General features: G+C 43.2%; 2 protein-coding genes and 1 non-coding gene across 17 annotated transcripts; 2 read left to right on the top strand and 1 right to left on the bottom strand.

The window, feature by feature from the left end:
• Positions 1–12,328: 12,328 nt before the first annotated feature.
• On the bottom strand, positions 12,329–12,445 carry LOC122547383 (U8 small nucleolar RNA). Its single transcript, XR_006310988.1, has one exon. It is a non-coding gene; the product is annotated as a U8 small nucleolar RNA (small nucleolar RNA).
• A 42,696-nt stretch (positions 12,446–55,141) lies between these two features.
• On the top strand, positions 55,142–366,188 carry sema3e (sema domain, immunoglobulin domain (Ig), short basic domain, secreted, (semaphorin) 3E). The gene is made up of 17 exons (XM_043714219.2): positions 55,142–55,580; positions 183,765–183,925; positions 195,302–195,364; positions 199,520–199,639; positions 242,563–242,656; positions 269,538–269,654; positions 279,609–279,751; positions 286,658–286,772; positions 304,143–304,212; positions 307,706–307,850; positions 316,364–316,595; positions 317,519–317,610; positions 317,730–317,771; positions 323,088–323,254; positions 348,018–348,085; positions 355,702–355,838; positions 365,302–366,188. The coding sequence occupies exons 1-17, from the start codon at positions 55,466–55,468 to the stop codon at positions 365,758–365,760; spliced, it is 2,340 nt and encodes a 779-aa protein (XP_043570154.2). The 5' UTR covers positions 55,142–55,465; the 3' UTR covers positions 365,761–366,188.
• Positions 366,189–501,072: 134,884 nt separating this feature from the next.
• LOC122561485 (protein piccolo) lies at positions 501,073–1,152,027 on the top strand. Of its 15 annotated transcripts, none has more exons than XM_087999305.1 (27): positions 501,073–501,345; positions 504,273–504,813; positions 531,934–533,337; positions 781,198–781,839; positions 798,464–803,519; positions 803,916–805,954; positions 822,601–824,746; positions 826,339–826,401; positions 827,508–827,644; positions 828,075–828,156; positions 857,730–857,855; positions 865,522–865,630; positions 868,319–868,386; positions 880,759–880,967; positions 896,589–896,636; positions 913,974–914,104; positions 925,719–925,745; positions 951,564–951,657; positions 963,736–963,807; positions 980,494–980,674; positions 983,615–983,809; positions 993,707–993,883; positions 1,051,329–1,051,458; positions 1,100,733–1,100,833; positions 1,118,881–1,119,015; positions 1,140,415–1,140,560; positions 1,148,465–1,152,027. In XM_087999305.1, exons 1-27 carry the CDS (start codon positions 501,188–501,190, stop codon positions 1,148,636–1,148,638), a joined length of 14,391 nt encoding a protein of 4,796 aa, XP_087855431.1. In that variant the 5' UTR covers positions 501,073–501,187; the 3' UTR covers positions 1,148,639–1,152,027. The 15 variants fall into 15 exon arrangements, 14 of the variants coding, with proteins under 14 accessions (XP_087855431.1, XP_087855430.1, XP_087855434.1 ...); XM_087999304.1 differs by having other exon boundaries at positions 803,892–805,954; positions 880,759–880,962; positions 896,587–896,636; XM_087999308.1 differs by having other exon boundaries at positions 803,892–805,954; positions 993,809–993,883.
• Positions 1,152,028–1,153,433: the final 1,406 nt, after the last annotated feature.

Below are 1,153,433 nucleotides of genomic sequence, written 5' to 3'. Positions count from 1 at the left end.
TCTGCCGATTCTCCATAAGCCTCAATTCCCTAAATGATCAAAAATCAGTCTCAGATCTGTGCATGAGACATCAATTCATTGTTGTTTATCAGGGATAGCCAGAGCAGCAATGCTCAGTATTTGGGGAGGCAACAGCCTAATGACATTGTCACTGGACTATTCATCCAGAGGTCCAGGTAATATTCTGGAAACCTGGGTTCGAATCTCACCATGGCAGATTGTGGGGTTGGAATTTAATAAAATTTTGGAACTTTGAGTTTAATGATGACCATGAATCCATTGTTAATTGTCAGGGAAAGAAAACCCACCTGGTTCTCACGTCCTTTAGGGAAGGAAAATGCAATCCTTACCTGGTCTGGCCTACACGGAACTCCAGACCCACAGCTATGGGGTTGACTCTTAACTGCCCTCTGGGCAATTAGAGATGGGCAATAAATGCTGCCCTAGCCAGCGATGCCCTCATACCATGTATGAATAAAATAAATTGTCCAGATTGATTTCACATGTACAGCTATTTCTAGTGGTAGCCTACAGTTAGACACTTCCAAAACTAACCTTATATTTGGTCCCCATTTTTAAGCAGGAAACACTATTACCTAGATGCACTCACCAAATGAGGGCAATATTATCTGTAATGAGACCATCAGTGCATAAGCAGAGATAATTAAAAACCTACAAGTGTTCTATTGTCCAGACTGGGGTGAAGTTATATAACAATCTCAGTGATATAATCACATTCTGATTTTAAAGTGTGACATAGTGGCCTTTGGAGTTGATACATGTTGGGAAATCAATGGGAATGACCGCACCTATTTCAAACACCATCTTACTCAGTGTCTGTGAGGAAGACGGGATTGTAATCACAGAATCGCCTTGCTGCTATTGATCAGGGATGTAAATTAACATTGGGGGCGCGACCAGAGTGAGAAACAAGGATGAAATGAGCAGGGAAATAAAGAGTTCAGTAGTGGCTGGTTGTCTCATTCCTGTTAATTAGGAATGAGTATTTTTCACCAAAAAAGTTTCTGCCTCTATTGGAATATCTGAGTCAAAACTGTGGCAATCAGACTTTTTGCACAAACACTTTCTCTTGTTCACCATTTCCAAACGATACTGCACCAGAAAGAAATACAGAACTGTGCTCACACCCTTGGGCCATTTCAAAACATTTTGCCGTCAATATTTCTCTGCAACAACAATCGAAAGTTTTATCATGGCTTTAACATGTCAAAATATTGCAAGGTACTTTACAGGAGAGTTATGAATTAAGAGAAGATACCAAGTCAAAGAAGACTAAATTTGGTCAAATGACCAAAACTTTGGTTTAAGATGTAGATTTTTAAGGAGAGTCTCAAAGCAAGGTAAGGTGGAAGAGAGGTTCAGGGAAGGAATTCCAAAACAAAGACAAGATCATCTCTGTTTACAACAATCTGGATGGTCTGTAATTGTGTTCATTCTTAAGACAATCCGTGGGAAAAATATCAGATTTCTTCTGATCTTAAGTCACACTTGGGCTTGTGTCTTGTTTCCTAGCCGAAGATAAGGCGGGGATTAATCCAAAGGCTGAATAAGACCTGAGAACTACATTCCAGTCCTGCAGGTGGACATTTCATTTTGATTTGGGAGATTTATGTCATTGAATGAGACAAAGTTGAAATGATACATTCTTCAGGTCTGTGTCAAGCCTCTTGTTTGCCAGAATCAATGAGCAGTGTAAATTAATTTCAACAATTGTCTTGGGCCAGTTGTGAATACTTTACAACATTAGCGTAAGGCTGCTGAATTCTGAAGCGAATTACATGGATCAGGACCAGCCACCTGTTACAGTCTCAGTCAGAACAGCCTTAAAGCAGCTGCAGCTTTGCTGCTCTTATGAAAATGAGAAATGACTGAAGCATTGCCAAAACTGAATTAGATATCAAAAGGAAAATGTGCTGCAGAAAGACTTTAATTGGCAAAGCTAGCCTCTCATTATAGTTTTTGAGGTCTGTCATCTGACAAACATGAGGCAGAGACACAGTGGTAATATCACTGGACTAGTAATCCAGAATGGAGGAGAATATGTGGGCTGCAGATGCTGGAGATCAGAGTCGAGAGTGTGGTGCTGGAAAAGCACAGCAGGTCAGGCAGTATCCAAGGAGCAGGAGAGTCAACGTTTCAGGCAAAAGTCCTTCATCAGTAATTCCTGATGAAGGGCTGTTGCCTGGAACTTCAATCCTCCTGCTCCTCAGACGCTGCCTGACCTGCTGTGCTTTTCCAGCACCACACTCTCGACTAGTAATCCAGAACCTCAGGCTAATGTTCAGAGTATATGGTCTCAAATACCACCATGACAGATGGTGAAATATAAATCTGAAATTAAAAACATTGGCTAATATCAACCATGTAACTACTGCTGATTAGTAAGTTTGCAGACTTGCAAAATTGGTGGTATAGTCGACAGCGAGGAAGGTTAACTAAGATTAATTAGGGATCTTGATCAATTGGGTCATGGACTGAAGAGTGATAGATTTTAATTTGGATAAATGTCAGGTATTGCAATTTAGTAAAACAAACAAGGACACAACTTATACAGTTAATAGCCAGTCCCTGAGTGGTGTTGTCGTACAGAGAGACTTAGAGGTTCGGGTACATAGTCCTTTGAAAGTTCCATCACATATTGACAGGTGGTTAAGAGGGTGTTTAGCACACTTGCCTTCATTGCTCAGACCTTTGAGGACAAGAACATAAGAACTGGGAGCAGGAGTAGGCCATTTGGCCCATTGAGTGTGCAGCACCACTCAATAAGATCATGGCTGATCATGGACTCAGCTCCACTTACTGCTCACCTACCATAACCCTTAATTTCTTTCATTTAAAATCAATCTATTGTTGCCTTAAAAACATTCAACAAGGTAGCCTCAACTGCCTCACTGGGCCAGGAATTCCACAGATTCACAAGCTTTTCTGTGAAGAAGTATAGTAGTTTGGAAGTCATGTTGAGGTTGTACAGGATAGCAGTGAGGCCTCTTCTGGAGTATTGTGTGCAGTTCTGGTCGCCCAGTTATAGGAAGGGGTTAAATTGGAGGGGTTTCAGAAAAAAAAATTACTCTCCAGGACTGGAGAGTTTGAGTTATAAGGATAGGTTGGATAGACTGGGACTTTTTTCACTGGAATGTAGGTGGTTGAAGGTAGAGGTTATTATAAAATCATGAGGGGCATAGATAAGGTGACTAGCAAAGGACGTTTTTTCCCAAGGATGGGGGAGTTCAGAACTAGGGGCCTACTTTTAAGATGAGAGGAGAAAGATGTAAAAGGGACGTGAGTAGCAACTTTTTCTTGCAGAGGTGGTTCATATGTGGAATAACCTGCCAAAGGAAGTGACAGATGCAGGTACAATTACAAAGCTAAAAATCACACAACACCAGGTTATAGTCCAACAGGTTTAATTGGAAGCACTAGCTTTCGGAGCGCTGCTCCTTCATCAGGTGGTTGTGGAGTACACAATTGTAAGACACAAAATTTATAACAAAAGTTTACAGTGTGATGTAACTGAACTTATACATTGAAAAATGCCTTGATTGTTCAGTCTCTCATCTGTTAGAATGACCATGTTAGTTTCACTTCTTTCAAATGTAAATCACAAAACTTTTTTTAAAAGTTACATTCTCAGGTTAACTGTAACAATTGGTGTCAGCCCAGCTAATGTGTTGAAGGGGTTAGCCCCCTGTCTGCTGTTGCCTGTGCCATAATGTTTAGACTGATTCTAATCTAAAAAATGAGTTAACAGAGTATTACATGGATTCATGCAGTTTTTGAGCAAAGTACAATGTAACTCTGAAAGTACAAATTCATCCCACAAACATGTATGTGCAAGTGTGTTTTTGTGTATGTGTGTGCGTGTTGAGGGGGGGGGGGGGGTGAGGAGTTGTGAGTGTCTGTGACAGAGAGTGTATATATGTGTGGGTGAGTGTAAAGGGCTCTAAGTCTGTGAGAGGGTGCATGTGACAGGGTACAACAGCACACGGGGGCTAACACTTTCAACATATTATCTGGGCTAACACCAGTTGTTAAAGTTGACCTGAGAATGTAACTTTTAAAAATGGTTTTGTGATTTACATATGAAAGAAGTGAAACTAACATGATCATTCTAACAGATGAGAGACTTAACAAACAATCAAGGTATTTTTCAATGTATAATTTCAGTTACATCACACTGTAAACTTTTGCTATAAATTCTGTGTCTTACAATAGTGTACTCCACAACCACCTGATGAAGGAGCAGCGCTCCGAAAGCTAGTGCTTCCAATTAAACCTGTTGGACTACACCCTGGTGTTGTGTGATTTTTTACTTTGTACAGCCCAGTCCAACACTAGCATCTCCAATTACAACATTGAAAAGACATTTAGACAGGTACATGAATAGGATAGTCCCAGGCAAGTGGGACTGGTTTAGTTTGGGAAGCCTAGTCAACATGGTCAAGTTGGACGAAAGGGTCTGTTTCCGTGTGGTTTGACTATGACTCTGTCATAAGAGTCCATTTGGTTCATTCACCCTTTTTCTGCTGTACTTACCTGGTCTGGTCTGCATATAACTCTAGACCCACAGCAATGTGGTTGACTCTTAACTTTCCATTGGACAATTAGGGATAGACATTAAATGCAGGTTGAACCAGTGATATCCACATCCAAAGAATGAATAAAAAGGGAGGTGCTCAAACACATAGAACTTGCAAATAATCAACTGACATGGTGGAAGGAATAGATTCCATGATTAGATCAAACAACAAATACCATCGTATCAAAATAGATTGCTAATTCAACACACTGCGCACGGATGAAACAACGAACTAGAGATGTCGGAGACTTGAAACAAACAAAAGCCGAAATGTCTGGAGTAACTCAGCCAGATGGGCTGAGGACCTCTCCTGTCCTATTTGGTTCAATGATCCTATAACTCAAGCTTGTGCATGTGGCTAAATGTTACAAACATAGGAACTGGGAGCAGAAGAAGACCATTGGCCTGAAACATTTCAATCCCAATGGCAGTCTGTTTCTGACATTCTTCAGGATTCTCATTCAGGACATTTTCGGAAGCCCTGACTGCTTGCATTGTCGTTAAGGAGCTCTTCTCTCTCAATCAACTTGGTTCTTATTGCAAGGAAGATCATTCTTAGGGCTAAAGGGATAAAATGGTAGGAGGAGAAAGTGGGATCAGGGTTCTGAGTTGGATGATCAGCCAAGATCATATTGAATGATGGAGCAGGCTAGAGGGGCTGAATGGTATACTCCTGCTACCATTTTCTATCATTGCATGTTTCTGTGAACTTACTTATTGGCCCCCTTCTCTCCCTCTCTCTCTCGTCATCTCACTCTTCTTCTCACACTCTCCTTCTCACTGTTTCCCACACTCTCTCTCTCTCTCTCTCTCTCTCTCTCTCTCTCTCTCTCTCTCTCTCTCTCTCTCTCTCTCTCTCTCTCTCTCTCTCTCTCTCTCTCTCTCTCTCTCTCTCTCTCTCTCTCTCTCTCTCACACACACACACACACACACACACACACACACACACACACACACACACACACACTTTGGATTGTAAACCTAAGTCACCAAACACTTAAGCAAAAATCTTCCTTGGTAGTGTGATGTTTATTTATCTAAAGTCAGTGATTTCTTGCACTTTTCTTTTAATTCACTGTCCAAAAGAACTTTCTGACCTCTTTTTATTAAAAAATGGCATACCTTCCCACAAACCAGAAAAATTAAATTTGTTTTTCCTCCACTTTAAACCCAAGTTCACAAATAACAATAATACCTTCTGAACCATAATCACCACAAGTGTAAGTGAAATGGGAAAACCACTCAAATAACAGGGTTTCAAAGTAATCTTTCAAGTAAATGTGGGAGCATACACTGTTCCTTTGCAAAAGCTATGGTCTAAAAGTTGCGGAAGGGAATACAGTGCAAGTCTTAGCTTTCATCTTTCACCCTTCTTTAAAACTGATTCTAACATCTCATTGTATAGAAAACAAGGACCCGATAGTGTCAGTGATTCCTGCACAGGGTATGCTATTGCAAGCACATTTCCAGGGTATAATCAATAGGATATCAATGAACTGAATCTGTGAAGTTCCATTCATATGTTATTAGGCTCATTGTAAATATACTCATAAAATTACAATTTATTGAATGAGGTGAGACTGAAGTTTTAACAGAGACCTATCTTCTCTTTACTCAGAGAGTGGTCAGGGTGTGGAATGCCCTACCTGCCAGTGTAGTTAACTCAGCCACATTAGGGGTATCTAAACAATCCTTGGATAAGCACATGGATGATAATGGGATAATACAGGGGGATGGGCTGAGAATAGTTCACAGGTCGGTGCAACATTGAGGGCCTGTTCTGCGCTGTATTGTTCTATGTTTTATCTTCATAATTAACTGTTTGGTAATACAAATGTTTGTCAGTTTCTCTGTCACAATTGTTATCTCCTTCTAATCAGTGTATTTGTCATATTTTGCATCTTGAAATATTTCTTTTGAAATGCTTCATTTTGAAGTTCTTTCAAGTACTGAAGTAAATCTCCTCACCTGTGATTCAGAGTTGCTGAAATATATTTATTTTTGATGTGGAGGTGCCGGTGTTAGGCTGTCATGGACAAGGTCAGAAGTCACAGAATAGCAGGTTATAGTCCATTAGGTTTGTTTGAAATCATAAGCTTTCAGAGTGCTGCCCCTTCAGCAGATGTAGTGAAGAAAAGCACATAGGCACAGAATCTAACTTCATGTTTGTGTCAATGTGTGCAACCTCCTTGGATATCCTCTCTACTTTGAGCAGTGTTCCGAAAGCTTGTGATTTCAAAGAAGCTCTACCCTGGTGTCGTGGGACTTCTGACCCTGCATTTGTTTTTAGCAAGAAGCACAAAAGCATCACTGAGCCTGATCATTTCCTGGCAGTTTCAAAGGAGAAAGATTCAGCTCTTTCCAGCCAAATGATTTGCTCTATCCGGGTGCCAGAAGGCACTTCTAAACACTCTGATATACACCACATGTTATAAAACCAGATGATGACTTAAACTTAGATGATGAGATGGCTCAGTGGTTAGCTTTGCTACCTCACAGCACCAGGGACCCGGATTCGATTCCAGCCTCAGGCAACTGTCTGTGTGGTGTTTGTACATTCTCCCCATATCTGTGTGTGTTTCCTCTGGGTACTCCGGTTTCCTCTCACAGTCCAAAGATGTGCAGGTCAGATGGTTTGGCCATGCTAAATTGCCCATAGTGTTCAGGGATGTGTAGCTTAGGTGCATTAGTCAGGGGTAACTTTAGGGTAGGAGGAATGGGTCTGGGTTGGTTACTCTTCTGAGGGTCAGTGTGGATTTGTTGGGCCAAAGGGCCTGTTTCTACACTGTAGGGGTTCTATTCTGTAGGGATTCTATTCATTATTTATATTTTACATGCAGCATAAGCTGTTACCATAAAATGGTTAGACTGCAATGTCATCAGCTGTCTTCACTCTGTAAGTGAATTGTTTCCACTCAAGGGAATACCTTGACATTCGTGTGAAATGAGGTAACACATTGGATATTATATTGGAGTGATGGTGGTGTAACTAATATCACTGAACCCATCTTCCAGATCCTCAGGTTAACTTTCTGGAGGCATAGGATTGAATCCCAACTTGGCAACTTAGGAATTTAAATGAAGTAAATCTAAAATTCAAAAAGTCTGTATTGTTATTGATGACACATAAAGTACTGAATTGTCTAAGAAACACCAACCGCTTCATCAATGCCTTTTAGGGAAGAATATTGACTGTCCTTTCCCAGTCTGGTCGAAATGTGACTCCAGACCTATGTTGGCGTTTAATGTGTCTGGCGTGGTCAGAGTTAGTGCTGAGGAATACATTAAGCACTACCCAATGCAATGATGTTCTCCAGACTAGGGTGAGGAAAGAGTTCTAGACTTGAGAAAGGCTTAAATCCAGGTGTCCCACCTTGTCTTTACAACAATGTTTATCAAGCCAATGTAACATGTGTCTGAATCCTATCCTATCAGAGGTGGGGTGGGTGATGGCCTAATTATATTATTACTAGAATATTCATTTAGAGACTCAGCTAATGTGCTGGGGACCTGGGTTCAAATCCCACCATGGCAGATCTGGTTCATTGATGCCCTTTAGGAGAGGAATATGTCATCCTTACCTGGTCTGGCCTACATGTCACCCAAGACCCACAGCAACATGGTTGACTCTTAACTGCCCTCTGGGAAATAAATGCTAATGTATTTATTAATGGTCATCCAATGAATAAAACAATAGCTACCCTTTGTTTAAGATAAAAGTCTCTTTTCAGTTTACTTAGTTGTTTTCATCTTAAGTACAAGAACAAAGCAACTTACAAATCTCAACCTAAAAGGTAAGTGGTAGCAGCAAATGTACCATTTGCTGACTGGACATCCAGTGGACTCATACAACATGGTGAGCAGCGGTGAGGATCCCATCACACAACACAAAGCAATGTTATTAACTCTAATTTTTTTCTGAAGTGACCTAACAAGACACTCTGCTGTATCAAGAACCACAATGGAAATCTTCAATATGACACTGTTGTATTACCCTCATTATAAGAACTGCTGTATTTCCGAAAGGCGGCTCACCACCACCTTTGTTTGAATAATTAGGGTTGAGCAATAATTGCAGGCCTTGCTAATTATGCCTCATTCCCAATTACAAACAGAAAAGGTAATTATTGCATTCCCTGCTTCCTGCCTTGCTTCAATGCCTCCTTTTAATTGAAGTTTCTCGTTCCTGGAACCATTCATGTAAATTGCTTCAGCATTTTCTCCAGTGGATCCACAATTTCCATACAATGTAACGGCCACAACTGTACACAATATTCCAGCTGAGGTTTAACAAGTGTCTTTACAAGTTTGACATCATCTCTCTGCTCTTCTACTCCATAACCCTATAAATAAAGCTGAGGACATTGTGTGCAGTACTGTATGTATATTAAATATAAATTAATATCATATTTTCATTAAAACTTCCACAAACAGTAAAAGTGTTAGTCTTCCTTCTTCCACTGCTCTGATGTGGTATAATCTCTTCAACTTCAGCAGAGGAAGACTCTACACTAATTAAGGTTGCTCTTTAACTGTTCTTGCTGCTGCATCTCTATTTCTGATGGCCAACTATCGAACACCACCTCATGCTGTATAAACTAGTGTCTCCTTCCTCAAGTTTGTTTCTTGTCTCCAAATCTTGATGGGCACAATCCAAAAAGCTTCACCTTCATGTCTCCTTTTAACAATGTTTGATTTTGGAGATGTTCATGGACACTAACATCTGGGGGCAGGAACCACTGAAAACCCCAGCAAAGATTGTTTCAACTGCAGCTGTACAAGAGAAGAAACCTTTCTCAAAGAAGGAGACAAGATGTTGGTTATTGGCTAAGGATGGACAGGGTAAGGTTGGTAATGCTTTTACAAAGTCAAATGATCCAGTTACACTTATTGTTAACCTAGAACTTCAGTTCAGAGAGTTAGTCAGCATTGATACATATAGACTCCAACCTGAAAGGAAAAGTTCTCCTCTCAAAAGGTTTTCCATTTCATATAAGGATCTTGTGGTAAGTAGCAGAAATAGCAGAAATAACTTATCTAAGTTACCCAATATCAGTAGAACGAATCCTGTCTTCAGAGCTCTATGATATCATTACCATCTGTGATCCCTTGAGGAATGAGTATGAAACTGCAGCATTACCAACCTTACCCTGTCCATCCTTAGCCAATAACCAACATCTTGTCTCCTTCTTTGAGAAAGGTTTCTTCTCTTGTACAGCTGCAGTACAAACAATCTTTGCTGGGGTTTTCAGTGGTTCCTGCCCCCAGATGTTAGTGTCCATGAACATCTCCAAAATTCATGTGCATGAATAGTTATGACATGAATTCTTTCTTGACTACCTTACAGTAATAAATAATTTATCATAGAGTACATGGTAATTAAACATGTTTATTACAGGAAAATTCTAAACACAATCTTCAAATCACTTTAAGAAAGTAATGAATATTCAAATAAATATATCAAGAAAATTCTACTCACCATCCAGAATAGGAGAGTGGGATATGGGATACATGTCTTTGTTCTTAACTTTCTTTTGGAGGAGATCTGTTTGTAGATTTTACCTCAACACATTAGCACAGGCACCTGTCTTAATGCTATTTTTATTTCATTGTAGTTTCAAGAACACTTCTTTGTCTCCATAGCCCAATTATACAGGCTATCTTTAGTTATTAATTCTTATGAAATAGTCCAGTTTGCAGTAAACAACCCAAAAGCTATAAGGTTATTGCACATCCACACTTTCTTCTCTCTGCAGTGATATCTAAGAGCTTGCTCCTGACCAAATATCAAGCTCTCATACTGGATAAGTTCTGCTTTAAATGTAACACCTGAATTGCTGGACTAATTTGATAACTTTCTCTGCAGAGGGTCCAGCAATAATTGAGAACTAAAAACACTATGGCTGGAGTCCCCACCTCCATGCTCCACTTTGCCATTAATCTGTTCCTCGTCCAGCTACCTTTCCCTTTTAGTTCTCTATGGGACTGCAGCTTGGAGACCCAACCAAATCTAGAAAGCCGAGGCTGAGGCATCCATCATTTTGTTTACATGAGCAGAAATTCTCTCAGTCGTATTTTACACAACCATTGTCAGAGTCTCAAAGTGTGGTGTTGGAAAAGCACAGCTGGTCAGACAGCATCCTAGGAACTGGAGAGTCCATGTTTCAAGTATAAGGTAGGTCAGACAGGATCTGTGGAGAGAACAGATTGATTAAGGTTTAAATGTGAGACAGTATATTTATACAGAGTGACTATATCCATTCTGCTCAATAACCCAATATACCAACCACTACAGCGGACAGCTGAAACTGACAACCGGAAGCGGCAGGGACAGACCACTATAAACACCGGAGGAAACATCAAAGAAGCGCTTCGCAGGAGGCTCCCAAGCACTGATGATGTCGCCTAGCCAGGGGACGAAACGTTTGCAACAAAAACTTCCAGCTCGGCGAACAGAACCACAGCAGTATTTAACTAAATTAGCACAGAAATAATGAATCCATCGAAGAAGGAGATAGGTTTGAGGGCAAGCTAATTTCCAAAGAGTTGGATTTCTCATTGGAGATTTGTTAAGTGTTCATGGCTTGGCTGGAATAACCTCCTTCGCTCTGATTAACATTTACCTGCCCAGCTTGAAGTCACTGAAAACCTGGAGCAATGTCATCACCTGTGACTTAGCTGAAGTGCCTTTCCTGCAATATCCAGTTAAGGTTTCAAATTTACAGTGATTGCCTTTTAATTATGGAAGATATAAATAGATTAGAATCTAGTAATGTCATAAAGTGGATTAATATCCTTGAACTTTCAAACATTAACCATAAGGAAACAATAAAATCTCAGCAGGGAAATATGTTTTTTACATTTTACAGATTTTCACTGACCTGTTTAAAAAAAATCCCCGGAAAAATATTGTAAATTTTAAAAACCACAAAATAAAAATTCAGTGTTACTGCTACCAATTTTATTCTGACTGACATATTACAGCTTGGACTCCTCTGACCAAACAAACATGGATCTTTCTAAATAAGTCCAAGATTAAATAGTAAGTATAATATTCTAATAATGGAGTTCAAAATCTGTGAATGAATAAACAATTTACTTTGCTGCAGCAGAGGAAATTCTCCAGTTTTGGCTAGGTCCTGTCCAGTTCCAGATTTTTTGCTGTATTTCCAAATTAGCTTTCTATAAGTCTCTTTGCAAGTATCAAATTTTCATCAATGATTTCACCATTTTTCTGATACAAAATTATTGTGAGTATTTTCACAATGGAATCCTTTGACACAAAATCCTTAAAGTCAATATGAAGAAGAATTTCCAATCACTTGAAGCCAGGAATGCATGTCAGCCTTTCTCCTGGGCTTAGGATTCTGCAATGTCTTTTTTTACCTAATGAATTACTGTTGTACTGTCACAAAAACTGTCAGCCAACTTGTACTCACATAGCAATGAGAAAAATGACCAGACAATCTGTTTTAATGTTGCATATTCAGGAATCGTTATTGGCCAGGGTATGAGCAAAATGACCCTGCTTTGCCTCAAATAGAGTCATGGGATTTTTACATTGACTTGAGAGCAGATTAATTCTAAGTTTAGTGTTTCGTATGAAAGATGCCACCTGCCATTTGAACTCACTATTACCAACCTTTGGCTGATTGTAACTGTGAGGAGTGCTGTTACCAATTCCCCCTTCTAACTGTGTTCATGCTATGATATTAATTATCATCAATAAAAATCAGAATGGCCCTTGAGGCCCCCTCATGAGTAGAGTGAGTATTAATCACCAGCTCATATGCTCCATTCATCATTTTCTGAAATTCCACAAAGAATAGCAGGTAAAGATGCTGAATCTATTCTGTATTGAGTCAAGTTATCAATGGCAGAGGTTAGATGATTGGTGGCTTAAAAGCAGAAGAGGCACTTGTTTAACACAACTACAGGCAGTTTATTGCATGAGATCAAGAAGTATCAGTTATATTGACTGGTTTGGCATAATTACTTGAAGGCTAAAGGGAGACAAAGCCAATACCTGTGACTCCATTGGGATGGCATGCAAGATGATCCCTTCTTTACCCAGAGGCTTTCTGACACCATGTGATAGGGTGGAGTTTAACTCAACTTTGACATCACCTTAAAAAGTATCTTCCCCCAAGTTTCTTTTCCCCATAGTTAGCATTGAGTATTCTATGTGTATGTTTTTACATTCCTTTGCATATATACATATCTAGACATATCTTCATGTAAAGACATTTATATTTACCATGACCATCTGTCCACCAGCCCCACGGAAAGAACAAAAAACAATACAACACAGGAACACATCCTATGGGACCTCCAAGCTTGCACAGACACATTCTGCCCTTCCATACAAAACTGTCTTCCCTTACAGGATCCGTATCCCTCTATTCCCTTCCTATTCATGTATTTGTTTAGGTGCTTCCTGAATGCTGCTATTGTATCTGCTTCCACCACCTCCTCTGGCAGTGCATTCCAGATACTCCCCACTCTTTGTGTGAAAAACCTGTCTTGCACATGTCTCTTAAACTCCACCCCTCCCACACTTTGAATCCTTAGTGATTGACCCCTTCTCGTTGGGAAAAAGCTTCATACTTTTCATGCCCTTCACAATCTTATAAACTTCTATCAGATCACCCCTCAACCACCAGTGTTCTAGTGAAAATAAAGTCTATCCATACTTTCTTCATGGCTAAAATCCCCCTTTACAGTCCTGGTAAACCTTTTCTGCACCCTATCCAAAGCATGCACATTATTCTTGTCATGGTGATCAGAATACTCCAAGTGTGACCTAACTAAAGTTCTATAAAGTTGCAGTATAACTTGTCCATCCTTATACTCAATGCCATTTCCAATGAAGGCAATCATGCTATAAGTCTTTTTTTACTATCTTACCTACTGCCAGCTTCAGTGATCTGTGGACCTGCACACCCAGACCCCTCTGCATATCAACACTTCTAAGGGTTCTGCCATTCACTGTATAATTTCCACCTGTACTTGGCCTCCCAAATGCACCATTTGTCCAGATTAAGCTCCATCTTCTATTTTTCTGCTCATGTCTCCAACTGATCTATATCCTGCTATATCCTCTAACAATCTTCCTCACTATCCACAACTCCACCAATGTTTGTATCATCTGGTGGTATTCTTTGGAAAGGGTACAGCAAAGGTATAGCAGGATGTTGCCTGGTATGAGGGAATTTAGCTATGAAGAAAGTATGGATAGACTGGGTTTGTTTTCGCTGGAACACAGGCAGTTGAGGGGTGACCTGATAGAAGTTTATAAGATTGTGAAGGGTGTGAAAAGGCTGAAGCTTTTTCTCGAGGAGAAGGGGTCAATCACTAGGGGTTCAAGGTGTTGGGGGAGTGGGGTTTAAGAGATAAACTTACTAAATGGACCAGCTATGTTTTCCTCTAAATCATTTACGTAGACCATGAACAGCAGAGGTCCCAGTACTGATCCCTGTGGAACACCTCTAGTCACAGACCTCCATTCTGAAAAGTATCCTTCCACTGCTACTCTCTGTCTCCTATAACTAAGCCAGTTCTATTTCCATCTCGCCAGCTCAAGCTGATACCATGTAACTTCATCTTTTGTCCTAGACTGCCCTGAGGGACCTTGTCAAAGGCTTTACTGAAGTCTGTATAGACAATATCGACTGCTTATCCCTCACCAATCACCTTCGTCACCTCCTTAAAAAACATTATCAAGTTAGTGAGGCATGACCTTGCCTGCGCAACACCGTGCTGTCTATCACTAATTAATCCATTTGCTTCTAAATGTGTAAAGGTCTTGTCCCTGAGAATCTTTTCCAATAATTTCCCTACTTCCGATGTGAGGCTCACAGGCCTGTCATTTCCTGGATTATCCCTGTGGCCCTTCTTAAACAATGGGACAACATTAGCTATTCTCCAGTCCTCTGGGACTTCACCTCTGGCTCCTCCTATTTATCTCTCAGTCCCCTTCCCAGCCGCCACATTCCTGATGAAGGGCTTATGCCCGAAAAACATCGACTCTCCTCTTCCTCAGATACTGCCTAGCCTGCTGTGCTTTTCCAGCATCACATTTTTTGTCTACAAAGATGTCTGTCAATGCTCCAGCAAATTGTTCTCTTGTCTTCCTCAATGTTCGAGGATAGAACCCTCCAGGACCCGAGGGTTTAACTATCTCAATACTTTTTAAGATGTGCACAACACCTCTTCCATTTTAATAGCAATTTGACTTAGAAACTCGATCCTCACTTCCCAGAGATCATCTTCCTCCTTCTCTTTGGTGAACACCGAAAGTATTCGTTTAGGACCTCACCAACCCATTCTGGCTCCACACAGGTTCCTTTCTTTGTCTTGAATGGGCCAACCCTTTCCCTGGCTCCCCTCTTCCTTTTTATATATGTATGAAAAGCCTTGGGATTCTCCTTAATCCTGTTTGCTAATGACTTTTCATGACCCCTTTTAGCCCTTCCAATTCCTTCCTTGAAGTTCTTTCCTACTTTCCTTATATACTCCAAGGGATTCAATGTGAGAAACATAATAGTTGATGAACTTAAAACTTTGGTTATGTCTTCGAACTATAATATTGTTGTGATTATGGAGACTTGGCTGAAAGAAGGACAGGATTACCAACTGAATATTCTAGGATTTTGTTGTTTCAGGTGTGATGGAAAGGAATGTGGGGGACTGCATTAACGGTAATGGAGTATCTCACAACTCTGCTGAGGGAGGATACATCAGAGGACTCGTGAAGCGAGGCAATATGGGTAGAACTCAGGAATAGGAAAGGTGAAATCACAGTGCTGGGGGGTATATGTCAGGCCTTCCAAAAACCAAAGGGAGGTAGAGGAGAGGATATGTAGACAGATTTTTGAAAGATGCAAAAACAACAGATTTGTTGTGGTGGGTAAAATTTTAACTTCCTGAATATTAGCATGGACTCACTTCATTTTAGGGGCTTGGCTGAGGCAGAATTTGTAAGGACCATTCAGGAGGGTTTCTTAGCACCGTATTTAATCAGTCTAACCAGAGAAGGGGTTACACTGCGTCTGGTTTTGGGAAATAAGCCCAGCCAGCTGAGTGAAGTTTCAGTGGGTGAGCATTTCGGGAGTAGTGACCACATGGGATGGATCTATCCAAGGATTCTCTGGGAAACTAGGGAGGAGATTGCAGAGCCTTTGGCTTTGATCTTTATGTTGTCATTGTCTACAGGAATAGTGTCAGAAGACTGGGGGAAAAGCAAATGTTGTTCCTGTGTTCAAGAAGGGAGTAGAGACAACCCTGGCAATTAAAGACCAGTGAGCTTACTTCGGTTGTGGGTAAAGTGTTGGAAAAGGTTATGAGAGACAGGAATTATTATCATTTAGAGAGGAATAAGTTGATTAGAGATAATCAACATAGTTTTGTGAAGGTTAGGTCATGACTCACAAACCTTATTGAGTTCTTTGAGAAGGTGACCAAACAGGTGGATGGGGGTAAAGGGGTTGATGTGGTGCATATGGATTTCAGCAAGGCGTTCGATAAGGTTGCTCACGGTAGACTATTGCACAAAATGCAGAGGCATTGGATTGAGGGAGATATAGCAGTTTGGATCAGAAATTGGCTAGCTGAAAGAAGACAAAGGGTGGTGGTTGATGGGAAATGTTCATCCTGGAGTTCAGTTACTAGTGGTGTACTGCAAGGATCTGTCTTTGGTCCATTGCTGTTCGTCATTTTTATGAATGACCTGGATGAGGGTGTAGAAGGATGGGTTAGTAAATTTACGGATGACACCAAGGTCGGTACAGTTGTGGATGGTGCCGAAGGATGTTGCAGGTTACAGAGAGACATAGATAAGCTGCAGAGCTGGGCTGAGAGGTGGCAAATGGAGTTTAATGCAGAAAAGTGTGAGGTGATTCTCTTTGGAAGTATTAACAGGAATGCAGAGTACTGGGCTAATGGTAAGATTCTTGGTAATGTAGATGAGCAGAGAGATCTCAGTGTCCGTGTACAGAGAGCCTTGAAAGTTGCCATCCAGGTTGATAGAATTGTTAAGAAGGCATATGATGTGTTAGCTTTTATTGGTAGAGGGATTGAGTTTCAGAGCCACAAGGTCACGCTGCAGCTGTACAAAACTCTGGTGCGTCTGCACTTGGACTATTGTGTACAGTTCTGGTCACCGCATTATAGGAAGGATGTGGAAGCTTTGGAAAGGGTTCTGAGATGATTTAAAAGGATATTGCCTGGTATGGAGGGAAGGTCTTACGAGGGAAGGCTGAGGGACTTGGAGCTGTTTTCGTTAAAGAGAAGAAGGTTGAGAGGTGACTTAATTGAGACGTATAAGCTAATCAGAGGGTTAGATAGGGTGGACATTGAGAACCCTTCACTGCTACTTTAAGGTCGCTGCCTCACAATTACATCTGGGTGCCAATTCACCTCGTGAATGTCCATCAGGTTGAAACTTTTTTCCTTGAAAAATCCTGGGTTTCTTGGCAGGCTTTTAATTTGAAAAAGATGTTTTCCCTTTTTTTCAGTGTCTTGGATATTCCAACCATACAGTTTCCTTTTTTTGACCACGTCTGGAATCTGTGGACACCTTTCCATCTCCATGGAATTACATGCAGCTCATCTCTATCTTGGTGAAGAAAATCTTTGTGCTCAGTCAGCTGATACATCAGAATTGAAGTAAATGAGCTCATTACTTTTACTTGGTGAATAATTGGATGTCTTCATTCACTCTCTCATTTTCTGGTCAACTAGACATTCTCAAATCATCAATTGTGGGGTTCAAGGATTTTTGCTCCCTCAGCATTATCTCTGTCATTGGGTCTGAGAATTCTGCTTTGGAATACAAAAGACTGAAATGTGCTCCTTTAACCTGTGTCTTTTCTCTTCTTTATTTATTCATGGCATGAGGGCATTGCTGGCTAGGCCAGCATTTAGTACTCACCCCTAATTGCTCAGGGGGCAATTAAGAGTCAACCACTTGGCTATGGGTCTGGAGTCACATGTAGGCCAGACCAGGTTAGGATGTCTGTTTCTATGCCTGAAAGACATTAGTGAACCAGATGGGTTTTTGCAATGACCAACAATGGATTTATGGTCACCATTAGATTCTTAATTCCAGATTTTTATTTTATTAAATTCAAATTGTACCATCTGTCATGGCAGGATTTGAATCCATGTCCTCAGAATGTTATCTGGGTGTCGGGATTAACAGTCCAATGCCATCACCTCCTCCATCATCTGATTTTAAAATCACACCAGTGTATTCACTGTGTTGCTTTACTGTCTGAACAATCTCAGTTTGAGATTCCTCATGAGCTCAAGTGGATTATAGATTTTCCTCCCTGTGTTTTTGTTCTCTGTATTTACCTCTTCAGCCACTGTTTGCTGTTTGGTTTCAGATTGATCTCCAATGATAATCATAGCCTGACAGTTATGAATAATTACAGATTTCACAGTGAGATATGAGATCTTTATCTATCTGAGATGTGTGCCGACCCACACTACTGACTGTGGTCTGACTATATATCTGGAAATGCTGAGATGTCCCTGGTATCTTCATTCCAATACACCTGCCTTGAGGGACTCGAGAATAAACACTCCTTGGTCCTAGACCAGAAAGCTTTTTATGATTCTGAAATGCTGTCATGGTGAAATATATATTCTTAGCTAATCCCCTGGGGTTACAGTCTGGTTGTCCTTCAACACAATACCAGTGAATGGGAGCACATCCATAGCCAGTGTTTTGCTTTTGTTGATTCTGCTTGACCGTCCTTTGACTTTAAGAGTCACTCCTCCTCGCAGCCGCATGAAACATTTTGTTTCTGCCTCCGTAGGTAATGGCAATTGGTTCTTTCTTCTTTCTGGGTTCTCCATGTTTGTATGATGCTCAAGGAATTTGCTCATTGGTTGTCCTCGATCATTTGGTTAACAACAGTTTGTTTCATCTGCTGTCACATGATGTTGCTATGAAGACATGCCTGTAAGTTCGAACCTGAGGGATGGGGCTGATCATGAACCATGTGCCCATTCTCAATATTAGTTCACTCTTTGTGTTGCTGTGTCACTGGCAGTATAGCACTTTAATCTTGGAATTGTTCCATTGGGATTTGTAGCTTCATCTTTATCAGCCGAAGCTTCTCTTTCTTCCATGAAACACCACCCTTCCCCCCAAGCTTCACCACCCCTCTTGAAACACACACCCAATCCTCCATCCCTTTTCCTGAGATACTCCCCCAATTTTCTTCCCCCCACCATGAAACACTCCCCATATCTTCATTTCCCCACGTTGAAACATTCCTCCAATCTTCAACCCCCACCCTGAAACACTCCCCAATCCTTACCCACCCACCCTGAAACATTCCCCAATCTTCTCCCCCCACCCTGAAACACTCCCCCAATCTTCACCCACCCACCCTGAAACACTCCACCAATCTTCTCCCCCCACCCTGAAACACTCCCCCAATCTTCTCCCCCAATCTGCTACCCCACCTTGAAACACTCCCCAAATCTTCACACCCCCATCTTGAGACATTCCCCCAATCTTCAACCCACCCACCCCTCTGAAACACTCCCCCAGTGTTCACCCTCACCCCTCCCCCAACTATCAAGGTTGGGAAGGAGACAATCTTCACTTCTCAATAACTGACCATTTAAGGACCATAATTGGGTTGAGGGTGACTGGGTTGTCCTTTCCCTCATGCACACCCCTGGTGACACACAGCCCCAAATTCCATTTAAAATTGGACAGATTAGGAGGGTCAACAGTAGCGTGATGGGAAGACTACTCCCAGGGAGCTTTATGGCCCCAATATTTACAATCCCACCACTGGTCACTGTCCAATCCCACCATATGTGTTATGATGATGCAATGTGTGACCTTAGAAATATTTCTGTGCTTATTTCACAAAGTTCATTGATAGTTCAATTTGGCTTCCAAACTTTAGACGTTTATATTTCAACACCGTACAACAACAATTGATTAAAAGCCATTCAAAGTGAAAACAAATCCCTTCCAGTAAAGGCAGAGAGCATTATGAGATGTGAAACTATTGTTATGTAATAGTGATTTACTGAGGTTCTCCATGGTCAAAGGACTATTCATGTCTTTCAAGGGAGTGAAGAATGAAGAGCCAGAGTCAGGATAAAGTGTCACGCTCAGCACGGTGGAGAAAGTTCTTCAATCAGAGGGTGGGGAATCTTTGGAACATTCCACACCAGAGTGAAGTGATTACTCAGTTATTGAGATCAAGAGATTGTTAGACATTCCCTGAACCAAGGAGCATGTGATCCAGGAGCAGAGAGTTGAGGTTGTGGCGAGCCTGATCTCAAAGAATGATAATGGAAACATGGAAACTCAAGGTGGAAGACATGGTCAATTCCTGTTTCTATCTCTTCTTCTGCTCTGACAAACATTTTCTATTGAAAGATTGCTGAGGTAACAAACGAAAAGGAAACACAAATATTTGTATAAAATATCGATTCCACCTGCCAGTTGGGAACATTTTATTATTAATCACAGAGCAGCAGACAAATTAATAGATTCATTACAGTGTGGACTCAGGCCATACAGCCCATTGAGTCCACACCAGCCCTCTGAAGAGCATCCCACCAGACCCAAACCCCTACCCTATCCTCTTAACCCTGCAATTCCCATGGCTAACCCACCTAGCTTGCATATCATAGAGTCATAGAGATGTGCAGCATGGAAACAGACCCTTCGGTCCAACCCATCCATGCCGACCAGATATCCCAACCCAATCTAGTCCCACCTGCCAGCACCCGGCTCAAATCCCTCCAAACCCTTCCTATTCATACACCCATCCAAATGCCTCTTAAATGTTGCAATTGTACCAGCTTCCACCACATCATCTGGCAGCTCATTCCAAACATGTACCACCCTCTACGTGAAAAAGTTGCTCCTTAGGTCTCTTTTATATCTTTTCCCTCTCATCCTAAACCTATGCCCTCTAGTTCTGGACTCCCCGATCCCAGGGAAAAGACTTTGTCTATTTATCCTATCCATGCTCCTCATCATTTTGTAAACCTCTATAAGGTCACCCCTCAGCCTCCGACGCTCCAGGGAAAACAGCCCCAGCATGTTCAGCCTCTCCCTGTAGTAATAGGGTGGTTGTTATGGGGGACTTTAACTTTCCTGATATTGATTGGGAAAGCTATAGCTCAAGTTCGTTAGATGGGTCAGTGTTTGTTCAATGTGTGCAGGAGAGTTTCCTGACACAATATGTAGACAGGCCAACAAGAGGTGAGGCCATACTGGATTTGGTTCTGGGTAACGAACCAGGCCAGGTGTTAGAATTAGAGGTAGGTGAGCACTTTGGGGATAGTGACCATAATTCGGTGATTTTTACTCTCGTGATGGAGAGGGATAAGTGTGTACTACAGGGCAAGAGTTATAGCTGGGGTCAGGGAAATTATGATGCGGTGAGGCATGACTTAGGATGTGTGGCTTGGAAAAGTAGACTCCAAGGCAAGAGTGTAAATGATATGTGGAGCTTGTTCAAGGAGCAACTATTGAGTGTCCTTGATAATTATGTACCTGTCAGGCAGGGAGGAAAGGGTCGTGCGAGGGAGCCGTGGTTTAATAAGGAATTGGAATCCCTTGTTAAATAGAAGAGGGCGGCCTATCTCAAGATGAGACGTGAAGGTTCAATTGGGGCGATTGAGAGTTATAGGGTAGCCAGGAAGGACCTGAAGAGAGAGCTAAGAGCAGCAAGGAGGGGACATGAAAGGTCCTTAGTCGGTAGGATTAGGGAAAACCCTAAGGCTTTCTATAGGTATGTTAGGAATAAAAGAATGACTAGGGTAGGAATAGGTCCAGTCAAGGATAGTAGTGGGAAGTTGCGTGTGGAGGCGGAAGAGATTGGGGAGAAACTGAATGAATACTTTTCTTCAGTATTTACTCAGGAACAGGGCATTGTCGTCGATGTGAATACTGAGTCACAAATAAGTAGAATGGATGGCTTTGAGGTATGTAGAGAAGAGGTGTTGGAAATCCTGGAAAAGGTGAAAATAGATAAGTCCCCTGGGCCTGATGGCATTTATCCTAGGATTCTCTGGGAAGCAAGGGAGGAGATTGCAGAGCCATTGGCCTTGATTTTTATGTCCTCTTTGTCTACAGGAGTAGTGCCAGAAGACTGGAGGATAGCAAATGTGGTTCCCTTGTTCAAAAAGGGGAGTAGGGATAACCCTAGTAACTATAGGCCGGTGAGTCTCACTTCTGTTGTGGGCAAAGTCTTAGAGAGAATTGTAAGGGATAGGATTTATGCACATCTGGATAGGAATAATGTGATCAAGGATAGTCAGCATGGTTTTGTGAAGGGCAGGTCGTGCCTCACAAACCTTATTGAATTCTTTGAAAAGGTGACGAAGGAGGTTGATGAGGGGAAAGCGGTAGATGTGGTATATATGGATTTTAGTAAGGCATTTGATAAGGTTCCCCATGGTAGGCTACTGCAGAAAATACGGAGATATGGCATTGAGGGTGAGTTGGAGGTTTGGATTAGGAATTGGCTGGATGGAAGAAGACAGAGGGTAGTAGTTGATGGCAAAGTTTCTTCATGGAGTGCCGTCACTAGCGGTGTTCCGCAAGGATCTGTTTTGGGACCATTGCTGTTTGTCATTTTTATAAATGACCTGGAAGAGGGGTTAGAAGGTTGGGTGAGCAAGTTTGCGGATGATACGAAAGTCGGAGGAGTTGTTGACAGTGAGGAAGGATGTGGCAGGTTACAGCAGGATATAGAGAAGCTGCAAAGCTGGGCAGAAAGGTGGCAAATGGAATTCAATGTAGCTAAGTGTGAGGTGATTCACTTTGGGAAGAATAACAAAAAGATGGGGTACTGGGCTAATGGTCGGATACTTGGTAGTGTGGATGAGCAGAGGGATCTTGGTGTCCATGTACACAGATCTCTGAAAGTTGCCACCCAGGTAAATAGTGCGGTGAGGAAGGCATATGGCGTACTGGCTTTTATTGGTAGAGGAATTGAGTTCCGGAGTCCTGAGGTCATGATGCAGTTGTATAAGACTCTGGTGCGGCCGCATCTGGAATATTGTGTGCAGTTTTGGTCGCCATACTATAGGAAGGATGTGGAGGCACTGGAACGGGTGCAGAGGAGGTTTACCAGGATGTTGCCTGGTATGGAAGGAAGATCGTATGAGGAAAGACTGAGACACTTGGGGCTGTTTTCATTAGAGAAAAGAAGGTTTAGGGGTGACTTGATTGAGGTGTACAAGATGATTAGGGGGTTAGATAGGGTTGACAGTGTGAACCTTTTCCCGTGTATGGAGTCGGGTATTACAAGGGGGCATAGCTTTAAATTAAGGGGGGGTAGATATAGGACTGAAGTTAGGGGTAAGTTCTTCACTCAGCGAGTCGTAAGTTCATGGAATGCCCTGCCAGTAGCAGTGGTGGACTCTCCCTCTTTATGGGCATTTAAGCGGGCATTGGATAGGTATATGGAGGATAGTGGGTTAGTATAGGTTAGGTGGGCTTGGATCGGCGCAACATCGAGGGCCAAAGGGCCTGTACTGCGCTGTATTCTTCTATGTTCTATGTAGCTCAGATCCTCCAACCCTGGCAACATCCTTGTAAATCTTTTCTGAACCCTTTCAAGTTTCACAACATCTTTCCGATAGGAAGGAGACCAGAATTTCATGCAATATTCCAACAGTGGCCTAACCAATGTCCTGTACAGCCGCAACATGACCTCGCAATTCCTGTACTCAATTCTCTGACCAATAAAGGAAAGCATACCAAACACCTTCTTCATTATCCTATCTACCGGTGATTCCACTTTCAAGGAGCTATGAACCTGCACTCCAAGGTCCCTTTGTTCAGCAATACTCCCGAGGACTTTACCATTAAGTGTATAAGTCCTGCTAAGATTTGCTTTCCCAAAATGCAGCACCTCGCATTTATCTGAATTAAACTCCATCTGCCACTTCTCAGCCCAATGGCCCATCTGGCCCAGATCCTGTTGTAATCTGAGGTAACCCTCTTCGCTGTTCACTACACCTCTTATTCTGGTGTCATCTGCAAACTTACTAACTGTACCTCTTATGCTCGCATCCAAATCATTTATGTAAATGACAAAAAGTAGAGGGCCCAGCACCGATCCTTGTGGCACTCCACTGATCACAAGCCTCCAGTCTGAAAAACAACCCTCCACCACCACTCTCTGTCTTCTACCTTTGAGCCAGTTCTGTATCCAAATGGCAAATTCTACCTGTATTCCATGAGATCTAACCTTGCTAATCAGTCTCCCATGGGGAACCTTGTCAAACGCCTTACCGAAGTCCATATAGATCACATCTACTGCTCTGCCCTCATCAATCCTCTTTGTTACTTCTTCAAAAAATTCAATCAAGTTTGTGAGACATGATATCCCACGCACAAAGCCATGTTGACTATCCTAAATCAGTCCTTGCCTTTCCAAATACATGTATATCCTGTCCCTCAGGATTCCCTTCAACAATTTGCCCACCACCGAAGTCAGGCTCACCAGTCTATAGTTCCCTGGCTTGTCTTTACCGTCCTTCTTAAACAGTGGCACCACGTTTGCCAACCTCCAGTCTTCCGGCACCTCACATGTGACTATCGATGATACAAATATCTCAGCAAGAGTCTTAGCAATCAATTCTCTAGCTTCCCACGGAGTTCTCGGGTACACCTGATCAGGTCCTGGGGATTTATCCACTTTTAACCATTTCAAGACATCCAGCACTTCCTCCTCTGTAATCTGGATATTTTGCAAGATGTCACCATCTATTTCCCTACAGTCTATATCTTCCATATCCTTTTCCACAGTAAATACCTGATGCAAAATATTCATTTATTATCTCCCCCATTTTCTGTGGCTCCACACAAAGGCCGCCTTGCTGATCTTTGAGGGGCTCTATTCTCTCCCTCCTTGGACACTATGGGTAATTTAGTATGGTCAATCCAACTAACCTGCATATTTTTGGACCATGGGAGGAAACCGGAGCACCCAAAGGAAACCTTCGCAGATAGGGCGAGAATGTGCAAACTCCACACAGTCACTCAAAGGTTGGACCGACCCTGGGTTCCTGGTGTGGTGAGTCAGCAGTGCTAACCAATGAGCTACCATTGAAATGCTTGAGGATACCATTCAGTCATTAACGTATTTGTTCTGTTTTTGAACATGAACTATGCAGAGTCACAAAAAGGTTGATCCAATTAACTCCTTACAATGCCTGTTCTTCCAATCCAAACGCCTGCATAAAGCAAACATTCAAACACTCTTCTAGTCATTCTTTGGACATGACAATAAGGAAGTGACAATAAAGTTTGTGACTGGAAATGTGGAATAGAAGAGGGACAGGAATGGTTGTTGGAGGTTCCTAGTTATAGATGTTTCAGTAAGATTGGGGGGGTGGTAAAAAAGGAGGGGGGGTGGCGTTGCTAATTAGAAATGGTATAACGGCTGCAGAAAGGCAGTTCGAGGGGGATCTGCCTTTGGAGGTAGTATGGGCTGAAGTCAGAAATAGGAAAGGAGCAGTCACCTTGTTGGGTATTTACTATAGGCCCCCCAGTAGCAGCAGAGATGTGGAGAAACAGATTGGGAAACAGATTTTGGAAAGGTGCAGAAGCCACAGGGTAGTAGTCATGGACGATTTCCACTTCCCAAATATTGATTGGAAGCTCTTTAGATCAAGTAGATTGGACGGGACGGTGTTTGTGCAGTGTGTCCAGGAAGCGTTTCTAACTCAGTATGTAGATTGTCCGACCAGAGGGGAGGCCATATTGGATTTGGTACTTGGTAACGAACCGGGACAAGTGATGGGCTTGTTAGTGGGTGAGCATTTTGGTGAAGGTGACCACAATTCTGTGACTTTCATCTTGGTTATGGAGAGACATAGGTTCATGCAACAGGGCAGGTTTTACAATTGGGGGAAGGGTAAATACGATGCTGCAAGACAGGATCTGAGGAGCATAAATTGGGAGCATAGGCTGTCAGGGAAGGATGTTGTTGAAATGTGGAACTTTTTCAAGGAACAGATACGATGTGTCCTTGATATGTATGTACCTGTCAGGCAGGAAAGAGATGGTCGTGTGAGGGAACCTTGGTTGACAAGGGAGGTTGAATGTCTTGGAAGGATGAAGAAGGAGGCTTACATAAGGTTGAGGAAACAAGGTTCAGACAGAGCGTTGGAGGGATACAGGATAGCCAGGAGGGAGCTGAAGAAAGGGATTAGGAGAGCTAAGAAAGGGCATGAAAAATCTTTGGTGGGTAGGATCAAGGATAACCCCAAGGCCTTTTATGCGTATGTGAGAAACATGAGAATGACGAGAACGAGGGTAGGTCCGATCAAGAACAGTAGTGGGAGACTGTGTATTGAGTCGGAAGAGATAGGAGAGGTCTTGAATGAGTACTTTTCTTCAGTATTTACATATGAGAGGGACAGTATTGTTGAAGAGGAGAGTGTGAAACGGACTGGTAAGCTAGAGGAGATACTTGTTAGGAAGGAAGATGTGTTGGGCATTTTGAAAAACTTGAGGATAGACAAGTCCCCCGGGCCTAACAGGATATATCCTAGAATTATGTGGGAAGCAAGAAAGGAAATCGCAGAGCCGTTGGCAATGATCTTTTCGTCTTCACTGTCAATGGGGTGGTGCCAGGGGACTGGAGAGTGGCGAATGTTGTGCCCCTGTTCAAAAAAGGGAATAGGGATAACCCCGGGAATTACAGGCCAGTTAGTCTTACTTCGGTGGTAGGCAAAGTAATGGAAAGGGTACTGAGGGATAGGATTTATGAGTATCTGGAAATACTCTGCTTGATTAGGGACAGCCAGCACGGATTTGTGAGGGGTAGGTCTTGCCTTACGAGTTTATTGAATTCTTTGAGGAGGTGACCAAGCATGTGGATGAGGGTAGAGCAGTGGATGTAGTGTACATGGATTTTAGTAAAGCATTTGATAAAGTTCCCCATTGTAGACTTATGCGGAAAGTCAGGAGGCATGGGATAGTGGGAAGTTTGGCCAGTTGGATAGAGAACTGGCTAACCAGTCGAAGTCAGAGAGTGGTGGTAGATGGTAAATATTCAGCCTGGACCCCAGTTACAAGTGGAGTTCCGCAGGGATCAGTTCTGGGTCCTCTGCTGTTTGTAATTTTTATTACTGACTTGGAAGAGGGAGTCGAAGGGTGGATCAGTAAATTTGCAGACAATACGAAGATTGGTGGAGTTGTGGATAGTGAGGAGGGCTGTTGTCGGCTGCAAGGGGACTTAGATTTGATGCAGAGCTGGGCTGAGGAGTGGCAGATGGAGTTCAACCCTGTCAAGCATGAGGTTGTCCATTTTGGAAGGACAAATAAGAATGCGGAATACAGGGTTAACGGTAGGGTTCTTAGTAAGGTGGAGGAGCAGAGGAATCTTGGGGTCTATGCTCATAGATCTTTGAAAGTTGCCACTCAGGTGGATAGAGCTTATAAGAAGGCCTATGGTGTATTAGCGTTCATTAGAAGAGGGATTGAATTCATTAATCGTGAAGTGATGTTGCAGCTGTATAGGACCTTGGTAAGGCCACATTTGGAATACTGTGTGCAGTTCTGGTCACCTCATTTTAGGAAAGATGTGGAAGCTTTGGAGAGGGTGCAGAGGAGATTTACCAGGATGTTGTCTGGAATGGAGAATAGGTTGTACGAGGATAGGTTGAGAGTGCTTTTCTCATTGGAACGGAGAAGGATGAGGGGTGACTTGATAGAGGTTTATAAGATGATCAGGGAAATAGATAGAGTAGACAGTCAGAGACTTTTTTCCCGGGTACAACAGAGTGTTACAAGGGGACATAAATTTAAGGTGAAGGGTGGAAGGTATAGGGGGGATGTTAGGGGTAGGTTCTTTACCCAGAGAGTGGTGGGGGCATGGAATGCGCTGCCTGTGGGAGTGGCAGAGTCAGAATCATTGGTGACCTTTAAGCGGCAATTGGATAGGTACAGGGATAGGTGCTTAAGCTCGGACAAATATTCGGCACAACATCGTGGGCCGAAGGGCCTGTTCTGTGCTGTATTGTTCTATGTTCTATGTTCTATGGTTGTTCATCCTTCTAATTCCATTCTGGAATCTTCACAAATGGTAGTTACAATTTACTCATTTAACCCTCATCATTTTGGACAAAACATGTTTGGAAATTCTGCACAAAGTTATTTGGTTCTCTCCCTCCAGCAGCATTTAGCATCATTTTTTACCAATAAACTTACTTTTAATTAAACCAAAAATGTTGTATTCCAACTGCAAATGGTTTGTAATCCCATTTGCAGAAAGACCAGTATGTGAGAAGATTTGTAGCTCGGGTGCTCGTTGCTGTGGTTCTGTTCGCCGAGCTGGAAGTTTTTGTTGCAAACGTTTCGTCCCCTGTCAAGCACTGAGGATGTCACCTAGACAGGGGACGAAACGTTTGCAACAAAAACTTCCAGCTCGGCGAACAGAACCACAGCAAAGACCAGTAAGAGTGCAAAATAAATTGTAGGAAGCTTGTCGCCAGGCACTTTTCCAATTCGGTAGTTACTCTACATTTTAATTCTACAGTTTGATAAAAAGATAAAGCTGGAAATGTAATTAACACAACATTTATTAATCTGTAGATAACTGTTACAATCACATCTTGGTAATGCGTTTCTTTTGAGTGCCTACAATGTCACTTCAATCATAAAATTTGAGTCATAGAATAAAACATAACAATAAATATTTCCTACATGGTAGAGACCACTTGGTGACATGCCTATGTCTACACAGGAAAGATCAATTCAACCTAATCCATTATCCATGTCTTTGTCAACAGCCCTGTAGATTATAGCTTTTCAAATGAGTATCCAGGGTTTCTGCCTCAGCCATCCTTTCAGGCAGTGAGATCCAGAATCCTCCAACTGTCTCACTGAAAATCGCTTCTTCTCAAACTCCCTGTAACTCTTCTTTGAATTGCTTTCAATTTGTGACCCTGGTAATTTACCTCTCTGTTCCTGGAACTAGTCACAAACCTTACTCTGAACTGAGCCTTGTTTCCATGCAATAAGAAAGTATGTTTTTGTGACCACGTCATCAACCTGCATTATCACATGTTTATGGAATGTGGTATCAGTTAGAATATCAAATCTTTGATAATCCCCGAATGATAGATTACAAAAGACTAGGACAAAAATTATTTAAAACCATGAATGGAATCTGACCCTTTATTCAAATGGGCTAGAATAGAGAGGAGTGGAAATTATACTCACATCGGTTATATCTCAGCTTGGGTATCCGGTCCCACGCCTCAGGAAGTCAATATCAGTTTTGGCAGAAGGCACAGCACAAATACATCTGAATTAGACAGGAACTAAAAGGGATATATGTTGATGCAAGGCTGTACAGAAAAGAGTTGTATTCCCTAGAGTGGAGAATATCAAAGGGGATTGAATGGAAGTATATAAAATGATTGAAAGAATTGTTAGGCTAGACAGCAATAAACACAGGAGTATTTGAATTAGGAACATGAATAGGACACTTAGCTTCTTGAGCAACTCCCCACCATTCTATAAAGTTGTGGCTAATCCAATTACTGCACGTCTCTGTCTACTCTCAATAATCTCTCACACACCCGCTTAGCACTAGTCAACCTGCCTTTCTCTCAAAAAACATTGGAAGACTCTGCTCCTAGCACCTTTTTGCAGAAGAAAGTTCCAAAGACTCATGAATATCTGAAGAAAAATAATCACCTCATCTCAGCCTTAAATGAAGAACCCACTTGTTTTAACCAGTTATCCCCAGTTCTAGATTCTCCCATAAGGATGAAACATCCTTTCAACATGCTCCATGTCATAATGTCTCAAGCTGCTCCTGGACTTGCTCCCATTGAAAGTGCAGAATCTCGTGGTAAGGAGTCTTTACTGGATGGTCACCTGGTTTTACAATCTTCGAGCTCAGCACATCACAATACCCATTGTCTTCATCATCATCTTCATTGATAACTGCACACTCTGGAAGTTTCACATAAGCACATAGATATGTACACACAAAGATAGATTATTCCTTAACTAATATAACTAATGGAATCAGAGCACGGTATGTCTCTGATTACATGTTCAGCAGTGTCTCATATGAATTTGTAATAAATAGTAGTACTTTAAGTTCTAAGCCTGAGCCAATGCTTGAATTTTCCTTTTCCTTGACCAGTCTGACTTGAACCATAACTTGTAGAATGGCAACAAAGCACATGCCCGAAACGTCGATTCTCCTGCTCCTTTGATGCTGCCTGACCTGCTGCGCTTTTCCAGCAACACATTTTTAAGACATGGTAAAAGAGCCAGGAAACTTAAGCAGCCAAGCTTCACTGCTGGGGTCTCAGTAGAACCCTCTCATGCATTAGAGAGACCGACAGACAGAGAGGGACAGACAGACAGACAGTTAGAGAGGGACAGACAGACAGAGAGAGAGGGACAGACAGGCAAAGAGAGAGATGGATAGACAGAGTAGGACAGCTAGAGAGAGACAGAGAGAGAGAGAGACAGACAGACAGACAGACAGACAGAGAGAGACGGATAGAGCCAGAGAGAGAGAGAGACAAACAATGATCCACATTACTAAGGAATGACCCTTCCACAGAATGTAACACAGACTAATCACCTTAAACTCAGAAAATGAGAAGGTGACAGTTTAGCTCCAGTTGCATTGACTGACAAAATAAATCATGGCTATTGTTCATACTATCGTCTTTCCCAGCCCCCTCATCATCACCGACTTTGTAACTTATTTTAATTCTAAACCCTTTTATCTCTCATCTTGTACTGAAACCATTCTAATTACTGAATCTTTCCAGTCTACAGACAGCTGTTTTATCCATCCACTTTATCTCTGACCAACATGAAAAGAAGTGTTGGAGTTGTAAAATTACATGACCTGCTGATTATGAATAATCAGCTCCACCATGGGCCCCATTTCAATTCTTCCTCATCCCCAGTTTCTGCTCCTGATCTTTCCAAGCTCTTACTTTCTTGCTGACAATTTCTCATAAGAATTTTCCTCTCTATACAATATATCTCCAGATGCAGACAACTTTATTAAAATCATTTAATCTCTGCTCAACATCATTCACTGTTGTACAGGACATTGATGAGGCCTTTTCTGCAGTACTGTGTCCAGTTCTGGTCACCCTGTTACAAGAAAGATATTATTAAACTGGAGTGTTCAGAAAAGATTGACCAGGATGTTGCTGGGAATGGAGGGTTTGAGTTATAACAATAGGCTGGGAGATTTTTCACTGGAGGTTAAAAGGTGACCTTATAGAAGTTTATAAAATGTCAGGTGTAGATAAGGTGACGAGCAGGAGTCTTTTCCCTACATGGGGGATTTCAAGACTGGGGGCACATTTTTAAGGTGAGAGGCAAAAGTTTTAAAAAAGACATGGTGGCAACTTTTTTTACACAGAGAGTGGTTCGTATGTGGAATCAACTTCCAGAGGAAGTAGAGATTGCAGGTACAGATACTACATTTCCAAAACATTTGGATAAGTACATATATAAGGATTGTTTAGAGGCATAAGGGCCATGGACTAGTTGGAGTAAAGGGTCTATTTCTGTGCTGTATGACCCTATGAATCTGTGACACTAAAGGAAAATTACCCATTTTATATCAGTGATGTTTGACCAGGAATTTCCATTTTTCTTTCGTGGCTAAAGTCTCGCACTGCCTCCTGCCATTTGGCTCCTGAATCAGCACAAAAACCTCTGGATCCTCTAATTTCTCTCCTCCATCTTCCTGTCGATTGATGTGAGCTCAGATCAGTAATTTGACTGCAGTCAGTTCTTCTTTGTTGCCTGTTTAAACCTATTCTGCACCAAAGAAGCCTTTACATATTCTACGTTTCTGGGGCACTGCCTCATCTGGCAACGCAGAGATAATTAATAGGTGAGCTAAACCCCACTGTATACTTGATTTACATTGAAGCATTCCTCCTCTTAAAGCAGCTGCACATCTTTCAGATGTATGTCAACTTATACTCGCATAATGTGGAAATGTATAAAGGTAGCATATGCTTAAATTAAGGTTCTCAGTTCTTTGTATGGTCATATATGGTGTACTTCTATCTCCTGTTGGAGTTGTGTTTCGGACAGAATATCAGCAGTCTGTGTAATTGTGGAAGTGTTTGTTGCTTTTTTTTAATCGATATGGTTAAGACTGAGCTTGGTGACACCGAATATTAACAATCTCTCTCTTAAATAGAGTGACACATAATGACAACTCTGGGGGAGGTAATGGTCTCGTTGGACTGTTAATCCAGAGATCCAGGTAATGTCCTGGAGACCTGGGTTCAAATCCTACCCCAACAGATGGCAGAATTTATGTTCAATAGTAAGAATCTAATGATAGCATGAATCCATTGTCAATTGTTGGGGAAAAACTCATCTCACTCACTAACACCCTTCAGGGAAGGAAGTCTGTCATCCTCACTTGTTCTGGCCTACATGTAACTCCAGACTCACAACAATGCGGCTGACACTTAATTCCCCTCTGGGTAATAAATGCTGCCCTAGTCAGTGATGCCCACATCCCATGAATGAACAAATATAATAAACCTACCAATGAATGATTCATTTTAATAGAATAGCATTTTGGAGTAAGATAAATAAAATTGAGTTTTTATGATCAGCTTAATATGCATCGCTGCATAATTTATCAACCTCCTCCAGGGTCTCATGGCACACCAAAGGAGCATGTGGGACCAGTATCTGGGCCTCCTTGCTCGGACGCAGGGATGCTACCACTGCACTCCTATTATTTTTAATACTTAAGTGTTCTGAAAACATGTGAATGAGGTGAAGGTGTGGGCAATTTAGCTCCTCGAGCCAACTTCACATTCGGTAAGATCACACCTAATCAGATTTTAATTTCAAACCCATATTCCCACCTACTCCCAATAGTATATGGCTCCTCTATTAATAAAAGTCCATCTACCTTTGTCATATAAGTATTCAGTTCCTCAGCTCTGTCACTCCCTGGGGAATAGAATTCCAAAGGCTCATGACCTTCTGGAAGAGGGATTTCTCCTCATCACCACCTTAAATGGGTGATATCTATTCTAATGTTCATTCGGGTGGATTCTGGATGAAGGGCTCTTGCCCGAAATATCGATTTTCCTGCTCCTTGGATGCTGCCTGACCTGCTGTGCTTTTCCAGCACCACTCTAATCTTAACTCTAATCTCCAACATCTGCAGTACCCACTTCTGTCTGCCAGATTCCATGTAGATTCTTAGTAAACAAGGGGGTGAAATGTAATCAGGAGTAGGTGGGAAAACAGATTTTAAAGTTATAGTCCGATCAGCCACGAGCAAATTAAATGTCAGAGACCTTTTTGAGAGGCTGAACGGCCTAGTCCCACTCCTAGTTTAATTATACATCTTTCTAAAATCAAAACATCATCTCTCCTCCAATCTGAAATGTATGTTTGTGACAAAATATAAATAATAGCAAGCTGGCCAATAGTAAAGTGATAGTGTTCATTTTCATTGCATGTTCCTGTTAGTGTGCCACCTGTTCCCTTTGACTTCTTCGGGACTGTAAATAAAGTAATCTGCAATAAAATGAAGATAAGAAGTCTCTTTGGAGAAACTAACCTAAGTTCTGAACCAGTCCCTATGCTTGATATCAGTTCACCCAAGAAATGATTAGACACAGCCTTAGGTATAGAGCTGGAGGGTGAGATTTGGAAAAAAATCAAGTCACCCTGACCATAAATAAATGGGTAATATTTGACATGTACTGAAACTAATACCAATTACTAAGGCACAGAGCAAAACAAAACAGTGGATACTAAACTTCAGACATAGCAACAATTAAACAGTCCCTCAGGCCACAACACTGATGTCATGTAGAACCACAGAAAGAACAAAGACCAGTACAACACAGGAACAGACCCTTCAGCCCACCAAGACTGTGCTGACACATGATGTCTTTCCAAACTAAAACCTTCTATCTCTACACAGTCCATATTCCTCTATTCCCTGCCTGTTTGTGGGGCCATCAAGATGCCTCTTAAACATTGCTATTATACCCACCTCCTCTGGCAGTGCATTTCCGGCACTTTGCACCATTTGTGTAAAATACCTTTCTTTCCCATCTCCTTTAAACTTCCCCCTTTCACCTTAAATCTTTGAACCTGAGCAATTGACATTCCTACCCTTGGAAAAACACTCTGACTATCCACTTTATCTGTACCTTGCATGATTTTGTAAACTTCCAACAGATTGCCCCTCATCCTTCAATGCTCAAGTGAAACCAAGCTAACTTTATCCAAACTCTTCTCAAAGCTAATATTCTCCAAACCAGGCAACATCCTGGTAAACCACTTCTGTAGGATCAAAAAGAAAATCCTGCAATTATATAGTGTCTGCACAAACACCAGGCATCCTCAAGCATTTCACAATCAACAAAATACTTTTTGGTGTGTAGTCACTGTTGTAGTGCAGAGAATGCAGCAACCAGTTTGTACACAGCAAGACCCCATATGCCACAATGCACCAATGATCAGATAAATTGTTCTTTGTGATGTTTACTGAGGGATAAATATTGAGCAGGATATGACGATTATACCCCAGCTTTTCTTTGCAATGATGACATCAGATCATTCACACTTATCCAGACAGGCAGACAGAATTTCATCTGAAAGATACAAATGTACTGAAGAAACCTCATGGTTGAGGTTTAAACAATTGATGAATATCATGAAAACATTGATAACAAGAACAAAGTGAAAAGCTAGGAAATAAATGTAATGATTTATTACTCATGGCAGAGGGATCACACAGTTGGATTGTATACCAAGAACTCTGTCTTTGCTGAAAATGAAAATTAATGGACAGAAAATTACACAGCTCACCAACCGGGCAAACTGACCTTCCTGCCTCAGGCCCCTCTTACTGCCATCTGCCAACAATGTGCAGTCATCATTCTCTTCACAAACTCTTTCTCGCTGTCCAACATGTATCTGCAGATATCCAGAAAAGGTTTATACCAAGCCTCCATTTATTACACTTCAAACTGTTTAAAAAACAAATCAGAATAATGGTTTGATTGAAAAATCGATGGCATTATTCCAGAAACACTGTCAGCTTTTGTTCCATTAACTGCTTTTACCAATTTAATCATTTTCCAGTGTCAACTTCACCTTGCTGAACAAAAGTCTCTGATATTTACAAATCTCACATTTTGTACATTTCACTGTGTTTGATTGGATAATTCTCACAATCTGCACTTGCAGATATAACTTTAAAGATTGTGTTTAAATTGTAATTTCATTCTGAAAATTCCAAACTAAACTTTACAAGTGTCTCCCATTCAATGAATAGGAAAGTAGAAATGAGATGTTTTCTGAGGGGGTGTTGTTTAACTGGTATTGTCACTGGATGAGTCATTCACAACCCCAGGCTAACATCTTGGAGACATGGTTTTAGATGCTACTGTGGCATAGAACATAGAACATTACAGCGCAGTACAGGCAATTCAGTCTTCGATGTTGCGCCAACCTGTAAAACCAATCTGAAACCCATCTAAACTACACAATTCGGGGCTGCACTTTAGCTCAGTGGTTAGCACTGTTGTCACACAGTGCCCGGGACCTGGGTACAATTCCAGCCTTAGGCGACTGTCCGTGTGGAGTTTGCACATTCTCCCTTTATCTGTGTGGAATTCCTCCGAGTGCTCTGGTTTCCTCCCACAGTCCAAAGATGTGAGGGTTAGGTGAATTGGCCATACTTATTGACCAAAGTCTTCAGTGATGTGTAGGTTGGGTGCATTTGTCAGGGGTAAGTGTGGAGTAGTGTAATGGGGTGCTCTTTGGAGAGTAAGTGTGGACTTGTTAGGCCGAAGGGCCTGTTTCCACACTGTAGGGATTCTATGATTCTATGATAGGATTCCAAGATTCCATTTTCATCCATGTGTTTATCTAATAACCATTTAAATGACCTTACAGTTGGCAAGTCTACTACTGTGGCAGGTAGGGCATTCCATGCTCCTACTATTCTCTGAGTTAAGAAACTACCTCTGACATCTGTCCTTTCTCTATTACCCCTCAGTTTAAAGCTATGTCCTCTTGTGCCAGCCATCACCATCCGAGGAAAAAGGCTCTCACTGTCCACTCTATATAACCCTCTGATTATCTTATATGTCTTGATTAAGTCACCTCTCAACCTTCCTCTCTCTAATGAAAACAGCCTCAAGTCCCTCAGCCTTTTCTCGTAAAACCTTCCCTCCATACCAGGCAACATCCTAGTAAATCTCCTTTGACCTCTTTCCAATGCTTACATATCCTTTCTGTAATGCCATGACCTTCACAGAACTGTGGTGACATTTGAATTTAATGAAATTGGGAGTAAAACCCATTTGGTTCACTATTGCCTGTGGACCTCATGCATTTGTGAACATTCTACTAAAGCTGGCCAACAAATTTGGAGTCGCATTGGTCCTGGCTCCCACAGACTCAGAGAGGCAATCTTGAGCCTGAGTTGAGCCTCTGAGCTTTGAGACAAGAGGAGAAACCAGAAGTGGCACAATGATTCCATTTAGCAGACCAGCAATTAAACAGAATGTTGTAGCTCCAATTGTGTGTCACTGTCATGACTCACAACTACCTCAAGATGAAACAAAACAGAAATTGTTGGAAAAGCTCAGCAGGTCTGGCACCTTCTATGGAGAGAAATCTGGGTTAATGTTTTGGGTCCAGTGACCATTCCTCGGACCTACCTCAAGGTGAAACTGAATCAGCCAAACAGAAAAGGTCATGAGAGAAAAACTCATACATTCCAGGAGCAGAGAGTCCAGAAAATTACTGATAAAGATTCTTAAAGTAGATAAGTTGGGTGATTTAAGGATATGCACAGTTCCAGTATAATACCAATTTAGTTCTGAGATTCAAAGAGAATGCAGCAGGAATCTTAGCAAGGTATTAATGAGAAAATCTGGATTAGCGCAGGCTTGGAGGGCTGAAGGACCTGTTCCTGTGCTGTAATTTTTTTTGTTGTTTATTCTTTGTTCTTTGATGAGGTGAACCTTTATTACAGATGTGAAACTTTCAAAAACACTTCAGGATAACAAGACGAACTGCCATCATTGCAGAATAAAAATCTTAAAGGAAATAAAACATCTGACCACATTAGGAAACAATGACAACAGAAATGCCACTTTAACAGCCCACCCTGTTCCCTGGCCATTATCTCTCTCTCAGGTTTGCTGCAGTACTCCAGTGAAGCTCAGTGTGAGCTGGAAGAGAAACACCACATTTTCCCCTTGGGAACCTCAGCCTTCTCGACTCAATATCGTGTTCAATAATTTTAGGGCCTGAACTCATCCATGTCCTAGCCCCCACACCCATGCACCAAGCCTTATTATCACAAGGGGACATAAATTTAAGGTGAAGGGTGGAAGGTATAGGGGAGATGTCAGGGGTGGGTTCTTTACCCAGAGAGTGGTGGGGGCATGGAATGCGCTGCCCGTGGGAGTGGTAGAGTCGGAATCATTGGCGACCTTTAAGCGGCATTTGGATAGGTACATGGATGGGTACTTAATCTAGGTTAGAAGTTCGGCACAACATCGTGGGCCGAAGGGCCTGTTCTGTGCTGTATTGTTCTATGTTCTATGTTCTATGTTCTACATAGTCTGCTATTGCACACAACCCATTGTTAGCCACCAACTGTCTCCATTAACAGCTATTCACCCTCCCAGTCAGATTGTTATCCCATGTCTGTCCAGCTATTCTTCTCTCTCTTTGGGCTCTATCCCCACCTATCATTTATTCCTTATCCCCTCCTCCCCACACCCTACTTTCTGCATATAAACCAACATTTTCTGAGATACCATCAATTCTGAGGGAGGGCCACTAGATCTGAAATGCTAACTCTGATTTTTCTCCACAGATGCTGACAGAACTGCTGAGCTTTTCCAGCAATTTCTATTTTTGTTTCTGATGACAGAAACAGGAAGTATTGCCAGGAGGATTACATTTCATTGATGGGCCAAATAGAACTCAAAGTTTAATATCCTGGAGAAGACAGTTGTGATAGTAAAGAACAGCATTTAAACTGAACAATAAGATAGAAGCTTGGAGAAGTTTTTTTATCCACTCGTGTGATGTGGGCATTGCTGGCTGCCCAGCATTTAGTGCCCATTCCCTAGTCATCACTGCCACCCTCTGTATCCTATTATCAAACCAATTTTGTATCCAACTGGCAAGCTCTCTCTGAATCCCATGTGATCTAACTTCAGTAGTCAGTCTACCATGTGGACCTTGTCAAAGATTTTACAATTAACAATTAATTACTACAAGCAACTCTCTAAATGAGAAGGTTCTAAATACTTTAAAACCCAATTGGTTTTGACAATCAAGAATTGCCTTTGCTGAGTAGAAAGACATGTATTGAAGGGCAACAATATTCATCTTGTTTACACAATAAGACGTTTCTAGCTCGACCAGAAAGGTGGATATTCTAATACATATGAGATTACGTTAAAGTTTCAAGGAACTCACACACAACATTTAGCAGCAGGGAAAACACAGCCATCTTGATTTTATTCTTACAAAACTGATAAGGTTCATATAATTTTAATCTACAGCATTGTGTAATGAGGATGCCGATTTGGGAACTATTCAGAGCAAAATTTAAAATGGCTTCTGTCCATCTGGCCAATCATGATCTGAATGATTGCTGATGTTTTCAAACACTGATACAGCTGTTCAGCTGCGGACAATCACAGACTTTTGTGATGACTTCTACTCCACCAACAATTATAACTGAGCATCAGTGTGGTATCTAAAAGACAGTGTTGATCAGTATTGTATTAATATTAGAAATGAAAGTGAACAAGTGACAGGAGCTTTGTCCTAGTTGCCCTGTTCTGTCTTGCAGGGATGCCCTCTGACAGAGTGCTGGTTATGTACAATCATCTCTCTGCCATTTTGCATGTTTGAAAGTGTTTGTTTTCTTTAGCAATATCACTTACCACCCCCAGTAATTTTTCACAATCCAGTAAATCATCCTTCACTCTCTTTGACAGGGGTTTTCTGGTGTATATGATTTTCCCGAAAAGGTATGTCTTCCAGCTGGTTGCAATGTTTTACATTTCTAATTCCTGTGTGTATATAGCCTACCTGAATTTCTTCAGTTTTACTAATACTACTGAAATTATAGCCAATGCACTTAATTGCCATGAGGTTAAATATGCACAAACATGTAATCTATTATGAGAATGAATTGAACAGATATATTACCATCACAATATTAGCCACATGTACAAACAGGAGCGAAAATAAATGAGGGAGGAGGCAAGGGCATTCAAGAGGAGGTAAAGGCTGGTTTTGTTGTGGGGGTAACTTAGTGACAACATGTTGTTAATTAGTGAAATATGATAGAATAAAGGGGGTAAGTTCTGGCACCGATAGTTAGTGACAGCTCAACGTTCTAAACTGAAACATATCACATTGAATGAAGGTTAGGCACCAGTACATGAAACCCAGGGAAGAAAATGAGAGAGAGAAAATAAGATTGAAAGATAAATAAACAGTGGAATTATTCATATTTCTGCATGCCTTTCTTTCAATTTATTCTCTGGTTTCTCCCTCATGCATATTGCAGAACTTTGCAGTTACCTTTTCTGTTTTATCCTTTCAGTTTTCTCCTCTTTCTTCATTTCACTTTTGAACACTTCCTTCTCTTCAAATCATTATTGCTCATTTCCCTATATTTAAGTATAATCAGCACTCATATTGTGTCACTAAGTTGCTGACTCCTATAATAATGTCACAGCTGTGCCTACACTGGGATCAGTGTATAGAGTACTGTAAAGGGCTAACACTCCCATTTTGAAAGACCCGGTGCTGTTAGTAAATGGCAGATGTCAATTGATTACATCACTCACAGCAAAACATCCCAATCCAAGTAAACTGTTAATCCAATTAGTTCACATGAAAAGAAAAATCTGGACTTAAAAATGTATCAACTGAGATTATTAGAGGAATAAAGTGGGCGGCACGGTGGCACAGTGGTTAGCACTGTTGCCTCACAGCGCCAGAGACCCGGGTTCAATTCCCGCCTCAGGCGACTGACTGTGTGGAGTTTGCACGTTCTCCCCGTGTCTGCGTGGGTTTCCTCCGGGTGCTCCAGTTTCCTCCCACAATCCAAAAAATGTGCAGGTTAGGCAAATTGGCCATGCTAAATTTCCCGTAGTGTTAGATGAAGGGATAAATATAGGGGAATGGGTCTGGGTGGGTTACGCTTCAGCGGGTCGGTGTGGACTTGTTGGGCCGAAGGGCCTGTTTCCACACTGTAAGTAATCTAATCTAATCTAATCACAATCCATTTTTATTTCGTTGAGGTAGATTGTTAAAGCAGTAATGCTGCATCAACAATAATGTACATTGTTAAAGTTAATGGTAAAGATACATTGGTCATGACAGGTTGTGTTTGTTTGTTTGTGAGTCACTATTGAGTCATTACCTCCTCAGTTAGTGAGTGGACATCATTCCTGGGTTTATAATTAATTGAAACTAAAAGCTTTGAAGTGGGCATTTGAGATTCATGGTGCATTTTCCAAGCTCAGTTTTTTGTGAGACATCACATTAATGACAATGACATCAATTCTTAGAGGTAATGGAAACAAACAAAATTGAACAGGAGCCCATTTCACATTGGAACCAGCATTATCAACATCTGAAATGTTAACTGAATAATCAGATGGAAAAATATTTAGAGCTTTAACCGTCAACTGGAAGTGACAGTATATAATTCTTTGAGAAAAGTTGCTGTTTTGAGATGCTTCCAATACAAAAATAATGAGAATTTCACAAAGCCTGACATTTTTAGATCAATAATGCATTGTTACTGAAGTGATTGCAAAGACGGAAGCTATCTGCAAAGCTTCTATGCCACATACCCCTTATCCACTGACTCCTCCTCCAATCCTCCTGTATCACACCACACCCTCCAAAATCTCGGTAACTCAACACGTTCCCTTCAAAACCCTGCAGCTCAACACACTCCCTCCAATTCTTCTGTATCACATCAGTATTCCTCCAAAACCACTGTAATTCTTCACTCTCCATCTAATATTTCTGTAATCCTCTCTCTCTCTCAATCCAGTAAAGGGTAATTCTGTCAGAGAGTAGGGAAGCAGTACCTCTTCTCTGTCTACCCTGAAACCACAGAGATTGTTTCATTGCCTACCTGCTACTTGTGTAATCTCAAAATGATCTGTCATTATGACTGCAGAGAACCAGGAAATAAGGTGGCGCGGTGGTTCAGTGATTAGCACTGCTGTCTAACAGTGCCAGGGACCCATGTTCGATCCCACCCTCAGGCGACTGTGTGGAGTTTGCATGTTCTCCCCTTGTCTCTGTGGGTTTCCTTTGGGTGCTCCTGTTTCCTCCCACAATCCAAAGATGTGCAGGTTAGGTGAATTGAACAAGCTAAATTGCCCAGAGTGTACAGGGGTAAATGTAGAGTAAGAGGAGAGGGGAATAGGTCAGTGTGGACTTGTTGGGCTGAAGGGCCTATTTTCACACTGTAGGGACTCTATTCTTTGAGACCAGTTTCATATGTTGTGCTCCACTACTCACTCTGTTCCAGTGGTTATATGTGTAAAGCTTCTGAATGTCTTATGTTTCAATGTTTTTTCTTGTTACCTCAAGGTAATTCATTTAGTCAGAAGTTAAAATAACTCATCTGAATCAGTGAGAAGGTCGAAAGGAATGAAAAAGATGGCTTAGTCAAATCAGCTTTCGCTACCTCCCAATTCCCATTCTCCCTTTGATCTGACAGTCACCGATAGTTAAGTCAATGCTAACTATGAACCTGTGAAATAAATTGCTTTTTCATATGCTTTTATCACAAAACACCACAAGGAAAGAAAGGCAAGCTGTTTTAGTTTTTATTATATTTAGTTTTTATCTATTAATTCTTTTTTAGTAAAAGACTATAGCAGAGAGGTATCAGAAAGTATTTTAACTGAGATTTATACAAAGTAATAAAGTAATTAACTAAGCAGAGATGGCTGGGCAGGTGGTGTGCTGTAGCTGTATGATGTGGGAGCTGGCTGATCCCATTGTGAACGGCAGTGACCACATCTGCAGCAAGTATCAGTTGCTGGAAGAACTCCGGCTCAGAGTTGATGATCTGGAATCTGAGCTTCAAACACTGCGGCACATCCGGGAGGGGGAGAGTTACCTGGACACTTTGTTTCAGGAGGCAGTCACACCTGGGAGGTTAAGTAATTCACATCTAGTTAGCGATCAGGGACATCAAAGTGTGACTGTAAGTGAGGCAGGTAGGGGGAACCGGAGTTCAGGAGTGAAGGAGCCTCAGCCCTTGACCTTGTCCAACAGGTATGAGATTCTTGCTCCCTGTACAGATGAGGAAAAGGGCTCTGGACAGGATGAGCCAACTGACCACGGCACCATGGTGCAGAAGGCCATTCAAGAGGGGGGAGAAAAAAGACAAGTAGTGGTTATAGGGGATTCTATAATTAGGGGGACAGATAGTATCCTTTGCAAGCCGGATCGGGAGTCTCGCATGGTGTGTTGCCTGCCCGGTGCCAGGGTGTGGGACATCTCCGACCGGCTTGAAAGGATATTGGAGCGGGAGGGGGAGGATCCAGTTGTTGTGGTCCACATTGGGACTAACAACATAGGCAAGACTAGGGTGGAGGACCTGTTTGGGGACTATCGAGCACTAGGAAGGAAATTGAAGCACAGGTCCCCAAGGGTCATAATCTCCAGATTACTGCCCGAGCCACGTGCCAATTGGCATAGGGATAAGAAAATTAGGGAAGTAAACACGTGGCTAAGGCATTGGTGTGGGAAAGAGGGATTCCACTTCATGGGGCATTGGCATCAGTTTTGGAACCGGGGAGATCTGTACCGTTGGGACGGTCTCCACCTGAACCGATCAGATACCAATGTTCTAGCGAAGAGGATAAATAGAGTGGTCAGTAGGACTTTAAACTTCTGAGTTGGGGGGAAGGGAAAGTGAAAGCGACAGGGAGTATGGAGTTAAATGGAAAGATAAGCAGGACAATAACATGTTTGCAGGTGGATTTAACCTTGAGGCAGACTAGGAATGCAGCAAAAAGGAAGGATAACTTAGGACATCTTATGACTTCCAATATCTCTAATGATAAGAATGTTAGCATTAAGGCACTTTACCTGAATGCTCGTAGCATTCGTAACAAAACAGATGAACTAATGGCACAGATCATCGTGAATGATTATGATGTGGTAGGCATCACAGAGACGTGGTTACAGGGGGGTCAGGACTGGCAGTTAAACATCCAAGGGTTTTCAACTTATCGAAAAGACAGGGAGGTGGGCAGAGGGGGTGGGGTTGCCTTGTTAGTTAAAAACAAAATTAAATCTATGGCACTGAATGACATAGCGTCGGATGATGTGGAGTCTGTGTGGGTGGAATTGAGGAACCACAAAGGCAAAAAAACCATAATGGGAGTTATGTACAGACCTCCTAACAGTGGTCAGGACCAGGGGCGCAACATGTACTGGGAAATAGAGAAGGCATTTCAGAAAGGCAAGGTCACGGTGATCATGGGAGACTTCAATATGCAGGTGGACTGGGTAAATAATGTTGCCAGTGGATCCAAAGAAAGGGAATTCATGGAATGCTTACAGAATGGCGTTTTGGAACAGCTTGTCATGGAGCCCACAAGGGAGCAGGCTACTCTGGACCTAGTACTATGTAATGAATCAGATTTTATAAAAGATCTTAAAGTAAGGGAACACTTAGGAAGCAGTGATCATAATATGGTAGAGTTCAGTCTGCAGTTTGAAAGAGAGAAGGCAAAATCGGATGTAATGGTGTTACAGTTAAATAAAGGTAATTATGAGGTCATGAGAGAGGGACTGACGAAAATCGACTGGAAGCAGAGCCTAGCGGGGAAGACAATAGAGCAAAAATGGCAGGAGTTTGTGGGTATAACTGAGGACGTTGTACTGAGGTTCACCCCCAAGAAAAGAAAGATTATCCGGGGAGGGATTAGACAGCCATGACTGACAAAGGAAGTCAGGAAATGTATCAAAGAAAAAGAGAGATCCTATAAAGTGGCCAAGAGCACTGGGAAATCAGAAGATTGGGAAGGCTACAAAAACAAACAGCGGATAACAAAGACAGAAATAAGGAAGGAGAGGATCAAATATGAAGGTAGGCTAGCCAGTAATATTAGAAATGATAGTAAAAGTTTCTTTCAATACATAAGAAACAAACAACAGGCAAAAGTAGACATTGGGCCATTTCAAACTGATGCTGGAAGGCTAGTGATGGGAGATAAGGAAATGGCTGGAGAACTTAGTAAGTACTTTGCGTCAGTCTTCACAGTGGAAGACATGAGTAATATCGCAACAATTAAAGGGAGTTAGGGGGCTGAGTTGAGTATGGTTGCCATTACAAAAGAGATAGTGCTAGAAAAGCTAAAAGGTCTTAAAATTGACAAACCTCCTGGCCCCGCTGGTCAACATCCTAGAGTTCTGAGGGAGGTGGCTGAGGAAATAGCAGAGGCGTTTGTTGAGATCTTTCAAAAGTCGCTGGAGTCAGGAAAAGTCCTGGATGATTGGAAGATCGCTGTTGTAATCCCCCTGTTCAAGAAAGGATCAAGACAAAAGATGGAAAATTATAGGCCAATTAGCCTAACCTCGGTTGTTGGTAAAATTCTAGAATCCATCGTTAAGGATGAAGTTTCTAAATTCTTGGAAGAGCAGGGTCGGATTAAAATAAGTCAACATGGATTTAGTAATGGGAGGTCGTGCCTGACAAATCTGTTAGAATTCTTTGAAGAGATGACAAGTAGGTTAGACCGGGGAAACCCAGTGGATGTTGTCTATCTAGACTTCCAAAAGGCCTTCGATAAGGTGCCACACAGGAGGCTGCTGAGTAAGGTGAGGGCCCATGGTGTTCGAGGTGAGCTACTGGCATGGATTGAGGATTGGCTGTCTGACAGAAGGCAGAGAGTTGGGATAAAAGGTTCTTTTTCGGAATGGCAGCCGGTGATAAGCGGTGTCCCGCAGGGTTCAGTGTTGGGGCCGCAGCTGTTCACATTATATATTAATGACCTGGATGAAGGGACTGGGGGCATTCTAGCGAAGTTTGCTGATGATATGAAGATAGGTGGACAGGCAGGTAATACTGAGGAAGTGGGGAGGCTGCAGAAGGATCTAGACAGTTTGGGAGAGTGGTCCAGGAAGTGGCTGATGGAGTTCAATGTGAGCAAATGCGAGGTCTTGCACTTTGGAAAAAAGAATACAAGCATGGACTACTTTCTAAACGGTGAGAAAATTCATAAAGCAAAAGTAAGGGATTTGGGAGTGCTAGTCGAGAATTCTCTAAAGGTAAACATGCAGGTTGAATCCGTGATTAAGAAAGCGAATACAATGTTGTCATTTATCTCAAGAGGGTTGGAAAATAAAAGCAGCGATGTGCTACTGAGACTTTATAAAGCTCTAGTTAGGCCCCATTTAGAATACTGTGTCCAGTTTTGGGTACCACACCTCAGGAGGGACATACTGGCACTGGAGCGTGTCCAGCGGAGATTCACACGGATTATCCCTGGAATGGCAGGTCTAACATACGAGGAACGGCTGAAGATCCTGGGATTGTACTCATTGGAGTTTAGAAGGTTAAGGGGAGATCTAATAGAAACTTAAAAGATAATACATGGCTTGGAGAGGGTGGACGCTAAGAAATTGTTTCCGTTAGGCGAGGAGACTAGGACCCGTGGACACAGCCTTAGAATTAGAGAGGGTAAATTCAGAACAGAAATGCGGAGACATTTCTTCAGCCAGAGAGTGGTGGGCCTGTGGAATTCATTGCCACGGAGTGTCGTGGAGGCCGGGACGCTAAATGTCTTCAAGGCCGAGATTGATAAATTCTTGATGTCACAAGGAATTAAGGGCTACGGGGAGAATGATGGTAAGTGGAGTTGAAATGCTCATCAGCCATGATTGAATGGCGGAGTGGGCTCGATGGGCTGAATGGCCTTACTTCCACTCCTATGTCTTATGATCTTATGGTCTTATATTCCTTGAATAAACACAACAATTCAAACCATATTGGAATATTCAGTCTGGGGAGAAAGGTGGTCACGGTTTTCAATGTGCTAATTAATTGATAACATCCAATTCTGGAGAACATAGAAGGCAATAATTGTTCTCTGAATTTTCTACATTCCAGTAATCTCAGAGAGATGAGGCTGCTTAGTTACACAACACTACAAACAACACTGGGATTATCATCAGTGTAAAAGCAACCCTCAAATTTGCTTCTCCAAACCTGTATTTCCACCTCCTGATTCCTAAACAAGGTCTTTGCTTTGTAATCTCCAAACATGAGGACTGCTCTGCACCATTTGAACAATAACAATTTTATTCAAATCAATATTCACAGTAACAGCCGAACAATGACCAGCAGCAGATTGGTGAGAGAGCTGGGGGAGGGCAAATTCAAGGCACAAAATCAATCCAGGAATGGGAAACATATCCAACCTTTGACCCCAGGGTGGAGTCTGAGTCCAGTCCCTAAAATTAGGTGTTTCAAAAGAAACAGAGTAGGTAAAAGACATGAGGGAGTGACATTGCTTATCAGGGATAGTCTGATAGCTGCATCAACGAGGGTTTGTCCACAGAGTCAGTACGGGTGGAAGTCAGAAACAGGAAAGGAGCAGTCGCTTTACTGGGAGTTTTCTACAGACCCCCCAATAGCAATAGAGACACGGAGGAGCTGACAGGGAGGCAGGTTTTGGAAAGGTGCAGAAGTAACAGGATTGTTGTCATTGGTGACTTTAAATTCCGTAATATTGATTGGAAACTCCTTAGTGCAAATAATTTGGATGGAGCCGTTTTTGTCAGGTGTGTCCAGGTAGGATTCCTGACTCAATATGTAGATCGGCCAACTAGAGGGAAGGCCATATGGGATTTGGTGCTTGGCAACGATCCAGGCCAGGTATCAGATCTCTCGGTGGGAGAGCATTTTGGTGATAGTGATCAAAACTCCCTGACCTTTACTAATAATCATGGAGAGGGATAGGAGCAGATGGTCTGGGAAAGTATTTAATTGGGGGAGGGGGAGTTACAATGCTATTAGGCAGGAACTGGGGCACCTAAATTGGGAACAGATGTTCTCAGGAAAATGCATGGCAGAAATGTGGAGGTTGTTTAGGGAGCATTTGCTGATAGCGCTGGATAGGTTTGAGAAGTAGAAAGTGAGGACTGCAGATGCTAGAGATCAGAGCTGAAAATGTGTTGCTGGAAAAGCACAGCAGGTCAGGCAGCATCCAAGGAGCAGGAGAATCGACGTTTCAGGCATAAGCCCTTCTTCAGGATAGTTTTGAGACAAGGAAGGGGTGATAAGGTGAAGGAACCTCGGGTGACAAGGGATGTGGAATATCTAATCAAGAGGAAGAAGGAAGCTTACTTAAGGTTGAGGAGGCAAGGACCAGACAGAGCTCTAGAGGGTTACAAAGTAGCCAGGAGGAAACTGAAGAATGGACTTAGGAGAGCTAGAAGGGGACATGATAAAGCTTTAGTGGATAGAATTAAGGAGAACCCTGAGGTATTCTACAAAGAACAATGAAAATTTACAGCCCAGGAACGACAAACTTTTATCTCTAATCTCAAAATTCATCATATCCCTCTCCTCAGTGAACACTGATACAAAGTAATGATTGAGAATCTCGCCCATTTTCTCAGGTTTTACACAGAACCTTCCTTCCTAATCCTTTAGTGGACCAACCCTTTCTCTAGTTACCATCTTGCCTCTTATATATGAATAAAACGCCTTGGGATTCCCCTTATTTCTGCTCACTAAAGTAATTTCGTGATCCCTTTTAACCCGCTTGATTCCTCATTTCCGATCGGTCCTACTCTCCCGATATTCCTCTAAGGCTCGTTCTGTTCTTAGCTGCCTGAACCTTATGTGCGTTTCCCTTTTCCTCTTGGCTAGTCGCACAATTTCTCCAAGGCAGAAGTGGGTACAGCAGATGCCGGAGTTTAAAGTCTAGATTAGTGTGGTGCTGGAAAAGCACAGCAGGTCAGGCAGCATCCGAGGAGCAGGAAAATTGCGTTTCCCACGCTAATCTTGGCACAACTTCTCAAATCGTGCCTGTCCTATCCCTTGTTTTCAAAGGAACATGCCTATCCTGCACTATCTTCAACCTATCTTTGAAAGCTTCCCACATATCAAATGTGGACTTCCCTCAAATAGCTGTGTCCAATCCACATTTCCCAGCTCCTGCCGAATTTTGATAAAATTGGCCTTGGCCTAGTTTAGCACTCTTCCCTCAAGACCACCCTCGTCTTTGTCTATGAATATTCTAAAACTTACAGAATTGTATCAAAGTGTTCCCAAAGAAATCCCCCACTTATGTGAGAAACAAGAGGATGGCCAGAGTGAGGGTAGGGCTGATCAGGGAGAGTGGAGGGAACTTGCACCTGGAGTCGGAAGAGGTAGGGAAGGTCCTTAATGAATACTTTGCTCAGTATTCACTACTGAGAGGGACCTTGTCATTAGCGAGGACAATGTGAAACAGACTGATATGCTGGAACAGGCTGAAAATTTTGAAAACCATAAGCATAGATTAGTCTCCTGGGCCAGATGGGATATACCCAAAGTTGTATACAGGAAGCGAGGAAAGAGATTGCTGCGCCTTTGGCGATGATCTTTACATCCTCACCGTCCATTGGAGTAGAGCTAGATGATTGGAGGGTGGCAAATGTTATTCCCTTGTTCAAGAAAGGGAATAGTGATAATCCTGGGAATTCTGGATTAGTGGTGCTGGAAGAGCACAGCAGTTCAGGCAGCATCCGAGGAGCAGTAAAATCGATGTTTCGGGCAAAAGCCCTTCATCAGGAATAAAAGCTTTTATTCCTGATGAAGGGCTTTTGCCCGAAACATCGATTTTACTGCTCCTCGGATGCTGCCTGAACTGCTGTGCTCTTCCAGCACCACTAATCCAGAATCTGGTTTCCAGCATCTGCAGTCATTGTTTTTACCTAAGCCTGGGAATTACGGACCGGTCGCTCTTATGTCCATGGTGGGCAGAGTATTGGAGAGGATTCTGAGAAACAGGATTTATGATGACTTGGCATACCATAGTTTGATTAAAGATAGTCAGCATGGCTTTGTGAGGGACAGATAATGCCTCACAAACTTTATTGAATTATTCTTGGATGACCTGGATGAGGAAGTGGAAGGTTGGCTTAGTAAGTTTGCTGATGACACCAAGGTTGGTGGATTTGTGGATAGTGTGGAGGGCTGTTGTAGGTTGCAATGGGACATGGACAGGATGCAGAACTGGGCTGAGAAGTGGCAGATGGAGTTCAGCCTGGAAATGTGTGAAGTAATTCATTTGTTTTAAACAAGTATTAGAATCGCGACAGTGTGGAAACAGGCCCAACAAGTCAACACCAACTCTCCAAAGAGTAACCCACCAAGGCTCATTCCCCTACCCTATATTTACCCCTGAATAATGCACCTAACCTCCATATCCTTCAACACTGTGGACAATTTAGCGTGGCCAATTCACTAACTTGCACATCTTTGGATTGTGGGAGGAAACCAGAGCAACTCCACACGGACACGGGGAGAACGTGCAAACTCCACACAGTTGCCCGAGGCTGGAATTGAACCTGGGTCCCTGGCACTGTGAGGTAGCAATGCTAACCACTGAGCCACCATACTGTCCTTTTGGAAGGTTGAATTTGAATACAGAATACAGGGTTAAAAGAAGGATTCCTAGCAGTGTGGAGGATCAGAAGGATCTTGGGGTCCATGTCTATAGACGCCTCAAAGTTGCGAGCCAAGTTGTTAATTATGTTAATTTTAGGTTTTTCAATGTGTTGAATGGGGCATGGAAGAGAAAATAAAAAACAAGTCAGTGGGACCGGGAGATTAAAATTAGACTTCAAGAAAAATTGTCTTTATGTCTCAGAATTCTGACTGAATGTACTCCTTGTGTGCAAGATTATAAAAATCACAAATATTACACAAAGATTTCTTAGTGTTGTATACCATGCAAGGTGGAGAAGATATAAAAGTTTGAATAAATGATCACTGTTAGCAGGCTTTTGAACAGACCACTCAAATGTTAATGTTGATCTCTCTCTCAGCACCTTCTCTATGGCTGTAACACCGTATTCTGCACTCTGTTCTGTTACAGTGAAGCACCTTGTGTGGTATGATCTGCCCGTATAGTATGCAAAACAGTACTTTTCATTGTATCTCAGTGCGTGTGACAACAATAAATCAAACTCAAACTCAGTAATTCTTTGTGCGGAAAATAAATTCAGCTCAAAGTCTTGAGGCTTCTCTTTCCACAGATGCACCAAACCTGTTGAGGTTCTTCAGCACTTTCATGCTTTTATTTCAGATTTCCAGGATGCACAGTATTTTTTGTTCCTGTTCCTTTATGGGTGCAGGCATTACTGGCTGAGCCAACATTAATTGTCCATCCCAAACTGGCTTTGAGAAGGTGGTGGTGAGCTGCTTGTATTTAAAAAACTAGGCCCAAGAGTATCAGGACAAATATTTGATCCTCTGAACAAACAGTTAGAATTTATCTGAATGACAGTCACTGAAAGAGATTTCTGGGAAGCCAAAGGCAGTTCCAAGTAAAATGTATTACTTTACTGGAAGGTACCCCAAAGTTGAGCAAAAAAAAGTGCAAAAAAAAGAGAGAAAAGAATGAGCAACTTCTAACAAGAATTAGCAGGAAAGGAGTCCCAGCTTTTATGTGTAATAGAGAAAGAAATAAGAGCTTACACATCCAAATTCAAGACCCCAGCAACTGCAGAAAGCTAAAACCAAAATCCTTGTTTTGTGGTAGGTTGACCCCACCTATTCAGGCTGCTTCTATTATTCCAACTTTAAAAAATAACAAGGCTTCCACAAGCTGTTTACTTTATTGGCTTTCAACTGACTGCTCTGTCTCAACTTTTCTTAATAAAAAGAACCAGAGAAAATGCATCTCTTCAAGTCATAGTGGTGTCATTGTTTTGATCTTTTTAACATATCAGACAACATACTAACACTAGCCCTGAAGTCTAGTTTAAACTTAGCAAAATTTCTCACTTTATCAGGATTTACTGACCTGCATTTACTGTCTGGGTTATTGGAAAACTAAATGTGACTAAAATTCTCTGATTTCTTGGATTTGACTGTGCTTTCAATCTTGTTGCCATTTAATCTCATTACTTGCAGGTTTAGAACGATAGTATTTCTTAAAATTATCAAGCTTTAATTTATTTGTTTGTGGAACATGTGCATCACTAGTTAAAACAGCATTTATTGCCCAGAGGGCATTTGGGAGTTAACCACATTGCTGTGGGTCTGGAGTCACGTGGAGGCCAAATCAGGGAAGGATGGCAAATTTCTTCCTTTTTTTTATTAGCAAACTAGGTGGGTTTTCATGACAAACAGCAGTGATCATATGTTCACAGTGAAGACATGCATTTTAGTTCCAGATTTTTGGTGAATTTGCCATGGTGGGATTGAAACCCACGTCCCCAGAGAATTGACCTGGAGTTCTGGATTACCAGTTCAGTGACATTAGTACTCAGCTACTAGCTCTGTCTGCCACTTACCAATACTGTGGCATTCTATTGGGCAATTATCTCAGTTCTGTCTGAAGTATTTGAAAATGGCAGTTTATGTTTATTTAGTACTTTTACCAGAATTATTTTTCTTGAGACAAGAAAAAAACTGCAGATGCTGGATTTCAAGGTAAACAGGCAGGAGGCTGGAAGAACACAGCAAGCCAAACAGCTTCAGGAGGTCGAGACGTCAACTTTTCGGGTGTAACCCTTTCTCAGGGCTGGGGTTGAGTATGGGGGGAGCTGCAGATAAAGTTGGTGGCAGGGGCAGGGTACTGAGGTGGGCAGAGGTAACACAGGTAGAGGATATGATCTGGTTGGTCGATGGACAAATTATTTTTCTTGGAGAAAGTGAGGACTGCAGATGCTGGTGATCAGAGTTGAGAATCTGGCGCTGGAAATGCACAGCAGGTCAGGCAGCATCCGAGGGGCAGGAGAATTGACATTTCGGGCATAAGTCCCTCATCAGGAATGATGCTTGTGTGTCGGGACTGAGAGATAAATGGGAGAGGGATGGGTTGGGGGGAGGTAGCTGGGAAAGCGATAAGTGGATGAAGGTGAGGGAGAAGAGGATAGGCCGGGGAGAGGGGTAGTGGACAGGTCCGGAGGGCGAGACCGAGTTGGAGGCTTGGGACTGGGATAATGTGGGGGGAGGCAAAATGAGGAAGCTGTTGAAATCCACATTTATCCTGTGTGGTTGTAGGGTCCCAAGGCGGAATATGTGGTGTTCTTCCTACAGGCATCGGATGGTAATGGTTTGGCGGTGGAGGAGGCCCAGGACGTGCATGTCCTTGACGGAGTGGGTGGGGGGAGTTGAAGTGTTCAGCAATGGGGTGGTGGGGTTGGTTGGTGCAGGTGTCCCAGAGATGTTCTCTAAAATAATCCGCAAGAAGGCATCCTGACTCTCCAATGTAGAGGAGACCACACCGGGTGCAAAGGATGCAATAGATGACATTGGTGGATGTACAGGTAAATTTCTGACAGATGTGGAAGGGTCCTTTGGGGCCTTGGATGGAGGTGAGAGGGGGAGGTGTGGGCACAGGTTTTGCACTTCCTGCAGTGGCAGGGGAAGGTGCTAGGATTGGGTTTTGGGCTGGTGGGGGCTGTGGACCCGACGATGGAGTTGCAGAGGGAATGGTCTTTTTGGAATGTTGATAGGAGTGGGGAGGGAAAAATATCTTTAGTGGTGGGATCCATTTGGAGGTGGCAGAAGTGGCAGGTTTAGAACGATAGTATTTCTTAAAATTATCAAGCTTTAATTTATTTGTTTGTGGAACATGTGCATCACTAGTTAAAACAGCATTTATTGCCCAGAGGGCATTTGGGAGTTAACCACATTGCTGTGGGTCTGGAGTCACGTGGAGGCCAAATCAGGGAAGGATGATGCGATGTATGTGGAGACTGGTTCAGGTTGGAGGTGAGGACCGGGTGGGGGTTCGGTTCTTCTTGTGTTGGGAGGGATGGGATTTGAGGGCGGTGGTGCGTGAAGTGGAGAAGATGCACTGGAGGGCGTCAACCACATGGGATTATTATTTTTCTTGCAATTTCTGATTTTTGGCCGACACACTTAAACACACTGTTTGGCATCATCCATACCTCAAGGAGCTAAATGGTCTACCCATGCTTCTTAATCATATGTAACTACACCTTCACTTGAGCTGTGTTGTTCACTTCCCAATCTCAGACTGGCTCTGAAATGTCTGGCCTTTAAGCGTTAAGTCCTCTTCAGTCTGTAAAAGGATCTAATAGTGACTCAACTGATGACTAGATAGTCAAGTACTAATTCATCCATTAACTTGCCCAAGCACATAGTCACCAGCAAATCATGAGAGTCATTGATGAAGAGATCATTGTGGACTCTTGGTGTCCACGTCAGTCTGTTGAATCCAGGACCAGTTGATGAAATATGTCTCGAATACTTTGAGAATGTTCTCGAAAGAAGGTGATGTTTCATTTACCTTTTGGCTGACCAACATCACATCTGTGATGTTTCAATTGCAAAGATCAGAATCCTGACACAGTCCCTGCTTGATTCCTGGAAAAATGTCTCCTCCAGTCATCCCACATCAACTGCAGGCCTCCTGCCTTTAAACATGGCTCTGGAAATGGTGAGGTGCTCCCATTCTGTCTCAGTGCTTGCTCAAAGCTCTATGGTTGACTCAGGAATCGGACTTTGCTCCCGGATTGCAGTAGCTGCTCATTGGTAAATCACTGGGTTTGGGTTCGGGTCAGGGTCAGGATTAGTGTTAGAGTTAAGATTAGGGTTAGGGTCAGGATTAGGGTTACGGTCAGTGTCAGGATTAGGGTTAGGGCTGGGATTTGGATTAGGGTGAAGGTTGAGTCAGTGTCAGGTTTAGGATCAGTATCAGGAATAGGGTTAGGGGTAGGGTCAGGGTCATGGTTAGGGTTAGGATCAATGTCAGGGTTAGGTTAGGGCTGGGGTCAGGATTAGGGTGAGCGTCGGGGTCAGGATTAGGGTGAGCGTCAGGGTCAGGGTTTCTCCTCTTTTTCCACTGCCATTGATTTTCAAGCCTTTCATTTCACTCTGGCTGCTCCTGGATTCCTTTCCCTAACCAGGGTCGTCCCTGGTTTATTCCATCTTGTGGCAGGAGCTTTTATCTCTTAAGTGACTGTGGTATTTTCTGTACATTTTAACAACAGCCTTTTAGTTACAGATGAACACCCCACTCCATAGTGGATATTCACTAATTTGGAGAGTCTCCTCCAGATATTTTATTTTAATTAACCTGCTCTGATCTGACACACCTTGGAACAGGTGGGGCCCAAACACTGGCCTCCTTTCCCAGAGCTAGGGACACTACTATTATCCCATGTGTGCCTCCCTCAGAGACTCTGAGGTCTCACTCCACTCAGAGACCAATGCACAGTTTCTGAGAATTGGATACCATCTGGGTGTTTTTTGAATATCACGTTCCCCAATAACCAGCAGGAGGGCAGAAAGAGGAATGGATTTCTCTTTAATAAATAAACACTGTGAATGCTGGAGAAACTCAGCAGGTCTGACAGTAAGTGTGGAGAAAGAAACAGAGTGAATGATTCCAAGTCAGTGAGTCTTCTTCAGAATCCTTTACTGCAGAAGTGTACAATTTGCTGATGGCCAAACTTTCTGAGGACAGCCTCCTGGGTGGACATGGGTCCCTGACTGTCACCTCAGCTCGATGTGGCTACATTGCCCTCCTTCTTTTTGACCTTAATAATTCTGCACATCTTCAGCATTCCAGCAGCCCTAGATGTCAAAAGTTCATGATGTCAGCAATAAATTCCTGTGACTAGCACGAGGACAAAGAAGATTTCAAACAACAGATGGAAGAGATGTATCCTCCACTAACACTGATGCTGAAAATGATACGAGTCAACCATTAGTGCAGAATATATTAAAATGCTTGTCTTTCTGTGCACTGAAGAATACCAGCAAGCTGCCTGCGATAATTAAAGGGGAACCAAATTCTATTTGTCATTGTTTTGTTAAACAAAGTCTCCATGGATTTGGAGTTAAATGCAAATGATCCAAAGGTATTTCAGCTTTACGCAGACCTGATGGTTACAGTTTACTATATAATTAACTGAATTTTCTTCCAAGTATTGGCTACAAAATATTGTCAAAAAATTATGGTTTTAAAAATGTATAAGTGGATTCCACCCTCCTGAGTAAGAAATCATTGAAAACAGATTGGATATTGAAAGTAAATTCTCTTTAAAGATGCTTTGAAGATCTCAAACTAATCTCTCTTTTATTCAATGACCCATAAATATATCTTGGCGTTCTTCCACGTAACACCAGGGGGCTTGGATCTGGAAGAGAATGGGGAGGATCAGTGTACGGCACGTGTAGTGATTTCTGTGGAGCATAACTTCATCCTTTACTGAGCTCCAGTCTTCAGCACAGCCGACTGCAAACACTGAGCCCTGATGCCTGCAACCACAGAAAAAGACCTCTTGCTTCTAATTAAAGAAGGTGAAAGGTGAATTCAACCTCACTGCTTGGCAAGGCTAAGTCCTGGAAAGTGGAAAGATTTGGGAAAGCATCAGGGAGGAGCTGCTAAATTTGCAGAGGAGCCAGAAAACAGAGGATTAAAATTAAAGGGACTGGTCATTACTGGCAGAACGGCAGTGTTATTCAAGCTGCTTAAGGGAAAAGGGAGTGTGAGTGTGAGAGAGAGAGAGAGAATAAAACTGGACTTCAGTTTTCCAAGGAAGAACTGAGAGTCAGAATCTCCAGCAGCATGTCCCTGGCTGGCATCATAGTTGCCAGTCTGTTGCTTCTATATGTCCTTACCTTACAGCATTTCCGCTGCTCAGAGAATCCAAGGCATCCAAGACTGCGTCTCTCACATAAAGGTAAGAACATGTGTACTGTCAGAATCAGCAACTGGCTGAATTTGTTTGTGGACAAAATCAACTAATACTGTGACATTCTGATACTGACAAGTAAATTTTATTTTGCCTTTACAAACAGTTGTTGCTATCAGATCATTACACAACACATCTGTTAAAAAGTCAACTTTGGAATTTGTCAAGATTGTTCAAGTAAAAGTTAAGGAATTAACATTCACCACTGAAAGATATGATTTCATTTTATGAGTAGAAGGGAGTTTGAATGTTTGCTTTAAGCAGGCATTTGGATTGGAAGAACAGGCATTGTAAGAAGTTAAGAGGATCAACTTTTTTGTGAATCTGCACAATTCATGTTCAAAAACAAAATGAATACATTAGTGCATTGAATTTGTCCCAGCTGTTTAATGTAGTATTCTCTTTGAATTGGTATCTTCAAGCATTTTAAGGTTGGCACGATGGCTCAGTGGTTAGCGCTACAGCCTCACCATGCCAGGGACCCGGGTTTGATTCCAGCCTCGGGTGACTGTCTGTGTGGAGTTTGCACATGTTCCCTGTGTCTGTATGGGTTTCCTCCAGGTACTCCGGTTTCCTCCCACAGTACAAAGATGTGCAGGTTAGGTGGATTAGCCATGGGAATTGCAGGGTTACAGGGTGGAGTGGATCTGGGTGGGATGCTCTTTGGAGGGTTGGTGTTCACTTGATGGCCTGAATGGCTGACTTCCACATTGTAGGAATTCTATGATTTACTGATGAATGGACTCACTCCAGGGGAATGCTTTTCAATTGTTTGGAGAATTCCTTCTGTTAGTATATATTTATATTACTCAGTGTCTTTACAAAATAATCCTCCAGATTTATACAAACAAAACATGATTGAATGCTGAAATATAGAGTGGAGCTTCACTTGATAAGTATTAAAATGTAGATCTAGAGAAATAATAATATAATTGTAACTTTGCGATTTTAAGATACTTTGGTAATTAGAACATTGTCAGAGTTCCCAGGAAGTGGGTTTCTGATTTAATTTTTTTGATTTTGTTACTAAATAAGCAGCTTTATTTTAATAAGCAGCTGGTTCTGGGTCTATTCTGTGCTCATCCCAGAGGGTAGCATTAGGTTCATTGGCCAGGGCATACTGATACATGAAGAAGCCTACTCCTGGGTAATATTCTGTCTCCTTCTCAGGAAGAGTGTGTGCAATGATAAAGATTTCCTCACTGTCTGGTGGCAGGAGGTGACTGGGGACTTAGGACTGAAGCTGTAATTTTAAGTATGATTGCAGCTTTCAGTAATTTGAGGATTTATCAGTCCTGACACACTCAATCTCTCACCATTATCTGCAGACGGTCACATTATCATTTGGATGAAAATCTGGAGAAACAACCTGCGCCAGGAGGCAGGAGAAGCTATCATGAGGGTGGGCCTCCCTCTCTATACCATTGGAATACTCCCCAGCCCAAGCAGACTTCCTGAGACAACTCCATGAATTTATACCAGAATAATATCAGGCTGCCAGTTTAACAGTAAAGTAGGACAATGATTAGATGAGGGGCTTCCAGAGGAACGACAGCCCAGATGATATTAGTAAGTATTCCTGTTCCTTCAGGACATACTGCTGATTTTTTTTAACTTCCATTTACTTCCTCCCTCCTCACTATCCAAAAACCCCAGACACACCTTCCAGGTACAGCAGCGACTTATCTGCACTTCATTCAATCTCATCTACTGTATTTGCTGCTCACAATGTGGTCTCTTCAACAATGGTGAACAAAACACAAACTGGATGACAGCTTTGTAGGTCACCTATGCTCTGCCTGCAAAAATGACCTTGCTACTTTAGTACCCCACCCTGTTCCCTAGCCACCATCTCTGTCTCAGGCTTGTTGCAGTGCTCCAGCTAAACTCAATGCAAGCTGGAAGAGCAACAGCTCACTTTCCATTTGGAAAACCTACAGCCTTCAAGACTCATAATTTTAGGATCTGAGAACCTCTCCCATGTCCTTATCCTCTACCTCACACACCAGGCCTTATCATTACATTGGCTGCTACCACAACCAACCCACTGTCATTTACTAATGGCCCCCATTAGCAGCAATTCATTCCCCAAGGTTGACCTTTACCTATTTTTTTGTCTATCCAACTGTTATTTTCTCTCTCTCTTTGGGCTCCATCTCCACTTATTGTTTCCTCCTTCCATCACCCCACCATTAGCATATGGACCAACCTTTTCCTAGTTACCAGGGTGACACGGTGGCTCAGTGGTTAGCACTACTGCCTCACAGCACCAGGGACCCGGTTCGACACCAGCCTCGGGTGACTGTGTGGAGTTTGCACATTCCCCCCATGTCTGCATGGGTTTCCCCCAGGTGCTCCAGTTTCCTCCCACAGTCCAAAAATGTGTGGTTGGCCATGGAGAATGCAGGGTTATAGGGTAGGGGGATGATTCTAGATGTGATCCTCTTTAGAGGGTCGGTGTGGACTTGTTGGGCTGAATGGCCTCTTCCCACACTGTGGGGATTCTATGATCTACTATCAGTTCTGAGGAAGGGTCACTGGACCTGAAAGATTAAGTCTCCTTTCTCTCTACAGATGCTATCAGACTTACTGAGTTTCTCCAGCTATTTCCGTTTGTGTGTTTCTGATTTCCAGTATCTGCAATTCTTGCTTCTATCTTTAAGGGCCTCTTGTTGCTTATTCAGTCTGTATCAAGGAGGATTGTTTGCAGTGGGCATTTTGCCCAGTTCACTGTAGAAATGCCTTCGGGTTCCTATCCATACAACAGGACCTGAAATTAAACATATTCACATAATAAGCAGACCCCACCTGCTGCTAATATACCAGTAGTTTAGAGATTGCTACTGCACAGAAAACCAAGGAGTTAACTTCTAGCCTAACACAGATGGTTGAGATTTCGACTCATGTTTAAATATGTGGAGGTTCATTGTATTAACTATTTTTAATTGGCTCTATCTTTAACAGAAGTCAATTAAGTTTCAAAGACACAAAATTAACTTGTTCCTTGCAAGTAAATATTCAGGCTGTTACTTATTGACCAGAGTTCCTGCAGCACAATCTCAGGATCCAGAATTATCCAAAAATCAATTCACCTGTCATGAAAACAGAGAATGTTGGTAATATACCACAGGGCTTGGGCATTCAACCATTCCCTCTGGCTGAAAATGCTGAACTCTATACCATGCTGTATATTTCAGATACAGGCTAGGCTCCCATGCCCACACAGTGCTTTCTGTCTGGTTTTGTATTTCCATTTTTCTCTCCTTTAGAAATCTCCTATTGATCATTTAATTAGCGTTTAGTATCATGGTTTCTGCCTTATGAGTTTTGTTTAAGTAAATCTGAAAACTATTGCAATCTTTAATTAATTCTTTCTCAATTGCATATTGCAGGAATAAGGATGAGTATTTTTCAATGAAAAAATTGTAATGTATGAAATAATACAAAATAAACAAAATGCAAGTTATAGTTTTTTTATTACAATGGTATTCAAAGAGTCAAACTTCCAATACAATGTCACCATCATTTCTTTGCTCCTGTCAGGTTTATTTAGGAAGTGCACGTGCTGCATTGTTTGACTTTGCAGGAGGGATGTAAATCAATGAATTTTTAAAATCTCTTTTTCATAACATAAAGTTTCTCAAAACCTCAATCTATTATCTAATATACTAAACTTCAAACTCCACAGGCAGATCATCAACAAAACTGTTACTTCCACCTGTCTCATCCCCAACACTGGAAATACTTCCAGTCATTGATATTTTACATGCAGCCATCCCTGATAGAATGACCACAACACTAGACTTGGAGTTGGACACAGGAACTCAAGGGCTTGTGTGATGCAGTGATAATGTCCTTACCTCTGAGCCAGAATGCCTGGTTTCACCCTGCTCCAGAGATGGGCAGATATCTACACAGGATCTCACCTCAACACAACAAAAGCTCAGGGACAGAGAGTTAGGATTAGGAATATTTATTTAAAGTTAAAGGCTCTCTGTGGCTCTATCCATAATACCTAACCCTATCTCACTCATTAATCACCAATGGTACTATTCATGACTAATGATCAATAAAACTCATATCCTTTATCTCCATCACTTCCTCCAGCTGAGTATCACACCCAACACACACATCCCCTTATCTCTGCTGGTTCAAACCCTAAACCCCATATAAAACACACATAGGTGAAGGCAGATACAGAAACTCCATAGGTGTTATGGGTGGAATGATGACTGGGTTACCGTGTCCACAGGGCTCACTGAGATGATCCTTTCGCCATGTCATGACCTGCTGTTTGCTGATCTCTGTCTTCTCTCGGTGCTGCCACTTTCTTGTAGGAAGCGCAGACCGTCTGGTTCACATCTGACAAAATCTCTGACTTAATTGTTTAAAACACCTTACCTTACTGCAACAAGGGAGGAAAGTAAACTGGGGTTCTTCAGGTTTGAGGCATCTTACTGCTGAGGGAAGAGTGGTTCTTCCTTTCCAGAGGCAGGGAGCTCCACGGGTTTCTGGTCAAGCATTCACACCCACAAGCTGTTCTGTTCCCCGACAGCTAATCACAACACTGTCGGCAGACAGATGACCTTTGCCATTAACAACTGGTCAGTGGGATGTTGACCAATCAGTTACTTGTTGCCAGCTAAATCTCTTTCAGGACACACCCTCTGATTGTAGCTCATATGCAACAAATGTCCCCCTACTCCATCTCTCCCCAACACACACCCACCCCAACACTAGCACTACCGTAACAAACAACTGTGTAAACAACTCTTACTAAGAGTGTCAGTAACCTGCCTTTAAAAAGCACAGGAAATCTTTCCATAGTCTTTGGTTTTGCAATTTCATTCCACAATCAAAAATACTGACAAACGTACAATTGAGAATAACGAGAATGTCAATAGATTCAATCGGTTCATGATAAGGAGCTGTGGTGAGGAAGGATCAAGAGGCTGGAGGGAAGCAGTTTGTTATTTTGTCTTTGCTATCTCTTATTTCAGACCAGACTGGCACTGGGGAAGGTCAGTTTCACAGTGAGGTGTTTACATATGCTTTCTCATTGCAATTTAGAGATTTCACCGAAGCAGTGCTCTTTACTGACACACCCGGACTTGGAATTAATTAGAAAATTGATGTTAATATTATTTCAAGGCTTACTATATCACCTTTGGTCAGAACACCTTTTGACTCAAGTAATTCATCTCACCACCACTGCTGAGTATTTGTACAAAAAAACTGTACAGGTGGTTCTGGGATAATGCGTGCTTTGACAGCACAATTTGGCTACAACATCGTCAAAGAATTAGGGAACAAATTCTTGGAGAATGTTTACTTCTGTTTGCAATAGCGGAATTCCAGCGGGGATCGGTTTGTGTACTTTGATTTGCACATTTGCTGATGTCCGTGACAAAACCTCCATACTGTCCCACGCATGCACCAATGTCAGCTGCCAACAGAGCAGTTTTCTCCAAGAGGTGCTGTACAGAGAGCAGCTTTCTTACATTTTTTAAAATGTACTGCATTCAATTGACTTTTGTTTTGTTAATAAATATGATTTCAACCTTCACACAGACTGTGCTATACTTTGCATTAGGCCTTTGGGTGAGTTTTGAGTGATTTTGTTTGCTACTCTGTCCTTAACCCCACTTTTCCCATAAGCCCCATTATTTATATTAAGTAATTTTCTATTAAGTGCGGTTTTGCAGCAATGTAACTATGGTGTTATGGGAGAACTACCTGTAATTTATAAAACCCACAAACCAGCAGAATTCTGACTCCAGCTCGGAATGAATTGCTGATGGGGGAGTCCATTACAAGGGGTCATAGTTTAAGAATATGCGGTAAACCTTTTAGGATGGAGAGGAGGAGAAGTTTCTTCATACAGAGAGTGGGGAGCCTGCGGAATAAATATTCCTAATCCTAACTCTGTCTGTCCCTGAGCTTTTGTTGTGTTGAGGTGAGATCCTGTGTGGATATCTGCCCATCTCTGGAGCAGGGTGAAACCAGGCATTCTGGCTCAGAGGTAAGGACATTATCACTGCATCACACAAGCCCTTGAGCTCCTGTGTCCAACTCCAAGTCCAGTGTTGTGGTCATTCTATCAGGGATGGCTGCATGTAAAATATCAATGACTGGAAGTATTTCCAGTGTTGGGGATGAGACAGGTGGAAGTAATAGTTTTGTTGATGATCTGTCTGTGGAGTTTGAAGCTGCCTCGCACATCGCCTTTAAACTGCTGCAATAAGATTAAAAAAAATTGATGGAATTGCTAGGAATTAAATCATTTTCAGAAAATTAGATATTTTTAAAAAACACCAAACACAGAGGGGACAGAAATTTCATTCTAATTTCCCTCCAGATGTGAGGTTCCCAGTTCTTGATCCAGCCACCAGATGGAGTTCTGTACAGCAACAGATTAGACATTGACAACAATTTCCCACAGACTCTGGAATCACATCCAGTTCCTCCAAGAGACCCTCACACTTTGGAGGCTCTAGAGAGGGTGCAAAAGTGGTTTAGCAAGACATTGCCAGGATTGAGTGTATTATCTATAAGGAGAAGTTGGATAAACTTGGATTGTTTTCACTAGAATGTTGGAGCTTGAAGGGCAACATGATCGAAGTATATAAAATTATGAGGCATGGATAGAGTGAATAGCCAGAGTCTTTTTTTCAGGATGGCAATGTTAAATATTAGGGGCCGTAAGTTTGAGGTGAGAGGAGGGAAGTTTAAAGGCGTTGTGCGAGACAGGTGTTTTAACGCAGAAGGGGATAGGTGTCTGGAATGTAGAGCCAGGGGAGGTAGCAGAAGCAGATATGATAGCAAAGTTTAAGACATATTCAGACAGACACATAAACAGGCAGAGAATTGAAGGATATGGACCATATATAGGAAGATGGGATTAGTTTAGAGTGGCATCATTGTCAGTATAGATATGGTGGGCCGAAGGGTCTGTTGCTGTGCTCTACCTCCTTCTTGAAAACATGTAATATTTGGGTCTCAACTACTTTCTGTGGTAGTGAATTCCGCAGGCTCCCCACTCTCTGGATGAAGAGACTTCTCCTCCTCTCCATCCGAAAAGGTTTACCCCATATTCTTAAACTATGACCCCTTGTAACGGACTCCCCCATCAGCAGAAACATCCTTCCTGTGTCTAACCTGTCTATTCCTGTGAGACGTTTATCGGGTTCGATGCAATCCTTCGTCATTCTTATAAACTCTCGTAAACACAATCCTAACCAATTAAATCTTTCCCCAGTCAGTCCTGCCATCCCAAGAATCAGTTTGATATATTTTTGCTGCACTTCCCTACAGCAAAAGGTAGAAGACAGAGGGTGGTGGTGGAGGATTGTTTTTCAGACTGGAGGCCTGTGACCAGTGGAGTGCCACAAGGATCTGTTTTCCCTGGAACGTTGGCGGCTGGGGGGTGACCTGATAGAGGTTTATAAAATCATGAGGGGCATGGATAGGATAAATAGACAAAGTCTCTTCCCTGGGGTAGGGGAGTCCAGAATTAGACGACATAGGTTTAGGGTGAGAGGGGAAAGATATAAATTCATTCTTAAGGAGCAACCTTTTCACACAGAGGATGGTGTGGGTATGGAATGAGTTGCCAGAGGAAGTGGTGGAGGCTGGTACGATTGCAACGTTTAAAAGTCATCTGGATGGGTATATGAATTTGGAGGGATATGGGCCAGGTGCTGGCAGGTGGGACTAGATTGGGTTGGGATATCTGATGGGCATGGACGAGTTGGACCAAAGGGTCTGTTTCTGTTCTGTACATCTCTATGATTCTAAGAGGGATGATCTGCCATGCATTTGTCCACTCAGCCTGTCCAAATCACACTACATCATCTCTGCATCCTCCTTACAGCTCATCCTCCCACCCAGCTTTGTGTCACCTGCAAATTTTGAGAGATTATGTTAAGTTCCCTCAACTAAATTATTAGCATACATCGTGAATAGCTGTGGTCCTAGTACTGATCCCTGTGGTACCCAATGAGGTTAGGTGAAGGCAATGGCCTGGTGGTATTATCACTAGACTACTAATCCAAAGACCCAGGTAATGTTCTGGGGTCCCAGGTTCAAATCCTGTTATGGCAGATGATGGAGTTTGAATTCAGTAAAAAATCCTGGATTAAGAATCTAATGATGACCATGAATCCATCGCCAATTGCCAGGGAAAACCCATCTGATTTACTAATATCCTTTCAGAAAGAAAACTGCCATCCTCACCCGGTCTGGCCTACATGTGAGGCCAGACACACAGCAATGTGGTTGACTCTTAACTACGCTCTGGGCAATAAATGCTGGTCCAGCCAGCGATACCCTGATCCTGTGAATATATAAAATAACATCACTGTGTGCCATTCAGAAAAAGGACCATTTATTCCTGCTAACTAATTTTCTGCCAAACTCAATGCACAACCCTCCACTCACATGTATTTTATTTTTACACATCAACCTCTTATGTGGGACTTTGACCTTTTGAAAGTGCAAATAAACCATATCCACTGGCTTCCCTCATCAACTCTATTAGTTACATTCTTAAAGAATTCTGGTAGATTTGTCATGCATGATTTCTATTTTGGAATCTGCCACTGATTTCTATGTGCTCTGCAATAAAATCCTTGATAATGGAACAGGTTTATTTGGAAGCACTAGCTTTTGGAGCGCTGCTCCTCGTCAAGTTGTTGTGGAGTATAAGATCGTAAGACATAGAATTTATAGCAAAAGGTTACAGTGTGATTCCACTGAAATTATATATTGAAAAAAACCTGGATTGTTTGTTAAGTCTTTCATCTTTTAGAATGACCATGTTGGTTCCAGTTCTTTCATATGTAATTCTCAGAACATTTTTTTAAAGTTACACTCTCAAGTGAACACACTCCCTGTGTGAGGCTGTTTGTGCCTCAATGTTCAGACTGATTTGATTTCCATAAAAGACATTTACAGCTTCTTACATGGATTCGTACAGTTTTTGAGCAAAATAAAATGTAATTCTACGCATACAAATTCACCCCACAAATTATATGTGCATGTGGGGGTGTGTGTGGGGGGGGGGGGGGTGGGTTTAAGTGTCTGTGAGAGAGTGCATGTATGAGTGAGAGTGTAAAGGGATATAAGTCTGTGTGTGTGTGTGCGGTGCAGTGAGGTCACCTGTAGTGTGACATGAACCCAAGGTCCGAGTTGAGGCCATCCCCGTGGGTACCGAACTTGGCTATCACTTTGCGCTGTTGCCTGTCCCGAAGTCCACCTTGGAGGACGGTCACCCGAAGGTCCGAGGTCGAATGTCCCGAACCGCTGCAGTGTTCTCTGATTGGGAGCGAACACTCCTGTCTGTTGATTGTTGTGCGGTGAAAAAGTCATCCATTGCTGTAGTCTCTGCTTGGTCTCGCCAATGTACCATGACTCAGGGAATCCTTGCCTGCAGCGTATGAGATAGACAACATTGGCTGAGTCACATGGGTACCTGCTGTGTAGTTGGTGGGTGGTGTCCCCACGTGTAATGGTGGTATCCGTGTCGACAGTCTGACATGCAGTGTCTGTCGTGACAAGGTTGTATGATGTTGTTCCGAAAGCCAGGCAGTTTGCTACAATGATCTGTTCGAGGTTTGATGGTTATTTAAAGGTAAAAAGTGGAGGTGGGGAGAAGGTCTTGGTGAGGTGCTTATCCTCGTTGATAATGTGTTGCAGGCTGCGAAGAACATGGTATAGATTTTCCTCAATCATCTCATGCACCAACTCTACAGCAAGCGCCATAACCTTGAAATTAGATGGAGTCCACACTCTCAGCCTGCGCTCAGGATACAGCAGTACAGTTATGGGACATTGCCAAACAGGCAAGGTGACAAAACTACACCATGTACATGCACACCAAGAACCAGAAACTGGAGAAAATTGGCATAACCACCAGCAGTAGCGAAGCCCTCCCTGCACCAAAGTGGATAATGTTATCACCGCGGGGAAGTCGATCGTCAACTTATCGGACCACATCCTTCAACAGGAAGAGATTGAAGTTCTTAGCAGTGGTCTCAATTTCTACCCCACCACCAAAATGGACCCCATGGGTCTTGCAGCAGATATGGAGGAATTAATCAGACGAATGAGACTCCAGGAATTCTTTCAAGATGCCAGCTGTGATCCCAATGACCCCACTAACGAACCTGAACAGTCATCACAGGGATCCGTACAGGAGCGACCAAAGGAGGAGTCAACTTGGACCTCACTGGAGGGCCGCTGCTCTGGGCTTCACATAAATGCTCAAACCGTTAGGAGATATATAAATGCCAGATTCATCAGCCGTACCCATAAGGTAGAGCAGAACATCACCTGTTCACAGCGCAATGCCATCCATGCTCTTAAAACCAATCACAACATTGTCATCAAACCAGCAGATAAAGTAGGAGCCATCGTCATACAGAATCGAACAAACTACTGCAAGGAAGTGTACCGACAACTGAACAACCAGGAACACTACAGGCAACTACCGGCTGATCTGACCAAAGAGCACACCCGTGAACTAAACAAAGATCAGGACTTTGGATCCAGTCCTTCAGAGTTCCTTACGCACAATCATCCCACATACTTCTCGCGTAGGTTACTTCTTCTGCCTTCCAAAGAAACACAAAGCATCACACCGGGACGTCCCATCATATCAGGCAATGGGAGCCTGTGTGAGAACCTCCCTGGCTATGTGGAAGGCATCTTGAAACCCATTGTACAGAGGATCCCCAGCTTCAGTCGCAACACTACAGATTTCTTACAGAAACTCAGCACCCATGGACCAGTCAAACTGGGAACATTCCTCGTCACAATGGATGTTTCAGCACTCTTCACCAGCATCCCCCACAAGGACGGCATCGCGGCAACAGCCTCTGCACGCAACACCAACAATTGCCAATCTCTGAGCACCGACCAACAACTCATCTGCTTTATCCTCGACCACAACATTTTCATCTTTGACAACCAGTTCTTCATCCAGACACATAGAACAGCCCTGGGGACCAAATTTGCACCCCAATATGCCAACATTTTTATGCACAGGTTTGAACAAGACCTCTTCTCAATGCAGGATCTCCAACCAACACTATACATCAGGTACATTGATGACATTTTCTTCCTCTGGACCCATGGCGAGGAGTCACTGATAAAACTACACAGTGACATCAACAAGTTTCATCCCACCATCAAACTCACCATGGACTTCAGTCCTGATGAAAGGCTTTTGCCCGAAACGTCGATTTTCCTACTCCTCAGATGCTGCTTGACCTGCTGTGCTTTTCCAGCACCACTCTAATCTATTCTCTTGTATCCGTCTTATTCTTGGACACATGCATCTCCATCAAGGATGGGTACCTCAGCATCACACTCTACATGAAACCCACAGATAACCTCACGATGCTGTACTTCTCCAGCTTCCACCCGAAACATATTAAAACAGTCTTCCCCTATGGACAAGCTCTACGCAGACACAGGATCTGTTCAGATGAGGAGGAACATGATGGGCACTTGGAAATACTCAAGGATGTCCTTATAATAATGAGGTATGATGCTCAACTCATCGACCGCCAGTTCTAACGTGCAAGAAACTGTAATGACCTCCTCAGGAGACCAACATGAGCTGCAACCGAAGGGTACCCTTTGTTGTCCAGTACTTCCCAGGAGCAGATAAACAACGCCATGTTCTTCACCAAGACCTTCCCCACACCCCCACTTCACACCTTTAAACAACCATCAAACCTCAAACACTTCATTGTAGCAAACTGCCCACTTTCAGGACAATACCATACAACCTTGTCACGATAGATGCTACAAGACACGGATACCACCATTACACATGAGAACACCACCCACCATGTACACAGCAGGTACTTATGTGACTCGGCCAACGTTGTCTACTCATACACTGCAGGCAAGGATGCCCTGAGTCATGGTACATTGGCAAGACCAAGCAGAGACTACAGCAATAGATGAATTTTTCACTGCACAACAATCAACAGACAGGAGTGTTCACTCCTAATCAGAGAACACTTCAGCGGGCCGGGACATTCGACCTCGGACCTTCGGGTGATCGTCCTCCAAGGTGGACTTCGGGACAGGCAACAGCGAAATGTGGCCGAGCAGAGGCTGATAGCCAAGTTCAGTACCCATGGGAATGGCCTCAACTGGGACCTTGGGTTCATGTCACACTACAGGTGACCCCACTATATTACACATATACACGCACACGCACACGCACACTCCTACTGACCCTTACACTTGTTAGACCCTCTGTCATACGCTCACACATACACACCCACACTTACACCCACCCTTCTCACAGACTTATATCCCTTTACAGTCACACACACACCCTTCTCATAGATTTATATCCCTTTTTACACACACACTTTCTCTCTCTCTCACAGACACTCATAAACTCCCTCACATGTATACACACACACACATTTGTGATGTGAATTTGTACGTGCAGAGTTTTGCTCAATAACTGCATGAATCCATGTAAGATTCGGTAAATCCCTTTTTTAGATTAGAATCAGTCTGAACATTGTACCACAGACAGCCTCACGTAGGGCACCTCACACTTTCAATGCATTATTTGAGACGACATGGCACCTATTGTTAAAGTTCACTTGGGAATGTAACCTTTAAAAAAAAGTTCTGGAATTCACATATGAAAGAACTAAACCAACATGGTCATTCTAAAAGATGACAGACTTAGCAAACAATCCAGGTCTTTTTCAATATATAATTTCAGTTGCATCACACTGTAAACTTTCACTGTAAATTCTGTGCCTTACAATCTTATTCTCTACAACCACCTGATGAAGGAGCGTCGCTCCAAAAGCTAGTGCTTCCAATTAAACCTGTTGGACTATAACCTGATGGTGTGTGATTTTTAATCTTGTACACCCCAGTCCAACACCGGCATCTCCAAATCTTGATAACGGACTTTTGCATCTTTCCCACTACTGACTTCAGACTCACTGGTCTTTAATTCCCTGTTTTCTCTCTCACCCCCTTTTTAAATAGTGGGGTTGCATTAGCTACTCTCAATTTGTAGGAACTGTTCCAGACTCTAAATATCATTAAAGGCAGACTGCAACATTTTTTTAAAAAGCAATTATATTCTGGGATGCCTGCATTTTGCGGTCAAACGTGATTTTGCATTATCAAACGTGACATTTCTTGCAAGATCGATTCAGAGTGTGTTTTATGAATTATTAGATTAATCTCTTTTTAACATGTTTGGGCAGGCAAAATTTCAATATCTTCAAAAGTTTTATCAAAATGCTGGAATACTGTGGAGGTCAGTTACAAATCTGCAATATTTTTAAAGAATTGCTAAACGTTATCAATAATCCTGTAGCTGGTGCAGTGCCAATGCTTTGTACTGAATATAAATTGTGCAATGGAACCAGTCTCTTTCTGGCTTAAACACATCCAGAATGGAGTTTGCACTGCTACAGAATAGTACTGAGTGATAACTAACCTGCCTTATCTTCTATGCTCCCTCAACCATCAACTGTTAAAAAGATGTCATGTTATTGTTGATGGTTTGAGAATTCCTGATTTAATGAAAGATAAATCATTGTCATCCAGATGGCTCATTCTTGAGAAAAACATTTGTACACAGCCATTGTCACCAACCAATTTTCATCGATAATCTGCCATTCGTACTGGGCAACTTTTTCATTAGTCTCATTTAGGATAGATCTTCCATTATCATAGGTCTCCAACATTGTTTCCTGATCTCCTTCACTATTGAGAAGGAATAACACATTTTTCTATGTTTTCCAGCATTTGTGGAACACGCTGGAAAATTCCTAGTATTTGTAGTATCACAAACACTGAGTGAAACTGCACAAAAAGAGCGAAGGATGAAGGGCCAAGCATGGAGTGGGCAACTGATCATCAGGCTCTCTCTAGCAAAGCGTGTGAGATCTGATTTAACTCAGTAATGTAAAGATTCCTCCAGTTCAAAATCACAACAGATTTACCTTCAGAACTTTAAACACCTCTTAACATATAGGGTTTTTACACATGTACCATGTGGTTTCAATGATACCTTTCCAATATTGGTGTGTACCCATTATTTCCCGTATCTGTGTATAAATTGAAGGTCTTGTTCTGATACATTTTCAGTTGCACCAAGCCTACAATGTCTCTTCAGTCCAAAAGCTGAAAAACTGGAAAATTGAGGGATCAAATGAAGCAAGATTATTTGGTGTATTTTCTTCCTAATAAAATAGGCAAATGAAGTTTATTTGACATTATTTTGTGGTGGTAGTTGATTGTGGGACGAAGTTTGGGTATAGGATTGTTGCTAAAGATGATAGGGACCTTTTTAAATCAGTTGGTGAAATCAAATCATGTTAACCTGAGACTGAAACAGGGTAACAGTGACTCATTCACGTTGACATGGCTGGTGCCAGAGGCAAGGCCAGTGGAACATGACAAGGCAAATATATAAAATTTTGTGAGAACCAGGAGCATATAGGGATAACTCTAAAGAAACCTCTAGGCTTCATCTGGACTGAGATTTCATGTGTGTTCCCCAAACCCAAACCCCAGCTGCCAGCTGATGGGAACTGATATAGAACATAGAACATAGAACATAGAAGGATACAGCGCAGTACAGGCCCTTCGGCCCTTGATGTTGCACCGATCCAAGCCCACCTAACCTAAACTAGCCCACTATCCTCCATATGCCTATCCAATGCCCGCTTAAATGCCCATATTGAGGGAGAGTCCACCACTGCTACTGGCAGGGCATTCCACGAACTCACGACTCGCTGAGTAAAGAACCTACCCCTAACGTCTGTCCTATACCTACCCCCCTTAATTTAAAGCTATGCCCCCTTGTAATAGCTGACTCCATACGTGGAAAAAGATTCTCACTGTCGACCCTATCTAAACCCCTAATCATCTTGTACACCTCTATCAAGTCACCCCTAAACCTTCTTTTCTCCAATGAAAACAACCACAAGTGCCTCAGCCTTTCCTCCCTCCCAGCTGCTCCCTCCCAGAGTGCTGCCACATCCTGAGCTGTGAGCATTAATCTGGGCCCCATCTCACCTGGTGCTGATCCGGACAAACACGTCATGGACTTTGATATCTTCCTGCCCATGAGTTAAAATTCAGGTCAACTTGTCACTTTGTTTGATGCTCCATGATATTGGAAGCAGAAATCAGATTGAGGATTAATTTGCATCTTTCTGTATTTTAATTTGGCAGGAAGAGTGAAACAATGGAGTGTTGATATGTAAATAACCAATAGTTCAAACACTTGGAGCTTGTGACTTAATGATCCTGTTCAAACAGGACAGGGAGGGAAGTAAAAAGAGGGGGGTTGGAGTTGCATTGCTGGTCAGGGATGATATCACGGCTGTGCTAAAGGAGGACACTATGGCGGTCTTGGGTAGTGAGGCATTATGGGTGGAGCTGAGAAATAAGAAGGGTACAGTTACATTGTTGGGGCTGTATTACAGGCCTCCCAACAGTGAGCGTGAGGTAGAAGAACAAATAGGTAACAGATTATGAATAGATATAGAGGCAATAGGGTAGTGGTGATGGGAGATTTTAAGTTTTCCAACATTAACTGGGATACACTTAGTGTCAGAGGTCTGGATGGTGTAGAATTTGTAAGAAGCGTCCAGGAGAGTTTTCCAGAGCAGTATATCAATAGTCCGACGAGGGAAAGGGCCATATTGGACCTGGTACTGGGGAACGAGCCAGGCCAGGTGGTAGAAGTTGCGGTGGGGGATTTCTTTGGGAACAGTGACCACAATTCTGTAAATTGTAGAATACTCATAGACAAAGAAGAGAGTGGTCCTAAGGGAAGAGTACTAAACTGGGGCAAGGCTAATTATATCAAAAGTAGGCAGGAGCTGGGAAATTTGGACCAGACACAGCTATTTGAAGGGAAGTCCACATTTGAGATGTGGGAGGCTTTCAAAGATAGGTTAAAGATAATGCAGGATAGGCATGTCTCATTTAAGGCAAAAGACAGGTAGGGCAAGATTCGTGAACCGTGGATGACAGGAGAAATTGTACGACTAGCCGAGAGGAAAAGGGAAGCGTACATAAGGTCTAGGCAGCTGAGAACAGAATGGGCCCTGGAGGAATATCGGAAGAGTAGGACAAGTCTTAAATGAGGAATCAAGCCGGCTAAAAGGGGTCATGAAATAGCTTTAGTGAGCAGAATTAAGGAGAATCCCAAAGCATTTTATTCTTATATAAGAAGCAAGCGGGTAACTAGAGAAAGGATTGGTCCACTAAAGGATAATGAAGGAAGGCTGTGTGCCGAACCTGAGAGAATGGGTGAGATTCTAAATGATTACTTTGCATCAGTGTTCACTGAGGAGAGGAATATGATGAATCTTGAGATTAGAGATACAAGTTTGATTAGTCTGGATCACATTGACATAAGTAGGGAAGATGGGTTGGGTAGGCTAGAGGTTATTAAGGTGGACAAATCCCCAGGACTGGATGGGATCTATCCCAGATGGCAGAGGGCGGTGAGAGAGGAAATAGCTGGGGCCCTGACAGATATCTTTGTGGCATCCTAAAATACAGGTGAGGTGCCGGAGGACTGGAGGGTTGCTCATGTTGTCTCCCTGTACAAGGGGGTAGAGATATTCCGGGTAACTACAGACCAGTGAGCCTGACGTCGGTGATGGGGAAGTTGCGGGAGAAGGTACTGAGGGATAGGATCTATTTATATTTAGAAAAGAATGGGCTTATCAGTGATAGGCAACATGGTTATGTGTGGGGAAGATCGTGCCTTACCAACTTAATAGAGTTCTTCGAGGAAGTGACCAAGTTGTTAGATGAAGGAAGGGTTGTTGGTGTCATATACATGATCTTTAGTAAAGCATTTGATGAGGTGCCCCATGGTAGACTAATGGAGAAAGTGAAGTCACATGATGTGCAGGGTGTTCTAGCTCGGTGGATAAAGAACTGGTCGAGCAACAGGAGACAGAGAGTAGTAGTTGAAGGAAGTTTCTTGAAATGGAGAAAGGCGACCAGTGGTGTTCTGCAGGGGTCAGCGTTGGGGTCACTGTTGTTTAGATATACATAAATGATCTGGAAGAGGGCACTGTTGGTATGATCAGCAAGTTTGCAGATGACACGAGGATTGGTGGAGTAGCATAAAACATAAGGGACTGTCAGAGAATACAAGAGAATATGGATAGATTGGGCAGCACAGTGGCACAGTGGTTAGCACTGCTGCCTCACAGCACCAGAGGACTGGATTCAATTCCCGCCTCGGGCAACTGTCTGTGTGGAGTTTGCACATTCTCCCCGTGTCTGCGTGGGTTTCCTCCGGGTGCTCCGATTTCCTCCCACAGACATAAAAATGTACAGGTTAGGTGAATTGGCCATGCTAAATTGCCTGTAGTGTTAGGTGAAGGGGTAAATGTAGGGGAATGGGTCTGGGTGGGTTGCTCCTCAGAGGGTCAGTGTGGACTTGTTGGGCTGTAGGGCCTGTTTCCACACTGTAAGTAAGCTAATCTAATCTAAACTGGAGAGTTGGGCGGAAAAGTGGCAAATGGAGTTCAATCCAGAAAAATGTGAGGTTCTGCATTTAGGCAAGTCTAATTCTAGTGCGAATTATACAATGAATGGAAGAGCCTTGGGAAAAGTTGATGGGCAGAGAGATCTGGGAGTGCAGGTCCATTGTACCCTGAAGGTTGTTGCACAGGTGGATAGAGTGGTCAAGAAGGAATATAGTATGCTTGCCTTCATTGCATGGGGTATTGAGTATAAGACCTGGCAAGTCATGTTAAAATTGTACAAGACATTGGTTCGGCTGCATTTAGAATACTGTGTACAGTTCTGGTCGCCACATTTACCAAAAGGATGTGGACGCTTTGGAGAGGGTGCAGAGAAGGTTACGAGGATGTTGCCTGGTATGGAAGGTGCGAGCTATGAAGAGAGGTGAGTAGGTTAGGTTTATTTTCATTAGAAATAAGGAGATTGAGGGGGCACCTGATTGAGGTTTACAAAATCATGAAGGGTATAGACAGGGTGGATAGAGACAAGCTTTTTCCCAGGGTGAAGGATTCAATAATGAGAGGTCACGCTTTCAAGGTGAGAGGTGGAAAGTTTAAGGGGGATACATGCGGTAAGTACTTCACACAGAGGGTGGTGGGTGTTTGGAACGCGTTGCCAGCAGAGGTGGTAGAGGCAGGCACGGTAGATTCATTTAAGATGCGTCTGGACAAATGCATGAGTAGGTGGGGAGCAGAGGGTTACAGATGCTTAGGAATTGGGCGACAGGTTTAGACATTACATTTGGATCGGCTCAGGCTTGGAGGGCTGAAGGGCCTGTTCCTGGGCTGTAAATTTTCTTTGTTCTTTCGCACGTATAAAATACACTTTGTACCAGTTGCACCATGATAAGGAGTTATTCTGCACTGGGTGTAGTTCAACTCAAGAATCAATTGTCAAGCTGCTTTGGTCCTCCCAAAACTGAAAAATTAGGAATAAATGTAATATTTGAAACGCAATAAATATTGATGTTACTGCATCCAAACACTCCTTCTAAGGTGAGTTATGTAGAGTTTGATATATTTCTGCATGATATATGGTGGAGAGATCATTGGTAACAGTGTATCCAAACCTTCACATCCAGGACATTACAGTCCAGGTAGAAAGTTCTGACTGTGCACTTACGAAGGTTCTGAGATTTAGCAGCATCATTCTCATGCTGAGCTCACAGGGCAATGTGAAGGCCAGCTTTCTACTTGATCCAGAATGACTCCTTTTCAGAACTTAATTTCTGCAGAAGAATCATAGCAGACTTGAAACAATAACTCTGTTTCTCTCTCTATGTATACTTCCAGACCTGCTGAGTTTCTTCAACATTCTCTGTTTGTTCCAGCATGTGTAGTATTTTGGCCTCCTTCTGCACCGTAACCATTCTGTGATTCTGTGAAATTATGTTGAGATCATCCTAAAGAAGCAAAAGATTATTAATTGGTTATTAAACCCTGATTTTAACTTGGGGTAAGTACATCATCGAGGTGATGCTAATATAATGGAAATTTCCTCAGACTGAGAGAGATTTTATTTTTCAGGTTTTGGTGCCATTGTCCAGGCCAGTGTGAAACACTGTCAGTGGCTGCGCTATCAGTGAGGGGAAATCCAAAGGAGTGATCCCTGTCAGGAAAGTGGTGAAGGACAGGCCCAGAGCAGACAGTGGGAGATCCACCAAGGACAAAGGAGTTATGAGGCAGCCAGGATTAGAATCAACCCTTACCCTTCAGTTGTTGAAAATGCTGAAAGTAAACAGATCTGACAAGATGAAAATACTTTCTTTGACGCAGCCTTGACCTGCCTTCATGTATGGTTTTATAATGTCCCTGACAAGGAGCTGCCTGGGTTACTTTATCACATTAAAAGCCCCTTTGTAAAGATATTTGGTTTTATTTGAGAGGGAGGGAGGGTGGTTCTTTATATTAATATTACACCATTTCCAGCTGGATGAAATCACCGTTTTGATTTTCATAGAATAACCATATTCATCTGAATGATTGTGTTCTGAGAGATGTTGAAATATTTGTCATTTTTTCTTTGCTTTTGATTTTAAATTGCCAATGAGAAGCCTAGTCAAGAGCAGATTATTTTAGAAACGCTGGTTCATTTCTCACTGTCAGCGGATCCATGAATATAAATTTATTCTGTGGAATATTATATGTTTGTTTGGCAAGCTATGGAGAACAATCTAAACAGTGTTCCTGGACAGAGTCCAATGTACATCAGAAGAGACTGTTCGCTGCCCTTATATTTGGGACATCAGAGAGATGTGAGCAGAATATCAGGTCTTCCCAGAAAGAGCAGTCTTGCTAATGTTTAAAGCAGAATCTTTCTTCCTAATGCTTTCTGTGATGTTGCTATGGCTGCATTTGTTGCCTGTCACTAATTATTTTGAGAATAACCTCTGCAATGCCAGCAATGATGGCATTCCCGTGAAGGTGTTGGAGGTGCCATTCCAATGCTGACTCAGTAAGAGTGATGTTTGACAGTATATGCCAGGTCAAGAAGATGGGCATACAATGGTAGATGATTCACTCCTTAATACTGCAATATTTCTGTTTTTTCTGTGCTTCTGGAAGTTTCAACTGGTTGTTATTCCCAACAGGATCTCGCTTTCCTGTGCCTCATAATGTTTTGCTACAATTAATCATTCCCATACATTCCCAACAGAGTGGCCAATATATAAAGGAAACAAAGTCTGCCTCCACATTGTTGCTCAACACAAAATTAACCCACTTTTAAATACACTGTCTGAGGCAACTGGAATAAATTGTAGGCCAGATTGAATTTTGTTCAATGAACTTTGTTGGATTGTGACAATTTGCATAATTTTCCTTTTATTAAAATAATGACTTTCCATCCAAGATATTCAAAATCCCAGTGTAAATCATCAACTTAAACACATGAGTTTGGCCATCTTCACATCAGTGGAATTGCTGGATAGTAATCAAGGCGAGGTAATTTGACCAGTGAAACTCACATCCTAATCCACAGAGTAGGGCCTCGGGACCAACAGTCACATCATTTCTCTTGTCCTGCAAGAAATCATTTAACAGAACATGACTCAAACCCCAAACCTCACTGATGTGACTGAGAAACTGAGTCGATCTCAGAACAATCAAAGGATGGAGTTTAGTTTTAAAAAGGAGTATGAGGACATGTGGGAAATCAAGGAGGAAACTGGAAGGAGTTGGTGAAGGGACTGGTCTGTAGCTGGGAAGTTGAAACAAAAACCTTGTAACTCCTCATTAACTTCAGCGGATGGGTAGCTTGACTACTTTATAGGATAGGCGAAAGTGAGGATTGCAGATGCTAGAGATTAGAGTCAAGGTTAGAATGGTGCTGGAAAAGCACAGCAGGTCAGGCAGCATCCGAGGAGCAGGAAATTCGACGTTTTGGGCAGGAGCACTTCATCTAGAGTATAGTATAGTTTGGTGAGAATCAAGGAGATATACAACACAATACAGCAGAGGAATAAGCCCTTTAGCATACCAAGCCTGCACCAATTGCTAATCTTTACTTAAACCCACTACTTATTGCCCATGGGTGGTTGCTATCCCTCTGTTCACCTCATGTTCATGGTGTCTATTCAGACATGTCTTCAGCATTGCTAATGTGCCCGCTTCCACCATCTCTACTGATAGTGCATTCCAGGCTCCCACCACCATCTGTATGAAAATGTTTCCCCACACCTCTTCCCTAAACATTCTCCCACTCACCTTGAACCTGTACCCTCCTGGAGTTGATATTTCCACCCTGGGAAAAAGCCTTTGACATTCCACCTTATCTATGCCTCTCATCATTTTGTAGACATCTAACAGGTCACCCCTTAGTCCCTGTCTGTCCAGTGAGAACAATCCACGTTTATGCAACCTCTCCTCATAACTAAAACTCTTCAGAGCAGGAGATATCCAAGTAAACCTTCTCAACGTCATCTCCAAAGCATCCACATCCTTCTGGTAGTGTGGTGAGCAGAACTGCACGCAATATTCCAAAAGTGGGCTGACTGAAGTTTTATACAGCTATAATATAACTTGCTAACTTTTATAACCAATGCCCCAGTTGATGAAGGCAAGCATGCTGTATACCTTCTTGACCAGCTTATCCACCTGTGATATAGCTGATGGGTCATTACAATCTAAATTAGAAGGGATTTACAAAGAGTGTGAATTCAATAAATCCTTTTCTCTTTTCACTCCTGAATCATCAAAAGACTATGATGGTTAATAAACTGTTAATTAAAGAATAGTTTGAGTGTTTCAAAATGGATGAAGAAAAGTGGCAATTTTAGGATGCAGATTATATCAATAGGAAATAATTCCAGCTCCACACAATCTCAATGAAATCCTTATAGGAAGAGCATAACTACAGTCTATCAATACAAGACAAAGCCCAAGAAACCCATAGGGAATTCGAAGAAACTTCTTTCCCAATGGGGTAATTGGAATGTGCTGTTCCTGTGTCAGATATCCAATGTGATTTCATGTGAAATTATGGTACATGCATCAGGAAAGTCTCAGTCAGAAAACACAGAGAATACTAGAGAAACTCAGCTGGTCTGGCATCATCGTTGGAGAGAGAAACAGAGTTAACATTTCAAGCCCAGTATTACTCTTCTTCAAAAACTAAAAGAAAGATCTCAGTTTTGATTCTTGATCTCAGCTATAGACACAAACTGTCCAGAAGAATGGGTCACAATGGCTCCCCTATCCCTTTTCCTATCAGACCTTAGAGATCTTTACAATGCTGAAAATGTTTTCTCAACAAACTAGACAACACAAATACACAATCTAATTTATTATTTATCTCATATATAATAATTCATTAAAATATTCCAAATTCCAGAAAAAAACTACCATATCCAGAGAGTGGTGAGAATGGGAAACTCACTGCCAAAGTGAGGCATAGGGATAGGCAATAAGTGACTCTCACTTGCCACAAAACATATTTTTTACACATGAATGGCCTTTCCATGTGCTGTAACCTCTATGTAATCCTACTATTAAAGGAGTGTGCATCAATATATCTGTGTGTATGCATGTGCATGACTATGTATGTGTTAATGTCTGCATGTGTGTCTATATGTGTTTGCATCTTTCTGTATGTTTGTACATGTATCTGTACGTGTATATGTCTGCGTGTAAGAAAGAGGGAGAGGTGTGTAGGATGAGTGGGTGATGAATGAAAAATGAAATAACTCTCATTGTTAATGAAAACAGAGCATTTTCAACTCAAATGAAGTGCATTTATTCAAGAACTAAACAAAGTACTTTGAAACTGTGAGATGAAGCTGCGCTCATCCTGTTGTGATGAGAATTTCAGGAAGAAGACAGTCAATCAATTTGCTCGCCTGATATTTTTGTGGTTATTCAAGACAGACTTTTCAAAGTAGAGAATTGAGAAAGGCCAAATTATAAAGTGATTTTCTGTACTCAAGAGCTATGACCATTATAACCTCCTGAAGTAGTTGGTGCATGAGATTTTCAATGTATGGAATCAATCATTATTCCTTAACAACTTGATGTGGGTTCTCCGGCTTACACTGAACATATTGCTTTTTTAATCAGAGCTACTAATTAGACTGAAGACATAATTAAAGGCTGCTGTGAACAGGTAGCATTGTGGTATTTAATGAATGGTGTTGGAGTATTCATTTACTCTGATAATTCAAAATACAAATTAGTGGAGGTCACCAAAAAAAGAGTTGTTTGAAGAAAATGGGTCAGAATAAAGAGAAACTAGCATTTACTGTGAATGACTTTTAATTTCAGTAATTGGGCTTGCTGATAACTTTAAATTGAGCTAATTGGATCTGGTCTTATGACTAAAAGTTGGGAACTGAAGGCTGGAACATCTGTTCCCTTTCCCAAGACATGTCCTGCCAACTGAAGCTCTCTCTTTCAGAAAATAATTATTGCTCCTGGGCAGGGGCAGGGGGAGGGGGTGCAAGGTGGGATGGAGTATTTTTACTAATCCTCATCAGTAACCATTATAGCTCCAGGAAATCCTCCGTGCTCTGATAGAAAATTGCAGCATGAGGAAAAATTAGAGTTTGAAATGCAGCCTGCTCACAGATAGACAGTCTTTTTGATTTATATGTAATGCAAATGATGTAAACTGAACATCATCCAAGACTATGGCTCTCCCCAAAATGAACCAACTTTTTAAAATTCCATATTTAATTATCTCTGTCAAGTACTTGTTTAAGGCAGCAAACCAATCAGTAACACTCTGACTGGATAATATTATTACTTTAATAACAGAAAAATGTTAATTTATTTCCTTCAATATTAAAATGACCCTCCAGTGGTGACTGACTTTGCTGCTGTGATTCTGACTCTAAACCTGAGAGATCTTCTTCCCTTTGCTAATGGGTAAAGGAATCCAGCTCTCTGACTCTCACCCAAACACATGGGCAACTTTTCCAGTCTAATATTCCCCTTACAGGTTCTTGATTGGCATCGCATCCGTAAGCATCAGCTCACTCCGTCACTGAAACTCAGTAACAGCTGTGTACTATCTACAAGATGTAGTGCAGCAATTCACCAAAGATCCTTAGACAGCAGCTTCCAACCCGCAACAACTTCCATCTAGAAGGACAAGAACAGCAGATATATGGGAACACCATTTCCTGCAAGTTCTCCTCCAAGCCACTCACCATCCTGACTTGGAAATATACTGTCTTTCCTTTAGTGTCGCTGGGTCAAAATCCTGGAATTCCCTCCCTAAGGACATTGTGGGTCAACCCACAACAGGGGAGCTGCTGTGAGTCAAGAAGGCAACTTGGGATGGGCAATAAATATGCTGAACCCAGCCAGCAATGCCCACATCCCACAAAATGAATATTTAAAAAATAAATTACAACACATGCAAGAGGAAACTTTGGGGACTGGAACTCTGAAATATAAATACAAATTATTGCTAAGGAACAGCAAGCTCATTAACCTCAGCAATCGGAAGTAAAGATCAACAACTTATTTATCCAAGCCCCTCAAGAATTGGGAAGTGAAAGTCTTTTGAATAGAGCTGAACAAATCAGATGACAACAAGAGAGAGAAAGAGGATGGAAAGATGTAGGGACCCAGAGATAAAGACCAAGAGGCAGCATGGAAGTGAGTGCAGGGAGAATTGAGATGAGAGGTAAAGGGATAACGTTTGATGAGATGAGAGGTAAAGGGATAATGTTTGATGAGATGAGAGGTAAAGGGATAACGTTTGATGAGATGAGAGGTAAAGGGATAACGTTTGATGAGATGAGAGATAAAGGGATAACGTTTGATGAGATGAGAGATAAAGGGATAACATTTGATGAGATGATTAATTAATCTGCACTTGTTATTCACAATGTGGAGAATACCACAACTCAAACAGACAACAGAGAGTTTCTAGATCAGGGAAAATAAACATCAGTTAGTATCCCACTTCAGAGAAATATTTTGGTCAAATTACTGCAGCATTAGGTACAATGATATCCCAGCCTGTCCAAAAACAAAGATTCAGCCTTATTGACAGAAAAGTTATTTGAGAAAGAATAAGAGTTTCACTGTAGATGAGAATTTATGTTACAGAATTATCATGATAAAAACACACACAAACACACAGTCACTCTCACACACACTCAGACTTACATACTCACTCAATCTCACAAACATATGCTTTCACACTCTCTCACACACATCCAATCCAACAAACTGAGCTAGAATTCTTCTGGTAACTATGAGTACATGTTTATAATTTCAATTGTGTGGAGTACTGAACAGAGAATATTGACAAAAACTTACAATAACAACTGAAGGAATGCTAATCCTTCAACATTAAGACTTTAAAACAGGGAAATTTGAAAAGTAAAGTTAGTTTTGCTTTGGAGAATTTCCCGAGTGCCGTCACTCACCCATTCTCCCTCTGTCCCACAGAGTTATCTGTTGAAACTATTAAGCTCATCTTTGAAATGTATTCCTCTTCTGTGGTGTTACAAATATTGAAACAAAACATTTGTCTTTCACATCTTTGATGTCTTCAATTTGTTTACTCTGTATTTTCTCATTCTGCTTCACTACTCTTCATTCTTTGCTACTTTCTCATTATGTTTTTCTGACTTGCTGTTTTGTTGTGCATAATGAGGTGTGGGGCTAAGTAATGAGCTCATAGGTTGGGTTTGGTATTGGGATTCATTGTGGAAAAAACCTTATCTTTAAATAACTCCACAGAGACCAGTCACCAAATCCCCCTTTATTTACACATGGGGTGTCCTTCACACTGACCCAACACCCTCAGAGCCAGCTCCCAGAATGAACAGGATGTCAGACATACCTGATCTTATCTGTCAGCTGAGCTCTCTGATTAGACCAGATTAACAGCCCCAATCAGAGAACTCATGCTTTATGATGTTCAGCTGTTGATCTCATTACAATCACTACAAAGGGATCACTCTTGCTTGCTCTCATCTCCCCATATCGAGTTATGCCTCTACCCCAGTGTCCTCCTTTATTCCATCTAACACGACCCTGTTGATCAATTTGTTCAATCCCTGGATTCTTTCCTCCACAATAACTTCACCCATTGTTCTCCATCCACTTCTCACACTCACTCACACCGGGAGCATGTGGCCATTGGAAGAGGCCTCCTCAGAGTCAACCCCTCACCCTTCCTCCCTTAATTGTCATAGAGCAAAAGGATGCCATTTGGCCCATCAAATCCCACTTTTCCTTCCCATAAGTTTCTGTGAAAAAGACTGAAATAGTTTTTGTAATTGAACTTTGAAAAGATAAATCAATTTAGGAAGAAGGATAATGATCTCCAACTGTGCTTTCAATCTCTCTCCTATTGTTTCCTTTGTGGCTGGAAATTAGAATCTGTCACATAACTGAAGGTCATTATCTGACTCCAACATGTTTTTAATTGCAAACTCACATTTCAGAATGAGACTCCCACAGGGATTCACCTGACAACCTGCTGTAATGTATAGAAAATGAGCATCACTGGCTGAGCCAGCATTTATGCCAATTTCTAAATTAGAGTGGTGCCGGAAAAGCACTGCAGGTCAGGCAGCATCCGAGGATCAGGAAAATCGACGTTTTTGGCAAAAGCCCTTCATCAGGAATAGAGGCAGAGTGCCTGCAGTGTGGAGAGATAAATGAGAGGAGGGTGGGGGTGGGGAGAATGTAGCATAGAGTACAATAGGTGAATGGGGGTGGGAATGGAGGTGATAGGTCAGAGAGGAGAGTGGAGTGGAAAGGAAGATAGGCAGGTAGGACAAGTCATGGGGACAGTGCTGAGCTGGAAGTTTGAAACTGGGGTGAGGTGGGGGAAGGGGAAATGAGGAAACTGGTGAAGTCCACATTGATGGCCTGGGGTTGAAGTGTTCTGAGGTGAAAGATGAGGCGTTCTTCCTCCAGGCGTCAGGTGGTGAGGGAGTGGTGGTGAAGGAGGCCCAGGACCTCCATGTCCTCGGCAGAGTGGGAAGGGGAGTTGAAATGTTGGGCCACAGGGTGATGTGGTTGATTAGTGCAGGTGTCCCAGAGGTATTCCCTAAAGAGGTCTGCTAGGAGGCGTCCAGTCTCCCCAATGTAGAGGAGACCGCATCAGGAGCAACAGATACAATAAATGACATTGGTGTATGTGCAGGTAAAACTTTAATGGATGTGGAAGGCTCCTTTAGAGCCTTGGATGGAGGTGAGGGAGGAGATGTGGGCGCAGGTTTTGCAATTCCTGCGGTGGCAGAGGAAGGTGCCAGGACGGGAGGGTGGGTTGTTGGGGGGCGTGGACCTGACCAGGTAGTCACGGAGGGAATGGTCTTTGCAGAAGGTGGAAAGGGGTGGGGAGGGAAATATATCCCTCGTGGTGGGGTCTGTTTGGAGGTGGCGGAAATGTCGGCGGATGATTTGGTTTATGCGAAGGTTGGTAGGGTGGAAGGTGAGACCAGGGGCGTTCTGTCCTTGTTACGGTTGGAGGGGTGGGGTCTGAGGGCGGAGGTGCGGGGTGTGGACGAGATGCGTTGGAGGGCATCTTTAACCACATGGGAAGGGAAATTGCAGTCTCTAAAGAAGGAGGCCATCTGGTGTGTTCTGTGGTGGAACTGGTCCTCCTGGGAGCAGATACGGCGGAGGTGGAGGAATTGGGAATATGGGATAGCATTTTTGCAGGAGGTAGGGTGGGAAGAGGTGTAATCCAGGTAGCTGTGGGAGTTGGTGGGTTTGTAAAAAATGTTGGTATGAAGTCGGTCGTCATTAATGGAGATGAAGAGGTCCAGGAAGGGGAGGGAGGTGTCAGAGATGGTCCAGGTAAATTTAAGGTCAGGATGGAATGTGTTGGTGAAGTTGATGAATTGCTCAACCTCCTCACGGGAGCACGAGGTGGCGCCAATGCAGTCATCAATGTAGCGGAGGAAGAGGTGGGGAGTGGTGTCAGTGTAATTACGGAAGATGGACTGTTCTACATAGCCGACAAAGAGACAGGCATAGCTGGGGCCCATACGTGTGCCCATGGCTACCCCTTTGGTCTGGAGGAAGTGGGAGGATTCGAAGGAGAAATTGTTAAGGGTGAGGACCAGTTCGGCCAAACGAATGAGAGTGTCAATGGAAGAGGCATTTGGGGATGTCAGGAGAGGAAAATATGGAGGGCTTGGAGGCCCTGGTCGTGGCGGATGGAGGTATAGACGGACTGGATATCCATGGTGAAGATGAGGCGTTGGGAGCCGGGGAAACGAAGTCTTGGAGGAGGTGGAGGGCAGGGGTGGTGTCTCGAATGTATGTGGGGCGTTCCTGGACTAGGGGGGTAGGACAGTATCGAGGTTGGTAGAGATGAGTTCAGTGGGGCAAGAGCAGGCTGAGACAATGGGTCGGCCAGGGTGGTCAGGCTTGTGGATCTTGGGAAGGAGGTAGAACTGGGCAGTGCGAGGTACCTGGACTATGAGGTTGGAAGCTGTGGGTGGGAGATCTCCTGAGGTGATGAGGTTCTGTATGGTCTGGGAGATGATGGTTTGGTGATGGGGGTGGGGTCATGGTCGAGGGGGCGGTAAGAAGAGGTGTCCTCGAGTTGGCGTCTGGCTTCAGTGGTGTAGAGGTCAGTGCGCCAGACTACCACTGCACCCCCTTTATCTGCTGGCTTGATGGTGAAGTCGGGATTGGAGGGCAGCGCGTTGTGAGGGTGAGAGGTTGGAGTGGGGGGGGGTTAGACAGGTTGAGGCGGTTAATGTCTTGGCGGAAGTTGGAAATGAAGAAGTTGACGGCCTGTAATAGGCCAGCACGGGGTGTCCAGGTGGATGGAGTGTGTTGGAGGTGGGCGAAGGGGTCCTCGGAAGGTGGACGTTGTCCTGATTGTGAAAGTAAGCTCGGAGGCGGCGGAAGAAGTGTTCGATGTCACGGCATGTATTAAGTTCATTGATGTGTGGATGGAGGGGGATGAAGGTGAGGCCTTTGCTGAGGACTGATCGTTCGTCCTCAGTGAGGGGGAGGTCTGGGGGGATGGTTAATACTCGGCAGGGCTGGGAGCTGGGACCCGGTGTGGGTGTGGAGCCGGGAGTGAGGGTGGAGCCTATAACTGGAGTGGGTGTGGTGTTAGGGGGAATGGGGGTGGAGTCATGAGCAGGCGTGGTGTTTCCCTCAGGGTTCTGGGGGGTGGAGATGGTGACAGTGGGATCTGTGGGGGGGGGGGGTGTGTGTCAGCAGAATGCAGGTGAGTGTGGTGTTGTTGGGGGCAGAAATGGTGGCAAACACGGCAGTGGGGGGGAGGTGGAAGTCACTGAGCATGTGGCATCAGCGATGATGTGAGGGGCGGAAGTGATGTCAGGTGTTGTGCATGAGGAATTCTGAGGGGCGGAAGTGGCTGTGGAAGCGGCCATGATGAGGGCGGAAGTGACATCATCCATCACCGTGGGGATGACAGCTGCACCAGCCGCATGGCTAGTGGCGTCCGAGCAGTTCCAGAGGCCGGGAGAATCTTCTGGAATGTTTGAGGAGCGCTGGTTATGGAGGTGGGTAGATAAAAGTTTGTTGTACTTACAGTTTTTGATGTTTAAGACAGAGTTGAAATACTGTTTGTTGAGAGTATGAATTCTCCTGAGAATATAGTACAGAATGGGTTCTTTGCAGTTCTGAGAGATTGTGGCCCTCAGCTGAGGCAGGGCTGACTGTAGAGAGGTTAGGTGCCGGCGCATTGCTGCGAGCCTGGAGCGGTGGATCTTGAAGGAGAACCGTTGCTGGTGTTTTTGAATCTGTAGTCTGTACTGTTTGTCCTGTTCAGGTCCGAACTCTGCTGGTTTAAAGGTGGTCTGGAGTCCGTGTGGGATGAGTTGGTTACGGAGGCAGGCACTGAGGAAGCAAATGTGGCTGTAGTAGCGGGTTTGTTTTAGGACATGGTTGAAGAGCTTCAGGGCAGAGGAAATGACCTGGAAGTTGCAGTGGGAGAGGGCCTTCCTGAGATTCTTGTAGAGAGAGGAGGAAAACTTCTTCAAGACAGGCATTCTTGTGAGAGAATTCGCAGTAGGGTTAAAATCAACTCGGTAAAAACAAGGGCTGCAGATGCTGGAAACCAGATTCTAAATTAGAGTGGTGCTGGAAAAGCACAGCAGATCAGGCAGCGTCCGAGGAGCAGGAAAATCGACGTTTCGGGCAAAAGCCCTTCATCAGGAATAGAGGCAGAGTGGAGAGATAAATGAGAGGGGGAGGTGGGGCGCGAGAAAGTTGCATAGAGTACAATAGGTGAGTGGGGGTGGGGATGGAGGGTGGGGGAAGGTAGCCAAAATCCACGTACTGTAGGTAGACCTGTTACGCCATAAGGGAAGGAATTCCAGGATTTTGACCCAGTGACATGGAGGAATGGCAATATATTTCCAAGCACTCACTATACTGACATAGAAATATATCACTTTATTGTCACTGAATCAAAATTGCAGAATCAGAGATGGGCACCTTTCACAAGCTCAGCTCCCAACCAGCAGTGTGCTTTGAAATCACTGGCATAATGTTTGATATTGTACACCACAATAATCCTACTTTTCCTGGTGAAATATTTTAACACTAAAGGAAAACTTTAACTTTGAAGTTCAAGTAAATGCCAACAGGAAGAGGCCATTCAATCTTAAGGCACGTTTTGCTCTCAATTATGTCATGATTGACCTGTCTTTCAACTCCACGTTCCATTCCATGTCCCTTAATATCTGGGGTTTACTTGCAGAAAAGTGAGAGGACAATATAAATAGAACATTCAGACACAAGTTATGTCCCTCAACACGAATGGTTTGAACAGTAAGCACTCTCCAAATTACTGATGGTTTCTAAAAAAAAATAGGAAAGTGAATCTGTTAAACCCAGCAATAACAGGCTGAGGATAATTTTAGAATACATTAAGGCAATAACAGAACTATAAATAAGATCATTTCGAATTGTGCTTTAATCTGATAACTTCAAAGTAAATTCCTTTGCTGTGTTAGTAACAAAAATGAAGAATGTTGTTAAAGATTCTTTCAGTTTGGGGCATTATTCTAGAACAATGGATCATTTGTGTGCTGCCTAATCTTCAAAGCAAGTCTCTGACCACACATTATACATTTAGGAATGAGAATTAATACTGTAACAGTCTCTATTCAAATGCAACAAGATCTGTACAATATCCAGGCTTGGGCTGACAAGTAGCTTAAAACATTCACGCCACACAAATGTCAAGCTGTGACCATCTCCAAAAAGAGACAATCTAACCACAGCCCCTTGACACTCACCATCACTGAATCCCCACTATCAACATCCTGCGGGTTACCATTGACCAGAAACTCAACAAGATTCACCACATACACACAGTGGCTAGAAGAACAGGTCTGGAATACTGCAGCGAGTAACTCACTTCCTGACTCCCAGAGCCTGCCCACCATCTACAAGGCACCAGTCAGAACTGTGATGGAATCGTCCCCACTTACCTGGATGACTGCAGCTCCAAAACCACTCAGGAAGCTTAACACCTTCCATGACAAAGCAACCTGCTTGATTGACACCGTATCCACAAGCATCCACTCCCTCCACCACTGATGCTCAGTAACAGCAGTGTATACCATCTACAAGATGCACTGCAGAAATTTGCCAAGGTGCCTTTGATAGTACCTTCCAAGGCCTAGGCCACTTGCAAATACAAGAACAGGAGCATCAGACATATGGGAACACTACTCCTGCAAGTTCCACTCCAAGCCACTTACTATTCTGACTTGGAAATATATCACCGTTCCTTCACGGTCTCAGAGTCAAAATCCTGGAATTCTCTCCCTAATGGTATTGTGAGTTAACCCACAGCACACAGACTGCAGCAGTTCAAGAAGGCAGCTCATCACCAACTTCTCAAGAGCAACATGACTTGCATGGTAGCACAGTGATTAGCACTGCTGCCTCACAATGCCATGGACACAGGTTTGATTCCAGCCTTGGATGGATTCAACAAGTGAATTCACACCTTTGCCATAAAGAAGGATAAAGCACCTTAGATGAGCAATTGTAATGAGAGAATTCATTATACAGGAATGACAGGAATTGTGTTTTCCATGATTAATGAGGCATTCATAAAACTGCATTCTCAGAATTCACAGATTCCAAAGCTCCATAATGCTGTACACATTGTGAGAGAAGTTTCTTATGAGATAAAAATAATCTGCTCCTTATAACCAAAGGAGAGTTGTCATTGATTTGTGCATTCACTAAGTTCACATTTTCAGAGAAACCGACATGAGAAAGATCATGTGGAAACCTGGGGCTAATTTTATTTGAATAAAAATAATCAATGAGAGAGAGAGTGAGCAGCAGCTTTCTCCAGCTGTCAGTGCTCATTGATCAATTCCTCTCTCTGACTGCTCTGAGTAATCAGTTTACTTTAAATAGCATTTACACAGCACAGTGAGGAATTTATACAAAATTGAAGCAGCGAATAAATAGTTGAAAGGAGGAAATTAAATTCAAAAATATAAATCATGAAATAAAAACATCCAGCTAGTGAGTAATATTTTATCTGTTAAAGCTGTTTAATATTATTTACGATAATGGTTGGAAAGTGTCCATTAGACTCAAAGAACCAATGTAGGCCATTCAACCCATTGCGACTATACTGACTCAGGTGCACTTCGCACACTGCCCTTCCCCTGCTCATTCCACACATCCCAATACACCCCACTTTTACAGATAATTCAAATATTGCTCACAAAACAAAGCTTTTCACTGTGCCTCGGTACACGTGACAATAAATTCAATTCAATTCAAAACTTTAAGACAATCTCTGCACCTCAGGAATGGTCAGCTGCTTGGATACAAAGGCAGAAATTGGTAGGATTTGCAATCAAAGGAAAGTAAGATCAAGTAGGGTTGGATGACTGGTGTTCCTCCTGATTCCATGATCATGGGATTACATGAACCTATTCTGTTTGAATAATCAACTCTCACTGGAATGTCTTTAATGTACTCCATTTTTTTGAAAATGAGTAATTTCCTCAGCACAAATGAATCAAATCTCCCCGACAATCTAAAGGTAAAACCTCATTACAATGAGACCTACAGAACTGAAGAATCCAAATCAAGCTCAGTGGGAGGAAGGGTTGGATATTAGTGAATATATATGTATCTCCAGATATCTGAAAAACACACAGAATCTCTACTCAAGGCTCCAAGAGATAAATGTGTTCCATGCTCTGATATTCTTGAGATTTCTGGTCTGGATTTTGTAACAATGATGGCCAGAGAAAGATGAGGGGAGTGGTGGAGGCAGTGGCTGTGGGGAGAAGTTGAGGGTTGGGCTGAGGGGAGGGAGTGAGGGGACAGGCAGAGGGAAGAGGACAAGGTGAGTGCAGTGGGAGAGGGCAAAAGGAGGGTGTAGTATGAGGGATGTGAACCTCACTGCCCCATACCTCCACCTCCTCCTCCTCCTGTCCCTCACTTCACTCCCACAACAAAGTAAGCAGATTCAGCCACTGAATCAAACTCCCCTCCCCTTCACTTCCTGCGCTCTCGCCCAATTATATCCCCTCCCATCCCATTCCATATTACTCACCTGTGGCCTGGGCCTCTCCATGACCCCAGGAGCCCAGGTGTTATTCCTGCAGCAGCCACTATCCTCTCCATGGCGCTGCTGAGTCCAAGAGCTGCTGGATCCTGATTGGCTATCAGTTCTCATTGGATAAGAAAACCCTGGGATCTTGATGCTGGGGGAAGGGCCACTGTCTGATTGGCTTCAGGCTGGTGGTCCAGCCCTCAAAGCGGCAGCTTTCATCTCTCATTGGCCCTTGAGCCAGCAGACAAGACCCTGACACCCAATAAGGTTCAGTTGCAGTATGACCCTATTAAGGGCACATCTGACCTTTTTGTATATCTTTGTGTAGCCAATGACCTTCTTTGGAGAGATAGGTTACATCTGAAGAAATAGTTTCAGATCAACTCTGGAGAGAGGCCAGCAGCCTTTACAAATTGTTAAAGGTTGACAGAAAGTACATGAATTTGAAAATTGCCAAAGGTCACTGTAATTGTCAAAAAACCTTGTCAAAATCAATTATCAGGTTATAGGTTACAATAGAAGTTATGAGGAATTGTGGGGGTTGGAGACAGTGCATGACATGGTAGAGGTTGGCAAAGATGAGACATAGAGAGTGTGTGGAAAAAGTGTGAGGCATGAGGGATGGAGAAGAGGGTTTATTCCTTTTAAAAATAAATTGGGACACAGTATTGGAGCCCCAAGACAAACCTTTCATCCAGGTTTCTGCACCTCGAGTGCTGCTTACAAATTCTGAGATCTCCTACCCCAACCTCTAAGACAACTTAATCCCTCGTGTTCACATCCAGGAGTCAAAAACCAGAAGTCATGGTGGCACATTTTTAAAAGTCAGGTTCATGAAGCCATAAATTCTCTGGAGTTTTGAACATCAATCCAGGCCCTTTTTAAAATTTCATAATTAATATTTCTGACAAGTTGCATCTAAATTTGGAATAAAAGGCTCTGTTGTGGGTGGTACGGTGGCACAGTGGTTAGCACTGCTGCCTCACAGCGCCAGAGACCCGGGTTCAATTCCCGCCTCAGGCGACTGACTGTGTGGAGTTTGCACGTTCTCCCCGTGTCTGCGTGGGTTTCCTCCGGGTGCTCCGGTTTCCTCCCACAGTCCAAAGATGTGCGGGTCAGGTGAATTGGCCATGCTAAATTGCCTGTAGTGTTAGGTAAGGGGTAAATGTAGGGGTATGGGTGGGTGGCGGGTCGGTGTGGACTTGTTGGGCCGAAGGGCCTGTTTCCACACTGTAAGTAATCTAATCTAATCTAATCTATATTTTGCTGAATATTCCTTCGTACATTGTTAATCAAATAGATCAAGTCAAATGCGTGAGGTTAGCAGCATAGGGATCGGTGGATTGGTGACCAGAGACCAATTCTATTTCTCATTAAAATTCCCAGCACACCCATGTTTTCAGCAGGATGTTAAATCAATTTCTCATAGTGAGATTGTAGAGCAGGGAAGTAAATTTAACTTTCAGACCATCTCATCATGATGGTGAAGGAACTTAAGTTCAATCTATTCAAATAAATTTGGAATAAAAGGCTCTGTTGACCATGAAACTACTGGATTGTTGTGGAAATTTATCAAGATCACAAACAGCCTTTTTAGGTAGAAATCTGTTGCCTTATTAGTGTTGATCGAATTGTGATTCCAGACATAACAATCCAATTGACTTTCAACTTGTATCAAGTTATGACAAAGAAGTATAAAAAGAATAAAATTAGATTGACTACAGAGCTTGGACGGACATGTGGCATAATACCTAGCTCAGATCACCTGCAAACCCTGGATTAAGCAAAAAAAAAATCCATCAACAAATTACAAAATTTACAACAAGTGCATTATCAAATGAGAATGGACATTGGGACAGATGTTACATTATTTATTTTTCAAACACCGATGAATGATTGAATAATGGATAGTAGTACGTCAAGGATTGTCTACAGTTTCCCTAAGCATAACATCACATTTAATTCGGTATGATTTAAATCTATTGGAGATCCAAAAGCACAACCACAGCCTCCAAATATTTGCAACAATGAGGGAAGTACAGATTCCTGAAAATAATAGGACTTCCAAAAATCAGAAACACAGTGTAAAGGAAGAAAATTGCCCAACATCTCTGAGGATATGACCAACCATCCACTTAGAGAGTGTTTGATAACTTCAAAAATCCCACAGAGCCTGGCCAAACTGTATACTCTGAACAAACTGAACCTCTGCAAATGTTGGCCCAGACATTTCCCTTTGGGTTTAAAATCATAATTACATTAAATTAAAACATAAGATAATCTTAAAGATAAACAAATGATTCTCAATCATGTAGAACTTTTCACAACTTCAGAACAGAGTCTCTCAAAATGCTTTGCAGCCATAGCAGAACTTTTCCACCAGCCATCCTTAAAAGATAAAGATGTATATTCTTAATGCGAATTATAAATGACACCGCTTCAAAGCATTTAGTAAAACCTGTGCTGCCTTCTTTTTTGTAATTATATCATTGATCAATTGTGAAGGAAAGTTACAACCGGGCGGAATTTTCCACTCATAATGTGCCCTATCTGACCTCACCACGTTCCTGGAAATGTAGATGAATTCCAGTGGCAGTGCAGAGGTCTTTCCCAGCAGTAATCACTGCCAGATGTATAATATCATGGCTCCTGTTCAAATCTCGAAAATCTGCAGCCATCAGCCTCATTCTGGCAGTCCCTGTGAACACTAAACTTCACCCCATGGACCCGTCACATAATTTCCTGTTCCAACTGTGCATCTACTCTCTTTCAAAGGTACAAGGCAAGTTGGTTCTAAAATCCTTCCCTCAATTTCTCTAAAGTCTATCCTTGATACTTTCTAATCTACCAATGCAGGGATGTTATTACATCTAGAGCAGAAGGAACTTGAACTCAGGCCTTCTGGCTCAGAGTTAAGGCCACTACTACTGTACCGTAAGAGCCCCTCTAAAGCCTATTCTGTACTGAGAGCAGATGAGCTTCCAACTTCTGAGAGGGTAGCAGCCACCTTTTCCTGTATCACACATCAATCAAGCGTCTCAGCTCTACAATTTCTCTTTAACATCTGCAAGTAATTCTGCAACACTCCAAGCTATCAAACCAAACTTGTCATCCATAGATATTCACTCATGTGAATCACACTCTATTGAGACATCTTCATGGTCACAAGAGCAGTATATTTACTTATATATGACACACAGTGTATATATAAAACACAGTATAACACAGGATTGATTTACTTCAATAAAAAGTGCACGGTCCAGGTCAACAGCACAGCTTCAATTCACAGTGTGATGTAGACTGGAGACCTTCAGTCTGCTTGATGTAGACTGCGGACCTTTAGCCTGTCTGATGTAGACTGGGGACCATCAGTCTGTTTGATGTAGTCTGGGGACCATCAGTCTGCCTGATGTAGACTGGGGACCTTCAGTCTGCTTGATGTAGACTGGGGACCTTTAGCCTGCCTGATGTAGACTGGGGACTATCAGTCTGTTTGATGTAGTCTGGGGACCATCAGTCTGCCTGATGTAGACTGGGGACCTTAAGCCTGCCTGATGTAGACTGGGGATCTTTAGCCTGCCTGATGTAAACTGGGGACCATCAGTCTGCCTGATATTGACTGGAGACCATCAGTCTGTCTGATGTAAACTGGGGACCATCAGTCTGTTTGATGTAGACTGGGGGACCATCAGTCTGTCTGATGTAGACTTGGGACCATCAGTCTGCCTGATGTAGACTGGGGACGATCAGTCTGCCTGATGTAGACTGGGGACCATCAGTCTGTCTGATGTAGACTGGTGACCTTTAGCCTGCCTAATGTAGACTGGGGACCATCAGTCTCTCTGATGTAGAGTGGAGACCTTTAGCCTGCCTGATGTAGAGTGGAGACCTTTAGTCTGCCTGATGTAGACTGGGGACCATCAGTCTGTCTGATGTAGACTGGTGACCTTTAGCCTGCCTAATGTAGACTGGGGACCATCAGTCTGTCTGATGTAAACTGGGGACCATCAGTCTGTCTGATGTAAACTGGTGACCTTTAGCCTGCCTAATGTAGACTGGGGACCATCAGTCTGCCTGATGTAAACTGGGGACCATCAGTCTGCTTGATGTAGACTGGGGACCATCAGTCTGCCTGATGTAAACTGGGAACTATCAGTCTGACTGATGCAGACTGGAGACCTTCAGTCCACTTGATATAGACTGGAAAGCTTCCTTGTCCCAAGGAATAAAAAGCAATGACCAAATCTCTCCTGACAAAAAACACTATCAAAAGTAAGATTCAACATGAAGCAGCTTTCAGGCAGGCCACAAATAACGTATTAATAACATATTTCAGGGTTTAGTTTGATGAAGAGTGGCTTGTTCAAACATTAGTCATTTTGACCTGTAATTTGTTTGAGAAAATCAAAGATTATTTAAACACGTGGTTTGTCTTGCACATTGTTAATTGTGTCCTCAAATTCTCTGACTCTGCTATGACTGATTATGTTGAATAATTTACTGCTAATTTCATCATTCTACCATCTTCCTGTTTTAATGATACGTATAGAGTAAATGGCACATAAGAAGTGATGTCAATGATTATGTCATGATCACATCTGACTCTGAGGAAGAGCCAATAGCTCAGAGCTCATGTTCAGCTCAATTGCACATCAGTAATTCCATGGAAATAGAGAATTTCTTTAAATTGTCTGAATCCTCCAGTACCATCTCTTTTGTAGACTAGTAGACTCTAAACATCTGCCAAAATTCTACACAATTATAATAGAATATGGGACTTAGACCATTTATGTGATTAGTCAGCCAGAAGATATACTGTATAGTGGAGCAAATACTAATCGGGCAAAGTTAGGTTATTCAGAGTTTTCAGCAAGATGATGAGGACTTCTTAATTTTCATTCCAAGGGAGATAATCTGTGCAAGAGTCAGCAGCATTCATAGTCTGGTCTAGAAGCAGCATCATGGGACTTTGAGGTCAGAAATGTAGAGGAACAGTCTATCAGTTATTTTCTTTTATTTTTGTTCTTATGGTTTGATATCCGCCAGGCCCACTCAGCTCCTGACCTCATTACAGCCTTGGTTCATTTATCGACAAAAAACGCTGGATTCCAGAGGGGATGGGAGAGTGACAGCCCTCAACATTAAGGAGCTCAATGGGATTCAATGGGAATCATGGTGAGAACTCTCCACTGGTTAGAGTCATACCTGGCACATAGGAAGGTGGTTGTGATTGTTGGAGATCAATCATCTCAGCTCCAGGAGATCTCTGCAGGAGATCCTCATGATAGTGTTGCAGGTCCAACCATTTTCAGCTGCTTCATCAGTGACCTTCCATCCATCATACATTCACTGATGGTTGATTGTGTACAATGTTCAGCACCATTCACAACTCCTCAGATACTGAAACAAGACTTGGAAAATATCCAGGTTTGGGCTGGCAGTGGCAAGTAACATTTGTACCAGGCAATGGCCATCTCCAATAAAGGAGAATCTAACCACCACTCCTTAACATTCAATGACATTACCATCACTGAATTTTCTACTACCAACATCCTGGAGGTTACCATTGACCATTGGTTATATGAGCAAGTCAGAGGCTAAAAATATAGCAGCAAGCCACTCACTTTGTCACTCCCCAAAGCCTGTCCACCATCTTTAAGGCAAAGGTCAGGAATGTGATGGAATACTCCCCATTTGCCTGGATGAGTGCAACTCCAATAACACTCAAGAAGCTTCACACCATCCAGGACAATGTAGCCCACTTGATTGATGCCACATCCACTCCCTCCAGCACCGATGCTCAGTAGCAGCAGTGTGCACTTATCTACAGTAAATTGATCACTTGTGTGAGGAAAATGCACATACAATCATCAAATTTGAAAAGGTTAAAAGTGGTGAAGATGAGGCTGCAGAGAGAATATAGGCATGTTGAGCAAATGGGAAGAGGAATATCATGTGGGAAGATGTGAGATTATACACTTTGGTAGGAAGAATAGGGGATTGATATGGAGTTATATATATTTATATGGAGAAAGACTGCAGAAAGCTACAGAAAAGAGAGATTTCGGAGTCCTCATTCATGAATCACAAAAAGCTAGCGTCCAAATTCAGGAGATAATAGTGAAGGCAAATGGAATATTGATGTTTATTTCAAAGGGAATGGAATATAAAAATTGAAAGTTATTTTCCAAATGTATACAAGGCATGAGTCAGTCCACAGCTGGAATACTGTGAACAATTTCGGATCCCTTGTCTAAAGAAAGATATATTGGCATTAGAGGCAGATCGCAGGCTTCACTCAGCTGATACTGGTGTAAGAGACTATGAAGAGGATTTGAGTAATTTGGGTCTGTGGTCATTGGAGTTTAGAAGAAGGGGAAGCAACCTTATTAAAACATATAAGATTCTTAGAGGGTTTGAAAAGATAGAAGTGGAGGGGAGATATGGAGAGGCTGTTAGCCCGGTGAAGGAATCTATTTATTCCAAGTTGATGAATCAAAGTTTATTCAGATCACCAAAATTCTCCTCAAAATCTTTCATAGGTTTATGTCTTTGGGACAAGTGACTTATCTTTTGCATTCCCAATTTTTACACTTTTCAAATCCCTTCTCAGTTTAACCAGTTTTCGACAGAAATTAATGGTATTATGTGACAAAATTATTGGACTGCCCCATTAAGGGTTCAAGATTAGAAATGTTTATGACATTTCAATTTGAGATTTCATTTGAAAATGCCTTAATTTTTGCAACTCTACAATTAATGGGCAGTGCTTTTTATCAACATCTGGAAGTCTTACGTGAGCCCTAATAATTTCACATTATCACAACCTTCTGAACAACATATCGCAGCCTGAAATTATACTGAACCTCTTTGAGCAGTTTGTTCTCATTGTCATTCTTGTAATAAACCACTTGTCTCACCACAAGCAATTTGAAGATGGAAAGAGAACTGTTCAGTTCTATGCAAGAGCACTTCAGGAAACAAAAGCCCAACTTGACATTAATTCAAGCACTAAATTTACTGGGACAAAGTGATTGAAGCCATAGTAAACTTCACCTGTGCCTTTACATTCAGTGCTGGGTATAAGCCATTTTCTTTACAGAATACTCTGGCCTTGGATAATGAAGAGATAATAATCAATATTGGGTATGTGAGTAAAAATATCATTTGAGCTGAAAGTGAAATGGGTGGATTTCTCAGCACACCACTGTTTCTTTTTATCTGAAACATCTTATTGTACTGTCTAAAAATGCTTTGACACTGCTAAATAATGTTGGATTTCCTGTGCCACAATGTTCTTTAGGGTAGAATCACTCAGCCTTGGACTCTTTTGTTCCTTTTTAATGTATTCCATTAACAAAGAATTCTTTAAGTTAGGTTCATTATTAACCATTTCTATGATGACCATGAGTAAACATTTGTAATAGCTGCTTTATTTATGACTATTTCTCTGAAACAGAAAGGTCAGTCATTCCATTATCAACATGCGATTATTAAAATGATTAAGGGAGTTAGCCTCTTGTTTATCTGATGTTCTGAAATGAAGCATTTCTTCCCAGGTTCCAATCACATTAAGCTGCAGATGATTAAACATGCTCAGCATCAATATTAGGGAACCTTTTCAAGGCATGTCCAGTGCAGATCATGCCTCAATCACATTTCAGCTTCATTTTGAATTTTTTCTGATTGTTTCCAGTTCCAGATTCCAACTTCCTTTTAAGAACAAAACAAGAAATGAATGATCACCCATAAATCAAAAGAGGGGTTTTGCATATGTTGCGATTGCTGGATTTTAGCTATTGTTGGATAAGACAGTAAGAATAGGAAAATTGAAAATTATTTTTAGTACCTGGATTGGTGAGATCTCAGGATTCACTAACGTCCTTTAGGGAAGGAAATCTGCCATCTTTACCTGGTCTGGCCTACATGTGACTCTAGACCCACTGTCAATCAGTCATAGAATCCCTACAAAGTGGAAACAGGTCATTTGACCCAACAAGTCCACACTGACCTGCCGAAGAGTAACCCATCCAGATCCATTCTCCTACTCTATTACTCTACATTTACCCCTGACTAATGTACCTAACCTAAACATCCCTGAACACTATTGTCAGTTTAGCATGGTTAGTTGATCAAACCTGCACATTTTTGGACTATAGGAGGAAACCAGAGCACCAGGAGGAAACCCACACAGAAACAGAGTGAATGTGCAAACTCCGCACAGACAGTTGCCTAAGGCTGGAATCAAACCTAGGTCCCTGGCACTGTGAGGGAGCAGTGCTAACCACTGAGCTACAGTATCACCCAAATGGGAGTTGACTTCTGTCTGCCTCAAAACTAGCCCAACAAGTTCAGGGGCAATTTGGAATGGCAACGGAGTGCTCGTCTAATTGTAAACAAGACAAACAGACTGTGAAAGAATTGAAAAAAGCTTTGAACAGATGTAAGTCCCATATCCAGCAAATGCTCCCCCAGTTTAATACAATCCTTGGCTGAATGGGGTGATTTTTTTTTGTTTGAAAGTAAGCTGAGTTAGTTGTATATTCCAGCATGCTAACTTCACTATCACTGGCAGTTTGTGGGTTTGTGGTTATAGCCAACAATGTACTCACAGTGGGAGGTCAGGATTATTGGAAATAACCTGAGCTGTTTCTGACTGTAACAGAATTGCATACTGCCTTGAGTGTCTAGCAATTCCAGACAGTATATTTAAGGCAAATCCAGTGTAATTTGGTTATAAATAGCCAGTGGCATAATTGCAATGAGATATTACTAGCAGTTAGAAGTTACTCTACTGAAGAAAACAACAGCACCATATGGCAGCTCAACCTATATGTGATGACTAGCTTTGAGATTAAAGGTTTACGTCTGACTGCTTTAGAATAGATGTGGGTGATTTTCATCAGCTTTGCTTGACTCTAACTGGATACAGTCAGAGGGAAAATGGCAAAACCGTTCTGAGTGGCCTGATTGCACTTCAATGTCATGTTCAATGGTGGAAAGACTTTTCAGTCTCAGAGTCTGTCCTTGCCAGACAGCAACAGTCAGATCTTCTCATAAAACCCTACTGCAGGTTTTACAGAAAAACTCATGTTAGTCAATGGAGGATTTATTCAGGAAAGTGGGCAGGAAAGGAACAAACGGAGAGACATTTGAAGGCGAATCCATTGGAGGTTTATCTTAGATCATTCCATTGCTTAGTGGAGTATCCTTGCAGCTGATGTCATTGACCTGCTCAAAACTGTTTTCTCAGGTTCTATCTCAGAAGAGGAGCACTTGTTGAGAAAACTATCACCGAGCCTGTGAAAGAGCTGTTTCATGTTCTTTTGCTCATTTTCTCGTGGAGTTTAAATATTGCTATAAATATTGATTGCCAAGTTAAACCTGTTAACACTTAACCACATCATTCAGAGAATTGTATATTTGAATATTTCATAATATTATGGTTTGCCAAAAATTTGACTTTACTAGAATTTAGTACTTTGTTGAATAAATACAGTGCAATCAGACAAATTTTATTATGGACGAGAGTGTATAAAACATATTCCTTGTAGCGAAGGGATATCATTCTCAAAACGTTCATTAAATGTCAATGAGACAAGAGGAATTTATTATGGCAGCACAAATCTGTGTAACATGATAAACATGTGACTCTAAGGTGACCTTTCTATAATGGAATTTTTGAAGAAGATCGATGGTCCTCTGATTTTATTTGACGATCATACCATTTATATTCTTTCAAAAGCTAACCATGGACAGCCACTCACTTTGAAACTGGACCTGACAGTTGCAATAAATAACAATGAAATTAAAGAATACTGATCATGTTAAAATCATAAACACATTTAATGGTTTCACCATCACTGTCTGGTATTCCCATTCATTTGACCTATTGCTTTCTAAAATATCTATTCTTCGAATCCCAAATGTTATGTCCCCAGATTATTTTCATCATAATAGTAAAAATGGATCATCAATTTTCGACTTCCATCAATAGCTTATAATACTTGAGCTATTTCATAGACTAAATAGGAATTAAAAAGTGAAAAAAAAAGAAACATAAACTTAAGAAAGCTGCTTTAATCACCTAATCGAAATGTCAATCTAAGTTCATGAAACCATCAATACATAAGACCTGGTCTGAGCTGAAATTAACACATCATGAAGATGACTAAAACCACTCACTCAGATCTGTATCACATGTTTGATATATATCTTTCTGAGGCTTCACATAGTGGAATGAGAGATTTGTCTGGAGATGATCCAGAGAAACAATTTAGCCAGACACAGGAATACAAATGTGAACGTGTATTTCAAACAAAAACATTTTGGGGGAAGAGAGAGAAAACCATCAGATTAATTGCTACACAGTAGCTTCTTCTATCATCTCAGAAGATAATGTACAATGAAAAACAATCAGAGAAACATCCAGTCCCTGAGAGTTCAAATTTCATAACCTATGAGGATACAAAACACAAATTAAATAAAACTGACACTTCAGGCCTTGTAAGGATTTTTAAATTTCATATTCTTGATTCCATTTCATACGAGATATTCTCTCTTTTTTTATACTTCATGCATATGTGTGTGTGTGCACAAATGTGCGTGTGTATATGATGTTATGTTTAATTATTCTCTTGGGATTAATTATCAACAATGTTTGTCTTTTTTTTTTAACTGACGGAAACACTCCAATTGACTCCTTCATTTGTGAACTAGTGAACTGCAATTTAATAGCAGAATAACAAATAAGCATTTGTACCTGACTTGGGCTGAGAAACGGTAAGTAACAATCCCATCAAACCAGTGTCAGCAAGGACTAATTCCAACAAAAAGCAATCTAACCGTCACCTTGGGCATTCAATAACATCACCATAATGGGATTCTGCTAATGCCAATGTTCTGGAAAGAGATACATAGGAACGCCACCACTTGAAAATTCCCCTCCAAGTCACTCCCCATCCTGGCTTGGAAATATATCATTGTTCCTTCAGTGTTATGAGATCAAATTCCTGGCATTCTCTCCTTAATAGCATTGTGTGTCTACCTACCTAACATATAGACTGCAGCAACTCAAGAAGGCAGCTCCTCACCACCTTCTCAAGGGAAATTATGGGGGGTTAGACAATGGCCCAGCTAACAACGGCCACTTGTTGCCAAGAGGAAGCGATCAGAGGAATACTTGTTTTTGCTTTCACTTGAACATTGGAGGCTGAAGGGCAACCTGACAGAAGTTTACAAAATTATGAAAGGCATAGATAGAATGGCTAATCAGAATCTTTTTTCCAAGTGTTGAAATGTCAATTAGTTAGCGACATAGGTTTAAGGTAAAAGGGGGTAAATTTAAAGGAGGTGTGAGAGGCAGGTATTTTACACAGAATGTGGTAAGTGCCTGGAATGCAGTGCCAGAGGAGGTAGTGGAAGAAGATACAATAGCAAGGCTTAAGAGACATTGAGTCTTACAGTTTCTGACACTTCAGGTTGAATAGACAGGGAATAGAGGGATATGAGCTGAAAAATGTGTTGCTGGAAAAGCGCAGCAGGTCAGGCAGCATCCAAGGAGCAGGAGAGACGATGTTTCGGGCATAAGCCCTTCTTCAGGAATATGGACCACATAGAGGCCAAAGGTTCTTAGTTTAGAAAGTTATTGCATGTTTACGCAGACTTGGTGGGCTGAATAGCCTGTTTGATCTTTTAATATCAGGTTAGAGGTTTTGCTACATGACTGTCAGAGGCAGACAGCAGAGAGCAGAGATTGAGTGACTTTGTGAGCTACCACTCAGCTGTGGAATGGGTGGTTTCTAATCAAACAGGTGCATCCATCAATAATCTATAGATATTGGGAATTTAGTCCTGGCATGGTCAGAGGTGGAAAATCATTGGGACAGCCTTTAATGGAGTGGATTTAGGAACCTCTCCAAAAACTAGGGGCAGTGCATGGAAATGATTGCTCAGAATTACTACTACTCAGGGAAACAGGGGTGTTAACCCATCAGGAGGGGAAATGTCCTCGATAGATGCTGTCATTTTGTGAATAGTGAAATAGATGATAAGGATAAAATATGAACATTCCTTTCTGCAAAGTATAACTTTACTTCAGAAAGAGAATAAGGTTTAGTCAATTGTGTACTTTTTGTGATTTGTCACAGTCATTCTTTCAGCTGGAAACTTAAAGTTTGTTTTTTTTAAATGTATTATTATTTTCTTTGCAAATATTGAGAACAGTTACTTTTTGAATATACACTGTTAGAGTCTGCAACTTCAAAACAGGTTTGTTAACATGATAACAGGTTAGTTATGTTAGTTAACATGGTGTCAAGTTAGTTTGCATGGTTACAGGATGAAAATGTGTTGCTGGAAAAGCGCAGCAGGTCAGGCAGCATCCAAGGAACAGGAGAATCGACGTTTCGGGCATAAGCCCTTCTTCAGGAATGGTTATAGGATGGTTAACTTGGTCCTGGAGTTGCCTTGTCTTTCTGTACAGGAATGATGGGACTTTTCTGTTTAAAAAGCACTCAATCAATTTACCCTCTGTCATTCTAAGTTCAAGAACTGGTCTGTAATCCATCCATAGTTACACTTTGATGTACTTTTATCTTTTGCTTTTCTCATCTCTCTTTGTGCTCTAAGGGAGAAGCAATGGGCAGAAATGCAGAAAAAAAATGAGTGGTTTTTTTGGGATGAAAACTACATTTGGACTGACTCCACCAATTCACAAATTGATCCAATAGCACTCATGACTTTTTTGTTAAAAGGCCTTCTGTACAAGATTAAGTCCTCAGGTTACCATGGATTTATGTACGGCTCATCACGGTGTAGTTTTCATTTCTCCTTGAAGAGGTACATTTGTTAACTTCATCATCTCCATTTTCCATCTTTTCATGTTTGATGTCATCTAATCAGTTCAGTCAAACTTATGGGTGATATTTTTCACTGATTGATTTGACTACAACTAAGGTTCAGCATTTACTTTATTCAATCTAATTTTTCCCAGCAGATGGTATACAGACTGGAATTAATCATAATCTTCTGTTCTATGGAACAGCAAATTGCTCAGTTAGTCAATGAAATGGTTTATGAAGATTTTTTTGTTTTGGTCGGAGATTTCAGTCCAGTTTGAAAAAGGAAAGAAGCCCCAGCTTGGAAATAATGTCATCTTTAAATAGCCTTGTGATAAATGAATGCTTTGGCATTTTCACTGATCTAAGCCTCATGTTTTTTTTTACCACCTCAGCAACCTGCAGCACAGAAACATACAACTAGATGTCTTGTAGTTGCTTTTTGTTTCTTAAAAAAAAACACTCATAACTGCAAAATTCGGTTTGATAGCATTGGTTGTTCAATGGTATAAGTGACAGTTTGAAACTAAAATGCACTCACACTCGCATTTACTTTTGTGACATGGTCTTTACCAGATACCTCTTAGGAGAGGTCAATAATGTGGGCATCTGAGTCAGCAAATCATTCAAAATAGACAAAATCAGAAATTGCTGGAAAAGCACAGCAGGTCTGACAATATAATGCTCCAAGTCCAATGACTTTCTTCAGTGAATCAATCTGTCAGTCAGTGGGTAATGTTGATTTGATATGTACATTGCCTCCACAGCTAAGATTCTCTGTTAAACACAGAGCTAAAGATACATCCACGAGCTGGAAGGATTATCCTTTCAGCTCTTTTCAAAGAGACCACCAGCATCTTGTGGATTGGTTGCTAATTCATTTTTACCGGATGTGTTTGAGTTTGTGCTAGTGATTGCTAATTTGCAGAGTTGGTTAAAGTTATTGAGTGTGCTGCTGCACATGGAGAAGATATTGGTTTGGACTTTTGAGGATTTGGGTCAGAACCATTTCCTCCAATAGATGGATGTTGTTCATGTTGATGGGAGACTCTGGTCGGTGAGTAATTGGAGTCTGATAGAGCGAGGCCAGTGGCTCATCTGTAAAGATGTGACGTTTGAAGATGCAGTTCCTACCCTTGACCATTCATATGAGGTCTTTAGTTTCATTCCAGTCTGTACCAATGTCCTTGGGGTTTACTTTGACCACAATGGCCATCTGTTCCCACTGTTGATGCTGAAAATCTGAAATACATGCTGGACATTGTGAACAAGTGCACTAGCATCTGGCAAGAGAGAATTAGAGTTAATGGGTGGAATTTAGCCAATCCAGTTCATTTCAGTGTTTTGGATTCCACTTGTTTGACCTTCCTCCTATCTTTCTCTATCTAAATATCATCAATTTAAAACTTTATTTTCCTGCCCCTCAGTTGTTTATCCAGCTTCACCTCAAACTTCTCTATACCAATTACTCAATTATTTCCTGAAAATCTCTCTCATTGTCTTGCATACTGTATCTTAACCTTCCCTCAGGAGAACACCTTTACTAAGCCAATATGATGCCACTGTCTTTCAGATCAACATTTTGTACTGAGTGATACTGATTAGGGCCTGAATTATACACAGGACTTTTCTGTTATCATTGAGCAGTGTCAGGCAGGGATTGCTGAGACCAAATGGATAGAGGAACAGACGATATGTTGATTCAAGGATAATTGTGTGAGCACTTGACTGGGTGGATAGCTGAGGAACCTGTCATCAATGTGGTTGACATATTGAGAGTTGAAATAAAACTCTGACTAGAAAGGCAATGCTTAGATTCTGTCTGACCAATGTTTAATGTCTGGTTTAACATCTTCTTCTGATCTGGACAAAGACTCAGTAGTTATTACATTTAATTCTAGTACATTTATCATAAATGGTTGTTCTGTCTTAATGGTATTAAACTCTAAAGTTATGTTTGTGATGAAGGAATACTTCCTGAATATAATGTATTTTCATTTGTTGAAAGAGGTGACCGTCGTCATAATTACTACTGGAAGTTTTAGTTTTTATTTCAGAATTCAAATATTATTTTTATAAATGAACTGCCTCTTAGTCCCAACAATATATTGACAGAATTGATAGCCTCTGAAGAGTGAGAATTAATAATTGAGAATTAACCATTCATGTCTCTGACCTTTCATTAAATGCTTAATAGTGGATTCTGAATGATGGTTATAACTTCAAAGTGAGGAAAAGCTGTCAGTGTCAGGCAAATGTATTCCTTCAAAGGTTTGAAAGATGATCTGTAGATGTACAGAGTTCCTGGGACTTGGCTGTTATTCCTGCACTGTGTGAGATCACCAAGTCAAGGATTTTGAACTTGATTTGTTGGGAGCTGTAAAGACAATGAGAGTCAGCGAGTAAAGGGTTAACAAGGACATTAGTAGGGTTCTGGTACGTACCTGCTGATGTACCTACTGAGCAGTTCATCTTCATACACATCGTTAAAAATGCCACAACACCAGGTTATAGTCCAACAGGTTTATTTGGAAGCACTAAATTTTGAAGCACTGCTTCTTCATCAGGTGGTTGTGAATTATCTATAAATTCTGTGTCTTATGGCCCTACTTCATTGTTTAATATATTTCAACTGCATGACACTATAACCTTTTGCTATAAATTCTGTGTCTTATGGTCCTGCTCCACAACCACCTGATGAAGAAGCAGCGCTTTGAAAGCTGGTGTTACCAAATAAACCTGTTGGACTATAACTGGTGTTGTGTGATTTTTAACTTTGTGCACCCCAGTCCAACACTGGCTCCTCCAAACCTACATGACCTATGCTTTTGTGACAGTGCTGCCAAAGTTAACATATTAAATCAGAATAGAAATCTGTATCAAAGTTTGGCATTGTCCAAGGGTGACCACCTGACTGTAGGGAAAGTGAGAGGTTGCCACCATTGATGTGTATTGTCACTGGCTGTCTGATCAAATCCTGCCTACAACATTCCTGTTTATACGAAAGCTCCTCTACGTCACCAATAGCCAGCTCAGTCATTATGGCTCTTTAATCTTTTGAATGTAGATTTTATAACTTAATTTTGGTGCTGGACAATGGAAAAAAATTGGTTGCAACAAAATTTCTGCTTCAGGAAAAGGTGTGAAACAACATTGAGGACAAACTTTCAAGGAAGAAATGATGTCAGTTTTAGTTTAAACCAATTTGAGTTAATTTGGATGAAATCATAAAAATCACATTGACTTCATATTCAACTTGCATGAAGGTATTCTTCAATACTCGAACTGAAATAACTCGGTAGAAAGAAAAGATTTTTTGATTCAAAGTAGGGCAACCAATCTTGTTTAAGCACTCATCTGTGGAATAAGATATTTAAATAATATAAATTCTTCTGCTCTCCAAAATGTTTCATGAATAATAGATCAGAATTTATTAATATTGCAAACAATGACATTAATATTTGAAAATATTGGGCAAAGTTTTTACATCTAAATGTATTTGACATTCTCACTTATATCAAAAGTAATTTGTACATTTAATTAAATAATCTCATTGGCTGCTGTTTCAGCAATATGGGGGTAATACCTGATACTAGAAACAGTCAAGCTGTTAAGCTATCTCAAAACATACCAGAAGACCAACAAAGCTGCATCAAGCATCATTATGACCTGATTAAAGTTAGCTAAAATTTATATTCAAAAATTTTACAAAAGTCTTCTGAAACTTTATTCAGTCATCCACTTCCCTCCATTCCTTTCTGATTCTATTATCACTTTCCTTATCAAGTCTGGGAAGTTTTACTTTTGATTTGTGTCATTCTGACAGATATCATTCTTCAGTAGTTCATCGGTTGGAAAACATTTTGAGAACTCCAGTGGTCATGGAAAATGCTATATAAATGAATTTTGTCTTATTTTAAAGGTTTATCCTCACATAAAATAAAATGTGCAGCTGCCAACCAAAGGCATAAATGAACCACAGAATGACCCGCTAGGCATTTTTAAATATCCAAGGAAAACTATGAGTGTTCAGTTTCTTTCTGAACCCAGTTTGAAGACTGAGCTGGTTGATTTTTAATGTTGCAAATTGAATATTTTAATCCATCTCTGTGATCCCAAGACAGTTATTTAAATCACATACATTTGAAATGGTAAGGAGAAAGCATTTAATACTTTAAAGCATTTATTCCTGATACGTGTAACCCCTTGCGATCTGTGGTTTTCGTCGAATGAAATGTTCCTTTGTTTTTCTTCATCGCTACAGACCACATGGATTATATAACACCGAATTCAACCAAGCAAAACATTCCAGATTTACAACCCAAAAAGCTAATGTTCAATAATATATCTCAGCACATGGGCAGCAAGTAATGCCTTGCTATTGTACAAAATTCTTCAACACATTTTATTCGATAGATTTGTGAGGTGGAAATTAACGTTGGAATTTTCCCTCTGATTTATAATTCTGATTTTAACTACAATTAGTTCCTTCAACACTGCACACGACAAAATCAATATCACACTCAACTAAAGTCCTCTGTCCCTGCAGTGCAGTTCATTAAAATATCTGCCTATGGAATGGAGTTTTGCATTTGATATTTGTCATTTTATTAAGATGTCACTACCCCTTCCAACTTTATGTTTGCCTTCTCTATTCTATCATTCCCTTTCCATATAATAACCAACACTCCATCTGTGACCTGATGATGAAAATATAAAAGAAATACCTTTGAAGGCACCCTTTCCAGTAAAAAAAATGAAAATGTTGTAGATGTGGGAGACCTAAAATAAAACCAGGAAGTGCTGGAGAAACTCAGCAGATCTAGTAACATCATGAGACAGAAACAGAGTTAACATTTTGAGTTCAATGACACAGACTGGAGTTCAGGAAAAGAATCAGGCTGGACCATGAACTCTGTTTCTCCCTGCCCAGATGCTGCCTAATCTGCTGAGTCTCCAAAGCATTTTCTGTTTCTATTGAGTTACAAGCTTGTTTCTGCAGCACTGCCTCTAGCAGTCACCTCTCCTGACTTCTTGGGATTGCGCTGCACAGCAGTTGCTATGTTATGACAGTAGAATGCTGTACTCAAGCGGATCTCTTGCACGGACCTGAATGGACATAATTTCTGGTGTTTCACAGCTCAGGTAGTTGATGTCTTCTCAGGAACCCAGGTTGTGTGGCATCCTTGTGACACTGATGACTTATTCACGTGCCCAGGCTTTGACAGTTGCTTACTTGCCAACATGCTTCCTCGTCTCTGAGGCTGGTCTTGGAGGACTCACTGGCCCATCCAACGGCTTGGAAACGTGACTTCGTTACCACTGCCCACCAAACCACAAATACCTCCAGCATGAAATCTGCCACTGTTGGTTACTCCCTCATCTTCATTGTCATATTGTCCTTTGCAACAGTATTGTAGAGCACAACACTACTTTCAGAGACAGTAAAAGGAGCTGGTTAGCTACACCATGTGTGCTTCTGTAAACAATTCTGCAGTCTCCTCCAGCTCTGCTACCTTGCGGGGAAGCTAAAAGCAGGTTGGCAAAACAGGCAGCAGTGCATGTGTAGCAGGGAGAAACAGGCAGCAGTGTCAGTGAAACAGGGAGAAACAGGCAGCAGTGTCGGTGTAACAGGGAGAAACAGGCAGCAGTGTCAGTGAAACAGGGAGAAACAGGCAGCAGTGTCAGTGAAACAGGGAGAAACAGGCAGCAGTGTCGGTGAAACAGGGAGAAACAGGCAGCAGTGTCGGTGTAACAGGGAGAAACAGGCAGTAGTGTAGGCATAGCAGGGAGAAACAGGCAGCAGTGTAGGTGTAACAGGGAGAAACAGGCAGTAGTGTAGGCATAGCAGGGAGAAACAGGCAGCAGTGTCAGTGAAACAGGGAGAAACAGGCAGTAGTGTAGGTGTAACAGGGAGAAACAGGCAGCAGTGTCAGTGAAACAGGGAGAAACAGGCAGTAGTGTCAGTGAAACAGGGAGAAACAGGCAGCAGTGTCGGTGTAACAGGGAGAAACAGGCAGCAGTGTCGGTGAAACAGGGAGAAACAGGCAGCAGTGTCAGTGAAACAGGGAGAAACAGGCAGCAGTGTCGGTGTAACAGGGAGAAACAGGCAGCAGTGTAGGTGTAACAGGGAGAAACAGGCAGTAGTGTAGGCATAGCAGGGAGAAACAGGCAGCAGTGTCGGTGAAACAGGGAGAAACAGGCAGTAGTGTCGGTGTAACAGGGAGAAACAGGCAGCAGTGTCAGTGAAACAGGGAGAAACAGGCAGTAGTGTCAGTGAAACAGGGAGAAACAGGCAGTAGTGTAGGCATAGCAGGGAGAAACAGGCAGCAGTGTAGGTGTAACAGGGAGAAACAGGCAGTAGTGTCGGTGTAACAGGGAGAAACAGGCAGCAGTGTCAGTGAAACAGGGAGAAACAGGCAGTAGTGTCAGTGAAACAGGGAGAAACAGGCAGTAGTGTAGGCATAGCAGGGAGAAACAGGCAGCAGTGTCGGTGTAACAGGGAGAAACAGGCAGCAGTGTTGGTGAAACAGGGAGAAACAGGCAGCAGTGTCGGTGAAACAGGGAGAAATAAACATCAGTGTAGGTGAAACAGGGAGAAACAGGCAGCAGTGTCGGTGAAACAGGGAGAAACAGGCAGCAGTGTCAGTGAAACAGGGAGAAACAGGCAGCAGTGTCGGTGTAACAGGGAGAAACAGGCAGCAGTGTCGGTGAAACAGGGAGAAACAGGCAGCAGTGTCGGTGAAACAGGGAGAAACAGGCAGCAGTGTCGGTGTAACAGGGAGAAACAGGCAGCAGTGTCGGTGAAACAGGGAGAAACAGGCAGCAGTGTCGGTGAAACAGGGAGAAACAGGCAGCAGTGTCGGTGAAACAGGGAGAAATAAACATCAGTGTAGGTGAAACAGGGAGAAGCAGGAGGCAGTGTAGGTGTTATTTGGGAAACCGTGACAATCATTCAGATAAAGTGATTAAGCCAGTTTCATGCCTTGTCTACCTTGATCTGAACAGTTCATAAATCCTCGCTGCCAACCTCAAAAAAAGGGCTAACAAAGCACTTTCTACCTTTTACATATTAAATTTTCTCAACAATAATATAACTGTGGGCTAGAAAGAACAATTACTTATTTCTAAACCAGGCAAAACATGTTTTAAACACTATCTCTGCATGACAAAATGAAAGTGACTGTGTTCACACAAGAATTCAATTTTCATAAAGAATTGAGCTTTGGAATATCTTCACCCTGGTCACACCGTGACACTGTCTGATTGTTACTCATGTTAGTGAGATTGTGAAGCTTATTTTTTAGAGTAATGTTATCAGGAATGAATGTCAGTTCAGCAATTCTGGGCTACAAAATGAAATATTCATTTGTGAAGCCAAATGTGGAAAACCACAGGACTCTGTCACAACTACAGGGCACTCTAACATTCCTTGTAAAGCTATTTATTTTTTGAGATGTCATTGGAAGATAATAATATCCTTTTATATGTCAATAAGACAAACCTGCACATGAAATCAGCAACATTTTCAATTTTGGAATTCTAACACCTGTGCAAAAGCCAAAGAAAAGACCTTTGATTAAAGTACAATATTAAATGCTGTTGTGACAAATGCCCATCGTGATTTTCTAACAAAGAGTTTCAATCAGGCAGAAGGTTCCTTAGAGCATTTTGCTGACCCTCTGTTTGTCAGATTTGTACACTAATTGAATTCCGTGTAATCGCTGTACAAGCTTGCTGCATCAGCTAAAGCCCTGCTTTCTTTCATCAACTCACTGTGCCTTTGTACAAGATTTCACTACACACTGATGTTTCCAAATTTATTTATTTTTTAATTCTGATCCAAAAGGCCAGCAATCGTTTTCGAAGCTCAGACCGGGCTTTTTCCCTGAGGACTAAATGTGTGATTTCTCAAAGATTCCAGGATTTACAAGAATTCAAGATTGAACATTCTTTACAGAAATTAAAATGGCTTGAGTTCAGGGGGCACCAGACGCACTGAACGTATTTCATTTTAAACAATCAGACCAGAGCAATGTCTTGCATTTTTTCCCATTTTCTATACTTTGCTCTGAGGGTGCTGTAGGTGTAGACAATGCTGTATTTAAACTATATTTGTCATGTAACAGTGACTTGTATATCTATACATTTGATATCTCAAACTGGAGCTCTGGTGTGACCAACAGCTTCATTTCCAACTCTTCCTGCGTTTTGTACTGGGTATTCCATCTGGATTATAAGCAGAACAAACTCATATCCATTCCACTGTGGATAGCTTCATAGTCAAACCCAGTCTCGTCCTCATCCCATGTCCATCCCATGTCCATCCTATATCCATCACATGTCCACCTTTCTGAAACAATGAGAAAGATGTTGTCCCTACCAGTTCCATTCTCAATTAAACTCAGTTCAACTTTCTCCAAAAGGTTGAAATGGAACAAGGAATCATCTATTGGAATCAGTCCATACCAGGTCAAGTGGAACATCGAGAAAACAATCCTCCAGGATAACTTTATCATGCTTTTAATATCTTCCAAAAGTACCCCACTTTGAAACATTTTGTATTGACATATTTCTGTTTTCCTCTCAATTTCATGCATTTATTCACATTTGAAAATTATCCAGTTTTTTTTTAAAGGATTGAAAAAATTTCACAAGTAATATTTATAAAAACTTCAGTAAAATGCAGAGATTGCCACCAAACAAAGTATCAGAATATTTTTAACAAGACAGCAGCTGATCTCAGTTGGGAGCCTTCACTCTCTGGAAATTAATTGAATTCCAACCTGATAGGGGAGATTATTATCCTTCTAACACATGAGGGGGAAGAGATGCTGAGGAGATTGATGTCACCAATTTCCTTCAGACTTCAGCACGAGTTAATGAGCTCAAATAAATCTTCATGTTTTTTCCAAATGGCAATAAATTCCAGATTCTATCAGAGAGAGACCATAACAACAGTGAATGTGGTGACTGGAAATACAATGTTCCCCTTTGTCAGGACAATTTACAATGTGGTATCAAATTATGTCATATCACTGGAATACACAGCAATATCAGGGAATTGTAAAATGTCAGGGATGGGCAACACCTCAAGGTTGGAGTCATTGCTGCAAGAAGATTTCTTCAGGGGAATCTTTCTGCAGCTGAGTTTATTTGGAGAATACATTTCTCCATCAGTTGGTGATTTGCAATGTGGTCATCCCTGTTGGGAAACCCCAGCAACCTGCTGAAATATCTCCAGCAATCCTTATTATGCTTGCAAGGTACAGCAATAAAAGTTATGTTTGCACAACATTGTTAACTCAGTGAAACACCCCAGGCCTCTGACAGTAACATCACCAAACAAAATATGTGCAGGGCTACAAAAGGGGATCCTGAGTCTGATGAACAAAACCTTGTTTAATGATGTGAGTCCCTACAGCATCTGAAACAAGGAGGGAGGTGTAAGAGAAGAGAATGATCAAACATAAAAGCCCTGGTATAAAAGGAACAAGTCCTCTAGAAACTTAGCATGTCTGTGAAGCCTTAACTCTGTTTCTTTCCCACCAAAGCTGCCAGGCCTGTTGAGTTTCTGCAGCACTTGGCTTTGCTTCGTATTTGAGTTCTTCAGCATCTGCAATGTTTTACTCTGAGTACAGCCCTTACAGCTAACAGCACCATTGCCATGGATGGAATAATTCAAATAGGAGAGGTTTTGATTTGGAAGTGCCGGTGTTAGACTGGGGTGTACAAAGATAAAAATCACACAATACCAAATTAGAGTCCAAGAGATTTATTTGGAAGCACTAGCTTTCAGAGCTCTGCTCCTTCATCAGGTAGTTGTGGAGATTAAGATTTAAAGACACAGATTTTGTAGCAAAACATTTACAGTGTGATGTAACTGAAATTATATATTGGATTGTTTGTTCAGTCTCTCATCTTTTAGAATGACCATGTTGGTTTCAGTTCTTTCATATGTAAATCGCAAAGCTTTTTCTAAAAGTTACATTCTCAAGTGAATAGGAGGACTTTAAGTGAATTAACCAGAATTGCAAAGGGCAGGAAACTCATTGCTATTGGCTTACTGTTGCTGGGAGAAAGGGAAATATATTCTAATGTAGCTACTTGAGAGATGGTGTAGCTGGAAGAGCCCCAGAATTTGGAATGGGTCCTTGGAGTTGCTGCTGGCAGAGATGAGATGCGAAGGCTGGGGAGACCAACTGATTGTTGAATAACCACAATCCGCACAAGGAAAGCTCCATTTAATATTCTTGGCTGTTCCGCACTTTCCTCTACCCTTCCCTTTTGCACTGTGATACCTAACTGCAGGCACAGAAAAGTCATGACTAATCTAGACTGTCCAACCTAGATGCTTCCCTACCTTTCACTGCCTCCTCATCATAACATCAAACTGAAGGCATTCCCCATGAGGAATTCATGTTGATCTCTGATTTATATAAAATTGGCCAATGTTACATCTGCTTTTTATTAATGCTTGTTGAATAAAGAATGTTGGCTGGGATACAGTGAGATTTTGACCTTTTCTCAATAATGCCCTTGGTTTTTCACAAACCATAAAATCAGGGCCCCTCGGTTTTGCCCACTAAAACATCTGGAAAATGGCCCCTATGGAAAATCTGCCGTTGTTAAAGTGTCGGCCTAAATTCTGGTTCTGGAAGACACAACTTCTGTCAACCCAACTACACTGGTGCCTTAAGCAGAGGTTGTAATGTCGAACCTATATCTGTAATTACTGTATTACGTTCACTTCAAGTTTGTCAAAACCTGAGGTAGTTTTTAAAGAGAGTAATTTTAGTCTGTGGTTTGTTTTCCTGATCTTCTGCAATTCTACAAAATATTAGAAATTGTGTTTCCATCCAGTTTTGAAAATCAGAATGAAGTTACAGAGCTGTGTCAACAATTACTTTTTTTAAACTGAATTTTACCAATAAGCAGACACACCAAAGGGATTCAGAAAAGATTCAGAAGGGATTCAGAAGGGATTCTGAAAGGAGACCTTTGGGCTTGTGGAAAGACAAGGAAAATATCACAACAATCATGCCTTATCTTTATCCAATCAGAGAGCCAGGAATCAAGGTTGCTGGGCAGTAATCCCTGATTGAAGATAACGCATTTCCATTGTGTACAATTCTAATCATGTTATCATCTTTCAACTGACAAATTTTAAAGGTTTTTGTGGTGCAGTGGGAATGGCCCTACCTCTGAGCCAGGAGGCTAAGCTTGCAGTCCTACCTGCTCCAGAGGGGTGTCATAGTATATCCAATCAGGTCAATCAAAAATATCTCATCCTCTTGTGGTGCACAGTATAGGGACTCTTGTGATTCAGTGGTAGCGTCTGTACCTCAGCGCCAGGAGGCTCAGGTTCAAGTCCCACCTATTCCCAAGGTGTGTCACAGAGTATCTTTAACAGATTGATTAGAAACTACTTAGATTCAAAGAGATGTACAGCACAGAAACAGACCCTTCTAGAGTGTAGGTTTGCTCGCTGAGCTGTAGGTTTGATATCCAGACGTTTCATTACCTGGCTAGGTAACATCATCAGTGGCGACCTCCAAGTGAAGCGAGGCTGTTGTCTCCTGCTTTCTATTTATATGTTTGTCCTGGATGGGGTTCCTGGGGTTTGTGGTGATGTCATTTCCTGTTCATTTTCTGAGGGGTTGATAGATGGCATCTAGATCTATGTGTTTGTTTATGGCGTTGTGGTTGGAGTGCCAGACCTCTAGGAATTCTCTGGCATGTCTTTGCTTAGCCTGTCCCAGGATAGATGTGTTGTCCCAGTTGAAATGTTGGTTTTTCTCATCCGTGTATAGGGCTACGAGGGAGAGAGGGTCGTGTCTTTTTGTGGCTAGCTGGTGTTCATGTATCCTGGTGGCTAACTTTCTTCCTGTTTGTCTTACGTAGGGTTTGTGGCAGTCCTTGCATGGAATTTTGTAGATGACATTGGTTTTGTCCATGGGTTGTACTGGGTCTTTTAAGTTTGTTAGTTTTTGTTTGAGAGTGTTGGTGGGTTTGTGTGCTACAAGGATTTCGAGGGGTCTTAGTAGTCTGGCTGTCATTTCTGAGACTTCTGAGACCCTTCTGTCCAACCCGTCCATGCCGACCAGATATCCCAACCTAATCCGGTCTTACCTATCAGCATCCGACCCATATCCCTCCAACCCTTCCTATTCATATACCCATCCAGATGCCTTTTAAATGCTGCAATTGTACCAACCTCAACCACATCCTCTGGCAACTCATTCCATACATACACCACTCTCTGCATGAAAAAATTGCCCCTTAGGTCTCTTTTAAATCTTTCCCCTCTCACCCTAAACCTATGCCCTCTAGTTCTGGACTCCCCCACCCTAGGGAAAAGACTTTGTTTATTTATCTGATCCATGCCCCTCATGATTTTATAAACATCTATAAGGTCACCCCTCAGCCTCCGACACTCCAGGGAAAACAGCCCCAGCCTGTTCAGCTTCTCCCTAGAGCTCAGATCCTCCAACCCTGGCAACATCCTTGTAAATCTTTTCTCTACCCTTTCAAATTTCACAACATCTTTCCGATAGGAAGGAGACCAGAATTGCACGCAATATTCCAAAAGTGGCCTAACCAAAGTCCTGTACAGCCGCAACATGACGTCCCAACTCCTGTACTCAATACTCTGACCAATAAAGGAAAGCATACCAAACGCCTTCTTCACTATCCTATCGACCTGCGACTCCACTTTCAAGGAGCTATGTGACAGCCGCCAACAAAAGGTTCCTTTGATTTCTCTGTCGATTTCCATGATACATTTCTAGCTAATGAGACACTTTCTATCCAGGATCAGTGAGCTCTGTGAGAGAACAAGGCATAATGAGGCTCTTCAAACAATCTGATTGAGAAACTGCACCAGAAAATACCAAACTGTAGTTTCATGGCCTTCCTCTGCCCCTGTTATTGGTGGGTGATTCCATCGAGCAGGAGAGTTACAGTGATTCTCCCATTTAACAGATGCATGCACAGGCAGGAAATAAAGGGATTCAGATTCTGCAGAGGAAAAATGTTTTTAGTTTCGGAAAGCTTCATGTTGGCATAGGGTTGGTGGGCCAAAGGGCCTTTTCCTGTGCTACAGAAACAGGCCCTTCGGTCCAACCAGCCCATGCCGACCATAATCCCAAACTAAACGAGTTCCACCTGCCTGCTCCTGGCCCATATCCCAACCTTTCCTGTTCAGGTATTTATCCAAATGTCTTTTAAACTTTGTAATTATACCCAAATCCACCAATTCTTCAAAATGCTCATTCCAAAGGCAAACCAACCTTGGTCTAAAACCTTTGCTGCTCATGTCCTTTTTAAATCTCTCTCCTTTCATCTTAAAAATGTGCCCCCCAAGTCTTGAAATCCTCCATCCTTGGAAAAAGACACCCATTTTAACTCTATCTATATCCCTCAGTATTTTATAAACTTCAATAAGGTCACCTCTCACCCTCCTACATTGCAGTGAAAAAACCTGCAACCCACCTCACCTTTCTTTATTAACTCAAACCTTCCATACCCAGCAACATCCTGGTAAATCTCTTCTGCACCCTCTCCAGTTTAATAATATCCTTCCTATAATTGGTCAGCCAGACCTGGACACAGTATTCCAAAAGAGGCCTCACCAATGTCTTGTACTACCTCATCATGACGTCTCAACTCCAATACTCAAAGCGTTGAACAGCCGAGGCAAACGTGCCAAATGTTTCTTTAACCACTGTGCGACACAAACTTTAAAGAATTGTGTACCTGAATGCCTGGCTCCCTCTGTACTGCAACACTAAGCAGGACCCTACCATTAATTGCATATGTCCTACCCCTGTTTGATGGATCAAAATGCAATACCTCGCATTTATCGCTGAACTCCATCTGCCATTTTTCAGCCCATTGACCCTTTGCCCTTAAGTCAGAACAGCAAAGGCTTAAGGATATGTTCCCATCTGTACAATATTATGGAGGCCTTTCAGAGAGACCCACAAAAAAAAGGGAGGTTATAGGGAGAGGTTGGTCAGGATAGGACTGTATTCTTTGGAATGTAGGAGAATGAGGAGTAACCTTATTGAGGTGTATAAAATCATGAGGGGCATTGACAGGATGAATGCAGATAGTTATTTTCCTAGGAACGGAGTATTGAAAACTAGAGGGCATCAGTTTAAGGTGAGAGGGGAAAGTTTTAGGAGGACCTGAGGGGCAACGTCTTCACACAGAGACGAGTGCACATATGGAACGGGCTGCCAGAGAAAGTGGTTGAGGCAGGTACAATAGCAACGTTTAGAAAACATTTGGATAGGTACATGGATGGGAAGAGTTCAGAAGGATATGGACCAAATGCAGGAAATTGGAATGAGCTGAGTGGGCACCATGGTCAGTATCGATCAGTTTGGGCCAACACCCTGTGTCCATACTCTATTACTCTATGACTCTGTGATTAAAATGGGAGAAGTTTGCCATTTGCTGTCTCAGGCCTGAATTCTGTTTGACACATTCTGCTCTATCCCCACAATCCCTTGATTCCCACTCACGCTAAGAAGCTATCTACCTCTGTCCAAAAAATATTATGTAATCTACCCCCCTCAACCACCACCACTATCCGGTAAGATGGCAGCAGAGTGGGACCCTTCACACGGAGTTCCTCTGCTACGCCTGCTCTTTCTCTGTGTTTTCTTTTCTCATTTTAACATATCCTGGAGAAGCCTTCAGGGAAACCGATCCAGAGCAGCATGAGGGAAAACAAACACCAGAGCAGAGTGAGGGGGAGATGTGTCCCGGAGCAGAGTGAGGGGGAGATGGGTCCCGGAGCAGAGTGAGGGGGAGATGTGTCCCAGAGCAGAGTGAGGGGGAGATGGGTCCCGGAGCAGAGTGAGGGGGAGATGTGTCCCGGAGCAGAGTGAGGGGGAGATGGGTCCCGGAGCAGAGTGAGGGGGAGATGGGTCCCGGAGCAGAGTGAGGGGGAGATGTGTCCCGGAGCAGAGTGAGGGGGAGATGTGTCCCGGAGCAGAGTGAGTGGGAGACGGGTCCCGGAGCAGAGTGAGGGGGAGACGGGTCCCGGAGCAGAGTGAGGGGGAGACGGGTCCCGGAGCAGAGTGAGGGGGAGACGGGTCCCGGAGCAGAGTGAGGGGGAGACGGGTCCCGGAGCAGAGTGAGGGGGAGACGTGTCCCGGAGCAGAGTGAGGGGGAGATGTGTCCCGGAGCAGAGTGAGGGGGAAATGGGTCCCGGAGCAGAGTGGGGGGGAAATGGATCCCAGAGCATAGTGAGGGGGAAATGGGTCCCACAACAGAGTGAGGGGGAAATGGGTCCCACAACAGAGTGAGGGGGAAATGGGTCCCGGAACAGAGTGTGGGGGAAATGTGTCCCGGAGCAGAGTGAGGGGAAAATGAGTCCCGGAGCAGAGTGAGGGGGAAATAAGTCTTGGAACAGAGTGAGGGGGAAATGAATCCCAGAACAGAGTGAGGGGGAAATGAGTCCCGGTGCAGAGTGAGGGGGAAATGAATCCCGGAGCAAAGTGCTGGGGAAATGAGTCCCAGAACAGAGTGAGGGAGAATTGAGTCCCAGAACAGAGTGAGGGGGAAATGAGCCCTGGAGCAGAGTGAAGGGGAAATAAGTCCCAGTGCAGAATGAGTGGGAAATGAGTCCCGGTGACAGGTGAGGGGGAAATGAATCCCAGAGGAGAGTAAGGGGGAAATGGGTCCCACAACAGATTGAGGGGGAAATGGGTCCCACAACCGAGTGAGGGGGAAATGGGTCCCACAACCGAGTGAGGGGGAAATGGGTCCTACAACAGAGTGAGGGGGAAATGAGTCCCGGTGCAGAGTGAGGGGGAAATGAGTCCCGGAACAAAGTGAGGGGGAAATGGGTCCCACAACAGAGTGAGGGGGAAATGGGTCCCACAACAGAGTGAGGGGGAAATGAATCCCGGTGCAGAGTGAAGGGGAAATGAGTCCCGGAGCAGAGTGGGGGGGAAATGAGTCCCGGAACAGAGGGAGGGGTAAATGAGTCCCGGTGCAGAGTGAGGGGGAAATGGGTCCCAAAATAGAGTGGGGGGGAAATGAGTCCCTGTGCAGAGTGAGAGGGAGATTGCTCCCACAACAGAGGGAGGGGAAAATGAGTCCCGGTGCAGAGTGTGGGGGAAATGAGTCTTGGAACAGAGTGAGGGGGAAATGAATCCCAGAACAGAGTGAGGGGGAAATGGGTCCCGGTGCAGAGTGGGGGGAAAATGAGTCCCGGTGCAGAGTGAGGGGAAAATAAGTCCTGGAGCAGAGTGAGGGGGAAATGAGTCCCGGAGCAGAGTGAGTGGGAAATGAGTCCCTGTGCAGAGTGAACGGGAAATGGGTCCCACAACAGAGTGAGGGGGAAATGAGTTCCAGAGCAGCGTGAGCAGGAAATGGGTCCCACAACAGAGTGAGGTGGAAATGAGGAGAAAATGAGGTCTGCAGATGCTGGAGATCAGAGCTGGAAATGTGTTGCTGGAAAAGCGCAGCAGGTCAGGCAGCATCCAGGGAACAGGAGAATCGACGTTTCGGGCATAAGCCCTTCTTCAGGAAATGAGGTGGAAATGAGTCCCACAACAGAGTGAGGGGGAAATAAGTCCCGGAGCAGAGTGAGGGACAAATGAGTCCTGGAGCAGAGTGAGGGGGAAATAAGTCCCGGAGCAAAGTGAGGGGGAAATAAGTCCTGGAGCAAAGTGAGGGGGAAATGAGTCCCACAACAGAGTGAGGGGGAAATGGGTCCCACAACAGAGTGAGGGGGAAATGGGTCCCGCAACAAAGTGAGGGGGAATTGGGTCCCACAAGAGAGTGAGGGGAAAATGTGTCCCACAACAGAGTGAGAGGGAAATGAGTCCCGGAGCAGAGTGAGGGGGAAATGGGTCCCACAACAGAGTGAGGGGGAAATGGGTCCCGGAGCAGAGTGAGGGGGAAATGGGTCCCACAACAGAGTGGGGGGGAAATTAGTCCTGGAGCAGAGTGAGGGGGAAATGGCTCCTACAACAGAGGGAGGGGGAAATGGCTCCCACAACAGAGGGAGGGGAAAATGAGTCCCGGTGCAGAGTGTGGGGGAAATGAGTGCCGGTGCAGAGTGAGGGGGAAATAAGTCCCGGTGCAGAGTGAGTGGGAAATGAGTCCCGGTGATGGGTGAGGGGGGAATGAATCCCGGAGTAGAGTAAGGGGAAAATGTGTCCTGGAGCAGAGTGAGGTGAAAATGAATCCCGGAGCATACTGAGGGAGAAATGAGTCCCAGAACAGAGTGAGGGGGAAATGGGTCCCACAACAGATTGAGGGGGAAATGGGTCCCACAACCGAGTGAGGGGGAAATGGGTCCCACAACAGAGTGAGGGGGAAATGGGTCCCACAACCGAGTGAGGGGGAAATGGGTCCCGGAGCAGAGTGTGCGGGAAATGGGACCCACAACAGAGTGAGGGGGAAATGGCTCCCACAACAGAGTGAGGGGGAAATGAGTCCCAGAACAGAGTGAGGGGGAAATGAATCCCGGTGCAGAGTGAGGGGGTAATGAGTCCCGGAGCAGTGTTCAGGGGGAAATGAGTCCCGGAGCAGAGTGAGGGGGAAATGAGTCCCGGAGCAGAGTGAGGGGGAAATGAATCCTGGAGCAGAGTGAGTGGGAAATGGGTCCTGGAGCAGAGTGGGTGGGAAATGGATCCCGGAGCAGAGTGGGGGGCAAATGAGTCCCGGAGCAGAGTGAGGGGCAAATGAGTCCCGGAGCAGAGTGAGGGGGAAATGGGTCCCGGAGCAGAGTGGGGGCGGGAATGAGTCTCGGAGCAGAGTGGGGGGGAAATGGGTCTCGGAGCAGAGTGAGTAGAAAATAAGTCCCGGAGCAAAGTGAGGGGGAAATGAGTCCCACAACAGAGTGAGGGGAAAATGAGTCCCGGAGCAGAGTGAGGGGGAAATGAGTCCCGGAGCAGAGTGAGGGGGAAATGAGTCCCAGGACAGAGGGAGTGGGAAATGAATCCTGGAGCAGATTGATGGAGAAATGAGTCCCCGGTGCAGATTCAGGGGAAATGAATTCTGGTGCAGAGTGGGAGGAAAGTGTGTCCCAGAACAGAGTGAGGGGGAAATGAATCCCAGAACAGAGTGAGGGGGAAATGAGTCCCGGAACAGATTGAGGGTGAAATGAGTCCCAGAACAGAGTGAGGGGAAAATGAATCCCGGTGCAGAGTGAGGGGGAAATGAATCCGGGTGCAAAGTGAGGGGGAAATGAGTCCCGGAGCAGTGTGGGATGGGGGTGAGCGTGGGTATGAGTCCTGGAGCAGAGTGTGGGGAAAATGATTCTGGAGATTCACAAGAGGTAAAACAAGTCCTGGAGCAGTGCAATGTTTCTTGGTGCATCTGAGTCCTGGTGCAGTGTGGACTGGAGGCTTGGAGCAGAACGGGACAGTTGTTAGACTGGGTCGCAGTGCGGCTGGTCAGACCATGTGCTCGCTGAGCTGCTGCAATGTTATATTGTACACTGAGTGATGCTGCTACTTTTCTTTTTATTCCTCTTTTGTATCAATGGTTTTTGCCTTGAAACCTGTACCTAAGATGGCACCACTCGAGGCAGCCATTGTAAAAACTGTTATTGTACTCCCGTATGTCTGTACTGGAGTACAAGTGACAATAATGGATATTCTGTTCCTTTCTATTCAGAGGCACAGGTTTAAGGGTCTCATCTCAGCACCTTCAACATTCAGCAGTGAGTGGAAGGGGAGGAAGTTGCCACATGGGAAATTATTGTGTTCACTTGCAGATTCTTTAGATCCCTCATTGAGCTTCACTTAATGGGCAGGACAGGGCACTTTAGTAGAACCACCCACTATTCTTACTTCTAACATTATTCACTCACAGACAATGACCCCCTTTCTGTGATCCCCATCCCACCTCACTCAACTGTCGCCTCAGTCTCTTGTCAAATATAAGCTTCTGTCCCAGCAATTCTGGAGTGTAGCCCGCTCCCTGGACTGGAGTGATACAGACCCCTTGATCCTAGCTGCTCCAAGCTGCAGATTGACCATGTACCAGCCCCTGGATTGATATCAGACATTGCCACTGACTGACTGTGCCAGAACCTCCTGACAGAAGGCTGTCTTCCCTTGGCCTGACTGAGGTTTACTCCATTAGTGTTGGCTCGACATGAGTGCCTGCTCACTGCAGAAACAGGGAGTAAAACCACTGGTACATGGAGCAGACGTGAGATTGATGTAAAGATTTGTCACCATAGTCTTACCAGACCATAGGGCTGTTCTGTCATTGGAGAGGGATGACTGATGGTGGTTTAATCTGAGCATCACCGTGCCTCAGGTGAGGGGAGAGGTTGAGAAAAAGATCTTCATGGTAACCTCAACTGGTTCAGGATTGGAGCCCAGCTGTCCAGCTAACTGAGCTAATCATGCTGCCACACAGTGAGATGTCCACCCCTTGACTGATGACTGCTGACCAACATAGCAAGCTGCCTGGCTTTGTGCCTCCACTGTAAACCTTTTGGCTCTGGCTGAGAGGGCAAGGCATAAAAAGACAGTGCAGGTCTGGGCAGAAAAATTGTGAGCATGCAACAACCTTGACGTGAGTGCACAGAGAAAAATGAGGAGTCCTGAGTTGTACCCTGATCTAATCACTGCCAGTCCTGGCACACACAAAGTGTCCCACCAGCAGCATTCCAATGATGGATGCCGGACTGCTCCAAAGAGGCAGCACTGAGCTGCAGAACCATATTGGAAATGGATCAGAGAAAGGCCACAAAGGCAAGGTGAGGCTGGTACACATCTGATACCAACATCCATGTGGAGTCTTGGTTAAGGGGGAGGTCACTGCCCATGAGTGGCTCTGAGATGTTAGTGCATGAGGTTCATGATATCAGTCCAGGGGAGCAAGCAGTGAGCTGAATTCATCAGGTACCCTCTCTGGAAAGTAAGTAGTAAATGGCAGGACCCTTAGGAGCATTAATACAGAGAGGGATCTTGGGGTGCAAGTCCATAGCTCCCTAACAGTGGCAACAAAAGTGGATAATGTGGGAAAGAAAGCTTAAGGCACACTCGCCTTCATTGGTCAGAGCATTGAGTATAAAAGTTGGCAAGACATGTTGTAGCTATATCAGATTTTAGTTAAGTTTCATTTAGAATATTGTGTTCAGTTCTGGTCATCACACTGTCAGAAGGATGTGGAGGATTTGGAGAGGGTGCAAAAAAGGTTTACCAGGATGTTGCCTGGATTAGAGTGTATTGGCTTTAAGGAAAGGTTCAACAAACTGTGTTTAGTTTTGCTGGAGTCAGAGGCTGAGAGGTGACCCAATAGAATTACATAAACTTATGAGAGGCAGGGAGAGGATGGCTGGTCAAAGTCTTGTTCCCAGGGTGGAAATGTCAAATACTAGAGGGCATAGGTTTAGGGTGAGAGGCGGTAAGTTTAAAGGAGATGTGCAAGACAAAGTTTTTAACAGAGAGGAGAATAGGTGGCTAGAACACACTGGAAGAGATGATAGCAACGTTTAAGAATCATTTAGACAGACACGTGAACAGTCATGACATAGAGGGATGTGGACCAAATGCAGGCAGATGGGATTAGTTTAGAATGATATCATAGTCAGTACAGGTATAGTGGACTGAATGCCCTGTTTCTGTTCGACGTTCTAAATTTCTCTTTGAGAATTGAGAATTGTCATTGGTAATTTCTATTGGGTGAGTGGGAGAGTGGGAAACTGCATGTAAGCATGCCTCTTGCCATTCACTTGTGGGGGTCGCACCCCACCATTCAATAATTGGTTAGAAATGAGGAGTTGTGAAGTAATCTTACTTCTGTACTGTGGGTACCCCCCCCAATTGCTGCTACACTTTGTTTCCTGCTGCTCCCTTTGGCTTTCAAGCTTGTGATGCTGATATCTTCTTTATTCTGCTTTCTTCAAGAAGAAAATAATAATTCCACTTGCATAATAATATTCATGTCTTATCTAAATGTAAGGCAAATAGATTTTGTTTACTTGAAAAGAAAACTGAAAGAACTCCAAATGCTGTAAGTCAGAAACAAAACAGAAGTTGCTGGAAAAGCTCAGTAGGTCTGGCAGCACCTGTGGAGAGAAATCAAAGTTAACATTTCAGGTCAAGTGACCTTTCATGAAGAAGGGTCACCAGACCCGAAACATTAACTCTGAAAACTCCCCCAAAAATTATACTGTTCCGTTTTTTTATTGAGAGACTCAAAAATGAGGGAACAAAATGCTTCAGCGATCTGTAGATGCTTTGAACTGAATAATGGTAAGAGTTTATTGGAATCTTTCAAAAGTAATCCAATTTTAAAAGTAGGATAGGAAAAATCTTCCGAAATGAGCCGGATGTGATTATCAAATTAAAACATCTTGCAGTGAGGATGATTATAAATCATTTAGCTTGTTTTGCTCTTTTTTGTGGAGCACCAATTTTGTCTGGACCTCAGCCTAGGACTGCCCTCCCCCCCCCATTTACATCCCAAAACCGGGCAGTTCCAGCCAGTATCATCTGAAATACACAGCAACAGCGTGGGTGGTTAAAAAGCTTCCTTCTTTTAAGATGTTGCAAATTATGAAGATTGAAGGATTTTCCACATTAAAACATGAAGTTTGATTTTCTTTTAAAAACTGCATAGTTCTTGTTAACTCTCTGAATCCTTGCAGATATCTGAGAAAGTTTAAATGTCCTGACAGACTTAACCCTATGGAGAAAAAGACGTGGACCACAGAAACAGTCCATTGAATGACCAGAGTGCAATGATTGGTTGGAAGATTGCTGCAGAAACAATGGTTGAATATTTTTCAAATCCAGGTGATACACGGATGCAGAAAATGTGTCAAACATTACACCTTTAAATGGTTTAACATATTGTTGGTGAACTGAGCTAGAATCTCTTAACTGGGTTAAGGTGATTGACACATAAAACTGCAAATATTTACAAAAATAATAAGGGCCTTCCAAGCCAAGTGTAATTACTTCTATCAATAAGCAATCCATGATGTTGTTTAATGCCATTAGAAATTTGATATTCCTCGATAAGTTCAGAAGATTATGAAGGTTGGTGGATTCCTTATTAAGTCATAAACCTTTTGATGTGGAAAGGTTTCACCGCTGTTGGGTTGAACAATGTTAAAATGGGATTCAAAATGAAGAATACATGAGCAATGGTGTGAACATTTACCTCAACTGACAGGAATGGTATTATTCTTTGAAAGGTAAAAAGAGCAAAGTCATAATATATTTGGGATCAAATTCTGAAGGTTGGCTTAAGAGCTGAATGGTAAAAACTATTAAAGAATAATAAACAATATCCGCTGTTTAATGCCAGAACTGTGTTACAGAGGGGTCAGCTGGGTACTTGTAGCTGGAGGACACATATTAAAATCCCAGCCTGACTGGTATTTGAATTCCTGCCTTGCTAGTTCTTGACTGGAGCCTTTGATAATGTACTTGAGATAGAAGGTGGGGCAGACACTGCCAGCACTATCTACTATCCAAGAAATACCCAGAAGGATTCAGCTCTGGAAGTTTCTTTTTGAGTAATGTTGTAGAGGGTTGGGTTTGAATAGAAATTAGTTTAGACAAATAGAACTTGACAAATACCCCATTAGATTGATATTGCAGTTCTCCTAGACACATTTGTGAGCAAGAGTCTCCACAGAGTGTTTTCATTTCATGAAGTATCTTAATATCAGATATGTTGAAGCCTGCAGTAATAAAATGTGGATTAATAGCTGATGAAACAATCAATCAAGATGTCTAGTGATTGTCTAGATAGACATGTTTCCCTGTAATACTGGCATCATCGGTTAGAAATGCTTCAAACTGAAACAAGAGATAGTTTATCCTGTTCATCAAGACCATTTTATTAAATATATCAGTGACCCACTGAACAGGACTCTTTTCATTGTCAACTTGTGCTTGCAAAATAAGTTTACACCTTTAAAATGCTTCAGAAAGATAAATTTAGTCAATGAATACCAAACTAGAAAAGTTTGATCCTGTCCTGATGTGCAGTATTATTCAACAATTATTAGTTTTAACAGTTCGGTTAAATAAAGAACACGCAGAGTACTTGGGTGAGCCTTGACTCGGGATCCCCTTACACTGAGCTGTGAAAACATCCTCCGTTAAGCCAACAATAACAGTATTACAGTGGATCTAGTTGTCTGTTGGCACAATTATATTAATGGAAGAATTAAATGTAATGGGTAAAATTAATCAATCCTGTCAGAACTTTCTGATTTAAGCACTCCCAGAAGCACACAACAGAGATTCAATGTGCAGGAACTCAGGATATGTACACAAGGAACTGGCAGTTTAATGCAGGAAGAGAGGGAAGTGTTATCCAGAGTTTCTAGAGGGCAAGGCGAGGGACAGAACTAATCCCTAGTTTCCTGATTTCTGTTGGAAAGGAGGGAGTAGATGGATGAAAGTAAGAAAGGCATTAAAAAAAGTTACTTATTTTATCATTTAATCTTTCTCTACGAGATTGAAATGTGTCTGATGTTGATGTTTCATGTTTGCTCCCCAGTCACTGCTGCTCCCCAAAGTCAATAATCCATCAGGGCAAGGAATTCAGGGCAGTATCATGGAGTAATGTGCTCCATGCATGTTGCTGTTCCATGAGGAAACAGGATGCGGTGGCTGAATCTTATATCTTTGTGGCTGAGCGCAAGTTGTTTCTGGTGTTTTGGGGGGGAGGAGGGGGTGGGGGGGACACGTGGTGGGAGGTGGGTTCTGTCAGTCTGGGGCTGCTCTGCATGGTTCCTGATATTTGCCTCAGGCATCACAGACAGTGGGAAATTAGTGCCCCATTTTGTAGAAAGAGACCTGGAGGTGCTGCTGGATGGGGTGGTGCAGCCACAGGATGTCCTCCTCTCCCAGGACCAGCCATGACACCAGACCCTGCCCAGCCCAGTATGGGACACTGTCTTCCCTCTGACATCTCAATCTCACTCTATCTCTGCTACCGCATCCACGCACCTCCCCCCTCCCCCGCATGCTCCATCACTGTCACTATTTCCAGCACCATCTTCCCCAGTCACCTTCACCCACCCTGACCCCCGACACCACTATCCCTACCAGCCCTCTGTGCTGCTCACTCAATCACTTGAAGCACCTACACCCCTGCACCAACAGTAACAACTGGGCCACTCACTTCCATCTCCCTGGGTATCTGTCCCTCTCTTATCCCACCTGGGCTGACAGAGTCAGGACAGGAGGTGGGCTGGCAGACATTAGGCTCCTTACCCCTTTATGAGGACAACATCCTGACTCTGACCATCCTGAGTGACAGGTTGACCAAGCCATAAGACCGGTAAGTGGATGAAAGTGAGAGAGAAGGTGATAGGTCAAAAGGGGGAATAATGGGCAGGTCCAGAGGATGGTGCAGAGTTGGAGACTTGGGACTAGGATAATGTGAGGGGAGGGGAAATGAGGAAGCTGTTGAAATCCACATTGATGCCATGAAGTTGCAGAGTCCCAAGATGGAATATGAGGTGTTCTTCCTCCAGATATCAGGTGCAGACGGTTTGGCAGTGGAGGAGGCCCAGGACCTGCATGTCCTTGACGGAGTGAGAGGGGGAGTTGAACTATTCAGCTGCGGGGCAGTGGGGTTGATTGGTGTGGGTGTCCCAGAGATGTTCTCTGAAATAATCTTCAAGAAGGCATCCTGTCTCCTCGATATAGAGGAGACCACACCGAGTGCAACGGATGCATTAGGTGACATTAGTAGATGACATTGACCGTCCTGTTCCCCCCTTAGGCCAGGAGCTCCCCACCTACATTCGTGACACCACCCACACCCTTCACCTCCTCCAAGATTTTTGTTTCCCCGGCCCCCAATGCCTCATCTTCACGATGGACATCCCGTCCCTGTACACATCGATCCGCCATGACAAAGGTCTCCAAGCCCTCTGTTTCTTCCTCTCACATCGTCCCAACCAGTACTCTTCCACTGACTCCCACATTCGCCTGGCTGAACTGGTCCTCACCCTCAACAACTTCTCCTTCCAATCCTCCCACTTCCTCCAAACCAAAGGGGTAACCATGGGCACCCGCATGGGCCCCAGCTATGCCTGCCTGTTTGTCAGGAATGTGGAACTGTCCATCTACCACAGTTATACCAGTACAACCCCCCTACCTGTTCCTCTGCTACATCGATAACTGTATTGGTGCCACCTCATGCTCCCATGAGGAGGTTGAACAGTTCATCAACTTTACCAACACCTTCCACCTCAACCTCAAATTCACCTGGACCATCTTAGACACTTCCCTGCCCTTCCTGGACCTCTACATCACCGTCTCTAGCGACTGACTAATCACAGACATCTACTACAAGCCCACCGACTCCCACAACTACCTATACTACACCTCCTCCCACCCAACCTCCTGTAAAAACACCATCCCTTATTCCCAATTCCTCCGCCTCCGCCACATCTGTTCCCAGGATGACCCATTCCACCTCAGAAAGTCCCAGATGGCCTCCTTCTTCCACGATCACAACTTCCCTTCCCATGTGGTTGATGATGCCCTCCAGCGTATCTCCTCCACTTCACACATCACTGCCCTCCCAATGCAACAAGGACAGAACCGCCTGGTCCTCACCTTCCACCCCACTAACCTCCTCATTCAACGCATCATCCTCTGCCACTTCTGCCACCTCCAAACGGACCACACCACCAGAGATATATTTCCCTCCCCACCCCTATCAGCGTTCTGGAGAGGCCATTCCCTCCGTGACTCTTTTGTCAGGTTCACTCCCCCACCCGCCCACACCCCACTCCTGGTACCTTTCCCTGCCACCACAGGAAACCTGCATCCAGACCACTCCCCTCATCTCCGTCCAAGGCCCGAAGAGATCCTTCCACATCCATCAGAAATTTCCCTGTACCTCTACCATTGCCACCTACTGTATCTGTTGCACCTGATATGGTCTCCTCTACATCGGGGAGACAGGACGCCTTCTTGCAGATCGTTTCAGAGAACATCTCTGGGACACCCACACCAACCCCACCATCCTGTGTCTAAACACTTCAACTCTCCCTCCCATTCCATCAAGGACATGCAGGTCCTGAGCCTCCTCCAATGGCAAACCATTACCACCGAACACCTGGAGGATGAACGCCTCATATTCCGCCTTGGAACCCTGCAATCACACAGGATAAATGTGGATTTCAATAGCTTCCTCATTTCCCCTCCCCACATTATCCCAGTCCCAAGCCTCCAACTCGGCACTGCCCTCCAGTCCTGTCCATCACTCCCCCCTTTGACCTTTAACATTCCCCCTCACCTTCATCCACCTATCGCTTTCTCAGTTACCTTCCCACTCAATCCCACCCTCCTCCCATTTATCTCTCAGCTCCCAGGCCCACAAGCCTAATTCCTGATGAAGGGCTTTTCCCCAAAATGTCAATACTCCTGTTCCTCGGATGCTGCCTGACTTCCTGTGCTTTTCCAGCAACACAGTTCGACTCTGACCTCCAGCATCTACAGTCCTCACTTTCTCCAAGCCATAAGATCAATTGACCAAAGATATAGAAGCAGAATTAGGCCATTCAACCCATTGAGTCTGATCCACCTTTTGATCATGGCTGATATTTTCGTCAACATATTAGCCATGTTTCAATGGTGGAGAAATCTCAAAGGACCAAATAGCCCAATTCTGCTCCTATATCTTTTAATGTTATGGTCTAACTCCTTTCTACTGATTTCTCCCCATAACCTTTGATCCCCATACTAATTATGAATCTATCAATCTCTTTCTTAAATGTACTCAATGACTTGGCTTCTACAGCCATCTGTGGCAATGAGTTCATCCTCTTGCTGAAATAATTCCTCATCTCTAAAGGGTCATCTGTTCACTCTGAGACTGTGCATGGACCAGCATTACAGGCTGTCCTCGATGTACTGTGCCAGGAACCCCTCAATGAAGCTATCTTTCTTGACTTGACTGAGACCTGTAGACAACCATGACAAACTTCTTGGCTATTGTGTCTTTGCTCAACAGCATTTCAAGACAGGATGTGTGACATCAGAGTAAGCTCAGAGTGAGTGAGGAGCCCAGGTATGTAGCCTGGGGTAGTCCTTGAGCTGGGGGGGGGGGGGGGGGGGGAGGGGGGAATGCCTCTGTGCACACAGTATCCTTACTGCAGAGTTATAATGAGTTTTACCAGGGCAGCATTGAAGGCAGAGTGTCCTGTATGTGGATTGGAGATGTGCCAAATGGGCATGTTCATAGAGGCTGGCACATGTTGGTGCAATGTCTGTTTACATGGGGTCAGTTTATGACCAGTGCCCATGGAGTAGTATCCCAAGATATTGGTACCCAGTGTCCAACATGGAGGTTGTTTGGAGTGAGTGGTAAGCTGAAAACACTAGGTACCTGCTTTGGTTTCTATGTAAAGTTTTCCTGATGTAGACCATGTTTGTCATGTTTGGTAAGAGAGGAATTTGAATATTAATGATGTGAGTTGGGCCATCAATGATGTGTTTAATAAGCAGTAAGTCTCCTTAATTGGGAACTCACCGCTACTGAATGAGAAACTTGCTCCTTGACATGGTAAAAGCATAGAAGACGCAGGTAAATGCTCCCAGCATTGAGATGGGCCTTGTCTGATTCTGTATCTGCATTGCCTCCATCCTGCCTGATGTCTGATTATCCAGAGACACATATGATCAATATGTGGAGAACTGAAGGAGCAACTCATAAAATAAAAAGCATCACTCATCTCATTGTTGTTCGTTAATACTGACATATTCAAAGTGGCTACCATTTTTCTCTCACCATTGACAGCTGTTTCCTAGCCGTTTGCAATCAATGGGACAGGATATATTTAATCTGAAGTATGAGCTAGGCCAGATGAACATCAGTGATTTAATTTTAAACAAAAATAGCTTTGAGAATAATCCTAATGCGAATACTATCCCTTGTGACTAGTTCTTGCCCTGTTTTCAAGGGTGGAACCAGGGTTCATTTAATGATTGAATTGATGTTCTAAGAATGGCAGTGAATCAAGGAGGCTGCAGATATGGAACAGCAGAGTCCAGGGGTCGGTTTTTGTTGGGTTAGATCCAAGAGCTGAGGCTGTTATGAACAACAGGATGGAGGACTCCAGGCAACATGCTGCGCAGTCATCAGTATCTCTATTCTGTGCCAAACAGGATTGTAACTTTTGGAATAAAAACAGAAAAGTGCTGTTAATACCCAGCAGATCTGGCAGAATCTGTGGTGAGAGAAACCGAGATAATGTTTAAGGTCAATGAGCTTTGTCAGAAAGGGAAAATGACTGGAGTTGTGAGAGAATAGAGGCACACTCTAGCCTCCCACCATGCCTTCTGTTTGGATTCTGTTCCTTTCTGCAAGCTCTCTCTCTCTATCACTTCTGTTCTGATAAAACCAATACCAAAGATGATTCAATATCCTTTTTTTCATCTCGAAATGAGATTTTCCCAACACCATGAAAGACAATGTCCCCAACTGTGTATATTCCATCTCTCAAACTTCTATCCTGACCTTCCCTCTCCTTCCCACAACCATGCTGGAGTTTCTCTTGTCCTCAGCTTCCCCCCATCTGCAATTTCCCATCCTAGTCACTCACCATCCTGACTTGGAAATATACCACTGGATCAAGGTCCTGGAATTCCCTCCCTAACACCATTATGGGTCTACGTACAGCACATGGACTGCAGTGGTTCAAGAAGGCAGATCACCCGCACCTTCTCAAGGGCAACTAGTGATGGGCAGTAAATGCTGGCCCATCCAGTGACACCCACATTCCATGAGCATAAAAAAATCAACCTCCTGCAATCATTTCTGTCACCCACTCCCATTCCTCTCCTATTCCCTTCCAATGTTCAAATGGGACTGTTCGGCACCCTGACCACTTCTCACTTAGCCATCAAACCTTTCCATACACATGTAACACCTGCCCTTTCACATGTAATGCCTGCCCTGTCACATGTAACGCATGCCCTTTCACATTAACGCCTGCCCTGTCACATGTAACACCTGCCCATTTAAATGTAACACCCGCCCTGTTACATATAACGCATGCCCTGTCACATGTAATGCCTGCCCTGTCACATGTAAACCTGCCCATTTACATGTAACACCTGCCCTGCCACATGTAACGCCTGCCCTGTCACACGTAACACCTGCCCTGTCACATGTAACACCTGCCCTTTTACATGTAACACCCATCCTTTAACATGTAATGCCTGCCCTGTCACATGTAACACCAGCTCATTTACATGTAACACCTGCCCTGTCACGTAACACCCGCCCTGTCACATGTAACACCTGCCCTTGTACATGTAACGCCTGCCCTTTAACATGTAATGCCTGCCCTGTCACATGTAACATCAGCCCTGTCACATGTAACATCTGCCCTGTCACATGTAACACCTTCCCTTTCACATGTAACACCAGCTCTTTCACATGTAACATCAGCCCTTTCACATGTAACACCTGCTCTTTCCCATGTAACATCAGCCCTTTCACATGTAACACCTGCCCTGTCGCAAGTAACACCTTCCCTTTCACATGTAACACCAATTCTTTCACATGTAACACCTGCCCTGTTGCATGTAACACCTGCCCTTTCACATGTAACACCTGCCCTGTCATATGTAACACCAGCCTTTTCACATGTAACACCTGCCCTTTTAAATGTAACGCCTGCCCTTCCACATGTAACACCTGCCCTTTCACATGTAATGCCGGCCCTGCCACATGTAATGCCTGCCCTGTCACATGTGACACCTGCCCTTTTACATGTGACACCTGCCCTTTCACATGTAACACCTGCCTTTTCACATGTAATGCCTGCCCTGTCACATGTAACACCAGCCCTTTAACATGTAATGCCTGCCCTTTAACATGTAACACAAGCTCTTTCACATGTAACACCTGCCCTTTCACATGTAACACCTGCCCTGTCACATGTAGCCCCTGCCCTTTCACATGTAACGCCTGCCCTTTCACATGTAACACCAGCTCTTGCGTATGTAACACCAGCCCTTTCACATGTAACACCAGCTCTTTCACATGTAACGCCTGCCCTTTCACATGTAACACCAGCTCTTGCGTATGTAACACCAGCCCTTTTACATGTAATACCTGCCCTTTTACATGTAACACCCGCTCTTTCACATGTAACGCCTGCTCTTTCACATGTAACACCCGCCCTTTAACATGTAACGCCTGCCCTTTAGCATATAACGTCTGCCCTTTCACATGTAACACCAGCTCTTTAACATGTAACACTTGCTCTTTCACATATAACACCTGCCCTTTTACATGTAATGCCTGCCCTTTCACATGTAACACCAGCTCTTTCACATGTAACACCTGCCCTTTCACATGTAACACCAGCTCTTTCGCATGTAACACCTGCCCTTTCACATGTAACACCAGCTCTTTCGCATGTAACACTTGCCCTTTCACATGTAACACCAGCTCTTTCGCATGTAACACCTGCCCTTTCACATGTAACACCAGCTCTTTCGCATGTAACACTTGCCCTTTCACATGTAACACCTGCCCTGTCACATGTAACACCTGTCCTTCAATATGTAACACCCGCCCTTTAACATGTAATGGCTGCCCTGTCACATGTAACATCAGCCCTTTAACATGTAACACCTGCACTTTCATATGTCAAACCGTCTCTTTCATATGCAATGCCTGCCGTGTCACATGCAACACCTGCACTTTCACATGTAACACCTGCCCTGTCACATGCAACACCCGCCCTTTCATATGTAACGCCTGCCCTTTCACATGTAACACCCGCCCTTTAACATGTAATGCCTGCTCTTTAGCATGTAACGCCTGCCCTGTCACATGTAACACCAGTCCTGTCACATGTAAGACCAGCCCTTTAACATGTAATGCCTGCTCTTTAGCATGTAACACCTGCCCTTTCACATGTAACACCTGCCCTTTCACATGTAACACCTGCCCTTTCACATGTAACACCAGCCCTTTCACATGTAATGCCTGCCCTTTCACATGTAACACTAGCTCTTTCACATGTAACACCTGCCCTGTCACATGTAACGCCTGCCCTTTCACATGTAACGCCTGCCCTGTCACATGTAATACCTGTCCTGTCACATGTAACACCTGCCCTATAACATGTAACACGAGCTCGTTTACATGTAAAGCCTGCCCTTTCACATGTAACACCAGCCCTTTCACATGTAACACCAACTCTTTCACATGTAACACCTGCCCTTTAACATGTAACGCCTGCCCTTTAACTTGTAACACCTGCCCTTTAACATGTAACACCTGCCTTTTCACATGTAACACTAGCTCTTTCACATGTAACACCTGCCCTGTCACATGCAACACCCGCCCTTTAACATGTAACGACTGCCCTGTGACATGTAGCACCTGTCCTGTCACATGTAACACCTGCCCTTTAACATGTAACACAAGCTCGTTCACATGTAAAGCCTGCCCTTTCACATGTAACACCAGCCCTTTAACATGTAACACCAGCCCTTTCACATGTAACACCTGCCCTTTCACATGTAATGCCTGCCCTTTCATATGTAACACCAGCTCATTCACATGTAGGACCTGTAACACCCGCCATTTAGCTTGTAACGCCTGCTCTGTCACATGTAACACCTGCTCTGTTATATATAACACCAGCCCTTTCACATGTAACGCCTGCCCTGTCACATGTAGCACCTGCCCTTTAACATGTAATGCCTGCCCTGTCACATGTAATGCCTTCCCTGTCACATGTAATGCCTGCACTTTCACATGTAACACCAGCCCTTTAACATGTAACACCAGCTTTTCCACATGTAACACCTGCCCTTTCACATGTAATGCCTGCCCTTTCACATGTAACACCAGCTCTTTCACACGTAACTCCTGCCCTTTCACATGTAACGCCTGCCCTGTCACATGTAGCACCTGCCCTTTAACATGTAACGCCTGCCCATCACATGTAACACCTGCCCTTTCACATGTAATGCCTGCCCTTTCGCATGTAACACCAGCCCTTTCACATGTAACACCAGCTGTTTCGCATGTAACACCTGCCCTTTTGCATGTAATGCCTGCCCTGTCACATGTAACACCTGTCCTTCTATATGTAACACCCGCCCTTTAACATGTAATGGCTGCCCTGTCACATGTAACATCAGCCCTTTAACATGTAACACCTGCCCTTTCACATGTAACACCTGCCCTGTCACATGTAACATCAGCCCTTTAACATGTAACACCTGCCCTTTCACATGTAACATGGTGTTACATGTGAAAGTGTAGGTGTTACATGTGAAAGCGCTGGTGTTACATGCGAAAGGGCAGGCATTACATGTGAAAGGGCAGGTGTTACATGTGATGAGCAGGCGTCACATGTAACACCCGCCTTTTAACATGTAACACTTGCCCTGTCACATGTAACACTTGCCCTTTCACATGTAGCACCTGCCCTTTCACATGTAACACCAGCTCTTTCACATGTAAAGCCTGCCCTTTCACATGTAACACCAGCCCTTTCACATGTAACACCAGCTCTTTCACATGTAACACCTGCCCTTTCACATGTAACGCCTGCCCTGTCACATGTAGTACCTGCCCTTTAACATGTAATGCCTGCCCTGTCACATGTAACACCTGCCCTTTCATATGTAATGCCTGCCATTTCACATGTAACACCAGCACTTTCACATGTAACGCCTGCCCTTTCACATGTAACACCAGCCCTTTTGCATGTTACACCAGCTCTTTCACATGTAACACCAGCTCTTTCACATGTAACACCTGCCCTTTCACATGTAACTCCTGCCCTGTCACATGTCACACCTGCCCTTTTACATGTAACACCCGCCCTTTAGCATGTAATGCCTGCCCTGTCACATGTAACTCCTGCCATTTTACATTTAACACCTGCCCTTTTACATGTAATGCCTGCCCTTTAGCATGTAATGCCTGCCCTTTAGCATGTAACGCCTGCACTTTCACACGAAACACCAGCTCTTTCACATGTAACACCAGCCCTTTAACATGTAACACCTGCCCTGTCACATGTAACACCTGCCCTGTCACATGTAATGCCTGCCCTGTCACATGTAACTCCTGCCCTTTTACATGTAACACCTGCCCTTTTACATGCAATGCCTGCCCTTTAAAATGTAATGCCTGCCCTTTAGCATGTAACGCCTGCACTTTCACATGAAACACCAACTCTTTCACATGTAACACCAGCTCTTTAACATGTAACACCTGCCCTTTCACATGTAACACCTGCCCTGTCACATGTAACAACTGTCCTTTTACATGTAATGCCTGCCCTGTCACATGTAACACCTGCCCTGTTATATATAACACCAGCCCTTTAACATGTAATGCCTGCCCTTTAACATGTAATGCCTGCCCTTTCGCATGTAATGCCTGCACTTTCACATGTAAAGCCTGCCCTTTCACATGTAACACCAGCCCTTTAACATGTAACACCAGCTCTTTCACATGTAACGCCTGCTCTTTCACATGTAACACCTGCCCTTTTACATGTAACACCCGCCCTTTAGCATGTAACACCTGCCCTGTCACATGTAACACCTGCCCTGTCATATGTAACACCAGCCCTTTAACATATAATGCCTGCCCTGTCACATGTAATGCCTTTCCTTTAGCATGTAATGCCTGCACTTTCACATGTAACACCAGCTCTTTCACATGTAACACCAGCTTTTCCACATGTAACACCTGCCCTTTCACATGTAACGCCTGCCCTTTCACATGTAACACCAGCTCTTTCACACGTAACTCCTGCCCATCACATGTAACACCTGCCCTTTCACATGTAACACCTGTCCTTCTATATGTAACACCTGCCCTTTAACATGTAATGGCTGCCCGTCACATGTAACATCAGCCCTTTAACATGTAACATCAGCCCTTTCACATGTAACACCTGTCCTTCTATATGTAACACCTGCCCTTTAACATGTAATGGCTGCCCGTCACATGTAACACCCGCCTTTTAACATGTAACACTTGCCCTGTCTCATGTAACACTTGTCCTTTCACATGTAGCACCTGCCCTTTCACATGCTGCCTTGTCTTCCTTCAGGGCCCAAATACTCCATTCCAAGTTAAACATTGTGTGTATTCATGTCAATTTGGTATTAACTGCTCACAAAGCAGTCCGTTCTGCATTGAGGAGAGTGAATGACCTCTCTGGTGCATTCCTAGTTTGAATCGGTGCAGTAATCAGGTTTTGAGTGAATTAAAATCTCCCCCATTGTACAGGAGCTAAATTTAGGTATTTAAATCTCACAATTTGGTGACATTTCATTATCGGTTACTAAAGGTATGTGAAAAATTTCAAACCAGATTATGGGTTTGGTATTTTGTGCTTTTAACTGATTTTTCTTTGCATGGACATCTTACATTTTGATCAGGAACTCTGCAGAATATAAAATTGTAATGGCATTGTGATCAGATTGGAATGGAATTGAAATCGAGCTCGAAATTAGAATTATTCAAAATCAAAGTGAGCAATTCTCCAAGTCGTTTAACACAATGCAGCAAATTATCCAGGAAGATCTGAAATCTGACTCCAGGAACAACAGCAGTCAACATTAATTTTTACAAGTGAATGGCTCAGTACTGTCTTTTTGTGGTGAGTTGGCCATTTATTTGAAAGCAGTCCCCTATTTTTTGTGAGTATTGCAACAATTCCAGACATTGTTGTCTGCACCCAGGGTATTGAGAGCTGCAGTGAAATGCTATGACATTTCAAAGGCTTAAACGTTCAGTGATTTAAACTGTTTTGTAATTTACCAAATACTGTAAAAGACAGGATTTATTAACGTAAAAATAAGTCACCATTTGGACTGGCAATCACATCGACCTTAAATGTTAATGTCTTGGGTGTTACTGTGTTCCACTGATCACTCAGTATCCCTTTGCCAATGAAACCAGTTTATATTAAACTCTGTTTTTGAAAAGCTGTTCCTGAGAAGGAAAGAAAATGCACAAGTACTGACTCATTTCACACAAATTCAGTAACACATTACCATCCCAGACACCAGCCCTGGTATTTTTGACTCAGCGTATTCGGTTCATTGGGCCAGTTACACAATGAGATGAGAATCTGTTTTGTTACCGACTCTGCAGTTCCTCTGCCTTTACCCTGTTACTATTGGGTGTGCTGTATATTTCCTCATAATTGTTCTCCAGAGGGGCTGCCAGGGTGAGGCAGTGTGGAGCAGATTCCCCTCTGTATTACCAGCCACAAAGTTACTGCATCTTACAAGAAAATACACCAATGCCTAAAGGAGCAGATTACTGCAGATGCTGGAATCTGAAATGAAAACAACAAATATTGGGGATCACGGCAGGTCAGGCAACATCCATGGAAAGAGAACAAGCTAACGTTTTGAGTTTTGATGACTTCATCAGAGCTTATGCGAAGTGTTGAGGGGACAGTATTTATGCAACAGTTAGTGGAGGGGGGTGCAGTGGAGTGTTGGGGAAGAAAGGGTGTCGAATAAATGATTAGAATGTGAGAATGGCAGAACCACAATGTGTCTAACTGCCAAACTGGAAAGGACAGATAGTCCTACTGGGATGACGGGGAGGAGAGAGAGGTCATGGTGACCAAGAGTCTAACCAGTCAAGCTAAAACATGGCTATGAAAGCAAGGTTTGGCAAACAGAGTTGTTACCTGAATGGTGGTAGACTGGGAAAGAGGGAGGTGCAATGACACCTGGGTGTCCTTGTATACAGTCGCTGAGAGTAAGCATTGCAAGTGCAGCAGGTGGTGAAGAAGGCCAATGGGATGTTGGCCTTCATACTGAGAGGATTCGAGTACAAGAGCAAGGGTGGCCTGCTGGGGGCAATTGTACAAGACACCTGGAGTATTGTGTGCAGGTTCGTCTCCTTATCTGAGGAAGAATGTTCTAGTTATGGAAGGAGTACAGCAAATGCTTACCAGACTGATTCCTGGGATGACAGAACTGACATATAAGCAGAGGTTGAATCGGTTAGGACTATATCCATTGAGCTCAGAGGAATGAGGGGGGAATCTCCTAGAAACCTGTAGAATTCTAACAGGACTCAACAGGGTAAAAGCAAGGAGGATGTTTTCAATCTCTTCAGTGTGGAAAGAGGCCATTCAGCCCATTAAGCCGACACTGACCCTCTGAAGACCATCTCACCCAGATCCTTACCCTATCCTCTTTACCCATCATTTACCATGCCTAATCCATCTGGCCATACACATCCTCCTGAAATACACATCTTTGGACTGTGGGAGGAAACTGGAACGGGTGCAGAGGAGGTTTACCAGGATGTTGCCTGGTATGGTAGGAAGATCGTATGAGGAAAGGCTGAGGCACTTGGGGTTGTTTTCATTGGAGAAAAGAAAGTTTAGGGGTGACTTGATAGAGGTGTACAAGATGATTAGGGGTTTAGATAGGGTCGACAGTGAGAATCTTTTTCCACGTATGGAGTCAGCTATTACAAGGGGGCATAGCTTTAAATTAAGGGGGGTAGGTATAGGACAGATGTTAGGGGTAGGTTCTTTACTCAGCGAGTCGTGAGTTCATGGAATGCCCTGCCAGTAGCAGTGGTGGACTCTCCCTCACTATGGGCATTTAAGCGGGCATTGGATAGGCATATGGAGGATAGTGGGCTAGTGTAGGTTAGGTGGGCTTGGATCGGCGCAACATCGAGGGCCAAAGGGCCTGTACTGCGCTGTATTCTTCTATGTTCTATGTTCTATGAAACCGGAGCACCCGGAGGAAATCCATGCAGACACGGGAGAATGTGCAAACTCCACACAGACAGTGTGGAAGGATGGAACTGAGCCTGGGTCTTCATTTGTTGAAATCAGGATATCAGTGTTTGAGTGAACAGTATATTCCAAATGTACCTGTTACTCACTCAGAGGGTGTGATTTTTCATGTTATTAACAGGCAAGAATAATTGTACATGTAATGACTTCATGGGACCAGAGTCCAAAAGTCAGGTTCTTGTTGTCAACCCCACCTTTCACAATGAAGTTCTCGCTGACTTACCTGTCATGGTGACAAGAAGCTAATTTGCGTCTTATTAATGACCATACTCACTAGGATCAACTTCTCCTTCAAAATAAACCTCCATCGAACTGAGATTCTCAGTGCTACAGAAATCTGGCTGCATGAACCAACCATATGCGACCTTGAATCTAGGTGAAAGCATAGTTCAACCAGTCATCCTTATCCCTCTGGATGTGAGGAGGAGTCAGGCAGAGAGAGCAATAGGACCTTCAGCTCTCTGTGGTTACCTCTGGGTCAGGGTGTGATCGAGTACAGCCACATTGGAATCAAGGCACCCTGACATGAACTCTCAAAGAGTTTCAATCATTTGTGACCATGGCAGGCAGGTCTTTCCTGGATACCCAGGAAGCTGCCATCACACGGACATCCTGGACCACTCCCAGGTACCAACTTCACTGTCAGCCTGCTGAAGAGACCTGGATTGTGCAGTCAGGCAGAAACCCCCACCAGTGTACCCCACGTCATAGTGCAGCTCCACATCTCCCACAAAAGGGATTGGGGTGGGGAAATCGTGGACTGAGGAGGAAATGCAGGAGTGAGAGGAGGATAAGGATGAGGATTGACGATCCTGAAATGGGCCAGGAAACACAGGCAGGTCAGTAGTTCACTGAACCCAAGAAACAATGAGCTATCCTTACAACCACCCACTTCTTGGACAACAGAGCTGGCTCCAGTTAGTCTCTCTTTCCAACATTATTTCATTTGCAGAGTTGGCTTACAACCCTCTGCTTGCTGTGTGCCACATTCCACAAAGACTGAGTCATTTTTCCATTTGCTTTATCAATGCAATAAAATGCTGATATCTACTTTCAAACTGGGTTCTAATATCCTGACCTTTGTAAAAATTAAATGTTTCTAAATGTGTGTTCAAGCTTTGGCTGGGACCAATCTCAAGGCTAAAGCAGCTGGGAGATAGTGACTAATTCCATGAGCTCAGCCTGCCCCGGATGGTAGACTGTGGGATTTCTGGACAGTGGGCAAGTGAGACTGAATATTGCTCCTGAGAGTTTGAGGTCACACGCAGGGAATTTTGCCACTTACTTACAGGTGATCATTCACTTTCTGCTGACACTGTTGCCATCCCGTTTTTATGGACCAGTGGCGCTAGCCCACACTCTGATCTGCTCCCAGACTGGATAGCTCCATTAGAATGGCTCTGGTGCTACACCCAGGAGAACACGATAGACCTCCCATCAATAGCTCTACCCTCAGCATCTGTCACACCACCCTACCATTAAAGTAAGCTCCAATCTATAAGCAGTTACACTCTAAAAGAAATCTCAACACCCTAACACTAAAGCAGCTCCAAAATCACAGATACATCAGGAAATCAGGAATATTCCCTGAGAGAAAGCTTGCAGTTCATTTCTGAAGCTGGAATGATAAATGGTTAGATTTAATTAACAACCCATCCAAAAGTGACAATCAGCAGCAGATGGTTTTAACTTCAAACTCTGAGAGATTTCACTGGTAGAAGCACAAATATCCAGAGAATTTTGAATAAACCCAATTTATCCTGTCACTGAGTCTGATATAGTTGCTGGCCTTTCTGGAGTGGTATCATGATTCATTCACAAAGGGTAAGGGTGCTGAAATACCAAGCACTGAATGTTGATTAACTCCATAAGTGTATTTGGACAGACCCTTTCCAACTGTGACAATTTTTCCATTTCCAGTCAGCATCCCAGTGAAAGATAATGTCTAGGAAGGCTGAGGGAACTGAGGCTGTTTTCGTTGGAGAGAAGAAGGTTGAGAGGTGACTTAATCGAGATGTATAAGATAATCAGAGGGTTAGATAAGGTGGTCAGGGAGAGTCTTTTTCCTTGGATTTTGAAGGTTACCATGAGGGAACGTAGCTTTAGATTGAGGGGGTGATAGATACAGGACAGCTATCAGTGATAGTTTCTTTACACAGAGAATAGTAGGGGCATGGAATGGCCTTCCTGCAACAGTAGTAGACTTGCTGGCGTTAAGGGCATTGGACATACATATGGATAATAAAGGAACGGTGTAAGATGGATGGGCATCAGATTAATTTCACAGGTCGGTGCAACATCGAGGGCTGAAGGGCCTGTACTGTGCTGTAACATCCTATGTTCTATGTTCTATATCTACTCAGCAATAACCTGCTCAGTGACGCCCAGTTTGGGTTCCGCCAGGGCCACTCAGCTCCTGACCTCATTACAGCCCCGGTTCAAACATGGACAAAAGAGCTGAATTCCAGAGAATGCACAATAAATGCTGGCCCAGCCAGTGATACCCACATCCCATGAATGAAACAAAACATCAGCATTGATCTGAGGAATGGTGTTGGTTTGTGAGCTGTAATGATGTTTTCCCATTAAAATCAAGATCACATTTTATCAGCAAATGCTTGTATTTTCATGGAATTGTCAAATCATTTAAGCACAGGCTATTCTATTTTCAAAATATTTCAAATTCTTTACTTCTACAAGAACAGGCTCATAAAAAGATAATGGTTACAACGATTACAGAAAAGAGCAGAATTTCAATGTTGTGCACCTCAGACAGTAATTTGAAATTGGGAATGTGATAGTTTGCTGTGTTGCGTAGGACTGACTATGTTTTTGCATTCTCCTGGCCTGCTCCTCAATCTCTCACTTTCAATGTCCCCCATTAGCCCCAACTGTCCAATTATAACATTTCTCCCATTGGACGCTCTGTTGGCCTGCCCCTATGAAGGTTACAACAATTCTGAACTATGGATTAGTCTATTTGGAAATATGTGAGTCTAGACTAATTGACTTTGCTGATAGTTACAGAAACATCTTCCATAATTTTCATCAATAATGAAGTGGGGTTTTAAATGTTTTATAATGTGTCAGAAAGGATCAAGCTGTCAGACGGGTATAATCTTGTCTAGACCAGGATTCCAATTGGCTGGAGAATAAAAGGACAATGTTCTCACAAAACCTAACTGGCAGATTTCCCTGATGATGAAATCAGGGAGAGCAAACACAGGATTGGACCAGGTTTCTGGTGTTTCCACAATGTGCACGACCACATTTCTCTGGCACTCTCTCAAACTGCAATGTTTTGCCCCTAAACATATCAGCTCCACCACCCAAGGGTCAGTTATTGTGGGGGCATAAAACTGGGTGTCACAGCAGTGAACCTCTAGTAAACAGCCATACGGCTGTAATATCAGGGAGGGATGGGGTGAGGGAGGAGGGAACAGTTTGGATGGGGAATTGTTTTATATCCCCAGCTGAATCATAACTTCAAGTATATTTCAACAGGTTCTCCATATGCTTCACCCATCACTTATTATTCCGAACAACCCAGTGATTTGATTTGTCAACTCACTATAAATAAGAAATGTTGTATGTTTCAGTAATAGGAGATGGTAGTGGCTTTGCCATTGTTGTTTCAGTCTGTTACTTCACTGTATATGACACTGATCATATTTTGTGTTGGGTTGTGGTCAAAGAAGAGCTTTTTAAATGTTTAAATGTTTCATCTTTTTTTCCAAGAATAAACACACAAATTCATGGAATCATAAAATCCCTACAGTGTGAAAGCAGGCCATTCAGCTCATTGAGTCCACACTGACCCTCTGAAGACTATCCCACCTGGACCCATTCCCCAACCCTATCCCTGTAACCCTGCATTTCCTATGGCTCATCTACCTAACCTGCACTTCCCTGGACACCATGGGCAATTTAGCATGGTCAATCTACCCTGACCTGCACACCTTTGGACTGTGGGAGGAAACCGGAGCACCCGGAGGACACCCATGCAGACACGGGGAGAATGTGCAAACTCCACACGGACAGTCACCGAAGGATGGAATTCAATGTACCCTTATGTTCAGTTCCACTTAGGAATAGTCCTTTGCTGCTGATGTTCCTTGATTCTCCATAAAGATATTGCACTGAGTTGTTTTGCTTTCCTTATGAGAAAAAGAAAATAATTTTAAAAACTTCAATTTGAAACTGCCAGTAAGCAGGCATTGTTCCTTTGACATGAATGACATTAAAGCTCCTGAGTTATGCGTTTTCCTCGACACTTGCTGCTGGCTCAGCAGTCTGTGGACAGGAGGCATATCTGCATTGACGTTATGAATATGTAATTCTTCAGATCACTGAAGTAAACAATGTGGGTGTTGGGAAAGCTCTGAGATGTCTGTAACACATTCATTTCTCTCTGTGTGACGGGTGAAGCATATGGGTAACTTATTGAAATAAACATGAGGTTATGACTCATTGGGGATATGAAAAGAACTTTTCCCTTCTCCCTCTTCCCCTCCTTCCCTGATATTACAGCCTTGGGGATGTTTATTAGTGGTTCATTGCTGTGACACCCAGTTTTTATGCATCACTGTACCTGACCCCCGAGTGGTGGAACTGAGGTGGTTAGGGCCATAAATTGCTGCTTGAGAGTGTGGCAGAGAAATGTGGCCATGCAGTTACAGTGAGATTTAGACTAAATGTGCAAAGTAACAAAGAACAGAGAACAGTCCAGCACAGGAACTGGCTCTTTGGTCCTACAAGACTATACTGACACATGATGCCATTCTAAATTAAAAACCTTTTGCCTCTACGTTACCCCATCCCTCCATACCCTGTCTTTTTATGTATCTGTCAAGATGCCTCTGAAACATTGCTATTGTATCCACCTGAACCACCTCCTCTGCCAGCACATTCCAGGCACTTCTCACTCTCTGTGCATTATACCTGCTTTTTGCATCTCCTTTAAACTTACCCATTGTGTCTTAAAATTTATGTTCTCTGCTCATTAACATTTCTCCCCTGGGAAAAAAAACTCTGACTATCCACTCTATCCAAGCCTCTCAAAATTTTGGAAACTTCTATCAGGTCACCCCTCATACTTTGATGTCAAGTGAAAACAAACCAAGTTTGTGTCACCTCCATTATAGCTAAACCCTCCAAATCGGACAACATTGTGGTAAACCATTTCTGTACTCTCTCCAAAGCAGCCACATCCTTCTGGTAATGTGATGACACACAATGTTCCAAAAGTGCCCTAATTAAAGGTCTATACAGCATGACTTACCAATTTTTATACTTTACGCCCAGACCAATGAAGGCAAGCACGCCATTTGCCTTCTTGACCACCTTATCCACTTGCGTTGCCACTTTCAGGGAAGTGTGGACCTGTCCTGAGCTGCTTTAGTGAAGCAATAATCAAATGATGACTTTATCAGCCTCATATTTGTGTAAAGCAGCAGGCCTGATCCAAAAAAGACAAAGGATTAAATCAGGTTACCAGCTCCCAAGGGAATTATAATACCAAGCCAGGAATTCTTCAACACTGTCTGAGAGGAAAGGACTCAAAATAACAACCTCTCTCACAATCCAATTTTTGAGATTCATGTAACAGGAAACATGGGGTATTATGTTTGAAATAGTTATTTTTAAAACTAGTGTTTAGCAATGATACATAACAAGAATTGAACTTTAAAAACACAAGAGGAATCTATAGAGGTATAAACCCAGATAACACAATTTTCATGTGAACTGGATTTATCAATGACCAGTTCTCAGCAAATGACCAAGTGACAAAAAGTTTCTCAAATATTAATAACAGATAATTTGCAGGTAATATCACTTGGATATTCACCAAGTAATAAATTCAAGGCAATTTAATAAAACCTGTGAGTTGTCTATCCTTACTTTCCATGCAATGGTGCCAGTAAGTTTCAGATCATTCAGGAGTCTGAGTTGTCTTGCCATAGTGGGAAAACTAATGGAGACAATAATACGGGATAAGGTAAATATACACTTAGAGAAAAATAAATTAATACTGGGCGGTCAACGTGACTTTGTCAAGAGAAGATCACGTCTGGTAAATTTAATTATGTTCTTTGAAGAAGTGACACAGTCAGTGGGATGAGGATAGTGCTGTGATGTTGTATATTTGGACTTGCAGAAAGCATTTGATATGGTGCCACATGGCAGGTTGGTTAGCAAATTAGAAATGTTTGGGATTGATGGATCCTTGGCAGCATGGGTTATAAGTTGGCTAAAAGATAAGAGATGGCGGTGGAGGGGGGTACAACTGGGCATGCCTCAGACTGGAGACAATTTTAAAGTGATGTTCCCAGGGACCCTTTTTCTGATTTAGAGAAATAATTTGGAGATGTGTGTTGAGAGAAAGATCTCTAAATTTGCAGATGCTATTAAGCTAAGGAATTGTGAGGGAGATGCTGAACGACTTCAGGAGGATATAGATGAAGTTGGCCAAATAGACAGACACCTGACAGTTATTTCAATGCAGAGGAATGTGAGAAAATGTGTTTTGGTAGAAGATACATAGAGACACAATATCGGTTCAATGGTACAACCTTGAGGGGAGGAGAGGAGCAGGGGACACCTCAGAGTTCAATTACATAATTTTCATAAGGTGACCTGGCTAGTTGGAATAGAATAGTAATTTATTGTCACATGTATTTTTACAATAATCACAGTGAACAGTGTTTTATTGATATACTCTTATTGCACTCGCCATTGTTAAGAAGGTTATAGGATCCTTAGGTTTATTAATAGAGGCATAGAGAAACACAGAAACATAGAAAATAGGTGCAGGAGTAGGTCATTCAGCCCTTCGAGCCTGCACCCCCATTCAATATGATCATGGCTGTCCATGCAATCTCAGTATCCTGTTCCCACTTTCTCCCCACATCCCTTGATTCCTTTACTGGCAAGGACCATGTCCAGCTCCCTCTTGAATGTATCCAATGAACTGACTCCAACAGCTTCCTGTGGGAGAGAATTCCACAGGTTCACAACTTTCTGGGTGAAGACATTCTTCCTCATCTCAGTCCTGAATGGCCCACCCCTCATTCGTAGACTGTAACCCTGAGTTCTGAACTTCACCAACATCAGCTACATTCTTCCCACGTCTAGTCTGTCTAGTCCCATCAAGATTTTGTTTGTTTCAGCGAGATCCTCTCTCACTCTTCCAAATTCCTGTGAACAGTATAAAAACAAGGAAGTGATGCTACACGTCTACAAATAATTTCACGGACCACATTCAGACCACATTATGTTCAATTCTCAGCACCTTATTTAAGTAAGCATATTAAAACAGCAAGGAGAGAGTGTGAAGAAGATTTACTGGCATGAGCCAGGAATTGAGGATTTTATAATATACAAGATGAGAGAGATTGGGCTTATTCTCCTTTAGGTAGACAAGATTAAGGAGTAAAAACTGATGTTGCTGGAAAAGCTCAACAGGTCTGGCAGTCTTTGTGAAGAGAAATCAGAGTTAATGTTTCGAGTCCGGTTCTCAGCCCATTGGCCCATCTGGTCCAGATCCTGTTGTAATCTGAGGTAACCTTCTTCACTGTCCACTACACCTCCAATTTTGGTGTCATCTGCAAACTTACTAACTGTACCTCTTATGCTCGCATCCAAATCATTTATGTAAATGACAAAAAGTAGAGGGCCCAACACCGATCCTTGTGGCACTCCACTGGTCACAGGCCTCCAGTCTGAAAAACAACCCTCCACCACCACCCTCTGTCTTCTACCTTTGAGTCAGTTCTGTATCCAAATGGCTAGTTCTCCCTGTATTCCATGAGATCTAACCTTATTAACCAGTCTCCCATGAAGAACTTTGTCGAATGCCCAACTGAAGTCCATATAGATCAAGTCCACCATTCTGCCTTCATCTATCCTCTTTGTTACTTCTTCAAATAACTCAATCAAGTTCATGAGACATGATTTCCCACGCACAAAGCCATGTTGACTATCCCTAATCAGTCTTTGCCTTTCCAAATACATGTATATCCTGTCCCTCAGAATTCCCTCCAACAAGTTGCCCACCACTGACGTCAGGCTCACTAGTGTATAATGCCCTGGCTTTTCCTTACCATCCTTCTTGAACAGTGGCACCACGTTAGACAACCTCCAGTCTTCCGGCACCTCACCAGTGACTATCTCAGCAAGAGGTCCAGCAATCATATCCATAGCTTCGCACAGAGTTCTAGGATATACCTGATCAGGTCCTGGGAATTTATTCACTTTTATGTTTTTCAAGACATCCAGCACTTCCTTCCCTGTAATATGGACATCTTTAAAGATGTCACCACCCATTTCATGACATTCTATACATTCCATGTCCTTTTCCACAGGAAACACTGATGCCAAATAGTCATTTAGTATCTCCCCATTTTCTGCGGTTCCACACAAAGGCTGCCTTGCTGATCTTTGAGGGGCCCTGATCTCTCCCTAGTTACCCTTTTGTCCTAAATATATTTGTAAAACCCTTTGGATTCTCCTTAATTCTATTTGCCAAAGCTATCTCATGTCCCCTTTTTGCCCTCCTGATTTCCCTCTTAAGTATACTGCTACTTACTTTATATTCTTCTGAGGATTCACTCGATCTATCCTACCTATACCTGACATATGCTTCCTTCTTTTTCTTAACCAAATCCTCAATTTCTTTAGTCATCCAGCATTCCCTATACCTACCAGCCTTTCCTTTCACCCTAACAGGAATATACTGTCTCTGGACTCTCGTTATTTCATTTATGAAGGCTTTCCATTTTCCAGCCGTACCTTTACCTGCGAACATCTGCCCCCAGTCAGCTTTTGAAGTTCTTACCTAATACCATCAAAATTAGCCTTCCTCCAATTTAGGACTTCAAGTTTTAGATCTGGTCTATCCTTTCCCATCACTATTTTAAAACTAATGGAATTATGGTCACTGGCCCCAAAGTACTCTCCCGCTGAACGTCAGTCACCTGCCCTGTCTTATTTCCCAAGTATAGGTCAAGTTTTGCACATTCCCAAGTAGGTACATCCTCAAACTGAATCAGAAAATGTTCTTGTATACACTTAACAAATTCATCTCCATCTAAACCCTTAACACTATGGTAGTCCCAGTCTATGGTTGAAAAGTTAAAATCCCCTACCATAACCACCCTATTATTGTCACATTTAACTGCGATCTCCTTACAAATTTGTTTCTCAATTTCCCTCTGACTATTAGGGGCTCTACAAGACAATCCCAACAAGGTGATCAATTTAGATAAATGCGAGGTGCTGCATTTTGGGAAAGCAAATCTTAGCAGGACTTATACATTTAATGGTAAGGTCCTCCGGAATGTTGCTGAACAAAGAGACCTTGGAGTGCAGGTTCATAGCTCCTTGAAAGTGGAGTCTCAGGTAGATAGGATAATGAAGAAGGTGCTTGATATGCTTTCCTTTATTGGTCAGAGTATTGAGTACAGGAGTTGGGAGGTCATGTTGTGGCTGTACAGGACATTGGTTAGGCCACTGTTGGAATATTGCGTGCAATTTTGATCTCCTTCCTGTCAGACTGATGTTGTAAAACTTGAAAGGGTTCAGAAAAGATTTACAAGGATGTTGCCTGGGTTGGGGGATCTGAGCTATAGAGAGAGGCTGAATAGGCTTGGACTGTTTTCGCTAGAGCATTGGAGGCTGAGGGGTGACTTTGTAGAGGTTTATATAATCACGAGGGACATGGATAGGATAAATAGACAAAGTTTATTCCCTGAGGTCGGGGAGTCCAGAACTAGAGGGCATAGGTTTAAGATGAGAGGGAACAGATATAAAAGAGACGTAAGGGGCAACCTTTTCCCCCAGAGGGTGGTACGTGTATGGAATGAGCTACCAGAGGAAGTAGTGGAGGCTGGTACAATTACAACATTTAAGAGGCATCTAGATGAGTATGTGAATATGAAAGGTTTAGAGGCCTATGGGCTGGGTGCTGGCAGGTGGGACTAGTTTGGGTTGGGTTATCTGATCAACATGGACAGGTTGGACCAAAGGGTTTGTTTCTGTGTTGTACATCTCTATGGCTCTTCTTCAGAACTGTCACCACATTGGAAACATTTAACTCTGATTTCTCATCACAGATGCTGCCAGACCTGCTGAGTTTTTCCATCTACTTCTGTCCTTGTTTTTGATTTACATCATCTGTTTCTTTCGGTTTTTAAGATTGAAAAGTAGTCTTATGAGGTCTTCAAACTTCAGAACAATTTGGAGATGCTAAAGAAGGATATTCTGCAGATTGAGGTGAAAGAATAGCATCATAAGTGATTGAAGCAACTAACAGCATGAGTCATTCATACATGGGACCCTTGCATACACATGGGGTCCTTGTACACACACGGGGTCCTTGCACACACATGGGGTCCTTGCATACACATGGGGTCCTTGCTCATGCATGGGGTCCTTGCACACACACGGGGTCCTTGCACAGACATGGGGTCCTTGTACACACACGGGGTCCTTGCACACACATGGGGTCCTTGCATACACACGGGGTCCTTGCACACACATGGGGTTCTTACACATACATGGGGTCCTTGCACACACATGGGGTCCTTGTACACACACGGGGTCCTTGCACACACACGGGGTCCTTGCACACACATGGGGTTCTTACACATACATGGGGTCCTTGCACACACATGGGGTCCTTGTACACACACGGGGTCCTTGCACACACACGGGGTCCTTGCACACACACGGGGTCCTTGCACACACATGGGGTCCTTGCACACACACGGGGTCCTTGCACACACACGGGGTCCTTGCACATACATGGGACCCTTGTACATACATGGGGTTCTTACACATACATGGGGTCCTTGTACACACACGGGGTCCTTGCACATACACGGGGTCCTTGCACATACACGGGGTCCTTGCACACACACGGGGTCCTTGCACATACACGGGGTCCTTGCACACACACGGGGTCCTTGCACATACACGGGGTCCTTGTACACACACGGGGTCCTTGCACACACATGGGGTTCTTACACATACATGGGGTCCTTGCACACACATGGGGTCCTTGCACACACATGGGGTCCTTGCACACATACGGGGTCCTTGTACACACACGGGGTCCTTGCAGATTGATGTGGCCCTTGCACATAAGATGTTTGCAAATGGAAAGGTTTGAATGTGTCAATCCAGTTTTACCTTCAGGGGTTCCTGAAGAAAGAAAGCGCTGTTAAAAATCAGATGAGTGTGAATAATTGAATAGCTGAGCTATTGGTTAAATTCCAATTATTGCTGTAATATGAATTGTGCCTTATGAGAAAAAAATTTCTTCATCCCAGATCAGATAGGATGGGATGGGTCAAGATAATTTCCCTCGTTCCACAAGTGTCAGTCAAGAAAGGATGTGTCCTCTTAGAAATAGGAAACCATTGGTTATGTTCGATGTGTAAATAAATGAAAAACAGAGGTTGTACAGAAGTTGTACAGAAGTTGTATGGAATTGTGAGCATTGTGAGGGAGGAATGTAATTGGAGTGTTTGAATATTTGCATGTACCAGAATAAACCAGTTTGGTTTGGTGTTGACTCATCATGTAATGCACACTGTTTGGTTCACTCTGAAAAGATAAGAAATGGGTTGTCCTATTCTGTTAAATGAAGACAGCTGATGAATTATTTACAAAGATACATAATATAACCTGCAGTGATTTAGAACCACAGAATCCTTACTGTGTGAAAGCAGGCCATTCAGCCCATCAAGTCCACATCAACCCTCTGAAGAGCATCCTACCCAGAACTACCCCACCTAACCCATTTCTGTAACCCTCCATTTCCCATGGCTGACCCACCTGGCCTGCACATTCTTGGTTACTATGGGCAATTTCCCATGGCTAATTCACCAAACATGATTTGGAGATGCCGGTGTTGGACTGGGGTGTACAAAGTTAAAAATCACACAACACCAGGTTATAGGAGAAAGTGAGGTCTGCAGATGCTGGAGATCAGAGCTGAAAATGTGTTGCTGGAAAAGCACAGCAGGTCAGGCAGCATCCAAGGAGCAGGAGAATCGACGTTTCGGGCATAAGCCGAACTGTGAACTATTTCCTGAAGAAGGGCTTATGCCCGAAACGTCGATTCTCCTGCTCCTTGGATGCTGCCTGACCTGCTGCGCTTTTCCAGCAACACATTTTCAACACCAGGTTATAGTCAAACAGGTTGAATTGGAAGCACACTAGCTTTCGGAGCGCCGCTCCCTCAACAGGTGATAGTGAAGGACACAATTGTAAGGCACAGAATTTATAGCAAAAATTTACGGTGTAATGTAACTGAAATGATACATTGAAAAATACCTTGATTGTCTGTTGAGTCTTTCATCTGTTTGAATACAGTGATAGTTTCACTTCTTTCATGTGTAAATCACAAAACCTTTTTTTAAAAGTTGCATTCTCAGGTTAGCTGTATAGGACAGATGTTAGGGGTAGGTTCTTTACTCAGCGAGTCGTGAGTTCGTGGAATGCCCTGCCAGTAGCAGTGGTGGACTCTCCCTCATTATGGGCATTTAAGCGGGCATTGGATAGGCATATGGAGGATAGTGGGCTAGTGTAGGTTAGGTGGGCTTGGATTGGCGCAACATCGAGGGCTGAAGGGCCTGTACTGCGCTGTATTCTTCTATGTTCTATGTTCTAATTGGTGTTAGCTAGACAATATGTTGAAGGTGTTAGCCTCCTGTGTTCTCTGTCTATGCCATGATGTTTAGATTGATTCTAATCTAAAAAGTGAGTACACCAAACATGCACCTCTTTGGACTGTGGGAGGAAACTGGAGCACCCAAAGGAAACCCACACGGACACGGGGAGAATGTGCAAACTCCATACACAAAGTTGCCCGAGACTGGAATCGAACCTGGGTCCCTGATGCCACTGAGCCACCATGCCACCCATTTAATTTCCTCTTGAGGTCAAAAAACTGACCTGTGGCTGGCTTAAGGTTCTTAATGAACATGTGTTTGAGATATTTCACTGAAGTTGCATTGAGATAGTGAAGAGGTACTGAACATCACAAAATATGACCTCATCGTACTTTTTCTAGAATGTAAGCTTCATTAAAATTTCCTGCAGATATTATAATTCACAACTAACTATCTCTCACATATTTAACTGTTTCTCATATCCTTTCACATATCAAATGATCTGTCTCGACCAGAACATAGAACATAGAACAATACAGCGCAGAACAGGCCCTTCGGCCCTCGATGTTGTGCCGACCTGTGAACTATTCTCAGCTCATCCCCCTACGCTATCCCATCATCATCCATGAGCTTATCCAAGGATTGTTTAGATCTCCCTAATGTGGCTGAGTTGACTACATTGGCAGGTAGGGCATTCCACGCCCTTACCACTCTCTGTGTAAAGAACCTGCCTCTGACATCTGTCTTAAATCTATCACCCCTCAATTTGTAGTTATGCCCTCTCATACAAGCTGACATCATCATCCTAGGAAAAAGTATTTCACTGTCTACCCTATCTAATCCTCTGATCATCTTGTATGTCTCTATCAAATCCCCTCTTAACCTTCTTCTTTTCAATGAAACCAGACCCAAGTCTCTCAGCCTTTACTCATAAGACCTTCCCTCCAGACCAAGCAACATCCTGGTAAATCTCCTCTGCACCTTTTCCAATGCTTCCACATACATCCCGAAAATATGGTGACCAGAACTGTACACAATATTCCAAGTGTGGTTGCACCAGCGTTTTGTATAGTTGCAGCATGACATCACAGCTCCGGAACTCAATCCCTCTACAACTGAAACCTAACACACCGCATTGCCATCTTAACAGCACCATCCACCTGGGTGGCAACTTTCAGGGATCTATGCACATGGACTCCAAGATCCCTCTGCACATCCACACTACCAAGAATCTTTCCATTGACCCAGTACTCTGCCTTCCTGTTGTTCTTCCCAAAGTGAATCACCTCACATTTAGCTGCATTGAACTCCAGTTGGCACCTCTCAGCCCAATTCTGCAGTTTATCCAAGTCCCCCTGCAATCTGTCACATTCTTCCAAACTGTCCACTACCCCGACTTTGGTGTCATCTGCAAATTTACTAATCCATCCACCTATGCCTGCATCAAAGTCATTTATAAAAATGACAAAGAGCAGTGGTCCTAAAACAGATCCTTGTGGCACACCACTAGTAACAGAACTCCAGGCTGAATATTTTCCATCAACCACCACTCACTGCCTTCTTTCAGAAAGCCAGTTTCTAATCCAAACTGCTAAATCACACTCAATTCCATGCCTCTGCATTTTCTCCATCAGCCTACCTTGTGGAACCTTATCAAAGGCTTTACTGAAGTCCATGTACACCACGTCAACTGCCCTCTCCTCATTTAAATGCTTGGCCACCTTCTCAAAAAACTCGATGAGGTTTGTGAGACTCGACCTGCCCTTGACAAAAGCATGTTGACTATCTGAAATCAAATTGTTGCTTGCTAGATGATTACAAATCTTATCTCTTATAATCCTTTCCAAAACCTTTCCTACAACAGCATTTCAAGCATTCTCTTTATTGAGGTATTGTCAGTTTAAGGTTAGGAATTACTGTTGGCCAAGAGAATGAACAAACATTTAGTTAATTAATTTGATATTTTACCAGAGACCAGTCTATCATAAATATTTTCCTTATACATAAATCAACTTTTATAATGAAGTGATTTGGAATATTTATTAGTCATGGTATTTAAAATTGACCCTTAGTTTTTTATCACTATACTTAATACTTTGACATTTTGAATCCCAAAGTGATCTCATTCAGATTGATAAATCTGGAGTGGGGTTAAATAAATGAAGCATATTTTAATAACAGCATACAGTTTACACTGCATGATCTTTTTCATTTTGTATTAATTTATCTGAAGCCAATAATTATGTTGGGAGTAAATTTGTTTTCTTTCAATTTACTCTATGGGATCTGGAAATGTTTTGTTATAAGTTCATATAAGACAACAGAAATCCTAGAAGAGTTTTAATTTTGTATGAGTCACACTTGTATTTCTACAGTATTTCATCACATTAAAACATAACTGATTGTTGTTCATAGGGAAGAGAGGTCCAGATCAGAATCCACAGGCTTACAAACCTTAATTTAATTCAAATGGATTTGAAGCCATGATCCCTGGCTAGATATGCCTGGAAGCATTGCTTTCACCAACTCCATTTGATCAGGGAACACATCCTAATATCGCAAAGTGCTTCACATAAGGAATGACCTGAGGAGATATTCACCATGATGCAGTCAAATGGCAAAAATCTGTTGATTTTGGTTGATAGAATTTGGATATATGTAGACTTCCTTGTAGCAAGGGGCTTTAATTCAAGGAATCCTCAATGAAAGATTTTTTAAAATCTCCTCTTACTTATTCTTTAACTGTTCCACAATTATAAACTGTTATGTATAGAATAGAGGAACAGTTTTCCCGAAATAAAAATTAACAACTGTTAAGACAGTGCGATACAAATGATCACAGAAAATGACTTCCATTTCACTCAGTTTCAGATATAAGTTGTATTATCTGGTGAAGTATTCTCTTGTTCATATTCAACAGGTTCTGTTGATGGATGTTAAATACTGAATCATTGAAGGTTATTCAATATTGATTCGTTAATTATACATCATACCTCCACCATTGAGGCCAGTTTGATGGGATCCTCCAGTTTTGTTTTAAGTTACAGTATCCCAAATGGCTCATTGTTTCTGTTTATAGTTTCATTTATTTTTGTTGGTTTTACAAGAGTTGTGAGTACGCTTGAAGCTTTTTACAACCAGTCAGCGCCCAGAGGAGCATATAAATTCTGTGTCTTATTGTCCTGCTTCACAGCCACCTGATGAAGGAGCAGCGCTCTGAAAGCTAGTGCTTCCAAATAAACCTGGTGAACCATAATCTGGTGATGTGTGATTTTTAGCTTTGTCCACCCCAGTCCAACACTGGCTCCTCCACATCAAGATTGAAAATGTCATCTCTGAGTTAAGCACCAAAACATCAGCACCAGAGTGTTCTAGTCTCAGTGTATTCAGCACAACAAGGTTCCTGTCAGGTTCCTGAGGGGCCAGTCACCCCAATGGGCTTTTTGATGCATTACATGTTGGGAAAGTGATCAGAGATTGGCTGTGAGTAGCAGCACCACCGCATGGGATGCTACTGGTAACATAGCAATGCAGGAGTCCTGCAGAGACAGGCTTTGTGGGGAGTTAGTGGTTGAAGTCAGTGGCAAGTGTGGGGCTAGCTTTCAGTGGTCTTCCCCCTGACCCCAGTTGTGCCCTTGATCAGCTCAAAGCCTCTGGCCAAAGCCAGGGACACACTGCTCTGTCTGACTGGTCAGAAAGGTTGCCATTGATCTCCCCCAACCTGGAACAGAATTTAACATAAAGAGCCCTGAGATAACTTGAGAAGCTGAAATAGTAGCAGGTTTGCAACTTCTTGGCCAGAGTTGAATTTGAGAGATGGTGGGAAGACTCTGGTTTCTCCACAGTGCCAATCCATTTGATCACCCGTCCTTCTCACAAAACTATATTCACTTCTTGGGAGGGAAAGGAACTCCCTCAGTGTTCTCAGTCATTCCAAGGGAGAATGTGAGCTGTAAAGCAACATAAGTGCATCATGGTTCAGAATGAGGTGAGACGTTGTGCTGGTAAGAAAAATGATCACTTGGAAGGTATGAGTCTGGAGGGGGAAAGGATCCCAGATTCTTGGAATAAGAGTATCAGTCTCTGAAAGATACACCGCAGTACATGTCAAAACCATTGCAAAATATAAACTGGGCTATAAGACTCAGGGATAATTCAAGACAGTTACAACTGAAAGTAGGGAAGTTCTGGAAAACCTATCAGCTGGATGGTATCTAGTCACTGTGCTCACCTCTGCTCACCAGGACGACTTCAATTCAACTGTAAAGCTCTGGTGGATGAGTTTCTGAAGTGTGAGGGATGGTTTTCCATGCACTCGGTTGATAAATTGGCCAGAGGATGTATTATTTTAGATTTAATATTACACAGTAGAAAGGCTTTCAGTTTGAAAGTAAAGAAGTTCATACTGAATTAAGGGTGTTAAATTTGAATAAGAGAAATGATGAAGACGTGAGGCATAGATTGGCCGGGCTGGACTGGGGAAATACATTAAAAAGCACCACAAAAGAGGCAAAGGACCGTTATCAAAGAACCTAGTGTATGGCTCAGTACAGCTAAACATTCCTTCAAAGGTGCAAAAATACAAAACCGGTCAGTCAACCAGGGCTAATTAAGGAAGTTCAGGATTGGATAAGATTAAAGGAAAAGATTGATAAAGTTGCCAGAAACAGTAATGAATCTGAGAATTGGGAATCAAATCAAAGTTGAGAAACTGTGAATGAAAGAGTAAATAGAATATGAATGCAATCTGGGGAAAAAACATAAAAATTATCTGTAAATGCTTTGATTGGTTTGTATAAAGGAAACATTTGGCTAAAACAAATGTGAATCCATTAAAGTAAAGCCAGGAGAATTCATAATGGAGAATATAGAAGTAGCAGAGAAGTTAAATGATTATTTTGTGTCTGTTTTCACTGAGCAAGAAATCAAGACATGAACGCCGAATGTAAGAAGTTATTCAAGTGTTTCATCAGCCACGATGGTATCAAATGGTGTGGGAGGTTGATGGACTGAATAGCATACTCCTGTTCCTACATTCATAATTAAACATTGACAATCCCAACCCCTTCATCACCCAGCATCCAGAAGGAGTGGTGATTAAAAGTAAAAGACTTTGGTTTAATTTAAGGAGAGGATCTGGTGGATTCATCTATGATCAAAATGAGTTCCAAGAGAGTCAATGAAGCATATCACTCAAAATCGATTAACCACTAACAACCCAGGACAGCACAGACAGGCATTCATCCACTTCACTGTTCAACACACAAATATCAGCGATCAGGCAAAAGTGAGGGCTGCAGATGCTGGAGATCAGAATAGAGAGTGTGGTGCTGGAAAGCCATAGCAGGTCAGGCAGTATCCGAGGAGCAGGAGAATCGATGTTTTGGGCAAAAGCCCTTCATCAGGAATGTATCAGCCCTTCCTGATGAAGGGCTTTTGCCCGAAACGTTGATGCTCCAGCTCTTCAGATGCTGTATGACCTACTGTGCTTTTCCAGCACCACACTCTTGATATGATCTACCAGTCAATAACTCTGTGAGAAGCAAAGTCTCTGATAATTCAGTGTAACTCCTAGGTTTGTCATTGGCCTTTTCCTGATTTACATAATTCGGGAAATGTCAGATCTAGCTTTTCCCAGTCAAAACTTCAATCCATGTGATATATTTTCAGTGACAAAGGCCAGTGAAGCCTCCCTGCAGTGCATGATTTAGCCAGCAGGTGGCAGAGACACAAGGTAATTCTCAGCTGCTGGAAATGCTCATCAGGTTTGGCAGCATCACTGAAGATAGAAACAAAGATAACAGCATTTCAGATGAGGGAGGCGTGTAAATGCAGAAACGATTTGTTTATCGGCATTTTTACTTGGGTGTTATTTCAGAAATGCTTTCTTTCACTAAGAGGAAGGACTCAAGGAAGTGCCTGAATTCAGCCTTTATGTCAGTCATAGAGACCCCATCTTGGGGTCAATGAGAATAGAATTAAATGCAGGTCGAGCATGTAATTATTGCAACAATAAAATAAAACCAGGGTTACAATGAGCTGGGGGCTGATCTGATGGTGGGAACGTGTCTATCACAGGATTAAATCCCACCTGCCCCCAGAGATGTGTCATAACACATTCAAATAGGTTCATTAGAAAGTAATTTACCAAGAGGGAAACAAATTTATTAAAATAAATTGATAAAAACCAAATTTAAGTCAAGAAAATGGGAGAATGCCAATCTGGAAAATTGACTTTTTAATTGAAAATTATTTTTATGGTTTTATTTTGTATATCAGGATTAAAAATGCAATAATTATAAATGAGCTCTTCAACATCTAAATACCATGGTTTCTATAATATTGCTGTTTCATTCAGTGTCATAATGAGAAGGAGCTGGAAACAAGAAACATTGAGCCATTCCAGTGAAGTTACCCTGAACTGATGTTGAAATACAGAATGGTTAATTTAATACAGACCAGCTGGTGGATTTGTGTCCCTGATCCATAAGGCATGAAGGTGATAATTGAATCATTGCTTTACATTTATAGCAATACAATTGAAAGAAAATTCCTTATAATCCTCCAGATTTCACTGTCCTCTTGTTGTGTGACCATCCATCATTCAGCACAAAAAGAGATTACATGTAAGATGTATTCAGCAAAAATGATTTAAAAATAACCAAGCATTTTTAATTTTAATATAGCTAAATCAATGTGGATCATATTCAATACCACCTAAATATTATATTACAACTTCAGATGGTGTTTCTTTTCAGTGATGGGTTTGATTATTCTCAGTCAGAGATCTCTTACATGGTTTATCCTGAGGAGGATGTGAGTGTAGTCAGTTCGTAAAGCACTATACTTCTATTTCCAAATCAAATCTGAAAGACGAGGCCAGGAATTCAGAATATCTTCATACAGAATCTCTGCTCCACAACACACTTACTGGACAACTCAATTCAGAAGTCAGTATCAATCATGTGATCGTGTACAGGAGAAAGTGAGGACTGCAGATGCTGGATATCAGAGCCAAATGTGTGGTGCTGGAAAAGCACAGCAGGTCAGGCAGCATCTGAGGAGCAGGAAAAGCGACGTTTCAGGCAGAAGCCCCTTTACAGGAATGAGTCTTGTGGGTAGGGGCTGAGTGATAAATGGGAGGGGGGTTGGAGTTGGGGGAGGTAGCTGGGAAAGCGATAGGTGGATGAAGGTGTGAGAGAAGGCGATAGGTCAGAGGGTGGAGTGATGGACAGGTCCGGAGGGCAGAGCCAAGTAGGAGGCTGGGAACTAGGATAATGTGGGTGGAGGGGGACAGTGCACAGTCACATGGCAACAAGGAGAAAAGTTATTCAGGGTTGCAGTAAAATGTCATAATCCCACCCCAACAACATATAACATCTATAAAGGATGAAATAACATCTAGATTAGTTTACATGTTTCTGCATTCTTCAAACTAGAAAATGTTGAAAAATGCATGAGTTCCCAAATGTTAGTATAAAGCCTTTGCTGACCAGGTACATAGGAATTCATCACAGTGTAACCCCTCCACCACCCCACAATCTCCAGCTCATTAAATTGAATTAACACCTCCCTCAGTAAAACACACACTCCATTACATCAGTGTTAACTTTTGGACGTCCCCAAAGTTATCCCTTTGACTTCTGTGTGAAATTGGTAATGTTTTACTAACTATTGCCAAGATGTGAGCTGTTCTGGGTTCTTGGCATTTGCTCAGCTCACAGTTAGCCAGGCATACAGACCTGGTTTCTGTTCTTGATTCCAGACAGTACCCCCCGGGAGGGAGAAAAAAGGGGGTAATCCATTGGCTCCAACTCAGACCGTTCTGTTATTTTGAGGAGATCAACTTTCAAATTGGACTGAAAGCAAAGTTTCTTAACCATTATACGAGAAGCAGGGTCACTCTCACACCCGGGAACATTAGTTGTGTAACATCTGCCCTCAATGATATAAATCACATTTTATTTTATAATATTTAATGTCAAGAATGTAGCTTTCTGCGTAACTATTACAATATGGAGCTGTATCAATATTGAAAACAACAAATGTTGGAGATCATAGCATGTCAGGCAGCATCTATGGAGAGAGAGAGAGAGAGAGCAAGCTAACAAGATGACTCCTAATCAGACTGATAAAAACACAAGATTATTGCAGATCATTAAGCATTTCATATAAACTTTTCAAAGGTCTTTTGATCATCAATGGCTCTGTTTGAACAATCCTCATCCAACTTTCTTCCTCACTTCTCTTCTTCACTCCCCCATGGCTCTCCCTCCCTCTTCACTCCCCCTCCGTCTCTCCCTCTGTCTTCACTCTCCCTCCGTCTTCACTCTCCCTCTGTCTTCACTCCCCCTCCATCTCTCCCTCCATCTTCACTCTCCCTCTGTCTTCACTCCCCCTCCGTCTCTCCCTCCATCTTCACTCTCCCTCTGACTTCACTCCCCCTCCGTCTCTCCCTCCATCTTCACTCTCCCTCTGACTTCACTCCCCCTCCGTCTCTCCTCCGTCTTCACTCTCCTTCCGTCTTCACTCCCCCTCTGGCTTTCGCTCCTTAGAATCATAGAGTCATGGAGATGCACAACATGGAAACAGACCCTTCGGTCCAACCCGTCCATGCTGACCAGATATCCCAACTCTATCTAGTCCCATCTGCCAGCACCCGGCCCATATCCCTCCAAACCATTCCTACTCATATACCCATCCAAATGCCTCTTAAATGTTGCAATTGTACCAGCCTCCACCACATCCTCTGGCAGCTCATTCCATATACATACCTCACTCTACGTGAAAAAGTTGCCCCTTACGTCTCTTTTATATCTTTCCCCTCTCACCCTAAACCTATGCCCTCTAGTTCTGGACTCCCTGACCCCAGGGAAAAGACTTTGTCTATTTATCCTATCCATGCCCCTCATAATTTTGTAAACCTCTATAAGGTCACCCCTCAGTCTCTGACACTCCAGGGAAAACAGCTCCAGCCTGTTCAGCCTCTCCCTGTAGCTCAGATCCTCCAACCCCGGCAATATCCTTGTAAATCTTTTCTGAACCTTTTCAAGTTTCACAACATCTTTCTGATAGGAAGGAGACCAGAATTGCACACAATATTCCAAAAGTGGCCTAACCAATGTCCTGTACAGCCACAACATGACGTCCCAACTCCTGTACTCAATACTCTGACCAATAAAGGAAAGCATACCAAATGCCTTCTTCACTATCCTATCTACCTGCGACTCCACTTTCAAGGAGCTATGAACCTGCACTCCAAGGTCTCTTTGTTCAGCAACACTCCCTAGAACATTACCATTAAGTGTATAAGTCCTGCTAAGATTTTCTTTCCCAAAATGCAGCACCTCGCATTTATCTGAATTAAACTCCATCTGCCACTTCTCAGCCCATTGGCCCATCTGGTCCAGATCCAGTTGTAATCTGAGGTAACACTCTTCACTGTCCACTACGCCTCCAATTTTGGTGTCATCTGCAAACTTACTAACTGTACCTCTTATGCTCGCATCCAAATCATTTATGTAAATGACAAAAAGTAGAGGGCCCAACACCGATCCTTGTGGCACTCCAATGGTCACAGGCCTCCAGTCTGAAAAACAACCCTCCACCACCACCCTCTGTATTCTACCTTTGAGCCAGTTCTGTATCCAAATGGCTTGTTCTCCCTGTATTCCATGAGATCTAACCTTGCTAATCAGTCTCCCATGGGGAACCTTGTCGAACGCCTTACTGAAGTCCATATAGGAGAAAGTGAGGTCTGCAGATGCTGGAGATCAGAGCTGAAAAAGTGTTGCTGGAAAAGCGCAGCAGATCAGGCAGCATCCAGGGAACAATAGAATCGACGTTTCAGGCATGAGCCCTTCTCATTCCTGAAGAAGGGCTTATGCCTGAAACGTCGATTCTCCTGTTCCCTGGATGCTGCCTGATCTGCTGCGCTTTTCCAGCAACACTTTTTCAGCTCTGAAGTCCATATAGAACAAGTCCACCATTCTACCTTCATCAATCCTCTTTGTTACTTCATCAAAAAACTCAATCAAGTTTGTGAGACATGACTTCCCATGCACAAAGCCATGTTGACTATCCCGAATCAGTCCTTGCCTTTCCAAATACATAGATACATAGGAGAAAGTGAGGGCTGCAGATGCTGGAGTACCAGAGTTGAAAAATGTGGTGCTGGAAAAACACAGCAGGCCAGGCAGCATCCGAGGAGCAGGAGAATCGATGTTTCGTGCATAAGCCCTTCTTCAGGAATCCTGAAGATCCTGATTCCTGAAGAAGGACTTATGCCTGAAACGTCGATTCTCCTGCTCCTTGGATGCTGCCTGACCTGCTGTGTTTTTCCAGCACCACATTGTTCAACTCTTTCCAAATACATGTACATCCTGTCACTCAGGATTCCCTCCAACAACATGCCAAACCACCGAGGTCAGGCTCATTGGTCTATAGTTCCCTGGCTTGTCTTAACCGCCCTTCTTAAATATTGGCACCACGTTTGCCAACCTCCAGCCTTCCAGCACCTCACCTGTGACTATCGATGATACAAATATCTCAGCAAGAGGCCCAGCAATCTTCACTCTTCCTCCCTCTTCACTCCCCCTCTAGCTCCCCCTCCGTCTTCACTCCCCCTCTGGCTCTCCTTCCATCTTCACTCCCCCTCCGGCTCTCCCTCTCTCTTCACTCCCCCTCTGGCTCTCCCTCCCTCTTCACTCCCCCTCCGGCTCTCCCTCCCTCTTCACTCCCCCTCCGGCTCTCCCTCCCTCTTCACACCCCTCTCTGGTGTTCCTCCCTCTTCACTCCCTCTCCGGCAAACTCCAAACTTTTCCTTCCCCCTACTTGTAGCCGTCCCTTTTTCTGTGACTCCCTCCACAGTGTTTCCTTCTTGCTGAGAATGTAGAAAGACATTTCCTCCCACCATCAGCGACAGATTGTTGTTGGGATGTGGCTGTGCTGGAGGAGCTGCTGCTCATGATGAAGAGAACCACGGGGTCTGCGTTGTCCAATGGAGGAAGAGCAAACCCACGTCTTAAATGAAATAGAAGAATCCCTTGTAGAGAATAAGATCATGTTCATTGAATATGACCAGTGAGTGATGTTGATCTGACAGACATCATTACAGGGCTTTTGAGGATGGCCCAAGGACTCACTCCTTCGAGATCTAGAAGTGTTCTGTCCAAGCCCACAAGACATCATCATAGTGGGTGGTGTTTCTGCTTCTTCTCCAATAGGAACGAGGAGCAGGAATTGGCCATTCAGAAAAATGCTGGATTATAAATATTACAAAGTCATAGTTTCACTTCAAATATTAACAAATAATCCAGCTTTCTATTAAACTGTACCAAAAGGTTTTGAAACTCAGCAACCATGGAGATATGACTAAGGGAACAAATTTAACTTCTTTGACCGAAAAATAATTTTTTAATGCAGCAAAGTCACAATTATTTTCATCTTCCAATCACTGTGAAGTTTCTTTTATATTTGAAATATAGAAAATAGGATCAGGGGTAGGCCACTCAGCCATTCGAGCCTGCTCCACCATTCAGTATGATCATGGCTCATTGACCAATTCAATTCCCTTCTTTATAACATCCTTCTTTACCTCACAACCTGTAAAACAAGAAAGATAATTTTGATCAAAACAGAACAAGGAACTGCTGATGTTGGAGAACTGAAACACACAAAAACCTGAAATTGCTAGAGGAACTCAACAAGTCTGAGAGCATCTAGATCATAGAACATAACAGCACAGTACAAGCCCTTTGGCACTCAACATTGCGCTGACCAATGAAATTAATCTGATGACCATCTAGCCTACACAATTTCATTATTATTCATATGTATGTCCAATGCCCATTTAAATGCGCTAAACGTCGGCAAGTCTATTACTGTTGCAGGCAGGCCGTTCCATGCCTCTACTATACTCTCAGAGTGAAGAAACTACCCCTAATATCTGTCCTAAATCTATCACCCCTCAATTTAAAACTGTGTCCCCTTGTGTTAGCCTTCACCATCCAAGGAAAAAGGCTCTCACTGTCCGCCCTATCTAATCCTCTGATTATCTTATGCATCTCAATTAAGTCACCTCTCAACCTTCTTCTCTCTAATGAAAACAGTCTTAGTTCCCTCAGCCTTTCCTCATTAGACCTTCCCTCCATACCAGGCAACTTCCTAGTAAATCTCCTCTGCACCCTTTCCAAAGCTTCCACATCCTTCCTGTAATGCAGTGACCAGAACTGTACGCAATACTCCAAGTGCATCCTGACCAGTGTCTTGTACAGCTGAAGCATAACCTTGTGGCTGTGAAACTCAATCCCCCTCCCAATAAACGCCAACACAACATATGCCTTCTTAACAACCCTATCAACCTGGGTGGCAACTTTCAGGGATTTATGCACCTGGACACCAAGATCTCTCTGTTCAACTGCTCTGCCAAGAATTTTACCATTAGTCTAGTACTCTGCATTCCTGTTATTTCTTCCTAAGCGACCTACCTCACACTTTTCCGCATTAAACTCCATTTGCCACTTCTCAGCCCAGCTCTGCATTTTATCTATGTCCCACAACATCCTTCAGCACTATCCACAACTCTGCCTAACTTAGTGTCATCCGCAAATTTACTAACACATCCTTCTACGCTCACATCCAGATCATTTATAAAATGACAAAAAGCAATGGCCCCAGAACAGATCCTTATGGCACACCACAGGTAACTGACCTCCAGGATGAACATTTCCTATCAACCACCATCCTCTCTTCTTTCAGCCAGCCAATTTCTGACCCAAACCGCTAAATCACTTCAATCCCGCAAATCTGTATTTTGTGTAATAGCCTATCATGTGGAACTTTATCAAACACCTTACTGAAGTCCATATATATCACATCAACTCACTTTACCTTCATCCACCTGTTTTGTTACCTTCTCAAAGAACTCAGTAAGGCTAGTGAGGCATGACCTACCCTTCACAAAACCGTGTTGACTATCCCTAATCAAATTATTCCTCTCCAGATGATTATAAATCCGATCTCTTATAACCTTTTCTAACACCTTACTCACAATGGAAGTAAGGCTCATTGCTCTATAATAACCAGGGTTATCTTGACTCCCCTTCTTAAACAAGGGAACATTTGCTATCCTCCAGTCTTCTGGCACTACTCCTGTCAACAATGACGACATAAAGATTGAAGCCAAAGGCTCTGCAATCTCCTCCCTGGCTTCCTAGAGAATCTGAGGTTAAATCCCATCTGGCTCGAGGGTCTTATCTATTTTCAGATCTTCCAAAATTGCTAAAACCTCCTCTTTGTCAACCTCAATCCCATCTAATCTTGTAGCCTGTATCTCCATATTCTCACTAACATTGCCCTTTTCCAATGTGAATACTGATGAAAAGTATTCATTAAGTTCTTCCCCATGTCCTCAGATTCCACACACAACCTCCCACTACTATCTTTGATTGGCCCTAATCTTACTCTAGTCATTCTTTTATTCCTGACATACCTATAGAAGGCCTGAGAGTTTTCCTTGATCCTATCCACCAACTTCTCATATCCCCTCCTGGCTCTTCTTAGCTCTCTCTTTAGACCTTTTCTGACTAACTTTTAACTCTCAAGCCCCTTCTTCCTCTTAACAAGAGCTTCAACTTCTTTAGTAAACCAGGGCTTTTTCTCTCGACAACTACCTCCCTGCCTGATGGATACATACTTATCAAGGACACGCAGTAGCTGTTCCTTGAATAAGCTCCACATTTCAACTGTGCCCATCCCCAGCTGTTTCCTTCCCCATCCTATGCATCCTAAATCTTGTCTAATTGTATCAAAATTGCCTTTCTCCAAGTTATACTTCTTACCCTGCGTTTTATACTTATCCCTGCCTATTGCTAACTAAATGATGGGCACTATCACCAAAGTGCTCACCTACCTCCAAATCTAACACCTGGCCGGGTTCATTCCCCAGTACCAAATCCAATATGGTATCACCCCTTGTTGGCCTGTCTACATACTGTGTCCAAAAACCCTCCTGCACACATTGAACAAAAACTGATCCATCTAAACTACTTGAACTATAGTATTCCTACTCAATGTTGGGGAAGTTGAAGTCCCCCATAACAACTACCCTGTTACTCTCACTCCTATCAAGTATCATCTTTGCTAAACTTTCCTCTATATCCCTGGAACAATTTGGAGGCCAATAGGAAACTCCCAACAGGGTGACCTCTCCTTTCCTGTTTCTAACCTCAGCCCAAACTATCTCAGTGGCTGAGTCCTCAAACGTTCTCTCAGTTGCTGTAACACTACCCTTGATTGCAAAGCTACCACTCCCTCCTCTTTTACAATCTTTTCTGATCTTGCTGAAATATCTAATTCCCAGAACCTGCAACAACCATTCCTGTTCCTCCTCTAGCCATGTCTCTGAAACGGCAACAACATCAAAATCCCAGGTACCAATCCATGCTGCAAGTTCACCCGCCTTATTCCAGATGCTCCTGGCATTGAAGTACACACATTTCAAGCAAGCATCCTGGTTGCTGGTGCCCTATCGCAAATTTGTAAACCTATCCCTGACTTCACTACCCTCAACTTCCTATACACTGGAACTACAATTCAGGTCCCTTCCCCCTGCTGCATTAGTTTGAATCCCCCCCATTGAGCATTAACAAGCTCCCCTCCACCTCCTCCTCCAGGATATTGATACCCCTTTGGTTCAGGTGAAGACCATCCTGTTTGTCGAGGTCCCACCTAACCCCAGAAAGAGCCCCAATTATCCAGGAATTCAAAACCCTCCTTCCTACACCATCCCTGCAGCCACGTGTTCAGCTCCACGCTCTCCCTGTTCCTCGCTTCACTAGCATGTGGTACGGGCAACAAACCAGAGATAACAACTCTGTTTGTTCCCGCTCTAAGATTCTACCCAAGCACACTGAATTTCTGCCTTAGATCCCAACCTTTCCTCTTACCCATGTCATTGGTGCCTATGTGGACAATGATTTGGGGCTGCTCTCCCTACCCCTCAAGGATCTCAAAAACACAATCAGAAACATCATGAACCCTGGCACCTGAGAGGCAACACATGAACCATGAGTCTCTCTCATCCCCACAAAACCTCCTATCTCTCCCCCTAACTATGGAGTCCCCAGTGACTAAAGCTCTGCTCCTCTTCCCTCTTCCCCTCTGAGCAACAGGGAAAGACTCTGCACCAGAGACCTGTGCCCCACTGCTTACCCCTAGTAAGTTCCCCCCCCACCCCAACGTTATCCAAAATGATATACATATTGTTGAGGGGAACCACCACGGGAGATCCCTACACTACCTGACGGTTCCCTTTCCCACCCCTGACGGTAACCCATCCCATCTACCTTCTTCATGTGGCTGTGGAGTAACTACCTCCCTGTAATTCCTCTCAATAAACCCCCTCTGCCCCCTGAATGAGCTGATGTTCATCCAGCCCCAGTTCCAGTTCCCTAACATAGTTCTCGAGGAGCTGGAGTTGGTTGCACTTCCCACAAATGAAGTGTTGACCCTTACCTCCCACATTCTGCAGGAGGAACATTCATCAACCCTAACCTCCATTCCCACTATTCTAAATTCCCAAATAGACTACTGAAAAAATGAAATACGAAAAAAACTCTTGTCACCTTACCAACCAACGCCCAGAACGTTTTTTGGTTAGAGGAAGAGGATGGGCGGGAGACAGTATGCGAGTAGTGTTTCGGGTAAAGAAACCGCCCAAATATTTGACCTCATGACATCTCTGACTGCGTCCAGGAACTGAAGAAAAACCAGAACTAAAAGAAATTTCAATCGTATACTCATGCATCCTGACAGGCTCTGCTGCTCCCTGGAGACGTCGTCACCTCTCTGAGTGTGTCCAGGAACTGAAGAAAAACTGAAGCTGGAGATGAATGAACTTTGGCTCATTCAGGAGGTGGAGGGGGTTATTGAGAGGAGTTACAGGGGAGACAGTTACTCCAAGAAGGTAGGTGGGTGACTGTCAGGGGTGGGAAAGGGAACCGCAGGCAGTACAGGGATCTCCTGTAGTCTTTCCCCTCAACAACAAGTATATCTGTGGAGAGAAAAACAAAGTTATTGGTTTGAGTTCAATGACCTTTCTTCAGAACAGATGGTAGCTTGTAAAATATAGCATTTTTACTGATGACAGCAGGTGAGGCAATAAGGATTGAGACGATAGATAGAAATAAAGACCAAAGAGAGGAACAATGGTTTGGCAGACAAAGGAATTGTTGATACATAATCAAAGATAGTTTTAATCCCCTGGCTTCCTCAAGAATTTGAAAAATACCATTTTCTGAGATTTGAATGAAATGAGAGGTCAGGGTCTCCGTTATGACAATACAAATTGAATGACAGAGTTTTGGGATCATAAGCAACTGGTCAGTAATCTGAAGCAGAATCTCTGACACTAACTGAGATGATGTTAAAGTGAATGAGAAACAGTTCATCCCTTTCCCAATGAGAGACCCTGCAGGAAATAGATTTACAGGGAGAGAAATAGAATATTTGATGAAAAATCAGCAATCTGAGTGTTAACTGTGGTTCTCTGTCCACGGGTGTGGCCTGATCTGCTAAGCAGTTCCAACATTAAAGATTTTTTTTCAGATTTTGACCATCTGCAGTCCTGAACTTTAGTCATGAACTGTTTTTTCTGATAATCATTGCAACAACACATTATCATTACAGCCTTTTTTATTTTATGAAAGTGAGACAAGAGAAACCTTTTTTGGAGAGCCTTGATCATTCAATTCTTTACCTTTGACCTCACGTGTATGAAGCTGAAAATGTGTTGCTGGAAAAATGTAGCAGGTCAGGCAGCATCCAAGGAGCAGGAGAATCGACGTTTCGGGCATGAGCCCTTTTTCAGGAATGAGGAAAGTGTGTCCAGCAGGCTAAGATGAAAGGTAGGGAGGATGGACTTGGGGGAGGGGCGTTGGAAATGCGATAGGTGGAAGGAGGTTAAGGTGAGGTGATTTCTCCAGTTTCCTCATTTCCCCTCCCCCCACCTTGTCTCAGTCCCAACCCTCGAACTCAGCACCGCCTTCCTAACCTGCAATCTTCTTCCTGACCTCTCTGCCCCCACCCCCACCCCCACTCCGGCCTATCACCCTCACCTTAACCCCCTTCCACCTATCGCATTTCCAACGCCCCTCCCCCAAGTCTCTCCTCTCTACCTTTTATCTTAGTCTGCTTGGCACACCTTCCTCATTCCTGAAGAAGGGCTCATGCCCGAAACGTCGATTCTCCTGCTCCTTGGATGCTGCCTGACCTGCTGCACTTTTCCAGCAACACATTTTCGGCTCTGATCTCCAGCATCTGCAATCCTCACTTTCTCCTCATGTGTATGAATAAAACCAACTTTGGGACTGAAATTTTAAAATAACTGCCTCATGAAGTGACACAAGGAATCAGAGTTTACTCAACCCTGGATTGTAGCAAGGGCAATTATTGTACAGGGATTGAGAGGTCCGGTATCTTGGTATAATTCTCCCTGGAGATCAAAACCAAACAGTCAAACATATTGAAGAAAAGATGCAGTTTAATTTGTTGATAATTTAGTTAGATTTAATCATCATGTTAGTAACTGTTAGGCTAATGCTGACTGATAATTATTGGATTATTAAAAAAAACTATGACATTATAAAGATCCTGAGGTTTCTTGTAGCTCTTGTTAATATATTGTCATCACTCCCTGGGGCAGCATGTTGGAAATCAAGTTCCACTATTCCACAATCATCACAAATGTGAAAATTTAATTAAATCACTGAATTACCCAGTTCTACCTAACTTTCAAATTCAAGTTACGAGAATATGCACACCAGGGGTTTTATTAATAAGAAAAAAGCTAATTCATACAAATAAACTGTTTATATAAATGGCAAATTGAATTGATAATCTTAATTCTATGCCTTACACTTTAATCCTTTCTTAAAGTTCCTATGTACAAACAGACACACATAGAGAGAAGACAGAAGTATTCTGGGCAGGGAAGAGAAAATGCCAGAGAAGCACAGTTCCAGCACCAGTCTGGATCAAGATGTCAATGAGTTGTTTTCTTTTGACCCCTTCTAATTGTTTGCTGATGACACGAGGCTGTAGACATAACAATCATCAGTCTTTTGATCAATAACTGAGGATTCATCCTTTCAGGACCACTGAGAATATTTTGTCTCTTTTTTTTCTCTAACAGGGCATGTGCAGAGACAGCAGCTCACTGAGAAAACTAAAGGAGAGGAATTAGCTGCTAGGGATTTTCTTTTACTTGTCAAGACAGGGAGGGAGAGAGAGGGAAGGATACCTTCTCTTTGCAGCCTGAATGTTTCTGCTCTTTGTCCAACCCAAATGTGCTGCTACCTATTCCCGGAACCAGTCAATGTTTGTAACTATCATGAAGCTTCCTGAACTTACAGCAATTAGAGCCAAGTTAACAGTCAATCAAGAGGCTGCCTCTGATAAAAACCACCCTGGACAGAAACAGGTGATGGCAGTTTGTCTGGAATTCTCTATCACTGCTTAAATAAGGCACCACTTTATATACAATTCATACAGTGCTTCAGCAAACACAACCTGATAAAGTCTCCTTGGTTTAAAAACAGGATCATCACCTAGCTTAGACCATGGTTCAGATAAAAAATTGGTCTTTATGATGTTCAGATAGAAAGGATTTACATGGGAAGTAAGGAGACAAATAATTCAAATTCTCTGTGTGATTATGTAGATCTACTAGTGAACTTGAGAAAAAGTACAGAATATGTCAATTGGGATGAGTGTGGGGATATAAGATTAGGATGGATTTAGTTTTGAATAATTGAATCATGTCTCTCAAACCAAGCAATGAAAATAATGCCTGGATGTTTCAGTTATGACCATGGTGAAGCAGTCAGCATTCATTAGTTTTATCTGTGACTCTGATAATAACTTCTGGTATCTGAACATGTGCTGTTTGCAAAAGAATCCAAATGTTGCAACCAGAAATGTCCTGCTTGGCTGTCAAGTTTGAGGTTGAATTCCTCCTGGTGGATGTTTTCAGAGATCTTTGAACTAATGAGAAGTTCTTCTTTTCTCCATAGTATCACAGAGTTTAACACCCTTCTCCTAAAAAGTTACAAAGTTAAAAATCACACAACACCAGGTTATAGTCCAACAGCTTTAATTGGAAGCACACTAGCTTTCGGAGAGACGCTCCTCCACAATCACCTGATGAAGGAGCGTTGCTCCGAAAGCTAGTGTGCTTCCAATTAAACCTGTTGGACTATAACCTGGTGTTGTGTGATTTTTAACTTTGTACACCCCAGTCCAACACCGGCATCTCCGAATCATGCCTAAAAAGTTATGCCTTTTTAGTGAGGTGTGACTGGGTTACACCAGTGGGGACTTAACAGGGTCAATGCACACAGGTTATCTCTCCTTGTGAGAGAGTCACGGAACAGGGAGAATTATCTCCAAGTAAGAGATTACGCATCTATGTAAGAGATGAGAAGCAATTCCTTCTCGAGGTGCTGAATCTGTGGAATACCTTACCAGGAGGCCTGTGGAGGTTGCATCATTAAGTATAGGCAAGGTTAAGCCTGACTAAGAGATTCTTAATCAGTTAAGATAATCAGTCGTGATAGGAAAAAAGCAGGAAAATTAAGTTGAGAATTATTCAGTCAACTGTGATGTTATTGAGTCTGCGTAGCCATTCAATGTGCTGAACGGGAGAAAGTGAGGACTGCAGATCAGAGTCGAGTGTGTGTTGCTGGGAAAGCACTGCAGGTCAGGCAGCATCCAGGGAGCAGGAGAATTTGACTTTTCTGGCATAAGCTGTTCATCAGGAATGAGGCTTGTGGGTAGGGGCTGTGAGATAAATGGGAGGGGGTGGGGTGGGTGGCTGAGAAAACGATTGGTGGATAAAGGGGAGGGCGAAGGTGACAGCTCAGGGGGAGAATGATGGACAGGTCAGGAAAGTGGTGCTGAGTTGGAGGCTTGGGACTGGGATAATATGGGAGGGGGGAGGGGAAACCATCTGCAAGTTGGCACCTTGTCTCCCCGATGTAGAGGGCACCACACCGGGTGCAACAAATGCAGTCGATGACATTGGTAGAGGTACAGGTAAATTTCTGACAGATGTGGAAGGACCTCTTCGGTCCTTGGACGGAGATGAGGTGAAGGGAGTGATGTGGGTACAGGTTTTCCATTTCCTGCGGTGGTGGGGAAGGTGCCAGGAGTGGGGTGTCGGTTGCTGGGGGGGCCTTGAACCTGACGAGAGTGTCGCGAGGGAATGGTCTCTCCGGAACACTGATAAGGGTAGGAAGGGAAATATACCTCTGGTGGTGGGGTCTGTTTGGAGGTGGCAGAGGATGGTGTGTTGTCTGTGGAGGTTGGTGGGGTGGAAGGTGAGGACCAGGGGGGGTTCTGTCCTTGTTGTGTTGGGAGGAGTGGGGTTCAAGGGCGGTGGTGCACGAAATGGAGGCGATGTGCTGGAGGGCAGCGTCGACCACGTGGGCAGGGAAGTTGCGATCTTAGAAGAAGGAGACCACGTGGGACTTTGAGGTGGCATTCGTTATTCTAGGAATAGATGTGGCAGAGGACCTTAGGCTCATCCGAGAGAACGAGATCTTTCTGGACAAGACCTTCAGCGAGGTTATTACACCAATCATGCCAGAAGAGAGCAGAAGAGAGTAGACGATGAGGAAGGCAGAGAGGAGACAGGTGCAAGAGACCCCGGGAGAAGTACCTTCAGGAACAAGTTGAAGCTTTTGGAAACAGTAGAGACTGATGACACTGCCAGTTCACAAGGCAGCCAGGTCTGTCAATCAAAAGTTGCGGAAGAGTCGGACATCGCACAGAGCCGTGGTAATAGGGGACTCCATCGTGAGAGGAACTGACCGGGGTTTTTGTGGCAGCAGGAGGAATTTAAGGATGGTGTGTTGCCTTCCTGGTGCCAGGGTGAAAGACATCGTGGACAGAGTGCAGGAAATCCTCAAGGACGAGGGTGAAGAGCCAGAGGTGGTGGTACATGTTGGCACAAATGATGTCGGGAAGAAGAGGAGGAACATACTATAGCAGGACTTCGGAGAACTAGGAAGAAGGCTGAAAAGCTGGACATCCAGGGTGGTTATCTCCGGTTTGCTTCCAGTTCCTTGGGCTGGAGAGGCCAGAAACAGGGAGATAATGGACTTGAACGTGTGGCTGGGGAACTGGTGCAGGAAGGTAAAAACAATGACTGCAGATGCTGGAAACCAGATTCTGGATTAGTGGTGCTGGAAGAGCACAGCAATTCAGGCAGCATCCGAGGACAGGCAAAATCGACGTTTCGGGCAAAAGCCCTTCTTTTATTCCTGATGAAGGGCTTTTGCCCGAAACGTCGATTTTGCCTGTCCTCGGATGCTGCCTGAATTTGCTGTGCTCTTCCAGCACCACTAATCCAGAAACTGGTGCAGGAAGCAAGGATTTAAGTTCTTGGATCACTGGGGTATATTTTGTGGTAAGCATAAATTCTACAAGAGAGATGGTTTGCACCTTAATAGGTTAGGGACCAGCATTCTGGCAGGCAGGTTTTCTACTGCAACACCGTTACATTTAAACTAAGTAGCCGGGGGGAGGGGACAAACTGGATGTTTAAAAAGGAAATTGAAGGGAAAGTTAGAACAAGAGAAGTCAAGAAAGACAACTGTATTAATGAGGCAGAAAACTCGGAAAGGCATCATGCTGTAAGGTTGACTGAAATAAGGGTTGATGGGAAGGGTGAGAGCAGTAACAAATTAAAAAAATACTATACATGAATGCACGAAGCATTAGACATAAGATGGATGAGCTTGAGGCTCTTTTGGAAATTGGCAGATACGATATTGTGGGGATAACTGATACATGGCTTCATGTGGACAGGGCCTGGGAAATGAATATTCAAGGCTACATGTGCTATCGTAAGGACAGACTGACGGGCAGAGGGGGTGGGGTGGTCTTGTTGGGAAGGGACGATATTCAGTCCCTTGCACGGGGGGACCTAGAGTCAGGGGATGTAGAGTCAGTGTGGATAGAACTTCGAAATACTAAGGGTACAAAGACCCTCTTGGGAGTCATCTACAGGCCCCCAAACAGTAGTCTGGATGTCGGATGTAAGTTGAATCAGGAGCTGAAATTGGCCTGTCGCAAAGATGTTACTACAGTTGTTATGGGGGACCTTAACATGCAGGTAGACTGGGAGAATCAGGATGGTATTGGGCCACAAGAAAGAGACTTTGTGGAGTGCCTCAGAGATGGATTCTTAGAGTAACTGGTGCTGGAGCCGACCAGGGAAAAGGCAATTCTGGATCTGGTATTGTGTAACAAACCAGAATTGGTCAGAGACCTCGAAGTGAAGGAGCCATTGGGAAGTAGTGACCATAATACAATAAGCTTCAATCTGCAATTTGAGAGGGAGAGGGTACAGTCGGAAGTGACAGTACTTCTGTTGAATAAAGGGAACTATGGAGCTATGAGGGAGGAGCTGGACAAAGTTCAATGGTGCAATACCTTAGCAGGGATGACCGTGGAGGAACAATGGCGGATATTTCTGTGTATAATGCAGAAGTTGCAGGATCAGTTCATTCCTAAAAGGAAGAAAGATCCCAGGAAGAGGCTTGGGCTGACGAGGGAAGTAAAGAAACATATAAAGTTAAAAGAGAAAAAGTATAACATAGCAAAGATAAGTGGGAAAACTGAGGACTGGGAAGCTTTTAAAGAGCAACAAAGGATTACTAAGAAGGAAATACGCAGAGGAAAAATGAGGTACGAAGGTAAACTGGCCAAGAATATAAAGGAGGATAGTAAAAGCTTTTTTAGGTATGTGAAAGGGAAAAAAATGGTTAGGACTAAAATTGGGCCCTTGAAGACAGAAACAGGAGAATATATTATAAGGAACAAAGAAATGGCAGAGGAATTAAATGGGTACTTCAGATCTGTGTTCACTGAGGAAGACACAAGCAACCTCCCTTAGGTAACAGTGGCTGAAGGACCTGAACTTAAGGGAATTTATATTTGCCAGGATTTGGTGTTGGAGAGACTGTTAGGTCTGAAGGTTGGTAAGTCTCCGGGGCCTGATGGTCTGCATCCCAGGGTACTGAAGGAGGTGGCTCGGGAAATCGTGGATGCGTTGGTGATTATTTTCCAGAGTTCAATAGATTCGGGGTCGGTTCCTGAGGATTGGAGGGTGGCTAATGTTATACCACTTTTTAAGAAAGGTGGGCGAGAGAAAGCAGGAAATTATAGACCAGTTAGTCTGACCTCAGTGGTGGGAAAGATGCTGGAGTCTATTATAAAGGATGAAATTACTGCACACCTGGATAGTAGTAACAGGATAGGACAGAGTCAGCATGGATTTATGAAGGGGAAATCATGCTTGACTAATCTTCTTGAATTTTTTGTGGATGTAACTCTGAAGTTGGACGAGAGAGATCCAGTAGATGTAGTGTACCTGGACTTTCAGAAAGCTTTTGATAAAGTCCCACACAGGAGGTTAGTGAGTAAAATTAGGGCGCATGGTATTGGGGGCAAAGTACTAGATTGGATTGAAAATTGGTTGGCTAATAGGAAACAAAGGGTAGTGATAAACGGCTCCATTTCGGAATGGCAGGCAGTGACCAGTGGGGTACCGCAGGGATCCATGCTGGGACCGCAGCTTTTTACAATATTTGTTAATGATATAGAAGATGGTATCAGCAATAATATTAGCAAATTTGTTGATGATACAAAGCTGGGTGGCAGGGTGAAATGTGATGAGGATGTTAGGAGATTACAGGGTGACCTGGACAAGTTCAGTGAGTGGGCAGATGCATGGCAGATGCAGTTTAATGTGGATAAATGTATGGTTATCCACTTTGGTGGCAAGAACAGGAAGGCAGATTACTACCTCAATGGAATCAATTTATGTAAAGGGGCAGTACAGAGAGATCTGGGTGTTCTTGTACACCAGTCAATGAAGGCAAGCATGCAGGTACAGCAGGTAGTGAAGAAGGCTAATAGCATACTGGCCTTCATAACAAGAGGAATTGAGTATAGAAGCAAAGAGGTGCTTCTGCAGCTTTACAGGGCCCTGGTGAGACCACACCTGGAGTACTAAGTGCAGTTCTGGTCTCCAACTTTGAGAAAAGACATTCTGGCTATTGAGAGAGTGCAGCGTAGATTCACAAGGTCAATTCCTGGAATGGCAGGATTACCTTACACTGAAAGACTGAAGCGACTGGGCTTGTATACCCTTGAGTTTCGAAGACTGAGAGGGGATCTGATTGAGACGTATAAGATTATGAAAGGATTGGACACTCTGGCAGCAGGAAACATGTTTCCACTGATGGATGAGTGCCGAACCAGAGGACACAGCTTAAAAATATGGGGTAGACCATTTAGGACAGAGATGAGGAGAATCTTCTTCAACCAGAGAGTGGTGGCTGTGTGGAACACTCTGCCCCAGAGGGCAGTGGAGGCCCAGTTTCTGGATTCATTTAAGAAAGAGTTAGATAGAGCTCTCAAAGATAGTGGAATCAAGGGTTATGGAGATAAGGCAGGAAGAGGATACTGATTAGGAATGATCAGCCATGATTATATTGAATGGCGGTGCAAGCTCGAAGGGCTGAATGGCCTACTCCTGCACCTATTGTCTATTGTCTATTGTCTAATAAGGGATGGCATTTGTACAGGAAGTAGGATGGGAGGAGGTGTAGTTTAGGTAGCTGTGGGAGTTGGTGTCTGAGTTTGGGCGATCGCCAGAGACGGTGATGGAGAGGTCCAGGAAGGGCAGGGAGGTGTCCGGGATGGTCCAAGTGAATTTGAGGTTGGGGTGGAAGGTGTTGGTAAAGTTGAACTGTTCAGCCGCCTCCTGGGAGCATGATGCGGCACCGATATAGTCAACAATGTGTTGGAGGAACAGGTGGGGGCAAGTGCCGCTGTAACTGCAGAACATGGACTGTTCCACATACCCAACAAACAGGCAGGCACAGCTGGGGCCCATTCAGGTGCCCATGGTTACCCTTTTGGTTTGGAGGAAGTGGGAGGATTGGAAGGAGGGTGAGGACCTGTTCAGCCAGGCGGATGAGGGTGTTGGTGGAAGGGTACTGGTTGGGACGGCGGGAGAGGAAGAAACGGAAGGTTTGGTGACCTTTGTTGTGGCAGACTGATGTGTACAGGGACGGGATGTCCATAGTGAAGATGAGGCATTGGGGGTCGGGGAAATGAAAATCTTGGAGGAGGGGAAGGATGTGGGTGGTATCCCAAACATAGGTGGGGGGTTCTTGGACTAAAGGGATCAGTTCGGTGTCGAGGTAGGAAGAGATGAGTTCAGTGGGACAGATGCAGGCTGAGACAATGGGTCGACCGGGGCAGTCAGGTTTGTGAATCTTCGGTAGGAGGTAGAATCAGGCGGTGTGGGGTTCATGGACAATGAGATTGGAGGCTGTGAGTGGGAGATCCCCAGAGGTGATGAGGTTGTGGGTGGTCTGGGAGATGATGGTTTGGTGATGGGACGTGAGGTCGTGATCAATGGAGCAGTAGGAGGAGGTGTCTGTGAGTTTGTGCCTGTCTTCAGCAGTGTAGCGGAAGGTATGCCACATTACTGCTGTGCCCCCTCCTTGTCTGCGGGTTTGATGGTGAGGTTGGGATTGGAGTAGAGGGCTGTGCATTGTAGGGCGGGACGTTGGAGTGGGGGAGGAGGGTGGACACGTTGAGGCAGTTGATGACACGGCGGCAGTTTGAAATGATGAGGTCAAGGGTGGGTAACCAGCCGGCACGGGGTATCCAGGTGGATGGGCTGTGTGGAGGTGGGAGAAGGAGTCTTTGTTGAGTGGGCTGGTGTCTTGGTTAATAAAGTGGGTGCGGAGGCAGAGGCGGCAGAAGAAACATTCAAGGTCTTGGCGTGTGTTGCACTCATTAATCTGGGACCATAGAGGGATAAAGGTGAGGACTTTACTGAGGACTGAATGTTTGTTCTCTGTGAGGGGGAAGTCTGGGGAAATAGAGACCACACTGCAGGGCTGGGAGCTAGGACCTGGAGGCGGAGACAGTTGTTGCTTGAGTAGGCACAGTTATAGAGTCAGTCATGACGTCACCAACGGAAGTGACACTCACAAGGGGACAGAAGTGATGTCACAAGGGGACAGAAGTGATGTCACAAGCAATGGGGCTGACATTTCGGTTTGGTTCTCGGAGGGTGATGTCACTGGTGGCGGAAGTGAAGTTGGCGAAAGAGTTTTCTGTGTCAAGGTGAGTGATGTCTGTAGGGGCGGAAATGACGTGCAAGGTAGGTATCGCATATGTGCTGAGGGCGGTGAAACTAGTGATGGTGGTGACAACTCCCTCATCAGGTCCACACCCCCCACCAGCCCACACCCCACTTCCTGGCATTTTCCGCTGCCACCGCAGGAAGTGCAAAACCTGTGCCCACACCACTCCCCTCACCTCCGTCCAAAACCGCAAGAGATCCTTCCACAACTGTCTGAAATTTCCCTGTACCTCTACCAATGTCATCTACTGCATCCGTTGTACCCGGTGTGGTGTCCTCGACATCGGGGAGACAGGATGCCTTCTTGTGGATCATTTCAAAGAACATCTCTGCGATACCCGCACCCACCAACCCCACCGCCCCGTGGCTGAGCACTTCAACTCCCCCTCCCATTCTGTCAGGGACATGCAGGTCCTGGGCCGCCTCTGCTGCCAAATCATTACTACCTGATCCTGGGAGGAAGAACACCTCATATTCTGCTTTTGGATCCTGCAACCACACAGGATAAATGTGGATTTCAACAGCTTCCTCATTTCCCCTCCCCCCACATTATCCCAGTCCCAAGCCTCCAACTCTGGGTACCACCCTCCAGTTCTGTCCATCATTCCCCCCTCTGACCTATCACCTTCTCCCTCACTTTCATCCACCTATCACTTTCTCAGTTACCTTCCCCTGCCCCTCTCCACCCCCCTCCCTTTTATCTCTCAGCCCCAGCCCACAAGCCTCATTACTGATGAAGGGCTTCTGCCCGAAACGTCAATTCCCTGCTCCCCTGATGCTACCTAACCTACTGTGCTTTCCCAGCACCATACTCTTGACTCAGTGTGCTGAATGGCTTACTACTTAAAGTCTTCTGGACTGCCATTGTTGCACTAATTCTTAGTTGATTGTCAGCCTCTCCAGCCCTGTAAAACTAATATTATTTTTGTGTAATGTCATTTTTTTGATTATGATATTAAAAATCCATAGTTTTTAAAATAAGTTATTTTTAAATTTATGATATGTCAACTTCAAATCCATATGTCCCAATTTTATAACAACTGAAGAGTAATTAGTACACTTTTCCTCTTGGCTTGCTGTCTTGGGAATATTTCAAAGTGATTGGTTGCTCATTTTGCTTGATGACATCATTGTTATGGGGCACCTGGAGATTGATTTGGCTCCAGAACAAACCAATCCTGAGAAAGGGGGGGTCCTTGCCACAGACACCACCAGATATTAATAGGCAGTTTTCTTGAAGATCAGTGGTGAGTGGTATCAGTTCAACACTGGCCACCAAATCTAGGCCAATACCTTAATTATTTACAGAAATGTCATCAGTTTTTTGCTGATTCTGTTTCCAAATAATTCATATGAAAGTAACCTTTAAAAGTTCCAGAAGTAGTCAAAAATCGATTGAACGTAGAACAGTACAAGCCCTTTGGCCCTCAATGTTGTGCTGGCCTTTTATCCTACTCCACAATCAGACTGACCTACATACCCTTCATTGTACTAACCTTCATGTGCCAACCAAGAGTCACTTAAATGTCCCTAATGTATCTGACTCTACTACCACTGCTGGCAGTACACTCCATGCACCCACCAATGTCTGTGTAAAGAACGTTCCTCTGATGTCTCCATTAAACCTTCCTCCAATCACCTTAACATTCTGCCCCCTCGTGTTAGACATTCCTGCCCTGGAAAAAGTCTCTGGTTATCGACTGTATCCATATCTTCAACATCTTGTACATCTCTATTGAGTCACCTCTCATCCTCCTTTGCTCCAATGAGAGAAGCCCTAGTTCCTTCAAACTTTCTTCATAAGACATGCCCTCCCGTCCAGGCAGCATCCTGACAAGCACAGCAGGTCAGGCAGCATCCAAGGAGCAGAAGAATCGACGTTTCGGGCATGAGCCCTTCTTCAGGATTCCTGAAGAGCTCATGCCCGAAACATCGATTCTCCTGCTCCTTGGATGCTGCCTGACCTGCTGCGCTTTTCCAGCAACACATTTTCAGCTCAGAGACAGAGAACCTACTTTTTATAGTCCTGTTCACAAAACATTTTCCCTTAATTCATGAGGAGGACAGTGTGGAACTGCAAAGGAACATTGAGATGGTGGAGTGGGTGAGTAGGTGATAGGTGAGGCTCAGTGTAGAGAAGTGAGGTGATGCACTTTGGTAAGACAATGTAAAATAGGAAATGTGGGGTACAACCCCACTGCTGGCATGTAGGTGTACAGGTAGTTCTGTAACGCGATGGTTGCATTCTTATGCAACACAGTTACAGAAAAATTGCACTTTAGAAACACCGCTTAAAGTGTTGGCGATGTAATCGCATTACAGTACAGCCAACACGCGATTTAAAAGTTTGCATTTTAGAAACAGTGTTCCTAATTCGTCAATCGCATCACAGCAAATTCATGTTAATTAAACACATGTTATAACGGAATGACCTGTAAATCTGAGCAGATCATTGAAGGTTACAGGCCAAGTGGAGATAGCCGTAAGTAAAGTATATTGTGTCCTCTGCTTTTTTAATAGGGGAACAGACTACAAGGGTAAGGAAGTGATGTCAAACTTATACAAAGCACTTGTCAGACCTCAGCAGGAGTATTGTGACCTCTATGCTATCAGAATAATGTGAATGCATTGGACAGAGAACCCTTGCGAGAAGGGTTCCAGGAATAAGAAACTTCAGTTATGAGGATTGACTGGAGAATTCTCTTTGGAAAGAAAAACAGAGAGGGAGATTTGATGGAGGTTTTCAAAATCATGAGCAGGCTGGATAGAGTTAAAAGGGTGGAGTTTTCCTGCTTGTAAAAGAAAGGGAGCATAAACACTTATGCAAATGAAGCAAGAGTGATGTGAGAACATGTCTTTTTCACTTAGCGTGTAGTTAAGGTGTGGAATGCACCTCATTGATGTGATAGAGGCAGGTTCAATTGGCCATTCAGAGCATTCGGTGATTAGATAAAAAGAGTGGCCAAGGATATATGGGAAAGGCAGGAGATTGACACTGGGACCACTTGTAGTCTACTCCCCTATTTAAAAACAGCTAAGGTACACTTTACTTACCGCTATCTTCACTTGGCCTGTAATCTTCAATAATCTGTTCACATTTACAGGTCATTCGGCTATAAAGTGTGTTTCATTAACATGAATTCACTGTAGCATGATTGACAAATTGGGAATGCTGATTCTAAAGAGGAAACTTTTGAATTGTGTGTTGGCTGTAACGTGATCACGTCGCCAACACTTTAAGCACAGTTTATAAAGTGCGATCTTTTTTCTCTCTCTGTAACGGTGTTGCACAAGAACGCAACCATCGCATTACAGAAGAACTACCTGTACACCTATGTGCTGGTAGGTGCTGTGGGATGGAACCAGTGCAGGCATGATGGGCTGAATGGCCTTTTTATTTTGCAGTGTAACTTCTGTCCGTCAAATCCTCCTGCACTGCATCAGCAGAACTTGTGAAAGTATTATGACCTCTTTCATATTTTGTATGTTAATTACAATCACTTTAACTTATTGTGATGTTCACTTTGTACAGTTTATCTATCACGTAAAGCCTGTGATAGATGAACTGTTAGGATTGAAGCTCAGTGTCACATGTAGCATCTACAGAGGACACTGCATTAAGATAAGTTACACATTTCAATCTGATTCCATTTCCGAGTTTTTATCTAGCTCTCCATGTCTGTCCACCTTTGTTTGCAAGTTACTTGCCATGGAATCATTCAGTACACAACAGGCCCTTCAGTCCATCAAAAACTCACTACTACATACTCACTGGTGGTCCCACTTTCCTGCACCAGGGCTATAGCCTTGAAAGTTATTTTGAAAAACATTTCAAGTGGCTCATCCAAGTAATTTTCAATAATTCTGAGCTTTCTCACCTCAACTATCCTCCCAGGCAATGTATTCCAAGTTCCCATCACCCATTGGATGCAAAAGACGTTCCTCAAATCCCCTCCAAATCTTCAACCTTTAACTTTAAAATTATTATTGACCCTTCAAGCCATGTTTGGAAAGCAAATAGCGAAGCACATTTCAGGGAAGAATGAAGACATTCAGACTGAGTCTGACACTGGGGATGAGACCTCTGGCACTGCCTCAGTCATCAGTGAGCTTGTTTCCATTGGCCGCTTGACCTGAGCCATTTGACGATTGCAAAGTCATTGAATTTAAGATGGGCTTTCTGCCCCCTTCACCCAATCACATGGCCTGCAGTTCTTGGGCCAGAAGTGCAACCATGAAAGGTGTCCGACAGAGGGACTGGAGACATTCCACTGGAGAAAAGCCATCTATCCCAGAGAGAGGAAGAGGGGCCAGGCTGTAGGAGTCTCGTGGTGTGGACAGGGCAGGTGCTCAGGAAATGCAGAAAAGGCTGAATACTTTGGAACCTCAGGTGGGTGCAAGACAAGGAAAGACCCCAGCCCACCTCCCGTCAACCTCCAAGTTTCACTCGATTCCAGCTTTCCCCAGCTATGGGTCAAGTTCCAACAACTCCAGGCAATAACCCTTAAATGCTTGTGAGTTAACTCCCAGCCATTAAGGGTAAGAACTTTCACTCCCACTGGGAAAATTAGTGTGGGTGAATGGAGAAGGGGCTGAGTAGATGACAGGTACATCCTTGTTGCCATGGCACCTGGTTTTACATCCCTCCCACTCAGCAACTTGTCTGCAAATTCTGACCCAATCACCTCGGAGTCGGATGTTGTGATAGGCTTTGTCTGGACAGGCTGTGTGAAGCTGAATGACTGTTCTCCAATTCTAGCAAAAGTGAGGACTGCAGACGCTGAAAACCAGAGTTTAGGTTGGAGTGGTGCTGGAAAAGCACAGCAGGTCTGGCAGCATCTGAGGAGCAGGAAAATCGATGTTTTGGGCAACGTCTGAAGGGCTTTTGCCTGAAACATCGATTCTCCTGCTCCTCTGATGCTGTCTGACCTGCTGTGCTTTTCCAGCACCACTCTGTTCTCCAATTCTGTTGATCCTGTTACCATGGTGCTGTTTCCCACTCAGTTTATTCAGGAATGATTTATGTAACATGTTTCACAGGCAGGGAAAGGGGTAGGAATCATTGGGTGTTAGTGCTACTCCTGATCTGGGAGCACTGTTCCCTCTCATTTCCTTCCCAGCTGTCTGGTTCTCTAAAGCCTGAGTGTGGCAGTGACCTCTGGAAGTGAACATCAATGATGCGAGTGGTGAGCCAATGGCAATCACACACATGGAACATTGGAGCACCTACTCAGCTTTGAGGAAACATTGCCTGGACTCCTGACCCTGCCCTACCCCTTCCTCCCCAGCCTGAGCATATTGCCCCCAACACCACCCAGCCCCACACTTTGAACCCCAGTTCCTGATTTTTGTCCCTGATGTACTCCCCTGTCTCTGGTCATGGACACAGCTACAGAATGCAGAATATATCCTGGATTTTCCTTTTTGTAATTAATAAATGTTCATTGATATGTCATTGTTTTCTCATTACTCAATCAAGAGGAGATTTTTTAAAAAGACTGCTTTTTCCAAGAGGAGATTTTGTACCTTAGTCTTCTCAGGTAACAGTATTTCAGTGATGGAAAATATAATGGCTGTTGTTTCACAGTGTCACAGGAAATGAGAGAAATCTTCGGGCAATCGATGGTAAAAGGCTGCAGGATATAACTTGATGAAAACACTATAACTTTGCTCTTTTTCAATCAAGTCAGTGCCGGCACAATGGGCCAGATGGCTTTCATCTGCAATTCCGTGAATCCTCCTGCGTCTGCCCTCAAGTCTTCCAGGTCGTTCCTCAATTTACTCCAGTAATGCAACTCCTTTTCAATTTCCTGCACTGAAGAGTTGTCCAAGATTGTGAGCAACATAAACCCACCCTTTTCTGAGGAAGGGTCATTCAACCTGAAACGTTAACTCTGATTTCTCTCCACAGATACTGCCAGACCTGCTGAGCTTTGCCAGCAATTCCTGTTTTTGTTTCTTTTCCAGAGAGTTCTCGCTATGTCAAAGCAACTCCCTCTTTATTTGCCCCCCCTTCTCCACACTCTTTTCATGTTTTCCTTTTCTTTCCAGAGTTGTGGGAGCTGAACAGGAGCATGGTTTTCCATGGGCCCCGGGGATTTCTGGACTTGCAAACAGTGTTTTTGGATGAGTATCAGGATCGTCTGTTTGTGGGAGGCAGAGACCTCGTTTATTCACTCAGTTTGGATCACATTGACAAGGATTACCAAGAGGTACGATCTCACCTACTCACTGGAGATGCACAGACAGACATTCCACTCTGGCCTTCACTTGCTCAAACTCTCATTGTTCTTTAAACATTTAGAGAACAGAAATCAAAGGATCAAATTCTCAAACAAATCAATCTTTTTTTTTGGATCTGCACCAACTCTCCACATATTGTAGAATACTTGGATTGGCAGATACCTTGCAACGTACTGAACAATACATTTCAACCAGAGAATTACACTATACAGTACCTTTAGCATTACAAAATGTGCCAAGAAACTTCACAGGAAAATTTTAAAATGGAATCTGACACTGTGTCATAAAGTGATATTTGGTCAGCTACAAAAAGACTGGTCAAAGAGCCATTGTTCCAAGAGGGGATTGAGGTCAAGCATTGGAGAGGTTTAGCAAGGGGTTCCTAGGAGTTGAAGGCACCACAGCCAATGATGGAACAGTTAACATCGGGAAAGACCAAGTGACCAGAATCATAGAAGAGTAAATAGAGTCAGAGTCATTCACCATGGAAACAGACCCTGTGACCCAACTCATCCACACTGACCAAGTCCCACTTGCCTGCATTTGGTCCATGTCCCTCTAAACCTTCCCTATTCATGCACCTGTCCAAAAATGTCTTTTAAATGTTGGAACTGTACATGCATCAACCAGTTCCTCTCAGTTCATTCCACATCAAACCACCCTCTGCATGAAAAATGATTAGGATTTGATACAAATCAGGAAAATTTGAATCAGTTCAAGTTATAGAATCCTGGAGGGTACAGCATGGAAACAGGCCCATCAGCCCAGCATGCCCACAATTAAGTTAGTCTCATTTCTCTGCGTTTAGTCCATATCCCTTCATCCCTTCCTCATCCATGTACCTATACAAACATTTCTTAAAACACAAAATTGTACTCCCCTCTACCACAGCCTCTGGCAACCAAATGTAGAATGTAATGAATGAGTCTGAGTGTGTTGTAATCGGTAAGTCTATAGGTAACAACCTGCGGTTCCAGTCTTCCGACATCTGTGTTACATATATTTCTTTGGTAAATGCATTACTGAAATAACATTGCACACTACCTGCCAAGGTGTAGAGTGACTTGGAGAGAAACTTCCACATTTCCAAGTGCCAATGCCAGAAATCGCGATTGAATTTATTAGTGTTGAGGCATTAACAGCCAGTGTTGAGGTTAGAGTGGTGCTAGAAAAGCACAGCAGGTCAGGCAGCATCTGAGGAGCAGGAAAATCGACGTTTCAGGCAAAGGTTCTTCGTCATTCCTGATAAAGGGCTTTTGCCTGAAACATCGATTTTCCTGCACCTCGGATGCTGCCTGACCTGCTGTGCTTTTCCAGCACCACTCTAATCTCCAACATCTGCAGTACTCACTTATGCCTCATTAACAGCCAGACCTTTACCATTAACATCAAACCATGCTGCTGTATAACTGCAGTTAGTTTTCGCAGAGAATTTTGCTTCTTCTCTCATCATTGTCCTGTGTCTCAGCAACCAGAGCTTATTGTTTTCATGCATTATGGCCCAGAGCATCCTGTCTCCACACAGAGACCAGACATTTGTCAATGCTATGTGTCAGGACTCCCCTGAAGATCTGCTGAATGACCTCTAACAGAATTGTATGAGAAGGTTCAATTTCTGATGGGCAACTCCTTGCTCACCAGGATTTATTTAGATCACACTCATTTTCTCAGTATTTTATTTTTAAAGCCTTTGAACGTGGCCACAATTGAATTAAATTACCAAAATACAGCAGCTACTGTCATAAAAAGGGTGAGTGGATAGTCTTTCCTCAATGTCCTGCTCTTTGAAGAATAACTCTGATGGAAGACTGCTCCACATTCTTGTAGAGGCTGGTTTGGAAATCCCAGCCAGAAATATTCAACCCCATCAGCAAGAAAACCTGTAAAGGAAGTGGCACTTGGATCACCTTAGATGATTCAATCTGTCAGAACAAGACTGCAATCCCAAAATACTAAATGGGGAGACTGAGAGTGATTAGTTCAGCTGCGTTGATCTGCACCTGAGGGTTAGCTGTGAAGGTTGCTCACAAACTGCAGAGATTTTTGACCACGGCCACCAGTCTGGGCCTGTGAACTTTGAAATATTAATTCTGTTTCCTGCGAATATTGACAGTATTTTCTGTTTTAATAATTCACCAAGAAAGGGAATTCATGGAATGCTTACAGGATGGCATTTTGGAACAGCTTGTGATGGAGCCCACAAGGGAGCAGACTATTCTGGACCTAGTGCTATGGAATAAGCCAGACTTTATAAAAGATCTTAAAATCAGGGAACACTTAGGGGGCAGTGATCATAATATGGTAGAGTTCAGTCTGCAGTTTGAAAGAGAGAAGGCAAAATCAGATGTAATGGTGTTACAGTGAAATAAAGGTAATACAGGGGCATGAGAGAGGAACTGACAAAAGTCGACTGGAAGGAGAGCCTAGCGGGGAAGACAGTAGAGCAACAATGGCAGGAGTTTCTGGGTGGAATAAGGAAGGAGAGGATCAAATATGAAGGTAAGCTAGCCAGTAATATTAGAAATGACAGTAAAAGTTTCTTTCAATACATAAGAGACAAATGAAAGGCAAAAGTAGAGATTGGGCCTCTCCAAATTGATGCAGGAAAGTTAGTGATGGGCGATAAGAAAATAGCTGAAGAACTTAATAAGTACTTTGTGTCAGTCTTCACAGTGGAAGACAGGAGTAATATCTCAACAATTAAGGAGAGTCCAGGGGCAGAGTTGAGTATGGTAGCCATTACAAAGGAGAAAGTACTTGAAAAGCTAAAAGTTAAAAATTGATAAATCTCCTGACCTGGATAGGCTACATCCTAGAGTTCTGAGGGAGGTGGCTGAGGAAATAGCGGAGGCATTAGTTGTGATCTTTCAAAAATCACTGAAGTCAGGGAAAGTCCCAGATAATTGGAAAATCGCCATTGTAACCCCATTGTTCAAGAAAGGATCAAGACAAAAGGTGGGAAATTATAGGCCAATTAGAACAAGTCAGCATGGATTTAGTGGCAGTTGTGCCTGACAAACCTGTTAAAATTCTTTGAAGAGGTGGCATGGTGGCTCAGTGGTTAGTGATGCTGCCTCACAGCACCAGGGTCCCAGGTTCGATTCCAGCCTCAGGCGACTGTGTGGAGTTTGTACATTCTCCCCGTGCTTGTTTGGGTTTCCTCCGGGTGCTCTGGTTTCCTCCCACAGTCCAAAGATGTGCAGGTCAGGTGAATTGGCGATGCTAAATTGCCCATAGTGTTAGGTGCATTAGTCAGAGTGAAATGGGTCTGGGTGGGTTCCTCTTCAGAAGGGCAGCATGGACTGGTTAGGCTGAAGGGCCTGTTTCCACACTATAGGGAATCTAGTCTAATCAGGTAACAAGTAGGTTAGACCAGGGAAACCCAATGGATGTTATCTACCTAGACTTCCAAATGGCCTTTGATAAGGTGCCTCACAGGAGGCTGCTGAGTAAGGTGAGGGCTAATGGTGTTCAAGGGCTACTGGCATGGATTGAGGATCAGCTGTCTGATAGAAGATAAAAGGTTCTTTTTTGGAATGGCAGCTAGTGACAAGTGGTGTCCCGCAGGGTTCAGTGTTGGGACCGCAGCTGTTCACATTATGTATTAATGATCTGGATGAAGGGACTGGGGGCATTCTGGTGAAGTTCGCTGATGATACGAAGTTAGGTGGACAGGCAGGTAGTACTGAGGAGGTGGGGAGGCTGCAGAAAGATTTACAGTTTAGGAGAATGAATTTCATCAGCCATTTCTTGGACCAATGTGAGGTTTTGCAATTTGGGGGGAAAAAGAATACTGGCATGGACTATTGTATAAACGGTGAGAAAATTCATAAAGCCAAAGTTCAAAGGGATCTGGGAGTGCTAGTATAAAATTGTCTAAAGGTTGACTTGCAGGTTGAGTCCATGATTAAGAAAGCAAATGTAATGTCGTCATTTATCTCAAGAGGGTTGGAATATAAAAGCAGTGAGGTGCTACTGAGACTTTATAAAGCTCTGGTTAGGCCTGATTTAGAATACTGTGTCCAGGATTTGGCCCTACACCTCAGGAAGGACATACTAGCACTGGACCGTGTACAGCGGAGATTCACATGGATGATCCCGGGAATGGTAGGCCCAGCATACAATGAATAGCTGAGGATCCTTGGATTGTATTCATTAGAGTTTAGAAGGTTGAGGGGAGATCTAATAGGAACCCACAAGATAATGCATGGCTTAGAAAGGGTGGATGCTGGGAAATTGTTTCCATCAGGCGGGGAAACTAGGACTCGTGGGCACAGCCTTAGAATTACAGGGGGTCAATTTATAATGGAAATGAGGAGACATTTCTTCAGCCAGAGAGTGGTGGGCCTGTGGAATTCATTGCCACAGAGCGCAGTGGAGGCCGGGAAGTTAAATGCCTTCAAGGCAGAGATGGATAAATGCTTAATCTCGCAACGAATTAAAGGGTACGGGGAGAGTGCGGGTAAGTGGCATTGAAATGCCCATCAGCCATGATTGAATGGCAGAGTGGACTCGATGGGCCAAATGGCCTTACTTCCACTCCTATTTCTTATCGTCTTAATTAAACTGTCTTTGAAGAGTTGAAAGAGAAATGTCATGGTCTCCTTGGCCAACTCTGAGTCATAAACTGTACGATGTCAGTTCCCTATGATATACAGTCTGGTCAGGGAAGAGTTCTTTCCCAGTGGTTATGGCTACAGAAGCTGATCGAGTGATTTGTGTGTGGGGCTGTCTGGAAACTAAAGCAAAGATAGTCAAATTGGTAACAGCTCAGGCCCTCCGAACTCCACACGAAGCAGTGTAAGATACTCTTCCATTTTAACATCTGTGTCTATTTGACTCATGGACAGAACACATGGTTCCAAAATGAGGGCTAAAACAGTAATAACGTTGACATGTACAATCATGTTCAGAGACCGAAGGCACAACCTGATACGGGCACGTGTGATATGAAGAATTAAATATGCCTGAGTGACAGCAGTTTGAAAAACTAAATTTCTCCAGGTATTGGAATGATAACTAACCTAGAACACTAAAGTAGTGATAGTTTAAATGTTAGCAGTGTGAGGAATTGAATTTGAGCACATCTGACTCCATGATAATCCATGCAATATTAACCTGTCATCTTTTTAATTCAAATACCTTGTGACTGGTTAAGGTGATCATACACCCTTCAATATAGAATCCACTGGAAAACTACACATTGATTTTAAATAACGAGGGGGGGAATGGCTGTGACTAATGTATGAGATGGAGTGGGGTTGGTGGGTTATTGAAGTGTATAAAATCTTAACCAGATAAAAGTGATCTTTCCTCTTGTAGGTCAGTCACTGCTGTCAAGGGAACACTGCTGTCAAATTAGACAATGTCCCTGCAGGACAGAGATGAGGAGAAAATTCTTTTTTTCTCAGCAGTTTGTGTGACTTTGGAACCTGCCTAAGACAGTGATAAAAATGGAGGCTTGAATATTTTTAAGATGGAGGTGAATAGATTCTAGTTAGGCCAGAAATTAGAGGCCACGGGGGGTTCGATGGGAATGTGATATTTAGAACATGACGAGTCCTCGATCTTACAATGGAACAGGCTAGAGGCGTCAAATGGCCTATTTCAGCCCCTTGTCCATATGTTAGTGTGTATGTCCTGCCTTCCCAAGAGCTGCAGGCCAATCAGAGGCTGGCAGCAGTGCAGTGCCACTAGGGTAGCTGTGTCAGCTGTGCAGTTGTACTGCACTCTCCTAAAGCGCAGGCTTAATGGGGCCCAAGACCTGTTATGAGTGATGGTGGATTGGGGATTGCAGTGTGAGGATGTGGGAGATAAGGCATGGAGGTGGGGGACTGGTGGGGAGGTTGATACTGGCTCCTCTAATCAGCCAGTCAGCCAGTCAATGTCTGATTCCCTCCTGAGAATCTGAGACCTCTCTAGAGACACTGGTGAATACCAACAACAGCAGCAGGATTACAACACAATGACAGCATTAATTATCCACTTCATGGCCTTAATTGATGGTGAGACAGGAGGATAAACTATGAGCCTTCCACCCAAAACTGAATCGCGGTTAACCTGGGACAGTGAAGGTTTCCTCACCCTTCTGCCTGAGTTAGTACCGCTGTTTCCAAACTAACTTCATGAGGCACAGTGAATTCTGCCCAGTATCTCTGAAAAACTTCCAGGAGCGAGAGGGTTAAATACGTATTGCTGCACTCACCATCTGTCAGATTAAATGGCATCACCAAGTATGTCATTCTCAAATTCAACTACATAAACACGCAAGAGATGAAAGGCAGCAGCTGGAAATCTGAGGGAAGAACAAAAGTGCTACGGGAGAGGTCAGTCAGGCCCAGCTGAGCCATGGGGTCGCATATCTTCCTGCATGATATTTCACTGGGGACCCCAAGCAGGAGTGAGACATGAACCTTGTTATTGTTTTCCATCAGCTGCTGTCAAGCTGATGTACATTGTTTAAATCCTTAAGCCACCATCAATTGTCTGCATTGATATGGAACCAACCTCATCCAGTATGGAGTGTCACCATTAAAATATTGCTCAGAGCATGAAGCCTCTGGAATTTAAAAACTGAAAGAAAATCAAACAAAAACTGAAGTTGCTGGAAGGTGTTAGCAGGTCGTGGCAGCATTTGTGAAGAGAAATCAGAGTTAATGTGACCCTTCCTCAGAACGAATGCGAACTGGGAAAATGTTGGTTTATGTGCAGATGTTAGGGTGGGGAGGGGGTAAGGAGTAAATGATAGAGGGTGGAGATTAAGCCCAAATAGAGGGAAGAACAGTTGGACAGACAAATGAGTGAATAACAAATGTGTTTGTTAAATCAGAGACAATAAGACACTTACTGCAATGATATATCTGTCTCATGTAAATAAGTGGAGGTTGCTTTTTACAGGTATATACATTTACTCTGTTCTTTTTTCCCCCCCATACGCAACACAAAGTTCATCTTTCAATACCCTCTGTGATCAAAAGCACTAGACAGCAGTTAATCTGTTGCTGCCACTGTCACTATAAAAGTGAAATGGAGCAGCTCTCATTTTTCTCGGATTGAGGAAAAAAGATTATCAAGAGTTCTGTTGCGGGAGGAGAAAAGAAAAACAAAACAATGAAATGTCTGAGTTGGCAGACAAGCTAGTTATTGAGTTACTTGAAATACTCAAGTTACACAAGCAAGTTATTTCCAAATGATTTTCAACAGTTTTGTCTACAATTGTCGAGCAATACTTTGAAATTGTGCTAAAGCAGCATTGTGTTTTTAGAAATTAGAGGAATGAAAATATTAACTAAAATAATTGTACAATTCAAATATTGACTTTCAGGAGAGACTGGAATGATTACTTTTAGCGTCATAGAATGATAGAGTCCTACAGGACACGGTCAGGCCCTTTGGCCCAGACTGGTCTATGCTGACCAAATGTCCAATTCCCTGCCCTTGGCCCATACCCTTCTGATCCTTTCCTTACCTTTTCTTTCCTGTTTTTTTTCATGGAGACTGAATTCTATAGCCTTGATTTACCTACTGCTGTACAGATCTACATTTCTACCTGCTCCTCTTGATTCAGTCCAGATCTGCATGTAGCTCTGTGCCTCTAATATTTATTCTACATAGATAAAGAAATTGATTTCTTTTAAACAAAACTGTATTTAAACAATTCAGTAATCTTTAAAATACTATATTATTTCCTCAGTTACATGACAAAAATGAATGTGATACAAGCTACAGGTACATAGCAAAACTTTCAGAATATGAACTTTCAACAATTTCAAAAATATGATTACTTTTTAATGAACATGTTTAAAAAATCATTATTATTTATAGAGTTTGAATGATTGAAACACTCTTCAACTACCTGAATATGGCCAGTTCCTTTTTACTTTACAAAAAACAGTTTGTTCAAAAATCACATTTTAGTATATCTCAAAATGTTTAAACTATTTATGTTTCAAACCTTCTCAGCAACATCCTGGTAAATCTTTTCTCAACCCTCTCCAGTTTAATAACATCCTTTCTGTAACAGGGCAACCAGAACTGGACGCAATATTCCAGAAGCTGCCTCACCAACTTCCTGTACAACCTTAACCCTTAAACTCAAACGTCTGAGCATCAAAGGCAAGTGTGGTAAATGCCTTTGTAACCACCCTGTCTACCATAGGGGTAGAGGTACATAATTCTTTGAAGTTGTATCACATGTAGACAGGGTGGTTACAAAGGCATTTACCACACTTGCCTTTGATGCTCAGACGTTTGAGTTTAAGGGTTAAGGTTGTACAGGAAGTTGGTGAGGCAGCTTCTGGAATATTGCGTCCAGTTCTGGTTGCCCTGTTACAGAAAGGATGTTATTAAACTGGAGAGGGTTGAGAAAAGATTTACCAGGATATTGCTGGGAGGGTTTGAAACATAAAAATAGATTGAAAAGACTCTTTTCAGTGGAATGTAGGAGATTGAGGGATGATCTTATTAAGGTTTATGAAATCATGCAGGGTATAGATAAGATAAGATTAGACTAGATTCCCCACAGTGTGGAAACAGGCCCTTCGGCCCAACAAGTCCACACCGACCCTCCAAAAAGTAACCCACCTAGACTGATTTCCCTCTGACGAATGCACCGAACACTACGGGCAATTTAGCATGGCCAATTCACCTGACCTGCATATCTTTTGGCTGTGGGAGGAAACCGGAGCATCTGGAGGAAACCCACGCAGCACAGGAACAATGTGCAAACTCTACACAGACAGTCGCCCAAGGCTGGAATCGAACCTGGGATCCTGGTGCTGTGAGGCAGCAGTGCTAACCACTGAGCCACTGTGCCGCCATAAGATGAATGTCAAAGGTCTTTTCCCGAGGATGAGGCAAAGATAAGGTGAGAGGAGAAAGATTTAAAAAGAACATGAGCAGCAACTTTTTTTTTTACACAGGTAGTGGTTCATGTGTCCTTGACAAGTATGTACCTGTCAGACAAAGAGAAAGTAGTTGAGCAAAAAAATCATGGTTTACAAAAGAAGTTGAATCTCTTGTCAAGAGGAAGAAGGAGGCTTATGTAAAGATGAGACATGAAGGCTCAGTTAGGGTGCTTGAGAGTTACAAGTTAGCCAGGAAGGACCTAAAGAGAGAGCTAAGAAGAGCCAGGAGGAGACATGAGACATCTTTGGCGGATAGGATCCGTGAAAACCCTAAAGCTTTCTATAGGCATGACAGGAATAAAAGCATGACCAGAGTAAGATTATGGCCAGTCAAGGATAGTAGAGGGAAATTGTGCGTGGAATCCAAAGAGATAGGAGAGGTGTTAAATGAATATTTTTTGTCAGTATTAACACAGGAAAAAGACAATATTGTCAAGGAGAATACTGAGATACAGGCTACTAGACTAGAGAGGATTGAGGTTCACAAGGAGGAAGTGTTAGCAATTCTGGAAAATGTGAAAATAGATAAGTCCCCTGGGCCAGATGGGATTTATCTGAGGATTCTCTGGGAAGCTAGGGACAAGATTGCAGAACATTTGGCTTTGATCTTTGTCGTCATTGTCTACAGGAATAGTGCCAGAAGACTAGAGGATAGCTAATGTCCCCTTGTTCAAGAAGGGGAGTAAAGACAACCCTGGTAATTATAGATCAATGAACCTTATTTCTATTGTGGACAAAGTTTTGGAAAGGATTATAACAGATAGGATTTATAATCACCTCAAGATGAGTAAGCTGATTATGCATAGTCAGCATGACTTTGTGACGGGTAGGTCATGCCTCCCAAGCCTTACTGACTTCTTTCAGAAGGTGACCAAACAGGTGGATGAGAGTAAAGTGGTTGATGTGGTGTATATGGATTTCAGTAAGGCATTGGATACGGTTCTCAATAGCAGGCTATTACACAAAGTACAGAGGCATGGGATTGAGGGTGATTTTGTGGTTTGAGTCAGACATTGGCAAGCTAGAAGAAGACAGAGGGTGATGGTTGATGGGGAATGTTCATCATGGAGTTCTATTACTGTGAAGATCTGTTTTGGGGCCACTGTTGTTGGTCATTTTTATAAATGACCTGGATGAGGGCGTAGAAGGATGGGTTAGTGAATTTGCAGATGACACTAAGGTCGGTGGAGTTATGGACAGTGCAGAAGGATGTGGCAAATGGAGTTTAATGTGGAAAAGCGTGGGGTGATTCACTTTTTGGAAGGAGTAACAGGAATGCAGAGTACTGGGTTAATGGTAAGATTCTTGGTAGTGTGGATGAGCAGAAAGATCTGTGTCCTTGGGCTTAGATCTCTAAAAGTTGCCACCCAGTTTTATTAGGTTGCTAAGGAGGCATATGGTGTGTTAGCTTTTATTGGTAGAAGGACTGAGTTTCAGAGCCATGAGGTCATGTTGCAGCTGTACAAACTTTGGTGCAGCCACACTTGGAGTATTGCATACAATTCTGGTCACCGCATGATAGGAAGGATTTTGAAAGGGTTCAGAGGAGATTTACAAGGATGTTGCCTGGTATGGAGGGAAGGTCTTATGAGGAAATCCTGAGGGACATGAGCATGTTTTTGTTAGAGAGAAGAAAGTTAAGAGGTGATTTAACAGAGGCATACAAGATGTTAAGAGGATTTGATAAGGTGGACAGGAGCAGTCAGGTGGGACTTGTTTAGTTTGGGAACAAAAAAAATGTGAAAAGAGACCTGGATGATCCAGCCTATGTTTATAACTCAAAAGTTATAAGGAGAGGCTTGACAGGCTGGGACATAAACACCCCCACCTCTTCCACGCCATGTTAATCTCCCCTCACAAATACACTTGCATTGGTTTAAAATCAAACATCTTTCATTTTAAAACAAAGAGAGGAGATTTTGCACAGCACCATTTGCAGCCTTTCATAAAAAAAGATTAAGAATTGTACAAAGAACAAAGAAAATTACTGCACAGGGACAGGCCCTTCGTCCCTTGAAGCCTGGGCTGATCCAGGTCCTCTATCTAAACCTGTCACCTATTTTCTAAGGGTCTGTATCCCTCTGCTCCCTGCCCATTCATGTATGTGTCTAGATACATCTTAAATGACGCTAACATTCATGCCCCTACCACCTCCACTGGGAACACGTTCCAGGTACCCACCACCCTCTGGCTAAAGAACTTCCAATATCTTCCCAAAACATTTCCCTTCTCACTTTGAACTCGTGTCCCCTAGTAATTGAGTTCCGCACTCTGGGAATTGGAAATAAATCTGAAAAGTTATTAATTTGTTTATGAGCTTGCTGTCTTCAGCCATTTGGATCATGGAACTTGGAGTAAATACAGTTGTCCCAGCTTCTTATAATGTAGAGATAGCTGTGTGTTTTTATAATTATCATTGTTCTTGGTTTTTTGTTTCAGATTTACTGGCCAGCTACAAAAAGTCAAATTGAAGAATGCAGAATAAAAGGCAAAGACTTGATGGTATGTTATGTTCCCAACTGATGTTACTACTGGAAAAATCAGATCTCAATCTAAAGTCTGTTTGTTTTTGTTTAAATTTAACAAAGTTGTCTTTCACTGAAGCATGAGTACACGTTACTGCAATTTCAGTTTTAACAATGAAACAGATGTTCATTAGACAAAAGAAATGAGGGTAGAATAGAACAAACAGTTTATACATAGCATCGTCTTTAAATATTTCAAAACACACTACAGAACAAAACTTATTTATTCCAACACCATCACTTTACAGAACTCAAATATTAGAGATTGTTTCCTTCTTGTTCACATCTACAGTTGTGAATTAACTGTGCCTTTCAATTCCTGGTTTATATAGTTTAATAATCTTTTTGTTGATTATTCACACAACTAAGTTTAGAATGACTTCAAATATGCCCTTCAAGGTTTTAAACAAAGACCTCTGGTGAGGAATTTTCAACTGAAAACCATTTGCTCAGGTAATCATTTTATTAATTGTTCTAAATTAACTCCCTTCTCAAGGAGAAACTGTTCTTACATCTGACCTCAGTAAAAGCGACTTTTTAAACATCTAGTTTTTTTTATCCCAAAGCATTAAAATCTATGTGTCTTTCTTGGCAAAAATCAAATATTGATTTGTCTAAAACAGAAGCAACTGATTCTTTTGATTTGATTGATTGTAGTCTCATGTACCTAAGTACAGTGAAAAGTTTTGTTTTGCAAGGAGTGCAGGAAGATCATAACAAACGAGGACATACAGATCTTAGGGTGTTTAGACAAAGTGAGGCACACAGGGTTACAACTGCAAACTTTTCAATGTTTGTTCTGTTTAATTATAAAAATCTTACAGTACAAATAAATTCCTGTTATTGCTCCAAAATGGCCCCTGTCACCTAGTTTCCAGCACAAACTTATTTCAAATCATGGCTCCAGAAATTCTGTCAGGATAATTATTAAGCCCATTCTTACTCACAGCCTCAAAGCCACATGCTACTAATTCAAAACTCCAACTCCAAAATAAGTGAAATTAACGTATATAAATCATATGCTCGATCACAACGTTCAAATATTATCTAGAAATCAAATGTTAAAACAAGTGGAAATTTAAGCAATTTGATAAACGAGACAGTATTATTTTCAAAAATATGTAATTGTTTGTTAGACTAATAATGTCTCAAATTATCATTATTTTAGTAAAATAAAACAAGATCTATGGATACAGGAGATCCAAAACAAAGACAGAAAGTGCTGGAGAAACTTAACAAGTCAAGCAGCATTTATGGAGAGAAAACGTTGTAATATTTTGGGTCCAGTTCACCTTTTTTCAGAACCATTCAAGTCTAATGATTCTTCTTTCGAGCCAATTCTGGAGATGTTATTATCAGACTCAAAATATTAACCCTGTTTCTCATTCCATAGATGCTGCAGACCTATTGAGTGTCTCCAGTAACTATCCTTTTATTTCAGATTTCCAGCATCCACTGTTTTTTTTTAAGCCAATGGTTGAAATGAATTATTGAAATTTACAGATAATCTGTACAGTTTTGTTTTTGTTAGACACACCTTTCTGGACTGGGTCTCTTGTTAGAGGAGATCTTACAGTGCAGTATGTCTTCAGACAGATAACTCTCTTCGATATTAAAAAAAAACCCTCTGCTAGCTTTTTGGTTTTGTTTTATTGGTTAATTTTAAATAATTCAGAAAAATCAGCAAGATGTTTTCAACCAAAATTGATTTGAATTTATTATCATGTGTACCGGGGCACAGTGAAAAGCTTTGACTTGTGAACAATACAGGCAGATCAGAGTTAAGTAGCATAGATAGTAAATAAGAGGTAAACAGTGGCAAAAACAAAAACACAGGTACAGGCAAATGTTAGGAGTTTGTGAGTCCATTCAGTATTCTAACAACAGTAGGGTAGATACTGTTTTGAAACCGGCTGGTGCATGTGTTCAGGCTTCTGTACCTTCTCCCTGATGGTAGAGGTTGTAGAAAACATTGCCAGAGTGGGATGGATCTTTGAGAATGCTGGTGGCCTTTCCTTGACAGTGGACCTGGTAGATGGTTTCTATAGATGGGAGGTTGGCCTTTGTGATTGTCCGAGCCGAGTTCACCAGTCTCTGTAACCGTCTGCAATCTGAATTTAAACAAAATGCTTATCATTAGGGAATTTTGGATTTGATTGGAAAGTCTAAGCAAGTTCCCACTGCACCCTTCACTGAACTATGAATGAAGAGTATTCCACACATTTTTGTGATTTGTAAGTTTTAATAATTTTACAGTATTTGAAAATGTTTTTTTAATTTGAGTTTAATTTGATTTAAAATTTTTGATATGTTTTACTTTGCTGAATTATCAGGTTAATCAGACAAAACTTTAGTTTCAAGTTTAAAGCAGTCCACCTAAAATTATTCAAATAGTGTAAAGTGGTGAACAAATCCTTTTATTTCTTAATCATTCTCCATTTTAATAAATACCTACTGCGTTCAATTCTAGTAAATCTTCAGTTCTGATGCTAAATGTTCTCAGTCTGTGGGTTGAATGATAATGTTGAAGACTCCCCGGGCAACTGCTTGTAGACCCATTGTGCCACCTGCTCTGCTTGAATAGTCTGTGAGACAGCTCCCCTTATTTTGGCACAAATTTCTAAGCATTGGAAAGGAGGACCATGCAGGGTCCACAGAGCTGTGTTTCCCATTGTCAATCCAGTCACTTGGTCCATGGGTGGTTTATCTGGTTCCATTCCTTTTATCAGATATTTCTGCAGTGTGTTCCACCAGGCCCACTGAGCTCCTGACCCCATTATAACATTTGTTCAAACATGGATAAAAGAGCTGAATTTCAGAGGGGACAATGACTGCCATTGACATCAAGTCCACATCAGAGGAATCAGAGGAAAACGCTCCAATGGTTAGAGTCCTACCACACACGTGTGGTTATTGAAGGTCAGTCATCTTAGCTCCAGGACATCTCTGCAGGAGTTCCTCAGGATAGTGTCCAAGGGCAAACCATCTTCAGCTGCTTCATCAATGACCTTCCGTCCATTATATGGTCAGAAGTAGGGACTTGCACCAATGATTGCACAATGTTTGGCATCATTCATAGAGACTTCTCAGAGACTAAAGCAAAGCCTATCTAAATACATCAAGGTCTGGACAATACCCAGGCTTGGGTTGGCAATGAGCAAGTAACATTCACACCAGGCAATGACCACTTTCAATAAAAGACAATCCTCCACTGCCCCTTCACATTCAATCATTCTACTATCATTGAATCTCCATTATCACTATCCTGGGGGGTTACCATTGACCAGAAACTCAACTGAACTAGCCATCTAAATATGGTAGCTAGAGCAGGTCAGAGACTAGAGGTCCTGCAGCAGCTAACTCACTTCCTGAATCCCTAAAATCTGTCCACCACCTACAAGGCACAAGTCAGTATTTTGACAAATTATTCCCCACCTGCCCTTGATGGGTGCAGCTCCAAAAACACTCGAGGCTCGATACCATCCAGGACAAAGTCCATTTCATGGGCATCACATTCACAAACATCCACTCCCTCCACTGTCGATGCTCAGTAGCAGTGGTGTGCACTGCCTACAGAATGGCACAACTCAGAAATGCATCTTCCAAATTCAAGATCTCTGCTGGCCAGAAAGACAAGGGCTGCAGATATAATAAAGGGTTTCAAGAAGGACTTAGATATAGTTCTTGGCACTAAAAGGATCAAAGGGTATGAAGAAAAAGCAGATACTGGAGACTGAATTGGATGATCAGCCATGATCGTATTAAATGGTGAAGCAAGCTTGAGGGGCTGAATGGCCTCCTCCTGTTCCTATTTTCTGCGTTTCTATGGCATATGGGAATGCCATCATCTGCAAGTTTCCCTCCAAGCCACCTACTATTCTAACATGGAAATATATTCCTGTTCTTTTAGTGTAGCTTGATCAAAGTCCTGAAACTGTCTCCCTAAGAGCATTGTGGGAGTCCCCATCCTGCTCAGAGAGCAGTAGCTATGGAAAGTAGCTCCCCACCTCCTTTTCCAGGGCAATTAAAGAAGGACAATAAATACATTCCCAGCCCATGACACCCATATCATGTAAATGAATGAGAAGTATCCTATCATTGTTTATATCACTCTCTTTTCCTTTGTTTGCAGTCAGAATGTGCAAATTTTATCCGTGTTCTTCATTCATACAATCGATCTCACCTCCTGGCCTGTGGGACAGGGGCCTTCGATCCAGGCTGCGCCTTTATCAGAGTGGGTCGTTGGGCTGAGGTAAGGGAAATGTGTCAGTGAAGCATTCCTGGTGTGTTTTTGTGTGAAACTGCTGCAGCGTGTACTGTAGGATTACAGGTTTAAACTGAAATGAGTGAAACTCCTGACCTAAAGGGTGCTATTAAACGCTGTGGTATGAGATAGTATTCTCTGGAAACAGACAAAAAAAATGGCTCATAAATGTTCTGGCTTTGTAGGTAATATTTTTGATGGGATTACATGGATAACTTTATTATTGTAATACTATCCAGTGAAACATCCAAACAAATTTAGTGAATTAATGATTGAAATAGTGAATTATTTCATGCTGATGATCAAATCCTCCGCAGCAGAGTGAACAGGTTCAGACAACCAAGTCAAACATTTCCTTAGTCTTAATGACTGCATCTTTTCTGGGCTATTTTCTGAAACTGTTGATACTGGAATTGTTTGCAAATAATTTATTACAGAAAACTGAATTGTGGATATATTAATAACCTTCTAAAAAGTAAGTGTAAATCTGGAAAATAAAATAACCTAAAACCAACATCATGGAATTGTCTTGTTTGTTCAAATCTCGTGGAATGATTAGTGTTGCATTTTGTGAAGGCCATTAGTTCCTGTCTGATCATTCATGCAATTTTATTTCTCTGAAAGCTCCCAATATGAATGTAATCCCTTTATTCCTCCCTTCCTTCCACTTTCGGAATCTTACCTTGAATTTTGTTGCTACTTCCTACTCCCAGGATCCTGGTAGTATTGATCAGGATGATGCAAATACTCACAGCTGATTTGTTTTCTAATGCAATCGAGAGGATTGCTACTTCACATGGAATAAATACGAAAGTTTGAGGAATTAAATCTCTAATAATTAACTGTCCTATATTCAAGAAGTGTTCTTATCCATATGTCTTTGGAATGTGGGCAAAATTGATCAGTTTTTCAAGCTAATCAATACTTTTAATTTAGAATTCAATTTGAAGTAATGATCAGGTTTATTTGGCAGTGAAGTAAACATATTGGGCTGAGTGATGTGAGAGATGTGCTAGCAGATCAGTGATGCCCAGCTCTACACTGGGGCAAATGTGGAATCTTTTAACTAAATGCTGGCCATCAAGTTGAGCTTATACCTGGCTGCGGTGAGTTGCTCATGAAGGGGAATTATTACCGAGTAACAACCAGATCAATGAGCAATCACACCTCATTAAGAAGCAGCTTTCTATCCCATCATTAACTGCAAATAAACGAGATGTTGAGAATTCTCGACATGGAAATCTAACTGGATACCTGGTCACTGCATGCTCTAAATAACCTCCATGTTGATTACCGGGCACCGACATCTCAGGGGAAGCTCCATAGGCACTAGTCACGCACAACCCACATCCACAGACATTGGCATCTGACATGTATCAGCCTCTATAAAACATCATGGCACATCTGTGATCGACTCACAGGACGCTCTGCCCTTCAATGCTGGCCCTCAGGTTGCTCTGGTAACTCTCATTGTAACACTGCAGCAAGGAAGCTGTGTGCTCAGGGAATCCCACCAACTGTGTCAGCAGGAACATCCAGGGCAGGGCCCAGAAAATGGGGCATCAATTTTCCCCTATCTGCCATGTCTGGGGAAAGAAGTCAGAAAAGACACAGGATAACCCCAGACTGAGGATGCTTGTCCAGATGCATGTTGGGCTTTTATAGATGGCACTGATGAGGTGTTGTTGCTAGGATGAGTGATGGCATGAGGTTATAATTGGATGTGTGGGGCATCTTGCGGTACAGAAGTCATTAGGATCAGAGTGAAGCGTGTTTTGTAAGATATGGTGAGAAGACTTGCCAGATTCGTAGACAGGAATCACTGGCAAAACTCATCAAAATTGACACTTTGAGCCAAATCTCTCATTTTTTGTTTGGCAAAGTCTAACTCTTATATGCCTGTGATCAAAGATGAGTTAACCTTTTCTGTAACTGAAATAAACTCTTTAGCTAGATGAGTACCAGATTGTTTCTGTGCTAATGCTCTAACAAACCAACAGCCCATATGTCCATAATATGTCAGAGGAGAATTAATTCATTCAGTCCATTGAGTCTACTCCACCATACAATGAGATCGTGGCTGATCTGATAATCCTCAACTCCAGTTTCCTGCCTTTCCCCCTTAACCCTTGATTCCCTTGTGCTCGTCTAATACACTGATCCAGATGATATAAAATTACTTTGCCCTGGGTCCAGCCATCTCCTCGATCATGGACTGCAACTGGTGCAGATGGTGGCATCATGAATCCAGAGTCCCTGATCAATTCTCTCACTTTATGGATTCTAATCCTAGCATGGCAACCAATGGAATTTAAATTCCATCAATAACTCTGGAGTTGAAATCTAGTCTCAGTGGTGATGACCATGAAACCATTGTCGATTTTTGTAAAAATTTATCTGGTTCACTGATTTAGGGAAGGAAATCTTCTGGCCTATGTGTGTCTCTATAAACAATGCAATGTGGTTGACTCTAAACTGCCTTCTGAAATGGCTGAGTAAGTCACTCAAAAGAAGTGCAATTTGGGACAGGCAACAATTGATGGCTTTGTTAACCAGGTCCATATCCAATCAAAGTTGAAGAAAGGGCTATTCTGAGCAAATACATCCTTGTGTTGTGGGTAATTACTCAGTGTCTTATTAGGTTGCTGCCCTGAGATTGTAAGATAATTCTTATTAAGCTTAAAGGTTTTGACAGTTGGATTGTTTCCTCATTACATTGATGCACTAAACTGGTTGACAGATGCTAGCTTATGTAGTCTAAGTTCTGTCGCACTGAGGTTAAGCACCATTGTGTAAAGCTATACCGGACCTGAATGATATTCTTCTGGTCTCAGTGTGCTGACATTTTACAGCTAGATAGGTCTTCTGTGAATTGGCCAAAGATTCCTGTTGGAATTCTTGAGATTAAAGGCATTTAATTCAACAAATGGACGCACAATCCAGTATTGGGATAGCCACTCAAGATGATCTACATATTGAGTGTAATTCTTGCCTTACAAAAGCTAGCTGTTCAATGACTGACATTTCTAAATAATGTGGTCTTATTTTACCAGTTGACTGCACCTGATTTATGATGCCAGAGACAACTGGGATATGAATTTTATTGGCTGGGTAACATGTCGGTCTCTTTCCATGGTACCATGAGGAGAGGGGAGTACACAAGACATCAGCTCCCATTCCTTAAGGAAACACAATCAAGTACAATGTAAAGACTCAACATAAAACCCTTCCATTCAGTCTCCAGCCTCAATTGCTTTCCTCAGTAACATTCCCCCGGTGTCAAAAATCCAGATGCATTGGTCTTAAGTGCCATTATACTTCTATAAACCCATATGAACACGGTTTTCCAAACGTGCCTCCAGCAGACACACTTCAGTGCCAAGAAAACAGTCAAAATACCCTTGTTATGTTACTCTTGACCATGCAATTATATTTTATATCCTAAATGTATGGAAAATTACTTCTAAAGGGTTAATCTGTCATATTCTATCAAAACAGGAGGAATTAATTTATAGTACATATTAGATTTCATCTTTTTTAAAAACTATTGCAAACATGAATATTTTGAATGTCTCTTGTCTACTCTCACACACAAATGTTTTGACCTGCTACCCATTCTCTGTCCTGATTGCTCACACACTGAGGTGAGAGGTTTCCTGAGCTACCTTTATGTTGTTGAGGTCCAGGATGACATCAGCTCTATCACATTCCTGTAAATTGAACACAAGGGTAGTTGTTACCCCCTAAAGAGCAGCACTTTCCCCAGAAACAGGGCAGGGAAGGAGGGAGGGAAACCATGGGGCCTGGCTTTAGCTGCTTCAAGACACCTGAATTTACAAATCCTAATCTTTAACCTCCTCCGCCTTTCAAAGTTAAAGACCGAGTCAAAATACTTGTTTTTCCATAAAGCCCCACCTTAAGGTTTTCTATACTTTAACTTCTGCAGCTACCTTTGCACTCCTTATTCGGTGATAAAGTCATTGTAAAAACACTGTGTATTTCTGTTGATAAATGGGTTTTTTTGGGTTGGCGGGGAAGCAAAACTAGAAGATTGCATCAATATCCTCAAAAATTACTCGCTCTCTATTGATCCTGAAACTATTACACACAAAGGAAGCATTCATTTCTTAGACCCCGCAGGAATTAAATTGGAACAAGGCAATGGACATAAGTTAGCAACAAAAGTTGTTTTTAAAATATTTGACATAATTTCATACACAAAATGCATAAATAAATCTTCTATAAACTGGTGAGGACACAGCTAAAGTGTTTCTATTGCATATGGTCAAAGATATAAGATTTTAACCCCAGGCAGTCACTTACCTTTTCACTGCACCGCAGATTTAAATGAACAATTAATGCAGTGTCCATTACTGTGACTGAGTGGTAAGCACTGCAGCCTCACCACACCAAGGACACCAGTTTGATTCCACCCTCTAGTGACTCTGTGTGGAGTTTGCACGTTCTCCCCGTGACTCCATGGTTTCCTCCCACAGTCCAAAGATGTGTAAATTAGGTAGAGTGGCCATGGTAAATTGCCCATAGTGTTCAGGGTTGTGCAGGTTAGATGGATTAGCCATGGGGCAATGCAGAGATGGGGTGGGGGGGTGATGGTTATGGTCGGATCCTCTTCGGACAGTCAGTGCAGACTTGATGGGCCAAATAGTCTGTTTCCATATGGTGAGCATTCTATGACTTTATTTGCCCTGTGTATGGTAGCTCCTGAATATACGCAATCTTAAACTAGAGTTTCCACATTGTTTTGCAAGGAATTCATTGCCTTGTGCTTTCTAGTTTAATTAGTTACTAATTAGTTGGGTATTCCTTTGTTGACAAGTTTATTCTTAAGCCTACAGAAAAGTAAAGGAGCAGGAAAAGACTATTCAGCCCATTTAAGCCTTCTTAGATACTCACTATCATCATGCCTGATCATCCAATCAGCACTGTTACTATTCAATACTGCCCATGTTTTGCAGCTTCTGTCCCCTCACACCTCCCTCTCTCCACACTCTGTAGCCTCCATCTGTCTCCTCCTCATACCCCATGTAGCCCTCCCTCCCCCTTGCAGTTGTCTTTGTCCCTGAGCAACTTGGGTTTCACCAGCCCAACCAAACCCTCCCTTCTTGTGTATATGATCCCTGACCTCTGCCACTTGGACATCTCATCAGCAAGTATGAGAGGAAACCAGCCTGTGATTGGACAAACAGTTCCTCGGAGATTCTATTGGTCAGCCGATAATGTGCCCATGCCTAAGCTTTCCTGCATGTTTGGGGGTGAATTATCCCCCTCCCCTGTGTGCTTTGGGTATTGTTGTATGTTCAATGGTCACAGGTCCTCCAGTATATGGGCCTTGGTCATTAGACCCATCTACCCCTCTCTCAGGCCTTTTTCAGAAAGGCAAAGCAAGTGGAAAGAACTGATAAGGGACCATGTGTTTTGTCATTACGTACATTTGCTTTATAAATTAATAAAAACACTGGAATCAGAAATAGCTCCACAGGATTCCTGACGAAGGGCTTTTGCCTGAAACGTCGATTTTCCTGCTCCTCGGATGCTGCCTGACCACCTGTGTCTTTCCAGTACCACTCTAATCTAGACTCTGATTTCCAGCATCTGCAGTCCTCATTTTTACCTAATAGCTCCACAGAGGTCAATTTCCCCTCACCAAGTCACTCTTTAGTTTCATGTGAAGAGTCCTTGACACTGGTCTGGCTCCTTGGAGCCAGCTTTCAGAGTGAACAGAACCTCTGACTTTCCTGTTTTTTTGTCCTTTTTTATTATTTAACCCCCCACACTACCACCTAACTGCGGTAGCGCTTATTTTTTCCCCAGCACCCATGGTGTGTGTGTGCAGGTGTGAGACACAAGATGTACGAATCTTTATTCAGTATCCACCACCAAGAAGATAGGAAAACACCCAAGTGGCCAGTGACAAGCAGTGCCCTTCACAAAGGGCAATGCTGTGTGATCAAACAGTGAAGGGGAGGGCAGGGGTTAAATCAAAATAGAGTTGGAGGGAGAAATAATGCACTCCACTCCCTGCGGCGCCCACCTCTCCCTGAACAGCTCCAGGGTGTTGGTGGACACCGCGTGCTCCTTCTCCAAGGACACCCGGGCCCTAACGTAACCGCGGAAGAGGAGCAGGCAGTCGGCCCTAACGACCCCCTCCACGGCCCACTGCCTGGACCTGTTAATGGCCAGTTTGGCCAGGCCCAGGAGCAGACCCACGAGGAGGTCTTCAGACCTGCCCTCCCTCCTCCGTACCGGGTGCCCAAAGATCAAGAGCGTGGGACTGAAGTGCAACCAAAAACAGAGGAGGAGGTTTTTCAGAAAATCAAAAAGGGAGTGCAAACGCCCACACCCAATATACATGTGGTCCACGGACTCCACAGCGCCACAGAACAAGCAGTTGGGCTGGGAGTCCGTGAACCACCGCAATCTGCGGTTGCAGGGGACTTCTGCGTGCAGCACCCTCCACCCCAGATCCCCGAGAGAAAGGGGGAGGACTCTCACGTAGAGAGTCCTCCACTGGGGATCCCTACCGCCCGGTGGCAAATGGGCACGCCAAGGCGTGTCCGTACGATGGATGAGGGAGAAGAGGTGACTCTCCTGTTTATAACAGTCAGCCAAGGCTCCCTGATTGGATCAGATTGACAGCCTCAATCAGGGACTTCATATTCTATGGCATTAACATGGCTGATCTCATTACAATCTTTACAGAACCAAGAAACATTATCTTCCATCAGTAATTGACAATGAGCAGGATATTATTGTCTTCCATATTTAAAATTCAAATTAACCAGGTCACAGCAAGTAGAAACATTTTGCTATCTGGCACATTCAGACAGCTCCTACCATTGAGCAGTTAAATATTATTGTCCAAAAAGTGAATTATTAACTTAGGAATGCTCCTGCAGACTGTAGCTGGATCCACATCTTACTGGGCATGCATTGTCCTGGTGAGAACATTAGCAATAAAGGTACACAGCGTTGTGTTCCCCAGTATCATTAATATAACTGAAAATCTAAAGGATAGCAATGAGAGTTCACTCAATTTGACAGGTGGAGAAAGGGGAAATGTATCGTTTCCTGATTTATTAAGTCATTACACATTCACTACCCCTATCCCTGACACTTTGTGAAACATTTACAAGACATGCTTTATGTAAGGAAACAGAAAGGCTACAGCACTTACCTTGCTGTAGCACCTAAATTATAGCTGAAATCAGACAGCATCATAAACCTTACTCAGAGTGAAACATTGCCTTGGGTTTTAGGAACAGATGGAAGAGGATGTATTTTTTTAGAAGGAAGTATTTGAAATCTAATTGTGTATGTAGCTCACACAAGTGTTCAAAAAAAGTTGTACTTAATTATGCTGACTTCGTTTATTCAACAACTAGTTCATTTGGCAAAAGTTTCTGTAATTGGAACCAGAAATATAAAAGTTGCCTCTTGTCCTGCAGATTTGCCTTTTTCTAATAGTGTTGTGGCTGTGGTTAGTGTCACTTTACAACATAGACACCCACAGTTTTCCCCTGGAACTGGAGAAAGTAGTACGACTGAAAATAAAACAACATAAAGCAAATCATGAGTCAGTGTAGAAACAGAAAATGCGAAAGGAATTCTGCAGTCGGGCAGCATCTGTGGTCAGAAAGCAGGGTCAATTGAGTCATAGAGTCATAGAGATGTACAGCATGGAAACAGACCCGTCCATGCCGACCAGATATTCCAACCCAATCTCATCCCACCTGCCAGCACCCGGCCCATATCCCTCCAAAACCTTCCTATTCAGAGACCCATCCAAATGCCTTTCTGGGCAGCACGGTGGCTCAGTGGTTAGCACTGCTGCCTCACAGCACCAGGGTCCCAGGTTCGAATCCAGCCTCTGGCAACTGTCTGTGTGGAGATGGCACGTTCTCCCTGTGTCTGCATGGATTTCCTTTGGGTGCTCTAGTTTCCGCCTACAGTCCAAAGATGTGCAGGTCATGTGAATTGGCCACGCTAAATTGCCCATAGTGTTAGGTACATCCGTCAGAGGGAAATTGGCCTGGGTGGGTTACTCTTCGGAGGGTCGGTGTGGACTTATTGGGCCAAAGGGCCTGTTTCCACACTGTAGGGAATCTAATCCAATCTAAAAAAGATGTTGCAATTGTACCAGCCTCCACTACTTCCCCTGGTAGCTCATTCCATACATGTACCACTCTCTGCGTGAAAAAAGTTGCCCCTTAGGTCCCTTTTATATCTTTCCCCTCTCACCCTAAACCTATGCCCTCTAGTTCTGGACTCCCCGTCCCCAGGGAAAAGACATTGTCTATTTATCCTATCCATGCTCCTCATAATTTTGTAAACCTCTATAAAGTCACCCCTCAGCCTCTGACGCTCCAGGGAAAACAGCCCCAGCCTATTCAGCCTCTCCCTGTAGCTCAAATCCTCCAACCCTGGCAACATCCTTGTAAGTTTTTAGTGAACACTTTCAAGTTTCACAGCATCTTTCCGATAGGAAGGAGACCAGAATTGCACACAATAATCCAATATGGCCGAGCCAATGTCCTGTACAGCCACAACATGACCTCCCAACTCCTGTACTCAATACTCTGACCAATAAAGGAAAGCATACCAAATGCCACCTTCACTATCCTATCTACCTGCAACTCCACTTTCAATGAGCTATGAACCTGCACTCCAAGGTCTCTTTGTTCAGCAACACTCCCTAGGATCTGACTATTAAGTGCACAAGTCCTGCTAAGATTTGCTTTCCCAAAATGCAGCACCTCGCATTTATCTGAATTAAACTCCATCTGCCACTTCTCAGCCCATTGGCCCATCTGGTCCAGATCTCATTGTACTCTGAGGTAACCTCCTCCACTGTCCACCACACCTCCAATTCTGGTGTCATCAGCAAACTTACTAACTGTACCTCTTATGCTCACATCCAAATTATTTATATAAATGACAAAAAGTAGTGGGCTCAGCACCGATCCTCGTGACCCTCCACTGGTCACCGGCCTCCAGTCTGAAAAACAACCCTATTCTCTCCCTAGTTACCCTTTTGTCCTTAATGTTTTTGTAGAAACCCTTTGGATTCTTCTTAATTCTATTTGCCAAAGCTATCTCATGTCCCCTTTTTGCCCTCCTGATTTCCCTCTTAAGTGTACTCCTCTTCCTTTATACTCTTCTACGGATTCACTCGATCTATCCTGCCTATACTTGACATATGCTTCCTTCTTTTTCTTAACCAAACTCTCAATTTCTCTAGTCATCCAGCATTCCCTATACCTACCAGCCTTTCCTTTCACCCTGACAGGAATATACTTTCTCTGGATTCTTGTTATCTCATTTCTGAAGGCTTCCCATTTTCCAGCCTTCCCTTTACCTGCGAACATCAGACTCCAATCAGCTTTTGAAAGTTTTTGCCTCATACCAACAAAATTGGCCTTTCTCTAATTTAGAACTTCAACTTTTAGATTTGGTCTATCCTTTTCCATCATTATTTTAAATCTAATAGAATTATGGTCGCTGGCCCCAAAGTGCTCCCCCACTGACACCTCAGTCACCTGCCCTACCTTATTTCCCAAGAGTAGGTCAAGTTTTGCACCTATTCTGGTAGGTACATCCACATACTGAATTAGAAAGTTTTCTTGTACACACTTAACAAATACCTTTCTATCTAGACCCTTAACACTATGGCAATCCCAGTCTATGTTTGGGAAGTGAAAATGTGTTGCTGGAAAAGCGCAGCAGGTCAGGCAGCATCCAAGGAACAGGAGAATCGACGTTTCAGGCATAAGCCTTTCTTGGGCTTATGCCCGAAACGTCGATTCTCCTGTTCCTTGGATGCTGCCTGACCTGCTGCGCTTTTCCAGCAACACATTTTCAGCTCTGATCTCCAGCATCTGCAGCCCTCACTTTCTCTCTATGTTTGGGAATTTAAAATCCCCTACCATAACCACCCTATTATTCTTACAGATAGCTGAGATCTCCTTACAAATTTGTTTCTCAATTTTGTGTCATGACATCAAAGCTGTCTGTATTCATCAACTGATGAAACTCTCGCCTCTGGATTCAGTCCTCACTTCAAGATATAAGCAAGAACAACCCAGAAATGTTGGAGTCAATGTGCAAAGGTATTCTTTTCAGGGGAGATGCTAAGCTGTGGGACTGCTTCTGGGTAAATGAAAGAACATCTCATTCTGAGAAAGAATTGGTGACCCAGCAAACATTCATCTCTCGCCAACATTGTCAAAATGGATTAACTGCTAATTCACCTTGTTTGCTATTTGTGGGATTGTACTGTGTGTAAAGTAACTTCTCTGTAATCTTGCACAGCAACAAATGACTGTACATTCAAGTAATTTATTGGCTGGGAAGAACATTATGGCTTTCTAAAATTGTGAACATGATTTAGAGATTCCGGTGTTGGTCTGGGGTGTACAAAGTTAAAAATCACACAACACCAGGTTATAGTCCAACAGGTTTAATTGGAAGCACACTAGCTTTCGGAGCGACGCTCCTTCCACCTGATGAAGGAGCGTCGCTCCGAAAGCTACTGTGCTTCCAATTAAACCTATTGGACTATAACCTGGTGTTGTGTGATTTTTAAAATTGTGAAAGTAGCTATATAAAGACAAGTTTTTTTTGTTGTGTTAATCATGGGAATATTAATGATTGTTACAGAGTGATTACCACTCCATTCTCTTCCTGTTTACCGTGTAATAGACATGGGATACAAATCTAGGCTGGATAATTTGACAATGTACACTCATACTGAGGGGGAAGGGAACTGTTAGACTGAAGTCTGTTCAGTTGAATGGTGTAATCCAAATCCTCAGAAGGGATAAAAGGATTCAGTGTGTAATAGGGAAGCCAAATGGGATGTTGAACTTAATTGAAATTTAAATGGAATATAAACAGGTGGAGGTTTTGCTAAATGAATGCAAGGCACTCATCAGAGCACTGCTGGAATCTGTGAATAGTTTAATGCCCTTACCTAAGGAAACATACTGACAGTGAAGGCTGTCCAGAGGAAGTTAACAAAGTTGATACTTGATATGGATGAAACAGCCTTCCAAAAGATGCTGTGCAGTTGGAGCTGTGCATATTGAAATTAAAAGAATGAAAGGTGACCTTTTTAAAACTTACATTCTTAGGAGCTTGATAGGATCAATGCAGAGAGGCTGTTTCCCCTTGTGGGAATGCGTAGGACTTGAGGGCACTATCTCAGAGAAAGGGATTGCCCAGTTAGGACAGAGATGAGGAAGAATTTTTATTTTCTCTGAGGGCAGTGAATCTGTGAAATTCCTGCAGAAGACTAAACAGACTGGGGTATTAAATATACCTAAAGCTGAGATAAATAAATTTTTAATCAGTAAAGGAAGCAAAGGTTGCAGTGAAAAGCCAGGAAAGTGGATCTGAGGATTATCAGATCAGCCATGATCTCATTGAATGGGGGAGCAGACCCGATGGGCTGAATGGCCTACTTCTGCTCCTATGTCTTGTGTATATGGTCTGACGTCATCTTTCTATACAATCTATTTAACTCTAAGATAGAGAGGCAGTGTTTATTTGAATAGATAGGTCATGGTAGAAATGTGCAAGGTAAGCAAGGGGTCAAGCCAAAGGTATGCTTGAGTCAGGGGTCAAGCCAAAAGTTGGGTCGCATAAAATATGCAAAATTGACTCTCATTTTTGACATCTTGATTTGAATCTGAAGGAAAATGCAGAATTGGTTATGTTGTTTTGTACAGAAATAAGATTATTAACAAGGCTGGATTCCCAGTGTTAAAAAAATGTGGTGCTGGAAAAACACAGCAGGCTAGGCAGCATCCGAGGAGCAGGAGAATCGACGTTTCGGGCATAAGCCCTTCAGATTCCTGAAGAAGGGCTTATGCCCGAAATGTTGATTCTCCTGCTCCTCGGATGCTGCCTGGCCTGCTGTGTTTTTCCAGCACCACATTTTTTAACTCTGGTCTCCAGCATCTGCAGTCCTCACTTCCTCCTGGATTCCCAGTCTATTCACAACACAACAGATTGCTGTAACTTTCGTCAATGTGATTAGTGACGGTATACAACTACTCTCAGGAGATTTATTTGATGGAAAAGAGATTTGGCAAATGACTCTTGTCTGCCTCATCTAGTGAAATTACCAAAAACATAAAAACATGTTACTAGTAACTTTTAGGACAATATTTTCCAAAACATTTAATCAGTTCAATACAATGTACCCATAACACCAACAAAAACAGTAAACTATTTCGTCATGATTAATGCCAGCTCTCACAGCAGACCGTAAACTTACCTTACAAAAGCTTTATAATTTCCATTTATCAAACAGTTCATTACAAAAACAATCAGAAGCTAAAAAACATAAAGATATCAATTGACGGAGCTTGTTATATCTGGATGTTCAGTGAAGCTGCTCGTAATAGAATAAGTTTATCTTTATTCAAAAATGATGAGGAAAGCTTGTTCTATAATAAAAATGTAGTTGAAAGTATCAATTCTTAGGTAATGATCCAAAAAGCTGATGAAAATCCTGTCAAATATAATGAATTATAACTGTTGCTGAAAAAATACATGTTTCCTCAAAGAATATTTTCTTGATTTCATTGCAATTTAAAGGGGAAAACCACCTTTATCCTGTATGAGGGGCGTGGTCTGATTGTTTGGCAAGTGGACTCTGACTGGTAGAGGCATTGCCATGGAGAAGACACCAGTTAAAAGTGATGGACAGTCAACTGCCAGGATTTATTTAGATTTTAAACCAAGCAGGTTAACTCTGATTTGTATTGGCATAGCCCATTGAAATGAATCAGCAAATGGTTGATAACTATGTTGTTCATTTGTGATTGATACAGTTCCAGCTGCTAGAATATTGGCCTTATTATTCAGAGGCCCTCAGTTATTTTTTCATTACGTTATAGACAAGATCAAACCCCTTCAGGTACATCAAGGAGATAGTCGACACCCTAACTTTGCCTTTATATAAAGGCAAATGGAAGATGATGTGTTCCAGATGTAATTCAATCTGTCATGTTACTCAGCTTTAACAAAAACACATTTTATTCTTACACTCAGCTAAAATACAAACAAAAGGAAGAAAAATTGATGTAACTTTAACGCTATTGAAAGCTTTAAATGAATAATTCATTACTTAACAACTAAGCAGCAACAGTTCTAATATAGTGACACCCCATAAATACACCTTTAGGAAAGGCAAATACAATAAAATAAGTTGTCTCACAAGCATCAGTGACCGGGTCTCTGGCACGAGGTCTGGCTCTGAGGCTCAGAAGGGAAAGGGGGAGAGGAGGAGAGCGCTAATTATAGGAGACTCTTTAGTTAGAGGGACGGACAGGCGGTTCTGTGGACATGGGCGAGACTCTCGGATGGTTTGTTGCCTCCCGGGTGTCAGGGTCCGAGACATCTCGGACCGTGTCTTCAGAATCCTTAAGGGGGAGGGTGTGCAGCCAGAAGTCGTGGTGCACGTTGGCACCAACGACATAGGTAGGAAGAGGGGTGGTGAGGTCATTCAGGAGCTCAGGGAGTTAGGCTGGAAGCTAAAAGCTAGGACGGACAGAGTCGTCATCTCTGGGTTGTTGCCGGTGCCACGTGACAGTGAGGCAAGGAATAAGGTGAGAGTGCAGTTGAACACGTGGCTGCAAGGATGGTATAGGAGGGAGGGCTTCAGGTATTTGGACAATTGGACTGCATTCTGGGGAAGGTGGGACCTGTACAAGCAGGACGGGTTGCACCTGAACCAGAAGGGCACCAATATCCTGGGGGGTAGGTTTGCTAGCACTCTTCGGGGGGGTTTAAACTAATTTGGCAGGGGGATGGGATCCGGACTTGTAGTCCAGCAAGTATGATAGCTGTTTGTCAGGATGTCCAAGAATGTAGGGAGGCTGTGGAGAAGGTAGCACTGACAGGGAATACTTGCAGACACAGAGATGGGCTCAAGTGTGTATACTTCAATGCAAGGAGTATCAGAAATAAGGTGGGTGAACATAAGGCGTGGATCGGTACCTGGGACTATGATGTTGTGGCCATCACGGAAACATGGATAGAAGAGGGACAGGAATGGTTGTTGGAGGTTCCTGGTTACAGATGTTTCAGTAAGATTAGGAAGGGTGGTAAAAAAGGAGGGAGGGTGGCATTGCTAATTAGAAATGGTATAACGGCTGCAGAAAGGCAGTTCGAGGGGGATCTGCCTTTGGAGGTAGTATGGGCTGAAGTCAGAAATAGGAAAGGTGCCAGTCACCTTGTTGGGTGTTTTCTATAGGTCCCCCAATAGCAGCAGAGATGTGGAGAAACAGATTGGGAAACAGATTTTGGAAAGGTGCAGAAGCCACAGGGTAGTAGTCATGGGTGATGTCAACTTCCCAAACATTGATTGGAAGCTCTTTAGATCAAGTAGATTGGATGGGGCGGTGGTTGTGCAGTGTGACCAGGAAGCTTTTCTAACTCAGTATGTAGATTGTCCGACCAGAGGGGAGGCCATATTGGATTTGGTACTTTGTATCGAACCGGGACAAGTGATGGGCTTGTTAGTGAGTGAGCATTTTGGTGATGGTGACCACAATTCTGTGACTTTCACCTTGGTTATGGAGAGAGATAGGTGCGTGCAACAGGGTAGGTTTTACAATTGGGGGAAGGGTAAATACGATGCTGTAAGACAGGATCTGAGGAGCATAAGTTGGGAGCACAGGCTGTCAGGGAAGGATGTCGTGGAAATGTGGAACTTTTTCAAGGAACAGATACGACGTGTCCTTGATATGTATGTACCTGTCAGGCAGGAAAGAGATGGTCATGTGAGGGAACCTTGGTTGACGAGGGAGGTTGAATGTCTAGTAAAGAGGAAGAAGGGGGCTTACATAAGGTTGAGAAAACAAGGTTCAGACAGAGCATTGGAGGGATACAGGATAGCCAGAAGGGAGCTGAAGAAAGGGATTAGGAGAGCTAAGAGAGGGCATGAAAAATCTTTGGCGGATAGGATCAAGGATAACCCCAAGGCAGTTTATGCGTATGTGAGAAACATGAGAATGACGAGAACGAGGGTAGGTCCGATCAAGGACAGTAGTGGGAGACTGTGTATTGAGTCGGAAGAGATAAGTGAGGTCTTGAATGAGTACTTTTCTTCAGTATTTACAAACGAGAGGGACCGTATTGTTGAAGAGGAGAGTGTGAAATGGACTGGTAAGCTAGAGGAGATACTTGTTAGGAAGGAAGATGTGTTGGACATTTTGAATAACTTGAGGATAGACAAGCCCCCGGGCCTGACGGGATATATCCTAGGATTATGTGGGAAGCAAGAGAGGAAATTGCAGAGCTGTTGGCAATGATCTTTTCGTCTTCACTGTCAACGGCGGTGGTACCAGGGGACTGGAGAGTGGCGAATGTTGTGCCCCTGTTCAAAAAAGGGAATAGGGATAACCCCGGGAATTATAGGCCAGTTAGTCTTACTTTGGTGGTAGGTAAAGTAATGGAAAGGGTACTGAGGGATAGGATTTATGAGTATCTGGAAAGACACTGCTTGATTAGGGACAGCCAGCACGGATTTGTGAAGGGTAGGTCTTGCCTTACAAGTCTTATTGAATTCTTTGAGGAGGTGACCAAACATGTGGATGAGGGTAGAGCAGTGGATGTAGTATACATGGATTTTAGTAAGGCATTTGATAAGGTTCCCCATGGTAGGCTTATGCGGAAAGTCAGGAGGCATGGGATAGAGGGGAATTTGGCCAGTTGGATAGAAAACTGGCTAACCGGTCGAAGTCAGAGAGTGGTGGTAGATGGTAAATATTCAGCCTGTAGCCCAGTTACAAGTGGAGTTCCGCAGGGATCAGTTCTGGGTCCTCTGCTGTTTGTAATTTTTATTAATGACTTGGAAGAGGGAGTCAAAGGGTGGGTCAGTAAATTTGCAAATGATACGAAGATTGGTGGAGTTGTGGATAGTGAGGAGGGCTGTTGTCAGCTGCAAAGGGACTTAGATATGATGCAGAGCTGGGCTGAGGAGTGGCAGATGGAGTTCAACCCTGTCAAGTGTGAGGTTGTCCATTTTGGAAGGACAAATAAGAATGCGGAATACAGGGTTAACGGTAGGGTTCTTAGTAAGGTGGAGGAGCAGAGGGATCTTGGGGTCTATGTTCATAGATCCTTGAAAGTTGCCACTCAGGTGGATAGAGCTTGTAAGAAGCCTATGGTGTATTAGCGTTCATTAGCAGAGGGATTGAATTCAAGAGTCGTGAAGTGATGTTACAGCTGTACAGGACTTTGATTAGGCCATATTTGAAGTACTGTGTGCAGTTCTGGTCGCCTCACTTTAGGAAAGATGTGGAAGCTTTGGAGAGGGTGCAGAGGAGATTTACCAGGATGTTGCCTGGAATAGAGAATAGGTTGTACGAGGATAGGTTGAGAGTGCTCGGCCTTTTCTCATTGGAACGGGGAAGGATGAGGGGTGACTTCATAGAGGTTTATAAGATGATCAGGGGAATAGATAGAGTAGACAGTCAGAAACTTTTTTCCCCGGATACAACAGAGTGTTACAAGGGGACATAAATTTAAGGTGAAGGGTGGAAGGTATAGGGGAGATGTCAGGGGTGGGTTCTTTACCCAGAGAGTGGTGGGGCATGGACTGCGCTGCCTGTGGGAGTGGCAGAGTCAGAATCATTGGCGAACTTTAAGTGGCAATTGGATAGGTACATGGATGAATGCTGAAGCTAGGACAAATGTTCGGCACAACATCGTGGGCCGAAGGGCCTGTTCTGTGCTATATTGTTCTATGTTCTATGTTCTATGTTCTATGTTCATCATTCCTGATGAAGAGCTCCGGCCTGAAAAGTTGATTCTCCTCCTTGGATGCTGTCTGACCTGCTGTGCTTTTCCAGCAACATACTCTCGACTCACATGCAGTATTCTTCCAGTCCAGGAGGAAAGAACACAGAGAAAATTCAGACAGTGAGAGAGAAAACTCCAGCTTTTTGCTGTGGCCGAGAGAAATATACTACTTTCTACACCCAACTTCAGACCCCAATAACTACTGAAAGCCAAACTAAAGCCTTTGTTCTGTGGGAGCCTGAGTTGGGGTGGCACGGTAGCTCAGTGGTTAGCACTGCTACCTCATAGTGCCAAAGGGTCTGGATTCGATTCCAGCCTTGGGCCACTGTCTGTGTGGAGTTTGCACATTTTCCCGATGTCTGCATAGGGTTTCCTCTGGACACTCTGGCTTTGTCCCACAGTGCAAAGGTGTGTAGGTGAATTGCCTGTACTAAATTGTCCAATGTATTAGGTGCATTAGTCAGAGGGAAATGGGTCTGGGTGGGTTATTCTTCGGAGGGTCGGTGCAAACTTGTTGGGCCGAAGGGCCTGTTTCCACACTGTAGGGAATCTAATCCACCCATTCATGCTGCTTCTATTGTTCCAACTTTAAAAATAAACCCCTGGACCAAGCAAGTTATTTACTTTATTAGATTTGAAATGGACAGCCTGGACCTCTGGTTCAAAACCTCTCTTGATAAAATAAAGTAGGACTAAATATATTTCTCAAAGCCATTGAATCATCACAAGTATGCAGCACTGATGCTAAAATACAATACACTAATGTCATTTTCAGGGATAACAGCTACCCCAACCAGATCATTTCTCATGATTGGTACAAAGTGTGCCACTTTTGATTCTAAAAGGTTCCCAGTTTACCCCCAAATCATCTTGGCAATGTATTTGAAACAGTTGAAGCTAACAAGTTCTATACAGTGGCAACATGAGCTGTATTTGCCATGAACAAGATGTTGGCATCAAAGCCCAATAAGATGTTTTGCCTGTTGTATAAATGAACAATGTCCTATATGAATTTCAGTGACAGTGTGATGCCTACGGCTGTAGGCCATACATCCTAAAGGTTGGTGAGTTGTATCAAAATGCATTTCTTTTTGGCTGTTTGGGAAAAGCAAAGTACCAACAGGAACAGAAAGTGCTGGAGAAACTCATCATGTCCAAAAGCCGAATAGAATTAATGTCTCAAGTCCAGTGGCCCTTCATCAGAACTGAGAGCTGCAGAAAAAAAATTAGTATTTATGAAAAGGAGAATATTGTAGAGGAGAAAAATGAGGTACGAGATATTAGTCTAGAAAGGATCGAGGTTAGTTACGAACAGGTGTTATCAATTCTAGAATGAGTAAAAGTAGACAAGTCCCTGGGCCGGATGGGATTTATCCGAGGATTCGCTGGGAAGCTAGGGAGGAGATAGCAGAGCCTTTGGCTTTGATATTTGAGTCATCATTGTCTACGGGTTTAGTACCTGAGGACTGGAGGATTGCAAATGTTGTGCCCTTGTTCAAGAAGGGCAGCAGAGGTGACCCAGACAAGTGAGCCTTACTTCTGGTATAGGAAAGGTTTTGGAAAGGATTATAAGAGATAAGATTTATAATCATCTAGCAAGCAACAATTTGATTTCAGATAATCAACATGGTTTTGTCAATGGCAGGTTGTGTCTCACAAACCTCATTGAATTTTTTGAGAAGGTGGCCAAGCATGGAGATGAGGGTAGGGCAGTTGATGTTGTGTACATGGACTTCAGTAAAGCCTTTGATGAGGTTCCACATGGTTGGCTGATGGAGAAAATGTAGAGGCATGGGATTGAGGGTGATTTAGCAGTTTGGATTAGAAACTGGCTTTCTGAAAGAAGGCAGCGAGTGGTGGTTGATGGAAAATATTCAGTCTGGAGTCCCGTTAGTAGTGGTGTGCCACAAGGATCTGTTTTGGGACAACTGCTGTTTGTCATTTTTATAAATGACTTAGACGCAGACATAGGTGGATGGATTAGTAAATTTGCAGATGATACTAAAGTCGGTGGAGTAGTGGACAGTTTGGAAGAATGTTACAGGTTGCAGGGGGACTTGGATAAACTGCAGAATTGAGCTGAGAGGTGGCAAATGGAGTTCAATGCAGCTAAATGTGAGGTGATGCACTTTGGGAAGAATTACAGGATGTCAGAGTACTTGGTCAATGGAAAGATTCTTGGTAGTGTGGATGTGCAGAGGGATCTTGGAATCCATGTACATAGATCCCTGAAAGTTGCCACCCAGGTGGATAGTGCTGTTAAGAAGGCATACAGTGTGTTAGCTTTCATTGGTAGAGGGATTGAGTTTAGGAACCGTAATACCATGCTGCAACTATACAAAACGCTGGTGCGGCCGCCCTTGGAATATTGTGTACAGTTCTGGTCACCCCATTACAGGAAGGATGTGGAAGCATTGGAAAAGGTGCAGAGGAGATTTACCAGGATGTTGCCTGGTCTGGAGGGAAGGTCTTATGAGGAAAGGCTGAGAAACTTGGGTCAGTTCTCATTGGAAAGAAGAAGGTTAAGAGGGGATTTGATAGAGACATACAAGAGGATTAGTTAGGGTAGACAGAGAAAGACTTTTTCCTAGGATGATGACATCAGCGTGTACGAGAGGGCATAACTACAAATTGAGGGGTGGTAGATTTAAGACAGATGTCAGAGGCAAGTTCTTTACACAGAGAGTGGTAAAGGCGTGGAATGCCCTACCTGCTAAGGTAGTCAACTCAGCCACATTAGGGAAATTTAAACAATTCTTAGATAAGCTCATGAATGATTTTGGGATAGTGTAGGGGTCAAGCTGAGAAAAGTCCACAGGTCGGCGCAACATCGAGGGCCAAAGGGCCTGTTCTGTGCTGTATTGTTCTATGTTCTATGATGATAGTGGATGGAATGGGGGGGGGCGGAGAGTGAATAGAAAACACAAAATGGTGCCGAGTGAGAGAGGGAGTGAGAGCTAGGATGAAGGAGAGGGAAACAAAGGTGATGATAAGGGAAAGAGAAAAGTGCTGAGTAAGATGCTAATGAGAAGCGTAACTAATTGATAGTAGAGTGGTTGTGCTGAGTGAGTGAGTGGTTCGGGGCTCAGTAGTGAACATGACAGAGGGTGATCTGATATTTCATGATCTGATATTTCATGATCTGATATTGTTAAACTCATGTTGAGTCCTGAGGACTGTAAGATACCGAGGTGGAAGAGGAGGTGTTATTCCTCCAGCCTGTGCCAAGTCTCACTGGAACACTGCAGCAGGCCCTAGACAAAAATATTGGCCAGGGAACAGGATGGTATGCTGAAATGGCAGGCAACTGGACGCTCAGGGTCATATTAACAGACAGAATGTCAGGGTATTCTGCAAAGCAGTCATCCAGTCTGTTTCATCTCCACAATGTAGAGGAGACCACATGGTGAGCAGTGAATGTAGTAGACTGGATTGAGCAAAGTGCAGCTAAAACACTGCGTGACCTGGAGGGTATGTTTGGAACCTTGGACAGTGAGGAGAGAGGAGGTAAATAGTTAGGTGTTATACCTTCTGCGGTCACAGAAAAAGGTGTAGGGTTGGGGTGGGTGTGGTGTAGGGAGTGGCCCAGGATGTCTCTGAAGGAAGGGTCTCTGTGGAAGGCTGACAAGAGAGGGGAGGGGAATATATGTCTAGAGGTGATATCCTGCTGGAGGTGGCAGAAATAGCAGCATTATGATCCGTTAGCTATGGAGGCTGGTGAGATGGAAAGTGAGGACTAAGGAATCCCTTTGTTGTTGGAGGAGGAGAGGAAAGAGGTGAGGGCAAAAAGTGTGGGAAATGGGTCAGGCATGGCTGAAAGCCCTATTGACCATTTTGATGGGGAACCCTTGGTCCAGGACAAAGGTAGACATTCCTGAGCTCCACACACCCCCTCCCCCACACCCCCCCCCCACACCCTCCCCCCACCCGGTGGAAGGTGACATCATCAAAAATGATGTAATGGAGGTGGAGAAACTGGGAGAATGAGATGGAGTCCATAACTTGGGTCTTGCTGTGCACCTCGCCTATTCCAACCCTTCAAAGAAACTACATTTTCACTCTATTTTCATCAATTCAAAACTACCATTAACAATCCAACTCTCCTTTATCCCCAAGTACTCCCTTTGTCTACTGTTCTGGGTGCCTTCACCATTTGTTCCACTTGCAACCCCTCCCCTTCTGTAATATCATTAAGAAACACCAATTTCCAACTCCTTTTGGTTCTGAAGAAGACTTTTATTGGATTTGTAACAGTAACTGAACAGATGGAGCCAGACCTGCTGAGTTTCTCCAGTGCTGTTTTATTTCTGCTTGTTTTTGCGAAAGGGGATAAGGGGGTCAGGTTTGTGAATGTTTGTCATGTACAGATGTGTTCATTTAAAGTTAGCAAGGATTCATGAGCCAAGCACTCTGTTTGGAAGCTGGATTCCTCTTCAATGAAAGGTGTTAATCTCAATTAAATATTTCTGTGTTAAAGGGCTGTATATTAAATCTATAGCTGACAGTGACTTGCAAAACTATTAGGCTGGATATCATATCAATTATTTTCCTGGAAGCACTTTGATTGTGATCAAAAAGTATGTGTCAAATTGAATAAATATTCTGGGGAAAAAAAGCTTAACACTTCTGGAATGGATGTTTGAGAGTGTCATGTTCTTAATAATCAATCCCTCAATGTTTAAGTGAGGCTGTGTAGAGCAAACAGAGCTTTCCTCTTTCTTCTTAAATTTTGTTTCCTGTACTGTTGTCAATACCTATGAATAACTGTCTATAAATAGCAATGATCACTATGATAGCATATTCCAGTTTAAGCAGAGGATAGAATTGTTTTTTGATAATTACTTTGAAAATAGCAGGGAAGTCAGAGGAGCAGCAATGGCCAGAGTTTCTGGGGATAATTCTGGAGACACAGCAGATGCCAAGGAAGAAGAAATGTACTAAGGGGAGGATTAGATAACCATAACTGACATAGGAAGCAGGAAAGCAAAAGAAAAAGCATACAATGTGGGTGAGGATTAGTGGGAAATCAGGATTGGGAAGCCTTTAAAAAACAGCAGACGGTAACTGATAAAGCAATATGTGGGTGAGGGGATGAAATATGAGGGCAATCTATTTAGTTACATAAAAAAAGCCAGCAAGAGTCTTTTTTTTCTAGATATGTAAAAGGTAAGAGAGAAACAGGAGTGAACATTGTACTGCTGAAAAATGAGGATGGAGAAATAGTAATGGGAAACAAAGAAATGGCAGAGGAACTGAATAGGTACTTTGCATCAGTCTTCATGGTGGAAGACACCAAAAGGATACCAAAACTTCAAAAGGGTCAGGGGGGCAGAGGTGGATGTAGTGACCATCACTAAGGGGAAGTTGCTTGGGAAGCTGACAGGTCTGAAAGTGGACAAATCACCTGGATCAGATGGAGAACAGCCCCAAAAGGAGCGAGGTTAGGAGATTGTGAGAGGCATTGGTGGTGACCTTTCGAGAATCACTGGAGTCAGGGAGGGACCTAGAGAGCTAAAAAATGGATAATATGACAGCTCTGTTTGAGAAGGGAGGGAGGTAGAAGATAGGTAACTTTAGGCTGGATAGCCTAACCTCCATCGTTGGTAAGGTTTTAGAGTTCATTATTAAGGATGAGATTATGAATTACTTGGAAGTGCATGTTAAAGTAGGGCTGAGTCACGATGGCTTCATAAAATGGTGGTCATGCCTGACAAATCTGTTCAAATTCTTTGTGGGGTAATGAGCAAGCTAGACAAAGGAGAGCCATTGGATGTGATCTATATGGATTTCCACAAGGCCTTTGACAAGGTGCCCTGTAGGAGACTGCTAAATAAAATGAGGATTCCTGATGAAGGGCCTTTGTTCAAAACATCCACTCCTGCTCCTCGGATGCTGCCTGACCTGCTGTACTTTTCCAGCACCATGCTCTTGACTTGAAATAAAATTAGAGCCCATTGTGTAGAGGCAAGGTATTGGCTGACTGACAGAAGGCAGAGAGTGGGGTTAAAGGCGTCTTTTTCAGGATGACAGCCAGTGACTAGTGAAATTCTGCAGGGGTCAGTGTTGGGACCACAACTATTCACGTTATACATTAATGATCTGGAAAAAGGAACAGAGGGCCTTGTTGCTGAGTTTGCAGAGGACACAATGATACATACAGAGACAGGCAATGTTCCAGAAATCGGGAGACTGCAGAAGACCTGGACAGGCTAAGAGAGTGGGCAAAGAAGTGACAGAATACAGGGAAAGTGTGAGGTTATATACTTTGGTAAGAGGAGTAGAGGTGTAGATGATTTTCTAAAAGGGGAAAGGTTTTAGAAATCAGGAGGAGAAAGGAATTTGAGAATTCTAGTTCAGAATGATCTTAACGTTAGAATTCAGGTTCATTTGGCAATTAGGAAGGCAAATGCAATGTTGCATTCATTTCTAGAGGACTAGAATACAAAAGCAGAGAAATACTGCTGAAGCTGTATAAGGCTCTGGTCAGACCACATTTGGAATATTATGAGCAATTTTGGGTCCCATATCTAAGGAAGGATGTGTTGGTGTTGGAAGAGTTCCAGGGGTGCAAGAATGATCCAAAGGAAAAAGGGTTCCTCTTATGAGGAGCAGTGGAGGACTCTGGATCTGTCCAAGTTGTAGTTTAGAAGGATGAAGGGGGATTGAATTGAAACATACAGAATATTGACAGGTGTGGACAGAGTGAAAGTGGTGATGTTTCCATTAGTCGGAGAGACTAGGACCTGAGGGCACAGCCTCCGAGTGAACGGATAACTCTTAAGGACTGAGGTGAGGAGGAATGTCTTCAGCCAGAGAGTGGTGTATCTGTGAAACTCATTGCTGCAGAGGGCTGGAGAGGCCAACTTACTGAAAGTGTTTAAGACAGAGGTAGAGGTTCATGATCAGAAAGGAGATCAAAGGTTATCGGGAGAAGACAGGAGAATGGGTTTGTGAAACAGATTCGATAGGAACTTTCAAAATAGATTTGGGTAAATCAAAGTTTGGGTGAAGATTTGTAGCTCGGGTGCTCGTTGTTGTGGTTCTGTTCGCCGAGCTGGAAATTTTTGTTGCAAACGTTTCGTCCCCTGTCTAGGTGACATCCTCAGTGCTTGGGAGCCTCCTGTGAAGTGCTTCTGTGATGTTTCCCAACACACACAAATGAAGTTGCATCAAGACACTATTCAAAAGGGCCACAACACACTGCAGCACACCAGAACTGCAAAAAGAGGAAGAGGAACACCTGTACAAGGTATTCGCCAAAAACGGATACCCGCGCAATTTCATCAACAGATGCCTAAAAGAAAGACAACGGAATGAGGACATGCCGCAACCCAAAGGACTAGCCACACTACCATACATCAGGAGTATTTCAGAACTGACAGCCAGACTACTGCGACCACTAGGACTTAAAAACAGCACACAAACCAACAGCCACCCTCAGACAACAACTCACCAAAACTAAGGACCCGATACCCAGCATGAGCAAAACTAATGTAGTGTACAAAATCCCATGCAAGGACTGCACAAAACACTATATAGGACAAACAGGAAGACAGCTAACGATCCGCATCCATGAACATCAACTAGCCACGAAACGACACGACCAGCTATCCTTAGTAGCCACAGACGCAGACGACAAGCAACATGAATTTGACTGGGACAACACTACCATTATAGGGCAAGCCAAACAAAGAACAGCCAGGGAATTCCTAGAAGCATGGCGCTCATCCACAAACTCCATCAACAAACACATCGACCTGGACCCAATATACCGGCCACTGCAGCGGACAGCTGAAACTGACAACCGGAAGCGGCAAATACAAATCACTATAAATGCCGGAGGAAACATCACAGAAGCGCTTCACAGGAGGCTCCCAAGCACTGAGGATGTCACCTAGACAGGGGACGAAACGTTTGCAACAAAAACTTCCAGCTCGGCGAACAGAACCACAACAGATTTGGGTAAATATCTAAAAGGAAAGCAATTGCAGAGCAATGACAGAAGAAGCAAGCAAGTGAGCCTAAATCATTTGTTCCATCAAAGAATGGACACACTGAAGAAGCTCCATTCTATGCTGTAAGATTTTCAAAATGAATGATGGGTTTTATTCAAAATTAATCTCCAATAGCCATGTCAACATATTGATCTGAAACATGAAACAGAGCAGACTCGATGGGCTGAACGGCCTACTTCTCCTCCTTTGTTTTATGGCCCATCAATAATCTTTGTTACATTCTTAGCTGCAACATGAATTGAGATCCCATGATGATGAACAGAAATAAGCATGCTCTCCCTAAGGAAGTGTGATACCCATTGGATTAATTCAGGACAGACTGAAATCTTCCTGAAGATGACTTTCTGCCATTTACACATAACTCCAACCTTACACTAGGGGCATTCCTGGAGACAAACCACAGAAGCTGTAAAAATTATATCAGCTCAAATTCAGCTGCTTCTGTTTGTATGATGTAAGTCAATATGCAAACTGTTTAAAACAAAAGCAGAAATTGCTGGAAAGTCTCAGCAGCTCTGACAGCATAGAGTAATGGAGTTGTGCAGCTTGGAAACAGACCTTTCAGTCCAACTCTTCCAGGCTGACCAGATATCCTAAATAAATCTAGTCCCATTTGTCAGCATTTGGCCCATATCCTTCTAACACCTTCCTATTTACTTACCCATCTAGATGCCTTTTAAATGTTTCACAACATCCTTCCTGTAGCAGGGAGATCATAATTGCACACAGTAGTCCAAAAGTGGCCAAAGCATGACCTCCCAACTCCTATACTCAATGCACTGACCAATAAAAGCAGAGATAGATAAGAGTTGATGTCTTGGGTCGAGTGACCCTTTGCGGAACTGTTTGTCATTTATCAGGGTTTATGTGAAAGCAAATTCTTTAAGGATTATTCAGCTACAGAGAAAACTAAAATTTTGGGTGAGAATTCTGGAACATTTTTGAATTAACAATTGGAAATTCAAAGACCCAATTCTGTAATCCATGTTCCCTTCAAGGGAGACACTTTCAAAGTCTGTCCAGTAGGTAATGCTGAGAAATCTTTCAAACTTGCAAAGCCACTGAACACCGAATTGGCTAAACAAAATTAAAATGGATTTTTCTGATTTATGTTTCAGTTTGTAATGAAAAGAAGCTGGTACTGAGGAGAAATCATAAATGATTTATTCCCTTTGCTTAAGTTTCCTTTTCAAACAAGTCTGAAACTTATTTTCAGGAATAGTATTCTAAATGCTAGTTTCGTTTATAAAGATAACATTTGTGCTTGCTAAAACGGTTCATTTTACTTTACATACCAATTGTTGCTATAACTATTTCATCAATATGAAGATTATGTTTCTCAGGATAATTTAAATGGAAACTTACTCTATGGTTGAGGAATTCAAATAAGCAAAAATTCTTTTAAGGTTGTAAGATTTGAAACATTTGAAACCTTCATCCGTCCTTTTCATTCTTCAGGAAACCTCAGTAACCTGAGTTACAATGAGACTGAATGATAAATCAATGTTTGGAATACATTGTGAATGATATTCAAACTGGAGCTCGGTAATCACTGGTGTTCTGCAGGGATTGGTTCTGGGACCTCTGCTCTTTGTGATTTTTATAAATAACTTGGATAAGGAAGTGGAAGGGTGGGTTAGTATGTTTGCTGATGACATGAAGGTTGGTGGAGTTGTGGATAGTGTTGAGAGCTGTTGCAGGTTACAACAGGACATTGACAAGGTACGGAGCTGGGATGATAAGTGGCAGATGGAGTTCGGCCTGGGAAAGAGTGAAATGATTCATTTTGGAAGGTTGAATCTGAATGCAGATTACAGGGTCAAAGACAGGATTCTGGGCAGTGTGAAGGAACAGAGGGATCTTGGGGTCCATGTTCATAGATCCCTCAAAGTTGTCACCAACGTTGATAGGGTTGTTAAGAAGGTGTATCCTGTATTGGTTTTCATTAAAAGGGGGATTGAGTTTAAGAGCCATGAGGTTATACTGCAGCTCTATGGAACCCTGGTTAGACCACACTTGGAATATTGTGTTCAGTTCTAGTCACCTCATTATAGGATGGACGTGGAAGCTTTAGAGAAGGTGCAGAGGAGATTTACCAGGATGCTGCCTGGACTGGCAGATATGTCTTATGAAGAAAGGTTGAGGGAGCTAGGGCTATTCTCATTGGAGTAAAGAAGGATGAGAGGTGACTTGATAGAGTTGAATAAGGTGATGAGAGGCATAGATCGAGTGGATAACCAGAGACTTTCCCCAGGGCAGAAATGTCTATCACAAGGGGGCATCATTTTAAGGTGATTGGAGGAAGGTTTGGGGGGATGTCAGAGGTCGGTTCTTTACACAGAGAATGCACCGCCAGCAGTAATAGTAGAGTCAGATACATTAGGCACATTTAAGTGACTCTTGGATAGGCACACAGATGATATTAAAATGTGGGTTAGTTTGATGTGAGAGTAGGATAAATTTTCAGTACAACATTGAGGGCTGAAGGGCTTGTATTGTGCTGTACTGTTCTATGATGTTAAATGTTAAAGTATGGAGTCGCTTGAAAGTCAATGACCCTGTTAAATTCTGTCCTTAATAGTCTAACTTGTGTTATTTTAACCCTCAATACTTTAACCATTGAAACCAGTTTCCCCTTCACAATGAGTGACAGTCAAATTCCAATGCACTCAATAAAAGTGATATCTAAGGTGGATATTGCAACCCTGGTAATCGCTGGTGTTTTTAAAAAAAACACTAAAATATGATCTATCAAGCCAGATCTGACTATCAATATTATTATTAGCTGGGATCATATCAGGTGCATTTTCCTATTCCTAATCTTGTGAGCATGTCACACTGGGACTAATCCTGGGATTACTGCCTTTGAGGAACTGTATCTGTCTGTCTGTCTATGTGTGAGTGGGAGTTACGATTGAAGAAGGTTGGGTTTTATATCATAAGATATGAATTATATTATCTTGTTTATTTGTGTTCTGCTGAAATTATATTATTACAATAATCATTCATTTTTATTTTGGTCATAAAATTGTTGTCCAATGTCTGTCACACACATGTAGGAGCAAATTACTGCAGTTGCTGGAATCTGTACTGAAAACAAAATTGCTGAAAATCACAGCTCGTCAGGCAGCATCCATGAAGAGAGAGCAAGCTAACGGTTCGAGTCTAGATGACAGCATTGAGGAAGTGTCACCTTTACTCAAAATATTAGCTTGTTCCCTCTCCATAGAACATTGGAAGAGTCACTGAACTCCCACATCACACAGGAGGAACATTCTAATACACCAAGCCCTCCTGCCATGACTTACTCTTAAATTATTATTTTTACATTTACTCCCTCCAATCGAATTATGTTATAATACAGGATAGCAAACCAAACTAAATCAACCTCAAGATTGCTGGATTTGCAACACAATGAAACTACAGCATTCAGTGACCCTCAATTGTTGAATTGGTCCTACCCAGACTTTACAAATAGCAGAGCCAAAATACTAAAGAAATTTGACACTTGAACAGCAGTCCCATCTGGTTAAGATGGCAGCAGAGTAAGAAGCTCCAGCCAGATGTCCTCTGCTCACCAGCTTCCTTTTCCCTTTCCTTTCCCTTTTTTTCCCTCATGCTGCAGTTTTTCTATTCGTACTGCCCCAAATTTAACTCCTTAAAGTATCCCACCAAGAGGGAATTGAGAAGAGTCCGAGACTGGCCTGGTGCAGGATACAAATCATAGATTGGTGGGGGAGCAGGAGTAGGGTGAGTGCAGGCTGAGTCTCAGAAGTGAATTGGAGCTGGAGCCTGGGAGCGTGAGCAGAATGAGTGCAGGCCGAGAAGGGAGACGAGTCCTGAACAGAGGCTGGTGCATGGAGGCAGTGTAGCCTTAGGTTCTGAAGCCTGGTAAGAACAGACTCAATGAAAAATGATTATAACTTGAGAACTTTTAAAGATCGTTTTTATTCTTATTCTGGGCTCTTTAAACCCGCATTCCCATGATATTGAATTTTATTTTACTATTTCAATTCTGTAACAACACTTAAAGTAAATTGTGGGCGGCACGGTGGCACAGTGGTTAGCACTGCTGCCTCACAGTGCCAGAGACCCGGGTTCAATTCCCGCCTCAGGTGACTGTCTGTGTGGAGTTTGCACATGCTCCCCGTGTCTGCGTGGGTTTCCTCCGGGTGCTCTGGTTTCCTCCCACAGTCCAAAAATGTGCAGGTTAGGTGAATTGGCCATGCTAAATTGCCGGTAGTGTTAGGTGAAGCTGGTAAATATAAGGGAATGGGTCTGGGTGGGTTGCTCTTTGAAGGATCAGTGTGGACTTGTTGGGCTGAAGGGCCTGTTTTCACACTGTAAGTAAGCTAATCAAATCACCAACGCTTCTTTGACAGCCCTTCAGTGAGGCTTGAACTTTAGCAAAGATTTTAACATGGTCCCTTGTGTCAAGCTGGTCAAGAAAGTAACAGCCCATGGAATCCAAAGCAAAAAGGCACATTGAATCCGAAATTGGCTAAGCAGCAGGAAGCAGAGGATGATAAGAGTGAATGGTTAACTGTTTCCAGTGAGGTTCCATAGGACTTGTGCTGGGACCCTGGCTGTTTTTGGTGCGCAACAATGATTTGAACTTAAATGTAAGGGATGAGCAAAAAGCTATTTAGTGACATGAAAATTAGCAGGAGGTAAAAAGTCAGGAGAAAAGCCACAAATTGCAGGAGAATATCATTAGAAGAGTCAGGTGAGCAGAACATTGACAATGGAGGTCAAGCCCCTGCTGGGTGGTTAAGAAGGCATACAGGTACCTGCCTTTATTTGGAGTACTATGTGCATGCCTGGACACCACACTTTAGGAAGGATGTGCTGGCAATGGAACAGGGTGCCAAGGAGAGTCACCAGGATATTACCTGGACAGGATATTCTGAGCTATCAGGAAAGATTAGAGAGGTTAGAGTAATGCTGTGGTTCTGTTCGCCGAGCTGGAAGTTTTAGTTGCAAACATTTCGTCCCCTGTCTAGGTGACATCCTCAGTGCTTGGGAGCCTCCTGTGAAGCGCTCTGGGGTGTTTCCTCCAGCATTTATAGTGGCCTGTCCCTGCCGCTTCAGGTTGTCAGTTTCAGCTGTCCGCTGTAGTGGCAGGTATATTGGGTCCAGGTCTATGTGTTTGTTGATGGAGTTTGTGGATGAGTGCCAAGCTTCTAGGAATTCCCTGGCTGTTCTTTGTTTCGCTTGCCCTATAATGGTAGTGTTGTCCCAGTCAAATTCATGTTGCTTGTTGTCTGCGTGTGTGGCTACTAGGGATAGCTGGTCGTGTCGTTTCGTGGCTAGTTGATGTTTGTGGATGTGGATCGTTAGCTGTCTTTCTGTTTGTCCTATATAGTGTTTTGTGCAGTCCTTGCATGGGATTTTGTACACTACGTTAGTTTTGCTCATGCTGGGTATCGGGTCCTTAGTTTTGGTGAGTTGTTGTCTGAGAGTGGCTGTTGGTTTGTGTGCTGTTATAAGTCCTAGTGGTCCTAGTAATGCAAAGGTTAGAACAAACAGTCTTACCACAAATTCAACCCAAACTCTGGGTCAGATACGTTGATGACACCTTTGTAATCATTAAAAACATGGAAATAGAGAAAACACACCGGATCATCAACTAAACACTCACAGGAATCCGATTCACGAGAGAGGAAGAAAAGGACAGCCAACTCCCATTCCTAGACGTGAGGGTACAGAGAACACCAAATGGAGAATTCACCACAAAGGTATACAGGAAAGCCACACACACAGACCAAGTCCTGAACTATGAAAGCAACCACCCCAATACACACAAACGAAGTTGCATCAAGACACTGTTCAAAAGGGCCACAACACACTGCAGCACACCAGAACTGCAAAAAGAGGAAGAGGAACACCAATACAAGGTATTCGCAAAAAACGGATATCCTCGCATTTTCATCAACAGATGCCTAAGGGAGAGACAACAGAACGAGGACATGCCGCAACCCAAAGGACTAGCCACACTACCATACGTCAAGAACATCTCTGAAATGACAGCCAGACTACTGCGACCACTAGGACTTATAACAGCACACAAACCAACAGCCACCCTCAGACAACAACTCACCAAAACTAAGGACCCGATACCCAGCATGAGCAAAACTAACGTAGTGTACAAAATCCCATGCAAGGACTGCACAAAACACTATATAGGACAAACAGGAAGACAGCTAACGATCCGCATCCACGAACATCAACTAGCCACGAAATGACACGACCAGCTATCCCTAGTAGCCACAGACGCAGACGACAAGCAACATGAATTTGACTGGGACAACACTACCATTATAGGGCAAGCCAAACAAAGAACAGCCAGGGAATTCCTAGAAGCTTGGCACTCATCCACAAACTCCATCAACAAACACATAGACCTGGACCCAATATACCGGCCACTACAGCGGACAGCTGAAACTGACAACCGGAAGCGGCAGGGACAGACCACTATAAATGCTGGAGGAAACACCACAGAAGCGCTTCACAGGAGGCTCCCAAGCACTGAGGATGTTACCTAGACAGGGGACGAAACGTTTGCAACAAAAACTTCCAGCTCGGCGAACAGAACCACAGCAACGAGCACCCGAGCTACAAATCTTCTCACAAACTTTGAATGTTAGGATAATTTTCCTGGAGCAACAAAGGTTGAGAAGGGAGCTGGTAGAGGTGTGTACTGTTATGAGACATATAGATAGGGTAGATAGGATGGCATTTTTCCCATTAGCTGGGACGTTAACAACCAAAGGTATTAATTTAAGGTAGAAGGTGAAGAGTTGAGTTAAGAAGCATTTAGTTGAGCTCTTAACTGCCAGGGCATAGTAGGCTATGGACCAAGTGGAGATAAATGGGATTTTCTTTTTCATTCATTCATGGGACATGTAGGTCACTGACTGACCCTCACTTATTATCAGTCACTATATGTTCTTGGAAAGGTGGTGGTGAGCTGCCTTCTTGAACCACTACAGTCCATGTTCTGTAGGTAGACCCACAATGCCCTGAAGGATGGAATTCTGGGATTTAACTCAGCAACAGTGAAGGAATGCTGATATATTTCCAAGTCATGATGATGAGTGGCTTGGAGAGGAACTTGCATGTTTGTGATTCTGGTGTAACTGCAACCCTTGTCCTTCTAGATGGAAGTGTCATGGGTTTGGAAGTGCTGTCTAAGGATCTTTGCTGAACAACTACATAGATTATAGAACAGTACAACTCAGGAATGGGCTCTTTGGCCTACAATACTGTGCTGAACATGACACAAAATTAAATAATCCCTTCTGCCTGCCCATGATCTCTATCCCTCTTGCTTAATCATGTGTTTCTGGATGTAGGTTTGCTCGTTGAGCTGGAAGGTTCATTTTCAGATGTTTCATCACCATACTAGGTAACATCTTCAGGGAGCCTCCAGATGAAGCACTGCTGATAATTCCTGCTTTCTATTTATATGTTTGGGTTTCTTTGGGTTGATGATGTCATTTTCTGTGGTGATGCCATTTCCTATGGTGATGTCATTTCCTGTTCTTTTTCTTAGGGAGTGGTAAATGGGGTCCAAGTCAATGTGCTTTTTGATAAGAGTTCCGGTTGGAATGCCATGCTTCTAGGAATTCTCGTGCATGTCTCTGTTTAGCTTGTCCTAGAATGGATGTGTTGTCCCAGTCGAAGTGGTGTCCTTCCTTATTTGTATGTAAGGATACTAGTGAGAGAGGGTCATGTCATTTTGTGGCTAATTGATGTTCATGTATCCTGGTAGCTAGTTTGTCCAATGTTGTTTGAGGCTCACTGAGGATGTTACCTAGTACGGTGATGAAACGTTTGAAACTGAACCTTCCAACTCTGCGAGCAAACCTACAACCAGAACCTCAGCCTGAACTACAAATCTTCTCAAAACTCACTAATCATGTGTTTTTCTGAAAGTCCCTTAAACTCCCTTATCTGCCTCCGCCATCATCCTTGGCAATGTATTCCAAATTACTACCACTCTCTGTGTAAAAAAAAACATTGTCCCTCACACTTCCTTTGTCTTTCCCCTGTCAACTTAAATGCATAGCCCCTAGTATTAGATGTCTCAACTCCTGGGGAAATGATTCTGACTGTTAACCTTGTCTGTGCTTCTCATAATTTTATAAATGTCTATCAGCTCTCCCCTCAGTTTTCACTACTCTGGATAAAACAACCTGAGTTTTTCTAGCCTCTCCTTAAAGCTCATACCCTCTAATCCAGGCAGCATCCTGGTAAACCTTTTACATCCTCTCCAAAGCCTCCACATACATCCTGTAATGTGGCAAACAGAATTGAACACAATACTTTAAGTGTAGCCTAACCAATGTCTTATAAAACTGCAATGCCATCCTGACTGTTGTGCTCAATTACCCAGCAATAAAGGCAAGCATGCCATATGCCACCTTTACCACTTTATCTACCTGCATGGCCACATTCAGGGAGCTATAGACTTGAACCCCAAAATCCCTCTGTACATTAATGATGTTAAGAGTCTTGCCATTAACTGTTTACTTTCCCTTAACTTTTGATCTCCCAAAATGCAGCACCTCACACTTACCCAGATGAACCTCCATATGCCATTTCTCCACCCATTTCTGCAACTGATTTAAATCCTGCAATATCCTTTGACAACCTTCTACACTATCCACAACTCCCCTGATCACTGCGTCATATGCAAATCCACCCATCTATATTGTCATCAAAGTACTTTACATAAGTCACAAATAGCACATGCCTCAATATGGATCCCTGTGGAACATCGCTAGTCACAGATCTCCAGATAGATGAACAACCTTCCACCAACACCCCCTGCCTTCTATTAGCAAGCCGATTCTGAATCCATGCAGCCAAGTCACTGTGGATCCCAGGCATAGTCATCTTCTGGATGAGCCTACCATGAGGGACCTTGTCGAAAGCCTTACTAAAGCCCACGTAGACAACATCCACTGCTCTACCCTCATCGACCACCCTTGTCACCTCTTGAAAATTTCACTGAGGCTAGTAAGACATGACCTGCCCCATATAAAGCCATGCTTTTCTAAATGTGCTGAAAATGTGTTGCTGGAAAAGCGCAGCAGGTCAGGCAGCATCCAAGGAACAGGAGAATCTCCTGTTCCTTGGATGCTGCCTGACCTGCTGCGCTTTTCCAGCAACACATTTTCAGCTCTGATCTCCAGCATCTGCAGCCCTCACTTTCTCCTTTTCTAAATGTGCGCAAATCCTATGCCCAAGAATTCTCTCCAATAGCTTCCCAGTCACTGATGTGATACTCACACCCTATAGTTTCTTGAATTATCCCTAGTTCCCTTCTTGAACTGAGGAGCAACTTTAGCTACTCGCCAGTCCTCTGGGACCTCTCCGAAGGCTAGCAAGGATACAAAGATCTTGGTCAAGGGCCCAGCAATCCCCTCTCTTGCCTCTCTCAATAACCTAGGGTAGATATACCGGGCCCTGGGGACGTATTCACCTTAATGCTCTTCAAGAGACCCAACATGACTACTTTCTTATCTTAAAATACCCTCACATATTAGCATGACCCATACAAATCTCACTATCCCCCATATCTTTCTCCTGAGTCAATACTGATGCAAAGTACTAATTTAAGATCTCACCCACATCCTCTACCCCTATGCACAAGTTCCCATTCTTGTCCTTCCTCCTTATCTGCAGTGCATCTTGTAGATAGTACACAGTGCTGCTGCTGAGCATCAGTGGTGGAGGGAGTGGATGTTTGTGGATATGATGCTAATCAAGCGGCTGTTTTGTCCTGGATGGTGTCAAGCTTCTTGAATATTATTGGAAATACACACATCCAGGAAAGTGAAGAATCACCTCCTGAGTTGTAGATGGTGGACAGGCTTTGGGGAGTCAAAAAATGAGTTACTTGTTGCATATGGTAACACAATTAAATGTCAAAAGGCAGTTGTTAGTTTGTTTATTATACGGTGGCACGCTGGGTCAGTGGTTCGCACTGCTGCCTCACAGCGCCAGGGACCTGGGTTCGAACCCTGACTCTGGCGACTGTCTGTGTGGAGTTTGCACATTCTCTTCGTGTCTGCGTGGGTTTTCTCCAGGTGCTCTGGTTTCCTCCCACACTCCAAAGATGTGCATGTTAGGTAAATTGGCCATGTTAAATTGCCCGTAGTGTTAGGTGCATTAGTCAGGGGTAAATAAAGGGTAGGGGAATGTGTCTGGGTGGGTTACTCTTTGGAGGGTTAGTAACTAATCTAATCTAATTATTGGAGATTATCATTGCTTGGCATTTGTGGGGTACAAATGTTACTTACCACTTGTCAGCCCTATCCAGATCTTGTTGCATTTGAACATGGCCTGCTTTAGCACTGAGGAATCATGAATGGTGCTGAACATTGTACAATCATCATTGAACATCCCCATTTCTGAATTTATATTGGAGGGAGGTCATTGATGAAACAGCTGAAGGTGGTTGGGCCTAGGACACACTGCTGAGGAACTCCTGTATAGATGTCCTGGAGCTGAAATGACAGACCTCCTATAACCATGACCATCTTCCAATGTGCTAGGTATGACTCCAATTACTGGAGAGTTTGCCCCTTGGTTCCTATTGATTCCAGTTTAGCCAGGGCTCCTTGATGTCACACTCAGTTGAATGCAACCTTGATGTCAGTGGTTGTCACTCTCCCCTCCCCTCTGGAACTAAGCTCTTTGTCTATGTTTGAATCAAGGCTGTAATGAGGTCAGGAGCTGAGTGGCCCTGGTCAAACCCAAACTGGGCATCAATGAGCAAGTCATTGCTGAGCAAATGCTGCTTGATAGCACAGTTGATGACACCTTCCTTCACTTTACCAATCGAGAGTAGACTGATTGAGTGGCAATTGACTAGATTGGATTTGTCCTACTTTTTATTTACAGGGCATATCTTCACAATTTTCCACATTTTCAGTTAGATGCCAGTGTTGTAACTGTACTGCAATATCTGGCTAGGGGACCGGCAAGTTCTGGAGCATAGGTCTTCAGTACTATTACTGGAACGTTGTCAGGGCCCATAGCTTTTGCAGTATCCAGTGCTTCCAACTGTTTCTTGATATCATGTGGAGTGAAGACTGAAGACTGGCATCTGTGATGCAGGAGACCATTGGAGAAGCCTGAGATGGATCATCCACTCAGCACTACTGACTGAAGACTGCAGTGAATTCTTCAGCCTTATCTTTTGCACTAATGTACTGGGTTCTTCCCTCATTGAGGATGACAGAGCCTCTTGCTTCATTGAGTTATTTAATTACCCACCACCATTCACGACGGGATGTGGCAGTACTGCAGAGCTTAGATCTGATCTGTTAGTTATGGGATCTCTTAGCTCAATTCACTTGTTGCTTATGCTGTTGTTAGTACAGGTTGGTGTTTGCTGGTGACATAGATATGGTGGGTTGAAGGGCCTGTTTCTATGCTGTAAATTGTGAGAGTATGAAGTTGAGGAGAAATGTTTTCACTCGGAAGATGGTGGAGTCTAGAACATACTGGCTGAAAGGATGGTAGAATCAAAAACTTCCATAACATTTAAACAGTACTTACACACTCGCTTGCATTGCGATGGACTCTAGAACTATGTGCCAACAGCTGAAAAAAATGGGAGTGGTTTGGTCAGACCTTTGTTCGCTGGCATAGACATGATGGGTCAAATGGCCTCATTCTGTGCTATACACCAACTCGCTGTTATCAATTGTGAAAGGAGCACAGACCTTCCGCAGAAAACATAAAATCACGGGGAGTGCTGTTTTGGAAATCTTTTACCTCAAGTGCAAGACTACTCACCTCTAACAACCTGTCAATTAGTAAAAAAAAAGTCAGTCTGGGACCAGTCCCACCAGGCGTGGATCCATCTGTAATGAGGAGTGAGTGTAAATGGCAATAAGTCTATTTGTATCCAACTTCAGTCAGAAGCATGAAATGAATGATCAATTGTGTCTGAAGAAAACTGAAAAATCGGCCCAAATATTAGCTTTGAAAAATCACTGGCCTTTTCAGAAAGTAAGGAATCACATGAGAAATGTTCCTTCAATGATGCTATAATACAAATTGTCCAAATAGATGATTTCCTGGCTATTTTTATGATGGTCCTAAATCCATTGTCTTCATTGGTTAAAGTAGCAGACAGGAATTTAATGAAAGTATATTACCCAAATGTATAATTACACCAGCAGCAAGATTTACCGCATCGATGTAAAATGACAAATATTGATGTTAATAGGATTCTCGAAGATTATACAGATGTTGGAGGAAAGTCTCAAATGTCAGGACCTCCTTACAGACTTAAAGAGATAATTTAACATCTTTGTGCATATTTTAACTTTATTCCAGTTTCTAACATTCAACTCTGCCCATGGCTAAAGAAACATTTATCCAGGCACTGTTTGAAAACAAACTTGTGGAAGATATACCTTTCCTTTTAAATAAGAACACTCTCTCCAAGCCAACTGGGTTTGGCAGAAATAAATTACTGCTTCTTCTTTGGAAAGTATTATCAATCATAAATGACAGATTACTCAATCATGAAAAGGCTTTGATGAATATCCTTCACTGAAAGCATTGGGTTACGCATGAATCAGTATTACAAAGAAGAACAAAGAAAATTTACAGCCCACGAACAGGCCCTCCAAGCCTGAGCCGATCTAAATGTACTGTCTAAACCTGTCGGTCAATTCCTAAGCATCTGTATCCCTCTGCTCCCCACCTACTCATGCATTTGTCCATATACATCTTAAACGAATCTACCGTGCCTGCCTCTACCATCTCTGCTGGCAACACATTCCAAATGCCCACCACTCTCTGTGTGAAGTACTTACCGCGTGTACCCCCATTAAACTTTCCACCTCTTACTTTGAAAGCATGACCTCTCGTTATTGAATCCTTCACCCTGGGAAAAAGCTTGTCTCTATCCACCCTGTCTATACCCTTCATGAGTTTGTAAACCTCAATCAGGTCCTCCCTCAATCTTCTTTTTTATAGTGAAAATAAACCTAACCGACTCAACCTCTTTTCATAGCTAGCACCTTCCATACCAGGCAACATCCTCGTAAACCTTCTCTGCATCTTCTCCAAAATATCCACATCCTTTTGGTAATGTGGTGCCCAGAACCGTGCTCAGTATTCTAAATGCAGCCGAACCAATGTCTTGTACAACTTTAACATGCCTTGCCAGCTCTTATACTCAATACCCTGTCCGATGAAGGCAAGCATCCCATATGCCTTCTTGCCCACTCTATCCACCTGTGCAGCAACCTTCAGGGTACAATGGACCTGAACTCCCAGATCTCTCTGCTCATCAACTTTTCCCAAGGCTCTTCCATTCATTGTATAATTCGCTCTAGAATTAATCTTGCCTAAAGTCATCACCTCACATTTGTTTGGAATGAACTCCATCTGCCACTTTTCTGCCCAACTCTCCAGTCTATCTATATCCTCCTGTATTCTCTGACAGTCCCTTATGCTTTCTGCTACTCCACCAATCTTTGTGTCATCAGCAAACTTGCTGATCATATCAACAGTGCCCTCTTCCAGATCATTTATGTATATTACAAACAACAGTGGCCCCAATACTGACCCCGGTGGAACACCACTGGTCACCTTTCTCCATTTCGAGAAACTCCCTTCAACTACTACTCGCTGTCTCCTGTTGCTCAACCAGTTCTTTATCCACCTAGCTAGAACACCCTGCACACCATGTGACTTCACTTTCTCCATTAGTCTACCATCAGGAACCTTATCAAATGCCTTACTAAAGTCCATGTATATGACATCAATAGCCCTTCCTTCATCTAACAACTTGGTCACTTCCTCAAAGAACTCTATCAAGTTGGTAAGTCATGATCTCCTCCACACAAAACCATGTTGACCATCACCGATAAGTTCATTCCTTTCCAAATATAAATAGATCCTATCCCTCAGTACCCTCTCCAGCAACTTCCCCACCACTGACGTCAGGCTCACTGGTCTGTAGTTACCCGGAATATCCCTACTACCCTTCTTGTACAGGGGGACAACATGAGGAACCTTCCAATCCTCCAGCACCTCACCTGTGTTTAAGGATGCCACAAGGATATCTGTCAGGGCCACAGCTATTTCCCCTCTCACCTCCCTCAGTAACCTGGGATAGATCCCATCCGGTCCTGGGGATTTGTCCACCTTAATAACCCCTAGCATACCCAACCTATCTTCCCTTCTTATGCCAACGTGATCCAGACTAATCAAACTCCTATCTCTCATCTTAAGATTCATCATGTTCCTCTCCTCAGTGAACACTGATGCATTATAATCATTTAGAATCTCACCCATTCTCTCAGGTTCGACACACAGCCTTCCTTCATTAACTTTTAGTGGACCAATCTTTTCTCTTGTTCCCGCTTGCTTCTTATATAAGAATAAAATGCTTTGGGATTTTCCTTAATTCTGCTCACTAAAGCTATTTCATGACCCCTTTTAGCCCACTTGATTCCTCGTTTAAGAGTTGTCCTACTCTTCCGATATTCTTCCAGGGCCCGTTCTGTTCTTAGCTGCCTAGACCTTATGTATGCTTCCCTTTTCCTCTCGGCTAGTCGTACAATTTCTCCTGTCATCCACGGTTCACAAATCTTGCCCTTCCTATCTTTTGCCTTCAGCGGGACATGCCCATCCTGCACTGCCGTTAACCTATCTTTGAAAGCCTCCCAAATCTCAAATGTGGACCTCCCTTCAAATAGCTGTGTCCAATCCACATTTCCCAGCTCCTGCCTAATTTTCATATAATTGGCCTTGGCCCAGTTTAGTATTCTTCCCTTAGGACCACTCTCTTCTATATCTATGAGTATTCTAAAACTTACAGAATTGTGGTCACTGTTGCCAAAGAGATCCCCCACCGTAACCTCTACCACTTGTCCTGGCTCGTTCCCCAGTACCAGGTCCAATATGGCCCCTTCCCTCGTCGAACTATTAGCATACTGCTCTAGAAAACTCTCCTGGATGCTGCTTACAAATTCTATCCCAACCAGACCTCTGACCTAAGTGTATCCCAGTCAATGTTGGGAAAATTAAAATCTCCCATCACCACTATCCTATTGCCTCTACATCTTTCCATAATCTGTTTACCTATTTGTTCTTCTATCTCACGTTCACTGTTGTGAGGCCTGTAATACAGCCCCAACAATGTAACTGCACCCTTCTTATTTCTCAGCACCACCCATAATGCCTCATTACCCAAGATCACCATAGTGTCCTCCTTTAGCACAGCAGTGATATTGTCCCTGACCAGCAATGCAACTCCACCCCCTTTTTACTTCCCTCCCTGTCCTGTCTGAAGCGTCTCTATCCTGGAACATTTAGTTGCCAATCATCATGCCCTTCCTTCAACCAAGTCTCTTTGATGGCAATAATGTCATACTCCCAGGCACCAATCCAAGCCCTGAGTTCATCTGCCTTACACACCATACTCTTTGCATTAAAGTAGATACATTTCAGGCCACCAGTTCTTTTACACTCACCTGCTCTCTGCCTACTCTTCCCTTTATTAATGCTATCTTCATAATTCTTACAGTCTGCAGTCTCCACCTCGCTGCCTACTTGTTTTCTCTTCTGGTTCCCAGTCCCCTGCCACATTAGTTTAAAACCTCCCCAACAGCGGTAGCAAAAACTCCCCCAAGGACATTGGTTCTGGTCTGGTTCAGGTGTAGACCGTCCCTTTTGTAATAGTCCCACTTTCCCCAGAACCCGTCCCAATGTCCAACAAATCTGAACCCCTCCCTCCTACACCATCTCTCAACCCACGTGTTCATCCTGCCTATTTTTTCATTTCTACGATGGCTAGCACGTGGCACTGGTAGTAATCCCGAGATCACTACCTTTGAGGTCCTCCCCTTTAACTTCTCTCCGAGCTCCCTGAATTCTTCTTTCAGGAACTCATCGTGCTTTCTACTTATATCGTTGGTGCCTATATGCACCAAGACAACTGGCTGTTCACCCTCCCCTTTTAGAATGCTCTGCAGCCGATCAGTGACATCCCTGACCCGAGCACCTGGGAGACAACATACCATCCGGGAGTCCTGTTTTCGGCCACAGAACGGCCTATCTACTCCCCTCACAATAGAATCCCCTCTGACTATGGCCCTACGAGGCTTTATATCAACTAACTAAAACCAAACAATGCACTTAAATAAATGAAAAAAAAAGATAAGAAATAAAAGACTTACCTTACAGGGTCTTTTCTTCCAGTTAGAGGAGGGGGGGGGGAGTGGAGATACTACACGTGCAGTATCTCGGGTTTAGCCACTGCCCAAATATAAATTAAGCCCTTACCTTCCCAGCAGCTTCACTCCTCCTTCTCTCCTTGCTGCTCTGGCAAAATGGAGGCCCGACTCCTGAGGTAAGTCTCTTTTTATGCGGGAAAACTCACCGTTCCCAGCAGCCCTCGCTTCACTCCTCGCTGCTCTGGCAAAATGGATTGTTGTCAACCTCTCCCTTCAGAAAGCAGAACCTGTGCACCATTAGTGTCGCTAACGTTCAGTTGCATGACCAATTCCTCCCTATGCATGGCACATGTTCAAATTAAAACAATTAAACTAATCCAGGAAATAACACCACATTCTTTTATTCAGTGGCATCTTGGTCTGTCAGTGGAAATCATTCAGTGAGGGGCATATATCTTTGTCTCTGTCAATCATTACCCACATTGACAGAATACAATGTATTATTCCCATGACTTGTTGGACAGTCTGAAACAGCAGTGACTGAGATCAGCTGTACCAAAAAATGCCTCCCAGTGAATACTATCTGTACATGGTCTACAGTCATCATTTTCAGTCATCTTTGTCTGTGATTCATACATTTACATCTAAGAGAAGAATGTAACATGAGATGCTTATACAGAGAATGTCAGAATGTTAATTTGTTTTTTTTCATGAGGCTTATAAATATAAAACAATCCAGTTCATGGAAGTATTTACAGATTGATTGCGCTGAATAAATTGATTACTCTATCATGTTTAATAGAATGAGAAGGATCTCATTGAAGGATTCAAGTTTCTGAAGGGAGCAGCAGTGTGGATACTGATAAGTTGTCCACCCACACCCCAGGTCTACCTGCTTTCGCATCTAACCTGCTATGGGATGGTATGGCAGGGCCACAGCCTCAGAATGAGGGACTGATTCTTTAAGACCAAAATGAGGCGAAATTGCTTCACTTCAAGTGTTGTGACTGTCTTAGAATTCTCTATCCCAGAATGTTGCAGATGTTCCATCACTGAATCTATTTAAGGCTGGGAAAGACAGAGTTTTAATCAGTCAGGGAATTGAAGGACATGGGGAGTGCATGGCAAAGTGGAGTTGAAGCCCATGATCAGCCAAGGCCGTATTAAATAAAGGAGCAGCTCAAGGCACATTGCAGTGTCCTCCAATTTCTTTAGTTATTATGGTTTTAAATAAAACAGGAGTCTAACCTCTGGATGTTCAAATGATCTGATTGTAATATGTCATGATGTTCTTTGCAAGTAGTAATGGACCTGAGCAAAAGTATTGTGCTGGTCGTAATAGAATTTGATCAAAGTCCTGTTATTTGAATCCGTGGCATCTTCTGTAAATATAAGAAATATTGATGCCCAGTCGATCCTTTGCAAACTTGAATTCATTACCATTCTGTCAGCCCACCCACATTGCAACAGAGCAGAGTGTCAAGTTGTTTGTTGCTCTCCACAATGAAGCTGAACTCCTTTCCCAAAACATGGACCTGGTCTCTTTGCCTTGCAGGTCAAGCTTTAATTTACTTGACAATCTAGGGGTAAACTTCTGTTTGCCTTGTAGCACATACTCTGGAATTATACCCAACCCCAAAAGGATTTCTTCCCGATTGATTTTAGTAAGTGGGAAGCCAAGTGTTGAGAAGACATTTTCCCATAGTTTCTCCTGGCATTTGGTGAGAACACAGGGGAGACATTTTCCCCAGTCTTGCCAGATTACCAATTCAGTCTCGCTAATTAATGTAATTATAATCAGCTGTTACTTGGATTATATTTTTCCTTTTCCTTATTCCATGTGCAGAACAGAATCTTCAAGATGGAATCTCAGCAAGTTGAGTTTGGGCGAAACAAATGCCCCTTCGATCCGAGCAAGTCTTGTACCTCCACTTTGGTTGGTAAGTAAATATTCAAGAACAGTAAAAGCAAGAACATGTTTAAGGTTCCAGTTCTCAAATTGATTTTAAACTAAGGAATAGAATATAAATTTGGCCTGGAGAGCAGGACAGATTTATAATGAGAGGTTGGATTGGTTAGGACTATAGTCACTGGAGTTTAGCGGAATGAATGGATATCTCATCGAAACTGATAAAATTCTGACAGGACTGGGCAGAGTGAACACAGGAAGGATATTGTTGGTTACTGGGGAATCCAGAGCAAGGGGTGACAGACTGTGAATGCTGAGTAGGCCATTCAAGACTGAAATGTGGAGAAATCTCTTCACCCACAGAGTGATGAGCCTGTGGAATTCTCTGACACAGAAAGTGGTCAAGGCCAAAGCACTGAGTGTTTCCAAGAAGGAGATAAATACATTTCTTTGGGGGTAATGGGATTAAAAGAGCCTGAGGAAAAAGGGGATATAGGATACTGAGTGGGATGATCAGCCATGGTCACATTGCATGGTGGAGTCAACCTGAAGGCTAGAATGGCCCATTCTTGATCTTGTTTTCTGTGTTAAATGGATGGGGGAGCTGTTGACATCCACTACCAAAACTGATAACACCCCCGCCTTCTCTTAATGAAGAAGATTTTAAAGACTACATACTTTTTAATTGGTTCCAAATAAACATATAAGCAATGTAAAACAACTTAAAAGAAAAATAAAGTTACTAAATCTCATAAACCTGGCAGCTAATCTGACCTGTCAGTCTGGTTTGTAACTCTGCACCCAGCCTTGCAGGAGCTCCTTTTCAACGTTTTTGGAGCTTCATTTTCGTGATGTGATCGACTGGTAAAGCATGTGCCTGGCTGCTTGTTAGTTGCTGTATGGTTCGTGTCTATCCAGAAAAGCCATGTGCCACATTTCCAGTAAATTCCATCGACTCCACAACAATTGTAGCAATTCTGAAATTTTCACTCCCACAATAAAACTCCCAAAGATGAGGCATACTCTTCATCTTTCAGGAATAAAAATGGCCAAAGAATGGAAATGGTGATGGGAATTGGGCCCCATCTGTGTTCTAATGTAGACAAATGTTTGAAAGTCCAGCCTATTTCGGATTGAAAACTGGGAACATTTCACCTCAGTTTATATTCTCCCTGTCATGAAGCCAGTTCGACAGCTTGGATTTTTTTCATAATAGTTGTTTTATTTTAAGCTTTGGAAGATTTATTGTTGAACAGTCCTGACAACACTGCATTGTGACCTTCACCAATGGACAGAGAGGGTTGAAGAAGGCTGCACACTATCACCTTCTCGAAGACAATTAGGGACAAGCAACAAACACTGACCCAGCCAGTGATGCTGACAGCCCATCAATAATTAAAAGCAGAGATTCCTATGTCTTTCTGAGATAGTGACTGGAATAGTCAGTTACTTTTGTATCATGAAAGAAGGCTTGAATATGCATCACAGTATTGAAATTATTGCTACACTGATGTCTCTTATACTTCAATATTTCCATTTATTCTGCTATTAGGACCAGTCGTTTCAAAAATAAAAATGAAATACAGGTCACCAAGGTAATCCAAGTGAGGGAAACATTCCTTTTCCTCCTTTCTCTATTCAAACCTGAAGTTCTTCCTCTTTAGTATCATTTTTTATTGATTCCAGATGTATGTGGAGTATTCTAGTGGGCAATCAAGGTGAGGGATGACATATTTAGGAAATGAAACAATTATGTTTCACTTTTACATATTTTTATATTACCTTAGAGATATCCTAAAATGTCAATAACTCTCGCATTAAATGATTTGTGGAGCCTGTAAGATGTAATATAGAAAGGGAGAGCAGAGAGATTGATGCCATAATGTAGTTGAAACAAGTATTCACTTGACTAAACTATTACTCATTATCATTATTACTCATCAGTCCAATATTCTCAGAGGAGTGTCTCTCCTACACAGTCAGCTCCAAGGATACAATATGCATTTACAAAGATCAGGTTATCTTTCACCGTGTATCCACTGGCAACTTGATTAATATTTACAGAGATGTTGTTATATGTTTAATTTTCCAGTAAATCATTATTTATCCTATTCTCAAAGACCATTCTCTCAAAGACTTCCAAAGCCATTGCATCTCATTTTTATTTGTATTTTCCTTTCAATTTATTTGCATTCTGTTCTTCTCGATAGAGAAAACAACAAACTGGAATGTTTTAAAGTTTTTGTCACCAGATTATGACAAAATTATGTCAGGTGATCGAATGTTCAAATCTTACTGCCCTAAAGTTCAGAGATCAAATGGCATGCACAGCCTAAATCTCTGTGAAATGTTCACTCCCCTTCTGCCCATCTTCAGTACAGAACAGGTTTCTAAATAACCGATGAATTATATTCTGAAAATTTTACATTATAAATATAACCTAGAATTGTTATAAAATCATTTTGATTATTTTTAATAAATGATACAAGAATCACCCTGAACTCTGGATAAGGTAAGGTGCACTCACTGGGAGATTTAAGTAAGAGATATGAGACAATATTTTAACCCAAATTCTCTGACACATGTTCTCATTCCGTGCTGGCACCTTGGGATTGCAGAACCTTCCGATGTGCCTTCATTCATACATGCCCCAGGAATAAACTTGCATTTGAAGAAAAGAATTACATCCATTTTTGTTTCTTCACATACATCAATTATTTTAACTCATGACTGAACAATAAATTTTCTATTCTCCAGTTGAGGAAGTTTGACTGAAAAGGAATCTGATAAAATACAGTCTTTCAACTGTCACAGTGACAATGAGTGATTTCTAGTCACAAGTTTGATTCTAAACAGGCTCTTACAAAGCTTTAGGGACAAGTTCTATGAAATAAGTTAATGAATATTTGCAGGGCAATATCGTTGTAACTACGGCTGAAGTAACAATAATAGTTAAATGTTATTTTAGAATCATTTGTGATTCTCTGATCTTTTTTATGGCTACCAATTTTTTTGCTGGGTGGGTGTTCGGAAATCAATCATTGTTGTCAGTTTCCTGGTAATATCAGATATTTGTGCACTTGTAAGTATAGAGATCCATATTTTTGATCTCCCAGTCTCAATAAATCCAAGTATATATTCCAGCTGCAAAATCATGTCCTATCTCAAAAGTTTGTGCATACTGTATTTAGAGCTATATCTGAAAATCTAAAAGATAAACTTACATCTGTAGTGAAGTATCACTCCGGTCTATAGCACTCAGTATGCTTAATGAATGAATTGAATGAACTGAATTTATTTTCCTGTGTACCAAGGCACAGTGAAAACGTTAGAGGCTTGTATTGAGTTTGAACTGAAATGGTCCAGTTTCAAAGATGTCCTGTGAGCTACACTGTGATATGGGTTGCTGTTTCTAAAGGGTATTTGTGCGTGATGGGGCAATATACCTGTTAGCTCCATAACATAAGAACTAGATGTGACTAATGTATGTAAGATTTCATAGATGTTTACTATTCTTGTAACTATTATGGTAACAGGCATTTCAGTGTCTGGGCCAATATTGGACAACTCAATTACAAATAAAAGCACACTTTCATCAACATGTCATGCTTCAAATGACCTCTGTTAAGATTGAGACTGAGATCTTTCTGCTGCCTACTGCTATGAGGCAGTGACAGCATCATGAGTATGCCTCTCAGGTGCACCGAGAAACTGAGTGTGAGTCATCATATGACATGACCTGGATAAGGGAGGTGAATGCATTATAGCCATGTTTGTGGATGACGCAAAAATAGTTAAGAACGTGAGTGGTGAGGATACAAACATAAGAACTAGGAGCAGGAGTATGCCATCTGGCCCTTTTGAGCCTGTTCTGCCATTCAATAAAATCTTGGCTGATCTTTTTGTGGCCTCAGCTCCACTTACCTGCCCACTCACCGTAACTCTTAATTCCTTTACTGTTCAAAACATTATTTACCTTAGCTTTAAAAACGTTTACTGAGGAAGCCTCAACCACTTCACTGGGCAGGGAATTCCACAGATTCACAACCCTCTGGATGAAGAAGTTCCTTCTCAATTGAGTCCTAAATCTAATTTTGAGGCTATGCCCTCATGTCCTAGTTTCAACTGCCAGTGGAAACATCCTCTCTACATTTATCTTATCTAGTCCCTTCATAATTTTATATGTTTCTATAAAATCCCCCCTCATTCTTCTAAATTCCAATGAATATAATCCCAGTCTATTCAGTCTCTCCTCATAAGCCAACCCCCTCAACTCCAGTATCAACCAAGTGAACCTCCTCTGCACTCCCTCCAGTGCCAGTACATCCTTTCTCAAGTAAGGAGACCAAAACTGCACACAGTACTGCACACAGTGTGGGTGGCACGGTGGCACAGTGGTTAGCACTGCTGCCTCACAGTGCCAGAGACCCGGGTTCAATTCCCGCCTCAGGCGACTGACTGTGTGGAGTTTGCACATTCTCCCTGTGTCTGCGTGGGTTTCCTTCGGGTGCTCCGGTTTCCTCCCACAGTCCAAAGATATGCAGGTCAGGTGAATTGGCCATGCTAAATTGCCCGTAGTGTTAGGTGAAGGGGTAAGTGTAGGGATATGGGTGGGTTGCGCTTCGGCAGGTCAGTGTGGACTTGTTGGGCCGAAGGGCCTGTTTCCGTACTGTAAGTAATCTAATCTACTCCAGGTGTGGCCTCACCAGCATTTACAAGGAATCTGCAGAGGGATATCGACAGGTTAAACAAATGGGCAAAATCTTGGCAGATGGAATAAAATGTGAGATTATTCACTTTGGCAGGAGTGAATACTATTTAAATGAAAAAAGACTGCAAAAAGTTTTGAATGTCCTTGTCATAAATCACAAGAAGCAAGCATCTAACTTGAGCAGGTAATTGGGAAGGCAAATGGAATGTTTACCTTTATTTCAAAGAGAACTGAGTATAACAAAATTGCTAAAACTATACAAGTACCAGTCAGACTGCAGCTGGAATACTGCGAAGTTTTTTTAAGGAAAGATATATTCGCACTGGAGGTAGTCCAAAGAAAGTTCACTTGGCTGATCCCAAGTGTGAAGGAATTGTCGCATGAGGAGCCGTTGAATAGGTTCAGCCTCCTCTTATTGGAATTCAGAAGAACGATAGGCAACCTTATTGAGAAATATAAGATTCTTAGGGGGAGGGGGGCTTAAGAGGAATGATGTGGATATGTTGTTTGTCCTTCTAAGAGAATCTAGGACCAGAGAATATAATCCCAAGATAAATGGTCACCCAGTTAGCTCAGTGATAAGGAATTTTTTTTTTTCTCACGGAGGTTGGTAAATCGTTGGTACTCTTTACTCCAGAGGTTTGTGGAGGCAGCGTCATTAAGGATAAACAAGGCTGAAATAGACAGATTTTTACTTAGTAAGGAAGTCAAGTGTTATGGCGAAAAGAAAGTTGGGCTGAGGATTATCAGATCAGCCGTGATTTCATTGAATTGCAAAGCAGACTTGATGGGCCGAATGGGAGAAAGTGAGGACTGCAGATGCTGGAGATCAGAGTCAAGTGTGCGCTGCTGGAAAAGCACAGCAGGTCAGGCAGTATCCAAGGAGCAGGAGAATCAATGTTTTGAGCCGGAGCCCTTCATCAGGAATGACCAATTCTGCTCCTATGCCTTATGGCCTTACACCACATTGCGTAATGTAAACTGTTTGATTTATGTATATGAAATTTAATATAATCTACTGTAAATGTAGATTTCTGTCTCCTGTGTTAGTAGTAACCTGTAGGTTTTCAGAATGTCTGATATTAATAATTAACTTTTAATATTTATGTAACCATGACAATTTCTTCAAACAAAATTGCACCACTAATGATACGTGTTAATTTTAGACTGTTTTGTGATTCAACAAGTTAAGGAATGAGGCCTCAATGTTTGTTAGAGATTTCTGGAACTTGTCTTTTTTTTAGAGAAGGAGATTTTTGGTTTTAATTTTAGTTGAAGTTTGGAGCAGCCCCAGGAAGTGGAAGTTTGATAACTGTACTGATCAATATCCTGAGAAGAGAAGCATATGTATTGAACGAAGTTACCTTAGAGTAAGAGTTAATGTTAGATCCAGACCAGAACATTGAAGAGATGACTTAAGGTTCCCCACATTTATGCTCAGATCCAGTTCGAGGGAGAAGCTATCTGCAGCACAGTCTATAAACTGAAGGCACATGTGACTGAAACATACTGAGGCATTAGCTACAGGAATTCTAGTGAGTATTGTACATGCAATGTTCTTGGGTACAATAAAAAAGCTGTATGGTTTCTTTTCCGATCTGACTTATTCAGTAAGAACATTAGTTGGGATTATCACCATTGCCACATAAGGTATTGTTTTATTTTGATAAAGAACAAAGTGACCCTTAATAGTGAAGTCAAATGTCAGTATCTAAAAATTAAATTAACTTGCCATTTTTAATGGCCATGCACAAAATGGCAAAATAAATTCCAGATAAGTTAGTATGTGTAAAGTATTTTGTGGCTTAATAAAACACTCTATAAATGTTATTTTTTTTAAGTGCTCACAAATAATTCAATTTTACTTTCGTCAAATGATTCATTTCAGCAGTATCTATTTTTGAAATATTTACATTAAGACTTCAACATTTCCAAGAGGCCTTTCTATGGTTTCTGCAGGCAAACTCCATGATGAAAAATGCCACTGCATCAAGAATGGGTCAATTGGCTCAGTCTATAGAATGCCACTTTTTCAGAACAAATACTGATCAGGTCTCTTAAAGAAAATGTCAATGATGTAAACAGAAAGCAATAAGAAACAGAAGCAAATCAATGAAGAAAAATAAAGTGAAAGGAAAAATAAGATAAAATATGGAAAAGTGACAAGTTATTCTCAAGTTTGCGCTGTTTTAATTCTTGTGGCATGTTTATATTCAAAGTCAGAAGTCACACGACACCAGGTTATAGTCCAAAAGGTTTATTTGAAATCACAAGGTTTCAGAGCACTGCTTCTTTATCAGTTGAAGTGGAGAGAAGAGCATAGGCATAGAATTTATGTGCAGAGAGATAATGGCATTGATAATTCCAGGTATTGAGTCTGTCAGCAGGTAAGTACAAATAGTGTGAGTAGGGTGTCGACAGTCTGTAGAACAAGTCTTTGCAGGTGATCAAAAGTGTCAAATAGAGTGAGTGAAGTGTCAGCAGCTAAATAGCAAGTGAAAGGATGACCTATGAATCGGTTAATTAAGGCAGAGACATAATTACAAAAACTTAAAAACAAGATGGTACTAAAGCCACACTGAATGGCTGGAATAACATGATAGGAATGAGTCACATGACGAGGGTCTAACCAAAGTAACAGGTAATCAAAAGCTGTACAAACTAATTAATCAGAGAGATAATAACAAGTTATCAAGGTGATGGTATTAAAACAGAACAGTAAGGAAGATTTTTTAAACACCAAACAGTAAGGTGGGGTTACATGTAGCACAACATGAACCCAAGATCACAGTTGAGGCCGTCCTTGTGAGTATAGAACTTGATTATCAGTTTCTTCTCAGCGATTCTGCATTTTCTGTCTCAAAGGCTGCCTTGGAGAATAATTCCCTAAAGATTAGAGGCTGAATGCCCTTGACCTCTGAAGTGCTCCTCAAATGGGAGGGAACATTCTTGGCTGATAGATTAAAGTGTTTAGATCAGAGTGGTGCTGGAAAAGCACAGCAGGTCAGGCAGCACCCGAGGAGCAGGAAAAAGCCCGTCGTCATACCTGACCTACTGTGCTTTTCCAGCACCACTCTAATCTAAACTCTGGTTTCCAGCATCTGCAGTCCTCACTTTTGTCTGCCTGATAGATTAAAGTGCCCAAGCATTTGGGTGTTACTAGTCTGAAATTTGATGATGCAAAGAAATACAGTCACAAAGTCACATTGTTGCAATAGTTTTACTTCAGATGCCCCTTCCTTCAAGACTGTCAGATGTAGGCAATCAGGCCCAGGGAGACTTGGCTGTGTTCAATCCCAATAGTTTTCTCAGACCTTTTTTCCCTCGCACTGGTGATTGCTCTGAGTTCCTCCCTTTCTATGATTTCTACATGATCTGTTATTATTGGGATGATATGAATGTTGCTGGAAAAGCGCAGCAGGTCAGGCAGCATCCAAGGAGCAGGAGAATCGTCGTTTCGGGCATAAGCCCTTCTTCATATGAATGATATGAATGCCGTCCACCATGAAAACTGAAACAAAATATTGATCCATCATTTTTGTGTTCCTTACTATTGGCTCCCCATTCTCATCCTCCAAGGAACTAACATTCACTTTCACTACTCTCTTCCCTTTTATATAATTATAGAAGCTTTTACTATCCGTTTGTATATTTTGCACTAGCTTTCTGCTCATGAAATAACTGCACAGAGGCCAATATCCCATCACTAAGTCACACCTTATTTATATATTCAGGGGCTCTGACCAGCCAAACCCTAGAAGAGAGTCCCTGAATCTCCTGGTTAGATGTGTCAGCCAGGACTCCCTCATTGAACCAGTTTACAATCCCAATCAAGAATGTCATAATCAATCAGATCCACCTGGTACTCGCTCCAATCACTACACTTCATTTTCTTGTTTTTGCAGAAATCCTGTGTTGATTATAAAGGTTTCCCAATCTTCCAGCCTGACACTTGCATTTGCAATATAGCATGTCTTAGTTTTTGTCCTTATATTATCTTTAACTTCCATGCTAAGCCACGAAGCAAAGTTTGATTCCCCTTTACAATCTTTCTTCCTTTCTGGAATGTATTTTAGTTAGGACCAATTAAATATCTCCTTAAAAGTCTGCCATTGTTCATCAACTATCTTTCTTTTCAGTGTTCCTACCCAGTCTGCTCAAGCTAGATCTATCATCAGGCCTATTTTGTGAAATTCCAGAACATTAGTATGGGACTCTAGTTTCTCTTCCTCCAACTGAATTTGAAATTTTAGCATGCTTTGATTATTCTTCCTTAAGAGATCATTAATTAATCCTGCCTCATTACCTGGATCAAATATAGAATTACTGACTTCCTAGTTCATTCCAAAGCATGTTGCTTGAAAAACTGCCTCTAATACATTCAACGAGCTTTCCGTCAAATGTCTTAAAATGCATATAGATCGATAACTCACCAAGACCTGATCAAGCCTTTCCCAGAACTTTGCGGGAAGCTAGGGAAGAGATTGTTGAGCACGTTGCTGAGATATTTGTATCATTGACAGGAACAAGAGAGCTGCCAGAAGGCTGGGAGTTGGCTAATGTGGTGCCATTGTTTAAGAAAGGCTGTAAGGAAAAGTTAGGGAATTATTGACTGGTGAGCCTGACATCGCTGATGGGTAAATTGTGGGAGCGGGCAAGACTTACATGTATTTGGAATGGCAAGGAATGATTTGGGATCATCAGCAAGGCTTTGTTCGTGGGAAATCATGTCTCGCGAACTTCACTGAATTTCTTGAAGAGGTGGGAAAGAAGATTGCTGCAGGCAGAGCAGTAGATATTATCTATATGGACTTCAGAAAAGCATTTGAAAAACTTTGAGATGTGTAAAAGCCATGCAGCAATAGTTCAATGGGTAACAGGGAAAGGGCAGACAGAATAGTAAAAGGAGGCTAACGTTAAGTTAAAATATGATTAACATAACAAACCATGCACCAATGCTATGTCATAGGTAACAGTCTTTGAATAAGGAGTGGCAGATCTAAAACAGAAATGGTGAGTAATTATTTCTCTCAAAGGGTCATGAATCTGTGAAGTTCACTGTTTCCCCATAATGCGGCATTGAGTAAGTTTAAGGAGAAGATAGACAGATGTTTAATGAGTAATGGATTGAAGGGTTATGGAGAGCAGCTAGGAATGAAGAGTTCAGGCTGAGATGAGATCAGCCATGATTGTATTTAAGAAGGCCTGATGAATTGCTGACATCTGCTCCAAGTTCTTATGCCTCTGCTTACTGGAAAACAAACAGGTTTCATCATTGATGGATGTTATTCAGAACCTGAACCATGTTGGGAACATTGCAATGTGTAAATGTTTTCCATCCTGAACTTTACATGGTTAATTTAGTGAAATACTCTGGGTGTGGTGCAGGGGCGACCAGTTCTGAAAAACAAGAGATCCCATAATGAATCTTTGAACTTAGTAAAACTTAGTAGAACTTTGTAAAATTGTACTTGTACAAGAAACATAATAAAGAGAGGGAAAGAAAGATGTGATTCCCACAGAGGAATAAATAAGCAAGTTTTTTTCAGATCTTCACCAATTGTGAAATTCTGATTAAATTCTAACCTCACAATTAGCAAAAAGTTTTTTTTTCAGGGCCATATTGATTGATTTGCAGTAATTACCATTATCACTCTATTAGCATTCACTTAGCCCTGAGTATCACAGCCTTTAACTATTATGGAGTGTTGAGTTGGGAAATGGAAGGCAAGTACCCGAGTGTCTCATCCTGCATCTGTCTGTGAGGTAACAACACTGTGAATTTTGTGGAGCACATCAGACAGGACTTGCATATTTTCAAATTTCACTGAGAACTTATACATATTCGAAGTTTGTGAGAAGATTTGTAGCTCAGGTGCTCATTTTAGATTAGATTAGATTACTTACAGTGTGGAAACAGGCCCTTCGGCCCAACAAGTCCACACCGACCCGCCGAAGCGTAACCCACCCAGACCCATTCCCCTACATTTACCCCTTCACCTAACACTACGGGCAATTTAGCATGGCCAATTCGCCTAACCTGCACATTTTTTGGATTGTGAGAGGAAACCGGAGCACCCGGAGGAAACCCACGCAGACACGGGGAGAATGTGCAAACTCCACACAGTCAGTCACCTGAGGCGGGAATTGAACCCGTGTCTCTGGTGCTGTGAGGCAACAGTGCTAACCACTGTGCCACCGTTGTTGTGGTTCTGTTCGCCGAGCTGGGAATTTGTGTTGCAGACATTTCGTCCCCTGTCTAGGTGACATCCTTAGTGCTTGGGAGCCTCCTGTGATGTTTCTTCCAGCATTTATAGTGGTTTGTCTCTGCCGCTTCCGGTTGTCAGTTCCAGCTGTCCGCTGCAGTGGTCGGTATATTGGGTCCAGGTCGATGTGTTTGTTGATAGAATCTGTGGATGAGTGCCATGCCTCTGGGAATTCCCTGGCTGTTCTCTGTTTGGCTTGTCCTATAATAGTAGTGTTGTCCCAGTCGAACTCATGTTGATTGTCATCTGTGTGTGTGGCTACTAAGAATAGCTGGTCATGTCATTTCATGGCTAGTTGGTGTTCATGGATATGGATTGTTAGCTGTCTTCCTGTTTGTCCTATGTAGTGTTTTGTGCAATCCTTGCATGGGATTTTGTATACTACATTGATTTTGTTCATGCTAGGTATTGGGTCCTTCCTTCTGGTGAGTTGTTGTCTGAGAGTGGCTGTTGGTTTGTGTGCTGTTATGAATTCTAGTGGTCATAGTAGTCTGGCTGTCAGTTCAGAAATGTTCTTGATGTATGGTAACATTACATAGTACCTGTTGCTCTGATGTTGTGGCCATAACAGAGACATGGGTTTCTCAGGGGCAGGAATGGTTGCTGGATGTTCCAGGGTTTAGAGCATTTAAAAAGAATAGGGAGGGGGGAAAAGGAGGAGGGGGTGTAGCACTACTGATCAGAGAGGGTATCACAGCTACAGAAGCTTCCATTGTCGAGGAAGATCTGCCTACCGAGTCAGTATGGGTGGAAATTAGGAAAAGCAAGGGAGCAGTCACCCCGTTGGGGGCTATAGTAAACCCCTCAATAGCAGCAGGGAGATGGAAGAAAGCATAGGTCGGCAGATTTTGGAAAAGTGTGGACGTAGTAGGGTTGTTGTAATAGGTGACTTTAACTTTCCCAATATTGATTGGAACCTCCTTCGAGCAGAAAATTTGAATGGAGCTGTTTTTGTAAGGTGTGTTCAGGAGGGTTTCCTAACTCAGTACGTTGACAGGCCGACGAGGAGAGAGGTCATTCTAGACCTGGTGTTCGGAAACGAGCTGGGGCAGGTATCAGATCTTGTGGTGGGAGAGCATTTTGGTGATAGTGACCACAACTGCCTCACATTCTACATAGCTATGGAGAAGGAGAGGATTCGGCAAAATGGGAGGATATTTAATTGGGGAAGAGGAAACTATGATGCGATTAGACATAAGTTAGGAAGCATGGATTGGGAGCAATTGTTCCATGGTAAAGGTACTATAGACATGTGGAAACTGTTTAAGGAACAGTTGTTGCAAGTGATGAATAAATATGTCCCTCTGAGACAGACAAGAAGGGGTAAGATAAAGGAACCTTGGATGACGAGAGCAGTGGAGCTTCTTGTCAAAAGGAAAAACATAGCTTACATAAGGTGGAGGAAGCTAGGGTCAAGCTCAGCTCTAGAGGATTAGAGGCAGGCGAGGAAGGAGCTCAAAAATGGTCTGAGGAGAGCCAGGAGGGGGCACGAGAAAGGCTTGGCAGAACGGATTAGGGAGAACACAAAGGCATTTTACACTTATGTGAGGAATAAGAGAATGGTCAAAGAAAGAGTAGGGCCGATCAGGGATAGCATAGGGAACTTGTGTGTGGAGTCTGAGGAGGTAGGGGAAGTCCTAAATGAGTTTTTTGCTTCTGTCTTTACGAAAGAAACAAACTTTGTAGTGAATGAAACCTTCGAAGAGTAGCTGTGCATGCTGGAATGGATAGAGATAGAGGAAGCTGATGAGCTGAAAATTTTGTCAAACATTAAGATTGACAAGTCGCCAGGCCCGGACCAGATTTGTCCTCGGCTGCTTTGGGAAATGAGAAATGTAATTGCTTCGCCACTTGCGAAGATCTTTTCATCCTCGCTCTCCACTGGAGTCGTACCTGAGGACTGGAGGGAGGCAAATGTAATTCTTCTCTTCAAGAAAGGAAATAGGGAAATCCCTGGCAATTACAGACCAGTAAGTCTCATGTCTGTCGTCTGCAAGGTGTTAGAAAGGATTCTGAGGGATAGGATTTATGACCATCTGGAAGAGCATGGCTTGATTAAATGCAGTCAACACGGCTTTGTGAGGGGCAGGTCATGCCTCACAAACCTTATTGAGTTCTTTGAGGATGTGACTAGAAAAGTTGATGAGGATCGAGCTGTGGATGTGGTGTATGTGGACTTCAGCAAGGCATTTGATAAGGTTCCCCATGGTAGACTAATTCGGAAGGTCAGGAGGAATGGGATACAGGGGAACTTAGCTGTCTGGATACAGAATTGGCTGGCCAACAGAAGACAGCGAGTGGTAGTAGAAGGAAAGTATTCTGCCTGGAGGTCTGTGGTGAGTGGTGTTCCACAGGGCTGTGTCCTTGGGCTTCTACTGTTTGTAATTTTTATTAATGACTTGGATAAGGGGATTGAAGGATGGGTCAGCAAGTTTGCAGATGACACAAAGGTTGGAGGTGTCGTTGACAGTATGGAGGGCTGTTGTAGGCTGCAGCGGGACATTGACAGGATGCAGAGATGGGCTGAGAGGTGGCAGCCTGGATAAATGCGAGGTGATGCATTTTGGAAGGTCAAATTTGAAAGCTGAGTACAGGATTAAGGATAGGATTCTTGGCAGTGTGGAGGAACAGCGGGATCTTGGGGTGCAGGTACATAGATCCCTTAAAATGGCCACCCAAGTGGACAGGGTTGTTAAGAAAGCATATGGTGTTTTGGCTTTCATTAACAGGGGGATTGAGTTTAAGAGTCATGAGATCTTGTTGCAGCTCTATAAAACTTTGGTTAGACCACACTTGGAATACTGCATCCAGTTCTGGTCGCCCTATTATGGGAAAGATGTGGATGCTTTGGAGAGGGTTCAGAGGAGGTTTACCAGGATGCTGCCTGGATTGGAGGGCTTATCTTATAAGGAGAGGTTGACTGAGCTCGGACTTTTTTCATTGGAGAAAAGAAGGAGGAGAGAGGACCAAATTGAGGTGTACGGGATAATGAGAGGCATAGATAGAGTCTATAGCCAGACACTATTTCCCAGGGCAGAAATTACTAACATGAGGGGTCATAGTTTTAAGCTGGTTGGAGGAAAGTATAGAGGGGATGCCAGAGGAGGGTTCTTTACACAGAGAGTTGTGAGAGCATGGAATGCGTTGCCAGCAGCAATTGTGGAGGCAGGGTCATTGGGGACATTTAAGAGACTCCTGGACATGCATATGGTCACAGAAATTTGAGAGTGCATACATGAGGATCAGTGGTCGGCACAACATTGTGGGCTGAAGGGTCTGTTCTATGCTGTACTGTTCTATGTTCTATGTTCTAACTTATACATATTCCACAAGTTCCCTTCCATTTTTTCTCCAGAATAGCAAATGTATATTAATAGCTTATTATTATTCTTCACAAAAAATGCAAGCCTTCACTGTTTGTACTTTAAGCTTCCTGCATTGACGAAATAGCTCAACACTCATGTAATAGATACTAAACGTATGATACACCACATTTGTAAATTCATTTTGGCATGATTTCTACAGCATCTATTTATCTGGCTTTGGTTCTGGTTCATGTGCTGAGAGAGTTGGGAGAAAATGATGATTTATGTGGTAGATAATGATTTATTCAAAGGTTTCTCATTTACTGTCAAAAGTGGGACGTGAATAATGGATCCCATCTGCAGTTTTCCTTGAATGAGTTTAAGAAATCATTCTGTTCAGAACCCAGAATATAAATAATCCTTTTTATAGGAGAACAACAGCCTGAGTTGTTTGCAATAGTGCTGGCTGATTGTTCCAACCTGGGGGTGCTTGGATAGATCACATTGAGACATTACATCAACATCAAACATTTGTATTTATAGAATGCTTCATGTGAGCAATTATCAAAACAAGGTTGGCCCAAGCCACAGAAGCAAATATCAGGAAAAGTGACTAACAGGTTGGTCAAACAGGAGGTTTTAAGCAACATCTTAAGGAAGGAAAGTGTGAAAGAGAAGTGAAGATTGGAGTAGGGAAGAAACTTTAGAGTCTAGGTCCCATTCTGCTGCAAGTGCATTCATAAATGATCTCAATACCTAATGTTTTCCATAATACAAACATCATTGATGGGCTTCACAATGTGGGAATACACAATGAAAGAATCACAAGTAGTTTATTTACCTCTACAGCCATACCTGATCTATAACAAATCACCAACAGAAATAAATCATGAAGTTACAAAGAGAATTATTTTGGAGTGAGAGTTTGAAAATAACCACACCAATCAAAACCATTTGCTCCCAGTGCACAAACTAACCAGGTGAAATAGATGATGTAAATGGTGCAAGGGAAACAATAATAGGGAATGAGAAAATGGCAAAGGACTTGAATAAATATACCACTCTTCACAGTAGGAAACACTAATTACAATCCAAGAATATCAAAAAATCAAGGAGCAAATGGGGTTATGGAAGGAAGTACAATAACTATCATAAAACAAAATGTACTCATGAAACAAATGTTGATAAAAGACAATAAGATGATACACTTCATTTGAGGAATTTAAAGGAAGTAGCTACAGGGGCTAAAGGGATTGAGGAGTATGGAGAGAAAGCAGGAGTGAGATACTGAAATAGCATGATCAGGAATGACCATATTGAATAGTGGCGCAGGCTTGAAGGGCTGAATGGCCTATTCCTGTACCTACTTTCTGTGTTTCTACAGCGATACTGGATGCACTAGTGGTAATCTCTGGAAAGGACCAAGAGGACTAGAAAATTGCAAATATCACACCCTCTTTCAAAAGGGAGGGAGATAAAAAAAGAGGTAATTATATGCCAGTAAGTTAACGTCTGTCGATCATGGAGGCTTGCTCAGCTGACAAGAGGGCTTCTCTTTTGGGGAAGTCTAGGGGCAAGAGTGCATAATGTCAGAGCAAGGGACAACCTTTTGAGGCAGAGGTAGACATATATTTTATCAGTAAGTGATTCAAAGTTACAGAGATGAGGGAGGGAAGTGGAGTTGAAGATTATTAGATCAGCCATGATTTCATTGAATGCTCCTGTATCTTATGGTCTTATGGGAGATCAAAAATATGGAACAAAAACATTTACTTTTGGTGTAAACAATTTTCCTCATGCATACAAAGAGATTCTGGTTCCACCTCCGTTAATAAATGTTTCTATGTTTATAGATCCATCTTTGTTCAGCTCAGTTAGTGATCTGTGTTCTGAAGTATTTTTCTGAATACATTGGAAGCTGATATGTACTGTGACCCCTCTAGTTGGTGACCATTAAAATAATTAATTGAAACAATGAATCAATGCCTTTGATTGTCAAGGAACTACATTTCAACTTCTAGGACTGAATTGATTCTTTTTGTAACGTGATTTATTTCTGTCTGTTTCGGGATCAGGCCAGTGTAAATGGAGAAGTAAAGAAATTGCCTGTTGTTTTGTCAATGTGTATTTCCACATGGTAAAGCACCTCAGTGATGTACTGGGCATGAAAAAGATGCACATGAAATGCTTCTTCTCAAAATGAACGTATGCATTATTAGCAGCAGCAATCAATCCTGACCTTTTTTAAATTTGTCAAGAGCATTGCTTTTATTTATTCTGTTCATCTTAACCTTGCCACTAATACACAATAGGACTTGTAGTGTGATGGACCCTAAGGCACAATTGTACAGAACTTAGAGGCATGTTAATTGTCAGAATCATGGAGAGAGCAACATCAGAGAGGAATATCATTTGGATTGCAAAGTCTTTAAAATGGCAGCTCACCACCACCATCACCAGGCAATTAAAAATTGGCAATGAATGATGATGACATCCACATCTCGTGGAGAATAAGTATTGCTCATGTAACTTAGAGTATGTGAGTTAGCTAAGCAGCACCTAAAAAGGGCACAGTCAAGAATGTGGTGCTGGAAAAGCACAGCAGGTCAGGCAGCATTCAAGCAGCAGGAGTATCGACATTTTGGGCATAAGTCCTTCATCAGAAATGAGGCCTGTGGGTTGGGGCTGAGAGATAAATGGGAGAGGGGATGGGTATGGGAGGAAAGTAGCTGGGAAAGTGATAGGTAGATGAAGGTGAGGGAGAAGTTAATAGGTCAGAAGAGGAGGGTGGAGCAGATAGATGGGAAATGTGATGGATAGGTCAGGAGGGTTGTGCTGAGTTGGAGGCTAATGAACTGGGATAATCGGACTGGGACTTTTTCAATCAAGGCTCCCACCCATCCACCGAGAACCTCTTCTTTCGCCTCCAAAACATCCCATCCACCTGGAGACCCTGTGCCGGCCTGTAACCCGCCCTTGACCTCTTCATTTCAAACTGCCGCCGTGACATCAACCACCCCAACCTGTCCGACCGCCTCCCCCACTCGACCCTCCCGTCCTCACAACGCACAGCCCTCCACTCCCTCTACTCCAATCCCAACCTCACCATCAAACACGCAGACAAGAAGGGCACTATGGTAGTTTAGCGCACTGACCTCTACACCGCTGAAGCCAGGTGCCGACTCACAGACACCTCCTCCTACTGCCCCCTTGACTATGACCTCACCTCCCATCACCAAACCATCATCTCCCAGACCATCCACAATCTCATCACCTCTGGGAATCTCCCACCCACAGCCTCCAACCTCATTGTCCGGAAACCCTGCCCTACTCGTTTCGACCTCAGACCAAAAATTCACAAACCTGACTGCCCCAGTCAACCCATTGTCTCAGCCAGCTCCTGTCCCACTGAACTCTTCTCTGCATGCCTTGACACCGTCCTGTCCCCCTTCGTCCAGGAATTTTGTACCTACGTTCAGGATACCACCCACACCCTTCACCTCTTCCAAGATTTTCATTTCCCCGGCCCCCAATGCTTCATCTTCACTATGGACATCCAGTCCTTGTGCGCATCGATCCGCCATGACGAAGGTCTCCAAGCCCTCTGTTTCTTCCTCTCACACTGTCCCAACCAGTATTCTTCCACTGACCCCCACATCCGCCTGGCTGAACTGGTCCTTGCCCTCAACAACTTCTCTTTCCAATCCTCCTACTTCCTCCAAACCAAAAGGGTAGCCCTGGGCATCCGCATGGGATCCAGCTATGCCTGTCTGTTTGTCGGATGCATGGAACAGTCCATCTTCCACAGTTACACCGGCCCCAAGCCCCCACCTGTTACTCCGCTACATCGATGACTGTATTGGTGCTACCTCATGCTCCCATGAGGAGGCTGAACAGTTCATTGACTTCACCAACTCCTTTTACCCACCCTCAAATTTACCTGGACCATCTTGGACACCTCCCTCCCCTTCTGGACCTCTCCATCTCCATCATCAGCAACCGAATAATTGCTGACATCTATTACAAACCCACGGACTCCCAAAGCTACCTGGAGCACACCTCTTCCCACCCTTCCACCTGTAAAAATGCCATCACTTACTCTTAGTTCCTCTGCCACATCTGTTCCCAGAATGACCAATTCCACCTTAGTAAATTCCAGATGGCGTCCTTCTTCCAAGATCACAATTTCCCTTCCCATGTGTTCGACAATGCCCTCCAGTACATTTCATCAACTTACCACACCACTGTCCTTGAACCCTACCCCTCCCAACGGAACAAGACCAGAACCCCCCTGGTCCACACATTCCACCCCATCAACCTCAACATACCTCGCGTCATTCTCCGCCACCTACAAATGGACCTCACCGCCAGAGACGTATTTCCCTGCCACCGAAGGAAGAGCAAAACCACTCCCCTCACTTCCATCCAAAGCCCCAAGGGATCCTTCCACATTCATCAGAAATTTACCTGTACTTCTATCAATGTCATCCACTGTACTGATTGCACCCAATGTGTTCTCCTCTACATGGGGGAGACAGGACGCTATCTTGTGGATCATTTCAGGGAACATCTCCAGAACACCCACACCAACCAACCAACCCCACCAACCCATGGCTGAACACTTCAACACCCCCTCCCACTCTGCCAAGAACATGAAGGTCCTGGGCCTCCTCTATTGCTGAAGCCTTACCGACACGTGGAGGAAGAATGCCTCATCTTCCACCTTGGGACCCTGTAACCACATGGGATAAATGTGGATTTCACCAGTTTCCTAATTTTCCCTTCCCCAACATTATCCCAGTCCCAAGCCTCCAAGTCAGCACTGCCATCCTGACCTATCCATCATCTTTTCCACCTGTCCATCCACCCTCCTCTCTGACCTATCATCTTCATCTACCTATCGCTTTCTCAGTTACTTTCCCCCCCAAACCCCATCCCCCTCCCATTTATCTCTCAGTCCCCCCCCCCCCACAAGCCTCATTCCTGATGATGGGCTTATGCCTGAAATGTCAATTCTCCTGCTCCTCGGTTGCTGCCTGTGCTTTTCCAGCAATACACTCTCGACTCTGATCTCTAGCATCTGCAGTCCTCACTTTCTCCTAAAATGGGCATAGCGTAGAAATAAGAAGGTGGAGGATAAAAACTGTGAAATTCAGATGTTTTCCCATGGGGATGATGTATTAGTAGTGCTACCAGTAATAGGAGATCCCTTCAAAGCCAGGTTTAGTGGTCCCCATCAAATTGAGAAAACATTGATTCAGGTGAACTATCTGGTAAAATGCCAGAGAGGAAAAGAAAACTGTATCAGGTATGTCACATGAATATGTTGAAACCTTAGTATAATAGAGAGAAGGAACTGGAGAAACATGTGTTAGTGACTGCCCCACACAGTGAGGAATCAAATCCAGATGTTGTGGAGTTTGATGTGCCTCAAAATACTTTAAGCAATGAGGAAGTCCTTGAGGAATGGGATAGGTTAGTAAACTGTCTGTCTCAGGAACAAAGAACACAGTTGAAAGGTTTGTGGCAGCAGTATGAGGATATTTGCAGGAATAAGATGGGGAAGGCTAATGCTATTCTACATGAAGTAGATCTAGGGAATTCTGTTCCAATAAAACAACATTCCTACAGGCTTAGTCCTTTCAAAGCCAGACAGGTCCAGAAGGAAGTGGAGGTGATGGTCCACGAAGACATCATCAAAACGAGTCAGAGTGAGTGTTTGTTCCCAAATCTGATGGGACTCAACGAGTTTGAGTGGACTATCAGAAGATCAATGCTGTCACAAAATCGGACTCATACCCAATACTGATATTGGAGGACTATATCGAGAAAGTTGGATAAGCCAATTGCATCACAAAGTTGGACTTACTACGTGGTTATTGGCAAGCACCTTTATCAGAAAAAGTGAAAGAAATTTCTGCGTTTGTAACCCCAAATGGACTATATCAGTTTAAAGTAATGCTCTTTGGAATGAAGAACCCACCCACCATATTCCAAAGACTCATGAACAGAATTGTGGCTGGGTTAACAAACTGTGCAGTCTATTTGGAAGATGTAGTGATCTTTAATGGGTTCTGGATCGCATGGTACAGTTGGCAGATCTCTTTGAATGATTAAGAAAAGCAAAATTGGTAATAAACTTACAGAAAACAGAATTTGCGAAAGCAGAGGTGATGTTCTTGGGACATAACATCGGTCATGGACGGTTGACTCCAAGAAATGCAAAGACGAAGGCCATTGAGGAATTCCATGACCAAGCTCTACGGAAAAGATTCTTCGATTTTTGGGACTGAGCCAATTCCACCGCAAGTTTGTTCAGCAGCGTAGTGGCACCGTTAACATATTTACTGAAGAACCCAAAATATTGGTGGATGGAACAATGTCAGGAGACATTTGTCAATTTAAAAGCAATATTAGCCACTAAACCAGTTTTAATGCACCAAACTTTTTGAAATCTTTCAAAGTTGCAATTGATGCTAGTGACATAGGAGTTGAAGCTGTACTGCTCCAGGAAGATGTTGGTGGAATTGAACTGCCAATTGATTACTTTTCAAAGAAACTCAACACTCGCCAGAAAAAAATACTCTACAATTGAAAAAGGATACCAGGATGTTGCCTGGTCTGGAGGGAAGGTCTTATGAGGAAAGGCTGAGACTTGGGTCTGTTCTCATTGGAAAGAAGGCGGCTAAGAGGGGATTTGATAGAGACATACAAGATGATCAGAGGATTAGATAGAGTGGACAGTGAAAGACATTTTCCTAGGATGATGATGTCAGCTTGTACGAGGGGCAAATCTACAAAGTGAGGGGTGATAGTTTCAAGGCATGTGTCAGAGGCAGGTTCTTTACTCAGAGTGAAATGCCATGCCTGCCAACGCAGTTAACTCAGCCACATTAGGGAAATTTAAACAGTCCTTGGATAAGCACATGGATGATGATGGGATAGTGTAGGGAGATGAGCTTACATTAGTTCACAGGTCAGCACAACATCTGTGCTATATTATTCTATGTTCTATGAATTATTGAGTTTAGTACTGGCCTTCCAATATTTTAATGTTTATGTCCTGAACAATGTATCAGGGATGGTTGGGTAAATAGATTGCAATCCTTTTACATTTTTAGAACATTTTAAAGACAAGAATATGAGACTATTTCATTAGAGTCTTAAGTTACAGATTTTTAATTTACAAATTGTACATGTTGCAGGTTGTAAGAATGTGATAACAAATGCAGTAGTTAATATGAACTTAAATTAATGTCCTATGTATTTCATGGTAATAGACTTAAGAATTAAAATAAAATGAAGCCATCTTTTCATTATGTTGGCTCGTTTCTTTTCTTAAGGTGGAGGTGTTATGAAATTGAAGGTGTATACTGTACATTTAAGAGGCACCTGAATGCAGGCACCTGTCATGTGACTGACTGCAGGCTCAAAGTGGAGTGGACCATTTGAAGATGTAACATTTGTGTTGTAACTCAGATACTGAGCTGTTTTCACGCCAATTTGAATTCAATCAATCAATTTAAATTATGCCCCCAAGATACTAAAACCCATTCGAATTTGAATTTTACTGTTTGACAACATCAAACCATTGAGTTGATCTGATGTTTTGAGTTTTTTGGACAGTTAGCCAGAGAAAGCGCACCATCTGTCATTTGAATGATTGCCCACAACCCTTCTCCCTAAAAGGTGCCTTTCTCATATGAAACATCTTTGCAGCAGAAGACCAACGATGACCCAGGTGAATCTACAAACAGAGGAAGTTCAACACCCGAAGATGACACCTGGTTTTGCAGATTGACTTGCTGTAAATGTAATAGGGGCTTTATCGGATCAGTATATTGCTATAGAGTAGGAGATAGATAACAATCTTTTAAGAGAAAGGAGGTTTATGGTTGCAGATAGTTGTTGTTTAATGTTTTCTTTTGGAGTTAAAGAATAAAATTGTTTTTTTTTTCTTTAAATAGTGCAACTTGGGTAGTTCTCTGTCACCTTTATTTTAACAGATTACGAGGCGAGGTGAGCTTTTCTGGGTGTTTGGTTTAAATAGCAGAAGGGTTTACCATGTGTTGTAACGACTCCATTGTCTCTTTGTTCAGCAACATTCCCCAGGACTTTACCATTAAGTGTATAAGTCCTGCCCTGATTTGCATCAGTTAAAGAGTGATATTGATGGTGGCTTTGGAAAGGTTTGCAACTCTGATCATTCTGCCTTCTTGGATAATAAAAGACATCTGGGAAAGGTGACAAAGTGAAATAATTTCCAGAATGCTTCCTTTCATTAACACTGATGTTTGGGACATGACGAAATGGAAATTGTTCACTTATTGAATGGGACAAATTTTGGCTGATGTAATTCCATGAATTTGAACTTCCTGGTTGTGGTGAAAGTATTCTTCTAATACAGTCAAGAGTATATAACTCATGTCGGCCGATTGTATTCAACTTAACCAAACATTCATGGACCAGCAAACTAACTAAAGGTCCCACAGTTTCTTCCCAAATGATTACATTACATTACAGTGTAGAAACAGGCCCTTCAGCCCAACAAGTCCACACCGACCCGCCGAAGCGCAACCCACCCATACCCTTACATTTACCCCTGCACCTAACACTACAGCCAATTTAGTGTGGCCAATTCACCTAACCTGCACATTTTTGGAGTGTAGGAGGAAACCGGAGCACCCGGAGGAAACCCACGCAGACACGGGAAGAATGTGCTAACTCCACACAGTCAGTCGCCTGAGGCGAGAATTGAACCCGGGTCTCTGGCGCTGTGAGGCAGCAGTGCTAACCACTGTGCCACCGTGCCACCCACAATGATGATCCTGTTCACATTCTGCTACATACATGTCTGTATGTTCATCATTTCTCATAATGTTGCTTTAGTAACCACAGGCCAAACACTATTCCCTTCAAGTAAAATCTGCACCCCAGTCTTTGTAGCTTCATGCTCATCCCCTATCCTATCATCATCTCCAACTCCACAATTTGAATGATGGTGTTATTAAAGACCAGAAACTTTCTTTATTGCTGTGCTAACAGCCTGCAAGTTGTAGCCTGAAAGTTCATTCATAAATTTAAAAGAAACACAAAAGCATTGCTACTGAGTAAATTACACTCCAGAACACATCTACAGAAAGCCATAATGGAGCTTGTGAGCAAAGTACAGAGATAATCATGGGGGATTTTAATCTACATTTAAATTAAACAAATCAAATGAGTAAAGGCAGCCAGGATGTTGAGTTCATAGAGTAGTTTCAGGACTATTTCTTAGCACTACATGTTGTCATGCCAATCTGAGGACAGGTTGTTCCAAACTTAATAATATGCAATGAGGCAGGGTTAACTAATGGTCTCATAGTAAAGACACATTTAGGTATCACTAAACTGCAACCTACCTGCTCCACAGGGTCCGAGGAAGGACCACTTAACTGGAAGCAGTCACAATCCACTCCAGCAGACTACAGACCACTCAAATGTAAGAAACCTGCAGGAAGTAGGGTAAGCATTCCAGCCTGCTAGTAAGGCTGAAACTACCTGGTTTCAAAATCCCCTTCCTAGCTTACTCCAAGCAAATGTACAATCTCTAGACAACAAAATGGACAAACTCAGATCACGGCTCATCTTCCAACGTGAACTGTGGGACTGCTGCACACTCTGTTTCACAGAAACCTGGCTCAACCCATCCATTCCCCACTGTGCACTTTAGGCTGATGGCTTTTCTATTCATCGTGTGGACCGTCCAGCATCCTCAAGAAAGACCAAGCAGGGAGGGGATTGCTTTTAAAGCAACAACTTGTGGTGCACAGACATTACAACCCTGGGCAGCCATTGCTCCCCAAACCTTGAATTCTTCACCATCAAATGCGACCCCTTCTATCTACCACGGGAATCTACCACTGCTATACTAACTGCTGTGTACATACCGCCACAATTAAAGATTGAGGAAGCTCTGAATGTGCTGTACTCCACCACCAACACCCTGGAGATTGAACACCCTGAGGCACTTGTTTATTGTAACTGGTGACTTCAATCAGGCCAATCTAAGGAAGGTGTTGCCCAAGTACCACCAGAATATTACCTGCCCCACCAGGGGCCTGAACATTTTAGACCACTGCTAAACCACTGTGCAAGGTGCCTACCACTCTATCCCCTGCCCTCATTTCAGGAACTCCAACCACAATGCCATGTTTCATCTCCCGGCTTACATACAAAAGCTCAAGCAGAAGACACCCTTGCAGATACAGGTCCAGTGCTTGTCGGAGGAGGCAGAGGATCACCTCTGGTGCTGTCTGGAATTGGACCACGTTCAAACAGTCCGCAGGTACCTTGGACGAATTTGCCACCTCCATCACAGACTTTACGAGCAAGTGTGTGGAGGACTGCATACCGACGAAGTCAATCCGGGTGTTCCCCAACAGGAAACCCTGGATGAATCAGGACATACAGAACCTGCTAAAACCCAAGCCTGAGGCCTTCAGATCAGGAGAATCACTCAAATATAAGGAATCCAAGTGTGACCTTTGCAGAGCCATTAAGACAGCCAAGGAGCAATACCGATCCAAACTAGAGACCTACACAGACACCCAGCAAATATAGCAAGGACTGAATGACATCACAGATTCTAAAAAGAGACAATGCAAGATACCAGATGATGACATATCCCTCTCAGATTGTCTCAATGCCTTCTATGCTCGTTTTGAGCAGAATTCCGGCGGAGAGGTAACACCTATTCCAAACCTATCTGAACAGTCACTGCATCAGAGGTCAGGTCAGTTTTCCTTCGTGTGATTCCAAGGAAAGCGATGGGTCCAGATGGAGTACCAGGCCATGCACTCCGAGCATGTGCAGATCAACTGTCCAAGGTCTTCTCCGACATCTTCAACCTGTCCCTGCAGCAGGCCACTGTCCCTGCAGCAGGCCACTGTCCCTGCCTGTTTCAAGAGGGCCAACATCATCCTTGTGCTGAAGAAGGCTCATGCAGCATGTCTCAATGACTACCGCCCAGTGACCCTAACTTAGGTGGTCATGAAGTGTTTTGAAAGGCTGGTCATGGCATTAAGCAACTCCACTTGACCCACTCAAATTTGTCTATCAGACCAATAGATCCACGTCAGATGCCATATCACTTGCCCTTCACTCCTCACTACAACATCTTGACACCAAGAACAGCTATGAAAGAATCCTACTCATTGACTACAGTTCAGTTTTCAACACTATTATCCCCTCGAGACTGACTGAATACTAAACTTAATGATCTCGGACTAAGCTCTAATCTCTGCAACTGGATCCTCAGTTTCCTGACACACATTCCACAATCAGTGAAGATTGAGGATAATATTTCATTCTTGGTGCTCAACATTGGAACCCCCCAGGGGTGTGTAATCAACCCCTAGTGTACTCACTGTATACCCATGACTGTGTCGCCAAATACCAGACTAATGCCATTTACAAGTTCGCAGATAACACTACCAATAGTTGGTAAAATCTCAGATGGCGACGAAACAAACTACAGACGGGCGGTAGAAGATCTGGAAAAATGGTGCACTGGGAACAACCTAGGTCTTAATGTCAGCAAAACCAAGGTGCTGATTGTTGACTTTTGGCGGGATGTTACTCATGCCCCCTCCTCCCTACACATTAAACAGCACAGAGGTGGAACAAATGGAGAGTGTCAAGCTCCTGGGAGTGGTCATCCATGACAAGCTTTCTTGGACTCTTCATGTGAACTCACTGGTTACAAAGGCCCAACAATGTCTCTTCTTCCTCAGGAAGCTGAGGAAATTTGGCATGATGGTGAATACCCTTGCCAACTTTTATAGGTGCCCAATCAAGAGCATTCTGTCTGGATGTATCACTACCTGGTATGTTAACTGTACCATTCAAGATTGGAGACGGTTACAGAGAGAGGTGAACTCGGCCCGGACAATCACAAAAGTCAACCTCCCATCTGTAGAATCCATCTACCAGGCCCACTGTCAAGGAAAGGCCACCAGTATTCTCAAAGATCCATTCCATCCTGGCAATGTGTTTCTACAACCTCTACCATCGGGGAGAAGGTACAGAAGCCTGAACACACATACCAGTTGGTTTCGAAACAGTTTCTACCCTACTGTTGTTAGAATACTGAATGGACTCTCAAACTCTTAACATGCGCCTGTACCTGTGTGTTTTTTTTTATTTTGTCGCTGTTTACCTACTATTTTACTTATCTATCCTATTTAACTCTGTGAACTGCCTGTATCGCTCGCAAGACAAAGCTTTTCACTGAGCCTCAGCGCACATGACAATAAATTCAATTCGATTCGATTCATAATACAATTGAATTTTTCATTCAGTTTGAGGAAGAGAAGAATGTGTCCATGACTAATGATTTAAACTTCAGTAAAGATATGAAGACAGAGCTGACTAAAGTGCACTAAGAAATTAGGGTAAGGAGTAGGCAACAGAGACGTAATGGTAGACATTTAAAGAGATATGACATTAAATCCGGAAAGATGCATTCCCCTGAGAAAGAAAGACTGTCGGAGCAGCACAGACCATCTGGGGCTAACCAAACGAGTTAACATAGCACAACATTGATCAGAGAAAGCATACAATTCTATGAAGACTTCTTTTCTTTTTTAGATGGGCAGCTGTATATCGGACTCTACACTGATTTTTTTGGAGAAGATCCTGCAATATTTAGAAGTTTGGGCTCTTCTTTGACAACCAGAACAGAACACGATGACCGACTACTGAAAGGTAATCATCCACAGCTTCTCTCTGATTAACCGCACACTTACCGATTGTTTGAACATTGCTCAGAAATTGTCCAGACACAGCTGGTTAAATCATTATTCAATCAGTCTTTGCCCGAGCTGGAGTCGATAGTTTGCTGCTCTGATTCTTCGCTTGTTTCAAAAGTTACAGTTTGGACTTTTACAGCTCTTAAGCAAAACATGGGTTGAAAGAAATGTTTACTTATGTGACATTACCAGCTTGTACATCAAGTGTGTAACATGACAGCTCTTTCCACAGTCAGTCAGGAAGCTGTGTTTCACATGGAGTTCAGGATAATATCCACACTGCTTCATGGGGGATGTGTTCATACTAAATCCCAACACTGTAAAAAACAGGTAATAATTGTTAGCAAAGTACTCAATCAGTTATGTTTCTGTAACAGCTGTTAAAAGGTTCAGAATTAATAAGTTTCTATGTTAGGGATGAGTGGTTACCTCGCTCCAGGGATACCACTCTGTCTCAAGCATGGAGTAAGGACACAACCTCTATAAACTAGCACACACAGTCCAGGACTGATCCCATACCATTGAGTCATTCTACATCACACCCCAGCCATCTAGCCAATTCAGCTAACCATCCAGATGAGGAGACGAACATTTTGATCTGTTGTAAATATTGAAACTCTACAGTGCAGAAACAGGCCATTTAGCCCATCAATTCTGTACTGACCCCCCCCCCCCCACCCAAAGAGCATCCAATCCTTGTAACCCCACATTTCCCATGGCTAACTCATCTAACCTGCAAATCCCTGGACACTACAGACAATTTACCAAGACCAATCCACTGAACCTACACATCTTTGGACTTGTTACTTAGATATGCCTAACGACTCACTATCTCATGCAAATCCCCAGTAAAGGTTAAAATCTGGATGTTGAAACATTTACTTGAATTTGAGGCTTTGTTCTAATTTTTCTGTCCTATATTAATTCAGTGGAACTACACGATGTTTATAGTGGTCTCCCCACATTTTTGAGGTTTCAGTGACTGAATTTGACAGAAGACGTTGTGCTCCATCAGAGAAATTACATTAATAAAACAACTCCAAAGCTGTCATTTCTGCTCTGAAACAATTTGGATTCATGCTAGTTTTGGTGAACTTTGTTTTAAAATGTGCTTTATGTGGTAAATAAATACTTGTTTTGAAATGAGCACGTTTTCCTGTCATAATTCACCAATTTAATCCTGGATAATTTTCGAAACCATCCTGAGGCAATGTTCTGTAAGTTATTACAGTTCCCATTGAAATACCCTCAAAACATTAAGCTCCTGGGTGAGGGCCGGTGAACTTTATTGCCTTTTTTTCATCCACACTCTCAACCTTTCTTGTCACATCAAGACTAATTTAGATAGGCTTCCTTTCCTTGTGGATGCCTTTGTCACAGATTCAAATAAATCTACGTTTTAAAAGGAGCCAATTTAACAGACTTTCTACAGTTAATACAGTTAACGCAACACAAATGCTAAGGGATTAGGAATGAGAAGTGAGTCCAAAATACATGAAATTAAAATAGATATACCTGGCAGTCTCTGAGGTTCATGAAGAGTAGGTGATAGGACACTGTAATTATTACATTGGGTGATATCAATTACATTGATGTCGGAAGATGGACAGGTGAGTTTGAGATGCCTGTCCTTACAAGTTTGCTGAAACACCATTGTCCTTTTTCCTTACTGTTTTCCAGCAAAGAGAGACAATGCAGGGATGATTACTACATACCTTCACTTACTAACATGCACATTTCAATTTTGAGGTTGACTGTTAACCTTTGTTCCTATGTATTCTTGAAATAGTGAACACTCGGCCTGTCTGTCGCTCTGCACTGTGATAACCTCAGGGGGTTGCAGTTCAGTTTGCAGGGCTTTCCTCTCTTTTGAATTCCTTCTCTTTGAACATTCCTTGACTCCTGGCAGTGTCCCCTTCAGGCTGAGGGCACACCACACACCTCCCTGTCAGCCACTGAATAGCATCGCTCAGAAATTATATTCTCAGTCATTTTCTTGTTGTATGTTGTCTTTTTTTTAAAAAAAAATTATAATTAAACATTTAACATGACCACAGGTGATCCAAAGTTATGTAGGTATGACAACGGTCCTAGATTATTGTGTTCAGTCAGCTGATTTTAACCAAGCTCAAATTAACTTATTAATAAATAATTGCAGCAGTTTATGATTAGGAGAGATTATTAAAGAACGTCTGTTTCTGGTTACAATGTCAGGCTTTTCTACTGAAAGTGTAAACATAGAGCCAGGATAGGATAGAACTAGCATTTACTGTGAGATGCTCCATTTCTGGATAAATCTGTCCTTTGGAGGCTCAGATATGAGTGTTAGCTCCTTGTGTGAAGACTGAAAAGATATTCACTATAACATGAGACATTGAATTTACAAAGCAACATGAATAATTACAGTACTATTGCAGGTCTGGATATTGTCCAAAATTATAACATTAATAATGACTTGAAGATAGTCATATTTAACTATTAGTGGTGAGCCTCTGTGGGAGGGATGTAGCAATCCCCAGAGAATTCAACATGAAAGAGCAGAATTATGCATGAGAAATAATTCAGCTGCAGAATAACCTTGACTGACTGTCCAGGAATCTCTGATTATACAGAACAGTCCATTCATGTCCTTGAAAATATCACTTGACCAGCTCTGAGTAAATTCATTTTCAGACACATGCAAGACATTTTTTCTTGGGAAATTTATATCCCATTAACGAGTTTCATTTCACTATCCATTCATCTAATCCTGACAGTTCAGGAACACATTTATCCAAAGATGCTCAGAAAAAAAGCCTTCCTTTTCTTTCTTTTCATTTTGTTGATTTATTTTACTGCCTATTTTCTGAATGTGCCTCTTTCAATCTCAATGTTCAAAAAATGAATCATCATCCCAAAGGGGGGGGCAAAGCCTTCATATTTTAAGAAGCAAACCCTCTCTCTGCCTCCTAAAGTTTGGCTCCTCCTTGATCACCTGTTTCTTTTCCCAAGACTAGTTCTTCTGTATCACCTTTCGGACCAAGTGCAAATTAATCACAGTTTCCAAAGTCAGTTTTCATCAATCTCAGATACAGCTTATACCAGAAGACAGACAGAGTAATTTTTTTTCTCGGCCTTTCACAGGAAAATCTGTTATTATCAAAAAATAGAGGTTTAAGTAATTGGAACATTTACTCAAATTATAGTAAATGCCTCAATTGAGGGGAGGTGACAACCAAGTGGTATTATCACTGGATAATCCCCAGACCCACGTAATGTTCTAGGGGCCCAGGTTTGAATCCCACCACAGCAGATAGTGGAATTTCAATTCAATAAACATCTGGACTTAAGAAGCTAATGATGGCCACGAATCTGTTGCTGATTATTGGAATCAGCAACCCATCTCTTTCATAAATTCTCTTTGGGGAAGGAAATCTGCCGTCATTACCTAGTCTGGCCTCTATGAGACTGGATACATACAGCATGTGGTTGACTCCGAACTATCTGCTGGGCAATTAGGGTTGGGTAATAAATACTGGGCCTCACCAGGGACGCCTTCATCCTGTCAATGAATAAAATGAATGGAAGCTTTTCTCTAAACTATTACTTTGTGAGCTCAGGCCTGCTTTTGTTCTAAGTGATACACTGTGCAGACTCTCAGAGAGCTTGATTCAAATGTTCTCAATCCCATGTAGGGGAGATATGGGGCTAGAAAGGATGAGGTGATGGAATGTCATTTCAATTTGTAACAGAATCTCATACTGATGCAACCAGTCCCTGGGCAATGTTCAAGATTCCAGGTCAGACATGGCAATATGTTCAGTTCTGGATGAGGAGGGGTATATTGGCTCCCCTTTATTATCCTGCCCCATTATTTTATCTTTAGACAGAACAAGGTTAATTTAAAAAGGGTCTCTTCCCTTATGGATAGCTTTCTTCCATACCCAGACTAAGTTACCTTTAAAAAGGGCCAAATTAACCAGGCTTTATTGAGTTAACAACCAGAATGAGTTTATCAGTTGGCGAGTTTTGAGAAGATTTGTAACTCAGGTTGAGGTTTGGGATATAAGTTTGCTTGCTGAGCTGGAAGGTTCATTTCCAGACGTTTCGTCACCATACTAGGTAACATCTTCAGTGGGCCTCCAGGTGAAGCACTGCTGATGATTTATGCTTTCTATTTATATGACAGGAAATGACATCACCAATCCAAAGAAACCCAAACATATAAATAGAAAGCAGAAATCATCAACATGCTTCACCCAGAGGCGCACTGAAGATGTTACCTAGTAGGGTGACGAAACGTCTGGAAATGAACCTTTCAGCTCAGCGAGCAACCCTACATCTAGAGTTTATTATCAAATATTAGAACAATTAGTAACACACAGCACAGCTTAGAAATTAGAGAGTTCAAAAAGAAAAAAAGAAAAAACATAGGTTAGATAAATCTATCTCCGATATGCTGCACAAAGTGGATGATGAATATTGCAGTCATTGCAAGGTTATTGATTGATGTTGGCACTTGAGTTGTCAATTTTTAAGATTAGAACATAGAACATAAAACAATACAGTAAAGGACAGTACAGGCCCTTAAGCCATCGATGTTGGACCGATCTGTGAATATAATTTGATGCCCATCTAACCTACAACATTCCATTATTATCCATATGTATGCCCAATGCCCATTTAAATGACCTTAACATCGGTGAGTCTACTACTGTTGCATTCCAAACCCCTACTACTCTCTGAAACTATCCCTAATATCTGTCCTAAATCTATGTCCCCTCGTGTTAGCCTGCGCCATCTGAGGAAAAAGGCTCTCATTGTCCACCCTATTTAACCCTCTGATTATCTTGTATGTCTTAATGAAGTCATCTCTCAACCTTCTTCTCTCCAAAGAAAACAGCCTCACTTCCCTCAGCCTTTCCTCATAAGACCTTCCATCCATACCAGGCAACATCCTAGTAAATCTCTTCTGAACCCTTTCCAAAGCTTCCACATCCTTCCAATAATGCGGTGACCAGAACTGTACACAATACTCCAGGTGTGGCCTTACCAGTGTCTTGTACAGCTGAAGCATAACTTCTTGGCTCCTCCATCCCCTTACCAATAAACGCTGACACACCATACGCCTTCTTAACAACCCTGTCAACCTGGGTGGATTTACGTACCTGGACACCAAGGTCTCTTTGTTCATCTACACTGCCAAGAATTTTACCATTAACACAGTACTCTATACTCCTATTATTTCTTCAGAAATGAACTATCTCACACTTTTCCACATTAAACTCCATTTGCCACATCTCAGCCCAGCTCTGCATCTCATCCCTCTGTAACCCACAACATCCTTCGGCACGATCCACAACTCTGCCTACTTTAGTGTCATTCACAAATTTACTAAACCATCCTTCTCCTCCAGATCATTTAGAAGATTGACAAACAGCAGTGACCCCAAAACAGATCCTTGCAACACATCGTTAGTAACTCTGCTCCAGGATGAACATTTCCCATCATCCACCACCCTCTGTCTTCTTTCAGCCAGCCAATTTTTGATACAAACTGCTAAACTACCCTCAATCCCAAAACTCTGTATTTTGTGTAATAGCCTATCATGTGGAACCTTATCAAACACCTTACTGAAGTCCATATACACCATATCAACTGCTTTACCTTCATCCACCTGTTTTGTCACCTTCTCGAAGAACTCAATAAGGTTAGTGAGGCACAACCTACCCTTCACTAAATCGCGTTGACTATCCCTAATCAAATTATCCCTTTCCAGATAACAAATCCTATCTCTTATAACCTTTTCCAACACCTTATGCACAATTGAAGTAAGGTGTACTGGCCTATAATAACCGTGGTTGTCTCAACTCCCCTTCTTAAACAAGGGAACATTTGCTATCCTCCAGTCTTCTGGCACTACTGTCAACAATGATGACATAGAGTGAAAGCCAAAGGCTCTGTGATCTCCTCCCTGGCTTCCCAGAGAATCCGAGGATAAATCCCATCTGGTCCAGGGGTCTTATCTATTTTCAAATCTTCCAAAATTGCTCAAGCTTCCTCATTGTCAACCTCAATCCCATCTAATCTTGCAGCCTGTATTTCCATATTCTCACTAACATTGCCCTTTTCCAATGTGAATACTGATGAAAAGTATTCATTAAGCACTTCTTCTATGTCCTTAGATTCCACACACAACTTCCCACTACTATCTTCAATTGGCCCTAATCTTACTCTCAGCATTCTTAGCTTTGTGGACTACTATAAGTTTCTTTGTTTGGGTTCATTTTGAAAATAGATTATTGGCATTCTGGGTGAGATGGGCTGTCTCTTTTGTTGTCCTGTTAGCTGGGTGCCATCTCATACCAAATGTGAGAAAAGGTCTTTACCTTCAGAACAGGGGGAATGGGGAGACTGTGGTTTTATTTTCATAGCAAGCTAATGCCCGAACCTAGACGAGTACATGAGAGCATTCAGTTCAGTAGCAAACTCCAATATATTGAAACTGATTTGTCAACCTCTGTCTTTGTGTTTTCTTCAAATGACAAATGCAAAAAAAAATCTGCAGCTTGGGACATTATCCACAATGGGGTACAGGGGTCATCAGTCCCTTATAATCTTTATAGTCATGACAGAGCACAGTCCCATCTGTTTAATGTAAGTTGGCATCTTTAGATGTTATTTGCCATTGGTCTCTCACACTGTTTGTCAGCCGTCACTGAATTTTCACCTGCAGCCATTTTATCATCCTCGCAGTCCTCTTAAAATAAAACTGATTTTGGAATGGAGCGTTAAAAATGTCTGAATATTTTTGGGCTCTGACCCATCATCATAATGTGATGTTTCTCAGCCAAATGCATCAGGGGAATTATTCGCATCAGTTTAGTGAGTTCCTCTGGGTAGGGGGAGGGGAGGAACCAGGCTAGCATCAGCTGGTAGTGTCATCACTGGAACCCTGTAGGAAGTTAATAAGGTATGTTTTACATGCTACAGCAAGAAATCTCAGTGGGGCAGAGGGAAAGACCCTGTGGATCTTATTGAATAGAAGAACTGGGACCAAGAGATTGCAAATGTAGCCCCTTGAGCCTGATCCTCCATTTGATACAGTTATGTCTGATCTCACCTTGGCCTCAACTCCACTTTCCTGTGTTACATGCTGTGCCTTTAAGAAGGATTTATTTTATCATGTGTATTATTTTGAAAGCCAGCTATAGGCCAAGCTCTCACAGAACCAAAGTTTTTAGTGTTAGCTTTCAGCAGTTGCTGGAGTCTTGAAGCTGGATGTGAATGCTCTTACTCCTTTCTCATTTAGAGCTAAAAGCTGGGGTTCTCCCTGTTACTAGCTTTGCTTGGAGACAACCTATTTTATTGAATTTGCCTTTGCCAAGGATGTGTTTATGTGATGTTACTATATTGGAACAGTTGATGTTTAGTAGTGAAGTAATCTATTATTTTGTTACGTTTTTCAATAGAGTTGTTATTCCACTTTTTATTTCTTACATTTGTATTTTAACTATAAGAATAAAGTGTATTTTTATTTCAAGCCTGGTAGTTTGACCAATGGAATTGCATCCAGAATATAATGCCTTACACATATTTATAAAAATAAGAAAAAGTTGGGGCCTAGGCTATCTTCTGAATACATTTTGAGGGGACCTGGTCTGGTCTATGACACCTGCCTGCTCTCCATAACCCTTCAACTCGTTACTAATTAAAAACCCTCTCCTTAAATTTATTTGGTGTCCTGATGCCCTTTGCACCTGGGCTAGTTAATTCCACAGATTCTCAACCATTTGGAGAGAATAATTTCTCCTCATCTCTCCCACAATCTGCTGCCACTTATCTTAGAACTATGACATCACATTCTAGACTGCTCCAAATGAGGAAACCTCCTTTCTATGTTGGCTTTGTCAATCCCCTTTAGATTTCCTCTCACTCGTCTAAATTCTAGTGAGGATAGGTTAAAGCTGCCATTGCTGACTATTGTGGAAAAATCCAGCTACTTCACTGATGTCCTTGAGGGAAGGATATCTGCCACCCTTACCAGGTCTGGTCTATATGTGATTTCACAGCCCTCTGGGCAATTATGGATTGACAAGAAATATTGGCTGACATCCCACATCTTGTGAATGAATGCAAGAAGGTAAGGGGACCAACATGTCCACAGGACTCCAAATCTCACCTGCCTTATACAATTGCAACAAGACTTCTCCAAATTTATCCTTCATCACTTCAATAATAAATGTCAAAATTCCATTTGCCATCCTTATTACCTTGCTGTGATTCATGCACAAGGACAGTCAGGTCCATCTGCAACACAGCAGTCTGAAGTTTCTCTCCAATTAGATAACAGCTTGTCTTTTCATTCCTCTAACCAAACTGGATAGCTTCACACTTCTGTTAAACTTCATTGGTCAGATTTTGGTCCATTCACCTGAATTATCCAAATCCATTTGTAAATTTTTTGTTTCTTCATTACAACTTGCTTGTCTATCGATTTTCATATCATCTGCATTTGGCAGTCGTACTTTCTATCCTTGCATCAAAGCCAGTAACAGATTGAAGTTGACACATCTAAAATAGGTCATGGTTTGGAGATGCTGGTGTTGGACTGGGGTGTACAAAGTTAAAAAATCACACAACACCAGGTTATAGTCCAACAGGTTTAATTGGAAGCACTAGCTTTCAGAGTGACACTTCTTCATCAGGTGGTAGTGGAGGGTTCAATCCTGACACACAGAATTTATAGCAAAAATTTACAGTGTGATGTAACTGAAAAATTGATTGTCTGTTAAGTCTTTCATCTGTTAGAATACCATGATTGTTTCACTTCTTTCATGTGTAAATCACAAAACCTTTTTTTAAAAGGTTGCATTCTCGGGTTAGCTGTTAACAATGGTGATAGCGAGACAATATTTTGAAGGTGTTAGCCCCCTGTGTTCTCTGTCTATGCCATGATGTTTAGATTGATTCTAATCTAAAAAGTGAGATAATGGAGTTTTACATTAATTCTTGCAGTTTTTAAGCTCAGAGTTCTACATGAATGCATGCAGTTTTTGAGCAAAGTACAATGTAACCCTGCAAGTATAAATTCACCCCATAAAATATATGTGTGCATGTGGGTCTTTATCTGTTTGTGTCTGTCTGTCTGTCTGGGTTGGGGGTCGTGAGTGTGAGAAAGTGTATGCATGAGTGTAAAGTGTCTTAAGTCTGTGAGGGAGTGTATGTGTGTGTGTGTGTAGTGCAATGGTGGTCAAAATTCATCCTGTTAACTATTTCTCTCTCTACAGATGCTACCAAACTTGTTAATGTTTTCCAGCAATTTCTGTTTATATTTCATCTCCTGTAGCTGAATATTTGATTGGTTTTGTATTCTGTATCATCGATATTACAAACTATGCCATGTTGTTTAGGAATAAGTGTGTCTGAATCATGATTGAAAATATACCCCAAGCAAATAGACTCATTATTTCAACTTTGTAATTTATAGATACACTCAGCATTTTAGAAATGCTTTATGAATTATTTTTATGTTAACACAGAGCTGGTCATCTATTAGGAAATTACTTTCACCATGATATTTGATTTTGAGTGATATCATTAGATTGGATCAGTGAATCGACAGTACTATAAGGGCTTGAAGGTTATCATTCAGATGAAGTGTTCAAAGGATGAATGACAATACTCTTCTGTCCATGGGTTGTCCATCCTGTTTGTTGATGTGGTGGTACCTTGAGTACATCTGAAAGAGCTGAAAATGTGTTGCTGGAAAAGCACAGCAGGTCAGGCAGCATCCAGGGAACAGGAGAATCGACGTTTCGGGCATAAGCCCTTCTTCAGGAATCATCTGAAAGACCCACTTATCAGCTATTTCTCAGGTATCCTTTTTTTGGAATATGTCACTAATATAAATAATCCCATCTTCTGACAGAGCCCAAGTTTGTGGCTGCTCACCTGATTGCAGACAATGATGACAGAGATGATGACAAAGTTTACTTTTTCTTCACTGAGAAAGCCCTGGAGACAGAGGGAGGTAGCCCTGCGCACTATTCCAGGGTGGGAAGGCTTTGTGCTGTAAGTAAAGATTGTGTGATTCCAAAATTAGAACAAGATAGCTATGTTCATCACTATTCTCCACTATCTCCCCTCACACCAAGCTGAAGACCAACCCCCCGATACGGAAATAATCCCACGCACATCATTTCACAGTTAAATTTTGTCATCTAATTTAGAGTCAAATGTATTTTTTTTAAAGAGAACAGAAAGGAAATGAAGTCATCACATCATTAATTTAGTACAGATCAATAGAGGTACATAGAACATAGAACATAGAACATAGAACAATACAGCACAGAACAGGCCCTTCGGCCCACGATGTTGTGCCGAACTTCTAACCTAGATTAAGTACCCATCCATGTACCTATCCAAATGCCGCTTAAAGGTCGCCAATGATTCCGACTCCACCACTCCCACGGGCAGCGCATTCCATGCCCCCACCACTCTCTGGGTAAAGAACCCACCCCTGACATCTCCCCTATACCTTCCACCCTTCACCTTAAATTTATGTCCCCTTGTAACACTCTGTTGTACCTGGGGAAAAAGTTTCTGACTGTCTACTCTATCTATTCCTCTGATCATCTTATAAACCTCTATCAAGTCACCCCTCATCCTTCGCCGTTCCAACGAGAAAAGACCGAGAACTCTCAACCTATCCTCGTACGACTTCCTCTCCATTCCAGGCAACATCCTGGTAAATCTTCTCTGCACCCTCTCCAAAGCTTCCACATCTTTCCTATAGTGAGGCGACCAGAACTGCACACAGTACTCCAACTGTGGCCTAACCAAAGTCCTGTACAGCTGCAACATCACTTCACGACTCTTGAATTCAATCCCTCTGCTAATGAACGATAATACTCCATAGGCCTTCTTACAAACTCTATCCACCTGAGTGGCAACCTTCAAAGATCTATGTACATAGACCCCAAGATCCCTCTGTTCCTCCACCTGACTAAGAACCCTACCATTAACCCTGTATTCCGCATTCTTATTTGTTCTTCCAAAATGGACAACCTCACACTTGGCAGGGTCGAACTCCATCTGCCACTCCTCAGCCGAGCTCTGCATCATATCTAAGTCCCTCTGCAGCCGACAACAGCCCTCCTCACTGTCCACAACTCCACCTATCTTCGTATCATCTGCAAATTTACTGACCCACCCTTCGACTCCCTCATCTAAGTCATTAATAAAAATTACAAACAGCAGAGGACCCAGAACTGATCCCTGCGGAACTCCACTTGTAACTGGGCTCCAGGCTGAGTATTTACCATCTACCACCACTCTCTGCCTTCGACCGGTTAGCCAGTTTTCTATCCAATTGGCCAAATTTCCCTCTATCCCATGCCTCCTGACTTTCTGCATAAGCCTACCATGGGGAACCTTATCAAATGCCTTACTAAAATCCATGTACACTACATCCACTGCTCTTCCCTCATCCACATGCTTGGTCACCTCCTCGAAGAATTCAATAAGACTTGTAAGGCAAGACCTACCCTTCACAAATCCGTGCTGGCTGTCCCTAATCAAGCAGTGTCTTTCCAGATACTCATAAATCCTATCCCTCAGTACCCTTTCCATTACTTTGCCTACCACAGAAGTAAGACTAACAGGCCTGTAATTCCCGGGGTTATCCCTATTCCCTTTTTTGAACAGGGGCACAACATTCGCTACTCTCCAGTCCCCTGGTACCACCCCCTTTGCCAGTGAAGACGAGAAGATCATTGCCAACGGTACTGCAATTTCCTCTCTAGCTTCCCACATAATCCTAGGATATATCCCGTCAGGCCCGGGGGACTTGTCTATCCTCAAGTTGTTCAAAATGTCCAACACATCTTCCTTTCTAACAGGTATCTCTTCTAGCTTACCAGTCCATTTCACACTCTCCTCTTCTACAATACGGTCCCTCTCGTTCGTAAATACTGAAGAGAAGTACTTGTTCAAGACCTAACTGGAAAAACATTTTAACTTGTCTACATTCTGTGCCCAAAGAACTGAAACAAAACAAAATCCAAATTCAACAAATGTTACCACCAGCTGTCGCTTCATTATCTCATTTTCAAGCTCCTGTCAGAAACTAAACAGTAAACAATCTTTTCCATGTCTGTTTTTCACTTTGTAGAAAAATAACAAAACCTAACAAAAGTATCATACTAACTGTATTTATGGGGATCAGTGCTTCCTTCAGAACTTTCATTGCTTTGTACTTCAGAGCACAAGGAAGATGACCAGAAATAAGCCAATCATCCCATCAAGCCTGATGTGCCAGTCAACTGGACCATGGCTGATGTGATCGTGAGCTTATTCTCCATTTTCCTGTCTGTCTCCCATAATGTTTGACTCCTTGTCAATGAGTAACTGTCTACCTCCACCTTGACTAGCTCCCACTGCTCTACCCTAAGAATTTCCAATCACTAACAGCCCTCTGGAGGAGAAACGTGTTCTCAATGGGAATGACAGCGGCTCTTGTCTAATGGGATTTCCCCTTCCAAAGTCCTTGATTCTGGGAAATGTCTCTGCTAAAGTTCCTTCCTGGGAGGAGGCAGCAAAGACTCTGACAAGCTCTCCACCTGATTCCCAGCATCTCCTTTATATTCCACTCCAAGAATAGCTTATATCTGAGTTTCATCAGTCATCAGGCATTCAACAACAACAACTTATATTTAGCTAGCACCTGCAACATAATGAAATAACCAAGGTGCTTCACCAGAGCAATGTTAAGTTATATGGGATACTAAGTTAATTAGGAGAAACTAGATGAAATGACCAAATGATTCATCAGGGAGGTAGGTTTTGAACGGCATATTAAAAGAGAGGTGGAGAGGTGAGGGAGGGTATTTCAGATCCTGGCCCCTAGGTAAATGAAGTCACAGTTACCAATGATGGGAAAGATATTATGATTTACAATGCATATGGCATTTGAGAGGACACAGATATTTTTGAGAGGTGTGAGGCTGGAGATGTATTTGTCAAGGAGCCAATGTAGATCAGTGAACACAGAGCGAGAGTGAAGCATGCTACTGAATAGGCATTATCCAATTGCTTTAGAATGAGCTCCTCACAGGCAATTGAAACATCATGTCTCTTCTATCCCAAAGTCAAAACCTGGTTTGAGCTGAGAGCTTATATACTGTCACAGGATGCAACTGAATTGCCACCTTTTTTCAAAGGAGGGGAGCTTAAAAAGCAAATGAGAGAAACAAAGATGAATTATGAGAAAAAACTGGTAGCGAACTTCAAGGGGTGTCCCAAAGTCATCTCTAAGCAGAAATAGTAAAAGTGGAGTAGGAGTGATTAGGGCTGAAAATGTGTTGCTGGAAAAGCGCAGCAGGTCAGGCAGCATCCAGAGAACAGGAGAATCGGCGTTTCGGGCATAAGCCCTTCTTCAGGAATGAGGAAAGTGTGTCCAGCAGGCTAAGATAAAAGGTAGGGAGGAGGGACTTGGGGGAGGGGCGTTGGAAATGCCACTCCGGCCTATCACCCTCACCTTGACCTCCTTCCACCTATCGCATTTCCAACGCCCCTCCCCCAAGTCCCTCCTCCCTACCTTTTATCTTAGCCTGCTGGACACACTTTGCTCATTCCTGAAGAAGGGCTTATGCCCGAAACGTCGATTCTCCTCTTCCTTAGATGCTGACTGACCTGCTGCGCTTTTCCAGCAACACATTTTCAGCTCTGATCTCCAGCATCTGCAGTCCTCACTTTCTCCTAGGAGTGATTAGGGACCAGAAAGGGGATTTACATCTGGAGCAGGAGGGATTGTTGAGTTATTAAATGAATAGTTTGCATCCTTCCTTAAAAAAGAGGAGAATTTAGACCAGATCATGATGACTAGGTTCAATATTGATAGTAGACAGGCAGGAGGCTGGAAGAACATAACAGGCCGGGCAGCATCTGGAGGTGGAGAAGTCGATGTTTCAGATATAACCCATTTTCAGGGCTGGGGATGGGTATGGGGGTTGCTGCAGATAAAGGAGGTGGCGGGAGCAGGGTGGTGAAGTGGGGCTAGATGAAGACAGTTAGAGCGTATGACCTGCTTGGTCAATGGGAGGAATGATTCCAGTTGGTGGCAGGGAGTGTAAGGGATGGGGAGGGGCTGAGAAGGTAGTCGGGAATGGGGAGAGAGGTTATTTGAAATTGGAGAACTCAATGTTGATCCTCCAGGCTGTAAGCTTGCCAGGCAGAAGATAAGATGGTGTTCCTCCAATCGGAGCTCTGGTTTGTTTTGGCAATGGAGGAGGCCAAGGGTGGTCATGTCAGAAAGGGTATGACTGGGGCAATTGAAATGGACGGTGACTGGGAGGTCCAGTTGGCCCCTGCGGGCCTGGCTGAGATGCTTGGTGAACCATTCCCTAAATTTAAGTTTGGTCTTCCTGATGTCAAAAAGACTGCATTAGGAGCACCTGATGCAGTAAACTAGGTTGGACGAGAGACAGGTGAACCTCTGTCTCACTTGGAAGGACTGTTGGGACCCTGGATGGAGATGAGGGGGTGGTGGTGGTGTTCAACAGGTTTAGCATTTTGTCTGGTTGCAGGGGAAGGTACCTGGGGGAACGGTAGTGAGGGTGGCATGAACTAAGGACTGTCAGAGGAAACGGTCCTTGTGGAAACCAGAGAGGGGCGGGGAGGGGCAGATGTTCCTGATGGTGGGGTCTAGTTGGAGATGGCAGAAGTGTTTGAGGATAATGTGTTGTATGCAGAGACTGGTGGGGTGGCACCAGTGAGGACAAGGGGCTTCTATCTTTATTGCAGGTTTAGAGTGATGGAATGGGAATGGGAGTGGTGCGGTGTAGGGTTGTCTGGGTGATGGAGGGAGGAAAAGCATGTTGTTCAAAGTAGGATGCTCACGAGTGGAATGTCTCCTCATCTGAGGAGATGTGGCAGAGGTGAATGAATTGGGAGAATGGGATGGAGTTTTGCAGGATACTGGGTGGGAGGATGTGTAGTCCAGGTAGTTATGGGAGTCAGTAGGTTTGTAGTAAACATCCGTCTGGAGACTCACCAGAGATGGAAATGGTGAGGTCAAGAAAGGGGAGAGAGATGTACGAGATGGACCAAGTAAATTGAGGGTGGGGTGGAAGATGTGAATGAAGTCAATGAACTGCTCCAGTTCAGCATCCACTTCAATATTGAAATGGCAGAAATGTTCGACAGACAGTTGTACGGTAAGTTGACAGGACACGAGGACCAGTTCAGCCGCCAAGGATATTGAAGGAAGAAATTGCAGAGTCACTGGCCACAATATTTCAGACTTCACCAGAGTTGAGTCAAGTGCCCCAGAAGACTGTCAGACTGGAGAGCTGCACCTAGTGGACTGTCTCAGGGGTCAGTGCTGGGCCCATTGCTGTTAATTATCTAGATCAATGATTTGGATGAGAATGTACAATGATTAGTAAGTTTGCAGATGATACTAAAATAGATGGCATAGTGGACAGTGAGGAAGGTTATCAGAAATTGCAGCAGGACCTTGATCAGCTGAGGAAGTGGGTCAAGAAATGGCAAATGGAGTTTAATATAGATAAGTGTGAGGACTTGCATTATGGAAAGTCATATCAAAGTAGGAGTTTCATGGTGAATGGTAGTGCCTTAAGGAGTGTAGTGAAACAGAGGGACCTTGGAGTTCAGGTTCACAGTTCTCTGAAAGTGGAGTCCCAGGTAGATAAGGCAGTGAAGAAGGCTTTTGACGCACTGGCCTTCATTAGTTAGGACATTGGGTATAGAAGCTGGGAAGTTATGTTGCAGTTTACAGGACATAGGTGAGGCTGCAATTGGAGTGTTGTGTTCAGTTTTGGTCACCTTGTTATAGGAAAGATGCTATTAAAGTGGAAAGAAATTTACAAGGATGTTGCCAGGAGTCAAGGGTCTGAGTTATAGGAAGAGGTTGGACAAGATAGGACTTTTTTCTTTAGAGTATAGGAGCGTAGGGGGAGACCTTATAGAGATGTAGAAATCATGAGAGGCATGGATATGGTGAATGCATTCAGTCTTTTTCCCTCAATTTGAGGAATCGAGGATTAAAAAGCAACAGTTTAAGGTTAGAGGGGAAATAAAAGGGAACCTGAGGGGCAACCTTTTACACAGAGGGTGGTACAGATATGGAATGAGCTGCCAGTGAAGGCTGGTACAATTATGACACTTGAAAGCCATTTGAATCGGTATATGAATAGGAAGAGTTTAGAGGGATATAGGCCAAATGCTGGCAAATGGGACTAGATTAGTTTAGGATATCTGGTCGGCTTGGGGGAAATGGGCCAGAGGTTCTGTTTCTGTGCTGTGTATCTCTGTGACTCTATAACTGTGTTAACTTCTGAGAGATTCTGTTATTCTATTCTGTTATTACATTAACATTCTGTGTGTGCAAAACCCTTCACTTCACACCCCAAGAGAAATCATTCCTGCAGCAATGAGCCTGAACACATTTTCTTCTGAAAATTGCAAGAAAACCTGCCCATCAGCACCTCTTCAGAAGTTGAATGCTCAGAGCAAATCATTTCATCTATTATCAGCTCATGATGAAACAAACCAAGGATTTCTGTCAAATTACAACATCAAAAATCTGTATCATGCTTACTACTCATTAATGTTATTCTTTCTAGAGGATAGGAATCACTTGAAATACATCTGGACTGTATCAATTTACAGTTGAAAGTTTATATCGATTCCGGAAGAAACCAATCACCACCATCTGAATGCTTCATTTAGAGTTAGACCATGTGCAACTACTTGTGATGAGAAATAATTTTCCTGAATTAATTAGCTTTTAATCCTGACAGTTCTCCCTCCTCTATCAGTGCAACTGTAGTATGCATTAATGTACATTACATTCACACGAATAATTAGTTTAATTGGAGAGATAAAAATAAATCATGCTGATGATCCCTTGATGAGGATTGTGATTTTCTCATTTGTTGATATGCTTCTCCTCAGAATGATATTGGAGGACGACGTGTGCTGGTGAATAAATGGAGCACTTTCATCAAAGCCAGACTGGTCTGCTCAGTGTTGGGACCGAATGGGATTGCCACACATTTTGATGAAATGGGTAAAGAATTGCCGGTGACATAAGCTAAATTCATATAATGCTGATAAAATATTTGGCAGCATGGGGTGTCTTGTCGTGCAGTGGTAATGTCTCCACCTCTGAGCCAGGAGGCACAAGATCAGGCCCCACCTACTCCAGAGGTGTGTCTCAACATCTTAGAACAGATTGATTCAGAAAATATCTGTATATTGAGTGAAACTTGTATTTTTCAAGCTCTTTTCTTTCATGATCTCAGGATATTTCAGAGTTTTTTTATGAGAAATGACATTGTTTTGTCGTGTTGTCTGTATTGCAACACAGCAGCCAATCCGTGCACAGAAACTGCCCAAAAGTGATAATGACCAGATAGCCAGCTTTAGCAATGAGGCATCAGTGTGTGCAAGATGTCGTGGGTGGCACAGCACCAGAGACCCGGGTTCAATTCCCGCCTCAGGCGACTGACTGTATGGAGTTTGCATATTCTCCCCGTGCCTGTGTGGGTTTCCTCCGGGGGCTCCGGTTTCCTCCCACTGTCCAAAGATGTGCAGGGTCAGGTGAATTGGCCATGCTAAATTGTCCGTAGTGTTAGGGACAGGGGTAAATGTAGGGGAATGGGTGAGTTGGGCAGGTCGATGTGGACTTGTTGGGCCGAAGGGCCTGATTCCACACTGTAAGTAATCTAATCTATTGGCTGGGACAACAGGAGCATGCTAATGAAGCCTCTGTCTGATAAACTGTACACAGGTTTCAAACAGCTTCCATCCACATCAAGAAAAACACAGCAGCTTCACTAAGGTTCACAGCAACTGGCAGACACAATAAAACATGAAGCAGTAATCTGAGCAAATCCAGAAAAATAATTGTAAAACTTTTGGCAGCTGCACAGAACCCATGCAACTAAACTAGATTAGATTTCCTACAGCGTGGAAGCAGGCCTTTTAGCCCAACAAGTCCCATACCGACCCTCTGAAGAGTAACCTACCCAGACTTATTTCCCTATATTTCCCCCTGACCAATGCACCTAGCACTACGGGCAATTTCCCAGGGCCAAATCACCTAACCTGCACAAGCTTTGGATTGATTTGGAGATGCCGGTGTTGGACTGGGGTGTACAAAGTTAAAAATCACACAACACCAGGCTATAGTCCAACAGGTTTAATTGGAAGACTAACTTCCAAAGAACTAACACGGTCATTCTAACAGATGAGTGACTTAACAAACAATCAAGGTATTTTTCAGAGTATAATTTCAGTTACATCACTCTGTAAACTTTTCCTATAAATTCTGTGTCTTAAACCTCCTGATGAAGGAGCGTTGCTCCGAAAGCGAGTGCTTCCAATTAAACCTGTTGGACTATAACCTGGTGTTGTGTAATCTTTTGGATTGTGGGAAGAAACCCACACAGACACAGGAAGAATGTGCAAACTCCAAACAGTCACGTGAGAATGGAATCAAACCTGGGTCCCTTGCGCTGAGGCAGCAGGGCTAACCACTGAACTACCGGAGTGCTGTGCATCAGTTTATTAATACATTAGGTAAATGGGCAAAACTGGGCAATGGAAGCAAGTGTGAGGTCATCCATTTTGGACCGAGAAAGGATAGAACAGGGTACTTTCTACATGGTATGAAGTTAAATGCAGTGGATTTCCAAACAGATCTGGGGATTCAGTATCATAGATCTTTAAAATGTCACACACAGGTGAGGAAAATAATCAAAAAAGCTAATGGAATGCTGACCTTTTTATTGAGCAGGCTGGAGCATAAAGCTGTACATACACATACTGCCTAATTAGACCCCACTTGGACTATTGTGAACAGATCTGGGCACCACACCTCAGGAAGGATATATAGTCTTGGATTTACAAGATTTACGTAGATTTACAAGAATGATACCTGGACTTCAGTGATTAAGTTAAAAGGATTGGTTATACAAATTAGACCCATTTTCTCTTGAATTTAGAAGGTTAAGGGATGATCTGACCGTAGCCTTCAAGATATTAACAGGAAAGACAGGGAGGATAACAAACTATTTGGACTGATTAGAGATTCTAGAACTAATAGGCACAGTCTGAGAATTAGGGCCAGACTGTTCAAGAGAGAATTTAAGAAGCACTTCTGTACACAAATGGTGGTAATGTTTGGACCTCTCTTCCACAAATGGTAGTGCATGCTGGATATGATTAATTTTAAATCAGAGAGATTTTTTGTTAAGCAAAGGTATTAGGGACATGGGCCAAGGGTAGGTCTTTGATGTTAGGGCACAAGTCAGTCATGATCTCACTGAATGGCAGAACAGGCTCGAGGCTGACCTTTTTTCCTATATTCCTGGGAGCTTTCATGAAAGAATACCAGTAAAGCCAGTGTAAGGTCATGAACTGTAACAGGAGTAGGCCATTCACCCCCTCGAGTCTGCATCTTGTATTCCGTAATCTGGATTACAGAGACTGACAACAATGTGTGTGTCCCCATTGCATGTGACTTAATCTAAATCAGAGATTTTTATTTCAGTCATTCTATTTTAAAGGCATTGTTTCAAGATAATTGTGGCAACAATTTTATCTAAAATATTTACAAGCTAAAGAATTGCTGGGATTTATTTAGAAATCACATTAAAACAGAGCAAATATTTTCAATGCCACTGTCTCCTATTTTCTGAATGCAACAAAATAGAGTTCTTAGGACAGAATTCCTTTAATTAAAGGTCAGAATAAATACTATTAGGAAAATCTGGTTCCATAAAATTTTCTGAGATATTTAGGGATGAGCATTAAAAGTCTGCTTCGTCAGTGCTACTCATATCTTGGGGAATAAACAGGGGAAAAAAAGCTCCCCATTGCAATAGAACATAGAACATAGAACATAGAAAAGTACAGCACAGAACAGGCCCTTTGGCCCACGATGTTGTGCCGAGATTTAATCCTAATGTAAAATATAGTAACCTAACCTACGCACCCCTCAACTCACTGCTATCCATGTGCATGTCCAGCAGTCGCTTAAATGTCCCTAATGATTCTGCTTTCACCACCACCACCACTAGCAATGCATTCCATGAATTCACAACTCTCTGCGTAAAGAATCTACCTCTGATGTCTCCTTTATACCTTCCTCCTAATATCTTCAAACTATGACTTCTCGTACCAGTCAATCCTGCCCTGGGGAAGGACACTAAATGATGGAACTGTGTAAATTGAAACACTTACCAGCAACTATATTCGATATTTCCCATCTCTGGTATCCCTGGAGACAGAAATGTCCTTTACAAACCAGAATAAAGACACACTGATAGGAGATGGCTCAGGGAGCACGGATATTTGAAGCGATGCTCTACATCCCTTGTAATCAGTCACATTCTGACATAATGAGCTCCCAGCTCATGCTGGAAGAGCAAAGCTTATTTCTGATGGTCAAATAATTGGAAAGGACTGCAGGAACCTCTCTCTCATTGCCAGCTTTGAACTGGATTTTCCAAGGAGTGACACTCTTGCCTTTCATTTTTTACAATAAGAGGGAGCTCTGCATTTCTGAGAGGAGATTGTGAACAAGTCTGCCTCTGAACTTTGTCATAGGGAAAGCAACTAGCCCAGATGGTGTCTCTGGCTATGCACTAAGATCCTGCATTGACCAGCTGGCAGGAGTACTCGCTGACATCTTTAACTTCCTCTGACTTCAATGTGAGGTTCCTAACTGCATCAAGAAGATCACAATCATCCTGGTGCCAGAGAAATATCAGGCAACATGCCTTAATGATTACTGCCTGGTGGCTCTGATATTCATTATTATGAAATGCTTAGATACGTTAGTAATGGCACGCATCAACTCCAGCCTCTCAGGTTGCCTTGATCCATGACAATTTGCCTACCATCACAATAGGTCCATGGCAGATGTCATCTCCCTGGTCATACACTCATCCCTGGAACACTCAGATTATAAGGACACCTACATCAGATTTCTGTTTATTGACTTTGGCTCCACTTTGGCAAACACATCTCCAAACTCTGAGACCTAAGACTCTGCTCCCCTCCCTGTCCTTGACTTCCTGACCCAATCAGTAAGAATAGGCAGCAACACCTCAATCACAAAAATCCTCAACACCAGTCACCTACAAAGCTACACACTCAGCCTCTTACCCTACACCTTCTACACTCACGACTATGTGACCAAATTCAGCTTTACCTCCATTTACAAACTTGCTGGTGAAACCACTATAGAGGGTCGAATTTCAAACAACAGGAAGGAAACAGACAGCTGAGTGGCATGGTGTAAAGATAACAATCTCTCCATCAGTGTCAGCAAAATGAAAGAGCGGCTCATTGACTTCAGGAAGCAGAGTGGAGGATACTCTCCTGTCTCTGTCAATAGTGCTGAGGTGGAGAAGGTTGAGAGTGTCAAGTTCATAACAGTAGACATCACTAACAATCTGTCCTGTCCAACAACATTGACTGTTACTTGACAGCCTAAACCTGGATATTGTCAGATCTTGTTGAATTTGGACATGGACTGCTTCAGTATCTGAGGAGTCACGAATTATGCTGAATATTGGGCAATCACCAGTGAACATTTCCACATCAGACCTTACAATGGAGAGAAGGTCATTAATGAAGCAGCCAAAGATGTTTGGGCCTTGGATACTTCCCTGAGGAACTCCTGCAAAGATGTTGTTGAGCTGTGGTGACTGACCTCCAACATCCATGATCATCTTTCTATAGAATCACTACAAAGTGGAAAGAGGCCATTCGGCCCATCGCATACACATTGATCCTCCCACCCAAACCTAGCGCCTGCTCCACCCTATCCCTGTAACCCCACATTTAGCATGGCCAATCCACCTAACCTGCACATCTTTGGACTGTGGGAGGAAATCAAAGCATTTGGCAGAAGTTCATGCAGACACGGGGAGAATGTGCAAACCACACACAGTCACCCAAGGGTGGAGTCAAGCCTGGGTCCTCATGCTGTGAGGCCGCAGTGCCAATCACTGAGCCACTGTGCCACCCATGAATGTGCCAGGTATGACTCCAAACAGGAGAGAGCTTTCTCCCTGATTCCCATGGATTCCAGTTTTACTAGGGCTCCTTGATGCCACACTTGGTCTAAAACAGCACTGATGTCGAGAGGTGTCACTCCCACCTCCCCTCTGGAATTCAGCTCTTTTGTCCATGTTTGAACCAAGGCTGGAATGAGGTGTCACTGAGCAGGTTATTGCTGAGAAGGTGCTGCTTGATAGCTCTGTTGGTGACACCTTCCATCACTTTACTGATGATTGACAGTCAACTTGTAGGGAGGTAATTGACTGGGTTGGATTTGTTCTGTTTTTTGTGTACAGGACATGCCTCAGCAATTTTCCACATTGTCGGGTAGATGCCAGTGTTGTAACTTACTGGAACAGCTTGGCCAGTGGAAAAGCATGTTCTAGACCTCACATCTTCAGTACAATTGCCAGAATATTGTCAGAAGTGTCAGCTACTGTAAGTAAGGTAAATGTGAGTTTAGAGTGCTGATATGGTAGTTTCCTAGTTGGGCGGAGGGAATTGGCTGCCGGCTGGATAGGGTGCCAGCTGGTGAGGATGTAGGGAACCAGAGTTAGGATGATAAGTGGGAAAGGTACAGGGTGCCAGTCTGTAAGGTGGAAACATGATTAATGAATGTTTAGGGTAGTTTGGAATGGGTGAGAGAAATCCAGTCCAGCAGAAAGTGGTGTGACGGAATGTTGGCTCTGGGAGAAAGTGAGGACTGCAGATGCTGGAGATCAGAGTTGAAGAGTGTGTTGCTGGAAAAGCACAGCAGGTCAGGCAGCATCCAAGGAGCAGGAGAATCAATGTTTCGAGCACAAGCCATTCATCAGGAAAGAGGCTTGTGGGCCGGGGCTGAGAGATAAATGGGAGGGGGTTGAGGCTGAAGGGAAGGTAGCTGGGAATATGATCGGTAAATGAAGGTGGGGTAATGGTGGTAGGTCAGAGAGGAGGGTGGAGCAGATAGGTGGGAAGGAAGATGGACAATTAGGACAGTTTGAGAAGGTAGTGACAAGTTGGAAGGTTGGGGCTGGGATAAGGTGGGAGAAGGGTAAATGGGGAACCTGGTGAAATCCACATTGATCCCATGTGGTTGGGGGGTTCCAAGGCATTCTTCCTTCAGGCGTCGGGTAGTTAGGGTTTGGCGATGGAGGAGGCCCAAGACCTGCATGTTCTTGGTAGAGTGGGAGGAAGAGTTAAAGTGTTCAGCCACGGGGCGGTGGGGTAGGTTGGTGCGGGTGTCCCAGAGAAGTTCTCTGAAATGATCTGTAAGTTGGTGTCCTGTCTCCTCAATGTAGAGGAGATCACATTGGGTGCAATGGGTGCAGTGGATGTCTTTGGTAGAGGTACAGGTAAATTTCTGTCGATGTGGAAGGATCCTTTAGGGCCTTGAATGGAGGTGAGGGGGGGGGGGGAGTGTGGGTGCATGTTTTGCACTTCTTGCAGTGCAGGGGAAGGTGCCTGGAGGGTGGATGTGTTGATGGGGGGCTTGGACCTGACAATGGAGATGTGGAGGGAATGATCTCTCCAAATCGCAGATAAGAGTGGGGAGAGAAATATATCCTGAGTGGCGGGGTCTGTTTGTAGGTGATAGAAATGGCGGAGGATGTTGGTGAGGTGGAAGATGAGGACGGGGGGAGGTTCTGTCCTTGTTGTGGTGGAGGGGTGGAGTTCGAGGGTGAAGGTGCAGGAAGTGGATGAGATGTGCTGGAGGGCATTGTTGACCAAGTGGGAGGGGAAATTCTGTTCTCTGGGAAGTTCTATGTGGAACTAGTCCTCCTGATGCAGATGAAGCAGAGGACATGGGAGTAAGGCATGACATTTACAGGAGTCAGGGTGGGAGGAGGTGTACTCCAGATAGCTGTGGGACAGAGTGGTTTTGTAGTAGATGTCCGTGTTGAATCTGTCGCCGGAGGTGGAGATAGAGAGGTCCAGGAAGGGAAGGGTGTCCGAGATGGTCCAGGTGAATTTGAGATAGGAGTGGAATGTATTGGTGAAGTCGATGAACTATTCAACACCTCGTGGGAGCATGAGCACGAGGTAGTGTCAATACAGTCATTGATGTAGTGGAGGAACAGGTCGGGGCTGGTGTCAGTGTAGGTGCGGAAAATGGACTGGTCCATATACCCGACAAAGAAACAGGCATAGCTGGGGCCCATACAGGTGCCCATGGCTACCCCTTTGGTCTGGAGGAAGTGGGAGGATTGGAAAGAGAAGTTGTTGAGAGTGATGGGAGATCCCCTGAGGTGATGAGTTTGTGTATGGTCTGGGAGATGATGGTTTGGTGATGGGAGGTAAGGTTGCATTTGAGGAGGCAGTAGGAGGAGGTGTCCGTGAGTTGGCGCTTGGCTTCAGTGATGCGCCAAACTACCAACTCTGGTGGGGAGGTGGGAGGGATAGGTAGGTAGGTGCCGAATCTGGGTGGGGAGGATAGGTAAGTATGTGTGGGTCTGGTTGGGGAAGCGGGGATGGTATGTGTCAGGTCTGGGGTGAAGAATGGTGCGTGTGGGTAATGTGTCTGCATTGGGAACGTGTGGAAGGGTAGGTGCCGGGTCTGGGGGTGGTGAGTGTGGAGGGTGGATATCGGGTCTGGGGGGAAGTGGGGAGTATGAAGGGTAGGCATCAGGTCTGTCAGATAAAGTTTGGAACTAGAAAAACCTCAGCAGGTCAAGCAGCATCGGGGAGAAGAGATGTTTCAGTCGGAACCTTTCATCAGGTCTGGGGGTGGTGATATGGATCAGATCAGGTCAGATCCAGTGGTAATGGGTGGTGTTGGGTCTGGCTCAGGGTAAGGGTTGAGTTATGTTTCAGGCAGGGCTTTGGGTAGGGTCTGTGGGTTGTAAGTGATCTGGTGGAGATGTAGTTGAGGAAATGTGATGGTACTTGTGTGGTTAGTTTAATAGTTATGCATGAGTTAGATGATATATTTAATAGTATGACTTGACCTGAGTAACAATTTACTCAATTTCACTGGAAGCATCTGAAATCTCCCATGTCCTCCGCCTCACCCATAATGCTTTAACTGGTAGCATCTGTGGGCAGAGAAATAGATAAATGGTCGTTTGTGAGGACCTTTAGGATTGGAGAGTGATCCAGAACAAAAGGAACTGTCTGGGACAGTCTGGAGGACAGGAGATATGTCTTGATGGCCAACAGGCCTGTTAATGAGCATCGTAAAGAAACAGATGAAAGGTGAATGGCTGCATAGCAGCAACTTAATGCACTATGAAGGGATAAAGAAATAAATAAGATGGACTGCAGCAACAAAATGTCATTAAAACAAAAACAGGAATTGCTGGATGAGCTCAGCAGGTCTGGCAGCATCGATAGAGAGATAAATAGGTCTAATGTTTCAGATCCAATGACCCGTCTTCAGAACAATTAAAGATCAGTTAAAATTAATTGGAGGCATATAATCTGTAATTGTAAGACGAGACACTGAGTTGAGAAGGTGCACTGCAATGAGCTGACTGATGAGATTCTTCACTGGAACAGGCCAAGGACAGAATGGAATCAGGATGGAGAATTGAACTGACAAATGACTGGAATCTCAGGAACTTGTCTGCAATCTGAGTGTGTTATTCCACAAAATGGTTACTCAGTCTGTTTTGGTCTCCACATGTATGGGTGGCTGCATTATGACTAATAAATGCAATGAAGTAATTGGAAGGAAGAACAAATAAATCACTTGGAAGCAATGTTCTAGATCTTGTTCATTGAGAAATATAAAGATAACATTATGGATGTTGCATCTGTCAAAAGATCATGGGACCATTTCACGGACAACTTATAACTGGTGATGATAGAACTGAATAATGTTGAAACCAAATTATTCAAAAACTCTTCAGAGAGAGTCTTGTATTGTCATTGTGCATTGCAGTACTGATATATTAGATCAACAAAAAATACAAAACAGATCCACAGTTGGACAAATTTCTCAATGGGAAAGGCTTCAGAAATAAAGGGAACAAAGTGTCCAAGTTCAGGATTCTCTAAAGGTTAATATTTAGGTTCAGTTAGCAGTTAGGAAGGTAAATGCAATGCTAGCATTCATTTTGAGAGGACTATGATACAAGAGCAGGAATGTACATTAGAGGCCCTGAAAGGATCTGGTCAGACCACATTTGGAATATTGTGGGCAGCTTTGGGCCCCATATCTAAGGAAGGATGTGTTGACATTGAAAGGGATTCAGAGAAGGTTTACAAAAATGATCCCGGGATGAAGGGCTTGTCACATGAGGCGCAATTGAGGACTCTTGATCTTGATGGAGTTCAGAAGGATGAGGGAGTATCTGATTGAAACCTACAGAATACTGAGAGGCCTGGATAGAGTACACACAGAGAAGGTGTTTCTCTGAGTAGGAGAGACTAGGACGTGAGGGCACAGCCTAGGAGTGAAGGGACAATCTTTTAGAACTGAGGTGAGAGGAAATTCCTTCAGCCAGAGGGTGGGGAATCTGTGGAACCCATTGTAACAGAGGAGGCCAAGTTACTGAAACAGATAGATAGGTTCTTGACTACTGAGAGGGATCAAAGGTTATGGGGAGAAGGCATGAAAATAGGGTTGAGAAACAGGTTGAAATCAGCCACAATTGAATGACAAGCAGACTCGATAGGCCAAATGGACTAATTCTGCTTCTATATCATATGCTCATTCATAAAGTCAGGAAGTATGGGATACAGGGAGAGTTGGCTATCTAGATTCAGAATTGGTTGGCTGACAGAAGGCAGAAGTGGTTGTCGATGGAAAGTATTCTGCCTGGACGTCAGTGTTGAGTGGGGTCCCGCAGGTCTCTGTAGTTGGGCCTCTACTCTTTGTAGTTTTTATAAATGACTTGGTGAGGAAGTTGAGGGGTGTATTAGTAAATTTGCAGATGACACAAAGGTTGGAGGTGTCGTTGATAGTATCGAGGGCTGTTGCAGGCTGCAGCGTGACATAGACAGGATGCAGAGCTGGGCTGAGAAATGGCAAATGGAGTTCAACCTGGATAAATGCGAAGTGATGCATTTTGGAAGGTCGAACTGGAATGCTGAATATAGGATTAAAGACAGGATTCTTGGCAGTGTGGAGAAACAGAGGGATCTGGGTGTGCAAGTACATAGATCCCTCAAAGTTGCCACCCAAGGGTTATTACAGCTACCTAGACAACCGACCGACTCCCACATCTACCTAGACAACCGACCGATTCCCACAGCTACCTAGACAACCGACCGACTCCCACAGCTACCTAGACTAACTGACCAACTCCCGCAGCTACCTAGACTACACCTCCTCCCACCCTGCCCCCTGTAAAAACGCCATCCCATATTCAAAATTCCTTCGTCTCCGCCGCATCTGCTCCCAGGAGGACCAGTTCCAAATCCGTACAACCCAGACGTCCTCCTTCTTCAAGGACCGCAATTTCCCGCCAGACGTAGTTGACAATGCCCTCCACCACATCTCTTCCACTTGCCGCTCCTCCGCCCTTGAGCCCCGCCCCTCCAACCGCCACCAGGACAGAACCCCACTGGTCCTCACCTACCACCCCACCAACCTCCATGTACAACGTATCATCCGCCGTCATTTCCGCCACCTCCAAACGGACCCCACCACCAGGGATATATTTCCCTCCCCTCCCCTATCAGTGTTCCGAAAAGATCACTCCCTCCGTGACTCCCTCGTCAGGTCCACACCCCCCACCAACCCAACCTCCACTCCCGGCACCTTCCCCTGCAACTGCAAGAAATGCAAGACTTACGCCCACACCTCCCCCCTTACTTCCCTCCAAGGCCCCAAGGGATACTTCCATATCCGCCACAAATTCACCTGCACCGCCACGCACATCATCGATTGCATCCGCTGCACCCGATGTGGCCTCCTCTATATTGGGGAGACAGGCCGGCTACTTGCGGAACATTTCAGAGAACACCTCTGGGACACCCAGACCAACCAACCCAACCACCCCGTAGCCCAACACTTTAACTCCCCCTCCCACTCCACCAAGGACATGCAGGTCCTTGGACTCCTCCATCGCCAGACCATGGCAACACAACAGTTGGAGGAAGAGCGCCTCATCTTTTGTCTGGGAACCCTCCAACTACAAGGGATGAACTCAGATTTCTCCAGTTTCCTCATTTCCCCTCCCCCCCACCTTGTCTCAGTCAAATCCCTCGAACTCAGCACCGCCTTCCTAACCTGCAATCTTCTTCCTGACCTCTCCACCCCCACTCCACTCCGGCCTATCACCCTCACCTTGACCTCCTTCCACCTATCGCATTTCCAATGCCCCTCCCCCAAGTCCCTCCTCCCTACCTTTCATCTTAGCCTGCTGGACACACTTTCCTCATTCCTGAAGAAGGGCTTATGCCCGAAATGTCAATTCTCCTGTTCCTTGGATGCTGCCTGACCTGCTGCGCTTTTCCAGCAACACATTTTCAGCTCTGATCTCCAGCATCTGCAGCCCTCACTTTCTCCTCTTACCCAAGGGTTATTAAGAAAGCATATGGTATTTTGGCTTTCGTTAACAGGATGAAGTCTAAGAGCCGCGAGGTTTTGCTACAGCTCTACAATTCCCTGGTTAGACCACACTTGGAATATTGTGCCCAGTTCTGGCCATCCTACTATAGGAAAGATACAGAGACTTTGGAGAGGGTGCAAAGAAGGTTTACCAGGATGCTGCCTGGACTGGAGGGCTTGCCTTATGGAGAAAGGTTGAATAAGCTCAGACTTTTCTTTCTGGAGAGAAGAGCAACAGAGGTGACCTGATCGAGATATAGAAGATAATGAGAGGCATGGATAAGGTCAATAGCCAGAGACTTTTTCATAGTTTTAATTTATCAGGAGAAAGGTATTGAGGAGACATCAGAGGAAGGTTCTTTACGCAGAGAGTTGTGAATGAATGGAATGCGATGCCAGCTGTGGTGGTGGAAGCAGAGTCATTGGGGACATTTAAGTGACTGCTGGACATGCACATGGATAGCAGTGAGTTGAGGGGTGCGTTATTTTACATTAGGATTAATCCTCGGCACAACATCATGGGCCAAAGGGCCTGTTCTGTGCTGTACTTTTCTATGTATCTCTGTGGTCTAACTACATCTGCCCACACAGTTAGCACACAGGCCATCTTCTCAAATCTTTCATTGACCAAATATAATTGATAAAACCTGAGACTAATGGCTGACTACTCTTATTAAATAAACATCAGGTGAGTCATGGAAATATCAAAGTAAAAGGGAGAAGTAAATATAATTATTGTATAAGAAACTGAAACAAAACAACGTGAAGACTTCAAAACCTTTCAGTTCCAAAACTGAAGTTCTGTTTCTGTGCAAGGCTGTTAAAAATCCAAATTATTACTTAATTTATATTACTCCATTTCAAAGCTGTATTCTGGATAAATTTGCAAAACATTGTGCAACACTTAAGAGTATTTCCTATAATTTTTGTATTCAGTTTTTCAGGTGGTAAACGACATAATCAATAATGACAAAAGAAGTTGATTAGTTTAATTGGTGATCATAGGGTTCAGATTAAAACCAATGGAGTTCAATCCTCATTCTCACTAAACTAGACTTGGGGGCCTATTCTTCTTACCCTGTCCCAGAGTAAAATCATGGAATAAACAATGATTTGGCAACCCTGCAACATTCAATGCTGTGAAGTATGTGAGAATTAGTTATTATAAAATGAAAAAAAAAGTCATTCAAATTTCATGGAGACAGTTCACGTTGTTTTTGATATTTGTAGTATTTGGCACAGACTGCAGAGAGAGGATATATATCTGTTTGTGTCCATGCATCTCCACGTGTTCAGTTCTCAGTTGTGCGCTTTCAAAAGATACTGAGTAAACATCAGATCATTTTTAAAGATTGGTGAGACATCACTTTGTTCATCGGTTTGAAACATCCATAGGCTGCTCCCTTTCAGAATTCAATTAACAAAGATTGAAAAATAAATTGTCTTTTTCAGCATTGCAGTGAACTGAAACAAGTGGATGACACGATGGCACAGTGGTTAGCACTTCTGCCTCACAGCGCCAGAGACCCGGTTCATTGGCCCTCGATGTTGCGCCGATCCAAGCCCACCTAACCTACACTAGCCCACTATCCTCCATATGCCTATCCAACGCCCGTTTAAATGCCCATAAAGAGGGAGAGTCCACCACTACTACTGGCAGGGCATTCCATGAACTTACGACTCGCTGAGTAAAGAATCTACCCCTAACATCTGTCCTATACCTACCCCCCCTTAATTTAAAGCTATGCCCCCTCGTAATAGCTGACTCCATATGTGGAAAAAGGTTCTCATGGTCAACCCTATCTAAACTCCTAATCATCTTGTACACCTCTATCAAGTCACCCTAAACCTTCTTTTCTCCAATGAAAACAGCCGCAAGTGCCTCAGCCTTTCCTCATACGATCTTCCTGCCATACCAGGCAACATTCTGGTAAACCTCCTCTGCACCCGTTCCAGTGCCTCCACATCCTTCCTATAGTATGGCGACCAAAACTGCACACAATACTCCAGATGCGGCCGCACTAGAGTCTTATACAACTGCAACATGTCCTCAGGACTCCGGAACTCAATTCCTCTACCAATAAAAGCCAGTACGCCATATGCCTTCTTCACCGCACTATTTACCTGGGTGGCAACTTTCAGAGATCTGTGTACATGGACACCAAGATCTCTCTGCTCATCCACACTACCAAGTATCTGACCATTAGCCCAGTACCCCATCTTTTTGTTACTCTTACCAAAGTGAATCACCTCACACTTAGCTACATTGAACTCCATTTGCCACCTTTCTGCCCAGCTCTGCAGCTTATCTATATCCCGCTGTAACCTGACACATCCTTCCTCACTGTCAACAACTCCACCGACTTTCGTATCATCTGCAAACTTGCTCACCCAACCTTCTAACCCCTCCTCCAGGTCATTTATAAAAATGACAAACAGCAATGGTCCCAAAACAGATCCTTGCGGAACACCGCTAGTAACTGCACTCCCAGATGAACCTTTACCATCAACTACTACCCTCTGTCTTCTTCCAGCCAGCCAATTCCTAATCCAAACCTCCAACTCACCCTCAATGCCATACCTCTGTATTTTTTGCAGTAGCCTACCATGGGGAACCTTATCAAATGCCTTACTAAAATCCATATACACCACATCAACACTTTACCCTCGTCTACCTCCTTAGTCACCTTCTCAAAGAATTCAATAAGATTTGTGAGGCACGACCTGCCCTTCACAAAACCATGCTGACTATCCTTGATCACATTATTCCTATCCAGATGTTCATAAATACTATCCCTTACAATTCTCTCTAAAACTTTGCCCACAACAGAAGTGAGACTCACCAGCCTATAGTTACTAGGGTTATCCTTACTCCCCTTCTTGAACAAGGGAACCACATTTGCTATCCTCCAGTCTTCTGGCACTATTCCTGTAGACAACGAGGACATAAAAATCAAGGCCAATGGCTCTGCAATCTCCTCCCTTGCTTCCCAGAGAATCCTAGGATAAATGCCATCAGGCCCAGGGGACTTATCTATTTTCACCCTTTCCAGAATTTCCAACACCTCTTCCCTACATACCTCAAAGCCGTCCATTCTAATTAATTGTGACTCAGTATTCACATCGGCAACAATGTCCTGTTCCAGAGTGAATACTGACGAAAAGTATTCATTCAGTGTCTCCCCATCTCTTCAGCCTCCAAACACAACTTCCCACTACTATCCTTGACTGGACCTACTCCTATCCTAGTCATTCTTTTATTTCTGACATACCTATAGAAAGCCTTTGGGTTTTCCCTAATCCTACCAACTAAGGACTTTTCATGTCCCCTCCTTGCTGCTCTTAGCTCTCTCTTCAGGTCCTTCCTGGCTACCTTATAACTCTCAATCACCCCAATTGAACCTTCACGCCTCATCTTTACATAGGCCTCCCTCTTCCATTTAACAAGGGATTCCAATTCCTTATTAAACCATGGCTCCCTCACACGACCCTTTCCTCCCTGCCTGACAGGTACATACTTATCAAGGACACTCAATAGTTGCTCCTTGAACAAGCTCCACATATCAATTGCGCCCTTGCCTTGAAGCCTACTTTTCCAAGCCACGCATCCTAAGTCGTGCCTCACTGCATCATAATTTCCCTGCCGCCAGCTATAACTCTTGCCCTGCAGTGCACACTTATCCCTCTCCATCACTAGAGTAAAAGTCACCGAATTGTGGTCACTGTCCCCAAAGTGCTCACCTACCTCCAATTCTAACACCTGGCCTGGTTCGTTACCCAGAACCAAATCCAGTATGGCCTCACCTCTTGTTGGCCTGTCTACATATTGTGTCAGGAAACCCTCCTGCACACATTGGACAAACACCGACCCATCTAACGAACTCGAGCTATAGTTTTCCCAGTCAATATCAGGAAAGTTAAAGGCCCCATAACAATCACCCTATTACTTTCACTCTTCTCCTGAATCATCCTCACAATCCTTTCTTCAATTCCTGCCTCAGGCGACTGTCTGTGTGGAGTTTGTACATTCTCCCCGTGTCTGTGTGGCTTTCCTCCGGGTGCTTCGGTTTCCTCCCACAGTCCAAAAATGTGCAGGTCAGGTGAATTGGCCATGCTAAATTGCCCGTAGTGTTAGGTGAAGGGATAAATGTAGGGGAATGGATCTGGGTGGGTTGCGCTTCGGCTGGTCGGTGTGAACTTGTTGGGCCGAAGGGCCTGTTTCCACATTGTAAGTAATCTAAGAGGGAGACCGTAAATTTCCTCTCAAAAAGGGAACCATACTATCAAGCACAGGCACAAAAGATGGTATTTATTGAGCTGGTCTAAAACAGGTTGGAGCTAAAAGGCCTAAAGTAATTCATTTGTCAACAGAAAATGGGCAGGAGGTGGAACTGTAGCTTGAATTTGTTGCCAGTGATTTCATGAATTGATTTAATCATTTCAACAATGAATGATCCCAAGATGCAGAAATTTGCAGATATTTTTGTTTATTAACAATTGGATTATTGGGGAGGTCCATAAGAGATTCTTCATAGATGTCGATGTTATTTATAATCTTTTTCTTCAGGTTTTCCAGTTTTTACTAAACCCAACACACCGAAAAACCTATTCCATCAGGCACACACCCATGTTCAGATTGAAATTTAGACAATTTATTCGAAGAACAGATTGTCCATTTGGATATAATTGTTAAATAAGCCTGTAGGCCATCCCTCCAGCTATAAATAATCCTCTTATATATTAAGGCCCACACCATCTCCTTAATCTGTTGAAAGATTGATATTGTTTCTACCAATTCAATTCAATGGATGGTTCTAGTGATTTAGCAAAACAAAAGAAAGCCTTGTAATCTTAAGGAAAAAATACAGACCAGATCATCTTAAAGATATCTAGATTCACCAGGTCAGAGAATTGCATTATTAATAATACATTGTGGAGAAATATACAAAACACAGGAATGTTGAGATTAATTCTCTATGCTTTGTTTTCCACATTTTCAGGTCAATGCTAATATTGCAGCTGGACAGGAATCATTTGGCTTGGGGTGCAGTAAGTTCTGAAGCACAAGTCTTCAGTATTATAGCCAGAATGTTGTCAGTACTCAAAGTCTTTACATCTTCCAGTGTGTTCAGCCATTTTTTAATATTATATCATGACTTGGAGGTGCCAGTGTTGAGCTAGGATGGACAAAGTTTAAAAAAAATCACACAACACCAGGTTATAGTCTAACACATTTATTTGGAAGCACTAGCTTTCGGAACATTGCTCCGTCATAACCTGGTGTAGTGTGATTTTTAACTTAAATTACTTGGAGTTAATGGAATTGGCTGTAAATTGTCATCTGTGATTCTGGGGATCATAGAAGGAGGCCACGATGGTTCATCTGTGGCTGAAGAACATATTTTTAGTTGATAATTTTAAAGGATGCTTTTCACATATCTTATAATAATAGCATAGAAACTTAATGTACTCATTACCTACTCTGTAGATTCTACAAACAATGATAATTTAAAGTCAGTAAAGATAGACCATTTAGAAGTCTCTAAAATTCCCACTATAATGACAGATGCTCTTTGCTAGTTTTATTGATTTTTTCCTAAGTAGTCTTGGTTGTTTGTTCAAGCTTATTTCCCATATACTTCTGTCGCATAGACTAGAATGAAAGAGCCTTAAATTATTTATTTATGAATGTGTAAGAGGCTCCAGTTTCAATCAATCATTTGTGTGTTTTCCAAGAAGGTAAGCATTTCTTGTCTACTTTTTTGAGAAAATGGCAACTTGGTTTAGTGACTGCAGTGAGCTCCCTTCTTGTTGTTTTAGCCTTTATCGAGATACACAGCATGATATTGCAATCCACCTAATCCTGTTAATTTAATTTCTTTACAGAGGATGTGTTTCTGATACAGACCAGAGACCATAAAAACCCAGATATTTATGTTTTATTCAGAACTACAAGGTAAACTTCAATCTTCAGCTGACAATTTTGTCACTGCTCTTTTCTAATTCTGATATCTATATGTAAGGCAAGGCAGGAATTCAGATTCATGCTGTTATGGAACAGACTCAAGCTAACAATATGGAACAGGCTGATGCGATAAAGATTCGTGATATAATTATTTAGAAACTTAGCTTCTAAAACAGATAGAACTATATATAATAAAAAGAATAAATTGCAGATGCTAGAGATCTGAAATAAAAACAGAAAGTGTTGGAAAAACTCAACAGGTCTACCAGCATTAATGTGGTGAGTATCAAAGTTAACCAGTTTCCTCATTTCCCCTCCCCCTACCTTACCCCAGTTCCAACCTTCCAGCTCAGCACCATCCTCATGACCTGTCCCATCTGTCAATCTCCCTTCCCACCTATCCGCTCCAACCTCCTCTCCAACCTATCACCTTTACCCCCACCTCCATCCACCTATTGCACCCCAGCCCCACCCCCTCCCATTTATCTCTCCATCCCCAAGGGCTCCAGCCCAAAACGTTGATTTTCCTGTTCCTTTGTCCAACTAGTCCATGCTGACCACGTTCCCAAACTAAACTAGTCCCATTTGTTTCTCCCTCTAAACCTTTCCTATTTATGTACTTATCCAAATGTCTTTCAAATATTGTAACTGGACCTGCAATCCCCACTTCCTCTGAAAGTTCATTCCACACATGAACCACTCTCTGTGTAAAAATGTTGCCCCACCTGTCCTTTTTAAAACATTCTCCTCTTACCTTAAAGTTATGCACGCTAGTTTTGATCTCGCCCACAAAGGGATTAATATGACTCTTGATTGGAATTCTATAGCTCTAGTTTTGACTAGTGTTTCTACATTGTGTATGTTAAGGGGAATTTTGTGGTTTTACTTTTGAGTTCTATAACAGGCCTCACAATTTAAAACTCTGAATTTTTGCAATTTATATTGTAGCTTAGAGTGATTGTGAGTTGAAACTAAAGCTAAAACCCTTTCTCTCACAAATTGTTCCAATGCAGTGTGATGTTTGCAAAGATATGTTGAGCTTAATGTTGCATTCCCACTCACATTCAGTTGAATTTTCTCAGGAGTTGCATTGATTGTAACATAATGGAGCAGAGTCGAAAACCTCAGGGACATCCTGTTACAGATGAATCCATTAGAGCTGCTGGCATTGAAAATAATGTCAGAGACCAGCTAAGGAATAAACTTAATGTCTTTGCAGAAGTGTAGTGCTTGTACTGTTTTGTGGTTGATATGTCTGGGCTTTGCAATCATTTTCCCCATGGAGACCTTACATTCAGTTGTTGTTGCTTCAGGTAAACATTTGATGCAATGTAAAATAAATAAGATTGTTATTTCCAATATAAATCACATGTGGAACTGTAACTGCTACCAGGATAGATTCACTGCTGCAAGCTGTTCTCTGCAGAGCAACTCTGCATATTCATACATCAGGACACCGTCTCTAATTTGTTGGGTTTATAATCTTAGATAAGAGTGTACAAGATCACATGCATTTTCTTTAAATGAGAAAGGTATTGGAAAATAAAGACGCACTCAATCGTCCAATCTAAATTGCAGCTTCTGAACTGTCTGGACTGCATTATTCCAACAATTGTAAACTCAAATGGCAGTGAGATAACATCCTGCAGTAAGTCTCACATTTCCTGCTCTATTAACAAAACTGTATTTCCTCCCAGAACAACTCTACACTCCACCGATTTCAATATTCATTTTGTTAAATTAATTCAAGTATTTAACAGAAGGTTTGTCATTTGAAAACTGTCTGAAGGCCACTGTAGATCGTGGCATATGTGATAACCCCATTATTTTGGCATCATGTTTTTGAAAATGCAACACCCATTGGTAAATCCTTTTCAACCATGGCATACCAGAGTGAGCTTCATCCTCAAATATACTGATGATACATAATGGAGTGTAAGAGGTCAAGCAAGTGATAGGGGCCATCTAGTGAAGAAGTACAAGAGTTTGTTTTTTATTTGTTCATTGGGAGTGGGGGTCACTGGCAAGGCCAGCTTTTACTGCCCATCCCTAATTGCCTTTGGACTGAGCAGCTTGCTGGATCATTTCAAAGAGTAGTTAAAAATCAATCACATTACTCAAGGTCTGAAGTCAAAGTTGGCCAGACTTTGCAGATTTCCCTCTCTCATGGACATTGATGAACCAGAGGCTAGCTTTTAAATCCAGGGATTTTTTAAACTGAATTCAATTTCAAAATGTCTCCATCTGCCATGGTGGGATTCAAATCCATGTTCCCAGTGCATTAGTCTGGAGCTTTTGATTATGAGTGTTGTGACATCTGGGAAGGATGCTGTCTTACAGTGGCCGGGACCTGAGTTCAATTCCAGCCTCGGGTGACTGTCTGTGTGGAGTTTGCACATTCTCCCCGTGTCTGTGTGGGTTTCCTCCCACATTCCAAAGATGTAGAAAATAGGTGAATTGGCCATGCTAAACAGTCCATAGTGTTCAGGGATGTGTGGGTTGGTTCATTAGTCAGGGTAAAATGTAGAATAATAGGGTCGTGGAACACGTTTGGGTGGGGTACTCTTCTGAGGGTCGGTGTGGACTTGATGGGCTGAAGTGTCTGTTTCCATGCTATAGGGATTCTATGAATCAATCTTTGGACATTACTCCTTACTGACATCCCCCATCTAGGGCAGATAATGCACAGTCAATGGCAACCACTCATTATCCCACCAACTCCTCATTTTTACATTTAGCATGCAAACCAACTCCTATTCTTGGAGAGACTTTTCAAGATTCAAATGATGAATTATACATTGATACCAACAGTGCTTCAAAGGAATAAAACAAACTAAAGGAAATAAATCCATACTTGACTCATTATTTATTTGAATAACAAACATCCTAATGATTTAGCTCCAATTTAATGTCAACCTGTATTGATTCTTCTATTCTGACTTCCTTCACATTAGCCAATATGTTCAGCGTCCTGGCTAAAGAAAATGGCAATGAATGCGTATGCTTCTGCCAATGCCGCCCAATTGTCAGGTATCAGAAAACAGGCAAGAGTTTGTTTGAGTTAACTCTCCTTCCTAAATGCATCCTCATGTCTTATCCACCTTGTCTCACTGATACTACTACATTGAAAACTCAGTGTGAGAGGAACACTCTGCAGAAACCTATCCAGTAGTAATAATCAGACAATGGTAAAGTGATGTAGACTCCCAGGTAACTCCAAAACTAAATATGTCAGGCAAAAGAAATCAAGAAATGTTACACTTTTAAATGCATAGTAGAAAAGACTTGAATTTGTGGGATGGACCTGTGTGCAAGTTGACTCTTTCTTATGGTTCAGAAGTACAGGATTGGCTGTGAGCTGCTTCAGGACCACACATCATGAAAGACAAAACATAATGCAAGTTATTAGATATGTACTTACATTGAAAGACTAACTATTGTATCCACTCGTACCTTTTGACAATGCTGAATCTGTATCTCACAGCAATGTATTCCAAGGGTATGCTGTCTGTGTCTATCACATGTCTACTATCCGTGAAGCATTCAATGGACCCTATGCACATAAAGAGGGACCTGAGTACCACTGGGCAGCGTACGAGGGGAAAGTGCCTTATCCAAGACCAGGCTGTGTAAGTGTATTTCATGTTTAAGTTAATATTTTACTGTGTATGAATAACAAATTATTTACCAAATAAATGCAAATGTCAATCCTCAGAGTTTAAATTTCCTAATGTAGTGTAATTACTGAACAATGCAACTATTGTTGGGATGATGGACCCAGGTTTGTGCCTTTAACTCTCTGTAAATAATTCTCGTTCTGAACTGTATGGAGGCACCAAGTAGTGGCCTTAAATATTCATATTACCAAGAGCTCAATTCATATACCATACAATGACTGAAATTTATATAGCACCTTAAATTTGATGAAACATCCAAAACACCTTCCAGGAACATTATAAGCCCAGTATGACCCAAAGGGTGGATGAAGTAAAACAGATGCTCAACAGATTTACAAAGACTTAGAAGGACATTACCAAGACTGGAATGTTTGAGTTAGAAGGAGAGCTTGGATAAGCAGGGACTTTTTTCACTGGAGTTTAGAAAGCTGAGGGATGACTTTATAGAGGTTTATTCTGGATTAGTGGTGCTGGAAAAGCACAGCAGTTCAGGCAGCATCCGAGGAGCAGTAAAATCGACGTTTCGGGCAAAAGCCCTTCATCAGGTACTCCTTCATCAGGCTTTTGCCCGAAACAGAATTTAGAAAAAATTTCTGCCTTAAATCTCCATCTCTCTTCCTATCTATGTCATTGGTGCCTATGTGGACCACAACTTGGGGCTGCTCCCCCTACCCCTCAATCATCTTGGAAAAATGATCAGAGACGTCATGCACCCTGGCACCTGGGAGGCAACACACCAACCGTGAGTCTCTCACATTCCCACAAAACCTCCAATCTGTCCCCCTAACTGTGGTGTCCCCAATGACTAATGCTCTGCTCCTCTTCCCCCTTCCCTTCTCAGCAACAGGGACAGACTCTGTGCCAGAGACTTGTGCCCCATTGCTTATCCTGAAAAGTCGTCATCCCAACAGTATCCAAAGCGGTATACTTGTTGTTGAGGGGAACAACAACAGGGAATCCCTTCACTGCCTGCTGGGTTCACTTTCCATTCCATGACCGTAACCCATCTGCCTTTTTCATGTACCTGAGGTATGTCAACCTCCCGTGACTCCTCTCAATAAACTCCTTTTCCTCCCGAATGATCCGAAGTTAATTCAGTTCCAGCTCCAGTTCCCTAATGCGGTTTTTGAGGAGCTGGAATTGGGTGCATTTCCCACAGATGTAGTCAGCAGGTATATTAGTGGTGACCTTTACCTCCCACATTCTACAGGAGGAACTTTCAAATGCCCTAACCTCCATTCCCATTATTCTAAATTTCCAACGCGACTATTGAAAACCACAAAAAAAAACTAGTCACCTTACCAATTGGCGCACAGAACCTTTTTTTGGTTAGAGGAGGATGGGTGGGAGACATTACCTGAGTAATGTTTCGGGTAAAGCAAACGCCCAAATATATAACCTTAGGCAGCAGTCCTGCTCCTGCTCAGCCTGCACTCCACCTATACACAGGGTAAGTTTTTATACTTTATGTTTACCTTCCCATAGGCCCCTGGTCCTCGCTGCCACTCCTCCCACTGCAACTGCCACCCAAAAAATGAAGACCACTGAAGTATCAACACGAAATGTCACAAATGGCAATTTGGTAACCTGTGAACAAAAACAAGTTTGCAAAAACAATGTCCTGATCATAATTCATCATATCTGGATTATCATTAAATAAAGTTGTTCCTGGCAATAATGATTATTGAGGAGAAAGTGAGGACTGCAGATGCTGGCGATCAGAGCTGAAAATGTGTTGCTGGAAAAGCGCAGCTGGTCAGGCAGCATCCAAGGAGCAGGAGAATCGACATTTCGGGCATGAGCCCTTCTTCAGTATGCTTTCAGCACTGACCTAAGGAAATCAAAGTGAGCAAGTTAAATATTCATGAGGATGCAGAGAATGTCCTTTCCCACACTGCCACTAATTTTACGGGTTGCAGAACCATCTCATTTATAATTCAAAGAAAGACTTTTGTGAAATTCTTTAACCACTAAAGGGTTCCTTCAATAAGAAACAATGCCAAGAACCGAACCTGTTCAAATGCACCGTTGAATGTTTAAATGGGTTAATTACCCAGTATTATTGGATTAACAGTAACTATGTGTAATCCTCCTAATCCTTTAAGATTCAATTCATGGAAAGAGGTCATTCCCCTTTCCTCTCCTGTTCTCTTGGCTCCTGCCCTTCAGACTTACCCAGATGATATATGCACCAAGTCCACATTTGGGAAGCTGTTGGTACATTGCATGGAATGACCAGTTTCACAGTCAGTGTGGTATCCCTGACAATCACTCCTCACGTTTATACAGCTTTGACTGGAACTCAGTTTTAGAATCATGTTGAAATAAAAAGATTATCTTTCAGGATCGGTAAGAGTCTCCACATATCCTAATGAGAGCCAGCCAAACCTAAAACTACCACATACATCATCAGAACAGATTTGTTCTCACTGGGAGCTTTATCCATTCTTCAAAAAAAGTTGCTGAAGCAGGAATTGTCTTTCTCCAGAAAGAGGACATATTCACCAGTTTGATTTTGTTTTTTACTGAGAAATTGGAAAACAATTTCTCCCTAAAATATTAATTTGTCTTTGAGTAATCGAAACTGATTCTGGTCAATGTTCCATCAAAGATTCTGCAGTCTGCGGCCACCTCTTTTCTACAGATGACCATTGAACATTCAATCACACCTTCCCTTGAAAGAAAGACACAATGACAATGAGAGTTCCCCAGCTATCTGATACTGTACTCAGATTCCAGGGGAAATAGGAAAATGTTGAAACATTATGCTAATTAAATTGAGTGAACATTAGACAATGTTGATTAAAAAAAACGATGAATAACTTTCTACCTTTTCAAAAGTCTCACTCTTGATTGAGCTTTTGAATGCATAATCAAACATATCGTTGACTGTCACATTTCAGTATGAATGATATTTCTGTTTCTTAGATGTAACTGGCCTTTCAGTAGAACAGAGATGGAGTATCAGTACAATAAGCCATACCTTTGATAGATGCTGCTTTAATTCCCCTCCTTTTCTTGGAGTTTGACCCGAACTGCCCATCGTAGTAGAGGACCAAATGGAGGAGAGGCCCCTGTCAGAGGTTGTGAGGAGAAGGAAATTGCCATGTATCTGAGTTGGTGTTATATTGGGAAATACCTACGTTTACAGCTCAGGATCACTGAATTTCACAGAAGCCAATTCTTATTTGGAATCAAATTTATTGAGATTTATTGCATTTAATAATCAGGAAGATGAAATGAAAATAAATCTTTTGACTTTGACCTGAACGGGTCCTGACTAATGCATCCTCTCAAAACATGCATAATATAACTGGAGGTTAGAATGTAACCCTCCAATAGTGACCTCCACCCGAACAAGACTTGTAAAAGGAAAACAGTACCAAACCAGCACTGGTGAATGGCTTAAAGCTGTAAAAGTGCTCTGCCTAAAGCATGTAATTACATGTCAGAAGCATTACATTTTGTTTTCAGGGTGGAGAAAATGATGGTTCAATGGTTTAATAAGATGTTATTTCACTTCTGGGATCAGATCCAAATAGATGAGGTGAAAACCTCTCGCTTATATATCTAAATGAAGTGTCTGGGCTTGTGCAGTGAATTCTGAGCAGATGTAAGAATTTGTCAAGAAGCAAACAAATATGATTCCCATTAAAGGTAATGATGATACTACAAAGCACCCAGGGAATATGGATATTGGGAATGCCCTGTTAATCTGTAGAGGCACCATTCCATATCTGGGAATTTAGAGAGACCGGGCCCTGCCTGGTATCTGATCTATTCCATGTCTAAGCTTTAATACAATCAATGGAATCAGAGAGTTGGGGGAGGTGCAGTGTAAACTGGTATGTTTGAGTGTATAATGCAATAGTGACACACTGTATACATCATGATGGGAAATGAAATCATCTTGCTGTCTCTCAGTGTCAGAGCAGGATGATACCACAGTAAGATATTTTTGACTAAATTCAGTGACGACCCTCTGTCACCAGTCTTTTTTAGCAGCACAATGAGACCAACAATATTTCCAGATTGTACCTCCATAACCAGCCCTCTCTCATCTGTAACCTTTCTGGTCCAGCACACACCAATCTGGTAATTGTCCCTTGAGTAGCTCTGCATCAGTCTTTATTCATGTTACTTATTGTTACCACTTGGTCAAGTTTCAATTCCATAAAATCCTGTTTTTGGTGCTCAATTGGAAAATCATCCAGGCTTGGGCTGATAAGTGGCAAAGAAACTTTATGCCACACAAATGCCAGGCAATAACCATTTTCAATAAAATAACCACCATCACCACATCTCTCACTATCAAAATCTTGGGGGTTACCATTCACCAGAAACTCAACTGGATTCACCAGATAAATATAGTGGCCCCAAGAATAGATCAGAGGCTAGGAATACTGTGACGAATAACTCATCTCCTGACTGGGTAAAAACTGTCCAATATCTAAAAGGCACAAGTCAGGAGTGTGATGGAATACTCCCTACTTGCTGGGATGGGTGTAGCCCCAAAAACATTCAAGAAGCTTGACATCATCTAGGACACAGCAGCCCACTGGATTGGCTCCACATTCATAAACATTCACACCCTCCAGCACAGACACTCAGTAGCAGCAGTGTGTGCTATCTGGTATCCTGTCCTTCTCCTCCACACTCAGATGTAATCTGGATGTTGACTGATAATCAGTAGGCACTGTCTCTGCTGACAGCTCACCCTTCTATTTAACCTCACTTATCCTCCACATACACCAAGCCTGCTCTTGGTCAAATCCAAATATTAAACATCATTTGACTTAGGATGTTCCAAATGGAAATCCTTCAGTGTGAATCATAGAACATAGAACATAAAACATTACAGCACAGTACAGGTCCATAAACCCTCAATGTTGCACCGACCTGTGAAATTAATCTGATGCCCCTCTAACCTACACCATTCCATTATTATCCGTATGTGTGTCTAATGCCCATTTAAATGCCCTTCTTTTCAGCGAGTCTACTACAATTGCAGGCAGTGTGTTCCACGCCCCTACTACTCTCTAAATACAGAAACTACCTCTGATATCTGTCCTACATCTATCACTCCTCAATTTAAAGCTACATTCCCTCGTGTTAGCCTTCACCATCCAATGAAAAAGGCTTTCACGATCCAGCCTATCTAACCCTCTGATTATCTTATACGTCTCGATTAAGTCACCCTCTTAACATTCTTCTCTCCAATGAAAACAGTCTCAGTTCCCTCAGCCTTTCCTTATAAGACCTTCCCTCCATACCAGGCAACATCCTAGTAAACCTCCTCTGAACCCTTTCCAAAGCTTCCACATCCTTCGTATAATGTGGTGACCAATAGACAATAGACAATAGACAATAGGTGCAGGAGTAGGCCATTCTGCCCTTCGAGCCTGCACCGCCATTCAATATGATCATGGCTGATCATTCCTAATCAGTATCCTGTTCCTGCCTTATCTCCATAACCCTTGATTCCACTATCTTTGATAGCTCTATCCAACTCTTTCTTAAATGAATCCAGAGACTGGGCCTCCACTGCCCTCTGGGGCAGAGCATTCCACACAGCCACCACTCTCTGGTTGAAGAAGATTCTCCTCATCTCTGTCCTAAATGGTCTACCCCATATTTTTAAGCTGTGTCCTCTGGTTCGGCACTCACCCATCAGTGGAAACATGTTTCCTGCTGCCAGAGTGTCCAATCCTTTCATAATCTTATACGTCTCAATCAGATCCCCTCTCAGTCTTCTAAACTCAAGGGTATACAAGCCCAGTCGCTCCAGTCTTTCAGTGTAAGGTAATCCTGCCATTCCAGGAATTGACCTCGTGAACCTACGCTGCACTCCCTCAATAGCCAGAATGTCTTTCCTCAAATTTGGAGACCAGAACTGCACGCAGTACTCCAGGTGTGCTCTCACCAGGGCCCTGTACAGCTGCAGAAGAACCTCTTTGCTTCTATACTCAATTCCTCTTGTTATGAAGGCCAGCATGCTATTAGCCTTCTTCACTACCTGCTGTACCTGCATGCTTGCCTTCATTGACTGGTGTACAAGAACACCCAGATCTCTCTGTACTGCTCCTTTACATAAATTGATTCCATTGAGGTAGTAACCTGTCTTCCTGTTCTTCCCACCAAAGTGGATAACCATACATTTATCCACATTAAACTGCATCTGCCATGCATCTGCCCACTCACCTAACTTGTCCAGGTCACCCTGTAATCTCCTAACATCCTCATCACATTTCACCCTGCCACCCAGCTTTGTATCATCAGCAAATGTTCTAATGTTATTGCTAATACCATCTTCTATATCATTAACATATATTGTAAAAAGCTGCGGTCCCAGCACGGATCCCTGCGATACCCCACTGGTCACTGCCTGCCATTCCGAAATGGAGCCGTTTATCACTACCTTTTGTTTCCTATCAGCCAACCAATTTTCAATCCAATCTAGTACTTTGCCCCCAATACCATGCACCCTAATTTTACTCACTAACCTGCTGTGTGGGACTTTATCAAAAGCTTTCTGAAAGTCCAGGTACACTACATCTACTGGATCTCCCTCGTCCATCTTCAGAATTACATCCTCAAAAAATTCAAGAAGATTAGTCAAGCATTAGTCCCCTTCATAAATCCATGCTGACTCTGACCTATCCTGTTACTACTATCCAGATGTGCCGTAATTTCATCTTTTATAATAGACTCCAGCATCTTTCCCACCATTGAGGTCAGACTAACTGGTCTATAATTTCCTGCTTTCTCTCCCACTTTTCTTAAAAAGTGGTATAACATTAGCCACTCTCCAATCCTCAGGAAGCGACCCCGAATCTATCGAACTCTGGAAAATAATCACCAATGTATCCACGATTTCCTGAGCCACCTCCTTCAGTACCCTGGGATGCAGACCATCAGGCCCCGGAGACTTATCAACCTTCAGACCTAACAGTCTCTCCAACACCAAATCCTGGAATGTGGAACCTTATCAAACACCTTACTGAAGTCCATGTACACCACACCAACTGTTTTACCTTCATCCACCTGTTTTGTTACCTTCTCGAAGAATTCAATAAGGTTTGTGAGGCATGACCTACCCTTCACAAAACTATGTTGACTATGCCTAATCAAATTATTCCTTTCCAGGTTATTATAAATCCTATCTCTTATAACCTTTTCCAACACCTTACCCACAACTGAAGTAAGGCTCACTGGCCTATAATTACCAGAGTTGTCCCGACTTCCCTTCGTAGACAAGGGAGCAACATTTGCTATCCTCCAGTGTTCTGGCGCTACTCGTGTTGACAATGATGACATCAAGATCAAAGCCAAAGGCTCTTCAATCTCCTCCCTGGCTTCCCAGAGAATCCGAGGATAAATCCCTTCTGACCCAGGGGTCTTATCTATTTTTATATCTTCCAAAATTGCTAAAAGCTCCTCGTTGTCAACTTCAATCCCATCTAATCTTGTAGCCTGTATCTCTGTATTCTCACTAACATTGCCCTTTTCCAATGTGAATACTGACAAAAAGTATTCATTAAGTGCTTCCCCAGGTCCTCAGATTCCACACAAACTTGCCACTACTATTATTGGTCCTAATCTTACCCTGGTCATTCTTTTATTCCTGATATACCAATCAATGTCTACAAACCAGGTGAGCTAACTCAAGGTCAGTTTTCTCCACGTTTTAATCTAGAAGATCTGATTGGACAATGCCAGCTACCAATCTGAGGAAATGTAGTTCTGGACTAAAAGTTAATTCTGCTCTCTCTCCACACATGCTGCTGGACCTGCTGAGTTTCTCTAAGAATTTATATTTCTGTTTGTTTCAGATCTCCAGCATCTGCAGTTCTTTGTTTTATTTATCTAATTGCTCATATGGTTTCAAAATGTTAACTCACCAGACAGTTTGAATCAGATCTGGGACCGTTTGGTGTGTCAAATTCAGCACGCTATCCAAATGGTACCTTGCACAATAATCAATGAGGCACTCCTATAAAATTTCTGAGCTCACCGCAACAGCAGAGAATGTTAGATTCTGGAAGAGTAACATTGACTAATGGCTCCATTATAACGATGACGCTCTCTAGTATGATTTTAATGTCCAGTAGCTCGAAGAGATTGTTCTGCTTTGAGACAGTTTGTTCAGCAGCTATACCTTGTGTTATTTCAAACAAATGTGAATCTTTGTTTTTAATTCTAGTTTCATGCAATTTATAATAAAATGTTTGTATAGTTTATCTTGCTGAGACCTTGTGTACAAAGCAGCTGGAATTTTGAACTAATATACCAAAAACAGAAATTGCTGGAAAAGCTCAGCAGATCTGGTAGCATCTGTGGAGAGAATTCAGAGTTAACATTTCTGGTCTAGTGGCTCTTTCTCAGAATTGATAGATTAAACCAAAGTGAATTAATGTGTTCCAATTTGACAGAACAATTGAAAATGGTTTTGTTCTCTGTTACAGTGTGCTAGTCAGATTAATGCACCTCCTGGCGGTAAATATCGTTCGACAAAAGATTACCCAGACGATGTCCTTCGCTTTGTCCGCAGTCATCCCATTATGTACCAATCAGTCCATCCTGTACATGAGACACCAGTGTTGTTGAGGACAAATGGAAAACACAATCTGAAGCAGTTAGTGGTTGACCGTGTCGATGCTGAAGATGGTGAATATGATGTCTTATTCATTGGCACAGGTAATCAAATTAAATGAAAATGCTTAGAAATTATGTTACAGTGGAAGGAAAGTTGTAGAAAATGTTCCTCTTTGCATCTTTTGGAACATAGCTAACTGCAGCCTCGATATCAATTCAGTTGAAATCCTCCTGTTCTTCGAGTTGAAAGGGGGGAAGCCACTCGTTAAAGGGACAAGAACAAGAGGCCATATATTTAAAGGAATGTGCAAATGAAGCAAGGGTGACATGAGAAAAACTTATTTTCACACAGTGAGTCGGTAGGGTTTGGAATACACTGCCTGGAAATGTGTTGGAGGCAAGTTCAATTACAGACATTGGATGGTTTCATGGATAGAAATGTTATGCAGGGCTATGATAAAAAGGCAGGAGATTGGCACAAAGTAGGCATGAGGTAATTGAACAGGTGCAGGCATGATGGGCCAAATGGGCTCTTTCTATGCTGTGACCATTCCGTGATTCTGTGAAATCTTAATGCAGATTCTATACACAGTGGCTCTAGATCCCAGAAAAATAAATACTGCTCCTAGTCCCAAAAATGTTTAAAGAATTTAGATTTTTTTAGATTAGATTAGATTAGATTACTTTGGTAGTTTAGTGAGCGGCTTCCAGAGTCTTTAACGACCCTTGATTAGGGCAGAACAAAGACAGCACATACAACATGCAATCATTGAAGACCAATTAGAATATTGCAAAGGGCCTCCCACCTAAGGTTAGTCAATAGGATCCAACTCAGGGTGAGAACAATCAGATTAAGAGCAGACACAGAGCAGAACCTGACCCAGTGCCATATTCAGCACCTCTTAGGAATCAAATTTCAAATTGGGGGAATATTTCCAGAGCACATTAAAACTGTTAATTTTCCTGCAGAACATTAGAGATGAATTGCTTGCAACTATTTACAGAAGCCTTTTTCCTTTGCACAGATGCAGGAATAGTATTAAAAATTATTACAATTTACAATGAGGAAACTGAAACGATGGAGGAAGTGGTGTTAGAGGAGCTCCATGTTTTTAAGGTGAGAATGTGCATTTTGTGATTTTTACCATTGAAGTTGTATTTGGGAATTACATGTGTATGTGTATCACTAGAATATTATTGAGTTTAGAGTAACTGGGACACTTGTTTGAATTGCAGGTGCCAACACCAATTATCACCATGGATCTTTCTGTTAAACGGGTAAGAGATTTACAAATCTATTGGAAGGAGAGAAAACGTTGCCTCAATGAGCAGTGATATATTATTCAAAGAACTAAGTCTTCACTTTATATATCAATTAACGGGAAATGTTTTTCCACAATGCACATATGGACAAATAGGACTGATAATATGTTTAGATAATCATGTCCATAATGGAGGGCCATAAGGGCAATCATTATTGAGATCACACTTTGAAACGGAGGGTATATTTCATATCACATCTTAGCAGATGCCATGATATGCACATAGCAAGCAAATAGAATGTGAAACAGTATAGCACAGGAACAGGCCTTTTGGCCCACTATGTTTGTACTGACTCTGACACCATTCTATGCTAATACCATCTGTCTCCAAATAGATGATTAGATTCCCTACAGTGTGGAAATAGGCCCTTCAGCCCAACAAGTCCACACCAACCCTCTGAAAAGCAACCCATCCAGACCTATTTGCCTACATTTACCCCTGAGTAATGCATCTAACACTACGGGCAATTTAGCATGGCCAATTCACCTAACCTGCACATCTTTGGACTGTGGGAGGAAACCAGAGCACCCGGAGGAAACCCACGCAGACACGGGAAGAATGTGCAAACTCCACACAGAGAGTCGCCTAAGGCGGAAATTGAACCCTGGGTCTCTGGCACTGTGAGGCAGTAGTGCTAACCACTGAGCCACCATGGAGACTGTATCCCTCTATTCCCTATCTGTCGAAAAGCCTGTTACACCTTACCATCATGTCTGCTTCTACCACCTCCCTCAACAGCATCATCCAGACACCTAACACCCTCTATATAAAAATACACACATCTCCTTTAAACTTTCCCACTTTCATCTTAAACCGATGCCCCTGAGAATTTGACATTTCCAGCCTGGGAACGAGAATCAACTATCCACCCTATCCATGTCTCTCATAGTTTTAGGGGAAGCCTGAAATGAGTTTTTTGCTTCGGTTTTCACTAAGGAGAGGGGCCTTGTTGTGAATGAAAACCTTGAGGAGCTGGGATACAGTCTTGACCAGATCAAGATTGATGAAGTTGATGTGCTGGAAATTTTGGATAACATTAAGATTGATAAGTCCCCAGGGCAAGACCAGATTTATCCTAGGCTGCTCCAGGAAGCGAGAAAGGAGGTGCCAAGCCATTGGTGAGGATCTTTGCTTCCTTACTCCCCATGGGAGTCGTACCAGATGATTGGAAGGAGGCGAATGTTGTTCCACTTTTCAAGAAGGGTAATAGGGAAATCCCTGGCAATTACAGACTAGTCAGTCTCATGCCTGTGGTCTGCAAAGTTGTGAAAAGAATTCTGAGGGATATGATTTATGACTATTTGGCAAAGCATAGTGTGATTACAGGCAGACAGCATGGCTTTGTGAGGGGCAGGTCATGCCTCACAAATCTTATTGAGTTCTTTGAGGAGGTGGCAAGACAGATTGATGATGGTTGAGCTGTAGATGTAGTGTATGTGGACTTCAGCAAGGCATTTGTTAAGGTTCCCCATGGTAGGCTCATTCATAAAGTCAGGACGTATGGGATACAGGGAGATTTGGCTATCTGGATTCAGAATTGGCTGACTGACAGAAGGCAGAGAGTGGTTGTATTCTGCCTGGAGGTCAGTGTTGAGTGGGGTCCCACAGGGCTCTGTTCTTGGGCCTCTGCTCTTTGTAGTTATTATAAATGACTTGGATGAGGAGGGTAGGGGGTGGGTTAGTAAATTTGCAGATGACACAAAGGTTGGAGGTGTCGCTGATGGTATCGAGGGCAATTGCAAGGTCTCTTTGTTCAGCAACACTCCCCAGGATCTGATTTGCCTTTCCAAAATGCAGCGACTCACATTTATCTAAATTAAATTCCATCTTGTTTTACAAATCTGTTTGAGTTTTTTCAGGAAATGACAAAGGTTTTTGGTGAGGATAAGGCAGTGGATGTTATCTACATGAGCTTAACTAAAGCATTTGAGAAGGCACCTCCATGGTAGTTTGGTCCAGTACATTAAGTTATATAGAATCCATGATGAGTTAACAAGTTAGATACAAAATTGGTTTGGTCGTAGAAGACAGAGGGTAGTTGTGGAGAGGTGGTTTTTTTTTGACTGGAGGTCTGAATAGGGGTGTTAAGCTGTGGATAGTGAGGAAGTCTGTCAAAGGATACAGAAGGATATAGATCAGTTGGAAAGATGGGCAGAGAAATGGCAAATGGAGCTTAATCTGGACAAGTTTGAGGTGATGCATTTTGGAAGGTCAAATGCAAGCGAAAAATCTACAGTAAATGGCAGGACCCTCGGGTGCATTGGTATACAGAGAGGTGTTGTGATGTGAGTCCATAGTTCCCTGAAAGTAGCAAGTCATGTTGCAGCTGCATAAAACTTTAGTTCTTCACATTTGGAATATTGTGTGCAATCTTGTTGCCACACTTTAGAGAGGGTGCAAAAGCGGTTTACCAGATGTTGCCTGGGTTGGAGTGTATTAACTGTAAGGAGAGATTGGATGGATTTGGATTGTTTTCCCCGGAGCATCAGAGGCTGAAGGGTGACCAGACAGAAGTTTAGAATATAGAAAAGTACAGCACAGAACAGGACCTTTGGCCCACGATGTTGTGCCGAAATTTAATCCTAATGTAAAATATAATAACAACTTATGTACCCCTCAACTCACTGCTATCCATGTGCATGTCCAGCAGTCGCTTAAATGTCCCTAATGACTCTGCGTTCACTACTACCACTGCCAACACATTCCATGCATTCACAACTCTCTGCATAAAGAAACTACCTCTGATGTCTCCTCTATACCTTTCTCCTAATATCTTAAAACTATGACCCCTCGTACCAGTCAATCCTGGGGAAAAGTCTCTGGCTATTGACTCTATCTATTCCTCTCATTATTTTGTACACCTCGATCAAGTCTCCTCTCTTCCTCCTTCTCTCCAGAGAGAAAAGTCCGAGTCTATTCAACCTTTCTACAGTTGAATAGACTCGGCAAGCCCTCCAGTCCAGGCAGCATCCTGGTAAACCTGCTTTGCACCCTCTTCAAAGCCTCTGTATCTTTCCTATAGTAGGGCGACAAGAACTGGACACAATATTCCAAGTGTGGTCTCACCAGGGACTTGTAGAGCTGCAGCAAAACCTCCGGTTCTTAAACTCAATCCCCCTGTTGATGATAGCCAAAACACCATGTGCTTTCTTAACAACCCTATCCACTTGGGTGGCAACTTTGAGGGATCTATGTACTTGCACACCCAGATCCCTCTGTTCCTCCACACTGCTAAGAATCCTGTCTTTAACCCTATATTCAGCATTTGAATTCGACCTTCCAAAATGCATCACTTCGCATTTATCCAGATTGAACTCCATCTGCCATTTCTCAGCCCAGCTCTGCATCCTGGGTCTCTTGGAGACCTTGGAGTGCAGGTCCATAGCTCCTTGAAAGTAGAGTTGCAGGTGGATAGGATAGTGAAGAAGGCATCTGGTATGCTTTCCTTTATTGGTCAGAGCATTGAGTACAAGAGCTGGGAGGTCATGTTGCGGCTGGATAGGACATTGGTTAGACCACTTTTAGAAGTTTGAGCTGTAGGGAGAGGCTGAAGAGATTTGGGGCTATTTTGAGGGGTGACCTTTTCGAGGTTTATATAATCATGAGGGGTATGGATAGGATAAATAGACAAGATCTTTTCCCTGGGGTTGGGAAGGTCCAGAACTGGGCAACATAGGTTTAGGGTGAGAGGGAAAGATTTGAAAGGGACCTCAGGGACAACGTTTTCACACAGAGGATGGTGCTTGTATGGAATGAGCTGCCAGAGGAAGTGGTGGAGGCTGGTACAATTACAACATCTAAAAGATATCGATGAGTAGGAACGGTTTACAAGAGTATGGGCCGGATGCTGGCAAATGGGACTAGATTAATTTCGGATATCTGGTCGGTATGGACAAGTTGGATCGAAGAGTCTGTTTTGTGCTGTCCATCTCTATATCTCTCTGACTCTATGACTCTCTGACTCTAAACCCTCTCCTGCACAAAACCATGCTGACGATCCCCAATAAGTCCATTTTTCTCCAAATGTCAGTAAATTCCACCTCAAAGAATCATCTCCCATAATTTACCTCCCACTAATATAAGGCTCACTGGCCTATAATTTCCTGGATTATCCCTGTTGTCGTCCTTAAACTAAGATACAACATTGTCCATTCTCCAGCCTTCTGGAACTTTACCTGTGGCAAAATAAAATGCAAATATCTCAAGGCCCCAGCAATCTCCTCTCTTGCCTCATTCAGTATCCTGCATTATATCCCATCAGGCCCTGGGAACATATCTATCTTAATGTTTCTCAAGACATCTAACACCAATTCCTTAATGTTGACATGTCCTATAATATTAATGTAAAACCCCCGAATCTTGCCATCATCCGCGTTCTTCTCCTTGGTGAATACCAATGCCAAGTACTCATTAAGGACCTCGCCCAATTTCTCTGGCTCCACACATAAATTCCCTCCTTTGCTTCTGTGTGAACCTACCTTTTTCTGTAGTTACCCTTTTGTTCCTGATATAGGTATAAAATGCCGAGGGAGTCTCCTTAATCCTACTTGCCAAGGGCATTTTATGGATCCTTGTAGCCCTCCTAATTTTTATTTAATTTTTTTCCTGCTTTCCTTGTATACCTCAAGGGCCTTGCTCAATTCCAGTTTGCTAAACCTTACATTTGTTTTCTTTACTCTCTTACTGAAATGGCAATTAACAAACCATCTCCTTGAACGAGGTTAATTTTAAGCAGGGAGTGTACTTCCTCCTCAGACTTCAAGCTGTTTTGGGAAGAAGCAAAATTCTGCCCTCATTTCGTTAAATCAGATGATGGTGGAAATTCATAGATTCTGTGAATGAAAATTACACATATGCTTCTGCCAGTGCCTCATGGAAGAATGTAAAAATGACATATTATGGGGTCGAACACAGCATTTCAAGACACTGATGCAGTTATTGCATTATTGTTTCAGTTTTTCAGCATTTGCAAGTTTTTTTTGTTTTGCTTTTGAGTCAAGTTGTCTGTGTCTACACTGGTTATATACAGCACAATCTATGATTCTATGATTTTGTGATTCTATCAGTCTGTGTCTGTCCAAACTACAAATGGTGCTGAATTGAGTGTCTGCGCTAGGCAGAGACAAAACTATCTGTGTAACTGTATAGGTCACAGATGATATTATCTCTTGCTTTCATTAACAATTTCTCACATAAATTATTTTATAACATTAATTGCTTCAAAGAAACAATGACTGTAGTTCTGAATAACTTATCTTTTATTTAATCCAGCAAACTTTATACATTGGCTCAAAGTCAGGTATTGCTCAGTTGAGGATTCATCAGTGTGATATGTATGGTTCTGCCTGCACTGACTGCTGCCTGGCTAGAGACCCTTACTGTTGCTGGGACGGTGTGTCCTGTACCAGGTATTATCGACCTGGGACACCTGCTAAAAGGTAATTGCATTCTATTACTGTTCTGGGGACTTGAATTCAGAATGATGGCAGTAATTGTTAACTTTAGAACTGGGAATATTCAAAGCAACATCTGATTTCAGGGAAAATTGTCTTACAAACTCCATCTTGATTATCTGAGCAAGTCAGGTGTGATGAACATTTTTAATATCAGTCCTTGTTTAAAATTCATTTGGGCATGTCACTTGCTGGGCCAATGATTATTGCCTCCGAGAAACTGGTGACGAGCTGTGTTCCTGAACTGCTGCAGACCATTAGCCCTTTGGGAGAGATTGCCAAGATTTTGACCCAGTGACACTGAAGGAACTATGAAATATTTCCAAGTTAGTATGGTGAGTAGCTTAGGGAGGAGCTTGCAGGTTTTGTGTTCCCATATATCTACTACCTTTTTCCTTCCAGATGGTAGTGTCCTGGGTTTGAAAGATGCTGTTAAAAGAGGTTTGGTGAATTACAGAAGTACATCTTGGTGGACAGGCTTAGGGAATGTCAAATTGATTACTTGCTGTAGTATTCCAACCTCTGATCTGCTCTTGGAGTTATAGTAGTTAAATGGTGAGTCTTGTTGAATTTCTGCTCAATGGTAAACCCCAGGTTGTTGATAGTGGGGATTTCAGTGATTGTAATGAATATAAAAGGGCAATGGTTAGTTTTTTTTGTTGAAAATGGTCATTGCTCGGCATTTGTGTGACATCCTTTCCCATTGACTCCAGCATTGCAAGGGCTCCTCAATGCCACAGTTTACTTTAAGTGAGTATAATCTCAGATATGGGTGCGGGTTGTAGGGGATTGGGGAGTGGTATTGGGGCAGACGCCAATGAGTATGAGGATGGTGCAGTGGGGAAAGCAGTGATAAAATTATTGTATGCGAAGATAGGAGCTGGTTACTGTGGGGAAATGGAAGAGGGTCAGATTACTACCTAAATGGAATCAATTTAGGTAAAGGGGCAGTACAGAGAGATCTGGGTATCCTTGTAAACCAGTCAATGAAGGTAAGCATGCAGGTACAGCAGGTAGTGAAGAAGGCTAATAGCATGCTGGCCTTCATAACAAGAGGGATTGAGTATAGAAGCAAAGAGGTGCTTCTGCAGCTATACAGGGCCCTGGTGAGACCACACCTGGAGTACTGTGTGCAGTTCTGGTCTCCAAATGTAAGGACAGACATTCTGGCTATTGAGGGAGTGCAGCGTAGGTTCACGAGGTCAATTCCTGGAATGGCAGGATTACCTTACACTGAAAGACTGGAGCAACTGGGCTTGTATACCCTTGAGTTTAGAAGACTGAGAGGGGATCTGATTGAGACGTATAAGATTATCAAAGGATTGGACACTCTGGAGGCAGGAAACATGTTTCTGCTGATGGGCGAGTGCCGAACCAGAGGACACAGCTTAAAAATACGGGGTAGACCATTTAGGACAGAGATGAGGAGAGACTTCTTCACCCAGAGAGTGGTGGCTGTGTGGAATGCTCTGCCCCAGAGGGCAGTGGAGGCCCAGTCTCTGGATTCATTTAAGAAAGAGTTGGATAGAGCTCTCAAAGATAGTGGAATCAAGGGTTATGGAGATAAGGCAGGAACAGGATACTGATTAAGGATAATCAGCCATGATCATATTGAATGGTGGTGCAGGCTCGAAGGGCAGAATGGCCTACTCCTGCACCTATTGTCTATTGACTTCATTCAGTCTTCTGTCACTACAGGGGGTCGAGATCTTGGCTGGATACCCTTTGTACAGAATATGATTTTCATATTTCTATCATATTATATGTAATCTATTGTATACAATCTTTAATCATTATGGAGTAAATGTTACTCTGCTCCTTTATGGTGATGTTTTTGTTCATTTTAATCTAAAAATGGCATCAGAAAGGAAATATTTTACAAAGTGTTGTTACAGGGAATGAATGAACCAAGTACCTCGTGTCTGAATAGTTGATATTGCAAATTTTGGGTCTAGTTATGATCAACTTTGAGTGTGTGGTCAGTTTTTGCAGTCAGCCTGAGAAGTGTACATGGTCACTCTGCGCAGTGTCTGGACACGGTCACTTTCAGTGAGTAGTTCACTCTCTGTACATGATTATTGTTTGTGTGGTCACTCTGTGAAGTCAATGTGTGTTGTCCTTTCTCGCAGTCACTTTATCTGGTCAGAAAGATTTGGTGTTCCTCTGCACATACTGCTCTCATTCTGCACTAAATGTGTTTGTATTTTCCTTGTTGATCAGCAAACTGTAATCATTTTTTGCCGATATCTCGGAAGGTCAAGATCTCTGATATGCTTTGGTATAAATCATCAGTGTTTTCCACAATGACGTTTTTACATTGGTTTTTGATACTGGATATGGGATTCCCAAATGGAAAGGTGGAATGGAAGATTTTCAGTAAGTAAACATATTTCACATGCTCCCCCCAAACTCCACCCACCCTAAACGCCTTCTCCATGACAAAATAAGCAGATTCTCTTTTTATTAATCCATGGAAAAATGGCAAAACAGATTAATAAAATAAGTGAGCTTACACGAAAATATAGTTTCCAACAATATCCCATTCAATCGGAAGGAATCTATGATTGATTAAAAGAAAGTGTACAGGCCATAAAGACTGAGAAATATTTTTTGATTTTCAAATGTATTTAAGAAGCACTTTAGAGCACAAGTAGTTAATGTATCCTGCAACATCTAATGCTCTCACATGTGGGTCAGGCTGCAGCAACAGTGACTGACCTGTAGGTGGCAGTGTCAGTCCTTTCCCACAGTCTCCTGGTCACTGTTCTCAGATCAATCCCCACCACAGCTTAACAGGGAGCAAGACCCACTGGGGGGATTTGCTGAGATCACCCTCTACCCTAAGAGGGGTCAATAGTTCTGGTTGCACACTGATTGCCTGCACAACGACTGTGCAGTCACTATGCACAGAGTGAGGGCAATGACAGAGATCATGCAGGGTGACCAGGTACACTGTGGCCATACAGAGTGACCATGCAAGCACAGACATAAGGAGTGATCATGCACAGAGTGGCCATGTATGATGTGTCCATGCAGAGTGCCCATGCACACATTGACTGTGTATACAGAGAACAAAGAACAAAGAAAATTTACAACCCAGGAACAGGCCCTTCTCTTCGACCCTCCAAGTCTGTGCCAATCCAAATCCACTGTCTAAACCTATCGCCTAATACCCAAGCATCTATATCCCTCGGCTGCCCACCTACTCATGCATTTGTCCAGACACACCTTAAATGAATCCACCGTGCCTGCCTCTACTACCTCTGCTGGCAACGAGTTCCAAGCACCTACCACCCTCTGTGAAGTACTTGCTGCGTGTATCCACCTTAAACTTTTCACCTTTTCCCTTGAAAGCGTGACCTCTCGTTATTGAAACCCTCCCCCTAGGAAAAAGCTTGTCTCTATCCACCCTGTCTATAACCTTCATGATTTTGTAGACCTCAATCAGGTCCCCCCTCAGTCTCTTTTTTTTTCTAATGAAAGCAATCCTAACCTACTCAACTTCTCTTCATAGCTAGCACCTTCCATACCAGGCAACATCCTCGTAAACCTTCTCTGCACCCTCTCCAAAGCGTCCACACCCTTTTGATAACGTGGCAACCAGAACTGTACACAGTATTCTAAATGCAGCCGAATCAAAGTTTTGTACAATTTTAACATGACTTGCCAGCTCTTCTACTCAATACCCCGCCTGATGAAGGCAAGCATACTATATTCCTTCTTGATCACTCTATCCACCTGTGCAGCAACCTTCAGGGTACAATGGACCTGAACTCCCAGATCTCTCTGCTCATCAACTTTTCCCAAGGCTCTTCCGTTTACAGTATAGATCGCTCTAGAATTAGACTTCCCTAAATGCATCACCTCACATTTGCCTGGATTGAACTCCATCTGCCACTTTTCCGCCCAACTCTCCAGTCTATCTATATCCTAGTTCCAAACTTCCAGCTCAGCACTGTCCCCATGACTTGTCCGGACTTGTCCTACCTGCCTATCTCCTTTTCCACCTATCCACTCCGCCCTCTCCTCCCTGACCTATCACCTTCATCCCCTCCCCCACTCACCCATTGTACTCTCTGCTACTTTCTCCCCACCTCACCCTCCTCTAGCTTATCTCTCCACGCTCCAGGCTCACTGCCTTTATTCCTGATGAAGGGCTTTTGCCCGAAACGTCGATTTCGAAGCTCCTTGGATGCTGCCTGAACTGCTGTGCTCTTCCAGCACCACTAATCCAGAATCTGGTTTCCAGCATCTGTAGTCAATGTTTTTACCTCCTTTCTGCTACTCCACCAATGTTCGTGTCATCTGCAAACTTACTGATCAGACCAACAGTGTCCTCTTCCAGATCATCTATGTATATTACAAACAACAGTGACCCCAACACTGATCCTTGTGGAACACCACTGGGCACCTTTCTCCATTTCGAGAAACTCCCTTCAACTACTACTCTCTGTCTCCTGTTGCTCAACCAGTTCTTTATTCACCTAGCTAGAACACACCGCACACCATGTGACCTCACTTTCTCCATTTTTTTACCACGGGGAACCTGATCAAACGCCTTACTAAAGATCATGTATATGACATCTACAGCCCTTCCTTCATCTAACAACTTGGTCACTTCCTCAAAGAACTCTATTAAGTTGGTAAGGCACAATTTCCCCTGCACAAAACCATGTTGCCTGTCATTGATAACCCCATTCTTTTCCAAATATAAATAGATTTTATCTCTCAGTACCTTCTCCAGCAAATTTCCCACCACTGACATCAGGCTCATTGGTCTGTGGTTACCTGGAATATCCCTACTACCTTTCTTGAACAGGGGGAAAACATGAGCAACCCTCAAGTCCTCTGGCACTTCACCTGTGTTTAAAAATGTTACAAAGATATCTGTCTATTTCCTGTCTCACCTCCCTCAACAACCTGCGACAGATCCCATCCGGTCCTGGAGATTTGTCAAACTTAATATCCTTTAACCTACCTGACACATCTTCCCTCCTTTTGACAGTGTGATCCAGACTAATCAAACTTCTATGTCTAATCTCAATATTCATCATGTCCCTCTCCTCAGTGAGCACTGATGCAACGTAATCATTGAGAATCTCACCCATTCTCTCAGGTTCGACACACAACCTTCCTTCCTTATCCTTTAGTGAACCAACCCTTCCTTTTGTTACCCTCTTGCTCCTTATATACGAATAAAAGGCTTTGTAATTCTCCTTAATTCTGCTTGCTAAAGCTATTTCATGACCCCTTTTACCCACTTGATTCCTTGCTTAAGACTGGTCCTACTCTCCCGATATTCCTCCAGGGTCCGTTCTGTTTTTAGCTGCCAAGACCTTATGTACACTTCCCTTTTCCTCTTGACTAGATTCACGATTTCTCATGTCATTCATGGTTCACAAATCTTGCCTTTCCTATGCCTTGTTTTCAAAGGAACATGCCCGTCCTACACTACCTTCAACCTATCTTTGAAAGTCTCCCACATATCAAATGTGGATATCCCTTCAAATAGCTGTGTCCAATCCACAATTTCCGAGCTCCTACCTAATTTTGATATAATTGGCCCTGGCCCAGTTTAGTACTCTTCCCTTAGGAACACTCTCATCTTTGTCTATGAGTATTCTAAAACTTACAGAATTGTGGTCACTGTTCCCAAAGAAATCCCCCACCGCAACTTCTACCACCTGTCCTGGCTCGTTCCCCAGTACCAGGTCCAATATGGCCCCTTCCCTCGTCAAACTATTGACATACTGCTCTGGAAAACTTTCCTGGATGCTCCTTACAAATTCTGCCCCATCCAGACCTCTGACACTAAGTGTATCCCAGTCAATGTTGGGAAAAATAAAATCTCCCATCATCACTACCCTATTGCCTCTACATCTTTCCATAATCTCTTTACCTATTTGTTCTTCTACCTCACACTCACTGTTGGGAGGCCTGTAATACAGCCCCAACAATGTAACTGTACCCTTCTTATTTCTCAGCTCCACCCATAATGCCTCACTACCCAAGACCGCCATAGTGTCCTCCTTTAGCACAGCTGTGATATCATCCCTGACCAGCAATGCAACTCCTCCCCCCTTTTACTTCCCTCCCTGTCCTGTCTGAAATGTCTATATCCTGGAACATTTAGTTGCCAATCATGCCCTTTCTTCAATCAAGTCTCTATGATCGCAATAACATCATACTCCCAGGCACCAATCCAAGCCTTAAGTTCATCTGCCTTACCCACTGTACTCCTTGCATTAAAGTAGATACATTTCAGGCAGCCAGTTCTTTTGCAGTCACCTGCTCTCTGCCTACTCTTCTCCTTGGTAATGCTAACTTCATGATCCTTACAGTCTCCAGTTTCCACCTCACTGCCTACTTGTTTTCTCTTCTGGTTCCCAGCCCCCTGGGTTTAAAACCTCCCCAATAGCAGGAGCAAAAACTCCCCCAAAGGACTTTAGTTCCAGTCTGGTTCAGGTGTAGCCCGTCCAATTTGTATTAGTCCCACCTTCCCCAGAACCAGTCCCAATGTCCGAAAATCTGATCCCCTCCCTCCTACACCATCTCTCAAGCCACATGTTCATCCTGCCTGTTTTTTCATTTCTATGCTGGCTAGCACGTAGCAGTGGTAGTAATCTCGAGATCACTACCTTTGAGGTCCTCCTTTTTAACTTCTCTCCAAGCTCCCTGAATTCTGATTTCAGGACATTCATCTCAATTTCTACTTATATCGTTGGTGCCTATATGCACCAAGACAACTGGCTGTTCACCCTCCCCTTTTGGAATGCTCTGCAGCCGATCGGTGACATCCCTGACCCGAGCACCTGGGAGGCAACATACCATCCGGGAGTCCCGTCTTTGGCCACGGAGCTGCCTATCTACTCTCCTCACAATAGAATCCCCTCTGACTATGGCCATACGAATCTTTTTCCCATCTTTCTGAACAGCAGTGCCCACCACGGTGCCATGATCCTGGCATCTGCTGCCCTCCCCTGGTGAGCCATCTCCCCGAACAGTATCCAAAACGGTATACCTGTTTTGGAGGGAGATGACCGCAGGGGACACCTGCACTGCCTTCCTACTCTTTTTTCTGCCTCTTGGTCATCCATTCACTGTCTCCCTCAGCAATCCTAACCTACATTATGACCAGCTCACTAAATGTGCTATCCACGACCTCCTCAGCATCGCGGATGCTCCACAGTGAGTCCATCCGCAGCTCCAGAGCCGTCATGTGGTCAAACAAGAGCTGCAGCTGGACACACTTCTTGCAAGTTTAAGTGTCAGGAACATCAGACACGTTCCTAAGCTCCCACATCAAGCAAGAGATAATGCCATGGGTCTAAGGTCCCCTGCCATTGTAAGCCTTAGCTTTTTCTCAACTACCTAAAAACAAGCAGTGCACTTAAATATATGAAAGAAAAGAAAAAAAATCCCTTACCTTTTCTTCTGGTTAGAGGAGTAGAGGCGGGAGGGAGATACTACACGTGTAGTATCTCGGGTTTAGCTTCCCAGCAACCTCCTGGTCTCCAACGTCACCTCTGCTCTGTCCCCCACTGTTCCAGGCATGAAAAACGTTGAAAAGTGTGGCACTGGAAAAGGCACAGCAGGTCAGGCAGCATCCAAGGAGCAGGAGAGTCGTTTTGAGCATAAGCCCTTCATCAGGAATGTGGGGGGGGAGCGGGGACTGAGATAAATATGGGGTTAGGCCTGGGGGGGAAGGTAAGTGGGATAGCAATAGGTGGATGTAGGTAGGAAGTGATTGTGATAGGTCCTCTCAACCCCCTTCCCCCCGTCCCCCCAAAATTCCTGACGAAGGGCTTATGCTCAAATCAGCGACTCTCCTGCTCCTTGGATGCTCCCTGACCTGCTGTGCCTTTTCCAGTGCCACACTTTTTGACGCTGACCCTCCAGCTTCTACAGTCCTCACTTTCTTCTGTGTACGCAGAGACCACACAGAGTGACTAGTAGCTATCTGATGAAGGTGCAGTGCTCCAAAAGCTAGTGCTTCCAAACAAATCTGTTGGACTATAATCTGATGCTCTGTGATTTTTGACTGTCAAAATCTAGTATCCAAGTTCAGCTAGTGATAGGTGAGGTAAATGGAATGTTGGCCTTTATTTCCAAGGGAATGGAGTATAAAATAGGGACCTCTTGCTAAAACTATACCAGGCACTAATCAGACCAGAGCTAGAATACTGTGGACAGTTTTGGGCCCCTTCTCTAAGGAAAGATATTCTGGCATTGGAGACGGATACAGGGTTATAGAGGGATTTTCTAATGAGAAAAGGTTAAGTAGATTGGGCCTGTATTCATTGGACTTTAGAAGAAAAATAGGTGGCCTTATTGAAACATACAAGATTCTTAGTGGGTTTGACAGAATAGATGGGGAGAGGTTGTTTTCCCTTTGGGAGAGTCCAGGACTAAAGGGCATCATCTCGGTGTGAGCTGTTATATATTAACAACAGCGATAAGATATTCTTCTCTCCGAGGTCTGTGAATCTGTGGAATTCTTTGTTTCAGAGGGCTGTCAAGGCTGGGTTTTTCAATAAAATCATGATGGAGATAGATTTTTAATCAATAGGAAAATCAAGGGAAAGGGGCAGGAAAATACAGTTGAGGATTGTCAGATCAGCCATAATCTCACTGAATGGCTACTTCTACTCCTATGGGTTAGGTAATAGATGGGAAAATTCTAGAATCTATTATTTTAAAAACTCATTAAGAATCCATTTGGAAAGGCATTGTATGATTAGAACAAGTCAACATGATTTTGCCAATGGTAAATTCAGTTTGAAAAATTTGAGAATTTTTTGAGGCTGTAACTTATAGAATAGATAAAGGAGAAGCAGTGGATGTAGTGTTACTGGATTCCAAAAAGGTAATTTGATAAGGTGCCCCACACAATGTTAATTGCAAGGTAAGGACTCATGGAATTTGGGAGTAATACATTAATTTGCACGGAGTCTTGATTAAGAGACAGGAAGGAGAGACTGGTTGAAAGTGAGTCACTGTCACATTGGTAGGTTGTGACTAGTGGGGGTGTCACAATAATCCATGCTGGGGCCCCAGGTAGTTACAAACAATTTTGATGAAGATGCAGAGTAATATGATGATACAAAGCTATGTTTCACAGGAAGCTGTGGGGAGGACAGTAAGAGGCTGTGAAGAAATATAGACGAGTGAGTGGGCAGCAAGGTGGCATATGAATATAATGTAGGAAAGTGTGATGTTAGTCATATTGATAACAAGATTGGAAAAACAGAATTTTTTAAAATGGTGTGAAATTTATAAGAGTTGATTTTCAAAGAGACTTGGATGCACTCATAATAGGAATGCAGAAAATTAGCGACTAGTGCAGCAAGTAATTAAAGCAGATGGTATATTGACCAAATATGATTGCAAGGGCATTGGAGAACAGGAATAAATTGGCTTGCTACAATTTGGTGTGACTGTCTGGAATACTGTGTAAAATCCAGATTTCCAATTTTATAGAAGAATAAATTTGTGTAGGAGGCAAAGCAGCTGAGATTCACTGAACTGGTTGATGGGCTGTCCTATGTTATACTCTATTATGAGGAGGCAGTTGCATTGTGCTAATGTCAGTGAGTTAGTAATCCAGATGCTATGGGGACAAGGATTCGAATCCCACAATGACTGATGGTGAAATTTGAATTTAGTAAAATCTAGAATAAAGAACTGGCCTTGTGGTGACCATGTGACCATTGTCAATTGTTACCAAAACCCATCCAATTCACTCAGACCCTTCTGGGAAGGAAATCTGCCGTCCTTTCCTGGCCTGCATGTGACTCCAGACCCACAGTGATATGGCTGACACTTAACTGCTGCTTGGACAATTAGGAATGGGTAATAAATGCTGTACTAGCCAATGAAATCCACATCCTATCAACAAATTAAATAAAAGGGTGCCTTTGTACACCATTCAATTAAAGTAGACCGACAGATGCAGCAAACAATTAGGAAAGCTAACGGTGCATTAGCTTTCACTGCAAGAGGGTTTCAGTTCAGAAGAAATGTCTTACTGTTGTTATACAGGGCCTTGGTGAGACCACACTTGGAGTGTTGCATTTAGTCTTGGTCTCCCTACCTAAGAGAAGATATACCTGCCATAGAAGGAGTGTAGAGATGGAAATGTGTTGCTGGAGAAGCGCAGCAGGTCAGGCAGCATCTAGGGAACAGGAGAATCGACGTTTCGGGCATTAGCCCTTCTTCAGGAATGAGGAAAGTTTGTCCAGCAGGCTAAGATAAAAGATAGGGAGGAGGGATTTGGGGGAGGGGCGTCGGAAATGTGATAGGTGGAAAAAGGTCAAGGTGAGGGTGATAGGACAGATTGGGGTGGGGGCGGAGAGGTCGGGAAGAAGATTGCAGGTTAGGGAGGCGGTGCTGAATTTGATGGATTTGACTGAGACAGGCTGGGGGGAAGGGAAATGAGGAAACTGGTGAAATCCGAGTTCATCCCTTGTGGTTGGAGGGTTCCTAGCCGGAAGATGAGGCGTTCTTCCTCCAACCGTCGTTTCGCTGTGGTCTGACGATGGAGGAGTCCAAAGACCTGCATATCCTTGGTGGAGTGGGAGGGGGAATTGAAATGTTGAGCTACAGGGTGGTTGGGTTGGTTGGTCCGGGTGTCCCAGAGGTGTTCTCTGAAACGCTCCGTAAGTAGGCGGCCTGTCTCCCCAATATAGAGGAGGCCACATCGGGTACAGAGGATGCAATAGATGATATGTGTGGAGGTACAGGTGAATCTGTGGCGGATATGGAAGTTTCCTTTGGGGCCTTGGAGGGAGGTGAGAGGGGAGGTGTGGGCGCAAGTCTTGCACCTCCTGCGGTTGCAGGGGAAGGTGCCGGGAGTGGAGGTTGGGTTGGTGGGGGGTGTGGATCTGACGAGGGAGTCACGGAGGGAGTGGTCTTTACGGAATGCTGATAGGGGAGGGGAGGGAAATATATCCTTGGCGGTGGGGTCCGTTTGGAGGTGGCGGAAATGACGGCGGATGATGCGCTGTACATGGAGGTTAGTGGGGTGGTAGGTGAGGACCAGTGGGGTTCTGTCCTGGTGGCGGTTGGAGGGGTGGGGTTCAAGGGCGGAGGATCGGGAAGTGGAAGAGATGCAGTGGAGGGCATCGTCGATCACGTCGGGGGGGAAATTGCGGTCCTTGAAGAAGGAGGCCATCTGGGATGTGCGTTTTTGGAACTGGTCCTCCTGGGAGCAGATGCGGCTGAGTCGAAGGAATTGGGAGAATGGGATGGCGTTTTTGCAGGGGGCAGGATGGGAGGAGGTGTAGTCCAGGTAGCTCGGTTTGTAGTAGATGTCCGTGTTGATTCGGTCGCCTGAGATGGAAATAGAAAGGTCGAGGAAGGGGAGGGAGGAATCTGAGACTGTCCAGGTGAATTTGAGGTCGGGGTGGAAGGTGTTGGTGAAGTGGATGAACTGTTCCACCTCCTCGTGGGAGCACGAGGCGGCGCCGATACAGTCATCGATGTAGCGGAGGAAAAGGTGGGGGGTGGGGCCAGTGTAGTTGCGGAAGATGGATTGTTCCACATATCCTACGAAGAGGCAGGCATAGCTGGGGCCCATGCGGGTGCCCATGGCTACTCCTTTCGTTTGGAGGAAGTGGGAGGATTGGAAAGAGAAGTTGTTCAGGGTGAGGACCAGTTCAGTCAGTCGAAGGAGGGTGTCAGTGGAAGGGTACTGGTCGGTATGGCGGGAAAGGAAGAATCGGAGGGCTTTGAGCCCTTCGTGATGGGGGATGGAGGTGTACAGGGACTGGATGTCCATGGTGAAAATAAGGCGTTGGGGACCGGGGAAGCGAAAATCATAGAGCAGGTGGAGGGCGTGGGTGGTGTCCCGAACGTAGGTGGGGAGTTCTTGGACTAAGGGGGACAGGACGGTGTCAAGGTAGGCGGAGATGAGTTCGGTGGGGCAGGAGCAGGCGGAGACAGTGGGTCGGCCGGGGCAGTCAGGTTTGTGGATTTTGGGCAGGAGGGAGAAGCGGGAGGTGCGGGGTTGTGGGACTATGGGGAGGTGCGCCGTACCGACCTCCGCTTCTTCCTTTCCCGCCATACCGACCTCCGCTTCTTCCTTTCCCGCCGTACCGACCAGTACCCTTCCACTGACACCCTCCTTCGACTGACTGAACTGGTCCTCACCCTGAACAACTTCTCTTTCCAATCCTCCCACTTCCTCCAAACGAAAGGAGTAGCCATGGGCACCCGCATGGGCCCCAGCTATGCCTGCCTCTTCGTAGGGTATGTGGAACAGTCCATCTTCCGCAACTACACTGGCCCCACCCCCCACCTTTTCCTCCGCTACATCGATGACTGTATCGGCGCCGCCTCGTGCTCCCACGAGGAGGTGGAACAGTTCATCCACTTCACCAACACCTTCCACCTCGACCTCAAATTCACCTGGACAGTCTCAGATTCCTCCCTCCCCTTCCTCGACCTTTCTATTTCCATCTCAGGCGACCGAATCAACACGGACATCTACTACAAACCGAGCTACCTGGACTACACCTCCTCCCATCCTGCCCCCTGCAAAAACGCCATCCCATTCTCCCAATTCCTTCGACTCCGCCGCATCTGCTCCCAGGAGGACCAGTTCCAAAAACGCACATCCCAGATGGCCTCCTTCTTCAAGGACCGCAATTTCCCCCCCGACGTGATCGACGATGCCCTCCACCGCATCTCTTCCACTTCCCGATCCTCCGCCCTTGAACCCCGCCCCTCCAACCGCCACCAGGACAGAACCCCACTGGTCCTCACCTACCACCCCACTAACCTCCATGTACAGCGCATCATCCGCCGTCATTTCCGCTACCTCCAAACGGACCCCACCGCCAAGGATATATTTCCCTCCCCTCCCCTATCAGCATTCCGTAAAGACCACTCCCTCCGTGACTCCCTCGTCAGATCCACACCCCCCACCAACCCAACCTCCACTCCCGGCACCTTCCCCTGCAACCGCAGGAGGTGCAAGACTTGCGCCCACACCTCCCCTCTCACCTCCCTCCAAGGCCCCAAAGGAAACTTCCATATCCGCCACAGATTCACCTGTACCTCCACACATAGCATCTATTGCATCCTCTGTACCCGATGTGGCCTCCTCTATATTGGGGAGACAGGCCGCCTACTTGTGGAGCGTTTCAGAGAACACCTCTGGGACACCCGGACCAACCAACCCAACCACCCTGTAGCTCAACATTTCAATTCCCCCTCCCACTCCACCAAGGATATGCAGGTCTTTGGACTCCTCCATCGTCAGACCACAGCGAAACGACGGTTGGAGGAAGAACGCCTCATCTTCCGGCTAGGAACCCTCCAACCACAAGGGATGAACTCGGATTTCACCAGTTTCCTCATTTCCCCTCCCCCCAGCCTGTCTCAGTCAAATCCATCAAATTCAGCACCGCCTCCCTAACCTGCAATCTTCTTCCCGACCTCTCCGCCCCCACCCCAATCTGTCCTATCACCCTCACCTTGACCTTTTTCCACCTATCACATTTCCGACGCCCCTCCCCCAAATCCCTCCTCCCTATCTTTTATCTTAGCCTGCTGGACAAACTTTCCTCATTCCTGAAGAAGGGCTAATGCCCGAAACGTCGATTCTCCTGTTCCCTAGATGCTGCCTGACCTGCTGCGCTTCTCCAGCAACACATTTCCATCTCTGATCTCCAGCATCTGCAGACCTCATTTTCTCTCCATAGAAGGAGTGTAGCAAGGGTTGACTAGGCTGACACCAGAGATGGTCAGATGGTCCTCTGAGGAGAGATTGGTTTGACTGGCTCTGTATTCACTAGACTTTTGAAAAATAGGAGTGGATCTGATTGAAATGTATAAAATGCATTCAGCCTCGGACCTTCGGGTGACCATCCTCCAAAGTGGACTTCGGGACAGGCAGCAGAGGAAAGTGGCCGAGCAGAGGCTGATAGCTAAGTTCGGTACCCAGAGGGAGGGCCTCAACCGGGACCTTGGGTTCATGTCACATTACAGGTGATCACCATTGCACTACACACACACACACACATAGATATTTCTACACACACACACATGGACACAGGTACACACAGACGCGCACACACACCCTTATAGACACACACACTCCCACACGCACCCCCTCACAGACTTAAGACACTGCACTCACTACACGCACTCAGCACACACACACACACTTTCTCACACTCACAACCCCCACCCCAGACAGACACAAACACACAGACAGACAAAGACCCACATGCACACATATTTTGTGTGGTGAATTTGTACTTGCAGAGTTACATTGCACTTTGCTCAAAAACTGCATACATTCATGTAGAACTCTGAGCTCAAAAACTACATGAATTTATGTAAAATTCTGTTATCTCACTTTTTAGATTAGAATCAATCTAAACATCAGGTCATAGACAGAGAACACAGGGGGCTAACACCTTTAACATATTGTCTTGCTATCACCATTGTTAACAGCTAACCCGAGAATGCAACTTTTAAAAAAAAGAGTTTTGTGATTTACACATGAAAGAAGTGAAACTATCACAGTATTCTAACAGATGAAAGGCTTAACAGACAATCAATTTTTCAATGTATAATTTCAGTTATATCACACTGCAAATTTTTGCTATAAATTCTGTGTTATGATCGAGCCCTCCACAATCACCTGATGAAGGAGCGTTGCTCCGAAAGCTAGTGTGCTTCCAATTAAACCTGTTGGACTACAACTTGGTGTTGTGTGATTTTTAACTTTGGATATGGAGTTGACCATTTACAGTGCAACCTTGTTTATCCGAATGTCGGATTATCCAAACAAGATCTCAAGGTCCCGGTGATTGTGTAAACTCTATTATCCGAATATTCAATTATACGAACAAAATACTTCCTGCCCGTGTTGTTTGGATAATTGAGGTTGCCCTGTAGACCTGAGATGAGGAAATATTTCCACATGCAGAGGGTAGTGAATCACAGAAGGCTGTGGAGGCCAAGCCACTGAATTTATTCAAGAAAATTATTTTAAAGGCATCTAGGGAAAATGTGAGACTATACCATTCAGGTAGAAGAGTAGTCATGATCATATTGAATGGTGGAGGTGGCTCAATGGCCTAGTTTTTATGAATCTATGACAAAGGAAACTCTTGTCTAGATGTGAAGACTGTTTTAAAGCTAGGAGTCAGTGCACATTTCGGACCGAGCTGACAGATAAACTTTGCCACTCAGAGAATCATATAGAGTCATAGAATCATAGAGATGTACAGCTCGGAAACAGACCCTTCAGTCCAACTCGTCTATAACAACTAGATATCCCAACCCAATCTAGTCCCATCTGCCAGCACCCGGCCCATATCCCTCCAAACCCTTCCTATTCATATACCCATCCAAATGTCTCTTAAATGTTGCAATTGTACCAGCCTCCACCACATCCTCTGGCAGCTCATTCCATACACGTACCACCCTCTGCGTGAAAAAGTTGCCCCTTACATCTCTTTTATATCTTTCCCCTCTCACCCTAAACCTATGCCCTCTACTTCTGGACTCCCCCACCCAGCGAAGAGATTTTGACCTTGGAACTGTCCAACTAGGAAGGCAGTGGAAGCAGGGTCATCATTGTTCATTAGGTTATCGGGGTTATATGGAATGTGTGGTTTGGAACTTAAACAGATCAGCTGTGATCTAATTGAACAGCAGAGCAGACTCGAGGGACTGAATGGACTATTCCTGTTTCTATTTTTTTATGTTCGTGTTTAACTTTAAGTCACATGTCTTCTTGGAACTATGATTCTTTAACCCAATGCTAAAAATAAATGCAATTTTGACCTTAAAAAGAAACGCTTTTCACAGAAATTAAAACCAAAGACTGATTTACTTCTACTTTGGATCCCCAGTTCCTGAATTATAATAAAATATTATAAGCCTTCATCACAATTATCTCATGTCATTAACCATACAGGATTGTTAAGGGTCTCAACAATGTTGAGGCTAAGAGATTGAGATTCCCTGAAGGGAGAAACAAACACGGGGGCACAGTCTGGGGGTAAGGGTCTGGTCAATTCGGATTGTGATGAGGTGAAATTGCAAAAAGTGTCATGAATATTTGAAATTCTCTCATCAAGTGGTTTGTGGATACTCCCTTGTTGAATACAGTTAAGGTTCAGATAGTGGGTAAACCCCTCTGCTAATTTAAACCCGACATACAGAGAAGCTCACCTCATGCTGTAATCTGTTAAATTTACAGAGGCAAAGAATTATCCCAGATCTCACTATTTAAAGTAAAAATTAACAATTTTATTCTTTAAATCCAAAAGAAATCATTAAAACAATTATAAATAAGTCCTTTCTCTTAAACCTATATTTTTTACTTCCCACTACACAATACTGGTCCGATTTTTAAAAAAAACTCCAATTTAAGATTCACAAAAAATAATCACGTTTCAAAAAACCAGCCAGCTGTTGATTCTCTTTTGTAGATTTTCCTCGGTATTTTCCTGGGATCTTTACTTCGGTCTTCTGCTGCACAACTTATGGACAGGTACCATTCAGAGAGCGAGCAGGCTAGCAGCCTGTACTCCCCCTAAGTGTTCAGAATGTCCAGGTTTATACCCCAAAACATTGGATCATTTCATTTGTTTGATCCCATCCCAAACAGTAAAATTCAAATTCAATATGCTTTTGGTATCCAGGACATAATTTAAACTGATTGGCCGAATTTGAATTTGTTTATATTCCATGGCAACACAAGTCCAGCAATTTGTTTCAACCAAATGTTACATTTTTAAATTCTTCACATACTTTGTGCTTTCAGTCTGTCCTTGCCAGCTTCCTCTCTCTCTCTCAAAGGTTCAGTATACACCTACATCTTCATACAATAGACAGACAGATCTTTGGTCTTTACGTGAGTTAAAGGGTATGAGAAATAGGGAGGAGATTAAAGTCAGCCATAATTTGTAATGAATGGCAGAAAAGTATTGATGGGCCAAATGGTCTTGGCTTGTTCCTATCTCTTATGTTCTTATGTGTTCCGCCTTGATTTGTTTTCGGTAAGTAACTTCTTAGAGTTCTCAACTAAAACTACGGCTAGGAAGCAGAACATATTTACAACTGTTTTTCAGCAATATCAGTGAACATTTCTCATTTCCTCCAGACCTTGTAATGATTCTAATCTTGAATGCATACCAGTTCACAAACCAGGAGGTGGGATAGGGAAGTATCAGATCTAGAGAAAGATTTGAATAAGTAGGGAGGTAAGGTTAAAGATCAAGGGGGAGATTTTCAGAGGCTATGGGGTGTGTTTTGTTGTTTCTAGAAAAGTCTTCTGGACTGTGAAGATTCAAACTGAGAAGAAGGAACTATGCAGAATCTGAGGAATATCGGCTCTGAGCAGGGAGTACTGACCGAGCAGATTTGAAAAGATCAGTTTGGTGGGAATGATCCTGTGGGACAATTTTCTGGCAATTTGCTAATAGTAGAAGAAGGGCTTATGCCCGAAACGTCGATTCTCCTGTTCCCTGGATGCTGCCTGACCTGCTGCGCTTTTCCAGCAACACATTTTCAGCTCTGATCTCCAGTATCTGCAGTCCTCACTTTCTCCTAATAGTAGAACTTGCAAATGCTGGAGTAATGGAAATGTAATCATCTGTAGATAATCACTGAATTAGAATGAGAATATTCTTGATTGTCACATGTACTCGAGTACAGAAGTACACTGAAAATGTTACAATGTCACCCCACACGGTGCAATCTAAGGTCCAAGTAGCAACAAAATACAAAGATAAAGGGAAAAAGAAAGGAAAACAAGTTATATTGCTTACTGTTGTTCATTGTATAAGTTTGAAAAATGAAAATAAAGTCAAAAAGATAAGCATTACAGTCTCCCAGTAGATCAGTACGAACAGCTTCCACTTGTGATCTGCCGGGGCTCGCACAACATTGACCGTCTGCACCAGTCCGCAGTCCAGCAGTTATCCACTCCATACAAGCCTCCAGCCCCCAGGCCATACCCACTCCACAAGGCCTGCAGGCCCCGGGCCGTCCCCACTCTGCACGGGCTCCAGCCCCCGGGCATTTCCCACTCCGCATAGGCCTCCAGCCCCCGGGCCATACCCACTCCACACAGGCTTCCAGCCCCCGGGCCATACCCACTCCACACAGGCCTCCAGCCCCCGGGCCATACCCACTCCGCACAGGCCTCCAGCCCCCGGGCCATACCCACTCCACACAGGCCTCCAGCCCCCGGGCATTTCCCACTCCGCATAGGCCTCCAGCCCCCGGGCCATACCCACTCCGCATAGGCCTCCAGCCCCCGGGCCATACCCACTCCACACAGGCCTCCAGCCCCCGGGCCATACCCACTCCACACAGGCCTCCAGCCCCCGGGCCATACCCACTCCAAACAGGCCTCCAGCCCCCGGGCCATACCCACTCCACACAGGCCTCCAGCCTCAGGTCCAATCCCGTTCCACTCAGAAGCCTCCAACCCACTCTACCTCAGGAGAGAACACCAAGAGGGGAAAAATGGCACAAAACGAGAAAACTCAGGAAATAAACAGAAGGTGCAGAGGAGTTCCTCTTAGTGCGTCCTAAGCCATGATGGTAAAACTTAGTGATTTGTTTCGTATTTTATTCTGAATATGCAAAACCTGTGAAAGGTAGAGACCATCCAGGAAAGGACTTGATAGTCCAAGCCCAGACAACAAAGTTAGTGAAAGAAAGCAGTATGACTGAAAACAGACTCTGATGAAGAGAGAGCGAAATACTGGGAACAGAACAGATTGAAGAAAGGAGTGAAGTTCCTTCACCTTCTAATTTACCCAAGGGCCAGCCAGGAGACTGGCAAAACCAGGAGCTGGAAGGATTCCTATGAACATTAAGCTGCAGGAATCTTTGCCTGATTTGTGTTCTCAACTTGCATGGTTGGAAATTAAACCATGGATGATGCACCTTCCTGCAGCTTGACATTGCCAAGTCTGACACCAGTCTCATTGATCCCGTCCTACCGTCCACTGCAGTCATACATACCTCAGGTTGTAGCTCAGGTTGAGGTTTAGGGTGTAGGTTTGCTCGCTGAGCTGTAGGTTTGATATCCAGATGTTTCATTACCTGGCTGAGTGACAACATCAGTGGCGACCTCCAAGTGAAGCGAAGCTGTTGTCTCCTGCTTTCTATTTATATCTTTCCCAGGAGTTCCTGGGAAATCATGCTTGACTAACCTTCTGGAGTTTTTTGAGGATGTAACTCTGAAGATGGACAAGGGAGATCCAGTGGATGTAGTGTACCTGGACTTTCAGAAAGCCTTTGATAAAGTCCCACATAGGAGGTTAGTGAGCAATATTAGGGTGCATGGTATTGGGGGCAAAGTACTGACTTGGATTGAAAATTGGTTGGCTGATAGGAAACAGAGAGTAGTGATAAACGGCTCCATTTCGGAATGGCAGGCAGTAACCAGTGGGGTACCGCAGGGATCAGTGCTGGCACCGCAGCTTTTTTACAATATATAATGATATAGAAGATGGTATTAATAGTAACATTAGCAAATTTGCTGATGATACATAGCTGGGTGGCAGGGTGAAATGTGAAGAGGATGTTAAGAGATTACAGGGTGACCTGGACGGGTTAGGTGAGTGGACAGATGCATGGCAGATGCAGTTTAATGTGGATAAATGTATGGTTATCCACTTTGGTGGCAAGAACAGGAAGGCAGATTACTACCTAAATGGAGTCAAGTTAGGTAAAGGGGCAGTACAGAGAGATCTGGGTGTTCTTGTACACCAGTCAATGAAGGTAAGCATGCAGGTACAGCAGGTAGTGAAGAAAGCTGACAGCATGCTGGCCTTCATAACAAGAGGGATTGAGTATAGAAGCAAAGAGGTTCTTCTGCAGCTATACAGGGCCCTGGTGAGACCGCACCTGGAATATTGTGTGCAGTTCTGGTCTCCAAATTTGAGGAAAGACATTCTGGCTATTGAGGGAGTGCAGCGTAGGTTCACGAGGTCAATTCTTGGAATGGCAGGACTACCTTATGTTGAAAGATTGGAGCGACAGGGCTTGTATACCCTTGAGTTTAGAAGACTGAGGGAGGATCTGATTGAGACGTATAAGATTATTAAAGGATTGGACACTCTGGAGGCAGGAAACATGTTTCCGCTGATGGGTGAGTCCCAAACCAGAGGACACAGCTTAAAAATAAGAGGTAGGCCATTTAGGACAGAGATGAGGAGAAACCTCTTCACCCAGAGAGTGGTGGCTGTGTGGAATGCTCTGCCCCAGAAGGCAGTGGAGGCCCAGTCTCTGGATTTATTTAAGAAAGAGTTGGATAGAGCTCTCAAGGATAGTGGAATCAAGGGTTATGGAGATAAGGCAGGAACAGGATACTGATTAAGGATGATCAGCCATGATCGTAATGAATGGTGGTGCAGGCTCGAAGTTCAGAATGGCCTACTCCTGCACCTATTGTCTATTGTCTATCTTATTTTTAATTTTTTGTAATTATCTCTGCCTCAGTTAATTGGATTATACGTCATCCCTTCACTTGCTGTTCAGCTGTTGATAGGGAGAAAGTGAGGACTGCAGATGCTGGAGATCAGAGTCAAGAGTGTGCTACTGGAAAAGCACAGCAGTTCAGGCAGCATCCGAGGAGCAGGGGAATCGTTTATTTGGGAAATGCATTTGCCCGAAACATCGATTCTCCTGCTCCTTGTATGTTGCCTGACCTGCTGTGCTTTTCCAACACCCCATTCTCAGTTCAGCTGTTAACACTTTACTCACATGGTCTGACACTTTGATCATCTGCAGAGACTCATTATTCAGCATGTCGACACTCCAATTACACCATTTGTATCATCTTTTGATTTCTCTGCTTATAAATTCTATACCTGTGTGCTTCTCTTCACTTCACCTGATAAAGGAGCATCGCTCCGAAAGTTTGGGATTTCAAATTAACCTGTTGGACTGTAACCTGGTGTCGTGTGACTTCTAACCTTGTCTACCCCAGTCCAACACCGGCACCTCCACGTCATGCCTTTACTTAAGAAGGTCGGTGAGGGGAAGTGTGGGAACTACTGATGTGTGAGTCTAATATCAGTAGTAAGTAAGTTCTTCAAGGTGATTCTGAAAGACAGGATTTACATGCATTTGGTGAAGTGAGAAATGATTAGGGATCGTCAGCATGGCTTTGTGTGAAGGAAATCACATCATTCAAATCTGAGTTTTTTGAGAGTGGAGTTGTAGATGTTGTTTACTTGAACTTTAGTAAAGCCTTTGACAAGGTTCCTATGTTGGACTAATTAATAAAGTTAGATCACATGAGATTCAGAGAGATGTTGCCAATTGGATACAAAATTGGCTAAATGGCAGGAGAAAGAGTGGTGGTGTTGGCAGGTTATTTTTTGGACTGGATGCTTGTGACCAGCAGTGTTCCACAGGGATCATTGCTGGGTCCACTTTTTTGTTTGTCATTTTATGGAAATAATTTGGATGAAAATATAGGAGGTCTGGTTAACAGGTTTATAAATGAACCAAAATTCATGGTAGAGTGGACAGTGAAGAAGATCATGTCGGATGACAAGGATATCTTGATCACTTGGGTCACTAGGCTAACGAGTGCCAGATGGAGTTTAATTTGGATAAATGTGAAGTATTGCATTTTGGTAAAACAATTATGGTAGGGCCTTGGTTAGTGTTGTAGAACAAAGAGGTTCAGGCACATAATTATTTTAAATTTGTGCCATACACAGGTTGTTAAGAAGGTGTTTAGCAAGCTTGCCTTCATTGCTCAGACCTTTGAGTATAGGAGTTGGGACATCATGTTGAGGTTGTAAACGATGCTGGTGAGGCCTCTTCTGGAATATTGTGTACAGTTCTGGTCGTCCTGCTATAGGAAGGACATTATTATACTGGAGAAGGTTCAGAAAAATATTACTAGGATGTTGCCAGGAATGTTTGAGGAGAAAGTGAGGTCTGCAGATGCTGGAGATCAGAGCTGAAAATGTGTTGCTGGAAAAGCGCAGCAGGTCAGGCAGCATCCAGGGAACAGGAGAATCGACGTTTCGGGCATAAGCCCTTCTTCCTGAAGAAGGGCTTATGCCCGAAACATCGATTCTCCTGTTCCCTGGATGCTGCCTGACCTGCTGCGCTTTTCCAGCAACACATTTTCAGCAGCTGTTGCCAGGAATGGAGCGTTTATGTTCTCAAAATAAGCTGGGAACTTTTTCACTCGACCATAGGAGATTGAGAGATGACATGATAGAGGTTTATAAATCCATGAAGGATTACATAACGTGAATAGCAAAGATCTTTTCCCTAAGGAGGAATTCAAGGTGAGAGGAGAAAGTTTTTAAAAAGGACCTGAGGGGGAACTTTTTTACACACCGTGCGTGGCTTGTGTCTGGAATTAACTTCCAGAGGAAGTGATAGGTGCAGGTACAGTCGCAACATGTAAAGAACATTTGGATATGTACATGAATAGGAAATGTTTGTAGGGATATGGGTCAAGCACAGGCCGGCGCGATTAGTTTTATTAGGGAGTATGGTCAATGTGAACTAGTTGGACCGACAATTCAGTTTCTGTGCTGTATGACTATAAAATAGAATGTTCTGAGTTAGAGTGTTCCATATGACTTTTGACATCAAGATAAAGGAAGACTAATAGAGTGATGAAAGAAAATAGAGTGTAGATTTATTAGTGGTTTCAGGAAAACATTTTGTCATTACAAGGTTAAACCTGAGAGGTCCGAGGCTTCACTGGAAGAGAAATTACTGGGTGGCAGCTTCAGGATTCCAAGGGTTGGTGATGAGGTTGAAATAACTCCATTGAGGCTGGTATCAAGTCAACTGGTCACCCATTACTTACATGTGGAGATACCTCGACACTGATCCAGTTCCCTCAGTGCCAGCTCGCAGAATGAACAGAATCTCTGACACTCCTGTTATTATCTGCCAGCCAGGGCTCCCTGATTGGACCAGATTAATCAGGGAACTCTTATTCTGAGGTCCACCTGGCTGACCTCATTACAATCATTGTACGGGTGAATAGAGACGGGTTGTTTTCAATTATATTAATAAAGGGACAGACATTTAAAATAATCACAGGGAGGACTCAACTGAAGCTTGAAAATAAATTCTTACGAAGAGGGTCAGTACAATGTGTAATTATTTGCCAGAAACTATTAATGAGGCACAGTCCAGATACTATTATCAGAAGGGGTTTCTTTTTTCTTCCTGTTTTTTTTTATTAAACAAATTACAAAACAGTTTACAAAACACATTTACAGCTGTACACAAGAGACAGCAATTTTACAAGGGAGAGGAGCGGCAAAGCCAGGCCCCAAACACTACCGTTCAACCAGTTTACAGGGACAGGAGGACAAACCTCAAATCCCAGTTTCACATATAAAAATATAAAGAGACATCAACAATGACATTTGTACATTAGACAATCCTGTTACATACAAAAGTGCAGACAATACAGACCCAGCGAGCCCCTGCCCCTCCCACCTTCCGACCACTCTAAGGCAGCCCGCCCCTACCCACCTTCCAGTTCTCGGTCACAGAAGGGGTTTCTTAATTGCTTGAAGAAAATTAAAAATCACACAACACCAGGTTATAGTCCAAATGGTTTATTTGGAAGCACTAGCTTTCGGAGCACTGCTCCTTCATCAGGTGGTTGTGGAGTATAAGATCATAAGACTCAGAATTTATAGCAGATTTAACTTTGTACACCCCAATCTAACACCGGCATCTCCAAAGCTTGAAGAAAAGTGTTTGAAACAATGAGTTGTGAACAGCAACGAGGGATGGCATTAAATATCCATAATGGATCATGTGATTAAGCTAAAAACCTCATCCAAGGGAGAGAGAGAAATGCATACAAACTCAACACTTCCCTCATTACTGAGGTTAATAATACACACAAGGTGCATTGATCCCTTCTGTGTCTCCAGTTGAAGAAGTAACTGAAATATTGATAGACAGGAATGTTAACATGAGCTGCATGTTCGGATTCCATCATCTAGGATTTAACTGAGTATTTTCAAATGCTGGTACAAATCCATGTCAAGTTAATGCCATTTATACAATTTCTTTGCCAATTTTTTTTTCATGGTGTCATGACATTATCAGATTTGAATCATTGTCTATTGAATTCAATCACCTTAGATTTGTTATTTGCCCAATTCAAACTTACAACGTATATATTCAGTTTTGGACTGCCAGTTGATAAACTTGACAGAAATGTGGAACCTTTATTCTTCACATGATCTGAAATAAAAGCAAATTGTTGAATATTAATGCTTCCCCTCCACCAGAAGAGAGAACTCATGAAAGCACAAAAAAAATTGGTAAAGAGTCAAGAATCCTCTTTGTGAGAAAGTCTATGGAAGATATGGGTGGCACGGTGGCACAGTGGTTAGCACTGCTGCCTCACAGCGCCAGAGACCCAGGTTCAATTCCCGCCTCAGGCGACTGACTGTGTGGAGTTTGCACGTTCTCCCCGTGTCTGCGTGGGTTTCCTCCGGGTGCTACGGTTTCCTCCCACAGTCCAAAGATGTGCAGGCCAGGTGAATTGGCTATGCTAAATTGTCCGTAGTGTTAGGTAAGGGGTAAATGTAGGGGTATGGGTTGGTTGTGCTTTGGCGGGTCAGTGTGGACTTGTTGGGCCGAAAGGGCCTGTTTCCACACTGTGATGTAATTTAGTATTGTTAATGCAGATATTATCAGAGAATTGTGTATTCTTGAATTTTAAACTGGTTTATCTAACCCTCTCTGGCAGGCGTTACCGTAGGCAAGATATTCGACATGGTGATGCCATCCAGCAGTGCCTAGACCAAGAGCCGAATGGTATGTGACTATCAATGAGACTGAAAGTACACGGTGGGGGAGGAATGTTGGGCAAACTCCCCCTCAACATTGGCCATGCTAAATTACCCATAGTGTCCAGGAATGTGTAGCTAAGGCAGATTAGCTGTGGGGGGTTGCAGGGATAGGATAGTGTAGCGGGGTGATTCTAGGTGGGATGCTGTTAGGAAAGTTGATATGGATTTGTAGGGCCAAATGACCTGTTTCCATACTGTGGGGATTTTATCGAAGTATTTAGAAATAATGAGCCCCTGAGCAGAATTACTGAGGGGCTACTCTTCCAATCACAGTTTAAAATGAGCTGATTCCCAGCAAACTCAGGAGAGAAACAGCCTGTGATTGGAGGACCAACATGCAGTTAGGAAAGTAAGTGTTGGCAGTTAGGGATGGGTCGGGTCACCAAATGCCGCCTTCATTATCCTATCTACCTGCAACTCCACTTTCAAGGAACTATGAACCTGCACTCCAAGGACTCTTTGGTCAGCAACACTCCCAGAACCTTACCATTAAATGAATAAGTCCTTCCCTGATTTGTCTTTCCAAAATGCAGCACCTCACACTGATCTAAATAAAACTCCATCTGCCACTCCTCGGCTCACCAGCCCAATTGATCAAGGGTCCTGTTGTACTCTAAGTTAACTTTCTTCACTGTCCACTACACCTCCAATTTTGGTGTCATCTGCAAACTTACTAACCATGTCACCCATGTTCAAATCCAAAACATCTATATAAATGATGAAAAGCAGTGGACCCAGCAATAATCCTTGTGGCACACCACTGTCTGAAAAGGCCTCCAGTCTGAAAAGCAACTCTCTACCACTATCCTCTGTCTCCTACCTTTGAGCCAGTTCTGTATCCAAATAGCTAGAGACTTTGAGCTATCAGGAGAGGCTGAATAGGCTGGGGCTATTTACCTGGGAGCATCAGAGTTTGAGGAGTGACCTTATAGAGATTTATAAAATTGTGAGGAGCATGGCTAGAGTGAATAGCCAAGGTCTTTTCCCTGAGGTAAGGTCGTCCAAAACTCGAGGGCATAGGTTTAAGTTGAGAGGGGAAACATTTAAAAAGTTCTTAAGAGGCAATGTTTTCGCACAGAGGATGGTGTGTGTATAGAATGAGCTGCCAGAGGAAGTGGTGGAGGCTGGTACAATTACAGTATTTAAAAGGCATCTGGATGGGTATACTAATGGGAAGGGTTTAGAGGGATATGGACCAGGTACTGGCAAATGCTATCAGATTAATTTAGGAAATCTGGTTGGCATGGAGGAGTTGGACTAAAAGGTCCAACTTCTCCATGGGTTTGGGTAACGAACCAGGCCAGGTGTTAGAATTGGAGGTAGGTGAGCACTTTGGGGACAGTTCGGTGACTTTTACTCTAGTGATGGAGAGGGAGAAGTGTGCATTGCAGGGCAAGAGTTATAGCTGGGGGCAGGGAAATTATGATGCGGTGAGGCACAACTTAGGATGCGAGGCTTGGAAAAGTAGGCTTCAAGGAAGGGCGCAATTGATATGTGGAGCTTGTTCAAGGAGCAACTATTGAGTGTCCTTGATAAGTATGTACCTGTCAGGCAGGGAGGAAAGGGTCGTGTGAGGGAGCCGTGGTTGAATAAGGAATTGGAATCCCTTGTTAAATGGAAGAGGGCGGCCTATGTAAAGATGAGGCGTGAAGGTTCAATTGGGGCGATTGAGAGTTATAAGGTAGCCAGGAAGGATCTGAAGAGAGAGCTAAGAACAGCAAGGAGGGGACATGAAAAGTCCTTAGTTGGTAGGATTAGGGGAAACCCAAAGGCTTTCTATAGGTATGTCAGGAATAAAAGAATGACTAGGGTAGGAATAGGTCCAGTCAAGGATAGTAGTGGGAAGTTGTGTGTGGAGGCTGAAGAGATTGGGGAGACACTGAATGAATACTTTTCATCAGTATTCACTCAGGAACAGGACATTGTTGCGGATGTGAATACTGAGTCACAATTAATCAGAATGGACGGCTTTGAGGTATGTAGGGAAGAGGTGTTGGAAATTCTGGAAAGGGTGAAAATAGATAAGTCCCCTGGACCTGATGGCATTTATCCTAGGATTCTCTGGGAAGCAAGGAAGGAGATTGCAGAACCATTGGCCTTGATTTTTATGTCCTCGTTGTCTACAGGAATAGTGCCAGAAGACTGGAGGATAGCAAATGTGGTTCCCTTGTTCAAGAAGGGGAGTAGGGATAACCCTAGTAACTATAGGCCGGTGAGTCTCACTTCTGTTGTGGGCAAAGTTTTAGAGAGAATTGTAAGGGATAGGATTTATGAACATCTGGATAGGAATAATGTGATCAAGGATAGTCAGCATGGTTTTGTGAAGGGCAGGTCGTGCCTCACAAACTTTATTGAATTCTTTGAAAAGGTGACTAAGGAGGTGGACGAGGGTAAAGCGGTAGATGTGGTGTATATGGATTTTAGTAAGGCATTTGATAAGGTTCCCCATGGTAGGCTACTGCAAAAAATACGGAGGTATGGCATTGAGGGTGAGTTGGAGGTTTGGATTAGGAATTGGCTGGCTGGAAGACGACAGAGGGTAGTAGTTGATGGTAAAGGTTCATCTTGGAGTGCAGTTACTAGCAGTGTTCCGCAAGGATCTGTTTTGGGACCATTGCTGTTTGTCATTTTTATAAATGACCTGGAGGAGGGGCTAGAAGGTTGGGTGAGCAAGTTTGCGGATGATACGAAAGTCGGTGGAGTTGTTGACAGTGAGGAAGGATGTGTCAGGTTACAGCGGGATATAGATAAGCTGCAGAGCTGGGCAGAAAGGTGGCAAATGGAGTTCAATGTAGGTAAGTGTGAGGTGATTCACTTTGGTAAGAGTAACAAAAAGATGGGGTACTGGGTTAATGGTCGGATACTTGGTAGTGTGGATGAGCAGAGGGATCTTGATGTCCATGTACACAGATCTCTGAAAGTTGCCACCCAGGTAAGTAGTGCGGTGAAGAAGGCATATGGCGTACTGGCTTTTATTGGTAGAGGAATTGAGTTCCGGAGTCCTGAGGTCATGTTGCAGTTGTATAAGACTCTGGTGCGGCCGCATCTGGAGTATTGTGTGCACTTTTGGTCGCCATACTATAGGAAGGATGTGGAGGCACTGGAACGGGTGCAGAGGAGGTTGACCAGGATGTTGCCTGGTATGGTAGGAAGATCGTATGAGGAAAGGCTGAGGCACTTGGGGCTGTTGTCATTGGAGAAAAGAAGGTTTGGGGTGACTTGATAGAGGTGTACAAGATGATTAGGGGTTTAGATAGGGTTGACCATGAGAACCTTTTTCCACGTATGGAGTCAGCTATTACGAGGGGGCATAGCTTTAAATTAAGGGGTGGTAGGTATAGGACAGATGTTAGGGGTAGATTCTTTACTCAGCGAGTCGTGAGTTCATGGAATGCCCTGCCAGTAGCAGTGGTGGACTCTCCCTCTTTATGGGCATTTAAACGGGCATTGGATAGGCATATGGAGGATAGTGGGCTAGTGTAGGTTAGGTGGGCTTGGATCGACGCAACATCGAGGGCCAAAGGGCCTGTACTGCGCTGTATTTTTCTATGTTCTATGTCTGTTTCCATGCTGTAACTCTTCCTATCTGTTTTTATATTTCTACCTAGCTTTGCCTCATATTCTATTTTTCCTTCACTTCTTTAGTCATTCTGTGCTATATTTTTATTCTGTCCGATCTTCTAACCTGTCCACACTTAATGTTTGATCTCTGAGAATTAACCATTTATTCCAATGAGTTTTGAGAGGATTTGTAGCTCAGATTGTGATTCTGGATATAAGTTTGCTCACTGAGCTGGAATGTTCATTTTCTAACGTTTCGTCACCATGCTCGGTAACATAGTCAGTGAGCCTCCGGTGAAGTGCTGGCGTTCTGTCCTGCTTTCTATTTGTGTTTAGGTTTCTTGTGTTGGTGATGGTTATGGCATTTCCTTTTCTCAGAGGGTGGGAGATGGGGTGCAAATTGATGTGTTTGTTGATAGAGTTCCAGTTGGAATGCCATGTTTCTCAGAATTCTTGTGCATGCCTCTCTTTGGCTTGTCTTAGGATGTATTTGTTGTCCCAGTCGAAGTGATGTCCTTCCTCATCCATATGTAAAGATACTAATGATCGTGAGTCATTTTTTTTGTGGCTAGTTGATGCTCATGTATCCTGGTGGCTAGTTTTCTGCCTGTTTGTCCAATGTAGTGTTTGTTACAGTTGTTGCAATGTATTTTGATAATGACATTTGTCTTATTTGTTGTTTGTACAGTATCCTTTAATTTCATTAGTTGCTGTTTTAGTGTGTTGGTGGGTTTGTGGGTTACCATGATGCCAAGAGGTCTGAGTAGTCTGGCAGTCATTTCGTAACAGCCCTGTTCACATCCATCAATATCAGCCAAGGAAACACTGACTACACTATTAGAAAACCCAAAGACACATACACCAACCACCACTGACTTCATCAGTAGGGACAACATCATCAAGCTAGTGGACCTATGCCTTATCACCCACTTCACCTTCAACAACAAAACTTACAGACAAACTTTCAGAATACCCATGGGATCTCTGATATCAGGGTTCTTAGCAGAGGCAGTAATGCAGAGACTTGAACAAACAGCTCTGCCAACCGACCCACACTTTTAGTCTGCTACGTGGATGACGTCTTTGTCATCACTAAACAAAACAAATTAGAGGAAACCTTCAAGATCATAATAGTAATGAGCCGCCACACACTGCAGCACAGAGGAACTATGCAGAGCAGAGAAAAATCACCTATACAGTATCTTCAAAAAGAACGGGTACCCAATGAACACAAACCCAAATAAGCAGACAAAATGTGCCCAGAAATCCTAGACACACTCTCCTATATCAAAAGCATCTTGGAAATGACTGCCAGACTACTCAGACCTCTTGGCATCATGGTAGCCCACAAACCCACCAACACACTAAAACAGCAGCTAATGAACTTGAAGGACCCTATACAGACAACAAGCAAAACTAATGTCATTTACGAAATACTTTGCAAGAACTGTAACAAACATTACATTGGACAAACAGGCAGAAAGCTAGCCACCAGGATACATGAACATCAATTAGCCACAAAAAGACATGACCCACTCTCACTGTACCTTTATATACAGATGAGGAAGGGCACAATTTCGACTGGGACAACATATCCATCCTAGGAAAAGCCAAACAGAGACATGCATAAGAATTCCTAGAAGCATTGCATTCCAACCAAAACTCTATCAACAAACACAACATTTTAGACCCCATCTATCACCCTCTGAGAAAAGGAACAGGAAATGCCATCACCAACACAGGAAATGACATCTCTAACCCAAGGAAACCTAAACACACAAATAGAAAGCGAGACATACCATCAGCTTTTCACTGGAAACTCTCATTGATGATCTTACCTAGTATGATGATGAAACGTCTGAAAATGAACCTTCCAGCTCAGCGAGCAAACTTACGAACATTTCTTCCTACGTTTTGAATTCTGTCGGTTACCCAATTCGCCTTCCACTCTCATATACTGCCCCCAATTTGATGCTTTCTAAATTTATTCTTTCCTTAATGTTCACTTATCACACCCTTTCTAATTGATTCTCACATTTTCTCTACCACTGACATCAAGCTATTAGAGTAGTAGGTCTTCCCTCTCCCTCCTTTTTTAATTACTGGAATTACATTTATTTTAATCACTCATGGGAGGTGGGCATCGCTGGCTGAGCCAGCATTTATTGCCCATTCTTAATTGTCCTAGAGAAGGTGTTGGTGAGCTGCCTCCCCGAACTGCTGCAGTCCATGTGCTATGGGTAGACCCACAGTGTCCCTGGAGAATTGTTAATTTCCTTTCAACAGGAACCTTCCCAAAAACTACAGGATGATGAAATGAGACTACCAATTCATTCACTATCTTTAGGTCACCTCCAAGAATCCTCCTAGGTTTGAATCTTAAATCAAAGCACATTGGATTGGGGGCTGCGTACTGACATGGATAGAGCATTGTTTGGCAGACAGGAAACAAAGAGTAGGAATAAATGTGTAATTTACTGGATGGCCAGCAGTGACTACTAGGGTACTACAGGGATCAGTGTTTGGACCCCACTGTTCACAATACCTGTATATGTTCATGATTTAGAAGAAAGAACTGAATAATGTCTCCAGGTTTGCAGACAACACAAAGCTGAGTGGAAGGGTGAACTGTGAAGAAAATGCAGAGATGCTTCAATGCAATTTGGAAAGTTGAGTGAGTGGGAAAATTGCAAGGCAGATGAAGTATAAATCGGATAAAAGTGATATTATCTACTTCGGCAGTGAAAACAGGAAGGTGATTGTTATCTGAGTGGTGATAGATTGGGGAAGAGCAGGGTGCAACTTGACCTATACACTGGTCACTGAAAGTAAGTATTACAGATTCAGCAGGCAGTGAAGAAGATAAATGGTATGTTACCCTTTTAATAGTGAGAGGCATTAAGTACAGGGACAGAAATGTCTTGCTCCAATTCTACAAGGCCTTGATGAGCCGACACTTAGTGTATTGTGTGCGGTTTTGGCCTCCTTATGTGAGGAAGGATGTTCTGTCTATGGAGGGAGTGTGATGAAGATTTACCAAACTGATTCCTGAAATGGCAGGACTGACATATGAAGAGAGACCAGATCAATTAGGACTATATTCACTGAGGTTCAGAAGGATGAGGGTGTTCTCATAGAAACCTATAAAATTCTAACTGGACTGTACAGAGTAAAAGCAAAAAGAATATTCCAAATGACTAGAGAATCCAGAACCAGGGGTCACATAGGGTAAACTTTTAAGAACTGAGCTTAAGAGAAATGTCTTCACACAGAAAGTGGGGAGCCTGTGGAATTCTCTGCCATATAAAGCAGTTGAGGCCAAAACATCAATTTTTTCAAGAAGAGGTTAAATGTATTTCTGAGGTCTAAAGGGATCACTGGATAATGAGAAGAAAGCAGTAACAGGGTGCTGAGTTGAATGATCAGCGTGATCATATTGAATGCTGGATCAGGCATGAAGGGCTGATTGGCCTACTCCTACTCCTATTTTTGATGTCCCTATGCCTTAACACTCTGGGAACGAACTTGTGGATCAGGTGTGAAGAAACTGACTCTACTCACCAGCTCAGGTTAATGTTAAAAATCCATGACAATATTTCTAAGGTGCATAGAGGAGTTTCCAGTGTTTAAACCCAAATTTAACCTAATACCTTTAACAGATTCAAAAGCAAAATACTGCAGATCTTGGAGGTTTAAAATATAATCAAAAAATTCAGGAAATCTTCAGCAGGCCTGACAGTGTCCTTGGAGAAAGAAAATTAATGTTCCAAGTTTAGACACATCTTTGGGTCAGAAGGTGTCATGTTGGCTATAATTAATACAAACTGAAGTTCTGCATTAGGATGTATCTTCGTACATGGAATATCTGAATACTCTGTACCTTCAGCTGAAACACATTTATGGAGAAATTATATACTTTTGCTGGTGTGAAACCCAAAGCTGAGTCATGATTTGATATTACAAACTGATCATTTTGTTTTTACATAAACAAAGAATCTTTTGCTTTCTTCCCTTGCTCAGGTGAAACATTCACAAAAACAGGAGAAAGGTTATTATACGGCGTTGAGAAAAACAGTACCTTGCTGGAGTGTAATCCCAGATCGCCACAAGCGAAGGTGTTGTGGTTTGTGGAAGCAAAGAACATGAAACAAGATGAGGTAAGTTATTTGTGGAATGAACCTTAGCTTTTAATATGCTAAGAATACAAAATCTTACGTGAGGAAGAGATTTTGAATCTTATTGTGGTCGATAATGGGCAAATCACTGACACATTGTAAAATCTGTAATGTTGATGAACAGGTTGACCACACAATTGTTTACAATATACATCAATCATTTGGAGTTGGGGGCCAAGTGTAGTGTGTCAAAGTTCACAGAAGACACTAAGATGAGTGGGAGAGCAAAGTATGCAGAGGATACTGAAAGACTGCAGAGAGATATAGATTGATCAAGTGAGTGTGCTCCATCTGCCAGACCTTTGCCCAATGTTGATAAATGTGAAGTCATCTATTTTGGTAGGAATAACAGCAAAATGGACTATTATTTAAATGATGAAAAATTGCAGAATCCTGCTGTGAAGAGGGACCTGGGTGTTCTTGTGCATAAATCACAAAAGGTTGGTTTGCTGGTGCAGCTGATACTTAAGAAGGCAAATGGAATATTGTCCTTCATTGCTAGAGGGATAGAGTTTAAAAACAAGGAGGTCATGCTGCTGCTGTATGGAGTACTGGTGAGGCCACTCCTACAGTACTGTGTAAAGTTTTGATCTCCTTACTTGAGAAAGGATATCTTGGTACTGGAGGGGGTGCAGAGGAGGCTCACTAAGTTGATTGTGGATTTGAGGGGTTGGCTTATGAAGACAGTTGAGTAGACTGGGGCTATATTCATTGGAATTTAGAACAATGGGGGGGGGGGGATCTTATAGAAACATAAAATTATGAAGGGAATAGATAAGATAGGAACAGGGAGGTTATCTTGACTGGCAGGTGAAACTAGAACAAGGGGGCATTGCGTCAAAAAGGGAGAGCAGATTTCGGACTGATTTGAGGAGGAACTTCTTACCCAGAGGGTTGTGAATCTGTGGAATTCCCTGCCCAGTGAAGCAGTTGAGGCTTCCTTAGTAAATGCTTTTAAAGCTAAGATAGATAATTTTTTGAACAGTAAAGGATTTTAGGTTTATGCTGAGAGCGCGGGTAAGTGGAGCTGAGGCCAAGAAAAGATCAGCCATGATCTTATTGAATGTTGGAGCAGGCTCGAAGGAACAGATGGCCTACCCTTGCTTCTGTTTCTTATGTTCTTAAAAGAGCCAGCTTCTCATTTCAATTATGTAAAGCTTGGTTACATTGAGTGATGCTAACATCATTCTCTGAGAATCTCAGTGTTCCATTGCGGAGTCAGATCAGGCACTAACTTGGAATTTAAGCTGCAGTGTTGTTGCAGTGAAGAGAAGCCAATTTGTATTGTTGCCACAATTACAAATGGAATGTTGATCAAACCTGTGCAGAGACCAAGCCAAATGGTGAGTTATTGAATAATATGTAACCAGTAATGAATCTATCAGGGTATCATGTTAGGTCAAAATATCAGAACACTCACTCAGGAATTTGATCCCTTTCAAATGTTAGCAACAAATTCCACATCATGCAATTGGTTTTGCCTCCACACATAAATCCTAGGTTGATCAACTGAGTGAGGAGAAAATATTTCTCAAATCATTTCTTTATCTGTATTCATATGAGCCTTCTGATGTCACCAACCATCCAGAGAAATTCTCATTCAAAGCACCAGCACAGATATGCTGGGCTGAACGGCCTCCTTCTATACTGTAAATATTCTGTGATTCTGAAAAAACCAGATTAATCTGGATGACAGCCCATTTTTAGTCATTGGAATATCGGAACAGGAATAGGTCATTAAACCTACTCAGCTATTTAATGTGATCATGGCTGATTGAACAGTTCAATGCCTATTACTCCCCATAACCCTGTATGTCACTAAAAATCTATCAACCTCCACCTTAAACTTACTCAGGCTGTGAACTTCTACAGCTCTCTGAGATAGAGAATTCCACAGGTTCACGGCCTTTTGATGACAAAATATTCACTTCATTTCAACCCTATAAAGCAGCTCCTATATTTTTAAATTGTGCCATTTTGTTCAAAACTCCATAACCAGGAAAAAAGAGCCTTCCTGCATTTTCCCTGTCCATCCCTTTTAAACATTTGGCAAATTTCTCATCCTTTGAAACTCCATTAGCTGCAGGTCCAGTTTAGGTAATGTCTCTTCATAGGACAGTCCTACCATCCCAGGAACTAGTCTGGTGAACTTTTGTTGTACTCATTCTATAATGATAATATCATTCCTGAGATAAGGAGACCAAAACTGCACACACTACTCCAGGTGCGGTCTGACCAAGCTCCTGTACTCAAATCCTTTTGTGATAAAGGCTAACATTCCATTAGCTTTCCTAATAGCTTGCTGTACTTGCATTTTATCCTTCAGTGACTTATCAACAAGGACTTCAAGGTATATTTGATATTCTACATTTTCCACCTCTTACCATTTAAGAAATGCTCAGTGCACCTGTTTCTCCGAACAAAATGGATTACTTAACATCTTTCCACATTATGTTCCATCTTCCATGTTCTTGCCCATTCACTGCACCTGTCCAATCCTCCTGAACCATTTCATACCTTCCTCACAACACACATTCCCACTTGGCTTTGTATCATCTCCACATTGGGAAATATTACTTTGAACCCCGCTTCCACATCATTGATGTACATTGTGAGCAGCTGACGTATACTATATTCGTTGGCTCTACTTTAACTATTTTATTGGTAACATCTTAAAAAAAAAACCAACAAGTTCATCAAACACAATTAACCGTTTTCAAATTAATGCACAATCAGATTGTCTACTTATCTAATCTTTTACATTAGATTCTAGTACTTTTTTGAGCAAAGCTAATAGGTCTGTCGTTTCTAATTTCTCTCTTGCTCACTTCTTAAGTAGTTGGGAAGCATTTGCTACCTTATAATCTCTAGAAATCATTCTACAATCTATAGAGTTTTGGAAGATTAGATTACTTACAGTATGGAAACAGGCCCTTTGGCCCAAAAGGTCCATACCGACCCGCCGAAGAGCAACCCACCCAGACCCATTCTCCTACATTTACCCCTTCACCTAACATACTGGCATTGTAGCATGGCCAATTCACCCTAACCTGCACATTTCTGGACTGTGGGAGGAAGCCAGAGTACCCGGAGGAAACCCACGCAGACCCGGGGAGAATGTGCAAACTCCACACAGTCAGTCGCCTCATGTGGGAATTGAACCTGGGTCACTGGCGTTGTGAGGCAGCAGTGCTAACCACTGTGCCACCGTGCCACCCTAAATACCATAACATCGAATTTCTCTTTAGCCAGCTTCTTTAATCAATGAGATATTAATCATGTCCTGGTTATTTATCAATTTCATAAAATTCCTACAGTGTAGAAGCAGGCCATTGGGCCCATTATTCTACACCGACCCTCTGAAGAGCATCCCACCCGACCTACCTTATCCCTACCTAACCCACCTAGCCTGCACATCCCTGGACACTATGGGGAATTTAGCATGGCCAATCCACCTAAACTACACATCTTTGAACTGTGAGAGGAAGCCCACGCAGTCACAGGGAGAATGTGCAAACTCCACACAGACAGTTGCCCAAGTTTAGAATCAAACTTGCATCCCTGGTACTCTGAGGCAGCAGTGCTAATCACTGAGCCATCGTGCCACCCCAATTTCAGCCCCATTAACTCCTCGAGTACAATCTTCATACTGATGCTAATTTCCCAAACTTCCCATTCTCCCACACCACTTAGATTCTCTAGTTCTGGGAAATTTCTGCAATCTGAAAATAAACAAAATAATCATTTAGTTCCCTTGCCATTTCTCTATTCCCCATTATAACTTCTCCTGACCTACATTTGCTTTAGCCAAATGTTTCCTTTTTCAAAGCCTTTACAGTCCATTTTTATGTTTTTTTTTTACAAATTGCATCTATATTCTATTCTTTTTCCTTTTATCAATTTCTTGTTCCTCCTGTGTAGAGAGCAAAAAAACCTTCCCAAACTTCAGAATTATTGCTTCTTCTGGCAACTTCCTTGGCCTTTTGTCCCAATCTCGCACAATCCTGAACTTGACTTGTCAGCCATGTTTGACTTTTTGAAGTTTTTGCACCTTGAAGGTATATGTGGTTGATGTTAGCCTATGCTTTTTCTCTAAAGATTATTTTACCAGCTTTTCCAGTCTGAGTTAATAACATCACTAAACACGTTGATTCATTGTTAAAGTGAATATATAGCCCAGCACCATGTATCTACTGCAAACTTTCATTCATCTTGAACACAAACAAATACACAAAATCTCAGTTAATAAATTGTCAGTCACCTTCAGATCAGACTCCATTTCTTTCTGTTTTCCGATGAAACACAGTTTATTTATTCCTCAAAGTCAATTTCTCACTCCATCCACGTTTGCTGGTACCATTGACTGCTCTGAGCTGGGCAGTTCATGCTGCTGTCAGGCCCTTATATTCACTTTGGTTTTGGTTCATACTGATATTGATGTGATTATTTCCAAGACTTTTGTTATTTATAGTTGGCTTAATTTTTGTCCTTATGTTTGGGTGCCTGGGCATTTATATCAAAAATATCTTTCAGTACAATCCAGTGTCTCTGACATCACATTTTAATAAATGAAGTCATAGATTGTTAAGCATGTTTGATTATAATACTAACCTATAAATAGATTGTATATTAACCTGTCATTTTGAAATGAAAGATCATAGACATAAAAACAAAGTCCAGCCAAGTTTTTTTTTAAAAGTCGACTCTACAATTAAATGTCTGAACTTGCATTATTTGCATTTTAGTTTTAGCTTTTCATTTGCTGGTTATTGTAAATATTCAATATTGAGGAGCTCTTTGGTGTGGTCTCATCAACGGGACAGTTGATTAGTTTCTTTAATGGAGGATCTGATATTATAATATTTTGCTATATGAATGTAGCAAGTAAGGTTCCCCATGGTAGGCTTATTCAAAAGTAAGGAGCATGGGATACAGGGAAATCTGTTTGTCTGGATATAGAAGTGGCTGGCCCATAGATGACAGAGGGTGGTGGTCGATGAAAAGTATTCAGCCTCGAGCTTGGTGACCACTGGTGTTCCACAGAGATCAGTTCTGGGACCTCTGCTCTTTGTGATTTTTATAAATGACTTTGAGGAAGTGAGAAGGGTGGGTTAGTAAGTTTACCGATGACATGAAGGTTGATGGTGTTGTGGATAGTGTGGAGGACTGTTACAAGTTGCAACAAGATGTTGACAGGATGCAGCGCTGGGCTGATAAGTGGCAGATGGAGTTCAATCTGGAAAAGTGTGAAATGATTCACTTTGGAAAGTTGAATTTAATGCAGAATAAAGGGTTAATGGCAGGATACTTGGCAGTGTGGAGGAACACTGGGATCTTGAGGTACATGCCACCCAGGTGGACAGGGTTGTTAAGAAGGTGTATGTTGTGTTGGCTTCCATTAGCAGGGGAATTGAGTTTAAGAGCTGCAAACTTAAGGTGCAGCTCTACAGAGCCTTGATTAGACCACACTTGGAATATTGTGCTCAGTTCTGGTCACCTCATTATAGGAAGGATGTGGAAACTTTTGAGAGGGTGCACAGGAGATTTACTACAATGCTGCTTGGACTGGTGGGCATGCCTTGTGTAGCATTTGATAAGATTCCCCATGGTAGGCTCATTCAGAAAGTGAGGAGGCATGGGATACAGGGAAACCTGTCTGTCTGGATTTCGAATTGACTGGCACATAGAAGACAGAGGGTGGTGATAGATGGAAAGTGTTCATCCTGGAACTTGGTGACCAGTGGTGTTCCACAGGGATCAGTTGGGGACCTCTTTAGTTTCTGAATGAGCCTACCATGGGGATCTTTATCAAATGCTGCACTAATTTCACAAAAGATTATAATATCAGATCCTTCATAGAGGCATAGATAGAGTGGATTGACAGAGGCTTTTTGGTAACTTCTGGTAACCTTTGACTCCCATTTTAGTCTGGAATCTATTCACCTCTGACTTCAAAATTTTCAGTGAAAACTCATCTACTACTCTCTGGGAGGGTTCCACAGACTCATGACCCTCTGAGAGAGAAAATATTCTTCCTATCTCTATCCTAAATGAAATACCTTTATTTTGAAGGTGTGTATCATTGTTCTAATCCATCCCACAGAGAAACACCCTTTCAGGATCTGCTGATATCCCATCACCAAGCCATCCTTTATTTACATGTGGAGAGTCCTTGACATTGATCTAACTGTCTCAGCATGAGCAAGATGTCTGACCCTCCTGTTTATATCTGTCAGCCAGGGATCCCTGATTGGACTAGATTAACAGCCCAGGTCAAGGAATTCATGTTCTCTGAGGTTCACCTGGCTGATCTCATTACAGTCATTACTGGTCCACTCTTACAAGTCCCCTCAGGATCTTGTATGTCTAAATTAGGTCACCTCTCATTGCTATCAATCCTAGTGGATACTGGAGCTCCCTGTAGAATCTTTACTCATAAGATCGCTCCCTCACCCCAGGGATCAATTGTGTGAACCTTGAATTGTTTCTAATGTTTTTATATTTTTTTCTTAAATAAGGAGACCATAACTGTACACAGTAATCCAGATGTGGTCTCAGTAATGCTCTGTGCAACTTTCATAATAATAGAGGCAGAAGTAGGCCATTTGACTTGGCAAGCTTGCTCCTCCATTAAGATCATGGCTGACCTGTCAATCACCTCAGCTCCTCATAACCCTTAATTCCCCTGCCATGCAAAAACCCATCCAACTGTGTCTTGAATATATTTAATAAAGCTGCATCTGCTGCTTCCTTGAATTCTATCGATTCACTACTGTCTGGGAAAAGCAGTTCCTCCTCATCTCTGTCCGAAATCTACTCTCCCTAATCTTGAGGCCATTTCCCCTTGTCATAGTCTCACTCACCAGCAGAAACCACTTGTCTGCCTCTGCCTTATCTATCTCTTTCATAATTTTATAAGATCCTCTCTCATTCTTTTAAATTCTACTGAGTACAGTCCCAGGCAGCTCAACCTCTCCTCATAGGGTAACCCCCGCATGTCAGGAATCAATCAATCTGGTAAACCTCCTCTGCTCTGCCTTCAAAGCCAGTATATCCTTCTTTAAGTCAGGAGACCAGAACTGTGCACAATACTCCAGGTGCGACCTCACCAACACCTTGTACAATTGCAGCAGAACCTCCCTGCTCTTAAATTCAATCCCTTTAGCAATGAAAGCCAATATTCCATTTGCCTTGATTACCTGTTGCACCTGCAAATCAGCTATTAACAATTCATGTAAGTCCCTCTTTAACCATTTAATGCTGTAATCTTTAACCATTTAAATAATACTCTGACCTAGTATATTTACTTCCAAAGTGGATAACCTCACATTTACCAACATTGTACTCCATGTGTCAGACCATTGCCCACTGATTTAACCTATGAAAATCTCTCTGCAGACTCTCCACATCCTTTGCACAATTTGTTTTCCACTTAATTTAGTGTCATCAACAAACTTGGAAACATTTCACTCAGTTGCCTCTTCCAAATCATCTATATATATCGTGAACAGTTGTGGGCCCAACACCAAACCCTGCGGCACCCCACTCACCACTGATCTCCAACCAGAGAAACACCCATTTATTCCAACTATCTTCTTTCTATTGGTTAACCAGTCCTCTGTCCGTGCTAGTACATTCCTCACAACTCCATGCATTCTTACCTTATGGATGAGTCTTTTATGCGGCACCTTCTCGAACACCTTCTGGAAATCCAAATATACTATATCCACCTGTTCCCCTCCACCCACCACAGTTGTTACATTCTCAAACAATTCCAGTAAGTTTGTCAAACACGACCATCTCTTCCTGAATCCACACTGTGCCTGCCTGATGGAACACTTTCCATCCAGATGTCTCACTATTTCTTCTTTAATGATAGCCTCCAGTATTTTCTCGACTAGAGATGTTACTAGAGAGGAACCGGCCTATAGTTACCTGCCTTCTGCCTACACCCTTTTTTTAAACAGCAGTGTGACATTCGCTGTCCTCCAGTCTAGTGAATTTTGGTAAATTATCACTAACACATCTATTATAATTTCTGCCATTTCTTTCAGCAACTGTAGCAAGTCATCCTAACTTTTATATTCCATTACCTTTATAATAAACAACTGCACTTCATTTGCCTTCTCAATCACAGCTGCACCTACAAATGAAGGTTCTGTGATTTATGTACCAGGGAACCCAGATCCCTCATACCTCAGAGTCCTGCAATCTCTCTCCCTTTTAAATAATGCATTCTTGCGCTCTCATTGTTAACTGATGGTAATATTGTATACATTTTAAGTATTGCTTATAACCATATCTATATTTTTATCACATTCATGAAAAACTAGCCTGAATTCTGGAACTGAAATGTTCTTACAAAAGGACTGTAACCTGATGTACTGTACTTCACTGAGTTTTGACTTCCTCATAAACCAATAACTGATTGTGGTTGGTCAAAGGGAGGCATGGGATGATGAAAATATGGTTGGTCAGGGGGAGGCATGGAGTCATGAAGCTGTGGTTGGTCAAAGGGAGGCATGGAAAGACGAAGATTTTTCAGAACAGGACAATAAAGTCATGCAATTCTTTCTTTAATGGAAGCTTCAATCCTGATGTAGATGAAAATACTGACTGTCTCAATATAATATTTTATGTTCCACACACCACCAGCCATGAGGACTGACTGTCTGCTTTCACTGAAAAGTCACCCTCTGCAGTGCTGCAGGAACATTACTTCTCTCCCTGTTCCCACCTTGACCTAATGCCTCCAGCTCCACACCAGTAAAACCTCACACTTTCTGCTCCTCCATAATGCCTCCCTGTTACACTTTGTCCACAGACAGGCAGAGCTCTGCAGCTTCTCTGTAACAATTGCAGTATTCCTTTAGAATGGAGAGGCTATCATTAAGAGTCCAAGCCTGACTGAACCATGTGCTCACCGTGCTAAATTCTGAGTTCTCTGTGAGTGACCGGCATCAGTACACTGATTCAGATGTTGAGTGCTCCCTGCCTCAAGGTCTAAGAATAAAGTGGTAGCACTCAAACATTTCCATTTCTGTCAAGAATCATTTGAGTTCATATACTTGCTGAGAACATTTAAACCATATAAAATGGTCTAAAAACCTTATGATAGTACTTCAGTTTAGATCTACTAATTATTAGTCAACTGAAACTGAGCATATTTACATTACATTCCTTTTCCAGTATTTTAATAAAGGAGTCGATGGTTGATATTGAACATTCCATTGTCAGGTATTGCAATCTGCATGTTATTAAACTCACTGTGTGAGTATGTAAATTAGACAGAGACAGAAAGAAAAATTTCTGGTATCTCAATATAGAATCTGTTTGTTTCCCTCAGCTTGGTAACAGAGTAGAAATGTATAGAAATAGAAACATTATCAACTGGGACCAGGCAAAACTCTAGTTCCAGGACTTTCTTGTTATCATCCTCTTATAGATCAAAACTGACGATCGGGTGATTAAAACTGAGCTGGGATTGCTCTTCCTCAAACTTCACAGAATGGATGCTGGAACATACATCTGCAAGGCAAGAGAACACGGCTTCACTCAGATAGTGACAAAAATCAAACTGGATGTTTTGGTAGAGGAGCAAATAGACAGTATGTTTCACAAGACTGAAGGAGAGGAGAGACCTCACAAAATACCATGCACAGTGCAATTTGGGAGCCATCAGGGAAGCAGGCCATGGTACAAGGAATTTCTCCAGCTAATAGGTTACAATAACTTCCAGAGGGTGGAGGAGTACTGCCAGAAAGTGTGGTGCATTGAAAAGAAGAGAAAGAAAAGCAAAGTGGCAGGCAGCAAATGGAAGTACAGCAGCGTACAGGAGAGAAAAGTGAAAACTCGAAGTCAGACAGAACATCGTCGAGCACCAAGGCATGCCTTAGATACATGAAAGGAGAAACAGAAACATCTGAGTCTCTTTTACAAAAAAATGATACAATTGTGATAAAAATGTCAAAGAAATGTTTTAACAAACGTATCTCTTGTCTACAAGATGCACAACAGGTGACCTATTTGACATAATTGGACTTGAATATTAAGCTTTCATTTACTCCATGTGCACATAGGTGTGTGTGTGTATGCACACTCATGTGTGTGTCACTGTTGTTGGTAACAGTTCTTGTAACATCACAGAATGTGTACTTTAAGGATTAACATGCTTCTTAAAATTCAAGACCATTGTTGTATATAATTCCACAGAGCATTTCAATTAACCCTGAGTAGTTTGCATAGTTATCTTTTCCATGATGCTGTTATTGTTCATTCCCCAATTGTTTAAGGTTTTTCTTTAATTAAACCTGTGGATAGATTGTTGTCTGAGCAGAATCATTAAATTATCTCTGTGACAATATGGCAAATGTTTGTTTGGTTGTTGACATAAATGTCATTGAAATCCATGAGATCACTAGCTTGTGGAAGCATCATAATGAAAATGATTCACAATACTTTGGGTTTTCTGTGGCAACAAAAGTTTTCTCAGAAATTAATTTCACAAAAAGTAGCACTTTTGTTAACTAAGATACCTAACTGAATACAGATTTTAATGCAAACTTTAGTATCATTCAACATTTTAACATGTTCAATTAGAGTGAAAAGCAAGTGAAAAGAAAGGTTTTGACCTTCCATTAACCCTGCAGCTTTATTTGATGATTAAAAACTAATTACCATAATACAGATTGCCAGTTGTCAATGCTTACATCCAAAAATAATCGTACTTTAATTTTTAATTGCATAATACCAGTTGAAACTTAGAATCATTTATAAAATCAGCTGGGGAAAGATGATAGTTTGTCACTTCATTCCTTTTCAGTAAAATCTGAACGCTTTACATGTTTCCTTTTTTAAAAAACACAACTAGGGTCATTATAAGAGAGACAGGAAAATATCTTGTTAAAGTGAGATTACAATGAAGACCATGTTCTTTAGATTTTTGAAAGTTCAGATATTTGAAATTGATTTGAGAGTTACGAGCAAATGCAGGACATGTGAAATGTTTTTTTTAACTGCAGGGTGTATCAATTCTTATTAAATAACCTCAGCCGTGATTTTGCTTATTTCGCCGGTGTCTATGTAAACAATTGCTAAAAGGCTCTCTATTTATCACATGACTAGTCCATAAATCTCAAACATTGAAATTATACTCCCTATTCCCAAGGCCAGATTACTTCTGTAAACCAAGAAGAAATAAAAATCTTAATCCTGACCCATAAGGATTTTAACTGCCTTTTTCTCCCCAGCCTGCATTTACCTCTACACTGTGACTCCTGTTCACGTACTAATTACATACCCAAATCCCACTGTCCCATTATTATCCCAACTTCTTGTTTCCCCAAAATGTTGTGATATTTTAACAAGTGGCTTTTATGTTAATACACATATTAAATACTTGTTGCAGTGCATTCACCAATTTCTGAAGGAGTAAAGTTCGAAAGCTGAGAAGTTTTTTTAAGCTTTTGCAGGACCTTAGATTGAAAGCATACTCCACATGCATGACTTTCAACATCTAGAAGAATAAAAGCAAAAGACGATGAACCCAGGACTAAAGAGATAAAACTATCAGGGCAACTTCAATGGGCTTCAGAACATAAAAGACTAAGAACAGACATAATAGAGATCTTTAAAATTATGAAAAACTTGCTTCAGTACAATTTAGGAGTTTAGAGCATACTGCAAGTATAATGACTGATCAGAGTATCATTGCTGATCCCTGCACTTGATTCAGTTTTAACGTTAGTACTGAGCTGACCAGACTCCCTAAGAATATCTTATATTTTTCTTTTGTCTGAGTACAGGTGAAGATTCAATACTCTCATCACAAGTAGGAACAGAAACAAATTGCAGCAACTTTGGAATGATGTGAGCTTAGCTTGATGTAGTAGTCAGTTGGTTCCAGAGATTTACTTGTATTAAATTAAATCCTTAAATGTATGGTAAGAACAGAGTATTCATCGGTGAATAACGATTTAATAAAAAACTCCTGAATAAACACACAAGTGGTTTGGCTGAGCCGGCAGATACATTCAAAAAATCATCCCTGGGAGCCCCTTGGAGCATTGTGCTTCATCCTCCAGATCATTTCAAACAAACATGAATAAATGACTCATGGTGCTTATTCCATTGAATTGGAAACTATAATACACCCACATTAGTACACCATATTACCATCTTACAATCAACTTGTCGAGTGGGTTACTTGTACTAATTAGCCATGCGTCTAATGAATTATCTATGAAACCTATATATTATATCAACATGTAGGCTTTATGTTCATGAATAATGTCATTGTATCAGAAATGACACATCACGACAAACTGGAGAGTGCAAAACAATAATGGTATAGGCATATTCAACCATATTACAAAACAGCCCAGAAACAGTTCAGAGTTTCCCCTTCTATAAAGAGAAGATTTTCTTTAGATTTTGAAGACATGAAGGGTCTGGGAGAAAGGGGGACAAATGGCTTTGAGGTAGAGGATCAGCTGACATCACATTGAATGGTGGAGCAGACCCAAAGGGCTAAATGGCCTCTATTTTTCTTCCATCTTCTCCTGGTGATGGTGAGTATTTGCTGGTGGTGCATTCAGTGAAAGCAACGTGTCTATGTTTAATGAGAACCTTTACAGTGTCAGGGACTTATAACCAAATTCAGTCATGTTATCCTCATTCTGAACATTTCTGTCACTTTCAGCAGAGACAGGAGCCCTTGATCAGTTTCATTACCCCAGTTAAGGGCAGAGATTATTCTCTTTTCATTGACTCAGAATTTTACATCAGTTCCTTTTAAGTCAAACATTTTGATACTAATTTGTGTTTGGATTTGGGATCCATGTTACTGCTTCGCTTGTTAATTTAAAATGGTTGTACACTGCATCAGTTTGATCATCAAAGTTCATAGTCACCACTCTTACAGGCATCAACCTTTCAGTTCAAGATTGGTTTAAGGCCACAATTTCACCTAATGTTATGAAGGAGCCTATTTATTTATGTCTTGAGGAATCAAACCAAGATGGCAATATTTGCAATAGCCCTTCTATATTTGTACAAGACACTCCACATTATCAAGGTGGTTTCTGGCTAAATGATGAGTTCAACTTTAATGATGTTTGCTCTTCAGCAAATGAAGAGATCCCTCAACCTCACTAGGACCAAGGACCTTCAGTCCAAGTTGACTGGGTGACAATTCCCACTGTCCTTTGCCAGTTTATGAAATCCAACTGTTCACTTTCTATATTAATGATCTGGATGAAGAGACTGGAGGCATTCTGGTGAAGTTTGCCGATGACCCAAAGTTAGGCGAACAGCAGGTAGTACTGAGGAGGTGGGGAGGTTACAGAAAGATTTAGACAGTTTAGGAGAATGGTCCAAGAAATGGCTGATGAAATTCAATGTGAGCAAATGTGAGGTTTTGCACTTTGGAAAAAAGAATACAGGCATGGACTATTGCATAAACAGTGAGAAAATTGATAAAGCCAAAGTACAAAGGGATCTGGGAGTGCTAGTCCAGGATTCTCTAAAGGTTGACTGGCAGGTTGAGTCCATGGTTAAGAAAGCGAATGTAATGTTGTCATATATTTCAAGGGGGTCAGAATGTAAAAGTAGTGAGATGCTACTGAGACTTTATAAAGCTCTAGTTAGGCCCCATTTAGAATACTGCGTCCACTTTTGGGGCCCACACCTCAGGAAGGACACACTGGCACAGGAGCATGTCCAGTGGAGATTCATACGGATGACCCCTGGAATGGTAGGCCTAACATTACGATGAACAGCTGAGGATCCTAGAATTGTATTCATTAGAGTTTAGAAGGTTGAGAGGAGATCTAATAGAAATTTACAAGATAATGCATGGCTTAGAAACGGTAGACGCTGGGAAGTTGTTTCTGTTAAGCAGGGAGACTAGGACGTGTGGGCACAGCCTTAGAATTAGAGGGGGTCAATTTAGAATGGAAATGAGGAGACATTTCATCAGTCAGAGAGTGGTGGACCTGTGGAATTCCCATGGAGCGCAGTGAAGGCCGGAACATTAAATGTCTTCAAGGCAGAAATTGATAAATTCTTAATTTCGCAAGGAATTAAGGGATACGGAAAGTGTGCAGGTAAGTGGAATTGAAATGCCCATCAGCCATGATTGAATGGCGGAGTGGACTCAATGGGCCAAATGGCCTTACTTCCACTCCTATGTTTTATGGTTCTTATGGAAACTGAGAAATGGCTTATGTCCTGACAGGAAATGTCTCAGCTTCTCAGAGTTTGATCAAATGTATGCTCCCTTTGCTCTAGTGCTGCCATATTAAAACAGCCCTGAAACGGTTCACAGTTCTCCCTTCCAAGAAAGAGAAGATTTTCCTTAGATTTTGAAGGCATGAAGGGTTTGGGTTATTTCTCTGGGCCCTCCAGGAAAGGATTGTACACTCTTCACCAGCCTAGTCCCAACGTTTCAGGAGGATAGTGTGGTGGTCCCTGATTCTTCAGCCATTTGTGCAATGTGCCCGGGTTTTCAGATTTTTTTTCCCAGTCTGAGCTGAGCAATGTTCTTCTCTCTCTCTGTCAGAGCCAGCAGTGTTACTTTGGCAAAATAATGTTCCTGAAGAAACATTTTGTGTGTTTAGGGAAGATGTGATGGAAGTTTCAGTCCCTTTCAGATACAATGTTATTTCATTCCAGACAGCAAACAGCTTGAACCTGGAGTAGTCTTACAGAGAGTGTGTTTTTCACATGTACTCAGGCTTACTCAAATAGTCTTTATGAACATGATAAGCCAGAAGCAGGCAGCTCCAAGAACAGCTTTTGCCAAAACCTTGAAGCAAATACACTAACAGATGACTAGTGTGGTCACAGATATCTTAGAACTTATCTCAGAGGCTTCTTGACATTTTCATCAAATTCTCTCACTATGCTCCACCCCCACCCCATTCCATGTGAACTTCTAATATGGTCTGATGGGATGCCTGAGACTTCCAGAACGAATTTGGCAGGGGGATGGGATCCAGACTTGTAGTCCAGCAAGTAGGCTAGCTGTTTGTCAGGATGTCCAAGAATATAGGGTGGCTGTGGAGAAGGTAGCACTGACAGGGAATACTTGCGGACACAGAGATGGGCTCAAGTGTGTATACTTGAATGCAAGGAGTATCAGAAATAAGGTGGGTGAACATAAGGCGTGGATCGGTACCTGGGACTATGATGTTGTGGCCATCACGGAAACGTGGATAGAAGAGGGACAGGAATGGTTGTTGGAGGTTCCTGGTTACAGATGTTTCAGTAAAATTAGGGAGGGTGGTAAAAAAGGAGGGGGGGTGGCATTGCTAATTAGAAATGGTATAACGGCTGCAGAAAGGCAGTTCGAGGGGGATCTGCCTTTGGAGGTAATATGGGCTGATGTCAGAAATAGGAAAGGAGCAGTCACCTTGTTGGGTGTTTACTATAGGCTCCCCAATAGCAGCAGAGATGTGGAGAAACAGATTGGGAAACAGATTTTGGAAAGGTGCAGAAGCCACAGGGTAGTAGTCATGGGCGATTTCAACTTCCCAAATATTGATTGGAAGCTCTTTAGATCAAGTAGATTGGATGGGGCGGTGTTTGTGCAGTGTGTCCAGGAAGCTTTTCTAACTCAGTATGTAGATTGTCTGACCAGAGGGGAGGCCATATTGGATTTGGTACTTGGTAATGAACCGGGACAAGTGATGGGCTTGTTAGTGGGTGAACATTTTGGTGATGGTGACCACAATTCTGTGACTTCCACCTTGGTTATGGAGAGAGATAGGTGTGTGCAACACGGTAGGTTTTACAATTGGGAGAAGGGTAAATACGATGCTGTAAGACAGGATCTGAGGAGCATAAGTTGGGAGCATAGGCTTTCAGGGAAGGAAGTCGTAGAAATGTGGAACTTTTTCAAGGAACAGATACGACGTGTCCTTGATATGTATGTACCTGTCAGGCAGGAAAGAGATGGTCATGTGAGGGAACCTTGGTTGATGAGGGAGGTTGAATGTCTTGTAAGGAGGAAGAAGGAGGCTTACATAAGGTTGAGGAAACAAGGTTCAGACAGAGCATTGGAGGGATACAGAATAGCCAGAAGAGAGCTGAAGAAAGGGATTAGGAGAGCTAAGAGAGGGCATGAAAAATCTTTGGCGGATAGGATCAAGGATAACCCCAAGGCATTTTATGCGTATATGAGAAACATGAGAACGACGAGAACGAGGGTAGGTCCGATCAAGGACAGTAGTGAGAGACTGTGTATTGAGTCGGAAGAGATAGGAGAGGTCTTGAAGGAGTACTTTTCTTCAGTATTTACAAATGAGAGGGACCGTATTGTTGAAGAGGAGAGTGTGAAATGAACTGGTAAGCTCGAAGAGATACTTGTTAGGAAGGAAGATGTGTTGGGCATTTTGAACAACTTGAGGATAGACAAGTCCCCCGGGCCTGACAGGATATATCCTAGGATTATGTGGGAAGCAAGAGAGGAAATTGCAGAGCCGTTGGCAATGATCTTTTCGTCTTCACTGTCAATGGGGGTGGTGCCAGGGGACTGGAGAGTGGTGAATGTTGTGCCCCTGTTCAAAAAAGGGAATAGGGATAACCCCGGGAATTACAGGCCAGTTAGTCTTACTTGGGTGGTAGGCATAATAATGGAAAGGGTACTGAGGGATAGAATTTATGAGTATCTGGAAAGCCACTGCTTGATTAGAGACAGCCAGCATGGATTTGTGAGGGGTAGGTCTTGCCTTACAAGTCTTTTTGAATTCTTTGAGGAGGTGACCAAGCATGTGGATGAGGGTAGAGCAGTAGATGTAGTGTACATGGATTTTAGTAAGGCATTTGATAAGGTTCCCCATGGTAGGCTTATGCAGAAAGTCAGGAGGCATGGGATAGAGGGAAATTTGGCCAGTTGGCTAAAACACTGGCTAACCGGTCGAAGTCAGAGAGTGGTGGTAGATGGTAAATATTCAGCCTGGAGCCCAGTTACAAGTGGAGTTCCGTAGGGATCAGTTCTGGGTCCTCTGCTGTTTGTAACTTTCATTAAGGACTTGGAAGAGGGAGTCGAAGGGTGGGTCAGTAAATTTGCAGATGATACGAAGATTGGTGGTGTTGTGGATAGTGAGGAGGGCTGTTGTCGGCTGCAAAGAGACTTAGATATGATGCAGAGCTGGGCTGAGGAGTGGCAGATGGAGTTCAACCCTGTCAAGTGTGAGGTTGTCCACTTTGGAAGGACAAATAAGAATGTGGAATACAGGGTTAACGGTAGGGTTCTTAGTAAGGTGGAGGAGCAGAGGGATCTTGGGGTCTATGTTCATAGATCTTTGAAAGTTGCCACTCAGGTGGATAGAGCTTGTAAGAAGGCCTATGGTGTATTAGCGTTCATTGGCAGAGGGATTGGATTCAAGAGTCGTAAGGTGATGTTGCATCTGTATAGGACCTTGGTAAATCCACATTTGGAGTACTGTGTGCAGTTCTGGTCGCCTCACTTTAGGAAAGATGTGGAAGCTTTGGAGAGGGTGCAGAGGAGATTTACCAGGATGTTGCCTGGAATGGAGAATAGGTCGTACGAGGATAGGTTGAGAGTGCTAGGCCTTTTCTCATTGGAACGGCGAAGGATGAGGGGTGACTTGATAGAGGTTTATAAGATGATCAGAGGAATAGATAGAGTAGACAGTCAGAAACTTTTTCCCCGGGTACAACAGAGTGTTACAAGGGGACATAAATTTAAGGTGAAGGGTGGAAGGTATAGGGGGGATGTCAGGGGTAAGTTCTTTACCCAGAGAGTGGTGGGGGCATGGAATGCGCTGCCTGTGGGAGTGGCAATGTCAGAATCATTGGCGACCTATAAGTGGCAATTTGATAGGTACATGGATGGGTGCTTAAGCTAGGACAAATGTTCGGCACAACATCGTGGGCCGAAGGGCCTGTTCTGTGCTGTATTGTTCTATGTTTTATGTTCTATAGAAATAAGGGAACCATTGATGGATATATCAATGAAGGCTTAATTAGTTGCGAACTGGTTGTATACATTTGCAGTGCTAATAGTCAGACTGAGTTTTATGGAGTGGGACTAACCTAAAGCTTTCACATGAAAGCATGGATTTGCATTCTATTCAAAAATATTTATATTCAAGTATATAAGGTAAGTATATTTCCAGTTTTGAAGATTGAAAATATTTTCTTAATATTATCGACTGAAACATTTAACCCTAACTATTTCATTTAATACAAATATTTCCAAGCCACACAATGTCTACGCAAAAACATCTTCCTATTCTCCTTGTCCAGCCCATTCAGAATGCTGTAAGAGAGTGGTGGTGTGAAGGTTGACTTGGGACCATGTTTTCAGCAACTGAAACGAAAAGTTTGGGATGACGAACAATTTCCCAAAGTTCATAGTTTACTGAAGGGCAGGTACTGGTGTATGCCAGGATGAAGACCCTTCGGTGGATGCTCATTGAGAAGGAATCACTTCCTCTTGACCAGACATCATTTTATTATATTCACATCTTCTTTGGAAGCGAGTTAGTGGACACTGAAATACTGTTAAATGCAGAAGTTCCCATAAAGGCTGGTAAATCTCAACTTCTCTGAAACTGCTCTGATGTTTTCATTTACTTGTAGCATATTCTCAATGGTTATGCTGAAGAGATGAGTGAATCATTAGGAAACTGCAGAGCACCCAATCTGAGGAAGGGTCACTGGACCCAAAACATTATATCTGCTTTCACTCTACAAAGATGCTGCCAGACCTGCTGAGTTTGTGCAGCAGTTTCTGATTTTGTTTCTGATTTCTAGCATCTGCAATTGTTTAGTTTCTTTTTTGTGTCTCTGCAGAGAATTTATTCCCTTCATTAAAGACTGAAAGAAGACAGGAACTGATGAAGGAATTGCTGCTCAGATAGTGCACTGTTTCAAATTCCTAATTTGAAAGCAAGAACTATTTCTGTAGCTGCTACAAATATTTTTCAATGAGAAAACAATATGAGATCAAGGTCGTAAATTATAGAATCACAGAATTCATACGTAAACAATAACTTTGATGAAAGAAGATGAAGTCAAAGTGAGGGGGAACTGATACCCTAACTGGTTTATGAAAGAAGAAAACATAGAACATAGAAAAATATAGCGCAGAACTGGCCCTTTGGCCTACGGTGTTGTGCCTAGATTTAATCTTAATGTAAAATATAGTAACTTAATCTACACACCCCTCAACTCACTGCTATCCATGTGCACCTGAAAACAAAGACAAAAGAAGCTTCTGCAAATCAAACTGACAAATGGCATCAATCTGGAAGTACAAGCATTTCGAGCACTAGCTACCTGATGAAAGAGCAGCGCTCCAAAAGCTGGTGCTTCCAAATAAACCTTATGGACCATAACCTGGTGTTGTGTGATTTTTAACTTTGTACACCCCAGTCCGACACTGGCATCTCCACATCATGGAAAAACTCAGACAATGCTGTTAGGATGAAAAACGGAAAATGATAAGACTCAATAAGATAGTGGAGGAAGTGTGGATTTGCTTAGCTGAATATGGATTCCAGGTAATGAACAAGCCAATCATAATGAAGAAAATCCCAATGTATGTACACTTTGGTCCCAATGTTCTTAGAAAAATATGTCATTCAAGATTGCAAAACTACTGAGAAATTAAACTGCTACCTTAAACCTTCAAGGTTTGGGTGAAAATCTTGGACCAGATTCTGAGAAAAATACTGGATATCCAAGACTGTCAGTTTGGATGAATTGCTGGATTAAGCACTATTAATAGCCTTTTTGTTTTAAGTGATGCAAAAGTTTTAGGAAGGCCAATGCAACATGAAGACTATATTAATTTATCTGGAGAATGGTTTTGACTGGGAACTAAAGAAGAAGTCTGGAGATATGGTAGGAGTTATGCAGCCCTTGAAAAGTTCTGGATTAGTGGTGCTGGAAGAGCACAGCAATTCAGGCAGCATCCGAGGACAGGCAAAATCGACGTTTCGGGCAAAAGCCCGTTTTTACCAGCCCTTGAAAAGTACCTATGGCTGTAACAACATGTACAAGAAGCACCAGACAAAAGCACAAGCTGTGTACAGGAGTCAGAAAGTTTCAAAATCAGAGTTAGATGGCACCAAGCATGGACACTGAGCCCCATCATCTTTCTTATTGTCATGATGCTCCAACTGAGTAAGTGAAGTATCCTGGATGATGGTGAGGTTGAGCTGCGTCATGTGAATGATAAGGACATGACTGCCTCGACCTGGGCAATTACAATAAAGCAGCAGGAAACAGGTATTAAGATCAATTGACCAAAGTCCCGATTTATCCAATATATAAAGCCCCAAGTGAAAGTCATTTTGAATCTAGGTAAGAGGATCAGAGTAAAGAACTGGGAAAAATGAGAACTTCAAGTTCCTGGGATCAGTAATGGCAGAAGATGGAGGTAGAGAAATGGAAATTAAGCATCATGTTAGTACTGATTGGAGCAATTGGAAGAGTGGCAGTTGGGTGTTGTGTGAAAAGAAAAATATCAGTGAAATGTGGAGGGGGAATCTACAAGAAGCAACACATTATACAGTGTAGAAACTTATACAACATCAAGGAGAGAGAAAGAAAACATGGATGCTGAACTAGATGTTGGGAATAATGAAACAGGAGAACATCAGCAAGGGGTCAGTGAAGATCATGGGAGCATCAAAGTAAGTATGTGAGAGACTGAAAGGTCCAGTCACCTGTTGTGAAGGTGTAGAGATATTTTAGTGAAGTGAGCGATGGCGATGGAGATGCTGAGGAGAAAAGGAGGAGACGAAGGAATGAGACCAGATTGAAAGATGCAGGAATGAGATACCTTCAAGCAACTGAATTAGAAAAGGAATGAGCATTTGGAGGAAACCAGAGAAGGTGATCAGCCAGAGTCATGGAGATAGCAAATGAAATGGGAAAGTTGAAAGACAAAGGAAAGACAAATCCAGTCAAGGCATCAAACATGGGGCCTTCCTCATTCAGGGACCTGTCATTACCTGTTCCTTTTTCTGTATATGCTTGTCATAGACAGTGAATAGAGGAATTCATTTCCAATCTTAGCAACACTCCCAGTATAGCAGTGAAAATATGTAACACATAAAGCAGAAGAGACCATTCAGCTCTTCAAACCTCCTTGACCATTCAATAAAATCATGGCGGATCTGTTTGTGTTAGTCATTCCATATTGCTGTCTACCCCAATAATCTGATTTCTCTGTCTAAAAGAGTTAATCTCCTTTTGTATCAGAAACACTCAAAATTATTCAATGACTGCATTTCTACCACCTTCTGAAGCAAAGAGTTCCATAGTTGGAGAACCAGTTGAGAGAAGATGTTTCTCCTCACCTCTGTCGCAAAATGCTGATCATTAATTTTAGAAGAGTGCCTTCTGGTTCTGGACTGATGGACTTTTACAAGAAAAAACATCCTTTTGGCCATCCATCTTGACAAGATGATTCAAGCACCCCGACTCTTAGAAACTGTAGTGGAAACAAGTCTGGTCTGTCCGAGCCAACCATCATAAGACGTTCCAGCTTTCAATCTGGTAAACCTTCTCTGAGCCTCCTCCAATGCATTTACATCCTTCATTAAATAAGGAAGCCAAATCTACACCACAGCATTGAGAAGTTGACTCACTAGTTCCCTGTACAGTATAATCATAAAATTCTTACTTTTACTTACAATTCCTCTCGTATGACAGGATAACATCCATTAGCCTTCATGATTGCATTCTGTATCTGCATACTAATCTTCTTGTACAATAGAACACCTGCATCCATCTGCATCTTGGAATTCTGCAGTTGTTCGTCATTTAAGTAATACTTTATCTTTTTTATTCTGCTAAAGTGAACAACTTAACATTTTATGCTTAACATTATATTCCAATTGCCATATTTTTGTTCACTCACTCAACCTATCCATAGCCATCTGCAACTTACTTATGCCTTCTTCGCAACATACATTTCCTTGGTATGAGTGTAGTTGTAACTAGCATGCCCTCGTTACCTTCATCTAAATCATTTGTCTAACTGTAAAATGTCAAGGCCCAGCCAGACCCCTGTGGGATTTAGTTCCTCACATCCTGATAATCAGACAATCAGGGAGTACCTGTCATATTTAGGAAATGCTGAGGCTCAGTGAGCTAATCATTGATCTCAAAAGATAAGTCTCCAAAAACAACATGACATTAAAATTCTCTGTATGCACATTTGCTTCTCATAAATAAAACGTTCTGCTACATATTGATCGAGACATCTTTCTCCATTTGGAATGATTAGCTAAACGAACACTCATCAAGATAGTGGAAGGTGGAATCTGTCGTTTAACTTCAAGTTATGAAAATTGACAATATGTAATTTATTTCAACACAGCATTCTACAGAAGGATATGTTTAAAATAACAAAGCAGAACATTCACATATAATTCAATTACTTAAAATGGAAAGAGTTTTATCTACAATGCTAAAAATTGCCTCATTTATTTATGCACAACATTCAGTAAATCATAATCAAGAGAATTAAAGAAAACATATTTAAACCCTAAAAGTCAAACAGCAAAAATGAACGGAAACAAATTGAAGCCTTCACTGTGAATTTAGCCCATCAAAGGAGATAATCTGGAGATTATATACTTTCTCTTCTGGCTCCCAACTGAGAACAAATAGAACTCAGCAAATTAATTGCTTTTTCATAGCTGTTTCTCAGCTGGATTCTTTACCTTGGTTTGAATGTATCTTCTGATTGCACCAAACTTTTTACTTTGATTTATTGTATCAGGTAGGAATTTTAAGAATTGAGACTGTTTCCTTCTTTTCTGGAAGATAGAAATTCAAGAATTTTGCAGATTAATTCATTATGGACATTGAATTCAAAGCTCTATATCCTATGGTTATAGGTAGAGATTAATATGGAAGTTCTGGTAAAATCTGTAATGTTTATGCAATTGTAATCTTTTTCAGAATAGGCTCTGACATTTCATATTTTCTCTGGAACATGCAGTGAAATTATGAAAAATTAATCAGGAACATCCTTTTGAATCATTGGGTGGCAGCACAATGGTTAGCATTGCTGCCTGACAGCACCAGAGACCCTGACAGGCCAAAATCCACAAACCTGACTACCCCGGTCGACCCATTGTCTCCGCCTGCTCCTGCCCAACCGAACTCATCTCCGCATACCTTGACACGGTCCTGCCCCCTTAGTCCAAGAACTCCCCACCTACGTTCGGGATACCACCCATGCCATCCACCTCCTCCATGATTTTCGCTTCCCCGGTCCCCAACGGCTTATCTTCACTATGGACATCCAGTCCCTGTACACCTCCATCCCCCATCACGAAGGACTCAAAGCCCTCCGCTTCTTTCTTTCCCGCCGTACCAACCAGTACCCTTCCACTGACACCCTCCTTTGACTGACTGAACTGGTCCACACCCTGAACAACTTCTCTTTCCAATCCTCCCACTTCCTCCAAACGAAAGGAGTAGCCATGGGCACACGCATGGGCCCCAGCTATGCCTGCCTCTTCGTAGGATATGTGGAACAGTCCATCTTTCGCAACTACACTGGCCCCACCCCCCACCTTTTCCTCCGCTACATCGATGACTGTATTGGCGCCGCCTCGTGCTCCCACGAGGAGGTTGAACAGTTCATCCACTTCACCAACACCTTCCACCCCAACCTCAAATTCACCTGGACAGTCTCAGATTCCTCCCTCCCCTCCCCGATCTTTCTATTTCTATCTCAGGCGGCCGAATCAACACAGACATCTATTACAAACCGACCGACTCCCACAGCTACCTGGACTACACCTCCTCCCACCCTGCTCCCTGTAAAAACGCCATCCCATTCTCCCAATTCCTTCATCTCCGCCGCATCTGCTCCCAGGAGGACCAGTTCCAAAAACATACAACCCAGATGGCCTCCTTCTTCAAGGACCGCAATTTCCCCCCCGACGTGGTCGACGATGCCCTCCACCGCATCTCCTCCACTTCCTGCTCCTCCGCCCTTGAGCCCCGCCCCTCCAACCGCCACCAGGACAGAACCCCACTGGTCCTCACCTACCACCCCACCAATCTCCATGTACAGCGCATCATCCGCCGTCATTTCCGCCACCTCCAAACGGACCCCACCACCAGGGATATATTTCCCTCCCCTCCTCTATCAGCATTCCGTAAAGACCACTCCCTCCGTGACTCCCTTGTCAGATCCACACCCCCCACCAACCCAACCTCCACTCCCGGCACCTTCCCCTGCAACCGCAGGAGGTGCAAGACTGGCGCCCACACCTCCCCCCTCACCTCCCTCCAAGGCCCCAAAGGAAACTTTCATATCCGCCACAGATTCACCTGCACCTCCACACACATCATCTATTGCATCCTCTGCACCCGATGTGGCCTCCTCTATATTGGGGAGACAGGCCGCCTACTTGCGGAGCGTTTCAGAGAACACCTCTGGGACACCCGGACCAACCAACCCAACCACCCTGTGGCTCAACACTTCAACTCCCCCTCCCACTCCACCAAGGATATGCAGGTCTTTGGACTCCTCCATCGCCAGACCACAACAGCACGACGGTTGGAGGAAGAGCGCCTCATCTTCCGCCTCGGAACCCTCCAACCACAAGGGATGAACTCGGATTTCACCAGTTTCCTCATTTTTCCTCAGTTTCCTGAAGAAGGGCTTATGCCCGAAACGTCGATTCTCCTGTTCCCTGGATGCTGCCTGACCTGCTGCGCTTTTCCAGCAACACATTTTCAGCTCATTTCCCCTCCCCCCACCTTGTCTCAGTCAAATCCATCGAACTCAGCACCGCCTTCCTAACCTGCAATCTTCTTCCTGACCTCTCCGCCCCCACCCCAGTCTGACCTATCACCCTCACCTTGACCTCTTTCCACCTATCGCATTTCCGACGCCCTTCCCCCAAGTCCCTCCTCCCTACCTTTTATGTTAGCCTGCTGGACAAACTTTCCTCATTCCTGAAGAAGGGCTTATGCCCGAAACATCGATTCTCCTGTTCCCTGAATGCTGCCTGACCTGCTGCGCTTTTCCAGCAAAACATTTTCAGCACCAGAGACCCAGGTTCAGTTCCAGCAATGAAAACAGAAATTGCTAGAAAAGCTCAACAGGTCTGGCAGCATCACTGGAGAGAAATCAGAGCTAACATTTCGGAGAGAGTGACTCTTCCTCAGAATTTTCAAATCCAGCCTTGGGGACTGTCTGTGTGGAGTTTGTACATTCTCCCCCTGTCTGCATGGATTTCCTTTGGGTGCTCCGGTTTCCTCCCACATTCCCAAGATGTGCGGTTTAGGTGGGTCAGCCATGGTAAAAAAAAAAATCCCTATCTGGGGTTACAGGAGTGGGGTGGGTCTCAGTGGGTGCTGTTTGGAGGGTCAGTGCAGACTTGTTGAGCTAAATGGCCTCTTTCCACACTGTATATTTTTAGAAGGTACAGTCAAATCATACTTTCATATCGCACTTTACCCAAATTTAACATATCTCCCTGTTTTGCAGGATCAATGAAGTCACATGAAAATTGATGTACTGTTGTGAATCACACAATGATTTTGAGCAGAGCAAAATGGAAGGAATAAATGAAAACATAATCTATTTTGCTGAGGAACAGAGATCAGCCAGGAAACTATCATTGGAACTCATATTCTCTGGTTTGGTCAGCATTCATGACCCATCCTTAATTACCCTTGGGAAGGTTGGGTGAGCTTTCTTGACAAATCACGAGTGAGCTTAGGTTAAGGGACATGCACAGTTTTGTTAGGAACGGTGTTCTAAGATTTTGATTGGATGATACTGAAGGAACAGCATTATAGTTACACGTTAGGATGCCCATCCAGATGCCTTTTAAATGTTGCAATTGTACCAGCCTCCACCACTTCCTCTGGCAGCTCATTACATACATGTACCATCCTCTGAGTGAAAAAAGTTGCCCCTTAGGCCCCTTTTATATATTTCCCCTCTCACCCTAAACCTATGCCCTCTAGTTCTGGACTCCCCCACCCAGGTAAAGACTGTCGATTTATCCTATCCATGCCCCTCATGACTTTATAAGCCTCTATAAGGTCACCCCTCAGCCTCCGACGCTCCAGGGAAAACAGCCCTAGCCTACTCAACGTCTCCCTATAGCTCAAATCCTCAACCCTGGCAACATGTTTGTGAGTCTTTTCTGAACATTTCCAAATCTCACAACATCTTTCCAATAGGAAGGAGACCAGAAATGCACACAATCCTCTAAAAGTGGCCTAACCATTGTCCTGTACAGCTGCAACATGACCTCCAAACTTCTGTACTCAATACTCTGACCAATAAAGGAAAGCATACCAAACACCATCTTCACTATCCTATCTATCTGCAACTCCACTTTCAAGGAGCTATGAACCTACACCTTAAGATCTCTTTGTTCAACAACACTCCCAAGTTAAGTGTATAAGTCCTGCTAAGATTTGCTTTCCCAAAATGCAGCACTTCACATTTATCTGAATTAAATTCCATCTGTCACTTCTCAGCCCATTTGCCCATCTGATCAAGATCTCATTGTAATGTGTGGTAACCTTTTTCGCTATCCACTACACCTCCAATTTTGGTGTCATCTAAAACTTACTCACTATATCTCTTATGTTCACATCCAAATCATTTTTATAAATGATGAAAAGTAGAGGACCCAGCACCGATCCTTGTGACACTCCACTGGTCACAGGCCTCCAGTCTGAAAAACAACCCTCCACCACCGTCCTCTGTCTTCTACCTTTGAGCCAGTTCTGTATCCAAATGGCTAGTTCTTCCTGTATTCCATGAGATCTAACCTTGCTAATCAGTCTCCTGTGGGGAACCTTGTCAAATGACTTTCTGAAGTCCATATAGATCACGTCCACCATTCTACCCTCATCAATCCTCTTTGTTACTTCTTCAAAAAACTCAACCAAGTTTGTGAGACCTGATTTCCCATGCACAAAGCCATGTTGACTATCCCCAATCAGTCCTTGCCTTTCCAAATGCATGTACATCCTATCCCTCAGGATTCCCTCCAACAACTTGCCCACCACCGACGTCAGGCTCACTGGTCTATAGTTCCCTGACTTGTCCTTATCACCTCTCTTAAACAGTGGCACCAGATTAGCCAACCTCCAGTCTTCTGGCACCTCACCTGTGACTATCAATGATACAAATACCTCAGTAAGAGGCCCTTGTTGGAAGTCGCCAGTTACAATAAACAGGGCCTCGGGGTGTTCATCTCCAGGGTGTTAGTGGTGGAGTACAGCACATCCAGAGTTTCCCCAACTTTGTTTGAGGTGGTATGTACACAGCAGTTAGTATAGCAGTGGGAAATTCCCTTAGTAGATAGAAGGGGTAGCATTTGATGGTGAGGAATTCAAGGTTTGGGGAGCAGTGGCTGCCCAGGATTGCAATGTCCATGCACCACAAGTTGTTGGTTAAAAAGCAAACCCCTCCACCCTTTGTCTTACCCGATGACACTGTGTGGTCCATACAATGGATAGAAAAACCATCAGCCTGCAGTGTGTAATTGGGAATGGATGGGTAAAACAGAGTGCGCAGCAGTCCCACAGTTCACGCTGGAAGCTGAGCCGTGATCTGAGTTCATCCATCTTGTTCTCCAGTGTTATCATGCAGCATCTGCTCAGCAATAATCTGCTCAGTGACTCCCAGTTTGAGTTCTACCAGGGTTACTCAGCTCCTGATCTCATTACAGCTTTGGTTCAAATATGGACAAAGCTGAACTCACGAGGAGAGGTGAGAGTGACACCCTTTGATTTCAAGGCTACATTTGACCGAGTATGGCATCAAATAACCCTCACAAAACCGGAGTCAATGGTATCAGGGACAAACTCTCCACTGGTTGTGACACATAGAAAAATGTTTGTGGTCATTGGAGGTCAGTCATCTTTGCTTCAGGAAATCTGTGCAGGAGTTCTTCAGGGTAGTGTCCTAGCCCAACCATCTTCAGCTGCTTCATCAATGATCTTCCCTCCATCGTAAGGTAAGAAGTGGGGATGTTTGCCAATGATTGCATTATGTTCAGTACCATTCACGGTTCCTCAGATACTGAAACAGCCTATGTTCAAGTCCAACAAGATCTGGACAATATCCAGGCTTGGGCTGACGAGTGGCAACTAACATTCACAGCACACAAATCCCAGGCAATGACCATCATCAATAAGATATGATTGAAGCAACGCCCCTTGATGTTCAACGGTCTTCAATAAATCCCTCACTATCAACACTCTGGGGTTTCCCACTGACCAGAAACACAATTGGACTCACCACATAAATACAATGACTACAAGAGCATGTTGGAAACTTGGAATACTACAGCAAGTAACTCACCTCCTAACACCTCAAAGTCTAACCACCATCTACAAGGCACATGTCAGGAGTGTGATGGAATACTCCCCACTTGCCTGGATTGGGGACTCAAGAAGCTTAACACCATCCAGGACAAAGCAGCCCACTTGATTAGCACCATATCACAAATATCCATTCCCTCCGTCACTAATGCTCATTATCAGCAGTGTATACTATCTAGAGAAATTCATCAAAGATCCTCGACAGCACATTCCAAACCCACCCACTTTCATTTAGAAGGAGAGCAGATATATGGGAATACTACCACCTTTAAATTCCCTCCCAAGTCCCCATCCTGACTTGGAAATATATTGCTGAAGCTTGTTGTTGGAATTCCCTCCCTCGGCATTGTGGGTCTACCTACAACATATGGACTGCAGCAGTTCATGAGGCAGATCACCACCAGCTTCTGAAGGGCAACTAGGTACAGGCAAAAATTTTGGTCAGTCAGTGAACGCCATGGCCCGCGGGTGAATAAATAAAAAGGAATGTTCAACCTTTGAGTGTCTTTGGAGCCAAACCTATCCAAGGAAATGGAAAATATTTCATCACACTCCATGTAGTTGATAGACAGGCTTTTGGGAGACAGGAGTTGAGTTATTCACCATACAATTCTCAGCCTTGCAGTATTGATGTGGCTGGATCTGTTCAGTTCCTGGTCATTGGTAACCCCCAGGAGGTTAATGATGGATGTGGCTAGATTCTGTCTTGTGATGATTGGTTATCAGCTGTCTGCTAGTTTTTGTTGATGTAAACTTTAGGGTGCATTTCTTATGAATACGCAAAATGTAGTTTTGCAATGTTTGTTTAAAATTATGTCTCATCTACTTTCAATGCTCCAGAAGACTGCATGGAGACAACTTTAAGGTAAGAGACTCTCCCACCACACAGCTCACAATTCTGAGGCAGCATCAATATAATAGCAACATCACTGGGCTAGTCATCCAGGACTCAGGGTGAATCCTACCATGCAACACAGTGAAATTTGAATTCAATAAAAATGTGGAATGAAAAGTTTACCTAATGTTGATTGTTATTAAAACCCTGGATCACTAATGGAATACTCCATACATGCCAGGATTGGGGTAATCTGCCATTCTTACCTGGTCTAATCTACATGTACTCCAGATCGACAGCAAGATGGTTGACTGCTCTCTGGGCAACTAATGTAGACTTGGCAAGCAATGCAATATCCCGGGAACAAATAACAAAACAAAATCACAGGGATTTATAGATATGCTGAAGAAGTTATTTCTCAAGGCAGCCCAGAATCTGGGTTAAGACAATAGACAATAGACAATAGGTGCAGGAGTAGGCCATTCAGCCCTTCGAGCCTGCACCGCCATTCAATATAATCATGGCTGATCATTCCTAATCAGTATCCTGTTCCTGCCTTATCTCCATAACCCTTGATTCCACTATCTTTGAGAGCTCTATCCAACTCTTTCTTAAATGAATCCAGAGAGTGGGCCTCCACTGCCTTCTGGGGCAGAGCATTCCACACAGCCACCACAATTGTCTATTGTCTATAGTCTAGAATCTGGGTTATTGAATATCCCAATAGAAGTGACAGCAGATTCAGCTTGGAAAGCACAATGTATTAATAAACAAGCTGGGAAATCCAACATCTCTCTCGCAGGCAATGAAACCATTTTGTACAATAGCCTGAATTCTGATCTCAGAATCCATGCAATGGAAATCACTGCTCACTGTGTATACAACACCCCAGAGACCATCCGTAGGTTTGTCAGAGGGGAATCTATCTTTGTCTCAGTGCATCCTCCACGGGGGAACTGTGGGCTGAAAGAGCAGACAATAGAAGTCTGTTTCAATAAAACTAGGTTGAAGATTCTTCATTGAGCCAAGTAGGCTGAAGCCAGGAAATGAACAACTGGAAACATAAATTACTTCAAAAACTATATACAAGGGACAAAATAAGAATTATAAAATAGAAATGAGATCAAGGAAAAAGTTTGGAAGTATTCTTCACTTCAATATTTTTTAAAAATCTGCTATGTTAATTTTTTTCTGACTGAATGACAGCTTACACATACAAAATTAAATTTTCAAGGCCAGAGAAGTTCTTCAGACAGAAAATCATTATTAGAAAATCAAAGCCACACTTAACTCAAAAGCACAGAAATGAGATAATGAGAGTCCAGAGATAGCATATTTCTGCTAAGGTGAAATGAAAGGCTGGTAGGTATAGGGAATGTTGGATGACCAGAGAAATTGAGGATTTGGTTAACAAAAAGAAGGAAGCATATGTCAAGTGTGGACAGGAAAGATCGAGTGAATCCTTAGAAGAGCAGAAAGGCAATAGGTGTTATACTTAAGAGGGAAATCAGGAGGTCAAAAAGGGGACATGAGATAGCTTTGACAAATAGGGTTAAGGAGAATCCAAAGGGTTCTTACAAATATATTAAGGACAAAAGCGTAACGAGGGAGTGAATAGGGCCCTCAAAGATGAGCAAGGTGGCCTTTGTGTGGAGCCACAGGAGATGGGGAGATACTAAATGAGTATTTTGCAACATTGTTTACTGTGGAGAAGGATGTAGAAGATATAGAACATGGGGAAATAGATGGTGACATCTTGAAAAATGTTCATATTACAGAGGAGGAATTGCTGGAAGCACATAAAAGTGTATAAATCCCCAGGACCTGATTAGATGTACACTAAAAATTTGTGGATTGCTAAGGAAGTGATTGCTGGGCCCCATACTGAGATATTTGTATCATTGATAGTCACAGGTGAGATGCCAGAAGACTGGAGGTTGGCTAATGTGGTGCCACTATTTAAGAAAGGTGGTAAGGACAAGCCAGGGAACTATAGACTGGTGTGCCCGATGTTGGTGGCAGGCAAGTTGTTGGAGGGAATCCTGAGGGATAGAATGTGCATGCATTTGGAAAGGCAAGGACTGATTAGGGATAGTCAACATGGCTTTGTGCATGGGAAATCATGTCTCACGAACTTGATTGAGCTTTTTGAAAAGTAACAAAGGCGATTGATGAGGGCAGAATAGTTGATGTGATCTATATGGACTTCAGTAAGGCGTTTGAAATGTTCCCCGCTGATTAGTAAGATTATATCTCATGGAATATAGGGAGAACTAGCCATTTGGATACAGATCTAGCTCAAAGGTAGAAGACAGAGGGTGGTGGTGGAGGGTTGTTTTTTCAGACTGGAGGCATGTGACCAGTGAAGTGCCACATGGATCGGTGCTGGGTCCACTACTTTTCATCATTTATATAAATGATTTGGATGTGAGCATAAGAGGTACAGTTAGTAAGTTTGCAGATGACACCAAAATTGGAGGTGTAGTGGACAGCGAAGAAGGTTACCTCAGATTACAATGATATCTTGATCAGATGGGCCAATGGGCTGAGAAGTGGCAGATGGAGTTTAATTCAGATAAATGCAAGGTGTGGCACTTTGGGAAAGCAAGTCTTAGTAGGATGTATACACTTAATGGTAAGGTCCCAGGGAGTATTGATGAACAAAGAGATCTTGGAATGCAGGTTCATATCTCCTTGAAAATAGAGTCACAGGTAGATAAGATAGTGAAGATGGCATTTGGTATGTTTTCCTTTATAGGTCAGAGCATTGAGTGTAGGAGTTGGGAGGCCATATTGTGGCTGTACAGGATGTTGATTAGGCCACTTTTAGAATATTGCGTGCAATTCTGGTCTCCTTCCTATCAGAAGCATGTTGTGAAACTTGAAAGGGTTCAGAAAAGATTTACAAAGATGTTGCCAGGGTTGGAGGATTTGAGCTATAGGGAGAGGCTGAATAAACTGGAGTTGTTTTCCCCGGAGTGTCAGTGTCTGAGGGGTGACCTTATAGAGGTTTATAAAATCATGAGGGGCATGGATAGGATAAATAGGCAAAGTCTTTTCCCTGAGTTGGGCGAGTCCCCAACTCGAGGGCAAAATTTTAGGGTGAGAGGGGAAAGATATAACAGGGTCCTAAGGGCAATCTTTTCACGCAGAGGGTGGTACATGTGTGGAATGAGCTGCCAGAAAAAATGGCACAATTGTGGAGGCTGGTACAATTACAACATTTAAAAGGCATCTGGATGGGATATGAATAGGAAGGGTTTGAACGGATATGGGCCGGGTGCTGGCAGGTGGGACTAGATTGGGTTGGGATATCTGGTCGACATGGACAAGTTGGACCGAAAAGTCTGTTTCCTTGCTGTACATCTCTTTGACTCTGTAACTGTTGAATGCATCATTAATGTTTCCTACTGTTTTTAGAGAGGACAAGAATTCCTAGGGACAATCTCATGGTGGATTTAATGTTGTGCCTAGCAGAAACGTGTATACTACTGCAATCTGTGCAGGAGCAAGTGATTCTCTCTGATAGTATATCCTAGAATTTTTGTATTTAACTGCATATTTATGGAGGCCAGAGGTTTCTCTCTGCTTAAAGATAACCTCACCGTTATTCAACAGGAAAATTCATGCTAAAACATAGCACAAAAGGAATAATCATCACCAGTTAAGCTGATAATATTCTGAAAATATGCAGTTGATTAAATGAATATATATAATTTGATTGCAGCATTGGGCTGAGTACTTACTTGTCATTGTAAATAATAACTGAGCAACAGTGCTCCTCAAGCAACAAACAAATTGATTTTTTCTGCAAAAGTGACAGAAAATGAGCAGATTTGTGTGACAGTTTGTTTTTGTAGAGGGTGCTTCTAATGAGAAATACAGTAACTTGGACACGTTTTTGCGATGTTTCCCGTCTGTTAATATGGTCCATGCACTGGCTGGATACTTTGGTGGCTTTTTCTTTGCTGTTTCTCCCATTCAGTTGGATTCAGATTTCTGACCACCTTTTGTAATGCTGCAATAAATTGCAGAATGAAACTATGTATCTTCAGTAGATGACAGAGAACCCTGATAGCTGTGGGCGTTCATAGAATCACAGAATTATTACAATGTCAAAGGAGCTAATTCAGCCCCTCGTGCCTGCACACCAGATTGTGTTGCAGTGTTTCATGAGAACATCTGAAACACTGAGTTAGGATGCTCCTGATGTGCTCTGTAATCATCAGAGACAAGGTTTTTGGTGGATGAGGCTGCATTGTGCTGAGTGATCTCTTTAATTAGCTGTAATCCCAGCTACCACAAAATTAACAAAGTCTTTCAGCATTGTTCATTATAGACTTCTCTTTGCCTCCAAAGATATGATCCTGGCACTTGTTTGGGAGAAGTTGAGGACTGCAGATGCTGGAGATCAGAGTCAAGAGTGTGTTGCTGGAAAAGCACAGCTGGTCAGGCAACATCCAAGGAGCAGGAGAGTCGACTTTGTCGGGCATATTCCTAATGAAGGCCTTATGCTCAAAACATCAATTCTCCTGCACCTTGGATGCTGCCTGACCTGCTGTCTTTTTCCAGCACCACTCTCTTGACCCTAGCATATTTTTGATTGGTATGCACTTGCAGCAACTTGCATTTATATAGCACCTTTCATGTTGCAAAATGACCAAACACAATTCACCACAGCACTGTCAAACAGTTTTTTTTTTTGGATTGCCTACAGTATGGAAACAGGCCATTTGGCCCAACAAGTCCACACCAACCCTCCAAACAGTAACCCACCCAGACCCAATCCCCTACCCTATATTTAGCCCTGACTAAGGCACCTAACACTATGGGCAATTTAGCACGGCCAATTCACCCTAACTTGCACATCTTTGAAGTGTGGGAGGAAACTGGAGCACCCGGAGGAAACCACGCAGACATGGGGAGAATGTGCAAACTCCACACAGTCAGTCACCTGAGGCGGGAATTGAACCCAGGTCCCTGGTGCTGGGAGGCAATAGTGTTAACAACTAAATTATGACATGGAGCCATATAAAACATGATTAAGACGGGACTTCAAAAACTTGGAGGGCACAATGTTTTCTCTGTCTAATGCACTAATTATTACTTATTCACGGAATGTGGGTGCTGCTGGCTGTTCCAGCGTGTACTGCCCATCCCTGGTTGTCTTTCAGAAGATGGTGGTGAGCTGCTGGATCTTCCCTTATTCTATAGAATTTTACCCATTCAAAATGCATCTTTTATCGATGGGGGGTTGCCTGTCCAGAGGTCAGCCTGATTGACAGTGCTGCTTCCTATTTGTAGCACAGTCAGAGCGGCTTTAGCATCTATTACTGTTCCTGGGACCCTCTGGGATATGTTTCCTATCACATGAGTCTTTGTGTGAGTTACTGCCTTTCTATCTCAACTGTGCTTCATTGCCCCTTCCCCAGATCACAGATTCCTTCATGTTTGAAACACAAGTAGTTACTAGTAAATAGTAACTAAGAACTAGTTATGCAAGGGTCGTGAGGTTTATTTTGGTTGTGACATTGATGATTGCAGCGAGGATCAATGTTCTATTATTTATACAATCAAATTGAGAAGTGAAACACATAACATGTAACTTTTGCAGAGTTGAATTTTGAAAGTTTTGAAATGGAATTTCAGCCTTGGCAGTGAACAGAGTCTAAGAGTGTGTTAAAATTCAGAATTGTGCCATCTTTTTAGATGCATTTCTTGCATTTGCTATATACTGTATGTTTTCCACCATTTGATAATCAAGTTTATTTGTGATGCAGGTAGTAAGGACAACACTTCCCATTGTCACAAAACCGGTCCCTTTTATCTAAACACTGTTGCTTTTCTCAAGGATACTGCGTCCTTAATTTTTTTCATATAGGTCGTAAACAGGCCGGGCTCCAAATAGACTAGTTTTGTATGGAGTTGAAAAAGATTTTGAGAGGCTTTTTGTTTATATGTAAACAGATGAAACTTTAGGCCAAAGTGGTCATGTATTAGAAGTGACCTGTATAATGAAAGGGAGGTGGTCAGCTCTCTAGCTGAGCAGTTCAGTCCAGAACTAGTTGGAAGTTCAACAGTGAGCTGTGTGGAAACTCTCTCTCTCTTTCTGCCCTTCTGATTTCAACCTGTAAATATCTGTTCCTTTCTTTAAAACTGTGTTTTAAGGGGGTTTGCTTATTGGGACTGTTGTGTATATTCAGAGCAACATAATTAAGTCTAGTTTGGACAGACTGTGTTTTGTAGGGGTTCTTTATTTTGTTCTTTGTGTAATATTGTGAATAAATTTCTGTCAGCTTTAAACCTAGTAGTTAACTGAGCTATCTTACTCTGGGTAATTCTCAATGTAAACCGACCAAAGTAAATTGCAAAGTTATGGTCTGGGTTGCCTGCTCAACAATGTTTTGAGTGATCTGGCCTAGTCCATAACAGACTGGGGGCTCTTTGCGGGATTTTAAACAGTGAGTGGTTGGTGCTTGTGTCTTTATTTCAGGTATTGGTTTGGTTGGGTAGATAAAGCTTGGGATAGTAATGGCTCTTTCAGTCGCCAAGAGTTTTCTGGATGTGGATGCGGTGACTTTGGAAGGTTTGTAAAAGGTGAATAAGACCAAGCTGCAGGAATTAGCAGAGAAGCTGGGATTGGGCCTGCCTGCTTCTGTGAGGAAAGGAGAGATAATTACAGCAGTAGCTCAGCATTTAAACTTGCTGGAGAAGCCATCAGAATCTATAGCGATGGCAAGAATTCAATTGCAAATGAAGAAGTTTGAGTTAGAGGTGAGAGATAAGGAAAGGCAGCAGAAATGAAACAGTTTGATTTACAATTAAAAGCAGGAAAGGGAAAAAGAGAGAGAAGCAGAACAGAGAGAAAAAGAGAGAGCAGTAGAAGAGAAAAAAAAAACCAAGAGAGCTTTTGAACTTCAGAAACTGACGCTTAAAAAGTAAAGTCAGCTTAAAAGGCTGGGGATAAAGGCTGAAGGTAACCTCAGCGAGGAAGTAATGTGAACTCATGTGGAAGAGCAGAGAGTTAAAACAGCAAGGTTAGCAGCTGAAGTGGCTGATGATAATGAGCTGGTCCATAAAATACGGTTTGGCTTCCAGAATCAATCTCAGTCCATGAGGAATAGAAACTGCGGCAAAGAGAAATCCTCATGTGGAAAGGGAAAGGTAGATCTCAGTGAAGATCATAAGGAGAACTTACCACAGGGTTAAAAAAAACCTTGAGGGGGACAAAGATGTTAAAAAGCTTTGATGTTTTCATTGTAATAAAGTGGGCCACATGAAATCACAGTGTTGGTGGGTGAGGAGAAAGCCGGATGTAGGAAAACTGGACAAGCCTGGGAGTTTCGTTGGACTAGTAACAAAAAGCGCAAGGAAAGTTAGACAACTGCCTCAGAGTGTACAAGATGATCAGAAGTTGATTAAGGAGGAAGTGCTAGATCTGCTTAAAAAATATACATGCAAGGGTAAAGTTTATTCACATAGGCCAGTGCTAGTCGGTAAGGAGTTTGCAATATTAAGGGACACAGCATTCTCTCAGGCTGTAATGCTGAAGAATGAGGAGATATATATTCCTGTGAGACTATTGCCAGAAAAGGTACTGGGTAACAGGATTTCATGGTGAGACAAAAAATGCTCAATTATAGAAAGTGGGGCTAGAGAGTCCAGAGAAGAATGGAAAATTTGTGGTAGGAGTACTGGACAAACTCTCAGCTCCTGGAATAGAACTTGTCCTTGCAAATGATATCGCTGATTCACCAGTAGATGTGCTGCCTACTCTAGTTGAAAAGCCAGTGGAGACACAGACAACTGAAGACATGAAGGATCTTTATTCAGGAATTTTCCCAGATTGTGTTGTCACAGAATCACAGAGCCACAAGCTGAAGTAGGAGAGATCATGAGGCACAGATAAGGAAGCTGACATAGCTCTAACTGAGCTTTTGATCAGATAAGTGGCACAGAGCAGGAGCAACAAGGTAAACATGCAAGTATCTTTAGCTCTACTATGCTTATGCTTATTGAATTGCAGCAGAAAGATGGGAACTTAAAACATTTATATCAAAAGGCATTTACAGAGAAGGAGATTGAATGTATCCCTGTGTGTTATTACTTAACAATGACATCTTAAAGAAGAAATGGAGACCATGACACATTCAAGCAGATGAGAAATGGACAGAGATTCATCAAATTGTTTTGCCAGTGGGGTATAGAAAGGAGGTGCTGCGAGTGGCACACGAGCTACACGGGCTAAAATACAAAGGCATTTTTACTGACCTGGACTACACAAGGGTATAGTTGCTATATCACGCATGTTAGCCAATTGGAAGACCACAGGCAGTAATAAAACCTGCAACTTTAATACCTATTCCAGCATTTGAGGAACCTTTCACAACAGTCTTGATTGATTGCGTAGGTCATTCCTGATGAAGGGCTTTTGCCCAAAACGTTGGTTTTCCTGTCCCTTTGAGTGCTTTTCCAGCAACACACTCTCGACTCTAACCTCCAGCATCTGCAGTCCTCACTTTCACCTGCCTGATTATGTAGGTCCCCTACCTCAAATAAAAAGTGGGAATAAGTATTTATTAACAATAATAGATGTGTCGACTAGATTTCCAGAGACAGTCCGGGAACTAGCAGGGATGGCAGTGCAGGGAGAGGAGTGTTCCTCCTGTGTGATGTTTGAGGTGAGGGACGCCATTAGTGTCCCAATCAGGTACATCTGCAGGAGGTGGACCGAACTCTTGCTACTCCAAGACTGTGTTAGGGAACTGGACCGGGAGCTGGATGAACTTCGGATCATTCGGGAGGCAGAGGCTGTGATAGATAAGAGTTACAGGGAAGTAGTTACTCCTAAGCACCAAGAAAGCTGGGTGACTGTTCAAAGGGGGAAAATACAGTTAGTGGAGGGATCCCCTGTGGTCGTTCCCCTGAAAAACATGGATACCGTTTTGAATACTGTTGGGGGGGATGACTTACCAGGGGTATACAGTGGGGCCCAGGTCTCGCACAGAGCCTGTCCCTGTTGCACAGAAAGGAAGGGGGAAAGGAGGAAAGTGTTAGTCACTGGGGACTCAATAGTTATAGGGTCAGATAGAACGTTTGTTGGGAATAAATGAGACTCATGGTCGGAGTGTTGCCTCCCAGGTGCCAGGGTCCATGTTGCCTCAGATCGTATCTTTGGGGTCCTGAAGGAAGAGGGTGACCAGCCTCAAGTTGTTGTCCATGTAGGTACCAACAACATAGGTAGAAAGAGGGATAGGGATGGAAGGCAGGATTTCAGGGAGCTAGGGTTGGAGCTGAGAGCTCGAATAAACAGAGTTGTTATCTCTGAATTGTTACCTGTGCCACGTGATAGCAAGGCAAGAAATAGGGAGAGATATCAGCTGAACACGTGACTGCAAAGATGGTGCAAGAGGGAGGGTTTCAGGTTTTTGGATAATTGGGGCTCATTCTGGGGAAGGTGGGACCTGTACAAATAGGACGGTCTTCACTTGAACCAGAGGGGTACTAATATCCTGGGTGGGAAATTTGCTGGTGCTATTCCGGTGGGTTTAACCTAGATCAGCAGGGGGATGGGAACCAGAGGTGTAGTTGTAGTGCACAGGACGATTAGAGTAGGGAGGACAGGGATAGGATTTTATGGTCACAGGAATGTGCTGGCAGACAGCAAGCTGGTTTGAAGTGTGTCTACTTCAACGCCAGAAGTATCCAAAATAAGGTAGGTGAGCTTGCAGTACGGATAGGTACCTGGGACTTTGATGTTGTGGCCATTTCAGAGACATGGATAGAGCAGGGTGAGGGATGGATGTTGCAGGTTCCAGGGTTTAGATCTTTCATTAAAAACAGGCAAGGCGGTAAAAGAGGGGGAGGCTTGGCCTTGTTAGTCAAAGATAGTATAATGGTGACTGCGAGAATTTTTGATGAGGACCCATCTACTGAGGTAGTGTGGGCTGAGGTTAGAAACAGGAGAGGAGAGGTCACACTGCTTGGAGTTTTTTATAGGCCTCCACAGAGTTCCAGGGAGGTGGAAGAGAGGATTGGCAAAATTATTCTGGGTAGGAGTGAAAGGAACAGGGTGGTCATTATGGGGGCTTTAACTTCCCCAACATTGACTGGAAAAGTTATAACTCTAGTACGTCGGATGGATCAGCTTTTGTCCAATGTGTACAGGAGGGTTTCCTGACACAGTATGCCGAAGGGCCGAGAAGAGGGGAGGCCACACTGGATCTGGTGCTTGGTAATGAACCAGGCCAGGTGTTTGATTTAGTTGTAGGTGAGCACTTTGGTGAGAGTGACCATAATTCAGTTATGTTTAGCTTAGCAATGGAAAGGGATAGATATACGCCACAGGTCAAGAGTTATCGATGGGGAAAGAGCAATTATAATGCAATTAAGCAAGAATTAGGATGCATGGAATGGGGTAGCAAAATGCAGGAGATACAGACAATGGAAATGTGGAGCTGGTTTAAGGAACCGATATTGCGTGTCCTTGATAGGCATGTCCCTGTCAGGCAGGGAGGAAGTGATAAGGTAAGGGAACCGTGGTTTACTACAGAAATTGCATCTCTTGCTAAGCAGAAGAAGGAGGCTTATGTGTTGATGAGGTGAGATGGTTCAGATGAGACGATGGAGAGTTACAGATCAGCAAGGAAGGATTTAAAGAGAAAGTTAAGAGCAAAGAGAGGACACGAGCAGTCTTTAGCAAATAGAATAAAGGAGAACCCTAAACTTTCTATAGGTATGTGAGGAATAAAAGGATGATTAGGATAGGAATAGGGCCAATTAAATACAGAAATGGGAAGTTGAGTGTGGGCCCTGTGGAGATCGGAGAGGTGCTAAACGAACATTTCTCATCGGTTTTCACTCAGGAAAAGGAGAATATTGTAGAGGAGAAGAATGAGGTACGAGATATTAGACTAGAAAGGATCGAGGTTAGTTACAAAGAGGTGTTATCAATTCTAGAAGGACTGAAAATAGACAAGTCCCCTGGGCCGGATGAGATTTATCCGAGGATTCTCTGGGAAGCTATGGAGGAGATAGTAGGGCCTTTGGCTTTGTTATTTGAGTCGACATTGTCTATAGGATTAATACCAATGTTGTGTCCTTGTTCAAGAAGGGCAGTAGAGATGACCTAGGTAATTATAGACCAGTGAGCCTTACATCTGTTATAGGAAAGGCTTTGGAAAGCATTATAAGAGATAAGATTTATAATTATCTAGCAAGCAACAATTTGATTTCAAATAGTCAACATAGTTTTGTCAAGGGCAGGTCATGTCTCACAAATCTCATTGAGCTTTTTGAGAAGGTGACCAAGCATGTAGATGAGGGTAAGGCAGTTGACGTGGTGTACATGGACTTCAGTAAAGCCTTTGATAAGATTGTACATGGTAGGCTGATGGAGAAAATGCAGAGGCATGGGATTGAGGGTGATTTAGCAGTTTGGATTAGAAACTGGCTTTCTGTAAGAAGGTAGTAAATGGTGGTTGATGGAAAATATTCAGCCTGGAGTCCCGTTACTAGTGGTGTGCCACAAGGATCTGTTTTGGGACCACTGCTGTTTGTATTTTTAAAAATGACTTAGACGCAGGCACAGGTGGATGGATTAGTAAATTTGCAGACAACACTAAAGTCGGTGGAGTAGTGGACAATTTGGAAGAATGTCACAGGTTGCAGGGGCTCTTGGATAAACTGCAGAATTGGGCTGAGAGGTGGCAAATGGAGTTCAATGCAGATAAATATGAGGTGATGCATTTTGGGAAAAATAACAGAGAGTGGTGGGGGCATGGAATGCGCTGCCTGTGGGAGTGGTAGAGTCAGAATCTTTGGTGACCTTTAAGCGGCAATTGGATAGGTACATAGATGGTTGCTTAAGCGAGGACAAATGTTCGGCACAACATCGTGGGCCGAAGGGCCTGTTCTGTGCTGTATTGTTCTATGTTCTATGTTCTATGAAAGCAGAGTACTGGGTCAGTGGAAAGATTCTTGGTAGTGTGGATGTGCAGAGGGATCTTGGAGTATCTATCCAGGCAACATAGATCCCTGAAAGTTGCCAGGTGTGTTAGGTTTCATTGTTAGAGGGATTGAGTTCGGGAGCCGCAATATCATGCTGCAACTATGCAATACACTGGTGTGGCCACACTTGGAATATTGTGTACAGTTCTGGTCGCCCCATTACAGGAAGGATGTGGAAGCATTGGAAAAGGTGCAGAGTAGATTTACCAGGATGTTGCCTGGTCTGGAGGGAAGATCTTATGAGGAAAGGCTGAGAGACTTGGATCTGTTCTCATTGGAGAGAAGAAGGCTAAGAGGGGATTTGATCGAGACATACAAGATGATCAGAGGATTAGATAGGGTAGACAGTGAAAGTCTTTTTCCTAAGATGATGATGTCAGCTTGTACGAGGGGGCATAACTACAAATTGAGAGTTGATAGATTTAAGACAGATGTCAGAGGCAGGTTCTTTATTCAGAGAGTTGTAAGGGCATGGAATGCCCTACCTGCCAATGTATTTAACTCAGCCACATTAGGTAGATTTAAACAATCCTTGGAAACGTACATGGATGATGATGGGATAGTGCAGGGGGAATAGTTCACAGGTCGGCGCAACATCGAGGGCCGAAGGGCCTGTTCTGCGCTGAATTCCTCTATGTTCTATGTTCTATCCCATTATGCAACATCAAAGCTAAAAGGGTTGTAGAAGAATTACTCAAGGATAAAACTTCACATCCAAACTATTCAAGGAGCTTATAGGTAACTTGGGAATAAAGCATTTCAAATCTACTGCATACCATCCAGAATCACGGGGAGCGCGAGAGAGATGGCATCAAACACGAAAGAACATGGAGAGGGCTTATGGTCAGGATTATCCAGAGGATTGGGATAAGGGAGTTCCATTTGTACTTTTTGTGATCAGCGATGCAACAAATGAATCAACCAAACTCAGTCCATTTTGCACATGCAGTATGCGGACCATTAAAACTGATTAAGGAGAAATTGATGTCAGAACTCAGAGACCATCCATTTGGGCTATGTGTCAAATTTTAGAAAATGATTAAATAGAGCTGGAGAGTTGACTAGGCAGTATTTAAGAGTATCACAGCATGCAATGAAACAGAAAGTGGATAAGAAATCACAAATTCACAATTGGGAATAAGGTATTGGTGTTACTTCCGCTGACCGGTGAGCCTTTAAAAGTCAGGTTTAGTGGACCTTATCAAATCAAGAGGAAATTGAGTGAGGTGAACTACTTGATAAGGACTCCAGACAGGAAGAAATCTCACAGTGTGTGTCATATGAATATGTGAAAAGGTATTTTGGTAGGGAAGGAAAGCAAGAGGAGAAGGTGTTAATGATTACAGCACAGAAGGAAGAACCATGTTCAGAGGATTCTGAATTGGACATTTCTCAAATCAAATTGAACAGTGAGAAAGTTGTCAAGAATTAGAATAAATTATTGAGTTACCTTCCACAAGAAAATCAAAATGACCTGAAAGAATTATTACTATCACATGGGGAGATAGCCAGAAATAAACTGGGAAGTACTAACCTAATTGTGCATAGAGTCATAGAGATGTACAGCATGGAAACAGACCCTTCGTTCCAACCTGTCCATGCTGACCAGATATCCCAACCCAATCTAGTCCTACCTGCCAGCACCCGGCCTATATCCCTCCAAACCCTTTCTATATCCCTCCAAACCCTTCCTGTTCTGATTAAGCAACATCCTTATTGGCATAACCCCCTAAAGTTGGCACAGGTTCAGAAGGAGATAGAATGCATGCTCTAAGATGGCATAATACAGTGACTGGAGCTCACCCATAGTCATGGCTTCAAACCCAGATGGTACCCAACGGTTATGTGTGGACTGTCTTGCAAAGTCAATGCTGCTACAAAGACTGATACATATACAATTCCACGGTTAGAGGACTGTGTCGAAAACATGGGACATGCAACTTCCATTTCTAAGTTGGACTTGCTCAGAGGCTACTGAGAAGTACCTCTGTCAGAGAGAGCAAAGGCGATTTCAGCTTTCGTAACACCAAATGGACTATATCAGTTCAAAGCCATTTCCATTCAATATGAAAAATGCTCCAGCCACATTTTGGAGACTGACTAACAAGGTCATTGCCAGATTACCCAACTGTGTGGTGTACATTGATGACCTGGTGATTTTTAGTCACTCATGGAAGGAACATTTACAGCATTTATCGGACTTGTTCGATCGACTATAGAAAGCAGGCTTGGTGGTAAACCTGGCTAAAAGTGAATCTGCCAAAGCCCAGGTCACCTTCCTGGGCCATGTTATTGGACATGGACAAATGGCCCCACCAGATGCAAAAACAAAAATAATTTGGGAATTTCCCACACAGTCGACGATAAAAGCAGTATTACGGTTCCTGGGACTGAGCGGATTTTACCAGAAGTTTGTGCTGAACTTTAGCAGTGTAGCTGTTCCATTCACTGAATTCTTAAAAAAAGGGCAAGAAGTTTCAATGGACAGTGGACTGTCAAAAGGCATTTGACAGCAAAAAATTGCATTAACCACTGCCCCAGATTGGCCACAGTGGATTATACGAAGCCTTTCAAGGTGGCTATCAATGCCAGTGATGTGGGTGTCGGTGCGGTGCTCCTGCAGGAGAATAACAAGGAGATAGGAAGACAGTGAGTTCTGCAGATGCTGGAGATCAGAGTTGAGAGTGTGTTGCTGGAAAAGCACAGCAGGTCAGGCAGCATCCGAAGACCCATCGGATATTTTTCCAGAATGTTCAATGTTCATCAACAGAAATATTCAATGGTGGAGAAAGATACTTTAAGCTTGGTGTTGGCCTTACAACATTTCAGTGTTTATATTATTAGCAATGCATCTGAGATCATTGTATACACTGATCAAAACCCATTGACGTTTGTGGAAAAATTTAAGGACAATAATGCCAGGCTGTTTAGATGGAGCTTGTTGCAGCCATTCAGTTTGACAATTATGCATGTGGCCGGTCGTGAAAACGTGTTTGCCGATGCATTAATTGATGCTCAAATGAGATACGGAGGCTTTCGGTGGTGGGTGTACTGTGGCCTGAACTAGCATGGGGTTGTGCATATTTGTATGTGCATCGTTAGTATAGTGTATATATGTGTTTTGAGCTACTAACCAGTTTGTCTTTGAAGAGTTTTAAAAATGAAGCCATCTTTTGGTATTAGAGTCATAGAGTCATAGAAATGTACAGCATGGAAACAGACCCTTTGGTCCAACCCGTCCATGCCAACCAGATATCCCAACCCAATCTAGCACCCAGCCCCGGCCCATATCCCTCCAAATCCTTTCTATTCATATACCCATCCAAATGCCTCTTAAATGTTGCAATTGTACCAGCCTCCACCACATCCTCTGGCAGCTCATTCCATACACGTATCACCCTCTGCGTGAAAAGGTTACCCCTTAGGTCTCTTCTATATCTTTCCCCTCTCACCCTAAACCTATGCCCTGTAGTTCTGGACTCTCCGACCCCAGGGAAAAGACTTTGCCTATTTATCCTATCCATGCTCCTCATAATTTTGTAAACCTCTATAAGGTCACCCCTCAGCCTCCGACGCTCCAGGGAAAACAGCCCCAGCCTGTTCAGCCTCTCCCTATAGCTCAAATCCTCCAACCCTGGCAACATGCTTGTAAATCTTTTCTGAATCCTTTCGAGTTTCACAACTACTTTCCGATAGGAAGGAGACCAGAACTGCAAGCAATATTCCAACAGTGGCCTAACCAATGTCCTGTACAGCCGCAACATGACCTCCCAACTCCTGTATTCAATACTCTGACCAATAAAGGAAAGCATACCAAATGCCTTCTTCACTATCCTATCTACCTGTGACTCCACTTTCAAGGAGATATGAACCTGCACTCCAAGGTCTCTTTGTTCAGCAACACTCCCTAGGACCTTACCGTTAAGTATATAAGTCCTGCTGAGATTTTCTTTCCCAAAATGCAGCACCTCGCATTTATCTGAATTAAACTCCATCTGCCACTTCTCAACCCATTGGCCCATCTGGCCCAGATCCTGTTGTAATCTGAGGTAACCCTCTTCGCTGTCCACTACACCTCCAATTTTGGTGTCAGCTGCAAACTTACTAACTGTACCTCTTATGCTCGCATCCAAATCATTTATGTAAATGACAAAAAGTAGAGGGCCCAGCACCAATCCTTGTGGCACTCCACTGGTCACAGGCCTCCAGTCTGAAAAACAACCCTCCACTACCACCCTCTGTCTTCTATCTTTGAGCCGGTTCTGTATCCAAATGGCTAGTTCTCCCTGTATTCCATGAGATCTAAGCTTGCTAATCAGGTCATAACTTCCCCATCAATGTTATACTGTCACTGGAGTTCTAACCAATAGGAAAAGGCCTATGTTAAGATCCAAGTGACCAGAGACATTTCTGGGAATTTCATCCCGTGAAGAGATACATAAGAGTTATATTCATGGTTAAGCTGATAACACTATGCTTATGGCTAGTTTACCATTTGTAGCGAGCTGATGTGTTTTCTCTATAATAAATAAATCAGACAGTACTGGATAAACTCAGCAGATTTGACAGCATCTGCTGAGAGAGTAACAGGGCTGAATCTTACTTTTTTTAGCTAAGTGTCAATTTTGTTGAGTTTTTTGAGAAGGGGTGCAGTCAATAGAGGTTTGGATGGGTTCTAGCCATAATATCCAGTGAGATGTCTCACTGTAGTTTACCAAACTCACTTCATTAATTCTATGCCCCACTGCTTTGGCACTCCTCTTGTCCAGTTCTAGCCCCTTCTTACCACGTACCATTTTCACAACAACTCACCATTCACCAGATATCCAATAAAAGACCAGATTTCCTGGTGTCCATGGTATATTTAAAAGACAACTGTGGACTCAACTGAGCATTAACATTCTGAATCTGCCCTGCTTGGTGATGGATATTCAGTTAGAAGATGTCAGAGACGGGAAAGTGGTGCCATGATTGTCCACCAGAGACCTAGAGCTCCTGGGGTGGAGGGTGGTGTAGAGAATAGGTGTCCTCTTTACAGAAGAGTGGCAGAAGAGATCAGAGGTGCCACCTGGGTCAGTGCAGTCTACGTGGTCAGGAGGAATGGCCATCACTGTAGGAAGAAGGTCAGCGATCTTCTCCACTCCACCAGTGTCAGTGTCATCATCTTCTTTCTGTGACATCACTGTCTCTCTGCGACTGTTCCCACCTCTCACTTCCCTCCAAGGCTCATCTTCACCATTACCTACAACACCTTCCCACACTCACTCTCCACATAACAGGTGAGGAACCAAATGTCAGGCAGCCCACCAACTGTCTTGACTCTCTCTGCCCTATTGGGGGCTATATTTCTTCTGGAATGAGAGAGAAGAAGGTATTCAGGGAGATTAAAGTAGATTAAAGTTACTGTTGGTGTAGGTGTGGGAGTATGTGGGTAGCACATGGTTAGTGTTGCCTGGGATTGGACTGGGTGAGAGTGAGTGTGGAAGGTAACAGTGAGAGTGGTACAGCATGACCCTTGAGGGGACGTGGTTACAGGAGCAGAGGTAGAGTAAGTGTGAGGTATCAAAGAGAAGATGGTGAGCTGGAAAAAAACCTTTTTTCTACAGTGCTGGGCATTCATCCAGACAGCAGGGACTGCTTTAACCCAGGCTGGGCAGGGTCTGGTGGTTCTCCGCTGCTGGTCCTCGGTGAAGACAACATCCTGCATCTACACCACCCTGTCCAGCACGATCTCCAGGAACATGGCTGCAAAGTGAAGGTGACAAGTTCCCCCCAACTGCCACATCTGGGTCAAATGTCCAGCTCTAGACTGACAGCGATTGTCCGGGGTCACAACAGGTGTTCAAAGACGGCATGGATGAAAGGGATGCTGATGAATTCTGGGAACAGCGGGAGGTAAAATATGGCCAGACTCAGAGGTCAGAGTCATCATTGGGGAGGAGAAAGTTATTAAGGAGTTGCATTTGATAAATATTGAGAAAAAAAATCACAGGTGAAATCCCTCCAAAAATTGGATGCAACTTGGATTTAGCCAAAGAAACAGTCAGGTTCTGGCCTTTGTGTTTTTTTATTTTATTCTCCCTAGCAGCCTTACAGATACTCAAAAACCTCAGTGAAAGATCATCCTGTCTCGACTTTAAGGTTTCTGGTTCAGTTGACATTGCTGTAATTGCATTAAGGAGCTTTCTTGTCATTGACTTGGAGAAGAAATGCATGTGTTTTCAGCTTCCTGTAGCACTCTGTTTCTGGATATTTTTCTCAGAAACCACTCAGAACATTTTATCCAGTCCTGGAATTTTGGAATCTGTTAAACTAAAAGGACTCTTTTCCTTTTACTTAACTTGCACAAAATCTGACCTTCGGTCTTTATTTGAAACTGGACCTCTATCAGTAAACATGAAAATATTTTTTTTTTCAGAAAGTATTTTTTTTCACCTCAGGTTCTATTCAGGGCTGTAACTCCTCATTAAAAATGTATGTATCAACAAGTTTCAGATCGCTCTGCACTACTCACTTCGCAAATCAAACACCAGACTAAAATCAGGTCTCTCCATCTTAACTCACACAAAATAGCTATTCAAATCAAACTCAAACCTTTATAATATGTTCCAGTTTGGAACTCATTTTTTCAAAAAGCAATAATGATATATTATGCATCTTCATCACACAGAACTGGGCCATTTTGCTGTGCGGAGTGGTGTATGTTTGAATTGTACGTTAATGGCACTTCTGCAGGGCAGTTCAGTTGTTTGGGAAGTTTGAGTGTTAATGAACAGCTTGTGCTCAAAACTGAGCATGATTAGTTGTGGCATTTACTATAACGGCATCGTTGAAGCAAAGTGGCCTTTTTATACTGCAACATATTGATCCTTCCCAAAAGTTTCACAAAGATTTTTTTCTTTTTTTATGTTGCTTATTTGTGCAAAACATGCAAGGGAAAACAGACCTGGGACACCAAGTGAGGAAGATCTGCAAGAGTTATGTGAGCAATAGCTGGGTTTCTGAAAGATTACGGTGCTGTTTCCAGAGAAATGACCACAACAGTTTGGGAAGTGCAGCCTGGCAGTAATTCCTAACAGTCAGGAATGTGTAGCCAAGATTCTGATTGGAAGGTAGGTGGGCTAGTGTTGTGCACTTTGTTTTATAACAATTCCTTCACCTTTGGCAGTTTCCATTTGTGAAACATTGGTTTACTCTGATGGTCAACTCTGTGGTAAACTTTAATAATAAAAACAGAAAATGTTGGAGAAACTGAGCAGGACTAGGAGCATCTCTGGAGAGAAAAACAGAGATAGTGTTTGAATGCAATTTAAGTCTTCTACAGAGCTCCAAACTCCTATAGCATTTTAACTGTGATAAGAATTTGCCTGGTGTTACACAGGAGCCTTAATGTGATGCAGTAAGATCTGCTTCAATTACTGCAGAGGAAGCCAATAGGCTGAGAAAGTGCAGGATTCTTTGGTCCTCTCTCAACTAGATGAGTCTTCCACCTCTGCTTGCATCTTCCAATATCCTACTAAGCAATCTGCTTCCAAGACTCCTGGCCCTCAGCATCTTCCCCAGTTGTCAGTGTCGATGCTCACCATCTTCAAATCGCACTGGCAGTGTCCCTGCAGCAGAGGTGTGAACATCCAGAAAGTCATGACCCAGTGGTTAGTTCACTGTCCAGAAGGAAGGGTAGCATGGTGGCACACTAATTAGCGCCGCTGCCCATGCGCCAGGGATCTGGGTTCAATTCCAGCCTTGGACAACTGTCGGTGTAGAGTTTACACATTTTCCCTCTGTCTACAAGAGTTTCCTTCAGGTGCTCTGGTTTCCTCCTACAGTCCAAAGATGTGCACATTAAGGTGGATTGGCCATGCTAAATTGCCCATAGTGTCCAGGAATGTGCAGGCTAATGCATGGGAATTGCAGGGTTATAGGCATGAGTGAGTCTGGATGGGATGTACTTCAGAGAGTCAGTGTGAGCTGAATGGACTGCTTCCACACTGTGGGGATTCTATGATTTAGATAAAAGGACTAATGAGGAAAAGTAGATTAGATTCCCAACAGTGTGGAAACAGGCCCTTCGGCCCAACAAGTTTACACTTACCCTCTGAAGAGCAACCCACCCAGACCCATTCCCCTACATTTCCCCCTTCACCTAACACTACGGGCAATTTAGCATGGCCAATTCACCTATCCTGCACATCTTTGGACTGTGGGATGAAACCGTGGCACCCGGAGGGTGCCCACGCAGACACGGGGAGAATGTGCAAACTCCACACAGACAGTTGCCCGACGCAGGAATTGAACCCAGGTCCCTGGCGCTGTGAGGCAGCAGTGCTAACCACTGTGCCACCATGCCGCCCTGGGTAACCCAAGATGGAGGATGGGAAAAATGTATGGCTTAAGAGCTGCTCCTTTTTTGAGGCATTTTAAGTGTTAGAGCTGATTTCCTCAAATTCCAGGAGCAGTAACTACTGTGTTGTAAACTATTACATTGTTTTGGAACTTTGGGGAAAAAAGATCAGAACAGCTGATCAAACAGCTACTGCTTTTGTCCAAACAGACCCCACCACCAAGGATATATTTCCATCCCCTCCCCTATCAGCGTTCTAGAAAGACCACTCCCTCCGCGACTCCCTCGTCAGGTCCACACTCACCACCAACCCAACCTCCACTCCCGGCACCTTCCCCTGCAACTGCAAGAAATGCAAAACTTGCGCCCACACCTCCCCCCTCACTTCCCTCCAAGGCCCCAAGGGATACTTCCATATCCGCCACAAATTCACCTGCACCTCCACACACATCATTTACTGTATCCGCTGCACCCGATGTGGTCTCCTCTACATTGGGGAGACAGGCCGCCTACTTGCGGAACGTTTCAAAGAACACCTCTGGGACACCCGCACCAACCAACCCAACCGCCCCGTGGCTGAACACTTCAACTCCCCCTCCCACTCCGACAAGGACATGCAGGTCCTTGGCCTCCTCCATCGCCAGACCATGGCAACACGACGCCTGGAGGAAGAGCGCCTCATCTTCCTCCTAGGAACCCTCCAACCGCAAGGGATGAATGCAGATTTCTCCAGCTTTCTCATTTTCCCTCCCCCCACCTTATCTCAGTCCCAACCCTCGGACTCAGCACCGCCTTCTTGACCTGCAATCTTCTTCCCGACCTCTCCGCCCCCACCCCCTCTCTGGCCTATCACCCTCACCTTAACCTCCTTCCACCTATCGCATTCCCAACGCCCCTCCCCCAAGTCCCTCCTCCCTACCTTTTATCTTAACCTGCTGGACACACATTCCTCATTCCTGAAGAAGGGCTTATGCCCGAAACATCGATTCTCCTGCTCCTTGGATGCTGCCTGACCTGCTGCGCTTTTCCTGCAACACATTTTTCAGCATTGGAACTAATGGCATAGGAAGGAAAAAGGATGAGATTTTGAAGAGAGAACATAAAAAGTTAGACAGGCATTTAAAAGGTACGTCCTCAAGGATAGTAATATCTGGATTAGCACCAGTGCTATGAGCTAGTGAGGGTGAGAATAGAAGGATACAGCTGATGAATGCATGGCTGAGGAGCAAGTGCATGGCAGAAGGGCTCACATTTTTGGATTATTCAAATCTCTTCTGGGACAGAAGGATGGATTGCACCTGAATTGGAAGGGGACTAATACACTGGCAGGACGATTTGCTAGAGCTGCTCAGGAGGATTTAAATTACTAAGGTGGGGCTGGGGGATGGGGTGGAGCTGGGAACCAGGGAGATAGTGAACAAAGAAGAACAAAGAACAAAGAAAATTTACAGCCCAGGAACAGACCCTTTGGCAATCCAAACATGAGCTGATCCAAATCCACTGTCTAAACCTATCGCCCAATTCCCAAGCATCTGTATCTCTCTGCTCCACACCTACTCATGCACCTGTCCAGATGCACCTTAAATGAATCTACTGTGCCTGCCTCTACTACCTCTGCTGGCAATGTGTTCCAGGCACCTGCCACCCTCTATGTAAAGTACTTTCTGTGTGTATCCCTCTTAAACTTTCCACCTCTCACCTTGAACGCGTGACCTCTCGTTACTGAATCCCTCATCTGGGAAAAAGCTTATCTCTATCCCCGTCTATCCCTTCATGGTTTTGTAAACCTCAATCAGGTCCCCCCTCAATCTCCTTTTTTCTGATGAAAGCAATCCTAACCTACTCAAATTCTCTTCACAGCTAGCACCTTCCATACCAGGCACCATCCTCGCAAACCTTCTCTGCACCCTCATCAAAGCATCCACATCCTTTTGGTAATGTGGCGCCCAGAACTGTACACAGTGTTCTAAATGCAGCCGAACCAAAGTCTTGTACAATATTAACGTGACCTGCGCCAGCTCTTATAGTCAATACCCCATCCAATGAAGGCAAGCATACCACATGCCTTCTTGACCACTCTATCCACCTGAGCAGCCACTTTTAGTGTAGATTAGGTTAGATTCCTTACAGTGTGGAAATAGGCCCTCCGGCCCAACCAGTCCACACCGACCCTCCTAACACTAATACTAGTGAGCAATTTAGCATGGCCAATTCACCTAACCTGCACATCTTTGGATTGTGGGAGGAAACCAGAGCACCCGGAGGAAACCCACGCAGACACGGGGAGAAAGGACAACGGAGAACTACAAACCTGCGTATACAGAAAACCGACAAACACTGACCAAATACTTAACTACACCAGCAACCATCCCAACACACAAAAACAAAGCTGCATCAGAACACTATTCCAATGAGCCACCACACACTGCAGCACAGACGAACTTCGGAAAACAGAGGAGAACCACCTATACAACGTATTCAAGAAGAATGGATACTCAAAAAATACAATGCGCAGATTCCTCAAGAACAAACCACGACAAGCAGACCAAACACAGCCAGAAACCCTAACCACCTTACTATACATCAAAGAAGTTTCAGAAATGACAGCCAGACTACTAAGACCCCTCGAAATCCTAGTAGCACACAAACCCACCAACACTTTCAAACAAAAACTAACAAACTTAAAAGACCCAGTACAACCCATGGACAAAACCAATGTCATCTACAAAATTCCATGCAAGGACTGCCACAAACACTATGTAGGACAAACAGGAAGAAAGTTAGCCACAAGGATACACGAACACCAGCTAGCCACAAAAAGACACTACCCTCTTTCCCTCGTAGCCCTACACACGGATGAAAAAAACCACCATTTCGACTGGGACAACACATCTATCCTGGGACAGGCTAAGCAAAGACATGCCAGAGAATTCCTAGAGGCCTGGCACTCCAACCACAACGCCATAAACAAACACATAGATCTAGATGCCATCTATCAACCCCTCAGAAAACGAACAGGAAATGACATCACCACAAACCCCAGGAACCCCATCCAGGAGAAAGATATAAATAGAAAGCAGGAGATAACAGCTTCGCTTCACTTGGTGGTTGCCACTGATGATGTTACCTAGCCAGGTAATGAAACGTCTGGATATCAAACCTACAGCTCAGCGAGCAAACCTACACCCTAGACACAGGGAGAACGTGCAAACTCCACACAGACAGTCACCCAAGGCAGGAATTGAACCTGGGACCTTGGTGCTGTGAGGCACCAGTGCTAACCACTGAGCCACCATGCTGCTCCATGTACAATGGACCTGATCTCCCAGATCTCTCTACTCATCAACGTTTCCTAAGGCTCTTCCGTTTACAGTATCATTCTCCCTAGAATTAGACTTCCCAAAATGCAACACCTGACATTTGCCCGGATTGAACTCCTTCTGCCACTTCTCCACCCAACTCTCCAGTCTATCTATATTCTCCTGTATTCTTTGACAATCCCCTATGCTTTCTGTTACTCCACCAATCTTCGTGTCATTTGCAAACTTACTGATCAGACCAACAGTGCCCTCTTCCAGATCATTTATGTATATCATAAACAACAGTGACCCCAATACTGACCCCTGTGGAACACCACTGGTCACCTTTCTCCATTTCGAGAAACTTCAAGTGAGGTAAGAGATCAAGGCGAAACTGGTACGGTTGGGAAAAGGAGTGAGTCAAACAGACGGGGCAGGCAAGAACAAAGCAGAGAACAGGGTAGGACTGATAAATTAAACTGCATTTATTTCAATGCAAGAGACCTAACAGGAAAGGCAGATGAACTCAGGGCATGATTAGGAACATGGGACTGGGATATCATAGCAATTACAGAGATGTGGCTCAGGGATGGACAGGACTGAAAGCTTAATATTCCAGGATACAAATGCTACAGGAAGGATAGAAAGGGGGACAAGAGAGTAATGGGAGTGGCGTTTTTGATAAGGGATAACATTACAGCTGTACTAAGGGCAGATATTCTTGGGAAGACATCCAGGGAAGTTATTTGGGTAGAACTGAGAAATAAAAAAAGGATAATCACCTTATTTTGATCACCTTATCACAGTATACTTGTTTGAGATGGGGATAGCCACAGGAGACTCCTGTACTACCTGCCTCCCTCTCCTACCTTTCCTAGCAGTAACCCATCTATCTGACTGTGTCTGCAGTTTTTCTCCCTTCCTATAACTGCCACTCATCACACCTGCCCAGCTCCTGTAAATTCTTCATTGCCTATAACTGTCACTCCAACTGATCCATGCAATCTGACAGGATTTGCAACCCAATACATTTATTGCAGACATAATCACCATTAATATGGAAATTCTTCCTAATCTCGCACCTTACAGAATGTGAAGAAATAAATGCTGGCATCTTGAAAAATGCCTATTTTACAAAGGAGGAGATGCAAGATAACTCAAACTGCATAAAGGTGGATAAATCCCCAGGCCCTGAGCAGGTGTATCCTAGGACTCTGTGGGATTGTATTGTAGACCCCCTAATAATCAGTGGGAATTGAGAAACAGATTTGTCAGGAGATCTCAGTTATCTGTAAGAATATGATGGTTATGGTAGGGGGTTTTAACTTTCCAAACATAGACTGGGATTGCCATAGTGTTCAGGGTTGAGTTGGTGACAAATTTGTGAAGTGCGTACAAGAAAATTTTCTAATTCAATATGTGGATGTATTGACTAGAGAATGTGCAAAACTTGATTTACTCTTGGGAAATAAGGCAGGGCAGGTGACTGAGGTGTCAGTGGGAAAGCACTTTAGGGCCAGCGACCATAATTCTATTAGTTTTAAAATAGTGATGGAAAAAGATAGACATGATCTAAAAGTCAAAGTTCGAAATGGAGGAAGGCCAATTTTGGCAGCATTAGGCAAAAACTTTGAAAAATTGATAGGGGTTGGAAGTTTGCAGGTAAAGGAATGGTTGGAAAATGAGAGTCCAGAGACAGTATATTCCTGTTAGGGTGAAAGGAATGGCTGGTAGGGGTAGAGAATGCTGGATGACTAAGAAATTGAGGTTTTGAAATTTAAGAAAACAAAGGACTTACATGTCAAGTATAGACAGCAGAGATCATGTGAATTCCTCGAAGAGTATACAGGCAGTAGGAATATACTTCAGAGGGAAATCAGGAGGGCAAAAAAGGAATCATGAGAAAGGTTTGACAAATAAGTTTAAAGAGAATCCAAAGGAATTTTACAAATATATTAAGGACAAAAGGGTAACTAGAGAGAGAGAATAGGGCCCCTCAAAGATCCGTAAGGCAGCAAAGTGAGGAACTGCAGGAGATGGGGGAGATAGTATTTGAGTATTTTAAATTAGTACTTACTGAGGAGAAGGACATGGAAGATACAGAATGTGAAGAAAAAGATGGTGACATCTTAAAAAATGCCCATGTCACAGAGGAGATGCGAGACATCTTAAAATGCATAAAGGTGGATAAACCCCCAGGCCCTGATCAGGTGTGCTCTAGAACTCTGTGGGAAGCTAGGCTAGTGATTGCTGGGGCCCTTGCTGAGATATTTGAATCACTGATACAACATAGAACATTACAGCACAGTACAGGCCCTTTGGCCCTCGATGTTGCGCTGACCTGTGGAACCAATCCGAAGCCCATCTAACCTACACTATTCCATTCTCGTCCAATGACCATTTAAATACCCTTAACGTTGGCAAGTGTACTACTGTTGCAGGTAGTGCATTCCATACCCCTACTACTCTCTGAGTAAAGAAACTATCTCTGACTTTTGTCCTATATCTATCACCCCTCAATTTAAAGCTATGTCCCCCCAAGCTAACCATTGCCGTCCAAGGAAAAAGGCTCTCACTGTCCAACCTATCTAACCCTCTGATTACCTTATATGTCTCAATTAAATCACCTCTCAACCTTCTTCTCTCCAACAAAAACAACCTCAAGTCCCTCAGCCTTTCCTTAGAAGACCTTGCCTCCATAAACGCCAACTCGAGGACACATCTTCCTACCGCCCCCTCGACCATGATCCCACCCCCCATCACCAAACCATCATCTCCCAGACCATACAGAACCTCATCACCTCAGGAGATCTCCCACCCACAGCTTCCAACCTCATAGTCCAGGAACCCCGCACTGCCCGGTTCTACCTCCTTCCCAAGATCCACAAGCCTGACCACCCTGGCCGACCCATTGTCTCAGCCTGCTCCGGCCCCACTCAACTCATCTCGACCTACCTCAACACTGCCCTATCCCCCCTAGTCCAGGAACTCCCCACATACATTCGAGACACCACCCACGCCCTCCACCTCCTCCAAGACTTCCGTTTCCCTAGCCCCCAACGCCTCATCTTCACCATGGATATCCAATCCCTCTACAGCTCCATCCGCCATGACCATGGCCTCCAAGCCCTCCGTTTCTTCCTCTCCCCACGTCCCCAACAGTACCCCTCCACCGACACTCTCATTCGTTTGGCCGAACTGGTCCTCACCCTTAATAATTTCGCCTTCGAATCCTTCCACTTCCTCCAGACCAAAGGGGTAGCCATGGGCGAACGTATGGGCCCCAGCTATGCCTGTCTCTTTGTTGGCTATGTAGAACAGTCCATCTTCCGTAATTACAGCGGCACCACTCCACACCTCTTCCTCTGCTACATTGATGACTGCATTGGCACCACCTCGTGCTCCCGGTAGGAGGTTGAGCAATTCATCAACTTCACCAACTCATTCTACCCTGACCTTAAATTTACCTGGACCATCTCTGACACCTCCCTTCCCTTCCGGACCTCTCCATCTCCATTAATGACGGCCGACTTGACACTGACATTTTTTTACAAACCCACCGACTCCCACAACTACCTGGATTACACCTCTTCCCACTCCACCTCCTGCAAAAATGCCATCCCGTATTCCCAATTCCTCCGCCTCCACCGTATCTGCTCCCAGGAGGACCAGTTCCACCACAGAACACACCAGATGGCCTCCTTCTTTAGAGACCGCAATTTCCCTTCCCACGTGGTTAAAGATGCCCTCCAACGCATCTCATCCACATCCCGCACCTCCGCCCTCAGACCCCACCCCTCCAACCGTAACAAGGACAGAATGCCCCTGGTGCTCACCTTCCACCCTACCAACCTTCGCATAAACCAAATCACCCGCTGACATTTCTGCCACCTCCAAACAGACCCCACCACCAGGGATATATTTCCTTCCCCACCCCTTTCTGCCTTCCGCAAAGACCGTTCCCTCCATGACTACCTGGTCAGGTCCAAGCCCTCCTACAACCTCCCATCCTGGCATCTTCCCCTGCCACCACAGGAATTGCAATACCTGCGCCCACACCTCCTCCCTCACCTCCATCCAAGGCCCTAAAGGAGCCTTTCACATCCATTAAAGTTTTACCTGCACATCCACCAATATCATTTATTGTATCAGTTGCTCCCAATGCGGTCTCCTCTACATTGGGGAGACTGGACGCCTCCTAGCAGAGCGCTTTAGGGAACATCTCCGGGACACCCGCACCAATCAACCACACCGCCCCGTGGTCCAACTCCCCCTCCCACTCTGCCGAAGACATGGAGGTCCTGGGCCTCCTTCACTGCTGCTCCCTCACACCAGACCCCTGGAGGAAGAACGCCTCGTCTTCCGCCTCGGAACACTTCAACCCCAGGGCATCAATGTGGACTTCAACAGTTTCCTCATTTCCCCATCCCCCACCTCACCCTAGTTCCAAACTTCCAGCTCAGCACTGTCCCCATGACTTGTCCTACCTGCCTATCTTCTTTTCCACCTATCCACTCCACCCTCCCCCCGCCCCCGACCTATCACCTTCATCCCCTCCCCCACTCACCTATTGTACTATATGCTACTTTCTCCCCACCCCCACCCTCCTCTCGCTTATCTCTCCACCCTTCAGGCTCTCTGCCCTTTTTCCTGATGAAGGGCTTTTGCCCAAAACGTCAATTTTACTGCTCCTCGGATGCTGCCTGAACTGCTGTGCTCTTCCAGCACCACTAATCCAGAATCTTGCCTCCATAACAGGCAACATCGTAGTAAATCTCCTTTGAACCCTTTCCAAAGTTTCCCCATCCTTCTTATAATGCAGTGACCAGAACTGTATGCAATACGCCAAATGTGGCGGCACCAGAGTTCGTACAGCTGCAGCACGATCTCATGGGTCCGAAACTCAATCCCTCTACCAATAAAAGCTAACACAACTTATGCCTTCTTAACAAACCCATCAACCTGGGTGGCACCTTTCAAGGATCTGTGTACCTGGACACCGAGATCTCTCTGCTCATCTACACTACCAACAATCTTACCATTAGCCCAGTACTCTGCATTCCTGTTATTCCTTCCAAAGTGAATCACCTCACACTTTTCAGCATTAAACTCCTTTTACAACCTCTCAACCCAGCTCTGCAGCTTATCTGTGTCCCTCTGTAACCTGCAATACTCTTTGGCACTATCCACAATTCCACGTTCTTTAGTGTCATTCATAGATTTTCTAATCCCTCATCCAGGTCATTTATATAAATGACAAATAACAGTTTGACCCAAAACAGATCATTGCGGTACCCCACTAATAACTGAACTTCAGGATAAATATTTCCCATCAACCACTACCCTTTCTCTTCTTTCAGCTCGCCAATTTCTGGCCCAAACTGTTAAATCATCTCAATCCCAACGACCTCTGTGTTTTGTGCAATAGCGTACCATGGGGAACCTTATTAAACGCCTTGCAGAAACCCATTTACACCACATCAACTGCATGACCCTCATCCACCTTTTTGGTCACCTTCTCAAAGAACTCACTAAGGTTTATGAGGCATGACCTACCCTTCACAAAACCGTGTTGAATATCCCTAATCAATTTATTCTTCTCTAGATGATTATGAATCATGTCTCTCATAAGCCTTTCCAATAATTTACCCACAACCAAAGTAAGGCCCACTGCTCTATACTTTCCAGGGTTGTCTCTACTTCTCTTCTTGAACAAGGGGACAACATTTGCTATCCTCCAGTCTTCTGGCACTGTTCCTGTAAACAATGACAACATAAAGATCAAAGCCAAAGGCTCAGCAATCTCATCCCTGGCTTTCCAGAGAATCCTAGGATCAATCCCATCCGGCCCAAGGGGCTTATCTATTTTACACTTTCCAGAATTGCTCACACCTCCTCCTTATGCACCTGAATCCCATTTAGTCTAGTAGCCTGTATCCCAATATTCTCCTCAACCACATTGTCTTTCCCAGACTTATACACTCAATTGGAATGTTGCTAAACAAAAAGACCTTGGAGTGCAGATTCATAGGTCCTTTGAAGTGGAGTCTCAGGTGGCTAAGATAGCAAGGAAGGCAGTTAGTACGTTTTCCTTTATTGGTCAGAGCACTGAGTATAGGAGTTGGGAGGTCATGTTGCGGCTGTACAGGACATTTGTTAGGCCACTTCTGGACTACTAAGTGCAATTCTAGTCTCCCTCCTATAAGAAGGATGTTGCGAAACTTGAAAGGGTTCAGAACAGATTTACAAGGATGTTGCCACTTTTGGAGTGTTTGAGCTATAGGGAGAGGTTGAATAGGCTGGGGCTTTTTTCCCTGGAGCGTCAGAGGCTGAGGGGTGACTTTATAGAGGTTTACAAAATCAGGGGGGGCATAAACTGGGTAAATAACTGAGGTCTTTTCCCTAGGGTGGGGGAGTCCAGGACTAGGGGACATAGGTTTAAGTTGAGAGGGGAAAGATTTAAAAGAGATCTGAGGGACAACTTTTTCATGCAGAGGTGGTGTGTGTAGAAAATGAGCTGCCAGAGGAAGTGGTGGAGGCTGGTCCAATTTTGACATTTAAAAAGCATCTGGATGGGTATATGAATAGGAAAGGTTTAGAGGGATATGGGCCAAGTGCTGCTGGCAAATGGGACTGGATTAATTTAGGATATCTGGTCGGCATGGATGATTGGACCAGAGGGTCTGTTTCCATGATGTTCAGCTCTATGACTCCATGAACATGGCTGAGCCTGGACAACCTGCTCTGGTTTAGCTGTGAGAGAATGCCCATGACCTCGGACCTGTTGGCCTTGTTGTCCTGGGAGATGCTGAGAATAAAGTGAGACATCGATGATGGAAACTGTCTCTTGCCAAACTAATGTTGTCTTATGATAACACAATGCAATTAACAAACAATAATTCCCAAAGTGGACACTCAGTTAGCTGCACTAATCTGTGTAAGTCTCACTGTCCTAGTGACCATTCCTAAAATTGCCTGCTGAGGGGCAGAGACACATTAGAACATTTATACCCTTGTTGGGTTTTTTTTTTACATTTTCCTGGGAATATTTGACAGGAGCTATTAATACAAGAAGCAGCTGAATAACCTGGTCTGAAGTGTTTCCTCAGTTGGAAAATTAAAGATTATATGATCAGATGTCTTGTGATTGAATGTTCCAGGATTACATTGAGTCAGAGTTGGTAACCTTGGCAACAGATGATGACTTTGTGCTTTTTATTCTTCTCATTTCTGTCCTGCTAAATCTCACTCAGGGCCAGCACTGAGTGGGGATGGAGATGATAATTGCCTGATAGCTAAATGGAGTAACTCTGTATCTGTGTGGCGCTGCTCTGGTCATGTTTGACACTGGCTTTATTTTGGTCACATGGTATGGCTTAGCTCATTGCACAATCTGCTTTCCGGAACCATCTGCTGATTTAAATCTGGAGCATTTTTGAGTTGATTGTTTATGCTGCATCATTGCAACATTCACCTCAAGGCTGGACATGATGCTGCTTCCCCAGTCACAATATGTGCTTCACTTCTTGTTACTTCGGTTCAGTTTCTTTGTGTCTTGCATTATTTGTGACCAAATGTCACTGGCATTATCATTTTGATAGTGGCCAGTATAATTCCTCAGCCAGGACATTCAGGCTTGCCCCCAGCTCACAGCTGCACCGTGAACTTGGTAAACATTAACCCAGTATTGGAAATGGCCTAACAGAAGCTGCCTCCAACCAACCACTCACTTATCCCAAAGCAAAGACAAACAATCTATACCTCATAAAAACCAAAATAACTGCCAATGCTCTAAATCATAAACAAAAGCAGAAATTGCTGGAAAAGCTCAGCAGGTCTGTCAGCATCTATGGAGAGAAATCAGAATTAGCGCTTCAGGTCCCAGTGACCCTCAGAACCTTTATCTGTATGACTCCTAGTCCAAAAGAGAAAGCCATCTCATTTTTGAGATACCTTTTTGAGAGGAAACTTTTCTGTAAGCTATTGCCAAGGGATAGGCCACAAAATTTTAAATGTTACAACAACCTGAGCCCAATTTGGATGAAAACCAGGCAGCAATGTCTCCAGCAGCTAATCACTAACTGTAGGAAGTAGTTTTGTTGGTTCAATGTCAGAAGCCTGGCACTTAGATATTTCAAATTCTTTTGTCAAATGTGGTACCAGAAACTATTTTAATCTGAATTAGAAAGTAAAAATGCATCTTTCAGTTATACATTTAGAGATTCCCACTGCACATGATGTTAATAATTTTTAGAAATGAATCTTGCATCCAAGATGTAGAAAATAAAGTTTTCCTCAATAAAATGAGTTAGAATCATAGAAATCCTACAGTGCGGAAAGAGCCTGTTCCAATCCAACCCTCCGAAAAGCATCCCACCCAGAGCCAGCCTCCAACCTTATCCCTGTAACCCTGTATTTCCCATGATTAGCTCACCTAACCTGCACATCCCTAGATACTATGAGCAGTTTAGCATGGCCAATCCATTTAACCTTCACATCTTTGGACTGTGAGAGGAAATTAGAGCACCCAGAGGAAGCCCATACAGACATGGGGAGAATGTGCAAACACAACACAGACAGTTGCCCGAGGGCGAAATCAAACCCAGGACCCTGGTGCTGTGAGGCAATAGAGCTAACTACTAAGCCACTGTGCCAGCCAACTGGAGGTGGAAGGGGTAGAGGTGACAAGAAAGAGGACTTAGGTCATATCTGTATGAAAATGATAAAGATATCCAGATTTATCAAAGGAGTTCAGAGATTTTTCCATTTCTTTCACCAACTGAACAAAACCCATTACAATTTCCAAAAGCACTTCCTGATGAGTGGATAATGACTGTCATTCTGAAACCAATAGTGTGTCAATTCCTTCCAGAATCTTCTTTCAGAGAACACGATTGTAAACTCCAGGTAAATGACAAATTACATCACTTTGAAATTTATGACCAAGATCTGAGAGGCTCAGACAGTTCATTTCACACTTTGCCCATTGGGACCAATTCACAAAAACCTCATAAGAATTTGAAGAAAGCTATTTGGGAAGAATTCTATTTGCTTATTAATCTTCTGAAAAGCAAACTGAAGGAATATGAATAGGATTAATCAACAAAATTTGTCACAGAAAAGTGACAGCACAGATGTTCACTTTCTGTAAAAAAATCTCATTAAGCTATTCATTTAAACCTAATTCAGGAGAAGCAGGTTAACCGTATAATCCAACAGGGATATCTTCAGACCTCAGTCTCTCTGGGATGGATAAGTCACATCTTTACATCAACTAAGAAACACTTGCTGCAAAAACATTCTTCAGCACTTCTCTCACAATGACATGAAACTGGGAAGAATCGTAAACTACGAGGAGGATGGTGTGGAACTCTAGAACGACATTGACCAGCTGGTGGACTGAGGGATAAGGTTCAATGCAGAGAAGAGTGAGGTGATGCATTTTGAGTCAAAGAACATTGAAAGGCAATATAAAATAGGGGATTCAGTTTTAAAGGGGATTCAGGAGCAGAAGAATCTGAGTGTATATATCATTGAAGATGACAGAGTAGGCAGAGAGAGCAGTAAGTAAAGCATATAGTACCCTTAGCTTTATTAATAGGGATGTCAAGTAGAAAATCAATGTTTATAGAGTAATAGGAAGAAAGGGCGTAGAGTTAAAGTGTTTCACAAAAGAAGCAACAGAGATGTAAGGAAAAACTTTTTCATGCAGTGAGTAGATAGGGGAAGGAATGCACTTCCTGGAAATGTGGTGGAGACAGGTTCAGTTGAGATGTGCTAGAGGGTGTTGGATGATTAGTTGGATAGAAATGGTATGCAAAGCTATGGGGAGAAAATTAGGTGATTGGCAGTACCTCCAAGTCCAGACACCTGAAAGAGGAGAAGGCGATCTCCCGGTGTAGCGACCTCCTGGTGTGACGACCTAGTGTGGTAGTGTTGTCCTGACATGGAGGTCTACTTGAATATCCAGGTATTCCAGCAGCCCAGCAGGTGGTCTCATCCAGGAGTGGTGCTCTTGACCCATTGTGGTGGTCTTCTTCAGCAGAGATTTCCAGCCCAGTATCCAGCAGCCCAGCGTGGCAGTCTTGTCCTGGCATGATGGTCTCATTCCGGTTGCTTTTTCAGGGTATTCCATCATTCTCAATCAGCTTTCCCTGAATCCATGAGCTTTTAAATGAACTATGATGAACTTTGCCTTAATTTTATTTTTTATTAATGTGTATGAATTCTGCCATTGTTGTTGGTGTCATGGTGGAATGACTTATAAAACGTTTCACTGTATTTTTCATGTAAAACTACATGTGACAATAAATTTCAGTTCTGTTCTATTCTAGCTAATGATGCTCAAATGAAGAGCCAGTGCAGGCACAATGGACCGAATGGCCTCCTTCTGTGTCATGAGAATCCAGTGATTCTGTGAATCTGTGATTTATATCATCTGCACTTTTCTGAAGCAGTCACATTTTCAGGGAGAAAGGTACAAAGTATTACCAGTGAAGACAGTTCTTAAAATGATGCTTGTAACACATTAAGTGTGCAGCTATTTCAGGATCCTGGCAGGAAGAAATTATCTGAATGTTCACAAGTTTCCACCAGCACTCTTTAAATGAATTGATTCATAATGAAGATGTGCAACACTTACTGAATTACAGCAATCAGTTGCAGGGATAAATCAAGGCCTCAGAGACAAGGAGAGAATCACAAAGATGGAAATCCACATGTTAGCCTTTTGTAAACATCATACAGCAGGTCTACCACTTGCCTTGACTAGTGGAAGGTTATTAGGTTAATACTGCAGCTTGTTATAATTAGCTCATTTCTTTTTATTCTTGGTTGTGAGTGTTGATGTGGTGTGCCTGAAATAAACAATGCAGGCTGTAGATTTGGCTTCTGGATGCATGTGTAACAATTAGATCTCGGTCAAGTGCAGCTCTGTTTCCACCTGCTTATTCTTACCTGTTTAGAACTCCAATTACCCTTTTGTGGTTCTTTCCAGAGGTTGACATACTTTTTTTTAACACCTTACATTTCCAATTCCTTGCAGTCTTTTTCTACTTTACTTTCTCACACTCACAGACTTCAGCACTGTCTGACTGGCCACTGGCCCTTGTGGTTTACATTGTTTTCTAACTGTACAGGGTCATCAGTGCTCTGAAAGGACAGGGCAGTTTTTCCTTGAATGAGACAAAAGAAGAGATTGATTCTAATGGGAGTGACTGAAACAGCAGTTAGTGTGGTTGCAGGAGCAGGAGAGGTGTCCCCAGTAAGTCAATACGAAGCACAGAGGACAGGAAAGATTAGTAGTTTGGGAGGATGAGTGACTGAGAGCCAATGAATGGACATTGAGCCATCTTTGAGTGGACTGCAGTGAGAGTTGTAATCTGTGAGCCTTGGTGAGATGACTATGCAATGGCACAATTGGCGTGAGTGTGAGTGTGAACTAGCCCAGAGGTTGGACCGAGCCTCCAAAATTACTAAACATTCAAGGAGAAAACATGCTAGCCAAACTAAAGGGGCTTTATTTTATGAAGGGAGATTGAGCAGTTTAGGCCTCTCTGGAGTTTAGAAAAATGAGAGGAGATCTAATTAATGTATATAAGATGCTAAGGGGAATTGACAAATTTGACACAGAAGGGATGTTTCCCCATGCCATGGTTTTAGGATAAGGGGCAGTAGATTTAAAACAGAGTTGCGGAGGAATTACTTCTCTCAAAGCACTGTGAATCTGTGCTATTTACTCCCCAGAGCATGGTGGATGCTGGGACATTGACTAAATTTAAAGAGGTGATAGACAGATTTTTAATTAATAATGCGTTGAGGGCTCGGGGAGCAGGCAGGAAAGTGGAGTTGAGATCAGCCAGGATCATAATAAGTGACAGAGCAGGCTCAAGGAATTGAATTCCCTACTCCTGCTCCTAGCTCATCTGTTCTTATTTATTACAGACCAATATGAGCCCAGACCCAGTAGGATATAATCTAGAATGTTAAAGAAAGTAGCTTCCTTTAATATCCTAAGTCATACTGAGAAAGTGCAGGCAACTGTAGGAATTAGAAAAACAGATTTGCGTCTGCTGGAAATCTGAAACAGAAATAGAAATTGTTGGCAAATCTCAACAGGTCTGGTAGTATCTGTAGAGAGAAGTCATCAGTTTCTGAAGAAGGGTCACTGGTAGGACTTTTTTCACTGGAGCGTAAGAAGTTGAGAAGCGACCTGATTGAAGTTTATAAAATAATTAAGGGTATAAGTAAGGTTAATAGTAGTTGTCTTTTCCCTCGGATGGGGAATTTCAAGACCAGGTGGAACATTTTTAAGGTGAGAGGAAAGAGAGTTATGAAAGGCATGATGGGAAATGTTTTACACAGAAAACATTCCACAGTTATTCACATTTGGATGTGCGTCCAATTACAATGTTTAAAAAGCAATAAAAGATAAGAACATGAATAGTTACGGTTTGGAGGGTTATGGGCGAGGAGTAGTAGGTGGGATTAGTTTAGTTTGGGGTTATGTTCAGCCTGACTGGACCGAAGGGTCTGTTCCTGTGCTGAAAGACTCTATGACTCTTTGACTCCATGATTCAAAATGGTAACTGTCTTCTTTTCACAAATGCTGCCAGACCTTTCTGAGATTTTCCAGCAATTTCTGTTTTTGTTGCAGTGGTAGCAATCTTTCAAGAATCCTTAGATTCTGTAAAAGTCCTGGAGCATTGGAAAACTGCTATTGTAACCCCTTTAATTTGAAAAGGAAGGAGACAAGAGAAAATAACCTATAGGTTAGTTAGCATAATGTCTGTTTTTTATTTAAATGTTAGAATCAATTATAAATAGGAGGGCATTTATGAATGCATAGTATGATCAAGCAAGCAAGCCAGCAAGGCTTCCTGCTTGACAAATTCATTAGAATTCTTTGGAAAGGTAACAAGCAGGATTGATAAAGGGAAAATAATAGAAGTACTATATTTAGATTTTCAGAAGACATTTGATAAGGTTACACACATTAGGCTACTTAATAAGGTAAGAGCCCATGATGCTGGGGCAATATATTAACATGGATAGAGGATAGAGGAGAGAGAGTTAGGATATTGGGGGTATTTTCAAGCTAGCAGTCTGAAACTGGTGGTGTGCCACAGGGATCAGTGCTGGTGGTGTGCCACAGGGATCAGTGCTGGTGGTGTGCCACAAGGATCAGTGCTGGACCCATAATTATTGACAATATTTATTAATGATTTGGATGAGGAAAGTGAATGTACTGTTGCCAAGTCTGCAGATGTCACAATAATAAGTGGGAAGGCAAGAGGTGAGAATGACTCAAAAGGTCTATCGAAGGACAAGTACAGTGAGAGAGCAAAAAAAATGGCAGACGGAATATAGAACATAGAACATAGAAAAGTACAGCACAGAACAGGCCCTTTGGCCCATGATGTTGTGCTGAGATTTAATCCTAATGTAAAATATAATAACTTAACCTACGCACCCCTCAACTCACTGCTATCCATGTGCATGTCCAGCAGTCGCTTAAATGTCCCCAATGACTCTGCTTCCACCACCACAGCTGGCAACGCATTCCATACGCTACACAACTCTCTGCATAAAGAACCTACCTCGGACTTCTCTTTTATACCTTTCTCCTAATATCTTCAAACTATGACCCCTCGTACCAGTCAATCCTGCCCTGGGGAAAAGTCTCTGACTATTGACTCTAGTTATTCCTCTCATTATTTTGTACACCTCGACCAGGTCTCCTCTCTTCCTCCTTCTCTTCAGAGAGAAAAGTCTGAGGTTATTCAGCCTTTCATCATAAGGCAAGCCCTCCATCCAGGCAGCATCCTGGTAAACCTGCTTTGCACCCTCTCCAAAGCCTCTGTATCTTTCCTATAGTAGGGCGACCAGAACTGGACACAATATTCCAAGTGTGGTCTAACCAGGGACTTGTAGAGCTGCAGCAAAACCTCACGGCTCTTAAATTCGATCCCTCTGTTAATGAAAGCCAAAACACTACATGCTTTCTTAACAACCCTATCCACTTGGGTGGCAACTTTGAGGGATCTATGCACTTGCACACCCAGATCCCTCTGTTCCTCCACACTACCAAGAATCCTGTCTTTAATCCTATATTCAGCATTCGAGTTCGACTTTCCAAAATGCATCACTTCACATTTATCCAGGTTGAGCTCCATCTGCCATTTCTCAGCCCAGCTCTGCATCCTGTCAATGTTGTGCTGCAGCCTACAACAGCCCTCGATATTATCAACGACACCTCCAACCTTTATATCATCTGCAAATTTACTCACCCACCCCTCAACCTCCTCATCCAAGTCATTTATAAAAACTACAAAGAGCAGAGGCCCGAGAATAGAGCCCTGCCCCTCACAAAGCCATGCTGACTGCCTGTAATCACACTATGCTTTGCCAAATACTCATAAATCCTATCCCTCAGAACTCTTTCCAAAACCTTGCTGACCACAGATGTAAGACTGACTGTCTGTAATAGGATTTCCCTATTCCCCTTCTTGAAAAGAGGAACAACATTCACCTCCTTCCAATCCTCCAGTACGACTCCCGTGGAGAGTGAAGAGGCAAATATCCTCGCCAGCAGCTTAGCAACCTCCTTTCTCGCTTCACGGAGCAGCCTGGGATAAATCTGATCTGGCCCTGGGGACTTATCAATCTTAATGTTTTCCAAAATTTCCAGCACATCAACTTCATCAATTGTGATCTGGTCAAGACTGTATCCCAGCTCCGCAAAGTTCTCATTCACAACAAGGTTCCTTTCCTTGGTGAAAACTGAAGCAAAAAACTCATTTAGAGCTTCCCCTATCTGCTCAGGCTCCACGAACAAGTTCCCTCCGCTATCCCTGATCGGCTCTACCCTCTCCCTGATCATTCTCTTATTCCTCATGTATGAGTAAAATGCCTTTTGCTTCTCCCTAATCCTTCTTGCCAAGCCTTTTTCATGTCCCCTCCTGGCTCTCCTTAGTCCATTTCTGAGCTCCTTTCTAGCAAGCCTGTGATCCTCTAAAGCTGTGCTAGATCCTTGCTTCCTCCACCAAACTATGCTGCCTTCTTCCTTTTGATGAGAGGCTCCTCTGTTCTCGTCATCCAAGGTTCCTTAATCTTGCCTCTTCTTACCTATCTCAGAGGAACAAATTCGTGCATCACTCGCAACAACTGCTTCTTAAATAGTCTCCACGTGTCTGCTGTGCCCTTTCTGTGGAACAATTGCTCCCAGTCTGTACTTCCCAACTCGTGTCTGATAGTGTCATAATTTCCTTTTCCCCAGTTAATTATCTTCCCTTGGTAACTGCTCCTTTCCCTTTCCAAGACTATACTAAATGTAAGGCAGTTGTGATCACTGTCACCAAAGTGTTCTCCCATCGCGAGATCTGACACCTGTCCTGGCCTCATTGCTGAACACCAAATCCAAAATGGCCTCTTCCCTCATTGGCCTGTCCACATACTGAGTAAACAAAGCCTCCTCAACACACCTGACAAAAACGGCTCCATCCAAACCATCTGCACTTAGGAGGTTCCAGTCGATATTGGGAAAGTTGAAATCACCCATAACAACAACCCTGCTACATCTGCATTTTTCCAGAATCTGCCCGCCTATGAGTTATTCAATCTCTCTACTGCTATTGGGTGGTCTGTAGAAAACCCCCAATATGGTGGCTGTTCCCTTACTCTTCCTAACTCCCACCCATACTGACTCAGTGGACAAACTTTCCTCAACAACCTTCATTTCTGTAGCTGTGATGCACTCTCTAATTAGCAATGCTTCATCCCCTCCTCTTTTTCCACCCTCCCTGGAATGTCAAGCAACCATTCCTGCCCCTGTGAAACCCTCGTCTCTGTTATGGTCACAACATCGTAGCCCTAAGTACTGATCCATGCTCTAAGTTCATCACTCTTGTTTCTGACATCCTTACATTAAAGCAGACACATTCTAACCGATCCCTTTGTTTCATCGCGTGAGAAACCTTCCTGATAGATTTACTACATTCTGACACTGCCCCATCTGCACTGTCCCCCTCTCAGATATGTGGCTCCGATTCCCACCCCTCTGCCAAATTAGTTTAAACCCTCCTGAATCACACGAGCTAATCTCCCACCCAGGACATTTGTGCCCCTCCAGTTCAGGTGTAACCCATCCTTCATGTACAGGTCCCACCTTCCCCAGAAGATATCCCAAAGGTCTAGGTATTTGAAGCCCTCCCTCCTGCACCAGCCTCGCAGCCACGTGTTAAGCTGCATTCGCTGACTGTTCCTCATCTCACTATCTCGTGGCACCAGTAGCAAACCTGAGATCACTACTCTACTTGTCCTGCTCTTCAGCTTCCAACCTAACTCTCTGTAGTCACTTTTCAGATCCTCAATCTCTTTCCCGGCTATATCATTGGTGCCAATATGTATCACGATTTCTGGCAGCTCACCCTCCCCCTTCAGAATCCTGTAAACCCGATCGTCGACATCCCAGACCCGGCATCAGGGAGGCAACTTACCTTCCGGGAGTTTCGTTCCTGACCACAAAATCTCCTGTCAATCCGTCTAACTATTGAGTCCCCTGCCACTAGCGTTTTTCTATTTCCCCCCCTTCCCTTCTGAGCCACAGTGCCAGGCACAGTGCCAGAGGCCTGACAACCATGGCGTTCCCCTGGTAGGCCGTCGGCACCAGCAGTAACCAAAACGGTTATACTTATTGCTGAGGGGAACGGCCACAGGGGATCCCTGCTCTGACCGTCGGCTCCCTTTCCTCCCCCTGACAGTAACCCAGCTGTCCTTATCCTGTGCCTGGGGAGTGACCACCTCCCTGTACATCCTCTCAATTTCCCTCTCAGCCTCCTGAATGAGCCGTAGTTCATCCAGCTCTAGCTCCAGTTCCCTAACTCGGTTTTCGAGGAGCTGACGTTGGGTGCACTTCCCACAGATGTAGTCGGCAGAGACCAGTGAAGTGTCTCTCACCTGCCACATTCTGCAGGAGGAACTTGCAACTGCCCTAACATCCATATCCCACTGTTCTGAAAGCCAATACGGACTAAACAAAGGAAGAGAAAGAAAAAAAAATGTGAGAAACCTGAAAACTTACCGAGTTTATCAAAGTGATGCTATGGCTCCTTTGTGAACAATGTGAATTGTTTAATTTAGATAAACATGAGTTGCTGCATTTTGGGAAGCAAATCATGGCAGGACTTATACACTTAATGGTAATGTCCTGGGGAGTGTTGCTGAACAAAGAGACCTTGGAGTACAGGCTCAGAGTTCCTTGAAAGTGTAGTTGCAAGTAGACAGGATAGTGAAGAAGAGATTCGGTATGCTTATCTTTATTGGTCAGTGCATTTTGTATAGGAGTTGGGAGGTTATGTTGCGGCTGTACAGGCATTGATTAGGCTACTGTTGAAATACTGTGTGCAATTTTGGTCTCCCTCCTATACGAAGAATGTTGTGAAACTTGAAAGGGTTCAGAAAAGATTTACAAGGATGATGCCAGGGCTGGAGGATTTGAGCGACAGGGAGAGGCTGAATAGACTGGGGCTATTTTCCCTGGAGCATCGGATGCTGACGGGTTACCTTATTGAAGTCTATAAAATTATGAGGGGCATGAATAGGGTAAATAGAGAAGGTCCTTTTACCTGGGTTGGGGGAGTCCAGAGCTAGAGGGCATGGATTTAGGGTGAGAGGGGAAAGATTTAAAAGAGACCGAAGGGGCAACTTTTTCACACTGAGGGTGGTACGTGTATGGAATGAGCTGCCAGAGGAAGTGGTGGAAGCTGGTACAATTGCAACATTTAAAAGGCATCTGGATGGGTATATGAATAGGGAGGGCTTAATGGGGTATAGGCCAAATGCTGACAAATGGCACTAGATTAATTTAGGATATCTGGTCGGCATGGACAAGTTGGACTGAAGTGTTTGTTTCTGTGCTGTACATGTCTACGACTCCAAGACTCTATCTTAGGATCATTTCACACCAATATCGTTCATTTCCAACTGATTCTTCATTCAGTCCAAGCTAAAAAAATTCAAGTTCAAAAAGAATTATTGTAAACGTGGTGATTTTCATCATAAATCTGAAAATATTAAAGTTGTTGAAATGTGTGATGATATAATGTGCACTTACCACAAAAAGTGAAGATTTTTCATTAATGGATGAAATTGTCTTTCTATTTCCTGGGATCTGGGGCTTAAGAGCAGATGCAATCTGAATGTAGAGGTGTAGACTATTTTCTAAACAGGAGAGGCTTCAGAAATCTGAAGCACAAAGGGACTTGGGAGTCCTCACTTAGGATTCTCTTAAGGTGAACCTAGAGTTCATTCGGTGGTTAGGAAGACAAAAGCAATATTAGCATTTATTTCAAGAGGGCTAGAATACATGAACACAGATATACTGCTGAGGCTGTATAAGGCTCTGGTCCAACTGTATTTGGAATATTGTGAGCAGTTCCTCTATCTAAGGCAGGATTTTCTGGTGCTAGAGGGGGTCTAGAGGAGATTTACAAGAATGATCTTGTTATGGGATGAAGGGCTTGTCATATGAGGAGCAGTTGAGGACTCTGGGTCTGCACTCAATGGAGTTTAGAATGATGAACAGAGACCTCATTAAAATGTACAGAATACTGAGAGGCCTGGATAGAATGATAATGGAGAAGTTGTTTCTTCTAGTAGAAGAGATTAGGACCTGTGGGCATGGCCTCAGAATGAAGGGATAGCCCTTTAGAACTTAGACGAGGAGGAATTTCTTCAGCCAGAGGGTGCTGACTCCATTGGAATTCATGGCTACAGAGTGACTGTGGAGGCCAGGTCATTGAGTGTATTTAAGATTGAGACAGATTAGTTCTTGATTACTAAGGAGACGTAGGGATACGGAACGAAGGCCAGAGAATGGTGTTGAGAAATGTATCAGCCATGATTGAATGGCAGAGCAGGCTCAATGAGCTGAATTACCTAATTCTGCTCCTAAGTCTTATTATCATATGAGCATGCTGGATTCAGTAATTATTGGCACTGCTTTCCAAAATATATTTCTTCATTCAGTTGAAATCTTCAATCTACTCTCCCAATAAGGAAAAATAAAGGGAAGGTAACCTGTAACTATTCCAATGCAGAGAGTTTTAGCCGCATTAACCAAAGGAGTGACCCACTAGTAAACAGACATAACTGGGTCATTGAACTAGATTCTGTTAATTGGCTCTGATTCTGTCAGCAAACTCATCCAGATCTTTCTTTCAAAGGAAAGCCTATATACTGCTGATGCTGGAAAATTGAAGTGAAAGCAGAAAACATCAAAATAATCTCTCAATCTGGAAACAGTGAGGAGGTTTACCAAGTTAACAGTATGGAATGACTTGGCCTGTGCTGCAGGATTGGAGGCCAGGATAATGAAAGGCAGTGGCACCTTTATTCTGTCCTCCAGTAAAATCTACTACATGAGGGGAGGTGATAGTAACTGCCATTGATATCAAGGCCGTATTCAACCAAGTGTTGCATCAAGGAGCCTGGGCAAAACTGCTATTTCTGGGAATCAAAGGAAAATTCTCTGTTGGTTAGAGTCATACCTGACACATAGGAAGATGGTTGTGGTTGTTGGGGGTCAGTAATCTCAGCTCCAGCACATCTCTGCAGGAGCTCCTCAGGATATTGTCCGAGGACGAATCATCTTCTGTTGCGTCATCAATTACCTTCCCTCCACCGTAGGTCAGAAGTGTGAATGTTCACTGATGATTGCACAATTGTCTGCACCATTTGCAATTCCTCAGACACTGAAACTGCCTAGGTCCAAATGCAGCAAGTCAGGGGCAGCATCCAGGCTTGGGCTGACAAGTGGCAAGTCAGCACCCACACCGCACAAGTGCTAGATAATGGCCATCTCCAACAAGAGACAATCTGACAATTGCACTTTCACATTCAATGGTGTTACCATTGCTGAATCTCCCACTATTAATATCCTGAGGTTACCATTGACTAGAAACTGAACTCAACCAGCCATATCAATACTGCAGCTATAAGAAGCTGGGAATACTGCAGTGAGTAACTCACCTACTGACTCCCCAGATCCTCTTCCCCTATCTGCAAAGCACAAGTCAGAGATGTGATAGAATACTCCCTATCTCTTGGATGGAGCAGTTCCAACAACATTCAAGAAGTTTGACACCATCCAAAACACAGCAGCCTGCTGGATTGGCACCAGATCCACAAGCATCAATTCCCTCCACCACCAACTCTCAGTAGCAGCAAAGTGTACTATCCACAAGATGCACTGCAGAAATTCACCAAAAATCTTCAGATAGCATCTTCTAAACCTACTACCAATTTCATCCAGAAGGACAAAGACAGCAGATATATGAAAACACCACCTCTTGCAAATTCCCCCCCAAGCCACTCACCATCCTGACTTGGAAATATATCACCATTCCTTCAATGTCATTGGGTTAAAACCATGGAATTCCGTCCTTAAGGACACTGTGGGTCCACCTACAGCACATGGACTGCAGCAGTTTAACAAGACAACTCAACTCCACTTTCACAAGGACCGGGCAAACATGCTGGCTCAATACATGTTGGCACCTGCATCAGCCCAAGCTATAAGTATTTCTTTGTAGGATTCATGGTACAGTCCATCTTCCACAACTACACCAGCACTGACCCTAACCTCTTCCTCCGCTATATTGATGACTGAATCGGTGCTGCCTCGCACTCCCGCAAGGAGCTCGAATGATTCACCAACTTTGCCAACACCATCCACCCTGTCCTCAAATTCAGCTGGACCATTTCTGACACCTCCCTCCCCTCCCTGGACCTCTCCATCTCCATCTCTGGAAACCAACTCACCAAGGATATCCATTTCAAACCCATTGACTCCCACAACTAGCTCAACTACAACTCTTCCCACCTACCCTCCTGCCAAAATGTTATCCCACACTCTCACTTCCTCCACTTCTACTGTATCTGCTCCCAGGATGAGGCGTTCCACTCCAGGAATCCCAGTTATCCTCCTACTTTAGGGACCGTAGTTTCTCTTCCTCAGTAATTAAGGATGCCCTCAACCACATCTCCTCCAACTCCAGCACTCTTCTGTCCTCAAACTCCCTCGCACCCCCCAAAAACAATAAGGATAGAGTCCCCTCAGTCTTCCCATACTACACAAGCAAGCTCCGAATCCAATGCATCATCCTCCAACATTTCCACCACCTACAATCAAATCCCACCACCAAAACAATATGTCCTTTCCTAGCCCTGCCCAATTTCTGCAGGGACCACTAACTCCACGACTCCTCATCAACTCTACATTCCGCACCAACTTCTCCACCACTTCCAGTACCCAGTGACATGTCCATCCTTGGCCTCTGCCATTACCAGTATGAGGTCAAATGGAAGCTGGAGAAACAACACCTTATATTTCACCAGAGAAGCTTACAGCCCAACGACCTCAACTTCGACTTTACCAGCTTCAAACTCCCTTCTCCCCCAGCCTTCTCCCATGTCTAGCTCCATCCCTCCTCCTCATCTCCCTGTCTTAACCTAACCTGTCCATCATCCCACTTACCTGTCCACTCCACCCTTCCCACTGACCAATCACAACAACCCCCTACCTGCATCCACCTGTCATCATCCCACCTACCCTTTCCCCAGCCCTACTCCCTCCCTCTATTTACTTCTGGGCTAGCCCCCCTCCCCCACTGCCAGTCGTGACAAAGTGTTTTGGCCTGAAACGTTGACTTCCCTGCTTATCACATGCTTTTTGATCTGCTGTGCTCTTCCATCCTCACATCTATTAAATAGAAGAGTCAGCCGCGAGAGGCTGAGCGGCCTATTATTTCTTATGATCTTGTGGTTCTATAAGCAGGAATGTTTGTGTGGGAGACTTGGTTTGTTTCTGAAGAAAGTAATTCTTGCTTAATGTCAGCTGCAGTCCCCAGAGATGATGGTAAATAGTTTGGATATTGGTGACAAGCTGTGTTCCAAATTCAAGTAATAAGAAAAAGGTTATTGCCAAGTTTTTGCTGAATCATTCTTCCAATTCACAAGCAAATTGCTGCCATAGCTCAGAAAAAAGGGAAACCTGTTCCATATTGTATCTGCAAAGGCACAGCTGATTATCTGTCCCATCCTGGCTCTTACTGTTGGATTTTTCCAATTTTGAAGATAACTGACCTTACATCCAGCATTCCTTTTGATTTCTAACCTTACTGTAACCCTGCTAATGTAATTATTATGCTGCTTAACTAAACAGGTATAACTAAAATAAATTATGACACCATGCCTCTATCTCTCTCAGTAAATGGAAAAAATCTCGGGTTTGTAAATATTGCTTACTGATTAAAAGTCCCCCAAGCTTTACATCAAAATTTCTTACTGTTTCTGATGTATTTATATTTTCCCAAGGTGGATTTCAAGTACAGCATACAAATATTCCAAACATGTCAGGACTGATTTATCAACAAATGCACTTAAGATGCAGCACAGTGTAACTCAGTCCAACCTGGAGGAGCACAGTGCAGTACAGTGCATGATAAATGTTTGTTTCATTCACTTTCAAATAACTGGTACCAGCAGGATGGATTACCCAAACAATCTTTCCTTTTTACTTTTGTAAATGGACAATTCTTCACCATCTGTGCATATTTTATTCAGATATGCATGTATTTTGTTCAAATGCATATGCATTTTGTTCAGAAGTATACACATTTTTTCAACTGTGTGTGTACCTGTATGTTTTGTCCCACTTCTTATAATCTCACTTTTTAAATTCATTCGCCATTTCTGTACGCCACATGGGTTTCAAGGAGAGCTTGCCAATTGCATGAAGGTAGGATACAGAGAGTGGTGTTGGCGGTGGAGATTTGTTTTTCGGACTGGAGGCCTGTCACAAGTGATGTTCTGTAGGGATGATGTTGTGTCTACTGTTGTTTGTCATTTATATCAACAATTTGGACGGTAGGTAAGTTTCCAGATGGCACCAAAATTGGTTTACAAATAGTAGACAGTGAAGAAGGTTATCTAAGAGTACAAAGTGATCTTGATCAACTGGGCCAATGGGCTGAGGAGTGGCAGATAGACTTTAATTTAGATAAATACAAGATGGGGGTTACATTTTGGTAAAACCAACAAGGACAGGGCTTACATAGTTAATGGGAAGGCCCTGGGGAGGGTTGTCAAACAAAAAGATCTAGAGATTCAGGTACATAGTTCCTTGAAACGTGCATCAGAGGTAGATAGGGTAGTAAGAAAGGTGTTTAGAACATAGAACACAGAACAATACAGCACAGAACAGGCCCTTCGGCCCACGATGTTGTGCCGAACATTTGTCCTAGCTTAAGCACCCATCCATGTACCTATCCAATTGCCGCTTAAAGGTCACCAAAGATTCTGACTCTACCACTCCCAACGGCAGCGCATTCCATGCCCCCATCACTCTCTGGGTAAAGAACCCACCCCTGACATCTCCCCTATACCTTCCACCCTTCACCTTAAATTTATGTCCCCTTGTAACATTCTGTTGTACCCGGGGAAAAAGTTTCTGACTGTCTACTCTATCTATTCCTCTGATCATCTTATAAACCTCTATCAAGTCACCCCTCATCCTTCGCCGTTCCAACGAAAAAAGGCCTAGCACTCTCAACCTATCCTCGTACGACCTATTCTCCATTCCAAGCAACATCCTGGTAAATCTTCTCTGCACCCTCTCCAAAGCTTCCACATCTTTCCTAAAGTGAGGCGACCAGAACTGCACACAGTACTCCAAATGTGGCCTAACCAAAGTCCTGTACAGTTGCAACATCACTTCACGACTCTTGAATTCAATCCCTCTGCTAATGAACGCTAATACACCATAGGCCTTCTTACAAGCTCTATCCACCTGAGTGGCAACTTTCAAAGACCTATGAACATAGACCCCAAGATCCCTCTGTTCCTCCACCTCACTAAGAACCCTACCGTTAACCCTGTATTCCGCATTCTTATCTGTCTTTCCAAAATAGACAACCTCACATCTGCCACTCCTCAGCCCAGCTCTGCATCATATCCAAGTCCCTTTGCAGCCGACAAGACCCCTCCTCACTATCCACAACTCCACCAATCTTCGTATCATCTGCAAATTTACTGACCCACCCTTCGACTCCCTCATCCAAGTCATTAATAAAAATTACGAACAGCAGAGGACCCAGAACTGATCCCTGCGGAACTCCACTTGTAACTGGGCTCCAGGCTGAATATTTATGGTATGCTTGCCTTCATCGCTCAGAGCATTGAATATAGGAGTTGGAATGTCATAATGCAGCTGTACAGGACATTAGTGAGGTCACTTTTGGAATACTGTGTACAGTTTTGGTCACCCTATTATAGGAAGGATATTATTTATTTGGAGAAGGTGCAGAAGAGGTTTAGAAGGATGTTACCAAGTCTGAAAGATTTGAGTTATAAGGAGAGGCTGGATAGACTGGATTCTTTTTCACTGGAATGTATGAGGTGGAGGAGTGACCTCATAGAGGTTATAAAATCATGTGGGCACAGATAAGGTAAAAAGCAAAGGTCTTTTCCCTAGGGTAGGGGACTTCAAAACTAGACTGCATAATTTTCAGGTGAGAAGAGAAAGATTTAAAAGAGAGCTGAGGGGCAACGTTATCATGCAGAGGGTGGCTCATATATGGAATGAACTGCCAACAGAAGTGGTAGATGCAGGTACAGTTACAATGTTTACAAGACATTTGGACAGGGACATGAATAGGAAAGGTTTGGAGGGATATGGGCCAAACACAGGTAAATGGCACAAGTTTAATTTGGGAAATGTGACCAGCATGGAGAAGTTGGACCGAAGAGTGTTTCCATGCTGTATGACTCGATGACTCTGTATTTTAAGAATCGTTGAGTGTGATTCATTAATTTGATGCTTATTACTTTATCAATTAATTCAGTATCATCAACAAATATTACAATATTCTAAAACAAGAATTCACCCTCCTCTCAATTGTCTCTCTTTACATCCTAGACCCCAATAAATCTGCATTTCCTTCTCAAAATCTAAATCATCTCTCAACACTTCCTGTAGGATTTTTTAGTAATAACCATCTCCTTACACGACTGAATGTAATTTGTTTTGCCACTCCTGCTTCTCTGTTCTTTTACAGGATGTGAGTGTTGCTTGCAGGGCCAACATTTGTTGCCCATCCCTAATTACCCTGTGTGGCTTGTGAGAACCATTATGGAAGCTAAAGAGTCAACCACATTGCTTTATGTCTGGAGTCACTTCTAAGTCAGATCATAGAAAAACAACAGATTCCTTTGCCTAAAGGACCTCAGGATCAGATGGGTGTTATATCAGTTTATTGAGAGTAGCTTTCAATCCATATTTGCTGATTGAATTTAAATACCACCAGCTGCCATGAAATCTTTGAAATGTTTGCATCATTAAGGGTGATATATAATTGTAGGCTAATGTTTCTTTTTTGATTTGGTCAGGACATGTGGGATACACTGATTGGGCCAGAATTTATTGCCCATCCCTGACTGCTACTGAGAGGGTGGTGGTGAGCTGCTTCCATATTGTTGTAATAATGTGACCAATATCGGTCTGTAATACAGCCTCACAGTCATCCAGAATCACCACCTTCTCATTTAACAGTTAACTGCTCATGCCCCACAGGTTTTCTTTGTGGAAATATCACCTTTTGTCTGTTAGTTTTCCTCTACAGCATTCACTTTACATCCATCATTTGTATCTACTAATCTTGTGATTGCAAGGAAGATGAAAGTAACAAATTTGATCAATGAAGTAAATAACTTCTTCAGGACTTTACAAATAATTATTAATTTGCCTTTGTATGTAGAACAATCACAGGGAACCTTTTTAAACTACAGGAAAATGACAAGTAAAGCCACCCAGGTAAATAGGGCGGTGAAGAAGGCATATGGCGTACTGGCTTTTATTGGCAGAGGAATTGAGTTCCGGAGTACTGAGGTCATGTTGCAGTTGTATAAGACTCTGGTGCGGCCGCATCTGAAGTATTGTGTGCAGTTTTGGTCGCCATACTATAGGAAGGATGTGGAGGCACTGGAACGGGTGCAGAGGAGGTTTACCAGGATGTTGCCTGGTATGGTAGAAAGATCGTATGAGGAAAGGCTGAGGCACTTGGGGTTGTTTTCATTGGAGAAAACAAGGTTTAGGGGTGACTTGATAGAGGTGTACAAGATGATTAGGGGTTTAGATAGGGTCGACAGTGAGAATCTTTTTCCACGTATGGAGTCAGCTATTACAAGGGGGCATAGCTTTAAATTAAGGGGGGGGGGGGAAGGTATAGGACAGATTTTAGGGGTAGGTTCTTTACTCAGTGAGTCGTGAGTTCATGGAATGCCCTGCCAGTAGCAGTGGTGGACTCTCCCTCATTATGGGCATTTAAGCGGGCATTGGATAGGCATATGGAGGATAGTGGGCTAATGTAGGTTAGGTGGGCTTGGATCGGCGCAACATCGAGGGCCGAAGGGCCTGTACTGCGCTGTATTCTTCTATGTTCTATGTTCTATGTTCTATTATACTCTGTGTCAGTTCCTGTTTAAAATGATTTAAAATTCTATTGTCAGTGTTGATTTGTGGAAAGGAAATTATATTTAACCAACTTTTTTGAGATCTTTGAAGGAGCTACATTCAGAGCCTTGTAGACGTACTAAACAAACTTGGAAAGAACTTGAACCACAGTTGAAAAAAACAAGACACCATTGATGGGGATAATTTACATGTAATCAAGTGAGAAGAAGATTACTGGATCAAATATTGGACTGTTTTAATGAGATTCCTCAATGGACAACACCTGGCATTCTGCAGCACAAATTAAAAATTAGGCAGTGCAGGTGATGGAAACTTTTTCAGAGTTTTTGTACACCTGGCTTTGTTTTATCCAGTCTTGAAGGAGCATTAAATAAGTGACAATGAAACTTCTGGTCATACTTTGGAAAAGCTGTGCAGATGAGCTGATTCAGCTCCTAGCAAATGTTATTAATCGTAGAAGCTCCTTTTTCTGCAAAATATTTTTTAATCATTCTGGACTAAACCAGTCAAATTATCATTTATTTTGTAGACTGACAGATGGGGAAAATGCTGAAGTGATCATAAAGAAACAGTATTGGGAGTTTGTAGTCTTGAAGAAGGTAAATGTTGTTTTTAAGACTAAATATATTCCATGAGGGTTTGAAGGAATATCATTATCTATTGCACGACCCAGCCTCTGACCAAGGGAGTAATATGAAGAGTAAAGACGATGATGGAGAAAAGCCAGTTTAGGTCATCATGATCTATCAGATGTTGTTTGGAAGCAAATAGTTTCCTTGACACAGTGCAAATATATACTTTTTTCAAGTTGAACATACTGTTGGGAAGTTTTTTGTGCCTATATATGTTCTCTAACTCTGAAACTACTCAGTCAAACATGATGGGAGACACAAGTTGATGCCTTGAGGCCTCTTTGGAATGAAATTTCTAATGATACAGTCCGATGTAGATCATCTTGCAACGTGGCAAATGGAGGTATAAAAATTCCTGCAAAATAGTCTTTGCAAGTTCAGTGTTGTATTTGTAGAACAAAGAACAAAGAAAATTTACAGCCCAGGAACAGGCCCTTCGGCCCATCAAGCCTGAGCCGATCCAAATGTACTGTCTAAACCTGTCGGCCAATTCCTAAGCATCTGTATCCCTCTGCTCCCCACCTATTCATGCATCTGTCCGGATGCAACTTAAATGAATCTACCGTGCCTGCCTCTACCACCTCTGCTGGCAACACATTCCAAACGCCCACCACCCTCTGTGTGAAGTACTTGCCGCATGTATCCCCCTTAAACTTTCCACCTCTCACCTTGAAAGCATGACCTCTCGTTATTGAATTCTTCAACCTGGGAAAAAGTTTGTCTCTATCCACCTGTCTATACCCTTCACGATTTTGTAAACCTCAATCAGGTCCCCCCTCACTCACCTTTTTTCTAATGAAAACAAACCTAACCTACTCAACCTCTCTTCATAGTTAGCACCTTCCATACCAGGCAACATCCTCATAAACCCTCTCTGTACCCTCTCCAAAGTGTCCACATCCTTTTGGTAAATGTGGCGACCAGAACTGTACACAGTATTCTAAATGTGGCCGAACCAATGTTGTGTACAATTTTAACATGTCTTGCCAGCTCTTATACTCAAAACACTGTCCAATGAAGGCAAGCTTACTATATGCCTTCTTGACCACTCTATCCAACTGTGCAGCAATCTTCAGGGTACAATGGACCTGTACTCCCAGATCTCTCTGCTCATCAACTATTCCCAAGGCTCTTCCTTTCATTGTATAATTCGCTCTAGAATTAGTCTTGCCTAAATTCATCACCTCACATTTGTCTGGATTGAAAGCTTTCTGCCACTTTTCCGCTCAACTCTCCAGTCTATCTATATCCTCCTGTATTCTCTGACAGTCCCTTATGCTTTCTGCTACTCCATCAATCTTCATGTCATCTGCAAACTTGCTGATCATACCAACAGTGCCCTCTTCCAGATTATTTATGTATATTACAAGCAACAGTGGCCCCAATACTGACCCCGGTGGAACACCACTGGTCACCTTTCTCCATTTCGAGAAACTCCCTTCAACTACTACTCTGTCTCCTGTTGCTCAACCAGTTCTTTATCCACCTAGCTAGAACACCCTGCACATCATGTGACTTCACTTTCTCCATTAGTCTACCATGGGGAACCTTAGCAAACGCCTTATAAAAGTCCATGTATATGACATCAACAACCCTTCCTTCATCTATCAATTTGGTCACTTCCTCGAAGAACTCTATTAAGTTGGTAAGGCACGACCTTCCCCACATATAACCATGTTGCCTATCACTGATAAGCCCATTCTTTTCTAAATATAAATAGATCCTATCCCTCAGTACCCTCTCCAGCAACTTTCCCACCACTGACGTCAGGCTCACTGGTCGGTAGTTACTCAGAATATCCTTACTACCCTTCTTGTACAGGGGGACAACATGAGCAACCTTCCAGTTCTCCGGCACCTCCCCTGTGTTTAAAGATGCCACAAGGATATCTGTCAGGGCCCCAGCTATTTCCTCTCTCATCTCTCTCAGCAACCTGGGATAGATCCCATCCAGTCCTGGGGATTTGTCCATCTTAATAACCCCTAGCCTACCCAACACATCTTCCCTACTTATGCCAACGTGATCCAGACTAATCAAACTTCTATCTCTAATCTTAAGATTCATCATGTTCCTCTCCTCAGGGTACTTTCACTATTTTGTGGTATGTTATCTTGTTTGAAATTAACCTTACAGTGAGAAACTTCAGGAAAAGGACTTCAACATGTGATCCACTCTGTAACAGCTGCAACCGACCAATACATTTCTGGACGAATACAGGAGCGATAAAGCTTTTGAAAAGATAATGATAGAGGGGCATGAGCTTTTTGATGGACTTGACAGACTTCAAACTATAACCAGCAATTATTCAGAGAAAGAAACAACAGTTCATATGTAAGGCAAAAGGTGAATTCATTCAGGATCCAAAACAAAATAAAATCAAAATAAACTGCTACTTTCAGTCCTAGATTCAGTTAAAGAATGCTTTGAGCAAATACAGCAACTTGACTCAATAGTTGGTTTCCTCTACAATGGGCAAAAAAAACAAGTTTAAAACAGAGATTAGAACATTGCTTGAAGCAAGGGTTGGCATTACAGTGTAGAAATTCAAGCAGTATCGATGCTGTCGATTTGTGCTGCGAACTGAAAGCTATTTCACAATGACTTCCTATACCTCAAGATATGTTGAAGTTTATTTCTGAACACAGATTCACAGATAGAATTCCCAACATTTTAGCTGCTCTTCAAAATTTCTCAAGTCTTCCAGTTTTTAGTTGGTATTTGGAAGCTGAGGTATTCAAAGTTAAAATTACTGATGACATATCTCCAATCTTCTATAATGCAAACAGATTTGTTGGACCTTTGCCATTATCTTGATAAAACTCATTGCAGTTTCAGACCCTTGTCTCAAACAGCCAATTGTTAGCCAATTTACAAAGCAGAAGCATGAAAAGCAAGGTTTTCAATGTTGTATAATAACATAGGTTTAAGGAAGAGTAGAAAAAAATCAATAAGACTATTTAATTTTATTTTTACATTGTTCATTTGAAATGCCATGTGAATAAAGGTAAGCCTTCACTCTATAATTCTCATTTTTTTCTGTATTGAATATAGTGATGGTGGTGGGGAGAGTGGCAAAATAAAAGGTTGATAAAGCGGGAACCCTCAAGACATTTAAGAACCATTTAGATGAGCACTTGAAATTTGACAGCATACCAGACTACAGGCCCAGTACTGGGAAATCGATCCTCATTAGTCAGGGGAAAGAAAGATTATCAGAGGTAGATGCGAACATGGAACTCAAAACACAAACTGATAAACCATGATATTATAAAGTGGTGGCACAGTTCAAGGGGCTGAATAGCCTATTTGTGTTCCTAATTGAGATGTTTATAGTGTTTCTGCCAAAAGTCTTTTTTGGCAGATCAATGAGTTAATATCAAATGTGTTCTCTGATCATTATCAAATATATGAACATTTTTAATATTAAACATATTTTGCACTATGTTTCAAAGGATCAGAAACATAAAGTCAGATGAAAGGTTAATTTATTTGCAGAGTGAACTATTCAACTACTACGCCCAACACCAGCATGAAAGTACTGCAAACTTTAAAAGCTCCTTTCTAAAAAATTGATGCAAAATATCACTTGTGAAAATCAGCTGACTTCTCCAGTAGATTGGAACACTCACCACTCTCAAGAGGAAATAAAGGAGTAGATTACAGGCTGATGTTGACTTGATGCATATCCTGACTATTTCAAAAGGGCTATTCAAATAGAGTCATAGAGTCATAGAGATGTACAGCATGGAAACAGACCCTTCAGTCCAAATTGTATGTGCCGACCAGATATCTCAACCTAATCTAGTCCCATTTGCCAGCACTTGGCCCATATCCCTCTGAACTCTTCCTATTCATATACCCATCCAGATGCCTTTTAAATGTTGCTGTTTTACCAGCCTCCACCACTTCCTCTGGTAGCTCATTCCATACACTACCACCCTCTGAGTGAAAAAGTTGCCCCTTATATTCATTTTATATCTTTCCCCAGTTCTGGAGTCTCCCACCCCAGGGAAAAGACCTTGTCTATTTATCCTATCCATGCCCCTCATGATTTTATAAACCTCTATAAGGTCACCCCTCAGCCTCCGGCGCTCCAGGGAAAACAGCCCCAGCTTATTCAGCCTCTCCCTGTAGCTCAAATCCTCCAATCCTGGCAACATCCTTGTAAATCTTTTCTGAACCCTTTCAAGTTTCACAACATCCTTCCAATAGGAAGGAGACCAGAATTGCACACAATATTTCAAAAGTGGCCTCACCAATGTGAAAGATAATTCAAAATTCAGAGCTGAACATTTTTTTGGCTAAGTCCAAGTTGTATTGAGTTTTTTGGGAGATTTGTTGCTGTGTCTCTGTATTGCTGTTTTTCTTTGTATCTAGCTCAAACTCGCATCAATAAATAGCTGTCCATTTGCCTTGATTCTGGACACATCTTCCCATGCTCCTTTCTAAGAACAATCTGCCACTCAGTGGATATCCCAGAAGGCAGCAGCATCCCTTACTCCCATATCATCTTTTAAAAACCTGCTGTTCATCTGAACAAGCGCCATTAGCTACTCTGCACTGTTCCTGAGATCTTTCCCACAGATAGGGGGAGTTTGGTACTCCACTGGAGGCCCTGTTGGAATGGGGTGGTGCGGATGTGGGATTTCCTCTTTCCCCAGGAATATAAGTGGTGGCCATGACAGCAGATCATTCTCAGCCTACTCTGAGGGTCAGTGCAGCTTTAGCATCTGGTGGAACATAGCACTGTAGGAAGAAGGTCCTTCTCCACTCTACTAACATCTTCTCTCTTATACCTCATTCTCACTCTATCTCTGATACTGTACCCACCTCCCACCAAAGTTCATGCTCTACCCCCTCACTATTACCTGTAACACCTTCTGTCACTCACTCCCATCCACCCCAACCACCCACCACCACCTGCTCTGCCTACTCTCCCACTTGGGCATGGTGGGAGATGCTTGTCTGGGTGCACAGCAGCCTTTTTAAAGATGGAGCTGGAACCAAGGATGCCAGTCCATTCTAGATTATCCTCGCCAGAGGTGTGTTGTTCAAGGTCCAGTGAAGGTAGAATGGGGTCAGGATCTAATATGAGGTGGGGTAACTCGTTAATGATGTGGGTTTGATAAGCTCCTGCAGTAACAACAATACTACAATAATACCATAATACTGCAATAATGCATCCATAAGACCATAAGACCACAAGAAATAGGAGTGGAAGTGAGGCCATTCGGCCCATTGAGTCCTCTCTGCCATTCAATCACATGTGATGTGCATTTCAACGGCACTTACCCGCACTCTCCTTGTATCCCTTAATTCCTTGTGAGATTAAGAATTTATCAATCTCTGCCTTGAAGACATTGAGCATCCCTGTTCCACTGCGTGCCGTGGCAATGAATTCCACAGGCCCACCCACACTCTGGCTGAAGAATTGTCTCCTCACTTCTGTTCTAAATTGACCCCCTCTAATTCTAAGGTTGTGCAGTCATCGTAGTAGAAATCCCTCTATACTCTGTATAATATATACTGTATACAATACCTGACTGATACTTTGCTAAAAGAAAATTTAGGTAGTGACTGCATGACTTTTGTAATCTCTGGTGTAAGAAATAAAATAACCTCTGTCACTTTAAAATTCACAAAACATTGTTGCTTGATCATTAACATTAAAATCACATACTCTGAAGGTAAAATGTATATGTTCGCATACAGGCAAACAGAACTTGGGAAATTTGTCCATAATACAATTCACATAAAGGAAACTTGAACTTAAGCCACAACCACTCAGCACATTTTGCACTATTCAATTGACCAAATTAGCTTTATATTCTTTGGAAGATTTAAATTATAATGAAGTTTTTGTTGACCTGAATGTGCAGACAACAAAATATTTACAGAAGAAAATATTGCTGATATCCATGACCTGAAATGAAAACAGAGATGAGAAGGATTGTGAGTAATCCAAGATATGAGATAGTAAAAACATGTGACTGTAAGCGCTGCTCCTTTTTAGATGTTGGAGGTGATTTGTTTGAATTCCAGGAGCTGTAATTACTGTTATAAGCTGTTGCATTGTTTTGAAACTTTGGTGAGAAAAGATCAAAACATTGGCACTTTAAAAAGGAGGACGAGAGACCAAGGCAGCAACCATATGGTCAGTGAGAGACAGCAATTATAGAGATGTGACTCTGGGATTGTTAGGATTTGCAGCTTAATGTTCCAGGATATAAGTGCTATAGGAAGGATAGAAAGGAGGGGAAGAGAGGGAGGGAATGGTATTTCTGATAAGGGATAACATTATGGCTGTACTTAGATAGAGTATTCTTGGGAATTCATCCAGGGAAGTTATTTGGGTGGATCTGAGAAATAGGAAAGGAATGATCACCTGATTGGGATTGTACTATATACCCCCCAATAGTCAGCAGGAAATTGAGAAACAAATTTGTAAGGAGATCTCAGTTATCTGTATTTTAACTTTCCAAGCATTGACTGGAACTGCCATAGTGTTAAGTGTTTACATGGAGAGCAATTTCTTAAATGTGTACAAGAAAATTTTCTGATTCAGTTTGTGGATGTACCTACTAGAGAAGGTGCAAAATTTGTCCTACTCTTGGGAAATAAGGCAGGGCAGGTGACTGAGGTGTCAGTGGGGGAGCACTTTGGGGGCAGTGACCATAATTCTATTAGTTTCAAAATAGTGATGGAAAAGGATAGACCCGATCTAAAAGTTGAAGTTCTAAATTGGAGAAAGGCCAATTTTGATGGTATTAGACAAGAATTTCCAAAATTTGATTGGGGATGGATGTTTGCAAGTAAAGGGACAGCTGGAAAATGGGAAATCTTCAAAAGGGAGATAACAAGTCCAGATACAGTATATTCCCGTTAGGGTGAAAGGAAAGGCTGGTGGGTGTAGGAAGTGCTGGTTGACTAGAGAAATTGAGATTTTAGTTAAGAAAAAGAGTAAAGCATATGTCAGGTATAGACAGGATAGATCAAGTGAATCCTTAGAAGAGCATAAAGGCAGTAGGAGTATACTTAAGAGAGAAATCAGGAGGGCAAAAAGGGGACATGAGATAGCTTTGGCAAATAGGGTCGAGGAGAATCCAAAAGGTTTTTATAAAAACATTAAGGACAAAAGGGCAACCTGGAAGAGAATAGGGCCCCTCAAAGATCAGCAGGGTGGCTTTTGTGTGGAACCGTAGGAGATGGGAGAGATACTAAACAAGTATTTTGCATTAGTACTTGCTGTCGAGAAGGACATGGAAGATATAGAATGTAGGTAAATAGATGGTGACATCTTAGAAAATGTCTATATTACAGAGGAGGAGGTGCTGGATGTCTTAAAATGCATAAAGGTGGATATATCCCCAGGACCTGAAGAGGTGTACCTTAAAACTCTGCAGGAAGCTAGGGAACAATGAACAAAAGAACAAAGAAAATTTACAGCCCAGGAACAGGCCCTTTGGCCCTCCACGCCTGAGCCGATCCAAATCTACTGTTTAAACCTGTTGCCCAATTCCTAAGCATCTGTATTCCTCAGCTCCCCACCTACTCATGAATCTGTCCAGATACATCTTAAATGCATCTACCATGCCTGCCTCTACCATCTCTGCTGGCAATGCATTCCAGATGCCCACCACCCTCTGTGTGAAGTACTTGCTGTGTGTATCCCCCTTAAGCTTTTCACCTCTCACCTTGAAAGCGTGACCTCTCGTTATAGGATCCTTCACCCTGGGAAAAAGCTTGTCTCTATCCACCCTGTCTATACCCTTCATCATTTTGAAAACCTCAATCAGGTCCCCCCTCAATCTCCTTTTTTCTAATGAAAACAAACCTAACCTACTCAATCTTTATTCATAGCTAGCACCTTCCATATCAGGCAACATCCTCATAAACCTTCTCTGCACCCTCTCCAAAGCGTCCACATCCCTTTGGTAATGTGGCGCCCAGAACTGTACACAGTATTCTAAATGTGGCCGAACCAATGTCTTGTACAATTTTAACATGACTTGCCAGCTCTTATACTCAATACCCCGTCCAATGAAGGCAAGCATACTATATGCCTTCTTGCCCACTCTATCCACCTGTGCAGCAGCCTTCAGGGTACAATGGACCTGTACTCCCAGATCTCTCTGCTCATCAACCTTTGCCAAGGCTTTTCCGTTCACTGTATAATTCGCTCTAGAATTAGACTTGGAAGTGATCACTGGGCCCCTTGCTGAGATATTTGTATCATTGAAAGTCACAGGTGAGGTACCAGAAGACTGGAGATTGGCTAATGTGGAACCACAATTTAAGAAAGGTGGTAAGAAAAAGCCAGTAAACTACAGACCGTTGATCGGTAGTGGGCAAGTTGTTAGAGGGAATCCTGAGGGACAGGATTTACATATAACTGGAAAGGCAAGGATTGATTAGGAATAGTCAACATGGCTTTGTGCATGGGGAATCATCCAGACAGAATGCTCTCAATGGCGCACCTATAAAAGTTGGCAAGGCTTTTCGCCGTCATGCCAAATTTCCTCAGCTGCTGAGGAAGAAGAGACGTTGTTGGGCCTTTGTAATCAGTGCGTCCACATGAAGAGTCCAAGAAAGCTTGTTGTGGATGACCACTCCCAGGAGCTTGACATTCTCCACTTGTTCCACCTCTGTGCTGTAAATGTAAAAGGGGACATGAGTTACATCCTGCTGAGTCAATAATGAGTTCCATCTTGCATTGTCTCTATTTAGAACCTGTGATGTCATTCAGTCCTTGCCATAATGGCCGGGTGTCTGTCTGGGTCTCTAGTTTGGATTGGTATTGACCTGTCGTAATGGCTCTGTGAAAGTCACACTTGGATTCTTATATTTGAGTGGGACTCCTGATCTGAAGGCCTCACGCCTGGTTTTTAGCAGGTTCTGTATGTCCTGATTCATACAGGGTTTCCTGTTGGGGAACACCCGGATTGACTTCCTCGGTATGCCGTCCTCCACACACTTGCTGATAAAGTCTGTGATGGTGGTGGCGTACTCGTCCAAGGTACCTGCAGACTGTTTGAACAGTTGGACAGGGATAAGTAAGACCAAAGTGTCTGTTTCAGTGCTGTACATCTCTATGACTCTATGTTGGGAATTCTCAGCAAGTGAGGTTGTTTCTGGGGGGAGAGAAACAGAGTTAATTTGTCAGAATTAAAATTTATATGCTGTGTATTTTAGGAAAACAAGGTCAGAAGTCATATGGCACCAGGGTATAGTACAACAGGTTTATTTGAAATCACAAGCTTTCAGAGCGCTGCCCCTTGGCCAGGTGAAGTGAGAGAGAAGCACAGGGGAAAATTTACAGGCAGAGAGATCAAAGGATAATATAAAATGTGTGAGTGAAGTATCGACCTGCTGAATGATGCATCTCTGCAGGTGATCAAAGTGTCACATGGTGAATAAAGTAAAGTGTGAGTAGATGACCTGTAATCTGATTAATTGAGGCACATTTGACTCTTATACCTGTCATGTTATTCCAGCCATTTGGTTTGTCTCTGGCGCGATCTTATTTTTAACTTTTTGTAATTATCTCTCTGCACCAGTTAATCAGATTATAGGTCATGCCTTCACTTGCTATTCAGCTGCTGAAACTTTATTCACGTTGTCCAACACTGATCACCTGCAGAGACGCATTATTCAGCTTGTCAACACTCCACTCACACCATTTGTAGTATCTTTTGATCTCTCTGCCTGTAAATTGTGCCTGTGTGCTTCTCTCTCACTGCACCTGACCAAGGGGCAGCGCTCTGAATGCTTGAGATTTCAAATAAGCCTGTTGGACTATAACCTGGTGTCATGTGACTTTGGACCTTGTCCACCCTAATCCAATACCGGCACCTCCACGTGAAGAAAAAAAGGATACAGGACGAAATAAAGTTCTGAAGCTAGTAGTCATAGGGAGCATGGTGGCTCAATGGTTAGTACTACCGCATCACAGTGCTAGGGACCAGTGGTGGATTCCAGCTTTGCGTGACTGTCTTTGTGGAGTTTGCACCACGTGCTGCAGTTGATGTTCTTTGGAGGGTCAGTGTAGACTTGATGGACTGAATGGCCTGCTTCCAGTCTGTAGGAATTCTATAAATCTTCTGTTTGATCACAATCACAGCTACGATACAAAGGATGTTATAATTTACTTTAGAATCTTTGGACGATGGAATGGAAAATTCTCTTTTTCTCTGCTGCAAATATTGACGTGGACATTCTGAGTTTAAGATTTTCTGTAATATCCCATGATAAAATAGTATGCCAATCTTCATGAGCCACAAATCACTTTTCAAGTAAAGCTCTGAAGGAAAGCCAGTTCACATAAATATACACCAGTCAAGTCTGAAGTAAGAAGAGTGATGTATGGATCTGTAGGAGTGATTTCCTGCTGCAAAAACTATAAAGTAATGAGAAATCAGAAACTCCTACAAGAAGTACTTTGCAACGAGAAATCCTATCTACAATTAACTGAAGCACTTCTCAAGCTGCAGTTTATGGTTAAGTATGAATTTAAATGGAACAAATGCTTGAAAGGGTTATAATTCCCAACTCCCAGTCAATAAAATGAGCAGCAAACTCACACTTAGTGCAGTTAAAGTTCCTTAAAAAAAAAGTTGAGGGAAAATTCTGCTTTGGCTGGTGATTGAGTATTAAAAAATTAACTGTAGACAGAGCTGATTGATTATTCTGGGGAATACAATAGTTTCTGTGCTATTGAGCAATGAAATCTTTGATTTGAAAAGAGTGTAAGCAGAATGAATAATGGAAGGTAACATTAGATATTCTAGAGATTATTTTTGAAGAACTCTAAAAGCCAGATTTTAAAAATCAGAATTCCCAAAAGGAGTTAAAGGAACTTAACAACACTAATTATAAATCAAACCAAAGGTGAGCAGTGAAAGGAAAGTCTGAGGGGTTGGGTGCTTTTCACATTTGATGTTTTCTAATCTTCTTGTTGTATTGTAATAACATTTCAACCTCAGTTTTAAACATGATTGAATTCTTAAATGTTGGACTAAGTCTTTTTCTCATCAAATGATTGCCAACAAAGATCTGAATATTGTTAGAAGAAATTAATTTGAATTAAATTAAGATTTTCTGAATAGTCGTTCAGTTCACTGCTCAGACATCATCTTCTTTCTATTCTCAATGGCTTTTCAATTGATGTCGTTACAGAGAATGTCCAGCTTTGCATTTCCTCTTTGGTTAAACAAATCAATGTGCCCTGAACTGTCCTTTGAAATGATTTATGCCACACTGAATTTGAAGAATAAATGCTCGCACTTAACCAGGTGCACAATGTCCTCTTAAAACATGGCTCTAGCACCAGGGGTGCCTGGATACCTTGGTGTGTGGTGAGTTCGAAATAGTGCCATACCAACTGATTAGATACTGAATGAAATAGGTTTGAGACATTGCCATGAGAAAACTCTAGGCCTCATAGAGAGAAAACTTCCAAGAAACTCCCACTTCCTCCAAACCAAAGGAGTAGCCATGGGTACCCGCATGGGCCCCAGCTATGCCTGCCTCTTTGTCGGATATGTGGAACAGTCCATCTTCTACAGCTACACTGGCACCATCCCCCACCTTTTCCTCCACTACATCGTTGATTGTATTGGCGCTACCTCGTGCTCCCACAAGGAAGTTGAACAGTTCATCCAAGTGGTAAAAACAATGACTGCAGATGCTGGAAACCAGATTCTGGATTAGTGGTGCTAGAAGAGCACAGCAGTTCAGGCAGCATCCAAGGAGCTTCGAAATTGACGTTTCGGACAAAAGCCCTTCATCAGGAATAAAGGCAGTGAGCCTGAAGCGTGGAAAGATAAGCTAGAGGAGGGTGGAGGTGGGGAGAAAGTAGCATAGAGTACAATGGGTGAGTGGGGAGGGGATGAAGGTGATAGGTCAGGGAGGAGAGGGTGGAGTGGATAGGTGGAAAAGAAGATAGGCAGGTAGGACCAGTCCGGATAAGTCGTGGGGACAGTGCTGAGCTGGAAGTTTGGAATTAGGTTGAGGTGGGGGAAGGGGAAATGGGGAAACTGTTGAAGTCCACATTGATGCCCTGCGGTTGAAATGTTCCGAGGCGGAGGATGAGGCGTTCTTCCTCCAGGCGTCTGGTGGTGAGGGAGCGGCGGTGAAGGAGGCCCAGGACCTCCATGTCCTCGGCAAAGTGGGAGGGGGAGTTGAAATGTTGGGCCACGGGGCGGTGTGGTTGATTGGTGCGGGTGTCCCGGAGATGTTCCCTATAGCGCTCTGCTAGGAGGCTCCCAGTCTCCCCAATGTAGAGGAGACCGCATCGGGAGCAACGGATACAATAAATGATATTAGTGGATGTGCAGGTAAAATTTTGATGGATATGGAAGGCTCCTTTAGGGCCTTGGATAGAGGTGAGGGAGGAAGTGTGGGCGACCGACTCAACACAGACATTTACTACAAACCGACCAACTCCCACAACTACCTAGATTACACCTCCTCCCACCCTGCCCCCTGTAAAAGCGCCATCCCATATTCCCAATTCCTTCGCCTCCGCCGCATCTGCTCCCAGGAGGACCAATTCCAATACCGAACAACCCAGATGGCCTCCTTCTTCAAAGACCACAATTTCCCCTCCGACATGGTCGATGATGCTCTCCACCGCATCTCCTCCACTTCCAGCACCTCCGCCCTTAAACCCCGCCCCTCCAATCGCCACTAGGACAGAACCCCACTGGTCCTCACCTTCCACCCCACCAACCTCCAGATACATCGTATCATCCTCCATCATTTCCGCCACCTCCAAACAGACCCCACCACCAGGGATATATTTCCCTCCCCACCCCAATCAGCGTTCCGGAGAGACCACTCCCTCCGCGACTCCCTTGTCAGGTCCACACCCCCCCACCAACCCAACCTCCACTCCCGGCACCTTCCCCTGCAACTGCAAGAAGTGCAAAACTTGCGCCCACACCTACCCCCTCACCTCCCTCCAAGGCCCCAATGGATCCTTCCATATCTGTCGCAAATTCACCCACACCTCCACACACATCATTTACTGTATCCGCTGCGGTCTCCTATACATTGGAGAGACAGGCCGCCTACTTGCGGAACGTTTCAGGGAACACCTCTGGGACACCCGCACCAACCAACCCAACCATCCCGTGGCTGAACACTTTAACTCCCCCTCCCACTCCGCCAAGGACATACAGGTCCTTGGCCTCCTCCATCGCCAGACCCTGGCCACATGATGCCTGGAGGAAGAGCGTCTCATCTTCTGCCTAGGAACCCTCCAAACACACGGGATGAATGTAGATTTCTCAAGCTTCCTCATTTACCCTCCCCCCACCTTATCTCAGTCCCAAGGCCCGGATTCAGCACCGCCCTCTTGACCTGCAATCTTCTTCCCGACCTCTCCGCCCCCACCCCCCTCTCCAGCCTATCACCCTCACCCTCACCTCCTTCCGCCTATCCTAGTACCCCTCCCCCAAATTCCCCCTCCCCTTATCTTTTATCTCAGCCCGCTTGGTACACCAGCCTCATTCCTGAAGAAGGGCTAATGCCCGAAACTTTGATTCTCCTGCTCCTCGGATGCTGCCTGGCCTACTGCGCTTTTCCAGCATTTCTATCAAAGGTGTTGGCTGGACCCAGACACTTTGGCGGGCAGTATACGCTACGCATGTGTATTCTCTCCCCCACCGACCTTAAACTAATCAACTAGGTTGTGAATGCATTGTGCTGGTTTTCTTGTCCCCAGGCAGTATCTGTGTTTGCTCTGCTGTCTCTCTCCATATTGTGGTCCGGCAGCCAACTTGTGTGTCAGGTGGCTAACTTATGGCTCAGTGGCCATGTTGCGTGTCCGTGTGCCTGATATCATCTTGCCCCGTGCCATCTCCCACTTCAAACCAGAGAGGGTTCAGAAGAGTTTTACCAGGATATTGCCTGGAATGGAGGGTTTCAGTTATAAGGAGAGGCTTGTAGGCTGGGAATTTGTTCACTGAAGCGTAGGAAGTTGAGGGGTGACCTTATAGAGGTTTATAAAATCATGAGAGGCATAGATAATGTGAATAGCAAAGGTCTTTTCCCTAGGGTACCAGAATTCAAAACTAGAGGACATAATTTTAAGGTGAGAGGAAAGAAATTTAAGAGGGACCTGGACAGGGTCAACTTTTTCACGCAGAGGGTGATCCATATTAGATTACTTTACAGTGTGGAAACAGGCCCTTCGGCCCAACAAGTCCACACCGACCCGCCGAAGCGTAACCCACCCATACCCCTACATTTACCCCTTACCTAACACTACGGGCAATTTAGCATGGCCAATTCACCTGCCAGAGGAAGTGGTCGATAATGTTTCAACATTTACAAGACATTTTTACAGGTACATCAAAAGGAAAAGTTTAGAGGGATATGGATCAAACACAAGGAAGTGGGACTAGTTTAATTTAGGAAACTTGATCAGCATGGATGAGTTGGACTGAAGGGTCTGTTTCTATAATTCAGTGTGTGGCAGGACTTGCCAGCTGTATCTAGCACTCTTTCCTATTTCTTCTGCATTAAAGCTTTTTACCAAGAGTTTCATCGCAACTCCAATGATCTTGGGAAATGCTAAATGCCAACCTTAAAACAACAAAGAACATAGAAAACAGGAGCAGGAATAGGCCTGGATTGATCCTTCCTTTAAGCCTGCTCCATCATCCAGTTTTTTTTTAATATTCATTGACAGGGTGAGTGTTAGACCAGCATTTATTGTCCATCCCAAATTGCCCAGAGGACAAGTAAGAATCAACTCCTATGGGTCTGGAGTCACACGGAGGCCAGACCAGGTAAGGAAGGCAGTTTCCTTCCCTACAGGACATTAGTGAACCAGGTAGGTCTTTCTGCCAATTGATGACAGATTCATGGTCATCATTTGACTCATCATTTCAATTTTCTTTTATTGGAATCAGGTCTCAGCATCTGCCATGGTTTGGTTCAAACACCAGTCCCTCGAACATTACCTGGATCTCTGGATTAACAGTCCAGCGATAATACCACTGGGCTGTCACCTCCTACTAAATTATCATCCAAATCCAACTTTGTCCCCATATGATTTGATCCATTTGGCTATAAGAACTATATCTAGCTCTTTCTTAAAAAAACATTCTATGTTTGGTCTCAACTGCTTTCTTGGCAGACAATTCCATAGGGTCACCACTCTCTGGGTGAAGTCATTTCTCCTTAGATCAGTCCTACAAGGCCTATACCTTATCCTTAAACAGTGACTATAATTCTGAGCCTCCCCACTGTTGGGAACATATTTTCTGTATCAAACCTGTCTAGCCGTGTTAGAATTTTATGGGCTTTTGTAGGAGTCCCCACCCCATTCTTCTAAGCTCCAGTAATCAATCCAACCTCTCTTCACCTGTCACTCCTGCTATCCCAGTTGTCAGTCTGGGAAACCTCTGTTACCCTCCCTCCATATGTAGAACATTCTTCCTCAGATAAAGAAACCAAAACAGCACAATATCCCATGAGCAATCTCAGCAAGACTGTGCAATTGTAGCAAAAGAACAGAATAAAAATCAAAAGAACTGCGGATACTGTAAATCAGAAACAAAAACAGAAATTGCTGGAAAAGCTCAGCAAGTCCAACAGCATCTGTGGAGACAAGTCAGAGTTTAACGTTTCTGGTTGAGTGACCCTTCCTCAGAGCTACCTCACTCAACCCGAAATGTTCACTCTGATTTCTCTCCACAGATTCTGCCAGACCTACTGAGCTTTTCCAACAATTTCTGTTTTTGTTATTAAAAGAACAGAACGAATTAAATTCATACAGCAGCGATTTATTTTTTCAGTTAACTCAGTGTCTGAAGATGAAGCCTGAGAGCTTGGAATGCTGTTTCCAGATGAACTGGATTTGCAAAGAAAACACTTTTTCATCTTAATTCTTCCTCAGAAGGCTTATTGCCATGTACCCCATAGTTATCATGGGAATGGTGAAATAGTGGGAATGGTGAAATAATGGGAATGGTGAAATAATGGGAATGTAACTGGATTAATACTGTAGGGCCATGAATGCAAATCTGATCACTGCAGCTCGCGGTAATTTAGTTAATTATTTCAAAAGTTAGAACTTGTAAAATGTCCTAATGGTCAACCAGGAGAAAGTGAGGACTGCAGAAGAAGGGCTTATGCCCGAAACGTCGATTCTCCTGCTCCTTGGATGCTGCCTGACCTGCTGCGCTTTTCCAGCAACACATTTTTCAGCTCAAATGGGTCAACCTCCTGTTTTACTTATTTAAAAATTAAAAGACACCAACTATACTGACAATGGAAGCTAGAGGATAAGATTACTACTGTGGCGAGTGCACACAGAAATAATATTGGATGAGACATCTTTTGACCTGGCCAGTGCTTTTTGTCTATCAGATTAAATGGTTTACTGAATCACCTGAACGGCTATAAACAAAGTAACAAATTAGCCAGCTTTCTGGCTGACCATTTATAGAAGAATGAGTTTAGCTCTTGTCCCATCAATCATCATCACAGTTCTATGGTTTCTGCAACATACCGAATCTTTACTAACAGTACCTAGAACAATCACGATGGTGACACCGCAAACATCGTGCGTCTCCAGCAATTCATTCGGCTTTGCCTCTGCAATCAGCTTCTGGAGAACACTCTTCTAGCACTCAGTCTGTACAGCAGCAAAACACTGCAGCACATGAATGAGAAATAAAATATTCTAGGTTCGTGGCATCCAATATGAGGAAGGGCTGATGAAGGGCTTATATATAAGTAGGATTTTCCTACTCCTCAGATGCTGCCTGACCTGCTATGCTTTTCCAGCATCACTCTCTCAACTCTGAGGAAGAGCAAAACCATCTTTTCCATAAAGCGCACTGAGATGAACACTTCACGTGACAATTGGAATGATATAAAGGCTGATGATGTGCACAGGAAAAAGAAGCAACTCAGAAATAAAAGTCATGATTTGGAGATGCCAGTTTTGGACTGGGGTGTACAAAGTTAAAAATCTCACAACACCAGGTTATAGTCCAACAGGTTTACTTGGAAGCACTAGCTTTCGGAGCGCTGCTCCTTCATCAGGTAGTTGTCTAACCCTAACCCAACCACCTGATGAAGGAGCAACGCTCCGAAAGCTAGTGTGCTTCCAATTAAACCTGTTGGACTATAACCTGGTGTTGTGTGATTTTTAACAGAAATAAAAGGTTACTTAAGGTGAAGTAGCAAACAGCCTTGGAACAGGATGATGACTGCAGTTTATTGTGCCCTGCAGCAGGAGGCCAAGGTGGGAGGGAGAAAATTATTTAGGAAGAGTGATCAATGTTTTAGTTTAATCTACAGGGAAAAGATTTAAATTATATTTTTTATTCATTTGCTATGTTTCACACTCTGAACAAAATAATGAAGAAATCACGGAGGGTGTCATATTAACACTTATTTAGCCGTATTCCCTATGCCAGGGACTGAATTCATCAGCTGAAGTTGAGCTTTGAATATTTAGCAGTTGCTTTTTGGTATCACCTTAAACATGACTTTGAAATAAATTCCTCTCCCAGTTGTTCACCTGATGCTTTGTGCTGTTCGGAACAGATCGAGTTTCTCATTATTCATTTATACCATCAGCTGTTACCATGACTGTAGTCCAGCAGTAAAGACAGTACAGATAACCGAGAGTGTTGGCCTGACGACAAACACACTGCCACACATTTGGCCCTCTCTGAACAGAAATGAAAAGCTTGGTTTATCTTCCTATTTATAAAAGAAGCCAGGAGGTGAAAGGGATGGAATCGCACGACCCTTGCGTTTTTTTTTCAGAGGAAGTGAACTGACTAAAGGGAAGTGGTAACAGTACACGGTTGCAGCTCCGTCTCAGTTTTGCCTTAATGCTGCAATTAAATGATAGTTCCAGAGGTCAGCTGAAGTGAAAGGTAAGTCCCAGACAGTGTACATGTCTTCATTGGAATAACAGTAAATAGTATTTTGATAACAACTTGATGTAGACACAAAATTATTGCAGCAAAACATTCCAAGGCACTCAAGTGGTGAGAGAGCAAACTAACGTTTCGAGTCTGGAGGACTGTTCATCAGAGCTTTGATAAAGAGTAATCTAAACTGGAAACATTAGCTTGTTCTCTCTCCACGGATGCTGCCTGACCCACTGTGATCTCCAGCATTTGTTGTTTTCAGTACAGATTCCAGCATCTGCAGTAATTTGTTCCTACTAAAGTGGTGGCATCTTTTCAAATGAGAGTGTAATGCAAAGTGAGTTCTGTAATCTCCTTGTATCAAACTCCATGGAGCACATTCCTCTGTTAAACGCTAGAGGTAATTGATTACATTGTATCCATCTGTTTACTACAGTCAATGCTGTGAAAGTTCACTAGGAATTTTGCCACTGATTAATATTCTGAGGAAATAGGCAGTAGCATTGGAGAGATAGGTAGATGTATGCAGAGAGATTTGTCGTGCAGTATGAAGTCCACAGTAACAGATGAGCGGGTGAATGAGGAAGGTGTGCCTGTGTGGGAATGGGAGAGAATGAGGCATCTGACAGGAGAGGCCACAACAAGACAGTATGTGCAGCTGAAAAGACCAGCAACTATGACTCTATGACTATAAAGGATACTGAGGTGTCGAACACAGCTGATATCCAGTTTCAGTATCTCTGGGGCATTGCAGAGCAATCAGGAAGGAACAGTTGCTGTAAGAAAGAAGAAAGGAGACAATGGTGGGAGGAAATGTTTCTTATGTGACACGTTAGCCATTGAAAAGGAACTGAGGAGAAAGTGAGGACTGCAGATGCTGGAGATCAGAGCTGAAAATGTGTTGCTGGAAAAGTGCAGCAGGTCAGGCAGCATCCAGGGAACAGGAGAATCGACGTTTCGGGCATAAGCCCTTCTTCAGGAATGAGGAAGGTTTGTCCAGCAGGCTAAGATAAAAGGTAGGGAGGAGGGACTTGGGGGAGGGGTGTCGGAAATGTGATAGGTGGAAAGAGGTCAAGGTGAGGGTGATAGGTCAGACTGGGGTGGGGGCGGAGAGGTCAGGAAGAAGATTGCAGGTTAGGAAGGCGGTGCTGAATTCAATGGATTTGACTGAGACAAGGTGGGGGGAGGGGAAATGAGGAAACTGGTGAAATCCGAGTTCATCCCTTGTGGTTGGAGGGTTGCTAGGCGGAAGATGAGGCGCTCTTCCTCCAACCGTCGTGTTGTTGTGGTCTGGCGATGGAGGAGTCCAAAGACCTGCATATCCTTGGTGGAGTGGGAGGGGGAGTTGTTGGGTTGGTTGGTCCGTGTATCCCAGAGGTGTTCTCTGAAACGCTCCGCCGGCCTGGACTACACCTCCTCCCACCCTGCCCCCTGTAAAAACGCCATTCCATTCTCCCAATTCCTTCGTCTCCGCCGCATCTGCTCCCAGGAGGATCAGTTCCAAAAATGTACAACCCAGATGGCCTCCTTCTTCAAGGACCGCAATTTCTCAGAGGTGTTCTCTGAGCCAGCCTGTCTCCCCAATATAGAGGAGGCCACATCGGGTGCAGAGGATGCAATAGATGATGTGTGTGGAGGTGCAGGTGAATCTGTGGCGGATATGGAAGTTTCCTTTGGGGCATTGCAGGGAGGTAAGGGGGGAGGTGTGGGCGCAAGTCTTGCACCTCCTGCGGTTGCAGGGGAAGGTGCCGGGAGTGGAGGTTGGGTTGGTGGGGGGTGTGGATCTGACGAGGGAGTCACGGAGGGAGTGGTCTTTACGGAATGCTGATAGGGGAGGGGAGGGAAATATATCCTTGGTGGTGGGGTCCGTTTGGAGGTGGCGGAAATGACGGCGAATGATGCACTGTACATAGAGATTGGTGGGGTGGTAGGTGAGGACCAGTGGGGTTCTGTCCTGGTGGCGGTTGGAGGGGTGGGGCTCAAGGGCGGAGGAGCGGGAAGTGGAAGAGATGCGGTGGAGGGCATCGTCGACCACGTCGGGGGGGAAATTGCGGTCCTTGAAGAAGGAGGCCATCTGGGTTGTACATTTTTGGAACTGATCCTCCTGGGAGCAGATGCGGCGGAGACGAAGGAATTGGGAGAATGGAATGGCGTTTTTACAGGGGGCAGGGTGGGAGGAGGTGTAGTCCAGGTAGCTGTGGGAGTCAGTCGGTTTGTAATAGATGTCCGTGTTGATTCGGTCGTCTGAGATAGAAATAGAAAGGTCGAGGAAGGGGAGGGAGGAATCTGAGAGTGTCCAGGTGAATTTGAGGTCGGGGTGGAAGGTGTTGGTGAAGTGGATGAACTGTTCAACCTCCTCGTGGGAGCACGAGGCGGCGCCGATACAGTCATCGATGTAGCGGAGGAAAAGGTGGGGGGTGGGGCCAGTGTAGTTGCGAAAGATGGACTGTTCCACATATCCTACGAAGAGGCAGGCATAGCTGGGGCCCATGCGGGTGCCCATGGCTACTCCTTTCGTTTGGAGGAAGTGGGAGGATTGGAAAGAGAAGTTGTTGAAAAGGAACTGAAAGTGAAAATGCTATGTTTGTAGGAGGAAGGAAAAGGGAATATGTATGATATATATGAGATGGTAAGATATATATGAGACGGTATGATCTATATGAGACGGTAAAGTAGTACGTAGAAAGAGAAGGAGCGTCCAGGGAGTCAGGGCCAAATAGAGTCATAGAGTCATAGAGATGTACAGCATGGAAACAGACCCTTCGGTCCAACCCGTCCATGCCGATCAGATATCCCAACCCAATCTAGTCCCACTGCCAGCACCTGGCCCATATCCCTCCAAACCCTTCCTGTTCATATACCCATCAGAAAGGGGTGTAGGTTTGCTCGCTGAGCAGTAGGTTTCATTACCTGGCTACGTAACACCATCAGTGGCGACCTCCAAGTGAAGCGAAGCTGTTGTCTCCTGCTTTCTAATTATATCTTTCTCCTGGATGGGGTTCCTGGGGTTTGTGGTGATGTCATTTCCTGTTCATTTTCTGAGGGGTTGATAGATGGCATGTCCAGGACAAACAGGAAGAAAGTTAGCCACCAGGATACACGAACACCAGCTAGCCACAAAAAGACACGACCCACTCTCCCTCATAGCCCTAAACACGGATGAAAAAAAACCACTATTTCGACTGGGACAACACATTTATCCTGGGACAGGCTAAGCAAAGACATGCCAGAGAATTCCTAGAGGCCTGGCACTCCAACCACAATGCCATAAACAAACACATAGATCTAGATGCCATTTATCAACCCCTCAGAAAATGAACAGAAAATGACATCACCACAAACCCCAGGAACCTCATCCAGGAGAAAGCTATAAATAGAAAGCAGGAGACAACAGCTTCGCTTCACTTGGAGGTCGCCACTGATGATGTTATCTAGCCAGGTAATGAAACGTCTGGATATCAAGCCTACAGCTCAGCGAGCAGACCTACACCCTAAACCTCAACCTGAGCTACAAACCTTCACAAACCTTGCAAAAACCCATCAAAAACATTGAAAACTAGAATTCTTACAGTGCAGAAAGAAGCTATTTGGCCCATCACGTCCACACCGATCCTGTGGAGAGCATCCCACCCAGACCTAATCTCCTATTCTATGCCTGTAACCCTGCATTTCCCATGGCTAATCCACCTCACCGAAACATCTCTGGACACAATAAATAATATAACGTAGCCAATCCACCTAACCTGCACATCTTTGGATGAGGATGGTCAACTCGTTTTACAGCTGATGCCGAACAATGGGCAGAATGGCCTCCTGTGCCATTCCTGGTGTAGGTATTCCTGAGCCCATCCATTCCAGGCCAGTCACATCCTTCTCTTTCTCCCCTTCCTCATCTTTCTCTTTTGTTTTTTTCTTTTCTTAACTTTCTGATGTCATGGGAAAGCCAGAGCAGTGCTTGGTAGGTACTTGGCTGTGTGTGGACCTTACAGAAGGTCTGGAATTATGTTTGAAGACCCCTTGTACAGAAGATGAACTCTTCTGCAATTCAAAATAGCACTGTATTGTGCTGACAAAAGACTCTTCACTGCATCTTTCTGGACTTACGTGACAATAACTAGCTCATAATCTCATAAAATGTGTCTTAATAATCTTAATGCTGGAAGAGCAGGAACGTGCAATGATGTTGTGAAAGGTAAGGGAGGCACCGTATAGGAAGTACTCCTTAGGAAGGCCAGCTGAGACACAATGTGTCAAATGGCCTCCTTTTCTGCTGTAGCAATTGAATGCATGAGCCAATGGCTGATCATGTGGGAATGGATATAGGGCAGGAATTTGCAGGGGCTTGATAGCTTAGCCCATGCCCCACCTGGAGGAGACTCGGTATTGAACCAACAGGCCCAGCTATGCTCTTCCAGCACCACTAATCCAGAATCTGGTTTCCAGCTTCTGCAGTCATTGTTTTTACCCCAGAAAAAGCCAGTCCCACGGCCATAGTGCCCTGAAGGGACTATATTAGATGTCAGTTTCTAGCTGTCTGGCAGTCACAGCAATCAGTAGTGGGCATTGCTGAGATTCAAACCAGTCCCAGGGTGAAGGGGTCCTCCTGAACTTACACCCACATGAGTGAAGGATAGTGTGCAGGAGTATAGGGACAAAACAGGGGATTGGCACACAGGAATGATGTTTGTTTGAAGAGCCACTGTAGGCACAATGGACAGGAATGGCCTCCTCCTACAAGATAGCATTGTGAGATATTGATCGGTCAGGATTTGGCCAATTAGAGAAGAGGTGAGGGTTTGGAGGGGATGAGGGCTGCTCAGTAGAACAACCTTGTCATTCTTAGTCCCCAACTCAATCCCCTGCCGATTTATCTTCTTCATGTTTCCATTAAATTTCCTTTTGAAATCACATACCAATACTTTTTACATTGCGACAAAAAAAACACAGGTTACAGTAAATGCATGTTGTTCAGACTGGATATTGGTCTACAGAGTGTCCTCAAGAATCAATGTTAGGAGCACTGCTTTTTTTTGTCTTTTCTACACTTTTGTAGGATATGAGTGCACTGGAGGAGGTGCAAAGGTTTACCAGAATGGATCCAGGGATCTGTTCTGAAGAAGAGTCATAACAGATTCAAAATATGGTTAACTTTGTTTCTCTCCCAACAGATTCTGCCAGACCTGCTGAGTTTCTCCAGCATTTTCTGTATTTATTTCAGTTTTCCAGCATTTTCAATAATTTGGAAGGAAGAATATTATTTACAAGGCTAGCTTGGAGAAGCCCAGGCTATTTTTCTTGAAACAAAGGAAATTGAGGGGAGACGTGGCTGAAATGTGTAAGGATTTGGTATGTTCACATCTGGTTGAAATTCTGTTCCTTTAAGCTGATGGACAAGGACAGGGGGACTCAAAATTCAGATTTTTTAGCAAAAGCTTCAGGGAAAATGTGAGAATGAAATTTGTTTACATGGCAAGTGTCAATGAGCTGCAACTTGATGCCCATGAGGAGACGGGAAGATAAATAATGAAAAATGATTTCATTTTAGGGAAAGAAACTTGCAGGAGAAAGTGAGGACTGCAGATGCTGGAGATCAGAGCTGAAAATGTGTTGCTGGAAAAGCGCAGCAGGTCAGGCAGCATCCAGGGAACAGGAGAATCGATGTTTCAGGCATAAGCCCTTCTTCAGGAATGAAACTTGCAGGGCAATTGAAACAGAGTTTGGGAATGGGATAAACGGCATTTCTGTTCAGAGAATTAGGTGGACTGAATGGCCTCCCTCAATGCAGTGATATCTCTATGAATGTGATACTATAACACTAGCCATGAAGGTTGCTTTAAATAGCTGAGATATGAACTGAGGAAGAAGAAGTTGTTTTTCTCAAGCGGTACAATTTTAATTCCATCCTCTGTTGTAAAATGTTCAAGGCTTTTGGATTTAATCATTGCCATTGTCTCAGATGCGGCACATATTGGCACCAATGATATAGCCAGGAAAGGGAATGAGTATCTGAAAAGTGACTACAGAGAGTTAGGTTGGAAGCTGAAGAGCAGGACGAGTAGAGTAGTGATCTCAGGTTTGCTACCGGTGCCATGAGACAGTGAGGTGAGGAACAGTCAGCGAGTACAGCTTAACACGTGGCTGTGAGGTTAGTGCAGGAGGGAGGGCTTCAGATACCCAGACCATTGGGATACCTTCTGGGGAAGGTGGGACCTGTACATGGAGGACGGGTTGCACCTGAACTGGAGGGGCACAAATATCCTGGGTGGGAGATTTGTTTGTGTGGTTCGGGAGGGTTTAAACTAGTTTGGTAGGGGGGTGGGAACCATTGTTACATATCTGAGAGGGGGGGGCAGTTGTAGATGAGGCAGTGTCAGGATGTAGTGAATCTATCAGGAAGGTTTTTCACACGATGAAACAAAGGGATCGGTTAATGTGTGTCTGCTTTAACGCAAGGAGTGTTGAATAAGAGTGATAAACTTAGAGCATGGATCAGTACTTAGGGCTACGATGTTGTGGCCATAACAGAGACGTGGGGTTCACTGGGGCAGGAATGATTGCTTGATGTTTCAGGGTTCAGAACGTTTAAAAAGAACAGGGAGGGTGGAAAAAGAGGAGGGGGTGTAGCATTGCTAATCAGAGAGTGCATCACAACTACAGAAACAAAGGTTGTTGAGGAAGGTTGGTCTATTGAGTCAGTATGGGTGGGAGTTAGGAACAGCAAGGGAACAGCCGTTGGGGGTTTTCTACGGACCCCTGAATAGCAATCGGGCAATTGAAGAACTGATAGGCGGGCAGAGTTTGGAAAAATGCAGATGTAGCAGGGTTGTTGTTGTGGGTGACATCAACTTTCCCAATAGTGACTGGAACCTCCTTAATGCAGATGGTTTGGATGGAGCCGTTTTTGTCAGGTGTGTTCCGGAGGGTTTCCTTACTCAGTATGTAGACAGACCGATGAGGGGAGAGGCCATTTTGGATTTGGTGCTTGGCAATGAGCCAGGACAGGTGTCAGACCTCACGGTGGGACAACACTTTGGTGACAGTGATCACAACTGCCTCACATTTACCATAGCCTTGGAGAGGGAAAGGAGCAGCTACCGAGGGAAGATATTTAATTGGGGAAAAGTAATTTATGACGCTATCAGACAGGAGTTGGGAAGTACAGGTTGGGAGCAGTTGTTGCAAGTGATGCACAAATTTGTTCCTCTGAAACAGGCAAGAAGGGGTCAGATTAAGGAGCCTTGGATGATGAGAACAGAGGAGCTTCTCATCAAAAGGAAGAAGGCAGCTTACGCAAGGTGGAGGAAGCAAGGATCTAGCACAGCTTTAGAGGATTACAGGCTTACTAGAAAGGAGCTCAGAAATGGACTAAGGAGAGCCAGGAGGGGGCAGGAAAGATTAGGGAGAATCCAAAGGCATTTCACTCATATATGAGGAATAAGAGAATGAGCAGGGAGATCAGGCCCGATCAGGAAAAGCGTAGGGAAGTTGTGCATGGAGTTTGAGCAGGAGTCTTACTGGGGGATTGGAGGGAGGCAAATGTTGTTCCTGTTTTCAACAAGGGGAATAGGGAAATCCTTGGCAATTAAGGACCAGTCAGTCTTAATCTGTGGTCAGCAAAGTTTTGGATAGAATTCTGAGGGATAGGATTTAGGACTATTTGGAAAAAGCATAGCTTGATTAATGGCAGTCAGCATGGCTTTGTGAGGGGCAGGTCATGCCTCACAAACCTTATTGAGTTCTTTGAGGAGGTAATGAATCAGGTCAATGAAGGCCGAGCAGTGGATATGGTGCATATGGACTTCAGCAAGGCATTTGACAAGGTTCCCCATGGTAGGCTCATTCATACAGTCAGGAGGTATGAGATACAGGGAGATTTGACTATCTGGATTCAGAATTGGTTGACTGACAGAAGGCAGAGGGTGGTTGTATTCTGCCTGGAGGTCAGTGGTGAGTGGGGTCCCACTGGGCTCTGTTCTTGGGCCTCTGCTCTTTGTAGTTTTTATAAATGACTTGGATGAGGAGGTTGAAGGGTGGGTTAGTAAATTTGCCAATGACACAAAGGTTGGAGGTGCCGTTGACAGTATCGAAGGCTATTGCAGGCTGCAGCATGACATAGACAGGATACAGAACTGGGCTGAGAAATGGCAGATGGAGTTCAACCTGGATAAATGCAAAGTGATGCATTTTGGAAGGTCAAACTTGAATGCTGAATATAGGATTAAAGACAGGATTCTTGGCAGTGTGGAGGAGCAGAGGAATCTTTGTGTTCAAGTGCATAGATCCTTCAAAGTTGCCACCCAAGTGGTTGGGGTTGTTAAGAAAACATACGGTGTTTTGGCTTTCATTAACAGGGGGATTGAGTTTAAGAGCTGTGAGGTTTTGCTGCACCTCTACAAAACCCTGGTAGACGACACTTGGTATATTGTGTCCCGTTCTGGTCGCCTACTATCGGAAAAACACAGGCTTTGGAGAGGGTGCAAAGAAGGTTTACCAGGATGCTGCTTGGACTGGATGGCTTGTCTTACAAAGACAGGTTGACTAAGCTCGGACTCTTCTCTCTGGAGCGAAGGAGGAAGAGAGGTGACCTGATCGATGTATTCAAGGTAATGAGAGGAATAGATAGAGTCAATAGTCAGAGACTTTACCCCAGGGCAGGATTGACTGGCACGCAGGGTCATAGTTTTAAGGTGTTAAGAGGAAGGTGTAGGTGAGACGTCCAAGGTAGGTTCTTTACGCAGAGAGTTGTGAATGCATGGAATGTGTTGCCAGCGGTGGTGGTGGAAGCAGAGTCATGAGGGACATTTAAGTGACTGCTGGACATGCACATGGACAGTTGTGAATTGAGGGGTGTGTAGGTTAGGTTATTTTGTTTTCAGATTAGGAATAATCCTCGGCACAATATCATGGGACGAAGGGCCTGTTCTGTACTGTACCTTTCTATGTTCTATGTTTTAAATGAGCTACTGGGGAAAGCCACAATGGCCTCTCACTGAGCCTGGTTCTGTGACTCAGTAGGGAAGTGGAGAGAATAAGAGAGCAATAGTGATAAAAGATTTAATGGTGAGAGGAACAGACAGGAGATTCTGTGGTCACAAATGAGACTCCCAGATGGTATGATGCCTCCCGGGTGCCAGGGTCAGGGATGTCTCTGATCAAGTCTACAGGATTCTTAAGGGGGAAGGTAAGCATCCAGAAGTTGTGTTATACATTGGTACCAATGACAGAGCTAGGAAAAGGATGACAACCTGAAAAGTGACTATAGGGAGTTAGGTTGGAAGCTAGAAGGCAGGACGAGGAGAGCAGTAATCTCAGGATTGCTACCAGTGCCATGTCCTAGTGAGGCTAGGAACAGAGAGCGTGTGCAGCTGAACACTTGGCTGGAGAGCTGGTGTTTGAGGGAGGGCTTCAGATATGTGGATCATTGGGATACCTTCTGGGAAAGTTGGTACCTGTACAAGGAGGATGGATTGCACCTGAACTGCAGGGGCACCAATATCCTGGGTAGGAGGTTTGGTAGAGCTGTTTAGGACCATTTAACCTAGTTTGGCAGGGATGTGGGAACAGGAGCTATGGATCAGAAGATGGGGTGGTTGATGATTAGGGAGTAACAGTGTGCAGGGAATCTATGAGGAAGGATAGACAGTTGATAGGGCAAAGTTGCAGTCAGTGTAATGAGCTGAAGTGTTTCTATTTTAGTACAAGAAGCGTCAGGGATAAAGGTAATGAACTTACAGCATGGATCAGTACTTGAAGCTACAATGTTGTAGCCAAGTCTATGATGTTATGGAGACTTGGATATCACAGGGGCAGGAATGGTTGTTAGATGTTCCAGGGTTTAGATGTTTCAATATGAATAGGGAGGCAAGTAAAAGAGGTGGGGAATTGGCATTGTTAATCAGGGAAACTATCATAGTTGCAGAAAGGGAAGGCATCAAGTAGTCAGTATGGGTGGAAGTGAGAAATGATAAAGGAGTATTAACTTTATTGGGAGTTTTCTATAGACCCCCCCCCAATAGCAACAGAGACACGGAGGAGCACATTGGTGGCAGATTTTGGAAAGATGCAGAAGAAACAGGGTTGTTGTCATGGGTGACTTCAACTTCCCTAATATTGATTAGAACCTCCTCAGTGCAAATAGTTTGGATGGAGTGGCTTTTGTCAGGTGTGTCGAGGGGGGATTCCTGACTCAGTATGCAGATAGGCTGACTAGAAGGGAGGCCACATTGGATTTGGTGCTTGGCAACGAACCAGGTGTCAGATCTCTCGATGGGAGAACATTTCGGTGGTAGTGATTACAACTCCCTTACCTTTATAATAGTCATGGAGAGGGATAGGAGCAGACAGTATGGGAAAGTATTTAATTGGGGGAGGAGGAATTACAGTGCTATTAGGCAGAAACAATAGAGCATAAATTGGGAGCAGATATTCTCAGGAAAATGCACGACAGAAATGTGGAGGTTGTTTAAGGAGCACATGCTGTGACTGCTGGGTACGTTTGTCCCAATGAGGCAAGGAAGACATGGTAGAGTGAAGGAGCGTTGAATGATAAGAGATGTGGAACATCTAGTCAAGAGGGAGAAGAAAACTTACTTAAGGTTGAGGAAGCAAGGATCAGACAGGGCTCTAGAGGGTTACAAGGTAGCCGGGAAGGAACTGAAGAATGGACTTAGGAGAATTAGAAGGGAGCATTGGCAGGTAGGATTAAGGAAAACCCCAAAATGTTCTACACTTATGTGAGGAACAAGAGGATGGCCAGAGTGAGGATAGGGCTGATCAGGAATAGTGGAGGGAACTAGTGCCTGGAGTTAGAGGAGATAGTGGTACAGTGGCTCAGTGGTTAGTACTGCTGACTCACAGTGCCAGGGACCAGGTTCAATTCCAGCCTCGGGTGACTGTGTGGAGTTTGCGCATTCTTCCTGTGTCTGCCTGGGTTTCCTCCGGGTGCTCTGGTTTCCTCCCACAATCCAAAGATGTGCAGATTAGGTGAATTGGCCATGCAAAAATGCCCATAGTGTTTAGGGATGTGTAGGTCAGGTGCATTACTCAGGGGTAAATGTAGAATAATAGGGTAGCAGAATAGGTCTGGGTGGGTTGTTCTTTGGAGGGTTGGTGTGGACTGGTTGGGCCCAATGGCTGTAGGGGGTTCTATGAAGTAGGGGACGTCCGTATTCACTAGTGAGAGGGACCTTGTCATTTGTGAGGACAGTGTGAAACAGGTAGATGTGCTTGAACAGATTGGTGTTAAGAAGGAGGATGTGCTGAAAATTTCGAAAAACACAAGGATAGAAACAACCCCCGGGACCAAATGGGATATACCTAAGGTTACTGCAGGAACTGAGTGAGGAGATTGCTGCACCTTTGGTGATGATCTTTGCATCCTCACTGTCCACTGGAATAGTACCAGATGATTGGAGGGTGGCAAATATTATTTCCTTGTTTCAGGAAATGAATAGGGATAAGGCTGGGAATTTCAAACCTGTCAGTTTTATGTCAGTGGTGGGCAAATTATTGGAGAGGATTCTGAGAGAAAAGATTTATGATTATTTGGAAAAGCAAAGTTTGATTAGAGATAGTCCGCATGGTTTGTGAGGGGCAGGCCATGTCTCACAAGCCTTATTGAATTCTTTGAGGATGTGACAAAATACATTGATGAAGGTAGAGTAGTGGATGTGGTGTATTTGGATTTTAGCAAGGTGTTTGATAAGGTTCCCCATGATTGGCTCATACAGCAAGTGAAGAGGCATGGGATACAGGGAAACCTGTCTGTCTGGATACAGAATTGGCTGGTCCATAGATGACAGAGGGTAGTGCTAGATGGAAAATATTCAGCCTGGAGCTCAATGACCAGTGGGGTTCTTCAGGGACCTGTTCTGGGACCTCTGCTTTGTGATTTTTATGAATGACTTGGATGAGGAAGTGGGAGGGTGGGTTAGTAAGTTTGCTAATAACATGAAGGTTGGTGGAGTTGTGGATAGTGTGGAGGGCTGCTGTAGGTTGCAATGGGACTGAGAAGTGGAAGATGGAGTTCAACCTGGACAAGTGTGAAGTAATTCACTTTGGAAGGTAAAATTTATATGCAAAATACAGTTAAAGGCAGGATTCTTGGCAGTGTAGTGTAGAGGAACAGGGGGATCTTGGGTTCCATGTTCATAGACCCCTCAAAGTTGCCACCCAGGTTGACAGGTTGACAGGGTTGTTAAGAAGCCATATGGTGTGTTAGCTTTCATTAACAGGGTATTGAGTTTAAGTGCTGCGAGGTTATGCTGCAGCTCTATAGAGCCCTGGTTAGTTCATACTTTTGTTCAGTTCTGGTTGCCTCATTATAGAAAGGATGTGGAAGTTTCAAGAGGGTGCAGAAGAGATTTACCAGGATTCTGCCTGGACTGGAGGGCATGTCTTATGAAGAAAGGCTGAGGGAGCTAGGGCTTTTCTCATTGGAGTGAAGAAGGATGAGAGGTGACTTGATAGAGGTGTACAAGATGATGAGAAGCATAAATGATAACAAATGCTGCATTGAATGCTCAAATGATCATAACTTCATCAGAGTTGAAATCATTAAAGTATTTAAACAGGGACAAAGGATACAGAAATATAGGGTTTTCAAATATTAAGGAGAGGAAACCAAGTTTAGAAGGAAAGACTTAAGAATGCAGTAAACATCCAGAGGCTTGTGGTAATCAAACAGGAATTATATCAAGGTTCTGTGAAAGTGCAAAGAGATCTCAGATTATTGTGGTTAAATCTATACAGCTATCAGAGTAGCACTCCGCTTCAGGAGAAAAATCAAAAAACAAATTGTGTTTTACTGCTACAAATCTAAAGAGGATGTACTGCTGATGTATCGACTGTTGATCCTGAGGTATTGCGTGATGTTCTGATCAAAGGAAAATGCCACTACCCTTGAAAGGTTAAAGATGCAAAGAACAAAGATGACTCAAAGCCACACGATTTTATATCATAGACAAAATTCAAGGCAACTGTGTTTGCCTTTTTTAGAAAGAACCAATTTTAGCAAAGTCTGTGGTGGGATTAATTATGAGTTGATGGATTTACAGTGAATTTAATTCTGATGTCAGTTGATCTCAAATTATTCTGTTTAGGTTTTCAAGGTTAAGTCAGGAATTGCCCAACTTGGATAGGAAGAAGCAGGACCTAAGGCCATTATTTGTCCCCATCAGCATCCACCACTCAGTAACATCATAATTGAAGGAGTTATCACCTCAAATTCAGCCACCGCGATAACATTCCACCCTCTTGCTTAATATGAATATATATACCTCAAAATATTCAAGGACTCTGCATCCAATACCTTTTTAAGAAGCCAGTTCCAGAGACTCATGGCCCTCAGAGAGAGAAGATTCTGCCTCATTTCTTCTGTAACGGCTGCCCCGAGGTTGGAATCTTCCCAGCCCCTATCCATCGTGGGCTGTCGGTGAGAAAGTTGGGAAAACTTGGGTTGATGTCCATGGTGACCTTCTTGCATTGTTCAAAATGTCCCATTTTCGAACCATGTGTTGGACATTAAGATCAGATTCTCACTAGTGAGCATCGAGAGGCCTGTTTGCTTGGATTATTGCTCATTATCACCTTCATTGCTACCTAATCTCATCTCATTTGTTTGGAGTTTTCCATTCTTCCACCTATTGGAAACTAGACAACAATAATTCCTGACATGAAAGTCAGAGAGGGTACTTGATGACTACAGCTCCACACTTGGTCCTGTGGACATTTATCCTGAACACCCAGCACAAAACATCTCTGGGTACACTCCAAGGGCAGTACTGAATGCTCTCCCCCCACCCATGGATATTAGGATCAGAAACATGCTTGCCTTGCCACATCATGGGATATCTCCACACCACTTGCACTTCAATGCAACTCTTTGAAGCACATCAGCACTTCCCATTGGAATTTTGCTGACAGGACACTTCAGGGACATTACCTAGCCTCATCGGTTAGATAAAGTTGTGACTTACTTAATGCTCACTCACTTTGTGCCTACATTATTGCTCACAGTATTACCTTTTAGTGTTTCTCACCATTAGCAAGAGCTTTCAGAACTACCAGCTTGCCTTGACGTTTAGCACAGACATGCAGGCAGCTTGCTGTAGTTGTCAGCAGTCCTCAGTCAAGGGGGGGTGTGACACTGTGCTATATCAATCTCATACCAACCACACTGCATGTGCTTCAAGCAAATAGCCATGACACTAAGTCTCAGGGGAGTAATTCTTAGTCAACTTCAAAGAGACACCCTTCAGTCAAGGAAATCTGCCACAGTCATTCAAGTACAGCTTCTGATATTATTCCACAGATTGGGCACAGATTCTTAACTCTCATGGTCAGGATCCTCTGATCAAATGTCAGGCACCCCAATGCCTTTCCTAGCTCTGTCGAACCTACTGTGGGCCATTTGCTCCTGTTGGTGCATAGAGGAAACGTGGTCAGGAGTCAAGTAATTGTTTAGGAGGCACAAAGACCACGCACCATTCATATTCTGGGAGGATTGTCTGGGTGAAAGGGAGTAAGGAGAAAGTGAGGACTGCAGATGCTGGAGATCAGAGCTGAAAATGTGTTGCTGGAAAAGTGCAGCAGGTCAGGCAGCATCCAAGGAGCAGGAGAATCGACGTTTCGGGCATGAGCCCTTCTTCAGGAATGAGAAAAGTGTGTCCAGCAGGCTAGGATAAAAGGTAGGGAGGAGGGACTTGGTGGAGGGGCATTGGAAATGTGATAGGTGGCAGGAGGTCATCTTCCGCCTAGGAACCCTCCAACCACAAGGGATGAACTCAGATTTCTCCAGTTTCCTCATTTCCCCTCCCCCCACCTTGTCTCAGTCAAATCCCTCGAACTCAGCACCGCCTTCCTAACCTGCAATCTTCTTCCTGACCTCTCCGCCCCCACCCCCACTCCGGCCTATCACCCTCACCTTGACTTCCTTCCACCTATCACATTTCCAAAACCCCTCCCCCAAGTCCCTCCTCCCTACCTTTTATCTTAGCCTGCTGGGCACACTTTTCTCATTCCTGAAGAAGGACTTATGCCCGAAACGTCGATTCTCCTGCTCCTTGGATGCTGCCTGACCTGCTGCACTTTTCCAGCAACACATTTTCAGCTCTGAAAGGGAGTAAGGTAAGATGTTGCAGATCATAATGACAGCAGTAGAGTTTGAGCCTTGGTGGGAGATAGAAACAGTAGCAGAGAGAGAGTGTGAGGTTTCTGAAAGAAAATGGTAGCAAATACCTTGGTGGAGTAGAGAAGGTCAATGACCTTCTTCCAACAACATGGAGTGTTTCTCCAGAGCATTGATACTGCACGGGCGTTGATGGCACCCTCAGAGTAGGTAGGCAGGGTCTGGAGTCAGTGTTCCTCTGTTAGTCCTGGGTGAAGATGACTCCCCTCCTCTTCTCCAACTCATCCACCAAGACCCTCAGGCCCCTGTCTGCAAACCAGGAACCAATTGTTTCTTATCCAGCAACAAAAAGTCACTGAAGATTGGCACACAGGTGCAGCAGGAGGTGACCAAAACTAATGGCATGCTGTCCTTCATAGTGAGTGGATTTGAGTATCGGAGTAAGAATGCCTTGTTGCATTTATACAGGCCTTTGGTGAGGCCACACCTTGAGTATTGTTTTGTCCTCCAATCTGAGGAAGGACATGTTTGCTATTGAGGGAGCCCAGTGAAGGTTTACTAGACTGATTCCTGGGATCGCAGGACTGACATATGAAGAAATACTGGATCAGCCGGGTTTACATTCACTGGAATTTAGAAAAATGAGGAGGGATCTCATAGAAACATATAAAATCCTGATGAGACTGGACAGGCTGGATGCAGGAAGAATGTTCCCGATGTTGGGGAAGTCCAGACTAGGGGTCACAGTCTAAGAATAATGATGATTCGGAGATGCCGGTGTTGGACTGGGGTGTACAAAGTTAAAAATCACACAACACCAGGTTATAGTCCAACAGGTTTAATTGGAAGCACACTAGCTTTCGGAGCGACGCTCCTTCATCAGGTGATTGTGGAGGGCTCGATCGTAACACAGAATTTATAGCATAAATTTGCAGTGTGATGTAACTGAAATTATACATTGAAGAATTGATTGTCTGTTAAGCCTTTCATCTGTTAGAATACAGTGATAGTTTCACTTCTTTCATGTGTAAATCACAAAACCCTTTTTTTTAAAGTTGCATTCTCGGGCTAGCTGCCAACAATGGTGATAGCTAGACAATATGTTGAAGGTGCTAGCCCCCCGTGCTCCCTGTCTATGACCTGATGTTTAGATTGACTCCAATTCAAAAAGTGAGATAACAGAGCCCTACACAAATTCATGCAGTTTTTGAGCTCAGAGCTCCACATGTAGAACATTCATACATTCATGTAGAACTCTGAGCCCAAAAACCGCACAAATCCATGCAAAACTCTGTTATCTCACTTCCCAGATTGGAATCAATCTAAACATCAGGTCTCCTCTACATTGGGGAGACTGGGCGCCTCCTAGCAGAGTGCTTTAGGGAACATCTCCGAGACACCCGCACCAATCAACCACACCGCCCCCGTGGCCCAACATTTCAACTCCCCCTCCCACTCTGCCGAGGACATGGAGGTCCTGGGCCTCCTTCACCACCGCTCCCTCACCACCAGACGCCTGGTGGAAACTGTTGAAGTCCACATTGATACCCTGGGGTTGAAGTGTTCCGAGGCGGAAGATGAGGCGTTCTTCCTCCAGGCGTCTGAGGTCATCATGTTAGCAACAGAGAACTGATTGATCATGAGCAAGCAAACAGCTTAGTTGTTGACAGCAGACTGAGAAGCCTCCTGACTGCTGAAAGAGCATGTTCTATGCCTCTTTTTGCAGTATAAGTACCTGAAGACTGAAGAAAGTCAATTACTTGCTCTAAGCTGATGCCTCTAACCAGTAACGAAAAAACTTTGTGATTCATGCACCAGTTGTCCTGTGCTTCTGTGAGAAAATGGAAACACTTGGAAAAGAGAGACTAAAGTACAGAAGGTTTTGGGAAGCTAAAAGAACATCTCATTGAACCCTGTGAACTGTTGCTATTGACCTGTGTTTCACCAGGTTTAATTTAGCTTCCACTGATAATACCAGTTGGTTTTGTTTGTCTGCCTGCCAGTATGTGTGTGTGAGAGCATTTAAAAGGAGAGCTACAATTTCACAGCTTTGTTTACCTGTGGCAAGAACGTATTTATTTGTTTAAAAAAAAGTTCTTCTTAAGTACTAAAACCTGGCCAGTATTGTCTGTTAATCTGATTCCATCAGACAAGTTAATTGGGGATTTTGCATGCTTTCATGGTGTATAAAGTTAAAAATCACACAACATCAGCTTATAGTCCAACAGATTTATTTACAAGTTCAAGCTTTCAGAGCGCTGCTCCTTGGTCAGATAGCTAATGGGATAGGATCATAGGAAACCAAAATTATAGTAAATTCAGTGTCCTGTGATCCTGCCTCACTAGCTACTTGACCAACGAGCAGCACTCTGAAAGCTTGAACTTTCGAATAAACCTGTTGGACTATAACCTGATGTTGTGTGATTTTTAACTCCATATTTCTGGATAGTTTTCTCTCATATTTTCATTTTTCTCTTTTTGGCAATTCTTTTCTGTTTATTTATGCTCTGTCTAATCTTACAACATCCTACCTGTCTTTACGCAATTACATATTTCTCTTTATATTTGATGTTATTTATAAAAATCCCTCGTTAACCACAAGTGGTGGTTGGACCCTTTGGAATTTTTTTACTCATTAAACTGCATCTATTTTGTGCATTCTGAAATACCTCCTTAAAAGGCTGTCAGTGCATCTGTACTGATTTATCCTTAATTTGCCAATTGACTTTAACCAGGTTTGCAATCAAAATTACCCTTATTTAATTTTAAAATATTAATCTTGGACCCATTCCTCTTTCCCTCAAACTGAATATAAACTTCAATCATATTATGGTCACTGCTCAATAGAGGTGTCTTCACCTTGAGACTATTAATTAATCTTATCTTGTTGCAAATTACCAAGTCCAGGATTACTGGCTTCAGAACATATTGTTCTAAGAAACATTCCAAACATATTCTATGAACTGCCCACCTAGGCTATCTTTGCCCATCTGACCTTTCCTGTCAAAAAGTACATGAATATCTCCCATGATTATCAGTGTCAAGTTTGTATTCTAACAAGTCTTAATTATTCACTTCTACATATTGTTTACTCTGATGAAGAAAATTATTAAAAGTTCAAAACAGTTAGAAACAATCTAAAAACAAAGCGAGTTAGAAGGAGGAAGCAAATTTTATTGGAGGTTCTTTGTTTTAAAGAGGTAAGTTTATGGAATAAGCTGCAAAGAAATATCATGAAATACAATAGAACAGAGAAACAATGAGAAATGTTAATAAAGCCAGAAGGTATTGAGTGATGGGAGAATAATGCTGTTCATGTTTGGGATGAGCAACTTTTCCCTGAAAGATCAGAAAACACAACCTTCATCAATAAAAAAGGATACTGCTACTGCAGTAATTGGCATTTACCCAGACTGAAAATATCTCCTCAATATGACAATAGACAATAGGTGCAGGAGTAGGCCATTCTGCCCTTCGAGCCTGTACCACCATTCATTATGATCATGGCTGATCATCCTTAATCAGTATCCTGTTTCTGCCTTATCTCCATAACCCTTGATTGCACCCTTGGAAAAATATCAATCGGCTGAAAAGGTCTAAATCTTTAATGTGAATGTTACACTTTATATGAACAGTAACATTTAAAATTACATTCAAACCACTTTTTATTCTACTGTAGATTTGTGCATAAACTGCAAACCATGGGCAAAACAAAAATATAAACTGATCACAATGAACCAGCACAATCTCTAATAAAAATACACCCAAAGCAAGTATTGTGTTATCGGCATATATCAGTGAAATATAAAGATGCGGATTAACCTTTTTGTCTATTGAATGGCTTTTCAAATTTACACATTTACGAAATGTCAAAATCATTTTTGTTTTATTTTAGATGAATTGTGATAGGGTGGGATACAGATATCTTAATTTGCTGAAACTATGATTTGGTTTTCTATGGGAAAACCATACATAATATGGAATCTGAGGACCTGGGGAAGAACTTAATGAATACTTTTTGTCAGTATTTGCATTGGAAAAGGGCAATGTTAGTGAGAATACAGAGATACAGGCTACAAGATTAGATGGGATTGAGGTTGACAACAAGGAGGTTTTAGCAATTTTGGAAGATTGGAAAATAGATAAGACACCTGGGCCAGATGGGATTTATCCTTGGATTCTCTGGGAAGCCATGGAGGAGATTTCAGAGCTTTTGGCTTTGATCTTTATGTTTTAATTATTGACAGGAATAGTGACAGAGACTGGAGGATATTAAATATTGTTCCCTTGTTTAAGAAGGGAAGTCAGGACAACCCTGGTAAATATAGGCCAGTGAGCCTTACTTCGGTTGTGGATAAGGTTTTTGAAAAGGTTATAAGGTTATAAGAGACAGAATTTATAATCATCTGGAAAGGAATAATTTAATTAGGGATAGTCAACACAGTTTTGTGAAGGGTAGGTCTTGCTTCACAAACCTTATTGAGTTCTCAGAAAAAGTGACAAAAAGGTGGATGGAGGTAAAGCGGTTGATGTGGTATATATGGACTTCAGTAAGGTGTTCGATAAGGTTCCACCCAGTAGGCTATTGCATAGAACACAGAAGGTGATTTAGCAGTGTGGATTGGAAATTGGCTAGCTGAACATCGAGGGCCGAAGGGCCTGTACTGCGCTGTAACATTCTATGTTCTATAGTTATGTGAAGTCTAGTTAGGGCGAGTGATGGGTTTTGCACTCACCCTAAACTTGACAGGAATAGAAAATCAGAAAATACAACTCTGTTTTTTCCTGTGATAGCCCAAAACAGCTGGCTATTCCTCTTTCTCAATCACCTGTTCTTCACCACAGAACCGAACATCTAGAACATAGAAGAATACAGCGCAGTACAGGCCCTTTGGCCCTCGATGTTGCGCCGATCCAAGCCCACCTAACCTATACTAACCCACTATCCTCCATATACCTATCCAATGCCCGCTTAAATGGCCATAAAGAGGGAGAGTCCACCACTGCTACTGGCTCTACTGAGAGACTCAACTGTTTCAACCATATGTCCAAAACTTGAAGTTTGAACTGGATGAAATGATCATTTGGCAAAAACTCTGACAGGAACATCTCTGCAGATGTTCCTCAGGAGAATGTCCTAGGTAATATCCATCTTTAGCTGCTTCATCAATGATCCTCCCTCCATCATATGGTGATAAGTGGAGATGTTTCCTGTTGATTGCACAATGTTCAGCATCATTCATTAATCCGTAATATACTGAAAGATTCCATGTCCTAATTCAGCAAGACCTGGACAATACCAAATCATGAATTGACAAACAGTGGATAATATTTGTGGCACAGAGGTTCTAGATAATGACTGTCTCAAAGAAGAGGGAATGCATTCATTGCCAGATGACACTCGCATAGTTAAATCCCAGCTATCAATATCCTGGGGGGTTACTATTGACCAGAACCTGAACCGGTCTCACCATACAAATACAGCCTCACAAGAGCAGGTCAGAGGCTGGGAATACAGCAGCAAGTAACTCACTTTCTGACTCCCCAAAACTTCTTCACCATTGATAGGTCACTGGTCAGAAATGTGATGGAATACTCACACTTTGCCCAGATTGGTAGAGCTCCAACATTCAAGAAACTCAACACCATCCAGGACAAACCAAATTCTTTGATTCACACTCTATCTACCACCTTCAACATTCACTCACTTCATTGCTCAGTAACAGTTGTATGTACCATGTACAAGATGCACTACAGAAATATGTGAATGATTCTCTAACAACCAGAAACACTACCATCAAGAAGGATTAGGAGAGCTGTTACATGGGAATATCACCACCTAAAAGTACACACCCCGACCAAGCCACTCCTGGTCCTCACTTAGAAATACAAGTTGCTTCAGTATGATTGGGTCACACTGTGTGACTGTACCTCCCTGAGCCAACCACTCTACACAGAAATGCAGAAATAGAACAATCATCCCCTCAAGTCTGCTCTGTCATTGAGTCTGGTCATAACTGATCTAATTGTGACCCCAACTTCACATTTCCACCTGCCCCATATCGCCTTTGACTCCTGTGTTAGTCAAGAATCTATCTAACACTGCCTTGAATATATTCAGTGTATCTGTCTCTACTCATTTGCAGCAAAGATTTCTACACATTGATAGCTGAGTGTAAAATAATTCTCATTGTCACCTTGAATGGCTGACCCCTTTATTTTCAAACAATGTCCCTGATGATGCCATGGATTTAGCTCTGACTGCACTCCCCTCATGGGGTCCGTTGCTATCTTCAGTATTCAGGACTGAATGTTGCTTTAGTGGCGGTAAAAGAAACAATGGAGAATGCTGGGGTAAAGTACCAAGTGTGAAAGGGCAGCAGCAACACTCACTATGGTACAGCGTGTGGGTCAGAATTGAGCTGGGATTCACACTCTGGGCAGGAGAGGCTCTCACAGCTGGCATCTGACACAATGGCAGGCACACAATGTCCCTGCCCCTGGCATATAAACCAAGGGATGGGAACATGGCAAACAATTATACCACAAAGGAAAATAATTTGGAAAGAATGAAAGGCCCATGATCAGATCTTCAAAGAGAGAGGAGAGGAGAGGAATTACCAGCAGCTGAACAGGTCAGCATTCCTGCTGATAGTTACTTGTAGCATTGGATTACTTGAGGTGGAGCTGGAAGTTACCATGAGACTAAGGTTGCGCTGATCACATAATCTGGCCAGGCAATCATATATCCGGATAATTAATATCGCAGTGCTATTAGCTTGAAGGCAAGCCTAGGAACACTGAACTATGGCTCTAAATAATAAATAGGAAGATTGAAGCTTGAGAGAAATAGAATGAGTAGAGAACATTGCAGGAAGTATGTCACTACCAACAGGAAGTGATAATATATGTGATGATTTTGTTATAGAAAATGAATACAATCAGCATCTTGCTTCAATCAGTCTGATAATTTCCAGCCATTTGGTTTCAAACTGTACTAGAGTTCATTTTGTCCTTAATTACAAGTACAAATATTTTAGTGTTCAAAGAGTAATTATTGTCAATAATTGTTTCATTGGTTACTTTTCACTGTATAGAAATATATACTCAGTAAACATTTAATTATTCATATGGACTTCCTGAACCAATTACTACAATTAATTAAAACACTCTCACTGAAAGAAATGGTTCATCATTTTTAATAGAAACAATTATTAATAGTTGCATCTTCTCTCACTCAGAATACAGCTGAAGTAACCAATGCAGTTGTGATTATTTGTAGTTATTACTTCAGCAGACCATGCGACACTCCTTGCAAAGTGATAGATTTTAAAAGGATGAACTGACTTCTTGGCTGTTAAAATGTGACCTTCAATCAAATATCAGGTCTCGATGTAACAGATTTCTTTCTCCCTCGAATTACTCCTTAGGTTTGAGCCTACATTTTAAATTGTGTAATTGCAATCTATCAGTATTAATTTTGACCATTGCTGCAATTACTCACAAAATCCTTTTCTTTAGTGTTTTTTAACAAGTTTACATGTTATTTGCTGAAGTATTTATTTTTATCAACTTTAATCAGCTAAAAGCACCTCAATTAGCTTGCCTATATGTAAGTGGCTAGAGATTACACCTGAAACAATGACTTTTCCACCTCCTGATGCTGCCTGGCTTTCTGTGTTCTTCCAGCCTCCTGCTTGTCTCATATTTAAGTGGCAGCAAGGGAGGACTTGATGAGCTTTTTTATAAATAGTAAGTTTTATTAATCATTCAATATAGGAATTGTAGGGCAACTCTGACCCCTAAAGTATGAATCCTGTTGAATGTGGAATCTTCAGACCATCTCCTTTGTCCTGAGTAACCCCTATGTGCAGCAAGTGTTGTCAGCTGCTGCAATGGATGAAATCACGGCACCTTTACTCACTCACTGTATATCAGGAGCAGGAAGGACCACGCTAGTAGGGGATTTGACAGCGATGGCAATAGATTGGTGTTTCTAGGGTGTAGACATGAATCCATGAAGACATTGTGTGTTCTTACCCTGGCACCAGGGTCAAGAGTGTCACAGAGTGTCAGCATATCATATGGAGGGACAAGGATGCACAACCTGCAATCATTGTTCACGCTGGTCTGAATGACAGAGCTCAAAAGAGGCTGTGGTCCTGCAGTCAGAATTTGGGGAGCAAGCAAACAGGGCCCTAAAGTAGATTAGAGTGGTGCTGGAAAAGCACAGCAGTACAGGCAGCATCCGAGGAGCAGGAAAATCGATGTTTCGGGCAAAAGCCCTTCATCAGGAATAGAGGCAAAGTGCCTGTAGGGTGGAGAGATAAATGAGAGGAGGGTGGGGGTGGGAGAAAGTACCATAGAGTACAATAGGTGAATGGGGGTGGGGATGAAGGTGATAGGTCAGGGAGAAGGGTGGGGAGGATCTGTGGAAAGGAAGATAGGCAGGTAGGACAAGTCATGGGGATAGTGCTGAGCTGGAAGTTTGGAAATGGGGTGAAATGGGGGAAGGGGAAATGAGGAAACTGGTGAAGTCTACATTGATGCCCTGAAGCAGCGGTGAAGGAGGCCCAGGACTTCCATGTCCTCGGCAGAGTGGGAGGGGGAGTTGAAATGTTGGGCCACTGGGCGGTGTGGTTGATTGGTGTGGGTGTCCCGGAGCTGTTCCCTAAAACGGTCTGCTAGGAGGCATCCAGTCTCCCCAATGTAGAGGAGACCACATCGGGAGCAACGGATACAATAAATGATATTGGTGCAGGTAAAACTTTGATGGATGTGGAAGGCTCATTTAGGGCCTTGGATGGAGGTGAGGGAGGAGGTGTGGCCGCAGTTTTTGCAATTCCTGCGGTGGCAGGGGAAGGTGCCAGGATGGGAGGGTGGGTTGTTGGGCGTGGACCTGACCAGGAAGTCACGGAGGGAACGGTCTTTGCGGAAGGTGGAAAGGGGTGGGGAGGGAAATATATCCCTGGTGGTGGGGTCTGTTTGGAGGTGGCGGAAATGTCGGCGGATGATTTGGTTTATGCGCAGGAATTGCAAAACCTGCGCCCACACCTCCTCTCTCACCTCCATCCAAGGCCCTAAAGGAGCCTTCCACATCCATCAAAGTTTTACCTGCACATCCACCAATATCATTGATTGTATCCGTTGCTCCTGATGCGGTCTCCTCTACATTGGGGAGACTGGACGCCTCCCAGCACAGCGCTTTAGGGAACATCTCCGGGACACCCGCACCAATCAACCACACTGCCCTGTGGCACAACATTTCAACTCCCCCTCCCACTTAGCCAAGGACATGGAGGTCCTGGGCCTTCTTCACCGCCATTCCCTCACCACCCGACGTCTGGAGGAAGAACGCCTCATCTTCCACCTCGGAACACTTCAACCCCAGGGCATCAATATGGACTTGACCAGTTTCCTCATTTCTCCTTCCCCTACCTCAGCCCAGTTCCAAACTTCCAGCTCAGCACTGTCCCCATGACTTGTCCTACCTGCCTATCTTCTTTCCACCTATGTACTCCACCCTCCTCTCTGACCTATCACCTTCATCCCCACCCTTATTCACCCATTATACTCTTTGCTACCTTCCCTCACCATCCTCCCTGACCTATCACCTCCATCTGCACTCCCATTCACCTATTGTTCTCTATGCTACTTTCTCCCTCCCCCACCCTCCTCTCATTTATCTCTCCACCCAGAAGGCACTCTGTCTCTATTCCTGATGAAGGGCTTTTGCCCGAAACATCGATTTTCCTGCTCCTCAGATGCTGCCTGACCTGCTGTGTTTTTCCAGCGCCACTCTAATCTAGAATCTGGTTTCCAGCATCTGCAGCCCTTAATTTTACCTAGGGCCCCAAAGTCGTAACTTTCATCTTGCCCTCAGTACCAGGGACAAGTGAGTATTGAAATAGAAGGGTTGAGAGTGTGTTGCTGGAAAAGCACAGCAGATCAGGCAGCATCTGAGAGCAGGAAAATTGACGTTTCGGGCTGGAACCCTTCATCAGGACTCTGGACACTGTCTCCCATCAAAACAGAAGGATCAACCAAATCTGTGCTTGGCTGTAAAGTTGGTGCAGGAGTGAGGACTTGAGATTTGTAGGACATCGCATTTAGCTCTCGGAGAGAGAGGACCAGGACAAATTGGATGGATTGCACCTAAACAAAGCTAGGACCATAGTCACGGGGTAATTTGTTGGTGTCACTGAAAGGATCTATTCTAACTGGGCAGAGGTATGGGAACAAGGAAACAGCATCATCGAGTAAAACCAAGGTACCCCATTTACGAGGAGAAGGAATATAACAAGTACATAACAGCAAGGTGTTAGGTGTGTTCAGTGTAAGAGGGAAAGTAATCTCGTCTAGATCAGGGTTAAAGTTCATGGATGTGAATGGAGTAAGATTGTCAAGAAGGCAATTAGATTTGGGGGTTGTAGATGCAGGTAGTCACATGGAAAGGTGATGTATGACTATAACAGAAAGCTGACTCAAATGATGGCATTAAATATTCCTTCATACCAAGTGTTCAGGATAAGTGGAAAAGGAAGAGAGGTGATTGTATTGATAAAGATGTATTGGGAAGAGCCAGTACCTCCTACACAGGTCAAGGACACAATCAATTCAGCAGAGCTAAGGAAAAAGGATGAGAGTTGTAGAGTAAATGCCAGAATAAATAGTGAGAAAGGTGTAGAAGGCAAATCACAGAAAGTACAGCAACAGCAACAACTATAAGTGTTGCTGAAAAGAAAACACACTTTGTTAATGTTTTTTTTATATCTTGTACTTACCAGAAATGTGTAAAGGTAATTTTTTTATTAAAGGTCCAGCATTTATTGCCCATTCCTAATTGCCCAAGTGGCAGTAAAGAGTCAACCATATTGCTGTGAGTCTGCAAGCCAGACCAGGTACGGCAGCAGATTTCCTGAAAGGACATTAATAAACCTGATGAGTTTTTATAACAATTGATAATGATTACATCAAACAAACTTCATTCCAAATATTCATTTGAATTCAAATTTCACAGTCGGCAATGGTGGGTTCAAATACATGGTTTCAGAATTTTAGCCTCAGCTCTGAATTACTCATCTAGTGACATTATCAATACACCATGAAATTCCCATTGAGGGACAAGAGCACCTAGAATAAGGTCAGGAGATTTCCTTTTGCAGTAGTATTCTACAGGAATATTATTCTATAGTAATAGTGCCGGAAGACTGGAGGATAGCAAATGTCTCCTTGTTCAAGAAGGGGAGTAGAGACAACCCTGGTAATTATAGACCAGTGAGCCTTACTTCAGTTGTGAGTAAAGTGTTGGAAGAGGATTATAAGAGGTAGGATGAATAATCATCTAGAGAGGAATAAGTTGAGTAGGGATGGCCAACATGGTTTTGTGAGTAGGTTGTGCCTTACAAACTTTATTGAGTTCTTTGAGAAGGTGACCAACCTGGTGGATTAGTGTAAAGCTATTGATGTGATGAATATGGATTTCAGTAAAGCATCTGATAAGGTTCCCCACGGTAGGCTTTTGCAAAAAACGCAGAGGCATGGGATTAAGGGTAATGTAGCAGTTTGGATCAGAAATTGGCGAATTGAAAGAAGACAGAGGGTGGTGGTTGATGGGAAATGTTCATCCTGGAGTTCAGTTACTAGTGGTATACTGCAAGGATCTGTTTTGGGGCCAATGCTGTTTGTCATTTTTATAAATGTCCTGGATGAGGGCGTAGAAGGATGGGTTAGTAAATTTACGGATGACACTAAGGTCAGTGGAGTTGTGGACAGTGCAGAAGGCTGTTGCAGGTTACAGAGGGACATCGATAGATTGCTGAGCTGGGCTGAGAAGTGGCAAATGTGTGTTTAATGTTGAAAAGTGTGAGGTGATTCACTTTGGAAGGAGTAACAGGAATACAGAGTACCGGGCTAATGGTAAGATTCTTGGTAGTGTGGATGAGCAGAGGGATATCGGTGTCCTTGTGCATTGATCTCTGAAAGTTGCCACTCAGGTTGATAGGATTGTTAAAAAGGCGTTCGGTGTGTTAACTTTTATTAGTAGAGGGATTGAGTTTCGGGGCCATGAGGTCATGTTGCAGCTGTACAAAACTCTGGTGCAGCTGCACTTGAAATATTGCGTACAGTTCTGGTCACCGCATTATAAGAAGGATGTGGAAGCATTGAAAAGGGTGCAGAGGAGATTTACCAGGATGTTGCCTGGTATGGAGGGAAGGTCATATGAGGAAAGGCTGAGGGACTTGTTGCTGTTTTCGTTAGAGAGAAGAAGGCTGAGAGGTGACGTAACAGAAACGTACAAGATGATCAGAGAATTAGATAGGGTGGACAGCGATAGCCCTTTCCTCAGAAGGTGATGGTTAGCACAAGGGGACATAGCTTTAAATTGAAGGGTGATAGATATAGGACAGATGTCAGAAGTTCTTTACTCAGAGAGTAGTCAGGGCATGAATCCCTGCCTGCAACAGTAGTAGACTTGCCAAGTTTAAGGGCATATAAGTGGTCATTGGATACACATATGGATGAAAATGAAATAGTGTGGGTTAGATGGGCTTCAGATTGGTTTCACAGGTCGGCGCAACATTGAGGGTCAAAGGGCCTGTACTGCACTGAAATGTTTTATGTTCTACACCTCGTTCTTGGGATCATGTTGAATCAAAAGAATCTAGTAGACAAGCGTTAAGGGGATAATGATCAATGCATCATGAAGTTTAGATTGAATATCACAAAAGACTCATAGCAAGAACAATTAACTGGGAGAAAAAACATCATTGGGGTAAGAATGGATCAGAGATTAGCAGCAACACTGTAGCTGAATCAAGGGCTGCTTTTAATGAAGAAAGATTTCAAGTCCTTTCCCATTCAAGGTATACTCACACAAAAAAGAAATCGCAGCAAACAAATCTGGGGGGGTGACAAACGTAAAGGTGAAGAAAAAGAGTGTTTAACACAAATGTCAGGTGAATAATATAATTTAAAACTACGCTGAACATAAAGATTCAGAGAGATGGTGAAAAGTGAAAAGAGAAGTGAAGGTTATGATAAAGAATCTGGCAGCTAACATGAAGTGGGATCCCAAATTGTCCTGAGGCACATATATAGGAAAAACGTAAAATAGGGAGTAATGCAGCAGATTAGAGACTAACTGGGGACTGGGGATTATGACGGTGTCAGGGGACATAGCTGACATATTAAAAAAATTACATTGTCTTTACCAAGAAGGAAGATACTGGCCAGGACATGGTTTCAGACACCTGAAGGAATTAAGTTGCTAAGGAAGAAGCATTGGATAGGCTGTCTGTACTTAGAGTTAATAAGGGTCTTCGACTGGGTGAGATGAATCCAAGGATAATGAAGGAAATGAGAAATTGTGGAAGCACTAGCCATAGCTTTTTGATCTTCCTTAGACTCAGGAGCAGTGCCTGAGGGCAATTGTAAATGTTACACCAATGATCTACCTTATTGAATCTTACAGGATCCTGACAGGCTTGGATACAGTGGGTGTGGAGTAGATGTTACCAGTTGTAGGAGAGACTCTGACCTGAGGGCACAGCCTTAGAATGAAAGGACAACCCTTTAGAACTGAGATGAGGAGGAATTTCTTCAGCCTGAAGATGGTGAATGTGTGGAATTCATTGCCACAAAAAGCTGTGGAAGCAAAATTGTTCAGTGTATTTAAGACAGAACTGGGTACATTCTTGATTAGTAAGGGGATCAAATATTATGGGGAGAAAGCAATGGAGAAAGTGAGGACTGCAGATGCTGGAGATCAGCATCAAGAGTGTGGCACTGGAAAAGCACAGCAGGTCAGGCAGCATTCGAAGAGCAGGAGAATCAACATTTCGGGCATAAGTCCTTCATGAGGAATGAGGCTTGTGGGCCGGGGGGCTGAGAGATAAATGGGAGGGGGATGGGGCTGGGGGGAAGGTAGCTGGAAATGCAATAGGTAGATGGAGGTGAGGGAGAAGATGACAGGGTCGGAGAGGAGGGCGAAGTGGACAGAAGGGATAATGCGTTATGAGAGATCTGGAAGTGACACCAAGTGAAATGCTCCTTAAGAATTACAACACAGACACAAAGGATCAAATGGCCTCTATCTGTGCTTTAACCATGCTTTCATTCACTCCCTATCACCCTTACTGAATCTAACCTGCTACACAGATGTGGACACTGTGGACATTGAAGGGCACCAATGTCCCTTGCTAGCACTCTTCGGGGGGGTTTAAACTAATTTGGCAGGGGGATGGGATCCGGACTTGTAGTCCAGCAAGTAGGCTAGCTGTTTGTCAGGATGTCCAAGAATGTAGGGAGGCTGTGGAGAAGGTAGCACTGACAGGGAGTATTTGCGGACACAGAGATGGGCTCAAGTGTGTATACTTCAATGCAAGGAGTATCAGAAATAAGGTGGGTGAACTTAAGGCGTGGATCGGTACCTGGGACTACGATGTTGTGGCCATCATGGAAACGTGGATAGAAGAGGGACAGGAATGGTTGTTGGAGGTTCCTGGTTACAGATGTTTCAGTAAGATTAGGGAGGGTGGTAAAAAAGGAGGGGGGGTGGCGTTGCTAATTAGAAATGGTATAATGGCTGCAGAAAGGCAGTTCGAGGGGGATCTTCCTTTGGAGGTAGTATGGGCTGAAGTCAGAAATAGGAAAGGTGCAGTCACCTTGTTGGGTGTTTACTATAGGTCCCCCAATAGCAGCAGAGATGTGGAGAAACAGATTGGGAAACAGATTTTGGAAAGGTGCAGAAGCCACAGGGTAGTAGTCATGGGCGATTTCAACTTCCCAAATATTGATTGGAAGCTCTTTAGATCAAGTAGATTGGATGGGGCGGTGTTTGCGCAGTGTGACCAGGAAGCTTTTCTAACTCAGTATGTAGATTGTCCGACCAGAGGGGAGGCCATATTGGATTTGGTACTTGGTAATGAACCGGGACAAGTGATTGGCTTGTTAGTGGGTGAGCATTTTGGTGATGGTGACCACAATTCTGTGACTTTCACCTTGGTTATGGAGAGAGATAGGTGCGTGCAACAGGGTAGGTTTTACAATTGGGGGAAGGGTAAATACAATGCTGTAAGACAGGATCTGAGGAGCATAAGTTGGGAGAATAGGCTGTCAGGGAAGGATGTCGTGGAAATGTGGAACTTTTTCAAGAAACAGATACGACGTGTCCTTGATATGTATGTACCTGTCAGGCAGGAAAGAGATGGTCATGTGAGGGAACCTTGGTTGACGAGGGAGGTTGAATGTCTAGTAAAGAGGAAGAAGGGGGTTTACATAAGGTTGAGGAAACAAGGTTCAGACAGAGCATTGGAGGGATACAGGATAGCCAGAAGAGAGCTGAAGAAAGGGATTAGGAGAGCTAAGAGAGGGCATGAAAAATCTTTGGCGGATAGGATCAAGGATAACCCCAAGGCATTTTATGCATATGTGAGAAACATGAGAATGACGAGAACGAGGGTAGGTCCGATCAAGGACAGTAGTGGGAGACTGTGTATTGAGTCGGAAGAGAGAAGTGAGGTCTTGAATGAGTACTTTTCTTCAGTATTTACAAACGAGAGGGACCGTATTGTTGAAGAGGAAAGTGTGAAATGGACTGGTAAGCTAGAGGAGATACTTGTTAGGAAGGAAGATGTGTTGGACATTTTGAATAACTTGAGGATAGACAAGCCCCCCGGGCCTGACGGGATATATCCTAGGATTATGTGGGAAGCAAGAGAGGAAATTCGTCTTTTCGTCTTTAGATCAAGTAGATTGGATGGGGCGGTGTTTGTGCAGTGTGTCCAGGAAGCTTTTCTAACTCAGTATGTAGATTGCCCGACCAGAGGGGAGGCCATTTTGGATTTGGTACTTGGTAACGAACCGGGACAAGTGATGGGCTTGTTAGTGGGTGAGCATTTTGGTGATGGTGACCACAATTCTGTGACTTTCACCTTGGTTATGGAGAGAGATGGATGCGTGCAACAGGGTAGGTTTTACAAATGTTCGGCACAACATTGTGGGCCAAAGAACCTGTTTTGTGCTGTATTGTTCTATGTTCTATGTTCTATTTAAACATGACTTCCTAGAAATCAGATGATTGGTGATCTCTGCTTGATTTACTGTTGACCATCCGGGGGCTGTTTTGAATGACAGACTTACAGAAGGTTCTTGTTTTCCCTGGTTCCGTTGGTGAGAGTCCTGTTGAGAGCAAGCTTTGTTGGAGGAAAGACAGCTAATAATAAGCTGCTCAGCTGATGTCCTTTTGCTTTCAAAAATAACCAATTGGTCAATGTGTTCATTTTGTTTGAGAAAGACGACCTCTGCAGAGAAATATGTTTTTTCTGTCTTTTCCAGAAGAGAGTGCATGTGTATGTGTTTGTGAAGTAATGTTTCAGCCTCACCTTATTGTCATCACAATATTTGGAAGATTTTATCCGATGAGTCGATCTATACTTCCTGCTGCCTCAGGACAGCAACCAACGTAATCAAAGAGGAGCAAATTATTGCAGATGCTGGCTTTTATACTGAAAACACAAAAGAGCTAGAGATCACACAGTGGGTCAGGCAGCATCCGTGGAGAGAGAGCAAGCTAATGCTTTGAGTCTAGATGACTCTTCATCAGATCTGTGCTCTGATGAAAAGTCACCTGGACCTGAAATGTTAACTTTCTCTTTCTCCGTAGATGGTGCCTGACCCACTGTGATCGCCAGCACCTTTTGCTTTCAGAACATAATCAAAGACCCCTTCCATTATAGTTACACTCTCTTCCACCCTCTTCCATTGGGCAGAAGATATAAACGTTTAATATATGTACAAAAACAATCAAGAACAGCTTCTTCCTCACTGTTATCAGATTTTTGAACAGACCCCTCAAATTTTAGTTTTGATCTCTCTCTCAGCACCTTCTCTGTGGCTGTAACAGTATTCTGCACTCTGTTCTGCTACTCGGATGAACTTTGTATTGTACAAACAGCCTGTATAACATAAACAATAACATGTTTCACTATATCTCAGTAAATGTGACAACAGTAAAGCAATCAATCAATCAATCAAAATTTGATTCACATTCAATAACCAAAACAAATGACTTTAATAATGAGTCACATTGAAACCATCTTCAGGAAAGTGTGTTCTTTTTAATATGATGTGGAGGTTCCAGTGTTAGACTGGGGAGGATAAAGTTAAAAATCACACACCAGGTTATTGTCCAACAGGTTTATTTGGAAGCACTAGCTTTTGGAGTGCTGCTCCTTCATCAGGTAGCTAGTGGGGTAGGATCTTTGGACACAGTTTTATAGTAAAAGATCATAGTGTCTTACAACTGATGTGAACAAACCTAAGTTACTGTTAAGTCTTTAATCACTTAGATTCTATGTGTCTATCACTTGCTACTCCAGCTGCTTGGCAGCAAGTTGTCCTGTTGTACAGCTTCACCAGGTTGACACCTCATTTTTTAGTTGTGCCTGGTGCTGCTCTTGGCTTGCCCTCCTGCCCTCTCCAATGAGCCAAAGTTGATGCTGTGGATTGATTATAATGTTAGGCATCATTAGTATGATTTTGTGAACGGGAATTTGTGTTTGACAAACTTATTAGAACTCTTTGAGGATGATGCAAATTGAATATATGAAGATAAACTAATAGATGTAGCATATTTGGATTTCCAAAAGCTATCTAGTAGGGTGCTGTATGAAAGATTACTCCTCACAGTCAAAGATCATGGTTTTAGGAAATAAGTTTGAGGCTCGTGTTAAAAATCACACTATACCAGGTTATAGTCCAACAGGTTTGTTTGGAAGCACTAGCTTTCGGGGCACTGCTCCTTCATCAGGTAGTTGTGGAGGTTCTGAAAGCTAGTGCTTCCAAATAAATCTGTTGGACTGTAACCTAGTGTTGTGTGATTTTTAACTTTGTTCAGCCCAGTCCAACATTGTCTCCTCCACATCATTTGAGGATATTGGCAGTTATAGAGGACTGGCCAATTAACAGGAAGTAGATATTGTTGGTAAATGGATCAGTTTTGGGTTGGCAAATTGTAACTAATGGAATGCTACAGGAACCGGTGTTGGGGCTTCTATATGAATGACTATCTATAATAATGACTAGGATAAAGTGAGCATGTGTATTAGAGCCACATTTGTTGATGATACAAAGAAAGACAGGAACATATGTATTGAGGAGGCTATAAAGTGTACACAAATGATGAGAGGAAGGTTACGTGAGTGGGAAAGAAATTGGCAGTTAGAGTATAATGTGGGAAATAGGAGGTCAGTCTATTCACAGTCAATATAGAAAAGTGGCATTTTTATTTAAATAGAAACTACAGAATGTTGTGGTACTTTGTGTGCTGGGTGAACTTGCACATGGTATGAAATGCAAATAGGAACTTAGGAAGGCAAATAAAATGTTAACATGTTGTAATAAGAAATAAGTCTCAAACTAAAGAAGCTTGCAACAGCTATATAGGTCATTGGTGAGATTGGGAATCATATGGAACTGGCCATAGTCAGATTGGGAATAGTCTTATTGGTTGGTGAGTAGGCTTCAGGGGCCGAATGATCTTATTCTCTCTTCTATTTCTGATATTGACTTAGTGGTTAAAGTCATAGAGTCATAGAGATGCACAGCATGGAAACAGACCCTTCAGTCCTACTTGTTCCAATCTAGTACCTGGCCCATATCCGTCCAAACCCTTCCTATTCATAAACCCATCCAGATGCCATTTAAATGTTGCAATTGTACTAGCCTCACCACTTCCTCTGGCAGCTCATTCCATACATGTACCACCCTCTGCATGAAAACGTTGCCCCTTAGATCTCTTTTATATCTTTCCCCTCTCACCCTAAACCTATGCCCTCCAGTTCTGGACTCCCCGGCCCCAGGGAAAAGACTTTGTCAATTTATCCTATCCATGTCCCTCATAATTTTATAAACCTCTATAAGGTTACCTCTCAGCCTCCGTGCTCCAAGGAAAACAGTCCCAGTCCCTGTTCAACCTCTCCTTATAGCTCAAATCCTCCAACCCTGGCAACATCCTTATAAATCTTTTCTGAATCCTTTCAAGTTTTGCAACATTTTTCTGATAGGAAGGAGACCAGAATTGCATGTTATATTCCAACAGTGGCCTAACCAATGTCCTGTAGAGCCGTAACATGACCTCCCAACTCCTGTACTCAGTACTCTGACCAATAAAGGGAAGCATACCAAACACCTTCTTTACTATCCTATCTATCTACGACTCCACTTTCAAGGAGCTGTGAACCTGCACTCCAAGGTCTCTTTGTTCAGCAACACACCCTAGGACCTTACCATTAAGATTTGCTAAGATTTGCTGTCCCAAACTGCAGCATCTCACATTTTTCTGAATTAAACTCCATCTGCCACGCTCAGCCCATTGGCCCATCTGATCATGATCCTGTTGTAATCTGAGATAACCTTCTTCGCTGTCCACTCCACTCCCAATTTTGGTGTCATCTGCAAACTTACTAACTGTACCTCTTATGCTCACATCCAAATCATTTATATCAAATGATGAAAAGTAATGGATCCAGCGCCGATCCTTGTGGCACTCCATTGGTCACAGGCCTCCAGTCTGAAAAACAACCCTCCACCACCACCCTCTGTTTTCTACTTTTGAGCCAGTTCTGTATCCAAATGGCTAGTTCTCCCTGTATTCCATCTAACCTGGCTAACCAGTCTCCCATGGGGAACCTTGTCGAATGCCTTACTGAAGTCCATATAGATCACGTCCACTGCTCTGCCCTCATCAATCCTCTTTGTTACTTCTTCAAAAAACTCAATCAAGTTTGTGAGATGTGATTTCCCATGCACAAAGCCATGTTGACTATCCCTAATCAGTCCTTGCCTTTCCAAATACATGTACATCCTATCCCTCAGGATTCCCTCCAACAACTTGCCCACCATCGACATCAGGCTCATTGGTCTATAGTTCCCTGGCTTGTCCTTACCACCTTTCTTAATCTGTGGCAGCATGTTAGCCAATTTCCAGTCTTCTGGCACCTCACCTGTGACTATCGATGACACAAATATCTCAGTAAGAGGCCCAACAATCACTTCCCTAGCTTCCCACAGAGTTCTCGGGTAGATCTGATCAGGTCCTGGGGATTTATCCACTTTTATGCATTTCAAGAGATCCAGCACTTCCACCATCTATTTCCCTACATTCTATATCTTCCATGTCCTTTTCCACAGTAAATACTCATTTAATATCTCCCCCTTCTCCTGTGGCTCCACACAAAGGCTGCCTTGCTGATCTTTGAGGGGCCCTATTCTCTCCCTAGTTACCCTTTTGTCCTTAATGTATTTGTAAAACCCTTTGGATTCTCCTTATCTCTGTTTGCCAAAGCTATCTCATGTCCCCTTTTTGCCCTCCTGATGTCTCTGTTAAGTATACTCCTACTGCCTTTATACTCTTTTAAGGATTTACACGATCTATCCTGTCTATACCTGACATAAGTTTCTTTCTTTTTCTTTACTAAAACCTCAATTTCTTTAGTCATCCAGTATTCCCTACACCTACCAGCCTTTCCTTTCACCCTAACAGGAATATACTTTCTCTGGACTCTCGTTATCTCATTTCTGAAGGCCTCCCATTTTCTAGCCATCCCTTTACCTGCAAACATCTACGCTCAATCAGCTTTTGAAAGTTCTTGCCTAATACCGTCAAAATTAGCCTTTGTCAAATTTAGAACTTTGACTTTTAGATCTGGTCTATCCTTTTCCATCACTATTTTAAAATGAATAGAATTATGGTTGCTGGCCCCAAAATGTTCCCCCACTGACACCTCAGTAACCTGCCCTGCGTCATTTACCAAGAGTAGGTCAAGTTTTGCACCTTCTCTAGTGGGTACATCCACATACTGAATCAGAAAATGTTCTTGTGCACACTTAACAAATTCCTCTCCATCTAAATCCTTAACACTATGGCAGTCCCAGTCGATGTTTGGAAAATTAAAATCCCCTACCATAACCACCCTATTATTCTTACAGATAACTGAGATATCCTTACAAATTTGTTTCTCAATTTCTCTCTGACTATTGGGGAGTCTATAATACAATCCCAATAAAGTGATCACTTCTTTCTTATTTCTCAGTTCCACCCACATAACTTCCCTGGATGTATTTCCAGGAAAATCCTTCCTCTGTACAGCTGTAATGCTATCTCTCATCAAAAACGCTACTCTCCCTCCTCTCTTGCCTCCCTTTCTATCCTTCCTATAACATTTGTATCCAGGAACTGTACCAGTCTCAGATTGATCTTTTTCCTCACTATATCCCTGGGTCCCACTCCCCACCTTGCTAGTTTAAATCCTTCCGAGCAGCTCTAGCAAATCTCCCTGCCAGAGTATATTAGTATACTTCCAATTTAGGTGCAATCCATCCTTCTTGTACAGGTCCCTTCTACCCCAAAACTGTTTCCAATCATCCACAAATGTGAATCCTTAACTGTCTGCAATCTCCCTTCAGAATCTCCACCTTTTTCCCTTCCTATGTCATTGGTTCCAAAGTGTACAATGACCTCCTGCTGGCCTCTCTCATCCTTGAGAACATTCTGCACCCTTTCTGAGACATCCTTGACCCTGGCACCAGGGAAGCAACATTCTGATTTTTTGCTGCTGGCTACAGAAACTTCTGTCTGTACCTTTGACTAGAGAGTCCCCTAACACAATCAATCTCTTGGAATCTGACGTACCCCTCATTGCATTATAGACAGTCTCAATACCAGAAACTTGGCTGTTCATGCTACGTTCCCCTGAGAATACATCACCTCCTACATTTTCCAAAACAGCATACTTGTTTGAAATGGAGATAGACACAGAAGACTCCAGCACTACCTGGCGACCTCTCTTACCTTTCCTGGAGTTAGCCCATCTATGTGAGTGTATCTGAGACTTCCCCCCATTCTATTACTGCCATCCATCACATCCCCTTGCTCTTGTAAATTCCTCACTGTCTCTCCAACCAATTCATTCAATCTGATAAGATTCACAACCAACAGTGTTTATTGCAGATATAATCCTCAGTAACCCATAAAACTCTTCCTAAACTCCCACATCCAACAAGAAGAGAATATCACTCTGTTAAGGGCCATTTTTGCTTCTTTCAATCTACAGACGCAGAAAATAGCACTGTCGTCTTCCTCTACAAAACATTGCTCCAGGTTAAATTAGTACTTATAGCTTTTATTTTGAGGTTAATCAAGAGAGATAGCTCAATAAAACATATAATCAAGAAAGAATCTACTCTACTCACTACTGCAGACTTATTTTAAGGCCACGCTTAAAACATCCACTTGTCTGTTTCTGTGCTGTGACCTCTCCCAACAAGTTCCTCCAAGATCAGTTGTGAAGTTCACTGTTTTTTAAATTTTCCCAGACACACTCCATTGTCCAGTGATACATGAATTCAGCAGCAAAGGCAGTAACTGCTAACTCTGTCAGTTAGCAATGTGGGTTTCTTTCTCTCTCTCTCTCTCCTGCACTGACCTCACCATGTGCTTCCTTTGTCTGTTCTTCTCCCTTTTAAAATTGCTGTTGTTTTGACATTTTTTTTCTCCAAAGTTCCAAAAGAATGTAACAGCATCTAAAACAGTAATTGCTGCTCCTGGAATTCGAGGAAATCACCTCCAACACGTAAAACATCTCAAAAAAGGAGCAGCTGTTACAGCCAGAAAGTTTTCCCATCCTCCATCTTGGATTACCCAGCTGTCAGAGTATCAGACCTATTACAGATCAAAGGTGCCTCAGTTCCCATGTCCGTACCAGAGCTTCAGTCTTTCCTTGGGCTGGTGAATTATTACAGAAAGTTTATGCATACCCTGGCCTCTATTCTGGCACCTTTGTATGAACTTCTAAAAAAGGGTCAGCCTTGGAAATTGTCATGAGGCCAAGCCACAGCTTTCAATGAAGTGAAGAAACAGTTATCATCCTTTAAGGTGTTGGCACACTGTGATACCAGACGAGATCTGATATTGACATGTGATGCTTCCCGATATGGCATCAGAGTCATATTGGCTCATAGATGGCCCAATGGAGAGGAACGCCAAACAGCACCTACATCCAGGACTTTGGCTAATGCAGAATGTAAATATGCTCAGATAGAGAAGGGAAATTTGGTGGCCATATTTGGAGTCAGGAAGTTCCACTACTACCTTTATGGACATAAATTTGTAATAATAACAGACCACAAATCCTGACTAGGTCTACTTAAAGAAGATAAGGCAGTGCCACCCATATCTTCAGGCCGAATTCAGCAAAGGCTGTAATATTATTTGCATACAATTACAAGTTGGAACACCATCTGGGAGGCCAACAAATGAGAATGCATTGAGCAGCCTCCCATTGGTGGATACACCATTGGTGAATAAAGTTCCAACTGGATGCAGGGAGGATGTTTTTCCTGATCAGAATCAAGGGACACAGTTTCACGATGAGGAACAATTGTATACTTGAAGGGTAGTGAGCCAAAGGAATTCTCAATGATTTGGTTGTAGTAGCCAAGTAGCTAAATATATTGAAGAAAGAGAGAGATACATTTTTCGATCTTAAAGACTTCAAACAGTAAAGGGAGAAATTGGAAATATGACATGAAGGTAGAGGATCAGCCATGGTCATAAATAATGGTAGAGTAGGCTCAAAGGCTTGAACAGCTGACCCTTGTTCTGAATGTCTATGTTACAATGAGAATAACGTGCAAAGCCAAGATTGAAACTGCAGCAGCATTGGTTACAGTTTTCTAATTCACCATCTGTGTCCATTACAGGGGCATGGGGGATATCAAATGACAGGAAACTCAGAAATGTTACCTTCTTGTTCAAAGAAAGATGAAATGATAAACCTGTTACTAAATGTCAGGAAGTTTAACCTTAAATGTGGGGAAAATCTTTTTAAAAAGCCAATGAGAATCAGAGTTAATAGTCACTAAAGTCAAAATTATATTAGGGTTGGTTGGGTTTGTGCTCATTGAAGCTTAGAAGAATGAGATGTCACCTATTGAAACATATACAAATCTTAGGGTGATCGACAGAGTAGATAACAAAAGGTTGAGGGAAAGTTGAAGTTCAGAGGGCTGTTTCCCAGAATAACACCTTTGTGTCATCTGCAAATTTACTAACCCACTCCTCAACTTCCTCATCCAAGTAATTTATAAAAACTACAAAGAGCAGAGGGCCACGAACAGAGCCCTGCAGGACTCCACTCAACCTTGACTTCGAGGCAGAATACTTTCCATCTACAACCACTCTCTGCCTTCTGTCAGCCAGCCAATTCTGAATCCAGAGGGCCAAATCTCCATGTATCCCATACTTCCTGACTTTATGAATGAGCCTACCATGGGGAACCCTATCAAATGCCTTGCTGAAATCCACATACACCACACCCACTGCTCGACCTTTGTCGACCTGTCTTGTCACCTCCTCAAAGAACTCAATAAGATTTGTGAGGCATGACCTGTCCCTCACAAAGCCATGCTGTCTGCCTGTAATCACACTATGCTTTGCCAAATTGTCATAAATCCTATCCCTCAGAATTCTTTCCAAAACCTTGCTGACCACAGACGTAAGACTGAATGGTCTGTAATTGCCAGGGATTTCCCTATTACGCTTCTTGAAAAGTGGAACAACATTCACCTCCTTCCAATCTTCCGGTACGAATCCCATGGGGAGTGAGGAGGCAAATATCCTCGCCAGCAGCTTAGCAACCTCCTTTCTCGCTTCCCAGAGCAAGCCTAGGATAAATCTGGTCTGGCCCTGGGGACTTATCAATCTTAATGTTTTCCAAAATTTCCAGCACATCAACTTCATCAATTGTGATCTGGTCAAGACTGTATCCCAGCTCCTCAAAGTTCTCATTTACAACAAGTTCCCTTTCCTTGGTGAAACCAAAGCAAAAAACTCATTTAGGGCTTCCCATATCTGCTCAGACTCCATGCACACGTTCCCTCTGCTGTCCCTGATCGGCCCTACCTTCTCCCTGATCATTCTCCTATTCCTCACGTATGAGTAAAATGCCTTTGGGTTCTCCCAAATCCTTCTTGCCAAGCCTTTTTTGGGCCCTCTCCTGGCTCTCCTCAGTCTATTTCTGAGCTCCTTCCTAGCAAGCCTGTAATCCTTGAAAGCTGTGTTAGATCCTTTCCTCCTCCACCAAACTATGCTGCCTTCTTCCTTTTGATGAAAAGTTTATATTCTCATCATCCAAGGTTCCTAAATCTTACCACTTACCTGTCTCAGAGGAACAAATTTGTGCATCACCCGCAACAACTTCCCCTTAACCAGTCTCCACATGTCTGCTGTGCCCTTTCTGTGGAACAATTGCTCCCAGTCTGTACTTCCCAACTCCTGTCTGATAGCATCATAATTTCCTTTTCCCCAATTAAATATCTTCCCTCGGTAACTGCTTCTTTCCCTTTCCAAGGCGATGCTAAATGTGAGGCAGTTGTGATCACTGTCACCAAAGTGTTCTCCCGCCGTGAGATCTGACACCTGTCCTGGCCTCGTTGCCGAACATCAAATCCAAAATGGCCTCTCCCCTTGTCGGCCGGTCTACATCCTGAATAAGAAAAGCCTCCTCAACACACCTGACAAAAACGGCTCCATCCAAACCATCTGCACTTAGGAGATTCCAGTCGATATTGGGAAAGTTGAAATCACCCATAACAACAACCCTGCTATATCTGCATTTTTCCAGAATCTGCCCACCTATGAGTTCTTCAATCTCTCTATTGCTATTAGGTGGTCTGTAGAAAACCCCCAATGAGGTGGCTGTTCCCTTGCTATTCCTAACTCCCACCCATACTGACTCAGTAGACAAACCTTCCTCAACAACCTTTGTTTCTGTAGCTGTGATGCATTCTCTGATTAGCAATGCTACACCCCCTCCTCTTTTTCCATCCTCCCTGTTCTTTTTAAACGTTCTAAACCCTGGAACATCAAGCAACCATCCCTGCCCCAGTTAAACCCATGTCTTCGTTATGGCCACAACATCATAGTCCCAAGTACTGACCCATGCTCTAAGTTCATCACTCTTATTTCTGACACTCCTTGCATTAAAGCAGGCACACTTTAACTGATTCCTTTGTTTCATCACGTGAGAAACCTTCATTTATCTAAATGAAACTCCATTGGTCACTCCTCAGTCCACTGGCCCAGTTGATCAAGATCTCACTGTGTTCCCAGATAATCTTCTTCACAGTCCACCATACCACCAAACTTGGTGTCATCTGTCCTTAACTGTACCTCCTAAATTCTCATCCAAATCATTTTTATAAATGATGAACAACAGTGGACCCAGCATTGATCCTTGTGGCACACTGCTGGTCACAAGACTCCAGTCTGAAAAACACCACCACCCTTTGTCTTCTACTGTCAAGCCAACTTTGTATCCAATTGGCTAGCTCTCCCTGGATCCTGTGAGGTCTAACCTTACTCAACAACCTACCATGTGGTACGTTGTCAAAGGCCTTGCTAAAGTCCATGTAGACCATACCTACTGTACTGCCCTCATCTACTTTCTTTGTCATCCCTTCAAAAAACTCAACCAAAGCCATGCTCACTATCCCGAATGAGTCCTTGCCTCTCCAAATGCCTGTAGATCCCATGTCTCAGAATCCCCTCTAACAACTTACCCACCACAGATGTTAGGTTCACATCTGTAGTTCCCATGCATTTCCCTGCAGCCTTCCTTAAATAATGGTATAAAATTGGCCACTCTCCAATCTTCAGGCACTTCATCCATGGCTATTGATGTTACAAATATCGTTACCAGTGGCCCTGCAATTTTCTCCCCTATCCTCCCACAAAGTGTCAGTCTTTAGCTAATTTGGTTCACTCCACGCGATATCAAGAAACAGTTGAAGACAATGGACACTGTAAAGGCTATGGGTCCAGAGAACATCCCAGAAAAAGTACTGAAGACTTGAGCTCTGTAACTTGTCACTCCTTTAGCCAAGCTATGCCAGTATAATTACAGCACTGACATTTACCTAACAATGTGGAAAATTGCCCTCGTATGCCCTGTACACAAAAAAAGGACACAAATCCAACCTGGCCAATTACTGCTCTATCAATCTATTTTTGTCTTCAATAAACTGATAGAAGGTGTCATCAACAGTGATTAGCTGAGGGAAGCAAAGAGGAGATTGCATGAGCCTTGACATTAATTTTAAATCCTCTCTGGCCATAAGATTGGTCTGGAGGTCAGCTAATGTAGAACCATTACCCAAGAAGGGCATTAGGACTAAACCTTATACAGGAAATTATTAACAGGCCAGTGAGTCTAACATCAGTGGTAGGAGAAGCTACTGGAAAAACTTCGGAGGGACTGAATTAACCTCCACTTGGAGAGGCAGAGATTAATCAAAAATAGTCAGTATGGCTTTGCCAGGGAGAGATCCTGTTCAACTAACTGGATTGAATTTTTTGAAAAGATGGCTGGACTTGTAGATGAAAGTGGAGTCTATATGGAGTTCAGTAAGGCTTTTGACAAGATCTCATGTGGCAGACTGGTTAAAAAGCTGAAAGCCCATGGGAGCCAGGACAATTTGGCAAATTGAATCCAAAATTGGCTTAATGGCAGGAAGCCAATGATAATGGTAGAATGGTGTCTTTGAGACTGGAAACCTGTGTCCAGTGGTGTACCACAGGGTTCAGTGTTGGGAGCCTTATTGTTTGTTGTGTACATTAAGGATCCGGACATAAATATAGGGGGTATGAGCAGTAAACTCGCAGATGACACAAAAATTGGTGAAGAGGCAACGAGTGAGGAAGATAGCAAGTCAGATTGGTTGAAGAGTGGGAAATGGAAAGCATGTAAAGTGTACAGTGATCCATTTTGGAAGGACTAACATGGCAAAGGAATAGGCATTGAATGAACATAGAACACAGAACAGTATGAAAAAAATGAATTTTGTAGTGAATGAAACCTTTGAAGAGCAGAGGTGCATGCTGGAATGGATAGAGATAGAGGAAGCTGATGTGCTGAAAATTTTGTCAAACATTAAGATTGACAAGTCGCCAGGCCCGGACCAGATTTGTCCTCGGCTGCTTTGGGAAACGAGAAATGCAATTGCTTCGCCACTTGCGAAGATCTTTGCATCCTCGCTCTCCACTGGAGTCGTACCTGAGGACTGGAGAGAGGCAAATGTAATTCCTCTCTTCAAGAAAGGAAATAGGGAAATCCCCAACAATTACAGCCTAGTCAGTCTCACGTCTGTCGTCTGCAAGGTGTTAGAAAGGATTCTGAGGGATAGGATTTATGACCATCTGGAAGAGCATGGCTTGATTAAATGCAGTCAACACGGCTTTGTGAGGGGCAGGTCATGCCTCACAAACCTTATTGAGTTCTTTGAGGATGTGACTAGAAAGGTTGATGAGGGTCGAGCTGTGGATGTGGTGTATATGGACTTCAGCAAGGCATTTGATAAGGTTCCCCATGGTAGACTAATTCGGAAGGTCAGGAGGAATGGGATACAGGGGAACTTAGTTGTCTGGATACAGAATTGGCTGGCCAACAGAAGACAGCGAGTGGTAGTAGAAGGAAAATATTCTGCCTGGAGGTCTGTGGTGAGTGGTGTTCCACAGGGCTCTGTCCTTGGGCCTCTACTGTTTGTAATATTTATTAATGACTTTTATGAGGGGATTGAAGGATGGGTCAGCACGTTTGCTGATGACACAAAGGTTAGAGGTGTCGTTGACAGTATGGAGGGCTGTTGTAGGCTGCAGCGGGACATTGATAGGATGCAGAGATGGGCTGAGAGGTGGCAGATAGAGTTCAACCTGGATAAATGCGAGGTGATGCATTTTGGAAGGTCGAATTTGAAAGCTGAGTACAGGATTAAGGATAGGATTCTTGGCAGTTTGGAGGGACAGAGGGATCTTGTGGTGCAGGTACATAGATCCCTTAAAATGGCCACCAAAGTGGACAGGGTTGTTAAGAAAGCATATGGTGTTTTGGCTTTCATTAACAGGGGGATTGAGTTTAAGAGTCGTGAGATCTTGTCGCAGCTCAATAAAACTTTGGTTAGACCGCACTTGGAATAATGCGTCCAGTTCTGGTCGCCCTATTATAGGAAAGTTGTGGATGCTTTGGAGTGGGTTCAGAGGAGGTTTACCAGGATGCTGCCTGGACTGGAGGGCTTATCTTATGAAGAGAGGTTGACTGAGCTCAGACTTTTTTCATTGGAGAAAAGGAGGAGGAGAGGGGACCTAATTGAGGTATATCAGATAATGAGAGGGATAGATAGAGTTGATAGCCAGAGACTATTTCCCAAGGCAGAAATGACTAACATGAGGGGTCATCGTTTTAATCTGGTTGGAGGAAAGTATAGAGGGGATGTCAGAGGTGGGTTCTTTACACAGAGAGTTGTGAGAGCATGGAATGCGTTGCCAGCAGCAGTTGTGGAAGCAGGGTCATTGGGGACATTTAAGAGACTACTGGACATGCATATGGTCACAGAAATTTGAGGGTGCATACATAAGGATCAGTGGTCGGCACAACATCATGGGCTGAAGGGCCAGTTCTGTGCTGTAATGTTCTATGTTCTATGTTGTAGTACAGGCCCTTTGGCCCTCAATGTTGTGCTGGCCCTTTATCCTACTCTAAGATCAGACTAACTTGCATACCCTTCATTGTACTATCTTCCATGTGCCTATCCAAGATTTGCTTAAATGTCCCTAATATAGTTGACTTTACTACCACTGCTGACAGTGCAATCTACTCTCTGTGTAAAGAACCTACCTCTGACATCTCCCCTAAACCTTCCTCCATCACCCTCTTGTGATAGTCATTTCCGCTCTGGGAAAAAGTCTCTAGCTATCCACTCTATCTATGCTTCTCATCTAGGAGAAAGTGAGGACTGCAGATGCTGCAGATCAGAAATGAGAGTGTGTTTCTGGGAAAGCACAGCAGGTCTGGCAGCATCTGAGAGCAGGAGAATTGACATTTTGAGCATAAACCCTTCATCGGATGAAAGGCTTATGCCCTAAACATCAACTGTCTTGGTCCTCAGATGCTGCCTGACCTGCTGTGCTTTCCCAGCAATACATTCTTGACTATGCCTTTCATCATCTTGTACACCTCTATCAAGTCACTTTTCATTCTTCTTCACTCCAATGAGAAACGTCTCAGCTCCCTCAACCTTTGTTCATAAGGCATGCCCTCCATTCCAGGCAGCACCCTGGTAAATTTCCTCTGCACCGTCTCTAAAGCTTCCACATCCTTCCTATAATGAGGCGACCAGGACTGAATACAATCTTTTGGAATGTAGGACCCTGGAAAGTACAGAAGATCAGAGGGACCTTGCTGTGCATGACCACAGATCCTTGAAGGTAATCGGGTTAGGTTTACCTGTATTGTAGGGAAATAAGGTGGTTAAGGGCTATATGGAACCTTTGCCTTTATTAGTCGAACAAAGAGGTTATGATGACTAGAGGAGGCGATAACCTGGTTGGTATTGTCACGAACTATTAATCCAGGGACCCAGGTAATATTCTGGGACAGAGGTTTGAATCCCACCATGGCAAAAGGTGGAATTTGAATTCAACTAAAATCTGGAATGGTCATGTTGTAGCTGTACAGGACATTGGTTAGGCCACTTTTGAAATATTGCATGCAATTCTAGTCTCCTTCCTATCGGGAGGATGTTGTGAAACTTGAAAGGGTTCAGAAAAGATTTATGAGGATGTTGCCAGGGTTGGAGGATTTGAACTATAGGGAGAGGTTGAATAGGCTGGGGCTGTTTTCCTTGGACCATCAGAGGCTGAGGGGTGACCTTATAGAGGTTTATAAAATCATGAGGAGCATGGAAAGGATAAATAGACAAAGTCTTTTCCCTAGGATGGGCGAGTCCAGAACTAGAGGGTGTAGGTTTAGGGTGAGAGGGGAAAGATATAAAAGGGACCTAAGGGGCAACTTTTGCACGTAGAGGGTATATGAATAGGAAGGGTTTGGAGGGTGACTTTTGGAATACTGTGTGCAATTCTGTTCTTCCTATTGGAAGGATGTTGTGAAACTTGAAAGGGTACAGAAAAGATTTACAAGCATGTTGCCAGGGTTGGAGGATTTGAGCTATGAGAGAGGCTGAATAAGCTGGGACTGTTTCCCCTGGAGTATCGGAGGCTGAGGGGTGACCTTATCAAGGCTTATAAAATCACGAGGGACATGAATAGGATAAATAGACAAAGTCTTTTCCCTCCAGAACTAGAGGGCACAGGTTTAGAGTGAGAGGGGAAAGATATAAAAAAGACCTAAGGGGCAACTTTTGCATGTAGAGGGTGGCATATGTATGGAATGAGCTGCCAGAGGAAGTGGTGGAGGCTAGTACAATTGCAACATTTAAAAGGCATCTGGATGGGTATATGAATAGGAAGGATTTGGAGGGATAAGGGCCAGGTGCTGGCAGTTGGGGCTAGATTGGGTTGGGATATCTGGTCGGCATGGATGAGTTGGACCAAAGGATCTGTTTCCGTGCTGTACATCTTTATGACTCTATGACTAAGTTGGAGGCTTAGAAGGGATTTGGGGAAGTTTTTTCACCCGGGGGGGGGGGGGGGGGGTGGCAATCTGGAACTCTGCTGAAAAGTGTGGTAAAGGTGGGAACCCACAAGACATTTAAGAACTCTGAGCATTTCAAACACATAGCATACAAGGCCACGGGAAGGTATACTAGAAAATAAGATTAGGTTAGATGGAGGTTTATACAGCAGCACACACATGATGGCCCAAAGAGCGTATTTCCATGCTGTAAAACCCCTATAAGTCAATGTTTCCGATGTGGAACAAACTGCTCGATGATACAATGGAGGCAGATAGCATTGTGACTTTCCAAAGGGAATTGCATACTCATGAAAAAAAATGCAGCCTTATGGGAAAGCACGGTAAAGGGTAAACTGACTAAGTTACACTTGTACAGAGCCAGTATCGGCAGGATGGGCTGAATGCTCTCTTGCTGTATTGTCATTCTGTGAGAGCAATGTGTGCTTCTGATCAACGAAAAAAATTCAAGCCTGTTTCCTCAAAAATGATCAGTGCCCAGGCTCTGTGGTAAAGGAGAGCTGGTGTCTGGGGTGGGGGGGGAGGAGAACCCCTGACAGTGCCCACAGCGGGAGCCAAGGGGGCAGCATCTGCTCTGGGCATGCGTGTGGCTGCAGTCCGAGGATCCGGGAGAAATCCGGAGACATTAGAAAAATGGGAAGTGAGTGAGAGAGACATGATGTGTTCAAAATGGAAGAACAGTCATCGCGTTGCAAAATAAAACCTGAAATAATAAGCAAGGCCGAGGTTGACAGCAACAAACCATGGGCAATGAGGCGAGTGTGGAGTCTGGGGGAACGGGGCTAGAAGGAGCACAGCTCCAGCTTCCTGCAGGAACCGACCCCGACCTGAGCCGCCTAAGCCCGGACCAGAGGAGGCAGATCACCGCGCTCTTAGCCAGCGCCCAGGGGCCGGCACACAGGCACGTTCACTGACCAGTGGGGCGGAGGGCGACGGGCCGAATGGTCACGGCCCAACGGGACAGACGGGGACGGGCCGAGTGGTTACTGCCCAGCGGGGAGGAGGACGGGCCGAGTGGTCACTGTCCAGCAGAAAAGGGGACGGGCTGGGTGTGGGGCTGTGGGTGGGCGGGGGAGCTGGGGGGTGTGGGGTGGGGGGGGGCTTGGGGGTGTGGGGGGGCTGTGGAAGCTGGGGGCTGGGGGTGTGTGGCTGGGGGGGGGGCTGGGAGGGCTTGGGGGTGTTGGGGCTGGGGTGTGGGGTGTGGGGTGGGGCTGGGGGCGTGGGGGGGGCTGTGGGCGCTGGGGGTGTGGGGCTGGGGGGGGTGTGTGGGGTGGGGCTGGGGGCGCTGGGGCTGGGGCAGGCGGTAATGGGGGCTGTTGTAATGTGAGAGGATCCCGGGGATCAGGTGCCTGCTCCCTGTCCCCCTCTGGGTCACTGGTTACAGAACCACCGTCACCTCCAGCTGTTCGGGGGCTGGGAGGAGGACCTGGATTGGGGTGAGTTGGCAACAGCCCCTGGCTGTAACACAGCGTGACACCCCCCCCCACACAAACTCACCCCCATGGATCAGACTGACTCCCTCCCCCCGCTCCACCCCCTCCAGGCCCGCTGTGTCACTGGGAGGAGGGAGTGAGTGAGGGAGGGAGCGAGTGAGGGAAGGCGTGAGTGAGGGAGGGAATGTGGAGTGTGAGGGGGACGGTGGGAGTGAGTGAGGGGGAGGGAGTGAGGGAGTGTGAGAGGGGGTGAGGGAGTGGGTGAGTGAGTGAGGGGGTGAGGGAGTGGGTGAGTGAGAGAGGGGGAGTGAGTGAGTGTGAGAGAGGGGGAGGGAGTGAGTGTGAGGGGGTGAGGGAGTGGGAGAGGGGGGTGAGGGAGTGGGGGAGGGGGTGAGGGAGTGGGGGAGGGAGTGAGGGGGAGGGAGTGAGTGTGAGAGGGGGTGAGGGAGTGGGTGAGTGAGTGAGGGGGGAGTGAGTGTGAGAGGGGGTGAGGGAGTGGGTGAGTGAGTGAGGGGGGAGTGAGTGAGTGAGGGGGAAGGGAGTGAGTGTGAGAGGGGGTGAGGGAGTGGGTGAGGGAGAGGGAGAGTGAGGGGGAGGGAGTGAGTATGAGAGGGGGTGAGAGAGGGGGTGAGTGAGTGGGTGAGAGAGTGGGTGAGTGAGGGGGTGAGGGAGTGGGTGAGTGAGTGAGGGGGAGGGAGTGAGTGAGGGGGGAGGGAGTGAGTGTAAGGGGGTGAGGGAGGGAGTGAGTGAGGGGGGAGGGAGTGAGTGTGAGAGGGGGAGGGAGTGGGTGAGTGAGTGTGAGGGGGGGAATGAGTGAGGGGGAGGGAGTGAGTGTAAGGGGGTGAGGGAGGGAGTGAGTGAGGGGGGAAGGAGTGAGTGTGAGAGGGGGGAGTGAGTGAGGGGTGAGGGAGTGGGTGAGTGAGTGTGAGGGGGGAGTGAGTGAGGGGGAGGGAGTGAGTGTAAGGGGGTGAGGGAGGGAGTGAGTGAGGGGGGAGGGAGTGAGTGTGAGAGGGGGGAGGGAGTGAGGGGTGAGGGAGTGGGTGAGTGAGTGTGAGGGGGGTGAGTGAGGGGTGAGGGAGTGGGTGAGTGAGTGTGAGGGGGGTGAGTGAGGGGGGAGGGAGTGAGTGAGTGAGTGTGAGGGGGGGTGAGTGAGGGGTGAGGGAGTGGGGGAGTGAGTGTGAGGGGGGGTGAGTGAGGGGTGAGGGAGTGGGTGAGTGAGTGTGAGGGGGGGGTGAGTGAGGGGGGAGGGAGTGAGGGGGGAGGGAGTGAGTGAGTGAGTGTGAGGGGGGGGGGGTGAGTGAGGGGGGAGGGAGTGTGGGGGTTGGGCAGCAGCTGCTGGTTGTTGCTGTGGTTGGAGCCGAGAGCAGGTTCTCCTCCCAGTGTCTCCCCCGCCCCTCGTCCGCCCTCGTCACCGTGAGCGGGGCCGGGACTGAGACCGGGGCTGTGCTCGTGCCCGTGTCTGGGGCTGTGCTCGTGTCCGACGTCGTGTCCGGGGCTGTGCTCGTGCCCGGGGCTGAGACCGGGTGCGGGGATCTCCGGGCGCTGACTCGGGCAGTGTACAGTGTTCGGTCCTGTGCTGTGACGGTAATGTTCCCACATTGCAGTCTGTAATCGTCAGGGAGACAGGGAGGGGGGTGAGGGGGGCGGGGGAGGGGGTGAGGGGGGAGGGGGGTGTGTGAGGGAGGGAGTGAGGGAGGGGTGTGTGAGGGAGGGGTGTGTGAGGGAGGGAGGGGGGATGTAGTTCTGTATCAGGTGGAGCGGTGTGCCTCTTACTTGCCCTGGTCTTGGGGCTGTGTCCCGGTGTGTGTCTGGGCTGGGGTGGGGGGCTCTGTGTCCCGGTGTGTGTCTGGGCTGGGGTGGGGGGCTCTGTGTCCCGGTGTGTGTCTGGGTTGGGGTGGGGAGCTCTGTGTCCCGGTGTGTGTCTGGGTTGGGGTGGGGAGCTCTGTGTCCCGGTGTGTGTCTGGGTTGGGGTGGGGAGCTCTGTGTCCCGGTGTGTGTCTGGGCTGGGGTGGGGGGCTCTGTGTCCCGGTGTGTGTCTGGGCTGGGGTGGGGGGCTCTGTGTCCCGGTGTGTGTCTGGGTTGGGGTGGGGAGCTCTGTGTCCCGGTGTGTGTCTGGGTTGGGGTGGGGAGCTCTGTGTCCCGGCGTGTGTCTGTCTGGGCTGGGGTAGGGGTGGGGGTGGTGCTGGGCTGGGGGTGGGGGTGGGGGTGGGGGTGGTGCTGGGCTGGGGGTGGGGGTGGTGCTGGGGTAGGGGTGGGGGTGGGGGTGGGGGTGGTGCTGGGCTGGGGGTGGGGGTGGGGGTGGTGCTGGGGTGGGGGTGGGGGTGGTGCTGGGCTGGGGGTGACTCCGGGGGGATTGCCTCTCGCTTCGGTCACTGTATTGTTTTCCTTGTGGCAGGAAGCCGGAGGCCGGTGCTGCTGCTGAAGCCGATCAGCCGGCGGCACCACCCGATGGGATCCCAGAGAGAGCTCTGAGGCGGAGGAGTGTGTCCACTAGCTCCCTGCCGGACCCCAGGCCGGACACTGAGCTCTGGCCACAAGGCACTCAGGCCAAGATGATGCCCAGTTTCCTGTCGGAGGGGAACCCTCTCAGCGCCGTCTCCTCGGTCGTTAATAAATTCAGCCTCTTCGATTCGAAACCCGAGAGCGACGAGGCGGCCCGAAAGCAGAAGGCAGCCCGAGGAGCGGAGCCTGCAGCCCGGGGGCCTGTGAAATCGAGCTCGCAGCAGTTTGTGAAGCGGGAGGAGAGGGAGGCCGCCGGGCGGCAGCAATATTCAGTACCACGGATAGCTCCGGTGCCGAAGAAAACCCTGTGCCCCATCTGTAACACCGCGGAAATAGTGGGCAGCCCGGGCACAGGCCAGTGTAACCAGTGCACACAGTGCCAGCTGCTGGTGTGTGCACAGTGTGGCTTCAACCCCAACCCACACCTGAGTCAGGTAAGGCCCGGGAACACCGAGCTGCTCCCATCCCCTCCAGTACTGCCTGCTGCCAAAGGGACACATTGCCCATAGCAAAACATCAGCGAGTGTGTACACAGACACACACACACCCTCATACACTGACACACACCCTCAGAGACTGACACACACACACACCCTCATACACCGACACACACACCCTCATACACTGACACACACACACCCTCATACACTGACACACACACACCCTCATACACTGATACACACACACACCCTCATACACCAACACACACACACCCTCATACACCGACACACACACATACCCTCATACACCGACACACACACACCCTCATACGCTGACACACACACACCCTCATACACCGACACACACACACCCTCATACACTGACGCACACACACACACACCCTCATACACCGACACACACACACCCTCATACACCGACACACACACCCTCATACACTGACACACACACACCCTCATACACTGATACACACACACACACCCTCATACACCAACACACACACACCCTCATACACCGACACACACACATACCCTCATACACCGACACACACACACCCTCATACGCTGACACACACACACCCTCATACACTGACACACACACACCCTCATACACCGACACACACACACACATCCTCATAAACCGACACACACACAAACCCTCATACACCGACACACACACCCTCATACACCGACACACACACACCCTCATACACTGACACACTCACACCCACCCTCATATACCAACACACACACCTTCATACACCGACACAAACACACATACACCGACACTCACACCCTCATACACCAACACACACACACCCTCATACACCGACACACACACACACCCTCATACACTGACACACACACATCCTCATACACCAACACACACACGCCCTCATACACCGACACACACACCCTCATACACCGACACACACACACACCCCCTCATACACCGACACACACACCCTCATACACTGACACACACCCTCATACACCGACACACCCACACACCCTCATACACCGACACACACACACCCTCATACACCAACACACACACACCCTCATACACCAACACACACACACACCCTCATACACCGACACACACACACCCTCATACACCGACACACACACACACCCTCATACACCAACACACACACACACCCTCACACACCGACACACACACACCCTCATACACCAACACACACACACACACACCCTCACACACCGACACACACACACACCCTCATACACCGACACACACACACACCCTCACACAGCGACACACACACACTCTCATACACCAACACACACACACCCTCATACACCAACACACACACACACCCTCATACACCGACACACACACACCCTCATACACCGACACACACACACACACCCTCATACACCAACACACACACACACCCTCATACACCGACACACACACACACACCCTCACACACCGACACACACACACCCTCATACACCAACACACACACCCTCATACACCAACACACACACACACCCTCATACACGGACACACACACACCCTCATACACGGACACACACACACACACCCTCATACACCGACACACACAAACACACCCTCATACACCAACACACACACACCCTCATACACCAACACACACACCCTCATACACCAACACACACACACCCTCATACACCAACACACACACCCTCATACACCAACACACACACACACCCTCATACACCGACACACACACACCCTCATACACCGACACACACACACACACCCTCATACACCAACACACACACACACCCTCATACACCGACACACACACACACACCCTCACACACCGACACACACACACCCTCATACACCAACACACACACCCTCATACACCAACACACACACACACCCTCATACACGGACACACACACACCCTCATACACGGACACACACACACACCCTCATACACCGACACACACAAACACACCCTCATACACCAACACACACACACCCTCATACACCAACACACATACCCTCATACACCAACACACACACACCCTCATACACCAACACACACACCCTCATACACCAACACACACACACACCCTCATACACCGACACACACAAACACACCCTCATACACCAACACACACACACCCTCATACACCAACACACATACCCTCATACACCGACACACACACACCCTCATACACCAACACACATACCCTCATACACCAACACACACACACACCCTCATACACGGACACACACACACCCTCATACACGGACACACACACACACCCTCATACACCGACACACACAAACACACCCTCATACACCAACACACACACACCCTCATACACCAACACACACACCCTCATACACCAACACACACACACCCTCATACACCAACACACACACCCTCATACACCAACACACACACATACCCTCATACACGGACACCCACACAAGCCCACTCTCTTTCTCTCTCACTGGCTCTGACCACCAACCGCTGTTCAAAGCTAAAATGGCGAGAGTTTTTTTCCGAGCAATGGGAGGGTAAGATGTAGCCTCCGAGCTCACCGCCACATCCAAAGCGTTTACCCTAAACCGAGCGCCGTGGCGGGGAATGTGTGTGTATCTGTGTGTAAGGGGGATGGGATGTTCATGGATGTGAACCCGATAGAGGAGAGCCTCTGAGCGGCAGTGCCTGTTCCCCGGCTCCGGCTCGGATCCGATCCGGAATGCCCCAAAGCCCCAGGCAGGCGGTCAGAGTGGGACACTCTCCCCTTGTCTGGAGCTCCCCATAGGTCACTCGCTTCACCTGGCATGAGGCACCCTGACCAAACCTCTCGGTTTGTATCAGGCAAAAAGGGGAGCTGGAAAATAATATGAACCCGTTCAAATCCCAGCAAACTGATCTCCATCACCTTCATTTAAAAAATACTAGTCATGAAACTTGGTTTTATTGACCAGTACTGGCTGGTTCTGATCCAGTTGTAAATCTCCTATTTACATTTCAACCTCCCTGCATTGTGTCTTCAGCCAAAGTGAGGGGAAGATTCATTGCGGTATTCCACCCTATTGTTGAGTCAGGCTGGGCTTTTTTCGAACCCCTCACTGCGTCAGGTAACACGCTTTTACGCTTGGACAGATTTAATTCCAGTATAGTCTCTGACAGGATGCATAGTTGGATAATCTGAGAACATTTTATGAATTGTAGATTTTCTGCTTGGGGTTTGAATGTCAGAGATTGGCCGACCCGATGCCTAACACTGGGGAAGGTATGACAGAATCAAGGGAATCACATTCCCTGCTCAGGTCTGTACAGGGAAATATGTCACTGACTCAAGTATGTGCAATTCCTATTCCCAGTTCCGACTCTCGAGTTATATAGAGTACAAGGTATTCTGCAAAATCTGGCACAGATCTTTGGTTGCTCAGGGAATGGAGGGATATGGGAATGAAATCCGAGACCAGCTGTGATCATATTGAATAGTGGAGCAGGACAGTAGTTGAATGGTTTCCTGTTGCTATTTCTTGTTTTCTCATTTTGCTCCTTCTTTCCTTAATATCTTGGTGGTCAATCAGACGCTGCCAGATACCTCCCTGGTGGATATTATTTAGGTCTTATCTTTGATCGTAAATTCTGATGGACTATAATATTTTGAGTTTAATCTGGTCCTGTGCAAAGCTAATGACCACACTCTCACATTCCAACAGGTAATATTCAATAGTAATCAGGAACAGGAAGCCTGGCTGATTGCTTACTCAGCAGCTGTTCAGTTAATGGTGGTCAGTTTAGCCCAATAAGACCATGACCAGTCCTGGAGCATGAGCTCAAGCTGCCCTGCTATTCATCAACTTTGAGAGGCAGCAGGGAGCCTCATGAAGGTCTTACCACTAGCATCACTTGCCAGGCTGTTAATATGCACTTCTTACCATTGTGGCTGCAAATATACAACTACTTCTGTAAGTTTAGCTAATGCTAAACTAACCTTCATTTCCACTGATACCAAGAGTTGGATCCTTTCTATATCTCCCAGGCACCATTTCCTCGAACCCATTCTATCCTGAATTTTAGTGTTACAACTCAGGCCGTGTCATTGTCTTTGTTATGAGGCTTATTTAAGATGTTGCAATTGATAAGTAGATACAACAATGACCTAGGAGAAAGTGAGGACTGCAGATGCTGGAGATCAGAGCTGAAAATGTGTTGCTGGAAAAGCGCAGCAGGTCAGGCAGCATCCAAGGAACAGGAGAATCTACGTTTCGGGCATAAGCCCTTCTTCAGGAAGGTGGAAGGAGGTCAAGGTGAGGGTGATAGGCCGGAGTAGGGTGGGGGTGGAGAGGTCAGGAAGAAGATTGCAGGTTAGGAAGGCGGTGCTGAGTTCAAGGGATTTGACTGAGACAAGGTGGTGGGGGGAGGGGAAATGAGGAAACTGGAGAATCTGAGTTCATCCCTTGTGGTTGGAGGGTTCCTAGGTGGAAGATGAGGCGCTCTTCCTCCAACCGTCGTGTTGCTATGGTCTGGCGATGGAGGAGTCCAAGGACCTGCATGTCCTTGATGGAGTGGGAGGGGGAGTTGAAGTGTTGAGCCACGGGGTGGTTGGGTTGGTTGGTCTGGGTGTCCCAGAGGTGTTCTCTGAAACGTTCCGCAAGTAGGCGGCCTGTCTCCCCAATACAGAGGAGGCCACATCGGGTGCAGCGGATGCAATAGATGATGTGTGTGGAGGTGCAGGTGAATTTGTGGCAGATATGGAAGTATTCCTTGGGGCCTTGGAGGGAAGTAAGGGGGGAGGTGTAGGTGCAAGTTTTGCATTTCTTGCGGTTGCAGGGGAAGGTGCCGGGAGTGGAGGTTGGGTTGGTGGGGGGTGTGGACCTGACGAGGGAGTCACGGAGGGAGTGGTCTTTTCGGAACGCTGATAGGGGAGGGGAGGGAAATATATCCCTGGTGGTGGGGTCCGTTTGGAGGTGGCGGAAATGACGGCGGATGATACGCTGTACATGGAGGTTGGTGGGGTGGTAGGTGAGGACCAGTGGGGTTCTGTCCTGGTGGCAGTTGGAGGGGTGGGGCTCAAGGGCGGAGGAGCGGGAAGTGGAAGAGATGCGTTGGAGGGCATCGTTGACCACGTCTGGCAGGAAATTGCGGTCCTTGAACAATGACCTAGCCAAACAGGCTTCAATACCATTGATATTATTCAATATTATGAAATATTCAATGTATGCAATGTCACTTGAAAACAAACATTTGGGAACATTTCTGTGATGAAAAGTCTCTATTATAAGGAGAGACTGGATAGACTGAATTTGTTTTTTTTTTGGAGTGAAGGAGGCTGAGGACAGACTTAGTTGAGGAATACAAAATTATGAGAGGGTTAGACAGAGTAAATCATGAGAATCTCTTCCACATGGCAGACATGTGTAAGACCAGAGAGCATAAAGTTAAGGTGAGGAGGAAGTGGCTTTGACAAGATATAAGGAAATATTTTGTCACCCAGAGGGTGATAGAAATATGGGACGTGTTGCCTGAGATGATGGTGGAAGCATGCACCTCCACAACACTTAAGAAGCATCTGGATGATTATTTAAAATGGCAGAGAATAGTAGGTTATGGATCAAATACAGGTAAATGGGCTTCGTGTAGTTTTGTGTTTCTTGATTGGCATAAGCGTGTTGAGCTGAAGGACTTGTTTTTATGTTGTATAACTCTATAACACCACCATAATGGAACAGGGAAAAAGAACACAGCTGCTATATTTGAGACCAGAAGACCATAAGAAATAGGAATGAAAGTAAGGCTATTCGGCCCATTGAGTCCACTCCGCCATTCAATCACGGCTGATGGGCATTTCAACGCCACTTATCCACACTCTCCCTGTATCCCTTAATTCCTTGCAAGATTAAGAATTTATCAATCTCTGCCTTGAAGACATTTAACGTCCCGGCCTCCACTGCACTCTGTAGCAGTGAATTCCTCAGGGCCCACCACTCTCTGGCTGATGAAATTTCTCCTCATTTCCATTTTAAATTGAACCCCTCTAATTCGAAGGCTATGCCCATGAGTCCTGGTATCTTCGCCTGACGGAAAAGATTTTCCAACATCCAACCTTTCTAAGCCATGCATTATCTTGTAAGTTTCTATTAGATCTTCACTCAACCCTCTGAACTCTAATGAATACAGACCCAGGATCCTCAGCCATTCATAGTATGTTAGGCCTACCATTCCAGGGATCATCCGTGTAAATATCCGCTGGACATGCTCCAGTGCCAGTATGTCCTTCTTGAGGTGTGGGGCCCAAAACTCGACACAGTATTCTAAATGGGGCCTAACCAGAGCTTTATAAAGCCTCAGTAGCACATCACTGCTTTTACATTCCACCCAACTTGAAATAATGACAAGTTGGTTAAGTAAAGACTGGCAATTTTAATTGTTTTCCAATCTTAAACCTATAACCACTTTTAAACCAGAAATTGATCCAATCCCCCTTTGAATAGCTTGGAGATATGTTAAACTCAGTGGCTAATAGCAAAGCTTTCCTTGCAGTTTGGTATAGTTAATTCCTTCTTACTTTTTGGTTGTAGCATGTGTTCTGATATTTTACATGGTCCTTCTTGTAATTCCCAGTGATATTGTTTCTTCATTAATTAAAATTATCCTCACTTTCTTAATCATGATACATTGAATGCTCTTGGGCTTTATTTAACTGTATCATTTCTTATGCATTTTCACTTTTATGTATATACATTGATCATTGCCGAATGATCAGTGACATTCCCTGATATTAATGTGTTAAGTCCAGTTACTGCTGGTGCTAAAGAGACATCACAGTAAGTCTGTATTATCTCTGTTTGTTTTATGGATCTGTTTACTTAACATCATAATTGCTGGCTAATATCATAAAGCTTTCAATTTTTAGACTTTTGCAAACCTGGATTTTTTTCCCAGTTGATATACCAATATGTTAATTTGTTCTAAAATGAGAGATTATGGTGAGGACTTCATAAGCAACCTTCAGTAATGTTGTCCTGCATTTAAAACTGTAGATTTGGCCTGTAATTTTCTCCAATCTGCTGTTAGTATGTGCATGAGATGTAGGGATAGAACTGTGTTCCACTGTTTCAGGGTGCTGCAATATTTGATAATTATAACAGGTTACTTTGCATTTTTGGTTCTCAATGTTATTCCGAATGCATCTACCAAATGACTTAATCTTTGCAATTCTTTGAATATTGCTGTTCTCTGAACTGGTTCTGTAAAGTGCAACATCACAATAATCTGCAAATTTACACCTAATCACCCCCTGCAAGTTGATACCTAAGTGACTGTGTTGCAGCAATAGTCCGAGCAACATGTGATAATAGTCATATCTAACCGATATCATTGCTTCCCACACAAGCTCATTTGCCCCGACATCTGACAATGTTGGCAATGGTTTAACAGAAGTTTAGTGAATGAAGAGGCCACTCACTGCTGTAAAGACACAACCGCTGTCATTGATCATCACTCTGTGATAATCACATAATTGGTTACTTTATGGATGTAGGTTTGCTCGCTGAGCTGGAAGGTTCATTTCCAGATGTTTTGTCACCATACTAGGTAACATCTTCAGTGGGCCTCAGGCAAAGCACTGCTGATAAGTCCTGCTTTCTGTTTATATGTTTGGGTTTCTTTAGGTTGGTGATGTCCTAGAAGCATGGCATTCCAACTGGAACTCTATCAACAAACACATCAAGTTAGATCTCATCTACCACCTCCTGAGAAAAAGAACAGGAAGTGACTTCACCACAGGAAATGACATCACCACAGGAAATGACATCAAAACCCAAAGAAACCCAAACATATAAATAGAAAGCAGGACTTATCAGCAGTGCTTCGCCTGAGGCCCACTGAAGATGTTACCTAGTATGGTGACAAAATGTCTGGAAATGAACCTTCCAGCTCAGTGAGCAAACCTACATCCAGAACCTCAACCAATAAATCTTCTCAAAACGGATTACTTTATCATAATATTTTTTCATCCAGATAGTTTTTACTCCAATAACAATTCTTTACTGATGCCCTTATCAACATTCAAACCAAGAATTTAATTTTAAAACAAAATTTGCAAACCTGAATATTTGATGTAATATTGTGTTTACCAAAGGCATGTAGGCATTGGAAAGTGGACTAGGATCACTCTGTAACATCAAATGTTGACATGAAGTGCTTATATCAGGAGTAATATAGCTTCGATAGAAGTTGTCTTTTATGAAAAAAAGTACAAGATGCTCAGCAACTTAAAGAGCATCTAAGGAGAGAGAAATAAAGTTATTATTTCATGTTGTTGACCATTCAACTGAACAGACCAGATTTCCAAGATATGCAGTATTCTACCCTGGTTGCGTTTCCTGTATGCTGCTCCAAAGACAGGGTAAGACTTGCTTTTCAGTGTGAGGATGACACTGATTGAATACTGGGAAAAATTGTGCTCTTCTCATTTAAGGAAGGTAAATACAGTGGAGGTGGTTTAGAAGAAGTTGACTAGATAGATGCCTGGAATGAGTGGAATGTCTTATGAGGAAAGGTTATTCAGACTGCCCTTCCCTCCCCTGAAGTTTAGGAGAGTAAGAGGTGATTTGAGTGTAATATTTCAGATCCTGAATGGGCTTGATAAGGTGAATGTAGAAAGAATGTTTCCTCTTGCAGATCAGTTCAGAACTAGAGAACATCTTTGTAAAGTTAGGGATATTTCCTTTTGGACAGAGGTGTGTAGAAGTTTTTAAATCTTAGATGGTTGTGTGACTTTGGAGCTCTGCCTGCAAAGGGAATGAAGTTGGGGGATCATTGAATATTTTTAAGTTAGAGGTAGGTAAATTCTTGATAGGTGGGGAATCAGAGGGTATTGGGGTGGATGGAAATGTGAAATTTGAATCACAAACAGATCTTGTTGAATTGCAGAGCTGGTTTGAGTAGCTAACTAGCCTATTTCTGCTTGTATTACACATGCTTGTATGATTTGTGCACCAATCAAAATAAGACTTCTCTCAGTGTATATCAAACCACTTTTCCCTCTATACACTTCAATATGCATTTCCATTTTCCACACCAACAGTTACTGTTCTGAATGAGATTACCAGGTCAGTAAATGTGGATCTGTATTTACTGGGGACACAATAATAGAATAGAATAGACTTAAAAATATTGTCAAGTGAACTTTTACATGAAAAATGCAGTAATAAATTTTTTAAGTCGCCTGCCACGATGTCTACACCAATGACAGAAGTCATATCTAATAATTTTAAAAAGTAGAATTAAGATAAAGTTCATCACAATTCAATTTAACAGCTCTTGGACTGTGATGAACTTTGTCTTAATTCTACTTTTTTTTCTTATTTTGCATGACTTCAGTCATTGATGTAGGTACCATGGTGGAAGTGGCCATCTTACTTCATGCAGGGCACTTTCAATCAAGAGATTTAATAGTCAGTCTGCACTGGCTTAAACTTATGTCCCAGAAGCTGATAGATAGCTAATTCTATTCTCTTCCCACCAAGATGCTCTTTGTGATGTAAATCATACAAAAATTAATGCAATTGACAGACAATTAAGTAGTATTCAGCATTTGCCATAAATATAATCTATAATCTTATTTCAAATTTTATAATGACTGTAAGGATGTGTGTAGAGTGTAGGTGGCCTGTATTATTTGAAGAATTGGGAAATACCTAGGAACATAGCAGCAAGAAAAGGCCATTTATTTCATCAAGCCTGCACCTCCTTCTAGATCATGACTGATTCACTATCTCAGTGCTATGTTCCCATGCTATCCCCATTTCCCTTGATGTCATTCATAACTAGAAACCCAAAACATCTCTATTTTGAATTTACTCAATTGAACGTCCATTACTTTCTTGGGTCGAGAATTCCAAAGATTCATCACTCTCTGAGTGAAGAAATGCTTCTTTATCTCAGTTCTAAATTGCTTGTCTTTTGTTCTGAAACCATCCCCTCCACTTATAAACCCAAATGTCAGGGCACATATTCTTTCTGCATCTTCTTTGTCTATTCTCAGTATTTTGTATGTTTCTTTGAGATTGCCTCTCATTCTTCTGAATTTTAGAGCATACCGGCACATAATCTCTCCTTATCAGACAGTCTCACTGTCCCAGGAATCATTCTAATGAATCCCTGTATAATTTCAGTTACATCACACTGTAAATTTTTGCTATAAATTCTGTCTGTTAGGATTGAGCCCTCCACTACCACCTGATGAAGGAGCGACGCTCTGAAAGCTAGTGTGCTTCCAATTAAACCTGTTGGACTATAACCTGGTGTTGTGTGATTTTTAACTTCGTACATCCCAGTCCAACACCGGCATCTCCAAATCATGTCTAATGAATCCCTGCTGCATTCGCTTTATAGAATGTGTATACTTCCTCAGGCAAGGAGACTTAGAATTGCACATAATACTCCAGATGCAATCTTGTCAATATTCTGTATAACTGAAGCGAGATTTTTTTTGCTCCTGTACTCAAATCCTTTGCCATAAAGGCTAACATTCCATTTGCCTTTTGAATTGCATGCTGCACTTGCATGCTAACTTCAAGCAACTAAGAACAAGATAACCAAGGTCCCTTTGGATATCAACACTTTCTAACCTCTCACAATTTAAGAAATTCTCTGCACCTTCATTCCCCCTATGAAAGTGAATAAACTCACATTTATTCACATTGTGTTCCATTTGCTAAATTCATGCCCACCCACTCAGCCTGTCTAAACCCCCTTGAAGCCTCTTTGCATCCTCCTCACAACTCATATTCTGACCAAGTTTTATATATTGTAGTGTTGGAAATATTATAACTGATCCCCACATTCAAATCATTGATATTGATTGTGGAAAGCTGAGGCCAGACACTGATCCTTAAGGTTCCTGTTGGTGGTAGCCTGCCAACCTCAGAATAATCCATTTATCTCTGCTTTCTGCCCGTTACCAATCCTCAGTCCTGGCAGGGTACTATTAACAATTCCTGTAATTTCATTTACTCAAAGTGCAGCAGTTTGAAATCACACTTTTGTACAATATGTACAGTATTAAGGAGAGGAACTGAGCAGAGCAGCTCACTTCTTCAGAGGGAGCAGGGTGAATATTGCAACTCCTCCTGAGTAGGCTGAACAGTGAGAGGAGCAGATATTTGGCAGACATATATCTGCTTATAAGTTTATGATCATGAAGTAATGTTTGACAATGACCTCAGTGGTGGGTAAGTTGTTGGAGGGAATCCTGAGGGACAGGACGTACATGTATTTGGAAAGGCAAGGACTGATTAGGGATAGTCAACATGGCTTTGTGCGTGGGAAATCATGTCTCACAAACTTGATTGAGTTTTTTGAATAAGTAACAAAGAGGATTGATGAGGGCAGAGCAGTAGATGTGACCTATATGGACTTCAGTAAGGCGTTCGACAAGGTTCCCCATGGGAGATTGATTAGCAAGGTTAGATCTCATGGAATAAAGGGAGAACTAGCCATTTGGATGCAGAACTGGCTCAAAAGGTAGAAGACAGAGGGTGGTGGTGGAGGGTTGTTTTTCAGACTGGAGGCCTGTGACCAGTGGAGTGCCACAAAGATCAGTGCTGGGTCCTCTACTTTTTGTCATTTACATAAATGATTTGGATGGGAGCGTAAGAGGTACAGTTAGTAAGTTACCCAATACCCAGCATGAGCAAAACCAATGTAGTGTACAAACTCCCATGCAAGGACTGCACAAAACACTAGATAGGACAAACAGGAAGACAGCTAACGATCTGCATCCATGAACACCAACTAGCCACGAAATGACACGACCAGCTATCCTTAGTAGCCACACACGCAGATGACAAGCAACATGAATTCGATTGGGACAACACTACTATTATAGGACAAGCCAAACAGAGAACAGCCAGGGAATTCCTAGAGGCATGGCACTCATTCCCAGATTCAATCAATAAGCACATCGACCTGGACCCAATATACCGACCTCTGCAGCGGACAGCTGGAACTGACAACCGGAAGTGGCAGATTCAAACCACTACAAATGCCGGAGGAAAGATCACAGAAGCGCTTCACAGGAGGCTCCCAAGCACTGAGGATGTCACCTAGACAGGGGACGAAACATCTGCAACACATATTCCCAGCTCGGCGAACAGAACCACAACAAAGAGCACCCGAGCTACAAATCTTCTCACAAACTTTGAATAGGAAGGGTTTGGAGGGATATGGGCCGGGTGCTGGCAGGTGGGACTAGATTGGGTTGGGAAATCTGGTCGGCATGGACAGGTTGGACTGAAGGGTCTGTTTCCATGCTGTACATCTCTATGACTCTACGACCAAAGAATGAAGGGGATTTTATGTGACTGAAAGGGGAGTCTGCCAGTTCATAACCTGCAGCATCAATATTTGAATGGAACGCTGAAGGAACTAAAGTGTATTCAAACCTGGATAAGAATTAGATTTCTCAATATCACCAATTTCTTTATAATAAGACCATAAGTAGTAGGAACAGGAGTAGACTGTTCAGCCCCTTGCCCCTGCTCCACCATTTAATAGGATCGTGGCTGATCTGACACTCATGTCCACTTTCCCCATAACCTTAATTCCCTGACTGATCAAGAACCTATTTATCTCGACCTTAAATATACACAAGGACTCTGTCCCCTCAACTCTCAGTGATAAAGAGATCCAAATACTCTCAAACCTCAAAGAAAAATCCCTTCTCATCTCAGTCTTAATGCATGTCAGAACCTCAAGGGAGTTGGGGGCAGAGATGACTTAATTGGAGATGTTTGAATGCATGTAAACTTATTAATTCATTGCTCATCTTTGCTGTTTGGACACAATTTATCATGTGAAATATGTAGAGTTTTTAGGTTAAAATATTATTGTGTGTAATTAGATCTATCTTCATGATGAAGGGCTCTTGCCCGAAACATCAATTCTCCTGCTCCTCGGATGCTGCCTGACCGGCTGTGCTTTTCCAGCTTTTTGACTCTGATCTCCAGCATCTGCAGTCCTCACTTTCTCCTATATTCATGGTTAGTAAAGAAAATTCTAGCCATTTTCACAGGAACCATAATTCTGAGCAGCACTGTGGAAATTCTAGCAACCTTTACAGGAACTATCATCTAAATGGCACTGTGAAAACTACTTGGGGCTATTTGATGCTTTTGAAAATCTCTTAAGTTTCAGGATCACATTTCACTCCTGAATGACAGTGAGAAAGATGAACGGCCTAGAATTGCTGCAGATATTTCAGTCAATGATGATGAGAATGCTTGTGAAATGTAACACAGGAACAAAGTAACCTGACCTGTTTTCATCACAATGAACATGGGTATGTCTTTCCCACTGCTGAATGCATGCTACTGCAGTGGGACTGATAGTTATATCCACATGGTTGTTATGCTATTGACATGATTTCCCTCCTGCCCACAACATAGTCAAAATTGTCAGAAAGCCAAAATTAATAAGTTTTTATTTATTTCACAAGAAAACTGTGAAGGAAAGTGCACCGATATTGTAACTCGATGTTAGACTGGCATTTTGTAAATTTATACATGATTCCCCGAAAGTCAACAAAGACATTGGAGGGATGTGTGTGAAAAAAGGCAGTGATTTAAGACCACGGGACAAAGACTGGTCAGAACACTGACAGGGAGGGAACTTGCATGTTTTCCTTCACTATAGTGGTGCAGTTTTTTTTATAGCTGCCTGAGAGACCAGATGGCCTCTGTTTAGAATTTCTTCCAATAATGGAACACTTCTTCAGCCTTGACCCTCCAATAAAGTGGTTGTCCCTCTGAACTGAACCTTCAATAGTGGGGCACTCTCTCAGTTGTGACCCTCTGACAGTGCATTGCTTCCTCAGTACTGACCCTCTGATAGTGCGGTTCTTGCTCCGTACTGACCCTTTAATGGTGTGGCACTCCCTCAGGATGACCCTCTGACAGTGCTTGCTCCCTTAGTACTCACCCTCCAACAATGCAGCATTTTCTCAGCACTACCTCTCTGACAGTGAAGCATTCCCTTAGAACTGACCTTCCGATAATGCAACACACCTTTATTACTGACCCTTTGACAGTGCAACTCTCCCTCAGTATATTTTAGATTTGCTGACACATTGTTTAATCAGTTAGAATTTGTAAAACTCAGATTTCTCATCCTGCAAATAACTCACTTCCAAAAGCTTGTCCATCATCGACAGAGCACAAGTCTGGAGTGTATTGGATTACTCAGAACAAAAGAATCATAGAACTGTTAATGGTACTGAAAAAGTCCATTCAGCCCATCATGTTTGCACTAGCTTTCCCAACGAGCAATGTATTGGAGTGCTGTTCTCCTTTTTTATGTAACCCTTGCATGTTATTTCTATTTAAATCACCATCTAATAGCCATATAAATGCTGTAATTAAATCTGCCTCCAGGCAGTATGGTTCCATGCCCTAACTGCTGTATGAATTAGTGTTTTCTCACATCTTATTTACTGCTTTTGCCTATCATTTTAGATCTGATTCCTGTCTCCTTCTATTTCTGAACAGGTGCATCACATTAGTGATGTTGGTTTAGGGTATCTGCCATTTGCCTGTTTCCTGTTGTTGATACCTTGGTTCCACTGTCCCACATTTTCTTAAGCTACTTTCTTTTTTTATATCCATAGAAGGTCTTGCAATTTAAGAACAATAGATCAGGCCCTTCAGCCCAACATGTCTATACCAATACATGATGCCATTCTAAACTAATCTCACCTGTCCCATGGTCTATATCCCTCAATTCCCTGCCTGTTCATGTGTCTGTCTAAATGCATCTAAAATGTTGTTAGTGTATTTGCTTTTACCATTTTCTCTGGCAGCATGTTCCAGGATTCTGCTACCCTGTGTGCAAAAGACTTGCCTCACACATCTCCTTCAAACTTTTCTCCTCTCATATTAAACCTATGCTATCCCATGTTTGACATTCCCACCGTCAACACTATCAATGCTTCTCATAATTTTATATACTTCTATCAGGTCGCTCCCATCCCCCAATGCCATACTGAAAATAATCCAAGTTTGTCCAACCGTTCCTTATTGCTAATTCACTGCAATTGAGGTAGATTGGTAGACCTCTTGGTAACATCCTGATAGACCTCTTTTGTGTCCTCTCTGAAGCCTCAACGTCCATCCTTTTAGTGTGGTGACCAGACTGCTCTAAAACCAGCCCAACTAGGGTTTGTTCAGCTGCAACATGACTTAACAGCTTTTATACTCAACGCCCCAATCAATGAAAGCAAGTGTGTCTTATGCCTTCTTTACCACCTTATCCACTTGTGTTGCTCCACTTCAGAGAGCTACAGACTTGCACCCAAGATCCCTGTGTTCTCGATGCTTCTAAGGGTCCAGCCATTTGCTGTATACTTTTCTCTTGCTTTTGACTTCCCAAAATGCATCACCTCACACTTGTCCGGATTAAACTCCATGAGCCATTTCTTCACCCAGCTTTCCAACTGATCTATTTCTTGTGATATCCTTGACATCCTTCCTCACTATCTGCAACTATATTAATTTTCATGTTGTTTGTAAGCTTACTGATCAGGTCATTGATATTTTTATCCAAATCATTTATAAATTACAAACAGCCCTGATCCTTGTGGAATGCACTGGTAACAGATCTGCAGTCAGAAAAGTACCCCTCCACAAATAACTTCTGTCTGTCTTCTCTGGCCCATTTAATTTTGTATTCATTTTACCAACTCACTGTGGATCCCATGTGACTTAATTCTCTGGACTAGCCTACCATGATAGGCCTTGACAAATGGGTTTCAGTAAAGTCCATGTCGACAACATTTACTGCCCTCCCCTTATCAATTATCTTTGTCACTTCCTTTAAAAACTCAATCAAGTTTCTGAGACAAGACATAGCCATGTCATCACACAAAACCATGCTGACTACCCCAATTAGTACATTCTTTCCCCCAAAAAAGAGTAAATCCTGTCTCAATAATTTCTCTACCACTGGATATAACTTCCTGGATTGTCCCTGTTGACCTTCTTAAACAAAGAAAAGTATTGGCTGTACTTCTATCGCCTTTAGCTAAAGAGGATACAAAGATCTCTATCAAGACCTCAGCAATCTCCTTCCTTGATTCCTTCAGCATCTTGAGATAGTCCCATCAGGCCCTGGGGACTTACCTACCTTAATGTTTTGCAAGACACTCATCACCTTTTCTTCTTAATAGCAACATACAAATAATAACAACATACCTCTCCCTAATCCATGTCCTTCTCCTCAGTGAATACTAATGTGAAGTACTCATTTGATGGCACAGTGGCTCAGTGGTTAGCACTGCTGCCTCACAGTGCCAAGGACCCGGATTCAATTTCTGCCTCGGGCTACTGTCTGTGTGGAGTTTGCACATTCTCCCTGTGTCTGTGTGGGTTCCCTCCCACAATCCAAAGATGTGCAGGTCAGGTGAGTTGGCCATGCTAAATTGCCTGTAGTGTTAGATGCATTAGTTAGGGTAAATATAAGGTGGGGGAGTGGGTCTGGGTGGGTTCCTCTTCGGAGGTTTGGTGTGGGCTTGTTAGGCCGAAGGGCCTGTTTCCATACTGTGGGGATTCTAATCTAATCTAAAGAACTTCACCCATTTCCTCTGACTGCACGCATAAATTCCCTCCTTTGTCCTTGAGTGGACATACCCTCTTGCCCCTGATATATGCCAAGGCCAATTTATGGCCTCCTTAAGTTTTCCTTGTCCCCTATTTAAATTTGTTACTGCTTCCTTTATATTTCTCAAGGGCCTTGTCTGTTTTCAATTTCCATAACTTACATATGCTTTCTTTTTGACTAAATTTTCAACACATTTTGTCATCCAGGGTTACCAAATCTTGTCATCCCTATCTTTCATCCTCACAGTAACAGGCTAGTCCTGAACTCTTATCAATTGGCCTTTAAAGGACTCCCACATGTCAGATGTGTATATATCCTCAAGCAACCATGCCCATTCTAATTTCTCCAGTTCCTGTCTCATACTGTTGTAATTAGCCTTCCCCCAGTTCCCAAAATATTTAAACTTTTTACCAATTTGCTTTCATAATCAATTTGCTCCCCTTCATTTCCTCTGTCTTATTTTAATCATTGCTACTGATTCCTAAAAAGTTCCCAATACTCTAGCCTACAATGAGTTGTTACTCTATATGCCTTAGTTTTTGTTTGGATACTCTCCTTGATGACCTTAATTAACCATGGTTGGTTCATCATTCTCATTCATCTTTCTGTTTAACTGGAATAATATTTTGTTAAGCATTATGAAATATCTATCACTGCTGTTAAGCTGAAAACACTGGTTTGAGACTTAGTTACTCTCCATGAAACTGAATTTGGCATTCTACCATGTTGTTATCGCTGATCCTAGAGGATCATTTACTGTGAGATCTCTTATCTATCCTTCACTACAAATTACTAGATTGAAGAGAGCCTGTTTCCAAGTAAGTTCTGCGATGTACCACTCAAAGAAACAATTTGTGATGCACTCTACAAATTTGAAAATAAAACAGAATTTGCTGGAGTGACTCAGCATTGTGGAGAGAAAGCAGAGTTTACAACTTGAAACATTAACTCTGATTTCCCTGTCCACAGATGCTGTCAGACCTGCTGAGTTTTTCCAACAATTTCTATTTTTGTTTCTGATCTCTGACATCTGCAGTTTTTTTTAGCACTCTACAAATTTGTTTTCCCTGTTACCACGGTCCATTCATTTTGTCCAGTGAAAATGCAAATTAATACCACCCAATGCAATTGTAGTGCCTTTCTCACTTGCCTCCATTATTTCCCTATTTATACTTTGTCCTGTTGTGAGAAAACTCTTCACAGGTCAATAGACTCCTCCCACCTGTCACTTCTTTCCATTGTCATGCTTTATTTCCACCCAAACTAATTCTATACCATAATCTGTTGCATCTATACTATGTCTCACCACTGCACTGATACCATTCCTTATTAACAAACCTTCTCTTTTTCCCTTATGTCTATTTTTCTGAAGTTTTAATTACCTTTGATACTAAAATCCCATTCCTGTGACCACATCTCTGTTTTCGCTATCAAAACATATTCATTTATTAAACTTTATACTATCAACTTGTTTATCTTGATACAAATGCTGCATGCATTAAGTTATAAGCTTTTTCATTATCACTTATTCTGATGCTAAATTCTGTTGCATTTTTCTGGGAAATTTTCATAGAATCCCTACAGTGTGGAAACAGCAACTCACCCACCCAGACCTATTCCCCCACCTCATCTCTCTGTAAACCCGCATGTCTTATGGTTAATCAACCTAACCTATGCATTCTTGAACACCCTGGGCAATTTCGCATGGCCAATCCACCTAACCTATCCCTTGCTGTGACACTTTGATTATCATTCCCCTTTTCACTACCCTGCGCCTCTGATCTCTTCTTACTTTTTAATTTTTTAAAATTTCCCTTCTTTTGAACCACCTACCCATCCACCACCGTTGACTAATTGGTTTGAAGCCCTGTCTACAAACCTAGTTATAGGATTCACTGGAGGAGAATTCTTGACAAAGAAATTGCTTGATCTTTGTGAGACTTGCTTCAATGTCAGTGGCAAGTGCCCTTACTTTGCAACTGATAAAAGATCTGAGCCATTAGGTTCTGAAATCATAGAGTCAGCTTCTGGTTTAGTGATTAGTGTTACAAAACAGCAACAGACTTTTTAAAATTAAAAACTCTCATTGTGTCCATAAAGTAGCTCTGAAAGTGACCCCACTTTTACAGAAGACATTGATGTTTTGCTTATTGAAAAACTACTAATGGCACTAAATCATGCACTAAATCATTATTGGAGCATAGGAACTGGATTAGTAGATTGGGTCTGTTCTTATTGGGGTGAAGAAGGCCAAGAGGGGATTTAATAGAGACATATAAGATGATCAGAGGATTAGATAGGGTAGACAGTGAGAGTCTTTTTCTGAGGATGATAACGTCGGCTTGTACGAGGGGGCATAACTGCAAATTGAGGGGTGATAGATTTAAGACAGAGGTCAGAGGCAGATTCTTTACTCAGAGAGTGTAAGAGAGTAGAATGCACTGTCTGCTAATGTAGTTAACTCAGCCACATTAGGGGCATTTAACCATCCTTGGATAAGCACATGGATGATGATGGGATAGTGAAGGGAAATGGACTTAGATTAGTTCAGATCTTCTAGGAGAAAGTGAGGACTGCAGATGCTGGAGATCAGAGCTGAAAATGTGTTGCTAGAAAAGCGCAGAAGGTCAGGCAGCGTCCAAGGAGCAGGAGAATCAACATTTCGGGCATGAGCCCTTCTTCAGGAATGAGGAAAGTGTGCCAAGCAGGCTAAGATAAAAGGTAGGGAGGAGGGACTTGGGGGAGGGGCGTTGGAAATGCGATAGGTGGAAGGAGGTTAAGGTGAGGGAGATAAGATGAGGGTGATAGGCCGGAGTGGGGGTGGGGGGAGAGAGGTCAGGAAGAACATTGCAGGTTAGGAAGGTGGTGCTGAGTTCGAGGGTTGGGACTGAGACAAGGTGGGAGGAGGGGAAATGAGGAAACTGGAGAAATCTGAGTTCATCCCTTGTGGTTGGAGGGTTCCTAGACGGAAGATGAGGCGCTCTTCCTCCGTCGTGTTGCTATGGTCTGGCGATGGAGGAGTCCAAGGACCTGCATGTCCTTGGTGGAGTGGGAGGGGGAGTTGAAGTGTTGAGCCACGAGGTGGTTGGGTTGGTTGGTCCGGGTGTCCCAGAGGTGTTCTCTGAAACGTTCCGCAAGTAGGCGGCCTGTCTCCCCAATATAGAGGAGGCCACATCGGGTGCAGCGGATGCAGTAAATGATGTGTGTGGAGGTGCAGGTGAATTTGTGGCGGATATGGAAGGATCCCTTGGGGCCTTGGAGGGAAGTAAGGGGGGAGGTGTGGGCACAAGTTTTGCATTTCTTGCGGTTGCAGGGGAAGGTGCCGGGAGTGAAGGTTGGGTTGATGGGGAGTGTGGACCTGACGAGGGAGTCACGGAGGGAGTGGTCTTTTCGGAACGCTGATAGGGGAGGGGAGGGAAATATATCCCTGGTGGTGGGGTCCGTTTGGAGGTGGCAGAAATGATGACGGATGATACGATGTATATGGAGGTTGGTGGGGTGGTATTGGAACTGGTCCTCCTGAGAGCAGATGTGGCGGAGACGAAGGAATTGGAAATATGGGATGGCGTTTTTACAGGGGGCAGGGTGGGAGGAGGTGTAGTCTAGGTAGTTGTGGGAGTCGGTCGGTTTATAGTAAATATCCGTGTTGATTCGGTCACTCGAGATAGAAATGGAGAGGTCTAGGAAGGGGAGGGAGGAGTCTGAGACGGTCCAGGTAAATTTGAGGTCGGGGTGGAAGGTGTTAGTAAAGTGGATGAACTGTTCAACCTCCTCGTGGGAGCACGAGGCAGCGCTGATACAGTCATTGATGTAGCGGAGGAAAAGGTGTGGAGTGGTGCCAGTATAGCTGCAGAAGATGGACTGTTCCACATATCCTACGAAGAGGCAGGCGTAGCTGGGGCCCATGCGGGTGCCCATGGCTACTCCTTTGGTTTGGAGGAAGTGGGAGGATTGGAAAGAGAAGTTGTTCAGAGTGAGGACCAGTTCAGTCAGTCGAAGGAGGGTTACGAAGAGGCAGGCATAGCTGGGGCCTACGAAGATTAGTTCAGAGGTCGGCGCAACATCAAGGGCCGAAGGGCCTGTTCTGCATTGTATTGTTCAATGTTCGCTGTTCTAGTTCTATTCCTACTGTTTGCTTTCTGATATTTAACCAATCCTTGATCCTTTCTAGTATATTGTTGTAATCCCCTGCACACAAATTTGATTTTCTAATGTCATGTGTGGGCCAATATCAAAAGCCTCCTGAAAATCCAAACACCACCGCATCAACTGGTTCTCCTTTGTTTATGCTGCAAGTAATATCCTCAAAAAACATGACTTTCCCTTTCCGAACTCCATGTTGACTCTGCCCAATTTTACTATTCTTTTCTAAAAGTTCTGTTATCACATCCATGTATACAGATTCTGACATTTTTCCTACTGCAGACATTAATCTAACAGGTCTATGGTTCCCCACTCTCCCTCTTCCTCCCTTTGTTAAAAGTGAGCTTACATTTGCCAGCTTCCAATACGCAGGAAGTTTTCTAGACATGATAGAATTATGAAAAATAACCACCAACGATCCATTGTCTCATTGCTACTTCCTTTAGCACTCTGGCATGAAGCTCATCTGGTCCATGAGATTCATCAACCATCAGTCCAGCTAATTGATTAAATACTACTGCTTTCATAATAGTCATTTCTTTTAGATCATGGGTTACACAAATCCATTGCTTGCTGAGGCTTTCTGGGATATTTTCTTCCATGAAGGCAGATTCAGAGAAATTGTTTTGTTTCTCTGCCATTGTCCTGTTTTTCACAGTACATTTTGCTCCCCTGAGACAAATCCATACTTCCCCTTGTTAATCCTTTGCTTTCATATTGTACACAGTTTAATCAGACTGATTCCTGAGATGGCAGGACTGATGTGCAAAGGGTGTCTGGGTCAGGTAAGACAGTTTAGAAGAATGAAGGGGGAGTTTCATAGAAAAATATAAATTTCTAGCAGGACTAGAAAAGGTAAACACAGGCCAGAGAATCCAGAACCAAGGGTGACAGTCAAAGGTATGGGATAGGCCATTTTGGACTGAGTTGAAGGGAAATTTCTTCACCACAAGTGCGTGGGGGGTGGGGGGGGGGTTAGGGGGGGGTTGGGAGGGGGGTTTGGGGGGGGCGGGGTTAGGGGGGGTTAGGGGGGGTTTGGGGGGGGGGGTGAGCCTGTGGAATTCTCTGCCACAGAAAGTGGTTGAGGCCAAAACATTGAATGTTTTCAAGAAGAAATTAGACACAGTTCTTAGGGCAAAAAGGGTCAAAGGGCATGGGGATACAAGGGATCAAGTTGGATAATCAGCCATGATTGTATTGTTAAAAATTACACTACATCCGGTTATAGTCCAACTGGTTTATTTGGAAACAATAGTTTTTGGAGCACTGCTCCTTCATCAGGTAGCTGTCCTGAAGTTAGTGCTTCCAAATAAACCTGTTGGACTATAACCTGGTGTTGTGTGATTTTTAACTTTGTCCACCCCATCTCCAGTGCAACACTGGCATCTCCATATCATCATTATATTGAATGGTGGAGCAAGATCAAAGGGCTAAATAGCGTCAAACTGCTGATATTTTCTATGTTTCTAACTTGGTAGAAGCCTCTGCAGTCAGTGTTTATATTCTCACTGGCTTGCATTCATATTTACTTTTCCCTTCTTAGTTTCTTCACTTCCATTGCAGGTCATAAATGCTCCATTTCTCAGGCTTGCCACTATTTCTGAAATTCGCATAAATCACTTCCTTTAATCTCACGTAATATTTAACTTCTTTCATTAACCATGGTTTGTTCCCTTTCTGTTTGGGTGTTTGTGTCTCCAAAGAATGTTTTTCTGTTGTAGATATTGTAGTGTTTCTGTAAATTATAAGCCTTGTCAAATTTTCTCAATATCGCCAGCATATGCCTCATAACTTCATCATTCCCTTCGTTCAGATTTAAGATCCCAGTTTTCAAAGAAATTATGTCACAAACAATCTTCATGAAAAATTTTATCAAGTTATGGTTACTATTTCCCAAAATTAATTAATTAACCCTCCCTCATTATGCAGTTACAAATCCAAAACAGCCCGGTTGGATTGCAGCCATAATGATTGGTTTGTAAATATAATTTCCCAGTAGCCATCTTGTTCACACTCCAGGAATTCAACCTCTACAGCATTAGTGCTGGTTTGATTAGCCCAGTTGATGTAAATTGAAGTCACCCCATTCTTACTGTATTGCCCAGGTTACATGCATCTCTAATTTTTTTCATTTATTGTCTGCGCAATATTAATTCCACAGATTGAATTAAAGAATAATAGAATCACACCGTATGGAAAGGCCCTTCAGTTCCTTGAGACTGTTCCACCAATAAACATACTTTCCCACTCTCGGCCCAAAACCTTAATGTTTCGTCTACCAAGTACTTACTACCAATGATCCAAACTTATCCAGCCTGCCTTCATCACTGGAATGTTCAATCCTGGGCAACATCCTGGTGAATCTCCTCTACACCCCATCCAGTGCAATCACATCCTTCTTATAATAACGTGATTAGAATTGCACACAGTATTCCATCTGTGGCCTAACCAAAGTCCTGTACAGCTCTAACGTGACCTCTCTGCTCTTATAATCCATGCCACAATTGACAAATGTCCCATATGTCTTTGTACTACCACATTAACCCTACTGCCTTCAGGGATCTGTGGACAAGTACCCCAAGATACTTCTCTCCCTGCGAGTTGCTAATGCTCTGCCATTCATTGAGTGCTGTGCGGAAACAGGCCATTTGGCCCAACAAGTCCACACTGACCCTCCGAAGAATATCCCACCCAGACCCATTCCCCTATCTTATTTCGCAATTTAGCATGGCCAATTCACTTAACCTGCACATCTTTGGACTATGGGAGGGAACCAGAGAAAACCCACACAGGCATCGGGAAAATGTGCAAACTCCACACAGACAGTCACCTGAGGGTGGAATTGAACCGGGATCCCAGGCACAGTGAGGCAGCAGTGCTAACCACTGAGCCACCATGCCACCCTGGGTGTGTTACTTTGTCCAAACTGCATCACCTCACAGTGATCAGGATTAACTTCCATCTGACCAATCCATTTTTATCCTCCTGTAATCTAATACTTTTTCCTCATTCTCAATCATCCAGTTAGTCATCATGTCAACCCCTCCACTTTCTCATCGACATCATTTATGAATATCACAAACAGTACGGAACCCAGCACTGATCCTCGTGGTGTGGTACTGGACGCTGGCCTCTAGTCACACAAACAACCTTCTACAGTGGTACAGGGTAGTGACCCTTTGTCTACTGCCACTAAATCAATGCTCTGAGTAAGAGTTACAGACTCAAAATGTTACCTCTGCTTTCTTCCTACAGATGCTGCCAAGCCTGCTGAGTTTCGCCAGCTATTTCTGATTTTGTTTTGGTTCATTAAGTCAAGTTACCTTATCCGTATGAGTTTTTACTTTCTTTATCAGTTTCCCATATGGGATCTTGTCAAAGTCCTTGCTGAAATTTTTTAAAATTATATCAACTGCCTTACCATCATCAAAACACTTGGTCACTTCACTGGAAACTTCCACCAGATTTTTGAGACATGACCTCCCTCTGACAATGTCATGCTGACTGTCCTCAGTCAAACCTTCCTGAAGAAGGGCTTATGCCCAAAACGTCGATTCTCCTGTTCCCTGGATGCTGCCTGACCTGTTGCGCTTTTCCAGCAACACATTTTCAGCTCTGATCTCCAGCATCTGCAGCCCTCACTTTCTCTCAGTCAAACCTTGCCTCTCTAAATGGACATTAATTTTATCCTTCATTATTTTCTCTGATAATGATTTAAAAATTTGCGTCAGTGCCTCTGTAATTTTCTTGCTCGCCTCCCATAGCATCCAGACCTGAGCTTTGTCCACTTTTAAAACTGCCCAAACCATCAATACCTCCTCACTTCTTATATAAATCTAGTCAAGAACTTCAAATTCCATCTTCTCGAAATCTGTACCAGCATCATCCTCCTCCTGAGTAAAGACAGATTTGAAGTGCTGATTTAACACTTTACCAATATCCTGCTGCTTCATGTATAGATTGCCCCTTGGTCCACAGTAGACTTTCCCCTCTTTCCTTTGATAAACTTGTGGAATAAATTGAGATCGTCTTTAATCTTCACAGCTCACATCTTTTCATGCGCTCTCTTTGCTCTCCTAATTGTGTTCATGAGCACCACTGACACACAACTCCCACCAATGTTTGCTTCCCCTCGCTGTTTCTTAGTTTCACTCAAACCATGTCCACATCTTTATACTAAGGTTTTCTGTTACTCATGTACTGATATCATGCCTTGCTTTCAGGAAAGGCAATGGCTTGGTGGTGTTATTGATGGACTTATAATCCAGCAAGTCTGGGTTCAAATCCCACCACAGAAAATTATGGAAAATGTATTCATTAAGAAATCTAGAATTAAAAGCTAAATGACGACAATGATTTCAAAAACCCATCTAATACATTTAATATCCTTTAGAGAAGGAAATCTGCCATTCTTATCTACGCTGGCTTACGTGTGGCTTCAGACTCTCAACAAGGCTCTTCACTGCGCTCTGAAATGGCTCTGAAAAGCCTCTCAGTTGTATTCAAGGGCACCTAGGGATGGGTCAGCTAACAATGTACCATGAGTGAATTTAAAAAAGGAGCGCTATCCCATCTCTTTACATTTTACCTACCCCGCTCCAGATGTAGAATTTCCTTGAATATTCAGTTTCTAATCTTGATTACTGTAGAGCTATGCCTGTGTGATAATTAAATCAACTCCATCTTCTTCCATTTGTGCACATTAATCATCAATCTTATTCAGATAGAGTGTCATTAATTTAACTTTTGATCCTATTTTACGATTGCCATTTGCTTCATCTGTCTTTTATTTTTGCTTGCTGCTCTTCTACTCGTTACTAGTTTTCCTTCACTTGGATCAGAGTTTCCTGCCAATCTAATTTCAATCCTCCCCCACAGCACTGGCACACCTCCCTGTGTAAACATCATTCCCAATTCTCCCTCATTGCAACCCAGAATTCTGACAAAAATAACATATATTTTCAAAATTCCCTGTTCCAAACAATATTTGACACACACTTTCACTTTAAAAGTGTAACTTGAAAGGGGTCTTTCATTTAAAATTGTTCTTTTTCACACACAATTGTATCTTGGGAATGAGAAATAAAAAAACGGGGAGACAGTGGCCTAGTCACTACTAGACTATTAATCCAGATATCCCAGTAATGTTCTGGAGTCCCCAGTTCAAATCCTACCGTGGCACATGGTGGAATTGTGATTCAGTTAAAATTCTGGAATTAAGATGGCCATGAAACTCTTGTCAATTATCAGAAAAACCCATCTAGTTCACTAATGTTCTTTAGGGAAGGAAACAACATCCCTTTCTGGACTGGCCTACATGTGACCCCAGACCAAAGCAATGTGGTTCACTCTCACCTGCCCTCTGGGCAATTAATGATGAGCAATAAATGCTGACCTAGCCAGTGATGTCCACACACCATGAATGAATAAAAAGAAATTAAGATCATTGGGATATTTCAGAGGTTTCTATTATAGACCATGAATAGTCTGAAGTCTTCTTTGAACAGCAATTGTTAATGTAAAAATAAAGTTGACTTTATTGCTGTGGTCAGTGTGAGTCTTAGTACAAACAATTTATGATGCTTGCTTATTTAAATCATTGGTTAACTATTAGTAGATCGGCTTCAATCCAGTTATACAAAAACAGGAACAGGTATAGGCCACTTGGCTCCTTGAGCCTCCTCTGCCATTTACCAAGTTCATGGCTAATCTAAATAATTTACATTTCTTCCTACTCCCAATAACTTTTCAAAATGCAATGTTTGTATTGCCCACAATGAGTGTTTCCCTTTATTCACAGCATGTTATTTCCTCCAGTTAATTGATTAAATATAATTTCCCTTTCACAAAACCATGTTGACTCGCCTGATTACCTTGAACTTTTTGAAGTGCCCTAATATGATGTTTTTAGTAATAGCTGTGAACATTCTCCCAATTACAGATGTGAAGTTAACTGGCCTGTAGTTTCCTGATTTCTGTCTCCATCCCTTCTTGAATAAAGTTGTATGTCACTGTCACTGTTTTACAATCTAATACAACCTTACCTGATGCTAGAAAAGTTTGGAAAATTAAAACTGACTCATCCATTATCCCACAAGCCATTTCTTTTAAGATCCAAGACTGAAGTACATCGGAATCAAGACTTGGCAGCACACACCTCCAATAATTCGCTCAGGGCTTCTTCCCTGGTGACAGTCATTTTGTTGAGTTTCTCCCTCCCTTCCATCTCCTGATTACAGCTGATTCACTGCAACTTTGTCAAATTGTGTTTCATTCATTCGCTTTTTCTGTACATTATTTGCAGGTCAGAGAATGGCTTTGTTTAAATTGTCAGATGCAAAGAGCCCTTGGCATAGATATGACATCCGTACCCAGTTCCAAGCCACAACCTCTCCAGCCCAAGCAGCAGGGTGTGACTTCCTCTGCTCCACAAGCAGCCAAACAGGCTCCAGCACAGCAACCAGCTCCCAAACCTGAACAGGCCAAGTCATTATCACACTCTGGATCCAGAAAGCAGCCTGTCCTGACCAAGCAGCAATCAATGGTTGCTTCGCCTCCACTAAAGGCCAAGCAACCGTCACATGGGCCTCGGGACCCACAGCCAAAGCAGCAGGCATCCCAGAAACCCCAACCAGCGAAACCATCTCAGCAGCTGTTGGGTCAAAAGAAACAGCAAGACCTGAACAAACCCCCTCAGCAACTCAATTCCACTGCACAAGGAGCAGAAAGGAAGCAACCCTCTCAGAGTCCCCAAGTTCAGCAAAAAGACGCCAAGCCAGTGAGCCAAGACCAGCAGCTCGCTAAAAAGCAGGAGGACTCTGACATTAGCACACAACAACAACTGCAGAAAAAGGACAATTCAGTGCCAGGGACAGAACTTGACACTGGGGTAAAGGATCAAAAGCAGGATGTGTCTCAACAGAAACAATCAGTGCAGGTTCAGAAGCCAGTCGATAAAACACAGCCCCCGAGCATTAGCACTGCTGGCCCTGAAGTGTCCAAACAGCCTGTTCCGAAAGGGGAATCCAAGGCTGCTCCTTCAAAGGAAGAACAAGCAAAGCTGGCTCAGAAACCACCAGCTGCTAAAGTTGTGCCATCACAGATTCCGGCAACTCCAAAAGCTCAGAAACCCCCAGAACAGTCACGGCGTTTCAGTCTCAACTTGGGAGGTTCTGCACAACCGCCACCATTTCAGCCGTCAACTCCTCCAGAGACTGTCACTGGAAAACTCTTTGGGTTTGGGGCATCCCTCTTCAGCCAAGCATCAACTTTGATATCTGCAGCACCTCAGCAACAGGACCAACATGGTCACACTGCAAAGCAACCCCCTCAGACAGCCTGTAAGGACAGCAGTGTTCCCCAGCCATCCCCCAAACGGGACATTGGTAAAAAAGAAACTAAATCTTCAGCAGCAGTGGATACTTTTGAACAGAAAGCTGTTGGGGCAGCCCAGACAAACACAACAGACCATGCAATCATAAAGAAAGCAGCAGGGGTGAAAGAAAGTAAACCTGGAGCAGAAATGGTTAAACCAACAACCAAACCCTTGGAGACCGGAAAAACTGCTCCACCTAAGAGCACTTGCCCTCTTTGTAAAACTGATTTGAATATTGGTTCTGAGGCTCCTCCCAACTTCAATACCTGTACTGAATGCAAGGCAGTTGTGTGCAATCTCTGTGGATTTAATCCAATGCCACATTTGACAGAGGTAGGAAATTAACACATACAATATTTTACTTCTAAAAATAAATATTATCGTTGGCACTTGAATTCATATTTTGGACATTTCATACTTATTGCTGTGATAATCTTTTTCATAGTGAGACTGTTTCACATTTATATCCAATGTTTATATCATTTCCTTAGGTGCAGTTTTGGCAGGTTGTCGTACTGTAGAAACTGAAATATGTCTCTTTAGACTAGTCACTTTTACCGTAACAGCATGTTATTGCTGATTGGATTAGTAAGTGCCATCTAGTATAGAATTTCACCCCATTACAGTAATACCATTGTGATATCACAAAATGTTAATTTAATAATAACCATTCCATAATGAGGGAAGCTGTCAAGCAGATTATTGAAATTATATTATCAGAAGATGTATTTCTGATAATATTCTACCCACTATCGATCATAGATTAATCAAAAAACTGAAATTATGCAGACTATATAATGTTTATGTTTTCAGCATTAACGCACTTTGGAATAATGATTGTTTCTGAGATGGTTTTATGATAATAATGTGCTTAAAATGTTTCTGATAAAACTTCTGCAAGTACTGTTTGAGGTACTGTGTTCTTAAACTCCTTGAGGATGAGTAATTTAAAACTCTATGGTCTGTTTAAAATCTCCAAATGCATTCGAATTTTGCGTGCTTTGTATCCTGGAAGCATCTTCTGGTGCAACCGTGCTGACAGATGAATGTCTGTTTTATAAAATCTGCAAAAGGTAAAGGTTCTGTGTGTTAAAATCTTTGAGCATCATCATTTATGACAATCAATAAGAAACATGTCTTTTCTGGGGTGAGGTCAAAGAATGCTAATTTATGACAAATGTGACTTGCTGTCATGTTTCGACTTCTGGATCTGTTTCAATCTTGTATTAATGGTTTGCAATACCCTTTGTTTTCATTGGGATACACCTTCTCAGAGACAGCATATTGAATTCCCTGTCGGTTCCTGAGAATTTTACTTAGTACCCCAAGTCTTCATGACTTAGTATTGTAACCCAAGAGATTGCTTCATTTTAGAGTGGAATAAGTACCTAAAGCCGCAAGGAAACAAAACGCTGTGCAAGGCACCCAAAGTCAGTTTCGGTAAAATTGCTTTTCAGGGTTTTCTGGGCACATTGAAACTTCAAGGAGCTGTTGGGATATTAGAAGGACTACAAAGCCCCACATGATAATGTATGGATCTTAACAATAGAGAGAGAGTGATGAAGAAAACTGAATGGAGGTTAATTGGTTCTTCACAGGGTAGAAACTGCAAGTGAAATGAGTTACTCAGTTCATGCACTTCCTAAGTGATGTCTATAAACTAGGAATTATGCTCAGCGAATGTGTAGTATGTTGTCAATTAGTGAGTTTATGTGGATCAGAAGGAGCTTCTGCAAGGAAATAATCTTGTCCTACAGCAGAAAAGGATTCTCTGTGTTGAGAAAACGATGACATTTATTGCAGGTGTTTGCTGCACTGCATGTCTGTCACAGTTTACAAATAACAAAACAACTTCCGCCATTATTCCTGTGCCTGTAATCTCACTGCCAAAGCCTCTAACCCTCTCGTAGCCTCTCAAAGCCCTCCTCAATGCTCTTGCACCATCTTTATCACTCCTTATGCCCTTTCATTCTTTCATGGGATGTAGACATTGCTGGCTCAGTCAGCATTTAATGTCCATCCCTAATTGCTCCTTGAACTCAGTGAGTTGCTTGGCCATTTCAGACTCGGGTTAAGAGTCACTCACATTGCAGTGGGTCTGGAGTCACATGGAGGTCAGACTAGTTAAAGATTGTAGATTTTCTTCTCTAAAGGACATTAGTGAACTAGATGGGTTTTTATATCAATTGACAATAATTACATGGTCACCATTATATCATCTTTTTGTTCCAGAATTTATTAATTGCAGTTTCACCATCTGCTGGGGTGGGATTCAAGCCCATGTCTAGGACTCAGGGGATGACCTCTCCCATTTCCTGCAGCATTCACTTTGTTTGGTTTCTGATGAAGTTGTTCATAGAGGGAAGATCAAGGACAATGTCTTTTGCGATTATTCAAAACTATCGGCAGAACCCTCCAGATTCAATGAAATGTAGATTGACTAAAGCTTCACAAGATATCACCAATTTCTGACTTAACCAAATATAATCTGATAACCTAACAGCTGAAGTATTCCCTTTTCCTTCCCCAAATCCCATAACTTTCTTAAACAGATGCTTCTGTAGTATTTACAGCTTCCCTTGCAGTGGTCTCACTGCGGTGGTTTGCACAGTCTGGGAGAGATTATTTCCTCAGGGACATTCCTTCTTTTGGGATTTTCTTGTGCATTTTCTTGGCTTCCCACTGGCACCAGTTGTGGGAATGCGGTGTTGGTCACTGATTCTCTGATTCAACACAATCTTTGATGGGCTCTAGAATGATCATCTCTTTCCTGTATGATCCTGGTTTCTGTACTCCATTGATCAAACACCTCCATTTTTTTTTCGGCAGATTTTGCTCCATGTTGATTATCCATTTGAAGTCCAGATTAATTTCTGCAGGTGGATTTTTGTTTGAAGGAATTCAGCAAATGTGTACTTGGCCATTGATGCGCATTTAAATATTGAGAGCAACACATAATTTAAAACCAGTTTACAAAATAGGAGAACAGTAACAGGATAAGAATATAGCATTGATGAGATTGGAAATATATATACTTGTCTAATCATGTTCTCCATCAGAGATCCCACAGGAGTTCAAATGCATTTGATTTTTGCTACCACTAAGAAACTTGTTACAGCAATGATTTCAATTATCCATTGGCATCAGTTCTCAGGCAATGGTATTGATTCTGCAGACAGTCTCTAGAATTCATTTCCACTTTGAACTGCAGAGTGGAACATGTTCAATATGGTTTAGAAATCTGCATTGAACTGGAAGAATGAAAAATACCATCTACGCTTCCAATAATAAATAAATAGCTTGTGAATGAATACCTAACCTTGACGATTTCATTAATGTTTGACTGATTGACATTACTTCAGTGATTCACTTTTGGGAGGTTTAAATCGAAAAGTAGCAACTAGCAGATTAAATCAGTATTTGCTAAGGAATTGTACATTTGACATTTCAAGTGGATAAAATCCTACTCTTTCTGAGTTTGCTTCTTCTTGATGTGGGAGGAATAAGCTGTCACTTCCCATTCATTGTTTGAATCATTAATCAGGTTCTACTTCTGTCAGGCCAGTAAATATTCCAGTGTTGCACTTATTGTGTCCCTATACCACTGGCTGCTTAAAGCTCCAGAACACGTCCTACACTCTATCCATGTCACACAGTGCTTGTGCACACACTCACATAGCTCCCTCACAGTCTGGTCACTCTCATAATGGAGCAACTCAGGAACTCAAATCTTGTGGCATTGCTTAGCGTACTTGCTGAATGGACTTCTCTCCTCTGCATGACTGTGAACTCTTTGCGAAATGTGCTGTTGGTCCAGAAACACCCACCTTTTCTGAGAATCTTGAAACTCTGTATCGTGACCCAGCTCAGCGGCTTTGTTCTCAATTCTCTAATTGCCCATTATTGTCTCTGTCTTTGTCACCTCCTTGTCTTCACTCCGGCACTACACTCCAACCTGGGCAGCTGTTCTCAGCCACCTCAATGACCTAGTCCGTCTGCTTTAAATGGGGTGGTGCATGAATGATGTGAAGGTGCATACTCCATGGACAATACCCCACCAGCAGCCACTCTCAGAACCTTCACAGTGGCACTGCTGGCCCTGGGTGAATCCAAAGATGTAAAAAGGAACCATCCCAAAACCTGCTTTTGATGCATTGGCAACATGTCAACTGAGGAGAAGTATTAACTAACTCACCATGTGGAACCTAAGACATCCTTTCAATGAGGGTCTGTGGCAAAATCTGTTAGTGTGCCTTAATGTAATACCACCCGCACTATTCCACAGGTCCTCCATGCAGGAACAAATAGTGAGCTGGGTCACTGTCGTACCTGAATAAGTCTACTCACGCCTGTACTGTATGTACCCTGTTCTGCAAGGTCAAGAGAGATGCTGTCCTCTCTTTCACGTCTAGAGGAACAATGCCAGGAGATGTTATGGTCTTCAGTGTTGCCTCTTCTAAAGCATAATTTCGGATGAAGGGCTTTTTCCTGAAACGTCGATTTTCCTGCTCCTCGGATGCTGCCTAACTTGCTGTGCTTTTCCAGCACCACTCTAATCTTGCCTCTTCTACAGTATGGTAATGTTTGTACGTCTCTTTGCTCAAGGCTCAGTAATGCTCCTGGGTACAAATGTCCCAAGTATTTTCTCTTTAAACTGGTTCTGCTCAGAAAAGATTCCACCTCTTTCCCTCATCCAAGGTCTCTAACTGGACACCAATGTCAATTAGCGAGTTTTGAGAAGATTTGAGGTTCTGGATGGAAATGACACCACCATAGGAACAAATGCCACCACAGGAAATGACATCACCAACCCAAGGAAACCCAAACATATAAATAGAAAGCAGGCTACACCGCCAGTGCTTCATCTGGAGGCTCACTGAAAATGTTACCTAGTATGGTGACAAAACGTCTGAAAATGAACCTTCCAGCTCAGCGAGCAAACCTCGATCCAAAACCAATCTCAATCTCTGGCCAATTAGTGATCTTTCTCATTAAAATTGTTTTGCAGTTCCAATTTTAAGATGGTGTGTGGTCATAGTCTGAAAGATTTCCCATGATTGGGGTCCAACGCATATCCTTTTATCTTCAAGAGAAGCTTTGGCTTTGGGCCTCAATGACAAAGGCAGCATTGATCACCTGTCCCTCAACATCCTCAGACTCATTTGCAAGTTTGATGTCGGGTTCGTTAAAGAATTTATACAGTTGTATAAAACTGTGAAAGCTTCTAACAGATGTGATTCTGTCTAAACCTGTATTCACATAGTAATATCAATTCTGTTATTTATTTCCTCCAAATCATTCTTGAGAAACTATGAATTGCAAATTACTTAAAGACCTTAAATGGGATCCATGAATCATTAAGAACTGTGTAAGTTTCTTATATATCAATGGAGCTTCAGAGACTTATCAGATTGGGGTAAGACGATTTACCTCTGGTACCTGACTTTGAATCCTCTTCTCTAATTGGTAATTTGTCATATAATTAGTGTCAATATAAAGGAAGAAATAAAAAGTCTGTCTCAAATAACTGTAGAATAATGAGTTCCTTCAATATTCAAACCATTTAATTGAGGAAATGGATTTACCTTGTACCTATGACGTGAGAAGAGTTTTATCTGTATTCAGAAAACAGAATAATTTGACACACATCATTTTATCCGATTCACTTCTATTAGTGAAATTGAACATAGAACATTGTAGACAGTACAGGCCCTTCAGCCAACAATGTTGCACCAACCTGTGAACCAATCTGAAGCCTATCTATCCTACATGACCATTTTCATCCATATGTTTATCCAATGACCACTTAAACTTGGTGAGTCTAACTGTTGTAAGCAGTGCGTTCCACTACCACCCACTACTCTGAGTAAAAAACCACCTCTAACATCTGACGTATATCCATCACCCCTCAGTTTCAAGCTATGTCCTCTCATGCTAGCCTTCACCATCCAACGGAAAAGGCTCTCACTGTCCACACTATCTGACCCTCTGATTATCTTATATGTCTCAATTAAGTCACCTCTCAACCTTCTTCTCTCTAAGGAAAACAGCCTCAAGTCTCTCAGCCTTTCCTCAAAAGACATTCCAGGCAATATCCTAGTAAATCTCCTCTGAACCTTTTCCAAAGCTTCCACATTCTTCCTATAATGCGGTGACCAGAACTGTATGCAATGCTCCAAGTGTGGCCACACCAGGGTTTTGTACAGCTACAACATGACTTTGTGGCTCCAAAACTCAAACCCTCTACCAATAAAAGCTAACACACCATATGCCTTCTTAAAAACCTTGTCAACCCAGGTGGCAACTTTCAGGGATCTATGTACATAGATCTCTTTGCTCATCTACACTACCAAGAATCTTATCATTAGCCCAGTATTGTTTATTCCTGTTACTCCTTCTAAAGTGAATCACCTCACACTTTTCGCATTAAACTGCATTTGCCACCTCTCAGTCCAGCTCTGCAGCTTATCTGTGTCCCTCTGTAACCTGCAACATCTTTTAGCACTATCCACAACTCCATTGACCTTAGTGTCATCCACAAATTTACTAACCCATCATTCTCCGCTCTCATCTAGGACATATATAAAAATGACAAATAGCAGTGGCCCCAAAACAGATCCTTGCAGCATACCACCTGTAATAATCCTTGTGGTACACCACTAGGAACTGAAATGTACTGTTTTAACACTGCACAGTAATGTTGAGGACATGCTGAGTGTAAATTGGTATCAGTACTGCAAATTAATGCTTCTGATTGGCTGACCTGCAGATACTTGAGTTGGCTTTCCATTTGAGGTCTGGAATCTGGAAAATAGGAAGTTCCTGGCTCTCAAAACTACACAATGCCATCATTATGGTCATTGCAACCTCCACCGCTGAAGGCCGGGGAAACACATCATACAGACTGGGAATGTGGGAGGGCTCATCATGTGGACGGTCCTCTGGCATTCACTTTTCGCAACACCCAATGCCGAGATAGTAGCTACTAATCTGAGGGTGGTGATGGGTGAGGGAAGTGGTCTTGTCAGTTTATTTCTATTGTATAGAATCCTGCAGCTGCTGTGCCACACACCTGAAGGAGCAACACCCATTACACCCCTCCTCTCCCCAGGGGCCAGACTGCAAACAATTGACCCCCAATCCCAGGGACAAGCAGTGAGCATTCCTCAACCCCTCCACACTCCAGGGCAGCCAATAGTTGCAATTGTGATGATGCAGATGTGGGGTCCATCCTCAGCTGAATTTTCTGTTCCTCATTTCATTCTGACCTGACACCATCACATAGTCTGCTGCTGATTAACAGTCCCAGGACAGGAAGTCATGTATCAGCTGGAACTGTATAAATTGCTGGTTAGGCACTGTTAGAGTATTGTGTGCAGTTGTGTGCAGTGATAACACTGAGATGATGCAGAGGAGATTTGCCTGGGCTGGAACACACTGTAAGTAAGGGTGGTAAAGGCAGAAACCTTCAGAGCATTTAAGAAGCACACTTGTGATGCCAAAACCTATCAGGCTATGGGCCAAGTACTGAAAAATGGGACTAGAATAAGTTAGATTGTTGCTTTAGACTAGCACAAACTCAATGGGCTGAAGGGCCTTGTTTTGTGCTGTCGACCTTTATGTCTCTGTTATGGAGCCAGCTATTACAAGGGGGCATAGCTTTAAATTAAGGGGGGGTAGGTATAGGACAGATGTTAGGGGTAGGTTCTTTACTCAGCGAGTCGTGAGTTCATGGAATGCCCTGCCAGTAGCAGTGGTGGACCCTCCCTCATTATGGGCATTTAAGCGGGCATTGGATAGGCATATGGAAGATAGTGGGCTAGTGTAGGTTAGGTGGGCTTGGATCGGCGCAACATCGAGGGCCGAAGGGCCTGTACTGCGCTGTATTCTTCTATGTTCTATGTTCTATGTTATTAGTTTGAGTCACACTAAGCAGTGCCTTAATGGGCTCACTGATTGACCATAATCAGCCCATTGTTTGCTGGTATCCAGATGAACCAGATCCAATCCACTCTCATTCAGAAATGACTCAGGGTTGGGATGGAGATGGTTATGTGTCTGTGTTCAATCCTAAATTTAACCCTGAAACAATTGAAAATCCAGCTCAATGTGTTTTAAGTAAATTGATCATTCTGGTAATCTGACGTGTATGTTGAGATCAGTTGGTTTGAAATGAATTTTCTATCTTAGTAGTAATTGTGTTCTCTTTTCTGCTCCCTCAGTTAATGTTGTACTGACTGTTAGAGTCAGTGAGTGGCAGAGTGAATGTTTTCCTTTGGGATATGACCTAAAATCCAATGACAACTGGTGGGATTGCCTGTTCCTTCGTGGTTGCTATTTTCATTGGAGTAGCCTCAGGGATTTCAGGAAAATTCCCAGGAGTTACTACAGTAGAAGTGAAATTACCCACAATTCAGCATTGATTAGATAACTATATCTGGGGTAGAAGGGGGCATGAGAAATGGAAAAGTCTGGAAACTGTGAGACTAGTTCCAAGACCAAGCCTCAGGTTGGTTTCTGTGCAGACCCATAATTGACGATAGATTCTGTATATATCACCATGTGTTAATGTAAATATTGATGTTAGAAATGAGTGACTTTCTGCTGCATGACCATTTCTCAAAATCATGAAATGAAAGAAACATTTGTGAATTTTTTATTATTGAATTATTATTTTTGCCTGAGTGTTTTTTTCTTCTGAAACTTGACAATGTGAGGTGACTGAGTGACAGATTAAGCTTGGTTTCTCAGTCACACTGAGTGTGGCACCACTAAGCTGAGAAAATGTTTCTATCTCCGACTAAAGCCTTCCTCCCAACTCCCAAGAGGAAAGGAGCCCTTCATGTTGATCATCTCAGATTTGATCTACTCACTTATCATTTCCCTAGCTAAAGTATATGGACAAATACCTAGTGGAAATTAATATGACTAAATCTGGGATGGTGGTTGGTGAACTAGAATTACCAGTGGAAGATCTGGAAAAGTATTGATGCCTAAATCCACCCTGATACCCTTCCTCTCCCCATTTACACTGTGCATGGAAATGACCTCATTGAGCAAGCTGCTTATCCCCTTGACTTGGTTTAATGTCTCCTCATGCAACGTTTTGATTGTGTTCCTCTGGGGATTCTTTGGTACATTTTACTATCATAAGGACGCTATTTAAATGCAAGTTGATATTGTAGCTATTTTCATTCATACAAATCAGGTTCATCTGCTTTCAATGAGGCTCTGGCAGTAGCCATTCACCAGAAACTGAGGTTTTTAGGGGAGGTTTTGTGGCTCCAGCAGGAAGAAAGCAATACCAACTGCCAGTGAGCAAAAAAACTGCAGCTTGTTCCAGTTTGTACTTGATCCACTGGAAATTATGATCCATTTAATCTGGAGTGTGTGCTCCTTGCCTCTAGCGACTCGGACAATTTAGTGTCTGAAGGAGCACGTTGGCAGGAATCAACAGACAGAGATCCTGGCACTCCCTACCAAAGGGAATTGTGGATCTACCAACAGAATGTGGACTGCAGAGGTTCGAGAAGGCAGTTCAGCATCACCTTCCCCAGGGAAATAACCCAGCTAACAATGCCCACAGTGATTTTAAAAAATGAATCTGAAGCACTTAAGTAAGCAAGCAGAGGCAAACTGTTCAATATAACTCTTTGCTAAAATGTGTGAACCCTTGATTTGATATTTCTTGACATGAATGTGTAGACATGGGGCTTGTTTAATTAGGAAACCTGGTCAGCATGGAGGAGTTGGACTGAAGGATCTGTTTCCATGCTGTATGACTCTATAACTGTAACTTAATGACTTGGAGACAAGATGAAGTCTTCGTCACTGGCTGGCCTTTCCAGTTCTGTTAAATATTTACAGATCATTCAGGTTGAGTGGTAGATTAATCAGGAATTTCTTTGGGTTCTGAGCAATGTGGGCGATAGCATAATCGGACAACTGGTCTTGCAAGGTCCGTTTTGACACAGATTATCTTGTTCCATATTTTCTACAGTCTGGTGAGATTCTCACTGGGTAGTGGCGAGATACCGGTCGACAGGGATTAATGTTTGTTCAAATCTTTATTAATGCCACAATCAACTCATTAACATTCAGCCACTCATTTTACTACATTTACCAAACAGCAAAGACATTAGGAAAACTTGACAAGGAAGTCAGAGCAGGTACTGGGGTAATTCAATTCTCTGTTTGCTCCAGAAGGACTTGATGTTGGACACCAGGCACCAACATCTCAGGGCACACTTCCAGAGCACTGGACATACACCCTATATACATGGACAATATATACCAGCCTCTAAATACCATCATGGCACATCTGATTCATTTACAGGACACTCTGCCCTTGAGTGCTGCCCCTCCGGTTTCCCCGGTAAATCACTCTTGTAACGCTGCTGTAAGGTCACTGTGTGCTCAGGGACTATCTCAGACTGGATCTCCAGGCTCCTCCCTCACTCTGAGCCTACCCCAATGCTCACAGCTTCCCTGCCTGGCCTTGCCTTTTTGCCCCCTCAGCCAGTGATACTAGGGTCTGTTACTGCTTTTGCGGTGTTGTTCAGTGCAAACACAAAAGCATGTCATTTTCCATGCTTGTCAGCAGTTCTCAGGCAAGTCAAGGAATATTGCTTTCACTCAAAGGGCCCCAGCTCAGTATGTCAAGGGCAGCACCTGACACCAGTTCAGATGCTTGGATATGGTCAGTCGGTCAGCCAGCCACTTGGGGCTGTCAGACTTTCAACCGTCTCCTTGTAAGAGCTGAAGTACAGAATAGCAGGCAGCCCACCTACCAGCCATGACGCTTCCTGCCCAAACAGGGCTGTTTCCACCCTGGAATGAGGCAGAGGCAGGTCCTAATGGAAATGAAAGTGGGTGGTACAGCTGTTGGTGCAGTGGAGGAGCAAACCTCCATCCAGAACATCAACCTGAGCTACAAAGCTTCTCAAAACTCATAAATGTAGGGTTAGTGTTGTGGGAGACTGGTGAGGGAAGGTGTTGCAGGCAACACTGAGTGGTAGAGCATAAGCCTTGATTAGGAGGTGGATACAGGATCTGGGAGGGAGTGTGAGAGGTGTCAGAGGGGAGATGCTGTCCCTTACTCAGGTGAAGTTCCTCCTGTAGGCTTGGGCATTCTCCTAGGCAGCAGAGACTGCACTGACCCAGGACTGCACTGACCCAGGGTGGGCAGGCTCTGGTGTCATGGCTTCCCCAGCTGGTCCTGGGGGCAAAGAATATCCCCTGACGGCAGCACACCATCCATCAGGACCTCCAGGTCTCTGTCTGCAAAGTGGGGCACCAATTTCACTCTGTCTGCCATGTCTATGGAAGATGTCAGAAAAAGTGCAGGGCAGCTGTTTACCAATGGTGTTTGTCCTTACATTTAACATTCTGTGGGTTAATGGTGACACATGTTGGACTGCAGCATTATTTCTGCCTCAAATATTGGAAAATCTATGTGACTGATTCCATGGAATCAGTGACTGCGATGGATTGGAGAAGCTAGAGCTGTTTCTTTAAAGAGAAGAAAAGATTGAGGAGAAACTTAATAAAGGCATTCAAAGTCATGAAGTATCTGCTGAATCTAGATTTTTAAAAAAACTATTCTGATTTTCAAAATGGTGAAAAACCAGAGTACAGCGATTCAGCAAGAGTTCACCAGCCCCTTCTTCAGGGCAGCTTGGGACAGGCAATAAATACTGGCCCAGTCAGCAACTAACACATCCCATGAAGGAATAAAAAGAAACCAAAACAATATGAGGAAATATATATTTTTATGTAGCGAGTTATTCAAGTCTGGAACATTCTACCCAAAATTTTATGGGAGACTGATACAATCATGACGTTTAAAAGGGAATGAATTAGCAGATGGAGCATAACAAGGGCAGTTTTACAGGGTCAGCCTGGGTCTGACTGAGTTGTTTTGCAAAGAACTGACATGGTCCAAACAGAACAAAACACCTTCATCTTTAATGCTGTGAAGATTTTAAACTATTTCAACCTGACACAAGTGAAGAATTTTAGCTGGTAGCGTATTGCAGGCAAGGTGTTCATTCTTTGGACTGTAACACTCAATCTGCTCCTTGAGGTGTGTCTTTGTTGTTGGGATCAGTTTAGGCAGAGTCTGTTGACAGCAATATTCTAGCAATGTGTTCTATCTATTTGATTTCTCTTCATGGAATGGCCCTATTTCACAGGGAAATTGGGCCATTAATCCAAATGCATTCCACAAGACACAATTTTAAAAATAATCTTTCGTGAGATGTTGGTGTCAGCATTTATTGCCCATCCCTCGCTGTCCTTGAACTGATTAGCTTGCTAGGCCATTCCAAAGGGCAGTTAAGAGTTGACTACATTGCTGTAGGTCTGAAGTCACATGTGGGTTTGACCAGGTAAGAATGGCAGATTTCCTTCCCTGAAGACATTAGTGAACCACAACAATTGACTGTGTTTTCATTGTCCCCATTACATTTGTTTGTAACTGCAGTAATTTTGAATTTAGATTTCACCATCTGTCCTGTTGGGATTCAAGCCCATATCCTCAGAACATTAGATGTTGCCATTTTGGATTACTAGTCCAGTGATATCACCTCTAATGCATTGCTTTGCCATGGTAGTAGCCCCAGATTATAAAACAAAGTCTGGTTTCAATCACATTAATGATTAATCCACAGCAATCTGGTATTTACAATCCCACTGCTCTGGTCACATTGGATTTTACAGGAAAAATTGAAAGATTAAGAGGATATTTTGACTTCAGGATTTCTCATTTATGATGCTATTTGTCTCCTTTGGCCGAGTGAAAAGTTAAACATTCATTTGGATGCTGTTGGCTGTCTAGGGATCTCACCCCGATGGTGTCTTTGCTGCTTCTCTGTTACACTGAGCTAGTAGGAAGGAAATCAGCAGCCTTTGCAAACAAGCAACTGTTCAAACAGAGTGTTGTTTGTGATTTGTCTGTTTATAATCTATCCTGATCCTTTGGTAAGGACACGGAATCACTTGTTTGAGCACTGATCTATGATTGAAAAGGTTTTGCTGAAAAGTTAATTTATTCGAGTTGATGGATAGTTGGAGTCTCTTTCCCAAGGTGGAAATAACAAACACAAAGGAGCTTAGGTTTAAGGTAAGAGGGGAAATGTTTAAAGACGATATACAAAGCAAGTTTTGTACACAGTGGGTGGTAGATGCTTGGAATGTGCTGCCAGGGGAGGTGATAGAAGCAGAGATCATAGCAACACTTAAGAGGCGGTTCGTCAGACAAGCATGGAATAGAGGGACATGGACCATGGTCAGACAAATCTGATTATTGTTAGTGCAGACATTGTGTGCTGAATGGCCAGTTCCTGTGCTGTGCTCTTCTATGTTCTATGTTATCATGCTCAGTGACACACAGGAGATCGGAAGTAATCTGTACTTGAGAGAGTTTTATATTTTTTTTAAAAAAGCTTCTTATTTATGAGTTCCCAAAGAAAATACTAATGTCAGTGTGTGTGTTGAATGCAATTTATTATTTAATATTAAAAATTAAATGTAAATATTCAGATGATCAAAGTCTGTTTTATTAAAAGCTCAACCTTTTCACAGGTGCTACCATCCTGATGAATATTTCCAGCATTTTTGATTTTTATTTTGCATTAATATCTGTTTTCTTGTGGAAGTTATAAGGGGAGAATTTTTTTTAAATGATTTTATGCAGTCTTTCTGCTGAAGGGGAGTATTTGAATGTATAGAATGGAGGTGTTAATGCCTGGATGACTATCAGTGATAAGCCCTATTCGTGGCCAGTAACTACATACAGAAGGGTCTCTGTGGGCAGCAGGTGGGAAGGCAGCAGGAGACCCTTCCGTCTGATTCAATTCCACCCCTGCCATGAAACTCACCACAGGGGAGGGCATTAAATTCTGTCCAAAGTTGGCAAATCTCCCATCAGACATGACATTTATCAAATTTTCATATTTTACAGTTGCATTCCTAGCTAGGTATTACACCACAGTTTATCTCTTTTCAGGAAAATGTCTTCAAAGCTAGGAGCTTCTACTTTATTCATTGAAAGTAAATTGCAAACATGGAATGCAGGCAGATATGTCTGACAAACGTGTTCTTGCTTTTCAGTAAATTGTTTGATTTAACTTGTTTTAGATTTAGGTTCATAGCATTATCTTGAATGATTCTGTAGCTAACCTGCTTCCTTATATAGCACAGTAATTCTTTGCTGTAATCAACGTACAGGCCTTGCAGAGAAAGGTCTGAAGTTGCTGACTTCAGCATGTTCTAAAAGAATTCTGCGAGGAACTGACATGGAAAAGATATGATGTCATGTTTGCCTCCTCTGAGAGCTTCGCAAACACTTGCTGCTTCTGCTGTATCAGGCAGTGAAGACAAAGGAATTTAACTGGCCAATCACAGCATATGTATAAGACAGAAAACTGCTGTAAAATCACTCCACTAAAATAAAAGTGTGATTATTGAGCTTCCGATCATTGTCAAAGAAAAGATTTTCAAGATTACAAAATCTGATTTTGAGTTATGTTATGGAAAAAGGTGCTGGCTATTGAAGATCAATCACCATGATAATGTAAATATTTTGAGAGATGCTTGATATAATTCATTGGATCCTTTGCATTGCTTCTTGCATCTGTCAATATATTTTTTATTTTGAAGTTACAGTAGTTTTCTGTGTAGAGTCCTGTTTATTGGCAAAGATGGTGACATATAATCGATCAAAATGCCCTGATGGTGTCCCATGGTAAAATGGCCAATATGGAGTTGTCTTCTCCAGCTTGATAAGATAATGAGCATTTGAAAAGTCTCTTCCAACATTCACTACTATTATTCAAGTACTTGGTTTCTGAGTATTAGAGAAACTAATGGTGCTAAAAGCAGATGAGTCCCCTGGCCCTGATGATTTGCGTCCTAGGATCCTAAAAGAGGGAGCTACTGAGATCGTGGGTGCTTTGGCTGTAATTTAAAAAAAAACCTTGGATTGTGGCGAAGTAAAAGGATTGGAAAACTGCCAAGGAGACACCCCTGTTCAAAAAGAGAGGGAAGAAAAAATGGGTTATTTTAGGCCAATTAGGTAATCTATTGTAAGAAAACTACTGGAATCAATTATTAAGGAAGTAATAGAACTTATGGAAAATCATAATCTAATCCATTAGAGTTTCATCCAGAGTGGCTTCATGAAAGGGAAATCGTGTCTGACTAGTTTATTAGAGTTTTTCAAGGAAGTCTTAACCAGAGTGGATAGAGGGGAATAGGTAGACATGTTACATTTGGGCTTCCAGAAGGTATTTGATAAGGTACCTCACAAAAGGTTAAGTCATAAGGTAAGAGGCCGTGTTAGAACATAGAACATAGAACAGTACAGCACAGAACAGGCCCTTGGCCCACGATGTTGTGCCGAATATTTGTCCTAGCTTAAGCACCTATCCATGTACCTATCCAATTGCCGCTTAAAGGTCACCAATGATTCTGACTCTGTCACTCCCACAGGCAGCGCATTCCATGCCCCCACCACTCTCTGGGTAAAGAACCTACCCCTGACATCCCCCCTATACCTTCCACCCCTCACCTTAAATTTATGTCTGCTTGTAACACTCTGTTGTACCCGGGGAAAAAGTCTCTGACTGTCTACTCTATCTATTCCCCTGATCATCTTATAAATCTCTATCAAGTCACCCCTCATCCTTCTCTGTTCCAATGAGAAAAGGCCTAGCACTCTCAACCTATCCTCATACGACCTATTCTCCATTGTAGGCAACATCCTGATAAATCTCCTCTGCACCCTCTCCAAAGCTTCCACATCTTTCCTAAAATGAGGCGACCAGAACTGCACATAGTACTCCAAATGTGGCCTCACCAAGGTCCTATACAGCTGCAACATCACCTCACGACTCTTGAATTCAATCCATCTGCTAATGAACGCTAATACACCATAGGCCTTCTTACAAGCTCTATCCACCTGAGTGGCAACTTTCAAAGATCTATGAACATAGACCCCAAGATCCCTCTGCTTCTCCACCTTACGAAAAACCCTATCGTTAACCCTGTATTCCGCATTCTTATTTGTCTTTTCAAAATGGACAACCTCACACTTGACAGGGTTGAACTCTATCTGCCACTCCTCAGCCCAGCTCTGCATCATATCTAAGTCCCTTTGCAGCCGACAACAGCCCTCCTCACTATCCACTACTCCACCAATCTTGGTATCATCTGCAAATTTACTGACCCACCCTTCGACTCCCTATTCCAAGTCATTAATAAAAATTACAAACAGCAGAGGACCCAGAACTGATCCCTGCGGAACTCCACTTGTAACTGGGCTCCAGGCTGAATATTTACCATCTACCACCACACTTTGACTTCAACCGGTTAGCCAGTTCTCTATCCAACTGGCCAAATTTCCCACTATCCCGTGCCTCCTGACTTTCCGCATAAGCCGACCATGGGGAACCTTATCAAATGCCTTACTAAAATCCATGTACACTACATCCACTGGATTAGTGGTGCTGGAAGAGCACAGCAATTCAGGCAGCATCCGACGAGCAGCAAAATCGACGTTTCGGCCAAAAGCCCTTCATCAGGAATAAAGGCAGAGAGCCTGAAGCGTGGAGAGATAAGATAGAGGAGGGTAGGGGTGGGGAGAAAGTAGCATAGAGTACAATAGGTGAGTGGGGGAGGAGATGAACGTGATAGGTCAGGGAGGAGAGGGTGGAGTGGATAGGTGGAAAAGGAGCTAGGCAGGTCGGACAAGTCCGGACAAGTCAAGGGGACAGTGCGGAGCTGGAAGTTTGAAACTAGGATGAGGTGGGGGAAGGGGAAATGAGGAAGCTGTTGAAGTCCACATTGATGCCCTGGGGTTGAATTGTTCCGAGGCGGAAGATGAGGCGTCCTTCCTCCAGGCATATGGTGGTGAGGGAGCGGCGGTGAAGGAGGCCCAGGACCTCCATGTCCTCGGCAGAGTGGGAGGGGGAGTTGAAATGTTGGGCCACGGGGTGGTTTGGTTGATTGGTGCGGGTATCTCGGAGATGTTCCCTATAGCGCTCTGCTAGGAGGCGCACAGTCTCCCCAATGTAGAGGAGACCACATCGGGAGCAACGGATACAATAAATGATATTAGTGGATGTGCAGGTAAAACTTTGATGGATGTGGAAGGCTCCTTTAGGGCCTTGGATAGAGGTGAGGGAGGAGGTGTGGGCACAGGTTTTACAGTTCCTGCGGTGGCAGGGGAAAGTGCCAGGATGGGAGGGGGGTCGTAGGGGGGCTTGGACCTGACCAAGTACATCCACTGCTCTACCCTCATCCACATGCTTGGTCACCTCTTCAAAGAATTCAATAAGACTTGTAAGGCAAGAACTACCCCTCACAAATCCGTGCTGGCTGTCCCTAATCAAGCAGAGTCTTTCCAGATACTCATAAATCCTATCCCTCAGTACCCTTTCCATTACTTTACCTACCACCGAAGTAAGACTAACTGGCCTGTAATTCCCGGGGTTTTCCCTATTCCCTTTTTTGAACAGGGGCACAACATTCGCCACTCTCCAGTCCCCTGGCACCACCACCATTGACAGTGAAGACGAAAAGATCATTGCCAACAGTTCTGCAATTTCCTCTCTTACTTCTCACATAATCCTAGGATATATCCCGTCAGGCCCGGGGGACTTGTCTATTCTCAAGTTTTTCAAAATGCCCAACACATCTTCCTTCCTAACAAGTATCTCCTCTAGCTTACCAGTCCGTTTCATACTCTCCTCTTCAACAATACGGTCCCTCTCATTTGTAAATACTGAAGAAAAGTACTCATTCAAGACCTTTCCTATCTCTTCCGACTCAATACACAGTCTCCCACTACTGTCCTTAATCGGACCTACCCTCGTTCTCGTCATTCTCATGTTTCTCACATATGCATAAAAGGCCTTGGGGTTATCCTTGATCCTACCCACCAAAGATTTTTCATGCCCTCTCTTAGCTCTCCCATTCCCTTTCTTCAGCTCCCTCCTGGCTATCCTGTATCCCTCCAATGCTCTGTCTGAACCTTGTTTCCTCAACCTTATGTAAGCCTCCTTCTTCCTCCTTACAAGACATTCAACCTCCCTCGTCAACCAAGGTTCCCTCACATGACCATCTCTTTCCTGCCTGACAGGTACATACATATCAAGGACACATCGTATCTGTTCCTTGAAAAAGTTCCACATTTCAACGACATCCTTCTCTGACAGCCTATGCTCCCAACTTATGCTCCTCAGATCCTGTCTTGCAGCATCGTATTTACCCTTCCCCCAATTGTAAAACCTACCCTGTTGCACGCACCTATCTCTTCTCCATAACCAAGGTGAAAATCACAGAATTGCGGTCACCATCACCAAAATGCTCACCCATTAACAAGCCCATCACTTGTCCCAGTTCGTTACCAAGTACCAAATCCAATATGGCCTCCCCTCTGGTCGGACAATCTACATACTGAGTTAGAAAAGCTTCCTGGACACTCTGCACAAACACCGCCCCATCCAATCTACTTGATCTAAAGAGCTTCCAATCAATATTTGGGAAGTTGAAATCGCCCATGACTACTACCCTGTGGCTTCTGCACCTTTCCAAAATCTGTTTCCCAATCTATTTCTCCACATCTCTGCTGCTATTGGGGGGCCTATAGTAAACACCCAACAAGGTGACTGCACCTTTCCTATTTCTGACTTCAGCCCTACTACCTCCAAAGGCAGATCCCCGTCAAACTGCCTTTCTGCAGCCTTTATACCATTTCTAATTAGCAACGCCATCCCCCCCTCCTTTTTTACCACCCTCCCTAATCTTACTGAAACATCTGTAACCAGGAATCTCCAACAACCGATCCTGTCCCTCTTCTATCCACGTTTCCGTGATGGCCACAACATCGTAGTCCCAAGTACCAATCCACGCCTTGAGTTCACCCACCTTATTTCTGATACTCCTTGCGTTGAAGTATACAGACTTGAGCCCATCTCTGTGTCCGCAAGTATTCCCTGTCGGTGCTACCTTCTCCACAGCCTCCCTACATTCTTGGATATCCTGAAAAAAAGCTAACCTACTTGCTGGACTATAAGCCCGGATCTCATCCCCCTGCCAAATTAGTTTAAACCCCCCCCCAAAGAGTGCTCGCAAACCTACCTCCCAGGATATTGGTGCCCTTCTGGTTCAGGTGCAACCCGTCCTGCTTGTACAGGTCCCACCTTCCCCAGAATGCAGTCCAATTGTCCAAATACCTGAAGCCCTCCCTCCTACACCATCCTTGCAGCAACGTGTTCAACTGCACTCTCTCCTTATTCCTTGCCTCACTGTCACGTGGCACCGGCAACAACCCAGAGATGACGACTTTGTCCGTCCTAGCTTTTAGCTTCCAGCCTAACTCCCTGAGCTCCTGAATGACCTCCCCACCCCTCTTCCTACCTATGTCGTTGGTGCTAATGTGCACCATGACTTCTGGCTGCACACCCTCCCCCTTAAGGATTCGAAGGCACGGTCCGAGACGTCTCGGACCCTAGCACCCGGGAGGCAACAAACCATCCGAGAGTCTCGCCCATGTCCACAGAACCGCCTGTCCGTCCCTCTAACTATAGAGTCTCCTATAACTAGCGCTCTCCTCCTCTCCCCCTTTCCCTTCTGAGCCTCAGAGCCGGACCTCGTGCCAGAGACCCGGTCACTGCAGCTTACCCCTGCTAGGCCGTCCCCCTCAACAGTATCCAAAGCGGTATACTTATTGTTGAGGGGAACGACCACAGGGGATCCCTGCACTGCCTGATTCCTCCCCTTCCCACCTCTCACTGTTACCCAGCTACCTCTGTTCTCTGGCGTAACTATGTCCCTGTAGCTTCTATCTATCACCCTCTCAGCCTCTTTAATAATCCTCAGTTCATCCAACTCCAGCTCCAGTTCCCTAACGCGGTCTGTGAGGAGCTGGAGCTGGCTGCACTTCCTACAGGTGAAGTCGGCAGGAGCATCGGTGGTCACCCCTACCTCAAACATCCTGCAGGAGGAACATTCCACTGCCTGCGCTGCCATAACTCTACACTTAGTCTCCAAAACAAGAACACTAAGTAGCTTACCTGTTCAGCCGACTGAGTCCTTTTTATTAGGTTCGAGGAGGAGGGAGGGTGGGAGACATTACACGTGTAGTGTCTCGGGTTCCTTCTCCACTCAAACTTCTTACCTTCCCAGAAACCTCTGTTGACGACTTCCGGGTTCCCGCTCCTAGTTGAAAAAAACACACAGACTGCGAAAAGAAAAACTGGTCTCCGCTTACCTTCTGGCTCCCCTCTCTGTGCGCCCGCTGTAGCACTGAGATCGAAACCTCGGAGGTACGCACTTTTAAATCACGGTGCCACGTGACAGTGAGGCAAGGAATAGGGAGAGAGTGCAGTTGAACACGTGGCTGCAAGGATGGTGTAGGAGGGAGGGCTTCAGGTATTTAAATCAGGTTGTGGGAGGTCATACATTGGTATGGATAGAGAATTGGCTAATGGGCAGGAAATAGCGAATGGGGATAAGGGGCTGTTTACAAGTTGGTGCTTTGTAACCAATGGGCTTCCGCAGGGATCAGTGGAGGGACAGCAACTGCTTACAATATGTTTTATGACTTGGAGGAAGGAAGTGAATGTGCTGTCACTAGATTTAGAGGCAACATCAAAATAGGTGGAAAGGGAGGTTGTAAGAGGAATGCAAACAGCTTGCAAGAAATATATTAGTGGACAGACAGGAGGCTGGGAGAACACAGCGAGCCAGGCAGCATCAGGAGGTGGAGAAGTCAATGTTTCAGGTGTAACATTCTTCAGGAGTGAGGCCCAATTCTACTTTGGATTCCTGCAGTTTTTTTTCTCTACAAGAAATATATTGACCGGTTAGGTAAATGGGCAAAAAAGTTTAAATGGAGAAAAGCTGCATCACAAAGAGACATAATGGGATTTGTGCACAAACACAGAAAGCTAGCACAGAAACAGTAATTACTGGAGAAACTCAGCAGGTCTGGTAACATCTTTGGAGAGAACAAAGATTCACCTGACTCAATGCTAATTCTGATTTCTTGATCTCCTTATTTAAGAAAAGATATTATTTCACTGCAGGGAATTCAGACAAGGTTCACTAGGATTATTTGGAGGGATTGTGTGATGAGCAAAGGTCAAACAGATTGGGACTGTTCTCACTGGAATTCAGATGAAAGACAAGTGATTTCATCGAAATGTAAAGGATTCTAAAGGGGCTTGCAAGGGTCAATGCTGAGAGGATGTTTCCTTTCATGGGAGAGTCTAGAACCAGACGGTACAGTCTCAGAATAAAGGGCACCAATTTAAAACTGAATGAGGAAGAATTTCTTCTCTCAGAATGTCCTGAGTCTTTGGAACTCCTTATAACGGTCCTTGTGCATATTTAAAGCTGAGATAGATTCTTGATTAGTCAGGAAACAAGGTTTAGGTGGAAAGGGCAGATAAGTGGATGTCACGAATGTCAGATTAGCCATGATCCTATTGAATGGCACAGCAGGCTTGAGGGGCAGAATGGCCTATACCTATTCCTATTTCTCCCAGTCTTATGGTGTAAAATATTTTCAGACAATACAAGATATTACATTTTCTCTATGCTTTGTAGATTCAGAAAATACCACTTTACATTGTACACATTGATTAAATAAGAAACTTTACAAAATTCTTAAAATTTTAAGATGTGGAGGAGTCAGTGCTGGACCGGGGAGGACAAAGTTAAAAATCACACAACACCAGGTCATAGTCCAACAGATTTATTGGGCAGTATAAGCTTTCGGAACGCATGTACTCCCAAATAAACCTGTTGGACTATAACCTTGTGTTGTGTGATTTTTAACTTTGTCCAGACGTTAATTCATTGAGTGAGATCATCGAATCATACAATCATACAACATGTAAACAGAGTCTTTGGTCCAAACAGTCCATGCCAAGTGTAATCCCAAACTAAACTAGTCCCACCTGCTTGCTCCTGGCCCATATCTCTCCAAATCTTTCCTATTCATGTCCTGATCCAAATGTCTTTAAAATGTTATAATTGTATCCACATCCACCACTTATAGAGTCATAGAGGATGTACAGCATGGAAACAGACCCTTCAGTCCAACCCTTCCATGCCGACCAGATATCCCAACCTAATCTAGTCCCACCTGCCAGCACCCGGCCCATATCCCTCCAAACCTTTCCTATTCATAAACTCATCCAAATGCCTCTTAACTGTTGCAATTGTAACAGCCTCCACCAGTTCCTCTGGCAGCTCATTCCCGGGAAATTCATTCCACACACAAACTATCCTCTGTGTAAAACAAAATTTGCATCTCATATTTTTTTTTAAAGTTCTCTCTCTTGCCTTAAAGATGTACCCCCAGTCTTGAAATCTCCCATCCTAGGGACAGACAGCTACCATTAGCCCCATGATTTTATAAACTTCTATGAATTTATAAACTGTTCCTCAACCTCCTATACTCCAGTGGAAAATAGTCCCAACCTATCCAGCCCTTCTTTATAACTCAAACCTTCCATACCTGGCAACATCCTGGGAAATCTCTTCTGAACAGTCTCCAGCTGAATAATATCCTTCCTATAACTGGGTGACTAGAACTGCACACAGTGCTCCAGAAGAGGCCTCACTAATGTCCTGTATAACCTCAACATCACTTCCCGATTCCAGTACTAAGGTGTACAACATAGTTGGGGGATTGATTTGTATAGTTGGTTAGACAGCTGGTTTGTAACTCAGTGAGACACTAACAGAGTTGGTTTAGTTCCTATTCCAGTTGGGATTATCATGAAGGACAGTTCTTCTCAACCTTCTCAACCTACTAAGGACATGAAAGGTCCTTAGTTGGTAGGATTAGGGAAAACCCTAAGGCTTTCTATAGGTATGTCAGGAATAAAAGAATGACTAGGGTAGGAATAGGTCCAGTCAAGGATAGTAGTGGGAAGTTGCGTGTGGAGGCTGAAGAGATTGGGGAGACACTGAATGAATACTTTTCGTCAGTATTCAATCAGGAACAGGACATTGTTGTCAATGTGAGTACTGAGTCACAATTAATTAGAATGGATGGCTTTGAGGTATGTAGAGAAGAGGTGTTGGAAATTCTGGAAAGGGTGAAAATAGATAAGTCCCCTGGGCCTGATGGCATTTATCCTAGGATTCTCTGGGAAGCAAGGGAGGAGATTGCAGAGCCATTGGCCTTGATTTTTATGTCCTCGTTGTCTACAGGAATAGTGCCAGAAGATTGGAGGCGAGCAAATGTGGTTCCCTTGTTCAAGAAGGGGAGTAGGGATAACCCTAGTAACTATAGGCCGGTGAGTCTCACTTCTGTTGTGGGCAAAATCTTAGAGAGAATTGTAAGAGATAGGATTTATGAACATCTGGATAGGAATAATGTGATCAAGGATAGTCAGCATGGTTTTGTGAAGGGCAGGTCGTGCCTCACAAACCTTATTGAATTCTTTGAGAAGGTGACTAAGGAGGTGGACGAGGGTAAAGCGGTAGATGTGGTGTGTATGGATTTTAGTAAGGCGTTTGATAAGGTTCCCCATGGTAGACTACTGCAAAAAATACAGAGGTATGGCATTGAGGGTGAGTTGGAGGTTTGGATTAGGAGTTGGCTGGCTGGAAGAAGACAGAGGGTAGTAGTTGATGGAAAAGGTTCATCTTGGAGTGCTGTCACTAGCGGTGTTCCGCAAGGATCTGTTTTGGGACCATTGCTGTTTGTCATTTTTATAAATGACCTGGAGGAGGGGTTAGAAGGTTGGGTGAGCAAGTTTGCGGATGATACGAAAGTCGGAGGAGTTGTAGACAGTGAGGAAGGATGTGGCAGGTTACAGCGGGATATAGATAAGCTGCAGAACTGGGCAGAAAGGTGGCAAATGGAGTTCAATGTAGCTAAGTGTGAGGTGATTCACTTTGGTAAGAGTAATAAAAAGATGGGGTACTGGGCTAACGGTCGGATACTTGGTAGTGTGGATGAGCAGAGGGATCTTGGTGTCCATGTACACAAATCTTTGAAAGTTGCCACCCAGGTAAATAGTGCGGTGAAGAAGGCATACTGGCTTTTATTGGTAGAGGAATTGAGTTCCGGAGTACTGAGGTCATGTTGCAGTTGTATAAGACTCTGGTGCGGCCACATCTGGAGTATTGTGTGCAGTTTTGGTCGCCATACTATAGGAAGGATGTGGAGGCACTGGAACGGGTGCAGAGGAGGTTTACCAGGATGTTGCCTGGTATGGTAGAAAGATCATATGAAGAAAGGCTGAGGCACTTGGGGTTGTTTTCATTGGAGAAAAGAAGGTTTAGGAGTGACTTGATAGAGGTGTATAAGATGATTAGGGGTTTAGATAGGGTCGACAGTGAGAATCTTTTTCCATGTATGGAGTCAGCTATTACAAGGGGCATAGCTTTAAATTAAGGGGGGGTAGGTATAGGACAGATGTTAGGGGTAGGTTCTTTACTCAGCGAGTCGTGAGTTCATGGAATGCCCTGCCAGTAGCAGTGGTGGACTCTCCCTCATTATGGGCATTTAAGCGGGCATTGGACAGGCATATGGAGGATAGTGGGCTAGTGTAGGTTAGGTGGGCTTGGATCGGCGCAACATCGAGGGCCGAAGGGCCTGTACTGCGCTGTATTCTTCTATGTTCTATGTTCTATGTTTTGCCTGAGCTGTGGTGACCTTCAGGTTAAACTCACTACTAGTTGTCCTTCTGATGAGAGAGTAGGACTATGGTAATTTTATTTATTTTTAAAAGTTTTATTATAACAGTGAATCTGCATCAGAGATTATCCAAATCAACTGCTATAGAAAGATTTGTAGATATGATTGTTCTGTACACCAAACCTCTGTATGTACCATGCCTTCTACAGCATTGACAGTGGGTTACAAACATCATTCTACATTACTGTATATAACAGGCATTAGTGCATGGTTTCTTTTTTAAGCAGTTTATATTCAAATAGAGGAAAGAATGATCAGGAATGGTCTTATTCCAGCAATAGCAAACACATTACTCTTAATTCTTTCCAGCCAGTAATCTCAACTCTATAGCAATTATTAAACAGAGCTGGGATGAATTCTTTCCTAGTTTGCTAAGATCATTCTATTGGTCTGTTGTAACTGAAAACAATAGTTATGTATTTCAGGGACTCCCAGTTGCCATGGCAATACGTGTTTTTATATGAATGTTGTCGTCTGGACCTACAGGTAACACGATGGCTCAGTGGTTAGTACTGCTGCCTCTCAGCACCAGGGACCTGGGTTTGATTTCAGTCTCCGGTGACTGTGCAAATTCCACGCTGACACATTCTCTCTGTGTCTGTGTAGGTTTCCTCTGGGTGCTCTGGTTTCCTCCCACAAGCCAAAGATGTGCAAGTGCGGTGGATTGCCCATGCTAAATTGCTCTAATTGTATCCCACTACTGGCTAGTGTTAGAAGGATTTACAAGTTGGTACTCAATCTGTTTAGCCACATTTCAGACACATCATCCTTGGTATCTAGCCCTGGAGTGGAACTTGAATGTAATGTTTCTGGCACAGAGATAGGGACATTACCATCTGTGTCATAAGATGCCCCATCTGAGCAATGGTAGGAGCTCAATTGATTGTTTTCGTGACAACATAATCACTAACCCTTTACACTACAAGGGACTAACTGTACCAATACACTGACAACAGTTACTGAGCATGTGCAGAAAAATCTATGTCATGATGATGATGTCAGATCATGTGGGACTGAGATCTGATGGAGACAGACACAACTGAAGCCTGGCTCCACCAGCTGTCTGTCTGGACAATAACTGTTAACAGTTTGTACCAATCTTGTGTTCAGCTTCTTCTAGAAACACCATACGATGTCCCCGCCTTAAGATAAGCAGTTACCAGGCTCAGAAAAATGGCAGAGAGAATGTCAATGTGAATTGATTATTGAACCTGATCATCTATTTGGTCCTAGGCTGGGTGAATATAAATGTTTGAGGAGAAAGTGAGGTCTGCAGATACTGGAGATCAGAGCTGAAAATGTGTTGCTGGTAAAGCACAGCCCTTCATCAGGAATGAGGAAAGTGTGTCCAGCAGGCTAAGATAAAAGGTAGGGAGGAGGGACTTGGGGGAGGGGCATTGGAAATGCGATAGGTGGAAGGAGGTCAAGGTGAGGGTGATAGGCCGGAGTGGAGTGGGGGCGGAGAGGTCAGGAAGAAGATTGCAGGTCCTGATGAAGGGCTTATGCCCGAAACGTCGATTCTCCTGTTCCTTGGATGCTGCCTGACCTGCTGTGCTTTACCAGCAACACATTTTCAGCTCTGAATTTAAATGTTTGTTTGTTTGACCTCGGGTATAAAAATATTGCTGGTGTCGCAGTAACCTTTCCATCAATCATTGTAAATATTTTTGTTCCTTTGAAAATTTCCTCACTCCTGTTATCCAAAAAAAGTCAATTCAATGTCAGAACTGTTTCAGGCCCTGATTGCCTGAATGGTCTGTTTCTGCACAGTAGCAACCCTCTGAATTTAGGGTAAACATAGAATATTACAGCACAGTACAGGCCCTTCTACCCTTATTGTTGTACTGACCTGTGGAGCCAATCTGAAGTCTATCTATCTGACACTATTCCATTTTCATCCGTATGTTTATCCAATGACCATTTAATTGCCCTTAAAGTTGGTGAGTCTACTACTGTTGGAGTCAGTACGTTCCATGCCCCCACTTTTCTCTGAGTAAAGAAACTAGTTCTGACATCTGTCCTATATCTATCACCCCTCAATTTAAAGCTATGTCCCCTCATGCTAGCCATCACCATCCAAGGAAAAGGCTATCTCTGTCCATCCGATCTAAACCTCTGATTATCTTATGTCTCAGTTAAGTCACCTCTCAATCACCTTCTCTCCAATGAAAACAGCTTCAAGTCACTCAGCCTTTCCTCATGAGACCTTCCAGGCAACATCCTAGTAAATCTCCTCTGAACCCTTTCCTAAGCTTCCACGTCCTTCCTATAATGCAGTGACCAGAACTGTACGCAATACTCCAAGTGCAACCGCACCAGAGTTTTGTACAGCTGCAACATGATTGCGTGGTTCCAAATCTCAATCCCTCTACCAATAAAAGCTAACACACCGTATGCCTTCTTAATAACCCTATCAACCCTGGTGGCAACTTTCAGGAATCTATGTACATGGACACAGAGATCTCCCTGTTCATCTACACTACCAAGAATCTTATTATTAGTCCAGTACTCTGTATTCCTGTTACTCCTTTCAAAGTGAATCACTTCACTTCTCCACATTAAACTGCATTTGCCAACTCTCAGCCAAACTCTGCAGGTTATCTATGTCCCTCTGTAACCTGCAACATCCTTTAGCACTATCCACAACTTTACCGACCTTAGTATCATCCACAGATTTACTAACCCATCCTTCTACACCCTCATCTAGGTCATTTATAAAAAATAACAAACAGCAGTGGCCCCAAAACAGATCCTTGCGGTACACCACTAGTAACTGAACTCCAGGATGAACGTTTCCCATCAACCACCACCCTCTGTCTTCTTTCAGCTCGCCAATTTCTGACTCAAACCACTAAATCACCCTCAATCCCATGTCTTTGTATTTTGTGCAATAGTCTACCATGGAGAAGCTTATCAAATGCCTTACTGAAATCCATATACACCACATCAACTGCTTTACCCTCTTCCACCTATTTGGTCACCATCTCAAAGATCTCAATAAGGTTTATGAGGCATGACCTACCCTTCACAAAACTGTGCTGACTATCCATAATCAACTTATTCCTTTCTAGATAATGATAAATCCTATCTCTTATAATCTTTTCCAACACTTTACCCACAACTGAAGTAAGGCTCACTGGTCTATAATTACCAGGGTTGTCTCGACTCTCGTTTTTGAACAAGGGGACAACATTTGCTATCCTCCAGTCTTCTGGCACTATTCCTGTAGACAATAACAGCATAAAGACCAAAGTCAAAGGCTCTGCAATCTCCTCCCTGGCTTCCTAGAAAATCCTAGGATAAATTCCATCCAGCCCAGGGGACTTGTGTATTTACCTGGACCAATTGTAATTTCTTGGAAGATTTATATCTCAACTTGGGTGTCCAGCTACACTCTCACTCATGTATAATCCCAGGACAGGTCTTTGAGTAAGAATTGCAAATGAGAATTTTGCTTTATCTCTTGGTGGATTATTGTGTGCAACTCTGGTCTCCATCCTATCGGAAAGATGTTGTGAAACTTGAAAGGGTTCAAAAAGATATACAAGGATGTTGCCAGGATTGGAGGATTTGAGCTATAGGGAGAGGTTGAGTAAGCTGGGGTTATTTTCCCTGGAGCATCAGAGGCTGAAGGATGACCTAATAGAGGTTATAAAATCATGAGGGGCAAGGATAGGATAAACAGGCAAAGTCTTTTCCCTGGGGTGGGGGAGTCCAGAACTAGAGGGCATAGGTTTAGGGTGAGAGGGGAAAGATATAAAAGGGACCTAAGGGGCAACTTTTTCATGCAGAGGGTGGTATGTGTATGGAATGAACCGCCAGAGGAAGTGGTGGAGGCTGGTACAATTGCAACATTTAAAAGGCATCTGGATGGCTATATGAATAGGAAAGGTTTAGATTAGATTCCCTACAGTATGGAAACAGGCCTTTGGCCCAACAAGTCCACACCGACCCTCTGAAGAGTTGCCCAACCAGACCCATTCCCCAACCCTATATTTACCCCTAAATAACACACCTAACACTGTGCAACTTAGCATGGCCAATTCACCTGACCTGCACATCTTTGGATTGTGGGAGGAAACCGGAGCACAGAGGAAACCCACGCAGACATAGGGAGAATTACAAACTCCACACAGACAGTCACCCGAGGAGGGACTCGAACCCAGGTGGCTGGTGCTGTGAGGCAGCAGTGCTAACCACTGAGCCACTTGGGTATGGGCTGGGGGCTGGCAGGAGGGTCTAGATTGGGTTGGGATAATTGGTCGGCATGGACAAGTTGGGCCGAAGGGTCTGTTTCCATGCTTTATATCTCTATGACTGAGTATTGAGGGCTATTAAAACCTCTAGAGAAGGCCTGCAAAATGGTGGTGGAGAGATTCTGGAGGACAGCCTGATGTTTTCCTGCAATCATATCACCAGAATAGGAATGGTGTAATCTTCCTCTATTGAGAAGCAGATAGAAATGAATTTGGTTAAGTGGCCAATTGGTGGTCACTGACCCTTACCGAATAAATTTATTCTTTGAAAGAGCTGCATACACCTCCATTTTCAGGGTGATATCCCAGCTATTATGTTATAAGTCAAAGTACCAAATGATCTGCTCTGATGTTTTATGTTTCGATGAGTCATTCACACTATCTAATGGTGTGTTGAAAATCTGTGGTTTTGATTTATTACTCTTCTCGACAAATAAGTGTGAAAACAAAAAAAAAGGTAAAATAATAACAGTACAAATGCAAAATTATCCTTTTCATCATTTCAAAGTTTACTGAGAATGGTTATTGAATTGATAAATACCCTTTCTGTAACATCATAGGTTCTTCCTGAACAGAAGGTAGTTCATTTCTGACCACACTGACTATCAAGTAACTTGCTTCAAATGTCTTTCTGATATTTCTGGCAGTTATTATAAATCTGTACCCTGCATTTACCAACTCTCCAGTTCGGGAGAATTTGTCTTCAGCTACTCAACCAAATTTCTTCACAGTCTTAGAGACGTACAGCATGGAAACAGACCCTTCAGTCCAACTCATCCATGCTGACTAGATATCCCAACCTAATCTAGTCCCACCTGCCAGCACCCGGCCCATATCCCTTCAAACCCTTCCTATTCATATACCCATTCAAATACCTTTTAAATGTTGCAATTGTATCAGCCTTCTCTTCCACCGCTTCTGGCAGCTCATTCTATGCACGCACCACCCTCTGCATGAAAAAGTTGCCCCTTGGGTTTTGGCGCACCGACCTCTATACCGCTGAGGCCAAACGCCAGCTCGCACAAGGGAGGCACGGTAGTAGTTTAGCGCACCGACCTCTACACCGCTGAGGCCAAACGCCAGCTCGCAGATACCTCCTCCTACTGTCCCCTTGACCATGACCCCACCCCCCACCACCAAACCATCATCTCTCAGACCGTCCATAACCTCATCACCTCGGGGGATCTCCCATCCACCGCCTCCAACCTCATAGTCCCACAACCCCGCACCGCCCGCTTCTACCTCCTGCCCAAAATCCACAAACCTGACTGCCCCGGCCGACCCATTGTCTCCGCCTGCTCCTGCCCCACCGAACTCATCTCTGCGTACCTTGACACCGTCCTGTCCCCCTTAGTCCAAGAACTCCCCACCTACGTTCGGGACACCACCCATGCCCTCCACCTGTTCCATGATTTTCGCTTCACTGGTCCCCAATGCTTTATTTTCACCATGGACATCCAGTCCCTGTACACCTCCATCCCCCATCACGAAGGACTCAAAGCCCTCCGCTTCTTCCTTTCCCACCGTACCGACCAGTACCCTTCCACTGACACCCTCCTTCGACTGACTGAACTGGTCCTCACCCTGAACAACTTCTCTTTCCAATCCTCCCACTTCCTCCAAACGAAAGAGTAGCCATGGGCACCCGCATGGGCCCCAGCTATGCCTGCCTCTTCGTAGGATATGTGGAACAGTCCATCTTCCGCAACTACACTGGCCCCACCCCCCACCTTTTCCTCCGCTACATCGATGACTGTATCGGCGCCGCCTCGTGCTCCCACGAGGATTTTGAACAGTTCATCCTCTTCACCAACACCTTCCAACCCGACCTCAAATTCACCTGGACAGTCTGATTCCTCCCTCCCCTTCCTCGACCTTTCTATTTCGATCTCAGACGACCGAATCAACACGGACATCTACTACAAACCGAGCTACCTGGACTACACCTCCTCCCACCCTGCCCCCTGTAAAAATGCCATCCCATTCTCCCAATTCCTTCAACTCCGCCGCATCTGCTCCCAGGAGGACCAGTTCCAAAAACGCACAACCCAGATGACCTCCTTCTTCAAGGACCGCAATTTCCCCCCCGACGTGGTCGACGATGCCCTCCACCGCATCTGTTCCACTTCCCGCTCCTCCGCCCTTGAGCCCCGCCCCTCCAACCGCCACCAGGACAGAACCCCACTGGTCCTCACCTACCACCCCACCAATCTCCATGTACAGCGCATCATCCGCTGTCATTTCTGCCACCTCCAAACGGACCCCACCACCAAGGATATATTTCCCTCCCCTCCCCTATCAGCATTCCGTAAAGACCACTCCCTCCGTGACTCCCTCGTCAGATACACACCCCCCACCAACCCAACCTCCACTCCCGGCACCTTCCCCTGCAACCGCAGGAGGTGCAAGACTTGCGCCCACACCTCCCCCCTCACCTCCCTCCAAGGCCCCAAAGGAAACTTCCATATCCGCCACAGATTCACCTGCACCTCCACACACATCATCTATTGCATCCTCTGCACCCGATGTGGCCTCCTCTATATTGGGGAGACAGGCCGGCTACTTGCGGAGCGTTTCAGAGAACACCTCTGGGACACCCGGACCAACCAACCCAACCACCCTGTGGGATAGAGTGATAATTGGAGGATAGAGTGTAAGTTGTCCTCTTGACGGATTGAGTTAAATTTCAAATCCCACATTTCAACTCCCCCTCCCACTCCACCAAGGATATGTAGGTCTTTGGACTCCTCCATCGCCAGACCACAACAAAACGACGGTTGGAGGAAGAGCGCCTCATCTTCCGCCTAGGAACCCTCCAACCACAAGGGATGAACTCGGATTTCACCAGTTTCCTCATTTGCCCGCCCCCCACCTTGTCTCAGTCAAATCCATCGAATTCAGCACCGCCTTCCTAACCTGCAATCTTCTTCCTGACCTCTCCGCCCCCACCCCAGTCTGACCTATCACCCTCACCTTGACCTCTTTCCACCTATCACATTTCCGACGCCCCTCCCCCAAGTCCCTCCTCTCTACCTTTTATCTTAGCCTGCTGGACAAACTTTCCTCATTCCTGAAGAAGGGCTTATGCCCGAAACGTCGATTCTCCTGTTCCCTGGATGCTGCCTGACCTGCTGCATTTTTCCAGCAACACATTTTCAGCTTTGATTTTGAAAACCTTGGATAAATTTTCTTATATCCTTTTCTGCTTGGGGAAGGAGTTTTATTTACTACTGAGCCAACAGCTAACAGATGTGGATATGGCTTTCATAAGGGTGAGGTGCAATTGGAGGATAGAGTGTAAGTTGTCCTCTTGATGGATTGAGTTAAATTTCAAATCCCACATTCAATGCTAAACAGGGTAACAAGTTTGGATCTGTGCTCAGCTTACTGTTCACTTAGAAATAAGATCTTTGAAAGCTGGCTCTGGGGTCTTGGTGGCTGGAAAATCAAGCTGTGTGTTAGTTTACACATGAAAGCTGATCCGACACCTGGGAGTTATGCTGCTAAAGGAACAACAGGTAAATGTGAAAAAGGAGGAGGCCAAATATGGAAGTTTGATTGTATCAGGGATGATTGAGGTGATTTGAGTAGAAGCAATTGCAGGAGATGTGCTAATGCATTAGAACAGAACTCCACTACAAGAGATTGAGAGAACATAATAAAATAAAAGTTTTGTGTGATATCAGATAAAGTATAATGCATCTATATAAGTGCATACCAACTGTTAGATGTGCACCACACCACAGAGCTTTGAAAAGGTTGTATCAGACTCAATATTAACTTTATTTCTCTCTTCAAAGTTCCTGAATTTCTCCAACGTTTTGTGTTCATTGGTGATGGTCATTGCCTGGCTTTTAGGTGACATGAATGTTGCTTGCCAATTGTCAGTACAAGAGCTGAAAATGTGTTGCTGGAAAAGCGCAGCAGGTCATCCAAGGAACAGGAGAATCGACGTTTCGGGCATAAGCCCTTCTTCAGGAATGAGGAAAGTGTGTCCAGCAGGCTAAGATAAAAGGTAGGAAGGAGGGACTTGGGGGAGGGGTGTTGGAAATGCGATAGGTGGAAAGAGGTCAAGGTGAGGGTGATAGGTCAGACTGGGGTGGGGGCGGCGAGGTCAGGAAGAAGATTGCAGGTTAGGAAGGCGGTGCTGACTTTGAGGGATTTGACTGAGACAAGGTGGGGGGAGGGGAAATGAGGAAACTGGAGAAATCTGAGTTCCTTCCTTGTGGTTGGAGGGTTCCCAGGCAGAAGATGAAGTGCTCTTCCTCCAACCGTCGTGTTGCTATGGTCTTGCGATGGAGGAGTCCAAGGACCTGCATGTCCTTGGTGGAGTGGGAGGGGGAGTTAAAGTGTTGGGCTACGGGGTGGTTGGGTTGGTTGGTCCAGGTGTCCCAGAGGTGTTCTCTGAAGTGTTTCGCAAGTAGGCGGCCTGTCTCCCCAATATAGAGAAGGCCACATCGGGTGCAGCGGATGCAATAGATGATGTGTGTGGAGGTGCAGGTGAATTTGTGGTGGATATGGAAGTGTCCTTGGGGCCTTGGAGGGAAGTAAGGGGGGAGGTGTGGGCGCAAGTTTTACATTTTCAGTACAATTGTCAGTACAAGCCTGGATATTGACTGGGTCTTACTGTATTTGGACTTAGACTGTTTTTGAGCCCTAACAAAAATTGGAGTCATCCAATCAAAACTGTTTCACAGAGTCACAGTGCAGAATCAATGAGCACTTATGGATTATTAATTGAAGTGATATCATCCTAAAGGTTTTGTTTTAATTAAAAAATGATGGAGTGTCATAGGCACGAAGCTTACACTCATTGCACTGATGATGATATGGATGAGGAGACCCCTACTCACTCTTTCACATTGAGGAAGGAAGTCAAGCTTTTCAGTGAGATGACACCATACATAAATATTCGTCCACATAGTCTCCTGAATGTAAGGAATATCCCAAATTCCTTTATGGATATATCAGAGGACAGTGGCCAGATAGTCAAGTAGGAAGAATGACAAATGTTTAATTGGAGAGAAATTTTTTGTTGCAGAAGTGAGGAACAGTGACGTGGAGAGACTGGACCATCAGATCTGAGGAGTAGAAGACTTGACCATTTATGTTGCACCAAGAAAAAGCAGATCCAGAAATAGCTTTGAACCATGAATGGAATGTTCAGGGGGTAGGGAAGAGATTGATGGGATTTGCAAAGATAGAACAAAAGAAGTAGGGTTAAAAATACAAATGAGGACTTTTAATTTGTTGCATTAAGCACATGAAACCAATTTAATTGAACAAAGACGGATATAAGGATGGAAATCTAGCAGTTTGGTGGTACATGGCAGAGATTTAGATAAGTTGAAGTTGCTGAATGTTGGGAGCTGGGAAGATATTTGGTTGTCATGAGGGTAGATTTAAGCACAATGGCGGAAATAGATTTATTTGAAGGAGACTATCATACCTATCACTCAGTGTTAAAGAGAATGTCAAAATTGTGAATTGTCTGTTTGGATAGGAGATTGGGAGGTAAATGGAATTAGTATCAGAGGAGCAGAGTTTGTTGCACTGTCTGTTTTCAGTCTTCCAAAAATCAAATTTGGAGAAGTTGCGATTCATTGCAAACAACCATTTCCGAAATGATTCCTCTGTTGCTATTTTGTTGAGAAAGTAGTAACTGTAAGCATAATTATACACTAATCAGCTAAATGCACGTAAGGAGTGAAGCGAGGGCTGCTGGGAAGGGAGAGTTTTCCCGCATAAAAAGGGACTTAGCTCGGGAGTCGGTCCTCCATTTTGCCAGAGCGGCGAGGAGAGAAGATGTGAAGCTGCTGGGAAGGTAAGGGCTTAATTCATATTTGGGCGGTGGCTAAACCCGAGATACTGCACGTGTAGTATCTCCGTCCCACCCCTCTCCTCTAACTGGAAGAAAAAGATCCTGTAAGGTAAGGCTTTTATTTCTTATCTTTCTTTTTCATTTATTTAAGTGCATTGTTTGGTTTTAGTTAGTTCATATAAAGCTAAGCTTACAATGGCAGAGGAACTCAGACCCATGGCATTATCTCTTGCTTGATGTGGGAGCTTAGAAACGTGTCTAATGTTCCTGACTCTTACACTTGCAGGAAGTGTGTCCAGCTGCTGCTCTTGTTTGACCACATGACGGCTCTGGAGCTGCGGATGGACTCACTGTGGAGCATCCACGATGCTGAGGAGGTCGTAGATAGCACGATTAGTGAGCTGGTCATAATGTAGGTTAGGATTGCTGAGGGAGACAGTGAATGGGTGACCAAAAGACAGAAAAAGAGTAGGAAGGCAGTGCAGGTGTCCCCTGTGGTCATCTCCCTCCAAAACAGGTATACCATTTTGGATACTGTTGGGGGAGATGGCTCACCAGGGGAGGACAGCAGTTGCCAGGATCATGGCACGGTGGTGGGCACTGCTGTTCAGAAGGGCAGGAAAAAGACTCGTGGGGCCATAGTCAGAGGGGATTCTATTGTGAGGGGAGTAGATAGGCGGTTCGGTGGTGGAAAACGGGACTCCCGGATGGTATGTTGTCTCTCAGGTGCTTGGGTCAGAGATGTCACCGATCGGCTGCAGAGCATTCCAAAAGGGGAGGGTGAACAGCCAGTTGTCTTGGTGCATATAGGCACCAACGATATAAGTAGAAAGCACGATGAGTTCCTGAAGGAAGAATTCAGGGAGCTAGGGGAGAAGTTAAAGTGGAGGACCTCAAAGGTAGTGATCTCAGGATTACTTCCAGTGCTACCTGCTAGCCAGGTAGAAATGAAAAAATAGGCAGGATGACACATGGCTAGAGTGATGGTGTAGGAGGGAGGGGTTCAGATTTGTTGGACGTTGGGACCGGTTCTGGGGAAAGTGGGACTATTACAAAATGGACGGTCTACATCTGAACCTGACTGGAACCAATGTCCTTGGGGGAGTTTTTGCTACCGCTGTTGGGGAGGTTTTAAACTAATGTGGCAGGGGACTGGGAACCAGAAGAGAAAACAAGTAGGCAGCGAGGTGGAGACTGGAGACTGTAAGAAATATGAAGATAACATTAATAAGGGGAAGAATAGGCAGAGAGCAGGTGAGCGTAATAGAGCTGGTGGCCTGAAATGCATCTACTTTAATGCAAAGAGTGTAGCGTGTAAGGCAGATGAACTTAGGGCTTGGATTGGTGCCTGGGAGTATGACATTATTGCCATCACAGAGACTTGGTTGAAGGAAGGGCATGATGATTGGCAACTAAATATTCCAGGATATAGACATTTTAGACAGGACAGATAGGGAAGTAAAAGGAGGGTGAGGAGTTGCATTGCTGGTCAGGGACGATATCACGGCTGTGCTAAAGGAGGACACTATGGAGGTCTTGGGTAGTGAGGCATTATGGGTGGAGCTGAGAAATAAGAAGGGTGCAGTTACATTGCTGGGGCTGTACTACAGACCTCCCAACAGTGAGCGTGAGGTAGAAGAACAAATAGGTAAACAGATTATGATTAGATATGGAGGCAATATGGTAGTGGTGATGGGAGATTTAAATTTTCCCAACATTGACTGGGATACACTTATCATCAGAGGTCTGGATGGAGTAGAATTTGTAAGAAGCATCCAGGAGAGTTTTCTAGAGCAGTGGGCGGCACGGTGGCACAGTGGTTAGCACTGCTGCCTCACAGCGCCGGAGACCCTGGTTCAATTCCCGCCTCAGGTGACTGACTGTGTGGAGTTTGCACATTCTCCCCGTGTCTGCGTGGGTTTTCTTTGGGTGCTCCGGTTTCCTCCCACAGTCCAAAGATGTGCAGGGTTAGGTGAATTGGCCATACTAAATTGCCCGTAGTGTTAGGTAAGGGGTAAATGTAGGGGTATGGGTAGGTTACGCTTCGGCGGGTCGGTGTGGACTTGTTGGGCCGAAGGGCCTGTTTCCACACTGTAATGTAATCTAATCTAGTATGTCAATAGTCCGACAAGGGAAGGGGTCATATTGGACGTGGTCTTGGGGAACGAGCCAGCACAAGTGGTAGAAGTTGCGGTGGGGGATTTCTTTGGGAACAGTGACCACAATTCTGTAAGTTTTAGAATACTCATAGATATAGAAGAGAGTGTTCCTAAGGGAAGAGTACTAAACTGGGCCAAGGCCAATTATACCAAAATTAGGCAGGAGCTGGGAAATGTAGTTTGGACACAGCTATTTGAAGGGAAGTCCATATTTGAGATGTGGGAGGCTTTCAAAGATAGGTTAACGGCAGTGCAGGATGGGCATGTCCCGCTGAAGGCAAAGGATAGGAAGGGCAAGATTTGTGAACCGTGGATGACAGGAGAAATTGTACGAATAGCCAAGAGGAAAAGGGAAGCATATATAAGGTCTGGGCAGCTAAGAACAGAACGAGCCCTGGAGGAATACCGGAAGAGTAGGACAAGTCTTAAACAAGGAATCAAGCGGGTGAAAAGGGGTCATGAAATAGCTTTAGTGAGCAGAATTAAGGAGAATCCCAAAGCATTTTATTCTTAGATAAGAAGCAAGTGGGTAACTAGAGAAAGGATTGGTCCACTAAAAGATAAGGACGGAAGGCTGTGTGTCGAACCTGAGAGAATGGGTGAGATTCTAAATGATTACTTTGCATCAGTGTTCACTGAGGAGAGGGACATGATGAATGTTGAGATTAGAGATAGACGTTTGATTAGTCTGTATCACGTTGGCATAAGTAGGGAAGATGTGTTAGGTATGCAAGAGGTTATTAAGGTGGACAAATCCCCAGGACCGGATGGGATCTATCCCAGGTTGCTGAGGGAGGTGAGAGGGGAAATAGCTGTGGCCCTGACAGATATCTTTGTGGCATCCTTAAATACAGGTGAGGTGCCAGAGGACTGGAGGGTAGCTTATGTTGTCCTCCTGTACAAGAAGGGTAATAGGGATATTCCGGGTAACTACAGACCAGTGAGCCTGACGTCGGTGGTGGGGAAGTTGCTGGAGATGGTACTAAGAGATAGGATCTATTTATATTTAGAAAAGAATGAGCTTCTCAGTGATGGGCACCATGGTTTTGTGCGGGGGAGATCATGCCTTACCAACTTGATAGAGCTCTTTGAGGAAGTGACCAAGTTGATAGATGAAGGAAGGGCTGTTGATGTCATATACATGGACTTTAGTAAGGCGTTTGATAAGGTTCCCATTGTAGACTAATGGAGAAAGTGAAGTCACATGTTGTGCAGGGTGTTCTAGCTAGGTGGATAAAGAACTGGTCGAGCAACAGGAGACAGAGTAGTAGTTGAAGGGAGTTTCTCGAAATGGAGAAAGGTGACCAGTGGTGTTCCACAGGGGGCAGTATTGGGGCCACTGTTGTTCGTAATATGCATAAATGATCTGGAAGAGGGTACTGTTGGTATGATCAGCAAGTTTGCAGATGACACAAAGATTGGTGAAGTAGCAGAAAGCATAAGGGACTGTCAGAGAATACAGGAGGATATAGATAGACTGGAGAGTTGGGTGGAAAAGTGTCAGATGGCTTTCAATCCGGACAAATGTGAGGTGATGCATTTAGGCAAGACTAATTCTCGAGCGATTTATGCAATGAATGGAAAAGCCTTGGGAAAAGTTCATGAGCAGATATATCTGGGAGTGCAGGTCCATTGTACCCTGAAGGTTGCTGCACAGGTGGATAGAGTGGTCAAGAAGGCATATAATATGCTTGCCTTCATTGGATGGGGTATTGAGTATAAGAGCTGGCAAGTCATGTTAAAATTGTACAAGACATTGGTTTGGCCACATTTGGAATACTGTGTATAGTTCTGGGTGCCACATTACCAAAAGGATGTGGATACTTTGGAGAGGGTGCAGAGAAGGCTTACGAGGATGTTGCCTGGTATGGAAGGTGCTAGCTATGAAGAGAAGTGAGTAGGTTAGGTTTATTTTCACTAGAAAAATGGAGACTGAGGGGGGACCTGATTGAGGTTTAAAAACTCATGAAGGGTATAGACAGGGTGGATAGAGACAAGCTTTTTCCCGGGGTGAAGGATTCAATAACGAGAGGTCATGTTTTCAAAGTGAGAGGTGGAAAGTTTAAGAGGGATACAGGCGGCAAGTACTTCACAGAGAGGGTGGTGAGCGTTTGGAATGCTTTGCCAGCAGAGGTGGTAGAGGCAGGCACGGTAGATTCATTTAAGATGCGTCTGGATAGATGCATGAGTAGGTGGGGAGAAGAGTGTTAAAAATGCTTAGGAATTGGGTGACAAGTTTAGATAGTACACTTGGATCGGCTCAGGCTTGGAGGGCCAAAGGGCCTGTTCCTGGGCTCTAAATTTTCTTTGTTCTCTTCATCTAAGTATTTGGCTGAAAATGTGTATATCTTCAAGTTACATCCTGTCATTGTCCTCTTTGCTCTTAAGTACGTAAGGCCTCAAATTATATTTGGTGTTTCTCTTTTGGATTTCTCCTTTCTCACTGCACCAAGCCTGAGACAGCGATGTTGCCAGGGAACAATGTGGAGTGTTGAAGTGGTAGGCAACTGGAAGTTTGGGTCATTCTTGCTGGCAGAATGTAGGTGTTCAATGAAGCAGTTACCCAGTCTGTGTTTCGTCTTACCTTAAACAGCCAACTGTCAGGGGACTAATGTGAAGTTATTAATCATCTAAATTAGAATTCATCGGAGAGGTATGATAATATTATTGCAAATCCTGTAGCATGCAGTTTTCAAATGCACAATTCAAAGATTGTAATTGGTTTATCACAAGATTTTCTGATGCGAAAGATCATTTTTTTCCTACATGTAGATCTCTGGATCCAGGCAGTGGGCAGAAGGTTGTCAGTTAATTGTTTTGTCTCACATGTTCAATCAATATGACGCAAAAAAGCAGCTGTACACTGTACAAAATTGTGCCAATGAAATAACGCGCACACTTGATTTAATTTTCAATTCTGGAGTACAGATATAAAGATTGAGGTTCCAGTGGATTCATACTCCCAGTGAGATGCTTAAAATAATGATCAGCTGAATCCCCTAGAACTGCCTGTTGTTATGCCAGAGGTCCCTGTGATGGGGCCCTGCTGTATGCGGTCCATGTGATGGGACCCTGCTGTATGCAGTCCCTGTGACGGGATCCTGCTGTATGCGGTCCCTGTGACGGGATCCTGCTGTATGCGGTCCCTGTGATGGGACCCTGCTGTATGCGGTCCCTGTGACGGGGTCCTGCTGTATGCGGTCCCTGTGATGGGACCCTGCTGTATGCGGTCCCTGTGATGGGACCCTGCTGTATGCGGTCCCTGTGATGGGACCCTGCTGTATGCAGTCCCTGTGATGGGACCCTGCTGTATGCGGTCCCTGTGATGGGACCCTGCTGTATGCAGTCCCTGTGATGGGACCCTGCTGTATGCGGTCCCTGTGATGGGACCCTGCTGTATGCAGTCCCTGTGATGGGACCCTGCTGTATGCGGTCCCTGTGATGGGACCCTGCTGTATGCGGTCCCTGTGATGGGACCCTGCTGTATGCGGTGTACGGTGGAGTTTGTCAGTTTGATCGGGTGGAGCAGTCGTCAGAATCAATGCAGCTGCATTGGAAATGAGATTATCAAGAAGTGGTTTCTAATAAACAGTGAATAAGGATTATAGATGTTTTGGAAAAGATATTGTATATACCTTAACAACACAGTAGCTAGGAACACAATAGCACTCATATTATCCAGTCACTCCTGGAGTGAACACATTGTTATTTAGCTAACTAATAATAAAATATAATAAAATGTTATCTGCTTAGCTCCTTTGAAGAAGGAAGTAAATGTTGCTGTTGATGAATCTGTGTAAATGTAAATGAACATTGTAATAATTACAATGGAAGCAACTGAAGTGCATTTAAGTAAAGACTATGATTTGAAGCCAACAGGATGAAAGACAGGTTGAGTGTGATTATTGGACTGAACTCTCTGAGGGAGATAAATGGCTGAGTAGAAGTTATAAATTTTGACTTTCAGAAGAAATTTACCATGCTTCATGAGAGACTATGATTAAAATGAAAGCTGCTATGGCAAATGAAGAAATGGAAACTGAGTATTGATCGGTGAAGATACATCAGATTAGATAATGGCAGCCCATGTGCTCATCTTAATGTCTGTGCTGCTCATTTCACTTTAAACAACAGACGACCTGTTAGAAGTGGACAAAACTATGAGGCAGATAGTGAATAGTCATAGTCTCTTTCCTATGGCAGAAGTGTCAAATTCTAAGGGGTATAAGGTTGAAGGTGAGAGGGAGAATGTTTAAAGGAAGTGTGCAAGGTAATGTTTTTACACAGATGGTGGTACATGTCTGGAATGTGCTGCCAGGGGAGGTGGCAGAAGCAGATAATTTAGCAACATTTAAGAGGTATTTGGACAGACACATGATCTGGCAGTAAATAGTGTGTAGACCATGATCAGGCAGATGATAGTTTAGTTTAGAATCCCAACAGTGTGGAAATAGGCCATTTGGTCCAACAAGTCCACAATGACCCTCCGAAGAGTATCCCAACCAGACCCATTCCCCTACTCTATTACTCTACATTTACTCCTGACTAATGTACTTAGCCTACCCATCCCTGAACATTATGGGGCAATTTAGCGTGGCCAATTCACATAACCTGCACATTTTTGGATTGTGGAAGGAAACTGGAGCACCTGAAGGAAACCAATGCAGACACTGTTTAGAATGTCATCATGTCAGTGCAGATATGGAAGGCTGAAGGACCTGTTCCTGTGTTGTACTCTTTTACACTCTATGACTGAAGGATCAAACTGAATTTGAAAGTTGACTCTGTTTCTCCAGTATTCTCTAAGTTTGCTTCAGATTTCCAATATCTGCAGCATCTTGCTTTTATTGTATTGGAATAATTTGAGTTTCTCTTATATTGCTTCAAGCAAAATCAAAACCATCCAGGTTTGCAAAGCATGATGAACGTTAAAGCCCGAGGCAGGATAGACCATTCAGCCCCTCGAGCCTACTCTGCCATTTCATATGATCATGGCTGATCTCATCTCAGCCTCAACTCCATTTTCTTGCCCACTCTCCATATCCCCTTAACCCATTACTTATTAAAAATCCTTCTCTCTCCTCCTCAATGTCACTGCATCCACCGTATTCTGGGGTAGTGTAATCTACTGATTCACAATCGTCTTGAGAGAAGTAATTTCTACTTATCTCTGTTTTGAATTTGTTGCCCCTTATCCTAAAACTGTGATCTCTCATTCAGATTACTGCACATTGAGGAAAAATCTTCTCTGTATCAACTTTGTCAATCCCCTTTTGAAGCTTATTAGATCTCCTCATTTGTTTAAACTCCAGAGAATATCAGCCTAAATTGCTCAATCTCTCTTCATAAGACAAATCCCTCATCTCAGGACTCAATCTTGTAAACCTCCTCTGAACTGGTGGGCGGCACGGTGGCACAGTGGTTAGCACTGCTGCGTCACAGCGCCAGAGACCCGGGTTCAGTTCCCGACTCAGGCAACTGACTGTGTGGAGTTTGCACATTCTCCCCATGTCTGCGTGGGTTTCCTCCGGGTGCTCCGGTTTCCTCCCACAGTCCAAAGATGTGCAGGTCAGGTGAATTGGCCATGCTAAATTGCCCGTAGTGTTAGGTAAAGGGGTAAATGTAGGGGAATGGGTGGGTTACGCTTCGGCGGGTCGGTGTGGACTTGTTGGGCCGAAGGGCCTGTTTCCACACTGTAAGTAATCTAATCTAATCCAAACTGTCTCCAAAACAGTTACGTCCCTCCTCAAGTAAAGGAACCAAAATTATAAACTGTCGTTCATTTGCAGTATCACTAATGTATTATATAGTTACAGCAACATTTCCCTCCTTTCATATTCCTTTTAATGATAAATGTCAAAATATCATTTACCTTCCTTCCTACCTGCTGTACCTGCATTCTAGTTTTCTGTGATTCATGCAGGAGTACACCCTGATCCTTCTGCACTTGACATTTCTTTCCATTCAGAGAATGAGTTGTCCTGATCTAGTCCAAATAGAAAAAGGAAAAAAATCTACCCAGTAGCAATTTTGAAGATGAATTATAAACTTTACAGTTGTAACAACATACCTATAGTTCCTAAAATTTATTAATTCCTGAAAATTATGATTAAGGATAGTAAATGTAAAGATGGAGTTGACAATTTGCTGAAGATTGAAGGTATTTACAGTGAAGGAAATTGTTACAAATTTGAAACCTGTGTTGTGATAGAGGTTTTATGCTCACCCATAAATTACCACATTTCATTTTCACAGCTTGCTGTTGTGGAATTTGAGCTTTTAACCTATTTTGTTAAATTGCTATCCCTGCACTGTAATCACTGCAGTCACCATTACAGTCATGCAGATACAAAACCTTTTAATTACAGCAATTAAATCATGACTTCGTGAAAAGCGGCAGAAGTCTAACCCAAGTAAAATATTAAGAAAAGCATTTTTTCCATTTTATTGAAGGAAGTGTTGATAGCTCAAATTTCAAAAGGTGAAAAATCCATGGTAGTGAAATGTCGGAGAGATACTGCAATTTAAAATAGATTCAAGAAGCAAACCAGTGGAGTCTGAGATTTCTGGGCTGGGAGAACTGCATGGTGGAGTTTAGACTAAAACTGGTTGCAGCTCATTTAGACTGCACTGTGAAACACTGCTTGGAGAGGAAACATGTTGGGGGCTGGGGCAGGGAAGCAGGAGGGAGAGGAGGTCAGGCTCTGTGGCTTCCCCCAGGACATCACTGCCACAAAAATCCTCAGCAACATGCTTTTCAGAGTGGTGCTGGAAAAGCACAGCAGTTCAGGCAGCATCTGAGGAGCAGGAAAATGGACGTTTCGGGCAAAAGCCCTTCATCAGGAAGGACTCTATTCCTGATGAAGGGCTTTTGCCCGACGCGTCGATTTTCCTGCTCCTCGGATGCTGCCTGAACTGCTGTGCTTTTCCAGCACTACTCTACTCTAGACTCTGGTTTCCAGCATCTGCAGTCCTTGTTTTTACCTAACATACTTTTCAGATGAGTGGGGGAAAATGTGCATTTGAGGTTGCCCAAAGGTCTGTAATCTTTATTGTAAGAGAAATTTATTCTTGGATGATTGATTACCTAACCCTTCCCTTTGTTAATAATATACACAACAGGACGCCATTGAGACAACTCCACCATTCAATAAGCTCATCATTGATTTTTGATCATTTCACGGGGTGTAGTCATTACTGGCTGGGTTATTATTTCCCTGTCTCTAATTTCATTTAAACAGAGTGGCATGCCATCAGTTAAGAGCCTGGATCTGTTAGAAATAGCAGATTCTCTTCTTTTTCAAAAAAGCATTCATGAACCGCATGTGTTTATGTAACGATCAATGGTAGTTTTATAGTCACTGCTCCAAAGATAGCTTCCAATTCCAGATTTTACTTCCCACCAGCTGCCAGGGTGTGATTTGAATGCGCATTCCCAGAGGATTGGCTTTGGATTGCTAGGCCAGTGTTGTGACCAATATATCACAATCCCCCATCAATACCTTACCTGTCTTCAGTAAGGCATTTGGATCTTTGAGTCTTTGTACCACAGCTAATGGGAGTAGTTTTATTTATTCTCTCTAAACATGTACATCTTGTGAAGTCTTTCCAAATTTGTCAGTTTCTCGTTCAGAGTTCAAAACAAAGGTCAGCCATATTTAATGGAATGGCAGAAGAGGCTTGTGCTGCCAAGTACTCTACTTCTGCTCCTAATTTACTTTGCCAAAAATTTTGTTTCATGGACAAATTTGAAATTTTATTGTGTGTTTTAATATCAAAATGATGGTGATTCTTGCCCTGGGGAATGCCACTATCTCCTATCTACAACTTTGAAACACAACCAATGATATGGATGAGAATGTACAAGGTATCATTAATAAGTTTGCAGATAACCTTAAAATAGGCGGTATTGTGGACAGTGAGGAAGATTATCAGAAATTGCAGCAGAACCTTGATCAACTGGGGAAGTGATCAAAAAATGGCAAATGGAGTTGAATATAGATAAGTATGAGGTCTTTCATTTTGGAAAGTCAAATCAAGGTAGCAGTTTCAATGGTGAATGGTACAGCCTTAAGGAGTGTAGTGGAACAGAGGGACCTTGTAGTTCAGGTGCACTGTTCTCTGAAAGTGAAGTCACTGGTAGACAGGGCAGTGAAGGAGGCTTTTGGCACACTGGCCTTCATCAGTCAGGGCACTGAGTATAGAAGTTGGGAAGTTATGTTGCAGTTATAGAGGACATTGGTGAGGCCACACTTGGGGTACTGTGTTCATTTTTGGTCACCTTGTTATAGGAAGGATGTTATTAAACCGGAAAGAGAGCAGAATAAATTTACAAGAATGTTGCCAAAACTCAGGGAGAGGTTGGACAAGCTAGGAATTTTTTCTATAAAGCATAGGAGACTGATGAAGGATCTTTATAGAGGTGTATAAGATCATGAGAGGCATGGATAGGGTGAATACACTCAGTCCTTTTCCCAGGGTTGGGGAATCAAGGATGAGAGGGCATCAGTTTAAAGTTAGAGGGGAAAGAATAAAAGGGAACCCGAGGGGCAATGTTTTTACACAGGATGGTACACATATGGAATGAGCTACCAGTGGAAGTGGTTGAGGAGGGTACATTAACAACATGTAAAAGGCATTTGGATAAATATATGGATAGGAAAAGTTTAGAAGGATATGGGGTATGTGCAGCAAAATGGGGTTAGTGTGGACGGACATTTTGGTCGGCATGGACCAGTTTGGGCCAAAGGGCCTGTCTCCGTGCTGTAGGACTCTGAGTCCATGACAACCATTTACCACACTCGCACTTCTTTTGACTTGAAGCCAGTTGTTATCTGATGACTTTCCTATAACATGAGCAGCCTTTAATGTGATACTTTCTCAAGCACGTTTTTTCCTTAAAATCCATAGAGTCAACATCTGTTGCTTTCCTTTGGTCAACCTGGCTCAGTTGGATTCTCCTGCTCCTCAGATGCTGCCTGACCTGCTGTGCTTTTCCAGCACCACGCTCTCGACTCTAATCTCCAGCGTCTGCAGTTCTCACTTTCACTTTCATGATTCAGAGTAATGCCAACAGTGTGAGTTCAATTCCTCCACTAGCTGAGATTACCACAAAGAAGTCCCTTCCTCATCCTCTCCCTATGTGGTGATCTTCAGGTTAAATAATTACCAGCTGCCTGCCTCGACCTTTTATCAAATAATGTGGTCTTTCCCTAAACAGCACATATCCCTCCAACTGCCTGTGAGTATCTACCCTGATCATTATTTCTAGAGGCAGATGTTAAACATACTTTGTGCCTAGACCCTGGAAATAAATAATCCCTGCTTTCTTTTGAGACATCCTGCCCTAAACCATCCTCCCTCATTATACTGACCTCTGAGTCCTGATTGAGATGAAGAACCTGAGTTAAACTTGAGGTGTAGAGGAGAAAATATTATACACAGTAGGACTGATTCCAGATTATACACAGTAGGACTGGATATTATACACAGTAGGACTGAGTCCTGGTTCAATGTCAGGATGAGTTGAGTTTATTTCACAATAATGACCTTAATTCGTTGCTCATCACGTGGTAGTTCAAGATCCATCTTCACTGAAGTAGTAGGCACTGGCTGGTGGGAAATAAACCCTGTTTTCCAAAGATGTTCCTGTCCTTGACATAGCCGAAGAGCTGAGCTTATTGAATTTGCATGTCCATATGTCTCAGGCCATTAAACATTTTGGATGTTGGTGACCATGGAAACCAGCCAGATACTGAGATCAGAGATGAAATGTTCAATTTCAGGGTAGGATAAATCTAAAAAGACTGGGAATTTGATTGGAGTAATAAGAAACCTAAGACAAAGGAGCAGGAACCAGCTGTTTGGCTCCTCAAGCTTGCCCCACCATCCAACAAGATCATGTGTTATCTCCCCCAGGTCTCAATTCCTCATTCGTGCAAGCTGCTCATAACCCTCAACTTTCCAACATCTCAAAAATCTATCCACCTACTCTCCAAATATTTTCAATGATCTAGCTGCCACAAGTTTCTGACGTAGAGGATTCCAGACATTCAACAACCCCCTGGGAGAAGGCATTCCTTCACATCTCTTTAAATGAGCTTCCCCTTATCCTGCAACTATTTCCTCTAGTTTGAGGTTCCATCACTTGTGAAACATCATCTCAACATCTGCCTTGTCAAGCCCCCTCAGAATCTTGTGTGTTTCAATAAAATCATCCCTTACTGTTCTAAACTCTAATGAATAAAGTCATAACCTATTCAGTGATTCTTGATAAGGCAGCCCCTACACCCCAGGAATCAGCTGAGTTAACCTCTTTTGAACTGCCTCCAGTACCGGTGCATCTTTTTTTAAAAACGGGTATCAAATATGTACACCATACTCCAGCTGTGGCCTCCATTGTTCCTACCTCCATCATCCCACTCACCATTTAATTGAAACTCAGGTGAGCATGGGAGAGGCAACAGGCCATTATGGAGACTTGGATATCACAGGGGAGGATAGGTTGTTGGATGTTCCAGGGTTTAGATGATTCAAAACAAGTAGGGAGGGAGGTAAAAGAGGTGGAGGAGTGGCATTGCCAATCAGGGATGGTATCATAGTTGCAGAAAGGGAGGGTGTTGAGGTTTGTCCACAGACTCAGTATGAGTGGAAGTCAGAAACAGGAAAGGAGCAGTCACTTTTATTGGGAGTTTACTACAGGCCCCTAAATAGTAACAGAGACACTGAGGAGCAGATTGGGAGGCAGACTTTGGAAAAAGGCAGAGGTAACAGGGTTGTTGTCATGGGTGGCTTCAACTTCCCTAATATTGATTGGAACCAACTTAGTTCAAATAGTTTCAGATGGAGTGGGTGTGGATAGGCTGACTAGAGGAGAGGCCATATTGGACTTGGTGCTTGGCAACGAACTAGGTCAGATGTCAGATCTCTCAATGGGAGAGCATTTCGGTGATAGTAATCACAACTCCCTGACCTTTACTATAGTCATGGAGAGGGATAGGAACAGACAGTATGGGGAAGTATTTCATTGGGAGAAGAGGAATTACAATGCTATTAGGCAGGAACTATGGAGCATAAATTGGGAACAGATATTCTCGGGGAAATGCACGACAGAAATGTGGAGGTGATTTAGGGATCACTTGTTGCGAGTGCTGGGTAGGTTTGTCCCACTGAGGCAAGGAAGGGATAGTAGGTTGAAAGAATCTTGGCTAACAAGGAATGTGGAACATCTAGTCAAAAGGAAGAAGAAAGCTTACTTAAGGTTGAGGGGGCAAGGATCAGACAGGGCTCTAGAGAATTACAAGGTAGCCGGAAGGAATTGAAGAATGGACTTAGGAGAGCTGGAAGAGGGCACGATAAAGCTTTAGTAGGTAGGACTAAGGAAAACCCGAAGATGTTTTGCACTTAGCTGAGGAACAAGAGGATGGTCAGAGTGAGGGTAGGACTGATCATGGATGGTGGAGGGAACTTGAGTCTGGAGTTGGAGGAGGTGGGGAGGTCCTTGATGAATACTTTGCTCAGTATTCACTACTGAGAGTGACCTTGACCTTTCTGAGGACAGCATGAAACAGACTGATCTGCTTGAACAGGTTGATGTTAAGAAGGAGGATGTGCTGAACATTTTGAAAAACATGAGGATAGATAGATCCCCTGGGCCAGACAGGATACACCCTAGATTGTATACAGGAAGCGAGGGAGGAGATTGCTGCGCCTTTGACGGTGATCTTTGCCAGATGATTGGAGGGTGGCAAATGTCATTCCCTTGTTCAAGAAAGGGACTAGTGATAATCCTGGGAATTACAAACCAGTCAGTTTTACGTCAGTGGTGGACAAATTGTTGGAGAGGATTCTGAGAGACAGGATTTATGATTACTTTGAAAACAGTGGTTTGATTAGAGATAGTCAGCATGGCTTTGAGAGAGACAGGTCATGCCTCACAAACTTTATTGAATTATTTGAGGATGTAACAAAACACATTGATGAAGGTAGAGCAATAGATGTGATGTACATGGATTTTTGGCAAGGTATTTGATAAGGTTCTCCATGGTAGGCTCATTCAGAAAGTAAGGAGGTGTGGGATACAGGGACATCTGGTTTTGTGGATACAGAATTGTTTTTTTTTTGTTGGTCCATAGAAGACAGAAGATGGTGGTTGATGGAAAGTATCCAGCTGGAGGTTGGTGAAAGTGGTGTTCTGCATGGATCTGTTTTGGGACCTCTGCTGTCTGTGACTTTCATAAATGACTTTGATGATGGGTTAGTAAGTTTGCCGATAACACAAAGGTTGATGGAGTTGTGGATAGTGTGGAGGGCTTTTAAAGGTTGCAACGGGACATGGGCAAGATGCAAAACTAGGCTGAGAAGTGGAAGATGGAATTCAACCTGGAAAAGTGTGAAGTGATTCACTTTGGAATGTCAAATTTGAAGGCAGAATACAGGGTAAAAGGCAGGATTCTTTGCAGTGTGGAGGAGCAGAGGGATCTTGTGGTCCATGTTCATAGATCCTTCAAAGTTGCCACCCAGGTTGATAGGGTTGTATGGTGTGTTGCTTTCATTAGCACGGAGATTGAGTTTAAGAGCCATGAGGTTATGCTGCAGCTCTATGGAGCCCTGGTTAGACCGCACTTGGAATATTGTGTTCAGTTCTGGTCGCCTCATTATAGGAAGGATGTGGAAGCTTTAGTGAGGGTGCAGAGGAGATTTACCAGGATGTTGCCTGGACTGGAGGTGTGTCTTCTGAAGAAAGGTTGAGGGAGCTAGGGCTTTCCTCATTGCAGCGAATAAGGATGAGAGATGACTTGATAGGTGTGCACATAATGATGAGAGACTAAGAGTGGATAACCAGAGACTTTTTCCCAGGGTGAAAATGGCTTTCACAAGGGGGTATAATTTTAAGGTGATTGGTGGAAGGTTTAGGGAAGATGTCAGAGGTGGGTTCTTTCAATGCACCCACCTGTGGTGGTCGTAGAGTCAGATACATTATGGGCATTTAAGCGATTTGTTGGACAGGCTAATGGATCATAGTAAAATGAAGGATATACATGTTAGTCTGATCTTATAGTCGGATAAAAGGTCAGCATGACATCGAGGGCTGAATGGCCTGTACTGTTGTATGTTTTGGGATAGGGTTAGTGATGCAGTCTGGTCCAATGTAGCTGCTTGTTTGTGAATCATGTGTGATCCAGCTGGGGCTACAACCTTGCAGCCATTTTCCTCGATAGAGAGTGAAATGTCAGTCAAGTATGGATTTCTCAGGAAGCTGCCAACAGCTCAGTAACAGTGATTTTAATGAAGTGAACTCCCAGTTCACCACCTAACGCTGCTCACCCTGAACATCCTGCGGTACACACTCGATTGAGCACAGTGCCTCCCTTCCTCGGGCTAATTAACAGGCCTGCTTGTCAGCAACTGGGTGAGTGACATGTGATTCATTGCATTAAGATTGCACAAACAGGGATGAGGGAGGTCACACATGTCCTGCTCCGCCTCCCTCACCAGAAACTCTAACATCATCAAGTCGACAGCACAACCTTTCATAAAAACATACAGCCCTCTCACATTATGCACTGACTTTTCCTCTTCCTTTTTTTCTTGTACATCATGATTTTCTGTGAACTTTGACTGGTTAAAAGACACCAAGTCATTAGATTGTTGGAATTGTCAGGTTGTTTTTGTTGATGCCAAGTGAACCTTTAGAGCTCAACATTGAGCCTGGTATCATGTGGAGTTGCTGCCTCCAGCCTGTGAGATAGCAAGGTCTACTAACTCACAGAATGACACTCCAACTCTTCCCACTTCATGTTTTTTAAATGTCAGATTTCAGAAGCATTGAATTAAAATCAGTCAATTCAAACTAAGGACTATGTCAGACGGCCTATGCTAAGAATGTTTTTGCCATCAATTTATGCCATGCTGTGTTTTCTATTGTGCTGAGCATGGGAAAGCACAAGAAAATAAAATATTACAATTGGGATAAGTAAAACAGTGAGATATTCCTTACAATTTGCTATTTTGCATCTTCACAGGCTGCAGACAGGCTTCGAGCGGAGTTTCTGATCTTGTACGCGCTAACCAAGTCAGGTAGATCTGACATGAGAGAAGGTGAAGAAAGCTGCAAAGGTTTTCTCTGAAATATACAATCACAAAACCATGGAAAAGTTACAGCACGGAAAGAAGCTATTCAGCTCATCATCTCTGTGCTAGCCAAAAAAAGCTTGCATATTTAGGAAGTGGTAAAAATTGGAACATTATCAGAGGTTCCAGATGGCACAGTGTTTCTTAAAAGTGTAACTGTACTTGAATGACCTTCCAGTGAATCATATTTCCCTGTAAAACTGATTTGAAAGCTGGTGTGAAGATCTTAAAATTTTCCTCATCAGCAAAACTCATGAAAGATATTAATCCCTGGAATAGTTGAGTCCTCTGGATTGCTACTTTTCTATATTGATAAATGAAATAATTTTCAAAATAAATTCAAAAAAGCAACAGAAATATGCTGATTCTCAATTTTGCTCCCATTCGTAGCCTCTGTTGCTTCTAAATTTCCAGCTCCCTGCTTCTCTCTCTCTCTGTCTGACTCATATATGAAACAACTTTAACAGAACTCACTTGGCCCACCTCATTTCTCACCACCTTACTCTAACAGTATGTCACACAACAGCTCCCTGATATCTCCTCTCTTTTTTTGAAGTCAGCTTTTTCCTCACCTTGTCTCTTCGTACATGGGAGTAGGGTGGGGAAGGGGGGGGGGGTTAACCACAATGTTAGTTAATCACTTCTGGTCTCCCCTCATTTTATTGGATTTGATGGTGGTTTTACAGCTGGATACCCTCCTGCCATTGACCTTTCCCATTTGACGGAATTGGGACGAGCATTAATGGACGATGGGTGCTCTTTCATAACCAACTAGTCCTGGTGTGAGACTTAAACCTGGGCATTCTGGCTTAGAGGTAGGAGACTAAGCTGAGAGAGGTGAGGGATATGTGGTGGTGTCAAACCAATATCACTAGCTTTGTTCTGGCTCACTAGATTACTATGTTCTGGGGGTACGAGTTCAAATCAACTGGTGGAATTTCGATTCAGCTAATAATTCTGCAACATAATTACTAAAAAAAGACTGTAAGGAGAAGCCAGGAATCTTTAGACCAGTGAGCCTTACAGAAGTGGTGGGTAGGTTTGAGGGGATTCTGAGGGACAGGAATTGCATGCATTTGGAAAGGCAAGGACTGATTAGGGATAGTCAACATGGCTTTGTGCATTGGAAATCATAGCTTGATTGAGTTTTTTTTGAAGAGGTGACAAAGAAGATTGAAGGCAGAGTGGTAGACGTTGTCAATATGGACTTCAGCAAGCTTTTGACAAGGTTTCACATGGTAGACTGTTTAGTGAGGTTAGATTACATGGGATTCGGGGGAACCTAGCCAATTGGATACAAAATTGGCTTGAAGGTAGGAAACAGAAGGCGGTGGTAGAGAGCTGTTTTTCAGATAGGAGGTCTGTGACCCGCAGTATGCCACAGGTTAGGTGCTGGTCCACTGCTTTTTGTCCTTGAGATGAATGATGTGCATGTGATTATAGGAGGCATGATTAGTAAGTTTCCAGGTGACACCCAAGTAGATGGTGTTGTGGACAGTGAAGAAGATTATCTCTGAGTACAATGGGACTTTGATCAAATGTGCCAAGGAGTAGCAAAAGAAGTGTGATTTTGGTCAATGTGAGATGTTGCATTTTTTTTGTGGGGCAAATCAGGGCAGGGCTTACACAGTTAACGGTAAGGTCCTGGGGAGAGTTTTCGAACAGAGAAATCTAGGGGTTCACTTATATAGTTCCTTGAAAGTGGAGTCACAAGAAAATATGCTGGCGAAAATGACATTTGACACGCTTGCCTTTATCAGTCTGTGCATTGAGTATAGGAATTGGGATATTATGTTGTGGCTGCACAGGACTTGGTTAGACCACTTTTAGAACACTGCATTCAATTCTGGTCACCCTTCTATAGGAAGGATGTTGTAGACTTGTAGAGATGTAGAGCATGAAAACAGGCACTTTAGTCCAACTCATTCACGCTGACCAGATATCCTAAATTAATCTAGTCCCATTTGCCAGCACTTAGCTCATATCCTCCTAAATCCTTTCTATTCATATACCCATCCAGATATTTTAATTGTTGTAATTGCACTAGCCTCCACTACTGCCTCTGGCAGCGCATGCCATACGTGCACCACCTTCTGCATGGTAATGTTACCCCTCAGGTTCCTTAAAATCTTTCTCCTCTCACCCCAAACCAATGCCCTCTAGTTTTGAACTCCATCCCAGGGAAAAGATCTTGCCTGTTTACTCTCTCTATACCACTCATGATTTTATAAACCTCCAATGCTCCAGGGAAAACAGCCCCGGCCTATTCAGCCTGTCCCTAGAGCTCAAACCTTCCAAACCTGGCAACATCCTTGAAAATTTTTCTGAACCCTTTCAAGTTTCACAGCATCTTTTCTATAGCAGGGAGAGCAGAATTGCATATAGTAGTCCAAAAGTGGCCTAACCAATGTCCTGAACAGTCGCAACATGACATCCTAACTCCTGTACTCAGTGCGCTGACCAATAAATGCTACCATACCAAACACCTTCTTCACTATCCTATCCAACTGCGACTTTACTTTCAAGGAACTAGAACCTGCACTCAAAGGTCTTTTTGTTCAGCAACACTCCCCAGGATTTTTCTACTTAAGTGTGTAAGTCCTGCCCTGATTTGCCTTTCTAAAATACAGCACCTCACATTTATCGAAATTAAACTCTATCTGCCATTCCTCGGCCCATTGGCCAATCTGATCAAGATCCCAATGTATTCTGAAGTAACCTTCTTTGCTGTCTACTACACCTCCAATTTTAGTGTCATCTGCAAACTTACTAACCATACATCCTATGTTCACATTCCAAATCATTTATATAAATGACAAAAAGTGGCATTCCACTGGTCACAGGCCTCCAGTCTGAAAAGCAACGCTGCATCACCACCCTCTGTCTTCTACCTTCAAGCCAGTTCTATTAGATTAGATTAGATTAGATTACATTACAGTGTGGAAACAGGCCCTTCGGCCCAACAAGTCCACACCGACCCGCCGAAGCGCAACCCACCCATACCCCTACATTTATCCCTGCACCTAACACTACAGGCAATTTAGTGTGGCCAATTCACCTGACCTGCACATTTTTGGAGTGTGGGAGGAAACTGGAGCACCCGGAGGAAACCCACGCAGACACGGGGAGAATGTGCAAACCCCACACAGTCAGTCGCCTGAGTCGGGAATTGAACCCGGGTCTCTGGCGCTGTGAGGCAGCAGTGCTAACCACTGTGTCACCGTGCCGCCCACGGTGTATCCAAATGACTAGTTCTCCCTGCATTCTGTGTGATCTAACCTTGCCAACCAGACTACTGTGAGAGACCTTGTCAAACACATCCACCACCCTGCACTCCTCAATCCTCTGGCAGTTCTTCAAAAACTTTAATCAAATTAGTGAGACATGATTTCCCACACACAAAGTCATATTGATTATCCCTAATCAGTCCTTGCCTTTCCAAATACATGTACATCCCGTCCCTCAGGATTCCTCCAACAACTTGTCCACCACTTGAGAGGGTGCAGAAAAGATTTACAAGGATACTGTTGGGACTGGAGGGTTTGAGTAAGGGAGAAGCTGAAAAGGCTGGGACTTTTGTGCCCAGAGTGTTGGAGGCTGAGAGATAGCCTTATAGAGAGTTATAAAATCATGAGGAGCATGGATTGGGTCAATAGACAAGGTCTTTTTCAAATTGCTGGGATTCCAAAACTAGCGGGCGTAGGTTAAGGTGAGAAGAGAAAGATTTAAGAGGGACCTGAGGAGCAATTGTTTCATGAAGAAAGGGGGGTGTTTACGGAACGAGCTGCCAGAGGAGGTGGTGGATGTGAGTACAATTACATTTAAACGGCATCTGGATGGCTTCATGAATAGGACAGATTTAGAGGGATATGGGCCAAATGTTGGCAAATGGGACTAGATTAGGTCAGGTTGGGATGTCTGGTTGGGAGAGATAAGTTGGGCAAGAAGGTCTGTTGCATGTTGTATGACTCTGTGACTCTATAAAAGGTCATCCTAGTGATTGTGACCATGAAACTCTCATTTGTTGTTATAAAAATTTAACTCGTCTTTTTTTTAGATCAGATTACAGTGTGGAAACAGGCCCTTTGGCCCAACCAGTCTGCACCACTGACCCTCCGAAGAGTAACCCACCCAGACCCATTTCCCCTCTGACTAATGCACCTAACACTATGGGGCAAATTGAGCATGGCCAATCCACCTAACCTGCACATCTTTGTGATTGTGGGAGGAAACCCACACAGACACGGGGAGAATGTGCAAACTCTCACAGTCGCCCAAGGCTGGAATCGAACCTGGGACTCTGGTGCTGTGAGGCAGCAGTGCTAACCACTGAGCCACTGTGCTACCTTTGAGGGAGGACATATTTACCTTACCTTGCATGTGCATCCATGCTCTTTCTCCTGTGACTTCTACTGTCCCTGGTACATGCCATGCACTGGGATCATCAGAGGTTACTATTTCTAAAATCCATCTTCCTGAGTGTCTTGGGAGGTGGTATGGGGAAATGGGGGGTCAGGGATGTAGAGGAGCTACCTCCATTCCCGCCTCAGTGTACACACTTTGTGCCAGAGCTGCCTACAGGCCACATTTGGCCTTGCCCGCTGGAGACTCCCTCCAGCAGCATCAAGCATGGCCATATGTAGAGTCAAGATTGTGGTTACTTCCTGAAAGGGAACTTTTTTAACCTACTGGTCCCTCAGATGAAATGAGACTGAGGTGTCTTCATCAAAGCTTTTATTCACATGTGCATTGGAGGTAAATATGGTGCTCAATTTAGCGATTTGCTCCAAAACAATGGTTTTTCATGATTTTTACAGGTAAGTTTGCTGATTTTTAAAGAAGTTATACAATTTTGCACTCATCTTTAACTAACAGTATTCATTCTATCTTAAATTCCAAATTAGTACACACGTCTGTATTATCCAATGATTTTTGAATTTGTACACATGATTATAATATCCAGTCAAATCATTACATCTATTGACTGTAAGTACACATGTTGTGATTATCAAACCTTTCCACTGTCCTTTATCCCCCTTTCAGTCTCCTCTCCTGATTCTTATCTACAGCATGTCCTCCAGTGGTCAGACACCGGTCATTCACAGCTCCTAATCTCCCTATAATCTCTCGAGGGACTGCATTATCACCTCTTTATTGCTACCTTTGCTTCTTGAACCATGACTCACCTTCTCTCAGCCCAGTATAAATACCTCCCTATTTCTCACTTTTTGTTAGCTTTGACAAAGGGTCAGTTAGACTCAAAACATCAGCTCTTTTCTATCCTTACAGATGCTGCCAGACCTGCTGAGATTTTCCAGCATTTTCTCTTTTGGTTACAGGTGTGGAGCTGCACTAACTGAGTGAGTATCTCTGTACAAATCTGTTGGAGAGAAATTAAACCAAGGAGACCACATCAATCCATTAGAATGACTATTGAAACTGCAAACTTCACAGTTCTGGTCTCCAGAGTTAATGAGATGCAGCACAATGTATTAATGTTCATGATTGAATTAAATTCCGTACGTTTCCTCAAACCATTTGGATTGGCGTTAGCTGATAAGGAAGATGCCACAGGCAGTTTCTGTGAAATGTATTTTGTTTGAACTTTGCATGCACCTGTGAGATTAATGACAATTGGTTTGTGATTCCTTGACCATAATAAGTAAAGATTACACTATCAGTCCTCGGCTGATGAGGAATAAAAATAAACTGCTGGAGAAATTTAACAGGTTTGGAGGTACCTGCTGGGAGTGAACCCAAGTTCACATTTTGAGCCTGATAATTCTTCAGGGCAATAGTGCCTGTAGGTTTAGTTGTGTTCCAGAACTTTCTGTTTTCTTTTGGATTTCCAACATCTGCAGTATTTTGTTTTTAAGAAATTTATTAAATTTGTTCATCTCCTGTTTTGGATTGAGCCTGTACAAAAGCACGGGAGCAAGCCCTTCGGCCCTCCAAGCCTGCAGCGCCACCTTTTGCCCTTCCCTGCTAAAACTGTCTCCACTTACAGGATCCATATCCCTCTATTCCTTTCGTATTCATGTATTCATCCAGGTGCTTCTTGAATACTGCTATTATGTCTGCTTCCACCACCTCAGCAGTGTGTTCCAGGCACTCACCACCCTTTTTGTGTGAAAAACTTGCCTCTCACGTTTCTTTCTTACCCCCCCCCCCCCAGCACCTTGAATCTTTGTCCCCTTATATTGACCCCTCCGCCCTGGGATAAAGTCTCATACTTTCCACTCTATCCATGCTATTTGCAAACTTATAAACTTCGATCAGGTCGCCCTTCTGCGTTTGAGTGAAATCAAACCTAATCTGTTGAACCTATCTTCAAAGCTAAAATCCCCATACCAGGCAAGATCCTTGTAAATGTTTTCTGTGTCCTCTCCAAAGCATCCACATCCTTCTGGAAGTGTGATGATCAGAACTATGTGGAATAGTATACGTGTGGCCGAACTGAAGTTCTGTAAAGCTGCAGCATAACTTGTCTATCCTTTTACTCAATGCCCCTTCCAGTGAAGGCAATTTTAGCCCTAATACCATGTGATTTCACCTTTTACACCAGTCTGCCATGAGGGACCTTGTTAAAGGATTTACTGAAGTCCATGTAGCCAATACCGACTGCTTTTCCCTCATCAATTATCTTCATCACCACCTCAAAAAAACTCAAATCAGGTTAGTGAGGCATGACCTCCCCCACACAATATTGTGTTGTCAATCACTAATAGGTCAATTTGCTTTTCAATGTTTATAGATTTTTGTCCCGGAGAATGTTTTCCAATAATTTCCCTATCACTATGAGGCTCACAGGCCTGTAATTTCCTGGATTACACCAGCTGACCTCCTTAAACAATGGGACAACATTAGCTATTCTCCAGTCCTCTGGGACCTCACCTGTGGCCAAACAGGACACAAAGATGTCTGTCAATGTTCCAGAAATTTGTTCTTTTGCCTCCCTCAATATTTTGGAATAGATCCCCCCCAGAACACAGGGGTTTAACTATTAGCTTAGATTACTTATAGTGTGGAAACAGGCCCTTCGGCCCAACAAGTCCACACCGATTATCCGAAGAGCAGCCCATCCAGACCCGTTCCCCTACATTTACCCCTTCACCTAACACTACAGGCAATTTAGCATGGCCAATTCACCTAACCTGTACATTTTTGGGCTGTGGGAGGAAACCGGAGCACTCTGAGGAAATCCACGCAGAGACGGGGAGAATGTGCAAACTCCACACAGACAGTTGCCTGAGGCAGGAATTGAACCCAGGTCTCTGGTGCTGTGAGGCAGCAGTGCTAACTACCGTGCCGCCCTAATCTTGATACTTTTTAAGATGCACAACACCTCTTCCATTTTAGTAGCAACTTGGCTTCGAAACTCGACATTCCCTTCCCTGAGATCATCCTCCTCTTTGAATACTGAAAGTATTAATTTCCAACCTCGTCCCTCTCTTCTGGCTCCATACAGATTCCCTCCTTTGTCCTTGAATGGGCCAATCCTTTCTTTAGCTACCTATTTTTGCATTTTGTATATCTGTAAAAAACCTTTGTGATTCTCTTTAATCCTGTTTGCTAATGACTTTGCATGACCCCTTTTAACCTTTCAAATTCCTTGCTTAATTTCTTTTCTACTTTCCTTATATACTTCAAGGGCTTTGTCAGTTCCCATCCTCCTAGACCTTATGGATGCTTCCTATTTCTTTCTGATCAAGGTCATAACATCCCTGGTCATCTAAGGTTCACTTAACTTGCTGTAACTATCATTCATTCTTGCTGTAATGTGCTGCTCCTGAACTCTTCTCAACTGCTACTTGAAATACTCCCACAAGAACAATGTGGATTTATTCTCAAACAGTCACTGCCAATCAACATTCTCCAGTTCCTGCCTAATGTTGTTGTAGTACGCCTTCCCACAGTTTAACACCTTCACCTGAGGACTGCTGTTTACTGTAACCATGAGTAACTTAAAACTAATGGTATTATGGTCACTACTCCCAAAATGCTCCCTCACTGAAATTTCACTCACCTACCCTGGCTCATTTCTCAAACCCAACTCCATTATAATCCATTGTTGAAAAGGGTGGCGCTGGAAAAGCACAGCAGGTGTGGCATTAACCGAGGAGCAGGAGAGTCAGCTTTGGGCATAAGCCCTTCATCAGGAATCATTCTGGAATTAGGTGACCATATAACTACTGTCAATTGTTATAAAAACACATCTGGTTTGCTAATCCCCTTCTTTCAGGGAAGGAAATTGGCCTTACTTAAAACTAAAAACAGGAATTGCTGGAGAAACTTAGCAGGCCTGGCTGTGTCTGTGGAGAGAAAGCAGAGTTAACAATTTGAGTCCAGTGACTCTTCATTAGAACTTTATCAGAATTTACCTGGTCTGGTATACATATGACTCCAGACCCACAGCAAAACGGTTAACCCTTAACTGCTCTCTGGGTATCTCGAAGCAGGCAATAAATGCTGAGCCAGTCAGTGCCACCTTCTCCCCCTGCATGAAGAAAAATTGTTGAGAACTAATAGTGGGGATTCCTGGGACTAGTAAAAGTACTGTACAGTATTTTACATTCATCATTTAGATGAAGAAATAGAGTTGAAGATCCAAGTTTCCAGATGACAAATTAGAATAAACGGTAAGTTGTATGAATTGGAGCAGGATATTGCAAGTGGACAGCAGCAAATTCTACTGTAATGTAAAGAGGGTGCAAACAGTCTGAAGTGGATATAGGTATGTAAAGTGAGAGGGCAAAAAAATGACAGCTGAATGATAATGTGGGAAAATGTGAAATTTTCCATTTTGACAAAAATATTAGAAACATCACTTTATATTAATGAGGAGAGATTGCAGAATTCCGAAGGGCAGAGAGATCTGTGTCCTTAAGTTTATCACAGAAACTTAGCGGCAGGTACCTGTTGGAGTTTAGAAAAATGAGAAGTGATGTTATTGAAACACATCCTGATGGGCCGTGACAGGATGGATCCTGAGAAGATATTTCCTTTTGCGAGGGTATCCAAAACAACAGGGGCACAGTTTCTAAAATAAAGGGTCACCCCTTTAGGACAGGGTTGAGGAGGAAGCTTTTTCTCTCAAAGGGTTGTTAGTCTTGGGAATTCTCTTCCCTCTTGAGCGTTGAAGGCTGGGTGATTAATGCATTTAAGACTGTGCCAGACAGATTTTGATGAACAAAGCAGTCAAAGATTAGGGGTGTAGGCAAGAATATGTGGGGTTATGGTCATAATCAGATCAGCCATGGTGGGGCAGGGTAAAGGGGTTGAAAGGCCCAATCCTGTTCTGAATCCTATCATTCCATTCTCACCAGCTGCCTGTGCCCTGCTTGGGCTGATGTGCAGTGGGGCGGTGCCAGCCTCTGACTGGGTGGTCACTCGTGTGTGGGATTTCAGCCCTCACAGTCTAAAATCTCCAGGAAAGGCTACTGATGGACACTTCAAAATCCTTAAGGTTACCAAAGAGGGTGTTGGGTGCTCTTGCCAGTTCTTTCAGTATCATTGCATAAAGGCACAAATTCCTGTTCAAAGTAATTTACATAATCACAGGTTTAAAATCTGCTATGTACTAAGGCAATAATTAAACTGAATGGTTTATTTTTCACTCTATTATCCATAAACCCTATATATTTAAGAGTGGATTCCTGACAAAGTTTTATTAATGCCACTAAACACGAGTTTATTATAAACCCAGTGTTCTTATTCCAAATACCTAGCTCGATAACTGTGACACTGAAAATGAGTTTAGAAACCCTCACTGACTCATTTCATTGGTGGACACTCATCAGTTTATGGGAAAAGGCAGGAAAATGGAGTTGAGGATTATCAGATCAGCCGTAATGTCATTGAATGGTGGAGCAGACTCAATGGGCTAAAAGGTCTATTTCTTAGTCACAGAGATGTACAGCAGGGAAACAGACCCTTTGGTCCAACTGACCATGCCAACCAGATATCTTTTATAAATCTAGCCTCATATGCCAGCACTTGGCCCTTAACCCTTTAAACCCTTCCTATTCGTATATCAATCCAGATACATTTTAAATGTTTTAATTGTACCAGACTCCATCACTTCCTCTGACAGCTCATTTCATATATATACCACCCTCTGCATGAAAAGGTTGTCCTTTAGTTCCATTTTAAATCTTTTCCTTCTCACCTTAAACCTATGCCCTATTTATTTGGACTCCGTCACCCCAGGGAAAAGACCTTGGCTATTCACACTGTCCAAGCCCTTCATGATTTTATAAACCTCTACAAGATCAACCTTCAGCCTTTGATGCTCCAGGGAAAAGCCCCAACCTATTCAGCTTCTCTCTGTAGCTCAAACCCTCCAAACCTGGCAACATCCTTTCAGGTTTCACAACGTCCTATAACAAAGAAACCAGAATTGCATGCAGTTTTCCAATAGTGGCCTAATCATTGCCCTATACAGCCACAACATGACCATCCACGCTCAATGCATTGACCAGTAAAGGAAAGCATACTAAATGTCACCTTCACTATCGTGCCTGCCTGAGACTCCACTTTCAAGGAACTACAAATCTGCATTCCAAGCTTTCTTTGTTCAGCAACACTCCCCAGGACCTTACCATTAAGTATATAAGTTCTGCTCTGATTTGCCTTTCCAAAAAGGCGCACCTCACATTTATCGAAATTAAATACCATCTACCACCTCTCAGCGCATTGGCTTATCTGAACAAGATTCCATTGTACTCTGAGGTAATCTTTTTCGCTGTCCACTACACCTCCAATTCTGTACCTATGCCTTGTGGTCTCTTAGTAAGCTTCCTGAAAGATTTGTAATTGACAGTTCACAGAAACCTGTCTCGTTATTTTAAGCAACTTTTGCTCAACATAATTTGCACTTAAGTTGGTCTCTGTTGAGAGAGTCTAGTTCAGTTTGTTTATCTGCAACTTCAGTTGAATCTCTTTTTGACATTTTGAACAATTCGGTTAATCTGGCCCAAACATTATTAACTTCGGCTTGGCACATGTTACCCTGTGTAATACTTTCTCTTACTTCACCCCTGTTGTGGTCTGTTCGACTGAAGTTAAACCAAATAAATACATTTTGAGAGAAATGGAGGCCAGAATTAAATACGGTCCTCCAAACAGGATCAGACCAGGATTGAAACAACTAGAGCAAAATGTCTGTCCTTCCTTTACTCCAAATCCTCATTTTGATCAGAAACAACATTTCATCACTGTTCTGATTAGTGTTATCACCAGTGGTGCATTGATGCAATGTCTACCTGTGTGCTCGATCTGTTCCTACACTTTCTAAGTGATCATTAACCGTCATCCTCATTTGTCTTTCTTAGATCCAGAATGGACAATGCCTAACTTTTCCACATTTGGCTCCAACCATCACTGTTTCACCTCTTTGCTTTAATAAGTCCATAAGAAATTGGAGCAGGAGTAGACCATTTGGCCCTAAGTTGATAGCTTCACATCTTGCCACAATATACTCCGTCTGGTTATGCTTTGTTCACTCACTCAAATTAAATCTTTTCAGGTTCTCAGTGCTTGAGACCCTGTCAACAGGTGAGTGAGGGTAAGATAGGGGTTGTGGCCACTCTATCAGGTTGGAGCATCTAGTTTAATCTTCTTTTACCCAAAAACAATGTTTCCAAATTTCTCACAAAGACCTCATGCTTCCACTAATGTGACAATTGCTATCCCCCTTCCGTCCCCATTCATCGACATCCACGATTTTGTTACCCCCAGCCTTCACTATCCCAGTACCCTTTGAACTAACCTCTTATTATCCTTCTAATCTTGGCTGCCTATATTCTATCCTGGTGCATATCCTGCCACCTGTCATTACCCCAGTTTTTGTTGATCAACTTGAGGTGGAACATTTCGGTATCCCAGGGAGGCAGGTTGGCATATAGGTAAGCAAGATTGAATGCTTTAGCAGGGGCCACTTACCTATCCATCTATGTTGCCATGTTGGCAATGGAGCATAAGTACCATGCAACCCAGTTGCCTTTTTAATACATGAGGCTCTTCAATGCCTGGAGACACCTGCCCAAACTCCAGCCAGTTAACTCTAGACTGCCAGGCTGTAAACTGGGCCAATGTCTCAATGGCATATACCCCAAGCCCAACATAGACCACTCCCACTCCACCTACAACTGTTGTCACTCTTCCTTAACCCCCTAGTTGAAACTTTATTGCTGGAACAGCACAGCAGGTCAGGCAGCATCCAGGGAACAGGAGATTCGACGTTTCGGGCACAGGCCCTTCTTCAGGAATGAGCAGAGAGTGTTCAGCAGGAGAAGATAAAAGGTAGGGAGGAGGGACTTGGAGGAGGGGCGTTGGAAATGTGATAGGTGGAAAGAGGTCAAGGTGAGGGTGATAGGTCGGAGTAGGATGGAGGCGGAGAGGTCAAGAAGAAGACTGCAGGTCAGGAAGGCGGTGCCGGGCTGGAGGGATCCGGCTGAGACAAGGTGGGGGGAGGGAGGATGAAGAAACTGGTGAAGTCCAAGTTCATCCCCTGCGGTTGGAGGGTTCCCAGTCGGAAGATAAGACGCTCCTCCTCCGACCGTCGGGTTGTTGTGGTTTGGCGGTGGATGAGTCCAATGACCTGCATATCCTCGGTGGAGTGGGAGGGGGAGTTGAAATGCTGTGCCACAGGTTGGTTGGGTTGGTTCGTCCGGGTGGCCCAGAGGTGCTCTCTGAATCGCTCCGCAAGTAGGCGGCCTGTTTCCCCAATATAGAGGAGGCCACACCGGCTGCAGCGGATGCAGTAGATGATGTGGGTGGAGGTGCAGGTGAATCTGTGGCGGATATGGAAGTTTCCTTTGGGGCCTTGGAGAGAAGTGAGGGGGGAGGTGTGGGCGCAAGTGTTGCACCTCCTGCGGTTGCAAGGGAAGGTGCCGGGAGTGGAGGTTGGGTCGGTGGGGGGTGTGGATCTGACAAGGGAGTCGCGGAGGGAGTGGTCTCTACGGAAAGCTGATAGGGGTGGGGAGGGAAATATATCCTTGGTGCTGGGGTCTGTTTGGAGGTGGCGGAAGTGACGGCGGATGATGCGCTGTACATGGAGATTGGTGGGGTGGTAGGTGAGGACCAGTGGGGTTCTGTCCTGGTGGCGGTTGGAGGGGCGGGGCTCAAGGGCGGAGGAGCGGGAAGTGGAGGAGATGCGGTGGAGGGCACCGTCGACCCCCTACCCTGGCATTGTGAGCATGGCCCCCAATTCCTGCTGGCTGACTGGTCCCATTGAAACTGATTTTATCCACCTATGAATCCAGCCTCCATGGTCCTGCCCATCAAACAGGAGGTTAACTTCAGTCCCCACAGTTACCATGTGATTGGCCAGCAACTCTCTGAGGTGGTACTTGTCCCAGGTGATAGAGGAGGTCATGGCTTGAGCAACTAAACAACCAGATGATGGTGACATCTGACTCCTGACCCTGCGGAGAGTCTCCCGCCCAACATTTCATACACAGATGGCTGTATTGCACAAATTGGTTTTCCCAATTTATGTATTAATTTTCTCCAGGAGTCAGTCCACCATATCACCTTATACATCTCTTTAGTCTCTAGAGAAATCTGTCCTCTTGTGAAACGTGCTCCTATCTATTTGCCTATTGGTGACCGAATGTTGACACTATGTTCTGCAGTTTCCTCCCTAACTCCTGTGTCCCCTCAGAAAACCAATCTCTGACCAAGGCTTTAGTGTCTCTCACTCTGTAGTCTGACAGTAATATCGGAAATCATCCTCACTGTGAACTGGCACCAGTCCAATTTTTGTAAGCTGGTATTGATCCCAGTGCAGGTAGATCTTGGCTTTTTAAAATTGAAATTATTGCAATTACCCACCATTACAGATCATCACCCACAGGAAAAGTGTTTCCTCATTAAATTTTAAACTGGAAGAAATTTAAAGCATTCACTATGACCTTTATAAAACACCAAAGTGACTTATAAGCTTACTCTGTGTGGCTACAGGGAATTTTTACTTAAAGTATATTAACAGTTTCATTTTTTTTATATTATTACAGATTTTGCAAGCACTTAGTGTGAGAACCGCTTAACCGGTATTAACCAACATAGCTTTAAATCACAGATTCTGGTTTTGCTTTTAAAACAGATTTGCTGACAGGTTTTCTTACTCTCTCCCACCTGAGGAGCGCTTTGCTTCATTTTTGACAATCATATGATATACAATAAAGAACTAAGTCACTTTTCTCTCGTTCTCTCCCTCTCATTCTTGCCCTCTCTCTCACACATCCTTCATGTGATTAAGCCCATCTTTTGTCAAGTATAAACATGATATTGACTGCAGAAGTCAGTGTATACCTGAAGTCCATTGTTATTCTGTTCTATAGTAACATCAAGGTGACTACAGCGGAAGATTAAAACTGATCAACAGCAATTTGTTGCAACAGCATGTTTCTGACACTCCTTCACTCTGTGCAAATGAATGATTTCACAGCAACCTTTTGTAAACTGATACTTTCACAAAAGGAAGATGACAGTTGGATTTGAATGATGCTTGATACAAGGTCCCACAGGAGAGCAGTGTGTCAGTGTACTACCAAATCATTAATGAACATGTGGGTTTTATGCCACAGCTGAAACTTTATTGCTGGAACAGCACAGCAGGTCAGGCAGCATCTAGGGAACAGAAGATTCGACGTTTCGGGCACATGCCCTTCTTCAGGAATGAGCAGAGAGTGTTCAGCAGGAGAAGATAAAAGGTAGGGAGGAGGGACTTGGAGGAGGGGCGTTGGAAATGTGATAGGTGGAAAGAGGTCAAGGTGAGGGTGATAGGTCGGAGTAGGGTGGAGGCGGAGAGGTCAAGAAGAAGACTGCAGGTCAGGAAGGCGGTGCCGGGCTGGAGGGATTCGGCTGAGACAAGGTGGGGGGAGGGGGGATGAAGAAACTGGTGAAGTCCAAGTTCATCCCCTGCGGTTGGAGGGTTCCCAGTCGGAAGATAAGACGCTCCTCCTCCGACCGTCGCGTTGTTGTGGTTTGGCGGTGGATGAGTCCCATGACCTGCATATCCTCGGTGGAGTGGGAGGGGGAGTTGAAATGCTGTGCTACAGGGTGATTGGGTTGGTTCGTCCGGGTGGCCCAGAGGTGCTCTCTGAATCGCTCCGCAAGTAGGCGGCCTGTCTCCCCAATATAGAGGAGGCCACACCGGCTGCAGCGGATGCAGTAGATAATGTGGGTGGAGGTGCAGGTGAATCTGTGGCGGATATGGAAGTTTCCTTTGGGGCCTTGGAGAGAAGTGAGGGGGGAGGTGTGGGCGCAAGTGTTGCACCTCCTGCGGTTGCAAGGGAAGGTGCCGGGAGTGGAGGTTGGGTTGGTGGGGGGTATGGATCTGACAAGGGAGTCGCGGAGGGAGTGGTCTCTACGGAAAGCTGATAGAGGAGGAGAGGGAAATATATCCTTGGTGGTGGGGTCCGTTTGGAGGTGGCGGAAGTGACGGCGGATGATGCGCTGTACATGGAGATTGGTGGGGTGGTAGGTGAGGACCAGTGGGGTTCTGTCCTGGTGGCGGTTGGAGGGGCGGGCCTCAAGGGCGGAGGAGCGGGAAGTGGAGGAGATGCGGTGGAGGGCATCGTCGATCACGTCGGGGGGGAAATTGCGGTCCTTGAAGAAGGAGGCCGTCTGTGTTGTGCGTATTTTGAACTGGTCCTCCTGGGAGCAGATGCGGCGGAGACGAAGGAATTGGGAGAATGGGATGGCGTTTTTACAGGGGGCGGGGTGGGAGGAGGTGTAGTCCAGGTAGCTGTGGGAGTCGGTCGGTTTGTAGGTTGACCGAATCAACACGGACATCCCAATTCCTTCGTCTCCGCCGCATCTGCTCCCAGGAGGACCAGTTCAAAATACGCACAACACAGACAGCCTCCTTCTTCAAGGACCGCAATTTCCCCCCCGACGTGATCGACGATGCCCTCCACCGCATCTCCTCCACTTCCCGCTCCTCCGCCCTTGAGCCCCGCCCCTCCAACCGCCACCAGGACAGAACCCCACTGGTCCTCACCTACCACCCCACCAATCTCCATGTACAGCGCATCATCCGCCGTCACTTCCGCCACCTCCAAACGGACCCCACCACCAAGGATATATTTCCCTCCCCTCCTCTATCAGCTTTCCGTAGAGACCACTCCCTCCGCGACTCCCTTGTCAGATCCATACCCCCCACCAACCCAACCTCCACTCCCGGCACCTTCCCTTGCAACCGCAGGAGGTGCAACACTTGCGCCCACACCTCCCCCCTCACTTCTCTCCAAGGCCCCAAAGGAAACTTCCATATCCGCCACAGATTCACCTGCACCTCCACCCACATTATCTACTGCATCCGCTGCAGCCGGTGTGGCCTCCTCTATATTGGGGAGACAGGCCGCCTACTTGCGGAGCGATTCAGAGAGCACCTCTGGGCCACCCGGACGAACCAACCCAATCACCCTGTAGCACAGCATTTCAACTCCCCCTCCCACTCCACCGAGGATATGCAGGTCATGGGACTCATCCACCGCCAAACCACAACAACGCGACGGTCGGAGGAGGAGCGTCTTATCTTCCGACTGGGAACCCTCCAACCGCAGGGGATGAACTTGGACTTCACCAGTTTCTTCATCCCCCCTCCCCCCACCTTGTCTCAGCCGAATCCCTCCAGCCCGGCACCGCCTTCCTGACCTGCAGTCTTCTTCTTGACCTCTCCGCCTCCATCCTACTCCGACCTATCACCCTCACCTTGACCTCTTTCCACCTATCACATTTCCAACGCCCCTCCTCCAAGTCCCTCCTCCCTACCTTTTATCTTCTCCTGCTGAACACTCTCTGCTCATTCCTGAAGAAGGGCATGTGCCCGAAACGTCGAATCTTCTGTTCCCTAGATGCTGCCTGACCTGCTGTGCTGTTCCAGCAATAAAGTTTCAGCTTTGATCTCCAGCATCTGCAGACCTCACTTTCTCCTCGAAGGTTTTATGCCACACAATTATTTTATTTTTAGCTGTACTCTCAAGTCAGTCTTGAAAGGAGGTCAGGGATTTTGCCACGAGCACAAGGTAAAAGATGGAGAAAGTTCCTCACACAGTGTGTTGTCCATCTGTTGCACCAGTTCATCCTTGATGTCTGGCATAAGACAACCAAAGGTGCACAAGAACGTTGTTCTGTTCTCTCTGTCTGCAAAGTACAAATTTTTAGAAACTCTTTAAAGATTATATTCTTTACTCTGGGAATGGTAAGGGTATGGAATGCTTTGCCTGCAACAGTAGTAGATTCGCCAACTTTAAGTACATTTAAGTTGTCATTGGACAAGCATATGGACGTTCATGGAATAGTGTAGGTTAGATGGGCGTCAGATTGGTATGACAGGTTGTCGCAACATCGAGGGCCGAAGGGCCTGTACTGCACTGTAATGTTCTATGTTCTATATTTTAAAACTTGAATAAGACTTTCAACATCAAGTCCAAGGGTTATGTGGCCTTTCATTATAATGTTTCTCAAGTTTCAAGAATGTTCCAAGTGGATTGCAAATGGATGGGTGCTATGAAGGTATAGAGGTGTACTGTGCCTTTGAGAGAGAGAGGATGCTAGCAAGAACTGACTGAAAGCACAGAGTGCAGAACAAGGTAAAAATATAACACTTGGTTGAAACAAATAGCTGGAGTTATGTTGCCATGCAATAAAAATAAATTCAATGTTGACCAATCAGTTTAAACTTTGGCCCAGATATCAAAATCCAATCGAATTTGAATTTTACTGTTTGGGATAACGTGAAACCAATGAAATGACCTGATGTTTTGGGGTATAAAACTAGACATTTTGAACAGTTAGGGGGAAAACTGCCAAGAAAACCAACAAGAATAGACAGCTAGCAGAATAGCTCACTGAAAAGTACCTGTTCATATGAAAGACCTGTGAAACAAAATACTGAAGAAAAGACGACAGAGGAAAATCTACAGCGGAAGATACAAAGAGAAGATTTGACAGCTGGTGGAGAGGAATGGCTCTTAAAATTACTAAAGAGGTTCTGGGGTTTGACGATGATTCCTAAATTTGCCAAGAGAGGGAAGGGTCTTAGGTGAGCAAAGAGAGAAAGAATTTGAAGTTGAGAAGTTGCAACTTAATCAGCAAAGTCAAGTTAACAGGATGGAGATTAAAAGAGAAGGTAGTGATATATACAAATATGTCAAAACTTTTGATGAGAAAGATGTTGAAGCCTTCTTGATTGCATTTGAAAAATTGGTGAAGCAGATGGCGTGATCTGAGGATTTATGGGTAATGCTAGTTCAGACTAAACTGGAAGGCAGAACTAGTGAGATATTTGCTGCATTATCAGATGAGGGGTCAAGAGATTATGAAGAGGTTAAACAGGCTATTTTAAGTGCTTATGAATTGGTACCAGAAGTATATAGACAGCGTTCAGAAACATAGAGAAGAAACCAGGCCAGACTTGTGTTGCGTTTGAAAAAATTAAACATAGTCATTATGAAAGATTTGATGTGGGCCTTAAGATAGGGAAGATCTATGAGGCTTTAAGAGCTCAAGATCCTACACTACAAAACACAGAGTAGAGAACACTGGTAAAAATTTACCACAGGTTAAAAAATAAGCCCAAGAGGGTGGAAAGGAGGTGAAAGGCCTCAGGTGTTTCCACTGTGGTAAAGTAGAACATGTAAAGTCACAGTGCTGGTCGTTAAAGAAAGGCACTGTGGGAAAAGATGTGGTAAAAGAAGCAAAGCCAGTGGCATTAGTGAAGGTAGTAAAGGAGACCCCAAGAAGAGCCGAGGAACTGCAGGAGAGTGCACAGCCTAGGCTGGAGCTGGATATGGAGTTAGTACCTGATCTCCACAAAGAATTTGCCTCTGTAGGTAAAATTTACTCAAAGATCAGGGGGAGAAGGACAAGAAGTTATAATTTTTGACATACAGGATCTAACCAGCCTGTAATAGTAAGAGATGAGAGCATTTGCACTCTTTCTGATCTGTTACTTGAGAGTGTGGTAATTTGTGGGATAGAGGGACATAAATTTAGTATTTCCCTCCGTAAGATCAGGTTGGAGCGCCAGTTCAAGACTGGGGAAGTGACAGTGGGAGTGATTGACAGAGTTCAGTTCCCAGAATCCAGTTTGTTCTTGGGAATGATTTGGTAGGATCCAAGGTGGGAATGATGCCCCTTGTTGTGGAGAAGCCCAAGGAAGACCAAGAAACTGAGGAGTTAAAAGAAAAATATCCTGATATTTTCCCAGACTGTATAGTAACAAGATCCCACTATTACAAGTTATAGCACGAAGCAAAAAAACTGAAGAAAAAGATGAAGGAGTTGAGGTTCAGTTAGTGGGCACCCTGTTTGACGTAATGGTGCAGGAAAAACCTGAACAGGCAAAGGGTCAGACAGAACTGTTTAGTCCTGAATGGCTGAGGGACTTACATCGCTAAGCCAAGATGATAAAACATATATATGTGGATGTGTACTCTGAAAAGGAGGTAGACAATGTTTCTGAGGGTTATTATCTGAAAGATAGAATCCTAAAATAGAAATGGAGACCACGGCAGGTTAGTGCGGAGGAGAAATGGGCCGAAGTGTACCAGATTATGTTGCTGGTAGCATACAGACAGGAAGTGTTATAGGCAGCGCATGAACTACCTGTAGGAGGTCACCTCTGGGTACGAAAGACTCAGGCGAAAGTACAAAAACATTTTTATTGGCCTGGAGTGCACAAGGATGTGGTTACCTTTTGCCCTATGTGTCTTATTTGCCAAATGGTAGGTAAGCCACAGGCGGTAATAAAACCAGCACCTTTTGTTGCTAGTTTCCACATTTGAAGAATTTTTCCCAGGGGTTATAATTGATTGTGTAGGTTCCCTCCCAAGAACTAAAAGTGGGAACAGTACTTGTTAACCATAATGGATGTGTCTCCCAGATTTCCAGTGGCAATTCCATTACAGAATTATCAAGGCAAAAAGAGTAATAGAGGAGTTAGTAGCTCTCTTCACGCGGTATGGGCTACCCAGAGAGATTCAGTCGGACCAAGAGTCATATTTTACTGCTAGACTGTTTAAGAGGTCATGGATAGCTTAGGTATATAGTACTTTAAATTCAGTGTGTATCATCTTGAATCCCAGGGAGCTTTGGAAAGCTGACATCAGACCCTGAAGACCATGTTGAGAGCATCCTCTTAGGATTACATGAATGATTTGAATAAAGGTATCCCATTCGTATTGGTTACCATTTGAGATGCGCCAAACTAATCCACTCAGTTTACTCACTTCGAGTTAATATTCCGACATGAAGTGAGAGGGCCTTAGAAAGTAATTAAAGAAAAATTGACAGGAACCAAAGTCAGAGATCTCACACTTAGATTACATATCGGAGGTGAGGAGAGATTAAATCGAGTAGGTGAGTTAGCTAAACAGCATCTAAAGAGGACACAGTATAAAATGAAGCTGGTGGTAGATAAAAACTCTGAAACTTAGATGTTTTCCCGAGGGGATGATGTGTTAGTACTGTTACCAGTGATAGGAGATTCCTTCAAAGCCAGGCTTAGAGGTCCCTATCAAATTAAGAAAAGGTTGAGTCAGATGAACTATCTAGTAAAGATGCCAGATACAAAATAAAACAGTATTGGGTATGTCATGTAACCATGTTGAAACTGTATTATACTAGAGAGAAAGAACTGTAGGAACAGGTGTTAGTTACTGCCCTGCAGAGTGAGGGATCAAATCCAGATGATGTGGATTTTGATGTTCCTCAAAAAATGTTAAAAATTGAAGAAGTCCTTGAGGAGTGGGATATGTTAGTAAGCTATCTGTCTCAGGAGCAAAGAACACAGTTGGTTTTTTGCTGCAGTATGATGAATATGTAAGAATCAGATTGGGAGGACTAATGCTATTGTACATGAAGTAGACGTACAGAATACTGTTCCGATAAAACAACATCCCTATCGGCTTAATCCATTCAAAGCCAGACAGGTCCAGCTGGAGGTGGAGGCAATGCACAATGAGGATACCATTGAACCAAGCCGGAGCGAGTGGAGTTTGCTGATTGTCCAAGTTCCCAAATCTGATGTGACTCAACAATTTTGCGTGGATTATCAGAAGGTCAACACCATTACAAAATCGGACTCCTATCCAATTCTGAAATTGGAGGACTGTATCAAGATTGTGCATATCCCTGAAAGTTGCCACCCAGGTTGATAGGGTTGTAAAGAAGGCATATGGTGTGTTGGCGTTTATTAGGAAGGGAATTGAGATTTGGAGCCACGAGGTCATGCTTCAGCTGTACGAGACACTGCTAAGGCCACCTGGAGTATTGTGTACAGTTCTGGGCACCACATGATAGGAAGGGTGTGGAAACTTTGGAAAGGGTTCAGAGGAGATTTACTAGGGTGTTGCCTGGTATAGAAGGAAGGTCTTACGATGAAAGGGTGAGGAAACTGAGGCTGTTTTCATTGAAGAAGAAGTTTGAGAGGTGACTTAATCGAGTTGTATAAGATAATCAGAGAGTTAGATACGATGGACGGTGAGAGCCTTTTTCCTCAGATGGTGAAGGCTAACATGAGAACATAGCTATAAATTGAAGGGTGATAGATTTAGGACAGATATCATGGGTAGTTTCTTTACTCAGAGTAGTAGGGGCGTGGAATGGCCAGCCTGCAATTGTAGTAGACTCGCTGAAAAGAAGGGCATTTAAATGGGCATTAGACACACATATGGATAATAATGGAATGGTGTAGGTTAGAGGGGCATCAGATTAATTTCACAGGTCGGTGCAACATTGAGGGTTTATGGGCCTGTACTGTGCTGTAATGTTTTATGTTCTATGAAGTTGGACAAGCCAGTTACATTACCAAGTTGGACTTACTGCATGGTAAATGGCGGGTACCTTTATCAGAGCTGGTGAAAGAAATTTCTGTGTTGTAACCCCAACTGGGCTATATAAATTCAAAGTGATGCCTTTTGGAATGAAGAATGCACCCACCATATTCCAAAGACTCATGAAGAGAGTTGTGGCTGGGTTAACAAACTGTGCAGTCTATTTGGGCGATGTAGTGATCTTTAGTATTTTATGGAAAGATCTCAGGGTACAGTTGGCAGAGTTCTTTGAATGACTATGAGAAACAAAACTGGTAATAAACTTAAATAAAATGGATTTCGCGAAAGCAAAGATGACATTCTTGGGACATAACATTGGTCATGGAAGGTTGACCCCACAGAACACAAAGACGAAGGCCATTGAGGAATTTCCACGACCAACCTCGAAGAAAGAGGTGCATCAATTCTTGGGACTAAGTGGATTCTATCGGAAGTTTGTTCTAAACTTCAGTGTCGTGGCACTGTTAACCGATTTGCTGAAGAAGAATATACAGTTTTGGTGGACAGAACAATGCCAGGACGCATTTGACCGTTTAAAAGCAATATTAACCACTGCACCAGTTTTAGCTACACCAAACCTTTTGAAACCTTTCAAAGTTGACATTGATGCTAGTTTTTTGCAAGGTTTGTGAAGGTTTGTAGCTCAGATTGAGGTTTAGGGTGTAGGTTTGCTCGGTGAGCTGTAGGTTTGATATCCAGACGTTTCATTACCTGGCTAGGTAACATCATCAGTGGCGACCTCCAAATGAAGCGAAGCTGTTGTCTCCTGCTTTCTATTTATATCTTTCTCCTGGGTGGGGTTCCTTGGGTTTGTAGTAATGTCATTTCCTGTTTGTTTTCTGAGGGGTTAATAGATGGCATCTAGATCTATGTGTTTGTTTATGGTGTTGTAGTTGGAGTGCCAGGCCATCTCGGAATTCTCTGGCATGTCTTTGCTTAGCCTGTCCCAGGATAGATGTGTTGTCCCAGTCAAAATGGTGGTTTTTTCATCTGTGTGTCGGGCTACGAGGGAGAGAGGTTCGTGTCTTTTTGTGGCTAGCTGGTGTTCATGTATCCTGGTATCTAACTTTCTTCCTGTTTGTCCTACGTAGTGTTTGTGGCAGTCCTTGCATGGAATTTTGTAGATGACGTTGGTTTTGTCCATGGGATGTACTGGGTCTTTTAAGTTTGTTAGTTTTTGTTTGAGAGTGTTGGTGGGTTTCTGTGCTACTAGGATTCCGAGGGGTCTTAGTAGTCTGGCTGTCATTTCTGAAACTTCTTTGATGTATGGTAAGGTGGTTAGGGTTTCTGGCTGTGTTTGGTCTGCTTGTCATGGTTTGTTCTTGAGGAATCTGTGCACTGTATTTTTTGAGTATCCATTCTTCTTGAATACGTTGTATAGGTGGTTCTCCTCTGTTTTCCGAATTTCGTCTGTGCTGCAGTGTGTGGTGGCTCGTTGGAATAGTGTTCTGATACAGCTTTGTTTGTGTGCGTTGGGATGGTTGCTGGTGTAGTTAAGTATTTGGTCAGAGTTTGTCGGTTTTCTGTATACGCAGATTTGTAGTTCTCCATTGTCCTTTCTTTCGACTGTGACGTCCAGGAATGCGAGTTTGTTGTCAGTTTCTACCTCCTTGGTGAACTTTATGCCTGTGAGGGTGTTGTTGATGATGTTAAATGTCTCTTCTATCTTGTTTTGTTTTGTGATGACAAGGGTGTCATCTACGTAGCGGACCCAGATTTTTGGTTTGATGGTTGGTAGGGCTGTTTGTTCTAGTCTTTGCATTACTGCTTCTGCTATGAATCCTAGTCTGGATATCAAACCTACAGCTCAGCGAGCAAACCTACACCCATTGATGCTAGTGACATAGGAGCTGGTGCTTTATTGCAACAGGAAGATGAGGATGAGATTGAACTGTCAGTTGGTTACTTTTCAAAGAAACTCCACATCTGCCAGAGGAAGTACTCCATAATCAAAAAGGAACTATTGAATTTGGTACTGGCCTTACAACATTTTAATGTATATGTCATGAACAATGCCTAAGAGATGGTTGCGTACATGGATCGCAATCCTCTTACATTCTTAGACCGCTTTAAAGACAAGAATACAAGACTATTTTGTTGTACTCATGACTCGCAACATGTATGATTTGTAAATTAACATGAGGTTGTAATTGCAGATGCTTTATCGCGGATTTAACTGAGAATTATATATATGAGAAGTTAAGATGAACTTAGATTAAAGTTATCTGTATGTTATGGTAATGTGGTTAAAGAATAGAGGAAAATAATGAGGCCACCTTTTCATCGTGATGGTTCATTTTTTCTTCACGGAGGAGGTGTTGTGAAAGTGTAGAGGTGTACTGTGCATTGGAGAGAGAGGAAGGTAGCAAAGACTGACTGAAAGCACAGAGTGTCCTGACCAATTTGAAAGTGTAATACGTGGTCAAAACAAATAACTTGAGTTGTGTTGCCATGGAACAAAAATAAATTCAAGTTTGACCAATCAGTTTAAATTTTGCCCAGGCACAAAAATCCAATTGAATTTGAATGTTACTGCTTGGGATGACATCAAATCAATGAAATGATCTGATGTTTTGGGGTATAATATCAGACATTTTGAACAGTTAGGGGGAGAACTGCCAGGAAAACCAGCAAGTATGGACTGTTAGCTAAATACCTCTTTGAAAGGTACCTGTTCACAGGAAAGACCTGTGAAGCAAAATACTGAAGAAAAGACGACAAGAAAATCTACAGCGGCAGATACAAAGAGAAGATTCAACAGCTGGCTGGTTTGGAAATTTGATTTTTTGTTTTTGGAATTCTTAATCAGGGTTTTTATCAGACCAGTGTTGTAGAGTGGAAGGTTAAAGGTAGTTTTAAGAGAAAGCAGTTGTAAGTAGTTGTTCAATATTCTCTTGTGAACTTCAAGAATAATTTTTACTTAATGACCTCTTGGATAGTTTGTTGCCCCTCGAAGTTTAATAGATTACAGCGTGAGATGAGCTTCTCTGTGTCGGGTTTAAAATAGCAGAGGGGTTTACTCCATGTCATTACACATGTCCAGATGGAACCGCTTGGAATTCTGGTGTCATATTGTCCAAGACATGCCCAAAACCCCCACAATAACAATGAGACAGACTTGAAAGGCTTTTGGAATTCAAGAGTTTGAAAATTGCCAGTTGTTTTCTCTGGAGTAACACTTGCCTGATCGTATGACACTGCAATCACCTTTGTTTGTTTAGTAAGAAGATAGAAATGGAGATTGTGTTCCCAATGTGGGAATAATGACCAAGAGCCATCTATGGAAGAGTGTGTTCCCAATGTGGGAATGGTGACTGGTTGAAAATGCATGTGCACACAACTTCAATGTTTTGGGTCTGGATTCACATGTAATCCAGATGAGGTAAAGACTATAAGATCATAAGGCTGTAAGAAGTTGGAACAGGAGTTGCCTGTTCGGCACCTTGAGCCTGCTCTGCCATTGAATAGGATCTTGGCTGATCATGACGATCCTCACATCCACTTTCCCTTTTCCCATGACCGTTGATTCCTGACTGATTAAGAATATAAGAGGATGACAGATCTCCTTCCCTAAAGGATATTAGCAAATGAGATGGTCACCTGCCCCAATACTTACTTAACACTAATCCCCAGCCATAGTTGTGTGTGTGGGATATTTTTATTCAATAATGAATTGGCAAGGAGACAGCTTGAGACCTATTGTAAAGATTTTGAGGCTTGTTAGAGTTTGTGGTTGTGCTCAGCAACTTCAGGGAACATCTTTATTCTTTGAATTTAAATTCTATTTGACAGATGGTTTGTGCTTTGAAATCTTGCATAGCAGTGACCACATATCGCTCAAAAGACCTAAAAGCTCTGCATATCCTTCGCACTTATGAATGAGAGAATGAATGAAGTGCTTAGAAAACTGGCTGACATGTCTGATTAGTTCATGTTATTATGAACTGAGAACAACTCATTCAGACTTACTCTTTGTATTTCTTCAATTCTGCAGAAGAGCTAAAAAGCTTCTCTGACTTTGTGAACACAGAGATTCTGCATTAAGGCTTTCTCTCTGGGTGAGTCAGTAATGCAGATCTGTCCTGTACCACTTTGTTTCTTGCCATCCACAAATATATGATTTTAAATCTCCTGATATGTTAACAGTAACATAATTGGGACTAAGTCAGAAGTCACACAACACCAGGTTATGGTCCAATAGCTTTATTTGAAATCATCAGCTTTCAGTGCGCTGCTCCTTCTCCACCTGAATACTTCAACACTTCTCTTGACCGATCAGGAAGAGTCCCCCTTCCAGGATTGAGCATCTGGAAATCATCATTTTCTTTTATTCCTCCAGTCACTTGTTCCTTCTATCCTACACTTACTTCTAGGTGTCGTCTTTCTGATTGAGAGAGTTAGTCTATGAGAGATGTTTTGAGATTCTGTTAACTTAGTGAATGCACAACTTCACCACTGGTTGAATGGAGCATTAAACATTGTCTTGGAAAATTGGCCAGTGCATTTTTCATAATTTGATTGTAGAATTGAACTTTGATATTTGCTACACAGATGTATAGCTCTGGGTAGATTTATTTCATTGTCTTTGATAGGGGATAGTGAACTTCCACAGATTTTCCCCAAACACCCACCTGAAATTTAACAGAAAAAGCCAAAAAACTGCAGTAAATGGCTCTTATGCTGAAATAACACTGGACAGTCAGGAAAATCTTTGTCGAACTATCCCCTTCCAGTTTTAGGATAATGTTGTAGGATATATTTTACAGATCAGAGACAATGAAATGTTATCTATGCATTGTCACAAGCTGATCCTTGAACTCCACAACAGTACATCACAAAATACCCAGTCAGGTTTCACTGTTTACTTAGAGAAAGTCCTGATTTTATACTGATGGAATGCATTTTTTAAAATAAAAGCACAAAATTTGCAATCCAATCCAATAAGCTTTAGAAAATTCCAAAGGTAAGGGAATGCAATTTTTTTTTCTGTTGCAACAATCTTATGAAGCAGTGATATATTTTTGAAAAAAATGCGTCAAGTTCTACATTACCGGCACTGCAGATCAGGATAGCAACTAATCTCTATGTTCTGTGCTTCACCAAAGAATACCTTCTCTTCAATTTTTGTGCAGTTTCTAGTGAACAGTGTTCAGAACAGTGATCTTTGCACATAATTATTTAAATTTCACAGCAGCAATATAGCTGACATTAGCCAGTTATTGTCTGTGAGTGAATAGTAAGCCCATGACAAGTCTGTCCATGATGTGACTATTTAATCTTCTCCACCATGACCAATTATTTTTACTAAGTGCTGTGCACTTTATTGTTCTGTGGCCCTATAGGATTTATTTTAGGAAACAGGATTTGGTTCTCAGGCCCCAGGATTTTATAACCTGTGTTAATGACTTGAATGCAGGGATAGAAACTACTATAGCCAATTTGCAAATGACACTAAAATAGTTGGGAAAGTAACTAACAAAGGATAAATTTAAAATGATTAAAAGATATGGATAGGCTAGGTGAATGTGTAAAATTTGGCAGATGGAGTTTAGCAAGGATAACTGAAGTTATCCATTTTGATCAGAAGAATAGAAAGGCAACATATTATCTAAATGGAAAGAAACTTCAAAATGCTTGAGTGCAAAGGAGTTTGGGTGTCCTTTTGCATGAGTCACAGAAAACTCTATACAGATACAGCAGACAAGATAGAAGGCTCATGGAATTTTGGCATTTATTGCTAAAGGAACAGAATATAAAAGTAGGGAGTGTTATTGCAGTTGTACAAGCATTAGTGAGATTGTTCCCCTTGGAATGTCATTGCATTGGAGGCAGTTCAGAGGAGGTTCACCAGATTGATCCCAGAAACTGAGGATTTTTCGTCTGAGAAGAGATTGAGCAATAGGGGCTGATATTCTCTGGATTTTAGAAGGATGAGAAGAGAGCTAATTGAGACATATCAGATGCTAAATGGATTGACAAAGTAGACATATGAATGATGTTTCTTCTTGTGGGGCAAATTTGAACAAGAGATCGTAGTTTTAGGATAAAACGTGGCAGGTTAAAACTGATATGAGGAGGAACGACTTCTCTCAAAGGCTTGTGAACCTCTGAAATTTACTACCTCAAAGTGCAGTGAATGCTGAAGCACCGAATACATTTAAGGAGGAGATACATTTTTAATGAGTTAAAGAGTTATGGAGAGTAAGCAGGAAATTGGAGTTGAGGCTGAGATGAGATCAGCTATGATCATATTTAATAGTGGAGCAGGCTCAAGGTGTTGACTTTGGCTTCTCCTCCTGCTGGTTCTTATGTTCAAACTGTGGTGATATATCAATATACACTTGTGACCTCCAGATAGCACATATTTAGTAACTTCAGGGATCCCCATAGACTCGCCCTTCTACCAGGTGAACCAGAAGCAGCCAAGAGGGCAACACGCAGCCAGAAAGATGTGTGTAAAAGATACTGCCTCCAGAGACTGTGTACCTATGAGATTAGCAGGCAATATATTATCACAATATTTAACCTGAAAACTTCTCATCAAATATTAAGCTATTTTTGGTAATGGGTGTCAAATGAATTTATTCCAGGAGTCTTCTGTTGGATGGGAGAGATGATTCCTTCCTGTATCTCAATGACTCTCTGTGAAGATAGAATAAGTAAATGCTGACAACCACATGATTCATTCCCCTTGATGTCCTGTCCCTATCTCCCTCAATTTTTCTCTAAAAATGATTTCACTCCTGGAAGTCTCTCTGGGTGTGTTAGAGCTGTGAATCTTGTCCCTGAAGTATGTGACACAACTAGAAAGAGCAACAGCTCCGAGCAAGTATTTGGAAAATATTTGATTTCCAGCATCTGCAGAATTCCCTTTACAAAATTTCCATCAAATTTCTTTCATTTTTCCCTTGGTTTATTCTTATTGAATCATCTCAAATGTGTCTCCCTTTGATATTTTAACGTTGCAATTTTTCTAGAGTTCTTTGATACCGCCCCAATATGTGGCTTCTTTATCCACTTTATACAGAAAATGTCTGAAGCTATAAATCCCTTTTGGAAAGCAGAAGTGTCCCCTGGATTACCCCTTTATCTATGCTGCTGTAAATTTGAACTTGTCATGTTGTACTGATTGGTTTTGTAAATTACTTCTCTGTCTCAGCAATCAGGCATTCTATACTTGATGCTGCAGGAGGCTTATTTATCCTGAGATATTTTAAATGTTAATGTAGAGGAAGAATTTAACTCCGTTCAATGTGTTATTCAGGGTGTACCTTGTAGGGTTCTATAATTAGATGATTGTAAGCATTGTCTTGAAGACTGTCATAGACTGCCTTGAATGACAAATGATAAAAAAAAGTTGCACATAATTACTTCTGAAATTTAATGATCTTGGAACCTCATTTCTCATCTTCCACTAACTCCAGTGTCACTCCATGCCTTACTGGACAATCCAAGCCACATTATAGTCCACAGACCCCCATGACACTTCCTGCCACTTCCATTTCCCTATGTGCCCTCTCATCCAATAAGCACTATGTACATTCCTCAGGAACCAGGCAAGAAGAATAGAAGAAATCATTCAAGAATAATGTTAAAAATCCAATCTGTAACAATCGAATGAAATTAGTCATGTTGTTGAAGCTTTTTGGTTTGCCCTCATCAAAACTATTTGCAAGAATTCAAGGGCAAAACGAACGTTTTTGAGAGGAGATTGCAAATTATTGACATGTGGACTGTAACAGTAGAGGCATTGCCAGGGAAATGCATCCATTAATGATGACTGACAGATAGCTGCCAGGCTTTGCTTAAATTTTAAAACAGGCAGCTTAATACTGGTCAAGGCTTTACCATGAGAAACAAATCAGCAAATAGCTGTCACCTATTTTGAGTTGTAACAGCTTCATGTTCCTTCTGTTTGTGGCTTGCATGGAACTTGCAGGCATTGTTCCCATGTATCTGCTGCCCTTGTCCTTCTAGATGGAAGTGGTCAAAGGTTTGGAAGGTGCAGTGTTATGGGCCAAGCCAGACTCCCTCAAAACCTTTCAAGAAAGTAGCCCGGACCCTAACTTTGCTAGTTGTTTTAGGCAGGTGTACAGTGGATATTCCAGGAGTGATGCAGTTGGCCCAACCACTTAGTTTTAAATAAAACAGAATTTATTTGCAAGATTACTGAATGAAGCACAAACAAAACAGAACGGAATATAGAATGACTTAACCTATCCAAAAACTCAACAGATTATTCTAACTTAATGATGCTGTTCCAAACACTTGCAACAATCCCCATAAACACCCTTTGGAAAAAAGGTAAAATCAAACACAGGGTCTTATAGGAAAGATGTCAGAGAGAGGGAGCATTGGCATGGAGCTGCTTCTTTGCATCCATCTGCTCGCTAAAACCAAACCAAACCAGAGAGAATCTTCCTGGGAGAACTGGCCACTCCCCTTTTCATTATGCAAGTTTTTTTAAAATGTGAAAACTTTTTGCCTGAGGCAGTATCTGTTAGCTATAATCAAATTGGCCCTAAAACCCTTCCAACCTGGACCTCCTGGAGTCTCTGTGTTTGCTTTGAATGGCTTTGCGTAATTAGGTATGGCTAGCGCTGGGGCAGTGGTTAATACAGTTTTCAAGCTGTCAAGTGCATTCTGACAGTTCACTATCCACTGAAACTTCCATCTTTAGAGCAGCCACACTGGTAAAATTTGGTCCAAATTTCCGATAAAATCCAGTCAATCCCAGGAATCGTAGTGCTGTTATTTTTGTCAATGGTATAGGAAACTCTCCAATTCCCTTTGTTTTTGCAACCATTGGGGCCATTTTCCATGTCCAATAACAAGTCCCAGGAAGGTGATATGGGCATTGACAAATTCACTTTTAGCCTAGTTTATCACCAAGCCTGCGTCTCGAAGTCAATCGAACAATTTGGATAAATCTTGCAAATGTTTCTTCTGTGTGTGACTAAAAATTACCAGGTCATCAATATAAACTGCACATTTGGGTAATCCAGCAATGACCTTATTGGTTAGTTTCTGAAATGTGGCTGGAGCATTTTGCGTAGCAAATGGCATGACTTTAAACTGATACAGTCCATTCGGCATTACGAAAGCCGAAATTGTCTTCACTTTTTCTGACAAAGATACCTGCCAGATTCCTCTGAGCAGGTCCAATTTAGAAATCCCACCTTTTCAATGCTGTTAGATGTGCATTAACCTTTGTATTTTCATTGACTTTGCGATAGTCCTCACGTAACCGTTGGGTACCAACTGGTGTTGGTACCATTACTATGGGTGAGCTCCAGTCACTGCAACTCATTTCAATTACGTTCTCTTGGAGCATTCACTCTATCTCCTTTTTAACCTGTGCCAACTTCAGAAGTTATGTGGAAATAAGCTGTGAAGTACTAACCTAATTATGCATGATGCAGATATAGGAGATGCCGTTCCGATTAAGCAACATCCTATTTACCGATGCGACAGCAATAACTCTTTCAGGTCATTATGATTTTCCTCTGGAAGATAACTCAATAATTTATTACAATTTTTGACAACTTCCTCATTGTCCAATTTAATTTGAAGAATGTCCAATTCCGAATCCTCTGAACTTGGTTCTTCACTCTGTGGCATAACCAATAACAGTCTCCTTTTGCTTTCCTTCCCTGTCAAAACACCTTTTAAGCATATTCATATGATACACTCTGTCAGATTTCTTTCTCTCTGGAGTCCTTATTGAAAAGTTGACCTCACTCAACTTCCTTTTGACTTGATAAGGTCCATGAAACTTTGCTTTTAAAGGTCACCTATCACTGGAAGTAACACAAATATTGGATGTCGATTTGCTCGCTGAAGGTTTGTTTTCAGATGTTTCATCACCATACTAAGTAACATCATCAGTGAACCTCTGGATGAAGCACTGATAGTATGGTCTGCTTTCTATTTATGTGTTTACGTATCCTTGGGTTGGTGATGTCATTTCCTGTGGTGATGTAATATCCTGTTCTTTTTCTCAGGGGGTGGTAAATGGGATCCAAGTCAATGTGTTTGTTGATAGAGTTCTGGTTGGAGTGCTATGCTTCTAGGAATTCTTGCGCAAGTCTCTGTTTGGCTTGTCCTAGGATAGATGTGTTGTCCCAGTCCAAGTGGTATCCTTCCTTGTCTGTATGTAAGGATACTAGTGAATTCCTAGAAGCATGACATTCTAACCAGGATTCTATCAACAAACACATTGACTTGGATCCCATTTACCACCCCTTAGAAAAAGGACAGGAAATGACATCATCAACCCAAGGAAACCTAAACATGTAAATAGAAAGCGGGCTATACGACCAGTGCTTCATCCGGAGGCTCACTGATGATGTTACCTAGTATGGTGACAAAACGTCTGAAAACGAACCTTCCATTTCAGCGAGCAATCCTATATCCAGAATCTCAACCTGAGCCACAAATCTTATCAAAACTCAGTAACACTAACATCTTATCCCCAATAGCAAAATTGCAAGTTTTTTGATTTCTTGTTAGCTTGCTGTTTTAATGTATGCTGTAATACTTTTAAATATTGTCTGGCCAATTCCCCCGCTCTACTTAATCATCCCCTAAAATTTGATACATTGTCCAAATATGTGGTCTCTGAATTCTGACTTAACAATTTCGCCTTAGTTGATTTTAGCAGTCTTCTCACTTCTTGCCCCAAAACTAATTCAAATGGACTGAATTTAGTCGATTTATTTGGTGCATCTCTGATCACAATAGATACAAATGGAATTCTCTTATCCCAGTCATCTGGATAGTCTTTTCTGGTGCTTTTCCAGCATGACTCTAATCTAGAATCTGGATAGTCTTGACTATAAGCCCTCAACATGCCACCATTCTAGTACTCCCTGTGACTCTGGATGGTACACAATGGATTTGAATTGTGTTGTTCCTAAGCTATCCATAACCTCCTTGAATAATTTTGATGTGAAATTTGACTCTGTATCTGATTGTATCTCTGTGGCTAGTCTGAATCTAGTGAAAAATTTGAGTAACTCCTCTTTAATCCCTTTAGCTGTGATATTGCGTAATGAAATAGCCTCCGGAAATCTAGTGGATCCGTTCATTGTTCTTAATAAATACTGATTCCCATTTTTGTTTTAGGTAGGGGTCCTATGCAATCTATTAAGGGACTTGTAAAAGGTTCCTCAAATGCAGGAATAGTCATTAAAGGTGCAGGTTTTATTGTTTCCAATTACTTCACACGTATGACATGTCTTGCAAAATTCAGCTACCCCTGTGGGTGGCACGGTGGCACAGTGGTTAGCACTGCTGCCTCACAGTGCCAGAGACATGGGTTCAATTCCCGCCTCAGGCGAAGCTCTGTGTGGAGTTTGCACATTTTCCCCGTGTCTGTGTGGCTTTCCTCTGAATGCTCTGGTTTCCTCCCACAGTCCAAAAGTGTGCAGGTTAGGTGAATTGGTCATGCTAAATTGCCCGTAGTGTTGGGTAAATGTAGGGGAAAGAGTCTGGGTGGGTTGCGGTTTGGTGGGCTTGTTGGGCCAAAGGGGCTGTTTCCACACTGTAAGTAATTTAATCTAATCTAAAATCCTTGTGCAATCCAGAGCAGCAAAAATGTTGTTCTATTGTAGCTTGGGTTTTTCTTACCCCGAAATGACCCCTTACTGGTAGTTCATGCACCACTTGCAACACTTCCATTCAATAACGCACTGGCAAAATGATTTGCTGAATATGTAATGGTTTCCATTTCCACATTAAGACATCATTTTTAAAAAAGTAGCGTTCATAAATGTATTCAGATTCTTTTTCCATGTATGCCTTTTGACACAATTGCTTTAAATTGCTGTAACTCAGTTAATTTATCTGTCCTAAAAATGTCTGCATTGTCATCTATCCGCTCCTGTTTTGTCTAAGCCATCTGATCAAACAGCGTCTCTGCTAATTCCACTTCATCTGTCTTATCTGTACTCTTTGATCTTTCCTGTTTCAACTGGTGATTTTGTGACCTCATTATCACACAGTTGGGAAAAATTCTAGGATATATGTCCTGCAATAGTTCAGTTGCCTGAGTTTCTACTGGCTTTTCAACCACAGTAGGTAGCACTCCTACCTGTGAACCAGTTATATCATTTGCAAGGACAAATTGTATTCCTGGAGCTGAGAGTTTGTCCAGTACGAATTCTCCATTCTTCACTGGACATTCTAACCTCACTTTACATAAATGATCACTTCTTGTCCCCTGTGAATTCCCGTTATTAGCACTTTTTTTTGGCAATAGTCTTTCAGAGGTACATATCTCCTTATCTTTCAACATCACAGATTGAGAGGATCCTGTATCTCTTCATAATGTAACCTCTTTACTTGCTCCTGACCTATGCAAGTAAAGTTTACCTTCACAGGTGTATGGTTTAAGAAGATCTGGCATTTCCTTCTTAACAAACTTCCGACCAGCTTGTACATTCTGGTGCAGCTTTCTTGCCTCCACTGTGCTTTCCATTACCACTCCAACGAAATTCACTGGCTTATCCTGTCTTCCTACGTCTAGCTTCCCAAAGCTCTTCCTAGCCCACTAATACTGTCATTTCATCTCGTCTACTGTTGTGAAAACACTGGAGCTTTTTAACTTCTCTTTCCCGTTCAAGAGTTTCCTTTTTACCCTCTGGTAAATTTATCCTTATGATCTTCACTGAGATTATTCTATGCCTCACTGATTGAAATTGATTTTGGAAGCCAAACTTTGATTTATCTACCAACTCAATCATCAGCCATTTCAGCTGCTAATCTCGCCGTTTTAACTATCTGGTCTTCCACATGGGTTCTCTCTACTTCAGGAAGTGAATTTTTGAACTTCTCCAAAATACTTCTCTCTCTAAGAGCATTACAAGTTTGCTCTGTTTTTATTGCCCTTATCCTCCTATCAAAATTACTTTGTTTACTCTTTACAAACTTGTGGGCGGCACGGTGGCACAGTGGTTAGCACTGCTGCCTCACAGCGCCAGAGACCCGGGTCAATTCCCACCTCAGGCGACTGACTGTGTGGAGTTTGCACGTTCTCCCCGTGTCTGCGTGGGTTTCCTCCGGGTGCTCCGGTTTCCTCCCACAATCCAAAGATGTGCAGGGTCAGGTGAATTGGCCATACTAAAAAAAATTGCCCGTAGTGTTAGGTAAGGGGTAAATGTAGGGGTATGGGTGGGTTGCGCTTCGGTGGGTCGGTGTGGACTTGTTGGGCCGAAGGGCCTGTTTCCACACTGTAATCTAATCTAATCTAATCTAAACTCAATGTAGGTTTGACCAGGGTCCCTCCTTAGATTGCTGAAACGTTGTCTCTCGGCTTCTGGTACAAACTCATCTGCACTTCAGATGGCTTTCTTCACCTCCTCATACCCCCCAGATAACTCCTCTGATAGTGATGCAAATACCTCACCAGCTCTACCTACAAGTTTTGTTTGAACCAACAAAGCATATATGGTCATTGCCCACTGCATTTGTTTAGCCATCTTTTCAAATGAAATTAAAAAACCTACCAGATCTTCAGCAAATTCAAGCAATGCTTAAACATATGTTTTTCACCAAGCTTTTGGCTACCATTGGTTTGCTCATCCTCACTCTGTTCTTCACTGAGCTTACCTTCAGCCTTCATTGCCATCCTTTTAAGCCTACTTTCCAGTCTGAGTGCCAATTTCTGAAGTTCAAACTCCCTCTCTTTCTTCCTTTCCTTTCTCTTCTTTTCTAACTTCTTCTGCTTTCTCTGTCACTCTCTCTCTGTCGCACACTCTCTCTCTTTCTTTCTCTGTCTCTCTCTGTGATGGCATTTCAAGCAAATATAAATGGTGAGCTATTGCTGTAATTATCTCCCCTTTCTATACAGAAGAAGACGGCTCCAACCCCAACTTGTCTGCTAATTCCAGTAGCTTGGCTTTATTTACCTTTTGCAAAAATCCCAAAGTCAATTCTTCCATGCCCAGGAAACTCTTAGTGACTGAAAGAGCGATTACTATCCCACAGACAGTTTAAACCGACCAAATTCAATACCTGGAACAATAGACACTAACACTTGCCACTCACAGCCTTTCAGTCCAACAACCCTAGTCCCAATTGGAACTATTGAACAAATCCCGCAAAGAGCCCCCTGTCTGTTATGGACCAGGCCAGACCCCCTCAAAACATTTCAAGAAAGTAGCCTGGACCATAACTTTTCAAGTTAATTAAGCAGATGTAAAGTGGATATTCCAGGAGTTTGTTTTTTATATTCATTCACAGGATGAGGGTGTTGCTGTCTAGGCCAGCATTTATTGCCCATCCCTAAGGCAGCTGAGAGTCAACCACATTGCTGGGTCTGGAGTCACATGTAGGCCTGACCAGGTAAGGATGGCAGGTTCCTTCCCTGAAGGACAGTAGTGACCCAGATGGGTTTTTCCAACAATCAACAATGGATTCATGGTCATCAATCTAAATTCCAGATTTTTTAATTCAACTCAAATTCCACCATCTATTGTGGTGGGATTCGAGCCTGTGTCCCCAGAACATTACCTGGGTCTCTGGATTAACAGTCCAACAATAATTCCACTAGGCCATCACCTCCCCCTTCTGAGGAGTGGTGCAGTTGGCCCAGCCACCCTTTTAAACAAAACAGAATTTATTTATTATTATACTGAATGAAACACAAACAAAATAAAATAGAGTATAGAATAACCTAACCTATTCAAAAACTGAACCGATTATCCCAACTTAATGATGCTGTTCCAAATTCTTGCAACAATCCCCACAAGCACCCTTGGTAAAAAGGTCATATCAAACACTGGGTCTTACAGGAGAGCTGTCCAAGAGAGAGGGAGGATCAGCATAGACCTGCTTCTTTGGGTCCAGGAACTCAACAACTGACTGTTTGCTAAATCCAAACCAAGCCAAACCAGAGAGAAACTGAGCTGAGAGAACTGACCACTCCCCTTTCATTGTACAATTTTGTTTTTAAACTTGAAAGCCTTTTTCCTGAGGATGCATCTGTTATTGAAAATCAAACTGGCCCTGAAACCCTTCAAACCTAGACCTCACAGAGTCTGTGTTTATGACCTCTCTGAAAAACATACCATAACAAGGAAGAGGTATTAGAAATCCTGCAGAGTGTGAAAATAGATAAGTCCCCTGGGTCAGATGGGATTTATCCTAGGATCCTCTAGGATGCCAGGGAAGAGATTGCTGAGCCTTTGGCATTGATCTTTAAATCATCATTGTCTACAGGAATAGTGCCAGAAGACTGGAGGATAGCAAATGTGGTTCCCCTGTTCAAGAAGGGGAGTATAGACAACCCTGATAATTATAGACCAGTGAGCCTTACTTCAGTTGTTGGTAAAGTATTGGAAAAGGTTATAAGAGATAGGATTTATAATCATCTAGAAAATAATAATTTGATTAGGGATAGTCAGCAGGGTTTTGTGAAGGGTAGGTCGTGCCTCACAAACCTTATTGAGTTCTTTGAGAAGGTGACCAAACAGGTAGATGAGAGTAAACCAGTTGATGTGGTGTATATGGATTTCAGCAAGGCGTTCAATAAGATTCCCCACAGTAGGCTTTTGTACAAAATGCGGAGGAATGGGATTGTGGGAGATATAGCAGTTTCGATCAGTAATTGGCTTGCTGAAAGAAGACAGAGGGTGGTGGTTGATGGGAAATATACATCCTGGAGTCCAGTTACCAGTGGTGTACCGCAAAGGTCGGTGTTGCATCCACTGCTGTTCGTCATTTTTATAAACGACCTGGATGAGGGCGTAGAAAGGTGGGTTAGTAAATTTGCAGGCGACACTAAGGTTGGTGGAGTTGTGGATAGTGACGAAGGATGTTGTAGGTTATAGAGAGACATAGATAAGCTGCAGAGCTGGGTTGAGAGGTGGCAAATGGAGTTTAATGCGGACAAGTGTGAGGTGATTCACTTTGGTCGGAGTAACCGGAATGCAATGTACTGGGCTAATGGTAGGATTCTTGGGAGTGTAGATGAGCAGAGAGATCTCAGTGTCCAGGTACACAGATCCTTGAAAGTTGCCACCCAGGTTGACAGGGTTGTTAAGAAGGCATACAGTGTTTTAGCTTTTATTAATAGAGGGATCGAGTTCCGGAACCATGAGGTTATGCTGCAGATGTACAAAACTCTAGCGCGGCCGCACTTGGAGTATTGTGTACAATTCTGGTCAACACATCATAAGAAGGATGTGGAAACTTTGGAAAGGGTGCAGAGGAGATTTACTAGGATGTTGCCTGGTATGGAGGGAAGGCCTTATGAGGAAAGGCTGAGGGACTTGAGGCTGTTTTCATTAGAGAGAAGACAGTTGAGAGGTGACTTTAATAGAGACATACAAGATAATCAGAGGGTTAGATTCCTGAAGAAGGGCTTATGCCCGAAACGTCGATTCTTCTGTTCCTTGGATGCTGCCTGACCTGCCTCGCTTTTCCAGCAACACATTTTCAGCTCTGATCTCCAGCATCTGCAGCCCTCACTTTCTCCCCGGTTAGATAGGGTGGACAGGGAGAGCCTTTTTCCTAGTATGGTGACAGCGAGCACGAGGGGGTATAGTTTTAAATTGAGGGGTGATAGATATAGGACAGATGTCAGAGGTAGTTTCTTTACTCAGAGAGTAGTAAGGGTATGGAATGCTTTGCCTGCAACGGTAGTAGATTCGCCAACTTTTAAGTACATTTAAGTCATCATTGGACAAGCATATGGATGTACGTGGAATAGTGTAGGTTAGATGGGCTTCACATTGGTATGACAGGTCGGCGCAACATAAAGGGTCGAAGGGCCTGTACTGCGCTGTAATGTTCTATGTTCTATGATCTATAACCTTGTTAAAGGAGCAGCAGCACTCATCAGTCTGAGGATGTTTGGTGAATTTCTGCAATGCTTGTGTTGATAGTACACACTGCTGCTACTCAGTGTCTGTGAAGGAGGGGGTGAATGTGGTGTCAAACAAGTGGGTTGCTTTTCTCTGGATGGTGTCAAACTTCTTGAATTTTATTGGAGCTGCACCATCCAGGCAAATGGAGAATATTCCGTTTCTCTCCTGACTTGTGCCTTGTAGATAATGGACAGGTTTTGGGGAGTCAGGAGGTGAGTTACTCATGGCAGTAATCCTAGCCTATGACCTGCTGTTGTAGTTACTGTCTTTATGTGCTGAGTCCAGTTGAGTTTCTGGTCAATGGTAAATCCCCAGGATGTTAATCATGTGGGATTTACTTATGGAATACCATTCAGTGTCAAGAGGCAGTGGTTAGATCGTCTCTCATTGTAGATGGTCATTGCCTGACATTTGTCTGGCATGATTATTACTTGCAGTTTTTCAGCCCAAGCCTGGATATTGTCCAGATCTTGATGCATTTGAGCATGGACTGCTTGAGTATCTGAAGAATTGCGAATTGTGCTGAATATTATGCAATCATCGATGATCATTGAAGCAGCTGAAGATGGTTGGGCCTAGGACACTCACCTGAGGAACTCCTGTAGAAATGTGCTGGAGCTGAGGTGACTGACCTCCAACAACTATGACCATCTTCCTATGTACCAGGTATGTCTCCAACCAGCAGAGAGCTTTCTCCTTGATTCCCAATGATTGCAATTTTGCCAGGGCTCCTTGATGCCACACCCGATCAAATGTCAATTTGATGTCAAGAGCTGATCCTGTTGCCTCACCTAATCATGAAGAGGTCACATGAAAGTCATACAGTTCGGATGAAGGGTCACCGGGCCCAAAACATTGACTCTGCTTTTTCTTCACAGATGTTGTCAGAGTTGCTGAGTTTCTCTAGCAATTTCTTTCTGTGTTAAAAATAATGCAGGGTTGGTGAGGTAGGGAAATATTGTTCTTCCGACAATAAAAATGAACTGCATTGTTATAGCACACAATTCGCACCCCCTTTGGGAGATGAACATCTGACTCCTGTGTTCACACACATGTAGTTAAATATGGTACTTCAGATTTTACTGTCAGTGATTCTCTGCTCCTTCACATGGGGTAGTGTTAATTAGTCTCACTGTAAAAAAAAATTTCCTTGCGAAAGTTACATTTTTAAATGATGTCTAACTGGTCTCATAGAAGAGTGAGCTGTGTTGTAATTACTAAAGAACAATCTCTTTGGCTTTAAAAAAAAAACTATTTTACCATTTGGAATGTCAAAATTCTCCTTTGTATTAAATCCAAAGTTTTTTAAGTTTAATTTTGTCCATGATTTTTTTTCTTCTCCTTAATCCCATGTTCATGCTCAATTTTTGTTTCACTGTTTATGATGTAAGATGCAAAAAACAACGTGTTACCTTCCAAGTTGCTGTGTCGACCTAGCCTGCTTGGCGAAATCACTTGTTTGGAAGGAAGACATGACTGAAAGCTGGTGACTAAAGGTTATAAATATTGTCAAGATGAAATTCATACAAATATCCCTATGTCTCTGCATTCAGTTTCCTTTAGAGTCAGCCGTGAATACCATTACTTCACCGACTGCAAAATACGTAGATCAGTACAGTGCTGACCATGATGTCATTCTAAACTAATCCCATCTGCCTGCACATGGTCCATATCCCTCTACTCTCTGCCTGATATGAGTCTGTCTAAATGCCTCTTAAATGTTACTATCATTTCTGCTTCTGCCATTTTCCATGGCAGCACAATTCAGGCACCTGCTACCCTCTGTATAAAACAACTTTCCTTGCACATCTCCTTTAAACATTTTCCTCTCGCATTAAACCTATGACTCCTAGTTGTCAAAATTTTCACCCTGGACAAAAGACATCCTATTTCATAATTTTATGTACTTCTGTCAGGTTGTTCCTCAGCCTCCCTCACTAGTGAGAGCAATCTGAGTTTGTCCAACCTCTCCTTATCGCTAACAATCCAGGCAATAGGCTGGTAAACCTTTTTTGCAGGTTTGCATATGACAACAGTCTTTCCTTCTCAGCTCTCTGCTGAAGTCCCAAGCAGAAGATATTAAAGAAATTTTGTGAAAAGTTCAATAAACTCTTAAAGCCTCTGAACAGATGATTGACCCACAGTAACATGACATGAACGGAATATTTGTTCACAAGTGAATTAGATGACACATGCATGCTGTTACCAACACACAAGAAGTTGTGAATGACTTGAGATGAAAGAGGTCAGGGAGGTCAATTTTAACTGCAGCTCAACTGTTCCAAATCTTCAGGATCAGCCTTTACTCCCTCCACCACTGAAATAATTCTTCAGTGCCCTGTATCCTATCACCAAACAGGCCTTATTCACAAATGCATAACCTTTGACAATAGTACTGTCTCTCATTGAATCAGGAATTCAATGGGCCCAATATCCATGACATTTATCCTGTTATAGACAGGCAGGATGCTGGAAGAACACAGCAAGGCAGGCAGCATTAGGAGGTGGAGAAATCAACATTTCGGGTGTAAGAAGAAGGGTTACACCCGAATTGTTGACTTCTCCACCTCCTGATGCTGCCTGGCTTGCTGTGTTCTTCCAGACTCCTGCCTGTCTGTTTTGGATTCCAGCATCTGCAGTTTTTTTTGTTCTAACCATTCATCCTTTTATATCAGCCAGGTCTCCCTGATTGAACCAGAATAATAGTCCCAACTGGGGAGCTCATGTTCTACAAGGTCCAGCTGGCTGACCTCATTACAGTTACTATGATTACTTCCAACATTTTCCAATGACATACGTTAAACTAATATCCCCTAGGGAGTGAAACTGCCATCTTTATCTGTGGTGGCCCACTTATGTCTCCAGACCCCACAGCAATGTGGTTAATTCTTAACTGCTCCCTGCAGTGACCATGCAAGCCACTCAGTTATGTCAATCACAAGAAGGTCTAAAAAAAAATGGAATGACACTGGACAGACCGATCTGGCATTGACTAAGATGCTGTAAATGACAACAGCAAAAGCTGCCCTTTTGATCTCATCAAGTCCTCCTCACTAACATCGGCAGCCTGTGCCCAAATTGGGAAAGAGCTGTCTCACAGACTGGTCAAGTGACAGCCTGATATAGTCATACTTACGGATTCAAAGGTTATACAGTGTTCCAGACCCACTGGCGAGACAGACACAGCAGACATGTTGATAGTAGTATAGAGTTGGGAGGAAGTTATCCTGGGAGTCCTCTACATTGACTCCGGACCTCATGAAGTCTTATGGTAGCTGGTCAGACATGGGCAAAGAAACTTCCTACTGATTGCCATGTACCAATCTCCCTTGGCTGATGAATCAGTACTCCTCCATGTTCAACAACACTTGGAGGAAACAGTGAGGGTCTTAAGGGCATAAAATGCACTCTGGTTGGTGAACTTCAAAGATCAACACCAAGAGTGGCAAAGCAGCATGACTACTGATCAAACTCGTCAGTCCTAAAGAGCATAGACTGTGTCTATGGCAGGTGCCTGACCTGATTTTGACAACCTTCCTGTCACAAATACATCCATCCATGACAATATCAGTAAGGGTGACCACCATACCACCAACAATTAGATGTAAGCTCTGCAGTCCTGCCACATTCAGTGATGAATGGTGGTGGACAATGAAACAACTCACTGGAGTATGAGAGATGTACAGCACAGAAACAGACCCCTCAGCCTAACTCGTCCATGCCAACCAGATATCCTAACGGAATCTATTCCCATTTAAAAGTACTTGCCCATATCCCTCTAAACCCTTCCTATTCATTATATCCATCCATATGCCTTTTAAATGGTGCAATTGGACCAGCCTCCATCACTTCCTGTGGCAGCTTATTCCATGCATGCACCACCCTCTGCATGAAAATGTTACCCCTTTTATATCTTTCCCCCCTCAATCTAAACCTATGCCCTCTAGTTCTGGACTCCCCCACCCCAGGGAAAATACCTTGTCTATTTATCCTATCCATTGCCACTCATGATTTTATAAACCTCTATAAGATCATCCCTCAGCCTCCAATGCTGCAGGGAAAACAATCCTATTCAGCCTCTCCCTGTAGCTCAGATCCTCCAACCCTGGCAATATCCTTATAAATCTTTTCTGAACCCATTTAAGTTTCACAACATCCTTCTAATAGGAAGGAGATCAGAATTGCAAGCAATATTCCAAAAGTGGCCTAACCAATGTCCTGTATAGCCGCAACATGACCTCCCAACTCCTTTATTCAAGGTCTAACCAATAAAGGAAAGTATATCAAACGCTGCCTTCACTTTCCTATTTACCTGCGACTCTATTTTCAAGGAATTATGAATGTGCATTCCAAGGTCTCTTTGTTCAGCAACATTCCCCAGGACCTTACCATTAAGTGTATAAGTCCTGCTCTGATTTGCTTTTCCAAAGTGCAGCACCTCGCATTTTTCTAAATTAAACTCCATCTGTCACTTTTCAGCCCATTGGCCCATCTGATCAAGATCCCATTGTACCCTGAGATAATCTTCGTTGCTGTCCAATACACCTCCAATTTTGATGTTATCTGCAAACCTACCTCCTACGTTCACATCCAAATCATTTATATAATTGACAAAAAGTAGTGGACCCAGCACTGATCCTTGTGGCACTCGACTGGTCACAGGCCTCCAGTCTGAAAACCAACCCTCCACCACAGCCCTCTGTCTTCAACCTTCAAGCCAGTTCTGTATCTACATGGCTAGTTCTCCCTGTATTCCATGAGATCTCTAACCTTGCTAACCAGCCTCCCATGAGGAACCTTGTCGAACGCCTTACTGAAATCCAGATAGATCATATCTACTGCTCTGCACTCATCAATCCTCTTTGTTACTTCTTCAAATAACTCAATCAAGTTTGTGAGACATGATTTCCCACGCACAAAGCCATGCTGACTATCCCTGATCGTTCCTTGCCTTTCCAAATACATGTAAATCCTGTTCCTCAGGATTCCCTTCAACAACTTGCCCACCAGCGATATCAGGCTCACCAGTCTATAGTTCCCTGGCATTTCATTACCACCTTTCTTAAATAGTGGCACCAGGTTAGCCAACCTACAGTCTTCCGGTACCTCACCTGTAACTATCGATGATGCAAATATCTCAGGAAGGGCCCAACAAGCACTTCCCTAGCTTCCCTCAGAATGCCAGGAGAGTTGGAGACTCCAGGAATATCCCTACCTTCAACGATGGAAGAGCCCAACACATCAGTAATAAGTTAAGGCTGAAGCATTGGCAATAATCTTCAGTCAGAAATCTCAATATCCTCTCATGGCCCTCAATATCACAGATGCCAATCTTCAGCCAATTTGATTCACTGCCCATGATATCAAGAAATGGCTAGAGAGACTGGATACTGCAAAGACTATAGGCACTGACAACATTGTGGCAATAGTTCTTAAGACTTGCTGTTTTAAAAAATTCTCAAGGTCAGGTTCGTAGGAGAGTAGTCTGACACAGAACAAACGACCAAGAGGCGAGTCTGCTAGAATATGAGCATTTTATTCCCCGCAGCGTCGCCACAACCAGGTCTCATACTTACAACGGGTCTGGCTTATACTCACTCTACATGTTACCGGAACTGGGAGCCGTCAGTTCTCGTAGAGCGGTTGCCAACAACCCACGCTCGGCGGTTAAACGTAACCCCGGAGCAGACTCCCGGGTCTGGCTTATACTCACTCTACATGTTACCGGAACTGGGAGCCGTCAGTTCTCGTAGAGCGGTTGCCAACAACCCACGCTCGGCGGTTAAACGTAACCCCGGAGCAGACTCACCGAACTGGAGACTTTTCCAGCTGATATACTCTTTTCCAGATATAAACATTCATGTGAACAGCAGAGCAAGGCTAAAAAACACATTCCATTCTGGTTACATACAGATAAGAAGATTCACATGGGGAGGTGTGTAATAAGATTCACACGGGACTAAGCAACACCTCCATTCCGGTTAGATTCACACATGTATTGGGACATAATTTTTAACCGTTTCACCACATTCCACTGCTTGGCCCAATACATGTGTTACATTATGATTCACACATGTATTGGGACATAATTTTACACCACATTCCACTGCTTGGCCCAATACATGTGTTACATTATGCTTAATTCAGTTCAATTCGTTTCAGTTAATTTCAGTTCAGTCAATTCAGTGTAGTTCAATTCAGCTCAGTTCAGGTCTGTTCAGTTCAATTCAATTGTGTTCAATTCAGTTCCGTCCATTTCAATTCAATTTAGCTCAGTTCCATTTTGTTCCGTTCAATTTGATTCACTTCAGTTCCACTCAGTTCAGTTCAGTTCAATCCCATTCAATTCTGTTAACTCCGCTTCAGCTTTTTGGACATGCCCACATCCTCCGCTGTACCCCAGGCAAGGGGTTCTTCGGCAGGACTGGGATCCTCTCAAGGGTGGACAGCAGCGACCCTGGGGTTCCTCCGGTCGCCCCCCACCATTTCTCAAACAAACTGCCACGTACATGCCCACATCCATGCCATCCCGGGACGGTCGGGACCTCCACAGTTTGTTCTTCTGGTTTCTTAGTCTTTTTCCAAAACATTGTTCTGTATCAAAATCTCTCCTCAATTGCGATTGACCCTGCTCGCAGCGCCAAAATGTTTTAAAAAATTCTCAAGGTCAGGTTCGTAGGAGAGTAGTCTGACACAGAACAAACGACCAAGAGGCGAGTCTGCTAGAATATGAGCATTTTATTCCCCGCAGCGTCGCCACAACCAGGTCTCATACTTACAACGGGTCTGGCTTATACTCACTCTACGTGTTACCGGAACTGGGAGCCGTCAGTTCTCGTAGAGCGGTTGCCAACAACCCACGCTCGGCGGTTAAACGTAACCCCGGAGCAGACTCCCGGGTCTGGCTTATACTCACTCTACATGTTACCGGAACTGGGAGCCGTCAGTTCTCGTAGAGCGGTTGCCAACAACCCACGCTCGGCGGTTAAACGTAACCCCGGAGCAGACTCACCGAACTGGAGACTTTTCCAGCTGATATACTCTTTTCCAGATATAAACATTCATGTGAACAGCAGAGCAAGGCTAAAAAACACATTCCATTCTGGTTACATACAGATAAGAAGATTCACACGGGGAGGTGTGTAATAAGATTCACACGGGACTAAGCAACACCTCCATTCCGGTTAGATTCACACATGTATTGGGACATAATTTTTAACCGTTTCACCACATTCCACTGCTTGGCCCAATACATGTGTTACATTATGATTCACACATGTATTGGGACATAATTTTTAACCGTTTCACCACATTCCACTGCTTGGCCCAATACATGTGTTACATTATGATTCACACATGTATTGGGACATAATTTTACACCACACTTGCTCTCCAGAACATACTGCTCCCCTAGGCAAGTAGCACAGAAGGGTGCATCTCCAGTAACACTCAAGAAGCTTGATATCATCCAGGACAAAACAGCTCATTTGATTGGCACCACATCGACAAGCATCCATTCCATCCACCAATGCCGCTCAGTAGCAGTAATATCTACCAAGTATAAAATGCCCTGCAGAAATTTTGCCAAAGATTCTCAGACACCACATGCACTTCCATCTAGAAGGACAAGGGCAACAGATACATGGGAATGCCACCCCTTGAAGTTCCCCTCCAAGCCACTCCCCATCCTGACTTAGAAACATATCACTGTTCCTTGTAATTTGCTGGATCAAAGTCCTGCAACTCCCTCCCTCCCTAATGGCATTGTGGGTCTGTGTACAGCCCAGGGTCTTCAGTGGTCAAGGAGGGAACTCACCACCACCTTGTCAATGTGGATGCGTAACATCAAGCTAACTTGTTCCTTTTTGTCACCTTTGATATTTTCCAATATTTTAAAACTTTTCCTGCATCACAATATTGCAGAAAATTAAAACCAAGGTCTCAACAATCTCACTTGGCCCTTCTTCTAAGATACTAGGATGATACCCAGCAGGAGCTGAGGACTTTTCAGTCCAACAGTTTACTGAGTACCACTGCCCTAGTGATTGCAACTTTCTTGAGTTCCTCCCTTCCTTTCCCTGATTTGTAACTATTTTTGTTGTGTTACTTGTATCCTTTAGAGTGATATCAATGCAAAATACTTGCAGAATTAATCAGTCGTTGCATTATTTTCCATTATTAATTCTTAAGCTCAGTTTCTCTCTGACCATCTCTGACTTTGTTAACTTTTTTTGCAATATGCCTTGAGAGTCTTGCTGCTGGTTTTTATTTTTCTTTCTTTCAGGAATAAAAGAATGACTAGGGTAGGAATAGGTCCAGTCAAGGATAGTAGTGGGAAGTTGCGTGTGGAGGCTGAAGAGATTGGGGAGACACTGAATGAATACTTTTCGTCAGTATTCAATCAGGAACAGGACATTGTTGTCAATGTGAGTACTGAGTCACAATTAAGTAGAATGGATGGCTTTGAGGTATGTAGAGAAGAGGTGTTGGAAATTCTGGAAAGGGTGAAAATAGATACGTCCTCTGGGCCTGATGGCATTTATCCTAGGATTCTCTGGGAAGCAAGGGAAGAGATTGCAGAGCCATTGGCCTTGATTATTATGTCTTCGTTGTCTACAGGAGTAGTGCCAGAAGATTGGAGGCTAGCAAATGTGGTTCCCTTGTTCAAGAAGGGGAGTAGGGATAACCCTAGTAACTATAGGCCGGTGAGTCTCACTTCTGTTGTGGGCAAAATCTTAGAGAGAATTGTAAGGGATAGGATTTATGAACATCTGGATAGGAATAATGTGATCAAGGATAGTCAGCATGGTTTTGTGAAGGGCAGGTCGTGCCTCACAAACCTTATTGAATTCTTTGAGAAGGTGACTAAGGAGGTGGACGAGGGGAAAGCAGTAGATGTGGTGTATATGGATTTTAGTAAGGCGTTTGATAAGGTTCCCCATGGTAGACTACTGCAAAAAATACGGAGGTATGGCATTGAGGGTGAGTTGGAGGTTTGGATTAGGAGTTGGCTGGCTGGAAGAAGACAGAGGATAGTAGTTGATGGCAAAGGTTCATCTTGGAGTGCCGTCACTAGCGGTGTTCCGCAAGGATCTGTTTTGGGACCATTGCTGTTTGTCATTTTTATAAATGACCTGGAGGAGAAGTTAGAAGGTTGGGTGAGTAAGTTTGCGGATGATACGAAAGTCGGAGGAGTTGTAGACAGTGAGGAAGGACGTGGCAGGTTACAGCGGGATATAGATAAGCTGCAGAACTGGGCAGAAAGGTGGCAAATGGAGTTCAATGTAGCTAAGTGTGAGGTGATTCACTTTGGTAAGAGTAATAAAAAGATGGGGTACTGGGCTAACGGTCGGATACTTGGTAGTGTGGATGAGCAGAGGGATCTTGGTGTCCATGTACACAAATCTTTGAAAGTTGCCACCCAGGTAAATAGTGCGGTGAAGAAGGCATATGGCGTACTGGCTTTTATTGGTAGAGGAATTGAGTTCCGGAGTACTGAGGTCATGTTGCAGTTGTATAAGACTCTGGTGCGGCCACATCTGGAGTATTGTGTGCAGTTTTGGTCGCCATACTATAGGAAGGATGTGGAGGCACTGGAACGGGTGCAGAGGAGGTTTACCAGGATGTTGCCTGGTATGATAGAAAGATCGTATGAGGAAAGGCTGAGGCACTTGGGGTTGTTTTCATTGGAGAAAAGAAGGTTTAGGGGTGACTTGATAGAGGTGTATAAGATGATTAGGGGTTTAGATAGGGTCGACAGTGAGAATCTTTTTCCACGTATGGAGTCAGCTATTACAAGGGGGCATAGCTTTAAATTAAGGGGGGGTAGGTATAGGACAGATGTTAGGGGTAGGTTCTTTACTCAGCGAGTTCATGGAATGCCCTGCCAGTAGCAGTGGTGGACTCTCCCTCATTATGGGCATTTAAGCGGGCATTGGATAGGCATATGGAGGATAGTGGGCTAGTGTAGGTTAGGTGGGCTTGGATCGGCGCAACATCGAGGGCCGAAGGGCCTGTACTGCGCTGTATTCTTCTATGTTCTATGTTCTATGTTCTAGTCTTCTCTCGTACTCTAATTTTTTCTTTGTCCAATCTTTTGACCTGCTGTCATTCCATAATGATATAATTTTCCTTGATGTTTGATAATGTCTTTTCATTCTTAACCATGGATGGTTGGTTCTTCTCTTGGATTTTATTTTATTTTCTGTACTCATTTCCAGCATGTGGGAGTCACTGGCTAGGCCAGCATTTATTGCCCATCTTAATTGGCCAGAGGGCCGTTAAGTGTCAACCACATTACTGTGTGTCTGGAATCATGTAGACCAGACCAGGTAAAGATGGCAGATTTTCTTCCCTAAAAGATATTGGTGAAGCAGATAGTTTTTACAATAATCAACAATGGTGACTTGATGAATCCAATTTTTTTTATTCCAGATTTTTATTGATTTCAAAATCTGCCAGTAGTAGGATATGAACACATGTTTGTAGAATATGAAAGATTATGAAAGATGAAATATTACCAGGGGTATGCAGGAATGTAGAGTTGAGGTTAAAATCAGATCAACTATTGTCTTATTCAATAGTGGACCAGGCTCGAAATGCTGAATTGCCTACTCTTGTCTCTTGTTCATATGTTTGTATTATCCTGAAGATCTGGATTACTCATTCAGTGACATTCCCATTACCTACTGCCTTTATTGGCAGTAATGTATCTTTTAAATTTTTATTTAATCTATTAATTAACCCTGATAAACAATACCAAGTCTAGTGCAGCCTGCTTTCTGATTAGTTTCGGGAACAATTTATGAACTTGTCTGGACTACCTTTGCCTTCTGATTTTTTCAGTCTCTTTGTAAAATGTCCATGAGTATTATCATTGCCTCCTCAACAAGCTCACATTATTTGTTCTGGTATACCTCACCCTACTGCATGGTTACTGTTAACGGGCCTGCGTCTAATCTTAATTCCCCGAGCTTAGTCCATTTGTGTATTTTGTTTTAAAGTTGTCACTAATTAACAGAACCATCCTTCAATCTATTCCTAGCTTCCTGTCATTTCTAAATGTCATGACCCAGTCAGTATTCAATTCCTGATATATGGCACCCGATAGCTCTTTCTCTGTAATGCATGAGAAATCATACTTACCTTTGCCTATCAGTGCTCTCAGTTCTTCTATTTTATTTTCTATATTGTATGCATTCAGATAGATCCCTTATTTTTCTCCTTTCATTTTTTTTTAACCTCTAACCTTAACTGCTATTAGTCTTCAATTTGTACTCTGTATCTCTTCTTGGCATGGTCTGGGGATTATTACCCATATTAATACATTTCTTCCTTGTTTCATCTCCACTCTTTGATTTACCTACTTTTTCCCAAATCTGATCCCTTGCCCTACGATTTGGTTTAAAATGTCCTTACTTCCCTAATTAAGCAACTTGCTGGGCACCTCTCCAGCATTAGTCTTTGAGCAACAGCTGACAGATCTCGATCCCACATCCCAGAAATCATCAAAGCAAGGTGGCCTGCACCTCATTCGCAACATTTCAGGTCATTCAGGGGGAAACCTTGTAAAGGGACTCTGGTCAGTGGGAAATCTCGTAAAGGGACTCTGGTCAGTTGGAGTCCCATCACTGGACCCTGCTATCACCATTACATTCCGTAAATATCAGCTGAGATGTTTTCAGGATGATGGCTGATAGCTGCAGTGTATTGAGTCAGTATAAATGATGATTGGAAATGGAAAGTTATTTCATTTGAATGCACAAAGGGTCGTAGAAGGTCAGATTATAAAGTCATGAAACAACATTCAATACCCAAGATAAAGAAGAACGTTCCCTCGGTCGTGTATTACAATTAAAACTGTGATCAGTGAGTTGGTGAATATATCTTGCCTGTAAATTCAGTTTTGCTGCTTTTTATGTGAGATCTTCTAAAGTTATCTGACAAGCCTGAAGAACTTCAAGGTCAAGATATCCGTCTGAGAGCCAACCCACTTTACATTTATTGCTGAATAGAAACCAGTTCCTCAATGGTTTAAATCTCTAAAGGGCATGTTTGTGACTGGTTATTACTGAAACCAATTTTATTGCTGTTTTTCACTCTGCCACAGTGCACTTCACAAAATAAAAATAAAACTAAATTTCTTTGTTCAAATCTGAAGATTATCACACAAGTGATGTCAACATGTGGTTGGGAAATAATTGACGTCCTCCCTATTTACTACAGCAATTGACTAGGTTTATGTGGTCTAAAATGGTAGAGGAAAAGCACACTGTAGTCTCATAAGGAGAGGTTTTTGACTTAAATTTATTGCATGCAGCAATCCGGTACAATTTACGTGAGTAAGATAGACATTGTTACCATTCTAATAAGGCAATTAGGAGACCGAGGAAAATAGCATGACCCTTTTGAGATCAACAGCTGTTCTGCCTTTCCATACCCAAATCCTTGTGGCATCATCACATTGGTCTTCAGCATTAACCCTTTTAAATTTACAAATCTTATCCAAGCTGTCGCCAGTAGGATCTGGGGGTGTTGGAGAGGGTACAGAAATGTTGCCTGGTTTGGACCATATTAGCTAGGAGGAGAGATTGGTTTGTGTTCACTTAAATGTCGAAGGATGGGGGGTAATCTGATAGAACTTGACAAAATTATGAGAGGCGTGGATAGAATGAATAGTCAGTCTTTTTCCCAGGGTAGAAATGCCCATCATTACCATTACTAGGTTTAAGGTAAAAGGGAGAAAGTTTAAAGGAGGTATGAGAGGCAGAGGATAGAATGTGCAGCCAGAGTAAGTGGTGGAGGTTGATGCAATAGTAATGTTTAAGAGGCATCTTGACAGATATATGAAAATAGGCAGGGAATGGAGAGAAATGGACTGCATAGATGTTACAGAAGTTTAGGAAGGCATCGTGTGTCAGCACAGTCTTAGTGGGCCAAAGGGCCTGTTCCTGTGTTATACTGTTCTTTGTTCATTAAAAGATGATTGGTGCTTTTCAGAGCTATTCACTTGTAATGTTTGTCCTTGTTTAATTTAAATTTACAAAATGTCTATATAATTCTTGATGGCAAGTTATTTGCATTATAAAAGAAAAGACATGATGAATTTAATCAGCAGATTGAATTGCTGTGTTTGGGTTATATCTGGGCTCCTTGCTGCTTTTAGCTCTGTCTGGAGCAGACACTGTCATCACTCAGTTCAGCTGTGATTATTCACACTTTTCAATGAAGAAAAATTAAACTCCCACTCAGTGAAATTTCTCAACTCTTTGCATCAATACATCTTGAGCTACCAATGTCTGACATTTAGTGAGATGTATCATCTGTGAGACAGGCTTATCTGCTACCGGCCAGTATGTGTCAATATTTAAACAGTTCACAATTAGATTTGTTGCCTCCATACTGGATAAATGTTGCTGGTCTGTTGAAGCTGCTAGTACTTAAAAAAATGATGATATTGACTGTAAAATTGGATCCCTCGTCCACCTTAATTCCAGCCACACTCTCCCCCTCAGTTGCCACCCAACCAAATGTGAAGCTCTGTAGCCTACAGTGCACAGCATTAATTATTTTGAAAAAAAAGAATTAATTTTGGAAAGGAAGGTAAAGAAGCCTGTTGAGGTTGTTAAGATTCTGTAGGTTCAGAGACAATGGCCATGGGAGAGTTTGATGATGTATTAATGAACAAAATGTGTCTTGACTTGCTGCCGAGAACCTCCGAAGTTGAAGCTTTCTTCATGGTCAGGCTGGTTCAACCTTTATAGTAGGCCTGACAGTTTGAACAACATCAGCCATTATTCAAGTTTGTGTTCAGATAAGACCATTAGAGTTTGGAATAGAATTAGGCCATTCAGTCCATCGGGTCTGCTATGCCATTTGTTTTTGGCTGATATACTTCTCATTCCCATTCTCCTGCCTTCTCCATGGATCCTTTGAACCCCTTACTAATCACGAACCAATCCATCTCTGTCTTTAAACACACTCAATGACTTGGCCTACACAGCCTCTGCAGTAATGAGTCCCACAGGTTTGTCTTCCCAACTGCCAACTAAACTTGCATGTTAACTTTAAAAGAATCCTGAACCAGGACTTCCAAGTCCCTTTGTGTTTCAGATTTCTAAAGCTTTTTCCCCATTTAGAAAATAGTGTACACCTTAATTCTTCCTACCAAAATGTATAACCTCGTACTTTCCCACATTCCCTGAGCATGTCCAAGTCCTTCTGCAGCTTCCCTGCTTCCTCAACACGACCTGTTCCTCTACAATCTTTGTCTCATCTACAAACTTAGTAACAATGCCGTCAGTCCCTTTGTCTAGATTGTTAATATATAACATGAATAGTTATGGTACCAACGCTAATCTCTGCAGGACCCCAGTAGTCACCAGCTGCCATCCTGAAAAAGACCCCTTTAGCCCTGTTTTGCTTTCTGCCAGTAGCCAGTCACCTATCCATGCCAAAATCATGCTCCTAAACCATGGGCTCTCAGCTGAATTTGCAGCCTCTTGGCAGCACCTTGTCAAAGGTCTCCTGGAAATCCATCTAACTTGCTAATTACCTCCTCAAAGAATTCTAACAAATTTCTCTGGTGTGACCTCCCCTTGATGAAGTTGTGCTATATCAGTGTTCACTGAGGAGAGGTTAATGATGAATGTTGAGACTAGTGATAGAAGTTTGTTTAGTCTGGATTACGTTGAGATAAGGAGGAAAGATGTGTTGGGTAAGCTAAAGGATATTAATGTGGACAAATCCCCAGGACCGGATGGGTTCTGTCCGAGGTTGTGAGGGATGTGAGAGACCTGACAGATATCTTTGTAGCATCCTTAAACACAGGTGAGGTGCTGAAGGACTGGAGGGTTGCTAATGCTGTCCCCCTGTACAAGAAGGGTAGTAGGGATATTCCAGGTATCCGTGACTACCTGGTCAGGTCCACGCCCCCCCAAAAAACATCCCACCCTCCTGTCCTGGCACCCTCCCCTGCCACTGCAGGAATTGCAAAACGTGCACCCACACCTCCTCCCTCACCTCCATCCAAGGCCCCTTCCACATCCATCAAAGTTTCACCTGCGCATCCACCAATATCATTTATTGTATCCGTTGTTCACGATGCAATCTCCTCTACATTGGGGAGACTGGATGCCTCCTAGCAGAGCGCTTCAGGGAACATCTCTGGGACACCCCCACCGCCCTGTGGCCCAACATTTCAACTCCCCCTCCTACTCAGCTGAGGACATGGAGGTCCTGGGCCGCATCCATTGCCCCTCCCTCACCACCCGATGCCTGGAGGAAGAACGCCTCATCTTCCACCTCGGAACACTTCAACCGCAGAGCATCAATGTGGACTTCACCAGTTTCCTCATTTCCCGTGCCCCAACCTTACCGCAGTTCCAATCTTCCAGCTCTGCACTGTCCTCATGACCTGTCCTACCTGCCAATTTCCCTTCCCACCTATCCGGTCCATCCTCCCCTCTGACCTATCACCTCCATCCCAACCCCATTCACCTATTGTACTCTTTGCTACATTCTGCCCAGCACCCCCCCCCCCCCCCACCTTATTTATCTCTCCACCCTGGAGGCTTCCTGCCTCTATTCTTGATGAAGGGCTTTTGCCAAAGCATCGATTTTCCTGCTCCTCGGATGCTGCCTGACCTGCTGTACTTTTCCAGCTCCACTCTAATCTAAATTCTGGTTTCCTGCATCTGCAGTCCTCACTTTTGCCTATTCCAGGTAACTACAGACCAGTGAGCCTGACGTCAGTGATGGGAAAATTGCTGGAGAAGCTACTGAGGGTGAAAATCTATTTATATTTGGAAAAGGCTGGGCTTATCAGTGGTAGGCACCATAATTTTGTGCGGGGGAGATCGTGCCTTACCAACTTAATAGAGTTCTCTGAGAAAGTGACCAAGTTGTTAGATGAAGGAAGGAGTGTAGATGTCATACACACGGACTTTAGCTGTCATATACATGGATTTTAGTAAGGCATTTGTTAAGGTTCCCCATGGTAAACTAACGGAGAAAGTGAAATCACATTGTGTGCAGGGCATTCTAGTTAGTGGATAAAGAATTGGAGATAGAGTAATAGTTGAAGGGAATTGCTCAAAATGGAGAAAGGTGACCAGTGGTGTTCCACAGGGGTCAGTGCTTGAACCACTGTTGTTTGTAATATACATAAATGATCTGGAAAAGGGCACTGTTGGTCTGATCAGTACATTTGCAGGTGACATGAAGATTGGTGGAGTAGCAGAAAGCATAAGGACTGTCAGAGAATACAGGAGAATATAGATATTTGGACGGAGAAGGGGCAGATGGAGTTCAATCCAGACCAATGTGAGGTGATACATTTTGGAGCAAACTGTACTATAAACGGAAGAGACTTGGGAAAAGTTGATGAACAGAGAGATCTGGGAGTTCAGCTCCATTATACCCTGAAGGTGGCTGCATAGATGGATAGAGTGGTCAAGAAGGCATATGATATGCTTGCCTTCATTGGACAGGGTATTGAGTATAAGAGCTGGCAGGTTAAAATTGTACATGACTTTGGTTCGGTCGCATTTAGAACACTGTGTACAGTTCTGGTCACCATATTACCAAAAGGATGTGGATGCTTTGGAGAGGGTGCAGAGAAGGTTCACGAGAATGTTGTCTGGTATTAAAGGTACTAGCTATGAAAAGAGGTTGAGTAGGTTAGGATTGTTTTCATTAGAAAAAAGGAGATTGAGGGGGGACCTGATTGAGGTTTACAAAATCATGAAGAGTATAGACAGGGTGGATAGAGATAAGCTTTTTCCCAGGGTGAAGGATTCAATAACGGGAGGTCATGCGTTCAAGGTGAGTGGTGAAAAATTTAAGGGGGATACACATGGAAAGTACTTTATACAGAGGATGGTAGATGCCTGGGATGCGTTGCCAGCAGACGTAGTAGAGGCAGGCATGGTAGATTCATTTAAGGTGAGTCTGAACAGGTGCATGAGTAGGTGGGGAGCAGAGGATTACAGATCCTTAGGAACTGGGTGATAAGTTTAGACAGTGTATTTGGATTGGCTCAGGCATGGAGGGCCGAAGGGCCCGTTCCTGGGCTATAAACTTTCTTTGTTCTTTGTTCTTATTCTTTCTATTAGCCTATTTTACCATGCACTTCCAAGAACTGCACAATCTCATCCATAATAACGGGCTTGAGAATCTTACCAAAATGGTTGACGTCAGGCTAATTGGTCTAAAGTCTTTTGTCTTCTGCCTCTGTCCTTTCTTGAACAGAGTTGTTAGATTATCCATTTTCCAGTCCACTGGGACCATCCCTGACTCTAGTGACTCCTGAAAGATCACCACTAATCCCTCTACAATCTCCTTGGGAGGTGGAGAAGTCAATGTTTCAGGTGTAAACCCTTCTTCTGGTGAAACCTTGACTTGTTCACCTCCTGATGCTGCCTGGCTTGCTGTGTTCTTCTATCCTCCTCCTTGTCTGCCTTGGAATCCAGCATCTGCAGTTTTTTTGTCTCCACAATCTTCTCAGATATCTCCTTCTAAACTCTAGGGTGTAGTCCATCTGGCCTGAGTAATTTATCCACCGTCAGACCTTTCCACTTCCCTAGCACCTTCCTCTTCGTGATGGCTAGTACACTCACCTGTGCCCCCTGGCTCTCTTGAAGTTCTGGTATGCTGCTGGTCTCTTTCACTGTGAAAATTGAAGCAAAGTACCTCTTCAGTTCCTCTGCCTTTTTTTTGTTCCCCATTATTACTTCTCCAGCCTCATTTCCCAATGGTCCAAGGTCCACTCTTGCCTCTCTTTTACCTTCTAGGTATCTAAACATTCCCTGCCAATCTTCTTTACATTAGTAGCTAGCTTACTGTCATATTTCATTGCCTCCCTCGTTTACTGCTTTTCAATTTAGCCTCTGTTGGTGTTAAAAGGCTTTCCAATCATTTGGTTTCCCATTATTCACCAGAGTGTGTTTAGTGTGTTTTCATACATTGTATGTTTTTATAAGGCATATTATTACAGTATGGGATAAAAAGCTTTAATATGAATTTCACACAAAATAAGAAATGAGAGCAGGAGTTGGCCACTTGGCCCCTTGAGCCAGCCTCTCCATTTAATAGGATCACGGCAAATCTGCCCCAGGCCACAATTCCTCATTTGTATGAGCTCTTCATGGCCTTCAACTCCTCCACATTTCAACAATCTATTGACCTACGCTTGTGATACTTTCAGTGATCTAGGCTCCACAACTCTCTGGGATAGAGAATTTGAGACATTCACTACCATTTGAGAGAAGAAATTCCTCCCCTTATTCTGTAACTCTGTGAATTGGTGGAAACATCTTCCTAGCATTTAATCTGTTGAACCAGCTCAAACTTTTGCATGTTTCAATATGATCATCCTCATTCTTCTGAACCCTAATGAATAAATACCTAACCTGTTTACTCATTCTTGATAAGTCAACACCTTAATCCATGAGTCAGTCAGGTGAATCTCTTTTCAGCAGCCGTTAATGCCAGGATATCCTTTCTAAAATACAGACTGTACATAGTACACCAGATACAGCCTCATCAACACTCTGCAATAACAAGACTTCCCATTTTTAAAATTCCAACTTTTTGGAAAAAAGTTCCAACTAATTTGCAAACAAGGCCAAAATTCTTTTCTTTCTAAATTATTTACTGCACAAGTATGCTAACTTTGTGCTTTATAAATCTTACTGTGCTGCACTTTTTGGAGCCTCTCTCTATTTAAGTAATAGTCTGCTTTTTGATTCATGACCTCACAGTTTCCCACATTAAACCTCATCAGCCAAGTGTTTGCCCACACACTCTACCTGGAGAAAGTGAGGACTGCAGATGCTGGAGATCAGAGCTGAAAAATGTGTTGCTGGAAAAGCGCAGCAGGTCAGGCAGCATCCAAGGAGCAGGAGAATCGACGTTTCGGGCGTAAGCAAGGGCTTATGCCCGACACGTCGATTCTCCTGTTCCTTGGATGCTACCTGACCTGCTGCGCTTTTCCAGCAACACATTTTCAGCACACACTCTACCTCTCTATATCCCCTTCAAGGTTTCTTATGTCCTCATTGTGACATGCCTTTCTTTCTATTTATGTGTCTTTAGCAAATATATTACACTCTGGCCCTCCTGCGAGCCATTTAATAGTAAATAATTAAAGGGCTAGGACTGATCCTTGTGGCACTTCACTAGTTATGGCTTTCCAAACTGAAAAAGACCCATTAATCCCAATGCTTCCTTTTTTGTGTGTTAACCAATCCTTAATCCATGCTAATAAATTCCCCCCAACACAATGAGCTCCAATCTCGTACAATAGCCTTTTCTATGGCAATTTGTTAAATATTTTCTGGAAATTCAAATACATTACATCTATTTGTTCCCCTTTATCAACTCGGCTTATTATAACATCAAAGAACCTTAGCAAATTTTATCAACATGATTTGGTTTTCAGAAAACCTGTTTGACTGTGTTAAGATTTTCTAAATATCCTGCTATTTCTTCTTTAATAAAGGACATGAGTATGTTCCATTGCATTTAGGACAATTATGAAGCTTTTGGGGTGTATTTGATTTATTCGGTACAGGTGTGTTCGCTGCATTTGTGCACAGTGGCGCTGTCAGGTTTGAGCTTGATGTGTACATAAATGGAGAATGCAGACACCAAATAGTTCAGTTTGAGGTGAAGGACTTGGAGAGGGTGAGGGTGTTGGTAATTGCCCAGCTCCTGTACTGAGGCATGCAGCAGCTAATCTAGCCTTTGGTAACCTTGAATAACTTTGATTTACTTGTTAAATTCAATCTTCCCTATTTGTTGTACACTATCTGAAATTCCTGATATTACTCACATATTCTTTTACAGTCTTTTACTGTCATTTTGAACTTACAGGGTATTTGTCAAGTTTGAGCATTTTAAAAAAGATTTGATTTGTCCCAGGGTAGGAGATCTGGGTTGAGAAAAAAGGAGAGCAACACTATTTGCGTGATCATTCAGAAAGTTAGGGGATGTGGGATACAGGGAAAGTTGGCTGTCTGGATACAGAATTGGCTGGCCGAAATAAGACTAGGCAAAAGTGAGGACTGCAGATGCTGGAGATTTAGAGTTGAAGGTGTAGTGCTGGAAAAGCGCAGCAGGTCAGGCAGCATCCGAGGAGCAGGAGAATCGACATTTCGGGCATAAGCCCTTCATCAGGAAGAGGCTGAATGAAGACAACTAGTGGTTGTGGATGCAAAGTATTCCACCTGGAAGTCGGTGAAGAGTGGTGTCCCACTGGGATCTGTTCTTGGGCCTCTGCTCTTAGTAGATTTTATAAATGACTTGAATGAAGAAGTGGAAGGGTGGGTTAATAAGTTTGCTAATGACACAAAGGATGATGTAGATAGTGTCAAAGACTGTTTGGAGGTTACAAAAAGACACTGACAGGATGCAGAGCTGGACTAAGAAGTGGCAGATGGAGTTCAATCTGGATAAATGTGAAGTGATTCATTTTGGAAGGTCAAATTTGAATGCTGAATATAGGGTTAAAGACAGGATTTTTGGCAACGTTGGGGAACATTGGTATCTTGGGATCCACATACATAGATCCCTCAAAGTTGCGGCCCAAGTTGATAGGCTTGTTAAGACAGTGTATGGTGTTTTGGCTTTCATTAACAGGGGGATTGAATTTAAGAGCTGCGAGGCTTTGTTGTAGCTCTATGAAATCCTGGTGAGACCACACTTGGAATACTGTGCCCAGTTCTGGTCGCTTCATTATAGGGAGGATGTAGATGCTTTAGAGAGAGTGCAGAGATCTATCAGGATGCTGCCTGCATTAGAGGGCTTGTCTTAAGAGAGGCTGAGTGTGCTTGAGCTTTTCATGCTGGAGAGAAGAAGGAAAAGAGGTGACTTGATAGAGATGTACAAGGTAATGGGAGGCAAAGGGAGGGTAGATAGCCAGAGACTTTTCCCCAGGGGAGAAATAGCTGTCAAAAGGAGGCATAAGTTTAAAGTGATTGGAGGAAGATATAAGGGAGATGTCAGAGGTAGGTTCTTTACACAGAGAGTGATGGGTGTGTGGATTGCACTGCCAGCGGTGGTAGTAGAGTCAGAGACATTAGGGATATTTAAGTGACTGCTGGACAAGCACATGGACAGCAGTAAATTGAGGGGTTTGTAGATTAGGTTGATCTTAGATTAAAATAAATACTCAACATCGTGGGACGAAAGGCCTGTACTGTGCTGTACTGTTCTATGTTCTATCTTCTATAATCACAATCCAATTTATTTTTATCTTTAACCAAAAAGAAAAGCTCCTCTTCAACTTTAAGGTTGTTTATCTGTTGGACAATGTTCACCCTGAACACTTCCAGGGTGTGTACAGATATTTCATGAAAGGCAACACTGGATACTGACAGAGAATGTGAATACCTACTTCTATTTCTGAGTCCAGAGGTTCTGAGTCAAATTGTACCAACTATCCATAACTCAAGGACTTAACTTGTAATCGTTCCTGTCTATATTTGCTTTAATGATGGACCGGAGATGGTACTTACTGTACCAGAATGTCATTTATGTTTAGTTTTATTAATCAGAGTAAGGTGAATACATTGCTCACAACTGTGAGATTATGATATTGCACATTAGTGAGCAAGTCAATTTGTCTTTAAAATAGATATAGCTTTAAAATGGCTCCCAGAAGTCAATGACTCCCATTGCAGGTTTAATCTGGTAATGGGACTAAATCATGGGACTTATTCCAGGAAGATATTGAAAGAGACTTTTCGAAATTCAATGGACATTTCTGAGGATCAATAGAAGCTGACAGACAGTAGTTCACTTGGAGGTATCAGTAACCATTTCCTGTAAAAACCAACTTATTAACAATCATATGAAGCATGTTAATGATGAGCAGCTTAAATAACTGATTACAAGTTGCCATGTTGACAAGTGTATTTGTGAAGTTTAACTGAGTTTTTGATTGTGTGGTTTTTGTTTGACTTGGTTGATATGTTTAATGTGGGCTTTTTATTTAGTAATGGCTAATAAATGTTGCAAAACCCATTTGTCATTATGATGACATAACTTGTTTTGTTTCTGGCCTTTAAATGTCACTCGCTGTTCTTCCTAAACTGAGGATAATTGCAGAACAGGATTAAAATAAAACATATTGATTTTATCTTGCACCTGAGGTCAGAAAAATGAGCATGTTTGATGAAAAATTCTATGTCTGCCAGCTCTTTTTGATCCTGCACTGATATTCTAATGTGGAGTCACCTGTGGCTTCAATGTATTGTGAGATAGTCAAAGGATTGGAATTGTTTCCTATTTTATTGTTTTTTTAATGGTGGTTGATTAGTGTGAGGGGGAATATTAGTTTGTGCCTACTTTTTAAAATAGGTTAATGAGTGACTCTTAGTTTTTGTGGCGTCGGAAGATTCCAGGTTTGATTCCTGGCTCAGAATATTACCAGCATCTTCGTGATGGGTTAGGAGGTACGAGAGGTAGAAGGCTTTGATAAGGGAATCCCTACGATCAGTTCCCCTGCCTTTGGAGAATATTCCCAGCTATTGACCCATTGACCATTTTACCAGCATCAACATCAGAACAGCCTCTTGCTGTGTTAACTTCAGAATGAGAGGATTCGATTACAGGAGTAGAATTATCTTACTGCAACTGTACAAGGTGTTGGTGAGGCCACTCCTGGAGTATTGTGTGTTATTTTGGTCTCCTTATGTGAGGAAGGATATTCAGGATATGGAGAGAGTGCAACAAAGGTTTCCTAGACCGATTCCTGAGGTGGCAGGACTCATGTATGAGGAGAGACTGAATCAGTTAGAACTATATTCACTGGAGTTTAGAAGAATGAGGAGTTGTCTCTTGGAAACCTACAAAATTACAACAAGATTGAACAGGATAAATGTAGGAAGGATAATCCTGATGACCGGGGAGTCCAGACAAGGTTCATAGTTTAAGGATACGGGGTAGATCATTTAGGACTGAGTTGAGAAATTACTTCACCCAGAGAGTGGTGAGTCTGTGGAATTCTCTGCCAGAGAAAGCAGTTGAGGCCAAAATGTTGAATGTTTGAATGAAAGAAATTAGATAGAGTTCTTCAGGGCAAAGGGATCAAAAGGATATTGGGAGACAGCGAGAACAGGGTTCTGAGTGAGATGATCATATTGAATGTTGGAACAGGATTGAAGGGCCAAATGACCTACTTTTGCACATATTTTCTATGTTTCTGTGTGCGGAGAGATCATTAAATACATCAAGATGGTCCCCGGTGACTTATTTTGGAGGGGTGGGACCTGTGCCTTCCTCTCCAGAGATTCTTTCTAACTCACACAGAAGGTCCCACTGGAACCAATAGATGGCCTTAACTGCCAGGGCCTGCCTGACACATCAATGTATCTGTCGTTGGTCTTTTGTTGACCTCTGGGCCAGATACTTGCAAAGGTTGGCGCTCTGTCCTTAGTGGGATGGTGGTCCTAGGACACGGTGATGATAAAATTACTATTGCAGTCCGAGTGTTATCCTGTACAGATCCAACTCACATTTGATTCCTTCAACAGGACTAGCAACGTTTTGATAAAAGCCCAGCTCTGATCTTTGCCAAACTTGCTGTATGGGAATCCAGGGAAAAAAAACAATGAGTGTCCTTACTTCTGATGGGAATCACTGTTTCTTGGTGTGAGTCAGGTCACAATCAGCACAACATAATCCCCTCCATGTGATGACAATACCATTGGCATGGACTCACATATGGAAAAAAGAGTAGTCAGGAAAGACAGAGAATCAATTCCAACCTTCCACACGATTGTAAAATTAATCAAATAGATCGGAAATGTAAATCTGCAGCACAGTGTGTTCCGGATTAACTAATACAATTTGAGCTGTTCCCATGTCCTTGCAAATATCATTTTCTTACCATATTCTGTTTGTCTACAAAATATAAATGCTTTTGAGAAACAATGTGCATCTCACCACTAGATCCTCCCATGAGGGGAAACATCCTCTCAGCATTTATCCTGTCAAGTCCCTTAAGAATCCTGTATGTTTCAATGAGATCACCTCTCATCCTTCTGAACCCCAGTGAGTAAAGTTTAATCTTTGCTCAGAAGACATATTCCTCCATACCAGAGATCATCCTGATTACCTGCTGAACCTGTGTGCCAGCTCTCAGTGTTTCATGAATAAGTACTTCCATTTCCCCCTATGTTGCAGCTTTCTGTAGTTTTTCTCCATTTAAGTAATATTCTATTCACCACCTTAACCTGTCAATGCATCTCTATAAACTGTTTGAATCCCTCTCACATCCTGCCATTTCACTTACTTTTGTGTTGACTACAAATTTGGCTGCAGGACAGTAAATTCCTTCCTGCATGTTATTATTGTATATTGTGAACAGTTGTGGCCCAACACTGATCCCTGTGGAACCCACTAGTTGGGAAGGTTAAAAGATTAAAGTAAAGGGAAGCAATTCCATGAGGATCCTGAGCAGCATTTACCTTTCAACCAACACCAAAACTGATTCTCTGCTTATTGCTGTGGGAATTATTCGCTATTGTACTGTCTACAAAATAGTAATGACACTGTTAATGTGTTGATTATAACCCATTTTGGAAAACCCCATTGTCGTAATCAGGATAAATCTTTTGATAGTGAATTGGTCAAATAGAGATCTGAAGCAGAGGTGTAACTAGGATGACTACTTGATTCCTTCTGTCAGCAAATCAAGAGTTATACTGGTGACTAACTGAGACCTGGTTTCCTACCTGTCTCCCTATTCTGGAAAACTAAATGATGCTGAAAGAAAATCTGTACCCTTTTAAGACATAGCATATAAAAAATCATTAGACAAAAAGAGTGGGCAATTTGCATAAGCTGAACACATTTGAAAAATCTCGCTGTTTTATGTTTCAGTGCTTCTATCACAACGTAGCAAATCAAATTGAAATAATGATGAATTGATTATAATTGTTCATATTTAGTTCAGGCAGCTTTCTTTACGTGTCTGTCATATTTCCCCAGTTTTGGAAAGCTGCCTATATATAAAGCTTTTCCAGATTGGCTGGGTGAGTTTGGGGGGTGGGGCGGGGCAGTGCAGGAGTGGGTTGTGTTGGGGGATGGGTGAATGGGAGTGGGAGAGTGAGATTGGGGTGGTGGGTGAGTGGGGGGGCATATGGCAGTGTACTTCATTTTCATGTTGTCAGTAGTGAAGGCTGCTGCAGGCAGATTGGATCCTTGGGATTATTTAAATTATTTTTCCTCTTCTTACATTTGACAGAATTTTCCAACCTGCTTTTAACAGCTTGGGAATTGTATTCCTGATCTACCATTGTGATTTTGCCTCCATGCTGTTACTTCACATTATTTTTGTTCAATAATTGTTCAAATTAGTTTGCTATTATAATTGCAAATTATTTTCAAATGTAATTACCCATTTGTTAGATTTTGCTTCTGGGCAAGAGAGCTGAGTATTGAACGCTGAGGACAGCAGCATCGTAGCATCAATGAGTAATGCATTAGTCAAGATCAGGGCAGGTTATGTCTCCAATGTTTTAATTTAAAATGATGACACAGGTAAAATGTAAAAATTCTATTTGACACTTCATCTGGAGGCTCACTAATAATGTTACCTAGTATTGTGACGAAACATCTAAAACCGAACCATCGAACCCAGTGAGCAAACCTACATCCAGCTATTTGACACTAACCAGTACATATTGTAATATAATTCTTATTGCTGTCAGAAATACTTTGTTGAATTTCATTAACATTACTCCGACAGGGAGGGAAGCAGTTTGGCCCACTAAGTCTATGTTCTGTTCTCCAGCTGCATCACAATCAGAGAATCGTTTCATCAAAGAGGGAGGCCATTCATGCCAGCATGTCTGTGCTGGCTCCAAAAGAAGCAGTTCACCTCGTGCCACTCACCAGCCTCTTCCCCGAAACATAACAATTTTTTTCAAAAAATTAATGACCCAGTTTTTTTAAATTAACTCAGTTTAAGGTGCCTTCACCTCACTCTCCGGCAGTTCATTCCAGACTTTAACCAACCACATACACTCTTCACTGTGCAGGCTTTCCTTCATTCACCTGCATTTGCCAAAGTGACAATTAATTTTGACACGAAATATCATTTCTAGGAACATGATTAGAACTTACAACTACTGGATGTTTCAGTATGCACTTTGTTGAATAAAGGAGTAACCTTTTTAATTCTTCAGTCCTCTGGTGACATCTCTAAGGCCAAGAAAAGTCAAAATAATTAATGTCTTTAGAATTTTTGCTCTCCCTTTCCTCAGTATAAAGACATTTACACTAGTTCATTTTCCAAGTTAGATACACACAACCTATCCAATACTACCACCTTATCAATTTTACATTCTAGTGTCTGAATTTCCTCCTCTTTTCACCAAGAACTGAGCAACGTCTTCTCTTTTGGTAAAAAGAATGCCAAGTATTGATTTAAATCTACAATTATGCACCCTATCTCCATGTATAAATCCCTTGTTTGATTCCTAATCAGCCTAATTTCTTCTTTAGCACCTGTTTATAAGTTTACTGTTTATAAACCAGTAGATTACTTTGGGGTTCCCTTTAATATTCCCTGCAAGTCTCTTCTCATACTATCTCTTTGCTTTTATCGTTTGCTTTTTCAATGGACCTCTGAACCTTCTATATTCAGCCAAGGTTCTTGGTTGTATTATACACCTGATAACTGTTATAGGCTGTTTTGGCTTCTTCTCAATCTCTACCTCTTTCTTTTTTGACAAGATCCCTCATGGCAGACTGGTACATGGTATCAGGAGGTGAGTTGACAAGATGGATACAGAACTGGCTTAGTCATAAGAGAGAGGGTAGCGGTGGAAGGATGCTTTTTGAAATGGAGGACTGTGACTAGAGGTGTTCCACAGGGATCAGTGCTGGGACCTCTGCTTCACAGGAGGCTCCCAAGCACTGAGGATGTCACCTAGACAGGGGAGGAAACATCTGCAACACAAATTCCCAGCTCGGCGAACAGAACCACCACAACAATGAGCACCCGAGCTACAAATCTTCTCACAAACTTTGAACCTCTGCTGTTTGTGATCTACATAAATAATTTTGAGTAAAATGTGGCTGGTCTAATTAGTAAGTTTGTGGGTAGTACAAAGTTTGGTGGAGTTGTGCACAGTGAGGAGGATTGTCAGACAATACAGCAGGATATAGATCATTGGAGGCATGGACAGAAAAATGTGAGGTGATGCATTTTGGAAGCTCAAATACAGGTGGAAATTATGCAGTGAATGGCAGAACATTTAGGAGTACTGATATGCAAAGGGATCTGGGTGTGCAGGTCCACAGATCACTGAAGGTAGCAGCTCATGCAGATGCGGTAGTAAAAAAGGTTTATGGCATGGCTGCCTTCATTGGAATGAGCATTGAGTATAAGGGCAGACAAGTTATGTTGCAGCTCTATAGAACTTTAGTTAGGCCACACATGGAATATTCCACACAGTTCTGGTCACTGCACTACCAGAAGGGTGTGGATGCTTTGGAAAAGGTGCAGAAAAGGTTTACCAGGATGTTGCCTGGTCTGGGGGATTTTAGCGATGAAGAAAAGCTGGCTATACTGGGTTTGTCTTAATTGGAATGGAGGAGATTGAGGAGTGACCTAATAGAAGTTTATAAGATTGTGAATGGCATAGCTAGAGTGGCAAGTATGAGGTTTTATCCCAGGATGGAGAGGTCAATTACTAGGGAATACAGGTCCAAGGTGTGAGGGGGGAAGTTCAAAACAGATGTGTGAGGTGAGTTTTTCACACAAAGGGAGGTGAGTGCTTGGAACGTACTGCCAGAGGAGGTGGTGGAAGCAGATACAATAGCAGCATTCAAGAAGCGTATGGACGGATACATTAATAGGAAGGGAATAGAGGGATATGGCTTCTGTAAGTGAAGACAGTTTTAGCACAGAAGGGCAAAATGTGTTGCCACAGGCTTGGAGGGCTGAAGGGCCTGTTCCTATCTGTATTATTCTTTGTTTTGTTTGTACTTCTCTTCCGTCATCCAAGGAGCTTTGTATCTCTTTGCTCCATTTTTCCATGTGGTTGGAATGTACTTTCTGCCAAACTTTCCCTTCTTTAAAAACAGTCAACTATTCATTAACAGATCTGTTACCAACCTTTGATTCCAATTTTTCTGGGTCCAATCCATTCTTACCGCATAGAAGGAGCTTTTCCTGCAGTTAATTATTTGTACTCAGGATTGTTCCTGGTCCTTGTCCATAGTCATCCTAAACTGTCCTCAAAACATTCTCTTGCTGGTGTTTGACCTATTTGGCTAGGCTCATTCCAAAATCCATGTTCAGACAGGCCTCTTTTCTCACTGACTGGAAACATACTGGTGCAGAAAATTCTCTTGAACGTAATGTCGAAATTCTTCCCCTTAGCTGTCCCTTTTTAAAGGCCCCTGACCTTTAAGACTTTCACATCATTGTTATGCCATTGCAATGTATACCTCTATAGATGATCCTCATAACCATGCAGATTTGTTTTCTTCAAGGGTGTAAACAAATTCTTTTTCAAATCATTTATTGTCTCTGCTTTCACTTCCCTTAGGGATTGGAAGTAGAATAAGTTCCAGATCATTACCAATTGTTGTATTTTTAAAAAAATTTCAAATCCTCTCTGCATCTCTTTGTATAATACCTTGAATCTTTGTTCCTTAGTCGTTGTACCGTCGACTGATTATCTGGACCTGTCATAATCTTTCTCACCTCATTCAATCTTCAATCACCTTTACTTCTAGAAGAACACCATTCCAAACCAGCCTTGTAGCTCAATTCCCTCATCACTGGAACCATTCTAACATTGTAACCCTCTCAAAGAGCCTCACATTTTTCCTAAAGAGCAGGGACCCAGAAAATATCAATCTCAGATTTAAAATTAATAATTAGTCTGGTATCTATTGCTGTTTTCTGTAGAAAATTCCAAAATTCTATCATCTCATGGGAAGAGGGGAGGAGGTATTTAATACTTCACTGGCCACCACAGGTGAAGTGCCAGATGACTGGAGGATCATTAATGTTCCTTTGTTCAAGAAGCGTAGCAGGGATAGGCCAGATAATTACACCCTGGTTGGTTTGACATCAGTGATAAGGAAATTATTGGAAAAAGTTCTGAGGAAGAGGATTAATCAACACATGGAAAGGCAGGGATTGATCAGGGATAGTCAGCACAGATGTGTTGGAGGGAGATACTGTCTAATTGGGTTTTTTGAAAAGGTGACTAAATATTAATGATGAGGGTAGTGCATTTGATGTGGTTTACATGACTCTAGTAAGGCCTTTGACAAGGTCCCACATGGAAGGCTGGTGCTAAATGTAAGAGCCCATGGGATTCAAAGCAAGTTAACCCACAGGATCCAAAGTTGCCTTACAAGTAGGAAGCAAAAGGTGATGGTGGAGGTTGTTTTTATGTTTAGAACCCTGTGACCAGTGGTGTACCACAAGAATGGGTGTTAGGACCCTTGCTGTTTGTTATGTACATTAATGGCTTGGATATGAATGTAGAAGGTATAATGTGGAAGTTTGCAGATGACACAAGAATTGGTGGTAGTGTTACTGATAGTGAAGAGGGTGTCTCAGGCTACTGTCTGATATTGATCAGCTGGTAAATTGGACAGAGCAATGGCGGTTGGAGTTTATTCCAGATTCGGGTGAGGTGATGCATTTTGCAAGGTTGAATAATGGAAAGATTTCCAAAATGAATGGTAAGTCCCTAGGGAGTACTGAGGAAGAAAGGGACCTTGGTGTTTGAGTCCATAGATTCCTGAAGGTGTCAGCACAGGCAGACAGAAGGGATATAGGATGTTGGCCTTCATTACCTGGGGCATAAAATATAGGAGTAAAGAAGTCTTGTTGCAACTTTATAAAGCATTGGTTACACCACAGATGGAATATTGTGTGCAGTTCTGATCGCCACACTATAGGAAGGATGGGATTACAGTGGAGGGGGTGCAGAGGAGATTCACCAGGATGTTGTCTTGGATGAAAAGTCTCAGTTATGAAGAGAGACTGGATAGGCTGTGTTAGTTTACCTTGACACAGAGAGACTGAGGTGGCTTCTGATTGAGCTATACAAAATTATGAGACACATGGACAAAGCAGATTGTGAGAACCTTTGCCTATGGCAGACCTGTTTAAAACCAGAGGGCTTAAATTTAAGGTGAGGACTTGAGTGCTTTTGAGGGGTTCTGATGAACAAATTTTCACCTCGAGGGTAGTCAAAATACGGAATGTGCTGCCTGAGAGGGTGGTGGAGGCAGGTCCTCTCACAACATTTGAGAAGCATCTGGACAAGCACTGAAAATGTCAGGGCACAGTAGGCCATGCACCAAGTGCAGGTCAATGGATTAATGTAGTTTTGTATTTGTGGGTTGGCATAGACATGGTGGGCTATGCTGTATGATTCTATGACTATGTGTCATAGTCAGAAGATGAAGCAAAATGGAACCAGTTCTGGTACTAAAATGATTTAAAAAAAGAGAAAATGCTGGGAATAGTTAGCACTAGAGGAAACATCTGTGAAGAGAGAAAAAGAGTCAATGTCATTGACCTGAAATATTAACTCTCTTCCCAAATACTGCCAGATCTGCTGAGTAGGAACAGCATTTTCCCTTTTGATTTTAATCCTGAATTGTTTGACTTTAACATTTATTTGGTGCACCCTGGTTTTAGATTCCCTAATGGGCAGAAACAGGTTTCTCTGGCGGGAGTATCTTGCAGGTTTTAGTAAGAAAGAAGTATCTTCAAAAATCTACAGAATACTAAATTTCACTGGACCTTTTTTTAAAAACACAACTCATGTTAATTATGTTTAGTTTAGATGTGTAAATGAAAGTTTAGAAACTGAAAGGATGCTTCCTTCTTTAATTTAATTCCAAGAAACGGTGCTGTACACAAAATGCCTTGCAGCCTCAAAGAATCTTTTGGTCATGCCTTGTGATTTAGATAAAAATTGAAACAAATTATGTAATTGCATTGAAGCCTTCACAGCCTGCCTTGTGTAGCTGTGAGTTTTGTGGAAGCAGCTCTGTGCACTCAATGAAGGATGACTTCAGAACCCATTATTATCCAATGATCAAACAGTAAATAAATGAACTACCCCACACCATCACTGCAAAATGTGTTCATCGATTCAGAACTCAAGTTGCTGAAGTATGTCCTTCAGGTTACTGGATATTGACGTCCTTCTCAAAGTGAATGTTCACTGACCATGAAATTGGAGTGATTTTGGGAAAGATCTAGAAAGCAGCAGTGTTGAAGGGAATGGTCCAGTGATAATGTCACTGGATGATTGGATTCAGAAACCAAGGTTAATATAAATATACAAACAAGGAACAAGAGGAGGCCACTCAGCCCTTCAAGCCTGCAACCCCATTCAACAAAATCACGGCTGATCTGATTTTAACCTCAATTCTACATTCCTGCATATTGCTGATAATCTTTTATTTCCCTTGGTAAGCAAGGATCTATCCACCTCAGCTTTAACAATAATTAATGATTCCACATCCACTGCCTTTTGAGGAAGGGAATTCCAAAGAACACTCAACTATCTGAGAAAAAAAATGTCCTCATCTCTATTTTAAATGGATGCCCCTTTTTTTTAAACTATGACCCTGGTTCTAGATCCTCCCATAGGAGGAAGCATATTTTCCACATTCACTCGGTCAAGTCCCCTCAGTGTTTTGTACATTTCAATTAAGTCACCTCTGTGTTTTAGAATACACATGGACAAAGATGAGAGTGGTCCTAAAGGAAGAGTGCTAAACTGGAGGAAGGCGACGTATAACAAAATTCAATAGGAGCTGGGGCATATGGATTAGGAGCAGCTATTTTGAGGATAGGTCCATATTTGATACATGGGAGGCTTTTAAAGAGTGATTGTTTAGTGTGTATGACAGACATGTTCCTCTGAAAATGAGGGATAGAAATGGTATAATTAGGGAGCCATGGTTGCTGGGTGAAATTGTGGGACTAGCTAAGAGGAAAAAGGAAGCATACATAAGGTCTGGGTGTCTGAAAACAGACGGAGCTTTGAAAGACTTTCGGGAAAGTAGGACTAATCTGAAACGAGGCATTAAGAGGGCTGAAAAGGGGTCATGAAATATCTTTAGCAGACAGGATTAAGGAAAATCCTAAAAGCTTTTATTCATATATATGTTGCAAGAGGGTAACTAGAGAAAGGATTGACCCACTCAAGGACAAAGGAAGGAAGTTATGTGTGGAGTCAGAGAAAATGCGTGAGATTTCTACTGAGTACTTTGTGTTGGTATTCACCGAGGAGAAGTACATGACGGATGTTGAGGTTAGGGATCGATGTTTGATTACTCTAGATCAAGTCAGCATAAGGAGGAAGGAAGTGTTGGGTATTCGAAAAGGGATTAAGATGGACAAGTCCTCTGGTTTGGATGGGATCTATCCCAGATTGATGAGGGAAGTGAAAATGGAACTAGCTGGGGTTTTAGCAGATATCTTTGCAGCATCCTTGAACATGGGCGAGGTCCCGGAGGACTGGACAATTGCTAATGTTGTCCCTTGTTTAAGAAGGGTAGCAGGGATCATCCAGGTAATTATAGACTGGTGAGCCTGACATCAGTGGTAGGGAAGCTGCTGGAGAATACACTGAGACATTGGATCTATTCCCATTTGGAAGAAAATAGGTTTATCAATAATGGGTAGCATTGTTTTGTGCAGGGAAGGTCCTGTCTTACCAACTTAATAGAATTATTTGGACAAGTGACAAAGTTGATGATGAGGGAAAGGCTGTAGATGTCAAATACCTGGACTTCAGTAAGGCATTTGATAAGGTTCTCCATGGTAGGCTGATGAAGAAGGTGAAGTTGCATGGGCTCCAGGGTGTATTATGAGGTGGATAAAGAACTGGCTAGGCAGCAGGAGACAAAGTGTAGTAGTGAAAGGGAATTTCTCAAAATGGAGACCTGTAACCAGTGGTGTTCTACAGGGATCCGTGTTGGTACCATTGTTGTTTGTGATATACATAAATAATCCGGAGGAGTGTATAGGTGGTCAGATTAGCAAGTTTGCAGATGACACTGAGGGTGGTGGAGTAGCAGATAGTGAAGGGGACCGTCGGAGAATACAGCAGAATATATATAGATTGGAGAGATGGGCAGAGAAATGGCAGATGGAGTTCAATCCGGGCAAATGTGAGGTGATGTATTTTGGAAGATGCAATTTAAGAGCGAACTATACAGTAAATGGAAAAGTCCTGGGGAAAATTGAAGTACAGAGAGATCTGGGTGTTCAGGTCCATTGTACCCTGAAGGTGGCAATGCAGGTAAATAAAGTGGTCAAGAAGGCATATGGCATGATTTCCTTCATTGGGCGAAGTATTGAGTACAAGAGTTGGCAGGTCATGTTACAATTGTATGGGAATTTGGTTCGGCACAATTGGAATAGTGCGTACAGTTCTGGTCACCACATTACCAAAAGGATGTGCATGTTTTGGAGAGGGTGAAGAGGAGGTTCACCAGGATGTTGCCTGGTATGGAGGGCACTAGCTATGAAGAGAGGTTGAATAGATTAGGATTATTGTCAGTAGAAAGACAGAGGTTGAGGGGGGATCCTGATTGAGGTTGGCAAAATCATGAGAGGTATAGACAGGGTGGATAGCAAGAAGCTTTTTCCCAGATTGGGGGACTCAATTACTAGGGGTCACAAGTTCAAAGTGAAGTGGAAAGGTTTAGGGGAGATATGCATGAAAAGTTCTGGGTGCCTGGAATGCATTGCCAGCGGAGGTGGTAGAGGCGGGAATGATAGCATCATTTAAGATGTATCTAGACATATACATGAATGGGCAGGGAGTAAAGGGATATAGACCTTTAGAAAATAGGCAGCAGGTTTAGGTAGAGGATCTGGATCAGTGCAGGTTTGGAGGGCCAAAGGGCCTGTTCCTGTGCTGTAATTTTCTTTGTTCTTTGTTTGTTCTAAAGTTGAGCAGTAAGTAATGAGCACTTGCCTGATCTTTGGGCCTCTGCTTATCCTCTTTTCCTAGTCTCAGTCATCTCTCACTGGAACACCCACCTGTCTGCTATCTTCAGGCTGCAACTTGGGGATTCCAATTCTGTTGCAGGACGTAATCATATACAGAGGAACCTTGATTATCTGGTGTTTGATTAACCGAATTTTGGATTATCCCAACAAGATCGTAAGGTTCCAGTGAGTGGCTAGCTTTGTTATCTGCCATCAATTATCCGGCATTCAATTAACCGAGTGAAACACTGCCCGCCCATGTCCTTCGGATAATAGAAGTTCCTCTGTAATCCAGCAAATGTCTCAGTGCACTTTTGAAGGAATGCTACATTGTCAGAGGTATTGTCATTCCATTGGGATGTTGAACTGAGGTTTTGTTCATGTTTTTGTGTAAAATATCACTTGACATTTTTGAGTAGGGGTAGCAGAGTCTTGACCAATATTTATTCCTCAAACAATACCATTAAGACAATGTATCTAGTATTTACTGTGGACTCTTGCTGTGTATTGTTTGCTGCTCCATTTTCCACATTATGACTATGGAACATTATGATGTATATCCACTATTCCCTTAAAATAGCAGAAGAGGTAGATTAGATTAGATTAGATTACATTACAGTGTGGAAACAGGCCCTTCGGCCCAACAAGTCCACACCGACCCGCCGAAGCGAAACCCACCCATACCCCTACATTTACCCCTTACCTAACACTACGGGCAATTTAGTATGGCCAATTCACCTGACCCTGCACATCTTTGGACTGTGGGAGGAAACCGGAGCACCCAAGGAAACCCACGCAGACACGGGGAGAACGTGCAAACTCCACACAGTCAGTCGCCTGAGGCGGGAATTGAACCCGGGTCTCTGGCGCTGTGAGGCAGCAGTGCTAACCACTGTGCCACCGTGCCGCCCACAGCACGATAAAGTAGTTAAGAAGGCATACAGGATCTGTTGCTTTATTAGCTAAGGCGCCGAGTTTAAGAGCAGGGAGGTGATGCTGGAACTGTATAAAATGTTGGTTAGGCCACAGCGAGAGTTTTGGAATTCACATTATAGGAGGGATATCAATGCGCTGGATAGGGTTCAGAGGGATATTTACCAGAATGTTGCCTGAACTGGAGAGTTTCAATTATGAAGAAAGTTTGGATGGATAGAGTTGTTGCCTTCGAGCAGAGTGGCTTCAGAGGGGACATGATTGCGATGTATAAAATTATAAGGGGCATGGAGACGGTAAACTGGAAGAAACTTTTCAACTAGATTTTTGTGTGTGCGTGTGAGTGAATATATAAAATGATGGAGTGCAGAAATAAAGTTAACGGGCAGAACCATTTCCCCTTGGTGAAGGGTTCAATGTCTAGGGGGCATAGATTTAAGATAATAGACAGAATGTTTACAGCAGACGTGAAAAATATTTTTCAAGCAAAGCATGGTGGAAATCTGGGACTGACTGTTTGTGAGGTTGGTAGAGACAGAAAACCTCATGACATTTCAGAAATATTTGAATGTGTACTTGCAGTGTCAAAACAAACAAGGCAATAGGCCAAGGGCTGGAAAATGGCATTAGAATAATTAGGTGCTGTTTTTTTTTGATTCAGTGGATCAAAGGGCCTTTTCTGTGCTGTCGACCTGTCTGACTCTGTGACTGTGATAATGCTTATTTGACTATGAAAGGCATCCTGAAAACATTCCAAGTTTCTCTTTGCAAATTCAAGCCTTTTCCTTTTATTTTGACAAACAATTAAAAGGTTAAAAAATCATGGATTCATCATTCCTGATGGACACAAATGAGAGTTACATTTCAAAATATGTCTTAGGTGCTATTTCAAACTAAGCTGCAAGTTTAGGACAAGGAATTTTAGGTCCAGAGTGACAGAAGAATGTTAAATTCTTATCTTTGAGTTGCCGTGGTTGTGGGGATGTTTGCTGTGCTGGGAGGTTGATTTACAGATGTTTTATCCCCTGTCTAAGTGACATCTTCAGTGTTTTGGAGCCTCCTGTGAAGCGCTGCTGTACTGTGTCTTCTGGGATTTATTTGGTTCCGTTCCCGCTGCTTCCGGTTGCTGGTTCCAGTTGGTGATTGTAGTGGCCGGTATATTGGGTCCAGGTCCATGTTTGTTGATGGAGTCTGTGGATGAGTGCCATACTTGTAGACTTTCTCTAGTTGTCTTCTGTTCAGCTTGTCCTATGATCATTGTTGTCCCAGTTGAATTTGTGGTCCCCGCCATCTGTAGCATGGTGTTTAGTGGCTAATTGATGTTTGATTAGATTAGAATAGATTCTCTACAGTATGGTAGCAGGCTCTTCAGCCCAACAAGTCCACACCGACCCTCCGAAGAGCAACCCCCCCCAGACCCATTTCCATACATTTACCTCTTCACCTACCACTACCGGCAATTTAGCATGGCCAATTCACCTAACCTGCACATCTTTGGACTGTGGGAGGAAACCGGGGCACCCGGAGGAAACCCATTCAGACATGGGGAGAATGTGCAAACTCCACACAGACAGTTGCCTGAGGCTGGAATCAAACCTGGTCGTGGATACGGATTGCTAGTTGTCTGCCTGTTTGTCCTATATAGTGTTTTGTGCAGTGTTTGCATGGAATCTTATAAGTTACTTTTATCTCTCACATGATGGGTATAGGGTCTTTTGTCCTGGTGAGTTGTTGTCTGAGTGTGCCTGTCGGTTAATGGGCTGTCATGGATCTCAGTGGTTGGGGATGTCTGGCTGTCCGTTCATAGAGTCATAAAGATGTACAGCATGGAAACAGACCCTTCAGACTAACTTGACCACGCCGACCAGATATCCTAACTTAATCTCTTCCCATTTACCAGCACTTGGCCCATATCCCTCCAAACCCTTCCTATTCATATAACCATCCAGATGCCTTTTAAATGCTGGATTTGTACCAGCCTCCACTACTTCCTCATTGCACACACGCACCACCCTCTGTATGAAAAAGTTGCCCCTTAGGCCCATTTTATATCTTACCCCTCTGTCCCAAAACCTATGCCCTCCAGTTGTGGAATCCCCCACCCCAGAGAAAAGACCTTGTCTATTTATCCTATCCATGCCCCACATGATTTTATAAACCGCTATGAGGTCACTCTTCAGCCTCCGACGCTCCAGGAAGAACAGCACCAGCCTATTCAGCCTCTCCCTACAGCACAAATCCTCCAACCTTGGCAACATCCTTGTAAATCTCTTCTGAATGCTTTCATGTTTCACAACAAACGTCTGATAAGAAGGAGACCAGAATTGCATGCAGTGTTCCAAAAGTGGCCTAACCAATGTCCTATACAGCTGCAACATGACCTCCCAACTGCTATACTCAATGGTCTGACCAATAAAGGAAAGCATACTAAATGCCTTCTTCTATCTTAGCTACCTGTGACTCTACTTGCAAGGAACTATGAACCTGCACTCCAAGGTGTCTTTGTACAGCAACACTCGCCAGTACGTTACCATTAAGTGTATAAGTTCTGCTCTGAGTTGTTTTTCCAAAATGCAGCACCTTGCATTTATCTAAATTATACTCCATCTGCCACTCCTTAGCCCATTGGCTTATCTGAGCAAGATCTGAGACATTTTTTAATATAGAGTGGTTAATGTATTGGATTGTGGCATGTCCTAGTTGTTTTGTTTGTCTGCTATGCATCTGCAATGTAGTTGTGGGGATATCTGTTCTTGGTGAAGACTCTGGAGAGGTGTTCTTCTCTTTGTAGATTGGAGTGCTGCAGTGTGTTGTAGCCCTTTATAACAGGGTCCTAATGCAGCTTCTCTTGTGTGTGTGTTGGGTGGTTGCTGTTGTAGTTCAGGACCTGGTTAGTATGTGTGGCTTTCCTGTACATTCACCGTTTTGTGCTTTTTCTACCGTCACATGGGAATGGGAATTGATTGTTGGTTTCCACCTCTCAAGTAAATCTGATCCCTGTGAGCATTGTTTTGATAATCCATGTATTCTCAATCTCTGTTCTCTTAATAATTATGAAAGTGTTGTCTATGTATCTGATCCTGAGTTTGGGTTGGATTTGTTGTGGGGCTGTTTGTTCTAGTCTTTGCATCACTGCTTCTGCTATGAGCCCCGAGATGGGTGAGTCTATAGGTGCCCCATTGATCTATGCATATATCTGGCTGCTTAATATGAAGTGTTGTCAAACACAGGTCCAGTAGTTAGAGTATGCAGTCCTTATTGATTGGTTCCCTGTTTTGCCGTCTGTTCTATTTGTCCAGGAAGTTGCCTATTGTCTCTCTGCCTCGAGTTTTGTCAGTTGGAGCGAATGAGACCACTGCTTCATCTTTGTTTATGTTTATGTTCTTGGCGTTGTCTAGGAATTCTTGTGATGATTGTACGGAGTATTTGGATCTGCTCATAAGACATTTCAGTTTTTGTTTAAGTTCTTTTGCCTGTTTGTGATGGAGTTCCTGGAGGTGCCACCATGGGTCTAAGTGGAACGCCTGGTTTTTGTACCTTGGGTAATGTGTAAAATCTTGGGGTGTTGGTGCCTTCTGGTTTTATCCTTTGTGGGTCAATCCTGGTTATCAGTCTGTTTTTTTTGTAGGTTCGGTAGTGTGTTGTTTATTCTATAAGTCAGCTATGGTGTGCGTTCACACTCCCTCTCTAGGAAGGTGTAGGTATCTGCAAGTAGTTTTGCTGCTTTTTGAATATATTCTGTTGTGTTCGTAATAACCATCATTCTGCTCTTGTTCACTCATACTGTGGTGACCTTGTCATTTTTGAGTGTGTTGAGGGCTTCCCTCTCTTTGGCTTTGAGGTTGTTCAATTTTCTTTTCTTTGTTAGTAAGGGTACAATGGTTTGTCTGACTGTTTGCTGTGCCTCTTTGGTTAGTCCGTTAGTTCCAAGTGTACATTCTGTTGCAGCTAAGGAAGTCTGTTGTTTTTGCATCCCTGTGGTTGTAGTTGAGTCCCTTGGCTAGTACGGCTTTTTCTGTGTCTGTCAGCTATCTGTTGGAGAGGTTTCTAACCCAGGTTTGTATTGTCTTCTCTGCTGTTGGTTAGCTTAGTCATTTTGTCTTTAGTATCGTTCTCATTCTGTATGTAGTTTTGTTCTGTCCTATGCTAATGGCCTGTTTGATTGTTGGGGTCTACTTCTGATTGGTTGTTTTTGAAACAAATGATATTTTGCACGCAACTTATTTTCTGTACCTATGGAGTCTGTTGTGTGCATCACCAATAATCATCGTCATATTGAGTAATAAGTATTATCTGGATTTTGAGTGAGAATTAACTAGAAGAGCTGATTGTCCTCTCTCTGCTGTGCCTAGTAATGTTTCTGATAATGTTCAATGTTGTGGTTATATTTCCTGAAATGGTCAGCAAGTGGAGAACAAGTGGGAAGCTGGGAGGAAATAGTCAAGTGACATTGGTGTAATCCCAGGACCTGTATTTGAGAAAACTCCCAATAAATGAGGAACTCAGAAATTGACTTTTGACACTGCCTTACCTACATAGAACATAGAACATTCCAGCGCAGTACAGGCCCTTGAACACTTGATGTTGTGCTGACCTGTGGAACCAATCTGAAGCTCATCCATCCCAAGCCTTTCCATTTTCATCCATATGTTTATCCAATGACCATTTAAATGCCCTTAAAGTTGACGAGTCTACTACTGTTGCAGGCAGGGTGTTTCACACCCCTACTACTGTCTGAGTAAAGAACTTACCTCTGACATCTGTCCTATATCTATGTCCTGTCATGCTAGCTATCACTATCTGAAGAAAAAGGCTGTCACTGTCCACCCTGTCTAACCCTCTGATTATCTTATATGTCTTAATTAAGTCGTCCCTCATTCCTTCTTCTGTCTACTGACAACAGCCTCAAATCCCTCAGCCTTCCTCATAAGACCTTACCTCCACACCAGGCAACATCCTGGTAAATCTCTTCTGAACCCTTTCCAAAGCTTTCATATCCTATCTATAATGTGGTGACCAGAACTACGTAATACTCCCAAGTGCGGCCACATCAGAGTTTTATACCTATAAAGTGTTTCTTAAGAATAAGACAGAATCTCATTGAAACAGCTTGAAGGTCAGGCTGGCCTGATCAGTCAGGAACACTAACAGAATATGCTGAAGAAACTCGGCAAGTCTGACAGCACCTGTGGAGAGAGAAATTGAGTTAATGTTTCAAGTTCAGTAACACTTCTTCAGAATGCTATTCTGTTCTGAAGAAGGGTCACTGGACCTGAAACATTAACTCTGCTTTTTCTGCACAGATACTGCCAGACCTGCTGAGGTTCTCCAGAAATTTCTGTTTCTTTTTTATGTCCAGCATCTGCAATTCTTTGTTTTTAATCTACGATCCAGAGTGGAAGCAGGAATGATATTTCTCCTGAGCAGGGGTGTCTAGAACAAAAGTCTCAGGACATGGCATAGATCATTTTACACTGAGTTAAAGAGAAATGTTATTACTTAGGGTATGGCGAGCCTGTGGAATTCTCTACCACAGAAGGCTGTGGGGGCAAAAGAAACGCATAGCTTTCTAGAGGCTGAAGGCACCAAGAGGATTGGACAGAGAAAGAGCAAGAGTATGGCAATGAGAGAGAGAACCAGGCTTTATCACACTGAATGGTGGAGCAGATTTAAAGGGCGGAATGGCTACACCTGCTCATGGTTCCTATGTTTTGATGTGACAAAAACACATTAACTGTTTTACATAACTACCAAACTCTGACATCAGATGGTTGATTATACCATGATTTGAAAGTTATTGGCTTCCAGGTCAGCTCCAGGGAAGTAGTTAAAATGGCAGATAATATACAAAGCCTGAACTGTAACAATTTCTGTCAGAAGTGGGAGGACATTTCAGAAAATGCTACAAGACCATGTTTAATATTGTGATATAAACATAATTCCTGATGAAGGCCATGGGACGCAATTTATATTCCTCCTGGGACATTGGTTGTAGATTATAGGTGAATTCAGTGCTGGCCAGTCATGTCCTGGACTCTAAATCACAATGTGACCTTAATAATGTAACCTCCATATAACAAGAGAAAAATCAGAGATAACAGCAAACACTGAGATAAATCATGCTATGCGATATCGCATTAATGTGGCAGCACCGTACAATCAGCCTGTCGGTTTAAAATTGATGACTTTATATTTTCTGTAATGTCTATTCAGAAACTTTACATTTTCTATAACATCTACTCAGAAACTGTGTTGGTCAATTGCACAACATTAAGTACAGAATTCAAGAACAGGGGCCCAGGAATTGTTGAGCAGATTGAAATAGGAAGTGCGCATAATAGAGGTTTTGGTAGGTAATAAAGAAGAAAAATCCCTAGGTCTGGGTGAGTTGTATTTCAGGCTGTTGTGGGAGTAGCAATGGGGACTCGTAGGCTGACCTTTACTCACTCCAGAGTCTAGATTAGAGTGATGCTGGAAAAGCACAGCAGGTGAGGCAGCATCCGAGAAGCAGGAAAATCGATGTTTTGGGCAAAAGCCTTTCATCAGGAACTCCATAGTCTGTCCAACTGTCTTTTTCTCTCTGCGCTCTATCTCCACCTATTGTTTACTTCTTCTCCTCCTTCCCCCCGCCTTCTGAAAGGCTTTTGCCCGAAACGCTGATTTTCCTGCTCCTCGGATGCTGCCTGACCTGCAGTGCTTTTCCGGCACCACTCTGATCTAAACCCTTCTGCATAAATGCCAACTTTTGGCTAGTTACAATCAATTCTGAAGAAGGCTCACTGGACCTGAAATGTTAACCCTGCTTTCTCTTCACAGATGCTGCCAGAACTGTTGAGTATTTTCCAGCAATTTCTATTTTTGTTACAGATTTCCAGAAACTATAGTCCTTTCAGTTTTTGCTTAGGTCTGTAACCTTTGAACGGAAGATGTGTCTAGTCTTCACATGTAAAATTAATTGAAAGGAATCTGTTTCAAACTGATATATAAGAATGTGAGTTTATTGAAAGAATCAGAGAATTAGTCCCAATGATGGCGACTATGAAACAATCATCAGTTGTTGTAAAAAAAAATCCATGTGGTTCATTCATGTCCTGAGAGATGGAAATATGTCCTTTTTACCCAGTCTGACCTCCATTTAAGTCCAAATAGAAACTGATATGATTTACTGTTAACTATCTTCTGCAATGGCCTTAAAGATTCGAGCGCAATTTGGGATGAGCAGCACATTCTGTCTTGCATGATCCAAGGCCTGTTTGGTCATTGACCATAGTCCATCTGCCTGAGTTTGTCCTCTTGAACTATCTCACTCTCATCATAGAATCAAAGAACAGTTACTGTGCGTTCAGCTCAACATGCTTGCGTTTTACCATGTACCATGCACCCCCGAATCTCCTTATCTTCCAGCATTTTCTTACTTTTTTGATGTAAATTTCACTTGAATTCCTCGCTTGAACCTTTCTTCACAATGGTCTGTTTTCAATTGGCTCTGCTCCTTGTGATCACTTGACTTTGGCCTCTGGTAAAAGTATAAATGGTATAATTTTAAAGGGAGTGCAGCACATTACAGACATGGTGTTGTGCTGGCGCTGAAATCATTGAAGGTTGAAAATGATGTTTTCAAAAAAATTCATTCATGAAATGGGCTAGCATTTATTGCCTGTCCCTGTTTGTCCCTTGGGAAGGTGGTTGTGAGTTGTCTCTACTGCAGTTCATGTGCAGAAAAATCGATGTTTCGGGCAAAAGCCCTTCATCACCATTCCTAATGAAGGCGTTTGCCCAAAACATCAATTCTCCTGCTCCTTGGATGCTACCTGACCTGCTGTGCTTTTCCAGCACCACACTCCTGACTCCAATATCCAAATGGTCCTAATCCAGCTCTTTTTAAAAACCTGCCAGTTATTTTCTCTAAGATTTCTCCAGTTCCTGGTGAAATACTTATTTAGTATCGCCCCCATCTCTTGCGGCTCCACAGATAGCCTCATTTTGTAAACTTTTACTGAAAGTCAGTTTATAAAAGAATAAGCTTTTATGGCAACTAAGTTTTTATTGCTACTCTTCATTTTAAAAACAAATTCTTTTTTATCATAAAAAGCAAACTTACCTTCTTTGAATGCCAGAGTTGCGTTTAGTGTAACATAACAGGAGCAGTCATGTAAACACTAGTGGATTCTGCCTAAGCTTTTTCTTGTGTTCTTTAAAATGTTTTACTCTATTGTTATTTTATTCTGACATCATAACATTCTTGTGAAAGTTGAGTGTACTTTAGATGAACTGTTGGATTATCCACTCAGCTGAACATGAACAATGCTGCAGTTAAACTGTTTTTAGGATTATACAGTGATTGGAACACAGCGATTAATTTGCTGCGTCTTGATCTGTCTCACTATCTGAAAAAGTCTTCTGTAGACAGAACACATTAACCTTGCAGATCAGTGCTCAGCAAGAGACAACTCTAGTTTAATGTTGGATTGTAAGAATAGGTGGGGGGGGTCTTAGGAAAATACAGTGCTTTATTATGTAGGTTGCACTTCACTGTTTGGCTGGACTCTCTGTCGTCCCCACTGACTGAAACAACTCACTCCTGACAACAGTGAAAACTAACTCTGTTGGTAACTATTTTTAGTAATTCATGGACGAAGCTTCCTAATGTTAAACTGAACTCCAAAATCACCCTTCAGCGAGTGAGGGGTGAGAGGAGATAAAGCTTTCAAAATACTTGTCAAATGTACTAAGGTGCAAAAATCAGCCACAACCTTATTGAAAGGATTTCTATCCAAGTCCTTACATCACCATATCTGACAATCAAGGAGCTCCTCCCAGCAGCCAGCAGTCTGCTGCAATGATTTGTATCCAATTGTTTACAAAAAAAACTGCCAAAGATGAAATCCATCTGTCCCAGCCCTGAATCCGCCCTGTTCTGTCCCAGCCCTGAATCCGCCCCAGCCCTGAATCCGCCCCAGCCCTGAATCCGCCCCGTTCTGTCCCAGCCCTGAATCCGCCCCGTTCTGTCCCAGCCATGAATCCGCCCCGTTCTGTCCCAGCCCTGAATCCGCCCCGTTCTGTCCCAGCCCTGAATCCGCCCCGTTCTGTCCCAGCCATGAATCTGCCCCGTTCTGTCCCAGCCCTGAATCCGCCCCGTTCTGTCCCAGCCATGATTCCGCCCCGTTCTGTCCCAGCCCTGAATCCGCCCCGTTCTGTCCCAGCCCTGAATCCGCCCCGTTTTGCCCCAGCCCTGAATCCGCCCCGTTCTGTCCCAGCCCTGAATCTGCCCCGTTCTTTCCCAGCCCCGTTCTGTCCCAGCCCTGAATCCGCCCCGTTCTGCCCCAGCCCTGAATCCGCCCCGTTCTGTCCCAGCCCGGAATCCGCCCCGTTCTGTCCCAGCCCTGAATCCGCCCCGTACTGCCCCAGCCCTGAATCCGCCCCGTTCTGTCCCAGCCCTGAATCCGTCCCGTTCTGTCCCAGCCCTGAATCACCCCGTACTGCCCCAGCCCTGAATCCGCCCCGTTCTGTCCCAGTCCTGAATCCGCCCCGTACTGTCCCAGCCCTGAATCCGCCCCATTCTGTCCCAGCCCTGAATCCGCCCCGTACTGCCCCAGCCCTGAATCCGCCCCGTTCTGCCCCAGCCCTGAATCCGCCCCGTTCTGCCCCAGCCCTGAATCCGCCCCGTACTGCCCCAGCCCTGAATCCGCCCCGTACTGCCCCAGCCCTGAATCCGCCCCGTACTGCCCCAGCTCTGAATCCGCCCCGTTCTGTCCCAGCCCTGAATCCGCCCCGTTCTGTCCCAGCCCTGAATCCGCCCCGTTCTGTCCCAGCCCTGAATCCGCCCCGTTCTGTCCCAGCCCTGAAGCCACTACAAATGCAGAAATTACTGGGGAAACTCAGTAGATTTGGCAACATCAATGGAAAGAAACCAGAGTTAATGTTTTGAGTCCAGGGGTGACCCTTCTTCAGAAAGCACCATAGCACTTTGTGTTGGTTTCTCTTTGTGCAGAACACTCTCCCTCCTCTATGTTCTTACTGATCCCATCCTCTGCTCCCAGGTAATCCACAGCAATGGGGGGTATTTCACACCAGCAGAAAACATATACATCAGACAAACAATTTAAGACTTTTTTTAAAATCCAGGTATGCAGGCAGATTGAATTTTAGGTATTAACATAGGAGCAGTGAATATTTCCAGTTCCTGTGACTGTCAGAGTTCCTGTTCCAGTTCCTGTTCCAGTTCCTGTGACTGTCAGAGCTAGTGCATGAAGATCCTGCAGCAATTCCTTTTCAGTTTGTTAAATTGTCTGATGCTTCATGCACTTCAGGAAGTTTCAGCCTTTGAAGCTTACGTGACTCTGATCTCAGCATTACTTGGGCTGTCTGGCACTCCAGTGCCTCCAGATGTCTGCAAGATGGTCCAGGAACAGCTATTGCAAACGTAGCTAGCAAGTGAGGCTTGTCAACGGAATCTTCTCCCATAACTCAACAACAAGGGCAACTAAAGATGGGCAATAAATGTCAACCCAGTCAGTGATGCCCACATCCAGTTTTACACGGTAAAGCAAAGGATTAGAGATCTTGGGATCGAAATCGATCTCAACCTATACTCAAACCTCAAGTGAATAAGAAGCCTGACTCGCTGGCTTGGAGCTGAGTGTGGAAGATGGGTGTCTAGTGGGCCACTTTTGGTCATCAGAACCTCTGATCTGTACAGAGCACTGGAGTTTGTATCACATACCCAAGGCATGATGATGTGAATAATATATCATCAAAACTAATGTTCAGGTGAACCGTTTATTTTGTTTTGAATGCTGGCTTTGTTTCACATGTTGTATTGTAAGGGCAAAGTTTTATTTATATCTGAACTGCATCTGAAAAGCATTTCAAAAAACAAATATTTAAAGGTAAAATATGTGTTTCATGCCTTTGGCATTATTGAATGTGAATATTAATCCTGAGTGTAGATTTGACTCAAGTGCTGTAATTATGACAGTGTGTAATGCTCTGAAAGAATGATTAGATTCTGCTGGTGAATGTCAAGTATGAAGAAAATTATTGGGCCATTTAATAAAGGAAGGCATGGTGTGTGGAAATAATAACCAGCACATCAATCGACAGAAATGAGAGTGGTCTCCAATTTTTTGGCTGATTTAGATTGGATGCTGTAATGCATCTTTCTGAAGCAGGGCCAAATATTACATTTGCAGTTGTCTGAGTTTTTAATTAATAATTATAATTCCATGTAAAAAAGAATAATTTAAATCGCTTACAAACCTTTTGTAATTGCCAGATCAAAAAACATGTTGCAGCCAAAGTATTTTTCAAGCATAATCACTATGACAATTTAGGAAGCACAACAATCAAATTGTACACAGAAAGATCCCATAAATATCACTGTGATACTGGCCAAATAATCAGTTTTAGTGATATTGGTTGGGGTGAAAATATTAGCCAAGACACAAGGGACAATTAGTTAAGTTCCTTTGAAAACATGCCAAAAGATCTTTTGCTTCAACTCAGACAGGCAGTATTTATTATTGAGTACAGTGAGAGCTAACTTTAGCTGATTAAATGATGCACCGAAAAGTGACACTTCTGACAGTGCAGCCCTCCTGTCCCTCTGAAGTGCAGCCCTCCCATATTATGATTCACCATCTGAAACAGCTGAACCATAACTCTTCACACTCCTAGCCAAGCTGTTCCAAAGTACAGCAACAACACTGGCATCTACCCAACAATAAAGAACATTACTCTTGCTAGTCCTGTACACAAAAAGCAGGGCAAAGCCAATCCACCTAATTACCAACCCATCAGTCTACTTTAAATGAGGGAATAGGTTAGCAGCATCTGCTCAGTAACACCCAATTTGGGTTCAACTTAGGCCACACAGCTCCTGACCTCATTACAGACTTGGTTCAAACATGGACAAAGGAAGGAGTGGCTTAGGGAGTAGTTTAGTGGAGGAGATGGCCTAGACTATTAATCTGGGAATGAGAGTCTATTGATGACTGTGAAACCTCTGCCAATTGTCAGAAAACCTCATCTGGCTCACTAATGTCCTTAAGGGAATGAGATCTGTCAGCCTTACCTGGTCTGGCCTACATGTAATTCCAGAACAACAGCAAAATGGTTGTCTCTCAATTCTCTCTGGGCAATTAGGGATGAACAATAAATACTGGCCTGACCAGTGAGATCCACGTACCACAAATGAATGTTAAAAATGAATTCCCATTTAAAAAAAGGCAAGAGCGGCAGCCCTTGACATCAAGGCCACATTTGACTGAGTATAGCATCAAGAAGTCTCAGCAAAACTGGAATCGATGGGAACCTGGCAGAAAACCTTCCTCTGGTTGATGTCTTGCCTGGCAATTGGGAAGATGGTTATGGGTCCATCAGCTTCAGGACATCTCTGCAGGAGTTCCTCAGCGCAGTGTCCTAGGTCCAACCATCTTCAGCTGCTGCTTCAGTGACCTTCCCTACATCATAAAGTCTATAGTGAGGTTGTTTTCTTTCAGCACTATTTGTTACTCCTCAAGCATTAAAGGGCTCTGCGTTGGGAAGGATCTGGATAATATTGTACCTTGAGTTTTTATGTGTTAAAGCAGAATGAATGTCAAAGAAGTGACAGTCAATGTCCATTTCCAATTGGAGAGAATGTAACCATCTCCCATCATTATCTCCAACTGAATCCCTCATTGTCAACATCCTGGGGGGTAATCATTGAGCAGAAATTCAACTGGACTTGTCACATAAACACAGTGGCTACAAGATCTGATCAGTGGCTGGCAATTATACAGCAAGAACTCACCACCTGACTCCTCAAATCCTATGGAGAAAGTGAGGACTGCAGATGTTGGAGATCAGAGGCAAAGAGTGTGGTGGTGGAAAAGCACAACAGGTCAGGCAGCATCTGAGGAACAGGAGAATCAACGTTTTGATGATGAAGACCTTATGCTCAAAATGTCGATTCTCCTGCTCCTTGGATGCTGCCAGACCAGCTGTGCTTTTCCAGCACCACACTTTTTGACACTGTCCTCAAATCCTGGACACCATCTACAAGGCACAAGTTAGGACTGTAGTGAAATACTCTCCACTTGCCTGGGGTGCAGCTCCAATAACACTCCAGAAGCTTACACCATCCAGGAAAAAGCAGCCTGCATTACTCCACAAATATTCAGTTTCTTCAAGATACACTGCAGAAATTCACCAAGGTTCCTTAGACAGCTTCTTGCAAATTAGATTAGATTAGATTACATTACATTACAGTGTGGAAACAGGCCCTTCGGCCCAACAAGTCCACACCGACCCGCCGAAGCGTAACCCACCCATACCCCTACATTTACCCCTTACCTAACACTACGGGCAATTTAGCATGGCCAATTCACCTGACCTGCACATCTTTGGACTGTGGGAGGAAACCGGAGCACCCGGAGGAAACCCACGCAGACACGGGGAGAACGTGCAAACTCCACACAGTCAGTCGCCTGAGGTGGGAATTGAACCCGGGTCTCTGGCGCTGCGAGGCAGCAGTGCTAACCATTGTGCCACCATGCCGCCCAAATCTTCTACAACTTCCATCTGGAAGGACAAGGGTAGCAGATACATGGGAGCACCACCACCTGCAAGTTCCCCTCCATGCTACTTACCATCTTGACTTGGAAATATATCAGAGCTGAAAATGTGTTGCTGGAAAAGCGCAGCAGGTCAGGCAGCATCCAAGGAACAGGAGAATTGACATTTCGGACATAAGCCCTTCTTCAGGAATGAGGGCTTCTTGAAGAAGGGTTTATGCCCGAAACGTCGATTCTCCTGTTCCTTGGATGCTGCCTGACGTGCTGCGCTTTTCCAGCAACACATTCTCAGCTCTGATCTCCAGCATCTGCAGTCCTCACTTTCTCCTTGGAAATATATCACCCTTCCTTCAGTGTCACAGGGTCAAAATCCTGGCACTGCCTGCCAAACAGCACTGTGGGTCAATTTATAGCATATAGACTACATTGGTTCAAAAACGTAGCTGACTAACACCTTCTCAAGAGCAACTAGGGATGGCCCAGCCAATGATCTCAACATACTGTGAAAAGATCCAGAAAAAGCAATCTTTACTTCTTTGTTACTCAAATCTTCATGAACTTGTATATTGCATACCAACTTTTGTTTAGGATCTCGTAGACTCTGAGAGTCATAGAGATGTATGGCATGAAAGCAGACTCTTTGGTCAAATCGTCCATGCCGACCAGATATCTCAACCTAATTTAATCCCGTTTGCCAGCACTTGGCCCATATCCCTCTAACCCCTTCCTATTCATATACACATCCAGATGCCATTTAAATGCTGTAATTGTACCAGCCTGCACCACTTCCTGTGGCAGTCTTTTCCATACTCGCACCACCCTTTACATGAACAAGTTATCCCTTAGGTCCCTTTTAAATCTTTACCCTCTACCCTAAACCCATGCTCTCTAGTTCTGGACTCCCCCACCCCAGAGAAAAGGCCCTCAGCTTCTGACACTCCAGGGAAAACGGCCCCAGCCTATTCAATCTCTCCATATAGCTTAAATCCTCCAACCCTGGCAACATCCTTGTAAATCTTTTCTTAACCTTTCAAGTTTCACAACATCCCTCCTGGAGGAGGGAGACCAGAATTGTACCAATGTCCTACATAGCCGTAACATGACCTCTCAATTCCTATACTCAATGCTCTGACCAATAAAGGAAAGCATCCCAAATGCCCTCTTCACTATCCTATCCACCTGGGACTCTATTTTCAAGGAACTATGAAGCTGCACTCATCAAATACAAATTTTGGAAATCACGGTATAATTTATCTAATGACACTCTTTTATGTAACCTGTTAGACACATCTTCAAAACCTCTAATTGATTTATCAAACATGATTTCCTTTTATAATGTCATGTTCATTTTGTTTTTTTCTCAGTGCATTGTTTACACATTCTGAGTAATAGGTTCCAGCTTTTACTCAATGAATAATGTCAAGCTAATTGCTTTGTGGTTCCTTGCTTTCACTCTCCCGTTTTGTGGAATAATGGTGTTATATTTACGAATTTTCAATCTACTCGGACCAATTCAGAATGTGAGAAATTTTGGAAAATTATAGCCAGTGCATGCATTATCTCTGCAGCTATCTCTTTTAGACCCATAGGATTTGGACCAAGAGTTCCTGGGGATTGGTTGACTTTTTGTCCCTTACGTTTTTGAGAGATTTTTTCTCTGAGGAAAAAAATGTAACGTTCGTAAAAGAAATAAACAAAGCAAGCGCTACTGACTCAGTAATATAGTTTCAAGACATTGTGTAATTCCAGTTCATCCTCTATTTCCTCATCTCACTCAAGCCTCCCTTTGTATCATAAAATCATGAAGGGTCTGGGAGCAAAGCAAACTTGCCACAGTTCTCCAGAATTCACTTTGAATTCTCTTCAGTATTCTCCAATTCTCCAACTCTTCTGAATTATGAGATTTCCTGGGGATCTTGCATTAGTTTTCAGCTAAGTCAACCTCTCACCTTTCTGCAAGACCTCACAAGAGTGAATTTCTCAGCTTAATCTTGGGCCTCACTACATTCACATTGGCTGTACACTGTCACATCTTATGGAGTATAATTGCTTTCCCACCTCATTGGGAAGATGACCTTCCTGATGATAAAACTGACTTCCCCAGAACGAATGATGCCAGAATCCACATCCCACAACTGAAACATTGAACAGCCCTTTTATTTCCGGGGACCCTATCTTCATTCCTACCATTTGGGGGATGTATATGGATCTGGAAAAGTCAATTCTACAACATGTTCCTGAACATTTGATAATGTAATTTATTTTGTTAAGTTTGACTTTTTCCTTCTTTTCTCTGCCTACAGCAAAAAAGGACTCCAGTTGTCAGTCAGATTGTGAAAGTGTCCTGCTGCACTAACATTCCTCACTTCCATATGGCCAATGCTATTCTCAGAATGTCACAACTGTTACTAATCAGCAAGTTGCTTTCTATCATATGACATCGCTGTTGCAAACAGTTCGCTCTGAGCATCTTAGGATTGTTCCTTTTGAAGAAACTGCAGGGCAGCATTAGACCTGTGGAGTCTGATTATCAAACAGCTTCTTCCCTAAAATACCCTTCAGAGTATCCTTTACAAACTGTACCAGTTGCAACAAGTGTAGGTTCATTTTTATTTAGGACAAAAAAAAAGAAAATTACAGCACAGAAACAGGCCCTTCGGCCCTGCATGCCTGAACTGATCCAGATCGTCTATCTAAACCTGCCACCTATTTTCTAAGTACCTGTATTCCTCTGCTCCCTGCCCATTCATATATTTGTCTAGATACATCTTAACTGGCGCTAACATTCCTGCCGCTACCACCTCAGCTGGCAATGCATTCCAGGCACCCACCACCCTCTGTATGAAGAACTTTCTACGCATATCTCCCCCAAACTTTTCCCCTCTCACCTTGAACTTGTGACCCCATGTAATTGAATCCCCCACTCTGGGGGAGAAAAGCTCTTGCTATCCACCCTGTCTATACCTCTCATGATTTTGCAGACCTCAATCAGGTGCCCCCCTCAACATCAGTCTTTCTAATGAAAACAATCCTAATCTACTCAACCTCTCCTCACAGCTAGCACCCTCCAAACCAACCAACATCCTGGTGAACCTCCTCTGCACCCTCTCCAAAGCATCCGCATTCTTTTGGTAATGTGGTGCCCAGAACTGTATGCAGTATTCCAAATGTGCCTGAACCAAAGTCTTATTCATGCATCTGTAACATGGCCTGCCAACTCTTGTACTCAATACCCCATCTGATGAAGGAAAGCATGCCATATGCCTTCTTGACCACTATACTGACCTGTGTTGCCAACTTCAGGGTACGATGGACCTGAACACCCAGATCTCTCTGTACATCAATATTTCCACTTCCTGTATAATTCGCTTTTGAATTGGATCTTCCAAAATGCATCTCCTCGCATTTGTCTGGATTAAACTCCATCTGCCATTTCTCTACCCAAATTTCTGATCTAACTATATTCTGATGTATTCCCTGACAGTCCCCCTCGCTATCTGCTACTAAAATAAATGTGTTTATTTTAAACCTGTTTGGCTAATAAGAGAGTGAAACAATAGTGGGATTGCTTATTGGGGCAGAATATTGAAGCAGATGGATACATGTCTGTTTGCAGTTGTTAGGCAGTGGCTCTAATATTGTCCAGGCCCAAAAAAAAGCAGAAAAGACTAAACTCAGTAGCTGCCAGTTGAATTGTGCAGGGCGAAGAACAGAATTGATAGGGAGCTGAGAAGTGTTTTCAGGTATCAGGAACATACAGGTGAAGACTGCTCTCCAGTTGTTGAGCTTAATCTTAGTTCAAAGAAGTGTCATACTGGGCTCAAAATGTTAATGCTGTTTCTCTCTCTGGCAGAAACTGTCAGACTTGCTGAATTTCTCCAGCACTTCCAATTTTCATTTCAGATTTTCAGCAGTGTTTTGTTTTGATTGATATTAATTTGTGGCACAAAACGCATGTTTTTGGCATCCAATTAATCTCCATTTAAAGAGAATAAGGTATCAGACGTGACACTGAAAAATCAGGGCCAGTTACCCAGACAGAACAATAAATAAACAGTATATGTCTAACCTGCATATTCTGTGAAATGACTATCACTCATAAACATGTTTTCTTATATTAGTGTGAAGGTGTTTTGATAAAGCCAATCCAAGACTATTTTCAGCAGCAAGGATCAAGAATATTGCACAAATCTTGAGAAAATTATTACTTTGAAAAAGATTTATAGCAGTTGGAAATCTGCTCTGATGAGTACCAGTTGGATGTGAACACAGATTGGGATGTGTCTAACATTCTGGTTCCCACTGTAACAGGGGATTGCTTCTGGAAACATCACTTTCTTGCCCTGGTCCTGTTTACCCCGGTATATTAGTTACAAAATGCAAAGGTGAATCTGAAACCAAGACCATGGCCATGTGCCAGCATTTAATCTCCAAATTACAAAACTTAGTTTTGAGTTCTTGCTAGTGTATTCTGAGAATTTAATAAACAGTCCAATTCTGGAGTGAAATTAGTGCCAACCTGAGGCTTGCACAGTAAACAAGCAGGAAAACCAAGAGAATTGATAAGAAATTCTTTCAGACACCTGTCAATTATTCAATTTGAATTTGGGTTTGCTTACATTGCATCTGCTTTAATGATGAGAATTTAATTTGTTTGCTTAAACTTACGTTTGGCTCATTTGCCTTCAAGAATGAATTAATTATTCACATATGCAAGACATTGTCACTGTCGTTTTTTTGGCTGCTCATGTCAATGCTTGAATTTTACATCTGTTATTATATACAAGCATAATTTACTGCAACACACAAAAAGGATCCATTTAACATTATGTCATAGGTTGCTGCATTTTAGAGCAATATTTTATTGCAATAGATTGTGACTGAATGTGGATGTGGATGAAGATTTGTTCGCTGAGCTGGAAGGATAATTTTCAGACATTTCGTCACCATACTAGGTAACATCTTCAGTAAGCCTCCGGAGGAAGCTGGACGGATTGTGACTGACTTAGCACAACAGTTGATTCAGAAATTATGACAATTATTAGTCATTCATTGTAGTTGAATTATAGGATAGTCACCAAAATCTGGTAAAACTCATTATTTGGCAAAATAATTGAAATATGACAATCCAATAAATAACACATCTTTTGCAAATGGTGGGGTATAATGGCAATGGTGTACACATTTCCCCAGAATTTTCAGTCAATGTAGGTTCATTTGGAGAGAGTGGAATAACAGCAAAAGAGGGTCCCAGAGAAATTGCAGCTAATTGTTCAAATGTCATTTCCTCAGGTTTGACATGTGCCTATGGATTAAAACATTAATTAAAGAATAAATTTCCCACCCAAAACCCATTATTGCTATGTTTTGTTGATTAGCATATTATTCTTTGGGCAAACATAGCACTCACTTGTCTTCTGCATCTAATAAAGAGACTATTTATTACCTACCAATTATTCTAATTAAAGAATCAGCATTCAATATATAGAATCATTTTCCCAACTAGTTATTCAGTAAATATGTTGTTTGTTTTTTATTTGCATTAAAGATGTGTGAGTAAGTTAATTATTGAATTAGTCAGTATTTGAGAAAGGATGAGAGAGGTTGCTTTGAATTCTTAAGCATCTATTTATTTGCAACTGAACTCGTGTGAAGATGACAAAGTTCAAAAAGAATTAACCAGAATGGAAAAAAAATGTTGCTATTGCTGTGTGATAGCATTCAAATTAAAGATTAACAATGTAATTTTCTTCCAAATAAAGTACAGCAGATTTCTAGGCAACTGTCAGCTCAATATCCAGTTTTAATTATTAACATGAAGAATGATGCTGTTCATTTAACCCAGAATTTCAGGAACATCACGTTATAGACAAGAAGCCAATCTGTATAATTGTAGGAAATAAACAAATTATGGGAGTAACCAGTAAACTGCAACAGAAATTATTCAGCTTCATATGGACTATTTGATACATTCTGATAATGCAAATATGTTTCTGCACAAAGTATGATTGTAAAATCTCCCTCTTGTTATCTGGTTGTGTCCTTTATTATAAACAATGATTTTGACTGTTTCTCAGCAAGCAGTGTGATAAATGATTGATTATACCTGAAGCGTTTCCTGGATCAGTTGCCCATTTCAGATGCAGCTTCTTCTGCACAGTTTAATGACGGCTCATTAATTATATTAGGGAGTTGGTTGACTGTTTAGTAGGTGGACGGTGCACTGTGCAATGTGCCGTTGATGCATGCTGCACCCTCGTCTTGCGGCAGATGTCATGACCACATCACTGGATTAGTAATCCTGAGGGCCAGACTAATACTCTGAGAATGTGGTTTCAAATCCTACTAGCCCACCATCACCATTTAGATACAATTCATTAAAAACTGGAATTAGAAGCTAGTGTCAGTATTCGTGACTGAGGAAACTCATCAATTGTTGTAACAGCTCATCTTGTTTACACATGTCCTTTAGTGACTTTACAAGGTGTGGCCTACATGTGACTCCAGAGTTGAGAATGTGGTGCTGGAAAAACACAGCAGGTCAGGCAGCATTCGAGGAGCAGGGGAATTGGCGTTTCAGGCATAAGCCCTTCATCAGCCCTTTCCTAATGAAGCACTTATGCCCAAAACGTTGATTCTCCTCCTCCTCAAATGCTGCCTGACCTGCTGTGCTTTCCCAGTGCCACATTCTTGACTCTGACCTTCAGCATCTGCAGTCATCACTTTCTCGTACATGTGACTCTAGACCCATAGCAACGCAGTTGACTCTGAAATGGTCCAGAGACCCAATCAGTTAAGAGTAATTAGTAAGGGGCAATATATGCTGACCTGCCCAGTGATGTCCAAATTCCATTACAAAAAAGATGTTCCTGTACATGCAGCAATAATTGAGTCGTAAAGTGTGGTGCTGGAAAAGCACAGCAGGTCAGGCAGCATCCAAGAATCAGGAGAGTTAATGTGTTGGGCATAAGCCTGGTGAAAGGCTTATGCCTGAAATGTCGACACTGCTGTTCCTCGGATGCTGCCTGACCTGATATGCTTTTCTAGCGCCACACATTTTGACTCTTACTCTCCAGCATTTGCAGTTCTCACTTTCTCCACACGATAATAGCTACTGACCCATGTTCTTGACCACACTAGTCACTTTGTGATTTTGATGTTTTATTTCTGCGTTCTGGTTTCTTTCATCTGCATTTCATCACCATCTACCTGGTGAACTGGTATTCATTTATTTTAATGAAGAATATTTAATAGAACATAGAAGAATACAGCGCAGTACAGGCCCTTTGGCCCTCGATGTTGCGCCGATCCAAGCCCACCTAACCTATACTAACCCACTATCCTCCATATACCAATCCAATGCCCGCTTAAATGCCCATAAAGAGGGAGAGTCCACCACTGCTACTGGCAGGGCATTCCATGAACTCACGACTCGCTGAGTGAAGAACCTACCCCTAACTTCAGTCCTATATCTACCCCCCCTTAATTTAAAGCTATGCCCCCTTGTAATACCCGACTCCATACGCGGGAAAAGGTTCACACTGTCAACCCTTTCTAACCCCCTAATCATCTTGTACACCTCAATCAAGTCACCCCTAAACCTTCTTTTCTCTAATGAAAACAGCCCCAAGTGTCTCAGTCTTTCCTCATACGATCTTCCTTCCATACCAGGCAACATCCTGGTAAACCTCCTCTGCACCCGTTCCAGTGCCTCCACATCCTTCCTATAGTATGGCGACCAAAACTGCACACAATATTCCAGATGCGGCCGCACCAGAGTCTTATACAACTGCATCATGACCTCAGGACTCCGGAACTCAATTCCTCTACCAATAAAAGCCAGTACGCCATATGCCTTCCTCACCGCACTATTTACCTGGGTGGCAACTTTCAGAGATCTGCGTACATGGACACCAAGATCCCTCTGCTCATCCACACTACCAAGTATCTGACCATTAGCCCAGTACCCCATCTTTTTGTTATTCTTCCCAAAGTGAATCACCTCACACTTAGCTACATTGAATTCCATTTGCCACCTTTCTGCCCAGCTCTGCAGCTTCTCTATATCCTGCTGTAACCTGCCACATCCTTCCTCACTGTCAACAACTCCTCCGACTTTCGTATCATCCGCAAACTTGCTCACCCAACCTTCTAACCCCTCTTCCAGGTCATTTATAAAAATGACAAACAGCAATGGTCCCAAAACAGATCCTTGCGGAACACCGCTAGTGACGGCACTCCATGAAGAAACTTTGCCATCAACTACTACCCTCTGTCTTCTTCCATCCAGCCAATTCCTAATCCAAACCTCCAACTCACCCTCAATGCCATATCTCCGTATTTTCTGCAGTAGCCTACCATGGGGAACCTTATCAAACGCCTTACTAAAATCCATATATACCACATCTACCGCTTTCCCCTCATCAACCTCCTTCGTCACCTTTTCAAAGAATTCAATAAGGTTTGTGAGGCACGACCTGCCCTTCACAAAACCATGCTGACTATCCTTGATCACATTATTCCTATCCAGATGTGCATAAATCCTATCCCTTACAATTCTCTCTAAGACTTTGCCCACAACAGAAGTGAGACTCACCGGCCTATAGTTACTAGGGTTATCCCTACTCCCCTTTTTGAACAAGGGAACCACATTTGCTATCCTCCAGTCTTCTGGCACTACTGTAGACAAAGAGGACATAAAAAATGTTGAGGAATGTTGGGTTCAGCTGTCAGTTTTAGAATGTCCTCTTCAACTCTGTAATTCTCAAATCTCTTCTCACCTTCACCCCGAATTTATTTAATAGACTCTTCTTCATAACTTTTTCTAAGGTTTGTTTGTCTGTGCTTGGAAAATTTGGAATATAATGTATTACCAATCTTTATTCACAGCTGTTTTTCACTAAAATTAGCAAACAAGAAAATACATCCAGATGGCAGTGTATAATTGGTGTCTTCAAAGAAAGAAGGAAAGTTTAATTTTATGCGAATGGTGAAAGAATGAAGTAAAGTTGAAGTTAGATGGTTCAATTTGGTGAAAACTAGCTGGATATTTGGGAATTACTATCATAAACACAGCAGACAAGGTCCATGGAAAATTCAAAATTATGGAGAATTTTGATCGAATAATTAAAAAGAAACTGATTCTATTGGCAGAAATGTTGCTAATCAGAGCACAGATTTAAGTTAATTGAGCAAAAAATCCAAAGGGGAAATGAGCAATTTCATTACAGCCAGTTATGATCTAGAATGTACTGCCTGAAAGATTCAATAACTTTCAGAAGGAATTTAGGAAAGCAGTTTAAAAAGGAAAAAAAAAATAGTCTGGTTCTTAGGAAAGACTAATGCTTCCTTTATTTTCTTTTGTCTATGGTGCTGTGAGCCTCACTTCTAGTAGCTGCAATGAATTTCTTTTCAAAATATACAACTTAGAAAAAAAAATTCAATAAAAGCACAAAGGAACTATCAAACAGATACTTGGAGATAGTAAGAACTGTAGATGCTGGAAGTCAGAGGCAGTAAAATGAGGAGCTGGAAAAGTACAGCAGGTCAGACAACTGTTCAAGCTGTTCAAAAGGGCCACAACACACTGCAGCACACCAAAATGTATTCACCAAATGTATTCACCAAAAACCGATACCCCCGCAATTTCATCAACAGATGCCTAAGAGAAAGACAACGGAATGAGGACACGCCACAACCCAAAGGACTAGCCACGCTACCATACATCAAAAACATTTCTGAACTGACAGCAAGTGGATTTTGCTGCTCGTCGGATGCTGCCTGAATTGCTGTGCTCTTCCAGCACCACTGATCCAGAATCTGGTTTCCAGCATCTGCAGTCATTGTTTTTACCTAGCCAGACTACTGCGACCACTAGGACTCATAACAGCACACAAACCAACAGCCACTCTCAGACAACAACTCACCAGGACAAAGGACCCGATACCCAGCATGAGCAAAACCAAAGTAGTGTACAAAATCCCATGCAAGAACTGCACAAAACACTACATAGGAAAAACAGGAAGACAGCTAACAATCCATATCCATGAACACCAACTAGCCACGAAACGACACGACCAGCTATCCTTAGTAGCCACACACATAGATGACAAGCAACATGAGTTCGACTGGGACAACACTACTATTATAGGACAAGCCAAACAGAGAACAGCCAGGGAATTCCTAGAGGCATGGCACTCATCCACAGATTCAATCAACAAACACATCGATCTGGACCCAATATACCGGCCACTGCAGCGGACAGCTGGAACTGACAACCGAAAGCGGCAGAGACTAACCACTATAAATGCCGGAGGAAACAACACAGAAGCGCTTCACAGGAGGCTCCCAAGCACTGAGGATGTCACCTAGACAGGGGACGAAACATCTGCAACACAAATTCCCAGCTCGGCGAACAGACCGACCACAACAACGAGCACCCGAGCTACAAATCTTCTCACAAACTTTGAAGGTCAGACAGCATTAGAGGAGCAGGAAATTCGACATTACGGATCAGGACACTTCATCAGAACTGGAGAGGGGGATTGGAGCTCAGAAATAAATAAGGGTGAGTGGAACTGGGGGATAGGTAGTTGGGATAGTGATAGGTGGATGTGGGAATGGTAGGTGGGATGGCGATAGGTGGATGCAGGTTGGGGATTATTATGATTGGTCAGTGGGAAAAGTGGAGCAGATAGGTGAGAAGGAAGATGGACAGGTTCGGTCAGGTCAAGAAGCGGGAGGAGAGGGATGGCTGGACATGGGATAAGGTTGGGGTGGGAGATTTTGAAGCTGGTGAACTCTATGTTGAGGCCATTGGACGAAAGCTGCCAAGATGGAATATGAGGCAGTGTTCCTCCAATTTGCGTGTGGCCTCATTTTGACAGTGGAGGAGGCCCAGGATGGACATGTCACTGGGGGAGTGGGAGGAGGAGTTGAAATGGCTGGCAACTGACACTTGATTTGTTGGTTGTAAAGGCAGTGAGGCAAGCAACAAATTTATGTTTGACTGCGCAACATGACTCAGGTTTGAAAGATATACCTTGAAGAATATGATCAATAAGTACAATGAATTAAAGAGAAACAATCAAAGTGGGTGATAGTGGATTGGTTAGAGACAGTCAGAATGGACTCAATGGAGAGTAGCTGTGTAATCGTGTAGCAGGCTGTAGTGCTCGTTGCCAAGAGCAGGATAGCTTGCCTGCTCTAAAGGAATGAGCTGGGTCAGGAAAACCCACCCAATGGGTAATTAGGTTCATCCATGAATTATTTAAAGGTCATTATCCTTCAGTCCACTGGCATTTTTTGACATTTTGGGAATTCTCCTGAACTCATTTCAGTTTCCTGTTCCTTCTGCCCAGCAAACTCTGTCAGTTTACCAGCTTCTATTTTTAAAATCACCCTGTGCAAATGGAGAGTCCCAACATGAGGGGGAACCTTCCTACAAGCTGGAGACCGCTCCCCTGAACCACTCCCCTTAGCTCACTACCTTCTGCCCATGATCTCAGGTCAATGTCTTTCTTCAGTACCAACAGCAGCCATAGTTGGCCCTGATGGGAGACAGCTCTTGGAAGGTAGGATTTCTGCCGGTGGCGTCCTGATTCCTAGGGTCCAGCTGGTCAGCTCTGTGTTTGACACGTTCCTGATTTGGCTTCATTTGGAATTCTTTTGAGTTTTAGCTGAGGAGCAGTATGTGACCTATCTCAATCAATGTCAGTCACTAAACTGAGAATTGGTTGCAAAGAAATTCTCCCCATGAGAAGCTCATGATGAGACCTGGCAAAGGTTTCATGTAGTTGCAGCAGTAGCCACTGCCCCTTGTGGCACCACCTATTTTGGAATGCACCCTTCTCCTGCTGTGACCCCGGAAACTGTGACCAGAAAAACCTCACTGTCCTGCTGGAAAGAGACCGGCTATCGTCAAACTCTGATGACTGAGTTTTTGTGGAACATTTTCTACAGTGATTGGAACCGAGAACTCAACATACTGGAACATTTGAGAGTAATCCATGATCTTGGGAGTGTACTGTATACCTAAAACCTTTTAGGGTGTTTCTGCACCAAAGATATTTGACCCACTTAATAAAATACATTTCATGTTATTCACACTAATGTACACTGTTGAGTTTGGCACAACATCAGTGAGGAAGCTTTACAACTCGAAAGCATATTCTTGTGAAAAAATACAATTGATCAGCAGAATCCTCTACATGCTGAATATGACCTAGATTTCTCAGCTCCTCATTCAGCTGGACTTGCTGCTGCTTTTGACATTTTCCCAATGGATAATAAATTGCATTGTGGTTATGATCACTTAATATTTGCATTTCTTTGGCCTCCATCATGCGCAGAAAGCTCCTCCACCATGCCTTCCTGGCTCCTCTGGCTTTTTTGTCTCTTGTCAGTTCTGCTTCCAACAGGGTGGACTTATTTGCAAAACTATCATTAACACCTATTTTGAATCTCAATCATTCATTTATTACCATTAACACTCTCTTTGGTTTTGCTCTAGGCACCTCACTGTCTATTCCACTTGTTCCTCCTCCCTCTTTGTTGACAGTGTGAAAACACCACTTCCAGCCCTCTCTGTTCTGAATACGCAATGTACTACACTCAGAATGTTAATTCTGTTTCTCAGTCCACAGATGCTACCAGACTGGGTGAGTTTCTCCAGCATTTTTTGTTTTTAAATCCGGTGGATATAGGCCCAATCTGTTCAACATTTCTTCACAAGATAATCTCTTAATTCAAGAAATGAGTTGAGTGAATCTCCTCTGAACTGCTTTTCCTGCAGTCATATCCTATCGCTTGGAAAGAGACTGAAACTACACATAAACCATAGTCCATGTTTATTTACATAGGGCAACAATTATTCAAGTGCTTGTTGTGAAATGGTGAGTGTAACCTTTTATTAGATCAAACCAGACTCAAGTTTCTTTGTTTAAATGTTTGTTATGCATGGTGGATCTGAAGGAACATAAAACATAGAACAGGTACAGGTCCTTCAGCCCACCATGTCTGTGCCAAACCGGATGCCTTTCTAAACTAACCCATCTGCCTGCATGTGATGCATATCCTGACTGTTCATGTGTCTGTCTAAATGCTTCATAAATGTGCTGTTTCTCCCACCTCTCCCGGCAGCATGTTCCAAGCACTTACCACCTCCGTGTAAAAAAAGACTTTGCATATCTCCTTTAAACTTTCTTCTCCCACCTTAAACCTGTGCCCTATGGTGTTAGGCATTTCCACCCTTGGAAAGAGACTCCAAATCCAGTCCATGCCTCTTAATTGTATAGAGACAAAAAAGCTGAAGATGCTGGAATCCAAGGTAGTTAAGCAGGAGGCTGGAAGAACACAGCAAGTCAGGCAGCATCAGGAGGTGGAGAAGTCAATGTTTCAGGTGCAACTCTTCTTCAGGAATGGAGGTGTGTGTAAGGGGTGCTGCAGTAGGGCAGGGTTTTGGGTGGGGGGCACAGAGTGGTGAGGTGGGGATAGATGAACACAGGTAGAGGGTACAACCTGGTTGGTCGATGGGAGGAATGAATCTGGTTGGTAGCAGGGAGGAAGGGTCGATCAGAGGAATGGAAGGGTGGGGGGAGGGGTTAGAAAGGGAGTTGGGCAAAAGGAATGGAGGTTATTTGAAATTGGAGCACTCAATATTGACTCCTCCAAGCTATAGGCTGCCCAGGCAGAAGATGAGATGTTGTTGCAGTTTGGTTCATAGTGACAATGGAGGAGGCCAAGGATGGTCATGTTGGAGAGGGAATGGGAGGGGGAATTGAAATGGGTGAAGACCGGGAGGTCAGGTTGATCCCCTCTGTCATCTACACCTCCTCCATTCTCTGCTCCGCTATTCTAAATCTCCTCCCTCCAAAAGCAATAAAGGCAGGGTCCCCCTTGTCCTCACCTACCACCTCACCAGTCTCTGCATCCAACATATCATCCTTAAATGCTACCACCAACTCCAATTAGACCCCACCACCAAGAACATCTTCCCCTCCCCAGAACTCTCTGCCTTGCCTTCTCCAACCTTTGGTTCATGCCACTAACGTGCATCCCCACCCACTTCCCCTAACAACCCCCAGGTACCTTCCCCTGCAACTGGAAAAGATGCAAAACCTGCCGTCTCACCACCCTCACCTCCATCCAGGACCCCAAACAGTCCTTCCAGGTGAGACAGAGGATCACTTGCCTCTCCTCTAACCTGATTTACTGTATCCTGTGCTCCTGATGCAGTCTTCTCTACATCGATGAGACCAAACGTAAACTTAGGGCACAATTCGCCGAGCATCTCACCCGGACCCGCAGGGGCTGACCCAGTCACTACCCATTTTAATTCCCCTTCCCAGTCCCTCTCCGACATGACCATCCATAGCCTCCTCCATTGCCACAGTGAATCAAACCGCAAATTGGAGGAACAACACCTCATCTTCCGCCTGGGCAGCCTACAGCTCGGAGGACTTAATATTCAGATCTCCGGTTTCAAATATCCTCTCTTCCCAACCCTGACTCCCTTCCCAACCCCTCCCCCCCTTCCATTCCTCTGACCGACCCTTCATTCCATATGCCAACCAGATTCATTCCTCCCATTGACTAATCTGGCAGTACCCCTACCTGTGCTCACCAATCCCCACCCAAAACCCTCTCCCACTGCCCCCTTTATCTGTAGCTCCCCTTACACCCACCCCGAGTCCTGAAGAAGGGTTACACCTGAAATTGACTTCTCCACCTCCTGATGCAGCCTGGCTTGCTGTGTTCTTCCAGTCTCCTGTTTCTCATAATTATATAACCATCTATCAGGATGTTACTTAGTCCCGATGCTCCAGTGAAAACATCGCTGGGCAATGTACACTTCCTGAAAATGGTGTACGGCTCAAGTTTTTAATTATAAGAAAGAAGATTTTGTACCATTTTTACAGATATAAGTTTTCAATTGACTATTCCTGCAGACAATAATTTCAAAAAGTTACACATTTACTCACCCCCATCTCTACCTGACCATGTTTACATAGTTTACATTCTGATTTCATACACGCTAAATTTGCAGATGACACTAAAATAGATAGTATCGTGGACAGTGAGGAAGGTTATCAGAAATTGTAGCAGGACCTTGATCAGCTGGGGAGGTGGGCTGAGGAATGGCAAACGGAGTTTAATATAGATAAGTGTAAGGTCTTGCATTTTGGTAGGAGTTTCATGGTGAATGGTAGAACCTTAAGGATTGTAGTGGAACAGAGGGATCTTGGAGTTCAGGTGCATGGTTCTCTGAAAGTGGAGTCACAGGCAGACAGGGTAGGGAAGAAGGCTTTTGGCACACTGGCCTTCATCAGTCAGGGCATTGAGTATAGAAGTTGGGAAGTTATGTTGCAGTTGTACAGGACATTGGTGAGGCTGCACTTGGAGTATTATGTTCACTTTTGGACACCTTGCTATAGGAAAGATGTTATTAAACTGGAAAGAGTACAGAAGAAATTTACAAGAATGTTGCCAGAACTCAACGGTCTGAGTTATAGGGAGAGGTTGGACAAGCTAGGACTTTTTTCTTTAGAGCATAGGAGACCGAGGGGAACCTTATAAGATCATGAGAGGCATGGATAGGGTGAATGCACTCAGTCTTTTTCCCAGGGTTGGGGAATCAAGGACTAGAGGGCATCAGTTTAAGGTTAGAGGGGAAAGAATAAAAGGGAACCTGAGGAGCAATGTTTTTACACTGAGGCTGGTATGCATATGGAATGAGCTGCCAGCGGAAGTGGTTGAGGTGAGTATATTAACAATATTTAAAAAGCATTTGGACAAATGCGTGCATAGGAAAGGATTAGAAGCGTATGGGCCAAGTACAGGGAAATGGGGTTAGTGTGGACGGACATTTTGATCAGCATGGACCTGTTTGGGCCAAAGGGCTGTCTCTTGCTGTAGGACTCTACGATATGACTATATCATCCAATCACATTAAACTAATATAGAAGATTGTATTATCCAGTCATATCATTACATGTTCCCATCTCAAACGGTTAGTGTCTTCTTGTGATTACCGGTGAGGTCAATCTGCAGTGTCTATTTCTTTCCTTTTCGGTTGCTTTTGCTTTTGGTATTGAAAACAATCATGGGTTTCCTTTGGGTGCTCCTGTTTCCTCCCATAGTCTAAAGATGTGCAGGTTAGATGGATTGGCCATGTGAAATTGCCCACAGCATAGGGATGTGCAGGCTGGATGAGTAAACCAGGGGAAATGCAGAGTTACAAGGATGGGGTGGGTCTGGGTGGGCTGCCTTTGGAGGGTTAATGTGGACTCAATGGGCCAAATGGCTTGTTTCCACACTAGGGATTCTATATTAGAATATTGATCTTTCTATTTTGAGGATTGAAGTATAAGAATGCTACAGTTATAGAAAACCCTGGTTAGACCCACTTGGAGTAGTGTGAGCAGATCTGGACACTACACCTCAGGAAGGACATATTGGCCATGGAGGGAGTACAATGTAGGTTTACGAGAATGATACCTGAAATTCAGAGCTGAGATATGAGGAGCAATTATACAAAAAAGGTCCATAGATGTGGCAATTAGATGGTTTGACCGTGGGAATTGACACACTCTGACACTCTCTAAGACACACAATAATACTCTCTAACTCTCTCTGAAACACACTGTGACACTCTCTGACAGAATGTGACACTCTCTGACTCTCTGACACACTGTGACAATACAGATATAGCGTAGGGAATGGATCTTTAGAGGGTTGGTGTGGACTCAATGGCTGAACAGCCTGCTTTCACACTGTATGGATTCTATGAAATTAGGCCTTTTTTAAATGGAATTTAGAAGGTTAAGATGTGATCTGAAAGAAGTCATCACAATATTAATAGAAAAAGACAGGATGATTAACAAATTATTTCTGCTGGTTAGGGATTCTAGACCTAGGGGCATAGTCTGAGAATTAGGGCGAGACAGTTCAGGAGAGATGTTAGGAAGCACTTCCACACAAAAAGGATGGGAGAGGTTTGGAACTCTCTTCTACAAACAGCAGTGAATGCTGGATCAGTTGTTAATTTATCTCTGTCAGATTTAATTTTTTTTTAGCAAAGGTGGGCCAAAGGCAGGTATATGGAGTAGGCCACAGATCAGACATGATCTCATTGAATAGTGAAACAGGCTCGAGGAGCTGAATGGCCTACTCTTGGTACTGTGTTCCTACTGGAAATGATAAACTGTTTTCTAGGGCTATTGTAGTAAGTGCTTCTTACGGAAATAGAAAATGATTGATTAGTAATTTTATTTTAAAACTTTTTTACGCATTCTACTGTTTCTGTAGAGTTATGTGGTTCTATACAGAGTGCATAATGTGAGAGACGGTGCAAAAGTGCCAAATGTATTGTGTGTATGATGGCCAAGGGAGTGGGTGAGTGAAGGGGCATTATTGGCATGTGGAATGTGGATAAAGGATTTTAAAATTATCTTTCAATTAACCTTTCTTTCAAATTATCAAATTATTTCTCATTCTGATGGTGCAGATGCTTTGGAAAGCTGGGATTGATGAGCCCTTTAAAGCTGGCAGACTCCATGAATGTTACAGGAGATCAGGTGATGCCTGAAGGCAGTATCTAGAGTGGAGGTTTTGGGCTCATGACTAGACCCAATCTCCACAATTAACCTGCACGATTGGGGTCAGGAATCCGAAGATCGAGGCCAGGCCGCCAGTTTCAAACCTTTACTGAGTCTCCCCAACACCATGAAAATCCCATACTTTACATCAGATATGAATGCTCATGTCTTGACAAGCCTCAGAACATTACTGTGAGGAATTATGATGACAAATAGGAGTACAGGTCCTTGCTATTTTGTAACACTGTACAGTAAACCAAGTCATACTCTGTGATACAGCGTCACTATCAATCCATTTCTTCAGCAATAAAAAGTACACTGACTGAATACTCACGTTTCACAATATTTTAATAAACCTCTGCAGTTAAAAGATATTGCTGAATATTCAGGCTTTTATAGTTTAGAGTGAAATTACAGCAAAGATAAACTTGTCAAATTTATTCTAAACTATTAATTTATTCAATAAGAAGCATTACACAGTTTCAGTTTCGGAAAAACACAAAATTGTACCATGTCATAATCACTGCTTTCGCTGCAGTGACATTTTATATATATCACAGAAAGATTTCCCAAGTTTTGGATTTGTAGGGATCTGTTGAAAGAAGATGGTTTGTATTCATTGTCTAGTGGGAATATTCCTCTATTTGATACAGTTAATTAAAATAAATTAGTTTGTAATGGGATGAAGATTGAAAAATTCTCTGTGTGGGTGAGATGGAGCAGATTTGTTCACTATGACAGAGTTATGAGTCTTTTAATCTAAAAACCCAATGCTGCTTCCCCACCAGGCATTCTGTATAGATGACTGTTTGATTTTTCAAGCAGTTCTGTTCGTCATGTCAAAACACATAACAATGGGCTCACTGGATGGTTTTTAAATCTGATGGCATTCTAAAAGGCACACCAAAGCACTGGAGTGAGAAAGATTGTAAATATGAGAAAAACTGCCTGCAGTGGCTCATTCATATCAAGACAAGAACACTTCAAGATGCCTGTAGATGCAATTTTTAATTAGTGTGTTGAAGGGCATTCACTTTTATTCGTGGCTTTTCATTGCAGAAATATCCTATTTTCTAGGAAAGGAACTTTTTTAGTCAAGCCATTAGTCCTAACACCAAAAAGGGCAAAACTACAATCAATCCTGCTTACCAGGCACATTGATCACCAATCAATAACTCCAAATTGGCAAGGGAGACAATGACATTGACTAATTTAACCAAGGAGATAACAGAGCCCCTGGAAAGGGAGTTCAGATATTGTAATTTTTTTTTATTCACTGATGGGGCGAGGGTATTGCTGGCTGGGCCAGCAATAGACAACAGACAATAGATGTAGGAGTAGGCCATTCTGCCCTTCGAGCCTGCATCACCATTCATTATGATCATGGCTGATCATCCTCAATCAGTATCCTGTTCATGCCTTATCTCCATAATCCTTGATTCCACTATCCTTGAGAGCTCTATCCAACTCTTTCTTAAACGAGTCCAGAGACTGTGCCTCCACTGCCTTCTGGGGCAGAGCATTCCACACACCCACCACTCTCTGCGTGAAGACGTTTCTCCTCATCTCTGTCCTAAATGGCCTACCCCTTATTTTTAAGCTGTGTCCTCTGGTTCGGGACTCACCCATCAGCGGAAACATGTTTCCTGCCTCCAGAGTGTCCAATCCTTTAATAATCTTATATATCTCAATCAAATCCCCTCTCAGTCTTCTAAACTCAAGGGTATACAAGCTGAAAATGTGTTGCTGGAAAAGCACAGCAGGTCAGGCAGCATTCAGAGAACAGGAGAATCGACGCTTCAGGCATAAGCCCTTCTTCAGGGCTTATGCCCGAAACGTCGATTCTCCTGTTCCCTGGATGCTGTCTGACCTGCTGCGCTTTTCCAGCAATACATTTTCAGCTCTGATCTCCAGCATCTGCAGACCTCACTTTCTCCTCAAGGGTATACAAGCCCAGTCGCTCCAATCTTTCAACATAAGATAGTCCCGCCAGTCCAAGAATCGACCTCATGAACCTACGCTGCACTCCCTCAATAGCCAGAATGTCTTTCCTCAAATTTGGAGACCAGAACTGCACACAATATTCCAGGTGCAGTCTCACCAGGGCCCTGTACAGCTGCAGAAGAATCTCTTTGCTTCTATACTCAATCCCTCTTGTTATGAAGGCCAGCATGCTATTAGCTTTCTTCACTACCTGCTGTACCTGCATGCTTGCCTTCATTGACTGTTGTACAAGAACACCCAGATCTGTTTGTTCTGCCCCTTTACCTAACTTGACTCCATTTAGGTAGTAATCTGCCTTCCTGTTCTTGCCACCAAAGTGGATAACCATATATTTATCCACATTAAACTGCATCTGCCATGCATCTGTCCACTCACCTAACCTGTCCAGGTCACCCTGTAATCTCCTAACATCCTCCTCACATTTCACCCTGCCACCCAGCTTTGTATCATCAGCAAATTTGCTGATGTTACTATTAATACTATCTTCTATATCATTAATATATATTGTACCTGCATGCTTGCCTTCATTGCCTTCATATATATTGTAAAATATATATTGCCTGTCCCTAGTTGCCCCCAATGGTGAGCTGCCTTCTTGAAAAGCTGCAGTCCACATGCTGTCGGTGGGTACACATGCCCTTATGGAGGGAATTCCAGAAAATTCCAAATTCTTGCATAATATTCAAGAACAGGAGTTCACATTGTCCTGCCATACCAGCTGGTCAAGGGGTGGAAAAACAATACATACTGAAACGCAGCTTTCTATCCAGGGGGCCGAGCATCACCATCTGACTAAATCAGTGAGAAAACCATATAACTGGGGTAAACCTCAAAAAGGAAGGAGTCAAATTGTGAGGAAAATGAGAAAGAAGCATAAGATTGGAACATCAGAGCAGGGTCCCTCTTTCTCTTCAAGCAGGACTGAAGGAAGTCGTATACCCCAAGGAATAGCCCAGGAATTTGACAAGAGAACTCATGAAGAAAGTGAAGGCTGGAGATCAGAGTCTTGAGTGTAGTGCTGGAAAAGTACATCCAGTCAGTTAACATCCGAGCAGCCAGAGAATCGATGTTTTAGGCTAAAGCCCTTCATCAGGAATGTGGGGGTGGGAAGGGCGTGGTGAGCTGAGAGACAAATGGGGGGATGGGATGAAGCTGGGGGACAAAGGTAGCTGGGATAGGCGATAGATGAAGGTGGTAGGTCTGAGAGGAGTGTGGAGTGAGTAGGTGGAAAGGAAAATGGACAGGTAGGACAGTTCAAGACGGCGGTACTGAGTTGGAAGTTTGGATCTGGGCTAAGGTGGGGACAGGGGAGGGGAGGAATGGGAGACATGACCCAGATGTCAAATTCAAGACGTTCACCTGTGCCCTACAAAATATTCACCTCGCCACAATCGCCCTGCATGGGACAACCGAATCTTAGAGCATTTTGGCAGTTTAACAACCCAAGGGAACCCAGAGGCCTTAGTTCAGTGAAATCTGAGGGGAAGTAATCAAATTTGTTGTTCGTCATATAAGAACATTTAGTATCGTTATTGATGATTGTTAATGAATGTCAGGATTCATTGTATGGATTAAATGCACTCTTATTATTCCTTTTGAACGAAGGAACTAAGAGCATTCTTATTACGTTTGCGGGGACACCAAGGTAGCTGGAGGGGCAGGTGATGTTGAGGAATCAGGGAGGCTGTAGAAGGAATTGGACATGCTCGGAGTTTGGGCAAAGAAGTGGCAGGTGGAATATGAAGTGAAACATCTGAGGTATGCATTTTGGCTGGAAAAATAGAGGCATAGACTCTGTTGTGTGAACAGTATCCTTAAGATTCAGGATGCAGAGCACAGTGACATAGAAATCACCCCCATGTAAGCTTCACACTAGTGTTATCAGCATTCCATGCTTGAATGATCAAGGCTCATGCCACTTGCAGCTCCACCATGTGTAATAAAAAGTTATTAAATTTCCAACAGTGGATTAACATTGCACTAACCTCAATTTGGAGAGGATATGAGAAGGTTGATGTTTAATTTGAATGAATTAGAAAATATGCTTTAAACATACAGCTATGGCATAATTTCTTTTTTTTTAAAAGCCATAAAGTTAATATTCTTAATATTAGATATTTTGTGCAAAAGACACTGGGTACTATTTCATTATTAATAATAAGTATAAAAATATTCAAAAATTGAATAACCTAAAAATTTCACACATTATAAGTTAATTCAAGTTTTAATTTTTGTGTACACACTTTGGAGCATGCAAGGATGGGGTACTGTAAACCTTTTTGCTGTAAAGATTGGGAGTATTGCGAACATCTCAGATCAGTATATGGAAATAATATTGGTCTCACCACTTGTTTTTTTAGAATGTGCATCTTATCTGCTCTTTGAAGATAGTGAAAACATTAGATAACAATATAGAATGTTGGCTTATTGCATTTTGAAAGCTAAAATATTTCCAGCAAAATGGTGTGTGTGTGAACAGCAGATTTCTGTCAACTCTAAATCACTCCTTGTATAGTCCCCACAGGGCTTGACTTATTTATCAGGATTCAGGTCCCATTGACAGTTTTAAGCTGCCCTCATGTCTACTTTTTACTCAGTTTGAAACTGGTTCCGATCAAATGGGATCAAATGATACTACAACCAACATGCAGTCAAAACAATTTAATTCTTTCATATCACCATAAAACTATCAGAAATAGGAGTAGAACAATATCATTTATTCCATTAAATTTACTGTGCCATTCAGTGAGATCATGGATCATCTGATAATTCTCAACTCCACTTTCCTGGCTTTCTTTCCCTTCCTGATTGGAAATCTGTCTTTCCAGTCTGTGAGTATAATTTAGGACTCAACTTTGACAGACCTGCACTGTAAAGAATTCACAGACCATATCTCTGATATAATTTCTTTGATTCAATTACAGTTATACCAGAAAATCTGTCTTTAAATCACAAACTCTGTGCTAAATTACACTTAGCACCTTGCCATGTGATTGTGTCAGACATTACTGGACAGTAATTGGGGCATTATTTCCCAGAAACCTATTCCCAGCTGTTCTTTTCACTCAAATCTTGAAAGCTAGTGGTTAGGCATTACCCTCATGGATTATAGAAGGAACTAAGATAACTCACTGATTCAACATCACAGACATGAGCTGGATCCTGGATCACTGTTGACTCTAATTCAAAGCAAATAATAATAACATCAGCTGTGTGTGAAGAAAGAGACACTCAGCCCTTAATTCATTGAGTGTCAGAAAATGTCTTTTTGCTTCTGTAAAATCTTTAAATATTTAGAGATGGATTGAATACTGGCTGATGAAACTGACAGGTCTCAACCATTCTTAGCCTTATTGTTCATTGTTTTTGCTGGGGCTACTAATGAATCTGCTGATACTATAGTTCTTTATTTATTTTTAAATGCAAACATTTACAATTTGAACAATAAATACTGAGGTGATTGACACCAGCCCTTCCTTTGACTCCCTTTCCTGATATGAAATTTTAAAAAAACTCTACCAATCTTTGTGGACTTCTTGTTAATCAAATTAATGCTAATACCACAGTTTTGTCAGTTCTCCTCAGCTTGTTCATTGGTCATGATGCAAAATGTAAATTGCAATATGTGGTAGACTGAATCATTTCACCGACATCCTAAGTCTTGAATTTTATTTTATGGGACATTGTTATTATTAATACAAGCAATATTTAGTTAATGATCACCGCCCAGGGCGCTACACGACCAGGTTATATACTACATGGAATCATCAGAGATTTTATCTTTAACAGCAACTAACATGGGCTTACAGTTACAGTCAGATGCACTGGATTTTATATCTGGTCACATTGACTGCTACTGGGTCCACGTGAGCTGAAGGAGAATCCTGAGGGACTCAGTCTCAATTGTGCTGTGTAGAAATATTCAGCCAGCTCAGATAGAGCCAAGCATTATTGTGAATGGCAAGCATTAGAAAACTCCTCATGCAGAAATATTTGAAGCACTGAAGGATTGCAATATTCAGCTGCTGTTGTGTCTAATCAATACATTTATTCTCCATTATACAGCTTCCTTTTCTGCTAAGTTGGTTTTGTCACTGTCTCTAATGCTCTACTATAATAAATACATGGGTGCTTTAAATTAAAGCAATTCATTCAGTAACATTAAAATGGTCTCTTTTCAACAACTGAGCCCTTTCACATTTCAGCCAGTTTTATTTCCAGAGATTGCCATTTCACAATTTATGGGAATGGTGAGAGGTGGGTGTGTATTTGTTCATTATCCCTTATGTCATCAGAACTATAACTGCAAGGTCCTGACAAACCACCCTGCTATTTCATTTCACACCTTTACAGACACCAAAGCATCATACAGCCTCCAATTATCATAATGTGCAAATTTCCATGTACATTCAATTGATCAAACCACATTTAAACAAATGTGGAAGGCAGTGAAACAGTCAAAATACTCAAATAAAAGCAAAATATTGCAGGTGTTGGAAATCTGAAATATGCACAGATGTAAAAACAACAGGGTTTTTGTGGGGGATGATTTTAACTATCCCGATATTGACTGGGACTCAGGTAGTGTTTGGGTCTTGGATAGGGCAGAATTTGTAAGGACCTGGAAGTACATCCAGGGAAGTTATTTGGGTGGAACTGAGAAATAAGAAAGGGGTGATCAACTTATTGGGATTGTATTATAGACCCCCTAATAGTCAGCAGAAAATTGAGAAACAAATTTGTAAGGAGATTTCAGTTAGCTGTAAGAATAATAGGGTGGTAATGGTAGGGGAATTTAACTTTTCAAACATAGACTGGGACTGCCATAGTGTTAAGGGTTTAGATGGAGAGGAATTTCTTAAGTGTGTACAAGAGAATTTTCTGATTCAGTATGTGGATGTACCTACTGGAGAAGGTGCAAAGCTTGACCTACTCTTGGGTAAGTGGATTGAAATGCCCATCAGCCATGATTAAGTGGCGGAGTGAACTCGATGGGCTGAATAGCCTTAGTTCCATTCCTATGTCTTATGGTCTTAGGGTCTAAATAAGACAGGGCTGGTGATTGAGGTGTCAGTGTGGGAATACTTTGGGGCCAGCAACCATAATTCTGTCAGTTTTAAAATAGCGATGGAAAAGTATAGACTGGATCTAAAAGTTGAAGTTCTAAATTGGAGGAAGGCTAATTTTGATGGTATTTGGCAAGAACTTTTAACAGCTAAATGGGGGTAGATGTTTGCAGGTAAAGGGACTGCTGGGAAATGGGAAGCCTTCAGAAATTAGATAACGAGAGTGCAGAGACAGTATATTCCTGTCAGGGTGAAATGAATGGCTGGTAGGTGTAGGGAGTGTTTGATGACTAGAGAAATCAAGGTTTTGGTCAAGAAAAACAAGGAAGCATAAGTCAGGTAGAGACAGGAGAGATCGAGAGAATCCATAGAAAAGTATAAAGGCAGTAGCAGTATACTTAAGAGGGAAAACAAGAGGGCAAAAAGTGGACATGAGATAGCTTTGACAAACAGGGTTAAGGAGAATCCAAAGGGTTTTTAGAAACGTATGGGTGGCATGGTGGCTCAGTGGCTAGCACTGCTGCCTCACAGCGCCAGAGTCCCGGGTTCAATTCCTGCCTCAGGAAACTGTCTGTGTGGAGTTTGCACATTCTCCCCGTGTCTGTGTGGGTTTCCTCCGGGTGCTCCGGTTTCCTCCCATAGTCCAAAAATGTGCAGGTTAGGTGAATGCTAAATTGACCGTAGTGTTAAGTGAAAGGGTAAAAGTAGGGGAATGTGCCTGGTCTGCGTGGGTCGCTCTGCGGAGGGTCTGTGTGGACTTGTTGGGCCGAAGGGCCTGTTTCCACACTGTAAGTAATCTAATCTAAAAAAATACAGTAAGGACAAAAGGGTAACTGGGGAGAGAATAGGGCCCCTCAATGATCAGCAAGGCAGCCTCGATGTGGAGCCACAGGAGACTGGGGAGATGCTAAAGGATCATTTTGCATCAGTGTTTACTGTTGAGAAGGACATGGAAGATATACAATGTGGGAAAATAGGATGGTGGCATCTTGAAAAATGTCCATATTACAGAGGAGGAGGCGCTAGATTTCTTGAAATGCGTAAAAGTAGATAAATCCTCATGACCTGATCAGGTGTACTCTATAGCTCTGTGGGAAGTGAGGGAAGTGATTGATGGGCCCTTGCTGAGATATTTGTATCATCGATAGTCACAGGTGTGGTACCGGTAGACTGGAGGTTGGCTAACGTGGTGCCACTGTTTCAGAAGGGTGGTAAGGACAAGCCAGGGAACTATAGACCAGTGACGTCATTGGTAGGCAAGTTATTGGAGGGAATCCTGAGGGACAGGATGTACATGTATTTCGAAAGGCAAGGACTGATTAGGGATAGTCAACATGGCTTTTTGTATAGGAAATCATGTCTCACAAACTTGATTGAGTTTTTTGAAGAAGTAACAAAGAAGATTGATGAGGGCAGAGCAGTAGATGTGATCTATATGGACTTCAGTAAGGCATTCGACAAGGTTCCACATGGGAGACTGGTTAGCAAGGTTAGATCTCATGAAATACAGGGAGAACTAGCCATTTGGATACAAAATTGGCTCGAAGATGGATGATAGAGGGTGGTGGTGGAGGGTTGTTTTTCAGACTGGAGGCCTGTGACCAGTGGAGTGCCACAAGGATTGGTACTGTGTCCACTACGTTTCGTCATTTATATCAATGATTTGGATGTGATCGTAGGAGGTACAGCTAGTAAGTTGCAGATGACACCAAAATTAGAGATGTAGTGGACAGCGAAGAAGGTACCTCAGAGAACAATGGGATCTTGATCAGAAGGGCTGGCAGGTGGAGTTCAATTTAGAAAAAATGCAAGGTGCTGCATTTTGAAAAAGCAAATCAGAGCAGGATTTATACACTCAATGGTAAAGTCCACGGGAGTGTTGCTGAACAAAGAGACCTTGGAGTGCAGGTTCATAGCTCCTTGAAAGTAGAGTCGGAGGTAGATAGTGAAGAAGGTATTTGTCTGCCTTTATTGGTCAGAGTATTGAGTACAGGAGTTGGGAGGTCATGTTGCGGCTGTACAGGACATTGGTTAGGCCACTTTGGAATATTGCATGCAATTCTGGTCTCCTTCCTAGTGGAAGGATGTTGTGAAGCTTGAAAAGGTTCAGAAGAGATTTGCAAGGATGTTGCCAGGATTGGAGGATTTGAGCTATTGGGAGAGGCTGAATAGGCTGGGGCTGTTTTCCATGGAGCATGGGAGGCCGAGGGGTGACCTTATAGAGGTTTACAAAATTATGAGGGGCATTGGATAGGATAAATAAACAAAGTCTTTTCCTTGGTAAAAACAATGACTGCAGATTCTGGAAACCAGATTCTGGATTAGAGTGGTGCTGGAAAAGCACAGTAGTTCAAGCAGCATCCTGCTCCTTGGATGCTGCCTGAACTGCTGTGCTTTTCTAGTACCCCTCTAATCCAAAGTCTTTTCCTTGGGTTGGGGAGTCCAGAACTGGAAGACATAGGTTTAGGGTGAGAGGGGAAAGAGTTAAAAGGGACCTAAGGGGCAACTTTTACATGCAGAGGGTAGAATAAGCTGCCAGAGGAAGTGGTGCAGGCTGGTATAATTGCAGCATTGAATAGGCCTCTGGATGGGTATATGAATAGGAAGGGTTTAAAGGGATATGGGCCAAATGGTGGCAAATGGGACTAGATTAGGTTGGGATATCTGGTTGAGTTGTATTGAAGGGTCTGTTTCCGTGTTGTACATCTCTATGATCATTCAGAAGAGATTCTTGGCACTATAAGTAAACAGAGCTGAAAAATTGTTGTTGGAAAAGCGCAGCAGGTCAGGCAGCATCCAAGGAGCAGGAGAATCGATGTTTCAGGCACGAGCCCTTCTTCCTGAAGAAGTGCTCATGCCCGAAACGTCGATTCTCCTGTTCCTTGGATGCTGTCTGACCTGCTGCACTTTTCCAACAACACTTTTTCAGCTCTGATCTCCAGCATCTGCAGTCCTCACTTTCTACTATAAGTAAACAGACCAACCAGGGAAGGGCTTCTCCTGGACCTGGTTTTAGAAAATGAGCCCAGCCTGGTTTGTGAAGTTTCTGTGGAGGAGCATTTCAGGTGTAGTGACCATAATACCATGAGTTTTAAGATGCTCATGGATCGGGATAACAGCAGGCCTTAGGCGAAGGTGTTAAATTGGGGAACGCAAATTACAACAATTTTAAGCAGGAAGTTGTTTGAGAATAAATCCACATTGTTCTTGTGGGAGTATTTCAAGCAGCAGTTGATAAGGGCTCAGGAGCAGCACATTACAGCAAGAATGAAGGATAGTTATGGCAAGTTACGTGAACCTTAGATGACCAGGGATGTTATGACCTTGATCAGAAAGAAATGAGAAACATCCATAAGGTCTAGGAGGATGGGAACTGACAAAGCCCTTGAAGTATATAAGGAAAGTAGAAAAGAAATTAAGTAAGGAATTAGGAGGGTTAAAAGGGATCTTGCAAAGTCATTTACAAACAGGATTAAGGAGATTAACAAAGTTTTTATATAAATATACAAAAAGCAAGAAGGTAGCTAGAGAAAGGGCAAAGGAGGTAATCTATGTATGGAGCCAGAAGAGTTTGGTGAGGTTCTAAATGAACGTTTTATGTCAGTATTCATCAAAGAGAAAGAATTGGAGGAGGATGATCTTAGGGAAGGGAGTGTTGGGTTTCTCAGCCAAGTTGCTATTAAAAATCCATATCTGCCACAGATTCACCTGCAACTCCACACACATCATCTATTGTATCCTCTGCATCCGATGTGGCCCCCTCTATATTGGGGAGACAGGCCGGCTACTTGCGGAGCGTTTCAGAGAACACCTCTGGGACACCCGGACCAACCAACCCAACCACCCTGTGGCTCAACATTTCAACTCCCCCTCCCACTCCACCAAGGATATGCAGGTCTTTGGACTCTTCCATCGCCAGACCACAACAAAACGACGGTTGGAGGAAGAGCGGCTCATCTTCCGCCTAGGAACCCTCCAACCACAAGGGATGAATTCGGATTTCACCAGTTTCCTCATTCCCCCTCCCCCCACCTTGTCTCAGTCAAATCCATCGAATTCAGCACCGCCTTCCTAAACTGCAATCTTCTTCCTGACCTCTCCGCCCCACCCCAGTCTGACCTATCACCCTCACCTTGACCTCTTTCCACCTATCACATTTCCGACGCCTCTCCCCCAAGTCCCTCCTCCCTACCTTTTATCTTAGCCTGCTGGACAAACTTTCCTCATTCCTGAAGAAGGGCTTATGCCCGAAACATCGATTCTCCTGTTCCCTGGATGCTGCCTGACCTGCTGCGCTTTTCCAACTACCCTCAACTACCCTCCCAGACAGAGCATTCCAAACCCCCACTACCCTCCCAGACAGAGTATTCCAGACTCCCACTACCCTCCCAGACAGAGTATTCCAAACCCTTACAACCCTCCCTGACAGAGTATTCCAGACTCCCACTACCCTCCCAGACAGAGCATTTCAGACCCCTCACTACCCTCCCAGACAGAGTATTTCAGATCCCTCACTACCCTCCCAGACAGAGCATTTCAGACCCCTCACTACCCTCCCAGACAGAGCATTCCAAACCCTTACAACCCTCCCTGACAGAGTATTCCAGACTCCCACTACCCTCCCAGACAGAGCATTTCAGACCCCTCACTACCCTCCCAGACAGAGTATTCCAGACCCCTCACTACCCTCCCAGACAGAGCATTTCAGACCCCTCACTACCCCCCCAGACAGAGCATTCCAGACCCCTCACTACCCTCCCAGACAGAGCATTCCAGACCCCTCACTACCCTCCCAGACAGAACATTCTAGACTCCCACTACCCTCCCAGACAGAGCATTCCAGACCCCTCACTACCCTCCCAGACAGAACATTCCAGATTCCCACTACCCTCCCAGACAGAGCACTCCAGACCCTCACTACCCTGTGGGTAAAAAAAAAAATCCTCTATTCACCTTAAACCTCTAGCATTTTACCTTAAGATTATGCCCCCACCCCCCCGTCAACATTTTTGACCCTTCTACTGGGAGGGAGGTGGCTACTGATTTCTACTCATGTTTTCCACCACAATCAGATTGTTAGGGGCAAGAGCAGGATGGAGAGAAGTCTGATGCTCCCTCTAGTCAAAGGATGTGCACTTTAGCAATGAAATAGAGGAGCTGAATATTATTTAAATGGAGAAGGCCAGCAGAAAGATTTAAGAATCCTTGTGTATGAATAACAAACAGATCACATGCAGGTCCAACAGATAATAGAGAAGGCAAATGCAATGTTGTCCTTTGTTTCAAATGGAAGGAAATGTAAAAGTAGGAAGACTTTGTTAAACTATAAAAGGCACTATTAATGCCACATCTGGAAGATAGTGAATAGCTTTGGGCCCTTTAAGGAAAGGAATGGAGGGACTTTTTTATGAGGAGAGATTGTGTAGGTTGGAGCTGGACTCATTGGTGTTTGGAAGAATGAGTGAAGATCTTACTAATACTTATAATTAGTTCTTCTATAATGTGGTGGTTGCATCCCCAATTCATCAATCATGTTACAGCGAATTCGCATTGACAAAATGCACATTATAACAGAATGACCTGTATAAGATTCATAAGAGACCTGACACATCTGAAAAGGTTGTTTTTCCTTGTGGGAAAGTGTAGGACCAAAGGGCATTTTCTCAAAATAAGGGAAGTGAATTTGTGAATTCTTTATTGCAGAGGTCTGTCAAGGTTGGGTCATTAAGTGTATTCAAGGCTAAGATAGGCAGATTTTTAATCAGGAAGGGAATCAAGGGTTATAGGGAAAATGCAGGAAAGTGGAGTTGAGGACTATAAGATTAGCCATGATCATATTGAATAGAGAAGCACTTGTAGAGTGCTAGCCTTTGCACAGCCAATCCATTTTCAACAATTTATTGTCCCCAAGAGCAGAAAGCAGTGACACATGAAGGAAAATGGCTAAATATCCTCAGTGAGTGCGGCAGAAACATCGAGAACAGGATGGGTTAGTAATGTGAAGAATGCGGTGGGTGAGTGGACATAATGGGCTGAATGGCCAGCTTCTACTCCTCTGTCTTATGGAGTCAACCACGACCAACAAAGGAAGTTAAAGATTGTATTAGGTCAAAGGAAGAGGCTTTTCAGTTGCAGGGAAAAGTAAAAATCACAGTCATGGGAGTATTTCAGAATTCTGCAAAAGAGGACCAAGAAATTGGTAAAGAAATGGAGAATAGAAAATAAATATAAACAAGCAAGAAACAGGGTGGAAGGTGACATCATCGGAACAGATGCGATGGAGACAGCGAAACTGGGAGAACATAATTGAGTTCTTGCAGGAAGTAGAGTGTGAGGAAGCTTTCTATGGGTGCACTCTCAAGAAGGTTGAAGATCTAACGGCTGTGGTAGTGACCATGGGTACAAGATCATCCAAGGCTGATGGAACAGGTAACATCATTTCACTGACCTCAAAGTGAGTGTAGAATGCATTGAGTTTATTGGATGGGGATGTATTGTTGCCCATGATTCTGTTTGACTTCACTTTATAGCCTGTTATGTTGCATGTGCCCTACCACAAACAATGAGTGTCCGCATGGTTGGTCTGAGTCTCGAGCTGACCTCTTGGTATTACCTCTTGGTGTCTTTGAATGCTTTACTAAGATTGTACCTGAATTTCCTGTATAGGTTAAGGTCACCCAACTTGTACACCACAGACATGGAGTTCAATAGGGGTGGATCTCCCAGTTCATCCATGGTTTGATTGGGGAACATTCAGATTAGCTTCTTCAGCACACAGTCTTCTACACTCTTATTGGTGAAGTCTGTGATGGTAGTGACATACTCTTTTAGGTTGGCCACTGAGTTCTTGAATATGGACCAGTCCACTACCGCTAAACAGTCCCATTGAAGCCCTTCAGTTGCCTCAGACCACACAGCTCTACTTTCTGTGCTGGGTCCTCACGCTCCAATTTCTACATGTAAGCCAGGGGGAGGAGCACAGTGCCATGACCTGATTTTCCAAAATGCGGATGGAGGAATGGAGCATGGCCGCCCAGGTCACTGCCTGAATGCTGTAGTTATCCAGCAGAACAGGGAATAGGTCAATAACCTTTTGCATTCTGCAGGGCTAAGTTCCACCATCCCATTGCTCCCTCACATGCACAGCACCATCGTTTACTCTAACTCTGCCACTGCACATGCCTCTCACCAAGGCTATGGACTACTCCTCTCATTATCGCAAGCATTGTGTCCACTTACCCACCGCATTCTGCACATTACTAACCAATCCTGTTCTCTGTGTTTCTGCCTCATTCACTGAGGATACTTAGCCATTTTCCTTCATGTGTCACTGCTTTCTGCTCTCCCTTCCACCTCCATCATACTCAGGCCCTCCTTTTGTCCCTTTGCAGAAAATATTGGCTGAAAATCTGAAACAAAAACAGAAATTGCTGGAGAAACTCAGCAGGCCTGGTAGAATTATGGAGAGAAAGCAGAGTTAACGTTTCGAGACAAGTGACCTTTCTTCAGAACTGATAGTAGCTAAGGAAAGATGGTAAAATCTCTGAGACAGGGAGTGAACAAGTTAGGGATCAGGTGGAGATGAACCCCAGATGGAGAGAAAGTTCACCAGACAAAGGGATGGAAAATAGTAAGCCAGGGAGACAGATGAACTGATACTGGGGACAATACGTTGTTGAAAATGGGTTGGGTGTGTAAAGACTGGCACCTGTAAGTCAGCACAAAGTGAGTGATAACTAAGAAATCAAACTGAGAGCCGTGGAGAGATGAATAAAATATCTGTGTATCGCTGACCTGGCAGAAGAAGGCAGGACATCGGCATCACGAAAGACCAAAGTGAAGTCCTGAAGGGCTGAGATGATGTTTTGAAGACAGGCATGGTCGGCGCAACATCGAGGGCCAAAGGGCCTGTACTGCGCTGTAGCATTCTGTGTTCTGTTGTCATGTGGTTAAGTTGAGGTGGTTTGGTGATACTGACTTGCATGGGTGAAAGATTGAATAGGATGCTGTCCATGCAGCATACAAAATATTTTACTGAAGGCAACATTGGACAATGGCTGGGACAAGCACTCAGTAAACTCCAGCCTCCAGGTCCCTATATATGAGTTACATGCTGGTATTCTTTCTTGACAATAGAATATCCTTAATTGTCATGTATACTCCAGTACAGAAGTACAGGAGTACAGTCAAAAGGTTTTACAATAACTGCCACTAACTGTGTCATCTTAGGCACAAGTGCCTAGGTACAAATCTTGGATACAAAGAGGAATAAAAGGAATAAAAGAAAGCATTACTTAGTGTCCAAAAAAAAGTTAGAAATAAGGTAATTAAGGATTTACATTAATGTCTGATGGAGAGTTTCAAATAGCAGCAGCTTAACATGTTGTCTGACTGCCCAGATCAGGCCCCAGTCCCTTGCTCTGCTTTGGGACTCACTTCCCCTTGCACTGCCACGACACCACTAAAAACTAAGCAAAAAGAAAAGAACTAAAAAGAACAGACGAAGCAGAGGAGCTCCGAGTGGAGTGACCTACTTTGCTGCCATCTTGCATGTCAAAGGAGAGATGATTGAGAAGAGATATCTGAATAAGGCTAAAAGATTTGGCTAAAACCATGATGCAGATGTTTGAAAATAAAGTAATTGCTGCTCAGTAGCGTGATTCCAAAGTCCTCTTTCAAAACCTAAGCAGAAATCAGAAGATTTTCGCTTAATATTAGGATTCTAATATTTTTGCATTCTTTCCATATTTCCCACCTTTCTCACCATTGCCCACGACCTCCAGGAAGGCAAATCTCTGTCCATGTGTTGTTGGCCAAGGAGATTGTAACAAAGGAAAACTCAAATGAATATATGAGTTGTGACAGCGTGTCCAATCTGCTCTGGGTTCTGAGGTGTAACTCTTTCAGAAGTGGATGTTACGTGCATGTAACTGCAGCTTTGTGCTGAGCTAGCCTTAGCAAGATCTGTTCCTTGCTCCCAAGAGAGTTGCTATTTTTAGAACAGATGATGAGAAAGCTTTGATAAAAACCAGATGATAATATGTTAAACCAAATGCTAAATTTAGTAACAATATCAATCTAGTGGACTTGCCATATGGTATAATGGCAGGACTGATGCAGGACTCTGGTATATGTTGTAACAGAATCACGTGTGTTTTATAAAAGAGATTGACTGCATCTGTTACAGAGAGATCAAAAGAGAAACATGTGCAATTGTTCACAACCAGGAATCAAAAATGTTGACAATGAATAACAGGTTCATAGAAATTTGGAAAAGGTCCTGCTGCTCTAATCCGGAATTTTCAGTTTCTATTGTGAGAGGAATAGATACAGTCAATAGCCAGAGACTTTTCCCCAGGGCAAGATTGACTGGGGGTACGAGAAGTCATAGTTTGAAGATATTAGGAGGAGGGTTAAAAGGAGACATCAGAGGAAGGTTCTTTACGCAGAGAGTTGTGAATGCATGGAATGCGTTGCCAGCTGTGGTGGTGGAAGCAGAGTCATTAGGGACATTTAAGCGACTGCTGGACATGTACATGGATAGCAGTGAGTTGAGGAGTGCGTAGGTTGTTACTATATTTTACATTAGGATTAAGTCTCAGCACAACATCGTGGGCCTAGGGACCTGTTCTGTGTTGTGCTTTTCTATGTACTAAAAAGCCCTCGTGTTGCCTTTATTCAGATTCTGACAGCATGTTATCCTGGCTTATTTTGTGTTGTATACTTACCAGATAGTTGGCAATTATTCAATAACTATACTGTGCCGAAGGCGATAAAGAAATGAACATTGATCCACTTTCCTACATTGATCATCATTAAAGCTGGGTTAGAATTTGCAGTGTAAACCCTTACCATTCAGTGCATAACCACAGAATTAACTAAACTTGTCTGCTAATTTTCTGTGCACCATTTTGTTGCTGTCGTTGATTGGAAGATGTTGTTTCTGCAAATGGCTTCTTCCTCACATGCTGATTGTGCTGCCTTCCTTCACAGCCTGTTATGTCATTGCTGCCACACAGCAGTTAGAATTAGTCCTGTTTGGATATTTTTCAGAAATCACCATCATAACAGATAAAATCATATTGTGGCTGACAAAAAAAGAGTTGTCTGGAGAGTCCTGAGACAGAAAATATCATAGACTGCCAGGTCTTTCATTTTAGGGAGGACTGTCAATTGAGCAGGTTACAGTTGGAATGAGCACTGAAGTACAAACCTCATTTATAGATCTGTAGCTCTCCCTACCCCCACATCTAGTCCTGAAGAAAGGTTAATACCCGAAATGTTGACTTCCCCACCTCTTGATGCAGCCTGGCTTGCTGTTTTCTTCAAGCCTCCTGTTTGTCTACTTCCCTTGTGAGGAGTTGAGAACCAGGAACATAGTTTAAAAATAAGGGTGTAGCCACTTCAGCCTGTGATGAAAGAATGATATTTACTTAGAGAATTGTAAACCTTTGGAATTCTCTACCACAGAGGGCCATAGAGTTTCAGTCTTTGAATATGTTTAAGGGAGAGATTGATTGATTTCTAATTACCAGTGGAATACTGAGTTATAGGTGTAAGGTGAATAAAAGCATTGAAGTTTTCAATCAGTCATGATCGCATTGAATAACAAGGTAAGGCTCCATGGACTGAATGTCCTAATTCTGTTTTCTATTGTAAGTAGAAACATTGCTGTGATTAGTTTTTGAAATGCTATTGAAAATATATATGTATTTATTTTTGATTTATGAACAGATTATGATGAGATTATGTAGGTTGCAGGATTTTTTATACCTGCACAGATGGAGTCAGTGGAAATACTGGAGATTATGGGGACTCTGCAGCAGCTCAAAACTAAACCAGAGAGTGTGTAAGATTGAAGGTTTTCTCATTTTATCTCTAGTCTAACCCCTTACCTAATCCCTGATCTGACCCTTGACTTGATCCTTGATGTGATCTCTGCTTTGATCACTGATCCAAGTGCAATAAACTGTAGCAGAGTTTATTCAGTTTTGTCCTCCTGGTGAACAAGGGAACTATTTGCAGCAATCCCAGCAGCAGGTGTGTAAATGTTGTGTTAAGGAAGGAAATAAGATATTACTTTATTGTTCCATTTTGTTTGCTTGTCTCCCCATCCATTCATCACCGTGTGTGCCTGGACAAATATTATTCCAATGTTGTGTGATTGGTGCAGGCTATGACAAAAACTCATTGTTACTGAAATTGCTGTCACTCAATGTCAGATATGAATTTCTGGATGGACTAAAATTTCTTGATTGTTGAAAGTATTTCAAATATATCTTAGCCCCTTATGATATTCCAGTATATCCAATATCTCAGCTAAGCTTCTTGCTGCTAGTTCACATTTCTGTTTTTCTTGAGCAGCTTTCCATGCTGGACATACTCAAAAAGTTGAAATAATAGTTACTTTTTCATTTAGACTGCTTCTGTTATGTTGCCGTCATTCGTATCAAATTCTACCAGGACACTCTCAAAGCATGTAATATCCAGCTCAGCAACTGTCTGGAGGAGGGTTATTATTAAATTGAAAATGATTCAGAAAAGATTTACCAGGGTGTTGCCCGGAATGGCAGGTTTGTGTTATAAGGAGAGGCTGGGACTTTTTTCACTGAAGCATAGGAGGTTGAGGGATGACCTTGCAGAGGTTTATACAATCATTGTGTGTGTGTGTGTGTGTGTGTGAGAGAGAGACTGGGGAGTTGTGAAGTGTGGGGTGGTAATGGGAATGTGTATGTAGGAGGGGTGGGACTGTGTGTGTATGTGGGAGTGTGGGCTGTGAAGTGTGTCTGAGGGGTGGGAATTGCGACCTGTTTGTGAAGGTGATTCTGAATTCGCAACTTGGGCTTGTGATGTTGGAGAGTGTCATTGACTTGGTTCAACACCAGTCTAATACCAGCATCTCCACATTGTCATTGACTTGATTGGATTAAAGTAACTCTTCTGTTCAAATGAGTTTATTTATCACGAAGTGACTAGACACCAAGTTATTGAACCTAATTTCACAGTCAGCATTGAGTAATGTTTAATCCTGATCGAGGAATCCTTTAACAGAGGAACGTAGGAAAAGGAGTAGGCCATTTGGCCCCTTGAGCTGTTCTATCAATTAATGAGATCATGGCTGACCTGTGGTCTAACTTCATACACCTGTCTTTGGCTCCTATCCCTTAATAGCTTTTGCTTAACAAAAAAAATCTTAGATTTAAAATTTACAACTGATCCAGCAGAAGTTCCAAATGTCTACCAGCCTTTGTAGAAAAGATTTCTACCACCTCGCCTGAGTGGTCTGGCCTTAATTTTCAGACTATGCCCACTGGTTCTAGAATCCCAAACATGAAATAGTTTATCTTTTCCTGATCTATGTTGTCCTCTCTCAAAGGCCAATACAGCCTTCATAAGGTATGGAGCCCAGATTTGCTCATAGTACACATTTCTCCTGCAATTCCATGAAAATCACATCATTTCCTTGTCTTCAGAAGGATGAGATCCCACAACTCCGTTTGATTCAGATTTTCTAGCGACATTGTATTCCTTCTCAGCTTGCTCTGAAGGTTCAGCAAACAAGATGGTTCATTGTCTACAAATTGCTCATACACCATATGGTTTACACAGATACAACAGGGACACTTGTTAATGAGGAGTATTCGGGAGCTCCCTGCATTCAGGATGTTTGATTTACTGAATTGCTGCTTGTTCTGTGAATCTAACAAGTAGCAGCTGCTCATTCACAGAGTGTCAGGAACAAAAGCAAAAACATCAAGCAAGATCAAATTGGACAATATCAACATAGATTGAGGTAATCTATGTTTGAATGCACTGGGCCCTGTGGAAAGATCTGTTATTGGATAAGCACTGCACACATTGGGTTTGACCTGTCATCAAACATGGGCTGTCTATACAGCTTGTATCTTGGTTTCTGAAACGGCACTTTCCAAATAGGGTTGGAACAAGTGAGGTTTTGAGCTGAATCTTTGAATGTCTGGTCATCCCAGAGCCACTCCCATCTCCCCAGCTTTACATGAGTCTTCACTTGATCCAGCAAAACTGCCTGCTTTCTCATCTCACTGAGGTGGTCATACCCATTTTCAAAATGGGGGTCACAGTAGGAAATAGCTGGGAATCAGGCTTTTAAATATAATACTGTGAAATTAGAAACAGATATTTTATATTTTCCAGGTTTACTAGGAATCCCAAAAACATAACCCTCCTGGTTTCTGTTTGGGTTGAAGGCAAGTTATTGGTAATGACTCCTATTATCTCATTGTTTCCAGGAAAATGAAACATGAACTAGTTTCCATTTACATTACTTGAACTTATCAACAAACAACTTATCAACAAAGTGAAGAATGAGTTCATTGACAGTGCTATCAAGCAGCACTTGCTCAGCAGTAACTTGCTCATTGTCACTCAGTGGGGATCTACCACTCGGCTCTTGACCTCATTACAGTCTTAGTCCAAATGGTGACAAAAACTTCAAATCCAAAGGCAAGTGTAGGGTGATGGCTTTTGACATCAAGGCTGTATTTGACTGAACATGGTATCAAAGAGCCTTAGCAAACTGGAATCAATGAATTTCTGGGGGCAAACACAGCATATAGGAAGACCTGAGAATTGTTTAGATATGCACTTGCTATTCCAAATCATATAAGGCCATGGACTAAGTGCAGAAAAATGGGATTTAAATAGTTAGGTGGCTGTTTTTGACTGGCTCAAACATGATAAGTTGAAGATATTTTTTCTGCGTTGTACACCTTTATGATTCAATGGCTTGATTGACAACATCCAGAGTTGGACTAGTATATGCTAAATAAAAATCACGCTGCACAAATGCTAGACAATGACCATCTCCAACAATAGAAAATCTAGCTATTGCCACTTGGGGTTCAATGACCAACTCAACTCATGTACCCGAATACCCAGCCCACCAGTCAGGTGTGTGATGAAATAGTCCCCACTTGCCCAAATTAGTGTAGCTCCAACAACACTCAAAACGTTTGACACCATCCAGGACAAAGCAGCCTGCTTGACTTGGACTACATCCACATGCATCCACTCCCTCCACCACTCACACTCAGTAACAGCAGTGTACATTACCTACAACATGCACTGCAGAAATTTATCAAGGCTCTTTAGACATAACCTTTCAAACCTGCAACCTTTACCATCTTGAAGAACAAAAGCAGCAGATACATAGAGTCACCACCTCTTGCAAGTTCCCATCCAAGATACTCACCATCCTGATTTGGAAATATATCACCATTTTTTCAGTGACACTGTGTAAAAATCTTGGAAATCCTTTTGGAATGGCATTGTGGATGTCCCACACTACCAAAGACTGCATTGGTTCAAGAAGGCAGCTCACCACCATCTTCACGTGGGCAATTGTGGATGGGCAACAAATGCTCACCCTGTCAGCGAGGCCCACGTTCCATTAATGAATTTTAGAAAAACAGATCTTCCAAAGTGTTGCTCAGTGTGAGATCAGGATCAACTGCAATATAACAGTGGTGTCATCAACAAAATATTCTGGGACAATATTACAGGATACATGGCTCAGACTTCCGTCTTAAAGATATTTAATGCCCTCATCAATCTCCTATGGGTTCTGCACATGGTGAATTTTTGCTTGTTTGCAATGCCATCAAGCTTAAGTATTCACTCTCTCCACCACTGACACTCAATAGTAAAAATGTGTATCATCTACATGACGAATTACGGCAACTCATTAAACATCCTCGAACAGCTCCAACCAAACCCATGACCTCTACTATCCAGAGGGACAAGTGGAGCAGATACATGGGAACCTCACCACCTGGAAGTCCCCCTCCAAGCTATTCACCGTCCCGACTTGGAAATATATCATCATTCCTTCACTGTCATTGGGTCACAATCTTGGAATTCCCTCCTTAAGGGCATTGTGGGTCTACCTACAGCACATGTTTATACGTCCTGCTAAGATTTGCTTTTCCAAAATGTAGCACCTCACATTTATCTAAATTAAACTCCATCTGCCACTCCTCAGCCCATTGGCCCATTTGATCAAGATCCTGTTGTACAGTGTTGCTTGAAAATAGATGAGAGAGGTGGAGTATAAATTCTTCTGCTCCTTTCCTTACTCAGGACTGGATTTCTTTCCATTTTGCATCTTTCAATTGTGTTTGAGAGTGAGGATAGTCATTAGAATATCAGAGGATCCTGCTTCCCTCCTCATGGGAAATGGAATCTTGATCAGATGGTTAATGGCTGAGGAGTGGCAGATGGAGTTTAATTTAGATAAATGTGTGGTGCTACAGCTGGGAAAAGCAAATCAGAGCAGGACTTATGCACTTCATGGTAAGGTCCTGGGAAGTGTTGCTGAACAAAGTGACTTTGGAGTGCAGGTTCATAGTTCCTTGTAAGCAGAATTGCAATTAGATAGGATAGTGAAGAAGGCATTTAGTATGCTTTCCTTTATTGGTCAGAGCATTGAGAATAGGAGTTGGGAGACATTGGTGACCACTTTTGGAATATTGGGTGTGCATTTCTGGTCTCCTATCGGAAGAATTAGATTAGATTCCCTACACTGTGAAAACAGGCCCTTCAGCCCAATCAGTCCACACCGACCCTCCGAAAAGTAACCCACCCAGACCCATTTCTCCATGACTAATGCACCTAACACTATGGACAACTTAGCATGGCCAATCCACCTAGCCTGCACATCTTTGGATTGTGGCAGGAAACTGGAGCACCCGGAGGGAACCCACACAGACACGGGGAGAATGTGCAAACTCCACACAGACAGTCGCCCAAGGCTGGAATTGAACCTGGGACCCGGTGCTGTGAGGCAGCAATGCTAACCACTGAGCCACCATGCCGCCCCGATGTTGTGAAACTTGCAAGCATTCAGAAGAAATTTACAAGGATGTTGCCAGGGTTGGAGGATTTGAGCTATAGGGAGAGGCTGAATAGGCTGGGGCTGTTTTCCTGGAGCATCCCTGAAGGCTGAGGGAGGACCTTGTAGAGGTTTGTAAAATCATGAGAGGCATGGATAGGGTAAATAGGCATGGTGGGGGAGTCCAGAACTAGAGGGCATAAGTTTAGGATCGGAGAGGAAATATTTAAAAGGGATTTATGGAGCAACTTTTTCATGCAGAAGGTGGTATGTGTATGGAATGAGCTGCCAGAGGAAGTGGTGGAGGCTGGTACAATTACAACATTTGAAAGGCATCTGGATGTGTATATGAATAGGAAGGGGTTAGAGGGATATGGGCCAAATGCTGACAAATGGGACTAGATTGATTTAAAATATCTGGTCGCCATGGACGAGTTGGACCAAAGGGTCTGTTTCCATGCTGTATATCTCTATGACTCTATGACTACATCTTTTGTAAGAACTCATTTTGAGTGGCTCAGAATCCACATCCTTGAACCAAATAAAGCACAAAATACAGCCTGATGGAGTGATACTTCAAGCAATTTCACTCTATCTCTCTGGAAACACAATCATGTTGAGCACTTAACCATGAATGCTTGAGCGCAGATCTTTTATACATGTTTTCCAGCAGTTATGCTTTCCAGTTCTGTCAGGGTTACATCTTCTGGAAAACAAGCAAATGGTAGGGCTGAATACTCATCTGCTCATGGTGTGGTCATCACATGGAGCAACAAGTCTAATACTGTCATACCTGTCCCTCAGCTTGCTGCACAATTCATATCCTTACATGAAGTATCAGTCCTGAAGAAAAGTCATATCAGACTTGAAATGCTGATTCTTTTTCCCTCTCCACAGATTCTGAGAAAACCTGAAGAGTTTCTCCAGCACTTTGTGTTTGTTCCTCACAAGAGGAATGTTGACAAATTGAAATGCCGGGCACAAGAGGAATTTCTTTCCAGATGGAGTACAGGATGAAATGTAGTTTCCACCTTCTGAAATCATTCTCCTTTTTTCGACAGAACTGTCCTACAATTCAGTTTGGAAAATGCATAAAGGCTTCCATTGATAACTAGGAGCTCTGACACATTAAGAAGAACTGGGACTTTGTGTCACTAAAGTAAAAAAATTGAAGAAATCATTAATATTAAAGTGTCCAAAAAAAATCAGATGCAATTTTTAGGTGTTGAGAATGGAGTGTATTTGGAGAGGTTCTTATACAAACTTAACTGTTTTTCCTCAATTCTTACATGTGTGAATCATGAACATTGATTCAGAAGGAGATTGAATTTAACATGAACGAGAACTAAGTGCATGAGTCAGTGCTGCTCACCATAACAATAGCACATCCTCCTTTTCTGTTCAAATGAAGCTTTTACTGAATCCTACATACAAACTGACTCACTATTACCTCATTAATATTTCTCAACCTCTGTTTGCATAATCTCCTACACGGATCATGAATATCAAAATGACACGATCTTCATGGAAAAGTATTTTGACCATAATATTTGGAAGCATTTAAGATAATATTACTGTCCTAACAGGCACAAGATGTATACAATCCTAGAGCTTTAGAAGTTTTCATATTAAAAAGAAATGCTGGAGAAAGATGTGCACTTGCAATGCCAAGGTATATAAGGCCAGAGGCAAAGGTGAGGACTGCAGATGCTGGAAACCAAAGTTTAGATCAGAGTGGTGCTGGAAAAGCACAGCAGGTCAGGCAGCATCCGACGAGCAGGAAAAATCGACATTTCGGGCAAAGGGCTTTTCCTGCTCCTCGGATGCTGCCTTACCTGCTGTGCTTTTCCAGCACCACTGTGATCTAAAATATAAGGCTATTGGCCAAGTGCTGGAAAATGAGATTAGGAGATAGTGAGGAAAGAGATCGATCTGAGACGGGTGCAGCTGAGAACAGAAGTGAGTCAAACAGTCAGGGCAGGCAGGGACAAGGTAGGACTAATAAATTAAACTGCATTTATTTCAATGCTAGGGGCCTAACAGGGAAGGCAGATGAACTCAGGGCATGGTTAGCAACATGGGACTGGGATATCATAGCAATTATGGAAACATGGCTCAGGGATGGGCAGGACTGGCAGCTTAATGTTCCAGGATACAAATCCTACAGGAAGGATAGAAAGGGAGGCAAGAGAGGAGGGGGAGTGGTGTTTTTGATAAGGGATAGCATTACAGCTGTGCTGAGGGAGGATATTCCCGGAATACATCCAGGGAAGTTATTTGGGTGGAACTGAGAAATAAGAAAGGGATGATCACCTTATTGGGATTGTATTATAGAACCCCTAATAGTCAGAGGGAAATTGAGAAACAAACTTGTAAGGAGATCTCAGCTATCTGTAAGAATAATAGGATAGTTATGATAGGGGATTTTAACTTTCCAAACATTGACTGGGACTGCCATAGTGTTAAAGGTTTAGATGGAGAGGAATTTCCTAAGTGTGTACAAGACAATTTTCTGATTCAATATGTGGATGTACCGACTCGAGAAGGTACAAAACTTGACCTACTCTTGGGAAATAAGGCAGGGCAGGTGACTGAGGTGTCAGTGGGGGAGCACTTTGGGGCCAGCGACTATAATTCTATTTGTTTTAAAATAGTGATAGAAAAGGATAGACCAGATCTAAAAGTTGAAGTTCTAAATTGGAGAAAGGCCAATTTTGACGGTATTAGGCAAGTACTTTCAAAAGCTGATTGGAGGCAGATGTTCGCAGGTAAAGGGATGGCTGGAAAATGGGAAGCCATCAGAAATGAGATAACAAGAATCCAGAGAAAGTATATTCCTGTTAGGGTGAAAAGGGAAGGCTGGTAGATATAGGGAATGCTGGATGACTAAAGAAATTGAGGGTTTGGTTAAGAAAAAGAAGGAAGCATATGTCAGGTATAGGCAGGATAGATTGAGTGAATCCTTAGAAGAGTATAAAGGAAGAGGAGTACACTTAAGAGGGAAATAAGGAGGGCAAAAAGGGGACATGAGATAGCATTGGCAAATAGAATTAAGGAGAATCCAAAGGGTTTTTACAAATATATTAAGGGCAAAAGGGTAACTAGGGAGAGAATAGGGCCCCTCAAGGCGGACTTTGTGTGGAGTCACAGAAAATGGGGGAAATACTAAATGAATATTTTGCATCAGTATTTACTGTGGAAAATGATGTGGAAGATATAGACTGTAGGGAAATAGATGGTGACATCTTGCTAAATGTCCAGATTAAAGAGGAGAAAGTGCTGGATGTCTTGAAATGGTTAAAGGTGGATAAATCTCCAGGACCTGATCAGGTATACCCTAGACCTCTGTGGGAAGCTAGAGAAGTGATTGCTGGGCCACTTGCTGAGATATTTGTATCATCGATAGTCACAGTTGAGGTGCTGGAGGTTGGCAAACGTGGTGCCACTGTTTAAGAAGGGCGGTTAGACAAGCCAGGGAACTATAGACCGGTGAGCCTGACCTCAGTAGTGGGCAAGTTGTTGGAGGGAATCCTGAGGGACAGGATATACATGTATTTGGAAAGGCAAGGACTGATTCGGGATTGTCAACATGGCTTTGTGTGTGGAAAAACATGTCTCACAAATTTGATTGAGTTTTTTGAAGAAGTAACAAAGAAGATTGATGAGGGCAAAGCAGTAGATGTGATCTATATGGACTTCAGTAAGGCGTTCGACAAAGTTCCCCATGGGAAACTGATTAGCAAGGTTAGATCTCATGGAATACAGGGAGAACTAGCCATTTGGATACAGAACTGGCTCAAAGGTAGAAGACAGAGGGTGGTGGTGGAGGGTTGTTTTTCAGACTGGAGGCCTGTGACCAGTGGAGTGACACAAGGATCGGTGCTGGGCCCTCTACTTTTTGTCATTTACATAAATGATTTGGATGCGAGCATAAGAGGTACAGTTAGTAAGTTTGCAGATGACACCAAAATTGGAGATGTAGTGGTAGGGAAGAGGGTTACCTCAGATTACAACAGGATCTGTACCAGATGGGCCAATGGGCTGAGATGTGACAGATGGCGTTTAATTCAGATAAATGCGAGGTGCAGCCTTTTGGGAAAGCAAATCTTAGCAAGACTTATACACCTAATGGTAAGGTCCTAGGGAGTGTTGCTGAACAAAGAGACCTTGGAGTGCAGGTTCATAGCTCCTTGAAAGTGGAGTCGCAGGTAGATAGGATAGTGAAGAAGGCGTTTGGTATGCTTTCCTTTATAAGTCAGAGCATTGAGTACAGAAATTGGGAGATCATGTTGCGGCTGTACAGGACATTGGTTAGGCCACTTTTGGACTTCTGGTCTCCTTTCTATCGGAAAGATGTTGTGAAACTTGAAAGGGTTCAGAAAAGATTTACAAGGATGTTGCCAGGGTTGGAGGATCTGAGCTACAGGGAGAGGCTGAACAGGCTGGGGCTCTTTCCTTGGAGTGTCGGAGGCTGAGGGGTGACCTTATAGAGGTTTACAAAATTATGAGGGGCATGGATAGGATAAATAGACAAAGTCTTTTCCCTGGGATGGGGGAGTCCAGAACTAGAGGGCATAAGTGTAGGGTAAGAGGGGAAAGATATAAAAGAGACCTAAGGGGGAACGTTTTCACGCAGATGATCGTACTTGTATGGAATGAGCTGCCAGAGGAAGTGGTGGAGGCTGGTACAATTGCAATATTTAAGAGCTATTTGGATGGGTATATGAATTGGAAGGGTTTGGAGGGATATGGGCCGGGTGCTGGCAGGTGGAACTAGATTGGGTTGGGATATCTGGTTGGCATGGACGGGTTGGACCAAAGGGTCTGTTTCCATGCTGTACATCTCTGTGACTCTATGACTGGTGCAGATTTGATGGGTCAAAGGGCCTTTTTTTGTACTTTAGACCTGTCTAAATCTGAAGTAATTGTTAAAACTGGAAGATTCCAATGTAAGATGTTTGATGGGAACATAGGTTAGAGGCCAAATTTTCACCTTCTTGATTTGCAGCCTTTTGGTAGGCAAACTAATACTTACATTTTTAAAAGGTCAGTTATTCATTAGACATCAGATCCAAATCAGTCTGCTTGAACTGGTTGGATTTGCTTGATTAAATTAGGTCAGCAGTATGTATTTCGAAATTTCACATGAACATTAGAAATTGTAAGTACTTGAGAAAAACAAATGATGGTGTGTTCAGTAAACTATCACAGTGTAGTTCGATATATTGAGCCTTTAAAATACCTGTAACGTCACCACACACAGAACATAAGAAATACTGCAGGGAACTCAGTGAAACATATTTGCCATGTACTAAAATTAACATGTAATACACTGTTGCAACTCTGATAGAAACAAACATGCAATACATATCACACAACACCAGGTTAGAGTTCAACAGATTTATTTGGAGGCGTCAGCTTCCTGCGCTCCAAATGCTAGTGCTTCTAAATAAACCTGTTGGACTCTAACCTGGTGTTGTGTGATTTTTAACTTTGTACACCCCAGTCCAACATCGGCATCTCCAAATGAGGAACCTCGATTATCCGAATGAGACGGATGGGCACTATTTATTTCGGATAATCGATTATTCGGTTAATCAATTAAATGCCTTTCCTCTGGGGCTTGGAGTTTTTAAAATCCGCTCCCCATTCAGGAGACGAGGCAGCAGGATGTGGAAGCTTTGGAAAGGGTTCAGAGGAGATTTACTAGAATGTTGCCTGGTATGGAGGGAAGATCTTATGAGGAAAGGCTGAGGGACTTGAGGCTGTTTTCATTAGAGAGAAGAAGGTTGAGAGGCGACTGAATTGAGACATATAAGATAATCAGAGGGTTAGATCGGGTGGACAGAGATAGCCTTCTTCCTTGGATGGTGATCGCTAGCATGAGGGGACATAGCTTTAAATTGAGGGGTGTTAGATGAAGGACAGATGTCAGAGGTAGTTTCTTTACTCAGAGAATAGAATACACTGCCTGTAACAGTAGTAGACTTGCCAACTTTTAGGGCATTTAAATGGTCATTGGATAGGCATATGGATGAGAATGGAACAGTGTAGGAAAGATGGGTTTCAGATTGGTTCCACAGGTCGGCGTATCATCGAAGGCTGAAAGGCCAGTACTGTGCTGTAACGTTCTATGTTCTATGTTCTAATTTCATGGTAGCTTCTTCCTTCCTTGCTCAGCCAGACTTGAAAAGCCGAAGATAAATATTATGCTTTTTTCCCCAGTACTATTCAACTACTAATTTTGGCCACAATCAAGAGGAGAGTGAACTCACATTCTATTTCTATAGTAATAGACAAATTACTCTATCCATAAGAATTTTTTTTCATAATTTTTCTAATCATTGATCAGGTTTTAAATCAAACACATTTATTAACAGAAATTATCAACTTCCATTAATCAAAAATTTGAAAAATAGTTAAGGAAGTTGGGAATGTTGGAATGGGCGCATCAGAGGTTAAATAGCTATTTGTTTTTACTCATACGCAAGATGTGGGCATTGCTGGCTGGGCCAGCATTTATTGGTTATGCCTAAATAGCTCTGAGAAGTGATTTTGACCCACCTTCTTAAACTACTACAACCCATCCTACTAAAGTCATCAGACTTCAGAATAAATATGTTTGCAACTGAAAGTGAACATGATGTTAATTGTTGAGGAAAAGTGAGGATCTAAAGCTGAAGCAATCACTTGGAGAAACTTAAGGGTAAGAGCACAGAATGTACTCTGGGTGGAGGGCTTCAATATCCACCACCAAGTGCGGCCCGGCAACAGTACTACTGATCAAGCTAGTCGGGTCGTAAAAGATATAGCTGTTAGCCTGGGTCTGCAGCAGGTTGTGAAGGAACCAACAGGAGAGAAAAACACACTTCACTTCATCCTTAGCAATCTCCCTGCTGCAAATGCATCTGTCAAAGACAGTACTGGTATGAGTGGTATGACCACCGCATAGTACTAACCAACATAGGACTGCAGATGCTGGAGATCAGAGTTGAGAGTGTGGTGCTGGAAAAGCACAGCAGGTCAGGCAGCATCCGAGGAACAGGAGAACCGATGTTTCGGGCATAAGCCCTTCATCATCAAATACTCAGGTTGTGGCTGAAAAGTGGTAAATGACATTTGCACAACACAAATAACAGGCTGTGGCCATCACCAATAAGAGAGAATCAAAGTATTGTCCCTTGACAATAAATGACTTTACTGTCACTGAATCCCCCACTATCAACACTTTTGGGGTTACAGTTGATCAGATACTCAACTGGACTCACCATATAAATATAGTGGCAGCAAGATCAGGTCAGAGGTTAGGAATACTGCAACTCACGATCTGACTCTCTAAAGCCTCCACTGTGTCCATCATCTATAAGACACAAGTCAGGAATGTTGTGGAATATTCCCCACTTGCCTGGATGTATGCAGCTCTAACAACACTCAAGAAACTTGAAACCTTCCAGGACAAAGCAGCTTATGTGATTGGCATCACTCCCTCCACCACCGCTGGTCAGCAGCAGTGTGTATTATCCACTAGAGATGCACTGCAGGAACTCACAGACAGCATCTTCCAAACCCATGTCCCTTATCATCTGGAAAGACAAAAGTAGCAGATGCATGGGAACACCACCACCTGCAAGTTCCTCTTCAAGCCTCTCGCCAACCTAATTTGGAGATAGATTGCCATTTCTTCATTGTCAATGCGTCAAATCCTGGAGATTCAACATTGAAGGGAACTTTGTCATGGCATTTACTCTGCATTGTCAAGATTTGATTATTGAGAGTGTGACGCATTGGAAGATGAAAGGATTCTAATGAAGGAGAACAGCAATAATCAGAGTGGAGAGTGTGGTACTGGAAAAGTGCAGTCAGTCACGCAGCATCTGAGGAGCAGGAAAATCGATGTTTCATGCGTAAGCTCTTCATCAGTAATGAGGCTTGTGGGCCAAAGAGGTTGAGAGATAAATATCCGAGAAACAGGAGACTCAGTCTATTGAAGATGTAGTTTGACAATAGAACTCAATACTGAAAAAGGAGGAATGAAAATATAATTTTTTATGCTGCTTTAGATTTAAGTGAGTGAAGAATACGTATTTGTGGGAGTTGACAATTGAGAAACAATCTGCTGTTTCATACTTGATTCACTGAATTTTGAATATTTAAGGTGAATATTTATCTCAGTGTAAGGTTTGGTTCAATTTAATGGTTTTAAAACAAATTTGATTGAAGAACAGTAATAACTGCCAGATTCTGTCTGGTGTAAATAAATGGTTTAAGTGAAGGTTGTCGATGATTCTGTTAATTCAGTGTTGCACTTTGCATTACCCTTTATATTTACACTTATGTAATAGTAACATCTGCGCTATTTTTTATTATTGAAGTATTTTGAACCGTTTAATGATAGAGGATGTTTTTTAAATTAATGTTACCCTTTATTCGATGGGGGTGCCTGTTGACTGGCAATGTTGTGATGTGTAATCATTAGGTTTTTCTGCATTTTATCAGAAATTTGCTGTACAGTAAATTCATGCTTCCATTTGTCATTTACATCTTCAAACAGTAAAGCTATTGATTACATCAATACGTTTGTAAAAATATCTCTACTGTCTCAATTAACCCAGAATTATTCAAATTCTTGCATAATTGTTCAGTTGTCATGTTTCTGTGCTGTGCTTTGGATCTTTTTATTGTATCACTCTCATTGAAGAGCCTCTGCTTTTATTTTGGAAATTTTCACACTGTGCCAGGAGGCATCCTACCTTCTAGGAGCATGGACACATTTCAATTTCACTTCTTCATGGTCCTCTCAGATTCTACCCTCATTCTTGTCTCCTGTGAATCCTTGTGTTTCTTGAATTCCTAATCTCCTTAATTCTGCTTTTGTTCTCTAAATTGGCTGCAGAATCTCCTTCTGGCATAGCCACTAATTTTATTGAAAGAACCTACATCCTTCCTGAGCCCACCATTACATTGTAAAATATTTTTTGGCTCCAATGGAATTTTTTTCTCATTCTGGAAAAAATCTCTGTCGTCAGTCTACAGGATCTACTGCCCAATCAAACTCCACTCTCAAAACACATTCTGAAAAGCTCCTTGCCCCGATTGACCAGCCCTGCCCTTTCCTGTTGAGTGCTAAGTGGATCCATGAGCCTCATGGATTACTTAACCTTTTTTTTTGTTTTGGTAGCTTCTGGTATTTTCCTAAAAGAAAAGGAACAGTTGGGCCAGATTTTTGCCTCTGAGTCAGACACCACAATAAAGAGTCTCAATTTGCATTGGGATGGGAAGTCAGCCCAATATCTTATTCCAGATTGGCTGATTTCAATTTTTAGTTAGCACTACAAGGAAAGCCAGATTATAATATTTAAATATTGTTAAATTCACTGCTTTGCTTGAGTTTTCTGACCAATGTTTGGAAAATACTTGCTGAAGGTAAAATGATGAACAAAATGGGTTGCAGATGTGAGTAGAGGTACTGTACAAACAATTTTACATTTTCTGAAAGCAAATACAGCAGATGCTGAAAATCTGAAAGAAACACAGAATGCTGGAGAAACTCAGCAAGTCTGGCAGCATCTGTAATGAGAGATAACGAGTTAATGTTTTGAGTCCAGAGACTCTGTCTGAATTAAAAGCAGCTGGGAAAGGGTGGCATTTATGCTGATGACGGTGTTGGGATGGTGGAGGCTGGGGGGGGGGGGGGGCGGTGGTGGTGTTTGGCAGGGTGAGGTGAGGAGGGAAAGGAGGAATGAGCTGGTGTTAGAGTAGAGTGTATGGTGATGGTTCCCAGAGGGAGAGAGAAGGGATTGACAAGCAAAGGAATTATTGATAATAAGGCAAGATTGAGATAACTACTAATGAAAAGTGTAAATGGTTGAAAATGATTTGGCTATGCTGGGAGCAGCCCATATTAAACAGTTCCTAGGAGTCTGGGAATGGGTAAAGGACATGGAGGAAGTATTCACTTTCTAACATTACTAAACTCAATGTTTATTCCTAAAGACTGTGAAGTATCTATGCGGAAGAAGAGATGTGGTTCTTCCAGCTTGTGTTGTACTTCACTGGGGCAGTGCAGCAGATACAAGACAGGGAACACAGGCAACTCAGGTTCATTTTTGCAGATAAAATGTAAGTGTTCTGTAAGTTGTCACCCAGTCTATGTTTCATCTTCTCATTGTTCAGGAGACCACTTTGTGAACAGTGAATAAAATAGACTAGATTAAATGAAGTACAGGTAAGTTGTTGCTTCACCTGAAAGGCCTTGGATAGTGAGGAGGGAGGATGTAAATGGGCATGTGTTGCACCTCCGGCAATTCACCAAATAATAGAATCCTTACAATGTGTAAAGAGGCCATTTGGCCTATTGAGTTAGCACCAACATTCTGAGGAGCAAGCCACCCAGACTCATCCCTACCCCCACTCCATCCCCATACACCCACATGTGTTTTTTACCATGGCTAACCCACCTAACCTGCACGTTCCTGGACCATGGCACAATGCTTACCATGGCCAATCCACCGAACCTGCAAATGCTGGGACGTGGGAGGAAACCAGAGCATCCAGAGGAAACCCACACAGATATGGGAGAATATACAAATTTCACACATTCAGTTTTCCAAGGCTACAATTGAACCTGGGTCCCAGGCACTGTAAGACAGCAGTGGTAACCACTGAGCCACCTTGAAGAATCATCACTAGACTAATTCTGTTTCTCTCTCCACAGATACTGTCTGATCTGCTGAGTTTCTACAGCATTCTCTGTGCTTGTTCCATTCTCTCTCTCTTACTGTGACAATATGGGGGAGGAAATGTCAATCATGGCAATCATATTTGAGAACCAAATGAAAATCTGAGCATTTGCATTGCTTGACTTCTCAATGATACTAAAATAATTTTTAGGAAATCATCAGTGGATTCATTTAACTTTCAAATGTTCAATTTTAACAAGAAAAATAGACTACCTTTCAACTTAAAGGAAATTCTCAAAAGGACTTCTATATTCAGCATTTTAATGTAATTTCCTAAACTGGTTGAACAAGAATCTTGGCTGAGACCTTCTACATAATCTCCAACATGTACCTAAAGAGTTATATACATCTGGTGTGAGCTATGAGGAGCCTCATGGTCACAATATGTAGGCCTTTGTACATTTTGTAGTATAATTTTTAAAAATTCAAATCGATAAATGGTCTATCCAGGAAACTGAAATAAGCTTTATGAAAAACCTCTATTCTGTTCTTAGAATTCATAAATCCCAAAGTCTTTCTTTAGTGTAGCTTCCTTGTTCAATGTGATGTAATGTGCTGAAGCAAATAAAAGGTTCATTTTCAATATCTTTATTCAGTAGATAATATTAATGTTGATAAAAGTTGTTGGAAGTTTATTTTACCCCTTCAGACTGTTAATAATGTCTGTCTCATTCAAGTTATTTCTTTTAATATTCAAATTAAACAGGAAATATCTGGATGTGCCAAAATGAGGTTTGAGTAATAGTACAAGTTTGACAACAAGGGTGTTCTTTCCAGGCTTTTTATAGTTTGGTTGCATCAGCCCGTGATAGTTACTTTTTACACATTCATGGGGTATGGGTGTCACTGGTTAGACCATCATTTATTGCCCATACCGAATTGTGTAGAAGGCAGTTAAGAGTGAATCACATTGCTATAAGTCTGGAGTCACATGTAGACCAGGTAAAAGATGGTATAATTCCTTCGTAAAAAAATATTAGTGAACTAGAATGAGTATGGTTCTTCAAACTATTACAGAATCTTCCCTTCTTGTTATCTAATGACTGTGATTCTCCAAGACCAGAAACCAAATATCGAGATGATTATGTGTCACTTCCTGTTTTAACCTCAGCTGACTTCCTGTGATATTTCAAAAACATTTTCATTTATCACCGTTATTCCTCAGTTGATATCTCTGTCTTGTCAGGCGATCTCTTGGGATTGAAAGTGATTTAGTTCCACTCTGGTTTGATGGGAGATAGCACCATTTTTCGATACACTTAAGGCTGGGATATGCATTCCTTTGGTTTCTCAGGGAATTGATGGATTTGGAAAGTAGAGTTGAAGCCAAAGATCATTGCATTGAATGGTGGAGCAGGTCCAATGGTCTAGTTCTGTTCCGATTTCTTGTGTTCTTGTGGCCCATGAGTCCAAACTCTGCCACAAGTGGGACAGATGGTGTTGGAAGGGTTTGGGAGATAGATTGACTGGAGAATAATGCCCACTCTCCAATTTCATGACTTCCCCTCTGCATGTTTGTAACAAACCCTTCCAATGTGCTTAAGTAGTCATGATTTGGAGATGCCGGTGTTGGACTGTGGTGTACAAAGTTAAAAATCACACAACACTTGGAAGCTAGTGTGCTACCAATTAAACCTGTTGAACTATAACCTGGTGAGGTGTGATTTTTAACAATGTGCTTAATGTCTTTCTCAATGAACCTTCCCCACTTTAGTTTGTCACAATTTATGAGCAGGAACATGTAACCTCTGTGAGAATATTTGCGGCCAACTTGAGAGTATATCTGCCCTGCTCCTAAGATCTCCAGCAGGCACTGAATTCAGAGTAGAGCTTTGCCTTGGGAGCCTGAGGTCAGGAGTGTGAACCCCTGGCCCATCCAGAGAAAAATGGTCCTTTTGAACCACACACAAACCTAATGTCTTGTTCTCAGCAGCTCCTGTGGTAATACATCCTCTCCCTACAGATTAAAATCAACAGTGTGAAAGAACAGTGATTGTTCTGCTTTTTGAAAGCATTAGCAAAGAAACTGATCTTCAGAAAATTCCTCCCAACCACCTCAGATAATGAAAACCAACTTTGGAGACCACATGGACTTACTGTCCTCATCAAATCTGCCCCCTTTCTGTCCAAAGATGTGCAGGCTAGGTAGTTAACCACAGTAAGTGCAGGGTTACAGGGATAGGTTAGGAGACTGGGTCTTTGTGGACTGCTGTTCAGAGTCAGAGACTCAATGGGCTGAATGGCCTCTTTCCACACTGAAGATATTCTATGATCGAGCTCCCTCCTGAAGGTTCACAGAGAAGCAACTCTCAGCATATTCACCAGTAACATATTTCAGATTCACTTTTCTTGGGGAAAAAGAATGGGCCACTTTTACCTTGTTTAAACAAGATTTGTAAATATGTCATGAAGTGAGCAGGAGACCACACAATTACTTGCCACAGCCCCTGCAGGCAAGGGAGTCTCTCACTGCAGTTTTGTGTTTTCATTTGTGGGAAGTGGGCATCATTGGCTAGGGCTGCATTTATCGCCATCCTTACTTACCCTCTCCCTGAAGTATTGCTGTAGCAGGAATACTCCTAGATCTCTTCCACTCTACCAACATAACTGGAGCAGAATATGACCAAAACCACAATTACATTTATGTTTAACAGATAAAGTCATAGGGTGTACAGCATGGAAACAGACCCTTCGGTCCAACCCGTCCATTACAACCAGATATCCCAACCCAATCTAGTCCCACCTGCCAGCACCCGGCCTATATCCCTCCAAACCCTTCCTATTCAAAGACCCATCCAAATGCCTCTTAAATGTTGCAATTGTACCAGCCTCCACCACATCCTCTGGCAGTTCATTCCATACATGTACCACCCTCTGCATGAAAAAGTTGCCCCTTAGGTCTCTTTTATATCTTTCCCCTCTTACCCTATACTTATGCCCTCTAGTTCGGGACTCCCCGACCCCAGGGAAAAGACTTTGCCTATTTATCCTATCCATGCCCCTCATAATTTTGTAAACCTCTATAAGGTCACCCCTCAGCCTCCGACGCTCCAGGGAAAACAGCCCCAGCCTGTTCAGGCTCTCCCTGGATCTCAGATCCTCCAACCCTGGCAACATCCTTGTAAATCTTTTCTGAACCCTTTCAAGTTTCACAACATCTTTCCGATAGGAAGGAGACCAGAATTGCACGCAATATTCTAACAGTGGCCTAACCAATTTCCTGTACAGCCGCAATATGACCTCCCAACTCCTGTACTCAATACTCTGACCAATAAAGGAAAGCATACCAAACGCCTTCTTCATTAAATCTGTAGGAATATGCTGAGTTGTCTTGCTGTTAAGAATCCATTTCTAATCTCAAACTATGGATTAGAAATAGAATTCATCATATAACATACAACGTTTTTCTAAATTCCATCTGTGTGTGTTTCACATGGGATTTGTTCCACTGCTAAAAATAGCTTGAGGCATCGATATGAAAGTGAACAGACAGCTGCCCTTTCCACCTTCCTGGATATTCACCGTGATCAGTGTGGTATTAATATTCCCCAGACGTGAAATTCCTCTCTCTTAATCTCCTTGAAAACACGAAAGGCTCAGTGCTTTCCAGCTTCTGGGGTCAGTTGCCATCCTGTATTATGTCACTTTGAATCTTTTCTCTCATTTGTGCCTATATTTCAGCTTGTGATAAACATGTTGCTGTATAAGACAACCATGTGCAATGTGCACAGTATCCAATGAAGTCAGTACAGTGGATTTAACTAATGACGCAGGAAACATCATTAAACCAGACTGTAATGGACATCACGTGCCTCGGGACATTTATTACCTTGACCCTACCATTGTAGGGCCTCCCACCCATCCACCTCCTCTAACCTTATACACAAGGAACACATCAGGTAAGCTTCTCGTTTTTTTTACTTTCTGATAAGGGGACTAGCAGGGATGGCAGTGCAGGGAGAGGAATGTTCCTTCTGCATGATGTTTGAGGTGAGGGATGCCACCAGTGCCCCATCCAAGTACATCTGCAGGAAGTGCACCCAACTCTTGCTTCTCCAAGACTGCTTTAGGGAACTGGAGTGTGGAGCTGGATAAAATTCAGATCATTCGGGAAGCAGAGTCTGTGATAGATAAGACTTACAGGAAAATAGTTACTTCTTGGCACAAAGAAAGCTGGGTAACAGTTCGAAGGGGGAAAAACAGTCAGTGCAGGGAACTCCTGTAGTTGTTCCACTGAAAAACATATATACTGTTTTGGATACTGTTGGAGGGGATGCATCACCAGGGGCATGCACAGGGTGCAGGTCTCTGGCACAAAGTCTGTCCCTGTTGCACAAAAAGGAAGGGGGAAAGGAAGAGAGTGTTAGTCATTGGGGACTCAATAGTGAAAGGGTCAGATAGGGGGTTTGTTGGGAGCGAACAAGACTCACAGTTGGTGTGTTGTCTCCCAGGTGTCAGGGTCCGTGATGTCTCGGATCATGTCTTTGAGGTCCTGAAGGGAGAGGGTCACCATCCTCAAGTCGTGGTCCACATAGGTACCAGCGACATAGGTAGAAAGAGGGACAAGGATGGAAGGCAGGATTTCAGGGAGCTAGGGTGGAAGCTGAGAGCTAGAACAAATAGACTTGTTATCTCAGGTTTGTTACTGGTGCCACGTGATATTGAGGTGAAGAACAGGGAGGGATATCAGCTGAACATGTGGCTGCAGGAATGGTGCTGGAGGGAGGGTTTCAGATTTATGGATAATTGGGGCTCACTCTGGGGAAGGTGGGACCTCTACAAACAGGGCAGTCTTCACTTGAACCAGAGGGGTACTAATATCCTGGGTGGGAAATTTGCTGGTGCTATTCGGGTGGATTTAAACTAGCTCAGCAGGGGGGTAGGAACCTGTGGTGTAGTTCCAGTGCAGAGTTGGATGAGACATGGACAGGATTTCACGGTCACAGGAATGTGCTGGCAGACAGCAAGCTGGTTTGAAGTGTGTCTACTTCAACGTCAGGAGTATCTAGAATAAGGTAGGTGAGCTTGCAGCATGGGTAGGTACCTGGGACTTTGATGTTGTGGCCATTTCGGAGACATGGATAGAGCAGGGTGAGGAATGGATGTTGTAGGTTCCAGGGTTTAGATCTTTCATTAAGAACAGGCAAGGCGGTAAAAGAGAGAGAGGTGTGGCCTTATTAGTGAAGGATGGTATATCGATGGCTGAAAGAACTTCTAACGAGGACTCGTCTACTGAGGTAGTGTGGGCTGAGGTTAGAAACAGGAGAGGAGAGGTCACACTGCTGGGAGTTTTTTATAGGCCTCCACAAAGTTCCAGGGATGTGGAGGAGAGGATTGGCAAATCGATTCTAGGCAGGAGTGAAAGGAACAGAGTGATCATTATGGGGTACTTTAACTTCCCCAACATTGACTGGAAATGCTACAACCCTAGTACGTCGGATGGATCAGTTTTTGTCCAGTGTGTGCAGGAGGGTTTCCTGACACAGTATATCGAAGGGTCGACAAGAGGGGAGGCCACACTGGATCTGGTGCTTGGTAATGAACCAGGCCAGGTGCTTGATTTAGTGGTAGGCGAGCACTTCGGACACAGTGACCATAATTTAGTTACGTTTAGTTTAGCGATAGAAAGGGTTAGATGCATGTGACAGGGCAAGAGTTATTGATGGGGGAAAGGCAAATATAATGTGATTAGGCAAGACTTAGGAGGCATAGAATTGGGCAGCAAAATGCAGCAGATGAGGGCAATCGAAATGTGGAGCTGGTTTAAGGATTAGATATTGCGTGTCTTTGATAGGCATGTCTCTGTCAGGCAAGGAGAAAGTGATAAGGTAATGGAACCATGGTTTACTAAAGAAATTATATCTCTTGTTAAGTGGAAGAGGGAGGCTTCAAGAAGGGAAGTAGAGACAACCCTGGTAATTATAGACATATGAGCCTTACTTCGGTTGTGGGTAAAGTGTTGGAAAGGACTATAAGAGATATGATTTATGATCATCTAGAGAGGAAGAAATTGATTTGGGATAGTCAACACGGTTTTATGATGGGTAGGTCATGCCTCACAAACCTTACTGAGTTCTTTGAGAAGGTAACCAAACAGGTGGATGAGGGTAAAGTGATTGATATGGTTAATACGGATTTCATAGAACATAGAACATTACAGCACAGAACAGGCCCTTCAGCCCACGATGTTGTGCCAAACACTGATCCTCATGTATGCACCCTCAAATTTCTGTGACCATATGCATGTCCAGCAGTCTCTTAAATGTCCCCAATGACCTTGCTTCCACAACTGCTGCTGGCAACGCATTCCATGCTCTCACAACTCTCTGTGTAAAGAACCCGCCTCTGACATCCCCTCTATACTTTCCTCCAACCAGCTTAAAACTATGACCCCTCGTGTTAGCCATTTCTGCCCTGGGAAATAGTCTCTGGCTATCGACTCTATCTATGCCTCTCATTATCTTGTATACCTCAATTAGGTCCCCTCTCCTCCTCCTTTTTTCCAATGAAAAAAGTCCAAGCTCAGTCAACCTCTCTTCGTAAGATAAGCCCTCCAGTCCAGGCAGCATCCTGGCAAACCTTCTCAGAACCCTCTCCAAAGCATCCACATCTTTCCTATAATAGGGTGACCAGAACTGGATGCAGTATTCCAAGTGCGGTCTAACCAAAGTTTTATAGAGCTGCAACAAGATCTCACGACTCTTAAACTCAATCCCCCTGTTAATGAAAGCCAAAACACCATATGCTTTCTTAACAACCCTGTCCACTTGGGTGGCCATTTTAAGGGATCTATGTACCTGCACACCAAGATTCCTCTGTTCCTCCGCACTGCCAAGAATCCTATCCTTAATCCTGTACTCAGCTTTTAAATTTGACCTTCCAAAATGCATCACCTCGCATTTATCCAGGTTGAACTCCATCTGCCACCTCTCAGCCCATCTCTGCATCCTGTCAATGTCCCGCTGCAGCCTACAACAGCCCTCTAAACTGTCAACGACACCTCCAACCTTTGTGTCATCTGCAAACTTGCTGACCCATCCTTCAATCTCCTCATCCAAGTCATTAATAAAAATTACAAACAGTAGAGGCCCAAGGACAGAGCCCTGTGGAACACCACTCACCACAGACTTCCAGGCAGAATATTTTCCTTCTACTACCACTTGCTGTCTTCTTTTGGCCAGCTAATTCTGTATCCAGACAGCTAAGTTCCCCTGTATCCCATTCCTCCTGACCTTCTGAATGAGTCTACCATGGGGAACCTTATCAAATGCCTTGCTGAAGTCCATATACACCACGTCCACAGCTCGACCCTCATCAACGTTTCTAGTCACATCCTCAAAGAACTCGATAAGGTTTGTGAGGCATGACCTGCCCCTCACAAAGCCGTGTTGACTGCATTTAATCAAGCCATGCTCTTCCTGATGGTCATAAATTCTTTCCCTCAGAATCCTTTCTAACACCTTGCAGACGACAGTAAGGTTTTTGATAAGGTTCCCCATAGTAGACTATTCTAGTAAATACGGAGGCATGGGATCGAGGGTGATTTAATAGTTTGGATCAGAAATTGGCTAGCTGAAAGAAAACAGAGGGTGGTGGTTGATGGGAAATTTTCATCCTGAGGTTCAGTTACTAATGGTGTACCACAAGGATCTGTTCTGGGTCTACTGTTTTGAGTTCATTTTTATAAATGACCTGGATGAAGGCATAGAAGCATGTGACAGTAAATTTGCAGATGACACTAAGGTCAGTAGAATTCTGGATAATGACGAAGGATGTTGCAGGTTACAGAGGGACAGAGATAAGCTGCAGACCTGGACTGAGAAGTGGCAAATGGAGTTTAATGTGGAAAAGTGTGAGGTGATTCACTTTGGAAGGAGTAAGAGGAATGCAGAGTACTGGGCTAATGGTAAGATTCTTGATAGTGTCGATGAGCAGAGAGACCTCAAGTGTCCAGATACATTGATCCCTGAAGGTTATCACCCAGGTTGATAGGGTTATTAAGAAGGCCAATGATGTGTTAGTTTTATTAGTAGTTTTATTGAGTTTCAGAGCCATATGGTTATGCTGCAGCTATACAAAACTCTAGTGTGGCCGCACTTGGAGTATTGTGTACAGTTCTGGTCAGCACGTTATAGGAAGGATGTGGAAGCTTTGGAAAAGATTCAGAGGAGATTTACTAGGATGTTGCCTGGTATGGAGGGAAGGTCCAGAGATTACTCAGAGATTAGTAGGGGTGTGGATCGTACTGCCTGCTTCAGTAGTAGACTTGCCAACCTTAATGTCATCTAAATGGTTCTTGGATAGGCACATGGCATTTGAACGAGAATGGCATAGTGGAGGATAGATGGGCTTCGGATTGGTTTCAAGGGTCGATGCAACATTGTGGGCCGAAGGGCCTATATTGTGCTGTATTATTCTATGTTCTATCCTTTGGGCACTGATGAGGGAGTCGCAGAGGGAGTGGCCTCTCCGCAACGCTGATCGGGGTGGGGAGGGACATATATCTCTGGTGGTGGGGTCCTTTTGTAGGTGGTGGAAGTGGCGGAGGATGATGCATTATAAATGGAGTTTGGTGCGGTGGAAGGTGAGGACTGGCGGGGCACAAAACCTGCGCCTACACCTCCCTCACCTCCGTCGAAGGCCCCAAAGGATCCTTCCACATCGACAGAAATTTCCCGGTACCTCTACCAAAGTCATCTACTGTATCCGTTGCACCCGATGTGTTCTCCTCTGCATCGGGGATACAGGACGTCAATTTGCGGATCTTTTCAGAGAACATCTCTGGGACACCCACACCAACCAACCCCACTGCCCCATGAGTGCAACTGCTCCCTCCCACTCCACCAAGAACATGCAGGTCGTGGGCCTCCTCCATCATCAAATCCTTACCACCCGAGGCCTGGAGGAAGAATGCCTCATATTCCGCCTTGGGACACTGCAACCACATGGGATCAATGTGGATTTCACCAGTTTCCTCATTTTCCCTCCTCACACATTATCCCAGTCCCAAGCCTCCACCTCAGCACTGCCCTTTTGAACTGTCCATCACCTTTTCCACCTGTCCATCCACCCTCCTCTCTGACATATCACCTTCTCCCCCACCTTCGTCTATTTATTGCATTCTCAGTTACCTTCCTCCCCAAACTCACCCCCATCCCATTTATCTCTCAGACCCTTGGCCCACAAGCCTCAATTCTGATGAAGGGTTTACACCCGAAACGTCGTTTCTCCTGCTCCTCGGATGCTGCCTGACCTGCTGTGCTTTTCCAGCACCACACTCACGCTTACTGTAATAGGTCTATGTCTGGATCAAGGTATAAAGGCATCCATGGAGAGAGAGAGCAAGCTAACATTTTGACTCTATATGACTCTTCATCAGAGCTGAAGTGAAGTGTGGAGGGGATAGCATTTATGGGATAGACTTTTGGGAGGTTGGGGGAGCTGGGAGTAGCGGGTGTAGGGTGCCAGTAAAGATGTTGATAGTTCAGATTAAGTGATCGGAATGTGAGAATGGCAGAACAATGGTATGTTTCCTGCCAGACTTGAAAGGACAGTAAGTGAGATGGGGTGGGGGTGGGGAGGACATGATAACAAGTTAAAAGAAAAGGAGGAAATGTTCACAATGCATAGGTGTTCAACTCAATATTAAGTCCAGAAGACTGTAAAAAGTGCCTGGTCTGAAAATGAGATGTTGTTCCTCCAGTTTACGCTGTGATTCACTGGAACACTGCAGCATGTCGCGGACAGACATGTGGGCATGTGAGCAAGGCGCTGTGTTAAAATGACCGGCTACCTGAAGTCCTGCTTGCACACAGACCAGAGGTGTTCTGCAAAGTGGTCACACAGTCTGTATTTGGTTTCTCCAATGTTGAGTGGGTCACACTGAGTGCAGCGAATGTAATATACAAGATTGGAGGAGGTATGGGTGAAATGCTGCTTCACCTGGAAAGATTGGGCCCTTGGATGGTGAACAAGGAAGAGGTGAAAGGGCAGGTTTTGCGCCTTCTTCGGTTACATGGGAAGATCACAAGGGAAGAGGGTATGGAGTTGGTGGTTGTGGAATGGAAAAGGGCCCCTTGGAGGGAATGATGCCTGCAAAATGCAGACAAGGGTAGAGAAGAGAAGACGTGTTTGGTGGTGGCGTTCTGCTGGAGTTGCCTGAAATGGCGGAGAATAATCCCTTGAATCCAGAAGCTGGTGGAATGAAAAGTGAGGACAAGGGGGACCCAATCATGCTGTTTGAGGAGACACTGTTTCAGACAAGGGGCTGAATTCTGGGGTGGGAGGGAGTTTTTGGGCCCTTAGACTCCCTTCTTTAGGCACCAGCGGCCTTAATCTGGGAGCTGTCAGGAGCAGTCCTTGCACAGCTCATGGGTGGATTCAAGAAACTATGTCGAGTTAATAGAGATCCAACACTAGTTGGATCATCCCGTCACAGCCATGGAAATCTAAGCTGAACTCCCTACAGGTCCAGATTTTAGATTGGTGCCTTGACAGAGATGGTTGAATTCACTGAAATGGAATGGGAACACAGTTATTTGTAGGTTTGGAGGGAAGATGTTTCCACTGGAGTTTTGAAGAGTGAGAGGTCGTTTGATTAAAGTGTGTATGATTCGGTGTGGTCTTCACAAAATGAACGCAAACAGGTGTTTCCTCTTGTGAGTCAGTCCAGAGCTAGGGGGCACTGTTTAACAATTAGGTTGTTCTTTCATGACAATGATGAGGATACCTCTTTCTCTCAGGTAGTTGTATGTCTTGTGTGAATTCTGTACCTCAGAAAGCAAAGGTAGTAGGGCTTTGAATATTTATTAAGGCAGAGAGGATAGATTCTTGTCAGGCAACATAATCTTCAAGGGTAGGTGTGAATGTGGAATTTCTAATGCAATCGGATCAGCTGTGATCTTGTTGAATGGTGGCATAGGTTTGAGGGGCTGAATGGTCAATATTTGCCCTTAATTCATAAACCCAAATGTTCATATATTGATGTCATGAAAGACTACTAAATCTGATAATGATATTAAAATCCATTTATTTTGCTTTAAATAAGCAACCTAATCAAAATGATTCATAGAAGAAGCAAATAGTTTGGAGTTATAAGTGATTTCATTTATTTGAAGTGACTCTAACTCAGCAGTTAGAGACATAAAACTAGACATACAAATAAAACTGATAACACCTTGAGGATTGGTTAGTTATGACCAAAAGCACACCTACCTTACATATGAAATGTGTTTCTCTGATTTAGATATTGGTCCAAGTGGTTTCCTATGCACAGGGAATCAGAAGGAGAGTGAAAAAGCATGAGCTGTCAAGAAATTCAGAAACATTTGGAGCAAACATCATCTCCAATAAGAATTGGAGGCTGCAGGAGAAACAATAAGGGAAAGAAACATTTCAGTTTTCTGAGTCGTCTTCTCTGAGACTAATGCCACATAAGATTACAGGATCTGTTGGGGGAAGACAGAGCTAATGTTTGAGGTCCAGTAACTCTTAATCAGAACCAGACTCTTCATCGAGTCTCTGAACTCAAAACATTAACTCTGCTTTCTCTCCACAGATGCTGCCAGGCATGCTGAATTTCTCTAGCAGTTTATGTTTTTGTTTCAGATTTCCAGCATCTGCAGTTTTTTATTTTATGTTATTCCACAGAAGAGTAACTGATGATGGTTGATTTCTGTGCTTTCTATTCTAGTTGCACATAAAGGAGTTAATCTAATCATCTGGACAGTCGGACAACGTGGGGTTTTGGATTCAAGGGAAGGGTGATTTTCAGAGGGCAACTTATCCTGATTCTGGACCTCTTGACTGGGCATTGAGTACCAGCCAATGATAGGCAACGTCTGAGAGACCACCAGCAAAATCAACAGGATTTGTTGTGTGGCTTTTAGGAGGCTTGGAAAATTAAATCCTGAGTCAGTGTTGAATCACCCTTCTGCACCAATCATACCATCTAAATTAGAGACAGTTTTCACAATCTTGAGAATAAGACACAGACTCTCTCAATGCCCTGCACCTCGCCAAATGTGGTGCTCTGTCAGAATCCAGTAGAGCAATATAAGTTCTGAATTAACAAAATCAGCTGCAAATTCCTGATATTGAAAGCAAACGTTTTTTGCTCCAAATGTAATGGAATCAAAATAAAGATAAACCATATTTCTGACAGAAACTTTCCCAGAACTGTAAACTGAGATATAAAAGAGGATATTAGGAATATTACCTGCCAGCTTGTCTCAAATCTAGTTTCCTCTTCTCCCGTTCTTGTTACTCGTCCTTTTCATTTATCACTATTATTCTCCTCAATGATATCCTGAAGTACATCCATCTCTCACTTCCTTCATTCCCCTAATCCACCCTTGCTTCATTTGATAATAACTGTGTTTGATTATAATCTCAAGTTCCTATAGTTTCACAAAGGATGATTTGACTGTGCTTGGTTCAGCAATTCCTGGAATGGAAAGCTCTCAGTCGTGCTACACATTAAGAAAATGAGCTGGAACAGTATTCAACAGTGCAGCATATACTGGGATTCCTGATGAGCTATGCTGTCAATCAGACAATCCAACCTTGATGAGACAAATCTAATGTCACTAAGAAATTAGAAAAAGGCCAAGATTGAAAAATAAATCCACAACATCACAGAAATGGACTGTCAGCGAAGTTCTATTGCAAAACAAAAGGCGATTTAATACTAGTTGCTCTGCTGACTCATCATCTATGTAGTAAAATGTGAATGATTTTTGTCAGATACTGAAAACTGAATATATATTAGCTGCAGTAATAACCAATGAAGAGCTATCTTCGTAAAACTTACCTGTCTGATGCTCACAAGCTAAAAATATGCTCATTGTGTCCTTTTCATTTTTTCGACAAGTGCTAAATAATTGTCCTTCGTCTGTGAAGGACGGCTGTGAAATAAAAAAAACACTTATTGTCTCTTGGAGAGGCTTTTTGAGAAACAAGAAAGAAATCCTGATGTGAAATGAGACACTGAATGATAACCAACACACAATGGACCCACAAATCTTCCACTGAACATTTATTCCTGCTATTATTTGTGAAATGGCACTATTGAACTCACTGTTGATTGTTGTAACGTTGTCTAAAATATTGAATCACATGTAACACTGGCATTTTGAAAAAGTCATGTCAATATCATTGTCTTTTCAATCATTTCAGTAATGTTCAGTGCATTCTGAAACTTAATTTTTATCAAAAATAGGTTTCATGGATACTTCATGTGTTTCCATGGTTGAATTAATCTACGTGAGCATTTTGTAACTTTAGTATAGAAAATGAGGTTCTTGAGGAGAGAAACACAAAGTACTGAGAGTTTGCAGCAGATATTTGAAATGGCAAAAGGTTTACTTAAAGGGATGTATTTTGGTTAGGAACTTAAAGTGTGGAGTGATGGAATTGTTTCCAAAGAATAGAATTCAGGCAAATGAAGAGGGAACAGTTATGAGGCCGAGGTAGATGGTGTGAGTGGGCATCACATAGGAGAAGATTAAAGAGACCAGTGGAGTCAGAGGTGAGGACAAGGATTCAAAATTCAAACCATTGAGGAAATATGTAACTAATGTAAGTCCCCAAAGGATTGTTGGGCAAGTGGAGCTTGACATCAGGTAGGATGAAGGGCTTTTGCCTGAAAGGTCGATTTTGCTGCTCGTCGGATGCTGCCTGAATTGCTGTGCTCTTCCAGCACCACTGATCCAGAATCAGGTAGGATCTGGCAACACAGACTTAACTATTTAAAACCCGAACAGGTAAAAGCATTTTAAATGTTTGCAATATATCACAGAATCACAAAGTTGCTTCACTGTACTCTCATGCAGTGTATTCCAGATCTCTAACCACTTTACTTCCTTTACTAGTTATTTTAAGTCTGTGTCCTGTTATTCTTGGCCATTTCTTGAGCGGAGCATTTTCCAGACCTCTCATGATTTTGCTTACTTCAGCGACTTCTTGACTCAACCTTCTCTTCCCCAAGTAGAAGAGTCCCATTTCTCCAATCTGTTTTCATCACCAACATTCCGCATCCCCGGAACCATTCCCATAAGTCTTTTGTCATAAGATCATAGAAACATAAAATCATACAGTACAGAAGATGCCCTACAGTTTATTGAGTTTGTACCACCAAAGCTACGCAAAAACTAAACTTCTTCTGCAAGGTGGATCCGTTATTAACTGCTTGCTGTACTTGTCCTTGCCATCTTTTATTATTTGTATACATATACACCAGGTTACCCTGCTGCTGCATCCTCTTTAGAATTGTATTCTTTATTTATATTGTCTTTCAATGTTCTTCCAACAAAATTATTATCACATCACACTTTGCTACTTTGAACTTCATCTGCCACCTATTTGCTCATTCCACCAACTTGTTTCTTTTCTTTTGAAGTTTACGATGCTTATGACTTTGACATACATCACAGCTTTTTTGTAGTTCCTGTATACCAAAATCTACATGACTATTATTTACATATACCAGGAAAAGCAAGGGTCCCAACATCAACCCCTGGAAAACTCCAGTTCAAACCTTCCTACCAATTGTATGGGTACAATTGCAATATTTAAAAGACATTTGGATATTCACATGATTAGGAAAAGTTTGGAATGATATGGGCCTGGAGCAGGCAAATGGGATTAGTTTAGTTTGGGATTATGTTTGGCATGGATTGGTTGAACTGAAGGATCTGTTTCCATGCTGTATGACTCTAAGTGTAAGTAAATCATGGAATGATCTAAAAAGAACAGGATTGTTATAGTGGGTGATTTTATTTTCCCCAATATCGATTGGGGCTCCATTTGTGCCAGGGGTTTAGATGGGGAAGAATTTATGAAGTACATCCAGGAGGGTTTCTGAAACACCATGCAGATAGGAAGCTAGGCCTTGTGTTATGGAATGAGACAGACAAGGTGATCAAAGTTTCAGAGTGGGAACATTTTGGAAGTCATCATAATTCAGTAAGTTTTAACATCATTATGGAAAAGAATAAGAATGGTCCTTGGGTGAAAGTGCTAAGTTGGCATAATTACAACAATAGTAGGTAGGAACTGGAAAAATTGAAGCCAGTTTTTTTGAAGATAAATGCGGAACTGACATGTGGGAGTCTTTTAAAAGCCAATTGATCAGAATTCAAGACCAGCATGTTCCTGTGGTTAGTTCAGATTTAAAAAAAAAAAGGAAGCATAAGTAAGATTTAGGAAACAAATGAAACAAGACCTTTGAGGAGAATAAAAGAAACATAAAATAACTTAAAAAAGAAATTCGGTTGGCTAGAAGGGGCCGTAAAGGCATTTTATACATACATTAGGAGCAAGAGGGTAACTAGGGAAAGAACATCCACTCTAGGACAAAGGAGGGAATTTATGAATAGAGTCAGAGAAAGTGGGCAAGGTTCTTAATGAGTGTTCTGCATCAGTATTCACCAGGGAAAAAGACATGGATGATGGTAAATTTAGAGAAAGGTTTGTTGATATTTTACGGCATGTCACTATAAGAAGCAGGAGGTGTTGGTTGTCCTGAAAAACATTAAGGTAGGTAAGTACCAGGGCCTGATGGTAACTTTCCTGAGGTACTGAAGGAGGCAAAGGAAGAGATTGCTGGGGCCTTGACAGAAATCTTTGCATTCTCATTAGCCATAGGTGAGGTCCCAGAAGATTGGAGAATATTGTTGTTCCTTTGTTCAAGAAGGGCAACAGGATAATGCAGGAAATTATAGACCAGTGAGCCTGACATCAGTGGGAAGGAAATTATTGGAAAAGGTTCTTAGGAACAGGATTTATCTGCATTTAGAGAAGAAAGGACTTATTAGGGATGGTCAGAATAGCTTTGTGTGGGGGAGGTTTTGTCTCACAAACTTAATTGAGTTTTTTGAGAAAGAGACAAAGATGATTGAGGGTAGGGCAGTAGATGTCATCTACTTGGACTTTACTAAAGCATTTGACAAGGTCTCTTATGATAGACTAATCCAAAAAGATCAAATTGAATGATATCGATGGTGAGTTGCAAGTTGGATACAAAATTTGCTTTGCCATGGAAGACAGAGGGTAATTGTGGAGGGTTTTGTTTATGACTAGAGTTCTGTGTTACACAATGATTAGTGCTGGGACCTCTGCTGTTTGTAATATGTATACAAATGATTTGGATGAAAATGACAAAAGACAATGTTGTCGAGGAGAAACAAGCTACGAGACTGGATGGGAGTAAGGTTCACAAGGAGTAAGGTTGGACGATGGATGAAGACTCGCCATCTGAGGTAGTTTGGGCTGAGGTTAGGAATAGGAAAGATGAGTTCACCCTGTTAGGAGTTTTTTTACAGGCCTCCTAATAGTCCTAGAAACATAGAAGAAAGGATTGCGAGGATGATTCAAGAGATGAGTGAAAGTAATAGGGTGGTTGTTATGGGGGACTTTAACTTTCCTGATACTGATTGGGAAAGCTATAGCTCAAGTTCGTTAGATGGGTCAGTGTTTGTCCAATTTGTGCAGGAGGGTTTCCTGACACAATATGTAGATAGGCCAACAAGAGGTGAGGCCATACTGGATTTGGTTCTGGGTAATGAACCAGGCCAGGTGTTAGAGTTAGAGGTAGGTGAGCACTTTGGGGACAGTGACCACAATTCGGTGACTTTTACTCTCGTGATGGAGAGGGATAAGTGTGCACTACAGGGCAAGAGTTATAGCTGGGGGCAGGGAAATTATGATGCGGTGAGGCATGACTTAGGATGTGTGGCTTGGAAAAGTAAGCTTCAAGGCAAGGGCGTAATTGATATGTGGAGCTTGTTCAAGGAGCAACTATTGAGTGTCCTTGATAAGTATGTACCCGTCAGGCAGGGAGGAAAGTGTCGTGTGAGGGAGCCGTGGTTTAATAAGGAATTGGAATCCCTTGTTAAATGGAAGAGGGCGGCCTATGTAAAGATGAGGCGTGAAGGTTCAATTGGGGCGATTGAGAGTTATAAGGTAGCCAGGAAGGACCTGAAGAGAGAGCTAAGAGCAGCAAGAAGGGGACATGAAAGGTCCTTAGTTGGTAGGATTAGGGAAAACCCTAAGGCTTTCTATAGGTATGTCAGGAATAAAAGAATGACTAGGGTAGGAATAGGTCCAGTCAAGGATAGTAGTGGGAAGTTGCGTGTGGAGGCTGAAGAGATTGGGGAGACACTGAATGAATACTTTTCGTCAGTATTCAATCAGGAACAGGACATTGTTGTCGATGTGAATACTGAGTCACAATTAATTAGAATGGATGGCTTTGAGGTATGTAGAGAAGAGGTGTTGGAAATTCTGGAAAGGGTGAAAATAGATAAGTCCCCTGGGCCTGATGGCATTTATTCTAGGATTCTCTGGGAAGCAAGGGAGGAGATTGCAGAGCCATTGGCCTTGATTTTTATGTCCTCGTTGTCTACAGGAGTAGTGCCAGAAGATTGGAGGCGAGCAAATGTGGTTCCCTTGTTCAAGAAGGGGAGTAGGGATAACCCTAGTAACTCTAGGCCGGTGAGTCTCATTTCTGTTGTGGGCAAAATCTTAGAGAGAATTGTAAGGGATAGAATTTATGAACATCTGGATAGGAATAATGTGATCAAGGATAGTCAGCATGGTTTTGTGAAGGGCGGTCATGCCTCACAAACCTTATTGAATTCTTTGAGAAGGTGACTAAGGAGGTGGACGAGGGGAAAGCGGTAGATGTGGTGTATATGGATTTTAGTAAGGCGTTTGATAAGGTTCCCCATGGTAGACTACTGCAAAAAATACGGAGGTATGGCATTGAGGGTGAGTTGGAGGTTTGGATTAGGAGTTGGCTGGCCGGAAGAAGACAGAGGGTAGTAGTTGATGGTAAAGGTTCATCTTGGAGTGCCGTTACTAGCGGTGTTCCGCAAGGATCTGTTTTGGGACCATTGCTGTTTGTCATTTTTATAAATGACCTGGAGGAAGGGTTAGAAGGTTGAGTGAGCACGTTTGCGGATGATACGAAAGTCGGAGGAGTTGTAGACAGTGAGGAAGGACGTGGCAGGTTACAGCGGGATATAGATAAGCTGCAGAACTGGGCAGAAAGGTGGCAAATGGAGTTCAATGTAGCTAAGTGTGAGGTGATTCACTTTGGTAAGAGTAACAAAAAGATGGGGTACTGGGCTAATGGTCGGATAATTGGTCGTGTGGATGAGCAGAGGGATCTTGGTGTCCATGTACACAGATCTCTGAAAGTTGCCACCCAGGTAAATAGTGCGGTGAAGAAGGCATTTGGCGTACTGGCTTTTATTGGTAGAGGAATTGAGTTCCGGAGTACTGAGGTCATGTTGCAGTTGTACAAGACTCTGGTGCGGCCGCATCTGGAGTATTGTGTGCAGTTTTGGTCGCCATACTATAGGAAGGATGTGGAGGCACTGGAACGGGTGCAGAGGAGGTTTACCAGGATGTTGCCTGGTATGGTAGAAAGATCATATGAGGAAAGGCTGAGGCACTTGGGGTTGTTTTCATTGGAGAAAAGAAGGTTTAGGGGTGACTTGATAGAGGTGTACAAGATGATTAGGGGTTTAGATAGGGTCGACAGTGAGAATCTTTTTCCACGTATGGAGTCAGCTATTACAAGGGGGCATAGCTTTAAATTAAGGGGGGGTAGGTATAGGATAGATATTAGGGGTAGGTTCTTTACTCAGCGAGTCGTGAATTCGTGGAATGCCCTGCCAGTAGCAGTGGTGGACTCTCCCTCATTATGGGCATTTAAGCGGGCATTGGATAGGCATATGGAGGATAGTGGGCTAGTGTAGGTTAGGTGGGCTTGGATCGGCGCAACATCGATGGCCGAAGGGCCTGTACTGCGCTGTATTCTTCTATTTTCTATGTTCTATGGTTCACAAGGAGTAAGGTTCACAAGGAGTAAGGTTCAGAAGGAGGAGGTGTTAGAAATTCTGGAAAGTGTGAAATTAGATAAATCCCCTGGGCCGGATGGGATTTTTCCGAGAATTCTCTGAGAAGCCAGGGAAGAGAATGCTGAGCCTTTGGGTTTGATCTTTTTTGTCTACAGGAATAGTATTGGAATACTGGAGGACAGTAAATGTTGTTCCCTTGTTCAAGAAGGGGAGTAGAGACAACCCTGGTAATTATAGACCAGTGAGCCTTACCTCGGTTGTGGGTAAAGTGTTGGAAAAGGTTATAAGAGATTGGATTTATTATCATCTCCATAGGCATACGTTGATTAGGGATAATCAACACGGATTCGTGAAGGGTAGATTGTGCCTCACAAACCTTATTGAGTTCTTTGAGAAGGTGACCAAACAGGTGGATGAGGGTAAAGCCGTTGATGTGGTGTATATGGATTTCAGTAAGGCATTTAATAAGTTTTCCCATGGTAGGCTACTGCACAAAATACAGAGGCATGAAATTGAGGGTGATTTCGCGGTTTGGATCAGAAGTTGGCTAGCTGAAAGAAGGCAGAGAGTGGGTTGATGGGAAATGTTCATCCTGGAATTCATTTACTAGTGGTGTACTGCAAGGATCTGTTTTTGAGCCATTGCTGTTGGTCATTTTTATAAATGACCTGGATGAGGGTGTAGAAGGATGGGTTAATAAATTTGTGGGCAGTACAGCTGTGGATAATGATGAAGGATGTTGTAGTTTATAGAGGGACATAGCTGCAGACTGGGCTGAGAGGTGGCAAATGAAGTTTAATGCAGAAATGTTGTCAGTGATTCATTTGGAAGGAGTAACAGGAATGCAGACTATTCGGCTAGTGGTAAGATTCTTGGTAGTGTAGCTGAGCAGAGAAATGTCGGTGTCCATGTATATAGATCCCTCAAATTTGCCACATAGGTTGATAGGGCTGTTAAGAAGGCATACAGTGTGTTAACCTTTATTAGTAAAGGGATCGATGTTTGGAACTATGAGGTCACGCTGCAGCTGTACAAAACTCTGATGTGACTGCACTTGGAGTATTGCATACAGTTCTGGTCACCGCATTATAGGAAGGATATGGAAGCTTTGGAAAGGGTTCAGAGAGGTTTCCTAGGATGTTGCCTGGTATGGAGGGAAGTTCTTATGAGAAATAGGCCACTTTTGGAATATTGCGTCAGGTGACATAGCTTCGAATTGAGGGATGATAGGTATAGGACAGATATCGGATGTAATTTCTTTACTCAGAGAGTATTAGGGCTGTGGAATGCACTGCCTGCAACAGTAGTAGACTTTAGACTTTATGGGCATTTAAATGGTCATTGGATAGGCATATGGACAAGAATGGAATAGTGTAGGTTCGCTGTGCTTCAGAATAGTTTCAAGGATGGCTCAACATTGAGGGCTGAAGGGCCTGTACTGCGCTGTAATGTTCTATGATCTATGTCAGTGGTCTGATTGTTAAGTTTGCAGATGACATTAAAATTGTTGGAGTTGTGGATACTGAGCAAGGATATCAAAGGATGCAGCAGGATATTTATCAGTTGGAAAGTTGGGTAGAGAATTGGCAGATGGAGTTTAATCTGAACAAGTGTGAGGTGGTGCACTTTGGGAGGTCAAATTCAAGCAGAAAGTATGCAGTAACTGTCACGACCCTGAGGAACACTGATATACAAGGGATCTTGGGGTGAAAGTCCATAGCTCCCTGAAAGTAGCAACACAAGTGGATAAGGTGATAAAGAATTCATATGGCATGCTTGTCTTCATCAGTTGGAGCAGTGAGTATTAAAGTTGGCAAGTCTTGCTGCAACTTTATAAGAAATTGGCAAGGCCACATTTGGAGCACTGTGTCCAGAACTGGTTGCCGCACTATAGAGAGGATGTGGCGGCTTTGGACAGGGTGCAAAAGAGGTTTCCCAGAAATAGACTGTATAAGCTAGAAGGAGAGATTGTACCAACTTGGATTCTATTCTTGGTTGGACTACACCCAAGTGTTCTGAAGGTGATAGCTGATGAGATTGTGGCGACATTGATGATCTTTCAGGTGTTATGGACTCGGTCAGACCACTCAAAACATCTTGAAGCAGGCAGCCCAGATAATAACTTTGCAATTTGGTTCAGTAAATGTACAGTGAAAATTACCCAGATTAAGTTCGCGAGGTTGACTACCAAGTTTAAAACAGACAAAAATTACACAATGAAACATGAAGAACAGAGTAAAGGACCCCTACAGAACTCAGTCTATCCAAACTAGACTTAAGTATACTGTTCTGAATATACACAATTGTCCCAATAAGCAAACCCCCTTTAAACACAGTACAAAAAAGGATCAGAAGTTTCCAGGTTGAAGTTAGAAGGGAGAGAAGAGAAAGTGTCCGCCCAGTTCACTGTTGAACTCCCAACCAGTTCTGGACTGAACTAAACTGCTGAGCTTGAGAGCTGACCACTCCCCTTTCATTCTACAGGTCACTTCTAAAACATGACCACTTTGGCCCGAAGTCCCATCTGTTTACATATAAACAAAAGGCCTCTCAAAATCCTTTTCGTCTCTGTACCAAACCAGTTTGATTGGAGCCCAGCCTGGTTTATCACCTCTCTGAAAAAAAATCAAGGACTGAGTCTCCTTGAGCCAAGAAACAGCTTTTAAACAAAAAAAAAGGACTAGCTTTGTGACACAGGTGACACTGGAGTCAGGAAGAGTCTCAGAAGACTGGACACTGTCTAATGTAACATCTCTGTTGAAGAAGGAAGGGATGTTGAAGACAAGAAAATGTTGGCTAGTTAGTCTGACCGAGGTTGTTAGAAAAAGTTTAGAGTTGATTATTAAGAATGAGATTGTGAAGTATTTGGAAGCGCATGTTAAAAAAGGGCTGAGTCAGCACGGCTTCATCAAGGGGAGATCATCGCTGATAAATCTGTTAAAATTCTTTGAGGAAGTAACAAGCAAGTTAGACAAAGGAGACCCAGTGGACATGATCTATTTGGATTTCCAGAAGGCATTTGACAAGAAACTATACAGGGAGCTGCTAAGTAACATAGGAGCCCATTGTGTATTTGGCAAGGTATTGGCATGGATAGAGGATTGGCTGACTGGCAGGAGGCAGAGTTGGGGGTTTAAGGGGTCTTTTTCAGGATGGCAGCTAGTGACTGTTGGAATTTCGCAGGGGTCTGCATTACGACTATAACTATTTATGTTATTCATTAATTATCTGGACAAAGGAACTGAGGGTATTGTTGCTAAATTTGCAGATATCACAAAGGCAAGTGGAAGGATAGGTCATGTTGAGGAAGTGGGGAGGCTGGGTAAAGAAGTGGCAGATGGAATACCATGTGGGAAGATGTGAGGTTATGCACTTTGGTAGGAAGAACAGGGGTACATTTTCTAAACAGGGAAAGGCTCAGAATTCTGAAGAACAAAGGGATTTAGAATTCCTGGTTCAGGATTCTTTTAAGGTTAACATGCAGATTCAGTCATGCTTCACTTCAGAAGCCAAATGCAATTTAGCATTTATTTCAATGTTAGAATTCATTTCAAGAGGGCGACAATACAAGATCAGAGATGAGGGTGTATAAGGCTCTAGTTAAATTGCATTTGGAACATTGTGAACATTTTTGGGCCCAGTATCTAGGGAAGAATTGGCATTGGAGGGAGTCCAGAGGAGGTTTATAAGAATGATCCTGGGGATGAAAGTCTTGTTGTATGAGAAGCAGTTAAAGGCTCTTGGGTCTGTACTCAATGGAGTTGAGGATGAGGGAGGATCTGATTAAAAATTACAGACAAAATACTGAGAAGATAGTGTGGACTTGGGTGAAGATGTTTCCACTAGCAGGCGAGACTAGGACCTGAGATCACAGGGATATCCCACGTCAAGGGATAATCCAAGAGAACTGAGATGAAGTGGAACCTTTTCAGCCAGAGGGAGGTTAATTTGTGGAATTCATGCCACCGAAGGCTATATAAGCATAGAACATACAACATTATAGTGCGGTACAGGCCCTTTGGCCCTCGATGTTGCGCCACCCTGTAAAACCAATCTGAAGCCCATCTAACCTATACCACTCCATGGTCATTGGATAAATATATGGATGACAATTTAAATGCCCTTAAAGTTGGCAAGTCTACTACTGTTGCAGGCAGTGCGTTCCATACCCTTCCTCCTCTCTGAGTAAAGAACCTACCACTGACATCTGTCCTTTATCTATAATCCCTTAATTTAAAGCTATATCTCCTCGTTCTAGCCATCACCATCCAAGGAAAAAGGCTTTCACTATCCACCCTATCTAAACCTTATATGACTCAATAAAGTCACCACTAACCATCTTCTCTCGAATGGAAACAATCTAAGGTCCCTCAGCCTTTCCTCATAAGACCTTCCCTCCATACCAGGCAACATCCTAGTAAATCTCCTTTGCACCCTTTCCAAAGCTTCCACATCCACCCTATAATGCAGTGACTAGAACTGTATGCAATGCTCCAAGTGAGGTCGTACCAGCATGACCTCGTGGCTCCGAAGCTCAATAAAAGCTAACACACCATATGCCTTCTTAACAGCCCTATCAACCTGGGTGGCAACTTTCAGAGCTCTATGTATATGGACACCAATATCTCTGTGCTCATCCACACTACCAAGAATCTTATCATTAGTCCAGTACTCTGCATTCCTGTTACTCCTTCCAAAGTGAATCACCACACACTTTTTCACATTAAACTCCATTTTGCCACCTCTCAGCCCAGCACTGCAGCTTATTTATGTCCCTCTGTAACCTACAACTTCCTTCAGCACTATCCACAACTCCACCGACCTAGTGTCATCCGCAAATTAACTAATCCATCCTTCTACGCTCTCATCTACGTCATTTATAAAAATGGTAAACAGTAGTGGCCCCAAAACAGATCCTCGCAGTACATCACTAGTAACTGAACTCTAGGATGAGCCCTTCCCATTAACCACCAGCATCTTCTTTCATCGAGCCAATTTCTACTCCAGTTCACTAAATCATCCTCAATCCCATGCCTCCGTATTTTTTGCATGGGGAAACTTATCAAATACTTTACTGAGTTCCATATACACCGCATCAACTACTTTTACCCTCATCCACCTGTTTGGTCACCTTCTCAAAGAACTCAGTAAGGTTTGTGAGGAATGACCTTCCCTTCACAAACTGTGTTGACTATCCCTAATCAACTTATTCCTTTCTAGATGATTATAAATCCCATCTCTTTTAGTCCTTTCCAACACTTTACCCACAACCGAAGTAATGCTCACAGGTTTATAATTACCAGGGTTGTCTCTACTCCCCTACTTGAAGAAGGGGGCAACATTTGCTATCCTCCGGTCTTCTGGCACTATTCCTATCAACAATGATAGCATAAAGGTCAAAGTCAAAGGTTCTGCAATCTCCTCCCTAGCTTCCCAGAAAAACCTCAGATAAATCCCATCTGGCCCAGCGGACTTAGCTGTTTTCACACTTTCCAGAATTGCTAAGACCTTAAGACCTTGTCCTTATGAGCCTCAATCCCATCTAGCCTAATGCCTGTATTTCAATATTCTCCTCGACAACATTGTCTTTTTCCAATGTGAATACTGACGAAAAATATTCATTTAGCACCTCTCCTATCTCCTCAGACTCCACACACAACTTCCCTTGACTGGCCCTAATCTTGGGGCCGAAATGATCTCAACCTAAGGCCTCTAATCATTCACTTTACCGGGTAAAACTGCGTATGAGCGTCGGCATCGGGCGCCTTAACCCAGCGTTTGGTTCATCCCGCAGCGCCAGTTCTGCTTACCAAAAGTGGCCCACTGGGCACTCGCATTCCACGCCCGACTCCAAGCCAGCGAGTCGGGCTTCTTACCCATTTAAACTTTGAGAATAGGTTGAGATCGTTTTGGCCCCAAGGCTCTAATCATTCGCTTTACCGGGTAAAACTGTGTATGAGCGTCGGCATCGGACGCCTTAACCCAGCGTTCAGTTCATCCCGCAGCCCTAATCTTACCCTCGTTGTCCTTTTATTCCTATCATACATATAGAAAGCTTTAGGGTTTTCCTTGATCCTACCTGCCAAAGATGTATCATGTCTCCTCCTAGCTCTTCTTAGCTCTCTCTTTAGGTCCTTCCTGGCTAACTTGTAACTCTCAAGCACCCTAACTGAGCCTTCACATCTCACCTTTGCCTTCAAGCCTCCTTCTTCCTATTGACAAGAGACTGGATTAGTGGTGCTGGAAAAGCATAGCAGTTCAGGCAGCATCTGAGGTGCAGTAGAATCGATGTTTCGGGCAAAAGCCCTTCATCAGGAATAGCCTTTTACCTATTGACAAGAGATTCAATTTCTTTGGTAAACCACGGTTCCCCAGCTTGACCACTTCCTCCCTGCCTGACAGGTACATACTTATCAAGGACATGCAGTAGCTGTTCCCTTGAACAAGCTCCACATTTCAATTGTGCCCATCCCCTGCAGTTTCCTTCCCCATCCTATGCATCTTAAATCTTGTCTAATTGCATCACGATTGCCTTTCCCCCAGTTATAACACTTGCCCTGCGGTACATACCTATCCCTTTCCATTGCTAAGTCATTGACTGCATTTAGGACAGAGGTAGTTTCTTGATTGGTAAGGGGATCAGAGATAAGGGGAGAAGGCAGGAGAATGGGTTGAGAAACATATTAGCCATGATCAAATGCTGGATCAAATTCAATGAGCCAAATGGCCTAAATTCTGCTCCTATATCTGATAATATTATCATAGAATCATAGATATCATAAAGTCCCTACAGTGTGGAAGCAGGCCATGTGCCCCATCAAACCCACACTGACCACATCCCACCTAAACCCATCCTCTTACCGTATCCTTGTAACCCTGCATTTCCAATGGCTAATCCACCTAGCCAGCACACCCCTGGACACTATGGGCAATCTGCACATCTTTGGACTTTGCACATCTATGGTCTTATGGTTTTTGCGAGACCTTCAGAGGCTGAGGGTGACCTGATAGAAGTACATACAATTATGAGAGGAATGGCTAAGGTGAATAGTTTAGATTACTTACAGTAGTCAGAGTCTGTTTCCCAGAAATGTCAAATTCTATGGGACAATAGACAATAGGTGCAGGAGTAGGCCATTCTGCCCTTCGAGCCTACACCACCATTCATTATGATCATGGCTAATCATCCTTAATCAGTATCCTGTTCCTGCCTTATCTCCATAACCCTTGATTCCACTATCCTTGAGAGCTCTATCCAACTCTTTCTTAAATGAATCCAGAGACTGGGCCTCCACTGCCTTCTGGGGCAGAGCATTCCACACACCCACCACTCTCTGGGTGAAGAAGTTTCTCCTCATCTCTGTCCTAAATGGCCTACCCCTTATTTTTAAGCTGTGTCCTCTGGTTCGGGACTCACCCATCAGCGGAAACATGTTTCCTGCCTCCAGAGTGTCCAATCCTTTAATAATCTTATATATCTCAATCAGATCCCCTCTCAGTCTTCTAAACTTAAGGGTATACAAGCCCAGTCACTCCAATCTTTCAACATAAGATAGTCCCGCCATTCCAGGTATTGACATCGTGAACCTCCCTCAATAGCCAGAATGTCTTTCCTCAAATTTGGAGACCAGAACTGTACACAGTATTCCAGGTGCGGTCTCACCAGCGCCCTGTACAGCTGCAGAAGAACCTCTTTGCTTCTATACTCAATCCCTCTTGTTATGAAGGCCAGCATGCTATTAGCTTTCTTCACTACCTGCTGTACCTGTATGCTTGCCTTCATTGACTGGTGTACAAGAACACCCAGATCTTTCTGTACTGCCCCTTTACCTAACTTGACTCCATTTAGGTAGTAATCTGCCTTCCTGTTCTTGCCACCAAAGTGGATAACCATACATTTATCCACATTAAACTGCATCTGCCATGCATCTGTCCACTCACCTAACCTGTCCAGGTCACCCTGTAATCTCCTAACATCCTCCTCATATTTCACCCTGCCACCCAGCTTTGTATCATCAGCAAATTTGCTAATGTTACTATTAATACCATCTTCTATATCATTAATATATATTGTAAAAAGCTGCGGTCCCAGCACTGATCCCTGCGGTACCCTACTGGTCACTGCCTGCCATTCCGAAAGGGAGTCGTTTATCACTACTCTTTGTTTCCTGTCAGCCAACCAATTTTCAATCCAAGTCAGTACTTTGCCCCCAATACCACGCGCCCTAATTTTGCTCACTAACCTCCTATGTGGGATTTTATCAAAGGCTTCTGAAAGTCCAGGTACACTACATCCACTGGATCTCCTTTGTCCATCTTCAGAGTTACATCCTCAAAAAACTCCAGAAGATTAGTCAAGCATGATTTCCCCTTCATAAATCCATGCTGACTTTGACCTATCCTGTTACTGCTATCCAGATTTGTTGTAATTTCATCCTTTATAATTGACTCCAGCATCTTTCCCACCACTGAGGTCAGACTAACTGGTCTATAATTTCCTGCTTTCTCTCTTGCTCCTTTCTTAAAAAGTGGTACAACATTAGCCACCCTCCAATCCGCAGGAACTGATCCTGAATCTATCGAACTCTGGAAAATAATCACCAACGCATCCATGATTTCTGGAGCCACCTCCTTCAGTACCCTGGGATGTAGACCATCAGGCTCCGGGGACTTAACAACCTTCAGACCTAACAGTCTCTCCAACACCAATTCCAGGAAAATATAAATTCCCTTCAATTCAGGTCCTTCAGCCACTGTTACCTCAGGGAGATTGCTTGTGTCTTCCCCAATGAAGACAGATCTGAAGTATCAATTCAATTCTTCTGCCATTTCTTTGTTCCCCATGATATATTCCCCTGTTTCTGTCTTCAAGGGCCCAATTTTAGTCTTAACCATTTTTTTTCCCTTTCACAGACCTAAAAAAGCTTTTACTATCCTCCTTTATATTTTTGGCCAGTTTACCTTCGTACCTCATTTTTTCTCTGCGTATTTCCTTCTTCATAATCCTTTGTTGTTGTTTAAAAGCTTCCCAGTCCTCCGTTTTCCCACTTATCTTTGCTATGTTATACTTCTTCTCTTTTAACTTTATATGTTTCTTAACTTCCCTCGTCAGCCACGGCCACCCCTGCCTCCTCATAGGATCTTTCTTCCTTTTTGGAATGAACTGATCCTGCATCTTCTGCATTATACCCAGAAATATCTGCCATTATTCCTCCACTGTCATCCCTGCTAAGGTATTGCACCATTGAACTTTGGCCAGCTCCTCGCTCATAGCTCCATAGTTCCCTTTATTCAACAGAAATATTGTCACTTCTGATTGTACCCTCTCCCTCTCAAATTACAGATAGTAGCGTATTCTATTATGGTCACTACCTCCTAATGGCTCCTTCACTTCGAGGTCCCTGATCAACTCTGGTTTGTTGCACAATACCAGATCCAGAATTGCCTTCTCCCTGGCAGGCTCCAGCACCAGCTGTTCTAAGACATTGGTTTAATATGAGAGGGGACAAGATCAAAAGAGATGTGTGAAGAAAGGTTTTTTTACACAGAGGGTGTTGGGTGTCTGGAACATTGTGCCAGAGGAGGTGGTAGAAGCAGATACAATAGCAAAGTTTGCAAGGCAGACACATGAACAGGCATGAAATAGTGGGATATGGACCACATGCATGCAGATGTAATTAGTTTAGAACATCAATGTGGTTAACACAGGCACAGTGAATTGAAGGGCCTGTACTTATGCTGTACTCTTCTATATTCTGTTACTCTTAGTTTTCTGTCACTCAATCAAGCTTAGATCCATGAAACTACTGTCCCTTTTATTCCATGAGCAGCTGTAATACTGCAGCAGGAAGGGACTGAGGGGAGGGGGATGTTCCAGAATTCTCTGAGCCATTTCTGTTTTTTTGGTTGTGATTCACAAGACACTTAACATTATTTTTTTTTCCTGTGTGGGAAAGATTTTGTTGCACCTTTTCAATTATCCTTGTGTCCTGTGTGATTAGCAGAAGAAGCAGCTGCTAAACATACCACAGGAAAACCAGTACTGCTCTGTAATTATGTTCCACGTTTCAAATGTCATGACTGCAACAGGATTCTGGGCTAGATCAATTTTACAACCGAAACACGGTGGCACAGTGGTTAGCACTGCTGCCTCACAACACCAGAGATCTGGGTACAATTCCCGCCTCAGGGGACTGTCTGTGTGGAGTTTGCACATTCTCCCCATGTCTGCATGGGTTTCCTCCCACAGTCCAAAAATATGCAGGTTAGGTGAATTGGCCATTGTGTTAGGTGCAATTGTCAGGGGTAAATATAGGGGAATGGGTCTGGGCAGGTCGGTGTGGACTTGTTGGGCCGAAGGGCCTGTTTCCATACTGTAAGTAATCTAAAAAAAAGTGTGAAGTTATAATTTCTCAATATTTTGTAATCCTCCATGAAATAGGCACCAGGCTGGACCTATATAGGTTTTTAAAACAGATATATTTTATTCAGAATCTCTGTAGCGATAGGAAAGTATTCATTCAACTTGTATTGTTAAAGTGAAATATGAACCAGTCAGAAAACCAAGTCTCCCTTCTCCACATAATTGTTTTGTTCAGAATATTTTAGCACAAGAAATGCAGCAAAGCTGATTTAACTCAAGATCCAGTTTTTGTTAGACATCAGAGGAATGCTTTAAATAAATCACTATTCAGTGGTATATAACTTGGCTCAGCGTGTTTCATGTTTCTGTTTGTGCACAGTGTACTGCTGTGAATGCTTTGAGTTTGACAACATGTGAGCCAAGTCTTTAATGCAACACTTTATTCACCAAAACCTATCAATTTTGAATATTCTTCACCTAAGTTTGTTTCAGTGCCTGGTTTATTTTATTTGATATTTACATTAGTGATGACAAGTAGAGAGAGAGAGAGAGAGAGAGAGAGAGAGAGAGAGAGAGAGAGAGAGAGAGAGAGAGAGAGAGAGAGAGAGAGAGAGAGAGAGAGAGAGATCAGTGAATGGAATGAATGACACGTAAAGAAGTTAATGGTTCAGTTTTGTTTTTTCCTCTCCATGTCTTTCCACTTGCTGCTTCGTCACTTCAGTTAAAAGAACACATAAATCTAATCATAGAAATAAAAACAAATCTACAACAAACAGATAATGCTGGAGAAACTCAGCAGGCCTGGTAACATCAGTTCTGACACAAAGCATTAACTCTGTTTTTTTTCTTCACATATGCTACCAGACCTACTGAATGTCTCCAGTATTCCATGTTTAAATCTAATTGCAGCTATGCAAATGCAAAGTACACGTTGAGTGTCCAGTTAGCTGTCATTACAGTTAGATAAAAACAATGACTCAAGATGCTGGAAACCAGATTCGGGATTAGTGGTGCTGGAAGAGCATAGCAGTTCAGGCAGCATCTGAGAAGCAGTAAAATCAATATTTCGGGCAAAAGCCCTTCATCAGGAATAAAGGCAGTGAGCCTGAAGCGTGGAGAGATAAGCTAGAGGAGGGTGGGGGTGGGGAGAAAGTAGCATAGAGTACAATAGGTGAGTGGGGGAGGGGATGAAGGTGATAGGTCAGGGAGGAGAGGGTGTGGTGGATAGGTGGAAAAGGAGATAGGCAGGTAGGACAAGTCCGAACAAGTCATGGGGACAGTGCTGAGCTGGAAGTTTGGAACTAGGGTGAGGTGGGGGAAGGGGAAATGAGGAAACTGTTGAAGTCCACATTGATGCCCCGGGTTGAAGTGTTCCGAGGCGGAAGATGAGGCATTATTCCTCCAGGCGTCTGGTGGTGAGGGAGCGGCGGTGAAGGAGGCCCAGGACCTCCATGTCCTCGGCAGAGTGGGAGGGGGAGTTGAAATGGTGGGCCACGGGGCGGTGTGGTTGATTGGTGCGGGTGTCCCGGAGATGTTCCCTAAAGCGCTCTGCTAGGAGGCGCCGTGTCTCCCCAATGTAGAGGAGACCGCATCAGGAGCAACGGATACAATAAATTATATTAGTGGATGTGCAAGTAAAACTTTGATGGATGTGGAAGGCTCCTTTAGGGCCTTGGATAGAGGTGAGGGAGGAGGTGTGGGCGCAGGTTTTACAGTTCCTGCAGTGGCAGGGGAAGGTGCCAGGATGGGAGGGTGGGTTGTAGGGGGGGCGTGGACCTGACCAGGTAGTCACGGAGGGAACGGTCTTTGCGGAAGGCAGAAAGGGGTGGGGAGGGAAATATATCCCTGGTGGTGGGGTCTGTTTGGAGGTGGCGGAAATGTCGGCAGATGATTTGGTTTATGCGAAGGTTGGTAGGGTGGAAGGTGAGCACCAGGGGCGTTCTGTCCTTGTTACGGTTGGAGGGGTGGGATCTGAGGGTGGAGGTGCGGGATGTGGACGAAATGCGTTGGAGGGCATCTTTAACCACGTGGGAAGGGAAATTGCGATCTCTAAAGAAGGAGGCCATCTGGTGTGTTCTGTGGTGGAACTGGTCTTCCTGGGAGCAGATACGGCGGAGGCGGAGGAATTGGGAATACGGGATAGCATTTTTGCAAGAGGTAGGGTGGGAAGAGGTGTAATCCAGGTAGCTGTGGGAGTCGGTGGGTTTGTAAAATATGTCAGTGTCAAGTCGGTCATTATTAATGGAGATGGAGAGGTCCAGGAAGGGGAGGGAGGTGTCAGAGATGGTCCAGGTAAATTTAAGGTTAGTGTGGAATGCGTTGGTGAAGTTGATGAATTGCTCAACCTCCTCGCGGGAGCACGAGGTGGCGCCAATGCAGTCATCAATGTAGCGGAGGAAGAGGTGTCGAGTGGTGCCGGTGTAATTACGGAAGATCAACTGTTCTACGTACCCAAAAAAGAGACAGGCATAGCTGGGGCCCATACGTGTGCCCATGGCTACCCCTTTGGTCTGGAGGAAGTGGGAGGATTCGAAGGAGAAATTGTTAAGGGTGAGGACCAGTTCGGCCAAACAAATGAGTGTCGGTGGAAGGGTACTGTTGGGGACGTCTGGAGAGGAAAAAACGGAGGGCTTGGAGGCCCTGGTCATGGTGGATGGAGGTGTAGAGGGATTGGATATCCATGGTGAAGATGAGCGTTGGGGGCCGGGGAAACGGAAGTCTTGGAGGAGGTGGAGGGCGTGGGTGGTGTCTTGAACGTATGTGGGGAGTTCCTGGACTGGGGGGGATAGGACAGTCTATGATCACAAGTCAATAAATAATATAAGTTATTGAATTACAGTATACATATTAATATATGTTGGAGACAGTAATAGGTTAGAACTACTGGTGGCTAGTTTATCATTCTATTATTGTTAGCTTTAAGTTACTCAGTGATTGAAAATGAAAAAATTGGGCCCAGATTTTTTGACAGTTTCTCCAAACAGGAGCAAGAGTAAGCCAACAGTCCCTGGAGCTTGTTCTGCCATTCAATAAGATCATGGCTGATCTGCTTGTAACCTCTATTTCACATTCCTACATATCCCTGACAACCTTTCAAATCCTTTCCAAAGAACCTACATCAGCCTAAAGAATATTCAGGAACTCTGAATCCACCACCTTTTCAGGAAAACAATCCTATAAACTCAACCCTCAGAGAAAAAAAAATGCCTAATCTCTGTTTTGAAAAGGCAGCACTCGATTTTTAAGCAGTGGCATTCCTCTCTACATTTACTGTGGTAAGAACATTCAAGATTTTAAATGTTTCAATCATGTTGTCACTTACTTTTCCAAACTTTAGCAGATACCAGCCTAGGTTGTCTTAGCTTTCCTCATAAAACAAATCCACCCAATTTCCAGATATTAATCTGGTATACATTTTCTAAACTGTTCCAAATCATTTACATACTTCCTAGAATAAAGTGACCAATACTCTACAAAATACTTCAGATATAGTCTCATCAGTGCTCTGCATGAGTGAAGTATAATCTCCCAATTTCAGTATTTCAATTCTCCCTGTGATAACATTGCATCAACTTGCCCAAATACTTCCTGTATCTGCATACTAACCTTATGTGATTCATGCATTAGACCACCCGGCCAAAGACAGCACCTTTCACATTCAATTCTACTTTTATCTAGAAGGACAAAGACAGTAGATACATGGGAACATCACCTCCTGCAAGTTCCCTTCCAAGTCACTCACTATCCTGCCTTAGAAATATATCACTGTTCCATTGCTGGGTCAAAATCCTGGAACTAATGGCACAGATCATGAATGATTATGATGTGGTAGGCATCACAGAGACGTGGTTACAGGGGGGTCAGGACTGGCAGTTAAAGATCCAAGGATTTTCAACTTATCGAAAAGACAGGGAGGTGGGCAGAGGAAGTGGGGTTGTCTTGTTAGTTAAGAACAAAATTAAATCTATGGCACTGAATGACATAGCGTCGGATGATGTGGAGTCTGTGTGGGTGGAATTGAGGAACCACAAAGGCAAAAAAACCATAATGGGAGTTATGTACAGACCTCCTAACAGTGGTCAGGACCAGGGGGCGCAACATGTACCGGGAAATAGAAAAGGCATGTCAGAAAGGCAAGGTCACGGTGATCATGGGAGACTTCAATACGCAGGTGGACTGGGTAAATAATGTTGCCAGTGGATCCAAAGAAAAGGAATTCATGGAATGCTTACAGGATGGCGTTTTGGAACAGCTTGTCATGGAGCCCACAAGGGAGCAGGCTATTCTGGACCTAGTGCTATGTAATGAATCAGACTTTATAAAAGATCTTAAAGTAAGGGAACACTTAGGAAGCAGCGATCATAATATGGTAGAGGTCAGTCTGCAGTTTGAAAGAGAGAAGGCAAAATCGGATGTAATGGTGTTACAGTTAAATAAAGGTAATTATGAGGGCATGAGAGAGGAACTGACGAAAATAGACTGGAAGCAGAGCCTAGCGGGGAAGACAGTAGAGCAAAAATGGCAGGAGTTTGTGGGTAAAATTGAGGACACTGTACAGAGGTTCATCCCCAAGAAAAGAAAGATTATCCGGGGAGGGATTAGACAGCCATGACTGATAAAGGAAGTCAGGAAATGTATCAAAGAAAAAGAGAGCCTATAAAGTGGCCAAGAGCACTGGGAAATCAGAAGATTGGGAAGGCTACAAAAGTAAACAGAGGATAACAAAGAAAGAATTAAGGAAGGAGAGGATCAAATATGAAGGTAGGCTAGCCAGTAATATTAGAAATGATAGTAAAAGTTTCTTTCAATACATAAGAAACAAACGACAGGCAAAAGTAGACATTGGGCCACTTCAAACTGATGCTGGAAGCCTAGTGATGGGAGATAAGGAAATAGCAAGAGAACTTAATGAGTACTTTGCGTCAGTCTTCACAGTGGAAGACATTTTTTGCGGTTGTAGGGGAAGGTGCCTGGAGTGGAGGTTGGGTTGGTGGGGGGGTGTGGACCTGACGAGGGAGTCGCGGAGGGAGTGGTCTCTCCGGAACGCTGATAGGGGTGGGGAGGGAAATATATCTTTGGTGGTGGGGTCCGTTTAGAGGTGGCGGAAATGACGAAGGATGATCTGATGTATCTGGAGGTTGGTGGGATGGTAGGTGAGGACCAGTGGGGTTCTGTCCTGGTGGCGATTGGAGGGGCAGGGTTCAAGGGCGGAGGAGCAGGAAGTGGAGGAGATGCGGTGGAGAGCATCGTCAACCATGTCTGAGGGGAAATTGCGGTCTTTGAAGAAAGGAGGACATCTGGGTTGTTCGGTATTGGAATTGGTTCTCCTGGGAGCAGATGTCGCGGAGGCGAAGGAATTGGGAATATGGGATGGCATTTTTACGGGGGTAGGGTGGGAAGAGGTGTAATCTAGGTAGCTGTGGGAGTCAGTCGAGATATCACATTTCATGAAGTGAGGAGGTTATATATTTCCTCAGAAAGTAGTGATCTAAAGATGGTGAAGAAAATGCCTCCAGAAGTACAAGTCACAAATGAAGTAGGGGAGCTGGATGATGAAAGCAATCCCCACCAACACAAAGAGAAAGCAGACAGAAACAGGAAGAGACATACAGAATTTGTGTAGAATTAGAAGAAGCTAAAATTGCCCTCTGGAAGACCGTTAGTTTATTTTTCTTTTTGGCAGGAAAGGAGGTAGATGGTTTTGGTGACACTGTGCAAACTACCTAAAAATGTCAAAAGCTTGAAAGGTTGAGTGAAACGTCTGGAGATGTTAAAAGGTTGAGTGTTTTCCCAAAAGTGGCTTTGTCATAAACTATAGTTTATTTGTTAGTTGGTTAAACAGAAACTCTGGAAAGCTACACTATCAGAACGATTATGACCTGAGGGATGGAATTTGTGGATGTCTTTGATGATCATTGTACTCATGAAATTTGGTGTTAATGTGTTCTTGATAGGACTGGTGACCTACCCTTCATGAATAAAGAACTGTGTAGCTATTTAGTCTACATTCATATAGTATTCATGGTTTAATTAGAGCTAAACCATTTAAAGTAAAATTGACCTTTTTATTTGAATAACCATTTCCCTGTTAATTTAAATATAATTTGTGATGTAAAAGGCACAGACAGTAAAATCTTGTTGATAATGTCTTCATTCAGAAAATGTGATTGGTTTGCGATTCCCCCACAGCGATTGTTACAAAATAAACAATACTGAAGTTTGCAGGAAATTGCAACTGATGCCAGATTAATTGTAATTTTAAATCCAATATTGAGAACGTTTTGTTTATCAAAGATATTAGTGGGCGGCACGGTGGCACAGTGGTTACCACTTTGCCTCATAGCGCCAGAGTCCTGGGTTCAGTTCCCGCCTCAGGTGACTGACTGTGTGGAGTTTGCACGTTCTCCCCGTACGTTTCCTCTGGGTGCTCCAGTTTCCTCCCACTGTCCAAAAGTGTGCAGATTAGGTGAATTGGCCATGCTAAATTGCCTGTAGTCTTAGATGAAGGGGTAAACGTAGGGGAATGGGTCTGGGTGGGTTGCACTTCGGCGGGTCAGTGTGGACTTGAAGGGCCGAAGGGTCTGTTTCCAAAAATTTATCTAAAAAAATTAAGGGATATGGAGATAGTGAAGCTTCATTGAATTACATCACAGATCAGCCGTAATCTCAATGAAGGATGGAGAGACTGAAAGGGTTGAATTGTCTTCTCTTTCTCAGCTCTAACCACAATATCTTTTATCATTTTAGTGACTAAAACAGAAGGGAGAGCAGCATGCCAAGAAAATGAATAAGCTCTCACCAACTGTGAAAAATTAGTGAATTTTCTTGGGAAATTCACAAACCTGTGTCCGTATTTTTGTTGCATTTGTTCTGAAATTTCATAGGTTAAATTATCCTGTTATATTTTATCACCATGTAGAACATAACACTGTGCAGTTAAGAATTGCCTGGAGCGCCTGACCTGCTGCGCTTTTCCAGCAACACATTTCCAGCGACATCTTCTGTTGCCAAACTTAGCTTCATGTGATGGGAAAAACATTAGTGATACCAAATTTGTTAGGTAGATTTTTTTGGTAATGCTTCTCGAAGAAATATACAATCAAATCTCTTATCAATTTTCTAAATTCCACTAAACATATACGAACTAACTGAATTGTAGATTAAAAAGGTCCGTTTTGCCTGGAATTTGTGTGTCTCAGTTCTCTAAATCCTTATAAGTATAATCCAGTATCTTGTTCATATCCTACTTTTCTTTTGCTAATTTATGTTCAGGGCAGTAACCCTGGAGGACATTGATATCCCAGGATATGAATCCTTCAGGTGGGAGAGAGAGGGAGGTAAAAGGGTGGAGGAGTTGCATTACTGGTCAGAGAGGATATTACAACTGTGCTGAAGGCGGGAACAGTTGTAATGCCTTTGAGACATTATGGGCAGAGCTCATAAATAGGAAGGGTGCGGTAACAATGCTGGGGCTGTACTACAGGTCTCTCAACAGCGAGCAAGAGATCGAGGTACAAATATGTGGAGAGATCATAGAACAAAGTAAGAGCAATAGTGTGGTGGTGATAGGAGATTTTAATTTCCCCAACATTGACTGGGATTCACTTAGTATTAGAGGTCTGGATGGAGAATTAAGGAGAGTTATCTAGAGCAATATGTAAATAGTCCAACTCACGAAGGGGCCACACTGGACCTGGTGTTGGGGAATGAACCCGGCCAGGTGGTTGAAGTTTCAGTAGGGGATTACTTTAGGAATAGTGATCACAATTCCATAAGTTTTTGAATACTCATGGACAAAGACAAAAGTGGGCCTAAAAGAAGAGCGCTGAATTGGGAGAAGACCAACTATGCCAAATTTGGCAGGAGCTTTTAGATTAGATTACTTACAGTGTGGAAACAGGCCCTTCGGCCCAACCAGTCCACACTGACCCTCCGAAGAGCAATCAACCCAGACTTATTCCCCTATATTTACCCCTTCACCTAACACCACGAGCAATTTAGCATAGCCAATTCACCTGGCCTGCACATTTTTTGGACTGTGGGAGGAAACTGGGAGCACCTGGAGAAAACCCACGTATACACGGGGAGAATGTGCAAACTCCACACAGTTGCCTGAGATGGGAATTGAACCCGGGTCTCTGGTACTGTGAGGCAGCAGTGCTTACCACTGTGCTACCGTGCCACCCATTGCTGGGTAATGTAGATTGGGAGCAGCTATTTGAGGGGAATTTAACATTCGATATGTGGGAGGTTTTCAAAGGGAGGTTGATTAGATTTCTGGAGAGATAAGTTCTTGTGAAAATGAGGGATAGAAATGGTAAGATTAGGGAACCATGGATGACAGATGAAATTGTGAGACTAGCTAAGAGGAAAAAGGATGTGTACATAAAGGTCTAGGTGACTGAAGACAGATGAAGCTTTGGAAGATATTGGGAATGTAGGACCAATCTGAAATGAGGAATTAAGAGGGCTAAAAGGGGTCATAAGATATTCTTAGCAAGAAGGGTTAAGGAAAATCCCAAAGCCTTTTATTCATATATAAGGAGCAAGAGAGTAACTAGAGAAAGGGTTGGCCCACACAAGGACAAAGGAGGAAAGATATGCGTGGAGCCAGAGAAAATGGTGAGATTCTTAATGAAGACTTTACATCAGTATTTACTGAGGAGAGAAACATGGCAATTTTTGAGGTTAGGGATAGATCTTTAATTACTCTAGGTCAAGTCGACATTAGAAGGGAGGAAGTGTTGTATATTCTAAAAGGCATTAAGGTGGACAAGTCCCCAGCTTCAGATGGGATCTATCCCAGGTTACTGATGGAAGCGAGAGTGGAAATTGCTGGGCCTTTAACAGATATCTTTACAGCATCTTTGAACACGGCGGGGGAGGGTCCTACTGGACTAGAGAATTGCTAATGTGCTCTTGCTTAAGAAAGGTAGCAGGGATAATCGAGGTAATTACACACCTGTGAGCCTGACGTCAGTTGTAGGGATTATTGTAGTTTACTGTTTGTTTGGTCAGCATAGACACGATGGGCCAAAGGACCTGTTCCTATGCTTCATGACTCAATAATTTGTACTTACGTAAGGTGAGTTCTCTTCTCCCTTCTGAAACCTTGTTTTTAAAAATTCACTTATTTGGGCATGCTATAACACACCTCTATTGGAGTTGGGACTTTAATGTGGACTTTCTGGCCAAGAGGTAGGGAAACTACCCTACATCACAAGACTGTCTTGCCCAGACTATTGACGTAAATTCACTTGTTGGCCATCACTCGCGAACAAGTATAATTGTCAACCTTGGACATTCCGTGGGGGGATGAATTCCTCTAGTTTGGTGCCTTATGTAGGACATCTTTTAACATGGGAATGCTGCTGCACATCAGTAGGCAGATAGTCCTTAACAGAAGGTAGATCCGGTTCCAGTGGCAAGGAAACCACGACAGTTGGGGATCTCCCAACTGCTGCAGACCTTCCATAGCAGCTGTTGATATCACGTAAATACATTTTATCTGGATTGCCATTGAGAACTTGTTTTGGTTTGCATTTTATCTGCTTTCTTCCTTCCGACCTTACAGTCATGGATGGCTGTGCCAGGACTTGAGAATTCCTGACACCATCACTTTCCGGATCGATGGAACACTCAAGGCTCTCCACCATGTCAAAGTGGTAATCCTTGGAAAAGTTAAACTCAGTAGGACTTAGTTTGTTGACTCAAGTTTTGTTACAGAAATGTGATCCAGTCAGTTCTTCTTTAACGCAATGGTTGCATTCTTGTGCCATGTTATAGAAAAATCACGCTTTAGAAACAGCGCTTAAAGTTTTGGTGCTGTAATCATGTTACAGTCAACACACATTTTAAAAGTTCGCACTTTAGAAACAGCATCCCCAATTTGTCAGTCGTGTTTCTGCGAATTTGTGTTGACCAAGCATGTGTTATAACAGAACGACCTGTACTACCACCTTCAAATTCAACTTGCCTTAACACTAATTATCTGCAGTTTCACTTCTCAGCTGAATGAAAAATATAATTCCCTCCTGGTTACTGCTTATGATAGTGCCCATGTGAAGGTATGTAATTGTGGCTGTTTCTTCTTTCTTCGTCCTTGGGAGCTTCCTTCCATCCAGGCTTTATTCTTCAATCCATGTTGAAATTACAAACTCAACTTCTGGGAAATGTTCATTGAAGGGTAATTATGGATGGGCAATAAATGCATGCAATGAAATTACACCACATTGTCTCAATGACTAAAAACATCTCCATCATTTCTCCAATGCTATGGAGTAGTAGAAAACACGTTCACAAATTGTTTCAATCACTGGGATCCACTACAAAAATGATCATTAAACCTTTCTGGCTATCATTCAATCTACAGGATGTTACAATCATCAACTGATTTTTCATTCAAAGATAGAATTTTCTTCAAAACCATTTCTATAAATCAGGAAACTAATTTGTAAAATCTCAATTGCATTTGTGCTGATTTAAATCTACTTTAGATTTATTGATCTTTATGCAGACAAACTCCCCTGGGGCTCAGCAGGAAGACCTAAGAAAGACTCTTGGTTTTAATCTGCAAATAAACTCTGTTGATCAGTGGCCTATGTGTACAAAACAGTAAATTTTAGTCTTGAACACATCACTAGCTGTTTCCAATTCAGTATCTTACTTTAACAATAACATTTAGAGTAATAGAGTCATAAAGCCTGGAAACAGATGCGTCAAAGAAAGAACAAAGAACAAAGAAAATTTACAGCTCAGGAACAGGCCCTTCGGCCCTCCAAGCCTGAGCCGATCCAAATCCACTGTCTAAACCTATTGCCCAGTTCCTAAGCATCTGTATTCCTCTGCTCCCCACCTACTCATGCACTCTCCAAACACACCTTAAATGAATCTACCGTGTCTGCCTCTACCACTTCTGCTGGCAATGCATTCCAGGCACCTACCACCCTCTGTGTAAAGTATTTTCCGCATTATCCCTCTTAAACCACCTCCTTGAATGCATGACCTCTCGTTATTGAAAGCCTCATCCTGGGAAAAAGCTTATCTCTATCCACCCTGTCCATACCCTTCATGATTTTGTAAACCTCAATCAGGTCCTTCCTCAATCTCCTTTTTTTCTAATGAAAACAATCCTACCCTACTCAACCTCTCTTCATAGCTAGCACCTTCCGTACCAGACAATATCCTCGTAAACCTTCTCTGCACCCTCTCCAAAGCATCCACATTCTTTTGGGAATGCGGTGACCAGAACCGTACACAATATTATAAATGCAGCCGAACCAAAGTCTTGTACAATTTTAACCTGCCAGCTCTTATACTCAATACCCTGTCCAATGAAGGCAAGCACACCATATGCCTTCTTGACCACTCTATCCATCTGTGCAGTCACCTTCAGGGTACAATGGACCTGAACTCCCAGATCTCTCTGCCCATCAACTTTTCCCAAGGTTCTTCCATTTCTAGTTCGCTCTAGAATTAGACCTTCCAAAGTGCATCACCTCACATTTGCCCGGATTGAACTCCAACTGCCACTTCTCCACCCAACTCTCCAGTCTATCTATATTCTCCTGTATTCTTTGACAGTCCCCTATGCGTTTAGCTACTCCACCAATCTTCGTGTCATCTGAAAATTTTCAGTTCAACTCACCCATGCCAGCCAAGTTTCCCAAGCTAAACTGGTCCCACTTGCCTGCATTTGTCCTGTGTCCCTCTAAAACTTTCCTATTCATGTACCTGTCCAAATGTCCTTTAAATATTGTAATTATACTTGCATCTACCATTTCCTCTGGCAGTTCATTCCATATATGAACCACACTGTGTGAAAAAGATGTCCCTCAGTTCACTTTTAAATGATTTCCCTCTCACCTTAAAAATATGTCCCCAAGTTTTGAACTCATCCACTCTAGGGAAAAGACCTTTGCTATTCACCTTATCTATGGCCCTCAATGATTCTATAAACCTCTGTAAGGTTACCCCTCATCCTCTTACGCTAGAATGAAAAAGCCTATCCTTATAACTCAAACCCTCCAGTCCCAGCAACATCCTGGGTAAATCTTTTCTGCACCCTTTTCAATTTAATAATATCCTTCCTGTAGCAGGGCAACCAGGACTGTACACAGTATCCAAAAGTGACCACACTAATGTCCTGGACAACCTCAACATGACATCCCAACTATTAGAATTTAATTAAATGAAAACATGAACAGGAAGAGTTAAGACAAGGTTGTTTTATTCATCATGAAATATGGGCCAGTATTTATGACCCATTCCTAATTGTACTGACAAAGGTGAACTGTCTTTTGAACCATTGCAGTCATTTGGGTGTGTGGACACCACTGTGATAATAGGAAAGGTGTTCCAAGATTTTGACCCAGCAACATTGAGAACGCTGAGATCTAGAGAGGTTTGTTTTCTTTGCTAATTTATGAGTTGTAGGTGTCATTGGCTGAGCCAGCATTTATTGCCCTTGAGAAGGTGGTGGTGAGCTGCCTTCTTGGACTACTGTATTCCATGTGCTGTGAGTAGACTCACAATGCCCTTGGGGAGGAAATTCCAGGATTTTGACCCAGTGACACTGTACAATCCTGTCACGGTAACTGCTGCAAGACTTGTCAGAGTGTGGACATGGATACTGCCATTACATGGGGGGACACCACGCATCATGTACACGGCAGGTACTTATGGCAGGCCAACGTTGTTTATCTCAAAAGCTGCTGTCAATGTACCCGAGGCATGGTACATTGGGGAGACCAAGCAGATGCTATGACAATGGATGAATGGACACCATGTAACAATCACCAGACAGGGGTGTTCCCTCCCAGTCGGGAAACACTTCACTGGTCAGGGACATTTAGCCTTGGACCTTCACATGACCATCCTCCAAGGTGAACGTCAGACAGGCAACAACACAAAATGGACAAGCAGAGGCAGATCGCTAATTTTGGTACACACACACACACTTTACCAAGCTTGCGCACACATTCTCACATGCACTCACACGTGCAAACTAACATACACACACTCACTCTGTCCCTCTCTTCTGCATGCACATGTTTATGGGGTGAACTTATCTTTGCAGAATTATATTTGCATATGCATTTTATTTTGCTCAAAAAATGCATAACCTATAGGCAGTCAATCCATGTAATATCCTGTAAATTGCACTTTAGAAATAGAACCAGTCTAACTCAAGATTGGGATACAGAGAGATTTTAACCTCACACCTTTAATGCATTATCTGAGCTGAGATGGCACATTTTGTTATAAAACATGAAGTTATCTTGAGAATGTGACTTAAAAGAAGTTCTGCGATTAACATATTAAAGAACCGAAACTGGCAAATCCATGCTAAAAGATGAAAGACTTAATCTAGGTTTGTTCAATATATGATTTCAGCTGCATGACACTGTAATCCTTTGCTATAAATTCTGTGTCTTATGATCCTACTTCACAACCACCTGATGAAGGAGCAGCGCTCCAAAAGCCAGTGCTTCCAAATAAACCTGTTGGACTATAACCTGGTGTGAGATTTTTAACTTTGTCCACCCCAGTCCAACACCAGCTCTTCCAAACCATGCTCCTGAGTCAAAATCTTGAATTTCCCTTCTTAACAGCATTGTAGGTCTACTTACACCCCAAGGACTGCAATAGATCACGGTGGCTCAGTGGTTAGCACTGCTGCCTCATAGCACCAGGGTCCCAGGTTCGATCCCAGCCTCGGGTGACTGTTTGTGTGCAGTTTGCACATTCTTCCCCTGTCTGCGTGGGTTTCCTCCGGGTGCTCTGGTTTCCGCACACAGTCCAAAAATGTGCAGGTCAGGTGGATTGGCCATGGTAAATTGCCCATAGTGTTAGGTGCATTAGTCAGATGGAAATGGGACTGGTTGGGCCGAAGTGCCTGTAGGGAGTCTAATCTAAAGATCAAGAAGGCACATCCATTACACCATCCCAAGGGCGATTAAGTTTTGTTAATTAATGAGTCAAGCCAACTGATGAGCAAATCCCATGGATTAACCTTTTCAGAAGTTCTCATCTCTCCCCAAACTGGTTTTACATCCTGATCTTTTGACATTCAATATGTTTAACACTCTTAGATTTAAACACTCTGATCTGATCACCATTTCCCTATCTTGACTATCATATAGTTCCCCATGATAAACTAATGGAGAAAGTGAACTCACATGGTGTGCAGGGAGTTCTCGCTAGGTGGATAAAGAACTGGTCGAGCAACAGGAGACAGAATAGTAGTAGTAGAGTTTCTCAAAATGGAGAAAGGTGACCAGTGGTGTTCCACAGGGGTCAGTGCTGGGACCACTGTTGTTTGTAATATACATAGATGATCTGGAAGAGGGCACTGTTGGTTTGATCAGTAACTTTGCAGATGACATGAAGATTGGTGGAGTAGCAGAAAGCATAGAGGACTGTCAAAGAATACAGGAGAATATAGATAGACTGGAGAGTTGGGCGGAGAAGTGGCAGATGGAGTTCAATGTGCACAAATGCGAGGTGATGCCTTTTGGAAGGTCTAATTCTAAAGCGAACTATACTGTAAATGGAAGAGCCTTGGGAAAAGTTGATGAGCAGAGAGATCTGGGAGTTCAGGTCCATTGTACCCTGAAGGTTGCTGCTCAGGTGGATAGAGTGGTCAAGAAGGCATATGGTATGCTTGCCTTCATCGGACGGGGTACTGAGTATAAAAGAGCTGGCAGGTCATGTTAAAATTGTACACAACATTGGTTCGGCCACATTTAGAATATTGTGTACAGTTCTGGGCGCCACATTACCAAATGGATGTGGACGCTTTGGAGAGGGTGCAGAGGAGGTTTACGAGGATGTTGCCTGGTATGGAAGGTGCTAGCTATGAAGAGAGGTGAGTAGGTTAGGTTTGTTTTTATTAGAAAAAAGGAGATTGAGGAAGGACCTGATTGAGGTCTACAAAATCATGAAGGGTATAGACAGGGTGGGATAGAGAATAAGCTTTTTCCCAGGGTGAAGGATTCAATAATGAGAGGTCACATGTTCAAGGTGAGAGGTGAAAAGCTTAAGGGGGATACACGCAGCAACTACTTCACGCAGAGGGTGGTAGGTGCCTGGAACGTGTTGCCAGCAGAGATAGTAGAGGCACACATGGTAAATTCAATTAAGGTGCATCTGGACAGATGCATAAGTAGGTGGGGATCAGAGGGATACAGATCCTTAGGAATTGGGCGATTGGTTGAGACAGGGGGTTTGGATCGGCACAGACATGGAGGGCCGAAGGGGCTGTTCCTGTAAATTTTCTTTGTTCTTTGTACTATGACCATGCTCATTAATTTTATTTTCTCTATTTCATTCATAGAATTTTCCCCAACCTGATCCCTCTGCCCACTATTTAGTTTAAAACCTGTCCACTGACCCAGTCGTACCGAAGGTGTGAACGGGCACGTTTAAGCTGGGGTGATGACTTCTCTGTACATTAAAAACTTGTCAACACTGAGTAACTATACTTACTCAGAAATAGCATGTGTAAAAAGCATTAAATAAACATTTATAAACTGCCTTTAACATTAAAAAGTGCTTTCAAGAGAGGAGAAATCAACAAAAATTGACCAGCAAGCCAAAGAAATGAATAAATGTTGCAGCCAGGAGCAGGAAGGAGCTATTTAGCCTATCAAGCACAATCTGCCAATTATTATGATCATGGCTAATCCAAAAGTGATACTGGTAGAACTGAACAATAGCTTTTACTGTTTTCTGAGTACTGGAATTCTTCATCTCAAGATCTACAAAGAGAAAAGCAAAGAGAAAGGAACGGATTTAGTGAGTCAGTGACAATGGTAAACTGCCGCATTTGCTTGTGGTGATGTTAGTTCCATTGTGTCGATGTCTGGCTGTGCTCAAATTTCATCAACTGAGTTCTTTGGATCAAACCTATCAAAAGCATTAAAGGGAATTGCTGAAAAAAGCCTGATGAAATGAATGGTTTAGTCTTGGGTACCCTCATTACATTGAAAAACAGTTTGAAAATTGAATTAAACTAACCTTTATTTTTGAGGTTAATATCTTATAAATAAAATTGATTTGGGTTTCTGTTAACTTCCTATTTTCAGCAATTGTTAGCCTCTCCAAATCAGATTTATTCACTGCCTTAAAACATTTTAATTATTGCCGATAGAATGAAAAGTTATGTTTTCACTCCTTATTTGACTGTAACCTTTTAACCTTCTAGGTTTTCTGCTCAATTCCATTTTAAACTTATTCATGGAGTCAGCTTCTACAAACTTTGAGTAAAAACTGTCCAAATTCTGATAAACTTCTAGGTGAAGATGTTTCTCCTAAACATGCAATTGTTATATGTCAGATGCATGGCAGAGAGTATAAACCATTCAGCTCAACAAATAAATGCAGATTTTTCAAAATTATTCATGGCATGCAGGCATTGATGGTTAGGCCAGCATTTATTGTCCATCCCAAGCTGTCCTTCACAAAGTCGAAGTCACGTGATACCAGGTTGTAGTCATAGAGTCATAGTCATAGAGTCAGTCATAGAGATGTACAGCATGGAAACAGACCTTTCAGTCCAACCCGTCCATGCCGACCAGATATCCAGACGCAATCTAGTCCCACCTGCCAGCACCCACAAGCTTTCAGAGCACTGCTCCTTCATCGGGCAGTTGATAGGCTTCGGAGAGTTATTCACTGCAAGACCCCTCACCTCTGAACTGCTCCCGTAGCCAATGTATTTATATGACTAGTCAATAGTGACCACCAGGATGTTAATAGTGGAATATTCTGTGGTGGTAATGTGATTGAATATTAAGAGGCGATGGACAGATATTTTCTTGTTGGACATGGTAATTGCCTGACATTTGTATAGTACAAATGTTACTGGATATTGTCCAGGTCTTGCTGCATTTAGACATGGACTGCTTCATAGAACATTGAACATAGAACAATACAGCACAGAACAGGCCCTTTGGCCCTTGATGTTGTGCCGACCTGTGAACTAATCTAAGCCCATTCCCCTACCCTATCCCATCATCATTGATGTGCTTGTCCAAGGATTGTTTAAATCTCACTAATGTGGCTAAGTTAACTACATTGGCAGGCAGAGCATTCCATGCCCTTACCACTCTCTGAGTAAAGAACCTGCCTCTGACATCTGTCTCCAATCTATCTCCCCTCAATTTGTAGTTATGCCCCCTTGTACAAGCTGACATCATCATCCTAGGAAAAAGACTTCCACTGTCTACCCTATCAAATCCTCTGATCATCTTGTATGTCTCTATCAAATCCCCTCTTAGCCTTCTTCTTTCCAATGAGAATAGACCCAAGTCTCTCAGCCTTTCCCCATAAGACCTTCCCTCCAGACCAGGCAACATCCTGGTAAATCTCCTCTGCACCTTTTTCAATGCTTCCACATCCTTCCTGTAATGGGGTGACCAGAACTGTAGACAATATTCTAAGTGCGGCCACACTAGCGTTTTGTCTTTTTGTAGCATGACATCACAGCTCCGGAACTCAATCCCTCTACCAATGAAACCTAACACACCATATGCCTTCTTAACAGCACTATCCACCTGGGTGGCAATTTTCAGGGATCTGTGTACATGGATTCCAAGATCCCTCTGCACATCCACACTACCATGAATTTTCTATTGACCCAGTACTCTGCCTTCCTGTTTTTCTTCCCAAAGTGAATCACCTCACATTTAGCTGCATTGAACTCCATTTGCCACCTCTCAGCCCAATCCTGCAGTTTATCCAAGTTTCCCTGCAACCTGCAACATTCTTCCCAACTGTCCACTACTCCACCGACTTTAGTGTCATCTGCAAGTTTACTAACCCATCCACCTATGCCTGCGCCTAAGTCATTTAGGGGAGATCTAATAGAAACTTACAAGATAATACATGGCTTGGAGAGGGTGGACGCTAGGAAATTGTTTCCGTTAGGCGAGGAGACTAGGACCCGTGGACACAGCCTTACAATTAGAGGGAGTAAATTCAGAACAGAAATGCGGAGACATTTCTTCAGCCAGAGAGTGGTGGGCCTGTGGAATTCATTGCCACGGAGTGCAGTGGAGACTGGGACGCTAAACGTCTTCAAGGCAGAAATTGATAAATTCTTGATGTCACAAGGAATTAAGGGCTACGGGGAGAATGCGGGTAAGTGGAGTTGAAATGCCCATCAGCCATGATTGAATGGCGGAGTGGACTCGATGGGCCGAATGGCCTTACTTCCGCTCCTATGTCTTCTGGTCTTATGGACAAACAGCAGTGGTCCCAAAACAGATCCTTGTGGCACACCAGGAGTAACCAGACTCCAGGCTGAATATTTTCCATCAACCACCACTCGCTGCCTTTTTTCAGAAAGCCAGTTTCTAATCCAAACTGTTAAATCACCCTCAATTCCATGCCTCTGCATTTTCTCCAACAGCCTACCATGTGGAACCTTAGCAAAGGCTTTACTGAAGTCCATGTACACCACGTCAACTGCCCTACCCTCATCCATATGTTTGGTCACCTTCTCAAAAAACTCAATGAGGTTTGTGAGACATGACCTTCCCTTGATAAAACCATGTTGATTATCTGCAATCAAATTGTTGCTTGCTTGATGATTATGAATCTTATCTCTTATAATCTTTTCCAAAACCTTTCCTACAACAGAAGTAAGGCTCACTGGTCTATAATTACCTGGGTTATCTCTACTGCCCTTCTTGAACAAGGCACAACATTTGCAATCCTCCAGTCCTCTGTTACTAAACCCGTAGACAATGATGACTCAAAGATTAAAACCAAAGGCTCCAACACCTCCTCCCTAGCTTCCCAGAGAATCATCTTAATGAAATATCTAAACCCTGGAACCTGCAACATCCATTCCTCACCTTGCTCTATCCATGTCTCCGAAATGTCCGCAACATCGAAGTCCCAGGTACCTATCCATGCTGCAAGCTCACCTACCTTATTCCAGATACCTCTGGCTTTGAAGTAGACACACTTCAAACCAGCTTGCTGTCTGCCTCCACATTTCTGTGACTGTGAAATCCTGTCCGTGCCCTCCTACTCTCATCCTCCTGTGCACACCTGTGAAACTTGCGGGTCGGTGTGGACTTGTTGGGCCGAAGGGCCTGTTTCCACAGTGTAAGTAATCTAATCTAATCTAATCTAAATCTAATTCACACCTCTGATTCTCATCCCCCTGCTGAGCTAGTTTAAACCAACCTGAATAGCACTAGCAAATTTCCCACCCAGGATATTAGTACCCCTCTGGTTCAAGTGAAGACCCTCCGGTTCAGCACCTGAGGAGTCACAAATGGCGCTAAGCATTGATGTTTGCACAATGAACATCCCCACTTCTGGCCTTATGATGGAGGGAACGTCATTGATGAAGCAGCTGAAGATGGTTGAGTGCAAGATACCAGCCAGAGAAAGTCCTGAAGAGATGTCCTGGAGCTGAGATGACTGATCTCTCACAGCCCCAGGTTCCCCCAATTTTCATTGATTCCAGTTTTTCTGGGTTCTTGATACCACACTTGTGACCTTGTTGTCAATGGCTGACACTCTCCCCTCCCCTCTGGAATTCAGCTCTATTGTCCATGTTTGAACCAAGGCTGTACTGAGGTCAGGAGCTGAATGGCCCTGGTGGAACCCAAATTGGGAGTCACTGAGCAGGTTATTGCTGAGCAAATGCTGCTTGACAGCACTGTTGATGACACCATCCATCACTTTCCTAATAATCAAGAGTATAATGATGGGGTTCTCATTAGTTAAGTTAGATTTGTTCTGATTTTTGTGGGCAGGATAAACCTGGGTAATTTTTGACATTTCCAGATAGATGCTAGTCTTGTAGTTTTAATGGAACAGCTTCGCTAGGGGAGCAGCAATTTCTGGAGCACAAGTTTTCAGTACTATTGCTGGAACATTGTCAGAACTCATAATAGTTCGGCACGGTGGCTCAGTGGTTAACACTATTGCCTCCCAGTGCCAGGGACCTGGGTTTGATTCCTGCCTCAGGTGACTGTCTGTATGGAGTTTGCTCATTCTCCTTGTGTCTGTGTGGGTTTCCTCCCACAGTCAAAAGATATGCAGGTTAGGTGAATTAGCTGTACTAAATTGCCCATTGTGTTAGGTACATGAGTCAGGGGTAAATATAGGGTTGGAGAATGTGTCTGGGTGGGTTACTCTTTGGAGGGTCAATGTGGACTTGCTGGGCCAAATGGCCTGTTTCCACACTGTCAGGAATCTAATCATAATTTTTGCAGCACCTAGTACTTTTAGCCATTTCTCGATATCAGGTGGAGTGAATCAAATTGGCTGAAGCCTGGTATCTGTAATGCTGGGGACCTATGGGGGAGACTAAGATGGACAATTGTTGCAAATGCTTCACCTTTATATTTTGTACTGATCTGCTGTACTCCCTAACAGCTGAGGATGGGAATATTTGAGAAGCTTGTTCCTACTCTGAGTTGTTGAATTGACCACCACCATTCATGACTGGATGTAGCAGGACTGGAAAGTTTATGTCTAATTATCTGGTTATGAAGTTGCTTAGCTCTGCCTATTACTTGCTGTATAGTTTTCAAGTCACCTACATTTTTCTAGCTGCACCTTACTATTAGTTGTGCCTGGTGCTGCATTATTCATTGAACCAGGGTTATCTGCTGGCTTCATGATAATGGTTGAGTAGGGAATATGTTGGGCCATTAGGTTGCAGATTGACTAGAATTATGATTCTGCTGCTTTGATGATCCAAAGTGCTATGGATGTCCAAGTCTTAAGTTGCAAGATCTGTTTGAAGTCTCTCTTTAGGGCAGAACATAGACTTTGTACGGTTTTAGTGCCACACAACACAATGGAGAATATTCTCAATGTGAAGGTCGGACTTGGTCTCCACAAGAACTGTGTGGTGTTCACTCTTACTAATACTGTCATGGACAAATGCATCTGCAGCCAGCAGGTTGGTAAGGACGAGGTCAAGTATATTTTTCCCTCTGCTTGGTCCCCTCACCACCAGTCTAGCAGCAAAGTCCTTGAGGACTTGACCAGCTTGTTCAGTAGTGCTGCTACAGCCAGTTCTACTATAGCCCCTGTTTCTTCAAAGCACATTGACTATAATACGATTGAAGAATTTAGATCGTTATTTGCAGAACACGAGTTTTCCTTTCCTGTATTGGCTACAGTGCGGTTCCGGTACCATTGGTTTAAATGCTACTAATACGAGATTTTCTTATAATACGGGATCACATGGGTACCGCACTATCATGTTATATCAGAACAGACTGTACTGAGCTACTCTTGGTGGTGGACACTGAAATCCCCATCCAGAGAACATTCTGCATCCCTCATCCAGAATAAGATTTCTTCACCCAGGAATTGCTACAACTATGGACTTCTGCTGCAGAAACCAGATGAGACCAAAACATTGAAAGGGGATTTACTTCAGCCCAGTGGAGTTTAATTTTCTCCACTCAGGAATAAAAGAATGACTAGGGTAGGAATAGGTCCAGTCAAGGATAGTAGTGGGAAGTTGCGTGTGGAGGCTGAAGAGATTGGGGAGACACTGAATGAATACTTTTCGTCAGTATTCAATCAGGAACAGGACATTGTTGTCAATGTGAGTACTGAGTCACAATTACGTAGAATGGATGGCTTTGAGGTATGTAGAGAAGAGGTGTTGGAAATTCTGGAAAGGGTGAAAATAGATAAGTCCCCTGGGCCTGATGGCATTTATCCTAGGATTCTCTGGGAAGCAAGGGAGGAGATTGCAGAGCCATTGGCCTTGATTTTTATGTTCTCGTTGTCTACAGGAGTAGTGCCAGAAGATTGGAGGCTAGCAAATGTGGTTCCCTTGTTCAAGAAGGGGAGTAGGGATAACCCTAGTAACTATAGGCCGGTGAGTCTCACTTCTGTTGTGGGCAAAATCTTAGAGAGAATTGTAAGGGATAGGATTTATGAACATCTGGATAGGAATAATGTGATCAAGGATAGTCAGCATGGTTTTGTGAAGGGCAGGTCGTGCCTCACAAACCTTATTGAATTCTTTGAGAAGGTGACTAAGGAGGTGGATGAGGGGAAAGCAGTAGATGTGGTGTATATGGATTTTAGTAAGGCGTTTGATAAGGTTCCCCATGGTAGACTATTGCAAAAAATACAGAGGTATGGCATTGAGGGTGAGTTGGAGGTTTGGATTAGGAGTTGGCTGGCTGGAAGAAGACAGAGGGTAGTAGTTGATGGCAAAGGTTCATCTTGGAGTGCCGTCACTAGCGGTGTTCCGCAAGGATCTGTTTTGGGACCATTGCTGTTTGTCATTTTTATAAATGACCTGGAGGAGGGGTTAGAAGGTTGGGTGAGCAAGTTTGCGGATGATACGAAAGTCGGAAGAGTTGTAGACAGTGAGGAAGGATGTGGCAGGTTACAGCGGGATATAGATAAGCAGCAGAACTGGGCAGAAAGGTGGCAAATGGAGTTCAATGTAGCTAAGTGTGAGGTGATTCACTTTGGTAAGAGTAATAAAAAGATGGGGTACTGGGCTAACGGTCGGACACTTGGTAGTGTGGATGAGCAGAGGGATCTTGGTGTCCATGTACACAAATCTTTGAAAGTTGCCACCCAGGTAAATAGTGCGGTGAAGAAGGCATATGGCGTACTGGCTTTTATTGGTAGAGGAATTGAGTTCCGGAGTACTGAGGTCATGTTGCAGTTGTATAAGACTCTGGTGCGGCCACATCTGGAGTATTGTGTGCAGCTTTGGTCGCCATACTATAGGAAGGATGTGGAGGCACTGGAACGGGTGCAGAGGAGGTTTACCAGGATGTTGCCTGGTATGGTAGAAAGATCGTATGAGGAAAGGCTGAGGCACTTGGGGTTGTTTTCATTGGAGAAAAAAAGGTTTAGGGGTGACTTGATAGAGGTGTATAAGATGATTAGGGGTTTAGATAGGGTCGACAGGGAGTATCTTTTTCCTCGTATGGAGTCAGCTATTACAAGGGGGCATAGCTTTAAATTAAGGGGGGGTAGGTATAGGACAGATGTTAGGGGTAGGTTCTTTACTAAGCGAGTCGTGAGTTCATGGAATGCCCTGCCAGTAGCAGTGGTGGACTCTCCCTCATTATGGGCATTTAAGCGGGCATTGGATAGGCATATGGAGGATAGTGGGCTAGTGTAGGTTAGGTGGGCTTGGATCGGCGCAACATCGAGGGCCGAAGGGCCTGTACTGCGCTGTATTCTTCTATGTTCTATGTTCTTCCCAATAAAGCTTGAAAATTTCCTTTGGTAATATTGGAGGACAAATCTGAATAACTGAATGTTCATACTGATACTGCCCTTAAAGGCACCACTTCACCTGTTTATGTTTTTAGTAAAATTTTCAGCTGCTTCTGACACACAATTTCAGGTTTTAATGGAACCATCACTCTGGTGTCCACCTCTATTCTTAACCATTTGTCATTCAGTAAGGGAGTAACCTATTATTGGTTGGTGTTATCAGCAATGGTCAGTATGTGTAATAATATATCCTCTTTAGACAGAGAGTGGACATTTCTCATGCCTCTTCTGTACTGTGTAGATTTTCTTCCCACTAATCAGTTCCTGAAACACCCCTATTTAATGTGTCATTTTCAGCTGCAGTTTCTGCATACATCTTTTTTATAGCAGTAATTTGCTGATGTGTGACCTTTTTCTTCCTCACAAATGTTAGTTTTGAGTCTACATTGGTATTCTTCTCAGAGCCATCACTTTGTTAACTCTCATGGTCAAGCTTAGCTGTTGAGCTTCCTTAGCTGCTAGATCCTTTGGGACTGCTATTTCCAGCACCTTCCTTAAGGTAATCTCTTCAGTAATCTCTTACTGAGGGCAGAGAGGGGCAAGACTTCCTAGAGTGTATTCAGGAGAACGTTCTACAGCATGTTTCCAGTTCAAAGAGAAAAAGGAACTGCGAGATTGGCCACATCATCCAATTAGATTGAGTGTCAGTGGGGGAACATTTAGGGACAGTCCTCATTATATCATAAGGTTTAGACCAACAACAGGAAAACAGGCATCACAATCCAGAGTGCAAATAATGAAATGGGGGAAAGCCAACTTCAAGATATTTAGAATGGATCTTGACAGAATAAAGGTTGAAAGCTTGCCAGGAAAAGTGGTAAATAAATGGCTACCTTCAAAAAGGACTTATTTCTGGATGAATCAAGGTATATTCCTACAAAAGGGAAAGATTGGCCATAAAAAGCCAGAGTTCTCAGGATGGGAACATGAAATTTGCTATACAAACAGTTTAGCCATGAATTTATTGATGGATCAAATGACTTACTTTTGCTCCTTATTCATATGTTTGTGAAAGAGATAGAAATTAAAGTGAAAAATAAAAAAATGCCCTTATATCAGATGTCAGGTAAAAAAATTCAGCTGAGGACCAGCCTGAACAAAGAAGGTTCAGAGGGTTAGGGAAAAAGCAAATAAGAAGTAAACTGAGCATATGAATAAAGACAGGCAGCTAAATTCATGTAATGGCTAACTTTATGGAGCTTTCTTTTGTAAAAAGATAGCAGAAAGCATTGACAGAGGTATTACTGTTGATGAGATGTTCGTAGACTTACAGAAGGTATTTGATACAATGCCACAGAGAGACTTGATTAAAAAATTATAGCTTATGGAATAAAAGGAACAGTGGCAACAAGGATACAAAGTGTCTATGTGACAGAAGGCAGGGAGGATTATTGGGGACTTTTTTATTTCCAGCGGTTATGTGGTGCAGTTCCTTTGGAGTCAATGTTGAGACCTCTGCTTTTTCTGATATGCAATAATGATTGATACCTTTGTGTATGGGGCACAGTTTCAAATAAGGAGAATCAAAATTGCGAATCATTGTGGACTGTGAGGAGGCTAGTGCTGAAGTTTAGAACTTCAAAAGGATAGTGAATGCATGGACATGTGGTAGATGAAATTCAAAGTGGATAAATGTGAAATGCAAAAGTATGGCGATACTATTGAAAATCAAAGGTATAGCTATCATCACTGTGGGCAGCCCGGTGGCTCAGTGGTTAGCACTGCTGCCTCACAGCGCCGGAGACCCAGGTTCAGTTCCAGCCTCGGGCGATTGGGTGGGTGGAGTTTGCACATTCTCCAGTGTCTGTGTGGGTTTCCTCCGGGTGCTCCGGTTTCCTCTCAAAGCTCAAAGATATGCAGGGTAGGTGAATTGGCCATGCTCAATTACCCCTGGTGGTCAGGGACATTAGTCAGGGGTAAATGTAGAGCAGTAGGGGACTGAGTCTGGGTGGGTTGCTCTTCGGAGGATCAGTGTTGGGTTGAAGAACCCGTTTTCACACTCTAGAAATTCTATGAGTACAAGAGCAGAGGGATATAGTTGTGTACTTACACTAGCCATTGAACATGGTAGGTTGAGAGCATGGTTCATTAACCAGACTATTCCATGGCCTTTAATAATAGCACCATAGAGTACACAGGCAAGGAGGTTATCCTGAAAAATGAAAGACAGTAGCTTAGCTTCACTTGGAGGATTGCATCCAGATTCAGACATTACGTTTGAGGAAGGAATGCAAATGCATTGAACAAAGTGCAGGAGAGGTTCATAAGAACAGTTTCAGGGATGAGTAATTTCAGATTTAAAATAGATTGGAGAAGCTGGGATTATTCCTCTTGGAGAAGAGGGCTGAGAGGAAATCACATCAAAATGTCAAAAATCATGACTAGTCCAAACAGAATCAATAGAAATAAACTGTTCCCATTAGCGAAAGGATAGAGAATAAGTGGACACAAGTTTAAGTTGATTAGCAGAAGGAGCAATGACAACATTGAAGGAAAATGTTTTGCACAACACAAGTGGTTAGGGTCTGGACTGCACTGTCTGAGTGTGTGTGGAGGCAGGTTCACTCAAGTGGAAAAAAGTGAGGACTGCAGATGCTGGAGAGTCAAAGTCGTAAAGTGTGGCGCTGGAAAAACACAGCAGGTCAGGCAGCATCCAACGAGCAGGAGCGTCAATGTTTCAAGCGTAAACCCTTCATCAGGAATGTCACTCGAGTGTTATGGGACTGGAATATACTATCTGAGAGTGTGGGAGAGGTAGATGCACTTGAGCAGTGAGGGTCTGGAATGTACTGAGGGTGTGGGGGAGGCAGGATCACTTGAGTGGTTAGGGTCTGGAGTGTACTGTCTGAGAGCGTGCTGAACATATTTACGTGGGTGTGATTCTTTGTATTTAATTTGGACATATAGAAAAACCCTAAAAAGTTAAGGTGTTGCGATGAGTAACTGTAATATTGCAAAAAAGAATATCAACTGTTGTTTGAAATGATTGGGAAATAAATACAACACTGTATGATGAGTCCTACATCCATGTATAAGTTTAAATAAACCAGTGTTAGAATAATCTCAGGATTTATTGCTGAATCAATCAGGAGGGCAGCCCACTTCCCTGCTGCCTCATGGATGCCCAGTTGTGAGTGCTAGGTTTGTTTGAACTCGGTCCCATTTAGCACAGTGATAGTGGTACACAATATGATGGAGGATATTTTCAATGTGAAGGTGGGACTTCAATTACACAAAGACTGTGCAGTGGTCACTTTTACTGTACACTCATGGATAGATGATATAGCAGTAGGCAGATTAAGAAGGATGATGTCAAGTATGTTTTTCCCTCGTGTTGGCTCGCTCATCACCTGCTACAGACCCAGTGTAGCAGCTATGTCTTTTAGGACTTGACCAGCTCAATCAGTAGTGCTGCTGATAGCTTCCCTTGGTGGAGCACATTAAAATCTTCACCCCCCACCGCCCCATCTGTATTATTGCTGCCCCCAGTGCTTCCTCTAAATGTTGTTCAATATCGGGTAGCACAGAGTCATCAGCCAATGTAAGATAGTACTTGGTAATCAGCAGGCGGTTTCCTTTCTCATGTTTAACCTGATGCCATGAGACTTCATGAGGTCCAAAGACAATGTTGAGGACTCCCAGGGCAACTCTCCTCCAATCGTATACCACTGTGCTGCCACCTCCACTGGGTCTGTCCTGACAATGTGGCAGGACATATCCAGGGATAACAATGGTGTCTGGAACATTGTGTGTAAGATGTAATTCTATCAACATGACTGTGTCAGGCTGCTGCTTGACAAGTCTGTGAAGTGTACTATTTGCACAAACCCTGATTATTGTGGTGTCTTTATTTCAAGCCCAGGTCATTTCCTTGCATTTTCTTTGTCTTAGTCTCCAGCTCCATTATGGGGCTGACAATTAGATTAGATTACTTACAGTGTGGAAACAGGCCCTTCGGCCCAACAAGTCCACACCGACCCGCCAAAGCGTAACCCACCCTTTCCCGTACATTTACCCCTTTACCTAACACTACAGGCAATTTAGCATGGCCAGTTCACCTGACCTGCACATCTTTGGACTGTGGGAGGAAACCGGAGCACCCGGAGGAAACCCACGCAGACACGGGAAGAATGTGCAAACTCCACACAGTCAGTCACCGGAGTCAGGAATTGAACCCGGGTCTCTGGTGCTGTGAGGCAGCAGTGCTAACCACTGTGCCACCGTGCCGTCCACAATCTACTCCCTCTGTTATCTTCTTGACTATTTCTATCTCCATTCAAATCGACTTGACATCTTGATCTTTTGAACCAAGTTTATTTCTCAATATTGTACTGATCTTATCTTTTATTCACAGAGCTAGCCCATCTCCTCTTCCTTTCTTGCAGGGAACAGTTGCCTTCTACATAGAACTGAGGAGATCAGCTCCAGTAGTTCAGAGAAGTGAACAGCACTTCTCACATATTTGCAACTCAATTCAGTGAATGTTTGCTCTTAAAATGAAAATGTTCCTCTTTCTGAACCAAACCTTAAACAGACCATTGTTCACAGCAAACTTGCCAGCCTTCAGGACTACATCAACTGCAACACCATACAACCCTGTCAGGGTAGCCTATGCAAGACATGTCAGAGCATCGGCATCGATACGATCATTACACGTGAAGACATCACCCACCATGTACATGACAGTGTATGATATAGACTCACACTCTCTCTCACACAAATATCCACTCTCACTCACGCACACTCTCTGTTGCATAGACTCCCTCACACACTCTCTCAAACATACTAACACACACTTTCTCTCTCTCACACACACACACACATACACACGTGCACACACATATAAATCTTGGGGGGGGTGAATTTCCATTTGCAGATACATTCGATTTTGTTCAAAAAGCACACAATTTGTAGGCAATCAATCAATGTGACATTTTATAAACTCCTACTTTGGAAATAAAACCAGTCTGACTCCAGGTTAAAATACAGACAGACTCCAAACAAGACCTCATGCGTCAAATACATTGTCTGACCAGAGGTGTCACCTCCTTTTTATTGAATGCATCTTAAATTATCTCGGGGTAGTGACTTGAAATAAATTTTGGGATTTGCATATTAATCAATCAAAACCTGCTCCTCTATTCTCACTGATAAAAGATTTAAGAGTCATCAATTGTTTGCATGAGTCGTATGACCCTTTGATCTTTTCCTTATACATTCTGTGTCGAAGGTCTTCCTCTCTCACTAGCACCTGATGAAGGAGCAGCCCTCCAAAAGCTAGTGTTTTCAAATAAACCTGTTGGACTATAGCTTGGTGTGATTTTGGACCTCTTTCTGAAAGCAATGCAATGAGGTAACGAAGGGTAAAGTACCAAATGGACATGAGATATTATAATTTAAGGTTATAGAAGTTATTGCTCAATCTTTCATACAAATTGAATTAAAAATTAGGAGGTAACTAATAATGATAAAATAACATCTGCTGTAAAAGCTGCATGGATTAACATGATGCATGTTTTATAATGATGATTACGTTTCCTGGTTTGTTTCTAACAGATCTCCAATTATTTTATTTACTGGGCAAACGAGCCTAATATTTTCACAAAATATAAATGCATTCTTTGACAGCACTAACAGGCACTTCAGGATACACAATGTCTGATTATTCTTTTATGTTGATGGCCAGTACAATGGGTGTTCTGAAAGTGGGACTTTTTAAGAAAAAATGTTAGAAAATAATGTAATTATTTTTGCCTTTTCTGAAAATTGCTGTATAAAGATTTTTGTATAACAAAGGTTTCAAAGTCAACAAGCAGTTTTCTGGTTTTTGCCACTTCAGAAATTGAGAATACATCAAGTTTTAGGAAAGGAAAATTCACCCTAGGAATCCATCAATGAGGAATTTATTTGCTGAATTGTGTGTTATGGACTAGCATCTGATTAAAATAAGAAATTGCAACCATTTATTTTGATGGATTTTGTGTTCTGTGCTATAAAAATGTTTTTAAAAAAATGTCCAGTGATTGAACTGATGAAACAAGATACATATTTTCATTTAAACAATGTTTGTATATTTTAGGTCCAGGAATGGCTGTGTTTGACCTGCCAAACACAACGAGCACTAAGTGGACAACTTGGAGACCTTGGGAAAATGCCACCTCCCCATCCAATCTCAAAACCGAAGCAAACTGTTCCTGCTCAGCCTGGAACCAAGCAATCTCAGAAAGATCCATCTTCTGCAGGTCCTTCAAAGCCTTCAGCAGACCAACCAACTATTCCTCAGACAAACGAAATGCAGCCAGAAAAGGTAAGCCTTATGACAACTGCTCGAAAAGATGCAGAAACAAAGGAAATGGCAGTAAAACCTGCTGCCAAACCAATAGAAGCTCCAACTGTCGTCAAACAGGAGACATCTTTGGATCAGGATTTGAAAGTTACAAAACAAATCACAAAACAGAAGTTTGCAACAGATGAAGATCAGAAGCTTCCACCAGAGCCAGTGGCAAAAGAAGATGCTGTTAAACAAGTGGAAGAAACTGCTGCACCAAAGAAATTAGAGCCAGTAATTGAAAAAGAGGAAACAGCAATAAAGGTGATGAAGTCTGAAGAGGCTACATCTGATTCAGCTGTTCAAAAACAGCTGTCTGAAGTTATAAAGGTGCAGAATGAGCAGCTAAAAACACCTGATTTAGCACAGACTGACAAAGAAAAAGTTACAATGGTGAGTAAACATCTTACTTTTGTTAATTTCCTGTTATTACCAAGAATTCACTGAATCATAGACACCTTCCTGTATGAAAAGAAGTCATTTGGCCATTGAGTCCACACAGATCGCCCAAAGAGTATTCCACCTCGACACCCATCCTACCACAAAAACCCAACACTTGCTATGGCTAATCTACCTAGCCTGCACATCCCTTGTCTGTGGGAGAAAACTGGAGCACCCAGAGAAACCCACAAAGACATGGGGAGAGCCTTCAAACTGCACACAGACAGTTGCCTGAAGCTGGAATTGAAGCCAGGCCCTTGGCGCAGTGAGGCAGCAGTGCCATAGAGTCAGAGAGATGTACAGCACAGAAACAGACCCTTCAGTCCAACTTGTCCATGCCTACCAGATATCCTAAATAGGGAGAAAGTGCAGACTGCAGATGCTGGAGATCAGAGTCGAGAGTGTGGTGCTGGAAAAGCACAGAGGTCAGGCAGCATCCAAGGAACAGAAGAATTGATGTTTCGGGCAAGAGCTGATGAAGGGCTCTTGCCCGAAATGTCGATTCTCCTGCTCCTCGGATGCTACCTGAATTGCTGTGCTTTTCCGGCATACACTCTCGACTCAGGTATCCTAAATAAATCTAGCCCCATTTGCCAGCACTTGGCCCATATCCCTCGAAACCTTCCTACTCATATGCCCATCCAGATGCCTTTTAAATGTTGTAAATTGTACCAACCTCCATCACTTCCCCTGACGGCTCATTCCATACACGCACTACCGTCTGCGTGAAAAAGTCACTTTTAAATCCTTCTCCTCACGTTAAACCTGTGCCTTCCAGTTCTGGACTCCCCTAACACAGGGAAAAGACCTTGTCTGTTTATCCTATCTATGCCCCTTATGATCTTGTAAACCTCTATAGGGTCACGTTTCAGCCTCCGACACTCCATGGAAATCAACTTCAGCCTATTCAGCCTCTTCCCAGAGCTCAAACCCTCCAACCCTGGCAACATCCTTGTAAATTTCTTCTGAACTCTTTCAGGTTTCACAACATCCTTTCATTAGGAGGGAGACTAGAATTGCCCACAATATTCCAAAAGTGGGCTAACCAATGTCCTGTAAGTCGCAACATGACCTCCCAACTCTTAAGACAGTTTCATGTAATTTCGCCAAATGGAGTAGAAATTGGCATTTGGGTATAATTTAGCACAATGCTGACCAGTTCTACCTGCCCCAAATCTGGACTTGTACCAATTATTTAGGACATCACCTCAGGTGAAGGAAATGTTGATCCTTAGCAGCTCTGTGGCTAACAGCTGGAGACAAGCCATTTCTTAAAATCTTTTCATGGAACCCCCAAGGCAGACTAACTCATTATTATCACCGGCCTCACAGCATGTTCTCAAAATATCTTAGTGGGCGGCACGGTGGTACAGTGGTTAGCACTGCTGCCTCACAGTGCTAGAGACCCGGGTTCAATTCCCGCCTCAGGCTGTGTGGAGTTTGCATGGGTTTCCTCCGGGTGCTCCGGTTTCCTCCCACAGTCCAAAGATGTGCAGGTCAGGTGAATTGGCCATGCTAAATTGCCCGTAGGTGTTAGGTAAGGGGTACATGTAGGGGTATGGGTGGGTTGCGCTTCGGCGGGGCGGTGTGGACTTGTTGGGCCGAAGGGCCTGTTTCCACACTGAGTAATCTAATCTAATCTCCAGGGACACTGCTTAAGTTTACTCCACAGTTTTCTAAGATGAACAATCCCAAAAATTCACCACAGTCTGAGTCAAGAAATTCCTCCTCATCTCAGTCCTAAATCATTTGTCACTTATTCTGGACCTTTTCTCCTGATGTTAAATACTCCAGCCAAGGGAATACATCCTTCCTGTACCTGTGCTGTCAATCCCTCAAAGCATTTTCTAAGGTTCAAATAAATCACACTATTATTCTAAACTATGGAGAAGACAGGCCCAGTATCGTCATTCACTCCTTAGAGACTCCCACCTTCCCAAGACACAGTCATCATCGCAGGAATCATTCCAGCCTCCCACCTTCAATGGCAGATTTATCCTTCTTTAGGTAAGGAAACCAAAACTGAATACAACAGCTCAGGTGCAATCTCTGTACAATTTCAGGAAGACTTTTATAGTCTTCTGCTCAAACCCTTTTCTTAAAGCCAACATACCATTTAAAAGCAGGGGCCCTTGTGGCACATTAGTAATGTCCCTGCCTATAGATCAGGAGGCCCAGATTCATATCCTTGTTTCTCCAGAGTCATAGAGTCTTAGGGATGGACAGATTTGAAACCCTTAGTCCAACTCGTCTATGCCAACCAGATATCCTAAATTAATCTCATCCCATTTGCCAGCATTTGGCCCATATCCTTCTAAGCCCTCCCTTGTCATATACCCATCCAGATGCCTCTTAAATGTTGTAATTATATCAATCTCCACCACTTCCTCTGGCAGCTTATTCAACACATGCACCACCCTGTGTGAAACTGTTGCCAATTAGGTCCCTTTTAAATCTTTCCCCTCTCACCTTAAACCTATGCTGTCTATTTTGGGCTCCCCAGCTTTGGGAAAAGACCTTGACTATTTACCCTATCCATTTCCATCATGATTTTATAAAGCTCTATAAGATCCCCCCTCAGTCTCCAGCATTCCAAGGAAGATAGCCACAGCCTAGTCAGCCTCTCCCTATATTTCAACCCCAGCAACATGCTTGTATAATATCATCTTTGAACAGGTTGATTACAAACTGCTTGAGAAACTCATTAGGTCTAAAAGCATTTGATTAGAGAAAAACAGAGTTAACCTTTTGAGTCTGACTCTTAGTTCCAACATTCTATTTGCCTTCTTAATTAATTTCCAGACCTACATTTTAGCTTCCATGGGCTTATCAACAAGGACATTCTGGTTCTTTTGAGTATCAACACTTCTCCGACAATTTAAGAAATACAGGGAGTTTGTTTTTCATATCAGGTGGAGACTTCCACATATTTCTGTGTTATAACCCACCTGCCATCATCTTGCACTCAGTTAGCCTATTTAAATCCCCTCATCAGGTCTTTGCATGTGGTAAAAACAATGACTGCAGATGCTGGAAACCAGATTCTGGATTAGTGGTGCTAGAAGAGCACAGCAGTTCAGGCAGCATCCGAGGAGCAGCGAAATCTTTGCACGTTCCTCACTACTCATATTCCCACCTCATTTTGTGCCATCAATAAACTCAGAAGTCTAACATTTGGTTCGTACATCCACATCGTTGACCTGGATTGGGCAGAGAAAATGTCTTTGATCCTTGTCTCCATGAGCTATCTGTCACATTCTGCTGGACATGACTTGCCAGTTTTGTCAGTAGAGCTCAGTTTTTCTGCTCATTGTGAAAGATTTCAGTTGAGACTAATTAACCCTTTATCGCTTATGATGGTAAATGATAATTTTAAGGTTCACTTTGTTATAGAAAAGCTCACTGTTCAGGCAATATTTGAGAGTGAAACCAGCAGAGGGCAGAAGATGAAGGTGAATAGATGCACAGGTAGCAGCTGACAGTGATATCTGCAACAGTTCAAGTGAGATGCGGAAAATTAATAACAGCTCTGAGAGTTGGAAGCGGGAAAATAAGGCTCAGCAAAGTCTTCAAGTAGAGTTGGGGGGTGGAGGGTAATTAAATATAGATCGAAGGATTGTGCAATATCAAAGTAAAGATGAAAACCAGGTTATAGTCCAACAGGTTTAATTGGAAGCACTATCTTTCGGAGCGCTGCTCCTTCATCCGGTGGTAGTGGAAGGCTCAATCCTAACACACAAAATTTATAGCAAAAATTTACAGTGTGATGTAACTGAAATTATACATTGAAAAATTGATTGTTAAGTCTTTCATCTGTTTGAATACCATGAATACACTTCTTTCATGTGTAAATCACAAAACCCCTTTTTTTAAAAAGTTGCATTCTCAGGTTAGCTGTTAACAATGGTGATAGCTAGACAATATGTTGAAGGTGTTAGCCCCGTGTTCTCTGTCTATGCCATGATGTTTAGATTGATTCTAATCTAAAAAGTGAGATAACGGAGTTTTACATGAATGCATGCAGTGTTTGAGCAAAGTACAATGTAATCCTGCAAGTACAAATTCACCCCACAAAATATGTGTGCATGTGGATCTTTGTCTGTCTGTCTCTGTCTGGGTTGGGGATTGTGAATGTGAGAAAGTGTATGCGTCTGTGTGTAGTGAGTGTAGAGTGTCTTAAGTCTGTGAGGAGGTGCATGTGAGAGTGTGGGAGTGTTTGTGTCTGTAAGGGTGTGTGTGGTGTCTGCGCGCGCGTCCGTGTGTATATGTGTTTCTGTGTGTGTCCGTGTGAGAGTGCATAGTGCAATGGTGGTCACCTGTAATGTGACATGAACCCAAGGTCCCGGTTGAGGCCCTCCCTATGGGTACCGAACTTAGCTATCAGCCTCTGCTCGGCCACTTTTCACTGCTGCCTGTCCCGAAGTCCACCTTGGAGGATGGTCACCTGAAGGTCCGAGGTCGAATGTCCTGGGCCACTGAAGTGTTCCCCAACTGGGAGGGAACCCTCCTGTCTGTTGATTGTTGTGCGGTGCTCATTCATCCGTTGTTGTAGCCTTTGCTCGGTTTCCCCAATATACCATGCCTCAGGGCATCCTTGCCTGCAACGTATAAGATAGACAACATTGGCTGAGTCACATGAGAGCCTGCCATGTACAAGGTGGGAGGTGTCCCCATGTTTAATACCACCATTACAGGTGGGGACACCTCCCACCTTGTACATGGCAGGCTCTCATGTGACTCAGCCAATGTTGTCTATCTTATACGTTGCAGGCAGGGATGCCCTGAGGCATGGTATATTGGGGAAACCGAGCAAAGGCTACAACAACAGATGAATGGGCACCGCACAACAATCAACAGACAGGAGGGTTCCCTCCCAGTTGGGGAACACTTCAGTGGCCCAGGACATTCGACCTCGGACCTTCGGGTGACCATCCTCCAAGCGGACTTCGGGACAGGCAGCAGTGAAAAGTGGCCGAGCAGAGGCTGATAGCTAAGCTCGGTACCCATAGGGAGGGCCTCAACCGGGACCTTGGGTTCAAGTCACATTACAGGTGACCACCATTGCACTATGCACACACACACACAGACAGGCCTACACACACACACACACACACACACACACACACACACACACACACACACACAGACACACACACACACACACACACACACACACACTCCTATACACACATATACACAGACACGCGCACAGACACCCACACACACCCTTACAGACACACACACTCCCACATGCACCTCCTCATAGACTTAAGACACTCTACACTTACTACACACACACACACACACACACACACACACACACACACACACACACACACACACACACACACACACACACACACACACACACACACACTCAACCCCCAACTCAGACAGACACACACAGACAGACAAAGACCCACATGCACACATATTTTGTGGGGTGAATTTGTACTTTCAGGGTCACATTGTCCTTTGCTCAAAAACTGCTTGCATTCATGTAAAACTCCGTTATCTCACTTCTTAGATTAGAATCAATCTAAACATCATGGCATAGACAGAGAATACAGGGGGCTAACACCTTCAACATATTGTCTAGCTATCACCCATTGTTAACAGCTAACCTGCGAATGCAACTTTTAAAAAAGGTTTTGTGATTTACACATGAAAGAAGTGAAACTATCACTGTATTCAAACAGATGAAAGACTTAACACTCAATTTTTCAATGTATAATTTCAGTAATATCACACTCTAAAGTTTTGCTATAAATTGTGTGTTAGGATTGAGCCCTCCACTACCATCGGATGAAGAAGCGACGCTCCGAAAGCTAGTGTGCTTCCAATTAAACCTATTGGACTATAACCTGGTGTTGTGTGATTTTTAACTTTGTACACCCCAATCCAACACCGGCACCTCCAAAAGTAAAGTTGAGTTACGTAGTTAGAGAACATTAGATTAGATTAGATTCCCTCCAGTGTGGAAACAGGCCCTTCGGCCCAACAACCGATCCTCCGGAGAGTGACCCACCCCCCCTCTGACTAATGCACCTAACAACTATAGACAATTTAGCATGGTCAATTCACCTGACCTGCACATCTTTGGACTGTGGGAGGAAACTGGAGCACCTGGAGGAAATCCACGCAGACACGGGGAGAATGTGCAAACTCCACACAGACAGTCGCCCAAGGCTGGAATTGAACCTGGGACCCTGGCACTGTGAGGCAGCAGTGCTAACCACTGAGCCAGCATGCTGCCCAATTAATTCATTCAATCTCAAGACATTTTGCAGATTTTAGTTGCCTTGGATGTAAAAGTAGGCCAGATATTTAATGGAGACACCACCGAGTGAGTAATGAGCCCAAAAGTATATGTAGGGCATGTGCTGTGCGTAAAATAAACTGAGTTCCATATCGTTACTCTCCAGTAAGTTGGAAGTGTTTGAATGTTCTGATCATGCAGATAAAGGATCAGTTCTTGTCTCTGAAGATAGTGTTGTCTCAAAGACCAATCCTTACTAATACATGGAACTACATTAAAGGACAAGTCTTCAAATCCACCACCCCTGCAAGTGACGGCAACTGTAGGAAATTGCAGATACATTTTAACATTTTTACAGTGGAGACTGCAGAGCTATGAGGCCTCTGATTGGACCAATAACCTTAAATGGCAAATGAGCAGGTGGTCAATTAGGACGCTGAGGCTGTCTGTTGGAAAATTGCAACTGCTGACAAAGTGGGCCGAGGGATCCCATTTGGTGCCAATGTCAGGATCTCAAATCCCATAGGAAAGTCTGCTCTGTGTGTGTCAGAATAGTAATGTTTCTGTTGTTTTATCAGAAAATGAATTTGTCTCCTTGGTACTTCTTTGATCTTGAGGTTTGTTTGAGTTGCCCATTTACGAGTTCAAACACTGCCAAATAAATTATTCCTTCAGTACATTCCGATTCTTGTAAACCAAAAGAACTATAATCTCGGGATAGTTCGGATTAGGGTTAACAGATGTATGACTCCTGGGGACAAATATTCATTCTTGAATATTATAAACATTTGATTTTCATTAGGAAGAGTAAAGAAATAGAAATGTCAGTCAATGCTGGAGAATGTAATCATTCATGATCATGAATCAATGGTTGCAGCAATCAAACTGAGAAGCAAAAGGAATATGTCAAAATCGTAAAACGAAAGAATTTTGGAAAAACTAGCAAGAACATGGGAAATGAAGCAAGAGTAAGGAAACAGAAAAATAGCAGAAGATAAAGTGAAGCTTGTCTCAATTGACAAGGCTTCTCAGATTTTTTTTGATTTCTAATAACTATGTAACCAGAGCTCTGCACACAGTTAAATTAAACAGAAATATATCTGTTACTTCCAATAAAGCTGCAACACCATGGTTTCAATAGGTAGAAGTGGAACTATGGTTATAGAAATGAGAGTATTTCAGAAACAGCCAGAGTTGCAAAGATCATTATTGTGCCCAGCAATTCTTGTTTCACTTGATAGTTAAGAAAAACAGCTTTCATAACAAATAATATGATTTGTTGACTTATTAAAAGTAATTCCCTGATTAATATAAAATTCACCTTAGCATTGCTTCACAATGTCAGGAGTATAATAAGGACTTGGAGAAATTGGTACTTCAGACTTACCCTGTGATTATTGCATTTTGTAAATTTTTTTTGGAAGTTGTAGGACACATTTGAATCTCTGAGTGAATTATCAAACAGCATTCTTGGAGTCCCCAGTCATGGCAGACTGCAGCATTCATGCTGTTTAATGCAGCATGAAACTCGAATCACCTGAAGGCTGTCAGCAGCAATGAGGCAGCAGCTCAGACCAGAGAAAAATCCACCTGAGGGAGCCAGAGACAAAATTGATTGGACAGAAATAACCAGGGAGCAAATGAGAAACAGCCAGGACACCAAAAATATACGCATAGATGTTGAGAAGTTGTAAACGAAACATGTTTTGTGAAAAAAAGGGTTGCAGTTATACTCAGAAACCAATAGACTGGGTAGAGTTTCTACCTAATGGAATACAATGTATCTTGCATGTCTATAAATGTGATTCTACTACACAGACCCGTGCACTAGGAAAAGGCCAACTTTAATAGGATCAGATATAGTTTGGCCAAAGGAGCAGGTATATCTTGTCAAAGTAGTGGGATGTATTGAAGAGAGGTATAAGGAAAGGACAGGGCCAACATGCTCCAATAAAAATAAAGGGAGGTCCAAAATCTCCAGCAAACCCTGGATGTTGAGAGTTTGATAAAGGGAAATACTGAGGACTTGAAACAGCAGAAGCCCGAGAGGAGAACAGAATGTGCAAGAGGGATCTTAAAAAGGAAATCAGGAGAGCAAAATTAGGCATGATAGTTAATGGCAGGTAAAACAGAGGAAAATGCTAAATTATTTTCAAATACATTGAGGATAAAAGATTAAAGGAAAGAGTTGAGCCCATTTAAAACCACAGTGGTAATTTGTGATAGAGCTGCAGGATGTAGATTGGTATAGAAATTAGGGAGAAAAACTGTGGTAAGTTTAAAGAAATTACTACAGGTAGAGAAAACAGTCTGAGTGATTTGGCAGGCTTAAAAGTCGATATATATCATGTTACCCAGCTAGACCCATTCTCCAGCTCTACCTCTGTAGCTCTAAATGATTTAGATTTGAATGTAGGAGAGTTGATCAGTAAGACTGTAAGACATAGGAGTGGAAGCAAGGCCATTTAGCCCATTGAGTCCAATCCGCCATTTAATCATGGCTGATGGGCGTTTCAACTCCACTTACCTGCACTCTCCCCATATCCATTCATTCCTTGCGAGGTCAATAATTTATCAATCTTTGCCTTGAAGACATTTAACTCCCGGCCTCCACTTTGCTCCATGGCAATGAATTCCACAGGCCCACCACTCTCTGGCTGAAGAAATGTCTCTTCATTTCTGTTCTAAATTGACCCCCTCCACAGGTCCTAGTCTCCCTGCCTAATGGAAACAACTTCCCACCGTCCACCTTTCTAAGCCATGCAATATCTTGTAAGTTTCTATTCGATCTCCCCTCAACCTTCTAAACTTAAATGAATTACAATCCCAGGATCCTCAGCCACTCATTGTATGCTAGGCCGACCATTCCAGGGATCATCCATATGAATCTCTGCTGGACATGCTCCAGTGCCAGTATGTCCTTCCTGACGAGTGGGGCCCAGAATTGGACACAGTATTCTACATGGGGCTTCACTAGAGCTTTATAAAGTTTCAGAAGCACATTGCTGCTTTTGCATTCCAACCCTCTTGAGATAAATGACAACATTACATTTACTTTCTTAATTATGGACTCAACCTTCAAATTAACCTTTCGAAAATCCTGGACTAGCACTCCCAGATCCCCTTGTACTTTGGCTTTATGAATTTTCTCACTGTTTAAAAAATAGTCCATGCCTGTATTTTTTCCAAACTGCAAGACCTTGCACTTGCTCACGTTGAATTTCATCAGCCACTTCCTGGACCACTCTCCTAAACTGTCTAAATTTTCTGCAGCCTCCCCACCTCCTCAGTACGACCTGCCTGCACACCTAACTTCGTATCATTGACAAACCTCACCAGAATGCCCCCAGTCCCTTCATCCAGATCATTAATATATGAAGTGAACAGCTGCGGCCCCAACACTGAACCCTGTAGGACCCACTTGTCACCAGCTGCCATTTCGAAAAATAACCTTTTACCCCAACTCTCTGCCTTCTGTCAAACAGCCAATCCTCAATCCATGCCAGTAGCTCACCTCGAACACCATGGGCCCTCACCTTACTCAGCAGCTTCCCGTGAGACACCTTATCAAAGGCTTTTTGGAAGTCTAGATAGATAACATCCACTGGGTTTCCCTGGTCTAACCTACTTGTTACCTCTTCAAAGCATTCTAACAAGTTTGTCAGGCATGACCTCCCCTTATTAAATCCATGCTGACTTATTCTAATCCGACCCTGCACTTCCAAGAATTTAGAAATCTCATCCTTAATGATGTATTCTAGAATTTTACCTAAAACTGAGGTAAGGCTAATCGGCCTATAATTTTCCATCTTTTGTCTTGAGTAAGGGGGTTACAACAGCGATTTTCCAATCATCTGGGCTTTCCCTGACTCCAGTGATTTTTGAAAAATCACAGTTAGCACCTCTGCTATTTCCTCAGCCACCTCCCTCAGAAGTCTAAGATGTAGCCCATCGGAGTCAGCAAATTTATCAATTTTTAGACCTTTTAACTTTTCTATCACTTTCTCTTTTGTAATGTCAACCATACTCAACTCTGCCCTTTGACTCTCCTTAATTGTTGGGATATTACTCATGTCTTCCACTGTGAAGACTGACATAAAGTACTTATTAAGTTCTCCTGCTGTTTCCTTATCTCCCAGCACTAGCCTTCCAGCATCAATTTGGAGTGGACCAATTTCTATTCTTGCCTCTCACTTATTTTTTATGCATTGAAAGAAACTTTAACTATCATTTCTAATATTACTGGCTCGCCTACCTTCATATTTGATTCTCTCCTTCTTTATTTCTTTCTTTGTTATCCTCTGTTTGTTTTTGTAGACTTCCCAATCTTCTGATTTCCCAGTGCCTTGGGCCACATTACAGGCTCTCTCTTTTTCTTTGATACATTTCCTGACTTCCTTTGTCAGCCATGGCTGTATAGTCCCTTCCTGCATGATCTTTCTTTGCTTTGGGGTGAAGCTCTGTACTGTGTCCTTAATTACACCCAGAAACTCCTGCCATTGTTACCTACTGTCTTCCCCACTAGGCTCTCCTTCCAATCGATTTTCGTCAATTCCTCTCATGTCCCTGTAATTACCTTTTAACTGTAACACCATTACATCTGATTTTGCCTTCACTCTTTCAAACTGCAGACTGAACTCTACCATATTATGATCGCTGCCTCCTAAGTGTTCCCTCACTCTAAGATCTTTTATAGAACATAGAACAAAGAAAAGTACAGCACAGAACAGGCCCTTTGGCCCACGATGTTGTGCTGAGGGTTGGTCCTAATGTAAAATAAAATAACTTAACTTATGCACCCCACAATTCACTGCTATCCATGTGCATGTCCAGCAGTCGCTTAAGTGTCCCTAATGACTCTGCTTCCACCACCATCGCTGGCAACACATTCCATGCATTCACATCTCTCTGCATAAAGAACCTTCCTCTGATGTCCCCTCTATACCTTTCACCTAATATCTTAAAACTATGACCCCTCGTACCAGTCAACCCTGCCCTAGGGAAAAGTCTCTGGCTATTGACTCTATCCATTCCTCTCATTATCTTGTATACCTCAAAAGTCGGGCTAATTACATATAACTAAGTCCAGAATACCCTGCTCCCTTGTGGGCTCCATCACAAGTTGTTCCAAAAAGCCGTCCTGTAAGCATTCCATGAATTCCCTTTCTTTGGATCCACCGGTAACATTATTCACCCAGTCCACCTGCATATTGAAGTCCCCCATGATCACTGTGATTTGCCTTTCTGATATTCCCTATCTATTTCCTGGTACATCTTGCATTGCTGGTCCTGACCACTGCTGGGAGGTCTGTACATAACTCCCATTATGGTTTTTTTGCCTTTGTGGTTCCTCAACTCCTCCCACACAGACTCCAATCATCTGACCCTATGTCATTCAGTGCCATAGATTTAATCTCATTCTTAACTAACAGGGCAACTCCACCCCCTCTGCCCATCTCCCTGTTCTTTTGATAAGTTGTAAATGCTTGAATGTTTAACTGCCAGTCCTGAAACCCCTGCAACCATGTCTCTGTGATGCCTACCGCATCATGATTATTCACAATGATTGTGCCGTCAATTCATCTGCTTTGTTACAAATACTATGAACATTTAGATAAAGCATCTTAATGCTAATTTTCTTATCCTCATGATTCCAACATCTCTAGTAATATGTCCTAAATTATCATTCCTTTTTGCTTCATTCCTAGTCTGCCTTGAACAAAAACCCTGCACACATGCTAACCTGCTGCTTATCCTTCTACATGACTCCATACTCCCTGTTGCTTTCCCTTTCTCTTCTCCCCCGACTCACAAATTTAAAGTCCTAGTGACCACACTATTTATCCTTTTCGCCAAAACACTGGTTCCAGATCGGTTCAGGTGGAGACCATCCCAACGGTACAGATCACCCTGGTTCCAAAACTGATTCCTGAAGAAGGGCTTATGCCCGAAACGTCGATTCTCCTGTTCCCTGGATGCTGCCTGACCTGCTGCGCTTTTCCAGCAACACATTTCCAGCTCTGATCTCCAGCATCTGCAGACCTCACTTTCTCCTCCAAAACTGATACCAATGTCCCATGAAATGGAATCCTTCCTTCCCACTCCAATTTCTTAGCCACGTGTTTACTTCCCTAACTTTCTTATCCCTATGCCAATTAGCACATGGCTTGGACAGTAATCCAGAGATTATGACCCATGAGGACCTATTCTTCAATTTCCTACCTCGTGCTTGATAATCCCCAAACAGGTCCTCCTTCCTAGCCTTGCCTATGTTGTTCGTGCCAACATGGACCACAACAACTGGATCCTCCCCCTCCCACTCCAATATCCTTTCAAACCAGTCGGAGATGTCCTGCACCCTGGCTCGGGGCAGGCACACACCATGAGAGATTCCCAATCCGGCTTGCAAAGGATCTGTCTCCCTAGTTATAGAATCCCCTATAACAACTACTTGTCTTTTTGCTCCCCCCTCTTGAATGGCCTTCTGCACCATGGTGCCTTGGTCAGCTGGCTCATCCTGTCCACAGCCCTTTTCCTCATCCATACAGGGAGCAAGAATCTCATACCACAAGTAAATTTGCAGATGATATGAAACTTAGTGGCATGGTAAATCATGAGGAGGATAGTGTTACATTACAGAAGGATGTCAATGGGCTCCTCAGATGGGCTAGTCAGTGGCAAATAGAATTTAATCTGGATAAGTGTGAGGTGAAAGACAAATAAGGCAAGGGAATAAATGATGAAAGGTCAGACCCTGAGAATAAGAGGACTTTGGTGTGCATGTTCACTGATCGTTTAAAGTAGCAGGCATTTAGATAAAATGGTTAACAAGGCATATGGGTTGCTTACCTTTGTTAGCTGAGACGCAGAGTTTAAGAGCAAGGAGGTTATGCTGGAACTGTATTAACCATTAGTTAGGCCACGGCTAGAATATTGTGTGGAATTCTGGAATCTACGTTCTCGAAGGAAAGTGACTGCAGTGAAGAGAGTATTGGGGAGATTTACCGGGATGTTGCCTAGGCTGAAGGTTTTAGTTATTAAGAAAGATTGGATGGATTTAGGTTGTTATCTTGGAGCACAGGGATTGAGAGGGGACATGATTGAAATGTATAAAATTATAAGGGACATGGAGACAGAAATTAGGAAGAAACTTTTCCCCTAGATCTAAGACCATAAGGTACAAGAGCAGATGTAGGCCATTCAGCCAATTGAGTCTGCTCTGCCATTCAATGAGATCATGGATAATCTGTTCATCCTCAACTCCACATTCCTGCATTTTACCAATCACCCCTGAATCCCTTCCCAATTGAAAATTTGTCTATCTCAGCCTTGAATATACTAAATAACCAAACTTCTACAGAATTCTGTGGTAACAAATCCCACAGATTCACAACTCTCTGAAAGAAGAAATTCCTCCTCATCTCTATCGTAAATGTCCAAACCATTATTTTGAAATGATGCCCTCTGTTGCCAGCCTGTCCCACAGGGGAAACAATCTCTCCACATGTACCCTGTCCCCTAACAATCTGCAAAGTTTCAATAATGTTGCCTCTCATTCTTCTAAATTCAATTATCTAATTCATGCAATCTCTCCCTCATAAGACAATTCCTCCATATCTGGGCAGACTTACAATCAAATGGTTGAAATGAAATGAAATCTTCTGGATTGTGTTATGCTTTTGTATTTTTCCCTTGGCAAGCACTGACGCAATATATTGTCCTTATTGTGAGTGTGATTGATGAAGTTAATTGTTAAATTATGAGGTAACAGAATCATTTTGACAAGAATTCTGCAGCCAACAACATCTTCAGTTTTGTATAAATATGACATTTATTTTCCCATTGCTTCACGATAACCACAGTTTCTCCTGTTGCTCCTAAGGCCCTATATGATAGACATGTGATATTTCTTAATAAGTATTATGTAGATAAAGAAGGTTATTGAGTCTATTGGATATGTATTGATTGAACTATTAACGGCAGGCCACCCATGTGAGCACTTTGCAAATTCTATGAACTGGGAATGGATTAATGCTTCTCTGAATATAACCATGATGCTACTGATGCCCTTTTACAGTTTCCTTTCATTCTCACATTTCCATTGAATTATGATCTCAGACGATTGCTGCTTTAACTTCATCATTTTAATGCAGACTGTAATGTTCAAATGAGGTGGCCCAAAAATGCAAAGAAAACTGCATGTAAGCACCTTTTTATGCTTACTTTTGGGGGAGATGCAATTCTAAGTTACAGATGTAGGTTGCTCGCTGAGCTGAAAGGTTCATTTACTGACGTTTCGTCACCATACCAGGTAACATCTTCAGTGAGCCTCCGGACGAAGCATTGTTGATGATTCCTGCTTTCTATTTAAATGTTTGGGTTTCTTTGGCTTCGTGATGTCATTTCCTATGGCGATGTCATTTCCTGTTCTTTTTCTCAAGGGGTGATAAGTCGGGTCCAAGTCAATGTGTTTGTTGATCAACAAGAAAAAGAACAGGAAATGTCATCACCATAGGAAATGGCATCACCACAGGAAATGACATCACCAACCCAAAGAAACCCAAACATATAAATAGAAAGCAGGAATCATCAGCAATGCTTCATCCGGAGGCTCACTGAAGATGTTGCCTAGCATGGTGACCAAACTTCTGAAAATGAACCTTCCAGCTCAGTGAGAAAACCTACATCCAGAACCACAACTTGAGCTACAGATCTTCTCAAAACTTGCTAATTCTAAATTATTCATCATTCCAATTCATAATACTATGCCTTTCCTTTTGGAGATTATAAAGAGAGATCCAATATTTGGAGAGCCTCAATTTACATTCTTATTTATGATGACAAAGGAGCAGCCCTCCAAATGTTAAATACACTTGTTGGACTATAACATATATTTTGGAGTCTTAGGCCACAGAAACAGACCTTTGGGCAAACCAGTCCATGCCGAACATAATCCCAAGCTAAACTAGCCCCATCTACCCACTCTTGGCCCATATCCCTCCAAATCTTTCCTATTCATGTTCTTATCCAAATATCTTTTAAGCTCTTTAATATCATTGAACCAGAAGCAGATTGTAATTTTGAAAAACCTTTCAAGTCCAGATATTTACAATATTTCACTGTTGCATGTTAATTAGTAAACTTTATTTAAACAATGTACTTACCTTTTTTTGAAAATAAAATAATGTCATTGTATCTTTTAATGGTAAGTACTCCAGTGGAAGATATGGATTGTTTGAAAGACATTTCCTAACTCCAGCAGAGTCAAAAATCAAAGAAGTTACAAGTATTTGCCTGAAGTGTCAGAAACACAGGATCATTATAGATAGACATATTTAATGGTCTAACGTGAAACTATCCAATCTTTCAGGAAGTTAATTGGATATTATTTAGTGAAATATTTATTAAGAGTCACTGGTTTAGGTTCCTCTATGCCATATCACCAATCATTTTCGTTAAAAATGATTACACATTCTTGCCACTGTTCAATTTATAAATAGGGATGATTTATGTTGGAAATTAAATAGCCTTTTTGGACATGTTCAATTTGATAGTAATTGGTGGTCAAATGTTGTTTCCAAAGAGGAAACCATATTAAAGTGAAAAAGATGAAATACCAATTGTTGGATATTTTGATATAAAATTTTTGCTGCAAATTTAAATTTTCTGCAAAGTTGTTTCGAAATTCAAACAATGAACCGTGGTTGCTGAAGATCTAAAACAAAAACAGAACTTGCTGAAAAAACTCAGCAGGTTTGACAGCATCTGTGGAGAGAATGCAGAGTTAGTGTTTTGAGTCCAGTGACCCTTCTTTAGAACTGATTGTAGTTAGGGAAAGGGGATATTTACGCTGATTACAGGAGTGGAGGGAAAAGGAATGAGTGACTTAGTGGAGATGGAGCTTTTTCTCCTCTTTCTTGGTTTTGTTTGTGCCAATCCATTCACTCCTTTCTCCCCTCTACACCCGTCATCAACATAAATACTATCTTTCTCCCCTCTACACCCGTCATCAACATAAATACTATCTTTCTCCCCTCTACACCCGTCATCAACATAAATACTATCTTTTCCTTTGCTACTATCAGTTCCAAAGAAGAATCACTGGACTCAAACTATTAACTCTGTTTCTTTCTCCACAGATGCAACCGAACCTGCTGAGTTTGTCCAGCACTTTATGTCTTTGTTATGGTTGGTCTGCTGTCCTTATAGCATGGTGTCTTATTGACTTTATGAAGTTTTATGTAATTGTTGAAGTTGTAAATTAATGTGGTTAATATTACCCTCATATTTTACTCAATAATTTATCCTCCCAAACAGGAAAAAGAGGAAGAAAAGTCAGATTCATCAGCAATTCAGCAGCAGAGAAGTCCCCAGGGTCTGAGTGACACAGGCTATTCCTCGGATGGCATATCCAGTTCACTCGGTGAAATTCCAACCCTCCTTCAAAGTGAAGATAAAGATTTGCTCAAAGAACCGGCTCGGAAAGATTCCATTTCTCAGGAAAGTAGCCCTTCAAGTCCATCAGATCTTGCCAAGCTGGAAAGTACTGTTCTTTCAATCTTAGAAGCTCAGGCAAATACAGTACATCATGAGAAGTCAGGCCAACATAAAGATCCTTATGGACCTTATTCTGATCATGAAAGAGAGCGACACAGACCAAGAACCTTATCAATTACACCAGAGTCTTATAGCTCAGATGAAGAAGATCTTGAAGATATTCAGGAAGAAGACGAGGAAGCTTTGGAAGATCATGATCATGAAGATAAAATAGCTCGTCAAGACTACAACGAAAGTTACGGGTCTCAGGGTGATGAAGCAATAAGAAGGCAACGATATGATTCTCTTGAAGACAGTAGTGAAAGTGAGCACTCACCTTGTCCTCATAGGCAGAGGAAAGTTAGTATTGGATCATCAAGCAGTGATAGCCAAGGATCTGGTGATGAAGAAGACTTTATTCGAAAACAAATTATTGAGATGAGTGCAGAAGAAGATGCATCAGGTTCTGAAGAAGATGAATATATCAGGACTCAGTTGAAAGAGATAAGTGGAAAAGGACGTCTGGAGAGTAAAGGGCCAACTGTTAAGCACAAACGTCTTTCAAAGCGAAGTAGTGCCAGTCATGATGATGATCCAGGGAGGCGCCATTCATGGCATGATGTAGATGATGATGACGATGATGAAGAAGTATATGATGAGAGTCCTGAGGCTAAATACAGAGAGACTAAAAGTCAAGACAATGAAGATTTGTCTCTCTCAGCTGGTGGAGGTCTTAGACGTTTTAAAACAATAGATTTGAACAGTACTATTACAAATAAATATGTAGAAGATGGTTCTGAAATCAAAAATGATGGATTATACTATGAAGAAGAACCAGAGCTAGAGATGGAAAGCTTAACTGACTCACCAGAAGATAGATCAAGAGGTGAAGGCTCATCTAGTCTGCATGCCACATCCAGTTTTACACCTGGTACTTCACCTACATCAGTATCATCATTGGATGAAGACAGTGACAGTAGTCCAAGTCACAAGAAGATGCTTGGAGAGAGTAAACAGCAAAGAAAGGCAAGACACAGATCACCTGGTCCTCTGTTGCCTACTATTGAAGACTCTTCTGAAGAAGAAGAGTTGCGGGAGGAAGAAGAACTTCTGCGAGAACAAGAGAAGCAACGAGAGTTAGAACAGCAACAAAGAAAGAGTTCAACAAAGAAATCAAAAAAAGATAAAGATGAGCTAAGAGCTCAGAGAAGACGTGAACGTCCGAAAACCCCTCCTAGTAATCTGTCACCAATTGAAGATGCTTCACCAACAGAAGAGTTGCGACAAGCAGCAGAAATGGAGGAGTTACATCGCTCTTCATGTTCTGAATATTCCCCCAGCATTGAATCTGAGCCAGAAGGTTTTGAGATACATCCAGAAAAAATTATAGAGGTACAGAAAGTTTATAAATTGCCAACATCAGTGTCACTATATTCTCCTACAGATGAGAATGCAGGTAGCACTATGCACGAAGTTGGTGCTATTAATCAGAGGTCTTTGAAAAGTGCAGAAGAAGCATATGAAGAGATGATGCAGAAAGCAAAATTACTTAAGAATCAAAAAGAACCTGATGATGTATTTGACAAGGAACCTTTATATGGGGGAATGTTAATCGAAGATTATATCTATGAGTCTCTAGTTGAAGATAAGTACAATGAAACAATGGATAACCGTTTTCTTAACACCGGACTGGAGACCAGCACTGGTTTGGTACAAGGATCTGAAAAGAAATTAAGAAGTCCAGATGAAATTTATGAAGAAATAATGCAGAAAAACACTAATGTCGATGATGCACAATGTCTTCATTACAGGCAACCTCTAGGTATAAACCTCCATCCACAGGATTTGCCTTCCTCTGTTCCTTTTGCAAAAGAAACATTTGTTGCATTTCCATTAGATACCAGTGAAGTTTCCACAAAGATTGAGAAGCAGTTATTAGATGCTGATGCTGCTTATGAGGAGCTTATGAAACGACAAAGTGCATTGCTGACTCCTGGCACCAGTCCAACTCAGCCAAGTTCACCTGACTCCATGTCTGCTGAGTCAGAGGCAACTAGCGACTCTTCACTAACAAGTACAGCTGCTTCAAATGTGGTGCAAGACAAACCGTTAACCTCAATGCCACTTTCTGGAACAAAGCCAGTTCAAATTTCATCAATAAATGGCATGACGCATGCCATTCCTGATGTCAAAATTACTCAGCACTTTTCCATAGAAGATGACGTTGATGTAGAATATGGAGAACAATACTATATAGATAACAGGGGGATATCATATGAAACTGCTCAAATAGTAGAACAGAGCAAACCAGGGACGACAGCCAGCAATACGGCATCAACATCAACTGTAACATCCAAGGCTTTTCCTGTTGCCTCTACTGTCACCACAACTATCAGTTCTCCAGTTTGTTCCACTGGGTCGGTCGGTGGATCAAGGACAACAGATTTTGTTGTCCTTAGTATAACCACAAGTGAAGACAATTACACTTCAGCACCAACACCCAGATCTACTGTTAAGACTACAGTGACTCCATTAACCTCCACAACAGGAGGAATGTCCCAAGTGCATCCCACTTCAACCACCAGTTCTTCTGGGTTATCAGCTGGATCTGGCCACGTACTGATCTCAGTGCCTCCTAATCTAGACAGTTCGGATGTTCTCACTTCCACAGCAGTGACTTCAGCGGTGCTGGAAACTAGCCAGCTTTTAAATAAGCAATCTTCTCTGGATAGTATTTCAGATAAAACTATCACTTCAGTGTCAGTGACTGCAGCCTCAGTGCAGGTTGCTGTTTGTGGATTCTCAGGGATGACAGACCCAACATCAGTAGTTACATTGCCTGTTTCATTACCAGGAAAAGTGAAAATTGCAACCACATCAAGTCCAGCATCAGGGTTCTCTGTCTCAACAACACTTACCCATTCTGTGACCATCACTCCTTCACAAGCACAAATTACAACCAAGGATCCTTCTCTTCCTTCTGAAAGGTGCTCACCCTTCATTAGATCATCAGCACATTTTCCCACTCATTCACCATTCCCTCTACCACCACCACCACCCCCTCCTCCTCCTTTACCTCCTCCAGCTTTTTCAAAGTCAGTTACCATCCCAAAGAAAAGATCCACAACTGATGTATCAATCTGTAAAGTAAATACTTTAGATCAGAGAAGTGTAACAGCAACTGGGAAAATATTTCATCCAATGCCACCTCCTGTCCCTCCAAAGCCAGCCTCAATTCCATCAGCATTAGTTTTTACCACAAGACCAACAGATGGAATACGGCCCGCAATTCCACCAAAGCCATCACTTCCTCATCTTCCTATTTCTGTACATAGACCAAGTGAATCACAACACAAACCTTTAAACTCAAATACAACTTTGTCTTTGAACCTGACTTCGCCAGGAGATTTCAAGTTGATCTCCCCTACATCTCCTATCTCACCACATTCAAATAAATCTTCTCCAAAGTTAACAATGCATTCACAAGCTACATATGTAGTAATCACTCTGCCATCTGAACCCGGTACTCCTACAGAACCTATCACCTGCCAAGCATCGTCCATCCAATCATCAGTGTCCTCTTCAAAAGGTCTACCACCGGCCATGTCCTTGGCTCACTTTACCAAATCTTTGGAAACTCAGAAAATAATTGAAAAGGGAAAAACAGAAACAGTTTATTTTTACCAGAGTTTGGCACAGGGTGTTGTATCAACAGTGGAACATGAAATGACAACAGAAGTCCCACAGCCACCAGCTTCAATGCTGTCTGATAAAATACCAGGTAGGGGCACAGTTAGTGTCGCTATTACCATACCTCCTGAAAGAAAATATTTTGAGCTTCCACAATTTCCAGAAAATGGGAGAACACTAGAGCACATGGCACAGTTCACTACTGATGTAATTGACCTTCGTACTTTGTCAAATTTAGACGTAGATATGACCGACAATGGGATGGATTTGTCTACTTTCTCTGTAGATGGAGGAAGACATGCTTTAGTCATTGATTCTAGTGGCTTACGTCATATTAGTACGATTCAGCCTGCCATTGTGAATCTAAGTAAAACTGAATCAGGTGAACAAATTTCAGTTTCAACACTGGCAATATCTACAGGAAGTATGACTGTAGTTACCTGTACAGGTAGCGCCACTTTCACTGCAACCACTGACACTTTGGAAGGGCCCGTGGACCTTGGCCATTCCGTTTCTATACCAATTCCGCTAACGACCAAGGTTGATCAAGCAACATACAATGCTGCTCGTTGTCAGTCCCCAGCCACAGACACAATAGAAGTTCCAATCAACCTGACCTACAGTACTGCTGCTTCCATTTCTGGCTGGTCTAGCAATAAACCAGTGACGAAAGCTCCTGGTAGCACAACAAATGGATGGACAGATGTGGAATCAACCGAAGTTGAAGCAGTTGATTTAAGTACCACAAAACCCCATCGAATGATGGTGTCAGTGGATGAATTAACAACTGGAATTGTTACTACAATTGTAGAAGAGGAAGATAAGCCTGTGGATCTTACTGCAGGAAGACGCAATGTTTGCTGTGATATGGTTTACAAATTTCCATTTGGTCGCAGCTGTTCATCATTGACACAGCAACCTGCTTCCACCCTCCCTGAAGATCGTTATGGGTACAGAGATGATCATTATTCATATGGCCATGGTGCAACCCATGGTTACAGAGGATTTGGGAGCATGAAACCTTCCATGTCTGACACCAACTTGGCTGAAGCTGGTCTGTTTCTATACAAAAGCAAGCATAGTTTTGACTATTGCAGTAGTAGCACTGATGCAGCAGTGGATCTTACTGCAGGAAAACTGACAACAGGTCAGTATCAAACAGCAACAGATCTTTCCTTAAAATTCAGACAGCATGGGTACCCTCAACTCATACTAAGCTAATCTCTTTTTGTTGCATCATTTCTGAATCTTATCATTTTTACTTTGATACAAAACTTAAGCATGTGAAAATGGAATGCAATTTACTTGTTGATTGTTATCTTTGCACACAGCTGCTTGCATGTACTGCATGTTTCTTTTCAGCATTATTTTTTGCTTCATGTGTAATGGCACTATTGATGATGGTGAAGACTTGCATGCAAACTTTGCTTTAAGCATCTGGATGGAATGCCAATGATTATCCCAACAAATCAATTTGATTATCTAGGAATGAGCTCTGTTTATTACACTATAATTACAGGTGAATTAATGGACTATTCTGCAGTTTGTACTCAGCCTCAAGATCACCTCAACAAGGGAACATTGAGTTACCCAGAGACCCGTCAAGTGATTACAGACTCTGGCATGTCACAGTATTCTCAAGCAAGAGTAACACCAACTATTGGAAGCCACTACGGCATGCAAAGTGTTTTACGTTCTTCTGGTGGTGTTGTATATTCTTCTGTAGCAACTCCAATTCCATCCACCTTTGCAATTACTACTCAGCCAGGTTCAATATTCAGCACTTCTCTTAGTCTCCATAGTAGTGATACAATGCCTTCACTATCAGCATTGCAGCACGTTCAGCCAGTGTCCAGGTCTTCCAGTTACTTGACAACAGCTGATACAGGAAGAGAGATGGGTCTTGGGGCTTCTCAAGGTTTGGATACATCTGGGCTTATGTCTAACCTGACAACAATTTCAGCAACATACCACGACACATCATCTGAAGTCAATTTTATACAGACTGAAACCGATTACACACAGAAACACAGTATTGAACCTGTAGCAGTGTCCAAGCTCTCACCAATGACTTCACCTGTATCTGAGGAAAATAAACATTTGTTAATAGAAAGAGAAATGTTGGAGTTTGAGAAGATGAAGCAGATACGTTTAGCTGAGGAGCTGGAACGGGAACGACATGAGATCCAGATATTTCGAGAACAAGAAAAGCTTATTGTTCAGCGAGAACTTCAGGAATTGCAAACAATGAAGCAACAACTCCTGTATCAGCAAGAGGAAGAGCGGCAAGCTCAGTTTATTATACAGCAAGAGACAATAGCCCAGCAACAGATGCAGCTTGAACAAATACAGCAACTACAACAACAACTACAGCAGCAACTTGAGGAACAAAAGATTCGACAAATATATCAGTACACATATGATCCTTCTGGTTCAAGCGCACCTCAGACAACAACAGATCAAGCAATCATAGAATCCCAGTACACAACAGCTGAAAATGGTCAGTTCTGGCATGCTCAGGATATTAATACAACAGCTCCAGCCATGATGGGCCAGGAACCACAGCCATGGTATACAGCTCAGTCAGAAGGCATCCCTCAGCATTTGCCACAACCTTGCATGCTAAGCTCAGTGTCAGAAATGTCTTTGAAAGACATTGATGCTAGAGAGGGAAGAGTACTGAGAAAGAGGAGCTCCATGCCCAGATTGGGAGGACAATATAGTGATGATATTGATGGAAAAATGCAGGATCTAAGATCATACAAAAAGATAGTTGACAGTGGAGTCCAAACTGATGATGAGGAAGGGACAGAAAGATGCTACACTAGTAGAAGAAGGAGAACTAAGAAGAGTGTGGATAGCAGTGTTCAGACTGATGATGAAGATAATCAGGAGGACTGGGACATTCCCTCCAGAAGACGAAAGTCTCGTATTGGGAAATATGCTGATGGTGGAGCAGAGATGGAGAAAGCAAAACGGCCACATTTTGCAAAACTCTCTAATATTGCTATGCAGACTGTAGCTGAGATTTCTGTTCAAACTGAACCTGAGGGAATCATAAGAACACCTTCCATAAGGGCTCAAGTTGAATCGAAAATAGAAATTGTAAAGCACATTTCAGCTCCAGAGAAAACATACAAAGGTGAAAGTTTAGGTTGTCAGACTGAAACAGATTCAGATGGACAAAGCCCCCAGTACCTGACTCATAAGGTCATTACAGTTGTATCTCCACAAAAAACTGATAAAAAGCGTCCAACACCATTAGAGATTGGGTATTCAAATCACCTTCGAGCGGATTCTGCCTTCCAAGTTGTTCCATCCCCACCGAAATCTCCAAAAGTTTTGTACTCACCAATCTCACCAATGACCCCAAGCAAAGAGACAGCATTTGTGCCCTATGAGAAATCCCCTTCAGTTGACAAAAACTCACAGAAACTAATGGCTCTTGAACCACCAAAACATCAGCCTCTAAGTCCTCGAACTATCAAAGTGATTCAGCGATCCATGTCTGATCCAAAACCACTGAGTCCCACAGCAGAAGAAAACTCTAGGTTACACTTCCAGTATAATGACAGCTACTTGGTAAGCATTCTCCCACCTAATTGTTTCTGATTGTCTGTAGCATCAAACATTGCTTTGTATGCAAAATCTGCGGTGAATCCACGTAGTGCTCTGTGCGCCTGTAACATTGGCATCTCATAACACAACTAACAATTCCAGTTAGTATGGCTAACTGCCTATTGCATATATGTATACATATATAAATATGTATAGAAACCGAATGGAATTTTTGTCAGTTTTTTTCCTTAATTACTCAGTTTGTAGTACAACTTTGACTTTATGCAGGTTTCAACAAGGGAATTGAAAATTTAATCATAGATGAAATTTCAAGGGGTGCAGCCATTTAAGTGTAAATGCTGGTATGAAAGGCCAAACTTTGCAGCTGTTCAATCGGTTCAAAATACTTTTTAACTTTTCGGTAAGCATTGGCAATGTTGAAGGTTAGATGGAGGAACTGTTACTAATCTTTGCCAAAAATTATTGTCTTTGAAAAGTATCTGATGAATGGGTCAATCAGGAGGTAGTAGTGTTTGCAATAAATCTGAAGCACCAAACATAAGGGTTCAAGTGCCGTTGCAATCTTGTAGCTTGAATATTGCCACCATTGCCACAGTTATTGAAACCACTGTAGCAGCAATGAGTTTATCTGGAACACTGACAGCCTGTCTCACTGTCATTATCCTGAGGGTACCATTGACCAGAGTATTGCCACCATTGCCACAGTTATTGAAACCGCTGTAGCCATGATGCTGTACTAGCAGTGAGTGTATCTGGAGCACTTGTCATTATCCTGAGGGCTACCATTAACCAGAAATTGAGCTGCACACACCAAATAAATGTAGTGGCTACAAAAGCAGATCAGAGAGTAGAAATTTTGCTGCAAGCAACTGGCCTCCTGACTTCCCAAATCCTATCCCACCATCTACAAAGCACCCATCAGGAGTGTGATGGAATACTCCCCACTTTCATGGATAGGTGCAGCTCCAAAAGCACTCAAGAAGCTTGACATCATCCAGGACAAAGCAACCTGTTGGATTGGCACTAAATCCACAAGCATCCACTCCCTCCGCTACCAACACTCAGGTGCAGCAGTGTGTATTATCTAAATGTGCACTGCAGATATTCACCAAAAATCCTTAAACAGCACCTTCCAAGCACTTAGCTACTTCAATCTAGAAAGACAAGAGCAGCAGATATACGGGAACATCATCACCTGCAAGTTCCCTTCCAAGCCACTACCATCCTGACTTGGAAATATATCTTAATTCTTTCAGTTTCACTGAGTCAAAATCCTAGAATTTCCTCCTCAAGGGCATTGTGGGTCAATCTACAGCAGCTGGACTACAGTGGTTCAAGAAGGCAGCTCACCATCACCTTCTCAAGGGGCAACTAGAGACGAGCAATAAGTGCTGGGCCCAGCCCATGATGTCCACATCCTGTGGCTAATTAAAAAGAGAAAATAATTAGAAAAAGTGAGTGGAGTTGTCATAGCGGTATCTGACAATTCAGCACAATGCAGAAAAACTCAAACTACCCTAAGTAGTTGCTGATGATATTTAACATATGTAAGATATTCTGATTTTTAAAAAAATCTTGAAAGAGATTGCTGTACAACAGAATTTTAGCATTTTTCAACATGATGCTCTGATTTGATTTTTTATTAATCATGAATTACTAAGTGATACAATTCATGTTCATGGAGTGTGCATATTCTAATGGAAAAGTAATTTCTTGCATCTGTCTGCATAATCCAATTGCAAAATGGAATCTATTTCCAGTAACTCATTTATATGCCTCAAGGGAAGCATTACTTTGCCATCTGACAATTAGTAAAGGAAACATGTTTTGTCTCATTTCCTTTCAAGATAGATATAATTCTGCTTGGTCTTGAATTTTGTCATATTTGTTCAGAATGAAGAATGGCATATTTTATATGCATTTTAATTAATGATAACACAAAATGTGTGCTTGCAAAAATAGAGCAATGAATCAATCATTGAATACACATAATGGTTGATATAATCAAAGTCAACAGAGTACATCTTTCATCTCAAACAAAATCCTATTTATTTTAAAAGATCTGGAGTTGATCAGATGAATCATTTCATGAAACCTGTAAGCTCTAATTGATGAATTATGAAGAGGGCTTTTAGAGTAATCTTCCTGAAATCCTGCAAGTATTTGTTTAAACATTTATTACAGCCAAAAGCATTCTCTTCCATTTGTGCCTTAAACCGTGAATTAGTTAGATGTGCAAGGTCTTATTTTTAACTTTTTTCTACAATTCACTTTGGAGAAGAGATGAGATAAAAACATATTTGAGGTGGGTGCTTTGTGGTTGGTGTAACTCAGTTGTGCTGACTCATCAAATAATGCAATAGGAGTTTGTGTCCATTATGTAGCATGTGCTGATTTCCTGCTCGTAGTCAGCCAATTGAAAAGAGACACTGCAGCATGTCTTCTCCATTGGAGGACAGTGCAGAGGCACAGAGCCTGAAACAAGGGAAAGGGAGGGGAACAGAAGATTGAAATAAAAAAAAACTTTATCATGTGTTACATTGTTTTGCCTTCAGTGGTAAGGTGCCTATATGTAAATTGTTATCCACATTGTGGTCTTATTTGTCTACTCAAATAATAAAGATCCATGTCTAAAGTAAACCATAAAGTTACAGCACAAATTTAATGTCAATAATTGTAAATTTACTTACACTTTAAACAGTTAGAAGTGTCTTAAAGTATTTCATTTCTCTTTAGTGGATGGAAGATCAGCAATAAGGTTTCAAACTGAGTTCAGATTGTTAAAGTTCAGACAATTTCAATTATTTATTATGACAGCCAATTAACGAGAGTGATTCATTCAAATGACAGCATCTGTAGTACACTGTTAGAATAAGACCAGTTAGGATCACTGTTCTGCAGATGATGGAACATAATCATGTCAGGTGAGTCTTTTACAAAGTAGCTGTTGTTATTTTATGATTTGGAGATGCCGGTGTTGGACTGGGGTGTAAAAAGTTAAAAGTCACACAACACCAGGTTATAGTCCAATAGGTTTAATTGGAAGCACTAGCTTTCGGAGCGCTGCTCCTTCATCAGGTGGTTGTCTAACCCTAACCCAACCACCTGATGAAGAAGCGTCACTCCGAAAGATAGTGCTTCCAATTAAACCTGTTGGACTATAACCTGGTGTTGTATGATTTTTAACGTTGTTATTTTAGACAGTATGCTCCATTATACTGCAGGATTTCATGGGGAAAAAGACAAGATTGATTATTATATGTTCTTGTCCTTTGTTCAGCAATGCAGAGCACAACAACCCGAGGTCTCATTTTGTCTGGAAAATGCATTTGTTATGCAAATCAGAACAAAAACAATTCTGTGTACTGTTCATTCTGCAAACTAAATAGTATCTGAACTGGAGGTTAATAATTGACCAGTGAGCAACACTTAAATCAATAACAATGTGGAGAGCAGGCAAATTGTTTTGCAATTACAGAGGCATCCAAATCATTTTGTATTTAAATAATAAATGATCTTTTTGCTTAGTGAAGTATTAGGAGACAAACAAGCAATGTTAATAAATGTGATCAATTTCTGGACATGATTTGTTATGTGCAATATTTACAATAATTGCTGCAAAGATGCAAATGGCAACATTTATTAGATTGTTGATAAACCCATACAGAGCCCATATTCTCTGACATCAGTCTTTGAATATATGTTTCTTATAATATATTTGGTGACAGCTCTGGATTAGGAGATTGTGAAATTTTCAGTTTGCAATTTAATTCTGACTGGATATGAATAAAACTGTGATCCAGATGTGCAGTCCTTGTCTCCCTGATAAAGGAAGGATGTTGTGAAACTTGAAAGGGTTCAAAAAACATTTACACGGATGTTACCAGGGTTGGAGGGTTTGAGCAAAAGAGAACAGCTGAATAGACTGGGTTATTTTCCCTGGAGCATTGGAGGCTGAGGGGTGACCTTATAGAGATTTATAAAATCATCTAGGAGAAAGTGAGGATTGCAGATGCTGGAGATCAGAGCTGAAAATTTGTTGCTGGAAAAGCGCAGCCGGTCAGGCAGCATCCAAGGAGCAGGAGAATCAACGTTTCGGGCTCCTGAAGAGAATTCCTGAAGAAGGGCTCATGCCTGAAACGTCGATTCTCCTGCTCCTTGGATGCTGCCTGACCTGCTGTGCTTTTCCAGCAACACATTTTCAGCAGTTTATAAAATCATGACAGGCATGGATAGGGTAAATAGACAAGGTCTTGTCCCTGGGATGGAGGAGTCCAGAACTAGAGGGCATACATTTAGGGTGAGAGGGGAAAGATTTACAAGGGACCAAAGGGGCAACTTTTTCACACAGAAGGTAGTGCATGTTTGGAATGAGCTGCCAGAGGAAGTGGTAAAGGCTGGTACAATTACAACATTTAAATAAGAATGGTTTAGAGGACATGGGCCAAATGCTGTCAAATGAGACTTGATTTATTTTGGATGTCTGGTCAGCATGGACAGGTTGGACCAAAGGGTCTGTTTCCATACTGTATAGCTCTATGAGTCTATGTAGAAGGGTTTTACAGAGAAACAATTGTCTGTGATGTTTTATCCCACAGTAACCACAGATTATAATGAATTATGATTAGTATAATGATACCGTAGTGGAATTAAGTAGTTTTATTTGTGTGAGTGAAAGATGGTGTGAATGTAAAACAGGCGTATGTAATTAAGGAGTAGATAGTTCAGAGGAAAAGGTCACTGTTGATGTACATTTTAATGCCCACTTAGAATGTCCTTCGATATAAGGTTAAGAAAAATGCAGTTATGTGGAAAGATTGGATAAGCTGGCGTTGTTCTTCTTGGAACAGAGAGGCTGCGGAGATTTGCTTGCGATATTTGAGGTTTTGAGGGTCTGGATGTAGTGAATATTTTCTTTGGCAGAGGGTCGGAGGGTTTAAATTGATTGGCAGAAAGATTAGGAAAGTATAATGTGTTACAGACACAACCATACACATCACAGTATACAATGCTTCCAAATTTCAAACTATCTATCAATTTAGCAACGGTGTCTTGTACACCAAGATCCAGGTTGTTGGCATATAACATAAAAAAAATGTTTTTGTGTTTCCTTTATTTTTGGACTCTGGCCTAAAAGAGGAAAATGCTATTTTAAACCAAGGAGACTGAAAAGAGGTGGCTGCAATCTTAAAAATCCTGTTTATGAGAACACGTTGTGAGTTGTGGACAATGTTGTGTTTTCCTGGAACAGTGATACAAAAGAAATCTCCACAGAGCCCATAGGTTCCGAACTGAAGGAAAACTGCTTGACTATAGCATCTTGATTGGCTCCTTGCTCCTTACCAGATGTCTATGAATTGTATGGGGCCAGGCAGCAGAGAGCCATCAACCTGCAAGGAGAGAGCATCAAACAATCTCTCTGGGTTGAATCTTACTTTTTTCAGTTAAGTGTGTGAGTCACATCAAAATTTTGGAGGGATTCTCACAGTGAGGCCTAATGAGATTTCTCATTGTGTCTTACCAAAGTCACCTCATTAAATTCCTACCCCACTCCTTTAGCATCCTGCACATCTGATCCCAGCCTCACCTTATCACATGCTATTCCGCGGACAACTCAGCACTCAGAAGATATCCATCGAAAGATCAGCAATCCTTGCACCCATGCCATCTTTGAAAGGTTGCTGTACACCCTACAAGTGTTGACAGTCCAGCATTGCCCCTCATTGACTTCGGAATGGCACAACACACACAAAGATGCACAGCCTCACAGCACATAGCTACCATGGCTGGCCCTCCCTCACGCATACAACCCATTTTCCCACCCTCTTGTCACTGGTTAAACTCCAGGCAACACAGTTTACATGTCCCCAGCTACATGCCATCTAAATACCCCCTAATGCATGGACATCTAGCCCCCAGTATCAATTGGAATCCTGCATCTTTTTATTGTCCAATAGGGAACATCACAGACAAGCCAGCAACTGGACAAATCCAGACATGAGCTTTTAATTGTAGACAGCAAAGGGGGACACTCCAATGGAGGCTGCAGTTTGTCTCCATGGTCCTGGTCACAACATGTGCACCAGCTTGGTAAAGATGTCACACCAGCTGAGTGACCAACATATTACAGCAACAAGGATGGTGAGCCCCATCCCATCCCAGACCCATCTCAATGAATTTCACTTTCCAGTACATTCATTACAGTCCATCTTTATCCTTACATGATGTAGTTTACCTTCCCGTCAACATCCACATCCAAATGACCGTGCACCACCATTTCCATTACCTCCAATGGGATGCCACAACCAGTCACATGTTTGCTTTTCCCACTCTTGTCAGCCTTTCCCAGTGTCCCTCTGGGTCACCCTGGTCCACGCTCCTCCTCCAACATCAGAAGGTATAACACCTGCCCATTGACCTCCTCCATCCTCGGTATCCAAGCCCCAACACACTTTGCAGGTGAAGCAGCGATTTACTTACATGTCACTCAATCTAACCTAAAGTATTTGCTGCTCACAGTGTGGTCTGTTTCTACATTGGGAAGACAAAGCATTGACTGGGCAACTGATTTGCCGAACATTTACGTTCCATCCATAAAAATGACCCTGCAGCTTCAAAGGTGTTCCCATGCCAGTATTTCTGTCTCAGGCTTGCTGCAGTATTCCTGCAAGCTCAGCATAAGCTGGAAAGACAGTTTCTCATTTTCCGCTTGAAAATCCTACAGCCTCCAGGACTCAACATAAAGTTCAATAAATTTAAGCCTGATTTTGTCTTTCAAGTTTTTTACTCATGCCCACACTCACTCCTGTTATATAATGGGTTGCTTTCAGCATTGCCTACTATTCTCCCCTGTTCTTAGCCTGCACCACCATGTATTCAGCTTCTCTTCTGTCCTGGCTTTCTATCAATAATATCCTTGTCTGCTTATCTCTTTCATATTTCTCTCATTCTAGACTTGGACTGTATCCAACCGCTTATCTTTCCCTAACCGCAAACCCATCTCTGGTCTGAGCTGACAGCATCAGAATCTTAGCAGTTGATCAAAGCCCCTCCCTTCATCCAACCCCCTCCAATTTCACCAGCTCTTCTCATGATAAAGTTTCCCTGAGCTTTCTTATTCAGAATTGGTCATCCCATGTCAATTGGCTAAATACATAAATGCAATCTGTGGCAGATCATTATAATTAATAAAACAAGCAGAAAGAGTTGTCATTGTGTTTAGAGGACATCAAATGCTGAATTACACCTTAATGAGGAAATCAAAGATGTATGCAATAAGGGAACATCTGTAATTACAGGTGATTGTGCAAACTAAATAAGTAACATTTTCATAGACGAGGAATTCCTGGAGTGTATGTGTAGAACCGCAGGAGATAGGTCAGGTCCTCAATGAATATTTCTCCTCTGTTTACCATAGAGAAAGACACGAAACGTTGAGAACTTGGGGCAGTTCATGGTCATATCTTGGGGATAGTCCATATCACAATAGAGAAAGTGTTGTATGTATTAGAACGTATGAAGGTGGATACATTTCCTGATCATAACCAGATATATCCAAGAACACTGCAAGAGGTTAGAAAAGAAATTGTGGGTTCCCAAGCTGATACTTTTGTATCATTGTCAGCCACGTGTGAGGTCCTGGAAGTCTGGAGGGTAGCGAATCTTGTGTCCTTATTCTGGAGGACTGCAAAGAAAAACCTGAGAGCTATTGACCAGAAAGCCAAATATTTGTGGTAGGTAAGTTACTTCAGAAGTTTCTGAGAGATAAGATATACATGCATTTGGAAAGACAGGGTTTGATTAGGAGTAGTCAGCATGACTTTGTGTGTGGAAGATCATGCCTCACAAATTTGTTAGAGTTCTTTGATGAAGTGGCCAGCAAGCTTGATGAGGGCACAGCGGTAGACGTGGTCTATATGGATTTCAGTAAGGCCTTTGATAAGGTTCCACATAGTAAGCTGCTCTGGAAGGTTAGATTGCATGGAATCTAGGGGGATCTGGTAAATTGGATACACAATTGGCTTGATGGTAGGAAGCAGAGAGTAATAGTGGCAGGATGTTTGTCGGACTGGAGGTCTGTGACTACTGGAATGTCTCAGGGGCTAGTGCTGGGCCCATTGCCGTTTGTTATCTACATCAATGATTTGGATGAGAATGTGCAGGCATGATTAGTAAATTTGCAGATGACCCTAAAATGGGTGGCATTGTGGACAGTGAAGAATGTTATCAGAGGAATAGAAAATATATTGGCTGACAGGAGACCAAGAATAGGAATAAAAAGGTTTTTTTTCTGAATGACTGGTCGTGACTAGTTGGGTACCACAGCGATCTGTGCTTAGATTCCAGCCAATCGCAATATAAATTAATGATTTAAATGAGGGAACTGAATGTAACATCTCCAAATTTTCAGACAATACAAAGCTGTGTGGGAAATTAAGCTGTGAAGAGAATGCAGAGATACTTGAATGTGATTTGGACAAGTTGAGTGAGTGGACAAATGTGTGGCAGATGAAGTGTAATATGGATAAATTTGAGGTTATCCACTTTGGTAGTAAAAATGGGAAAACAGATAATTATCTGAATGGCTATAATTGAGAGAGAGAAGTATACTGAGACCTGGGTGTCCTCATATACCAGTCACTGAAAGTAAACATGCACATGCAGCAGGTGGTGAAGATGACAGATACTATGCTGGCCTTCATAGTGAGAGGATTTGAGTACAGGAGCAGGATGTCTTGCTACTATTGCATAGGGCTTTTATGATACCACACTCAATATTATGTGTAGTTTTGGTCTCCTTACTTGTGGAAAGATGCTTTGGTTATGAATGGAGTGCGCCAAAGGTTTACCAGACTGATTCCTGAATGGCAAGACTGATGTATGAGAAGAGATTGAGTCAGTTAGGGTTGTATTCTCTGAGTGAATTACTCCCTAATGAGTATGATTGTGCACCAAGACAATTCTATGTCACTGTTTGTGTGTTCTGTGGTTCCTTGTGTTGCTCATGAGTCTGATCCTATAGTCGCACCTCTGGCCACACATTTGACTGATGCCTTCCTTAATTTGAGCAATGATGTGGAGGTGCCAGTTTTGGACTGAGGTGGACAAAGTTAAAAATCACTCAACACCAGGTTATAGTCCAGCAGGTTTATTTAGAAGCACGAGCTTTTATTAAGTAGCTAGTGGGGCAGGATCATAGGACACAGAATTGTAGTAAAAGATCATAGTGTATTACAACTGATGTGAACAAACCTAAGTTACTGTTAAGTCTTTAATCACTTAGATTCTATATGTCTATCACTTGCTACTCCAGCTGCTTGGCAGCAAGTTGTCCTGTTGTACAGCTTCACCAGGTTGACACCTCATTTTTTAGTTGTGCCTGGTGCTGCTCTTGGCTTGCCCTCCTGCCCTCTCCAATGAGCCAAAGTTGATGCTGTGGATTGATTATAATGTTAGGCATCATTAGTATGATTTTGTGAACGGGAATTTGTGTTTGACAAACTTATTAGAACTCTTTGAGGATGACGCAAATTGAATATATGAAGATAAACCAATAGATGTAGCATATTTGGATTTCCAAAAGGCATCCAGTAGGGTGCTGTATGAAAGATTACTCCTCACAGTCAAAGATCATGGTTTTAGGAAATAGATTTGAGGATCTTGTTAAAAATCACAGAACACTAGGTTATAGTCTAACAGGTTTATTTGGAAATACTAGCTTTTATCAGGTAGCTAGTGGAGCAGGATCATAGGACACAGAATTTATAGTAAAAGATCATAGTGTCATACAACTGATGCGATGTATTGAACAAACCTATATTGCTGTTAAATCTTTAATCACTTTGAATTGGGTTGTAGGTTTCGATTCATTAATATTTAAATCCCAGAACTTCTTTCAAGTCACATTCCCAAAATAACTTAAGGTTTTATAAAAAAAGGTGAACATCTCAGCTCAGACATTGCATTAAAAGTGTGAGTTCAGAGTCTGCCTGTATTCCAACCTTGAGTCAAACTGGTTCTATTTCCAAAGTAGGGATTTATAAAATGTCACATGGACTGACTGCCTACAGACTATGTGCTTTTTGAACAAAATAGAATGTATCTGCAAATGCAATTTCACCCCATAGATTTATATGTGTGTGTGCATGCATGTGAGGGAATGAGAGAGTGTGTGTGGGAGAAAGGGAGAGAGTGTGTGTGCTTATGAGAGAGTGTGTGTGTATGCATGTTTGATAAAGTGTGTGCACTAGTGTGATGGAGTATATTCCTGTGAGAGGGTGAGTATGGGTGGATATGTGTGCGTGTATGTGTCTGAGAGAGAGTGTATATATGAGAGAGGGTCTGTGTGAGTGTGTGTGAGAGATTATGTTTACTCCGAGGCATGGTACATTGACAAGACCAAGCAGATGCTACGACAACGATGAATGGACACCATGCAATAATCGCCAGACAGGGATGTTCCCTCCCAGACAGGGAACACTTCAGTGGTCAAGGATATTTGACCTTGGATCTTCAGGTGACCATTCTCCAAGGCGTACTTTGGGATACACAACAACAAAGAGTCCACGAGCAGAGGCTGATAACCAAGTTTGGTACCCATGAGGATGACCTCAACCGGGATCTTGGGGTCATGTCACACTACAGGTGACCCCCCAACACTATACACTCTCTCACACAAACTCATACACAAGTACACATACACACAGGTGTAGAGCTTGTAAGAATGCCTGTGGTGTATTAGCATTCATTAGCAGAGGGATTGAATTCAAGAGTCGTGAGGTGATGTTGCAGCTGTACAGGACTTTGGTTAGGCCACAGTTGGAGTACTGTGTGCAGTTCTGGTCGCCTCACTTTAGGAAAGATGTGGAAGCTTTGGAGAGGGTGCAGAGAAGATTTACCAGGATGTTGCCTGGAATGGAGAATAGGTCATACGAGGATAGGTTGAGAGTGCTAGGCCTTTTCTCATTGGAACAGCAAAGGATGAGGGGTGACTTGATAGAGGTTTATAAGATGATCAGGGGAATAGATAGAGTAGACAGTCAGAGACTTTTTCCCCGAGTACAACAGAGTGTTACAAGGGGACATAAATTTAAGGTGGAGGGTGGACGGTATAGCGGGGATGTCAGGGGTAGGTTCTTTACCCAGAGAGTGGTGGAAGCATGAAATGCGCTGCCTGTGGGAGTGGCAGAGTCAGAATCATTGGTGACCTTTAAGCGGCAATTGGATAGGTACATGGATAGGTGCTTAAGCTAGGACAAATGTTCGGCACAACATCGTGAGCCAAAGGGCCTGTTATGTGCTGTATTGTTCTATGTTCTATGTTCTAAAAGGCATTTGGATGGGTATATGAATAGGAAAGGTTTGGAGGGATATGGGCTGGGTGCTGTCAGGTGGGACTAGATTGGGTTGGGATATCTGGTCAGCATGGACGGGTTGGACTGACGGTCTGTTTCCGTGCTGTAAATCTCCATGACTCTATTACTCTATTAAGCCATCTGTCATTACACAATGGATGTTCTTTACCTCGTTAACTGGCATTACACTCATTAAACCATTACCCTTGCCTCCAGCACCTTATTGTTTACTGCAACTTATTATCTGGTCAAAGTCATGCTAGCTGAGCCTTGTTCAAGTAACCCTAAACTTAACTCTTTCCCTACCTGATCATACCTTATTCACATTCTCATTCCCTCCTTTTATTATTTCATGATAAGCATCTAGATGGCACTATCAACTTTCATAAGACTCTGACAGCCAGTATTTAAACAAGTTATTGACACACAGCATACAATGATTATAACAACAAAAATTACTAGTCCATGTAGTAGGCAGAATCTGCAGGATCCTCCCAAATGGAGGAGGTGGGGGAGGTGGGGATGCTGAGAGATAAATGGGAGGAGGTGGTGGGGTTGGGGGAAAGGGAGCTGAGAGTGCGATAGGTAGATGAAGGTGAGGGAGAAGGTGATAGGTCGGAGAGGACGGTAGAGCGGTAGAGCGAATAGATGGGAAAGGTCATGGACAGGTCAGGAGGGCGGTGCCGAGTTGGAAGCTTGGGACTGGGATAATGTGGGGGAGGGGAAATGAGGAAACTGGTGAAATCCACTTGATTCCGTGTGGTTGCAGGGTCCCAAGGTGGAAGATGAGGCACTTCTTCCAGACATTGGGTAGTAAGTTTTTGGCGATGGAGGAGACCACATCGGGTGCAACGGATACAGTAGATGACATTAGTAGAGGTATAGATAAATTTCTGTCAGATTTCTGTCTTTTGTAGCCTTGAATGGGGGTGTGGGCACAGGTTTTGCATCCCCTACTCCGGACCCCCCTGGTCCTCATCTTCCACCCCACCAACCTCCGTATACATTGCATGATCTTCCACCACTTCCAAAGGTCCCAAAGGATCCTTCCATATCTGACAGAAATTTACCTGTACCTGCGCTAATGTTATCTACTGTATCTCTTGCACCCAATATGGTCTCCTTTACATCGGGAGACAGGACGCCAACTTGCAGATCATTTCAAAAAACATCTCTGGGACACCAACACCAACCAACGCCACCACCCCGTGGCTGAACACTTCAACTCTCCCTCCCACTCCACCAAGAACGTGCAGGGCCTGGGCCTCCTCCATCACCAAAATCTCACCACCCGACGCCTGGAGGAAGAACACCTCATCTTCCGCCTCAGAACCCTACAGATTAATGTGGATTTCACCAGTTCCTCATTTCTCCTCCCCCCACAATATCCCAGTCCCAAGCCTCCAACTTGGCACCGCCCTCCTGACCTATCCATCACCTTTCCCATCTATCCGCTCCACCCTCCTCTCCGACCTATCACCTTCTCCCTCACCTTCATTTACCTATTGCATTCTCAAGCTACCTTCCCCTCAACCTCACCCCTCTCTCATTTATCTCTCACCAACCTCCCCCCACCCCCCCAGCCCATAAGCCTAATTTCTGATGAAGGGCTAATGCCAGAAATGTGATTCTCCTGCTCCTTGGATTTTGCCTGACCTGTGTGCGTTCCAGCACCACACTCTTGACTCTCATCTCCAGTATCTGCAGTCCTCACTTTGCCCTTGTCACCTGTGTGTTTATATGAAGAGTCCAGTTGAATGTCTGGTCAATAATAACTCCCAGGTAGTTGATAGTGGGAGATTCAGTGATGGTAACATCATTGAATGGTAAAGGGAAGTGATTAGATTATCTCTTATTAGTGATGGTCATTGTTTAGCATTACTGTGGCATAAATGCTAATTACCACTTGTCAGGCAAAGCCTAGATATTGTCCAGATCTTGCTGCATTTGGACAAGAATTGCTTCAGTATCTGAGGAGTTGTGAATGGTGCTGAACATTGTGTAATCATCAGCGCACTTAGCTCTTTTGTCCATGTTTGAACCAAGGCTGTAATGAGGTCAGGAGCTGAGTGGTCCTGGCAGAACCCAAATTGGGCTTCAGTGAGCAGATTATTGCTGAGATTCCATAACTTTACTGATGATTGAGAGTAGACTGATGGTGTGGTAATTGGCTAGGATAGATTTGTTCTGCTTTTTGTGTATAGGACATACCTGGGTAATTTTCCACATTGTCGGGTCGGTACTGGCAGTTATAACTGTACTGGAACAGCTAGGCGAAGGGAGCAACAGTTCTGGAGCATAAGTATTCAGTACTATTGTCGGAATGCTGTCAGAGTCCATAGCTTTTGCAGTATCTAGTGCCTCCAACCTTTTCTTGATATCACATGGAGTGAATTGAATTGAGTAAAGACAGGCATCTCTGATGTTGGAGACAACTGGAGCAAGCTGAGATGAATCATCCACTTGGCACTTCTAGCTGAAGATTGCTGTGAATTTTTCAGCCTTACCTTATGCACTGATGTGTTGGTCTCTTCCATTTTTGAGGATGTAGGTATTTGCAGAGCCTCCTCTTCCAGGGAGCTGTTTAATTGTTCACCACCATTCATGACTAGATGTGGGAGGACTGCAAACCTTAGATCTAATCCGTTGCTTGTGTGATCAGTTAGGTCTGTCTGTCTCTTACTACTATTTGGCATGCAAGTAGTCCTGTTTGGTGACTTCACCAGATTGACACCTTATTTTCACTTGATGCTGCTGACAGCAAGATTTGGGCACCTTAGATGACATGAGAAATTGAAAATGTCATCAAAAAGAGAAAAGAGGCATGCATAACGTTTGGAAACTGAAAACAGACAGAACCTCAAAGAATAAATAGATATCAAGAAAGAACTCAAACAAGGAATTCGGAGGGCTGAAAGAGGCCGTGACATGTTTTTGGCAAAGAGGTTTACGGAAAATCCCAAGGCATTTTAAACATATATAAGGGGTAAGAGAGTTGCTAGAGAAGGGATAGGCACACTCAAGTCAAAAGGAGAGAATTTATGTGTGGAGCTGAAGGCAGTGGGTGAGGTCCTTAATAAAAACTTTGTGTCAGTATTCATGAAGGATAAGGACATGATGGATGGCGAGTCTTGGGACAGATATTTTGATATTCTAAGTCAGGACCTGATGGATCTGTCCCAGAATGCTGAGGGAGGCAGGTGAGGAAATTGTCGTGGCCTTTTATGAAATCTTTGCATCTTCTTTAGTCACGGGAGTCACTCCAGAAAACTGGAGAAGATCTAACATTGTTCCTTTCTTTAAGGAGATCAACAGGGATAATGCAGAAAATTATAGGCCATTGAGCCTTATGTAAATGGCATGGAAATTATTAGAAAAAATTCAAGGATAGGACTTACCCACATTTGGAAAAATACGGACTTATCCATGATAGGCAGCGTGACTTTGGGCAGGGAAGGTCATGTCTCACAAACTTGATTGATTTTTTTGAGGAAGTGACAAAATTGATTGATGAGGGCATTGTGGTCGATGTTGTCTGTGTGGACAAGGTCCCTCATGGCAGACTGATACAAAAGGTGAAGTCACATGGGATTGGGTAAGATAGATACAGAACTGGCTTAGTCATAGAAGACAGAGAAAAGGGATGGAAGGGCACTTCTCAGATTGGAGATCTGTGGCAGGTGGTGTTCTGCAGGGACCAGTGCTGGGACCCCCTGTTGTTTGTCATGTGTATGCATAAATGATCTGGAGGAGAATGCAGGTGATCTGATTAGTATGTTTGCAGATAACACAAAGATGTGGGAGCTGTGAACAGTGAAGAGAATTACCAGAGGATACAGTAGGATATATGTAGTGTACAGACTTGGGCAGAGAGATAGCACTTGAACTTTAATGCGGACAAATAAAAATTGATGCATTTTGGAAGGTCTGATGCAGGAGGGAAGTGTACAATAAATGGCAGAATGCTTAGAAGCATTAACATACAGAGAGATCTAAGCGGACACAATCATAGTTCCCTGAAAGTGGCAACAGAAGTGGATAAGGTGGTCAGGAAGGCATATGGTTTGCCTTCATTGGTTAGGTATAGAGTATAAAAATTGGCAAGTCATGTTGTACGAAACTTTAGTTTGGCCATATTTGGAATATTATGTACAGTTTTGGTCGTCACACAACTAGAGGATGTGGATGCTTTGGAGAGAGTAGAGAAAATGTTTATCAGAAAATGTTGTGCAATATTCATAGATTTCATAGAATCCCTATACAGTAGTGTGGAAATATTCAGCCCAACAAGTCTACACCAACCCTCCAAAGCGTATCCCACCCAGACCTATTCCTTTACCCTACTACTACACATTTACCCCTGATTAATGCCCCTAACCTACACACCCTTGAACACTGTGGGCACTTTAGCACGGCCAATTCACCTAACCTGCACATCTTTTGGATTGTGGGACGAAACCGGAGGAAACCCACGCAGACACAGGGAGAATGTGCAAATTCCACACAGACAGTCACCCGAGCCTGGATTTGAAACTGGGTCCCTGGCGCTGTGAGGCAGCAGTGCTAACCGCTGAGCCACCATGCCACCCACTTTTCTAGGATTGAAGAATGTTATCTGTTATTGTCTTTTGAGTAAAGGATATTAGGGGAAAATGTTATCAAAGTGCGCAGGACTATGACACTTTTAGACAAGGTGAACAAAATCTGTTCTCATTAACTGGTGGCACAAGCATTGTTAGACACAGATGTTATATTTTGGACAAGAGTTCCAGGAGAGATTTGAGAAAGAACATCTTGTTCAGTGAATGGTAATGATCTGGAAATTGTCTTACTCAATGTAACCTGGAACTATTGCCTCCAAGGACAATGGAAGTGGAGCAATGAATGATTTCAAAAATAAATTGATCAGCACTTGAGTGAAATAAACTTACAGGGCCAGGGAATACAGAGGTATTTTAGGACTAATGGATTTTTATACAGTGGGACAGAATAGACTGGCTGAAAGGCCTCCTATACCTTTATGGTTGTAGGACCTGGAACATTAACTTTGTTTCTCTCTCCTCAGATACAACCAGGCCTGCTGAGGTCTTCCAACAGTTTCCCTTTTTATTTCAAATTTCCAGCATCTGCTGTATTTGTTTTTGTATGCTACCCTCTTACCTGAAATAGCACACAATGTATCTTATTGGTTTTAATTGCATTTTTTATTAATTTTTACTTACATCCTAATCTTTTAGTTGTAATTTCTTTATCATTGCAAGCAATATTGATTAGAGATCTTCATATCTGTTTCAGGCAAAAGGTTCTCAAAACAATACACCAGTAGGTACTCAGAAAAAGGTGAAGAGAACCCTTCCTAATCCTCCTCCAGAAGAGGCCGTTCTTGCTGGGAGCCAAGCAACCTTCCCCACCGTCAACTCTGTTTCCCACAGAAGAGTTTGCAGAACCAATACAATGGCCAGAGCGAAAATTCTCCAGGACATTGACAGAGAGTTGGAACTTGTAGAAAGGGAATCCTCCAAACTTAGGAAAAAACAGGCAGAACTAGATGAAGAAGAAAAAGAAATTGATGCCAAATTACGATATTTGGAAATGGGCATCAATCGAAGAAAAGAAGCTTTACTGAAGGAGAGAGAGAAACGGGAGCGAGCCTATTTGCAGGGTGTCGCCGAGGAAAGAGATTATATGTCAGACAGTGAAGTAAGCAACATAAGAGAGACCAGAATGGACGCGCAATGTGGTTTAGAGAGACCTAGAACTGCACCACAGCCTGATTATGATCAGTTTCTCTCACCTCAGACACAGTCACAGCCTCAGTATGCGACCACTCCAAGCCATTACACACAATACCAGTACCCTACTCCTCCACTGACTCAAACCCAAACTCAATACCAGCAGCAATCTCCTTTTCAAGAGCAGGCATTATACCAGCAAGTTTCTCCCTATCAAACCCCAGCCACTTATCAGACTGTTCCCACAATCACTTATCAACAACAGCCCCCTCCTTCTCAAACCCAGCCAACAGCCTATCCACATCCATCACAAATGATGCTGATTCAACAGAAACCAAGGCAGACCACAGTTGTTGACCTTGAACCAAAAATAACTACAAACTATGAGGTGATCCATAATCAGTCTCTTCTGATGGCTTCCACCTCAGCAGATAGCACTTATGTAGTTCCTCATTTAGGCAGTAAGTACAGTAATTTAGACCTGAGAATAGGGCTGCATGAAAGGGGAACCATGGCAGGTAGCCCAATGTCAAGCCTTTCTGCAGAATCCTATTATGCAGATCTAGAGCACCGTACACCTCAGAATTATGTTCTAATTGATGACATTGGTGAACTCACTAAAGGATCTAGTTCCCTTGCAACTGGATTTAACCTTCACGATATTCAAAAACAAGTGCAAAAGAATGAACGCCTACTTCGCACAAGTGAAGCACGCAGAACTGCAGACATGAAAGATTTTATTGGGCCTTTGCAGAGCTCAACCCGCTTGCATTCCTTTGGAAAAGCAGATGAAGATACAATGGAGGATCCTTATGAATTAAAACTATTGAAGCAACAAATCAAACAAGAGTTTCGCAGGGGAGCGGAAAGCTTAGAACATCTTTCCAGCCTTCCCCAATACTACCATGCAGATAGCAGCTACAGGCACTTCCCAAAGTCTGAAAAATACAGTATAAGCAGGCTGACTCTTGAAAAGCAAGCTGCAAAGCAATTGCCACCATCTATTATTTACCAAAAGCAAAGCAAACATAAAAAGCAGCTGCTAGACCCCAAATTCTCTAAGTTTTCACCAATTCAAGAAGCCAGAGATGTGGAGCCTGACTTTACCAACTACATGGGAACTACATCAGCAGTAACTGGTGCTCCCTCTCGAGCAAGGCTTATTCAAGATGATGTTACATTTAGCCTAAGAAAGAATATTCGTGACCAGCAGAAGTTTCTTGGTCCAACTGTCAGATCTACATTTGATGATGAAATTGACAAAGCATACACCAGTGGAAGCAGGTCCAGGCCCTCTTCAGTTTATGGACTTGACCTAACAATTAAAAGAGACCCTTCCAGTACATCACTGCGCATAAAAGGTCAGGAAAATGATCCATTAGATATTGCCTATGGACAGAGTTCTCCTTCTGTACGAACAAAGCCATCCAGTTTACCTATTAGTCACAGCAGAGGAAGAATTACCATAGTTGCCCAGAATTCGGAGGAAGAAAGTCCCTTAAGTCCTGTTGGACAGCCAATGGGAATGGCTCGAGCAGCAGCTGGCCCATTGCCACCAATATCTGCCGATACACGGGAACAGTTTGGTTCAAGCCACTCTCTACCTGAAGTACAACAGCACATGAGGGAGGAGTCACGGACACGTGGATATGACCGTGACATAGCATTTATTATGGATGACTTCCAACATGCCATGTCAGACAGTGAAGGTAAAATGGGACTCAGGATGTTGTGTCATCATCAACAAAATTTCCGTTCACTGCATGTTTATAATTTTTGTTCATTCCTTATAGACTCTCTTGTCCTTGCCTGTACTTTATTTTCATTTGTGTATTTGTGTGTACCTCAGCAGAGAAAAGTTTTCTCCTTCAGGCATGTTACAAACATTAGAAGTTTCATTTCATATTGAGGATTCTCTGTTAACCATTTTCAATTAAGAAAATTATGTGTTACAACTCTGCAAACAGTTATTTCAGTTGAATGTGTACAATGTTATTTAATTTATGAAACCACTTATCAGGAAAGACTTTGTGAGAGACCTGTCTTTCAATTTCCTGCAGAATTTCCTTTTTGTCTATGTGAAATAGTCTACATTTTGTTGCTGTTTAAATCCATTCCCATTCCCACTTATTGGCCTAAACTTTGTGCAGTTCTAAAGAAGTTAGCAACATAACTATGGTAATGTCAGTCTGTAACTACAGAATGTTAGGATTTCCTTTATTCTTATACAATGAATTAATAAAAATGAGGAAATAAAGTCGTTATGACTTTTGTCAGTTTTTCATTGAAGCAAATAATGAAGAATAAAATATGAGAAGAGTTTTGTTTTGATCATTTTGAATTGTGTTTTAATTAGGTTTGAGATTCTTTTCAGTTTATTTTTCTTTTTTTTGTATGTATAGTTAGCTATGCTATGGAAATGCCCATGTGCAGTGGTTAACAAGAAGAACAAACAGAATGCACAAATGCATGACTTCTCAGATAGGTTGTGCATCCTGTGCCATACCTTTAACATGACAGCAGCATTCAACAATGGAATGATGAATGGCATCAGGCAGGAGTGGGTGGTATGTTAAGATGCACTCGGAGAGCCCAGGTTGCTATGCAACATACACTTGCCCCTGTGTGTTGTAGCCTGACACTATGGGTAGTGATGATTGAGGCTCCAATGTTGTTTTCATCACATGGCTGACCAGGAATCTCTCCTACTTTTACCTACAGGTTGTAAGAATTTGAAGGGCAATTTACAATCTGATTGGCTAAGTCAGGAACTTTCTTTCCTTGGCCATCAAGTTTTGAAGTGGGACTCGAACTCAAAGTCTCTGATTTAGAAGCAGTCTGAGATATCATCTCAGTCAGTGTGTACCTGACAATACTATCCATATTTTTTATTTGTTATAAAACTCCACTCCAAATATTTGTAAAGTACTAAATGATGTTTTAGAGTAGAGGAACGTAAAGTTTATTTCTCAATTTTGAAGCCTTTTTTTCCCAAAGAAGTTCTATAGATTTCTTGTTAGCATTGTTAATGCTTATCAAATAAAAGCTTTTGTTGTTGCTTTATACATTCTGAATTTATTATTATAGTATGTGTTTTTCTTGGCCAAATGAATAAATATGTACACAATGAGGTTGAAGAATTTAGTTTAAAGATGATGATTAATTTAACAGAGGGTCACTGCAGTTACAGTTTTTGGTGCCCTTCATCACATAAAAATAAAAGCAAGATTTTCTGAGAAACCGAACTATTCTGATATTGCTTTTTTTCTTTTTTTCCCTTCTCTCACTTTATATCAAACAGGGGTGTGCACAGCATTGAAACAATTAACTGAACCCAACCAAACTAAGTTCATTGAAATGAATTGTGAGTTGAATGATTTGGTTGGATTTTGAGCTTTGTTAAATTGAGTTTGCGAACTAATGAAGGAGCACTGAGTGATTTTACAAGGCATGGTCATTGGTTCTTGGGAAGATTTGTATATTAAAAATACTAAAGGAAACAAAATGCCAATCTGTGTGTATTATTGTTACTGGGTTTCTAGTTTCTGCTATTCGCCTCGGCCATGAAATATGAAACACACTTCCTGTTCAAACCGAGAATTTCACTGCTTTAGATTTGATAAATGCAAATCCCAAACCAAATTGTGGTGCTACGCTTCCACCTTTTTGACATAGAACTGATTTTAGAGATCTGCGTTCATTAAAATTTCCTTCTAAAAGTTTGGGATAGATTTCTCACACACTCGTGTGAATGATCTAACCCTTGATTAGTCAGGCAATGTCTATCATGCAGATCATTAAAAGTATCTAGCTGACTCACCTTTTTTCCACTCCTACTATTATATCCTTACATTATCCTAATTTGTTCAGGTTTTTGACACTTGGTTTTCAAACTAAGCAATGCATGTTTCCCAGAATCTATGGCATAATTTATATTGTCTTGATTAGTTTTCATTTTCTCATCACTAGTCTGAAAATTAATTGTTTAATCTAAAATCTTTTCAATCAACTAATCAGGCTATAACCCTGGATGCTGAAGTTACTTGATATTTGGTTTTAATTTTATATTTTACAGCTAACTATATAATTCATTCCTGAAAATAACTTCTCACATAAAAAAAATTGACAAGTGATAATAATAGGGCATTCGCAATAGTCCTATGCAAAAACAAGACTCTGTTAAAGCTCAGAAAACTATCTAATGATTTAAACATCAGATGGTTTGCACACCTTTAGTCTCCAGTTAATAAATCTGTGATTTGTTTACAAATTGCCTTCCTATTCTTCACTTGCACTTTCTAATGATGGTCATAGTCTGGTTGTAACTTTGCATGAACATATTGGAAAATGCATAGACTTGCATGCTGCAATTACCAAATTGTACATATCATGTCCTCAACTGGCAGTGAGCTGCCATCCTGAACTCCCATTGTCTGATTTGGAGAACTGACATTTCCTTGATTTTCAAAGCATATCATCTGCGTCGTGAAGAAACAGATTGGTTTGACAAGCCACGTGAGTCTCGCCTTGAGGATGCACCTGCCATAAATCGCAAACTTCCAGAGAAATTAACACACTCCAGACAATCTCAACAACAGTCCACAGAAGTAAGAAATCATTTATGAATTTGGATTTCTGCATTGGCCTTCTTAATTCTGATTTAGTCAGAATGAAGCAAATTTTTTGGTAATTTTGCAGTTTGCATCGAATATACAATATAGTCATTGATCTATCTTTCTGCAGTTTTAAATAATAGATCCTAAGGGATCAGAGAGAACTCTGTTTGGAGAACATTGGAATCCAATATTTTTACCAAGAAATTACCAAAAGGAGCATGTGAAATATGCCAAACTATTAACATAATTTTCTTCTGTTCATTGAGAGTAAATAAATTGACATCTGTACACAATATACAGGCAAGATATAAATACACAATGTTGTTCCTTCACATGTTTACTTGTGTGTAAATCAAAATTGTTGAATGTGTTATTTCAAGAAAAATACATTAAAGCATAAAAATTGGTTCTTATTTCATAGGGCGGTGGGAAGCTTGTTCAATACAACTTCCCACATTCTCGGGTCAGAATTCAAAGGGATCTAAAGGACCAGACAGTATCAGGTAAAATAATGTTGCTTACTCTCGCTTTTCCTCTGTTTTTTCTCAGATTAGTTGCCTTACTGTATGTTGCCTTACTATCATTCTATGCTTTGTTGCATTTTTACCTAAGTCCTATCGAAACGTTAAGATATATGCAATATCAAAAATGTATCAATATTACTGTTTAGTCAATAGCCTTCAAAACCATAAGCCCAGTTCTTCCATATCGTTAAAGCTTCAGTGTTCTAAATATTCCAAGATTTTTCTTACAGCATAACAGTCTCCTTTGTTTTATCTGATTGACCGAAAGCTCTTCCAATTCACAAAAAAAACACTCAGCTTCTATCAATTAATACCATTTTAAGTGTATAAGTCCTGCTAAGATTTGCTTTCCCAAAATGCAGCACCTCGCATTTATCTGAATTAAACTCCATCTGCCCCTTCTCAGCCCATTGGCCCATCTGGTCCAGATCCTGTTGCAATCTGAGGTAACCCTCTTCATTTTCCACTACACCTTCAATTTTGATGTCATCTGCAAACTTACTAACTGTACCTCTTATGCTCGCATCCAAATCATTCATGTAAATGACAAAAAGTAGAGGACCCAGCACCGATCCTTGTGGCACTCCACTGGTCACAGGCCTCCGGTCTGAAAAGCAACCGTCCACCACCACCCTCTGTCTTCTACCTTTGAGCCAGTTCTGTATCCAAATGGCTAGTTCTCCCTGTATTCCATGAGATCTAACCTTGCAAACCAGTCTCCCAGGGGATCCTTGTCGAACACCTTACTGAAGTCCATATAGATCACATCTACTGCTCTGCCCTCATCAATCTTCTTTGTTACTACTCAATCAAGTTTGTGAGACATGATTTCCCACGCACAAAGCCACATTGACTATCCTTAATCAGTCCTTGCCTTTCCAAATACATGTACATCCTGTCCCTCAGGATTCCCTCCAACAACTAGCCCACCACTGAGGTTAGGCTCACCGGTCTATAGTTCCCTGGCTTGTCTTTACCGCCCTTCTTAAACAGTGGCACCACGTTTGTCAACCTCCAGTCTTCCGGCACCTCACCTGTGACTATCGATGATACAAATATCTCAGCAAGAGGCCCAGCAATCACTTCTCTAGCTTCCCACAGAGTTCTTGGGTACACCTGATCAGGTCCTGGGGATTTATCCACCTTTAACCGTTTCAAGACATCCAGCACTTCCTCCTCTGTATATCTGGACATTTAGCAAGATGTCACCATCTATTTCCCTACAGTCTATATCTTCCATATCCTTTTCCACAGTAAATACTGATGTAAAATATTCATTTAGTATCTACCCCATTTTCTGTGACTCCACACAAAGGCCACCTTACTGATCTTTGAGGGGCCTATTCTCTCCCGAGTTATTTTTTTGTCCTTAATATATTTGTAAAAACCCTTTAGATCCTCCTTAATTCTATTTGCCAAAGCTATCTCATGTCCCCTTTTTGCCCTCCTGATTTCCCTCTTAAGTATACTCCTACTTCCTTTAAACTCTTCTAAGGATTCACTCGATCTATCCTGTCTATACCTGACATATGCTTCCTTCTTTGTCTTAACCAAACCCTCAATTTCTTTAGTCATCCAGCATTCCCTGTACCTACCAGCCTTTCCATTCACCCTGACAGGAATATACTTTCTCTGGATTCTTGTTATCTCATTTCTGAACGCTTCCCATTTTCCAGCCATCTCTTTACCTGCGAACATCTGCCTCCAATCAGCTTTCGAAAGTCCTTGCCTAATACCATCAAAATTGGCCTTTCTCCAATTTAGAACTTCAACTTTTAGATCTGGTCTATCCTTTTCCATCACTATTTTAAAACGAATAGAATTATGGTCGCTGGCCCCAAAGTGCTCCCCCACTGACACCTCAGTCACCTGCCCTGCCTTATTTCCCAAGAGTAGGTCAAATTTTGCACCTTCTCTAGTAGGTACATCTACATACTGAATCAGAAAATTGTCTTGTACGCACTTAAGAAATTCCTCTCCATCTAAACCTTTAACACTATGGCAGTCCCAGTCAATGTTTGGAAAGTTAAAATCCCCTACCATAACTACCCTATTATTCTTACAGGTAGCTGAGATCTCCTTACAAGTTTGTTTCTCAATTTCCCTCTGACTATTAGGGGATCTATAATATCATCCCAATAAGGTGATCATCCCTTTCTTATTTCTCAGTTCCAACCATATAACTTCCCTGGATGTATTTCCGGGAATATCCTCCCTCAACACAGCTGTAATGCTATCCCTTATCAAAAATGCCACTCCCCTCCTCTCTTGCCCCCCTTTCTATCCTTCCTGTAGGATTTGTATCCTGGAACATTAAGCTGCCAGTCATGCCCATACACTTAATGGTAAGGTCCTCGGGAGTGTGGCTGAACAAAGAGACCTTGGAGTGCAGGTTCATAGCTCCTTGAAAGTGGAGTCGCAGGTAGATAGGATAGTGAAGAAGGCATTTGGTATGCTTTCCTTTATTGGTCAGAGTATTGAGTACAGGAGTTGGGAGGTCATGTTGTGGCAGTACAGTACATTGGTTAGGCCACTGTTGGAATATTGTGTGCAATTCTGGTCTCCTTCCTATCGGAAAGATGTTGTGAAATTTGAAAGGGTTCAGAAAAGATTTACAGGGATGTTGCCAGGGTTGGAGGATTTGAGCTATAGGGAGAGGCTGAACAGGCTGGAGTTGTTTTCCCTGGAGCGTCAGAGGCTGAGGGCTGACCTTATAGAGGTTTACAAAATTATGCGAGGCATGAATAGGATAAATAGACAAAGTCTTTTCCCTGGGATCGGGGAGCCCAGAACTAGAGGGCATAGGTTTAGGGTGAGAGGGGAATTATATAAAAGAGAACTAAGGGGCAACTTTTTCATGCAGAGAGTAGTATGTGTATGGAATGAGCTGCCAGAGGATTTGGTGGAGGCTGGTACAATTGCAACATTTAAAAGGTGTATGAATAGGAAGGGTTTGGAGGGATATGGGCCAGGTGCTGGCAGGTGGGACTAGATTGGGTTGGGATATCTGGTCGGCATGGACAGGTTGGACTGAATGGTCTGTTTCCATGCTGTACATCTCTATGACTCTAATACCACTTAAGAGCTTTGGTTCAAGTTTTAATGATGACATTGCAAATATGTTGTGAATTTACAAAAAAGGGTTTGTGTAAATGAATAAAGTTTGGGCAATTTAGGTCTGCGCTCGAAGATACATCAGACCCATTGGGTCGACGATGCACCAGCTCAAGTGGTGACAGGTTTCAATTGGTTTGCTCAATAAAGCATCCAAAAAAGTTAATGATGCAGTTAAATTTGCCCATTTTCACTCATGAAAATAGTCTTTTGATAAACATAAAAGATGCAATGCTAAGGAACTGATGGACAATGATCTACTTCGGTGAAAACTAATAAAATGACAGAAGTAAATGCGTACAAAAAGGAGCAAATTTTTTTTTAAGAAGGCCATTTTCACCTGTGTCATATTTAAAATCATTAGAGTATTTGTGCTTAAGTTATGATAAATAACATGCACCCATTTTATATTGGCAATTTATTGTGGACTATTATACAACGCTGTGGTTCTGTTCGCCGAGCTGGAAGTTTTTGTTGCAAACGTTTCGTCCCCTGTCTAGGTGACATCCTCAGTGCTTGGGAGCCTCCTGTGAAGCACTTCTGTGGTGTTTCCTCCAGCATTTATAGTGGCCTGTCCTTGCCGCTTCCGGTTGTCAGTTTCAGCTGTCCGCTGTAGTGGCCGGTATATTGGGTCCAGGTCTATGTGTTTATTGATGGAGTTTGTGGATGAGTGCCAAGCTTCTGGGAATTCCCTGGCTGTTCTTTGTTTCGCTTGCCCTATAATGGTAGTGTTGTCCCAGTCAAATTAATGTTGCTTGTTGTCTGCGTGTGTGGCTACTAGGGATAGCTGGTTGTGTCGTTTCCACAAACTCCATCAACAAACACATAGACCTGGACCTGAAACTGACAACCGGAAGCAGCAAGGACAGGCCACTATAAATGCTGGAGGAAACACCACAGAAGCGCTTCACAGGAGGCTCCCAAGCACTGAGGATGTCACCTAGACAGGGGACAAAACGTTTGCAACAAAAACTTCCAGCTCGGCGAACAGAACCACAGCAACGAGCACCCGAGCTACAAATCTTCTCACAAGCTTTGAACTATTATACAACGATGAACAAGGTTATTTTAGGAGAATGAAGTGGTTTGTGAAATTTTGTCCAGGTTAATTCTAAATTTTAAAAAAACTTACAAGAACAATAACAGTTAATGACCATGGATACAAAGCACAATGACTCAATCATGCAAATTCGACAACTGAATCACATTTTGTTGCAAGAAGCAGTTAGTTGTGCAATGACAAACAATGTAATTCCAGGAACTGTAATGGTGATTGCACTGCTGATTGAGTAGGCTATATTGACTGGAGACATCAGATTTGTCAATTTGATGCCCTCTATAAACAGCATTGCAGTAATAGCCTCATGCATGGTTACACTCAGCTGTGGATAAGTCAAATTATGTAATCTCAGTTTTAAAAGTTTTAAAACACTTTAAAGTGAAGGGCCAAGAAGCAGGTCCTTACAGACACATTTCCACTCCCTTTTTAACTGACTGATTGATCAATTCTCTGACTATCATAAGCTGCTTCCTTCTCCCTCTGCAGGGAAAAGTAAAGCAAGCTACAGAGACTGGCAACATGAAACTGATTATGAAAGACACTGTGCACTAACAAAGCAATGTGAGCCACACAGAGGCTGGCAGCCTGGTAAATCAGTGAGTGTGAGCTATGAAAGCAATGTGAAGAAGACAGAGGCTGGCACCATCCAACGAGAAGAGTATAAAGGCAGTAGGGAAGCCAGGAGGGTACAAAAGGGACATGAGAAAGCTTTAGCAAATAGGGTTAAGGAGAATCCAGAGAGATTCTACAAGTTCATTAACGACAAAAGGGTAACCAGGGAGAAAGTACGGCCCCTTAAAGATCAGCAAAGCTACTTATGTATGGAACCAGAGGACATGGAGAAGATACTAAGTGAGTATTTTACATCAGAGTTTACTATGGACAAGGATACGGAAGGTAGAGAACATGGGGAAATAAATAGCAACATTTGAAAAATGGCCAAATTATAGAGGACAAGATGTTTTAAAATGCGGAAAGGTAAATAAATCCCAGGACCTGATCAGGTGTATCCTAGACCTCTGTGGGAAGCTAGGGAAGTGATTTCTGGGCCCTTTGTTGAGATATTTGTTTTATTGATAGCCACAGGCGAGATGCCAGAAGACTGGTGGTTGGCTAATATATTGTCACTATTTAAGAAAGGTAGTAAGGAAAAGCTAGGAAACTATAGACCGGTGAGCCTGACGTCAGTGGTAGGCAAGTTGTTGGAGTGAATCCTGGGGGACAGGGAAGGACTGATTAGGGATAGTCAACATGGCTTTGTGCATGGGAAATCATGTTTCACAAGTGTGTGATTGAGCTTTTTGAAGAAGCAACAATACAAATTGATGAGGGAAGAGCGGTGGATGTGATCTGTATCGACTTTAGAGAGGCTTTTGGCAAGGTTCCTCAAGGTAGACTGGTTAGCAAAATGAGGTCACAATGAATAGAAGGAGATCTAGCCATTTGGGTACGAACTGGCTCAAAGGTAGAAGACAGAGGGTGGTGGTGGAGGGCTGGCTTTTTGGGCTGGAGGCCTGTGACCAGCAGTGTGCCACAATCTGGGTCCACTACGTTTTGTCATTTATATAAATGTTTTAGATGTGAACGTAAAAGATATGGTTAGTAAGTTTGCAGATAACATCAAATTTGGAAGTGTTGTGGACAGTGAAGAAGGTTACCTCAGAGTGTGAGATCTTGATCAGATGGGCCAATGGGCCGAAGAGTGGCAGATGGAGTTTAATTTCGATAAATGTGAGGTGCTGCATTTTGGAAAGGCAGATCAGAGCAGGACTTATACACTTTATGGTGAGGTCCTGGGGAGTGTTGCTGAATAAAGACGCCTTGGAGTGCAGGTTCATAGTTCCTTCAAAGTGGAGTCATAGGAAGATACGATAGTGGAAGAAAGCCTTTGGTATGATAGCCTTTAATTGGTCAGTGCATTGAGTATGGGGGTTGGGAGGTCATGTTGCAAATGTACAGGACATTGGTTCGGCCACTATTGGAATAGTGCATGCAATTCTGGTCTCCCTGCTATAAGAGGAATATTGTGAAACTTGAAAGGGTTCAGTAAAGATTTACAAGGATGTTGTAGGGTTGGAAGAATTGAGCTATAGGGAGAGGCTGAATAGGCTGCGGCTGTTTTCCCTGGAGCATCGGAGGCTGAGGGGTAAGGTTATAAAGGTATATAAAATCATGAGGGGTTTTTCCCTGGGATTGAGGGAAACCAAAACTAGAGTGTATGGGTTTAAGTTAAGAGGGGAAGAATTTAAAAGGGAATTGAGGGGCAACTTTTTCACGCAGAGGGTGGTGAATTGTATGGAATGAGCTGCTAGAGGAAGTGGTAGAGGTTGGTACAATTACAATTTTAAAAGACATCTAGATGGATATATGAATAGGAAGGGGATATGGGCCAAATGCTAGCAAATGGGACTAAATTTATTTAGGATATCTGGTCAGCATGGATGTATTGGACCAAAGTGTCTACTTCCATGCTGTACATCTTTATGACTCTAAATGTGTGGTAAAGTAGGCGAGCATTCAGAAAGCGAGCTAAGAGTCATTAGATGCATCCTGTGTGCTGGTGGCTTGCCAACTGGCTTGGGCAAAGGCTGAAGGAAGATTGTGGCCATGGACCATAGAATGATGTCGTACTGAAGAAGCAGTGGAATGGTGACTGGGACAAAGACTTGGTGAGATCTGATTTATAATTTGGGAATTTATGCCATCTAGTTTCTCACTGGAGGAGAGAAGAATTGGAAATGGAATGTAATTTGGGCAAATTGTGGCTTAAGTGAGATGCAATGCATGGAAGTAAGGTATTACCACTCAATGGTGAGATTCTAAAGTCCATTTAAGCTTGGAGGTAATTCAAACTTTTTTCTCAACATTCAGGATTTTTTCTCGACATTTATTATCACCTTTCCCACCCTTAGGTACGCCACACTAGGGAGGCGATAATTCCACCCTCACAGTTTGAGGATGTTCACATATTGTTGTTTCACACTCTCTTGCTCCGCTTGGGCATACCCACTGCAGCTTTGGTGATTCATGTGTTAATTTCAACACCAGGTGATGATTGCTGCTGATTGTGGAGCTGAGATATGTGTCATCATATATGTGTCATTGTCAATGCTGAGAGATGATAGAATGACAACATTACCTGACATTTGTCTTCCAGATGCCAATGGTCAAAGCAAACTCTTCACAGACCTGGAAGCGTTTGCTTATTTGTTGCTCAAGATCCTCCTTGTTGTGTAATGATAGTGTGGTATCTTCAGCATAAACCATATCTCTGATGTTTGTCTTAGGTCTCAGCAAGTGAGATTGACCAAATTCCAGTTAGTTCTGATTTGTATGTGGATAGCTTTATTTGATATTCTGAAGGCTTATGAAAGAAACAAGTATCAAAATCATCATTTGCTTGAATAGAATTACTGTGAAAGAGATATGCTGTTAAAACATTTTGCCTTTCACTCATCAGGAAAGGATCACAAGAGTACCAAATTTTAAAAGGACCAGCAATTTGCACTGCATGAGAGGAGGGTACTGATAATTCAGTAGGTTCACTTTCATTGAGAATGGATGGAGAAACAGTTAACTAACAAGCTTATGTTTAAATCCAAATCAGGCAAATTTGGTAAATCTTTTGCCATGAGGAATGCGCCAGAGCATATCTGTCACCCAAGTTTTTTTTCATTAAACACAATGCCACATATGGACATGTGTTTTCTCTTTGCACAGGACAGGGCCCTGATATGAATGGATGTATTCAGGATGTATTTTTGTAACTTCTGTAAAACATGTTGGTGAGCCACACTGTGATTCTAATTGATCATCTTAAATTGGTCTTTAGTGAAATTGCTTGCACAATTTGAATTGTCCAGCAAATGTTGTTCAACCTCAGAATCACATCTCATGTTGGACAATATGTTTTGAGTTTTGAAAGCATATTCCAGCTGAATACAGTCAGTACTTTGCCTGTTGCAATCAGCTAAAAGGATAATTTGTCAGAGTGCCAAAGTGATGCCAGGTTAGTAGGCAGACATCTCAATTCCTGACAGATTTACATCAAGCATCACATGCCTTCAACTGTTCACAACAGGTTGAGAATTCATTGTACCTGACCAGTCTTTGCTTGCAAAAACTCAGAGCATAGTACACAACATGTGACATCATTCAATTTTAGAAAACAATTCTTATCATGCTAAGAATTAGCTCACACTACAATCAATCTTAGATTATCAGTTGATTTCATAGTGTGCTGAAAGTAAATTCACACCCAGGGCCCTGTCCTTTGCAAATGAAACAATATGTCCATGTGAATGGATGTCTTCAGGCTGTGTAAATGTAACTTCTCTAAAACATATTGGTGAGATGTTTCATTGGGCAATTTTCAACAAACACTTACAGGACATCCATCACCATTTGCATTCTCCATGGCAATGCCTCTCCCAGTCAGACTTACATTTCCAGCCAATCAGTACCCTCTTGATAGGTAGTATAATTGCTCCCTTTGAGATTTAGTGTTCCTATAATTTTGTTACAATGAGTGCAAGATGAAACTTATTTATCGCTTTGAGCAAGTGAAGAATGTGCTAAAGTGCGCTAGTGTAGTTCTCCAAGGACTCTGATGTTGCCTTGTCATTGCTGATTTGTTGTCAAAGAGAAAGGCAATCACTCTGAATAACTTTAGTACATAGCCAGTTTTTGAAACAGTTTAAGTATACAAGTTTAGCTCCTATGTTCAAGTGCCTGGATGAGATCAATTAAAGCAATATAAAGTGATTACCTTTGTTCATGACATTTCTCTCACAGCTGCCAGACTGAGATCAGATCAATGGTGGAAACTGCACGAAGGTTTGGGTGCATCACTCCAATCCTGAGCACTGCCTCAGTTTTTGTTCTCACAGAGACGATGTTTGCACAGGTTCTGCAGCAGTCCTGGTTTCCTGTACTAGCTGAGTTTAGATGAGATAGCACCTGGAGCTTTACCCTTGGCACACAAGTCAATATCTTTGCTGTTTGATACAATATCATACCAAGAGCTTCCTTGGCAACAGCATTCTCCCTAAAGTACAACTCGAGATAAGTTTCCACAATCTTTCCAATTGTTTATTGCAGACACTGATGACTTTCCCTCACTTTGTTTTCAATATAATCATTTCCTTTGCTCATGGACTTGTTGATTTCTGTTCTTTCATACATATCCCAGACATTCTCTGAATGGAAGGACACTGGAATATTCTGGAAAAGTTGTTATCAGTCACTATTTGCACACTTCTGGACAGGATATTGTAATTCCCATGAGATGCCCAAGAGAGGTCGAGTGGCCTTCGCCTACTCATAAATTCATATTTTTCTTGCAATGAAGCAAACCACTTGGATTAAATGACAAGTTCTGTTACAGCAACAGTAGCCTCAAATCAGTTAGCAATCTTCTACTCTTGTCATACATATTAGAGGGAGGTGATGGTCCACTGGTGTTATCACTGGACTGTTAATCCAGAGACCAAAGTAATCTTACAGGGACTCCAGTTCAAATCCCGATGAAGGGCTTTTGCCTGAAACGTCGATATTTCCTGCTCCTCAGATGCTGCCTGACCTGCTGTGCTTTTCCAGCACCACTCTAATCTTGACTCCAGTTCAAATCCTGTCATGGCAAATGGTGGAATTTGAATTCAGTGAAAAAAATCTAGACAGTCTAATAAGGATCATGAATCATTAGATTGTCATGAAAAACTGATCACCAACCTTCCAAAGAACATTTCTCCCAATCCTCATAACCCTGCATTTCCCATGGCTAATCTTCCTAGCCTGCACATCCCTGGATACTACGAGCAGTTTAGCATGGCCAATCCACCTAACCTACACATCTTTGCACTGTCAGAAGTAACTAGAGCACCCAGAGGAAACTCACCTAAGGCTGGAATCAAACCTGAGTTCCCGGCACTACAAGGCAACAGTGCTAACCATTGAGACTATGCCCCTACGTGACCTTCGTGTGTCTCCAGAACCACAGAAATATGGTCAACTCTTAACTGCCATTTGGGCAGTGCAGTGCTGGTCTAGCCAGCAATATCCAAATTCCGTGAATGAATGAAAAAAATGTGGAGAGTGCAACATTATGTTCTATTTCAATTTTATGTTTTGTATGAGAAGCCAAACAGCACCCGTCCAGTAAAGTTGAGGAACTATGATTATATCTGGGTAAGCAGTAATGTTGATGTTGATTTCTGAACCAACTTTCTTGTTTGAATGAAAAACCTTTATGGTTTGCCTTACCTTGCATATCTGCAGCCCACCTCATGACAATATCACTGGCATGAACAATGTCACTATTCCCTCAATGTGTGGCACAGAATCCCCCAACTCTACCGCTAATTGAATTGTGAGCATCCCTATACCACATAGTCTGGGTCAGTTCAATAAGGCAACTTACCACCACTTACCCAAGGGTACTAGGGATAGGGCCCAGCCAGAGATGCACATATTCCACTTTTGAATTTTCATAAAAGCTCACCATTTAAAATAATGGGTGTCTTTTCCTATAGATTAGTTTTCATGAGTTTTCAGAATTTGTGGTTGTACTATAAGCTGCAATCATTACATCAGCACCCTTAAGTTGAAGAGACAGGTCAGGCTGGAACACAACAGGGAGCATGGAATGCCTGTTGGATTAAACTGCATTTATTTTGATTCAAGAGGGCTGACAAGTAAGGCTGATGAACTCAGGACATGGATAGATATGTGGGATTGGAATATTATAGCCATTACAGAAACACGGCTAGGGGAGGGACCGACTGGCAGCTTAATGTGCCAGGGTACAGATGCTTTAGGGGGGGACTGAAGTGGTGGAAGGAGGGGAGGGGGAGTTAGTATCTTTGATTAAGGCAAGTATCACAGCATTAGTCAGAGATGCAATAACTGAAGGATCGTCCAGTGAGGCTTTGTGGCTGGCAATAAGAAATAAGATGGGGATGGTGACGTTATTGGGGTTGTACTCTAGGCCTCCAAATAGTCAACGTGAATTGAAGGAACAAATATTCAGGGAGATCGAGAAGACTTGCAGGAGCAATAGGGTTGTCATAACAGGGGATTATAATTTTCCTAACATAGTTTGGGACTGCCAGAGCATAAAGGGCTTAGATGGGGTAGAATTTGTTAAGTGCATTCAGGATAGTTTTGTCAAGCTGTATATAGAGCCTCCTTCTCAGGAAGGAGCAAAACTCTACCCATTCTTGAGAAATAGTATAGGACAGGTGACGGAGGTGACAGTGGGGGTGCACTGTGGGACCAGTGACCATAGTTCTATTGATTTTAAAATAGTTATGGAGAGAGACAAAACTGGCCCACAGGTTCAAGTTCTAAATTGGGTCAAGACAAATTTTGATGGAATTAGACAGGAGCTTGCAGGGTAAAAACAATGACTGCAGATGCTGGAAACCAGATTCTGGATCAGTGGTGCTGGAAGAGCACAGCAATTCAGGCAGCATCCGACGAGCAGCAAAATCGACGTTTCGGGCAAAAGCCCTTCATCAGGAATAAAGCTTTATTCCTGATGAAGGGCTTTTGCCCGAAACATCGATTTTGCTGCTCGTCGGATGTTGCCTGAATTGCTGCGCTCTTCCAGCACCACTGATCCAGAAGGAGCTTGCAGGAGTTGATTGGAGTAGTTTGTTTGCAGGCAAAGGGACCTCTGGCAAGCGGGAGGCCTTTAAAAGTGAGATAGCTAGAGGTCAGGATCTATATGTTCCTGTGAGGGGGAAGGGCAAGGTTGGCAGGAATAGGGAATCTTGGATGACGAGGTATTATAGCTTTGACCAGAAAAAAGGAGGCATGGCTCAGGTACAAGCAGCTGGGATCAAGGGAATCCCTGGAGATATAAAAGGAATACAGGAGTTTACTGAAGAAGGAAATCAGGAGGGCAAAAAGAGGGCACGCAATAGCCTTGGCTGAGAAGATTAGGGTGAATCCAAAGAGGTTCTTTAAATATATTAAAGGGAAAAAAAACTGGAGAGATAATAGGGCCCCTCAAGAACCAAAGTGGACAAGTATGGTATAGAATCATGGGAGATGGGTGAGGGCCTCAATGAATATTTATCTTCTGTATTTATCATGGAGAAAGACATGAAGGCTTGGGTGCTTGGGGAAGTTTGTGGTCTTATGTTGGGAACAGTCCACATTATAGGAGAGAAGGTATTGTAATGTATGAAGGTGGATAAATCTCCTCGTCCTGACCAGATATATCTAGGAACACTGCAAGATGCAAGAGAAGAAATTGTGGGGGCTCTGGCTGATATTTTTACATCATAGTAGCCACAGGTGAGGTACCAAAGGTCTGGAGGGTAGTGAATGTTGTGCTGTTATTCAAGAAGGGCTGCAAAGAAAAACCTGGGAACTATAGACCAGTCAGCCTAACATCCATGTCAGGTAAGTTACTTGAGAAGATTCTGAGGGATAAGATATGCATGAATTTTGAAAGACACGGTTTGATTAGGAGTAGTCAGCATGGCTTTGTGAGTGGGTGATCATGCTTCACAAATTTGTTAAAGTTCTTTGATGAAGTGGCCAACAAGGTTGATGAGGGCGGTAAACGTAGTCTGTATGAATTTCACTAAGACCTTTGATAAGGATCCACATGATAGGCTGCTCTGGAAGGTAAGATTGCATGAAATCCTGGGCGAGCTGGCAAATTGGATACAAAATTGGCTTGATGAGAGGAAGTAGAGGGTAATAATGAAAGGATGTTTGTTGGACTGGAGGCCTCTGACTAGCCGTGTACCCCAGGGGTTGGTGCTGAGCCCATTGCCATTTGTTATCTATATCAATGATTTGGGTGAGAGTGTGCAGGTATGATTAGTAAGTTTTCAGATGACACGAAAATGGGTGGTATCGTGGACAGTGAGGAAGGTTATCAGAGATTGCAGCAGGACCTTGATCATCTGAGGAAGTGGGCTGAGAAATAGCAAATGGAGTTAATATAGATAAGCGTGATATCTTGCATTTTGGAAAGTCAAATCAAGGTAGGAGTTTCATAATGAATGGTACAGCCTTAAGGAGTGAAGGAGTGTAGTGGAACAGAGGGATCTTGGAGTTAAGGTGCACTGTTCTCTGAAAGTGAAGTCATAGGTAGACAGGGCAGTGAAGAAGGCTTTTAGCGCACTGGCTTTCATCAGTCATTGAGTATCAAAGTTGGGAAGTTATGCTGCAGTTGTACAGCAGCACTTGGAATATTGTGTTCAGCTTTGGAGACCTTGTTATAAGAAGGAAGTTATTAAACTGGAAAGAGTGCAGAAGAAATTGGCAAGGGTGTTGCCTGGACTCAACAGTCTGTGTTACAGTAAGGGGTTGAACAAGCTAGGACTTTTTTCTTTAGTTCATAGGAGACTGAGGGGGGAATCCTCAGAGAGGTGAATAAGATCATGAGAGGTATGGATAGGGTGAATACACTCAGTCTTTTTCCCATGTTTGGGGAATTGAGGACGAGAGAGCATCAGTTTAAGGTTAAAGGGGAAAGAATAAAAGGGAACCTGAGGGGTATCGTTTTACACAGAGGGTAGTATGCATATGGAATGAGCTAACAGCGAATGTGGTTGAGGCGGATACATTAACAACATTTAAAAGGCAAATGGAGAAATACATGGATAAGAAAGGTTTAGAAGTATATGGGCCAAGTGCAGGGAAATGGAGTTAGGGTGGGTGGACATTTTGGTCAGCATGGACCAGTATGTCTCCATGCTGTAGGACTCTATGACTCTCATTTGCGAGGAAATTGAGTCAAACATTTGAGTTTTTCCCTTAATTCACATTAGAGCACTGGGTTTCGTTAGCTGCTGTGCACTGAGCTGCTTCTGATGCTTTCTTGTGACCTGGTTTTCCAATCGGTGTGAAAGTGTTGAACAGATATTGTGTCAGTTAACAGGTCAGACAACTGATGCAGCCATAATATGATTTGCAGAAAGAGAAATATTGACCCTGTAGGTTGTGAAACTCTGATAGAATGGAAAAGGCTCACAATTCAGAGAAATAGGGCAAGAGAGAAAGTGAACCAAACGTCAGCTGGTGTAATATCAGTCATAGAGTCATAGAGATGTACAGCACGGAAACAGACTCTTCAGTCCAACCTGTCCATGCTGACCAGATATCCCAACCCAATCTAGTCATACCTGCCAGCCCTTCCTATTCATATACCCATCCAGATGCCTTTTAATTGTTGCAATTGTACCAGCCTCCACCACTTTCTCTGGCAGCTCATTCCATACACATACCACCCTCTGCGTGAAGAAGTTGCCACTTAGGTCTCTTTGATATCTTTCCCCTCTCACCCTAAACCTCTAGTTCTGGACTCCCCCACCCCAGGGGTAAGACTTTGTCTATTTATCCTATCCATGCCCCTCATGATTTTATAAACCTCTATAAGGTCACCCCTCAGCCTGCGACGTTCCAGGGAAAACAGCCCCAGCCTATTCAACCTCTCCCTATAGCTCAAATCCTCCAATCCTGGCAACATCTTTGTAAATCTTTTCTGAACCCTTTCAAATTTCACAACATCTTTCCAATAGGAAGGAGACCAGAATTGCACACAATATTCCAACAGTGGCCTAATCAACGTCTTGTATAGCCACAACATGACCTCCCAACTCCTGTACTCAATACGCTGACCAATAAAGCATTCCTTCTTCACTATCTTATCTACCTGTAACTCTACTTTCAAGGAGCTATGTTGCACTCCAAGCTCTCTTTGTTCAGCAACACTCCCTAGGGCCTGACTATTAAGTGTATAAGTCCTGCTAAGGTTTGCTTTCCCAAAATGCAGCATCTCACATTTATCTAAATTAAACTCTATCTGTCACTTCTCAGTCCATTGGCCCATCTGATCAAGATCCTGTTGTAATCTGAGGTAACCTTCTTCTCTGTCCACTTTACCTCCAATTTTGGTGTCATCTGCAAACTTACTAACTGTATCTCTTATGCTCACATCCAAATAATTTATATAAATGGACCCAGCACTGATCCTTGTGGCACTCCACAGGCCTCCAGTCTGAAAAACAACTCTCCACTACCATCCTCTGTCTTCTACCTTTAAGCCAGTTCTGTATCCAAATGGCTAGTTCACCCTGGGATAGTGTTGGTATCTATCAATCAGGAATTTTATCAAGGTACTTAGAAAACTGTAACATGATCAGACAAAGTCAACATGGTTTTAGAAAAAGGAAATTATAATTGACATGCTTATTCAAGTTGTTTTAGTGTGAGGTTAGTCATTTAGATAAAGGGGAACCAATAGATGCAGCACGCCTGGATTTCCAAATTATATTCAATAAGATACCACACTGATAATTAATATTGTTCATGGATTTAAGGGTGGTAAATGAAATGAATGGAGGATTGAGGCCTGAGTGAGGGTGAGCGTCAGTTAACTCAGTTGGCTTAGGCAGCTGGTTTATGATGCAGAATAATACCAACAGTTCCTGTTCAATTCCTGTACTTGCTGAAGTTACCATGACTATCCTGCCTTCTCAACCTGAGATGTAGTGACCTTCAGATTAAACTCATCACCAGTCATCTCTCTTTAATTACAGTAAGTTATTAAAAAGGCAAATAACATGTTGCAAGAATACTGTAGTAAAAGAATAGTGAGGTCTGTGCACAATTGTCCACAACATTTGTTTTTATACATTCCATCATGGGATCCAGGGATCACTAGAAACCCTAGTGTGTAGTGTGCAGCATTTCCAAAGTGACTGTGTGGTGATGCACACAATGGGTAGTGTCATTGTATTCCATGTTATCCAGAAGCCAATTAAGTTTTCTTTGTCCCTGACCCCTGCACCTTCTGCAATCGGTTGGAAGTGGTGGGACTTCCTATTGTATCAGCCCTGACAGGGTTTGATTGTTGTCAATTCTGGACTGACTGAATGTGAGTTTTCTTGGTCTCATCTGCCATTTTTGGCTACTATGGTGATCTCATGGATAACCATAATGTTGAAATCTGTACCTAGTCCTGCCACGGCTGGTCCTCTCAAAACTATCAAGTAAAATATTTGAGGTTTCTATTCTGAATTGCCAAAACTGTAACACATTGTTTTTATCACTACAAATGAAAGGGATTGGCGACAACCGCTAACTCAGTATTTGTCAGTGATACATCTGAATTCCATTGATCCAGATCAATTTTCTTTGTAAATCAGACTGGTCAGATATTTGTATTAACTCTTAGATTAGTCTTGGTTTTAAGTGTGTGTCTTGCCAGTTTTCTTTGGGAAAATGATGTGATTGTGACATAATCCTTATTGCTTGACCTTATTCCCATATTGTGTCAGAAATATGACATGAAAAGCCTGTTCATTCTCTGGTCAGAAGTTGATCCTGTTTAGGTCTTGACTCCAGTTTGACTCACTGTGAACATTATGTATCGACTTGCAGTATTGCAGGTCTGTGTGAATCCCATGCTCCTGTTACTATGCTGCTCTTCCAGTTTCTGTTTATTTGTTCCTTGTTGCACCCTCTGGCTGTGTCTATCAAATCAGATTTCATGCTTAGAGGGACCTCAAGTCCTTTGGTTCCACATGCCTTGCACAGATCCTGGATGCAGGGCAATTTCAGTGTGGGTGCAATAGACTGCACTTGTCACACAACTTGCTTGCTTTATGTGTCCTGCCGATAGTGCCAATGCCACCAGCTGCACCTAGTATTTCCAGTTCCCGTTGTCCGTTTTCAATAGCTTTATGTTTTCTGACATTTGTTGGTTCTCATGTTTTGTCTTAAAGGAGTTTTGATAGGTGTTGGGGCAGTCACCAATTTCATTTACCATTCTGATAGTTCAATCTCTGAAAAATCTCAATAATTCTCCCTGATAGCGAATCTGTGAATTGTTTGATCAATTGTTGTGGCTGATGTTGTGATCGTCAATTCTAAGTGATAAATTCTAAAATTTACTCATACATACAACTGATTTTTTTCGCACTTTCCATATCTTCACAGGATCTTTTGTCCTCTTAATCTAATCCCAAGGTATTGACTCCATGCAACCTCTCAATACAAATTGCAGTTAGCATTTTCTCATCTTGCTTCACCATCTCTGCAACTGCTTGGTCTAAGAAGCATAGCTGCATTCTTTGTTTAAACGTTTGAACTTGGAAATAATATTGATTTTGGTGTTTACTGTTCTGTCTGTTTTTAGCCTTTTACTATTATTATACAGGAACGTTTTAGTCACTATGAGAGCACTCTGTGTTTGTTTTGAGTAGAACTTCTGCGGTGCTGTCTGCATTTTGCTTTTTTTTCTTTTCAAGTTATACTTTACCTTTTGCACTCCTCTGTATTCAGCACTGCATTTAGTGTTCTGTTTCTATTTTTGGCTTAAAACCTGCTTTAGGTTTTGTTCTGTTGACTCCGCATAGTTCCTAAGTACAGCCTGCATTCTTTGTTTAAATTTAGGCATGTTTTTCTTCTTAGTTCAGCATGGGACTGACTCCCAACTGACTTCAAATGTTAAGTTGCCTTTAGATAGTGTGGTTTAAATCATCTAGCTGTTGGTGTGAAGCTATGTGGAGATCCTCATAGCTTGTGAGAAACCTGAATTTCTTCTGTTTTCAGTCCTGTGGGAGCTTTCTGTTATAGAATGCTTTTGATCATTATGCACTTTGATCCCAGGGTAATCAAGTTTGTATGGTCATGTACTCCATTTACTTGAAAATTGACTTTAGACCAGTGTTGGAAAGTGGGACTAGTGCTGATTGAGAATAGTCTTTATTGGTGCAGACCGATGGCTGAAAGATCCTGTCCCATACTTTATATTCGATGACCTCTGGTGGATTTGTTTTTGGCTGTACTAACACGAGTAATCTTAAAGCAAATCCTCTGCCAAGCATTCGTCATTGCAGAGTGATGTAGAGAAGCCGGTGTTGGACTGGGGTGGACAGAGCGAGTTTTGAGAAGATTTATAGCTCAGGTTGAGGTTCTGGATGTAGGTTTGCTTACTGGAAGGTTCATTTACAGACATTGCATCACCCCAGTAGGTAACATCTTCAGTGGACCTCATGCGAAGCAATGCTGAAAATTCCTGCTTTCTATTTATATTTTTGTGTTTCTGTTGGTTGATGATGTCATTTCCTGTGGTGATGTCATTTCCTGTAGCGAAATCACTTCCTGTTCTTTCTCTCAGAGGGTGGTAGACGGGGTCTAACCCGATGTGTTTGCTGATAACTTTCCGGTTGGAATGCCATGCTTCTAGGAATTCTCATGTGTGTCTTTGTTTGGCTTGTCCTAGGATGAATGTGTTGTCCCAGTCAAAGTGGTGTCCTTCCTTATCTGGAGGAAGGACTAAACAAACGCTATATTGGACAAACAGGCAGAAAACTAGCCACTACAGTCACAAAAAGACATGACCCTGTCTCACTAGTATCCTTACACACAGATGAGGAAGAACACCACTTCGACTGGGACAACACATCCATCCTAGAATAAGCCAAACAAAGATATGCACGAGAATTCCTATAAGCATAGCATTCCAACCGGAACTCTTTCAGCAAACACATTGAGTTAGACCCCATCTACCAACCTTCTGAGAAAAAGAACAGGAAATGACTTCACCACAGGAAATGACATCACCACAGGAAATTACATCACCAACCCACAGAAACCCAAACATATAAATAGAAAGCAGGAATTATCAGCAGTGCTTCGCCTGAGGCCCACTGAAGATGTTACCTAGTAGGGCGACAAAATGCCTAGAAATGAACCTTGCAGCTCAGTAAGCAAACCTACATCCTGGGATGGACAGAGGTAAAAATCACACAACATCAGGTTATAGTCTAACAGGTTTATTTGGAAACACTAGATTCAGGACAGCTACTTGATGAAAGAGCAGTGCTCCAAAAGCTAGTGCTTCAAATAAACCTGTTGGACTATAACCTGGTGTTGTGTGATTTTTAATCTCATTGTAGAGTGATTGTAGTCTTTGCTCATGTGATGAACATCTGGTTCATCTGCATGTTGATTTATTTTTTAAAAATGATGGCAAAATGAGAGCATTCAGTTTAATCTACCTTCATGTGCAGGGCCCAGTCTACTTCAGACAGAAATAATTTACCCAGGCATTGAGTCTTTTAAATTAAACCAAAGTTTGGGAGCACTGTTCTATGGTGCATTGCCCATCGCAGGCCTAGAACAATCAGAATCAGAAACAGAATCAGAAATTGTTGGAGAAACTAAGCAGGTCTGGCAGCATCTGTGGAAAGAAAACAAGGTTAATGTTTCGAGTCAGAACTGATTTCTGATGAAATGTCACAGAGGTGGGGATGGGGGGCTTGAAATGTTAATTCTATTTTCTCACCATAAATGATACCAGACCTGCTGAGTTTCTCCACAAATTTCTGTTTTTGTTTCAAATCTCCAGCATTTGCAGTTTTATTTTACGTGAACAACCAGAGCTGACTTGCCTTGTTTTTAGTTTCAAAAGCTTCGAACCAATTGTACTCTAATGCATTTTCCATGGTAATGCCTTGACTAATCGGAGTCCATTCACAAATCTATCGGCATTCTCCACTTCATGCAGAATAAATCACTGTTCTCTTTGAAATTTGGCATTCTTAGATTAAATTAAATTCCCTTTGGCCCAACAAATCTACAACCACCCTCCAAAGAGTAACCCACTCCCTACCCTATGTTTACCTCTGACTAATGCACCTAATACTATGGCAATTTCATATGGCCACTTCACCTGTCTTTGGATTGTGGGAGAAAACCCACGCAGGCACAGGGAAAACGTGCAAACTCCACACAGTCGCTCAAGGTAGGAATTGAATCTGGCTCCCTGGCACTGTGAGGCAGCAGTGCTAACCACTGAGCCACTATGCCAGCCCAATTCTTGCATCTGTCCTGATGAGTGCAAGTCAAAAGGTTTCAACAACATGTTTCTTTTTCCAGTGACATTACTACACAACTATTTCTATTTCCTTTCTCTTGGTGCTCAAGAATAAATGCATTGTATCAGGTTCCTTCTTTTCCCAAGTTGTGTATTAGGCAGGTATTAGCAGCTGGTTTGATTTCATGACATTTACAGCTATTTCTTTTGTATATTATCAAAATGTGCTGGAAATGAATTGACAGTAGATTATGTGGAAATAACACCCAAGGTTAGTTGATATAATAATATAATAGAATTCCTACAGTGTGGAAGCAGGCCATTTGGCCGATCAAGTCCACACTAATATTCGAACAGCATCCCACCCAGACCCATCCTAACCCTATACCCCTGCTTGTCCCATGGCTAACTCACCGAGCCTGCACATCCCCAGGACACTATTAGCAATTTAGCAGGCCGATCCACCTAATCTGCACATCTTTGGAACGTGGGAGGACAATGAAGCACCAGCAGACATGGGAAGAATGTGCAAACTCCACACGGCCAGTTGCCAAGGGTTGAATCGAACCCAGGTCCCTGCTGCTGTGAGGTAGCAGTGCCAACCACTGAGCCACCGTGCCAACCCAAATAGTTTGTTGAAATGTTAATGTACATCCAGTAATAATGTTTTTTCAATATTTGATGCAACATTTGTGCTTTTTGAAGAGTTTTTTGGAAGGTTTTACCATTACGATCATGTTTGCCTTCTGAAGTTATAATTCAGATGCATCATGAGTGGAAGTTAAAGTAAAACCAATATTTCTGAAAAGTAGGAAGACAGTCTCAATTTTAGGAAATTCCTATATGACCTACAATTTCAAATAAAAACCCCTCAGTTATTAAATGGGAGCATTTTGGACCTCGCAAAACAGAAGAGTAACTGCTTCTGGGGCAAAGCAGGAAAAGCTGTTTGTGATAAAGGCTAAGGAGGATGTTTTATAGATTTCAGTTTCATTTCAAAAATTAGGGAAACAGAGCAAACTAGGCTTTTGAATATTTAATTGCAATGACCCCTTGCTGGGGTCCAGGGAAGAGGAATGAGTGTAATCAACTTGTGCTGGAGTGGGTAAATGTGACATTGAGAAAGTTCCTTTAATATTATTTATCTACAGAACGGACATAGAGAGTAAGAGCATCTAAAATTAAGAGAGTAAAGAGGGGCAGATAGAAACAAGGAAAACACAAAGGCTTTTTGCAAGGCCAATTATAGGAAGAGGATTACCAGGGAAAGAGTGGGACCTCTGGGAGACCAAAGGGACAACAGATGTGTGAAGTTTAAGGACAGGCTTCTATAGAATGTAAGGGAAGAGACCTGCTGAGACGTTGGAGGAGACCCATAATGCTTTGCTGGCCACAGGTGAAGTGCTGACTGACTGAAGGAAAACTAATGTGGTTCCTTTGTTCAAGAAGGGCAGCAGGAATAGGCCAGGTAATTACAAACCAATTAGTCTGGCATCAGTGGTCGGGAAATTATTGGAAAAGATTCCAAGGGACAGGATTAACAACACTTGGAAAAGCAAGGAGTGATATGGGATAGTCAGCATAGATTTGTTAGTGGCAGATCCTGTCTGAATAATTTAACTGAACTTTTTGAAAATGTATTGATGAGAGCAGTGCAGTTTATATAGTTTATTGGACTCCAGGATGGACTTTTACAAGGTCCCACATGGAAGGCTGGTCCAAAGGGTAACAGCCCATGGGATCCAAGACAAGTTGGCAAACTGGATCCAAAATTTGCCTGCAAATAGGAGGCAAAGGGTGAAGGTAGAGGGTTGTTATTATAATTGGAAACCTGTGACCAGCAGTGTACCACAGAGATCAATCCTGGGACCCGATGGGGCGATTGGCCTAATTTCTACTCCTGTGTCATAAGGTCTTATGGTCTAAAATTTACAGATTAACAAATGATAAACGGCTTTGTAAAAATGTTTTAAAAAAACGCTAATGAGTGGTTATTTTAATTACTCTTCATCCCCATTGGAGGTGATGTTTTTGGGTGTTGAGTTGGTGCCGCTTTCCAACTTCTTCCAAAATTCCTCTTGCAACATTTTACCCTTCCTCTGCCCTTGATTCCTTCTTTTGCTTGTTGATATGATTTCTGTCAGAATATTGGCCTTAATTCTAGCGTCAGTACATTTCAACAATTTAACAATATCATCAGCTTTCATTTTTTTAAAGCTCATTTAATGAAGAAAATGCCTCAAGGCCCTTTGTAGACCTGTAACAAAATAAAAAAGATGTTATAGCTGGTATGACCATAGTTAGTGCTGATGCTGGATAAGTCAGATCCCAGAGTAAAACCTAGCTTGATAGATTGTAATTTTTTATTAAATTTGTTTATTGTGAAGGTCAATCACTGGACATATTCAGAAGAGACTGCTAATGTACTTTTGACAAAGAATGCTGGGCTGAATGGCCTCATTGTGCACTATAATAGGTCTCTGATTCTGATTCTGTGATTCAATTTATCTTTTGGAGGTTGCACAGGTTGGGATTTCCTACTTTCTTGTCACAAATTACTTTGGTGGTTTGATGACTTGTACTCAGTTCATGGTCTGGTTCTCTGACCAACTGACTGACCATAAGACCATAAAACATAGGAGTGGAAGTAAGGCTATTTGGCCTATCATGTCCACTCTGCCATTTAAATTTATTTCATGCAAAAGGACAAAAGAAACTTTTATATTGTACAAGAATAGATAAGTAAAATCAAAATAAAGGTTCAGTCCTTTTGGTATTAATGACTTTAAACACGACCAAACTTCAGTGAAGGGTCTCTCTAAAGTTCCTTATTCAATTAGCAAGGTTTTACTTGGTTCCTTTCCAGCAAACCGTTGCATTCAAATTGATGTCATCTTCTTTGGTTAAGTCTCTTCATGAGACACTTAAATACATTATTAACACAGCTCTTTTATCTCTTATCATGAATTCCTTAAACTCTTCTTCCACATCTGTCTGTTGCTGGAAAATTTCTCTTCCTGCCCAGAATGTTCTGGAGACTGCTAAACTGCTCTGTGACTCTCACAAGTTTTCTTTTCTCTCTGCATGATTTACTTCTATGCAAAAGAAGACTGCATATTCACTCAACTTGTGGATAATTTGGTCTTTAAAAGAACTGTCTGTGCCTCCTGGTGTTGTAGGGCAACTTATTGAAAGGAAATAGTCATTTTTTTTTCTTCTCTTGTTTTCCTAAACCTCTGAACTATTCACTATTTAAAGGATTTATTTAAATCCATGTAAAAACGTTTGCAAACACCCTTCCACCACTGACAGAACTCAAAAATGAAACAAAATCCTTGTTTTCACAACCATACAGTATAGAAATACAAATGTAAAGCTATACAAGTTTCTATCCACTTTAGGATCCAACTTTAGAACATAGAACATAGAAAAATACAGCGCAGTACAGGCCCTTTGGCCCTCGATGTTGCGCCGATCCAAGCCCACCTAATCTACACTAGCCCATTATCCTCCATATGCCTATCTAATGCCTGTTTAAATGCCCATAAAGAGGGAGAGTCCACCACTGCTACTGGCAGGGCATTCCATGAATTCACGACTCGCTGACATCTACCCCTAACATCTGTCCTATACCTACCACCCCTTAATTTAAAGCTATGTCCCCTCGTAATAGCTGACTCCATACGTGGAAAAAGGTTCTCATGGCCAACCCTATTTAAACCCCTAATCATCTCGTACACCTCTATCAAGTCACTCCTAAACCTTCTTTTCTCTAAGGAAAACAGCCCCAAGTGCCTCAGCCTTTCCTCATACGATCTTCCTACCATACCAGGCAACATCCTGGTAAACCTCCTCTGCACCCGTTCCAGTGCCTCCACATCCTTCCTATAGTATGGCGACCAAAACTGCACACAATACTCCAGATGCAGCCGCACCAGAGTCTTATATAACTGCAACATGACCTCAGGGCTCCGGAACTCAATTCCTCTACCAATAAAAGCCAATACGCCATATGCCTTCTTCACCACACTATTTACCTGGGTGGCAACTTTCAGAGATCTGTGTACATGGACACCAAGATCCCTCTGCTCATCCACACTACCAAATATCCGACCATTAGCCCAGTACCCCATCTTTTTGTTACTCTTACCAAAGTGAATCACTTCACACTTACCTACATTGAACTCCATTTGCCACCTTTCTGCCCACCTCTGCAACTTATCTATATCCCGCTGTAACCTGACACACCCTTTATAATACTAATAATATTCCCAAGCGAATAAAAGATAAATTGAATCACAGAATCAGAGACCTATTTTCGTGCACAATGAGGCCATTCAGCCCAGCATTCTGCCCTAGTTCTCCAAATGAGCATCATAACTTAGTGCCATTCTCATACCTTTACCCTGCCATTCTTGCACATGGTTTTCTGTTTAAATAACCATCCAAAGCCATCTTGAATCCTTCAATTGAACCTGCCTCCACCATACTTCCAGGCAGTGTATTCCAACCCAGACCACTCATTGGGTGATTTTTATTTCTTTGACGACACATTTGCTTCTTTCACAAATCACTTTAAATCTGTCCTTGATCTTTTTTGCAATAGGAACAATTTCTCCCTATCCACTCTACTCTTTGGTAGTGTCATGAACAGATTTTATGTTCTGTCTTATTGCTTGTAACCAGTATGTTTTTTATGGAAGTGTGAAATATGTATTGAAAATAAATAATTTACAGAAGCAGCCCATTGGCCAACAAGTCTGTGCGCTAAACCAACACAAGTCCTACTTTCCAGCGCTCAGCATATAACATCATCAACAAGTTGTGAATTTTAAGATAAAGGCAGTTTATTCTCAAACAAACCCTAAATAATTGCAATTTCAAACTCCCAATCACATGTACACATACCAAGACTGGACACAAACAAGGATTTTACACTTTTCAACATTAAAGTTAATTCAGGTTCTGTTCTCTGATATCTGGTCATCCATAGGGCATGCTTGGGATTTCTTGAATGAATTTGACGTTGTAAAGCAAAGGGTTCACATCAAGTCATGAAGGCAGTTGCTTGTAATTGCCAATTTTCTGTGAGGTTGGTTCTCAGCTATTTTGGAGGTTGCACAGCTTGGGATTTCCTACTTTCTTGTCACAAATTTCTTTGGTGGTTTGATGACTTGTACTCAGTTCATGGTCTGGTTCTCTGACCAACTGACTGACCATAAGACCATAAGACATAGGAGTGGAAGTAAGGCCATTCGGCCTATCATATCCACTCTGCCATTTAATCATGGCTGATGGGCATTTCAACTCCACTTACCCGCACTCTCCCTATAGCCTTTAATTCCTTGCGAGATCAAGAATTTATCAAACCCAGCCTTGAGGAATATATCGTCTTGGCCTCAACTGTGCTCCATAGCAATGAAATCCACAGGCCCATCATTGTCTGGCTGAAGAAATGTTTCCTCATTTCCGTTCTAAATTGACCCTCTCTAATTCTAAGGCTGTGCCCACGGGTCCGAGCCTCCCCGCCTAACAGAAACAATTTTCCAGTATTCACCCTTTCTAAGCCATACATTATCTTGTAAGTTTCTATTAGCTCTCCCCTCAACCTTCTAAACTCTAATGAATACAATCCCAGGATCCTCAGCTGTTCATTGTATGTTAGGCCTACCATTCCAGGGATCATCCGTGTGAATCTCCGCTGGACACACTCCAGTGCCAGTATGTCCTTCCTGAGGTGTAGGGCCCAAAATTGGACTCAGTATTCTAAATGGGGCCGAACTAGAGCTTGATAAAGTCTCAGAAGCATATTGCTGCTTTTATATTCCAACCCTCTTGAGATAAATGATAACATTACATTCGCTTTCTTAATCATGGACTCAACCTGCAAGTCAACCTTGAGAGAATCCTGACTAGCACTCCCAGATCCTTTTGTACTTCAGCTTTATAAATTTTCTCACCATTTAGAAAATAGTCCATGCCTGTAAATACATTGGAGAGAGTGCAGAAGCAATTTACAAGAACAGTTCCAGGAATGAGAAGTTTCAGTGATGAGGAAAGATTTAAAAATTTGGGACAGGTTTCCTTAGAGAGAAGAAGGCTGGGAGTGGGTTTGATCAATAGATAGAGAGAAGTTGTTTCTGCTTCTGAGAGGAACAAAAATGAAAGGACTTAAGATTTAAAATTATGTATAAATGAAACAAGGACAATGTGGGAAAAAGAAACATATGGAATGCACTGCCTAGAAATATGGTGGAGGCAGGCTTAAATAAGGCATTCATGAGGGCATTGGATGATTTTTGGAGTAGAAATGGGGTGCAAGGATATGGAGAGAAGAGATTGGCATTAGGTAATGATGCTCGTTTGAAGAGCTAATGCAGGCAAAATTTGCCAAATAGGCCTTCTTTTGCACAGCAACAATCCTGTGATTCTGTAAATGATGGATTAAGGGAGAAAAACTACAAGGGAAATAGAGCTTTTTTCATACATGTTCACTCTTGGGACGTGGGTGTCACTGGCTGGGCCAGCATTTATTATCTGTCCCTAATTGTCCCTTGAGAAGGTGGTAGCGAGCTTCTCTCTTGAACCGCTGCAATCCATGTGCTGTAGGTAGACCCATTAGGGAGGGAATTCCAGGATTTTGACCCAGCAACACTGAAGGAACAGCAGTATATTTCCAAGTTAAGATGGTGAGTGACTTGGAGGGGAAATTGCAGGCGGTGATGTTTCATGTATCTGCTGTCCTTGTCCTTCTAGATGGAAGTGGTTATGAGTTTAGGTCATTTGTCAATCTCTGCAGCGCATCTTGTAGATAGTACACACTGCAGCGGCTGAGGGAATGGATGTTTACAGATATGATTGTGATCTAGCGGGTTGCTTTAACCTGTTTGGTGTCAAGCTTCCAGGCAAGTGGGGAATATTCTTTCACAATCTTCACTTGAGTTTTTTTGATGGTGGACAGGTTTTGAGGAGCCAGGAGGTGACTTACACACTGCAGTGTTCCTAGCCTCTGACCTGCTCAGTATTTACATTACTAATCCAATTCAGTTTCTGGTTAATGATAATCCCCAGGATGTTGATAGTGGAGGATTCAGTGAAGATAATGTTATTAAATGTCAATGGGGTATGGTTGCATTATCTCTTATTAGAACTGGTCATTTCCTGGCACTTGTGTGACAAAAACATCACTTGCCATTGTCAGCCCAAGCCAGTATATTCTCTATCTGAGGAGCCACAAATGGTACTGAACATTATGCAATCATTGGAGAACATCCCCACTTCAGTCCTTATGCTGGAGGGAAGGTCATGATCAAGCACCTGAAGATGGTTGGCCCTAGGACCTGAGGAACTCCTGCAGAGATGTCCTGGAGCTAAGGCAACTGACCTCCAATAACCACAGCAATCTTCCTAAGATTGCCAGGTATGATCCAACCAGTGAAAAGATTTTTTTTCCTGGATTCCCATTGACTCCAGTTTTGCTGGAGCTCCATGATGCTATACTCAGTTGAATGTAGTCTTGATGTCAGGAACAATCACTCTTCCCTTCCCTCTGGAATTCAGCTCTTTTGTCCATGTTTGAACCAAGGCTGGAATGAGATCAGGAGCTGAGTGGACCTGGCTGAACCCAAACTGGGCATCCACGTGTAGCGATTGAGGACTAGGGTTTCAGAATAATGCCCATCTGACTTTTAAATTTGAAGCATCGAAGAGCCAATGTTCAGTGTAAGTAAGCAGTGACAAGGATGATTAGTGAGTAGGACTCGGTGCAGGACAGATTCACCTTGCCAAAGTGTGGATGAACTAAAATTGTCAGAAGTTATGGAATGGAAGCCTGACTGGGAAACCATTGGAGTTAAGAGATTCTCTGCACCATGCACAGGTGATATTCTGGCTGTGAATCTAGGTGTATTTTATTATGTGGAGCACATGGAGACAGTTTGTGGCTCAATACGATGCTGAAATAGTGAAATATCTATTCTGATCAAGGAAACTAGTGCGATCAGGCTAAAGACATTGTGTTGGAACATTCCACTGTAAGAAATTGTGTTTCATTTTAGATTGCAGCTGGATCTGCAGTATAAAACTGGGAATTACAAGGGTTGAGAAACACAAGAGGGAGATAGAGGTATCATCACTACTGGTGTGATTGATCCATTGCCTTTAGCTAATGTAGTCAAACAGGAGAATGTGCATGAGGAAGAGGTGGTGGTGGTGGTTCAAGGACATGTTCTTGGAGTAGCCTGAGATTCACATCCCAGTTCCTATCCATCCCCTCCATATAACTTTAGTCTGACCTCATTCAAAATCCTTATCCAGATTTTTATCACCTTCAGACTCAATTTCTTTAGCCCTTGCCCTATTGCCTTAAACAGCATTCTCAAATCAACACAAACTCGATCACTTGTCCAAAAGTGTGTGACTTGTCATTCACTGGGAGTTATGTTGAGTTTTTTTTGGGAGGGATTCTCACCATGAGGCCAAGTGATCCTCACTTTATCTTACCAGATGCAACTTATTAACTACCTCATATGCAATTCTATGCCCACCTTTACCACACTGTTCCTGGAACAACTCACCACTCAATAGATGCCTGTTGAAAAAGCCCAGTGTGCATCAGCGTGGAACTGTTCTGCGCTACTCTTATCATTTATCCATGACGTGGCAGGCAGGGGAAATTGCTGACAGGGACCTGGAAGTCCTGCTGGACAGGGTGATGCAGACACAGGACTTCCTCTTCTCTCAAGAGCATAGGAAATAGGGTTCATGTGGCCAGTACCCATGAACATACTTTGAGAAGTTGATGCCTGGCTTCCAACATGGAGATCTATCAAAGCAAGTGGTGAGTTGAATTTGCAAGATACATTCTCTGATTCCAAATCAAGAACTCTTGAAGCTTGTTCTGTATGTTTGATTAAATAGGAAGCTGTACATTAATTAGGTGAGTTGACCATTAACATGGCATTTCCTCCCCCATTGGCAACTCACTATGGCCTAGTGAGAATCTCACCCTCTGCTCAGCAAATGGAACAAAATGCACCGGACATCGAGATAGGCCTGGCTGGATTTCTTGTCTGATGCTGCCACAAATTTTGTCATTTCCCATGTGACTCAGACCCCAATCAAATGCCACCCAAAGTTTTTGTGTCATCAGTGGGTCACTGCACATGAACACCAACTTTAACATTAATCTGATCTTCAAAAAAGGGACAGCATATTTTCCCAACGATTTTGTATTTAGCCAGCCACTTAGAGCAAAGCTATTGTGTGCACACAAGATTTTGTTGAATTGGTCTTGAAAAGTTTGTTTTCCTCTTTAACTCACCTCTGCTCAGAACTGTTGCAAATGTGAGAACTTTCCAAGAAATGATTATGGAGGTAAGATATCACTTCATAACAAATTGTGGTCCAACCCCTGTATTACATTTAAACAGATTCATTTAACATGAAATTTAAATAACTGATTTGTTGAACTACTTGGTCCAAAAACATTTGATGCTTCTTATTATTGACATTTACTTATTATTCTTCAAGGAAATGGATTAGGAATCAGGATTATTGGTGGGAAAGAGATTCCAGGACGAAATGGGGAAATTGGTGCTTACATCGCCAAGATCTTTCCTGGGGGACATGCAGAGCAATCAGGAAAACTCGCGGAAGGTAAATGGACTCTTCCTAATTATAATGAGAAATATCGCCTAATTCTTCACAGATTCAGTGACTTTCCTTATAAAATATTTTCAATCAGACATAATCTTTCTGGATTCTGGTTTGGTGTCATCTATATTGTTATTTTTGTCTGAAGTGTCTTATTTTATCATCACAAAGATAATCCAAACTTCATCATTGTCTCAACTGGTCTATTGTTCATTTATTATGCTGCTATGCTATATTTGGATCCAAGACAAGTTTGCTTTCTAATTTGACATTTTGGGCTGAGTTTTAAATACTGACAGGGTCAACTATGGATGCAGTTTACAGATCAAGGACCCAGAGGATTTCTCTTGCTTTCAATGTCTGCAGGACAATCTGCAATTTTCAAAGTGCAGGCAGAGGAAGCCTGCACTAACAAGCTTAATGAGCTGTGGAAGTCAAGACTGAAACTTTCAAAAGCAACCGAAACAAATAGTTGTATGCTTGTTTGTGTAAAGCAATCAGATTCAAATTGGAGAGGACTAATAATATTTCTCTGTTCGACCAAAAGTCTATGTGTGAAGGATCTTGCTCCATACATGCATACTGCCTTCATATTGGCTAGATGGTCACTTTCCTTTAGTTTAATGCTGCTGACCTTCCAAGGAACTGCCTATTGTCAGTGACAAGGCAGTGGCAGGCCCCATCATGGCTGCCATCTGCCATAGCTGCTGGATGCCATGCAGACAGTTCCCTGTCTCTCAGAGGCATTCAATGCCATTACTTCAACTCCAAGATCTGTTCCTTTCAAGTAGAAATTTTATATTTAAAAATAATCACAAACAGTGCTGTCATTGAGGTGGGCATCAGGAACCAGATTTCTGATTCAATTTCTAATTCACAGCATCTGTAGTTCTTTCAGTTTTTATTTAGGAACTGGTTGGCAGTTTCATATCATCATTGGAAAACCTAGTTCTTTATTAGGACAGAAAGTAATAAACAGAGTATCATAGGAAAATATCCATTTTAAAGATTTATTATTAACATTATCATTGGTTAAAACCCACTCGAAGTACGAATCTTCTTGTAACGATAAAGTCATTGAGTGATCAAAAGTTATGCTTGTGACTTTTTCTGGCAACATTGTTTTGGCAGTTAGGAATTCTGCGAAGTCAAAAGTGAGACAACACCAGGTTATAGTCCAACAGGTTTATTTGAAATCACAAGCTTTCAGAGCGTTGCTCCTTCGTCAGATGATGGACCAGTGCTCCAAAATCTTGTGATTTTAAATAAACCTGTTGGACTATAACCTGGTATTGTGTGACTTCTAATTTTTTCCACCCCAGTTCAACACCGGCACCTCCACATCAGGAATTCTGTAAGCAGTGTTCTGTTGATGAAGCTGCAAATAAAGCAATTGGTTCACTCAACCGTTAAGATAGAAAATTGGCTATAAGGTCCCCAGTTAACTAACAGTCATATCACCTGCCATATTGTAGGTAAATGGGGTTACAGTTTTGTTTTGCTAAGTTAGCCAATCTCCTTTTGGAGGACCTCAATGCCTCTGGAACAAAGAGGCAAAAAACACCAACTATGATTCTTGCTCTTGATTGTTGCCCCTAAATCCTTAGAGAGTGATCACGTAGGTAGAATTATAGTTACTTGGCTAACCTTCCAATGGTCAGGTTTAAAATTAGGACGTATTCACCTTTTTCTCAGTGCTAGTCAGTTGTAGTAAATTGGGATTTTAAATGAAAACAGAAAATGCTGGGTATATTTAGCAGATTAGGCAGCAGATGTGAAAAGAAAAACATTTGTCTTGACAGTTGATGACCTGTCATCAGTGTTTGTTTTTCATTTGCCATATCTTTTAAGTTGAAATTAGTTTTAAGACTCAAATTTTAAATATCCTCATTTAAAAGCAAACTAATTTGTAGAATACTACTGTTACAGCTTGAGAGACAAGTGTCAGTGCTTTGTGAATCCTCTGGTTACAAAATATTTCAAAATCCATCATTAGAAGCAATTACAGATATCCGGTCAAGAAATCAGCTGGTGTCTCAGTATAAAGTTGGTCACTTAGCTTCATGAAACTGAACCAGGTGTCATTGGGAAGTCAAGTAGACAACAGAAAACCTCACTGTTAAATGCTGCGCATGTTTTGAGCTTAACACGCGTTTCAGTTGTAAAGGTTGTACATAGAGATTGTCTCTCTGTGGTTGATGAATATGTTGTGCCCTTCATGAATCAACAATTTGGTTTTCATCCGGTCATAAAATGGATTAGTGCAAAATACAACTCCCTGGGTAGAGGGTGATACAAATCCAGATTTGATTATTCTGCTGGATGATTAAAGAATCAAGTTGTCAACTATTGCATTTGTTCAGGATTTATTCAGAAGAACTTATTTCACTGACCAGGCTTTTATTCTTTGTGAACCATCACCAGTTTGTGATATTAAACGGACACAATTTTAACACATTCAAACCTGTTTCAATGTTCAAATTGAGCCAAAACTAATCCAGTATCTTGCATTTTGGCTTCTATAAAGATCTTTCTCCTTGATTAAATTTGTTGATTGTTTGTTGTAACGGGCTACTTCTACCTTTAATACTACTATCCCGTTCAAAGACAGTGTGCATCATTAAGAAAGTGATTTAATGTCACATGGACTTGCTTTCTTTTATACAACTACACAGTTAGATGTCAGTAGGCATGTTCTAATAAAGTTAGTGTTTCACTGACTCCAATCCCTTCTGTAAGTATTTGATATCAGTTACATAATACCAAGAATATTACATGGCGGCAGCAAGTCAAAGAGTCATTTTGGGAAAGTTTCTGCATTTATGAGAAAACTTTGAGCAGGATGCAGGCCTCAACCAAACAGAAGCTTTGTGATATTGGCCTGAAAGTGTGTCAAATATTGCACAATTTTGGCTGACACTGCAAATGAGAGGCGAGCAGGTTAGTACACTGCTATATGAGATGTGTGACTGTGTATGTGATACCACAGGCAGGCATGGGATCAATGAGGAAAAGGCCACGAATGAGGAAGTAATTAAAGCTCTTGATGCCCATGTTCCTGTGGATGAGAGTCTGAAGAAATTGGGAAAGAGTTCAGTTTTTATGAAGATCGTGTTTTTTGGCAATTACCTCTCGATGAAGTGCAAGTCACTCACAACTCTCATAAACTGGCAGGGAATTCCACAGACTCACAAACCTTTAGTGAAAAAGTTCCTCCTTAACTCGGTCCTAAATCTGTTCACCATTATTTTGAGGCTGCACCTGCCAGTGGAAACAGCCTAGAATAGAGTGGTGCTGGAAAAGCACAGCAGGTCAGGCAGCATCCGAGGAGCAAGAAAATCGACATTTTGGGCAAAAGCCCTTCATCAGGAATAGAGGCAGGGTGCCTGCAAAGTGGAGAGCTAAAAAAACAGCCTCTCTACTTCTATCTTATCTATTCCTTTCATAACTTTATATGTTTCTATAAGATTCCCCCCCCCCCCCCGCCCCCGCCATTCTTCTAAATTCCAATAAGAATAGTCTCAGTCTACTCAATCTCTCTTCATAAGCCAACCCTGTCAACTCCAGAATCAACCTCGTCAACCTCCTCTGCACTTCTTCCAAAGCCAGTATATCCGGTCTCAGGTAAGGAGATCAAAACTGTGTACAGTAGTCTAGGTGGGGCCTCATCAGCACCCTATATAGCTGCAGCATAACCTCTCTGATTTTAAACTCTATCCCTCTAGCAATGAAGGACAGTACTCCATTTGCCTTATTAATTACCTACTGCACCTGAACGCCAAAGTTTTGAGAGTCAGGCACAGGGATACCCAGGTCCCTCTGCGCAGTAATGTGCTGCAATTTTTCAACATTTAATTATTAGTCCATTTTGCTGTTAATCTACCAAAATGGATGACCTTATATTGACCAACATTGTAAACCATCTGCCAAACACTTGCCCACTCACTTAACCGATTTATATCGCTGTGCAGACTTTCTCTGCACACATTGCTCTACCACTCATCTTAGTGTCATCTGTGAACTTTGACATGCTACACTTGGTCCCCAACTCTAAATCATCTATGTAAATTGTCAGCAGTTGCAGTCCCAGCATTGATTCCTGAGGAACACCACTAACTACTGATTGCCAACCAGGAAAACACCTATTTATCCCCCCTGTTTGCTTTCTATTAGTTGACCAATGTTCTATTCATGCTAATACATTACCCATAACTCTATGAACCTTTATCTTATGCAGCAGCCTTTTGTGCAATACCTTGTCAAATGCCTTCTGGTAATCCAGGACGAATATCTTCGCAGGGTGATTGATTAGTGTTGTTGTTTTAAACTGGCTGGTCAGGGAGATGGGAACCTGACAGGGAATTCAGAAAGACTGAAAATAAAGCAGATTTTGGAATGTATAAAAATTGTAGATGGAACAGGAAAACACCAAAAACAAATCCGAGCATCAGCCAGGGTCAAATTACAGAATAGTCTTGAAAAGGCCGAATGAAAAGCACTCTGTCAGAATGCATGAAGCATTCACAACAAGATGGTGAATTGATGGTGTAATTGAAGTCAAAGAGTATAATTTAATTTACATTTTGAAGTTGTGTCTATAGGGTTACAAAGACTGAAAACTGACTGTTAAATAATTTGATATTTAGGTTTGGGCACAAAAGTAAAGGAGGTGAGGTAGTGCTGATAATAAGAGATGGGATTTGTGTATTAGTGAATGAGGATCTCCATTAGGAAGAACAGAATGTAGAATCCATTAAGGTGAAGCTATGCAACAGCAAGGGTGAACAAATATTGGTTCACAGAGGAAAACTGAAGATGTGTCCCTGAAAGAATTAAGATCAAAAGAATCTAATGAGGATGTGGAACTGAAAAAAACTAATATTAGTGAAAAACCGTATTGGAGCAAGTAATGAGGTTAAAACTTGACCAATTCCTGAGACCTGCTGACTCTCACCCTAGAGTGTTGAAAGGAAATACTACAGAAATAAAAATACATTGGTGATCATCTTTTCATGCATATAACACACAGATACTTGGCATCATTGAAGAGATTATTCTTGAATATTTTCAGCAGAAGACTTTCAGAAAGACTAATTTTAATAAAATATTGCAGCATTCTATGCAGACTATGAATGGTATTCAAGTTGTGATCTTAAAAAGCAATATTATTCAAATACAATTGATGTGCTAGTTGGTCTTATAAGAAGATGAGCAGAATGTGAGACTACTGTTGATAGGACAGATATTAAAAAAATGAAATTACATCCTATTGTTCATGTTGAAATTTCAGATTAAGACTGGGTATAAAACTGTGCTCAAAAAGTGTGATGCTGGAAAAGCATAGCTGGCCAAGCAGCATCTGAGCAGCAGGAGAGTTGATGTTTCAAGCATAAGCTCTTCATCAGCTGTGCTTTTCCAGCACCACAATTTTTGACTCTGATCTCCAGTATCTGCCATCCTCACTTTCTGCTATAAAAGTGTGCTGCTTTTGAATTATCTGTTCAAATGCAGGGAAGTCTGAACACATCTCAAATATTGATTTCTGCTTCAATCATGAAAGTACATTATCAATGTTTGAATCTCAGGAATCTCTTACTGCCACATTCTGTAGCTTTAAAATCTATCCTGTAGAATTCATTTCCATATAAAGCAGATGTCACAAGAGGGTGTAAAAAAGTGAGCAGGAGTGTTGAAGATAGATATATCTCTATGGCCAGAGAGATATGAAACAGAAATTATTACAGGTTATTCTAACTCAGCAGGTAATGAATACTGTACATAAACTTCAACATCCAATGTACAGAAATTCATACACAGTTAGAACAGGGTACTTGGCAATTGAATTTCTCCCATAGTTAACTGTAATTAATTGTGCCAATTTTCATTCACGTGGTTGGAGAGATGGTTTTTGTGCCCTACACAAAGGCTGTTCCTTGTCTGCGAGTTTGTTGATGCTGTGTACTGAACCATCTTTTACCCTCAGCAATATTTGTCAGTGGGGATTTACTATTACCTCAAGGATGAGCTGAGGAGACAGGTCCCAAGTCAACCTGTGCCAGAATAGAAATTGAACGCAATGTAGTTGTGGTCATTCCGAACCAAATACTAACCTTGCTGCTAACTGAGCTCTCCACCCTCCTATTAGGAAGATAAAGGTAGCAAAATAATTTGAATACAGTTTCTCCTAAGATTTCTTGGTGTTACTGAATGATAGTTTGACACATTTATTCGCCATAGTGAAATCAATGGTAGAATAGAATCCCTACAATGTGGAAACAGGCCATTAGGCCCAACAAGTCCACATGACCCTCTGAAGAGTATCCCACCCAGACCCATTCCCCTACTACTCTACATTTACTCCGACTAATGCATCTAACTTACATATCCCTGAACACTATGGGTAATGTAGCATGGCCAATTCACCTGACCTGCACATCTTTGGATTGTGGGAGGAAACCAGAGCATCCGGAGGAAACACATGCAGGCACGGGGAGAATGTGCAAACTTCACACAGACAGTCACCTGAGGATGGAGTCGATCGCGGGTCCCTGGTACTGTGAGGCAGCAGTGCTAACCACTGAGTTACCATGGTTTGAGAAAGTTGTGTGTCTCTAACGACTATACAATAAATATGGAAACATTTTTAGTTGATGGAAAAAACTATAACAAACTCTCTTTGTGGCTCTTTGTCTGCAAATCATTCAGGAGCAGCTTCACTATTAAATATGTGCACATAAAATAATTTGTTTTCTGAGCTGTCTCATGTGTTGTGTTGGTGGTAGGTATATTGCTATAGTTTGGTAATAAAGAAGCTGAAAGATTCCAGTATCGGAAAGATGGTGGTCTTTATAAATGCGTATTTATTGTAATGTTTATTTTGCCATTTATTTTGTGCAGCACTCAAAATTTTTGGCCATAATTATCGACCCTTTCTATTGACTCGCTAAAATTACAGTAAGTGTAATTCAGAGCATCAACTGTTTTGCATCACCTTGACTGTTTCTTCTTATCTTTGACTGAAAAGTTTTTCTTTTTTCACTGAAAAATTTGAAATGTGCTTTGATTTGATCTGGAAAGGAAATGCATGCGTGGTCTGTTTTAAAGAATATTTTCCTTCCGTTTGCTGTGAAATAATTCCAATTATTTGAAGTGTCTTAAATATTATTGACTTCCAATGTGAGTTCAACATTTTGGATGCTGTCAATAGCTGTTAATTATTAAGTAACTGAATACTTAATTGTGTACAGGTGGTGGTCCAACTGGAAAGCAGACTAAGACGATAGCTATAGTGCATGTTTGTAACTCTATAAATTGTGCTTGTCAAGGTGTGTAAAGGTAGGCTCCGCTTTCGCTCTTCATCACATGTCTTTCTGGAATAGAACATCCAAGACATATCAAAGCATTGCAATATTTCAAAAAGGGCGGTTCTCAACAGCAATTACTTTCAGATCAGCAAAATATGTAAATGATAAGTGACTGAAATAGTAACCATTTTATCTGGGCAATTTATTACGTTGTTCATTATTAAAGGTTGGAATAGGCAAGTGGAGAGTCAATTGAAGAGGAAGTTATTTAGCTAGGATTACAAGAATTGGTTGAACCTCTCATAAAGCCAGTACTATATTTGTGCATTTTTTAATAATCTCACTCTCTGTGCCTTGTTTGGTAGGAATGCAAGTTCTTGAATGGAATGGAATTCCTTTGACTGGTAAAACGTACGAGGAGGTTCAAGGCATTATTGGTGTTCCAATTGGGGAAGCTGAAATATGTGTAAGACTGTGAGTTTTTCCCCACCTTTCTGTTTACCATTCAAACCTCATAACTTTTGTTTTACATTATGTTAAGGTGAAACCTTTATGAAACTTGGCATATGATGCCAACTACCATCTCTGATAATTGGTGTATACTCAAGAATAGAATATCATAACACTGGGGAAGGGACTTTTTCATTTCAATGTTCTTTCAAGTAAAAATGGTGTTTAACATCATGTTTGTTCTTTTTGCTTAAAACTGTACATCCTTCCCAAATTAATTTCAATGCTTTTTATGTGTGTATGGCTTAAAATGAGGATAAAAACATTGCAATACAGAATCTTCATGAAACGAACAACATTACATAATTAAGCTTAAAAATATTTTCTATGTCAGCCTCTTCAGACATGCTAGGACACATCTCTGGAATAATTGAATCTGGGCCTCCTGGCTCAGAGATGGGGACACTACTTCTGCACAAAAGAGTCCTATGCTTAAGTTTAAAAGATATATTGTTAAATTTACAGCAGATAACAACAAATGAAAGTAGGTTAAATGCATTTTTGGATGAATTTGTATGTCCAGCACTGAATTATTTCTGTTCCCATAGTTGTCTTCCTGCATTGAAGAGAGCACCTCACTCTGGAGTGGGATTTCATATACACCAAGATCTTCCATCAAACAGCAATGTTAGTTAGACATTTGGCAACTGCCAATAATGGCAATACAATCCTGCTGGTTTTCTTTGCTCCTTTATCTAAAGCGACATGATAAGGCCAATCCCAGAGACTAGCTAGATTAGCAAGTAGGAAAACTAGGAATTTGTTGTTGTGCATTGCATGTTATGTGTCTTGCAATTGTTGATTTCTTAGTTGGAGACAAGAAACAAGGTACCCTGCTTCATAATCTCAACAAGTCATTGCATAAAAAATTATAGTAAAGGTGGACTAGAAAATACAGGGTAAATAAGGGTAAACTATTTCTGCTGGTTGGGGAGAGTTAGGGCCAGACTATTCAGGAAAGATATTAGAAAACTCTTCTACACAAAAGGTAGTTGATGTTTGGAACTCTTTTCTATAAACACTGGATGCTGGATCAGTTGTTAATTTTCAATCTGAGACAGATAATTTTTTGTTAAGCAATGGAATTAAAGGATATGGACCAAATCAGTGTATATAAAGGTAGGCCACAGATCAGCCATGATCTCACTAAATGGTGGAACAGGCTCAAGGGGCCGAATGGCATCCTCCTATTACTATGTTCCTGTGACTACTTACCCCAGACTGGATGAAAGTTGGCAGTGAGCTGACAGACCAGAAAGAAGTCCACTCTGCAACCAGGATGCTTTTCAGATGGGTCATCGTACCTAATTTAGATCAGAGTGGTGCTGGAAAAGCACAGCAGGTCAGGCAGCAGCCAAGGAGCAGGAAAATCGATGTTTCGGGCAAAAGCCCTTCATCATACCTAATTGCTGAACTTTCATCATTGTCAGGAGGAATTCCCACCCTCAGGAGCTGTTGACCAGTAGTTATATCATCTACAGCAATGCCTGTGCTCAGTACTGGCACTGCCAGTATTGCACAAAGAGACAATTCTGACTATCCTGAGAGGACGGGTCCCTGAGTTATAAGGTTGGGAGGGATCCTGAGTGTCTTTGATGTATGCTGGGCACTCCCTGAAGGAGATATCCCTCTTCCTTACTGCATTTCTTTTTGTAGGCTCCCCACTCATTTTTGATTGCCCACACAAGTTATTTAACAACACCTTATTATGGGGATCCGTTGAGCTCTTAAGCTCAATTCACTCTTAGATTTTTTACTTTCATATAGTAATTGTGCTGCCAATTTCAACATTTGCCCACCCTCCATATTATGGGGTGAGCTCAGGGGTAAGCTGGGCACCTCCCCAATTTTATCCACTGTCTGCCAAATGCCTACCTGATGGGGTGTTAATATCCAGCCCATCATTTCTGCACCAAATGTTTGACAAGATACAAATTGAAGCACAAGAAGCATTTTCTATCTTGGGGCCAGATTTTTCAGGCCGTAAGAGTAGAAACATTCAAGAGTACATTCAATTTATGTACTCTTACACAATTAAAAGAGACATTTTGTCAAAACTTTGTCTTTCTTGACATAATCAATACAAACAGGCAAGAAAGAAATGACTTTATGTGGAAGCAATAAATTCCACAGTATGGGAAGAGGATGCAGATTGGCTGCATGATGTTGAATTGGGGACATATCAAGAACTGACATACTAAAGTCAGCATCCTGACCAATTATAGACTACCTGCCTGGATTGAATTTAAGTACTAATGAGTTCAAGAAGAAGAGTTTTGAATTTCTGTCTCTCTTATGCAAAGTTTATATGCTGTTTATGTTCTCCATAGCTAAGCAGTGTTTTTAGCTACATTCAAAAGAGAAAGCAAGGACCTTCTTTGATGCAAACCTATTTTCTTTTTTAATTGACCTGTATAAAATCGAATGCATTGTAATAATTGTTGAAACATAGATAATAAAGATTTCACTTTAAGACACATCCATTAGGTGTTTGAACCTCACTGCAGGCAGTTCATTGGTACGTCAAGAATGAGAGATGCCTGGAAAACATTCTTGTACATTATCCATTATTCCCATTATCTTTGCAAGTAAACATATCACCAGTTGGGCCATTTTAAATGATCTGAAAATGTTCTTATCATGTTTCTCCAGGGACCTCAACATGCTATCGGATTTAGAGAGCCTCCAGCATTTGGAATTGCACTCCCAAGCAAAGGCTGGTAGGAGAGCATTTACTTAATCTAAGCTCAGTATTTTAGCTTGGATTTATTTGAGGGAGGCGGTAATGTTATTGGCTAGTAATCCATAACTTTAGGTGATGTTCCAGGAACCTGGGCTTAAATCCACCATAGCAGGTGATGAATATTTTATTTCAATAAAAAGCTAGTCTAATGGTGCCTATGTAACCACTGTTGATTGAGAAAAAGCCTCTCCAGTTCATTCATGTCTGCTGTCTTTACCTGGTCCGGTCTACGTAGCACTACATACCACAGCAATGTGGTTGACGCTTAATTAATTCATGATGGGTAATAAATTCTACCCAGCCAGTATTTCCCAGGATTAAATAAAAACAAACAGCAATTATTTCGCAAAAACATGCCATTCACTAAAATTGGTCCATGTTAGTGTATATTCTCCATTCTGTTCTGGTTCTGTCTCTCCTCATTTAATATAACCCTCTATCTCCTTCTTCCTCATGTTCATCTAGCTTCCCTTAAATGCAGCACAACTGTTCAATTAAACTGTTCCTTGTGGTAGCAAATGTCACATTCGCATCACTTATGTAAAGATTTCTTCTGAATTCTCTATTGGATTTCTTGGTAACTAGCTTCTTTGATAGCCTCTAGATATGCTGTGTCCCACAAAAACAAACATTCGCCATCCATTCTATCAGCTCAACCACAACTATTTAATATTTAAATAATTTCAACAGATCAGCCCCTCAGTCTTTTTTAAAAGGTATGAGAGACCCACCCAGTCAATCCCTCTCTGACATGTAAACCCACACATTTCTGGAATTATCCTGTAAATCTGCTCTATGCCTATCTAATATCTGTATCCTTTTCTAAAATATGAAACCTGCTGATTATCTAAATATGGTCTAACCAAGCTTCAATATAGGATTAGTATAACGTACTTACTTTTCAATTCTTCACCTTTAGAAATGAAAAGCTGCTGGTGCTTTAGAAATAAAAGCTAGTGGTGCTTTACATTTTTTAAAATGGTATTGTTAACTGATGGTGCAACTTTTAGTCATTTACAATCAAAGTCAGAAGTTGTATAACATCAGATTATAGTCCAATAGCGTTCCAAAAACTTGTGATTTTAAATAAACTTGTTGGATGATAGCCCGGTGTTGTGTGGCTTCTGACTTTGTCCATTCCAGTGCAACATCAGCGCCTCCACATCACATGTTTATATTCAAATTGTTTATTTTCTCAGTTCCTACCTCGTCTTTCAGTTTCCCTGCAGTAATTTATTTCATTATTCTTTCTAATGAAAAGCTATCACACTTTAATCATTGTCAATCATTTTTCAATTCTGCAAGTTGACATATGAATATTCAGATTAAGAGCAAGAGTGGATCTTTCAGCTCTTTGAAACTCACCATTAGTAGGATCATGGCTGATCTGATAACAGTGTCACATCTGCACACCTGTCTAACAATGATAACCTTTCACCAAATTATTTAACAAGAATCGACCTCTACCTTAAAAATATTTAAAGACTCAGATTGCTCACCTCTGACCTGATCTTGTAGCCACAGTATTTTTACAGCTAATCCAATACAATTTATGGTCAATGGTTACTCCCCAACCCCAAGGTTGTTGAGGGTGTTAATCTGACAAACATCTGTCCGACAAGATGGAAGAATGAAGCTAAAGCCAATCTGTTTCCACATGCGTTTATTCACAATGTCCAGAACAGGACAATGCAGATTCCCTCCACACAGACTTGAACCCAAATCTTAAGGCCCAGAGATAGGGACATTGCCACTGAGCCATATAACCCTAAAAATTATATTTCAGCAACCTGTTCAAGCACACCTCTAGGGCAAGTGAATCTTGAACCTCGAACTTGTGGCCAAGAACTAGGATTATTACCATTGCACAAGATGATCCCCATACTCCTTTTTAAATAAAAGGTCTAGTATATCCCAATTAGTAATAGGACCTCTTCATCATAAGAACATGCACATGCTCAATTAAGAAAAGCAACTTGGCAAATGGTGAAGGATTCAGTGAGGGTCTGACATTGACTGTCAAGGGCCAAAGGTTAGATTCTCTTGTTGTAGACAGTCATTGATTGGCACTTCTGTAGTACAAATATTATTTGCTATTTGTCAACCCAAACCTGTATATTGTCCAGGTCTTGCTACATTTGGAGAAAGACTGCTTCAGTATCTGAGGAATCACAATTGATTCTCAACCTTATGCAGTTATCAGCAAACATCCGCACTTCTGACTTTATGATGGTGAGAAAGTAATTGATGAAGTAGCTGAAAGTGGTTGAACTGAGAACATGGCTCTGAAGAACTCCTGCAAAGAGTCTCAAGAGCAAAGTAACACCCAGTGGTGCAGTGATAGGTTCCCTACCTTTGAAATAGGAGGCCTGAATTCTTACCCCACCTATGACAAAAGTGTGCAATAACATCTCTGAAAAGGTTAATTAAAAAGTAGCTAGAACCATAATAAACTTATGGCACACAAAGAAGCCATTCAGCCTGCTTCAATAAACTAACCTCTCATTCTCATCCTTCTTGCCAGTTCCTGGACTGTAGTCTTACAGGTACTAGTGCTTCAGGAACAGATCGGTGTTTCTTTTAAATGCATTCCCCTTTTAGTTGAAGGGTCAATAACAAGGGGCACAATTTTCAGCTGAAAGACAGAAGGTTTAAACAGGATTTGAGTACAAAAGAACAAAAGAGAATTACAGCACAGGAACAGGCCCTTTGGCCCTCTAAGCCTATACTGATCATCATACCTTAAGTAAACTAAAAAGCAAATCTTCTGCTCTTATTCAGTCCATATCCTTCTATTCCCTCCTTATGTAACTATCTAGTTGCCTCTTCAATGTCACCAACGTGCCTGCTATGACCACCTTTTCTGGCAGTATATTCCAGGTTCCTACCACTCTCTGTGTGAAAATTTCCTTCGCACATCTCCATTAAATTTTCCCCCTTTCATTTTGATCCTTGTCCTCTTGTAATTGAAACTTCAACCCTGGGAAAAAGCCTTTGATTATCCATCCTATCTACTCCTTTCATAATTGTGTAGATCTCTGTCAGGTCTTTCTAGTGAAAACAATCCTGGTCTTTCTAACCTGTCCTCATAGGCCAATGCCCTGAGACCAGGAAACTTCCTGGTGAACCTTCTCTGCAGTCTCTCCAAAGCTTCCACAGCCATCTGGTCGTGTGGCAACCAAAACTACACACAATACTCCAAGAGTTTTATATAACTGCAACACGGTTTGCCAACTCTTAATCCATGTCCCAGCCAATGAAAGCAAGCATTCCATCTGTATTCTCATCACCTTGGCCACCTTGTTGCCACTTTTAGGGAACTGTGAACCTGCTGCCCAGATCCATCTGAATGTTAATATTCCCAAGGGTTCTGCCATTTACAGTATAATTCACACCAAAATTTGATCGTCCAAAGTGCATCACCTCGCATTTGTCTGGATTAAACTCCATCTGCCACTTTTGTACCTAAGTTGCCAATCTGTCTACATCCTGTCGTATCCTTTCACAATCGTCAGCATTCTCAGTAACTCTATCAGTTTTTGCATCATCAGCAAACTTACTAATCAGACCACCCACATTTTCCTTCATATCATTTATATGTAACTCAAACAACAAAGGATCTAAGACTGATCCCTGTGGAACACCAACACTTACCGGTCTCCATTCTGAAAAACACCCTTTCACCACTACCCTCTGCCTTCTGTGACCAAAACAGTTTTGTTTCCATCTACCAGCCCACCCCGAATCACATGTGGGAAAAATGTTTTCACCCAGAGGTTAGTGACAGTCCAGAATGTCCTGTCTGGGAGGATAGTGAGGGTATGGGGTGCCCTGTCTGGGAGGGTAGTGAGGGTCTGGAATGTCCTGTCTGGGAGGGTAGTGAGGGTCTGGAATGCCCTGTCTGGGAGGGTAGCGGGAGTCTGGAATGCCGTCTGGGAGGGTAGTGGGGGTCTGGAATGCCCTGTCTGGGAGGGTAGTGGGGGTCTGGAATGCCCTGTCTGGGTGGGTAGTGGTAGTCTGGAATGCCATCTGGAAGGATAGTGGAAGTCTGGAATGCCATGTCTTGGAGGGTAGTGGGGGTCTGGAATGCCGTCTGGGAGGGTAGTGAAGTCTGGAATGCCCTACCTAGGAGAGTGGTGGGAGTCTGGAATGCCCTATCTGGGAGGGTAGTGGGAGTCTGGAATGCCCTATCTAGGTGGGTAGTGTGAGTATGAAATGCCCTACCTGGGAGGGTAGTGGGGATCTGGGATGCCCTGCCTGGGAGGGTAGTGGGAGTCTGGGATGCCCTGTCTGGAATGCCCTGTCTGGGAGGGTAGTGGGAGTCTGGGATGCCCTGTCTGGAATGCCCTGTCTGGGAGGGTAGTGGGAGTCTGGGATGCCCTGTCTGGGAAGGTAGTGGGGGTCCGGATGGTCCTGTCTGGGAGGGTAGTGGGAGTCTGGTATGCCCTGTCTGGAATGCCCTGTCTGGGAGGGTAGTGGGAATCTGGGATGCCCTGTCTGGGAGGATAGTGGGGGTCTGGATGGTCCTGTCTGGGAGGGTAGTGGGGGTCTGGATGGTCCTGTCTGGGAGGGTAGTTGTGGCCGGAAACCTCACAACCTTTAAAAGGTACTTGGATAAACACTTAACATATCACCATATTGAAGATAAACACTGTAAATCAGAAACAAAAGCAGAAATTGCTGGAAAAACTCAGCAGGTCTGGCAGCATCTGTGGAGTAGAGTAGTGTTGGAAAAGCACAGCAGTTCAGGCAGCATCCAAGCAGCAGTAAAATCGATGTTTCGGGCAAAAGCCCTTCATCAGAAATACAGGGAGAGTGCCTGAAGGTGGAGAGATAAATGAGAGCAGGGTGAGGGTGGACAGACCTCTTCATTTCCAACTGCTGCCGGGACATTAACCGCCTCAACCTGTCTACCCCATTCCCCCACTCCAACCTCTCACCCTCACAACATGCAGCCCTCCAAACCCTCTGCTCCAATCCCAAACTCACCATCAAGCCAGCAGATAAAGGGGATGCAGTGGTAGTCTGGCGCACTGGCCACTACACTGCTGAAGCCAGACGTCAACTTGAGGACACCCCTTCCTACCGCCCTCTCGACCATGACCCCACCCCCCCATCACCAAACCATCATCTCCCAGACCATACAGACCAAAGGGGTAGCCATGGGCACCCACATGGGCCCCAGCTAAGCCTGTCTCTTTGTTGGCTACGTAGAACAGACCATCTTCCATAGCTACACCAGCACCATGGTGGGAAAGTTGCGGGAGAAGGTACTGAGGAAAAGGATCTATTTATGTTTAGAAAAGAATGGGCTTAGCAGGGATAGGCAACATGGTTTTGTACGGGGAAGATCATACCTTACCAACTTAATAGAGTTCTTTGAGGAGGTGACCAAGTTGTTAGGTGCAGGAAGGGCTGTGATGTCATATACAAGTAAGGCGTTTGATAAGATTCCCCATGGTAGACTAATGGAGAAAGTGCAGTCACATGGTGTGCAGGGTGTTCCAACTTGGTGGATAAAGAACTGGTTGAGCAACAGGAGACGGAGAGTAGTAGTTGAAGGGAACTTCTTGAAATGGAGAAAGGTGACCAGTGGTGTTCCACAGGGGTCAGTATTGGGGCCACTGTTGTTTGTAATATACATAAATGATCTGGAAGAGGGCACTGTTTGTATGATCAGCAAGTTTGCAGATGACACAAAGATTGGTGGAGTAGCAGAAAGCATAAGGGACTGTCAGAGAATACAGGAGGATATAGATAGACTGTAGGGTTGGGTGGAAAAGTGACAGATGGCTTTCAATCGAGACAAATGTGAGGTGATGCATTTAGGCAAGACTAATTCTAGAGCGAATTATACAATGAACAGAAGAGCCTTGGGAATAGTTGATGGGCAGAGAGATCTGGGAGTGCAGGTCCATTGTACCCTGAAGGTTGCTGCACAGTTGGATAGAGTGGGCAAGAAGGCATATAGTATGCTTGCCTTCATTGGATGGGGTATTGAGTGTAAGAGTTGGCAAGTCATGATAAAATTGTATATGACATTGGTTCGGCTGCATTTAGAATACTGTGCACGGTTCTGGGCGCCACATTACCAAAAGGATGTGGACGCTTTGGAGAGGGTGCAGAGAAGGTTTATGAGGATGTTGCCTGGTATGGAAGGTGCTAGCTATGAAGAGGGATTTAGTAGGTTAGGTTTATTTTCATTAGAAAAATAGAGATTGAGGGAAGACCTGATTGAGGTTTACAAAATCATGAAGGGTATAGACAGGGTGGATAGAGACAAGCTTTTTCCCAGGGTGAAGGACTCAATAATGAGAGGTCACGCTTTCAAGGTGAGAGGTGGAAAGTTTAAGGAGGATACACATGGCAAGTACTTCACACAGAGGGTGGTGGGCATCTGGAACGCATTGCCAGCAGGGGTAATAGAAGCAAGCACGGTAGATTCACTTAAGACACGTCTGGACTGATGCATGAGAAGATGGGGAGCAGAGGGATTCAGATGCTTAGGAATTGACCGACAGTTTTAGACAGTACATTTGGATCAGCTCAGGCTTGGAGGGCCGAAGGGCCTGTTCCTGGGCTGTAAATTTTCTTTGTTCTTTGTACTTTGTGGGATTGATGTAGATTTCGATTAGACTTTAGTTGGTGCAGACGCGATGGGCCAAATGGCCTCTTCTGTATTAGGTGATTTTACGATTCCATGAGTTAAGGGTTTCTACCTCAACCAGAGCACCCACCACATTCTGAGTGAAAATATTTTTCCTCATGTCCCCTCAAAATCTTCAACTAATCACCCTTAAACTCTGCCCTCTGGTAATTGACCTCACCATGATGGGCAACAAGTATTACCTACCCACTCCAATCAAACCCCTCATTGATGATTCAATTAGATTAGATTCTCAGCCCAACAAGTCCACACCGACCCACGAAAGAGTAACCCCCCAGAACAATTCTCCTACCCTATATTTACTCCTGAATAATGCACTTAATGCCATGGGCAATTTAGCATGGCTAATTCACCTAACCTGCATATCTTTGGATTGTGGGAGGAAACCGGAGCACCTGGAGAAAACCCACGTAGACACAGGAAGAATGTGCAAACTCCACACACAGTCACCCAAGGTGGGAATCGAACTGGTCCCTGGCGCTGTGAGGCAGCAGTGCTAACCACTGAGCCACCATGCCACCCTACACTGAATTCAACTTCCACCACCTGCCGTAACAGGATTTGAACCCAGGTCCCCAGAAACATTAGCTGGGTCTCGGGATTAACAGTCCAGTGGTAATACCATACGGCCATTGCCTCCCCTCTAATTATTTTGTATAGCTCAATATCAATACCCCTGGCTTCCACTGTGCTAAGGAAAACGACCTCAACCTATCAAAGTTTCCACATAACATTCTTGCAAATCTCCTGATATTCTCTCCAGACACTCATATTCTTACTGTAAAGTGGTGACTGGAACTGCACACAGAACTCCAGCAGTGGCCAAACTAGCGTCTTATATAAATCCAGCAACACACCTCAGTTCTTGTGTTCAATAGCTTGTCCACTGAAGGAAAACATCCTATGTATCTTCTTTACTGCTTTATCTACCTGTCCTGCCACCTTCAAAGACTTATGAACATATGCTCCAAGGTCTCTTATTTCCTCTCCCTATGCAATAATATTGCATTGATTGTGTATTCCCTTGCTTTGTTTGTGCTCTCCAAATGCATAACCCCACACTTCACTAAATAGAATTTTATTTGTCGCTTTTGTTCACTCAACCAAACCATTGATAACATCCTGCAGTTGACAGAATCCTACTTTATCATCTCAATCAACTACCAGGCCAATTTTTGTGTCATCTACAAATTTCCTAATCCCACCTACCACATTTAAGTCTAAATTACTTATGTATGTCACAAACAGCAAGGGACTCAACACTGAGCCATGTGGAGCACCACTGGAAACCAGATTCCATCCTCAAAAATAAGTCAACTATTCCCTCTCTTTCTTGTCACTAATTCATCACATTCCCTTGTGTCCCATAGACTTTAATGTTTCTGACCAGTCTGCCATGTTGGACCTTGTCAAATGTCTTATTAAAATTCATATAAACAGCATTTACTGTATTATCCTTATCTGATTTTCCTCAACAACTTCAATTAAATTAATATGACATGCCTTCCCTTATCAAAACAATGCTAGCTCTGAATAATCCAGGCCTTTCTGAATGTGTTTATTCCATCATGAGGTCAGATGATTGGCTGATAATTATTTGACCTATCACGTTCATTCTTTTTGAATGTCCAGTGCAAGTGCTTCCAACCATTTCTTGATATCATTTGTCTCTTTCTAAGAAGCTTAAATACTCTCACTTGTGCTTTGATCAGGACCTAGATTGTGTTCTTGGTGTGTGAAGATACACCACCTTCTGGCAGGACATCACAAGCTGAGTCCAATCCAGACCAGCAGCTTGAACCCCTAAAAAGGAAATATTTTGTAGTTGAAAATGTTCACCAATCAGTCCCTTTGCCTACATCACCAGAGTTGAATAAGAATGAGGAGAGGGGAGAGAGCGGACTATCAAACTCCTCCATGCCCTGGTTTGCATAAAACACAAGTTCCAAGTGTACAATACCAAATACATGCAAAGGAACTGCCTTCGTACAGTATCTGCAATTCCAAATGGGTTGACTACTCAAGGCTATTTGGGAATGTTCTGTGAATAGTTTTGAGGTCAGTGTCTGCTACTTTTGTAATGGGGATATTGTCACTGATAAATTATCAATTAAGATATTGGTAAATTATTGAAACTGTGAAAAGGTCTGGAGACATCAGCCATGTTTATTCCCCTGCCAGGGTCACCTGTGGTCTGAGTGCTTCTTGCTGTGGTTCTGTTCGCCGAGCTGGAAGTTTTTGTTGCAAACGTTTCGTCCCCTGGCTAGGCGACATCATCAGTGCTTGGGAGCCTCCTGCGAAGCGCTTCTTTGATGTTTCCTCCGGTGTTTATAGTGGTCTGTCCCTGCCGCTTCCAGTTGTCAGTTTCAGCTGTCCACTGTAGTGGTTGGTATATTGGGTCCAGGTCGATGTGTTTGTTGATGGAGTTTGTGGATGAATGCCATGCCTCTAGGAATTCCCTGGCTGTTCTCTGTCTGGCTTGCCCTATGATAGTAGTGTTGTCCCAGTCGAATTCATGTTGCTTGTTGTCTGCGTGTGTGGCTACTAAGGATAGCTGGTCGTGTCGTTTCGTGGCTAGTTGATGTTCATGTATGCGGATTGTTAGCTGTCTTCCTGTTTGTCCTATATAGTGTTTAGTGCAGTCCTTGCATGGTATTTTGTACACTACATTCTTCTTGCTCATGTTGAGTATCGGGTCCTTCGTTCTGGTGAGTTGTTGTCTGAGCGTGGCTGTTGGTTTGTGTGCCGTTATGAGTCCTAGGGGTCGCAGTAGTCTGGCAGTCAGTTCCGAGATGCTCCTGATGTATGGTAGTGTGGCTAGTCCTTTTGGTTGTGGTATGTCCTCGTTCCGTGGTCTTTCTCTTAGGCATCTGTTGATGAAATTGCGCGGGTATCCGTTTTTGGCGAATACCTTGTATAGGTGTTCCTCTTCTTCTTTTTGCAGTCCTGGTGTACTGCAGTGTGTTGTGGCCACAACACCCTGCAGTACACCAGAACTGCAAAAAGAAGAAGAGGAACACCTATACAAGGTATTCGCCAAAACGGATACCTGCGCAACTTCATCAACAGATGCCTAAGAGAAAGACCACGGAACGAGGACATACCACAACCAAAAGGACTAGCCACACTACCATACATCAGGAGCATCTCGGAACTGACTGCCAGACTACTGCGACCCCTAGGACTCATAACGGCACACAAACCAACAGCCACGCTCAGACAACAACTCACCAGAATGAAGGACCCGATACCCAACATGAGCAAGACGAATGTAGTGTACAAAATACCATGCAAGGACTGCACTAAACACTATATAGGACAAACAGGAAGACAGCTAACAATCCGCATACATGAACATCAACTAGCCACGAAACGACATGACCAGCTATCCTTAGTAGCCACACACGCAGACAACAAGCAACATGAATTCGACTGGGACAACACTACTATCATAGGGCAAGCCAGACAGAGAACAGCCAGGGAATTCCTAGAGGCATGGCATTCATCCACAAACTCCATCAACAAACACATCGACCTGGACCCAATATACCAACCACTACAGCGGACAGCTGAAACTGACAACTGGAAGCGGCAGGGACAGACCACTATAAACACCGGAGGAAACATCAAAGAAGCGCTTCGCAGGAGGCTCCCAAGCACTGATGATGTCGCCTAGCCAGGGGACGAAACGTTTGCAACAAAAACTTCCAGCTCGGCGAACAGAACCACAGCAACGAGCACCCGAGCTACAAATCTTCACACAAACTTTGAGTGCTTCTATGTAGAATATATTTGTTTAACATGTAGGATCTGGCAGGTAGCACACAAATTATACTCCAAGAGCAGGGCCCAAACATTCCTTGAAAACCTCAGCAATACCCCAAATGCACCCATCCACACCTTCAGTCCCTCAGACACTTTCTTTTCCCCAACCGCCACAAACTTGCAGACATAATCTTCCTCCTTCTCTCAGTTCCTAGTAGCGACCTTGTATAAGCTTTCACCAGCAAAGACTGTGGTTGGCAAGTGTGAGCACAAATAATGATAATGTCCCCATGGTAGGCTACTGCAGAAAATACGGAGATATGGCATTGAGGGTGAGTTGGAGGTTTGGATTAGGAATTGGCTGGATGGAAGAAGACAGAGGGTAGTAGTTGATGGCAAAGTTTCTTCATGGAGTGCCGTCACTAGCGGTGTTCCGCAAGGATCTGTTTTGGGACCATTGCTGTTTGTCATTTTTATAAATGACCTGGAAGAGGGGTTAGAAGGTTGGGTGAGCAAGTTTGCGGATGACACGAAAGTCGGAGGAGTTGTTGACAGTGAGGAAGCATGTGGCAGGTTACAGCAGGATATAGAGAAGCTGCAGAGCTGGGCAGAAAGGTGGCAGATGGAATTCAATGTAGCTAAGTGCGAGGTGATTCACTTTGGGAAGAATAACAAAAAGATGGGGTACTGGGCTAATGGTCGGATACTTGGTAGTGTGGATGAGCAGAGGGATCTTGGTGTCCATGTACACAGATCTCTGAAAGTTGCCACCCAGGTAAATAGTGCGGTGAGGAAGGCATATGGCGTACTGGCTTTTATTGGTAGAGGAATTGAGTTCCGGAGTCCTGAGGTCATGATGCAGTTGTATAAGACTCTGGTACGGCCGCATCTGGAATATTGTGTGCAGTTTTGGTCGCCATACTATAGGAAGGATGTGGAGGCATTGGAACGGGTGCAGAGGAGGTTTACCAGGATGTTGCCTGGTATGGAAGGAAAATCGTATGAGGAAAGACTGAGGCACTTGGGGCTGTTTTCACTAGAGAAAAGAAGGTTTAGGGGTGACTTGATTGAGGTGTACAAGATGATTAGGGGGTTAGATAGGGTCGACAGTATGAACCTTTTCCCGCGTATTGAGTCGGGTATTACAAGGGGGCATAGCTTTAAATTAAGGGGGGGTAGATATAGGACTGATGTTAGGGGTAGGTTCTTCACTCAGCGAGTCGTTAGTTCATGGAATGCCCTGCCAGTAACAGTGGTGGACTCTCCCTCTTTATGGGCATTTAAGAGGGCATTGGATAGGTATATGGAGGATAGTGGGTTAGTGTAGTTTAGGTGGCCTTGGATCGGCGCAACATCGAGGGCCCAAGGGCCTGTACTGCGCTGTATTCTTCTATGTTCTATGTTCTATGGAATCTCTGCCTTTCCAGGATTCCTGATTTAGAACATTTTCACTGAACCCTGCCCAGCTCCTTCAAAACATTGAGCTCAATAAGTTCATGGAGAAAGTTATTACCATTAATTCTGATAAACAATGTCCTATTAATGATTGGAACTAATTAGAGTTACATGAAAACATTATAACCATGTGTTCTTGTCTATGGCCTCAAGGTTTATCAGCACTAAGCTATTTGTATTTAATTGTTTCCAAGCACTTTATTACATGTTTAAAGAACAGTGGCATCAGTTTACATTGAAATTCATGTGCAGCTTGAGATCATTAGGAAATGTTACTTGATGTGCAGAGCTAACCCTATTCAAATATTATTCGTATTCCTTCAATTAATACCTTCAGCTAAAAAAAATTGGAATTGTTACACTTGTGTGTTTTATCAATAACTGAATCTACAGTAGGATCAGTATCATCCAATTTGTGTTTTATTGCTGGTCTTCTTTATAAAGTGTTGATTGTTTTCTCAGGAGAAAAGCAAAAGTCCCCAGGAGTTGACCCAAAACAGCTGGCTGCAGAACTACAGAAGGTGTCCCAAGAGGCACCCTCTGTCATTACTTCAGCCACAGAGAAAGGAGCCCACAGCCATTCAGGAACCACATCAGCCACTTCGAGTGCTGCCCCCAGCCCTGCACAACCAGGTTCACCTGCAGTTAGCAAAAAACGACACAGCAGCAAGGTGAGCAGATGCCTTTAAACATTAGTTTAAACATCACTAATACTAAAAGTATAGCATGCTAGTGGACTGATTGAATTCAATGAAATATTGAATAAGTAAAAATATTTATAAGTTTTACATTTAGAAGGAAGGGTTTCCTAAAGTGACAAGTTTGGTAATTAATTAAAGGAATATGTTTTATTTCAGCAAAGGTTTCCTAAGGCATATTGAATTGTTACAGCCCACTTGGGAAAGTAGCAGATTCTCAAATCCTATGACTCCTGGGATCACCTCAAAGGTTAATGATTTAGTTAAATTCCACAAAGTTCTCAGTTATCTGCCTGATGGAATCGGGTTAACAGAAAGCATGACCAGATTCCTGTACTTAACAAGAACCACTATATACTACAGATCAATTCTAACCATAGGGAAAATGAAATTATGAACTAACAACTTATAATTGAACTAGTTAAAACTCTAGCCCCTTTTTTAAACCCCTACTTGCACATAGGGGCAGTCACTGACAAACTGGTGTTATGGGTAGAGGTAAACTCTGGATAAACACTTCAGTAGCACCATTCCACAGGGTTTAATGGGATGCTCCTTTTGCTTCCCATGACCTTTTATTCTTCAGTCTCCTTTCTACAAGTGTTTTTCGTTTCTTCACAGGAGGCACAGAACAAATGCAACACCACTTGTAATGTATTTGACTTACTGGTTAAAGGCAACAGCTTATAGAACTGGTGGGACACTCCACATACTTTTACTGCAGAGAGATAGAAACACAAAATCTGCTCTTCTAGTAGGCCGAAAGCTTCCCAGCAGCCTCTGCTGTAAGCCCCCAAGCTCTTCACCTGCCCAGGAACAAATCAGAGAACTGTCATCAGGATGATGACTTCAAACATCCACAACATTCAACTATCACAAATCAATCAGCAAGATGTTGTTACCTGAATCCCACTCTGTGTGCACTCACCAGTACCATGCCATCCTATCTCTCCTTCCTCACTACTAACAAACCAGCAAGGTAAACAAAATTTACAATGTGGTCCAGCAACTTGTTTGAAAAAGCACAGTAATTCCTTCCACAGTTTTTGATTTCAAACTAATTTTTTTTTTTCCATTTCAGTGTACAACTAAACTAAACAAAGCACAATCAGCTTGTTTTTACACAATTTACTGTTCAGATGTTAAAGAACTAAAACTCACATGGAATAATAGAATCCCTACAATGTGGAAACACATCATTCAGCCCAACAAGTCCACACCAACCCTCCAAAGAGTAACCCACCCAGGACCATTCCCCTGCCCTATATTTACCCCTAACTAATGCACCTAACCATACATCCCTGAACACTATGGGCAATTTAGCACAGCAAATTCACCTAACCTGCACATCTTTAGATTATAGGAGGAAACCAGAGCATCCAGAGGAAACCCACGTAGACACAGGGGAAATGTGCAAACTCCACACATAAGTCGCCCAAAGTGGGAACCGAACCCAAGTCCCTGACACTGTGAGGTGGCATTGCTAACCATTGAGCCACCGTGCTGCCCCTAACTGTGCCATTCACAGCAGCGGAGATGAGAGTTATAGAATCAAAGAATGCTGACAGCATAGAAAAAGGCCAATCAGCTTATTCTGGCCCGAATGCCCATCTGCAGGAACAATTCACTAAGGGCCACTCAACTATATATTTCTTCTTTGTTTTCAGATAATAATTCAATTCTCCTTTGTGAACCTTTAGTCGAACCTTCTTCCACTACATTCTCAGGCAGCATGTTCAAATTTGAACCATTCTCTGCATAAAATATTTTCTCCTCATGATATCGCACTTGTCTTTCCAGTTCATGTTGTGATTGAATTTGTCGATCCCAGATATAAACCTAGCTTGTTGGATTATGTTTGTTTTGGTTTGGTTTTAACAAGCAATCTCTCACTAAAACAAACACACACAATGTTGCAGATTATGAATTATCTATAAAAAAGAAGTTTATTAACCAAAAGAAATGAAGATAAAATGGAATAAATTAAGCTACGTTCTTTTAACACAAGTGCCGAATATAACACAAATGCAGAAGGAAAGTATAATCCAATTAATCCTAAAGCACTCCTTTACAAGTTCCAAAAACTCTTATCCCTTGTATAATGCGCAAAAACAACCCTCTTAGAGAGAAACACCTTTTGTGATACCTTAGTTTTAGATTTAGGTTTTATTATCACGTGTACTCAAGTATGGAATATAAGAGTACAGAAAAGTGTGCAATGTCACCACACATGGCACCATTTTAAGTACAGAAGTATGTAGAAACCTTAATTATAGAGATAGAAAAATAAAGAAATAAGTTAAAAAGTTCAGTACCACAGTCTTCTCAGTATAAAAGTGGAAAAATAAAGAAATCAATTTTAAAAAGTCAAATATTACAGTCCTTTCTTAAGTTGTGGACCTGACAGCGCTCCAAGCTGGGCTTTCCTCAAGCGGGCTTGCTCTCCCCAGCACTGGGCATGCTTTCACCACGTTGGGCTAAGACCTGCCCCTGTTCACCAGCTGCCTTCGCCGCTGACCTCCATTGGCATGCCAGGCTTGGCTGCCACCCGCAAGACTTTGTCCCCGAGCGCTGCTGACCGTAGCTGCTGTCTTCCTTTGTGACTGGTCACTGCTGCCACCATCTTTCAATGCCGCCATTCTTCACCACAGACAGCATCCGGGCTCATACAGGGCCCCAGCTGCTGCTACGCTCCATTGCCGCATTAGCCACCTCATTGCAGAGTCCCACTCTGGTGCTGTTCCAGACATGCAGTAGATGAGTAGACTAAGAAAAAATAAATAATTAAGAGAAAGAGAGGAAAGAAAAGTGAGAAAAGAAGAAGAAAGAAAAGTGATCAGGGTGGACAAGCTCTGCTCAGGAGCCCTACTCTGCTGCCATCTTGAAAGAGCCAGTGAAGATACAGCACAGTGAGGTTCCCTGAGGTACTCACCTTAACGGAAAGTGTTAATTTAATCCCTCTAGGTCTCTGTACCTTCTCACCAATTGTAGAGGTTGTTGGAAAACATTGCTTGTGTGGGATGGATCTATGAGAATGCTGGAAGCCTTTCCTTTACAGTGGGCCTGGTAGTTTCTTCCTGGAGCTGTCATGCATCTGAGTTTAAACATACTTAGATTGAAGTAACTTCTTCTGATTTGGGACAATCACTTGTTCATTACTTAGACAATTTAGATTTACTATATTCTCCCCTTCATAGTGGCATTGCTCTATTCAAGGTCTTCACAGAATGTGCGAAACAAAATAAGATTACAAAGGGTCTGTGCCACGAAGCTATGGTTTTCCCCAAGCTGAAAAGAAATTTAAAAATTCTAAAGCATAATGATTTACCTTGCTAAGTTGTAAAACATCCTAATTTAAACAAAAGCCAATTAGTGCTATAAAAGTAGCTCTCTGCGACTGTTTTAAGTTATTATGGCAGCATAGACACTCAGAAGTTAATTATTAACCAGATATACAGAAAACCCACATGTCGCTCAATCAAACTTAAAATTGATGATTTTTAAAATACAAAAATAATCACACAGTCTATATCACATCACTCCATTCTTCCATGAACAGAAATAATTTCTCCTTCTCTACTTTGGACAGACCATGCATGAATTGAATTGACTTGAATTTATTGTCATATGTACCAAGGCACAGTGAAAAGCTTTGTCTTGCAGCGATACAGGCAGATCACAGAGTTAAATAGCATAGATAAGTAAATAAAGGTAAACAGCAGCAAAAACAAAGACACAGGTACAGGCGAATGTTAAGAGTTTGTGAGTCCATTCAGTATTCTAACAACAATAGGGTAGAAACTGTTTCAAAACCGGCTGGTGCATGTGTTCAGGCTTCTGTACCTTCTCCCCGATGGTAGAGGTTGTAGAAGAACATTGCCAGGGTGGGATGGATCTTTGAGAATGCTGGCGGCCTTTCCTTGACAACGGGCCTGGAGGACGCATTCTATAGATGGGAGGTTGGCCTTTGTGATTGTCCGGGCCGAGTTCACCACTCTCTGTAACAGTGTCTGATCTTGGATGGTACAGTTGCCATGCCAGGTAGTGATACATCCAGACAGAATGCTCTTGATGGCGCACATACAAAGTTGGCAAGGGTATTCACTATCATGCCAAGTTTCCTCAGCTTCCTGAGGAAGAAGAGACATTGTTGGGCCTTTGTAACGAGTGTGTCCACATGAAGAGTCCAAGAAAGCTTGTTGTGGATGACCATCCCCAGGAGCTTGACACTCTCCACTCGTTCCACCTCTGTGTTGTTAAAGTGTAGGGGAGCATGAGTAACATCCTGCCAAAAGTCAGTAATGAGTTCCTTGGTTTTGCCGGCATTAAGAGCTAGGTAGTTTTCAGTGCACCATTTTTTCCAGGTCTTCCATCTCCCGTCTGTAGTCTGTTTCGTCACTATCTGAGATTCGATTGACTATGGTGGTGTCATCAGCGAACTTGTAAATGGCATTAGTCTGGTCTTTGGTGACACAGTCATGGGTATACAGTGAGTACAGTAAGGGGCTGAGTACGCACCCCTGGGGGGCTCCCGTATTGAGTGTGGTGAGGATGACGTATTGTCCCCAATCTTCACTGATTGTGGCCTGTGGGTCAGGAAACTGAGGATCCAGTTGCAGAGAGTGGGGCAACTGTCGTCAATGAGTAGATTCTTATGTAGATGTTCTTGGTGTCAAGATGTTCTAGGGAGGAGTGAAGGGCAAGTGATATGGCATCTAATCTGGATCTGTTGGTCCAATAGGCAAATTGGAGTGGGTCAAGAGTAGTGGGGAGGCTGGAGTTGATTAATGCCATGACCAGCCTTTCAAAGCACTTCATGACCACCGAAGTTAAGGCCACTGGGCGGTAGTCATTGATACATGCTGCATGAGCCCTCTTAGTTACAGGGATGATGTTGGCCCTCTTGAAACAGGCAGGGACAGTGACCTGCTGCAGGGACAGGTTGAAGATGTCCGAGAAAATCTCTGACAGTTGATCTGCACATGCTCTGAGTGCACAGCCTGGTACTCCGTCTGGTCCCATCGCTTTCGTTAGATTCGCACAAAAGAAAACCGGTCTGACCTCTGATGCAGTGACTGTTGGGATAGGTTTGTCAGGACTTGTCAGAATAGGTGTTACCTCTCCGCTGAAATTCTGCTCAAAGCGAGCATAGAAGAAGTTGAGATGATCTGGGAGGGATGTGTCATTATCTGCTATCTTGCACTGTTTCTTTTTTTAGAATCTGTGATATCATTCAGTCCTTGCTCTCGTCATTGGGTGTCTGTGTGGGTCTCTAGTTTGGATCGGTATTGCTCCATGGCTTTCTTAATGGCTCTGCAAAGGTCATACTTGGATTCCTTATATTTGAGTGGGTCTCCTGATCTGAAGGCCTCAGGCTTGGTTTTTAACAGGTTCTGTATGTCCTGATTCATCCAGGGTTTCCTGTTACGGAACATCTGGATTGACTCCCTCGGTATGCAATCCTCCACACACTTGCTAATAAAGTCTGTGATGGTGGTGGCTTACTCGTCCAAGGTACCTGTGGCCTGTTTGAACATGGCCAAATAGCCGATTCCAGACAGCACTGGAGTTGATCCTCTGCCTCCTCCGACCAGCACTGGACCTGTATCTGCGAGGGGATCTCCTGCTTGAGCTTTTGCCTGTAAGCCGGGAGAAGAAACATGGCTTTGTGGTTGGAGTTCCTGAAATAAGGGGGATAGAGTGGTAGGCACCTTGCACAGTGGTTTAGCAGTGGTCTAAAATGTTCAGGCCCCTGGTGGGGCAGGTAATATTCTGGTGGTACTTGGGCAACACCTTCCTTAGATTGGCCTGATTGAAGTTGCCAGTTACAATAAACAAGTGCCTCAGGGTGTTCAATCTCCAGGGTGTTAGTGATGGAGTACAGCACATCCAGAGCTTCCTCAACCTTTAATTGTGGCGGTATGTACACAGCAGTTAATATAGCAGCAGTAGATTCCCATGGTAGACAGAAGGGACGGCATTTGATGGTGAGGAATTCAAGGTTTGGGGAGCAATGGCTGCCCAGGGATTCCTGAAGAAGGGCTTATGCCCGAAACGTCGATTCTCCTGCTCCTTTGATGCTGCCTGACCTGCTGCGCTTTTCCAGCAACACATTTTTAACCAGGGTTGTAACGTCCATGCACCACAAGTTGTTGATTAAAAAGCAAACCCCTCCACCCTTTGCCTTACCCAAGGACACTGTAAGGTCCAATATGATGGACCGCATAATTTTGAATAGTTTGATCTGGTAGGGGGATTGAATTCCAGAGCCATGTTGTCATGTTGCAACTATACACAACGCTAGTGCGCTGCAACTGGAATATTGTGTACAGTTCTGGTCACCCATTACAGGAAGGATGTGGAAGTATTAGAAAAGGTGCAGAGGAGATTTACCAGGATGTTGCCTGGTCTGGAGGGAAAGTCTTATGAGGAAAGGCTGAGAGACGTGGGTCTGTTCTCATTGGAAAAAAGAAGGCTAAGAGGGGATTTGACATACAAGATGATCAGAGGATTTGATAGGGTAGACAATGAAAGTCTTTATCCTAAGATGATGACATCAGATTGTACGAGGGGACATAACTACAAATTGAGGGGTGATAGATTTAAGACAGATGTCAGAGGCAGGTTCTTTACTCAGAGAGTGGTAAGGGTGTGGAATGGCCTACCTGCCAATGTAGTTAACTCAGCCACATTAGGGAGATTTAAACAATCCTTGGATAAGCTCATGGATGATGATGTGTAGGGAATGGTCTTAGATTAGTTCACAGGTCAGCGCAACATCGAGGGCTGAAGGGCATTTTGGCACTGTATTGTTCTATGTTCTAAATCTCTTGTCTGTCTTCTCTTCTCCACGAAGAGCAGCCCCTGCTTCTCCAATCTACCTTTGCAACTGAATTTTGTCACTCATAAACCATTCTCATGAAATTTCTCACTCTGAAATTGGAGAATTACAGCCTGAACTGTGAGAAATTGTTAGTGGAGAGAAAGGAAACAGCAGAGAAATTGAACAACTTTGTTTTCAGAGAAAACACAGAGATCTTCCCAAAGATCTTTTGCAAAGGAAAAACTGAAATAAATTAGTGTTCATAAAGTAGTGCTAGAGAAATTAATGGGACTGAGATGGGACATATTAAAGGAGATGGCCGTGGAAATAATGAAGACATTGATTGCCATTTTCCAAAATGCTCTAGGTTCGGGAATAGTCCCGGCATATTGGAGTGTAGAAAAATTTAAAAGAGGGAGAGAGAAAAATGGAAATTACAGACTGATTAGTCTGCATTCAATCATCTGCTGAATTCAAGAAATCCATCAACATGGACACACTAAGTCACATCCACAAATTGTAACCTTTTATGTGCATAGATGTCTTCAGTCCTAGGTACATATTTTCTTGACTTGGGCTGCTTAACCTTATCCTAGCCTGACTGTGCCTGGTACTGCTTCCACAATTCCTTATCAGTATCTGTGTTTTCCCTCTGGATTATGTACCTGTCCATGAATTATGCCTAGAAATGTGCAAAAGGAATCCTCTGTCTTCTGATTCCCAAGGCTTCTCTGGAAAGTTCTGCTGATGCCAGCACTTATTCTATGCAAGGTTGGCCTGGACAATTCTGTTAACTGTGAAGATAGAAATCCTGATTTAATTCTCACAGTAACTCGTATTTAACTCTTACTTAACTAACATCAGCAGAAGGGAAAATATTGTGAAGAACATGATAACAGCACTTAAAATGTAAACATTATTACACAAAGTCACTTTGGATTTATGAAAAGGAAATTGTGTTTGACAAAGTTTTTTGAAGTTGTGCTGGCAGAATAGATAAGGGAAAATCAGTGGGTGTGTTGTATTTGGATTTTCAGGAAGTTTTTGATAAAGATCCTTATATGAGGGTATTGTGCAAGATTTAATCACATGGAATTGGTGGTAATAGACATATGAATTGACAGTTGGTTAGCAGACAGAAAACAGTAGCAATAAGAGGACTTTTTTTCAGAGTAGAAGACATTGACAAGTGGGGTCAGTGTTTGGGCCCCAGCAGTTCTCAATATATATCAATGACTTGGATGATGGAAACAAATGTAATATTTCCAAGTTTGCTGATGATACAAAATTAAATGGGAATATAGGTGATGAAGAGAACATAGGGGCTTCAGGACAATTTTGACAAATCGAGTGAATCGGCCAATATATGGTGTCTGAAGTATAACAATGATAAGTATGAAGTTATCTACTTCCATAGGAAAACTAAAAATGGCAGAGTATATTTAAATGGGGATACATTGAGAAATGTTGATGTCCAAAAGGAACCTGGGAGTCCTTATACCGGTCACAGAAAGCAAGCATGCAGATGAAGCAAGCAATGGGGAAAGTAAATGATATGTTGCCATTCATTGCAAGAGTGTTTGAATAAAGGAGCAAGGATGTCTTACTGCATCTAAAGAGGGCCTTGGTGAGACCACACCTGGAGTATTGTTTGCAGATTTAATCTCTTTACTCAAGGAACAGGTTGAGCGAGATTGCCATTGATCGAATGTTCACCAGTCTGATCCCTGGGATGGAACATTTGTCATATCAGGAGTGATTGGGTTGACTGGACAGCACAGCAACAGGCCCTTTGGTCCAGAGGCCCTGCGTTAACACATGATGGCTTTCTAAACTAAAAGCCTTTTGCCTCCAAGCCGTCCATATCTTTCTATTCCCTGCCTATTCATGTATCTGTCAAGATGCCTCTTAAACATTGCTATTGTATCCCCCTGCACCACCTCCTCTGGCAGCACCTTCCAGGCACTTACCACCCTCTGTGTAAAACTTTTGCCTCTCAGATCTCCTTTAAACTTAGCCTCTTTTACATTCAACTTCTATCCGCTAATAATTTACATTTCAACCTTGGGAAAATGACTCAAACTATCCATTCTGTCCAAGCTTCTCATAATGTTATACATTTCTATCAGGCCACCCCTCATCATTCAATGTTCACATGAAAACAATCCAGGTTTGTGTCATCTCAATCACAGCTGACACCCTCCAAACCAGGCAACATCCTGGTATACCATTTCTGTACCCTTTCATAAGCCTCCAGATCCTTCTGGTAGTGTGGTGATCTGAACTGTAAAAAATATTCAAAATTTGGCCTATCTAAATTTCTATACAGCAGTAACATGATTTGCTGATTTTTATACTATACATTCTGACCAATGAAGGGAAGCATCTCACATGCCTTCTTGACCACCTTAATCACTTGTGTTGCCACTTTCAGGGAATTGTAGACTTAGATCCCTCTGTCTGGATTAGAGTCATAGAGTCATAGAAATATACAGCATGGAAACAGACCCTTCGGTCCAACTCGCCCATACTGACCAGATATCCCAACCCAATCTAGTCCCACCTGCCAGCACCCAGCCCATATCCCTCCAAACCCTTCCTATTCATATACCCATCCAGATGCTGATCTTGTATTCTTTAAGGACTTTGTTTTCAGTTTCCTAAACCTGACTTAAGCCTCCTTTTTCTTTTCTCTTGTCATCCAAGGCTCCTGAATCTTGCCATCATGTTCCTTCATTTTCACAGGAACATTCTGGTTCTGAACTCTATCAACTGGCCTTTAAACGATTTCTACATGCCTGATGTGGTTTTATTCTCAAACAGCTACCCCCAATCCACATTCCCCAGTTCCTGCCTAATATCATGGTAGTTAGGCTGCCTGCAGTTTAATACTTTCACCCAAGTACTACTCTTTTCCTTATCCATAAATAACCTAAAACTTACAGAATAATGGTCACTGTTCCTGAAATGCACCACCACTGAAACTTCAATCATCTAGATGGGCTCATTCTCCAAATTCAAGTTAATTATGGCCCCTGTAGTTGGATTAAATAGTTTGAATATTTATATCTTGTTTCAAAAAATGTCCTGGACATACTTAACAAACTTCCCCTCCACCTAAGCCCCTCGCACTAAGTGAGACCCAGCCAATGGAGGGGAAATTAAAACTGACCACCACAACAACCCTGTTGCATTTATATTTCTCCATAATCTGAATACAAATCTGTTCCTCTATCTCCTGCTAGCTCTTGTACCAGCCTCCACCACATCCTCTGGCAGCTCATTCTATACACATACCACCCTCTGTGTGAAAAAGTTGTCCCTTAGGTCTCTTTTATATCTTTCCCCTCTCACCCTAAACTCTATCTGCCATTTCTCTGCCCAAGTCTCTAGTTTGCCCATGTCCTGCTGTAGATCCTGGTAATCCTCCTCACTACAGCTCCCACAATCTTTGCATCATCCTCAAATTAATAATCAGGTCACCTACATTGTCCTCCAAATCATTTGAATATATGACAAACAACAGGGGTACCAGCACTGATCCCTGTAGAACACCACTGGTCACAGATCTTCAACTGAAAAGCATCCTTCCACCCCTATTGTCCTCATCTCTGACTAAGCCAGTTCTGTATACATCTTACCAGCTCATCCGCAAATGCCATGTGACTTCACTTTTGTATCAGCTTACCATGAGAGACCTTGTCAAAGGCCTTGCTAAAGCCCATGTAGATAACATCTACTGCCCTTCCCTCATCAATCAACTTCTTCACTTCCTCAAAAACTCAAATCTAGTTTGTGAGACACGACCTTCCCCACACAAAGCCATGCTGCCTATTGCAAATAAGTAAATTTTTCTAAATGTGGATAAATGCTATCCTCTTCTCCAATAACATTGTTCAATGGCCAGTACATTACTGAATTATTCCTGTTGCCCCTCTTAAACAAAGGAATAATGTTAGTTATTCTCCAGACCTCTGTGGCCTCTACAGAGGATACAAAGATTTCGTACTAGGCCCCAGCAATTTCCTCACCTATTTCCCATAGAATTCTGGCATAGATTCCATCAGGTCCTGGGGATTTGTCTACCTTAATACTTTTCAAAATACCCAGCACCTTTTTTATCCCCTGGAATATCAACACACCCCTCCCAAGACTGACCATCCATCATGTCCGTCTCCTTTGTGAATACTGATGTAAAGTAATAGTTAAGGACTTTACCCCCTTGCTCTGGCTTCATGCATAATTTCCCTTTTATTGTCCTTGATTGGGCCTACCCTTTCCTGTGCCACACTCTTGCTCCTTGTATATGTCTAAAACACCTTGGGAGTTTCCTTATCCTATTTGCCAAAGACCTTTCACTGTTTCTTTTAGCCCTCCTAGTTCCTTGTTTGAGTTCTTTACTGCTGATCTTGTATTCTTTAAGGACTTTGTTTTCAGTTTCCTAAACCTGACTTAAGCCTCCTTTTTCTTTTCTCTTGTCATCCAAGGCTCCTGAATCTTGCCATCATGTTCCTTCATTTTCACAGGAACATTCTGGTTCTGAACTCTATCAACTGGCCTTTAAACGATTTCTACATGCCTGATGTGGTTTTATCCTCAAACAGCTACCCCCAATCCACATTCCCCAGTTCCTGCCTAATATCATGGTAGTTAGGCTGCCTGCAGTTTAATACTTTCACCCAAGTACTACTCTTTTCCTTATCCATAAGTAACCTAAAACTTACAGAATAATGGTCACTGTTCCTGAAATGCACCACCACTGAAACTTCAATCATCTAGATGGGCTCATTCTCCAAATTCAAGTTAATTATGGCCCCTGTAGTTGGATTAAATAGTTTGAATATTTATATCTTGTTTCAAAAAATGTCCTGGACATACTTAACAAACTTCCCCTCCACCTAAGCCCCTCGCACTAAGTGAGACCCAGCCAATGGAGGGGAAATTAAAACTGACCACCACAACAACCCTGTTGCATTTATATTTCTCCATAATCTGAATACAAATCTGTTCCTCTATCTCCTGCTAGCTCTTGAGAGGCTATAGTAAAATCCCATCAAAGCGTTTGCACCCTTCCTATTCCTGAGCCGTTCTCATATGGCCTTGCTGGATGAGCCATCCAAGGTGTCCTCCCTCACTAATGCTGTGATATTCTCCTTAATCAGTAATGCCACTGCCACCCCTTTTACATCCCTCCATATCTCATCTGAAATCTCTAAATCCAACAATGTTAAGCTGCCAATCTTTTTCCTCTCTCAACCAAGTCTCCATAATAGCTACAATGTCATGGTCCTATGTATTAATCCAAGCTCTAGGTTCATCTATCTTATCTATTGTACTCCTTGCATTAAAGCAAATGCACATCAGACCGCCAGTCCTGCCTTGTTTAGTAATCTCTTCCTGTCTGTTCTTCCTCTTAGCCTTACTGGTCTTAGTTTCTGACTCTTCCTTGGTCATTTTACTTGCTGATTTACTGCTCTAATTGCTGTACTCACTGTCACACTTGTTTAAATCATAGAACACAGAACATTACAGCGCAGTACAGGCCCTTCGGCCCTCAATGTTGCGCCGCCCTGTCAAACTAATCTGAAGCCCATCCCACCTACACTGTTCTATGTACGTCCATATGCCTGTCCAATGACGACTTAAATGCACTTCAACTTGGCAAATCTACTGCCGTTGCAGGCAAAGCATTCCATACCCTTACTACTCTCTGAGTAAAGAAACTACCTCTGACATCTGTCTTATACCTATCTCCCCTCACTTTAAAGTTGTGTCCCCTCGTGTTTGCCGTCCCCATACTTGGAAAAAGGCACTCCCTGTCCACCGTATCTAACCCTCTGATTATCTTGTATGTCTCTATTAAGTCACCTCTCAACCTTCTCTCTAATGAGAAAAGCCTCAAGGCCCTCAGCCTTTCCTCGTAAGACCTTCCCTCCATACCAGGCAACATCCTAGTAAATCTCCTCTGCACCCTTTCCAAAGCTTCCACGTCGTTCTTATAATGCAGTGACCAGAACTGTACACAATACTCCAAGTGTGGCCGTACCAGAGCTTTGTGCAGCTGCAGCATTACCTCCTGGTTCCGGAACTCAATCCCTCTATTAATAAAGGCCAAAACACTGAATGACTTCTTAACAACCCTGTCAATCTGGGTGAGAGCTTTCAGGGATCTGTGTACATGGACACTGAGATCTCTCTGCTCATCTGCACTCCCAAGAATCGTACCATTAGCCCAGTACTTTGCATTCCGATTACACCGTCCAAAGTGAATCACCTCATACTTGTCCACATTAAACTCCATTTGCCTCCTCTCAGCCCAACTCTGCATCCTATCTATGTCTCTCTGCAACCTACTACATCCTTCATCACTATCCACAACTCCACCGACCTTAGTGTCGTCCGCAAATTTACTAACCCACCCTTCTAAGCCCTCATCAAGGTCATTTATAAAAATGACGAACAGCAGTGGACCCAACACTGACCCTTGCAGTACGCCGCTAGTAACTGGACACCAAAATGACCATGTTCCATCAACTACAACCTTCTGTTTTCTTTCAGCAAGCCAATTACTGATCCAAACTGCTATGTCTCCCACAATCCCATTCCTCCGCATTTTGTATAATAGCCTACTGTGGGGAACCTCATCGAACACCTTGCTGGAATCCATATACACCACATCAACCAGTTTACTCTTACTTACCTGTTTGGTCACTTTGTCAAAAAAGTCAATAAGATTCATTAGGCATGACCTACCCTTCACAAAACCGTGCTGACTGTCCCTGATCAGATTATTTTTTTCTAGATGGTTATAAATCCTATCTCTTATAACCTTTTCCAACACTTTACCAACAACTGAAGTGAGACACACTGGTCTGTAATTACCAGGGTTGTCTCTACTACCCTTTTTGAACAAGGGAACCACATTTGCTATCCTCCAGTCCTCAGGCACTATTCCTGTAGACAATGATGATTTGAAGATCAATGCCAAAGGCTCGGCAATCTCTTCCCTTGCTTCCCAGAGGATCCTAGGATAGATCCTATCTGGCCCAGGGGACTTGTCTATTTTCACACTCCCAAATGACACTAGCAAACCTCCCTAGAAGTTGGTGCCCCCTCCAGTTTCAATACAACTTCTTGTACAGGGACCTCCTGCCCTCAAAGCGTTCCTAATAATCCACATACCTGTAGCCTTCCCTCCCTCACCAGCTCTTCAGCCACATATTTAGCTGTACTATCTTCTCGTTCGTGGCCTCACTGGCACATGGCACAGAAGTAATCCTGAGCTCTAAAATGACAGTATTGCCACCAAGTAGATTTTGCACATTAAGTAAGAATTGATATGCATGTATCCAATAGATATTCACAATACACATGATAATGCCTAACCCAAAATGGCATGGCCTTCTTGGGAGGAATCCACACAAGGCATGGATGTCACTTTGGAACAAACTTCATATTTTAGCAGCAACAAACCAGATACCACTGCGCTGAGGTTTGTAGCTTTTAAGTTTAGTTTGAATCCAGCTCATGAAATTGAATTTTTAGTTTGTAAATGTCTGTAATGAATTCAAGTTTTTCAATTATGACATTGGTTCCAGCTGATAATGAGTCAAAAGCAAAAATCTTTGCATAATTACACTGAATTGACAGTCACGTATTAGAATGCAAATACAGGTAGTTTCATGCAATGTGCTTTCAAAAACTGGATTTCTAATGATTTAAGGTCAAATGGAGTCTGTAGGTATTAACCTGGATAATTTTCATAATGACAGCATTTCAGAAACTGGACAAATATTTATCAGCTCTCATCTCCGTTTATTTCACTCTGTGTTGATCTTATATTTTGGCAAAGCATTACATTTATATCGAAATAAAATTCAAGAATCATCAGTTTTTTTCTGGATTGTAAAATGCAATTAAAAGATACAGAAGAGAGTAAAAGGACAGGCAGCCTGAAACAAATAGAATGAGAGAGAATAGGAGAAAGAAAGATACAAGCTATCCCTGAAATTACAGTCCATTGTTGGTGCTATGTTTAGCTTTTATAATTACCATTGGTCTTGCCCAGCAAACCTGTTTAATTTCAGAACAACTAATTAAAATGGGATAAATGAGAAGGATGACAGAAGGTTAGCAGTGGGCAACTGATCACAGAAAGAACAAAAGTAAGAAACAAACACAATGAACAACAGGTGAAGAAGGCACTTAGTAGAATACTTCTGCCACCTTGCGTTAACACAGCGATATTAAAATTAGGCAGCTCTTCCTTGTGTTTTATATCTTTTTCATTGATGATCTGTGACTACAAAGCTGATTTTTTAAAATAAGACCTTCCATCCAAAAGGAACTTTGAGGCCAATCTTTATCCATCAACCTGCTTTGAAAACTCCACTAACATTTTGACCGCTGTGAAAAATTCTGCAACTGCAGCTGAGACAGTCCATAATATTTTGAATTGAACAATCCACAAGATTCCAAAAAGAAATTTCTCTTTATCTTCCAATCTTAATGGACCCTTTAAAAACTTCCAGGGTTTTGATCTGGGCCTGCATGTTCACCAAAAACTATTAGTTCTTCCTTCAATCATACCCTATCTCTCTCCGATGTTTCCTTGAAATCTGTCCATTAGTTTTGAAATACATTGTTTATAAACAAATTAACAAACAGTTAACTCCCCCAACCTTCAGTGGCAAAGCTAAAAATAACAATTATTCAAAATGTCTAATGATAATATGAAAGAGCTATTTAAAATTATTTTAATTCTTTTACAGCCTCCTGAAACAGCAAGTAAATCACATCCAATTACTGGTGAAATTCAGGTAAAACTATTTTTTTTGTACTATATTGCAGTTTATATTTTATTTTTCTGTCTAATATCTTTGAATTAAGCATTCAGTAGCCATTCTGTAATGCCTTACTCCCTTCACAATTTGTTGACAACTTGAAGAAAAATAAGATTATAATTCCATCTTTATATCTTCTTTTAAGTTGAAAGTCTGACAATTAAAGAACAGTATATAAATTCATATGTTATATTGGGTTGTAGCACAATGTGAAAGATTCATAAATAAAGAGAACAACGTGGGAAAGAGGAGGGTTGACTTATGGCACAGCCATCATTGCTGAAAAAAGGAATGATTTGGAGATGCCGGTGTTGGACTGGGGTGTACAAAGTTAAAAATCACACAACACCAGGTTATAGTCCAACAGGTTTAATTGGAAGCACACTAGCTTTCGGAGCGACGCTCCTTCATCAGGTGGTAGTGGAGAGCTCAATCCTAACACACAGAATTTATAGCAAAACTTTACAGTGTGATGTAACTGAAATTATACATTAAAAAATTGATTGTCTGTTAAGCCTTTCATCTGTTAGAATACAGTGATAGTTTCACTTCTTTCATGTGTAAATTACAAAACCTTTTTTTAAAAACGTTGCGTTCTCGGGTTAGCTGTTAATAATGGTGATAGCTAGACAACATGTTGAAGGTGTTGGCCCCCTGTGTTCTCTGTCCATGCCATGATACCTAGACCGACTCCAATCTAAAAAGTGAGACAACGGAGTCCCACATAAACTCATGCTGTTCCTGAGCCCAGAGCCCCACAGGAATGCACGCAGCCCCTGAGCAAAGCACAATGTAACCCTGCAAGTACAAGCATGAGTTTATGTGGGACTCTGTTGTCTCACTTTTTAGATTGGAGTCAGTAGTTCTGTATCCAAATGGCTAGTTCTCCCTGTATTTCATGAGATCTAACCTTGCTAACCAGTCTCCCATGGGGAACCTTGTCAAATGCCTTACTGAAGTCCATATAGATCATGTCCACCGCTCTGCCCTCATCAATTCTCTTTGTTACTTCTTCAAAAAACTCAATCAAGTTTGTGAGACATGATTTCCCATGTATAAAGCCATGTTGACTATCCCGAATCAGTCCTTGCCTTTCCAAATACATGTACATCCTGTCCCTCAGGATTCCCTCCAACAACTTGCCCACCACCAACATCAGCCTCACTGGTCTATAGTTCCCTGGTTTGTCCTTACCTCCTTTCTTAAACAGTGGCATTCACGTTGGCCAACCTCCAGTCTCATCTCACCTGTGACTATCGATGATATACATTTCTCAGTAAGAGGCCAGCAATCACTTCCCTAGCTTCCCACCGAGTTCTAGGGTACCCCTGATCAGATCCTGGGGATTTATCCTAGAGGGAGGGTGGTGTTGGACAGTTGTTTTTCAGACTGGAGGCCTGTGACCAGTGGAGTGCCACAAGGATTGGTGCTGGGTCCACTATTTTGGATGTGAGCATAAGAGGTACAGTTAGTTTGCAGATGACATCAAAATTGGAGTTGCAGTGGATAACAAAGAGGGTTATCTCAGATTACAACAGGATCTTGTTCAGGTGGGCCAATGGGCTTGAGAAGGTTCTGAGAAGTGGCAAATGGAGTTTAATTTAGATAAATGTGAGGTGCTGCATTTTGGGACAGCAAATCTTAGCAGGATTTATACACTTAATGGTAAGGTCCTAGGGAGTATTGCTGAAAAAAAAGAGACCTTAGAGTGCAGATTCATAACTCCTTGAATGTGGAGTCGCAGGTAGATAGGATAGTAAAGAAGGCATTGGGTACGTGGTATGCTTTCCTTTATTGGTCAGAGTATTGAGCACAGGATTTATGAGGTCATGTTGAGGCTGTGCAGGACATTAGTTAGGTCACTGTTGGAATATTACGTGCGATTCTGGTCTCCTTCCTATTGGAAAGATGTTGTGAAACTTGAAAGGGATCAGAAAAGACTTACAAGGATTTTGCCAGGGTTGGAGGATTTGAATAGGCTAGGGCTGGTTTCCCTGGAGCGTTGGAGGCTGAGGGGTGACCTTATTGTGATTCATAAAATCATGAGGGGCATGGATAAGATAAATAGCCAAAATCTTTTCCCTGTTGTTGGGGAGTCCAGAACAAGAGGGCATAGGTTTATGGTGAAATGGGAAAGATATAAAAAAACCTAAGGGGCAACTTTTTCACGCAGAGGGTGGTATGTGTACGGAATGAGCTGCCAGAGGAAGTGGTGGAGGCTGGTACAATTGCAACATCTAAAAGGCATCTGGATGGGTATATGAATAGGAAGGTTTGGAGGAATATGGGCCACGTGCTGACAAATGGACTTGATTGGGTTGGGATATCTGGTTGGCATGGGTCAAGATTAGGAGTAAGAGGGTTTATAATTAATGAAGAATGCCAGAGAGCATGTCAAGAACAGCACCAAACATACCTAAAATGAGGTGCCAACTTGGTGAAAGTATAACACAGGACCATTGGCATACCAAACCGAGGAAGCAGCATGTATTAGACAAAGCGAAGTAGACCCAAAAAGAATGAATCAGATCTAAATTTTATCATTAATGTTGATGGAAACTAAAATGATGTACAGAAGAATAAGGCTCCACATATATCCTTAAATGATGTGGGAGCTCAGTGTGTGAGTACAAAAGACAAGGCTGAAACATTTGCAATCTTCAGTCAGAAGTGTCGAGTGGATGATCCACCTCCAATGGTCCCCAGCATCGCAACCACCAGGTCTTCAGTCAATTTGAACCCTTCACATGATATCAAGAAACAGCTCCTGACAGTGGATACTGCAAAGTCATAGACCAAAACAACATTCCAGTAATAGTATTGAAGACATGAGATCCCCGAGCCAAGCTGTTCCAGTACAACTACAATGCTGGCATTTACTCAATAATATGGAAAATTGAGTCTAAAAGTGTGGCACTGGAAAAGCACAGCTGGTTAGGCAGCACCCGAGGAGCAGGAGAGTCCTGATAAAAGGCTTATGCCCAAAACATCAACTCTCCTGCTGCTTGAATGCTGCCTAACCAGCTGTGCTTTTCCAGCACCACCATTTTAGAGTCACTTTCTCCAGCATCAACAGTCTACACTTTCTCCTAATATGGAAAATTGCCCAGGTAGGTCCTGTCCACAAAAGCAGGACAAATCCAACTGGCCAATTACCACCTCATCAGTCTACTCTCAATAAAGTTATGGAAGGAGTCTTTGACAGTGTTTTCAAGCAGCACTTGTTCAACAACAATTTGCTCAGTGATGCTGTTTGGTTCTTGCCATGTATTAAATGCGCTTTTCCTTGTAGATGGGTGTAGTAGTGGGTTTGGAAGATGCTGTCTAAAGAGTCTTGGTCAATTTCTATAGTGCATCTGCTTCTGAGCGATGGTGATGGAGGGAGTGAATATTTATGGATGTGGTGCCAATCAAGGGGCTGCTATATTCTGGATGGTGTCAAGCTTCTTATAAATATATTGTTTTGGATACTGTTGGGGGGTATGACTTACCGGAGAAAGCAGTGGGGCACCTGCTGCTCAGAAGAGAAGGTGGAAGAGGAGCAGAGCAGTAGTCACTGGGGACTCGATAGTTAGGGGGACGAGAGAGACTCATGGTTGGTGTGTTGCTTCCCGGTGCCAGGGTCCGTGATGTCTCTGATCGTGTTTTTGGGATCCTTCGGGGGGAGGGAGAGCAGCCCCAAGCCGTGGCCCACATTGGCACCAACGACATAGGTCAGAAGAGAGATGGGGACTTGAGGCAGAAATTCAGGGAGCTAGGATGGAAGCTTAGAGCTAGGACAAACAGACTTGTTTTCTCTGGTGTGCTGCCCATGCCACGTGCTAGTGAGGTGAGGAATAGGGAGAGAAAGGAGTTGAACACGTGGCTACACGGATGGTGCAGATGGGAGAGTTTCAGGTTTTTAGATAATTGGAGTTCTTTCTAGGGTAGGTGGGACCTTTACAAGCAGGATGGTCTTCATCTAAACCAGAGGGGTACCAATATCCTGGGTGGGAAATTCGCTAAAGCTATTAAGGTGGATTTAAGCTAATACAGCAGGGGGCTGGGAACCAAAATTGTAGGACAGGTACAGAAGAGGATGAGAGTAGGGAGTTCCAAAATCAAGTATCTGACACTGGCAAGCGAGAACCTGGTTTGAAGTGTATGTACTTCAACGTGAGGAGCATCCGAAATAAAGTGGGTGAACTGGCAGCGTGGGTTGGTACCTGGGACTTCGATGTTGTGGCTATTACGGAGACATGGATAGAGCAGGGAGAGCAATGGCTGTTGCAGATTCCGGGATTCAGATGTTTCAGGAAGAACAGAGAAGATGGTAAAAGAGGGGGAGGTGTGGCATTGTTGATCAGGGACAATATTACAGTTGTAGAAAGGATGTTTGGGGACTCATTAACTGAGGTAGCATGGGCTGAGGTTAGAAACAGGAAAGGAGAAGTCACCATGCTGGGAGTTTTCTATAGGCCTCTGAATAGTCCCAGAGATGTCGAAGAAAGGATAGCAAAGATGATTCGCGATAGGAGTGAGAGAGGCAGGGTAGTTGTCATGGGGGACTTAAACTATCCAAATATTGACTGGGATCACTACAGTACGAGTGCTATAGATGGGTCAGTTTTTGTCCAGTGTGTGCAGGAGGGCTTCCTGACACAGTATGTAGACAGGCCAACAAGGGGCTAGGCCACTTTAGATTTATTACTGGGTAACGAGCCTGGCCAGGTGTTAGATTTGGAAGTAGGTGAGCACTTTGGAGACAGCGATCACAATTCTGGCAGGTTTGCTTTAGTGATGGAAAGGGATAGGTGTACTCCACTGAGCAAGAGTTACAACTGGGGGACGGGAAATTACATTGCAATTAGAAAAGATTTAGGAAGCGTAGAATGGGGAAGGAAACTTCAGGGGATGAGCACATTAAAAATGTGGAGCTTATTCAAGGAAAAGCTCCTGTGTGTCCTAGATAAGTATGTACCTGTCAGGCAGGGAGGAAGATATAGAACGCGTGAGCCGTGGTTTACTAAGGAAGTGGAATCCCTGGTCAAGAAGAAGAAGAAGAAGGCTTATGTTAGGACAAAATGTGAAAACTCAGTTAGGGCACTTGAGTGTTACAAGGAAGTCAGGAAAGACCTAAAAAGAGAGCTCAGAAGAGCCAGGAGGAGACATCAGAAGTTGTTGGCGGATAGGATCAGGGTTAACCCTAAGGATTTCCATAGGTATGTCAGGAATAAAAGAATGACGAGAGTTAAATTAGGGCCAATCAAGGATAATAGTGGGAAGTTGTGTGTGGAGTCAGAGGAGATCGGGGAAGCACTAAATAAATATTTTTCGACAGTGTTCACTATAGAAAATGAAAATGTTGGCGAGGAAGATACAGAGATACTTGCATCTAGACTAGAAGAGGTTAAAGTTCACAAGGAAGAGGTATTAGAAATACTGCAGAGTGTGAAAATAGACAAGTCCCCTGGGCCAGATGGGATCTATCCTAGGATCCTCTGGGAAGCAAGGGAAGAGATTGCCGAGCCTTTGGCATTGATCTTCAAATCATCATTGTCTACAGGAATAGTGCCTGAGGACTGGAGGATAGCAAATGTGGTTCCCTTGTTCAAAAAGGGTAGTAGAGACAACCCTGGTAATTACAAACCAGTGAGCCTTACTTCAGTTGTTGGTAAAGTGTTGGAAAAGGTAATAACAGACAGGATTTATAACCATCTAGAAAAAAATAATCTGATCAGGGACAGTCAGCACAGTTTTGTCATGCACAGTCAGTCATGCCTAACGAATCTTATGAGTTTTTTGACAAAGTGACCAAACAGGTAGATGAGAGTAAACCAGTTGATGTGATGTATATGGATTTCAGCAAGGCGTTCGATAAGGTTCCCCACAGTAGGCTATTATACAAAATGCGGAGGAATGGGATTGTGGGAGACATAGCAGTTTGGATCAGTAATTGGCTTGCTGGAAGAAAACAGAGGGTTGTAGTTGATGGAACATGTTCATCTTGGTGTTCAGTTATTAGCGGTGTACCGCAAGGGTCGGTGTTGGGTCCACTGCTGTTCATCATTTTTATAAATGACCTGGATGAGGGCTTAGAAGGGTGGGTTAGTAAATTTGCGGATGACACTAAGGTCGGTGGAGTTGTGGACAGTGACGAAGGATGTAGTAGGTTGCAGAGAGACATAGATAGGATGCAGAGCTGGGCTGAGAGGTGGCAAATGGAGTTTAATGTGGACAAGTGTGAGGTGATACACTCTGGACGGAGTAATCATAATGCAAAGTACTGGGCTAATGGTAAGAATCTTGGGAGTGCAGATGAGCAGAGAGATCTCGGTGTCCATGTACACAGATCCCTGAAAGCTCTCACCCAGATTGACAGGGTTGTTAAGAAGGCATTCAGTGTTTTGACCTTTATTAATAGAGGGATTGAGTTCCGGAACCATGAGGTTATGCTGCAGCTGTACAAAGCTCTGGTACAGCCATACTTGGAGTATTGTGTACAGTTCTGGTCACTGCATTATAAGAAAGATGTGGAAGCTTTGGAAAGGGTGCAGAGGAGATTTACTAGGATGTTGCCTGGTATGAAAGGTGCAACATCGAGGGCCAAAGGGCCTGTACTGCGCTGTAATGTTCTATGTTCTTGAGTGTTGTTGGAGCTTCATCCATCCAAGCATGTGGGAAATATTAAATCACAATTTTGATTTTTGACTTGTATGTGATAGACTGTCTTTGAGGAGTCAAAAGGATTCCTTTACTCACTGCAGGATGTCAGCTGCTAACCTGTTCTTATAGTCACAGAATTTATCCAGTTCTTCTAGTTCAGATTGTGGTCAATGTAAAATAAAGGAAATTGATAGTGGGGATTCAGTGATGGTGAAGCCTTCAAATTTCAATGGGCAATGGTTAGATTCTTTCTTATTGGAGATGGTCAATGCCTGCCGCTGTTTGGCATGAATGTTACTTGCCATATCTTAGCCCAAAACTATTATCCAAGGACTTGTTACAATTGGGCATGGATAGAATAGGCTGGGGTTGTTTTCTGTGGATCATGTGAGTCTGAGGGGTGACATAATTGAGGTTTATAAAATCATAAGAGGTATGGAGTCGGTAAATAGACAAGGTCTTTTCCCTGGGGTTGGCCAGTCTAGAACTAGAGGACATAGGTTTAGGGTGAGAGGGGAAAGATTTAAAAGGGACTTAAGGGACAACTTTTTTATACAGAGAGTGGTGCATGTATGGAATGCACTGCCAGAGGAAGTGGTGGAGGCTGGTACAATTACAACATTTAAAAGGCATCTGGATATGTATGAATAGGAAGGGATTAGAGGGATATGAGAAAAATGCTGGCAAATGGGACTAGATAAATTTCGCATATCTGGTCAGCATGGTCAAGTTGGACTCAAGGGTCTGTTTCCATGCTGTGCGCCTCTGTGACTCTATGACCTGGTGCTGAATATTATGCAAATAGTGCTGAATATTATGCAAATAGTGCTGAATATTATGCAGTTATCAGCAAAAATCCCCAATCTGGATCTTAGAATGGACAAAGTCAGAATTCACTTGAACACCAGGTTATAGTGCAATAGGTTTATTTGAAATCATAAGTTCTCAGATCACTGCGTCAGGTGAAGTCTGCCTGATGAAGGGGCAGTGTTCCAAAAGCTTTTAATTTCATGTAAACCTGTTGGAGTATAACCTGGTGTTCGTGTGACTTCTGACTTTGCCCACATTAGTCCAACACTGGCATCTCCATATCATTGGAAGATCATTGAAGAAGCTGAAGATCATTGGACTAAGGATAATACTCTGAGGATGTCCTGTAGAGATGTCCTGCAGCTGAGGTGACTGACCTCCAATGACCATTTGCTTTGTGCAAGATACATCTCCAAGCATTCGAATTGTCACACTTGTTCATATTCATGTCAAGGAGAGTAATGGTTACCTTAACACTGGAATTCAGCTCATTTATCCAGGTTTGGACCAAGGCTTTAATGAGATTGGAGCTATGTGTAGTGTCAAGCATTCCTAGCAAAACTGGAGTCAATGGGAATTGGTTGGGGGGGGGGAGGGGGGGGGCGGTTAGAGGGGGCAGTGCTCCTCTTTTAGAGTCATGCATGGCCCAGACGAAGATGGTTGTGGTTGTAGGAGTTCAGTCATCTCAGCTCCAAGATATCTCTGCAAGAGTTCCTCAGTGTTGTGTTCCTGGTCCAACCATCTCCAGTTGCTTAATCAATGACCTTCTCTGCATCATAAGGTCAGAAATGAGGATGTTCACAAATGTTCAGCACCATTCATAAATCCTCAGATATTGAAGTAATCAATGTCCAAATGCAGCAATCCAGGATTGGGCTGAGAAAACAAATAACATTCATAACATACAGAATCACAGAAGTGTGATAGCTCAGAAGGAGACAGTTTAGCTCATTGTGCCTGCACTGGCTCATTAAATGAGCACCGTTACACAGTGACAACCTCCTGCTTTTTTCTCATAACTTTGCATGTTATTTTTATCCAAATAATTATCCAATATCCTATTCAGTGTCTCAATAGAACTTGCCCCCACCACATTTCTAGGAAGACATTTCATATCCTAACCACTCGCTGTGTGAAAAAGATTTTCCTCATTTCATCCTTGGTTCTTTTGCAGATCACATTCCAGTTCCTTTTAAGATAGGGAGAAAAATTTCCCAATCTAATTCATTCAGCCTTAATCTACTTTATCCAGCTTTTATCTACTTTATCCTCATGATTTTAGAAATTTTTATAAAACTTCTTTCATTCTTCTTCTCTCCAAGGAGAATAATCCCAACTTTTTCAATTTGTCATCATCACTGAAGTTTCTCAGGCCTGGAACCATTCTTGTGAATTGTATCTGTACTCTCTCCAATAAATTCAGATTTCTCCATCTAACATGATGGCATTTGAATCCATGTTCCTGGAATATTAGCCTATGGGTTTGGTTTGATGGCATTGCCACTATGCCGCCACCTTCATGCCTGCCAATGACCAGTTCCAAAAGAGAGAACCAGTGATCTTGACATTCGATGGCATTACTATCATTGTATCCCGTAAGATCAACATTGACCTGTTGCTGAAGTGGGCATATAAATCAGAGGCTGCAAAAGCAGGTCAGAGGCTAGGAGAGTAACTTGTCTCCTGACTCCCCAAAGGCTGTCCACCATCTTTAAGGCAAAAATCAGGAGTGTAATGGAATACTCCCCACCTGCAGTTGATTGCAGTTCCAACAACATTGAAGAAACGTGACATCATCTAGGAGAAAACAGTTGATTTGATTGGAACCACATTCACAAACATTCACTCCCTTTGTCACCAACACTCAGTGGCAGCAGAGTGTACCATCCACAAGATGCACTGCAGAAACTCACCAAGGCTTAGCCAGCACTTTCCATTTGCATAACCACTTCCATCTAGAAGGACAAGGTCAGCAGATAAATTTGGAACACCACCACATGAAAGATCCCTCACCATCTTGACTTAGAAATATACTTCAATTCCTTAAGTGTCACTGGCACAAGATCCTGGAACTCTCTCTCTAACAGCATTGTGGGTGGACCTACACTAAGTGAATTGCAGCAGTTCAATAGGCAGCTCAACACCACCTTATCAAGTGCAGTTAGGTGTGGAACATCAATGCTGGAACATCCAGCGACACCCATCCTATTAATAAATTTTTGAAAAACAAATGTGTGCACCGAGGTCTGGATCTTTAACATATATCAGGAAAAGCCAAGATTTCAAAAAAACACCTCAGAGTCTTAAGAAAGCTATAGACAGGCAAGTGAGTGGGCAACAAGAATGGTAGATGAATTATATCGTGAGGAAGTGTGATGTTCTTCATCTTAATCATACAAATAGAAAAGCATGAAACTTATACAGCATTCAAGTTCTGAAGGATTGTGTGTTCAAATAAGGAACACAAAGTGAGTGTGAGAGTGCAGCATGCAATTAGGAAGACAAATGGCATGTTGGCCTTTATTGCCTGGGGACAAGAATAAAGTTGTCTTGATGCACTATACAGGACATTGCTGAGCTAACACTTCTTAAGTTAAAGAAGAATGTATTTGAATTGGAGACACTACAAAATTTGGTCCTTGTGAGTTTGAGTAAACTGGGCCTTTGCTTCTCTAGTTTAGAAGAATTAGAGGTAACCTGTTTGAAATGTGCAAGCAGCCAGATACAGAAGATAGTTATAGAATCATAGAATTATACAATACAGAGGAAGCCCTATGATCCATCCAATCTATGTCGCCAAAGCTATGCTAAATCTACATGATGAAGGGCTCCTGCCGGAGATGTCAATTTTCCTGCTCTTCAGATGCCACCTGACCTGCTGTGCTTTTCCAGCACCACTCTAATCTATACTAAATTACTACATAGCTTTAAATTAAGGGGTGATAGGTATAGGACAGATGTTAGGGGTAGATTCTTTACTCAGCGAGTCGTGAGTTCATGGAATGCCCTGCCAGTAGCAGTGGTGGACTCTCCCTCTTTATGGGCATTTAAACAGACATTAGATAGGCATATGGAGGATAGTGGGCTAGTGTAGGTTAGGTGGGCTTGGATTGGCGCAACATCGAGGGCCAAAGGGCCTGTACTGCGCTGTAATTTTCTATGTTCTATGTTCTAAATCTACGCTAGTCCCACTTTCCAGCAATAGGCTCATCCAAGTATATTTTAAAGGTTGAGGGGTTACCCGCCTCAACTACACTCCCAGGCAATGCATTTCAGATCCTCACCACACTCAGGATTTTTAAAATTAATCCATAAATAGAACAAGAACAATGCAGTACAGGAGCAGGCCCTTCAGCCCTTCAAGCCTGTGCCGCCACATTTGGCCCTTCCATACTCAAACTGCCTTCCCTTACAGGATCCGTATCCCTCTATTTCCTTCCTATTCATGTATTTGTTTAGTGTGCTTCCTGAATGTTGCTATTGTATCTGCTTCCACCACCTCCTTTGGCAGCACATTTCAGGCACTCACCACCCTTTGTGTAAAAAACGTGCCTCGTACATCTCTTTTAAACTTCCCCCTCGCACCTTGAGCCTGTGTCTCCTAGTAATTGACCCGACCACCCTGGAAAAAAGCCTCATACTTTGCCCTCTATCCACGCCATTCACAATCTTATAAACTTCTATTAGGTCACCTCTCAACCTCCTGTGTACCAATGAAAACAAATCAAGTCTATCCAACCTTTCTTTATAGCTAAAGTCCCCCATACCAGGCAACATCCCTGGTAAAACTTTTCTGTACCCTGTCCAAAGCATCCACATCCTTTTGGTAAAGTGGTAACCAGAACTGTACGCAATAGTGCAAGTCTGGCCATCTAAAGTTCTATAAAGCTGTAGAATAAGTTGCCTATCCTTACACTGAAATACCCCTTCCAATACAGACAAGCATGCTAAATCTCCTGTAAACTTGCTTTTCACCTTAAATATAATGCTCCCATGTTATTGAATTATTAGAATTAGAATACCTACAGTGTAGAAACAGGCCCCTTGGCCCAAAAAGTCCACACCAACCCTCCGAAGACTAACCCATCCAGACCCATTCCCTTACTTATCACCTTTATTTATCCCTGACTAATGCACTAATCTACACATCCCTGAACACTATGGGTGATTTAGCATGGCCAATTCACTTAACGTGCACACCTTTGGATTGTAGGAGGAAACCAGAGCGCCCAGGGGAAACCCACACAGACACAGGGAGAATGTGCAAAGTCTACACAGACAGTCGCCTGAGGCTGGAATCAAACCTGGGTCCCTGGCACTGTGAGGCAGCAGTGCTAACCACTGAGCCACCGCGTTGCCCTGACTAAGAGGAATAGCTGTTTTCTATTCATCCTGTCCATGCCCCTCATCATCTTATGCCTCCATCAGGTTCTCCCTCACCCGTCTATACTCCAAAGAAAGCAATCTGAGCTTATCCAGCCTCTCTTCCAAACTAAATTTCTCCATTGCAAGCAACTTCCTGATGAATCTCCTCTGCACGTTCTACAGTGCAAACACATCCTTCCTATTGTGCAGTGACGAGAACTGCAAACAGTTGGGAAGACACATGATACATTTATTTTTATTGTAATGAATTTGAGTGCAGGTGCAAAGACATTTTGCTGCAATTGTACAGAGCTTTGGTGAGACAGCACTAGCTGTATGGTGTGCAGTTCTGGTCCCTTTGTCGAAGGAAGGGTGTATTTGCCACAGATACAATGTAGCAGAGGTCCTCCAGACTAATTCCTGGGATTATCTAAGAAGGATATTTTTGTATTATCGTTAGGCACGGGTCAGGTCCTGGAAGTCTGGAGGGGAGAGAATGTTGTGCCACTATTCAAGAAGGACTGCAAAGAAAAACCTGGGAACTACAGAGCAGTAAACTTAACATCTGTGGTGGGTACATTAGTTGAGAAGATTCTGAGGGATACGATATGCATGCATTTGGAAAGACAGGGTTTGATTAGGAGTTGTCAGTATAACCTTTGTGAGTGGGAGATCATGCCTCACAAAGTTTGTTTTAGTTCTTTGATGAAGTGATTAGGAAGGTTGACGAGGGCAGGGCAGTAGACATAGTCTATGTGGATTTCAGTAAGGCCTTTGATGAGGATCCATATGGTAGGCTACTTTGGAAGGTTAGATTGCGTGAATTCCAGGGCGAGCTGACAAATTAGAGTCATAGAGATGTACAGCATGGAAATAGACCCTTTGGTCCAACCTGTCCATGCCGACCAGATATCCCAACCCAATCTAGTCCCACCTGCCAGCACCCGGCCCATATCCCTCCAAACCCTTCCTATTCATACACCTATCCAAATGCCTCTTAAATGTTCTAATTGTACCAGCCTCCACCACTTCCTCTGGCAGCTCATTCCATACACGTACCACGCTTCTGCGTGAAAAAGTTGCCTCTTAAGTCTCTTTTATATCTTTCCCCTCTCACCCTAAACCTATGCCCTCTAGTTCTGGACTCCCCGACCCCTGGGAAAAGACTTTGACTATTTATCCTATCCATACCCCTCATGATTTTGTAAACCTCTATAAGGTCACCCCTCAGCCTCCGATGCTCCAGGGAAAACAGCCCCAGCCTGTTCAGCCTCTCCCTGTAGCTCAGATCCTCCAACCCTGGCAACATCCTTGTAAATCTTTTCTGAACCCTTTCAAGTTTCACAACATCTTTCCGATAGGAAGGAGTCCAGAATTGCACGCAAAATTCCAACAGTGGCCTAACCAATGTCCTGTACAGCCACAACATGACCTCCCAATTCCTGTACTCAGTACTCTGACCAATAAAGGAAAGCATACCAAATGCCTTCTTCACTATCCTATCTACCTGCGACTCCACTTTCAAGGAGCTATGAACCTGCACTCCAAGGTCTCTTTGTTCAGCAACACTCCCTCGGACCATTACCATTAAGTGTATATGTCCTGCTAAGATTTGCTTTCCCAAAATGCAGCACCTTACATTTATTCGAATTAAACTCTATCTGCCCCTTCTCAGCCCATTGGCCATCTGGTCCAGATCCTGTTGTAATCTGAAGTAACCCTCTTCGCTGTCCACAACACCTCCAATTTTGGTGTCATCTGCAAACTTACTAACTGTACCTCTTATGCTCGCATCCAAATCATTTATGTAAATGACAAAAAGTAGAGAGCCCAGCATTGATCCTTGTGGCACTCCACTGGTCACAGGCCTCCAGTCTGAAAAACAACCCTCCACCACTACCTTCTGTCTTCTACCTTTGAGCCAGTTCTGTATCCAAATGGCTAGTTCTCCCTGTATTCCATGAGATCTAACCTTGATAATCAGTCTCCCATGTGGAACCTTGTCGAATGCCTTACTGAAGTCCATATAGATCACATCTACTGCTCTACCCTCATCAAATTGGATACAAAATTGGCTTGATGGTAGGAAGCAGAAGGTACTAGTGGAAGGATGCTTGTCGGACTGGAGGTCTGTGACTAATGCAGTGTCTCAGGGGTTGGTGCTGGGCCCATTGCTGTTTGTTATCTTTATCAATGATTTGCATTAGAATGTGCAAAGCGTGATTAGTAAACTTGCAGATGACTCTAAAATAAGTGGTATCTTGGACAATGAGGAAGATTATTAGAAATCGCAGCAGAACCTTGATCAACTGGGGATGTGGGTGAGGAATGGCAAATGGAGTTTAATATAGATAAATGTAAGGTCTTTTATTTTGGAAAGTCAAATCAAGGTATGAGTTTTATGGTGAATGGTTTTGCCTTAAGGATTGTAGTGGAACAGAGGGACCTTGGAGTTCAGGTGCACTGTTCTCTGAAAGTGGAGTCACAGGTAGACAGGGCAGTGAAGGAGGCTTTTGGCACACTGGCCTTCACCAGTCAGGGCACTGAATATAGAAGTTGGGAAATTATGTTGCAGTTATACAGGACGTTGGTGAGTCCGCACTTCGAGTATTGTGTTCAATTTTCGTCACCTTGTTATAGGAAGGATGTTATTAAACTGGAAAGAGTGCAGAATAAATCTACAAGGATGTTGAGTGGACTCAAAGGTTTGAGTTATAGGGAGAGGTAGGACAAGCTAGGACTTTTTTTTAAGAGCGTAGAAGACTGAGGGGGACCTTATAGAGATGTATAAGATCATGAGAGGCATGGGTAGAGTCTTTTTCCCAGGGTTGGGGAGTCAAGAACTAGAGGGCATCAGTTTAAGGTTAGAGGGGAAAGAATAAAAGGGAACCTGAGGGGCAATCTTTTTGCACAGAGGGGGTACAGATATGGAATGAGCTGCCAGCGGAAGTAGTTGAGGTGGGTACATTAATAACATTAATAGCATTTTGACAAATACATAGATAAAAAAGATTTAGAAGGATATGGACCAAGTGCTAGGAAATTGATTTATTGTGAATGGCCATTTTGGTCGGTATGGAACAGTTTGGGCTAAAGGGCCTGTCTCCATGCTGTAGAAGTCTATGACTTTAAGGAGCGATCGATGAGACTAGATTTTATTCTCTAACTTTGAAAAGAATGAAAGGCAATTGATTTATGCATATGAAATTCTTACAGGGATCCACAGGATAGATGCAGAAAAATTGTGACTCCCTGGCTGTAGATTGAGAACCAGGGAATACAGTCTTAGGATAAAACAGAAGCCATTCATGACTGAGATGAGCTGGAATTTCTTCACTCAGAGGGTAGTGAATCTTTGGAATTCTCAAACCTTGAAGGATATAGATGCCACATCACTGAACATACCTCAAAGAATCATGGGATTTGGGGAGTCAGCAGGAAATGAAAGTTAAAGCTTAATATCATCCTTCACCATATTGAATGATGAAACAGGCACAACAGAATATAAAGTCTACTCCTCCTCTTATTTTCCATGTTTTTTTTGGTTATGCAACTCTTCTGGAGGTTTTTCTTCGTATTTGGTTGTAACAGATGCATAATATATACATTATTAAACTTTGTTGCCCATGGAGTTCAGAATGATCGGACAATAAATGGCTATCTTTAATTGAAAATGAATTTGGAACGTCAAGAGACAATTCAGACCCCTGTTGGAAGTTTACATTGGCACCACAATATCACTTGAACAAAAGTATGGTTTCTGATCCCAATTCTTTTACTGTATATTTCCTCTCTCCACACCCCCAGTTTGTGCACAATCTCCTTCAATGAAATATAACTTTAAAGTGAGAGGAGATAGGTATAAAACAAATGTCAGAGGTAGTTTCTTTACTCAGAGAGTAGTAAGGGTATGGAATGCTTTGCCTGCAACGGTAGTAAATTCGCCAAGTTTAATTGCATTTAGTCGTCATTGGACAGGCATATGGACGTACATGGAATAGTGTAGGTGGGATGGGCTTCAGATTAGTATGACAGGGCGGCGCAACATTGAGCGCCGAAGGGCCTGTACTGCGCTGTAATGTTCTATGTTCTATAATATCTTTTATTTTTTATACTTACACTCTTTTCTGTTATTCATTTGTGAGATGTGAGTGTAGCTGACTGGCCAACGTTTATTGTGCATCTCTAGTTGCCCTTGAGAAAGTGGTAGTGAGTTGCATTCTTAAACTGCTGCAGTTCATGCTGTGGGTTGACTGACAATGCTGTTACGAAGGGAATTCTAGGATTTTGACCCAGTGACAGTGAAGCAACAGTGATATGTTTCCAGGTCAGGATAGTGAGTGGCTTGGAAGGGAACTTTCAGGGGATGGTGTTGCTATGTATCAGCTACCCCTGTCCCTCTAAACAGAAATGGCTGTGGGTTTGGAAGGTGCTGTCTGAGAATCTTTGGTGAATATCTGCAGTGCAGTTTCTTGTAGATAGTACACACTGCTGCTCCTGAACATCAGTGATGGTGGAAATGAACATTTGTGGACGTTGTGCCAATCAAGCAGGCTGCTTTGTTCTGGATAGTGTCATTGATGCATCTGTCCAGTGCATCTTTCACATTCCTGATTTCTGACTTGTAGATGATGGACAGACTTTGGGAAATCAGGAGGTGAGCTCCTCACCACAGTATTCCTAGTCTCTGACCTACTCTTGAGCCACTGTGTTTATATGGCGAGTCCAATTGAGTGGTAACCCCAAGGATATTGACAGTGGGAGATTCAGGGATGGTAGATTGAAGTCATAATAATCACAAATGAATTTGTTCTTTCCTTTCAAATGACAAGAGCATTTCATGGAAAATGCAAATCCCAAAGATTTAAATATTGCTGCAAAATAACAGATTTGTTAATTTTGTTTTATCTTACACTCATCAGGACAATTTTCCAATCACTTGTGGTCCCAAAAGTGCCAAGTCTATCTCAGATTACTGTGAAGAGTAAAGTATCTCAAACTTTTGAGCAACAGGTGAAGCAAGCTTCTTCATACTGCTACTATCCAGTAGCAACATGAGTGGCATTCACCACTATCAGGATCCTACTGTCAAACCAAAAAGACTTTCTGTCCTCCAACGATTTGTTTAATAATTTGTTGAACACAAGATGTGTTAATTATCAGTGGTCCTCTGATTCATAACATGGTAATCCTACTTTAGAAATGGCATTTACTTAATGGCATACTACAATGTGAAATTGTAAAATGGCACTGAACGTAAAATTCTCTTGTCAGTTTATTTATTTTGCAAACAATTAGATGGTTTTTTTGAAAGAAGCTGTTAGAAATGGCAGAAGAGACTATGTAAGAGAAAAGGGCAATCTGACAAAATCTAAATGAATTAATTAATTTAATTTTGTAACTTGAAAACTAATCTATGATCAGAAGATAAAAGCAACAAAAAAGGTACTACTCCTTTTCTTTAATGTCATTTAGAATCCTTTCTTCCCTTAGTTACAAATGAACTATGACAAGCACATTGGAAATCTCATTGTTCATGTTCTACAAGCTCGGAACCTTGCTCCCAGAGACAACAACGGTTATTCAGATCCATTTGTTAAGGTTTATCTTCTTCCAGGCAGAGGGTAAGGAAAGTATCTCATGAACTTTAATATCTTTGCAAAGTAATGAAATACACACATGATACATGCTCATAAAAAATGGTTGGAGCTGGTATTAGATTTTTTTCCCCTCTGCATGTAAACCCTGTATTAATAATGTTCTTGGAAATTCCATTCTGGATTAGTGGTGCTGGAAAAGCACAGCAGTTCAGGCAGTGTCCGAGGAGCAGTAAAATCGACGTTTCAGGCAAAAGCCCTTCATCAGGAATACAGGCAGAGTGCCTGAAGGGTGGAGAGATAAATGAGAGGAGGGTGGGGGTGGGGAGAAAGTAGCATAGAATACAATAAATGAGTGGGGAAGGGGATGAAGTTGCTGGGTCAGGGAGGAGGGTGGAGTAGATAGGTGGAAAAGAGGATAGTCAGGTAGGACAAGTCATGGGGACAATGCTGAGCTGGATGTTTGGAACTAGGGTGAGGTGGAGGAAGGGGAATTGAGGAAACTGTTGAAGTCCACATTGATGCCCTGGGGCTCCGCCCTCCTCCCTGGCCTATCACCTTCATCCCCACCCCCATTCACCTATTGTACTCTATGCTACTTTCTCCCCAGCCCCACCCTCCTCTCATTTATCTCTCCACCCTTCAGGCACTCTGCCTTTATTTCTGGGCTTTTGCCCAGAACATCGATTTTACTGCTTCTTGGATGCTGCCTGAACTGCTGTGCTTTTCCAGCACCACTAATCCAGAATCTGGTTTCCAGCATCTGCAGTCATTGTTTTTACCCTCTTGGAAATTCCAACCTCTTCCACAAAAATTGTTTGGAGATTGTAAAAGCTGCCAAGATGTTGGCTATAGTTTCATGGTTTTATAAGTTTGGCAACACTATAAGGTTCTTTATTAACATCAAATGAAATTGAACCCAGAAGTTCATGCTGAGCTAATTCATTCCTGGTAATGGGTTTGCTGTTTGTTAAAGCCTTGGCAAGAGCCACGGTATAATATGTGCAACGTTTTGCAATTTACCTGAGCAAAGGAATCTCAATTGGGGTGAAGATAATGAGGTCATTTGACTATCAAAGTTATCGCCCATATTTGTTGCCATGAACTGAATCAAATGATTTAGAGGCACGATGATCTTGACACCAAACCTTGGAGCTATAGACACTGTCCCAGATATTACTACAATGGCATTAATCTGCACCAATGTAATCTGTAGAATGTAATTATAACATATTTTAACCTCAACAGCATAATCAATGTACAATTGTAGAATGTGCAAACTGGTCAAAGGTCCTGACATGTTTTCATGACAAAATTGAACTGGTCATTTTAAAACAGAATTATGTTGCTTTGAAATTTGAAAATAATTTTAAAGATAATGCTTAAGTTCTTTGTTTTTAATAACATTTTAACTTGCATGGCTGTTGATTGAATGTACTAGGGTAAACATCAATTTCTGACAAAATGAGAGAAGCAACAGAAATATTTTGAGTCTATAAAATAGAAACCAGTTTTTTACTTGACAGCTAAGTGGTTGAAAGCATTCCTTTCACTTCACACATTTGTTCTAGTCTATCCCAAAGAATGTTAATAAATGTTTCCTCCCTCTCGTCCTGTCCTTCTGTCAGAAGCATGGAGACTTTCCATTCCATTCTGAAGGAATGCCTGCCTAGAAGGAAAGGTGTTCATTTTTTTCAGAAAATTTGGGATTAAATTACAAATAAACATCAAGAATACCAAGACTGATAAATAGCAAAAAAAATCACCTAGGTGCAGGAAAAGATTAGAATAACGTACACCTTTGGAGTTACATAGACTGGTCAAATTAACTTGATCCAACATATCTACAAGTACTTGTTGCAAACACTACCTGCCAGTCAGTTGACACCTTCTGCATTTACCAAAAATAATCCTCAATAGAAGAGGCAAGGATGGACTTTTCTGACCTTCATCCTGACAACATCACATTAATTTTTGTGTAACTACTGCTAGTTAAGTTATTCGTTTCATCTATTGTACTTTCCTTTGAGTTTTCTACACTGAAATTAATATTGTGCTTTTAATAATGTTTGTAAACTTTAGTTTGAAGGTCATGTCAGCTTTTTGCACAACAAGTTTTAACATTTTCAAACACATTCAATCACTGAAAATGGAACAGGTTGACATTTCAGCATCGACCAGGTAAGTGATCTGAAAGGAAAAGGAGAATAAGGTTCTATATACATTAAGGAATCACAGAATCCTTACAGTGTGGAATGTAGCCATTCAGACCACTGAGTCCACACTGACCCCCTGAACAGCATCCTATCCAGACCTACCCTACCTCATCTCTGTAACCCCTGCATTTCCCATGGCTAATCCACCTAGCTTTTTTAGTTTGCACCATAGAACATAGAAAAAATACAGCGCAGTACAGGCCCTTTGGCCCTCGATGTTGCGCCGATCCAAGCCCACCTAACCTACACTAGCCCACTATCCTCCATATGCCTATCCAATGCCCGTTTAAATGCCCATAAAGAGGGAGAGTCCACCACTGCGACTGGCAGGGCATTCCATGAACTCACGACTCGCTGAGTAAAGAATCTACCCATAACATCTGTCCTATACCTACCACCCCTTAATTTAAAGCTATGCCCCCTCGTAATAGCTAACTCCATACGTGGAAAAAGGTTCTCATGATCAACCCTATCTAAACCCCTAATCATCTTGTACACCTCTATCAAGTCACCTCTAACCTTCTTTTCTCCAATGAAAACAGCCCCAAGTGCCTCAGCCTTTCCTCATACGATCTTCCTACCATACCAGGCAACATCCTGGTAAACCTCCTCTGCACCCGTTCCAGTGCCTCCACATCCTTCCTATAGTATGGTGACCAAAACTGCACACAATACTCCAGATGCGGCCGCACCAGAGTCTTATACAACTGCAACATGACCTCAGGACTCCGGAACTCAATTCCTCTACCAATAAAAGCCAGTACGCCATATGCCTTCCTCACCGCACTATTTACCTGGGTGGCAACTTTCAGAGATCTGTGTACATGGACACCAAGATCTCTCTGCACATCCACACTACCAAGTATCCAACCATTAGCTCAGTACTCTATCTTTTTGTTACTCATACCAAAGTGAATCACCTCACACTTACCCACATTGAACTCCATTTGCCACCTTTCTGCCCAGCTCTGCAGCTTATCTATATACCGCTGTAACCTGACACATCCTTCCTCACTGTCAACAACTCCACCAACTTTCATATCATCCGCAAACGTGCTCACCCAACCTTCTAGCCCCTCCTCCAGGTCATTTATAAAAATGACAAACAGCAATGGTCCCAAAACAGATCCTTGCGGAACACCGCTAGTAACTGCACTCCAAGATGAACCTTTACCATCAACTACTACCCTCTGTCTTCTTCCAGCCAGCCAATTCCTAATCCAAACCTCCAACTCACCCTCAATGCCATACCTCCGTATTTTTTGCAGTAGCCTACCATGGGGAACCTTATCAAACGCCTTACTAAAATCCATATACACCACATCTACCGCTTTACCCTCGTCCACCTCCTTAGTCACCTTCTCAAAGAATTCAATAAGGTTTGTGAGGCACGACCTGCCCTTCACAAAACCATGCTGACTATCCTTGATCACATTATTCCTATCCAGATGTGCATAAATCCTATCCCTTACAATTCTCTCTAAGACTTTGCCCACAACAGAAGTGAGACTCACCGGCCTATAGTTACTAGGGTTATCCCTACTCCCCTTCTTGAACAAGGGAACCACATTTGCTATCCTCCAGTCTTCTGGCACTACTCCTATAGACAACGAGGACATAAAAATCAAGGCCAATGGCTCTGCAATCTCCTCCCTTGTTTCCCAGAGAATCCTAGGATAAATGCCATCAGGCCCAGGGGACTTATCTATTTTCACCCTTTCCAGAATTTCCAACACGTCTTCCCTACATACCTCAAAGCCGTCCATTCTAATTAATTGTGACTCAGTATTCACATCGGCAACAATGTCCTGTTCCTGAGTGAATACTGACGAAAAGTATTCATTCAGTGTCTCCCCAATCTCTTCAGCCTCCACACGCAACTTCCCACTACTATCCTTGACTGGACCTATTCCTACCCTAGTCATTCTTTTATTCCTGACATACCTATAGGAAGCCTTTGGGTTTTCCCTAATCCTACCAACTAAGGACTTTTCATGTCCCCTCCTTGCTGCTCTTAGCTCTCTCTTCAGATCCTTCCTGGCTATCTTATAATTCTCAATTGCCCCAATTGAACCTTCACGCCTCATCTTTACATAGGCTGCCCTCTTCCCTTTAACAAGGGATTCCAATTCCTTATTAAACCACGGCTCCCTCACACGACCCTTTCCTCCCTGCCTGACAGGTACATACTTATCAAGGACACTCAATAGTTGCTCCTTGAACAAGCTCCACATATCAATTGCGCCCTTGCCTTGAAGCCTACTTTTCCAAGCCTCGCATCCTAAGTCGTGCCTCACCGCATCATAATTTCCCTGCCCCCAGCTATAACTCTTGCCCTGCAGTGCACACTTATCCCTCTCCATCACTAAAGTAAAAGTCACCGAATTGTGGTCACTGTCCCCAAAGTGCTCACCTACCTCCAATTCTAACACCTGCCCTGGTTCGTTACCCAGAACCAAATCCTGTATGGCCTCACCTCTTGTTGGCCTGTCTACATATTGTGTCAGGAAACCCTCCTGCACACATTGGACAAACACCGACTCATCTAACGAACTCGAGCTATGGCTTTCCCAGTCAATATCAGGAAAGTTAAAGTCCCCCATAACAACCACCCTATTACTTTCACTCTTCTCCTGAATCATCCTCGCAATCCTTTCTTCTACGTCTCTAGGACTATTAGGAGGCCTGTAGAAAACTCCTAACAGGGTGACCTTACCTTTTCTATTCCTAACCTCAGCCCAAACTACCTCAAATGGCGAGTCTTCATCCATCGTCCTTTCCACCGCTGTAATACTATCTTTGACAAGCAATGCCACACCTCCCCCTCTTTTACCCCCACCTCTGACCCTACTAAAACATTTAAACCCTGGAACCTGCAACAGCCAATCCTGTCCCTTTTCTACCCATGTCTCCGTAATAGCCACAACATCGAAATCCCAGGTACCAACCCATGCTGCAAGTTCACCTACCTTATTTCATATACTTCTTGCATTGAAGTATACACACTTCGAGCCACTTTCCTGTTTACAGGCACCCTCCTTTGCAATTGATGCCATATTCCTAACCTCCCTACATTCCAGGTCCTGCACCCTAAAGCTACAGTGTAGGTTCCCATCCCTGGATACTATGGGCAATTTAGCATGGCCAATCACCTGACCTGCACATGTACTGTGGAAGGAAACTGGAGTATCCAGAGGAAACCCACGCAAACACAGAGCAAGTGTGTAAACTCCATGCAGATAGTTGTCCTAGGCTGGAATTGAACCCAGGTCCCTGGTGCTGTGAGGCAGTAGTGCTAACCACTGAGCCACGGTGCCATCCTTTCCTCCATTTGCTAATTCTAATAGAAGGATAGATATGAATGTACATTTTTGTCAAACTTTTATTACAGGAAATTAACCCTAGAAAAATAAATTTTGCAGCACAACTTCCGCAAATGTGAGCACTATGTGTCACACAACATCATCAGTATACTCTTTGTTTGCTACGTAGAACAGTCGATCTTCTGTAATTACACCAGCACCACTCCACACCTCTTCCTCCGCTACATTAATGACTGCATTGGCGCCACCTCATGCTCCTGCGAGGAGGTTGAGCAATTCATCAACTTCACCAACACATTCCACCCTAACCTTAAATTTACCTGGACCATCTCTGACACCTCCCTCCCCTTCCTGGACCTCTCCATCTCCATTAGTGACGACCGACATGACACTGACATTTTTTACAAACCCACCGACTCCCACAGCTACATGGATTACACCTCTTCCCACCCTACCTCTTGAAAAAATGCCATCCCGTATTGCCAATTCCTCCACCTCCGCCATATCTGCTCCCAGGAGGACCATAGAACATAGAACATAGAACATAGAAGAATACAGCGCAGTACAGGCCCTTGGGCCCTCGATGTTGCGCCGATCCAAGCCCACCTAAACTACACTAACCCACTATCCTCCATATACCTATCCAATGCCCTCTTAAATGCCCATAAAGAGGGAGAGTCCACCACTGTTACTGGCAGGGCATTCCATGAACTAACAACTCGCTGAGTGAAGAACCTACCCCTAACATCAGTCCTATATCTACCCCCCCTTAATTTAAAGCTATGCCCCCTTGTAATACCCGACTCAATACGCGGGAAAAGGTTCATACTGTCGACCCTATCTAACCCCCTAATCATCTTGTACACCTCAATCAAGTCACCCCTAAACCTTCTTTTCTCTAGTGAAAACAGCCCCAAGTGCCTCAGTCTTTCCTCATACGATTTTCCTTCCATACCAGGCAACATCCTGGTAAACCTCCTCTGCACCCGTTCCAATGCCTCCACATCCTTCCTATAGTATGGCGACCAAAACTGCACACAGTATTCCAGATGCGGCCGTACCAGAGTCTTATACAACTGCATCATGACCTCAGGACTCCGGAACTCAATTCCTCTACCAATAAAAGCCAGTACGCCATATGCCTTCCTCACCGCACTATTTACCTGGGTGGCAACTTTCAGAGATCTGTGTACATGGACACCAAGATCCCTCTGCTCATCCACACTACCAAGTATCCGACCATTAGCCCAGTACCCCATCTTTTTGTTATTCTTCCCAAAGTGAATCACCTCGCACTTAGCTACATTGAATTCCATCTGCCACCTTTCTGCCCAGCTCTGCAGCTTCTCTATATCCTGCTGTAACCTGCCACATGCTTCCTCACTGTCAACAACTCCTCCGACTTTCGTATCATCCGCAAACTTGCTCACCCAACCTTCTAACCCCTCTTCCAGGTCATTTATAAAAATGACAAACAGCAATGGTCCCAAAACAGATCCTTGTGGAACACCGCTAGTGACGGCACTCCAAGAAGAAACTTTGCCATCAACTACTACCCTCTGTCTTCTTCCATCCAGCCAATTTCTAATCCAAACCTCCAACTCACCCTCAATGCCATATCTCCGTATTTTCTGCAGTAGCCTACCATGGGGAACCTTATCAAACGCCTTACTAAAATCCATATATACCACATCTACCGCTTTCCCCTCATCAACCTCCTTCGTCACCTTTTCAAAGAATTCAATAAGGTTTGTGAGGACCAGTTCCACCACAGAACACACCAGATGGCCTCCTTCTTTAGAGACCGCAATTTCCCTTCCCACGTGGTTAAAGATGCCCTCCAACGCATCTCGTCCACATCCCGCACCTCCGCCCTCAGACCCCACCCCTCCAACCGTAACAAGGACAGAACGCCCCTAGTGCTCACCTTCTACCCTACCAACCTTCACATAAACCAAATCATCTGCCGACATTTCCGCCACCTCCAAACAGACCCCACCACCCAGGGATATATTTCCCTCCCTACCCGTTTCCACTTGCGCAAAGACCGTTCCCTCCGTGACTACCTGGTCAGGTCCACGCCCCCCTACAACCCACCCTCCCATCCTGGCACCTTCCCCTGCCACCGCAGGAACTACAAAACCTGCGCCCACACCTCCTCCCTCACCTCCATCCAAGGCCCTAAAGGAGCCTTCCACATCCATCAAAGTTTTACCTGCACATCCACTAATATCATTTATTGTATCCGTTGCTCCCAATGCGGTCTCCTCTACATTGGGGAGACTTGACGCTCCTAGTAGAGCGCTTTATGGAACATCTCCAGGACACCCGCACCAATCAACCACACCGCCCTGTGGCCCAACATTTCAACTCCCCCTCCCACTCTGCCAAGAACATGGAGGTCCTGGGCCTCCTTCACCGCCGCTCCCTCACCACCAGACGCCTGGAGAAAAAACGCCTCATCTTCCGCCTCGGAACACTTCAACCCCAGGGCATCAATGTGGACTTCAACAGTTTCTTCATTTCCCCTTCCCCCACCTCACCCTAGTTCCAAACTTCCAGCTCAGCACTGTTCCCATATCTTGTTCTATCTGCCTATCTTCTTTTCCACCTATCCATTCCACCCTCCCCCGCCCCTGACCTATCACCTTCATCCCCTCCCCCACTCACCTATTGTACTCTATGCTACTTTCTCCCCACCCCCACCCTCCTCTAGCTTATCTCTTCATGCTTCAGGCTCTCTGCCTTTATTCCTGATGAAGGGCTTTTGCCCGTAACATCGATTTTACCGCTCCTCGGATGCTGCCTGAACTGCTGTGCTCTTCCAGCACCACTAATCCAGAATCTGGTTTCCAGCATCTGCAGTCATTGTTTTTACCTAGTATACATCAAGTCAACTCATGCTTATTAGTCTAGTCAGGTTGAAAGTAAAATGAGATGGCAAAGTTATGAAAATAAAAATAAGAGCAAAGAATACCTACAGTGCAGCTGATTGTGTTCACAACCAACTCTTGAGACAAAGATTAGGAATTCAGGGCTATGTAGTCTGACTGGAAAGCTCTCTCAAAAGCAACACAAGCATTATCACCTATTTCTGATCTAAATTATTTGCCTTAACCAAAAAGTCTAGCTATTGGATAAAGAACCAATGTTAGGTGAACATCGAGCACAAAAAAAAATTGCCAAACTGGTGCAATTTGCTGCAGGAAGTCCAATTACCATATGTCATTTACTTATAGTTACATGTGTGAAATGAGCCAACTTCTTAAATGCCTTAAATCCCCAGAGAAAAGATTTTAAACTGTAAGTATGTAAGTTAGATCGCTGAGCTGGAAGGTTTGTTTTCAGATGTTTCATCACCATGGCGGCACGGTGGCTCAGTGTTTAGCACTGCTGCCTCACAGCACCAGGGACCTGAGTTCAATTCCCACCTCGGGTTACTGTCTGTGTGGAGTTTGCACATTCTCCCTGTGTCTGTGTGGGTTTCCTCTGGGTGCTCCGGTTTCCTCCCACAATCCAAAGATGTGCAAGTCAGTTGAATTGGCCATGCTAAGATTGTCCATAGTGTTAGGTACATTAGTCAGGGGTAAATGTCGGGTTATGGGTGGGTTGCTCTTCGGAGGGTCGGTGTGGACTTGTTGGGCTGAAGGGCCTGTTTCCATACTATAGGAAATCTAATAATCTAATCTAATGACTAGGTAACATAATCAATTAACTAGTCACGGTGATGAAATGTCTGAAAACAAACCTTCCAGCTCAGTGAGATAACTTACATACTTATCATCAACCTGAGCTACAAATCTTCTCAAAAATTGCTGATTTCAAACTGTATTCATGAAGTCACAGATATTAATCCCACGCTGTCACTCCTGTCATTACTTTTATATATTATACAGTCATGGAGATGTACAGCACAGAAACAATCTCTTTGATCCAACTTGTCCATGCCAACCAGATTTCCAAATCTAATCTCGTTCCATTTGCCAGCAATTGGCCCATATCCCTCTAAACCTTTCCTGTTCATATACCCATCCAGATGCCTTTTAGATGTTGTAATTGTACCAGCCTCCTCTGGCATCTCATTCCATACACACACCACCCTCTGCATGAAAAGGTTGCACCTTAGTTCCTTTTTAAATTTTTCTACTTTCACCCTAAACTATTGTTCTGGACTCCCCTACCCTAGGGAAAAGACCTTGTCTATTTACCCTGTCCATGCCCGTCATGATTTTATAAACCTCTATAAGGTCATCCTTCAGCCTTCGATCTTCCAGGGAAAACAGCCCGCAACCTATTCAGCCTCTCTCTACAGCTCAAACCCTCCAACCCTGGAAACAGCCTTGTGAATCTTTTCTGAACCCTTTCAAGTTTCATAACATTTACCAATTTATCTCGTATGCAGAGTTCATGCGCTGGTGTCTCAGTATTATCTAAAAGGATCAAAAACAGAATTTGCTGGAAAAACAAACTGAAAGCAAAGTTAATGTTTCAGGTTCAATTTCTATTCTTGTGTCTGATTCCCTGAATCCACATTTTTTTTGGTTTTTCATTCAAAGGATTCCTACCTTCACACTTGTTTTTTCAGTGTTCAGACTTTTAGTTGATGTTGTCTGATTCCAAATAAATTAATTGTGAAAGTTTATTCTCCGCCATCAAGACACCTTCCACAGTCCCATTGGAATCAGGCACACAGAGACTTTATATCCCAGGGCAGGGCAGCCTATTGGAGAGGCAGTGATATAAGGCCAATTGTGCAACTGTGTAACTGTGTATTAAGTATTTCAGGAAACAGTTAGGATAATGTTTTCAGCATGAAGTTTTCCTTTGTCTACATTGCGCATGACAATGAATAAGTTGTTCCCTTCTAGCAGAAACATTACTAATTGTGGCTTGTGTGGAGATCCATCATTTTGGGTATCATCTCCTATGCAATTATTTGATGGAGCCAATCCAATAATGCAGGAAAATAAATGCCTTGGCTAAAACCAATCGTGAACTACCAAAACTTAACAATCAATAATGTACCTCCAACATATTTATATTCCTTCTACAAATATGCTGTAGAACCCTTCAGTACATAACTGTATTCAGAAGTGGACTGTTGGTGAAGTTAAATAGTATCTTACAGTAAAGATTGATATAGCAACTATTTTCTCAATTGCCTCAAACTTCATATTTTGAATATTAAACCTCTTTAGTATTAACAACCAAAATAAATGTTGTTTCTGGAGAAAAGGGTCAGAAATGGATTGCCTAATAAATGGAAAAATGTTTAGTTTCTCTGAAAAATATTGCTACAATCATGTCCCGTTTAACCATACGATTGAAATCCTTGCCTCCTGAAGATGGAACTCAAAAACAAATTTCCATTGCTACCTCCCATGTTGTGATATGAACAACCCATAATATAATTTTAAAGCAAAATGCTGTGGATGCTAGAAATCTGAAATAAAACATAAGTGCTGAAAAACTCAGGAGGCTGAACTCTGCTATACACTCTGTCTTGATTTCATAAAATAATTAACAGAAAGTCTATCAATAGCATGACACAGTTATGCCTTTAAAGGCCATCTGAATCCAACTTGAATGTGAATTTAAATATTTTGCTGAGCCTGTGAACAGTTTCAAGAAAATGTGTTCTGGTAACTGAGATTCCACAATATGGTCATCATGTAGGGCTGGGATTGGAGTTTGCTGTCACTGTTCTGATGACAATAGGTTCACCGCAAACTCACTCATGATGAGTTGAAGGGAGAAAATTAAAATGTTCTCCTACCTATTCCACCAAAAACATAGTTTAAAAAGTTGATTTTGTTTTTGATCTCCTGTTCATTATATTCAATGTTAATTCTAATTGGTGCTCAGAATCTTGCATATTCCAAGGAGAAGGCTGGTAACTGTCTGTTTCGTGTTGCATTAGTTGTTTGTTTTATTGTCTTAACCCAAGCAGTTAACTCTCTGTCCTCCTTCCTACATTTTAAATATAAATTAGTTCACATGCTCAGCTTTACTCTCAATCTCATGCTGATTTGTCTTTGCCTTTGTGCATTTTCTTTATTTTCTATTCGCTCTGCTCTCTCTTCAACCTTTGGGCGTTTTCAGCCAAGTTATGGTTGTCCAGAATGCAAGGTAGTGTTTGCTTTTTCCTTCTGCTTGTAAATTTTGCTTAGCAGATCTTTATACAAGTGTTACTAACAAAGTCTGGTGGACTGACTTTAGAGCTGCATTTCTTTGCACATTTGTATCAGGCTCTGTGGCATAACAAGCACTGTTTGTTCACTTTACTAACCAATAATTTTCTTGATAATTGCTTGATACTTTAAAATAAGAATACACCTCTAAAGTGAGTCATTTCCTGAGTATAAATGAAACATAGTGATCTGACTGTTCTTTCTTGGATATTTAGAAATTATTCAGCTTTCATGGAAATGATGCAATACATTAATAGAAAAGCACTTCCAATTTTCTGCCTTCATTACCCATATTTTGTGCTTCTTCAGCTTTTAGTCTGCAGGTTATAGCGAAACCTAGCTCTAAATATAAATGTATAGAAATTTGCATTTTCAATCAAATCAGACTGTCACAGATCTTCTATCAGATCAAGCTGCTTTCTAGATTTTCGTATTACAGCAGATATGGAGGAACGCTGAATATATATCATGAACACTCAGAACTGAAATTTTCCCTTACATTGTTTACAGTTCATTGAGTCTTAAACCTTACAATGTCATGTTGTCTTCTTAAATGAAGAATTGAATTTTAAAATGTATAAATCAAATTGAAATCTTGTAAGCATTGTTACCTGAATATGTAACAATGTTTTCTTTCTGAATAGTTAAATATTCTAAGGTCATATTTCAGTAAGTGAGCATACAATATGGGTAATTAAAATTAATTTAAAAATTGAATCTTTTGTGAAAGGTCTGTTTCCATGCTGTATAACTCTATGATACACCAGATGCATACACATTGCTATTAAATATGCATTTACAGTACACATTAGATGAAATTTGACAATTCACCCTTTCAGTTTTGAGTCCTGGGGTATACAAAACAAAGCACATGGGTCACTTTTACCCCTTCAATCGTTCAGAATATTTATAAGTAACTTGGCTCTATTTCCAATTTTTTTTATCTTGACCTGTTTCAGTTGTGTTTCCGGGATTTGGAGAGGACTTTTCTTCATACTGTAGTCTAATTGGTGGCTTGGATGTAAAGCAGATCCAAAAGATTTATAGTACCCTGTGTATCTTCTGATCTTTTTATTTGACTAATGTACGTAGATTGGGGACTACAATGACAACTCCTCCCATAATGCATCCACGGAGCACGTCAACAGCAGATTAATCAATATTTGAAATTAGTACAATTAATGTGCGGACAGCAATTGTTTGCTTTTCGCACCAGATTATAAACTGTGCACTTCCTGTACAAATGATAAACATTCCCTTTTAGAATTGTTATCACTGCAGTGTCAGTTTTTGTGTTGTGTGTACTGTGAAAACAAGGTAAAGAACTGAACTAAAATTGGCAGGTCAATATGGTGAATATGAAAAGCTGAATATTAGAATTTGTATAATGTAATCTTAAACAACTTGCTAAACAAAATACCACAAGTTGATTCCAAATTTCTCCATTTTCATTTGTTGTTTTTATTTCATAGAAGTTTTTAAGGAATAAAAGAAAATGGAAATACTGTCAACTAGCTCTTTTCAAATGAAAATTGCATTTCTATTCATAAGGTGCATAGCAATAAAACAGGTTAACAGGTTTTGGGGTAGATGTTGACTTTTGTGACCATAAAATCAGTGACAGAGTTCCAACAGTTCATTTCACAACTTTTCAGATTTCAAAATCTTGCTGCTGATTTGCTGTCATCTATCTTAGAATATTGCAAATCAGCATCATCTTGACAAATGTTTCAGTTTATCAAACATATAATAAAGATGTGAATATACCAAGTGTTAAATCAGGACACTCTCATTTAAGAGATGATATTCTATTTTCTTGGCTTGCCTATTTTCAAATATTCAAATTACAACAAGCTTTATCTTTAGGTAACAGTGCTTCAGTTTGTATCAGCTGGCATAATTCAAGATTATTTCTTCTGTAAAACACAATTCCAATTTTCTCTTCAGTGATTCTTTCCAAACAACAATAAACTTCCAGTCAATCTCCTTTGATTGGAAAAGTAAGTGAATGAAGTCAAGATTTACCACATTCATATGTACTCAAACATGTTTTGACCAATTATAATTCGTTATCATCGTAGTTTACCTTTGTCAGATATTTGGAGCAGGAATTTGACTTTTTGAATAGGTTGAGAGTACCAAACCCATCATACTGGTTCCTGGTCAAAGGACAGACAGGGTCTCAATTTGGAGGGCCAGTAAGAGCTGCAGGTTGCTGCTACAGAGAGGCCATCTCCACCAAGTCCGTACAATAACTCAATATCTGGCTATAGTATTTTCCATCTCTACCAGTATTGCATCTGCATAATAGTAGTTTAATGTAGTTTGCTGGCACTGATCCTCCTTTGTCTTTGATTTGTCTTTGGAGTATCTAGTGATTACTGATGGACGATGTACCACGAGAGAGTATTTATAGAAGAGGCACTGCTCTAAGATAATAATAAAGTTTATTGAGTAATAGCAGTAGCACAACTTCATTTGGTCAGGTATAATCATGAGGACATTAGGCAGCTGGAACAGAAAATCTGCTCCCTTTGAAAACCTGAGTCAAACACTTTGTTTCAAAACAAAGACTGTGTATAATATCAATATGAACATTTAACACCTTCAGAACCATTGCCATATGCAACAGTGATTGCAACTGTGCGGCCACCATTATCATAGATCATAGAAAAGTACAGCACAGAACAGGCCCTTCGCCCCACAATGTTGTGCCGAGGATTATTCCTAATCTAAAATAAAATTACCTAACCTACACACCCCTCAATTCACTGCTGTCCATGTGCATGTCCAGCAGTCGCTTAAATGCCCCAAATGACTCTGCTTCCACCACCACCACTGGCAATGCATTCCATGCATTCACAACTCTCTGCAAAAGGGACCTACCTCTGATATCTCCTCTATACCTTCCTCCTAATATCTTAAAACGATTACCCCTCAAGCCAGTCAATCCTGCCCTGGGGAAAAGTCTCTGTATATTGACTCTATCCAAGCCTCTCATTTCCTTGTATATATCGATCAGGTCACCTCGCTTCCTCCTTCTCTCCAGAGAAAAAGGTCCAAGCTTAGTCAACCTGTCTTTGTAAGACAAGCCCTCCAGTCCAGGCAGCATTCTGGTAAACCTTCTTTGCACCCTCTCCAAAGCGTCTGTATCTTTCCTATAATAGGGTGACCAAAACTGGACACAGTATTCCATGTGTGGACTCACCAGGTTCTTGTAGAGCTGCAGCAAAACCTCACAGCTCTTAAACTTGCTTTTAATGAAAGCCAAAACACCATATGCTTTCTTAACAACCCTAGCCACTTGGGTGGCAACTTTGAAGGATCTATGCACTTGAACACCGAGATCCCTCCGTTCCTCCACACTGCCAAGAATCCTGTCTTTACTCCTATATTCATCATTCAGGTTTGACCTTCCAAACTGCATCACTTTGCATTTATCCAGGTTGAACTCCATCTGCCATTTCACAGCCCAGCTCTACATCCTATGTCACGCTGCATATAGCCCTCTATACTATTGACGACACCTACAACCTTTGTGTCATCTGCAAATTTACAAACCCACCCCTCAACCTCCTCATCCAAGTCATTTATAAAAACTACAAAGAGCAGAGGCCCAAGAACAGAGCCCTACGGGACACCACTCACCACTGACCTCCAGGCAGAATACTTTCCATCTACAATCACTCTCTGCCTTCTGTCAGCCAACCAATTCTGAATCCAGATAGCCAAATCTCCCTGTATCCCATACTTCCTGACTTTATGAATGAGCCTACCATGGGGAACCTTATCAAATGCCTTGCTGAAGTCCAAATACACCACATCCACTGCTCAACCTTCGTCAACCTGCCTCGTCACCTCCTCAAAGAACTCAATAAGGTTTGTGAGGCATGACCTGCCACTCACAAAGTCATGCTGTCTGCCTTTAATCACACGATGCTTTTCCAAATAGTCATAAATCATATCCATCAGAATTCTTTGTGGGCGGCATGGTGGCACAGTGGTTAGCACTGCTGCCTCACAGCGTCAGAGACCCGGGTTCAATTCCCGCCTCAGGCGACTGACTGTGTGGAGTTTGCACGTTCTCCCCGTGTCTGCGTGGGTTTCCTCCGGGTGCTCCGGTTTCCTCCCACCATCCAAAGATGTGCAGGGTCAGGTGAATTGGCCATACTAAATTGCCTGTAGTGTTAGGTAAGGGGTAAATGTAGGGGTATGGGTGGGTTTCGCTTCGGCGGGTCGGTGTGGACTTGTTGGGCCGAAGGGCCTGTTTCCACACTGTAATCTAATCTAATCTAATCTTTCCAAACCTTGCTGACCACAGACTTAAGACTGACTGGTGTGTAATTGCCAGGGATTTCCCTATTACCCTTCTTGAAAAGAGGAACAACATTTGCCTCCCTCCAATCTTTTGGTATGACTCCCAAGAAGAGTAAGGAAGCAAAGATCTTCACCACTGGCTTAGCAACCTCCTTTCTCACTTCCCGAATAAATCTGATCTGGCCCTGGAGACTTATCAATCTTAATGTTTGCCGAAATTTCCAGCACATCAACTTTGTCAATCTTATCTGTTCAAGCCTATTTCCCAGCTCCTCAAAGTTCTCATTCACAATAAGGTCCCTTTCCTTGGTGAAAGCCGAAGCAAAAATCATTTAGGGCTTCCCCATCTGCTCAGACTCTATGCACAAGTTCCCTACGTTATCCCTGATCGGCCCTACCTTCTCCCTGATCATTCTCTTATTCCTTATGCATAAGTAGAATGCCTTTGGGCCTAATCCTCCTTGCCAAGCCCTTTTCATGCCCCTCCTGGCTCTCCTCAGTCCATTTCTGAGTTCCTTTCTAGTCAGCCTGTAATCCTCTAAAGCAGTGCTGGATCCTTGCTTCCTCCACCTTATGTAAGCTGCCTTCTTTCTTTTGGCGAGAAGCTCCTCTGTTCTTGTCATCCCAGGCTCCTTAATCTTACCCCTGTCTCAGAAGAACAAATTTGTGCATCACTCACAGCAATTGCTCCTTGTGGAGATGGAGCTCCTCCACTGGATAACCTGTGGTCACATATCTGGCAGATAGATAGAGTGACCTCAGAGTCAAGCTGAATTGTTGATCCCCCATTCTACTGATGGGAGGCTGGTCCCATTCAGCTGTCTTAGACAATTCAGAAGAGTGGGAGGGTTGGTCTATAGACCAACCGGAAATACCAATTGGAGTCGGAATAGGACATTCAGCCCCTGAATCTGTCCTACCATTTGATAAGATCGTTGCTGATCTGATTGTGGCATTAAATCTAATTTCCTTTATACTTATTTACGTCTTGTAACATTTGACACCCTTGTCAATCAAGAGCTATCTAACCTACCCTGCAATATTTTCAATGACTACACCTCTGCTACTCTGTGAAAGAGAATTCCAAATGATGATCCTGTGAGAGAAAATTGACATTCTTCGAGGAAATCATATAAGGGTTAGGTAAAGAGAAAATCAGTGGATGGACCGTCCATAAGAAGACACGTCAAAGACTATTTCTGAGAATAAAAGCTCATGATATAGGAAGCAGGATATTAGCATGGACAGACAATTGGCTGGCTAACAGAAAATATTTGACATAAATGGATAATTTTCCGGCTGGCAAAGTGTAACAAGCGATGTACCACTGGGATCAGTGTTGAGGCCTCAACATTTTACAATTTTTAAAAAATTAATTGGGTGAAGGGACCAAAAGTATAGTAGCTATATTTTCTGGTGACACCAAGATAGATAGGAAAGTAAGTTGTGAAGAGGACATAAGGAGGCTAGAAAAGGACATGACAAAGTTAAGTGAGTGAACAAAGATCTTCCAAGTGCCATTTCATTTGGAGAAATGTGAAATTTTCAGTTTTCACAGAAAGGAGAGAAAAGAAGCATTTAACTAAATGGTGAAAGATGCAGAGGGACCTCGGCTTTCTCCTGCATGAATCACAAAAGATTAGTATACACCTTCCACTAGAAGTTAGGAAACCTAATGGAGTTATAGAGGTCTACAGTACAGAAAAAGGCTCTTGAACCCATCTAGTCTGTGCCAGTCAAAAACAAGAATCTAATTATTTTAATCTCGTTCTCCAGTATTTGGCCCCATAGCCTTGTATGACTTGGCATTGAAAGTATAATTCTAAATACTTAATGTTACGAAGGTTTCTGCTTTTACCACCGCTTCTCTGTCATGAATTTCAGATACCTAGTATCCTCTGGGTGAAAAGGTTTTTCCTCACATCTCTTCTAAACCTCTGTCTCTTACCTTAAATCTATGCCCCCTGGTTATTGCCCCTCCACCAAGGGGAAAAAAAATCCCTCCTGTGTATCCTTTCTATGCCCCTCATAAGTTTATATATATAAATCAAGTCCTATCTCAGTCTTCTCTTAATGGAATGTTTGCATCGATTATTAAATGCAAAAGCAGATAGATTATACTTCAGTCACTCACAACACTTGTGAAACTACATCTGGAGTTCTGTGTATAGTATTGGTAGCCTTTTAAGGAAGGGTGTAAATTTATTGGAAGCAGTTCAGAAAATGTTAACTGTAGTATGACTTGGAATGGGCAGGTTTCTTATTAGATATTGAACAGACTAATCTTGTATCAACTGAAGTTAAGAAATTTCAGAGATGACTTGATTGGAGGATAAAAGATCTTGAGGGTTGTTGTGGAAAGGATGTTTTCACGTGTAGGTTAATATAGAATAGAACTCTGATTTCACCAGTTTCCTCATTTCCCCTCCCCCCACCTTGTCTCAGTCTAATCCATCGAATTCAGCACCGCCTTCCTAACCTGCAATCTTCTTCCCGACCTCTCCGCCCCCACCCCAGTCTGACCTATCACCCTCACCTTGACCTCTTTCCACCTATCACATTTCCGACGCCCCTCCCCCAAGTCCCTCCTCCCTACCTTTTATCTTAGCCTGCTGGACAAACTTTCCTCATTCCTGAAGAAGGGCTTATGCCCGAAATGTCGATTCTCCTGTTCCCTGGATGCTGCCTGACCTGCTGCGCTTTTCCAGCAACACATTTTCAGCTCTAATATAGAATAGAGGTTGCTTTTCTTAAAACATGTAACCTATTAATGACAAAGATGAGATTTTCTTTCTAAAAGACATGAGCATTTGGAATCCTTGAATATTTTGAAAGCAGAAGTTTGTAGATTTTTGTTAAACAGGGTGGTGACTTGTTATTAGAAGGCATGAATATGGACTAATCAGTTGAGCTGTGATCCTGTTGAATGGCTTTAGCAGCTGAGTGGCCCACTCCTGTCCCTGATTTGTATGTTTATATCTTTTCTGAGTGTCATGAACAATCCCCTTAAATACCTGTCTTTTCATTGTTTGATCTGTTTTCCAACTTCATTTTGCCATCATTGTCTTAGTAACTTTGTCATTTCATTTATTTAAGGATAGATAGATACTTGCACATGCAAATTAAATGCAAAATCAATTACTTTTCCACACTGACAGCTATGTATTTTCTCACTTACTCAACTCATCCAAATCACTCTGAAATCTCTTTATTTCCATCTCACCACTCAAAATTTGTCTTAGTTTGTGTCATTAACAGACTTGAAAATATTTCATTTAATTTCTTCATTCAAATCATTGATTAATGTGAATAGCTGGGGCCCCAAGCACTTATTCATGTGGTACTCCACTTGACAAGTCTTCTATTGTGAAAATGACTTATCTATTCCTGTTCTCTGTTTCCTGTCTGCTAACCAATTCTTAATCCATACTGGTATATCATCACCAATCTCATGTGCTCCAAACTTGTGCACTAACCACTTACATGGTACTTTATCAAAAACATTCCCGAAGGAATGTTTAAACCAAGACTATAATGAGGCAAGGTGCTGTTGGCTTGGCCAAATCCAAACTATGCATGAATCAACAAGTTACCATTGAAGAAGTGACATTTGATAGCATGTCGACAAGACCTTTCATCATCTTGGTAATGCCTGAGAACAGACTAATCAGGTGGTAATTCACACAGTTGGGTTTGTACTGCTCAATGTGCACAAGGTAATACTGGGTAATTTTCTACATTGTCAGGTGGATGCTATTGTTGTAGCTGTACTGGAACAGCTTGGCTATAAGTATGACAAGTTTTGGAGCACAGGTCCTCAGTACTATTGGCTTTTAAATATCCAGTCCTTTCATCGATTTCATAAATCACATGGACTTAATCAAATTAGCTGAACACTGGCATCTGTGAGGCTGGAAACCTCAGAAAGGGACCAAAATGGACTACTCACTCAGTTTTTGCACTAACATGTTTGGTTGTGTTATCACTGAGAATGGAGAATTTTCTGGAGATGCCTCTTCCAGTGAGTTACCACCATTATTCATTACTCGGTACAGCAGGACAGTAAAGCTTTGTTCTGATTGGTTGGTTGTGAAATCATTTACGCTGGAAATGTGTTGCTGGAAAAGCGCAGCAGGTCAGGCAGCATCCAGGGAACAGGATTAGATTAGATAGATTAGATTAGATTACTTACAGTGTGGAAACAGGCCCTTCGGCCCAGCAAGTCCACACCGACCCGCCGAAGCGTAACCCACCCAGACCCATTCTCTTACATTTACCCCTTCACCTAACACTACGGCCAATTTAGCATGGCCAATTCACCTAACCTGCACATTTTTTTTGGATTGTGGGAGGAAACCGGAGCACCCGGAGGAAACCCACGCAGACACGGGGAGAATGTGCAAACTCCACACAGAGAGTCGCCTGAGGCGGGAAATGAACCCGGGTCTCTGGCGCTGTGAAGCAGCAGTGCTAACCACTGTGCTACCGTGCCGCCCGACGTTTCGGGCATAAGCCCTTCTTCAGGAATGAGGAAAGTTTGTCCAGCAGGCTAAGATAAAAGGTAGGGAGGAGGGACTTGGGAGAGGGGCGTCGGAAATGTGATAGGTGGAAAGAGGTCAAGGTGAGGGTGATAGGTCAGACTGGGGTGGGGGCGGAGAGGTCGGGAAGAAGATCTCAGGTTAGGAAGGCGGTGCTGAATTTGATGGATTTGACTGAGACAGGGTGGGGGGAGGGGAAATGAGGAAACTGGTGAAATCCGAGTTCATCCCTTGTGGTTGGAGGGTTCCTAGCCGGAAGATGAGGCGTTCTTCCTCCAACCGTCGTTTTGTTGTGGTCTGACGATGGAGGAGTCCAAAGACCTGCATATCCTTGGTGGAGTGGGAGGGGGAATTGAAATGTTGAGCTACAGGGTGGTTGGGTTGGTTGGTCCGGGTGTCCCAGAGGTGTTCTCTGAAACGCTCCGCAAGTAGCCGGCCTGTCTCCCCAATATAGAGGAGGCCACATCGGGTGCAGAGGATGCAATAGATGATATGTGTGGAGGTGCAGGTGAATCTGTGGCGGATATGGAAGTTTCCTTTGGGGCCTTGGAGGGAGGTGAGGGGGGAGGTGTGGGCGCAAGTCTTGCACCTCCTGCGGTTGCAGGGGAAGGTGCCGGGAGTGGAGGTTGGGTTGGTGGGGGGTGTGGATCTGACGAGGGAGTCACGGAGGGAGTGGTCTTTACGGAATACTGATAGGGGAGGGGAGGGAAATATATCCTTGGTGGTGGGGTCCGTTTGGAGGTGGCGGAAATGATGGCGGATGATGCGCTGTACATGGAGATTGGTGGGGTGGTAGGTGAGGACCAGTGGGGTTCTGTCCTGGTGGCGGTTGGAGGTGCGGGGTTCAAGGGCGGAGGAGCGGGAAGTGGAAGAGATGGGGTGGAGGGCATCGTGGACCACGTCGGGGGGGAAATTGCGGTCCTTGAAGAAGGAGGCCATCTGTGTTGTGCGTTTTTGGAACTGGTCCTCCTGGGAGCAGATGCGGCGGAGTCGAAGGAATTGGGAGAATGGGATGGCGTTTTTACAGGGGGCAGGATGGGAGGAGGTGTAGTCCAGGTAGCTGTGGGAGTCGGTCGGTTTGTAGTAGATGTCCGTGTTGATTCGGTCGCCTGAGATGGAAATAGAAAGGTCGAGGAAGGGGAGGGAGGAATCTGAGACTGTCCAGGTGAATTTGAGGTCGGGGTGGAAGGTGTTGGTGAAGTGGATGAACTGTTCAACTTCCTCGTGGGAGCACGAGGCGGCTCCTGTGAAATCATTTAGCCATGTCTACTACCTGCTGCTTATGCTATTTTGCATGCATATTGTTCTGTGTTGTAGCTTCACCAGGTTGACAGCTCATGTTTAGGTTTGCCTGGTGCAATTTAGTCACCTTGTAGCCATGTTTTCAAAATGGCTAACCAATTTTACATTTTTATTTCTATTTGTGATGATAAATCATTCACTTTGTTCAGAATGCAATGTGTATTTTGAAACATAGCTTTTTGTTTTGTTTATCTACCATTTTTTAAAAACTCTAGCCTTGTAGCCTCATGTCCCAACACACTATACTTCCTATTATAAATAGAATCCCTACAGTGTGGAAACAGGCCCTTTAGCCCAAGAAGTCAACACCAACCCTGTGAAGAGTAACCCACCCGGACCCATTCCCCTGCATTTCCCTCTGGTTAACATAGAACATAGAACATTACAGCGCAGTATAGGCCCTTCGGCCCTCGTTGTTGCGCCAACCTGTCTTACCAATCTGAAGCCCATCTAACCTACTCTATTCCATGTACATCCATATGCTTGTCCAATGACAACTTAAATATACTTAAAGTTGGCGAATCTACTACTGTTGCAGGCAAAGCATTCCATACCCTTACTACTCTCTGAGTAAAGAAACTACCTCTGACATCTGTCCTATATCTATCACCCCTCAATTTAAAGCTATGCCCCCTCGTGCTCGCTTTCACCATACTTGGAAAAGGCTCTCCCTGTCCACCCTATCTAACCCTCTGGTTATCTTATATGTTTCTATTAAGTCACCTCTCAACCTTCTTCTCTCTAACAAAAACAGCCTCAAGGCCCTCAGCCTTTCCTCGTAAGACCTTCCCTCCATACCAGGCAACATCCTAGTAAATCCCCTCTGCACCCTGTCCAAAGTTTCCACATCCTTCCGATAATGTGGTGACCAGAGCTGTACACAATACTCCAAGTGCAGTCGCACCAGAGTTTTGTACAGCTGCAGCATAACCTCATGGTTCCGGAACTAAATCCCTCTATTAATAAAAGCTAAAACACCTTATGCCTTCTTAAAAACCCTGTCAACCTGGGTGGCAACTTTCAAGGATCTGTGTACATGGACACCGAGATCTCTCTGTTTATCTACACTACCAAGAATCTTACCATTAGCCCAGTACTTTGCATTCCGGTTACTCTGACCAAAGTGAATCACCTCACACTTGTCTGCATTAAACTCCATTTGACACCTCTCAGCCCAGCTCTGCATCCTATATATGTCTCTCTGTAACCTACTACATCCTTCGTCACTATCCACAACTCCACCGACCTTAGTCTCGTCTGCATATTTACAACCCACCCTTCTAAGCCCTCATCCAGGTCATTTATAAAAATGACAGACAGCAGTGGACCCAACACCGACCCTTGCGGTACGCCGCTAGTAACTGGACACCAAGATGAACATGTTCCATCAACTACAACCCTCTGTTTTCTTTCAGCAAGCCAATTACTGATCCAAACTGCTATATCTCCCACAATCCCATTCCTCCGCATTTTGTACAATAGCCTCCTGTGGGGAACCTTATCAAACACCTTACTGAAATCCATATACACCCACATCAACTGGTTTAATCTCCTGTTTGGTCACCTTCTCAAAGAATTCAACAAGGTTTGTGAGGCATGACTTACCCTTCACAAAACCTTGCTGACTATCCCTAAACAAATTATTCCTTTCTAGATGATTATAAATCCTATCTCTTGTTGCCTTTTCCAACACTTTACCAACAACTGAAGTTAGGCTCACTCGTCTATAATTACCAGGATTGTCTCTCCTCCCCTTCTTGAACAGGGGAACCACATTTACATTTTTTTTTACATTACATTACTTTACAGTGTGGAAACAGGCCCTTCGGTCCAACAAGTCCACACCAACCCGCCGAAGAATAACCCACCCATACCCCTACATTTACCCCTTACCTAACACTACGGGCAATTTAGCATGGCCAATTCACCTGACCTGCACATCTTTGGACTGTGGGAGGAAACCAGGGCACCCGGAGGAAACCCACGCAGACACGGGGAGAACGTGCAAACTCCACACAGTCAGTCGCCTGAGGCGAGAATTGAACCCGGGTCTCTGGCGCTGTGAGGCAGCAGTGCTAACCACTGTGCCACCGTGCCGCCCACTGTTGGACATGAAATTTACTATCCTCCATATTCTGGCACTATTCCTGTAGACAATGATGATTTAAAGATCAATGCCAAAGGCTCAGCAATCTCCTCCCTGGCTTCCCAAAGGATCCTAGGATAAATCCCATCCGGCCCAGAGGACTTATTTATTTTTACACTCTACAGGATTTCTAATACCTCTTCCTTGTGAACCTCCATCCCACCCAGTCTAGTAGCCAGTATCTCAGTATTCTCCTTGACAACATTGTCATTTTCTAGAGTGAATACTGTCAAAAAATATTCATTTAGTGCTGCCCCTATCTCCTCTGACTCCACACACAACTTCCCACTACTATCCTTGATGGTCAATGCACCTAACCAACACATCCCTGAATATTATGGGCAATTTAGCATGGCCAACCCACCTGACCTGCACGTCTTTAGATTGTGGGAGGAAACTTGAGCACCTGGAAGAAACCCACGCAGACACGGGGAGAATGTGCAAACTCCACACAGACAGTTGCCCAAGGCTGGATTCAAACCCAGGTCCCTGGTGCCGCCCTAATTCAGATATTCAAGTTATCCTTACATTTATCGCTAACATTTTCCGTCCTGGCCCATTCCCTTTAGTTCCTTATCCATCTCTATTAATGTTCTCTGTACTGTTCCAGTTGTTGAACTCTTCCAGAACACTATTCACAGCATGGTGAGGGAGGGCCTCCTGATTGTGGGTTACCTCATTAAATGACTGTCCATCACACGTCTCCTCCTAATCTCACCTCTGAGATGATAATGCTTGGGCAGTAGGGTGCTAGATAACTGTCAGGCTGAGCATAGGCAACATATTATGCCCCCATAACTGCCTCCATTCTCCACCTGCTTTCAGGGCAAAAATTCAGCCATTAGTACCTATATTTTTTTCATATTTTGTTCAGCAGACAGTTGGAAAATCCTTTTGCTCATATGTTATACTTGCAATTATTTCTGTGAAAATGTTGATATGAGCATAAAATATTATTTTGTTTTCATGAAAATCATTCACCTGAGGAAAATACCAATCCCTGCGTCTGATATTCTGAAGAGAATTTACATTTTTTAAAATCTGGAAAATGTCAAATATAAATTTGTGGCATATTAGTTAATTTCAATTCAACATACATTAAAAGTTGGAGAATAGATTTTATTTAGTCTGCTAACTTGAAAAGCTTAAACATTTTTGAATCATTTTTGTCACATTTTATAATAATATAAGATGAATGGAATCCACTGTTCTGTTCTGCAATGAGAAAGTGCTATAAGATTCTCAAGTAATGTGGGAATGTGTATATATTGAGTTCAAGACTTAACTGGAGTTTCCACATAGCCTTGCAAAGAAGGGTCAGAGATTACTTTCCTGACTAATGTCAGAGAAATAAGAAGGAGCTTGATTGAAGTTGAAAACTGGAACTCATGATTCTGCGTCCCCAGGCTAGCTGCAGAGCTGACCCATCTGAAGATGCCCAGAAACTGTCCACTTTGTGCCCGGTGTTAATCACGTCTTGGATTCCTGAAAGTGTTTTAAATAGCATTCCAGCATTGTAACAGAGAGGCTGAACGAACATTTCCATGTATTGTATTTTTGAAGAGGATATATGAGTTACCCCATTTCACCCCACCTGGAATGTTATGTTCAAGTCTTTGACACCGTTATGGCTCCAGATTTTACAAATAAGGTGGTTTTACCTGAATCCTGCAGATTTTGGCAGGGTCAGTACCAGAAGTCACCATCAGATATTTGAAATAGGTTTGCAAGTCTGTCTGCCTCATCCTATTTTGTCTTCATGCTGTTCCCTTCAAGTTTTATCAGAGACACATTTACCTTCTGGATCACTGATAATGGAATACTTTCTGGTGAGGGTTAAAACCAGACTGGTCCTACACTCTGCTATGACTCTTCTCTGTCCAAGTAATGAGTCGATCTTCATGTCTGGTCAATGTCCTTATAGACAATCAATCTAAGATTTCCAACCCAGAAAAGGAATTCTATAACCTTTACACTGACCAGCCATTGTCTTGAGTATAAAATTTATATAGTTTTGTTCATGAGTTTGCATCCATCACCTCCCAGGAATACAAGGGAATCAAGAGACCAGTATGAAAGAGGATCTTAAAAAATATTTGTAGTAAAATAAAGTAGTTGTGGAGAAATTAATGGCATTGCAAGTTGATAATCCCCTGGACCCAATGATTTATATCCAAGGGTGCGAAAGGAGTGATAGTACAGATAGTGGATGAATCGGTGACCATCTTCCAAAATTCTACCGGTTCTGAAGCAGCACCAGTAGGTTGAAAATGCCAGTCTATTGGATAACAAAGGGCAAAAAGAGAAAATGGTGAACTCCCTTTTATAATAAAAACAAAATCCTTCCAATTTCCATCCTTCTCTCATCTTCACCTGGTCCATCGCTGACTTCTCTTCCATTCCTTGATGTCACTGTTTCCATTTCTGAGGATAGACTGACCACTGACTCCTACAGTTATATTGATTACCTTTTTCTTCACCTTGTTTCCTGCAAGGATTCCTTGCCATTTAGCTATTATTTCATTAACTGGTAAAATATATTTGTTCCTGTGTCTTATCATCTTATTCCATCCTCCCAGTTTCACCATTTCTGGTGTATCTGTTCTGATGACGTCGCCTTTTACAGGGGTACCTCTGAAATGGCCTCAATAATTTTCCTCAACTGATGGTTCCCTCCCTCTGTGGTTGACAGCACCCTCAGGTATGGGCAGAAATGGGTACTGCAGATACTGGAGATCAGAATCAAGATTAGAGTGGTGCTGGAAAAGCACAGCAGGTCGGGCAGCATCTGAGGAGCGGGAAAAATCAACGTTTCTGGCAATAGCCCTTCATCAAGAATAAGGTCTCATTCCTGTTGAAGGGCTTTTGCCAGAAACGTTGATTTTTCCCACTCCTTGGATGCTGCCTGACCTGCTGTGCTTTTACAGCACCACTCTAACCTTGACTCAGCACCCTCAAGTATGTCCAACCGATATTCCACACTTCTGTCCTCAGCCTTTCCCCTCCCTCTCAGAACAATAACAGGGCTTCACTTGTCCTTACATTCTACCCCAATAATCTCCGCGTTAAAAGTTTATCCTCTGCCATTTCCACCACTTCCAGCAAAATACTGGATCATTTTCAACATATCCCATTATAACTAGTGGAGTGTTACAGGGATCATTGCTGATGTTCAACTATTTGTTATGCATATTAATAATTTGGAAAATAGAACTCATTGTATTATAGCCAAATCTGTTAATGATACAATTAGGAAAGGTAGGAAAGTAAAATGTGAGATGGATAAAAAGAGTTTGCAAACAGATATAGATTAGTTAAGCAAGAGAATGAAAATTTGGTAGATAAAATATAATGTGAAAATATGTAATTTTGTCAACTTTGGCAGAGAGAATAAAGTAGAAGTATATTACTCAAATAGAAAGAGACTGTAGAACACTATTGTCCATAAATCACAAAAGGTTAGAGCAAGTAATTAAGAAGGCAAATTATATGTTAACCTTTATGTAAATCCATCAAGTATAAATACAGGGAGTCTTACTACCAGGCATCCTACAAACAACATTATTGCATACAATTATGGTCTCTTTACTTAAGAAAGGAGATAATAGAGAATAGAGAAACTAATAGAGAAAGTGAAGTCACATGGTGTGCAAGGTGTTCTCGCTAGGTGGATAAAGAACTGGTTGAGCAACAGGAGACAGAGAGTAGTAGGTGAAGAGAGTTTCTCGAAATGGAGAAAGGTGACCAGTGGTGTTCCACAGGGGTCAGTGCTGGGGCCACTGTTGTTTGAGATATACATAAATGATCTGGAAGAGGGCACTGTTGGTATGATCAGTAAGTTTGCATATGACACAAAGATTGGTGGAGTAGCAAAAAGCATAAGGGACTGTCAGAGAATACAGGGGAATATAAATAGATTGGAGAGTTGGGCGGAGAAGTGGCAGATGGAGTTCAATCCAGATAAATTTGAGGTGATGCATTTAGGCGAGTCTAAGTCTAGAGAAATTATACAATGAATTTCGCAGCAGAGAGCGGCGGGAGCTGGACGGAAGTTCAGACAGAGCGCAAAGCTGGTCGGGAAGGTAAGTGATTGCTATATAAAGAACTTACCTCGACGCCAACGGTCTTTTCGCAGCAGAGAGCGGCGGGAGCTGGGCGGAAGTTCAGGCGGAGCGCAAAGCCGGTCGGGAAAGTAAGTGATTGCTATTAGAGTGGGTGTGTTCTAAACCCCAGGTCCTACAAAGTAGGGTCTCCCTCCCTCCCTCCTCCTCTAACCTAAATTAAGAGTCCACAGACTTCCCTCATGGTAGGCTACTGCAGAAAATACGGAGATATGGCATTGAGGGTGAGTTGGAGGTTTGGATTAGGAATTGGCTGGATGGAAGAAGACAGAGGGTAGTAGTTGATGGCAAAGTTTCTTCATGGAGTGCCGTCACTAGCGGTGTTCCGCAAGGATCTGTTTTGGGACCATTGCTGTTTGTCATTTTTATAAATGACCTGGAAGAGGGGTTAGAAGGTTGGGTGAGCAAGTTTGCGGATGATACGAAAGTCGGAGGAGTTGTTGACAGTGAGGAAGGATGTGGCAGGTTACAGCAGGATATAGAGAAGCTGCAGAGCTGGGCAGAAAGGTGGCAAATGGAATTCAATGTAGCTAAGTGTGAGGTGATTCACTTTGGGAAGAATAACAAAAAGATGGGGTACTGGGCTAATGGTCAGATACTTGGTAGTGTGGATGAGCAGAGGGATCTTGGTGTCCATGTACAGAGATCTCTGAAAGTTGCCACCCAGGTAAATAGTGCGGTGAGGAAGGCATATGGCGTACTGGCTTTTATTGGTAGAGGAATTGAGTTCCGGAGTCCTGAGGTCATGATGCAGTTGTATAAGACTCTGGTGCGGCCGCATCTGGAATATTGTGTGCAGTTTTGGTCGCCATACTATAGGAAGGATGTGGAGGCACTGGAACGGGTGCAGAGGAGGTTTACCAGGATGTTGCCTGGTATGGAAGGAAGATCGTATGAGGAAAGACTGAGACACTTGGGGCTGTTTTCATTAGAGAAAAGAAGGTTTAGGGGTGACTTGATTGAGGTGTACAAGATGATTAGGGGGTTAGATAGGGTTGACAGTGTGAACCTTTTCCCGCGTATGGAGTCGGGTATTACAAGGGGGCATAGCTTTAAATTAAGGGGGGGTAGATATAGGACTGAAGATAGGGGTAGGTTCTTCACTCAGCGAGTCGTAAGTTCATGGAATGCCCTGCCAGTAGCAGTGGTGGACTCTCCCTCTTTATGGGCATTTAAGCGGGCATTGGATAGGTATATGGAGGATAGTGGGTTAGTATAGGTTAGGTGGGCTTGGATCGGCGCAACATCGAGGGCCAAAGGGCCTGTACTGCGCTGTATTCTTCTATGTTCTATGTTCTATGACTTGCCACAAAAAGAGGGTCTAAAGAAGTTTGGATCGAAGAGTGAGGCTTCAGCTCAGGAGTCTTTGACAAGGAGGTTGAGTGAAGTGATTACGCCACAGTTGAAGAGGGTGAAGACATGACTGCCCAGCTGGTTCAGTGCGCTACGTGCTTGATTTGGGAGGTCAACGACTCTGGTGCGTCTGGCTCGTATATGTGTGGAAAGTGTGTGCACATTCAGCTATTGAACGAGCATATTGCAGCGCTGATGAAAGAACTCGAGGACCTTAGGCTCATCCGAGAGAACGAGATCTTTCTGGACAAGACCTTCAGCGAAGTTATTACACCAATCATGCCAGAAGAGAGCAGAAGAGAGCAGACAATGAGGAAGGCAGAGAGGAGACAGATGCAAGAGACCCCGGGAGAAGTACCTGTCAGGAACAAGTTGAAGCTTTTGGAAATAGTAGAGACTGATGACACTGCCAGTTCACAAGGCGGCCAGGTCTGTCAATCAAAAGTTGGCGCAGAGGCAGAGCGGAAGAATCGGACATCGCACTGAGCCGTAGTAATAGGGGACTCCATCGTGAGAGGAACTGACCGGGGTTTTTGTGGCAGCAGACGGGATTTAAGAATGGTGTGTTGCCTTCCTGGTGCCAGGGTGAAAGACATCGCGGACAGAGTGCAGGAAATCCTCAAGGACGAGGGTGAAGAGCCAGAGGTGGTGGTACATGTCGGCACAAATGATGTCGGGAAGAAGAGGAGGAACATACTATAGCGGGACTTCGGAGAACTAGGAAGAAGGCTGAAAAGCAGGACGTCCAGGGTGGTTATCTCCGGTTTGCTTCCAGTTCATTGGGCTGGAGAGGCCAGAAACAGGGAGATAATGAACTTGAACGTGTGGTTGGAGAACTGGTGCAGGAAGCAAGGATTTAAGTTCTTGGATCACTGGGGTATATTTTGGGGTAAGCATAAATTCTACAAGAGAGACGGTTTGCACCTTAATAGGTTAGGGACCAGCATTCTGGCAGGCAGGTTTTCTACTGCAACACCGTTACATTTAAACTAAGTAGCCCGGGGGAGGGGACAAACTGGATGTTTAAAAAGGAAATTGAAGGGAAAGTTAGAACAAGAGAAGTCAAGAAAGACAACTGTATCAATGAGGCAGAAAACTTGGAAAGGGATCATGCTGTAAAGTTGAGTGAAATAGGGGTTGATGGGAAGGGTGAGAGCAGTAGCAAATTAAAAATACTATACATGAATGCACAAAACATTAGACGTAAGATGGATGAGCTTGAGGCACGTTTGGAAATTGGCAGATACGATATTGTGGGGATAACTGAGACGTGGCTTCAAGTGGACAGGGCCTGGGAAATGAATATTCAACGCCACACGTGCTATCGTAAGGACAGACTGACGGGCAGAGGGGGTGGGGTGGCCTTGTTGGTAAGGGAGGATATTCAGTCCCTTGCGCGGGGGGACCTAGAGTCAGGGGTTGTAGAGTCAGTGTGGATAGAGCTGCGAAATGCTAAGGGTAAAAAAGACCCTCTTGGGAGTCATCTACAGGCCCCCAAACAGTAGTCTGGATGTCGGATGTAAGTTGAATCAGGAGCTGAAATTGGCCTGTCGCAAAGATGTTACTACAGTTGTTATGGTGGATTTCAACATGCAGGTAGACTGGGAGAATTAGGATGTATTGGGCCTCAAGAAAGAGACTTTGTGAAGTACCTCAGAGATGGATTCTTAGAGCAGCTGGTGCTGGAGCCGACCAGGGAGAAGGCAATTCTGGATCTGGTATTGTGTAACCAGAATTGGTCAGAGACCTCGAAGTGAAGGAGCCATTGGGAAGTAGTGACCATAATACATTAAGCTTCAATCTGCAATTTGAGAGGGAGAGGGTACAGTCGGAAGTGACAGTACTTCTATTGAATAAAGGGAACTATGGAGCTATGAGGGAGGAGCTGGCCAAAGTTCAATGGTGCAATACCTTAGCAGGGATGACTGTGGAGCAACAATGGCAGATATTTCTGTGTATAATGCAGAAGTTGCAGGATCAGTTCATTCGTAAAAGGAAGAAAGATCCCAGGAGGAGGCATGGGCGGCCGTGGCTGACGAGGGAAGTTAGAAACATATAAAGTTAAAAGAGAAAAAGTATAACATAGCAAAGATAAGTGGGAAAACTGAGGACTGGGATGCTTTTAAAGAGCAACAGAGGATTACTAAGAAGGAAATACGCAGAGGAAAAATGAGATACGAAGGTAAACTGGCCAATAATATAAAGGAGGATAGTAAAAGCTTTTTTAAGTATGTGCAAGGCAAAAAAATGGTTAGGACTAAAATTGGGCCCTTGAAGACAGAAACAGGGGAATATATTACGGGGAACAAAGAAATGAAAGAAGAATTAAATGGGTACTTCAGATCTGTGTTCACTGAGGAAGACACAAGCAATCTCCCTGAGGTAACAGTGGCTGAAGGACCTGAACTTAAGGGAATTTATATTTGCCAGGATTTGGTGTTGGAGAGACTGTTAGGTCTGAAGGTTGATAAGTCTCCGGGGCCTGATGGTCTACATCCCAGGGTACTGAAGGAGGTGGCTCGGGAAATCGTGGATGCGTTGGTGATTATTTTCCAGAGTTTGATAGATTCGGGGTCGGTTCCTGAGGATTGGAGGGTGGCTAATGTTATACCACTTTTTAAGAAAGGTGGGAGAGAGAAAGCAGGAAATTATAGACCAGTTAGTCTGACCTCAGTGGTGGGAAAGATGCTGGAGTCTATTATAAAGGATGAAATTGCAGCACATCTGGATAGTAGTAACAGGATAGGACAGAGTCAGCATGGATTTATGAAGGGGAACTCATGCTTGACTAATTTTCTTGAATTTTGTGAGGATGTAACTCTGAAGCTGGATGAGGGAGATCCAATAGATGTAGTGTACCTGGACTTTCAAAAAGCTTTTGATAAAGTCCCACACAGGAGGTTAGTGAGTAAAATTAGGGCGCATGGTATTGGGGGCAAAGTACTAGATTGGATTGAAAATTGGTTGGCTGATAGGAAACAAAGGGTAGTGATAAACGGCTCCATTTCAGAATGGCAGGCAGTGACCAGTGGGGTACCGCAGGGATCCGTGCTGGGACCGCAGCTTTTTACAATATATGTTAATGATATAGAAGATGGTATCAACAATAACATTAGCAAATTTGTTGATGATACAAAGCTGGGTGGCAGGGTGAAATGTGATGAGGATGTTAGGAGATTACAGGGTGACCTGGACAAGTTAGGTGAGTGGGCAGATGCATAGCAGATGCGGTTTAATGTGGATAAATGTATGGTTATCCACTTTGGTGGCAAGAACAGGAAGGCAGATTACTACCTCAATGGAATCAAATTAGGTAAAGGGGCAGTACAGAGAGATCTGGGTGTTCTTGTACACCAGTCAATGAAGGCAAGCATGCAGGTACAGCAGGTAGTGAAGAAGGCTAATAGCATGCTGGCCTTCATAACAAGAGGAATTGAGTATAGAAGCAAAGAGGTGCTTCTGCAGCTGTACAGGGCCCTGGTGAGGACACACCTGGAGTACTGTGTGCAATTCTGGTCTCCAAATTTGAGGAAAGACATTCTGGCTATTGAGGGAGTGCAGTGTAGGTTCACAAGGTCAATTCCTGGAATGGCGGGATTACCTTACACTGAAAGACTGGAGCGACTGGGCTTGTATACCCTTGCGTTTAGAAGACTGAGAGGGGATCTGATTGAGACATATAAGATTATGAAAGGATTGGACACTCTGGCAGCAGGAAACATGTTTCTGCTGATGGGTGAGTGCCGAACCAGAGGACACAGCTTAAAAGTACGGGGTAGACCATTTAGGACAGAGATGAGGAGAAACTTCTTCACCCAGAGATTGGTGGCTGTGTGGAATGCTCTGCCCCAGAGGGCAGTGGAGGCCCAGTCTCTGGATTCATTTAAGAAAGAGTTGGATAGAGCTCTCAAAGATAGTGGAATCAAGGGTTATGGAGATAAGGCAGGAAGAGGATACTGATTAGGAATGATCAGCCATGATCATATTGAATGGCTGTGTAGGCTCGAAGGGCTGAATGGCCTACTCCTGCACCTATTGTCTATTGTCTATTAAATGGAAGAGCCTTGGGAATCGTTGATGAGCAGAGAGATCTGGGAGTTCAGGTCCATTGTACCCTGAAGGTTGTTGCACAGGTGGATAGAGTGATCAAGAAGGCATATAGTATGCTTGCCTTCATCGGATGGGGTATTGAGTATAAGAGCTGGCAGGTCTTTAACATAATTTGTACATGACACTGGTTTGGCCACATTTAGAATACTGTGTACAGTTCTGGACACCACATTACCAAAAGGATGTGGACACTTTGGAGAGGGTGCAGAGAAGGTTTGCAAGGATGTTGCCTGGTATGGAAGGTGCTAGCTATGAAGAGAGGTTGAGTAGGTTAGGTTTGTCTTCATTAAAAAAAAGGAGATTGAGGGGGGACCTGATTGAGGTTTACAAAATCATGAAGGGTATAGACAGGGTGGATAGAGACCAGCTTTTTCCCAGGTGATGGATTCAATAACGAGAAGTCACGCTTTCAAAGTGAGAGGTGGAAAGCTTAAGGGGGATACACATGGCAAGCACTTCTCACAGAACCTGGTGGGCATTTGGAATGAGTTGCCAGCAGAGGTGGTAGAGGCAGGCATGATAGATTCATTTAAGATGTGTCTGGGCAGATGCATGAGTAGATGGGGAGCAGAGGGATACAGATGCTTACGAACTGGGCGACAGGATTTAGACAGTAGATTTGGATCAGCTCAGGCTGGGAGGGCTAAAGGGCCTGTTTCTGGGCTGTAAATTTTCTTTGTTCGTTAGTTGCATTGGAAGCCATTTAGAGAAGATTTATTCAACTCTGAGATGAAGTGGTGCTGTTATGGGAAAATATTGGACAGGTTGGATATATACCCATGGGAGTTTAGAAGAATGAGACACAATCTAATTGAAATATATAAGATTCTGAGGGGGCATCACTAGTTAACTGCTGAGAGGAGGTTTTCCCTCATGGGGAAATCTAGCATCAAGAGGACATAGCTTCAAAATAGGGGTTCTCACTTAAGACAGAGTTTAATGGAAATTTACTCTCTTAGAAAGTTGTCAGTCTTTGAAATTCCCTTCCCTAAAAAAGCAGCAGAAACTGGATCTTCAAATGTATTCAAGGCTGAGCTGGACAATGAAGTCAAGGATTATTGGGAACAAACACAAGCGTGAAGCTAAGGTCACAGGCAGATTAGCCATAATATTATTGAATGGCAGAGAGGCTCAATGAGCCAAATGTCCTACTGCTCCCATTTTTATAATTTCTGATCACTATCACGTTGTCAGCTCACTCGTTCCCTGTGTTACAATTGCCTCCCACAGTTAAAATTCAAATCTGTGCCAAACGTCATATATTTTCATTTTTTTTTTCTTTTTTAAAATTTTTTTTTGTGAGGTCCCTGTTTATCCTTTTTTTTCTGCCAATCTCCTGTTTATTTCTTTTTTAACCCCCACACTACCACCTAAGTGCGGTAGTGCTTATTTTTTCCCCAGCACCCATGGTGTGTGTGTGCAGGTGTGAGACACAGTGAAAGTTACAAAGTGCACGAATCTTTATTCAAATTCCACCACCAGGAAGACAGGAAAACACCCGGGTGGCCAGTGACAAACACTGCCCTTCACATCAAAGGGCAGTGCTGTGTGATCAAAACAGTGAGGGGGAGGGTAGGGACTAAATCAAAATAGAGTTGGAGGGAGAAATGATGCACTCCACTCCCTGCGGCGCCCACCTCTCCCTGAACAACTCCAGGGTGTTGGTCGACACCGCGTGCTCCTTCTCCAAGGACACCCAGGCCCTAACGTAACCGCGGAAGAGGGGCAGGCAGTCGGCCCTAACGACCCCCTCCACGGCCCGCTGCCTGGACCTGTTAATGGCCAGTTTGGCCAGGCCCAGGAGCAGACCCACGAGGAGGTCTTCAGACCTGCCCTCCCTCCTCCGTACCGGGTGCCCAAAGATCAGGAGCGTGGGACTGAAGTGCAGCCAAAAACAGAGGAGAAGGTTTTTAAGAAAATCAAAAAGGGAGTGCAAACACCCACAACCAATATATACATGGTCCACGGACTCCACAGCGCCACAGAACAAGCAGTTGGGCTGGGAGTCCGTGAACCACTGCAATCTGCGGTTGCAGGGGACTGCTGCGTGCAGCACCCTCCACCCCAGATCCCCGAGAGAAAGGGGGAGGACTCCCGCGTAGAGAGCCCTCCACTGGGGATCCCCACCGCCCGGTGGCAAATGGGCACACCAAGGCGTGTCCGGACGGTGGATGAGGGTCATGTATTTTCACAGTGTAACGAGGTCGTTGATTCTTTGGGCAGGGACAGAAGGTAATGTAATTATATCAATTTAATTTTACATGTGTTTAAATTTATTTCTTGTAAATATGAAATTAAATTCTACTAAATAGTTTGGCAGAACATGAATGCCCAAAGTATTAATTACTGAGTTTGGAAATAAATGCAGGCCAAGAACATGAATATCAATATTAGCAATTTTCTTTCAGCAGATATATATTTAAACAGAAACATTTTTTTCGTGAGGGTAAGAATTTATTTGGTACTAACATTTGGAGCTCTCTGCATTCTCAGTTTTTAACAGAATTGCTTAATAAAAACTGAAGTAACCCAGGTTAAAATACATGTTTGAAGATAATTATTGATTAATTTAAAAAAAGAGCTGTCTTTTTTAGATTCATTTCAAAGGAAGATTGAGAATGTATTGCTACTTATGGATGGATGTTTGAAGTGTAGGCTGTTAGCAGAGATTCTAATTCATTTCAAAACACATAGGTGATACCAGATGTCTGGTTGCATTTGGACAGTTAAGCAAAATTTATGCCTTTACTTCAGTTCATATTTTTGCAAAAGATACAAGAGACTAAAACAAGATTTCATGAGATAGTCATTACCACGCATTCTTTTCCCATCCATTCTGAAATATTGACATACAAGGCCTTCATTTATAGAATGAGAGAGGAAGGAGTTTTCTTCCTTTCCCCGATTTTTTCCAAATTTTACCAAGTCATGTGCTAAATGATTCATTCAGGCAGCCTGAATTAAACTGGCCTATAATTTCATAATTTCACTTCTGGGAATAACCTTGTCTGTGACAATCAGACATATGTCCTATTGCCCAAAATGGACAGTGTTCGGATGGCAGTGTATGATACTGATTAGTGGACACAGTATGTCTGCACTGGTGTTTTTATTCAAGTTAGTAACATAATAACAAATAGGAATGTTCTCTGTAAATATTCTTATTCCTTTAGTTGAAAGTAAAACAACAGTGTTTAACAACAGGAAATTGACAAGTCTATGAACAAGCTTTTGACAGAAATTATTTTAATACACCCTATTCAATCAATTTGATATAATATTAAATTCTACCGTTATGGTGGAAATTCAGCAGTTATAATAATATGTGTTGCTCAAGATAAGTGTCGATTTTCCATGTAGTTTTGAATACACATTGTTCACTAGCAGCAATAAATGCACCCGAATGTTACAGTGAGCTTCAAAATTTCACATACAAGTGCCTAATACACTTTCATATTTACTATTAGAAAACATATCCTGATGCCATTCGAAAACTTAAGCAATGACAATGGTAATAAGCCCTCGTCTGTTAGCTACATTAGTCTCATCCACTGCAGCAGTTCAAGAAGGCAATTCACCACTGTCTTATCAAGGGCAACAAAGGTGGGCAAGAAATGCTGGTCCAGCCAGCGATGCAACATCCTGCTAGTGAATGAATAAAAATATTGAAAGACATTTGTTCTATAAGTAAAAAAAAGGTCAATTTTGAATTCAATTCAGTTGACAAGAATGAAACTGTTCTCAAGACCCTTAAAAAAACTGAAATTGCAGAGCAGTTTACCATATTTCTATAATTGCTATTGTCCTGATAGTAAATAACCAGTTCATAACTTCTGATTCATTTAATAATGTGTTATATTTTATAACAGTGTAGAGAACAAACGCAGAACTAAGCACGTGCAGAAAAGCATCAATCCTGAATGGAATCAAACAGTGATTTACAAAAGCATCTCGATGGAGCAGGTAATTCTGTGATTTAGCATCACAACTGATAAACAAAACATTCCTTTCAACAAATAATGCTCGTCGAGATTTGGTGCAGACTCGATGGGTCAAATAGCCTGCTTCTACGCCGTCATGATTCAATGAGTCTATGAAATAAGGTGAAGTAGGACAATAATCCACATTTTTGGAAAAGGACTGCTCCATGAGGAGTGACTGAATAGACTACAGTGCTGGCAAGGCCAGTTTTTTATTACCCCATCCCTGATTGCCCAGAGGGAAGTAAGGGTCAACCATGTTGCTATAGGTCATCTGTAGGGCAGACCAGGTAAAGATAGCGCATTTCCTTCCTCAAAGACATGAATGCAACAGATAGCCAATTGTTACGTGGGAATCCTCCTCTATCAACATCCTGCAGGTTTGCTATTGATGAGAAACTAGGTCAGAAGTCACATGACACCAGGTTATAGTCCAACAGATTTATTTCAAATCATCTGACAAAGGAACGGCACTCCAAAAGCTTGTTATTTGAAAAAACAACCTGTTGGACTATAACCTGATGTTGTGTGACTTCTGACCTTGTCTACCCCCCTGTCCAACAACATCACATGCACATTATGAGAAATTGAACTGCTCTCACCATATAAACACAGTGGCTATAAGAGCAGGTCAGACAGTGAACTCTGCAGTAACTTGCCTCCTGACTCCCCAAAGACTGTCCATGAATTAGAACATACAAGTTAGGAGTGTGATGGAATATACCCCAATTGCCTGGATGGGTGCAGATCCAATAACACTCAAGAGGCTTTACACCATCCAGGACAAAGTAGCTACCTGATTGGGACTACATCCACAAGCATCCACTCCCTCTATCACCAATGCTCAGTAGCAGCAGTGTGTACTATCTACAAGGTGCACTACAGAAATTCAATAGGATCCTGAGACAGCACCTTTCAATCATGGTCACAACCATCCAGAAGGACAAGGGTAGCAGATTCATGGAGCACCACCAACTGCAAGGACCCCTTCAATCCACGCACCATCCTGATGTGGAAATACATTGCAGTTCCTTCACTATCTCTGGGTCAAAATCCTGGAATTCCCTCCTTAATGTCATTGTGGGTCTACCTACAGCACATAGACTGTAGTGGTTCAAGGCGGCAACTCACTCCCACCTTCCCAAGAACATCTAGGGGCGGGCAATAAATGCTGACCCAGCCAGCAACACCTACAACCCATAAGAGAATAAAAACAAAAGCACTTGACATACCATCTCCCCATTTCCTGCCCCTTACCTTAAACTTCAAACTGATAGCTACTCAAGAAACAATCAGACTATTGTTTCAGGCTGATGGTCTTCATTATTCACAACTGGCCAAAATGCCATAAACCAATCAGGTATTTGTTGCTGACCAAATCTTGGTACCAGCCCATCTGCAAACAGCCTCCTCTATTTTTGAACTGAGCAACAATGTACACACCATTTATAATAAATTTTAGTGAATTAATTTAAAAATCTGCAGCAAATCGCTCGACAATCTTTGGTTCTAAAACCATCCTTCTCTTCATTCAGTCCACAATCAAAGATACAGAAAAAAAAACTCATAGAGTCGTGGAGTGATAGAGTCATTAAGTCACATAGCCTCAGCTACTCTCCCAGACAGTGTATTGCAGATTGCCACCACCCACCGGGTGAAAAATCCTTTCCTCACATCCCCATTGAACCTCCTGCCCTGTTAGTCATTAGACTACAGACCTGACCAGTCCAATGATAACTTCCTTCCTCACTATCCATTACAAAACCAATTATTTTATCAGCTGCAATTTTGTTATCACACCCTCTGCATTTAATGATAGAGTCATAGAATGCACAGGTCAGGAAAATATATTTCATCCCATCGTATCTATGCCAGTCAAAAACAACAACCAGCTATTCAAATCCTATTTTCCAGTATTCGAACTTGTATGCCTTGGCATTGAAGTGTACATCTAAATACGTTATTTAAAAGTTATGAGGATTTCTGTCTCTACCATGCCAACATTTCCAGGTTCTTACCATACCCTGGGTGAATTTTCTTTCCCTCACATCTCTTCTAAATTTTCAGCTCCTCACCTTAAATCCATGCCTCAGGTCATTGATCTCTCCAGCAAAGGGAGAAGTTCCAACTTGTATACTCTGTCTATGCCCCTCATAATGTTCTACATCCCAATTATGTCACCCTCAGTCTACTCTACTCCAGGCAATATGATCTCAGTAGGTCCAATCTCTCTACAAAATTAAATCTTTCCAGCCCGACCAAAATGGCCACATACCATATAATTTATTTCATAAGTTCATACATTTTGGGAGCAGAATTAGGGCATTCAGCCCATCGAGTCTGCTCTGCCATTCGATAATGGCTGATATGCTCCTCTCTCCCATTTTCTTGCCTTCTCTCAATAACCCTTCAACCCATTACGAATTAAAAATCTGTCTAACTCCCCCTTAAATTTACCCACTGTCGCAGCATCCACCAGACTTCGGGATAGCGAATTCCACAGATTCACAACCCTCTGGAAGAAGAAGTTTCTACTCAACTCTGTTTTAAATTTTCTTCTCCTTATATAATCTCTTGTCCAAGAATGCCCCACAAGAGGAAGCATCTGTTCCACGTCTACTTTATCCATACCTTTTATCATCTTGAATACCTCAATTTGATCTCCCCATAATCTTCTAAAGTGCAGAGAGTATGGGCCTAAACTGTTCAATCTCTCTTCATACGACAAACCTGTTCATCTCTGGGATCAGGCAAAAGTGCGAACTGCACATGCTGGAGATTAGAATCAAGAGTGTGGTGCTGGAAAAGCACAACAGGTCAGGCAGCATCTGAGGAGCAAGAGAGTTGACATTTCGGACAAAAGCTCTTTAGCCATACATTAAACTATATTATCATCCTATTTCTGGCCTCACTAGCAGGTGGCACAAGGAGTATTCCTGAGGTTATACCCCAGAGGTCGTGCTTTCCAACTTTCTACCTGACTTCCTAAATTCCATCTGAAGGACCTCAGTTCTATTTCTGCCTAAGTTGGAGACAAAAACAGTAATTGCTGGTAAAGCTCAGTAGGTCTTGCAGCATCTGTGGAGTGAAATCAGTGTTATCATTTTGGGTAAAGTGACCCTTGCTCTACTTATATCATTTGCACCAAAATGGATCACATCTTCTGGCTGCTCATGCTCCCCTTTGGAATATCCTGTGCTCACTCAAAGACACCCTTGACCCTGACATCAAGGAGGCAACACACCATTCTTGAGTCTCGCTTGTGGTGGGTGAATTTAATTTCCCCAATATACATTGGGACTCCCTTAAGTATCAGGGTCTTAGATGGAGCCGAATGTGTTAAGTACATCCTGGAGAGTTTCTTAAAATAATATAGATAGTCCAGCTAGGGAAGGGGCAATACTAGACCCGATATTGGGGAATGAGCCTGGCCAAGCGATCCAAGTTTCAGTTAGGAGCAATGATTATAATTCTATAAGTTTTAAGAAAGTGATTAGAATTCTGTAAGTTTTAGAAAGCTGTGGAAAAGGAGAAGACTGGTCCACAGGTGAAAATATGAAATCTGAGGAAAGGCCAATTACACCAGTTTAGGAAACAGAAATCAAACAAGGCCCTTGAGGAGTAAAAAGGAATCTGAAAAGAACTTCATAAAAGAAATTTGGAGGGCGAGAAGTTGGTCTAAAGAGAATCCTAAGACATTTTATACGTATGTTAGGACCAAGAGGTGAATCAAGGAAAGAATAGGTCCTCTCAAGGTCAAAGGAGTGAACTTATCTAACCAGTTTGAGCTATTGGGAGAGGTTAAATAGGCTGGGGCATTTTGTCCCTGAAGCATTAGAGACTGAGGGGCACCTTTTGGAGGTTTATAAATCATGAGGGACATGGATAGGGTGAATAGCCAAAGGTCTTTTCCCAGGTTAGTCCAAAACTAGATGGCATAGGTTTAATGTGAGAGGGAAAAGGTTTATGAGGAAGCTATGGGGCAAACCTTTCATGCAGAAGATGGTACATATTTGGAATGAGCTGCCAGAGGAAGTTGTGGAGGCAGGTACACTTTTAAAAGGCATCACGATGGGTACGTGAATAGAAAGGGTGTAGAGGGATCAGTTCAGGATATCCAGTCAGCATGGACGAGTTGGACCAAAGAGCCTGTTTCCATGCTGTATAACTCTATAACACGATGACTGTAACTGGATGAGGTCCTTAACGAGTACTTTGCACAGGTATTCACCAAGGAGCAAGACATGGATGATGGTAAGTTTACAGAGGTGTTTGTGATATTCTAAGGCATGTTGATATTAAGAAGGAGGAGGTGTTTGGTGTCTTACTGAACAATAAGGCAAATCAGTCCCCAGGGCCTAATGGGATCTATTAAAGGACATTGAAGAAGGCAAGGAAGGAGATTGCTGGGGTCTACAAGTTACAGAATCTGCTCACATTTGGAAAAGAATGGACTTAATAGGGATTTATGCAGGAAGGTCTTGTCTCACAAACTTGATTGAGTTATTTTAAGGAAGTAACGAAGGTGATTGATAAGTGGAGGACATGCGATGTTGTCTACATTGACTTTATTTAAGCAATTGTCAAGGTCTGTCATGGTCGTCTCATCCAAAAGATCAAATGGAATCCGTAGTGAGTTGGCAAGTTGGATCCAAAAGACAGAAATGGGAAATTGTGTGTGGACTCTGTGGAGATCAGAGAGATGCTAAACAAATATTTCCCATCAGTTTTCACTCAGGAAAAGGAGAGTATTGTAGAGGAAAAGAATGAGATATGAGATATTAGACTAGAAAGGATCAAGGTTAGTAAGGAAGAGGTGTTATCAATTCTAGAAGGAGTGAAAGTAGACAAGTCCCCTGGGCCAGATGAGATTTATCCGAGGGTTCTCTGGGAAGCTAGGAAGAAGATAGCAGAGCCTTTGGCTTTAATTTTTGAGTCGTCATTGTCTACAGGTTTACCACGTCAGGACGGGAGGATTGCAAATGTTGTGCCTTGTTCAAGAAGGGCAGTAGAAATCACCTAAGTAATTATAGACCAGTAAGCCTTCCATCTGTTATAGGAAACATTTTGGAAAGGATTATAAGAGGCAGGATTTATAATCATCTAGAAAGCAACAATTTGATTGCAGATAGTCAACATGGTTTTGTCAAGGGCAGGTCATGTCTCACAAACCTCAATGAGTTTTTTGAGAAGGTGACCAAACATATGGGTGAGGGTAGGGCAGTTGACATGGTGTACATGGACTTCAGTAAAGCCTTTGATAAGGTTCCACATGGTAGGCTGTTGGAGAAAATGCAGATACATGGGATTGAGGGTGATTTAGCAGCTTGGATTAGAAATTGGCTTTCTGTAAGAAGGGAGCGAATGGTGGTTGATGGAAAATATTCAGCCTGGAGTCCGGTTACTATTGGTGTACCACAAGGATCTGTTTTGGGACCACTGCTGTTTGTCATCTTTGTAAATGACTTAGACGCAGGCATAGGTGGATGGGTTAGTAAATGTGCAGATGATACTAAACTCGGTGGAGTGGTGGACAGTGTGGAAGAATGTTGCAGTTTACAGGGAGACTTGGATTAACTGCAGAATTGGGCTGAGAGGTGGCAAATGGAGTTTAATGCAGATAAATGTGAGGAGATTCACTTTGGGAAGTATAACAGGAAGGCAGAGTACTGGGTCAGTGTGGAAAGATTCTTGGTAGTGTGGATGTGCAGAGGGATCTTGGAGTCCACGTACATAGATCCCTGAAAGTTGCCACCCAAGTTGATAGTGCTGTTAAGAAGGCATATGGTGTGTTTTGTTTTATTGGTGGAGGGATTGAGTTCCAGAGTCATAATGTCATGCTGCAACTATACGAAATGCTAGTGTGGCCACACTTGGAATATTGTGTACAGTTCTGGTCGCCCCATTACAGGAAGGATATGGAAGTATTGGAAAGATGCAGAGGAGATTTACCAGGATGTTGCCTGGTCTGGAGGGAAGGTCTTATGAGGAAAGGCTGAGAGACTTGGATCTGTTCTCATTGGAAAGAAGAAGGCTAAGAGGGAATTTGATAGGGTAGACAGTGGAAGTCTTTTTCCTAGGTGATGATGTTAGCTTGTATGAGGGGGCATAGCTACACATTGAGGGTTGATAGATTTAAGACAAATGTCAGAGGCAGATTCTTTACTCAGAGAGTGGCAAGGGCGTGGAATGCCCTGCCTGCCAATGTAGTTAACTCAGCCACATTAGGGAGATTTAAACAATCCTTGGATAAGCACATGGATGATGATGGGATAGTGCAGGCGGATGGGCTTAGGTTAGTTCATAAGTCGGTGCAACATTGAGTTGTAAAATTGACTTGGCTAAAGAAGATAGAGAGTAGTTGTGGAGGGGTGTTTTTCTGACAGAAGTTCTCTGATTACTGTGTTCTACAAGGATCAGTACTGAAACTTCTGTTGTTTGTAATATATATAACTGATTTGGATAAAATGTCAGTGATCTGATGAGTAAGTTTGAAGATGACATGAAAATTTGTGACATTATGGCTAGTGAGAAAGGATATCAAAGGATACAGCATGATATAGATCAGCTGGAAAGTTGGAAGAATGGCAGATGGAATTTAGTATAGACAAGTCTGAGATGAAGCATTTTAGGAGGTCAGATGCAAGAGGAAGGTATACTGTGTGTGGCTGGACCCTGAGCAGCGTTGATGTACAGAGGGATCTTGGAGTGCAGGTCCATAGCTCCCTGACAATGGCAGCACAAGCGGATACAATGGTAAAAAAGGTGTACAGCATGCTTGCCTTCATTGGTCGAGACAAAATAAAAGCTGCCGATGCTGGAATCCAAAGTAGACAGGCCGGAGACTGGAAGAACACAGCAAGCCAGGCAGCATCAGGAGGTGGAGAAGTTGACGTTTCTGGTGTAACCCTTATTCAGGACTTATTGGTTAAGTATAAAGGTTGGCCAGTCATGTTGCAGCTGTACAAGGCTTTGTTCAAGCCAAATTTGGAGTATTATGTGCAGTTCTTGTCACCACACTATAGGAAGGATGTGGTGACTTTGGAAAGAAATTTACCATGTTTCCAATGGTTTATATTGCCTGGATTGGAGTGTATTAGCCTTGGAGATCAGAGAAAATTTTATTCTTATTACTAAAGCTTTGGAGCCTGAGAGCAGCCTGATAGAAGTGTATATAATTATGAGATACATGGATAAAGTGAATAGTCAGAGTCTCTTTCCCAGGGTGGAAATACCAAATAATGCAGATATAGTTTTAAGGTGAAAGGAACAAAGTTTAAAGGAGATTTATGAGGAAAGATTTTTATACAAAGGGTGGTCGATGCCTGGAACATGCTGTCAGGGGACGTCATAGAGACATAGAGTCATATAGCATGTAAACAGATCCTTGCCAAACATAATCCAAACCTAAACTAGTCCCACCTACCTACTCCTGGTCAATATCCCTCCAAACCTTTCCTATTCATGTACTTATCTAAATGTTGTAACTATGCCTGCATCCACCACTTCCTTAGGAAGTTCATTCTACATATAAACCATCCTCTGCGTAAAATAATTTGGCCCTCATATCTTTTTTAAATCTCTCTCTTCTCACCTTGAAAATATGCCCTCTAGTCTTGAAATCTCCCATCGTAGGGAAAAGGCATCTACCATTAATCCTATTTGTATCCCTCTATAAGGTCACCTCTCAACCTCCAACGCTCCAATGAAAGAAATCCCAGCCTATCCAACTTTTCTTTATAACTCAATCTTTCCATACCCACAACAACTTGGTAAATCTTTTCTGAACCCTCTCTAGCTTAATAATATCATTCTTATACCTGGGCAACCAGAACTGAAAACAGTATTCCAGAAGATATGATAGCAAAGTTTAAGGGCCATTTAGGCAGACACATGAACAGGCAGAGAATAAAGGAATCTATATGGACCACGTACAGGCAGATGGAATTAGTTTAGAATAGCATCATTATCGACACAGACAAGGTGGGTTGAAGGGCCTGTTCCTCTAATGTTCTATGAACCAACAAGAGGGAAAAACATACTTGACCTCACCCTTACCAATCTGCCTGCTGTAGATGCATCTGTCCATGACAGTATCAGTAAGAGTGACCACCGCACAGTCCTTGTGGAGACAAAGTCCCACCTTTATATTAAGAATACTCTCCATCATGTTGTGTGGAACTATCACCAACCTAAATAGTACAGACTTCAAACAAATGTAGCAACTCAAGTCTGAGCATTCAAGAGGTGCTGTGTGCCATCAATAGCAGCAGAATTGTACTCCAGCACAATCTGCAATCTTATAGTCTGGCATATTCCCCATTTGATCATTACCATCAAGCCACCTTGATTCAACCTTGATTCCATTGGAGAATGCAGGAGGGCATGCCAGGAACAGCACCAGGCACAACTAAGAATGAGGTATCAGCCTGGTGAAACTACCAAATAGGACTACTTGCATGCCAAACAGTATTAGCAGCAAGTGGTAGACCACACAAACTGATCCCACAACAAATGGACCAGATCTAAGCTCTGAAGCCCTGCCAGATCCAGTCATGAATGGTTGTGGATAACTAATTCAGAGGAGGAGGAGGCTTCATAAATCTTCAAACCTCAATGATGGGAGTGCCCAACACATCAATTCACAAAATAAGGCTGAAGTATTCATAGCAATCTTTATTCTTCTCCATAAGTAACTTAAAACTTACAGAATAATGGTCACTGTTCCTGAAATGCTCCCTCAATGAAACTTAAATCACTTGGCTGCAGACATTTCTGCACACATCCAAGTCCCTGGCACTAAGGGAGTCCCAGTCTTTGTAGATTATTGTAGGGGAAGTTGAGATCACCCACCACAACAATCCTTTTATTTTTACATTTTCCCAAAATTTGTCCAGCTACCTGTTCTTTTATCACTTGCTAGCTGTTGGGAGGCATCATACAATCCCATCAAAGTAATTGCATCCTTCCTATTCCTGAGCTCCACCCAAATAGCCTCGCTGGATAATCGCTCCAAGGTGTTCTTCCACAGTACAGCTGTGATATTCTCCCTAATCGCAACCATTCTCCTGCCACACTATATCTTTTGCATCCCTCTCTATCTCACCTGAAACATTTAAATCCATAAAAATTAAGCTGCTAGTCTTGTCCCTCTCTCAACCTGTAAGAGCTACATCATCATAGTTTTATATATTAATCCAAGTTCTAAGTTCATCTGCTTTACCTGTCATTCTCTTCGTATGAAAAAAATACACCTCAGACTGTCAGTTCTGCCGTGTTCAGTGACCTCTCCTTGTCTGTTCTTCCTCTTCGTCTTATTGGTCTTAGTCTCTGACTCTGCCTGTATCATCTTATTGGCCTTAGTCTCTGACTCCGCCTGTATCATCTTGCTTGTTAATCTACCGCTGTGGTTCCCACCCCACTGCCACACAGGTTTACTCTGGCCAAATTATATCTGATCTAATTAAAGTCAACCTTCTTCCAGTTGAAAGCTTCAATTTCAGACCCATCCTTGTTCTTTTCCACAACAATCTTGAATCGAATAGTTATGACTATTGTCTGCAAATTGCTCCTTCACTAATCCTTCGACCACTTGCTGGTTTCATTACCTAAAATTAACTCCAAGATAAACGCTTGTCTTGTAGGACCTTTTACACACTGACTTGAAAAGCTCTTGTGGATGCATTTTAAGAAATCTGATCCCTCCAAACCTTTTATACTATGACTACCCCAGTTAACCTTGGGGAAGTTGAAATCCCCATCTACCACTGCCCTGTTAGTTTTACACTTCTCTGAAATTTGCCTAAAAATCCACCCTTCTAATCTCTCCAACTGTTTGGGAGTTCGTGGCTTCCTGCTTTCTGTTTCCTTCTTTCTTGAATAGAAGCATTATATTTGCAGCTCTCCTGCACAGAATTGTTTTCTTTTCTTTCAATTTATAGACTATTTCCTTAAATGTCTCCTACTGCTTTCCTAGGTCCACAGTTCCCCAGAAAGTAGCAACACAACTGGATAATGTAGTCAAGAAGGCATATGGCATGCTTGCCTTCATTGGTCAAGGAATTTATGATTCTGTTTTAGTTTTTAGATTAATATGATTATTGGCGGCATGGTGGCTCAGTGGTTAGCATTGCTGCCTCACTGTGCCAGGGACCCAGGTTCTGTCTGTGTGGAGTTTGCACACTCTCGCCGCGTCTGCATGGGTTTCCTCCTGGTTATCTGGTTTCCTCCCACATTCCAAAAAATGTGCAGGTCAAGTGAATTGGCCATGCTAAATTGCCCTTAGTGTTAGGTGCTTTAGTAAATATAGGGTAGGGGAATGGGTCTGGGTGGGTTACTGTTCGGAAGGTTGGTGTGGACTTGTTGGGCCGAAAGGCCTGTTTCCATACTGTAGGGAATTTAATCTAATGATTTTTGTTCCATGTCTGTGAAAAGTAAAACTGTGATTGAAATTAATCATCTTAGCATTTGCAAATTCCTTAAGTAAACTGGCTGGTAATCAGACCAGTGTTTATGCTGGAACTGTGCATATTTTACTTTGTCTGCAGCATGCTTGTTCTGTGCAGCTCTGGAATCCACATTTAGGAGGGATATGATTGCACTGGAGATGGTGCAGATAATATTTACCAGGATGTTGCCTGGGCTAGAGAGTTTTAGTTTGAAGTGAGATTGGACAGCCTGGGAATGTTTTGTGTGGGACAGAGGACACTGAGGGGTAACATGATTGACACTCAAGAAGCTTGACATCATCCAATACAAAGTGGCCCACTTGATTGGCATTACATCCACAAACATCCACTCCTTCCACAGATGCTCAATAGCAGCAGTGTGTCTATCTACAAGATGCACTGCAGAAATTCACCAGAGACAGCACCTTCCAAACCCATGACCACTTTTACCTCGAAGTATAAGGAGGGCAGATACATGGGAACATCATCATCTGTGAGTTCCCCTCCAAGCCATTCACTATCCTAACTTGGAAATATATCACCATTCCTTCACTGTTGCTGGGTCAAAATCATGGAATTCCCTCCCTTATGGCATTGTGAGTCAGCCTACAGCACATGGACTTGCAGCGGTTCAAGAGGGCAGCTCACCACCACCTTTTCAAGGGCAACTTGGGATGGGCAGTAAAATTCTGACCAGCTAGCAATGTTCACATCCCACAAGTGAATACAATAAAAACTTGCATGTTAGTTTTCTACAATTCATGCACAAGGACAACAAGATCCCTCTGCACTGAAGCATTTTGAAGTTTCTCTCCACTTAGATAATAAGTTGCCTTTCTATTCTTCTGACCAAAATGGATAACCTCACACTTAAACTCCATCTGCCAAATTTTGACCTATTCACCTTACCTATACAAAGCCATTTGTAGATTTCTGATTTCTTCATTGCAGCTCACTTTCCCATGTGTTAAGTGTCATCTGCAAATTTGACTATAGTACCATCAAACCCAGCATCAATGTCATTAATATAGGTAGTTAGGGCCTGAGGACTGAACCCTGAAGCACCCCACTTATAAAGTCTTGGGAACTAGAAAAATACCCATTTATCGCAACTCTCTGTTTTCTGCTTGATAACCAATCCTCAGTCCAAAATAATAAGTTATTCCTAACTCCATGTGATCTTACCTTATGTATTATCCTTTTGTGCAGCACCTTATAAAATGCCTTCTGGAAATCAAGATATGCTATATTACCAGCATCTTCATTATCCATTTTGTTTGTTACACCTTCAAAGAACTCAAGCAAATTAGTCAAGCAGGAAGGAGCAGTACTCCAAAAGCTTGTGATTTCAAATAAATCTATTGGACCATAACCTGGTGTCATGTGACTTCTGACTTCCTCCATAGATAAGTAGCTATTTTGGACACTCTTATCAGATCCACAATGTTTTCTCTACTTCACTGATTATGAAGATTAAGTTTGTTATTGGACATCAAACGGTTCTTGCCTGAGTGAGCTGAGAGAGGGTAAACCTGTGACAATTGCGGAAATGATTGTAACTGTGGCATGGTTTTAATAAAATCCCAGTTAATGATACTTTGTTTTAACTATAGCTCAAAAAGAAGACCCTGGAAGTCACCATCTGGGATTACGATCGATTGTCCTCCAATGACTTCCTTGGTGAAGTGAGTAACAAAGACATAGATTAAATCAGTGCATATCAATTATTGAGATCAAATCAAAGTAACGATTTTCTTATTTTAAGTTTTCAATATTATTGAACTGTTCTTGCTGATAAATGTTTTTATTATCTGTCATTTTGGAAATATGCACTATTTTGATCACATCTTGAATAGTATATTGATTATTAGATACATTTCCTGAGAGATGACACGAAGATTGGTGGAGTAGCAGAAAGCATAAGGGACTGTCGAAGAGTACAGGAGGATATAGATAGACTGGAGAGTTGGGCGGAAAAGTGCAAATGGATTTCAATCCAGACAAATGTGAGGTGATGCATTTAGGCAAAACGAATTCCAGAGTGAATTATACAGTGAATGGAAGAGCCTTGGGAAAGGTTGATGAGCAGAGAGATCTGGGAGTGCAGGTCCATTGTACCTTGAAGGTTGCTGCACAGGTGGATAGAGTGGTCAAAAAGGCATATAGTATGCTTGCCTTCTTTGGACGGGGTATTGAGTATAAAAGCTGGCAAGTTATATTAAAATTGTACAAGACATTGGTTCGTCCGCATTTAGAATACTGTGTACAGTTCTGGACGCCACATTATCAAAAGGATGTGGATGCTTTGGAGAGGATGCAGAGAGGGTTTACGAGGATGTTGCCTGGTATGGAAGGTGCTAGCTATGAAGAGAGGTGAGTAGGTTAGGTTTGTTTTCATTAGAAAAAAAGGAGATTGAGGGGGGACCTGATTGAGGTTTACAAAATCATGAAGGGTATAGACAGGGTGGATAGAAACAAGCTTTTTCCCAGGGTGAAGGATTCAATAGCGAGAAGTCACGCTTTCAAGGTGAGAGGTGGAAAGTTTAAGGGGGATACACGTGACAAGTACTTCACACAGAGGGTGGTGGGCGTTTGGAACGCGTTTTCAGCAGAGGTGGTAGAGGTAGGCAGAGGTGGACAGATGCATGAGTGGGTGGGGAGCAGAGGGATAGGAATTGACCGACAGGTTTAGACAGTACATTTGGATCGGCTCAGGCTTGGAGGACTGAAGGGCCTGCTCCTGGGCTGTAAATTTTCTTTGTTCTCTTTGTTCTTAAAATGTTACTAAAGGTAAAGGAGCATAGAAACATGATCTGTGGAAACAAATCTTTAAACATGGAAGAAAAACTAATGCATTTTATAAAATAAAGCAGATAATGTCCTATACTTTATCAATAAGGGCTTTAAGGATATATGTTTGTTCGCTGAGGCGGAAGGTTCATTTTGTCACCATACTAGGTAACATCATCAGTGAGCCTCCGGTGAAACACTGGTGGTATGGTCTGCCTTTAATTTATGTGTTCCTGGGGTTGATAATGTCATTTCCTGTGGTGATGTCATTTCCTGTTCTTTTTCTCAGGGGGTGGAAAATAGGATCCAAGTCAATGTGTTTGTTGATAGAGTTCAGGTTGGAGTGCCATGCTTCTAGGAATTCTCACACATGTTTTTGTTTGGCTTGTCCTAGGATGGATCTGTTGTCCTAGTCGAAGTGGTGTCCTTCCTCATATGTATGTAAAGATACGAGTGAGAGTAGGGTGTGTTTTTTTGTTGATGTTCATGTATCCTGGTGGCTAGTTTTCTGCCACTTTGTCCAATGTATTGTTTGTTACAGCTCTTGCAAAGTATTTGTAAATGACATTAGTTTTGCTTGTTATCAAATCTTCTCAAAACTGGCTAAGGGCTTTAAGAATAGTAGCAAAAAAACTAATTCTACAGGCATACAAATTGAACATAGAACATTACAGCACAGTATAGTCCCTTCAACCCTTGATGTTGTGTTGACTTGTGAAACCCATCTGAAGCTCATCTAACTTACACTATTCCATTATGATCCATATGTTTATATAATGACGATTTAAATGCCCTTAAAGTTAGCAAGTCTACTACTGTTGCAGGGAGGGAATTCCACACCCTTACTACTCTCTGAGTGTAGAACCGACCTCTGATATCTGTCCTATATCTATCACCCCTCAATTTAAAGCTATGTCCCTCATGCTAGCCATCACCATTCGAGGAAAAAGGCTCTCACTGTCCACCTTTTCTAATCCTCTGATCACCTTGTATGTCGTGGAGTCTTGATCATTGAGACATACAGCACAGAAACAGACACTTTGGTCCAACTTGTCCATACCGAACAGATATTCTAACCTAATCTAGTCCCATTGCCAGCACTTGGTTATACCCCTCTAAACCCGTCCTATTCGTATACCTAGCCAGATGCCTTTTAAATGCTGCAATTGTACCAGCCTCCACCACTTCCTCTGGCAGCTCATTCCATATACGCACCACCTTCTGCGTGAAAAAGTTGCTCCTTAGGTCTCTTTTGTACCTTTTCTCTCTCACCTTAAACCTATGTCCTCTAGTTTTGGACTCACCCACCCCAGGAAAAGGACTTTGTCTATTTATCCTATCCATGCCCCTCATAATTTTATAAACCTCTATAAGGTCACCCCTCAGTCTCTGATACTCCAGGGAAAACAGCCCCTGCCTATTCAACCTCTCCCTGTAACTCAAATCCTCCAACCCTGGCAACATCTTTGTAAATCTTTTCTGAACCCTTTCAAGTTTCACAACATCCTTCCAGATAGGAAGAAGACTAGAATTGAATGCAATATTCCAAAAGTGGCCTAACTAAGTCCTGTACAGCCGCAACATGACCTCCCATCTCCTGTATTCAATATTCTGACCAATAAAGGAAAGCATACCAAACATCTTCTTCACTATCCTATCTACCTGCGACTCTACTTTCAAGGAGCTATGAACCCGTACTCTAAGGTATCTTTGTTCAGCAACACTCCCTAGGACCTTACTGCTAAGATTTGCTTTCCCAAAATGCAACACCTTGCATTTATTTCAATTAAACTCCATTTGCCACTCCTCAGCCCATTGGTCCATCTGATGAAGATCCCGTTGTAATCTGAGGTAACCTTCTTCGCTATCCACTATACCTCCAATTTTGATGTCATCTGCAAACTTACTAACTATACCTGCTGTGTTCACATCCAAATCATTTATATAACATCATAAATAACTATTTAAATAAGCAACTTGTGAGGAGTGCACTGACTGTACTGCAAGCATCAGAACGCTTGTCATAGAGGAAGCATCTTTACTAATGGCTTACTTTAGTGCTCTAAAGATTATTAGGACACTTAGCAAATAAATATCCCATCATTGCTGTTCCATTATGTCTGTTTGGAAAATTAGCCTCAGAGTTCATAATCATAAAAGCCATCATCTTTTGACCAAGGAAGCATTTAATTTACAATCACCGACAGAAAAAGTCTCCTATATTGCTTCTAAAAGACAGAAAACGACATGAGTAGGAATCTTAAATTATTTAAACTGAAGCAACAGAAGCAGAAACAAATGATAGAACTTAATAAAACACAGCAGGAAAAAGAAATAATGTATGGAGGAGGGTGTGATTTATTTTGGGCAACCAAAAATGTCTTGCTCAGTGTTATGACCATAATTGGGTATTTTGCCCAAATTAATGCAGTTTTCACTTAAAGAAAATATGTATCTGTGTATTTTTTTTTGTTCAAATTCAGGATGTGGACTTTGCTGGTTCGGCCATAATTTTTCCCCATCCCTAATTGTCCCTTGAGAACCTGCCTTCTTGAACCACTATAGTCCATATGCTGTAGGTCGAGGCACAATGTTGTTAGGGAGGGAATTCCAGGATTTTGACTCACAAATAGTGAAGGAAGAGTGATATATTTCCATGTTAGGATGGTGAGTGGCTTGGAAGGGAACTTGTTCCTGGTGGTGTTCCCATGTCTCTTCTGCCCTTTTTCTTCTAAGTGAAGTGATCATTGGTCTGGAAGGTACTCTCTAAGGAGTCTTGGTGATCTTGTAGATGAAACACATTGCTACTACTGAGCATTGGTGGTAGAGGGCATGGATGCTTGTGGATGCGGTGTTAATCAAAGCTCCTTGGGTCTTGTTGGAGCTGCACTCAACCTATTCCATCACACTCCTGACTTGTGTCTTATCATTTGCCAATAGTGTAAAGGGTTACGGTAATAATATGAGTAAAAGACATTGGAATGTTTGATCAGCCATAATATGAATGGTGGAACAGGCTTGATGTGCTGAATGACCTAATTGTATTCCTATTTTTTTCATTTTTCATGTTTCTAAAGAGAAATCAAGTTAGGTGAGTGAGAAAATTCATGGCACATGCCATAAAATGTGAGTAAATGTAAAGTTTTTTCCTTTCAGTAGGAAAAACCAAAATGCAGAATACTATTTAAATGGTGATAAATTGGGAAATGAATGATAACTTCATTGAAATGTACAAAATTCTTAAAGGTCTAAAAAAGAAATATGCAGAAAAGATATTATTCCTGCCTAGGTTGTCAACGATTATGGAACACAATCACAGAGTAACAGGGAAGCTATTTAGGATTGAGAGGAGGAGGAGTATTTCCACTCAGAAGGTAATAGCTGTTTGGAATCTACCCCAGAAAGCTGTGAAGTGCTAATCATCAAATAGATTTCTTCACCCTTCTTACATAATTAGCCATGAGAATAGTACGGAAGAATGACGTTAAGATGAATAAACCACAGTCCATAATGACATAGTATGCATAAGGCGATGAATGGCTTATTCCTGTGCCTATGTTACTATATTCCTGCAAAATAACCATTTAACATTTGTAATATAATTCACGAGGATATCAGTCCAGTTCAAAAAATAATTATGAGGAATCCTGTCTTTCAGCTTTCACCATTTTCTCATCTGCCCAAATTCCAGCACCCTAAAACTCTGCCCAGACCTACCATGTACCTTCTATGCTGCCTACTCCCAGAAGACTGTAAACTATGAGAGGACTAGTTGGCCATTCAGTCCATCATATCTGCTCTGTCATTCAAAGAGATCATGTCTACTTTGATAATCCTCAACTTCACTGTCTTGCATTGTCCCCATAACTATTGCCAACAATTTATCTTGGGCCATCCACGTCGATGATACAGTCAAGAAAGCACACCAATATTTCTACTTCCTCAGAAGGCTAAGGAAATTCATCATGTCCACAAAGACTCTTAGAAATTTTTATAGATGCACTGCAAAAAGTATCCTATCTGGATGCATTGCAGCTTGGTATAGCAACTGCTCTGCCAATACCACAAGAAATTACAGAGAGTCATGAACACAGCCCAGTCCATCACGAAAACCAACCTTCCATCCATTGACTCCACCTACTCTTCCAACTACCCCAGGAAAGCAGCCAACATAATCAAAGATCCCTCCCACCCCAGTTATATTGTCTTTCACCCCTTCTATTGGGCAGAAGATGCAAAGGTTTGAAAATACATGCCAACAGATTCAAGAACAGCATTTTCTCCACTATTATCAGACTTATGAATGGACCTCTCATTTATTAGAAATTATGTTTCTCTGAAACAAGTAAATTGCAGAATGCTTCCGAGAACATCTCCAGGACACCCGCACCAACCAATTCCACACCCCGTGGCCGAACACTTCAACTCCCCCTCCCACTCTGGCAAAGACATGCAGATTCTGTGCCTCCTCCATCACCACATCCTAACTATCTGACGGCTGGAGAAAGAACGCCTCATCTTCTGCCATGGGACCCTCCAACCACACGTGATCAATGTGGACTTCACTAGTTTCTTCATTTCCCCTCTACCCACATTAACCCAGTTCCAACCTTTCAACTTGGCACTACCCTCATGACTTGTCCTACCTGTCCATTTTCCTTCCCACCGATCCACTTTACCCTCCTCTCTGACCTGTCACCAATACCCCCAACTCCATCTAGCTACCGCATTCTCAACTACCTTTCCCCCAGCCCCTTCTCCCCCCCCGACCACACACATTTGTTCCTCTACTCCTGGGCTCAAAGCTTCGATCTTGATGAAAAGCTCTCACCTGAATCGTCGATTCTCCTGCTCCTTAGAAGGATATGGGCCAGGTGCAGGGAAATGGGGTTATGAATGCACATTTTGGTCAACATGGATCAGTCTGGGCCGAAGGACCTGTCTCTTTGCTGTAAGACTCTATGACACTGTGACCATATGAATACTGAGGTCTGTACGACCAAATGACTAAATGTATGTAACACCTGCTGTCTTCTCCTAAAATATTCCATCATCTATAACTACTTTGAAACTTTTTTGAAAATAAGTCATTTCTTTATTTCATTTGATGCTCATTTTATAATTTGAAGATCAACCTTAAAAGCATGTATAAAATTTCCAAAACAAGATACATTTGTTGGGAATCTGAAATAAACCTATAAAATGCTGGAAATTCTCAGCATTCATTTCTAGATAATAAGAAGTTAACGGGAAGCAATTTACAGGCCCCTAAAAGGCAGAAACTAAGATAGGGGTTTCATAGGAATGGAAATAGGTCATTCAGCCCATCAAGGTTGCCTCACCATTCAATTCTATCACAGCCGATTCAATGCTTCAATGCCTTCTATCCACTGCATCCTCATACACCGTCATTAATCAGTTAGTTTACCCATGATGGTGGAGAACCTTGTTGAAACAATAATTAGTATCAAAATTAACAGGACAAATGTGGATTAATTAAGGAAAGTCCACTGGATTTATTAAAATTAACTTGCTTAAGTTGTTAAATGGGATAACAGGGTGGATGTTGATAACACTGTTGATGCAATGGACATGAATTTCCAAAAGGATTTGATAAAATGCCACATCACAGAATTATAAAGAAGTTATTGCTCCTGCAATTAAAGATGACAGTAGCAACATGGATGTGAAGTTGGCTGAGTGGCAATAAACAGAAAGAAGTTGAAAAGATGCAAATAAGCTGGTGAAACAGATGGACAAGTGGATATAAAATTTAATGCTGTAAAGTGTGTTCACGTCATATAGCAGACTTGTGGGAAAAATTATAAGTCATGGTATTAAAGAGACAGTGACAACATAGATACAAAATAGGCTGAGAAACAGGAAACCAACAGTAATGGTTAACAAGTATTTTTTGGGTGAGACAAAAGTTTATATTGAAGTTTCCTAGCTGTTGGAATTGGAACTCTTGCTTTTCCTCATATATACAACTGATGTAAATTGTGGTCCACAGGGGACAATTACAAAGTTTGTGGGTGATACAAACTTGGACAAATTGTAAACTGAGGATGACGGTGTGGAACTTCAAAAATGACATTGACAAATTGGTAGAGTAGGCGGATAGGGGACAAATTAAATTTTAGATTAGATTAGATTACTTACAGTGTGGAAACAGGCCCTTCGGCTTAACAAGTCCACACCGACCCTCCAAACAGCAACCCACCCAGACCCATTCTCCTATATTTACCCCTTCACCTAACACTACGGGTAATTTAGCATGGCCAATTCACCTGACCTGCATATCTTTGGACTGTAGGAGGAAACCGGAGCACCCGGAGGAAACCCACGCAGACACGGGGAGAATATGCAAACTCCACATAGACAGTTACCTGAGGCGGGAATTGAACCCAGGTGTTCTGGCGCTGTGCCACCATGCCACCCGAGTTCAGTGCGAAGTGTGAGGTGATTTGTTTTATCAGAAAGAATATGGAAAGGCAGTATTAAGGTGGGAGTGTATGTACATAAATAAAGTTGTCAGGTTAGACAGAGATGGCTTTTAATGAAGCTTACATTACTAGAGAAATAGAGTACAAGAGCAGTGAGGTTATCTCGAGCTGATATAAGACACTGGTTAAACCTCAGCTAGAGTATTATGTACTTTTCTGGTCACCACATTATAGGTAATTTCTGATCAATGTGTTTGGAGATGTAATAGCACACCTCTGGAGCAGGTGGGAGTTAAATCCAGGCTTCACATTATAGAAATGTCAGGAATGCATTTGAGAGAACACAAAAGTGGTTTGTAAAAATCGAATCAAGGATGAGAACTTCAGTTATGGGGAAAGATTGGAGAAGTTGGGATTGCTTTCCTTGGAAAGGAAAGTGACGGCAGGAGATTGGTCGAAGTTTTCAAAGTCAAAGGTCATTGCCTAACAGGTTTATTTAAAATTACAATCTATCAGAGTACTGCTTCTTCACCATAGAACGTAGAACACAGAACATTACAGTGCAGTACAGGCCCTCCAAACCTCGATGTGGCACTGACCTGTGTAATCAATGACCATTTATCCTACACTATTCCATTATCATCCATATATTCATCCAGTGATCATTTAAATGCCCTGAAAGTTGGCGACTCTACTACTTGTTGCAGGTAGGCCATTTCATGCCCTTACTACTCTCTGAGTAAAGAAACTACCCCGAATACCTGTCATATATCTATCACCCTCAATTTAAAGCTATGTCCCCTCATTGTTAACCATCACCATTGTAGGAAAAAGGCTCTCACTGTCCACCCTATTTAATCCTCTGATCATCTTATATATCTCTATTAAATCACCTCTGAACCTTTTTCTCTCTAATGACAACAGTCTCAAGTCCCTTAACCTTTCCTCATAAGACCTACCCTCCATGCCAGGCAACGTCCTGTTAAATCTCCTCTGCACCCTTTCCAATCCTTTTTATAATGCAGCGTCTGGAATTGTATGCAATACTCCAAGTCCAGAGTTTTGTACAGCTGCAACATGACCTCATGGTTCCGAAATTCAATCCCTCTACCAGTGAAGCTTAACAAACTGTATGCCTTCTTAACAACCCTATCAACTTGGGTGGCAACTTTCAGGGATCTATGCATGTGGACACTGAGATCTCTCTGCTCATCTGCACTATCGAGAATCTTACCATTAGCCCAGTACTCTGTATTCCTGTACTCCTAGGAGAAAGTGAGGTCTGCAGATGCTGGAGATCAAAGTTGAAACTTTATTGCTGGAACAGCACAGCAGGTCAGGCAGCATCCAGGGAACAGGAGATTCGACGTTTCGGGCACAGGCCCTTCTTCAGGAATGAGCAGAGAGTGTTCAGCAGGAGAAGATAAAAGGTAGGGAGGAGGGACTTGGAGGAGGGGCGTTGGAAATGTGATAGGTGGAAAGAGGTCAAGGTGAGGGTGATAGGTCGGAGTAGGATGGAGGCGGAGAGGTCAAGAAGAAGACTGCAGGTCAGGAAGGCGGTGCCGGGCTGGAGGGATTCGGCTGAGATAAGGTGGGGGGAGGGGGGATGAAGAAACTGGTGAAGTCCAAGTTCATCCCCTGTGGTTGGAGGGTTCCCAGTCGGAAGATAAGACGCTCCTCCTCCGACCGTCACGTTGTTGTGGTTTGGCGGTGGATGAGTCCAATGACCTGCATATCCTCGGTGGAGTGGGAGGGGGAGTTGAAATGCTGTGCTACAGGGTGGTTGGGTTGGTTCGTCCGGGTGGCCCAGAGGTGCTCTCTGAATCGCTCCGCAAGTAGGCGGCCTGTCTCCCCAATATAGAGGAGGCCACACCGGCTGCAGCGGATGCAGTAGATGATGTGGGTGGAGGTGCAGGTGAATCTGTGGCGGATATGGAAGTTTCCTTTGGGGCCTTGGAGAGAAGTGAGGGGGGAGGTGTGGGCGCAAGTGTTGCACCTCCTGCGGTTGCAAGGGAAGGTGCCGGGAGTGGAGGTTGGGTCGGTGGGGGGTGTGGATCTGACAAGGGAGTCGCGGAGGGAGTGGTCTCTACGGAAAGCTGATAGGGGAGGGGAGGGAAATATATCCTTGGTGCTGGGGTCTGTTTGGAGGTGGCGGAAGTGACGGCGGATGATGCGCTGTACATGGAGATTGGTGGGGTGGTAGGTGAGGACCAGTGGGGTTCTGTCCTGGTGGCGGTTGGAGGGGCGGGGCTCAAGGGCGGAGGAGCGGGAAGTGGAGGAGATGCGGTGGAGGGCACCGTTGACCATGTCGGGGGGGAAATTGCGGTCCTTGAAGAAGGAGGCCATCTGTGTTGTACGTATTTTGAACTGGTCCTCCTGGGAGCAGATGCGGCGGAGACGAAGGAATTGGGAGAATGGGATGACGTTTTTACAGGGGGCAGGATGGGAGGAGGTGTAGTCCAGGTAGCTGTGGGAGTCAGTTGGTTTGTAGTAGATGTCCGTGTTGATTCGGTCGCCTGAGATAGAAACAGAAAGGTCTAGGAAGGGGAGGGAGGAGTCCGAGACTGTCCAGGTGAATTTGAGGTCGGGGTGGAAGGTGTTAGTGTAGTGGATGAACTGTTCAACCTCCTCGTGGGAGCACGAGGTAGCGCCGATACAGTCATCAATGTAGCGAAGGAAAAGATGGGGCGTGGGGCCAGTGTAGTTGCAGAAGATGGATTGTTCCACATACCCTACGATGAGGCAGGCATAGCTGGGGCCCATGCGGGTGCCCATGGCTACTCCTTTTGTTTGGAGAAAGTGGGAGGATTGGAAAGAAAAGTTGTTCAGGGTGAGGACCAGTTCGGTCAGTCGAAGGAGGGTGTCGGTGGAAGGGTACTGGGTGGTACGGCGGGAAAGGAAGAAGCGGAGTGCTTTGAGTCCTTCGTGATGGGGGATGGAGGTGTACAGGGACTGGATGTCCATGGTGAAGATGAGGCGTTGGGGACCGGGGAAGCGGAAATCCTGGAGGAGGTGGAGGGCGTGGGTGGTGTCATTCCTGTACTCCTTCCAAAGTGAATCACCTCACACTTTTCCACATTCAACTCCATTTGCCACTTCTCAGCCCAGTTCTGCAGCTTATCTATGTTCTCTGTAACCTGCAACATCCTTCTGCATTGTCTACAACTCCACTGACCTTACTGTCATCCACAAATTTACTAACTCATCCTTCTACACCCTAACCCAGGTCATTTATTAAAATGACAAACAGCAGTGGACCCAAAACTGATCCTTGCAGTACACCACTAGTAACTGAACTCCACTATGAACATTTCCCATCAACCATTTCCCTCTGTCTTTTCTCAGCTAGCCAACTTCTGACCCAAATCGTTAAATCACCCTCAATTTCATGCCTCTGAATTTCCTGGAATAACCTATTGTGGGGAACCTTATCAAATGCTTTACTGAAATCCACATACACCACATCAACCACTTTACCCTCATCCACCTGTTTGGTCACCTTCTCAAAGAACTCAAGGTTTGTGAGGCACAACCTACCCTTCACAAAACAATGTTAACTATCCCTAAACAACTTGTTCTTTTCCAGATGATTATAAATCCCATCTCTTATAATCCTTTTCAACACTTTACCCACAACTGATGTAAGGCTCACCCATCTATAATGACTAGGGTTATCTCTCCTCACCTTCTTGGACAAGGAAACAACATTTGCTATCCTCCAGTCTTCTGGCACTATTCCTGTTGACAATGATGACATAAAGATCAAAGCCAAAGGCTCGGCAATCTCCTCCCTGGCTTCCCAGAGAATCCTAGGATAAATTCCATCTGGCCCAGGGGACCTATCTATTTTACACTTTCCAGTATTGCTAACACCTCCTCCTTGTGAACCTCAATCCTGTCTAGTCTAATAGACTGTAGCTCAGTATTTTCCTCAACCACATTGTCTTTTTCCTGTGTGAATACTGACAAAAAATATTCAGTTAGCATCTCTCATATCTCTTCTAACTCCATGCACAACTTCCCACTACTGTCCTTGACAAGCCCTAATTTTACTCTAGTTATTATTTTATTCCTGACTTACTTATAGAAAGCTTTAGGGTTTTCCTTGATCCTACCTGCTAAGAACATCTCATGACCCCTCTTGGCATCTTAGCTCTCTCTTTAGGTCCTCCCTGGCTAACTTGTAACTCTCAAGTGCCCTAACTAAGCCTCACGTCTCATCTTTACATAAGCTCCTTCTTCCTCTTAACAAGAGATTCAACTTCTTTAGTAAACCATGATTCCCTTGCTCAACCACTTCCTCCCTGCCCAACAGGTACATATTTATCAAGGCCACACAGTAACTGTTCCTTGAAGAAGCTCCACATTTCAATTGTACCCATCCTCTGCAGTTTCCTTCCCCATCCGATGCATCCTAAAGCTTGCCAAATCACATCATAATTGCCTTTCCTCCAGCTATAACTCTTGCCTTGCGGTATATACCTATCCCTTTCCATCGCTAAATTAAACTTAACCAAATTGTGGTCATTATCATCAAAGCTCTCACCTACCTCCAAATCTAACATCTGGCCAGGTTCATTACCCAGTTCCAAATCCAATGTGGCCTCGCCTCTTATTGGCTGATCTACGGAATATCTTCAATGTTTGATGCCATCTCTCCAGTGCTCCCTGCAATTCTGGAATATACGCAGTAGATTTGAATAGCTTTATTCCCAAGTTATCCATAAAGTCCTTGAATAGTTTGACTGTGAAGTTTGATCCTTGATCTGACTAGATCTCTATTGGTAGTCCGTATCTAGTAAAGAAATTAAGTAATTCTTCTACAACCCTTTTAACTGTGATGCTGAGTAATGGAATTGCCTCTGAAAATCTCGTCGACACATCCATTATTGATAATAAATATTTTAATAGTTAATAAATAAACCCACTTTTTGTTTGAGATCGGGAATCTACACAATCAATCAAGACTGTTGTGAAAGGTTCCTAAAATGCTGGAATAGGTATTAAAGGTGCAGATTTTATTACTGCCTGTGGTTTTCTGATTAACTGACATGTACGACACATCTGGCAAAATTCAACTACATCTTTGTAGTCCAGGTCAGTAAAAATGCTTTTGTATTTTAGCCTGTGTTTTCCTCACCCCTAAATGACCTCCAAGAGATAACTCATGTGCCATTCACAGCATCTCCTTTCTATACTCTGCTGGCAAAACAATTTGATGAATCTCTGCCCTTGTCTCATCTGCTTGAATGTGTGATGGTCTCCATTTCCTCATTAAGACATCATTTGTTAAGTAATAACACACAGGAATGCATTCATTTTCTTTCTTTGTAAATGCTTTTTGATATAACTGTTTTAACTCATCTTTTTGCTGTAATTCAATCAGCTTAGTAGAGCTAAAGATACTGGCATGTTTACCTATTTGCTCCTTCTCTGTTCCACTTATCTGATCAAAGAAAATTTCTGATAACTCTATGTCAGCTTCCTTAAGGTTTCTTTTTTGCCCTGTTGTAAGTTCTCCTTATGATCTTCACTGAGATCTACCTTTCCCTTTCTACATGAGGATTTCTCTTTGCCCCAATTTCTATCCCTCATGGACTGAAATTGATTCTGGAAGACAAACCGAGTTTTATGGACCTGCTCATAATCATCAGCCACTTCAGCTGGTAACCTTGCTGTTTTAACTCTCTGCTCTTCCACATGAGTTTGCATTACTTTAGGCGGTGAATTTTTGAATTCTTCCACAATAATTACCTCTCTAAGGGCAACATAGGTTTGCTCGATTTTTAAAGTTCTTGTCCATCTATTCAAATTACTCTGTTTGATCCTTTCAAACTCAATAAAGGTTTGACCAGGGTCCCTCCTTAAATTCCTGAAAATTTGTCTATCAGCTTCTGGTACAAGCTTACATACACTTAAAAATGGCTTTTTTCACCTCCTCATACTCTCCAGATACCTCCTCTGATACAAATGTGAATGCCTCACTAGCCCTCTCTACAACTTTCATTTGGATCAACAAAACCCACATTGGCACTGGCCACTGCATTTGTTTAGGCTCCTTTTTAAATGAGATGAAAAGGTCTTCCACATCCTTCTCATCAAATTTAGACAATGCTTGAACATACTTAAACAGCTTCTCACTAGGCTTCTGACTACCAGGGGCTTGCTCATCCTCATTCTTTTCCTCACTAAGCATCCCCTCAGCCTCTCTGTCCAGCCTTTTTCCTTTTTAAGTGTCAGTTTTTGAAGTTCAAAAGCTCTCTCTTTTTCTCTCTCTTCTGCTGCTCTCTTTTCTTTCTCTGCTGTCTCTTTTTCCCTCTCCTGCTTTTAATCGTAACTCAAACTGTTTTATTTCTGCTGCCCTTTCCTTATCTCTCGACTCCAATTCAAGCTGCTTCATTTGCAATTGAATTCTTCCCATCTCTATGGATTCTGATGGTTTCTCCAGCAAGAATAAATGCTGAGCTACTGCTGTAATTATCTCTCCTTTCCTCAGAGAAGCAGGCAGTTCCAATTCCAGCTTCTCTGCTAATTCTTGCAACTTGTTTTATTCACTTTTTGCAAAACTTCCAAAGTTACTGCATCCACATCCAGAAAACTTTTGGCGACTGAAAGAGCCATTACTATTCTAAGCTTTGTCTAACCAACCAAACCAACATCTGACCTAAAGACACGGGCACCTACCACTCACTGTTTAAAATCCTGCAAAGAGCATCCAATCTGTTATGGACTAGGCTAGACCAATACATTCTTGAACAGGCAGCCCCAGACCATAACTTTGCAATTTGTTTTGGTAAGTGCATAGTGAAAATTATCCAGAGTAAAATGGCCAGGTTGACTATTAGATTTTAAAACAGACAAAAATGTATTCACATAATTACATAATGAAACATAAAGAACAGAATAAAGAATGCCTACAGAACTCAACTTATCCAACTAGACTTATCCGAATATACAGAACAGTCCCAATGAGCAAACTCCCTTTAAAAACCAGTATAAATGGAACACATGCCCACAGGTAGAAGTTGAAAGGCAAAAAAGAGAGAGCAAGTTTTCACACAGCTCCCTGGTGAACTTCCCAGTTCAAGACTGAGCTAAATCTGCTCAGCTCAGCTCAACTAAAGAGCTGACCACATCCCTCTCTTTATACAGATCACTTCTAAAGCATGATCACTTTGTCCTAAAGTCTCATCTGTTTACATATAAACAAAAGGCCTCTCAAAATCTTTTTCATCTCTGTACCAAACCAGACTGATCGCAGCACTGCCCGGTTTATTGCCCGTCTGTAAAAAGAAAATCAAGGACCGAGTCTCCTTGAGCTAAGGAACAGCTTTTAGGGAAAAAAGGGACTAGCTTTGTGATACCCTGCTCTACCCATGTCTCCAAAATGGCCACAACATTGATGTTCCAGGTATCAACTCATGCTGCACGTTCTCCCACATTATTCTGGATGCTCCTGGTGTTGAAGTAGACACGCTTCAATCCACCTTCCTGCCTGCCGGTACACTCCTGCGACCTTGAAACCTTATTCAGGACCTCACTCCTCTCAACATCCTGTACACTGGAGCTACAATTCAAGTTCCCATCCCCCTGCTGAATTAGTTTAAATTAGCACACATTTCCCCCCAGGAAATCGGTACCCCTCTGGTTCAGGTGTAGACCATCCCATTTGTAGAGGACCCACCTACCCAGAATGAGCCTCAATTACCCCGGTATCTGAATCCCTCCCTCCTGCACCATCCCTATAGGCATGTGTTCAACTGCTCCCTCTCCCTGTTCCTCATCTCACTAGCACATGGCATGGGTAACAAACTGGAGATGATAATTCTGTTTGCTCTAGCTCGAAGCTTCTACCTTACCTCCTTGCATTTCTACCTTAAATCCCCATCTCTTTTCCTAACTATGTTGTTGGTGCCTATGTGGACCACGACTTGGCGCTGCTCCCCCTTCCCCTCAAGGATTCCAAAAACATGATCCGAGACATCACAAACACTGACACCCGGAGGCTACACACCTGCTGTGAGTCTGTTTCATTTCCACAGAATCTCCTATCTGTCCCCCTAACTATGGAGTCAGGTGAAGTTTTCAAATTTACAAAAGCTATGAACAGAATGGATATGCAGAAACTGTTCCCACTCATAAATAGATCAAAAATTAGATGCACAGATTTAAAGTGATTTGCAAATGAAGCAAATGCGAGGTGAGAAAAGACTCTCTCACTCAGTATGAAGTTTGAGTTTAGACTGCACTGCATGGAAGAGGCGGGTTCAATTGATTCATTGAGAGGGAATTGATTTTTTTTAAAAATAGGAACAAAATACAGGGTTACAGGAAAAGGCAGGAGATATACATTAAAGTGGTCTGAAAGCTAATGCAGACTTTATGAGCCAAATGGCCTCCTTTTGCATGCAAACATTTTGTGATTAGTTTAAGGAACATGGGAATTGGAAGCTGGAGTTAGTCATTCAAGCCTGCTCTGACATTATTTCTGATCATCTTCATCGCAGCCATTTTCCTGCACTGTCCTCACATCCCTTGTTTTCTTTAATATCTCGATCTATATTGGTCTTTGTCCTGAATGCATCCAATGTCATAGTCTCCTCGGAAAATCCCAAAGGTGCAGACCGGGGTGAAGGGGGAAACTATTCTTGTTGGTGAAGGGAGAAAAAAACAAAGGAGACAGACTTAAGATGATTGCCATTGCAATTTTTGACACTGAGAAAAGCAATTTCAGTCAGCAATGTCTCATTTCTACAATGTACCTGCCTGACACTGGTGATGGCAGCTTCAATTGAGATGTTTAAAAGACAGTAATTGATAATTTTTTGAAGAGAAAATATTTGCAGGTCAATAGAGAAAGTCAGGGGAGTGGTTGAGATTCTGTTGCATTGGACAAGTACACACATGAGAGACTGACTGGCCTCCTTCTGGGTCTTACATATTCAATCTTTCTATGCTTCTCAGCCAACAATGATCCAATTATATTCTCAATACAAAGCCTTGTTTTAATTCCTGGTTCCATCCTTAATTATCACTTAAATAAATATATTTAATTACAACAAGCTCTGATTTAATAAATAACCTCCAAGCAAAGCAGTGGGCTCATATTTTTAAGCTTTTCCATCTTATTTTTAGGTGCTGATTGACTTGTCTAATTCCTCACATTTTGATAACACACTGAGATGGTATCCCCTGAAGGAACAGGCTGAAAGTATTGACCACGCAAGGTCCCATTCTGGACAAAACAGCCAGCAGTCACCAAAGCCCTCAGTTATTAAGAGTCGGAGCCATGGTATCTTCCCAGATCCATCCAAGGGTACGTGATGTTCACTTTTCATGAAATGTTTATGTAATTCCTTCTTTATCAATGCCTCTGGTCATCCAAGGGTCAACACCCATTGCACAGGAGGAGGAGTCTGTGTTTAATTTACTGCTTAATAAAAGTAACCGGGATGAACACTGATTTGTAGATGAAAGTACATCCTAAACAATGAAGCGATCACTCATTTTGTGACTAGATGGAGGATAAGTTGTAATTCCAGTATTCAGGAGGGTATTGAAGAAGTTGATCATATCTAAAAACATTTCCTGTTTTAAATGTAATACAAATGAAATGTAATAAAAAGATATTGAGATTCACTTTTGGGTTTTTGAGTGGAAGGTCAAACAAATTATCTGAGTTCTGAGGAAACAAAATTTGCTTTCGTTGCAACAGCATCAGACATTTTTTAGCCAGTTGATGTAGTCTGGTTCAGTACCTTTGAGGAATCCAGTCACAATGGCTGAAGTAATTTATAAATAATATTACATTAAGAACATGGACAAAGCAAAGGAGTCAAAATTTAAATTGTTGCTCATATGACAATGTTGATGCTAACAAATTTGATACTTCAATTTTTTGTCAACTTGTTACAAAAAAAAAGTCTTTTTATGGTTTTGCTGTAAGAAGAACCTTAATGATCGAGAAAAGAAAATATTCTTTTGGCCTTCTCCAACCCAGTTCAGGATCTTTCAAATTCCCTCACTCCTGTAGCATGAGCAATCTTCATATTATTATTGATAGTTTGAGTTCATTTTCAATGTAAGTTGCATCTGATATTGTTTGACATTTTCTTCCACTCCCAGCTAAATGTGCAAGTATTTCCTCTATTAATATCCCGGATTTAATAATAACTCAAACATGTCCCTTCCTGTGATTTTGATGCATGTTGAATCACAGATTAAAGAAAAATCCTACAGTGACTAGTGATTATCAGAAAACATTTTTCAAATATAATGGAAATACAAATGATAAAATATAACTGATGATGGCACTCTGACATCTGTAGAGATTGAGACAAGATTTCAGACAAGAATGAGTGTGGAAAAAAAGAAATCATAGACACTACATTGGAGAGCTTTGGAATGTACAGATGTAAATAAAAGAGTGTGACAGTACATTTGGAGTGCGAGACCCCTACTTAGGGAAAAGAAACCAACAGCCTCAGACATGTTGAATGTGTGGAAACTCACAGCCCAGACGGTTCTAAGGAGTGGCACCTAATTATGTGAGCAGCAGTATCAGCCTCAAGCACAGAATAATACAATTTGCATTCCTGCCATTTCTAACCCTAACCCTAACCATACTGCAGGCTCAGCAATGAACATACAGCTGTAATCACATTACCAAGAATCTTTAGGGCAACATTTCTTCTGATTTTCTGCCTCTTAGCTTTGAGTAGCAAGCAAATATATTTACATAATAAAACTAAGAACTGTGGATGCTCAAGATCAGAAATAAAAACAGCAGATCTGGCAACAGAGAAAGCATAGTTCACATTTCAAGGCTAGTGACTCTTAATCACTTACCTTCATGGTGGAATCAATGTATTGCCTTAAGTTTGGTGAAGAAAATAAGTTTAGAGAGCAGCACATGCTCCTTCGGTCTTGTTAGGTGGCATTGGTTATGACAAGGTGTTTCATGATTGCCTTTGTTAGGAATAGGATTATATTTCATTCTGTGGACACTAACAGTTGCATACTCAAGGAATGCTACACTCCGAGAGCTGCAATCTTTTGAATGAAACCTTCAATCAAAGTTCCATCTGTACCCTCAAGTGGACAAGAACAATCCCACTACACTATTCTTAAGAGCAATACTGGAATTTCTCTCAGGATCATCCTTCAGTCATCATCACCAAACAATCTGTTTATCAAATTACTGTCACATTGCGGTTTTGAGGAAGCTTTCTGCATGCTAATTATATTACAATATCAGCTCCAGCTCACTGGCTATGAATGTTTTGGGACATCACAAGTTTGTGAAATGCAAGTATTTTATTCTTTCTACTTCATCAAAACATCTGACCGACTTACTTCAATAAAACACCCTTTACCTAATCTATTTTAAGGAAAACATTTGTAATTTTTACAACAACTTCTTATAACTGAAGTCCCTCATCACTGATACCATCCAGAAAATATGTTCCAATGCCTTCACAACTTAATAAGAATAAAGAATATTTTTTTCAAAAACAATTATTTCATGTGATCTCCTGCTTGTTTCTTTTCTATGTACTTGATCTTACACATGCAAAATAAAGCTGTGTCCATCAGAACTAACATTCAAACTGACATTTCCGATGTTAAAACAATGATGTGAATCTGGGTTCAATGGATGTGTGTAGTTGTCAACATTTGATCGTGGAACCTATTAGCTCTAGCTGACTGGTATTTAGTGCTTCTCACCTGCAGGTTGGACCTGGTTAAATTTCTGATGTTGAGTTTACAACATCTGTCCTCAGTAGAGTCATTTCTTTGCTGAATGGGTCGTCAAGCGTTAATGCTATTTAAGATTTACAATGTTTTCAAATTGATAAGTTTTCCCTATATCTAACTGTTCCTACAATAAAATACAGATCTTCACCAGATTAAAGCTTCTGCAGTAAAGACATGCATTTACATTATGGTGATTGTTTGAATTCGAACAGACATGGAGTCTGTAAGCACAGGGTTTAGATTAGAGTGGTGCTGAAAAAGCACAGCAGGTCAGGCAGCATCCGATGAAGGGCTTTTGCCTGAATCGTCGATTTTCCTGCTCTTTGGATGCCCTCATAGAGAAAGTGGCTGGAATGGAGGCAGACCTAACTCACAGATTACTTTAATATTTCTGTTATCCAATGACAGAGTAATTGTGTAAAGATTGGAATACAGAAAATAAACCACTGAAAATAAATGTCATGACAACTACATTCATCACTGATATTTGTTCCACCAGAAATGCACGTGGCCACCATTGAGAAATCCCAGAGCAGTCCTGCCAGCTCAAAATCTTCTTCAGAAGGACATTTACGTTCTCATGGGCCATCTCGAAGCCAAAGCAAAACCAGTGTCACCCAGACCCACCTGGAAGATGCTGGGGCCGCCATTGCTGCAGCAGAAGCAGCCGTGCAGCAGCTCCGACTCCAGCCAAGTAAACGACGCAAATAACTTCCTCAGCATGGCAGCTTAACATTCATCTGTTGCCTTTTGTCTGAACTCCCTTAACTTTCTGAGCCTCTGTTAATCCAGTTTTTTTTTCAGTTCACTCCTATCGTTTGCATCATCTGCTCACCGTATGTAGCCGTACCTCTCTGTGAATCGTATTTATACATCACTGATCATTTTCCTATAATTGTGACTTTTCATTTGGGATAAGGCAGTGAAACTGGCTGTTCCTCTATTGTTAGTCCCTCAACCAAAGCAACCAGTTATGTAGATGTGAATTTGAACAAAATATCTGATGGGTGACATAAACCTTCACATCAGTTTCCATTTTATTAGTAATAACACTCATTATTAGTTACTCTACTGATTAATGTACCCACAGAGTGTAATTTTAATAATTTAAATTTTTTTGCTCCCTGTTATTGAGTGTTTTTCGTTCATGCACCTGCTACACGATTGCTAGAAGTAACATTCTGAGCAACAAAAGAGGTGTTCAGCAACTGTTAATCCATTTGACACTGCTGTGATCTCTGTCACTTGCTTCCAGCTGTCACAATCCAGATAATCCTAAACTGGTTATTGCAGACCTAGATCCATATCCAATAATGCCCTGAACATGTGAACAAACAGAAATAAGCCATTTGGCCGAGTCTTTCTCCCATTCAGTACGTTTGAGATGGAACTGACTGGAACCTCAAATCCATGTTCTTGTCTATCCTCGATAACCTTTCACCTTATTGCTTAGCAAGAATCTATTTATCTCTACCTTAAAAATAATCAAAGACTCTGTTTTCTCCACCTTTTAAGGAAGAGAGTTTCAAAATCTCTGATCCCTTGATAGAAAAACAAGCCTCATCTTTGGTTTAAATGGCTGATCCTTTACATTTAAATAGTATCCCTAGTTCCCATTAGGGGAAATATCTTTTCCAAATCCACCCTTCAATTAAACCACCTCTTATTCTTCTAGACTTCAGTGAATGCCTAAACTGTCCACGTTTTCCTCATAAAATAATCCATCCATTCCACATATTACTTGAATAAATCTTCTCTGAACTGTTTCTAAATCATTTGCGTCCCTTCTTGGATAAAGAAACAGACATTGTCAACAGTACTCCACAACTGAACAACCTCACTACTTTTGTATTGAACTCTCATTATGAGCAATTGCATTGTATTAGTTTTCCTATTTACTTACTGTACCTTCATGCAAGCCATTGTAGTTTATTCATAGATCACCCTATTCCCCTACATCTCAGATCTTTTCAACATCTCAATATTTTGATAACATATTTATTTTCTGTGCTTCCTACCAAAATAGTAAATTTCATATTTCCCCACATTATATACCATTTGCCAGATCTTTACTCCCTGACTTAACCTATCGATATCACTATGTCGCCACCTTAGCCCTCTTCATAGCTTACTTTTCCACTTACCTTTTGTTTCTTCAGGAAATTTAGCAATGATACCCTTCATTCCTCCATCTAGGTCACTTTTACGAGTTGTAAAATGTGGAGGACCTAGCACTGATCCCTGTAATACGCTGTCATTACAACTTGCTAACCTGAAAAGTACCAATTTATTCCTAGTGTCTGGTTCCTGCGAGTCAGTCAATCTTAAATCCATGTCAAAATATTACTGCCATCATCATGAGCCAAAACTTTTGATGTGGCACTTATTAAATGCTGATTCTCCTTTATCCACAACACATATTTCTTCATCAAAGAACTCCAATAAATTGCCTAAACTTAATTTCCTTTTCACAAAATGAAGTTGACACTCTCTAATTAACATGAACATTTTCTCGTGTCACATTATAACATCCTTAATATTAATTTCTAACATTTTCCCAATGACAGATGTTAAGCTAACTGGTCTGTAGTTCCTTGCTTTCTGTCTCCCTCTGTTTTTTGAATAAAGCAGTTGCATTCACTATTTTCCAACATAATGGAACCTTCCCAATCTTGAAAATAATAATGCTAAGAAATAATAATTGAAATAATAATTATGATTCATGATTATTAAAATCGATTAAAAATTAATTTTAAAAATTTCACTTTTATATGTCAAGCTCAAACAAACTATATGCAGAGCTTTGAGAATTTGCTATCTGTAGACGAAAAGTGAACGGATTCATAGCACGTTCAATGTGAATGTTAATAAGCACAACAATCCACCTTAACCTTATTGAACAGCTGTGCAGTTAGCATCATGGCTGTGTTCCCTGCAATTAGGTAGATTCACCATGCAAAGCACACCTGCTTGATACAATTGGCATATCCATTTCTCCTTTCACAAATTACCTTAAATTGCAAAATGTAATATATCATACCTTGTATAATCATTCAGTCATGCAGAACTTGATAATTATTTAAACTTTGAGAAAACATGTTTTAAATTCATTTTGCCCTCATCAGGACAATTCACTAGAGTACCAATTAAATGGGAAACTGAACATTTATACTGTATGGCAACTTTCAAGGATCTATGTACATGGACACCAAGATCTCTCTGCTCATCTACACTACCAAGAGTCTTAACATTAACCCAGTACTCTGCTCTCCTGTTACTCCTTCCAAAATGAATCACCTCACACATTTTGCATTAAACTCCATCTGCCACCTCTCAGTCCAGCTCTGCAGCTTATCTATGTCCCTCTGCAACCTACAACATCCTTCGGCACTATCCACAACTCTACCGACCTTAATGTCATCCACAACTGTCATACCCCATCCTTCTACACCCTCATCCAGGTCATTAATAAAAATTACAAACAGCAGTGGACCTAAAACCGATTCTTCGGGTACACCACTAGTAATTGAACTCCAAGATAAATATTAGGCGGAAGTTAGACCTCATCTTCCACCTCAGCACTCTCCAACCCCATGGCATCAATGTGGATTTCACCAGTTTCCTCATTTCCCCTACCCCCACCTTACCCCAGTTCCAACCTTTCAGCTCAGCACCATCCTCATGACCCATCCCATCTGTCCATCTTCCTTCCCACCTATCTCCTCCACCCTCCCCTCTGATCTATCACCTTCCACCCATCTCCATCCATCTATTGCACTTTCAGCTACCGTCCCCCCCAGCTCCAAACACCTCCCATTTATCTCTCCATCCCTGAGGCGCCCAGCCTCATTCCTGATGAAGGGCTTTTTGCCCAAACCATTGATTTTCCTGCTCCTCAGATGCTGCCTGACCTGCTGTGCTTTTCCAGCATCACACTCTTGACTCCAAGACGAATATTTCCAATCAACCACCACCCTCTGTCTTCTTTCAGCTAGCCAATTTCTGATCCAAACCACTAAACCATCCTCAATCCCGTGCCTCCGTATTTTGTGCAATAGCCTACCTTGGGGAATCTTATCAAACGCCTTCCTGAAATCCATATACACTACATTAATCACTTTACCCTCATTCAACTGTTTGGTCACCTTCTCAAAGAAGTCAATAAGGTTTGTGAGGCACGACCTAACCTTCACTAAACCGTGTTATCTATCCCAATCAACTATTCCTTTCCAGATGATTATAAATCCAATCTTTATTACATTTTCCAACATTTTACCCACAAGCGAAATAATGCTCACTGGTCTAATATTACCCCAGTTGTCTCTACTCCCCTTCTTGAACAAGGGAACAACATTTGCTATCCTCCAGTCTTCTGGAACTATTCCCGCAGGCAATGACGACATAAAGATCAAAGCCAAAGGCTTGGCAATCTCCTCCATCGCTTCCCAGAGAATCCTAGGATAAATCCCATCTGGGCCAGGGGACTAATCTATTTTTACACTTTCCAGAATTGCTAACACCTCGTCCTTAAGAACCTCAATCCCATCTAGTCTAGAAGCCTGTACCTCAGTATTCTCCTCGACAACATTGTCTTTTTCTTTGTGAATACTGATGTAAAATATTCATTTAGTGCTTCCCCTATCTCCTCTGATTCAACGCACAACTTCCCACTATAATGCTGGATTGGCCCTAATCTTACTCTAGTCATTCTTTTATTCCTGATTTATCTATAGACAGCCTTAGGGTTTTCCTTGATCCTATCCACCACCAACTTCTCATATCCCCTCCTAGCTCTTCTTAGCTCTCTCTTTAGGTCTTTCCTGGCTAACTTGTAACTCTCAAGTGCCCTAACTGAGCCATCACATCACATCCTAACATAAGCCTTTTTCTTCCTCTTGACAAGGGATTCAAGTTCCTTAGTAAACCACTGCTACCGTGCTCGACAGCTTCCTCCCAGCCTGACAGGTACATACTTATCAAGGAACTGCAATAGCTGTTCCTAGAATAAGCTCCACATTTCAATTGTTCCCATCCCCTGCTGTTTCTTTCCCCAACCTATGCATTCTAAATCTTGCCTAATCGCATTATAATTGCCTTTCCTCCAGCTATAACTCTTGCCCTGTGGTATATGCCTTTCCATTGCTAAAGTAAACATAATCAAACTATGGTCACTATCACCAAAGTGCTCACCTACCTCCAAATTTAACACCTGGCTGGGTTCATTACCCCTATCCAATCCAGTGTGGCCTTGCCCCTTGTTGACCTTGTTGACTCTCCTGCACACAGTGGACAAAAACTGACCCATCTAAAGTATTTGAACTATAGTATTCCCACTCAATATTTGGGAAGCTAAAGTCCCTGTCATTTTCACTTCTATTGACAATCATCTTTGCTATTCTTTCCTCTACACCTCTGGAACTATTCGGAGGCCGACAGAAAACTCCCCAAAAGTGACCTCTCCTTTCCTGTTTCTAATCTTAGCCCATACTACCTCAGTATGTGAGTTTTCAAATGCCTATCTGCTACCGTAATACTGTCCTTGACTAACAATGCCACACCACCCATTCACACACACCCCACCCTCTTTTACTATCTTCTTTGTTCTTACTTAAACATCTAAATCTCGGAACCTGCAACAACCATTCCTGCCCCTGCTCTACCCATGTCTCCGAAATGGCCACAACATTGAAATCCACAAACCAACCCATGCTGCAAGTTCACCCACCTTATTCCAGATGCTCCAGGCGTTGAAGTAGACACACTTCAAACCGAATTCTTGCTTGCCAGTGCCTTCTTCCAAACTTGAAACCTTATTTCTAACCTCACTACTCTCAACCTCCTATATACTTGTACAACTATTTAGGTTCCCCCTGCTGACTTATGATTCTGCCCGGTTTAAAATGTAAACAAACCCTGGCTTTAACTGTCAATGATCATTAACGGAATGCTCCATGGCAATGCCTCCACAAATCAGAGGCAATTTGCAAAGCAATTAGCAGTCCTTTCTCATCTAAATGTTGTCTTTTTATTCTACTGACTTGACATCTTTATGAATTGTCCTGATAAGTGCAAGACAAAAAGCTCTGTCAAGTTCTAATTCTTCTTAGAAAAAAACTGGATGAGAAAAATTACCAGTTCAGAACTTTTTAAAGTAAGTCAGTCTTTTTTCACTTCAAAGTATTTTACATAAAGCACACATCAGCTGCTTTGTTGGACTGTATAACCAATTTCATAACCGGATCTTGGATATAATAACTCATTCTATGAGAAATACTGACACAAATTGATCAAGGATAGTCAGCATGGTTTTGTGAAGGGCAGGTCGTGCCTCACAAACCTTATTGAATTCTTTGAAAAGGTGACGAAGGAGGTTGATGAGGGGAAAGCGGTAGATGTGGTATATATGGATTTTAGTAAGGCGTTTGATAAGGTTCCCCATGGTAGGCTACTGCAGAAAATACGGAGATATGGCATTGAGGGTGAGTTGGAGGTTTGGATTAGGAATTGGCTGGATGGAAGAAGACAGAGGGTAGTAGTTGATGGCAAAGTTTCTTCATGGAGTGCCGTCACTAGCGGTGTTCCGCAAGGATCTGTTGTGGGACCATTGCTGTTTGTCATTTTTATAAATGACCTGGAAGAGGGGTTAGAAGGTTGGGTGAGCAAGTTTGCGGATGATACGAAAGTCGGAGGAGTTGTTGACAGTGAGGAAGGATGTGGCAGGTTACAGCAGGATATAGAGAAGCTGCAGAGCTGGGCAGAAAGGTGGCAAATGGAATTCAATGTAGCTAAATGTGAGGTGATTCACTTTGGGAAGAATAACAAAAAGATAGGGTACTGGGCTAATGGTCGGATACTTGGTAGTGTGGATGAGCAGAGGGATCTTGGTGTCCATGTACACAGATCTCTGAAAGTTGCCACCCAGGTAAATAGTGCGGTGAGGAAGGCATATGGCGTACTGGCTTTTATTGGTAGAGGAATTGAGTTCCGGAGTCCTGAGGTCATGATGCAGTTGTATAAAACTCTGGTGCGGCCGCATCTGGAATATTGTGTGCAGTTTTGGTCGCCATACTATAGGAAGGATGTGGAGGCACTGGAACGGGTGCAGAGGAGGTTTACCAGGATGTTGCCTGGTATGGAAGGAAGATCGTATGAGGATAGACTGAGACACTTGGGGCTGTTTTCATTAGAGAAAAGAAGGTTTAGGGGTGACTTGATTGAGGTGTACAAGATGATTAGGGAGTTAGATAGGGTTGACAGTGTGAACCTTTTCCCGCGTATGGAGTCGGGTATTACAAGGGGGCATAGCTTTAAATTAAGGGGGGGTAGATATAGGACTGAAGTTAGGGGTAGGTTCTTCACTCAGCGAGTCGTAAGTTCATGGAATGCCCTGCCAGCAGCAGTGGTGGACTCTCCCTCTTTATGGGCATTTAAGCGGGCATTGGATAGGTATATGGAGGATAGTGGGTTAGTATAGGTTAGGTGGGCTTGGATCGGCGCAACATCGAGGGCCAAAGGGCCTGTACTGCGCTGTATTCTTCTATATCTATATCTATATCTAAATTAGAGCTCTGTAGCAGTATCTCTAGCACTATATTTGTTGAAAACTAGAAGAAAAATGATTCCAGGCATTTGATAAGGTGATAATAATGAATGAAAATGTACAAGATAGCACGCATTATCTTAGGATGAGGAAACCATTTGACATGGCCTTTCACTATTTACCCCTATCCAACACAGAATATATTGGTAATCATGAGATTGTGAACAAAACAACTTGCATTTAGATAGCATATTTTATGTGGTAAACTATCCCAGCTCATCTCACTTTGGGCATTATAAAGTGAGATAAGATACCAAGCTATATAAGGTAATATTAGGGTAAATGACCAAAACATTTTTCAGACAGATGTTTTTCAAGAGTGCTTTAAAGGATGAGAAAGAGCTAGACAGCTAGCAAGTTGTGTGGAATGTAGTCCAGAACTTAGCTAATATTAAAAAAAAACAAAGGATAAATGCTGGAGAAAGCTAGTAGGTCTAGCAGCAACTTCTTCAGAGTTCCAAGGAAGAATCATATCGGACTCACAATGTTAACTCTGTTTCTCTCCACGTGGATGCTGCTAAACTTGCTGAGTTCCTTCAGATTTCAGATTTACAGCATCTGCTGTACTTTGCTTTTATACCCAAATTTAGGAGTTGGGCAATTAAAGACATTACGAGAAAGTGAGGACTGTAGATGCTGGAGAGTCAGAGTCAAAAAGTGTGGCGCTGGAAAAACACAGCAGGTCAGGCAGCGTCCAAGGTGCAGGAGAGTCAATGTTTCGGGCATAAGCTCTTCATTAGGAATGTAAGTCAGCACTGGTGAAGCAATTAAAATCAGGGATGCTGAAGAGAATGGAAATACTGTACATGACTATAAAAAAGGAGTATTCAGTAAATTTGAGGATTGAGGGACTGGAGGGATGGACAGATATAGGGAGGGACAAGGACCTCGAGAAAGCAAGCATGAGATTTTTGAAATCAACCTGTTGTTTATTCTGGAGTCAGTACAGGTCAACAAATATACAGGTGGTAGTAAAATAAGACTTGGTGCAAAGTTTGTGAGAAGATTTGTAGCTCGGGTGCTCGTTGTTGTGGTTCTGTTCGCCGAGCTGGGAATTTGTGTTGCAGACATTTCCTCCCCTGTCTAGGTGACATCCTCAGTGCTTGGGAGCCTCCTGTGAAGCGCTTCTGCGATCTTTCCTCCGGTATTTGTAGTGGTTTGAATCTGCCGCTTCCGGTTGTCAGTTCCAGCTTTCCGCTGCAGTGGTCGGAATATTAGGTCCAGATCGATGTGCTTATTGATTGAATCTGTGGATGAGTGCCATGCCTCTCGGAATTCCCTGGCTGTTCACTGTTTGGCTTGTCCTATAATAGTAGTGTTGTTCCAGTCGAATTCATGTTGCTTGTCATCTGTGTTTGTGGCTACTAAGGATAGCTGGTCGTGTCGTTTCGTGGCTAGTTGGTGTTCATGGATGCGGATCATTAGCTGTCTTCCTGTTTGTCCTATGTAGTGTTTTGTACAGTCCTTGCATGGGATTTTGTACACTACATTGGTTTTGCTCATGCTGGGTATCGGGTCCTTCGTCCTGGTGAGTTGTTGTTTGAGAGTGGCTGTTGGTTTGTGTGCTGTTATGAGTCCTAGTGGTCGCAGTAGTCTGGCTGTCAGTTCGGAAATGCTCTTGATGTATGGTAGTGTGGCTAGTCCTTTGGGTTGTGGCATGTCCTCGTTCCATTGTCTTTCCCTTAGGCATCTGTGATGAAATTGCGGGGGTATCCGTTTTTGGCGAATATATTGTATAGGTGTTCTTCTTCCTCTTTTTGCAGTTCTGGTGTACTGCAGTGTGTTGTGGCTCTTTTGAATAGTGTCTTGATGCAACTTCTTTTGTGTGTGTTGGGGTGGTTGCTTTCGTAGTTCAGGACTTGGTCTGTGTGTGTGGCTTTCCTGTATACCTTTGTGGTGAATTCTCCGTTAGGTGTTCTCTGTACCTCTGTGAATCACTAGAGAGGAAGAAAAGGACAACCAACTCCCATTCCTAGACGTGATGGTACAGAGAACACCTAACGGAGAATTCACCACAAAGGTATACATTGCATGAAATTTTCCTTTACATTCCAGTGATTGGTTTTTCATCCAAAGTCCTGTTTATCATGTTTCATTTTTCAAATCCAGATGCTCGAGTACATAAATCAAGGATCCATATTGTGTTTTTCTAAAAAGCCTGTACTGTTCTTACCACCAATGGCAGTATGAAATTCATGTGATAAGAATATAGATCCCGATATTTAAGATTACTTACAGTGTGGAAACAGGCCCTTTGGCCCAACAAGCCCACACTCCTAACAACTTAGCCTGGCCAACTCACCTAACCTGCACATTTTTTTTTTGGATTGCGGGAGGAAACCAGAGTACCCGGAGGAAACCCACACAGACACAGGGAGAATGTGCAAACTCCACACAGAGAGTTGCCTGAGGCAGGAATTGAACCTGGATCTCTGGCGCTGTGAAGCAGCAGTGCTAACCACCGTGCCACTATGCCACCCACCAATATGATCCAAATAACTTGTTTTAAAAAGAAATTGCCTTTATCAGTATTGTATGCAGGTCAATGGTGGGTAATTAATCCATTAGATATACATATAATCATTGTTAGTAGGAACCCCATAAAGGACCAGAGTGATTACTGATATCAAATTATAATCATGTCCCATAAAGCACTTCATATAAAACCTACAGTTTGAGTTCATGTATATGTAGGGGTTCATTCATTAGAGATCTTCTTAATGCGTTTGACTTTATTAACTTTTATAACTCTGAATTTTGCATATAGGGCACTTTCCACATCAAAGCAATTTCTGAGCCAAATTAAGTGTAATCAAGTCTTGACAAAAGAACTGGCCAGTTTTAACTCCTTAATGCTGTGCATGATATATCTCTTTTTGGTGTTTACACAACTTATTTAAATGGAACACTTCTGTTTGCATGAAAAACACTTAAGCTGGTTCCATCTGAGGATACATACTCTGGGTTTCCATTTCACCCACACTGCCACAGCACATAAAAGCGGTCAGGCTCAGAGTCATGCCAGGAAGCACAGACACAGCATTGCAGGCGTCCCTATTCAAAGAACTCAGTCTGACAATCTGCCTTCACCAGCCAATGAGAACAAAGACCAAAGCCAACTTGCCATAAGGAAGGTGATGTCAGAAGGATCACCCAAGTCTGAGGGAGGTAAGATCAATATTTTGAAATGTTATGAAATATTATTCAAGATTATTCAAGAAGTTTGCAATTTTCTAAATGGGTCAGCAAGTATGCAAGATTTCTAAATATTTTTAAATGTGAATTGAATCATTGATTTAAAACATTTATCTCAGCTTAGTGACCTGCTCTAAATTAGTCAGAAATCACACAATTCTAGGTTGTATAGTTCAACAGGTCTATTTGAAATCACAAGCTTTCAGAGCATGCTCCTTAGTCAGGTGAACTTCTGATTTTGACCACCCCAGTCCAACACCGGCACCTCAACTTCATGCTCTGAATTAATAATGGAATTGCAGATATTATGTTTGCAAATGACTTGTCAATATACTTTGTAATGCTTCTTCCAAACATGCTCCAGTCTAGCAAAGAGATGAAGTGGATTCCTGCCAATGGAGGGTTGTTTTTCAGACTGGAGGCCTGTGACCAGTGGACTCCCACAAGAATTGGTGCTGGGTCCACTACTTTTCATCATTTATATAAATGATTTGGATGTGAGCATAAGAGGTACAGTTAGTAAGTTTGCAGATGACACCAAAATTGTAGGTATAGAGGACAGCGAAGAGGGTCACCTCAGATTACAACTGGATCTGGACCAGATGGGCCAATGGGCTGAGAAGTGGCACATGGAATTTAATTTAGATAAACGTGAGGTGCTGCATTTTGGGAAAGCAAATCTTAGCAGGACTTATACACTTAATGATAGAGTCCTAGGGAGTGTTGCTGAACAAAGAGACCTTGGAGTGCAGGTTCATAGCTCCTTGAAAGTGGAGTCACAGGTAGATAGGATAGTGAGGAAGGTGTTTTTTTATGCTTTCCTTTATTGGTCAGAGTACTGAGTACAGGAGTTGGGAGGTCATGTTGTGGCTGTACAAAACATTGGTGAGGCCACTGTTGGAATATTGTGTGCAATTCTGGTCTCCTTCCTATTGGATAGATGTTGTGAAACTTGAAAGGATTCAGAAAAGGTTTGAAAGGATGTTGCCAGGGTTAGAGGATTTGAGCTATAGGGAAAGGTTGAATAGGCTAGGGCTGTTTTCCCTTTAGCGTCGGAGGCTTAGGGGTGACCTTATTGAGGTTTATAAAATCATGAGGGGCATGGATAGGATAAATAGACAAAGTCTTTTCCCTGGGGCCAGGGTGTCCAGAACTAGAGGGCATAGGTTTAAGGTGAGAGGGGAAATATATAAAAGAGACCTAAGGGGCAAATTCTTCATGCAGAGGGTAGTACATGTATAGAATGAGCTGCCAGAGGAAGTGGTGGAGGCTGGTACAATTGCAACATTTAAAAGGCATCTGGATGTGTATATGAATAGGAAGGGTTTGGAGGGATATGGGCCGGGTGCTGGCAGGTGGGACTAGATTGTGTTGGGATATCTGGTTGGCATGGATGAGTTGGACCGAAGGGTCTGTTTCCATGCTGTACATCTCTATGACTATGACAGTGTGACCATTATTTCATCAATCACATTGAAATTCTAAATCCTCCTGTGTTTGATTTGTTTTCTACCATCTTTTCTTTTACATTTTCTAAGTATTTCTTACACTCTGCTACATAGAAACATAGAAGAAAGAAGCAGGAGGAGGCCAGTTGGCACTTCAAGCCTGTTCCATCATCATCACGATCATGGCTGATTGTCCAACTCAATAGCCTGATCCTGCTTTCTCCCCATAACCTTTAATCCCATTCACCCCTAGTGCTATATCTAGCTGCCTCTTGAATACCTTCAATGTTTTGGCATCAATTACTTCTTATGGAAATGAATTCCACAGGCTCTCCAATCTTTGATATAATGTTTCTATCGGGACCTTGAGATCTCCTTCAGATAATCTGATTTTCGGATAATTGGTATTCAGATAATTGAGGTTGCTCTGTATTGTGAATAGCTGGGATCCTAGCACCGATCCCTCTGGAACCCCAATAGTCACTGCCTGCCAATTGAAAAGGACCCATTCTTTCCTACTCTTTGTTTCCTCTTTGCCAACCAATTTTCTTTCCACCTCAATACACTTTTCCCAATCCCATGTGCTTTAATCTTGCAGAATAATCACTTATGTGGGACTTTGTCAAACGCTTTCTGAAAGTCCAAGTATATTACATCAACTGGCTCCCCCTTGTCAACTCTACTGGTTACACCTTCATAGAATTCCAACAGATTTGTCCAGCATAATTTCTCCTTCATAAATCCATACTGACATTGTCCAATCCTGCTGCTGATTTCTAAATGCTCCGCTTTAAAGTCTTGATAATGGATTTGAGAATTTTCCCCACTACCGATCTTAGGCTTACTGGTTTATAATTCCCTGGTTTCTTTCTACGTCCCCTTTTGAATATTGGAGTGACATTAGCTACCTTCCAATCTGGAGGAACTGTCCTATAGTTTATAGAATCCTGGAAGATGACCACCAATGCATCCATTATTCTTACAGCCACTTCCATAAGTATTCTGGGATGTAGATTATCAGGTCCTAGGGAATTACCACCTTCACTCCTCTCAATTTGACCAGCATAATTTCTGTACTAATATTGATCTCCCTCAGTTCTTCCCTCTTACAAAATCTTGCATTCTCTAACATTTCCAATAAATGATTTGTGTCTTCTTTTGGGAAGACAGAAACAAAGTATGTATTCAGTTCTCAGCCATTTCTTTGTCCCTGATTATACATTCCCCCATTTCTGTCAATAGTGGATGTACATGTGAGTTCACCAATCTCTTTCTCTTCACATACCTATTGAAGCTCTTAGTGTCAGTCTTTACGTTCCGTGCAAGCTTATTTTCGTACAGTATTTTTCCCTTTTTAAACAATCCCTTGGCCCTTTTTTGCTGAATTCTAAACTATTCCCAACCCTCAGATTTATTTTTCTTGGCCAATCTGTCTTGGATACTGTCTCTAATTTTCTTTGTAAGCCATGGATTGGCCCTCCTACCCATCTTGCTTTTGTGTTGTTGCAGTTCCTCCATGCGTTCCTTGAATATTAGCCATTGTTTATCCATTGTCATCCCTTTAAGTAATTCTCCCTAATCTGTCAAGATCAAGTCACAACCCATATCTTCATAGTTTCCTTTATTAAGATTCAGCACTCTAGTCTCCGAATCAACTACCTCACTCTCCATCTTGATAAAAAAATTCTATCATGTTATGGTCGCTCATCTCCAAGGGGTTTCACACAGCCAAATTGGCAATGATTCCCTTCTCATTATACAGTACTCAGTCTCAGATAGCCTGCTCTATGGTTGGTCCCTCCACATATTGGTTAAGAAAACCATCCTGTATACACCAAGAATTAGCCACAATACGGCATTGTGGCTAATTTGCCCAATCTGTGTCTCGCCTCTGTTTCTCGCACTCTTTTTCAGCCCCTCTGTTTCAGCACATCTCTTTCTCCCCCTCTGTTTCTCCCCCTCTGTTTCTCGCCCTCCTGAAGAAGAGCTCATGCCCGAAACGTCGATTCTCCTGCTCCTTGGATGCTGCCTGACCTGCTGCGCTTTCCAGCAACACATTTTCGGCTCTGATCTCCAGCATCTGCAGTCCTCACTTTCTCCTGGGTTTCTTGGGCTCTATTTGAGCCCCTCTATTTCACCCCCTCTGTTTCAGCCCCTCTGCTTCACTCCTCTGTTTCAGGCCCTCTGTTTCTTGCCCTCTGTATGAGGCTCTCATTTTCTCACCTACTTTATCAGGCACTCTGTTGCTCACGCTTTGTATCAGGCACTCTGTTTCCCACCCTGTGTATCACGTACTCTGTTTCTCACCCTCTGTTTGAGTCTCTCAGTTTCTCATCCTCTGTTTATCACCATCTGTATCCGGCACTCTGTTTCTCACCAACTGATTCTCACCCTTGGTTTCAGACACTCTGTCTCTCACCCTCTGTTTCTCACCCTCTCTACAAGGCACTCTGTTTCTCACCCTCTGTTTCTCTCTCTGTGTCAGGCTCTCTGGTTCTCACCCTCTGTTTCAGGCACTATGTTTCTCAACCTCTGTTTCAGGCACTACGTTTCTCACCCTCTATTTCTCACCCTCTGTTGCAGGCACTTTGTATCTCACCCTCTATATCAGGGACTCTGTTTCTCACCCTCTGTTGCAGGCTCTCTGTTTCTCACAATCTATATCAGGACTATCTTTCTCACCCTCTGTTTCTCTCTCTCTGTGTCAGGCTCTCTGTTTCTCACAATCTATATCAGGACTATCTTTCTCACCCTCTGTTTCTCTCTCTCTGTGTCAGGCTCTCTGTTTCTCACCCTCTGTTTCAGGCACTACGTTTCTCACCCTCTGTTTCTCACCCTCTGTTGCAGGCATTTTGTTTCTCACCCTCTATATCAGGGACTCTGTTTCACACCCTCTGCATCAGGCACTGTATTTCTCACCCTCTGTTTCTCACGCTCTGTACCAGGCACACTGATTCTCACCCTCTGTTTCTCACACTCTGTTCCAGGCCCTCCATTACTCACCCTCTGTATCAGTCACTCAGTTTCTCACCCTCTGTATCAGTCACTCAGTTTCTCACCCTCTGTTTCAGTCACTCAGTTTCTCACACTCTGTTTCAGGAACTCTGTTTCTCACCTACTGTTTCCAACTCTGTGTATCAGGCTTGCTGTTTCTCACCCTCTGTTTCAGGCCCTTTGATTCTCAGCTGTTTCAGTCACTCTTATTCTCACCCTCTGTTTCTGGTAATCTAATTCTCTCACTCTGTTTCTCACTCTCTGTATGAGGAACTCAGTTTCTCACCTTCAGTATCAGGCACTCTGTTTCTGATACTCCATTTCTCACCTGCTGTTTCAGCCACTCTTTTTGTCACCCTCTGTTTCTTGCCCTCTCACCCTCGGTTTCAGCGCCTCTGTTTAAGCCCCTCTGTTTCAGCCCCTCTGTTTCAGCCCCTCTGTTTCAGCCCCTCTGTTTCAGCCCCTCTGTTTCAGCCCCTCTGTTTAAGCCCCGCTGTTTCAGCCCCTCTGTTTCAGCCTCTTTGTTTCTCGCCCTCTGTTCCTCACACTCTGTTTCAGCTCAAGTCTTTCAGCCCCTGTCTTTCTCACCCTCTGTTACAGCCCCTCTGTTTCAGCCCCTCTGTTTCAGCCTCTTTGTTTCTCGCCCTCTGTTTCAGACCCTCTGTATCTCGCCCTCTGTTTCAGCCCGTGTTTCAGCCCCTGTCTTTCTCGCCCTCTGTTTCAGGCCTTCCGTTTCAGCCCCTCTGTTTCTCGCCCTCTGCTTCAGACCCTCTGTATCTCCCCCTCTGTTTCAGCCCCTCTGTTTCTCGCCCTCCTGAAGAAGAGCTCATGCCCGAAACGTCGATTCTCCTGCTCCTTGGATGCTGCCTGACCTGCTGCACTTTTCCAGCAACACATTTTCAGCTCTGATCTCCAGCATCTGCAGTCCTCACTTTCTCCTCTGTTTCTCGGGCTCTGTTTCAGCCCCTCTATTTTAGTCCCTCTGTTTCTCGCCCTCTGATTCTCGCCATCTGTTTCAGACCCTCTGTTTCTCGTCCTCTGTTTCAGATCCTCTGTTTCTCGCCCTCTGTTTCAGCCCAAGTGTTTCATCCCCTGTCTTTCGCACCCTCTGTTTTAGCCCCTCTGTTTCTCGCCCTCTGCTTCAGACCCTCTGTCTCTCGCCCTCTGTTCCAGCCCAAGTGTTTCAGACCCTGTCTTTCTCGCCCTCTGTTTCAACCCCTCTGTTTTTCGCCCTCTGTTTCAGACCCTCTGTATCTCGCCCTCTGTTTCAGCCCCTCTGTTTCTCGCCCTCTGTTTCAGACCCTCTGTTTCTCGCCCTCTGCTTCAGACCCTCTGTATCTCCCCCTCTGTTTCAGTCCCTCTGTTTCTTGCCCTCCTGAAGAAGAGCTCATGCCCGAAACGTCGATTCTCCTGCTCCTTGGATGCTGCCTGACCTGCTGCGCTTTTCCAGCAACACATTTTCAGCTCTGATCTCCAGCATCTGCAGTCCTCACTTTCTCCTCTGTTTCTCGGGCTCTATTTCAACCCCTCTGTTTCAGTCCCTCTGCTTCACCCCTCTGTTCAGCCCCTCTGTTTCAGACCCTCTGTTTCTTGCCCTCTGTATGAGGCTCTCATTTTCTCACCTACTTTATCAGGCACTCTGTTGCTCACGCTTTGTATCAGGCACTCTGTTTCCCACCCTGTGTATCACGTACTCTGTTTCTCACCCTCTGTTTGAGTCTCTCAGTTTCTCATCCTCTGTTTCTCACCATCTGTATCCAGCACTCTGTTTCTCACCAACTGATTCTCACCCTCGGTTTCAGACACTCTGAGTCTCATCCTCTGTTTCTCACCCTCTCTACAAGGCACTCTGTTGCTCACCGTCTGTTTCAGGCACTACGTTTCTCACCCTCTATTTCTCACCCTCTGTTGCAGGCTCTCTGTTTCTCACAATCTATATCAGGAACTATCTTTCTCACCCTCTGTTTCTTTCTCGCTGTGTCAGGCTCTCTGTTTCTCACCCTCTGTTTCAGGCATTACGTTTCTCACTCTCTGTTTCTCACCCTCTGTTGCAGGTATTTTGTTTCTCACCCTCTATATCAGAGACTCTGTTTCACACCCTCTGCATCAGGCACTGTATTTCTCACCAACTGTTTCTCACGCTCTGTACCAGGCACACTGATTCGCACCCTCTGTTTCCAGCACTGTAATTCTCTCCCTCTGGTTCTCACACTCTGTTTCTCACTCTCTGTTTGAGGCATTCAATTTCTCACCAACTGTTTCTCACCCTCTGTTTCACGCACTCTGTTTCTCTCCCTCTGATTCTCACCCTCTGTTTCTGTCATATGTTTCGCGCCCTCTGATTCTCACCCTCTGTTTCTCACACTCTGTTCCAGGCCCTCCATTACTCACCCTCTGTATCAGTCACTCAGTTTCTCACCCTCTGTTTCAGTCACTCAGTTTCTCACACTCTGTTTCAGGAACTCTGTTTCTCACCTATTGTTTCTCACTCTGTGTATCAGGCTTGCTGTTTCTCACCCTCTGTTTCAGGCCCTTTGATTCTCAGCTGTTTCAGTCACTCTTATTCTCACCCTCTGTTTCTGACAATCTAATTTTCTCACTCTGTTTCTCACTCTCTGTATGAGGAACTCAGTTTCTCACCTTCAGTATCAGGCACTCTGTTTCTGATACTCCATTTCTCACCCTCTGTTTCAGCCACTCTTTTTGTCACCCTCTGTTTCTTGCCCTCTCACCCTCGGTTTCAGCGCCTCTGTTTCAGCCCCTCTGTTTCAGCCCCTCTATTTCAGCCCCTCTGTTTAAGCCCCTCTGTTTCAGCCCCGCTGTTTCAGCCACTCTGTTTCAGCCCCGCTGTTTCAGCCACTCTGATTCAGCCTCTTTGTTTCTCGCCCTCTGTTCCTCACCCTCTGTTTCAGCTCAAGTCTTTCAGCCCCTGTCTTTCTCGCCCTCTGTTTCAGCTCCTCTGTTTATCGCCCGCTGTTTCTCACCGTCTGTTTCAGCCCCTCTGTTTCTCACCCTCTGTTCCTCGCCCTCTGTTTCAGCCCCTCTGTTTCAGCCCCTCTGGTTCAGCCCTTCTATTTCTCGCCCACTGTTTCTCGTCCTCTGTTTCTCACCCTCTGTTTCAGTCCCTCTCTTTCAGCCTATCTGTTTCCCACCCTCTGTTTCAGTCCCTCTGTTTCAGCCCCTCTGTTTCAGCCCCTCTGTTTCAGCCCCTCTGTTTCTCGTCTCTGTTTCTCGCATTCTTTTTCAGCCATTCTGTTTAAGCCCCTCTGTTTCAGCACATCTCTTTCTCCCCCTCTGTTTCTCCCCCTCTGTTTCTCCCCCTCTGTTTCAGCCCCTCTGTTTCAGCCCGTCAGGTTCACACTCTCTGTTTCACGCCCTCTGTTTGATTAGATTAGATTAGATTACATTACATTACAGTGTGGAAACAGGCCCTTCGGCCCAACAAGTCCACACCGACCCGTCGAAGCGAAACCCACCCATACCCCTACATTTACCCCTTACCTAACACCTACGGGCAATTTAGCATGGCCGATTCACCTAACCTGCACATCTTTGTGGGAGGAAACCGGAGCACCCGGAGGAAACCCACGCAGACACGGGGAGAACGTGCAAACTCCACACAGTCACTCACCTGAGGCGGGAATTGAACCCGGGTCTCTGGCGCTGTGAGGCAGCAGTGCTAACCACTGGGCACACCTCTGTTTCACCGCGGCTGTTTCAGCCCCTCTGTTTCAGCCCCTCTGTTTCAGCCCCTCTGTTTCAGCTCCTCTGTTTCTCACCCACTGTTTCAGACCCGCTGTTTCAGACCCTCTGTTTCTCGCTGTCTGTTTCAGCCCAAATGTTTCAGCCCCTGTCTTTCTCACCCTCTCTTTCAGTCCCTCTGTTTCTTAGCCTCTCTTTCAGCTCCTCTGTTTCAGCTCCTCTGTTTCAGCCCTTCTATTTCTCGCCCTCTATTTCTCGCCCACTGTTTCTCGCCCACTGTTTCTCGCCCTCTGTTTCTCCCCCTCTGTTTCAGCCCCTCTGTTACAGTCCCTCTGTTTCTCACCCTCTGTTTCTCCCCCTCTGTTTCAGCCCCTCTGTTTATCGCCTCTGTTTCTTGCACTCTTTTTCAGCCACTCTGTTTAAGCCCCTCTGTTTCAGCCCCTCTGTTTCAGCACATGTCTTTCTCCCCCTCTGTTTCTCCCCCTGTTTCCCCCCCTCTTTCTCCCCCTCTGTTTCTCCCCCCTTTGTTTCAGCCCCTCTGTTTCTCGCCCTCCTGAAGAAGGGCTCATGCCCAAAACGTCGATTCTCCTGCTCCTTGGATGCTGCCTGACCTGCTGCGCTTTTCCAGCAACTGCAGTCCTCACTTTCTCCTCTGTTTCTCGCCCTCTGTTTCAGCCCCTCTATTCCAGTCCCCCTCTTTCTCCCCCTCTGTTCCTCACCCTCTGTTTCAGCCCAAGTGTTTCAGCCCCTGTCTTTCTCGCCCTCTGTTTCAGCCTCTCTGTTTCTCGCCCTCTGTTTCTCGCCCTCTGTTTCACCCCCTCTGTTTCAGTCTGTCTGCTTCCCCCCTCTCTTTCAGACCCTCTGTTTCTCGTCCTCTGTTTCAGATCCTCTGTTTCAGCCCCTCTGTTTCTCGCCCTCTGTTTCAGCCCCTCTGTTTCTCGCCCTCTGTTTCAGCCCCTCTATTTCACGCCCTCTGTTTCAGTCTCTCTACTCCCCCCCTCTGTTTCAGACCCTCTGTATCTCGCCCTCTGTTTCTGCCCAAGTGTTTCAGCCCGTGTCTTTCTCGCCCTCTGTTTCAGCTCCTCTGTTTCAGCCCCTTTGTATCTCACTGTCTGCTTCAGACCATCAGTATCTCACCCTCTGTTTCAGCCCAAGTGTTTCACCGCTGTCTTTTTCGCCATCTGTTTCAGCCTCTCTGTTTCTCGCCCTCTGTTTCAGACCTTCTGTTTCTCACCCTCTGTTTCTCGCCCTCTATTTCAGCCCCTCTGTTTCAGTCCATCAGGTTCACCCTCTCTGTTTCTCGCCCTCTGTTTCAGCCCCTCTGTTTCAGTCCATCAGGTTCACCCTCTCTGTTTCTCACCCTCTGTTTCTTGCCCTCTGTTTCAGCCCCTCTGTTTCAGTCCATCAGGTTCACCCTCTCTGTTTCTCGCCCTCTGTTTCACGCCCTCTGTTTGCACTTCTCTGTTTCAACTTGTCTGTTTCAGCTCCTCTGTTACAGCCCCTCTGTTACAGCCCCTCTGTATCAGCGCCTCTGTTTCAGCTCCTCTGTTTCTCGCCCTCTGTTTCAGCCCAAATGTTTCAGCCCCTGCCTTTCTCGCCCTCTGTTTCAGCCCCTCTGTTTCTCATCCTCTCTTTCAGCCCTTCTGTTTCAGCCCCTGTCTTTCAGCCCCTCTGTTTCAGCCCCTTTGTTTCAGCCCCTCTGTTTCAGCCCCTCTATTTGTCACCCTCTGTTTCTCGCCCTCTGTTTCTCGCTCTCTCTTTCAGCTCCTCTGTTTCAGCCCCGCTGTTTCAGCTCCTCTGTTTCAGCCCTTCTATTTCTCGCCCTCTATTTCTCGCCCACTGTTTCTCGCCCTCTGTTTCTCGCCCACTGTTTCAGTCCCTCTGTTTCAGCCCCTCTGTTACAGTCCCTCTGTTTCTCACCCTCTGTTTCTCCCCCTCTATTAGTCCCTCTGTTTCTCCCCCTCTGTTTCTCGCCCTCTGTTTCAGCCCAAATGTTTCAGCCCCTGCCTTTCTCGCCCTCTGTTTCAGCCCCTCTGTTTCTCATCCTCTCTTTCAGCCCTTCTGTTTCAGCCCGTCTTTCAGCCCCTCTGTTTCAGCCCCTTTGTTTCAGCCCCTCTGTTTCAGCCCCTCTATTTGTCACCCTCTGTTTCTCGCCCTCTGTTTCTCGCTCTCTCTTTCAGCTCCTCTGTTTCAGCCCCGCTGTTTCAGCTCCTCTGTTTCAGCCCTTCTATTTCTCGCCCTCTATTTCTCGCCCACTGTTTCTCGCCCTCTGTTTCTCGCCCACTGTTTCAGTCCCTCTGTTTCAGCCCCTCTGTTACAGTCCCTCTGTTTCTCACCCTCTGTTTCTCCCCCTCTGTTAGTCCCTCTGTTTCTCCCCCTCTGTTTCTCCCCCTCTGTTTCAGCCCCACTGTTTCAGCCCCTCTGTTTCAGCACGTCTTTCTCCACCTCTGTTTCTCCCCGTTTCCCCCCCTCTTTCTCCCCCTCTGTTTCTCCCCCTTTGTTTCAGCCCCTCTGTTTCTCGCCCTCCTGAAGAAGGGCTCATGCCCAAAACGTCGATTCTCCTGCTCCTTGGATGCTGCCTGACCTGCTGCGCTTTTCCAGCAACTGCAGTCCTCACTTTCTCCTCTGTTTCTCGCCCTCTGTTTCAGCCCCTCTATTTCAGTCCCTCTGTTTCTCGCCCGCTGTTTCTCACCCTCTCTTTCATCCCCTCTGTTTCAGCCCCTCTGTTTCTCGCCTACTGTTTCCCACCCTCTATTTCTCGGCCACTGTTTCTCGTCATGTTTCTCGTCCTCTGTTTCAGTCTCTCTGTTTCAGCCTATCGGTTTCCCGCCCTCTGTTTCAGCCCCTCTGTTTCAGCCCTTCTATTTCTCGCCCATTGTTTCTCGCCCTCTGTTTCATTCCCTCTGTTTCAGCCCCTCTGTTTTTCGCCTCTGTTTCTCGCAATCTTTTTCAGCCCCTCTGTTTCAGCACACCTCTTTCTCCCTCTCTGTTTCTCCCCCTGTTTCTCCCACCTCTTTCTTCCCCTCTGTTTCTCCAACTCTGTTTCTCGCTCTCTGTTTCTCGCCATCTGTTTCAGACCTTCTGTTTCTCACCCTCTGTTTCTCGATCTGTTTCTCGCCCTCTGTTTCTCGCCCTCTGTTTCTCGCCCTCTGTTTCTCGCCCTCTGTTTCTTGCCCTCTGTTTCAGCCCCTCTGTTTCAGCCCGTCAGGTTCACCCTCTCTGTTTCTCGCCCTCTGTTTCACGCCCTCTGTTTCACCTCGGCCGTTTCAGCTCCTCTGTTACAGCCCCTCTGTTTCAGCGCCTCTGTTTCTCGCTGTCTGTTTCAGCCCAAATGTTTCAGCCCCTGTCTTTCTCATCCTCTCTTTCAGCCCGTCTGTTTCAGCCCCTCTGTTTCTCACCCTCTGTTTCTCGCCCTCTGTTTCTCGCTCTCTGTTTCAGTCCCTCTGTTTCAGCCCCTCTGTTACAGTCCCTCGGTTTCTCCCCCTCTGTTTCTCGCCCTCTGTTCCAGCCCAAGTGTTTCAGCCCGTGTCTTTCTCGCCCTCTGTTTCAGCTCCTCTGTTTCAGCCCCTCTGTATCTCACCCTCTGTTTCAGCCCCTCTGTATCTCGCCCTCTGTTCCAGCCCAAGTGTTTCAGCCCGTGTCTTTCTCGCCCTCTGTTTCAGCCCCTCTGTTTCAGCCCCTCTATTTGTCACCCTCTGTTTCTCGCCCTCTGTTTCTCGCTCTCTCTTTCAGCTCCTCTGTTTCAGCCCCGCTGTTTCAGCTCCTCTGTTTCAGCCCTTCTATTTCTCGCCCTCTATTTCTCGCCCACTGTTTCTCGCCCTCTGTTTCTCGCCCACTGTTTCAGTCCCTCTGTTTCAGCCCCTCTGTTACAGTCCCTCTGTTTCTCACCCTCTGTTTCTCCCCCTCTATTAGTCCCTCTGTTTCTCCCCCTCTGTTTCTCGCCCTCTGTTTCAGCCCAAATGTTTCAGCCCCTGCCTTTCTCGCCCTCTGTTTCAGCCCCTCTGTTTCTCATCCTCTCTTTCAGCCCTTCTGTTTCAGCCCGTCTTTCAGCCCCTCTGTTTCAGCCCCTTTGTTTCAGCCCCTCTGTTTCAGCCCCTCTATTTGTCACCCTCTGTTTCTCGCCCTCTGTTTCTCGCTCTCTCTTTCAGCTCCTCTGTTTCAGCCCCGCTGTTTCAGCTCCTCTGTTTCAGCCCTTCTATTTCTCGCCCTCTATTTCTCGCCCACTGTTTCTCGCCCTCTGTTTCTCGCCCACTGTTTCAGTCCCTCTGTTTCAGCCCCTCTGTTACAGTCCCTCTGTTTCTCACCCTCTGTTTCTCCCCCTCTGTTAGTCCCTCTGTTTCTCCCCCTCTGTTTCTCCCCCTCTGTTTCAGCCCCACTGTTTCAGCCCCTCTGTTTCAGCACGTCTTTCTCCCCCTCTGTTTCTCCCCGTTTCCCCCCCTCTTTCTCCCCCTCTGTTTCTCCCCCTTTGTTTCAGCCCCTCTGTTTCTCGCCCTCCTGAAGAAGGGCTCATGCCCAAAACGTCGATTCTCCTGCTCCTTGGATGCTGCCTGACCTGCTGCGCTTTTCCAGCAACTGCAGTCCTCACTTTCTCCTCTGTTTCTCGCCCTCTGTTTCAGCCCCTCTATTTCAGTCCCTCTGTTTCTCGCCCGCTGTTTCTCACCCTCTCTTTCATCCCCTCTGTTTCAGCCCCTCTGTTTCTCGCCTACTGTTTCCCACCCTCTATTTCTCGGCCACTGTTTCTCGTCATGTTTCCCGCCCTCTGTTTCAGCCCCTCTGTTTCAGCCCTTCTATTTCTCGCCCATTGTTTCTCGCCCTCTGTTTCATTCCCTCTGTTTCAGCCCCTCTGTTTTTCGCCTCTGTTTCTCGCAATCTTTTTCAGCCCCTCTGTTTCAGCACACCTCTTTCTCCCTCTCTGTTTCTCCCCCTGTTTCTCCCACCTCTTTCTTCCCCTCTGTTTCTCCAACTCTGTTTCTCGCTCTCTGTTTCTCGCCATCTGTTTCAGACCTTCTGTTTCTCACCCTCTGTTTCTCGATCTGTTTCTCGCCCTCTGTTTCTCGCCCTCTGTTTCTCGCCCTCTGTTTCTCGCCCTCTGTTTCTTGCCCTCTGTTTCAGCTCCTCTGTTTCAGCCCGTCAGGTTCACCCTCTCTGTTTCTCGCCCTCTGTTTCACGCCCTCTGTTTCACTCGGCCGTTTCAGCTCCTCTGTTACAGCCCCTCTGTTTCAGCGCCTCTGTTTCTCGCTGTCTGTTTCAGCCCAAATGTTTCAGCCCCTGTCTTTCTCATCCTCTCTTTCAGCCCGTCTGTTTCAGCCCCTCTGTTTCTCACCCTCTGTTTCTCGCCCTCTGTTTCTCGCTCTCTGTTTCAGTCCCTCTGTTTCAGCCCCTCTGTTACAGTCCCTCGGTTTCTCCCGTGTCTTTCTCGCCCTCTGTTTCAGACCCTCTGTATCTCGCCCTCTGTTCCAGCCCTTCTGTTTCAGCCCCTCTGTTTCTCACCATCTGCTTCAGACCCTCTGTATCTCGCCCTCTGTTCCAGCCCAAGTGTTTCAGCCCCTGTCTTTCTCGTCCTCTGTTTCAGCCCGTCTGTGTCTTGCCCTCTGTTTCAGACCCTCTGTTTCAGCTCCTCTGTTTCTCGCCCTCTGTTTCAGACGTTCTGTTTCATTCCCTCTGTTTCTCACCTCTGTTTAAACCCCTCTGTTTCTCCCCCTATGTTTCAGCCCGTCTGTTTCTTGCCCTCTGTTTCAGACCCTCTGTATCTCGCCCTCTGTTTCAGCCCCTCTGTTTCAGACCCTCTGTTTCTCGCCCTCTGTTTCAGCCCCTCTGTTTCAGCCCCTCAGTTTCAGCCCCTCTGTTTCAGTCCCTCTATTTCAGACCCTCTGTTTCAGCCCCTCTTTTTCTCGCCCTGTGTTTCAGGCCCTGTGTTTCAGCCCCTCTATTTCAGCTCCTGTGTTTCAGCCACTCTGTTTCTCACTCTCTGTTTCAGCCCCACTGTTTCAGCACCTCTGTTTCAGCCCCTCTGTTTCTCACCCTCAGTTTCCTCCCCCCGCTGTTTCAGCCCTTCTGTTTCTTGCCCTCTGTTTCAGACCTTCTGTTTCAGTCCCCCTGTTTCAGCTCCTCTGTTTCAGCCCCTCTGTTTCTCCCCCTCTGTTTCTCGCCCTCTGTTTCAGACCCTCTGTTTCTCGCCCTCCTGAAGAAGGGCTCCTTGGATGCTGCCTGACCTGCTGCGCTTTTCCAGCAACACATTTTCGGCACTGATCTCCAGCATCTGCATTCCTCACTTTCTCCTCTGTTTCTCGCCCTCTGTTTCAGCCCCTCTATTTCAGTCCCTCTGTTTCTCGCCCTCTGTTTCAGCCCCTCTGTTTCCTGCCCTCTATTTCTCGCCCACTGTTTCTCGCCCTCTGTTTCTCGCCTCTGTTTCCGTCCTCCTGTTTCACCCTATCTGTTTCCCTCGCTCTGTTTCTCCCCCTCTGTTTCTCCCCCTCTGTTTCAGCCCCTCTGTTTCAGCCCCTCTGTTTCAGCCCCTCTGTTTCTCGCCATCTGTTTCAGCCCCTCTATTTCACCCCCTCTGTTTCAGTCCCTCTGCTTCACCCCTCTGTTTCAGACCCTCTGTTTCTCGTCCTGTGTTTCAGATCCTCTGTTTCTCGCCCTCAGTTTCAGATCCTCTGTTTCTCGCCCTCTGTTTCAGTCCAAGTGTGTCAGCCCCTGTCTTTCGCACCCTCTGTTTCAGCCCCTCTGTTTCTTGCCCTCTGTTTCAGACCCTCTATTTCTCGCCCTCTGTTTCAGCCCCTCTGTTTCTGCCCTCTGTTTCAGCCCCTCTGTTTCAGCCCCGCTGTCTCAGCCCCTCTTTTCAGCCCTTTTGTTTCAAGCCCTCTGTTTCAGACTCTCTGTTTCAGCCACTCTGTTTCAGCCCCTCTGTTTCAGCCCCTCTGTTTCAGCCCCTCTGTTTCTCGCACTCTGTTTCTGCCCCTCTGTTTCTCACCCTCAGTTTCAGCCCCTCTGTTTCAGCCCCGCTGTTTCAGCCCCTCTGTTTCAGCCCCTCTGTTTCTTGCCCTCTGTTTCAGCCCCTCTGTTTCTCGCACTCTGTTTCTGCCCCTCTGTTTCTCACCCTCTGTTTCAGCCCCTCTGTTTCAGCCCAACTGTTTCAGCCCCTGTCTTTCTCGCCCTCTGTTTCAGCCCTTCTGTTTCAGCCCCTCTGTTTCTCACCATCTGCTTCAGACCCTCTGTATCTCGCCCTCTGTTCCAGCCCTTCTGTTTCAGCCCCTCTGTTTCTCACCATCTGCTTCAGACCCTCTGTATCTCGCCCTCTGTTCCAGCCCAAGTGTTTCAGCCCCTGTCTTTCTCGTCCTCTGTTTCAGCCCGTCTGTGTCTTGCCCTCTGTTTCAGACCCTCTGTTTCAGCTCCTCTGTTTCTCGCCCTCTGTTTCAGACGTTCTGTTTCATTCCCTCTGTTTCTCACCTCTGTTTAAACCCCTCTGTTTCTCCCCCTATGTTTCAGCCCCTCTGTTTCTCGCCCTCCTGAAGAAGGGCTCATGCCCGAAACGTCGATTCTCCTGCTCCTTGGATGCTGCCTGACCTGCTGCGCTTTTCCAGCAACACATTTTCAGCTCTGATCTCCAGCATCTGCAGTCCTCAGTTTCTCCTCTGTTTCTCACCCTCTGTTTCAGCCTCTCTGTTTCAGCCCCTCTGTTTTTCCCCCTCTGTTTCAGCCCCTCTGTTTCAGACTCTCTGTTTCAGCCCCTCTGTTTCAGCCCCTCTGTTTCAGACTCTCTGTTTCAGCCCCTCTGTTTCAGACTCTCTGTTTCAGCCCCTCTGTTTCAGACTCTCTGTTTCAGCCCCTCTGTTTCAGACTCTCTGTTTCAGCCCCTCTGTTTCAGACTCTGTGTTTCAGCCCCTCTGTTTCAGACTCTCTGTTTCAGCCCCTCTGTTTCAGCCCCTCTGTTTCTCGCACTCTATTTCAGCCCCTCTGTTTCTCGCCCTCTGTTTCAGCCCCTCTGTTTCAGCCCCTCTGTTTCTCGCACTCTGTTTCAGCCCCTCTGTTTCAGCCCCTCTGTTTCTCGCCCTCTGTTTCAGCCCCTCTGTTTCAGCCCCTCTGTTTCTCGCACTCTGTTTCAGCCCCTCTGTTTCAGCCCCTCTGTTTCTCGCCCTCTGTTTCAGCCTCTCTGTTTCTTGCCCTCTGTTCCTCGCCCTATGTTCCCCTCTGTTTCAGCCACTCTGTTTCAGCCCCTCTGTTTCAGCCCCGCTGTTTCAGCCCCTCGGTTTCTCCCCCTCTGTTAATCCCCCTCTGTTTCAGCCCCTCTGTTTCTCGCCCTCTGTTTCAGACTCTCTGTTTCAGCCCCTCTGTTTCAGCCCCTCTATTTCAGTCCCTCTGTTTCTCGCCCTCTGTTTCAGCCCCTCTGTTTCAGCCCCGCTGTCTCAGCCCCTCTTTTCAGCCCTTTTGTTTCAAGCCCTCTGTTTCAGACTCTCTGTTTCAGCCCCTCTGTTTCAGCCCCTCTGTTTCTCGCACTCTGTTTCTGCCCCTCTGTTTCTCACCCTCTGTTTCAGCCCCTCTGTTTCAGCCCCGCTGTTTCAGCCCCTCTGTTTCAGCCCCTCTGTTTCTTGCCCTCTGTTTCAGACCCTCTGTATCTCGCCCTCTGTTTCAGCCCAACTGTTTCAGCCCCTGTGTTTCTCGCCCTCTGTTTCAGCCCTTCTGTTTCAGCCCCTCTGTTTCTCACCATCTGCTTCAGACCCTCTGTATCTCGCCCTCTGTTCCAGCCCTTCTGTTTCAGCCCCTCTGTTTCTCACCATCTGCTTCAGACCCTCTGTATCTCTTCCTCTGTTTCAGCCCGTCTGTGTCTTGCCCTCTGTTTCAGATCCTCTGTTTCAGCTCCTCTGTTTCTCGCCCTCTGTTTCAGACGTTCTGTTTCATTCCCTCTGTTTCTCACCTCTGTTTAAACCCCTCTGTTTCTCCCCCTATGTTTCAGCCCCTCTGTTTCTCGCCCTCCTGAAGAAGGGCTCATGCCCGAAACGTCGATTCTCCTGCTCCTTGGATGCTGCCTGACCTGCTGCGCTTTTCCAGCAACACATTTTCAGCTCTGATCTCCAGCATCTGCAGTCCTCAGTTTCTCCTCTGTTTCTCACCCTCTGTTTCAGCCTCTCTGTTTCAGCCCCTCTGTTTTTCCCCCTCTGTTTCAGCCCCTCTGTTTCAGCCTCTCTGTTCATCCCATCTGTTTCTCGTCCTCTGTTTCAGACCCTCTGTTTCAGACCCTCTGTATCTCGCCCTCTGTTTCTCGCAAACTTTATCAGCCACTCTGTTTAAGCACCTCTGTTTCAGCACATCTGTTTCTCCCCCTCTGTTTCAGCCCCTCTGTTTCTCCCCCTCTGTTTCAGCCTCTCTGATTCTCTCCCCTCTTTTTCTCGTCCTCTGTTCCTCACCCTCTGTTTCAGCCCCTCTGTTTCTCGCCCTCTGTTCCTCACTCTCTGTTTCAGCCCCTCTGTTTCAGACTCTCTGTTTCAGCCCCTCTGTTTCAGACTCTCTGTTTCAGCCCCTCTGTTTCAGACTCTGTGTTTCAGCCCCTCTGTTTCAGACTCTCTGTTTCAGCCCCTCTGTTTCAGCCCCTCTGTTTCTCGCACTCTATTTCAGCCCCTCTGTTTCTCGCCCGCTGTTTCAGCCCCTCTGTTTCAGCCCCTCTGTTTCTCGCACTCTGTTTCAGCCCCTCTGTTTCAGCCCCTCTGTTTCTCGCCCTCTGTTTCAGCTCCTCTGTTTCAGCCTCTCTGTTTCTTGCCCTCTGTTCCTCGCCCTACGTTCCCCTCTGTTTCAGCCACTCAGTTTCAGCCCCTCTGTTTCAGCCCCGCTGTTTCAGCCCCTCGGTTTCTCCCCCTCTGTTAATCCCCCTCTGTTTCAGCCCCTCTGTTTCTCGCCCTCTGTTTCAGACTCTCTGTTTCAGCCCCTCTGTTTCAGCCCCTCTATTTCAGTCCCTCTGTTTCTCGCCCTCTGTTTCAGCCCCTTTGTTTCAGCCCCGCTGTCTCAGCCCCTCTTTTCAGCCCTTTTGTTTCAAGCCCTCTGTTTCAGACTCTCTGTTTCAGCCCCTCTGTTTCAGCCCCTCTGTTTCTCGCACTCTGTTTCTGCCCCTCTGTTTCTCACCCTCTGTTTCAGCCCCTCTGTTTCAGCCCCGCTGTTTCAGCCCCTCTGTTTCAGCCCCTCTGTTTCTTGCCCTCTGTTTCAGACCCTCTGTATCTCGCCCTCTGTTTCAGCCCAACTGTTTCAGCCCCTGTCTTTCTCGCCCTCTGTTTCAGCCCTTCTGTTTCAGCCCCTCTGTTTCTCACCATCTGCTTCAGACCCTCTGTATCTCGCCCTCTGTTCCAGCCCTTCTGTTTCAGCCCCTCTGTTTCTCACCATCTGCTTCAGACCCTCTGTATCTCGCCCTCTGTTCCAGCCCAAGTGTTTCAGCCCCTGTCTTTCTCGTCCTCTGTTTCAGCCCGTCTGTGTCTTGCCCTCTGTTTCAGACCCTCTGTTTCAGCTCCTCTGTTTCTCGCCCTCTGTTTCAGACGTTCTGTTTCATTCCCTCTGTTTCTCACCTCTGTTTAAACCCCTCTGTTTCTCCCCCTATGTTTCAGCCCCTCTGTTTCTCGCCCTCCTGAAGAAGGGCTCATGCCCGAAACGTCGATTCTCCTGCTCCTTGGATGCTGCCTGACCTGCTGCGCTTTTCCAGCAACACATTTTCAGCTCTGATCTCCAGCATCTGCAGTCCTCAGTTTCTCCTCTGTTTCTCACCCTCTGTTTCAGCCTCTCTGTTTCAGCCCCTCTGTTTTTCCCCCTCTGTTTCAGCCCCTCTGTTTCAGCCTCTCTGTTCATCCCATCTGTTTCTCGTCCTCTGTTTCAGACCCTCTGTTTCAGACCCTCTGTATCTCGCCCTCTGTTTCTCGCAAACTTTATCAGCCACTCTGTTTAAGCACCTCTGTTTCAGCACATCTGTTTCTCCCCCTCTGTTTCAGCCCCTCTGTTTCTCCCCCTCTGTTTCAGCCTCTCTGATTCTCTCCCCTCTTTTTCTCGTCCTCTGTTCCTCACCCTCTGTTTCAGCCCCTCTGTTTCTCGCCCTCTGTTCCTCACCCTCTGTTTCAGCCCCTCTGTTTCTCGCCCTCTGTTCCTCACCCTCTGTTTCAGCCCCTCTGTTTCAGCCCCTGTTTCAGCTCCTCTGTTTCTCGCACTCTGTTTCAGTCCCTCTGTTTCTCGCCCTCTGTTTCAGCCCCTCTATTTCAGTCCCTCTGTTTCAGCCCCTCTATTTCAGTCCCTCTGTTTCTCGCCCTCTGTTTCTCACCCTCTCGTTCAGCCCTTCTGTTTCAGCCTCGCTGTTTTACACCGTGTGTTTCAGCCCCTCTGTTTCAGCCTCTCTGTTTCAGCCCCTATGTTTCTCGCCCTCTGTTTCAGCCCCTCTGTTTCTTGCCCTCTGTTTCAGACCCTCTGTATCTTGCCCTCTGTTCCAGCCCAAGTGTTTCAGCCCCTGTCTTTCACGCCCTCTGTTTCTCGCCCTCTGCTTCAGACCCTCTGTATCTCGCCCTCTGTTCCAGCCCAAGTGTTTCAGCCCCTGTCTTTCTCGCCCTCTGTTTCAGCCCGTCTGTTTCTTGCCCTCTGTTTCAGACCCTCTGTATCTCGCCCTCTGTTTCAGCCCCTCTGTTTCAGACCCTCTGTTTCAGCCCCTCTGTTTCTCGCCCTCTGTTTCAGCCCCTCTGTTTCAGCCCCTCAGTTTCAGCCCCTCTGTTTCAGTCCCTCTATTTCAGACCCTCTGTTTCAGCCCCTCTTTTTCTCGCCCTGTGTTTCAGGCCCTGTGTTTCAGCCCCTCTATTTCAGCTCCTGTGTTTCAGCCACTCTGTTTCTCACTCTCTGTTTCAGCCCCACTGTTTCAGCACCTCTGTTTCAGCCCCTCTGTTTCTCACCCTCAGTTTCCTCCCCCCGCTGTTTCAGCCCTTCTGTTTCTTGCCCTCTGTTTCAGACCTTCTGTTTCAGTCCCCCTGTTTCAGCTCCTCTGTTTCAGCCCCTCTGTTTCTCCCCCTCTGTTTCTCGCCCTCTGTTTCAGACCCTCTGTTTCTCGCCCTCCTGAAGAAGGGCTCCTTGGATGCTGCCTGACCTGCTGCGCTTTTCCAGCAACACATTTTCGGCACTGATCTCCAGCATCTGCATTCCTCACTTTCTCCTCTGTTTCTCGCCCTCTGTTTCAGCCCCTCTATTTCAGTCCCTCTGTTTCTCGCCCTCTGTTTCAGCCCCTCTGTTTCCTGCCCTCTATTTCTCGCCCACTGTTTCTCGCCCTCTGTTTCTCGCCTCTGTTTCCGTCCTCCTGTTTCACCCTATCTGTTTCCCTCGCTCTGTTTCTCCCCCTCTGTTTCTCCCCCTCTGTTTCAGCCCCTCTGTTTCAGCCCCTCTGTTTCAGCCCCTCTGTTTCTCGCCATCTGTTTCAGCCCCTCTATTTCACCCCCTCTGTTTCAGTCCCTCTGCTTCACCCCTCTGTTTCAGACCCTCTGTTTCTCGTCCTGTGTTTCAGATCCTCTGTTTCTCGCCCTCAGTTTCAGATCCTCTGTTTCTCGCCCTCTGTTTCAGTCCAAGTGTGTCAGCCCCTGTCTTTCGCACCCTCTGTTTCAGCCCCTCTGTTTCTTGCCCTCTGTTTCAGACCCTCTATTTCTCGCCCTCTGTTTCAGCCCCTCTGTTTCTGCCCTCTGTTTCAGCCCCTCTGTTTCAGCCCCGCTGTCTCAGCCCCTCTTTTCAGACCTTTTGTTTCAAGCCCTCTGTTTCAGACTCTCTGTTTCAGCCACTCTGTTTCAGCCCCTCTGTTTCAGCCCCTCTGTTTCAGCCCCTCTGTTTCTCGCACTCTGTTTCTGCCCCTCTGTTTCTCACCCTCAGTTTCAGCCCCTCTGTTTCAGCCCCGCTGTTTCAGCCCCTCTGTTTCAGCCCCTCTGTTTCTTGCCCTCTGTTTCAGCCCCTCTGTTTCTCGCACTCTGTTTCTGCCCCTCTGTTTCTCACCCTCTGTTTCAGCCCCTCTGTTTCAGCCCAACTGTTTCAGCCCCTGTCTTTCTCGCCCTCTGTTTCAGCCCTTCTGTTTCAGCCCCTCTGTTTCTCACCATCTGCTTCAGACCCTCTGTATCTCGCCCTCTGTTCCAGCCCTTCTGTTTCAGCCCCTCTGTTTCTCGCCCTCTGTTCCTCACTCTCTGTTTCAGCCCCTCTGTTTCAGACTCTCTGTTTCAGCCCCTCTGTTTCAGACTCTCTGTTTCAGCCCCTCTGTTTCAGACTCTGTGTTTCAGCCCCTCTGTTTCAGACTCTCTGTTTCAGCCCCTCTGTTTCAGCCCCTCTGTTTCTCGCACTCTATTTCAGCCCCTCTGTTTCTCGCCCGCTGTTTCAGCCCCTCTGTTTCAGCCCCTCTGTTTCTCGCACTCTGTTTCAGCCCCTCTGTTTCAGCCCCTCTGTTTCTCGCCCTCTGTTTCAGCTCCTCTGTTTCAGCCTCTCTGTTTCTTGCCCTCTGTTCCTCGCCCTACGTTCCCCTCTGTTTCAGCCACTCAGTTTCAGCCCCTCTGTTTCAGCCCCGCTGTTTCAGCCCCTCGGTTTCTCCCCCTCTGTTAATCCCCCTCTGTTTCAGCCCCTCTGTTTCTCGCCCTCTGTTTCAGACTCTCTGTTTCAGCCCCTCTGTTTCAGCCCCTCTATTTCAGTCCCTCTGTTTCTCGCCCTCTGTTTCAGCCCCTTTGTTTCAGCCCCGCTGTCTCAGCCCCTCTTTTCAGCCCTTTTGTTTCAAGCCCTCTGTTTGAGACTCTCTGTTTCAGCCCCTCTGTTTCAGCCCCTCTGTTTCTCGCACTCTGTTTCTGCCCCTCTGTTTCTCACCCTCTGTTTCAGCCCCTCTGTTTCAGCCCCGCTGTTTCAGCCCCTCTGTTTCAGCCCCTCTGTTTCTTGCCCTCTGTTTCAGACCCTCTGTATCTCGCCCTCTGTTTCAGCCCAACTGTTTCAGCCCCTGTCTTTCTCGCCCTCTGTTTCAGCCCTTCTGTTTCAGCCCCTCTGTTTCTCACCATCTGCTTCAGACCCTCTGTATCTCGCCCTCTGTTCCAGCCCTTCTGTTTCAGCCCCTCTGTTTCTCACCATCTGCTTCAGACCCTCTGTATCTCGCCCTCTGTTCCAGCCCAAGTGTTTCAGCCCCTGTCTTTCTCGTCCTCTGTTTCAGCCCGTCTGTGTCTTGCCCTCTGTTTCAGACCCTCTGTTTCAGCTCCTCTGTTTCTCGCCCTCTGTTTCAGACGTTCTGTTTCATTCCCTCTGTTTCTCACCTCTGTTTAAACCCCTCTGTTTCTCCCCCTATGTTTCAGCCCCTCTGTTTCTCGCCCTCCTGAAGAAGGGCTCATGCCCGAAACGTCGATTCTCCTGCTCCTTGGATGCTGCCTGACCTGCTGCGCTTTTCCAGCAACACATTTTCAGCTCTGATCTCCAGCATCTGCAGTCCTCAGTTTCTCCTCTGTTTCTCACCCTCTGTTTCAGCCTCTCTGTTTCAGCCCCTCTGTTTTTCCCCCTCTGTTTCAGCCCCTCTGTTTCAGCCTCTCTGTTCATCCCATCTGTTTCTCGTCCTCTGTTTCAGACCCTCTGTTTCAGACCCTCTGTATCTCGCCCTCTGTTTCTCGCAAACTTTATCAGCCACTCTGTTTAAGCACCTCTGTTTCAGCACATCTGTTTCTCCCCCTCTGTTTCAGCCCCTCTGTTTCTCCCCCTCTGTTTCAGCCTCTCTGATTCTCTCCCCTCTTTTTCTCGTCCTCTGTTCCTCACCCTCTGTTTCAGCCCCTCTGTTTCTCGCCCTCTGTTCCTCACCCTCTGTTTCAGCCCCTCTGTTTCAGCCCCTGTTTCAGCTCCTCTGTTTCTCGCACTCTGTTTCAGTCCCTCTGTTTCTCGCCCTCTGTTTCAGCCCCTCTATTTCAGTCCCTCTGTTTCAGCCCCTCTATTTCAGTCCCTCTGTTTCTCGCCCTCTGTTTCTCACCCTCTCGTTCAGCCCTTCTGTTTCAGCCTCGCTGTTTTACACCGTGTGTTTCAGCCCCTCTGTTTCAGCCTCTCTGTTTCAGCCCCTATGTTTCTCGCCCTCTGTTTCAGCCCCTCTGTTTCTTGCCCTCTGTTTCAGACCCTCTGTATCTTGCCCTCTGTTCCAGCCCAAGTGTTTCAGCCCCTGTCTTTCACGCCCTCTGTTTCTCGCCCTCTGCTTCAGACCCTCTGTATCTCGCCCTCTGTTCCAGCCCAAGTGTTTCAGCCCCTGTCTTTCTCGCCCTCTGTTTCAGCCCGTCTGTTTCTTGCCCTCTGTTTCAGACCCTCTGTATCTCGCCCTCTGTTTCAGCCCCTCTGTTTCAGACCCTCTGTTTCAGCCCCTCTGTTTCTCGCCCTCTGTTTCAGCCCCTCTGTTTCAGCCCCTCAGTTTCAGCCCCTCTGTTTCAGTCCCTCTATTTCAGACCCTCTGTTTCAGCCCCTCTTTTTCTCGCCCTGTGTTTCAGGCCCTGTGTTTCAGCCCCTCTATTTCAGCTCCTGTGTTTCAGCCACTCTGTTTCTCACTCTCTGTTTCAGCCCCACTGTTTCAGCACCTCTGTTTCAGCCCCTCTGTTTCTCACCCTCAGTTTCCTCCCCCCGCTGTTTCAGCCCTTCTGTTTCTTGCCCTCTGTTTCAGACCTTCTGTTTCAGTCCCCCTGTTTCAGCTCCTCTGTTTCAGCCCCTCTGTTTCTCCCCCTCTGTTTCTCGCCCTCTGTTTCAGACCCTCTGTTTCTCGCCCTCCTGAAGAAGGGCTCCTTGGATGCTGCCTGACCTGCTGCGCTTTTCCAGCAACACATTTTCGGCACTGATCTCCAGCATCTGCATTCCTCACTTTCTCCTCTGTTTCTCGCCCTCTGTTTCAGCCCCTCTATTTCAGTCCCTCTGTTTCTCGCCCTCTGTTTCAGCCCCTCTGTTTCCTGCCCTCTATTTCTCGCCCACTGTTTCTCGCCCTCTGTTTCTCGCCTCTGTTTCCGTCCTCCTGTTTCACCCTATCTGTTTCCCTCGCTCTGTTTCTCCCCCTCTGTTTCTCCCCCTCTGTTTCAGCCCCTCTGTTTCAGCCCCTCTGTTTCAGCCCCTCTGTTTCTCGCCATCTGTTTCAGCCCCTCTATTTCACCCCCTCTGTTTCAGTCCCTCTGCTTCACCCCTCTGTTTCAGACCCTCTGTTTCTCGTCCTGTGTTTCAGATCCTCTGTTTCTCGCCCTCAGTTTCAGATCCTCTGTTTCTCGCCCTCTGTTTCAGCCCAAGTGTGTCAGCCCCTGTCTTTCGCACCCTCTGTTTCAGCCCCTCTGTTTCTTGCCCTCTGTTTCAGACCCTCTATTTCTCGCCCTCTGTTTCAGCCCCTCTGTTTCTGCCCCTCTGTTTCAGACCCTCTGTATCTCGCCCTCTGTTTCAGACCCTCTGTTTCTCGCCCTCTGTTTCAACCCAGGTGTTTCAGCCCCTGTCTGTCTCGCCCTCTGTTTCAGCCCTTCTGTTTCAGCCCCTCTGTTTCTCGCCCTCTGCTTCAGACCCTCTGTATCTCGCCCTCTGTTTCAGCCCCTCTGTTACAGTCCCTCGGTTTCTCCCCCTCTGTTTCTCGCCCTCTGTTCCAGCCCAAGTGTTTCAGCCCGTGTCTTTCTCGCCCTCTGTTTCAGCCCCTCTGTTTCAGCCCCTCTGTTTCAGCCTCTTTGTTTCTTGCCCTCTGTTCCTCGCCCTATGTTCCCCTCTGTTTCAGCCTTTCTGTTTCAGCCCCTCTGTTTCAGCCCCGCTGTTTTAGCCCCTCTGTTTCTCGCCCTCTGTTATTCTCCCTCTATTTCAGCCCATCTGTTTCAGCCCCTCTGTTTCTCGCCCTCGGTTTCTCAGCCTCTCTTTCAGCCCCTCTGTTTCAGCCTCTCTGTTCCTCACCCTATGTTCCCCTCTGTTTCAGCCACTCTGTTTCAGCCCCTCTGTTTCAGCCCCTCTGTTTCTCCCCCTCTGTTACTCCCCCTCTGTTTCAGCCCCTCTGTTTCAGCCCTCTGTTTCAGTCCCTCTGTTTCCCCCCTCTGTTTAAGCCCCTCTGTTTCTCGCTATCTGTTTCAGCCTCTCTGTTTTTCGCCCTCTGTTTCAGCCTCTCTGTTTTTCGCCCTCTGTTTCAGCCTCTCTGTTTTTCGCCCTCTGTTTCAGCCCCTCTGTTTCTCGCACTCTGCTTCTGCCCCTCTGTTTCTCGCCCTCTGTTTCAGCCGCTCTGTTTCAGCCCCGCTGTTTCAGCCCCTCTGTTTCAGACTCTCTGTTTCAGCCCCTCTGTTTCAGACTCTCTGTTTCAGCCCCTCTGTTTCAGCCCCTCTGTTTCAGACTCTCTGTTTCAGCCCCTCTGTTTCAGACTCTCTGTTTCAGCCCCTCTGTTTCAGACTCTGTGTTTCAGCCCCTCTGTTTCAGACTCTCTGTTTCAGCCCCTCTGTTTCAGACTCTCTGTTTCAGCCCCTCTGTTTCAGCCCCTCTGTTTCTCGCACTCTATTTCAGCCCCTCTGTTTCTCGCCCGCTGTTTCAGCCCCTCTGTTTCAGCCCCTCTGTTTCTCGCACTCTGTTTCAGCCCCTCTGTTTCAGCCCCTCTGTTTCTCGCCCTCTGTTTCAGCTCCTCTGTTTCAGCCTCTCTGTTTCTTGCCCTCTGTTCCTCGCCCTACGTTCCCCTCTGTTTCAGCCACTCTGTTTCAGCCCCTCTGTTTCAGCCCCGCTGTTTCAGCCCCTCGGTTTCTCCCCCTCTGTTAATCCCCCTCTGTTTCAGCCCTTCTGTTTCTCGCCCTCTGTTTCAGACTCTCTGTTTCAGCCCCTCTGTTTCAGCCCCTCTATTTCAGTCCCTCTGTTTCTCGCCCTCTGTTTCAGCCCCTCTGTTTCAGCCCCGCTGTCTCAGCCCCTCTTTTCAGCCCTTTTGTTTCAAGCCCTCTGTTTCAGACTCTCTGTTTCAGCCCCTCTGTTTCAGCCCCTCTGTTTCTCGCACTCTGTTTCTGCCCCTCTGTTTCTCACCCTCTGTTTCAGCCCCTCTGTTTCAGCCCCGCTGTTTCAGCCCCTCTGTTTCAGCCCCTCTGTTTCAGCCCCGCTGTTTCAGCCCCTCTGTTTCAGCCCCTCTGTTTCTTGCCCTCTGTTTCAGCCCCTCTGTTTCAGCCCCTCTATTTCAGTCCCTCTGTTTCTCGCCCTCTGTTTCAGCCCCTCTGTTTCAGCCCCGCTGTCTCAGCCCCTCTTTTCAGCCCTTTTGTTTCAAGCCCTCTGTTTCAGACTCTCTGTTTCAGCCCCTCTGTTTCAGCCCCTCTGTTTCTCGCACTCTGTTTCTGCCCCTCTGTTTCTCACCCTCTGTTTCAGCCCCTCTGTTTCAGCCCCGCTGTTTCAGCCCCTCTGTTTCAGCCCCTCTGTTTCTTGCCCTCTGTTTCAGCCCCTCTGTTTCTCGCACTCTGTTTCTGCCCCTCTGTTTCTCACCCTCTGTTTCAGCCCCTCTGTTTCAGCCCAACTGTTTCAGCCCCTGTCTTTCTCGCCCTCTGTTTCAGCCCTTCTGTTTCAGCCCCTCTGTTTCTCACCATCTGCTTCAGACCCTCTGTATCTCGCCCTCTGTTCCAGCCCTTCTGTTTCAGCCCCTCTGTTTCTCACCATCTGCTTCAGACCCTCTGTATCTCGCCCTCTGTTCCAGCCCAAGTGTTTCAGCCCCTGTCTTTCTCGTCCTCTGTTTCAGCCCGTCTGTGTCTTGCCCTCTGTTTCAGACCCTCTGTTTCAGCTCCTCTGTTTCTCGCCCTCTGTTTCAGACGTTCTGTTTCATTCCCTCTGTTTCTCACCTCTGTTTAAACCCCTCTGTTTCTCCCCCTATGTTTCAGCCCGTCTGTTTCTTGCCCTCTGTTTCAGACCCTCTGTATCTCGCCCTCTGTTTCAGCCCCTCTGTTTCAGACCCTCTGTTTCAGCCCCTCTGTTTCTCGCCCTCTGTTTCAGCCCCTCTGTTTCAGCCCCTCAGTTTCAGCCCCTCTGTTTCAGTCCCTCTATTTCAGACCCTCTGTTTCAGCCCCTCTTTTTCTCGCCCTGTGTTTCAGGCCCTGTGTTTCAGCCCCTCTATTTCAGCTCCTGTGTTTCAGCCACTCTGTTTCTCACTCTCTGTTTCAGCCCCACTGTTTCAGCACCTCTGTTTCAGCCCCTCTGTTTCTCACCCTCAGTTTCCTCCCCCCGCTGTTTCAGCCCTTCTGTTTCTTGCCCTCTGTTTCAGACCTTCTGTTTCAGTCCCCCTGTTTCAGCTCCTCTGTTTCAGCCCCTCTGTTTCTCCCCCTCTGTTTCTCGCCCTCTGTTTCAGACCCTCTGTTTCTCGCCCTCCTGAAGAAGGGCTCCTTGGATGCTGCCTGACCTGCTGCGCTTTTCCAGCAACACATTTTCGGCACTGATCTCCAGCATCTGCATTCCTCACTTTCTCCTCTGTTTCTCGCCCTCTGTTTCAGCCCCTCTATTTCAGTCCCTCTGTTTCTCGCCCTCTGTTTCAGCCCCTCTGTTTCCTGCCCTCTATTTCTCGCCCACTGTTTCTCGCCCTCTGTTTCTCGCCTCTGTTTCCGTCCTCCTGTTTCACCCTATCTGTTTCCCTCCCTCTGTTTCTCCCCCTCTGTTTCTCCCCCTCTGTTTCAGCCCCTCTGTTTCAGCCCCTCTGTTTCAGCCCCTCTGTTTCTCGCCATCTGTTTCAGCCCCTCTATTTCACCCCCTCTGTTTCAGTCCCTCTGCTTCACCCCTCTGTTTCAGACCCTCTGTTTCTCGTCCTGTGTTTCAGATCCTCTGTTTCTCGCCCTCAGTTTCAGATCCTCTGTTTCTCGCCCTCTGTTTCAGCCCAAGTGTGTCAGCCTCTGTCTTTCGCACCCTCTGTTTCAGCCCCTCTGTTTCTTGCCCTCTGTTTCAGACCCTCTATTTCTCGCCCTCTGTTTCAGCCCCTCTGTTTCTGCCCCTCTGTTTCAGACCCTCTGTATCTCGCCCTCTGTTTCAGACCCTCTGTTTCTCGCCCTCTGTTTCAACCCAGGTGTTTCAGCCCCTGTCTGTCTCGCCCTCTGTTTCAGCCCTTCTGTTTCAGCCCCTCTGTTTCTCGCCCTCTGCTTCAGACCCTCTGTATCTCGCCCTCTGTTTCAGCCCCTCTGTTACAGTCCCTCGGTTTCTCCCCCTCTGTTTCTCGCCCTCTGTTCCAGCCCAAGTGTTTCAGCCCGTGTCTTTCTCGCCCACTGTGTCAGCCCGTCTGTGTCTTGCCCTCTGTTTCAGACCCTCTGTTTCAGCTCCTCTGTTTCTCGCCCTCTGTTTCAGACGTTCTGTTTCATTCCCTCTGTTTCTCACCTCTGTTTAAACCCCTCTGTTTCTCCCCCTATGTTTCAGCCCGTCTGTTTCTTGCCCTCTGTTTCAGACCCTCTGTATCTCGCCCTCTGTTTCAGCCCCTCTGTTTCAGACCCTCTGTTTCAGCCCCACTGTTTCAGCACCTCTGTTTCAGCCCCTCTGTTTCTCACCCTCAGTTTCCTCCCCCCGCTGTTTCAGCCCTTCTGTTTCTTGCCCTCTGTTTCAGACCTTCTGTTTCAGTCCCCCTGTTTCAGCTCCTCTGTTTCAGCCCCTCTGTTTCTCCCCCTCTGTTTCTCGCCCTCTGTTTCAGACCCTCTGTTTCTCGCCCTCCTGAAGAAGGGCTCCTTGGATGCTGCCTGACCTGCTGCGCTTTTCCAGCAACACATTTTCGGCACTGATCTCCAGCATCTGCATTCCTCACTTTCTCCTCTGTTTCTCGCCCTCTGTTTCAGCCCCTCTATTTCAGTCCCTCTGTTTCTCGCCCTCTGTTTCAGCCCCTCTGTTTCCTGCCCTCTATTTCTCGCCCACTGTTTCTCGCCCTCTGTTTCTCGCCTCTGTTTCCGTCCTCCTGTTTCACCCTATCTGTTTCCCTCGCTCTGTTTCTCCCTCTCTGTTTCTCCCCCTCTGTTTCAGCCCCTCTGTTTCAGCCCCTCTGTTTCAGCCCCTCTGTTTCTCCCCCTCTGTTACTCCCCCTCTGTTTAAGCCCCTCTGTTTCTCGCTATCTGTTTCAGCCTCTCTGTTTTTCGCCCTCTGTTTCAGCCTCTCTGTTTTTCGCCCTCTGTTTCAGCCCCTCTGTTTCTCGCACTCTGCTTCAGCCCCTCTGTTTCTCGCCCTCTGTTTCAGCCGCTCTGTTTCAGCCCCGCTGTTTCAGCCCCTCTGTTTCAGACTCTCTGTTTCAGCCCCTCTGTTTCAGCCCCTCTGTTTCAGACTCTCTGTTTCAGCCCCTCTGTTTCAGACTCTCTGTTTCAGCCCCTCTGTTTCAGCCCCTCTGTTTCTCGCCATCTGTTTCAGCCCCTCTATTTCACCCCCTCTGTTTCAGTCCCTCTGCTTCACCCCTCTGTTTCAGACCCTCTGTTTCTCGTCCTGTGTTTCAGATCCTCTGTTTCTCGCCCTCAGTTTCAGATCCTCTGTTTCTCGCCCTCTGTTTCAGCCCAAATGTGTCAGCCCCTGTCTTTCGCACCCTCTGTTTCAGCCCCTCTGCTTCAGACCTTCTGTATCTCGCCCTCTGTTCCAGCCCAAGTGTTTCAGCCCTTGTCTTTCTCGCCCTCTGTTTCAGCCCCTCTGTTTCTTGCCCTCTGTTTCAGACCCTCTATTTCTCGCCCTCTGTTTCAGCCCCTCTGTTTCTGCCCCTCTGTTTCAGACCCTCTGTATCTCGCCCTCTGTTTCAGACCCTCTGTTTCTCGCCCTCTGTTTCAACCCAGGTGTTTCAGCCCCTGTCTGTCTCGCCCTCTGTTTCAGCCCTTCTGTTTCAGCCCCTCTGTTTCTCGCCCTCTGCTTCAGACCCTCTGTATCTCGCCCTCTGTTTCAGCCCCTCTGTTACAGTCCCTCGGTTTCTCCCCCTCTGTTTCTCGCCCTCTGTTCCAGCCCAAGTGTTTCAGCCCGTGTCTTTCTCGCCCACTGTTTCAGCTCCTCTGTTTCAGCCTCTTTGTTTCTTGCCCTCTGTTCCTCGCCCTATGTTCCCCTCTGTTTCAGCCTCTCTGTTCCTCACCCTATGTTCCCCTCTGTTTCAGCCACTCTGTTTCAGCCCCTCTGTTTCAGCCCCTCTGTTTCTCCCCCTCTGTTACTCCCCCTCTGTTTAAGCCCCTCTGTTTCTCGCTATCTGTTTCAGCCTCTCTGTTTTTCGCCCTCTGTTTCAGCCTCTCTGTTTTTCGCCCTCTGTTTCAGCCCCTCTGTTTCTCGCACTCTGCTTCAGCCCCTCTGTTTCTCGCCCTCTGTTTCAGCCGCTCTGTTTCAGCCCCGCTGTTTCAGCCCCTCTGTTTCAGACTCTCTGTTTCAGCCCCTCTGTTTCAGCCCCTCTGTTTCAGACTCTCTGTTTCAGCCCCTCTGTTTCAGACTCTCTGTTTCAGCCCCTCTGTTTCAGACTCTCTGTTTCAGCCCCTCTGTTTCAGACTCTCTGTTTCAGCCCCTCTGTTTCAGACTCTGTGTTTCAGCCCCTCTGTTTCAGACTCTCTGTTTCAGCCCCTCTGTTTCAGCCCCTCTGTTTCTCGCACTCTATTTCAGCCCCTCTGTTTCTCGCCCGCTGTTTCAGCCCCTCTGTTTCAGCCCCTCTGTTTCTCGCACTCTGTTTCAGCCCCTCTGTTTCAGCCCCTCTGTTTCTCGCCCTCTGTTTCAGCCCCTCTGTTTCAGCCCCTCAGTTTCAGCCCCTCTGTTTCAGTCCCTCTATTTCAGACCCTCTGTTTCAGCCCCTCTTTTTCTCGCCCTGTGTTTCAGGCCCTGTGTTTCAGCCCCTCTATTTCAGCTCCTGTGTTTCAGCCACTCTGTTTCTCACTCTCTGTTTCAGCCCCACTGTTTCAGCACCTCTGTTTCAGCCCCTCTGTTTCTCACCCTCAGTTTCCTCCCCCCGCTGTTTCAGCCCTTCTGTTTCTTGCCCTCTGTTTCAGACCTTCTGTTTCAGTCCCCCTGTTTCAGCTCCTCTGTTTCAGCCCCTCTGTTTCTCCCCCTCTGTTTCTCGCCCTCTGTTTCAGACCCTCTGTTTCTCGCCCTCCTGAAGAAGGGCTCCTTGGATGCTGCTTGACCTGCTGCGCTTTTCCAGCAACACATTTTCGGCACTGATCTCCAGCATCTGCATTCCTCACTTTCTCCTCTGTTTCTCGCCCTCTGTTTCAGCCCCTCTATTTCAGTCCCTCTGTTTCTCGCCCTCTGTTTCAGCCCCTCTGTTTCCTGCCCTCTATTTCTCGCCCACTGTTTCTCGCCCTCTGTTTCTCGCCTCTGTTTCTGTCCTCCTGTTTCACCCTATCTGTTTCCCTCCCTCTGTTTCTCCCCCTCTGTTTCAGCCCCTCTGTTTCAGCCCCTCTGTTTCAGCCCCTCTGTTTCTCGCCATCTGTTTCAGCCCCTCTATTTCACCCCCTCTGTTTCAGTCCCTCTGCTTCACCCCTCTGTTTCAGACCCTCTGTTTCTCGTCCTGTGTTTCAGATCCTCTGTTTCTCGCCCTCAGTTTCAGATCCTCTGTTTCTCGCCCTCTGTTTCAGCCCAAGTGTGTCAGCCCCTGTCTTTCGCACCCTCTGTTTCAGCCCCTCTGCTTCAGACCTTCTGTATCTCGCCCTCTGTTCCAGCCCAAGTGTTTCAGCCCTTGTCTTTCTCGCCCTCTGTTTCAGCCCCTCTGTTTCTTGCCCTCTGTTTCAGACCCTCTATTTCTCGCCCTCTGTTTCAGCCCCTCTGTTTCTGCCCCTCTGTTTCAGACCCTCTGTATCTCGCCCTCTGTTTCAGACCCTCTGTTTCTCGCCCTCTGTTTCAACCCAGGTGTTTCAGCCCCTGTCTGTCTCGCCCTCTGTTTCAGCCCTTCTGTTTCAGCCCCTCTGTTTCTCGCCCTCTGCTTCAGACCCTCTGTATCTTGCCCTCTGTTTCAGCCCCTCTGTTACAGTCCCTCGGTTTCTCCCCCTCTGTTTCTCGCCCTCTGTTCCAGCCCAAGTGTTTCAGCCCGTGTCTTTCTCGCCCTCTGTTTCAGCCCCTCTGTTTCAGCCTCTTTGTTTCTTGCCCTCTGTTCCTCACCCTATGTTCCCCTCTGTTTCAGCCTTTCTGTTTCAGCCCCTCTGTTTCAGCCCCGCTGTTTTAGCCCCTCTGTTTCTCGCCCTCTGTTATTCTCCCTCTATTTCAGCCCATCTGATTCAGCCCCTCTGTTTCTCGCCCTCGGTTTCTCAGCCTCTCTTTCAGCCCCTCTGTTTCAGCCTCTCTGTTCCTCACCCTATGTTCCCCTCTGTTTCAGCCACTCTGTTTCAGCCCCTCTGTTTCAGCCCCTCTGTTTCTCCCCCTCTGTTACTCCCCCTCTGTTTCAGCCCCTCTGTTTCAGCCCTCTGTTTCAGTCCCTCTGTTTCCCCCCTCTGTTTAAGCCCCTCTGTTTCTCGCTATCTGTTTCAGCCTCTCTGTTTTTCGCCCTCTGTTTCAGCCTCTCTGTTTTTCGCCCTCTGTTTCAGCCCGTGTCTTTCTCGCCCTCTGTTTCAGCTCCTCTGTTTCAGCCCCTCTGTATCTCGCCCTCTGTTCCAGCCCAAGTGTTTCAGCCCTTGTCTTTCTCGCCCTCTGTTTCAGCCCCTCTGTTTCTTGCCCTCTGTTTCAGACCCTCTATTTCTCGCCCTCTGTTTCAGCCCCTCTGTTTCTGCCCCTCTGTTTCAGACCCTCTGTATCTCGCCCTCTGTTTCAGACCCTCTGTTTCTCGCCCTCTGTTTCAACCCAGGTGTTTCAGCCCCTGTCTGTCTCGCCCTCTGTTTCAGCCCTTCTGTTTCAGCCCCTCTGTTTCTCGCCCTCTGCTTCAGACCCTCTGTATCTCGCCCTCTGTTTCAGCCCCTCTGTTACAGTCCCTCGGTTTCTCCCCCTCTGTTTCTCGCCCTCTGTTCCAGCCCAAGTGTTTCAGCCCGTGTCTTTCTCGCCCACTGTTTCAGCTCCTCTGTTTCAGCCCCTCTGTATCTCGCCCTCTGTTCCAGCCCAAGTGTTTCAGCCCGTGTCTTTCTCGCCCTCTGTTTCAGCCCCTCTGTTTCAGCCTCTTTGTTTCTTGCCCTCTGTTCCTCGCCCTATGTTCCCCTCTGTTTCAGCCTCTCTGTTCCTCACCCTATGTTCCCCTCTGTTTCAGCCACTCTGTTTCAGCCCCTCTGTTTCAGCCCCTCTGTTTCTCCCCCTCTGTTACTCCCCCTCTGTTTAAGCCCCTCTGTTTCTCGCTATCTGTTTCAGCCTCTCTGTTTTTCGCCCTCTGTTTCAGCCTCTCTGTTTTTCGCCCTCTGTTTCAGCCCCTCTGTTTCTCGCACTCTGCTTCAGCCCCTCTGTTTCTCGCCCTCTGTTTCAGCCGCTCTGTTTCAGCCCCGCTGTTTCAGCCCCTCTGTTTCAGACTCTCTGTTTCAGCCCCTCTGTTTCAGCCCCTCTGTTTCAGACTCTCTGTTTCAGCCCCTCTGTTTCAGACTCTCTGTTTCAGCCCCTCTGTTTCAGACTCTCTGTTTCAGCCCCTCTGTTTCAGACTCTCTGTTTCAGCCCCTCTGTTTCAGACTCTGTGTTTCAGCCCCTCTGTTTCAGACTCTCTGTTTCAGCCCCTCTGTTTCAGCCCCTCTGTTTCTCGCACTCTATTTCAGCCCCTCTGTTTCTCGCCCGCTGTTTCAGCCCCTCTGTTTCAGCCCCTCTGTTTCTCGCACTCTGTTTCAGCCCCTCTGTTTCAGCCCCTCTGTTTCTCGCCCTCTGTTTCAGCCCCTCTGTTTCAGCCCCTCAGTTTCAGCCCCTCTGTTTCAGTCCCTCTATTTCAGACCCTCTGTTTCAGCCCCTCTTTTTCTCGCCCTGTGTTTCAGGCCCTGTGTTTCAGCCCCTCTATTTCAGCTCCTGTGTTTCAGCCACTCTGTTTCTCACTCTCTGTTTCAGCCCCACTGTTTCAGCACCTCTGTTTCAGCCCCTCTGTTTCTCACCCTCAGTTTCCTCCCCCCGCTGTTTCAGCCCTTCTGTTTCTTGCCCTCTGTTTCAGACCTTCTGTTTCAGTCCCCCTGTTTCAGCTCCTCTGTTTCAGCCCCTCTGTTTCTCCCCCTCTGTTTCTCGCCCTCTGTTTCAGACCCTCTGTTTCTCGCCCTCCTGAAGAAGGGCTCCTTGGATGCTGCTTGACCTGCTGCGCTTTTCCAGCAACACATTTTCGGCACTGATCTCCAGCATCTGCATTCCTCACTTTCTCCTCTGTTTCTCGCCCTCTGTTTCAGCCCCTCTATTTCAGTCCCTCTGTTTCTCGCCCTCTGTTTCAGCCCCTCTGTTTCCTGCCCTCTATTTCTCGCCCACTGTTTCTCGCCCTCTGTTTCTCGCCTCTGTTTCTGTCCTCCTGTTTCACCCTATCTGTTTCCCTCCCTCTGTTTCTCCCCCTCTGTTTCAGCCCCTCTGTTTCAGCCCCTCTGTTTCAGCCCCTCTGTTTCAGCCCCTCTGTTTCTCGCCATCTGTTTCAGCCCCTCTATTTCACCCCCTCTGTTTCAGTCCCTCTGCTTCACCCCTCTGTTTCAGACCCTCTGTTTCTCGTCCTGTGTTTCAGATCCTCTGTTTCTCGCCCTCAGTTTCAGATCCTCTGTTTCTCGCCCTCTGTTTCAGCCCAAGTGTGTCAGCCCCTGTCTTTCGCACCCTCTGTTTCAGCCCCTCTGCTTCAGACCTTCTGTATCTCGCCCTCTGTTCCAGCCCAAGTGTTTCAGCCCTTGTCTTTCTCGCCCTCTGTTTCAGCCCCTCTGTTTCTTGCCCTCTGTTTCAGACCCTCTATTTCTCGCCCTCTGTTTCAGCCCCTCTGTTTCTGCCCCTCTGTTTCAGACCCTCTGTATCTCGCCCTCTGTTTCAGACCCTCTGTTTCTCGCCCTCTGTTTCAACCCAGGTGTTTCAGCCCCTGTCTGTCTCGCCCTCTGTTTCAGCCCTTCTGTTTCAGCCCCTCTGTTTCTCGCCCTCTGCTTCAGACCCTCTGTATCTTGCCCTCTGTTTCAGCCCCTCTGTTACAGTCCCTCGGTTTCTCCCCCTCTGTTTCTCGCCCTCTGTTCCAGCCCAAGTGTTTCAGCCCGTGTCTTTCTCGCCCTCTGTTTCAGCCCCTCTGTTTCAGCCTCTTTGTTTCTTGCCCTCTGTTCCTCACCCTATGTTCCCCTCTGTTTCAGCCTTTCTGTTTCAGCCCCTCTGTTTCAGCCCCGCTGTTTTAGCCCCTCTGTTTCTCGCCCTCTGTTATTCTCCCTCTATTTCAGCCCATCTGATTCAGCCCCTCTGTTTCTCGCCCTCGGTTTCTCAGCCTCTCTTTCAGCCCCTCTGTTTCAGCCTCTCTGTTCCTCACCCTATGTTCCCCTCTGTTTCAGCCACTCTGTTTCAGCCCCTCTGTTTCAGCCCCTCTGTTTCTCCCCCTCTGTTACTCCCCCTCTGTTTCAGCCCCTCTGTTTCAGCCCTCTGTTTCAGTCCCTCTGTTTCCCCCCTCTGTTTAAGCCCCTCTGTTTCTCGCTATCTGTTTCAGCCTCTCTGTTTTTCGCCCTCTGTTTCAGCCTCTCTGTTTTTCGCCCTCTGTTTCAGCCCCTCTGTTTCTCGCCCTCTGTTTCAGCCGCTCTGTTTCAGCCCCGCTGTTTCAGCCCCTCTGTTTCAGACTCTCTGTTTCAGCCCCTCTGTTTCAGACTCTCTGTTTCAGCCCCTCTGTTTCAGCCCCTCTGTTTCAGACTCTCTGTTTCAGCCCCTCTGTTTCAGACTCTCTGTTTCAGCCCCTCTGTTTCAGACTCTCTGTTTCAGCCCCTCTGTTTCAGACTCTCTGTTTCAGCCCCTCTGTTTCAGACTCTGTGTTTCAGCCCCTCTGTTTCAGACTCTCTGTTTCAGCCCCTCTGTTTCAGCCCCTCTGTTTCTCGCACTCTATTTCAGCCCCTCTGTTTCTCGCCCGCTGTTTCAGCCCCTCTGTTTCAGCCCCTCTGTTTCAGACTCTCTGTTTCAGCCCCTCTGTTTCAGCCCCTCTGTTTCAGACTCTCTGTTTCAGCCCCTCTGTTTCAGACTCTCTGTTTCAGCCCCTCTGTTTCAGACTCTCTGTTTCAGCCCCTCTGTTTCAGACTCTCTGTTTCAGCCCCTCTGTTTCAGCCCCTCTGTTTCAGACTCTCTGTTTCAGCCACTCTGTTTCAGACTCTCTGTTTCAGCCCCTCTGTTTCAGACTCTCTGTTTCAGCCCCTCTGTTTCAGACTCTCTGTTTCAGCCCCTCTGTTTCAGACTCTGTGTTTCAGCCCCTCTGTTTCAGACTCTCTGTTTCAGCCCCTCTGTTTCAGCCCCTCTGTTTCTCGCACTCTATTTCAGCCCCTCTGTTTCTCGCCCGCTGTTTCAGCCCCTCTGTTTCAGCCCCTCTGTTTCAGACTCTCTGTTTCAGCCCCTCTGTTTCAGCCCCTCTGTTTCAGACTCTCTGTTTCAGCCCCTCTGTTTCAGACTCTCTGTTTCAGCCCCTCTGTTTCAGACTCTCTGTTTCAGCCCCTCTGTTTCAGACTCTCTGTTTCAGCCCCTCTGTTTCAGACTCTGTGTTTCAGCCCCTCTGTTTCAGACTCTCTGTTTCAGCCCCTCTGTTTCAGCCCCTCTGTTTCTCGCACTCTGTTTCAGCCCCTCTGTTTCAGCCCCTCTGTTTCTCGCCCTCTGTTTCAGCTCCTCTGTTTCAGCCTCTCTGTTTCTTGCCCTCTGTTCCTCGCCCTATGTTCCCCTCTGTTTCAGCCACTCTGTTTCAGACTCTCTGTTTCAGCCCCTCTGTTTCAGCCCCTCTGTTTCAGACTCTCTGTTTCAGCCCCTCTGTTTCAGACTCTCTGTTTCAGCCCCTCTGTTTCAGACTCTCTGTTTCAGCCCCTCTGTTTCAGACTCTCTGTTTCAGCCCCTCTGTTTCAGCCCCTCTGTTTCAGACTCTCTGTTTCAGCCACTCTGTTTCAGACTCTCTGTTTCAGCCCCTCTGTTTCAGACTCTCTGTTTCAGCCCCTCTGTTTCAGACTCTCTGTTTCAGCCCCTCTGTTTCAGACTCTGTGTTTCAGCCCCTCTGTTTCAGACTCTCTGTTTCAGCCCCTCTGTTTCAGCCCCTCTGTTTCTCGCACTCTATTTCAGCCCCTCTGTTTCTCGCCCGCTGTTTCAGCCCCTCTGTTTCAGCCCCTCTGTTTCAGACTCTCTGTTTCAGCCCCTCTGTTTCAGCCCCTCTGTTTCAGACTCTCTGTTTCAGCCCCTCTGTTTCAGACTCTCTGTTTCAGCCCCTCTGTTTCAGACTCTCTGTTTCAGCCCCTCTGTTTCAGACTCTCTGTTTCAGCCCCTCTGTTTCAGACTCTGTGTTTCAGCCCCTCTGTTTCAGACTCTCTGTTTCAGCCCCTCTGTTTCAGCCCCTCTGTTTCTCGCACTCTGTTTCAGCCCCTCTGTTTCAGCCCCTCTGTTTCTCGCCCTCTGTTTCAGCTCCTCTGTTTCAGCCTCTCTGTTTCTTGCCCTCTGTTCCTCGCCCTATGTTCCCCTCTGTTTCAGCCCCTCTGTTTCAGCCCCGCTGTTTCAGCCCCTCGGTTTCTCCCCCTCTGTTAATCCCCCTCTGTTTCAGCCCCTCTGTTTCTCGCCCTCTGTTTCAGACTCTCTGTTTCAGCCCCTCTGTTTCAGCCCCTCTATTTCAGTCCCTCTGTTCCTCGCCCTATGTTCCCCTCTGTTTCAGCCTTTCTGTTTCAGCCCCTCTGTTTCAGCCCCGCTGTTTTAGCCCCTCTGTTTCTCGCCCTCTGTTATTCTCCCTCTATTTCAGCCCATCTGATTCAGCCCCTCTGTTTCTCGCCCTCGGTTTCTCAGCCTCTCTTTCAGCCCCTCTGTTTCAGCCTCTCTGTTCCTCACCCTATGTTCCCCTCTGTTTCAGCCACTCTGTTTCAGCCCCTCTGTTTCAGCCCCTCTGTTTCTCCCCCTCTGTTACTCCCCCTCTGTTTCAGCCCCTCTGTTTCAGCCCTCTGTTTCAGTCCCTCTGTTTCCCCCCTCTGTTTAAGCCCCTCTGTTTCTCGCTATCTGTTTCAGCCTCTCTGTTTTTCGCCCTCTGTTTCAGCCTCTCTGTTTTTCGCCCTCTGTTTCAGCCCCTCTGTTTCTCGCACTCTGCTTCAGCCCCTCTGTTTCTCGCCCTCTGTTTCAGCCGCTCTGTTTCAGCCCCGCTGTTTCAGCCCCTCTGTTTCAGACTCTCTGTTTCAGCCCCTCTGTTTCAGACTCTCTGTTTCAGCCCCTCTGTTTCAGCCCCTCTGTTTCAGACTCTCTGTTTCAGCCCCTCTGTTTCAGACTCTCTGTTTCAGCCCCTCTGTTTCAGACTCTCTGTTTCAGCCCCTCTGTTTCAGACTCTCTGTTTCAGCCCCTCTGTTTCAGACTCTGTGTTTCAGCCCCTCTGTTTCAGACTCTCTGTTTCAGCCCCTCTGTTTCAGCCCCTCTGTTTCTCGCACTCTATTTCAGCCCCTCTGTTTCTCGCCCGCTGTTTCAGCCCCTCTGTTTCAGCCCCTCTGTTTCTCGCACTCTGTTTCAGCCCCTCTGTTTCAGCCCCTCTGTTTCTCGCCCTCTGTTTCAGCTCCTCTGTTTCAGCCTCTCTGTTTCTTGCCCTCTGTTCCTCGCCCTATGTTCCCCTCTGTTTCAGCCACTCTGTTTCAGCCCCTCTGTTTCAGCCCCGCTGTTTCAGCCCCTCGGTTTCTCCCCCTCTGTTAATCCCCCTCTGTTTCAGCCCCTCTGTTTCTCGCCCTCTGTTTCAGACTCTCTGTTTCAGCCCCTCTGTTTCAGCACCTCTATTTCAGTCCCTCTGTTTCTCGCCCTCTGTTTCAGCCCCTCTGTTTCAGCCCCGCTGTCTCAGCCCCTCTTTTCAGCCCTTTTGTTTCAAGCCCTCTGTTTCAGACTCTCTGTTTCAGCCACTCTGTTTCAGCCCCTCTGTTTCAGCCCCTCTGTTTCAGCCCCTCTGTTTCTCGCACTCTGTTTCTGCCCCTCTGTTTCTCACCCTCAGTTTCAGCCCCTCTGTTTCAGCCCCGCTGTTTCAGCCCCTCTGTTTCAGCCCCTCTGTTTCTTGCCCTCTGTTTCAGCCCCTCTGTTTCTCGCACTCTGTTTCTGCCCCTCTGTTTCTCACCCTCTGTTTCAGCCCCTCTGTTTCAGCCCAACTGTTTCAGCCCCTGTCTTTCTCGCCCTCTGTTTCAGCCCTTCTGTTTCAGCCCCTCTGTTTCTCACCATCTGCTTCAGACCCTCTGTATCTCGCCCTCTGTTCCAGCCCTTCTGTTTCAGCCCCTCTGTTTCTCACCATCTGCTTCAGAACCTCTGTATCTCGCCCTCTGTTCCAGCCCAAGTGTTTCAGCCCCTGTCTTTCTCGTCCTCTGTTTCAGCCCGTCTGTGTCTTGCCCTCTGTTTCAGACCCTCTGTTTCAGCTCCTCTGTTTCTCGCCCTCTGTTTCAGACGTTCTGTTTCATTCCCTCTGTTTCTCACCTCTGTTTAAACCCCTCTGTTTCTCCCCCTATGTTTCAGCCCCTCTGTTTCTCGCCCTCCTGAAGAAGGGCTCATGCCCGAAACGTCGATTCTCCTGCTCCTTGGATGCTGCCTGACCTGCTGCGCTTTTCCAGCAACACATTTTCAGCTCTGATCTCCAGCATCTGCAGTCCTCAGTTTCTCCTCTGTTTCTCACCCTCTGTTTCAGCCTCTCTGTTTCAGCCCCTCTGTTTTTCCCCCTCTGTTTCAGCCCCTCTGTTTCAGACTCTCTGTTTCAGCCCCTCTGTTTCAGCCCCTCTGTTTCAGACTCTCTGTTTCAGCCCCTCTGTTTCAGCCCCTCTGTTTCAGCCCCTCTGTTTCAGACTCTCTGTTTCAGCCCCTCTGTTTCAGACTCTCTGTTTCAGCCCCTCTGTTTCAGACTCTGTGTTTCAGCCCCTCTGTTTCAGACTCTCTGTTTCAGCCCCTCTGTTTCAGCCCCTCTGTTTCTCGCACTCTATTTCAGCCCCTCTGTTTCTCGCCCGCTGTTTCAGCCCCTCTGTTTCAGCCCCTCTGTTTCTTGCCCTCTGTTCCTCGCCCTATGTTCCCCTCTGTTTCAGCCACTCTGTTTCAGCCCCTCTGTTTCAGCCCCGCTGTTTCAGCCCCTCGGTTTCTCCCCCTCTGTTAATCCCCCTCTGTTTCAGCCCCTCTGTTTCTCGCCCTCTGTTTCAGACTCTCTGTTTCAGCCCCTCTGTTTCAGCCCCTCTATTTCAGTCCCTCTGTTTCTCGCCCTCTGTTTCAGCCCCTCTGTTTCAGCCCCGCTGTCTCAGCCCCTCTTTTCAGCCCTTTTGTTTCAAGCCCTCTGTTTCAGACTCTCTGTTTCAGCCCCTCTGTTTCAGCCCCTCTGTTTCTCGCACTCTGTTTCTGCCCCTCTGTTTCTCACCCTCTGTTTCAGCCCCTCTGTTTCAGCCCCGCTGTTTCAGCCCCTCTGTTTCAGCCCCTCTGTTTCTTGCCCTCTGTTTCAGACCCTCTGTATCTCGCCCTCTGTTTCAGCCCAACTGTTTCAGCCCCTGTCTTTCTCGCCCTCTGTTTCAGCCCTTCTGTTTCAGCCCCTCTGTTTCTCACCATCTGCTTCAGACCCTCTGTATCTCGCCCTCTGTTCCAGCCCTTCTGTTTCAGCCCCTCTGTTTCTCACCATCTGCTTCAGACCCTCTGTATCTCGTCCTCTGTTTCAGCCCGTCTGTGTCTTGCCCTCTGTTTCAGACCCTCTGTTTCAGCTCCTCTGTTTCTCGCCCTCTGTTTCAGACGTTCTGTTTCATTCCCTCTGTTTCTCACCTCTGTTTAAACCCCTCTGTTTCTCCCCCTATGTTTCAGCCCGTCTGTTTCTTGCCCTCTGTTTCAGACCCTCTGTATCTCGCCCTCTGTTTCAGCCCCTCTGTTTCAGACCCTCTGTTTCAGCCCCTCTGTTTCTCGCCCTCTGTTTCAGCCCCTCTGTTTCAGCCCCTCAGTTTCAGCCCCTCTGTTTCAGTCCCTCTATTTCAGACTCTCTGTTTCAGCCCCTCTGTTTCAGCCCCTCTATTTCAGTCCCTCTGTTTCTCGCCCTCTGTTTCAGCCCCTTTGTTTCAGCCCCGCTGTCTCAGCCCCTCTTTTCAGCCCTTTTGTTTCAAGCCCTCTGTTTCAGACTCTCTGTTTCAGCCCCTCTGTTTCAGCCCCTCTGTTTCTCGCACTCTGTTTCTGCCCCTCTGTTTCTCACCCTCTGTTTCAGCCCCTCTGTTTCAGCCCCGCTGTTTCAGCCCCTCTGTTTCAGCCCCTCTGTTTCTTGCCCTCTGTTTCAGACCCTCTGTATCTCGCCCTCTGTTTCAGCCCAACTGTTTCAGCCCCTGTCTTTCTCGCCCTCTGTTTCAGCCCTTCTGTTTCAGCCCCTCTGTTTCTCACCATCTGCTTCAGACCCTCTGTATCTCGCCCTCTGTTCCAGCCCTTCTGTTTCAGCCCCTCTGTTTCTCACCATCTGCTTCAGACCCTCTGTATCTCGCCCTCTGTTCCAGCCCAAGTGTTTCAGCCCCTGTCTTTCTCGTCCTCTGTTTCAGCCCGTCTGTGTCTTGCCCTCTGTTTCAGACCCTCTGTTTCAGCTCCTCTGTTTCTCGCCCTCTGTTTCAGACGTTCTGTTTCATTCCCTCTGTTTCTCACCTCTGTTTAAACCCCTCTGTTTCTCCCCCTATGTTTCAGCCCCTCTGTTTCTCGCCCTCCTGAAGAAGGGCTCATGCCCGAAACGTCGATTCTCCTGCTCCTTGGATGCTGCCTGACCTGCTGCGCTTTTCCAGCAACACATTTTCAGCTCTGATCTCCAGCATCTGCAGTCCTCAGTTTCTCCTCTGTTTCTCACCCTCTGTTTCAGCCTCTCTGTTTCAGCCCCTCTGTTTTTCCCCCTCTGTTTCAGCCCCTCTGTTTCAGCCTCTCTGTTCATCCCATCTGTTTCTCGTCCTCTGTTTCAGACCCTCTGTTTCAGACCCTCTGTATCTCGCCCTCTGTTTCTCGCAAACTTTATCAGCCACTCTGTTTAAGCACCTCTGTTTCAGCACATCTGTTTCTCCCCCTCTGTTTCAGCCCCTCTGTTTCTCCCCCTCTGTTTCAGCCTCTCTGATTCTCTCCCCTCTTTTTCTCGTCCTCTGTTCCTCACCCTCTGTTTCAGCCCCTCTGTTTCTCGCCCTCTGTTCCTCACTCTCTGTTTCAGCCCCTCTGTTTCAGACTCTCTGTTTCAGCCCCTCTGTTTCAGACTCTCTGTTTCAGCCCCTCTGTTTCAGACTCTGTGTTTCAGCCCCTCTGTTTCAGACTCTCTGTTTCAGCCCCTCTGTTTCAGCCCCTCTGTTTCTCGCACTCTATTTCAGCCCCTCTGTTTCTCGCCCGCTGTTTCAGCCCCTCTGTTTCAGCCCCTCTGTTTCTCGCACTCTGTTTCAGCCCCTCTGTTTCAGCCCCTCTGTTTCTCGCCCTCTGTTTCAGCTCCTCTGTTTCAGCCTCTCTGTTTCTTGCCCTCTGTTCCTCGCCCTATGTTCCCCTCTGTTTCAGCCACTCTGTTTCAGCCCCTCTGTTTCAGCCCCGCTGTTTCAGCCCCTCGGTTTCTCCCCCTCTGTTAATCCCCCTCTGTTTCAGCCCCTCTGTTTCTCGCCCTCTGTTTCAGACTCTCTGTTTCAGCCCCTCTGTTTCAGCCCCTCTATTTCAGTCCCTCTGTTTCTCGCCCTCTGTTTCAGCCCCTTTGTTTCAGCCCCGCTGTCTCAGCCCCTCTTTTCAGCCCTTTTGTTTCAAGCCCTCTGTTTCAGACTCTCTGTTTCAGCCCCTCTGTTTCAGCCCCTCTGTTTCTCGCACTCTGTTTCTGCCCCTCTGTTTCTCACCCTCTGTTTCAGCCCCTCTGTTTCAGCCCCGCTGTTTCAGCCCCTCTGTTTCAGCCCCTCTGTTTCTTGCCCTCTGTTTCAGACCCTCTGTATCTCGCCCTCTGTTTCAGCCCAACTGTTTCAGCCCCTGTCTTTCTCGCCCTCTGTTTCAGCCCTTCTGTTTCAGCCCCTCTGTTTCTCACCATCTGCTTCAGACCCTCTGTATCTCGCCCTCTGTTCCAGCCCTTCTGTTTCAGCCCCTCTGTTTCTCACCATCTGCTTCAGACCCTCTGTATCTCGCCCTCTGTTCCAGCCCAAGTGTTTCAGCCCCTGTCTTTCTCGTCCTCTGTTTCAGCCCGTCTGTGTCTTGCCCTCTGTTTCAGACCCTCTGTTTCAGCTCCTCTGTTTCTCGCCCTCTGTTTCAGACGTTCTGTTTCATTCCCTCTGTTTCTCACCTCTGTTTAAACCCCTCTGTTTCTCCCCCTATGTTTCAGCCCCTCTGTTTCTCGCCCTCCTGAAGAAGGGCTCATGCCCGAAACGTCGATTCTCCTGCTCCTTGGATGCTGCCTGACCTGCTGCGCTTTTCCAGCAACACATTTTCAGCTCTGATCTCCAGCATCTGCAGTCCTCAGTTTCTCCTCTGTTTCTCACCCTCTGTTTCAGCCTCTCTGTTTCAGCCCCTCTGTTTTTCCCCCTCTGTTTCAGCCCCTCTGTTTCAGCCTCTCTGTTCATCCCATCTGTTTCTCGTCCTCTGTTTCAGACCCTCTGTTTCAGACCCTCTGTATCTCGCCCTCTGTTTCTCACAAACTTTATCAGCCACTCTGTTTAAGCACCTCTGTTTCAGCACATCTGTTTCTCCCCCTCTGTTTCAGCCCCTCTGTTTCTCCCCCTCTGTTTCAGCCTCTCTGATTCTCTCCCCTCTTTTTCTCGTCCTCTGTTCCTCACCCTCTGTTTCAGCCCCTCTGTTTCTCGCCCTCTGTTCCTCACCCTCTGTTTCAGCCCCTCTGTTTCAGCCCCTGTTTCAGCTCCTCTGTTTCTCGCACTCTGTTTCAGTCCCTCTGTTTCTCGCCCTCTGTTTCAGCCCCTCTATTTCAGTCCCTCTGTTTCAGCCCCTCTATTTCAGTCCCTCTGTTTCTCGCCCTCTGTTTCTCACCCTCTCGTTCAGCCCTTCTGTTTCAGCCCCGCTGTTTTACACCGTGTGTTTCAGCCCCTCTGTTTCAGCCTCTCTGTTTCAGCCCCTATGTTTCTCGCCCTCTGTTTCAGCCCCTCTGTTTCTTGCCCTCTGTTTCAGACCCTCTGTATCTTGCCCTCTGTTCCAGCCCAAGTGTTTCAGCCCCTGTCTTTCACGCCCTCTGTTTCTGCCCCTCTGTTTCTCGCCCTCTGCTTCAGACCCTCTGTATCTCGCCCTCTGTTCCAGCCCAAGTGTTTCAGCCCCTCTGTTTCTCGCCCTCTGTTTCAGCCCCTCTGTTTCAGCCCCTCAGTTTCAGCCCCTCTGTTTCAGTCCCTCTATTTCAGACCCTCTGTTTCAGCCCCTCTTTTTCTCGCCCTGTGTTTCAGGCCCTGTGTTTCAGCCCCTCTATTTCAGCTCCTGTGTTTCAGCCACTCTGTTTCTCACTCTCTGTTTCAGCCCCACTGTTTCAGCACCTCTGTTTCAGCCCCTCTGTTTCTCACCCTCAGTTTCCTCCCCCCGCTGTTTCAGCCCTTCTGTTTCTTGCCCTCTGTTTCAGACCTTCTGTTTCAGTCCCCCTGTTTCAGCTCCTCTGTTTCAGCCCCTCTGTTTCTCCCCCTCTGTTTCTCGCCCTCTGTTTCAGACCCTCTGTTTCTCGCCCTCCTGAAGAAGGGCTCCTTGGATGCTGCCTGACCTGCTGCGCTTTTCCAGCAACACATTTTCGGCACTGATCTCCAGCATCTGCATTCCTCACTTTCTCCTCTGTTTCTCGCCCTCTGTTTCAGCCCCTCTATTTCAGTCCCTCTGTTTCTCGCCCTCTGTTTCAGCCCCTCTGTTTCCTGCCCTCTATTTCTCGCCCACTGTTTCTCGCCCTCTGTTTCTCGCCTCTGTTTCCGTCCTCCTGTTTCACCCTATCTGTTTCCCTCCCTCTGTTTCTCCCCCTCTGTTTCTCCCCCTCTGTTTCAGCCCCTCTGTTTCAGCCCCTCTGTTTCAGCCCCTCTGTTTCTCGCCATCTGTTTCAGCCCCTCTATTTCACCCCCTCTGTTTCAGTCCCTCTGCTTCACCCCTCTGTTTCAGACCCTCTGTTTCTCGTCCTGTGTTTCAGATCCTCTGTTTCTCGCCCTCAGTTTCAGATCCTCTGTTTCTCGCCCTCTGTTTCAGCCCAAGTGTGTCAGCCCCTGTCTTTCGCACCCTCTGTTTCAGCCCCTCTGCTTCAGACCTTCTGTATCTCGCCCTCTGTTCCAGCCCAAGTGTTTCAGCCCTTGTCTTTCTCGCCCTCTGTTTCAGCCCCTCTGTTTCTTGCCCTCTGTTTCAGACCCTCTATTTCTCGCCCTCTGTTTCAGCCCCTCTGTTTCTGCCCCTCTGTTTCAGACCCTCTGTATCTCGCCCTCTGTTTCAGACCCTCTGTTTCTCGCCCTCTGTTTCAACCCAGGTGTTTCAGCCCCTGTCTGTCTCGCCCTCTGTTTCAGCCCTTCTGTTTCAGCCCCTCTGTTTCTCGCCCTCTGCTTCAGACCCTCTGTATCTCGCCCTCTGTTTCAGCCCCTCTGTTACAGTCCCTCGGTTTCTCCCCCTCTGTTTCTCGCCCTCTGTTCCAGCCCAAGTGTTTCAGCCCGTGTCTTTCTCGCCCTCTGTTCCAGCCCCTCTGTTTCTCGCCCTCTGCTTCAGACCCTCTGTATCTCGCCCTCTGTTTCAGCCCCTCTGTTTCTCGCCCTCTGTTTCAGCCCAGGTGTTTCAGCCCCTGTCTTTCTCCCCCTCTGTTTCAGCTACTCTGTTTCTTGCCCTCTGTTTCAGACCCTCTGTTTCTCGCCCTCTGTTTCAGCCCCTCTGTTTCAGCCCCTCTGTTTCTTGCCCTCTGTTTCAGACCTTCTGTATCTCGCCCTCTGTTTCAGCCCCTGTCTTTCTCGCCCTCTGTTTCAGCCCTTCTGTTTCCGCCCCACTGTTTCTCGCCCTCTGATTCAGACCCTCTATGTCTCGCCCTCTGTTTCAGCCCCTCTGTTTCAGCGCCTCTGTTTCTCGCCCTCTGTTTCTCACCCACTGTTTCAGCCCCTCTATTTCACCTCCTCTGTTTCAGTCCCTCTGCTCCCCCTGTTTCAGACACTTTGTTTCTCGCCCTCTGTTTCAGCCCAGGTGTTTCAGCCTGTGTCTGTCTCGCTCTCTGTTTCAGCCCTTCTGTTTCAGCCCCTCTGTTTCTCGCCCTCTGTTTCAGACCCTCTGTATCTCGCCCTCTGTTTCAGCCCCTCTGTTTCTCGCCCTCTGTTTCAGCCCTGGTGTTTCAGCCCCTGTCTTTCTCGCCCTCTGTTTTAGCCCCTCTGTTTCAGCCCCTCAGTTTCAGCACCTCTGTTTCGCGCCCTCTGTTCCTCGCCCTCTGTTTCTGCCCTTCTATTTCAGCCTCTCTGTTTCTCGCCCTCTGTTTCTCGCAAACTTTATCAGCCACTCTGTTTAAGCCCCTCTTTTTCAGCACATCTGTTTCTCCCCCTTTGTTTCCCTCCCCTCTGTTTCTCCCCTCTGTTTCTCCCCTCTGTTTCAGCCCCTCTGTTTCTCACCCTCTGTTTCAGCCCCTCTGTTTCCGCCCCTCTGTTTCTTGCACTCTTTTTCAGCCACTCTGTTTAAACCCCTCTGTTTCAGCCCCTCTGTTTCTCGCCCTCTGTTTCAGCCCTCTGTTTCAGTCTCTATGTTTCTCGCCCTCTGTTTCAGCCCATCTGTTTCTCGCCCTCTGTTTCTCACCGTCTCTTTCAGCCCCTCTGTTTCTCGCCCACTGTTTCTCGTCCTCTGTTTCTCATCCTCTGTTTCTCGCCCTCTGTTTCTGCCTATCGGTTTCCCGCCCTCTGTTTCTCGCCATCTGTTTCAATTCCACTGTTTCAACCTATGTTTCCCACTCTCTGTTTCTCCCCCTCTGCTTCAGCCCCTCTGTTTCTTGCACTCTTTTTCAGCCACTCTGTTTAAACCCCTCTGTTTCAGCCCCTCTGTTTCAGCCACTCTGTTTCTCGCCCTCCTGAAGAAGGACTCGTGCCCGAAACGTCGATTCTCCTGCTCCTTGGATGCTGCCTGACCTGCTGCGCTTTTCCAGCAACACATTTTCAGCTCTGATCTCCAGCATCTGCAGTCCTCACTTTCTCCTCTGTTTCCCGCCCTCTGTTTATCCCCATTGTTTCACTCCCTCTGTTTCTCTCCCTCTGATTCTCGCCCTCTGTTTCTCACCATCTGTTTCAGCCCCTCTATTTTACCCCCTCTGTTTCAGTCCCTCTGCTTCCCCCCCCCCCTTTTCAGACCCTCTGTTTCTCATCCTCTGTTTCAGATCTTCTGTTTCTTGCCCTCTGTTTCAGCCCCTCTGTTTCAGACCCTCTGTATCTCACCCTCTGTTTCAGCCCAACTGTTTCAGACCCTGTCTATCTCGCCCTCTGTTTCAGCCCCTCTGCTTCTCGCCCGTCTGTTTCAGACCCTCTGTATCTTGCCCTCTGTTTCAGCACAACTGTTTCAGCCCCTGTCTTTCTTGCCCTCTGTTTCAGCCCGTCTGTTTCTTGCCCTCTGTTTCAGACCCTCTGTATCTCACCCTCTGTTTCAGCCCAACTGTTTCAGACCCTGTCTATCTCGCCCTCTGTTTCAGCCCCTCTGCTTCTCGCCCGTCTGTTTCAGACCCTCTGTATCTTGCCCTCTGTTTCAGCACAACTGTTTCAGCCCCTGTCTTTCTTGCCCTCTGTTTCAGCCCGTCTGTTTCTTGCCCTCTGTTTCAGACCCTCTGTTTCTCGCCCTCTGTTTCAGCCTCTCTGTTTCAGTCCCTCTATTTCAGACCCTGTTTCTAGCCCTGTGTTTCAGGCCGTCTGTTTCTCACCCACTGTTTCAGACCTCCTATTTCAGCACCTCCGTTTCTCACTCTCTGTTTCTGCCCCACTGTTTCAGCCCCTCTGTTTCAGCCCCTCTGTTTCTCGCCCTCTGTTCCCCCCCCCCTTCAGCCCCTCTGTTTCTTGCCCTCTGTTTCAGCCCCTCTGTTTCAGCGCCTATGTTTCTCGCCCTCTGTTTTTCGCTCTCTGTTTCTCGCCCTCTGTTTCAACCCCTCTGTTTCAGCCCGTCAGTTTCACCCTCTCTATTTTTCACCCTCTGTTTCACGCCCTCTGTTTCCCCCCCCCCCCCCCCCCACCGTTTCAGCCCCTCTGTTTCTTGCCCTCTGTTTCAGCCCCTCTGTTTCAGCGCCTATGTTTCTCGCCCTCTGTTTTTCGCTCTCTGTTTCTTGCCCTCTGTTTCAGCCCCTCTGTTTCACGCCCTCTGTTTGCACACCTCTGTTTCACCTCGGCTTTATCAGCCTCTCTGTTACAGCCCCTCTGTTTCTCGCCCTCCGTTTCAGCCCCTCTGTTTCAGCACCTCTGTTTCAGCCCCTCTGTTTCAGACCGCTGTTTCAGACCCTCTGTTTCTCGCCCTCTGTTTTAGCCCCACTGTTTCAGCTCCTCTTTTTCTCAGTCTCTGTTTCAGCCCCTCTGTTTCTCTCCCTCTGTTTCAGACTCTCTGTTTCTCGCCCTGTGTTTCAGGCCCTCTGTTTCTCGCCCTCTGTTTCTCGCTCTCTGTTTCTCGCCCTCTGTTTCAGCCCCACTGTTTCAGCCCCTCTGTTTCAGCTCCTCTTTTTCTCAGTCTCTGTTTCAGCCCCTCTGTTTCTCGCCCTGTGTTTCAGGTCCTCTGTTTCTCACTCTCTGTTTCAGCCCCACTGTTTCAGCTCCTCTGTTTCAGCCCCTCTGTTTCAGCCCCTCTGTTTCAACTCCTGTGTTTCTCGCCCTCTGTTTCAACTCCTCTTTTTCAACCCCACTGTTTCTTGCACTCTGTTTCAGCCCCTCTGTTACAGCCCCTCTGTTTCAGCCCCTCTGTTTCTCGCCCTCTGTTTCTTGCCCTCTGTTTTTTCCCCTCTGTTTCAGCCCCTCTGTTTCTCGCCCTGTGTTTCAGACCATCTGTTTCAGACTCTCTGTTTCTTGCCATCTGTTTCTCGCCTTTGAATCTTGACAAACCTCACTTAACGTAAAATTCATTGTTAGTGCCCAAAATCTGACTGCCACTTCTATTTTCATCTGTGCAACTATCCCCTTCAACACTACCAAAAACGGACTATTTGTTTGAGAGAAGAATAGCCACTGGAGATTTCTGAACTACCTTGTTACCTTCCCTGACAGTTACCAATCTATCTGATTGATCCTGCTGTGTGACCAGCTCTGTAAATCTACTGGTCATAACACTCTATATCTCTTGAATGCCCGTAGTGACATTTAGCCTAAAAAGAAGCTCTCAATAGCAACTTATATAAAAACTAACTTCTCCTTCTTACCCACAGATTTTAATCTTAATCATGTAAATGATTTTTAAAAATTAAACATACAAATCATTTTAAAAATCAAGCTCTTCACTGAAATAATCAAAAAAATGCCTCCTCCTCAAATCCTCTAACTGTCAGCTTTCAATGTCCAGATTTTTAAAAAATCTCCAGACCACCCACATGTAGGCCTCTCCACAAGCGCACAACTCTAAAAGTTCCAAAAACCAATTCAAAATACAAAGTCTTATACTTTTGTTATATAATAACTCTAAGAAATCTACAAGAAAGCATGCCACTCAGGAGCTGCTCCAAAATCCACATGAGGAAACTGATATCAAAAATGACCCTTGAGGAATATCAAGGAAGCAGAAAATAACTTATTCTAGAAAGTAGGAGGATTGGCGAATAGAATTAAGCAGAATTACAAGGCATTTTAGTTGTATAATTAGGAGCAAGAAATGAAACAACATCACAGAGACCAGTATCCCATCACTAAGTCACCCTTGGCTTACATGTGGAAAGTCTTTGACACTGGTCCAGCTGCCTCAGAGCCAGCTGTCAGGGTAAACAGAACCTCTGACACTCCTGCTTATATCTGTCAGCCGGAGCTCCCTGTTTGGGACTGTTAAGCTGATCCAATCAGGGAACTCATATTCTATGAGGTTCACTTGGCTGACATTGTTAAAATCACTATAGCGGGTAGCTAGGAAAAGGATAGGTCCTCTCAAGGACAAAGGAAGGAATTTGTGTGGAGCAGAGAAACTGGATGAAGTCCTTAATGAGTACTTTGCATCGGTATTCACTAAGGAGAAGGACTTGGATAATGGTAAGTTTAAAGAGAGGTATGTTGATATTCTGAGGTATGATGATACTCGGGTATATCAATATTAAGAAGGAGGATGAGATGGATTTCTTGAAGAACGATAAGGTAGACAAGTCTGAAGAGCCCAATGGGATCTAATGCAGGATACTGAAGGAGGCACTGGAGGAGATTGATGAGCCCTTGATAGAAATCTTTGTATTCTCTTTAGCCACAGGCGAGTGCCCAGATGACAGGAAAATAACCAAGATTGTTTCTTTTTTTTAAGAAGGAAACCCCCCAGGATAATCCAGGAAATTGTAGGCCAGTGAGCCTTACATCAGTGATAGAGAAATAATTGAAGAAAATTCTTAGGGATCGAGAAGAACAGCATCTCACTTTCTGCTCGGGAATCCTGCAACCTTCTGGACTCAATGTCAAGTTCAATAATTTTAGGGGCTGAGCACCTTCTCCTCTCTTCTTGCCCCAACTCCCACACACCAGGCCCTGATGAAGGGCTTTTGTCCGAAACTTCGATTTTCTTGCTGCACGGATGCTGCCTGACCGGCTGTGCTTTTCCAGCACCACTCTAATCTTGACCCTGTCCTCACATAGACTACTCCTACAAGCAACTCATTGTCAGCCACTAATGGTTCTCATTAGCAGCTCTTCATTTTCCTCAGCTGACCTTTACCCACTCCTTTGTTCACCCAACTGTTTTTTTCTCCATCTGGGCTCCATCTCCACCTATCATTTACTCTTTCCCTCTCCCCCCAACCAATTTTCTAGCATATATACTAATATTTTTGAAGCTACAATCAGTTCTGACGAAGGTCACTGGACCCAAAACATTAACTCTGCTTTCTTTCCACTGATGCTGCCAGACCTGCTGAGTTCCTCCAGAAATGTCTGATTTAGTTTCTGATTTCCAGCATCCACAGTCCTTTGATTATTTTCTTTAGTGTTGTAACCCAAGGCAATTATTTATCTGGTCAACCACTGAAGTAAACAATTAACATCAGTGGACAGACAACAGCATGTCATCGTTGCTAGCTTCTGAAGAACTGTTGTAAATAATTAACCCTGCCTTGTGGTCTAGAATGTTTTGGTCTTCATAATTTTGATTTCCCTATCTATATTTTTCACCTCTTAATATTTGTGTCAATATGTCTGTTTTATTTGGGAACAAATGTCTGTTCACTTGAGAATTTAAAGGCTATTGTTTAAGTAACGTAACAGCAGATAATCGAGGTTTTATTTTTCTCTGGTATTTGTTTTAAAAAGTGTGATTACAATAAATAGAGTTATTTTCCAATAAATGACAAAAACCTAGTGTGAACTGGTTTTGTCCAGGAAGCAGTCACTTGGCAAATTGATCACTTTAGCAGTTTAATTGGATTATTACATATCTGCGTTGGCTTGTGAAACAATCGAGCTTGATTATTGGTGTACATTTCCCTGTTACGTCAAAGCAGGAGTTGATGGGAAAGGGAAAATGAGACAGAAAATCACCCTACCCATTAAATGGCATAGCAAGCTTGAGAAATTAAGCGACTTGTTGCTGCTCCTATTTCCTGTCCACTTATGCTTTCCAATCAACCAGTACAGAGTTGCCATAATGCAACTCTTGTGCAGGTGGGACTTAAACACAGTCCTCCTTGCTCAAAGATAGGAACACTATCACTGCACCACAAAAGCCTTGCCCAGCTTCTTGCATATGAAAATTGAGGCAATAATATTCAGCTGCAGTCAACGAGTGTCCTCTCTTTCAGAGAGATATGGTCATTTCAGAGCTGAAGGTCAGCAAGAACATCTGATAGCCTTGCACACTATTCAGCCTCTCACATTTACTCAACCATCCAATGGTATGGCTAGCACTAACATTCTGTACTACTTTCCTGTAAGGAAATGAGCATGGCTGGATCATGAATTATGAATCTGCCCTTGCACCCATAACCTGGTGCATCCCCATGAGTCTATGGTCTGAATGTTAAAATCAAAGATTCATAGAGCTACGCAGTACAGAAAAGGCCCTTCAGCCTATGAAGTCTGTATTGCCAAGGCTCATCTAAATCTTCACTAGTCCCACATCCCAGCACTTGGCCCATAGTCTTGAATGTTATGACATTTCATGTACTCATCCAACTACTTTTTAATGATTGTGATGTCTTCAGCCTCAACTCCCTTCTTAGGTAGTGCGTTCCAGATTCCCTTATCATCTTGTCATCTGTGTGTTTGTCTACTAGGGACAGCTGGTCGTGGCGTTTAGTGGCTAGTTGATGTTTGTGGATGCGGATTGCTAGTTGTCTGCCTGTTTATCCTGTATAGTGTTTCATGCAGTCTTTGCATGGAATCTTGTAAATTACTTTTATCTTGTACATGATGGATATAGGGTCTTTTATTGTGGTGAATTGTTGTCTGAGTATGGCTGTCGGTTTATGAGCTGTCATGGATCCAAATGGTTAGAGAAGTCTGGCTGTCAGTTTCAAGAGGTTTTTTTATTAAGATAAGGTGATTAGCGTGTTGGGTCATGGCATGTCCTTGTCGTGTTGTTTGTCTGTTAGCCATCTGCTGATGAAGTTGCAGGGATATTGATTGTTGATTAAGACTCTGTGTAGAGGTGTTCCTCTTCTCTTCGCAAGTCAGGACAGCTACATTGTAGCCCTTTCGAACAGGGTCCTAATGCAGCTTCTTTTGTGTGTTTGGGTGGTTTGCTGTTGTAGTTCAGCATCTGGTCTGAGTGTGTGGCTTTTCTGAACACTTTTGTGGTGCATTCACCATTTTATGTTCTCTATACCATACACAAACCTTGAATTTCTGATTGATCTGTGCTTTTATTTGTATGGTTGAGGCTGATGTAAAGCCTCAATTGCAGACATCAAAACCTGCCATTTCTCAAAGTAATTCACTGCCACCCTCATGACGATAGGCAGGGGGATGGACAAAGTGAGGACTGCAAATGCTGGAGATCAGAGTCGAGAGTATGGTGCTGGAAAAGCACAGCAGGTCAGGCAGCATCCAAGGAGCAAGAGAACTGGCGTTTCGAGCATAAGCTCTTCATCAGGATGGACATATAAGGCTTATGGTCAGTAGGAGAAACGCTTTGGAGAAGGGTGAAGAGTTGCTATGGTAGGGAAAAAAGGAGATGACATTGCTGTTGGAAAGATTGTAGGGAGAATGGTGGGAACAGAGGCATGGAAGGAGGTAATTTGAGGGGATTTAAAGGAATGGGGAGAGACGGCAGTAAACATCACAATGGGGTAGTTCTTGCCTTTATTCTCTCTAATAAAATTTATGAAGTGATATCTGAAAATAGATTACGATATGTTTTCTTTATCTTTCTAACAACCTTTTAGAAAATTATTGAAGACACTACACTTCTATCCACAACTATTGTAAAAAGTAACACACATATTGTTGATTGTAAGAGGAAGATCTATAGAAACTATTAGCACACTGCTTTTAAAAACCCTTTGCAGCAAGCATGCTTTGAATAGAAATCATTAATTTGAAAGTCCCTGTTATCATAGTGACTGCTTAAAGTCCAGTTAGAAACTAGGATAAGAGGGCATAGCCTTAAAATTAGGGGGAGCAGATTTAAGACTGAATTGAGGAGGAACTTCTTCACTCAGAGGGTTGTGAATTTGTGGAAATCCCTGCCCAGTGAAGTAGTTGAGGTTTCCTCATTGAATGTTTTTAAAGATAAGATGGATACTTTTTTGAACACTAAAGGAATTAAGAGTTATGGTGAGAGGGCAGGTAAGTAAGGCTGAGGCCACAGAAAGATCTTATTGAATGGCGAGCAGGCTTAAAGGGCCAGATGGCCTACTCCTGCTCCTGATTCTTGTGTTCTTATGTTCTAACAGACAAAGTTCACCTGACAAAGGAGCAGCGCTCCAAAAGATTGTGATTTCAAATAAACCTGTTGGACAATAACCTGGTATCATATGACTTCTGACTTTGAAGAGGCAATTATTGAACAAAGGTAGTCAGCATGGCTTCATCAGAGGGAGGTCATGCAGAACAAATTGATTTTTTTTATGACGATGTGGCCAGGTGAATAGATGATGGTAGTGCAGTTGATGTAGCTTTTATGTGATTTAGCAAAGCTTTTGACAAGATCCCATACTGGAGGCTTTTCAAGAAGGCAAATGCACATGGGATACAGGATAGTTTGATAAATTGGATTCAAAGTTGGCTCAGTTATAGGCAAGAGAGGATGATGACAGAAAGCTGCTTTATTGAGTGGAAGTCAATGTTCAGTGGTGGACCATGAGGATCTGTGCTGTGTCTCCTATTATTTGTCATTTACATAAATGACATTGACTGTATGGGGGGGGAATGGATTAGTAAATTTGTGAATGACATAAAGATTGTTCGGTGATTAACAGTGAGGTTGAGTGTCTTAGGCTACAAGAAGATATAAACGGGATAATCAAATGGGCAAATAAGTAGCAGTTGAAAAGTTTGAGATGATGCACTTTATAAGGAGTAATTTAACAAGGAAGAAGCCAATGAGCAGCATGACGCTAGGACATTCTGTGAGACAAAATTACTTTGGCGTGTTTGTCCATAGATCTCTGAAGGAGAAAGGGCACGTTAGTAGGGGAGTGAAAAAGGTAGAGGGGACACTTGCCTTTATCAATCTAGGCATAAACTACAAAAGCAGGGAAGTCATTTCTACCCAGAGAGTGGTAATAGTTTGAAATGTGCTGCCTGAGAGGTTGTTAGAGGCGAGTTGGCTCACATCCTTTAAGAAGTACCTGAATGAGCATTTGGCACATTTATAACATTCAAGTCTATGGACTAAATGCTGGTAAATGGGATTGGGCTGAGCTCAGGTGCAGACTCAATCGGCCAAAAAGCCTCTTTTGCACTGTACGATTCTATGATTCTACAATTCTATGACTGCTCGAGAATAAGGACAAAATAAGTAGCAGATTTCAGATTTTTTCCACTTGAAAGGCTTATGGTGACATAATAGTTAAGTTACAAGATTGGGAGTTGAAATGTCTTGTTTCATAATGTGGAGGTATAAATTAAAAACCTTCCACAGCAACTGAAAATTTAAATTTAAATAATAGATTAAATCTGGAAAAATACTAGTTCAGTAAAACTGACCATCAAAATACTGGCTGATTGTTGCAAAAATCCATTTACTTCATTCATGTTCTTTCGGAAAGGAAATCTGTTCTCAGTACATCGCCTGGCGTTTGAACGATTCCAGATCTACATCAATGTGGTGATTTGTAACTGCCTCAGAATGGCCCAGTAAGCCACGCAATAGAATTCAAAAAGGTAGTTCACTAGCTTCTCTCCAGGATAACCCAAACTTGGGGTCAGGGATAGAAATCATACCCCTTGATACAATGCCAAAACCACGCACCGTCCCCCCCCACACTTGACCCATTTCAAGCACAGTATTCCCTACTCTTGACCTGAGCTCAGAGACCCCACCCCCACAAACCAAGCCCTGTAGGTCTCCCATTATTGTGTTCTGATGTACCTCAATATTCCTATTTGGACAAGACAATAAATGTTGGCGTGGCAAGATACACGTCTCAGAAATGAGTTTTTTTTTTAAAAAGTTTGCGTGTAATAGAAATGGGTAATTTTGATGTTTGGCCAGAATGGTGAATTAATGAGGAGAAAGTGAGGACTGCAGATGCTGGAGATCAGAGCTGAAAATGTGTTGCTAGAAAAGCGCAGCAGGTCAGGCAGCATCCATGGAACAGGAGAATCGACGTTTCGGGCATAAGTCCTTCTTCAGGAATGAGGAAAGTGTGTCCAGCAGGCTAAGATAAAAGGTAGGGCGGAGGTACTTGGGGGAGGGGTGTTAGAAATGCGATAGGTGGAAGGAGGTCAAGGTGAGGGTGATAGACCGGAGTGGGTGGGGGCAGAGAGGTCAGGAAGAAGATTGCAGGTTAGGAAGGTGGTGCTGACTTCGAGGGATTTGACTGAGACAACACCTTCCACCCCGACCTCAATTTCACCTGGACGGTCTCAGACTCCTCCCTCCCCTTCCTAGACCTTTCCATTTCTATCTCGGGCAACCGAATCAACATGGACATTTACTATAAACCAACCGACTCCCACAGCTACCTAGACTACACCTCCTCTCACCCTGCCCCCTGTAAAAATTCCATCCTATATTCCCAATTCCTTCGTCTCCGCCGCATCTGCTCCCAGGAGGACCAGTTCCAAAACCGTACTAGCCAGATGGCCTCCTTCTTCAAGGACCGCAATTTCCCCCCAGACATGGTCGACAATGCTCTCCACCACATCTCTTCCACTTCCCGCTCCTCCGCCCTTGAACCCCGCCCCTCCAACCGCCACCAGGACAGAACCCCACTAGTCCTCACTACCACCCCACCAACCTCCATGTACAGCGCATCATCCGCCATCATTTCCGCCACCTCCAAACGGACCCCACCATCAGGGATATATTTCCCTCCCCTCCCCTATCAGCGTTCCGAAAAGACCACTCTCTCCGTGACTCCCTCGTCAGGTCCACACCCCCCACCAACCCAAGCTCCACTCCCAGCACCTTCCCCTGCAACCGCAAGAAATGCAAAACTTGCGGCCACACCTCCCCCCTTACTTCCCTCCAAGGCCCCAAGGGATACTTCCATATCCGCCACAAATTCACCTGCACCTCCACACACATCATCTATTGCATCCGCTGCACCCGATGTGGCCTCCTCTATATTGGGGAGACAGGCCGCCTACTTGCGGAACATTTCAGAGAACACCTCTGGGACACCCGGACCAACCAACCCAACCACCCCGTGGCTCAACACTTCAACTCCCCCTCCCACTCCACCAAGGACATGCAGGTCCTTGGACTCCTCCATCGCCAGATGATAGCAACACGACGGTTGGAGGAAGAGCGTCTCATCTTCCGCCTAGGAACCCTCCAACTACAAGGGATGAACTCAGGTTTCTCCAGTTTCCTCATTTCCCCTCCCCCCACCTGGTCTCAGTCAAATTCCTCGAAGTCAGCACCGCCTTCCTAACCTGCAATCTTCTTCCTGACCTCGCCGCCCCCACCCCACTCTTGCCTATCACCCTCACCTTGACCTTCTTCCACCTATCGCATTTCCAACGCCCCTCCCCCAAGTCCCTCCTCCCTACCTTTTATCTTAGCCTGCTGGACACACTTTCCTCATTCCTGAAGAAGGGCTTATGCCCGAAACATCGATTCTCCTGTTCCTTGGATGCTGCCTGACCTACTGCGCTTTTCCAGCAACACATTTTCAGCTCAGAATGGTGAATTATTCTATTTTGAGCTAATCCATTGTTCTACTCTCTATGTAGCAAAGTCCACCAGTCACAGGAGTACTGAATCTTCTATTTCCACTGCCTCATCCATCAGCAGTGTTGGGAGTGGCTACAGTGAAGGCAGCACACCAGGAGGGGAATACGGTGTGTTCACTGCCCCACAAATGTAAGTTAATTAAATAATGTGTTAAATTACAAGAGTTTTACTATTTCATAATGAGATGTTTGATATCTTCACTGAATGATACTGACTACTGAGTACATCACAAATGACAAGTATAATGGCATATATGGGAGACAGTGCTTTAGCGGTAATGTCACTGGATTTATAATCTAGAGATCCAGGTAAATACTTCTGCATGAATTTGAATCCCACTGCTGTAGATGATGAAATTTTAGTTCAATTAATAAATCTGGAATTAAAAGGTGATCATTAAACCATTGTCGTTAAAATCTATCTGCTTCACGGGAAAGGAAATTCTGTACTGTTTACCTGATCTGGCCAATTTGTGACTCCAAGTCTACAGTAATGTGATTGACTCATAAATATCTTCTAAAATTGCCATGCAAAATGTTCACTTGTATCTAAGCACTTCAAAGTCTGATAAAAGAAGGACAACCAGATAGGCCACTGGGCAGTGATGAAGACACTAGAAACAAAAGCAGCACACACAGTCCTGTTAATGTAGTTTGTCCTCCTGAGTAACATTTGGGAGTTTGTAACAAAATTGGGAGACATGTCACTTAACAAGTTGACATAGTCTTTCTATCAGAATCCTGCTTTACAGACAATTTCCCAAACATAAATATCAATGTTCCTTAGATGGCAGCACAGTGGTATACAGTCAAGAGGGAATTGCCTTGGAAGTTCACAACATTGACTCCGGACCCCAGGAATTCACGTGGCTTCAGGTGATTACCATCTACCATTTGCCCTTAGCTGATGAAACAGTGCTCCTCTATGTTCCATATCACCTGGATGATGCATCAAATGTGGCAAGGGCTTAGAATATAGTCAAGATGGGGGACTTAAATATTCAGTTGCACCATTACTGACTCAGCTGGCCAAGTCCTAAAGAACATAATGGTTAAGCTGAGTTTGCTGAAAGAGGCAAGCAACCAGCATGAGTGCTTTGAAGATTTATAAATCATTATTATGAAAAGCTATTTGCTTGTACAAAGCTTGAACATTTCTAGAAGAAGATGCATTTTATCAAAACTTTTTGTTTTATACTCATCAGGATAGTTCACAAGAATAACAATTTTAAGGGACAAATCAACATTTATATTGTAAGAGAGAACAGTGCTGATTCATTAGTCAGTAGCCTTTTCATTGTTAGAAACATTTCCTTGGGAAATTCACCAGTTATTAACGGATGACGGTTAAGTGCCAGGCTTTGTTTCAACCTGATAGATTGGCTCTTATTGGTTAAGGCCTTGGCCTGAGAAATAAAACAGCAAATGGCTGTCACCAATTTTGTTGAGTTGAAACAGAATTAAAGCCTGTTCATGTTTTTATATCTGCAAAGAACAAGTTGCATTCCAGTGCATGCAAGTGCACCACAGTGTGAGTCCAACTACAACCATAGATTGGTTGTCAGCATAATTTTTCACACGCTCAGGATTATGCAGCAAATGCTGTCCAATTGCTGAATGCTGGATACAGTGTTGTGCATTTTTTTAAACATAGCTTGGTTGGCTGTCATACTAAATTTCATATACCACATTATTTGTTTGTATGATAGGCAGAACTGTGATGAAAGGAGTATTATAAATATATTTACCTTTGACCTTGGATTATTGAATTTGAATTCATGGCATATGGGTTTTGTGTGTGTTTATAAGAGTTTAATGATTAACTTATAAGTATTTCTGTAGCCAGAGTGAAATTAAAAGTTATGCATGAGCCTACAGTTTAAAATGTCAGGGATTGACCATTTCTTTTGATTAGGGGGATCACCCATAGTTTGGATAAAACATTGGGACAATTTTTTTTTGTTTCAATTCTGCAAGGCTTTGACTGGATGTAAAAAGGAATTGCTCCAGAGAAAAGGAATCACTCAGAAATGTTAGCAAAATGCTAAAGTTGATGTAATGAGTTAGTAGATGTTCCATACTATTTCCATTTGCTCCATTTAACCATTAGTGTTTGGTTAAAACTCTGAAAAGATTATTTGAATCTGAGAAAATTTAAGCTCAGTTGTATGAAGGCTCCAGGAAGAGGTTAGCAAACTCTGAGGTCTGAGGTTGAAGCCATAGTTAAATTGAGACCTATAGGAATGATAGTGAAGGCAGGTCTCTCTGGTCTGAGTATAGTAAAGAGGTGCTTTTGGGATTAATAGGATTATAGTGGGCGGCACGGTGGCACAGTGGTTAGCACTGCTGCCTCACAGCGCCAGAGACCCGGGTTCAATTCCCGCCTCAGACGACTGACTGTGTGGAGTTTGCACGTTCTCCCCGTGTCTGCGTGGGTTTCCTCCGGGTGCTCCGGTTTCCTCCCACAGTCCAAAGATGTGCAGGTCAGGTGAATTGGCCAGGCTAAATTGCCCGTAGTGTTAGGTAAGGTGTAAATGTAGGGGTATGGGTGGGTTGCGCTTCGGCGGGGCGGTGTGGACTTGTTGGGCCGAAGGGCCTGTTTCCACACTATAAGTAATCTAATCAAAAATAATTTTGCTGTGTATTTTGAAATCTTTAGATGTATGTTCTATTTAAATAATTTGGTTTATTCTATTTTATCTTCCATGTTTTGCATGATAACTATCTGTTTTATTGTTAAAACCAATCTGCAGTATTGCGTGCTTAGGTTTCAGTGAGAGACCACCTCTTTGAAACCCAGAAAGAAACAAAATACAATCTATTCAGCGAGCTATCAGTCTGGAATCTGACGAGTTCGGTAATATCATCTGAGATCATAACAATTATGTCAAATGTGGAATTTTTGAACTTGCTGGGTTTCAGAGGTATCTGGTTATGTGGTGGTTCCAGACATAAAGCAGTTCTCTTGTGGTGAAGTTTATTGCATGGAATTTGAATATGGTTTTGAACATTGCTAAGACTTTTCAGGTCGTGCAAGATATAACAGTTCCTTGCTTGAAATTTTGACAACTAAAATGACAAGGTAGAAGTAAAAGCAGGATATTATAAAGAACAAAGAAGTAAACAAGAAAAGAGAACATAAAACATAGAATGTTTCAGCGCAGTACAGGCCCTTTCACCCTCGAGGTTGCGCCAACCTGTGAAACCAATCTGAAGCCCATCTAACCTACACTATTACATTTTTGTCAGAAGTACAGCACAGCAACAGGCCCTTCGGCCCTCCAAACCTGTGCCAATCATCATGCCCTATCTAAACGACAAGAAATTCCTCCCTTGTTCAGTCCATATCACTCTATTACCTCCCTATTCATGTAACCATCGAGATTTATCTTAAATGTTGCCAATGTGCCTGCTTCCACCACCTCTTCTGGCAGTGTGTTCCAGGCTCCTACCACTCTCTGTGTGAAAAACTTCTCTTGCACATCTCCCTTAAACTTTCCCTCTCTCACCTGTGCCCCCTTGTATTTGAAACTTCAACCCTGCGAAAAAGTCTCTACCTATCCACTCTATCTGTACCTCTCATAATTTTGTCACCCTCTATCAGATCTCCTCTCAGCTGTTGTCTTTCCAGTGAAAACAATCCTAGTCTTTTTAACCTTTCCTCACAGTCATTGCCCGCGAGACCAGACAACATCCTGGGAATCTTCTCTGTATTCTCTTCAAAGCTTCCACATCCTTCTGGTAGTGTTGCAACTAAAACTACACACAATACTCCAAATGTAGCCTCACAAGGGTTTTTAAATAGCTGCAACATGATTTGCCAACTCTTGTACTCCATGCCCGAACCGATGAAGGCAAGCATGTCATCTGCCTTCTTAATCACCTTGGCCACCTGGGTTGCCACTTTTAGGGAACTGTGAACCTGCATGCCCAGATCCATCTGTATGTTAATATTCCCAAGAGTTCTGCCATTTACAGTATAATTCACACCAAAATTTGATCGTCCGAAATACATCACTTCACATTCGTCTGGATTAAACGCCATCTGCCATTTCTATGTCCAGGTCACCAATCTATCTATATCCTTTCACAATTGTCGGCACTATCAGCAACTCCACCAATCTTCATGTCATCCACAAGCTTACTAATCAGACCACCCATATTTTTCTCCATATCATTTATAGATAACACAAGCAACAAGGACCTAAGACTGATCCCTGTGGAACACCATTAGTTACCGGTCTCCATTCCGAAAAACATCCTTTCACCACTACCCTCTGTCTTCTCTATCCATCTAGCCAGTCCACCCTGAATTCCATGTAATTTTAGCTTTTCTGCCTTACTAAAATCCATATAGACAACATTCACAGTCCTTCCATAGTCAATTATCTACAGTGGGGAGACAAGACGTCAACTCGCAGAACATTTCAGAGAACATCTCTGGGACACACACACCAAACAACCCCAACGCCCTGTGGCCAACCACTTCAACTCCCCCTTCCACTCCACCAAGGACATGCAAGTCCTGGGTTGCCTCCACCACCAAATCCTAGCCACTAGATGCCTGGAGGAAGAACACCTCATCATCTGCCTTGGGACCCTCCAACCAGACGGCATCAACGTCAATTTCATCAGTTTCCTCTTCTCCCCTCCCCCCACCTCATCCCAGATCCAACCCTCCAACTCGGCACCGCCCTCTTGAACTGTCCCACCTATCCATCTTCCTCCTCACCTATTCACTCGACCCTCCAATCTGACCTATCACCATCACCGCATACCTGCATCTATCTGTCACCTTCCCAGCTCCCTTCGCCCCAGCCCCCCCGGCTACTAACCCTCTAGAACCCTGTCTGATCTTTGCTTCCTCAACCTTCAGTAAGCTTCATTCTTCCTCTTGACTAGACGTTCCACATCTCTTATCATCCAAGGTTCCTTCACCCTACCATTCCTTCTTTGCCTCAGTGGGACAAACATATCCCACACTCGCAGCAAGTACTCCTTAAACAAACTCCATACTTTAGTTGTGCATTTGCCTGAGAATATCTTTTCCCAATTTATGCTCCACAGTTCCTGCTTAGAATCATAGAATTCCTACACTGTGGAAACAGGCCCTTTGGCCGAGCAAATCCACATATCCCTCCAAAGAGTATCCCATCCGGACGCATTCCCCTATTATTCTATATTTATCCATGACTAATGCACCTAACCTACACATCCCTGAACACTATGGGCAATTTAGCATAGCCAATTGACCTAACCTACACATCTTTGGCATTATAATAACATTGTAATGGTATTGTGCTAACATTGTAATTCCCCCTCCCAAATTAAATTTCTTTGCCATACCAACTGCTCCTATCTCTCTCCATGGCTATAGTAAAAGTCAGAGTTGTGATAATTATCATCAAAATGCTCTCCCAATGAGTGATCTGACAACTGACCTGGTTTGTTGCCAAGCACCAAATCCAATATGGTCTCCCCTGTAGTCAGCCTATCTATATACTGAGTCAGGAAACCTTCCTGGACACACCTGACAAAATCTGTTCAGATCATCATGATTTTGCTTTGCAAAACCATGTTGTCTCTGCTTGATTACCCCTTGAGTTTATCCAAGTGCCTTATCATATCATAAGAATAGCTTCTAAACTTTTCCCAATGAAATTGTTACACTGGCCTGTAGTTTCATCTCTCCATTGTTGAATAAAGAACTACATTAACCACTGATCAATCTTCTGACCTGCCACCTATCTTTGCAGAGTCATAAGTCTTTTCTTTGAGATTAATACTATCTTTGTTTAGTTAACCACAGATAGTGGGTCCATCCTTTAGAATTTTCCTTATTCATTGGAATGTATTGATTCTGTGCTTTTTGGAATATCCCTGCTACTGCATCTCTATGACTTATCCTTTGCCCTAAATTGTTATTTGCTCTTCACGAGCTCTGCTTTCATAATTGCCCTTGTTTAAATTCAAAACTGTCATCTTGGACCAACACTTCTCTTCTTGAAACCAAATGTAAAATGCAATCATATTATGGGTCACTGCTACACATAGGTACTTTCACTGTGAGATCAATAATTAATCCTATTTCATTGCTCAAAACTAGATTGAGTATAGCCTGCTCTCTGGTTTATCCCATAGCATGCTGGTGTCAGAAATTATACCTGAAAACATTTAATAAATTCCTCCTCTAGATAAAGGAACCTTGGATGATGAGAGCGGTGGAGCTTCTCGTCAAAAGGAAAAAGGTAGCTTACATAAGGTGGAGGAAGCAAGGGTCAAGCTCAGCTCTAGAGGATTACAGGCAGGCGAGGAAGGAGCTCAGAAATGGTCTGAGGAGAGCCAGGAGGGGGCACGAGAAAGGCTTGGCAGAATGGATTAGGGAGAACACAAAAGCATTTTACACTTATGTGAGGAATAAGAGAATGGTCAAAGAAAGAGTAGGGCCGATCAGGGATAGCATAGGGAATTTGCGTGTGGAGTCTGAGGAGGTAGGGGAAGCCCTAAATGAGATTTTTGCTTCTGTCTTTATGAACAAAACGAACTTCGTAGTGAATGAAACCTTTGAAGAGCAGGGGCGCATGCTGAAGTGGATAGAGATAGAGGAAGCTGATGTGCTGAAAATTTTGTCAAACATTAAGATTGACAAGTCGCCAGGCCCGGACCAGATTTGTCCTCGGCTGCTTTGGGAAACGAGAAATGCAATTACTTCGCCACTTGCGAAGATCTTTGCATCCTCGCTCTCCACTGGAGTCGTACCTGAGGATTGGAGAGAGGCAAAGGTAATTCCTCTCTTCAAGAAAGGAAATAGGGAAATCCCTGGAAATTAAAAACCAGTAAGTCTCACGTCTGTCGTCTGCAAGGTGTTAGGAGGGATAGGATTTATGACCATCTGGAAGAGCATGGCTTGATTAAATGCAGTCAACACGGCTTTGTGAGGGCAGGTCATGCCTTACAAACCTTATCGAGTTCTTTGAGGATGTGACTAGAAAGGTTGATGAGGGTCGAGCTGTGGATGTGGTGTATATGGACTTCAGCAAGGCATTTGATAAGGTTCCCTATGGTAGGCTCATTCAGAAGGTCAGGAGGAATGGGATACAGGGGAACTTAGCTGTCTGAATACAGAATTAGCTGGCCAAAAGAAGACAGCAAGTGGTAGTAGAAGGAAAATATTCTGCCTGGAGGTCTGTGGTGAGTGGTGTTCCACAGGGCTCTGTCCTTGGGCCTCTACTGTTTGTAATTTTTATTAATGACTTGGATGAGGGGATTGAAGGATGGGTCAGCAAGTTTGCAGATGACACAAAGGTTGGAGGTGTCGTTGACAGTATGGAGGGCTGTTGTAGGCTGCAGCGGGACATTGACAGGATGCAGAGATGGGCTGAGAGGTGGCAGATGGAGTTCAACCTGGATAAATGCGAGGTGATGCATTTTGGAAGGTCAAATTTGAAAGCTGAGTACAGGATTAAGGATAGGATTCTTGGCAGTGTGGAGGAACAGAGGGATCTTGGTGTGCAGGTACATAGATCCCTTAAAATGGCCACCCAAGTGGACAGGGTTGTTAAGAAAGCATATGGTGTTTTGGCTTTCATTAACAGGGGGATTGAGTTTAAGAGTCATGAGATCTTGACGCAGCTCTATAAAACTTTGGTTAGACCACACTTGGAATACTGCGTCTAGTTCTGGTCACCCTATTATAGGAAAGATGTGGATGCTTTGGAGAGGATTCAGAGGAGGTTTACCAGGATGCTGCCTGGATTGGAGGGCTTATCTTATGAAGAGAGGTTGACTGAGCTCGGACGTTTTTCATTGGAGAAAAGGAGGAGGAGAGGGGACCTAATTGAGGTATACAAGATAATGAGAGGCATAGATAGAGTCGATAGCCAGAGACTATTTCCCAGGGCAGAAATGGCTAACACGAGGGGTCATAGTTTTAAGCTGGTTGGAGAAAAGTATAGAGGTGATGTCAGAGGAGGGTTCTTTACACAGAGAGTTGTGAGAGCATGGAATGGGTTGCCAGCAGCAGTTCTGGAAGCAGGGTCATTGGGGACATTTAAGAGACTACTGGACATGCATATGGTCACAGAAATTTGAGGGTGCATGCATGAGGATCAGTGGTCGGCACAACATCGTGGGCTGAAGGGCCTGTTCTGTGCTGTACTGTTCTATGTTCTATGTTCTATTACTTTTCTATATCTGTTTTAATCAGTCATGGCATAGAGCATCGGAACACGAAGGTAGAACATAGAACATAGAACATGACAACGCAGTACAGGCCCTTCTCCCTCGATGTTGTTCTGATCTGTGAAACCAATCTGAAGCCCATCTAATCTACACAATTCCATTTTCGTCCATATGTCTATCCAATGACAATTGAAATGCCCTTAAAGTTGGCGACACTACTACTGTTGCAGGCAGTGCGTTCCATGTCCCTACTACGCTCTGAGTAAAGACACTATCTCTGACATCTGTCCTATATCTATCACCCCTCAATTTAAAGCTATGCCCTCTTGTGCTAGCCATCACCATCTGAATTAAAATCTCTCACTGTCCACCCTATCTAATCTTCTGATTGTATGTCCCAATTAAGTCACCTTTCAACCTTCTTCTCAGAGGGATTGAGTTGAAGAGCCACAAGATTTTGTTGCAGCGCTACAAAATCCTGGTTCGACCACACTTGGAATATTGTGTCCAGTTCTGGTTGCCATTTTTTAGGAAAGGCTTTGGCGAGGGTGCAAAGGAGGTTTACCAGGATGCTGCCTGGACTGGAGGGCTTGTCTTACGAGAGAGGTTGACTGAGATCGGACTTTTCTCTCTGGAGAGAAAGAGGAAGAGAGGTGACCTGATCGAGGTATACAAGATAGTGAGAGGTATGGATAGAGTCAATAGCCAGAGATTTTTCCCCAGGCAGGATTGACTGCCACAAGCAGAAATAGTTTTAAGGTATTAGAAGGAAGGTACAGAGGAGATGTCAGAGGTAGTTTATTTATGCAGAGAGTTGTGAGCACACGGAATGCATTGCCAGCAGTGGTAGTGGAAGCAGAGTCATTGGAGACATTTAAGCAACTGTTGGACATATACATGAACTATAGTGAATTGAGGGGCATGTAGGTTAGATTATTTAATTTTAGATTAGGATTAATCCTCGGCACAAAATTGTGGGCTGAAAGACCTGTTCTGTGCTGTACTTGCCTATGTTCTATGTTCTATGTTTATGAGGCATAACCTACACTTCACAAAGCTGTGTTGACTATCCCTAATCAACTTATTCCTTTCTAGGTGATTATAAATCCTATCTCTTACAACCTTTTCCAACATTTTATCCACAACTGAAGTAAGGCTCACTGGTCTATATTTACCAGGGTTGTCTCTACTCCCCTTCTTGAACAGGGGAACCACATTTACTATCCTTCAGTCTTCTGGCACTATTTCTGAAGACAATATCAATGTAAAGATCAAAGCCAAAGGCTCAGCAATCTCCTCCCTGGCTTCCCAAAGAATCCTAGGATAAATCCAATTTGGCCCGGGGGACTTAGCTATTTTTATCCTTTCCAGTATAGCTAATATCTCCTCATTGTGAATCTCAATCTCATCTAGTCTAGCAGCCTCTATTTCAGTATTCTTGCTAACATTGTCTTTTTCTAGCATGAATACTGATGAAAAATATCCATTTAACACTTACCCTATCTCATTTGACTTCTTGCACAACTTCCCACTACAATCCTTGATTGGCCCTAATCTTACTCTAGTTATTCTTTTATTCCTGATATGCCGATAGAAAGCCTTAGGTTTTCCTTTGATCTTATCTGCCAATGACTTCTCATGTGCCCTCCTGGCTCTTCTTAACTCTTTCTTTAGGTCTTTCCTGGCTAACCTGTAACTCTCAAGTGCCTTAACTGAGCCTTCACATCTCATCTTAATGTAAGCCTTCTTCTTCTTCTCAACAAGATATTCAGCTTGACTAGTAAACCATGGCTGCCGCGGTCGACAATTTCTTCCCTGCCTGACAGGTACATACTTACCAAGGACCTGCAGTAGCTGTTCCTTGAATAAGCTCCACATTTAAATTGTGCCCATCCCCTGCAGTTTCCTTCCACATCCTATATGCATTGTAAATCTTGCCTAATCACATCATAATTGCCTTTCCCCCAGCTATAACTGTTGCCTTGTAGTATATACCTATCTCTTTCTATCGCTAAAAGTAAATATAACTGAATTGTGGTCACTATCACCAAAGTGCTCACCTACTTCCAAGTCTAACACCTAGCCAAGTTTATTACCCAGTAGCAGATCTAATGTGGTCTCGTCCCTTGTTGGCCTGTCTACATACTGTGTTAGGAAACCCTCCTGCACACATTGGACAAAAACTGACCCATCTAATGTACTTGAACAATAGTATTCCTAGTCAATATTTGGAAAGTTAAAGACCCCATAACAACTACCCTGTTGCTATCATTCCTATCCAGAATCATCTTTGCTATCCTTTCCCCTACATCTCTGGAACTATTTGGAAGCCAATAGAAAACTCTCAACAGGGTGACCTCTCCTTTCCTGTTTCTGACCTCAGCCCATACTACCTCAGTAGAAGAGTCCTCAAGCGTCCTTTCTCCAGCTGTAAAACTGTCCTGAATTTTGGTCTCAAATCCCCAAGTCTCTTCCTACCTATGTCGTTGGTGCCTATGTGGACCATGACTTGAGGCTGCTCCCCCTCCCCCTCAAGAGACATCATGAACCCGGGCACCTGGGAGGCAACACACCAACCATGGGTCTCTCTCATTCCCACAGAACCTCCTATCTGTCCCCAATGATTAATGCTCTGCTCCTCTTCCCCCTTCCCTTCTGAGCAACAAGGACAGACTTTGTGACAGAAATTTGTGCCCCATTGCTTACCCCTGGTTAGTCGTCCACTCCAACAGTTTCCAAAACGATATACTTGCTGTTGAGGGGAACGGCCACAGAGATCCCTGCACTGCCTGCTGGTTCCCTTTTCGTCCCCTGACAGTAAACCATCTGCCTTCTTCTTTTACTTGAGATGTGAATACCTCTCTGTAACTCGTCTCAATAACTCCGTCCGCCTCCCCAATGATCTGATGTTCATCCAAACCCAGCTCCAGCTCCCTAACACAATTCTCGAAGGGCTGGAGTTGGGTGCACTTCCCACAGATGCAGTCAGCAGGGACACTGTGTTGACCCTTACCCCCCCCACATTCTGCTGAAGGGATGTTCAACTGCCCGAACCTCCATTTTAAATTCCCAATGAGACTACTGAAAACTAAAAAAATCTAGTTGACGAAATAAAAACCAATCTGGCGCACAGAATCTTTTTTGTTTTTTTGGTTCGAGGAGGAGGATGGGTGGAAGACACTACCTGAGTAGTGTTTCAGGTAAAAGCAACAACCCAAATGTAAAGCCTCATGTAGCCAGCAGTTCCGTTTCCGCTCCTGCTCAGCGTGCACTCCGCCTATACACGAGGTAAGTTTATATACTTTAAATTTACCTTTCCATCAGGCCTCTGGTCCTCATTGTCACTCCTCCCACTCCAACCGCCACCAAAAAATGCAGCAATTATAGAAGAATCTAGTGTTGGAGTTGTACAGAGCATTGGTTAGGCTAAAGCTGGAGTACTGTGTGCAGTTCTGGTCACCTCATTACGGAAGGTTGTAATAGACTGGAGGGGGTGGAAAACAGAGCATTTATCAGGTTGTTGCCTGTGTTGAAGCAATTGAGCTGCAAGGAAAGATGAGATAAGCTTGAATTGTTATCCTCAGAGTAGAGAAGGCTGAGGGGGACATGATTAAGGTGTATAAGATTATGAGGGGTATGGAGAGGTTGAGTAGGAGCAGCTGTTCTCCTTGGTTGAAGGATCAATCACGCGAGGGCATAGTTTAGGGTAAGGGGCAGGAGATTCAGAAGGGATTTGAGAAAAAATCTTTTCACTCAAAGGCTGGTGGGACTCTGGAATTAACTGCCTGGGAAGGTAGTGGATGCTGGAAACTCTTATTCCCTTTGACAAAATTGTATGAGGGATTGAAATATCATAGGATTCAAGGATATAGGACAAGTGGAGGAAACTGCTTCTATTACCTGGTGTTCTGAATTTAGGTCATCCCTCTTGTTCAGGGTCAGGCCAGACTTCCTCAAAATATTTTAAGAAGGTAGCCTAGACACTAGCGTGTTTAAAGGCTGATGTGGGTGGCTATTCTAGGAGTGATGCAGCTGGTTAAACCACTCAGAAATAAGCAAACAGAATTTATTTATAGAGTCACAGGGTCCATTGAGACAGATCTTTGGCCCAAACTGGTCCATGCCAACCAAAATGTCCATCTATGCTAACCATATTTCCCTGCACTTGGATCATATCCTTCTCATCCTTTCCTATCCATGTATTTATCTAAATGCATTTTAAATGTTATTAATGTGCCTGCCTCAACAATTTCTGCTGGCAGCTCATTCTGAATACACACCACCCTCTGTGTAAAAAAGGTGCCCCTCAAGTTCCCTTTTCTTCTTTCTCCTCTAACCTTAAACTGAAGCCATCCAGTCTTTGATTCCCCAACCCTGGGAAAAAGACTGAGTGCATTCACCCTATCCATGCCTGTCGTGATCTTATACACTTCTATGAGATCCCACCTCAGTCTCCAGAAAAACGTCCTAGCTTGCCCTACCTCTCCCTATAACTCAGACTGTTGAGTCCGGGTAACATTGTTGTAAATTTCTTCAGCACTCTTTCCAATTTAAGAACATTCTTCCTACTGCAAAAAATTGAACACATTACTCGAAGTGCTGCCTCCCCTACGTCCTGTATTACTGTAACATAACTTCCCAACTTCTATACTCAAAGCCCTGACTGATGAAGGCCATTGTGCCAAAAGCTGTCTTCACTGCCCTGTCTACCTGTGACTCCACTTTCAGAGAACCATGCACCTGAACTCCAAGGTCCCTCTGTTCCACTCCACTCTTTAACGCTGTACCATTCACTATGAAACTCCTACCTTGATTTGACTTCCAAAATGCAAGATATCACACTCATCTATATTAAACTCTATTTGCCATTCCTTGGCCCACTTCCCCAGCTGATCAAAATCCTGCTGCAATTTCTGATAGCCTTCCTCACTGTCCACAATATTTTAGTATCATCTGAAAACTTACTAATCGTGCCTTGTACATTCTCATCCAAATCATTGATGTAGATATCAAACAGAAATAGATCCAGCACTGACCTCCAAGGCATTCCACTAGTCACAGAACTCCACACTGACAAACATCCTTCCACTATTACCTCCGCTTCCCACTATCAAGCCAATTGTGTATCTGATATACCCTCTGGATTCATTGCGATCTAACCTCCCAGAGCAGCCTATTATGTGGAACCTTATCAAAGACTTTACTGAAATCCACATAGACTATGTCTACTGCTCTGTCCTCGTCAGCCTTGCTGGTCACTTCATCAAAGAACTCTAACAAATTTGTGAGGCATGATCTCTCACTCACAAAACCATGCTGACTATTCCTAATCAATCCCTGTCTTTCCAAATGCATGTGTATCTTTCAGAATCTTCTCAAGTAACTTATCCACCAAGTAATTTAAACACTACAGTTGAAACACAAACAAAAGAAAGCAGAGTTTAGAATAACTTAACTATTCGTAAACCCAACTGACTCAACATAATAAACTAACCAATGAGCTATTTCAATTCCTGCAATATCTTGGAAAAACGTAAATTCAAACACAGGTTCATATAGGCAGGAGGCAACAACTTCTAAAGAGATTTCAGAGAAAAAAATCCAGTCAGGAACCATCTGCTGAAGCTTGGAACATTTCTGCACTGCAAGCAGCTTCTCACTGTTACAGCTAAACGAAACTAGAAAAAACCTGAACTGTGAAAACTGACTGCTCCCCTGCCATTGTTAAACTAGGATTTGGAGGAGCCAATAAAGTTGAAAATCTCACAACACCAGGTTATAGTCCAACAGGTTTATTTGAAAGTACAACCTTTCAGAGTACTGCTCCTTCATCAGGTAGCTAGTGGGACAGGATACATAGGACACAAAATTTATAGGTAAAAGATCGAAGTGTAATACAACTGATTAGATGTATTAGGCAAACCTAGATTGCTGTTAAATCTTTAATCCCAGAGAATGGGGTATAGGTTTCAATTGATTAATATGTAAATCCCAGAATTTCTTTCAAGTCACTACCCTGAGAGAACTTAAGGTTTTATCATTGTACAGAACTGTGATTATCCGGCATTCCAATATCCAAATTTTGGATTATCCGGCAAGATGGCAATGTCTCAATGCCCGGCTAAACTATGTTATCCGGCATTCGATTATCCGGAATTCAATTAACCAAACAAAATACTCCCCGCCTATGTACTTCAGATAATTGAGGTTCCTCTGTATTAAAAAAAGATGATATCTCAACTCAGACAATACATTAAAGATGTGAAGTTGGAGTCTGCCTGTGTCCCATCCTAGAATCAGACTGGCTTTATTTCCAAAGTAGGTATTTATAAAATGTCACATTGATTGACTGCCTACAGATTGTGTGTTTTTTAAACAATATGGAATGTATCTGCAAATACACATCTGCAAATGTAAATTGATCCCATAGATTTATACGTGTTTGTTATGTGTGGGTGGGGAGGGAAGAGAGAGAGTGAGAGTGTGTATCTGTGTGTCTGTGTGTGTGTCTGTGGGAGAGAAAATGAGTGTGAATGTATATGAAGGGATGAGAGATAGAGTGTGTGTATGTGTGGGAGAGGGAAAGAGCATGTGTGTGTGCTTGAGACAGCATGTGCCCAAGTGTGATGGAGTGTATGCCTATGAGAGGGTGTGCATGTGTGTGTGTGTGTTTATGTGTGTGCGCACGCGTGTGTGAAAGTGTATATTGTAGTGGGGTTATCTGTAGTGTGACATGAACCCAAGTTCCAAGTTAAGGCCATTCTCATGGGTATCAAACGTGGCTATCAGCTTCTGCTCAGCAACTCTGTGTTGTTGCATATCCCAAAGACCACCTTGGAGGATGTTCACCCAAAGATCTAAGGCTGAGTGTCGCTGGTTGCTGAAGTGGGAGGGACAAGTCACAGGATAGTGACTTGAAAGAAATTCTGGGATTTACATATTGAAACCTGCATCCCCATTCTAGGTGTTTAAAGACTGAACAGCCATCGAGGTTTGTGTAATACATTGCATCAGTTAACATAGAAGAATACAGCGCAGTACAGGCCCTTTGGCCCTCGATGTTGCGCCGATCCAAGCCCACCTAACCTATACTAACCCACTATCCTCCATATACCTATCCAATGCCCGCTTAAATGCCCATAAAGAGGGAGAGTCCACCACTGCTACTGGCAGGGCATTCCATGAACTTACGACTCGCTGAGTGAAGAACCTACCCCTAACTTCAGTCCTATATCTACCCCCCCTTAATTTAAAGCTATGCCCCCTTGTAATACCCGACTCCATACGCGGGAAAAGGTTCACACTGTCAACCCTATCTAACCCCCTAATCATCTTGTACACCTCAATCAAGTCACCCCTAAACCTTCTTTTCTCTAATGAAAACAGCCCCAAGTGTCTCAGTCTTTCCTCATACGATCTTCCTTCCATACCAGGCAACATCCTGGTAAACCTCCTCTGCACCCGTTCCAGTGCCTCCACATCCTTCCTATAGTATGGCGACCAAAACTGCACACAATATTCCAGATGCGGCCGCACCAGAGTCTTATACAACTGCATCATGACCTCAGGACTCCGGAACTCAATTCCTCTACCAATAAAAGCCAGTACGCCATATGCCTTCCTCACCGCACTATTTACCTGGGTGGCAACTTTCAGAGATCTCTGTACATGGACACCAAGATCCCTCTGCTCATCCACACTACCAAGTATCTGACCATTAGCCCAGTACCTCATCTTTTTGTTATTCTTCCCAAAGTGAATCACCTCACACTTAGCTACATTGAATTCCATTTGCCACCTTTCTGCCCAGCTCTGCAGCTTCTCTATATCCTGCTGTAACCTGCCACATCCTTCCTCACTGTCAACAACTCCTCCGACTTTCGTATCATCCGCAAACTTGCTCACCCAACCTTCTAACCCCTCTTCCAGGTCATTTATAAAAATGACAAACAGCAATGGTCCCAAAACAGATCCTTGCGGAACACCGCTAGTGACGGCACTCCATGAAGAAACTTTGCCATCAACTACTACCCTCTGTCTTCTTCCATCCAGCCAATTCCTAATCCAAACCTCCAACTCACCCTCAATGCCATATCTCCGTATTTTCTGCAGTAGCCTACCATGGGGAACCTTATCAATCGCCTTACTAAAATCCATATATACCACATCTACCGCTTTCCCCTCATCAACCTCCTTCGTCACCTTTTCAAAGAATTCAATAAGGTTTGTGAGGCACGACCTGCCCTTCACAAAACCATGCTGACTATCCTTGATCACATTATTCCTATCCAGATGTGCATAAATCCTATCCCTTACAATTCTCTCTAAGACTTTGCCCACAACAGAAGTGAGACTCACCGGCCTATAGTTACTAGGGTTATCCCTACTCCCCTTTTTGAACAAGGGAACCACATTTGCTATCCTCCAGTCTTCTGGCACTACTCCTGTAGACAAAGAGGACATAAAAATCAAGGCCAATGGCTCTGCAATCTCCTCCCTTGCTTCCCAGAGAATCCGAGGATAAATGCCAGGGGACTTATCTATTTTCACCTTTTCCAGGATTTCCAATACCTCTTCTCTACATACCTCAAAGCCATCCATTCTACTTATTTGTGACTCAGTATTCGCATCGACGACAATGCCCTGTTCCTGAGTAAATACTGAAGAAAAGTATTCATTCAGTGTCTCCCCAATCTCTTCCGCCTCCACACGCAACTTCCCACGACTATCCTTGACTGGACCTATTCCTACCCTAGTCATTCTTTTATTCCTAACATACCTATAGAAAGCCTTAGGGTTTTCCCTAATCCTACCGACTAAGTACCTTTCATGTCCCCTCCTTGCTGCTCTTAGCTCTCTCTTCAGGTCCTTCCTGGCTACCCTATAACTCTCAATCGCCCCAATTGAACCTTCACGTCTCATCTTGAGATAGGCCGCCCTCTTCCATTTAACAAGGGATTCCAATTCCTTATTAAACCACGACTCCCTCGCGCGACCCTTTCCTCCCTGCCTGACAGGTACATAATTATCAAGGACACTCAATAGTTGCTCCTTGAACAAGCTCCACATATCATTTACACTCTTGCCTTGGAGTCTACTTTTCCAAGCCACACATCCTAAGTCATGCCTCACCGCATCATAATTTCCCTGACCCCAGCTATAACTCTTGCCCTGTAGTACACACTTATCCCTCTCCATCACGAGAGTAAAAATCACCGAATTATGGTCACTATCCCCAAAGTGCTCACCTACCTCTAATTCTAACACCTGGCCTGGTTCGTTACCCAGAACCAAATCCAGTATGGCCTCACCTCTTGTTGGCCTGTCCACATATTGTGTCAGGAAACTCTCCTGCACACATTGAACAAACACTGACCCATCTAACGAACTTGAGCTATAGCTTTCCCAATCAATATCAGGAAAGTTAAAGTCCCCCATAACAACCACCCTATTACTGTCACTCATCTCCTGAATCACCTTCCCTATCCTTTCTTCAATGATTCTAGGACTATTAGGAGGCCTGTAAAAGACTCCTAACAGGGTGACCTCACCTTTCCTATTCCTAACCTCAGCCCAAACTACCTCAGATGGCCACTCCTCATCCATCGTCCTTTCCACCACTGTAATACTATCTTTGACAAGCAATGCCACACCTCCCCCTCTTTTACCCCCACCTCTGACCCTACTAAAACATTTAAATCCTGGAACCTGCAACAGCCAATCCTGTCCCTGTTCTAGCCATGTCTCCGTAATAGCCACAACATCGAAGTCCCAGGTACCAACCCACGCTGCAAGTTCACCTACCTTATTTCGTATACTTCTTGCATTGAAGTATACACACTTCAAGCCACTTTCCTGTTTACAGGCACCCTCCTTGGAAATTGATGCCATGTTCCTAACCTCCCTACACTCCAGGCTCTGCACCCTGAAGCTACAATCTGGGTTCCCATGCCCCTGCAGAGTTAGTTTAAACCCCCCCCAAGAGCACTAGCAAACCTCCCCCCAAGGATACTGGTGCCCCTCAGGTTCAGGTGTAGACCATCCAGTTTATAGAGGTCCCACCGTCCCCAGAAAGAACCCCAGTTATCCAAAAACCGGAATCCCTCCCTCCTGCACCATTCCTGTAGCCACGCATTTAAGTGTTCTCTTTCCCTATTCCTCGAATCTCTATCACGTGGCACGGGTAACAAACCAGAGACAACAACTCTGTTCGTTCTAACTCTGAGCTTCCAACCTAGCTCCCTGAAAGCCTGTCTAACATCCTCGGCACTCCTCCTACCTATGTCGTTGGTGCCAATATGGACCACGACTTCGGGCTGCTCCCCCTCCCCCTCCAGGACCCGGAAAACACGATCAGAGACATCACGTACCCTTGCACCTGGGAGGCAACATACCAAACGTGAGTCTCTCTCGTTCCCACAAAACCGCCTATCTGTGCCCCGAACTATCGAGTCCCCAATTACTACTGCTCTGCTCTTCTTCACCCTTCCCTTCTGAGTAACGGGGACAGGCTCCTTGCCAGAGACCTGAGCCCCGTTACTTACCCCTGGTAAGTCATCCCCCCCACAAGTATCCAAAACGGTATACTTGTTCTTGAGGGGAACGGCCGCAGGGGGTCCCTGCACTGGCTGCTTCCTCCCAGTCCCCCTCACTGTCACCTATCTATCTGCCATCTTTGGAGTTACTACTTCCCTGTAACTCTGATCTATGACCCCCTCTGCCTCCCGAATGATCCGAAGTTCATCCAACTCCAGCTCCAGTTCCCTAACACGGTCTTGGAGGAGCTGGAGATGGGTGCACTTCCTGCAAGTGTAATCGGCAGGGACGTCGATGGCATCCCTCACCTCATACATGTTGCAGGAGGAACATTGCACTGCCTTCACTGCCATCCCTCTAAAGCTAACTTTTATTTAAAAAAAACTGGTTGTGTGACACTTGGATCTTTTATTATAAATTTTGTGTCCTGTGTATCCTGTCCCACCAGCTACCTGACAAAGAAGCAGTACTCTGAAAGCTTGTACTTTCAAATAAACCTGGTGTCATGTGATTTTCAATATTGTTCAACTAGGCTCGAGGCCAGACATTTCGGCACCTCTGCCTTTATGACCTCTCTTGAAAGAAACCAAAGACAAGATAACCTTAATAAATGGGCAGCATCATCACACCTCCCCCCTTAAAAGGAAATGAACCATCAAGATACAAAGATGGCTTCATTTTAAACCCCTTAGTCTTACTCTGTTAGTACACTACAATACATACACATTTCGTTGACTATAACCATGCAAACATGCACTACTACACTCTATTATAGTCTGTTTACTCTTGGCACGGTATGCGTTTTTCATCAAAGTCACAACAATGCATAGGCAATTATGTTTTCTCATCCTGCCACATGTACAATTTTCAAATTAAATGGCTGTAAAACAGCATAGAACATTGAACAGTACAGCACAGTACAGGCCCTTCAGCCCTCGATGTTGCAGCAGCCTTTCATCGTATTCTAAGAACAATAATAAGATCCATCTAAACAGTCTGGAATTTTTGTCATTAAATTTCTCCAAAAACCTCAATGGGTTATGATCATCCTTGATGAAGGGCTTATGCCCAAAATGTCAATTCTGCTGTTCCTTAGATGCTGCCTGACCTGCTGTGCTTTTCCAGCACTACACTCTCAACTCAGACACATTACAGGCAACAATAAATGTTGAAACGTTGTAACACAAACACCAAGCTCAAAGTCTCCTTCTCAATTGTTGAACATTTCTGCTGATGAATGTTTAATTTCGTGGAGTAATATCCTGTTGGCCTTTCTATCATCTTGTAATGTACAGCACCGACACACACATCACTCACATCAATAACCACTGTCTTACCTGTCCTTCTTCCTTCCCATCTATCCGCTCCACCCTCTTCTTTGACTTATCACCATTACCCCCACCTCCATCTACCTATTGCACTCTCAGCTACCTTCCCCTGAGCATCACCCCCCCTCCCATTTATCTCATCACCCCCTCGGCTCACAGCCTCATTCCTGATGAAGGGCTTTTGTCTGAAACGTCGATTCTCCTGCTCGTCGATGCTGCCTGACCTGCTGTGCTTTTCCAGCACCACACTCTCGACTGTAATCTTCAACATCTGCAATCCTCACATTCGCCTAGCCACCTTGAATGACTTTGCATCATTAGGTGTGGCTAATACTGGGGCAGTGATTAACACAGCTTTTAGACTGTCAAATACCTTCTGACAGTTCGCTGTCCACTGAAACTTCCTGCTTTCCTTTAGTATTTCAGTGAGTGGAGAAGCCCCACTGCTAAAATTCGGTACGAGTTTCGATGAAACCCATTCAATCCCAGGAAGTGTAGTACTGTTCTTTTTGTCGATGGTATGGAAAACTCCCCAATAACCTTTGTTTTCAAATTCCATGGGGCCATCTGTCCATGTCCGATAATATGGCCCAGCAACATGACTTGGGCTTTGGCGAATTCACTGTTAGCCAGCCCGCATCCCAAATGCTGCAAATGTTCCTTCCACGTGTGACTAAAAATCACCAGATCGTCGATATAAAACTACACAATTGGGTAATGCAGAGAATACTTTATGGGTTAGTCTTTAAAATGTGACTGGTGCATTTTTCATACTGAATGGCATGACTTTAAATTGATACAGTCCATTTGGTGTTACAAAAGCTGAAATTGTCTTTGGTCTTTCGGATAAAGGTACCTTCCAGTATCATCTGGGTCAGTCCAATTTAGAAATATATATTGTTTGTCCCACCTTTTCAATACAGTCTTCCAAACATGGAATCAGATATGAATCAGACATCACTAGTGCATTGACTTTGTGATAGTCCACATATAACCGTTGGGTACCATTTGGTTTTGGCACCATTACTAAGGGTGAGCTCTAGTTACTGCAGCTCACTTTGATTATGTCATCTTGGAGTATGCATTCAATCTGTTTTTGAACATGTGCCAACTTTAGAAGGTTAATTCTATAAGAATGTTACTTAATTGGAAAAGCATTTTCTATATCTATATCATGCATATCTAAACTAGTACTTCTCAGCTTATTCCCACATATTTCCCCATGAGATAGCAATAATTCTTTCAGGCCATTTCAATGTTCTTCTGGTAGGTAACTCAATAATTTATCCCAATTTTTGACAACTTCCTCATTGTCCAATTTAATTTGAGGAATATCCAATTCAGAATCCTCTGAACTTAGTTCTTCACTCTGTGTTGTAATCAGTAACACATTCCCCTTTTGTTTTCCTTCCCTATCAAAGTTCCTTTTGAGCATATTCACATGACACAGTCTGTGAGATTTCTTTCTGTCTGGAGTCCTTCTCAAATAGTTCACCTCACTCAATCTCCTTTTAATTTGATAAAGTCTACTAAACCTTGCTTTTAAAGGTTCACCCATCACTGGAAATAACATTAACACTTTATCTCCATTAGCAAAATAACAAGTTGTTGACTTCTTGTCTACTGTTGTATGCTGTGATACTTTTAAATGCCAACTCCCTTGTTCTATTTAACCATTTGCTAAAATTTGACACGTAGTCCAAAATGTGGTCTCTGAATTCTGACTCATCAATTTCTCCTTAATCAATTTTAGTGATCCTCTCACTTCATGCCCCAAAACTAATTGAAATAGACTGATTTTGGTCGATTTAGTTGGTGCATCTCTAATCGCAAAAAAATGCAAATTGAATTCCTATATCCCAATCATTTGGATAGTCTTGATTATGAGCCCTTAACTTGGTCTTTAACGTCTGATGCCAACTCTCTAGCACTCCCTGTGACTCTGGATGGTACGCAGCAGATTTGAATTGTGTTGTTCCTAAGCTGTCCATAACCTCCTTGAATAATTTTGATGTAAAATTTGACTCTGGATCTGATTGTATCTCTGTGGGTAGTCTGTATGTAATGAAAAATTTGAATGACCCTTCTACAATCCTTTTAGCTGTGATACTGCATAATGGAATGGCCTCTGAAAATCTAGTGTCACAGCTATTGTTTTCAACCAATACTGCTTCCCATTTTTTGTTTTAAGTCGAGGTCCTACGCAATCAATAAGACTTCCTCAAACAGTTCCTCAAATGCAGGAATGAGTATTAAACGTGTGGGTTTTATCACTGCCTGCACCTTTCTAATTACCTGACATATATGACATATCTGACAAAATTAAACTATATCTTTGTGCAGTCCAGGCTAGTAAAAATGTTTTTGTATTTTAGCTTGAGGTTTTCTTTGGCCTAAATGACCTCCTACTGGTATTTCATGTGCTACCCGCAGCACCTTCTTTCTATAACCCATTGGTAATACAACTTGATAAACTTCTGCCCATTTCTCATCTGCCTGAACCTGTGATGGTCTCCATTTCCTCATTAAGACATCATTTGTAAGATAGTAGCACTCAGAAATACACTCAGATTATCTTCTGTGAATGCTTTTTGATACAATTGCTTCAGTTTTTCATCTTTCTATTGTAACTCAGTTAATTTCTCTAAGCTAAAAATATCCACTTTGCCCTTCCATCTGTTCCTGTGTTGTCTCAACCGTTTGATCAAACATGGCCCCTGATCATTTGACTACAACTTTCTTTTTTACATTTTTTGATTTCTCCTCCTGTTTCAACTGGTGACTTTGTGACCTTGTCACCACACAGTCAGGAAAATTCCCAGAATATACTTCTGTAATACCTCATTTTCTTGATTTTCCACAGACTTTTCAACCACAGTTGGCAGCACTCCTTCCTGTGACCCAGCTATATTGTTAGCAAGGAGCAGTTGTATTCGTGGAGCCAAGAGTTTTCACTTGACACTCTAACTTCACTGTACACAATTGAGAGCACTTCTTGTCTCACCATGAATTCCATGTACTAGCACTTTTTCTGGCAGTAGTCCTTCTAGTTACGTATCTCATCATCTCTCAATATCAAAGATTGACATGATCCTATATCTCAATAATGTAACTTTTTTACCTGCTGCTCTGGCCTATGCAAGTAAACCTTAGCTTTGCAAGTAAATGGTTTATAAAGATCTGGCACTTCCTCCTTTACCAGCTTCTGACCAAGTTGTACATTCTGGTGCAGCCTTTTAGCCTCCACTGTGCTTTCTTTTACCACTTCAACAAAATTCACTTGCTTATCCAGTTTTCCTACATCCGTCTCCCCAATGCTTTTTCTAACCCACCAACACTGTGATAGCAGTGACAATACCAGAGTTTTTTTTAACTTCTCTTTCCCCTTCATGGGTTTTCTTTTTATCCTTTGGTAAGTTATCTTTATGATGTTCACCAGAACCTACATTTCTTCTTACTACATGAGGATTTCTCTTTTCCCCAATTTCTATCCCTCATGGAAGCCAAACTTTGATTTATGAACCATAATCATCAGTCATTTCAACTGTCCATCTGCTGTTTTAACTCTCTGCTCTTCCATATGAGTCCACACTACTTCAGGAAGTGAATTTTCAAACTCCTCCACGCTTTTAAGCCAACTTTCCTGTCTAAGTGCTTTAAACTCTCTCTCCTTTCCACTCTCCCTTTCCTCTCTCTCTTATTGCCTTTATCCTGCCATGGCCTTCCTGTCCTTTCTTTTTGCGCTGCTAAAGCGATTCCGTCCCTTTGTTCTGTTAGGGCGATTCATTCTTTTCCTCTTTCCTCTGCTTTTAATTGTTATTGAAACTGTTTCATTTATTTTTATCTTTTATCCTTTTGCCTCTAACTCAAGCTGCTTCATTTTAAATTGAATTTTAGCCAGTGCCAAAAGTTCTGATAGCATTTCCAGTGAATTTAAATGCCAAGCTATTGCTGTAATTAACTCTCCTTTTGTCACAGTTGAAGGCAACTCCAATTCCAGCTTGTCTGCCAATTCCGACAGCTTTGCTTTGTTCACCTTTTGTAAAGCCACTCCTTCCTGAGGCACTTCTTCCACCCCCAGAAAACTCTTAATGATAGAAAGAGATATTACTACCGAAGACACTGTTTAAACTGATTGAATTCAACATCTGGAGTAAAAGACACTAAAACCTATCACTTGTCACTTTGAATCCAACAACCCTAATCCCAAATTGGAGCTATAGAATAAATCCCACCAAGAGCCCCAGTCTGTTATTGACCAGGCCCGACTTTAATGTGATGTGGATATTCCAGGAGTGATGCAGCTGGTCAAACCACTCGGCTAAAATCAAAACAGAATTTATTTAAGCACTACAGTTGAAACCTGAACAAAAGAAAGCAGAATTTAGAATAACTTTATTTAAAAACCCAACCGACTTGATATAACAACTTAACTAAAGAGCTGTTCCAATTCCTGCAACATCCCATAAACACACCCCTTGGCAAAAGGGAAATTCAGACACAGGTTGTTCCAGGCAGGAGAAAGCAATTTCCAAAGAGATTTCAGAAAGAAAGCCAGTCAGGAACCATTACTGAATCTTGGAACCTTTCAGCTGTGCACTGCTGCACTGCAGCAGCTTCACACTGCTACAGCTAAACCAAACTAGAAAAAGCCTGAACTGAGAGAACTGACCATTCGCCTGTCAGTGTTAAACTAGGCTCTTGCCAAGACATATTGGCACCTCTGCCTTTACGACCTCTCTTGAAAAAATCCAAGGACAAAATAATCTTGTTAAAAGAGCAGCACTGTCACACTCTCCATTGTGCTAATATCATCTTTAAGTAACAGGACCATGCCTCCACCTTCTCCTAGCTTCCTGTCCTTCCTAAATGTCATCTGCCATTCAATATTCAGGTCCTAATTTAGGTCATCCTGCAGCCATCTCAGTAATGGTCACTAGATCACACTTATTTTTCACAATTTGTATCATTAGCACCTGGACTTTCAGCAAGTCTTTGATAAAGTCCACCATAGGAGATTAGTGAGCAAAGTTGGCTGACTGACAGGAAGCAAAAAGTAGTGATAAACGGGTCCCTTTTGAAATGGCAGGGGTGACCAGTGAGGTACCACGAGGTTCAATGCTAGGACCGCAGCTGTTTACAATATACATTAATGATATAGATCAAGGCATGAAAAGTAATATCAGCAAATTTGCTGATGACACAAAGCTGGGTGGCAGGGTGAAATGTGAGGAGAATGTTATGAGAATACAGGGTGACTTGGACAGGCTAGGTGAGTGGGCAGATGCATGGTAGATGCAGTTTAATGTGGATAAATGTGTGGTTATCCACTTTGGTGGTAAGAACAGGAAGGCAGATTACTGTCTAAATGGAGTAAAGTTATGTAAAGGGGAAGTACAATGCGATCGAGGTGTTCTTGTACAAGAGTCAATGAAAGCGAGTATGCAGGTACAGCAGACAGTGAAGAAAGCTAATGGCATGCTGGCCTTCATAACAAGAGGGATTGAGTATAGGAGCAAAGACGTCCTTCTGCACCTGTACAGGGCCCTGGTGAGACCGCACCTGGAGTATTTGAGTATTCCTCCAAATTTGAGGAAAGTCATTCTGGCTATTGAGGGACTGCAGTTTAGATTCACGAGGTCAATTCCCAGAATGGCAGAACTATCATATGTTGAAAGATTGGAGTGACTGGGCTTGTATACACTTGAGTTTAGAAGGATGAGAGGGGATCTGATTGAGACGTATAAGATTATTAAAGGATTGGACACTCTGGAGCAGGTAGCATGTTTCCGTTGATGGGTGAGTCCAGACCCAGAGGTCACAATTTAAAAATAACGGGTTATTTTTAAACCTTTATAACAGAGTTGAGGAGAAACTTCTTCACCCAGAGAGTGGTGGATATATGGAATGCTCTGCCCCAGAAGGCAGTAGAGGTCAAGTCTCTGGATATTTTCAAGAAAGAGATGCTTAGAACTCTTAAAGATAGTGGAATCAATGGTTATGGGGATAAGGCAGGAACAGGATACTGATTGTGGATGATCAACCATGATCATAATGAATGGTGGTGCGAGTTCGAAGGGCCAAATGGCCTACTCCTGCACCTATTGCCTATTGCCTATTGTCTATTAATTTATCTGTGTTGTTTTAAATGCCACATGCATTCAAATGCAGTGCTTTAAGTTTTGTCCATTCAATATTTCTGTAATCTTCATTTTTATCTGTTGACTTGCTCTTAAATCCCTATTCTCTCTTCCTTCCTGTCATTGACTGTTTAACCCTAACCCTAACCCTAAATTCCTTCCCCTGTTGCTTTTCCCCATTCTTTGATTCACCTCACCTTCCCAAATTTGGACATATGCCCCAACTATTCAGTTTAAAATCTACTCTACTTCCCCAGTTATTCCTTTTGCAAAAGCACCAGCCTCAGTATGATTCAGGTATACACTGTCCCAATGGTACAGATCCCATGTTCCTTAGTTTTGGAGCCAGTGCCCAAGAACCAGACCTCACTTTTCCACAACAGACTTTGAGCCATGCATTCATCTCTCTAACTCTTTTTACTAGATATAAATTTGTACCAATTTGAAATTATCACCGTTGAGGTTCTGTTTCTGAATCTTGTTCCTAGCTCAGTAATACTGGGACTTATTTTTGCTGCTTTTTATGTATGAAAACAATGAAAATAGCCTGCAACAATTAACAGAGCCTTACTTCGGTTGTGAGTAAAGTGTTGGAAAGGATATAAGAGATCGGAAAATAATAAGTTAGGAATAGTCAACATGGTTTTGTGAAGGATGGTCATGCCTCACAAACCTTACTGAGTTCTTTGAGAAGGTGGAAATGAGGACTGCAGATGCTGGAGATCAGAGCTGAAAAATGTGTTGCTGGAAAAGCGCAGCAAGTCAGGTAGCATCCAAGGAGCAGGAGAATCGACATTTCGGGCATAAGCCCTTCTTCAGGAATGAGGAGGGTGTGCCAAGCATGATAAGATAAAAGGTAGGGAGGAGGGACTTGGGGGAGGGGCGTTGGGAATGCGATAGGTGGAAGGAGGTTAAGGTGAGGGTGATAGGCCGGAGAGGGGGTGGGGGCGGAGAGGTCAGGAAGAAGATTGCAGGTCAAGAAGGCGGTGCTGAGTCCGAGGGTTGGGACTGAGATAAGGTGGGGGGAGGGGAAATGAGGAAGCTGGAGAAATCTGCATTCATCCCTTGTGGTTGGAGGGTTCCTAGGCGGAAGATGAGGCGCTCTTCCTCCAGGCGTCGTGTTGCCATGGTCTGGCGATGGAGGAGGCCAAGGACCTGCATGTCCTTGATGGAGTGGGAGGGGGAGTTAAAGTGTTCAGCCACAGGGCGATTGGGTTGGTTGGTGCAGGTGTCCCAGAGATATTCTCTGAAACGTTCCGCACGTTTTCCCTCCCTTCCCCTATCAGCGTTCCGGAAAGACCACTCCGTCCGTGACTCCCTCGTCAGGTCCACACCCCCCACCAACTCAACCTCCACTCCTGGCACCTTCCCCTGCAATCGCAAGAAATACAAAACTTGCGCCCACACTCCCCCCTCACTTCCCTCCAAGGCCCCAAGGGATCCTTCCATATCTGTCACAAATTCATCTGCACCTCCACACACATCATTTACTGCATCCGCTGCACCCGATGTGGCCTCCTCTACATCGAGGAAACAGGCCGCCTACTTGCGGAAGAAGGGCTTATGCCCGAAACGGCGATTCTTTGAGAAGGTGACCAAACAGGTGGATGAGGATAAAGTGGTTGATGTGCTGTATATGGATTTCAGTAAGGCATGGTTCCCCATGGTAGGCTATTGCACAAAATATGGAGGCATGGGAGTGAGGGTGATTCAACGGTTTGGATCAGAAATTAGCTAGCTGAAAGAAGACAGAGGGTGGTGGTTGATGGGAAATGTTCATCCTGGAGTTCAATTACTAGTGGGGTACCACAAGGATCTATTTTGCGTCCACTGCTGTTTGTCATTTTTATAACTGACTTGGATGAGGGCACAGAAGGATGGGTTAGTAGATTTGTGGATGACACTAAGGTCGGTAGAGTTATGGATAGTGATGAAGGATGTTGTAAATTACAAAGGGGCATTGATAAACTGCAGAGCTGGGCTGAGAGGTGGCAATGGAGTTTAATGTGGAAAAGTGTGAGGTGATTCACTTTGGAAGGAGCAACAGGAATGCAGAGTACTGGGCTAATAGTAAGATTCTTGGTGGTGTAGATGAGCAGAGAGATCTCGGTGTCCAGATATATAGATCCTTGACAGTTGTCACCCAGGTTGATAGGGTTGTTAAGAACGGATATGGTGTGTTAGCTTTTATTAATAGAGGGAATGAGTTTCGGAACAATGAGATCATGTTGCAGCTGTACAAAACTCTGGCACGGCCATATTTAGAGTATTGTGTACAGTTCTGGTCACCACAATATAGGAAGGATGTGGAAGCTTTGGAATGGGTTCAAAGCAGATTTACTAGGATACTCCCTGGTATGGAGGGAAATCTTACAAGGAAAGGCTGAGGCTGTTTTTGTTAGAAAGAAGAAGATTGGGAAGATGACTTAATTGAGCCATATAAGGTAATCAGAGGGTTGGATAGGGTGGACAGTGAGAGCCTTTTTCCTTGGATGGCAATGGTTAGCATGAGGAGACGTGGCTTTAAATTGAGGGGTGATGGATATGGAACAGATGTCAGAGGTAGTTTCTTTACTTAGAGAGTAGTCGGAGTGTGGAACACACTGCCTGCAACAGTCGTAGACTTGCCACCTTTAAGGGCATTTAAATGGTCATTGGATAGGCATATGGATGAGAATGGAATAGTGTAGGTTAGATGGGCTTCAGATTGGTTCCACAGGTTGGCACAACATCGAGAGTTGAAGGGCCTGTACTGCACTGTAATGTTCTATATACTCTCTCTTAATAAAGAACTGTCAATGTAAAGTCTTGATCTGATGTTTGGTTTGACTTTCCTGCCTTCAAAACCTCCCATTCCAATATCAGCCAATTAAATTATAGACTTTCTGCAATGACACTCTTAGGAAGCACAGTGGCTCAGTGGTTAGCACTGCTGCCTCACAGAACCAGTGACCCAGGTTTAATTCCTGCCTTGGGCAACTGTCTACATGGAACAAAGAGGAATACAGCAGAGGAACAGGCCTTTTGGCCCTCCAGGCCTTTGCCAACACACTTCCCCTATACCAACACTGTCTGGAGTTTGTACATTCTCCTTGTGTCTGCCTGGATTTCTGCCAGGTGCTCTGGTCTCCTCCTACAGTCGAAAGATGTGTAGGTAGGGTGGATTGCCATACTAAATTGTTCATCGTGTTCAGGGATGTGCAGGCAAAATGGATCAGCCATGGGAAATGTGGTGTTATGGGGATTGAGCGGGATTCTCTTCAGACAGTCAGTGCAGACTTGATGGGCTGAATGGCCTCTGTCTGCACTGTAGAGATTGTATGACTGCTGGCCACTTTGCGCTGATTGCTTGACTGTGATGCTGTCTGCAGGTCACTCTTCCAGACTCAATTAGAAATTAAGACAAAACTAGACTGAGAGAAAGAAAGAGAAATCAAAATACTTCAGTTATAAAATAGAGGAAACAAAAGTGAAATGGAGTTAAGAAAACTTGGAATGGGTAGGGAGGAGAAAGAAGATCATAAATAAATGGAAAAGCAAATGGAATTTAAAACAAATACTTGATCTCCAAAGAGATAAAAAAACTTAGAGAACATGAGTTGGTCAAAGAAAATCTTAGAAGAAAGAAGGAAAAAGGCAGTTTTAGCTCGATGAAGGTTCTACTTCCAGTGAGGGAATTGATTTAATGAAGCATGTACACTTAGTGCCTACATTTAATGACAATAGAGTCACAGAGTCACAGAGATGTACAGCACTGAAACAGACCCTTAGGTCCAACTCGTCCATGCCAACCAGATATCTCAACCTAATCCAGTTCCATTTCCTAGCACTTGGCCCAAAACCCTGGAAACCCTTCCTATTCATGTATGATCCAGATGCCTTTTAAATGTTGCATTTATACCAGTCTCCTCCACTTCCTCTGGCAGCTCATTCCATACACGCACCACCCTCTGCATGAAAACGTTGCCCCTTATGTCCCTTTTATATCTTTCCCCTCTCACCCTAAACCTATGTCCTCTAATTCTGGACTCCACCCCAAAAAAAGACAAAAAAGCTTTTACAAACCTCTATAAGGTCACCCCTCAGCTTTCAAAGGGAAAACAGCCCCAGCCTATTTCGCCTCTCCCTTAAGTTCAAATCTTCCAACCCTGGCAACATCCTTATAAATCTTTTCTAAACCCTTTCAAGTTTCACAACATCCTTCCGATGGGAAGGAGACCAGAATTGCATGCAATATTCCAAAAGTAGCTTAACCAACGTCCTGTACATGACCGCAACATGACCTCCCAATTCCTATACTCAATGCTCTGACCAATAAAGGAAAGCATACCCAATGCCTTCCTTACTATCCATCTATCTGCAACTCTACTTTCAAGGACCCATGAACTTGCAATCCAAGTTCTCTTCATTCAGCAACATTCCCTTTAAGAAGATAGCTAGACAAATGCAGTGACCAAGAGAAGCAGCACCTTTATGTTGGAGATTATTTTGACATGACCATATGCATCAGTGTGTCAGATGAGCAATCTGTAGAGTATAAAGCTGCCAAAGATGCAAACTCAATGCTTATGAACTTGTATTAATATAAATCAATAATAGTTGTCATTGTTCACTTTGGGAGTAGTGACAATTGTAGAACAGAAAAGGAGGTTCTGCTGAAAGATTTTGAACAGTTAGAAGCTAAATTAAAAAGCGCCACATCCAAAATGATAATCTAAAGAATACTACCTGTGAATCAACGAATTGAATGTGTAACTTAAAGATTGGTTGGGAGGAAAGGATTTCAGTTCTGAGCCACTGGCACTAGCACTGAGGTTGACAGGAGCTATACCAGTCAGATAGGCTTCGCTTGAATTGTGCTGGGACCAGGTCCTACTGAGATGAATATCTAGGGCTGTACAGAGCGTTTAAGAGATAGAGTGAGAGAGATTTGTAGGGGATGTTATATTAGATTATCTGAGGAAGAATGTTCTGACTATGGACAAAGTGTAAAAAAGATTTACGAGTCTGATTACTGCGATATCAGGAACAATGTGATGAGGGAATGGATTAGTTAGGACTATATTCACTGGAGTTTCAAAGAATGAGTGGGGAGGATCTGATAGATCCCTATAACATTCTAACAAAGTTCGACAAGGGAAGCAAGGGAAGGATTTTGCTGATGACCAACAAGTCCAGAACCAGGGAGTCACAGATTCAGGGTATGGGGTGGGCCATTTCAGACTGAGATGAGGAGAAATTTCTTTGGCCAGGGAGAGTTGAGCCTGTTAAATTTGCTGCCACAGAAAGTACTTGGGAAAAAACATTGATTATTTTCCAGGAAGAGTTAGATATAGTTTTTAGAGTCAAAGAGGTCGAAGGGTGTGGGGTGAATGTGGGAACAGGGTACGAAGTTGGATGATCAGCCATGGTCATATTAAATGATGGAGGAGGCTTGAAGAACCAAATTGTCTATTCTGCTCCTATTTATTAACAAAAGTAGACTCATATCTTATGCTGAAGTTGGAGGACTGGGCAAGGGCAGCAGATACATGGGAAGACCATCCCCTGCCAGTTCTCCTCCAAGTCAATCACCATCCTGACTTGGAAATATATTAGGCAAAAGTGAGGAGTGCAGATGCTAGAAACCAGAGTTTAAATTAGAGTGGCGCTGGAAAAGCACAGCAGGTCAGTCAGCATCCAAGGAGCAGGAAAATCGACGTTTCGGGCAAAAGCCCTTCATCAGGAATGGAGTTCCTTCAGTGTCATTGGGTCAAAGTCTTGGAATTCTCTCCCTAAGGGCATTGTAGGTCAACCTACAACAATGGCTCAAGACGGCAGCTCACAATCACCTTTCCAAGGGCAACTAGGGATGGGCAATAAATGCTGACCCAGCCAGTGACACCCACATCCCATGAGTAAATGTGAAAAAAAGAACAAGGGAGGGCTCGGGACAAGTCAGTACAGTTTCAAATTCATGCCACATGTAAGACAGTAATAAACATTTAAGAATTCTACTTCAGGTATAGCAAGTAATGGCAAAAGTATAAGCATATTAAACCAGAAGCGAGAAACAATAAACAGATGAATAAATCATTAGTACTGAGGGGCAAGTTACAATGGATGGCCAAAATAAGAGTTCTCTATTTAGTACATAGAACATAGAACAATACAGCACAGAACAGGCCTTTCAACCCTCGATGTTGCGCTGACCTCTGAACTAATCTAAGCCCATTCCTCGATACTATCCCATTGTCATAGAACATAGAAAAGTACAGCACAGAACAGGCCCTTTGGCCCACAATGTTGTGCTGAGCTTTAATCCTAATGTAAAATATAGCAACTTAACCTACACACCCCTCAACTCACTGCTATCCATGTGCATGTCCAGCAGTCGCTTAAATGTCCCCGATGACTTTGCTTCCACCACCAGCACTGGCAACGCATTCCATGCATTCACAACTCTGCGTAAAGAACCTACCTCTGATGTCTCCTTTATACCTTCCTCCTAATATTTCCAAACTATGATTTCTCGTACCAGTCAATCCTGCCCTGGGGAAAAATCTCCGACTATTGACTCTGGCTATTGGGGAAGACACAAGCAATCTCCCTGAGGTAACAGTGGCTGAGGGACCTGAACTTAAGGGAATTTATATTTGCCAGGATTTGGTGTTGGAGAGACTGTTAGGTCTGAAGGTTGATAAGTCTCCGGGGCCTGATGGTCTACATCCCAGGGTACTGAAGGAGGTGGCTTGAGAAATCGTGGATGCGTTGGTGATTATTTTCCAGAGTTCGATAGATTCAGGATCAGTTCCTGTGGATTGGAGGGTGGCTAATGTTATACCACTTTTTAAGAAAGGTGGGAGAGAGAAAGCAGGAAATTATAGACCAGTTAGTCTGACCTCAGTGGTGGGAAAGATGCTGGAGTCTATAATAAAGGATGAAATTACGGCACATCCGGATAGTAGTAACAGGATAGGACAGAGTCAGCATGGATTTATGAAGAGGAAATCATGCTTGACTAATCTTCTTGAATTTTTTGAGGATGTAACTCTGAAGATGGACGAGGGAGATCCAGTAGATGTAGTGTACCTGGACTTTCAGAAAACTTTTGATAAAGTCCCACTTAGGAGGTTAGTGAGTAAAATTAGGGCACATGGTATTGGGGGCAAAGTACTAGATTGGATTGAAACTTGGTTGGCTGATAGGAAACAAAGGGTAGTGATAAACGGCTCAATTTCGGAATGGCAGGCAGTGACCAGTGGGGTACCGCAGGGATCCGTGCTGGAACCACAGCTTTTTACAATATATGTTAATGATATAGAAGATGGTATCAGCAATAACATTAGCAAATTTGCTGATGATACAAAGCTGGGTGGCAGGGTGAAATGTGATGAGGATGTTAGGAGATTACAGGGTGACCTGGACAAGTTAGGTGAGTGGGCAGATGCATGGCAGATGCAGTTTAATGTGGATAAATGTATGGTTATCCACTTTGGTGGCAAGAACAGGAAGGCAGATTACTACCTCAATGGAATCAATTTAGGTAAAGGGGCAGTACAGAGAGATCTGGGTGTTCTTGTACACCAGTCAAAGAAGGCAAGCATGCAGGTACAGCAGGTAGTGAAAAAGGCTAATAGCATGCTGGCCTTCATAACAAGAGGAATTGAGTATAGAAGCAAAGAGGTGCTTCTGCAGCTATACAGGGCCCTGGTGAGACCACACCTGGAGTACTGTGTGCAGTTCTGGTCTCCAAATTTGAGGAGAGACATTCTGGCTATTGAGGAAGTGCAGCGTAGGTTCACGAGGTCAATTCCTGGAATGGCGGGATTACCTTACACTGAAAGACTGAAGCGACTGGGCTTGTATACCCTTGAGTTTAGAAGACTGAGAGGGGATCTGATTGAGACATATAAGATTATGAAAGGATTGGACACTCTGGCAGCAGGAAACATGTTTCTGCTGATGGGTGAGTGCCGAACCAGAGGACACAGCTTAAAAATATGGGGTAGACCATTTAGGACAGAGATGAGGAGAAACTTCTTCACCCAGAGAGTGGTGGCTGTGTGGAATGCTCTGCCCCAGAGGGCAGTGGAGGCCCAGTCTCTGGATTCATTTAAGAAAGAGTTGGATAGAGCTCTCAAAGATAGTGGAATCAAGGGTTATGGAGATAAGGCAGGAAGAGGATACTGATTAGGAATGATCAGCCATGATCATATTTAATGGTGGTGCAGGCTCAAAGGGCAGAATGGCCTACTCCTGCACCTATTGTCTATTGTCTATTATCTATTCCTTCATTATTTTGTACACCTCGACCAGGTCTCCTCTCTTCCTCCTTCTCTCCAGAGAGAAAAATCTGAGCTTATTCAATCTTTCTTCATAAGGCAAGCCCTCCAGTCCAGGCAGCATCCTGGTAAACCTTCTTTGCACCCTCTCCAAAGCCTCTGTATCTTTCCTATAGTAGAGCGACCAGAACTAGACACAATATTCCAAGTGTGGTCTCACCAGGGACTTATAGAGCTGCAGCAAAACCTCGTGGCTCTTAAACTCAATCCCCCTGTTAATGAAAGCCAAAACACCATATGCTTTCTTAACAACCCTATCCACTTGGGTGGCAACTTTGAGGGACCTAAGCGCTTTCACACCCAGATCCCTCTGTTCCTCCACACTACCAAGAATCCTGTCTTTAATCCTAGATTCAGCATTTGAGTTCCATCTTCCAAAATGCATCACTTCACATTTATCCAGGTTGAACTCCATCTGCAATTTCTCAGCCCAGCTCTGCATTCTGTCTATGTCACGCCACAGCCTGCAGTAGCTCTCGATATTATCGACGACACCGCCAAACTTTGTGTCATCTGCAAATTTACTAACCACCCCTCAACCTCCTCATCCAAGTCATTTATTAAAAACTACAAAGATCAGAGGCCCAAGAACAGAGCTCTGCAGGACCCCACTCATCACTGATCTCCAGACAGTATACTTTCCATCTACAACCACTCTCTGACTTCTGTCAGCCAGCCAATTCTGAATCCAGATGGCCAAATCTCCATGTATCCCATACTTCCTGACTTTATGAATGAGCCTACCATGGGGAACCCTATCAAATGCCTTGCTGAAATCCACATACACCACATCCACTGCTCGACTATCGTCAACCTATCTTGACACCTCCTCAAAGAACTCAATAAGATTTGTGAGGCATGACCTGTCCCTCACAAAGCCATGCTGACTGCCTTGAATCACGCTATGCTTTGCCAAATAGTCATAAATCCTATCCCTCAGAATTCTTTCTAAAATCTTGCTGACTACACACGTGAGACTGACTGGTCTGGAATTGCCAGGGATTTCCCTATTCCCCTTCTTGAAAAGTGGAACAACATTCGCCTCCTTCCAATCCTCTGATATGAATCCCGTGGAGAGTGAGGAGGCAAATATCCTCACCAGCGGCTTAGCAACCTCCTTTCTCGCTTCCTGGAGCAGCCGAGGATAAATCTGGTCTGGCCCTAGGGACTCGTCAATCTTAATGTTTTCCAGAATTTCTAACACATCAACTTCATCAATCTTGATCTGGTCAAAACTGTATCCCAGCTCCTCTAAGCTTTCATTTACAACAAGGTCCCTTTCCTTGGTGGAAACTGAAGCAAAAAACTCATTTAGGGCTTCCCCTATCTGCTCAGGCTCCACGAACAAGTTCCCTCCGCTATCCCTGATCGGCTCTACCCTCTCCCTGATCATCCTCTTATTCCTCACATATGAGTGAAACGCCTTTGAGTTCTCCCTAGTCCTTCCTATCAAGCCTTTCTCGTGCCCTCTCCTGGCTCTCCTCAGTCCACGTTTGAGCTCCTTTCTAGCAAGCCTGTAATCCTCTAAAGCTGTGCTAGATCCTTGCTTCCTCCACCTTACGTAAGCTGCCTTCTTCCTTTTGACGAGAACTCCCTCTGTTCTCGTCATCCAAAGTTTCTTAATCTTACCCCTTCTTACCTGTCTCAGAGGAACAAATTTGTGCATCACCCACAACAACTGCTCCTTAAATAGTCTCTACATGTCTGCTGTGCCCTTTCTGTGGAACAATTGCTCCCAGTCTGTACTTCCCAACTCCTGTCTGATAGCATCATTATTTCCTTTTCCCCAATTAAGTATCTTCCCACAGTAACTGCTCCTTTCATTGTCCAAGACTATGCTAAATGTGAGGCAGTCGTTTCACATTTGTATGCATAGAGCATAAGGAATTAGTTCAGTGAGCTGCAGGCACAAATTCAAATTGGAGTTTATGGTATAGTAGCTATTACTGAGACATGACTACAGGATGTTCGGGATTGAGAACTAAATTTACTATGTCATAAGGTTTACAGGATGACCAGGAAATATGGCACAGAAAGTGGAATAGCCTTACTAATGAGAAACAAAATTACTTCAATGATGAGGAAGTATAAAATGAGGGAGAGCATTCAGTGGAGTCCAGATAGGTTGAACTGAACAATTGTATAAGATTTAAAACTGTAATCGGTGTTGTATACAGACCTCCTGCAGCAGCTCTAGAGTAGATTCTATAAATGAAGAAATTAGGCAAGTGTGTAGCAAAGCCAAAGTTGTATAAATGAGGAATTTTAATTTTAACTTAGATTGGGAAAGCCAGACAAGCATCTATCAGAAAGATAGTGAATTCCTCCTGTTGCCAATGCCAAGGCCTAAACATCATTACGGTATACAAAATGAAGTGGAGCAAGATAGCGGATAAAGACACATCCCTGCCTGATGCACTCAATAATTTCTGTGCTCGGTTTGAGCAGAATGTCAGCAACCCAGTGGCGCCTGCCCAGACAGCCCCAAACACATCTATTCTCTCAGTGCCACTGCAGGCATCAGATCAGTCTTCACAAGGAAAGCGTCGGGCCCAGACGGTGTCCCTGGCTGAGCACTTAGATCCTGTGTGGACCAACTGGCAGAGGTATTCACTGACATCTTCAACCTCTCCCCTACAAGCTGAAGTTCCCACCTCCTTCAAGAAGACCACCATCATCCCTGTACCTAAGAAAGCACATGCAACTTGCCTTAATGACTACTGTCCAGTGGCTCTGACCTCAATAATCATGAAGGGCTTTGAGAAGCTGGTCATGGCCCACATCAACTCTTGTCTCCCAGCCTGCCTCAATCCCCTACAGTTTGCCTACTGATGTAACAGGTCCCCAGCAGATGCCATGTCCACAGCCCTGCACTCATCCCTGGAACATCTGGACAACAAGAACACCTAGGTCAGACATCTGCTCATTGACTACAGCTCCGCCTGCAACATCATTATCCCCTCCAAACTGATCTCAAAACTCAGTGACCTTGATCTCGGTTCCACCGTCTGCAACTGGATCCTCAGCTTCCGGACCCACAGACCTCAATCAGTGAAGATAGGTAACTGCACCTCGTCCACAATAACGGTCAACACTGGAGCTCCCTTCTAAATGAACGCCATCTACAAGTTTGCTGATAACGCCACAAATTAGGATGGATATCTAACAATAACGAGTCAAAATTTAGAAGGGAGATAGAGGGCTTGGTCATGTGGTGCAATGAGAAAAACCTCTCAATGTCGATAAAACTGAAGAACTGATCATCAACTTCAGAAAGGAGGAGAACATGTCCCCATCTACATCAATGGAACTGAAGTTCAGAGAGTGGTGAGCACTAAGTTCCTAGGAGTGGCAAAAACCAACAACCTGTCCTGGACTTCCCATGTCAATGCAACAGTCAAGAAGGTACAAAAATGCCTATTCTTTCTCAGACAACTCTGGAAATTTGGCATATCCATAAGGGCCCTCACCAATTTCTACAGATGCATCACAGAAAGCATACTGTATGGGTGCATAACGGCCTAGTACGGCAACTGCTCTGTCCAGGATCTTAAGAAACTACAGAAGGTTGTGTGCACAGCCCAGACCTTCATGGAAGCCAACCTTCTATCCAGGGACTCCATTTACATGGCTCGCTGCCATGGAAAGACTACCAACATCTTCAAAAACCAATCACAACCCTGTAATGATTTCCTACAACCTCTTCTGTCAGGCAGAAGATATAGAAGCCTGAACACACACGCCAAAAAGTTCAGGAACAGCTTCCCAACCATTTTTCGACTGATGAATGGACTCTCTAGCTTCAACTAATGATGATCTTACTAATGTTGATCTCACCAAGTGCATGTCCTGTGCAATGTAAACTATAAGACTCTGTCAAAGTCTTTTTACAACCTCTGATTTGCTTGCTATGATCTGCCTGTATTGCTTGTAAACAAAGTTTTTCACTGTACTTCGGTACACGTGACAATAAATCAATCAATTCTGTGATAGTTTCTTACAGCAATGTGTCTGGATGCAACAAGGAGACAATCGTTGGATAAGATTGGATTTAGTAATGAATAATGAGTCAGATATAATTAGCCAGCTAAACAAAAACCAAAGAACTGCAGATGCTGTTAATCAGAAATAAGAACAGAAATTGTTGGAAAAATTCAGCAGACCTGGCAGAATCTGTGGAGAGAAATTAAAGTTAATGTTTCGGGTCCAGCGACCCTTCCTCAGAACAATTAGCTAGATAATTATGTGTGAGCATTTATCAAATAATGATCACTACATGATTAAGTTCAACATCACATTTGAGAATGAAAAGCATGAAACAGTTACGAGAGTTTTAGCATTAGTTAAGCCCAACTTTAATGAGATAAGACAGAGACTGCCCACAGTAAACTGTGGAAAATCTGCAAATCAATAAAAGAACTGAAAACAGTGAAGGATTATTAAAGAAACATTTCAACAAAATCACTTGTAGAATGCCTGATTGCCAGAACTTTTCAACAAGCACCAAGATGTAGCTGAACTGATGGTGAGAAAGGCACTGCCCATCAGAGCCTTCAGGCATTCCCACTCTCTGTGCACGACTGCATGCTACCCACAAAGTGCCTGCACTGGTGAAGAGGCTGTTGCACGTCTCATTCTCGAATGTGCTTTTGTAAAGAAGGGCTGGACAGAGATGCAGTGGTTTTTGTTGAGGTTCATCCTGAGCTGTTCAGTGACACAAGACTCTGTGCTCCTTAATCTGTTCCCCAGGACGCACACTGAGATGAACATCGACTGTGTCTGGAGGACCATCAACTCAATGAAAGATACTCTTTGGTCTGCCTGAAACTTGCTGGTCTTCCAGTACAAAGAGTTAACCTTGGCTGAGTGTTGCAGACGAGCACACTCCAAGGTCCAGGACGACGTGCTGAGGGATGCACTAAAGCTTGAAGCAGCTGCTGCCAAGGTGCAGTGGGGAAATATCACTGTTTAAGGTCGTAATGCCAAAGTACAATGGGGTCTATTCATTTATCAGACTCACTCAGTGCCTCAAATGTATGCACATATCATCCTGTATAAGTAAGAATGTTTTGGGTTTTTGGAACTGGAGGGAATGCCAAATTCCAATGTTTTGTTTGATCTTCTTGCTGCAGAGACTGCTTCCGTAACTTTATGTACATAAAGATTTATTATGAATAAAGAATATTTTTGCAATAAATAAAGAAAAGAAACTTTTAACACAACACGAAACTAGCTTACACCCCTGAGAAGGAGAAGCTCCAACTTCAAAAAAAGTCATGGACAACTAAAAAGATAAGGGATAGAATAAAACTAAAAGAAAAGTCTTACAAAAATGCACAAAAAGCACAGATCCTGCTGAATAGGAAAGATACAAAGATCAACAAAGGGCCGCAAAGCAGATTATAAGAGCTGATGAAAAGGATAATGAAAGGAAACTTGCCAAGGAGATCAAAATTAATAAGAAGAAATTTTATAGTTACTAAAGTAACATCCAGTTTCTTGTCATGCACTGTACATGACAAATGACTCAGCATTGAAAAGGCAGTGGGTGTCTGCTCAAAACCACTCCCCTGCTCCTGCAACTTGCAGTTGCCACTCACCACTCAGCAGGGTCCTGGTGAGTATCATACCAGCACAACCATTGCCTCCTATTGGGGTATCTGAGCAAAGCAGCAGCCAGTTCATTGATTGATAACTCATGTTGGGAAGGCAAAGCTGCTCCTCAGGTCCTTGACCCCAAGTGAAGGCACACTGGTGACTTATTAAGTACCACATTGAGATATAATGGCTTGTGGGCTATTTCTGGAAAGAAGCTGTCACCATGAAGAGAGACCCAGCGTAAGGACAATGAGCCAAATTGCCTCATTGAGCACTGCAACAATTTTGTGACTTAATCTCCATGAGCAGTCAAGGCACACATGCATGACAGAAACTAACTCCAATAATTCTGATATGAGGAGCATTCAGGAGGCAGAAGATTTTATAGGTATGTGTTTCAGAGATGTAGTCATACCAAATGTTCAACCAGATAGATCGGTGACTGCCAGGAGGGGCAGGTAGGTAGTGTAGGAGCCCCTATGGCCATTCTCCTCTCAAATAGGTATACTTGTTGGAGGGGATGACCTCTCAGGGGAAAGTAACAACACAGCTAGATCAATGCCACTGCAATTGGATCTTTTATGCAGCAAGAAGTGTCAAATTCTAGGGGACCAATAGTGATAGGGGACTGTATAGTCAGAGGCACAGATAGATATTTTGAGGGGCGATAGGATGGTGTGAAGCCTCCCTGATGCCAGGGTCAAGGGTATCTCTGAGCAAGCACAGGATATTCTAAAGGGGTGGTTGAACAACTAAAAGTCATGATCCACATTGATACTAATGACATAGGCAGAAAGAGATATGAGGTCTTGCAAAGGAAATTTAGGGAATAAGATAGAAAGTTGAAAAGCAGGACCTCTAGGGTGTAATCTCTGGATTACTCCTTGTGCCACGTGCTAGTGAGGCCAAAAATAGGAATATTATATAGTTGAATATGTGGCTAAAGAGCTAGTGCTAGAAGGGAGGGTATCAGAAATGTTGATCATTGGGATCTCTTCCAGGTCAGGAGGGATCTGCATAAGAAGGCCAGATTACACCTAAACTGGAGGGGCACCAATATCCTTGCAGGGAGATGTGACATGTGCTAGTGTCGCTAAGGAGGGTTTAAACTAGTGTAGATTGGTGGGGATTGGGGATAGGAATGATGGGTCGAACTAAAGCAGTAGGTCAACATGTGAGATATTTGTGGTGGAGGTTTAGTCACTAAGTCCAGCAGAAAGAACAAGCAGGGCTAGGTCAACGAACATGGAAAGACTGGTGGTCTGAAGTGATTTGACTTAATTTAATACAAGAAGTGTAACAGGTAAGGTAGGTGAGCTTAAAGCATGGGTTAGTACATGGAGCTACAATGCTGCAGCTATTCCAGAAACGTGATTGAGAGAAGGGCAAGACTGGCAGCTCAGTGTTTCAGGGTTTAGATGTTTCAGGCGTAATAGAAAGGATGTAAACATTGGTGGGGGATTTGCATGACTGAATAAGGAGAATGTCACAGCTGCACTAATAGAAGACATTTTGAAGGGCTCATCCAGTGAGGCCATATGGGTAGAATGCAAGAATAAGGAAAGTGTAATCACTCCGATGGGGTTAGACTGTGGGCCTCCCAATAGCCAGTGAATGATAGAGGAACACATGCATGGACAGATCATGGAAAGATATAAAAGCAACAGGGTTGCTGAAGTGAGTGATTTTAGTTTCCCCCAATATTGACAAGACCTTCCTTAGTGCCAAGGGCTTAGATTGGGCAGAATTTAGGTGCATCCAAGAAGGACTCTTGAAACAATATGTAGTTAGCCCAATGAGGGAAGAGGCTGTACTGAACCTCGTACTGGGGAAACGAGCCTGGTCACATGATTGAAATATCAGTGGTGCAGCTTTTTGGGAATGGTGATCATAATTCTGTAAGTTTTAAGATAGTTAGAGATAAAGATAAGGGTGATCCTCAAGTGAAAGTGTGAACAAAGAACAATACGCCATGGAACAGGTCTTTCAGGCCTCTGAGCTTGCTAAATTGGAAGAAGGCTAATTGCAACAGTAATAGACAGAAAATGAATAAACTGAATTGCTGACAGCTGTTTGAGGGTGTATCTACATTTGACATGTGAGAGTCTTTTAAAGGCCAGTTGTTCAGAGTTTAAGACCAGCATATCCCTGTGAAGGTGAAAGGTAAGGACGGTAAGATTCAGGATGCTGGATGACAAGAGGTACTAAAGGTTTAGTCAAAAAGAAAAAGGTAACATCTGTCAGGTTTGGGAAATTGAAATCAGACAAGGCCCTTGAGGAATATAAAAGAAGCAGGAAAGAACTTAAACAAGGAATTAGGAAGGCTAATTAGAGGCCATGAAATGTCCTTAGCAAATAAAATTAAGGAGATTCCCAAGGCATTTTATATGCATATTAGGAGCAAGAGGATAGTGAGGGAAAGGATAGATCCACTCAAGGCCCAAGAAGAGCACTTATGCATGGAGTCAGATGAAGGGGTAAGGTCCTTAATGAGTACTATACATTGGTATTCACCACAGAGAAGGACATGGATAATGGTAAGCTTAGGGAGGGGATATGTTGATATTTTGGGGCATGCTGATATTAGAAGTGTTAGGTGTTTTGAAGAACAGTAAAGTATTTACTGTTTTCCAGTGTTTGATGGGATCTCTCCCAGGATACTGAAAGAGGCAAAGGAGGAATTGCTGGGGCCGTGACAGAGATTTTTAGCCTCAGAAGACTGGAAAATAGCCAAGGCTGTTCCTTTGTATTAAAAGGGCGACAAAAGATAATTGAGGGAATTATAAGCTGGTGAACCTTACACCAGTAGTAGAGAAATTACGGGAGATGACTTTTAGGAATAGGCTTTGCTCATATTTGGAGAAGAATGGATTTATTAGGGATAGTCAGCATGGCTTTGTGCAGGAGGTCTTGTCTCACAAACTTGATTCAATGTTTTGAGAAAGTAATGAAGATGATTGATGAGAGTAGGGCAGTGGATATTGTCTACATTGATTTTACTAAGCAACTGATAAGGTACCTCATGATAGAATTGTGCAGGGGATTAAGTCACATGGCATCCATGAATCTAAAATTGGCTTGGTCATGGAAAAGCAAGGGTAATTGTGAAAGGTGTTTTCTGAAAGAGAAAGCTAAGAAGAGCCAAGAGGGAACATGAGAAGTCATTGGCAGGTAGGATCAATGAAAACCCTAAGGCTTTCTATGGGTATTTCAGGAATTAAAGAATGACTAGAGTAAGCTTACCTCTCCATGCTCCAGGCTCACTGCCTTTATTCCTGATGAAGGGCTTTTGCCCGAAACGTCGATTTCAAAGCTCCTTGGATGCTGCCTGAACTGCTGTGCTCTTCCAACACCACTAATCCAGAATAGAGTAAGATTAGAGCCAGTCAAGGATAATAGTAGAAGGTTGTGGGTGGAATCCAAGGAAATAGGGTAACCACTAAATGAATATGTTTCATCAGTATTCACACTGGCTAAGGACAAAGGTTGTCGAGAATAATACTGAGGTGCAGACTACTGGATGAGAAGGGATTGAGGTTCACAAGGAGGAGGTGTTAGCAATTCTGGAAAGTGTGAAAATAGTTAACTTCCCTGGGCTGAATAGAATTTATCCCAGGATTCTCTGGGAAGCTAGGGAAGAGATTGCAGAGCTTTTGGCTTTGATCTTTATGTCGTCATTGTCTACAGGAATAGTGCCTGAAGACTGGAGGATAGCAAATGTTGTCCTTTGTTCAAGAAGCGGAGTAGAGACAACCCTGGTAATTATAGACCAGTGAGCCTTACTTCAGTTGTGAGTAAAGTGTTGGAAAAGATTATAAGAGATAGGATTTATAATCATCTAGAGAGGAGTACATTGATTATGGATAGTCAACACAATAGTTTTGTGAGGGGTAGGTCATGTCTCACAAAGCTTATTGAGTTCTTTGGGAAGGTGACCAAACAGGTGGATGAAGGTAAAGTGACTGATGTGGTGTAAGTGAACTTCAGTAAGGTGTTTGATAAATTTTCCCATGGTAGGCTATTGTACAAAATACAGAGGCATTGGATTGAGGGTGATTTCATGGTTTGGATCAGAAATTGGCTAGCTGAAAGAAGACAGAGGGTGTTGGTTGATGGGAAACATTCATCATGGAATTCAGTTACTCATGGTGTACCGCAAGCATTTATTTTCAGGCCACTGCTGTTTGTCATTTTTATAAATGACCTAGATGAGGGCATAGAAGGATGGGTTAGTAAATCTGCGGATGACACTAAGGTCGGTGGAGTTGTGGATAGTGCTGAAGGAGAATGCTGCAGGTTACAGAGGGACATAGATAAGCTGCAGAGCTGGGCTGAGAGGTGGCAAATAGAGTTTAATGTGGAAAATGGAAGGTGATTCACTTTGGAAGGAGAAACAGGAATAAACAGTACTGGGTGAATGGCAAAATTCTTGGTAGTGTTGATGAACAGAGAGATCTTGATATCAATGTACATAGATCCTTGATAGTTGCCACCCAGGTTGACAGGGTTGTTAAGAAGGCATACAATGTTTTAGCTTTTATTAATAGAGGGATCGAGTTCCGGAACCATGAGGTTATGCTACACCTGTACAAAACTCTGGTGTGGTCGCAATTGGAGTTTTGTGTTCAGTTCTGGTCACCACATTATAAGAAGGATGTGGAAGCTTTTGAAAGGGTTCAAAGGAGATTTACGAGGATGTTGCTTGGTATGGAGGGAAGGTCTTATGAAGAAAGGCTGAGGGACTTGAGGCTGTTTTCGTTAGAGAGAAGAAGGTTGAGAGCTGATTTAATTGAGACATATAAGATAATCAGAGGGTGAGATAGGGTGGACAAGGAGAGCCTTTTTCCTCAGATGGTGATGGCTAACATGAGGGGACATAGCTTTAAATTGAAGGGTGATAGATATAGGACAGATGTCAAAGGTAGTTTCTTTACTCAAAGTAGGAGGGGAGTGGGATACACTGCCTGCAGCAATAGTAGACTCGCCAACTTTAAGAGCATTTAAATGGTCATTGGATATACATATGGATGAAAATGGAATAGTGTGGAATAGATGGGCTTCAGATTGGTTCCACAGGTTAGCACAACACCGAGAGCTGAAGGGCCTGTACTGCGCTGTAATGTTCTATATTTTGGGTTTTCTCACTGGGCATCTGTGATCAGTGGTATTCCACAAGGATCAGTGCTGGGACCATAGCTATTTGTAATATATTTATACAAATGATTTGAATAAAAATGTATGTGATCTAATTAGTAAGTTTGTGGACAACATGCAAATTGGTAGTGTTGTGGGTAGGAAGATTGTCAAAGGATACAGCAGAATGTAGATAATTTGGGAAGTTGGATGGAGCACTGATGTAAAGAAGGATCTTGAGGTACAAGTCCATAGCTCCATGAATGTGTCAACACAAGTGGAAAAGAGGGTAAAGAAAGCATTTGGCATGCTTGCCTTCACTGGTTGGTATAGTGAGTGTAAAAGTTGGCAATCATGTTGCAGTTGTATAAAACTTTAATTCGGCTACATTTGAAATATTGGGTACAGTTCTTGATTGCCACACCATAGAAAGAATGTCAAGGCTTTGGAAAAGGTGCAAAAAATGTTTACTGGGATGTTGCTTGGATTGGAGTGTGTTAGTTATAAGGAGAGGTTGGACAAACTTGGATTGTTTTGAATAGAGCATCGTAGGCTGAGTAGCGACCTGATAGATGTACATCGATTATGAGAGACATGTAGATGGTGGATAGTCAGTCTTTTTCTCCCATGGTGAACATATCAAATAGGTTTAAAGTGAGGGGGGAGAAGTTTAAAAGAGATGTGTGAGACAATTTTTACACAGGCTTGGTGTCCCTATGCTGTACTGTTCTATGTTCTGTTCCACTATATTCCTGACTTTTGCCCTTGTAAATGGTGAACACATTTTGAGGAGTCAGCAGGTGAGTTAATTGCCACAGAACTCCTAGCTTTCTGACCAGCTCTTTTCTAGCCCAGTTCAACATTTGGTCAAAGGTAACCCCTGGTTCAGTGAAGAGCACACAAGGCCAAACCTGAGCAGCGTCAAGCGTAACTAAAAAATGTCAACCTTGTTAAGCTACAGCACTGGACTACTATCATGTTGAACAGCACAAGAATATAGCAACAGGAGTAGGACATTCAGCTCCTTGAGCCTGTTCCACCATTCAGTGAGATTATGGATGATATATGGCTTAACTCCTTTTACCTGCATTTGGCCCGTATCCCTTAATACTTTGCTTAACAAAAATCCATCTCAGATGTAAAGTTAACAATTAAATGAGCATCCACTGCCATTTGTGGAAGGGAGTTCCAATCCTCTCCTACTCTGTGTGTAGAAGGGCATCCTATCATCTATGCAGTCTGGACCTAATTCTCAGACTATGCCCTAGTTCTGGAATCCCCAAGCAGTAGATGGAATCCCTATCTTTTCCCATTAATGCCTTGAAAACTTTGTCAGATCACATAGTTTTCTAAATTCTATAGGTCTTATTTGTATAATCTCTCCTCAAAACTTAAGCCTGAAGTCCAGGTGTCATTCTTGTAAACCTGCATTGCACTCCCTCCAAGACCAATATATCCTTCCTAAGGTGTGGTGCCCAGTTCTGGTCTCAGTACTCCAAGTGAGGTCTAACCAGAGTTTTTGTATAACTTGTGCATCCTTTTACTCCAACTCACTAGTTATAAAGGCCAGCATTCCATTCTGATGAAGAATTGCTGGTCACAAAATGTTAACTCTGCTTTCTTCCCACAGATGTTGCCAGACCTGCTGAGTCTCTCCAGCAATTTCAGTCTTTGTTCTAGCATACCATTAACTTTCTTTATTATTTTCTGCACCTATTGGTGACTTTGTAAAAATCTGTGCATCTAAACCCCCCTAGGTCTCTTTGGACATCCATTGTATTTAACTTCATACCATCCAGAAAGTACCCTGATCTATCTTTTCCCAATCTAAAATGAATAACCTCACATTGTTTGCAATCTTCCCAAGATTCTGAAAAGTTCACAGTAGATTGGACAAATTTAACACTTCTATTCAAAAAATAAGGGAGACAGAAGAAGGAAATTATATTTTACTATTAACTGTGTCTTTTTCATATTATTATTGTTTCCTTAGGCAATTACCTTAAACCTCCATCTCTGTTTCTCATAGACATTTACAGCACAGAAGAAGGCCATTCAGCCCATTGTGCCTGCACTGGTCAATAAATATCTGATTACTGTAATTCCCTTTCCTAGTTTTTGGCCCATAGCCCTGGAGGCTGTGGAAGTGCAAGCGAATATGTAAATACTACTTGAATGTTACAAGTATTTCTGACTCAATGACCCTCTGAGAGTCCGGACTCCCAACAACCTCTAAGTGAAAAAAAAATCTTAACTCTTCCCTTAGTCTTCTACCTCTTGCCTTAAACCGATGTTCAATTTATCCACCAATGGGAACAATCACTCTCTATCTATTCCGTCCAGACCCCTTATGATTTTGAACACTTCAATTAAATCTCCTTTCAATCTTCTCTTTTTCAAGAAGGACAGAACAAACTTTTCCTAAATCAAAGATTTTTCCCTAGAATTATTCTTACAGTCTCTTTCTGCACCCACTTCCCCATCCCCCCCACCCCCACCCCAAAAAGCCTTAACATTAAGTTGATTCTTGGGATGTAAATATTGTCTTGTGAGGAAAGGTGGAAAAGGCTGGGCTAATGCTCACTGTTGTTAACAGCAATAGGAAATGATACTATTGAAATATATCAGATCCTGAGGGCTCACAGACCTGTACTTCACACCAATTTACTCTTTCCTTTCTTTCTTAAATAGAAGCATTGCTTTTGCTACTTTCCACTCGACATGAACTGTTCCAGAATCTATAAGCTTTTAAAAGATGGTCATTAATTCATCTATAACCTCTGTATCCACATCTTTCAACACTCTGGGATGTAACCCTAATGTAAGTGGAGGGACCTAACAAACTTTAGTTCTACTAAAATAGAACCAAAACACTGCAAATTCTTGAGATCCGAAATAAAAACAGAAATTGCTGGAGAAACTCAGCACATCTGGAGATAGGATATTTTAATGTTATTCACAAGTTTATTTTAATATTTTATTTTCTCTTTCTATCACTTTCTTGGTCATCCTTTGTTGAATTCTGAAATGCTCTGGATCCTGAGGCTGACCACATTATAATCCTCTTAGAAAGTGGGAATATTCACTGATGATTGCACAATGTTAAACACCATTTATGACTCTGCAGATACTGAAGCAGTCCATGTCCATATACAGCAAGACCTGGACAATAACCATGTGTGCAGCATCATATGTGCAGGTAACATTTGCATCACTCAAGTGCCAAACATTGACCATCCCTAACAAGAATGAATCTAATCATCACCCTTTGACATTCAATGTCATTACCATCATTGAATCCCCCACTGCAATATCTTGGGGGTTACCTTCTGACCAGAAAATGAACATCAGCAGCCATTAATAATGTAGTTACAAGGTTAAAGGTTGGTAACTCACCTGCCAACTTCCTGTAGCCTATCCACCATCTACAATTCGGAATACAGGCATGCGATAGAATATTTCCCATTTGCTTGGATGAGGGCAGCTCAACAACTGTCAAGATGATTGACACCATTCAGGCCAAAACTGCCTGTTTTAATGTCCACCCAATCTATCATTTTCATCATTTACATCCTCTATCAGAGATACACTGTGACAGTCGTGTGTACTATCTATAAGATGTATTGCAATAATTCACCAAGACTCCTTCAGCACCACTTTCCAAACCAGTGACTTCAATCACCGAGAAGGAGAAGGGCAAAAGATGCATAGCACCACCACCTGCAAGTACCCCTCTAAGCCACAGCTCAACCGAACTTTGTTCACTGTTTCTGTTCACTGTCAAAATCCTGGAACCTTTTTCCTCAACAGCATGATGGGTGTGCCTACATCCCAAGCACTGCAGGACTTCAAGAAAGCAGCTAATCACCATCTTCTAAAGAGAAATTAGCAATAGACAATAAATGCTAATCAAGCCACTGATGACCACATCCCATGAATGAATTACAAAGAAACACCTTGATAGATGAATATCTAATTTCCTGACGTATACCATGTGAAACATTATCACTATTCTTTGGTGACGTAAATACAATCCTCCCAGTCTTTGCCACTTGCTGATTCTTTGCTCCACCTAAATAAATTTGACATCTTGATCTTCTGAAACAGGATCTTCTCCTTTTCTAATGCACTAATCAATTTTCTCCTGTTCTTGCTTTTCAATAGGGGTAAAATGAGCCAGGATACTGATCTCACAATGAAAGGTGAAAAGCACAAAGTATCGGACCAGTTGAAGCAGCAGGGACTTGGCTTGGCAGAGACTGATGGTAAGATGCAATGAGAATACAGAGATAATGGTGTCCAGAGTTGTGTGTACTAAACAATCAAGAGGGACTACTGAAGGCATGGATGCCAAGTGGTGTGATGAGCAAATCAAATTTGAATGAAAATTATATTTTTATCTCTTTGTGTTTTCCTAGCCAAAGGCATTTCAGAAGCAATAAATTAATAATGTAGCTTTCCTTACTTTGGGACAAGACAAAGACTTGTCCTAAAACATTGTCATCTGCCAATTGTCTCACAATACTGGATAATTTAATCTGAACAAAAATACTGTACCTCAGGGCTGACAACTCTCAAAAAAGGTTGAGTGTGTGAAAAATATGTTTAGGAAAATGCTTACATATTCTGTGGAAAATATAGGTGAGAGCCCATGGTGTGCAAAGGGCACCCATGGGTCAGCATGAAACGTATTTTGCTGACCGATCAGCAAATCTATTATCAATATTTTCTCTCTGCTGATGAAATAGAGGCATATCATGTTCCAGCAAATGATGCAAGTCAGAGTGAATTCAGCTGCATTGTATGTTAAGAGATGAAGGCAAGTTTGAATGGCTTTTAATGCTAAGAGTGTAATCAATAAGACTGATAAGTTAAAGGTGTGGGTTGACACATGGAAGTATGCGGAGAAAGTGAGGTCTGCAGATGCTGGAGATCAGAGCTGGAAGTGTGTTGCTGGAAAAGCACAGCAGGTCAGGCAGCATCCAGGGAACAGGAGAATCGACGTTTCGGGCATAAGCCCTTCTTCAGGAAGTATGCGTCAATAAAATGTGGAGCTGGAAAGAGCACAGCAGGTCATGCAGAATGAAGGGAGCAAGGGAGTCGATGTTTCAGGTTGGAACCTTTCATCAGGACTGGGAGGGGAGAAGGGGGCTGAAAAATAAATAGAAGTAGGGGTTCGGACTGAGGGAAAGATCAGTGAGATGGAGATAAATGGATGCAGGTGTGAGGTGGAAAGACTGGAGCAGATAGGTGAGGATGAGAATGGACAAGTTAGGAGGCCAAGAGGGTGGGGCGAAGAGAGAGGGCTAGATTTGGGCTGAGGTGGGGAATGGGGAAATTTGGAAGCCAATGAATTCTATTTTAAAGCTGTATAGTTGTCCCAAGGCAGAGGTTGAGGTGTTCTTCCTCCAGTTTACGTGTGGCATTATTTTGACAGTGGAGAAAGCCCAGAATGGACATGTCATCAAGGGAATGAGAGGGGAGTTGAAATGGCTGGCAACCAGAAGGTGGGGTTGATTGGAGCACTTGGACCAAAGAGAGAGTCCCTGAATTGGTCCCCGAGTTTGCACTCGGTCAGTCCGAAGTACAGGACGTCACATCGAGAGCAATGGATGCAATAAATCAGGTTAGAGGAAATATAGGTGAATCTCTGCCAGACTTGGAATGATTCTTTGGGGCTTTGGCAGTGGTGAGGGGGGTAGGGCAAGTTTTGCACCTCCTGCAGCTGTACGGAAAGGTGCCAGATCTGGAGAAAAGGTTGGTAGGGAGTGTGGACCTAACGATGGAGTCATGGAGAGAACATTCCCTGCAGAAAGCCGATAGGACGATAGGAGTCAGGAAGGGAATATCATTTTGGTGGTGGGGTCAGACTGCAAGTGGCAGAAATGGCAGATGATAATGTGTTGGACTTGGAGATTATTGGGGTGAAATGTGAGGCTCGGGGGGACTCTATATTTGTTGTGGTTGTGGCAGTTTGGTTTGAGGGCAGTGGTGTGGGAAATTGAGGAGATGCAGTTGAGGACATTGTTGATCACATGGGAGGGGAAATTACGGTCCTTGAGGTAGGATGACATTTGGGATGTCCTGGAGTGGAATCACTCATCCTGGGAGCAGAAACAGCAAAGGCGGAAGAATTGGGAGGATGGGATTCATTTTTGCAGGAGTGGGGGGGTTGGAAGAAGGTGTAGTTAAGGTAGCTGTGGGGGTTAGTGAGTTTGAAATAGATGTCAGTGCTGATTCAATTGCGCAGATGAGGATGGAGAGGTCCAGGAAGGGGAGGGAGGTGTCAGAGATGATCCAAGTGAACTTGAGGTCAGAGTGGAAGGTATGGATGAAGTAGATGAACTGCAGAGAACTCCTTGTGGGAGGGTGAGGTGGTGTGGATGCAGTCATCGAAGTAGCAGAGGGAAAGGTAGGAGATGGTGTCAGTGTATCTGTGGAAGAGGCACCGTTCCACATGTCCTACAAAGAGGCTGGTTTGTAGAAAGTGGGAGTAAAAGGGAAAGTAAAGAGTAGCAGCTATGGGTACTCACATGAGTCCAAGCCATGTCAGCCTCTTCATAGGATAAGTAGAACGGTGCCTCTTCCGCAGCTACACATGACACCATCTCCCACCTTTGCCTCCGCTACAACGATGACTCTATCTGCTCTGCCTCATGCTCCCACAAGGAACTTGAAAGTTCATCTACTTCACCCACACCCTCCACCCTGAACTCAAATTCACCTGGACCACCACTGATACTTTCCTCCCCTTCCTCGACCTCTCTGTCTCCATGTCTGGCAACCGACTTAACACTGACATCTGTTTGAAACCCACTAATTCTCACAGTTACCTCAGTTTGCCATTACAAAAGAGAAAGTGCTAGAAAAGCTAAAAGGTCTTAAAATTGATAAATCTCCTGGCCCTGATGGGTTACATCCTAGAGTTCTGAGGGAGGTGGCTGAGGAAATAGCGGAGGAATTGGTTGAGATCTTTCGAAAATCACTGGAGTCAGGGAAAGTCCCGGATGATTGGAAGATTGCTGTTGTAACCCCCTTGTTCAAGAAAGGATCAAGGCAAAAGGTGGAAAATTATAAGCCAATTAGCCTAACCTCGGTTGTTGGTAAAATTCTAGAATCCATCATTAAGGATGAGGTTTCCAAATTCTTGGAAGAGCAGGGTCGGATTAGAACAAGTCAACATGGATTTTGTAAGGGGAGGTCGTGCCTGACAAACCTGTTGGAGTTCTTTGAAGAGATGACAAGTAGGTTAGACCGGGGAAACCTAGTGGATGTGGTCTACCTAGACTTCCAAAAGGCTTTTGATAAGGTGCCAGACGGGAGGCTGCTGAGCAAGGTGAGGGCCCATGGTGTTCAAGGTGAGCTACTGGTATGGATTGAGGATTGACTGTCTGACAGAAGGCAGAGAGTTGGGATAAAAGGTTCTTTTTCGGAATGGCAGCCGGTGACAAGCGGTGTCCCGCAGGGTTCAGTGTTGGGGCCGCAGCTGTTCACATTATATATTAATGATCTGGATGAAGGGACTGGGGGCATTCTAGCTAAGTTTGCCGATGATACAAAGTTAGGTGGACAGGCAGATAGTACTGAGGAAGTGGGGAGGCTGCAGAGGATCTAGACAGTTTGGAGGAGTGGTCCAGGAAATGGCTGATGGAATTCAATGTGAGCAAATGCGAGGTCTTGCACTTTGGAAAAAAGAATAGAAGCATGGATTACTTTCTAAATGGTGAGAAAATTCATAAAACCAAAGTACAGAGGGATCTGGGAGTGCTAGTTGAGGATTCTCTAAAGGTAAACATGCAAGTTGAGTCCGTGATTAAGAAAGCGAATGCAATGTTGTCAATTATCTCAAGAGGGTTGGAATATAAAAGCACTGATGTGCTACTGAGACTTTATAAAGCTCTGGTTAGGCCCCATTTGGAGTACTGTGTCCAGGTTTGGTCCCCACACCTCAGAAAGGACATACTGGCACTGGAGCATGTCCAGCGGAGATTCACATGGATGATCCCTGGAATGGTTGGTCTAACATATGAGGAACGGCTGAGGATCCTGGGATTATATTCATTGGAGTTTAGAAGATTAAGGGGAGATCTAATAGAAACTTACAAGATAATACATGGCTTGGAGAGGGTGGACGCTAGGAAATTGTTTCCGTTAGGTGAGGAGACTAGGACCCGTGGACACAGTCTTAGAATTAGAGGGGGTAAATTCAGAACAGAAATGCGGGAGACATTTCTTCAGCCAGAGAGTGGTGGGCCTGTGGAATTCATTGCCACAGAGTGCAGTGGAGGCAGGGACGCTAAATGTCTTCAAGGCAGAAATTGATAAATTCTTGATGTCACAAGGAATTAAGGGCTACGGGGAGAATGCGGGTAAGTGGAGTTGAAATGCCCATCAGCCATGATTGAATGGTGGAATGTACTCGATGGGCCGAATGGCCTTTCTTCCGCTCCTATGTCTTATGGTCTTATGGTCTTAACTACATCTCCTCCCACCCGCAACCTTGTAAAAATGCAATCCCCTATTCCCAATTCCTCCACCTCTACCGCATCTGTTCCCAGGATGAGGGATTGCACTTCAGAAAATCCCAGATATCCTCTGACTTCAAGAACTGTAACTTCCCCTCCCCTGTGATCAACAATGCCCTCAACCACATCTCCTCCATTTCCCACACATCTGCTCTCAAATCCCCCCACCCACCCTAACCATGACAAGGATAGAGTCCCTCGGTCCTCACATTCCACTCCAATAATCTTCAAATCCAACACATCTTCCTCTGCCATTTCTGCCACTTGCAGTCTGACCCCACCACCAAAATGATATTTTCTTCCGCCTCCCTATCCACCTTTCTGCAAGGAACATTCCCTCCACAAGTCCCTCGTTACGTCCCCAGACCCCACCAACCTAAAAATCCTAAGATATTTTATAAATACATTGAAGGGAAGAGGTTAATGAGGGAAAGAGTCAGGACCATTAGAGGCCAAGAGTCAGGACCATTAGAGGCAACCTAAGTGTGAAGCTGCAGCATATTGGAAGGGTGTTGAATGAATTATTTTCTTTGGTCTGCACTCTGGTAAAGAAGAACGTAGGTACAGAATTCGGAAAAAGGGACTGTGAGGAACTTGCACAATTTAACATAGGAAATGGCAAGTATTGGAAACTTTGTCAGGCTGATATCCGGCTGGATAAATTGCTTCCCATGCTGCAATGGGAAGTAGGGCAGTAAATTACAAGAGTTCTGACGTAAACTTTTAATTCCTCTCTGGCTATGGAGGAAATGCCAGAGGACTGGAAGATGCTAATGCGGTATCCTTCCCTAAAGGGCATGAGTGAACCAGGTAGGTTTTTCCTAAGAATCGACGTATGATTCATAGTTGTCATTAGAGTTGTAATTCCAGATTTTCATTGAATTCAAATTTCACCATCTGCCATGATGAGATTTGAATTTAGGTCCCCAGAACATTATCTAGTTCTCTAGATTAACAGTCCAGTGATAATACTGCTCTGTTTCCTTTCTTGAAGACCAAAGCAATGGCAGCTTTCCTGAGATCGGCAGGGATATCTTCTTTATCCAAGATTTGCAGGAATAGTTGATGGAGATGAAGAGTAAGCTCTGCTCTTCCAAGTGTTAAAATCTCTACTGGAATCCTGTATATTCCTATGACTTTTCCATTCTTCACATGACTAATGGAGGCTTCAGTTTCTGTCACACTAGATGCGTGTCCAAGATCATCTTTGATGGGCAGTTGGAGGATTTCCTCAAGCACATCTCATTGCCAGTTATATTGTGGTTTCGGAGTTGTTTTAAGTGTTCCCTTCATCGGAAGCTGATGTTTTCTCTGTTGCTCAGAAATATCCTTACTCTGCACCTGTTTGATATCATGGTGTTGGGTTAAATATTGCCTTAGTAGCACAGAAGAAGTCCCAGATGTTGACCTTGTCGGCAAGACGTTTCTGCTGTTTAGTTTTTTCAGTCCACCATGGTTCTTGATTTGCCTTGGTCTTCCTTGTAATTCAATCTTTGCTGTTTAATGAGTTCTCCTCTTTGCCTCACTGTTGATGTTGTTTTGTCTGGCATAGAGAGCTTTCCTCCTTGTTGATGAGGTCTTGGATGATGTAGTCATTCTCATCAAACCAGTCGTGGTGTTTCTTGGTCTTATAGCTGATGGTTTCTTCACAGCATGAGATGATGGCTGTCTTCAGCTCTTTCCAGATTTCTTTCACTCCATTAATATGAACTCTTCGGGGATTTTGGTGAAGATATTGTTGGAAGAATATAAGAACTAGGAGCAGAAGTAGGCCATCTGGCCCTTCGAGCCTGCTCTGCCATTCAATAAGATCATAGCTGATCTTTTCGTGGACTCAGCTTCACTTACCCATGCTCTGACTGTATCCCTTAATTCCTTTATTGTTCAAAAAAAACTATCTTAGCTTTAAAAACATTTACTGAAGTAGCATCAGCTACTTCACTGGGCAAGGAATTCCATAGGTGAAAGTGAGGAGATCAGAGTCGTAGAGTGTGATGCTGGAAAAACACAACCGGTCAGGCAGCATCTGAGATGCAGGAGAATCAACATTTCAAGCATAAGTCCTTCATCAGTAATGAGGCTTGGAGAGGTGGAGAACTTCTTCAAGGCAGGTATCCTTGGAAGAGGCTTCACAGTAAGGTTATAATCAACCAGTAGAAAGTGAGGACTGCAGATGCTGGAGATCAGAGTGGTAGAGTGTGGTGCTGGAAAAGCATAGCCAGTCAGGAAGCATATGAGGATCAAGAAAATCGACCTTTTGAGCATAAGCCCTTCATCAGGAATGAGGCATAGGGAATTCCACAGATTTACAATCGGCTGGGTGAAGAAGTTCCTTCTCAATTCAGTCCTAAATTTACTCCCCCTAATTTTAAGGCTATGCCTTCTTGTCCGAGTTTCATCCGTCAGTGGAAACATCCTCTCTACTTCTACCTTATCTATTCCCTTCGTAATTCTATATGTTTCTATAAAATTCCCCTCATTCTTCTGAGTTCAAATGAATATAATCCCAGTCTACTCAGTCTCTCCTCATAAACTAACCCCCTCAACTCCGGAATCAACCTAGTGAGCCTCCTCTGCACCCCCTCCAGTGCCTGTACATCATTTCTCAAGTAAGGAGACCAAAACTGCACACAGTACTCCAGGTGTGGCCTCATCAGCACTTTGCACAACTGTAACATAATGTCTCTGCTTTTAAACTCAACCCCTTTAGCAATGAAGGACGAAATTCCATTTGCCTTCCTAATTACTTGTTATACTTTCAGACCAACCCTCTGTGACTCATGCACAAGGGCACCCAGGTCCCTCTGAATAGCAGCATGCTGCAACTTTTTACCTTTCAAGTAATAATCCTTTTTACTGTTACTCCTACCAAAATGGATGACTTCACATTTATTAACATTTTATTCCATCTTCCAGACCTTTGCCTACTCACATAAAGTATCTATATTCCTCTGCAAAGTCATAGAGTCATAGAGATGTACAGCATGGAAACAGACACTTCGGTCCAACTCATCCATGCAGACCAGATATCCCAACCCAATCTAGTCCCACCTGCCAGCACCTGGCCCACATCCCTCCAAACCCTTCCTATTCATATACCCATCCAGATGCCTTTTAAATATTGCAATTGTGCTAGTCTCTACCACTTCATCTGGCATCTCATTCCACTCTGCGCACTTTGCTCTGCCACTCATCTTAGCATCTTCTGCAAACTTTGCCACACTACACGTGGTCCCCAACTCCAAATCATCTATATAAGTTGTGAATAACTGCAGTCCCAACACTGATCCAGCATCTGCAGTCCTCACTTTCTCCTAATCCCTGAGGCACAACACTAGTTACTGATTACCAACCAGAATAGCACTCATTTATCCATGCTGTTTGATGAATTTGCACATTATCCCCATGTCTGCATGGGTTTCCAGTGGGTGCTGTGGTTTTCTCCCATAGTTCAAAGATTTGTAGGTTAGATGGATTGACCATGCTAAATTGCCCATGGGTGTCCAAGAATGTGCAGGCTATATCGATTATGTTGGATTACAGGGATGAAGTAGGGGGAATAGATCAGGGTGGGATGCTCTTCAGAGGGTCAGTGTGGACTCCATGGGCTGAATAGCCTGCTTCCACACTGTAGGAACTCTATGATCAGCTCTCATTGATTGCCACAGGGCTTGTGTTGTGTGTATAGGGGCGGGGCAAGTAGTTGAATTCTTCAATACCTTGAGCAGAATATCTTTTAAAATAGGAATGCTGTTGCACATCAGTAAATGTATAGTCCCTGATGGAAGGTAGATCCAGTTCCAGTGACAAGGACACCTCAACAACTGGAGATCTACCAACTGCTGCAGGTCTTCATCAGTTGTTGATATTATACAAGCATCCACCATCTGCATCGCCATTGAGAACTTGTTTTGGATTGGGTGTTGCCTGGTTCCTCTCCTCTTCCTCCTGCTCTGCTACGAGTTGAGAACTTATGTCAGTGTCAGAGAAATTATTGGAGGAGATTCACAGGGACAGAATTTACTCACATTTGGAAAGCAAAGTCTTATTTGTGATAGGCAATATGGCGATGTGCGGGTGAGGTCGAATCTCACAAAATTGATTGTTTTTTGAGAAAGTAACAAAAATGATTTTTGAGGTCAGGGCAGTAGATATTATCTATGTGGACTTTAGCAAGCCCTTTGACAAGGTTCCTCATGGTAGGCTGATGCAATAACTGGAGTCATGTAGTATCCGTGGTGAACTTGTAAAATGGATTCAGAACTGGCTTAGAACAAAGAACAATGCAGCACACATGCAGGTCCTTCAGCCCTCCAAGCCTGTGCTGACCCATTTTTTCCTTCCATGCTAAAACTATCTTCACTTACAGGATCCGTATTCTTCTATTCTCTTTCTATTCATGTATTTGTCCAGGTGCTTCCTGAATGCTGCTATTGTGCTTCTTCAACCCCTTACACTGGCAGCAACCTTCCAGGCACTTATTACCCTTTGTGTGAAAAACCCATCTTGCATATCTTCTTTAAACTTCCCCCTAGCTCCTTGAACCTGTGTCCCTTAGTAATTGACCACTCCACCCTGGGAAAAAGACTTATGCTTTCCACTCTATCTATGTCATTCACAATCTTATAAACTTTTATCAGATCGCCCCTCAATTTCCTGCTTTCCAGTGAAAACAAACACAGTCCATCAAATCTTTTTTCATAGCTTAGTCATAGAAGACAGATAGTAGGAGTGGAAGGTTGCTTTTCACACTGGAGATCTGTGACCAGTGGTGTTCCACAGGGATCAGTGCTGGGACTCCAAGAGTTTATAATTTTTTAATATTCATTCATATGATGTGGGCACTGCTGGCTGACCAGCATTTATTGCCCATCTGTTGTTGCCTTTTAGAAGGTGGTGGTGAGCTGTCTTCTCGAACTGCTGCAGTCCACCTGCTGTGGTTTGGCCTACGATGCCATTAGAGAGGGAATTCTAGATTTAGACCCAGTGACAGTGAAGGAACAGTAATATGTTTCCAACTCGGAATGGTGAGTGGCTTGGAGGAAACTTGCAGGTGATGTTGTTCCCATGTATCTATTGCCCTTGTCCTTCTTGATGAAAATAGTCGTGGGTTTGGAAGGTGCTGCCTGAGGATCTTTAGTGAATTTCTGCAGTGCATCTTGTTTTAACACAGACTGCTGCTACTGAGGGTTGGTGGTGCCAATCAATCAGGCTGTTTTGTACTGGATGGTGTTAAACTTCTTGAGTCTCGTTGGAGTGACACCCATTCAAGCAAGTGGACAATATTCCATCACACTGATTTTTACCTTGTAGACGATGGATAGGTTTTGAAGAGTCAGGAGGTGTGTTACTCATTACATTATTCCTAGCCTCTAACTTACTCATATAGCTACCATGTTTATGTGGTGAGTCCAGTTGAGGTTTCGATCAATCATAACTCCCAGAATGTTGATAGTGGGGGGATTGAGTAACACCATTGAATGTCAAAGGGTCTTGGTTAGATTGCCTCCTATTGGAGATGGCCATTGTCTGGAATTTGTGTTGTACAAATGTTATTTGCCACTTGACAGCCCAGCCTGGATATTGTCCTGACCTTGTTGCATTTGGACATAGACTGCTTCAGTATCTGAGGAGTTGCAAATAGAGCAGAACATTGAAATGTCCCCACTACTGTACTGGGAAAGTCATTGATGAAGCAGCTGAAGATATTTCGGCTCAGACACAACCCTGAGGAACTCCTGCAGATATGTACTGGAGCTGAGATGACTGACCTCCAAAAACCATGACCATCATCCTGTGTGCCAGCTATGACTCCAAATAGTGGAGAGTTTGCCTCCTGATTTCCATTGATTCCAGTATTGCTAGAGCTCATTGATACCATGCTTGGTCAAATGCAGCCTTGATATCAAGGTCTGTCACTCTCACCTCACCTCTGGAGTTCAGCTCTTTTGTCATGTTTGAACAAAGGCTGTAATGATTGGTCTTGGCAGAACCCAAACTGGGCGTCACTGAGCAGATTATTGCTGAGCAGGTGCTGCTTAAGAGTACTATTGGTGACACTTTCCATCACTTCACTAAAGCTCAAAAGTAGACTGATGGGGCAATGATTGGCCAGGTTGGATTAGTCCTGCTTTTTATGTGCAGGGTATACCTGGGCAATTTTCTACATTTGGAGGTACATGCCAGTCTTGCAACTGTTTTGGAACAGCTTCGCCAGAGGAGCAGCAAATTCTGGGGCACATACCTTCGGTACTATTGTCGGAATGTTGTCAGGGTCTATATCCTTTTCAGTATCAATTGCCTCCAACCATTTCTTGAGAGCACATGGAGTGAATTGAATTGGCTAATGACTGGTATCTGTAATACTGCGGACACTGGAGGACATCGAGATGGATCAGCTACTCGGCACTTCCAGCTGAAGATTGCTGTAAACGCTACAGCCTTATCTTTTGTACTGGCGTCTTCCATCTTGCAGATAGGGATATTTGTGGAGCTTCTTTCTCCAGTGAGTTGTTTAATTGTCCTCCACCATTCACAGCTGCATGTTGTAGGACTGCAGAGCTTAGATCTGATCCGTTGGTTATGGGCTTACTGAGCTCTGTCTATCACTTCCTGCTTATGCTGTTTGTAGCCTCACCAGGTTGACACCTCCTTTTTAGGTATGCTTGGTGCTGCACCTGACATGCCCTCCTGCACTCTCCATTGATCCCATGGCTTGATGGTAATGTTTGAATGGGGGATATGCTGGGCCATCAGGTTGCAGATTGTGATGGAGAGCAATTCTGCTGTTGTTGATGGCCCACAGTGCCTCATGGATGCCCAGTCTTGAGTTAAAAATCCCACACAACACAAGTTCATAGTCCAATAGGTTTATTTGGAAGTATTAGCTTTCGGAGCACTGCTCCTTCATCAAGTAGCTGTGGGGCAGGATCATAAAACACAAAATTCATAGCAAAAGATCACAGTGTCATGCATGCAACTGATACAATATATTGAACAAACCTAGATTGCTGTTAAGTCTTTCATCTTTCAGAATGGGTTGCAGGTTTTGGTTTATAATATATAAATCCCAGAACGTCTTTCAAATCACATTCTCGAGATAACTTAAAGTTTTATTTAAAAAAAAAGGTGACATCTCAGCTCAGAAATGCATTAAAGGTGTGAGGTTAGAGTCTGTCTGTATCCCAATCTTGAGTCAGACTGGTTCTACTTCCAAAGTGGGAATTTATAAAATGCTACATGGATTGACTGCCTGCATTGACTGCCTACAGATTGTGTCCTTTTTGAACAAAATAGAATGTACCTGCCTTCCGAAGATACACAAAGGCAACACACCTGATCAACCCATAGTGTGAGATAATGGAACCCTGTGTGAGAACCTCTCTGACTATGTTGAGGGCATCTTGAAACCCATTGTACAGGGGACACCCAGCTTCAGTCGCGAGACTACAGGTTTCTTGCAGAAACTCAGCATCCATGGACTAGCCAAACCAGGAACATTCCTCATCACAATTGACGTTTCAGCACACTGCACTAGCATACCCTATGATGACGGCATTGCTACAACATCCTCAGTACTCAATACCAACAACTGCCGATCTCTGAGCACCATCCTACAACTCATTTGCTTCATCCTCGACCACAACGTTTTCACCTTTGACAGTCAGTTCTTCATCCAGACACTCAGAACAGCCATCGGGTCCAAATGTGCATCCCAATATACCAACATTTTCATGTACAAATTTGAACAAGACTTCTTTGCCGCACAGGACGTCCAGCCAGCACTATACACCAGATATATTGATGATATTTTCTTCCTTTGGACCCATGGCGAGGAGTCACTGAAACAACTACACAGTGATATGAATGCATTTCATCCAACCATCAGACTTACCAAGGATGACTGTTTAGTATCTGTCTCATTCTTAGACACACGTATCTCCATCCAAGTTGGACACCTCAGCACCTCACTCTACTGCAAGCCCATGGATAACCTCACAATGCTACACTTCTCTAGCTTCCACCCTGAACATATTAAAACAACAATCCCCTATGGACAAGCTCTACACCTACAGAGGATTTGTTCAGATGACAAGGAACACAACGGACACCTGAAGATGCTGAAGGACACCCTCGTAAGAACAAGATATGATGCTCAAATCATTGATTGCCAGTTCCAACGTGCCACAGCTAGAAACCGTAATGACCTCCTCAAGGAGACAGTGGTGCTGGAAGAGCACAGCAATTCAGGCAGCATCCGAGGACAGGCAAAATCGACGTTTCGGGCAAAAGCCCTTCATCAGGAATGAGGGCTTTTGCCCGAAACGTCGATTTTGCCTGTCCTCGGATGCTGCCTGAATTGCTGTGCTCTTCCAGCACCACTGATCCAGAATCTGGTTTCCAGCATCTGCAGTCATTGTTTTTACCTCCTCAAGGAGACAGACAAGGGCTGTGACCAATAGGGTATTTTTCTTGTTCACTAATTCCCAGGATTGGAGAAACTACACCATCTTCTTCGCAGCCTGCAACACATTATCAATAAAGATGAACACCTCACCAAGAACTTCCCAACGCCTCCACTTCTCTCCTTTAAACAACCGTCAAACCTTAAATGGACTATATTTTGCAGCAAACTGCCCAGCCTTCAGGACAACTGCAAGACGTGTAAGAGTGTCAACATGGATACTAACATTATCAGTGGGGACACCACCCACTATGTACATAGCAGGTACTCATGACTTGGCCAACATTGCCTATCTCATACGCTGCAGACAAGGATGCTCCAACGCATGGTACATTGGTGAGACCAAGCAGATGCTACGACAATGGATGAATGGACACCATGCAACAATCGCCAGACAGGAATGTTCCCTCGCAGTCGGGGAACACTTCAGCGGTCAAGGGCATTCGACCTCAGATCTTCAGGTGACCATCCTCCAAGGCAGACTTCAGGAAATGCAACAGCACAGAATGGCTGAGCAGGGGCTGATAGCCAAATTCGGTACCCATGAGGATGACCTCAACCAGGACCTTGGGTTCATGTCACACTACAGGTGACCCTACTACACATGTTCACACACACACACACACTCACACACGTACACATGCACACACCCTCTGACATACACTCACACTCACACAGACCCTTTCTCAAACACACGCTGTCTCTCAGACGCACAAACATATCCATCCCGAGAGGCACACACATGCAAACACACACTCTCACATGTCCTCACACTTATACACCACTCTCACATGTACGCACACACTCACTCACTCACTCACTCACTCACTCACTCACTCTCTCTCTCTCTCTCTCTCTCTCTCTCTCTCTCTCTCTCTCTCTCTCTCTCTCTCTCTCTCCCCCGCCTCTCTCTCTCTCTCTCTCCGCCAGATGTTGCAGGAATGAGTGTCGGGTTAGGGAAATGGTGTCCGCTGTGGACCTGTTATGTTAGTAGGCAAATTGCAGGGAACCAAGGCCGGTTGGAAGGTTAGAGTTGATGTGAGCCATGATCAGACTCTCGAAGCACTTCTTGATTATGGAGGTGCGAGCCACCGGGTGGTAGTCATTAAGATATGTTGCAAGGGAAGGGGGTAAATGGAGGACAGTTCAAAGTTTGTGCGAAGATTTGTAGCTCGGGTGCTCGTTGTTGTGGTTCTGTTTGCCGAGCTGGAAGTTTTTGTTGCAAACGTTTCGTCCCCTGGCTAGGCAACATCATCAGTGCTTGGGAGCCTCCTGCGAAGCGCTTCTTTGATGTTTCCTCCGGTGTTTATAGTGGTCTGTCCCTGCCGCTTCCGGTTGTCAGTTTCAGCTGTCCGCTGTAGTGGTTAGTATATTGGGTCCAGGTCGATGTGTTTGTTGATGGAGTTTGTGGATGAATGCCATGCCTCTAGGAATTCCCTGGCTGTTCTCTGTCTGGCTTGCCCCATGATAGTAGTGTTGTCCCAGTCGAATTCATGTTGCTTGTTGTCTGCGTGTGTGGATACTAAGGATAGCTGGTCGTGTCATTTCGTGGCTAGTTGATGTTCATGTATGCGGATTGCTAGCTGTCTTCCTGTTTGTCCTATATAGTGTTTAGTGCAGTCCTTGCATGGTATTTTGTACACTACATTCGTCTTGCTCATGTTGGGTATCGGGTCCTTCGTTCTGGTGAGTTGTTGTCTGAGCATGGCTGTTGGTTTATGTGCCGTTATGAGTCCTCGGGGTCTCAGTAGTCTGGCAGTCAGTTCTGAGATGCTCCTGATGTATGGTAGTGTGGCTAGTCCTTTTGGTTGTGGTATGTCCTCGTTCCATGGTCTTTCTCTTAGGCAACTGCTGATGAAGTTGCGCGGGTATCCGTTTTTGGCGAATACCTTGTATAGGTGTTCCTCTTCTTCTTTTTGCAGTCCTGGTGTACTGCAGTGTGTTGTGGCCCTTTTGAATAGTGTCCTGATGCAGCTTCGTTTGTGTGTGTTGGGGTGGTTACTTTCGTAATTTAGGACTTGGTCTGTGTGTGTGGCTTTCCTGTATACTCCTCTTGTAGTGAATTTTTGTAGTGGAGGACAGTGTTCATGGAATACAAAGTCTACTGTATTCACTGACAAAACAGTTGCTCTTTGTAGGTGAGACCAAACACAGAATGGATGTGTCATTTCAATTGACCATCTGGCTGTCATGTTAACATTTTGTCTAACATCTGCTGCAGTGTTCAAGCAATGCCCAATATCATCTCCAGGAACATGCTCTGCCCACACATTTTGCAGCCTTCAGAACTCATCACTGACTTCAACAACTTCATAGCACAAATACCTCCTATGTTAATACATGTTTTGATTACACCTCATTCTCCCTGATTAATCCAAGTGTGTGGTTTGCATATGTTTGCTCTCAGCACAGCTTACCCATTTTCTGCTATTAATACCAATTCTTCATCTATATCACTTCTCTACTACAATAGACTCCCTCTTTGCCATTAGCTCTCACCATCAGTTCCATTTGATAATTGCAACCAATTAAAACGTCTTCATTATTTTGTCTGTTTTTCTAATAATTAAGTGCCCGTAATTGAAATTTCATTAACTATTCAGAACATTTTATTTTGATACTCAGATGGAGTTATCATCATCCATAAGTATCACTGCTCATTTCTTCTTGGCTGGTGTTTGAGGTGGACAACAAGGACACCTACATCAGACACCTACTCATCGACTACAGCTCCACCTTCAATACCATGATTCTTCCCAGACTAATTCCAAAAATTCAAGACCTAGGTCTCAGCTCTGCTCTCTGCAACTGGATCCTTAGCTTTCTAACCCACAGACTGCAATCAGTGAAGATAGACATTTCTTTCAAGATAAACCTCAACAATGGAACCCACCAAGGATGTGTTCTCAGCCAGCTATTATACTACCTGTACACCCACGACTGTGTAGCCCAATTCTGACTGAAGACTATCTGCAAGTTTGCTGACAACACCACTGTGGTAGGATGGCTATCAAACAATGATGAGTCAGAATATAGAAAAGAAATAGAGGGCTTGGTGTCATGATGCAATGATAACAATCTCTGCCTGTATGTCAGCAAAACAAAAGAACCAATCATTGACTTCAGGAAGAAAGGAGGAGACATGCCCCTGTCTACATCAATGGAGCTGAGTTGGAGAGCATCAAGTTCCTAGGAATGACACTAACAACCTATCCTGGACTTCCCACATAGATGCGACAGTTAAGAAGGCGTAACAATGCCTCTTCTTCCTCAGGTGGCTTAAGAAATTCAGCATGTCCACAAGGACTCTCACACACCTTTACAGATGTACCACAGAAAATATACTGTCTGGGTGCATAACAGCCTGGTATAGCATCTACACTGCCCAGGAGCATAAGAACTTACAGAAGGTTGTGTGCACACCTCAGACTGACACAGAAGGCAACCTTCCATTCATGGGCTCCATTTACACCTCTGATTGCTGTGGAAAGGCTGCCAACATCATCAAAGACCCCTCCCATCCCAGTAATATTTTGCTACAACCTCTTCCATCAGGCGGGAGATACGGAAGCCTGAATGCATGCACCAACAGCTTCAAGAACAGCTTTTTTCCTGCAGTTATTAGATTGATGAATGGACTGTCTAACTTCAAATAATGTTGATCTTGCTAATGTTGATCTTGCTTTAAGCACCTCCTGTTCAGTGTAACCTATATGCCTCCCTGTCTAAACACTACGATCTGTATATCCTTGCTTGCTTTGATCTGCTTGCACTCCTTACAAAGCAGAGCTTTTCACTATACTTCAGTACATGTGACTACAATAAATAAAATCAAAATCCCCCTCCCGATTTGTCGTGTTAGCACGGGTTAGTCTTTTACTCAGGGCATCAGTGTTCCCATTTATTCTTCTGTGCAGGCTTTTGAAGTTTGTGCATGGCATGAATTTCTGTAACCTTTGAGGCAGTACAAAGAAAAAGAACAAAGAAAATTTACAGCAAAGGAACAGGCCCTTTGGCCCTCCAATCCTGAGTTGATCTAAATCCTCTGTCTAAACCTATCGCCAATTCCTAAGGATCTGTATCCCTCTGCTCTTCACTTACTCATGCATCTGTCTAGATGCACCTTAAACGAATCTACCATGCCTGTCTTTACTACCTCTGCTGGCAATGCGTTCCAGGCACCAACCACCCTCTGTGTAAAGTAAGAGTAAGTGATAGCCTTATGGTATTATCGCTAGATTATTAATCCAGGGACTCTAGTAACATTCTGGGAACCTGGGTTCAAATCCTGCCACATCCGATAATGGAATCTGAATTCAATATTGATCTGGAATCTTATGATGACTGTGAAATCATTGTCAATTGTCGGGAAAAACCCACCTGATTCACTTATGTCCTTTAAGGAAGGAAATCTGATATCCTTACCTGGTCTGTCCTACATGTGACTTTAGACCTACAGCAATGTGGTTGACTCTAATCTATCCTCAGGGCAATTAGAATTGGGCAATAAACATTGGCCTGACCAGTGACATCCACATCTTGTGAATGAATGAAAAAACCTGAAGTAAATGTTGTAGGTGGTGTAGGGACATCGTTCACTGTTCACAGAACAATGTGGTGCACAGCCATGCAGCTTTGAGGGAACATTGTTGGGCATCCTCACCATCTGTCACACTTAGTTCTCTTCTGTTTGTCGACAGTATGGAAAACATTACTTTTCGAGTCAATGTTCCAACAATGATACTGCAGACTTAGACCACCTCTTATCTACAGTTTCTTTTGTTCTTGCACATAACGTGAGTGTTGCTGGCTCAGAATGTTGTAAACTCAAATCTGAGAGAATACTGCTTGGCTGAAGCTGAGCACACTTTGAGTAGAAGGACAGCCTCTGATAAAGGTTCAGGGACCATGCTCTGACAGCTTCTCAACAACGCAGTTCTTGAGAACAAGCGTAAAAGGAAAACCATCGTGATTTCAGCCTCAGTTTTCTTTCCTTTTAGTAATTGTAATTGTTTTTAACTTTCTCCTTATTCCTCTCTTCATCCTCTACTCAATGATTTAGACTGATAAGAACCAAGGATAAAACGGCAAACATTGATCTTTTATGATCTTAACTCATTTAACTAATAATCGTGCTGAAATCATTCTGTGCGCTATTATTCATGAGCATTTTTACTGGTACAAACAAATCAACACATTTGTTTTTCATAATGGCAAATGATTTGTTGGATTGAAGTTTCTGTTCATCCAATGGTGAATTCTCTCAGCTGATGGGTGATTTGTGAATGTCTGCACCAATATTTTCTTGTTATTACGTTCATAGGTAAAACTCAAGTGATGGGAGAAATTAAGATAGCACTGAAGAAGGAAATGAAGACAGATGGAGAGCAGCTAATCGTGGAGATTCTTCAATGCAGAAACATCACGTACAAATTTAAATCTCCTGATCATTTACCAGGTATCACTATTGGCTAACATCAGACGGAACAATGAAGCACTTTTATGCTATTTAACACATGTATGCAGTAATATGTTAAAAAGAAGTAACTCATCAAAGCGAATGGCAAATGCTGCATGAGCATGACTCACTGCTTTATCAATATTGGCTTGTTCCAGAAATGCAGCTATAGGTTGATTGGGGAGGGGAAGATTGAATATGCTCATTTTAGTCAGTTTTGATCTGTGCTGTGAATGTGTATCAGGACACATGGCGATATCAGTATGCAGCAAAATCATCAACAACATTTACATATGAGTTTGTAATATTGTTACATTGAGTACACAAAGCAATCACATCACCCATTGGGTGAGTCAGCATGATGGTGCAAACATTATGCTTTTCATTTATTGCATGTGGGTGTCATGGGCTAGGCCAGCATTTATTCCCAGTTCCTGACTGCCAGAGCTATTTAGGAGTCACCCACATTGCTGTGAGTTTGGAATAACATAAGGCCAGACTAGAAAGCATGGAAGATTTCTTTCCCTAAAGGACATTAATAAACCAGGTAACTTTTTACAACAACTGGTTACACAATTAGGTTAGTTTTTAATTTTAAATTGAGTTCAAATTTCACATCTTGCTATGGCAGGAATTAAACCCACATCCCTAGAACACTAGCCGGGTGTTCTAGATAGCTCATCCAGTGACATTACAACTACATCATCGCCCCTCCCACTAAAGAAGCTGAGATAATCAGAAGTAATAAACACAGATGAGTACATCTGAGCTAAGGTACTGCCTTGAAACAGTGTTTTATCTTACAAGTTATTAATGAAAATGTACTATTTGTCATGTATGTCACACTGAATGGTGTTATACTGAGATTGGAAGAGTCTAGTCTCACTATTCATTGGTCTCAACATAAATTTACTATTTACCTAGTTACTAGGTTTCTTTAATAAAAAGAAAAAGTGAATGTTTATTGCAAAATAAAACATATTCAACAAATTATTGAGCTGGTTAACACACACACATTGAAATATAGAAGTATAAATATTTGCCTAGGGCAATCAAAATGGGATTGGCAAGAGTACAGGTCCAACATGTTCCCTTTAGGGTATCATGTCAGACCAACAAATCCAGAGAGCCCTGATGTCTGAGAATATTCAGGACTGGGTAAAAAGGAGGATTCTGGGTAATCCAAGATGGAGGATGGGAAAATTTCTGGCTGTAACAGCTGCTCCTTTTCTGAGGTATTTTAGGTGCTGGAGGTGATTTACTCGAATTCCAGGAGCAGCAATTACTGTTTTATATGCTGTTGCATTGTTTTGGAACTTTGGAAAAAAAAATCAAAACAACAGCAGTTTTAAAAGGGAGAAGAACAGACTAAGGAAGCACATGGTGAGGTCAGTGCAAGAGAGAGAGAGAGAAAGAAACTGGCACCAGAGTGAACCTGCACAGTACTGCCTTTGCTGTTTGAATTCATGTATCGCTGGACATCAGAGTGCATCTGGGAAAATGAACAAACAGTGATTAGATTAGATTTGATTTGATTAGATTAGATTACATTACAGTGTGGAAACAGGCCCTTCCGCCCAACAAGTCCACACCGACCCGCCGAAGCGCAACCCACCCATACCCCTACATTTACCCCTACCTAACACTAAGGGCAATTTAGCATGGCCAATTCACCTAACCTGCACATCTTTGGACTGTGGGAGGAAACCGGAGCACCCGGAGGAAACCCACGCAGACACGGGGAGAACGTGCAAACTCCACACAGTCAGTCGCCTGAGGCGGGAATTGAACCCGGGTCTCAGGCGCTGTGAGGCAGCAGTGCTAACCACTGTGCCACCGTGCCGCCCACAAACATATTAGATTAGATTACAGTGTGGAAGCAGGCCCTTCGGCCCAACAAATCCACACCGACCCGCCGAAGCGTAACCCACCCATACCCCTACATTTACCCCTTACCTAACACTACGGGCAATTTAGCATGGCCACTTCACCTGACCTGCACATCTTTGGACTGTGGGAGGAAACCAGAGCACCCGGAGGAAACCCACGAAGACACGGGGAGAATGTGCAAACTCCACACAGTCAGTTGCCTGAGGCGGGAATTGAACCCGGGTCTCTGGCGCTGCGAGGCAGCAGTGCTAACCACTGTGCCACCGTGCTGCCCGTGATCTTGGAGGAAAAGACATTTGGATGGGTATATGAATAGGAAGGGTTTGGAGGGATATGGGCCGGGTGCTGGCAGGTGGGACTAGATTGGGTTGGGATATCTGGTCGGCATGGACAGGTTGGACCGAAGGGTCTGTTTCCATGCTGTACGTCTCTATAACTCTAAAAGAGTGACATTTAACATGTACAAAAGGAGCAAAAGAATGGAGGTGAAGTATAGAATGTGCAGGGGAATCTTTAAAAGCGATGCGTAAAACAAAGAGGGGGCATGAGAAAATACTTATGGGTAAAATGAGTGAGAATCCCAAGATATTCTGCAAATATATCGCGGTGAAGAGGATAATGGGGGAAAGAGTTGGGCCCATTTCAAGTCATTCTTTGTGTGGAGCTGGAGGACATTGGTAAGATATTATACAAGTACTTCACAACTGTTCTTGCTGTGCAGAAGGAGGATGCAGGCACAAAATTCAGGAGGAGGGACTGTGAGGTTCTTGAGCAGTTTGTCCGAGGAAGTGAGGACCTAAAAGTGAGAAAATCCCCAGAACTGAATAAGGTGTATCCCAGGCTGATATGGAAAATGAGGAAATTAATTACAGGGAATGTGCCAGAGGACTGGAGGACAGCTCATGTAGTTTCATTTTCAAAAAGGGTGGTAGAGATAGACCAGGGAATTATACACTAGTGAATTTTACATCAGAAATCTTGAAGCAAACTCTGAAGGAGAGAGTATATCTTCATTTGGAAGAACAAGTTTGATCAGGGACAGTCAGCAGAGCTTTATCTGCAGAAGGTCATGCCTAAGAAGTTTGATTGAATATTTTGATGAGGTGACTAGGCATGTTGAGGAACCGGTTGTTGGCTTGCTCGCTGAGCTGGCAAGTTGTTGTTAACATCATCAGTGCAACTCCCATGAAGCATTGTTGCTCTACTCCATTTGATATTTATATGATCTGGTCTGTTAAGGTGGGTTGTCTCATTTCTGTTTTTTTCTCTGCACTGGTTTGTACATGGGCTCTATTTCAACAAGTTTATTGATGGAATTGTGGATTGAAAACCCGGCTCCAGGAATTCCTGTGCATGTCTCTGGTTAGCTTATCCTAGGATGGTTACGTTGTCCCAATCAAGCTAATGGCTTTCCTTGTATGTGTGTACTGAGATGAGGAAGAATTGGTCACATAGTTTTGTTGCTCATTGGTGTTCATGTATCCGCATTGCTAATTTTCTTTCGGTCTGTTCGATGTCGTGTTTATGGCAGTTGTTACATGGGATTTTATTTATTATATTGGTCCTGCATGTCATTGGTGGACAGGATCAAGGAAAACCCTAAGGCTTTCTATAGCAATATCAGGAAGAAAAGAATGACTAGAGAAAGATTAGGGCCAAGTATAGTAGTGGGAAGTTGTGCATGGAGTCAGAGGAGATAGGAGAAGAGCTAAATGAATACTTTTCATCAGTATTCACGCGAGACAAAGACAGTGTGGTCGAAGAGAATACTGAGATACAGGCTGCTAGACTTGATGGGATTGAAGTGCATAAGGAGGAGGTGTTAGCAATTCTAGAAAGTGTAAAAATAACTCCCCTGGGCCGGATGGGATTTATCCTAGGATTCTCTGGGAAGCCAGGAAGGAAATTGCCAAGCCTTTGGCTTTGATCTTTATGTCGTCATTGTCTACAGAAAAAGTGCCAGAAGACTGGAGGATAGCAAATGTTGTCCTCTTGTTCAAAAGGGGAGTAGAGACTACATTGGAAATTATAGACCTGTGAGCCTTATTTTGCTTGTAGGTAAAGTATTGGAAAACACTGTAAAAGATAGGATTTATAATCATCTAGAAAAGATTTAGTTGATTAGGGATAGTCAACACAGTTTTGTGAAAGGTAGGACTTGCCTCACAGACCTTATTGAGTTCACTGAGAAAGTGACCAAACATATGGATGAGGGTAAAGCAGTTGATGTGGTGTATATGGACTTCAGTAAAGCATTTGATATGGTTCCTGATGGTAGGCTATTGCATAAATTATGGAGGCCTGGGATTGAGGGTGATTTAGCTGTTTGGTTCAGAATTTGGCTAGCTGGAAAAAGATTAAGGGTGTTAGTTGATGGGAAATGTTCATCCTGGAGTTCGGTTACTAGTGCGGTACAGCAAGGATCCAGGAAGAGGGTAGTTGGGAGTGCAATAGGTGGATGGAGATGGAGGTAAAGGTGATAGGTCGGAGAGGAGGGTGGAGCGGATAGGTGGGAAGGAAGATCGACAGGTGGGGCAGGTCATGAGGATGGTGGTGACTGGAAGTTTGGAACTTGGGTAAGGAGGGGGGAGGGGAAATGAGGAAACAGGTGAGGTCCACATTGATGCCCTGGGGTTGAAGGGTCCCGAGGTGGAAGATGAGACATTCTTCCTCAATGTAAAGAAGACTACCTCGGGAGCAACAGATGCAATAAATGACATTGGTGGATGTGTAGGTGAAACTTTGACGGATGTGGAAGGCTCATTTGGGGCCTTGGATGGAGGTGAGGGAGGAAGTGTGGGCACAGGTTTACAATTCCTGCGGTGGCAAGGGAAGGTGCCAGGGAGGGTGGGTTGTTGGGGGGGGGGGGGGGCGTGAACCTGACCAGATAGTCATGGAGGGAACGGTCTTTGTGGAAAGCTAATAGGGCTGGGGAGGGAAATGTATCCCTGGTGGTGGAGTCCGTTTGTATGTGGCAGAAATGTTGGCAGATAATGCGGAGTTTGGTGGGGTGGAAGGTGAGGACCAGGGGGTTTCTGTCCTTGTTGCGGTTGGAGGGGTGGGTTTGAGGGCAGAGGTGTGCATTGGAGGGCATCTTCAACCACTTGGGAGGGGAAATTTTGGTTTTTAAAGAAGGAGGCTATCTGGTTTGTTCTGTGGTGGAACATCCTACACTTCCGCCCTCAAACTCACCCCTCCAACCACAACAAGGATGGAACCCTCCTGGTCCTCATCTTCCACCCCACCAACCTCCGCAAAAACTGTATCATCTGCCGACATTTACAACGTTCTCTCCGTGACTACCTGGTCTGGTCCACATCCCACCCCCCCCCCCCCCACCACCAAAAACCCACCCTCCCATCCTGGCACCTTCCCCTGCCACCGCAGGAATTGCAAAACCTGCATCCACACCTCCTCCCTTACCTCCATCCAAGGCCCCAAATGAGCCTTCCACATCCATCAAAGTTTCACCTGCACATCCACAAATGTCATTTATTGCATCCGTTGCTCCCGATGTAGTCTCCTTTACATTAGGGAGACTGGATGCCTTCTCGCAGAGCGCTTCAGGGAACATATCTGGGACTCCCGCACCAACCAACCACACTGCCCCGTGGCCGAACATTTCAATTCCCCCTTCCACTCTGCCGAGGACATGCAAGTCCTGGGCCACCACCACCGCCACTCCCTCACCACCCGACGCTTGAGGAAGAATGCCTCATCTTCCGCCTCAGAACCCTTCAAATCCAGGGCATCAATGTGGACTTTGCCAGTTTGCTCATTTCCCCGCCCCCCACCTTACCCCAGTTCCAATCACCTTTACCACACCTCCATCCATCTATTGTACTCTCAACTACCTTCTCCCCAGCTCCACCACCGAGGCTTCCAGCCTCATTCCTGATGAAGGGCTCCTTTCTGAAACATCGATTTTCCTGATTCTCGGATGCTGCCTGACCTGCAGTGCTTTTCCACCATCACTCTAATCTTGACTCTAAACTCCGGCATCTGCAGTACTCACTTTTGCCTACCGCAAGGATTTGTTTTGGGTTCAATGTTGTTAGTCATTTATATAAATAACTTGGATGAAGGCATAGAAGGATGGGTTAGTAAATTTGCGAGTGACACTAAGGTCGGTAGATAGTGGATCGTAACAAAGGATGTTGTAGATGACAGAGAGATATAGATAAGCTGCAGAGCTGGCAAATGAAGTTTAATATGGATAAATGTGAGGTGATTCACTTTGGAAGGAGTAACATGAATACAGAGTACTGGGCTAATGGTAAAATTATTGATAATGTAGATTAGCAGAGAGATCTCGGTGTCCAGAAAGTTGCCATCCAGGTCAATAGGGTTGTTACGAAGGCATACAGTGTGTTAGCTTTTATTGATAGAGGGATTGAATTTCGGAACCAAGAGATCATGCTGCAACTGTACAAAACTCTGGTGCGACCACATTTGGAGTATTGTGTACAGTTCTGGTCATCACATTATAAGAAGGATGTGGAAGCTGTGGAAAATGTTCAGCGGAGATTTACTAAGATGTTGCTTGGTATGAAGGGAAGGTCATACAAGGAAAGGCTAAGTGACTTGAGGCTGTTTTCGTTAGAGAGAAGCAGGTTGAGAGGCGACTTAATTGAGACATATAAGATAATGAGAAGGTTAGATAGGTTGGACAGTGAGACCCCTTTACCTCGGATGGCGATGGCTAGCACAAGGGGACATAGCTTTAAATTGAGAGGTGATAGATATAGTACAGATGTTAGAGAGTTTCTTTACTCAGAGTAGTAGGGGCAAGGAACACTGCCTACAACAGTAGTAGACTCGCTGACTTTAAGGGTATTTAAATGGTAATTGGATAGGCATATGGATGAGAATGGAATAGTGTAGGTTAGATGGGCTTCGGATTGTTTCCACAGGTCGCGCAACATTGAGGGCTGAAAGGCCTTTACTGCGCTATAATGTTCTATGTTCTATGTTGTGGGTGTGGGAAATCATCCTTGTGAGTAGTTGACATAGTGTGGCTGTGGGTTGGTGTGCTACCATGATTCCTAGTGGTCATAGAAGTTTGGTTGTCATTTTTAATATGGTCTTAATATAAGGTAGGGTAACCAATGTATTAAGTGTAAATATCAAGCAGAGTAAAACAACAACACTTTATGGAAGTCACACTGATGATGTTACCTAGCGTGGTGACGAAATGTTTGGATGACAACTCCCCAGCTTGACGAGTAAACCAACAACCGCATCTACAACCCAAGCTACAAATCTTCACAAAGACCTTAAAATGTACAGGATAGTATAGTTGAAGTAATTTACTTGGATTTCAGCAAAGCCTTTGACAATGTCCTTCATGGGAGAGTATTAAAGAAGGTAAAAACACATGGGATTCAGGGCAACTTGATAAGTTGGATTTAAAATTGATCTAGTGACAGGAGACGAAGAGTGGTGGTCAAAGGCTGTTAGTGTGACTAGAGGGCTTATGCCCGAAACGTCGATTCTCCTGTTCCTTTGATGCTGCCTGACCTGCTGCGCTTTTCCAGCAACACATTTTTAAGCTCTGATCTCCAGCATCTGCAGTCCTTACTTCCTCCAGATTGGTCAGATGGGCAGATCAGTGGCAGATGGAATTTAGCCCTGATAGGTGTGTGGTGATGGAATTTTGGAAGAAGGAACAAGACAAGGGAGTGTTCAGTGAATGACAAGACACTAGGATGCTCACAGGAACAGAGGGATCTTGTGGATCCTGAAAGCTGCAGGACAGGTGAGTAGGGTGGTTAAGAAGGCATGCAGGACACTTGAGTTCTTCAGTCATACCATTAATTATAAGAACAGAGAAGTTACATTGGAGCTGAACAGAACTTTGATGAGGTCGCAGCTGGAGTACTGTGTGCATTTCTGGTCACCATAGGATGGATGCCATCTCACTGGAGGGGATTCTGAGGAGTTTCAGCAGGATGTTGCCTGGGATTGAGCAATTTAGCTATGAAGAGAGGCTGGATAAACTCAGCTTGTTTTCTTTAGAGCAGAGAAGGTTGAAGGGAGATCTGATTGAGGTGTATAAGATTATGAAATGTAAGGTAGAATATTAAGATTTATTTGATAAGGTATGAAGAGGGTGAATAGAAAACAGCTAATTCCCTTAATTGAAGGTTCAGTAACAAGGGAGTATAATTAAGGAAGAATGTTTAAAGGGGATTCTGGAAAAATTATTTTCACCCAGAATGTGGTAGGTATCTGGAGTGCACTGCCTGGGAGAGTAGTTGAGGCGAGAAACTTTGCAACCTTTAAAAAGTGTTTAGATGAGCACTTATGGCTAATGTGGTGCCATTTGCAGCTTATCTATATTTCTCTGTGCTAATGCTCTCCGGGTGGGTTTAAACTCATTCAGCAGTGAGATGGGAAGCTAAATTGTTGTTCCAGTGACCAGGAGGTTGAGCGTAATAAGGTCAGAAATAAGGTTTCAAGGACACAAGAGTTCACCAGCAAACAGGAAGGTGGTTTGAAGTATGTCTACTTCAATGCCAGGAGCATCCGGAATAAGGTGGGTGAACTTGCAGCATGGGTTGGTACCTGGGACTTCAGTGTTGTGGCCATTTTGGAGACATGGATAGAGCAGGAACAGGAATGGTTGTTGTAGGTTCCAGGATTTAGATATTTCAGTAAGGACAGGAAAGCTGGTAAAAGAGAGGGAGGTGTGGCACTGTTAGTCAAGGACTGTATTATGATAGCAGAAAGGACGTTTGAGGACTCGTCTACTGAGGTAGTATGGGCTGAGGTTAGAAACAGGAAAGGAGGGGTAACTCAGTTACGAGTTTCCTAGAGGCCTGCAAATAGTTCCAGAGATGTAGAGGAATCGATAGCAAAGATAATTCTGGATAGGAGCGAGTGTAACAGGGTCGTGGTTATGGGGCTTAGACTTTTCAAATATTGACTGGAATTACCATAGTTTGAGTACTTTAGATTGGTCAATTTTGTCCAATGTGTGCAAGATGGTTTCCTGACATAGTATGTGGACAAGCCAACAAGGGTCGAGGCCACATTGGATTTGGTACTGGGTAATGAACCTGGCCAGGTGTTAGATTTGGAGGTAGGTGAGCACATTGGTGATAGTGACCACAGTTCGGTTATGTTTACTCTAGTGATGGAAATGGATAGGTCTATAATGTAGGGCAAGAGCTATTGCTGGGGAAAAGGCAATTATGATGCAATTAGGTAAGATTTAGAATGCATAGGATGGGGAAGGAAACTGCATGGGATGGGAACAATTGAAATATAGAGCTTATTCAAGCTACTGCATGTCCTTGATAAAATATGTATCTGTCAAGCAGGGAGAAAGTGGTCGAGCGAGGGAGCCATGGTTTTCCTAAAGAAGTTGAATCTTTTGTCAAGAGGAAGAAGGCTTATGTTAGGCAAAGATGTGAAGGCTCAGTTAGGGCATTTGAGATTTGCAAGTTAACCAGGAAAGACCTAAAGAGAGAGATAAGAAGAGCCAGGAGGGAACATAAGAAGTTGTTGGCAGGTAGGATCAAGGAAAACCCTAAAGCCTTCTACCGGCATATCAGGAATAAAAGAATGACTAGAGAAAGATTAGGGCCAATCAAGGATAGCAGTGCGAACTTGTGCGTGGAGTCGGAGGAGATAACGAAAGTGCAAAATGAATATTTTTCGGCAGTATTCACACTGGAAAAAGACAGTGTTGTTGAGGAGAATACTGAAATACAGACTACTAGACTAGCTAGGATTATCGTTCACAAGGAGGAGGTGTTAGTAATTCTGAAAAATCTGAAAATAGATAAGACCCTGGGCCAGATGGGATTTATCCTAGGATTGTCTGGGAAGCCAGGGAGGAGATTGCAGAGCCTTTGGCTTTGATCTTTATGTCTTCATTGTCTACAGGAATAGTGCCAGAAGACTGGAGGATAGCAAATGTTGTTCCCTTGTTCAAGAAGGGGAGTAGAGACAGCCCTGGTAATTATTGACCAGTGAGCCTTACTTCAGTTGTGGGTAAAGAGTTAGAAAAAATTATAAGAGATAGGATTTCTAATCATCTAGAAAGGAATAAGTTGATTAGGGATAGTCAACACGGTTTTGTGAAGAGTAGCTCGTGCCTCTCAAAGGCGGAGGTGGGTGCTGCAGATGCTGGAGATTGGAGCTGCAGATGTTCGGATGCTGTCTGACCCGCTGAGATTTTCCAGCACAACTCTAATCATGCCTCATAAAGCTTATTGAGTTCTTTGAGAAGGTGACCAAACAGGTGGATGAAGGTAAAGTGGTTGATGTGGTGTATATGGATTTCAGTAAAGCGTTTGATAGGGATCCCCATGGTAGGCTTTTGCACAAAATACAGAGGCATGGGATTGAGGGTGATTTCATGGTTTGGATCAGAAATTGGCTAGCTGAAAGAAGACAGAGGATGGTGGTTGATGAGAAATGTTCATCCTGGAGTTCAGTTACTAGTAGTGTACCGCAAGGATCTGTTTTCATGCCACTGCTGTTTGTTATTTTTATAAATGATCTAGATGAGGGTGTAGAAGGATGGGTTAATAAATCTGCGGATGACCTTAAGGCTGGTGGAGTTGTGTATAGTGCTGAAGGATGTTGCAGGTTACAGAGGGATATAGATAAGCTGCAGAGTTGGGTTGAGAAGTGGCAAATGAAGTTTAATGCAGAATTGTGTGAGGTGATTCACTTTGGAAGGAGCAACAGGAATAAAGAGTACTGGGCTAATGGTAAGATTCTTGGCAGTATAGAAGAGCAGAAAGATCTTGGTGTCCATGTACGTCGATCCCTGAAAGTTGCCACTCAGTTTGATAGGGTTATTAAGAAGGTATGCTGTGTATTAGCTTTTATTGGTAGAGGGGTTGAATTTCAGAGCCATGAGGTCATGTTGCAGCTGTACAAAACTCTGGTGTGGCTGCACTTGGACCATTGCGTACAGTTCTGGTCACCACATTATAGGAAGGATGTGGAAGCTTTGGAAAGGGTTCAGAGGAGATTATTAGGATGTTGAGGAGAAAGTGAGGTCTGCAGATGCTTATGCCCGAAACGTCGATTCTCCTGTTCCCTAGATGCTGCCTGACCTGCTGCGCTTTTCCAGCAACACATTTTCAGCATTATTAGGATGTTGCCTGGTATGGAGGGAAGGTCCTATCAAGAAAAGCTGAGGGATTTGAGACTGTTTTTGTTAGAGAAAAGGTTGAGAGGTAACTTAATGAGACATATAAGATAATTAGAGGGTTAGATAAGGTGGATAGTGAGGGCCGTTTTCCTCAGATGGTGATGGCTAGCACAAGGGGACATAGCTTTAAATTGAGGGGTGATAGATATAGGACAGATTTCAGAGGTAATTTCTTTACTCAGAAAGTAGTAGGAGTGTGGAACGCACTGTCTGCAACAGTAGTAGACTTGCCAACTTTAAGGGCATTTCAACAGTCATTGAATAGACGAATGGATGAAAATGGGATAGTGTAGGTTAGATAGGCTTCAGATTGTTTCCACAGGTCGGCGCAACATCGAGGGCCGATGAGCCTGTATTGTGCTGTAATGTTCTATGTTCTATGCAGCTAGTGCCAGTAGAACGTACCCTGAGATAGAGTCTTGATGTAACAAAGCATGGCAATAGGCCCTTCAGCCCAAACTGGTCCATGCTGACCATGGTGCCCACTCGCTAATTCCAATTTCCTGCATTTGATCCATATCACTCTAAACCCTTCCCATCCATGTACCTATCCAAATGTTTTTTAGATGATGCTATTATACCTCAACCACTTTCTCTGGCAGCCATATACTTCTTAAATCTTTCGCTTCTCACCTTAAACCTATGTCCTCTAGTTTTCAATCCTAGTTTCCCATCCCTGGGAAAATAACTATCTGCATTCATCCCGTCAATGTCACTCATGATTTTATATACCTCAATAAGGTCACCCCTCATTCTCCTATGTTCCAAGGAATAAAGTCCTATCTTGGCCAAACTCTCCCTTTAATTCAGACCTACTAGTCCTAACAACATGCTTGTAAATCTGCTTTGCATCTTTCCAGTTTAACTATGTCTTTCCTATAACATGGTGACCAAAACTGTATACAATACTCCAAGTGCAGCCTCATCAACGTTTTACACAACTGTAACATAACGTCCAACTGCTATACTCAATGCTTTGATGCAGGCCAGAATGCTAAATGCCCTTCTTTACCACCCTGTCTGCCTGTCACACTGCTGTCAAAAAACAAAATTGTTGTCCTCCTAGGTCCCTCTGTCCTACAACACTCCTCAAGGCTTTACCATTTACTGTATAAGTGCTACCTTGGTTGACTTTCCAGAATGCAACACCTTACATTTCTCTGTATTGAATTCCATTTGCCAATCATCAATCCACTTCCCCATCTGACCAAGATCCCTCTGAAATTTTTGATAATCTTCCTCACTATCAACAATATCTCCTAATTTTGTATTATACACAAACTTACTAATCATGCCTTGTACATTCATATAATTAAATAACAAATAGCAAAGACCTTGGTGCCTAGTGTCCATCACGGAAGTTGTTTGGAATAAATGGCGAGTTATAATGGCCAGGCACCTGCTTTGGCTGTGATGCCAAGAATTCTCAACAGTTTGTTCAGCATGTTTGGTAAGATAGGAAGCCTAAAAAAGACAGGAAGGCATGTTGCAGGGTTAATTCATTGTTTATCTAGCTATACTCCCTCTTAGCTGGCAATTCATCACTGTTTGGTAGGAATGTGGCCACATTGCTTGTCAGAAGCATGAAAGATGCAGCAAGTTGCTCCCAATATTGAGTTGGGCATCACAGAACTCCTTGTCTGAATCTGTCTTGAATCTCACCATAGGCCACTAAGAATCTGACCATAGCTTTATCTTTAGGCTCTTTGCAGATACAATAATTGAGGATACATTGAGACAAACTGCTGTAAGCCTCCTCATAAGGGAAATTTGATCAGTGTTTCAGGTACTACATGGAAACAGGAGAACTGGTCTGGAAAGATTTTTTCCTTCCTCGGGCTGGGCATCAACTTCCACTGCTCACAAAATTCTGTCCAAATTGAAAGTAGTTGCTAGTCAGAAAACTCCAGCAAGTGACCAAGTAAAAGCATAGAAATTAGGAGCAGGAGGAGGCCATTCAAGTTTGCTCTACCGTATAATCTGATCATGGCTGCTCCTCTATCTCCATACCATATTCCCACTTTTTCCCCTTGATGCTGTTATAATCTGTAAAATTATCAAAAACTTTTTCTTGAATATACTGAGTGACTTGGTCTCCACTGCCTTCCAAGGTAGAGAATTCCATATGTTCACTACCTTGTGAGTGAAGAATTTTATACATTTCCATCAGATTCCTTCTCATCCTTCTAAACTCTATTGAATACAGGCCCAAACCTAGATTTCCAGCAAACAATGTAGTTTCCAATAAGTATTTTATTTTACGAATGCTCCAATGTGCAAATTGATCATTTTCAAAAGAAATCCAGGTATCCACTGGAATTGAAACAAATCAATTTTTGCACACTTCCTCAAAATGCAAGTATTCAGACAAGTATTAAATATGAAGCCTTCATAACAAATGAATATCATTTCAACTAGCTATTTAGATACATAGGCATTTTGGGGAATATAATTTTCTTTAATGGAAGTATCCTTGTGAAAGACATAAAGTGAAACAGAGGAATGGAGCACTCAAAAAGGAGAAATGTCAACCTTTAAGTTGAAATATCTCAAGAATATAGGAGGAAGAGAGAGTAACAGTTAATTAAAACAAAAATGTCAATTCAAAGTTGCAGTGAGGGTGTGTGAGCGAGTTGAAAAGGATGGCATATTTGAAGTTTGGTGAAAAACAGAAAAGAGATTTCAGGTTGGGTGGAGGATTATTAGAGGGTGGGGGAGGGATGCTCCCGCTGAAATTTATTTTTATTAAAATTATTGGAGGGATTGTTGCATGTTCCTCCTGCAGAACGTGGCAGGTGAGAGATACCTCACATGACTCTGCCGACTACATCTGCGGGAAGTGCACCCAACTTCAGCTCCTTGAAAACCAGAGCTGAAGCTGGATGAACTACAGATCATCCAGGAGGCTGAGGGGAGAATTGAAAGGATGTACAGGGAGGTGGTCACTCCCCAGACACAGGATAAGGAAGCTGGGTTACTGTCAGGGGGAGGAAAGGGAGCCGATGGTCAGAGCAGGGATCCCCTGTGGCCGTTCCCCTCAGCAATAAGTATAACCGTTTTGGTTACTGCTGGTGCCGACGGCCTACCAGGGGAACACCATGGTTGTCAGGCCTCTGGCACTGAGCCTGGCACTGTGGCTCAGAAGGGAAAGGGGGAAAATAGAAAAGCGCTCGTGGCAGGGGACTCAATAGTTAGACGGATTGACAGGAGATTTTGTAGTCAGGCACGAAACTCCCGGAAAGTAAGTTGCCTCCCCGGTGCCGGGTCTGGGATGTCGACGATCGGGATAACAGGATTCTGAAGGGGGAGGGTGAGCAGCCAGAAATCGTGATACATATTGGCACCAATGATACAGCCGGGAAAGAGATTGAGGATCTGAAAAGTGACTACAGAGAGTTAGGTTGGAAGCTGAAAAGCAGGACAAGTAGAGTAGTGATCTCAGGTTTGCTACTGGTGCCACGAGATAGTGAGATGAGGAATAGTCAGCGAATGCAGCTTAACACGTGGATGGTGCACGAGGGAGGGCTTCAGATACCTAGACCATTGGGATACTTTCTGGGGAAGGTGGGACCTGTACATGAAGGATGGGTTGCACCTGAACTGGAGGGGCACAAATGTCCTGGGTGGGAGATTTGCTCATGTGATTTGGGAGGGTTTAAACTAGTCTGGCAGGGGGGTGGGAATCAGAGCCACGTGTCTGAGAGGGGGTCAGCTGCAGATGTGACAGTGACAGGATGTATTGAATCTATCGGGAAGATTTCTCACACGATGAAACAAAGGGATTGGTTAAAGTGTGTTTGCTTTAACGCAAGGAGTGTCAGAAGTAAGAGTGATGAACTTAGAGCATGGGTCAGTACTTAGGACTACAATGTTGTGGCCATAACGGAGACGTGGGTTTCACTGGGGCAGGGATGGTTGCTTGATGTTCCAGGGGTTAGAACGTTTAAAAAGAACAGGGAGGGTGGAAAAAGAGGAGGGGGTGTAACATTGCTAATCAGAGAGTGCATCACAGCTACAGAAACAAAGGTTGTTGAGGAAGGTTTGTCTACTGAGTCAGTATGGGTGGGAGTTAGGAATAGCAAGGGAACAGCCACCTCATTGGGGGTTTTCTACAGACCACCTAATAGCAATAGAGAGATTGAAGATCTCATAGGTGGGCAGATTCTGGAAAAATGCAGATGTAGCAGGATTGTTGTTATGGGTGATTTCAACTTTCCCAATATCACATGGAACCTCCTAAGTGCAGATGGTTTGGATAGAGCTGTTTTGTCAGGTGTGATCAGGAGGGTTTCCTTACTCAGTATGTAGACAGACCGACGAGGGGAGAGGCCAATTTGGATTTGGTGCTCGGCAATGAACCAGGACAGGTGTCAGATCTCACGGTGGGAGAACACTTTGGTGACAGTGATCACAACTGCCTTACATTCACCATAGCCTTGGAGAGGGAAAGGGGCAGTTACTGAGGGAAGATATTTAATTGGGGAAAGGAAATTATGACGCTATCAGACAGGAGTTGGGAAGTACAAACTGGGAGCAATTGTTCCACAGAAAGGGCATAGCAGACATGTAGAGACTATTTAAGGAGCAGTTGTGGGTGATGCAAAAATTTGTTCCTCTGAGACAGGTAAGAAGGGGTAAGATTAAGGAGCCTTGGATGACGAGAACAGAGGAGCTTCTCGTCAAAAGGAAGAAGGCAGCTTACGTAAGGTGGAGGAAGCAAGGATCTGGCACAGCTTTAGAGGATTACAGGCTTGCTAGAAAGGAGCTCAGAAATGTACTGAGGAGAGCCAGGAGGGGGCACAAAAAAGGCTTGGCAAGAAGGATTAGGGAGAACCCAAAGGTATTTTACTCATATGTGAGGAATAGGAGAATGATCCGGGAGAAGGTAGGGCCGATCAGGGATAGCAGAGGGAACTTGTGCGTGGAGTCTAAGCAGATAGGGGAAGCCCTAAATGAGTTTTTTGTTTCAGTTTTCTTCAAGGAAAGGTAACTTGTTGTGAATGAAAACTTTAAGGAGCTGGGATACAGTATTGACCAGATCGAGATTGATGAAGTTGATGTGCTGGAAATTTTGGAAAACATTAAGATTGATAAGTCCCCAGGGCCAGACCAGATTTATCCTAGGCTGCTCTGGGAAGCGAGAAAGGAGGTTGCTAATCTGCTGGCGAGGATATTTGCCTCCTCACTCTCCACGGGAGTCGTACTGGAGGGTTGGATGGAGGTGAATGTTGTTCCACATTTCAAGAAGGGTAATAGGGAAATCCCTGGCAATTACAGACCATTCAGTCTTACGTCTGTGGTCAGCAAGGTTTTGGAAAGAATTCTGAGGGATAGGATTTATGACTATTTGGCAAAGCATAGTGTGATTCAAGGCAGTCAGCATGGATTTGTGAGGGGCAGGTCATGCCTCACAAATCTTATTGAGTTCTTTGAGGAGGTGACAAGACAGGTCGACAAAGGTCGAGCAGTGGATGTGGTGTATGTGGATTTCAGCAAGGCATTTGATAAGGTTCCCCATGGTAGGCTCATTCATAAAGTCAGGAAGTATGGGATACATGGAGAGTTGACTATCTGGATTCAGAATTGGCTGGCTGACAGAAGGCAGAAAGTTGTTGTAGATGGAAAGTATTCTGCCTGGAGGTCAATGTTGAGTGGGGTCTTGCAGAGCTTTGTTCTTGGGCCTCTGCTCTTTGTAGTTTTTATAAATGACTTGGATGAGGAGGTTGAGGGGTGGGTTAGTAAATTTGCCACTGACACAAAGTTTGGAGGTGCCATTGATAGTATTGAGGGCTATTGCAGGCTGCACTGTGACATAGACAGAATGCAGAGCTGGGCTTAGAAATGGCAGATGTTGTTCAACCTAGATAAATGCGAAGTGATGCATTTTGGAAGGTCGAACTCGAATGCTGAATATAGGATTAAAGACAGGATTCTTGGCAGTGTGGAGGAACAGAGGGATCTGGGTGTGCATGTACTTAGATCCCTCAAAGTTGCCACCCAAGTGGATAGGGTTGTTAAGAAAGCACATGGTGTTTTGGCTATCATCAACAGGGGGATTGAGTTTAAGAGCTGTGAGCTTTTGCTACAGCTCTACAAGTCCCCGGTGAAACCACACTTGGAATATTGTGTCCAGTTCTGGTCGCCCTACTGTAGGAAAGATACAGAGGCTTTGGAGAGGATGCAAAGAAGGTTTACCAGGATGCTGCCTGGACTGGAGGGCTTGCCTTATGAAGAAAGGTTGAATAACCTCAGACTTTTCTCTTTGAAGAGAAGGAGGAAAAGAGGAGACCTGATTGATGTATGCAAGATAATGAGTGCAATAGATAGAATCAATAGCCAGAGACTTTTCAACCAGGATTGACTGGTACAAGGAGTCATAGTTTGAAGATATTAGGAGGAAGGTATAAAGGAGACGTCAGAGGTAAGTTCTTTATGCAAAGAGTTGTGAATGCATGGAATGCGTTACCAGCGGTAGTGGTGGAAGCAGAGTCATTAGGGACATTTAAGCGACTGCTGGACATGCACATGGATAGCAGTGAGTTGAGGGGTGCATAGGTTTAGTTATTATATTTTACATTAGGAATAAACCTCCGCACAACATAGTTGGCCAAAGGACCTGTTCTGTGCTGTACTTTTCTATCTTCTATATTATATGAATTGTGGTGTTGACATTTTTCTCAGAATAATGCTTCTACTTTCTGAACAGTTAGTATATTATAGTTGTTTACAGTCCTGTGAATCACTTTTACTTTATGAAATGCACTGTAAATATGAGTTACTGTAACTATATAATTCCAAACTTGTTGATGCCTTTAATTCTTCTCAAGGAATTTAGGAATAGGGGAATTTAACCTTGATTATTTACTGTCTCACATCATCAGCAATGGAATTACCAATTATTACAACAGGACATAATTAAGGCTTGACTTGGATATAGTATCAGAAGGTATAGAATTTCTGTTGGTGGAATTGAAGAATCACAAAGGAAAAAAATATCCTGATGGAAGTTTTGTACAGATCCTTAGCAGTAGGCAGGATGTGTGGCAGAAGACAAATGCAGGAGTAGAAAAGATATGTAAGAAGGGGACTATTACAATGATATGGGGCACTTCAATATTCAGGTGACTGGGAAAAATAGATTGGTAGTAGATCTCAAGAGAAAGGATTCAGGGAATGTCTACAAAATGGTTTTGTTGGAGCTGTTTGTGGTTCCATAGCAGCCCACCAGGGAAAGGCAGTTCTGGATTTGGTGATGTGTAATGAGGCAGACTTGATTAGGGAGCTTAAGGTGGAGGAACACCTAGGAGGCAGTGATCACAATATAATAGAATTCACCTGCAGTTTGAGAAGAAGAAGATTGAACCAGATGTAACGGTATTATAATTGAGTAAAAGTAATCATAAACACATGAGGGAGGAGCTCAAGAGTTGATTGGGAGGGGAGCCTAGCAGGGAAGATAGTGAAGCAACAAGAGCAGGAGTTTGTGGAAGTAATTTGGGGTCACCGCATTCATTCCAAGGAAGAAGAAACATATGAAGGCAACCATGACTGACAAAGGAAGTCAAAGACAGCATAACAGCAAAGGAAAAAGTGTACAGTGTGGTGAAGATTTATGGGAAGCCACAGAATTGAGGAACCTTTATGAAACCAGCAGAGGATAACTAAAAAAGCAATAAAGGGGGAGAAGATGAAATATGAAGGTAAGCTAGCTTTAAATATGAAATAATATTGCAAGATTTTTTTAAAAATATATAAAAGGCAAGAGAGAAGCAGGGGTGTATATTGGATAGCTAGAAAATGAGGCTAGAGAAGTAGTAATGGGGAAAAGAAAAATGGCAGGGGAATTGAATGGGTAATTTGTTTCAGTCTTCACGGTGGAAGATACCAGAACTGCAAAAGAGTAAAAGGGCAGAGGTGAATGCAATGGCAGTAACTAAGGAGAAGCTGCTGGGGAAGCTGATAGGTCTGAAGGTGGATAAATCACCTGAACCAGGTGGACTACACCCCAGGGTACTGAAGGAGATAGCGGAAGAGATTGTTGAGGCATTGGTGATGATTTTTCAGGAATCACTGGAATCAGGAAGGGTCCCAGAGCACTGGAAAATAGCTAATGTAACGCTCCTGCTGAAAAGTGAAGGAGGCAGAAGACAGGTAATTATCAATTGGATAGCCTAACCTCAGACTTCACTAAGACTTTAGAATTCATGATTAAGGATGAGATTGCAGTGTACCTATAAGTGTCATTTTTAAATTCACTCACAGGATTTGCACGTCACTGACTAGGCCAGCATTTATTGCCCATTCCTAACCGCCCAGAGGTCAGTTATGAATGAACCACATTGCTGTGGTTCTGGAGTCACATGGTAGGCCAGACCAGATGGATGATGGTAAATTTCCTTCCCTAAATGGCATCAGTGAACCAGATGGTTTCTTCCCCTGACAATCATACCATGGTCATCATGAGACTTTTAATTTCAAATCCTTATTGAAATCAAATTTCACCATCTGCACTGGTAGGATTTGAACCTAGGTCCCCAAAACATTATCTAGGTGTCTGGATTAGTAGTATAGTGATAATAACACTAGGTCATCACCTCTCCCTTGTGGAAGTGCACAAAATAGGACTGAGTCAACATAGCTTCACCAAGGAGTGGTCATGCCTGACAAATCTGTTAGAATTCTTTGAGGAGGTAGCAAACAAGTTAGTCAAAGGAGAGCCAATGGATGTAATCTATTTGGATTTCTAAAAGGCCTCTGACAAGGTGACACATGGAAAGCCATTAAATAAGATAAGAGCCCATAGTGTACGGGACAAGGATAGAGGATTAACTATCTGGCAGAAGGCACAGAGTAGGGATAAAGGGATCTTTTTCAAGATGGCAAGCGGCAACTAATGGAGTTCCACAAGAGTCAATGTTGGGACCACAACTATTCACGTTATGTATTAATGATCTGGATGAAGAAACTTAAGCATGGTTGCTAAGTTTTCAAATAACATAAAGATGGTAAAGAGGCAGATAGTGGTGAGGAAGCAGGGAGACTGCAGCAGAACTTGGACAGGCTAAGAGATTGGGCAAATAAGAGGTAGATAGAATACAATGTGAGAAAATGTGAGGCAATGCATTTTGATAGAAAGAATAGAGGTAGAGACTATTTTATAAATGAGGAAAGGCTCAGAAATCTGAAGCACAAAGGGAAAGAGAAATCCCAGTTCAGAGTTCTCTTAAGGTTAACAATTAGGTTCAGTGGGCAGTTAGGAAGGCAAATGCAATGTTAGCATTCATTTTGAGAAGACAAATCCAGAATACAGGATATGTTGTTTATATGGTATAGGCTCTAGTCAGACCACATTTGGAAAGTAATGAACAGTTTTGGGCCCTATATCTAAGGAAGGATGTGCTGGAGGCTTGCAAGAAGGTCCTGAGAAGAAGAGCTTCTTCTGAGTATCATTTGTGGACTCTGGGCCTGGATTCAATGGAATTTAGAAGGATGAAAGAGATTTGATGTAAATTTATATATACTGAGAGGCCTGGATACTGTGGACGCAGAGAAGATGTTTCCGCTAGTAGGAGAACTAGGAACCAAGTTCACAGCTTCCCTCTGAAGGGACAATCCTTTAGAACTAAAATGAGGAGGAATTCCTTCAGCCAGAGGGTGGTGACTCTGTTGACTCATTGTCACGAAAGACTGTAGAGGTCAAGTCATTAAATGTATTTCAGACAGAGATAAATGAGTTCTTGATGATTAACGGGATCAAAAAATATGGGGAGAAGGCAAGAGTATTAGGTTGAGAAACATATCAGCCACAATAAAATGGTGGAGCAAACTCAATGGCTCGAATGGCCTAATTTTCCTCCCATATTTTATGGTCATATGGACCAACATTTGCTGAAAGTCTGGCTACAACATGCAATTGGTAACCCAAGCATTCATGCTCATCACGATTTGTGCCATTAGAGAATATTGTCAATTCAGTATTTACAACCAGTGCTCAAGTCAATGCCCCTCCTGCTGCTGCCCAACTTTGAGATGTGAGGAAGCATCTATGCTTCAAGGAGAATTAGAAAGGCTGAGTTCTCAGGCATGTGAATTTTGAGGGTCAAATGCATGACCATCATGACCCAACTGTAGTTGTTGCATAGAAAGGCAGAAGTTTCCCTGACGGTTGAGATGTGTACATCACAAGTTCTCTCAAGTTTGAGCAATGTGCTATTGATCAGATAATTTATGAAAATTATTTCAAAGTATCAGAACTTCTGTGAATTGCTTTGAGATGACCAGTTTTCATAAAAAGTGCTGTATAAATACAAGTTATTTTCTTTCTTTATTCCCAGACCTGTATGTGAAATTATATGTCATAAATATTTCAACACAAAAGCGAACATTTAAGAAAAAAACTCGGGTCTGCAGACATGATCGGGAACCATCATTTAATGAGACATTTCGCTTTAGCCTTAACCCAGCTGGACACTCCCTCCAGGTACTGTTATATAGCTGATATCACAAAGTTTACTTTCTACTGTTCAGGCATTGTTCAAATTTGTGTTAATATTCCTTACTATTTCCAGAAGAACAGTGCGTTTTTAGTCCTCTCAGTTCTTCCTGCAGTCGGAAAGCATAACTACAAAATCTGCTTCATGGCACTTGATTATTAAAAAAAACTACCATGAAATATCAAAGTGCTAAATGACCAAAATTGAATTGGATAGGAAAAAAAGAAGTGAATTAAGATCTAATGTTTAGGTGACACCAAACATAACTCCTAAAGGTTAGATGAAGAAGGACCAAGAAAATTGAATCATCGCCATGGGAATAACTTACTAATGAGTATGATTGCTTAGGAAATTCTGTATCACTGGTCCTGGGTTCTGCATTTCTTGAGGGAAGTATTCATAGAGTCTTTAAAATGTTTCCTTTGACTTCCTCTTATTTGAGTGCCTTCCTGAAGCTGGGCAAAGACCATTTGGTTTCCTAGTCATCCTAAGCATGTGGCCAGCACAGCGGATTTGGTTTAGATGATCATGGCCTCTGGCTGGTGCTAATGGCTGCTTCAAGGACACTGATGTTAGTATACCTGTCCTCCCAGCTGATACAGAGAATCTGTCTCAAACAATGTTAATGATACTTCCAAAGGGTCTTGTGGTGGTGTTTCTATATTGTCCAAGTTTCAGAGCCATATTGAAGAGTTGGAAGGATGACTGCTTTATTTACAAAAGTCTTGGTATCAGCATAGATGACACGTGATCGAAGATTGTCGTCCTTAGGCATCCGAAGGCGGTGCTCACAGATTGGACATGAGCTTCAATGTCAACATTAGACTTAAATGCAGAGTAGCTTCCCAGGTAGGGGAAATGTTCCATGTTTAGGAGGATTTCTACATTGATCTTAATGGAGGAACGGACCGGAACCTGATATGGAATGGGTTGGTAAAGGATTTAAGTCTTTTTGACATTGGGATTGAGACTAATTTTTTAATCCCAATAGACTGAGTTAAAAGCCTCTCGGTTAGACCACTGAAGGCCATGCAGGGTGTTTGTAGTTGTTCGTGACATTTCTCTTGTAGTTGCCAACTGGTGAAAAGCATGTCCATTGTTCCATTGTTTGGTCAGAACCCACATTGACTTTCAGGAAGGCTTTCCTCAGAGAGGTGCTTGGCAAGGATTTAGCAATGATCTTTTAGAGGGAATTAGGAGATTTATGGAAACGTGTCCTTGTCAACAATTGCACCATATTTTATGAGTTCTTTAAAATGTTCTCTTCATCAGAGGTTGATGTTTTCTCTGTCTCTCAAAAGGGTCCATCCTTACTCCACATTTATTTGAGGCCAAGGGTGTTGGGTTTGTATATTGCTTTGGGGACATTGAAGTAACCCCAGGTGCTATGCTTGTCAGCAAGGAGTTGCAACGTCTTAGCTTTCTCACCCAGCATTGGTTCTTGATTTCCCTAGCACTTCTTTGCTGTTGGATGAGTTCAAAAGGAACAGAATAAGAAGAAAGGCAAAGTCAGTTAGGATCTAGTGTTTAGGTGACACCAAACCTAACTCCTTTAGGTGAGATGAGAGAGGACCAAGAAAATTGAATGAATGTCACATTGCCAATGCTCTGGAAACAATAAGGAGGAGGCAGTAAGCTGACTGCTAATTGCTATTCCTATAATTTATTTGCTATTGCTTTCCTCTGCCTGATGGTCACCCATAAGCCAAAAGGACTTGCAAAACAGGATGTAGGAGAACCCTAAAATATTTTATAAATACATTAAAAGGAAGAGGTTAGCCAATCAAAGAGCTGGCCCATTAGAGAACAAGGGGGCAATCTTTGTGCAAAACCACAGGATATTGGAAAGGTCTGTTTGGTCTTCACTCTAGAAAAAGAAATTAGGTACAGAATTCAGGAAAACGGACTATGAGGAACTTGCACAGTTTGGCATAAGAAGTGGGGAGGTATTGAAGGCTCTGATATGCTTAAAAATGGACAAATTTCCTGACCCAGATGAATTGCATCCCAGGCTGCTGCAGGAGGTGAGACAAGAAATTTAAGGGTCTGCCACAAATTTTAAGTTCCTCTTTGGCCACAGGAAATGTGCCAAAAGACTGAAGAAAGCAAATGTGGTTCCACTTTTCAAGAAGAGTGGGAGAGATGAACCAGGAAGTTACCTACCAGTGAGTCTCACATCAGTGGTAGGGAAACTATCGGACAAAATCTGAAGTGAATTAATACCCACTTGGAAAAGTATGAGTTAATTAGGGATAGTCAGCATGGCTTTGTCAGAGGTAGCTCATGCCTAACAAATTTGTTGGAGTTTTTCAAAAACATAATCAAGTGTGTGGATGAGTAGTTAAATGGATTTTACCAAAGCTTTTGATAAGGTACCCCCTTCTGGTTGAGAAGGTTAAAGCACCTGGAATTCAGGAAAATGTGGTGAGATAGTTCAGAAACTGGCTTCGTCATAAGACAGAAAGAGTATTCATAGAAGGCTGTCCAAATGCCTGGAGGTCAGTATCCAGCAGTGTACCATAAGGATCAGTACTGGGACTCTTATTGTTTGTTATATTTATAAATGATATAGTTGAAAATATAGGGGGGATGCTAAACAAACCTGCAGACAACACCAAGATTAGAAGGGCAATTAATTGTGAAGAAGATGGTTATACATTTCAGAAAGATATAAAGGGGTTGGTCATATGGGTAGAGCAGAGGCAGATGAGTTTTAACCTTGATAAGTGCAAGGTGATGCACTTTGAAAGAAACAATAAGATGAGGGAGCATTTAATAAATGATAGAACACTGGGTAGCTCAGAAAAACAGAGGGACCTTGGGGTAATTAATCACGGATCTCTGAAATTGGCACAGCACTTGAATAAGACAGTTAAGAAGGCATTTGGGGAACTTGCTTTCATTTGTCATAGCATAGAGTATATAAGCAAGGAAATAATGTTGAAGTTGTACAGTGCATTGGTTAGGCCACAGCTGGGCTACTGTGTGCAGTTCTAGTCACCACTCTACAGGATAGCAGTAGAGGGGGTACAGAGCAGGTTCACCAGGATGTTTCCTGAGATGGAGTAACTGAGCAAAAAGGAGAGACGAGATCAGCTAGGATTGTTTTCTTTTGAACAGAGAAAGCTGAGGAGGACACATTGTTGAGGTGTATAAGATTATGACAGGGTATAGACAGGGTGAGTAGAGAACAGCTGTCCCCTAGGTTGAGAGGTCAGTCACAAGGGTAAGGGGCAGGAGATTCAGAGGGAACTTGAGAAAAACCTTTTTCACTCAGGGGGTGGTGGAAATCTGGAATGCACTGCCTAGGAAGGTAGTGGAGGCTGGAAATGTTACAACCTTTAAAAAATATTTGGTTGGGCACTTAAAATATCATAATATTCAAGGATAAGGAACAAATACAGGAAATTGGTATTAGCCGTCTTTAGTGGTAGTTATTGTTGGTGCATGCTCAATGGGACAAAGGACCTTTTCTGCACTATATGAATCTATGAATCTATAAGCAGCTGCTTATTCTACAGAGTATCCACCTTAGCAAACCTGATATGTACATAGCTTTCAGCATTGTGAATTACCTCTGTGCCTCCAGCCAATACTTAAATTCCAATATTTCGCACTGAAACTGCTCAAACTGGCAGCATAGAAAAGGCCTTTTGGCCTTTGCATCCATACCCGTTATAAACAATCACCTAATCATTCTAGTCCCATCTTCCAGAGCGTGGTATGCCTTGACATTACAAGTGCACATCTAAATGAAAGTACCTATGTAAAAGATGAATTTTTGATCATTGACTCTGTGTTGAGCTTCATTAGAACATGATGTGGAGGAGCTGGTGTTGGACTGGGGTGGACAAGTTAAAAATCACACAACACCCGGTTATAGTCCAACGGCTACCTGATGAAGGAGCAGTGCAATAAAGCTAGTGCTTCCAAATAAACCTGTTGGACTATAACTGGGTGTTGTGCGAATTTTAACTTCATTAGAACAATATAAGATGCTGAAAACAGATCAGTGTGGAAAAGTAAAGTAACAGAATTCCACAGCTTGGGATTTTGCTTACAAGCTAAATGGAGATGTTCTACAAAGAGATTCCCAGTCTGAATTTCATCTGAATTTCAGATCATGATCTCAGTCCTATTGCGTTTAATTGTTTTTTGCCATTATATGGCACTGCTGGGACTGATTCTGGTTATTTTTACCATCTTGTGTGCATATTTTGTTCTTGATTATTTAATTTCTGTCTTTTTATGACTTGCTTCATGGTCCCATTTGTCATTTAATCCTTCTGCACAATTAAAGACCTGCACTTGTACACAACATTCATCTTTCTCTGCATTTCTTCTGGCTTAAAACCGATTATATCACTAACATTTGACAGTAGTGATAAAAGGTGTTATCCCGAAACCTTTGTGAGAGTTACTTGGCCTGACAGGGATCTCACCAACCAGTCATAGAAACAACAGAAAGTCCCTTCATTACTATGGGGTAAACTTTGAGAACATTACCTTCCTTTCAGACACTGCTTAGCCCCTGCAGAGCCTTTCCTAGGATTTATGATGTGGAGGTGCCAGTGTAGGACTGGGGTGGACAACGTTGAAAATCATATGACACTAGATTATAGTCCTGAGATTTTCATCTGTTTCCTAGGATTCAACATCCTGGTGGCAAAAGATTGCCCCATCTCCACTCCCCCCACACACTATGGTTGAAAGTATTACAGTGGTGGAAAGGACGATGGATGAGGACTTGCCATCTGAGGTAGTTTGGGCTGAGGTTAGGAATAGGAAAGGTGAGGTCACCCTGTTAGGAGTCTTTTACAGGCCTCCTAATAGTCCTAGAATCATTGAAGAAAGGATAGGGAAGGTGATTCAGGAGATGAGTGACAGTAATAGGGTGGTTGTTATGGGGGACTTTAACTTTCCTGATATTGATTGGGAAAGCTATAGCTCAAGTTCGTTAGATGGGTCAGTGTTTGTTCAATGTGTGCAGGAGAGTTTCCTGACACAATATGTAGACAGGCCAACAAGAGGTGAGGCCATACTGGATTTGGTTCTGGGTAACGAACCAGGCCAGGTGTTAGAATTAGAGGTAGGTGAGCACTTTGGGGATAGTGACCATAATTCGGTGATTTTTACTCTCGTGATGGAGAGGGATAAGTGTGTACTACAGGGCAAGAGTTATAGCTGGGGTCAGGGAAATTATGATGCGGTGAGGCATGACTTAGGATGTGTGGCTTGGAAAAGTAGACTCCAAGGCAAGAGTGTAAATGATATGTGGAGCTTGTTCAAGGAGCAACTATTGAGTGTCCTTGATAATTATGTACCTGTCAGGCAGGGAGGAAAGGGTCGTGCGAGGGAGCCGTGGTTTAATAAGGAATTGGAATCCCTTGTTAAATGGAAGAGGGCGGCCTATCTCAAGATGAGACGTGAAGGTTCAATTGGGGCGATTGAGAGTTATAGGGTAGCCAGGAAGGACCTGAAGAGAGAGCTAAGAGCAGCAAGGAGGGGACATGAAAGGTCCTTAGTCGGTAGGATTAGGGAAAACCCTAAGGCTTTCTATAGGTATGTTAGGAATAAAAGAATTACTAGGGTAGGAATAGGTCCAGTCAAGGATAGTAGTGGGAAGTTGCGTGTGGAGGCGGAAGAGATTGGGGAGACACTGAATGAATACTTTTCTTCAGTATTTACTCAGGAACAGGGCATTGTCGTCGATGTGAATACTGAGTCACAAATAAGTAGAATGGATGGCTTTGAGGTATGTAGAGAAGAGGTGTTGGAAATCCTGGAAAAGGTGAAAATAGATAAGTCCCCTGGGCCTGATGGCATTTATCCTAGGATTCTCTGGGAAGCAAGGGAGGAGATTGCAGAGCCATTGGCCTTGATTTTTATGTCCTCTTTGTCTACAGGAGTAGTGCCAGAAGACTGGAGGATAGCAAATGTGGTTCCCTTGTTCAAAAAGGGGAGTAGGGATAACCCTAGTAACTATAGGCCGGTGAGTCTCACTTCTGTTGTGGGCAAAGTCTTAGAGAGAATTGTAAGGGATAGGATTTATGCACATCTGGATAGGAATAATGTGATCAAGGATAGTCAGCATGGTTTTGTGAAGGGCAGGTCGTGCCTCACAAACCTTATTGAATTCTTTGAAAAGGTGACGAAGCAGTTTGATGAGGGGAAAGCGGTAGATGTGGTATATATGGATTTTAGTAAGGCGTTTGATAAGGTTCCCCATGGTAGGCTACTGCAGAAAATACGGAGATATGGCATTGAGAATGAGTTGGAGGTTTGGATTAGGAATTGGCTGGATGGAAGAAGACAGAGGGTAGTAGTTGATGGCAAAGTTTCTTCATGGAGTGCCGTCACTAGCGGTGTTCCGCAAGGATCTGTTTTGGGACCATTGCTGTTTGTCATTTTTATAAATGACCTGGAAGAGGGGTTAGAAGGTTGGGTGAGCAAGTTTGCGGATGATACGAAAGTCGGAGGAGTTGTTGACAGTGAGGAAGGATGTGGCAGGTTACAGCAGGATATAGAGAAGCTGCAGAGCTGGGCAGAAAGGTGGCAAATGGAATTCAATGTAGCTAAGTGTGAGGTGATTCACTTTGGGAAGAATAACAAAAAGATGGGGTACTGGGCTAATGGTCGGATACTTGGTAGTGTGGATGAGCAGAGGGATCTTGGTGTCCATGTACACAGATCTCTGAAAGTTGCCACCCAGGTAAATAGTGCGGTGAGGAAGGCATATGGCGTACTGGCTTTTATTGGTAGAGGAATTGAGTTCCGGAGTCCTGAGGTCATGATGCAGTTGTATAAGACTCTGGTGCGGCCGCATCTGGAATATTGTGTGCAGTTTTGGTCGCCATACTATAGGAAGGATGTGGAGGCACTGGAACGGGTGCAGAGGAGGTTTACCAGGATGTTGCCTGGTATGGAAGGAAGATCGTACGAGGAAAGACTGAGACACTTGGGGCTGTTTTCATTAGAGAAAAGAAGGTTTAGGGGTGACTTGATTGAGGTGTACAAGATGATTAGGGGGTTAGATAGGGTTGACAGTGTGAACCTTTTCCTGCGTATGGAGTCGGGTATTACAAGGGGGCATAGCTTTAAATTGAGGGGGGGTAGATATAGGACTGAAGTTAGGGGTAGGTTCTTCACTCAGCGAGTCGTAAGTTCATGGAATGCCCTGCCAGTAGCAGTGGTGGACTCTCCCTCTTTATGGGCATTTAAGCGGGCATTGGATTGGTATATGGAGGATAGTGGGTTAGTATAGGTTAGGTGGGCTTGGATCGGCGCAACATCGAGGGCCAAAGGGCCTGTACTGCGCTGTATTCTTCTATGTTCTATGTTCTATGTTCTATGTTCTATGAAAGCTTCCATCCATTCAAAGAATGACACTATCTTATCACCATCTTACTAAGACAGCATTCCTGACATCACAATTCCCCAGAAATATCATCTCAGGAAGCTCATTTGTTTGAACAAATAACAATAAACCATACCTCTCTTACTCTATATTCTCTTTTATGAAAAATTATCAAATACATGATTACTTGTTGGAGTACTAAAATGCTTGAGAATGATACAAGTTGAAATGGCATAGCAGAGAATGCTGAATCTTTGCTTCCCTCATTTCAATGTTGTACCAGTGTGGTCAAAATTAAGTTTGATACAGCAATAGACTGGTGACCAAATAGATAATGTTCCCACTATTTTCATCAAAATAAAGCTTCTGTAAGACATCCCTTCAAAGATAAAGCCTGGAAAGTCCCAACTAAATTGGAAACCGCAAAACCTGTGAATATATAACATGTTAATACCTTCTGTCATTGAACAGTTAATAATCTGTACCTTGGATACTCCAGTGAGATAGAAATAACCATTTTATTTTCTCCTTTAGATTTTGTTAGTCTCAAATGGTGGGAAGTTCATGAGAAAAACATTGATTGGTGAAGCATACATCTGCCTCGACAAAGTTGATCTAAGGAAGAGAATGGTTAACTGGCACAAGCTGTTTGTCAGCTCAACAGAAAGCCAACGAGGAGCTGCTCCTGGTTTTAACCTGCAAAATTGACATTGTCATTGTGTAGAAAGCAGAAATCCAAATGTTTGATTGTCCTCTTGTACAGCTGCTTTCTTCAAGAAGGCTGTGTCTCAGTCTGTTTGGATTGTAGCTATTATGCCTGACTAAGGTCTAGTATAGTTTGATCTTACATGGCGCAGGTGACAGGTAAAAGAAAGACACCAGGCTGTAATATATTTACGCTGCTCAATGTGTATAAATATAAAGATCAGAAAGTGCTGAGAGAAATAGGATGATGATGGTGCATCAGTTATGGAGTTCAACTGAGACAAAGATCTAATGGAATTAGATCTTTTGTGTGATGTAATGTGATGATCAGTCCTGATGTGTGCAGAAAGTTAATGTAGCTATGCCACACACAGAGTAGTAGCCACTGATTACAGGTGAACATAACAGTATATTGTTCTAATATTCAGTCATGCACACAAACCTACAGTGTTATTGATGGCATGAAATGATTATTATGAGTTGCATTGTGAAAACAAATCTCTGAAATAAAAGTATTTAGGTTTTCACGCTTTACAACAAAACTAGTTGTTGAAGGTGCAAGGCAGGAAATTTGTGAGTTAGAGACAAATGGAACATCTATTTCAAACCCTTTTTCTACTGGGGGTGAATGTAGACTTGTGACATTGAGTACTGGACTTATATTCTTTTGAAAGATTTTTGTGGATTACTGTAATTCTGTGAAATACTCAGGTGAAGGAATTTATGTATGAACCTTATGCAAAAAAAAGGTACTGGTTTATCAATAGGAAGAACACGGAATGTTTTGTATTAATTTGCGGAAACACGCTAAAGTATACAATGGTGTAAATGTTAGGAAGGAAACTTGAAAGTACTTACAAATCATTCTTAAATTTGGCATTTTCTAAGCCATCTATTAAATCCTGCACAGGTTTCTTACTTTCTTTCCGGAATTGCTGTCTTCATTTAAACAATCTATTTGGTAGAGGTGAAAATTTGCTAATCTGCAGATGTGTGGGGTTTAAGTGAATAAATAGCTGGCAGTATATTTCAGAGGCATTCATATACAGCGAAAGTCTATGTTGTTTGTTCCAGTGTATAACAGAAGTGACAATGGAATACTGTAAGTTCTCTAATCATCATTAGTTAACAGCATAATTTTCACATCTAGCTTTACTCTGCTAAAATTACCAATTTTCTTTTCCAGTCATGACTTGTTAATAGTTTTAGAGGGCTTGCTGAGGAAGTGCGCATGTTCAGTTATTTTCTTATTAGTGTAGCCCTAAATATTTAATTGAATTCCATTGTTACTTCATTTTACTGAGTATGCATAATTTCAATACTGTATATATATGTGTGTGTGTGTGTTTATAGTTTGGGTTTGACGGTGGAGGGAGGTTGGGGAGCAAAGAATTAATCCTCAAGATAAATTATGCAGTAAAGAGTTTGGAGTATAGTTCCAAAGTGTGTATGGTCTGTTATATACATATATATACCTAAAATAAGAGTTGCTTAGTTTGACAGTAGGTTCTCTATGCAAAACAGACTCTACAAATTTTGGATGAACTTGTTAAACAAAGAGTGACATGATGTTAAGACTAAGCTGTGAGTAAAAGCACATTGTGTATATGTTTTCTTATCATGTTGCATTCTGATGCAGTGATGTGTACACTGTGGCAGCAGAACGGCTGTGCTGATGCTATATTAAATTTATTCAGTGTAAAAAAATGTGGCTGAGAAATAGATTAACCGTTTACTAGAGGAAACTGTACAGCAGCACATTTCCTTCACAGTCCATCATTCTGGGGATGGTATTCCATTTGCTTGCCTACACAGGCTTTATGTCAAGGTAAAAAAACAAATTGCAACAATAAAACATGATAGGATTTTGTCTAATATGACACTGACTGCCTGGTTTTAACATTTTCCTGCATATCTTGTGTTATGTGTGCAAGAAATGATGAAAATGTGCCCTGGGTTTCATAAATTTTATGAGTGGGACATTCTAGATCTGACACAATAACAATTTTTTAAATGATTTATGTTGCTTGGTATTAATTTTCAATCCATTCTGTATTTACACAAGAAATGTAATTTATAGAAACTATTGACTGAGAAAACAGAAAAAACAGAAACAATGATAGGAGTTTCACAGCATGTCATTCCTATCAGTAACCTTGATTTGGCTTTTGCGTAATTCAAATTAAAATGAATGGCAGGCAGCTGTCTTTATTTCTAGGTGCATGAGACAGGCATCAAGTTCATGTGTACACTGAGATTGTATTTCCTAAAGTAGCTTTAAAAGAATTATTTCCAACTGTGGGAACAAAAATTTAAGCAACTAAATTTAATGATACAAATACATTCTGGTTAACATGAAAGTTGGATTGAAGTGGGGATTGATTTAAAGTAGAAATCTAACTTTGGCTGTCTTTCGTTAAAAATGTCAGACTGAATCAAAAATCTGGAATCTGTGTTTTTAATGCCCCTGGCTTTGATTGTTGAAAATTAGACTTCAATTATTTGCACTTTTGACAAATCTTTATCTTGAAAAATTTGTTAGTGGTGTTGGTTAAAAAAAAACTGTGGGAACTGTATTTGATTACCTTGAAATGCAGCCTAAATTGACGTGCAGAATGGACACTTTTTAATGCCATATTGTTGTACCAATGCTGTTTGCTGTCTGTTTTAGTGAATTCTATGCCCATTAAAACCTACCTGATGGATGAGTGTCCTTATATCTTAAATATGAATAAAACATTTGTCTGATGTGAATAAAGTGGTTCCTTTGTACCATGTAAATATAACTTTTTTTCTACAGCAGATTTTGAACTTTTTTTTGATCTGACATTCAGCATGCAAACGTTAAAAAAAATATACTGGTTGTTTGAAAAAAAACATTTAAAATGATGAAAAGCAACATTTAAACATCCACTAAAAGCTGCAGTGTATTAACTGTTCCAGGTGTTCAGTGATGGCGGAATTGCTTGTGTGCTGTCAATCTTTTGGCACCTGTACAGCAAATTTGTTCCTTATGAAAATAAATTGCAGTTGTCCCTGATTTCGAAAAAAAGTCATTTATTACCACGTGTTGAATCCATTTGTAGATGTTGCATGTTTCGTGTGTGACATGTTATCTTTATTTTTAAATCAAGTTGATTATTTTTCACTGTTTCCAGATTCTCTACAAGGAGAAACAATATGAAGGTTGTATAAATAAAATGAACTGTTACACATGATTTCTGTATAAAAAAAGAGCTTGTAAATCTGTCCAGAATGCATTCTATCTATGTAAAGATCATAAAGTCATTGTTTTGTGATTGTACACAGGACGTTTCTTAAAAACACTAGATGCAAATTGTGCTGTATAAAGGTTATTACATTACCCTCATGATTAAATATTGAAAAAACAATGTATTCTCTTCTTCATTTGGTCACACAAGAATTTATTTATTGGGGTAGTTTTATATAAACAGAAGATCCTGAGAATACGCAGAGAAGGTGAGTTGGACTGAATTTTCCTGTGGAAACTGTGAATTTAAGGTCAGCACTGACTCCAGTTCCAAATTCCAGACACAGCTGGGTTTTATTTAAGAAAGGTTGTCAATTAGCAAACTGCGCACGGTCAGAAAGATCACATTTAGAGTGAGACACAGCCCAAATGAATATTGGAGTTTGGGGAATTTGGAGACAGCGTTTGGAAGGAATGCTCTTTCCTTGACTTTTTGGTTCATAGTTTGTAAGGTGTTTTTACAGGATAAATTGATGCCCCGGATCAGAGCCCCAGCACAAAAGAAAAAGTGACATCGCAAGAAAACCATAAGTTCATTGGTTGGTAATAGCTACTAATCTGACTATCTATTTGTAGGTTATTTTGATATTGAAGGCAAATGGGGGAAATATTTACAGGTTACAAACTAAAAGACCAGTAGGAAACTCATAAAAATCAAATTAAGGACCAAGTAAACAAAACAGAGCTGTATAGCTGGGCAATGAGTTTTAACTGCATGATGTGGAAACTAACGGACCTCCCTGTGGTTTGGAGTGACCAAATCTTTAGCAATTTTTGGTTGCTTGAGGAACTCTCACTCAGAGTTCTTGACCAGGGGTCTGGGCTTCAAATACTGTCACATGTCAGGAAGGGGAAGAGTTACTTGGAAGTAATCATAAAACAGGGCTGAGATAGCACGGTTTTGTCAACGGGAGGCCATGCTTGCTAAATCGATTAGAATTCTTAAGATGTAATGATCAAGTTAGACAAAGAAGAGTTAGTGGATTTCCAGAAGGACTTTGAGGAGGACAGAAGGACAGCTCAGGAGGCTGCTACATGAGATGAGAGCCAATAGTGTTAGGGGGCCAGGTACTTGCATGGACAAAGGACTGGCCAACTGGCAGAAGGTAAGGAGTAGGGATAAAGGGGTCTTTTTCAGGATGGCAGCTGGAAATAAGTGGAGTTCAACAAGGGTCAGTGCTGGGACCACAGCAATTCATGTTACACATTAACAATCTAAATGAAGAAACTGAGGACATCATGGCTGAGTTTGCAGATGACACTCTCTTTCTCTCTCCGTCTTTTTCTCTCTCTCTCTCTTTTTCTCTGCCTTTTTCTCTCTTTTTCCCTCTCTCTTTCTCTCTCTCATTCTCTCTCTCTTTTTCTCTCTCTTTTTCTCTCTATCTCTTTTCTCTCTTCCTCTCTCTCTTTCTTTCTCTCTCTCTTTCTTTCTTTCTCTCTCTTTCTTTCTTTCTCTCTCTCTCTCTCTTTCTCTCTCTCTTTTTCTTTCTCTCTTTCTTTTTCTCTCTCACTCTTTCTTTTTCTCTC

Source organism: Chiloscyllium plagiosum, unplaced genomic scaffold, assembly GCF_037043375.1.
Source record: "Chiloscyllium plagiosum isolate Xiang-an unplaced genomic scaffold, Cpla_swu_hap1 HiC_scaffold_23, whole genome shotgun sequence".
Classification (NCBI taxonomy): Eukaryota; Metazoa; Chordata; class Chondrichthyes; order Orectolobiformes; family Hemiscylliidae; genus Chiloscyllium; species Chiloscyllium plagiosum.
This window is presented reverse-complemented; position numbering and strand designations above follow the sequence as displayed.

Excerpts from the sequence above, each read along its gene's own strand:
- sema3e (XM_043714219.2), top strand. The coding sequence starts at position 55,466 with ATGTCCCTGGCTGGCATCATAGTTGCCAGTCTGTTGCTTCTATATGTC. Across the intron at positions 269,655-279,608 it reads CGATGACCGACTACTGAAAG|AGCCCAAGTTTGTGGCTGCT; the intron begins GTAATCATCCAC and ends ATCTTCTGACAG. Across the intron at positions 348,086-355,701 it reads CCTAGACCAAGAGCCGAATG|GTGAAACATTCACAAAAACA; the intron begins GTATGTGACTAT and ends TCCCTTGCTCAG.
- LOC122561485 (XM_087999303.1), top strand. The coding sequence starts at position 501,188 with ATGGGCAATGAGGCGAGTGTGGAGTCTGGGGGAACGGGGCTAGAAGGA. Across the intron at positions 824,747-826,338 it reads TGCCATGTCAGACAGTGAAG|GGGTGTGCACAGCATTGAAA; the intron begins GTAAAATGGGAC and ends TATATCAAACAG. Across the intron at positions 868,387-880,758 it reads GCACTCCCAAGCAAAGGCTG|GAGAAAAGCAAAAGTCCCCA; the intron begins GTAGGAGAGCAT and ends TTGTTTTCTCAG.